At 42.5% G+C, this 1079231-nt stretch overlaps 24 protein-coding genes and 2 long non-coding RNA genes across 55 annotated transcripts in view; 13 read left to right on the top strand and 13 right to left on the bottom strand.

The window, feature by feature from the left end:
- Positions 1-71958: 71958 nt before the first annotated feature.
- On the bottom strand, positions 71959-79412 carry LOC117221974 (uncharacterized). 2 transcript variants are annotated; one of them, XR_004490599.2, is made up of 9 exons: positions 79117-79412; positions 78573-78658; positions 78004-78192; positions 77877-77934; positions 77629-77739; positions 77368-77536; positions 75094-77291; positions 73791-74088; positions 71959-73692 (listed from the first exon to the last, which is right to left on the bottom strand). It is a non-coding gene; the product is annotated as an uncharacterized LOC117221974 (long non-coding RNA). The 2 variants fall into 2 exon arrangements; XR_004490600.2 differs by lacking the exons at positions 75094-77291; positions 77368-77536.
- A 270-nt stretch (positions 79413-79682) lies between these two features.
- On the top strand, positions 79683-81565 carry Ssu72 (Ssu72 CTD phosphatase). The gene is made up of 4 exons (XM_033473369.2): positions 79683-79823; positions 79926-80069; positions 80278-80536; positions 80620-81565. The coding sequence occupies exons 1-4, from the start codon at positions 79741-79743 to the stop codon at positions 80719-80721; spliced, it is 588 nt and encodes a 195-aa protein (XP_033329260.1). The 5' UTR covers positions 79683-79740; the 3' UTR covers positions 80722-81565.
- Ns3 (nucleostemin 3) lies at positions 81064-83685 on the bottom strand. The gene is made up of 4 exons (XM_033473368.2): positions 83436-83685; positions 81993-83346; positions 81571-81892; positions 81064-81434 (listed from the first exon to the last, which is right to left on the bottom strand). Exons 1-4 carry the CDS (start codon positions 83535-83537, stop codon positions 81299-81301), a joined length of 1914 nt encoding a protein of 637 aa, XP_033329259.2. The 5' UTR covers positions 83538-83685; the 3' UTR covers positions 81064-81298.
- Positions 83686-83880: 195 nt separating this feature from the next.
- Wdr33 (WD repeat domain 33) lies at positions 83881-91580 on the bottom strand. Its single transcript, XM_033473367.2, has 9 exons — positions 91309-91580; positions 90198-90661; positions 89849-90118; positions 89471-89622; positions 87234-87331; positions 86749-87109; positions 86458-86669; positions 86061-86396; positions 83881-85988 (listed from the first exon to the last, which is right to left on the bottom strand). The coding sequence occupies exons 2-9, from the start codon at positions 90519-90521 to the stop codon at positions 84577-84579; spliced, it is 3165 nt and encodes a 1054-aa protein (XP_033329258.1). The 5' UTR covers positions 90522-90661; positions 91309-91580; the 3' UTR covers positions 83881-84576.
- A 626-nt stretch (positions 91581-92206) lies between these two features.
- On the top strand, positions 92207-94745 carry LOC117221978 (RNA-binding protein 48). Of its 3 annotated transcripts, none has more exons than XM_076520526.1 (6): positions 92207-92354; positions 92444-92586; positions 93371-93561; positions 93655-93843; positions 93920-94414; positions 94477-94745. In XM_076520526.1, exons 2-6 carry the CDS (start codon positions 92482-92484, stop codon positions 94589-94591), a joined length of 1095 nt encoding a protein of 364 aa, XP_076376641.1. In that variant the 5' UTR covers positions 92207-92354; positions 92444-92481; the 3' UTR covers positions 94592-94745. The 3 variants fall into 3 exon arrangements, with proteins under 3 accessions (XP_076376641.1, XP_076376642.1, XP_033329265.2); XM_076520527.1 differs by adding an exon at positions 92807-93219 and having other exon boundaries at positions 92208-92652; XM_033473374.2 differs by having other exon boundaries at positions 92208-92602.
- On the bottom strand, positions 94704-96824 carry LOC117222145 (uncharacterized). Of its 4 annotated transcripts, none has more exons than XM_033473672.2 (6): positions 96645-96824; positions 96337-96555; positions 96072-96254; positions 95594-96005; positions 95083-95504; positions 94704-95021 (listed from the first exon to the last, which is right to left on the bottom strand). In XM_033473672.2, the coding sequence occupies exons 2-6, from the start codon at positions 96520-96522 to the stop codon at positions 94857-94859; spliced, it is 1368 nt and encodes a 455-aa protein (XP_033329563.2). In that variant the 5' UTR covers positions 96523-96555; positions 96645-96824; the 3' UTR covers positions 94704-94856. The 4 variants fall into 4 exon arrangements, with proteins under 4 accessions (XP_033329563.2, XP_033329565.2, XP_033329564.2 ...); XM_033473674.2 differs by having other exon boundaries at positions 96650-96824; XM_033473673.2 differs by lacking the exon at positions 96645-96824 and having other exon boundaries at positions 96337-96638.
- A 348-nt stretch (positions 96825-97172) lies between these two features.
- Positions 97173-102359, top strand: LOC117222141 (uncharacterized). The gene is given in 8 exon segments (XM_033473663.2): positions 97173-97433; positions 97543-99717; positions 99790-99952; positions 100024-100184; positions 100253-100466; positions 100530-101381; positions 101444-102239; positions 102241-102359. Coding segments are annotated over 8 exon segments (4476 nt in total). The 5' UTR covers positions 97173-97349; the 3' UTR covers positions 102272-102359.
- A 211-nt stretch (positions 102360-102570) lies between these two features.
- LOC117222122 (uncharacterized) lies at positions 102571-106708 on the bottom strand. Its single transcript, XM_033473638.2, has 2 exons — positions 105713-106708; positions 102571-105146 (listed from the first exon to the last, which is right to left on the bottom strand). Exons 1-2 carry the CDS (start codon positions 106077-106079, stop codon positions 103702-103704), a joined length of 1812 nt encoding a protein of 603 aa, XP_033329529.2. The 5' UTR covers positions 106080-106708; the 3' UTR covers positions 102571-103701.
- Positions 106709-107341: 633 nt separating this feature from the next.
- On the top strand, positions 107342-111606 carry LOC117222146 (mitogen-activated protein kinase p38b). Of its 2 annotated transcripts, none has more exons than XM_033473677.2 (10): positions 107342-107670; positions 108174-108303; positions 108566-108624; positions 108738-108879; positions 108953-109115; positions 109177-109248; positions 110149-110228; positions 110491-110569; positions 110649-110822; positions 110889-111606. In XM_033473677.2, the coding sequence occupies exons 1-10, from the start codon at positions 107567-107569 to the stop codon at positions 110963-110965; spliced, it is 1080 nt and encodes a 359-aa protein (XP_033329568.1). In that variant the 5' UTR covers positions 107342-107566; the 3' UTR covers positions 110966-111606. The 2 variants fall into 2 exon arrangements, with proteins under 2 accessions (XP_033329568.1, XP_033329567.1); XM_033473676.2 differs by lacking the exon at positions 110149-110228 and adding an exon at positions 109698-109777 and having other exon boundaries at positions 107343-107670.
- A 156-nt stretch (positions 111607-111762) lies between these two features.
- On the top strand, positions 111763-113466 carry LOC117222147 (uncharacterized). The gene is made up of 5 exons (XM_033473679.2): positions 111763-112344; positions 112418-112590; positions 112658-112856; positions 112928-113024; positions 113106-113466. Exons 1-5 carry the CDS (start codon positions 112000-112002, stop codon positions 113312-113314), a joined length of 1023 nt encoding a protein of 340 aa, XP_033329570.2. The 5' UTR covers positions 111763-111999; the 3' UTR covers positions 113315-113466.
- LOC117222144 (uncharacterized) lies at positions 113335-116654 on the top strand. Of its 4 annotated transcripts, none has more exons than XM_033473669.2 (6): positions 113335-113836; positions 114000-114448; positions 114512-114733; positions 114798-115469; positions 115557-115685; positions 115746-116654. In XM_033473669.2, exons 1-6 carry the CDS (start codon positions 113637-113639, stop codon positions 116525-116527), a joined length of 2454 nt encoding a protein of 817 aa, XP_033329560.2. In that variant the 5' UTR covers positions 113335-113636; the 3' UTR covers positions 116528-116654. The 4 variants fall into 4 exon arrangements, with proteins under 4 accessions (XP_033329560.2, XP_033329558.2, XP_033329557.2 ...); XM_033473667.2 differs by having other exon boundaries at positions 115527-115685; XM_033473666.2 differs by having other exon boundaries at positions 114798-115685.
- Positions 116655-116812: 158 nt separating this feature from the next.
- On the bottom strand, positions 116813-120560 carry LOC117222148 (trimeric intracellular cation channel type 1B.1). Of its 2 annotated transcripts, none has more exons than XM_033473682.2 (8): positions 120270-120560; positions 118888-119044; positions 118684-118779; positions 118517-118605; positions 118348-118435; positions 118148-118268; positions 117926-118083; positions 116813-117803 (listed from the first exon to the last, which is right to left on the bottom strand). In XM_033473682.2, exons 1-7 carry the CDS (start codon positions 120388-120390, stop codon positions 117928-117930), a joined length of 828 nt encoding a protein of 275 aa, XP_033329573.1. In that variant the 5' UTR covers positions 120391-120560; the 3' UTR covers positions 116813-117803; positions 117926-117927. The 2 variants fall into 2 exon arrangements, with proteins under 2 accessions (XP_033329573.1, XP_033329572.1); XM_033473681.2 differs by having other exon boundaries at positions 117913-118083; positions 120270-120559.
- A 107-nt stretch (positions 120561-120667) lies between these two features.
- Positions 120668-127126, top strand: LOC117222143 (endoplasmic reticulum metallopeptidase 1). Of its 2 annotated transcripts, none has more exons than XM_076520524.1 (14): positions 120668-121641; positions 121721-122267; positions 122491-122618; positions 122690-122821; positions 122887-123007; positions 123086-123388; positions 123465-123698; positions 123759-123935; positions 124004-124188; positions 124269-124424; positions 124501-124706; positions 124769-124881; positions 124940-125115; positions 125187-127126. In XM_076520524.1, exons 1-14 carry the CDS (start codon positions 121639-121641, stop codon positions 125349-125351), a joined length of 2646 nt encoding a protein of 881 aa, XP_076376639.1. In that variant the 5' UTR covers positions 120668-121638; the 3' UTR covers positions 125352-127126. The 2 variants fall into 2 exon arrangements, with proteins under 2 accessions (XP_076376639.1, XP_033329555.1); XM_033473664.2 differs by having other exon boundaries at positions 120670-121641; positions 123465-123694; positions 123755-123935.
- A 10311-nt stretch (positions 127127-137437) lies between these two features.
- LOC117222181 (uncharacterized) lies at positions 137438-169008 on the top strand. 6 transcript variants are annotated; one of them, XM_033473744.2, is made up of 9 exons: positions 140689-141035; positions 157591-158147; positions 162654-162882; positions 165504-165640; positions 166277-166498; positions 166577-166759; positions 166900-167001; positions 167073-167274; positions 167588-169008. In XM_033473744.2, exons 2-9 carry the CDS (start codon positions 158019-158021, stop codon positions 167644-167646), a joined length of 1263 nt encoding a protein of 420 aa, XP_033329635.2. In that variant the 5' UTR covers positions 140689-141035; positions 157591-158018; the 3' UTR covers positions 167647-169008. The 6 variants fall into 6 exon arrangements, with proteins under 6 accessions (XP_033329637.2, XP_033329636.2, XP_033329635.2 ...); XM_076520522.1 differs by lacking the exon at positions 140689-141035 and adding an exon at positions 152123-152984 and having other exon boundaries at positions 157868-158147; XM_033473743.2 differs by lacking the exon at positions 140689-141035 and adding an exon at positions 152123-152984.
- A 548-nt stretch (positions 169009-169556) lies between these two features.
- LOC117222183 (zinc finger TRAF-type-containing protein 1 homolog) lies at positions 169557-175427 on the top strand. Its single transcript, XM_033473750.2, has 6 exons — positions 169557-170222; positions 173467-173705; positions 173773-173984; positions 174260-174420; positions 174493-174695; positions 174772-175427. The coding sequence occupies exons 1-6, from the start codon at positions 169989-169991 to the stop codon at positions 174797-174799; spliced, it is 1077 nt and encodes a 358-aa protein (XP_033329641.1). The 5' UTR covers positions 169557-169988; the 3' UTR covers positions 174800-175427.
- LOC117222186 (atrial natriuretic peptide receptor 1) lies at positions 174828-185704 on the bottom strand. The gene is made up of 19 exons (XM_033473752.2): positions 185672-185704; positions 184396-184640; positions 180870-181035; positions 180717-180791; positions 180128-180407; positions 179945-180054; positions 179695-179883; positions 179110-179330; positions 178711-178950; positions 178200-178320; positions 177911-178119; positions 177464-177614; positions 177238-177397; positions 176990-177150; positions 176762-176928; positions 176401-176547; positions 176136-176328; positions 175802-176075; positions 174828-175724 (listed from the first exon to the last, which is right to left on the bottom strand). The coding sequence occupies exons 1-19, from the start codon at positions 185702-185704 to the stop codon at positions 175438-175440; spliced, it is 3429 nt and encodes a 1142-aa protein (XP_033329643.2). The 3' UTR covers positions 174828-175437.
- A 249-nt stretch (positions 185705-185953) lies between these two features.
- Positions 185954-192896, bottom strand: TTLL1B (Tubulin tyrosine ligase-like 1B). Of its 3 annotated transcripts, none has more exons than XM_033473749.2 (10): positions 192757-192896; positions 192367-192656; positions 190822-190961; positions 190679-190744; positions 190417-190595; positions 190118-190304; positions 189853-190054; positions 189041-189271; positions 188357-188466; positions 185954-186187 (listed from the first exon to the last, which is right to left on the bottom strand). In XM_033473749.2, the coding sequence occupies exons 4-10, from the start codon at positions 190690-190692 to the stop codon at positions 186055-186057; spliced, it is 1056 nt and encodes a 351-aa protein (XP_033329640.1). In that variant the 5' UTR covers positions 190693-190744; positions 190822-190961; positions 192367-192656; positions 192757-192896; the 3' UTR covers positions 185954-186054. The 3 variants fall into 3 exon arrangements, with proteins under 3 accessions (XP_033329640.1, XP_033329639.1, XP_076376634.1); XM_033473748.2 differs by having other exon boundaries at positions 190822-190950; XM_076520519.1 differs by lacking the exons at positions 192367-192656; positions 192757-192896 and adding an exon at positions 191539-191779 and having other exon boundaries at positions 190822-190950.
- Positions 192145-192878, top strand: LOC143259196 (uncharacterized). The gene is made up of 3 exons (XR_013033038.1): positions 192145-192482; positions 192589-192680; positions 192778-192878. It is a non-coding gene; the product is annotated as an uncharacterized LOC143259196 (long non-coding RNA).
- A 1120-nt stretch (positions 192897-194016) lies between the features above and the next one.
- mRpL23 (mitochondrial ribosomal protein L23) lies at positions 194017-194865 on the bottom strand. The gene is made up of 3 exons (XM_033473751.2): positions 194697-194865; positions 194303-194579; positions 194017-194213 (listed from the first exon to the last, which is right to left on the bottom strand). The coding sequence occupies exons 1-3, from the start codon at positions 194708-194710 to the stop codon at positions 194064-194066; spliced, it is 441 nt and encodes a 146-aa protein (XP_033329642.2). The 5' UTR covers positions 194711-194865; the 3' UTR covers positions 194017-194063.
- A 2089-nt stretch (positions 194866-196954) lies between these two features.
- On the bottom strand, positions 196955-635057 carry LOC117222094 (disintegrin and metalloproteinase domain-containing protein 10). Its single transcript, XM_033473591.2, has 17 exons — positions 634739-635057; positions 594034-595601; positions 519237-519390; positions 474317-474438; positions 295521-295791; positions 288712-288870; positions 284664-284848; positions 268931-269071; positions 252896-253020; positions 252656-252784; positions 250681-250849; positions 242297-242466; positions 215340-215507; positions 207906-208033; positions 205419-205533; positions 201907-202041; positions 196955-198634 (listed from the first exon to the last, which is right to left on the bottom strand). The coding sequence occupies exons 2-17, from the start codon at positions 594122-594124 to the stop codon at positions 197963-197965; spliced, it is 2934 nt and encodes a 977-aa protein (XP_033329482.2). The 5' UTR covers positions 594125-595601; positions 634739-635057; the 3' UTR covers positions 196955-197962.
- A 198199-nt stretch (positions 635058-833256) lies between these two features.
- On the bottom strand, positions 833257-836822 carry Abi (tyrosine kinase Abl). Of its 2 annotated transcripts, none has more exons than XM_033473473.2 (5): positions 836497-836822; positions 835299-835964; positions 834889-835221; positions 834567-834824; positions 833257-834497 (listed from the first exon to the last, which is right to left on the bottom strand). In XM_033473473.2, the coding sequence occupies exons 1-5, from the start codon at positions 836507-836509 to the stop codon at positions 834334-834336; spliced, it is 1434 nt and encodes a 477-aa protein (XP_033329364.1). In that variant the 5' UTR covers positions 836510-836822; the 3' UTR covers positions 833257-834333. The 2 variants fall into 2 exon arrangements, with proteins under 2 accessions (XP_033329364.1, XP_033329365.1); XM_033473474.2 differs by having other exon boundaries at positions 836553-836819.
- A 450-nt stretch (positions 836823-837272) lies between these two features.
- Positions 837273-839661, top strand: LOC117222031 (TELO2-interacting protein 2). Its single transcript, XM_033473476.2, has 5 exons — positions 837273-838381; positions 838447-838575; positions 838651-838812; positions 838883-839089; positions 839172-839661. Exons 1-5 carry the CDS (start codon positions 837845-837847, stop codon positions 839436-839438), a joined length of 1302 nt encoding a protein of 433 aa, XP_033329367.2. The 5' UTR covers positions 837273-837844; the 3' UTR covers positions 839439-839661.
- A 181-nt stretch (positions 839662-839842) lies between these two features.
- On the top strand, positions 839843-842528 carry Cyp304a1 (Probable cytochrome P450 304a1). The gene is made up of 6 exons (XM_076520518.1): positions 839843-840019; positions 840247-840671; positions 840733-841002; positions 841184-841476; positions 841733-841989; positions 842051-842528. Exons 1-6 carry the CDS (start codon positions 839929-839931, stop codon positions 842230-842232), a joined length of 1518 nt encoding a protein of 505 aa, XP_076376633.1. The 5' UTR covers positions 839843-839928; the 3' UTR covers positions 842233-842528.
- A 142-nt stretch (positions 842529-842670) lies between these two features.
- Positions 842671-845415, bottom strand: twr (signal peptidase complex catalytic subunit SEC11 homolog C twr). Its single transcript, XM_033473522.2, has 4 exons — positions 845244-845415; positions 845010-845119; positions 844376-844525; positions 842671-844294 (listed from the first exon to the last, which is right to left on the bottom strand). The coding sequence occupies exons 1-4, from the start codon at positions 845301-845303 to the stop codon at positions 844060-844062; spliced, it is 555 nt and encodes a 184-aa protein (XP_033329413.1). The 5' UTR covers positions 845304-845415; the 3' UTR covers positions 842671-844059.
- A 2393-nt stretch (positions 845416-847808) lies between these two features.
- On the bottom strand, positions 847809-889714 carry LOC117221945 (Receptor expression enhancing protein A). Of its 7 annotated transcripts, none has more exons than XM_033473312.2 (9): positions 889559-889714; positions 863216-863288; positions 861292-861371; positions 858982-859216; positions 854783-854900; positions 852748-852907; positions 852494-852650; positions 851671-852298; positions 847809-850355 (listed from the first exon to the last, which is right to left on the bottom strand). In XM_033473312.2, the coding sequence occupies exons 1-9, from the start codon at positions 889588-889590 to the stop codon at positions 850312-850314; spliced, it is 1527 nt and encodes a 508-aa protein (XP_033329203.2). In that variant the 5' UTR covers positions 889591-889714; the 3' UTR covers positions 847809-850311. The 7 variants fall into 7 exon arrangements, with proteins under 7 accessions (XP_033329203.2, XP_033329202.2, XP_033329198.2 ...); XM_033473311.2 differs by lacking the exon at positions 889559-889714 and adding an exon at positions 889426-889539 and having other exon boundaries at positions 863216-863649; XM_033473307.2 differs by lacking the exon at positions 889559-889714 and adding an exon at positions 888854-889381 and having other exon boundaries at positions 863216-863649.
- A 2404-nt stretch (positions 889715-892118) lies between these two features.
- The window catches only part of Kdm3 (Lysine demethylase 3), a 577918-nt gene continuing 390805 nt past the window's right edge, over positions 892119-1079231 (top strand). For 3 of the 4 annotated variants that reach the window (XM_033473465.2, XM_033473466.2, XM_033473462.2), the window contains exons 1-7: positions 892119-893365; positions 997251-997505; positions 1000583-1000696; positions 1013524-1013718; positions 1015372-1015456; positions 1017601-1017689; positions 1070994-1071093. In XM_033473465.2, coding sequence (XP_033329356.2) covers positions 893210-893365; positions 997251-997505; positions 1000583-1000696; positions 1013524-1013718; positions 1015372-1015456; positions 1017601-1017689; positions 1070994-1071093 — 994 coding nt within the window. In that variant the 5' untranslated portion in view covers positions 892119-893209. The remainder of the gene's footprint in view (positions 893366-997250; positions 997506-1000582; positions 1000697-1013523; positions 1013719-1015371; positions 1015457-1017600; positions 1017690-1070993; positions 1071094-1079231) is intronic. The other variant, XM_033473464.2, reaches the window with a different exon arrangement.

The following is a 1079231-nucleotide window of genomic DNA, read 5'->3' as shown; positions in this document are numbered from 1 at the left end:
TCTACAACTATCACAGTTCAAGCCTTCGATTAATCTAGATCGATTTTGCAAAAGTCTGTTCTATGTTTAAGCTGATGTGTCTTGCGCTGTAAATTCAAACTTGATTTTGATTTGCAGTAAAATTATAAAATTTCGTTAAAATTAAATCGTACCGAGTTTGCTACAACCTTTGGTTCAACATAGTTCAAGCCTTCAATTAATCCAGTTCGAGTTTGAAGAAGTCTATTCTATGTTTATGCTAATGTGACATGCTTCGTGAGTCGAAAATAGATTTCGACTTGCAATAAAATTATAAAATTTCGTTGAAATTGAATCGAACTGTACCGAATCTACAACTATCACAGTTCAAGCCTTCGATTAATCTAGATCGATTTTGCAAAAGTCTGTTCTATGTTTAAGCTGATGTGTCTTGCGCTGTAAATTCAAACTTGATTTTGATTTGCAGTAAAATTATAAAATTTCGTTAAAATTAAATCGTACCGAGTTTGCTACAACCTTTGGTTCAACATAGTTCAAGCCTTCAATTAATCCAGTTCGAGTTTGAAGAAGTCTATTCTATGTTTATGCTAATGTGACATGCGTCGTGGGTCGAAAATAGATTTCGACTTGCAATAAAATTATAAAATTTCCTTGTGAAATTGAATCGAACTGTACCGAATCTACAACTATCACAGTTCAAGCCTTCGATTAATCTAGATCGATTTTGCAAAAGTCTGTTCTATGTTTGAGCTGATGTGTCTTGCGCTGTAAATTCAAACTTGATTTTGATTTGCAGTAAAATTATAAAATTTCGTTAAAATTAAATCGTACCGAGTTTGCTACAATCTTTGGTTCAACATAGTTCAAGCCTTCAATTAATCCAGTTCGAGTTTGAAGAAGTCTATACTATGTTTATGCTAATGTGACATGCGTCGTGAGTCGAAAATAGATTTCGACTTGCAATAAAATTATAAAATTTCCTTGTGAAATTGAATCGAACTGTACCGAATCTACAACTATCACAGTTCAAGCCATCGATTAATCTAGTTCGAGTTTGTACAAAATCCGATCTAAGTTCGAGCCGATATGACTTGCGTTTTGTATTCAGACTCGACTTCGATCGATAGCGAAATTATTGTCAGATCGCATAAAAATTGAAACAAGTTATCCGAAGCCTTCGCGGCAACATAGTTCGATCCTTCAATTAACGTAGTCGCAGAGACCGATATCCGATCCGTTGTCTCCGATCGGACTGGTTTCTTTTTCAAAATTCTATTAACCGGCTGCGTAATGACGGCGAGTGAACGACCGGCCGATAATAAAGTGCGGCCGACAAGGGAAAAAATGAAAGAAAAATAAGACTCGGCCGATTGGATGTATGCCGTTGGCCTCTGATTAATTATTCCCGATAACGCGATACCGTTCGTGGATGTGATAATTAAATGCGAATAATTAATAACGCGGATCGCACGGCCGCGAGCAGAAGGATGCACTTCGCGGCCACGGATGATGCAAAATGAAGACAGAGCGATGGGAACAGTTAGAAGGAAATATAGTAACGGGTATTTGGCAGGAGGAATCTGCAAAATCATTTTTATCCCTCGTTTTCGCGATGCATTATTTATAGCGTTCCGGGTATTGTCGATGGATGTAATAATCGGACGCGCAATGGCGTAACAGCGTCTTAACAAATTGTTGCTAATGGCGAACACAAAAACCTTGCAATTAACCATCATCGGTCTGGCCGTGCCTTTCCCCGGATTTCTTCTTTTTTAACGCGCAATCTGTGAACGATTCGCTTTTTATATCGTCCGGCAGCCGGGTATAAAATACTAATCTCCACATTACTGTTGGTTAAACAACTTGCTTTGTCATTAGCTTTTTCAAACCGATCGCGTCGCGGTATGTGTGTTTCTCATAGTTTTATCAACCGTTTATGATGCAAGCTGGGTTCCTTTGTCAATACTTTTTACAATGTGTTAGATGAATCATCTGAAAAAGCAGTGAAAGAATTCTGAAAGCAGAAATAGTTTAAATGGATTATGAAGACAAATTCCTGTTTTAAGACAATGTTAATATTCTTCTAATTAATACTTGTATATGCATTACTAAAAGTTTTATGTTTACTCGACGAAAGCGCAATAATCTTAAAATAACACAACCAGCTAATTTATAAATAATTAATTCTAAAGAATGATTTTTAAAAATGTGATAAAATATATTTATCATTTTTAATAAAAACCAAAATTATTGAACCAAAAACAAGAGCATCAACGCGAGCTTTTATTAATCAATTATCTAATATAGATACACAGAAATTTTAATTAAAAAAATAGAAATATTATAAATAAAAAATATCGTTTATTAAAATTTCAATAACAATTCTCTATTGGATCTATTAATATTGTTAGTAATATATTTTCTAATACGAAAATAAAAAGTAATGAAGGTAAACAACAATGACTTTCAATTACACCCCGTTTAATAATTAAAAAGAAAATGTAATTAATTTACTTTCAAATATTATATAAAGCACAAAAAAATAATTAATATAAATAATAATAATAATATAATGAATATGTACATTTTTTTACATTTTAAGAATAAGAAAATTAATTCCAAAAGTTCAACAAATCAATGAAACTAATATATAAGGATAAATTCTCGTTCTAAGATTTGTATTAATTGAATTAATAAAAAAGAGTAGACTAACGAATAAAATTTTATTCGACACTATCGAATAAATATGCAATCGAATAAAAACGTATTCTTATAAAATTATGGGAAAAAAATTAACAATTGACGACGAATAATAATGAACAATTTTTATTCGAATAAATAAATAGAATAATTAACGACGAATAATGAATAATTTTTATTCGAATAAAATGTTCGACTAAAAAGCATTCACTCAGATAATTATCTTATTTATTTTATTCGAAACAATTCCGAATAATGCCGAATATTGATTCAATGCGACAAATATTTTTAGCGATTATTATATTTATTATTATTGTATATATATATTATTTATATATAATATATATATATATATATATATATATATATATTATAAATAATAATTTTTATTATATTATATATTATAATAAAACGTAGAGGCAGTTATTTATTGTATAAACAAATATAATATATATACAATAAATATATATATAATAATATATAAATATATATATATAATAAAAAAATATATATATTATATTTGTTTATACAATAAATAACTGCCTCTACGTTTGTTATTGTATAAAAATATTCGAAGTGATGAATATTTTCAAACACAACTCCGTAAACTGTCGCCGTATTGGTCAGCTCGAAATATGTAATAATTTGCGCACACGTCACAGTTTTATCTGACGAAATGGCACAAGCCGGTACTTCGACCTTAATTATCTCTAAACGAATTCGTTCGAATTTGCAGATGATTCAACGAAGTTGTGGTTTTCGCAGAATTGTAGTTGTTACACGAATGAACAGATTGTTCGGAACAATGCATTCGCACTTCGATGGATGAGAACTTTTTGCTTAACGATCTCTGAGAACGAGGCGCATTACGAACGCTCGCTAATTAATTCTAATGGATGGTCCAGCGATCGGTTGCCACGTTTCACCTGTATCCGACGATTCGATAAATCGACGTTTTCAACGAGAATGTAATAAACCGCGCGTAATATTTACAGGCGAGTTTCGCGTAGAAACGTTCTGCGCGTTTCGCGACGAGTTCAACGTCTATTGTAGCGCGAGATGATTAAAGAACAATGGCCGTAACTAATTTAAATTTATACGTTCCCGTTTCGCGGAACATAAAAGTGAATTTATCTAGTGGAATTTTCGCGAAGGTCGGATTAGCAAGCGATCACGTTGGAACGTCCTGTACAAAGCGACGATGAATCGTGGCCGAAGCGAGGTCTCAGCCAGATGTTTCGCGTTCGCGTAGCGAAATTTAATTGAACATCCTGTTTCAAAGCAGATCGGCAGATTGCGAGCGGTGTGCGACTTATAATCCGTCGGAATAATGCCTATTCTTGATAGCGAGCGCGCTTATGTAAAATGTAACGTTCTCTGCACGTCGGCGGCGAGCCCATTCGGAAATATATCACGCTCGCGTGCACCACCGGCGAAAACGCGAGTTCTGATGTCTGCTTTTGGTATCGAGATCGCCCTGCATCGACGTTTCGCACGACAAATGTCCATCGACGCGCTGGCCGGAAGCATTAACCATACCGATCGATTCGAGAATTCATTGCGAGCCAAGAAATAATCCGCACAAAAATAGTTCACCATGCTTAAGAATAATAACCGTCGACATTTTGTCAATTAAAAATATTTTGCAGGTTCTATGATTCTTAAAAATGGCATCCCATATTGAAGAATAATCTGCTACGTCAATCATTTGAAAAATCCATTGCAATCCAAGAAATAATTTGTTGAGAAATTGTTCACAACGTTTAAGAATAATAATCGTTAATATTTTGTCAATTAAATATATTTTGCAAACCCTACACTTTTTAAAACTGGCGCCCTGTGTCGAAAAATAATCTGCCATGGCAATTATTTGAAAAATTCATTGCAACCAAGAATAATAATCGTTAATATTTTATCAATTAAAAATATTTTGCAGGTCCTACGCTTTTTAAAATTGGCGCCCCGTATCGCAAAATAATCTACCATGGCAGTCATTTGAAAAATTCATTGCGACGCAAGAAATAATACGTTGAAAAATAGTTCACAATGCTTAAGAATAATAATCGTCAATATTTCATTAATTAAAAAGATTCTGCAGGTCCTACGCTTTTTAAAAATGGCGCCCTGCATCAAAGGATAAAAATTCATTGCAACCCAAGGAAAAGTTCGTACACAAATAATTCCCAGAAATAATAATCCTCAATATCATATGAATTATAAATATTCTGCAGAATCTACACTATTTAATAATGATTATTTATCATATGTAGGTTGGAAACAGGTCTCGAATGAAGTTATTAAAATTTTCAATTGGTTCTGATGTAACAGTTGTTTTGTGACTATTAACTTTTCTGTCCTAAAAAAACAGTTCCACTAAAATTTTTATTCCATATATTTATGCAGAAACAGAAAATTGTTAATTTTTCGCAAATTGGGAAAAGTTCTGGTTGAACAGTAACAGTTATTCTGCTTTGAGAACGTTGAAGTACTTTCAAACGCTGTTTAGTATTACATAGATTCGAGGTTGAAACCTTGAATCATTGTATAACTAGAGAATAAATTAAATACGGAAAACACAGTATAAATTACAAACAGTTAAGTATATCCAAAAATAGTACACAATGTACACATGTGCGCCACGTACTTAGCCATCTATATTTATCTTAAATCTTTATAACACAATCAAAGTGAAAATGCAAAAATTAACTCAAAACAGAGAAAGGAATAATTCAGAAGTTAATAGTTTACTAAATAGCATAAACTTTAATATTTTACTTGGAAATATCTGTTAAATAAAGATTCCTTCAGAATTTTTATGAATCAAATACACAGCGATTGTTAAGATTGAATTTTTATAACACAATCAAAGTGAAAATGCAAAAATTAACTCAAAACAGAAAAAGAAATAATTAAAAGTAAAATATAATTATATATTTAATTATATTTATATATTATATATTAATTATATTTTAATTATATTTAATATATAATTAAAAGTAAAAGAAATAATTAAATAATAATTAAAAGTTTAATAAATAAATATTTATAAAAGTTTCCAGTTAAATTACAGTTAACTTCAAACCCTGATCAAAAAGTTGCCAAGTATCTCAGGGAAATGTTGTGCTAATTTATTTTTAGAGACTGATATTAAATTCTGCATTTAGTATAAAAAGTGGTAAGTCTGAACAGTCGTCTAACTTCTTTTGATCCGGGAAAAAGGTAATTTGTTGAAGAACGATGTTAAATATACATTGACACAGTTCATAAATAAATACTGAGTTCGTGAAACCAGTTTTCAGAATGAGAAACAGAAATGGCTGGAAAGAGATGGTGAAATAGATTGTTCTCCAAACTAAAAGCGATTCCAATCTCGAGATTCTGAAAAATGAGAAAATATTTCTCCGTATCGCGAAAGTTTCTTTGAACAAGAAACGCGAGCTGCGCACGCGACTCTACAATTATTTTGTTACCGTTCCCGTTTCGTAAGCGATCAGGGCGAAAAATAAATTTTTAATATTCCTGGCCTCGTGTGATGCTTCCTGCTTCGAAAGTTCCATAAAAACGTAGATAGGCGTGTTTTATAGCGCGACGCGTGATATGACATGGCTGTCGGGCGAACACATGGTTCCAAAGTGTTCCAGGAATGGTCTGTTCGCGCGAAAACTACCACATAATGACCCGATGCACTGCGAAGGGAATCTTTTCGAGTCTTTGAATAGGCTAATGATCGATTAATGTTGGCTTCCGCAACAAGTAGTGCAATTTTGTTAATTCTGCACGAACCTTTAATATTACACTAACTTAATATACTATAATATTATATTGACTTAATAATATAATTTTGTATTAACTTAATAATGTAATATAATATTGACTTAATAGTATAATTTTATATTAACTTAATAATATAATATTATATTGACTTAATAATATAATTTTGTATTAACTTAATAAGACAATATTATATGAACTTAATAATATAATTTTATATTAACTTAATAATATAATAATATATTGACTTAATAATACAATATTATATTAACTTAATATAATATGTATATCAAGTTTCAGAAATCGAAAATTTATTCATAAAATTTAACATTAATTCTCTATTAATTTTGTGGGATTCAGTAGCATTAAAATAATGGTACAAATTGTACTAGACAAATATTAGGTACCCTGAAAAGTTTTTGCCATTTTCAATATAGGAAATCAAGCAAATGTACAATCCTTGGTAAATAGTTTTTTAAACTGGACTAATCGACTTGAATTTCTGTTGTAGCCATATATCTTATATGTATATGTATATCCTTTACAATGTAGACATATATTTATAATCTACTTACTCGGATCATTCAAGACACTCGGCTCGACCATTACAAAATAGGTTTAGGTATATTCGGCCTATTCGATTTTTTTTGCGAGCCGTTCGGTTACTTTCGAGCCGTTCGATTCTTTTCGAATTCTCCGCGCAGGAATCCCGAGAAGGGACACCGCAGAGGGTCATGCGAGCTAAGGGCTGATAGCCCGAAGAGGGATTTAATGGGGAATACCTGATTTGCACCCTTTATCCAGGGAGTTCCCGTCGTCCCCTCCTCATGAAAAAAAGAGGGAAAAAAAGATTCCGAACTGTTCGGTGTCTTTCGAGCTGTAGAAGTACAATGTTGTACAAAGGTTTTCGCAATTTTAGATGCGAAATTGTTAATAATAATATATAATAATATATTATATATTATTATATTATATAGTATATATATTATTATTTATAGTATATATATTATTATTTATAATATATAATATTATTATATATTATATTTTATTACTATTTTGTATTATATTTATATATTTATATTATATCATATATATTATATTTATTATATTTATAATATTATATTATAATAATGATAAATGTTAAAGCGAAACAGTGTTATAATTTGCAATGCTATGCGAGGGTTCCCGCAATTTATTTATTAATATAGTGTTAGAGCGAAACCCTGTTACAGGATTTAATTATTTATTTTAATCATTTTTACGAAGACACTCTTTGCTTTCACTTTCGATATCAGTAAGTGAATACATTTAACACTGGACGCGTTGGTTACTGTGCTGCTTAGCACGGGACGGGCCTACATAACCTCAAATCTAAAATCGTCTCTGTTATATTTTTAAAAAGGAGAAATGTAAATGTGAAATTTTGTTAAAACTGACCTATGCGGCCCAACGCACAGTAATTTCTCCCTAATTCGCGCTCAGATTGCGCACAAAAATGGACAATTTGGGAAAATTGGGATTATTCGAGCCTCGCGTCTCGTTTTCACCGTAATTGTCAATCGGTGACTATAAAAACGAGCCGCAAGATTCGTATAATCGTATCTCTTCTTCCCAAAGTATCCATTTTCGTGCGCAATCTGAGCGCGAATTAGGGAGAAATTACTATACTCGAACATCCGAACTTTCCGACATCAGCGTACGCTTTTCAAAGAGATTGCAACAGCCTACTAGTTGAATCGTTCGACGCGTGTTTTGTTAAGTTGTAAAAGCGTGCCGATGGTAATGTTCTGGTCGATTGTTACGGCGGCCTAAAATGGAGCGGACTTTCGCACTCGCGTAACATTTTGTTTCGCCGAAGCCGGCGAACGGGCGCCGTAACAACCGAAGAATTCATTCTCGTAACCGCGCGAAGAATGATGGCAACGGCGAACGATGGCAGCGGAGATACTGTCTGTCCGCTTGGTAAAGGTGTCTCGACAAAATTTGGGTCGATGTCGATCGCGAGAGCAAAGAAAATTAAGGCCACCGGCGCCGGTCAACAGCTGTCGGTTAACACCGAATTGGATGAAACGTGAGTAATACTTTTCTACTTAATATTGCGGTCTCGGTGAGAAACATGTTACCAAACGGTACTGGCTAACATCCGACTTAACATCTGGCCTGGCTCCTGATTAAACGTCGCTGCCTAGGCCCAGCTTCGGAACAAGCTGTTTTACCAGTCGACTCGAGCGGATCTCGCTTGTTCACAATTGATTATAAAGCGGTGACGATCTTCAATATATGTACAAGTCATCCTAAAAGCACGGACAATCCATCTACTTAATCCATCAATTTAAGTTGCGAGTTAAGTCTTAATTAAGTCTTGCGAGTTCGAATTTTATCTTCGATTTTTAGACGTAATCTATAGAAAATTTATTATTTATAGTAAATCGTGTTAATAAGAAATTAATAATAATAATAATAATCGGTTAATTAATAGTATTAATATTATAATTTTCCCAATTAAATTTAATGAAATAGAAATTTTCGTTTGAAGTTCACTACGTTTTCGTTTGGGCTGATATAACTTGCGTTGTGATTCTTGATTTCGATTTACGGTTAAATTATAAAATTTCGTTAAATTTGAATTGTACCGAGTCTACAAGTATCTTTGGTTCAACATTGTTCAAGCCTTCAATAAATTTCGTCTGAAGGAAGTCGACGAAGATCGAACATTTTTTTAACTGATCCCAGCGACGCACAGTGGTCGGTTTCCACTCAAAAAGCGGAGAAAAACATATATTAAAATTATATATTTAAGCCTTACTTTTTCATTTTATATTACCAATACATATATTTGAATTTTTATTGGAACAGAATAACGAAAACAAAATGCAGTATTTTAATTGCTTATAAAAAGATCTTTCAAAAGTGCAATTTTTGTTTTCGATTCGATTAAATTAAACTGAACATCCTCTTCACTTTTATGAAAGTTTCGTGGTAATTCTGACGTTATTATTAAATGATTTCTGCAATAGCTGCTAATAGCAGCCAATTCTTATTTTGTTATCAATGTAAAGCATTGCTCTTCGAAATGCGATCAAAGCGAACACTGAACTCCGCAGGATTCATAATTAAAAAATGAAATGAAAATTCACCATATTCAATTGGAATATAACTCAAAAAATGTCAGAGATAAAAAAGAGTGTTCTGAGACATAATTTAAGTAGACGCCAAGTACATGAAATTCTGTAAAAATTATTTATTTTCGAAAAACAAAATAATTATAAACGAACGGAATTACTTTAAATCCACGTAGCCGTGTCCGAGGCGAACAAATGGTAAAAAAGATCGTAGTAAATAAAAAGCCGCATGTTTCATCGACTGCTAGCGAATAAATTGTGCTGGATATTTTTCTTTTAAACTGACATTTCTCCGCTTTCTGGATAAAGACCGGCCACCGTGCGGCGATAATCGATTCAGCAACAAGATAAAACCGATGAACACGTGGTCCGAATCCGCGGCTAACAAGGCCGCGCAGCAAAAGGTGCAGTCTAAAGCTGCAGATGTATCACCGGGATCTTGAACTCAATGAGACGAAATTACCATCGGAGCCACCTTAGACCGATTAGATTTAATTCGCCCGCATAGGACGCTTACCTCTCCGCCGCCGAGCCGCGTCAATTAAGCCTAGGCCAAATCAGTTAAGCTCAAGTTAAGTCTGGCAGCGCGCGATCCACATCGATGACTGCTACCGAAGAGCCTTGTCTAAATCACAATGCACGGTTCTAGATTCGTCCGGGCCGCGAGACCGCAATGAGTTCTCAATTAGGTTCACTTTAGTACTGCCAGTTATGCTGGATCTTTTTATCAGCGCGGCACCCGGTTCGCCGTCTGACGTGTAATCGCGCGAGCAAATCGTTCGACTTTTGCAACGGCGGATTCGAACGAAAGCGAGTATAATCTAGTAGATTTCATCATTTGTCTCACACTAGTTCATTTCGTTTTCGTTTCGTGCCGTTTCGTTCATTTGCTTGCGGGTTCTCGATTATCTTGTGCAATTATTATAAAATGTATATCTACGAACGAATGTAAAAAAGAATATACAAAATATATATCGATAAGAAAAATATAAAAATGACAGAAACTTATAAGCTAAATTGAAGTTTACTTAGCTTATAAGTTCTTGTAGTTATTGTATAAATATTATATTTTTATATGAACATAAATATAGATATAAAATATATATCTACAAATGAATGTAAAAAAGAATATACAAAATATATCAATAAGAATGATATAAAAACTACAGAAACTTATAAGCTAAATTGAAGTTTGCTTAGCTTATAAGTTCTTGTAGTTTTTGTATAAATATTATATTTTTATATGAATATAAACATAGATATGAAATATATATCTACAAACAGATGTAAAAAAGAATATACAAAGTATAAGGTTAAGAAAAATATTAAAACTTCAAAAACTTATAAGCTAAATTGAAGTTTATTTAGCTTATAAGTTCTTGTAGTTTCTATATTTTTTTATCGATATACTATGTATATTCTTTTTTACATTCGTTCGCAGATACATATTTTATAATAATTGTACGTACAAGATAATCAAACCCGTAAACAAATAAATGAAATGGCATGAAACGAAAATTAAAGTAAACTTCAGCTTAAAACAAAACGAATTCAAATTTAAAACATATAAGCTATGGATTTTAATAATTTAATAATAATATTATATAAGATATGAAAGATATAAAAAGGAATAAGTGTGGAGCTGAAAAAAGAGAAAAAGGAGAAAATAATATAATACATACGTATAATATGACATACGATATACGCTTAAAAAATGTTCGTACTGCAATAAGAGCGGGACGTTTAAATGAAGAGGAATTACTGGCAATTCTATTTGACAAAATTAGTGTCGCAAAAAAAAACGGTTCGACGCGAGAAAGAATCTGTGAAAACATATAGGCAATTAAATTAAAAAGAATTACTCAATTATTCTATGACTGCAATGACACATACGACGTTCTTTCGCAACGCCAATTTATTTGTGCATCTAATAGAAACCGCTAATGAATCCATTAAAGTTCCATCGAACAATTTTAAAAGATATTGGATATTTGCTCATCTTTCTTTCTTTCATTATTTGCTATACTGCTGCTGTAAATTATAGCCTATTTTCCCCCCTAAAATACCATAAGATTCTCTCGAACCATTCTCGATAACGTTACGAATATGAGAATAACTAAGGGTGACAGAGTCAGGTGGAACACCCTGTATAATATCGGCGCGAGTAGTAATATTGTTGACTATGAATTGAGCACACCGTTCTTCTGGCATAGTGCGCGAATGCGAAAGAAATATGTATGTAAATGTGCCAATCAAGGAATCGAGGCTCTTCTGTTTTGCTCACGATTTCATCAGATGCGCACGTAGCTAGTTATTCGTCATTCGTGAATAACGAATGAAAACTTTATACTTATTCGTTATTCGCCGATCGAATGGGGTTTTTTTTCACCGGCGCTGATCGTCAGAGTTGCGCAGACTTGCAATTGAATTACTCAAGGTATTATGATTATAAAGTGATGCAATTACATTGTAATTCAGAATTTTGATCATCGATCAATTAAATTACAATGTAATTCAATTACATTGCATTTCGTAATTCGGTTCATCATTCAATTAAATTACAGAAAAATTAATTTAATAAATCAATTAAATATAAAATTAATATAATAAATCAATTAAATATAAAATTAATATAATAAATCAATTAAATAAAAATTAATAAATAAATCAATTAAATTTACAAATCAAATAAATTATAGTGTAGTTAATAAACTAATTGAATTACGGTGCAATTAATAAATCGATTAAATTACAGTGTAATTAATAAATCAATTAAAATACTATTAAGAATTACAATGTAATTATTATTTATTCGGAAAATCGTACTTCAATTACACTGTACTTCAGTTACATTGTACTTCGGTTACATTATATTTCAATTACATTGTACTTCAGTTACATTTTATTTCAATTACATTGTACTTCAGTTACATTGTATTTCTATTAAATAATATCTCACAATTACATTCTATTTCTTTTACATTCCATGTCAATTACACTTGTGATTAAAATAATTAGTAACTGAATCAACTGAAAGGTTTTAATCATGCAATTAAATTACAGTGTAGTTGTATCACAATGTAATTCAATTACGTAACTGAATTACAATGTAATCGAATTAGCCCAACTCGGCGCAACAATTATCCCATCAAGTTTGTTTTCACGATGATTTTTCTAACAAACAGGTAAATCCTATGCGCCACAATTCAATCAATGCATTAGCTGAAGTTCTTTGAAATTCCGGCATGCGACGTTTTTCCTTACAGCGACAGAATTATTCGGCTACGGTGCGTGTGCAGGCAGTTGTCCGTGTCGCGGTTGCACCATGCGCTCGAGGGCTAGAAAAATTGCGATAATTCCGTGGTTGCACGGAACCGACAGCACCGGAAATTACAAAGTATTTCGTGCGGCGAGTTGGCTTTCGTTTCGAGGGTTATGTCACCGATAGGGATGCTCGAAGAATCGCAATCCTTGTACTTACGCTATCTACGACGATGAATTGTCCGCCGTAAAGGCCCACCTTCCGCTATGCACAAGCCACGGGGGAAGATGATAATGCATACTCCGACGAATATATTATTTTCGCAACGATTTCTCTTGCCGTACAGACTGATAAATGGTACTTCCTGGATGATCCGCGTAACGGGGAACCCGCCTAGAAGAAATAAAGTCTTTTCGCCTCCGTATCGCCTCCGCCATAAATCATTATGCTTCTCTTTTAACTTCGCGAAAATTTATTTATCTCGCAACGTTGCATCGCGGAATTTACAGCTGAACCGTTTAAGCGATCGAGTAACAGCGAGTTACTTTGGCTACAGACTGTTATGAACGCAGGGTAATTCAATTACTTCGCGTACCGTGTTAATCAGTGTTCCGCAGAATTACAACTGAATTGCTCAAGCAATTATAATTACGAAACGATTCAATTACATTATGATTCAATTACGTTGTCATTCGTAGTTCAGATCCTCGTTCGATTCAATTACATTGTAATTCGTAATTAAGATCTCCATTCAATTCAATTACATTGTAGTTCGTAGTTCAGATCCCCATTCGATTCAATTACATTATAATTCGCAATTCAGATCCATTGAATTCAAGTAAATTTTATTTCCTAATTCAGATCTCCACTTACTTCAATTACATTGTAATTTGTAAGTAAGACACCCATTCAATTCAATTACATTGTAATTGCTAGTTCAGATCCTCATTTAATTCAATTACATTCTAATTCGTAGTTCAGATCCATTGAATTCAAGTAAATTTTATTTCCTAATTCAGATCTCCACTTACTTCAATTACATTGTAATTTGTAAGTAAGATACCCATTCAATTCAATTACATTGTAATTGCTAGTTCAGATCCTCATTTAATTCAATTACATTCTAATTCGTAGTTCAGATCCATTGAATGCAATTACATTCGATTTCCTAATTCAGATTTTCATATACTTAAAATTATATTGTGCCATTCGTAAAGCAGATCCCCATTCAATTCAATTACATTATAGTTCGTAATTCAGATCCCCATTCAATTCTATTACATCGCAATTCATAGTTCAGCTCCCCATCCAATTGAATTACAAAAAATGTAACTCATAATTCAGATCTCCATTCAATTGAATTACAATGTAATTCGCCATTGCTCTTGGTGTACAATTACAAAATGCTAGGTAATTCATGTACATTAATTACGAATTACGATGTAATCGAACTGAAATTACGAATTAAAAAATAATAATAGGTAGCAAGAGGTTGAATGTATGTATGAATGTAATGTTGTATTATCTTTTAATCAATTTTTTAGGACTTACAGTAAACTAATGGAGTATTTAAATAATTTTATTCTATTAATATAACATCAAATGTTGTGCATTGGAACTGTGTCGTTTATAACTCTTTGTCATAAGATTGTGATTATCGTTAAAATAAATGAATGTGTCCGAACAACCTCGGTAATTGGAACCCTTGCCCTATTTGCGCTCGCGGTGTGGACTCTAAAATCGTTGCAGACTTGCTTTCCGATGCTGTCAGGCATTGAGTGTTTTTCGATGCACAAGAATTCTTGTACGGCGCGCTTCTCTATAAATAATGACTCGGAAAGGGGACGAGGGTGCACCGGTCGGCCTCAAGTGCTGTTATCTAACGCCTTCGTTCTGCCAATCGAGCTAACCAGTCATCTTTTCACGCTCGACCTCCATGTTGGTATCATTGGATTGATCGCGGAGGAATCCGCGAGGACCGTTTTGTCACGAACCAAGATGGCGGCGTATCGTATCTCCTCACGTTTCGACCTGCCCCTTCTAACAGGACGATTAAACATTCACTGCGGACTCGTCCCGTCGCGATTATGGTCATTTTCAAGGTATCATTCCGGTTGGAATTCGAACACGGTGTTATAATGGAGATCCCTGCATCCTGGAACACCTGGGCTGTCCTAGTTCCCAGACACGGGGTCCCTTGCAAATTGATTTGCAAACACTACGATAAAACTCTGCACGGCACAAATGCCGCAGCAAGGGTTGAGAAAATTAGATATAATTTGATATAAAATAATAAGCGTTGAAATAATTGCATAAGTAAATATGTACTATTTGGAATTATTGTTTTATTTAATGCTTAAGTGAGGTGCTGTTGGGAAATGTTATTCCGCTAAGTGATTAAATTATGTGAAAATATTATTTACTATTTATACTGAAATATAGAGGAATGTATTTGATTCGAACAATGATGCAGAAGATTATTGCAACGGTATGAATAGTTCAAAATTACGTTCTAAGAATATCTTTGTTTGTTTAGTATACGAATACAGTAATTTCTCCCGGAAATGTCAAATTTCGAGTTGCTGTGAATTTCCTTGTGCTAGTCCTACGCCTATGTAATTTATTGCTACGTCGATGCTAAGGGTGGAATGCTAAGTCGGCAGAAAATGGTTTGTTTGGATGTGAGTCAGGTAAGAAAAACCGTGAAGCTACAAGGGACGTGGTGTAAAATTAATCCCTATAATTATATTCCTTATATTTGTAAATATAAATCAATTTATTATTCTTATACGTCTCCTACACTATTAGCTTTCAATACCTTTTCCCATTGTTTGTTATTAAATTATTCTTCTACATATCATATTAGTTTGATTATTTTAATTTCTACTATAACTATAGTAGATATACAGGGTGTCCCAAAAATGTCTCGCAATCCGGAAATGGCGGGCTCCTAAGATCATTTGAAGCAACTTCTTCCTTTACCAAAATTTTCTCCGAGGCACCGTTAATGAGTTATTAACGAACAAACAGTGACCAATAAGAATTGAGTACGGCTGACGCGAGGCGGCCCAGCCAACCAGTTCCCGAAATCCAGTTCCGCTCATTGGCTCGGTCGCCTCGCGCAAGCTAAACTCGCCTCTCATTGGTCACTGTTTTTCGTTAATAACTCGTTAATGGTGCCTCGGAGAACATTTTTGTAAAGGAAAAAGTTGCTTCAAATGACCTGAGGAACCTGCCACTTTCAGATTGCGAGACATTTTTGGGACATATATATATTAATAGTAGAAATTAAAATAATCAAACTATTAATAGTATTAATAGTAGATATCTACTATATACAGGATATATTATATCTATATTATATATATTATAATATAATAAATAATAATATAATATATATATATCAATTTATTATTTAAGCAGACTGCGGATAACCATAAATGCATCAAATCCGCAGTTTACTTACAAACATTAAACAAGTCAGAATTGGCAAAAAATCTTGATCTCGGACGAATCGAAGATGAATCGTGTTTCTTCTCATGGATTGCGATACATGATATCTTTATTGGTCGTTTTATTGACGATTAGGAACCACAATGACAATCGACTCGATATTTTCTAGAACAAACGACTTACGTGCCCACGTGTCGGATGCACCAGTTTCAGGCGTAAGTAATCTCTATTCAGTCACAATTACGTAGGCCGGGCTGAATAAGAGCGGAAGTTCAATTAATTCAAATCACGCGATTCTGAAATTCTAGATAATGCGACATAAAAAGGAGAGCGGACAACGTAATAAGCGAAAGTCCTGCCTCGAGGTGAAAATCACGATCGAGAACTTCGAACGAGCAATTTCATGTTTTCGCACGCGTGAAAATCCACTAGGTTTATCCATATGTTTGATTTGTAGATAAGAAACCTGAACATTCAACAAAGTTGAAAGTAAATGTTTTTCTTGCCGTCTTTTTGTTTCGCCTGCTTGCAGGTTCAATGATTTCGTTCGAACGTCGATTCGAATCCGAAGTTTTCGAATCGGAACGGTCCATTTCAGATTCAAGATTTAATGGCCAAAGCTATAAATTCGAATTCAAATTTTAACGATCAAGATTAAATACAAATTCAAATATTAACGGTTTAATTTAAATTCGAATTTGAATGGTTAAATTTAAATTCAAATTTGAACGGTCACGTTTAAATTCGGTATTTTGAACGTCAAAGCTAAATTCAAATTCACATTTTTCACGGTGAAAATTAAATTCAAATTCAAATTTGAACGATCCATTAAAATGGATTGAAATTTAAAAATTAAAATTCGAACTGTCGATTCAAATACAAATTTTAAATGTCAAAATTATAATTTGGTCGATTTACTTGAAATTAAAATTTGAACAGTCAATTCAAATTCAAATTTTAACGATCCAAATTAAATACAAATTCAAATATTAAGGGTCTAATTTAAATTCAAATTTTAACAGTTAAAATTCAAATTTCAATTTTAACGTTCCAATTCGAATTTCAATTTGCACAGTGAAAAAACTAATTAAAATTTATAATATTCCCACGGTCAAACTTCGATCGCTGCACAGAAATGCAGCGTCGTGTTCGCAAAGCGTTGTAATAAAACGATTATTCTGATAATCCCTCGTCTCCTCAAAGCAACGGACAAATATTTTTTCCGACAATTCTTATCTTGAGGCACTTAGGCGCGTTGTTCAAACCTCAAGTTTATAGCTTAGAAGAACAACTCGGGGCGTGCCGCGGCTATCTCGAATCTTTTTTGCAGTTCGAAACGATTTGGAAATGCTGGCTGGTTGCGAAAACGACGAGGTAATTGTTATCCTCGGCTGTGATCGAGAGCCGAATGTGAAAACAAGATTTTTGCCTCGCGATAGAACGTCCTTTGAGCATTTTCTAAACGCGCGCATTGTTGGAACGATTCTTCACACCTAGCGCAATGGTCAGCAAATTATATTGATGTCTTGAGAATTAAATTGTATCGCAATTGACGTAATACAAACCGTTGGTATCAAAATAATTTTACATACAGGGTGCGTAAAAAATGCTGTCCCTATATCTGTATATTTATATTTGGATAATTACAATTATAAATAATTAAAACAAAATATAATTAATATAAAACAATATGCAATTAATAGCAATTACATTGACAACCCTTTGCAGTCGGAGACATTTTAACTCGAAATCCAAAATAGATTTTCTGAACTGCAGAATTTCCATTTTATACAATTTATTGTTGGTGCATTTTCTACTGTACGAAATTGAATTCTGTGACTCATGCTACAATTATATTTTTAACAGTTTCTTTTTTAATGTAAACAAATTTGATAATGTTACAATTATATTGAAACGTGATATAACAATTTTTTACGGCACCCTAGGCTCGCCACTCGAGTGCAAAGGGTTAAGTGTTCAAAATTTGCAATACATTTTCGAAGTCCGTTCCGAAAATGATTAATTATTATCGCACACACTCGATTATTGTAATTTTGTTCAACGAATTTTGTAAAACTAATTTCAACACATTGATCGACTTGAATGATCGATCCTTGAATAATAATGATTTCAATTCTCCTTTCCTTTACCGCGTTCTCGACTTTCTTTTTTTGTATTCGATAGTTGTTGCAATGTCGGCGTTCTTCATTCATCCATTTTGCAATTCAATAACTGTAGCCTGCTCGTAATCGCGTTTAATTTTTGCGCTGGATAGAGACAAAAAACGAACATAAACAGTACCGACAGCTTTTTTAAAAGCTTAAGGAATTCGAAAAACACAAAGTAGACTTGGACACTGAATATTTTAAGAGAAGAAGGAGCTTTTTCGCGAAAGGGCAGAATTTTCTCGACACCCTGTATTTCAGCAAAAAAAGATTACACTAGGGCCTCTCTTATCCGAAGGTTTATTTTTGTAATATCCTGATACTAAAACATTGTATTATCGAGAAATTTCATTCAAGTTTCATTCATTCAACAATTTTATTCTATTAGCTGACAATGCATCTAAATAAGATAAGATAATAAAATGGATACCAAAATATTGTAAAAATAAATATTCGGAGATACGAGGATTTCTACTGTATAATTAAAAGCAGAAGTCTAGTTTCGGGAAAAATTGATTCGACCAAGCTGCCATGGTAAACGTAGAGTTCGCTGCGCCATTTTGTTTGTTACGTTTGTTCGGCCACGTATAGGAACGGTTTAACAAAATATTGGGTTGGCAACTAAGTAATTGCCGATTTCAGTTATAGATGCCTCTCACTCCCATTTTTATGATATCCGTAAATGTTATATTATAAAATTATTATTATTATTATTATTATGTTATTTTTTATTATCCGTGAATGTTAGCAACTGGACAAATTGAATGCAGCGGTCAAGGAAAAGCGACCAGAATTGGTCAATCGTAAAGGTGTCATTTTCCAGCAGGACAATGCTAGGCCGCACACGTCTTTGTCCACTCGGCAAAAATTGATGGACATTGGTTGGGAATTGATGTTACACCCACCATATAGCCCTGATCTCGCGCCATCGGATTACCACTTATTTCGATCCCTGGACAACTCCCTTCGTGGTAAAACTTTTAACGACGATGACGCTGTAAAATCTCACTTAACTCAGTTTTCGGCCGAAAAGGATCAGACTTTCTACGAGCGTGGAATTTTCAAGTTGTCGGAGAGATGGCAAAAGGTCATCGAACAAAATGGAAAATGCATTACAGATTAAACTTCATTCCAAGTAAAAAGAAATTTTTTATTTCATTGAACAAATCGGCAATTACTTAGTTGCCAACCCAATAGAACAATACAGCCGATGTCGCATGCTAGTGCGCAAGGTAAAACGTTCGATCGAGGTCTACCGGATCGGTGCACTCGGATCTCAATTGAGGTCTGCCGGAATCAAGTAGGTTAATGAAAACCGTCTGCACAGTTTGCTTCCTGAACCGTAAATTTTTGCAAACTTTCCATCGATAACAGGCTTTCTTTGGGCGTTCCGCGACGATCGACGCAAAAATGATCGAAGCGGAATTTTTACAGGTCATGAACAAACGCAGAAAGCCGGCGAAGAAATCTAGTACAACTTTTGTCCGCGGCTTGTGTTTTAACGAATGATTCGCCACTTGGAAACCAGTCCTTGGCAGATCTACCGTGACCGACGCGAAAAATCGGCGACACGATCATTTAAAGTTTATGACGTAAAATGAAGTACAAGATGGATTAACGGTATTTTTACCGATATTTTTTATTGTACAGTTTACCGAACTAATTATGTCATATAGAAAAGGTAGAGAAAAGATTATGTATACAGAAAATATGGAACATGGGAAATAATTGTTATTAAAAATTATTATTATTTTTTTAGTAATTCTATACTGATCTAATCCTTTTAACATTAAAAACGAATCCAAGTTTCTCCAGCTAGTCCAGTTTGAAAAAAGTTGTTCCGTTTCAAAAGAGCGTTCGAATACTTCTTGCCAGAGTTAAGTACGCTCTTTACCGTAATTTCCAGCTTGGCGTACTGCGTCGATTCGCAACACACACACAACATCTCCGTTCTCAAATTCAATGGAACCTACTCTATTTCCAACTTCATACGTCGCGTTTAATCTAACGATAATACCGTACGGCCGACTTTGTCTCTCGATCACTGTATAATTAGACTAATCGCAGCACTTTGGATCTTTGTGCGGTTCTGCAAAGCATAAACGGACCCCTCAGTTCTTCCAAGAATAAATATTAACGACATCAAATAAATATTAACGGACACGCATATAAGTTCAGAGGCTGTTTTACTGTGCGCACGATTGTATTAGAAACGTAGAAACACTGTTCCAAGAACGTCCGCAGCGTCTGCCGGCCAGATGACACCATAGATGATGCATCATTGCAGATGTTCGAAGTCGTTCCCTCGGAGACGCGGCATATGGCGATGCTCCGCGCGGCCGCGAATTCATTATCGCGCAAATAGAAAACTGTTATCCTGTAGGCCATCGTGAGCGCCCGATATCATCTTAATTGCCTGCGTGTCTCGTATTTATTCGTTTTATGTAACTGACCTGACCCCGGTTTCGTACAGATTTGTAATTAAAATCGTCCCGCGCCGAACGGGGCCTACATTTCCAGCTGGTATACGTTCGAAGTCGCAGGAAAAACTGGGCCTCCGGCCCCACTCGACCATAACTATACAATTAATCCCATACACGAAACAATTTCTATATCAGTCAAAGTCAGCGATAATGACGGCTCATTCATCACGGAAACAATCATTTCGTAATCGTACGCTGGAGGATTAGGCTGTTCGAACGAGAGTTGGACATTATTCGACGTGAACGGTAATGAATTGTTTATATAAATTCATGGAATAATTCGTTATTATTATGATTCGAGTAAAGTATCCGATTAAAAAGTATTTATTCGAATAATTATTGGAATGCTGCCAACTGAATATTGATTCGAACGAAAATAAGAGAATAGAATCGTTCCAAAATAATTATTAGAACGAATTCTATTTAATTGGATGAACCTGAACGTGTTCTCTTTAATTGGAATGTATTAATTTTAATTCGAATGTATTCTTTTTAATCGGATATTTTCAAATAATTATTCGAATGTATTCTTTTTAATCGGATATTTTAAGATAATTATTCGAATGTATTCTTTTTAACAGGATATTTTCAAATAATTATTCGAATGTATTCTTTCTAATTGAGATATTTTTAAATAATTATTCTAATGAATTCTTCTTAATCGTATACTTTAGTCGAATAACGATAATTCATTATTCCTAAAAAATTATTCCATTTTTTTATTATCTTTTTATCTTTTTTTATTATATTTTTTAATTATCCGGATAGAGAAGTTGTAAAACTATTTGAATAATAATGCGGATAATTGTTAACTGTTATGAACATACATTCAGAATTGATTCAATTTTGCACGTTTATTTCTTGATAAATTTACGATGACGACACTTTCGGATGCAACATTCGAAACATAGTGAATTGTAAAAATGAACGGAGAAGAAATTAATCAATAAATTATAAAAAATCACTTTATATTCTATCATTTTTCTTCAAATCAATTAGTTTTTGAACGAATTCCTGTAAGAATAAATACTTATTCGAATAACAGTTCTTATTCGTGTGAATTCCTAATCGAATGAATCCTTAATCGAATGAATTCTTAATCGATTGAATTCCAAATCGAATGAATTCTTGGTCGAATGAATTCTTAATCGAATAAGTTCTTATTCCGATCACACAATAGTTACCTAGATAAATTTTTATTCGATTGAATTTTTATTCAATACTGTCAAATAAAATCTTATTCGTTAGTTTTTTTCTCTTCTCCGTCATCCGAATAAAATTTTGTCCAACTCTGGTTCGAACCGACCACGATGCGACGGGTTCTCGAAAAGTTCCTGGTCTCGCAACACATTCTTCATAACTATGGAGATTCGCGATGGTGCAATTAGACTCTGCGTGCAAAGATTCTTACGATATTAATGCTTCGATTCTTCGGGTTAACTTGGTCCGTTGCATTGCAGAAATGGTAAGAATCATCGTTCGGTTATGCATAAATAGCGTGGAAAACGAAAGTAAAAGGATGAACGTCTTATCAGTAGCGCATCGTAGTTTTCATAGGCCCCACGCACAATACTTTTGCCGACAGTTTCTACAAACCATTGACAAATTTCAGATTAGCCTGTCCCTTTTAGACTGCCTTGTTTCTTCACAAATAACAAATACAAAATATTTGTTCAAAAGCAAACAGAATAAAAGAATAACAAAATTTAATATTCGATAATAATATTATTCGATAAATATAAAGTTTGTTTTCGCGAGCACGATTGACTGATCGAACAAGACCTATCAAATTTTTTTTTATTTAGAAATAATCGAAATAAAGAATATAGAAATTGAATACGTCTAATTCGATAAATATAAAATTAATTATGACCGAAAACAAAATTTATATCGATCGAATAAGACATATCAAAATTGTTTATTCAGAAATAAAAACGAAATAAAAGAATACACACTTTAAAATTCGATAAATATGAAGTTTGTTTTCGAACACAATTAACTTTATATTGATCGAAAAGGACCTATTAAATTTTTTTATTCAGAAATAATCGGAATAAAAGAATACAAAATTTTAAATTAAATAAATACCAAGTTTATTTTTGGATACAGTTAACTTTATATTAATCGAACATTAAATTTAATTTAATTAAATTAATATTAAATTCTTTTATGCAGAAATCATCGAAATAAAATAAAACACAAATAGAATTATGTCCGTAAACAAAACAAAGCAACTGGTAATGCCACAGTAACCGGCTCCACTATCCTATAAGGCTGATTTACGAAGTCCCAAAGTGGGTGTACTTCTACTTCGTAGAAATTCGCATTAATTCGCGTTCGAAAACCGACGATCGCGGATCTATTTTTAAACTTCCCGATAATCCGGTGATCCTGCAGCCCGTTAAGGCTTCCTGGCGGCGGAAAAAAAAACTCGAACCGCGAGTATCGACGGCGAGGCAGCGACGACGGCCATCCCCAAAGAAACGTCCCCGGGTAACGACTCGGGTCGGCCTCGCGGATCCTGGCGTCCGTGCTTTGAAGTGACCGGCAAAAACTGGATCACTTCTTTCGTCGGTCGTCCGGCATCGATAAAACGCGGCTCGGTCGTCGAACAAGAATGGCAAGAGTCCCCCTCAAATCGGATCGGATGGCAACGCGTTCCCGGTTTACCGAAAACGGCGAACTTGTCGCCGCCGCACGCTGATCCACAATTTAATGTTATTCATTTCGTTCGCAAGCGAAAGACGTTTAAAAAGCAATTCTCAAATTGCTTACTATCTTAATAGTGGAGCCAGCTACTGTGAGCTAGCCAATTACTGTGTCTTTTGTTTATTTTCAAGCACAATTAACTTCGTATTTATCGAATGAAATATATCAATTTTTTAGATTTAAATTTCATTCACTATTTATTCGTTAGAATTACACGGGTGAAAGAGACGGAAGTTCTTAAAATAGCAGAAAAATTATTTCAATCTTTTTATACTGGATTCGCGAAATTTCCTGTAAAGCTTGTGGAAAAGCTTAAGAAAATATTGAACGAATAACGTCGATATTCGGTAAAATAAATTGTTCTAGGTAAGATATCACAATGTTAATCGTGTTGGTAAAATGTATTAAGATTATGGAAAAAGAGAACAGTGATTATTTATTTGAATTTTCGTTTTTAGTTTCAATTTCGGCAGTTTACTTACTGTGCGCAGTAACTGAACCTATTCTTCGCTCGATGCGTTAGTTACTGTGCTTTTTAGTACGGGATGAGCCTACATAACCTCAAATCTAAAATCATCTCTGTCGCATCTTTAAAGAGAAGAAATGTAAATACACAAAATTTTGTTAAAGCAGTCATCTTTAATGTGAACTTTTCAGTGACTTATTATTATATTAAATTCTCTTTTTATAAAATATAAAATTGGTAAAAGTATGTTAAGTACCAAATTTGTATTGTGCACAGTTATTGAGGCTCAGTAATCAGAGAGGGAGCACAGTAACTGATTTTTGTAGATCATAGGCACACAGTAACTGGCTTCAGAACTTTACTACTACTTGACTATTATTATATTAAAAATTCTTTTTGTAGAATATAAAATTTATAAAAGTATGTCTTTACATGTTAAATTTGTATGAGAAGAGATGCCTCACTTGGACGTCATTCGGAGAAGAGATGCCTCAATTCAACGACATTCGTAGAATAGATTGCCTCTATTCGATTAATGGGACAGCTGCAATCATGCCAGTTATAAGGACACTATTTTTTAACGGTACTTACTTCAACGTCCTATATCTTATACACACAAAAGCCCAATACAAAGCAGTCTACGCTTTGTTTAAAAAAAAAAATTCAGAAAGCATGCCTAAAAAACGTATGCCAAAACCGGAATACCTTATTAACCCTCTCAAAGCAGTGACTGTGTCAAATTTGACTCAGAATGTTGAAATCGTTCCTGATTTTTCGGCAATTAAATCAAATAAATTGCTGTTACATCAGGAAATTACAGTGGATCTCTATGCAAAATGAAAATTGTTTGCATTGAATGCAAAATGCAGAAGCTTGACAGACATTTATTTCCTTTTCCAATAAGTTTGATGAGTTGAACGTAGTACAATAGTAACCATAAATTGTTTAAATGTTTTCCCCGTCTTGAATTTCGTCTATTAATTGTTATCATAAATGCCTAAAAACCGCACAGTCTGCACGAGATACCTTCAAAAGTATCATTTCAAAAAATTGCTAAATTCTGCAAAAATATCAGAATTGTTACAAACATCGTCGACACAGAACGACGGTCCGTGAAAATGGTCCATCGTCCGAGTGAAAGGGTTAAAGTCACGAAAAACGACGCCGCCCAAAAGAGAAGCAGATCGCGGAGCAGCAAGTTCTTTCTTTCCTGGAGCCTCGAGGTCTGAATTTCGTGTGAGAAACAGAAAACAAAAGTTGCATCTCGACGGGACGTCCCCTAAGGCAGAACAGGGTCCACGAGGGCTAATTTCGCCAGAGCGCGAACGCTCCGCGTAGACTCGTTCGCAGGAAGATGTATGGCCGCTTAACGATCTCGAACAGCCTCTCCGTGGACTCGCGTATGTATACATTATATTCTTCGGGGTCGTTGCGCAAGCCTCCTCTCCTTGGTTCAGCTGGTCTTGTCGCCGGTTTCCTCCCCATTCGTCTTCCCGATCCGTGAACCGTGGATGCGGGATGCGGTTCGATTCGGCTCCGCTCAGCTCGGCTCGTTTCAGCTCGCACGATCTCCTATGCGCGTGTGCGCTGGATCGCGCGAGTCGATTAGAAATTGGTTCACTTTCGTTTCCGAGCCGAGCCTAGGCTCTCCTCCTCCTTCTTCTCCTCGCACACGATCCGAACCGATCCGATCCGATCCGATTCAGAGCGTGGAACGTCTCGAGACCGGACTTTCCCGGCGCACGGTGGACGGGATCCTGGAATCCGCTGTTCTTTAGCTGGCAAATCAATTTCCCCGTGACGATATTTATCGAACATGCAGAGCGACGGGCAAAAGCGAGAACACACGCCTTTCATAACGGTATAATTTTTCGAAAACCGATCCGATCGACTTCGATTGTTTTCTAAATGTTCGCGGGACTTATGTTTGCTGTTACTCGGAATGACAAAGAGAATAAAAAAAAGTCTCGGTTTATTAATTTTTCTATCAGAACTTGGAACGAAAATTTGTTTAATTCGTTTCGTAGATCTTTATAAGTTGTATACTGAAATTTTCATTGAAAAGACGTTGACGTATAATTAAATAGTAAAATTACCTATTTTTGCTTGAAATTCCTGTGAAACTGCTATTTTCACGAACTTGCAATTTTAGCTGCTCGTGACAACATCAACGAGTTTCGATGAAATTTTCAATATTTATACAGGAGGTTCCATTGTCTACTAAATTATAGTTCGTTTAAAAAATTGTGTCAAATGAAACTCGCCCTGTTTCGGGGGGAGCATCTTATAATGTTCGCAAATTTTTGCTAGGTGGGCGTGCTGTCGAGATTTCAAGGTGACCTTGGTTTTTTTAATGGAACTGTATACATTTTTTTATGTGAACAGACTGTCCATTTCAAGGTAATAAAGTTTATGGCAAAGGGATGGGGTATGTTTCTACATATCCGAATAAATATTCGAATAAAAGATGAAAAATTATTTGAATATTCGACAAAATGGAATCGATTCGAATAGATAAATATTTATTCGAATAGATTCGAATAACAACTTTAGATAAATATTTATTCTAAACAATTCGAATGATAACTTTAGATAAATATTTATCCTAAACAATTCGAGTGATAACTTTTTTTAAATATTTGTATATTTATCCTAAACAATTCGATAACTTGATAACTTTAATTAACTTAATAATATATAATAACTTAATAATAATATATAATAATAATATATAATAACTTAATAACTTAACAATTTGATAACTTTAGATAAATATTTATCCTAAACAATTCGAGTGATAACTTTAGATAAATATTTATTCGAAAAGATTCGAGTAATAACATTACATAAATATTTACTCGAAACGATTCAAGTATTAACTTTATATAAATATTTATTCGAAACAATTCGAATAATAAAGCCCAACTCTGCAATACATAATACACCGCGGTACTTTAGACTGAGATATTCCGGGTACTTTCACCCTTCCTTTAAATCTTAATGCTTGATCGTAATGCTCTGCTCTTGTTTGTACTTTCTCCCTTGTGATGCTGCTCTATAGATTTTGTCTCTATCTTGTTCTCAACCAGATGGCCAAATAAAAACACGTTTCTCTCAAAGTTATCTCTACACGAGTGATCTCTAAATTAGTCGACAAGTGACGTAAGATCAAAAATTATGAACAATGAGTTACTTGCATAAATAGTATAATTATGTATCCAGTGGTGCTATTTATCGATTAAAATATTTTCTTTTACGTTAACTTAAAATGAGGGTGACTTTTTCTTCATTGTTCCATGCGTTATACATTGTATAATGTATAGATTTACAACACTGCTATATTCGACTAAAGGAAAATAACCTTGTTCTATAAAATAAGTTTATTAATAGTGAAGGAATAAATTTGTTCATCATACATTTTTTTTCAAGTACTAAAAAGCACTGCAACCGTAGAAAGTAGTAAGGAATCCGGCAACGAATGAGTTTCCTTAACATTATTATAATGAATGAGATACTTAACGTGATAATATACTGTGCTTATCGGAAAGCGTTGAGTGAAATGTAGCCTTTCCTTGAAATTATGTCATCGTAATTACTATTCTCTCGCGTTATTTTCACACTATTATATGTTTCACTCTATTCGTTACGGTATCGTCGCGTCGACTATCGAAAGAAATGTAGTTTTCCCTCCAAATTATGTCATCGTAATTACTATACTTTCACTTCATTTTCTTACGATAATGTTACCATCTATTCTAAATTTATTCACGAGGCAATACACAAATGTCCAATTATCGCAATATGTACGAAGAAGCGTGACTTAAGCAACGCGTCAACTAAGAAACTCAAATAGGCTCTGTTCTCTAAATACACTATACTTGTCCCAGCACCAGATCTGCCACTTTTGCTCTTTCTCTCAGACGCCTCGTTATGTATCTTCCTTTGTCCCCTCCTCATTCCGTATTCAGTCTTTCTCTTCTTTCCCTTCTGCAGCAGCCTGACAATTCTCGCATTGATGAGCCACTTAACGCTGTTTCTGTCAAAGGTGTCAAGAGACTACGTTTGCATATTCAGTTGAAAATTATTTTCTGTGTTCAACCTCCTTTCCCCTTTTTCACATGTCAACTTTCCCTATAAGCATTATCAAATCGTTCTCGTATAGCTCGTGTTAAACCCTCACTACTACACGTATTAATAGTAATAGTTACGTAACCATTACGGTAAATTTTCCCCAATTGTTCGCCAGCTTGCAAACAAAAATGGACAATTTGGAAAGAGAAGATACGATTACAATAAACTACCGACCACTATAAAATTCCAACTCCCAAGTTGTCCCTTTTTGTGTACAATCTGAGCGTCAATTAGGGAGAATTTACTGTAATCGTATCTCCCCTTCCCTAGTTATCCATTTTTGTCTACAAGCTGAAGGACAATTGGGGAGAATTTACTGTATTCTGTAATGAACAAAAAATTTACTGGAATATTTATTTCGTTCAGTTAATTACGTTCATATATACACTCAGTCAGACGTACATTCAGATTGAAGAGCAATTAACATAATTGTTAAGTAAAGGAACCTTTGAGTAATGAATAATATTGGATCTCAACAAACGTACAAATCAAAATTCCTAATAACAAATAATTTGTCATCGAATAAAATTAGAGATTCGAATATATCCTTCTAATATTTCGAATAAAACTTTTTACGAATACTATATCGAATCAAATTTGATTTGAATAATATTTCGAATACATTCCACGAATAAAACATTGTTCGTTGTTCGAATAAAATATTAGGTTGGCAACTAAGTAATTGCCGATTTCCGTTATAGATGTCTCTCACTCCCAGTTTTATGATATCCGTAAATGTTATATTATAAAATTATTATTATTATTATTATTATGTTATTTTTTATTATCCGTGAATGTTAGCAACTGGACAAATTGAATGCAGCGGTCAAGGAAAAGCGACCAGAATTGGTCAATCGTAAAGGTGTCATTTTCTACCAGGACAATGCTAGGCCGCACACGTCTTTGTCCACTCGGCAAAAATTGATGGATATTGGTTGGGAATTGATGTTGCACCCACCATATAGCCCTGATCTCGCGCCATCGGATTACCGCTTATTTCGATCCCTGGACAACTCCCTTCGCGGTAAAACTTTTAACGATGATGACGCTGTAAAATCTCACTTAACTCAGTTTTTGGCCGAAAAGGATCAGACTTTCTACGAGCGTGGAATTTTCAAGTTGTCAGAGAGATGGCCAAAGGTCATCGAACAAAATGGAAAATACATTACAGATTAAACTTCGTTCCAAGTAAAAAAATTTTTTATTTCATTGAACAAATCGGCAATTACTTAGTTGCCAACCCAATAGTTCCGACTCTGGCCTCCGGTGAATAAAGTGTCGCCGAAGACAGAAAAATGAGTTTAAAAAAAAGAATATAAATTGTTGGAAGATTTGGCTGATTTTTCTGCCGAACAACATTGCTGAACACTCTCGATCTCCGTGGTAGATCGTAGAGGATCTCTACGGATCTCTCGGAATCGGTTGCAGCAGGAACAAAGGTTAACGCCGAATTTGCATATTATCTCGGGCACGCCGTCCGTATAAATAATAAGTAAGTCACGATCGAGTCACGAACCCACCACGAAACGGAATTACGAAGTTGCTGCGGCCGTAGTAGCCGGGAGCCGTGATTCACGGCGTTCGGTAGCGAACCGGCCGCGACCGGAGTTATTGCTATGGCGAATTGATGGCGTACAGAGGCCGTTTAAGACCGCCGATTATGCTGGCCTAGCCGGCAGGGACGAGATCTTAGATGGACGAGAGAAGCGAACGGGAAACCGTATCTCCCGCTAACCGCCAACAAAACTTTCGTGTTCGATCGGGAATTACGAGACGCAGTTACAAGGTGAGACCGCTTCGTTAACAATGTTCGGAATTTATGGAGTCGGCCGGTGTCTGCGATCGGAAGTTTAACTGCCCACGGTCCCGCTCGAATGATTCATTGTTATGATTATGCTCATCAATCGGCATCCAGCGGTGGTGATTAAGGGCGACCGGCGATCGAATTAATCGTTCGATTACGGAGGACCTGTTCGGATATACTCCGTTGCGTCGAAAATCCGCGGTTCAATTGGAATTTCGGAGCACGTTTATTATAAGAGACGCGATCGAAAGATTCGTGGATTTTTTTCCATTTCGTATAGAGAATCGCAATTGAATTACTCGAGGAATTGCAAAGTATATAATAATATTGAATTGCAAAGTAATTGAATTACATTGTAACTCACACACACACACACACACACACACACACACACACACACACACACACACACACATATCGCACTTTAATTACATTGCATTTCAATTACATTGTATTTCAATTACATAATATTTCAATTGCATTGTATTCCAATTACATTTCATTTCTATTACATAATATTTCAATTACATTATATTTGAGTTAAACTCGTGATTAGAATAATTATCAATTGAATCAACTAAAAGGTTTGAATCATATAATTGAATTAACATAGCTCTGATGTGTACTATATATGCCAATTATTAGCTATTTTCGCTTCATCACTTGTTTTTAACAAACAAATAACACTCAATTTGTTGCAATGCTGATTTATATTATCCGTTCAGACACGAAATTGCACCGAATTACGATGCAATTCGCCTCTTGCAAATGCACGAATTATCACAAAATAAAACTACAATATTTCTGTTTTTATTTACTACAAGATTTATATAAATGTAAACGTTTGCAAACGAACAGATTAAAATAAAGTAATGCTGATATTAAATATAAATTCACAAATATCCGTCTTAAGTAACAATGACGTTAAGAAAGATTTTCTTAACACAATTGAAATTATTGTGAACAAAATTTAAAATACTACAACTATTTAAATTCCTTTTTAATGTTGTTTATTTTCTAATGTCACATTATAATTATAATGACACAATGTTACATAGCAAAAAGTTAAGATAATGTCTACAATTATTTTGTCAATAGCTAGAAACAATTTATATGGTTTCTAAACATTTAACGTATGCATGCGAGTCTCGTAATTTCCATTTAAGCGATTAAAATGGCTAAAAAACGAAAGGTTGTTTTTAATTGCAAGAAATAGAAAACAAATTAGCAAGTTAATTCTTCCTTCGGTCATCTTAATAGATTGAAAATAATATACATCGACGTTTTAAACTGCTTTCGATATTTACACTACTTTAAATTATAATTACTCAATTTTCCCATATAAATGCGTAAAATCCACAGAGTCTACTAATTACTACAGTTGTTATTAGCGCAACTATTATAACGATTCTTTCCACGTTTTATATTCCTCGCCAAGTTCGTCGTTACATTTACACCGTCGATAGAACAATCCGCCCTGTTAGCCGGACTTTCGTGCAAATTGCGAGATTTTATTTTGCACAAGGATGCCCGGGCTTGTCGTTTATCTTGACCACGTCATATCTCGACTGTCAAGCTTCTTCCACACTCGTCGGGAACGGCCGCGATTTTTCAGCATGAAATCACGATGCATCTTGTTAGCTGGAAAAATGACCGAGGCGTATTTTTTCGGGAGATATCCGATTTGATTTATCGCCAGTGGGTCGAATAGAGACGAGGAGCCTCGAGCGTGCACGCTCGCGGGTGCAGTTTCAGGCGTACACGAGGCGCGAAACATTTCAAGGATCACTCCTCGCTCGGCCCAGCGACATGTTTACTCGCTTAACGATGTTAAACGGCTTGGTACCGGCTTTTATATGGGACGGGACAATTATCTTGTTAGGACCGTTGTTTCGAGAGACGCAAAGGTGTCGGGCAATCTGAACGAGCACGGTCGAGATAGAGAATTAACGATCGCGTACGGTCGAGATCGAAAATCAACGATCGAGCACTGTCGATCAGAACTGAGCATGATTTGAGATCATTTTATGCGCCTAAAATAGTAAACATTGAAACGTTCGCATAAGTATGTACTACAGTTAATTCTCCCTAATTAACGGCGAGATCGTTAACAAGTATAAAAACGAGCCGCAAGACTCGAATAATCGCCAAACTCGAATAAACCTCCTCTTCCCAAAATGTCCATTTCTGTGCACAAGCTGAGGGTCAATTAGAGAGAATTTACTGTATTTGGAAATGTTATTTCACTAAATGTTTAAATTATGAGAGAATACTGTTTACAATTTACACTCGGGTTCGAATATAGAGCGATATATTTGAGTACATTGTTGCGACGGTATATCATCCAAAATGGAGATTTTTTAATTTTACATTTTAAAATTTTATAAATTTAAATTTTATATAATAACAACTAATTAAGTAATAAATTAAATAATTTTCATTTTCATATTTTAAAATTATTTAATTTATTACTGAATTACTCAGTTATTTCAAAACCAAGAAGGCAATCAAATACCGTTGTTACTAATAATGAACGAGAATTTGTTAATTTTTTTAATGCTCCATCTACATATATTGTTCTACACTACTTCGGTGCCTCAATGATAATGACACATCGCTTGAAAGTTCTAAAAAACACCTTACGATTAAAAATCTATTTCTGAATTATGATATCGAAATGTCTAAAATATATCAACAAAATTCATTAAAAAAACAGTATGTTCGAAAAGTGTGTTTCGTTTAAAGCAAACAAAGTGAATCGATAAGTTATATAAATTGTTCATCTATGGTGTTTCCAGTTATCTAGCCAGAAATTAAACGTCTCATCTTATCGATACTATTTTCAGTCAATTACAAACAAAATTAATTATCTTACATTATCGATGAAAATAGGTACATGGTACAATAAAACGTCGAAGGCTAAAAACCTCTTATTTGCAACACTATTTCTCGTGAAAATTCCTACTTGATGAAATATTTCAATGAAATGTTATATTTCCTTGTATTTTAATATAAAATGCTTATTCGAGATTAACATTTCTACAAGCTACCGTTAAAATTAACAGCAAATATTTATAATTCCATTTGAAAATTCCATTCCTCCCGAATCCTCCTGTCGACCGATATGATATGTGTTCCGCTTTGAAAGGAGACCAAACGGTACGGCTGTTATTATGAAGCCGATTAAGCGAATGTATTTAATAACTTCCCACGGCAGCTTTATCGCCCGGATAATGGTAAGAATAAAAATTCTGGAATGGCTCGTATCCAGGTGCCCCGGCAGTTTTAGTGTTAATGCGTTAGCAATGGGCTTCGAAGTGCCTCCATATCGAGGCCCGGTTACGGCGGCCATATTGGATAAGGCCTATGAGAACGCCGAGATTTATGACGGTTTTTAAGTGTAGAAAGTAAATAATGATGCTAATAAACTGAAAAAATGCAAAGCAGCGGTTCTAAATACGTTAAAAATGTGGGCGCAGTGTAACGAGTGCATAAAACGCCGGCAATGAGGAAACTTAAGGACGACAAATATGCACATCGAGGGACGGCCTAATAAATTCCAGACGAACTTAACGTTCGCGTACGCGTGGATACTTGTCCGTCAACCGAGCATTTCGATCGTCGTCGGTAGCTTTAGAAACTATTCCGAGGTTTTCAGTTTAAGAACCTTGGAAGAGTGGATAATAAAACTCGTTAATATGCAAGCCATCTCTCGCGAGACTCAATGTATGGTGCCGTTCTTGAATCACGTCGTACGCTCTATGGTTACCGTAATTGTCTAAACCGTTCGCTAATCATCGCAAACCGTTACGGACGCTTTCCCGATTTTTTTCTAGAACTATTACGAATCCTGCCGTCATTCTGCCCTCATAGGCCGTTACAGCACACATCATTCTTTCTACCTAAGTAGTCCCAACATCCTCCCTTCCTCTATTTCTTCTATTTTTCATATTTCCTTCCATCTATCCTTGTTTCCGCCATTGCTCTCTGTTATTTTTCTTTTGTATCTTATTTTATACTGTTCATATTAACGGCTTTCTTACCTCTTACTCACTCATTATCATTATTTTCGTTTCTTCTATACTCTTCGAACCTTTTATAATTATACTCGTGTGATCGCTTTCGTGTCGTCTGTGTTGCGAAGGATGTTGTCCCGTATGTGTATAGCAATAAATTATTATTATTATTATTATTATTATTATTATTATTATTATTACCATTATTATTATTATTGTATTATTATTAGTTTGTTATTATTATTTTATTATAATTATTATTATTATTATCAATGAATAAATCGCATCACGGTAGTTATGCGACAATATCGATTCTTTTACCGATTTAAATATTTTTAAATATCATTTAAATATCATTTTATATCAATATTACTTTAGGTATCGTCTGGAAAGTATTATTACTATCATAATTATATAATGTGTACAATGTATTGCTCCTATGTTTAAACTATTATTTGTACAAAGGGCTTCCAGCCCATTTACCAATAAATAATAATAATAATATTAATAATAATGAAGCAGTCGAACATGTGTATCAATACAATTCTCAAATGTAGGGAAGAACTGCCATGAATGGGACATTAGCATTATCTAAAAAATTCTGAATCTTTCTATAACAAAATTATACTTGTTTTGTAACTATATTATGCATAGCTAATTACAACTAATTTAAAGCCACAAACAGTTGATACGTAACTACGTTAAAAGGCTGCTAACAGGGCACAGTAATGGCTCCTCATTCTATCGTACACGAATTTCTAGGTTATTGTATAGTATTTACAAATCACAGTCTGTTAGAAAAGTTTGTTCTGTCTACGTCGAAATCTCAAATTGTGTTTACCAGCGAAAACTCCCGAAGACTACTAACAGGGCACAGTAATTGGCTCCTCTATCCTATCATACACAAATTTCCAGGTTATTATATAGCATTTATAGATCACAGTCTGTTAAAAAAGTTTGTTCTATCTACGTCGAAATCTTAAATTGTGTTTACTAGCGAAAAACTCCTGAAGGCTACTAACAGGGCACAGTAATTGGCTCCTCTATCCTATCATACACAAATTTCCAGGTTATTATATAGCATTTATAGATCACAGTCTGTTAAAAAAGTTTGTTCTGTCTACGTCGAAATCTTAAATTGTGTTTACTAGCGAAAAACTACCGAAGGCTGCTAACAGGGCACAGTAATTGGCTCCTCACTCTATCGTACACAAATTTCCAGGTTATTATATAGCATTTATAGATCACAGTCTGTTAAAAAAGTTTGTTCTGTCTACGTCGAAATCTTAAATTGTGTTTACTAGCGAAAAACTCCTGAAGGCTACTAACAGGGCACAGTAATTGGCTCCTCTATCCTATCATACACAAATTTCCAGGTTATTATATAGCATTTATAGATCACAGTCTGTTAAAAAAGTTTGTTCTATCTACGTCGAAATCTTAAATTGTGTTTACTAGCGAAAAACTACCGAAGGCTGCTAACAGGGCACAGTAATTGGCTCCTCACTCTATCGTACACAAATTTCCAAGTTATTATATAGCATTTATAGATCACAGTCTGTTAAAAAAGTTTGTTCTGTTTACGTCGAAATTTCAGCGAAACGGAAGCGTGTTGCGCGGTCATTGCAAACGAAGTGTGAAACAATTACAAGCCTGAAAAGCGATGAAACTGTCACCGAAGTGTCCCATTTATGGCAGTTTTCTCCACAGTTTCCGACAGAGTTTCGAGATAACGGTACAGAGACATCTCGGTTCGTTCTCCGAATTCCTTTCTGATTCCGCCGATGATCCCCGGGAAAGTCTGATCCGCGTTTCTTTCTAAGACCGGTCACGCCTTCCGGTGCGCTCTAAACGCTTAATCTGCCAGTTAGCTCTCCTAACAACAATACCAACGATCGGGCTCGCGATCGCGAGGAGCAGAGAGCAGCCCGTAATGAACGTGCGTGACAAACGGCAACTTTTCTTTCCCCCGCCGACACGAGCCCCGTAAAACGAACGGCCGCCACGCGACAGCTGGCCACTTTCTCGCCGAAAGATTTCAAACATGTTCCGAGTCGACTGTCGTTTTCATTCGAAATATCTCGATCTCGCCGCCAACGCGCTGGAAAGCGAGAGATCCCGGGTGTCATTACACCAGAACATTTCGACATCGTTAGTCGTCGTAGTCGTGGCCACCGTCGCGTCGTGTCGCGAGTCGTCGACGTCGGCGTCGCCTCTATCACGATCCCAAGCATTACAGAATCCGAGTCCCTTGGTGGGGGATGCATTATTACCCGCAGATCTAACCGATTAATTCCATGAAATTATCCTGGGCGACGACCGACGCGGCTAGACAGTGTACCTTCTGCCATTCATCGGCTACGACGACTCCTTGGAATGCGGCGAGCGATAGGGAAATCGATGACAGAAAGCGTTTCGAGAGACTCTTTGCAGCGTATCCCTCGCTCGACCCATAAACGCTGCCCTCGATATTAAAGCCGAAGACTCCGTTTCTACCTTTCTGGCATGCTCCTGTCCTTAGTTCAAACGTCTGATAAGTAGACTGAGGATGTTCGTGCAAATGCGGATGTTCATAGGAACGAGACGGATTCGTGGGACTTGGGCAGAAAGTTTTATCATTAGAGGATTGCAAGACAAATAATTTTCTCTTCTACATGTTTTGCACACTGTGTATGTTTTGTATATTGCATACTTTTTGCATATATCTGTCTTATTTCTGCATATTTCGAGTATATTCGATTGAATAGATTAAGATAACACGTTGGGGAGCATGGTTAGAGGCGGCAATGTTTTGCTCAAGGCACGTGCTTGCTGTCGAAGAAGAATCTTTCGTATTGTTTTATTTAGAATTTAGATAATTTACATTTTATATTTCATATTTCATGTTTCATATTTTATATTTCATATTTCATATTTCGTATTTCATATTTCGTATTTCATATTTCGTATTTCATGTTTCATATTTCATATTTCATATTTCATATTTCATGTTTCATGTTTCATATTTTATATTTCATATTTCATATTTCATATTTCATATTTCATGTTTCATGTTTCATGTTTCATGTTTCATATTTTATATTTCATATTTCATATTTCATATTCCATATTTCATATTTCATATTCCATATTTCATATTTCATATTCCATATTTCATATTTCATATTTCATATTTCATATTTCATATTTCATATTTCATATTTCATATTTCATATTTTATATTATGTATTTTATATTTTAGATAATTAACACTATACCTACCAAAAATCAGTCAAAATGACTGATCTCTGATTTTTGCTTTTAAAGTTTCTGATATTATAAAATTGTGTTTGCTAGAAATTTTTATGTGGACATCTTCGTTCATTTATTAAAAGTATTAAGAAAATAGACTTTTCTCAAAGGAAGGCAGTCACGATCTACTGTTGTTCGATATTTAAAGGGTTGCAAATGATTTTTTATTCATTTAAAGCTTCATTTTTTAGATGAGCAAAAGTAAACAGCATAGTCCTTGCCATCTTCGAAACCCTACTTTCCTTATTCGTCGATACTTTTCAGTTTGATCGCGTTCCTCTATCTCTGTTCTCTTATTTTGTAATTCTGAACAATAAGTTTGTACGAAATTGTATTTATTAGTTAAATTTGTACGAAATTGTATTTATTAGTTAAATTTGTATGAGCTTGGATGAAGATTGTATTTATTAGTTACAACCATCTGGAACCATTCCTAGTCAAAATAAAAATTAATTAAATTATAAAATTGTATAAATTACATTAAGAAATATAATTAAATTATATAATAAATTTCACTCTCGTTCAATTTTGTATTAAAAATTCATAACAGAAATTGATTTCCTTCGTGAATAATTCAAATAAGTTAAAAGTATTGTATTGACTTTTTTACATTCTTTACGTCTTTTTCTGCTATTTGAAATATCATCTGTTCGTTTCTATCATAAACGCATCGTATCCAATACAGAAAACTTTCAGTTTGATCATTAGACAACGGATGTTTATGCAAATACATATTTTTATAGACAGTAGGTGAAATTATGGCACCTAGACGGAAATTTACGTTGTCCGTAGAGGATTTTAAAAATGTAATTTTTATTTTGTAGATATTGCATATTGCATAATTTTCGCATATACTAAATATTTTATATTTTATATTACATGCTTCTGACTTATTTCCAATTTAATTATGCATGTATGTGCGTATGTATATAATTAAGATGAGGAACGTGGCTAGGAGCGACAATATACATATTTTATATAAAGCATATGCACGGGGTATGAGGGAAATCGCTATTCTTTTGTAATATTATATTACTAATATATGTATTAGTGGAGAACTACCATGAATGGGACATTACCAGTATCTCAAAAATTATGAATAATTTTATAACAAAATTATACTTGTTTTATAACTATATTATGCATATGTATTCACATGTAATTTGAAGCTGTTACGAGTTAACACGCAATTATGGTAGACAGTTAACATTTTTTTATGCTTAAAGTAATATTTTTCCTTTTTTTTCGTGACGTTGTATGAAATACTGTTATTATAATTTTGGCTGAGTTTTTATTTATTGCATTCGATCAGATATTTCTTTAAGAATGTTGGCATATAGCATAGAACAGTCTTTTTTATCATAGTAATTAAACAAGCTAAAGTTTTAATGTTGTTATCAGATTTATGAATGGAACATACAATATATTTATGGATGGGACACGAATAAATCATCTACTGCAATAAAGAATAAAGACAATTTGAAACGTATCAGAAATGTTTTTGAAGATAATTTAGTTAAGAAACGGGATAATAAAAAACCAACTTTGTTGAAGAATCCACAAAAAGGAATAAAAACGCGAAGATCGCGAAGAAAGTATCACTCTCGAATAATGGGAAAACAGATTCGTTAAATATTGCAGAATCTGAATCAGATAGGAAAACTATTATCAAACGTAAATTTAGTGCAAGGAAAGGAGCAAAAGATGATGACGAATATCAAGTTTGTAAAAAAACATTTAGAAAGAAATAAAAACTGGTATGCGGCATAATAGGTGCCCTAAAGTTTTTTTGCTTATTATGTCATTAATTTTTAGTACATTTGTTAAGATAATTTTTAAGATATTTTTGTTAACTTTTTCCAATTCCTTTTTATTGAAAGGATTATTAAGATTTATATAATTTAAAATTATTATATAATATTGTACTTAGAATTACATACTTAGAATCAATAAAAAAACAACATCCATTTCGGATAGATCCTTCGAATAAACTTATATTCGAATAATATTTCGAATAGATTCTTCGAATCAAATTTTATCCGAATAACGTTTCGAATAAATGCCTTCAATTTAATTCTATTCGAATAATATTTCGAATATATCCTCCGAATAAAATTTTATCCGAATAACGTTTCGAATAAATACCTCCAATTAAATTCTATTCAAATAATATTTCGAATAAATCCTTCGAATAAACTTATACTCGAATAATATATATCGAATAAATTCTACGAATAAACTTCTATTCGTTATCCGAATAAAAAAATATGCCCAATTCTGTATACTCCCACCAATATCAGCTATCTCTCTAAATATTGTTAAAAATAGTAACAAATATATATGAAAAACGCCGGTACAAGAAGTTGCACATTTTCACTATAAAAAAGATACCAGAAAAACGCGTTTTACAGTAGAAAACCCCCTTAAGCGTTTCGGTTCCCGTGTGACCCTCGTAATCGAATTAGGATTCAGCGAGCGTCAGGGTAAAATCTGTTGAAGAAACAGAGTGTAATCGGTGTTCACAGGTGCATCGAGGTGGCAGACGGTCACGGAATGGTAGATCTCGTCGGACCTAGCCCACATTCCCGGCGCCCGCGCGGAAAATAGGCTTCGATATCCCGCGTCCCGCGTGCCGCGTAGCCGTTTTGTGCATCAGCTCGCGCAGAAAATTGCGGCGGCGACCGTGCGCCGCGTTTTCTGGCCCGACACAGGCCGGTGCACGTGCGTTGATTGTTTTCCATTAACATTCGGTCGCGGTTCACTAATGCGCCCGCCTTTTATACGTCCACGCACACGGGCACAATGGCTGCGGCGCGGCGTAACTTCACGCTCGACATATCTGCGATATTACTTATCCACACGTGCTGCCCTCCTTATATGTCCGGGGTTGTTAGCGGATCTGGCACAACGAGCCTCGCGCTTTATCACGGTCTTTGGAGCCGGCGCGTGAATCATGCTCGATTTGACGGCGCAGGAATGTTAATTCTAATCGGTGAAGGTCGACATTACAGCGGCTAGAGGATTTTTGCGGGCGAGTGTTCGGGGGATCTGTCCGGGAATTCCGGAGAAAATTAATGACCGCTGTATTTTCGATACAGAACTACTAATGCAACCTTTTTAAAGAGCATTCTAAGATGTGTGGATTGACGAAGGAGATACAATTTTATTTAGAAATGTCGAAGTTATCTTAATCTTCTTTATTAACCTATCGATTGGCAAAAAAAGGTACAATTTTATTAAATGAAGCTTAAATTATCTTGATCTTTTTGTTAACCTATCCATTAACGAAAAAAGACGCGATTTTATTTTTAAAAAAAGATTAAATTATCTTGATCCTTTTATTAATCTATCAATTAACGGAAAAAGGCATATTTTTTATTAAAAAAAGTTTAAATAATCTTAATCTTTTTATTAACCTATCAATTAACGAAAAGGAAATACGATTTTATTTTTAAAAAGTTTAAATTGTCTTAATCTTTCTATTAGCCTACCAACTAGCAGAAAAAAGGTACAGTTTTATTAAAAAGGTATAAATAATTAAATTAACGGAGAGAAGATACGATTTTATTTTTAAAAACAAAGTACCTTAATTCCTTTCATTAAATAAAATGTTTTTGATCAATGTTTTACTATAATTTATTGTCATACAATTACCCAGCAACTTCTATTTGATCAATTTCTTGAGTAAACATTTTTGACAAAAAATTGAGTTTAGGGTATATATAAGTGTATATATATGTACACTCCTTTCACATCATCCTGTAGAAAGAGTGTATATATATAAGAGAGTCATCAAAGAACTCAATTTCATATGCATAAAATGCACTTCGTCATATAAAATGGAGATACTATAAATCAGAAGAATTATTTTAGATTTACGATTAAAATGGCTTCGAGAGCGCAAAGGGTTAATGTCGGAGCCGACGCGGCGCCTTGCACTCGAGTGCAAAAGGGTTAATCTAGGAACGTTTACGTAAGGGACGCGCGATCATCAGGCTGTATGTATTTGGAATGAATTAGTCCTAACCCTGGCAGTGTTGATGGACGATCGCGTGGCATGCCTAACGACGGCATCGGTTATCGATCAGCGTTAGTCAGAGGGTATTGCGAAGGCGCGAGGCAAATAACCCGGCCATTATGAAAGACAGAGGGTACTTGAGGCGCGACCAGACAGGAAAACGTGCTCCGAGCCGAAGGTAACGCGAGCGCGAAGGCGAGCCAAGGTCGTTCTACGTCCGAGAACGAGAACCGCATTTCGGTGGTAGCCGCGGTAGTACGATCCCGTGGAAAGTGGACTGGTATCGCGTGAGCGGTTCGAGAACTGCTCATTGCCGAGCAATTTACAGTTTGATGACGCCATTTGCCGTCGGTTTCGTTCGCCCAGGCCTGGAAACGCGATCGCGTTTTCCTACCGAAATAACCGCGATCTCCAGGCCCGTCCGCCTCCTCCTAATCGAGAGTTGAGAAACAGCGGCCGGCAAACGTACTGCAAACAGCTCGCGCCCGGCTGCGTTCGGGGCGAATCGTTTGAAAAGGACATTAGAGGAAGCGCGTTCATAACGACCTTCGCGGGGAAATTGCTGGTCGGTCAAAGGCTTCGATGGCCGGCGGCGAGGCAGCCTAATGGCATTTAAATGATCGCGCGATAATAACGGTGCGTATATGCCGATTCAGAATCCGCGGCGACGACGGCTCGTACGCAGAAGACTGATTGGCGAAAGCCGCTGTAAATTGAAATTCTAGAACACGCTCTCCGTCTGCGCCGGCAATTTAGAGCCTGAGGTTTGCGGCCTGGGCTACCTTCGAGGGCAGAAAACTGTAGCTTGAACTTGCCGGCGCACGGTGGCCCGCGGGAACCGGTAATTTCTGGCCGAACGACGATTCTTCGACAGTTTCTGTCGAAAAACATTCGCGTCATGTCGGTATTTCTATTGGATGATGTGAAACGAGTGTAATGTATTTATAGCATAATACATATAGCATAATACAACGGTGTGAATAATTATAAACTCAAAGTAACTTTCGTACTTTTAGTGATATTTTATTTTAATATTTAATATTTTAGTGATATCTAATATTTGATATTTAATATTCTAATACACAATTCAAGTCATCTCGATTTCTTTGATGTTAATATATATTTTAAACTTCGTAACGTTATAGCCGGAGCCGAGACGAATTCGATGACCTGCTATACTATGACCTTGAACCTTGTGATAACGCTGGAACAATTTTGCTCGCAAATTAAAAATCGCCAGATTCGTGTCGCAATCGCAGAACTTTTAACAGAAATGAGATATAAACATGATCTAAAGTACGAACAAAATTATAAAGGATGTCGCATGAACAATGTTCGACATTGAAAATCTATGTTAAACTTCATACTTCTCGATAAAATGTTGCTTTATCCATTATTACGACACGTGATCGGATTTTTCTCATGATTTGCTATACACACCATTCCTCATAGATTCTATCAACCCGAATCGAAACCGAATACATGGTGGAATCGAATGTTCTGGATCGCAAACGTAAACCCGATCGGAAACAATGAACTGGATTAGCCGTGGCAAGATACTGGCCTCTGGATAGTCTAGCTCAGTTTCAATGCTCAGATCAAGGGAAATGGATTCTCGGCCGCCGTCGCTGTTACGCGGGAAACACCCATGAAATATAGTGTTCGAAACGGAAGCATTGAACCAAGATTAGCTGCTGTCCACGAGATTAAACGGCTCTATATATAGAGGCTTGCGAAATCGTTTGAATAGGCGCGATCGAGAGAGATTCGGCCCCCTTCGATATCGTAACAACCACGCGTCGCGGCCCAAGAAAGGATCTACGAAAAGAGAAACGATCTCTGACACCTTTAAATCTATACCAGTCATCTAATACAGCATGTAACTACTTCAGTGGCTACGCTGCACAATGGTCCGAGAATTCGCTTTTTATGCAAATGTTTTTTTATTTTCGCGTTGTCTCAAAGGTTTAACGTTATAGAATAGTAGGTCGTCGAATTTGTCCTCGATAACAGTTGGAATATTATCAAGTTAACATACACGTATGTATTAACATGTAAAACGTCGAGATGATCAGCATTCTTTTATGAAAAAAATTCTTTTTGCAAGTTTTTATATTTTAATTTGTACAACAGTGAATATTGGTCGAGTTTTGATGGGAAGATTTTGTTGCCGGACCATCGGAAATATCTGGAGAATCGTGATTTGTTTTGAAATTGGGCACGAGCGTTCGGAGACGAATGTTGACCGTTCATCAACAGTCGAAACAAATACAACTACTCCACGTTTGTTTCCGAGGATAAATAGTAGATAGTGTTTTCTCATAATTTAAACATTTAATGAAATAATATTTGCAAATAGTACTTCATTTAAGCGTTAATGCAATAAGATTTCCAATTAGTACTTCCTTTAAGCATTAAATGAAGTAATATTTTCAAATAGTACTTCCTTTCAGAATTAAATGAAATAATATCTCCAAAAAGTACTTCTTTTAAGGATTGAATGAAATAATGTTTGCAAATGGTACTTCTTTTAGAGATTGAATGAAATAATATTTGCAAATAGTACTTCATTTAAGCATTCATGCAATAACATTTCCAAATAGTACTTCCTTTAAGCATTAAATGAAGTAATATTTTCAAATAGTACTTCCTTTCAGCATTAAATGAAATAATATTTCCAAAAAGTACTTCTTTTAAGAATTGAATGAAATAATATTTCCAAATAGTACTTCTTTTAAGGATTGAATGAAATAATATTTGCAAACGGTACTTCTTTTAGAGATTGAATGAAATAATATTTGCAAATAGTACTTCATTTAAGCGTTAATGCAATAACATTTCCAAATAATACTTCCTTTAAGCATTAAATGAAGTAATATTTTCAAATAGTACTTCCTTTCAGCATTAAATGAAATAATATTTCCAAAAAGTACTTCTTTTAAGAATTGAATGAAATAATGTTTGCAAATAGTACTTCTTTTAAAGATTAAATGAAATAATATTTGCAAATAGTACTTTATTTAAGCATTCATGCAATAATATTTCCAAATAGTACTTCCTTTAGCATTAAATGAAATAATATTTCCAAAAAGTACTTCTTTTAAGGATTGAATGAAATAATATTTGCAAATAGTACTTCTTTTAGAGATGAAATGAAATAATATTTCCAAATAGTACTCCATATATGTATTAAATGAAATAATATTATATTTCCAAATACCTAGTATTTACTCATACAAATATTTCAGTGTTTACTATTTTCTATCAAATTATTTCAAATTTCCACCGGCCCTGTAAACATAAACTACACTTAAAACGTTCCTGGAACTTTTTCCCATTCCTGGAATTCGCCGGAGAAATATATCGATCGGTACGAACGATTCACGCGAAACGCAACTACAGAACGAGACGATCAATTATGTCCGAGTCTCGGGCAATAGCGATCGATAGAGCGATCTGACTGCGTTATCTTGTTGCTATCCGACTTTTTATGCTGTTCTCTTCACGCGATCGCGAGAAGCAACGCTGTCACGCGCCGCGACGGTGTCACGGCACGCTCTACTCTCCACGGTCCACGGAATTCGAAAACGTCCCCGAAAAAAAAAATGGCCACGACGGAAGGTTATCGTAACGCATGCAACCGCATTGTAAACGATACTTTTTCTACTTTCTAGCTCATGTAACCGAGACTTCTCGTGAGTTCTCGCGATACACGGAGCACACAAGCGTCCCGTCCTGTCTCCGCTTGCTAGATACTAGGGCCAATGCCCTATCAAGGTTGTCAGCGGCCGCGTCAATCGACAATAGCTTCCTTATAAACCGGCGATTATTTTTCTTCACCTGTTCCCGTTTTAATCTGAATCCGCTCTACTCGCGGTTCCGTGTACGCCGATCGGAGTTTCGCAATTTTTCGAATCACGAGCAACGCGCTGAGTTGTCGCCATGAAGAAGAGCATCATTCGAGCAGAGTACTGTTACGCGGAGTTCGACGTTATTCGAATAACTTTATATCCAGATAATTAATCGAATAAATTTTTATCTGTATAATTATTCGAATAAATTTTTATCTGCATAATTATTCGAATAAATTTTTGTCTGGATAATTATTCGAATAACATTTTGTCTGGATAATTATTCGAATAACATTTTGTCTGGATAATTATTCGAATAACTTTTTATCTGGATACTTAATCGAATAACTTGTTAGCTGGATAATTATTCTAATAACATTTTATCTGGATAATTATTCGAATAACTTTTTATCTGGATAATTATTCGAATAACTTTCTGTCTGGATAATTATTCGAATAAATTTTTATCTGGATAATTATTCGAATAACTTTTTATCTGGATAATTATTCGAATAACTTTCTGTCTGGATAATTATTCGAATAAATTTTTATCTGGATAATTATCCAAATAACTTTTTATCTGGATAATTATTCGAATAACTTTCTGTCTGGATAATTATTCGAATAAATTTTTATCTGGATAATTACTCGAATAACTTTTTATCTAGATAATTATTCGAATAACTTTTTATCTAAGTAATTACTCAAATAACTTTCTGTCTAGATAATTATTCGAATAATCTTTTAATTACATTATTGTTCAAATAATTTTACTATTATTCGAATATTTGGCTGTTACCTAATTCATGAATAAGCGAATATCTAATTCTAGTCTGAAACATTCGAAAGATCAATTCTTTTACTATAAGAATGCGCAGAGTCGATGAGTTTTCTCCTACGTTCACTTGCTTCATTTTTAATTTCTTTAACACAAGTGCATTTTGTTCCATTCATTAATCGAATGGGATAGTGTAATAAAAGTGAAATAAAATTATATTGATATTGATCTCATAGATACTGTTTCGTTACTCATTGTAAATACATATAATATTATATACTAATCTTAAATTACACAAATCTTTGCATTTTTGGATTAATATCACATTTTCGTATTTTACGACAAAAAATATAATCTTTCCAAGAAATAAAGAACTGAAAAGAAATAACAAAAATTGCTGGATAAAAATCTGATAAATTAATGACATAATAAGTAAACAAAGTTTAGGGTACCTTTCATACCGCATGTTGAAAATTCGGAGATGTGATTTTTACGTTTCTCGCGCTCCGATAGATTCGTTCGAAGGAAAAGATCGTAGGGATTCGTTTTCGACATGCGACTCGTTTCAATGTCGACTCGAGGCATCAGATCTTTGGCACTCGCATACCGATCGAGGACAAATCGTGACGAGAATCGAAGCCTAATGACATTTGCGGAGCTCGTACTCCGAGCTGGTCCCCAACTTTCGCGAGATACCGCACATCTTCGATCGTTTCCTCGGCCGAAAAGATCGTTATTAACCGGCTTCCGCACTTTCATCGCTTGTACCGGATGTGTACAGGCTTCTGGGACTTCCTGGAGTCGATATTACGTTGCTGGCGAATGGAAACAAGATGATCGAACGAAGCGAAGCCTGATGAACCTCGGTGCATCGAATGATCGCGGTCGATTTTCAAAATAATTGCAATGTTCCTGATTCGTTTCACAGAGTTCCTAATAATAATTATCAACATATTTACCAGGAAGACAAATCGAGTATAATTTTCTGTTACGTAGAAAGTCTTTGAATTAATTCTATTATTTCATTTATAATTATTTAATTATATTATTTAATACTACAATCGGCAGGTGCAAGACAGTAATGTTTTCCACTCATTTCTCATACATTTGCTCGACAAAATTGTAGCATAGAAAAATTTTTGATGAAAATTGGCCAACTTTGATCGACGATAACTCCGCGAAAAATAATTGTAGGATTATTATTTATATATATTTTATATATTATTATATATTATTTTATATATTTTTATTATTTATTAGAACTCATTTTCAAATTAAAGCTTGAGACTTCTACTTTAAGACACTGTACCTCTATTTTAAGTTTGACGCACCCTCGACAATGTAACTATTTAAATGTGAGGCTACGTTGGTCATATTGATCACTTAGTATTTTGTAATTATCGTCCTATTGAATTACAAATTACACCGTAATTTAATTGAATGAAAGTCTGAATTACGAATTATAATTTAATTCAATTACTTTGTAACTATAATTCCTTGAGTAATTCAACTGTAATTCTGCACACCTGTGGAATAAGATAGATGTCCCGATTTCTGTGTTCGTCCCAATTTCTGTGCCTCCAGATACAATTACGTTTACCTATCAACATATAAAATTTAGAAAGATACATACATATATTATATGCATATATTTGTGAAAATAAAATATTCTATTCGTGGTAACAAATTTTTAGGATAAATATTACATGCGAGTAGCTGTATTTAAAAAGATAATAAACATTTGTTTTTATATAAAAATAAAAACTATTTTATTTTATGTTTTATATTATTAAAATAAAATATTCATTTTCATGATTTAACTATATCTTTATTTCAACGTTTTACATTTTCAAAATAAGACAGGAAGTGTGTCTGTAAAATCGAAATATATTTTTCGTGCATTAAATGAAAATTCGAGTATTTAATGACAGCTTCGGCAAAGCAAAAACTGACCTAAAGACACAGAAATTGGGACATCTAATCCTTATGCATGCTGTGTACCGTACAGAGATGTCGATTAAAAGACCAGCGTGGAATCGACTCCGTAGCAAGCCACGCGTTACTACCGGTCTTCTGGTCCGCTTCCATCGAAGTGTTACCATCCTCGTCGTCGCTGAAGCATTTCCAGAATATTACTTATGCAAGAGTTATCGGATGTTTACACGGGGCGCTCGGCAAAAATCCTTCAACGGCCGCTGGGAACATGTTTGCTCCGGGAATGTCGGGGCGTCTCATCTTTCATGCAGAGTTTATCGAGGAGGAAGAGGGAAAAATAAAATGGTCCGTTGCCCCGGTTGTAAATCGGATCTTATCTGACGGTCCTGCTATCTCGTCAGGGGCGGCCGAAGCGTACGGTATAAATACTTCGACGAGCAAAAGTCGAAGCGGCAAGAAGAAAGTCTAAAAATATTGTAACGGCGATGGCCGCCGCGCGCGGAGATGGACAGTAAGGAAGCCGCAGATTCCCGCGCGCGAATGCCACCGTGTGCATTTGCTTTCTCTAAGAGACCTTTTCTCCACGCGTGAAAGCGCGGGCTGCCCTTAGAATTCCTCTTTTCCACTCTCGGTTTCGTCCCACCGATCGCATGGAATCCGAGCCTTTTTAACCCTTACGTTGGTAGCCATTTCCGATCATTGCCGCAACGCATTTTCATCCAAAAATCTCACGATTTGATCATTGCCGCACGCACACTGAACGTCTGTCTTTTTGGACACTGTGTAGTGCTTGCGTATCATGTAACATATCATGTTACTTCTTTCTACTCCCCCTTTCTCTCCCTTTCTCTCTTCTCTCTTTCTTTTATTATTTCTTCATTTCTTTATTTTTTATATGCTTTGTATATCTTGTTCGTTTACTGTACACTGTGTAACAGGGAGGTTTCTCGTTTACAATAATAAACCATTATTATTATTATTGTTGTTGTTATTGTTATCAATTTGTTGTTGTTATTATTATCATCAATTTGTTGTCTCGAGATAATAATTTATTTTGTACACTGTTGTAGCACGAAAACATTACTTGCGTATCATATAACATATCATGTTACTTCTTTCTACTCCCCCTTTCTCTCCCTTTCTCTCTTCTCTCTTTCTTTTATTATTTCTTCATTTCTTTATTTTTTATATGCTTTGTATATCTTGTTCGTTTACTGTACACTGTGTAACAGGGAGGGTTTCTCGTTGACAATAATAAACCATTATTATTATTATTATTGTTGTTGTTGTTGTTGTTATTATTATTATTATTATTATTATTATCAATTTGTTATCTCGAGATAATAATTTATTTTGTACACTGTTGTAGCACGAAAACAGTACTTGCGCATCATATAACACATCATGTTACTTCCTTCTTCTCCCCCTTTCTCCCCCTTTCTCTCTTCTCTCTTTCTTTTATTATTTCTTTATTTATTTATTCTTTATACATATATCTTTGTATATCTTGTTGTTTTACTGTACACTATGTAACAGAGAAGGAGGGGGGGGGGGTCTCTCGTTGACGATAATAAACTATTATTGCTGTTATTATTATTATCAATTCGTAGTCACGAGATGAAATTTTATGGAAAAACTCCTTAAATGGCATAGTCGTTGATCATGACATCAGGATCACAATGTTCAAAATTTCCATAAATCCATCTGATGTTTTGGTGAAATCTTGTAATTATTCAGTAACAGTGAGAAGATTGTGAATGAATAGCATTTTGGAGTTAATGATAGAAATTGTATACATTATTACATTCGTAGATATGTAAATATCAAGAAATGTAAATTTATGTATTTATTCAAAAAGTGAATGCGAAATTTTCATAAATGTTTTTTTTAAGTAAACAACAGTAAGAGTAACAAAAATTTCTCCTCTATTTCGTAATTAATAGTTAATCTAACTGCCATTTTTTCTTGCGACTTATTGCAACATTGGTTTATTTTCTTAGATCAGTATGTACTGGCACAATTTATATAAATAACGATTTATAAATAATAAATTATAAGTAACGATTTATATAATTTATATAAATTATACGTTTCTAACGTGCACCGATACGGAGAAATATAATTAAGAAAACTTTAAATTGCAATAAATTAAAACTAGTATAGCTTTAAGGATTATTAAGGATTGTTATTATTTAAGGATTATGCCTTAAAATCTCCGTAATACCTTCTCGTAGAGAAGAAAAGAATTCATCGATTGATGCATTTAAAAGTATGGGCTACGACATGAGAAATAGATGCAGTTGCATTTTTAAATGCACTAATGCATAAAAATGCATACGATCAATATGAAGACATGCTTCATTCTATGTATATTTAACTTTGCCTTATAACATTTTCTTCCACCTATAAGCATTCTAAGGATATAGCTTGTCTCCGTTGCGTGGGACACCCTGTATATTTTAGTCCAGAAGTTGTAGAACATGTTTACCATGTACATAATAAAAGATAAGGATATACTGTTAATTTGTCTCGTTATTTTCTGCGAGTGAGCATTTAGATTACTCTTGGCACGCAAGATTTATATGTTGATTTGTTGAATTTATGACAGAATCGTGTAGATGAAATATAAAATAGTGCTGAGATTAGGAAAACTACACACACACACACACAAAAGCACGTCAATAAGTATATTACTTTCAATCTATTAAAATTGTCCGAGAGAACGAACTTTCTATTTCGTTACTACTTATTATGATTGATGCATGCAATTTTCATTCTTCATGAACATTCGAAACTTAAAACATTCTCAAAGAGCAAATACAGATGCTGTACTTAGAGTCGGTGTAATAATTATTCGTACACTTTCTGAATTGCGAATTACAATATAATTGAATTGAATTGAATGGATCTGAATTGCGAATTATAATGTAATTAAATTGAATGAAGATCTCAATTACGAAATTAAATGTAATTGAATTGAATGGATATCTGAATTACGAAATAAAATGTAATTGAATTGAATGGATATCTGAATTACGAGATAAAATGTAATTGAATTGAATGGATATCTGAATTACGAGATAAAATGTAATTGAATTGAATGGCGATCCGAACTATGAATTGTAATGTAATTGAATTGAATGGATATCTGAATTACGAAATAAAATGTAATTGAATTGAACGGCGATCTGAGCTATGAATTGTAATGTAATTGAATTGGATGGCGATCTGAGCCATGAATTGTAATGTAATTGAATTGGATGGGGGTCAGAATTACGAATTACAATGTAATTGAATTGAATGGAGAACTGAATTATGAATTACAATGTAATTTAATTACTTTTTGTCAACCTCTCATTATCTATTACAATCTTTTAATTCGTAATTCTAATTCAATTACATCGTAATTTGTAATCAATGCATTTAAATTACTCAATATTTTGTAATTGTACTCCAATTGGATTACAGTTAATTTAATTGAATGGAGATCTGAATTACGAACGTAATTGAATTACTTTTGCAATTATAATTCCTTGAGTAAGTTAATTGTAGTCATGCAGTACTCATGCAGTTGCTCACAGTAACTCACCAGTACATGCTCACAGTAGCTCACCAAGAAGATCGAAAGAAGCTCGGCAATGCTCAGTTGCGCAAACATTCGTATGAATTTATGGGGTCCAATTTAGAGGTCCAATCAACGAGTCATCAGCTACTCAACGATCCCTCGGAGATTCTCAGAAAGTCGTAGAAAATTCTCCAAAGTCGCGACACAGTTTCATCATCGTCCCGCCAATTCGAGAATCGCGCTGGACAAATCGGGAGAATAATTGCAGGATGATTCTCCGTTGAAACTTCGTCCGATCTAATCGGCCAGGTGTGCTCCAAAAACACCATGGAAGTATGGCGCATCGCCATACGATCGCGCGACTTATTCGAGTTTCCGAAGAACTTTTCGCGGCGCGTTTCGTTTCGCAAATGGGTTAGGTAAATCGAGATACACGTCAAAGATTTTCTAGCAATGCCACGTGAAATCCGCGTGTGTTTAGCCGGCGTGGACGTGTCTGCACGTGACCAGCCTGTCGAAGACTGCATCGCGTCCTAGACATCGTTTGTACTCCGTTTCCGGTTGCGAGACGATCCGATCGCCTTCGGTCATCCGCACGCGGCGCGAACTCTAATCGTTTCATTTTGGATCATCGTCTGTGGGATCGGCGACGTGGGATGTTCGCGTGTAACCGCATTCTTATGACAGTCATTCACGACAGAGTATCATTCTTCACGTAGACTCTCTTCTAAGTGATTGAATGCGTAGATTATCGTTGGCAACAGTTTTATTTTCATTGTTATTTTCACTATTTGTTTTGTTTATATTCGTCGTCATTATCATTGTTATTTTCACTTTTGTTTTATTTATATTCGTCATCGTTATCATTATTACTTTTACTATTTGTTTTATTTATATTCATCATTATCATTGTTATTTTTACTATTTCTTTAATTTATATTCGTCATCATTATCATTGTTATTTTCACTATTTGTTTTATTTATATTCGCTATCATTATCATTGTTAGTTTTACTATTTGTTTTATTTATATTCGTCATCATTATCATTGTTATTTTCACTATTTGTTTAATTTATATTCGTCATCATCATCACTATTATTTTTACTTCTCCGTTTCTGTTATACTGTATTCCTTTTTTTCTTTCATTCTGTTGTTTCTTAATCTTTTTAAACATTTTATAACAAAGGTGTATTCTCCGTTTATATACATATCCAAGGTTTTTATTGCAAATAGTAAACGTTAGACAAAAAATATGGAAATAGATAAATATATATACTGTCTTTTACAAGCAGTATAATGCTATCTGTAATTTTGTTGTATCTGTATTATCTTTTTAGAAATAAAGGTAACCTTCAATTTTTTTCATGAAAGCTTGTGCTAAAACGAATGCATTCGTATACGATATATAATGACGTTCAAGGTCATATAAGATCAATTAGAGCGAACATGTGTGCTTCAATTTTCCAGTGTCCAAATTTATGGAACATAAATAGACCATAACCTAATATGGAACATAAATAGACCATAACCACATAGACCACCACCATGACCACATCATGCTCTGACTGTTAGTGGTCTCAGTATCGCATATACAATGTAAAACGCGATGAATGACCGTTTTTGATTGGAGAAGAAAACTACATCAAAAAGAGTGTATAAGTAGGCGATTTTCAGTCGCTGGTCCCTCAGTTGATTTTAGTCACTCAGTCATTTCGTACATATACTTTTTCTCAAATAAAAGTAAAATAAAGCTTTTTAAGAATAAGAATTAATATCATATTCATTTGAGAAATAATCCAAACCATAATCCCAATAATATTGTATATTATATTATATTATATTATATTATATTATATTATATTATATTATATTATGCTATATTATATTATATTATATTATGTTATATTATATTATATTATGTTATATTATATTATATTATGTTATATTATATTACATTATGTTATATTATATTACATTATGTTATATTATATTATATTATGTTATATTATATTATATTATGTTATATTATATTATATTGTGTTATATTATATTATATTATATTATATTATATTATATTATATTATATTATATTATATTATATTATATTATATTATATTATATTATATCATATTATATTATATTATATAATTATATTGTATTATATTATATTATATAATTATATTGTATTATTAACAAACTGTCATAGCAACTAACACTAACCCTAGTATAAGTATTCGATAATAATACTGTTCAGTTGTAATAGAATCGGTGATAATCGTTTACACCCACCCCTGAGAAGCGTTCCATAATAGGTACTTTCACCCTCACACCATTCGAGAAGGTGTCGAATGCTTGACTTATTTCTCATGCTCGTTCTACAAGTAGCTTTTGGCAGCGCCGTTTAGAGGTATCTCCGACGAAAATCCAGCCTTCTGCATCGCGGTAGCACGGCATACTTGAGAGAGCGTGTCGGTCGCCGTGGCCGCCAGTTCCGGCTGCATCGTGCATAATAAACGAACCCGAGGACTTAAAATTCATCCCCGGAGGGCTGGCAAAGGAGAATTTACGAAGTGGAGGGATGACTGTTGCCGACAGCGGCATCTACGTCGCCACTTTCTCCCCGTGTCTGGCGTTTACAACAGCACCGAACAGAAGCGTGGAAGTGATAAATAAGAAACAGGGAAATGCGCGAGCGGACGACCCGACGAAAACATGGCCCCTCGCAGTAGCAGCAACCAAACGACACTGGTCTAATGTCAGCAGTGCACACACGCATGCTGTATGTATGCAGAAGCCGTCATTAATCATCCTGTATTTATCTCGCGTTCCGTTTGCGCACGCTGTTCCGTGCCAGCGGGATTATCTCGGTTATATTATCGGTAGCGCGGCAAGGAATTGCGCTCCTGAATGTGTATAGTGCTCGACAGACCTGGCTAACAATATCTGAAAAATTATTCGAGACAGTTCATGAAATTACTCTTGGTCGGAGGATATAATATTTCAAGATTTATTTAGTGGTGTAATTTCGTAGTAGTTTTTAAGAAAATACTCTTGCAATACTAATGAAATGCTAATAAGATAATTAATGAAATACATACTCCCATTTCTATGAAATAATATTTCAAGATTTATGTAATGGCGTAATTTTATGATGGTTTTTAAGAATATACTCTTGCAATACTAATGAAATACTAATAAGATAATTAATGAAATACTCCTATTTCTATAAAATAATATTTCAAGATTTATTTAATGGTATAATTGCACAATATTTTTTAAGAAAATACTCTTGCAATACTAATGAAATGCTAATAAGATAATTAATGAAATACATACTCCCATTTCTATGAAATAATATATCAAGATTTATGTAATGGCGTAATTTTATGATGGTTTTTAAGAATATACTCTTGCAATACTAATGAAATACTAATAAGATAATTAATGAAATACTCCTATTTCTATAAAATAATATTTCAAGATTTATTTAATGGTATAATTGCACAATATTTTTTAAGAAAATACTCTTGCAATACTAATGAAATGCTAATAAGATAATTAATGAAATACATACTCCCATTTCTATGAAATAATATTTCAAGATTTATGTAATGGTGTAGTTTTATAATATTTTTTAAGAAAATACTCTTGCAATACTAATGAAATACTAACACGATAATTAATGAAATACTCCTATTTCTATAAAATAATATTTCAAGATTTATTTAATGGTATAATTGCACAATATTTTTTAAGAAAATACTCCTGCAATACTAATGAAATACTAATAAGATAATTGATGAAATACATACTCCCATTTCTATAAAATAATATTTCAAAATTTATTTAATTTCTCAACGTTTTTTGATTGGAATATCTATATTATTTGAATATTAGAATTCGATGCGGCAAACCATACGTCAACACAGGTTTTAATATACATTTGTACAACAGTAGTTTGTTGTCTAGAGTGAGTTCTCAATTTTTGTCCATGTGCCAATACATTGTCCTGGAGGTTTATAGTAAATTCTCCCCAATTGTCCCCTCAGCCTGGAAACAAAAATGGACACCTTGGGAAGAGGGGATACGATTATTCGAGCCTTGTGGCTCGTTTGTATATTGCAGTTGACGCTTATCCACAACTAATAATCGTAAGATCATTCTTCCCAAGATGTCCATTTTTGTCTCCAAGCTGAGGGACAATTGTGGAGAATTTACTGTACTTGTTTGCGTTGAATTGAGTTGTGCATTTTCCAGGTTGAACAACGCACAGTGGGGTGTCTCGTTGATCATTCTGGCTAAAGTACATTTTTCTAGAATTCATCGTAATAATCAATGACTTTTTACATGAGTAAAATAGATACCCGAGATACGATAAACTGCACTTAATTGCCTTTCGCGAGGCGTTTGACCATTTAAAACTCGATCGCAACGAGGAGCGGACCCGCATTCAAGTTAGTGTTTTGTGCGACTGCAAACGCTTGGAGCGATTACTTTTCTCTCAGAGAAAATTTTTACAAATCACAAATTATGAACTATTTTGCGAAGATGATAAATACAGGGTGTTTCACTGGACTTGCTCAGATTGACGCCACGATTTTTCGAGCACTTTCGACAGTCTGACAAAAAAATGTTCCGGACAAAAGTTAATCAATTTTTATTCAGCTACAGATTGTTATATAAAAGATTTCAGAAAAGATGTTTTATTTTTGAAAATACTATCACGTTCTTATTTTTCTTTTAAATTGCATAGTATATTTGATGGTATATTCCTTAATAACTCGTAAACAAAGCCGCGGATTGCATTTTCGCTAAGGAAAAACTTACTTCAAATAAATAATCTCAGGAATTCTCATTTCCGAATTGCGAGACATTTTTGGGACACCCTGTATATAGGTGTTCTGCGATATTCACTTTTATTTTTGCAGACCATCATTTTATCAAAAATGTTTAAACCGTTAAAGAAATGCATTAAAATATCCTTCGTCAATTGTATAAATTTTGCCGTAGATCCTTATAAAATTAATAATAAAATTATAATATAAATAATAATATAATTAATATAAAATTAATCGAACAAATAATAGAAATAATTTCGTCCATTTAAATCAACGAGATACCACAACTGCGCGACGACCTGCATAGATGCATATTTCACTTCGTTTCCTTGTGGTATATTTTTTTCCATTGAGAACGACAACAAGACATACATACATACATACATATATCGTAACATACATATGTTTCAGCAATAACCGCACGATTTCCCAAGACGCATTCACCTTGAGCGTATCAATGTATCAAAAGTGCCTAACGATCTTCGGTTTATTACTCTCCCACTATGTTAATTTTCGCCGTAAAACTTGATACGTTCGTTTATGTCCCGCCGTACTGGAATCGTCGTACCGATTCCAGTGCGAAGGAATAACGCTCGCCATAGGAACACTCACGCAATTACAAAGTATCAATTTGGCAATGCGATCAATATTCACGCCGCCTACCCTCGCGAACATTCGTTATTAACGAGCACACATTATTTCGATTTCCGTACGCCGATGTCAACCCAATGAAAACACATTAATACTTTATTGTTATTAATTATGTTCTCGGGGCATTACGACGCCGGGAATATTCATGGGGCGAATAACAGATGCGCGTGGCGCGCGTCGATGCATTATTTACATTTTAATTTGCCGGTGGCAAATTACGTGTCGTTCGTTACGGAGGCGGCAATATTAAACCGCGAACATTGCTTTCCGTTTGTTTTCTTTTTTCGGGCGAATCCGGCCGCCTACGTCGCCACCTAAATTGCGACGGAACCGACGGAACGAGCTTGACTCTACGTAATGCGATAATTGCAGCCAATAAAGCACACAATGGCACGCGGGTTCCGTTACATAATTCAGCATCCTTCGCGAGCCAGCGCCGCTGCGGCGGCACCCGATGACCCCGCGACTGATTTTGCAAAAATTGCCGGAAGCTGCGGATCGAATTGCGTTTCGGTTTCAACGAGGCTTGCGCAAACATCCGACCGACTTTGTCGCCGAGATAAAACTGAGAACTTCGTACGATCGCTGAATTTTTTTTACAAATTTTATGCATAATGATAATAATAATTTTTTTTACAATTTCTGTGCGTAGATAGATGTTCGTCTCATTCGTTACGCATTTATGAGAAAAATTTGAGATACGCGGATTTCAAATATATTTAATAAATTACTGTTTCACATGAAGCACGTGTAAGTTAGAGAAATAGTATTATATTAATAATACTGATAATTGGTAGTTATAGTTGAGAGAAATAGTATTTAGAAGTATTTGCTGACAAAAATTCATGGAATTAATATTCATTGGTGTTTCATTTCACGAACAATAATAGAAAATATTTATTTCAATTAAGTATTTCAGAGAAGCATTATATTTTGAATGCATACATATTATACATTTGTAAAATCAATGGAAGTATTTCAACTAGTATCTCATTTCATACATTAAATAAATTATTGCTATTAAATAAATTTCATTTAATTCGTACATTAAATAAATTACTATTTCGAATGAATGTAACACAGTTGAGAGAAAAATCGTATTTGTAGATATTGGTATTTCTTAGTTGATACATTTTTACTCGGGTACGATTGCAAAGTCTAATATAGAATCAACATTAACCTCATTTAGGATACATTCGTTAGCTGTACCTAATCTAATTGGGTGAAGCGGCGCAAGAATGATTATAAATAAATGTCCACATATCGGACCGTATAATTCAATTTCGAGTGAGCGTGAACGGTCCATATATTTCAGCGGTTACACACGAAGGCATGCGTGCAGCCAGAGGTATGAAAATGATGGCAAGTCCGATTTCTCGGTCATGAAATGGAAATTGAATATATGCTTAAGGTAAATATAAAATAAAAGTATTCCAACCCAGTGGTTATAAGAAATATACGTATTTATTGAGTAAAATGAATAAAATGAAAATAAACTGAATATATTGAATAAATTGAATAAATTGAATAAATTTAATAAATTTAATAATAATAAATTGTTTCTTTTAATAATTTTGATAAGTCGGAAACAGTGTAACAATGTTATTGAATTCTTTATGCATCTTCATAATTTTGCAATTAAGCTACACATTTTTGTCATAAATGTATGAAATCCGCAGTATAATTATGACAACTCTTTTTGTATCATGTGAGTCGGTTATTATGACAATGGCGCGATAACAAAAGATTGAGACTTTCATTTCAAGTTTTATCATTCATCAAAATGAAATATAATTTCATTTCAAGTATTATCAACAATATTTAATGATATTCAATTATTATATTAATTATCATTTATTAACCGTATATGTCATATTTAATCATATTTAATTACTATGTAAAATATTTTGTCACGTTACCGTGATGTAAGCCTTACTTATTCAACAATAAGATGAAATTCTCATTTTCATTATTATCTGCAACTATTTCATGTTCGTTTTGACAGTGGCATAAATCATTTCTTTTCTATGTATTGTGACAGAAAAGGTAAGATTATAATATTTTCAACACATTTTTCTATTATGTCATCAGACTGTGGCTCAAGGTAAGTTTAACAATACCAAAAAATTGCATATTTGCAAATACAGTGATGTAGTAATGTAAGTAGTGCGTAATGTAATTAAATTTCTCTGGTAAATTTTCGAAATATGTTAAAAAATATATATTAAAAAATATATGTTAAAAGGCAGCAAACCAACTATAGCATTGTGCTTATTTAACTAAGAATTACGTACGAAAATTCTTGGATGACATATCTTAATTTTAGGAATTTATATTACCGCCATCTTCGAAATCCTTTTTTAAATCTAAAATTTCCAAGCTGTTATGCCGGCGTCAAACAAAAGAATCGTATCTAAGATCTGCGGACGGCATAGTGTTAATTATAAAATTTAACGACGTTAGATCAATTTCACATTAGGCGAAGAAGTAATTTCACCATCGCGAAGAAGGAGTATTTTTCAATATGATGAAACGCAAAATTCTCCAAAATCTTGGAGAAGAAAAATATTGACTTAGGCCAGTTTCATAATAACCGGCACACACATATTCTACGTTTCAAAACACCGTTTATTTTCTTGCAATAAGAAAAGTTCGATCGATGATCCAGTCGCTAATACAAAGACACGTGTCAATAGAAATGTCAATTGCTGTCTAAAATCAGTGAGCACGTCCAATCGGCAGCCGCGTTTACCTCAGCACACGCGACCATAAATGACACGCGTACGCACTCGGACGCGGAGCATTCAACGCGGAGTATGCATCCTCCCTTGATTATTATCGATACTCTCTTCCGTTAGACGGTATCGCCGGTCGATCTATCTGCACGCGATTATACTGGTCCGCGGACATTTCTGCCGGAGCGTTTCCGGCTTTCTTTTCGTGCGTCGCGCCGCGCCGCGCCGCGGCGGCCGTACGGTATATTCCATTAAAATCAAAACATCATCGATTTAACGATCATCCCGACGGTTGCATAACGGAATTACGCCGGTCGGGATTATTACCAGAAACAAGTAGAACGTCCGGGGAGACGTTTTTGCATCGGGCCACCTCGCATCCGTCGGGGATTTTAACGTTTATTATTCCGTTATTATCGGTGACGTTAAATACCGTAATTCCCTTATCGAATATATTCGAGCCGACGCGGCAGCTCGGGACGATATTGCGTAGCCACGACGGTGGATACGCGGCGTTAACGAGAAAGGACACCGTTAGAAACGCCGACAGGAATTTTTCGATTCCTAACGCTTGCCGGTCGACCATGGAATCTACGCGATTGGGGGAACGAATCCTACGCGAGTAACTTAATCGCCGCGAAGCGAAACGTCTTTCGCAACTTCGGATACATTTTTAACCGTGCCGCACTTCGAGCGCGATGAACAGGATCTTCGTGTCAGCGTTTGATTCATGAAACTTACTTCGTAGGTACGAGTTCGCGTTGGAGCCACGACTCGCGGTTAAATGGAGAACATTCTGGAGGAAAATTGGCCAACTTCGACCGGCGATTACTTCGCGAGAAATCATCGTGGGATAATGATTTTCGTCTCGAATTAAAGCTTGTAAATTCTACTTTGAGATGCTGTTTCTCGATTTCATGTTTGACGCACACGAACCACTGTAACCATTTACATACGATGCCGTGTTTGTATTTGAATTACAGTGAAAATTGCCAAGTTTGACTAAATGCAGTAACTTTGTTAAATTTTTTTGTGAGACGACGTTTACAACAGAACGAAGTTTGATCTTCCCCCTTCGATTTGAAAAAAGAGAAACTCGGCTGCGATTTTTTTTCGCAAAGTTATAGCACCTTAAAGTAACCCTTGCATTTTCAACGTGTAGACCACGTGCATTGGCGTTATCGGTAACTTTGCGAAAAAAATTGCAGTCACGTTGATTTTTTGCTTAGTTTGTCAGTCAAAGTTGGCTAATTTTTATACAAGATTTTCCTGCGTAATAATTTTTAGAACAGTATATGTGAGTGGGTTAAGGTAGAAACATAATAATGCCACGTCACGTGAAATCACGTGAAATCGTGTGATACCACGTGACGTCACTAGAAAACAAAGAACATATTAGCATCACGTTATGTGAAATCACACGTTACCATGATGCTACGAAGTTGCAACAATTTAGCAATACAATCGTTTCCGATGGAGTGTGAAAGGTCGAACACCAGTTCTTTCAATTGAAAGGAAGATATAAAAAAAACATAAAACAGAACATTTCTCATTTGTCAGAATAAGAAATGTGGCTATCTTGGGTGCACAAAATAAATACAGAGAGGATACACGTAGCTGTTTAGTAAGAGAATTAGAAGAACATCCTAGTAGATGTCATATGTTTTCCAGGACCAAATGTCGGACCAAAGACGAATTTGAGTTTTCGCATGGCTTAATTGAAAACAGTGTAAAAGAGAATAATACGAAATTTCATACAATATGAAATTTTTCATTTGATTTTATGTCAAATAAAACTTGATGATTTCTCAGATGTTCAACATTTCTTCCATTTCGTGTTAGGTTTCCATAATTTATTTATGGGTTTATATTTATATAATTTTTTATGGGTTTATAGTTATTTATGGGTTGTTTATAGGTTTCCATTATTTATATTTCAAAGTGGTAAAAGTTCGAGAAATACTTTGAAAACACATTTTTACGCGGAATACAATTTCTGAAATAACGTGAAATCCATCCACGCTTGACGATATACAGGGTATCCCAAAATTATGGTACTTCCGGGAAATGATGGGTTCCTGAGGTCATTTGGAGTAACTTTTTCCTTAGCAAAAATGCAATCCGCGGCTTCGTTTACGAGTTATCAACGAAAAACAGTGACCAATGAGAGGCGAGCTCGCCTAGCGCTAGGCGACCGAGCCAATGAGCGGAACCGAGCTTCGTGCGCTCGTTGGCTCGGCCGCCGCGCGCCAGCTAATCTCGCCTCTCATTGGTCGCTGTTTTTCGTTAATAACTCGCAAACGAAGCGGCGGATTGCATTTTCGCTAAGGAAAAAGTTACTTCAAATGACCTCAGGAACCCCTCATTCCCCGGAAATACCATAATTTTGGAGTTGTATGTATCAAGAGCGTAACGTGACACTGACCTGTTCCTAACAGATTTGAAACCATGGAAATACACAAGCTCGCACTCTTCCAAAATCGCATGACTTCGCGTGATTAGAACATCACAATTATCGTATTTAATAACAGCTTCAGTAAATCAAAAATTGGCTTAAATACACCGAAATTGAGACATCTGCCTTGTATTTGCGTCAAAAAGCTCCGCAGTTCGAGTGCTAAAGGCTACGACGAAATGTACCTACGAAAACAAAGAAGGAAACGCGTCATCTTTCGAAAGAAGTTTCGAAGAAACGATAGAAGCGAATGAACCGACCGACGCGACACGTCGTTCAAGGTCACGGAAGTCCGACAAACCGAAAAAAGTGAAAGCGGTGTCGCGAATGCAGAAAAATCGAACAAGGTCGTAAAGTAGGTATCCGTAGCGTCTCCCTAATTGGGCATCGAACCCGCGTCTCCCTGACTTGGTCAATGGGGATCCGCATTTGCATAAGCACAAGCAATCATCGGATCGTGTCGGGGCAACGACAGCGACAATTCCCAGGTGACGGTCTGTCGACCGAATCTGTCGTGTCCGTCTCGAGTGGTCGGTTTTCGCAACGGCCGGTCAGTCATCGTCTCGATCGATCCGCGCCGATAAATCTCCGTTTGCCCGGTGAAACTCGAAAGTCAATGTCTTGTTCGGCCGCGTTCCCGGTTGGGCAAGGGTACATTTCCATTTCGATGGTCGAACAGAGCGCGGCGGCCACGCGTTCCAACATGGAGGGCACCGTTAGATCGTTACGTAAACTTTTGATCAACGCTCCTGTTTTCCGATTAAGATGTCGCGATTTTTTTAACATCGAGGAACACAGGACCATCTGCGACTGCCACGCAGGTGTTAACTGAACGATAATTAACGTAAACCTGCCGAGGTGTAAAAGCGACTAACAAGTATTGCCTTGGAAGAACTACGAGAAAGAATTTGTTTAAATCTTCTACAGTTTTTATAATAGTGTATGCCTGAATAAAGAAATATGTTCGATCATTTCTAATGGAGGCAGCTTTATTACTTCAATAATTATGAAATAAAATGTGTGAAACTGGTCTTCCGACCGGCGCACAGTGGCCGGATTCTCGAAAGTCAGCTTTAAAAAATATTCTCGTAATGCATAATTTATTCACTAATAGTCAATTAAACGTGTGCTTTATTATTTACTACGATCTTTTTTACCATTTGTTCGTTTTGGACGCGGCTACATAGCTTCAAAGTAGCTCATTCTTTTATATCATCGTTTATAATTATTTTGTTCTTTAAAAATAAATAATTTTTACAGAATTTGATGTATTTAGTATGTATATATTTAAATATATTTAAATTATGTCACAGGATCCTTTTTTATCTCTTACATTTTTTTTGAGTTATGTCCAATTGAACATGTTGAATATTCACTTTATTTTCACAGTTATGAAAACAATAAAGAAACGTTATCAAAAATGTTCACAATGTAATAGAGCAATTATATCTGAACAATATCTGAAATAATAATAATAATATCTGAAATAATATCTGAATAATATCTGAATAATGTCTGAAATAATATCTGAATAATATCTGAATAATATCTGAATAATATCTGAATAATATATCTGAAATAATATCTGAATATCTGAATTACTGAAATAATATCTGAATATCTGAATTACTGAAATAATATTTGAATTACTGAAATAATATCTGAATAATATTTGAATATCTGAATATCTGAAATAATATCTGAATAATATTTGAATATATTTGAATATCTGAAATAATATCTGAATAATATCTGAAATAATATCTGAATAATATTTGAATAATATCTGAAATAATAACTGAATAATATCTGAAATAATAACTGAATAATATCTGAATATTTGAAATAATATTTAACTAATCACTAAAATGGTATCTGAACAATATCCGAAATAATATCTGACTATCTGAAATAATATCTGAATAATATCTGAATAATATCTGAATAATATTTGAAATAGCATCGTATACATTATAAATATAAAATTACATATCATGGAAAACACGAGCATGGAGCGAAATATTGAAGTGTTCGATGATAAGAGGTGCAGAGTATGGAAGTTTCGAGTACGCGCTATACCTAACTCTATTAATTATCTATACTCTCCTCTCAAGCTAAAATGTTTGCATACCTCGACTCGATAAGATTTATACTCTATGTACATTCTGCTAATGGGTTTTATCTTCCCCGTAAAAAAGGAAATATATAAATAAATAAACGTCCGAGTACCGGATGGGATCTTCCTCGATTGTGCCTTTTCCTTCGAACAGATCGATGGGGGAGAGTCGAGACTCGATTTCACGGCTGCCGAGCGGGAAACTTTACGGTACCGTGGTCCCGTCGCGGTTAAAAACGCCGAGGAAAGTGAACGACATGCGGTTTTTCGCGGCTGAAAACCTGTGCATGATCGCGTTGCTTCTGACGGTCGATGACCCGTCATTTTACGTCGCGACCAGCCTGAAAATTGAGCTCCGGACTTTCCTCCGGGCAATTGTTTATGCCAATTGCGCTCAATCTTCGCGATCCTTCCGCGATTCGAAGTTCTCTTTCTGAAACCATGCGTTTCGAGGATCTACGATTCCGGATCGCGAAGCTTCGCGTCGCACAGTAGAATAGGGTAAGTGTCCCAATTACCGAGGTTGTCCGGAATACCGTCACCTTCATTTATTTTAAGGATAATCACAATAATATGATAATATTAATAATGTTAATAATAATAATAAATATTAATAATATTAATAAAAATTAATATCAATGATAATAAATATTAATAATATTAATAAAAATTAATATTAATATTAATATTTATTAATATCAATAAAAATTAATATTAATATCTATTAATATTAATAAAAGTAAATATTAATATCTATTAATATTAATAATATCAACCCTTCGCAATCGGAGCCATTTTAACTCGAAATCCAAAATAATTTTTCTGTCTTCTAGTATTTCCATTTTATATAACCTAGTGCATTTTATACATATGAAATTGAATTTTATGACTTGAAGTTTGAACAATATTTTAAATACATACACTGCTCCAAAAAGATTATAGCATAGAAAAATTTTGTACAAAAATTGGCCAAATTTGACTGGCAATAACTTCACGAAAAATCAGCGTAGGATAATGACTTTTATTTTAAATTAAAGCTTGAAACCTCTACTTTAAGAGATTAATTCTCGATTTCAACTTTGGTGCACCCTCGTCACTGTAACCCTTTAAATGTGAGGCCATGTTGTCACATTGAAAATTGTCAAGTGTGACCAAATGTGCGCGGACTTTGTTAAATTAGATTTTATGAAGGAAGTGTAAACATTAACGTTTCTTATACAGTTTTAAAGCAAATAGAGCAGCATGTAACTGGTACACGGTTTTGATTTTTTATCGCATTGCCGACGCTCTACATATAATTAATGTGCATAACCTACAAAGTATAAATTAATTTAGTATAATTATATATTATAAATAAAACAAATCGGAAATATTTGGGACTTATCGGTACATTTGGGTCACGATGACTGATACAGGTCACTGGTTATGTCAAGCATTGTTAATTGGGACATTTACATTACCTTTATCTTTCATTCATTTCATATCAAATTAAAATCTTCAACGTTCCAAAAATATTTAGTTACATGACTAAAGAACTAAACAATATGAAATGCAAGAAAAAGTGAATTTTTACGTAAAATTCAGCTGAAATATATAGTATATAATATATAATATCAGAAAATATACATATAGTGTCGGTAAATAAGACCTTTATCCTATTAATCCTAAAAAGCTGATCAAAACACGATTTTCCAAATGTTACGTAAAATGAAAAATTTTGATTGTCTCAGCTATTGAAACATACATATGAACAACCAGTATTACATTTTTGGACTTTTTCTATTAATTCTATTTAATACCACATTTATCTTAATACCCATTCCATATTTAAAAACGTAACCCAGACCCATTTCTGTAATTCTTGTTCCATGTCATGGTTGTCGATGCAGTACAGTGGAACCTCAATTATCCTGGCTAAACAGAGTGACATGAGTGTTCGCATAAAAAAGAAACAGTTACTTAATGACAGTGACAGATTTCGTTTTTATTGATTTTGTACTGTAGATCGTTTTGCATACGGGTTCTAATATTGGAGGAGTTTCTACTATCTTATCTTGTCAGCAACCTTTGGAGTTTGAAATTCACATTGGTGATGAAGCAACAAAATTGATTCGTGGATTAATAGCGAAGGTTCTTTTTTTTATTTACTTGAGTAGTCGGGTGTTCGTTTTGGCGACATTGGATACCATAAAGATTTTTGTTAACAATGTAAAAATAATTGACTGTCAATATGGCTTTTACATTATATTATTTATGTATAATTATTATAAACGAATATATATTATATATGAATATAAATTATATAGCCTTCATGCAATGCCATCAATAATAATATTTAAAAAATAATATTATATATAATATTTTATATTTAATATTATATATAATATTTTATATTTAATATTATATATAATATTTAAAAGAAAATATTTTAATATTTAAAATCACTCCCATTATGTCAAAGTGCCATAAATAAATATATAGGCACGTTTCGAATCCATTAAATGATAAAAATAATATTTTGAATGTTTTATCAATAATTTCTATTTCTCTAGAATTATTTTTACTTGTTGACAATCATTTTCCTAAGTTAAAATATAATAAATAAGTTAATACAATAAAATACAATAAATAGGTAGGTACATTTCAGTCCCGCTCAGTGAAAAGTATAATTTTGTAATCATTCATCTCTCTCGAAATCATTGATGACAAGTCCGAAAATTAGTCGGTACCAGATAATACCAGCTCGCGGAACTCGGTAATTCGACTTGCGACATTCGTCACAGTTTACAAAATAGCGAAGTTCGCGTTCGCGCGGCGGATGAATTACACGTCTTTGCGGTTGAATGACGTACGCGCGTGTCTCTTACATATGTATGTACATATGTACGGTCCAAATCAAGTGATTATACAGTTCGATAATTGTTTAAGAGAACGTTTAGCGTGCTCGTTTCTCGCCGCAACGAGCGAGACCAGCTGACGCAAGTGCGTTCACCTATCGGCAATTACTGGCCAACCGCGCGCTCTCAGGAACGAAAGATCGACAATCGAGGTCTTTTTGATCAACTTTTTCATCGGCGGCGGCCGCGTTTAGGGGCACGCGTTTCTTCGTTAAACGAAAGAGAATGCCTGTCATGCCCGGCGACGCGACGTCCGGGGACAACGTTGAGTCATCGTTAACGAGTATGATTAAAAGCCTAATTTCGTGGCACGATGTTCGCGCGCCAACCGAAGCGTTACACGCGGCGAGCATCGGGGTTTAAGTAATTATCGGAGGAATTGCCGGCTATAGAGGAGCCTCCATTTTGCAACCGTCGCCGACCGATATAGCGGAACAGTATCGATACTAGGACTAACCCCGAGAGCATTAAGCGTTTCGCAACGGCGAAAGGTCACTATGCTGATGCACCGTGAAGAGGCGACGGCCTGCCACTCGTTCTGCTATACATCCTTTCCCAGAGCCTTTCTCTTTCACCAGACAGCCCGCACTTTCCCGCAATCGCGTCTAAGGATCTCCTTAAAATACGCCGATGATCGTCCTTCCAAAGGACTTTGCTACTTCGACGCTTCGACAACCGTCCAGTTACAGTTATTTCGCCCTAATTCGCGCTCAGATCGCGCACAAAAATCGGTTTTTTATTTTATGTTTAGTTTACGTTTATTTGATGTTGCATTTTATTTTTATGTTTAGACGTAGAAGAGATGGCAGATTATCAATGAAATTTAACAGGAAGCTGGATTATTTCCGGGAATATTGTAGATTCTTTTATGAAGTGTGTAATACGGGATCAAAATGGCGCACGATGGTTCAGGTTACACGGAGACGCGGTCTTTATTGCTTTTTTTTCAAAATACCAGGTTTTCTTTGTTTTTCTATTCGCTCTTGTTTATTTGCTTTTTATTTGTGCCTATGTGCCCAATGCAATCATAATTAAACGTTACTTTAGCATATATTTCTATTTTTTTTTTATTTTTTATTATCTTTCCAACTATTATATGTTTAGTGTGGTCGTTAATTAACAAACAACCCTCATGCAAGCTCATTAAGTAAACAACTAGTTAACGATTGTGTTTGTAAGGTTAAATTAAAAGCCTTGAACATAATCTTCACATAACCTCACCTAATTCACTATTTTAAAAAATGTGACAATTTTGTTCAATTCTGTACATTTTCTTCATCTTCGTAAATATCTTGCAAATAAAATTGTACCATTTTGGTTCAAATTCAATATTTTTCGTTACCTTCAGCAAAATTTATAAAAATGTTACTTAGTAATGCTTCACGATAAATGCATTTTAATGCAGATATCGCGTTAAGTTCCAACACTAATCATTCCCAAGGTGTCTCATAACCGCCGGTGTATATTTGGTCTCCACTAGGAACCGTAGCCGATCTCACCTAAGAAAATACAAACAATAATACAGATGGCTGGAAACGGTGCATCGGCCGCAACCGGTGCATCCACCCTGCTTCCTAAATCTGTCCACCTCCTGGCAGAACTTCCGGAAGCCTGTGTCACCTTCTATTTTAACCCTAGCCCTGACTATCCATTCTTCGGTATCCAGTCGAAGACGAAGACCCATTGTAACGACCATCGACCCTGACCTTATCATCCTCCATCCTCGGCGATCTCTCCTCGCTATTAATTCCCGAAGGTCTCCCACACGATATGCATTTATTTATAGCGCGACGATCGTCTATGGGGCCCGCCCTGCAGACGAGCCGTCAATGAAATATCAACGGGTTACGGTAATTAATTATCGAGATCGCCGGTGACTTCTCCGGCGGCCGGACGCGGAGGCGAGATATGCGCTCCCGTAAAAATTCAAAGATGAATGGAGAAAGTAACACTTTCTCCGTTCTCCGTTCTCCTGCCGCTGAGCAATTGCGATGGCCACGGATTAATAATAGATCGAACGTGGAACATCCTGGCTAGTTCCGGATCTTAATGGCCCGAAATCCATGGTACGATATACCTGAAATTTCCTATTTAACGATTACGGCCGGTTGTACCTGGCTGGGAACGCTCGGAACAATCGAGAGGGATTTGTTATGGTCGACTTGTCGGAATATCGATTCCTCCGGCGCCTTCGAGCGCTGCTCGCCTTAAACCGTCGGACGAAACGGGCCCAATTGTCCGCGGCGATTGCTCACGATAATTAGATGCAGCCCGGCCTAAAATAGAATATTGCGCAACGAACCGGTCTCGAACCAATTACCAATTAGTTTTACGAGTATTTTCTGTGTTTTTGGAGCCTCCGGAGTGCTGGCTGTACAATTGACTAGGGTAGGTGTCCCAATTTCTGTGCCCGTCCCAATTTCTGTGCTTGTCCCAATTTCTGTGCCCGTCCCAATTTCTGTACCTCCGGATTAAAAACGTACATAAAAAGAATAGTTTTATATATAAATTGATGATTTGTATTTTTTTGTATCACGTTCGCCTATCGATATGTAAGATCTAAAGAGATATTTTTCAATTGATGGCATTGTTTATGCGTTAAAATGCATTAAATATTGTTCAATCGATACTATAGCAGTACTACGAATTTAAGTAGTATGTCTGGTCAGAAATCGAAACAAATGCTTACTGAAAATCTCCGTATAAATAAATTATTAATATGATTTACGTCGTACAAAACGTATATAATATGGTAAGAGAATTTCATTTAATAATAAGAACGATAAAAAGACACTGATCACGCATATTTTTGTATTTTTAAAAGATGAGGTAAAATTTTAAAACATATCCGTATGCATTACACCGCGTAATCAAACCTAACCTCACTTTGTGGGAACAATATCATGAGAAATGAAAAACAGATCAGAAACATTATTTAAAAAAGCATAGTAATTGCAAGAAATGCTTATAAGGTAGAAATAGGGGGCACAGAGGTATAGGCAGACACAAAAATAACAGGCACAGAGACATGGACAGGTACAAAATTTGGGACGCAATCCAATTTTAATATTTTTCTGATAACAAAATTGTACAGGGTGTCTTAAAATTGTTGTACAAACGGGAAATGAAGAGTTCCCGAGGTGATTTGAAGTAACTTTTTCCTTAGCGAAAATTCAATCCGCGACTTCGTTTACGAGTTATTAACGAAAAACAGTGACCAATGAGAGGTGAGCTCGCCTAGCCCTAGGCGGCCGAGCCAATCAGCGGAACTGGGCTCCGACTGCTCGTTGGCTCGGCCGCTTCGCGCCAGCTAATCTTGCCTCTCATTGGCCACTGTTTTTCGTCAATAACTCGTAAACGAAGCCGCGTATCGCATTTTCGCTAAGGAAAAAGTTACTCCAAATGACCTTAGGAACCCCTCATTTCTCACTTGTACAATAATTTTGAAACACTCTGTAGACTCAAAACAAATATCGTTAGAAAATGCGTCAAATAACGACGATCTGGTCGAATATCGAAATATTATACCAGAAAGAACAAATATTTTGAACAAAACGTGCAAAAGGGTACCCGAGTATCCACATAAGAGTTAACACTAGATTTACGGAATCCGTCAAAATGACAGGTAATTTACGATAATCAATTAATTTACGATTATTCACTATTATTCGTAAAGATACATTTATAAGTTATTTATTCAATTTACATGCTACCTACGGCAAGTGTTACAATAACACTTGTTAAAAATCAGAATAGATGTCTTACTGTTGCTTTTGTAAACTAATATAAAACGGCTGTTTTTTGTGGCCCGTAAATCTAGCGTTAACTGCAGCAACTCCGGCGAAGCCGAAGGCATTTTTAGACAGCGCATCAATTTCCCTAGGAAAACCGTAGAGGCTCGCTAAGCCATCGGCAGTCGTTCATCGGAACCCTCCATTATATCCGGATGCTCGTAGCTCCCCTGAAGCGTGCAGTCGGCGAGCCTAATCGCAGGCGGCCATTAATTCGAGTACCTGGAAATTGTGTGAAGGATTCTCTGAGCAGGCACGGGTGACAATCGTTTCGCAAAAGGTCCGCTTAGAAAACCGAGCGGAAAGGCCAGTCGACGGAGCCGATTGATATTCGGAGGACGAGCCGAGCCATAATTCAGGGTATAATTTAGCGGGTGCCGGTGCATCGAGCGGATCACACCGCGGGCCCCCGGTTTATGCAGAGGACATGCGTCAGACCTTGACAATGCCCGGTTCTTTCGACGGGCCTCATCAATATCCATAAGTTAAAGGACATCCGTCTTCGAGCGCACACGCGGAATAATTTACAGGGACCAGAGATAACCGGGACGGAAATCGCTGGCGACGCGCCACTTTGCGGACCACATCGGCAAAATTGAGGGTCTGCTTGTAGAAAATGATGCAAGCGAAAAAATTGAGGAATTTTGTTTTTTCTGCTTGAAATATTTTAGGGGAGAACTACCATGAATGGGACACATATTGAATGGGACACATATTGAATGGGACATTGCCATTATTTCGAAAATTAGCGATTTTTTTATAATAAAATTATACTTGTTTTGTGGTATGTATAATATAATATTTAATCACGCGTAATTTGAAGCCGCTACCAGTTAACACGTAATTATGGCAGATAATTAATGTTTTTTTCTATGTTTAAAAGTAATATTTTTCCTTTTTATCGAATATTGTTACCTTCGACTGATGTTTTGTTTATTGCATTCGGTCAGGTATTTTTTCAAAAATACAGAATCATACAGAATCGAATAGTCTTTTTTTCTATTATAGTAGTTAAACAAGTTAAGGTTTTAATGTTGTTACCAAATTTTGGATGGGGCACAGTGAATGTTTATAGATGGGACGCGAATAAATGATCTGGTGGAATAAATAATAAAGAAAATTTAAAACATATTAGAGATGTTTTTGAAGATAATTTAGTTAGGGAACAGGAAAATAAAAAACGAACTTCGTCGAAAAGTCTCACATACTGCAGAATTTAATTTTAGTATTGCAGGATTTGGATCAGATAGGAAAACTATGATCGAACGTAAGTGTAAAGCAAAAAAGGGAAGCAGTAGATGATGACGAATGTCAAATTTGTAAAAACACATATTCACAAAGCAATGAAGTCTGGTAAGATTATTTTTAAGAGATATTCTTATCCAGAAATTTTTTTGTTGATTTTGTCCAGTTTCTTTCTATATATATATTGAAAGGATTATTTCTTGTCATAAAATACTAAAATGTGATATTAATCAAACACAGCTTGGAGAAAAAAGAACATGAATCATGATGTTCTTAGCTTGAAACTGATCAAAATCCTCCTGACACATTTTTTTTATGCGAGCAAAAATACCGAAGACATTTCAATGTGCACAATTCAATAAACACCCTATATACATTAGTAACAAAATTTTGATTTTCGTTTACGAGTTTATGCGCTTTGTCCGCACCATGGCGACGCCGGATAGCTCAACCAGAAAATGATGTAATTTTCTCTTCAAATCAGAATTTAACTGTACAATAATATTATATTGCCGAGCATTCATCTTAACACTTCATCCACCGACAGTTACTTAACAGTCTCTCTCTCTCTCTCTCTCTCTCTCTCTCTCTCTATCGGCATAAGTTAATAGCCAATTTTGAATAGCAATCGCCTTAATCGATTCCCCGATAGTTTCGACCGTTAATCAGGAATCTGAATAGAACTTTCTTCTAGGGTTGTTATTGAAAATGGCAATGGCCTCTTCTAATGAGGCATAATCGTCAAAGCTTTAATGGATTATGGTTGCTCCTTTGATGCGTCGACGCCGAGGCTCTTAACGAAGCCAATATAACGCTGAACTTTGATAAAAGTCGTAAAGATCGATCGCTTTTTATGGCCCCATGGATTTCGATGAAATTGGAAGATGTCGCGGGCAAACGCCGCAGTAAAACCTTTACTGTGTGACGCGCCCGACCATCGCACCGTTTCTACCAACGGTCATACCTTCGGCCACACCATGGCGCATCTCACCAACTCATTTTTAAGGCCACTTGTCGCAATAGCAAACCATAGAACCTAGACCAGGGGTGTCAAACTCGCATACTTGATGTCAAGTATCAGGACGTAAACAATAATATAACTTTATATATGTTTATTACAATGTACTAATGAAAATAAAAATATTTGTTTCTATAAACATTGATTTTTTTTCGCGGCCCACCTAAAGTTAAGCATTGTTTATTTGGCTCAAGTTAGCTTTTGAGTTTGACACTCCTGACCTAGACTATGGCACATATTTTTCGACTAGATTGCAACAGGATTATCGCATATACATCCAGGATAACGCAAGGATTTCAGAAGAAACTAACGCCACGTTGTACCAAGGGTCATCCTTATTGGTCCTTAACTTCCTAGAAGAGCTGACCATGTCCCGTAGACTAGGTAACTTTATACAGGGTGTTCACCATAACGGAAGCCACGATTTTTGAGGCATTTAGGCCAATCTGACAAAAAAAATGTTTCGAATAAAAGTTGATGGGAATAAAGTGCATTAATAAAAATTGCAAAAAATTTTTGTATTCAATAAAAAATCTAAAATTACCTTGACTTTTTTAAATAGCATTATGAAAAAATGCTGATGAAAAAATGAATTCAGTGATCCACCATGCAATGACCTTCGGATGACCTCGAGCTCAGAAATTGGCAATAACTAGGAAACTAAGTTTCCTACGCGTTAATGAAACGTAAACGTAGTTCATGGTCAATGGTACTTTCGTTGTAGCCTCAAATAAAAAAGTTAAAAAACAAGAGTCCTTTTAATTTTTATTGTCACTCCAAGTAAAAGCAAAATTTGATAAAAGCATTTTGGTCATCGTCTAGTAGGCTAGTCCCGTTATCATCTGGAAAAAAAATTCAAGTCGCTTAGTTCAGTTTTAAAAAAGTTATTGCGTTTTAAAAGGTGTACGGACAATTATGTGAGTAACTGTACTGTCGAGGCATCGTATGTCTCGATCGGAAGAAGCTCGAAAAGAACAATGAATGAAACGGAATTTTCTCATGATAGAACAACGCGTCGTGAGGAACCAAATTCTGTTTTTAAAAAATGCAAGAAGAATGATTTTAACACAAAAAAAATTAAAGCGCCGGAATTCGTGAGGAGACGACACGCGATTTATTGTTTCGGACTCCACAGTCCTTTGGTTTACAAACTTTGGTGCACGGCTCCGTTTGACGTATGAAGTGTAGCACGGCTACGAAAGAAGTATAACAATTGAAGCACGGCTTCGTATAGGCGCAAGGGGCGCTAAATTAAACTTGTCTGTAAGCGATAACGATACTTGGAGAATCTCGCCGTTATCACATTTGCGGCAGTATATATAGACACCTGGCCGATGCTCAAGGTGACGCATCGTCAGGTGTCGAAGGCCGGTCATTTCCTCCTAAGGCAAAAACACTGCATGTATACATTAGGCCGAGGCGAGCGTTTGACGGTCGGGCCAACGCACGTCGATCGTGTTATTGTCTTGCCGCCTCGCCGTTTATTCGACAAAAACGGCGAGACGGCGTACATCGAAAGTCGAGCGTGCGTTGACCCGCGGTCCGCGATTCGGCCGGAACAGGTACAAAGTATAATTAAAATACAAATTTTACCCAAAAAATCGCTCGTTTGTTTTCAGAGCCGCGTATTGTCACTCTTTTTGCATTTTTTTAAAACAGCATTTAAGGCTCGTATGACGCGCGTGATTCTATCACGGAAAAGACTTTGTTTTATTTTTTGTTTTAGACTGGACTTTTGTTTTTTGCTAGACTGCAGAACGATCAACAGCGTCGACCAGTTCATGGAGGAGAAGATTCATGATTCCAGTAAAAGTCGATGAAATATAACGAAACGAAAACTGATGTACCTTGAAATGTCAAAAAGTTTTGGATGTTATTTTAGGACTTTACTTGAGGCTTCCTCCTTAATTTCCAACTGCACGATTCGAGTGTAACGGTGGCTTGTAACACGATGAGCGAAGACGCTTCGGGGCAGAGAACCGCGTTGGAACGCGTTTGCATACGCGACCGCCGCGGAAAATCTCGCGGACGTGCGAGTCACTGGTTTAAATTGAAGTAAACGCGCGATTAGTTCGGAACAAAGGAATCCCAAGCATTCGTCACCGCTATCTCCCGCAGCTATTGAGACCTCAGCGTGCCACTGACATGAAAGAATTCGCTGGCGCGGCTTCTCCTCGCATCGCTGCGGATGCAAATTCATACGGGAATGCGAGCCGTGATTTTTGCTTTTCTCGCGGAGGCCGCGAGTCAACGGAACCCGCATCCAAGTTCTGGTGAATCGCGGAGACTTCGATGCCCGGACGCCGCATTCCGCCATTGGCGCGCGCGGAAATTACGGATTCGCGAATTCCACGTTTTAGACGGCTTTTAGTTGGCCAATCGGAATTCCGATTTCTAGTTATTAGCTACGGCTACGGGCGATCTACCACATTCTTCGGATAGCTGGCATCGTGGCCTTAAATCGAAGCGCTTCTGATTCCAAGATGGCGGGGACTCGCGGTAAACCAAAGTCAACTTTTCGATTTTGCACAAGCTACGTATTCTATCTAAGAAAGTATAATTCTCGTAGATTTTCTTAGGTGGCAGGTGGACTCTGGTAGCGGTGACTAGACGGCGGATTTTTATGCAAAATGAAAATTGTCTGCATCAACTGCAAAATATATAAAACATTCAATTATTTTCTAAACAATTTTAATAGGTTGCGAATAATACAATAATGTTTTTAAATTCTCTAAATGTGTGCTTTTCCCATTTTAAGATTGATCTACTCATTTTTGTCATAAGTGCACACCATCCGCTGTCTAGTGATGACTTTGGTTTTTGGTTCTTCTTACACCACGGTTGAACTGAGACCAAGGTCAATGTTTTTCGATGTTTTACATGGCAAATATAGCATCTGACGAAATCCTCCCATGACTAAAATTAGTCTGACACAGATGGATTCAGATCATAGTAATTGACTAGCCTTTGTTTGAAACGTGATCTCATTTCTTTCTGATTTTAAGATTGCTTAGACTTTTTAGTATCGTGTAAGATGAACATTGCATCCGTTTAATTGGATATTTTTGTAGAACTTTCTCAGGATTTCGGGTGAATCGATGGTCCGCGTTTATACCGTTCGTGTTTGACCGGTTCAGAGTATCCCCTGCAAGGGGTATTGCACGTTGAACGAAGTCTATTATGGCAGTCACAAAGAGACGATTCCAAGCCTAAATTGGTTTCGTCAGTCGTCGATTTGTCCGCCGGTGCAAGCGACGAAAGGAGTTTCTCCAATCAACGAGGCGATCATCCAGTTAGAGAAAAAACGAAATGCAAATTGACGGCCATTCCGTGTCGTCGTAATTGATGCTTTGCACAATATAATTCCTCACGGTTTGCGACTTCTTCCAATTTATCGGCAATAACTTTGTAAGAAACACAATTTGTATTTTACCTGTTCGCGATTGACTAAACTGGGAGAATTTGAACGACCCAATTCAAATTGTAAACCGTTCGGTTATGCAGTGGAGATTATTCAATGTCACGAGGAGGAGCGAGTGAAGAACAAGACGAAGAAATGATGGTCGACGTTTCATCGAAACTGACGAAAGAGATTCGACTGAACAGCAGTGGAAAAGGGCCTAATTGTGAGCGAGAATTGGTCGACCCGGGAATTCAGGCTTCTCAAACTGCTCCGCCTTAATTTGGGAGCCGAAACCTACAATTTTCATTGTCGACGCTGCTCATTATTCCTCGATTTTGCAAGAGATCCGCGGCCGTACGACATTATGCAATTTAACGGCGAGGAGGCTGCTCGCTACTCTTTCTTTTATAAAAGCCAATCAACCAGCTCGTGTAATGGCAAACCCGGCAACGACCGTCCTCGAATCTTCCCATCGAAAAACAGTCTTAACCAAAACAATGTTTCGCTCCCTGTTTATCTCTCCTCTTAGAAAAAAATGTATGTGAGGAAAAAATGTTTTTTTCAGGTATTGGTCTTCATCTGGGAGTACACATTTTCATATTGTTATTTTATTTACTTGCTAAGTCCAGTTACATTATAATCCTTGATAAAAAAAAAAGAATGAATAGTTTGTTTTATGCTATTGCAAAATTGTTATATGGTTCTTATAATTACTTACTAGTTGAATTATAATGTGTAGTAAAAATGCTCGCATGATTTTACATGACGTCAGCACTCTATTATAGTTCAATAAAGCATATTAAATTTTTAACATGCATTTTTGTAAGAAACAGTACTTATTTTCTAATTTCAATAGCAAAGATCATTGTTCGTATGCTTATCAGTTACTAAATCCCGTAAACAATTAATGAAATAGTTATTAGTGGACAACAATCGAAGCTACAATTAATAATTATTTATAAACAAGGTTTGTACTTACCTCATTCCTCCTCCAAGTCATCCAATGTTCTTAGAGATTGAAGCACAAGTACAATGTCCTTGAAATTGATCCACGAAATTCTTTACAGTTTCAGCAACATAACACATTCATCTAAAATGAGAAACATATTGATAATAATCTTAGTAATATTTACGAGCATTCCTTTCATTCTATCAGTCTATCTAGTTGTTCTCAATAATTTATCAAATTTATTCAAGGTATCTCTCGAGCTCAAGGATTACAATAACCTCATCAATTATCCTGACTCCACTTTATTATTGAACACCAGACTGTTATAACTGCAACCTAGAATACAAGAACGGAGAAATAATTTTGATATATGAGAATACGTATTTCAACATCAATATTACTTACTTGATTCTGCTTTAACGTTGTGCAATTTTCAAATAAAGTCGTTCAAGCGCCGGTTTTCAAACTGGTTGACGATAGTCGATACAAATTAATTTTGTTCACTAACAGCAGCACCGTCGCGTCCCCTGTTCCGTTATTGGCTGTCGATTCCACGGACAAAAGTAACTTCCTGTCACATACAGATGTCACTGACTACACAGAGAATAAATACTATAAGATACATAGGTTTATGTTTATCTCCATTTGAGTCTCAGAGGTCATTGAAAAAAAAACACGGTCGAAAAATACCGAACAGCACGATAGCGCTTGCTTAGTATGCGTACTATTAGTTTATAAATATTTCAAATTTTGTTCGACAGAAATTATTGAGAAGATAACAATGAAATACAAAATGTGTTAAGTGTATTATTTATATTTAAAAAAGCAGCTGTACGATGTACGTGCGTCAGTAAAGTTGAACGCTCTACTTTAAGTGCACTGTCAGTTGTCCATAGCGTTTAAATGTTCTGGGACTTTTCGACATCAAATTTTACACAGCGCGATCACGCTGCTTGGGACTCAAACGGCTATACCTGTGAATTTTTCCAGAACCGATTTCCAACGCGCATGTCTATGAATGTCATTCCATACTGAATGCAGTCCCAAAACTCTGCAACTTCTATCACAAAATTTTATTTCATTAGTCACACAAACATATCACATATCATTCTCATTTTTATATCGAAATTACATGAATGCAAATTAGAAACATAAATAATAAAAGATTAATAGAAACTAAATAATAAATAATAAATAAATAAGAAACATAATTATATTATATATAATATAATAATATATAATATTATAATATAATAATATATAATTATATATAATAGAAACATAATTATATATATATAATAATATTAGAAACATAATACTCTCTTGTGCTATAAACCCTATTTACCCTTAAAACAACAGCTATTACAATTTATGACGCTGTTCTTACAAAATTCAGTTTTCATTCAAATATTATTAGTAAGTCATAAATAGTTATTGATAGAAAGAACGTTTGGAAGCCAAGCGTGTACGTTATAAGTTCGAATAATACATCACTAATGGTATAGGCTTTCTGCTTACATTTTCAACATAATTCCACTTCAATTTGAAATGTACAAGTAGCAGTACCAACGAAATGCTCCTGTTTGTTTAAATATAAAATCTATGGCGACACGAGTGCTCTCGTATGGTGAATTTTGGAAACTCGGTTACAGAACGCCATAGTGGCGTCCTCACCTAATTCGCGTTGCGTTCTGCGTCGGCGTTATCGCGTGAAGTTGTAACGTGATAATATAGTAGAGAAAGGACAGCTGTGTATGCTGTGCATGTAAATAATACGGACGCAATCAAATTTTCAACAATATTTATCACTATACGATGAATTTCCTATGACTTCTTTCTGCCAAACGCCTTACCCGACAGTTGAAAATATATTGTTAACATTGTTGTATTGTCCCGCGTTTTATTTAAATTTTATTCTCGGTTTTTCATTATCGATACTCTGTACTCTAAAGTTCAGAAACTACTTCACGTCAAAACTACTTGCACACGCACGCGCTTTGTTAATCGATTCTCGAAAAACGCCGGAGTTTCGCCTCTGTACAAGTCCTTTGTGGTTAAGTGACATTACGTTTATTATTTTCCTTTTTTCATAGCACCTGATAGCACCACTCCTCTTTTTAACCGGTAGACCATTTCGAAGAAATGTCTGCGCTAAATAATATCAGCGTAGCGGTAATATGTTCTAGCAATATGAACCGAAGCATGGAAGCCCATGCCTTCCTCAGGTAATTAGTCCCGATGACGATCATCAAATGAGCTAAAAAACTAAGTTATAAAAACTCAGGAACCTATTTGTCACACTGATCTTACTGTTCTTTTTTTTTCAGCAAAAAAGGATTCAACGTGAAGAGTTTCGGGACAGGGGACAAGGTCAAGCTTCCCGGGAACGCCCCGGATCGTCCAAATATTTATGATTTCGGAACGTCTTACGACGAAATCTACAATGACCTTTTAGCGAAAGACAAGCAATAGTATCCTATCTAATCAGATAATCATATTATTCTTCTCTTTCAGGCATGAAGCATGAGGCAGTAATAACTTCCAGGAAACACTCTTTCCAGTTCTCTTTCTTTTTTTACATTTATAGCATTTATAATAAATTGTCGAAAAGAAATATATACATTGTTATAGTATAAGTCTGTATAATAATTGAAACTAATTCCTTAACAATAATATTAGCTACACGCAAACTGGTCTGTTATACATGTTGGACAGAAATCGTAGAATTAAACCTAAGCCAGAACGATTTCAATTGTCCAAAGACAAATTTGATATCTTAATCACATGTGAGGAACGAGTATACGATCAAGTGATTGAATGTATGGAATCCAGACCTCAGGAGGATAGCCAACCTGCGCACCTAATTAATATCGATATCCAAGATAATCATGAGGAAGCTACAGTTGGATCATTTCTCATTTGCGAATTAGTCACTGGGGTATTTGAGAAATTTCTATTTTTTTAATGTCTGTAAGATTGAGCAACATCTCTTTGTATAATAATTGAATTTTAATGTTGCAGCTGGCCAATAGCAAAGACCTAGACAATGACATAGACGAAATGCTTCATGAATTTGAGTCGAAGTTTGCAAGAACGATTCTACACACGGTGCTTTTCTATTGAAAGCTCTGTAACATGCCTGAAACCTGATGTTCGCCAATGGACTTAATTTATAAAAAAAAACTAAATCATAGCTAACAAAGCATAATTACCACATATTCTGGCTCAGATTATGTGGAACGAATTTCACTGATGACAAGGAGAAATTCGATCCGTGCTTCCTATTTAATAAATCATTGCTTTCCATGGGATATGTTTCAGAAATCTGCTGTTTACATTATACCTCTGATCGTTAGCGAAGTGTAAAAGCAAGATTTGCGGTCGCGTTTGTTCGACGACATCGAACGTTAGTTATGTAAGAATGGGATAGGAAAACGAAATATAAAGGACATAAAATATGAAATATTTTAATTGTATAATATATACGCATATAAGCAAAGCAGCAAATTATTCTTATATGTGTATGTATTTTATTGTTAGAATGTACTTGTGATATTTAGAACCAATATGAATCTCTGAAAGATTCACATAACAACTCAGAGATTTGTATGTTACAAAATACGATCCGCTGTTATATAGCGAAAAGATCTTCAACTCGAACAGTTCAAAAAGCCGGTACAGTGTTAATAATATCCACCAATCAGTGTTGATCAAGATGAGCGTACAATCTTCTCGTTTTTTCACGTTTCTTTTTATTCGAATGTTTGTTAATCTTTTTCCACGGTTTTTCTTCAACTAACAAACTCTGCGTGGAACCAAGTACCGATCCTGTATCACTGGAAATTACAAATTGCCGAAATATAAAGGACATTCGTACGAACGCTCTATTACTTATTATATATGAATTATTATTGTCAATAATTATACATGGATGACTTTATTGAATAATAAATATACAATAATGTTACATACCTAGAACTACCACGGTACACACCATGCATCCTTCCTATCATCCCCTTAGTATGTACATTCGAAGGATTGTTTTGAAAGAATACTTTATCTACATCCTCGGAGCTAGTCTTACTCCCTTTATTAACACGTATTGTCCTAGCTGGTAAATGTTTATTTACAGGAGTATTTCTCCTTCTTGGAGGGAATGTGTGAAATTTTTCTTGCTCTAACGTCGACGGTGCAACGCAATACAACAGTTTACCATTTACAAAATCCTTTAAAACATAACGCGCTGATCGTGGATTGTCTGGTTGTCCGTTTTGGGTCATGAAACCTCTATTATCTAAAGTTAAAAGAATCATCTGATAAGATATTGTGATGCGTTACAAAGGATCTGTAATAAATGAGAATTGAACAACTCTACAATAAACTCAATCACGTACATCCATAGGCATTCAAAATTTCTTCCGCGGTTGGAGGGCGGTCAGGGTCTTCTCCTTCAATAGGTAAAGGTAGCATGATGCCATAAAGGTCTTCTATAACGTGCCTTGGTATTAAAGTTCCCAATAACGTGATTGGTGGAACATGGTCCCTCATCTGATCAATTGGCAAAATACCATTCAAAACCATTTCTGCTTTGGTGCAAAGGAAACTTGGCATTACTAAACCAGGACAATCGCAAAGAAGTAGATCCTTATCCAGGAAAAGTGTTTGAAAGTGTTTTGTCTTGCCTGGTGTCGCAGACACTGATACTTTTTTGTCCATTAATAGAGCATTAATTGTAGAACTTTTACCTACATTTGGATATCCTACTAGACCAATTGTTGTAACACCTTTAGTGTATGTCTCACCTTTGTAAATCGTTTTGAAAAATGATACCAACTGATCCCTGCTTAATAACTCTGAGGAATTTTCTACCTTTGTGCTTTCTGCACTATTAGTTTCTTCATTCACTTCTTCTATAGAAGAATTTAGTGGATCTAAATAATTTTCTTCAGGTTCTGAATTTTCTCCAGTTTCTGCTTCAGAAATTTCATTCGTGCAATCTGTATTGTCTAAACCATCATCTGCGCTTTCATATTCACTTTCATCATCTGTATCTTCCTCTTCTTCGTCCTCAAGATTTTCCTCTTCTATTGTCTCATCGACCTTCTGTCCTTCGGCTGCTAACGTAGCAGAAAAAAATGCAACTCTAACATTAATATCTGAAAAGTACTTTGCCCATTCTTTTCGCTGTTCCTCTGTTAAAAAATCTGCCTTATTAATTAATATTATGTTCATTTTCCTAGGATCTACTTCTTTGACATAGCTTTCCAGATCCTCGCACCTGAAAAGCAAAGGATTCCGTGCATCAACAATCTGAACAACAACATCACTACGTTCCACAACTCTCCATAGTTGCCTCCAAAACTCCAGGTTCTTTTCGTAAGGTGTTAATATTAGCCCCTCAGCTTCTTGGAGCAGAGACAGAGTGCGCCTCCATTCTAAGAAATGCTCCTTTTCTTTGGCTTGTAACTCCTGAGCCGTAGTGGTAGCATCCCACTTTGGTCTTCTTGGGATTTTGAGCAGACCTTCATTCTTCTTCTGTAAGTCCAAAACCTTTTCCTTTTCATCTTTTGAAAGCAATCCGATTCCGCTCTTCGGATTTACAAATTTAATGTTCAATTTTTCCGCTTGAAATTCTGTTCCAGCTAATTCTGCGGTTGAAAGGAATTCTTGGAAAGAACTTTCTTCCGTGACAGATTGGAGATTAAGTCGTCCCCAATCGTAGCCGTCATTCAATGAAACGCTGTGGATCTACTTCAAAATACGATTTATAAACAATGAAACATTTCAATCACATGTACCGAAATGCGAAAGGTTATAAGTTAAAGCCATTACCTTACCATAGTCATATCATCGCGCTTTTTATGTTTTACAGAACCAAAACGATCCCTAATTAATGCTTTTCCTAAATTTCCAGCTCCAAACTTTTCTTTTTTCCCCATTTTGTAGAAATTTCTGTCTTTTTTTAAGGGACCATAACACGAGGTTAGCTTCTATCACAACAACACCACCACCAAACGTCGGAAGTAACGGAATTGCGACGAACAAAATGTCAATAATTATAATCTACTTAATATAACAACAAATGCAGATAGTTCTAATATAATTGAAAACATATATATTCGAATTTAATTTGACATACTGGGTGGAATGTTCAGGATAGAATTAAAATATATATTTATGCATTATACATTTGAACTATATAGTATATATGTAGTCAATTAAACGTATATCTACGATATTTATACATAAATTAAATCTGGGACAGAGCTTCAATTCGAATGATTCTTGCGTCTTACTCAATTTTATTAATAACTGATAGGTAAACTGTTCTGGTTCACAGTTTTTCATTCTTTTTTTTCATATTTTCGACGACCAGCAACAATTATGAAACGTTCGACATGCTTCACATGCTTCCTTCCTTCGTTTTTTTCCTTTTCCGCGCGCCAAATCGATTCTCAAATCGAAACAAGAAAGTTCTTTCGCAAGGCAGCTTGTGAACAGATTTTTTCTTCGAGACAGCATGGTGTCATTGGTTATATATTATATTACAATTTTTGCGATCCCGTACGTCTCGTAGACAATTCGTATATTCTGCGCGACAGTTACAAGACGCGGAGAGGTCGCGCTTACATCAATGAGGTACCTCCCGTATTTAGAAATCTAGCCGTCTAATAATGAATAATCAGTCGCTTCTCTGGAAAAGGACAGCTGTCCCAAATAAAGTTCCTTGAAAAAAAATATATACTTTCATTCAAGCACATAACGTCCGGTTCTTTAACAGAGAGTACAAAATGGCTCGCAACGCGCGCGTCCAATTTGGGTCATTATTTTACACTGCGATGCTTTTACAAAGTACCACCGTCCGACAAATATGATGTCTTCGTCGGAAACTGTATAACCTGCATGAAGCACCGGTCCACATGCGGTGCGAACGGTAGTCTATCAACGTTTACACACCAAGACCTTTCCTCGTTCGTCTCAATAGTTATCTCTTCCTCGGATACCACGTGGTTGGTCGCCATCGCGTCCTCTACCGCGGTTGTTGTACCCACTTCTGCCCATATTATTGTCGTTAGGACCCCGATTCATGACACGATTTGGTCCAAGCTTATTCCCGAAGTTACCGAAATTCGAATTAAAATTATTTGGCGCATTCTGTCCAGGGTTCTGACCCCGGAAACCCGGGCCGAAGCCGGGTCTGTCGAAATTCGGGGGGCCGGCGTTGGGCCCCCTGAAATTTGGCAAACCTTGAAAGCTATTGCCAAACGGTCCCTGATTTGATCCGAACAGAGGTAACGGGCTTGGCCTGAAGTGCTGATTCGGACCGAAATTACCGTTTGGTGGCCGAAAGTTGGGACCAAAGTTTCCAGGCGGTGGCCCATTCGGACCGAAACCGGGATGCATGTTGGGATGATGCATCATGTGCATAGGACCGTCCATCCCTTGCATTCCAGGATGCAAGGGCTTATTCTGCATTGGATGTTGAGACATATTCGGGTGTGGCACTAAACTCGGAATCGGAGGGGGCATGTTGGGATTAATATTTTGCATATTATGGTGACTGGACATGTGGGATATACTGTTGCTTAAATGGGACATATTATTACTGATGCCGGGACCGATGCCCATCGGCATGTTATCACGTTTATCAAAGTTGTTAGAGAAACTACCATCCCCTTTTCGAGCGCCGTCGTTCATCGATTTTTCATCGTCCCACCGCGAGCTACCGTCGCGATCTCTGTCGTCGTAAATATCGTTGTCTAAGGGTTTTTTCAAGGGGAATCCGTGCGAACTCCTGAAATCTTTGTCGACGTAATTACTTCTTACATCGTAATCGGAACGAGAGCTAGGCCTGCCGGGTCCGCTGGATATGTTGAATCGCAAGTCTTCGTCGCCACGGTTCATGTTTCTAGCATTATCACCATGAGGCAGCTTCCTGAGATCCTCGTCTTGTCCGGCGTGGAAAGAGTTATTATCGTTCGAGTGCTGGTTCCCTTTGCTACAAGTGTACCTTAAATCGGTATCACTGGATTGCGAATCTTCAGTCATTACACCGCCGAAAACGGGCTGATGTATCTTGGACGTCCTGTCGCTGGCTCCACCGTCGCTCCAGCCGATCAGCTGATCGAATTTCCGTTTTCCACCACGATTTAAAGTCTTAAGTAGTTCAGGGTTTTGTGCGAACTTAGAACTAGGTAACGGTGGAGGAAGTTCGATGTCAGGAACCTTGGAATAATCTATGTCGCCGTCGTCCTGCAAAAATTCATCCGCCTCGTCCACGTTGTCCGGTGGACCAACGACGTCCCGTAGCTCTTCTACTTCGCCAGAGAATACTAATTTATTTATAGCATCGTTTCCTTTGCTAATTGCCTCCGCTAGCTTGGAACCAGCTACAATGTTTAATAACATTATGTAATTATAGTTATGTACCTATTTAGCGGTGAATGAAAAATGGTACTCACGTTCAACAGGAATCATTTTCCCGTACAATATAATACCATTAGGTGTGACTTCGTTCAGAGGCACTGCTCCTGGCGTAGTTTCGATCAACTGATTCACGAACGCGTTTAGTGCCTCGACTTGTTCCATATCTTCAGCTTCCATTTCATTCCACTGTGCTTGGAAGTTTCGTGGAATAGGTTTACTATACGGTACCTTCTTGTTCGCAAATTTCTTCCCTTCGTCAACAGCATGATCCAAATCCAAACCTGGAATTCCACCGCTTTTGTCTTCCGGTTCGCCGTCAGCGTTGATTCTGTCTTCTGGTCCCATACCAGGTATTACAGCCGCTTCGTCAGCTACAAGATACATGAAATAAATAGTGATAAAAATCCTTGTACCGCATAAATTGTAACGTACCTATTTCATGATCGTCAATACCAGCAGATCCCGCTGGTAACGTGTTGAGATTATACTTATCTCTCATCAAGTCACCAGGCCTGTTCCGTGTCCAGAACTTTGAAGTATGGTCATTGCTACCGGAGCAAAGTATATGTCCTAATGGGTGCCAAGCTAACGTCCAAACTATGCTGTCGTGAGCTTGTTCTATAGCACCCACTTCTTTGTCGGCTCTAAAAATTAATTACATTACATGTAGCTCGTAAAAGGTGAATAATGAATAATGAATTGTGGAAGTAATTAGAAGCATACCCAACATGCCAGAATAAAATAGCGCCATCACTACCGCCGCTACAGAACAGGCCTTCATGACTCGGATGCCACGCGACACTAGAAGCTTCTTTCTTATGACCACGAAACGTTTGAACTTCTTGGCTTAGGTTCCTGAGGTCGAATAACTTGAGCAAGTGGTCCCTTGACGCAGTTACCAACCAGTTTCCATTTTCATTCCATTTCACGTCCATGACTGTTGACTTATGAGCATGTAAAGTTGCGAGCGACTGACCAGTCTTTGGATCCCATAATTTAACCGGTTGCTGGTTGTCCTTGCTCCCAGAGATGACTAGACTTTTTTGAGGGTGCCAGTGCACACATTTTACATCGGCACCATGACCTAGGCAAAGGTTGAACGAATGAGTTCCTTTTCATGCTAATTGAATTACTATTCTAGAAATGCTTTATTTATATGTAGACGCAGAAAATATAATTACTCAATTAATATGTAATATGATACATACCCCTCAGGATGCGTTCTTCATGACACCGAAGAAAGTCCCATATTCTCACAGTTCCATCATCACTGCATGTTGCCAGCTTATGATCCGTTGGACTGAAACTACCCGCCCAACAAACAATAGTTATATTCAAACAATAGGCTGTTATATGTTTATAAAACATTTCTTTATTTGCAAAAGTTTATGACGAAAAGAAGACTTTGAATGAAACAATTATTATAATAATATGCATCTTATTCTCATTGTCTCATATTAGTAATAAATATTAAAGAATTACATAGTACAATGAAGAATTGACTGGGCTTTATTGAGTTTTATTGAAATTATCTTTTTACATGCGCATTAAATTCGAAATGATAGGAATTAGACCGTGAGAAGTATTTATTGAACTCAGTGGGTCATTTGGTACACCTTGCGGACATTATTATAACATGACTTCAGGAGATGATTACTGCAAATTTAATTGAAAGCTTACATTTATTACTGATTCGTCATTCTGTTCGTTAAATAAACACTATCGCATGCAATGTTTATGTATGTATGGAACAAGCAAAGAATATTATATTTTGCTTTTATCTTCGTGGTACCTGAGAAAGAAGTTATACATTTCCGTATCTACACATGCAATCTCAGTAAAACCTAAATGATGTTTTATTTATAAGTTAATTTCAATTAGTGTAACATAATGTAATTTTTTTTAACTAAATTGTTCGTAAAAAAATAAATGTATAAGAAGCTGTTATTATTGATGATTTTTATGTATCATTCCTCCTATTAGTGTAATCAATTTATGCACTGAAAACGCGTCTAACAATGTATTAAAATGTGCAAATGAAGTTTATTTTTCGATCAATTTCAAAAAGACATAATGTTTTGTGAGAATATGCATAGTGGATGCCGTAACAAGTGCACCTCGAGGAATCGACAGACATCAGTAATAAAAGGAAGATCTATGTGTAAATATTATAAATAAACAAAAAACCATCTTCGACAGTCATATCTGGCACTCAAGCAAAATTCATCGCTCATTAAGCAACAAATGATATCATTATATGGTAAGATTAGAATCTCTTTTTGTTGCCACATGACCACCGAGTGATACACCAAGAGTAATATTTTTTAAAAATTTAACATTTATTGCACAAAAAAAATGTCCGAAGTGTACATGAATTTCATTATATCTCTCTGCTAGTCTCTCTCTCTCTCTCATCTGCAAAAGGGCACAAGTGACACAAATCGAAGAAAAAATACTTTATTATCAGAACCATGTAATACTGAAATGTCTTTATTCAACTTTATTGAAACTTGGATGATGTAAGGACACAGGATATTTATCTTTATTAGAATTCAATAGGAGTCTCGACTAGGAATCACTGTATATATTTCTTTTCTGTTTATTGGTAACTATAGAATATACATCTTGACCCACAGCCTGACTATATAAACTCACACCAAGAGCCATAAGGACCTAATTTTACTTTCTTTTACTTCTCGTTTGGACTATTTTACATAGGACAGTGTGAAGTAATGATAGGTTTTTCATACTACAATATAAATGAACGTATAGATCGATTTAGGTCCCTAAGACTTTAGGAGCACAAATGAGATTTTTCATATTAACACACGTACAACATAGTTGACAGAAGAGTTTATTCCTTGCATATTAACTTCGAATATTATGATCCATAGAGATACAGAGAATTTGAAAAAAATTTGGCCTAGTACCGCATATTCAATTCAACCAAGAATGGCTAATACATTTATTGGGGCAGTAATTAGCAATTGGAGCAATAATTGGAGAACTACTTGCATATGTGTAACATCACATCCTGTTTATGTATATCAAATAGTATTTACTCACGTAGACTTCTCCAAAACTAAATTTGCTTATAAAATTTATCAAAAAATAAAATTTTTGTTTTTGTAATCGTCTCTACTCGCGCGAATAAAGATACTGCAAAATATAAAAATTGAATTTCCGTCATAAAACTCGTCATGGAGTTATTTATTCGCACATTTCCGATGCGCCTCATATAAGAGAACTTTTCAAAAACTACGAAATCTCTGGAAATCACCTGTGTACCCATACAAGAATTTCTATTGTCATAGCAGAAGAGTCATGAAACCAGAGAAGGAAGAGAATGAGAGTCATGTCCAGTATCTTAACTACAGCAAGGATGGACGGATCGTCTATAACAGTGGCGCAAGAGACGTAAGGACTAGTGTGGTGGATGGTATACCTGAGTCCTCTAATAGCTTCTTTGTGAGCTTGAAACATCTTGACGTTGTTCATGTTGCTCTGCCAATACTTCACGTAGCCTGCATGATCTCCTGTAACCATCCAGCTCTCGTTGTGTGACCATACCATTGTCCTCACTGGACTATCATGTGCCTGCACAGAAAAATAATAATTTTAGTCAAACATATCTGAATTTGGTATATACATTCAAATTTTAGAGTATTAATCCTGATGATCTTTACCCTAAGAAGTTTAGTGAATAAATATTCTAAGGAATACTGACAAATTTTAATGTATTGTGCAATATAAATTATATTGTATATAATATAAATCATAATTAGAATATTGTATATTAAGCACATATATATATATAGCATACCTGTAAAATAGTTTCAAAATTAAAAGTAAGGCCATTCCATAGAGTAAACTCTCCGCTGGATGCACCAGTGACCAGGCGTCTGCCCTCTGGTGTCCATGCCATACAAAAGATAGGGCAACGCATTTTATTTGTTGCAGTCTTCACAAATCTTGTCGTGACTGCATTTATTGGATTGTCAACATAACTGGGTGGTGGGAGTAAGTCAGGATAATACATTACATCTGGCTGAAGAGCACGTCTGTCCCGATAGTCCCTTTGCCATACTCGATTCTATGCACATAAGATCCATTTCATTAGACCTTTTTATCAATGACTCAATGGAATTTGTACATCAAATTAAGGATCCTACCTCTAAGCTTTTTATAATAGCAGAATTATAATCAACAGTTTTGCGCATAACAGATTTTCTAAGTCTTTTCCCATCAAATTCATCTTGCAAACTATCTTGACCAGCAGCAACAATTTTGGGAGCATGGTATGGTCTGAATGGTTTAAAGAAACCACGCGCTCCATCTCTGTGATTAGTGTATCGATGTTGATAGCTCCCAGATGTATTGATGGTAGTTAAATTGGGAGGTGGAGCTGATAAATTTGGAGTTGCAGGTGGTGGTACCGACATATTAGGTAAGCTTATAGCTGGCGGAGGATTTGCGAATTGAGTATTTGCAGACATAATGAAATAATTTATAGTATGCTACATTCAATTCAAATATATAAAAAAAAATATAATCTAAATGGGTAATACGGGACAAACATATTTGTTGCTTAATATTTCTTAACGTTGCTATGATGAGCCCATTGCAGTTAATAATTCTGTAAATAAAAATAAAATATAGCTTTAATTAGCATTTTATCAAGTAATTCTTTTTAAATTTTATTAAATTTATATAGGAACACGTTTCGTAAATTCTTTTTTATTACATTTATTTATATATATATAATATGTGTATGTGTGTGTGTCATGCAACACATTTCCAAATTAACAAATGAGGAAAAATAAAATAAAATTCTGATTTCAGTATTTTTAAAGCAATATTGATTAAAGAAAAGAAACACTGATAGTTTTAACCAATCGTTAATAGTACAATCATTATAATTTTTGAAAACCTTTAATTCAAACGTACATCTATACTCCAAACACAAGAAGAGACAAAATGTACTTTCACAATATGTGAAAGTAAAGTACCGAATTTTTATCAATAAAAAAGGTTCATACTTTATTTATCCATATTAAAGCAAGTTTAACTTGTTCCTGTCTGATTTATTATTGCGTAATTAAGTATTCAAAACTCAAAAATGATCGATTAAGCCTGCTTCCACTGAAATTGGAACGCTATCGAAGGTTAGACTATAATTTTCTAAAAAAGGGAAAGCAACTCAACGATCGAAAATGTTATAGAAATTAAAAATTTGTTGCAGCGATAAATAATGAAACATGTTTAGAGAAACTGATAAACAACCTGCTCATTAATTGTGAACAAATTTTCTTTGATGCTGTTCCACTGTAAAACCCTTGAAATGTACACAACCACTTTCTTGCACCGAATGTAAAAATATATTTTCGAACTGACTAATTGAACATACAGATTCAAGCAATTATTATTTAATGAGGGTACCGATCACTAGGGAGTATCTACTTCTAATACGGAAATTTAAACACAACAGGCAAACAGTAGGAAAATTGTGTCCGCTATGAACGCCATTACTCCTCTGGACGATGACATCCGTTTTATACGTCTCCACTTCCGTCGGTGGTTTTAGGGAATTAAATTATGGTATTTATTAAAAAATTAATATTATATGTTAAAAACAATCAGTACATGCCGGAAATGGTGAAAAATATACTGCTTGAACATTTTTTTCATTTTCAAGATAATATAGAAAGCATATTGAACGATGATAGGGACTTTTAAGTCTTTCTTCAGGTCTTTCTTCTTTTAGGGACTTTTAGGTCTTTCTTCAACTTACGATGTATTTTTAAATTTTATATTTTGAAAATTACAAGCGATTGGAATGGATTAATTATATACGTAAATAGAGTTTATACTGTATTTGCTGAATCATATAAAAAAAAACATTACATAGATTTTTTACAGGACGCAACACCTGTTAAGTTATTAAAATTAATGCAAACTTCACATCATTCCGAAAGCAAGCACTACTCTTGCATACCCCCAAGCCGCAGCTTGATCCATTAGCGAGGGATCGTATAGAAATTTTCTTTGCTTTAATTGCCTGACGATTCATTACTGAGACAGGATCCACTGCGGATTGGATGCGAAGTAAAATAATAGAGATGTATGAGCCAGCTTAGGGAGTAAGAAAAGCGTACAGGAGTAGGAGGAGGAATAGGAGTAGGAGTAGGAGTAGGTAGTAGGTAATAGGTAGGAGTAGGTCCTAAGAGTAGGTTACAGTCAGTGATAGCGTTATACGTGACTATGATCGTATGCGAGATACGATCGTCTATATAAATCAAACGATTTTAGATCTCCACTTCTAAAAATTAGTAAATTGTCTAACACATAACAGAAACAATAGATTTCGATTGTGTGGGGAAATACGATTACATATTAACCTATTGACATTATTTTTAAGAGACAGCGAGAGGAAATTATAAGAAAGAATTATAAGTAATGAGTGATGGATGCAAAATATCAAAACTTCCTCATCATATACAACAGAAGCTTTGTAATACAAGACCTCCTTATAGACAAGGGAAAAGGTTAACATCCGTGAAGGTAGCATTGTGGACTTGTATCCTATTCAATATAAAATAACAAAATACTTTTGTATTAGGTCTACCGGTAAGTTCTGTCCGTTTTTGAATTGAAATATAACACAATTTTCATACATTTAATAATATTTATTGTAGAATATACTTTCCATCGTTACTTATGTCTTCTTGCCAGCGTGATGGTAACTTGTAAATGCCATTTTTAAAAAATGATTTATTTTTAGAGGCGAAGAACTCAACTAGTGCTTGGTTGACGTCAGCTTCAGTTTTGATTTTTTTTTCCTGTAAAAAGTTTTGCAAAGAGAGAACCAAGTGATAATCGGAGGGTGCTAGGTCTGGGGGAGTCCCAGTCCAGCTCTGCGATTTTCTGACGTGTCGTCAAAGCAGCATGTGGTCTGGCATTATCATCGGTAGCCATGTTTTCATGATCGCGTCTCACTTAATAATGACATGAGACATCCTTGTTTTACTTTATTTAGGAGAGTACATGTGTGTAAATGCAATGATAAAGAGAGACAGTCATATATGTCTCAAATCAACATGTGCATATGGATTGAAACTTGAAGTGACACTATCGGACAGAACTTTCCGGTAGACCTAATATTATGCGTTCTTTCCAACCTCATGTTTTCAAGAGGCCAGTTTAAATCCATTGTTTTTATAAATATTGCGATTTGTAACATTGATTTAAATCGTTGCAGTTTGTTGTTAACGGACTTTTTAACATGTTCTAATTATATTTTGTTTCTATTGTAATATTTCCTTAACACACCAGTTCTGCGTAACAGGTTTATACAATAAATGATGAATCAAAACATATTATGATATGTGGAGTACCAAAGCTTCAATTAGGAGAAGAGGTAAAGAAGCTTTTTGAGCCATATGGAGATATAAAAAAGATTCATGTAGTAACCGACTATCCCACAGAAGAATTTACAGAAGCTTATTACATGCAATATGCACGTATACAGAGTGCAAGGTTTATATTTGTTTTATTTTGCTGTTACTGCTTAATTTAATGTTTATTACAAAACTTTTTTTCTTAACTATGTTTATAAACGGTATTATGCAGAATAGCAAAACGGTTTATTGATGGTAAAAATTTTTATGGAGGCTCGTTACACGTATTTTATGTACCTGAAGTGGAAACTGTAGCTGAAACTAAAGCTAAGCTTGCTCAACGTAGTAGAGAAGTAACTATACGCATAAAGAGAAATCAAAAAGATGCATTGAATCCCAACACAGATAAATTTGTTCCTGAGTATGTTATGAAACTGGTGCTCTATAGAAATTCATAGATTAATAGATAATTCATCAAGTATAAAATTGAATTTTAGGGAGCAATATCATAGAAAGAAGAGGACACCAGCATTACCATTAACGGAAGAACGTTTAATTAAACATTATCCTGGTGAAACATTAACTTCTATTTATAATGGTATTCCACAAAACATAGATCCAAGACCTGTATCTGAACCTAGTTTACCTTCAACATCAAGCAGTTATCAAGACAATCAATTTACATCTGACATACCACAAGCTCCGTATAATATAAATGAAGCTATCATTCAAGCAACAACAAGCAATGAAAAGTTGTCAAAGTTTGATAGTGAAAAAAATAAGAAGAGGAATTACAAAGGAAAGCCTATTGATTGTAATATAAAAAACAAAGTAGTAAGACCCTCAATTGTCAACACAAGCACTATAATAAATTGGGACTCCTCTGACAAAAAGGTTTTCAGTAATCCCAAAAAAGTCGACAGCAACATAACAATTAAATTGATTTCGAAAGATGATAATAATAAGAAGAGGATCGTAATAAAAGATCCTAAGTAAGTAACTGTTAATATTAAATTCGATATATGAATTCGCTAATCTTAAAATATTTTTTCAGTGTCTCCAAATTGGTACAACCAAGCAAAAAACTTCAACTTTCCATACAAGAAGCCAAATCCAGGATACGAGTGGCAATGCAAGCAAAAGAATCTGATATTTTGTTAGTAGCATAAGATAATAGTAATAATAATAAGTCAATTTGTTATAAAATTTATTATCTTTTGTTATAAAATTTATTATATTTTGTTAGTAGCATATAAGATAATAGTAATAATAATAAGCCAATTTGTTATAAAATTTATTATCATTATACAAATAGTAGCATTATTTCCGATTTTTATTACATTTCCGCTGCAAAACACAATTATTTTTTACAAAGATCCAAGGAATGTCTATATTTTAAAAAAATTATATCAACGATTCTAACAATAATAACTATCAAATAATAACTGTTGAGTCTGGATCCCATTCTATACCTCTTGATTTATACTTCGTTATATATTTGTGTGGCGATGAATTCTCCTGTGAAACTCTAGACTTCATAATTTTATTTCTAATTACCTGTTGCCCATTGTTTGAACGATTAGCAAGAGGGGTTCGAGTCTGAAAACAAAAATCATTAATATTCTTTTCAGTCCAATGCAATTGGTAATATATTAAATACCTTAGTATTTTCGCTTCCATTTTTATCATTATAATTGAAAATTTTCTTTTCATCTGTTGTAATTTTGGCTTCTGATTTTAAGGCCTTTTTTTTCATTCTAGTTACATCTATCCTTTTTTTATTTATTTCACATTTAGATAATTTTAGTGACAGTGCATCTTTTGCAATACTATCGTCGTCAAACGTTATGATGACTTCTTGTTTCGGCAATTGTGACATTTTCTCATCGACATGTACATCTTGTGTTTTAGTTGAATCAGATTCAGTGGGATTATCCAATACTAATGAATCTCTCCATATTTTGATTGTATCGCTACCAGTAATTTCCTTATGTTGCATGTTTTTTTTAACGTCTTCATCATTGCAACCATCTGAAGTTATTTTATTTTCATCTTCACGCCCACTGTCTGTTTGTGTTTCTCCTGTGATAAATATTTACATATCAATTCAAATCCTTTAAACTTCACTACTAGTTATGCTACAAATTAATCAATAAGAGTAATATCCTCACCATAATCTGTCTCAGTTTTAGGGGAATAATATGAACTTGAGTCAGTGTCATTTAATCTACTATCAACTTCATTAATGAACAAATTCGAAGTTATTATTTTACATGCAGCTAAATCAGGTAAAGCTTGTATTTCAGGTATGTTAAACTGTGAGGAAGTTTCACAGTATGAAAACTTTGGATAAAGGACATCTGCCTCATAACTTCCACGTCTTAACTTATCTTCTTTGTGTCTAGCTAGTAGAAGTTCCATAGATTTTGGTCTTAACATCGGTGTTCTATCAAAATCTGCAGCTGGTGATCTAGGGTCAATGCCTAAGACACTGTATCGTTCTTCCTCTATTGGCAGAAATATTGTTTTCTTCATTGAGCTATTTATTGTTGGTGTCAATTGCATTTCTGAAGTTTTGAAATCCTAAAAATAACTTAATTAATTTTGAAATCTTAATAAAATAATACAAGTCTTATAAGATTAATATACTTTGTACAATGTATAATTTACATCTAAATTTTGTAAGTTTGCATCATCCATTTTTGGAGCAGATTTTTTTGGTGATAACAATAGCAGTGTATCTATATCTGTTTCTAAGTATGGTTTGCATTGTAAGTGCTTTGGAATTGCGGAAAGTGTTCTTCTGTATAATCTCTCAGAAGTGGAATATACCTACGAATATTATTTTAACATTGTTTAATGTATTAAACAGTGCTGGGAGAATTTTATTTAAATGCTATAATCAAAGAATTACCTCTATTGGTGTTCGATCAATACCACTTGTCACTGATCTGGGATCTATAGACAATGTTTTTTGTGCTACTGGAGTACATACATTATCATCCACAGTTTCTTCATCTGTAGAAGTAGGCTGTGTTATTGTTTCTTCTTTCTCGGTCTCAGTATTATGGAAAAAATATTTGTTTATATAATTCCCCATTATTATTGCAACTTCTTGATATATTTTAGTGTCCTGTAATTTCCAGTACAAGAACAATGTAGAAGGTATTAAAATGTAAGACATATTTCTCAACAGTCGAAATTATTTATACTTAAATTTACCTCACTTAAAAAAGATTGTAAAAGTCTTCAGATGAAACCGTTGGCAGTGTTACATGCCGTATCTACTACATAAATACAAACCAAACGAGTTCAAGTAATGAGTGATCAACGAGGAATGAAATGACTGACCGACGACCTGTCCTGGTCGTTTAAAACTTAAAACGACTCAACTTTGAAAATTGAAAATTAAACTGAAGAACTGATGAAGCGCTACCAACATAGGTACATCACCCGTCTGAAGTGGCTCACGATAGTAACCAATATTGATAAAATATAGCTATAAAAATTGCTCTAACTCAATGTGTGATGACTTAAACAATTGCTGTTCAATTGCCCATTATTGATCTGTAATTGCTCCGTCGTAGTTTTATAAAAAGTTTTAAAAAATCTTCTTTGCGGCGACTAGGGACTTTCATGAAAAATTGGAGACTTTTAATAATACTAAATTTCTGAAATAATACACGAAACGGTCTGTACGAGTTATCATAGAATTGCTCTTTAATTGCCGATTGTGCTCCAAAAATGCTCTGGTTTTTGTCCCTGCACAGGAAAACCTGTTGGGATCTATCCTTCACCATCCGATATGCCATCTGTCTACTGTGTATACACGGACTGCACAATAGTGGGTTTATACGTTTATACTGGTTTATACAATTCAATTGTCCGTTAGAGCAACTAAAAGCAACTTAATATTTATTTCAAATAATGAATATTACGGAAGAGAGAATAAAAAAATGGATTTTGTTAATTCAGACAGAAGAATTGGACGAAGTAATAGAAGACATTCAGGTCGGTTATATTCAATGAAAGAAATTTGAAATACATGTTTAACATAGTCCGTTTTCTTATTAATGAAATTTTGTTAAACTTTCTTAATGATTGATTCAAATTTTTTCAGATAAGCATTTGTCCAGGCCTAATTAATAATGTAAGCAAATATGTTTTTAAACTGTTGTTACATTTATCACACACTGCGGACAAATGCTGCAAACAGAACTGTGCTATTGGCATGCAGATTTACAGATTGACTTGTTTGTTATGTCAAAATCTGATCAAAATACCTGACAACAATAAATTTGTTTGCAGCTTATATCATATAGTTCGTTGTTTATTAACTGTGCATATGTATAAGGAAGCATACAAGGTTTGTTGTTTTATAAACACAGAAACTCTATGCTCTTCTGATTCGAGTGTGAACAATATACTAGTAAAAATAGATAATTTATGGCATAATTCTGTGAATAATGCATGTAATCTATTAGAAAGAAATATTTTAAATATCAAGTATTATTATGAACTACAAAAGATTATAAAACTTGAATTGAAACTAATACAAACAATATATCAAAATTATACTAAACGTGTACTTTCGGAGATAAGTTCATATCTAGATAAAATAGCATTAATAAGTAAAAAGTCGAACATCTGTTTCATGGAATTCTGTGTGTTTGCGAGTGAATATCTGAGACAAACTAAACTGTTTCTAAAGGAAGATGACAAACATGTTATAACTCGTTACATGCTTCTCATAATGAGCAAAATAGTGTGTGAGAATGTTAATGAACAAAATCTGGATTTTGTGATAAACACTTTAGATAATTTAAGCAAACACTTCAAAATGGTTCTAAAAGAAGACAAGGAATGCTATGAATGCTACAAATTGCTTGAATCATTTTGTATGGCAGCTGTAAAACCAAACAACTGTTTAGTAAAAAATGATGCCAACAGTATTCATGATTGCTGCTACAGTTATGAAAGAATTGCAAAGAAATATGATTACTTAGGATCTATTAAATGGCTTACATTCGGTATTGTTCAGATTCTAGAGTCATTATTTCTATATTGGGAAGCATGTATAAAAACGGGAAACAAATCATTTTTAGAAAAAGGTATATTATTAGAGATCATGAACTTGGTTGTTTGTACAAGTAAATACTTTATGCAACAGACATGTAATAAGTGCAAGTCTTGCCAAAGTAAAGAGTGTATGATCAGAAATGACATATACAATGTGGTGGTAATAAAAGCCAGATGTGTCAATTTAATTAGCAAACTCTCTGCGGATGATTTATCCAAGGACATGTATAGTCTTGCGCAAAATTTCTTAGAGCAGAATGTAGCTCACATTTATGAAATGAAACAGTGTAACTGCATGACCTGGCCAATGCTGTGGTCCACGAATGGTGCTTTGATTTATAATTTAGGCATAATGGCAGGGAGTTTCTATGAAGAAAGCGTATCTCTGCTTTCTTTACTATGCACTTCCATCAAAGAGTTTGAAGGTATTCAACAGAAATCTAAATATATTAGTCTTCAAAATCCCATATGTACCACATTGCATAGACTATCTTCTCTTCACTTTAATCATGGTATGTACAGAGAAGCCATGACTGCGTCAGCATTAAATGCTCTATTAAGTTATAATGATCCTGAATCGAAAGCGTTTCGTATGTGGGCAAATATTAAACATAAATCCATAACTAATAAGAAAGTAATGGAAATGACCATAATATCTTGTTTGAAATCGGATGGGTCAATTATAGAACAATTAGGATTGTCTATTAAATTGTCGCAGTACGATCTCATTGAAATATGTTTAAGAGAAGCAAGAAGTTTACAAGAAGCAAAGGTTAATCTTTCCGGCGCCATTTGCAAAGTTTTGGACGAAATGTTAATGTTAAAAGCAACTCCAATATATTACGCTCGTGTCGTTCAAATGTTAGTATATCATTTGCTACATTTCGATTACAATGAGAACACTTTAGACTACCTAAAGCAAGCTATTTCCAATTTAAAACAGATAAAGTCGAGTAATTATGTTTTATGCTTACAAGCAAATTTGGAATTTTATATCTTTGTGGCACACTTGCATGTTGCCAATAAAAAGACTGAAATAGAAATGGAAAATACGACATTCGCGTTGTATGCTCCAAAGATATCGGAAATGGCAGAAAATGACACCCATGATGTTGTACCAGCTTATACTATGATAAATATTAAAGAAGATTCCAAAATGATGATGTATTTGGAGACGGCATTAAAGAAATGGAATAAATGTACCAAACAAAATTTTGTAAGTATAAAAAAATGACATTTATTTCATTTTTAAACATTATTTTATCAATTATTTATTTATAATTGATAGGAACAAATTATTGAAGATCATGAACGATTGATAACACTTCATACATTAATAATCGCCGGTGAATATGCTCGTTTATATCGTTATGAGAAATGTGAAATCAATATATGGAAACTTGCATATAAATTAGCTTCAGTATTACAAGACGATCGAGCAATCATTTATGGTACAACCATATTTTTAAGTTCCACGAATAAAAAAATATAAAATATTGATTAAACCTTCCTTCATTATTAGTTACTGGTAGAAGCATATCGTTAAGGTACATCAACCCAAAATGGATTACAACAGTCACGGATCTCGCCAACAAATATAAAGAAACCAAGGATGAAAACATGATCTATGCAATTGCTGTTTTTTGGATAAGTTTATCAGATTTCTACTTTGAACGTGATATGGTTAGTTAATTATTCATAAACCATTAAAAATTATATGTACAAATATTTTATACAACCTTTTTTATTAGTATGAAGAAGCTAGAAAATTACTAGACGAATCCAGGAAACTACCAGGAGTCTGTTTCTTATCTAACATAGCTTTAAGTTTATACAGCTTAGACAGGCTTTTGTACAATTGTTCATTGTATAAAGAAGATATCAAACATGAGGAATACACACGTTATGTCGTTGAAACTTTGTATAGTCTGGTTAATTTAAATGAAGAATTATCTAAAAGGAAATGTAAGTGTCAACATCTTATGATTACCTATAATTTTTCAATTCATAAAATTAGTTTTTTACTAGGGAAACCTCAAGATATGCATCTCTTTGATATCGACATATTTTTGTCTGCGACGATTAATTTGTCCCTACGATTAAACAGTTTACTATCATTTAGAGAAATTGGTTCTCATTTAGTACGACGGTTGAAGACAGCACAATCTTTGGGAGCCACTATGAGAGTCGCAGAAATATTGAAATCTCTCTGTTACATTGATTTGTCTCGTTCACAATTACATGATTGTGAAATAAAGCTACAGGGCCTGGAACACATCTTAAATATTGAAACGTTTGAAGCATCGATGAGTAGTAATCCGATAAAAGTGATCACAGAAAGTGCATTGACTCCGATTCGAGTCGTAGAGCCTATCAGAGATATTCCACGAAATGATACATCACCAGTTTTAAGAAACAAATGTTTCGATCTTCCTGTGTTCATGTGCCATCAGAATTGCAATTGTTATTTGTGTCAAAATTTATCATACAATTATTTAGTATTTGCGGGTACTCACATCAGAGCCCAGTTGTACGCACTGCAAAATAATTTCACAGCCGCATTAGAGCATTTTACAGGCGCGTTTAAGATAAAAGAGAGAATAATGAAAACAGAGAAATGTATGACTGAAAATGAAAGGGAACATTTCTCTTGGCAAGAACGTTTTTATAGTACAGATTATATTCTTCTATTAATCAACTTCTATTCCTATTTGAAAAATTATCTAAACATAGAGCAAGAAAGAAAAATGAATCTTCTCTCGTTGGCAATTGAGTTATGCGACAAGTACAAACTTAAAGGACATCCGGTTTATATGTCGGCAAAAGAATTAATTGCTGATTACAGTTTCCAAAACATAATTAATAGGCTGGACTATTCAAGTATGTATTTGCTGAATGTTGAAAACTACTGAATTCATGTGACTAACTATTATTTGTTACAGTGTTTACAGTCCCCGATGCTTCGGACATTGACACAACGAAGTACGAACTAAAAGTAAGAACTGAAGACGCCATTTGTGTTACTCCAATCATTAATAATTCTCAAATACAAAGACCTACTACTCTGAAACGAATTCGAAATCCTCCTTTTTTGAAACTTAGTAAAGTTAGTATGAACTTCAGTGATGATAGTGACGATGAAGACATTTCTTCACCGAAGTCTCAACATCAAGGAACAAGGTCTCGTAACAAATTAACGAAAAGAAAGATTTTTAATGAAGAAAATTCAGACAGTGTGAGTAAAACGAAAGAAGGAACAAATGAATCAAGATCTAGTTCGCAAAAGTTGAAGCAACAGAATGAAAATATTGACAACGTTTCTATGAAAGACGTTGTAAATAAAGCTACATCTTTGGTGCCCAACATTTCAGACTACTTGCATAATTTTGCGGACGAGTTAGAGGAGCCCGCGACTAATAGTAATATTCAAAAATTAATCAAGAAAATAGAAACACTTAAGATCAACGCAATGTCGCAAAAAGCAACTAGAAGTACGCGACGTTCGAAGCAGGTGATTTCAATCGACTCTACTAAGATCGATGAAATAATTGCATTATTTAAAGACTTGAAAACCGAGAAACGGAAGGATAACAATTGTTTAGTCAGTGAAATAATATCTGATCAAAGGAGAACAAGTGAGGGGGATAGCATAGAAATATTGGAGGAAATTAATACCGGCAAAAATACCAGAACAAGAATTACAAGAAAATCATCGAAACAAAATGTAATAACTAGGGAGGCACAATACAAAAGCTAGAAAATCTAAGTAGAAATGATTGTAATATTGCTAGTGCAATGTTATTGCCAAAACTGTATTTTTAATAAATAATTTAAAAGACTGTGTATAAAGAGAAAGAAGACTATGTATTTAGAGTAGTCTGTATAAATATGAATTTTATAAAGAATTTCAGGAAGACAAAAGATCTAAGAAGGTTTTATATGTCAGATTGCCATAATTATTTGTTTATGACTTTAAAAAATAGATCGTCAAAGACGCAAAAAATAAGTTTTCCACAATATATGCATTGCACATGATTAATTAATACTCGAAGTAGGAACCGTGAAAGCATAGAATATCAGAAAATATTTATTAAAATATTTCACATATATACATATTCAGTAAAAAATCGGAGTTAAAATTACATAATGATTACAAATTAAGGTCGCCACTTTATTCTACCTATTATTTTCTTTATACCTACAACTATATTTTATAAATAATAACCGTATCTGTTCCAATTAAATACTTTACAAACTTTTAATATTTTTTGAAAACAAATTTTACTTGTTCATTTCTTTTGTTACCATTCTAAATATCACACAAATTTTTTATTGTTATATAGTATGGCCGATACTAATAAATAAATTTTTGCATTATTACCTAGAAAGACAAATGATTTATATGTACAGTAAATTCTCCCTGATTGACTCTAAGCTTGTACACAAAAATGGACAATTTGGGAAGAGGAGATACGATTGTTTGAGCCTTACGGCTCGTTTTTATAGTTATTTACTGTTAACAGCTATAAAAACGAGACACACCCGAATAATTGTCCAATAAACAAATTGTCCATTTAAATTAATTAGGGAGGATTTACTGTATAATGAATTTTCCAACTGCATATAATGAAAGCTAATTCCTAGAAAATTGTGTCATGTTTCGTTCGAGATAGGTATCGATATCGTCATTTTCAATGTGTCATCATTATGAAAAATTAATGACAATTTAAATATTCAACAAAGTTCAATACATTTTTTTATAACGATTAGTACTGTTCATTACCAAAAAAAAATTACAAGCAATCATGAAATATTTTCGCATTACGAATCTTGGAAAATAGAATATTTGCGAAATATTAGGAAATAATGAGAATTTTCAAAGTTTTATACAATCGTTTTCAAAAGTGAACAATAATTAATAATGGAAATGATATTGATTATTAAAAAAAAAAATAATTCTCTGTATTTAACATATAGGTATAATAAATTGTAAAACGATAACGTAATTAGAAAGTGCTACAAAAAATGCTACATAATTGCTGTATAAAAAGAAAAGTACATGTAACTGTAATCAATGAATTTCCTTCCTTTGCTAATTAGATGACTAACTGCATTATGGCAATAAATGCATTTTATCTTTTTTTATCTCTGCCATACAAAAATAACACAAATGAGAATCATAATAGCCATTAATCACAGTCTATAAGTGGGTATAATTTAACTCTGAATGCTCAGTGCAATTGTCTTTATCCTGCTTTAGACTTATATCTCTTGTCTTTTCCTGATTTTTAGCTAATTCCATCAAAGCTAATGCACCCAACCATTTTTGACTGTCTTCAGGAATTGGTAACGTGGTAAGGTTCTTTTCATGTTTAACAACAGCTTTTGCTGTCTCAAACTCGACTGGAATTATTTTCGATGTATTATCTTTATTATTGTTGTTGTTATTGTTAGAACTACCAGCTAGCATTAAAACAGTTGGTCTCATTATATTCTCGCTAATGTGAGATTGCAAAAATGTATCTTGCTTAGTTACCTCCTTTTGTGCAAGACTTGTGGTTTTTATATGTGCTTGATTCGACAAGGATTTAGAGTTCTCCTTGATTACCTCGTTATCCCATTCATATTTAGAAAGAGGCTGGCTAATATTGCTTTTCATTTGGTGTGTATTGTTTAAAAAATCATTGTTGTTACTTTGAGAATTCCAAATAGATTGTGATAATGTAGACGGTGAATCAAATGCATAAATATGTTCTTCTTTTATAGATTTTTTCAGAGATTCATTATTACCGTTAATTATATCCCAAGATGATCCTACATGAGAATTTATATAGGTAGGATCCGATTCTGATTTTGTAAGTTCGATCTCCTTACATGCGTCTAAGCACGACGCGTCGGAAATGTTAGACAAGTTATCAGTTGGTGTGTTCCAATGTATCTGAGTATTGTTAACTTTGAATGAAGTAGTTACAGATACACTAACAGGTCTATTGTCCCAGTTTAAAGGTTTAGCTAACTGTTGTTCTAGACAAGCTTCGCGTAGCCACCTTTTCTTTGGTTGAAGTCTGTCTAGGGGTCTTCTTAATGGGGTAATTGGCAACTTAGTAGATATTTCCTCGTCTTCTGATGTTTGTAGTATATTACATGTTTCTGTTGGGTCTTCATCCTGGCTATCCTCCTGACTATCTTGACTTTCCCCACAATATAATCTTTGATTGGAGGCCTTACAATCTAAGTTTTCCTGTTCACCTGTCGCATCCATCATTAGGCCCTTTCTAGACTTCACCCTTTTATGATTTTCTGAACTACTTTTCCATGTTTTCTTTTTGCGGTCATTTTTACCCGTAGGTGTTCTATCCTCTCTCTCTCTAGACATCTTGTAACGTTCTAGCCACTTTGTAACATCATGGGGTAAGTCTGTGTTTTCGGATACTGGCTTTAAAACAAAATCATCTGAACGAGTCAAAGTAGCATAAGGATGATCTGGACAATGCCTATTCGCATGTGTAAATCTCATTTCACAGCCAGGTTCTGTACACAGAAATGGCTTTTCCCCTGTGTGTAATCTTTGATGAGTTTTTAATTGTCCAGATTGGGTGAAAGCTTTCGTGCATCCTGGATAATCACATGGATATGGTCGTTCACCTGAAGAAAAAAAAATAATTTTTGAAATGATATCACGTTTAAAAAAAATTAAAAATCGCCAGAAGCACTTCTTCAAAATTACACTTTCCAGACAATCGTAAAAATAAATTAAAAAGAATTATTTATAATTAATTTTATCTACGAAGCACTCGACAATTTGAAAAAACGCTTTGTGCATCGTATCATTCGATTCGGACAAAGACTGCGTCGAATCAATATTTAAACAAAGAAACAATACGCCGAACTTGAAGAAATAATCTTTCCATAACGACGTGCATTAACAAACAAAAACACGTAGCGCGGCTTCATTCAGGTTATTCGTAATTTTCGCAAGCAAGCCATTTAACTATTTAAAGCACGCATGATGGCGATTGGCGGGACGCGTGAGAGTGCATGAAGCTTGCCATTCTGCGCGAGTCTAGCTGCAATCGTACAGCTGTACACATTGTTGTACAGACGTTATATGGATTTTCCTCACAGAAAGTTTGAACGAAACAACGCGTGTAGTTCGGTGGGGCAGAGAGAAGTCGTGATAAGTCCGTAAATGCGGCAGAGCCGAAGCATACCTGTGTGAGTACGCAGGTGTGCTTGGAGGCTTTTCTCCCGTGGAAAGACTCGGTTGCAGTAGGTGCATTTTATACTGCTCGGCGACGTGCTCCCTTGCATCATCAGATTGGAGAGGGCATCTGCTCGAGGTCGGCCGCGACGATGGCTCTCTGAACCTCCGGAACGTGACCGTGGGTCAGTTCGCGCGGTTACCACGTTATGATCACGATATTCTGGCGAGGAGCATGAGCTGCCCGGACTCAGGTTCACATTCCTCGCCTCTTCGCCCCAATTCCATGGATAAAGCATGGTATCGCACATCGGCGGGCTGCACGGCAACGCTTCCGTCAAAGGGCGCGACTCACGCTTCGGCGTGTGCAATTCCATGTTAAGTTTCTCACTTCACCGCGCAGCTTGCCGGTCACCTTACAAAATCAACGTTACTACAACTGTACACCACCTAATCTCTGTCCTCTCTTTCTAGCGCGCGCGTCCTTTCTCTGTTCACTACCCTCCGTATGCCGCGTGCAACTGGTAAACCGCCAAAACGAATCTGTGCGGCGCGATATAAGATACGCGATACGCGTGCGTCACTATGGCGGTCGTGACCAATAACGCCTTAGGTTATCCGTTGATTTTCGGATAGTAAGAACAATCAAAATTCAATAATGAAGATTTCTTTTCGGCGCAGCTCTAACAACGTAATAACGTTTCGATACGCTTGTTGTATCGTTGGCATCGTCGTAACGACTGTTTCTACACGCGGCTTCTGATCGATGCGCGCGCACCCCTCCCTCGTGGCTACCCGACCAATCATGGGCCAGACCTATTGTACCGGTTAAAGAAACTTCTGCCGCGTGAAGTTGACTTTTATTGTTACATATGTACAGTTCCTACATTCATGAACGGTCGTAGGCCGTAGCTAAATGTAGGCAAGGTACAGACATTTCTTTGATCTGATTGGCTAATGATTCACTGTTGAACGGCGCTGCCGTCATACTTACACACATGCTTACACGTATCACTGAACGCACAGAACAAAAAAAAAACAAAAAAAACAACAAGCTCGACATGTGTGCCTCGTATTATCGAAGTTACACTATCGATATATTGAAATCGCTTGTGATTATCGTTGAAGTCATTCAAAATTCACCAAGGATTATTCTAGAATTTTATTCGAATTGAAATTATGCAAGTGTGAGAAATTACAGGTTTGGAGTAAGAACAAGTTCGAGGACAAATGTTGTTACTAGATTGCGGATTTTATACATTTATTGAAAGAACGAATGGATCGAATGTAAAACAGTAAAAAATTTTAAACAATTCGAAGCTACTATTATATGTGTATTCAACTTACTTACTACTCTTATTATATTTGTTCTAGTTGCAAATTGCCTATTATACATACTGGTTACTACGTTTAATGTGAATTGTAATTTTTTTATTTGACTATAAATCAAATCTGCCCAAAAGACTGACTAAAAATGTCGTCAAATACAGGTTTCATTCATCGCAAGTTGAGAATTGCTGAGCTCGATATGAATTAGACAAAAGTTATTGGTGGAACAAAGGTTTGTACATGTACAATAGAGTTCTATATGTATGTGTGTCTTGTGTATATGTATGCGATGGTTTAAATAAATCGACGAACAGAAGTCGATTAGTCGTTGATGAAAAAACAGTGCGATATCGATTGTCATAGTCGACTACACTGTTACACACGATGGACGTGTGGTTTTTAATAGTAGGCTAATTTGGAAATGTTCGAAGTGTCTGTAAATCGTGGTCCGAAACGTTAGTGCATAGTGGTTGTTGATTCAAACGTATTCGCGTGGATTCTTCTGTTGATCGAGTGAAAGAATTTCGTGTACAGCATGCCGCAGTTTCATAAAATTGAAATAAATAGGACGGAGTGGGAGGTTCCGGAACGATATCAAATGCTAACTCCAGTGGGATCGGGGGCTTACGGTCAAGTGTGGTAAGCTAGACAATAATTAAATACGTCACAATTGCGTTTCTGAAGAGTCACGCTTTCTACCCCACAAGTAACCCAGCATTTTATCCTGACCATGAACTGATCATAACCTTGACATTTCTGGCATTTCTATCGTTTACATTTTTAGAAATCCGTTCGATTTCTCATGATAGTTAGTTTTTACGTTTCCGTATTTTTAAATGTTCTTTCTAACGTTAAATTGTAAGGTATCGTCGTGGGAAGTCGTTCGAATGCATAAAACGGTCTAGCATTTTATATATACATGTATACACATCGCGAGAACTAAAATTAGAGTATTTGACAATGATATTTTGCTAATATAAATCTGTTAGAAACTATTTGTTTAATGACGATGTGTTTTCAGCGAGATAATGAAAGATTTAACAATGGATAGACAGACACACATACACACACACAGGATTGTTAAACTATTTTCTAACATATGACTAAGTAGTTAGTCATAAAATGTATATGTGTTGTTTCAGTTCAGCAGTTGATATAACAACTGGACACAAGGTAGCGATCAAAAAGTTAGCCAGACCATTCCAGTCAGCTGTACATGCTAAGCGAACATATAGAGAGCTTAGGATGTTGAAACACATGAATCATGAAAATGTGAGTAAAGAAGTCTGGTCTACATATATACAAATGCATCTATAATGCATTCTTGCAGTTGGCACTGTGGGAATTAGACATTTAGAAATTTTGTCTTGGCACCTAAAATTAAGAAGATTTATGCTGCTATTGCTTACTGAGCTTTATTTTTACTCACTGAATTACAGGACTATGAAAAATATTATTGAATATTAAAGTCAAATTGTATTACACTGTTAAATACATTTTGTTTCATAAATGATATGATTAATATTTGTTACAGGTAATTGGTCTATTAGATGTATTTCATCCATCTTCCTCTTTGGAAGACTTTCAGCAGGTGTATGTATTTCTGAAGTTTTATCAATGCAATCATTTCAATGAACAAGGAGGTTTAAAACTCTGTTCACACACACACACACCAAGTGTTAGTAATAATCATATATTTTTAATAGATATTTAGTTACGCATCTAATGGGTGCAGATCTCAATAACATTGTAAGGACCCAAAAGCTTTCTGATGACCATGTACAGTTTCTTGTATATCAAATCCTTCGAGGTCTTAAATACATACATTCTGCGGGTATAATACATAGGGTAAAGTATAATGGCTGTTAAAACTATTATAAACACTGAGGAGAATTTGAACTACAATATTTGTAATATACAGGATTTGAAGCCTTCCAACATAGCTGTAAATGAGGATTGTGAACTAAAGATTTTAGATTTTGGATTAGCCAGGCCCACTGAGAATGAAATGACTGGGTATGTTGCCACAAGATGGTACAGGGCTCCAGAAATCATGCTTAATTGGATGCATTACAATCAAACAGGTAATTACTATTTTCTGTTGCCTACAAATATTATTTAATTTCAATCTATTTTCTTTTTTAGTTGACATATGGTCAGTCGGATGTATAATGGCCGAATTATTAACAGGAAGAACATTATTTCCTGGTACAGATCGTATCCTTTTAAGCTCCATAAGTACTTGCTCCAAATAATCAGCCTCTATCTGTGCTTTCTATATAATCATGTTATACTAACACGTCCACTATCCAACTTCATCTTCTAACTGTGAAATAAGTGCTATAAATTTGTATCTATCATAGGATTAAAAAAAGAAAATGCTTATTGCTAAGGCTCTACATATGGCTTTTATTTTGCTTTAACATTTTTCGGTTCTAATACATTAATACTGTCTTTCTTATTTGCCTTCTGGCACTTTTTGCTTTTGTCTAGCTTCGAATTTTTCACTGGCAAAAGCAACCTATTTGTTAAAAACGAAGGAACATATATGTGTGTAACTTATTAATGTGCTTCAATGCGCACAGTCACATTATCTGTAATGTTATTTAATAACTAAAAATTTAGTGAAAGTAGAAAAAGGTGTGGTGGAACCTTAGCAAGAGCAGATATACATCAACTGAACTTAATAATGGAAATTTTGGGTACTCCACGAGACGAGTTCATGCAAAAAATTTCATCCGAGTCGGTGAGTAATACCTAAATTGTTGAATAGTAGTCCATATACTACTTCGATAGAGCATGTTATTAATTTATACTGTGTTACGGCTTAAATGCCTCGCATGCATTTCTTTACAATATCGAAATGGATAATATTTGAATGATTTCTCGATTATTGAGCTTGACAAAATGCAAATAAAACCAACATTGTCTTTAGAAAATGTATCCTGTGAGTATATATATATCACTTTCTCCATGTGTTCTATTCTTTCTTACAATCCCCGTTTGGAATGAAGACTACCGCTTTGAATACGCGCAATTCTAACACAGTCCACACTAATTCAAATCTTCCCCATTGTATAATGAATTATGCTTCAAGCATACCTTAACTTTAAGCAGCCATTGATCATCTAACACGAGTCTTAGTACTCTGTGGTACACCCACAGAAGAAACTTTAAGCAAAATTAGCAGCCAAGAGGTAATTTGTTTATAAGATAAACGTCTTTTTACACACTTATGACAATCGTTACTAATACAATCAGGAAAATAAAATCAATTGCATACAACAAAATGATTTTGCTTTGAGTTTATATTGTATGAAGAATAAGATTATTTAAAAATGTACGAAGAGTGTGATATAACAAATAATGTATAATATTCATAGCTTTAGAAAATGATTGTATTATTTGTATATGTTCGAAACAACGTAAGTTATGTAGAAATTGCATACATTGTTTTAGGCAAAGAATTATATACAGAGTTTACCACCTTTGAAGAAGAAAAACTTTAAAGAAGTTTTCAGAGGGGCTAATCCTTTAGGTAAGTATTCATTAAAGAAGTCTACAATTTTTATAAATTAGAACATATATTGATGATTACTACGAGCTCTAATTTACAGCCATAGATTTACTTGAGTTAATGCTGGAATTGGACGCAGAGAAACGAATCACAGCCGAACAAGCTTTAGCTCACCCATATCTTGCTCAGTACGCGGACCCATTGGATGAACCAGAGTCGCTTGCATATGATCAAAGTTTCGAGGACATGGACTTACCAGTTGAAAAATGGAAAGGTATAATTTTTACTTTACTTTGGGAACGCTATAAAAAACGCTATTAAAAAAATATTTTCATTTCAGACCTCGTTTATCACGAAGTTGTAACGTTTGAACCGCAGCAACTACCTACATGTTCAACCGTTGAACCTGTTTCATAAAGCCATGTCAGTAGCATAAATAATATAGACGTAAGCATAGTAAGATAAACTTAACAAGAAACAATTACAGAAGAAAAAAAAATATATATATATATTTGTTATATACAAAATCGTCATTGTATATAATGTTACATAAGTAATAGTATAGTTAATCATATGAGCCTGTACGTAATGAAGGCAGAATGTATATTTTTGTTAATGATGTACGATAGACGAAACATTAATATTTTTCACTCTACACACATAGATCGTTTTAAAATGTAAATCTATGGAACGTAGGTATTCATGGACATACATGAACATTTTATTATGTTTCCATGAACTTAGATGCTTTGAAGCTACAACAATGCCACTAGAATTAGTACATGAATATTTTTTAAATAAACAGAGTAATATTTTTCATTAAATGAGATACCTCGTAGTGCAAAAAATGTAACACTAGCTTCAAAGCATTACATTTTGTTTAAATATATTGCTGGTTCTAGTCGGTAACGGAAAACCTGTTAGATCAAATTTAATATTAAAATTCATTTTACTATATCATGCACAAATAATTTAAAATCATGTCGCGTATATGATAATATATAATTAGAATAATGCTTTTAACAACAAAAATGGCCGAATAAATTTTTTGATCTTTGCATATTGTTTATTTCTCGTAATATTGAACGGGTAGTTTTGGTGAAAACTATTTAATAAATACTGGATGCATAAATTACTTGGATTAAATTGAACACGTACTTATGGAAAGGAAGTCAATAGGTAAATGGACTTTTAGTTTACTTCATGTATCTTTTCACTTTTTTAATGTTTAATTTTTTTAAAATTTTAGTAATGTTTTAAACACATTTGTATGTATAATGAAGAATTCAACCGCAATTTATTCATCGCATTCTTTTAAAAAGAAAATTTTTGCGATAGAATTTAATGCAACTTCAAGACATGTAATTGTAAAACTGTAATGATGTGATAATTGGTAGTTGATTAAAGAGGGTTAAATAACCTGATCATGCAAAAATAATTGAAGAAATATCATGTCATTTACATGGACAGAATGTCATACTTTAAAATTAGTGATTCTTTATAGTCGACATGAATGCTTGTGGAATCCTTTTCATCCTGAGTTCAAAAGCAAACTCAACCGATATAAAGCTTACAAAGATATTGCAGAGTCCATGTTTAACAGGTATTTAACAGTTTGTGATTGTATAAAAAGGATTACACAGATAAAGGCGGAGTATTGTTATGAATTATACAAAATTAGTGCAGCGATATCTTGCGAGAAAACATATAAACCAAAAGTAACTTGGTTTCCAATAATACACGAAATACTCTTCCCATTTGTTAAAACTTACGGCTACAGAAATGACTCTTGGAAGGTAAATAAAATCAAATTTTATAATCACAATTTATAGACATTATTTATTTGTAGTAATTAATTTTTTCTGTCAGGCACACAGCGAGGAAACAAGTCCACTTACAGATTATCACAATAGCGAAGTAACTGGTCAACTAAAAAATTCGAATATGGTAGAATTAAAAAGAACACAAAGGCATTGCAATTGTCCTTATGCGAACTGTGGCTGCAATGAATTTCATAGAACACTACCTGGGACAAGTCTCAGGTACCTCCAATTATCTCAGATCAATCTCACCTAATTAATTATTTAATATATACTTATTTTCACACAGGAAAAATTGGACAGAAGTGGAAAGGGATAAACGGACAAATTACTTGCATTCACAAGTAACTAGGATTAGCACTGGATGTAATACAAGGAACTGTATTACTACAGACAATGAAATGCAAACAGATCTTTCTTCTTTTAAAACTACATGCCGATCATGTCAAACCTGTACGACTGATGATTTATTTGCTAAGAGTAATTCGGTAATACGCACGAAACTGTCACCATTAGTAAAATCGAATCACGGTAAATTAATAGACAAAAATATTTTCAGGAGGGCATTGATGAAGTATATAAAGGGAGAACATTCTGTGACGAATTTGACATGTTCGGGAAAAGTATCGCGTGTCAGTTGCGAAACATTAATTTCGGTAAATAAAATATTGAATTTTAATTTATTAATTTATATATTCATTTAATTTATTAAATTTGTACATTATTTCATTTTTTAGACGCTGCTATCAACCTGGAGAGACGTATACAGGACTTGATTGTGAAAGAGCGTCTAGGCACTATGAAATATATCTCTCACAGTTTTAATGCAGCTTGTTATAATTCTAGTTGTAGCGAATGCAATGTTATACGTAACGAAGCGGTTTGCACTTGCGGTTTACCCTTGATCAAAATTCAAGCTGACGCGTCTTGCGGATTTTGCGAATAGAATGTATAAAGTCGATTTTATCTAATTAGTAATACAATTGTTTACTGTTCAACGCTGGAAAGCATAAAATTTCATTATAAATATTTCCATAAACACATATAGCGTCGATAGAAAGGAAGATTCAATAAAATTATGTAGAGTGATATGACAAACATTCGCGTTCGATGCATTTTGCGATCAAGTTCACTCGTGTTTTTTTAACCGTTAAAAACTCCATCATGACAGTACATGAAAAATTCTAAACGAGCAAAATATCGAATTTGATGTTCTCGTAGGACCATCGGCTTAAAATAAGATCGATTAGAACTCTACGATCAACAAAATGTCCAAATGGAATGAGAAATTAATAATGAAATTCTTGAAAATATATAAGCAACATCCGTGCCTTTGGAATCCTTATGATAAACGCTATTACAACTGCAAGGAAAAAAATGAAGCGTTACAGAGGATTATCGACGACCTCTGTATTCCTGGCTTTACTATAACTGACTATTTGCAACAGATCAAGCTGATAAGAGAAAAGTAATGTACGACCGATGATCTTAGTTTGCAAATGTAAAAAACGAACACGATTGAACGTAGTCATTTCTTAACTAATTAATAATCACAAATTTCACTTTGCTGATAATCTACTGTTTGTATAATTATTTAATTTAATTAAAAGTAATTATTTGTATCAATGCAGATATAAGAAGGAACAGTTGCGAACGATTAAAGGACTGCAATTGCATAAGCAATATAAATCGCCAATCCCATGGTATAATATAGTGGCAAACATGTTAATGAAAGTGATTAGTGACGAGGAGAGAATGAACAGTGTGCCTGCGAAGACTGTGCCTCCAGACACATCGGTTTTGAAATCTTTAAGCAGCGATAACATACGTCATACTGACAGAAAAGAGGATAAAACGAGGATTCAACCATGTACGAACGTAACTTGCGATATAGTCGCAAGAAGAAGCAGATCAGCTCGATCGAGTATCAAGTACATACCTAGCAAAACCACTGCAGTCCGTTCAAGTACGCGGACAAAATATGTTCTTTGTCCTCAAGCAAGAATCGCTTCAAAGACTCGAAATGGAGACGGACTTTCTAATCGTAAACCTAAGAGAGCCTTTAATTGGAAAGTGCCAGGTAAAACATTTTCATAAAAAGCGGTAGTATTAGTAGAATAATACGGTATCCACTTTCTAACAGATTGCCCCAGGACTCCATCTAACTCGATAAATTCAACAGCCACTAATTCGACAAAAACAAGTATCAAACAGTATGAGCCACCGTTTCTGAAGTGTCCGCTGTGTGGCTGGGAAAACCTGCAGCAGGAACGAACGCAGGAGCAAAGAACTATTATTCCCTGTGCCAATTATAGCATTGAATCACCTGATTTGAAATATGCACCATGTAGTGGATGCATTAAAGGTACATGATGCTACGAACATGTAGGTGTGATGTGTGATCCTTAATGTTGACATTGTTTTGTTAGATGGATTTTATCCGGAAACGTACACAGATGATTCTGGAGATTTTATAAAGGATTTATCCAAATCAGCACCAGCTAAAGTCTCTACATTAGACACGGAAACGCAGACTACAGAGTCTCTTCAGACGCAAGTAATGCAACTTGATCCTACAGTGAAGACTACATTTGGAAGTGGTGCTATAGAAGCTTGTACTCGATTCAAAATCATTCTGCCAGACTCCAAGAAAAGTTTAGAAATGCACACAGTAGGAACGGAGAATGTTTGTCAATGTACTCAAGGGGTCCAGTGCTTGCAACCACAATTGTGTACAAAAGGCACGCAATTGTCCCTTGAATTAAAGAAAAATGCGCACACTAGCACAGTAACGTATAAGGAAAGGGGGACTCAGTGCACAGTGTGCATGCCAGAAGAAGGAAGATGCAGTGCATCCATCCAAACTATTAGGCAAAGTTCAGTTCAAACCATGACTCGCTCTTCTTCTTTGGAAAAAATGAAAGATGTTGGAACAACATCGTCTATTCATAGAATTCATAGCAGCGATTCTGTAACTCTTGTAAGTTACAAGAGCGTTGGTACTGGTGGAGAATATGCACTTCCATCGCGTGCTAAATCCCACGGATCGTTAAAACGTTGTATTCAACAAAAAGATTATAAAGAAGTTGCAGTGGGTGAAAGTAAGTTAATGATTCTACAATCTCAACAAATATTGAAATACCTTTCTTCACTAACAGCTGAATTATATATCAAACCGTGCAATGCAGACACATGTCCACGTAACATGTCCGAGTTGATGAAAGATCCTACAGTGACCACAGTACTGCATCAACTACTATGCAAGATATCTTCCAAGACAAATCGTGTGTCGCGTTGCATAAAGTCTCAAACCGACTGTAAGTTATTTAACCTTGTTTTTCTTGCATTTTTCTTTACCTGAAAAACATTGATTTCAGATGAACAGAGAAAATACAGCACTGGTTGTGCAACCGATGCAACTGAAATGGTGAAGAGAATCAAAGAATACGCAATCACAGCTTTAGGAGTGCATCTTTCCAAAGACGAGTGCATTCAGACCTCGACTGACACGGAAACAACACCTAGCGTCTGCGTAAATAAATTAACTATGACTAGAGAAGATCCTTATAAGCCGATTAATCGATCTACAGGTGTTCAGGTAGATGGAAACAATCGAACATCTGGATTCAAAGAAACAAAGAAACGGGTTGCTGACAAAGAAGTTTGCACCTGTTGCGAGTACAAAGATATTGGTACTAATGGATCATTGTTGCGAACTTGCGACATGGGTATTCAGAACGGTTTGGATAATTCTGTCTGTTCAAATAAAATAGAAACAGATAAACACCTAAGAAGTACCGTTGGTACACAGAAGCGAGATCCTATATTAGTTAGAGTGATAAAGTGTACTGATGCTCAAACAATAAAGAAGACCGATAAGGAGACACTAACTGATAAACGTATAGAAGCATGCGGTAGATCTACTTGTGCGCCATATACAGTTTGTGTACCTTCATACAAAGAAGAATCTAAACATCAAGTTAATCGTGATTATCATGAACGATCGTGTATGAGCCGTTGTGATGATACTTGTAAGGGCAATTCTAATAAGGATTGGACAGACGTAACAAATGTTGATGCATTTAACTGTATTCGCAACTCTAAAATTCCATTATGCACATACCCGGTACGCAAATGTACTTTCGCGAGAAGCAACTAGTTGATCGTCTTGATTTCAAGATGTGCTTTTGACAATGATTGACCTGAAGTTGCACTTCAATTGCTCAAAATTGCCCTTGTTACCCTTTGAACTTTATGGAGTTTAATAAACATATTGAAATACATTATTCTGGGAATTCTATTAGTTTAACTTCAATCCTGATTCTTACTATCTCTTTATCACTAATGCTATCAGATATTAATAAAAAGATTTTTCTTTTGTTTTAAAGAATGTTCTCGTTTATTGTGTAAATCGAAAAGGATGGTGCATCAGGCTACAAGCATGGAAGAGCAAACTTCATTTTATTACATGAAAATGTACAACATTCTAACAAATGGAACATCATATGAGAATTAAAGGATTTAATTTTCATAGTAAATTATGTTCACATCATTGAGTCGAAGGCAAACACTTTGATACCTGCACGTGTGGCAAGTACCCAACCTTTGATATTATAATAAAATAGTATAAAAGAGGTGTAAGTCCCCTCGAGTATTTTTTACATATTTTTAAATTTTCTGTCAAGTATTTTATAATCGAAATCTTATCACTGAAATATGCATCGAAACTATATAACTTCATTATCATCCTGAGTATGTTTACTCGTACCTTCGAAACAGTTACCGCACGATAGCACGACGATTCGGGGTTTCGTCGCTACAAGATGTATGGCAAAGTTAGGATACTTCAAATTTGCCTTAATAATTCCTAATATGCATTTAGATTGTAAGGAAAGTTGTGTATTGCACTACAAAATCGCCGTATCAATAACATTTTTAAATTCGATCGCTATAACTTTATACGAGGTATATGTAATATATATATTATCAAAAAATCAGTAACTAGGGACATATTTCTAATGCTCGCGCATCGGATTGCACGTATATCTTATTGTTTCTAAGAACAATCATTTTTCGACTAATCAATATAATTAATATTAAAATTACGTTTCGTTCTTTTTTTATAAAATCGTCGGATTCATTACAGCGTACGGTTAAATTGCAGTTATTTTAACGTCAAGTTGTTTGTTTAACAGACATAATACTGCTGATCTTCCCAGTAATCGAAGTCACACTCTCCGCTGTATGCATCGCTCGTCCTTAATAAAATATATATAATAATAAATTATTGTACTTCTGATATTTAATGATTTGTCGGTGGTCACGCTTCAACATGCGAGTGTCGTACTTTTAGGTTTTGAAATTGTTTCCATTCATTGATTCGTCAGCAAATTATTGCTAGTGTTAAAATGAATTTCTTTGGAGAGTTTATGCACCTATTGACAAAACAAAATCGAATTACAACGAGTACTACGAGTAATGCGCTTCGCTTCGACACGAAGTTACGTAATGTGCATCCATGGTATTATTTAAGGGTATACGCACAAAATGTACAAACGTTTAGTCCTTTTTCTTGGCATCTGCTTTCTCGTCTTTGGCTTGGCCTCGGCCCAGAAATTTGGCTAACGAATCCCAAATTCCTCCAAGGAACAGCGCGCAGAACAAATTTTCGAAAGGTACAAACGGATCGTGGATACCGAGTAAAATGGACGATAACTAAAATAACATTAATCCCATTAGAGACAATATTAAAGCTTCAAATGGTAAGATAAATGTCTACCTTGAAGTACACAAAGAAGATAACGATGCCAAAGTAAACCAATGCATGAGGTGCAGAAATGAGATCAGTCTTTTTATCTAGGACAAAGATGATCGATGCAACCATTGAAGCTTTCGTAGGGCTGAAACAAATTATTTCTTACTCAATTTTTTAACACTAATTTGCCGAATAATTTACAGAAAAAAGGAGGACGTGCATACAAGCTAGGTTGCATTAGTTCCATGGCAGTTGGAGTCCATACACCTCGTATGAGACGCTCAAATAATTTCGTAAATCCTGCAGCATTGCCTACACATAAACAAAGTGAGTAAATATTACTGTCTTTGTTATGTTTTTCTCGCATATAATTATTATAATATTAAAGCTTACCTTTAAGTGTTCCAATTATAATCATAATGAGATATGCATTTGGATAAAGTTTTCCTGCATGGGTTACTCCATCGTATACTTTCTTACACCTAAAATTGATGAAAAATATAAGAGGAATAAGTTACAGATAATGAAGTAATGAATAACAAATAGTATTTCATACTTACCTATATGTTTCTTTTAAAATTGCACATACAAGCTTTACTGGTAGAAATTTGGCTACTTTGTATCCAATATCAAATGGCGTATAAAATATCACATACCTAAATATGTTGATAAGTTCATTTGTAAATATATTTTGTACGCTTTAACTATAAATGAATGAAAAATCAATTGAACCAACATTCGTTCTGCAGTAATTAAATACTGACCAAACAATGGTTGCAACTAGAACTTGTGGTGTATTTTTCAAAGGTGCAAGAATCGGTTCCCCCAGGAGTCCATTGCATAGCATACCACTTGCGAATGTCACCAACATTGTTGAAAGCCAGCATGATAGGGGATGTTTTCTGGAGAATGCTTGGGCACCTATTTTTTCCAGAAATTAAACAAATGTTTTCATAAAGCAAAAATGATCTTTGTAAAAATTCAAGTGATTATAATTTATAAAAAAAAATACTATGACAAAAAGAACAAATATGTTTCCAAGTGATTTGTTGAACATTTGATACACCATGAAATATCAAGGGGTGTGCTAATTCAACTAGGTCACTCAGAATCCTTATAAGTATGCTATGATACACCCACACATGCATAGATACAAATGTGATCCAAGTTACCACAAACATAGAATTAATGTTCTCCTAGTATAGTACCTTTAAAACATTAGAAATGCAGTCACATTAGAAAATATTGACCAATTCATTTTTTCTATGTAACAAATTATTCACTTCCAGTTGAGCTAAGTAAAATCTTCATTCACACATAGTACAGTGTAGAACAAGGAAGGCATTGAAACAATTCTGGTTATTTACAGATTTATCCTTCACAGTTCATTGCATAAGGAAGTCATTGAGAGGAAACTTTCTTGGTACATTGTGCAGTCATTCTAATGCACTTTCACATTGCAAACCCTTTGTTTTTCAGTAGACTTGAAAACAAATTATTCATACATATATATCTAAGGTAACATGAGAAGCTCTTAGACCAAATTTTGAACAAAATCTGGCCTACACACAAAGGTGTATACTGAAATAGATTAGCTGGGTAGATTCAGTGAATGCTATAAAATAAGATTATTAAAATTGTGCCAAAGACCGTATGGTAGTAGATACTCGATCGGGGGTCGTGAATTTTTTAAAAATGTGCCACCAGAACATATATATATATATATACATATAATATACGGTGTTTAATTACCGCGATTAGAAAATGTGCATTTCACGGTGAAGATGCTAAAATTAAGACGAACCGTAGATTCCCAAAGAACAACTTAAAAATAGTAAACGGCTTGGCGCGTATAAAAATACATCGGATATTACCAATCATCAAATGGAATGAATTAATTCTACCGATAGTTCATAATCGCAGGGAGGCGCACGCCGAGTATTTTTATACCTCGAGCGATTCAAGAATATCAAATCGGGGATGGTCTTGATAGTAAAAAAAGATCGCGGACAGGCGGAATCGATGAATCAGGGTGGAAAAGAATGAAATGAACAATTTTAGGGGGCGAAACATAATCTTAGAAAAGGCATAAGCTAGCTCTGTGACCGGATTAAATTTAGAATTGGTCGGGTGGGCTTTCGCTTACCGGGTCCTAAATCCTCTCTGACGTGTAGCGCACAGAGTACGCTGTGTGCGATGTCGAAGTACGGGTACATTTTCAATTTAATGACCTGATTGGCCATGTCCAGGAATGCTTCGGGATCCATTTCGATTGATTTTCACAGTAATTAAGATACACTAGAGCTCTGTCGGCCTCCGGGAACCGTGCCTTTCAATGTCCGACAATGTTCGATTTTAAAACGCAATCTCGGCCGCCCGCGAACGACGCTAGCTACGCGCCGTCTGCTAGACTCAGTCGTCTGCTAGTTATGGAGCCCGGCCACCTACCATTAAAAAAAAAACCTTATCGTCGAACCAGCATATTTTGATGCCTCTTTAAAACGCTTACCTACAGATGGCAGTAAACGATTGTAATTGCGCGTTCGTGTTCGCTTTTTCGAAGTCGTTTGAAATTCAATTGTATCAATATCAAGTCCTGTACGCGTCTTCGTTGAGAATTCACTCATCTTGCATTTTAAATACCATACAGATTTTTATATCTTTATGATTTTGCATTTGTTCGACAATAATTTAATACTATTTAATGATCAATTTTGTATTCAATGCCATCGATTGATTTGACGTATCTATACCGATTATACAAATGGCTTTTATCTGCAATGGACGACGAACGGTAGATAATTCTTATCTTTTCTCATTATATTTCGGATACATGAAATTTCGATTAAATTCTTCTAATCATGTTAATCGCATAGTCCATTTCAACTAACTATCCATCGCAAGCTAATTCACGCGCGTCGCAAATTCGTGTTAGTGAGAATCTGGCAAACGAGTGGGACACAAATCATTGTTTAAAAAAATGTGATATACATTAGTACACCGTACACCACGCAACAAGATATCTAATCACGGTGCCACATGAATGTATGTAATGGTATCTAAATGTATTGTCCTAAAGATAAAGTCGATTGATAATAATGATTGGCGATAGCAACTGGGAATTATGTAAAGGAGCAGTCGAAACAGCGAACGTGTAGATGATATTTATTAATGAGAAATAGAAACAACCGAAAAAAGTGATTTTTCAAATACATTTTGGATATTTTATTTATCAAATAAATACCAGATAACTGCAGTGATTTATTATCGTACGAAATCTTCGCAATAACGATTATCGCTCTCGATCGAAAGCACGATTAATAGATAAAAAATAAAACAACGTTGTTGATTTGTTTGATTCGTAGCTGAGATTTCAAGTACGTCGTAAATTATATTTTTGCAAAACATTGGAGTACACATGCCGTTGCGGCGGTTGAAGCTGAATGACATCGTTTGTGCTATCGTTCATATTTGAGTATTATCTCAGTTTCTGAAGTGATTTTCATTGTTGAACAATGGTAAAGTAAATGATATTGTTGTGTGGTTATTGTGTCATGCCTTTTGTTCTTTTCATATACTAACAGTACTAATTTTCAGAGAGACGGAATAAGGTTTCGACAACATGCTTCAAAAAGAGCGTCTGGAGAAGCTCTATACGAGGACAGAGTTTCCTCGAAAAGAAAAGATGTACTGCCAAATGAAACTCAGCATTTGCTTTTCCTTTTCACATTTTTTCTTTTTGTATCCATTGTCATAATTGCATTTGAGAAGAAATTACCAGAACCGATAACTATAAGCAAGGAAGGATTATACCCTGAGAGGTTTATAGCAGAGAGAGCACATAATCATCTTGAACAGCTTACATCCATTGGCCCACGAATTGTTGGAAGCTACGAGAATGAAGTGTTGGCAATTAAATATTTAACAGACATTATTAATAATATAGTTAAAAATTCCAATGAAAATCATAAGGTTCTAGTTAATGTAACCAAACATAGCGGAGCTTTCCCTTTAAAGTTCCTCGATGGAATGACAAATGTTTATAAAAATGTTCAAAATATCATTGTTAAAATTGGTCCCCATAGGCCTACACATAGCAGTGTGCTAGTAAATTGTCATTTTGATACTTTCCCTGATAGTCCTGGTAAGAATTATTAGGTGAGTGCAACAGTTTTGATGGTCTTGATAAATACAACATAGAAAACAATTCTTCTTTTCTTTCTTATACATGAACAATAAATTTAAAAATGTTTTTCTGTTCAGATTATTTGGTACCAACAGAACTACTGCACTCACACAATAAAATAACGACTTATATTTTGAACACAATCAAGCAAACCGGTATATCATGTTATTTTCCATTACAGGAGGATCTGACGATGGAGCTGGTTGTGCTGTGATGTTAGAAATTTTACGAGTAATTGCTCATAGTTCAAAATTGTTAAAACATAATATTATATTTCTATTTAATGGCGCTGAAGAAAATTTAATGCAGGTATAATACTTTCCGATATTTTGATCTTTTATGTTCCAGCTAAAAAATAAATGTGTACTTGCATTTTCTAGGCTTCTCATGGTTTTATAACGCAACATGCCTGGGCCAAGGAAATACGTGCTTTCGTAAATTTAGAGGCCTGCGGAGCTGGTGGTCGTGAATTATTATTTCAGGCTGGACCTGACAGCTCCTGGTTGCTTCAAGTACTGTTCAATTATACAATTGTATTTGTCAAGCTATTTTCTCATCTGTCCCTTTCTTCTTGCAGGTGTATTCAAAATCAGTTCCCTACCCGTACGCTTCGTCCTTAGCTCAGGAAATTTTCGAAAGTGGTATTGTACCTGGTGACACCGATTTCCGAATATTCAGGGATTTTGGAAATGTTTCTGGTATACTCACTTGAATAATTCACTGTTACATTTTACGAAATAATTAAAAACTCGATTAACACAATTCTAAAATTGTAGGTCTGGATTTCGCTTGGTCGACCAATGGCTATGTGTACCATACGAAATTCGACAACATTGATCAGATACCGATGGGGTCCTTGCAAAGGACTGGGGATAATATTCTTGCTTTGTTACAAGGAATAGTAATGGATAATAATTTATCCGAAGCGATCCAGGATAATCCTGGGAATCTTGTGTTCTTTGATTTCTTAGGTGCATTTGTTATTAGATGGCCACAACACGTGTCTAGTACAATTAATGTTATTAGCATAATTGCTGGAGTATATTCTATATATCTAAATGCACAATGCGCGCGGAGAGGTACGCGTGAAATTTGCTTTTATGTGAAACTCATATTCAATTTTTCATGAATTAATTTTTATCTGTTTTTATTCAGATGTAAAGAAAACTATATATTTCAAACATATATTGCTTTGTATTGGAGCAATAGTTGTTTCGTGGCTGGTATCTATAATTTCATGCACAATGATTGCAACTGTTCTTACCAAGCTTGGTAAAGTAATGAGTTGGTATGTGAGACCAGCTTGGCTGTTCTTCTTGTATGTATGTCCAACCATCTTTGTATCAATGATGTTCTTCTTATATGTTGGACTGCGACAAAAGAAGGCAAGTAACACCATTATACATTGATTAACACTTACCTGATTATGTACTAATATATTATAGGAAGTCAAGACCGCATGGACATTATTCCAAATATACTGCGATGCATATTCTGTTATATGGATGCTAGTTCTGTTCTGCTGCGTTCTATTCGAGATACGATCGGGTTTCATACCCTTACATTGGGTTGTATTCTCGACAGTAGCAAATTTACTACGATATCATTTTTTTAATAAATGGAGAGGTATAATTATTATTCCTAACTACTTTGTCAGTTTGACCTGAGACTATTTCGCAATCCCTTTCTTCTAGGCTGGAAGTGGCTCTTCTATTACTTAACTACAATATTTGTACCTTATATGCAATCATTTTACTTACTGATTGGTGCTCTTTATCTATTTATTCCTATAATGGGACGGTCTGGTAGCAGCATAAATTCTGAAGTTGTCATGGCTAACACATTATCTATACTCTTTTGCCTGCAGCTTAGTTTCACGGTAGATTATGGATGCCTTAATGAAACTATAAACAATATTAATAAAGTGTAGATTATTAACATAAACTATTTTTCTTTCAGTTACCAATAGTACTTTTGATTAAAAATGCAGAGCGGATTCTAAGCGTATTGATTGGAATATTTTTTTTAACTATTGGAGTGTTAATTTTAACTCCACTTGGTTTTCCCTACAGTGGTGATCCATCGTCATTGGCACCAGAACGTTTTATGATTGCGGTAATGATTTCATATTCACAAGCTAACTCTTAAAAATGATCGGACACTGTGTCTCAAATGGGCATTATGTTTGTAGCATGCACAAAGACAATATTACGACGTCAACGGTAACTTGCGATATTCTGGAACCGGGTATTGGATAGCTGATTTAGACATGAACAGTCCACATAGCGTCGAAGCTATGGTGCCTGAGATTGGTGCAGCAACGCCAACAGTGAAAGATTGTGAACGCGAATTATACTGTGGTCTACCATACTTCATGCCTGTTACAACTTTCTTATGGTGAGAAAATCTATTGCAATAATTGAACTAAATCATATCTAACGCCGAAAATTTTTCCATAGGAAAACAAGTTGGATACCAGGGCCTGCACCACTCATCAATATTCCAACAAGGTTGGACCTTGTTTCAAAATCTATACGACAGAATATTGTCACTTTTACGTTCAACGTAACAGGTAATTTCTTAACAAACATAATAAATATTGAAAATTGCGTGAACATTTTATTTTGTAGGCCCTGATCACATAAGCATAATTTTATCGCCGTACAAAGGTGTTCGTTTGGAAAGGTGGTCTATTTTAGAAGGAAAACCGTTGCAAGGACCTAAATGGAACGACAGGGAAACGTATTTTGTTTATTATTCTTGTGCATCTGATTGTACTCCTTATACGTTTACCGTCGAGTTAAATGTACGTTTAAGGGACGATCTACTAGTTAAAATAGTTATAAGATTCTACATAATAACTTTTTACCTGTACAGGTTCCCCATACGCAAAAGGTACCATGTTTGACCGTGGCTTTGGGTGGCCATTTTCTGCACGGTGAGCATCAGAAGTCTTTGAGATTTAAACGATTCTTGGCTCAATTTCCACAATGGACCGTTGTCACACCATGGACAGCGACATACACTTCGTGGCAATTTTAACGAAACATCGAATGAATAATTCCATTTACTAAGAGCAGTTTACATAAAAAAATAGTCAGTGAAAGCCTAACGATGACGGCACTGTATACTAGCATAGTTCTCAATATGATTCAAAGACATATACCTAACAATGCAATTTATAAGCTTAAGATTTAGAGGAATACCACATTACATATCCATATGCTAACTTCGTATGTCCGCGTTTAGCAGGATACATCGATCAGCATTAAAGGAAACTATTTGATGAATGAAACGGTTGTCATTCTATTTATACAAAATTTTTTACTAGTAACATTATCGAGATGTAGTTTTTAAGACGCTGATTTCACTGAAAACAGTGCAAGAATAATATATATATATACCTTATCGAATTGATACTTCACTAATTACAATTACCTATTGTAGAAAATTACGACGAGCTAGCATATCAATTGTATGCCTTAGACTGATTACAGCTACATTTAATTTTAAAGCATTAGTAATTTAATATTATCGCGGATGACACGGTCCACGCGTATTAATTGATAGCAATTTTTAAACATTTTAATCGTCACCGCGGTATCGCCGCAAGTTCGTCTCCTTTATTTTGTATCTGTACATTGTAGAATTGTTTGTGAAACGTTGTTCTTTCTTTATTTACTAGATAAAACGTGATAAAGGATAGAAACTTCGAAAGCACAAATGTCTACTTGACTACGGGAAATTATTCTTAATTTAATTGTTCAGCAATATTTCGTTGTTACTCGTATTTGTTGTTGCACATCCGTGTTTTTTTTTCTTTTATATGTATAAATCTAATTCCTTCGACGGTTTTGTACAGTTTGAAGTGTATCGTTCGTTGACTTTTAGAATACGAAGACAGTTTCCTTTATCTTTCTCAATCCATCTTTTTTTCATGGCTGTTAAATGTCTAAAGAAACTGAATTTATTTTGAATGTTACCTTCGTCCACGGTTGTGCAAGTCACACTGCTTTGTTAAATAATTCTGTACGTCCTTAGTTCTCGTGTGATATCAACGAAGGCCATCGCGAAGTTTTAAACGAATATTTTAAATGATAGAGCGGCTGACGCATTTATTGAAATATACCACGTTTAAAGGTCTAACAGTAAGACATTTTTGCCAATATCGATAGCCAACTTTGTAGCTCTAAGTAAGTCCGAAGTAATCATAGAAATTAACACTTTTACACGCGTAAAAGGGAGATGTATTTAACGTAGTTATTACGCTGGCGAGAGAATTTAATTTTGTACACTAGAGTTTAACAAGTCTCATTTCCAAATTCGATCAGTCTCTATAATATGGAACATCTTCGTTTATATTTGTATTGCTGGTTTAGTTGTAACTATAGTCTAGTAATTTATTCCCTTTCGTGAAGTATCTTCGTTGCACAATTTAATATTGTTCTACTTAATAACGGCTCGCTATGTCAAGCGTTTAAACACAGATTAATTATGTATTAATTATACCGTCTTCTAGTTATTTGTATTATTTTGTTACTATGTTACCTACTGCTCTGAAACCACAAGATTTATTTAATCAACCTGATACAATTGTAAATTTGTGATCAATCGATCAAGATTGACTCTCCCCTCCCCCCCCACCCACCGTGTTGGTTGTTTTTATGAGTTTAACATATTATTTTAATGTCTACACGTTCCTAATTGCGTTTCAGGTTTCTCTATTATACACCATATACGTATGTTATTGTAATTTACAGATTGTTATCGAATATGCAACCACGGGTGAGAAATAAAAGAAAGAGTTGAAACAGTTAGATGCTCGTTTTCATCGGTTATATCCATTCTCGGATTCGAACGAGTGTACTACACACGGCTCACGAGGGATTCACTTTATCGGTTTTATCGATTGAAATTCGGCTCCAATGCCAGATAAGGATTACACCTTGATAACCAGCAATTTCTCGTAATTCCAGTTACACCACAATGCCTATAGCCGTTAGTGGTCGTTCAACGTCGTTCATTATGCGACCAAATCGATTTCCTGTTTCCGATGTTCGATTACGTGGAAAATGGGAGGGACCAGACACCAAATTGCCCTAAACTTTATACCAGGCATTGGAAAACTAGAAAAAACGAGATCGATAGAATATTATATAAATCTTCGAAGCGTAAGAAATTCGAGTTTTCTGAAACGAATACTTATCATTTTCCTTGTGTTTATCGTTCAGCCGTAACGCGACGGTTCATTAACATTTACGAACGAATGTTAACATTTCGGACTATCGAAGCCGACAAAATGGCGGGTTTCAGGCATATTATATCTTACAATCACGGCGATTCTAAAAATACTTTTGGCGGAGTCTCGGGCTTTTGGAGACGTTTCACACAGTCACAGCCTATGATCCAAGTTTTGCAAGATCGAATGTCCGATTGTTCTCTTCTCGTTCCTCGCCTCTCCTCGTTCTGTTTCGTAAGAATAGTGTCAATATTGACGCGCCGGCATCCTGTAAGACGAGAACGATTTCCTGGTTTAAAGCGAGCCGCGTGTTTCGTTTCGTTTCGTTTCGTTTCGTTCCGTGACAGAGGTTTGCAAACGGTTCGTGGTCTTCGACGATCGAGGACCGTCGTTCTCCGGCCGTCCATCCGCGAGACCGGAAGTGCCATTGACGTTCCGTGGCGTCGCGAGGCTTCTGATAAAACCGGCGATCGGCAGGTGTTATCAGTCACAGCCAGTCGACTGGCTGATATTGTCCGCCGATAAGAATTCTCGATCGGGAACGATTCGATTCCTCGTGCACCACCGCGAACGGTCTCATTAAAATCGACGGTCATTCGTGATTTTATCTTAATGGATATTGCCCGTTCGGCTCGCTTCGAACTTTCGAAAAATCGTGGGCAACGCGATAACGATCCTCGCGGCCGCTGATAACGCTTCATCCGAAAGTTTGTCCAGTGAATAGTTTCGGCCAGTCGGCGGAAATTGGTGATTAGTGATCGATCAGGATTACGTGAAAGAAGTAAGTAGCCGATCCGGAGGAACCGACAGGTGAAACGTTTCCTTCGATGGTACTAAATTAATTAAATAATCTTGACGATTAGGATATGTTTATTAACTGTTTATCGCATCGATTAGTTATTTATTGCTTTGGAGGTCGCCGGTACGCTTATTAATCGCTTATCGTACAATTTTCCTCGTAGTTGCAACGATTAGAAGTTTTGTCGATTGTAATCATTTTTAAGAAGTAAAGAAACAATTTATGTTTATTGTATGCCTGCGTTTACATGATTTCTTAAATATCAACGACAAGAGACAGAATTTTATTTTCACTTAAAAGAATGGAATAATATTCATATTTATTTATTTAATTATATATTATATATATTAATATATAATATAATATAATATATATATATATATATATATATATATATATATATATTAATTATATATTATATATATTCATATTTATTTTTTTAATATTCATATCACGTGCCAGGCTCGTCAAAGTATCGCATGGGGTTAATTTCGCGAAGGTGAAATAATATATATATATATAATATATTATATACTATATAATATTATTATAATTAATATATTATTATATATTACAATATATTAATATATTATATAATATATAATATATATATAATAATTACAAGGACCGTTGAATATAAATGAAGGAAGACGATACATCGAATATATCGAGTCCAGAAGCTCGCGCGGATAATTCTCTAATCGTCCCGAGTCATCCGCGTGTTGTAGCCCGCTCGAATTAGAGCGGCAGGCTTAACGAACACGATCGGCCAAGCGTTAATTGCACCGGGGGCTTGCAAATCGCGGTGTCGTGCAATTATGAATCGCCTGTAAAATGGCTGGTTGGCCAAGAATCCGGCATGCGAGGCTGATTATCGGTCGCCTCACAACTGAAGTTAATTGTCATTTTTAAATTATCAATGCGCCCGCGGCAAATGGCCGACGACGTTCGACTGGCCACGACGTGCGTCCTCGGGAAGACGGAATTCCGAACGATACGTTCGGCAACGCGGAAAAGCTCCTCCGGATCTATTCATCGGGCCATTCTTCTTCTTCGATCATTTGCTTTCGGACATTCGCGAATGTTTACCATTGTTGTCGCGCTCGAATTCTTTCGCACGAATCCCGACGCCGAACTGTACCCGTTTGTTCTTCAATTAGCAGCCGGCTGACTTTTTCTCCCGTTCGCACAGAGGCTACCTCATTTGCACGGCCTACTTCGCGGCGGGATTTCTGCTTCGTTATGTGCCCTCCGTTCATTTTTTTTTCTCGCTCGTTTAGGGGAGGCCGAGTTTCCGCCGCGACATATAGGCCGACACTTGACCAGCCTGTATTATTATTTCGCCCGCGGGGGTAGGACAGGGGGGAGGGGGCGAACAATGCTCTTGGTATTACAGGACAATTAGTCGGCGCGTTATTAGACAATCGGCCCGCGAGCGTTTCGCGGGCAATACCCGCGAACAGTACCGCGCTAAATATACGTATTTCCGTTGAAACAAGATCGGGCCGCGACAATTGCCCCAATTTTTCCGTCGCGCGCGCCGAACCCCCGCGGAACGCGAGGGTGGGCTTCGACGGGCCTGCTCGAAAAGCCGAGTGGCGTGACGATTTAATTAAAGAAGACCAGCGAATCGTATCCTCGAGTTTTCGATCGAACCGCCTGTATCGCGAGTAAATTAATTCGCGGCATCTCTCCGACGTCGAGGCCCCGCTCTGAGTCACCCACCGTCTGTGTGCCAGTTTGCTTCCGTCGACTGATTTTTCCGGCAGAACAAAATTAGGCATCCGAATATCCAGAACCGGATGGACGTTGCCGTGGACGTTGCCCGCGCGTACGTGCCTCCCTGGTTCCTTGTGTAAGTACGCGGTTCTACGGTCTTATATATGCAACCGTGGGGTATACGTGTCCCGCTTACCGATCAATTCGTCCACCATGGGCTTTTTTTTTCCTCTCTTTCCGTCTCTGTCGATGGATCGTCGGCGTGAATAACATGGCCGGCGCGAGGGGGGGGGGGGGGGGGGGAAGAAAACGTTGGCCCACGGCGAGCCACCGAACCCCGTGGACTTTCTCCGCGACCGGTTCACGTGCCGCTTACAAATCCACCATTTTCTTTTTATCTCCTCGCCATGCACCCTTGCTCATACTCATCCAGCTGAACTGACCGCATGTTCTTTAAATATCGAAATATAAGCCATGTTCGGTCTTTTTCGATGCAGTGATACTTTTGGGAACGATTTCGGTCGATGTCTCTTCGTCGAGGAAGTTTTGGTTAATTTATATCTATTGTGAAAGCAGGGGAATTTATTAATGCAATTTTGATGGGAAGGATCGAATAGGAAACGCAAGGGATAGCTATTTTTCCCTAATTTTGCGCTCAGATCGAGCACAAAAATGGACAATTTGGGAAGTGGAGTATTTGTAGTATTTATAGTATTTATAGTATTTGTAGTATTTATAGTATTTATAGTATTTATAGTATAAATATATAAATAGTACTATAATAATAATTTATAGTAATACTATAAATAGTATTTATAGTATTTATTGTATTTGTAGTACTTACAGTATTTACAATATTTCTAGTATTTACAGAATTTACAGTATTTACAGTATTTACAGAATTTACAGAATTTACAGTATTTACAGTATTTACAGTATTTACAGTATTTATAGTATTTATAGTATTTGTAGTATTTACAGTATTTACATTATTCATAGTACTCCTAGTATTTATAGTATTTATAGTATTTGTAGTATTTGTAGTATTTGTAGTATTTGTAGTATTTCTAGTATTTACAATATTTACAGTATTTACAGTATTTACAGAATTTACAGAATTTACAGTATTTACAGTATTTATAGTATATTATTATTATATTATTATATTATTATTATTATTATAGTAGAATAATCGTATCTCGTCCTCCCAAATTGTCCACTCCTGTGCGCAATCTGAGCGCGAATTAAGGAGAAATTATGCCCAGAGCGTAGCCGCGGATCGGCTGGAATTAATCGAAATAGATCGAGGAGACAGAAAACTAATGACGACATATCCCTGCCGAAGAGCGGCGCGGTTCGACAACAAGGTACAATAGCACGTCAGTAGCGGCAGGTACGAACGCGTGTCCGCGTTCGCCACGTACAGGTACAGGCGGTACGAGTGTACGATGAGTATGATGTCACCGGGACCGAGGTTGGTATTTGGTACAGGAGAACGCGTGATCGGCATGAGAAAAAGCTTCCAAGGGACACGGCGCGGCGCGGCTCTTCGAGGCACGATTTGGTCAGTCGGTTCTCCGCCATATCCGGTCAGCACGCGCAGACTACCCAGAACCGGAAGTCACGAAGACACGGGGGTTCCTTCACGGGAGGCACTCCCGCCGTCTCCCCAAGCTTTCTATTTTCGTGTCAGCAGATTTTTCGACCACCTTCGTGCACGAGCACACCCACTTCCGGTTTCCATCGGTCGAAATCGCTCGGCGTACCATTATTTCTTCGTTGTACACTGCGACGCGCAGCGAATTCTCCCTAATCGACGCTCAGATTGTACACAAAAATGGACAATTTTGGGGAGAGGAGACGCGATTGTTCGACTCACTTGCGACTCGTTTTCATTGTTGTTGACGATCGGTAACTATTGGATTGGCAGGAAAGTAATTTCGGTATTTCAATGTAAAATAAAATTCAATTTTTTCTACACACGAAATGAACTTCGATCGGACAAATATTCTTCATTTTGTTCGATCACCTTTTGCCATCCTTCTGGTAACTTCATGATTCCGAGCTCATAAAACTTCTGATACTTGTCAGTATTTTGTACGTGTTGCTAAAGATGTACGAGGTCTCGCATTGTCGTGGAGGAACACGGTTCCTTCGCGATTTGCCAATTCCGGCCTTTTCACTTTGATTGCTTCCTCCAATTTCATAAGTCGTTGGCAGTAAACATCTGAGTTGATCGTTTGGTTGCTTGGAAGCAGCTCAAAATATACAACACCTTTACACTCCCACCCAATTGACAGCATGATCTTTTTCTGATGCGATTCAGCTTTCGATATGGATTGTGCTGATTCATCAAGCTTGGACCATAACCTTTTTCGATTAATGTTATTGCAAACGATCCATTTTTCATCACCGGTGATAATTCGTTTCAAAAAAGGGTCGATTGCGTTACGTTTAAATTGCGTATCGCAAATACCGATTCGTTGTGTTAAGTGAATTTCTTTCGATTCACGCGGAATCCAAACATCGAGCTTCTTAACAAGTCCAAGACATCTTACGCGATATTCAATTGTTGCGTGCGATGCATTTAACCTTTTTGCAATCTCTCGTACAGTTATACGACGATTCGATTCAATTATGGCTTTGATTTTGTCATCGTCAACTTCGGAAGGTCAACCAGAACGTTGGTCATCTTTAAGAGAAAAATCTTCGGAACGAAATTTGTTGAACCAATTCTGACACGCGCGTTCGGTTAAGCAATTCACGCGCCATAAACTTCACACACAGTAATGTCTCTCTAATTGACGCTCGGTTTGTTCACAGAAATGGACAATTCGGGAAGAGGAGATACGATTATTCGAGCCTTGCGGTTCGTTTCCATAGTTATGAATTGTCGAGAACTATAAAAACGAGCTGCAAGGCTCGTGTAATCGTATCTCCTCTTCCCAAATTGGCCATTTTTGTGCACAATCTGAGCGTCAGTTAGGGAGACATTACTGTATGCCTCGGCCGCTTTCTTGCCTCTATGAAAATAAAAAGGTAAAATGTGTCTCGAAGACGTTCAATTTTGCACTCCATGTTAAAATCGACTGCAAACTATCAGTCGTAAACGAAACTACACGGAACTTGTTTCTATATTAATCTAAACGTGTCAACTACCAAAGCTGAAGATAAAAAAATAATTATAACTTTAAAAGAATGACAATGCGAATATAACGTTATCTATTGGTGCAAACCGAAATTGCTTTCTTGCCAACCCAATATAATAATCGTGTCACCTCGATTAGGGAGAATTTACCGTACAACTGCGTAGAATAAGTAGATTTGTAGAATCTTGTTACATCGTATTCTTCAATTCGTCGCAGTGATATAACTCATAGTACAGGTGACGGAATTATTTGTTTATAAATTAATTTTTACGCCGATCTATTGTTTCTAATTTCATTAGGATCGAAACGTTAAAACGATGAGAAATACGAGACCGTGAAATATGATAATAATTAATTCTTAATTATTTAATTAACTCTTAATTTTAAATTGGTTTCATAAGATACATTTATTTGACGACTGTTAATACGTTGAATGCCACGCCGGGTTTACAGAAATTGTCCGTGGCGCCATGATGAATTTTCTTTTATGTGATACATATAATGTTGAAATATTATCTGCAATAGATAAGTTACAGTGTATAACCATGTTTGACATGTTAATTGCGACAGGGGTCACTGTTTGAATTGACGATGGTAATAATACAAAATTTTAGATATTCACATTTGTTTTAAATTATATATATATATATATTCCTATCAATTTTGGGCGCGCCGGTCACCGGTGGCACCCATGGCGTCACCGCCAAGTTAAGTGCCGGTCACCGATGACCCCCGTGGCATTCAACGTGTTAAAACTGCTTCAGACGATTTCATTCTGTTTGCAGGTCAGTCATCGAACTTACTGTAGAAATAGGTACCAAAGGGTCCTCGCTCACTTATATCATTGCTCGAGGACAACTCGTAGGCTCACGAAGCAGTATGTACAAACGCTCGCTGTTAGCACATTAAAGGCGGGAGTCGTAGTACTACGATTTATCTCGACTTCTCATAAATATGTACTTTAAAACATTTTATGTAATTAGCCTTTAGTTCTTTTAGTTTTAAGAGTTTAAATAAACTTTTTTAAGTCTAAATTTTTTTACGATTACACAAAATATCGCCCGTTCTAGGACAAAAAACGATGCGGGGCGGTCGCCGCGTTACCTAGCATACTTTCGTCAAGATCCCCCGCCTTTGATGCGTTAACACGCGGGTTATTCGAACTTAAAAATAGGTAGCGAAGAATTCTTCGTACGGTCATTGGGTTGAGCGTCGAATGACTCCTGCCGTACATGGTGAAAATTAATAAGCTCGGCGCGGGCGTACGCTGAATAAAAATACTCGGAATACTATCCTAGGTGTCGACAACGATTGATTTAACGAAGTAGCAACGCGGTTGCAATGCAGATGTACGTCGGCAGGAAGTACAGAGCCTACACATTCGAGCCTACATTCGCTGTCGATCCACGGCTCTCCGATCGATCGGAGCAATTGAAAAAAAAAAAAAAAAAATAGCTCCTTTTACGGCGAACTTTCTCAAAAATTCTTGGAACGTGTTCGGGTACGCCGATGTTCCCGATGCTCTCCGGGATGTCAACGGGATGGCCGATCGTTAGCGCGGTTTCGCGAGTCGAAACAGGTGTTATGTGGCGCGATAGAAGGATCCTCATTAACGCCTCGCGCGACCGGAAGGTGGTAACCGGCGTTAAAACCGGCAATACGGAGATCGGTTAGAACAGAGAGTGATTCGAGGCGGCGAGAAGAAGAGGAACAGAGGATCGGGCTCGGGGGCCCCGACCAATGGAACAAGAAGCCGGGGGAGCCTACATCCCCTCTCGAGTGGCTAGACCGCTCTTCTCTCCACATCCGGCATCGTTCACCGATGTCTTTGCTGCCGCGACGCCCACGCTATCAGTTATTTGGCGAGCCTCCAACGGTTGGAGTCCAACCTCGTGCAGGTGTCTGGAATTACGCGGCGATCTACGACTTTCTATAGACGCCACGGATCCTCCGCCGGGTTCGCCAGTTTCGTTCGGTTCGAAAAACCGCTCGGGCTCGTCGCCTCTCCGCACACGAGCTGAGGAAAACGTTGGTTCGATGATACCGCGGCACAGCTCCGAGGAGATTAGCGAGGAATAAATTACGTTCTTCGAGGTATCGTCCAGAGTTTAGGTCGTTCCGTAAGCAAGTGCGTATTCTTACGATTCTCGCGATTTTTCGTTGCTGCTTCAGCGGCGATTTTATTCGTCGAATACCGGTTGTGGTCTTCTATTTCTTTGGAGGGGGTGTCGTCGCATGACAGGAATATCTATTCGGGTTCGATTTCGTGGCATCTGAAAATATTAATAATAATAATAATATTATATAATATTATATATATAATAATATTATATTATTATATATATATATAATTATATAATATTATTATTATTATCAATATTTTCAGGTGCCACGAAATCAAACCTGAATAGATATTTCTGTCATCTATTATATATATATAATTATATAATATTATTATATATATATAATATTATATAATATTATTATTATTATTAATATTTTCAGGTGCCACGAAATCAAACCTGAATAGATATTTCTGTCATGCGATGACATCCCCCCCAAAGAAATAGAAGACCACAACATAAAATATAATATTATATACATATAATATTATTATTATTATTTTATAATATTATATAATATTAATATATAATAATAATATTAATAATAATAAGCTAAAGATTACTTCAGTTGCTACGTTAACGACCTGCGATTACGTCCGCTTATGAGCACATATAATACTTCGTTCTTGGCGAGTTTCTGGCGGGAAGAGTTCACAGTGCATAGTTTGTACGGCGGACGATTTGAGTGAGTACTTGCAAAGGCTTTGCTTTGAATACCTCCGAAATTGTTTTGCAGCGAAATAGTATGGAAAGAGTCGATTAGACAGCGGAGATACGATTTAAACAGCTGTGCGGTCCAAGATCGAACGAGAGTACAGAATTAATTGTTTTTAGCAAAGGCGATGCTTTAAATCGACTGGACGCCTCGAAGGCAAGATGTCGGCATAGCTGATGTTTATGAAAATTCGGCTGTGTCACATCCAGCCAGCCGAACGTCCGGACAACAACTTATGCTTCGACGTCCTTTGTTACAATTGTTTTTGGTTCAGAAGAAGAGGATAAGAAACCGTAAGTAAGTGTATTTGAAAAAGTTTAATAAGCTTGATCGATCATAAAAGTGTGAACAGCAATTGTTGTATGCGATCGTTTATAAATCTTGAAATTATTTTCCAGTCGGTTGAAGTTACGTATTCTTTTTGTTAGATTCGACGAGTTCGATCGACGCATGCAAGGATTTTATTTATACGTCCAGCGAATCATATGCGACACACGTAAATCGTTTTTGACCGAACTTCAGCCGGATGCGATGCCGACTCCAATGGAAAGCGTCGTAACGTGATGAGCACGTTAATTAATACATTAGAAACACTGTTCCTTCGAACCGTCTTCGTGGCCGTCGCGAAACCTCCGATACAAAGGTCAAGGAAATTATTCGAAATCGTTCGGACGATTTCTGTTTGTTCCTTTCTATCTTCGAACGTGTTAGAACAATTTTAGATTTGTTTCTATCTTGGCGCCTGTTGCAGAGGGCCCCCTGAGACGCGCTTGCAAGGCGGGTTGCAGAGTCACGGGGGCGTGGTTAATGTTGAAGCCGGAGTGAAGTTTCAGTAACAGTCTTGCTGAATATAAAATGAAAATATTAAAAAACCGAGAATCACAAAAGATCGTGAAATTTGTTAAGTTATATGTTGAACTCTCTATACAATTCAATTATATAACATCTACGTAATACTACAAACATATTTATTGTTAACTGTAACCTATAAGTTTGTCGGTTTCATTGTCAGATAAAAATAATTAAAATACTATTCCGAATAAAATATATCTAGTTCAACAAAATTTATGATATTATAAATATTAATTACTGGTGTATTTTGTGGCTTGTTTTTTAACTTTTTTTAAACGAATACATGGATGAAGATATCTTTTTATAACATGGTGAGACTTATCGAACAATTAACGCGCTTTTAAGACGCGCTTTCAACGTTATTTTACATGAAAAATGAATAGATGGACAATTACAAGATCATTCAAATTTCATATGTTCAAATCGGTTCAAATTGATAAATAAATTGAACATTTGTGGCGCATTTTTTCGGTTTCGATAATCCCCGCCAGAGGTCAGAGCTGACGAAAAGAAAGCGCGTGAGTGGAAGTGGAAGTAAGAATGCCGTGTTGCAGGTTATTTTATAGAAGAGGTGAGAAGAAAGACTGTTCTATTATCGCCGTACCATAGCATTAATATGTGAGAGTTATACGAGATATAAGTAATCGGTTCGTGTGATACGTAGCCGATGCAATTAGCGCGGGCATTGGAATGTTACCGGAAAAGTAGTTACCTCGAAGACTGACAAGTCCACCGGGAAGGTTATGTTATTAAACTGGCCGTCAAAACGTTTTCCCGTCAGTCTGTCAGGTTCGTCGCTCATGCTCTGTTCTCAGTCAAGATGAACAATTCGAAAAGCAAAGAAACGATAAATCTTCTCGATCTCCTGTCGGACACGGACACAGAATTGTCGGACGGAGTGCTCATACCTAAGAAGAAAAAAGTTAAACGGTAATGCTTAATTCATTTTTATTCATCACAGTGTTCCCCAGATGTTAGTCAATTATTTAAATGAGAATAACAATTTGTCGTAGTGTAACGGATTTATTTCTTAGGTTAATTATGCGCGAGTGTTTTTGTTAAATTTTTTCAAACTTTTTAAGAACCTGAACTATTAAAAATACTTTTACTATATCAAGAGAAAATCTATAATGGGGAGCCGCTGTGTTGAAATTTGTTCATGTTTAGTCCTGTTGCTTGAATGAATGTTTTATGTCAAAGGAAACACAGAAGAGGGAACGCGGTTAAAATGAAGCAAAAATACGTTTGTGGGTGCGGAAGATCAGACGTGAAGATTATATCCCTGTGGTTGGCGGCAATATTATTTACAGTCTGGTTGATAGCTTTAACTTGGCTGACATTTGTTTTTTATAGCGAAATTAAAATGATGGACGTTTCCATAAAATCAGGTAAATACATTTTTACAATTATATCGTTAGCGTTAAGATAGTTTAGTGTTCGCTTGCATCTCTTCTTACTTTTTATTTTTCAAAATGCAAAACGTTTGAACTTTCTTTACGCCGTTTTTATTCTGGAACTAATAACGTGACGAATTTCAGCGGGATATTTAAAAAATGTTCGCAATATATATATATTTCAATATGTATGTTTATTTAGTATATTTACTTTCGCTCTTTTTTCTTTTATATTCCATGCTACGAAATAATTCTAATAATAAACAATATATCGCGTGATCGAACTAAAATAGATGCGCTATCCTTGAGCCTCCGACATACAAATATTTATTTCCGGTCTCACTAACGGCGATACAAATTTAGATCGTCGTTCATTATAAAGTAAATTGAATCTGTCGGTTGTATATATGGAAGCCGTTATAACAGCCTTAATCTATAAAACACGATCGTTTGGTACTCTGTATTAAACCACTTAATAACTGAAAACGATTATCGGTGCGATAATTATGAACACCGATAATTAAAATAACCCACCGATATCACAATAAATACATTTATCTTTCGTAATATAGTTTCGCAAATCTGTAATTTAAAATTTAAAATTCGGTCGGATAAATCGATATTAATAGCTGTCGAGAGCTGCCATTTTCATCACTTATCGATACATCTCGAATTCATGCGATATCACCTTCGAGTTACTATCGATAATTATCAATATCGCGATTCCGGGAAAATCAAACGACACATAAACGTATCTTTGTTTTTAATTATACTGGAGTGGATATTATTGATAAAAATAAATATTGGTATTGATATATTGATATTGATATTGATATTGAAATATTTATATTGATATTGATATTGATATTGATATTGATATTGAAATATTTATGTTGAAATTGAAATATTTATATTGATATTGATATTGATATTGATATATTCATATTAAAATATTTATACTGATATTGATATTGATATATTCATATTAAAATATTTTTACTGATATTGATATTGAACAAATATACTATTTCTTGATTGCATAGTATTAGAAAATATATTATTTTCCTTTACCAATTAATCAAAGAAATTAAATATTTTTGTACACATTCTTTCAATATCTTTCAATTAAGTGAAACATAATTTAATATATATTTTTTCGGAACGACGCCAATTCCAGACAACACGATTTTCATTCAGTGAACTATCTAACGCGAAAATAATTTGCAGAATGCAAAACGCATCGATTCCTTTTTCATTGGTTTGTCATTGATTGTATCAGCCAATTATATCACGCTAATTTATTTAAGCGTCATCTTCGACGAACCGATCTAAAATTATTTTAACAGATCGACGTGCCATTCCAAAATGATTACGTAGAACGCCAGTAATTTATTCACGTCAATAATCGTATTCATTTATTTATTCAAATAATTCATTCGGATAATCGTTCCAAAATTAAATCTCAAACCAATTTCAATATCGTCCTAATAATTTATTTATTCGCACAAACGGTTATTACGAAACAATTCCACCAGTCATTCGGAAATTATCGTCGGTGTTTGATCATGACTGCGATAAGATTACCCCTAATTATTAATTATTAAGGAGCGTACAGAACGTTTGCATAGAATCGTCAAAAGACATATACGATTATTTAATTCTCGTGCAGTATATATAATTTTTAAAACAAATTTGATGCTCTTTCATCACGAAACAACTTCAGAAAAAATGATTTTAAAGTCTTTTGAATAGAAATCACAGCCGTAACTGCATTCACGAAACAAACAGATCGAAGCCTTCGCAAAACGATTAAAAGTACTAACAAAGTATCGTCATCGACTTATTAAAATTATTAAAAATTTATACGTAATGAGTATGTTCCAATTAGCGCAGACAATTCCATTCCGCGCATAGATTTCACGGTCTAACAATAACCGCCAAATTATTTATTCACTTGGTCAACGCACAATGCAGCCTAATAATAGCTACAAAATTATTTATACATTTCTCAAACGATCATGCAACAAATTAATGCTGCCAGAAAATCAAGCAACCCGGAACACACTTTCTCTCACGCACCAAGAACCGCAGACTGTTACGTGTTCGCTGGATTAATCGTAGCCGGGACAATCAACGTTGTTCCGACGCTAAAAAAATTTGCAAATTTCCGCGAGCACGTTCTAGCACGTCCCAGACGCTCACCCAGGTCGGTTAAAAAAAAAAAAAGAAAAAAAGTGACCGAGAGCAGAGGCGAAACCGTGGAATCCGGCACTGGCATCAGGCCTGTGTCTGGTCCCATTTTCCCCTCCCCTTGAAAATTCCCTACATCCGGCGTTATCGGCACCCCTAGGCAGCAGGTAGCCCGTGTGTCGCGGCCGCGTACCAACCCTCGTTCAGTCGATATCTGGCGCACGCCGCGAGCGGTCGCAACGAAAGCTCGCCTAGACAGTGTTGGTTCGTGTGTCCCCTCGTATCGTCGCGAGCTTTTTCTCTTCGGCGATCAAGCACAGCACCGCATCAGGCCGCGCGTGAACCAGTGTCACAGATCGCGTCGCGATAATAATTCGGCCGGTCGCGTCCCCGTTTCGCGAGCCCTCGGGAAAACAGTGCACACGTCCTCGAGGAGGGTGTCCCACCGGGATCGATCGTCGTGCAATTTACCCTCCAGCTAGGTCAAGTTCCGCATGCACGGAGTGCTCGTCCTCGTCGCCGATACGTCCGTTCGGTGGCCGACAGGTGTGCACGGTTTTTTTAGACATCGATTCCCGATCGGACCAGCGCCGAGGAGCACATAGAAGTGTTCCTAATAGACTGACGTGCACGCTCGCCGCCACGCGAGTAGCTACCATGTCTTCTTGGAGCTGGCTCGAGTGGCCTCTCGAGCGGTATCCTTGTTAGCTGCCGGCCACCAATGGCTTTTCCGGAAGCTCTGTCTCCGGCCGAGGACACGATGCGGCTGGCTTTCCCTTCGAGGTCTCAAGAGTCTCCGAATCGGGGAATCGTGAATTGCTCTGATTCGCGGCTTGGCTTTCGGATATCCGCGACTATTTTTCCCGCTGATTGGATCGAGATTGCGGTTTCCAAAGGCTCTGTTTCACGAGGAATAATTCTGCTTCGTCGTTTTCTAGGAGAGAATCGGCGGGTCTCGAGTCGAAGCTTTAGGGGATGATTTGTCGCGAGATTTTTCCATTCAGATTGAAATGATGTTCTCGCGGTTGTGAGGGGATGAAGTGTCTCTGTGCGTGTCGAGGAATAATTTTGCAGTAAGGTATCGGTGCTCCGTGGGACTTTTTCTCGTGAGACTGTCCTCTAGGTTTTAAAGCAGAGTGCGATGATTTAGAGGAAATTATTTGCCGAATGCTGAAACGGAGCTTGAAAGGACGACCTGCGAAGGCTATCTTGAGGCTTTGTTGCTTCGTGGGAATTTTCTTGAAATATTTTTTCAAATTGTTATGTTAGATAACTGGATTATTGTAGCTGCTCATTCTCAGTCTCGGTGTAAAATCGTCGGCTTTTCGTAGACGTCGAACTGCAACTTTCCTTTTAACGAGGTTCAACGTTGTTTCAGATCCTACAAATATTTGTTGCAATATGTAAATAGTATATCTGCTTTGCCACCGCCCAAGCGAAACATCCTGGACAGCGATAAATATTCAGTGACCATGAGTTTAATACTGCGGACGGTGCTGTTCGCTCCGATCGACTGATTTTAATTCCGCGAATGATTTTAATTCTGCGAGGAAGGCTCGGTGAGCAGGTCCCCGGTGAATGATCGATATTGTAATCTCGGAGATCGAATGGTTACCCTTGTTTATTTCGCAAGGTCTCTCGCCGAGTGGCTACACTTGTTTCACAAAGTGTACGGAAAGTCTCGTTTCCCGTGGTCGGTGCGAAGGGGTGGAGATGCGGAAGGGTTGCTCGAGTAGGTAGCTCTTGATCCTTTTCCTGCAACATCTTCCGACGACGTGGAAGCTTTTTTTCCCTTCTTCTTTTTTCTTTCTTTGCTGCTCTTCTCCTGCTTAGCGATCCGACGTGTGGCGAACAATTTGCTGTGCGGGGAATCGCGGCTTCGCCCCTCCGCGGTGATTTTATTTTTCGAGGAGCGGGTTAATTCAGTGTGTCTCGTTAATTGCGACGCCTCCGGAGACGCGTTCAGCCACTTTGTCGGTGACTTTGTTGTAAAAGGAAAATTATATTCGTTTCAAAAGTCGTTTAATTAATCAAAATGAAACTAGGAATATTAGGGAATATTGGTTTAATTATTTTGTAGTTCTAAGAATTTCGGTAATGCCTAGTTTTGTTCAATACGTTACAATAGAAATGAATTTCATATTTAATAATTGAAACGCCTTGATCTTTCTTCTTTGCATTTGTTTGAAATATTAGGAAATATTATATAGGAAGTATTGGTTTAATTCGTTTATAGTTCTAAGAATTTTGGTAATGCCTAATTTGTTCAATACATTACAATAGAAATGAATTGCATATTTAATGTTTAAAACGTCTTAATCTTTCTTCTTTGCACTCATTTGAAATATTAGGAAATATTATATAGAAAATATTAGTTTAATTTTTTTATAGTTTTAAGAATTTTGGTAATGTATAATTTGTTCAATACATTAAAATAGAAATGAATTTCATATTTAATATTTGAGACGCCTTGATCTTTCTTCTTTGCACTCGTTTGAAGCGTTTAAAAAGCCCCGATTGCAACGAACAGAAACGAGACAAAAAGTTCTATTTGTGTTTGATAATTCTATTTGCCCCGAGGCCGCCTTATTCAAATTAATAATACGTTCTCCGTGACTGATCGAAGAATGACATCAAACCGGGCGTAAAAAAACTGTTACAGCAAGCCGCGGTCTTTGCGTGAAATATATCGAATCGAGCCTTTCACGTTTATTTTTTCTTAGACAAATATTGAACAGAGTTTTTTTCCTTGTCTTTCTAAATTCTTTGATCATTCGAACACACCTCGATATATGTATATAGTTTACGAATCGAATGAACGAATGAATGATTGAATGAATGAATAGAGTAAACGCGAAATTTTAATTACGATCACCGCGTAATTGACAAATTGACGAACAAAATCTGACGCAACTGTCGATCGAGCGATCGTAAATACAATGACCTTCGTATTGATAAAAAATAATTGTGCACAATTAGTAGCAGGAATCTATAATAGCCCGAACGAGCGAAAAAAAGGCCGTTATCGGCGTCACATGGTCGACCGCATATTTTTTCACCTCGTTCTTCGTCGTTAAAAGCTCGACGATTAACGAACTGCGTTCCATGCAAGACGATGTATTAAATATTTAACAGCCTGCGTGTTTCCGTATTTAGAGACCAGATACGAGCGCCGCGCAGAGCACCTCGAAAGCACGATTTATCTGCACGATGGCTCTTGGTTTAGCTGTCTTCTTCTTGTTCGAGCGGCGGACTAAACGCCACAAAAAAAAAAAGAAAAAAAAGATTAAAAATGAGAAGCTGTGCTGTATGACGTCAGTCATATTTTCCAACATTTTTACGTTTCGATCCTGATGAAATTGGAAACAATAGATCGGCGTAAAAATGAATTTCTAAATCGGAACAAACAATTCCGTCACCTGTGCTATAAGTTGAATCATTGCTATGAATTGAATACGATGTAACAAGATTTTACAAATCTGCTTATTCTACGCAGTTGTACAGTAAATTCTCCCTAATTGACGCTCAAGTTGTACATAAAAATCGACAATTTGGAAAGAGGAGACACGATTCTTATATTGGGTTGGCAAGAAAGTAATTTCGGTTTGCACCAATGGATAGCGTTATGTTTGCATTATCATTCTTTTGTCAAGGTTATCATTTTTTTGTCTTCAGCTTTGGTAGTTGACACGTTTAGGTTACTATAGAAACAAGTCCCGTGTAGTTTTGTTTTTACAACTGATAGTTTGCTGTCAATTTTAACACGAAGTGCAAACATGAACGTTTTCGACACATTTTACCTTTTTATTTTCATAGAGGCAAGAAAGCGGCCGAGGCATACAGTAATGTCTCCCTAACTGACGCTCAGATTGTGCACAAAAATGGCCAATTTGGGAAGAGGAGATACGATTACACGAGCCTTGCAGCTCGTTTTTATAGTTCTTGACAATTCATAACTATGGAAACGAACCGCAAGGCTCGAATAATCGTATCTCCTCTTCCCGAATTGTCCATTTCTGTGAACAAACCGAGCGTCAATTAGAGAGACATTACTGTGTGTGAAGTTTATGGCGCGTGAATTGCTTAACCGAACGCGCGTGTCAGAATTGCTTCAAAAAATTTCGTTCCGAAGATTTTTCACTTAAAGATGACCAACGTTCGGGTTGACCTTCTGAAGTGACGATGACAAAATCAAAGCCATAATCGAATCGAATCGTCGTATAACTGTACGAGAGATTGCAAAAAGGTTAATTGCATCGCACACAACAATTGAATATCGCGTAAGATGTTTTGGACTTGTTAAGAGGCTCGATATGTTTGGATTCCACGTGAATTGAAAGAAATTCATTTAAAACGCGATACGCGTTTTAAACGTAATGCAATCGACCTTTCTTCGAAATCAATTATCACTGGAGATGGAAAATGAATCGTTTACAATAACATGAATCGAAAAAGATCATGATCCAAGCGTGATGAATCGGCACAAACCATATCGAAATCTGAATCGCATCAGAAAAAGCGAAACTGTCCATTTTTGTACACTCTGAGCGTCAATTAGGGAGAATTTACCGTACACGAGATGTGTGTACAGTGCGAACGATCCGAGAGCTCGCGCCTGAATTCCGGAACAAAAGAAATGCGTGACGTCAGCGGCTTCGTTGGATAACCCAATTGGAATAATGATTTAATTAAGTTGTTACTTGTTAACCGAAGCATTCAAGCTGAAACGGGTTAAGATGTCTGGTCTAGAAATGCAGCCGTTTGACGCCGTAAACGCAAACAATAATTTGTGCATAATACATAATTGCGTCCACCTGGCATGTCGACGCGATGTTTTCATTTAATTATTCATAATTTACATCTCGTCTATCTGCGATGACTTTGCTGTATCCTCGAAGTCGACAAATTGGTGGTCAAGGGTCTCCTGATTGATTTGTGTTGTTCAACATTGCTTATTAATTACCTTTTTTTTTATTAAGCTTTCTGTCGGTATAGCGGATCAAATAATTCGAAGCGCACTCGTTGACAATTATACAGGCTGTCCCAAAAATGGTCTCTTTATCATCTAAAAAAGACTCAACTCGTTTAGTCCAGTTCTAAGAAAGTTATTGCGTTTTGAAAAGTGTTCAAATATTAACCGTAGTCAAAAACACGGTGTCCAAAAAATTATTAATATGGCCTAAAATTATTAGTATTTCCGGGAAATAAGGGGTTGTTGAGGTCATTTGAAATAACTTTTTCCTTAGCGAAAATGCAATCCGCGGCTTTGTTTACGAGTTATTAACGAAAAACAGTGACCAATGAGAAGCGAGATCAGCTAGCAAGAGGCGGGCCGAGCCAACGAGCGAAACTGGGCTTCGTGCGCTGGTCGGCTGGCCCGCCTAGCGCCAGCCGGGCTCGCCTCTCATTGGTCACTGTATTTTCGTTAATAACTCGTGAACGATGTCTCGGAGAAAATTTTTGTAAAGGAAAAAGTCGCTTCAAATGACCTCAGGAACCCCCCATTTCCGGATTACGAGACGTTTTCGGGACATCCTGTACCTATTAGACGAAGCTTGTTCAGTCAGCGTCTTCGTATCGAAAACGTTTGCGTGTCGCAGAGCATAAATTAATAAAGCGGACGCTATCTCGAGGTTCTAAATTGAAAAAATGATAATTATTTATCACGAGGCACCGGGTAGAATTAGCTTCTATTTTTAACTTGCCTCGATAACGTTCAATTACAATGGCAAAGAGCGGCGTTGTAATTCCTCGGGCCTTCGAGGCGCAGATAAAGTAAGTTTGACCAAGTATCGCGGCGACAAAGGTGCTGCAATCTCAAATGAGAGCTTAGAGTCATCCCGGCGGAAGTGTGGCCAAAGATAGAATCTGTTCGGATGAAAAATAGGATGTTCGACAATGGAGCCCTCCTCGATCAAAGAACGGAGTCTTCAACAATGGACCCTTCTTCCATAAATGCTCGGGAGACCTCGCTCGCCGTCTCGAAAACTAAGTTGAACGTGATATACGGTCTGCCGTGACGTTCGAACGCGACGGGAAAACACGTAAAATTGCGGCTTGAATTTCACGTAATACACGAGAAACAACTCTGTCATTACGGCGGCCGGAATTAATGACGATCAGCTCTGTAATCCGGTAATCATTTCCGTCACGGGTTACGTTACTGTAACAGAGTCGCGGCGCGACGTGGAAACGGCGAAACAACGGGAAACCGTCGCCCGGAATGCAGTAAATTCTCTCCAATTGTCACTCATAATGTAAACAGAAGTGGACAAATTGGGGAGAGACACGATTATTCGAGTCTCGCGGCTCGTTTTTGTAATCGCCGATTGTCAACAACTATTTGGTTGGTGGGTATGAAATGGCGGATTTTTAAGTGAATATATAAAACTGTATGTCTTTTTTTAAAAGCTGTTTATTTAATCAAGATATGCTTCGTTTGCTTCGATACACTTTTCTCAACGAGATTTTAACGCATAGGTGACTGTCTTAAAGAAATTCTGATTTTTAGAATCAGTAAATTCTGATACGGAATTTTTCAGACTGTCTTCATTTTCATATCGTTTAGCCCGTGGAAACTGTTCTAAATGTTTAAACAAGGTGAAAGTCGATCGGCGAAAGATCCGGCGAATAAGCTGGGCGCTGCAAAATTTCATATTTTAATTCATTTCATTTCGCAATTGTTTTGCACGACGTACGCGGCCGAGCGTTGTCGCGGAGAAGTATCGGGCCACGCCGATTAACAAGCGATGGGCGTATAATTTTCAATTTTTCATGCATCTCATCGATGTACTGGCAGCACTTTTCGGCTGTAATTGTCTCCCCAGTTCGATGGAACGAGTAGCGAATTACTCCGGCCACATTCGTTTCCACCGATGCTTTCGGAGCATCATTTTTCACAGATGTTTTGGGTCCACCACGCGGTTCATTTTCTAGGGAAAGATCAGCAGACCGAAAATTTTCAAAGCAACGCTGCACTTTTCGATCGTTAACAGTATTCTCCCCGAACGCCTGGTTTATATTGCCTGCAGCTTTTGTAGCATTATTACTAAGTTCATACTCGAATAAAAAAATTACACGAATATCGGTTGAATTCGTATCCTTACGAAATTCAAAAGAAATAACAAAATGGAACACTTTTGAGAAAATCTTCCTTGTTGAAATGCGACTCTGATAATGGACCGTACGACTATAAACGAGATTATGCCACAAACAAAACGAAAACAGAGAGAAAAACGTTCACATGTAAAGAAAATCGGATAAAGAAAGCCTAAATGTGAAGAAAACCTAATAATTCGCGAGCATGCCCCTTACGTACGAAAGTATCTTTAACATTTGCCTAAAATTTGATATTTTAACAAGTATATGTGTCTCATCAAATAAACAGTGTATATTATAGAGAAGCATCTGATACATCGTTTATGTTGCATTATTGTTTTATTCAGCGCATACGACAAGTAACAAGAAATACTAAGAACAATAGAAATAACCTTGACATAACGAAAACAGGGAAACAAAGGATCACGTGCAAAGAAAATCCGACAATATAAAAACGATCCGCGAGGCTCGAATAATCGGTGTCTCCTGTTCTCAAATTGTCCACTTCTATTTACAAGTTGAGTGACAATTTGAGAGAATCTACTGTATCTCTTTCGCCCTGCTCCAGAATTTCGCTGGATCGCGTCGCAAAAAAATAGAAAATCCGATCGATCCGGCACGCTCGTAATTAACAACGGCTCGTCGATGATAAATCGTTTCATCGCGGTCGGCGACGACGACGACAACTACACACGCCCGCGAGGTCCGATCTCTCTCGCTCTTTCCCGTTCGACGAGAACTCTTATCGAGCCGTTCTGCCGACAAGAGTCACGCGAATTTCGTATTATTTCCAATGCCGGTATATCTTATCAGAAACAAGCAGGCGCCATATTGGCTCTGACGCCGGTGTACGTATGTAATCCTTTTGGTGCGCGATGCGACGGAGTCGCGCTGAATCCTTTTTAAATTCGGCCGAATCAGGCGGCGAGCGTTATCTGCGCAACGTGTTTTCGTTAAACAACCGGTTGTGCGCGTAATCGGCTCTTTTCCCCGGCGAAAATAGCGGGGCGAACGCTGATAACTCATTCAAATTTGCTTTGCGGACGCGCGGCTTTATCGTTCGAACGGGAAACCGCTTCTGCTAAATAGTAAGTAAGGACGAAGTCGCTGTTCCCCACTGTGACAACGGACGTCTTCTTCGAGCGCGTCGATTTACGGTTTCAAAGTGGAAATTCATGCTGAGAATCTGAAACGCTTTTGGTCGCCCGCGAGAATAATAAATCGAGAGCACCTGTTGTGCTATTAGAAATGATTAGATAACAGATCTTGCCGCGCGCGAGATTCCGATTCCAGTAGTCGGATTCGAACAGAATAAAAAGGCTGTTTTATTTCAATATTTCTCTGTGCGATAGAATAGTCTTCTTTAACACGTTCGCTACCAGCGTCGCACGTGTACGACGACCACGATTTTGTATTTCACGTGATGAACGTGGAAGCAATTTTGTGAATATAATTATCGAGAATTGCAATACATAGCACACATGATATTTAGAGAATTTATAGCTTCTCTTTGACGACATTTCTATCATATTCTTTTTCATCAAAAATGACTTATTGATTGACGTCTATTGATTTTTTTTCACAGTTCAGCATATTCTTATAACCAAACTGCGGATTTTATGGATTTGTGAAAATAGTGTTATATAATATAATAATTTATATATTGTTATGTTATATAATATATTAATTTGATATAACATTGTGAATAGATAAGAAGAATTTAATAATACAGTTATACACTATTTTCAGTATATTATAACGATTAAAAGAAGCAATTTATTGTCATTCAATTTCGGTTTCTCACAATCGTCTTCGAAAATTTCTATTTTGCATAAATATGCGCAGTTTATCCGTATAACATTTAAACTTGTTTATCCAAGCATATATTATCGTAGAACTCGCGCGATCTTTAAATAAATCCGATCTTGCTGTTGTTATAAAATTTTATCGAAATTGGTTAACCCAGAGTCGAACCACAGGCGTTGAAAGATTGAAAAAACTGCAGATTTCTTTCCAATTTTCTTTGCATCAAAATCGTGATAAAACTACGATTTTTGCCATTTTCAATTTGTTGTAACTCATAATAACGTCAACTGATTTCGATAAAATTATTATTAATACGTTGAGCTTCACACGAATTGTTAAGGAAATCTCCGTCAGTCCACGCGCGTTTTTAGTTTTATCATATTTTACACTATCAGTTTCCTAAACGGAAAGTTCACTATCAGCCACCGATGGCTGTCGTGGCACTCAACGTGTTAACTAATTAACTGATTACCCTTATTGGCTCACATAAAAAAAAGTTTAAAAAACGAGAGTTTTTTTATTTTTGTTGTCTTTCCAATTAATAGCAAAATTTAACAATAGCATTTTGGTCATCGTCCAGCGGAATAGTTCCTCTGTAATCTAAAAAAAAAATCCAAGTCACTTAGTCCAGTCTTAAAAAAGTTATCGCGTTTGAAAGGTATGCGCTCAATTTTGTGAGTAACTGTACACCGGTCTCGTTAACGGTAGTTCTAGTGTTAATACGATAAATACGATAAATATGACTCTATGTATCGCTGATAGCGAACGCGTCAAACATAAATCTCTTGACACCCAACGCGAGCCACTCGAACAACAACACAGAAAATTTGTCCCACCAAGCGAAAGGCTACTTTACGGCGAACATACAGTGCTCCACAAAAGTATTTGTACACCTTTTAAAACGCAGCGACTATCTTAAAACTGAACTAAATGACTTGAATTTTTTTTTAGATGACAGAGGGTCTAGTCTACTAGACGATGACTGAAATGCTTCTTTTTTTTCATTTTGATATTACCTGGAATGACAAAATAATAAAAATCTCTCGTTTTTCAACCTTTTTATCTGAAAGTTAAAAAACGAGGGTTTTTAATTTGTTCTTCTCATTCCAAGTAATAGCAAAATTAAAAGAAAAAGCTTTTTCTTTTAATTTTGCTATTGACGCCCTCCGCGTTAAAAAACGAGGGTCACCTAAACAAAAATTCAAGTCATTTAGTTCAGTTTTCAAAAATTTACAGGTGTTTTAATGTGGTGTTTTTATTCCAAGTAATAGAAAAATTAAAAGAAAAAGCTTTTTAGCCATCGTCTAGTAGACTAATCCCTCCGACTAGTTGGACTTTTTATTATTTTGTCATTCCAGGTAATATCAAAATGAAAAAAAATTTATTGGAATATTACTTGGAAGAAAAACACCGCATTAAAACACCTGTAAATTTTTGAAAACTGAACTAAATGACTTGAATTTTTGTTTAGGCGACCCTCGTTTTTTAACGCGGAGGGCGTCACCTAAAAAAGAAATTCAAGTCATTTGGTTAAGTTTTCAAAAAATTTACAGCTATTTTAATAGGTGTACGCCACCATACGACAAAAGAAGGTGTGATTAAGGTTCTCCTTTGCTAAACTAGCATGTAATTTCCTCGCGTCGATCGATAATCCGTAAATAACGCTGGACTCAAAGGAATCTTCCCCGAATAAAACCGAAAGAAACGATATCCAGCCAGCAAACCCGAAACTCCCGAAACGAGAACTCTCGTCCGATCGCAAAAGTTCGGCTCTCTCGCCGAGCACCGGCCGTCTCTAAACGAATTTTCCGCGCCATCAGCAGAACGAATTCGGGCGACACGTTAGTCAAAGCCCCCGGAACCCGGACAACAGTTGTCACCGTGGGCCGAAATTCGGTCGAAAATCCGTGGGGGGAAAAACGGTTGCGACACGGCGCCGCGCCGCTCGCCGTTCCCGGTAACAATTGCACATTGTTTGCCGCAGTCGGTGCACCCGCGTAGTCACGCGCGTGCAATTTATATCCGCGAGTCGATCGCGTGCGCGCACACCGAGGAGAAAAATGCGGGCATCGACGGCGCAGCAAAAAAAAAAAGAAAAAAAAGCATACAAAAGGAGAAACGAGCGGTCGATTGTGTCCGATAAAAATTTCTGTTGATCGGCGATGCTCGGCCGGTTTTTCCTGCACCGTTCGTTACCGAATCGCCGCGGCTTCGGCTCGTTTTACAATTAATCTTTTAGGCACGACGCGCCGCTATAGTGGCTTCCGCGGATGTCATCTTTCAGAACGATGCGCCACTATAGAGGCTCACTCGCTCATCGTTTGGCTCGAATAATCGTCTTCATATGCATTGTTCCACACCTTTTTTTTGTCTTCGCATCGATTTACAACAGTCTACAGGCTGTCCCAAAAATGTCTCGCAATCCGGAAATGGCGGGTTCCTCGGATCATTCGAAGAAACTTCTTCCTTTACAAAAATGTTCTCCGAGGCACCGTTAACGAGTTATTATTAACCGTGACCAATAAGAATCGAGTACGGATGACGCGAGGCGGCCCAGCCGACCAGCGCGCGTAGCCCAGTTCCGCTCATCGGCTCTATCGCCTCGCGCCAGCCGAGCTCGCCTCTCATTGGTCACTGTTTTTCGTTAATAACTCGTTAACGGTGCCTCGGAGAAAATTCTTGTGAAGGAAAAATTTGCTTCGAATGGCCTGAGGAACCCGCCACTTTCGGATTGCGATATATTTTTGGGACACTCTGTATATACAGACAGAATATACAGTATCAGACTCTGCCGTCCAGAGAAATAGCCTCGCGCAGAATTCAGCCGTACCTAAAAGCTTAACTTCCACTTTATTGCTGAGCAACGATTAACCAGAATTTCTTTGAATAAACGAAACGGTCGCTTCACCGGTCGTTTCACGTTCTCTACGCGAACCACGAAATCGTCGCGCACGTGTGACGCCGACAGCGAGCGTGTCCTCGCTGTTCGTTCGCGCGTTTCTGAAACGTGTGTTCGCGCGCAGCATTCGGACCGAGAGCGTTGCCGATTTCCCGGCGGGGAACAGTTCGCTGCGGCGCCGATCGCGGCTCGCTCTTGGCCCTGACAGTGGATCCTCCTCTTGTTTCGCAATGGGACACGGCCGAAGACGCGTGCGCGCGCGCGCCCGGAGCCTCGGCTCGGTTTAGTGTCGCGCAAACGATCGGCGCGAGCAGCCGATCGCCGTCGAAATCCGCTCCGGACAGGTCGATTCGCACGGCAACTGGCTCGGGCTCTTCCGGCGACACCCACGCGCGCCGATAGTCCTCCGACGAAGCCGCCGGCGCGGCGGCATTGTTCCCCGCTCCCCCCCTCTTCTTCTCTTATCAGCCCGGAGTGCCTTCGACGGCACCGCTGATACACTTAAATCGACCGCGATCGCCGTCGACGCGTTATCGCCGTTCGCTCCCATTTTCACGGATATCGTTGCTCCCGCCGCCGCCGCCGCCGCTCGCGACGCCGCCTCGATTTATTGCTAATTGTTTCGGCTCCGCGGGACGATCCGGTCCGCCGACTCTTCATGGTGTAAGATGAGGAGTGGACGAACGTACGACGTGAGTTACGCTCGTGGAATCGTTCGACGAAGATCGGACCCCGAGATCGTCTGGCATTGTGATTTGTGAACCCGTGATTGTTGTCCGTTCCGCGCAGACTTCTGTGCTATTCTTTCGGTAGAACTTCGAAGTCTCTCGGTAGATCGAAGTGATTAGGATCGAGTTGTTAATTGTTAATCGTCGTCACTGTCCGAGTGTATATCTGTTTCGATCAGTGTAGATCTGTTTCGATCGGTAGAAATTACAGAGGGCTTCTCTTATAATCGTTCTGTCGATAGCGTGAGCGGTTGTACTCGTCGATTGAGACGTTATCTCGGCCAATATAGCCCAATGGAAAATGATGAAACTTGTTTTGATATACCGGATACTTACCGAACAACCTATTTCTCCTCTATTTACGTTTGCTTATCTCTGCGCGACAATTCCGACGAAAATAGCGCTAACGAAATACAACGGGTATTCGAAAGTGTTCGAACGCTTTTGTAACTTCGACTTGTGTGTTATATATGAGCCGTTTATTTTGAAAGTGGCATAAGTCACTGTTTTTTTTTCTTTTTTTTAAATGAAAAGATACCGTTCAATTGTAATTAGTGTTACCATTAACTCGATTTGCTTGAAAAAGTGACTTATGCCACTTTCAAAATAAACGGCTCATATTTAAGTAAATATGCATTGAAGGGAAAATATAGTATAGTAGTAATATAGTATTGTATAGAATAGTATAGTATGTAAGTGTGTCAAAATGTGCAAGAAACTTTCGATTTAGTGTAAAACGTTATTTATATAGATAATAACGTTTTATACTAAATCGAAAGTTTCTTGCATTTTGACACTTATCATATACTTTAATATACCGTAAAGTATTTTCTCCCTTCAATGTATATTTATTTAAATATGTCGCATCGAAGTCGAAGTTATGTTAGTGATCGAATATTTTCGTTACCCGCTGTATGTACAGTAATGTCTCTCTAACTGACACACGCTCAGATTCTATACAAAAATGGACAATTTAAGAAGAGGAGATACGATTATACGATATAGTCAACAACTATAAAAACGAGCTGCAAGGCTCGAATAATCGTATCTCCTCGTCCTAAATTGTCCATTTTTGCGGACAATCTGTGCGTCAATTAGAGAGACATTACCGTAGCTCGGTTTCCGCACGACCGAAATTATTAATACCCGCTGAACAATTTACTCGAAAAGCTTCTTCGTTGTGAATCGTGGACTCTCGAACGTTACGGAATCATGTAAATAATGTTGTAATTAATCATGCAAATGCTACCTTGCATTTTCATAACGATCGACAGTCTAATCGCTGTAGTTATTCCCGCAAAATGATTCGCGTCACGATATCGAGAGTTTCCTTTTCTGGTTCGGCGAATGATATCGCGATGATTGAACGTTGAAACATTTTTTTACGATTGTTGGCGAACGTGCTGAATCTCGCTATTAACGCCGCGTGTATAATATCGATCTCAGATAAATAGTCCGGTTCGGATAAGATCGTTGATTAATGAGAATTAGGTGTTTCGGACGTGTCAGAAGCGTGTCGATTAGCATGATTTAAAAATGGAAATGTGTTCGCTGTAGCGAGATGTGACGGTCCTGTTGACGGTCAAAATTGTTTGCCGAGTATTCTAGTTTCTCTCCTCGTCGAAAATTGCGTCCTCTTCATCTCGAAATTCATCTAATCGTTTGGGGATTGCGTACGCCGGGAGAAGAGATCCTTTGATCCACGCGATCCTCGAATAGCGTGCAGATCAGTCGATCCTCGGAATAATTCAGCTTTTACCTTAACCTAATTGCAATTCTCATCGTAGAAGCTAGTCCCCAGCGAACCGTTTCAACCATTTCATTCTGCTCTTAATCCGGCAGGTATCCTCACATAAAATTCAGCCGGATCCCGCAGCTGGCTTAAAGTAAACCCCCGCCTGTGCTGGTGTCGCAGAGAGATAGTTAACACTAGATTTACGGAGCACTAAGATCAGCTGTTTTATATTCATTTATAAAAATAACAGTAGGATATTTATTCTGATTTTGGAGGAACGTTATTATTGTTATTAATATTTGTCGAAAGCAATACGTACAGTTGTGTATATTTCATTTCATATATTGCATAGTTTCGAAGTAACTTTCACATTGTTACTGATAACTAAAGGAAAACTGAACGATTAACAGATAACTTAAATTTGTATATTTCTATCCCTTATTATTTCTAATATAGAAATTTTTAATATATATATTTCTAATGTATAATATAATATAATATAATACAAAAATATACAATTTTGTTAAGTTCTTTTTAAATATGTAGGGTGTAAAGGGGACCACCCACAGTGCTGTGAATAATTGTAAACTCAAATTAACTTCTACATTTTTACTGATATTCAAACAGTAACAAAAAGAAGCTATATTTGTATATTTCTACCCTTCATTATTTCTAATATAGAAATATACAAATATAGTGTATTGTTAAGTTCTTTTTAAATATATAGGGTGTTTCAGTTAAAGGAGACCACCCACAGTGCTGTGAATAATTGTAAACTCGAATTAACTTCTACATTTTTACTGATATTCAAACAAAAACCAAAAAAAAACATATTTGTATATTAATTAGCTATTAATTGTAATATAGAAATATTCAAATATGGTGTTCTGTTAAGCTTTTGTTTAAATATCACAAGCAATGTAAATGTTATTTTGAGTCTATAATTATTCACATCGCTCTATATCGAATAAATAACTCGTAAATGTATCTTTGCAATCTAAAAAATCGTAAATTAAAAGATTAGTGAATTAGTGATCCGTCATTTTGACGGATTTCGTAAATCGAGTGTTAACGAACTCAACAATCTCAGCTAATGTTTTGTCCAAACCTTGTCCTCTAACGGCATTTATTTTCTCAAACGTAGATCTCCTTATACACAATAAATTCTCTCCAATTGTCCCTCAGCTTCTGAACAAAAATGGACAATTTAGGGAGAGGGGATACGATTATTCGAGCCTCGCGACTCGTTTTTATAATCGGCGACTATCCTTTTTTTTCTGAAATTGTCCATTTTTACTTACAAGCTAATGGACAATTGGAGAGAATTTACTGTAATCGAGTTCAATTTCTAACGTTAGGTTCTCTCGTAAAATCCTAGAGCACTGAAAGGACGAAGTCAAATCTCGTTCACCTGACCATTTCTGCACGACGCTCGATTGCTTTAACCATTTCCACTCGGAGTTTAACGCCTTGCCTACCGGAAGTCTACCAATCTTGCTGCAAAACATCCTTTAACAAAGCAACCACTTAAACAGGGAAAAAATGTTACGCAATCTGAATGACGTTCGTGTGTTTTTCAGTGATTGTTCTGTATCAGAATCCTTTTCAACAATAATTCCATTGCGAATTGGATTGTTATGAGTTAGATCGTATCACTCAGAGTTATAGCTCGTGATTAAAATCACCGTTGTGAAGGAATTCGTTGAAATATCCTTACCGACTCCGGAAAGCATTGTTTAGACTGCGGATTTTATGCATTTACGTCGAAAATGAACATGTGGGGCGCAACAGAAGAATTCAAATTTATTATTCATTCAATTTATTATTTATTGTATGTAATATCACGATTAGAACTTCGTTCTCAATAGTTTTCTAATACGTCTACGTTGAATATTAACGTCAGATGAATCTAATGTTGTTATCACTGGACTGCGAATTTGATGCATTTACGACAAAATTTGGTGGTTGCAATTTAAAATAGCACGAAGATCAAAAGAATTAAAAAATGTCAAGGTTATATTTTTAACCCCTTGCCGTACCATTTTCTTCATAATTGCAATAATCAGTTGATTTTCGATTGTAATCATTTCTAAGAAGAAGGAAGACAATTTATATTCATTGTGCGTCTACATTTACTGAAATGTTTAAATACTGATGACGAGAAATCAGAATATTATTCAATCGAAAACGAACGGAATATCATTCATACCTGATAGGTTGTTACTAGAAATCTCCATCGCGTGTCAGACTCGTCGAAATATCGCAGCGGTTAATTTATTACAATGATTAATGAAAGAATGAACTTACGATTTAGTTTCGGTTTCTTGCAATTAACTTTTATTTTGCATAAAAACGATTAGATCAGAAACAAAGCTATAAAGACGTCAGCAGAGTTTGAGAATATTTTTATATAATATATTATTATATATTAATGTATATTATAATTATTATATAATATATTAATATAATATAATATATATTATATATGTATATTGTAATATAATATATTATATTATTATTATTATTGTTATCAAAATTATTAAAGTAGGAAAGACACTTTTGTCCGATTAACGTTCCCGACAATGGACTTGGACAATCGTTATTTCCCTTAAAAATCCGCAGCCAGCGATAACTTATCACACGCGGTTCGCTTCCTTCGCGAGTGACGAGTCGAACTCGTCACCCGATCAACGACGATCATCAGTCCAACGTGAGCCGGTAAAAAAAGACGCCCATTTCGCGCGAAGATCCGCAGTCTAACGGCGCGTTCAAGCACGGCACATCATCCCCTCGCGCGTGTCCCGACTTCTCTAAAGACTGCAACCATTTCCGCAGAAATTGGCGGAAGATTAGCTCGGTGTGCGAACGGTTGAAGAAGGGGAGTCACGTGGTTCGCTGCTGCTCGGCGTGTACAAACAAACAAGGGTGGTCCCCCGGTCGCTTAGTCCGCGGTGTCACGTGCAGCAGAACAACAATGTGAGGTCGACGCGAGCGTCGAAAGTGTTGGGGACCCCCACCCCCCCCCCTACCCTCGGGGTAAATCGTTTGACGATTCTCGAACCGATCCGACGGCGACGTAAATGAGAGGCGCTGGTCGTGTTTTCGACCGCAGGAATGAGCCTGCATGGTGCTCGAACAGTCGGCGACAGTGCGCGGTGCTAGGGTGGTGTTCTTAAGGAGGGAGCGAGACGGGCGAGGTGGTCGCCGCGACGAACGATCGGCCGTCAGTGTTCGCGAAGATAGGCGGCTCGGTGTTGCTTGAGATGGACTCGGTGGCGGTGACGGTGCCACTCCGTCATCCGACGAAAAGGATGAAGAAACGGAAGGAGCTCGACGCGCTCGCGCCCCCGCACACCGTCCCACGCCGCAGCTCCGGGAAACGGAGCTCGCAAGTACGTATAGTCTGCTTGGGGAGCCGATTGGCTCCGGGGTGGAGTCCCTGGAAGTCGACACCTTTCTTCCCCCGTTCCCGGTGTTTGACTTCTCCGTTCGCCGCACGGTGCACGGTTAAATTTACTTCGATCGAGCAGCCGCTGTGTAAACTGCTCCTCCGTCCCAAGTACCGATTCGAGCGACGCAAAGTGTGCGAATAAACGTAAGGAGCAGCGAAGAGATAGGACGCGGTTGAAACGTCTAACGCCGAGCCTTGACGAGCTCGAAAAATCGCTGACGCTTTAGCGGAATGACAAGACCGAATTCACCGCGACCTTTCGCCACGTTTTAATGAAACCGTGTGCCTCTTATTGTACGCGCTTGACTCGAGTAGCTTACTTAATCGTTTCCTATATAAGAGGATCTTCGGATTTCTAATTACTTTCAGATAAATTACGTGAAACCGGTCTGTCTAATCGGCACGGAAGGTTCGGTGTTTTAAAAAGCGACGCGACGTCAACGGATAGCTGGAATTCTTCCCATTAAAACAAGCCTAAACACGATGTAAATTCGATCAATTAACACTTTAATGGCCGCACGCACAACATGTTTGCGATGCTTTAATAATTATGTAGGTGATCGCTTTAATAATTGTCGCACAGAGGAGAAATATTAAATTTGTTGTATTAAATGTGTTGTTATTTTTCGTTTTTGCTTTATGTGTATGCTCGCACACGTTGAATTATTTCAGGAATTTACATAAATATGCGACGTTCGACTGCGTAGACGTGCGGCCATTAAAGTGTTAATAAGCAATCTGTAATAACTAGCACGTCGTTAAATGTAGTACGATTTGCACGATTTAAAATTACTGAAAATCAAATTTTCTTGCATTTGTACTTTTTCCGGACGCTACAGTCTATGTAGGTTTGTCTCCTTTTCAATCTCTAGTCTTATAAATCCGTGTAAATTTAACCGTGCACCATTGTACTTTTCCTCTTCATGTCCCCACTCCTCCACCAGTCCTAAGAAATCAATTCTTTTTTTGCGAATAATTACTAATCGTTCTCAGCCTTGTTTTTTTTACGTATGCGTCCATCTACTGTACACTCGCGCCTATTTTTACCACATTTAAACTTACCTACAGTGAAACAACTATAAAAACGAGACGCAAGGCCAGAGAGTTTACAAAAATATTTTCAAATAGTACTTCGTTTAGACAAACAAACAAAATATTTTCAAATAGTACTCAATTCAAGCATTAAATGCAAATATTCCAATGTTTACTATTTTATATCAATTTCAAAATTTCTCCAACTCTGGTCTTGGAATATTCGAACACGACGTTAATGAATTTTCAGAAATAAGCGAGTTAAAGACAGTCGACGATTTGGAAAGAGAAGATACGATTATTATCCTCTTCCGAAATTGTCGATTTCTGTGCGCAATCTGAGCGCGAATTAGGGAGAAATTGCTGTATTACGTCCGACTCCTCCCTAAAACCATTCAAACCTTATCGAAGCCGAGTCAATAGTTCGGGGAAATAGTCTACTGGACTTGAACGATATTTTGTCTCGCTGTCTAGACGAGCAACCTTACCCCCTCGTCCACGTCTTATCTTCACACTGACTCCACCCCGAGCTCATCTATAGTCTAACAAATTACACCCGATAGTTTCAGAGAGAAGTTCGTACGGCAGAACCGATGCATCCTTCTCCTCCTGCTTGTCCACTTGTCTACCCTACCGTCACCGCAGAAACAGCCTTTTGTTCACGCCTTTTTCCTGTCTCTTCTGCACCGACTCCGCCCCGAAGCTATAGTCCGATAATGCGGACGTTCAAGAAAAGCCTGCGAAAAGGGGATCCGCTATTTTCTCTCTCTCTCTCTCTCTCTCTCTCTCTCTCTCTCTCTCTCTCGCATCCAATGTCTCTTCGATCATAAACTTTCCTTCCTCCGCTCTCGGCGGATACCTTATTCTTTCTATTAACCGCCCACGCGTTTCCTCCGTCGTTCCGCTGACTTCTCCCCGAAGGCCGTGCTCTCCGCATTACCAGACAATGGCCATCGATGCGTCACGTGAAACGAGCACGGTTCGTCATTCCGTTCGTTGTCCGTCGCTCGATCTCCGCGGCGCGAGAGAACACGCGCTTTTGTTTCCCGTTTAACCCTCGGGTGGCCGACGCCGGTTCGTTTCTTCACGGCTGCTCCCCGGGATTTCCATAAACGGCCTGGAATGAATTTAGCCGCTCGAATCGCAGCCGATAAACAGGGGCGAATCTTTCCCGGCGATCACCGCGCGAAATAATACGTTCGTCGAGGGCGGAACCGAGGTGTGTTCCGTACGAAAAATGCTTCGCATCGTGCTCGTGCCGAGCTTGAACGAACGCAACGCTGCGATAGAAAATGCAGATCAGTGTTTAAATCGTGATCCGGCATCGGCTGTGCGAAGGTTGACACGCGCTGTTCACTGTGCAACCGCTTTTTCTCGATCTTTTTGTGGTTTTAACCGCGCGACAGCCTCTTCTGGTTGTAACGTACGAAGTGTGGAACGGAAGACAAGCACAAACTTCGACGACAAGGATCTCTGTGACTCGCCAAAGAAATTCGTGATCGTACGAGCCTCGTTTCGCCGTTCTTTAGCCGCGGTTTCATCATTTGTCGTCGTCCGCGCGAGACGCGCTCGGAGCCTGCGATTCGAACGGAAGCATGAAAAGTCCGCGGATCACGTGTACAATCGCGACGCCGACGACTGTCTCGCGAATCGCGGAGCAACAAACGCACCTAATCGGATTCGATGCTTTCTGAACGCGCGAGATCAGCGTTCGAAAGTTCTCTCTCGCTCCAGTTCCAAAGTCGCTCGACGTTTGTGAATCCGAGAATAAAACGTGCACGCTGCGATAACGTTGATCCAGGTTTATTGCTGCAACGGTAAACAGTTGCCTGATCGACGGGATCCGTTAATAGCCCGCGAATACCGCCGAATAAGCTTGCATAATCGCGGACCGCGAAACGCGGTCTTCGACGAAGAAGCCGTCGGCGATATGTTAACAGTATGCCGTCCGGTGGCACCACGCTGGTGCCATGCAAAAACTATCTGTTGTATGCCGGTGGTACCAATTTGGTGCCATTTTAAAAAACTGAGATAACATTTGAACTATATTTCTTGGGTGTTAAACGGCGGCAAACTAACTATAGCATTGTGCTTATTTAACCTTTTAGGCACGATGCGCCACTATAGTGGCTTCCGCGGAAGTCATCTTTCTGAACGACGCGCCATTATAGTGGCTTACTCTGGTAGCTCGCTCGGTCATCATTTGAGTCAAATAATCGTCTTCATATGCATTGTTTCACACTTCTTTTGTCTTCACATCGATTTACAATATACAGACTTATCTTAATAATATAACTGTTAACAATATACAGACTTATCTTAATAATATAACTGTTAACAATATACAGACTTATCTTAACAATATAACTGTTAACAATATACAGACTTATCTCAACAATATAACTGTTAACAATATACAGACTTATCTCAACAATGTAACTGTTAACAATATACAGACTTATCTTAACAATATAACTGTTAACAATATACAGACTTATCTCAACAATATAACTGTTAACAATATACAGACTTATCTCAACAATATAACTGTTAACAATATACAGATTTATCTCAACAATATAACTGTTAACAATACACAGACTTATCTCAACAATATAACTGTTAACAATATACAGACTTATCTTAACAATATAACTGTTAACAATATACAGACTTATCTTAACAATATAACTGTTAACAATATAACTGTATCTCAACAATATACAGGCAGAATATACAGATACTCTGTACAATACATATCAGACTCTGCCGTCCAGAGAAATAGCCTCGCGCAGAATTCAGCCGTACCTAAAAGGTTAACTAAGAATTAACACATTAAAGGCGGGGGATCTTGACGAAAGTATGCTAGGTAACGCGGCGACCGCCCCGCCTCGTTTTTCGTCCTAGAGCGGGCGATATTTTGTGTAATCATAAAAAAATTTAGACTTAAAAAAGTTTATTTAAACTCTTAAAACTAAAAGAAATATTAAAAAAGGAACTATAAACACTAATCACAAAAAATGTTTTAAAGTACATATTTATGAGAAGTCGAGATAAATCGTAGTACTACGACTCCCGCCTTTAATGTGTTAAGTACGAAAATACTTGGATGACATATCCTCATTTTAGGAATTCATATTACCGCCATCTTCGAAATTTTTTTCTAAATCTAAAATTTCCAAGCTACTATGCCGGCGTCAAACCAAAGAACCACATCCAAGATCTGCGGACGGCGTAGCGTTAATTAGAGCAAAGGGATCCTCGGCTGATCCTCGTTGATCCTTTGTCGCGTCGCGTCGGAATCATTTCTTACGTTGCAACCCACGGTCGTCGGGTCATCGAAGATCGACCGTGTAAACGGCTGGAGTTGGCGTTAACGAGAACGGCTGGTCACTGATTTTCCATGAATTTCTAGGAGTTACTATCAGATAGCAGCGATAACAGCGAACTATCGGGATTCTGGAAGGTATCGACTTTAAACGGCGGCAAAGGCAGGGACAGACGAATCCGAGCTTGTCCCGGATTTTTTAAAGCTTGTAGTGCCTTTCTGGCTTGCGCCTCCGTGTTAGCAACCGCTAGTTTAATTTGGCTGTTCATCGATGTCCGTCAGCAACTGACCGCACTTCGGACCGAGCTGGACCAAGGTACTTGACCACACGAATCTCCTGTCTTAGGCCCGGGAACACGAACGGCGAGATATCAGAGGCACACGCTAATCGTAGTTACGACGTTCTTTCTCCTTTGTTTGCGAAATTCGGGCGTTGCGAAAGCACCGGGTCTCGAGCCGGGACCCGGCACAGTTATGAGTTCCAGAATAGATAAACGAGCGAAATCGGTCGCGTACGTCGGTTTTATAGCGGGCCGGTTATGCCACGTTTTTTGCGGCTTGTAAATACTAAATAAGATCGGCCGGATAGCGCCGCGCCAGGTAAATCAGCTTAGAACGCGTCCGTCGCCCGCGTCTCTGACACGCTTGCCGGCGAGGATCGCGAGCAGCCCGCGTTCTATTGACAAACATTTCGTTATGTGCGCCGAACACGCCGGGATCTGAATCAATCCGCCGAGCCTCCGGGAACGAGGAGAAACACCGAGTTTGCTTTCGACGAAAGTCTTCGAGCGTATCGATGAGCCCGTCATTATAGTTCGGCGTGATCTTGAACCACGAGCGGGTCTTCGAAGTGGACGTTGAAAACCCGATGGGTCCGTTAATGTATTTAACATTCGTTCCTCGAGTCGTCGAGCACCAACACTGCCTCGAACGTATGAACTTTCTTAACCCCTTGACGCACAGTTTTTTTTTTAAAAAACCGGCAAAAAAGTCAATTTTTTTTTAAATGTAAAAAAGCACAATTTAGAACATTGTAAATTTGAAAAATGAACGAATCTGAATATGAATACGCTGTCGGAAAGCGGCTCAGAAGAAAGTGATAAGTATAGTTGTGATTCTGAGGATAGTTCAGAAGAAGATATAGCTTAATTAATTATATACAGGGTTCCCCGGAAAGAATCATCCGATTTCAAAAATTTATATTTTAAGAAATTATACACAGAAAATTATAATTCAAACACGAATATAACGGGAAAATGTGTGAGTTTTTGTTTACAAGTGTTCAATATGACTTCCTTTCGTTACACGTATGATATCATTGCGATATGAAAGTTCTTGCCAAACACGGTGTAATGTATCTCTGGTAATTGTTTGTACAGCATCACAAATGCGTTTTTTCAGTTCATTTACACTTGTAGGTAAAGATGGTACAAAGACAAGATCTTTCACAAATCCCCAAAGGAAGAAGTCGCATGATGTTAGGTCGGGGGTGATCTCGGAGGCCAACTGTGTAGAACCATATTATCGGATGAACTGCGACCAATCTAACGGTTTGATAGTTCCGTGTTAAGAAAATTCCGAACCTCCAAGTGCCAATGGGGTAAAAAGTAAAACTCGCACATTTTCCCGTTATATTCGTGTTTGAATCATAATTTTCTGTGTGTAATTTTTTAAAATATAAATTTTTGAAATCGGATGATTCTTTCCGGGGAACCCTGTATATTAATTGGAAGTAGATAGCAATATCCAACCAGATCCACATCCTCAAAGGTTTCCATTTGTTACCACCGCTGATTCAACTTTTCTTTCGGTGGAGAATTTTGATATACCGCGCTTTTGTTCCATGGAAAAAGGCTATATTTTATTCTTGAATAAATAAGTGTTATAGCTTACGATCCCATGTAAATGATAAATATCGATAAAAACGATTTTTTTTCGTTGCTTTCACATTGTTATTTTCAATTCTCGATTATATTCGAGTGTGAAAAATTATAATCAGCATAAAATACAACGCCGCTCGAATTATCTCGAGTGTGCACAAGTTTGGCCTGTTTAGCGCGCTCGAATTAACTCGAGCGTACAAGTTAAGGGGTTAATTGCGGTTGCTTAAAAATGCTTGCGAGGTAAAAATGATTACAGGAAAGGCAAATCTCCACGTGCGAAAGGCAAATCGAGAATATAAAATAGAATTTATGACTGTGAAGATTTGCTTCCGACGGTCTGTCCGACGCTGGTTGGATCATTCTACTTGCAACTTCGATTGTACTGAACATGTCACGGTTGTCCGTTCGTATTGATTTCTTCGGAGGTGATATCATCATTGTTTGCAAAGATTATTGGCAGCAGAAATAGTCGATAATGGACACACATGAAAGATTAGTGGTGTACCTAGCCTAGTTTTTCTTTTTCTCTTAACCCTTTGCGGTCGAAGCTATTTAAATTCGAAATCCAAAACATGATTTCTGATCTACAGTATTTCTATTTTATATAATTTATTGCAAATTTATGCGCATGAAATTGAGCCTACGCAATTTTAACAGTTTTTTAAAAATATAAACGAGTCTGATGCACTTACAATGATTTTGAAAAATGGTACGCCAATTTTTAGTGGCGCCTCAGAGTCGCCACTCGATTGCAAAGGGTTAATCTTCGCTACAAGTGGAACATAAACTTTCATTCGAACGCGGCCCGATGTTACGGAAATCGTTCTGACGTAGACAATCCAATTTCGAGTCAGCAGATTCGCGATCGTTAGAATTGCACCGCGATGGCTAAAAACGAGTTTCACTTGCGAAGATCGCACGACGAAACGTGGTCCACACATTCCCAGAGGCTCGGTCGCGGATCCGTAATTAACCGAAACGGGGAAATACATAATCTGTAATTACTGTATCGCATATTTAATTGTGTTCGCATAATTTTACGTTGGTTTTGCAGTAATAGACGGCAGCCAGAGTGTTCCCGACGCGCTACAAAAATGTCATTCTCTGTCGAGAGACCTCCAGAACAACCAAACCATTATGTTCAATCATTTGTCCGATCTCAAGCTCCAGATCAATAATTTCACTACACAGGTAAACAATTCAACAAGTTCGCGGAAAATTTGATTTCGCCGAATAACGAAACCTCTTCTTTGGAATCGCGCCGCGATTCGCAGAATGACGTTAATTATCGGCTAATGAACCGATGGGACGAAATTATGAACATCATTCTCTATTATACGGGTTATGAATTCAACGCGACGAAGCTATAGGCCCGGGGAATATCGCACGTGCACATAGATCGCGCGTATTCAATCGACTTTTGTATAAATTCGTAAAAATAGAAAGCTTCTCGTAGAACGTCGAGTCATTCAATATACGATAATGCCGTTTCTCCATCTGCCCGATATAATCGGTGAAGCAATTATTCGATGTACAAATAATCGACTGTCCCACCAATCGATTGACGGTATATTTCTAACGGAGTGTAGAAACGTTCTGACTTTGTTAAAAAGGAAATATTAATTTATCAGGAGACGGTGGATTGCTTATCGGAGTATTTAATCTCTCTTTGAAGATACGAATCAATAATAATCTGAAAGGAACTGCACTACAGTCGAAATATTTTATTTCAATTGATTTATAATTGATTTTATTCTAAATTGCAATGGCAGTAAGTTTTTAAAATATTTTAAGGACATCATTCTGAGAGAACGCTTTGATTTTTAGTTAACTGCTATCCAACGCGACCTACATCAGGTTGAAGAGTGGTTCAAAGCTGAACCCCAACTGGCCAACGTGCCCACAGAATTGAACTCGTTGTCAAACAGTGTAGCATCGTTCGGCAGCCAAATACGAGACTTGAGTGCCACTTTGGATACCCTGAAGGCATCCAACGCGAGGGTACAAGATGTCCAGGCCACCATGTTGCAGAATATTACTAATATCAAAGTCAATAAATGAATAACATTATAACTCTCATCGTGCACATCAACATAAAGTACTAACTTCTTCCATTTCCTGTTGCAGAATACGGTAACAGAACTGTCGAATGTTACCCAGAGACCACAAATGGTGACCACGAATGAAACAAAGATAAAGACTGATGAGTTGAACGCAGCGATTTTGCGGCTGTCCAACAATCTGACTCATGTCAACGAAACTTTGTCGGGAGTGGTGCAGTGGGTCACAGAGGATCAGAAGAAAGATCATGTAAGTATTAAACGATCTTACAGGATGAACCTGAACCATCAGCAATGTAGTACCAATTCCAAATCTAACACAGATTCTAAGAAACTTGATTGCTGTGCAACAATGAAAACTGGCAGACTATTAATCATCAAATTTTTCAGAAAACACTGGAGTTACTACAGGAGGCCTCGCAGGCCGTCAACATGACCGTAATATCTCTGCAGACATCAGTATCGGCGTCTATTAAGAAATTGAATGACCAAGTACGATCAAATTCAAGCACCGATTCCAGCTCTCATAAAAAATATTTTCTAACCATTGTTCAATTATTCAGGTGACCCTGATTCACACAGCGAATGCGGATCTGAGCGATAAGGTGAAACAGTTAGAACAATCGCATACTACCCCAAGAAATTCTAGGAGCCCCATGCTCGGTGCGCTAAGAGAGAGTCAAGCGCAGGGACCGAACAAAGCGAGAAGTTTGAAGGAGTCGATCGCTGGGTATGTGACGACCGAGCAGAATCGTAATGGTTTAGGTAAGTTGATTTTAAGGGTAAACGTCTGGTTGGTCAGACGAGTCCACAAATATTTAACTTCGCGGTTAAGAGGCAGACATCGACTGTGCGTAGGGGGACAGCTTTGAAATCGTTGTGTGCTGAAGTCGAGTATCCCACCGTACTGCTCTTGTTTGTCTTCGCTTTAGAAAGTGCCGAGCTAAATTTAATATGATCCTCGATGACTGGTATAATAACTTTCCTGGAGTAAAGCACAGTCTGATTATTTCTTGGGGAATTATTATTCTGAAGGAAATTATTAAGTCTTTTTGTTGAATGAAATTTCATTTTGCAGACTTGAACGAGACGTTGATGAGGAAACCATTGACAGAACGGTCAATAGAAACCCCATAATCTGTGATGACCATGCGTGAGCATAGACTCGCCTGTATGGTTGACATGGTTGCGTTTCCAGGTGCCCGAGGAAGTGTGTATTTGTAAATAGGAATAAATTAAGTATGTTGAAAAATCCATGTACATAGAAAGGTAAATATTTATAGCCTGGATCATGTTAAAATGAGTATTCGTGTCCGAGCATGAGCTAGGGAACGCTATTTATAACGAGCAATAACGTATACGTGCGCGCGCGCGCGCGTTGATCTAGCTGCGTGTCGAGATGTCAAATACTATGTATTTGAACCGTGTATCTCGAGGAAAACAACAGCAAAAGTAAAGAGACGAATACAAGTCGGAGGATGCAACTGCCCCGAGTGTTTCAGATATACCATCGAAAAGTACAAAGAGTGTTTACACTTGTCCCTTCGCGAAGTCGAAGATTCGCGTCGTTTCAGCGTGCGTTGTAATCGTGAGACATTTTTTCTACTCTTCTACCGTTTGTAGATCAGTCGTAGGCCATAAATTTGCCAAAACGTCCCGGCAATGTTAGCGGTGAATACCGGATTTTAGCAAACTCTGAATTGTTAGAACCTGTTGTTTCAATTCCGTTTATTCATAGAACGATGTGGGGAACCTCGAATGCCAAAGCGAAGTGTTCTGTAACCGTTTTGGTTTTGTTTTCACCGAACAAACAGTGGAAACAAATGTCTTGACCTTTTTGTCTCTTGTACAGGATGATCCATCTCAATGTACAAATTGATATACTTTGAAAAATACATGAAACTGGAAGAAAATGAATTCGAAAAGGTACCGGGAAAAGGAAGAAAATGCGAATGACTTTGTGACGGTCTTGGTCTTTATACATATTTAACCTTGGCGCTAGATACTTACAATTATAATACACAAAAAGTTTCATCCTTCAGTGTAATGTATTTTTCGAGGTACATCTTTTTATGAAACGTTAGTGGGAGCTGCATTATTGAATTCATATCTACTGTATTCCGTAACGGGCCGTTAATTAGCGCCATTATAATTTAGATGCACCCTAATATTGGTTGCATTATGTAAGTGAAAAATGCACGTTGATTTCTCTGTATTCTGCTTGAATATGTTATATAATGGTTACGCGTGTAATCGTCGAGTGAATTGTAGCTATTGCGGATATATTTAAACAAACGTACATACGTCCATTCTAGGGAGGAACGAAGGATTGTATTCGCATTGAAAGAGAAAAGGCGATTATGATTATTAAATGACGGACTACGAGGGAAATATCACGATGAAAATTATATGAATTTATAAAACGGGATCTGCGGAGTGCAAAATAAAAAAAAATGACACCGTCGATGTGTGAATAAAGATTTGATTGTTCAAATTTCATTATCCGGTTGTCTTTCCATCTCCTATTGCCGATTTCAGTCACAAGCGTTATTATAGCACGACACGCAGACGTTTGTTTACTCAGCTGTAATAACGACCGATGCCAAAACTCCCACAATTTTCTGCTACCATTATGAAACTAAACTACCGGTAGAGAATAATCTAACTTTTAAAATTTCATAGCAACTGGCCAATTTGTTGCAAACATTTCAAAACGCTCAACAATGTTTTATCATATTATGTTGTATCCCTCTTAATCTCACAGATTAGATTTTAAGAGAGTTGGTAACTGATCTACAGCATTTCGAAAAAGTAATCTATACTCTTCGTTGATCTCCGTCTGTTTACATTACTTCTCACTTATAAATCATTAATCAAACCAAGAGGATCGAGGAACTGAAAAATTCTGATTTTTTCTTTTATATATATATACATTATCGTAAATACTTCTTTCTTTTACCGTACGCGCAAATACTTCTTTGTTTCAATGATTTAAAAGTCCGTACAACCGGAAGTGTAGGTGACAGCGAGATCGCTGGACGTCCTTGCAGTCGCTTCAAACACTTTGATCGAACACTGTCTGTTCGAACAAGTTGTTAGCAGTGTTACAAAGCGAAGATAAAGTGCGGAACGAGTTCTGGATAGAGGATTGCTTGAATAAAAACGACGTTAAAGAATTCTTGACGTCTCGACGCGTCCCAAAGGATAACGGTGGCTTAACTATCACGGACGTTCGCTTTTATCGCGAGCCTTTGCTGTTTGCTGGTTTAGAGGAAATAATTAAAAGGGCATGGAAATCGATATGCATCCGGGCTGGTAAACCGGAACTAGGCATCGACCGGTTCGATAAAATTGCAAGGCAAGTGCATCGTGCTGTTGTTGGCCCCTGTCGTGGCCGCTATCACCGCTATTGCGTGGTCTGCGTTTGACATCTGCGCATTTCTCACGCTCGCCATCGAGGAAAAATCAAAACAATCAATATGGCGGACCCAAGCAACGAAGCTGCATCGTCGAGTAGCGTTACGGAGCAGGCTCCATCGGCCACTCCAATTCGCGACGACCTCGAGAAAATCGAGGATTTCCTCGAGCCCGACAAAAAGCGTCGAAAATCCTCGCGGAACGATGGGAAAACCGAGCAAAAGCTGGAACACCGCCTGGGCGGCATCCTCTGCTGCGCAGTTTGTCTCGATTTGCCCAAGGCAGCCGTCTACCAGGTAAGTCTTTTGACATATACATCCTTTTCTTTCCATCAGTTTTTCAAGCATTGTTTCACGAGTGATCGGTGCGATGATTGTTTACAAGTATGTACGTCTCGCCCATCGGGATTCTCCGTGTCACTGTCCATTGTTACGATTATGATTCCCTTTCCATCCGACATTTTCACCCGGGGTCGATCACTGCGTATTTCTCGTTGTTCCGTTGTGGACACGTATACAGAGCGTCCAGCGACGGACGAAAGTAAATTTCATGGTCGCTCGTTGATTCTTTGTGACAATGCGAGGCGAAAGTCAAGAGTAGAGAAGTTGCGATTTCGTTCTTGTTTTCGTGTTATTCGCGATTGAAAATCGTTCCGATCGACCAATAGTAGAACTCGTAAGTAAGATTAGAAAGAGCGCAGCCAGAGTGGTGTAGCATAGGAGAAACAGAAATGGTAAACTGGCTCGCACGCTCCTGATGCAGGACTTCAATTGTTAATAACTTGAAAACGAAAATGACGTTGCAATTTATTTGCCTTTAATTCCCGTCTCACATTGTAAAGCATCGTTTGTCGAATTTCTTCACACCTGTTGTCGACTACCCTTTATATAAACATAATACTCAATATAAAGAAATTATCGGATAAACATCAGTTTTACCTGTTTTGCAGTCGTATTTTCTTGTTTTCGGATGCTACCAGCCGTGACACAGCAAAGTTAGGCATTAATTGATTGAAAGTTTTAAAAAGAGTTAGTGATAATAAATATTATTTTAGTTGCATTAAACATTGCCCACCCCTGCGAGACAATGACCAATTTTGTCGTTGAAACGGTACTTAGAAAGACATTCCCGGTTATAGTCTGTTTTTCGAAAATAAATACTTGAAATAACATCAGCAATCATAATAGATGTCCATTCTATTCCTATAACACCCATGTTACATGCCATAGGTAGAGAGGACAGGTATTATGATTATCGACGCACCTCGAGTCTCTTCTTTCTAAAAACATACTATGGTTGATCTTATTAGAACCCCCTTAGCCCATTAATGCCCAAAATTTTTTCTTTTTATTTTTAAATGTTTTTATTTGTTGTAAAATTTATGAACGTAATTTAAAATAGTTTTACACTGTTGGGATATTTTTGAAAGTTGTTCGATTAAGTGTTAGGGTACTGGGTGTTAATGGGCTCCAATACACCCTACTATCACTTAATCTTTATACTGGCTAGTCTGTAAATATAAAAGAGTCTAATGGTATATGGGAAAAATTGAAAATATATACTGTGAACTTTTACCTTATACTATAGTCAAGTATAGTTTGTTTATTTGTGCTACACGATATCACTGGTTTGGACCCTATTACACTTAAGTTGGATTTTTGATTGATTAACAATGGTTGTTAAAACTATGTTTCTGTGTTGGATTCTTTCTCTCTCACTCTGCCCATTTTTCTTATCTTCCTTTTTCTCTTGACGATTACAACATGATTTTTAAATAGTTTGTCCTTTTGTTTTTCTAGTGTTACAAGGGGATAAGTTTTAGTTGTAATCGTATAAAATGTTAAAAAGAAGAGAAATATATATATGTACATATTTATTATCAATATATAATTTTCTTAAGATAATAAAGATGCAGGTAGGTACCTATATTTTTTTTTTAGTGGAACCATCTAAAACAAAAGGAAACTAATATTTAATTTTAATATGAATACTAACTTTAGTGAATACCTTGTGTTGTTAAATAAATATATTTAAGGGATTCAGAACTCTCCTAATTTATAGAAGGAAATATACATTATTATATAGTATGCTTTACAAAATAAATTTTTAACGTAGAATTTTTATATATTATAATCCTCAATTTCTGCATCAAGCTTGTATTGTAAAAATAAATGAATTTGATTTACAATACAAACAGTTTACGCATGCATGTAAAGTAATTCTCATTACAAATGTACATTTATGCGAATTTTGAGAACCCCTACATGAATTAAATAAACTAAAGAGAATTATTGTATGTATGCATGCCTAAGTAACAATCTCATTTTTTAGTAATATTTATTTACAGAACACTCCCTTGTCATTAAATTTGTAGCAATTCCAGTCTATCTATACTATTATATTTTGTTTTCTGTCGTTCTCTTTTTGAATTCTATTAACTGAAATATATATACATATATGTAATGCATTCTATATTCAGTGTCTGCATTAACTGTAAAACACTGGGAGGAATGTTGCGTTTGTCCTATCAGAATAGAGGCTCTTACATGTAAGTTATACAGTGCGCCGTCTGGTGCATACTGTACCATTTTTTATTTACCATGGTTCACAAGTTGTACTTACATATCTGTGGATTTGTAGACAGTACACACAGCATTTGATTTTTATAAGTGTGCACAAGTAATTCAAACTTCAACTTCATTCTTGTTGGTATTCCAATAGTCAGTTGTTAGGGAGGTAAAGGGACAATTAAGCCACCAGACCCATCATAGTTATTAGCACTTACTATGATAATGATATCTTCCCATTACAAAGTATTGTGTTTTATTGTAAGAATTTAATCTAAATGGAAAAAACATCCAAAAATCTAGTTACTAGGAAAAGTGATTGTAGACCCATGCGAAATTGATGTTCATTGCTTATAATAAACAGCGAGAGAGTGAGAGTGAGAGAGAGAAAGCGTATTTCTAGAAGATCTGTATAACATGTATAGTTGACGAGCAATTAAACAAAATAAATATTCTCAAAGGTTATTAGTTAGTTATTTCGCATACGAAACCCTTTTTCACTTATCCCATGCATCATTATCCTGTTCTATTCCTTTCTATTATTGATATATTGGCAGCATTAATGATGGCATTCACCATTGATTTAAACTTACCGGTTTTGTACCAATGATTACTTGACTTATTAATAGTACTACTACGATTTTGTGTTTCAGGTTTAAAAAACATCAAAATCATGGTAATATACATGGCATTAGTTTTGTTATTCTAGTTTTGTTAAATATCGTTGAGAGGGTTGTATGTATCTGTTGAGAAAGGAGCATAGTATGATATAACTTGTGCAAAATAAATAATTTCGCACCATTTATTGAGAGCATAAAGAATGAAATTCAATTTTGCATACAGTTGTGCATACTTTGTCACAAACTATATATACCTTGGATTTGTTAACATGTTTCAACAAAACTAGGCTTATCTTTTTTAAGAAGCTCCAAGACGAGAATGCTAGTAATACATGCTGCAACAATGTTCACAGTGTACAAATGGACACTTGATGTGTGCCGGTTGCTTCACTCATGTCCTCGCAGATGCCAGGCTGAGAGATGAAATGGCAACGTGTCCCAACTGCAGAATCGAGATCAGCAGAACATCTCCATCTCGAAATCTGGCAGTTGAGAAAGCTGTGTCTGAGTTACCAGCTGAATGTCAGTATTGCGCTAAGGAGTTTCCAAGAAACTCCTTGGAGCGTCATGAAGAGACAATGTGTGAAGAAAGGTAAGCATACCCAATGAGCTTTAAATGAGAAATATCTCTGATATCGACATTTGTGGTCTGTTTATAGAATATCCAGTTGCAAGTACAGTAGAATCGGCTGTCCATGGCGTGGACCCAACCACGAACGTCCAGAACATGAAGCGCAGTGCGTTCATCCTCATCGTACAGGGTTGGACGTTATGGAGGCTCTGCGTGACATCGACGCCCGTACTCTCGAGGAACGTAGGCTGTATGACAATGTCTTTGATCTTTTGTCCTACGAGAAAATCACATTTAACGGTCTGTATCTGTTTCTCATGTATTAAGGCCTTCAAATCTCTCATTTGACTAAATTGATCATCCATTTATCTTTAACCCAGACACAGAACATGTTTGTTACACCTGTTTCTTTTCTGCCTTGTCCAGCAGCAGCAGGAACAGTTGCTCCCTTTCATCAAGCGCGTTAGCTTTAACTACTTTAGAAGTTCAGATATTAATCCCCTATAAGCTTTCCATTCTCATCCCGCAACAGAGATCTAGGGTGTAATCTATTTGTAGAATTTCGTCGTTTATAGATTTACAAATGAAGCCGTATCGTACAGACGAGTTTGTCCACAAACTCTTTTACGAAACCTCTCGTTTCACGGCGTTTAACAACCAATGGGTTGTCAAAGCGAGGATCAATAATAGTCAACGTGATCCCACTCAGAGCTCTGAAAGGGACATGACTTATCAGGTACCTAAGAACTTAACGCCTAGTCCATATGAGAAGACATTGTGTAATGCGAATGATTATTACCTTTTTTAGCTGATCCTGAAGACAAAAACAACGTACCCATTGCCGCTTCACTATCTGATACTGAAGGGACCTTTCGGGGACATGAAAGTACAACCAAGAATCCACAGATTCGAGTTCACCGACCAGGAGAACGAAAGCCCTTACTTACCTCTACCTTTACCCGACACAGCAGAGTGCAATAGACTTCTTGCAGCTAGGGCAATTAGTTTCAGGTAAGACTCGATTGCATAGTTAATCCTATTATTTTATGAAACAAAGAACCGTTCAAGCAAACTTTCTTTTTTCCAGACTAATAATGTTCCTGGCGTCCAAGTAGTTTCACACCGTAATTATTGTTGTCAAGATTTGATGGCAAATGATTTATTGACATAACATTTTAGATTTAACAGCGATAAGAGCATAGATCACCGAGATTTATAATCAATTATTATAGTAGCGATAACCGTAACGATAATAAAACTAAAGATGCTAATTCTGCTGTAGTCTATACACGCATATACACTGACAATGTACACTGTGTTAATAAGAAAAAAAACATAGCGCGGCACAAAGTTGTAGCGAAACTAGTATGCAATTTACTTTTGGAAACGAAAAATAAAACGACGATTCGGTTTGGTTCAAAACTTCGTTCATACACTTTGCTGTTTCTTTGAGCCAAGACAGAGCAAGCTTTATTACGTAGATCGCCGTCGTCGGGCAGGTGGGATGAATGAACCGTCCCTCGACAGTAGTCTGCGCCGACAAAAATTAAAGATTACATTTTTCATGTAGCCGTGCAATCAAGTGTGGACCATCGTTCAGCCCGCGTGTCTGCCGGTCGATGTCTGTTACACATCCTTTTTGTTAATATTTAAAACTTACTATGTCATACACCTAATATCTTAATTTTCGACACATTGTAATAGATGAAAATTAAATAAATTTATTATAATTATGATTAACAATCGCGTCGACCTATTGTAGCTCGGACAAGTTAATGAATGTGTTGTTGTTCGTTTTCGGCCCGTTTGTGTTATTCGGCGGGAAGATCAGAGGGTTCAGATTGTTCTCCGGTGAACTAGCGCTGTGCCTTCTGTATTTCGGAGTTGGTGGCCTAGGATCCGATTCCGAGCATCCCTTCAGCCAATAGGAAGTGACCCTTCCCTTGCCCTTCAACTCCACCTCACCCCTCAGCTCTAGGTCGAAGGTACCAAACTTGTCTAGTATGCATTTCGTTGCCTCGGATACGTGTATACATAACGCTGCGTCAACAAATGTTTTTCTTTCTTTAATTTCTTTCATCTTTTGCAAATATTTTGTTTAACTTTTCATTACTTACGTAGCCCCGAGGACTCCATTCTCGATGCAGTGTTCACCGTATCCCCAAATAGACAATAATGGGGCATTTTTTGGCCCACCACGCCAGCGCAAACAGGTCCGCTATGTACACCAATCCTGACACTCAGCTGAGCATTTTGTTTATGCATTATAGTAAACGATTTCACGGAGTCTAGTATAGTCAACGCCATCAGGCCGATCTCTTTAGCGTGGCCGTCGCCGTTCCTTTCTGGTAGACCGGAAACCACCATGTACGCGTCTCCTATTGTCTCCACCTGCGATTGTCAGCTTCGATTAATTTCATACAAAATTCAGACGCGTGTCCGAGACTATACCTTATAGACGTCGTAGAATTCGATAATTCGGTCGAAAGTGCTGTAGAGATCATTCAGGAAGTCTACCACCTCCATCGGTGTACTTTGAGCACAAAGAGCAGTGAATCCGACTATGTCACTGAAGTAAATTGTCACGCATTCGAATTGCTCGGGCTGGACGAGTTCTCCTGCCATCAGCTGGCACGCGACTTGCCTAAAATTTAGTTTCAACGATTTATATTCATTAATTTTAAGTAACACGTTTCGCTGTAAAATGCAGAACCACCTAGGCAGGACTTGATAGAGGAGTTCCTCGCTTCGGCGCTTTTCTAAACTTAACTGCTCTGTCTTCTCCTCGACTAGAGCCTCTAAATTGTTCGCGTATTGCTCCATTCGCCTCAGCAAGTCGTCCATCAGGTTCTCGCAGTAGCCCCTGCGGAATCAAAATGCTAATTTGCTCGCAGAAACTTTCTCAATGACTTCTCTAGCATCGTGCATTTCAAATCTACAGAACTCGTTACTATATCTTCTACAGCATTTAACTTCGAATTATGGTGCTCTAATTATAAATTAGTTTCCTCTGCGCCTCGCTGATATTTGTAATTTTAATGTAATGCTAATTTTTCTTGGGAAACTATGACTTTTACTTCATAATGCCTCGTATGGTGCCACGAATAGCGTGGAAAGTGGGTCGTTCGTCTGCTATCTCGTTCCAACACTTCTCCATGAGAAATAGGATGTCCGGAGGACAGTCTTTTGGCGTCACTTCCGGTCGGAAAGGCGGTGTCTCGGATCCTGCGACGCGGCTGACAATCTTTAACGTAAATTATCAATATCATTGTTTAATTTAGGCGGATTTTCGTGATCGGTTGTACCTCTTGAGGAGTTATGAACCCTTTAACAGTCTCATAAGGTCCTCCGCGTACTACGATTTCCTCCAAAATGATCGCGAAGCTGTAAACATCTCCCTTCTGGGTCGCCGCACTTCCTGGAGTCACTGTCAATGGCAGGAGCTCCGGTGCGATCCATAATAATTCTACGAAACAATCATTATCTCCGGTATCAGTGATTTTTACCAGAACGTTCTCATTAAACGTAGATTGTCACGTTATCTTCAACATACTAGTATAATAAATATCGTCCATGATTAAGTCCGATGGCGTAGTTAAAGTCTTCAACCCGAAGTCTGAAATCTTCAAGACAAAGCGGCCGTCGATCAGACAGTTGCAGGACCTGAGCTTCCCGTGGGCTGAAACTTCGCTAGCGTGAAGGTAAGACATCCCCTGTAAATTGAAGAATTCCTTACACATGTGCTCCAATTAATTAATGTATTTTCACGACGGTTTCACCTTTACTATATCGTGAATCAAAGACATCCGGAAGTTCCAGTCGAGCTTGATAGCGTCGTTTTCCAACACGTCCTTCAAGGATCCACGGGGACAGTACTCGGTCAGGATCAGAACCGTCGGTGATGGAGAACAGAGGCAGGCGCCGATGAACCTACGTAAGTACGTGCAAGAATAATTTACTATTATTAGACTACAGATTTTGTGCATTTCTGATTGTGAAAAGATTAATCGGATTTAGGAATATTAACATGCGATTTTTTACTTGTTAAGATTATTAAAGAAGGAATTACGTTTCTCTTAAAATTGATACAGACAATTTTCTTTCTGCATAAAGATCCACAGACTAATTATTATTATAATTATTATTAGCAGACTGTGAATCTTCATGCAGAATAAAAATTCTTTGCATCAGTTTCAAGACACTGTCTACTTAAATTAGTATTGTACCTGACAGTATTTTCTGAAGTAACGTCCCTCACTTGCTTGATCTCCCACAGTAACTTCTTCGTGATGTCCACCACCTTCTTCTTGGTGATCTTCTTGATAGCTACCCTCTCACCTTTGTAAATCCCCACCGTAGTGAACACTGTGTTCAACGGCAGGGAGTCACAGCTTAGCTGCGATCCTCTTCGTATACGTTGCTCCAATCCAAAATTCTTTCATCACGAACAATATTTTTTAAACATCGATTCATCTCTTAAATTAAAGGTAGCAATAAGCAGCGTGGTGCACTCACCTCGGATATAGCTTGATGCAAATTGATCTTCGACGAGAACGGCTTTCCTATTTCCAGCAGCAGCTCTTCGGGTCTGATCCTCCAGGACATGTTGTTCAGATCCGCTGACAGTCTCAAGTGTCTGAGAAAAATCCGTTCTAGTTAGCACAACAATTTCAAACCTGAAGAGGCGCAGCATCTCGCAAGTAGCTAATTTCGAGCAGGGGTTGAAAGCAGTTATGATATCGGTTTCGGTTCTTTATCTCTCCCCGATCTGTAGTCATAAATTTTAGCGCGAAAATGAGCGAATCAATTTTTATTTTGCATAAACATTCTCGGTCTATTCGCAAATTGCTCCACGAGGTTTCTGCTATTTCTCATACAAATAACTTGTCATTAATCGATCGTTTAAAATGTACTAACACCAGAGAAAGCAGCACAAAATCCAACAGAATTGACGGAAGACAGTTTCTGCTTCTAGAATTTCTAACTTAAGAATGCTCTGTACGCTGAAAGAAAGAAATTTGCCTGCCTGTACAAAACGCACGTGGCAGCGATAGCAGCCAGCAAGAAGGCTGCAAGCGCTAGACTCGTATAAGCAACGAAGGTGTAAGCCTCGGTCCTCGACGTGCAAGCAGGATCGTTCCCCAGGAATCCACACTCGGGAACATCGGCCGGAGGCCCCTCCCGACCTCCTGGCCAATGAATCTTCTTCCCAGGGACTGGGCTGTACTCCCGGTTCAATCCAAGATAATGGGCGACCACCTCGAACCTGGCGAATTTTTGTCTTCACAATTAATATCGTGAAACATTATTCAGGGTATGTTAATGCAAACCCCAAACTAAATTCTCAACGGCTGGTCCGCCGGAGAATGGGGCTTGATTAGCATGGCAAACAGTCGAAGGAATTGCCGGCTTAATTGCCGCTGACCTTCCAGTGATAGGATCTAAATCCAGGATACTGTAGTCGGCGTCGCGGTCACCATTGTCGTCGATCCTCACGTGCCCCGTAATACCAATGAAGTCGCGGTCCCACATCCTCCTAGTTATTGAAATGCCGTCCCGTATGTCGCCACCCTCGGCTAAGGTCTCGTTCAGAGCAATGCCAAGCAGATAAACACCGTCGTAGAACGCTCCGATGAAGAAGTTCACCTGGAAAGTAGAGCATGATCTTTTTTCTTTTTAATTTTAGAGGCAGCTCGAGAGGAATTGTAGAACGATTAGAGCAATTGTAGATGGAAGTTCATCGTTGCTGGAGGTTCACTAGGATATTTATACACGGAGACGTACGCACAGTGTGCAAAAAAGCCCATAAGCTGGCGAAACGTAAATTTTTCGAAGCAAAGAATATTGTTGAAGTGTGTTAAAGCATGTAAGTTGATTAACTTTTGTCCAGAGGCGTAGATGCGTGTTCACTGTATCAAGCGAACCTTTCGACAAATTATTTTTCTGTATAAACATCTCAATTTTATTATTATTATCTATTAAACGAACGGTCAATTCGAACTGTGCGTACTTCCTCCCCTTCGGAGAAGGTATAGTTGTAGTCGGTTTGCGCCCTTTGTCGCACTGTCTCCGCAAAATCCTGGAACCTCGGGCTTGTTGGTTGCAGCAGGGACACCCTCAGCAGAGCTTCGTAAGCTTTCCTTGCCACTGCGTCGTCTTTATCGCCGACTTCCCAGTCGTGATCGCCCCAGTAGGAACCCTAATACAGATTAAAAGTGATCAAGCTCTCAGATCACTCGGTGTTTGGACTCTCCGTTTACCTGAAATATCTCGACATCGAGAAACGCCCAATCTCCTCTCGTCATCCCCAAATCGTGGGCAGCTATCATGAACTTCCGGACCAAGGTCCCTCGAACACTAAGGATCAACACTACGAGGAACAGGAGGCATCTTAGAATCCTTGTTTATTTACCTATAAACATCGTTGACTAGTCGTGGTCTACCTCTGGCGTACATGCTGGCATCTTCCAGATAAGACTGATAAGATTCGTGCGCTGAATTGCCATCGAGTTCTCTGATATACTTCAGCAGCTTTTCCTTCCTCAGGCCATACTCCAGATTCTTGCCCACGGTCCAGGAGAACAGATCCGATCTGTCCAGTATCAGGGCCACGTGGGACCAGCCGAACTCTTTAAAGATGCTGGAGAAGACCAGTCGCAGCCGGCACTGGCAGTAGGACATCCTGGTCAGGGTGGGATACTTGCTCTTGTCCTTGAAAATGCCCTTTAACGAGAAGCAGGAGGGGGAACGATGTAACAAGGAAACCGCGGGGCCACCTGGTAAACCGGATAAGCTGTCCTGGTTGTTCTAACAAGGCCACGGTTAATTAAGAATACTAATTGAGTCATAAATACGCGCAGGAAGCTGCAGAGATAGCTAGAACGAAGGAGCGAAGCGCATCGTGTTCTTCTTTCGCGGGAGTAAAGGGCGCGCACGCGATAATTACGGGAAGCTCCATCGATTAACGTTAACGAGCAAAAAGACATGCAAACACAGGAGAGACCTCCTAGAGTCCAGCGCCAGTTTCCTTACCGAGCTCTCGTTTTTCCATTTATTGATTCTGCCGAGGATGCCGGAGGTTACGGACAACTCGCCTTCCGACGGTGGCTTGTCCGTTGGAAAATATTACGATTATACAATCTGAGAGGATCTTTTATTCATCGCGTCGATCGTGCGAAAACATACTTGGTCGCCCATTCCTGTGATAATCGGCGTGTTCCAATAGGCCGCGAGCCTCGCGACCGGTTCCAGGGCGAACGCACACGCTGGACCTACGAACGCTATCACGTTGTCTCGGAAGTACATGTCGGCGGCCAGACCAGGTGCCATTGCTCCGCTGCATGATGGATAGCTAACGTTCCCCCGGAAAATCACAATCGTCCAATTAGTTCCACGAAAGCCTACTTTTCCGACCGATCTGATTTTAGGAGCCCGCTATATAAGCTCCGAAAGTTCATTTTTCATTGAATTTTCGTTTGTACGTATTTTCAATTTTCTATTAATAATCTATTATAATATAATCAATTGAACTATATTATTAAATAGTTTAATTATAATAGATTTTTAATATAAAATTGTGTACTGTAACAAAATACCGAGTGCACCAGCAAATAACTGTCTTTCCAGATGCTTTTATTGCTGTCGTTGTAACATTGAGGAAAATTCGCATTGTTATTTAACAAAATCGAGTACATTCCTCTATTGTCATTTCGAAAGTGTACCACGGTTGAAATTAAATTGTTCGATACCTCTTCTTCGAAGAAATTCGCAACGGTTGCCGTACGATTAGCGCGTCGAAGTTTGGAGACCGCACTTTGAACGATTTCACAGCAACGTGATCTAATCATTTCTTCTGCGATCAGCGTTTGGAAGAATATTTGTTCATACAACATTCCACTTTAGTTCCTCGCAGCTACAATGTGATTAGAGCCCCTCTGTCGTTCACAATTTCCCAGCGAGAACAGAAGATCTACACAAGCTTAGCCGTTCTAATAAAAATCGGATCAGCGAAGTAATCCCCGGCGATCGGGATTTCATCGAGGATTTTCTCTAAAGCGAAATGTTTAATTCCCCAGCGGGTGCCGGTCGCATTATAATTCGTTAGCGTAGGGGGTAACCGAAGACGGTAATTCCTCGTGTATCGGCCAGGGTGCAATCATTGCCCATTCACCGTTGCCACGATTGATCTATCATTATGTCAAATTGTTAGTTACAACCGGAGTGACACAGCATTCCGTGACCCCCAATTATCGATCACTGGTCGCACATCCGCGGATTCTCTCTCCAGGATTCTCTCCTTGTCTATACCAACGGTTCGATTGTCTGCCACCCTGCCCGGTGATTCGATCGTACGATGTTTGCGTTCCCGGAACGTGATCATCCATCAAGTCGTTCGCTCTTGTTCCTGCGCGGTATTCTTTGCTTTCGATAACCATCAAGCTGGACCACCGTTTTCTACACCAGCAGGTCGTCCCATCGCCGAAAATGGCCACGCGTAGAAGATTGCGACCGAGGATAAGGGAGCAAACGTTGTTCGCTGCTAATGTTGCTCCTATTATTCGTCCCTTAAGTGTCTCAGAGCCTATATTATACACATTATATACTGCTGACATTCCTATCTCGCAAGAAACCACGCTATACACCTTTGCTGATGATACGGCTATTTTAGCTAGTCATGAAAATCCTAAAACTGCACCTTTCATGTTACAACAGCAGCTACTTCAAATTGAAGTGTGGCTAAACAAATGGAAAATAAAAGTAAATGCTGACAAATGCAAACACATTACATTCACATTAATCTATTATCCGTCAGTGTCTCTTTCTTGGGACACTTTTTCACATATTTTTCTTTTAAAAACTGCAACCACTGAATAAAATACAAATACTTACTATTAAAAATAGTGAGAACATATCACGTGCTTTATGAAAGTATTAAGAATTCCCGCTGTTTTGTTTTAAATCATTGTAAATTTCAGGTTGAAACTAATAATCTTAATCTAATCTTTTTTTGTATTTTTGAATTTCGGCGAGTAATGGGTTAAACGAAAGCTTGTTTTGCCTGTTACTATAAACAATGTCATAATAATTCAGATCGAGATAGTAAAATACCTAGGTATGCACTTAGACTCACGACTTACGTGGAAACACCACATGAGAGCCAAAATAAATGCGAATAAATAATCTTCTAAAATAGAAGAAATATGTATTGGCTTACTAGCAGGCACTCTAAACTAAGTGCAGATAATCAATTGCTGATATATAAAACGATAATTTTGCCACATAATTAATTAACCCAATCGTACGGGATCAAGCTGTGGGACATGGTAGCTAAAATTCATATTAAAAAGCTGGAATCACTACAATCCATATTCTGAGAACTGTTGTAAATGCGCCATGGTACGCGCGCGATGATCAACTACACAAAGACTTCCAAATTAAACCAGTATCGGAAGAAATTGAACGACTAAGTGACAGATATAAACCAAGATTAGAAAATCATCTAAATGACCTAGTTAAGGAACTGTACACGGCAAATCTACCTAGAAGACTACGCAAGAAACATCTCAAGGAACTCCTTACTTGCCATTCATGACGAGTGATAATTGACGCTCAGATTGTCCACAAAAATAGACAATTTGGGAATTGTTAACCCCTATAAATGAATTGTCAACAACTATAAAAACGAACTGCAAGGCTCGAATAATCGTATCTCCTCTTCCTAAATTGTCCATTTTTATGCACAATTTGTATGTCAATTAGGGAGACATTACTGTATCTGCAACTGAAGAAGCATCTACGTGCTAGCTATACATAAAAACAATATAAAAATTTACCGAATGTCCTTACTGGACAAATTGTAAAGTACATCGGAGATATATAAAAAGAAAAAAAATTCATCCCTCAGGATTTCTCGGGTTCCACCCTGCTTTCTACTGTCATAATGATGAACACTTCGACTGTTTCGCCTCTTAGAAAATTATCGACGACAGGGACGTTCGAATCACTGAAGCTGCAGAACAAATTGCAATAAATTCTCCCTAATTCACGCTCAGATTGTGCACAAAAATAAATAATTTGGGAAGAGGAGACACGATTATTCGAGCTTCGCGGCTCGTTTTTGTAATCGTTGACAATCGATAACTAAAAAAACGAGCGGCAAGGCTCGAATAATCGTGTCTTCTCTACCCAAATTATTTATTTTTGTGCACAATCTCAGCGCGAATTAGGGAGAATTTACTGTACACAGCAGAGGGGTGGTCTAAGCCGTGTCTGAATTAAGATCAACCAGATCGCTGCGGAGAATCAAAAGCAAAACCAGCGCCAAACTTCGCTGAATTCTGGTAGAAAAACGCCGGTCGATTGTTCACGAGGAGAAAGAGCTTTTCCCGAGACAGCCTACGCAGAATTTGGACGATTTCACATAACCATATCGGAGCACGAGCTCCCGCGGCGGACCGGAGTCCCGGATTTTTTGTATGCAAACGTTTGTCCAATTGGATTAATGTAACGACGTGGAAGCGATGGTAGAACGCGTGGTCAGAACGCGGATCAACTTACAGGGTCGTCGGTATCTAGGACAAAACGCGGCCCTCTTTTGCCCCCCGTTTGATATTTTTTTCCGGTTCAAAGGAGCGAGGGAATCCTCCTGAAAAAAGGAAAACCGGGGGAACCGAATCCGAGGACGTTGACAAGTGAAGATTCTCCGGCTTACCTTCCTTGGACTTTGCGCAGTTGCACGTTGTGGACGTTCAGGAAGTCGTTCACTTCGGCCAAGGCCAAGTCGACAGCTGGTCCGCACCTTTCAAGATCGAACGGGCTGTTCAGGTGCGAGGCCATCAGTACTCCGACATTGTAGATTCTCGGGCTGTTCCCGTGATCCGCTGCGTGGATCCCAGAAACCGCCGAGATAAGAACGGGGTAGGTGCGAGATCGATCGGGAAAAGGGGTGTTCAACAGCTGCAGCGATCGAGACTCGAATGGACGATTTTCCCTGCTCTCGGTCGTCGAAACAAATCGCACAGAAACGATGTTTATTTCATTCGTACGCGCAATTGCCCGTGACACCGAAAGAAAGGGACGCGGGACGGCGTCGTGTCATCCTTGCTCGCTGATCAAATGGGTTTTCTTCATTTCATTTAATGCGTTTGTCGTGATCAGACCTTTACGCGCGTTATTCATTTAAATAGACTTTCAAGTTGTTTTAGAAAAATCGGGACAAGGATCCCTCGATCGTCTTCGAGCACTGCACGTGTTGCAGACGCGGACAAATTCGCATTTATTTTTCATTCGAAGAACCGCTTGTTTCTCTCTTATACATATAACGTTCTCATATTTTTCACAGGCAAGATTGATTTGTTAATAGTTCCCGAAGAAGCTGCTAATTAGCTAGATAGAAGCTACATAATTTTGTGAAAACGAAACTGGATGGTAGACCGCCGATTACAAAAAAACCCCTAATTTACGACTTCCAAAAATGTTGAAGGAAACACAGAGCCTTACCCATGGCGACGTTGACGTATCCAAGCGCCCGAGAAATCCCAACGAGAACCAGAAACTTCACAATCACTAGAAACGCGCGATACCGCGGAACATCCACCATGGTCACTGTAATTTCTTTCAGCATCGCGAAGCTATACGTTTGATCCACATGATCCGACGATTGAAATGCATGATTTAAAAGATCGCTGAAGAATTGATAGAAATGATGTTTTTCTGTAGTTCGATAAGGAATTTAGCGGATCATGTGACAGAGCGCCGCACCGGTTCGAACACATCTAAGCCACCCCCGCGAGACATTCACCCTTATATGCGGACGGACATAACGCATCCGCGAGGATTTAACGCAATTTATTAGCCCGGCCGATAGCTCGTGTTTGTCAACGTGACGGCTGCGACGCGTATTTTACGGGGAATCTCGGTTTATCAACAGATTTCATGCGGGTACAAGCAAAATACTCCAAGGGACACGCATTTGGAAGTTTTGGTACATGCGCGATGATCGCAGAACCTATTCCACGCATCTACGCATGCTTCGCAATTTGAACCCTCTCTCGGCACACGATCTAAAGAGTGTTTCGATATTTGACACGATTGTTCTAAACACTAGCAATTAATTTTTACAGATTCTATAAATTGTATCGATCGTCGAGTGCGCTCCTTCGAATAGTTTTGTAAAAGAAGTCGACAGAAAACAAAGGAACGATCTTTACAAGGTTTTCTTTCTGATCAGAGTTAAATTAAATCGTATCTTCAATTATTTACATTCGAAGTGTATCCTCACAGTTATAATTTTTATTCTCCTGTTTCTAAACAACAGAAATACTTGTTCAATGCTTCGGGAAATACACTTCAATTGCTTCTGATCAAACAGTTATTTCCATTTGCTCGAAGATGCTCGATTCTTATTAGAGTTCTCCTTTTCCTCCTGCGCGCAGATTTCTTCATCCAAAAGTAGTTCGAAATTGCCCAGGGCTTCCGGAAGCGGACACTTGTTCCACTTGACGCTGCAAATAAAACAATGTACTGAAAGACGGAAATTGAATCGGTGTTACATTTATCGATAAAATACCGGTATATTTTGTAGGTAGTTGTTCTACTAATTTTACAGGAACCGAATACTGCGAATACCGGTATGAAGTCGCCGCATTGACGTTATACCGATATAAATGTATGTATTTCGGTATAATACCAGTATGTTAGAATAGAAAAAAGAATCACAAGTTAGAAGGTACGAAAAACATGGTTTCAGGAATATAGAAATGAAATTATTAGTTTTTAAATGCACAAATAGTAAAAGGAAAATGCTCGACGAAAAATATTCATTTTATTCTGAATTCATTCCAATTACAAGTAACTGACTGATAAGTATAACGTTGTCATTATTTGTCATTATCCTGGCAACAGTACATAGAGATAGATAGGTAGATAGAGATAGAGATAGAGATAATAGAGGGAGAGGTAGAGATAGTAGAGATAGAGACAGTAGAGATAGAAACAGTAGAGATAGAGACAGTAGAGATAGAGGTAGTAGAGATAGATAGATAGATAGATAGATAGATAGATAGAGAGAGAGAGAGAGAGAGAGAGAGAGAGAGAGAGAGAGAGAGAGAGAGAGAGAGAGAGAGAGAGAGTAGAAATAAAGACAGTAGAGATAGAGACAATGGAGATAGAGACAGTAGAAATAGAAAAAAAACAGTAGAGATAGAGATAGTAGAAATAGAGGTAGTAGAGATAGAGAGAGAGAGAAAATAGAGAGAATAGAGAGAGAGAGAGAGAGAGTAGAGATAAAGACAGGAGAGAGAGAGAGAGAGAGAGAGAGAGAGAGAGAGAGAGAAAGAGAGAGAGAGAGAGAGAGAGAGAGAGAGAGAGAGAGTAGAGAGTAGAGATAAAGACAGTAGAGATAGAGACAATGGAGATAGAGACAGTAGAGATAGAGATATAGTAGAAATAAAGATAGAAATAAAGATACTAGAGATAAAGAGAGGGACCTTGTCCTCTAGGTAGATCGTCGTCTGTCATTCAATTCATTGTATGTATTTTAATTACATTCTGTTCAATATGGTTTCTATTATGTTTCATCCAATTATGTTTTAATTTTAGTTCTGATTCAATCTCTGAAGTTTATATTGTTCTCAGGAATACCGGCATTATACCGGTATATGCATACTTCAGTATTTTTACAAGTATGCAAGTCATTGCAAGGAACGTTTGCCTCGATGGTTCTGGAGTATATGCTAAGCGGTCAATCACAGTCCTCTTTTTTACCAAAAGACACCCCTGCCTTTCGCACTCCGTGGCCAGATACATAAAAAAAACTATCCTTGTTCTTTAAGGAAGCGGTACGACCTGAGGTCGCCTGTCGCACTTGAAGATTTCTAACTTTCTAAACACGTGTCAACGAATGCGTCCCATGAAGTATCCGCATAACTTCGAGATGCCGGACACTGGACACCATCTGGGGTTTGTCCGTCGAGAGGAACTCGACGCTACGCGAAACCGTGACCTTACCATAAATTGACCGAAAGCAAAATAGCATCAGGCTATCTGCCCTTGGTCCCTCTCAAAAATAAGCTGTCGTTAACAGTGGCCCATAAAAGTGTTCGTACACTTTCTAAGGTGTAATAAATTTTTTAAAACTCAACTAAACGACTTGAATTTTTTTTTTAGATGATAGAGGGACTAGTCTACTAGACAATGACTAAAATGCCTCTTTTAAATTTTGTTATTACCTGGGGTGACAACAAAAAATAAAAACCTCCTGATATCTATGAGAGGCATTTTTTAAATTTTCTTTATAGACTCAGATGTGAAAAAGTTAAAAAACGAGATTTTTATTTCTTTTTTTGTCATTCCAAGTGATGGCAAAATTTAAAAAAAGCATTTTGATTATCGTCTAGTAATCCCGCTATCATCTAAAAAAAAATTCAAGTTACTTAGTCCAACCTTAAACAAATTATTGCGTTTTAAACGATGTGCGAACACTTTTGTGGGCCACTGTATGTATGAAAATACCGGTATCGACCGTAAATACCGGCATTAAAACCGATTTACCTAATAACGGTTGCACCGCATAATATGGAAACAAATACCGGTATGATACCGATACCTCAAAATATTCCGGTATTCAATCCTTGCTGAAAGGTGTTAAACAAATAATTGATTGTAGAACTTACTCTGGAACGCCGTCCGGTGGCACAACGATCGATATTATATTGTCGATCAATTTGTACTTCAAGATCCTGTCGTTCACTGTCGTGGACGTCAGCGACGGGGAAGCGTTTACCTAGAATTTGCAATGAACAGTTGTTAAGAGTTTAAGAAACGATTCTTCTGGCGTAATTGTTTTACAAAATCTGTTCTCCCAGCGGAGTCAGATTTCACTATCTTTTCCTGTTTACACTTTCACGGCTGACACTTCATGACACCCTCCTTCCCACATGCACACGCACCCTCTGACGTAATTTGAAACTGACACGAATGGAGAGGTCCTTTACTAATGACACTCGGCGTTGGGGAAAATAGGGCCTCCCTTGTTGGGGAGCCAAGCCTGCCCCTAACGCTATATAGCCGTTCTTTATCACCCAAATATACATATGATAAATAATACCGCGCGTTTCTCGAGATTACGTACAGCCATTTGTTAGAGCAGCGGGAATGCAAAAGAGCTTGCTTCTTAGAAGTAGAAAAATAATTAAAGATAGGAATTATTCATAGAGGTTTTTTTAATCTTATATATTAATATATATATAATAATATTAATATATATAATAATATTAATATATATATATAATAATATTAATATATATATATATAATAATATATATAATATATATTAATATATATAAGATTAAAAAAACCTCTATGAGCCACGGTTTCAGCTCGTTGTCGATGATGATATCGTAACCATAGCACTCGAAACAGTGTCGATCATTCGCCATGACCGGGGCGACAGCTTTCAATGAGTGCACGATGCACCAGGTGATGTTGGCGAAGAGTTTTTCCGTGACTGCTTTTCCCCGAGTGCTTTCCAGGTACAATCTCAAATTGTGCACGCTCAGTTTGCCACCGTGCTTCGAGTTATACTCCTCCTAAAGGGCAAACAATTAAAGACTTCTATTACTTTACTATACGTAATCGTAAACCGTGTGGAAGCAGTAAAGCACTTTCCACGGGTCCTAGCCCGAAATAAATCGGTTTAGGCACACTTTGACGGTTTGTTTTAACACGTTGAATGCCACGAGGGTCACCGGTGACTGGCACTTAACTTGGCGGCGATGCCATGGGGGCCACCGGTGACCGGCGCGCCTATAAATTGTAATATATATATTATATATTATATTATTATAAATGTCAGTATCTAATATTTTGTATTATTACCATCGTCAATTCAAATTGTGATCCCCGTCGCAATTAACATGTTAAACATCGTTGTACACTGTAACTTATCTATTGCAGATAATATTTCAACATTATCTGTATTACATAAAAGAAAATTCATCGTGGCGGCACGGGCAATTTCTGTAAAACCGGCGTGGCATTCAACGTGTTAAAATCATTTGCTTTTCGCGACAGAAACCGTAGGACAAAGGGCTAGAGTGCAATGCGACGATAATATTCAGAGCCAATAGAAATCTTGAAAAATATGAAGCTCTATCGAAGCAGAACTCACGCCATGCTTTTGCACGGACACGTTCGTGAGGTGTATGTACATGTTGTCCAATTCTTGTATGCTAGTGTCATATTTGACAGTGCAAAATCGACAGAAGCCCAGCTTGAACAGATAGGCCTTCAGTGGACGAAAGGACGTGATGAGAACGTACAATCGTAGATCGAACTTCTTGCCACCGATTAAGAGGGGATTGTCGATGTATCTACAAATGTATGACAATAAATGTTCCATTTTAATTGTTCTTCAACAAGCAAACGATGCCCACCTAGATATAACATACGATTCCTTGGTCAAATTCGGATTGAACGGGTTCTTCGCTTCTCGGGACCACTTCTTCAGTTTGCTTAGCTTGTTGATCAGAAAGATCCCAGCTCCTTGAGACTTTCCACACGGTTTCATGATCCACGTGCTTTGGGGCGACTTCCGGTACTCTTCCACGAACATGTTGTAATCTGTGTAGATCAAGCTAATTTATTTAGATTCGAATATCGAGTAACCGCTGGTAAACGTAGCGCTTGCGTTTATAATAAATTATTCGGGCACAGTTAAAAGTTGATACTGTGCCTGCTGGTAGAACAAACGTGACAGGAATGAAGTCAAGGTAAAGATATTTGACTGGACCGTCTCCTCTTTCCGCCAGAGGGTTTCCCTCTCGTTCCAGCTCCTTTCGGTACCGTTTGATATTCTTCACGAGCAAGTCCTTCCGCGTGAGCTCGTAATGATTCGGGAAATGATTGATCATCCTAGGCCGGGGAATACAATACCGCGTAGTACTCGGTTAATGGCTATCAATATTTATTGCTATTTTCGACGGGAAATAACGCACTGTTTGTCGTCCATCCTGTATCCGATTTCTACGCTGAATATCGTCCTGCAAGACTGAGTGGCCGCCCTGTAGCAACAATAGCCAGTCAATATTTATTCGTCCGGTCCCATCGATCAAATTGACTCGTAATTTTTCTACTTTACCAATAAAAATTCCAGTCGTCCTCCGGCCCGACCTGCACCCATCCCCGTTTCTCGAAATTGTGCACGATTATCGACTTGTCGACGTCCGTGCAGAATGAGACCTTTCTGTCCGCTGCATTAGTTGATATCCTGCATTATTACTATTATTACTATTATTATTATTATTAGATTAGCGAGCTGAAGATTTTTATGCAAAATAAAAATGTTTCGCAAGAAATGTATGGAATAGAAAACGAATAGAAATTTCTTACCTTGACTAAGTCTTTAAATTATAAGACTTGATATACATTCGATTTTAACAAGTAGTACATAAAATATAAATATTCTTACTATACTGTTGATATTAATAATAATAATAAAGCTTAGATCTTTAATTAAAAGACGAAGGTAAAGGCCAATATTTATCTGCATAAACAAATAGTTAATTAAATTGTCAGTAATGAACAGCTATTTGCTATTTTAATCGTTCATAAACAATTGATCGGCGTTGAATGTTTAGAGAGTAAATATTCGTAAATTGTAGAATATTTAGAGAGAAAGAATATAAAATTATAGAATAAATAGTGATTGTAAATAATAGTAAATTGTAGAATATATAGAAAGAAAGATGATTGCTTATGATTCAATTTAGCAGTTTGTTGAAAGTTCGATTTAAATTAAAAATTTTTGTCGGAGCAAACTTTGGAATGAATTCTTTCAAGCTGTTTTCTATTTTACCTGCCGTAATTCGTGGATAAACTTAAATTCGCAGTACGTTTGCCTTCGGCGATAGTACCGGACGCCATGTGTTAGCACAAGTTGGATCGATTCGCCGTGGATACACGGATTTTTTGATATTTCGTACTTGGGAATGCGATTAGGATGAAAATGTGTGATCATTTTACGTTTAAGCGATAAATATTGGCCTTTACCTTCGTCTTTTATTTAGACATCTAAGCTATATTATTAATAATAATATTATAATATTAATATTATTTATAATATTAATATAATATTATATTATATATAATATTATATTAACAAGTAGTACATAAAATATAAATCTTCTTACTACTGTTGATATTAATTATTATTAATAATATTATTATTATTAATTATTATTAATAATATTATTATTATTAATTATTATTAATAATATTATTATTATTAATTATTATTATTAATTATTATTAATAATATTATTATTATTAATTATTATTAATAATATTATTATTATTAATTATTATTAATAATATTATTATTATTAATATTATAATATATAATATTATTAATAATAATTAATATCAACAGTAGTAAGAAGATTTATATTTTATGTACTACTTGTTAAAATCGAATGTATATCAAGTCTTATAATTTACAGACTTAGTCAAGGTAAGAAATTTCTATTCGTTTTCTATTCCCTACATTTCTTGCAAAACATTTTTATTTTGCATAAAAATCTTCAGCTCACTAATATACAGTCTAATAATAATAATAATAGTAATAATGTATATCGTATTCGAACGTTAAGAGTCTTAAAAACAATGAAAACAAATTTAATTTTACCTCCTTGCCATAACGATTACAGTGAAAACTTCTCGACGTAAACAAATTCTGCATGCTTTTCAAGAATTTCAAGAAAAAATTCATGTAAAATAGAACAGCGTTTGGTTGCACTGTAGGTTAGTTATCTTATTTATTTTTTGCTACTTTCCACTCGGTAACCGACAAATTTCAAGTGTGTTTACTTTGTCTTCGTTCTCTTTCTACGAATGTATTTCTTGGAAGCCGATATTCATTTGTCAGAAGCGCGCCAGCCTGTCGACCGGTAAGACCGCTCCGATCGTGCAGTGGTTCTACCAAAGAAAGAACGTATTTAGGTATTTTTTTTTTACGTGAAAACAATCCGTTTTCTATTATTATTTTATCTCTCACGCAGTCTCATTGTGTTGATACCTGACCGTAACGATGTTACAGTGACTGGTGTTCTCCAATAACGGCCGATGCTAACGTATATTTACACTTGAAGGAATTATGAAAGTTGACGTCTAATATTACGAGCACTTCTAATATTACAAGTAAGTAGTCAGCAGCTTTTACGCGCTGGTAAATTTTACCGCGAGTAATACTATGATTCGGATTAAAAAAGAGAGGGTTCCGTTTAATCTTCAATTCGAAGTTTGAACACACGTTTAAAAGTCATTTTATTCGAGTAGTCGTAGTAATTCGATTCAACGATAATTTGCGAACAACATTGTGGAGGTAGGACCGATGCACTGCGTCTTATCAAATCGTGTGCACAAACGAACAATCAGAGATCAGACAACGGGTACGCAAGTAGTGTTCCGGCCAGCCGGAAATTAACACGGCTCAAGAGTATCAAAGGCGTTACGAATAGAACAGAATGAATCACGATCGCACGTAGGAATTTGTGTCATGAATTTACAATTCGAAGTGCAGTCGTTCGTTAACGAACCGTTTATGAACAGACAGAATATATGGTATAGAAAGTGCCCGTTTAATTTTAACACCTTTCTGTCTGCTCTGTTTAGAAAGATGCTAAATACGTAGTTATTGCTTCCGTAGAGTTTCTTCTCTATTTTTGTATCACTTAATAATAATTATTTTTCGTGTTAATCGTTTCAAAAATTAATGAGACACGGTAGCTTGCAGAATGTATTCCAGTCCGATTTGTGGAAAAAGTGTCCCTCCGAGAGTAGCCAGAGGCAGAGGAATAGCTATCAGTTCTTTGTTACCTGACAAATGTCTCTGCCATAGGCCTCATTCCTCCGTGCTTTGCAACGTTTGCGGATATTTGACAACAGGCAGAGTACGCTACTTTTGTCCTGTTCATCCACAGGTTTGTTCCCTCCTTTCATAATCATCTTTTAACCGTGACATTGTTTTCTATATTTAATCTATTTATACTGATCGCTTTCTTTCCGTTTCCAGACAATTTTCTTGCTTGATATTGCGCAGTGTCCACAGTGCAGAACGTACGGATTTATGCTGACTGAATTTTAAAGCTATTCAAGAAACTAATGTATTCCAAATATTTAAGTATTAGATGCCTAGACTATGTATATTACTTTTTATTTGTGAATACTATATTTTATTTTTGTTATACACATATCCATTAATATGTATTTCTTTTTTCGTACATACATCAGTATTAAGCGAAGTTATCAAATGTAAGGATATTCAACGACTGATGCGCAAGATTAAATGATGTTTATTTTTTTTAAAATGTACAATTGAATTTATTATATTCTAAACCAAGTGGGTAAACCTGGCATTTGATTTGGTTCCACATATTTTTTGAATTCTTTCAGCAACTCTTCATGCTGCTCTTCATCGCTCTTTTCTTCTTGTGGCGGGAACAGATTTGGGAACGTGAATTTCTCACCCTGTTTCTGTGAGTATAAAGAATACATATGAATATATGCAATAACAGTCTGCTTAATTCTGATTAAACATGAACGGGATCAAATGTTCTGCCTACCAATGAAATATAAGCTACTTTATAGTCATCATCTTTAATTACACATCCATATTTTGGACATCTTTTTGTTTTTCCACTTGCAATTCTAGTTCTAACATCAGCTGGAAACACATTGTAGATCTTTTCTAAATAATTACGAACGTCGTACTTTGTCATCTCTATCGAACAGTGGAATGTGACAACAGATTCTGGTTGCTTTTTATAATCGATAAGTTTCATCCAAAAGTTTGGAAGGTAAATTCTAAGCTGTGGGTTACCAGCTTGGTACAAGGGGTACCTAAAAGACCAACACTATTTATAACAATGAATACGATACTAATATCTTACAGAATTCTTTTAATAACATTGTGAGAGAGAAAGTTACTTGTTTTCGTATTACAATAATCGTACGTACCACCGAGTGGACATTTTATAGTTTAATTAGAAAACTTTGATATTGTACAACACTCAATGATTCGTTTATTTTTAGTTTACGTATTTAGAATGTAATGAACAGCAGAACAAGGAGAGCTATAAATTTAAAAATACAGTGAACATAACCTCGCATACGACACAATTTAACGATGCCATCTGTGGCAGAAAGCTGAAACTGGTAGCCAATTTTGATTGTGGCGTCTCTTTTGGAGAAAAAATGAAGCTCCGTTCGATGTCGGTACAGCATCACTAGCGGTAAAACACTCGAATTGTTAGCCAAATTACCGATATTTGATTTTTACTAATAGTTTGAGCGTTCTGCGCTGCTAGTGTCAGGGTCGCTAAAAAACATTATATTAAAATCTAAATCAAGGGCATAGAACTGTTCAGGAGGAATGAACTGTTGTTCATTCACATCGACATTGTGTAAAAAAATCAAACGACAACGCTAAATGTATTTAATGAATGCAACTATGTGTATTTAGTGAAACAAAACTAAATGTATTTTAGTTTACGTTTTGCAATGTTGTTAATTGTTTCTGTATACCATATCGACACAGTAGGTTCTCCTGAACAATTCCGTACCCTTGGTTTAGTTATTTTTCCCTTAATTTTGTCATAATTCATGTTTTTTGATGATCTTGCATACTGCTTTAACTGTAAGCCAAATTACCGACATTCGAGTTTGGTTAACAGTTTGAAAGTTTTGTCGTTAGTGGCGCTGTACGAATATCGATCGTAGCTTCATGGAATTTCGGCTGAGATCTAAGTAATTAATAGAAAGTATAAAGTGTACAAATGAAAAAATCAAGACGAATACAATGACTTATAAATGAAGGTCGTTCAAGGTCACAACATATGAACTACATGACTGCAATAACCTTGACTGTTGAAATCTGTGATATACAATATTAAATATTGTAACGCCTATGTATGATTGCTATAGGCCAGATATGGTCTAAAGCTTATATAATTAAAAAAAAAAACATTTAACCCAGCTTTAAAGAACAATTGATTACGTTTTGCAATGTTAGCATTTGTTCTGTATACTATGCCACTATCTGTAGCCAAATTACCGACATTTGATTTTGGTTAACAGTTTGAGCGTTTCGCCGTTAGTGGCACTGTACGGATATATCGAGTGAAGCTTCATTTATTCTCCAACAGAGGCGCCACATATGCAAAATGCAGGGTCGCCGAAAAACATTAATTATGACAAAATTAGGGCACTCTGCCGATACGGGTAGAAAAAGAAGTGAAGAGGATCGTCTTAGGTGAAGGTGTTACGTCAAATTTTATTGTATTTTAACTCGTCTGGTTTCTGTTTCGTAATCCACAGGATTTGTACTATCGGCAGGGATGAAAAGGACTCGTTTCTCTCAAATCCAGTTCTTACTGATTTAATTGGTACTCATATACAATATTTTGATTTCTATTACTGGCCTTCGTCTTGCATATCAGACGACTTCGTGGAACCTACCTTATCGGACCTCAAATAAGGTGATTGATATTTAGACAGGAAGTTATATTTATTAATAATAAATATATTATTAATTAATTGATTAAATTTATTGATTAATAATAAATACTTATGTTCTTATGCATAAGAATTACACAGGCCACTCCTTCGAATCAGAAAATCAAAAAATTCAATACCTGTGTTTGCCAGACTATGATATAAGCATCAAGAAAGGAGATCAGGGAAGAAGATCAAGAGTGTATCAAGAGTCTATGACCCCAGGATATTACTTTAAGAGTACATAGTTGTTAAGCGTTTTGTAGATCGATGTAAAAAGGAACTCCGATGAAACTTCGTCTCCATCTACCTTACATCATGCTAAGGGAATGTTGGTTTTATCAATTTACCGTTGATTTCATCTGCTTTCCTTTGAGATCCCAGCAGCCAACCTACACGCAGTGCGACCCGAAATCGGTATTATCCTCGATCATTGAAATATTTTAAATCGAAGATCGTACCGAGCCAATGGTTGTGAAGTTAAAATTTGTTGAAGTTAAAAAATTTGTTTATCCTCGATCATTGAACTATTTTAAATCGAAGATCGTACCGAGCCAATGGTTGTGAAGTTAAAATTTGTCGAAGCGTGTCGATGAACTTCGCCTTATAAATTCGTTCACTCGGTCCTGCGTGCAACACAACGTCGTGTAAGAGGGACTCGTCGCTAGGGAGCTTGGGAGTGACTTCGGGAGGGGATGACGAATTAATCGTTCGCCTTCCAATAGTGAATGATGACATACGATTTATTGTACAGTAACAATCGTTCGTTTATATACACATCTACGAGTTCAGCGCCGGACTCTCCGCCTCCTATGTTTGGTCCGCTCCTACGCGAAGAGCTGTCTGACTACACGGAATCACAAGAATCCACACCGTTCCGCAAACTTCCGGCCCGCGCGCGAGCTTCCACGCGGCAACTCTCTTACTTCTAGAAACTAATCTATTGCGACAGCGGTACAAGAGTCTGTACAATATTTACACGCGGGGAACTCGGGCGCTCAATACGCTTGGTTCCCGCCGGAATCGATCCCTTTATTACACAAGTGGAGATAAAATATTGTCTCCTTAGACCTAAGTTCGGTACACAGTTCCGGGAACCGCTCCTCCGCCGACGAAAATTACAATCCAAGTTTCCCCGAAGCGGCGGCCGTTGGCCGCGTCGTTCCCGCGACCGTGCGCTAAATCATCGTCGCCGTTCGCTCCGAACCGTACAAATTTTTGTCGCGGCACGTTCGCGCGAATCGAATTCCGCCGAATAATAAGAGCGAGGGGAACGATCGCTGCGCTCGAATCGTGGTTGTCCATTACGAAACCTCGGGTTAGCGCGACCCTTTGTCCTCGGAAACATTCAGCAATCCGTTAAATACAGCGACGTTCGATCACAAAAATATGTAACATCCCGCGAAACAAAAGGAACCACAATCGGCTCTGCTCGTTTCTCCGCATTCAAGCGCGTTCCGCGACAAAAGACGGTCTTTTATTTCGCACACCCCGCGACACAAGAAACAATAGAAACACTCCGGCACCTCGTTTTCGCCGCGCGGGAACCCAAAGAGAAATCGAAGCGGATTCGCCGAGGCGTTCGCTCGCGCTGCCGTTCCCGAACGACTCCTCAATAATTTTACCTTTGCAGGTAACCCGACGGAATCCTCGACCCGGAAGCGTTCTAGAAAGGGAAAAGGTGCTTCGAAATGGTCGCAGAACGGTTCCTAGCTCGTCGGCCCAGGGGACTAACTGTCTGCCAGCAAGCCTGTCAGGTCGGAGGTCTGGATTCTGGTCTCGGAGGTTTCGTTCGGGGTGTCCGGGGAGTCTGGCGCGACTAGGGGTTCGGTCTGGTAGCTGTCGCCCCTGCGGCAGGGGTGCACGATCGTCTTGGAGCTGGTGCAGAGCTTCTCGACCTGCGTGCTCCTTCGCCAGGCCTTGCTCGACGTTCTCGGTGAGGAACTGCCGCCCGGACCGCGAAAGAGCAGCAGGTAGATCCGCCTCCATCCAGCAGTCGTCTTTCTCGGCTCATCCGATTTCTCTTTCCGCAGCTCGGCCCCGTCCTTCTTCTCTTCGTCGGCGGTTTTGTATAGTTGCTCGCTCGAGGACCGCTCCTCCGAGCCGGCGATGCCGCTCGAGTCCCTGTGCAGGAACCGGCAGATCCTCCCGAGGAACGTGCCCGACCCCGAGGAGGCCTCCTTCTTCCGGCCAGTCGACGCGATACTCTTCATCGTCTCGACGATCCGCTTCTTCAGCCGCGAGATGTCCATCGACTGGATCTTCCGCACGGACGAGCACTCCCTCGCCGTATCCTCCGTCGCGTTTGCAGCCTGGCTGACCGCCCTCGGCCGACTCGCCGGCGTGGACAGAATTTTGACGCGGTCGCCGCGCCGTTGCCTCAGAAAACGTATCACGAACACCTGCGAAATAACAGAGATCATGTAGCGATTGCTCGGCGATACGCTCGTAGAATCGTTGCAACGATCCCTTTCGAAGCTGTTGTCGTATTTTATTCTCTAATTTTTATTCATATTTTATTCTATTTTATTCCGAATCTTATTTATTTTTCTATTTATTCTTTTTTTATTCCTATTTTATTCCGAATGTACAGGGTGGCTGAAAAGTGTCTCGCATTCTGGAAATGGGAGGTTTCTGAGGTCGTTTGAAGTAACTTTTTTTCTGAGCGGATTGTTTTTTCGACAAGGAAACAGAGTTACTTCAGGCGATCCTAGGAATCTCCACTTTTCGGATTACGAGATATTTTTGGGACACCCTGTAGAGCTACAGTAAATTCTCCCTAATTGTCTCGCAGCTTGTAAACAAAAATGGACAACCAGGGAAGAGGAGGTACGATTCTACGAGCCTTGCGGCTCGTTTTTATATAAGGTGTCTCGAAATTATTGTTCAAGCGAGAATTCAGGGGTTCCTGAGGTCATTTGCAGCAACTTTTTCCTTTGCGAAAATGCAATCCGCGGGTTCGTTCACGAGTTATCAACGAAAAACACTGACCAATCGGAGCGCGAGTGCGGCCGGCGCTCTGCTCTTGCGGCCAATACCGCGTCGCGCTGGCCGTCCGACGCAGCGGCAGTGGCTGCGAGGGCGGGGCGTCAGCCGTACGCGATCTCTCTTTAGTTACCGTTTTTCTTTAATAACTCGTAAACGAAGCCGCGGATTGAATTTTCGCAAAGGAAAAAGTTGCTTCAAATGACCTCAGGAACCCCCCATTTTCCGCTTGTACAATAATCTTGGGACATCCTTTATAAAAAAAATCCTCTATAAATCTGAATAATTTTGGAACACCCGGAAATTGTTGATAATCGACAACTATAAAAACTATAGCTTCGAAAAATGATATCCACTGTTCCCTAGTTGTCCAGCTATTTACAGCATTGCTCTCGTAATTCATAAAATGAAAAATCGTTGTTCACTCGGTGAATTTGATCCTGAAACGCTACGGACATTAACAGATTGGCTCTGGATCGAATTTCACAAATGTTCGTCGATCTTTCGTCGAGGATTGAAGAAAGAAGCGGAACCTTTTCAGCCGTCGTTAAAACGAAAATGAATTCACTTTACTCGCCGAGTCGCGCGCTACTTCTCGCAACGTTCTCACGTTTTCCCGCGGGCCCGGCGCGGAAGAAAAGCCTTTATGGTTACGTTGTCGCAGTGGAAAGCTCTCACGGGATACGATTTATAATATAATTCGTCGCAGGCTCGTGTTACCGTCGCCGCCGCTCTAATCCTATCTCCGGATGAATTTCCTGCTGCTTTGGCGGCGTCGCAGATCGGAAGTTGGCCAAGTTGCGTGGAATCGAATGTACAATATATTTCCCGCGACACCTTCCTGCGTTTAATTGCCGTTCCGTAATGTTCCCGCGCTTCGCCGGACATATTTAAGCCCACCACGCTATCTCGCGTCTATAATCATTGAATTATGGACACCGGTGTCCATCCGCGACGTCCCGGCTTGGTTGAAAAATAGAAGAACTGGGCCGGTCTTCGTGTGGAACAATTGTTTGCACGGCGAACTATATATTCGTACAGGAAACCCTTTGTGATACCATTTTGTTCATCGTTACAATGATTAGAACTTTTTCGGTTCTATTGTTTATCACGCGATTATCCGAATGCTTAAATATTCAGGACAAGAGAACCGAATTTTATTCTGAGACGAAAACATAGAATAATATTTGTACTTAACATATTAGCTGCCAAATTTCTGTTTTTGAATTTTTGACGGGAAAAGTTATGTACATATTTGCACAGAAAGTTGTGTAACAATATTATATATAATAATAATATTATAACATTATATTATATTAATAATATTATGTAACAATATTATATATAATAATAATATTATAACATTATATTATATTAATAATATTATGTAATAATATTATATTGTATTAATAATATTATATATATTATATTCAAATTATGTTTCATTGCTAAAATATCTTATATTTCTTAAAAAGTCTCAAATAGGGATTGTGTGAAGAATAAATTAAAGCCAAATTAAAAATATCATGCTTTAAATATGATAATTTTGTTGCGTTCAACTTACAGATGATTTCAAAATTTGTTCACTACTTGATAAGAAATGAAACACAAAATACGCAAAGCCTGCTATAAACAATATTGACTGATATGTATAAAATGACATTAAACTGTCAAACGAATCTGATATATTTTTCGCGCCAAGTTAATGGTATTTATAACAGTTAATAGGTTACTGTCAGAATCTCCAACACGAGTCAGACTCCTCATAGTACGGCAAGGGTCTGACCATTTTTCAGGAAAACGGGCGCCGGGTCCATTTGGATCCAGAATTACAAAAATTCCACTTAAATTCTAATTTTATAGCAGTCTTACGTACATAATTGTTAACTATTAATATTGAAACTAATGAAAGGATTAACTTTTATCTCAACAAAGATAATAATAATAATAATAATATACACACAAATGAAAATTAATCGTAAAGATTCGAATGGATCTAGCCAAGGCTGCCATAAATGCTCAAAAATGTCCGCCGTCCAAAGGTTAACGAACCGAAACTAATGCGTCAACGTTCCGAAATTCTTTCGATCTATCCACCGTTTTACATTGCAGCTGTATTTTTTTAAATACTCGCATAAAATCTGCAGGTTCGATCGTCACCGAACTACGAATCTTCACGCACACTGCCATGTTTATATTTAATTCCTTGGAAACCAAAGCGACGAACTATGTAATTTCTTCCATTGGCTAAAAGTCGCAGGCTGATGGTTGTATATCGTGTCGCGCGCGTTTTTTTTTCCGGGCCCGCGGACAAAAATGTGCACGGGCGAAAATCGAATTGGCCGATCCGTCGAACGTTACGCGAGCGTTCCGAGGGACCCGCGCGGGAAACAGAAAGTCCGGTAATAAAATCGCGCTCGCGACAATTGCGTTCGCGGCGGAACCGTGGACGGCCCGGCGGCCCTTTGCGCGTTCGCGCAACTTTTTAATTGACAAGACACGTAATTGGTTTTACACGGATGTCCGACGCGTCCACGGCGCGTCCCCCGCGGCGGGAAGGTGCTTTTAACTTGTAACGCATGGATCACCGGCGAGAGCTATTCCCTGTTCGCGTGGAATCTCCGCTGTACCGAGGATTGTTCGAACGTTTTTCGAGTATCGGATAGAGAAACGCGTCGTTTTTACTTACTGAAATCAGCAGCAGAAGAAGGACGACCAACGCCGCGATGTACCAGTAATCGGTCAGCCATCTCTGGAAGTTCGCTAGACTGGCATCCGACAGCAGCAGCCGCCTCAGCGTTGCCAATGGTCCACTTGGGTCCACCTGCAAACAAAATTTCGTCTTGAACCCTTGCATCCGAGTGGCGACTTTGCGCTATTAAAGATTGCTATAAATATATATAAATAATATAATATATATATATAATATATATATAATAATATAATAATATAATTATATTATATATTATAATATTATATAATATATAATATATATAATTATATTATATATTATAATATTTATAATAATATAATAATGATAATATAATAAATATAAATAAATATCCAAATAATTTCGACAGTGCCGAATATGATTATTAGACTGCGGATATTTATGCAAATGCGTATGTTTATAGCAGAGAGATAAATTATGGGGGTTGGGCAGAAATTTGTTTATTATTTTTATTCCATAAATATCACTTCTTTTCTGCATGTTTTGCATATTGTATATGCTTTGCATATTGCATACTTTTTGCATTGATTTATTTGTACAGGGTATCCCAAAATTATGGCATTTCCGGGAAATGAGAAGTTCCTGACGTGATTTGAAGTAACTTTTTCCTTAGCGAAAATTCAATCCGCGGCTTCGTTTGCGAGTTATTAACGAAAAACACTGACCAATGAGAGACGAGCTCGCCTGGCGCTAGGCTAGGCGCTAGGCGGCCAAGCCAATGAGCGGAACTGGGCGGAACTGGTTCTCTCTGGGTCTCTCATTGGTCAGTGTTTTTCGTTAATAATTCGTAAACGACGCCTCGGAGAACATTTTCGTAAAGGAAAAAGTTGCTTCAAATGTCTTCAGGAATCGCCCTTTATAGATTGCGAGACATTTTTCAGTCACGAGTCTGCCAAAAATTGCTCCACTGAATTGCTCAACTAAGATTTTCACGCATCGCAGACGTCTAAGCGGCCGTTCATTTTTCTGCCTTTTTTACCGTTTTATAAAATAAATAAAAATATAGTTTTCGCCCGCTAGAAATCAAACGCAAATTAAACATCGCCGTCGCGCGCGTTAAATCGAATTGTGATACGAGAATCGCCACTCGAGTCGCCGCAACAAAACAAGTGGTGAGCGAGAGTCACCGTTCGAGCGAAAAGGGTTAACGCTTTGCGCTCGAAGCTATTTTCATTCGAAATGTAAAACTTGTTTCCAGACCCGTGGTATTTTCATTTCGCGTGATTTATTATCGGCGCGTACAATATTTGCAGTTCTTTTAAATGTTATCAGTGGACCGCGGATGTTTATGCAAAATTTATGTGCCGAAATATGCAAAATACATGTAAAATTAAAATGCAGAATATATTCAGGGATATGAAATATTTATGCAAAAAATATGAAACCAATATGCAAATTGTTTTATTATCTGCACTATTTACTACTGCATGCTACTACCACTACTGTTACTGCTGTACTTGCTGCTATTTACCGTTTAATATTTACGATTATTTTTACTAGATTCTGGTCTGTCAATTCGTTTCTCTTATCGTGTAAAATTAATTTTATTTTCTTTCAACGTCACAGGATGTGATGGAAGCATACTTATATTTTTATAATTATTTTTACTATATTCTGGTCTGTCAATTCATTTCTCTTATCGTGTAAAATTAATTTTCTTTTCTTTCAACGTCACAGGATGTGATAGAAGCATACTTATATTTTTACAATTATTTTTACTAGATTCTGGTCTATCAATTTGTTCCTTTTATCATATAAAATTAATTTAATATTAAGCTTACGGTCAGTATTTTTCGTTAATAACTCGTGAACGAAGCCGCGGATTCCATTTTCGCTAAGGAAAAAGTTGCTTCAAATCACTTCAGGAACCTCTCATTTCTCGCTCGTACAATAATTTCGGGACACCCCGTACAAAATATAACAGAGACTAAAATTTAAGAAATTGTTTTCCGCGAAATGTAGAGAAATATTAAATATTACAATGTATAAAAGTTTTATGCATGAATTTGTACGTGCAATCGTTAGAGCGCGGACCTTTATGCAAAATAGAAATTTTTAAAGCCGACTGTACGAGACAGAAATTGAATTAAGATAAATTGTTCCTTTTAATAATTTTGGCAAGTTGAAAGTAGCGTAATATAATGATTCAATTCTTCTTAGGTCTCTGAAATCTTCCATTTCAATCACCGATTTTCGCCACAAAAGCATAAAATCCGCAGTCTAATAATTATTCTAAGTTAGGTCTAAGCAATTCGACGAAACCTGTCGCGAAACTTCTCGCGTTGCTCTTCTTCTCGTAAAATTGTTCTTGCAAAAAAGGGATAGACATTTTGCAGAGTACAAGGAATGAATGGTTTGCGGATTGATCGCGTTCAAGTCGGCCAAATTTTCTCTTAGATCTCGGTAATTTATATGTATGTCGAAAATTTTATCGAAATCAGTTGAGTTCTGACAAATATATGAAATATATTTTATATGATATTATATATTAGAAATATATTTATATTATATATTAAGTATATATTTATATTATATACTAAGTATATATTTATATTACATATTAAATATATTTTTATGTTATATATTAAAAATATATTTATATTATATATTAAATATATATTTATATTATATATTAAGTACATATTTATATTACATATTAAATATATTTTTATATTATATATTAAAAATATATTTATATTATACATTAAATATATATTTATATTATATATAAAAATATATTTATATTATATATTAAGTATATATTTATATTACATATTAAATATATTTTTATATTATATATTAAAAATATATTTATATTATACATTAAATATATATTTATATTATATATAAAAATATATTTATATTATATATTAAGTATATATTTATATTACATATTAAATATATTTTTATATTATATATTAAAAATATATTTATATTATACATTAAATATATATTTATATTATATATAAAAATATATTTATATTATATATTAAGTATATATTTATATTACATATTAAATATATTTTTATATTATATATTAAAAATATATTTATATTATATATTAAATATGAGTTATAACAAATTAATAATGGCAAAACTCGCACTTTACCACGATCTTGACCAAAAACCGGAAGAAATCTGCAGTTTTTCAAATCTTTCACCGCCAGTAGCTCGACTCTGGATTAATCGATTTCGATCGAATTTTCAGCTCGCATATAAACTTACCAAGATCTTCGAGAGGCATTTTAAAAATTTGTGTTACAAGCACAGACGAGAAAGTTAAAAAAGCCTCAGTTCTTTTTATCTTATTCGCCATTCCAAGCAACGGCAAAACCTAAAAATAGCGAGAAAGGGTCAGACATTTTGCAGAATACAAAGAATGAATGGTTCGCGAATTGATCGCGTTCAAGTCGGCCGTGATTCGGTCTGTCAAGGACGCCGGGACCAGCGGGACGGATAGAATATCTTACCTCTCGACATCTTTGGAAGACGTCGCAATAGCCATTGTAGTCGTTGCACGGCGTGCCTGGCTTCGACAGCATGTCAGGAACATCGTAGGGCGCCGAGTTCCATGCGAACGACGACCTGCAAAGGGAACGGGTCTCCTGTGACGTCTGGCTTATCTGATCTGCGCCCCTATGTTTGACTGTTCCGCGGCAGCCGTCTGTCACACTCCCATCGTTCTACGAAATCTCGATCGATTTTTAACCGAGACACGAGACCTAGACGTTCAACCGTCGTCCGTACGTTGCCATTAATATTTGCGCCCAAGGAATTATCAACAACGTCCTTCGAGACCCCGCGAAGGATATCACGAAATTCGCGGCCTAGCTGTTGCGGAATAGAAATGCACAGCTCTCGCGAAGTGGCTTGACAATGTACAGAGTGTCCCAAAAATGTCTCGCAATCCGAAAGTGGCGGGTTCCTCAGGTCGTTTGAAGCAACTTTTTCCTTTACAAAAATTTTCTCCGAGGCACCGTTAACGAGTTATTAACGAAAAACAGTGACCAATGAGAGGCGAGCTCGGCTGGCGCGAGGCGACCGAGCCAATGAGCGGAGCTGGGCTTCGTGCGCTGGTTGGCTGGGCCGCCTCGGGTCAGCCGTACTCGATTCTTATTGGTCATTGTTTTTCGTTAATAACTCGTTAACGGTGTCTCGGAGAAAATTTTTGTAAAGGAAGAAGCTGCTTCGAATGATCCGAGGAACCCGCCATTTCCGGATTGCGAGACATTTTTGGGACACCCTGTATATCTCGCACAACGCGATTCCACTGTATTTGTTATTCTTTCATGTTTTTTTTGATATTATAAAAATGATCTTGGAACGTGGTGTAACAATTTTAATGGTGCCCCAGAGTCACCACTCGAATGCAAAGGGTTAACAATTCTTTATACCTAAGCTTTGATATTATAAAAATGATCTTGGAACGTGGTGTAACAATTTTAATGGTGCCCCAGAGTCACCACTCGAGTGCAAAGGGTTAACAATTCTTTATACCTAAGCTTTGATATTATAAAAATAATCTTGGAACGTGGTGTAACAATTTTAATGGTGCCCCAGAGTCACCACTCGAGTGCAAAGGGTTAACAATTCTTTATACCTAAGCTTTGATATTATAAAAATGATCTTGGAACGTGGTGTAACAATTTTAATGGTGCCCCAGAGTCACCACTCGAGTGCAAAGGGTTAACAATTCTTTATACCTAAGCTTTGATATTATAAAAATGATCTTGGAACGTGGTGTAACAATTTTAATGGTGCCCCAGAGTCACCACTCGAGTGCAAAGGGATAACAATTCTTTATACCTAAGCTTTGATACTATAAAAATGATCTTGGAACGTGGTGTAACAATTTTAATGGTGCCCCAGAGTCACCACTCGAGTGCAAAGGGTTAACAATTCTTTATACCTAAGCTTTGATATTATAAAAATGATCTTGGAACGTGGTGTAACAATTTTAATGGTGCCCCAGAGTCACCACTCGAGTGCAAAGGGATAACAATTCTTTATACCTAAGCTTTGATACTATAAAAATGATCTTGGAACGTGGTGTAACAATTTTAATGGTGCCCCAGAGTCACCACTCGAGTGCAAAGGGTTAACAATTCTTTATACCTAAGCTTTGATACTATAAAAATGATCTTGGAACGTGGTGTAACAATTTTAATGGTGCCCCAGAGTCACCACTCGAGTGCAAAGGGTTAACAATTCTTTATACCTAAGCTTTGATACTATAAAAATGATCTTGGAACGTGGTGTAACAATTTTAATGGTGCCCCAGAGTCACCACTCGACTGCAAAGGGTTAACAATTCTTTATACCTAAGCTTTGATATTATAAAAATGATCTTGGAACGTGGTGTAACAATTTTAATGGCGCCCCAGAGTCACCACTCGAGTGCAAAGGGTTAACAATTCTTTATACCTAAGCTCTGATATTATAAAAATAATCTTGGCACATGGTGTACCAATTTTAATGGTGCCCCAGAGTCACCACTCGAGTGCAAAGGGTTAACAATTCTTTATACCTAAGCTCTGATACTATAAAAATAATCTTGGCACATGGTGTAACAATTTTAGTGGTGCCTCAGAGTCGCCACTCGAGTGCAAAGGGTTAAAAACGAACGGTTTCCGGCTGGAAACGGAGTGAACGCGGAGCGTGCAAGGTCGAGGGTCTGCGGCTCGCCGTGGCGAAAGTCATGCCCGAGTAGTATAGCATAGTGACTCGGCAAAGTAGCCGGCGATGTAATCGATCAAACGTGTTCGCGCGGTTATCGCTTTGGGGTCTAATTTCTTCGTGCACCCGTGTTCCGGGAGACACGCCGCGCCGCGCCGCGCCGTGTCCCGCCATTCCGCAGGGTACGGCCGTAGAAACTATTCCCGGAGCGAAACGACTGACGCAGACACTCGCCCCGACGGAAACCGCGTGTATATACAAACGATCGTCGTCTCTCTCACAGGCACGGTTGATCCTCTCCCGGCAATTTACAGCAGAGTTCGCAGCTCTTGGTCGGAGGATCCTCAGGACCGGCGATGCACTGACAGGATTCCAAGCCATAAGCCAGGCAAATGCTGCCGGTGCATTCCTGGAAGCAATGCAAGAGCCCGATAAAGTGTCAGCCTACATGCATAAACCTCTAAATACGAGGTAATTTCCGGGAGGGGGGGGGGGGGAGGGCACCGCCGAAGATAGATAAACCCGAGGACTCCAGCGTTACGCTCGCGCGAGCCGCGTCTGAACGCAGCCTCCGCTCCGTTCGCGCGGCTGAAACACAGCGGCGGAGATCGGCCGCGACGCCTCGCGAAAGTATGGTAATGTTTCTGTAATTGACGCTAAGATTGTGAGCAGGAATGGAGAATTTTGGAAGAGGAGATATTAAGAGGAGATTATTCGAGCCTCGCGGTTAGCTTTTGTAGTTACGAATTGTCAAGAACTAGTGGTAAGAACCGGACATTTGATGAACGCGGAATTATGAAGTTGTCAAAAAGATGGTAAAAGGACGTCGAAAAGAATGGAAAATATTTGACAGACAAGTTAATTGACCGATTATAGTTTATTTCTTGTATAGAGAAAAATGAACGGAATGGAAAATATTTGACCCACTAAAGTTCATTTTTTGTATAGAGAAAAAAGAAACAGAATGGGAAATATTTGACCGATTAGAGTTCATTTCTTGTATAGAAAAGAATGAACAGAATGGGAAATATTTGACAGACTAAAGTTCATTTCTTGTATAGAGAAAAAAGAAACAGAATGGAAAATATTTGACCGATTAGAGTTCATTTCTTGTATAGAAAAGAATGAACAGAATGGAAAATATTTGACCGATTAGAGTTCATTTCTCGTGTAGAGAAAAATGAACAGAATGGAAAATATTTGTCCGATTAAAGTTCATTTCTTGTACAGAACAAAATGAACAAAATGGAAAATACTTGACCGATTAAAGTTCATTTCTTGTACAGAACAAAATGAACAAAATGGAAAATATTTGACCGATAAAAGTTCATTTCTTATACAGAAAAAATTGAACAGAATGGAAAATACTTGACCGATGAAAGTTCAATTCTTGTATAGAAAGAATTGAGTTCGATTTCACATCGAAATACCGAAATTACTTTCCTGCCAGCCGTATAATTTTCGAAATTATGCCGCCTGTTTGCCAGCACGCCGCTGCAACAAGGTACCCGCATATCGTCCAACGATGTGTACACATTCGCCTCGGCACCCCGCCCCCCCCCCTCCTACGCCGCTGACAGCGCGCGTCCCAATTCTCCCAGCGCCGTTTGCGCTCTTTATTGTCCCGGCGAACGGAAACGCGGCCCGGTGAAAAAAGGATCCCGGTCGCAGGATATGAACGCGTTCGCGTGCCGAGCCGCGCGGAACGCCGGCGGAACGGACTGCGCTTCTGCCGTTATCCGACACTTTGCTGGAATACGTTATGCAACTTTTACTGCCATTTGTCACCGGCAACTCCGCGACGCGCCGCTTTATCGGTTTTACGGTGTAACTAACAGAAAGGACTGTGCACGCGCCGGTCTATATATTTCTCGGAGATTTATTCGATCCCGCGGTGGCCGACGAAATGTCCTGCCAAATTCCAAGCACCAGCGTTTCGGACTTATTGGAATGTTTCTTTCGTATCTGCGAGCGATCTCGGGAGGAATCGGCGACTGTTCCAAGCGGGGACGTACCAAGGAAGGTACGGTTTTGATACTAGTATTATTGCAGCGAAGTATTATACAGATTGTCGCATAATTATGTTATCGCCCTGAAAGGGATGATTCCTGAGGTAATTTGGAGCAACTTTTTCCTTTAAAAAAATTCTCTCCGAGGCACCGTTAACGAGTTATTAATGAAAGAACAGCGACCAATGAGAGGCGAGCTCGGGTGGCGCTGAGCGACCGAGCCAATGGGCGGAACGGGGCTTCACGCGCCCGTTGACTGTAACGCCTCGCGCCAGCCGAGCGCGCCTCTCATTGGCGAGTGTTTTTCGTTAATAACTCGTAAACGAAGCCGCGGATTGCATTTTCGCAAAGGAAAAAGTTGCTTCAAATGACCTCAGGAATCATCCCTTTCCAGGTGTTAATATAATTATGGGGCACTCTGTATAATGCAGTTTCCATTTTAAATCTCTGGTTCCAACGAATCGTTCTAGAGTTACTTTTCTATGCTACGTCTTCATTCAACACCATTGTCGAAAAAATTCTCATGATTCGTCTCATTCCAAATCATCTCATCTTGCTTCAACAACCATCAAAAGCGTTTCCTAATGTTTAATTTTAATAAATTATAACCACATAATATATATGAATTCGTTAAATTACTTATTCCGTTGAATTTATACCGAACAAAATGTTTCGTCTGCACGTTCCGATCGCAATGCTGTCCCTATTACGAGAGGACAATTTTTTCGTCGTGACACGATTTTCCTGTAACACGGAGTTCGCGGAACGCGTAACCGGCAAGCAATCGGCGGCGGAAGCCCGAGCAGCAGCGATCGGGTCGAATAAAAATCTAATTATCTCGGCCAAGATTGTTTCCCGGATTTTATTGGCGCTGTTAATGGGTTCGGATGGCCCGGCTGGTTCCGCAACGGTCGGACAGCATTGTATCGCATCGATTCCGCGTCGTCCAATTATCGAAGAATTAGGCCCGTATCGCGGCCGGGGCGAGCCTCACATAATTACACGGTGGTATCTTCGGAAACAAAAAGCCCCGGCTGGTGCAGCCGCGACGGCGGTGCACCGCCGCACGGTCGGGCCGGGTCGGGCCGGAGTCATCTCTTCCGGTTGCAGCTGCGAGTAGAAACATTCGATTACGGTCGGCCAAGCGGAAAACGCGTTTCGGCCGCACACGTGCAACAGTTCGACGGTATGCACTGCTGGCCGGGAATCGATACCGCCGACATGCCCGCTTTCTAATATGCAAGTACAATACCTGCATGGTTGAGACGGGATAGTCAGCTGCCGGTCGCAATTTGCTTCCGCGTTTCCGCGCCGTCGGCGGACAATGAGCCCCGGGACGTAATGTTCTTAGTTCATGGAACGTTGCGTTTACCGACCGCGTCTATTTAATCATCCTCCGCTATCCGTGGACGATGTCAAATCGAACCGAATTCTTTTTCTTTCTATTTTCTGCCGCGAGAGAAACGTTTCCCGCGTGTCCCCCTTCGCTTATCATAGCTTGGTTGGAGTCAGTGAGATCTCCTTCGAGCGATTTTGGATTTCAGAATTGTTCATCTGGACACTTCGATGAGGCGGATATTTCCGTAGATTGTCTCAGGACTATCGTTAAACAAGGGGAGCGATGATTTCCGAGAGGTGATTCGAAGTATAGTGTATTCTCTCAAATACAGTAAATTCTCTCCAATTGTCGCTTAGGTTGTGTACGTAAATGGACAATTTGGGAAGAGGAGATACGATTATTCGAGCCTCGCGGCTGGTTTTTATCGTCGCTGATAATTATTGGCGATTATAAAAATGAGCTGAGAGGTTCGAATAATCGTATCTCCTCGTTCCAAATTGTCCATTTTTGTTTACAAGCTGAGGGACAATTGTGGAGAATTTACTGTGGTCTCTAAGCTTGGAATTGAAAATGGGAAAACTTGGGAAGACTAGACATGATTCTGGCGGATCACTTTTATAGTTGTCGAGATCTCGTGAGAGAGAGAGAGAGAGAGAGAGAGAGAGAGCGAGCTTGAGCGAGCGAGATCAAGAGAGCGAGAGAGAGGGCGAGAGAGTTTGAGAGAGCGAGATCAAGAGAGAGGGAGAGAGAGAGAGAGAGCTTGAGATTGCGAGATCAAGAGAGAGAAAAAGACAGAGAGCTTGAGAGAGCAAGATCGAGAGAGAGAGAGAGAGAGAGAGAGAGAGAGAGAGAGAGCTTGCGAGAGCAAGATCGAGAGAGCGAGAGAGTTTGAGAAAGCAAGATCGAGAGAGAGAGAGAGAGAGAGCTTAAGTGAACGAGATCAAGAGAGAGAGAGAGAGAGAGAGCGAGTGAGAGCGAGCGCGAGCGAGGGAAAGAGAGAGAAAGAGAGAGAGAGAGAGCACGAAAATCGTAGCAGTTGACAAACTTAAAAGTCAGCGAAGTGGTATATGTTAATACAAATGCACAATAATGCTAGAATAAAAATTAACTTTTCTTATCCCTTTGCATTCGAAGCCATTTTAATTCTAAATCCAAAATAACTTCCTCCGATCTATATAGTATTTCTATTTTATACGACTTATTGCATTTTATACACATGAAATTGATCCTTGTGAATAGTACAACAATTACGCTTTTAACACTTTGTTGAAAAAATGTAAACAAGTTATGCCAGTGTAAACATTATTGTGATACACGATGCAACAATTTTTAGTGCTGTCTCAGAGTCACATAGGCGTAGGTGTAACGCACATGGGCGTAGGAATGACGCACATGGGCGTAGAAATAACAAAGGGAAGACGCGAGCAGACCTCTGACAGGGGCTATATTTGGGAGAATTTATTGCAACATTTTCCTCGGCGAAAATTTTCGTTGACGCTAAGCCTACCCCGGTCAAAATGATCGGCGCGGCTAAGTAATACCACCCCCGGCAGAGTACTCGGAATTTGTCAGGAAACAATGACGTATCGCTCCTGTCTGCCAGCAATAGGAAAAACGAGCCGGAACCCTCGTCTGTATTCCCAGCGCGGTTTAGCCAGCGCGCCGACTCGATCGGGCGTCTCGAGGTTTCCTGACAGATGAATATGCTTCGAACGGCTGAAGGGTGTTTCATTCTGCCTACGCGTTTCCACGGAGACCCACGGAGTCTTGGATCTAACTGCCGAGGCTCGGCTCGAGGGATAGGCGAAAGGAGACGGAACGAGAGAGAGAGAGAGAGAGAGAGAGAGAGAGAGAGAGAGAGAGAGAAAGGCGAACGCGTAGGAAAACGCCACGCGTACCGTTCGAGATCGCTCCCCCGGGGATTCTTCTCTGAACCGATCCTAAAGCCCCGCTCGTTTCATTCGCGGAGCACCGCGGATCTTTTTGCGCGGCACAATCGAGGGACTAATGGATATTTGAACGCGTTGCTGATCGCGCTCGAGCTGATCCCTTGAACGGCTGCTTTTTTTCGGGGAAATTCGCTGGATGGAGGCGCGGCTCGTCGGGAATTCTGGGTCGGATCTTTGGCCAGTTCGATATCGCAAGAGGCCCGCGATAGCCTCGTAAATGATGCGCTGTGAATGATGGAAGAGCGAGAGGGAAGAAAGCGAAGAGCGCTTCGTCCTGGTCCCGCTGGAGGACTCATCGGTAGGGTTGTTATCCAATGGGGCCTACGGTAGACGAGGGAATATCGGAAGGACGGTTAAGGACGGTATACAGGGCGATTCACGAAACTGTGTAACGAGTTACAGTAATTTCTCCCGGAAATGCCAAATTTCGGGTTACTGTGAATTTCCCTGTGCTAGTGCTACGCCTATGTTATTTATTGCTACGTCGATGCTAAGGGTCAATGGTGTCGGTCAAGCGTGTGATGAGGCACGCGACGCGAATTTTCAAAGGACTACACAAAATGATCTGTTTTGGTGTGAGTCAAGTAAGAAAAATCGCAGAGCTTTGAATTGCCTTCGAAGAGAGAATTGCCTCCAGAGAGTGAAATCAAGAGAGAGGAAGAGAGAGAGAGAGCTTGAGAGAGCAAGATCAAGAGAGAAAGTGCGATAGAGAGCAAAATCAAGAGAACGAGAGAGAGAGAGAGAATTTGAGAGGCACAGTTATGCTAAAATATATATTCAATGCAGTCTTCAGACTAAACTACTGGTCTCAACCACTCAAAACCGCAGAAATTATTTTAATCTTAAAGCCTGGGAAAGATCTTGGTTACGTCTCCTCTCACGGAATTATAAGCCTACCGCCAGTTACAGTAATGTCTCCCTAACTGACGCCCAGATTGTGCACAAAAATCGACAATTTGGGAAGAGGAGATACGATTATTTAAGTATTGCGGCTCGTTTTTATAGTCACCGATTGTCAATGACTATAAAAACGAACCGCGAGGCTCGAACAATCGTGTCTCCTCACCCCAAATTGTCCATTTTTGTTTATGAGCTGAGGGACAATTGTAGAGAATTTACTGTGGCCTCTAAGCTTGGAATTGAAAATGGACAATTTGGGAAGACCAGACATGATTCTGCGAGCCTGGCGGATCACTTTTATAGTTGTCGAGATCTCGTGAGAGAGAAAGGGAGAGAGAGAGAAAGAAAGAGGGAGCGAGAGCTTGAGAGAGGAAAAGAGAGAGAGAGATTGAGAAAGCGAGATTAAGAGAGAGAGCTTGAGAGAGGAAAAGAGAGAGAGAGTTTGAGAAAGCGAGATTAAGAGAGAGAGCTTGAGAGAGGAAAAGAGAGAGAGAGATTGAGAAAGCGAGATTAAGAGAGAGAGCTTGAGAAAGTGAGAGAGCGAGCAAGAGAGAGCGAGAGAAAGAGCAAGAGAGATCGAGAGAGAGAGAGAGAGAGCTTGAGAGTGCTTTAGAGAGCAAGAAAGAGAGAGAGAGGGAGTGAGAGAGAGAGGGTGAGAGAGAGACCCTAACTGACGCTCAGATTGTGCACAAAAATAGACAATTTGGGAAGAGGAGATACGATTATTTAAGCGTTCTGGCTCGTTTTTATAGTTACCGGTTGTCAATGACTATAAAATCGAACAATCGTGTCTCCTCACCCCAAATTGTCCATTCTTGCGCACAATCTGAGCGTCAATTAGGGAGACATTACCGTATCCGCCGCGCTCGTTTCACCGAACGCTGTAACTTTGATCTCGCGCGTATATCGGCGCCACGGTTTCTGCTGGGATCGCGGAAACGACGGCCGGGAAGCGTCGGATCCAATGAATAAGAAACCAGGCAACCCTACCGGCGTTGCCGGCGGAAAATCGTAAATCGACGCGAGTAATTTCGCCGGGGTTGTCGCCGGCGCTACAACGATTTCATAAATTCGCTCGTAGAGCCTGATGAAACGGGACTTGGAACTGTTCGGGCGAACTCGTTGTTCCTCATTCGGCTCGCGGCTAAGTCTTTATCAGGGCGACGCCTCCGGCCCCCCTCCCCCCGATATTCTAAGCCGAAAGTTGCGCCCCGCGCGGCTGCGAAACGACGGACCGGGCCGATTCGATGTAATCTAGCCGGGTTTTGCGGAGCCGGGGTGCGCGCGGCTTCGCCGGTATTTCGGCGACAGGGACATCAGCGATCATAAAGATCCGCGCGCCGCAAGTTTGCCCGATGGCCGCGGAATCTGACAGGCAAATGGATTGACCACTTTCGTAAACTTCCGCTCGTACATCAACGGCTCGCGTGAAAAGGTGGTCCAAAGAGGCGCGACGGAACTTTGCCGCGGGTGGCCGCGGAAGAAGGGGGCGGGGACAGGGAAATGTCTACAACTCACCCCCATGTAGCAGACGAACTCGTCGTTGCATATGGTCTTGTTAGGTTTGCTGATGGATGGCGGACACTGGGGACCGCGGCCGTCGCAGAAGCTCGCGTCTCTGCACCCGTTGTCGTCCCGGCACTTATCGCCGTTGCGCAGAGTGCAGCCCGATGTACAGCAGGGACCCTGAAACAGGATGAGAACAACACAGTGTTTGGTAATAAATGTCGTCGATTCGCGTACGATAAGGCAGTGCGGGAATTTTTCCCTAATTCGCGCTCGGGTTGAGCACAAATGTGGACAGTTTGGGAAGAGGAGATAAGATTGCAATAATTTCTCCCTAATTTGTGCTTAGATTGCGCATAAAAATGGATAATTTGAGAAGAAGAGTTACGATTGCAGTAATTTTTCTCTAATTCGCGCTTAGATTGCGCATAAAAATGGACAATTTGGGAAAGGGAGATACGATTACAGTAATTTCTCCCGAATTCGCGCTTAGATTGCGCAAAGAAGTGGACAATTTCGGAAGAAGAGATACGATTACAGTAATTTCTCCCGAATTCGCGCTTAGATTGCGCACAAAAATGGACAATTTCGGAAGGAGAGACACGATTGCAGTAATTTCTCCCTAATTCGCTTTTAGACTGCGCACAAAAATAGACAATTTGGGAAGAGAAGATACGATTATTCAAATCTTGCGGCTCGTTTCTATAGTTACCGATTGTCAACAACAAAATTGTTCATTTCCTTGCGCAATCTGAGATTACTGAGATTACTCTATTTTGTGTTACGACGAGTATACTCGTCGCGCGTAAAAAGTAGCGTCCATTGGCTATTTAAATTATAATTTTAGTGAAAACAAAAACGTATTCTCAAATTCCAAGATGTTTAGAATATTTTGAGGCCGATCCTATACGCGAAGGTGTTTACATTGTTATAAAAATAAGATTAGGAAAGAATCACGATGTCGATGTTCAACGTTCAAAGTGCCATTACGTATCGTCCTTGCTTCGCCGAATACCACTCTACAGCAGCAATTTGAATGTTAAGTGAACAAGTGAATATTAGTAATAAAATTGACAATTTTATCAAATAAAACCGTCTTTTCGATTCAATATTTCAACAGCGACGCTTGCTCTGCGTTCGAGGAGTATACTCGTCGCTCGATTCTCGCGACACGTATAGGCGCGCGCTCTGAAAAGAAGGCGCCGCAGCTAACTGGTCAAAATGTTACCCGATAATTGAGTTCCGATGCCGGTGAATAAATCACCGGACCACCGAACGCGATATTAACGCGTACAGGCTGGTAACATTTAAAACGGGGAGCATTTCAATATCTTCGTGATCGTTGGTCGCGCGAAGAAATTCCAGAGGATAAAGGTCGCTCGCCGTCTCTCGAGGGGCTGTTAATTCATCGGCGAATGAAATTCATCGTTTTACATTATTATTCCGTTCGATTCATCACCGTTAGCCGAATAAACGGCGCGCGATAATTATGAATATTTTCCGATCGTTTGTACGCGATAGCTAATCGCAATTTTATAAACCGCAGATTCTCTCGTCGACACCGCGCCTTTGTCCGGCCGAAAATTCGTGATTTATGGATCCTTTGACGCCATATGTGCCGCCGCCGCAACGCCGTTGTTTTTCCAAACCGGCCCCGATTCAGCGACTTCGGTTATCGGCACCCCTTTGTCGCCCCGCTAATTTATTTCGCCACGTGTCGATGATAATGCTTTTTGCCGGAACGCGTCCCCGTTGTTCTCCGCGGTATTGTGCGGACGAGATGCGAGCAATATTCCCGATTTTTCAGATGATTTGGTGGACCAAACAATGGGCTACATTGTTGCCACGGATATTCGAGAAGCTAGGACCGAAAACACGCGTCTTCCATTCGTGGTTTTCGGACTTCGGCGTGTTTCCCTTGCTACATTTTTCTGTGTACAACGTGTCCCAAAAATGTCTCGCAATCCGGAAATGGCGGGTTCCTCGGATCATTTGAAGCAGCTTCTTCCTTTACAAAAATTTTCTGCGAGGCACCGTTAACGAGTTATTAACGAAAAACAGTGACCAATAAGAATCGAGTACGGCTGACGCGAGGCGGCCCAGCCAATCAGCGCACGAAGACCAGTTCCGCTCATTGGCTCGGTTGCCTCGCGCCAGCCGAGCTCGCCTCTCATTGGTCACTGTTTTTCGTTAATAACTCGTTAATGGTGCCTCGGAGAACATTTTTGTAAAGGAAGAAGTTGCTTCAAACGACCCGAGGAACCCGCCACTTTCGGATTGCGAGACATTTTTGGGACACCCTGTATATTTACTTCCGTTTTGTCGACTCCTGCTGTTCCGCACCGCTACGTTCCCGGTTACTTTTTATGTTTTCCAAACTATCAGTTTTTTCTAACAGCGTCGCTTCGTTCCCTCTTTAATAAATAGTTCGATTCGCGCCTCTTCCAGCTTGATTTTCAGCTCCTCACCATTTCCTTTTTACTTCCTCATTTAAACTTGGCTCCTCACTTTCCGATTTCGTACGGTTCTTTCCTTTTCTCAGTTTCCCAACCGTTTCTTCCGTCCATAAAATTTTCCTGTCTTTCGTTTACGTCGATTTTTTTCCCGTTTTTAATTACGGAGTTTCTCCACCGGTCTCTATTTTCGCGGTTTTTAATTGGTTTTCCCACTGTTATCGATCCTTCGCCGCCGACTCGCCAATTCTTCCAGTTATATAGCCTAAATTTAATTCTGTTTCGGAACACATTTTTTATACCCGCAAACACGCTCTTTTTATATCATATATTATTGGATTGGCAGGAAAGTAATTTCGGTATTTCAATGCGAAATGAAACTCAATTTTTTCTATACGAGAAATGAACAATAATCGGTTAAATATTTTCCATTGTGTGGAAAAAAATCTTCAGAACGAAATTAAGGAAAAGATTATCTAAATTAATTAAAAAACTATCATTTGTAAACGAAACTGCATGGAATTTGTTTCTATGGTAACCTAAATGTGTCAATTACCAAAGCTGACAAAATTACAACCTTAACAAAAGAATGACAACGCAAGCATAATGCTATCTATTAATGCAAACCGAAATTATTTTCTTGCCAACTCGATAATAAAATTATGATATTTTGTGTCTCAAGTATCCCCGCCATTTTCTTTCGCTCTTGCCATTCTTGAAAATTCCTTCTCTTTTGAGAATTTTCGTCGTGAATTATTCGATCGTTTAACGTTGTTAAAAAATTATAACCTTGACAAAAGAATTACAACGCAAGCATAATGCTATCTATTAGTGCAAACCGAAATTATTTCCTTGCCAACTCGATAATAAAATTATGATATTTTGTGTCTCAAGTATCCCCGCCATTTTCTTTCGCTCTTGCCATTCTTGAAAATTCCATCTCTTTTGAGAATTTTCGTCGTGAATTATTCGATCGTTTAACGTTGTTAAAAAATTATAACCTTGACAAAACAATGACAACGCAAGCATAATGCTATCTATTAGTGCAAAACAAAATTATTTTCTTGCCAACTCAATAATAAAATTATGATATTTTGTGTTTCAAATATCCCCACAATTTTCTTTCGCTCTCTCGCCGTTCTTGAAAATTCCTTCTCTTTTGAGAATTTTCGTCGTGAATTATTCGATCGTTTAACGTTGTTAAAAAATTATAACCTTGACAAAAGAATTACAACGCAAGCATAATGCTATCTATTAGTGCAAAACGAAATTATTTTCTTGCCAACTCGATAACAAAATTATGATATTTTGTGTTTCAAGTATGCCCGCCATTTTCTTTCGCTCGCTGTTCTTGAAAATTTTCATCGTGAATTATTCGACCGTTCAACGTTGTTACCATCTCGGCTATTTAATAATAATTTCCGAGCTAATATCTGCCAGTAATAGTTCAGTATACCTGCAAAATAAATCAGCAAACACTCCTGTTTCGTACGGTCCCGTGTTCGGCGAAGCTCGCAACTATTACCTTAACCAGCGATGCATGTTGTGCGGTAGTTTGAACAAATAAACTGATTGCAGTTGATCGGGGAACCGATATTAATTAATGCGTAAGCTGAGTACCTTCGAGCCAGGTAACTCGCTAGCATATTTGCATACGTCTCGAGGCAAAAACACCGGAAACACACGGTTCTGCTACATTTTAGCACTGTATGCTCGATCAATCGCCTCACTTTCCCACAATAAAATCCAATGAAATCGCAACACCGGCTAATATATCCGCTTATCAGTTCGATTCTTTATTTACCTTTAATTCCACAAATTACTTCGCTTCCTATTCAGCTTCCAAAACCCAACAAAAATGATCGAAGGCGATGTTTCACCGATTCGCTCGTCGGAAACGGAAAAAGCATTTAAGCTCTCGTTAAATACTCGAATTTTTATTCGATGCGCTCGAAATCATATTTTTCGATTTTTCAGACGTTAGCGTCGGCTTTTCTGTTTTGTTCCGATTATGTGAATTATTAGGGGTGCGCGGGAATTTCGGGCACTTGACCCGAGGCTCGGGCACCTGAAGAAAATAGCCTCATTTCTCGCTTGTGCAATAATTTTAGGACGCCCTGTAGAATGTACAATACATTTCTGGATTTATAAAATTATAATATTTTAATAATAATATAATATAATAATAAAATAATAATAATAAAATATAAATAATAATATAATTTAATAATTATAATATTTCTTGGTAAACACTTCCCAATCCGCTTTTAGGATTTCGGGCTCCGAAAAATTCTCGATTTCAAGAGCACCTCCCGAGCACCCACAAGTTTCGGGCCCAGGCCCGAACCCGAAGAAAACACCCGACTCGATTTGAACCCGAAATCTCGGCACCCGGTCCACGTCGATGAATTATATAAATTATGTTATTATATATAATTATATTATATTATTACATATTAAGTAAACCGAAAAGTAATCAAAATCTTCTCTGTTGTTGGCGAAAAACATTTATTTATTAAAGAAATCCTACATTTTAATCGACAAAATAATTTCCATCATTTTTTAATAACACCTTTTGCCAGCGTATGGGCAGTTGTTCGATTCCTTTTTTTAAAAAAGTCCTTCGATTCTACATTGAAAAACTTTTCCAAGCGCGTTTTCGCTTCTTCTAGTGAATAAGGTTATGTTCGCCAGATCTCGCGGCGTCGGATTACCACCTTTTTCAGATCGTTAGAGCATACATTAAGAGGTAAAAACTTCAACAACGTCGAAGAAGTGAAAACGCGCTTGGAAAAGTTTTTCAATGCAAAATCGAAGGGCTTTTTTAAAAAAAGGAATCGAACAACTGCCTATACGCTGGCAGAAAGGTGTTAAAAAATGATGGAAATTATTTTAAAGATTAAAATGTAGGATTTCTTTAATAAATAAATATTTTTCGCCAACAAAAAGAAATTTTGATCACGTTTCGGTTTACCTAATATTATATAATTATTATTATATTATGTATATTATATTATATTATATATTATTATATATTAATATTATATTATAATTACTATATAGCAATTATTATTATATTATATATATAATATAAATATATAATGATAATAAAAATAATAATAAATAATATTATTCTATTATATATATTATATATATAATAATATTATATAATATTATTATATTACATATAGTATAATATAAATGTATAATAATAATAATAATAATAATAATAATAATAATATAATATTATTATATTATATATATTATTATATATTATTATATATCAATATTATATTATAATTATTATACAGCAATGCTATCTATTATTATATTATATTATTAAATTATAACTGCTATCACGAAGACACGAAATGAAGCCACATTCTGGACAAAGGAGCCTTTGCGATGCAGACGACTCTGTAACCCTTTCAGAACGCAAGAATTCACGATCTCATCGAAGCGAATCAATTTTCCTTCGCGTTCGTAGATCGTTTCGGGTCCGGCTGCTAGGCCGCCGATCCCCCGTGAATATTTACCGTGTCGCGGTGGGTCGCTCGCACAAAAAGAAGCCCGGAAGTTCGCCGAAGTCATCCGTAGAGAACCGGTTCGTCGAAGGAAACACGGGGCGGCGGGGGCGCAGGTCACAAACAGACTGCGAAACCGCGATTTCACGCTCGAGTGGAAACGTGTCGGTGGATTTTTCTTTGGGTCGGGCGTCTCGCGTGGCCGACGAGGATCAGCCGGGACCGTTTCCCCGACGCGGCGAACGGTTCTCCGCGGACGATCAAAGGAAAATTAACGGATTCTAATGGAAATCGGAGCGGCGCGAGTTCGCCCGGCAACGATTCGCAAATCGCCGTTATAACATCCCGATGCCGATGCCGAATCTTTCCCTCGGGGCGACGCGACGCGGCCGCTGGGAATTTTCTCGGCTGACGAGTTCCGGTCTCCGCGGGGAGGAACGACTTATCAGCCGGACGGCATCTTGTCTCGAACAAGGCTCCACTTGCTCTTCCGCGAGGTCGATAATTTTCGATTTAATTAAATCGGCCGACGAGCGTCCCGCGGGAGAAACCGAGAGAAAGGAACACCTGGGGGACGGGGGGAGGGGCGAAAGTCGGGAGAAAGTGCGAGACGGAGGGAGGAGGGCGACGGACGTTTAAGCGAATCGAATGATTTTCGCTTAACGTGCAGATAAGGACGATCCACGGTTTGAATATCTGATCGAAGGATACCCGTGGGACCGACAGCCGATGCTCGGAAAATAAGGTTCCCCGGTCTGATGCGTTTTCCGGTTCAACGAATTGGCACGGAAAGCAGCGGAAGGAATTCGATGCTGATGCAAGTGGATGTATTCTCGGCCCGCGCATATATCAGAGAATAAATAACCCGATGGAAAAGTGCATTCGCTTCATGGGAATATTACTGGCCGGGAAATCCGGACCTTGGCTTTTCATCGGGGCCCCACTCTCTCTCTGACCTTTCGATTCGTTCTAGCGGGACGTTCTAGCGAGATTTTGTAGCGATCTTCTCCGGCTCTCTGTTACCTTCGTCACTTTCTTCGCCGATGCCAACGCGTAGGAATCTCTTTCGTCTCCGTTTCGTTTCCGTTGTACAGCGACGCCCGTTGACGCTATGCCGTCCGCAGATCTTAGATACGATTCTATTGTTTGACGCCGGCATAATAGCTTGGAAATTTCAGATTTAAAAAAGAATTTAGAAAATGATGGTAATATAAATTCCTAAAATTAAGATATGTCATCCAAGAATTTTCGTACTTAATTCTCAGTTAAATAAGCACAATGCTATAGTTAGTTTGCTGCCTTTTAACACCGAAGAAATATAGTTCAAATGTTATTTCAGTTTCTTTTAAATGGCACCAAAGTGCTACCACCGGCATACAACAGATAGTTTTTGCATGGCACCAGCGTGGTGCCACCGGACTACATAGTGTTAATATTCGGACGCTTTTCAAGACGTTTTTTAGGACTGGACGAAATGACCGGAATTTTTGTTAGATGATAGAGCGAGCTGTCTAGTAGACTTTAACTAGAATGCTTTTTGTTTTAAATTTTGCTACTGCTTAAAATGATGGGAGATAATAAAAGGCTCCCGTTTTTTAACTTTCTTGTCTGAGCTTACGACGGAAATTTAAACAATGTGTTTCGTAGATCTTGGTAAGTTACGTAAGTGTTAAAAATTTCAACGAAATCATATAAGTTACAAGTCATATATGCTACAAATTGATTTTTATCGTTTCAATATAAATCCTAAATTTTCGAATTTCAAAATCATACAAATTTAAAATTACTTCATCAACTTATAATAACAATTGCATTCAATCAACTTAATTCAATAGTATTTACCCCTAATCACCTTTTCAAATTTGTAGACTTTACCCTACTACACAAGTCACAAATTAATTTTTATCTTCTAAATTTAAACCCTAAAGTTTTAAATTTCAAGACCTAACAAATTTAAAATTACCTTATAAAATATGGTGTAAAAATAAAAAGAAATAAACATTTTATCCAATCATATATACGATAATTAACAATTACACACACTGTATCAAATTTTAGTCAAAATATCAAACGACCAAAGCGTCGAGTCGAGTAAAAAAGCTGCTCCGCACAGAACCCGTTAACGTCGACTGCGTTGCCCGACGCTAAAAAGAGAAGACGCGAGGCTATTTATTAGCGTGATACCTGCGAGGCAGCTTCGCGCACTGACCACGTCAAATATTAATACGGTACTTCCGTTCCAATCTCCTTTGCGATGCAAATGGTTTAACGCCGGGGTGCCCTTAGGCTTCCCAGCGATCGTGAAACAGTCTGGACCTAATCGCGCGCGGGAAATTTCAATGTAAATGCGGAAGTTCGGAAAATCGAGGCGTCGCGGACACGACGACGGTTCGACGATCCGGCCAGCGATCGATCCTCGGACAATGATTTTGCATAATGTCAGAGTTTCGGCGTGGTCGGGGCCGAATGGTCCGCCGATGATTATCGGTATCCGAGAGGGGGCATTCTTCATGGCGCGCTCAGTGCTTTTCAATCAATGGACGATAAGGCTTATCTCTCAGCCGGGGTCCAAGCCTGCAATTCCGGGAAGATTTAACGGCCGCCTTAATGCCCCGACCGTCGGGACAACCCCCTTTACCTTTATTTAGCTCGTGTCAGGCTCGCGTTATTCTTAATTGGAAACGATAAGACGTATCGCCGGGGTGCGCCGTGGCCAGCTTGCAATTTTGAGAAGATTGAAGCGTGCACCGGCGCGCGGTCGCAATTCGAACCGCTTCAGAAATCTCCTTCGAGGATCGCTTCATCGACCCGTTCGTTTAACCCGGCCGGTGTCTACCTAATCGTCCAGTCTGTTAATTTGCGGCGATAAAGCTTATCAAGGGCCCCATAACTCACGCGAAATTCCTCCGTGAGTCCGTGCCACGCTCTCTCTCCCTCTCCCTCTCTCTCTCTCTCTCTCTTTCTCTCTCGCAGTTAACGATCGTCGCCAAATTTCGGCGAGCCGAACCGTCAGACGCGGGTCCCGAAGCCGAAAATTGAAACGTCGTCGACGCCTTTGCCCTCGAAAAACGAACGTCGCCGGCAAATTACAGCGGCTGATTAAACCCGCTGCCAGCTACGTAGATCGAACGGCGCCACGGCTCCGGTAATTACCAACCTGTCGATGTCTATGCAATTTCCGCGTCTCAAAAGTGAATTTCCGCTGATCGACTAGAATCTGCTCGGAGCGTTGATTATCATCAGTCGTCGTGAACGACGATTGTCCACCGGTGCCAATACTTTATTCGAAGCGATTCTTTGGATGTTGATTTTGTGAAAAGGACCGACGCGCATCGATCGGAAACATTGAGAATAGGGCTGGAATTTCGTGCGTTGTTATTAGCGGACGCGGATCAGCTTCGGCCGGCTCGCGTGTAATATAATACGCTCAGATTGCGCATAGAACTGGACAATTTGGGAGGAGGTGATACGATTATTCGAGCCTTGCAGCTCGGTTTTATAGTTGTTGATAATTCGTGACTATAAAAACGAACCGCAAGGATTGAATAATCGTATCTCCTTTTCTCAAATTGTGTCATTTTTGTGGACAAACTGAGCGTCAATTAGAGAGACATTACTGTACAGTAAATTCTCCCTAATTGACGCTGGGATTGTGCACAAAAATGGATAATTAGGGAAGAGGAGATACGATTATTCGAGTCTTGCATAACTTTGATATAACCTTGACAATTCGTAACTATAAAAACGAACCGCGAGGCTCGAATAATCGTATCTCCTATTCCCAAATTGTGTCATTTTTGTGGACAATCCGAGCGTCAATTAGAGAGACATTACTCTATTGAGTTGGCAAGAAAGTAATTTCGGTTTGCATCAGTAGATAATGTTATGCTTGCATTGTCATTCTATTGTTAAGGTTGTAACTTTTCTTTGTCTTCAGCATTGGTAGTTGACACATTTAGGTTACTAGAGAAACAAATTCCGTCTAGTTTTGTTTGCAACTGATAGTTTGCTGTCAACTTTAACATGGAGTACAAAAATGAATGTTTTCGACACATTTTACGGTAATGTCTCCCTAATTGATGCTCAGAGATTGTGCACAAAAATAGATAATTTGGGGTGAGGAGATACGATTATTCGAGCCTCGCGGTTAGTTTTTATAATTATCGATTGTCAACAATTATAAAAACGAGCCACAAGGCTCGAATAATCGTATCTCCTCTTCCCAAATTGTCTATTTTCATGCACAATTTGGGCGACAATTACGGAGACATTACTGTACTTTTCTAGTTTCATAGAGGCAAGAAAGCGGCTGAGACTCGCAAAGAGATATGCGAAGTTCATCGCGTCGATTGTTTAACAAAACGCGCGTGTCAGAATTGCTTCAACAAATTTCGTTCCGAAGATTTTTCACTTGAAGATGACCGAACGTTCTGGTCGACCTTCTGAAGTTGACGATGACAAAATCAAAGCCATAATTGAATCGATTCGTCATAGAACTGTACGAGAGATTGCAAAAAGGTTAAATGCATCGCACACAACAATTGAATATCGCATAAGATGTCTTGGACTTGTTAAGAAGCTCGATGTTTGGATTCCGCGTGAATCGAAAGAAATTCGCTTAACACAAGGAATCGGTATTTGCGATACGCGATTTAAACGTAACGCAATCGACTCTTTTTTGAAACGAATTATCACCGGTGATGAAAAATGGATCGTTTACGATAACATTAAGCGAAAAAGGTCATGGTCCCAGCGCGATGAACCAGCATGAACCATATCGAAAGCTGAATTGCATCGGAAAAAGATCATGCTGTCAATTTGGTGGGACTATAAAGGTGTTGTATATTTTGAGCTGCTTCCAAGCAACCGAACGATCAACTCTGATGTTCACTGCCAACAACTTATGATATTGGAGGGAGCAATCTAAGTGAAAAGGCCAGAATTGGCAAATCGCGAGGGAATCGCGTTCCACCACGACAATGCGAGACCTTGCACATCTTCAGCAACACGTACAAAATTATTGAAACTTGATTTTGAAATGATGTCGCTCCTCCATATAGCCTCGACCTTGCACCATCGGATTATCATTCATTTCGAAGTTTACGAAACGTTTTAAATAGTAAAAATTTCACTAACGATGACCTCGAATCGCACTTGATCGAGTTTTTCACTGATAAGAACCAGAAGTTTGACGAGCGCGGAATCACGAAGTTACCAGGAAGATGGCGAAAGGTCATCGAACAGACTGGAAAATATTTGACTGATTAAAGTTAATTCCTTGTATAGAAAAAGAATTGAGTTTTATTCCGCATTGAAATATCGAAATTACTTTCCTGCCAACTCAATAAAAGAAACCGGTCGCAGAGCCTTACGGCAGCGAATCCCGGCCGGCTCGCGTCTTTCGGGCGTAATAACACGGCCTGAAACGAATCAATTTATCGAATTTCAATAGCTGCGAGGGGAGGGAATAAGTTGCTGCTCGCACAGGCGGAGAACGCCGAGCGACAATGCCCGTGGAATCGCGGAAGTCCGTCCTCCTCTGCCGAGTAATTGTCTGCTTGGATGTAGCGAAAGGACGCGCCGCGCCGCGGCTAACGAACCGAGGAATTATTCGAATCGCTCCGGATGGAATTAGACCGGAGACCGGCAGTCGAACGGGAATATTTCGGCCCTCGACAGCTTCCACGGGCCCTTTGATATTCCGTGGGGGGTTGGGGAGAGACGATCCGTCTCTCCCTCTGTCCCGCTCGGATCAGCCCCGCCGACTCCCCGGGACCTTTGCCCGGCGGATTCTTGGAGAACAGCCTTGCGCAATCGGCTAAAACAATTGATTCCCCGAGAGTTATTTAACTCGACGGTAAGTGCGTCCTTTGTGCCGCGTCGCCGGAAAATTTCGTTAGAAAATTCGCGTAATTAACGAAGTTACGTCGGCGGGCTCAAACGCGGAAGATTGTTGCTGAAACAGCGAAAACAACTCCGGCCCGGCTGGAAACCTCGCTCACGTTTGCAAACGCGAATTCTTCGTCTATCGGATCGTCGACAGGGACGCGTGGCATCGTTTCATCGAATTATTGTGATCTGACGAACGAGAAACGCTTCCGGACAAATCGCAGCCCGTTCCCGCGGGAGGGCGGCGAAACTGCCGCGACCCGGCGTTACTTTCGCGAATGTGGACCGAGCGATACAAAAACTCATGAAAAAACAACGCCGCTTTGAATTTTCAATTTCGGATGAATATAAATGACGACACGTTGCGCGCCGATGAGGCAGGCGTTTCACGCCCCGGCGGGGCGCGGTGCGACGCGGCGCGGCGCGGCGTATCGAGCAAATATTATTTTTACTTTCGGCCATGAATATCGTTCCCGGTCAAACAAAAATTCCCGTTTGTTACGTCGCCGCGGGCCGGCCTGAAACTTTCAGGGGAATCGATCGCGCGCGGTTTCCCGGCGAAGGAAAAAGATCGAAGGATCGCCTCGCGCGCGTTTCAGGACGCCGCGCGCGCGCTTTACCACCTAATCGCGCGAATATTCGAGAGAAAAGGAACGACGCGTCGACGATGGGGAACGCGATCCGACGGTCCAATCAAGTGTTATCGGGCCGCAGCCACGCCGAACGATACCGTCTCGATCATTTTAACGGCCACGGCGATGCGATCCGAGCCGTCTTCGAAGATCCGATCCCTCGGCTTCGAGCGGTAATGCGACTTCCACCGATAAAGCGAATCCCCCGCGTTCTATTTTCAAAGCACGGGGCCCGCGCAAACACGTACCCAGCGCCGCCTTATATCTGCGTTTCAATCGTGACACCTATAGGTGCTTCATTTCCCTCCAGAACACCCTTCGCCCGACCCGGCAATCCCTTATCCTTAATGCCGTCAGGGAAGAATGCGACACCCTGGGGGATATCGGCGAGCTGACGCCCACCCGTTCGCCACCCACACCTATTCCGCGTGTCTAGCGTTGCTCGACACACCTTTCTATTGTCCTGCAGGAAGAACGGCGACGAGAAAGCGACGCCAACCGTCTTGGAAAGTATTCTGGCTTCCCGGGCTGTCGATTAATTAATTAGTCCACGAGCGCCGCAACTTTCGTCTCGCGGCGCGCCGCGAGCCGCAGTCGAATGAGCTTGAACTTTTTCGTTTTTTAACCCTTTCGATACTACGGGCCACTATGGTGGCCTTCCATAAGTTGCAACCGAGGTACTTCGGGCCACTATAGTGGCCCTCCATAAGATGCCACTGAGGTACTACGGGTCACTATAGTGGCCCTCCATAAGATGCCACCGAGGTACCACGGGCCACTATAGTAGCCCTCCATAAGATGCCACCGAGGTACCACGGGCCACTATAGTGGCCCTCCATAAGATGCCACTGAGGTACCACGGGCCACTATAGTGGCCCTCCATAAGATGCCACTGAGGCACCACAGGCCATTATAGTGGCCCCCCATAAGATGCCACCGAGGTACCACGGGCCACTATAGTGGCCCTTCATAAGATGCCACCGAGGTACCACGGGCCACTACAGTGGCCCTCCATAAGATGCCACCGAGGTACCACGGGCCACTATAGTGGCCCTCCATAAGATGCCACCGAGGTACCACGGGCCACTATAGTGGCCCTCCATAAGATGCCACCGAGGTACCACGGGCCACTATAGTGGCCCTCCATAAGTTCGATCGTTTGTAGCGAATAAAGTCAGTGCTTATTGCAGAAAGATAGTTTTTACCTTATTTTTCTCTCAACAATGGATAAATAGATATGCCTTATTTTTTACAATTTTCTTTAACTTCATTTGGATTAACCCTTTTGCTACGGGCGGGTTTTCCGCTGCGGTACCTCCGCAACGATCGGCGTCTTGTAGCGTGCAGTGACGTCGCAGCGCGCCGTTCAGCAGAAGTACCGCGGCGGAAAATCCGCCCGTAGCGAAAGAGTTAAAGAGCTCGGACGTCCGATATCCGCTGCGGACTCATGCCGGTGCTTATTTTCCGCGGAGCGCGATGCATTCTTTGCACGGACGCGCCGGCCATTTTTTCACGCGTTTTACGAACCCGAGGCGGATGTCGCGCGGATGAAAATTCGAACGCGTCCTCCGATCTCGCGCGCGTCTCGTGGAAATTAAAGTAAAATACGCGTGCCGGTTCCATGCTTCCCCCCCCCCCCCCACGATTCCCGCGTCGCATAAAAACCGCGGACGAAGTATCGCGCGCTAAAATTTCTGCGAGCAGGGAAATAACCTTTTTCCGAATCTTCCGGCGAGATCAAATTAGTATCCGGCCGGGCGAGCAACGGCGGCACTTGAATAATAAACATAGTTCACGGGACTGGGGGAGGGGGGAGGTTTGCTTTCGGGGTTCAAGCCCTGGACGCGATTTTCGTTCTCAAGGGACGCGGTCGCGAAAGAAAGGGGATGGTAATTCCTTGCGTAACGTCCGGTCGCACGCGAAAGAGAAAGTTTTCTTTCGGGCAAATGGCCGACGTAATTTGCGAGTCTCTTGTTCGATGAAGATATTTTTAAGTTGGTATTGCGCAGAATAACTCGATAATGTAACATAAATAATGTGAATATAGTATAATATATAATCAATAATATAATATAAATAATATAAATGTAATATAATATAACTTAATAATCTAATATAAATAATGTAAATATATTACAATATAATTCAATAATATAATATAAATAATATAAATATAATACAATATAATTCAATAATATAACATAAATAATATAAATATAATACAATATAATCAATAATATAACATAAATAATATAAATATAATCCAATATAACTCAATAATATAATATAAATAATATAAATATAATATTGTATAATATAACTCAATAATATAATATAAATGATATAAATATAATACAATATAATTCAATAATATAATATAAATAATATAAATATAATACAATATAATCAATAATATAACATAAATAATATAAATATAATCCAATATAACTCAATAATATAATATAAATAATATAATACAATATAACTCAATAATATAATATAAATAATATAAATATAATATTGTATAATATAACTCAATAATATAATATAAATAATGTAAATATAATACAATATAATTCAATAACACAATATAAATAATATAAATGTAATATAGTGTAGTCAATAATATAACATAATAATATAATAGAAATTGAATGACAAGTCGGACTCGTGAAAGTACGACAAGTGGTTAAATCCAAACAGCAATACGTCAGTTTTATTTTGCGATTACTCAAACCGCCTGCACACTCACGTTTCTCTGAAAACAAATCCTAATCCTTCGGGTTAATGCGAAACGGTACGAAATTACCGCGAGGGTAATGTTTCCTCTCCTAGGAATCACAATCGTCGACGGCACGCGCCGAAATACGACGTCGCCGCGTTCTCCTCGCCTCGTCCCGAACGTTGTCGCCTCTAGCTCGTAACAGGCTGCGAAGACCGTTCGTAATCGCGCGAACGTTCCATAAGAAATTTGTCGCGTCTCCGGCCGAAGGTCTGGCGTCGAGTTATCGGCCAGCTGAATCGTTCTAATGGCGGTAACACCCGGAAACTTGGAGTTCACCGTCCTCGGCCGGTTCTCGAAATAATACACACCTATCCGTGCGCGGCGCGGCGCGGCGAGGAAAGGCGAGGCTGCAAGCTTCACGCCTGCGTCTCCCCGCGAGCGCCCTTCACATCCCAGGGACCCGTCGTTTCCTCTCGCGCCGACTATTTGTCTTTCTTCTTGTTCCATCCCCCGGTGTTTTCTTTCGCTCCTCGCAAGCTGCTCGCTTTTCCGTCCTTTTTCTCTCCGTCCCGCTCTTTCGCTCGTCAGACACAGAGCAGAACGAAGCGGAGCGGAGCGGAGCGCAACTCGCGTCTCCCCACAACGCTCCCTCTCCCCAATTTTTTCTCGCCGTGGATCCTCGTTTCGCTAAATGTCCACAGCTTCCTCTCGATCCTGCCTCTCACCCCCTTTCCTCGCCCTCGGCCACTTGTTTATTGCCCCACGCGTTTCTTTCGAGCGGGTTCCGAGGGGCGCGCGGCGACCAGACACGGCTCTCGAAAGCGGTCGCTCATTCGTCTACGTCGCGGCGTTCGTTTCACCGGGTCTACGTGTTTTGCATCCGGCGCTTTTCTTCCGCGATGCACACCTAATGCATCGACTCCCTCGGTTTCCGCGTTTTTTCCCCTCCCGCCGTTAACGCCGCCGCGTCTATCGGTCTTGCTCGCGATCGTTGCCCGCCGCCGCCGGTTTTCCGCCGTTTCTTCTCGGCCGCCGCGGCGGCTTTCTTTCGTCGTACGACCAACGACCATAACGCGACGGAAGAAGTAACCGAGCGGGGCTTCGAAAGCCGTCGGCCGGGTTTCCCTGCCGCGCGTCGGATTTTCGGGTAATCGGATCGGCGGCGGCCGCCGATTCGCGGCAAATTGCTCGGCCGATTGGCCGCGCGCGTCGCCGCGAAAACGCTCTCGTAATTGCAGCCTCCATTGAACGTCCGCGGCGCATAATTAGGGGAGCGCCGCGCGGAAAGGGGGACGGGATTGTGGCGATTGTAACCGCGGCGGGAACAATGCCGCTGTAATTCTTCCGCCGCGATGGAAAAACTCGTTTAACAAGCGTTCCCGGCCGGGAGCTCGCCAATTTCCCGCGGAAAAGGGCATCGCCGTCGTCAAACGGCTCGAAACGCTGACTGCGGAGCGAACCGGCGCGGCCGGCCGGCAAAAAATCGCCGGCGCCGAGGATGGATTTTCGAAAGGAACGAGCGAACAGTCGCCGTGCGGCTCCCGCTGCACGGCTACGATTTAACGAGATTAATTGTTTTTAGCCGGCCTCGGGAGAGTTTCCCCATTCGCGCCTCTGTCCGGGGCCATCGCCTCGATTCCGATTTGATTAATTAGTTCCCGTTTTACGGGCGGAACGGCTGCGAGAGGCTGGAACACGCGGCCCCGAGACTACTAACATTGGAAATTAAACTCGCCCCTGCCGCACCTCTCTCCTCCCTCGCGTCTCTCCGCGACCCTCGCCGCCAATTCTCTCGGCCCGTTTGTTCTGCCACGTCGTCGCTAACACCGATAACACCGCGTATCTGGAAACTAGCTTTCGCTCGCCGCGGCGTCGCCGCGAACACACCTGGAAACTAATTCGAGACTTCGAGCCATCTCCGCGGCCGTCCGTGACCAAGAAGTTCCCCCCCGACCGACAAGAATCGTACGTGTGCGAGATTGCTTACAGTCCATAATGCTGTCTCTCCCAGTGTTCCGTTCCTCCACGGAATTCTCGTTCCGCGTCCGTCCGACTTTCTTCGGGGCGAATTACTTTTCTGTTCAATTTTTAAAGTAGCTCGATTTACGGCCAGTTCCCTTCGGCTTAGCGAGACGATATTCATAGTACTTCAACGAACGGCATGTAATCGATAAAAAGTCACGTTCGTTGTGTTGTTTAATTTCGTAGAGCCGCAGCCTTCTTTCTCGCGGTCTTTTAGATTTGCGATCTCTCGGAGCCGTCTTCTTTCCGGCAATAAAGTAATTTCTGCACTTTCGAGTACTGCACGCCTCATCGGCGGCACGTTTTCGGTTTATAGCAGGCTCGCCAGCTCGCGCCGCTTCGGTCAACCGCTCGGGATTTCTCGCTGCCTGCGGCACTGCGCGCCACGTCACTTTTTTACTTCCTTTTCCATCGCGTTACTGGTCAATCGGTTTCTAGTTCTCCGTCTTCGAAAAGTTGAAAAACTCGAAACCAATTCAACTCCGCTCTGTCTCCTTCGGACACTCTAGTCTGCTTCGATCTCCTCTATTCTGCTTCGACAACCTCGCTGTCCCCTGCAAACGGTCGCGCTAATCTGCTTCGATGTCTCTAGTCGGCTTCGATCTCTCTAGTTTGCTTCAATCTCTTTGTTTCCTTCAAACACGCTAGTCTGCTTCAATTGTTATTTTGCTTCAACAATCCGCTAGTCTGCTTCAGTCGGTCCCACTGTCTCTTTCAAACAGTCGCGCTATCTGCTTCAATCTAGTTCCGAAACGCAGTTAGTCTGCTTCAGTCGACTCTAGTCGATTCCAGCTCACGCTAGACTTCTAGTCAAGTCTAGTCAAGTCTTTCGTAGTCTTTCAACCTTAGACCATCGAACTGAGCCTAGTTTAAAGTGCTCCAACTTCAGTCTTCAAGGTTAAGACTCGCCAAAGCTTCTCTCTATTTCTGCTTCAACCGGTCTCTAGTCTTCTCCGAGTTAGTCTCTATTCTGCTTCAACCGGTGGTTCTGTCTGCTCCAAACACTCTAGTCTGCGTTAACTTCTCTCTTCTGCTTCGACTCTGTCTCTTTCAAGCTATTCTCCTTCAAACAGTCGCGCTATCTGCTTCAATCTAGTTCCGAATCGCGGTCAGTCTGCTTCAGTCGACTCTAGTCGACTCCAGCTCACGCTAGTCTTCGAGTCAACTGTCTGTCGCAGTCTTTCAACCTTAGACCATCGAGTTGAGACTAGTTTATAATGCTCCAAATTTAGTCTTCAAGGTTAAGGCTCAGCAAAACTTCTCTCTATTTCTGCTTCAACCGGTCTCTAGTTTCCTCCGAGCTAGTCTCTATTTTGCTTCAACCGGTGGCTCTGTCTCCTCTAAACACTCTAGTCTGCGTCAACTTCTCTATTCTGCTTCGACTCTGTCTCCTTCAAACTACTCTTCTTCAAACGGTCGAGTTGTCTGCTTCAATCTAGTTCCGAATCGCAATGAGTCTGCTTCAGTCGACTCTAGTCGACTCCAGCTCACTCTAGTCTTTTAGTCAACCGTCTGTGGTAGTCTTTCAACCTTAGACCATCGAACCGAATCTAGTTTATAGTGCACCAAATTCAGTCTTCAAGGTTAAGACTCGCGAAAACAGCTGTTTCTCTTTAATTGAACGAACAGCGGTACCAATCAATTCCGTCGCTTAGCGTCATCGGTCTTACAACCCGTGAGATTTTTAGAATCGCGGAATATTGGTATCGGGTGCACACACGTGACACCCTACACCTAGGAAACCAAGGCTCGCTGCTTGCTTGTCGGCGAAAGTGCTCGTTCCGCATTTATGCTCGCGGCGAGCCCAGCGTCATTCATGCCCAGAAATTGAACCCGTTCCAGGTGTTTCACATAGTCTTGACCGTTCCGCTCGTGGCTTTCGCCCCCTTTTTTCTCCGCGGCCGTTTTCCAGGTCGTTACCCTGCGCCATTTCTCTCGCGCGCGCTCCGATTCTTCCAACCGTTTTCCTGCCCGGTGTTTAACTCTGTTTAGCGTCAACAATCCGGCCGGGTCCGTCCACACTGGCTTTTTCGTTGTTTATTCGGAATTTTGCTTAGAACATTTCTCAGGGGTTCGCAGCTTTCTTAACCCTTTCATAGGCACTGGGAATTAAGCTTTTTCCATACACTTTCAGTACGCATATTTGAGCACCAAGCTCAAATATTTCCATCGTTGAAATGTGCTGCTATCTTGAAAGTTCATATTGCGTCTATGACAGGGTTAACACTAGATTTTCGGAACCTGTAAAAATGACGGGTCACTAATTTTTTCATTTACAATTATTCGTGTCGTAAAGATACATTTATGAGTTATTTATTCAACGTATGCGTCAGTTGTGACAAATATTACAATAACGCTCGTTAAAAATCAGAACAAATGTCTTATTGTTACTTTTATAAATTAATATAAAACAGCTGTTTTTTGTGCTCCGTAAATCTAGTGTTAAGGGCATTCCAAAATTTCTCTTCTCAAATTTATCTCGAGAATTGTTTCTTTCTCGCAGGATTTTTCCCAAGGTTTCCTTCAAATATTGTCAAACTTTCTTGACGCTGAAGAGGTCGACTCTTTTTTCCGGAATTTTTCCAGAATTCCATTTTCTTAGGAAACTTTTCCCTTACTTGGTTCGAACTTCGCTAATTTTTCGACTGTGCAATTATTTTTGCATGTCCCCAGCACCGATCACAAGTGGGAACTCCTAAGAACAGTACCTCACCAAGGATTTTTCGGGTTCAAATCGGGCCGGGCATTTTCTTTGGGTTTGGACCAGACATGCTTTTTGGGTTCGGGTCGGACATTCCCTTCGGGTTCAAGCCGGGGCCCGAAACTTGTGGGTGCCCGGAAAGTTTAGATCCACGAATTTGAAATCGAGCCCCAACAGTTTTCTTTAGGAGAACCTTTAGGAGAACCTCACATTTTTTAGAAACATAAGTACAGTAATTTCTCCTTAAGGCGATGCGATTATTTGAGCCTTACAGCTCGTTTTTATAGTTTTTACAGTCAACAACTGTAAAAACGAGATGCAAGCCTCGAACAATATCTCTTCTTTCCATATCTCTTCTTTCCGAATTGTCCATTTTTGTGCGCAATCTTAGCGCGAATTAGGGAGAAATTACTGCATCATGCTTTTTCCTTCGTTTTTCAACAAGGTTTGGTTTTCAACCAAGCTAATAAAATGTCTAAATATCCCTTTCCAGTATCCGAACGTTTTCGGGACCCGATACGACTTCGAGTATCCGAAAGCTACGCGACCCGGACCGGCCCGACCCAACCCGAGCTGACCCGGTCCGATCCGATCTGACCCAACTTGACTTGACCCGTCCCGACCCGTTTCGACTCGTCCCGTCTCGATCGACAGCAAACCCGGGCTGACCCGAATCGACCCAACCCGATCGACGGCAAATCCGACCCGACCCGAACCGACCCAATCGATGGCAAATTCAACCCGACCCGACCCGAACCGACCCAATCGATGGCAAATTCAACCCGACCCGACCTGCCCGATCGAAGGCAAACCCGACCTGACCTGATCCGATCGATGGCAAACTCGACCCGACCCGACACGATCGAAGGCAAACACGACCCAACCCGAGCCAACCCGACCCAGCCCGACACGATCGAAGGCAAACACGACCCAACCCGAGCCAACCCGACCCGACGCGATCTGATGCTACCTGACGCGACCCGATCGACGGCATATTCGACCCGACCTGACCCGATCGACGGAAAATTTGACCCGACTGGCTCCGATCGACTGTAAACCCGGCCCGACCCGACCCGATCAACAACAAACCCGACCCGAGGCTCGGATGCCCGAACTTTCGAGTACCCACACACCGCTACTTCCGACTGCACGTCAAACGCAAGACGCCAGTGTCTCAGAAGTCGTTTCCACGATCAGTCTCTTCGGGTTTCCCATAGTTTCCGGCCGCTTTTATTACCATTAGCACGGCGCAGTTGGCATTGGCTTCACCCTGGTGAACGGCATCAGCCGAATTACAGTTTGGAGCGGGACTGTTCCCGACCGCAAGCTGCGTTGCGGGATCAATGGGCTCTCGAGCGGATCGATGGCCCACGGAAACGTGACGCTCCGCGGCGTTCGATGGTAAATCTATCTCGTGTACCGTGGCCTGGCTGCTGGAAGCGTTCGATTCCAAGTTCACGCCGGTTCAACCAGCCGGAGAAACGTCGAAGTTCGCTGCCGCATAAATTACCGGCTGGGGCGCGGGCGTGGGCGCGGGCGCGGGTGTCTCGATTTCGACCGCGGCAGAGGAGTTCGTCTACTCATTATCGGCGGGCCCCGTTTAATTATCGAACGCAGGGTCGGCGTCGTGCCGTCGAGCATCGAAGTTCCCCCCGTCGGTGGAACAAACGAGCGGCATCGGTCGGATTAACACGGGCTGACGCGGGCTGGCGGGCGGGCGCGCGCGCGGACGGGACGCGTGTAACTGCACGTTCCGCGTTTAATTACGGCTTTAGTGTATCATTAATAAACATCAATACCCGGCCGTCCCCGCGCCATCGCGCCGCGCAGTTGCGTTATTAATTAGCGAAGTTACAAGCTAAGTAAGAGGTTCGCAAACGGACGCAGACGCGCCGTGCCGGCTGGCTCGCTGTGGATTTCGTTCGGAGCGGAGGCCACGTGTCGAGGGCTTCGCTCGAGAACGCGAACGCGGACGATTATTGCCTTCGGCGATAATTGATCCGTTAACGCTCCAGTCGCTCCTGTTATCCTTTATCGCCGTTGCTCGCGTTTTAATACGGTTTCTCCGGTTCAACCGACTCCGTGGCCCGACTGGCACATTCAGATCGACTTCGAAGCAGCAGCACTGTTAGTGCACAGCACTAATGTTCTTTATGACACGGACGTGCCTAGCCGGCTGTTTGTGAGCTTAGGATTTTTAACCTTTTAGGTACGGCTGAATTCTGCGCGAGGCTATTTCTCTGGACGCCAGAGTCCGATGTGTACTGTACAGAGTCTGATACTGTATATGCAGGGTGTCCCAAAAATGTCTCGCAATCCAAAAGTGGCGGGTTCCTCAGGCCAATTGAAGCAACTTTTTCGTTTACAAAAATTTTCTCCGAGGCACCGTTAACGAGTTATTAACGAAAAACAGTGACCAATGAGAGGCGAGCTCAGCTGGCGCGAGGCGATCGAGCCAATAAGCGGAACTGGGTTTCGCGCGCTGGTTGGCTGGGCCGCCTCGCGTCAGCCGTACTCGATTCTTATTGGTCACTGTTTTTCGTTAATAACTCGTTAACGGTGCCTCGGAGAACATTTTTGTAAAGGAAGAAGTTGCTTCAAATGATCCGAGGAACCCGCCATTTCTGGATTGCGAGTCATTTTTAGGACACCCTGTAGAGACTGTTGTAAATCGATGTGAAGACAAAAAAGTGTGAAACAATGCATATGAAGACGATTATTTGGTTCAAACGATGAGCGAGTGAGCTACTAGAGCAAGCAACTATAGTGGCGCGTCGTCCAGAGAGATGACATCCGCGAAAGCCACTATAGCGGCGTGTCGTTCTGAAAGATGACATCCGCGAAAGCCACTATAGCGGCGTGTCGTTCTGAAAGATGACATCCGCGGAAGCCACTATAGTGGCGCGTCGTGCCTAAAAGGTTAATAACACCTGGTATGCATTTTGGACGTAAAGTGTTTGCCGGCCGAGAGTACGCATGCTCTATTGCTTGATTTTTGGGACTTCGCTTCTCTCGGCCTCGATGGCCAGGACGTGTCATAAAAAAGGAACAGCTCCGAAGGGTCAGCCTGACATTGTTTTATGACGGTGATGCCTGGAGGAATTCTCCTATCTTTGCCAAAGCCTTGCGGCCGCTCCCACCTCCCATACACCAGCACCCTCCCAGAAAGACGCGTTAAGGGCGCAAGGGAAGGGTGTCTGCTTTAAAACAGACTCACTGATTGACTATTGCCAAAAATCAAGGAAAACCAATCAGCGAGTATTAGAAATGCGTTGGAGGGGTGGCAGTCTACCACGAAGGAAAATATTCTCTAATAGAACAGAGTTGGAACAGAATTCGTAGAACTAAGACCTCCTGACCAAAGGGTGTAGTGTAGTCGCGGGTTGAATACAAAACTTCGAGGAAAATCCGGTTCTTTATTTTTATATACAGTCCACATATACAGGGTGTCCCACAATTATTTTAACAGCCGAAAATGAGGGGTAGCTGAGGTCATTTGAAGTAACTTTTACCTTTGCGAAAATGCAATCCGCGGCTTTGTTTACGAGTTATTAACGAAAAACACTGACCAATGAGAGGTGACGGTGCGAGAGAGAGAGTCCGCGAGAGAATACGCAGCACGAGGCTTTGACAGATGGTCGGGACGGACTCGAGCCACGTTCGAAGTATTGAACAAATCACGAAGCGAGAACTTTCCGGATTTTTTTTTTACTACGTGACAGTGATATTTTGAAGAAAAACGCTGTTCACCTTTACTTTAGAATGTCTGAAGAATATTTACTAATTTTTCGGACCCGAAATAATAAGTAATTTAACCGTGACGGCCGTTTTAATTTTCTAGTGTGCATGACACCTCGTGTGTAACATATGAAATTTTTAAGCAAGGTGTACAGTGAAGATTAACAAAGTACGTAAATGATATTTTACGTTAATGGTATTTTATTTAAATAATTCCGTGTCCGAACATATTTCAACGAATGATTCGCAAAGCTAATTTAATAAATAATAATCGTGTTAAAGGATGTAAGGGATATGTTTGTTGGAGAAATATGAAGAATATTATCAACAAGAAACTCACCCATTTAGTTGTAAAATCCACTTCATGCACGGAAATGTGTGCAGGAGGATAGTGCATTGACCTCGTACAATGTATGATGAACTGCACAGCTGATCTGTATCCGACGGCGACGAACAGAAGGATATCTCCAGGCAGGCAATTTCAACGTTTACTTTCACTGCATTATCACTAAACACTGATCACTTATCAATAATATTTATGGACCAACTTTCCTGAGTTAATATGTATAGCTCTGAAAAGAGCCGATTTTTTTATGCGACGCGTTCGAAGTTCTCACTGTTAACGACACGTATGTACCGCGTTGTCGAGATGAACTGCAGAAGACTGGCACGATGGCCGACTGTGTTTCGTTCTCCTACGAGCGAATTTCAACTGTTTTCCATCGAACGCGAACATTGTCAGCCATCGTGCTAGTCTTCCGCAGTTTATCCCGTCAACGCGGTATGTGTTCTTAACGATATGAACTTCGAACGCGTCGCATAAAACAATCGGCTCTTTTCAGGGCCATACATATTAACTCAGGAAAGTTGGTCCATAAATATTATTGATAAGTGATCAGTGTTTAGTGATAATGCAGTGAAAGTAAACGTTGAAATTGCCTGCCTGGAGATATCCTTCTGTTCGTCGCCGTCGGATACAGATCAGCTGTGCAGTTCATCATACATTGTACGAGGTCAATGCACTATCCTCCTGCACACATTTCCGTGCATGAAGTGGATTTTACAACTAAATGGGTGAGTTTCTTGTTGATAATATTCTTCATATTTCTCCAACAAACATATCCCTTACATCCTTTAACACGATTATTATTTATTAAATTAGCTTTGCGAATCATTCGTTGAAATATGTTCGGACACGGAATTATTTAAATAAAATACCATTAACGTAAAATATCATTTACGTACTTTGTTAATCTTCACTGTACACCTTGCTTAAAAATTTCATATGTTACACACGAGGTGTCATGCACACTAGAAAATTAAAACGGCCGTCACGGTTAAATTACTTATTATTTCGGGTCCGAAAAATTAGTAAATATTCTTCAGACATTCTAAAGTAAAGGTGAACAGCGTTTTTCTTCAAAATATCACTGTCACGTAGTAAAAAAAAAATCCGGAAAGTTCTCACTTCGTGATTTGTTCAATACTTCGAACGTGGCTCGAGTCCGTCCCGACCATCTGTCAAAGCCTCGTGCTGCGTACTCTCTCGCGGACTCTCTCTCTCGCACCGTCACCTCTCATTGGTCAGTGTTTTTCGTTAATAACTCGTAAACAAAGCCGCGGATTGCATTTTCGCAAAGGAAAAAGTTACTTCAAATGACCTCAGCTACCCCTCATTTTCGGCTGTTAAAATAATTGTGGGACACCCTGTATAGCGTCATAATTCATCGCTATTACTGACGACGCTGTGACGCCCCAACAAGCACCTAAAGTATCGTTTACGATTGTTCCGGCGAACGGAGGTGTCGCGCGGCCGACGGAACGGTTATTGTTTGTCGAGAGTATTACTGGGTTAGAGCACTTAATTGCCGCCGAAAGCGGACGCGAGGATTGCAGAGTTAAGGGGAGCTCGAGATTTTTTAGCAGACGCGCGCACGAAACTGACGCGCTCGAATATTCTCGGCCGCAAGGAACGCGGCGAAAGGATGGGTTCCCGCACGGTTCGTCACGACGCTATTTGGGACATCGCGTATCCCAGCTAATTCAATTTATAGCTTCTAGCGGGTATATTGCTCGCAGCTAGCCTTTATCGTTAGATTAACCGTGACGCGGCTGCCTCGGCGGGTTGACACCTCGTCGAGATATTGGTACGATCATCTGCATGTTAACCAGTTATCTGTGTTTGACGAGTACGTCGGGGAGAAGTGGCAGTGTTTTGTGTCACGACGAGTATACTCGTCGTCGCTTGATTCTCGTGATGCATATAGGTGCGCGCACTGAAAAGGAGGCGCCGCAGCTAACTGGTTTAAATTCGTGCAAATGACTTGAATTTTTTTTTAGGTGGCAGTGGAACTAGTTTCCTAGACAATGACTATTTGACCACGTCTCTCAGACGTGATAGTCATTACTGGCCCGGTTATCTGCCCGCGTCTCTCAGACGTCATATAATCATTTCTAGCCCGATTATCTGATCACGTCTGAGAGACGCAATCATCTCTGCACCGATTTTTTGACCACGTCTCTCAGATGCGATAATTATTTCTGCCCCGATTATCTGACCACGTCTCTCAGACGTGATAATCATTTCTGCCCCGATTATCTGATCACGTTTCTCAGATGTGATCATAATTTCTGCCCCGATTTTTTACCACGTCTCTCAGACGTGATAATCATTTCTAGCCCGATTATCTGATCACGTCTGAGAGACGTAATCATTTCTGCTCCAATTTTTTGACCACGTCTCTGAGATCTGCCCTGATTATCTAACCAAGTCTCTCAGACGTAATAATCATTCATGCCCCGCTCCTTTGACCACGTCTCTCACACGTAATAATCATTTCTGTCCCGACTTTTTAACCACGTCTCTCAGACGTAGTTCCAGGGCAAATGGTTAAAGAACGTCCTCGCAGCGCGTCGCCTCGCCGAACGAAGGAGCAGGCAATAACGATCCTCTTGTCCACGGACAATCGATATTCTGCATCCGCGGTTCCGTCACGCGGAACATTAATCTTTCCGAGATATTCAAAACGGTTCGGGGAACGCGTTCGGCTGCTCCTTCGCCGTGAAAATATGAATGTTTCAGGAATATGCTCGGCCCGCTCCTCGCTCGCGCTTTCGACGATCGTAATCGATTAATTTCGAGATTTTCCGGGGGAATCGCCTCGGGGCCGGAGCGGCGGGAACGATCGTCGTTCGAGTAATCGCACGGTTAATCGCGACTCGCCGAGGGAAGAGAGCGCCGAGGATTTCCGGGTAGTCAGCAAATGAACGAAAAGGGCCACTTACCTGGCTGGGACTGCACAGCGCGCCATCGGCAAGGCGGCAAGGTATCTCGTGAGGGGCATGATGGAGCCGTTGAGGGTGGCAACAAGGGTCGTTGCAGTCCTCCTCCCAGCCGCAATCACACTCTTCGCCGTCTTCCACCACACCGTTCCCGCAGATGGCGGTTTGGGGCTCTGAGGACACATCGATTCTCCATTTCACTGGCGTCGATCTACTTATTCTTTTTGCCGCGACGCTGCAGACCCATCAGCGATCGCTATTAAATCCCGCTCAACGCCGTAACGATCCCACGTTTTCTGCTCGACCCCCGCTCGTCGACAGTTTTTATTAACACATCACCCGCCACCGGTTGTCCCATATTCTTCCGAGTCTATACGGTCCACGGCCGAGGACCGGTCTCGGCGAATTTTGCGGTAACCATCACGATTCCCAGCGAATTTTCTTAAGGCGCCGCGCCTTTAATCGAGGCTGCAGGCACGCGAGCGTCGAATCGACGGATATTCGTTGCCTGTTCTTACTCTGCTGATGAAGTACGAGAAAGATTTGTCGTTTATTTGAACTGGATAAATTAGGAAAGATGAACAATGTTCGTTTTTTCGACGCTCGTGCGAATCTTGCCTAAGGAAACGTTTGTTACAAACGGGGAAACACTTTGCAATGCGGTGAATTCTGCCTAATTGACGCTCAGATTGTATTAGGTCTACCGGAAAGTTCTGTCCGATAGTGTCACTTCAAGTTTCAATCCATATGCACATGTTGATTTGAGACATATATGACTATCTTTCTTTATCATTGCATTTACACACATGTACTCTCCTAAATAAACTGAAACAAAGATGTCTTATGTCATTATTAAGCGAGACGCGATCGTGAAAACATGGCTGGGAAATTCTGTCGCATCCACCATACTCCCCAGACCTAGCACCCTCCGATTATCACTTGTTTCTCTCTTTGCAAAACTTTTTACAGGAAAAAAAATTCAAAACTGGAGCTGATGTCAATCAAGCACTAGTCGAGTTCTTCGCCTCTAAAAATAAATCATTTTTTAAAAATGGCATTTACAAGTTGCCATCACGCTGGCAAGAAGTCATAAGTAACGATGGAAAGTATATTCTACAATAAATATTATTAAATGTATGAAAATTTTGTTATATTTCAATTCAAAAACGGACAGAACTTTCCGGTAGACCTAATACATAAAAATGGACAATTCGAAGTGGAGATACGATTATTCGAGCCTTGCGGTTAGTTTTTATGGTTATCGATTGTCAACGACTATAAAAACGAGCAAGACTCGAATAATCGTGTGTCTTCAGACTAAACTACTGGTCTCAACCACTCAAAACCGCAGAAATTATTTTAATCTTGAAGCCTGGGAAAGGTCCTAGTTACGTCTCCTCTCACGGACTTATAAGTCTACCGCCAGTTATAGTAATGTCTCCCTAACTGATGCTCAGATTGTGCACAAAAGAGGACAATTTGGGGAGAGGAGATACGATTATTTAAGCGTTACGGCTCGTTTTTATAGTTACCGGTTGTCAACGACTATAAAAACGAGACGCAAGGCTCGATTAATTGTATCTCCTCTTAAAAAATTGTTTATTTTTTCGCGCAATCTGAGCGTTAATTAGGGAGAAATTACTGTACGTGGTAGGTATTAGGTACGTGACCGTCGAAATAGTTACATGTGAGCTCTGAATTGCCTTCGAATCGTGGCAAGTGGCCTTTGAATTGCCTCCGAATCATGTCACCTGGCTTCCGAATTGCCTTCGAATCGTATCAAGTACCCTCCGAATTGCCTTCGAATCGTGTCAAGTACCCTCTGAATTGTCTTTGAATCATGTCACGTGGTCTCTAAATTGCCTTCGAATCGTGTCAAGTATCCTCCGAATTGTCTTCGAATCGTGTCAAGTACCCTCCGAATTGCCTTCGAATCATGTCACGTGGTCTCTAAATTGCCTTCGAATCGTGTCAAGTATCCTCCGAATTGCCTTCGAATCATGTCACGTGGCTTCCGAATTGCCTTCGAATCGTATCAAATACCCTCCGAATTGCCTTCGAATCGTGTCAAGTACTCTCCGAATTGTCTTCGAATCGTGCCAAGCTTATTAGTTGAAAATTACTATATTAGTTACAAATTACTGTATCACTATACGAAACAATAATAATTCCGATTTGGAGCTACGGTTTAGAGCTGCGGGGCAGTGCTAGCGAATCTAGCATAGTCATTATCCAAAGAACACAATAAAAAATACTCAGTTCAATGGCGAATGCTACTTGATACGACTGCAACGCAACGTTACACAATGACTTGAACACCCTATTTGTATTTGACGTCACCTACGACAAGAGCAGGAAGCATTTCCGTGCATTTTTTGTGCACAATCTGAGTCTTATTTAGGAAGAATTCACTGTAACACCTAAACCTGAAAATATATCGGTTTTCAATCTCTGAATGAATTACGTATAGCGATTCGCTCACCGCAATCTCGCAGTCATTTTGACGCAATGCATTATCAGATTGTGTACTTTCTTTATACGATCTACGATAAATGGAATACGGTTTGAATTGAATTAAAATTGTACAAAATTTGATTGATGTCGAATTAAGGGCCGTAATTTAATCATCGACTCCAGCGGAATATAGTTAAGCGAATCGGGTAAATTGCAGATTGAACCAATTTCGACGAGCTTCCGTTCCTGTTAAAGAGGATCCTTGATGGAGCATGCAGGATTTATTCCACTTTGTACAAATTGGAGATCAGTGACTACGTTTACACAAAATCTGCTCGTCGAGCTTAATGGGAGATATCTTTTCAGGCAGATGCGGCCGATCGAATGCAGGACATCGAACAATTTGCTTCTCGCAAACGTGGTACAGGTAACCCTTTTATCACACGGTAAATAGGTTCCTCCGCAAGACGCGCCTCGTTCTGACCGTCCAGTTGAGTTCGATGAAGAGCGATTAGAGCAACTTTTGCACGAAAATTCGCGTCAGACGACAAGAGAACTGCCAGAGAAAATGGAATGCTTCCACACTGCTATAGAGAAGCATCTTCGCTTAACCCGTTTGCATCATATTGAAATATGAAAAAAAGGCCCATATCACCGAAAAATGTTTATTTTATATTTAGGTGTAAAATTGTATAAAAGTAAAAAAAAAGATCATTTTTCAGCATTATTTTTTAGAAATTTTGTTTCGAAAAAATGTCTCGCAATCTGAAAGTGGCGGGTTCCTCGGATCATTTGAAGCAACTTCTTCCTTTAGAAAAATTTTCTCCGAGGCACCGTTAACGAGTTATTAACGAAAAACAGTGACACCCTGGGACACCCTGTATATATAATAATGTAATAATAATATAATATAAATATAACATAATAATAATTATAAAAACAGCTTGGCACAGAACGCGTTAAAATCGGTTTTAACCCATTACCCGCGGCAATTCGAAAATACAAAAAATAATTAAATCGAGGTCATTAGGTTCAACCTGAAGTTTACAATGATTTAAAACAAAATTGCGGAAATTCTTAATACATTCATGGCGCACGCGATATGTCCTCACTATTTCAATGCCCGTATTTCAATTAGAAATAGCAATTTTTAAAAGAAAAGAATTTGAAAAACTGTCCCAAAAATGGGACATAACACCGAATAATGCGTTAATACCGGCATGCGACGTCAGTACCGCCAAAAATACCGAAGTATTTCACATCGTGAGATGTCTCAGTCTCCGTCTGCATCGTATTTCATTTAGAAATAACAGTTTTAAAAGAAAAAAAATTTGAAAAAGTGTCCCAAAAATGGGACATAACACCGAATAATGCGCTAATACCGGCATGCGACGTCAGTACCGCCAAAAATACCGAAGTATTTCACATCGTGAGATGTCTCAGTCTCCGTCTGCATCGTATAGAATCAAGGAAGCGTCGCGGCAGGCGGCGGCAGCGATTCGGAAAGTAGGGACGAGCCGCGTAACAGAGGCAAACTAGACGGAATAAATGTTAACCTGATTCGCCGCGAGCTTAATGAAATCCTGGATTTAATGAAGCTCAACAAGTCGGCCGCGGCTGCGTAATGGAATCAATTGCGGAGCCGCCGCGATAGCTGCTCGCGCTCGGCTCTGTTTTTACACGGCCGCGGCGCGGCGCGGAGCGGAGCGAGGCCGTCGGTTCTACGCCTCGAACTTCCGGTTCCTCGCGGATTTCAGCCCCTTTCGCGTCTTTGTATCCGGCGATCGTTTATCCGTATCCGATTTGTCGGCTCGAGTTGCTCGCGGTTCGATCAACAAGCCGATGTTCAGATTAAAAATCGGCTGGAAACGGCGCGGCGCGTTATAATCGCTCGCTAAGCGGCGCGACGAAGACGCCTCGCGCTCTCGGAATTTTAATTTCTCTCCTCTTTGCTTGTTAAGCCGCGTCCATCGACCGTCCGCGCGAGTCCCTCAACGGTTATTCCGAAGGAAATGTAAATCGCGATTGTAAACCGCAACCGCGCGCGATGCGGGGGTCACTTTTATTTTTATCCGGAACAACGGCTTCGGACGCGGCGGGAATACGCCTGCACGGAAGACTTATCGCTCCCTAAAGAATGTTTACGGAGCCCGTAATGAATTGATCGCGTTGTATTCCGGGACTTGTTGCGCGATTAACGCGCGATAAAACGTGCCGGCGGGCACTCGGACATGCGAGTGCCGGCACGAACGGATGGAAAAATGTAAAGCGTTGCGGAAATCCGGCGAAACAAGAGGGCCCGAGATGGAATTAGTCGGGGAAACATTCAAGGAACTCGTTAATGGACAGCCTGCGGATTTTCTGCATTAGCGTTCTCGTTCGCGCGAACAGCCCGCCGCGGTGAAGTGTTTAAAAAAGCGCCCGAGAGCTTTCTGTCCGCGCTTTCAGAACACGATGGAACTCGGACTTGAACTTTGCCCTTTTCGCGCATTTATGCGAACGCTATTTCTTTGATTTCGGCATCCGTAGATCGGTCGTCGCTATTCCTTGCTTCCTGTCTCTTATCTGTTTTTCGATGAAGTTCGCGCGCGATTTTTCGACTCGCGAACATTCCGCGGAGCTGTTCGTCCCGTCTGCCGCGACCAGGCCGCGTTATTAACCTTTTTTAGGTACGGCTGAATTCTGCGCGAGGCTATTTCTCTGGACGGCAGAGTCTGATGTGTACTGTACAGAGTCTGATACTGTATATTCTGTCTGTATATACAAGGTGTCCCAAAAATGTCTCGCAATCCGAAAGTGGCGGGTTCCTCGGGCTATTTGAAGCAACTTTTTCCTTTACAAAAATTTTCTCCGAGGCACCGTTAACGAGTTATTAACGAAAAACAGTGACCAATGAGAGGCGAGCTCGGCTGGCGCGAGGCGATCGAGCCAATGAGCGGAACTGGGCTTCGTGCGCTGGTTGGCTCGGCCGCCTCGCGTCAGCCGTACTCGATTCTTATTGATCACTGTTTTATAATATTTATAATGTTTATTAAATATTTATTATAATAAATATAATATTATTATATATTATATTATTTATTTATATATATATAAATATATAAAATATATATATAATAAATATAAAATAATATAAAAATATAAACATATATAAATAGATATATTATATTATAGTATTATATATATATATATATATTATAATAAATATAATATGTTTTCTTCTCAATAAGTATAAATTGTCTTCTTTCTTCTATGAAATTATCACAATCGAGAAACGTCTAATCATTTTAACTACGAAGAAAATAGTACGGCAAGGGGTTGAAGTTTCGCGCGGTCTGCGATGCCATAATTCCACGTAAGAATTCATACCTCATAACAATGTGAATTTCCGACCGTTTTATTTTCAACAAAATTAATTTTTAAAAAATGTTTTTAATATTTCTTAGAGCTTGCAATGATTTCCTTAAACAGGCAAGATGTGTAACTTTCCAAAAAAAAAAGAAAACGGAACGGTAAAATATTAAGCCAATGTGAAATACCAAGCTGTTAAAATTGGCAATATTAGTTAACTACAAATTTCATCGTTGCCAAACTAATAGAATCGCCATTGACTCGCAGGTAGAGACTCCGGTGCAATCGATATTCCGAGGCATCGATATCCCCTGTCCCTCCCCTCTGCTCGTCTCTTTTTTCCTCCCCCGTATGCGAAATTTATTAACGTTGTAAGGCTAGATTAGTATCTCCCCCCCTCTCCTCTCTCCTCCCGAGAGGAATAAAAATAAAGAACGCGCGCCGCGCAAGGGCGGAGAGGAGAGGGGAGGAGATGAAAGTCTGCGAGAGCGATACATCGAGGCTCGAATGGCCGCCGAGTGGCCCGACTTCGCGAGTTCCGGATCCTTAATTACCTTCGGATTCCTAATTTTCCAATTTGCGGACTCCGTGTTCCCGCAACTTCCGAATCTGCCGGTTCTCCCTGACTCCTTAATTCTCGGAACGCCTCGGTTTTCCAGGCTCTCCCGACCCCCCTGCCCCCCTCGCCGCTGCCCCGAAGTTTTCCGGTTTCTTGAGCTCGTTGCAGTGCCGGAATCAAGATCAACAGCGAAAGAAATTGACAAAGTGGGAACCGTGTCCGGGGTTCCGATCGAGTCGGCGCCGGTGAGCGATGATCAAGAGACCGGAAGCTGCGTGCGGAACGGACGTCGCGACGAATTTTTATTTTTCTCGTCGTCGAGGATGTGAAAATGAAGGAAGCGCCAGCTCGGGATTAGGGCGAGCGTGTCAATTACTGTGCCCATTGTCCATTACTGTGTCACCTTTGATGTCCGTGGTTTTCGACGAGCGAAACCATTTTTCTTATCTGCATCGCACTTGTTGAAACGTTTAAATTATACAGGATGTCCCAAAATTATGGTGTTTCTGGGAAATAAGAGATTCCTGAGACGACTTGAAGCAACTTTTTCCTTAGCGAAAATGCAATCTGCGGCTTCCTTTACGAGTTATTAAGGAAAAACCAATCAAAGTCTGAACGATGGCTGTGATCAGTGTCGTCCGAATCTGCTTGAATATTTCAAGTACATGAGATTGAATGTATTTGCTCGCACAATAATTACAGATTCAACAACTTTTCATGCACAAACCAACAGTATAACGTAAAAATTACTTTAGAAAATGATATACAGGGTATCCCAAAATTATGGTACTTCTGGGAAATTATAGATTCCTGAGGTCATTCGAAGAAACTTTTTCCTTTACAAAAATTTTCCCCGAGGCATCGTTAACGAATCGTTAACGAAAAACACTGACCAATGAGAGGCCCAGAGAGAGCCAGTTCCGCCCAGTTCCGCTCATTGGCTTGGCCGCCTAGCGCCTAGCCTAGCGCCAGGCGAGCTCGCCTCTCATTGGTCAGTGTTTTTCGTTAATAACTCGCAAACGAAGCAGCGGATTGCATTTTCGCCAAGGAAAAAGTTACTTCAAATGATCTCAGGAATCATCCTTTTCCGGATATTGACATACTTATGGGACACCCTGTATATTTATTCAACACACAACAATTGCTGTTTCACAGAGTCTGGGTTAGAGTAGGGGTAATAAGTCAATCGCAATGTTAGTCGCAATTAGATTTCACCGCATACGTGAGCATAAACATTGTATGGGTCAGCATTGACCCCGAGTCTGCCAGGCGAGGCTTAAAGTTCATTCTCGTATTAAACTATTCAGCACATGAATATGTAACTATGTAACTATGAATTACTACAATTTAACCATGAAAATTACAGATCAAAAATTGAAAAAATTCAATATCTTCAATTTAACGCTAGATTTACGGAGCACAAAGAACAGCTGTTTTATATCAGCCTATAAAAGTAACAATAAGACATTTATTCTGATTTTGAACAAGCGTTATTTTGTAACATTTGCCGTAAAAGTAACATAGAATTGAAATAAAATTGAATAAATAATTCATAATTGTATCTTTACGATACGAATAATAAATTAATATATAACAATAATAAATAAAAAAAATTAACGACTCGTCACTTTAACGGGTTCCGTAAATCTAGCGTTAACAGCATTTTTTAGAAAATAGAACTGATATTTATTGTAAGGACACAGTAATCGGGGAGTGGCACAGTAACTGGCACAGTTATACTAGGACGAAAATTGAAAGGTAAGATTCGAAAACGGTTTCGGCTCGGGGAGGGCGCGTTTAATTCGGTGACTCGGCTGGCGACGTGGATCAGTTTGCCGGCGTCGGTCGAGCACGTGTCGATCGCTGATTAGCGGCGTCGTTTAAGTATAAATAATTCAGCGAGTAATCTTGTTAACGGCCGATCGAAGTTCCACGGGTCAGAAGTGACGGCTCGCGCGCTAACGCAGAGACGTTGACCCCGTTCGAAACTAATTAAAATTCCGAAAGCTCTGGGAGTACTCACCGGCGAAGCAGCCTTTGGTCGAGCGGGCCTTGGCATTTAGAACGGGATTTATGGAGACCAGGCTGCATGGGCTGAAACGATTGTTGTTCCGCTTGTCCCCGCTGGTGGCCCTCGCGAACATTATGAAGTTTCCGTCCTCCCCGCCGGGCGAACACTCGTCCGGGTCGTGCTGTCGCGTTTACAGACAGAGAAAACGTTGCCGGCATTCACAAAAGGAAACTGAATTATTGCTTTACGCTCCGAAACATTCGGCTATTCTTCGGTCAATCACCCCGAGCCCCTCTGTCCAACCACCCACGCGCTATTTCAAATTTTTTCACGTTTCTGCAGCGGACACGTTTCCAAACACCGCGCCTCGCACCGCGCCGCTGAAAATATTTCGTACGGCTATTTTTATAAATTCCCGGCAATTTCGCCAACTCGGAAATCATTTTCTAATGCGTCGATTAATTTCTTGCAGTACCGTTTTCTTCATTGTCATTGGAAGACCTCTGACACCTAGTAAAAGGCATGGAAAATTACACGAATCCAAAGCGATAATTTGGTCGAATGTTTTTACACGTTCTCGCTGCACTATTTCTATGCAATTTAGCTTAAACGAAAGCTGGAAGCGTCTACTTCGAGATAGGATAGATTAGATCGAAGTAGGATGACGAGATCATTTTGAGGAATTAAAAGGAATCGATCTGTGACAAGCATGGAGTTTACAAGATTTAAAGGGAAAAGTTCAGATGGATTTAAAAATATGTTCTCGTAGAGTTATTTTTATGCAACTTAGCTCAGTTGAAAGCTGAAAGTGTCTACTTTAAGACAGGCTAAGATTAGATTGCAATAAAATGACGTGATTATTTCGAGGAATTAAAAGGAATCGACCACTGACAAATCACGGGGTTCAAAAGATTTAAAAGGCAAAGTTCAGATGGATTTAAAAATATGTTTCCGTAGAGTTATTTTTATGCAAATTAGCTCAATTGAAAGCTGAAAGTGTCTACTTTAAGACAGGCTAAGATTAGATTGCAATAGAATGATGTGATTATTTCGAGGAATTAAAAGGAATCGATCTGTGACAAGCATGGAGTTTACAAGATTTAAAAGGAAAGGTTCAGATGGATTGAAAAGTGTGTTTCCGTAGAGCTATTTCTATGAAATTCAGCTCAATTGAAAGCTGGAAATATCTACTTCATGGTCGGGTAGATTAGGTTGCAATAGAATGACAAGATCATTTTAAGGAGTTAAAAGGAATCGATCACTGACAAGCATGGAGTTTACAAGATTTAAAAGGCAAAGTTCAGATGCATTTAAAAATATGTTCCCATACAGCTATTTCTATGCAACTTAGCTTAATTAAAAGCTGAAAGTGTCTACTTCAAAACAGAGTAGAGTCAGATCATAGTTTTTATTCCAGCATTACTATGTATCGATATTAATGCACGCCGACCGCTGCATTTTTTCGCCGACTGCCTCGAGTTTCTATAGAAACGAGCCGCGAGGCTCGAAGAATCGCGACTGCCGATTTCAATTCCGACTTCCAAACATTTCCGAGAGAAATCACTATACAATGATTAAAAGCTTTCCGATCGTAATCGTCTCGTCGATGAAGAAAATACATATTTATTGCGTGCGCACGTTTACGCGTCTGCTTAAATATTAATGAGGAGAGAGCAGAATTGAATTTCGCGAGAACGTCGAAAGAAGCGACGTTGAAAATTTTCCATTCGATTGAAAAGTTTGATCGAGTTCGGATGCAGGAAGCTCGGCAATCAGAGCGGAGCTCCTCGAGATTACCGAGGCAGTCTGGCTGGAACAATTGGGATCGCGGGACGGCGGTAACGTTTGTGTGAAAAACTTCCGGGGAAACCGCCCCTAAAACGTTTCACGCGTATTCGGTAGCAGCGTTAGGGCTGTCAGTCGTGAAGAGGCGTGGAGCGGCGAGAAGAGGAGAGGAGAGGAGAGGAGAGGCTGCTCGTGAACTTACCGGGGATCCAAAGTTGTGACCGATCTCGTGCGCGAGGGTGACGTGAGAAACCGTCGGTGGTACGTGCTTCCCGTAGTTGAGTAGGGTGATTATACCAGTGTTCAGCGATTTCATGCTACCCCTGTAGTGCTGCAAGATGAAACTGCGTTAGTTCCCCCGCGTAGCAGCGCCGGGACCAGCGTCATTTATACAGAGCCCGCGTTAATTACGCTTTCGGGCTGGATTTTCGAAAATACTCACCCCGTTCTTCTCGCAGACACCGCCGGCGTTCTTCAGGTCCCCCGTCCAGGCCAGTCCCAAGGTGCCTTTCTCGAAGTCCCGGTAAGTGAACATGTAGGACAGGCAGAACGCGTCGTAGTCCTCCTCTGGAAACACGGCTCAGATTTGTCTACTTTTCGACATGACCTCGCATTTATTTTTCGCTCGCAATTACCCCATCGCAAAGTACGATGCTGCAGTTGTAATTTGAGGAAAAGATTAGACGGATTGAAAAATATGTTTCCGTAGAGATATTTCTATGCAACTTGGCTCAATTGAAAGCTGGAAGTATCTACTTTAAGACCGAGTAGATTAGATTGCAATAGAATGACATTATTTTGAGGAATTAAAAGGAATCGTCCTTTGACAAGCATGGGATTTTAAAGGAAAAGAAGATTTTAAAGGAAAAGTTCAGATGGATTTAAAAATATGTTTCCGTAGAGATACTTCTATGGAACTTGGCTTAATTGAAAGCAAAAAGTGTCTACTTCATGATCGGGTAGATTAGGTTATAGTAGAATGGCGGGATCATTTTGAGGAATTAAAAGGAATCGACCACTGACAAGCATGGGGTTTACAAGATTTTAAAGGAAAAGTTCAGATGGATTTAAAAATATGTTTCCGTAGAGATACTTCTATGAAACTTGGTTTAATTGGAAGCTGAAAGTGTCTACTTCATGATCGGGTATATTAGGTTACGATAGAATGGTGGGATCATTTTGAGGAATTAAAAGGAATCGACCACTGACACAAGCATGGGGTTTACAAGATTTTAAACGAAATGTTCAGATGGATTTAAAAACATGTTTCCGTAGAGATACTTCTAAGCAACTTAGGTTAATTGAAAGCTGAAAGTGTCTACTTTATGACCGGGTAGATTAGGTTGCAATAGAATGATGAGACCATTTTGAGGAATTAAAAGGAATCGGTCTCTGACAGACATAGGATTTACAAGATTTAAAAGGAAAAATTCAGGTGGATTTAAAAATATGTTTCTGTAGAGTTATTTCTGTAAAATTTAGCTCAATTGAAAGCTGGAAGTGTCTACTTCAAAACAGAGTAGAGTTAAGTCATAGTTTTTATTCTAGCATTACTATGTATTCATATTAATGCATGCTGGCCGCTGCCTTTTAAATGATTTAAAGTCGGTTGGATCTACAGTCTGCGACAAAAACGTAGGACATATTAAAATTAAGTGATCTTTATTTATTATTTTTACACAATATTGCAAAATACCATTATATAAATACATAAATGCAATAGAATTGTATTCCACTAGTCTGAATAATTTTATTTGAAATTTTATTTCAATTGTATCTCATTTGTGTATTTGAATTTTTGTAAGTTTGTATAAAAATAATTGATAAATTAATATAAATAATTGATTGTAACGTTAAATAAATAAAAATCTTGAAATATTAAATTATTAAATATTGGATTATTATATATTAAATTACTAAATATTGAATTAAATAAATACTAAGTTATTAAATATTAAATTAAATAAATATTGAATTATGAAAATATTAAATGATTGAATATTAATTTAAATAAATATTGAATTATTAAATATTAAATTAAATAAACATTAAATTATTAAATATTGCATTAATAAATATTAAATTATTAAATATTGAATTAAATAAATACTAAGTTATTAAATATTAAATTACATAAATATTGAATCAAATAAATACAAATCTTTTTACCGAGGAGTGTATTACACGCTGTTGATCACTCGTTAAGCGTCGCTGGAACAAAGCATTCGCCCATTTTCATGCTACGGATTAGCACCGCAGCGTCGATTGAAAATTGCCGGTTCGCCGGGAAATAACAAAACGTCTTTGGTAGCCGGCCGAAAGAAAGTAAAAACGACCGCAGCTTTGACCGCGCGGCCGCGAACGCGATTTCTATTTAATGCAGATTACACTCGACCACGTCGTCGAGTGTTATACGGGGGACGAGGTTCTTTTTACCGTTTTTGCCGAGGGGATGACAATTCTAAAAAGGCCGAAACACGGCTCCCGGCGACCTTGCCCGGAACACTCGATGAACACACCGTACGTCCGTAAACAATCGCTCTCATTGAAATTCATATGCGACGTTCATGGAATATTCATCGCTTCTTCTGCTTCTTCCTTTTTTACATTTTGCTTTTTGCGCCCGGCCACGGGCGCGGGAGCGGCCGGGACAAAAATGCCGCGAGAAACTTCTGAGAACAAAAAATGGCGAACAAAGGGGTGGAAATGGGGCCGGAACGAGCCGGAGACTTCATCCCTGTCCCTCAGCTCCGGGTTCACTTTTCCTCCTCCCTTTCCTTTTTTTCCACTCTCTCTCTCTCTTTATCTCTCTTTCGCTCTCTCTCCTCCCTCTTTGTCCCTTTCTCTCCCCTTCTCTCTCTCTCTCTCTCTCTCGCGGTTATCTCGTTTCATATACTCGAGCTATGCCGGACACCGCGATCCCCAGCGGAGGGAGCTCGCCACGGTTAGAGAAAAGTTCAACCGGAAATTAAATTACTGGACGTTTCGGGCCGGCTGATTTATTATTTTCGGCCAGGACAACATCCAGCAGGATGTTCGGCCGTGTCGCGGCGGCGGCCCGGGGAATTCAGGGGTGGCGCGGCCACCCCCGCGATCTCGCCCTCCCGTCAGGGGAGCTCCAGGTAAAATACTGGCCGCGACAATGGGGAAATTAAAAACGAAATTAATTAAAGACTTTGGAACGAGCGGCATTTGCCTGCCGTTCTCCCGCCGGGCACGGCGGGTAAAAAAAAGGAACGGCCGCGGGAGTCGCATCCTTTCTAATTGAATTCACTGAATCTTCCTCTCGATGACAAAGGAATTTATAGGGGATTACTGCATTTGAATAGTATTAATAAAGACTGCGCGCAGTTTGCTCGGACATTATCATTCCCGCGGCGGAACCGCCCCTGCGGACCGGGACGATTTTGACGATTCGATTACGGCCCCGATTTTAATTGGGAAGCACGGGAACGAGAAGATTTTTTGCTTTATCGTTCGGACATTTTCGCCGCGGCGAAGATGTAATCACATTTACAATACTTTTTACGATGTAAAATGTCACCGTTCAAATCGTATCCACGATGGAGAAAGCCCATTGGTACGGTGAAATATAGTAATTGTTTCCCGGAAATGCCAAATTTCGGGTTGCTGCGAATTTCCCTGTGCCAGTCCTACGCCTATGTAATTTATTGCTACGTTGATTTTAAGGGTCGAAGGGGGCGGCGAAGCGTGTGATGCGACACGTGACGCGAATTCCCGGAAGACGGTCATTTCTCAGTAATTCGCGCTTAGATTGCGCGCAAAAATGGACGATTTGGGAAGAGGAGGTACGATTAATAGACTCGTTTTTATAGTTGTTGGCAATCGGTGACTATAAAAACGAGACGCAAGGCTCGAATAATCGAACCACCTCTTCCGAAATTGTATATTTTTGTGCACAATCTGAGCGCGAATTAGGGAGAAATTACTGTACTAGGTACGTGACCGACGAATTGTGATATGTGGCCTTTGAATTGCCTTCGAATCGTGTCTGTGGCCTCCGAATTGCCTTCGATTTGCGTTCGAATTGCTTCCGAATTGCTTTTGAATTTCCTTCGAATTGCCTTCGAATCGTGGCATATGGCCTCCGAATTGCCTTCGAATAATGACGCGTGGCCTTCGAATTGCTTTCGAATTGCCTTCGAATTGCCTTCGAATTGCTTTTGAATTTCCACCAAATTGTCTCGGAATTGCTTTCGAATTGCTTTTGAATTTCCTTCGAATTGCCTTCGAATCGTGACATGTGGCCTTCGAATTGTCTCCGAATTGTTTTCGAATTGCCTTCGAATTGCTTTCGAATTGCCTTCGAATTGTTTTCGAATTACTTCCGAATTGCTTTCAAACCGTGTCATGTATCCCCCAAATTGCCTTCGAATCGTGGCAAAAAACTAGAAATAAAAAAGTTAAGTCATTGTCATTATTTTAGCATTACTATGTATTCATATTAATGTACATCGGCACGCTTGCCGCTGCCTTTTATTGCCGACTGCCGCGAGTTCCTATAAAAACAAGCCACGTAGCTCGAAGAATCGCGACCTAGGATTCTCAGATCTGCCGGTTTCAATTCCGACTTCCGAACATTTCTAGGAGAAACTACTGTATTTCGTCGTGGTCGGTTAACCGGTTAATAATCCTTGTTACGGCGTCAAAGAAACCTCGAGTGTTCGCAGGATCGATACCGGAAGCAGAAGACCACCGCGTCCTCTAGACAACGGCGGGATGGCCCACGGGGAATACGCTTAGCCTCTTTGCACGATGCTTACTGCGGTTTTTGCAGTTCCGATGCGTCGGCCCGGTCTTTTTGCAACGTTTGCGGGTGGAACAAGAGAAACTGAGGGAGACAGAGAGAGAGAGAGAGAGAGAGAGAGAGAGAGAGAGAGAGAGAGAAACAGAGCGAGGGAGAGAGAAACAGAGCGAGGGAGAGAGAAACAGTGCGAGGGAGAGAGAAACAGAGCGAGGGAGAGAGAAACAGAAAAGGATTGAGAGCGAGAGCGAGAGAGAGAAAGAGGAAGAGAGTGAGAGAGAGGAATAGAGCGAGAGTGAGAGAAATAGAGCGAGTGTGAGAGAGAGAAAGAGAGCGAGAGAGAGAGAGTAAGAAAGCGAGAGAGAAAAAGAGAGCGATATATATATTTAGAGAGAGAGAGAGAGAGAGAGAGAGAGAGAGAGAGGAAGAAAGAGAGAGAGAACCATAGAGAGAGAGAGAGAGCGATATATATATATAGACGAGAGAGAGAGAGAGAGAGAGAGAGAGAGCGATAAAGTGTGTATGAGAGAAAGAGAGGGAGAGAGGAAGAGCGCTGCGTGTTTGCCAGGAGCCGCGAGTCTCAGGAGGCATATTTGGTTACTGGACGCTCGCGGCAAATACACGTCACGGTCCGTGTATCCCGGCTCGCGGAATATGAAACGAGCCGGGTGCCTCGGCAACTCTGTTTCATGGTTCCTCAGCGGATGAGAACAGCTGCCTCGATTTCAATTCATTATAGACCCTAGCTATCCTCTGCCGCCCTACCGAAACAACGAGTGTCGCTTACACCTTGCTCGATTGTTTCCAGTCTCCTTCGTTCCATACACTTTTTCGACACTCGCATACAGTGGCTCCAGAAAGTACACTAAATTCTCGGTGTTCGACAAACTGTCATAGCGTCGTGAGAACGTGTCGTGCAACAGTAAATCTGGACTAATTTTAACGCTTTTACTGCCACATATATTACATATACAGGGTGTCCCGAAAATGTCTCGCAATGCGAAAGTATGGGATTCCTGAGGTGATTTGAAGTAAATTTTTCCTTAGCGAAAATGCAATCCGCGGTTTCGTTTACGAGTTATTAACGAAAAACACTGACCAATAAGAGGCGAGATCATTTGGCGCGAGACGGCCCAGCCAATGAACGGAACTGGGCTCCGCGCACTCGATGGCTGGGCCGCCGCGCGCCTGCCTAGCTTGCCTCTTATTGGTCAGTGTTTTTCGTTAATGACTCGTAAACGAAGCCTCGGAGAAAATTTTCGCGAAGGAAAAAGTTGCTTCAAATCACCTCAGGAATCCCCTACATTTGCATTGCGAGACATTTTCGGGACATCCTGTATGTATACCATACATACATATATACCATATTAAATATTTCACGAAATATTCACTAAATCAAATTAAAATTGATAAAATTAAAATTGGGCTGTACGACGTCGATCACTTCCTCCGCGTTCTTATGTTCGGCGAAACCTAACGAAATTAGGTAAGCGGAAATTAGTATTCGAATCTGAGAACGAATACGGAAAAATTCACCGACCGGAAACTGCCGAGTAAAATCACAGGAGGAGAACACCGTTATCGAAACAGCACCAAACTATGGACAGCGTCTCCGTTGAAAAATTAATTTCGTGAATGACGGTACAATCGCGGCACGCGCAAACATAATATCCATATCTCGCAAATATTGTTAAAGATAATATTGAATTAATACGGAGGGAAGAGCAGCGCGCGATTGAAATGTATGAGCTTTCAAAATTTTCAAACCGTCCGAATTTTCCTCCAGTTAACGCGGCATTTAGAATTTAATTTGCCATCGTTCCATTAACAAACCATGGAATTATTCCGCGGTAGTATTCGCGTGACTTTAAAGCACCGTTCCGCAGACGGATCTCCTCTTTGTACACAAGAATTCATTTAACAAATTACTCGCTGAAAAGCCAATTTTTCTCCGCGTATCTTCACACGATAACGTGCCGTACACAATATAATTAAAAAACTCACACACGCGGACAGAGAGAGAGAGAGAGAGAGAGAGAGAGAGAGAGAGAGAGAGAGATAGAATGAGAGAGAGAGAGAGAGAGAGAGAGAGAAAGAGGGACAGAGAGAGAAATAGATTGATAAAAAGAGATAGATAGATAGATAGAAAGATATATATATCTGTATATATCTATTTATCTATCTATCAATCTCTCTATCTATCTACCTATCTATTTCTCTATCTTTCTTTCTCTCTCTCTCTCTCTCTATATATATATATATATATATCTTTAGCACCCTCTCTGTCCCTCTCTGTATCTCTCTCTATCCATCTCTCTCTATCTATCTATCTCTCCCCCTCCCACTATCTGCATATCTCTCTCTATTTGAATCTCCCTCTCTATTTATCTCTCTATCTCTCTCTCATTATCTATCAATCCCTCCCTCCCTCTATATCTCTATCTTTTTCAATATATATATTGATAGAAAGAGATAGATAGATAGATATATTGATAGATAGTTATATTGATAGAAAGAGATACATAGATAGATACCTTGAAAAAGATAGAGATATGGAGGGAGGGAGGGATTGATAGATAATGAGAGAGAGATAGAGAGATAAATAGAGAGGGAGATTCAAATAAAGAGAGAGATGCAGATAGGGAGAGAAAGAAATGAAGAGAGAGAGATACAGATAGAGAGAGAGGAGGGGGGGAGAGAAATAGTCAGAGATACAGATAGGGAGACACAGAGGGAGAGAGAGAGAGAGAGAATGAGAGGGAGGGGAGTGCAGCGAAATTGCGTCATAGAAGGAAGAACGTTCACGTGTGTTCGTTCCGGGAAAGAATTTCCATCGCGTGACTCTGCCTACTATCCGCGAATTCGCAGGGAATAGGCAATTATGGATCAGTTAGGAAAACATAGCCGGATCACGGGGTAATCGAAGCCTCGATACGGTATCGCGGTTTCAATCGATACTTCCAGACAGTCTCTCCTTCCCGTCCGCAGTTTTATTATCTTTTTCATCGGCGGAAAGAGGCCAGGCCTCTCTCTCTCTCTCTCTCTCCTCTTTCGCTCAGTCCTTCCTCTCTCTCTCTCTCTCTCTCTCTCTTTGTCTCTCTGTCTCTCTTTCCCTCTCTGACTCCGTCGGCTATATTTTTTTTTTAATTTCGGCCCCGTATAAGGGGAAACGAGAAATTTCCGTGGCGGGGCTATGATATTGCTAGACCGGTGCCAATGAAATGGCCCCGGGGCTTTGCCGGGAATTATCGAGCTTCGTATTCCGATATTCGATATCTCTCGTAACGAGCTGTTGTACTTATCTCCGTGGATCCAGTTTCCCGGGCCGGTGAAGAGCCGCCCCGTGGAAAAGTAGATTATCAGACAAGCTTCGGGCTAGCAGCCGAGGCAAAAATTCGCAGTGATAGCGCCCGGCAGCTTTGTTCCGGCCAGCGCAAGTCGTCGTTACCCGTGATCCGCGATCAAACAATGGACGAGCGAACTTGCGAGCGCTGCGGATCGTTTGTGATCGCGCCTCGTCGAGAACGGTCCGCCGCGCGGTCAAACGGAGTAGAACAACAACGAGCTTGCCGTGCGTTCCGGCGGAGAAATTCCGCGGGAGAACGCGTGCATTAATACCCTAATCCGCGGCACACAATGAGAACAGACTCTCTTGCGCTCATGATCAAGAACGTAGAACAATCTCCTGACCAGATTCACTTTGGTAGAACGGCTCTGAGCCACTGCATACCTAATGGTTCATCGGCTCAGTAGAATAATGCAGTCGTCGATCGGATTGCCACGACACGTTACGATCCGATAAGAAGAGTAGATCCTGATAATAGTTAGATCTCTGCGAGCTGACGAAGCCCGGTTTAGATCATTGGCTCGCTCGTTTCGCGCCAGCTTATTTCGCCTCTCGTTGGTCACGGGTATTCGTTGATGCGGTAATTTCTCCTTAATTCGCGCTCCGATCGCGCGCAAAAATTGACAATTTGGGAAGAGGAGATGAGATTATTCTATTTATTCTGTTATTTTGTTCTTGTTTACAAGCTGTGGGACAATTGGAGAGAATTTACTGTGACTTTTTTCTTAGCGAAAATGGAATTCGTGGCTTTATTTACGAGTTACAAAAATTTCTCTCTAATTCGCGCTCAGATTCCGCGCAAAAATGGACAATTTGGGAAGAGGAGATGCGATTTTATTCTATTTATTCCATTATTTCGTTCTTGTTTACAAACCGAGGGACAGTTGGAGAGAATTTACGGTGACTTTTTTCTTAGCTGAAAATGGAATTGGCGGCTTTTTTTACGAGTTACAATAACTTCTCCCTAATTTGCGCTCAGATTTCGCGCAAAAATTGATAGTTTGGGAAGAGGAGAAGCGATTATTCTATTTATTCTGTTATTTCGTAATTATTTAAAAGCCGAGAGACAATTGGTGAGAATTTACGATGACTTTTTTCTTAGCTGAAATTGAAATTCGCGGCTTTGCTTATGAGTTACAATAATTTCTCCCTAATTCGCGCTCAGATTGTGCACATAAACGGACAATTTGGGAGGTAAAGATTATATATAATAATAGTTTTCGCAGTTGTTGACAATCGGTGACTATAAAAACGAGCCGCGAGGCGCGAATTATCGTGTCTCTTCTTCTCAAATTGTCCATTTTTGTTTAGAAGCTGAAGGACAATTGGGGAGAATTTACTGAACTTCAAATGATTCCCGATTTTGAGTAACTTTTGGGTCACTCTGTAGCGAGTCCTCGAGTTCATCTTGAAATCAGCTAAAGTACTGTCAAGTTATGAATATATTTTCGAATTACAGTGGCCCGCAAAAGTGTTGGCGTACCTTTCGAATCGCAGTAACTTTTTTCAATCTGGGCTAAGTGACTTGAATCTTTTTTTAAATGATTGAAATGATCGAGGGACTAGTATACTAAACAATGACTAAAATGATTTCTTTTTTAAATTTTTACTATTACTGGGAATGACAATAGAAAAATAAAAAGCTCCCGTTCTTTTAACTTTGTTATCCGAGCCTGTAACCAAAATATAAAAAATGTAGATATTACATATGTAAATATATTAAATATTATTCTATATATATGCAATAATTTTTAATATATATAATTAATATTAAAAATATTTAATATCAACATATTAATATTAAAAATTATTGTATATATATATATGATTTATGTAGATAGATTTAAAAAATTCTAGATCTCGGCAACTTGTATGCACGCTGAAAATTTGATCGAAATCGGTTGATATTGCAATGAGTTACAACAAATTCAAAATAACAAAAATCGCAGTATTGTCACGATTTTGACCAAAAACTAAATCTTTCATCGCCCGTATCACGACTCTAGTTTTTCAGCACACGTACAAATTACCGAGATCTACGAAAGACATTTCTTAAATCTTCGTTATAGGCTCGGATAAAAAAGTTAAAAAACGAGAGCTTTTAATTTTGTTTGTCACACCAAATAATAGCGAAATGAACAGAAAGTATTAGATCTACCGGAAAGTTCTGTCTGATAATGTCATTGCAAATTTCAATAGATACGCACATACTCATTTGAGACATATATTTTTGAAAAATGTTGCTCACAAATTGCCATCACGCTGGCAAGAGGTCATAAGTAACGACGGAAATTATATTGTACAATAAATATTACTAAATTTATGAAAAATCTATTATTTCCTTTCATTTCTTAAACGGACAGAACTTACCGGTAGACCTAATATTGAAGTCATCGTCTAGATTAATATATAAGTCATCTTAGTTACATATTCATCACTTATATATTTAAGTCATCGTAGAGAACCCCTCCCTCTATCACCCAAAAAAGAATTCAAGTCGTTCAGTTGACATTTAAAAAGGTTATCGCGTTTCAAAAGATCCACGAACTTTTTTATGGGCCACCGTATGCCTTCGGTGTGGTGTCATCGAGCGCGCAATTATTTAAAACGGTCGCCGTGACGCGCTTCGAAGCGTAATCAATTAATGCTTGAAAAAATGTCGTCAAAATGTGAAACTTCCAGACCGCGTTGCGCATTGTTGCGGCGGCCCGCTGTAAAAATCGGCCTGCCACGGGCTAATTACCGCGCGAGCGTGACCGCGTTATCATGTTTATTAATTATTCCGCTCGCCTGCAAACATTTCGACCAAAATTCGGGAATTATCGCGGACAGGGTAAACTCGAACACGCGCGGCCGATGTGCCGGGCGCGTAACTTGTTGTAACGTTTCGACACCGATCGATGATGCACTAAATTAATCTAACGTTAATATAATATTCATTAACCTGCCCGACAAAATCGGGGCTCCGCGTGTCTCCGGGGAGGAGGATCGCTTTGTCTTTGTTCGCGAACGGTCTTTCGAAGCGCAAACCTTGCGGCTACGTTTCGTCTGACTATCGCCGGCCGTTTCTACTCGAACTAAATAATTCGAGCCTCGTCGGCGATACAAATTTAATTGGCTCGGCATAAACAACGCTCTGCAACCCTGTCGCCGGAAAACCCTGTTTTTCCCCTTTAAGGGGAAACAGTGGGCGCCGGTCGGACGCGAGACATTTTATGTAGATCGAATGCAATTTGCAGTTGCCGAAAACATGGCGCGGCGCTGTCGACGTTCGATGCCATGATTGCGTTAATGATTTATCGAAATGATTGATTTATCGAAATTATATATACGTATAATAATCACTCTGTATACGCTTTGTGCCAATGTATACGCTTTTGGAACAATGACGAGTAATTATGGTATTCATCGATTTATTATTTATACAGCTAAATTGATTCGAACCGAATTGAAGATTACAAGTATACTTTCGGATGGTAATAGTGAAACGTCGACGCGCTGGTTACTAATTCAAATCGACCATTATAGATTTTCAAAACTGCAATGCCCAGTTTCATTATCCGCCATAGAATCTGTTGAAGGTTCGAATGAATAGCGAACCCTTTGATGTCGAATCACCATATCCGAAATAGAATTTTGTCGGTATATATATATAGGGTGTTCGGAAAATCGTGGTAAAACCGGCGAGGGAGTGATTCTACATGCAAAAATAAGTCGAGAAAGAGGACTAATATTTTTTTTGTTATTTAAGGCTTTGTTTTCGAGAAAAATTAGGTTAAAATAGTAATAATATTGAATAGGAATCACGTGGTGTGTCGTCTGGTCATGATATACCAATTTTACTTCTCGTCATATTGCAAGCCACGCGAATTTCTCGCATCTTTCAACTCAATTTTCTCGAAAATGGAGCTTTAAATTAAATAATGCTATTCCTCTTTCTCGACTTATTTTTGCATGTAGAATCACCCTATTGCCGGTTCTACCACGATTTTTCGAACACCCTGTATATACAGGGTGTCCCGAAAATGTCTCGCAATTCGGAAATGAGAGGTTCCTGAGGTCATTTGAAGCAACTTTTTCCTTTGCGAACATTTTCTCCGAGGCTTCGTTTACGAGTTATTAACGAAAAACGCTGACCAATAAGAGGCGAGCGCGGCTGGCGCGCGGCGGCCAAGCCAACGAGTGTGCGGAGCCCAGTTCCCGTCATTGGCTCGGCCGTCTCGCGCCAAACGATCTCGCCTCTGATTGGTCACTGTTTTTCGTTAATAACTCGTAAACGAAGCCGCGGATCGCATTTTCGCTAAGGAAAAAGTTGCTTCAAATGACCTCAGGAATCCCCTATTTTCGGATTGCGAGACATTTTTGGGACACCCTGTACAACGTTTTACAGCATTATTATTTATTAATTAAGGGGGTAATCTAATCTAAAGGTTTATTTAGTCTATATGGTCTATTTGAGATTTCTTTTTAAGAACCATATCGTGGCATGTGGCCCTCGAATTGCCTACGAATTATGGCAAAAAATATAAATAAAAAAATTAAGACATCGTTTTTATTCTAGCATTACTATGAATTTATATTATCGTACATCGGCATGTTGATCTCCGAACATTTCTGTGACTTCATTTTCTGTACTTTCAGAAAATGAAATAAAAAAAAAGATTGACTTTTTGAAGATCCTAGACTAGAAAACCCCCTCGAGGATGCTTAGTCTCTCCGATCTTAGATGAGTGAGGGGGAATATGTAGACCTAAATTTCACAATTTCTCGACACGATCGCGCATATATCTTTCAGCCTGAACGTTCAATAAACTCTCGAGCATTAAGTGATCAATAGACGAGGCCACGTCGCCGAGAGGAGAAAACGTTAAAAATCGCGATTACCGGCAGACAGAAGATACGTATTCGCTCGTCGAGTCAGGGCACAAGTGTCGCCGAGGATGTCTGCAGGCCCCGGAGCACGTGTTAATTGGCTATCGAGCGCAAGCTTAGCGCGTGGCTGGTGGAAAGTGGCAGAGAAATATTCATGGGTCGATGGAGGTTGCGGAAGTGCGGGGTCTATTGACGGACGGAGACAAAGTGCCGGCTTAAATCAGCCCGAAGGTAGCGTCGAAGGAAGCGGCACACATCGCGGCCCGAATAACCCTAACTCACGAAACTTGGACCACATTGATCTGCGACTCATTAGCGTTGGAGATGTGACTCGGTAATAATTAATCCGGTCTGGAAAGTTCGGCTACGTTTCGCGGGGATCTCGTCGGATCATTCGATCCCTTCCAAACGGCGCGTCTCGTTCGGAAGACTCGCAAAATGTTTGCCGCTTAAAAGAACGCTGTCTGTTTCGCAAGGAATTTCGCGGATAAACGGCGATTCGAATCCTCGTTTAAGGTTCACAGGGTGAATTCTTCAAAGGCGTGCTCGAAAGGTATAGCAGCAGGTAGGCGGCAAGGAGCATACAGTAATGTCTGTCTAATTGACGCTTAGATTGTCCACAAAAATGGACAATTTAGGAAGAGGAGATACGATTATTCGAGCCTTGCGGCACGTTTCTATAATTATTGACAATCGAGAACCATAAAAAACGAGCCTCAAGGCTCGAATAATCGTATCTCCTCTTCCCGAATTGTCCATTTCTGTGAACAAACTGAGCCTCAATTAGAGAGACATTACTGTATGTGACCGCGTGTCAGAATTGCTTCAAAAAATTTCGTTCCGAAGATTTTTCACTTAAAGATGACCAACGTTCTGATCGATCTTCTGAAGTTGACGATGACAAAATCAAAGCCATAATTGAATCGAATCGTCGTATAACTGTACGAGAGATTGCAAAAAGGTTAAATGCATCGCACACAACAATTGAATATCGCATAAGATGTCTTGGACTTGTTAAGAAGCTCGATGTTTGGATTCCGCGTGAATCGAAAGAAATTCGCTTAACGCAACGAATCGGTATTTGCGATACGCGTTTTAAACGTAACGCAATCGACCCTTTTTGAAACGGATTATCACTGGTGATGAAAAATGGATCATTTACGATAACATTAATCGGAAAAGGTCATGGTTCATGCGCGATGAACCAGCACAAACCATATCGAAAGCTGAATCGCATCAGAAAAAGATCATGTTGTCAATTCGGTGGGACTATAAAGGTGTTGTGTATTTTGAGCTGCTTCCAAGCAACCGAACGATCAACTCAGATATTCACTGCCAACAACTTATGAAATTGGAGGAAGCAATCAAAGTGAAAAGGCCAGAATTGGCAAATCGCGAAGAAATCGTGTTCCGCCACGACAATGCGAGGCCTCGCACATCTTTAGCAACGCGTACAAAATTATTGGAGCTTGGTTGGGAAGCGATGTCGCATCCTCCATATAGCCGCGACCTTGCACCATCGGATTATCATTCATTTCGAAGTTTACAAAACTTTTCAAACGGTAAAAATTTCAATAAGCAGCGAATCGCACTTAATTGAATTTTTTCCTGATAAGGACCAGAAGTTTTACGAGCGCGGAATCACGAAGTTACCAGAAAGTTGGCGAAAGGTCATCGAACAGAATGGAAAATATTTGACCGATTAAAGTTCATTTCTTGTATAGCAAAAATCGAGTTTTATTTCACATTGAAATACCGAAATTACTTTCCTGCCAACCGAATAAATCCTGGCTACAAATCAAAGGTGCGGAAGGGCCCTTGGTTCTTGTTCGACGTTTCGAGGGAGCGGCTCGGATCGAGTGGAATCGAAGGAAAGGAAGCTGAAGACGATTAACTGGGAGGTACCGACGCGTTCGGGCCCCAAAGGAAACCGGCGCGGCGGCTTTCGTGCAGCATCGCGTGTCCGTTTTCAGCCCTGTAATCTCGCTTCCTTGGCTGCTTATTAAGCGCGGTATTAGGTAACGAAAATGGCGTGTGAGATGCCCCGGAGTTAATGGAGAGCGTCGCAAACGTTCGTCGAACGATCTCCGACCGGCGGGCTGGGCTCTTGTAGAATTCCCGCCCGAGTCGAAGTGTCTGTCACTTGCCGGACGGGTTCTATAGAATCTGATTAGACCTGGCCGACAGCGATCGATTCGACGCTATCAAATTGCTAATAGCAGGAACAAACAGAGTGGGTTTATATACCAGACCGTGTTCAATCGCCGCCAGGGAAACAAATGAAATAGGCTGGCTTTCGTCAGATAGAACTGATGGTAATCGCGGTAGTAATTGGAGAGATAGAACCGAATGTTTGACGGTATCAACAAGTATTACAATAGATTTGCTCGGTCTCTGTCGGTATTTTACGTGCCTTTGGTTCGGTCAGGTGGAATAGCGAAGCTTCGATCATGCAATAACAACGCAAATTCGTTGTTATTCATACTGCATTTACGACAAGAATGAGTAGACGAAATTTGAAGAAATGAAAAGATTATAAGAGTTAAAGAGTATCAGTAATACAGTAAATTCTCCTTAGAATGTCAAATTTCGGGTTGCTGTGAATTTCCCTGTGCTACAGTAAATTCTCCTTAGAATGCCAAATTTCGGGTTGCTGTGAATTTCCCTGTGCTACAGTAAATTCTCCTTAGAATGCCAAATTTCGGGTTGCTGTGAATTTCCCTGTGCCATAGTAAATTCTCCTTAGAATGCCAAATTTCGGGTTGCTGTGAATTTCCCTGTCCTATAGTAAATTCTCCTTCGAATGCCAATTTTCGGGTTGCTGCGAATTTCCTTGTGCTACAGTAAATTCTCCTTAGAATGCCCAATTTCGGGTTGCTGTGAATTTCCCAGTGTTACAGTAAATTCTCCTTAGAATGCCAAATTTCGGGTTGCAGTGAATTTTCCTTTGCTATAGTAAATTCTCCCTAATTGCCACTCAGATTCTGTATAAAAACGGACAATTTGGGAAGAGGAAATACGATTATTCGTATCTTTATATTTGTCGACAATCGGTGACTATAAAAACGAGCCGCGGAGCTCGCAAATCAGACAGCGACTCGAACGATAGAATATTTTTATTTATATATAGAATATTTTATATTTTTCGCGATCTTCGAGGATCAAGTAGACTCAGCCAGCATCGATCAGACGAATTGAGTAAAATTGTTCCGAATCGGTCGAACGAATTGTCACCGTCGCGATGGACACGCTGTTTATGATCTGCTAATTCCGAGTAATTCGAGCTCGCTCGCGTCCGAGCGAACAAGGGGAATCGATCGGTGATTGGTCAGACAGGGAATACAGACGTTTCCATCGATCGCGTAGCGTACGCTTCGTTTAATGGCAGTTTCGCGGGTTAACGTCGAGATGGATGGCCACTGGCCGATCCACGTAATCAAAGGGAAATGGATAGAGCCAGCCAGGTGATAAGAAAAACATGAGAGTTCACTTACCGGAGAACAATTCCAGGAACTCCTCCACGCCGTACGAGCCGGTGAACCTGTACGACGAGTCGTTCACGGCTGCTTCGCTGTGCACTTTCACTCGTTTTATCATGAAGCTTATGTTGTCCGGCTGGCCGTCCTGATTGAAGTCTGCAAAATGCACGGGAGATCGTGTTATGCCACGTTTGCGTACGTTATTGCCGCGCTGTTGGCGGAGTTATTGGGCTGGCAAGAAAGTAATTTCGGTGTTTCAATGTGAAATAAATAATCAATTTTTTCCATAGAAGAAATGAGTTTTAGTCGGTCAAATATTTTCCATTCTTTTCGATGACCTTCTGCCATCTTTTTGGTAAGTTCATGATTCCGTGCTCAGAAAACTTCTGGTTCTAACTTAGTAAATAACTCAATCAAGTGCGATTCGTGGCTGTCGTTATTATTGAAATTTTTACCGTTTAAAAAGTTTTGTAAATCAATGATAATTCGCAAGGTTGGGGCTATACAGGGTGTCCCAAAAATGTCTCGCAATCCGAAAGTGGCGGGTTCTTCAGGTCATTTGGAGCAACTTTTTCCTTTACAAAAATTGTCTCCGCGGCACCATTAACGAGTTATTAACGAAAAACAGTGACCAATGAGAGGCGAGCTCGGCTGGCGCGAGGCGATCGAGCCAATGAGCGGAACTGGGCTTCGTGCGCTGGTTGGCTGGGCCGCCTCGCGTCAGCCGTACTCGATTCTTATTGGTCACTGTGTTTTCGTTAATAACTCGTTAACGGTGCCTTGGAGAAAATTTTTGTAAAGCAAGAAGCTGTTTCAAATGATCCGAGGAACCTGTCATTTCCGGATTGCGAGACATTTTTGGGACACCCTGTATAGTCAACTACCAAAGCTGAAGACAAAAAAATGATAACCTTAACAAAAGTATGACAATGCAAACGTAACGCCGTTTATCGATGCAAATAGAAATTACTTTCTCGCCAACCCCGATATAATTCTCGCGGAATCGGAAATCTGGAAATGCCGGTTGTTTCGCGAATTGCGATTCGGGGAGAGAGTGTTTTGGCGCAGGACGGTCGGCCGCATGCATCGATGCCGCGGAATTCCTGGGATTCGAGGGGAACTACTCGGCCGGGCAACCGATGGCTGATAACGAAAATCACTGGGCCTCCAGACGAGTAATTTTCGGGTTCCCTCAGTGATCAGCCCGTATCCCCGAACGGATCGGATCGGCCATCGCGTGGCGGAGGGCATTTAATCAAACACCTTCTCCGCGGGAATACCAATCGAAGCTGGAAAAACGGCGGCGTGACACGCGAACACGATTCCTTCCCATCGGCGAATTTATGCGGCTGCAACGTTGATCTCGTGACTTTTCGAAACGCAAAAACCACCTACCGTGCTCCCTATAAATACACCGGGCTCGATCCCGTTCGACGCTAACAGCCTGGATCAAAATATTAAGCCATAAACTGTTCTTGTTCACGATGCTTCTACCGGAACGAAAGCTCAATCATCTGGTACATTTTAGACGATCCCGCGAAATCCCTCGCAATGATATTCGGGAAACCTTTCAGGAGTTATAATTGTTGTTAAGAACATTTAGTACCACGAAACAGATATATTGGAACATATTCGTACACTCCCCAACAAAAGTATTGGAATACTTACAGAAAATGAAATAATGAAAATGAAATATCAAAATCCGATAGGAAATTGTAATAATTTTTAAACATTTATTTAGTTGATTTCGTTGATTATATTAAACTGTAACAAGTGCATGTATACAGGGTGAGTCACAAGTGTTCCCACGGCGACGTTGTTCTTTTCTTTTTTATCGAAAATCAATTTGTTCTCAAGTTTAAACAATTGCAATTTCTTGTCGGTTAAATATTAATTAACTTTGGATAGGAAACATCTTTTTGACTCATTTGTGATTCACCCTGTATATATTTTATGTTGTAGTAAAAATAACGTCAATTTTATAAAAAATAAATGAACTTTTCGTTTCGTTGATATATCCACCGAGTTTTCTTTAATTACTTTTTGAATTAATTTTGAGCATTCGTTTCGTCAGTTTTTCTATTATTTCTGATAGGTTTTGGTTCCATGCGTTTCGTCATATTTTCCACGTATTAAAAAGAGATATCGGGAATCGATGCGTGTCGTACCGAGCGAAGAGTAGGAAATGAACTCGAGATACTTTTTCAATGAACGAAGTGCACTAAATGGATAAACTAATTGCACAAGTGACAAACACTTATAACTTAATATGTAGAGGAGATCGATGACGGTTGTAAAACGATAACTACTTCAAAGTGTATGATAGATATTATTATTGTAATAATAATAAAATAATAATGTGTAATATATATATATTACACATTATTATTCACAAACTTTTATATATATATACATATACTATAAACAAACTTTCAGAAAGCCTCTTACAATAATTAGAAAAACTAATATAGGAACCATGGATATTTATTATACATATACATATATATATATATATATATACATATATATATATGCATAATAAATATCCATGGTTCCTATATTAGTTTTTCTAATTATTGTAAGAGGCTTTCTAAAAGTTTGATTACGATATTAAGTTATAGCAATTTTAAATTTATTAGTTCATCTAATAAATATAGGTATGTAATTATTTAAATTATAAGATGAAGAAAATTAGGAGTAGCAATCTCTTAACAATCGATTCATTGTCATTTATAACATGCTTAGTAATGTAAAGTGACTATCAGTATTTATTTGGGACATGCGAAATTAGAGATTTAAAACGAGAAGGAAGAATATATTTGCTAAAAAAGCACTTGTATCACAATTTTAAAACAGTAAGGAAAGTTAGCTTTTAGCTATCCAAAAGCTATTTTCTTCCTTATGCAGATATATATTTCGTATTTACCTAAGTATGATAGATAAGTATGTTCTAAATGTCAGCTTACATTATACAGGGTATTTCAAAAATGTCTCTCAATCCGAAAACCAGCGGTTCCTGGAGTCATTCGAAGTAACTTTTTCCTCAGAAAAAATGCAATCCGATGCTTCGTTCGCGAGTTATTAACGAAAAACAGTGACCAATGAGCGATCGCGTACGGCCGACGCGCCGCCCTCGCGGCCACTGCCGCTGCGTCATACTGCTAGCGCGACGCGGCATTGGCTGTAACGACAGAGCGCCGGCCGCCCTCGCTCTCCAATTGGTCACCGTTTTTCGTTAATAACTCGCGAACAAAGCCTCGGATTGCATTTTCGCAAAGGAAAAAGTTACTCCAAATGACCTCAGGAACCCCCTATTTCCGATACATTTTTGAAACACCCTGTACGATACCATATTGCACCCTTCCAGACTATAAATCTAAACCGAGCGAAATATTACAGTTTCTATCAAATAAGCAGGTGTCCTAATACTTTCGGAGGCGGGGGGCGGGTGTGTGCATACTAAGCCAGGAAGTCAGGTCAGGAAGGAATTAAGATCGCAGCTGATAAATTCATTCTCGAGGAGAGAACTGCACGGTCGCCGTGCTAGCCCGATGCTTTCAAGCGGCGAATAATAACTGGAGCACGATTACGGAGCAGGCTGGCAATTAAGAATTAAAGCCGCCGTGAACGTAGCCCGCGCTGGAGGTTTTAGCGAGGCCCGTTTCCATAAGTGACTGGAGCCTCGGCGGCTCAAGATTGTCGGGCGCGCAAACATCGGCGGGGGCCGTCGTTACATTCGTATCTCGCGTGTAATGTAGGTGCAACGCCGGTAATTAACACCGGGTCCATTGTATCCAAGTTTAATGCCGCATTAATCAGCTTTGGAACGGGCTGGCGTCGTCGTCGCGGCGAAAACATCGGTACCTTCCGCGGAGAACTTCGGGCTCCCTCTCTCTCTCTCCTTCTCCCTCTCTCTCCACTTGCACGCTAAATAATGCAAATAGAGCGGCCGGAAGTGGGCGAAGTACCGGAGGCAGGGGCTAAGGAAGTTCAAGGTACCGGTGCCCGGAACGTGTATTGACACGGCGAAGTACCCGTACATATGCTCGCGTGGATCCGCTACATGATTTAAGACTACCGCCCGCGCAAACAAATGGCTTTCTGTGCAAACTTTAATTAAAATCCATGCTTCTGCCGAATGGAACGTCCCCCGACAGGCTGCCGAGTGAATTCAGCGACGGTCCCTGCCAGCACAATCGGGATGCTAACTGGAATCTCGAGGAAACGAGCGAAACAGATTCGGTGTTTGCCGAGCAAGTGGAAAGGGTGATACGTGATCACAGACGAGGGAGGCACAGTAAATTCTCGCCCAATCGTCGCACAGCTTGTACATAAAAATGGATATCGTGGGAAGAGGAGATATAATTGTTCGAGCCTCGTGGCTCACTTTCGAACCAATGGTTCGAGCAGCTTGGGACTTGAATTTTTGGAGTTTTCTCAATAAAATCTACGGGAATATACATAAAAGGGCCAAAAATCTCTGGACCCCTACAGTAAAGTTTTACCCTAGAAAATAGTCCAACGCATTTCTGTGTTTGACACTCTGATAAGAAAATTATCATAAATTTTATTGTTTGTCTATTTTATTTTTGTGTTTCTCCGAACATGTTATGTTTTTTCGATCGCGATAATTCTTACACTTTGCTACAGCTGTGTCTGCCTATTTTCTTTCTTATTCCACTGGTCGGCTTGCATAGAACTTCATTTTTACTCGTTTGTTGTTGCAGTACTAGTATTTGTAGTTATCGAGGATTGAGGCAAACTTTACTTTAAGGGTTCAGAGATTTTTTACTCTTTTATGTATATTCCCGTAGATTTTGTCGGGGAGACGCAAAAAATTCAGGCCCCAAGGTGCGGAAATCGTTGGTTAAAAAGTTATACGCGTTCAAAGTTGGCGTATTTCAAACGTTTTTTTTGACATGTTAGCCGCTGGATGATAACAAAAATATCAAAGACATTCCTACCAAGAGCCGTTAAATGGCAGCACAAGCATAGGTAAGTTGCCATTTTGGTACCATAATTCGAATGCTCCTTATATTATTGGGCTAATGTATACTTTAAGAATTAGGGTTAGTTTGCGTCAAGTTTGAACGCGTATAACTTTTTATACCAACGATTTCCGCACCTTGGGACCTGAATTTTTGGAGTTTTCACGATGAAATCTACAGGAATATACATAAAAGAGTCAAAAATCTCTGGACCCCTAAAGTAAAGTTTAACCCTAGAAAATATTCTAACGCATCTCTGTTTGACACTCTGACAAGAAAATTATCATAAATTTTACTTACCCACTGAATCACACTTATTTTATATGCGCAGCTTTCTACTACCTGTTCTACCGCAAAGTAACCGTACGATCGCCTGCCTGACTGTGGCCTGACAGCGTCGTTCCCCTTTTAGCATTATTGTTTTATCTAAATCTACAGATCTGGTCATTATGGTTGCCGTTCAAATTTAGCTATCAAACCGTAGGCCTACTGCCCCGCTGATAAAGTTCCAACGTTTTACTGCTTATTTTACTGTGAAGCAACTACGTCTGACCCCAGATCGTTCCCTGCCATTTACCTGATAATAAACAACGTCGAACCACTTCTACGTTATATCGTTGAAACTATCGATCAAAAAATTGCGAGAACCGTTGAACACAATTGTCCGGTCACAGATCGTTCCGTTACAATTACGCAGAATCTTTTCGTCGACAAAATTATAGCAGTCGTTTAACCCTTTGCAGTGAAGGCTATTTTTGTTCGAAATCCGAACGATGTTTTCTGATCTACTGTATTTCCATTTTGTACGCAATTTAGGCAATTTTATATGCAATTTAGGCATACTTAATTGAGCATATCGGGGCAAGTACAGTACTTGCAGTTTTAACAGATTTTTTAATATAAGCGAATCTGGTACAATTATTTACAATTATTTACAACGAATTTGCTACAATTATTTTGGAAAATGGCGGAACAACTTTCAGCGGCGTCTCAGACTCGTCACTCGAGTGCAAAGGGTTGAAAACACCCGAAAACACGCACCACATTCTAAAACGAAACTAGCGTAGCGGGGCCGGTTACTGTGGGGTGATCAATCGCTGGGCGTAATTAACATTATATTTATCAAACAAGACGTACGACAGTTTTCTGAGCTTTATTTCGTTTATTTCTGAATAAAAAGAATTTGACGTGTCCCATTCGAACAGTTTAATTCTGTATAATAATGGTGTAATATTTGTATAATAATAAAATGGTCGGAATAAAACAAGATTAAAAGTATATTATGTTTTTAAAACAATATACGACGCTGAGACTATGACGAACATATAAACGATGCGTCTTATATATCTTGGCATATTGAATCAATCAATCCTCGATAATTAAAAGAACAAATACTGCAACAACAAATAAGTGAAAATGAAATTCTATGCAAGCCGACCAGTGGAATAAGAAAGAAAATAGCCAGACGCAGCTGTAGTAAATTGTAAGCATTATCGCGATCGAAAAAACCAAATGTTCGGAGAACGGAGCAACAAATAAAAGCAAGATAAAATTCTGCGCCAACAGCTCAGTGATACAAGTCGACAATGGTCGGACACACCGAATCAGTAAACTTCGAGTAATCGAGTAAACCTTTCTTTCCAAATGAAAACCGCATAAGTCGCGAAGAAGGTTGTTACTGCTCGTGGTGCTCCTTGTGAGCTTCGAGCTTTGTTGTAATTTGCACGCTTTGTGTGCCGACTAAGACTCTATTTTTCTAACCGGGTGCTCCAACAATTAACTTCCCGGGAGACCTCTGTATCCACTGACGACTCAAGATGTATCAGGGTGGATGGACAGATCAGGACTGTCGAATAATCGTGTGGCATCCACGAGGTCACCTCGGTTATCCCTACCTTTACTTCAGGGTGGGCGGCGAGGAAAAACTGCCCAATCACGGCAGGCTCAAAAAACGAACGCTAATTGGTTGGAATGAAGATGGTTGGGACCTTTGGAAAGGGTACCGCGAACGCCTCCAGATGAGCTTCCTCCTCAAGGGAAAATTTGGAAATTTACCACATCTGGAAGCAATCACGCCGAGTGGCCCAAGTCCCAACTCCGCTAACGGCCTGGTCGTAAATCAGGCATAAGTCCTTTACGGAGGACCACCATAAAACTGTCGACGGGGCCCATGAGTTTTACGAGGCTCGAAAACTAACGTTTCTGCCACGGGGTGACAGGCCCACCCCCCTAGCCATCAAGGACCTATGTGTCTGGCCCCCGCCGTGAAGCCCAGATGGGGAATCCCTAACACTCTTGTTAAGAAATCAGAACAAAGGTCTCATTGTGACTTTTATAAACCCTAACAAAGGTTACGAACGACCATCAAAGATTGCATTGTGCCTTTTCACCCTAATAAATAATTTCGAGTTTATCGTCGCGTGATAAATCGGGGCGGGCGGTTCACGTGCCGATGTCGTAAAAAATTACTCGGCAAACAAATAGAGGGGTAACGCGTCGCGTGACAGCTGTCGCGGATACGAGGGCTCGGAAATAAAGTCTCCTTTTCTCCCTCTCCTCGTTCTCCCCCCGGGTTTTTTCTTCACGCGAGTCGACAGCGGCAGGATAAGGATCGTAAACGCGGCGGTCAGCGTTCCACGTTGTAATGACTAACGTCGGTGCCCCGCGGCCGGCTCCGCCGATATCGTCGGCGAGATAGCATTATCGCGGCCGGTTTTTCCTTCTTTTTTTTTGCGCCGGCAATAAGAAGAACGCAATTTCGCGCACGAGACGGAACGCGGCGTATCAAAATGCATTACCGCCGTGATAGCGACGCCGCGTTCGCGACGCAATCGTTCGTCGCGGCGCTGTCTCGACGAGACGCCGAACGTCTCCCATAATTCGGGGTCGTATTTCTTCGTATTTTTCCGTCGAAACCGCCGAAACTTCCGCCGCTCGCGTTCGCGTCATTCGCGGACTGTGACGCGACTTTTATAGCGTTTACGAGCGTGGTCCCAGAAGTACGCGGCCTGAGATATAGATGGCGGTCATTGTTTAAAAAAAATGACTATGGTAGAAAGTACCGACCTTATGAAGCTTTAAGTTTCAAGTTTGAAGACGCTATATTGTTTAGTATTTGTTTGACATTGCTATTAACCTTTTAGGTACGGCTGAATTCTGCGCGAGGTTATTTCTCTGGACGGCAAAGTCTGATATGTACTGTACAGAGTGTCTGTATATTCTGTCTGTATATTGTTAAGATACAGTTACATTGTTAAGATAAGTCTGTATATTGTAAATCGATGTGAATGTTGCGTCCAGAGACAAGGGCCATAAAAAGGTCCCATCATTGGGGAAACCCTCTCAGGCCCCAACAAGGGTCAAGGCAGACACCACCCTCCAAGGGGTGATTCGTGCCTTGACCAATAATAAACAATCTACCTCCATCCACGGGTGCTCTTCCACGACTTTCCAGCGTTGGAAGAGCATTTTTAGCACTGAAGGGAAGGTAAGCGAATCGGAGAGCGTGTTTAAGGCTACTGTTAATACAGTTTATTGAATTGCTATCGATGAGCGCGGGCGCGACTAGCGTGGTGTCGTAGGACTAGCGACTTCGGACAGACTGAGCTTTTGGAGTTGCGCGTTTGTCTGTTTTATACTGGAAGGGAAGAAAGGAATAGATGGACTTTCGTAGGAAAAGAGAAAGTTGGGAAAGTCCCGTGCGGGTCGAGGTGTCCAGATGTGAGGAGAATTGTTTTATTAGGGGTGCGTGCTTTTTAGGGAATTTTGAGGATTAGGAACGGTACTTGTTTTATTGCTAGCGGCCGCGCTCAGGTAGAGGAATGCGACGCCACACATTCTTCCACCAGCGCTCGCAGAGAGTGCAACACAAAAAATAAAGTTCTCTAAGACTACTAGAGACCCTTCCACGTCATTAGTTTGCCGTAGGAAGCGCGAATCGAGCGTACAATAGTTCGGTCGCGCATGTACGTTAGGCGACTAACCGAACGTACGGACAAAACAGTGAAGACAAAAGAAGTGTGAAACAATGCATATGAAGACGATTATTTGATTCAAACGATGACCGAGTGAGCTACTAGAGTAAGCCACTATAGCGAACGCTCTCGGTGAATTTGTAAACATGGACAAAATTGTTCATCGTTATGCGATGCAATATTTTCATTTGAAAGCTCTCAGGCACAACCAATGTCAAAATTGAGATAGATTCTACTCTAGAGAAGTCTACTCGTTCGTTTGCAACAATAAAATGTTGGGTGGCAGAATTTAAACGAGGCCGTACGAGCTGCCAAAACGAACACCGCGATGGTCGACAAAACGAAGCGACCGCACCGGAAATGGTGAAGAAAATCCACGAAACGGTATTGGACGATCGTGGACTGAAAGTGCGCCAGCTTGCAGACACGGTAGGCATTTCAAAAAGTGCTGTACGTCGCGTATCGACTGAAAATTTGGATATGAGAAAGCTGTGCGCAAGATGGGTGCCACGCTTGCTCACAATGGAACGAAAACAGCGTCGCGAGGATGTTTCGATCGAGTGTTTCGATCGATGTTTCGCAGGAATAAAGCCGAGTTTTCGCGTCGATTCATAACCATGGATGAAACCTGAGTTCATCGCTTCGCACATGAGTCGAAGGAACGGTCGAAATAATGGACTGTAAGGGGAGAACCAGCTCTCCAAAGAAGGCGAAGACAGTTCGATCTGCTGGCAAGGCCATGGTGCCAGTTTTTTGGGATGCGCGTGGAATAATTTTCATTGATTATCTTGAAAAAGGAAAGACAATCAACGGCGAGTATTATGCGAATTTTCTGCAGCGTTTGAGCGACAAAATCACGGGAAAACAACCGCATTTGGCGAAAAAGAAAGCGTTGTTTCACCAAGACGATGCATCAGTTCACACATTTGTTATCGCGATGGTCAAAATCTAGGAGTTCAAGTTCGAATTGCTCCCTCGCGCACCCTATTCGCCAGATTTAGGCTCCTCGGATTATTTCCTCTTTTCAGACTTGAAAAAATGGCTCGGTGGTAAAAAATTTTCCAATAACGAAGAGGCGAAGTCTGCGGTTAATGTCTATTTTGAGGAGCTCGATGATTCTCACTACACAGTGCGACAAATAGTTTCGAGACTGGCCGAGGAAAACATCATTGAAACAAGATATATGAATATTTTTCGACTTTTTTATTCAAAATATTCTTCTCCAGTTTCGATACACTTGTTACGGCGATTCAACAGTGATTCAAATGCGTGTTCTAGCTAATTTTGTGGAATTGCCTCTAGCGCTCGTGTTGAAGCTGTTTCGATGGTCGAAATGTCATTAAAAAAACATCCTTTCAACTTCAATTTCAATTTTGGGAATAGGGAGAAGTCACACGGGGCCAAATCAGGCGAATACGGTGGATGATTCAACGCACAGACTCGATTTCGAGCCAGAAATTGACGAACAATGAGCGAGGTGTGACTCGGTGCGTTATCGTGCAACAGACACCAGGTCTCTGGATCGCGATATTCGCCTCGAATACGACGGATTCTGGCCATCAAACGTTTCAAAACTTCGAGATAATATGTTCCAGTAATTGTTCGGCCAGTTGGAACGAATTCCCTGTGAATAATTCCTTTGCCATCGAAGAATGTAACGAGCATTGTCTTGATTTTCGATGAAACTTCCGTGCTTTTTGGATTGTGGTGAATCTTTCGACTTCCATCACGCACTTTGACGCTTGGTTTCTGGGTCGTACCGAAAGCACCATGTTTCGTCACCCGTAACAATTGATTTCAGGAAGTTTGGAACATTTCTGGCGGCTGCAACGACTTCTTTGGAATGATCGACACGCAACGATTTTTGGTCATGTTTCAACATCGACGAGAAAGTTGTTTAGGGAGAACCGTTATAACGTTGCTATTTATCAACCGATCGAACCAATATTGATACCACCGGAAAGAGGAATGTCACAGCTTTCAAACGGCGGTCTAAAAACATAGATGGCGCTATTAGTTATTGAGATATGGTCTAAGTTTAATTAAAATGAAACTCATTTGTCGCGCTGTGTATAAACAAGTTATCGAAGCTATTGAACACCGCTGGGGAAAGTGTGCCCAGCTGAACGGAGATTCTGTTGAAAAATAAAGACATTTCTCCCCAAATTTCTCGCTTCTTCTTTGCTAGATCGTGCACCTCTGTGACCATCCTCGTAATTCGTCATTCAGCCGCCGGAATGAAATGCTTATGCCGCGGCGCACGCACGCTTAGACCGCACCGGGAAGGCAGTGAAATCGAGGCGAAGCAATCAGCAGACACAACTTTGCAATGCAGAGAGGCACGGGAAGCAAGAGACACCGAGAGAGAGAGAGAGAGAGAGAGAGAGACAGAGCAAGCAAGAACGAGAAAGCGAGAGAGAGAGAGAGAGAGAGAGAGAGAGTTAATCGCAGCAATTCCGGATCTCTCGTCAGACAAGAGCGTTTAGCTGGGAGCAGGGAGGGCGAGGGGGGACGGGAGCATGTACATATCGGTGCGGGAAGAGAGTTAATGCCGTTTAATCCGGGGACAAAGGCAGGCCAACATTTCCGTGGGGGTGGTCGATCGGTCATCCGAAATGCTCGCGTGTAGAGATGCCCCGATAATCGTACCGAAAGCTCGACGTGTCCCGGCTCCCGAGTATATTCGTCCGAGGAGAACGAGGCCCGGACGCCGGGAGAAATCCGGCGGGCGGTAGCGAGCGGAGGGGAAAGGGAGCGGAAACGTCGCCGGAAGACCGGGGCTTTATCCGCGAATCGCACGACGGAAGAGATAGGGAATTCTAAGTAATGTACTGGCCCGGGGTCCGGCGTGTACGCGCGGTCACGCTACGTTAAACACGGCTCAGTCACGAGACACAAATATTTGCTCGTTGTTACGGCAGGTGGTGCAGCGTTTAGAGCCCTCCGCCGCCCCCCTCGCCGCCCTCGGCAACGAGAAACACACGAGGCTCTCTCGTACGGCCGCTCTCTCTTACTTAATATTCGCGGCCCGCGCCCGCCCGGCCAAATCAGATTTTCGGCGGATGCTTTCCCTGCTTCGCTTCCCCTCTTCCACCGCGACACTCCTCTTCCGATTGATTCTGTTCTCTCTCTCTCTCTCTCTCTCGATCTCACTCGCTCTCTCGCTCTCCATCGCGCTATCTTTACGTGCCGTCGGACGATCGACGGCCCTGATTGTCCCCTGGTTAGCCGACCGAGCGATGAGGGACCGATACGAAACTGCGTATGTGTCGTACGAGGGCTCCCGTTGCGCAGCTACGAATTCAAGTGGAATATGCCGGCCTATGGCTAGACGGGACGCACGCGTCGTCAACCCTCGCCGGAATGGATTGCAGATTCCCCGATTAAACGATAAGAACGGAACGCTGCGGATTGCGCCGGGCCAGAGAGCGGTATTTCGGCGGCAAGTAGATTCGGATGGTCTTGGTCGGACACGCGAACGCTTTGATAGAGATTCGGTGAAACGATATCGTCCTTCCGGAGAATTTGAATTTTACTCTGTACGGTTGTTCGAACGTGGTTAGTTTGATTCTTGTTCCGGCAGGATAAGCGTTTTCTGGTGTATAAATAGATTGTTGCGGGCAGGTGTCACAGCGAATTTAGACATTTCGTATGTGTAGAGGTGTTTGTAGCATGGACGAATGGAATTTGATGTTTTTGAGGGAAGTGTATAGGGTGGTGATTATCGGAAGTTTTTAATTGGTATCGGAGTCAGGCTTAGGCTTTTTGTAGGGTGACTTAACGCTTTGTCCTACAATTACGTCTGAGAGACGTGGTCAGATAATTCGACTAGAAATGATAATCATGTTTGAGAGATGTGGTCAAAATATCGGGCCAGAAATGATTATCACGTTTGAGGGACGTGGTAGAGAATTGAGTAAGAAATAGTTATCACGTCTGAGAGACGTGGTAGAGAATTGAGCAAGAAATGGTTATCACGTCTGAGAGACGTGGTCAAGAAATCGGGCTAGAAATGATTATCACGTCTGAGAGACGTGGTCAAAAAATCGGGCCAGAAATGATTATCACGCCTGAAAAACATGATAAAAAATTGAGCCAGAAATGGTTATCACGTCACAGAGACGTTTTAAATAAATCGGGTCAGAAATGATTATCACGTCTAAGAAACGTGGCCAAAGTATCGTTCCAGAAATGATTATCACGTCTAAGAAACGTGGTAAAAAAATCGGAGTGGGAAATGAGAGTCGTGATGCGTCAGCCGGGCCAAATATAAACATGACTAATTAGGCTCGTGTTGGACTAGGTAATACGTGTTTTCTGGTCTTTTGTTTTTTCTTCATTTAATTGTTTTATTAATAGCTAAATGAGGTGGCGCAGGAACCAGTTTGACGCGTGTTAATCACCGCCGCGTAAGACGTGTGCGATTGGCATAAGTTCACACGTTTCACGCATGCGTAAAAAGATTCGCCATGTGACCGACCTTATTATTGTTTGCAGTACACGATAACGTGTATATAACGTGTTTCAATAATAAAACTTAAATCGTAGTATAAAGGGTTAAAATCAGCCAAGGAGTCACCATTTTCCGAGTGTAACTTGAGTTCTGGATAAAAGTCGAATTTTATGCACGTCTGACAAAAACTGAATAGATCGAATACAAAACAATGGAGCTATCTAAATAATTTAAAAATACTGTCCCATTATTTTCAACGTGACAAAGTAATTAATTAGAAAAAGAAATTATCCGCGTAGATTTTTTAATGTTGCAAGTAATGCGGGCAATTTTGATTTTGTACAAAAATCCGCGCCGTCTATAGTTCTCCGACGAATGATTAGGTCACGCGTTTCCCGAGTAGTATAGACCCAGGTTGGTCGGACCGTGCCGAGTTTAAATTACGTTCGGGACGCCCGCGGATCGTGCAAACATTCGTCCATGAAGTGTTCGAACGAGGTGGAGCATCGAGCGAAAGAACCGGAAGTACTCTGGTCGGATTCATTCGGGTACCCCTTGGTGATTACCATCGTTCAAAGTTAACGCGTTAGGCGCGTGTAGACCGGGACGGCGATGAAGTTCCGCGGAATCAATCGGTCAACGTCAGACACAGAAACTGACATTAATCGGTCGCGCGGCAGAAAGGAACCGCAGTAAGGCTAAGGAACATTCATTTCCCCCGATCGCTGCTGGCAGAAAGTTAGTTTAACTGGAAGGTCCGGGGAAAGTTTTAATTGGTTTGCGAAGTTATTACAGCGGAATGAGACAGAAGACGCGCACTTGTTAGCCGGCGGAGGGAACATTGCCGATTCTCTATATAAGCGTCGCGGCAAGAGACTTTTCCATTCGTATTCCGGCTGTCATCGCGTTCGCGAACGCTCGCCGTTCAACCGATTCATCGATTCCGAAAGACAATCAACGACCCCGCGAACGGGTAACTTCGATCCCGGTCGGCGAGCGATGATTAATGTCCTCGGACTATATACACACCGCTTAGACACGGCCTCCCGGATGAATTTTCCAAAATTATCCTCTGCAAAATATACGTTGCACCGAGTGCTGTTTAAAACTGCTAAAGCTTAATGACCAAAATATACGTATAATTGAACGGAATATATTTATTACCGCGGCAAGCTTGAAAATTAATACATAGGGCGATCCGTTTGAGTGGACTCGGTGGAATATTTCGCGAGGGATTAAAGTTATCAAAAATATGTTCCTACAAAAGTTGTTTGGTATAGAGGGGGACGTTAGATGATATAAACAATATTACTATAGGTGTAGTGGTGAGGGAGGTATTGAGGTCAAATTAATATTTTTAAATGGGACTCTGTATTTTTTTATGCATAATATAACAGCGTTTGTTGAGACGGATACAATGACCTACAACATGATATCATTTTTTTTAAAGGAAAAATGACATAAACGGAACGCATATGCGGCAGATGAACGCAAGTCCCTAGCTGAACTTTATGTAACTCTGTATACAGTTAGCCGCAAGTTAGGTAGAATTAAGCTAGCGACTTGCGTTTATCTGCCGCATATGCGTTTCATTTATGTCATTTTTACTACATCACATGATATTATGTTGCAGGTCATTGTATTTGTCTCAACGGACGTTGTTACATTATGGATAAAAAAATGTGAGGTCCTATTTAAAAATATTAATTTTACTTCAATATCTCCCCCACCACTAGACTTATAGGAATATTGTTTATACCATCTAACGGCCCCTTTTATACCAAATAACTTTTGTAGGAACATATTTTTCATAACTTTAATCCCTCGCGAAATACTGTGCATACCATGTAAACTATGTGTTACTTGCTCAGTCTTTCGTTTTTCATAGAATAACAAAAATTGTTCTCTTTTCTTTTATTCCTGCCACAATCGCCGTGCGGGGAATTTAAAAAAATATAAAATACTTCAACAACGAAATAGAATTATATATATAATTCTCTCTCTCTCTATATATATACGTATATACACAAAAATTTGTGTGACAATATATATATATATATATATATATATATAAATATATATATAATTGTATTGAAATTCTATTTCGTTGTTGAAGTATTTTATATTTTTTTAAATTTCCCGCACGGCGATTGTGGCAGGAATAAAAGAAAAGAGAACAATCATATATATAATATTTAAAAATTATTATATATATATATAAAGAATGTGAAAAATTCAAAAGAAAAATTTGGCAATTAATGCGTTAAAGAAGAGGAGTTATCCGAGGCCGTGCCTATATACAGAAGATGCAAATTAAGGTCCGTGGCACTTACCTGTGTACCTGTAGATGGAGTTGACGCGCTGCACGTGTCGCGTCATCACCTCGATGCACGCTTCCTCGGACTTGTAATGATCGAAGAACGTGTGATCGGCCTGCAGGTACAGCATGCACGTGGTCTTTTTCGGGTCGACGGAGGTCCGTTTCCGGAGCACCCTCGAATACCTCGCTCTGTACAACCTGGCGGGGCAGAAAAGAAAAAAAAGAAAAAGAAAACGGGCGGAAAAAAAGGAATTGTTATTCAACAATTCCGGGCCGGGGCTCGGACGCCGGTGTTTGATCAAGGGAACGGCGAAGCTTTCCACGGAGAACTGTTGACACGGTCAATTTAACGGGGCGTTTCACTTTATTCCGCTTCAACCGAATTTCCGCTGATACCGTGCGATTGCATATTTCAGTTTATTCCATTTCAGGAACACTCCGCGCGAAACCGTTCTGCTCTCTCGCCCCCTCCTCGCGGGTGGCGGCGCGCGCGCGGCCACCGGGCCGCGCGCGGTCCGCTCGAAATTAAATTTTTTTCGAATTAAACTCCGGACAACTTCGGGCGCGAAATAACAAAATTTTTGGGGCTTCAAAGGCGGCCGCGCCGCGCCCGCACATCCAATTTAGATTTTTCGAGGCTTCGCGGTGTCAAACGGAAAAATGGAGCGGCGGAGGGGGGGGGGGGCAGGCGAGCAGCAGAGAGAAAAAAGAGCGGAGTTTCCTCGCGGGGCGTCGACCTCGTCGATACAGGAACCGCGGCCGGACAACAAATCAAGGCACTTTGACAAGAGCCGACGGGAGAAACGGCTGATAAGGCCGGGCCGAGGCAACGTTCGATCGGACCGGCGATAACGGCGTTCGCGGTTGCTTTCGATTCTTGACGGATCCAACGGGACGCGCGCCGGTCAGATAACTCGATCGCTTCGCTCGTTCGTTCTCCGCTCGGAGAGAACGGGCGAGCGGCGCTCTTTAACCCTTTCGGTACGAGCGCCGGATATATCCGGCATCCATCTGGTCACCTGTGTGGCCGAGCGCCGGATATACAGGGCATTCCAAAATTATGGTATTTCCGGGAAGTGAGGGGTTCCCGAGATCATTTGAAGCAACTTTTTCCTTAGCGAAAATATTCTACGAGGCTTCGTGCACGAGTTATTGGCGAAAAACAGTGACCAATGAGAGGCGAGCTCGATTGGCGCGAGACGGCCGAGCCAACGAGCGCGCGACGCCCAGATCCGCTGATTGGCTCGGCCGCCTCGCGCCAATCGAGCTCGCCTCTCATTGGTCACTGTTTTTCGTTGATAACTCGTGAACGAAGCCTCGTAGAACATTTTCGCTAAGGAAAAAGTTGCTACAAATCACCCAAGGAATCCCACATTTCCCGGAAATACCATAATTTTAGGACACCCTGTATACCGGGATCCATCCGATGACCGGTATGGACAAGTGCCGAATACATCTGGCATTCATGTGAGCCATATTTCTGACCAATTAGAAATTATTCTAATAAAGTCTTTTCTTACAAGGATTCCGAAAAAACAGCTACAGGTATAATCGTCGTTTGATCTGAATTGATTTACAAAATTTGAGGTTACATTTTTGTTCGAAACTTGTTCATAGATTTTAACATATTGTAGGACCTTTACAGAATGTTTACAGGAAACAAAAGATTTAGAAACGAATTAAGTACTGTTATTACTTAAGAAAATCTTCGTACAAAAGTGGACCGACCCATTGTGCTATGCGCGCATTTTCGGCGCGGCACCCCGTACAGTGGGAGTGTCACGGCTGACAGCGCGCTCGTACCGAAAGGGTTAAAACGCGATAAGATCGCCGAGATTCGCACGGCAAACGCTCCGGCCGAATCGGCGGCTCCGATAAGTAGCCGTCGCAACTTTCTTCCGAAGAGCCCGCCTGCCGAGGGCCTCGGCTCGAATATTTCATCGACCTGTTCAGCCGGATAAGGCAAATGGAACTAGAGTGGAAGCGCCAAACTGGCCGAGGAAGACGAAAGGAACGAGCATGCCGCGCCGCGGCGCGACGCAGGCGGAAAATGTCTGATCGCGAACGAACGACCGTGTAAAGCTTTTAGAGGCTCTAGAACCTTTTCTTTTTGAGAGCCTCCGACCGTACCGGCTCCGGAGAAAAGTTCAATTAATCCAGCGATAACCGGGCCGACGAGGATACGACGCCCTCGCGGATGCGATGAGCGGAACGGGATCATTCTGCTCGGACAAATTTTCTGCGCGGTTTCTCGTTCGGAACGAACGCGCGCGCGGAAATGGGATGTGTGATTGAACGCGCTTTACTGCTCGGACAAGTGAATCGGGTCTGTGTTCGGTCTGGGAGGAGAAGCAGCTCGATCTTTAGTCGGGCAAGGAGAGCAACTTGACGATTAGTCAGGCACTAGAATCTGTTTAATATCAGATATTCGGACGAGAGGAACAACTAAACGTTTAGTTGGGCGATTAGGATAATACTGTGGGCGTTAAATTTTGCATTTTCTCGGTGTCGCGGACAAGCATTCGAATTTAGGATGCTACAGTCGCGAGAATGCATTGTATTCAAAATTCGAATGCGGTGTCATAAAGTAGAGATTCGAAGCTTAAGCGTTTCTGGAAATCGTGATTTCGCGATAGCTCTCGACAAAGTTGCAGCTGTTCCAATTTGGAATCTTTCCTTTTTTAAACAGTTTGCGGGTGTACTCGCTAATATACTCGTCATGGAGAAGTGGCAGTATTTTGTGTCACGACGAGTATACTCGTCGCGTGGAAAAAGTAGCGACCATTGGCTATTTGAATTGCAATTTTAGTGAAAACGAAAACGTATTCTCAAATTTCAAGATGTTTAGAATATTTTGAGGCGAATCCTACGCGAAGGTGTTTGCATTGTTATAAAAATAAGATTAGAAAAGAATCACGACGTTGGTGTTCGACGTGCAAAGTGCGATTATGTATCATTTCTTGCTTTGCCGAATGCCATTCTACAGCAGTAATTTGAATGTTTAACTTTTACAAGTATTTGATATTTCCTGTATTTTTCGTTTATTATGTATATAGTATATGTTATTGTTAAGTGAACAAGTTAATATAGTAATAAAATTGTCAATTTTATAAAATTAAACCGTCTTTTTGATTCAATATTTTAACGGCGACAAATGACTTGAATTGTTTCTAGATGACAATGGGACTAGTTTCCTAAACAATGATTATACTACTTTTTTAAAAATTTTTTTATTGCTTGAAATGACAAAAGAAATAAGAAACTCATAGTTTTTAACTTTCTTGTCTGAGCTTCTAACGAAAGTTTAAGCTGTAAACAATCGAAGACCGCGTGAATCGCAATTTTGTCCTAATTTTTAACACTTTCGACCAGTAACTCTGAATCTGCAGTTTCCACAATCTTTCAACACTTTCAGCTTGACTCTGCGCTACCCGAATTCGATGAAATTTCCAGTACACACATAAGTTACCAGGATCTACAAAACGCATTTTATTTAAATTTTTGTTATAGTCTAAGATGAAAAAGTTAAAAAAAAGCACAAGCTATTTCTTTTCTTTTGTCATTCCAAGTAAACGGCGAAATCGAAGAAAACGTATTACAATCGTCGTCTAATAAACCATCACTCTCTATCACCTAAAAACAAAATTCAAGTAATTTCAACAAATTTGGAAAAAGTCACTCCATTCGAAAATCTGTGAACATACTTCCCGCGGCGAGCGCGCCATTGTCGCGACAGTCAAAGCGACGAAGATGTACCGAGTCTCGTCTCTGTTATTAAGAAAAATTCTGCCGCAAGATGTACAGAGCAGTCTCTCCATCACAGATCCAAACAAACAAACGATGCAAAAGAAGTATCGTTTCTTGCGCGTGCAAGCGTGTTAGTACACAAACTCGAGCATAGAATCTGTATGGCGAAAGGTATTTCCTGCGGTATACGCGCGACAGAAGCCGGGGGGATTTCGTAAGTTTTTCCACGGCGCCGCGGTAGATTTTCCGGAGGGATTCAAATGTATCCGGACGACTGGGTTACGGCTCGGCCGGAGATCGATATACAATTTTACCTGTCGAGTAGCTCCAAATTGTGCGAGCTCGCCATGGGGTCTTTCTTCCTCGCGTCCTTCGGATAGAATCCCGGCTTCGGCCGGGACTTCCCCTCGTTCTGGTGTTGATAAAGCGGCCGCATTGTGTCCCCGAGATATCCACTCCACGTCCTGTTCGTCCTGCAAACGATTTTTCGCCGGTAAGCGTCCGGGAGACTACAGAGCCTCTCGGCCCAGTGAATCCTTCACGGTAGAGCTGATCAGCCTCGCAGGCCGCGCCTCGCCTCGCCTCGCCTCGCCTCGCGGATAAACGGAGAGAAATCGTTGCCGGTGCTGCGGCCGCAGATAAGGGCTGACATATGTCGAATAATACGTAACAGCCCGGCAACCAATTTACTTTCCTAATCTTTTTCAGCGCGAGCCCGGCCGCCTCTACGTCGCCTGTCCCTCTCGCCATCCGAGGCTTCTGAACTCGCGAGATCCGTTTAACCGGCATTTTATACCGTTTCTCTGCAGCTACGGTTTTACGAGACTTTTATACACAACCGCGCGCAGCTAGCCGGTTTTTATAGGCTCTTTTCCCGGTGTTCATTTAATCCTTCGCTGGGCGCGTCGCGATCTCCGACGTCTGCGAGACAAGCATTTACAGAGCGTTCCGCGAGACACGAGACACGAACGGCCGTAAATAATTATTGGTTCGGCAACGAAGTAATTTCGTTTTGCATCGATAGACAGCGTTGTGTTTGCATTGTCATTCTTACTTTTGTTCGGGTTATCGCGTTTCTTTTGTCTTCAGCTTTGATTCGTGACACGTTTAGGTTACTATAGAAACAAATTCCGTGTAGTTTTGTTTTTACAGCTGTGACAGTTTAGTTAGTATAATTGATAATATAATATAATAATATATAAGTAATAATATAATTTATGGTTTTTTTCGACAAACTATTTTTAACACTTTGACCGCCACGCTGGAGTCACATGTTTCGCTCAGGGCGCCACGATAGTATTTTTATTATTTAAAGGTTATAGTGGCGAAATAATAATAAATTGGTGATACAAGACAATATTTTTACCCAATCGAGCGTTTATCTTATTGGTGGTCACGGGTGACCATGGCCTTGGTCACCGTGGCCTTCAGGTGGCCACAACAAAATATTTGTGTTCAAAATGTTGTACAACAAAATAGTTTGTGTTCTTTTGTTTCAACCGTCTCTGAGATATAAACATTTTTATTTGCTGATATCATGATTGACCTATTTACGGGGAAGTAAATAGACTCAGGCCACTTTCAAAATAAACGGCTTATATATGTATTGTGTTGGCAGGAATGTAATTTCGGTGATTCAATGTGAAATAAAACTCAATTTTTTTCTATACAAGAATTATTTTCCATTCTGTAATGGATTAGCACATGATTCCAAATTCCGGATTCGCTGACAAACCCTGCTAAACAGTGTTACGCTATCCTCGATTTACACGCATTTGATCTTGGTGTAAATCGTGCTAATGTTGCAGCAAATGCGCGTAAATATAGCATAACACGAGTTGTATATGCATTCGATGCTTCATGTTGATCGTGAAACAACATCGTGAAAATTTAAATGTATGGTTCTTTGTTGAGTGCGAACGTACATAAAATCGGTCTCGATACTATTTCATCGATTTCTTTAAACTAAATGTCTATGCAATACACGGCTCATTTCTTGTACAGAAAAACTTGAGTTTTATGTCACATTGAAATACCGAAATTACTGTCTCCTGCCAACACCGATATTAGGTCGGTTCGCGAGCAGCTTCCGCCAGCGCAGCCGAGCGATCCTAGCTTCCCCGAATTCGTCAATTTCCTTTACTAGACGATTACCCGAGAATACTCGAGCGAATCCGCAAGTGGCCGGCAATGTTAGGGGCTGATTTTCGAAGGCGATGCGACGAGCCTGAACGAACGAATCGAATGTTCCCCGGGACGAGTCGCCAGCATTTGGAGCGGAATCGCCGAACGTCGCGCAGTGGTATAAAAGCTCGAAATCATGGTCAAAATAAGAAATAGTGACGGATTTATTTGAAAATTTGTATGCAAGGGTTTTCATGGTCGCCGATTACGAATCTGAATTTAAAAATTCCAGAAACGAAATGGCGGATCAAATATGGCGGAAGGGTTGTTGAAAAAATGATTTGATTTTAACAAAAATTGGTGAACATATATCTTCGGAAATCCTGATTACGAATCTGAATTTAAAAATTCCAGAAACGAAATGGCGGATCAAATATGGCGGAAGGGTTGTTGAAAAAATGATTTGATTTTAACAAAAATTGGTGAACATATATCTTCGGAAATCCTGATTACGAATCTGAATTTAAAAGTTCCAAAAACAAAACGGCGGATCAAATATGGCGGATGGGTTTTTGAAAAATTGGAAAATCAGGAAGGTTCCGTGTCTATGCGGAAAGGTCGATCGGCTACGAAGCCAAAGGTCCTGTATACAGTTCCCTTGTTTTTTCCCAAGATTCTACAGTAATATTTTTGACAATAAAATTTTCGGAACGACTTCAACGATTCAGATTGCTGACATCTCAAGGCAGAAAATAATTTTTTCATGGCTCGTGTCATATCATCGTTCATGTCGACCACAAATCCTCCTTGCTGCAATATTTTTTGCTTAAAATATTCTATTATCGAATTATTGTCACTATTTAAGTTTTCTTTAATAATAAGGAACACTTCTTTCCTAGTTAGACAGTATCGACTGTCGCGAGATCCTGAAAATAGAAAACCAAAAATTGAAACATTCTTTTCAATCTAACAAATTTCATTTTTTTTCAAAATAATTTTCGACATTGCCTGATAAAGTGTTTTTTCTAACATCTCAAAACAATGTAAGCAATTTGGCACGGTTTTTAGAAAGTTATTCCGTCTTAGATACTCTCGCGAGACAGTTTCCCGTACGTTGACTAGCAAAAATGGTTGTAACTGAAAAAAGTGCAACGCGATGGAGCCAATTTTTTAAGCGCAGCTAGATGAAACTATAAACTATGGCTCCGGTAAGTTTGAAAGCAGGCCCTCATAGGCCGCAAAAGTTTCGACTATAACTTTACGGTAAATGCATTCCATTTGCTTTTATAATTTGAATCAACAATTTATCGATTTACTAATGTAACGGTTAACAATTCGTGAGATGTTAGCGGTACAAAATGGTGTACTTACTACCAGGAACAATATCCATTTCATACAATTGAAAAAAGACACTTCCACAAAAACGTACACGCTTTAAACGATTCACTTCGTAATGTCGCTCACGCTCGCGAGTAATGACTGCCCGAAAAACTCGAAATTCGAAGTGTAATTGCCATTCAGGTACAAAAGTATGGGTCATTTCGTTTTTCCCACCGCACGGACGCTATCCAATAACTAAGCAATAATATATATATATATATATATATATATATATATATATATATAACTAACCAATCCGTAAGTCAAAAACTCCCCAACGACAACTTCGATTTTTTCGATTTTGGCCATGATTTCAGGCTTCTATATCACTGCGCGTCGGCGCAATTTGTTTCGGATAAGGTCAGCGGAGAGAGCACTCGGGGCGTCACGTGGCAGTTCGAAACAGTGTCATTAGTCATTCGATAAATGTTATTAGTTCCGACGATGGCGGTCGCGCCCGGGATTCGGAAATTTCAGTTTCGCAGTCTGCCGGGACGCGCTTACACGTTAATCCAATCAGAGGCGAGGGAACAAAGTGGAGAAATCTTCCGCAGCACGTGCGGCGCCCGAGGGCGAGAGGGTGGGGGCGAACACGGGAATGACGAGCGGAAGCAAATTCCGGTCACGTGACGGCCATTCGAATCGCTTCAGCGAAAGTTTACGCGAGCAATGTCCAACTCGAGCGCGACCGAACTGTTTATCTCGACCGGGAGTAATTGGAACAACTGCTGTCGCGTCCTCTCTCCCTCTCCCTCTCCCTTCACCCTCCGTCGACCTCTCTCTCTCTCTCCGGCTTCCCAGGAGATGGACACCCGAAAACTCCGGCCGGTTACGCGGCGGTGACCGTTATCATTAATCGATGCCAAGAACCGTTCGAAATCGGGCCGCCGCGGACCGTGTTCTCTAATTGCGGCGGCGTGACGTCGCGCATGTCCCACGCGACAATCATCGGTTTGCCCCCCTCCGGCGGTCCCTTTGAACCGCTGGCGCAGGTTGCCGTTGGCCGCTGCCACCGTTGCCTCGGTCCCCGCTAATTCTGTTAACTTCGAACGGCGACGTTACGCGATTAATAGACCGGAGTATCTGGTAAGCCGCTTTCCCTGAGCCCTCGGAACTATCGAGCCGGAAAGGGCGCCGCATAAAAATGGAAAGCGTGAACCCGACCCCGTCCCCGTCCCCTCCCCCGTTCTCCCCCTCCACTCGGTCACCATGGCCGCGCGGCCGGGTCTAGTGGCATTTGAAATTCTATTAAACCGGTCGATGCACGGCTACTGGTTCATATTAACTTCGGCTACCGGGGAATATTGAATGTATTACGGGGCAACAAGCTGATATTATACGGCCGACCCGACCGTCCTCGGTCGCCCGGCCCGTGGCCCGACCCCGCGATACAAGTATCAATTCGGCTCCCTTATGTATAATTTCGCTCGGGCGACCCGCGACGGTGTCGCCCGTGCACCGTTGACCCCGTTTCGGCGCGGTCGCGTCGACGGCGACACCGGCGACCCTGTGGCAGAGTCGAGTGGAGGGGAGGTTATCGCTTGTCGGTTGGATAGAACAAGAGCGGGCCCGAGTCGGGCCGCGGAACCGGTCTGCCGCGTATCGGACCGACGGAGACGTTCGCGGCGTACAGTGGGCCGGATCGAAGATTTTAGTGACTTTTTGACAAACATCTAATTTTCTCATATCGATGACCAGTCAGATTTTATTGCTTGTTAAATGTCCATTACCCCCGAAATTGGAAATATGAATAAAAATAATCGTAAATTGTAATATTGGGTTGGCAACTAAGTAATTGCCGATTTGTTCAATGAAATAAAAAATTTCTTTTTACTTGGAATGAAGTTTAATCTGTAATGTATTTTCCATTTTGTTCGATGACCTTTTGCCATCTCTCTGACAACTTGAAAATTCCACGCTCGTAAAAAGTCTGATCCTTTTCGGCCAAAAACTGAGTTAAGTGAGATTTTACAGCGTAAACTGCGTAAACTGCGATTTTCACGATCTTTAATTGCTTGTTGCTCATAACAACGTCAACCAATTTCGATGAAACTTTCAGAATGCATGTAATTTACCTTGTTTCAGGAAACGCATTTTTTAAATTTTCGTTCCAGGTTCAACTGAAGAAGTTAAGAAACAAGTGTTCCTTATCTTCTGTTGTCATTTTATGTAATAAGAACATTTAGGAAAGATATGCTAATAGTTGTACTGTAAATTAAACCCTTTAACACTTAAAAAAGAGATTCGAGTCAATTAGATCAGTTTGAGAAAAGATATTACATTTTGAAAGGCGGACGAATACTTTTTGCCAGGAGTTGTATATTCCTATGTATATATTCCTATAATTAATAGATAATAGAAATATACAAATATAGTTGTGTTTGTTGGTTTTCGTTTAAATATCATTAAAAGTGTAGAAGTTATTTTGAATTTATAAATATTCGCAGCACCGCGGATGATCTCCTTGAAATGAAACACCCTATATATTTAAAAAGCACTTAACGAAACATTATGTTTGTGTATTTATATATTAGAAATAATAGAAAATAGAAATATAGAAATACGATGTTTTGTTAAATTTTTGTTTAGATATCAATAATATTATATTTGTATATTTATATGTTAGAAATAATAGAAAATAGAAATATAGAAATACGATATTTCATTAAGTTTTCGTTTAGATATTAGTAACAATGTAAAAGTTACTTTAAGTCTACAGAGTGTCCCAAAATTATGGTATTACCGGCAAATAAAGGATTCCTGACGTCATTTCAAGTAACTTTTTCCTCAGCGAAAATGCAATCCGCGGCTTCGTTTGCGAGTTATTGACGAAAAACGGTGACCAATAAGAAATCACATACGGCTGACGCCCCGCCCTCGCAGCCACTGCCGCTGCGCCAGTCGTTCGGCGCGACGCGGCATTGGCTGCAAGTGCAGAGCGCCGGCCTCACTCGCGCTCCGATTGGTCACCGTTTTTCGTTAATAACTCGTAAACGAAGCCGCGGATCGCATTTTCGCTCAGGAGAAAGTCACTCGAAATGACCTCAGGAATCCCTCATTTCCCGCTTGTACAATAATTTCGCGACACCCTATAAAGCAATGGATACAAGACAATCGTGTTCAAAAAAAGTATCGCCGCGATGAATAACGTGGATCGTAGATTCTGCTTTTAAGACTGGAAGGGGAAGGTGTCTGTTCTCGATCAGGCAAGTAGAGCAAGGCGTTCTCAGCGCGTCCGAGTAAAATAAGAAGCACAGTGAATCGAACTGGGGAACAGCAGCGCGCGATCTTAAAATCGCGAGTTTATTGGTGCTACGATCAAATTGTATCATTTCTAATTCAGCGAGTGATAAGACCAAGGTTCCCGCAGACCGAAATGAAGCCTGCACTGGGACACGTGTGCAATCGAGTGGTATTGCACTGTATCCGATCAGACGGCGCCAAGAATACACGGAGAATTCCCGAAGAACCGCGTCTCGAGCTGCATAAACGAACGAAGGGGGAGGCTCCCCGCCTCCAGAAATCGACCGCTAATTTTCTCCGGATAATCCGAGCTCGCGAGAACGAAATCGAACGATTATAATACTTGAAAAGGTATGTTGTTTCAGTCGAAACTCACCTGAGTTCGTTGAGGGTGCTCTCGCGCAGCCGTTCGCTGGCGCAGGTGTAATCGTTCCGAAGGGGTTGGTCGACGTCCACGGCTCGGTAGGCGATCGAATGGTGTTGCATGGCGTCCGTGGTGTCCGGCTCGTCCTCGTCGAGCTTACGGCACACGAGCGGAGCGTATCTGCTGACCGGCTCGATGTAAATCTCGTCCGAGGCCGTAAAGATCGTGCCGTCGAACAGACCGTCCTCGGTCACGATACCGTGCACCGACGAGCTCTCGTCGTCTGGAAACCATAAATCGACCGTGTTACTTTCTAAACATCCGGCGACCAATCCCGAGGCTCGCGCGAACCCGTTGCGCGTCGCCGAGAACGCGATTTTTAATTGTTACGTTGAAATACGACGACGATGACGACTATTAACGCTTAGCCAACCGAATGAGGATATCTCTCTGTTTTAAATTCGGTCGATTTATGACTGTACGGGGAAATCTCCCGTTTCTAATTTCTATAAATGAAAAATGATTTCTTCATTTTATTAATCCTTTGCACTCGGATGTCGCTAAGCCCGTTGCGCGTCGCCGAGAATGCGATTTTTAATTTTTACGTTGAAAAAACGACGACGATGACGACTATTAACGCTTAGCCAACCGAATGAGGAGATCTCTCTGTTTTAAATTCGGTCGATTTATGACTGTACGCGGAAATCTCCCGTTTCTAATTTCTATAAATGAAAAATGATTTCTTCATTTTATTAACCCTTTGCACTCGGATGTCGCTAAGCCCGTTGCGCGTCGCCGAGAATGCGATTTTTAATTTTTACGTTGAAAAACGACGACGATGACGACTATTAACGCTTAGCCAACCGAATGAGGATATCTCTCTGTTTTAAATTCGGTCGATTTATGACTGTACGCGGAAATCTGCAGTTTCTAATTTCTATAAATGAAAAATGATTTCTTCATTTTATTAATCCTTTGCACTCGGATGTCGCTAAGCCCGTTGCGCGTCGCCGAGAATGCGATTTTTAATTTTTACGTTGAAAAAACGACGACGATGACGACTATTAACGCTTAGCCAACCGAATGAGGATATCTCTCTGTTTTAAATTCGGTCGATTTATGACTGTACGCGGAAATCTCTCGCTTCTACTTTCTATAAATGAAAAATGATTTCTTCATTTTATTAACCCTTTGTACTCGGATGTCGCGGATACAGCGACACAATGTATTTATGTCAAAGTGGCATCTCTTTTTAATTATTATTTTCCTCTATACTGTAATGTCATCGCGTAAAATGCATAACTAAGAATACTAATATAATAGTATTTATAGTAGTAGTAATGTAGTATAATAGTATTTATAGTAGTAGTAATGTAGTATAATAGTATTTATAGTAGTAGTAATGTAGTATAATAGTATTTATAGTAGTAGTAATCTAGTATAAGAGTATTTATAGTAGTAGTAATGTAGTATAATAGTATTTATAGTAGTAGTAATGTAGTATAATAGTATTTATAGTAGTAGTAATCTAGTATAAGAGTATTTATAGTAGTAGTAATGTAGTATAATAGTATTTATAGTAGTAGTAATGTAGTATAATAGTATTTATAGTAGTAGTAATAATTAAAAACTTTTATTTATCAGTTCCTTTAGAATTTTCGAACAGAGAGAGAGAGAGAGAGAGAGAGAGAGAGAGAGAGAGAGAGAGAGAGTATAATGATCTTTTTTTCTCAGTTCGACTCTGTACAATGAAATCTCAACGTTTGCAAGTTCCCAGTGCAAAGGGTTAAGATTTGCAAGAGAATTAGAATGTTGACGAAGTAGTTCATACCGTATGTGGCATGTGAGGTTTGTCTGGCAATTTTTATTTGATTGAATGAAATATTTTAATTTTATGAAATATTTCAGGTTTTTGCAGGTCGCCTGCAAGTAATCTTTAAGACCCTGGTAGAAAACGTGAATGATTTAAGGACAAGAATTACGATCGCATGAAGTTCAATAGCGAACGAAATGTTAAAAATTGTTGCGACACAATCGTTTTTAAAACGTGTATTTTCACATTTCATTTAATTACAAATGTGTGTTTTCACATTTCATTTATTTACAAATATGTATTTTCACACTTCATTTATTTACAAATACGTATTTTCACATTTCATTTATTTACAAATATGTATTTTCACATTTCATTTATTTACAAATGTGTATTTTCAATGATGGTGGACACGTGGAAGGATACAAAATTAATAGTAAATGTAAATAAACATTTACTAGCAAATGAAAGTAAAGTACAATTACTAGTAAATGAAAATTATGAATCGATAATTTGTGGCATTAGCAATAATCCTGAATCCCTATTTATAGTATCATAATTGCAGTAACATGATACAAACGCAACCGACGCGGCTCAGCAGCGGCTGCTGGATGTTGATTGTCGACAAATGCAGGGTGTAAACATAAACTAACGATTTACCATCATCGAATTCAGAGTAATATCATATAACACCTCTTTGGATTTCTCTCAGTGCCTGCTGTTAATTCGCGAAGAAAAAAATGTAGCCTTCCATTTCAGAAAATTAGGTTGACCTTCAGATCTCCTGCACTACTCTACTCACATGAAAACAATTAATACTACATAATGTAGTACGTTCTACCAAACAACTTTTGTAGCAACATTTTTTTAATAACTATAACTGCTTCCGAGATATCTTGCTGTACTCGCTTAAATAGGACACCTTGTAGAAGTTGTAAATTTGGAGTTCTAAATAGGATGCTTCATTGGCGTCCACGATTCTAATCGAATTCGCTAAACTTACATTTTTATTAATAAATATAAATTTGTTAATATAAATATAATATATTTATATTATAATGTAATTATAATAATAATATAATAATAATATAATAATAATATAATATTTATATTGTAATATAATTATAATAATAATATAATATTTATATTGTAATATAATTATAATAATAATATAATATATTTATTAATATTGCAATTATATATAATCGTAATATAATTACGATTAAACTTCTGCATCGTGCGAGATCTTCGATATTTTTTAATAACTCGGGTGTATTATTTAACTGCTCCCTTTGTATATTAATCCCTTGTGACTGTAATAACGGGTCAGACTCGTGCGCAAGATTTCATACGCAATGTACTAAATACGAACGTTATTCGTTTCTCCTGAATTGGAACAAAATTTGCTATTTCAATTGTCGAGGTCTTGGAATGAAAGTAAATGGAGAGATGCAAGAAATAGAAATTGTCTCGTCGGATCAGAGATATTATTAAGGACAAACAAAGTGCTAAAAGATGTAACTAGATTGCGGATTTTATGGAATTTAATAACATAATTTCCATTTATGGAAAACGAAATGAATAGATGAAATACGAAATAGCAGATACAATAGAATTTCAAGGTATTATAGTGTTACCGTCGACTCGTTAGAATGATTGAGAAAATAAATAAATGTCTATGTAATAAATAAATGTCTTGTAATATCAAGAGATATTCGAGATATTCTGTTGCACTCGCTTAAACAGGACACCCTGTAGACACACAGTGGTGTTCACAAAAATGTTGGTACACCTTTTAAAACGCAATCATTTTTTCAAAACTCAACTAAATGACTTGAATTATGTTTTAGATGATAGAGGGACTAGTTTAGTACACGATGAGTAAAAAGCTTTTCTTTCTTAAATTTTACTATTACTTGGAATGAAAAGAAAAAATTAAAAACCTTCATTTTTAACTTAAAAAAGCTGAGCTTATAATGAAAATTTAAAAAATGTTAAAAATGTTAAAAAATTTTATCGAAATAGGTTATCGTTGTTACGAGTTATAACATATTAACCCTTTGCACTCGATCCCATTTTAACTGTAAATCTAAAATAATTTTTCTGGCTTGTATTATTTTCATTTTACACGGCAAAGTATATTTTATGCGTACGGAATTGAGTCTTGCGATTCATGCAACAGCTACACTTTCAGTAATGTTTAAAATCTAAGTTTTGATAATATAAAAATAATCTTAGAACGTGATATAACAATTTTAGTGGTGCCTCAGAGTCAACACTCGAGTGCGAAGGATTTAAATATCACAAAATCGCAGTTTTGTCACGATTTCGACGAAAAACAGTAAGAAATCTGCAGTTTTTAAAATATTTCAACGCCTGCAGCTCGATTCAAAAAGGCATTTTTCAAATTTTCGCTATAGGCCTAGATTAAAAAGTTAAAAAACGAGGATTTTTAATTTTACTTTTTCGTTCCAAGTAATAGTAAAATTTAAAAATAAGCATTTTAGTCATCGCCTACTAAACCAGTTCCTCTATCATAAAAAAAAAAAAATCAAGTCATTCAATTGAGTTTTGAAAAAGTCATTGCATTATAAAAGGTGTACGAACACTTTTGCGGCCCACTGTATATCACGAAAACTCAGAGTGTCTAATCAATTATTCGCACGTGTTACCAAAGTCCAGAGTGTCCAATCAATTATTCACACGTATTACTAAAGTCCACAGTATCTGATCAATTATTGACTTGCACTGTTTAAGTACCAAGTGTATAACCAATTACCGACTTGTTCTACTTAAATCAGTATCCACCCAAATGCTCTGTAACAATCATATTAATTTATTTATTTACTAATAAACAGGCATAGTTGCCTGTAGTATAATTACTAATAGTAGTATAATTACATAGAATTCATAACAGAGAACTATAGTACAGACAGAAATGCATAATAGAGACAGAATAAAAGTATAAATTATGAGCTAGAATCATTATAATCATTTGTCGGATACTCGGAATAAATAAATAAATAAATAAATAAATTTAATTTAAAAAATATCGTTAATAATCGTTCTTTGCATATTAGATTAGAAAAGAGTGATTAAAAAATTTCGATTCTCATCAGTTATTCCCGGCGAATAAAACCTGTCGACTTTTCGGATGCTCGGAATAAATAAATAAATAAATAAATAAATTTAATTTAAAAATTAAGCTTCACTCGTTCTCTGCATATTAGATTAGAAAACAGTGATTAAAAAATTTCGATTCTCATCAGTTATTCCCGTCGAATAAAACCGTGAATTACACAAACTTAATTTTATTAAATAAAACCGCAGCCGTGATCTCGCTTCGAAGAGGAGATCATAGTACATAGAATTAATAACAAAGAACTGTAGTACAAACAGAAAGACAGAATAGAGACAGAATAAAAGTATAAATTATGAGTTAGAATCATTATAATCATTTGTCGGATGCTCGGAATAAATAAATAAATAAATAAATAAATAAATTTAATTAAAAAATTAAGCTTTACTCGTTCTCTGCATATTAGATTAGAAAACAGTAATTAAAAAATTTCGATTCTCATCAGCTATTCCCGTCGAATAAAACCGTGAATTACATAAACTTAATTTTATTAAATAAAACCGCAACAGTGATCTCGCTTCGAAGAGGAGATCACGCAGGAAGAAGACCCCGTACGCGACAAGACAACGACGAGACCGTCCTCGAGAGCCCGTGATTCTTGCCACGATCCCCGCGATCCTCGATATTCCTCCCCGAGTGTTCCCGTTGCTCCGGGATGACTCGAGAATCGCGGCGAGCGGACAACAACTACGTTGCCGATAGCTCGCGAAATGCACGCCGGGAATGCCCCTCAAGTCGGCCGAGCCATCTTTTTCCTGAACGCTGGTACCGCGCTCGTAAATCGCGAGATTTACGCGTGCAAGAACCGCGCACCCGGGGAATCAGCGTTTATATCACGTTTGCCCGGCCCTGGCCCCCCTTCCTATCCCCGCCGTAACTGTGAATTTATATTCGGTTGATTCGTTGCATCATCGTAACGTATCAGGTCGACGGTGCCGCGGGTCGGGACCGCGGCATGTATGATTCGCTCGTTCCGATTTTACGGGTTTTCCCGTTCCATGATCACGCTTTTCCTTCCAAATCCTCGCAGCCATCCTTCCGGCAGCTCTCAAAGCGAACCACACTTTTTTCATCCGGAGGTCTCGCGTTGTCTGCGCCGATACCTGATCGGAACGAGGACCGAGTTTAACAAGGAGTACCGGCGGCATTGGATATCGCTTTTCGAGAAAGAAACGTATTACGGGGCCGTTCTTGTGCCATGTTTTGAGAAAGTCTCAAGTTTCTTTTGCATATTCTTCAAGGATATACTGTAATTTCTCCCGGAAATGCCATATTTCGGATTGCTGTGAATTTCCCTGTGTTGGACCTACGCCTATGCGATTTATCGCTACGTCGACGAGTCAGGTAAGAAAGGTCGCGAAGCTACAAGATACGCGGACATTTAACCTTTTGCGCTCGAAGCTGTTTTAACTGTAAATATAAAATTATTTTTCTAACTTATTGTATATATATTATATTATATTAATATAATATATATTATTTATTTATTTATATTATATTATATTATATTATATATTATAATTATTATATATTATATTATATATTAAATTGATTATAAATTTATAAATTTAATTATATATATATATATATATATATATATATATATATATAATATAATATATATATTATAATATTATTTATAATAATTATTAATATTATAATAATTAATATAATATTATTTATTTTATATGGCAAAATGCATTTTATGCGTATGAAATTGACTCGTGGGAGTCAGACAACAATTACACTCTTAACAATCTTTTAAATCTAAACTTTGTTGATATAAAAATGATCTTAAAACGTAATGTAACAAATTTTAGTGGTACCTCAGAGTCGCCACTCGAGTGTAAAGGGTTAATATGTTCGAAATCATTCTAAAGAGGACGTTTTGTTCTACCGGAATCTATGTTTTGTCCTTTTTGTTCGAGTCGATTTCTGTTAATTTTCAGATCGTGAAATGGAACGTCAACTTAAGAAAAATGAGCATTTTCGAAAGTTCCTTCTTTTTGCATCGGCTTATCGATTAGGTCAAACTTCGTGTGTCATCGCGAACGATTCCGAATCGAGGCAAAAGTTCACATTAAAAGTAAATATTAGGTGTACGTTATGGCTGCGTCAGGTTCAAGTTGAGCTCGACTCAGGTATCGGCTCACAATAGGCTCTCGATTGGGGCATTAACGTATGCACGTTGAATCCAAATTACAGGCATGGGCGAGAGGTCATGTTGGGGTCAGTCAATGATCGTTTAAAATATTCCGCACTGCATAAATTACAGTGTGAACGAAAATGTGCGCGGATGTAACGCCCGGCTCCTCGGTAATTCGAGCACGTAAATGCGCATCGATGTTTAATTACATTTTAATATCGCGACTAAACGAGTGCACCACGGGCCCCCCCTCTCTCTCTACCCACGAACCCGGAGCCATGTATTATTCATTGTTCAATATTTACTTGGCGTTTAGCGTGGCTGCTAAATGAGTGCACGTGCACGTATTCGACGCGGTTCGTGCGCCTGTTTAATTAAAAGCGCCGTAAAGAACCGCGACGATTACGGATACAAAAAATCCACGGTTCCCATAATCGACGTGTTTCGCTCGTAATTCGCCGTGCTCTCGCCGGCGAATCGACCGCGTTCGCCCGATGCAACCCCGTCCCGATTTCTCTCGTTGCGAACACCGTGCTTGTTATGCGTGCATTCCGTTTGAAACTGAAACCGGACGGCTCTCTCCAACGATATCCGATCTGGCCGTTTAAAGCTGTCTACTTGTTACACTGTCCGAACGAAATCAAACTTTTTTCCTGATTTCATACAGTCGCTATGATGCTCTTGGAGCATGATGATCATCACTATGATGCTCTTGGAGCATGATGATCATCACTATGATGCTCTTGGAGCATGATGATCATCACTTTGATGCTTTTGGAGCATGATGATCATCACTATGATGCACTTGGGGCATGATGATCATCACTTTGATGCTTTTGGAGCACGATGATCACCACTATGATGCTCTTGGAGCATGATGATCACCACTATGAGGCTCTTGGAGCATGATGATCACCACTATGATGCTCTTGGAGCATGATGATCATCACTTTGATGCTTTTGGAGCATGATGATCATCACTATGATGCTCTTGGAGCATGATGATCATCATTTTGATGCTTTTGGAGCATGATGATCACCACTATGATGCTCTTGGAGCATGATGATCACCACTATGAGGCTCTTGGAGCATGATGATGACCACTATGATGCTCTTGGAGCATGATGATTATCACTATGATGCTCTTGGAGCATGATGATCACCACTATGAGGCTCTTGGAGCATGATGATCACCACTATGAGGCTCTTGGAGCATGATGATCACCACTATGATGCTCTTGGAGCATGATGATCACCACTATGATGCTCTTGGAGCATGATGATCACCACTATGAGGCTCTTGGAGCATGATGATGACCACTATGATGCTCTTGGAGCATGATGATTATCACTATGATGCTCTTGGAGCATGATGATGACCACTATGATGCTCTTGGAGCATGATGATTATCACTATGATGCTCTTGGAGCATGATGATTACCACTATGATGCTCTTGTAGGCTAGTTCTTGGAAAGCTTCGCTTTCTGAACATGAATCCGAAAACCGAATTGCTCCGTCAGCCTCAGTTTTCGAAAAAAACGAGCTTTTGTGAAAACTCGAAATTTTCGACGAAAATGAGGTATTGCATTGAAAGTAAAAACGTTAGAAAGTTCTAATTGATCTCAAAAGATAGAGGAGAGTTTTCCGAATATAGCGGCATACAATTTATTAATTGCTTTTGGTCCTAAATAACTATAAATTAACGTCAAAGTTCAAAAAAGTGTCGTCGCGCGTAGAGTCTCCGCAATATTTTTGTGTTTTTACGAAAGATTCTTTGTCCAGCATGAAAACTCTGCCCAGGATCGTATTCTGTGGACATTTCTGAAGAAGAAATTGCTTGATAGAAGTGTCGGAACGATTTACACTTCGAGCAGACCGAGAAAATATTCATCGGTAACGCGTGCACCACGTTTTGCCGCCATGTGTTCCGCTGCTCGCTTCTCTCGGTTCGGCAGGGCCGAAGCTACGCGTAATCAACACCGATCGAGGGTTCCAATGGGGCACTCACTTTGTGTAAATAATATTTGAATATTTTATTACTAGTTTCATACCACTGTTGTTTAACATGTTTCAAGAAGTTTAACATTTTAGAAATTATTATTTATTTATGATCGATGTCGTTTTATATCTTTATTTTACACGACTTTACGATTTGTTTATAGTATGTAGTTTTTCGTTGCAACTTGTATGACCGAATCCACTTTATGGGGATGGACAGTGTAAATGTAATTTGTATTAATTTGTTAATGCATCTGAAGAAATTTGTAAAATTAGAATGCACTGTTGGCCCCTTTCGTTATCCACTGTAAATACTCTGGTGTGACTTTTTGTCGCGAAATACATCAGAGTTTAGTTATTAGAATCTACAAAAACATATGAATATAGAATATATAAATAAATAATAATTTTTAAAATGTTAAACTTCTTGAAACATAAGTTTGAACAATAGAGGTACGAAACTGGTAATAAAATATACAAATATTATTTACACAAAGTGGGTGCCCCATTGGATCCCACGATCGATGTTGATTACGTATAACTACGGCCCTGCCGAGCCGAGCGAAGCGAGCAGCGGCACACATGGCGGCAAAACGTCGTGCACGCGTCGCCGATGAATATTTTCTCGGCCTGCTCGAAATGCAAATCGTTCCGACACTTCTATCAGGCCGTATCTTTTTCAGAAATTTCTGCAGAATCCGATTCTGGATAGAGTTTTCGTGCTGGACAAAGAACTTTTCGTAAAAGTACAAAAACATTGCGGAGAAACTACGTGCGTCGACACTTTTTTGAACTTTGACATTAATTTATAGTTATTTAGGACCAGAAACAATTAATAAATTGTATGCCACTATATTCGGAAAACTCTTCTCTATCTTTTAAGATCAATTAGAACTTCTTAACGTTTTCACTTTTCATGCAATACCTAATTTTTGTCGAAAATTTTGAATTTTCACAAATGCTCGTTTCTTCCGAAAACTGTGGCTGCTAGAGCAATTCGGTTTTCGTATCCTTGTTCGGTGAGCGAAGCTCTGCAACAATTTCACAGTGGCTGTACGAAATCAAAAATCGTATCGTACAGTGCTACTGGCAATCCGTCGGATCGGCCGGAAACGTTCGAAACAGACCGGCCGTGCACGGCCGATCGCGGCGCGCGTCGATCAAAATCAGCATGATCGGGACTCCGGTCAACTTCCCGTCGATTTTCCGCAGCCGCGCGTTTACTCGCGCGTGTGATTGAATTTTTAATACCCGAACGCCGAGTCGCTGTCAGATTACTAACAATTGATTAATTCGAGCGAGACCCGCCACCGCGCCTCCGCGCCTCTTCAGCCCCGCGGGCGGCAGCCATTCGTTTCCTTCCCCTGTCTACGAAAACGAGGGATCTCGGGAACAATAGCTGCTCTCGAATGGTTTGTTACGGATCAATTAATGAACTCGCGCGTTGCGGCGCGGCGCGGCGAGTCGAGGCGCGGAGAGGCGGGCCGGGGCCGCCGCGGGAGACTCTATGCACCGATCTGTGTTAATTACTAGAAGCGTTATTAACGCGGGCTTCGAATCGCGGTTCTACATATAAAGGTCCGCTAACGCGTCCGCTGTATTGTTTATTTGTCCTATTTCAGCGCGTTTGTAATTCTAACGGCGTTTCAATGTTATCCGAGCCGGGATTGAAATGAATATCATTCCCGTTGTAATAACAATATCGCCCCGCGTGCTGCATTGAACTTTAATTTCCGCGCGCGCGACCGCGACGGCGACGGTTTTCCACCGCGAGCGGTGACAACGCGCTTCGCGCCGGAGGACAGCGGAATAAATTGCATTTTTCGAGGCGGCGACGGGGCGCGCGTGTTCCGCGCCGCAAGCAACACCGTCCGATCCCGACGCGCGTGGCGCGCATCATATTCGCTAATGCGTCGGCGTTCCTCCGTGATTTGCAATTATCATGCGTTAATTGAACGCGTCGATATCTGAACTCCGCGGTCTCCCCGGCCGACTCGACTGCATCGCACGGCACGTCGCCGTGCTCGGCTCGCAAATGCAGTCGCCCCGGGCTCTCGACGCTGCCATTATTGTTTTTCCGATCAATTGGAAAAACGATAAATTTCGACGCGGCGTGCGGGCCGCCGGTTTGCTTTAAGGATTTCCATTTGGTGCTCGAATGTCCGCCGCCTGGCCTCCGTTATTCCACCGCTCTGCCACGAGTATGTGCGGCTCGAGATTGCTTCGCGTGTTGTTCGAGACGAGGCTCCTATTCTCTCTCTCTCTCTCTCTCGGACTCGTTCTATCTCTCTCGCTCTCCATCGTGCTTTCCTTCCGTTTCGCCGGAGCCGAGAGCTGTGTACAAATAGAAGGTAAAACAGAAAGTAAACCGAAGGAGGAGAGAGAGAGAGAGCAGAGTCTTGCTCGAGGAATAAGCTTTCGTTGCAATGTTTGCGGTCGCAAACAACAGACCCGGCCAGAATTTACCGGGGAATACACTTTTAATTGGCCGGCTGTCTAACTCTGTTAACAAGTTGCAAAATTGAACAGCAAGGTCAACCACGAAAAGAAATGAAAACTGTTTGCTCGTGATCTTGCTCGGCTTCAGCCGGCAACTTTCCCGGCTCCCCCCTCTCGCCCCTCGGCGGCCGCCCGTTCGCCGTCTTCGTTCCCTCTTACTTACGCTCGACAGTCACGTTTAAAGGATGACCAAAAAGTTTCTGTATTCTACCCTTACACCTCGCCGCCTCTCCTCGGTCTGGCGAAATTTAAGCACGGCCTTATTCTACCTAATTGAAAGAGCAAATTTTCACTCTGCTTCGCTGCTCCCCGGATCGCGCGGACTCTGCGGTGCAAGCCGTTCTTTTAATTCGCTGCTTGCCGACCCGGTCTGACCACACGCTGGTCTATTCTACTCGGCCGACGCGCCGCGATCGGCTACGCGCGAACTCGCTGTAATAACGATCTAGCCGGTGTTGGAACTATTTGTCGCAGTTCTGTTTTTGCTGTTGCGGTGATCAGAACTTTCGCTGTTTCGATAATGTTTGTTTGGTTTGCGGACGGTGGTCGGTTTTTATGCAAAAAGCGAGAGAAAATATGTGACGACTATAATTATAGATTTAACACTAAACCTACCGAGCACTACAAGCGACGAATTTCTGTTGCTCTGTAAGAGCGATAAAACCGAATCTATTTAGACTTCCCATAATTTTTATTGCAACGAATACTCGGACTGTGAAGTTCATTTAATAATTACCTATGAAAAAGTCTCTATAATTTCAGCAATTTTAAAATACAAAATGTAAAACCGGTCATTCTGACTGGCTTGGTGGGTTTAGTGTTAAGTTTTATTTTCTCGTTTTTTTTTGTTACTAGAGCGAACAGCAGCTCACGAAAAGTATTTGAACACCTATTAACTTTTTTCAACACTGTGCTAAATGACTTGATTTTTTTTTCTTTTAGGTGATAGAGAGACTAATCCACGAAAATATATGACGACTATAATTGTAGATTTAATTTTTATTTTCTCGTTCTTTTTGTTACTAGTGCGAACAGCAGCTCACGAAAAGTATTTGAACACCTATTAACTTTTTTCAACACTGTGCTAAATGACTTGATTTTTTTTTCTTTTAGGTGATAGAGAGACTAATCCACGAAAATATATGACGACTATAATTGTAGATTTAATTTTTATTTTCTCGTTCTTTTTGTTACTAGTGCGAACAGCAGCTCACGAAAAGTATTTGAACACCTATTAACTTTTTTCAACACTGTGCTAAATGACTTGATTTTTTTTTCTTTTAGGTGATAGAGAGACTAATCCACGAAAATATATGACGACTTTAATTATAGATTTAAGTTTTATTTTCTTGTTTTTTTTGTTACTAGTGCGAACAGCAGCTCACGAAAAGTATTTGAACACCTATTAACTTTTTTCGAACTGTGCTAAATGACTTGATTTTTTTTTCTTTTAGGTGATAGAGAGACTAATCCACGAAAATATATGACGACTATAATTGTAGATTTAAGTTTTATTTTCTTGTTTTTTATTACCAGTGCGAACAGCAGCTCACTTAAGTATTTGAACAGCTTTTAAAATGCGATAACTTTTTTCAAATTGTGCTAAATGACTTGAATTTTTTTTTTAGGTGATAAAGGGACCAATCCACGAGACAATAACTGAAATGCATTTTCTTAATTTGGCTGTTTGTCAGAAATGTAAATTTATAGTTACTCTGTGCCTAAGTTTACTTGAATGTTTAAATATCGATGCCAAGAGAACAGTATTTTAGTCTAATTTAAATGGACGGAATAACATTTATGCATTAACGGTATTATCAGAAAGCTGTTTTCAGACTTCCGTTTTCGACCGGAAGCGAACAGTCTGGCCATAGACTGTTCTATTCTCCTTATTCGGAATTCTAACTATAAATTGCTTCATTTTTAAAAGAGGGATTGCCTAGATATCTATAGTTTTATACTACTTCTTGTCTGTCTATAATTGACTGTGGAAACACTTCCCTTGTCAGGCAAAATAAAATAAAATAAAATAAAACGGAACAACTTTTCCAGAACTGGACTGAACGACCTGAATTTTTTCTAGATGATAGATATTACTGCCCGGAATCACCGAGAAGATAAAAAACTCGTGTTTTTAAATTCTTCATCTGAGCCTATAACGAGAATTTAAAAATTCATTTTGTAGATTTTTTGATAACTTGTACGCGTAAAAAACGTTTTATCCTTTTACCATTCCAAGGAATATCAAAATTTAATTAAAGCATTCCAGTTATGATCTAATACACTCCAGTTATGATCTAATACAATTCCAGTTATCATCTAAAAAATTTCAAATCGCCTAGTCCAATTCTAAAACAGTTATTCCTTTTTAAAAGGCGTCCGAATGCTTTCATTATACTATTTTCGAATACTATTGAATTAAAAGAAAAAAGGGGCACGTGACTCGCTCGATCATACACTGCGTTCAATTACCGTTTCCTGACGACTTTGCATCGCACAACCTCTACTTTTTCATCACTCCTTCCATAAAACACTTGTCCGTCCATACATACAGTGTCAAACTACTGTACTTTCTAGACCAATCCAACCATCTTGTCTTCATTCAAGGCCTGATGCCACTTCCTGGAGTAGATTAATCTACCCTACTCATCCGGCTGCGTCAGTACAAAGCGATCGCTTTGATCGGATTCTCCTTGCACAGTGGTCCGACCAACAACGAACCTATTCTACTGGCCAGTAGAATAGCTCCCTTTGACGATGAATGCAGCTGTTGAGCTTCTACCGTATGGAAGTTCTGGCGAATCTCAGAAATCATGGTCGCAGGCCGGCGATTCGTTTTCGGCAAAGAGGAACTTTTAGAGAGAGATGGAAGGGGAGGGGGAGGAGGAGGGAGGCTCGGCATCGAACGCCAAACCAATCTGCTGTGATGCGCCGTTAAATGACGCTGTCTTTCAGTAACGATGAAAGCAGCAAAATCGCCCAATCCAAAAGAGAAAGAGAGCGATAGAGAGAGAGAGAAAGAGAGAGAGAGAGAAAGGGAGAGAGTGCGATAAAGAGAATGAGAAAGAGAGGGAGAGAGAGCAAGAGAGAGAGAGAGAAAGGGAGTGAGAGCGATAAAGCGAATGAGAAAGAGAGAAAGGAAGAGAGAGAGGAATAGAGAGAGCGAGAAAGAGAGCGAGACAATAAAAGAGGGAGAGGGAGAGAGCAAGAGAGGGAGAAAGGGATAGAGAGCGATAAAGAGAATGAGAGAGAGAGGGTGAGAGCGCAAGAGAGGAAGAGGAAGGGAGAGAGCGTGATAAAGAGAATGAGGGAGAGTGAAAGAAAGAGAGAGAGGAACAGAGAGAGCGAGAAAGAGAGCGTGACAGAAAAAAGGAGAGCGAGAGCGAGAAAGTGGGGAAGAGATGGAGAAAGAGGAAGAAAGAGAGTGAGGAAGAGAGGTGGAAGGGAAAGAAAGAGAGAAAGGGAGAAGGTAGAGAGAGAAAGAGAGGGCGAGAGAGCGGGAGAGAGATCTCTCGAGAGAGAGGAGGCAACAAAGCGGCCTTACGTATTCGTTGAAGTGGAAACTATGTATTTCGGGTGCATCGGTGAATCAATAGGCTTTGGACGGCGCTGTTCCGATAATTGGTGGCAGCTTCTGACTGGCTTGCTCGTCCGAGACTGGTCACTAAGGCCGGCAACACATTACAGGGCTGGTCCTGTTCCGCTGTCGATCACGATGAATCAGATTCAGCGGAAGACGTACTATATTTACGCATTGCACATTACACACGGAATTGTCTGTACCCATTATGGATTCGCTATCGTAAAACGATACCGGACAGGCAGATACTCCTCCGCAGATTCTATTTACCACGCGGCACGGCCGATCGAAGCGGCTATCGAGCAGGAAACACGAGCTCGCCTATTCTCGCGCGTAGCGCAAAGTCGCTGATTTCCCGCATAACTCCCGGCGCGGATTTCGGCTGTTATTTTCGGTTTATGGGCCAGCACAAGAGGGGACGCGGCGCCATTGTCTATCTGGTCGGATTAAACCGTTCAGCGGGACGATCGCGTCGCGGGACGAATTGAACGCGGCCACGGTGAGTCGGGGACCGTTAAATACCTCGCGAAATGTTTAACGAATTCAATCCGTCACCGTGACCCGCTTCCAGATTTCAATCTCAATCGGAGAAAGCTCGCGCTCGCGCGCGCGCCCGCGCGGGAAGACAGTCCCGCGTCCTATTCAGGACGAATGTTCCCTTCACCATCTCTTCACTGGTTATGTTACATCGCGATGCACGCTTTTCACCAGTTTCCGCTCGGGGGCTTCCTACTACGCCGGCGTGTATCGTAAGTTTTCACCATTGTCCACCGTATTTCAATGCGCCCCGGCGGCCCAGCCGCGCGCCGCGACCTCGTCGCAGGCTCGCTCGAACCTGTCGCGAGTGCTCGTGTCCGCCTCGCTTTAACTACACAATCGAACCGAATCGGCGGATCGAGCCGGCCTTTTGTCGTCCGCGGAACCCGCGTCCCCGTCCGAGCGACTTATCCGATTATTTGCCAGCGAAATTTCATCGTTCGCGAGAAATATTGCCGGCGTTCAATCGTATCGATAATTTAGCGATCCCCCCGGGGACGCGTGGCTCGACTATGCTGAAAACAGCGCGCGGAACGCGGCAGACAACAATTCTCTCGAATTTTTACACGGCGAACCGGCGGCGAGCGAAACAGCGCCGGGAAGCCGTTCGAAACAAAAGAAAAATAACAAAAATATAACGCGGAAAGATTTTTTTGTTGGCGTATTTTTCCTTCGTGCGGCGTTCCTACGGAGATAAAACAACGAGTTTTCAAATGACCTGTTACACGGGTTGAAATTGGTACGCATCTGGCTTCGTTTACGGATGAAACGATGGCACTGGAAATGCACTGCATGCAAGTGGAAACGGCCGGACCCCCGTGTTCATTGATCCGGAAAAGTTTCATAATTAATATTCGATACGTTTGATCACGTGGAGCACGCCGCTTTTTGGTCTGTAACTACCCAGTTACACGATCGGACTGCAGATTCGCAGGCGCTGTTTGCGCCGAGTTTACACGCGAGTATGAAAATATTTCGAAAAATATTGATGATACGGAAAAATATTTCGGACGAAAGTTGCGTGGTACTGATAGGAACGTACGGTGTAAACGTTCGTTGGACCTTGCGATATCACCGAACGAGTCTACGAAGATCGAGGTCATATTTTTTTAACAGAAGTGCATATTTTTTTATCACTGTTACTATGTTACTGTGAATACCGTGCAACTTTTGTCTGAGATATTTTTCTGTATTATCAATACCTTTTTTTTATTATTATAATACTATTACAATATTATATAATATTATAATATATATTATAATATAATATATATGAATAATATTATAGTTATAATATAAGTCAATATTTTTTTAAAATATTTTCATATTCAGTTATAATATAAAATAAGTTATAATATAGTTATAATATTATTATAATATAGTTATAATATTATTATAATATTATATAATATTATAATATAATATATATATGAATAATATTATAGTTATAATATAAATCAATATTTTTTTAAATATTTTCATATTCAGTTATAATATAAAATAAGTTATAATATAGTTATAATATAAATAATATTATAATACAATATTATGTAATATTATAATATTATAGTTATAATATGAATCAATATTTTATTCAAAACATTCTCCTCCAGTTTCGATACACTTGTTATAGCGATTCAACAGTGATTCAAATGCGTGTTCTAGCTGATTTTGTGGAATTGCTTCTGGCGCTAGTGTTGAAGCTGTTTCGATGGTCGAAATGTCATTAAAAATACATCCTCTCAACTTCAATTTCAATTTTGAGAATAGGGAGAAGTCACACGGGGTCGAATCAGGCGAATACGGTGAATGATTCAACGCACAGTCTCGATTTCGTACCAGAAATTGACGAACAATGAGCGAGGTGTGACTCGTTGCGTTATCGTGCAACAGACACCAGGTCTCTGGATCACGATATTCGGCTCGAATACGACGGATTCTGGCCATCAAACGCTTCAAAACTTCGAGATAATATGTTCCAGTAATTGTTCGGCCAGTTGGAACGAATTCCCTGTGGATAATTCCTTTGCCATCGAAGAATGTAACGAGCATTGTCTTGATTTTCGATGGAACTTCCGTGCTTTTTGGATTGTGGTGAACCTTTCGACTTCCATTACGCACTTTGACGCTTGGTTTCTGGGTCGTACCGAAAGCACCATGTTTCGTCACCCGTAACAATTGATTTCAGGAAGTTTGGAACATTTCTGGCGGCTGCAACGACTTCTTTGGAATGATCGACACGCAATGATTTTTGGTCATGTTTCAACATCGACGAGAAAGTTGTTTAGGGAGAACTGTTATAACTTTGCTATTTATCAACCGATCGAACCAATATTGATACCACCGGAAAGAGGAATGTCACAGCTTTCAAACGGCGGTCTAAAAACATAGATGGCGCTATTAGTTACTGAGATACGGTCCGAGTCTCGAAACTTATTTGCCGCACTGTGTATCATTGACGAATGCGCGGAACGCGTAACGTCTCACGTTTCCGTAATTGTAGAAGCGTTTCGCAGGGCGGCCGGTCGGAATTCGGGGATTGTTGTGCGTCATTCGGTATCGTGCATCGTTATTCGGCGGCTGAAAAAGTATAGAGATCGGAGGTATTTTTCAGCGGCGCCGGAAGGCGGGCGGCCGGTGCGTGGAAATAGCGGTTCGGCTCGGGCGAGGAGTAAATTTTTCAGGCTTATCGGTCCGCGGAATTCCTGGCGAGTCGGTCGCGTTCGTTATCGAGCTGGAAAATAATATCATGAATAATGGAGGAACGAGGCAGCGTTATGTACTCGGCTGGCGAGGACGGCCGGAGACGCGTCGAGGAGCAACGAGCGTGCAAAACGCGGCGACCCCGCGAAAAAGGGAATGCCGAAGCAACTGTGCGCAAAGTGTCCGGAGGCCTGCCGGCTAATTCGCAGACGTGTTCGCCCGACCACCCTCGACGTAGCCCCGTTTTCTTTGACCCGGCGAAACAGAAAATTGCCGCGGTCATCGGCGAGCTGCCGGGTCCTTTAAAGCCCACGTCAGACATCGACCGTCGCCTTGTTCGATTAACAAACGAGTGGGCGGTCCCCCCACCACCCTTTCCTCTTCGTGGGAACTAGAGTAATCGCCTTTGCCCGAGAGGATCCCGTCTGCGAGGAGAAGATCAAAGAACAGGGGGAGGACGTTACTCGTGCGGTTGGTAGAGTCAGTCATAAATCGGGCGAAAGAGTCGATCATAAATTGGACATGTCGAACTGTTCGTCGAAGATCGGACAAGTGGGTGAGCTTGATCCTAAATCGGTCAAGTGGAGGAATCGATCGCAATTTGGCCAAGTGGAAGGGACAATCGTGAATCAAGCTAGTGGAAGAGTCAAGCATTGGTCAAACAAGGGAAAGAGTAAAGTATTGGTGGAATAAGAGGTTGGTTTTGATAATAGAGAGAAAAGAGTCAGACGAAAGTTGTTTGATTTCGAGGGTCACATTATATGATGCCAATCATTTTTTTATAGGTGAAGGCGTAGAGGACATATGCAGGTAAAACTTGTTTCTTTTAATGGGATGACCTAATTTTTTATTCGTATTCTGATAGAGCCTCTTAAGGCGCATATAATGGCCTATGAATGAAGGTCATTCAAGGTTATCAGTCGCAATATAGTCGATGGACAAACTACCAATAGGATCCGTAGTTGCATATACCAGTGCAATGTGATTCAATGTGTTTACGTTTATGTTCTATGAGTGACAACGAAAATGAAAATAGCGATAATAGTAATAGTAAAATAGTGATAATAATAACGAAAAGTGTCTTGGTGGAAGAGTGTCTGTTTTTCATTGTAGTTCATATATTGTGACCATGAATGACCTTTATTTATAGGCTATTGTATTCACCTTGAAAGGCTCTATCGGAATGTGAATAAAAAATTAGGTCATCCTATTTATAGAAACAAGTTTGACCTTCATATATCCTCTACGCATTCACCTATAAAAATATTGTTAACATCATATAATGTGCCTCTCGAAATCAAACAACTTTCGTTTGACGTTCTTTTTTCTATTGTTAAAAATAAGCGAGTTATTTTCAGGTGTCTTGTTTCAAATGTCCCACCCAGTATATAGGGTGTCCCAAAAATGTCTCGCAATTTATATATATATAATATAATTAATAAATAATAAATAATAATTTACATATATAAATTTGAAAAAAGACACGAATAAGACAAGAATAGCTTTTTTAAAATTGGTTCACAGGACTTGAATACTTTTGAGGTGTCAGACTGACCAGTTTTCCATGAAATGAGTATATAAAAAGCTTTTCAGATTGCGATACATTGGAATGACAACAAAATTAAAAAATTATGTTCCCCAACTTTTCTATGCGATCCCACAATGAAAATTTAAAAAATGCCTTTCCTAGATCTCCGTTTCTTGTACCTCTTACTGAAAATATATTCAGTGGAAAGAGTAGTCAATGAACCGTCGCGTGAGTGAAAAAGTCAGGCGCAGATCAGACCGGCGGAAGCATTATTTATTAATTGAAGGGTGCGCCGTATATCTGACAAGTAGAAGAAGCGATTATCGGGCCGGGCCGGTAAACGAGTGAACCATGAAGCCTGCAGCTGAATGGGTCAGCTATAAATCCAACAAGTGGAAGCATCAGTTATCGGGCATCGGAGCGAAAGAATCCGCTATATATTTACCAGGAGGAACAATGAATTATTGACCAGGCAAATGGAAAAGTCAGCCGTCGGCCGAATGAAAGCCGGTCGCGGATCGGACAAGTGGAAGGAGAGGGTTACAGATCGGACAACAGGATTGCCATCCAGCGTGTCTGCCGGTGGCTCCCGGCAGCACCGGCGTCAGCCTATCCCCGGCCGCTGATACATTGTCAATAGACCTGTCGATAAGTAATGAGTTGCCGCACGAGAATTTGACGGGATGTCGATGGGAACGCGTCGCAAGAAGTATCAACGTCTTGGCGGCTAAGCGAGAGCCGTCGCGGATCGTGCCATCCGATATTCAGTCGCCGTCGGGGCGAACGCTCCGCGTTTATTTGGCCGCGGTGCTACAGTTTGTTTCTGCTAATTGTTTCCGCGATCGGGAATCCTTCGGAGATCGTTGCCCGATCGGCGAAACGCGAACGCGGCCCGGCTTTCCGGTGTTTTAAATGCAAAATTCAGCCGGCGCCGTCCGCGCAGCCCTGCCGGAATTTAATTACAACGATCCGCCGTTGACGATGGGACGGCGAGGGGGCAGGGGGGGCAGCTCGAAAGGCCTCGTATTTCGACAGGCTCGAGTGACCAGCCGATGGAAAGTCGATAACGGCCGGCAGACGATTCTGACTGGCGTCGCGCGAACGATCGCGCCCTCCAATCATTTCTCGCCGCTTACAGAATCACCCTCTCTCCCGGCCCCCCCAGGCCACCCTCTCGCGCCTGCCCCCGCGTCTAACCCCGTCTGACCCCGCCGGCACAATTCCGCAAGTGCGGGACCCAGCGACAGATAAACTGTCCACGGTGAGCGATTTATGAGCCGGCTCGCGACTGCAAATTGCTTCAAATCGCGCGAATATTTGAGCCGGCCTGCCCTTATCAACGACGGCCCGAAAGACTGGACGTGGACGGTGTAAACAGTCCGGCAGAATGTCCGGAGGTGTTCCACCGAGATAAAATGCGGCGTTCCGCTGTCCGGCGGCAGCCTGTCTGACCAGGACACCCGCTGACCTGTACTACTTGATGGAGAGATTTCTGCGTGCCGCGCTTCCACGATCCATCAACGATCTTTCTACTCGGCTATTTGTCCGATCGAACCTGACACGCTTGTTGTCCGATCGGTGATCAGCTTGTGCTACTTGCAATGATTTCCTCTATTAGTGCGATCAGAGCACGAGTTTTTAGCACGAGTCGAAAGGCAGTTGTCTGAAAATGTCTAAGACGCAGATGGTATATTCGACGATTGAAAGTCGAAACAATTCGGGACTCGCGATCTCGTTAACCGTTCTTTTGTTTGTCCATTTATTTTGCAGCTTTTACCGGCGCGGTGTCTGTTCGCTACCGTCGACGACCAAGCCCGGTCCACTATCGGTTGGCTTTCAACGCCCGCGTCCTCTCGATTCGCTTCGGGTCGACGCTCGATTCGAATCCGATCTTCGAGACCCCTCCGCTCGATTATTGTCCTCCGGGCGATGGGAAACTGCCGGGAACTCGCGCGAAACTGTGTTTTGTTCCGGCGCCGCCGAAAGCTCGGCTTGACAAGGAAGAACTTCCGTTAAGTGGAATCGGTCGGCTGCGATCGGACATCGGTTAACGCCGAGCATGGCCGGCTTCGCATTTTCATTCTACGATTCGGCGGGTGTTCCGCATTGAACGCCGAAACAACTCGAGAAATTCGCAACTATTATTGTACATCCGTAAAAATGTAGAACAGTTGAATTACCTTACGACCTCGTCTGTTCTTCGGACAATACCAAACATCCGTGGCACGCAGTTTCTGCGAAAAGCCGGGGCTTTCTTTAGAATTTCATATTTTGTTTCATTATGATCCACAGCTGGTCACGAGAAGTCGAGCCATCGGCCAACCCTCGTGAATTCCTTTCTTCGCATGCTTCGTCAAGTCGAGGAGTTTTGCCGGGCTCGTTGCCTGCTGCGGTCAATCCTTGAGACAAGCGAATTCTTCGCGTGCGTCACCCGAGGGTGCGAGTCGTACCTGCGGGTGACCGTTAGTTTGGGCGGTCGTTTTCCCTTTCCATACAATTTTTAAACCGACCAATCGAGATCATCGCTTCCCTTGCTCCGATCAAAAAATGTATGATCCACGAATCCGCTTGTTTTATTTCCAATTCACGCCCACACCGAAGTCACCTCCGAGCAACGGCAGTACATTCGGGCAGTTGGAAAATACACAACTCGCCGTCTCCACCGCGCCTTTACACTCGGAACACTCAGTTACACGCAGTTTCGTTTATTTCTTTGTTTCGTTATGTTCAAGTTTTGAAATATATATATTAGGTATACGGAAAAGGGTTCTGTCATGAAAGAAAATAGTAAATTGTTCATACACTCAATAATATTGATTGTACAGTATAATTTCCATCGTTGCTTATGACCTCTTACCAGCGCGATGACAATTTCTAAATACCATTTTTGAGAAATATGTGTCTCAAATGAACACGTGCATACGTATTGCAACTTGAAATGACATTATCGGACAGAACTTTCCGATAGACCTAATATATATACAGGGTATTTCATAGTAATGTTAGCACCTGGAAAGGGTTGATTCCTGAGGTGATTTGAAGCAACATTTTCCTTAGCGAAAATGCAATCCGCGGCTATATTCACGAGTTATCAACGAAAAACACTGACCAATGAGAGGCGAGCTCGCCCAGCGCTAGACGGCCGAGCCAATCAGCGGAATTGGACTACGACCGCTTGATGGCTCGGCCGCCTTGCGCCAGCATATCTCGCCTCTCATTGGTCACAGTTATTCGTTAATAACTCGTAAACGAAGCCGCGGATTGCGTTTTCGCGAAGGAAAAAGTTACTTGGAATGACCACAAGATTCACCTCGTTCCGAGTGTTAACATAATTACGGAACTCTCTGTATAAATATAAACTGCAATATAAATAATATAAATATAAATAATACAATATAAAATTTTTGTTAGAATAATATAAAATAGAATAATATTTAGAATAACATAAATATTTATAATAGTACAGAAAATATAATACGAATATATATAATAGTATAAAAAATATAATATGAATATATATATAATAGTATGGAATATATAATATAAATATATATAATAGTATAAAAAATATCATATAAATAATATAAAGAGTGCAATCGTGTATCCCTCATTCCAATTGCTATCCCTATCACTCGAGAGAATCACAGGGAACCATGTGAACGTGTTCGCATGGTTAACATATATAAAAATTACGCGAAAAATCAATGAATATAAAAATCTCTCTTAGTCCATAACGTGACTGTCCGATTGTCAGAGCGTGCCCTCCATCCGAACAGGGCCGCGACTGGTACAACCCGACCCTTTCGAGGATAGAATTGGGTTTGGAAAAGTGGAAGCAACATTTGCACGAGAAGCTCCGGCGTCCCTAGGGTGGCAGCCTCCACATTATTCCAAGAGGAGCACGAGTCCCCGAGTTCCTATTCCGCCGGAGATATTGCTAGTTCGTAGGTCCGACTAAAAACGATCTAATTCGGTCCGATCGATTCTATCCTACTTATCTGATTACAGAGGATCCGGCGCCGTTCGGCTGCCGTGCCGAGCGTGGCGCGTTCCCATTCCATCGCGATCGAATTTTCATCCGGAGTCGCCTACTTTCGTAGGCCACAATGGCCGCTGAATCTTTTATTCCCCCCGCTCCCCCGCCCATACCTGGCTTTGCATCGTCAACTCCCGCGAGGGGGCACGATACTTTCCGCGGGTAAAGGATTATCCCTGTAGGAAAATAAAATTTTCCCCGGGCTTCTATTCCCGGGCACGTCGAATGTAAAGCGTCGGATACGCGAGGCCGGGAACGGTCGATGCAGTCGGGCGGCGATGCAGCGCGCGGAGAATCCGGCGACGACGACGTTGGTTTGCGAAAGGCGCCGACGGTCCCTGGGTCCTTCGCGGTAAATCACTCGGTCCTGATCGAACCCGTCGCTCCGGTTTATCTATTTTCGGTGCCGCAACGCGACAGGATTCGACGAGGAGCCGTGTGCGACGACCGGCAGACTCCGATACGTTCGCCCGCGCTGCATCTAAGGCGACGCCGATCCCTTCCGGATTTTATGCGCGGCCCGCAACCGGCGAAATTCGCAACCCGAAAAATTCGCCGGGCTATGCCCTTCCGTTCCACTGGGCCACGCGTTCACAGCGTGGCCCGTTTCCCCCCTTCACCGGAGGCGAACAGTTTGCATTTAATTCGACGACACCGGAGATACCTCCGTCAGCTTTTCCGCTCCCGTGGCAGTCTTGTTTAGTGTTTCGCTGCGCTGGATGGTTTCCTGGTCGACGTCGTTGTGCGAATATTCGGCGGGAAAGAATATTGGATTCTCTGGAGACGTTGCAGCGAATAATTAATCCAGTTTGAGATGTTTTTAGCTCGCGCCGGAAGTTCGCGTTTTAGGCTGCGGCATTGGCTGACAATTGGTTCGCTTCGTTTGATAACTTTAATGAACCTTTGATTGAATGATTTTGATAATTCGGCGGCTTCTTTTGATAATTTTAATAATTAGGATGCTAGTTTTATTGATTGCAATAATTAGGCTGCTTCTTTCAATAATCTTAATAATTGGGCTGCTTCTTTTAATAATCTTATATAATAATTAGGCTGCTACTCTCTTTCAATGATCTTAATAATTAGGCTGCTTCTTTTGATAATTTTAATAATTAGGATGCTAGTTTTATTGTTTGCAATAATTAGGCTGCTTCTTTCAATAATCTTAATAATTGGGCTGCTTCTTTTAATAATTTTAATAATTAGGCTGCTACTCTCTTTCAATGATCTTAATAATTAGGCTGCTTCTTTTGATAATTTTAATAATTAGGCTGCTCCTTTTAATGATTTTAATAATTAGCCTGCTTCTTTCAATAATTTTAATAATTAAACTGCTTCTTTTAATAATTTGAATAATTAGACTGCTACTCTTTGAATAATTTGAATAAACCTTCGATTTAATAATTTTAGTCAATCTTAGATTTCATAATTAAAATAATCTGACTGCTTCTTTTAATAATTTCAATAAATCTTAGATGTAATAATTTGAATAATTATGCAGCTCCTTTTAATAATTTTAATAAATCTTAGATTTTATCATTTTCATGATCGAACTGCTCCTGTTAATAATTCTGATAAACCTTGGATTTAATAGAGTTTAAACGAACCTTTCAATAACTTCAACAAACCTTAGAATATGTCCATTTGGTTCTTATTTTGATATTTCTCACAGCCACGTGCATCGTAAACGCATAAAATCCACGGTCTACCGACAACGCAGCCCAGCTTTTCCATTTTCATCGTCCGACCATACATCGCCTTGGAAAACCGATCGCCCCAGCATCGTTTGTTCGATCTTTTACAGAGTTCAAATAAATTCATTACAAAATGCCTGGCCGTGGGCAGTCGTCTAGCACCGATTTCCTATACGAACGTTGCTTCGTTCGTCTAACCTTCTACACCCACGACAGGACAAACTTCAAGCGGGCCGACCCCGTGCAGTCTTCTACCATCGATTTCACGAAACGGCACGGGCCATATATATTGCCTTGTACCGCACGAATGGGGACTGGCCAACTCGTTTGTCCATGTAGAACAGCATAATACCGTTCTAATTTGATATACTTCCTCATTTGTCCGACCAACAACGACCCTATTCTACTGTCCGGCGGAATAATCCCCCCCGGTCAAGACTGCTCCAATGAAATTCCCGCGGAACGTCGGAGATCGCGTCGCGCAAATTCTCGTCGGCCGTTCGAACGCTCTATAACGCACGATTCCGCGTCGCCCGAAACAAATGCGTCGACGAGCTTTTTTACTTCCGCGCGAAAGTTCGCGCCGTTCATCCGCCGAATTCCGGGGCCGTCGAGGGACGCCGCCGGCAAAGCGACGGATTGTTTGATATTCTAATCGAATCGAAACGAGCCGGGGATCCGGCGGGAGCGGTCCGGGGGGTCCGGGTCGAACGGGGACGAGCCGGGACCCGATTTCCCGCGTTACGGCTCGGCGGGGGCCGCTTCTTCCTGCAACACCGCTCGCGGAACGAGTGCTACCGCTCTCCGAATTTATAAAGCAATTAACGGAATTACCCCCGAGAAATATTAGGAGCCTCAAGTGGACCTCAAACAACGTACGGAACTTTAAATGCAATTTCGCCGGGCCGTCTGCGTATATAAGCTCAATTTCGTCGGGGGCCGCATTAGAGTCCTCGACCCGGCGCGGCGCCGCGCGGCGCGCACCAGCGTCTCCCAATTATTCAAACCTTAATGCAGACCGTATCCCATCCTCTCAAAGTCTATATATCCACCCTCCAAAAAGTGGATCTGGCTTGCAAAGTGACAGAGCGCCCGACACTGGATACGTTTCAGTCGGCTCGCTCTTTTCACGATTCCTTTTCAGCCCCTTTTTCCGGGGACCGTTCCGCTCCTATTTCTCTCGAGCATCGCGCGCCTCCTTTCCTTCTCTCCCCTCTCTCCTCCCCGCGCCCTCTCTGTCTTCTTCCATTCCCAGCCTCCGCGTCTTTATCAATCTTGCTCGCAGACGGAACCCGCGCCGACCCGAGTCGCCTTTCTTCCCGCACGCGAGCCGCGCTGTTTATCCGCGCGAAAGCTGCTCCGCTCCCGTGAATCCAGATTTTGGAATCCGTCGTACGGCTCAACCCACGCCGCCCTTCGTTCCGGTCCATTCGACGTTGTGCAAATCGCAGATAACCTGCGCCGGGGACCCGTCTTCCAGCCTCCCCCCGCCCCCTCCCTCCCTCCTCGCCAGACGCGACGGTGTCTTGTCGAGAATTAAATTCCTCGCCCGGTTCAATTTATCCCGGATACCTCCACGGAGTCACGCGTTCGCCCTTCCTCGTATACCGGGTGTGCCAGGTTGTTGTACATGTATCGGGCATAGTTCGAAGCAACAGGGGCAACATCAGCGTTTGCGATCGTGCCGCATGCGGAAGATAGCTGAACTCTGAAGGCACTTGCACGTGGCGCGCGGGTTAAGCTCTTTGTTGCGGAAAAGTGTCCGATCACTGGCCGGACGCTTCCACTTGCGATTCATAGTTCGTAGGAAGTTATGCGATCGCGGGAATAAAGGTCTGAGGGAGGGTTTGGAACGCTGTTTGTTGGAAGATATATTGTTTTATGGTGAAGCGTTGCGCGTGGCTGTCTGTTTTCGGTTGTCGCAGATAATGGAAGGAATTGTGAAAGCCAGTGGAAATTCGTGGGTTTTGTTTGAAGAGATTTTTGCGCGCAATCTGAGCGCGAATTGGGGAGGAATTAGTGTGTTACTGCGGTTTCTTAAGGAAGGAGAACTTTGACGGAGGAAATGAGACCTTCTTTACGGCAATATTATTCTTTAACTTGAATATTTACTTTTCTCAACAAATTTGGATTTATGAAGCCACCAATTTCATTAAAAAGCGTAATATAATAAAGGAGAACTTTGACGGAGGAAATAAGACTTTTTTTGCGGCAATTAATTGACAACTTGAGCTGTAGCTGTTATTCTTGAACTTGAATATTTACTTTTCTCAACAAATTTGGATCTATGAAGGCACCAATTTCATTAAAAAGCGTAATATAATGAAGGAGAATTTTAACGGAGGAAATAAGACTTTTTTTACGACAATAAATTGACAACTTGAGCTGTAGTTATTATTCTTTAACTTGAATATTTACTTTTCTAAAAAAATTGTGATCTATGAAGGCACCAATTTCATTAAAAAGCGTAATATAAAGAAACTATACGTATGTATAGTATGACCTTGAATGACCTTCATAATAGTTCATTGTATTCGCCTCGAAACACTCTATCAGAATGTAAGTAAAAGAAAACTTACTGTTCCATTTATATAAAAAAACAGAATTGACCTTCATATCTCCTTGACGCCTCCACCTACAGAAAAATTGGTAATACCAGATTATATGAGCCCCCCGATACCAAGTAAGTTTGGCCTAATGCATTTTCACCTATCTTCAAAAACAAGCGAGTTATTCAGGTAACTTATATAAAATGTATTAAAAACCCTGTATAAAAATATTCGCGACACGAACTTTCGAGACGGCAGAACAGTTACGAAACACCCCGCGCGCTCCGATATTTCGGTGTTATTTGCCGCCCACCTTGTTACCGTAACGATCATTAACGGCTGCGGAATAAAACTGGCACCGAATCGGACACACACACACACACACACACACACACACACACACACACACACACACACACACACACACACACACACACGCCGTCATTATCGCCGTTATTATTATTTCCATTGTTGCGCGCATTAGTCGATAGTCGTTAATATTATTTTTCATCGTTACCATCTTCGCGTTCAACGACGAACAACAGACTCGTCGAATCAGTCGGAATTATTATTATAATCGATATGTACTCCGGAGGCTCGCTAGCTCGATCGCTCTCGCGGCTGTTAATTGATTTCCTGTCGGGAATGCCCGGACAAGACGCCGCCCATTTCTCTAATTACTGGTGCTAAGGATTATCGGGGGAACGATAGGGGGTAGGGGGGCAAGGGGGTCGTTGGGCAAATAAAAGAGGGAACGGAATGAATCACGTTTACGCGTCACGTGGTCGGTTAGATAACGAAGTGCTTACTGGCCGGCCGAGCGTTCGATTTTCAAATCGACGTCATTAATTCCCAGCGCACGTCGCTATTTAACCCGATTCGATAAATCGCCGCAGAATGTTGCTAATTACCCGATAATAATACCGCGCCGATGGGGGGCTAATTTGTGTCGCTTCGAACTTTACTCTAAATGCTATCTCCCACTCTCCCGTTCTGCCGGCTCGGCGGGCGAGCCAACCCCTTCCCTTCGCTTCCCGCCCCGCCCCGCCCCCGTCGACCCCTTCACATTTTCTCGCTTCTCACATTTCCCTATCCGACGGAACGTGCGTCGAATATCTTCGACGATTCATTCGCTGGATACGGCGGTCGAAAATTTATCGTCATTCTCACCCTCTAGTCCTCATCGTTTTAATATTACACCCCGTCGTACCCGTCCACCAAATCATTCGTCGATTTCCGGAAATTTTCAACGAGCCCATATATATATATATATATATATATATATATATATATATATATATATATATATCAAAATTAACAATTAGATTCGTTATAAAATTTGAAGGAGCCCTTGTCCATTCGACATAATTTAAGATGCTTCAAATTGAAAAGAACAATGCTCAATTTATTTTATAATATTTGACCGATTAAAGTACATTTAGAAAGGATACTCATTAGTCATACTGCTTAAGTGTATCTAAAGGAGCTAAATTTATAGTTCCTTCTAAAATAATGGCAATTATTAAGTGAATAATATGCGTTTTCTTACCAAGAATGGAGTTAGGCCACTTTCAAAATTAACAACAAAATTCGTTATAAAATTTGAAGGAGCCCAAGTCCGTTCAACATAATTTAAGATGCTTCAGATTGAAAAGAACAATGCTCAATTTATTTTATAACATTTGACCGATTAAAGTTCATTTAGAGCCGTTTATTTTGAAAGTGGCCTAAGTCCATTTATACTTAAATTGAGATATTTAAGGGTTTGAGTTTCGATGCAATTAAAACCATACGTACAGGATACTAATGAGTCATACTGCTTAAGTGTATCTAAAGGAGCTAAATTTATAGTTCCTATTAAAATAATGGCAATTATTCAGTGAATAATATGTGTTTTCTTACCAAGAATGGAGTTAGGCCACTTTCAAAGTTAACAACCAGATTCGTTATAAAATTTGAAGGAGCCCAAGTCCATTCAACATAATTTAAGATGCTTCAAATTGAAAAGAACAATACTCAATTTATTTTGTATATCTTTACAACGCTTCGAAAACATAATTTATGCGATTCAAAACGTTTTTTAACTACATAAATTGCAAAACAATTTACTGTTCGTCTACATTTTGTTTTGGAAAACTTTTAAAGGTACAATATTTCCGGTTCGAGTACAATATCTTTTTCCTGAATTCCGTTTAATCTTTCGCACTTTGTGGATGTATGTTTCATCAATCTTTTCTCCATTGTTATCTGTATCTTCATCCCCCGACGATGAATATTGTTCTATAATTCTCTTTCTTTTTGATTTTCCTTGAAATCATTAATTACTAATTCTTCTTCGCTATCCGAAATGGATGAAATAATTTCTAAAATTTAATATTAAATTTTCAGTTTTTTACATTCAACTGTAAGTATGTATATCGCGTAAATTTGTTCTTAACTGCATTAATTACCGAGTAAAAAAGCTTTAGCAAACATAGATCGAAAAGTCAACGGTTTCTGAGATACAAACATTTTTGTTCGCTGGTATCATGATTGACTTACTACCGAATTCGTTTCTATAGTAACGCTCGAATAATCGTATCCCCTCTTCCCAAATTGTCCATTTTTGTGCACAATCTGAGCGTCACTTAGGAAGACATTACTGTATGCGAATTCGCAGAATTTGTTGGGAATTTGTTGACAGAATTGTAACCTTAACAAAAGAACGACAATGCAAACATAACGTCTATCTATCACCGAAATTACATTCTTGCCAAGCCAATACATTTACCTTTCGAAAACCGGCGACTAGCCGGCGCGAGAGACGGCCGCCGACACGAGAATCGCGTTCCCCGCGGGAGTCGCGCCAACGACGGGAAACGTAAAGAGCTTTTCGTCAAAGACGCTCTCGTCTGGACTGCGAAATCTCGAGATGCTGCGAGTGGACCGGCCAAGAGGGCTGGCCGAGTGGACCGGCCAACAAGAGCGGCAAAGAGCAAGGAAAATTTCAGCGAAGACGGACAACCGTCCCGCACAAAAGGGTAGCGCGACAGCGAGCCCTAATTACGTTATTAAAATACGCCGTTTAATACTTAATTTAATGGCCGCCGAGTGGTTGAACGTCCCGGCGACGTTAATGCTATCCGATGTTTCAAGGGGAGCGGAAGTAAGAGGTATTAGAATCGAGTAGCGGCGCTCGACGATGAGTCAGGCATCTCGTAAATGGCGTTTAATAATTGGTCGGGCTCGAGTGCGTTTCCTGGTTAATGTTATTAACTTCTAGTCCGATAATGGACGAACGGAAGAAACGGCGATCCATTGCGAAACGAACCTCTTGCCCGATAGAATCTGTTCGCTTACGACAGAAGGTATTGGATTGGACAACAAGTTAGTTCGTGCGGTTGTTTGACAATGTTTATCGCCTTGCGGTCTAGTTCGCTTTATCGAAGATTGTAAATCTTATAAAATAAATTTTAAATCTTATAAATCTTTGCTCTATCGAAGATTATAAATAAAATAATAAATAAATTGTTAGTCTTATAAAGCTTCGCTTTATCGAAGATTATAAATCTTATGAAACAAATTTTTAATCTTATAAATGTTCGCTTTATAAATTTTTAATGTGCAACATCAAGTAATAGTGAACAATTCAGCTCTGAATTGTTAACGACTAGTCGACTAGTTCGCAATTAACTTCGCTTTATCGAAGATTGTAAATCTTATAAAATAAAAATTTTTAATCTTATAAATCTTCGCTTTATCGAAGATTATAAATAAAATAATAAATAAATTTTTAATCTTATAAAGCTTCGCTTTATCGAATATTGTAAATCTTATAAAATAAATTTTAAATCTTATAAATCTTCGCTTTATCGAAGATAATAAATAAAATAATAAATAAATTTTTAATCTTATAAAGCTTCGCTTTATCGAAGATTATAAATCTCATGAAACAAATTTTTAATCTTATAAGTGTTCGCTTTATAAACTTTTAATGTGCAACGTCAAGTAATAGTGAACAATTCAGCTCTGAATTGTTAAGATTGATATTGATTTTTACAATTAAATATTGTATCGAAGATCGACGACTTCGAAGAGCATTTACGACATACGGAATTTTACAAATTTCTTCAGATTCGTTGACAAATTAAGATAACAAATTATATTTGCACGTGTCTCACATATGATTGCCCATTCCCATAAAGTGGTATCGCACGAAAAATAAAAACGTTAGAAAGTTCTAATCGGTCTTAAAAGATAGAGCAGAGTTTTCTGACTTTAGTGACCTACAAATTATTCATTGTTTTTGGTCCTGAATAGTACTAATTTTACAAATTTCTTCAGATCCATCGACGAATTAAGATAAATTATGCGTGTGTTTAACTTTGACATTAATTTATGGCTGTTTAGGACCAGAATCGATTAATGAATCGTACGCCGCTGTATTCGAAAAACTCTCCTCTATCTTTTAAGCCCGATTTGAACTTTCTAACGTGTTTACTTTCCGTACAATACCGCATTTTTGTCGAGAATTCTTTCATAGAATTTCTTCTACAAAAGCTCGTTTTTCTTTCGAAAACCGAGGCTGACGGAGCAATTCGGTTTCCAGATTCGGACAGCGAAGGGTCCACAAGAATTTCCCAGTGGCTGTAGGAAATCAAAAATCGTGTCGTACAGTGTTATCGAGGAATTACGAGGGGCGACTGTCGGCGCCGCGAAAACTGTTGTCGAAGAGTGACAGGCCGGCGGCGACGCGTCCGTGATACAGCAGAAGGGGATCTCGATGAAGGGGCCGCATCAATCACCGGCGTTGATTGTGAGGTTTTACCACTTAAACCGGCCGCCGGGTAACGGACGTTCACGGCATCAGCATTAATTTTCGTAACCACCGATCCTGCCGGAATACTGAGCGGACCGGAAACCAGACCGGAGGGCTGCGAGCGCGCCGCAAATCCCTGCACCCCGGCCCCGGCACCCGGCCCCCGAGTCCCCCGGCAGCGTCGCGCTGACAGAAAATAAATATCCCATCGATGGAAGAAGTCTCCGGGATAACGAGGAAAGGATGACGGTCGAGCGGCTCTTGTATAATTTTGCGCTCAGCGGCCGAGCCGCGCCGTTCTCGTTCAGATAACAGCTTCTCCTCCTTCTCCGCCGCCTCCCTGCGACGCGTTATTCGGGCGAAATTCGACGAAGTCGAAGCGGCCTTTTTCAACATTCGGAAATAATTGCGCAAAACATCCCGGGAAAAGAACGCTTTGAAACGGCGGAAAGTGGAATAAAAATGATACGGAAAACTGGTAACCGGTTTCAGTTTTACCGTCGCGGCGCCGTTCGCACGATGTTCCGCCGTGGAAATTACCGTTTAATTGTGAAAGGAAGTGCGAGGGATCCGTGCGCGACGTTCCGCTCGCACGGAACGACCCTATAAAATATTCAAGAAGAATACAGCGGGGGGAGAGAGGCTCGTAAATTAGCTGAATATTGCAGAGTGCGTTTAATTGCGCCGCGCATAAAATTAGTTTGACTTGGTTCGCGCGACGCGCGAGATCGCGATCGTCACGCGCAGTCGCGGCCTTTGTTAATTAAAGGAACGAGTCGATAGGATCTGTACAGGGTGACCCAGAATTATGGTATTTCCTGGAAATTAGAAGTTCCTGAGGTCATTTGAAGTAACTTTCTCCTTGGCGAAAATGCAATCGACGGCTTCGTTTATGAGTAATTAACGAAAAACAGTGACCAACGAGATGCGAGCACTTTTGTTTGCATTGTCGTTCTTTTGTTAAGGTTATAATTGTTTTGGTTTCAGCTTTGCTACAGCTTTTTGTCTCAAGGTGCCTTCGAATCTTATCGTGTGACCAAGTGACCACTGAATTGCCTTCGAATCGTGACATGTGGCCTCCGAATTGCCTTCGAATCGTGTCACGTGTCCTCCGAATTGTCTTCGAGTCGTGGCAAAGAATTAGAAATAAAATGGTTACGTCATCGTTTTTATTCTTGCATTATTATATAATACTTAATATTCTCAGATCTGCCGATTTCAATTTCGACCTCCGAATACTACTGCACTCGTTCAAGATACAGTAAAGTTTCCCTAATTGACGCTCAGATTGTGCATAAAAATGGATAATTTGGGAAGAGAAGATACGATTATTCGGGTCTTGCAGCTCGTTTTTATAGTTGTTCACAATTCGTGACTATAAAAATGAACCGCAAGAATTGAATAATCGTATCTCCCCTTCCTAAATTGTTTATTTTTTTGGACAATCCGAGCGTCAATTAGAGAGACATTAATGTACAGTAATGCCTCCCTAACTGACGCTCAGATCGTGCATATTTTTTATAATGGTTAACAATTCGTTATTAATTGTTGTTACAATTATTATCGTTACAATTCGTTATTAATTCGTTAAAATTATAAAAAAATATCGCAAGGCTCGAATAATCGTATCTCCGCTTCCCAAATTGTCCATTTTTCTGGACAATCTGAGCGTTAATTAGAGAGACATTACTGTAGTTGGCACGTTTAAGTTACTATAGACACAAATTCCGTGTAGTTTTGTTTACAACTGATAGTTTGCTGTCAATTTCAACACGGAGTGCAAAAATGAACATTTTCGACACATTTTACTTTTTTATTTTCATAGAGGCAAGAAAGCGGCCGAGGCTCGCAAGGAAATACGCGAAATTTATGGCGTCGATTGCTTAACAGAACGCGCGTGTCAGAATTGCTTCTAAAAATTTCGTTTCGAAGATTTTTCACTTAAAGATGACCGAACGTTCTGGTCGACCTTCTGAAGTTGACGATGACAAAATCAAAGCCATAATTGAATCGAATCCTCATAGAACTGTACGAGACATTGCAAAAAGATTAAATGCATCGCACACAACAATTGAATATCGCATAAGATGTCTTGGACTTGTTAAGAAGCTCGATGTTTGGATTCCACGTGAATCGAAAGAAATTCACTTAACACAACGAATCGGTATTTGCGATACGCGTTTTAAACGTAACGCAATCGACCCTTTTTTGAAACGAATTATCACCGGTGATGAAAAATGGATCGTTTATAATAACATTAATCGAAAAAGGTCATGGTCCAAGCGCGATGAACCAGCACAAACCATATCGAAAGCTGAGTCGCATCAGAAAAAGATCATGCTGTCAATTTGGCGGGACCATAAAGGTGTTGTGTATTTTGAGCTGCTTCCAAGCAACCGAACGATCAACTCAGATGTTCACTGCCAACAACTTATGAAATTGGAGGAAGCAATCAAAGTGAAAAGGCCAGAATCGGCAAATCGCGAAGGAATCGGGTTCCACCACGACAATGCGAGGCCTCGCACATCTTTAGCAACGCGTACAAAATTATTGGAGCTTGATTTTGAAATGATGTCGCATCCTCCATATAGCCTGGACGTTGCACCATCGGATTATCATTTATTTCAAAAGTTTACAAAACTCTTTAAATGGTAAAAATTTCAGTAACAACGATAGCCTCGAATCGCACTTGATCGTGTTTTTTACCGATTAGAACCAGAAGTTTTACGAGCGCGGAATCACGAAGTTACCAGAAAGATGTCAAAAGGTCATCGTACAGAATGGAGAATATTTGACCGATTAAAGTTCGTTTCTTGCATGGAAAAAATTGAGTTTTACCTCGCATTGAAATACCGGAATTACTTTCCCGACAACCCAATAAATACGCGCCTTTGATTGCGACCATCTGTATTCACGGCGGCGTTTAATTCGAGGGCGGATCACGGCCGGGGGTGCGCGGGTGTCCCGTTCCGCGGGACGCGAGCTTCGAGCGCGTTCAGGCAACCGGCTCGTTACAATTCCGACGCACGTGAGAGGGCGTATCGCGTGATAGAAAACCGGCTTCAACGCCCGACGCGGCCCCCGCTTTGGGGGTTGATTTAGCGGAGATATCAATTTCCTTCGAGGCCGTGGCTCCCGAACGAAATCGATTTAGGGATAAGGATACGAGCTGCGATGGGCCGGCGTAGGGCGGCGAAGGGCGGTCGAAGGGCGGCGGGGGTGCGGCGCGGGCTGGAGGCGGTGGTCGAATCATGAAATTCCGCAGACGGCTTAATTGCTTGAGTTTCGGATTCTATCAATCAGCCCCGCTAATTGGGCCAGTCACGACCTCGTTATGCAGCAAATTAGTGGTCACTATGCTGGCAAGATGGTGGATCGAAACGCGAAGATAGCTATTTCATTATCGCTCCCCCGACGCGTCCTGTCATTTGTCTGCTCGGGGCACACGCGACCCGGCTAACTCGAGTTTAATGGCCCGCGCCGAGAAAAATGCTCATCGGCACTTCGTCATGTCCCCGCGGAAGCCCGCAACGGCGAGCCGGTCTCCCGGAAACGGCGCGAATTCGCCGGCGACACGGTGAAATGAAACAGCCGCGACCCGAGCGAGAGGAAGATGCGGAAAGAAATTTCCCCGCGATCCTCGCTGGCTCTGACTAATCCTTGATCGATGCTACTTTCGCGGCCGTAAAATTCGGCGTCTCTCCTCGCGAGGATGATCCAACGGTGTCATCTGTTCGCGGAATAGGGGATCGGGGTCCTTCGAGCAGCTACTTCAGCGATTTTCGGCCGCGTTCTCAGAACGCGACAATAACAATAATAATAATAATATAATGGTAATGAATTTATTTACGGGATTTAACTCTTTGTTCCGAAGAAAACGAGCGCTCGGCGAACGTTGAAATTAAAATATGTCCTAGACTAATGATTTTTAAATAGAGATGGGTTCATACTTTTTCGTAAGGAATACTAAAATGCATCAACTGATTCAATAAAAAATATATAACTCTATTTATAAAAGCCTTAATAACAATAATCTGACGGCAACGAATTTATTTACGGGATTGAACTCTTTGTTGCGAAGAAAACGAGCGCTCGGCGAACGTTGAAAATAAAATATCTCCTAAACTAATGATTTTTTAATAGAGGTAGGTTCATAGTTTTTCGTAAAGAATATTAAAATGCATCAACTGATGCAATAAAAAATATATAACTCTATTTATAAAAGCCTTAATAACAATAATCTGACGGCAACGAATTTATTTACGGGATTGAACTCTTTGTTGCGAAGAAAACGAGCGCTCGGCGAACGTTGAAAATAAAATATCTCCTAAACTAATGATTTTTAAATAGAGATGGGTTCATACTTTTTCGTAAGGAATACTAAAATGCATCAACTGATTCAATAAAAAATGTATAGTTCCATTTAAAAAATCGTTAATGACTTTCATATGTCCTCTACACGTCCTCCGACCAGAAAACTAGTATCATAGAAATGCGCCCCTCTCGAAACCATTCAACTCCATATGAAACGTTTTTCGCCACGCGTGATAACAACGACGTAAATCTGGATGGCAATACAGTAATGTCTCTCTAATTGACGCCCAGATTGCGCACAAAAACGGACTATTTGGGAAGAGTAGATACGGCTATTCGAGCCTTGCGGTTTATTTTTATAGTTATAAATTGACCACAATTATAAAAACGAGCCGCGAGGCTCGAATAATCGTATCTCCTCTTCCCAAATTGTCCAATTTAGTGGACAATCTGAGCGTCAGTGAGGGAGACATTACTGTATGTGGTGACCCACCCGGTATAAAAGAGCGAAACTAATCGATTACTTTCTCCTTCACCACGCTTGTGAAACGTAGCTAAGCAAGCTCGCGAGGGATTCGCATGCTCGAGCAAGAAAATAGAAAGAACTTCTGCGGCTCGTAACCGCGCCAGACCAATGGCGGGCCCTAACTACTTGGGCAACTACCGAACAGAGACTTTAACGACGCGAAGGCCTCCGAAAACGTTCATTCACCGAGTCGGCCAGGAGTCCCAAAGCTTGCAAGCACTTAGTTTCGCGAATTTCGGACTTGGCTGACTAATCATCGATCCCCGCCAGCCGGCAAAAAGCTTGCCGAGTCGTTTCGACCGCAGCAGCGCCTAATGGCTGACTCCTACTACTAGCAGGAACGTTGAATGGAGACTTTAATGACGCGAGGACTCCCGGGAGCCTCGGTTCACCGGTCCAATTCGAACGGGACAGCCGCCTAAGCACTCGGTTTCGAGGATTTCGAGCCACGGCCGACCGATCATCGATCCGTGTCACTGGCAAAAAGCCGCCAAGTCCTCCGGAATCTCTCAAAAGACGAGCGGAGACGCGGGAATCGGATCCTAACGAGGTCCCCGAGGAAATCTCGACGCGGAGGAATAACGAGCTGCGGCCTGTTCCATCGTCGTCGGGGACATTGGCCTCGGCGAACCGGTGATTCCGAGCTCGCGAGATCGCTGATTCCGGCCGCGGCACGCGATCCCTCGTCGATCTCGAACGAAGTTTCGACAATCGGGACGCGGGCCCATCGAATTCGAACGCGCCGCCGAACTTCTGATCGAAGCCGGGTGCTCTTCGGCTTGGCGCAGCAGCGGGCGGCTCGCACAGTCACGCGACTGCTTGGCAAACGGATGGTTCAATAGCACCTCGCCGCGCTACCTTTGTCATGTTTCTGCCTTTCTTCCGGAACTTCGCCGTACGCTTTATGGTCGTCGTAATTGCTTCAACCGTTTACTGATTAACCGCTTGCCTTGCGATTTAATTTCGAATAGCGCGTGCCGTAAACAACGAGATCGGTCACACGTCGGGTCGTTCAAGGTTTGGCTGAGCGTTCGAAGTTGCGCGAATCGCAGGGGTCTCTTATGATTTGGGTGTACGGTGGGCCACAAAATTATTCGCTTGCCTTTTAAAACGCGTTAAATTGTTGAGAACTGAACTAAATGACTTGTATGTTTTTTTGATGACACAGAGGGACTAGCCTGTTAGACGATACTGAAATGCTTTTTCCTTTTAAATCTTGCTATTACTTGGATTCGTAAAAAAGTAAAAATCTTTTGTTTTTTTACTTTTTTATCCGAGACGATAACGAAAATTTAAATGACTTGCATGTTTTTTAGATGACAGAAGGACTAGCCTATTTGACGATGACTGAAATGATTTTTCCTTTTAAATCTTGTTATTATTTGGATTCGTAAAAAAGTAAAAATCTTTTGTTTTTTTACTTTTTTATCCGAGACGATAACGAAAATTTAAATGACTTGCATGTTTTTTAGATGACAGAAGGACTAGCCTATTTGACGATGACTGAAATGCTTTTTCCTTTTAAATCTTGTTATTACTTGGATTCGTAAAAGAGTAAAAATCTTTTGTTTTTTTACTTTTTTATCCGAGACGATAACGAAAATTTAAATGACTTGCATGTTTTGTAGATGACAGAGGGACTAGTCTGTTACAACAATTTAATAATCTTCAATTGTATGTATGATATTCTTCGTCTCTTATTTTCAGTGCTTATTACTCGTTCCACGTATCGATTTGTCGCCGTTAGAATATTTTCCTAAAATATACTATTAAATATTATATCGGAGACGAGCTCGGCTGGCGCGCGGCAGCCGAGCCAACGAACGCGCGAAGCCCAGTTTCGCTTATTGCCTCGGCCGCCTAGCGTCAAGCGAGCTCACCCCTCATTGGTCAGTGTTTTTCGTTAATAACTCGTAAACAAAGCCTCGTAGAACATTTTCGCTGAGGAAAAAGTTGCTGCAAATCATCCCAGGAACCCTTCATTTCCCGGAAACACCATAATTTTGGGACAACCTGTACATCTCGTAGCAAAAAGTTTTTCTAGTGAATATATACGAATACATAAATTATTATTATTATTATTATTATTATTATTATTATTATTATTATTATTATTATTATTATTATTATTATTATTATTATTATTATTATTATTATTATTATTATTATTATTATTATTATTATTATTATTATTATTATTATTATTATTATTATTATCAATAGCAGTCGCGAGACTTTTCGATGGCGCCAAGGCTTCGGTGTGCAGTCGCAAAAGCGGAGCCTTAAAAAACCGGCCCGTTCCGCCGGCCGATCGCGACTTAATTCGGTATCGGCGGAAGCACCGGCGTTCCCTCGCCATCGAGACCTGTTCCCGGTGTATCGGAACGACCACGGAACGGGTCAATCGATCCCGCGGAAAAGCCATAAACGGGGCGAAGCTTTTATTCTCTACACTTGGAATTTCATCTCGCCGATGCCGGCCGCGCGAGAATACCCGGAGAGCTGGCCGCGCTCGCAAGATGCATCCGATGGAAAATGTACTTTATGCGTGCCCCATACAGGCCAGGGGAATCCATTTGAAAAGCAAACTTCATTTGAATCCGTTCAGTAGATAGCACGTACGCGGAGCCAAGCCGAACGATCGGCCGGCATAAAACCATGTTCCTCGTCAATCGATACTTCTCGCTCACTCTCGACGGCGTGACTCCGCTCCGCTCTGCTCCGATCCGATCCGCTCTGCTCTGCTCGTTCAATCTGACTGATCCGGAGCATTGGCTGAATCGCTGCGAGGCTTCCGATCCGCGTTTTAAGACATCTTCTCGCGACGAGGCTACCGAGGAAAATTCTTGTTCTCGACGGTGAACTATCGTCTGGCGTTTTCAGAACGCAAAGACGCGAATTTGATCGGCTAAGTATTATCGATACATGCTGAGTATCGAAACAGAGTGTAAAAGAATCGCTCTCCGAACGAGAATCCGGAAACCGAATTGGTTCATCAGTCTCAGTTTTCGGAAAAAGCGAGCTTTTGTAAAAACCCAGAATTCTCGACAAAAATGAGGCATTGCTCGAGAAGTAAAAACGTTGGAAAGTTCTAGTCGGTCTTAAAAGATAGAGCAGAGTTCTCCGACTTTAGTGGCATACAATTTATTCATTGTTTTTGATCCTAAATAGTTCAAATTTTACAAATTTCTTCAGATCCATCGACGAATGAAGATAATAAATTATGCGTGTGTCTAACCTTGACATTAATTTATGGCTGTTTAGGACCAGAAACGATTAATAAATCGTATGCTGCTATATTCGGAAAACTCTGCTCTATTTTTTAAGACCGATTTGAACTTTCTAACGTGTTTACTTCTCGAGCAATATCGCATTTTTCTCGAGAATTCTTTCGTAGAATTTCTTCTACAAAAGCTCGTTTTTCTTTCGAAAACTGAAGCTGACGGAGCAATTCGGTTTCCAGATTCGTGGAAAGAATTTCACAGCGGCTGTGGGAAATCAAAAATCGTGTCGGATATTGGTCCGTTACCGTATTGCCTTCGTCGCAGATATAACAATTAGGACTTGCGCGCGACGGAACGGTGCGCCGCGACGCTCGTAACAGCGTCCCGTTAAACGGAACGAATGTTGCAGCCGAACGAGAACACGTCCGATCATTCCGCGCCGTTTCTACTTACGAACCGATCTCGATGAGTTTTTCACGGGAAATCGCGCCCCTCCCGACTGCGCCGGGAACTTCGGCTGCACGACGTCCCACGTGCATGTTCTAGTACAGTTTAATGCAATTTAGTTCTGCCGGAGCGTAGCGTTAGCTTCAGTTTCTGGGTCGAGTTTTAAACAGCCTCCCCCCATCCCCCCACCCAGACTGCACCACGCCGTTGCGCAAGATTGCTTACGCGCTGCTTTATAATGTTCCCGCTCCTAGCTCCTGGGCAATAAAGTCGCAATAATCATCGCTCCGCTCGAAAGTTGCCGCGCGGGAACCGCCGCGGAAAACCGAACGGAATGGACTGTAGGGACGAACGGGTGCGCGAATAATAAATAGCGTTTAACAGCGCGCGTGTAAGGGATAACAAATGATAGATGTAATTGTAAAACAACCGTGGCGGCTATTTCCAGGCTCGCTAGCAGATGGATGCTTTTTTCCAGCAAGCGCTGTGAATAATTATAGACTCGAAGTAACTTTTGCGTTTTTCTTTCGTTTTTTGCAATATTTAAACGACCATATTTTAATTTGAAACACGGCGTCTATATAGAGACACCGTATTTGAAAAGATAAACAGCCTGGCAAAAATTATTCGATCATCTTTCAAAGCAACATAGCTTTTTTCAAATTGGTCTAATTGACTTGATAAAAGTTACTTGTGTTTTAACTTTCTTTTATCTGAATTTAGAACGAAAAGTTTTGATAATGCGCTTGGTGCATGTCGATAATTCGTATGCAAATTGAACATTTCATTGAAATCGGTTGACGTATTGTCAAGCTACAGCCACTCAAAGATGGAGAAATTACTTGTTTTCGGTTGAAATTCGTGAAAAACTGCGATTTTCACGATCTTTAACCCTAGAAAGATAACCATATGACAACGTACGTAAAAGATAACCATACGCTTCAGAGGCGCATGCTTTTCTAAGGCGTCAATTTTATACTAACAATGGATATTTATTTAAGTTAATCTAGTCATTTTAAAGGTTTGGCATTATTGTAAAAATAAAATGCATTTATATTATATTTTTTTATATTTTAAGTAATTTTAAACTTAAATCACTAGACCTCTATGAAAACGGTGCAGTCAGTTGTTTATTTCGCAGGTGCCTCTGCGACGTAGGTTATCTTTCTCGGGTTAATTGCTTACAGTTCATGTCAAGGTCAACCGATTTCGATCAAATCTTCAGCATACAGTGTAACCGTAGTGTAAGTCGCAAGACTCAATTTCGCATGCATAAAATGCACTTTGTCATATAAAATGAAAATACTATTATATAAATCAGAAAAAAATTATTTTAGATTTACAGTTAAAATAGCTTCGAGTGCAAAGGGTTAATATTCATACAGTTGTTACGTAGCTCTAAAAAAACTGTACAAGACAATCCCGAACCGGCGTTGAAAGACGCAAGTCCGAGCATCGAAGACTACCGACGTGCAGAGCGCACCCTTCGCGGCGCGGCGCCCCGTTCAGTGGCGTCGCTCCACCGGAGCGGGCCGCCGTAAAGAAAGGGTTAACATCCGAAATTCGAGTCAGAATTCGCCAGCGGTATGCCCGCGATTCGACTTCGCTGCGAGCTGCGGCCTCCGGGGCGCGGCGGAAGGGACGCTTCCACCCTCGCAGAAAATCCCTGAAACATCCCCCCGCGGGACCCCGTCCGCCCCGGGGCTATAAATGTCTGTTGCGCGGGTGTCGAGCACCGTGTTTTGTCCAGCCACCGAGACCGTCGAAAGGGCAGCGATCCCCGGGACTCCGAGCGCGTCCTCGTCGTATTATCGCGGCGAGGGGTTGTTTTAACGCAATATCGGGACCCGAGCCCCACGGGACAGCGGTTTCCGCGGACAGGCGCGCGCGAGGTTTGGGGCGCGGAAAAATCCGGCGACCCGCCCACGGAAGCCGACCCCAGCCCTCGGCTCGGATTAAAGTAGTTTACATCGGGGGCGATGTAATACATACGAAAACCGAGTCGTCGAGGACCGAAAAGTTCCCGGAATCACGTAAAAGGGGTGGGCCGGTTTTTCCGCGGATCACGTTCGCGACTTACTGCCTCCCGCGGGGGTATTATGGGGAATGTAAGTCGGCCATAGATGTTGCGGAGCCACTTTCGCCACGGGTTACACGGCGATCTGCTTTTCAGCGTTTCGCTCCGCAGATCGAACGGATCACGGGCCCGTCGATCCACCTACGCTCGCCTCTTTGGGGCTCCTCCGAGCCTCGAGTCCTGAATTTTCCAGATTCCAGCCCCAGAAATTCTCCGCTTCGCCTTTCCTCCCTTCCCCCGCCTCCTCGTTGCATTTTAAATTGTCTTGCCGAATTTCTCGTCTTCGGCAGTCGCTGGTGGAGAATAATAATAATTTATTTGTTCATATATATGGGTAGAAAAAATCTTTGGTATAGAAGAAACAATAAAATAAATAGAGATTTTTATGTACCAGTCGCAAGAGCACTAACGAAGAGAAAAAGGAAAAAAAGTATAAATAAGTATAATAAATGTATATTATAAACATACGGGGTGGACCGTGGAACGGGATCAGCTTAATTTTTTCTGCTGTTATATATATATATATATAACGTCATGGTCCAATATAATATAATTAATATAATATATTATATACATATAATAATATTTTTATAATCTTTTCTAATATCCAAGTTATCTAAATTATTTGCAGAAGCAGTATATTTTTCCTTGATTTCCGTTTCTTGCAATCATCTCGACAACTTTTTATTTCGCATAAAGATCCGCAGTTTAGTTATTAAAGCAATTACAGTTTCGTTTTAGCCCTCCTATTGTGTTTGATATGCAGCTACGTTAATTGAGACACTGATCGTTGATGACTTGTTATAGGAAGGGTAAATATTGGACAGGAGAAGAAGAGAATTTCCGTATATTTGTATTTATTCGACGTGGACATGTTGGGAATCTGTTTGAAACTGTTACCGACACGATTTTACAAGGGGACACGTGCAAACAAGCTCATTTAATAAATTGATATCGGATGAGAACATCGGAAACCGGCGGGGCGGAAAACGCAAAAAAGTAAATGCATTAATGTAATCTACTGAAGCCATCGCGTTTATGTTCCACCGAGTGGATTGTTGTTCTTCGGGTAAATAATCCTCTGGGAGAAAGTCCGCAGAAAAATTAATCAAAACGGAAGAGTGAATCCAGGCTGCAGAGATAAGGATAAATTCGTTTGTGTCTCGCTGACCACCTGAAAAGGATGCTCGGTACTGACAATATCCCCTCTAATTAGATACAGTGGGTGTAGAAAGTATTCGTATACCTTTTAAAACAGAATAACTTTTTCATAATTAGGCCAAAAAATTATTTTCAAAAATCGACGGAAGAAATTTCTTCTGTAGAAGAAGACATCCTCTTTCGAGTAATTTAAAACATTATACCAAAAACATTTAGTGACATTCGGAATGTTAAAATTTAAAGAAACGACGGGAACTTAGTTGCCAACCCAATATACAAACTGTTGACCTTGACATGAACTATAAACAATTAGAGATAATTAGGTCAAGCGGTCTAAATTTTTTTGGGATGATAATGGGATTAGTTTAGTGGACAGTGACTAAAAAATTATTTTCGAAAATTGTAATTTGTTGAGAATTTCAAAAATGCATTTTGTATATCTCGGTAAAGGTATACAGGGTGTCCCGAAAATGTCTCGCAATCCGGAAACGGGAGGTTCCTGAGGTCATTTGAAGAAACTTTTTCCTTTGCGAAAATTTTCTCCGTGGCTTCGTTTACGAGTTATTGACGGAAAACACTGACCAATAAGAGGCGAGCTCGGCTGGCGCGCGGCGGCCCAGTCAACGAGTGCGCGGAGCCCAGTTTCACTCACTGGCTGGGCCGTCTCACGCCAAATGATCTCGCCTCTGATTGGTCACTGTTTTTCGTTAATAACTCGTAAACGAAGCCGCGGATTGCATTTTCGCTAAGGAAAAAGTTGCTTCAAATGACCCCAGGAATCCCCTACTTTCGGATTGCGAGACATTTTCGGGACACCCTGTATGTATGCTGAAAATGTCACCGAAATCGCTTGACTTTGACATGAACTGTAAGCAATTAAACATCGTGAAATTTCACAGTTTTTCACGAATTTCAACCAAAAACAGGTAATTTCTCCATCTTTGAGTGACTGTAGCTTGACAATGCGTCAACCAATTTCAACGAAACGTTCAGTTCGCATAAATTTTCGTTCTAGGATCAGATGAAAAAAGTTAAAACACAAGTGCCTTTTACCAAGTCAATTAGACCAGTTTGAAAAAAGCTATTTTGCTTCAAAAGATGATCGAATACTTTTTTCCAGGCTGTTTATCATTTCAAACATGATGTTTACACGGTGTCTTAAGCTTTCGTGTAAATATTATTATAATATTTTGTATTATAAATATTACAAAAAGAAAAGAAGAAAAGAAAAAACGCAAAATTTACTTCGAGTCTATAATTATTCCACAGCGCTGTACAAACAAATGTACGCCAGGGTGAATAATGCCGAAACCAATCCCGAGCTCGACAGTTGCCCAGTGAATTGCTGCAATCGCCCAGCCTCGATTGCACCGATCGACTCGGCCGCAGTTTCGAAAGTGCTCCGGCAATCAGGCGAAAGACTGGCGCAAACAAGATTGAGAAATGGACTCGGCGCGAGTGTCGTCGGCGTTCCGGTAATCAGAGTATCAGCCTGCCATTAGAAAGGTCTCCCCCGTGGATGCGGAGAGGAATGTGTCTCGATCGGGGTCGCCGTGGATTACGAGACGGAACGAGGCGTCGGAAGACGGAAGGTATGAGCGGTGGACTGGCAGACGAGCGACAGAAAGATCGAAGATAAGAAGGATCCTCCGGGATAATCCCCTCGGCACTTCTGGAAGATAATGCCTGGCCGGGAGACTGAGCTCTGTCTCAGCTACAACGCCGGGGAGGACGTCGACGACGAGGACGACGACGACGACGACGACGACGACGACTACGAGAACGACGACGAGGGAATTACGACGGTGGTAGAGGGGAAATAAATTGAAATACTCTAGCTGGGCACACGGCCGGGGATCAAGGATTCTTAATTTAGTGTTGCGGCGCCTCGACGCTTTCATCGGGCTCGATCGGAACGCGCCGTAAATTAGTATCGGGGCCGGGAAAGGGGGAGGCATCGTGCTCGACGGGTGGCAGAGTGGGTGTAATACTTTCCGCAGCCGATATCTTGGCGTGATCAAAGCCAACGGATCCCTTTACAGCTGTGAAGGACTTTGCCGCGTCGCTAAGTGAACTTTGATGACAATTTCTGCCGCGGCGCGGCCTCATCGAGGGATCCCGAGAAGAATCCCGCGGCTCCTTTCGCCGGAGACCCGAGGCTTCCGGAAAAAAATAGACGCCGCACGCTCCGGTTCGCCAGCGAATTAATGTGCCTACGCGGTTCACACGCTATCCTTCGCGGATACTCCATCAGCGTTGCTCCCCTCCCGGACAGCACGCTGGTCCGCTAGATAAGCGAGACTCTCCATCACTCGATCCCCTTTCCTCGTATGATCGGGATCCTTAATCAAACGGACCTCTTTCTTCGTCCTCGACCTGGCACGTCTCATCGTCGCCGATCCTGCACGGTCGTTTCGCGGCGGTCGCCGCACAGTGGATCGAAACGCTTATGTTCTTGGACGTCGTTTTTGGATAATTGACGAATTTTGTGCTACAGCTTCATTGTTTGTAATGGGTTGGCAAGGAAATAATTTCGGTTTGCACAAATTGTTAGCGTTATGTTTGCATTGTCGTTTTTTCGTTGAGGTTGCAATCTTTTTGTCTTCCGCTTTGGTGCAGTAATGCCTCCCTAACTGACGCTCAGATTGTGCATATTTTTTATAATGGTTAACAATTCGTTATTAGTTCGTTAAAATTATAAAAAAAATCGCAAGGCTCGAATAATCGTATCTCCTCTTCCCAAATTGTCCATTTTTGTGGACAATCTGAGCGTTAATTAGAGAGACATTACTCTAGTTGGAACGTTTAGGTTACTATAGACACAAATTCCGTGTAGTTTTGTTTACAACTGATAGTTTGCTGTCAATTTCAACACGGAGTGCAAAAATGAACATTTTCGACACATTTGACTTTTTTATTTTTATAAAGGCAAGAAAGCGGCCGAGGCTCACAAAGAGATATGCGAAGTTTATGGCGTCGATTGCTTAACAGAACGCGCATGTCAGAATTGCTTCAAAAAATTTCGTTTCGAAGATTTTTCACTTAAAGATGACCGAACGTTCTGGTCGACCTTCTGAAGTTGACGATGACAAAATCAAAGCCATAATTGAATCGAATCGTCATAGAACTGTACGAGAGATTGCGAAAAGGTTAAATGCATCGCACACAACAATTGAATATCGCATAAGATGTCTTGGACTTGTTAAGAAGCTCGATGTTTGGATTCCGTGTGAATCGAAAGAAATTCACTTAACATAACGAATCGGTATTTGCGATACGCGTTTTAAACGTAACGCGATCGACCCTTTTTTGAAACGAATTATCACCGGTGATGAAAAATGGATCGTTTACGATAACATTAATCGAAAAAGGTCATGGTCCAAGCGTGATGAACCAGCACAAACCATATCGAAAGCTGAATTGCATCAGAAAAAGATCATGCTGTCAATTTGGCAGGACTATGAAGGTGTTGTGTATTTTGAGCTGCTTCCAAGCAACCGAACGATCAACTTAGATGTTCACTGCCAACAACTTATGAAATTGGAGGAAGCAATCAAAGTGAAAAGGCCGGAATTGGCAAATCGCAAAGGAATCGTGTTCCACCGCGATAATGCGAGACCTTGCCCTCTAGCAACGCGTATAAAATTATTGGAGCTTAATTGGGAAGCGATGTCGCACACTCCATATAGCCTGGACCTTGCACCATCGGATTATCATTTACTTCGAAGTTTATAAAACTCTTAAAACGGTAAAAATTTCAATAATAACGATAGCCTCGAATCGCACTTGATCGAGTTTTTTACCGATAAGGACCAGAAGTTTTACGAGCGCGGAATCACGAAGTTACCAGAATGATGGCAAAAGGTCATCGAACAGAATGGAAAACATTTGACCGATTAAAGTTCATTTCTTATATAGAAAAATTTGAATTTAATTTCACAATTTATATTGTGAAATATTATATCCGAAATTACTTTCCTGCCAATAGTACAATAGTGTTCCTACAATAGTACGAAACTTCGTCGATCAATTCCGTCCGAGAATGTCCAATGATGTCCAAGAAATCTGACGTTTCGTTTCGCTGTGCGTCGCCTGCGCTCGCCGCCGGATGTCTAATTAATCAACACCTCTCCAGCAACTAGCTGATCCCAACGCCGTCCAGGGACCGCGCAGCCTCCATCCGTCGATCTTTTTCGGGCAACACCGGCACGAATTGCTGTCCAGGGAATTCGTTCTCCGCTGGACCAGCGATCCGCATGGAAAAACGACAGATCCGACCGGCCGGTCTATAATCAGCGCGTGCCGGCACGCGAAACGCTCGCCGGCAGTGCGATTTTATTCGGTACGATTCGTACCGCACCCTCCCCTGGGAAAGCAAACATTCGACGGCGATCCCCTAACGAGACCCGACAACCTCCGGACACACGAACGCCTTCGGAAAACGCGCCACGCGATCCTTCCTCGATCCTCGAGTCCCTCCCTGGATCCCTCGGGCCGTTTCCAGCCCTCGCCTCCGCACGTGTTCCCCGTTCTTGCCCGCTGATCTTCCCGTAATTGCCCGCCGATACTCCCTCGCCGGTGTTTGAACGAGGCTGCACCCGGCTTGCTGCGGTCCTTATTGTTTGAGCAGCTCGCTGCTCTTTGGGCCGATGCCGCTGCCGCCGCCGCCGCCGCCGTCGCGGCGGACGTTTCTTTGATCGAGCACCTCCAGCAATTATCCGGGCCTTGTTCCCCGGCCCGAACGAATTTCGTGAATATTTCACGCGACGGAATGAAGCGGCGCGCGCCGCTCATTGTTGCCCGGACGAGCCCGACCGTTCCGTTCGATCCAATTCGAGACCGTTAATAGCTTTTACGCGAGTTTTCCGACTCGAGGTTCTGTCGCTGCGGCCGTTTCGCTGCCGCGGATCTGTCGCGAAACCGGAGCCTACTTTGCTCTCGCAGGTTTCGTTGGATGCTCGCCGCGATTTTTGAGGCGGAGAACATCGTATTACTAGAGCGGAAGTGGTGTAATTTTGTCGTCGATCGGATACGTTTTCTCTTGTGGCGGCTGCCTTCAGGTTCGCCAGCAGATGGATATCTTTCTCTAAGGAAAAAGATACTTCAAATGATCTTAGGAACTTTTCATTTCTCGCTTGTATAATGAATTTGGGACACCCTGTATATACCGTCCTTAAGGGCCCGGGTTGCCGCACACTATGACGAGCCACACATACAAGAAAACCATATACGTATATTAGTTTTAGGGGTGTCTATCGACCAAAACTGACGCTTTAATATCGAAGTATGCAGTTCACAAGTGGAAAATTTAGATTCCGGAAAGACTAAACGACTGGGCTTCGGTTGTAGAAATATCCGTTTTGCAGTTATTGCTGAGATATTTGCAATATTCGGCCAGAGTGGTGTCAATCTCACGAGCATGACGTCACAAGATGGCCGCCGCTAACTGTTTTTCGTAAATATCGAGAGATATAGAGCTCGAATCGAAAATTCACAACCGAAGTCCAGTAGATAAGGCACGTACAAAGGCAATGGAGTGTATTTTCAGTTGATTTCTTAGTTAATTAAGACACAGGAGTAGTTGATAGACCGAAGCACCAACCTCGAGCTTCCGACATTTTTCACTACTAGCGTCACAGTTCTCTTCCAACCAACAAGCTGCACCATAGCGAGCTCAACCGTCAGGTATATAACATAACCTTGACATAATCTTGACATAACCGTCTTTGTACGTGTCTTATCTACTGGGCTTCGGTTGTGAATTTTCGATTCGAGCTCTATATCTCTCGATATTTACGAAAAACTGTTAGCGGCGGCCATCTTGTGACGTCATGCTCGTGAGATTGACACCACTCTGGCCGAATATTGCAAATATCTCAGCAATAACTGCAAAACGGATATTTCTACAACCGAAGCCCAGTCGTTTAGTCTTTCCGGAATCTAAATTTTCCACTTGTGAACTGCATACTTCCATATTAAAGCGTCAGTTTTAGTCGATAGACACCCCTAAAACTAATATACGTATATGGTTTTCTTGTATGTGTGGCTCGTCATAGTGTGCGGCGACCCGGGCCCTTAAGCGACCTTCCGATATCATAATGGGACTGGTCTAAGGCAGAGCCCGCTAGAGAAGCCTTAGTGATGAGTCCTCTAGCTGGACCAGGGCGAAACGCTCTCCCTTTCTTTTCCTTCACATCTTCGGCTTTCCAGTCCTCCATACTCTGTTTTAACAACTTGTTAACTAGCTGCGGTGCGTACTTTTTAGAGCGCGTCTTATATGTGTCGCGAGAATCAAGTGACGACGAGTATAATCGTCAAACACACAGTAAGTGTTCCGGCCGAATCGCGGACCGCGGGTCAACGCACGCTCGACTTTCGATGTACGCCGTCTCGCCGTTTTTGTCGAATAAACGGCGAGGCGGCAAGACAATAACACGATCGACGTGCGTTGGCCCGACCGTCAAACGCTCGCCTCGGCCTAATGTATACATGCAGTGTTTTTGCCTTAGGAGGCAATGACCGGCCTTCGACACCTGACGATGCGTCACCTTGAGCATCGGCCAGGTGTCTATATATACTGCCGCAAATGTGATAACGAAAATTCTCCAAGATATCGATATAGCGAACAGTCAAGTTTGATTTAGCGCCCCTTGCGCCGATACGAAGCCGTGCTTCAGTTTTTATACTTCTGTCGTAGCCGTGCTACACTGCATACGCCAAACGGAGCCGTGCTCCAAAAGCTTGTAAACCAAAGGACTGTGGAGTCCAAATCAAATAAATCGCGTGTCGTCTCCTCCCGAATTCCGGCGCTTTAATTTTGTGCCGTGCGCAACAGTAAGAGTTGCTGTTAAAATATTGCATCAAAAAAAGACAGTTTTATTTTATAAAATTAACAAATTTTATTACTAATATTTACTTGTTCACTTAATATTATCATATACTGCATACATAATAAACGAAAAATGCGGGAAAAATTAAACACTTGTAAAAGTTAAACATTCGAATTGCTGTTGTAGAGTGGTATTCGGCGAAGCAAGGAACGATACGTAATAGCACGTTGCACGTCGAACACCAACATCGTGATATTCTTTTCTAATCTTATTTTTATAACAATGTAAACACCTTCGCGTAGGATTAGCCTCAAATATTCTAAACATCTTGAAATTTCAGAATACGTTTTCGTTTTCACTAAGATTACAATTCAAATAGCCAATGGTCGCTATTTTTAAATTCAAAATATAAATATACTTGTTACATTAGAGCAACGATCGTTTTATTCAGCACAGTTATCATTTAAGACTTGGAACAACATATATACAGAAACCACGCGCACTGTGCATCATATTTCTGGAGCGAGTTTCCGTTCAGTGACGGTGCTTCGGCGGATGGAGCTGCCGTTGCGAAAGGGTTAACATCGAGAATACCGGCGACAACTGCTACAAAGAAAAAGAGAAAAAAAGAAGAAAAATAGACGAACACGAGCGAAAATATGCGAATCACAGGGCAGACGATTCGCTCGAGCAATTTCCACCGAATCAGAACTGAAAGCGTTCGCGAAAACTTTCCCGGGAACTTTGGAAATCCGCGAATTTCTGGACAATTCGACCGCTAAGCGTGCTGGGAGCGCCGGTTAAACGATCCCCGCAGTTTCTTTGGCCTCTCCGGCGTAGATCTTGCGGGCAACTGATTTCCATCAAAGTTTCCGGGGGCCGCAGAATTATATCGAGGATCGCCGGCGGTCATAATGGAGCTGCTTCTTCGCGACTCCCGGGCCGGGCCGGGTCGGGCCGGATTCAATTTCGCCGGGAACTCGGGCCACAAATTACGGTCGGCGGTATATCGGTTTTGAGGGACGCGGGACCGATCCGATCCGATTCGATTCGACTCGATCCGGACCGCTCGAAAAACGTCGGTCCGCCGCGAACGGGTCAGCGCGGAGGTTTTTGCCGGCCGCCCGAAATCGCGTCTCCCGTCGCCTCTTCTTTTTCCCGTCTCCGCCGCGTCTCTCGAGGAGAGAGCCCGACGCGCGCGTGGAAGTGTTCGGCAAAGTTCTCCGGCAAACTTCTGCGGATCGGATAAGTAGCCGAGGACTTTAAAACCGCGGGAAAAAGGAGAAAGAGCCGCGTCGTCGACGGCGGAATCTCGGCGGCCGCGGTGGAAAAAGGCCAGCCGTTTTGCCGTCGACGGGCACGCCGACGTCGCGCGCCTCCTCTTAATAACGCTCGGCCGTTCGAGCGTGTTCCGGTCGGCCCGCGGCGGAGACACCTCGGTCAACAGGATATTTAACGCGCGTCCGCGGCCGGCCTCGACGCTCTCACGCCGGAATCGGCCGTGCCGCGTTAACCGCGAAACACCTGGGACCATTATCGAAATCCGATCTTTATTTACTGTATGCATTGCAGCCAGTTCGCAGACTATTATTATAGCAGGGTAGTATCCGGTTGTTCGGAAGTTGGCGAAGCCGAACACCGGAGTGGATCTGAATTGGCTCGGCGAATTCGGAATTCTGAATGGCTGCCGCAGCCAACTTCGGAATACTTCAACATATCCGCTTACCGATTCTATGGAAATCCGTATTTATCCCCCCTGGTCCCTCGCCTCCCTCTCCCCTCGGATATTTTTGCAGGAATCGCGCGCTGGTATCGCCGCCATATTATTAATCGAAAGTATAATGTTACGCGTGAACACGATACGCCGCAATTAATTAGCTGATTCTCGGTGCGAGATGGGACGACCTTTTTCAAGAGCTTGCAGAATATTCCGTTCCGCGTCCGTTCGACGTTCTACGGGGCGAGTTACTTTTCTGTTCAATTTTTCAAATAGCGCGATTTACGGCGAGTTCCGTTCGGCTTAGCGAGACGATATTCATAGTACTTCAACGAACGGCGTGCAATCGATAAAAAGTCACGTTCGTTGTGTTGTTTAATTTCGTAGAGCCGCAGCCTTCTTTCTCGCGGTCTTTTAGATTTGCGATCTCTCGGAGCCGTCTTCTTTCCGGCAATAAAGTAATTTCTGCACTTTCGAGTACTGCACGCCTCATCGGCGGCACGTTTTCGGTTTATAGCAGGCTCGCCAGCTCGCGCCGCTTCGCTCACCCGCTCGGGATTTCTCGCTGCCTGCGGCACTGCGCGCCACGTCACTTTTTTACTTCCTTTTCCATCGCGTTACTGGTCAATCGGTTTCTAGTTCTCCGTCTTCGAAAAGTTGAAAAACTCGAAACCAATTCAACTCCGCTCTGTCTCCTTCGGACACTCTAGTCTGCTTCGATCTCCTCTATTCTGCTTCGACAACCTCGCTGTCCCCTTCAAACGGTCGCGCTAATCTGCTTCGTTCTCTCTAGTCGGCTTCGATCTCTCTAGTTTGCTTCAATCTCTTTGTTTCCTTCAAACACGCTAGTCTGCTTCAATTGTTATTTTGCTTCAACAATCCGCTAGTCTGCTTCAGTCGGTCCCACTGTCTCTTTCAAACAGTCGCGCTATCTGCTTCAATCTAGTTCCGAAACGCAGTTAGTCTGCTTCAGTCGACTCTAGTCGATTCCAGCTCACGCTAGACTTCTAGTCAAGTCTAGTCAAGTCTTTCGTAGTCTTTCAACCTTACACCATCGAACTGAGTCTAGTTTAAAGTGCTCCAAATTCAGTCTTCAAGGTTAAGACTCGCCAAAGCTCCTCCCTATTTCTGCTTCAATCGGTCTCTAGTTTCCTCCGAGCTAGTTTCTATTCTACCTCAACCGGTGGCTCTGTCTCCTTCAAACATTCTAGTCTGCTTCAACTTCTCTATTCTGCTTCGACTCTGTCTCCTTCAAACTACTCTCCTTCGAACGGTCGCGCTATCTGCTTCAATCTAGTTCCGAAACGCAGTCAGTCTGCTTCAGTCGACTCTAGTCGACTCCAGCTCACGCTAGTCTTCGAGTCAACTGTCTGTCGCAGTCTTTCAACCTTAGACCATCGAGTTGAGACTAGTTTATAATGCTCCAAATTTAGTCTTCAAGGTTAAGGCTCAGCAAAACTTCTCTCTATGTCTGCTTCAACCGGTCTCTAGTTTCCTCCGAGCTAGTCTCTATTTTGCTTCAACCGGAGGCTCTGTCTTCTCCAAACACTCTAGTCTGCTTCAACTTCTCTGTTCTGCTTCGACTCTGTCTCCTTCAAACTACTCTTCTTCAAACGGTCGAGTTGTCTGCTTCAATCTAGTTCCGAATCGCAATGAGTCTGCTTCAGTTAACTCTAGTCGACTCCAGCTCACGCTAGTCTTCTAGTCGACCGTCTGTCATAGTCTTTCAACCTTAGACCATCGAAATGTGTCTAGTTTATAATGCTCCAAATTCAGTCTTCAAGGTTAAGGCTTGCCAAAACAGCTGTTTCTCTTTAATCAAACGAACTGCGATACGAATCAATTCCGTCGCTTATCGGCTTTGCAACCCGACAGATTATTAGAATCGCGGAATTTTGGTATCAGGTGCACACGCGAAACACTCGACAGAGAATGAAGCTCGATGTCATGGGAATTTAGGTGGAATTTTCTTCGTGGTTGCGATGATCGAATATTCCTTGTCCGGAATAATGTCTTTCGATTAGTCGAGAAAAGAAGCTACATTTATTATAACGCTTGAATTTCGAATGTAGGAGAACAGAGTTTCATTTCGACTAAGCAGAAAGGTGTAATTTCTGAATGTAGAAATAGAAATAGAAATAAAAATAGAAAGTTCATATGGAAATAGCTATACAACTATTGAGAACACGTGGGCAGAACTTAAAAAGCTTATCAACGTGAAACAGCGAGAGGACGAAGAGAAACATCGACAGGCTGTTCAAATATCGTGCGAAGAAATTTGACGCATGGTCTGTAAAAAGCTTATTAAACCGATGCCGGGACGTGTAAAAGCTGTAACACGTACACGCGGGCAAGTAACAAAACATCACTAATTGATACTCAAATGTTTCACGCTTCGTACATTCGAAGAGCTATTTATCCGGGATCGGAAACTTTTTTGTAGTATTTCTTCCAGTATTTCTACTTGTTTCCAAGCAATATTTTGTTTTTTTTCACTCGTGCGTTGATAATAAATGGAAGTTCGCGTTTTATTGTTGTTATTTTCTTTATTACATAATACTAAGTTCTCTTTGGTTCTCCATTACTTTTAATTGCAAAAATTGTTATTTTGCACTTAAAAACGATCGATGTTTTCAGAGAAACGCTGTAAAATGAAATTCGCATGTTAGTACAAGGAAACTTGAACGCGACAGAAGAATTTGTTTTTCATTGTAGTTCATATGTCGTGACCTCGAATGATCTTTATTTATAGGTCATTGTATTCGCCTTGAAAGGCTCTATTAGAATATGTATAGAAAATTAGGTCATTCCACTTAAGAAAACAAGCTTGACCTTCAAATGTCCTCTACCCCTCCACTTATAAAAAATCTATTGACGTCATATTACGTGCCTCATGAAATCGAACAACTTTTGTCTGATACTTTCTTCTCTATTGTCAAAAACCATCGAGTTATTCAAGGTTGTGTCAAGGTTACAACATCATCTTATTCAGCTGTCTAGTTTCAAACGGCCCACCCTGTGTATAGGGCCACAAAAATAATATGCACAGCGGACATTTCTGCGTCCTTATACGAACTCTGCTAAATGATCTCTCCAACTATCTTCCGAGATGGGCGACGGACACGGAAGCGTCGCAGAGGTTCCGGAGACATTTAACGCAGTGATATTCCGAACAGTCGAGCTGCGTCAGGCGAGTGCTTAAATCGTGGAAAGCGCCGATCCACGAACCGACAGGGTCGCGACTCGAATCTGCCAGTCAAACTCGCCATTGTCTCCGTTCGGCCACTTTTCGGTCCCCCGCTCCTCGCGCCGGTCCCTGCTCGACCGACTTTCGGAAATGCTCCGTCCACGGAAACGAGCCACGGCGTCGGCCAGCGTTGGCGGATTTCGACCGATCGAAACGACGGCCTCGTTGAACCGAACGGCACACAATTGTTGTTTCGCTGCCCCTTTTTTTCCCTCCCCCGATCCGGCGACGAGAGGCCCGAGAGGCGCACGGTCGCGATTTACGCGCGCTTTCGCGCGTTTAACCGGCCCGGTCGAGTTTACGGTACACTCGAAAAATCGACGGGGAGAGCCCGGTGGTCAAACATTCCGCGATTGACGCTCCTTCGACCCGCTTTTCAAGCGGACACGCGCGCACCGCTCGGCCAATCAGACGAGATCCCCCTGCCTCCCTCCCGCGGCCCGCCGGAAAACACTCGGTCCTCGACAGAGGACCAAGCTTTTTATCCGTTGCGTTTATTTATCGGCCGCCCGCGACCCACCGAGGGAAATTAATTGCTCATAATAATTCTCCGGGCGGAAAGATTATATTTACAGCGGGGCCGGATAATTTAAATAATAGTTCATTCGGCGCCGGGGCGATTTGTCACGTCGATCCGCGATTTATTTGCCCCCCGGCTGATACATCGGTTCGATACGCGGCCGGTACCGAGTACCTAAGGAGACCAAGCCCGGAGAAATATTCCCGCGAAAAATAGCGTTAATTTGAATATTTCCATCGGCGCCGATAAATTCTGTCCGAGCGATCGGACAATTAATAGTCCGGCCGGCCACCGCGGGAATCCCGCAAAGTCCGCCATTCGTTTAATCAGATCGCGAGGAAAGTCGCGGAAACTTCGTCCGGCTAATTCGTATTTCGTCGGCTTGATTCGCATGCCGTCGTTGATATTAACTTTCAAATCTGGTTAGAACTTTCATGCCGGCGTCCGCAAACGTTCGGATGCGCGGTGAAATACAGCGGGACGTACCGACGGAGTGGACCGTTTCGATGCGGCGATGTTAAAATGGTGCTTCTACGAACGCTGGATACAACGGGAAGCACGAAATATGAAACGGTGCTCGGCGACGGTGTCACGGAACCCGGAATAATTTCGTCCGAAAGCGACTGGCACGCGCTTGCATTATGAAATTCGCCGGGTTGAATTTACGCGATTGAAATTTTTACAGCGACGCGTTCGAATGGACAAATTCGCCTTTATCATTTCAACAGTTGTGTCAGAATTGTTGCGGCAAGAGTCACGCTTTCCTCGTTGTTGATCTACATTTAAATTTGGAAGACGTAAAACATTTCCGGGAAATGTCGTTTGCGCCATTCTTCTTCTAATCCATTGCTTTTTCTCGTAATTATGTGTCGAACACGTTCACATGGTTCCCTATGATTGTTTCGAGTGATGGGTATAGCAATTGGAATGGCTGATATTATTGCACTTTATACTATTTATATTATTTATATTATTTATATTAATTACGTTATTTATATTATTCATATTATATTTTCTGTACTATTATATATATTTATATTATTCTAAATATTATTCTATTTTATATTATATTATTTATATTTATATCATCAATATTGCACTCTATATGTATATACGGAGTGTTCCGTAATTACGTTAACGCCCGAAACGAGGTGATTCCAGAGGTCATTCGAAGTAACTTTTTCCTCAGCGAAAATGCAATCCGCAGCTTTTCGTTTACGAGTTATTAACGAAAAACGCTGACGAATGAGAGGCGAGATGTGCTGGCGCAAGGCGGCCGAGCCAACGAGCAGTCGAAGTCCGCTAGCGTTGGGCGAGCTCGCCTCTCATTGGTAAGTTTATTATTTTCTTTCATAGCAGAACTTCCCGGTAAACCTGATATATATATTTCAAAACTTGAACTCAACGAAACAGAGAAATAAACGAAACTGCGTGTAACTGAGTGTTCCGAGTGTAAAGGCGCGGTGGAGACGGCGAGTTGTGTATTTTCCAACTGCCCGAATGTACTGCCGTTGCTCGGAGGTGACTTCGGTGTGGGCGTGAATTGGAAATAAAACAAGCGGATTCGTGGATCATACATTTTTTGATCGGAGCAAGGGAAGCGATGATCTCGATTGGTCGGTTTAAAAATTGTATGGAAAGGGAAAACGACCGCCCAAACTAACGGTCACCCGCAGGTACGACTCGCACCCTCGGGTGACGCACGCGAAGAATTCGCTTGTCTCAAGGATTGACCGCAGCAGGCAACGATCCCGGCAAAACGCCTCGACTTGACGAAGCATGCGAAGAAAGGAATTCGCGAGGGTTGGCCGATGGCTCGACTTCTCGTGACCAGCTGTGGATCATAATGAAACAGAATATGAAATTCTAAAGAAAGCTCCGGCTTTTCGCAGAAACTGCGTGCCACGGATGTTTGGTATTGTCCGAAGAACAGACGAGGTCGTAAGGTAATTCAACTGTTCTACATTTTTACGGATGTACAATCATAGTTGCGAATTTCTCGAGTTGTTTCGGCGTTCAATGCGGAACACCCGCCGAATCGTAGAACAAAAATGCGAAGCCGGCCATGCTCGGCGTTAACCGATGTCCGATCGCAGCCGACCGATTCCACTTAACGGAAGTTCTTCCTTGTCAAGCCGAGCTTTCGGCGGCGCCGGAACAAAACACAGTTTCGCGCGAGTTCCCGGCAGTTTCCCATCGCCCGGAGGACAATAATCGAGCGGAAGGGTCTCGAAGATCGGATTCGAATCGAGCGTCGACCCGAAGCGAATCGAGAGGACGCGGGCGTTGAAAGCCAACCGATAGTGGACCGGGCTGGGTCGTCGACGGTAGCGAACAGGCGCCGCGCCGGTAAAAGCTGCAAGATAAATGGACAAACAAAAGAACGGGTAACGGGGTCGCGGAGGAACGCTGAAGAAGCGGGGCGAACAATGGTGGCGACAGTTTCCAGCTGAGGGTCGGGCGAACGGCGGTGAAAAAGGACGGTGTACTCGCGGCGCAGCCCGCGAGCTTTATTAATTAAGCTAAGTACACGACTTTCGACCCCAATCCGTCCGCGTCTCGCTTCAGGCAGCGCCCTGGCACGTGATCCCAGCTACCTTTGGATGCGGCCGTTGTATAAATAGGATTCACACGTTCAAACACGCTCGTGGATGCAGTCCAGGCTCCCGTCGCCGGCTTCGCCACCGGCGGCCGGTGTCGTTTTTGCCTCTCGATCTTTCCCTTCGCGAAATATTTCGCGTCCCGGAACGTCCCGCAGCGCCGGCGCGATTATCTTACACGTTGTCTGAAACTGACTCGCGCGGACTTTTTTTCCCCTCTCGGTTTTTTAAAGGGCTTTCCACTCTGTCTTCGCGGCGAGCCGAGCTCTCTCGCTTTTGTTGCGACGCGTTAACAGCTCGCGCTTCTTTTACTTCTTCTTCTTCTTCTTGTGCTTCTTGTTCTTGTTGTTGGTGTTGTACTTCTTCTTCTTCTTCTTCTTGTTCTTCCGCGCCAAGCGGTCCGAGTTTATTCAGCCCCGATATCCTCGGACGATTCCTGCCACCGGAGCCGCATTGTATCCGCCCCGAGATAAAATGCAGAACGTTCGGGTTACCCCTCTCCTTCCCCCGATAACAGCTTCATCACCGTGCTCGCCTTTCTTCACGGACGGTTGAACGAGATTTTCAAAATTTCCGGCCGACGAGAATTTCGTCTCTGGATCGATGTTCACTCCGCGGAATCGGAGTCCAGAAATTGCTTTCGAAACGATCGCGTTAACCGATTGTCATTCTTTTGTTAACTTGTACGCTCGAGTTAATTCGAGCGCGCTAAACAGGCCAAACTGAGCAAACACTCGAAATAATTAGAGCGGCGTTGTGTTTTATGCTGCTATAATTTTTCACACTCGAATATAATCGAGAATTGAAACTAACAATGTGAAGGCAAAGAAAAGAAATCGTTTCATTGATATTTATCATTTACATGGGATTGTAAGCTATAACACTTATTTATTCAAGAATGAAATATAGCCTTTTTCCATGGAACAAAAGCGCAGTATATCTAAAAATTCTCCACCAAAAATTGATTTCTTTTGGCCGGGTTTTTAAAAAAAATACTGTGCGTTAAGGGGTTAAAGTTATAATTTTGTTGACTTCTCAGCTTTGGCAGTTGACACGTTTAGGTTACTATAAAATTAAATTCCGCGTAGTTTTGCTTTTATAACTGATAGTTCGCTGTCGATTTTAACAAGGAGTGCAAAAAGATGAACATTTTCGACTCATTTTACTTTTTTAACTTCACACAGACAAAAAAGTGGAAAGATGACAAAAGATCATCGAACAGAATGGAAAATAATTGTCCGATGAAACTCATTTCTTGTATAAAGAAAATTGAGTTTCATTTCACATTGTAATTATTAATTATTAGTATCTATTGGGTTGGCAACTAAGTAATTGCCGAGTTGTTCAATGAAATAAAAAATTTCTTTTTACTTGGAATGAAGTTTAATCTGTAATGTATTTTCCATTTTGTTCGATGACCTTTTGCCATCTCTCTGACAACTTGAAAATTCCACGCTCGTAGAAAATCTGATCCTTTTCGGCCAAAAACTGAGTTAAGTGAGATTTTATAGCGTCATCATCGTTAAAAGTTTTACCACGAAGGGAGTTGTCCAGGGATCGAAATAAGTGGTAATCCGATGGCGCGAGATCAGGACTATATGGTGGATGTAACATCAATTCCCAACCAATGTCCATCAATTTTTGCCGAGTGGACAAAGACGTGTGCGGCCTAGCATTGTCCTGATGGAAAATGACAGCTTTACGATTGACCAATTCTGGTCGCTTTTCCTTGACCGCTGCATTCAATTTGTGCAGTTGCTAACATTCACGGATAATAAAAAATAACATAATAATAATAATAATAATTTTAGAATATAACATTTACGGATATCATAAAAATGGGAGTGGGAGACATCTATAACTGAAATCGGCAATTACTTAGTTGCCAACCCAATAGATTGCCCAAGGAAGTCATTTTGACTGCTTTTTAATTTCAATTAGAAAAAAAATAATGTATACACTCGTACACGAAAGTATTCGAACGCTTGCGTTTCTAACACGTGTTACAAATGGCTCACAAAAGTACTCGAAATCTGACAATTAATCCCTTGCACTATGATTTCTTTTGCAGCTACCATGATCAGCCGTTCTTTGTCCTCAATCATTACCCTGATAGAACGAGACAATTTTTGTATTTTGTATGTCTTCGTTTACTTTTACGGATATCATAAAAATGGGAGTGAGTAACATCTATAACAGAAATCGGCAATTACTTAGTTGCCAACCCAATAGATGTACGTGAGACTTGACCTCGGATACAACGCAAATTAACGAAAAATAAACCAAGCTCCGAAGGATTAACAATCAAGCGGCCGTCGGATTGGCCATTTATTCAGCAGGTTCTCGGTTGTCTCCGTAGTTTCCTAAACGTACGAGCCGGATATCGGGTGGTGCTCCTTTGGCAACGCCCAAAGAAACGGCCCAACGGTTGTTCCTCGACGTCGGACATATTTTATTGCGGCCCGTTCCCCGACGATGAAAGACGTCTGCGCGGATAAAGGCCGGCTCGACGAGCGTCGCGAATTAATTCAGGTCACCGCCCTGCACACGTCCCACGGCCCCCCGCGGCCCTCTATTCAAGCCCGACGATCTCCTGTTGACGGCTCGCAGACGTATCAGAAAGATATTTCCCCGTGGCTCGCCGGTTCGCCGATAACGAGCCCGCCGACCAGTTTTTGTCTCTCGCGGCTCTGTGTATCGCGCGCTCGGCGCGGCGCGGAGCGGCGCGGAGCTGGCCCGGCTCCCTTATTTTAATTCCTCCGGCGTCCGGGCCGCCGTTCGAAAGGTTAATTACAGCTCAAAGCACGGGAATCCGTGGTTTCTAGACACTGCGCCGGGGCTTAATTTACTCGAGTTAAACGAAAAGTTCGTCATACACCGTGCCCGCCTCCGCCGACCCCGCTCGTTTACCCACCTTTTTTTCCCCCCCGGCTCGGATTTACTCGGCCGCGTTCCCGCGCGCCCCTCCGCGCGAGCCGTCTGCGTTCAACCTAATTGCAAATATTTCAACCGGGCCGCCGGACACTCGAGACGCGGCCCTCGCCTCTGTATCAAATATCGGATCGTCCGTTCGCTTTTCCGACGGAGCTTTAAGAGCTGTCTGCAAGCGGAAATGGAAATGGAAAAGGTGAACGTAGAGACGACGGGATGGACGGAGACGGAGAAACGGAGGAAAAGAGATACAGAGGGAGAGAGAGAGAGAGAAGAGAGAAAGCCGTGGATCCCAGTTAGAGCCCAAACAGATTAAAGCAAACAGTATCGGTAACGAGAGAATGAAAGGCAGCCAGATATGATTGACTCGTTCCACTGCGTCTGGGCGATACAGTCGGATATCGTCAGTCTGGACAGACAGAGATGATACTCGCTTCGTCGGCCTGCCTCTATTCTTCCTCGGACCGAAAAGAGCGCGGACGGGAAATCGACTGCGACGGAGAATCGCAACGGACGGCAGATACGATTCACTTGCGCCGTCGGTGTCCGACTTGCGTGGGCGAGCCACGGTCCATTTTGAGACGAGCAGAGCTTCTGCGGAGCAATGTGTTCTTTTATATTTGGTGGTGACAACGATCTATTAGACAGCGAGTCTGGGTCTATAGATAACGACGATGAGGATGAAAATGTTGTGAATAAACGTGGAGGACGAAGAAGAATCAGATTAAAAAATTTAATTACAATTTGATTAAAATTTGATTAAAATTTGATTGAAATTTGATTAAAATTTAATTAAAAATAATTAAAATTTAACTGAAAATAATTAGAAACATATTGTTACGGCTACTTGACCAAATCAAGTTGCTGCAATGTGAAATTGCCCTGTTGTGAACAGCTCCTTAGGAAATAATGGAAGATCATTAGAAATTCAAAGATCTGTAATATAATTGAATTGTGTTGTTTTGTATTCTGTATTGATTGCAAATAAAATGCCGCGTCGCGTGAAAAACAGAGAGGTTCGCAACAATATGAAAGAAATACAATTATTTCTACCATTATTCTTATAATAAATACAGCAACTTTCTTTCGAGATTTACGTGGTAAACCTGGATTATTTCGACAGCATACATTACTAAGTCCTAGACCGGGTATTCCATAATTATGTTAACATCCGGATGGAGGTGATTCCTGAGGTGATTTGAAGCAACTTTTTCCTTAGCGAAAACGCAATTCGCGGCTTCGTTTACGAGATATCAACGAAGAACACTGGCCAATGAGAAGGCGAGCTTGGCTGGCGCTCCGCCCTTGCGGTCAACGCCACGTCGCACTGGCTGTCTGACGCAGTGGCAGTGATCGTGAGGGTGGAGCGCCAGCCGAGCTCGCCTCTCATTGGTCACTGTTTTTCGTTAATAACTCGCAAACGAAGCCTCGGATTGCATTTTCGCTGAGGAAAAAGTTACTTCAAATGACCTCAGGAATCACCTCCGGACGTTAACATAATTATGGGACATGCTGTATAATAGTAAATATCTCTTGAAGAAAGCATTTACGGGCATACTTACACAGGAGAAATTTCTTTCTTTTATGATCCCAGATTCGTGTTTAGAGTCCAGGTATGTAACCTGGGAGCATCCTGTATAATCGCGTACTTTATTCCGTCCAGTCGATCATTCTCCGCGTGCCATATCTATCGTTCCACCATTTCGTCCACTCGGAATCTATTATTCCACCGTTCTACCGCGTTCTCCGTCTATTGTCGTCTCCGTCTATTGCAATTTCGCGCGTCTATGATCTACCGTTCCACCTATCTTATTATTTCCCGGACGCTTTTTCCAGCACTCCGCCGTTCCCAGCATCCATTAGCCCTCGTTCCGGTTCCAGTTTCGGTGTCCTTTATCCGGCGCCCTGCAAGCCACCCCCTCCGCCATCGCCCCGACGCCGCCGCCGCGTCGTTCTACCATTCTTAATCAACATATCATTTTCATTCCGGTCTCCGGCGGACCGTTTCCACGCAATTTCGTTCAAGACTCTCGTAGCACAGCCACTCTCGCAGCCGGCGGAATTCCTTTGTAACGAAGTTACCGGAACATCCAGTGCATAGAAACGCAATTTAAGACCACGCCGGCTTTCATTTTACGCGGCATGAAAATGTTTCTGGTTTCATGGGAGTTGTGCAGGTGTTTCGCGAATGGCGCGGGGGAGGGGGAGGAGAAGCGTGCCCGGCGCCGGGTCCCGCGCTTTGTTTCGCCGGGCCCCTCCCCCCACCCGCCGCCGCGGCGAACGACAGTAAAATTTCATTTTTGCGCTCACAGTTAAATTCCAGCGTTGCCCGCGACGCGGGGACACGGAAATACGGGGTATAGGCGACGGCAACGGTAACGGCGGACGCGTAATAGCGTTATTATCTGAGCGCGGAGATGCAACGTTCACCGGTAACCGTAAAGAAAAATAAAAGACTTTTATCGGCCCTTCCTGTGTGAAACTTCCCCTGCCCTTCCGGCCCCTCGCGATCCCCGCGCTCGAGGAGTTCTCGAGAGCTCTCGTCCCGGCGGAGGCCGCGACGCGAGATTCGCGGACGGTGAATCGCGAATTAACCGGCCGGAATGCTAAATCAAAACGGCGACGCCGCGGCGGCGAGCGGGAAGAAGCTCGCTCGCCCAGGGATGCGAGAATATTTTTTTAACTCGGCAACGTCCTCGCTGCGAACAGCGAGACGCTCGTTCACGCGTGTTGCCCGGCGAGCGTCATGAATATTTAGAAGGGTTGCGCGAGGGCCTCGGACACGGAAGAATCGGCCGGCGCCGACGAGCAGCCTCGGCGCTCCCTATTTTCGCATCCTCCGCTACTTAGAGCCCTTCCGTCATCCCGACCTTCATTTTTTCCAACGAGCCGTACCCCGCCGCCGCTGTCCGAGATACCCGAAGGACCTTTTCCAGTTCACGCAACGGCTCGCATTTTAACGACGGTGATTATTATCCCGCGCGGTACAGCGTCCCTTCTTGGAAACAAGAGCCTTCCACCCTCCGATTAATTTCTGTCGTTCGTACACCCCCTCGCAGTGTGTGTTGTATGTACATGTATATATGTATATATATACACTTTGTCCACCCCGGTGGCCATCAGTTTTTATTTTCCCGAGGATTTTTGCGCCCTTAAATCTGCCCGAACTTTCCACCCCTGCGATTAATTCCTGGCATTTCCAGCCCCTCGACACTCTCTCACACTTCGTCGTCCTTCGCCACTCCACACCGGCTTTATTTATCCCAAGATTTCCGGGTCCTTAAATCTGCCGGAACTTCCACCCTCTTGCGCCCCGATTAATCCTCGCCGACGAGGAAAATAAACGAAATTTCGCGCTTGCTTTTCGGTGATATACGTGTACGGTATATTCGGCTTAATTGACGGTTAGATTGTTAGCAAAAGTGGACAATTTGCGAAGGGGAGGTTCATGATTGTTTGAGCTTCGCGGCTGTTTTATGGTTGCCGATTGTCGAGAATTTGACCAACGAGGTGCAAGGCTCGGATAATCGTATCTCCTTTTTGCAAATTGTTCATTTTTTTTGTACATACCAAGCGTCAATTTTGGGAGAATTTATTGTATATACGTCATGGTCGAAGTCCATTCACAGCGGCATTGATGTACATAATATATACAAGTATATATATAGTTAATATACTGTTAATATGTATAGTTATATATATAGTTAATACACGGTTAATATATACAGTTATATACAAATTTTCCCTTTTCACAATTTGCACCTCGTTTTTATTATTGTTGGTAATTGGTAAATGTAAAGATGAGCGGCGAGGTTATAATTTAACCGTGTACAGTAAATTCTCTCTAATTGACACTGAGATTGTGCTAAAAAATAAGCAAGAGAGGCATCTAGGCTCCGCATTGGCTTGGAATCGTGGCATGTGGCCTCTGAATTACCTTCGAATTGTGTCATGTGGCCTCCGAATTGCATTTGAATCGCATCATGTGTCTTCCAAATTACCATCGAATCGTGTCATGTGTCCTCAGAATTGCCTTCGAATCTTGTCATGTGATCATGTCACTACCAAATTGCCTTCGAATAGTGCCACGTGGTCTCAGAATTGCATATGAATCTTGTCATGTTGCCTCAGAATTGCCTTCAAATCGTGTCATGTGGTCTCAGAATTGCCTTCGAATCTTGTCATGTGATCATGTGACCACCAAATTGTCTCCAAATCAAGCTATGTGGCCTCAGAATTGACTACGAATTTTGTCATGTGGCCTCAGAATTGCCTTCGGATCTTGTCATGTGGCCTCCGAATTGTCTTCGAATCTTGTCATGTGATTATGTGACCATCGAATTGCCTTCGAATCATGTCATGTGGCCACAGAATTGCCTTCGAATCTTGTCATGTGGCCTCCGAATTGCCTTCGAATCGTGACAAAATATTAGATATAAAAAAGTTAAATCATCGCTTTTATTCTAGTCGCTTATTAATGCCCGCTAAAGTAAAAAACGATCTATAAAAACGAGCCGCGAGGCTCGAACAATCGTGTCCGAGTATCCAGCAATTACCGTTCACAATTCCGAACTCCGTGCTTCTAGGCCAAAATTACTATAATCGTAAGATCCCACCGAAATATCTCTAGACTTTATGAAAATCACGACATCCCTATTTACGGTTTTCGCAGCACCCCGCAGCCTCGGTTTCATTTGCCCAAGATTTCACCGCGCCCTTAAATCCACGCCTCCGCAACCCTGAACCCTGTCGCCGACAAATAATCGCGAGGTCCCCGGACCCTTCATCCATCACTTCTTGACCTTATTAGATTTTTTTCTCAGCCCTCGTCGCACGCCCAAGTCCTTTGACCTCCCTACCATTCTCCGATGTTCGATCCTTTACCCCCGGGAATCTCTCTCGCAACCTTCGACACCCACTTCGCAGCCTCTTCCGTGTCGGCTACGTCTGCTGCGTCTGCTCCCCGACCCTTCCACTATCTTAAACCCCTTTCCCCGCCTCTGCTGTCTCGTTCTCGAGCCACCTCCGCACCCCGCCGGCCGCCCTCCGGTCCGTTTCACCACCTACTCACGCCTCCTTTTTGCCAGCACCTTGCCCCCCTCGCGCCACCTGTTCCCGCTCTTTCTCCGGCCACGCGATATCGGCCGTTCCCTGTTCAAGTACGGTCGGTGGGCTCTATGAAATCTATTCATAAGGTTACGAGGTGCTTCGCCGGCACAATTATCCGGGTCAATCGCGGCCAGCAAACGCAGTGTTCCGTTCTCTCGCCGTGGCCGAATGACGTCGTCGCCGCGGCGACGATCAGCCGCGGCGGCGAAACTTTTCCCGACTGCGGCGGCTCCGTCCGGGGGAAAACCGCGCCGCGAAGATCGAGTTCGGGATTCAATGAAGCTGCACACTCGGTCCCGACAGACTCCGGCTCCGAGCACTTGCCTCGGCTCCTGTATAATGTCCCGCCTCCGACCAGAATCCCCGGCGACGCGTCTCGTTCCACCGTGGACTCGCCGGCGACGTACAAATTTTTCACGACCAACTTCGCACCGACTCGATTTTTAAGGAACGACGTCGCGTTTATGGAAATGCCGGGCCGCCGCCGTCGCCGCGTTCGAGCTGTTCTTTTCGCGTTCGCCGGTCTCTTCCCTCGGGGCGCATGTAAATGAATGATTTAGAGCGGTTTGACGGAAACCGTGTTTCGCGCCGCGAGCAAATGAAACGTGCCCGGCTGAATCGTTTGAGATGTATAAAATTTGTAGGACTGTGAGGAACGCGGTTGGTCTATATACAGGGTGTTCCACAATTATTTTAACAGCCGCAAATGAGGGGTAGCTGAGGTCAATTGAAGTAACTTTTTCCTTTGCGAAAATGCAATCTGCGGCTTTGTTTACGAGTTATTAACGAAAAACAGTGGTCGATGAGAGGTGACGGCGCGCGAGAGAGAGAGTCCGCGAGAGAGGGTCCGTAAAATTAGTAAATATTCTTCAGACGTTCTAAAGTAAAGGTGAACAGCGTTTTGAATCGTGTCATATGGCCTCAGAATTGTCTTCGAATCGTATCACGTGGCCTTTGAATTGTCTTCGAATCTTGTCATGTGACCATGTGACCATCGAATTGCCTTCGAATCGTGCCATGTGGCCTCAGAATTGCCTCGAATCTTGTCATGTCACCTCAGAATTGCCTTCGAATCGTGTCATGTGGCCTCAGAATTGCCTTCGAATTTTGTCATGTGACCATGTGACCACCGAATTGTCTTCGAATCGTGTCATGTGGTCACATGGCCTCCGAATTGACTTCGAATCGTGGCAAAAAATTAGAAATAAATAAGTTAAGTCATTGCTTTTATTCTATCCGCTTATTAAAGGCCACTCCCTTTTTAGCCGACTGCCCCGATATAAAATAAAAACGATCCATAAAAACGAGCCGCGAGGCTCGAAGAATTGTGTCCGAGTATCCGGCAATTACCGTTTACAATTCCGAGCAAATTCTAGGCAAAATTTCTTACCGTTTACAATTTCTAGCCAAATTTACTATAATCATAAGGTCTCACCGAAATATCTGTAGACTTTATGAAAATCACGACAACCCTATTTACGGTTTTCGCAGCACCCCGCAGCCTCGGTTTCATTTGCCCAAGATTTCACCGCGCCCTTAAATCCTTCGCCTCCGCAACGAGAGAGGGTCCGAAAAATTAGTAAATATTCTTCAGACGTTCTAAAGTAAAGGTGAACAGTGTTTTTCTTAAAAATATCACTGTTACGTAGTAAAAAAAAATCCGAAAAGTTCACGCTTCGTGACTTGTTCAATACTTCGAACGCGGCTCGAGTCCGTCCAGACCTTCTGCCAAAGCCTCGTGCTGCGGACTCTCTCTCTCTCTCTCTCTCTCTCTCTCTCTCTCGCCGTCACCTCTTATTGGTCAGTGTTTTCCGTTAATAACTCGTAAACAAAGTCGCAGATTGCATTTTCGCAAAGGAAAAAGTTACTTCAAATGACCTCAGCTACCCCTCATTTTCGGCGGTGGAACACCCTGTATAATACATATACATGTATATGTATATGCGGGATAGATGATAGAGTCAACAAGTGCATAGCTGACTAGATGCATGATTTAGCGCACTTTGATGGAGACCGTGGTTCGCGCTGCTGGCCAATCAGATTAAACAGCCTGAAGCTGTTGAAGCGTATAAAATGTGTTGCACTATGAGGAGCGCAGTGGGAAGGGGGGGTGGTCTATATGCAGGGTAGACGGGTAGATCGCGAAACATGGAAATAGTGCACAGCCGACTGGATGAATGATTTACTGTGCATTGGTCGAAACTGTGTTTTCAAGTGCAAGCAAATTAAATCGGATCCGAGGTCGGTTATACAGGGTGGACCGCGGAACGTGATCAGCTTAATTTATGCTGCTGCTGTTGCTGTTGCTGCTTCGATTGGAAACTTGTTGAGTTGAAATAACGTGGTTTCAGGGGAGCCTTAAGACGATTGCATCACTTTTTCTGTCAACCTTTTCCCCCGGAGTTATGAAGGTTTTTTTTTTAAAAAGCACAGTCTGTAATTTTTGTTTTTAGATTCGGGAAAAACTATATGTTACGATGCTCGTCGAATTCGTATCAGCATTCCCTAAAAAATGGGTACAAAAATATTCTATTGGGTTGGCAACTAAGCTCCCGCTGTTTTTTTTTTAAATTTTAACATTCCGCATGTAATTACATGTTTTTGGGATTATGTTTGAAATCATTTCAAAGAGGATACTTTGTTCTACCGGAATCTGACTTAAATAAAAAAATCTCATTCTTCTTTCTCGACTTATTTTTGCATCTAAAATCACCTCCTTGCCAGTTGTATAACGATTTTCCGAACACCCGGTGTATTATACGATAATATATATTATACATTATATATTATATGTTATAGTATTATATAATACTATATATACATTATATATTATTATATATTATATATTATACTATATATTATATTTCTGTTAATTTTCAGATCATTAAAATGAAATGTCAAGTTGAGAAAAACAAGCATTTTCGACACCCCCTTCTTTTTGCTTTTGATCAATCATTTTGTTTTAAATCGAATCGATTTAACCGAATCGCCTTCGAATCGTGTCACGTGGCCTCAGAATTACCTTCGAATCGTATCACATGGTCTCCGAATTGCCTTCGAATCGTAGCAAAAAATTAGAAATAAGAAACTTAAGTCACCGTCATTATTCTAGCATTACTATGTATGAATTAATGTATACCGGCATGCTGGCCGCTGCCTTTTTTGCCGATTGCTCCGAGTTTCGATAAAAACGAGCCGCGAGGCCCGAAGAGTCGCGACTTAGTATTCTCGGATCTGCCGGTTTCAATTCCGACTTCCGAACATTTCCAGGAGAAATTTTCGTGCTATCAAGGACCGGTAGGGTTAGTGTTAAGATTATATCCCGGTAGAGGAGAGACTTGGTGCCGACGTCCACGTGATCGCAGAGAGAACCGAATGGAGCAAATGATGGAACCGTGTAGCGAAGCGAAACCGCTCTCTCGCGATCCTGACACTTGTCGCGCCCGTTGCATTTAAAGTCGCATTAACATTCAAGAATATAACTCGGCGACATGGGTTTGAAGAGCTCGCGAAAGAAATTGGGGAACCGCAACAAGTTGCACTCGAGAACGCAAACAGCCGACCAAAGACGGTCGTGTTTGCATGCCCGACGAGAGGATCCTGTTGCGAGGAACAGGGGCATCTCGCGTCGATTCCTGCTGCTTCCCGGAGGATTTTCCAGCTGTCTGCGCGTCAATCACGAGCCCATAACTTACCGGCTGCGAAGCCGGCAAAAAGCGAGTCCGTTAACCCCCGCCGCTTTCTCGCCGTGCAGCGATCATACTCGACAGCGAATCAAGCCGAACCGGGACGGCCAATGAAAAATGTATACGCGCGAATTAAATCGACCGCGAGGCGAGTGTCGAGCGAAAATAAATGCCGGCGGAAATTTAGCGCGGTTCGAAAGTGAACACGAGAAATAATTGAATCCGGTCGATCAATTAAATTCACTTACGAAACGGACCCAGCGGGAGAAATTATCCAGCAGATCGCGGGCGATAATAAATTCGCGAAGGGAGATTAAGGTAGACCGCGAGCGTTAAAGTCGCTGTAACTTAAAAGGGAAACAACCTCGGAAATAAGCTCGGTATCTGATTGAAAATTATCCGAGTAACTCGATGCCGTCCGACAATAAACTCGCTGGGATAATTACGCTTGTCCGAACGAGCGTTAACGTCACCGTAATTTAAGCGGGAACAAAAAGCTCGTTACACTGTTCGACGAAATTAAACTTTCTTTCTGATTTTCTATGGATTTTCTAGGAAATTCTTGTAAGAGCTTCGTTCACCGAACAAGAATTCGGTGACTGAATTGCACGATTGCTCTCAGTTCTCGAAAAAATGCATTGCAATTTTATAAATTTCTTCGGACGCATTGACAAATTCGGATAACAAATTATATTTGCACGTGTTTTATATATGACTGTCTATTTTTATAAAGAGGATTCGGACATGCATACTATCTCTCTCTCTATTTCTCTCTCTCTGTATTTCCCTCTATTTCTATTTCTCTGTGTATTTCTCTTTTTATTTCTCTCTCTATATTTCTTTTTATTTCTCTCTGTCACTATTTTTTTCTATTTTTTGTCTTTTTCTACTTCTCTCTATTTCTCTCTCTCTCTCTCTCTCTCTCTACTTCTCTCTATTTCATTCTATTTTTCTCTCTCCCTCTATTTTTCTCTCTCTCTCTCTCTCCCTCCCTCTTTCTCTCGGCTCGCCTCTCATTGGCCACTGCTTTTTGTTAATAACTCGAAAACAAAGCCACGAACTGCATTTTCGCTCAGGTAAAAGTTACTTCGAATGATCTGAGAAACCTCCCATTTCCGTATTACGAGACATTTTTAAAACATCCTGTAGATCGATGAGTCGGCCAGACTCGGCGATATTTCGCAGGATTCGCGACGGTTCGTTCGCCGCTCGATTAATAAACTGTGTTCCACTATATTCGGAAAACTCTCCTCTATCTTCTAAGACCGATTAGAGAGAGAGAGAGAGAGAGAGAGAGAGAGAGAGAGAGAGAACTTTCTAACGATATTACTTCTCGTGCAATACCTAATTATTCTCAAGAATTCTGGATTTCTACAAAAGCTCGTTTCTTTCGAAAACCGAGGCTGACGGAGCAATTCGGTTTCCGGATTCGGGAAGCGAAGCTCCGCAAGAATTTCACAACGGCTATAGCAGATACAAAAATCGTGTCGGACAGTGTTCTCAGCAGTTCGAACATCTCGGATCATCCTGCAGAATTCCGTGTCCTCGCGTAAACGTCTCGCACGAGTCCCACACACCGCGAAGAACTCGGCAGGAACGAATCCTGTAAAATTTGCCGCGATACATCGCCAACGATAAAGATCGAACGAACTCGAATTAGACCGGTCGACGATTGAAATGTCGCGTAACGAGCGTAATTTGATTTCCGGTTCCGCGGACACGCGAAAGGTTTCGGGGAAGTTCGCGTTCGACGTAAATGAAATAACGTGTCGCCGTTTCCCTTTGTTCGGAACCGGAAGGGGGAATTAATTTACAGTGATTACTCTTTAATATAAACGTTGTTGATTGTAAAAAGGATTCCGCCGGGACGAAGTGATTGGCAATTAATTGCACTTGAAATCGAAGAGGCGGGGGCCGGCGCGGCTCTGATTATCGATGTTTCTATCGCGGGGGCGAGGGAAGCGAGAAAGAGAGAAAGAGAGAAAGAGAGAAAAAGAGAAAGAGAGGAAGAGAGAAAGAGAAAAAGAGAGGAAGAGAGAAAGGGAGATAGGGAGAAAGGGAGAAAGGGAGATAGGGAGAAAGGGAGAAAGGGAGGAAGGGAGGAAGGGAGAAAGGGAGATGGGGAGGAAGGGGGAAAGGGAGAAAGGGAGAAAGAGAGAAAGAGAGAAAGAGAGAAAGGGTGAAAGGGAGAAAGGGAGAAAGGGAGAAAGGGAGAAGGAGAGAAAGGGAGAAAGAAAGAAGGAGAGAAAGAGAGAAAGAAAGAAGGAGAGAAAGAGAGAAAGAGAGAAAGAAAGGAAGAGAAAAATAGAGAAAGAGAGAGAGAGGGGGGAGAGGGAGACGACGGGGAAGGGCACAATGGACGGCAGAAGTAGACAGCGTTCAATCATCGACTTCGGGCCGCGATAATCGAGGGCGCGGATGGATGTAATCCGAATAATTCCGTCCGTCCGCGGAACAAAGGCCGCGGGAAAAAGCGTGCTCGCGGAGCAAGAGAAACGGTTCGGCGCTGGGGGAATTAATCAGCGCGGAACGATGAAGGAGGAACGAGGAGCGCGTAAGAAATAGAAACGGGGATATCGCATGGCGCCGGATATTCGAGATAAAGGAATCCGGCGGAACCGCGTTCCAAGGGCCCGCTTCGGAAAAACATCTCGGAGCGTTCTATAAATCGAGCGGAACGTGCCGCGGTACGGGAGGACGCGTAATCCGTCGGCGTAGTATCACGAACGTCTCATGATTTATATTTACGGCGGCCGGAACGCCTCGTAACAGTCCCGGGATACTTCAGAATATTTCAGTGACTAGCGTGAATTCAGTGTCTCGTAATTTCCATTCATGGCGCTTTAAATGCGTCGTAATTCTCCATGGGGGATTAAACCATCCGGCGATCCCCGCCCACGGTGTTCGGCGCATGCTGCGCACTCCGCTCGCGGTATAGAACGCCTTGAATCGTCAATTATTAACTTACGCGCGCCATCGAGACAGTTCAGAAATTTTCCAATCTTCCGACCGACTCCGCCTACCTCCGCTGCGCCAAATCTTTCAGGCTTTCGGCGCGGCGATGTGTTAAACCATCGCGCTCGAGGCGTGCCTCGCTCGGCTGCGTGTTCGGTGAATTTTTTATGGCTGGCTTGAAATGATTTCACACGGTAATTAACGGATGAAACTTTTGTATTTCAATGTTTCATGTGTCTTTGTGCATCGGGGAAGGAAATTTGTTAAACGTTGTGATGTATATCGTTTTTTTATTTCTTTTTATTATTTAGCTATGGAACACTCTACTGGGTTATTAGCAATATATTTTGTAATATGTTGTTATAAAATTCGTATTACATATACAATATATTGTACAGTATTATAATTATTATACATATTATATAATAATTATATTCATAATTATATATTACAAATATAATTAATATATATTAATATTGATATTAATAATTAATATATATTAATATTATATTAATTATATATATGACTTTGGATACATGAAACTTATCAAGTACTGTATCTAACGCTTAAGAATGTACAGTGGCCCACAAAAAGTGTTCGTACGCTTTCTAAAACGTATATATATATATAATAACTTTTTTCAGACTAAACTAAACGACTTTGATTTTTTTTAGATGACAGGAACTAGACTACTGGACGATGACTAGAATGCCTTTTTTAAATTTTGCTATTACTTAAGACGACAAAAAAATAAGAAACTTCCGTTTTTCTATATCAAACATTTAAAAAACGCCTTTCGTAGATCTTGGTAATTTATATGCGTGCTGAAAATTTGATCGAAATCGGTTAATCCAGAGTCAAGCTACAGACGTTGAAGGATTTAAAAAACTGCAGATTTCTTCCAGTTTTTGGTAAAAATCTAGAAGAGTAGACATTCAAATTGAAGAGAAGACACGATTGTGTTCTATTTATTCTATTATTCCATTTTTGTTTACAAGCTGAGGGACAATTGTAGAGAATTTGCTGGAACTTTCTTCTTAGTGCAAGTGGAATTCGCGGCTTTGTTTACGAGTTCCAGTAATTTCTCCCTAATTCGCGCTCAGACTGCGCACAAAAATGGATAATTTGGAAGGCGGAGATACGATTGTTTTATTTAATCTATTATTCCACCTTTGTTTACAAGCTGCGTGACAATTGTAGAGAAGTTACTGCAACCTTTTTCTTAGCGCAAATGCAATCCGCAACTTTGTTTATGAATTACACCAATTTCTCCCTAATTCGCGCTCAGATTGCGCAGAAAAATGGACAATTTGGGAAGAGAAGACACGATTATTCTATCCATTCCATTATTCCATCTTTGTTTACAAGCTGAGTGACAATTGAAGAGAATATACTGCAACCCTTTTCTCAGCGCAAATGCAATCCGCGACTTTGTGTACGCATCACACCAATTTCTCCCTGATTCGCGCTCAAATTCCGCGCAAAAATGTACAATTCGCGAAGAGCGAGATTCGCGAAGAGATATATACTCGCCAGCTCCGACGAAAATGCGATATTCCGCGCGGGCGTTATCCGATTATCAAGCCGATCGATCCTCGCCCGAGACCTTCGATAATTCCCGCGCGAAATTCTATTTGGCGTTCACGTGACGCGGCAGTTAATTTCGCGATTTTAAACAAACAAGCGGTGGCCTCAAAGGGGAGATAATTACCGGAGCCCAGGCCAAAGGAGGACGATAAGATGCGAGGCGCGCGGCGCGGCGGGACGAGGCCGGCACGAGGCGAGGCGAGGCGAGGCGAGGCGACGTTGGGTCAGAGGGGCGAATCAAAGCTTGGCTATCGAGCGGAAATTCCACGGCGCGGAAAGGTGAAGACAGGGGGTGCGACGCGAGTGGCGAGAGGTAAATCCCCCTCTTGGTTAAAATTCACGGTACGAACCGGCCAACCTTCCCTCCCCGTACGGGTCCCATCCCCGCAGCCCCGCAGCCCGACAACCGCTCGGCGTGCATGCTCGGCTGACCACACTGTCGCTGCTAGTAATCCGTAGGATCGGCTTGCTGTCCCGTGCCCGGAAATTATAATTCGTACACGCTCGCAGCCTGTAGAGCCCCGAGGATTCGACCGGGGATCACCGCCCGCACCCTCGCCTCTTAAGACCACCCCCATTCGCCGGACTTCCTGGCACCGTTCTCCTCTTTTTTTCTCTCCCTCTCTAGAGCGTGATTGCGAGCGCCATTAGCTGATTCAGGGAGTCCGTGCGACGGTGTTAGCGACACCGTTCCTCGAGAATTTCAACGTACAAAACCGCGGGGAAGGGTTGACAACGAGCGACCCGGCGTGGTTCTGCTCGACTCGGCGTCGATTTCGGGCACGTGGAACAGGTGGAGCATTTATTATTGACTCGGACTACTGAGAATCCGCTCGCGCTCGAGGCACTCGGACATTTTCTGCCGCTGATAGGGTTATGATTGGACGAAAGCGTCCTGTCGCAGCACGTGTAGACAGATCTGATAATGTTCCGGTGAATTATGTATCGGTTTAGGGGTGCTGGAACCCGAGCAGCATTTATTATTGACTTATAGTGCTGGGAGTCCCCGCCGCCTGGATACACCCACCTGCTTTGCCTCGTTGTAAATAAACGATTCGACCGTCGTCCGGAGAATCGAATAATTCGACGCGGGCTCTCGTTAAACGGCGGCGATCAAATCGCCAAACCGATTAACCCTTGTCACGCGACGGAAGGCTGTCGGTCGTGTTTTATTTCGAGCGTGTCGAGGCGGTTCAATTAGATTCGTCGAATGTTTCAGTGTGCGCGGTTGGAGCGACGAAATCTATATTGGTTTGGCAAGAAAGTATTGATAGAGTGGTTTATGCTTGCATTGTCGTTCTTGTGTTAACATCTTTGCCGTGCTTTCGCGAGACTGACTCGCGATGGAGATTTCTAGTCATAAGCTGGTTAGTAATTTCTCCCTAATTCGCGCTCAGATTGCGCGCAAAAATGGACAATTTGTGAAGAGAAGACACGATTATTCTATCCATTCCATTATTTCATCTTTGTTTACAAGCTGAGGGACAATTGCAGAGAATTTACTGCAACCTTTTTCTTAGCGCGAATGCAATCCGCGGCTTTGTTTACGAATTACGCAAGTTTCTCTCTAATTCGCGCTCAGATTCCGCGCAAAGCTGGACAATTTGGGAAGAGAAGACACGATTATTCTATCTATTCCATTATTTCATCTTTGTTTGCAAGCTGAGGGACAATTGAAGAGAATTTACTGTAACTTCTTTCTTAACACAAATGCAATTCGCGGCTTTGTTTACAAATTACACACTTTTCTCTCTAATTCGCGCTCAGATTGCGCGCAAAGCTGGACAATTTGGGAAGAGAAGGCACGATCATTCTATCCATTCCATTATTTCATTTTTGTTTACAAACTGAGGGACATCGCAGAGAATTTACTGCAACCTTTTTCTTAACGCGAATGCAATTCGCGGCTTTGTTTACGAATTACACAAATTTCTCTCTAATTCGCGCTCAGATTCCGCGCAAAGCTGGACAATTTGGGAAGAGAAGGCACGATTATTCTATCCATTCCATTATTTCATCTTTGTTTGCAAGCTGAGTGACAGTTGAAGAGAATATACTGCAACCCTTTTCTTAGTGCAAGTGCAATCCGCGAGTTTGTGTAAGAATTACACCAATTTCATTGTCAACTGCATTGTCATTCTTTTGTTAACCGCTTGCCGCGCTTTTACGAGACTGACTCGCGATGGAGATTTCTAGTCATAAGCTGTTTAGTAAGAATTTTATTCCATTCTTTTAACCCTTTGCACTCGAAGCTATTTTAACTGTAAATATAAAATCATTTTTCTAACTTATAGTATTTCTGTTTTATGTGACAAAATGCATTTTATGCATATGAAGTTGACTCTTGGGACTCGCGCAACAGTTACACTCTTAATAATTTGTTTAATCTAAATTTTGTTAATATCGAAATTATCTTAAAAGGTGATACATCAAATTTTAGCGGTGCCTCAGAGTCACCACTCGAGTGCAAAGGGTTAACCCTTGGAGCTCCGTTGGATCCGCTATAGAGATATCATTTTTACACTTAGCAACATAAAATGTGTAATATAAAAATCAAAAAGCTCAAAATATGAAATAAAAAAATGTGCCGGAGTTGCTGGTAGTGATATTTTTCAGAAGAACGCTGTTCAACTTTATTTTAGAACGTCTGAAGAATATTTACTAATTTTTAATTTAATTTAATTATTAATTTGTCCGATTTTAGTGAAGATATGAGCCGATATGAGCCGATCGAGTTGCTGGTAGGTAGTACTCGAGAAACGCGTGGAGCGCTAAGGATTAAATCGGAGTAGAATTCGATGCTATTGGCTTGAATATCTAACTATTCTAGTAAACGTAAGTGCACAATAAACAAACCTTTCTTGTTTTTCAAAGGAATGATTACAATCGAAAAAGTTCTAATCTTTGCAACTGTGAAGATAATGATACGGCAAGCGGTTAAGGTTGCAATTTTTTTGTCATCAGCTTTGGTGGTTGACACCGCTTAGATAGATTACTATAGAAACAAATTCCGCTTAGGTTTGTTAAAAACAGATAGTTTGCTGTCAATTTTAACACCGAATGGAAAATATTTGACTGATCGAAGTTCGTTTCTGGTGTAGAAAAAAATTGAGTTTTATTTCACATCGAAACACATCGAAGTTACTTTCCTGTCGACCGAATAGTTCGATGAAGCCGGCGAAGTAATATCAGTTTGCTGAATTTTCGACGAGACCACGGTACGAAGCAGAATTGTTTTGACTCGCAGAACTTTCGGATCGATTTCCAAAGATGAAGGAAACGGGCGACAAATGTGTCCTCCGTGGCGGCGCGACACGTCATAGACGGCAGTAATGCTTCAGAAACGAACGGTTCGAACAACGAATTGGCCCAGTCGTGTACAATGCTCCTGGCTCCGTGTAAGCCATCGATTGTGAGCGTCAGGGCCGGTTCTTAAGTGCTCCTTGACACGACACGGAAAGAGTGGAGTTCGCTGTTCCGTCTGGTCCACTGAATCCATTCATCGATCGCGACGGATTTATTCGCGCTAGCCGATTACTATCTAACGTGCTCGCATTTACTCTCCTACGACGCTCCGGCCCTCTCTGTTAAGCCAGACTTGCCCCAAAATATTTTTCACAGTACGTCCGTCTTGTCTGACTACGAACCAACCACTTCTACTTCTACTTTACAGTCGTTTTCTTGACTGCTCGTGAAATGACTGATGACTAAAAATAGTCATTTTCTTGACTGCTCGTGAAATAACTGATGTCTAAAAATAGTCATTTTCTTGACTGGTTGTGAGATGACCGATGACTCAAATTAGTCAATTTCTTGACTGCTAGTGAAATGATTGATGACTATAAATAGTCGTTTTCTTGACTGCTCGTGAAATAACTGATGACTGAAAATAGTCGTTTTCTTGACTGCTCGTGAAATAACCGATGTCTAAAAATAGTCATTTTCTTGACTACTTGTGAAATAACTGATGTCTAAAAATAGTAATTTTCTTGACTGGTTGTGAGATGACCGATGACTCAAATTAGTCAATTTCTTGAATGCTAGTGAAATGATTGATGACTAAAAATAGTCGTTTTCTTGACTGCTCGTGAAATGACCGATGACTAAAAATAATCATTTTCTTGACTGCTCGTGAAATAACCGATGTCTAAAAATAGTCATTTTCTTGACTGCTCGTGAAATAACGAAAATAGTAATTTTCTTGACTGGTTGTGAGATGACCGATGACTCAAATTAGTCAATTTCATGACTGCTAGTGAAATGATTGATGACTAAAAATAGTCGTTTTCTTGACTGCTCGTGAAATGACCGATGACTAAAAATAATCATTTTCTTGACTGCTCGTGAAATAACCGATGTCTAAAAATAGTCATTTCCTTGATTGGTTGTGAGATGAGACGGATGACTCAAATTAATCAATTTCTTGACTGCTAGTGAAATGATTGATGACTATAAATAGTCGTTTTCTTGATTGATTGTGAGATGAGACGGATGACTCAAATTAGTCAATTTCTTGACTGCTAGTGAAATGATTGATGACTATAAATAACTGATGACTGAAAATAGTCGTTTTCTTGATTTCTAGTGAAATAACCGATGACTGAAAATAGTAATTTTCTTGATTTCTAGTGAAATGGCCGGTATTTAAAAAATAGTCATTCTCTTGATTGCTCGCTACATTTCGGAGAAATAAAAATAGTCAAAACTTGATAAAAAAACTTAATAGTTAGAACTTCAATCTTTTGGTTTTTTGAAAACAAGAATTCTTTTGACACAAAATACTGTCACTATTCCATAACGAGTATACTCGTCAAACACAGATAATTGGTTAACTGCTTCGTCAACAAGTGTCATTCGGTATCACAATTTTTTTACAATCACTTGAGAATTGTCTGCGTTAATAGCAAAAGGCAGAAGCCAAATATCAATTTCAATGTATTAATAATGATAAAATATCAATTTATTAATGTCCATAGATTTCAACGTCTAAAAGATCTCCTCAGGGAATCAAAAGGCTACGAGCCCCAGTAAACAATAAAAAATCGTCCTATCAAACGAACTATCATTCGTAGAACTCTCTGATTCATTCAGAGTACAATAAACCCTCCCTAATTCTCCTTCAGCTTCTAAACAAAAAATCGTCAATTCGGAAAGAAGAGCTACAATTATTCGAGCCTCGCGCCTCGTTGTTATAATAGTCGACAATCGGTGACTATAAAAACGAATAATCGCATCTCCTCTCCCTAAATTGTCCAATTTGTTCGTCTTCCCAATTTGTGTACAAGCTGATGGAAAATTCGGCAGTATGTACTGTATTTAGCAGGATCAACTATGCAGCGTCCGAAGTTCCCAATTGATCGGGGATCGTGCAAATTTTTCGGCTTATCCATATTCATGCCGGCTTATGGAAGTTCGTGGCAGCCGCGCGACTCGCGTGACATCAAAGGCCGAACTTCGTCCGAGGTTGTACACACACGCTGGCGGGAGAGCCCCGAGCGATCCGGGTAATGCGACATCTCGGACAATCGAGAACCGGAGATATAAGACGCGGGCCGACGCGACACCCACGGACTCGTCGCGCCGATATTTTCCCGGGGACGACGTCCGGGAGGAATATGATCGTCCCGAAGACCGCGTCGGTCGCCCCGGCCTTCCATTTGCCCGTCTGTATCAGCAACCGATTTCTTTCATTCTGTTGTACCGGAGGTGGGCCGACGCAATTCCACGGAAATAGAAATTGGAAACAGAGACTCCGAGCGTAATGCGGGCCCGAACCGTTGACCTATACCCGCCGCGCGGGCGCAACGTTATCGGGACCAAGATGCTTCTTCAGATGATTGGAAATTATACTCCTGGGCTCGAGCCCCGACCGGCGAGAAAGGATCCCGCGACGAACATTGAGGAGAATATTGCCACTGGGGAATTGCTTGATCAATCTCGGCCGCGAATCTACACCTTGGATTTTTCCGAAGGTATACTTTAACCGCTTGCGGTACCATGACGAGTACAGTAATGTCTCTCTAATTGACGCTCAGATTGTCCACTAAAATTGACAATTTGGGAAGTGAGGCAAATAGGCTCCGAATTGCCTTCGAATCGTGGTATGTGGCTTCTGAATTAGCTTAGAATTGTGTCACGTGGCCTTTGAATTATCTTTGAATCGCATCGTGTGTCTTACAAATTGCCATCGAATCGTGTCATGTGTCCTCTGAATTGTCTTCGAATCTTGTCATGTGATCGTGTCACTACCAAATTAACGACATGCGGAATGTTAAAATAAAAAGAACATAATAATTGCATAATATAATATATAATATATTTAATATAATATATAATATAATAAATTTAATATAATATTATATAATATATTTAATATATATAATATAATATTATATAATATATTTAATATATTTAATATATATAATATAATATTATATAATATATTTAATATATTTAATATAATATTATATAATATATTTAATATATTTAATATAATGTAATATAATATAATAATAATAACAAATATATAATAATTGCAATGAATTTCATTGTCGTAGGACTAGCACAGAGAAATTCACAGCAACCCGAAATTTAGCATTTCCGAGAGAAATTACTGTACTCGGAATTCTGTGCGTTGTCCGACCATTCCCAAGCTATTCCCCTGCGGAAGTATTTTCATTTACTTCTCAGTTACAACGAGAGCACACCGTTGAATATTGATGAGAACGAAAACAGAAGTTTATCCCGACTGAAAGAACGGGATAAGATTATTGCTATACTCGACAGATTATTGCTAGTAATCTCCATAACGTGCCACAGTAGAATGATCTCTCCCTAATTGACGCTCAGATTGTGCACAAAAGTGGACAATTTGGGAAGAGGAGATACGATTATTCGAGACTTGTGGTTCGTTTTTATAGTTACGAATTGTCAAGGTTATGTGAAGGTTATGCATATAATACTATATGTTATATATTATTATATAATTATTATATATAATACATTATTTATTGTATTTATTGTAATTTATTTAGGTTGTAAGTCAGCTAAGAAAAACCGCGGAGCTACAAACTTCATTAAGGTACTAGGTACATACGTGAGCGTCGAATCGTGTCTTGTGTCCTCCGAATTGCCTTAGAATCGTGTCATGTGGCCTCAGAAATGCCTTCTAATCTTATCATGTGACCATGTGATCACCGAATTGCCTTCGAATCGTGTCACGTGGCCACAGAATTGCCTTCGAATCTTGTCATGTGACCATGTGACCACCGAATTGTTTTCAAATCGCGTCATGTGGCCTCCGAATTGCCTCCAAATCGTGTCACGTGTCCTCCGAATTGACTTCGAGTCGTGGCAAAGAATTAGAAATAAAAAAGTTAAATCATCGTTTTTATTCTTGCATCACAATATATTACTTAATATTCTCAGATCTGCCGGTTTCAATTTCTATCTCCGAACACTACTGTGCTCGTACAAGATATCTACATAGCATACTACTTCAGAGAGTAAGCACAGTTAAAAATCGGACAAGTTCGTAGCATCAACGGCGCGACGCCGAAAATGAAAATACCGTCGCAGCAGATTGGACAGTTAATGGTCAGACGACGCGGACAATTAAGAGATGTACGCGTTCGCGGCAGTGCGGAGGTGGTTTTGCGATCTTGGTCGGGGGAAATTACGAGCTGTAAGGGGTCGCCGACAAGGAGTGCGTTTTAATTTACTCGTTATCTGGCCGGCGAGGACGGATAGCAGTCATAAAGCCGGCCGGCGTTTTTCCTTCCCGGGGCTGCGACAAACCTCGGGGACAGGGTTTCCCGGCGTAGCCACCCCCGCAAAGGGATTTTCCTCTGCGGTGGAGCGTCGGAGGAAACGGCGAGGACAGTAAGAAGGTGAGGTCGAGGGGGCGCGGGGCGGTTGCCGCGGTAAAAACGGATGGGAAAAAGCGGAGCCGGACTCGGGTGGACGGCGTGCCCGAAGATTCTCTGTGTCCGTTACGAGTTCTTGCTATTGTCGTGCCGATGGTACGAGACCGCGTTCAGGGTTAGGGCAGAGCAGCCAATTACTGTGCCCTGTTAACAGTCCTCGGGAGTTTTCGCTACCGGACGCGACTTTGCCAGTTTATGACAGTTCTCAACCTCTCGCCCTGCAATATCGTGTCGGACACGTGATGGAGATTCTGAACAGAGTCTAATAAACGTGTAATATTGTATAATTTATAATTAATTTAATTTTAATTTCAATTTTTAATATTAATATATATATAATTAATATATATATAATATTATATATATTATAATATATATTATAATAATTATAATTAATAATAATAATATAATTATAAATATAATTATACTATATTATAATATTATATATAATATAATATTAATATAGTATTATATTATATTAATATAATAATAATTTTTAATTAATTTTAATTAATTATATTTATAATTAAAATAATCTGTCTACAGCAGTTAATCTATCAGTAGTTATCAATTTGTTTTCGTTCTTCTGGCAAATTATGAACTACAATGTGTAACTCTCGTCGCCATAAGCCATAAATGAAATCCTAGTGCAAGAGGTTAAGAACGTAAAGGCATACTTCAAAGTTTCTCTTCTTTTTCAATTTTTTTTAACTTAATTTTCTCGTGACACAAGTATCAAATCTTCTTTGTATATTAGGAAAAAGAAAAAGAAATGTTATGGAGCCAGTTATCGTGTGCCCATGATCTGAAAAAATTAGTTACCGTGCCCCAGTTACTGTGCCCCCTCCCTGGATACTGTGCCCCGGTTACAGTGCTGTCCATTCGAGTCCGGAACGATTCCTTGCGTTGTCCGAGGCACTCCGGAGGGGAGATCGAGCGAATCGTGAAGCTCCATGCTCGTTGTTCGGGCTAATCCGCGACTTAAACCCGTCGCTACAGGTGGCTAAAAAGGGACAGGATGTAGGAGACAGGAGGACGCTCGAAGCGAGGCAAAGGATTCACTTTTCTTCCCGGCGGATCTGAGATTAAGCGTGTCCCCGTGAAAAACGTCCGCGCGTCGCGTTTCGGGACGCGAGTTTTTATTCTCCGGGTTACTTGAACGAGAATGGAGCATTCGTGTCTCTCTCCTCTCTCTCTCTCTCTCTCTCTCTCTCTGTGTCTCTCTGTCTCTCTTTTTCGGGCTCGTTTTTCTCTCCGGGCGGCTGCGCGGCAATTTCGTTTCATTGAAATTTAAAGAGGCAACAGATAGGATTTTTAATCCTCTTTTTTTCGTTCGCGCGATGGTCCTTCCGTTGCATATTCAAAATGGCAGCGGGGCGTCGCGACGCGGCGGCGTTCATCGGTCAAAAATTGGGGAATAAATGGCATGCAAACGAGACAGCGTGCACGCCGATCGGTCAGCATTATTTTTCGCGTGCCGCGCCGGCTAGCAGCCGCCGCGCCGGATACACGCGCCGGGGGTCTGTTCGATCACGGAAATAGTATTCGCGTGATTGCCGGCGAAATGACGTGGCTGTAATTTATCTTCCGGCCGTCAGTGATATAGATACAAGCGAATACTGGATTAAAGCAATTAACACGTTCGTGACGGGCCGGCGCCTCTGCGCGTGTGCCCGCGACCCGCGTCCGTGTCCGCTTCCACGCGCCCGTGTCGTCGAATATGCGGCAACTATTCATCAACGTCCCGACCGCGTTTCGCCCGATAGATTAATTCGAAGACTACTTACGATATTTAATTGTTCATCGACGGCCGGCCGACCGCCGAACAGGGAGATAGTCGGAACGCGCTAATAGCACTGTCCGATAAAATCAAACTGTTTTTCTGATTATCTAGCCACCGATTTCATAGCCACTATGAAATTCTTGTAGAGCTTCGCTCCATGAACAAGAATGCGAAAACCGAATTGCTTCGTTACTCTCAGTTTTCGAAAAAAACGAGCTTTTGTGAAAGCTCAAAATTTTCGACAAAAATTAGGTATTGCATGAAAAGTAAGAACGTTGGAAAGGTCTAATCGGTCTCGAAAGGTAGAGAAGAGTTTTCTGAATATAATGGCATACAATTTATTAATTGTTTTTGGTTCTAAATAGCTATAAATTAACGTCAAAGTTCAAAAAAGTGTCGACGCGCGTAGTTTCTTCGCAATGTTTTTGTATTTTTACGGAAAGTTCTTTGTCCAGCACGAAAACTCTATCCAGAATCGGATTCTGTAGACATTTCTGAAGAAGATACGGCCTGATTGAAGTGTCGAAACGATTTACATTTCGAGCAGGTCGAGAAAATATTCATCGGCGACGCGTGCACGACGTTTTGCCGCCATGTGTTCCGCTGCTCGGTTCACTTGGTTCGGCAGGGCCGTAGTTATAGGTAATCAACATCGATCGTGGGATCCAATGGGGCACACACTTTGTGTAAATAATATTTGAATATTTTGTTACCAGTTTCGTACCTCTATTGTTTAAATATATGTTTCAAGAAGTTTAACATTTTTAAAATTATTATTTATTTATATATTCTATAGTCATATGTTTCTGTAGATTCTAATATCCAAACTCTGAAGTATTTCGCGACGACAAGTCGCACCAGAGTATTTACAGTGAGTAACGAAAAGGGGGCCAACAATGCATTATAATTTTACAAATTTCTTCAGATGCATTAACAAATTAATATAAATTATATTTACAATGTCCATCCCCATAAAGTGGATTCGGTCATACCAGTTGCAACGAAAAAATACGTACCATAAACAAATCGTAAAATCGTGTAAAATACAGATATAAAACGATATCGATCATAAATAAATAATAATTTTGAAAATGTTAAACTTCTTGAAACATGTTAAACAATAATGGTATGAAACTAGTAATAAAATATTCAAATATTATTTACACAAAGTTGGTGCCCCATTGGAACCCTCGATCGGTGTTGATTACGCGTAGCTACGGCCCTGCCGAACCGAGAGAAGCGAGCAGCGGAACACATGGCGGCAAAACGTCGTGCACGCGTTACCGATGAATATTTTCTCGGCGTGTTCGAAGTGTAAATCGTCCCGACACTTCTATCGAGCAGTTTCTTCTTCAGAAATGTCTACAGAATCCGATTCTGGGTAGAGTTTTCGTGCTGGACAAAGAATTTTTCGTAAAAATACAAAAATACTGCGGAGAAACCACGCGGGTCGACACTTTTTTGAACTTTGACGTTAATTTATAGTTATTTAGGACCGAAAGCAATTAATAAATTGTATGCCACTATATTCAGAAAACTCTCCTCTATCTTTTAAGACCAATTAGAACTTTCTAACGTTTTTACTTTACATGCAATACCTAATTTTTCTCGAAAATTTTGAGTTCTCACAAAAGCTCGTTTTTTTCGAAAACTGAGAGTATTGGAGCAATTCGGTTTTCGGATTCTTGTTCAGAGAGCGAAGCTCTACAACAATTCCATAGTGGCTGTAAAAAATCAAAAATCGTGTCGCCTAACAATCCCGTGTAATTGGAAGCGCCGAGTTGCCGCGCATTTCACCGGCAACAGCCGACGATTCTCCGTAACAAAATTACGAATTCCCCAGGCCGGAAATTGATACTCGAGTCGCGATTCATGTTCGGCATGATCCCGCTGATTATTAACGGCAACGAAGTTCTCCGAGCAGTATCGGTCGACGACTTCGGCAACTATTCCCGCCTCGAAGACCGGCGGCGGCGGCGGCGGCCGCGCGGAAGTTGAAGTGTTCGAATGTAAAATTGAATAACCGGAAGTTTTACAAACGAGTTATTCGCCGGTGCTCGCCGAGGCGCGATTAAGTTTCATCTTTATGTGGCAAAGGTCAATAAACGGGCCGACTGTTCTATAAACTGGTCGGCCGGATTCTTTGAGAAGTTAGCACGGTAGCTTTTACCGAGATTCATCCATCCGAGCATCCGGGGCCGGTATATTCCGTTTTCGAGTTGCCGGCTTTGTTTCAGCTTTCCGGAACGGAGAAGACGCGCTGGCATTCAATTTGAATCGGACGGACTATGTGGATCCAGAGAGTCTCCCGCTGTTTCTGCTCGATTTCGACGCGCCCGTTCGGTCTTGGAACGCTGCATCCTGGCTTCATCTCATCCTCGGAAGCGTACATTTTATCTAAGAGTCTTCGCAGGAATCCTGCATCGAAAGTCCTCCGAAAGAAAAGAGCGCTCTGTCATTCAATTTTAACACATTAACTGCCAGATTTTTTCTTTTCTGAATCTTTGGCGGGAAAAGTTATGTATAAGTGTAAAAAGTTGTGTGACAAATTAATCAATGTAATTAATGTTCAAATTATGTTTTGTTGTTAAAATATTTTATGTATTTTAGAAAGTTCTGAATTGCGATTGTGAAAGGTTGCATGAATAAGAAAAAAGGAAAAAATTTCTTTTGTTGTATGAAAAAGTAACACATAGTTACTATAACCACTGAATTATATATTTATGAATGGTATTTAATTGTAATATAAAAACCGAATCGAGAATATCATGCTTCAAATATGATAACGTTCTGTAACTATATAATTATGTTCAAATTACGTTTTGTTGTTGAAGCATTTTATATTTTTTAAAAAGTCTCAAATGAAGATTGTGACCTGTTGCATGAATAAAAACAAAGAAGAACAATTTTGTTTATTGTATGAAAAACAAAAGACTGAGCAAGTAACACGTAGTTACTATATAACCTCTAAATTACATATTTATATTTATTATATCAAAAATATCAGGCTTCAAATATAATTTTGTTGTGTTCAACTTACAATTGTCACAAAAAGTTGTGTAACAATATAATTATATTCAAATTAAGTTTGGTTCTTAAACTATTTTATATTTTTTAAGAAGTCCCGAATGGAGATTGTGTCAGGATGCATCAATAAAAGGAAAGAGAAAAATTTTGTTTATTGTACGCAAACCAAAAGACTGAGCAAGTAACACATGATTACTATAGCCTCTAAATTACATATTTATGTATGGTATTTAATTACAATATAAAAACCAAATATGATAATTGCTCAATCTTGTGCTTCCTATACAATAAAAAAATGTTGTCCCTTTTCTTTTATTCATGCAAATCTGCCACAATCCCTATTCGGAACCTTTTAAAAAATACACAAAATTTTAACAACGAAACAGAATTCGAATACAATTACATCGTTACGCAACTTTATGTGAATACTTTTGACACAGTTAAAAATTACTTAAAATAATAAAATTCAACATCTAATGAGTCCCGCCACCCCTATTTTTAAGTGATAAAAAATTAAAAACAACATTAAACCGAACAACAGTTATATTATCACATAATAAAGTAATGGTAAGCGAAAATCCATTCAGTTCCGAAAAATTCATATCCTGCCCATAAAAGGGTCAAGGAGTGTCTTTCACCCCGGAGTGCTCGTCAGAGCCATCCGCCCCGAAAAAGGCTAGAATCGCTGCTATTCAATTTTCGCATCGCGAGAGTCCGTTGCGTCCTGCGTTTTCCATTAAATTTTCGTTTCCGTCGGCGGGTTGGCCGATGTCGTTCGTAAAGCAATATTCTGCAGGCAGTAGGAGAGGGGTGGGGGGATGGCAGAGATAGAGAGAGAGAGAGAGAGAGAGAGCCTGGGGTTCCACAAAAGGCGGCAGTCGCAACTTTCGAGCGTCGCGTCGCCGGCTCGAGAGAACGGGGTCCCCGGAAACAAAGACGCGCCGCGCCGACTTCCTCCCCTCTGTTAATTCCGAGAAAATCGTCGCCCCTTAAGAGAGCCGCGCTATCAAACGGGCGAGAGGGAACCGAGCCGGCCGCGCTCCACGGCGCTCCACGGGTTTCAAAATTTATTTTCATCATTTCCTTGTTCATTTTGCTTGCTACTGGAGGCGACCGTCGCGTTTCCAGGATAGCATACTAATAAGTCACGGAACACGCGCGAGACTATTTCGCCGACGAAAATCAGAGAGTGCATCCACGAACCGGAATGTTCCGACGGCGACGACGACGACGACGACGACGACGACGACGACGACGACGAAGAACGGCGACGATCCCTGGCAGTCTTCAGCGAAACGAGGAATAAGGGTCTTCCTCCGCGCGGTCCACTGTCTTTGCAGCCGGATTAACACTTTCGGTACGATATATCCGGCATCCATCTGGCCACCTGTGTGGCCGAGCGCCGGATATACAGGGTGTTCCAAAATTATGGTATTTCCGGGAAACGAGGGGTTCCCGAGATCATTTGAAGCAACTTTTTCCTTAGCGAAAATATTCTACGAGGCTTCGTTCACGAGTTATTGACGAAAAACAGCGACCAATGAGAGGCGAGGTCGATTGGCACGAGGCGGCCGAGCCAACGAGCGCGCGACGCCCAGATCCGCTGATTGGCTCGGCTGCCTTGCGCCAACCGAGCTCGTCATTGATTGGTCAGAGTTTTTCGTTAATAACTCGTGAACGAAGCATCGTAGAACATTTTCGCTAAGGAAAAAGTTGCTTCAAATGATCCCAGGAACCCCTCATTTCCCGGAAATATTCATGTGAGCCATATTTCTGACATATTAGAAATTATTCTAATAAAGTCTTTTCTTACAAGGATTCCGAAAAAACAGCTACAGGTATTATATAATCGACGTTTGATCTGAATTGATTTATAAAATTTGAGGTTACATTTTTGTTCGAAACTTGTTCATAGATTTTAACGTATTGCAGGCCCTTTACAGAATGTTTACAGGAAACAAAAGATTTAGAAACGGATTAAGCACAGTTATTACTTAAGAAAATCTTCGTACAAAAGTGGACTGACCCACTTTGAACGCACTTTGGACCCACTTTGAACTGACCCACGCACATGCTATGTGCGCATTTTCGGCGCGGCACCCCGTACAATGGAAGTGTCACGGCGGACAACGCGCTCGTACCGAAAGGGTTAAACGTCGTCATCGAGCAAGCTACGGCTCGTTTCGCGGATTTCGAAAACCGGCGGCGGACGATAATGATATTCATAATGTCCCCGAGCGACGTCGGAACGCGGTTGGGAAAAACGGAGGGGAGGGGGGACCGCAGGGGAAGCAGATGCTTCGGAGTGGTAGCTCCTTTTTTGCGAGAAATAGGTAGTCACGCTAGCGGGCGCCGGGAATTTACTCTCCCCGCGGGAGCGCGGAGAAATAAATTGGTTTGTTAGATAAATAAACAGTCGGCGCTCCCTCTGGCATCGTTCTTCGTCCATCAGCCTTCGCAAAGACTCCAACGTAAAGTTATTAGCCCGCCGTTGCTTCTGGCTTATCGCCGTTCGGCCGCGGAGAACACACCGGAGCCGGCTCCATGAGAATTAGCAACCTGTACGATCGTTGCTTCGGCTATCAAAATTATTCCCTTCCCGATCGCTGAAGCAAGAAAAATAGACGAATAAAATCCTTGGAAAAAAGTTTACGATCGTACATACAGGGTGTCCCAGGTTTCAATGTTCAAACTTTGTCAGTATATTCTATGGCACAAAGTAAGAGAAAAATGTTATGTAAACATAGGTCATACAGAGCTTTATTAAGAAGTTATAACAAAAATTCAGAATAGGAATAGTAATCAACTTGCTGTTACTGCGAGCATCGGCTTGAATAGATCAGCACATGCCGTGTGTTTATGTAAGCTGTGTTTATTAATACATTTCGAAATGTATTAATAACCGTTGTTGACAATACATGATTGACATCGATCGAAGATTCCTTTTTATTTTTTATTTTTTTTTTAGTTGATTACTATTCCTATTCTGAATTTTTGTTATAACTTCTTAATAAAGCTCTGTATGACCTATGTTTACATAACATTTTTCTCTTACTTTGTGCCATAGAATATACTGACAAAGTTTGAACATTAAAACCTGGGACACTGTGTATATACGTTGATACGAAATTTGCAAATAGTGCTCGTATTTTGGAGTTGTGAAACGTTCTTGTATGCAGGAGAGACGAATGGGAAACGTTGGTGGGATCTACATAGAGAAAATAAATGTAATTTAACCAGTTAGCTGTGTTTGACGAGTATACTCGTCATGGAGAAATGGCAATATTTTGTGACATGACGAGTATACTCGTCATGGAGAAAATGGCAATATTTTGTGACATGACGAGTATACTCGTCATGGAGAAAATGGCAATATTTTGTAAGATGACGAGTATACTCGTCATGGAGAAATGGCAATATTTTGTGACATGACGAGTATACACGTCATGGAGAAATGGCAATATTTTGTGACATGACGAGTATACACGTCATGGAGAAAATGGCAATATTTTGTGAGATGACGAGTATACTCGTCATGGAGGAAAAAATGGGAAGATTTTGTGACACGACGAGTATACTCGTCGTGCGTAAGAAGTAGTGACCATTGGCTATTTGAATTGTAATTTTAAGGGAAACAAAAACATATTCTCAAATTTCAAGGTGTTCAGAATATTTTGAGGCCAATCCTGCACGAAGTTGTTTACATTGTTATAAAAATAAAATTAGAAAAGGATCACGGTATTGGTGTTCGATGTGCAGAGTGAAATTATATATTGTTCCTTGCTTTGCTAAATACCACTCTCTCTCTATAGCAGCAATTTGAATTTTTAACTTTCATAATTATTTGATTATCCCTGGGTTTTTCGTTTATTATGTATATGGTATGTGTTAACGTCAAGCGAATAAGTAAATATTAGTGATGAAATTGTTAATTTTATCAAATAAAACCGTCTTTTTGTCCCAATATTTTAACAGCGACGCTTACATTTACAATTTAACATTATCTAATTTTAATTTTTGTTAAAACATCAACGTATATAAAGCTTAGACGGCGCGGATCTCATTTTTCGGTTTTTTGGTACTGACACGAGAAATTTCGGGAAATGATAGTTCTATGAAAAATATTACACGCGTATATTTTTCAAACTTCATAATCAAAAAATAATTTCAACGCATATCTGGGGAACTTTTAAAGATAGAGAAATGGCGTGAATAGCATAATCGTGCGTCTTTTTATAAGAAATACACCAGCGAAGACCGATCTCGAGTATCATCCTGCGTTTCTAAAAAATACATTAAAAAATGATCGCTGCTGCGAGTCTTCGTTCGTCTTGCAAGTAGAACGGGCCATTCTGAAGTCAGCCAAGCGAAATAAGCTGTTCAGGGGATTCTGCACAAGTAGAACAAGCCTGTGGCAAGTCAGTCAAGTAGAATAAAATAATTCGCAATCGGAAGCAGAATATTTGGTGCCGCTGGGCTGTTACCAATTATCACTAGCCTCCGGATCTCGTGCATTTATGATAGAAATGAGTAGGCGAAACAGAAAACTGCGATGTCGTTAGACGAAATTGAGAACGCCGTTAATAATAATAATAATAATAATAATGCTAATAGTAATAATAATAATAATTTTAATAATGGTAATAATGTTAATAATAATAGTAATTTTAATAATAATAACAATTTTAATAGTAATAATAATTTTAATAATAATAATAATAATAATTTGATATATATATAAATAATAATTTATATACATTTTTATAAATATATATAAATATTCAAATTTCTAAAAAATAAAAAGCTAATATAATAATAGCAACAATATAATGATAATAATATAATAATAGTAATCATAATTTTAATAATAATAATTTTATATATATATAAATAGTAATTTGTATACATTTTTATAAATATATATAAATATCCAAATTTCTAAAAAATAAAATACTAATATAATAATAGTAATAATATAATAATAATAATGTAATAATAGTAATAATAATTTTATATATATATATATATATATATATATATATATATATATATAAATATCCAAATTTCTAAAAAACAAAATACGTGTATCGCACGAATGTTGGTTTCTCGCAAGCCCGCCAGAACAGTTTGAGCTCCGCGATAAAAAATTCTGCGTCAGTCTGTCTGCCGCGAACGATAAGAGCCGGAGGATCCGCCGGAGCGTTTTATCGGCCGCGATTTTGAAAGACTAACGAAACGTCGGCTCCTCAGATTTTCCCTCGGAGATGTTTCACGCGGATTTTCCGACGGAGGGGGAGGTGGAAAGGGGGAAACCGTCGACGGCGTCACCGGCTCCGAAATGTAATTTATTCGAAAACACTGGAGTCCCGGCGATCGGACGTTAGCATTGACAAAATCACCCTCCACGGACGGCGGCGTCGCGCCTGCACGAAAGGAAACAAATTGGCGGCGATAAATCCTCCGGGAAAATGGGGGAGGGAGAGAAAGCGTGCGAGGCGCACCCCGTGCGAGGAACGTCGGCGCGAGCAAGACGCGATAACGAGAACGGAGACGAAAAAATGTGGCCGCCGGAGGTCCGGCGGGTGTTGTAACTTCGAATCAATCTGAATCCTTGATATCGCACGAAAGCAATAACAGGATTCTACGGCCTCGTTTTTCGCTTAACGGAGAATCCAACCGTCTGCCGTTACTTTCCTCTCTTTCTCTCTTTCTTTCTATCTCTCTCTCTCTCTCTTTCTTTCTTTCTCTCACGAACTTCGCGACGTTAAGGTTCCTGTATCGACGTTTCCTTTTTGAAACCGGTCCAGCCTCGCGCACGGGATAAGATATGGGCTTGACCACGTCGTATAAAAATGTCGTAACGTTCCCCCCTTTTACGATACCGGGAAAGCTCCTCGCAGCGCGTGTAGAAGCCACGATATCCCGCCGGGACAAAATGTAATTCCGGGGGCCGGCACACGGAGGGTATCGGGACTTGATTTACGCAAAAACCCGGGTCAAAGGTGACGCTCGCAGACAAAAAGGAGGGACGGACGGTCCCGGGACTGCTGTCCCTGTAGCTTCTATTCACAGCAATTTCGATTGATACCGGGGCCACGGAAGGTCGGGGGAGCTTGCGGCGAGGCTCCGGCGAGACTCGAGTTTCCCCGAGGTTTCAGTAGTTCGGGTCAACAATATTCGCGACGTCGTCAGGCCACATTGAATTGACCCGGTTCCCGCACTCGGAACTGCGACAGACTATTCCCATAAGAACCTTCCAGTCGATTCAACGAATCAATAAGGCAATCAGGCCTTTTCAGACACGCCTCCTTCGCCGTGCCGTACCCTCGCGCGTCGCCTTCCTCCCGCCCCTCCTGCCGCCCCGCGGTTCGTTACACGCTGCGACAGACTTTCAATCACTATAAAAACGAACAACTTCGCTCCGACGGGCAATGAGAAAAATCTATCAGCCTTTCGCCGCTGTTAATCCAACGGCGGTGCGTTCTCTTTTCTTCCTTTTTTTTAACGCGAGCCACCCTCCGGCAATGGTTTTCACGATTACGGGCCTCCTCGCAGTTGTAAGGAACGAAGCCGGGGCTCGCTAAGATGAGTTGAAGGTATTACGACGGAAGTGTTACGGCGGAAGGTCGTAAGGCCGGAACGATGTCATAACCCGAGGACGTAGCTATTCGGCCGTCTCTCTCCACCCTTCCGCCGATCGACTCATCGATTATTCCACGGCGACGCGAAGGTGTTCCCCCGCGATGAAAATCCCGGTCCGGATCTCACTGTCTCTCTCTCTCTCTCTCTCTCTCTCTCTCCCTGTCTCTCACTCTCTTCGTTCGGTTAACAAAACGCAAACGAACGGCTCGCGCCTGATGAACAGCTCATAAATTTAAATCGGATTGTCGCCAGGGATTCTTTCATCTTCCAGCGTAAATCCACTGTTTTCACGGATGAAATGTTATTTAAAATGCGAAAGATTCATTGTCCGGCTACGTGCGATCACATGCCGAGATTACGTCGAGTCGTAGTTGATCGTTTTTAATCGGATCCGGTCGTCGGAAATCTGCGGTTTCTTTGCTTGCCGGGTGAGTGATCAGAGCATTCCGGCGACGAAGAGAGTTCTGTAATCGTCGCGCGAGTTGTTTGCGTGTTTTGTGTAGGACACGTTGAGATACCGATCGCAGTACGTCTATAGTAGTTAAGTGCTGTATTAGTATAGTAGCGTAATAGTATAAGTAGTATTGGTAGTATGGTAGTGTAAGTAGTATAAGTATAGTATAGATAGTATTAGTAGTAGTGTAGTAGTAAAAGTAGTATAAGTAGTATCAATGGAATAAGTAGTATAAGTATTATAGTTAGTACAGTAGTGTAAGTAGTATAGTAGTATAAGCAGTACAAGTACTATAAGTAGTATATTAATATAAGTAGTATAGCAGTACAACTAGTATAGTACTATAAGTAATATTGTAATACAAGTACTACAGTAATGAAAGTAGTATAGTAGGAGAAGTAGCATACTAATATAAGTAGTTTATTAATATGAGTACTATAATAGTAAAACTAGTATATTAATATAAGTAGTATAGTAATACGAATAGTATGATAATATAAGTAGTATAGTAATACAAATAGTATGGTAGTAGAAGTAGTATAGTAATATAATTAGTATAATAATATACGTAGCATAGTAGTAGAAGTAGTATAGTAGTAGGAGTAGAATATTAATATAAGTAGTATAGTAGTAGAAGTAGTATATTAATATAAACAGTATAGTAGTAGAAGTAGTATATTAATATAAGTACTATAGTAATACAAATAGTATGGTAATATAAGTAGTATAATAATATACGTAGTATAGTAGTAGAAGTAGTATATTAATATAAATAATATAGTAGTAGAAGTAGTATATTAATATAAGTAGTATAGTAGTAGAAGTAGTAGAGTAGTATAGTAATATAAGTAAGATAGTACTAGAAGTAGTATAGTAATATAAGTAATATAGTACTAGAAGTAGTATAAATAGTATAATAGTATCAGTAGTATAGTAATGTAAGTAGTATATTAATATAAATAGTATATAAATATAAATAGTAGAATAGTATAAGTATCATAGTATTATAAATACATATAATTACTATAGTAATATAAACAAATATAAACAGTATAGTAGTATAAGTGGTATAGTAGTATAAATGTACATAAATATATGTAAATAGTATATTAATCTAAGTATTATAGTATATAAGTAGTACGAGTCGACGAATCAATTAACGACGGTTCTCCGGAAAAATGCAGAAATATTGAATCGTTTTAAGCGATGCTAGTCTACGATACTGTTCACGACTGGTCAACGGAGGCGGGGGGGGGGGAGGTTTTGGTTGCTTCTGGTTGAAGCAGTAACGCGATTCCAGTGGTAGGAATAAATACCGTCGATCCATCATCAAGACAAATCGTTCTAAAGACAGTATCGCGTATTCGCCGGAAAGCGGGGATAATTAAAATGCATATAAATGAGCCGGTCCGCGCGGCGAACTTCTCGCAGCCGTGAAACGAAGCTTAATATTTTCTAATTTTCTCCTCATCCCTCTGTCGGCGGCCCGATAAAACTTTCACCCGCTCGTTGATGTTGTAAAGTTCAGCTCGCGAGCCGGTTACACTCGCGGAACGGGCACACGGCGCGGCTGAAATCCCGGCCGGGCCGCCGCATAGATTTTTCAAAGGTGTTGCGCCGGTATATGAAAAACATTAGCCGTTCGCTCGCGATGCCGCGCGAACACGTTGAACGAAAATTCGCGCGGTCGATAGATTCTTCGTTCTCTCTCTATTATTTTGCATTCTTTTTTTTGACAAATCGGGAACCGAGTTTTTCGATTCAGTTCGCGGCGAATAACAGGCCGGACGGCTGTAATAAAACCGCGCGAAATATCGGCGCGCCATAATGACAATAATAGCGCGAAGGAAATTCCTGTTGAGCATAAATCGGCGCGGCGCGAGTGGAAACGCTCGCGCCGAAACTGCGGAACACGGAACTCGCATCCACTCGTTACATGCGCCGCGTTTTTGTTCGCGCGGACGCGCCTGGCCGGGGCGCCTTTTCGTTATTTTTAATAATTCGCTGCGTCCGCCGGCGACCTCGATCATTCGGCAACGAAATTTAATTGGGTTCGCGGGGCTGCTGATCGCCGGGAACGCACGTCCCGTTTTTCCGCTAATTAATTCAAAGCAAGCGGCAACAACGACGCGGGCCACCGGTGCTCATTCGCGAACGGAATTTCGAACGGCGGGAATCTGCTCGGCGAGGCGGCCGCGATTGTTCAACGTCCGCCGCGAGCATTCCGCCCGCGGAATTATTTATCAGGGGGAGGGGATGTGGAGGGGGTCGGCCGTGATACTTTGAAAACAATTCAAAATTTATACCGGTAACTTATGGCGAGATTGCGCTCCTGAGGGGAAAACTTCCGGCTCGCGGAAGACGTATCCCCCAACTCGGACAATGTGTCTTCCGACTGCGAACAAATAGGTCTCAACTTCGGGAAGACGCATCGTCGTCAACGTAATGCGATGTAAATCTGATACTGATGTCCCCGTCGCGTTTAATATTTCTTCGGCCGCGGCGAACTTTCCGACGGAATCGCCGATAAGGCCCGCCCCGGCCCGCCCCGCCCCATCCAAGGGCTGCGCCACTGAAATATTACGGAAAATATCTCTCCGCGAAACATACCGCGTAAAACAAGTTCCGCGAACTCCTGCCGTAACCTTCTTCATTTTTAATCGAAACATCCGCCGGATACGCGGGAACTTCTTCTTCCCGGGGATTGTTCGAATTAAAATATTCGATTTAATCACCTGTTCGCTGCGGGCCGCGTCGTCGGCGCCACTGTTCAAATTTACATGTTTGTTCGCAACGTTCGTCCATCGTTGTCATTCGAAACTGGGAAAATCCAGGCCTCGGTAAATTCCATGAAAAACGCCGGCAATCTCGACTAATGCAATAAAGCCGGTGTTGTTTGTTTTTTTTAAACGTCAGCCCGGCAACGATGTTATTAAAATTTTCGACGAACATTCCCCGGCATCGAAACTATGCCATGGGAAAAATTAGCGCGCAAATATAACAATCGCGAGGGACGGTAACAGAATCGCGTTCGGACTAGCGTGCGGCGAACGAGACGGATCGCGGAGCCCCTGGCGGTAGAACGTTCGATCGAAATTGCGAACTCGATTGTTGAAAAAATAATCACTCGGTCGTGAATTCGAAACGAAAATTCGGCGCTGCACGCGTACCAGATAATTGCGATCGCATATCGGAAACATAGGAAAGTACTCGCGATTGTATCAACAAAATTGCCTCGTTCAATGTACAGTAAATTCTCCCTAATTGACGCTCAGATTGTGCACAAAAATGGACAATTTCGGAAGAGGAGACACGATTTTTCGAGTATTGAGGCACGTTTGTATAGTTGCCGGTTGTCAACAGTTATAAAAACGAGGCGCGAGGCTCAAATAATCGCATCAGCTGTTCTCAAATTGTCGTTTTCTGTGTGCAATCTGAGCGTCAATTAGGGAGACATTACTGTATCTTGAACGAGTACAGTAGTGTTTGGAGGTCGAAATTGAAACTGGCAGATCTGAGAATATTAAGTACTATATAATAATGCAAGAATGAAAACGATGACTTGACCATTTTATTTCTAATTTTTTGCCATAATTCGAAGGCTATTCGGAGGACACGTGACACGATTCGAAGGCAATTCGGAGGCCACATGACACGATTCGACGGTCACATATCTAGTTCAGTAATGTCTCTCTAATTGACGCTCAGATTGTCCACGAAAATGGACAATTTGGGAAGTGGAGATACGATTGTTCGAGCCTTGTAGCTCGCTTTTTATACTTATTGACAATTCGTAACTATAAAAACGAGCTGCAAAGCTCGAATAATCGTATCTCCTCTCCCAAATTGTCCATTTTTGGGTGCAATCTTAGCGTCAGTTAGGGAGACATTACTGTATATGAATATTTTTCAACTTTTTTATTCAAAATATTCTCCTGCAGTTTCGATACACTCGTTACAGCGATTCAACAGTGATTCAAATACGTGTTCTAGCTAATTTGTGGAATTGCCTCTGGCGCTCATGTTGAAGCTATTTCGATGGTCGAAATGTCATTAAAAATACATCCTTTCAACTTCAATTTCAATTTTGGGAATAGGGAGAAGTCAGGCGGGGTCAAATCAGGCGAATACGGTGGATGATTCAACGCATAGACTCGATTTCGAGCCAAAAATTGACGAACAACGAGCGAGTTGTGACTCGTTGCGTTATCATGCAACAGACACTAGGTCTCTGGATCACGATATTCGGCTCGAATACGACGGATTCTGGCCATCAAAAGCTTCAAAACTTCGAGATACTATGTTCCAGTAATTGTTCGGCCAGTTGGAACGAATTCCCTGTGGATAATTCCTTTGCCATCGAAGAATGTAACGAGCATTGTCTTGATTTTCGATGGAACTTCCGTGCTTTTTGGCTTGTGGTGAATCTTTCGACTTCCATTCCGCACTTCGACGCTTGGTTTATGGGTCGTACCGAAAGCACCATGTTTCGTCACCCGTATCAATTGATTTCAGGAAGTTTGGAACATTTCTGGCGGCTGCAACGACTTCTTTGGAATGATCGACACGCAACGATTTTTGGTCATGTTTCAACATCGACGAGAAAGTTGTTTAGGGAGAACTGTTATAACTTTGCTATTTATCAACCGATTGAACCAAAATTGATACCATCGGAAAGAGGAATGTCACAGCTTTCAAGCGACGATCTAAAAACATAGATGGCGCTATTAGTTACTGAGATACGGTCCGAGTCTCGAAATTTATTTGTCGCACCGTGCATCATTGACGAATGCGCGGAACGCGTAATGTCTCACATTTCCGTAATCGTAGAAACGTTTCGCAGGGAAGCCGGTCGGAATTCGGGGATTGTTGTGCGTTTAATTACTGAGATATGGTCTCGAAACTTATTTGTCGCACCGTGTACACGAACAATTATATTGGTTTGGCAAGAAAGTAATTTCGGTTTGCACCAATAGACAGCGTTATGTTTGCATTCTCCCTTCTTTTGTTAAGGTTATAATTTTTCTGTCTTCAGCTTTAGTACGTGACACGTTTCGGTTACAATAGAAACAAGCTCCGTGCAGTTTCGTTTACAACCGATATGTTTTTTTAACTCCATTTTAACATGCAGTGCAAAAATGAACATTTTCGACCCAATTTACTCTTTTATTTCCATTCACATTGAAATACCAAAATTACTTTCCCTACAACTCGATATAATAGCGAACGTTTCGCCCGATCGAAGGCTTCTCGTCGATGGCAACTCGAAGGAGTCGTCGAATTAAATTTCATCGAAATTTGATTGTCGGAGTGAATAAAGGACGTTTCTCCGTGAAAGAGATACCGACGACGATACGCGTGGTCTTCGCCGGCATGGAACGGACGAAGATTTTGATTAAGATAAACAGCAGGACACGTATTCGTCGTATCGGTGATAAACGTCACGGATGGACGTCTAATTCCCCGGCAAACAGTCTCTGATATCCTAGTAATGTTTGGATATTGTGCCGAGCAGCAATTGCACTAATGGACCGGCCGGGTAATTAGTTGGATCGGGATACCGGTATTACTTCGGCGGTCGATTGGTACGGTCGAGGCAACCAGCAATTAGTACATTGGCCGACCACCGGTCTTTTATGCGTCAATATTCCGTCGGGAAGATTCATTTACTCATTACTATAAAACGCGATCCGCCTTCCATCGGCGAACGGTGATCCGGTTACCTTCGCTCCAACGTTTCTCTTTACTCCTTTTCTCTATCTGCTCTTTTACTCTCTCTCTCTCTCTCTCTCTCTCTCTCTCTCTCTCTCTCTCTCTCTACCGGTTGGTCCGATCGATCTACGGCCACTTTTTATATTCGGCCCCCTCCACAACCTACCAGAAATATCGTCGTGATTTGACAGACGGTAATTCGGCTCTCGAATTGATATCCTTAATTCATAGCCGGTGGAGTAACCGGAGGGATTATTCCGTCCAATCACTGGCTAAATCTGTCGGCAGGACAGCTAACTAACAACTGCTTGACACGTTGATGGGTCAGTTGAAATTGCACCAACTGTTCACTTTAATTCCGCGTGTCAAGAGATCGGGAACCGCTTGATCACCGGTTCATCTTGGCCCCGTGCTGTCCAGACAGGAGCATTTGCGCTTTGTAAAAATGACGAGACTGAATTCCCGCTGACATTTCGTCGCAATTGCTATAAATAGACCGCAGGTTTCGTGCGTTTCCGAGGAGAATAAGTCGACAAAACGCGAGAAAGTAATTATAGTAGTCAAGGAAGAAATAAATGTCTATGGAATTCCCTAGCCGCTTGCCATCATATATTCTCGTGGGGCTATATCTGTGAAATTAAGGTTAAATGAAAGCTGGAAGCATCTATTTGAAGACGGGGTAGATTAGATTGCAGTGGCATGACGAGATCATTTTGAAAAATTAAAAGAAAGAGACGTCTCACACCATGGGATTTGCATGATTTAAAATGGAAAATTTAGATGAATTTTGAGATACGTTCTCGTGGAGCTATTTTTATGAAAATCTGCTTAAATGGAAGCTGGAAGTGTCTGTTTTATCGCAGGCTAGATTAGATTGCAGTAGAATGATGAGATCATTTTGAAAAATTAAAAAGAACAGACGTCTGACATTGCGGGATTTGCATGATTTAAAAGGAAACATTCCGATCAATTTTGAGATATGTTCTCGTGGAGCTATTTTTATGTAATTTTGCTTAAATGAAAGCTAGAAGTGTCTGTTTCAAGAGAGAATAGGTTAGATTGTAATAAAATGACGAGATCATTATAAAAAATTAAAAGGAATCGACGTCTGACATCATGGGGTTTACATGATTTAATAGGAAAAATTCGGATGGATTGTGAGATATGTTCTCATGGAGCTATTTCTATGAAACTTTACTTAAATGGAAGATGGAAGTGTCTATTTTAACACAGGGTAGATTAGATTGTAGTAGAATGATGAGATCATTTTGAAAAATTAAAAAGAACAGACGTCTGACATTGCGCGATTTGCATGATTTAAAAGGAAACATTCCGATCAATTTTGAGATATGTTCTCGTGGAGCTATTTTTATGTAATTTTGCTTAAATAAAAGCTAGAAGTGTCTGTTTCATGACAGAATGGATCAGATTGCAATAAAATGACGAGATCATTTAAAAAATTAAAAAGAATCGACGTCTCACATCATGAGGTTTACATGATTTAAAAGGAAAAATTCAGGTGAAGTTTGAAATATGTTCTCGTGAAGCTATTTCTATACAACTTTGCTTAAATAAAAGCTGAAAGTGTCTCTTTCAAGACAGGGTAGATTAGATTGCAATAAAATGACGATATCATTTCGAGAAATTAAAAAGAATCGACGTCTGACATCATGGGGTTTACACGACTTAAAATAAAAAGTTCAGATAAATTTCGAGATACGTTCCCGTAGAGTTATTGCTCTGAAACTGAGTTTAATTGAAAGCTGGAATTTTCTACTTGAAAACAAGGTAAATTAGGCTGTAATTGTGTAATAAGTTCGTTCGCACCAACGACGGCGCGCTACTATATTTTCTAGCAAGAAAGACGCGAACTGCAAACTTCCGAAACTGCTTGACGCGAAGCGCTTGAATAGATTGCATTATTGCCACGATTTTTACGTCAGTGTATTGCAAATACCATCTTGTTCCTTTGTCAACAGGATAAAATCGTCGGGAACGAGCGCGAATATCAGATGAAGGAGCCTATCGAAAATTCCACAGTCGACCGATTCTTAATTCGCTCTTGTCGGAGTCGCCTCAGCCTCGATTGCCAGCCAATGAGAATAAATCGCAGTAAACGAGAGAAATCCAAGTCCGAGCGAAAATAAAAAAAGAAAAAGATGGAAACTAAAAGAAGCGAAACAGTGGACGAACGTTTCCGTTTGGCGAAGTTGTTACCGGAGTGGCTCTATCGAGAAGCGCGACCTGATTCCCGAAGAGGAATCAAATTTCTGGAGAAGAAAAGCGTCGTTAGACGACCTCGAAGGGTCCCGTCCCAGCATCCATTTTCCCCGTGAATGCACTCGATCCCGGTTAGAACGCCAGTTCCTCGTCATCGGCCCCATTCTTTCCCGGGAATTTATAAGGTTCGCGACGCGCCCGACGCTCATCCTCGTTAAACCGCGCCTCCGCCCCCGCGATCCTCACGCGGGCCGCGTGAGGGGGAGGGGGACACCACCTGGAGAATTTCTCACAGATATAGGGAAATTTATCGCGAGCCGATATTGCCGGCAGTGAGCCGGCTCGATAAATGTCGGCCGCGACGCGACGCCAACCTTTCGCGGCTCGACTCCTCAGTGTTTTCAACGCGATTATTAACTCGTTCGTATCCTTCGCGCGTTGCGTTTTTCTTTCACGTTGTCTCGCCAACGATACAGGCTGTCCCGAAATTATTGCGCGAGCGAGAAATGAGGGATTCCCGAGGTCGTTTGGAGTAACTTTCAAAGATCTGTAATATAATTGAATCGTGTTGTATTGTATTCTATATTAATTGCAAATAAAATGCCGCGACGAGTGAAAAACAGAGAGGTTCGCAACAATATGAAAGAAATACAATTATTTCTACCATTATTCTTATAATAAATACAGCAATTTTCTTTTGAGACTTACGTGGTAAACCTGAATTATTTCGACAGCATACATTACTAAGTCCTAGACAGGGTGTCCCATAAATATGTTAACATCCGGATGGAGAGCTGATTCCTGAGGTGATTTGAAACAACTTTTTCCTTAGCGAAAATGCAATCCGCGGCTTCGTTTACGAGTTCTTAACGAAAAACAGTGACCAATGAGAGACCGCGTATGGCAGACGCCCCGCCCTCGCGACCACTGCTGCTGCGTCAGACGGCCGGCGCGACGCGGCATTGACCGCTAGGGCGGAGCACCGGACGCACTCGCGCTCGGATTGGTCAGTGTTTTTCGTTGATAACTCGTGAACGGAGCGGCGGATTGCATTTTCGCTAAGGAAAAAGTTATTTCAAATGATCTGAGGAATCTATATCCCGAAAGTAACATAATCTTGGGGTCCATAATCGGAAAGCTTGCAAGCCCTTCGTCCTATTTATCAACGTCTCCCGCATTTTTATTATATTCAATTATATGCTAGTTTTCTAATCCTTTTGTCGATACCATTTTTACCTTATTCTTATTTTTCTTACACCCATCGTCTCGTAATTTGAATGCCTCGTGCTCAGGCACACAAATAACACAGAAGACTGTTCATTGCGCGCAGATCAAAATTAGTCTGAGAGATAATGTTGCGAATAGCTCGAAAATAACGCGACGCTTGATACGGTGCGAAAGGGTTAACCGTGCTGCGCCGTCCCCTATATCACAGCTTACAGCACCCTATGGGCAACCATAAACTGCCACGGTCCCTCGTGAGCCGGCTGCGTCGCGTTGTCGTCGACGAACACCGGAATGCTTACGGCGGCCCTCGATTATTATTTCGACTCGGCGAAACGTGGCCCGGACAGCTTACGAATCGCTTGGCGGTGAAGTTGCAATTTATGCGAGCAATTTTTTGGCAGCCGAGACACCCACGCGAGGCCGCTATCGATTCGCCGGGAACCTCGAGAACGCCTCGCGAGACCACCCGGAGAATTATCTTCGAGAAAGTTCGCCGAGGGGGGAAAAATGCTACGTCGGTTGTATCGTGTGTGTACGTATTACATCGAGATCGATCGATCTCTGACGGGATGATCCTCGGAGATGGGAACTCGTGGATTGGCAGGCCGGATTTCGGAAATGCCGGCCTCAATCGGGCCGGTCGATATTATTGGTAATTGCGGCATTGCAACGAAATCGCTGGAGCAGGACGGTTCCAGTGGTGTGGGTCAATAATATCGGTGGAATGCTGTCCTGCGGGACTATCGCCTTTTATATCATTTCATAGAGATAGAATAGAAATTGGAGAAGGTGATAATGCGTGTTGCGATGCTGATTCGAAAAGTGTTTCACCGAGATTTCGACTGTTTATTTGTTACAAGTAACATCTGAATGCCAAGTTTCTGAATGTCGAGTTTCGGCTGGACCGATTTCCTGCGGCCCTTGTTGCTACGATACTGTAGTCAATAACGTTTAAACTGCGGACTCAGGGTCCGCTAGGACCAAGACTGGAAAAATTGATTTCTGAATGTCAAGTTTTTGACCGCTGATCTCAATTTTCACATGATCCGGCGAAGCCTATTGAAAAATTAACGTATCTAGGTGGAATACCATAAAAAATGTGTTGAAGAAAATTGATGAATGAAATGACAAATGATCGTGAATATACCTAGTTATATTTTGTAAGAAAGGCCCGCCGTTCGAGGGTTAATTAAAATGTCTTATCTACTAATTTGCTATTTGTAAGGATATTTGACGATATTTGCAAGAACATGTGCCTCTTACGTTTTAAGAAAAGCTAGAACATTCTATGTACTTTATAGAGTTCCAAAAGGTAACTTCATCGCATTGTTTTCACTCATTAAAAAATGATTTTATTCATTTCAAGCTTCACTTTTTGGATGATCATATGTTCGTTAGGACAATTTAACTAAGGAGGGCAGAATACTCTATAATTTGGTACGACGAAGTACACAGTGCGGCAATTAATTTTTAAGGCTAGATCAGTAAAACACGATCGAAACAAAATGCACAAAATCTCATGTTGTTCTATTCAAAATTGTCTCTTCTTGCTTCAATACACTTGTTACAGCGATTCGAAAGGGATAAAAATGCATGATTCATCTCATTTCGTGGTACAATAAATTCTCTCCAATTGTCCCTCAGAATGCAAACAGAAGTGGACAATTTGGGAAGAGGAGATACGATTATTCAGACCTCGCGGCTCGTTTCTTTAGATGCCGACTGTCAACAATTATAAAATCGAGGCGCAAGGCTCGAGTGATCGTATCTTCTCTTTCTAAATTGTCAATTTCTGTTTAAAAGCTTAGGAACAATTCGAGAGAATTTATTGTACAGTAATTTCTCCCTAATTCGCGTTCGGATTGCGCACAAAAATGGACAATTTTTGAAGAGGCGACACGATTATTCGAGCCTTGCGTCTCATTTTTATAGTTGTTGGCAATTGGTAACTATAAAAACGAGCCTCTAGGCTCGAATAATCGTATCTCCTCTTCCCAAATTGTCCATTTCTGTTTACAAGCTGAGGGACAATTGGAGAGAATTTACTGCATTGCCTCTAGTTCCCGTGTTGAAGCTGTTTGCATAGTTGAAATATCCTCGAAAAAGCACCCTATCAACTTCAAATTCAATTTTGTAAATAAAGAGAAGTCGCACGGGGCCAAATCAAGTGAATACGGCGGACGATCGAGCACATAGACTTAATCTCTGGCTCGAAATTGACGAACAATGAGCGACTTGCGAGACGGCGCGTTATCGTGCAACAGCGTCCAACTGTCTGGATCTTGATAATCGGAACGGATACGACGCGAAGAATGGTCCGAATCGTCTCTCGGTTGATGTTCATAGCCGCTTCCATCATTCTCGGTGAAGCATCGCGGTCATTTGCAATAAAATTACGTATTTGTTCGATCGTTTCAACTTTTCGAATTGAAACTGGCCTCCACGTATGTTGGTCTTCTTCTAGCGATTCTCAACCATGCAGAAATCGTTTATGCCACGCGAAAACATTTGATCGACTTAAACAAGCATCGCCGTACACTCGCTGCATCGATCGGAATGTTTCCGATGCACTTTTACCAAGTCTTGCGTTAAATTCAATAAGCGCTTTTTGTTCCACGATACAATTTCAACATCGATTGAAGACTGACTCAGAAAGAACTGTCATAACTTTGTCATTTATCATTCGATTGACATGAACTTAGGCGCGTTAGACAGACAAATGATCGATCTTTCTACAGATGCTGACGCTCAACAGATGTCGCCAATGTCTGCTGAGATCTAACGCCAACCTTAAACATTAATTGTGATACTGTGTGGATCGATAATATCTGTGGATCATTGCCCCGCAGAGCTATAATATCGTGTAGTATTTTCTGATCGTATAATGGCAATCAAGGAAGGTGGTAATGCTTGTTGCGAAGCTGATTCCAAGAGCGTTTTACCTCAGCTGCGGTTTTCCATCCGCTCGAGTAGTATAGGTCAATAATACCGGCGGAAGAGCCTCGGGAGAGCACTGAATTGTTTTCTTGTAGTTCGAATGCACGGATTTCACGGATAGAACCGTGCAATATGTGTCTGAAGGCTGCTCCCGAGAGTATTTTACTGAAATTATGTTGTTTGATCTATCTAAGTAGCATAGCTCCGCGATATTGGCTACAAGTTTGTTCCTGAGTACCGGGATTATTATTGGAAGGCCGGGAACGGTGCAATTAAGTAAGGGCGGAGCGAATTCTTGTCCGAAGACAACTGTATCGCATTCGGAGCTGTTTAATACACATTTTCAGCAGCCCGAGCCAATAATATTCGAACAGTTATCAAGAGCACCCGAAGCTCTGGTCTGTGAATCGACGATATCGAATTAAATTCGCGATCATCTTCGTAGTGTAAACCAATACGTACGTATCTCGAGAGCAAATTGATTAACCGTCCGAACATCGAACGTAATGGAAACAATAATACTAAATTGGTAATATCGTCATCTTCAGGATGCCACCGAACTGGACGTCTCCCCTGATATCTCAATTCCGTATTCCGATTTCTCGAAAAGTTTTCAAATACAAGCGAAGTATGATACTGAGAAGCAACTATTCGAAGATGCTAAATTCAACGGTGCTAAATTCTTCAACTTTTTTTTAAGAATCCAAATCAACAGATGTCGTGGAAATCATTAGAATCTGGCCTACTCATTACGCCGCATTAATATTATTGATTAATATTATTGTTAATATTAATATTATTATTAATAATATTATGATCCGAAGCGTGATCTAAATCACGTCATATGCCAGTACCCACTATACGGGGTGTCCAAAAATTATGGTATTTCCGGAAAATGAGGAGTTCCTGAGGTGATTTGAAGTAACTTTTTCCTTTACAACAATGTTTTCCGAGGCTTCGTTTACGAGTTATTGAGGAAAAACAATGACCAATGAGGGGCGAGCTCGCCTGGCGCTAGGCGGCCGAGCCAATGAGCGGAACTGGGCTGCGCGCGCTCGTTGGCTCGGCCGCCACGCGCCAGTTGATCTCGTCTCTCATTGGTCAGTGTTTTGCGTTAATAATTCGTTAACGATGCCTCGGAGAAAATTTTTGTAAAGGAAGAAGTTGCTTGGAATGACCTCAGGAATTTCTAATTTCCCGGAAGTACCATAATTTTAGTACCATAATGTATTATACTAATTTATTAATATAATATATTATATTATACTAACTTATATACTATTATATATATATATGTATGATAATTAGTATAATATATTATATAATATATTATACTATTAATTATTACTAGACCTGATATATATTGCTAATAAGCCCGTAGAGGGTTTCGCAGCTTAATAAACGAAAAGAAAAATCGTCCGGACCGAACGAGCGTTGCGACCGCTTCGAAATACACGAGGCCAACAACGGCTGACCCTCGCGCACGGTCGCGAATAGAAACCGTACCGTGTTTACTCAGCGGCTGCGCGCTATTCGCGCGGCTCGTTAATCATGCCGCATCGGAGTTTTCGCCCGCGTCACGCAAAATTGTCCCGTTTCAATGTGTCCATCATCAGCGCTCACTTTCCCAGCCCGTTCTTTATTCCATTAATACCAGAACACGCGATTATACTCCAATAGACGCGACATAGACACGCGCTGATGATGCGAACAAATAATAGTCGGGCTATCGTCGAAGCAGGAATAACGCGTTCGAGCGCAGCACGCCGGGCGAATCGCGACCAACGTAATCGTTTATTAGCCCGTCGTTTCACTTGCAAATGCGCGAACGGTTTCCCAAAAAATTCGACGACTCGAGTGGTCGCGACCCGATGCGAATTTCGCATTAACACTAGAAAGACTGAAACTTGGTATATACCAATATATTGCTCAAAAGCAGTGAACATGAGACTGCATTGTGAAAGAATAACTAATGTGTAAAGAAATTTGTTTAAAATTAATTTTTAATATTTTTTTATATTATTCACAGTTATATAACAGATTACTGCTCGGTTCACTAGCAGTTAGTCCAGGGGAATCGGTGATATATTATGACACATATTATGACACACATTTGTACCACTTCACTATTAATTCTCTTACCGATTCGCATGTTTCGGATTTCTTGCGATTCATTTTGTTATATTATTAATCATGAAAATTGTGACAGAAATGTTGAACACCGATTCCCCTGGACTAACTGCTAGCGAACCGAGCAATGTTTGTTTACATACTGCGATCTTCAGGAATTCTTAACCATTTGCACTATAACAACGAGTCAGACTCGTGATGAAGATTTTATACGCAATCTGTTAAATGCAAACATTCTTCGTCTCTTCTGAATGAAAATAAGATTTGATTGTTCTGTTATCAAAATCTAGGATCTAAAGCAAATGAAGACATACAAAATACAAAAATTGTCTCGTTCTATCAGGCTAATGATTGAGGACAAAGAACAGCTGATCAAGAAATGCAAAAGAAATCATACTGCAAGGGATTAATTGTCAGAGTTCGAATACTTTTGTGAGCCACTTCTAACACGTGTTAGAAACGCAAGCGTTCGTGTACGAGTGTATACATAATTTTGTTTCTAATTGAAATTAAAAAGCAGTCAAAAGAAATGACTTCCTTGGGCAATCTATTGGGTTGGCAACTAAGTAATTACCGATTTCAGTTATAGATGTCTCTCACTCCCATTTTTATGATATCCGTAAATGTTATATTATATTATTATTATTATTATTATTATTATTATTATGTTATTTTTTATTATCCGCGAATGTTAGCAACTGGACAAATTGAATGCAGCGGTCAAGGAAAAGCGACCAGAATTGGTCAATCGTAAAGGTGTCATTTTCCAGCAGGACAATGCTAGGCCGCACACGTCTTTGTCCACTCGGCAAAAATTGACGGACATTGGTTGGGAATTGATGTTACACCCATCATATAATCCTGATCTCGCGCCATCGGATTACCACTTATTTCGATCCCTGGACAACTCCCTTCATGGTAAAAATTTTAACGACGATGACGCTGTAAAATCTCACTTAACTCAGTTTTTGGCCGAAAAGCATCAGACTTTCTACGAGCGTGGAATTTTCAAGTTGTCAGAGAGATGGCAAAAGGTCATCGAACAAAATGGAAAATACATTACAGATTAAACTTTATTCCAAGTAAAAAAAATTTTTTATTTCATTGAACAAATCGGCAATTACTTAGTTGCCAACCCAATAGTGTTAAACGCGAGAGCTGTTCGAAGATGATCCACGACCCACGTTTATTTCACCGAACCGAGAATCGACCGTGTCCTTCCGCGGCGAGAGAGCTGCTCGAGGGAGCGCGCGACAATGGAAAAAGGTACCGCGCGACACTGACCTAGGTTTTTGTCAATGCTTTCAGGATGTCGAGTCGGAGGACCGGAATGGAAGGAGGAGAAGAACTTTGGAAACACTCACCGAGCTCCGCGGATTTTCTCAAAATTTCTTCTGGCCAGCGAAACTTCGGAAAACACACCGAAAACGCGAACGGCGGTCCAGCCGGCGAGATTTTTGCGCGGACTCGCGTCCCGGGGAGCTGAATTTTTGTTAGAGCTCGCAACTCCGCCGGTGTTTTCGTCGCGGCGAAGGATAACAGGGGCCGCGGGACACCTTGGCCCGGCCGCTGGTTAAAATACAGCAGAAACAATGGGGATTTTCGCTGGCCGGAGCGTCGCGAGCGCGAGCGCGGCCCGGCGCGGCGACCGCATAACTAACCGGCGCGCCCCTAATCCCGTCGATGTCTGAAGTTCCGAACGACTGGAAGCGATTAGCAGGGCCCGGCGTCCGATCGATTGGCGGCCGCGGCCGCGAACAACGAAATTTCCCTATGAAAAACAGGCTTTCGGAGCGTGTTGCGAATTTCCGGCCAGCCAAGCCCCATAAATCCTGTGCAGCCGCGGAAGCTAACGGTAGTTTCAGAAGCTTGTAGTTCGCCGGCGGGGAGAGGGAGAGAGCTTTTCGCAAATTCCCGCCGATAGAGAGCGAGCTCGGCCGACGTTGGTACCTCGTCGGCATAAAAACAGGGGTAAAAGGGAGGGGGAGAGAGCCCCGTAGGTCCCGCTCTCTTCTCTCCGCGCTTTTTTTTCTCCGCCTTCGAGCGCCGGCAACTAGCCATAACTCAATCGTGCTTGCTCGCCTCGAAACGTTTTCCCGGCGAGATTTCGCCCCCGGCTCGCCTACGGCCGGGTAGACTCGTCGAGCCGGTTACTGTGTGGTTGCCAATTACTGTGCCTTTTGTTTACTTTCGAGCAGAATTGAGCCGTTTATTTTGAAAGTGGTATAAGTCACTTTGTCCTTAAGTCGATATATTTAAGGGTTTGCGTTTTAACACGTTTAAAAATATGGATGCTAACTTTCGAGAAGGTTTACTTGTATTTGTTATTTCAGGATACTGATATTTTTCTCAGTATAAATAATTTCGTATAAACAGTAGAAAATCACCACTTTTCATTACGGTAAAGTGACTTATGCCACTATCAAAATAAACCGCTCAATTAACGATAGATTTACGGAGCACGGGAAACAGCTGTTTTATGATTAGTTTCTATAAAAGTAACAATAAGATATTTATTCTGATTTTGAAGAAGTGTTATTTTGTAATATTTGCCGTAAATAACGTATAAATTGAATGAATAACTCATAAATGTATAATATTTTTACGATATGAATAATTGAAAATTAGTTATTTATTAAATTAATTATTTTGACGAGTTCCGTAAATCTAGCGTTAACTTTATATTTGTCGTGCACGACGTATTGAAGTTTTTTATTTAAATATTCGATCGATTAGTTATTTTGTTAATATTAAGCATATGAAAAACGGGAGTTCATAAAGTAGCGCAGAAATTATTTGAATTTTATTCATACTGAATTTCGCGAGATTTTCTGTGAAGCTTCTGAAAAAGCTTGAGAAAATATGGAACGAAGGAGAATCAACATTTAGTGAAATAAATTGTTTTAGATAAGATATCACAATATTAATTGTATTGGTAAGTAATTGTATTAGAACGTATTAGAATTATGGCAAAACAAATCAGTAAGTATTTATATGAATTTTTGTTTTTACTTTCAATTTCTAGAGTTTATTTAACGTGCGCAGTAAGTGAATCCATTTTTTACTCGATGTGCCAGTTACTGTGCTGCTTATCACAAGATGAGCCTATAGAGAGTGTTCTACATGTGAAAATAAGTCGAGAAAAAGGAATAACATTTTTCCGTTCGAAGCTCCGTTTACGAGAAAATCGAGTTTAAAAATGTGTAGACAATATCTGTATTTTTATTATTATTTTTAATTTTATATACATATAATAATTCATTTAATTATAATAATTATTTATTTTTATTTCATTTTAATTATTATTGTTTCATTGGTATAATCTATACGTTTTCAAACTCGATTTTTTCGTAAACAAAGCTTCAAAAGGAAAAATGTTATTCCCATTTTCGACTTATTTTTGCACGTAGAATCATCCCCCTCCCGATGTCACCGCCCCTCTAGTAACACCCTGTATAACCTCGAACCTCAAATTATCTCTGTCACATTTTTAAAGAGGAAAAATGTAAATACGAAATTTTGTTAAAGTAGTCGCCTCTAATATGAATATGTAAATAATAGTATTCTACTATGTATTGATTGTAATTTACTTGTAAATTATTGTATCAAATTTTTTTATAGAATATAAAATTTACTAAAGTATATTTATTGTGCACAGTTATTGAGGATTGGTATTCGGGGAGTTACGGCAACAATTGAGGCACAGTAACTGGCCTTTTGTAGATTATAGTCACACAGTAACAGGCTCCGTAACTTTCCTTATCTTTCTCCTGATACTCAAAGGAGATTTGATATTTGTGTCATGGGAAAATTTCCATCGACAAATGAGACTTTGAAATTTGCCTTTAAGTTCTTAAGAAATGTTATTTAAATTGCTAAAGTTGTGCCCGGCAGCGAAAACTTCTGAAGGCTGCTAACAGGGCACTGTAATTGGCCCTTTTACTCTATCGTTGTAACGGCAGAATCAAAATGGACGCTTGTTCGATTCCTCTTTCTCTCTCCTTTTTTCTCTTTGTTCTCTCTCTCTCTCTCTCTCTCTCTCTCTCTCTCTTCAGTTGTTTGCGTATTTCGGAACCTACGTACCGACAATTTGACAGACGGTTATTTCGTTTTTTCGAAAGTCCGCAAGGATATTCCGACTTTTATCGGCGCGGAACAATGAAACCTGTTTTGTTTGCATACAGCGTTGTCGCGCGAACCGACTGCGATACTCTGCTTTTCCGAGCTTCTCCCACTTCCCCGGTTTTCGGGATCTCTGCGAAACTAGAGAGCTCAGATTTTTTGAACCGGGAAATCGCTGCACATCGATCTACGAACGAAGGACCGCGAGGAACGTGTGCACGAAGCAATAAAAAAATGAAGGACGTGTGTGTGTGTGAAATTATTCTTTGACAACGTTTTAACGGAGAGAAACGTGTGTTTATACTGGTGGACAAAGTTATAAGACACCTCTAGGCAATTATGAGTATAGGAAGTTCATTTTGTGTTACCTTCTGTAAAATTGGTGAAACTGTTGACTTGGTAATCAATTGTTTAGCTTTACGTGAAATGCACTTTAATGTACTCTAATTGAGTTATTTTAATTAAATTAATTAAGTTCCTGTTCTAATAATTTACAGGCCATTCGAAAAATAGAGAACTATCGAAATTGTATAAAGGGTGTCTCAAAAGTTACTCAAAATCGGGAAATGAGCGGTTCCTTTTAAAGCTTTTAACGATCGAAACTTGACTTTAGTAACTAGCTGAGATCTATGAAAAGCATTTTAAAAATTTTCGTTGCAGGCTGAGCTAAAATTAAAAAACGAGAGTTCCTTATTTCATCTTGTCATCCCAAAGAATAACAAAATAAGAGAAATGCTAAAAAATATTCGAATCGCTTAATCCAGTTTTAAAATAGATATTGAGTTTTAAAAGGTGTCCGAATATTCTGCTTCCTGAGATCATTTGACGTAACTTTTTCCTTAGCGAAAATGCAATCCGCAGCTTCGTTAACGAGTTATTAACGAAAAACAGTGACCAATGAGAGGCGAGCTCGTCTGACGCGAGGCGACAAATGGGCGGAGCTGGGCTTCGTCCGCTCGTTGGCTCGGCCGCCTAGCGCCAGCCGAGCTCGCTTCTCGTTGATCTGCGTTTTTCGTTAGTAACTCGAAAACAAAGCCGCGGATTGTACTTTCGCTAAGGAAAAAGTTGCTTCAAATGATCTCAGAAACCTCTCATTTCCAGATTTTGATTAGCTTTTAGAACACCTCGTATATTCCTGATGCAAATATCAGTCGTAGCGACAGTATTCGGTGCAATGCACTAACGTGTATTAACTCTGTCACCTGAATTGTTCTCGTAAACTGCACGTTGCTAAAAAAATTGTTCCGAACGAAAGTTGCTATGCATAAAGATGCACGCACGCGGCGACAATGAACTTTTTGCAATCTCCATTCTTCGTCATTGGATCGGTCTCTAGGGAACGTCGAGAGAAAACAGGAATCGCTGTCTCTCGCCGCGCCCGCAATTATTCCCGACGCGACAATTAAAAGCGCGGCTCGATCGACTCCGACAAAAATAGACGTAAGATTCGCACGGTATCGCGGGATGTTCCGCGTGATTAAGGAACGCGAAAGATTAACGGCCGGAGCACTCGTTTGCGGGCAACTCGGCGGAGTCGTATTGATTTTCCCCGGGCGCGTCAGTGAATTGAACGCGGGAGACATCGAGTTGTTTTTCTCTTTCTTTTTTTTTATCAACTTGTAAAGCAAGGCATATTACGTTCCGCCGCGTCGGGCCAGGCGGCAACGAGACACGCCCGGCAATAATAAATTAACGGGAAAAGATTCAATCCCGTTGTCGAATGTGTCGAACGTGGCTGGTGATGGCTTCCCTTTCCTCTTTCTCTCTCTCTCTCACTCTCTCTGCCTTCATTTCTCTCTCTTCCTCTCCTCTCTCTGTCACAATTTCTCTCTCTCTCTCTCTCTCCCTCATCCCCTCTATCTGTCTCTATTTCTTTCACTCCCCCCCCCCTCTCTCTCTCTCTGTCTGTCTCTATATTTCACTCTCCGTCTCTCTCGCTCTCTCTCTCCCTCCAACCCCTCTCTTTCTGTCTATATTTCTCGCTTAATCTCGCTCTGTTTCTATTTGTCTCTCCCCCTCTTTCTCTGTCTCTATTTCTCTCTCTCCCACCCTCGCACTCTCTCTCTCTGTCTTTATTTCTCTCTTTTTCACTCTCTTTCTGCTTCTATTTCTCTCGCCCCTTCTCCCCTCTCTCTATGTCGCTATTTCCCCTTCCTTTTCCCTTCCTCTCTCTCTCTTTCTGCCTCTATTTCTCACTCTCGCCCCCCTCTCCCTGTTGTGATTTCTCCCTCTCTCTGTCTCTATATCTCTCTTTCTCTCCCTCCCTCTCTCTCTCTCCACCCTCTATGTCTCCATTTCTCTCTCTCTCTCCCCTCTCTCCCTGTCTCTATTTCTCTCTCTCCTGCACTCTCTCTCACTATTTCTCTCTCTCTCATTATCTCTCTCTGCCTCTCTTTCTCTCTGTGTGTGTGTGTCTCTCTCTCTCTCTCTCTCTCTCTGTGTCTATCTTTCTCTCTCTCTATCTCTTTATCTCTCTCTGTCTCTCTCTCTGTGTCTATCTTTCTCTCTTTCTCTCTTTCTCTCTTTCTCTCTCTCTCTCTCTCTCTCTCTCTCTCTCTCTTTCTGGCGTTAATCGATAAAATCATTCTGATGAAAAAAAGGTAATCCCTGGTGGGCGAGGGGGGGATGTAATGGGAGCCGGAAAATAATTGATAACGTTGGTTTGAATAAGAGACGTCGACATTCAAACCGCAAAAATGATTAATAATCTGGTAACGCGGTAAATACCTTTTTTCCGTTTTTATTTCCAGCAATTTAAATCTCTCTTAAGATTATTCTGCATCGGATCGCACGTGGAAAATGTTGTCGCGAAGCTACACTATTTCAGGCAGACAGTGTAGTGATACTGGTTACCGTGTGGCGACCAATTGCTGTGCTTCTAATTTCATTTCACGGTTTATATTTATCAAATAAGACACACAATACGCGACAAAAAGGTAGCACACTTTAAAAATAAGTGATTTTCATTTATTTAACGTTACAATCAAAGTTTTGTTTTTATACAAACTTTGCAAAATATCACTAAGAAATAGAATTAAATTCCACCAAACCGAACAATATTATTTGAAAGAAAAGAATTTTTATGGAAACATGGTGCGATATAATTTCACTAAATAATAATAATATAATATATATATTAATAATAATATATAATAATAATATTATATTATATATATATATAAATATAATAATAAATAATAATAATATATTAATATATATAATAATATAATATATATTTATTATATTATTTTATTATATATATAATAAATATAATATATAATAATAATATAATAATTTCACTAAACATGATGTATAGCGATCAATCAACGATCGATATTTAATGCTCAATACTTTCGTTGATTGATTGCTATACATCATATTTAGTCGAATGTGCAATCATTTTGTCCCACTGTATTTCCATAAAAATTCTCGTTCTCTCCAACTGAAATTGTTTAGCCTGACGAAATTCAATTCTATTTCATGTCTGTATATCTACAGCGATATTTTGCAACTTTCTATAGAAACAAAGCCTCGGCTGTAATATAAAATGAATAAAAATTACATTAATTTCGAAGCGTGCGACCGTAAAAAGTCGAATGTTCCGCTAATGTTGTGTCCCCGGTTCGACGGGCGCGGAATAATTCGCGTCGCGGACCGCGGTCGACGACGTCGGCGTCGGCATCGGTACGTTTCAATTAGTCAAATTAGATGGATAATAAATCTAATTGGCAAAAAACTATAATCTCGTCCCGGCTTTAATCATGTCGAAGTGGGGCTGGCCGACTGGGGCCGGTCACGAAGACGCGCGGGTATCGGTGTTTTATTGCCGTCTCGCAATCACAGGAAGACTCCGAACGAAACGAACGGCGCGGCGGCGAGAGCCCCGGGGAAAATAATTTATTACTGGTCGCGCGACATATCACCGAGCCGCGATTACCCCGAGCAGATTTGTTTTAATCTGGTTATAAAACATGCGTAATAACCGGCCGCACGAACGCGCGATATTTCAATTTATAAAACGAATCTAACGCTCTCTTCACCGCGGTGCCACGCTCTCATTATCGATAAGCTATCTAGATAAACGTCACGGGTTTTAAATTAAACGGGACGCCGGTTTTAAACGACAGCGGGAACGCCTTTCTTTTCGAATTAAATCTTTACCGGCGAACGAATGAAAATCGACCGACAAAACGAAGCCCCGAAATGTCGGAAGCATTTCGAAACAATTATCTCGCGCCGCGCCCGCCGCGATTTTCTGTCATCGATCGAAACTCGCCGAAAACATGGCGATTGGAACGCGAACGTAATTCTTCCCCGAATTCAACTGTTTCCATCGCGCGCTCGTATAACACGTTTAAAGGTGTCATCGGAATTCTATTCTCGGAGGAACTCGAAGATTAAACGTCGTAAAGTGGGGCGTACCGATAATACGCGGGTCTCATCGCAGCATGAAAATCGTCGTCGGGATTAAAGGTTAAAGGCCGCGTTAAGAATGCATCGGAGCCGGGAGTCGTTTAAACGCAATTTGTCCGACATGTCTGCTAATATCGCCTGTTTTCGCCGGCTAAAATAATTCACGGTTGAAGCATTTATTTCGGGACGAAGACCGAACACCGTCCGACAAAGTCGAACTTTTCTTCCGACTTCCTAGAGTCCTTTCTCGGCCTGCTCAAGATGTAAATCGTTCCGACGCTTCTGTCAGGTCGTATCTTCTTCGGGAATGTCCGCAGAAGTGCCCAGAATCCGATCCTGAGTAGAGTTTTCGTGTTGGACAAAGAATTTTTCGTAAAAACACAAAAATATCGCGGAGAAACCACGCGCGTCGACACTTTTTCGAACTTTGACGTTAATTTATAGTTATTTAGAAAGCAAACAAAATGATAAATTGCATGCCAATATATTCGGAAAACTCTGCTCCATCTTTTAAGATCGATTTGAACTTTCTAACGCGTCTACTTTTCGTGCAATACCTTATTTTTGTCGAATACCGATGGCGACGGAACAATTCGATTTTCAGATTCCGGGTCGGGAAAGTGAAGCTCCACGAGAATTTCACAGTGGCCATAGGAAATGAAAAATCGTGTCGGACAATGCAACCGCTGTGCTTCAAACCAATTACCTTGAAACTGAATCCCCACGCCGTGTGCGGGCTACCTGTTCGCCGAACCTGTTCCTCTAAAAATCGATGATCGTGCTCGACGGAGACCGCGATCTCCAGGTCGACTTAGCAAGTAATTTGCAAGACGCGGGGGGCGGTGGTCGATCTCTCCGCCTTTTTCACCAGGCCCCGGGCGAAAATAAATTGCATTTGGCCCGGGGTGACCCGAGTAAATGTCAGGAGAGACGCGACGACGACCTGGCAAGTATTTGTCAAAGACGCCCGGGGCATCCCGGGACCCGATGCACACTTCGCTCCCTCCGCCGTTCCTTCGTCTTCGCCCTCTGCCCTCGCAGGCCCTTATATAGTTTATTTAAATTTCAAACAGCGGCGCCACGACGATCAGCCGTTGTTTCGCCAACCACGCTATCGAGGTGGCCGATAATTAACCACTCGCGCTGGAAAATCGATGGGCGATTGCGTCCAATCCTTCGGATACGATTATTTTGAAGGTTACAGGTGTGTTGAGGATCTTCGATGTTAACACTAAACCTATACCAAGTAGTAATACTAACTGGCATGTACTGCTTCACAAAAGTGAGAAGATCGAATTTCTTTAGAATTTGTAAAGTTTTTATTATAATATAATTTTATTATATATTTTATTATATTTATTTATTTATTATATATTTTATTATATTTATTTATTTATTATATATTTTATCATATTTATTTATTTATTATACATTTTATTATATTTTTTATATTTATTATTATCCAATAATATAACTTATTCAAGCGTTTTCCACGAAAGAGTCTCGGAAATTTGCAGAATTGCAAAATAAGAAAGCGGTTACATTGACCGCGGTAGGTTTAGTGTTGATCTTGTTCTGCGAGATGGACTTCGTCGCGATGCAATGTATAGTGGCTACTATTAATGTCAGGACATCTTTTAGAATGCGATAACTTTTTTCAAACTGGACTAAATTACTTCAATTTTTTTTTAGATGATAGAGGAACCGGTTTACTAGATCGTAAATGGAACGTTTTTTTCAAATTTTGCTGTTGCTTAGAATAACTAAAGAAAATTGTTTTAACTTTTTTATTTAACGTAAATTTAATAAATACCTTTCGTTGATTTTTATCGAAATCAGTTTGTCCTTGATATGAGCCATAAAGAATTAAAGATCGTAAAAATCGCAGTTTTGTCCCGATCTTTGACACTTTCGACCAATAAGTGTGAGCAACCTGCAGGTTTTTTTAATCTTTCAACGCTGGGAACTTGATTTTGCGTTAACCGATTTCGACGATACTTTCAGCATTTTTTAAATTTTCGTTGGAGGCTGAGCTAAAGAAGTTAAAACACGAACGTTCCTTATTTCGTTTTGTCATCCAAACAGTAACAAAATTTTAAAAATGCTTTTTAGTCATTCTCTAGTGGATCAGTCCCTTTGTCATCAAAAGATATTCAAATCTTTTAATCCAGTTTCAAAAAAGGTATTAAAATATTATAAAGGAATAAATGTTTTAATATGTGTCCGAATATTAGCAGGGTGTACACAGAGTGTACAGGGTGTCTCAAAGTTGTTATTTCCGGGAAACAAGAGGTTCCTGAGCTCATTTGAAGAAACTTTTTCCTTTGCGAAAATGCAATCCGCGGCTTCGTTTACGAGTTGTTAACGAAAAACTGTGACCAATGGAAGACTGCGTACGGCTGACGCCGCGCCCTCGCGACTACTGCCGCTGCGTCAGACGGCTGGCGCGACGCGGCATTGGCCACAAGGGCGGAGCTCGGGCCGCACTCGCGCTCCGATTGGTCACCGTTTTTCATTAATATCTCGTAAATAAAGCCGCGGATTGCATTTTCGCTAAGGACAAAGTTACTCCAAATGACCTCATGAATCCATTTCCCGCAAGTAACATAATTTCGGGACACCTTCTATACAATAAAACGAGACACATTATTCATAGCCAGTTTAATTATTTGTTCATTTTCGCTTCCCTGATTAAAATTGCTGTGTGCAGTACGTCCTTCCAGCGCAATAGGTCAAAGGCTGTTCCGGAGTTCCGCCGAATATAATCCTTTTGATTATATTTTCTTTGAGCACACATCCTGGGATATATGCCTGCAGAAGGATTTAATTATCCTCGGAAATGTAATCAGCCGATGCAAGTTTAAACCCGTTCAAATTCTTCTGCGTTTGGAATGGTATATCTTTATCAAAAGTGCAGCTCGTGCAGCTTTTAGTATTTCGGCCCGGGAAAAAATAGCTGCACAGAGTCCGAGTAATGGTAAATATTTGTGCAACAGTTCAGCTCGATATAGTGGCCCCGATTTCTTTGATAAAAATCGCGAACCGTCGAAATCGATTGATTAAACGGCGGAGATCTGAGCCGGCCGTGTCTCGGCCAACAAAAACGTACGAGCACCGGCAATTTCCAGTTATTTTGGATCGAAAATATAGCTGCGTGTAGTTCAAGTAATGGTAAATATTTGTGCAACAGTTCAGCTCGATATAGTGGCCCCGATTTCTTTGATAAAAATCGATTGATTAAACGGCGGAGATCTGAGCCGGCCGTGTCTCGGCCAACAAAAACGTACGAGCACCGGCAATTTCCAGTTATTTTGGATCGAAAATATAGCTGCGTGTAGTTCAAGTAATGGTAAATATTTGTGCAACAGTTCAGCTCGATATAGTGGCCCCGATTTCTTTGATAAAAATCGATTGATTAAACGGCGGAGATCTGAGCCGGCCGTGTCTCGGCCAACAAAAACGTACCAGCACCGGCAATTTCCAGTTATTTTGGATCGAAAATATAGCTGCGTGTAGTTCAAGTAATGGTAAATATTTGCGCAATAGTTCGGCTCGGTGTAGCGGTCCGCGGTTTCGAAAAATACAAAAATCCGAAACTGTTCGGTGTCGGTGACTTGACGTCGGAAATCTGTGCCGAACGTTCTTCGGCCAGCGAAAGAAAAAAAATGCAGCCTCGAAAAAATGCAGCTTCGACGATTTTCACTATTTCGGCTGGAAAATAGTCGAATTAATGGGATGATACACGCGCGCGCGGAGATTAAGCCGCCGGACAGCGGGAGCCGATTGCTTTGTGGAAAATCCGAAAGCGTTCGGAAGCGTTCGGCTGATTCGGGGTCAACGACTAGAGACGGTCGAGATCGGCGTCGAAGGCTCCTCGTCTGGCGTTTTTTTCATTACACGCTCGCCGACAATGAACGCGGGAACGATTCCGCTGAAACGATATTCCCTCGGCGACGTCGTCGTCAAAGAACGGGGCTCAGTCGGGCGGAACGGTTGTTTTGCCGGTATTTTTATTTAGTTTGCGTGCTGCAGTCTGAAAATGCATAAAACAGAAAATACCGCGTGATGGGATTCAAGATCAAAGCAAACGGAATTACGAGAGAATTTCTATCGTGGTTTTTCAGTCCCCTTTGAGCCGCGTCTCCGGCCTTCTGTCGTGCTCTCCTACGCCGCCCCTCTTTCTCTCTCTCTCTCTTTCTCTCTCTTTCTCTCTCTCCCTCTCTCCGTACCGCCACCTCCAGCTTCAACTCCAGAAAATAGTGATTCAAGAAACCGAGGTCTGGCTCTTTGTTTTGCTCGGCGCGGCTGCGTCGCGGAAAATGACGCCGGAAGAAATCGACGATATTTTCCGATCGGAATTGACGGTCGACGGCTCGCGAGTGGAATACGGATCCTGAACAACGAACAACTCGCGGCAGAACATTCGTCTAGGCTTACTTACTGCTTAGGGCTGCAGGGATAAAAGTCCTCGACACTCACCTGGAACAAAGAGATCGAAGGTGATTATCAGCAGGCTCGCTTTTCGTAATTCGAACGATAGTTTATTGGGGGAATCAGCTGGGAAACAGAAGAGAAATAGGATACGCGGAGTATGCGTGGTGAGAATAGAGGATTCGAAATGTACAGTGGCCCACAAAAGTGTTCGTACATCTTTCGAAACGCGATAACTATTTTAACACGTTGAATGCCACGCCGGTTTTATAGAAATTGCCGTGGCGCCACGATGAATTTTCTTTTATGTGATACATATAACGTTGAAATATTATCTGGAATATTATCTGTTAATTGCGGCAGGGGTCACTGTTTGAATTGACGATGATAATAATACAAAATTTTAGATATTGACATTTGTTTTAAATTATATATATTTCTATCAATTTGGGCGCGCCGGTCACCGGTGGCACCCATGGCGTCACCGCCAAATTAAGTGCCGGTCGCCGGTGACCCCTGTGGCATTCAACGTGTTAAAATTGAACTAAATGAGCTGAATTTTTTTTTAGATGATAGAGGGATTACTTTATTAGACGATGACTGGAATGCTTTTCTTTTTAATTTTGCGACCGGGCCAAACGTAAACAAGTCGTATCAGAGACGTGATACGCTGACCTCGACGAACATCGACAAGACGTTTCAAAGACGTTACATGTGGCCGTGCCAAATGTAAATAAAACGTCTCAGAGACGTTGCTGAGCTGATCAAACTGCACGCGCGACATTCGCTCAGTTTTCTTTATCGCATTCGGAACTGCAGACTTACTTTTTAAGAGAAATTATAAAAGTACCTTTTACAATGTATCCTGAAAGAAAAATGAGCGTCGACGAGAATAGTGAGACATGCGAGGACAGTGATAACATCGTCGACAATGATTTCACAGGTTTTTTAGATAGTAATAGCGACAGTGACAGCGACATTTTATCGATTTCACGAAAACGTTATAAGCAATCGGTGATCGAAGATGATACCGAGTGCAAGCAAAAAGGAAATAGACGTTTTGAGTATAATATTTAATAGTATATTTTAGGAAAATATCGTAACGGAGACAAATCGATACGCGGAACGAGTAATAAGCACTGAAAATAAAAGACGAAGAATATCATACATACAATTGAAGATTATCAAATCTTTGTAAATTTTATTAAGACGATGATATTCATAAATATCTGTTCATTTAGAAATTAAAATATAAATGTTATTAATAACGTTATCAATAACTTGAGACAATAAATCCTTCTCGTTCGTTAATCAATTGATCTCAATTATTTATCAGACATCTCGCAACGTAAAGTTAACTGTACCATACACATGTATATACAAATCATAAAATGTCTGCGATTCGCACAACTTCGAACGCTCGGCCAAACCGCGAATGACCCAACGTGTGATCAACCTTGTCGTTTATGGCACGCGCAACTGAGAATTAAACGATAAGGCAAGCGATTAAAGTCACCAGTACTCGAATAAACATTTTTTTTTCACATCTGACCGTCGCGCGACAGTATCCTTCCGATGGAATTTATAAGGAAGAATGCCCAAAGATATGGACAGAATTTTTGCATCCGTTTTCGAATGCTCCATCCATCTTTTACGGTATTGTTTGTGCCGCTGTTGTCGCAATTGAGCTGTGTTTCCTTACCGTTTTCTCCGGCCGAGGTAGCAGGGGAACGTTTCATGTTATATTCAAGTGCAGCGAGTCAATAATACCGGCGCGGAGATTCGTCGTCGAACTCCGATGAAATTTCAATCCTCCCGCGAGCTGGTATACAGGGTGTCCCAAAAATGTCTCGCAATCCGAAAGTTGCGGGTTCCTCGGGTCATTCGAAGCAACTTTTTCCTTTACAAAAATTTTCTCCGAGGCACCATTAACGAGTTATCAACGAAAAACAGTGACCAATGAGAGGCGAGCTCGGCTGGCGCGAGGCGACCGAGCCAATGAGCGGAACTGGGCTTCGTGCGCTGGTTGGCTGGGCCGCCTCGCGGCAGCCGTACTCGATTCTTATTGGTCACTGTTTTTCGTTAATAACTCGTTAACGGTGCCTCGGAGAAAATTTTTGTAAAGGAAGAAGTTGCTTCGAATGATCCGAGGAAGCCGCCATTTCCGGATTGCGAGACATTTTTGGGACTCCCTGTAGATCGGCGACAGTGCTCGGAGTCCGGTCTCGAATAACGGCACAGCGCGTCGCAACCCGTAACAATATGTAATTTAAGCGACGTGGGTCAACAAATGCCGCGCCCGAGTATACATCTTAAACAACGCGAGCCAATAACATCGATCAGAAGAGCTCCGCCGATGGCGTGCGTGGCGGGACCCCGAACGGCAGTGGTACAGGTCAGTGATATCGTCCGCAGTCAGCTAAAGACGCCGGGTAATATCCTTAGACACGGAAGCCGGCAGGCCGGGGGACAGTCGGAAAGTTGCGAAATCGACAATATGCACGCCGACATCCCCATTATTCTCCGCAGGCCTCCCCGGGGAGGCCGGCCGGGGTGGTGAAACTCCAAATTGCAGATTGGAAATTCTCCGGCAGCGGGATGATCGCGGCAGCTCCTCGTGAGAAAGACCCCCCATCCCCGCCCCCTCTGCCGCCGCTCCGCCGAGAGGATTCTCACCCTATGGTTCGGCTGATAACGCCAGCCGCCGAACGATCTTGGCGCCGCCGCTCCAACTGCTCCTCTCCTCCGCCTCCTCCACACACTCGCAACTTTCCCAATAAATCCCTGTCACTTCGAGTAACTTCCGCGATCCCTGTCGAACCCTTCAAGCCACCCCCTTTCGGTTATTTATCCGTGCCCGGAGGTGTCTGGGAACTTGCCGGGACGCTCTCTGACCTTGATATAACCGTCGGTGCCCTCGGACGAGCCTTTCGAGAGGATCGCCGCGGCCCACAGTGGTACAGAAGCCTGAAATCATGGCCGAAATCCAAAAAATCGAAGTTGTCGTTGGGGAGTTTTTCACTTACGGATTGGTTAGTTTAATAAACGAAAAAAACGAAATGACCCATACTTTTATACCTAAATGGCAATTACACTACGAATTTCGAGTTTTTTGGGCAGTCATTACTCGCGAGCGTGAGCGACAGTACGAAGTGAATAGTTTAGAGCGTGTATGTTTTTGTGGAAGTGTTCTTTTTCTATTGTGTAAAATGGGTATTGTTCCTGGTGCCAAGTACAACATTTTGTACCGCTAACATCTCACGAATTGTTAACTGTTACATTAGTAAATCGAGAAATTGTAGATTCAAATTATAAAAGCAAACGGAATGCATTTACTGTAAAGTTATAGTCGAAACTTTTGCGGCCTACGAGGGCCTGCTTTCAAACGTACTGGAGCCATAGTTTATAGTTTCATCCAGCTGCACTTGAAAAATTGGCTGCATCGCGTTGCACTTTTTTCAGTTACAAACATTTTTGTGTGTCAACGTACGGGAAACTGTCTCGCGAGAGTATCTAAGATAGAATAACTTTCCAAAAATCGTGCCAAATTACATTGTTTTGAGATGTTAGAAAAAACACTTTATTAGGCAATGTCGAAAATGATTTTTAAAAAAAATGAAATTTATTAGATTGAAAAAATGTTTCAATTTTTGGTTTTCTATTTTCAGGATCTCGTGACAGTCGATACTGACTAACTAGGAAAGAAGTGTTCCTTATTATTAAAGAAAACTTAAATAGTGACAATAATTCGATAATAGAATATTTTAAGCAACAAATATTGCAGCAAGAAGGATTTGTGGTCGACATGAACGATGATGTGACACAAGCCATGAAACAATTATTTTCTGCCTTGAGATGTCAGCAATCTGAATCGTTGAAGTCGTTCCGAAAATTTTATTGTCAAAAATATTACTGTAGAATCTTAGGAAAAAACAAGAGAACTGTATACAGGACCTTTGGCTTCGTAGCCGATCGACCTTCCCGCATAGCCCCGAAACCTTCCTGATTTCCCAACTTTTCAACAACCCATCCGCCATATTTGATCCGCCATTTTGTTTTTGGAACTTTTAAATTCAGATTCGTAATCAGGATTTCCGAAGATATATGTTCACCAATTTTTGTTAAAATCAAATCATTTTTTCAAGAACCCATCCACCATATTTGATCCGCCATTTCGTTTTTGGAATTTCTAAACTCAGATTCGTAATTAGGATTTCCGAAGATATATGTTCCCCAATTTCTGTTAAAATCAAATCATTTTTCAACAACCCATCCGCCACATTTGATCCGCCACTTTGTTTTCGAAATTTTTAAATCCAGATTCGTAATCAGCGGCCATGAAAACCCTCGCATACAAATTTTCAAATAAATACCGTCGCTATTTCTTATTTTGACCATGATTTCGAGCTTTTACACCACTGTGACGGCCGGATCGAGACGCTCGATCGACGCCGTAGATAAATTACCGCGACGTCTCACGAGATGTTCGAAGTTGTTTCAGCCGGTCCCGGGGATGATCGGCGGAAAGTTCGTCGACGTTTGACGGCCGACGAACGTTGCGCGCGCGCGGCGGGAACGATCACAAGCCCGTGAAAGCTCGAGGATGATTAGCAGGCGTTTGCGGCGGTTTAATTTCGTGCGAGGCGAACATTTGGCGGGCGGCGGGCATCGGCGCGACAATTTCCCGTTAACCCGACGAGAGAACGCGGATTCGGTGCGATGACATTGTCCGAGGATTAATGAATATTTAATTCGCGGGGCGCGCGTTATTTAAATGACAGATAAATTACGGCGGCGGCGTCGGCGGTGGCCGCCGAGTCACGAACGCCGGCGGACCCCTTTAATGGAACTTTTCGGCGGATTTATTCAACGGCAATTACGATATATTGGAAATCGTCGGAAAAACTGATGCTCCGTGTCATTACCAGTTGATGGATCGTTCGATATGCATTTCCGCGGCACCATAGGACGGACATTCATAGGACGCGGCGGCGCGGATGCTGAAAAAATGAAAAAAGGAAGATCGAAGCCGGGGCGGGCGAGGACGCGGGGAGAAAACAATTATTCGCGGCAGCGAGCCGCGGGCTTTGTTAAATTTTAATCAGTTCATCAAACCTCGCCGCCTTTTTCATGGTTGACGGCTCCCCCCGCTCCCGGCGGGGAGAGAAAAAGGCAGGCGAAACGAAGTCCGCGGCCGGATACGCCGCCGGACGCGCGATTCGTTGGGTCGGATTGGATTACAGAACATTAAAAAGTAATGTAATCCCGGCGGGGAATAAAACGAACAGGGTCGGCGAACTTTTCGACGAGCCAATCCGGCTCGTCTCCGCTCCGCGTTGCTCCGCGCAGCTCCGCTCGCGTACGCGAACGTGATTAGGTTCCCTAAACAGGCCGGGATCCGTTCGGCGAACCGTCTAATTTGCTTCGTGAATGATTTACCCGGCCGGGCAAATTGGTCCCCGGTTCCGAATGAACTCCCGGGCCGGGTCCTAATGAAAAACCCGATCCGGAGAGGTAACTAACGCGGCTCCGATTGCCGCTCGGTAAATTCGCGGCGAGCATTTTTCTCGCCGACGGAGAGGACGTCCCTCGGCGTCGCGGCGCGACGGGACGCGAGACGTCGCGATGCCGACCGAAACGGGCAACGATTCGTTCAAGAATTCATGTCCCCTTCCCCCCTCTCTCTCTCTCTCTCTCTCTCTCTCTCTCTCTCTCTCTCTCTCTAGCCGGTGGAAACACGAGTTACGCAAACGATTTCACGAATTTTAAACTCGCCAGCGAGCGTACCTGACCGCGGAAACGTCTCCGCCGTGGAAATTCGCCGCGGAATTTGTCAAATTACGGCATCTCCGAGTGTATCTTGTCGGAGAGCCGGCTACACCGGAGCCGGATGAATCCTGTGGAACGCGAAATTCCGAGTACCCGGTGTAATTCGTCGAACGGAACGGCCAACGAATTCGCTACATAATGTATCAGCCGCGGCAACAAGTGAGCGGGTTCCCTTGATGAAACGATAATTTCATATAAATTCTAAATCGCCCGTACTACCCGTGTTTTCCACATCCTCCGCCGATCTTCTTTCTCTGTCTCCGATGTGTCGAGGTTATTTATGAAAGACGATTTACTTGTCCAATTGCGTCGGCGATCTGGCCGCGCGAATATCGTGAATATTGGAGAAGAAGATGTTCTCGGATGGAGCGATTGCTTTCTAATTCGCGGCGAATTAGCCTCACGTCTCGTTTTTCTAGCTGTTGACAATCAGCAACTACAATAACGAGTCGCGAGGCTCGAATGGTCGTATCTCCTCTTCCCAAATCGTCCATTTTTGTTTACAAGCTGACCGACAATTGTGGAGAATTTACTGTATCTGGCCAGAAGCATTCATTTTTGTGCGCAACCTGAGCGCGAATTTGGGAGAAGTTACTGTTATTTGAGAAGCAGCTGCTTGAAATCACTGATCATTTTAACAAGTTGACGAGTTGATGTTCGAATTCGAAGATACATGAACTGAGGGACTAAATGAGTTTAATACGTCTTTTATTCGGTAAACAGTAATTGATCATAGGCACAGTAACCGGCTCTACTATCCTAGCATTGAGGTGACGGTGAATATAAAATGGTTAGTGAAACTGATTACTGTGGGGCGACCAATTTCTGTGCCTCTGGTTCCATTTCGGATTATTTATACTAAGGTATGTGAAGTTTTGTTATTCTTTTATTTTGTTTATTTCTGAATAAAAAGATGCAACGAGACTTACTCGATAAAGACATATTATATTATATTATATTATATTATATTATATTATATTATATTATATTATATTATATTATATTATATTATATTATATTATATTATATTATATTATATTATATTATATTATATTATATTATATTATATTATATTATATTATATTATATTATATTATATTATATTATATTATATTATATTATATTATATTATATTGTATTAGATTTGTATTATATTTGCATTATATTACATTATATTGTATTATATTTGTATTATTTTGTATTATATTACATTATATTCTATTATATTGTATTATTTTGTATTATATTTGTATTATCTTGTATTATCTTGTATTATCTTATATTACATTATATTGTATTATATTTTATTATCTTGTATTATCTTATATTACATTATATTGTATTATATTTTATTATATTGTATTATGTTGTATTATGTTCTATTATATTGTATTATGTTGTATTATATTCGATTATCTTGTATTATCTTGTATTACATCACAGCAATTGCTCACCTGGCAGATAACCGGCCGCACTATCCTAAATGACCAAATGAAAAGATTCGGTCGCGGTGAAGTCGAAACGACCCGGCAGCATTCGCCTCGCAAGTGTGAAACAGCGCGACAACAGGATTAAGTATTATCGAAACGGACAAAGGGTGAATAACTTGGAGCGAGCAGCAATTGCAGGATCGGATGAACCCGCCTCTGGTTGATTGAAAGCCGACTGGTAGCATCCAGTTATTTTCGCCGTCGGTGACAAAGCAACGCGGCAGTCCAGGGAACGGTTCGAGGCAACGAACAACCGGCGCGCCGGTTGTTATCGCGCGTGTGTATCTGGAAAAAGCGGGCCGTCCGACCACCCTTTCGATCAGATACGGTATTATTAATGCGAAAGAACATTTTAACGGGAACGGTTTATTTAAACGGGCGACCGGTACGCGGGACAATAAATTCCCTGTAAAAAAGAGGCGTTGGCAGCCACCGGCTATGGGGCGGCGGCGGCGGGCGCGGCGTGTTCGCGGGAACGGTCAATTAATCAACGCGTAATTACGGGCATCACGCGAGTTCGAGCCTACGATTCGCTACCGCCGAATCTGACGATAAACCTGTCGGCCCGATTTCGTCGCGGCAGGGGTCGCCCGGCAATTTTCTTCGAGACTCGTTGGTTTTATCTGCCCGAAAACGTGTGGCTGTTCAACGTGTCGTGCATTAATTAATGACTACATTATCGCGGGGAAAAAAAACGATCCCGCTAAAGGGAGCACAGGGAAATGAATTAATCCGAGGCATTCGCGGTGGAACGGCGCGGTCTGACGTCGAACATGCACAGCAGACGAATGTACAGTCAGATTGTGAATTTGTAAATGTGAACGTCAGATTGAAAGTAGACAGATTGGTTGACAGCGAGCTGTCTGTGACCGAATAAAGCCGATTACTCCTTATTTGCTTCCTTGATGTGTCGCGGGTCGATCGCGGATCAGACGGAACAGCGCGGATAACTAATATATCAGGCACGGTGTGATAAATCAACCATGCATTAGAGGCGGCAGCGTAAGTCGGTCACATATCAGCCAGACTGTCGTAGATCGCTCGTGGATCGGATTAAGTAGTACAGGCGATCCATTAATCAGTCAAAGACTCGCGTGTATAGAATTCTACCAATTGATTGACAAAACTTCGGTCGACATGGAAGCAGTTTTCCTATGTGAATAATAGCTCTTCGAGAGAATTTCGGATTCTTCGGCTTCATTAGAGCAGAAGGAGCATTGAAGAACATTAGCACCTACCGATGTATGGAGTGCGACAATTAATTTTTAAGACTAATGCCGTTAGAAAGATCGATCATTTGTCTGTCTAACACGTCTAAGTTCATGTCAATCGAATGATAAATGACAAAGTTATGACAGTTCTTTCTGAGTCAGTCTTCAATCGATGTTGAAATTGTATCGTGGAACAAAAAGCGCTTATTGAATTTAACGCAAGACTTGGTAAAAGTGCATCGGAAACATTCCGACCGATGCAGCGAGTGTACGGCGATGCTTGTTTAAGTCGATCAAATGTTTTCGTGTGGCATAGACGATTTCTGCATGGTTGAGAATCGCTAGAAGAAGACCAACATACGTGGAGGCCAGTTTCAATTCGAAAAGCTGAAGCGATAGAACAAATACGTAATTTTATTGCAAATGACCGCGATGCTTCAGCGAGAATGATGGAAGCGGCTATGAACATCAACCGAGAGGCGATTCGGACCATTCTTCGCGTTGTATCCGTTCCGATGATCAAGATCGTTCATTATTCGTCAATTTCTGGCCAGAGATTAAGTCTATGTGCTCGATCGTCCGTCGTATTCACCTGATTTGGCCCCGTGCGACTTCTCTTTATTTACAAAATTGAATTTGAAGTTGATAGGGTGCTTTTTCGAGGATATTTCAACTATGCGAACAGCTTCAACACGGGAACTAGAGGCAATACAGTAAATTCTCTCCAATTGTCCCTCAGCTTCTAAACAGAAATGGACAATTTGGGAAGAGTTGTAGTTACCGATTGCCAACAACTATAAAAATGAGACGCAATGCTCGAATAATCGTGTCTCCTCTTCAAAAATTGTCCATTTTTGCGCGCAACCGGAGCGCGAATTAGGGAGAAATTACTGTACAATAAATTCTCTCGAATTGTTCCTAAGCTTTTAAACAGAAATTGACAATTTAGAAAGAGAAGATACGATCACTCGAGCCTTGCGCCTCGATTTTATAATTGTTGACAGTCGGCATCTAAAGAAACGAGCCGCGAGGTCTGAATAATCGTATCTCCTCTTCCCAAATTGTCCACTTCTGTTTGCATTCTGAGGGACAATTGGAGAGAATTTATTGTACCACGAAATGAGATGAATCATGCATTTTTATCCCTTTCGAATCGCTGTAACAAGTGTATTGAAGCAAGAGAAGACAATTTTGAATAGAACAACATGAGATTTTGTGCATTTTGTTTCGATCGTGTTTTACTGATCTAGCCTTAAAAATTAATTGTCGCACTGTGTACGTCGTCGTACCAAATTATAGAGTATTCTGCCCTCCTTGGTTAAATTGTCCTAACGAACATATGATCATCCAAAAAGTGAAGCTTGGAATGAATAAAATCATTTTTAAATGAGTGAAAACAATGCGATGAAGTTACCTTTTGGAACTCTATAAAGTACATAGAATGTTTTAGCTTTTCTTAAAACGTAAGAGGCACATGTTCTTTTAAATATTGTCAAATATCCTTACAAATAGCAAATTAGTAGATGAGACATTTCAATTAACCCTCGAACGACGGACCTTTCTTACAAAATATAACTGGGTATATTTACGATCATTTGTCACTTCATTCATCAATTTTCTTCAACATATTTTTTATGGCATTCCACCTGGATACGTTAATTTTTCAATAGACTTCGCCGAAACATGTGAAAATTGGGATCAACGGTCAGAAACTTGACATTCGGATATCAATTTTTCCAGTCTGGGTCCAAACGGACGCTGAGTCCGCCGTTCGGACGTTAGGGACGGCAGTATCGCAGCAATAAGGGCTGCAGAAAATCGGTGCAGCCGGCGACAGGAGGCGATCCAGGCGGTGTTTACGATCGAATCGGCCGTTTCCGTTCGCTCTGGAAGAGAAATCGCGGCGGTTCCTGTTGGCGGCATTTATTATTCGTGGCCACGGTTCGATCGAATTCCAATCATCGGCATCGACCGGCGCGGAAGCAGACGGCGGCAGACGAGAAGAGGGACGACTGGCTGCGAGAGAGAGAGAAAGAGAGATGGAAGCCGCCTCGGAAGGCGGATAATGAAAAAGTGGTGCGCAGCTTACGAGTGCATCGTAAACCACGTCCCCCGCACGCCGGCCGTCGTGTCGGGGCCCTCGGATCTTTCTGCGCGAAAGAATTGCCGGTGTCGTTCGAACGGCGCCGAATGGAAATTCACTTATTTCGAGTTTTTTTTTTCCGAACGACCGGTTCGTCGCGTAAACCGTCTGGGAACAACCGAAATTTCGCAGCCCCGAGACCAGCTCGCCCGGTCTTTTAACTCGGATAAAGCTTTTTTTATGTGGATCGCTTGACGCTGTTCCCGGGAGCGTGATGCGCCCGGATGCTCCCTTGGAATTTCCTCTTCCCTAGTTTTCCCCGGGTTTTAAGAGTTTCCACCATCGTCCGAGAACTTTATTTTACGATCTTGTGAACGATCTCGAAGGATGACGGGATAATTTCTCCGGGCCTTTCTCTTCGGAGGGAAAAGAGAGAGAGAGAAAGATAGAGAGAGAGGAGAGAGCTGCTGCTGTTGCTGTTGCTGCTGCTGTTGGTGCTACGGATGTGAATTATTTATAATCCTCGCAATGACGTCTCGCTGTTCCAGCTGGTCCTGGCGCTCGAACAAACTCTTCGGAAATTTTACGGACGACCCGGAACAACAATGCCGGCGATTGAAGTGCCGCGTTAAACCGGCTTTACGCCAGCGATGCCTGTCATTTTCTGCAATTTTCCAGGTTACTGTTTCCGATAATTACATCGAGCCGAAGACGTTAGAACGTAATAAACGCTACAAAAGCATCGTTCCGTCTTTCGATCGGCAAACAGTAAAGAATTCGCGACTAATGAATTTGTTAATTGATTCTCTTTCGTTTCGGAAACGAAATGTTTCGTTCGTACACATTAGACATAAAGTATATTTTTCCTAATTGACGCTCGGATAGTACACGAAAATAACTTCGACGTTCACACGTCAATGACTTTTAATATTCAATATTATTCAACATTCGATGTTATTGAAGTTTTCTTGCTATTTCTGCGTTCGTTCTCGTTTGAGGACGCGCGCGATCGGGATTTTCTTCGCTGAATTCGATGGAAAAAGTTAAGCCGGTGATTTTGGCGTTCGAATCATCTGAAAAACGTGAGTTTTAAGTGTTTTATTGCTTGTCAAGCAGTAAAAAATCGTAAATCGTAAATACGATTTTTCCTGCGATCGAAGATGTTTGGCTTGGTCGCCTTCGTACATATCGCTGTGGTTTGATCCTTTTTATAAGATTGTGGAGATATCGCACGAAAAAGGTTTAGATTAAACGTTTTATTGCAACTTTTACCACAACCGTTCGCTGTTCCTACCTTTGTTTTCATTTGATTCTGATTTTTATCAATTCCATTCTCAATTTAAATGTTAAAGGAAAGTATATAAATGTCGAAATACAAAATAAAACATTCTATTTAGTATAAAACGTTGCCTGTATAATGAAAATATATATTAAAAAATCTCGATTTCTCACGCCACGTAAGTATAAAAATGCACACCTTAAACAAATCATAAGATCGTGTAAAATAGATTTACAATAGTCTACAGGATGTCCCAAAAATGTCTCGCAATCCGGAAATGGCGAGTTCCTCGGATCGTTTGAAGCAACTTCTTCCTTTACAAAAATTTTCTCCGAGGCACCGTTAACGAGTTATTAACGAAAAACAGTGACCAATAAGAATCGAGTACGGCCGACGCGAGACGGCCCAGCCAACCAGCGCACGAAGCCCAGTTCCGCTCATTGGTTCGATCGCCTCGCGGCAGCTGAGCTCGCCTCTCATTGGTCACTGTTTCTCGTTAATAACTCGTCAACGGTGCCTCGGAGAAAATTTTTGTAAAGGAAAAAGTTGCTTCAAATGGCCTGAGGAACCCGCCACTTTCGGATTGCGAGACATTTTTGCGACATCCTGTATATACAGTATCAGACTCTGTACAGTACACATCAGACTCTGCCGTCCAGAGAAATAGCCTCGCGCAGAATTCAGCCGTACCTAAAAGGTTAAATATACGGCGTGGAAGTCAAAGTTGCTCTAACGCGCGAGCGTATTCGCGTACGAGTGTATACTTCGTCAATAACTTCGTCGCGTCGAATTAGAGCGCAGATAATCCGCTCGCTGGCCAATAAGGCGTCGCGAAACGGACGCGGTTTCGTTCGCGCATCCATTTCCCGAGCGAAAATATTAGCGAAACGGCGAGAATCGCGGCGTTTTCTCGCGCGCGAGCGATGCTCCTGTTTTTCTCGCGGTAAAACATCAATTCAATTTGCTCGAGCTTTCAAATATTTTTTTTTCAGCCGCGCGTGCTCGCTGCCTGATTGCGTCGCGTCGGCCAACTGCGAGTTCGTTGCCGTTACGCCGAGATCGCGTAAATTGACGCCGGAATTCGCCAGACGAGAATGATCGGGCCACGAATTAACGGAAACTGACAATTTATGCAGCGAGGATGTGGCGGTTCACTTGGCTCCCCCCCTCTCTATCTCTTTTTAGCTCTCTCTCTCTCTCTTTCTCTCTCTCTCTCTCGCTCTCTTTCTCTCTCTTTCGGAGCACTCGAGTCTCTTCTTTTCTTTATTTCCGACGAGGCCGAAGCCAACGAACCGTTTTTTCTCCATTCGCCGCCCGGGGGAGCGATTCGTCGAGCGGCAAGAGGATTTACGATTATAATTGAGCCGTCGATAAATCAGACGCCTCCGCACGCACCGGAGAAGGCGGGCCACCGAGGAAACGTTTCACTTGCGCCACCGTTCGATACGGTTCCCCGCAACCGTTTCAAGAACCAACCATCTTTCCGCTGTTTTAATCAGAAATAAATACGGCGGCTGAATCTTTATCGATTTCCCCGATAAATAGGGTCGAACCATCATCCGCCAGGCTGCGGCTTTTATTCAGCGCTTTTGTTAAAAATTCAGCGGATCAGTCGCTAAACGGAAAGAACATTTCGAACATTTAACAATACCGTTTTTAACAATATCGGTTTTAAACCGATTATGTTATTAACATTCGTCCAGCGCCGACGATCGATCACTGAAATTTCCCCCATAAAGTCAACGCACGAAATTTCGTTATACCGAAATTTGGGAAGTTCAAATTTGTCGTAGCGGATGATTATCGTTGGAACTCTTTTGTATCCGAAGAGACATCCTAATAGAATTTAGTTCGTTCAGTTCGTTCGAATACGTTGCAATGAGAATGGATTTTCAAAATTTCACGGAAATTAGTAGCGTGGCCGATATGTGACCGACGCGATGCTCGACGTGTTAATAGCTCAATATACAATAACAAGTTCGTTGCAACGAACAAAATATTCTCTTTCGAATGATCTAAAACGTCAAAGTTTACAGTGGCACATGAAATGAATGACGTAACATAATAATAGCATAATAACATTCTGTTTCGAATGATCTAAAACATTGTTAAAGTGTTATAGTGTAACATTTTACAATTTGTTAACATAATAATAACATAATAACGAATGTTAAAGTGTGATATTTTACAATTTGTTATGTTATTATCTTATTATTGTGCTAGTTATTGGTTATAGTTAGGTATTAGTATTAAAGTGTAACATTGTTCAATTTGTTATGTTATCATGTTATTATTGTGTTAGTTATTAGTTATAGTTAGGTATTAGTATTAAAGTGTAACATTGTTCAATTTGTTATGTTATCATGTTATTATTGTGTTAGTTATTAGTTATAGTTAGGTATTAGTATTAAAGTTTAACATTGTACAATTTGTTATGTTATCATGTTATTATTGTGTTAGTTATTAGTTATAGTTAGGTATTAATATTAAAGTGTAACATTGTACAATTTGTTATGTTATCATGTTATTACTGTGTAAGTTATTAGTTATAGTTAGGTATTAGTGTTAAAGTGTAACATTTTACAATTTGTTAACATAATAATAACATAATAACAAATGTTGAAGTGTAACACTTTACAATTTGTTATGTTATTATGTTATTACTGTGTTAGTTATTAGTTATAGTTAGGTATTAGTGTTAAAGTGTAGCATTTTACAATTTGTTAACATAATAATAACATAATAACAAATGTTAAAGTGTAACACTTTACAATTTGTTATGTTATCATGTTATTACTGTGTTAGTTATTAGTTATAGTGAGGTATTAGTGTTAAAGTGTAACATTTTACAATTTGTTAACATAATAATAATATAATAACAAATGTTAAAGTATAACATTATACAATTTGTTACGTTATCATGTTATTATTGTGCTAGTTATTGGTTATAGTTAGGTATTAGTATTAAAGTGTAACATTGTACAATTTGTTACGTTATCATGTTATTACTGTGTTAGTTATTAGTTATAGTTATGTATTAGTGTTAAAGTGTAACATTTTACAATTTGTCATGTTATTACGTTATTATTACGTTACATTATGTTATTACTTGTCACGCATTGCTTTGTTAGAAACACATGTCAAAATTAAAAAAAAGAAAACATTGGCAACTTAGTTGCCAGCTTAATATAAAATCATACAACATTGGCAGCAATTCCACCGTATAAATAACGTTTTTTTTTTTGCAACAGACCGTTAATCTCGACAGAAGCTCGTAATCTCCCGAGTACTATAATTGCGAGCGATCCTCGCAACGTCCCTCGACGTCGGGGAAGGTGGTAAGGGCTTCATTTTTCCATGGTCTTTTTGAAAGGTCTGCGCGAGGGCTCCCGTGGAAAATAGTCGAGGGTAACGCGGGGAGGCGGAGGATCGCCGCTGTCAAAGATCCGGCAGGCACCGCCGAAAGGTTTCGAGGGCGCAGGGGTCCGGATTAAAAGTGAAGAGGGTTAATATTTGTGTAGACTATCATCAAATTACCGAGCTCGACCGCTGCCGCGGTTGCCGCGGGGCGGGAAGACGGCCGGGGATGGGTTTCCCCGGCGAACGCTGAAAAAGGAATATTAACCGCGCGGTGAAACCGGCCGCACGTATGTATGTGTATGCCGCTCACGTAAGTGGATTTTCATGTAAAATATTTCACAGGGGACGTCAGTCCGTCCGTATATCTGAATCAGACGAGACGCTTCCAGTCCAGGTCCCTTACACGTCCGCCATTTTAATTTGCTGCCGCGGTCGCTTCTCGTTCGAATCGCGTTTCCAGAACGAACCGAAGTCCGTCCGCGTTTCGATGACTTTCGAGAATTCGGGAAACCCGGTCGCCGTTTCAACGAGTCACTGCTAACGGGTTCGAGTGAAATTTATAGCGAATCTTGCAAAACGTTGCACAGCAGACTAATACCTAACTATAACTAATAACTAACACAATAATAACATGATAACATAACAAATTGTACAATGTTACACTTTAATACTAATACCTAACTATAACTAATAACTAACACAGTAATAACATGATAACATAACAAATTGTAAAGTGTTACACTTTAACATTTGTTATTATGTTATTATTATGTTAACAAATTGTAAAATGTTACACTTTAACACTAATACCTAACTATAACTAATAACTAACACAGTAATAACATGATAACATAACAAATTGTAAAGTGTTACACTTTAACATTTGTTATTATGTTATTATTATGTTAACAAATTGTAAAATGTTACACTTTAACACTAATACCTAACTATAACTAATAACTAACACAGTAATAACATGATAACATAACAAATTGTAAAGTGTTACACTTTAACATTTGTTATTATGTTGTTATTATGTTAACAAATTGTAAAATGTTACACTTTAACACTAATACCTAACTATAACTAATAACTAACACAATAATAACATGATAACGTAACAAATTGTACAATGTTACACTTTAACACTAATACCTAACTATAACTAATAACTAACACAATAATAACATGATAACATAACAAATTGTACAATGTTACACTTTAATACTAATACCTAACTATAACTAATAACTAACACAATAATAACATGATAACATAACAAATTGTACAATGTTACACTTAAATACTAATACCTAACTGTAACTTCATGCACCACGAATGATACAGTAAATTCTCCCTAATTGACGCTGAGATTGTGCACGAAAATGGGCAATTTGGGAAGAGGAGACGCGATTATTCGAGCCTCGTGGTTCGATTTTATCTCGCTTCGGCTTTTTAAGGGCGCAGTTATTCGCTGAAAAATCGTTTCGTGTATTTTGTATTCCTCGTGTATTTCAATTATGGAAAAAATCGTGCTCGTACAGGGTGATTCACTAAAACTGTTACAGAGCAATATCCTCGTTATCGTTGGCGATAATAAAAAAATGCTAGCGAATCACCGTGTATGCTTAAATTTAATTATATAAATGTAATTTGCAAATTTAAATTGCAAATATAATTTGCATGCGACATAGAGAAGCGATACACATAAAAAGAGCTACAGTAGTTTCTCCTTAATTTGCGCGGAGATTGCGCACAAAAATGGACAATTTGGGAAGAGGAGATACGATTATTCGAGCCTTGCGGCTTGTTTTTATAGTTATCGATTCTCAACAACTATAAAAACCATTTTTGTGCACAATCACAGCGCGAATTAGGGAGAAATTACTGTACAAGCAGAGGGCCAATTAGGAAGAATTTACTGTAGTTGCCAATTATCAACGATTACAGGGTGTCCCATAATAACGCTAACACCTGGAAAGGTGTGATTCCTCAGGTAATTTGAAGTAACTTTTTCCTTAGCGAAAATGCAATCCGCGGCTTCGTTTACGAGTTATTAACGAAAAACTGTGACCAATGAGAGATCGCGTACGGCTGACGCCCCACCCTCGCGACCACTGCCGCTGCGTCAGATGGCCGGCGCGACGCGGTATTGTCCTCAAGGGCGGAGCGCTGGCCGCACCGCTCTCCGATTGGTCACTGTTTTTCGTTAATAACTCGTAAACGAAGCCGCGGATTGCATTATCGCTAAGGAAAAAGTTTCTTAAAATTACCTCAGGAATCACCTTTTTCCATGTGTTAACATGATTACGAGACACGCTGCACAAAAACGAGGTACAAGACTCAAATAATCGTATCTCCTTTTCCGAAATTGTTCATTTTTGTTTATAAACGCAAGGACAATTGGGCAGAATTTACTGTATTTACGAAATACACGATCATCACTAATTTTTAACGCTAGATTTACGGAACTTGTCAAAATGACGGGTGACTAATTTCATAATTTACGATCATTCATATCGAAAAGATACATTTATGAGTTATTTTTTCAATTTATACGTTTCAATAAGACTTGTTGAATAACTTGTTGAATCAATAAACGTCTTCTTGTTACTTTTATAAACTAATATAAAACAGCTGATTTTCGTGCTCCGTAAATCTAGCGTTAACTAGGTTTTCGAAATTCATTTTTATCGTAATATATTGAATAAATTAAATGTTACTAAGATCTATAGAATACAAAACAGCTCAACCAACATTCCCCATGTTAAATTTTCACGTCCTAGTTTCGGTTCAATTAATAAAATAACTTTGATATTGAATACATTTTTCGAGTCGATATTCGATAACGTTAACTAACACGTTGAACGCCGCGTCGGTCACATACGAGTGACACTAATTTTTCACCAATGTTGAAAATTCATTTTCATCGCAATGCAATCGAACAAACTAAATTCGACTGGAACGTTTCGTAGTTCTAATGTCATCCATTACGATAAATTTCAACTTCCCAGTTACCGTTCAATTAATGAAATTGCTTCGACTTTGTCGGAATTCTGGTCGCCGATTGTCGGCGCACAACGCGTGTCGCGTGTTTATTTCAACAATCGCTGCAGTAATAGAAGCCGCGGCGCGTTCGTACAAACGCGATCGCGGCGTTATTATGCAGCAACCTGCATCAGTCGCGTTTAACGGCCGGCGGTTCTAGCGTAAACGCGAGCGCCACTCGCGAGCACTTGTTAATAAGCAACGTTTACCCGGTATAAAAGATTCGAACAAAAAGTCGGCGAGAGTACGGCTAACGCCGAAAGCAGCCGTAAATCAAACGTTCCGCCGAAGAGTAAAACCGCCCCGGGGTAAAATACGTCCGGCAACGTTGTCGAACAACAGGACAGTAAAACGCCGAGCGTAAAATTCTATTTCCGCTTGTTTTATTCGAGACACTCTCGCCTATGAGTTCGCGGTCATAACGTAACTCAAACACGGGGGTTTTAACGGGTGTTCCGACCACCATAAATCCATCGATCCCGCGGAATTATGACGAAGAGTCGGCTCCCGAATCCCCCAGCCATCCCCCCCCTTCCCCGGAACTTTTACGTTCAGAACTTTCCATGCGAATGTTTCATCGTTCGCCCTGCGGTCACGGCACATTTGTTTCGTTCCGGTTCGGGCCACGTTCCTCTGCCATAACGGACCGTGAAATTTGATTTCCGAGGAACCGTTCGGTCGGTTCCCGGCCGCCGAATCGCGCGTAATCGCGCTGGAAGAACGCCGGCGAAATTTCGGTCGCATAAAATCTCGCGATTCGAAGGACCGCGCGCGAAAGATCGAACCGTTTCCCATCGGATCCACGGCGACCGTACAGCGGAAGTTCAAAACACGCGCGTTAAAGGTTCAACTCGAAATCCGCGGAAGCTACGCCCAGCTGTCTAATGCAATTTAAAACGCTGTCCGCGGCACAAAGGTGCACAGCGAGCTGTACGAACCGCGCGCGGAATCGTCTTTGACGCGTGTCTTCGAACGTTTCCCCGGCGTTTCAAAAAACCGTGGATTATATAAAGCTTTTGTCTGTAGTTTTATATTTCGTTTTATTTTATATTATTTTCTTTCGTTTTTGTTAATAGTAAAAATCGAGACACGGTCGGTTTTATGCGTGCGCCGAATGGCCTGTCGCCGTTATTGTTTCGCTTCGAAATGTTCCTCCTGTCTGCCTTCAAAGGCAACCCGGGACATCGCGTTGCCGTTGAACGGATTGCAACGCGCGTCGCTTATTCAAACGGTTTTCATTCGATTCGCGAGCGTCTCTTTTATCCTGGCCGCGGCTGATTCCGGTCCCGCCTGAATATTTTACCCTTATCAGTGACAGTATCGCATGCCAACCGCCGAATTAAAACTCGCGGAAACGCGGATGAATTATTATCGCGCCGATACACGGCGCCCACACTCTCTCTCTCTCTCTCACTCTCTCTCTCATATTTCCTGCGCGAAGCATTTCCCGTGCCATCTACGCTGATTGATGTCTCTTATGTCGCATTCGCGAGCAACAATCGGGCAATAAGCGTGCCACGCAAACCGCCGTCAGTTGCCTCGAATTGAAGTCAATCGCGCTTTTGCCCGCGGTTCGCCTAAATTGGAAACGGAGCGTTATCTCGTACAGGTTTAACAAGAAAAGTTTAGTAGAATCGGCCGGTGTGTAGTCGGACGCAAGTTTCCGGCAAGTAGAACAGATAGATAATGGAGTTGGAGACACCGTTGTTCAATCATTGACGGATAAGGAATTATTTGAAGAGAGTTTATCTGTCGCGCGCGTTCATCGAAACGCGTAGAATAGACTGCATTTGGCTGGATACTGATTTAACTCTTTTGGGCGCAGGATTTAATGTAGACCCGTGTCGCACAGAAATTTTATTGTTCTTTAAATTGAACGAAATCGGCATATTTTTATTAACGAAGGAATCACAAAGTAAAGGAATCGCATAATATGGAAACATAGAAAAATAATAATTATTCAATTCTATTTGTTGTTATAGGGTGAGACTCGAATAGTCGCACTGTGCTACGAATTTTCGAATTCGCAGCTATTGCGATATTTCGATATGGTTCCAAAAATGACACTTTTTAGAACACTCTTCAATCCCAACGCGCTCCAAACAGTTAAGCGATACGGGTTTGCATTAGGTTGTCCCATATATTGGGTTGTCCCATATATTGGTTGTCCCATATATTAAGCAGTACGACTCATTAGTATCCTGTATGTATATTTTTAATTGCATCGAAACACAAACCCTTAAATATCTCAATTTAAGTATATATTGGGTTGACAACTAAGAGAGTAATTGTCGATCTCAGTTATAGATGTCTCTCACTCCCATTTTTATGATATCCGTAAATGTTATATTATAAAATTATTATTATTATTATTATTATTATTATTATTGTTATTTTTTATTATCCGTGAATGTTAGCAACTGGACAAATTGAATGCAGCGGTCAAGGAAAAGCGACCAGAATTGGTCAATCGTAAAGATGTCATTTTCTACCAGGACAGTGCTAGGCCGCACACGTCTTTGTCCACTCGGCAGAAATTGATGGATATTGGTTGGGAATTGATGTTACACCCACCATATAGTCCTGATCTCGCGCCATCGGATTACCACTTATTTCGATCCCTGGACAACTCCCTTCGTGGTAAAACTTTTAACGATGATGACGCTGTAAAATCTCACTTAACTCAGTTTTTGGCCGAAAAGGATCAGACTTTCTACGAGCGTGGAATTTTCAAGTTGTCAGAGAGATGGCAAAAGGTCATCGAACAAAATGGAAAATACATTACAGATTAAACTTCATTCCAAGTAAAAAGAAATTTTTTATTTCATTGAACAAATCGGCAATTACTTAGTTGCCAACCCAATATTTCTTTAGCAGGACGCTATGAATCAATTTAACTGGCTATATTTATAGAAACATGCAGGCTTATCTATTAGCGATCTATGGCACCGGTTTCAATCGTCCCAGAGCTCTTTTAAAGTACGCTCCGTTGGCGACACAGTCTCTTTTGAAACGTTTTTCTGCACCGTTCGATATGGATAGCCAAAGGAAGCATTCGCGGCATGTTATGCTTCATTGCTTTTGAAAAAAGGTAACAGTGCAAAGGATACCGCGGACGAGATTTGTACCGTTTACGGGAGCGATGCTACGACTATCGCGATCGTTCGCAATTGGTTTAGGTTGCAGTTTGATTGGGACGTTCTATCGCATCTTGTTTTTGTCGCTAAAAAATCCTCTTCGTGATAAAACGGGTTCCAATCCGTAAGCGAAATAAAAACAATTTTGGAAGAAGAATATAATGAGAGGCTCTTTCTGAGAGATGGAAGAAGGTGATAGAGCAGAACGATTCATATGTAACGCAATGTGGTACAATCGATTTTACATGGAAATTTTGATTTTAAAACAGAAACGGTAACAATTTTTCATTTAAGACTGTGATTTCAAGAAAAATATGTTTGAAGATCCGTCAGGTTCGTATGGTTCGTAGTATGACGGGAAGTAGAATTCATTTTCGAGGGTCAGACGGGTCACTTGATGGACCTAATTTTTCTCGAATACGGAGCCTTAAATTAAAAAATGTTTTTCATTTCGACTTATTTTTCCAGTAGAATCATCCCATGGCCGGTTGTACCACGATCTTCCATACGTATACGTAAATAGTGTCAAAGCACGTGTAAATATTATAAATAGCATAAATAGTATAAATAGTATAAATTGTATAAATAGTAAAAATAGTATAAATAGTATAAATAGTATAAATGTATAATAATAAATGGTATAAATATATAATATAAAATAATAAATATATAATAATAAGTATAATATTAATGGTATAAATAGAATAAATAGTATAAATAATATAAATAATATAAATGGTATAAATAGTATAAATAGTATAAGTAGTATAAATAGTATAAATAGTATAAATAGTATAAACAGTATAAATAGTATAAACGGTATAAACGGTATAAACAGTATAAACAGTATAAATCGTATAAATAGCATAAACAATAAAATAGTAAAATAATATAAATAATATAAATAGCATAAATATTATAAACAGTATAAACAATATAAACAATATAAACAATATAAACAATATAAACAGTGTAAATAGTAAAATAGTATAAATAGTATAAACAGTATAAACAGTATAAACAGTATAAATAGAACATGTCAATAACCTTGCTCGGAGACGATTTCACACGGCGCTTAGAAACTAATTGTGCTTTCCGGAGTACCCTCAAGACGCAGACAGATATTATTTACAGCCCGTTGTCTGGCCATCGGTCGTCCCATACCACTTAAAGCGAACACTATCGTAGACACAGCAACGAGAACGAGTTGTCGGGTGTTCGCGGGAGCGGGAAAAATTTGCGGTGGAAATGTTCACGCCGATTAACACGGACACGGCTCCGGTCTGACTGTATTACGGGCGACATATGGTGGGACAGGACGTGCAAGCGTCTCCGTCAAAGAGATAATTGCGAGTAAATAATGCTACACTGTGGCCGGGCTGTATGGTAGCCATTCACTGGTTGGCTGAAATTGCCGTAATAATAGTAACACACAGACGTAGACCGAGCGTGTGTACGTGTACATGAGAGACGGAAAGCGGTGGCGGGGAGGGGGGGGGGGGAGAAATGGAGGGACACAGAGGCGGATACAGAGTCATCAGCGGGCAGCGTGGGCCGAAAGACGGTGCTGCTGGCTGCTGCGAAGGGTAATAATAAAATTTGACCGTAGTTCTGGCATGCGGAATGGCCGTGGTCGCCCTGAAAACGCGGACGGATCCGTAATTTTGATAATGCCGATGCGCGGAACGGACGGAATCGCGGCGCGAGCGGAACGTTGACGAGATTACAAGTTCGAAACACGAGCGACGGAGCCGCACGGTAATTTCCCGGGGCGGAAATTCGCCGCCGATGAAAAACGCGACGGTGTAGTATTACTTCGTGGAAATATCGGTCGCATCAAAAATGCAGATGACGCCCGGAATTTCGGTGTAACTTAATTATCAGCCGCATCGGCCGGCTTCGCGGGACCGCCGCGCGACGCGACGCGACGAGCCGCAGGAGGGGGAGGTAAAAACAGAAAAAAAAAGGAACGATCCGACCCGGCCATTATTCGGCATTTCCGTAAAAATACAGGCCCCCGAAGGATTGTTTTACGCCCGCTCTAATCTCGTTGGGGGCGGGCCGCATGCAAAATTCACGGTGCGCTCGTGTGGCATGTGTTCACCGCACATGCACTGCCGCGGCCCTGGCGGTTAGATGTTACATGCTCGTATACAAGAGATGACTTTGATCGAACGACCGAGCCAATCAGGAACTCAATTTGTCGAAGCTAATCCAGTTATGCGAGATATGAGCCGGTCTTTTCGTGCGCCATTATTATTGCAAATAATAACGCGATCCCGGGCACGGTGTGCCGGCTTGGTTTAACATCAATCGAGCCGCAGAGAGAAAGAGAGAGAATGAGAGAGAGAGAGAGAGAGTAGCCCCGTTTTGTGTACGATGTTGACGTACACAGCCTCGCGAAATATCCTATTAAAAGTACATAATTATATTCACGGAGCCGGCAGGAAAAACTTGAATGGCCAGAAAATTGTGTTCCGCTGCACCGCGTTGTCGCGCGGCCTCGCGTTCTACGAATTCCAATGCGCAAATACGGCGTACAATATCCGGAAACGGCGCGTTTGAGCGTTGTCGCGCGGCCGTCGCTAATTTGCGGAGGGGCGAAGGGACGGCCGGCAGCAATTACCAGCTGGAAAATTGTAACGGTTCGCGAGAACGCGGCGATCTTCGGGGGATTTTCGAGCTCTGAAAAACTCAAATGAATGGCGAACGTTCGGCGGAACAACGGATCGGTCATAATTAAACCGGGGGGGTGGATAAGGGAGGGAAGGGGGTCGCCGTTCCCGTCGGCGCAATTAGCAACTTTTGAAAGGGAGAGGCCCGGCTTTGCGGCACGCGGCTCGGCCGCGCGTACGACGAGCGCGCGCCGCGGCAACACACAGCGCCGGTTGCTTTTCATTAGAATTTATTATTCTGCCGCTAACTAAGCAGCGTAAACGCGCGACGTTTAATTTATATTTCGCGTAAGTTACGAGCGCCGGGATCCGCGCGCCGTGCCGCCCCTATCTAGCCCCTAACAATCTTGCCGCGGGGCGATTGCGCGCGGTGCGCGAAAGTGAAAAATTAAGGGGAAGATATCGCCAACGCGCCCCGCGGCCGGGGCGATAACGGAACGATGGCGATAATTGCGGAAAGACCGCGATAAAAAATATAACAAACGATCCGATGCGCCGGATGAAGCCTGTCTCGGAATGACTGCCCCATAAATAACACTCCTGCCCCGGCTTTGTTTTTAGGTCGGCGGTAATGAAAATTAAAGATTATCGCCGGGCCGGACGGCTTCCAGGGTTGCGCGGGAACAATTATTCACCGGATAGCTTGTTTCGTGGAAAACTCGCGGTAAGTGGTAGCGGCGTGCCAGTGGCCAGACGCTGGATTTTTCTGGCCGAGATTGTGGAGAAGTTAACGGGAAAGTTCGCTGATAACAGCCGAGTCCCGAGTATCTGCAAGCCTTCCGATTTTTCCTTGTTCTTAACAATCTTTGCTGAACGATCGTTCGTCGCAATTGTTGCAACTGTGCAACTTTTTTATCCTACTTGAAAGTAGATGCCAAAATTCTGTACATATTTTTGGGCGTTCTTCTTTATAAATTCAATCGCGTGGATAGTGTCGAGCGACGGTCAGCTGTTAAAAAAATGTTTACTCGAGTACTGGTGGCTTTAATCAGTTGCCTTATCATTTAATTCTCAGTTGCGCGTGCCATAAACGACAAGGTTGATTACACGTTAGGCTAGTCGCGGTTCGGCCGAGCGTTCGAAGTTGTGCGAATCGCAGACTTTTTATGATTTGTATATACATGTGTATGGTACAGTTAACTTTACGTTGCGAGATGTCTGATAAATAATTAAAATCGATTGATTAATGAACGAGAAGGATTTATTGTCTCAAGTTATTGATAACGTTATTAATAACATTTATATTTTAATTTCTAAATGAACAGATATTTATGAATATCATCGTCTTAATAAAATTTACAAAAATTTGATAATCTTCAACTCTATGTATGATATTTTTCGTCTTTTATTTTCGGTGCTTGTTACATGTTCCGCGTATCGATTTGTCGACGTTACAATATTTTCCTAAAATATACTATTAGATATTACATCAAAAATGTCTATTTCCTTTTTGCTTGCACTCGAGTGATCTAAAGTTGCCTTTTTCATTCCCGGAATCTCCGTATACTTCCAGATTTATGGTTGATTATCTTTTTCTTTCCGAATCCACAACTCTGATTATTGATAATAATCTTCGTCGTCGGTATCATCTTCGATCACCGATTGCTTACAACGTTTTCGTGAAATCGATAAAATGTCGCTATCACTGTCGCTATTACTATCTAAAAAACCTGTGAAATCATTGTTGGCGATGTTATCACTGTCCTCGCATGTCTCACTGTCCTCGTCGACGCTCATTTTTCTTTCTGGATACATTGTGAAGGGTACTTCTATAATTTCTCTTAAAAAGTAAGTCTGCAGTTCCGAATGCGGTAAAGAAAACTGAGCGAATGTCGCGCGTGCAGTCCGATCAGCTCTGCAACGTCTCTGAGATGTTTTATTTACATTTGTCTGGCCAGGGGATGATTCAACATAGAGAAGTAAGTCGAACGAGAGAATAACATTTTTTTATTCAACATTTCATTCAACAACAGTTTCCGAGGAAAATAAGTTAAAAAATCCGTCAGTTTTGTATAGCTTGTAGTATGGCGAGAAGTAGAATTGGTATGCCATTGCATACCAATGGCCATTGTCAGACACGCCGTTTGATTCCTATTGAATAGTATTATTGTCGACCATTGTGCCAGTCCTCTGCAGTTCGTCCCGAGCAATAATACGGAAAGGACGTCGCAAGGGAATTTTCTTAATTATTCTTGTACGGCGCGAACAACGTGTTTACTCCAAGGATGCTGCAAAGGATTCAGGCGAACATTATGAAACGTATCAACACGGTACATGTTGTCAACGATGAGAACGCGCTGTATTAAAAAATCGGCTCTTTTCAGGAAAGTTCGTGAGTAGCGTTTTTCCTAAAATTATCACTGTTACGTTGTGAAAAAATTCAGAAGTTCATGCTCCGTGATTTGTTCATTGATTTAGCAGTTTTTCCCGGATTTAGCTGTTTTCCAGGATTTAGCTGTTTTTTTTACGGATTTAACTGTTTTCCAGGATTTAGTTGTTTTTACGGTTTTAGCTGTTTTCCCGGATTTTGCTGTTTTCTGGATTTTGCTATTAGAAATTTCTGTGTTATATATATATAACTTTCTATTTCTATATTAAAAAGAGCAGAAAATAGGACCTTTTATATTTAAAAAAAAAATCCTAACAAGATATCGTATTTGTATATTTCTATTTTATATAATTTCTAACACAGAAATACACAGATACGATATTATGTTAAATTTTCGTTTAGATATCATTAACAATGTAAAACCTTATCGAGTCTGTAATTATGCACACCACTTTACAATGATCAAATTAAATACTATACAGAAGAGCGATATAATTTAATAATAGAATTATAAATCGGTTGGAAGACGCGTCGTCGTCCCATTGAGAAAGTTATGGCACGGCCAGAAATTCGACGGTTGACAGAGTTTCGGAGTGCTTGACGGGCCGAATTTGCATGAATTAATATGGGTTCTCCCATGGGTGGGCCACGGCGTGCGTTATTCCGGCCTTCCCCTCGCCATTTGTTCGCCGGTGGAAATTTATCGGCGCAAACGCATCCACCACCACTTAACCGTCCAGCGAGGGAATCTCGGTCCTGAAAGCTTGTTCCGTCGAGCCAGCATTGTCGCCGGTATCGTCGCTACGTGTGTTTGCATTCCGCGCTGCAAACGAACCGTGAACAGTTGTTCTTTCTCCACTCTCATTCCCCAACCCTTGACGCGTCTCGCCGCCGACCCCGCCAGCCTTTTTCGTTCCTTGGTCCCTGGACTCGTGGCAGCGAGTTCTCGTCGCCGGGATTCCTATCGATTCCGGTTCCCTTCGAGAATTCGAGATTGAACGTCGGTCCCCGCGCGTCGCGATCCGGCAACGTTCGAGCTGCGAAAACGCGACATAATTTTCAATCCGGCGACTCGATTCCGGTCGGATTTCGGGGGAAATTAAACCTGTAATAGACGGTCTTTGGGACGGCTTTATTTCTTTCTTGTATTTTATTTGTTACGTTAATTATATTATAATGATTTTAATAAAAAGACATAAAGAATATACATAGATATTCGTGTATTATTGTTATATTGTGAATAAATGGATTTATGGATCTTATGGATTTATTACGAAATTTGATATTAATCGTTTCAATTAGTATAAAGATTTAAGGAATTTAAAGATGTCGATCTATCATTTTTAATCTGTTAACACAGTTGGGCGTGTCATTAGGTCACACTCATATAGGTGACACTAATTTTTGGCTAATTTTGGACAATCATTTTCATTGTAACACATTCGAACGAACTGAATTTGACTAGGATGATTCGGATGCGAAATGATTCTAGTGCACTGTCATCATTGCACTGTTATCATCTACTATGATAAAGTGTAACTTTCTGGTTTCGGTTCGATTAATCGAATTTATTTATTTATTTATTTACTAATAAACGGGCATAGGCCCATGTAGTACCTAGAATTTAGAACAAAGAACGGTAATCCATACAGAAAGACGTAATAGAGACAGGACAAAAGTATAAACTATGAGCTAGAAAATAGAACGAATAGCGAACGCTTAAAAACTTCTACATCGTTGGTAAAAAAAAAAGTCAACATCAGTGGAGTAACAATTCGCCAAGGAGAGAATTCTATGCATGAATTGCGTCGACTTTGTAGAAATTTTAGCCTAATTTGTTTAATCGTCGGCGCTGGACGTGTTAAAAGAATCAACGAAAGAAGAACGAAAGAACGAGAGCCTCCACTTCTCGCAATTCATACAGACAATAATTCTATTTCGCCTAAAAATCCGCAGTCTAATTATCCTCAACAAATGAGCCGTTTATTTCGAAAGTGGCATAAGTCACTTTACCGTTGTGGCGGCGACAAGCCGGCGCCACGTCCCCGCCATGTGTTTAGTTTTAAGGCGAAAGAATGTTTGGACGAATGGACCGGGCTGCATGCTGTGCGTTAGCGTCGAGCGAATGTCTAGACGATTGGTTTGAGTGTCGCGTAGAATGAATGCGTCTAGTCAGGATAGAGTGAAAGCGAACCGTGAGAATGAGAAAGAATGATCTGGATGGGATGCATCGGTGAGCGAATGACTAGTTCAGTAAGAACCCTCGTCGGGAACGGTACGCGAGCATCGCGAGTTTTGTTCCGGCGTCATTTGTAAATAAAAGTAGTCCGATTGTAACCGGGTTCGATTCTTTCTTCCCGTTGCCGATCCCACCTCCTCACCGTAATGAAAAGTGGTGATTTTTTAATATTTATACGAAATCATTTATACTGAGAAAAGTATCAGTATCCTGAGATAACAAATACAAGTAAATCTTCTCGAAAGTTAGCATCCATATTTTTAAACGTGTTAAAACGCAAACCCTTAAATATACCGACTTAAAAACAAAGTGACTTATGCCACTTTCAAAATAAACGGCTCAAATGTGACATCCAGGGCTCCATTGGGTGCTCCACGTGGGCGCCTTCGTATCCGAAGTTCACGCGTGCACAGCCGGGTTGAGCGTCCGTGGAAGAAACAGCACGGCGGCGTGCGTCGGATAAGGGGCCAGCAGGCGTTAAAAAATTCTTCCCCGAAACGCGATTAAGCTATCTGGCGGACGTTCCGTGCCGCGGGAAAATATCCCCGGTAACTAGGCGAGTTCCTTCACGCGAGCCTCGCGACCGCTCGCACACCCCTCAAGACAAACTGGTCGACGAGAGGTGACAACATCTGGCCATTAGTATGAAATACCGGCGTCGCTGACCGTATCTCACCTTTGCCCCGGGCCCGGCGCCGTTATTTTTATACCTTTATACCCCATTAAATCCGCCCAACATTTACGCCCCTTCTCTCTCTCTCTCTCTCTCTGCTTTCCTCTCTTTCGCTCTCGTCCGCTCGTACCTCACCACGCCCTATCGCGGAAACTGAAATCGTTTCCAGCCCTTCACGCTTCTCGCCTCGTCACCGGGTCACTTATTTTTTACGTCGATCCCGTGAAATACAGGAAGCTTTTAGAGGGAAGTGCGCCCTCTCGCGAGCGCTATACGTCGACGATAAGTCAGAGATCGAGGGGTCAACGGTCGAAAACGATCGGCGCGCGCGCGCGCGCCGCGTTTGCGAGCCGAGAAGCCGAAGTTGTTCCGCGTCGAGCGGGCCGCGCGCACCATCGTGCGGAAAGTAATCGGCCCGAAATCACGAGCGGAACGGTCTCGTTTGCCGATATATGCAGAAAGGACACGGTGTTTCGGCGGCGGCGACCGACAACCCGGCCGCGGCTCGTAACAAATTCTCGCCGGCGCCGTCACAACTCGACGGAACAACGAATCCATTGCCGGGAAACTCGGACCCTGTCCCGGTTTCACTGTCTCGACGAACGCCGCGCCGGTTCCCCGGTGTTTACGAGCGCCCGCGGCACGCTTTATAGACACCGGAAAGCTCGTTGCCCGGTTGTTTTCGCTTTTTTCTCTTCCCCCACGTTCGCCGTTCCGTTTCGTTTCGTTTCGTTTCGCTCGGCGCAGGACGAATTTATCCGACGGTGGACGTCGTCGGAACCGCGACGGACGAGGCCCAGGAAAGACGCGTCGCGACGAGTGGACGACGACGACGACGACGACGCGGGGAAGCGGAGGGCTGATACGCGCGCTTAAAGTTCATAGCCGCGAAAGTTACGGCCGACAGTTCCGCTATACGGCCGCGGTAATATATTCCCGGTGGCCGTAAATTTCCAATTAAGCGGCAAATGAATATGAACCGCTTCGTACGTTTTTATCGCGGCCGGCTTAACCGGCGCAGGCCGCTCCAGGGCCTTTGGCCCTGTTCCGCCGCATCTTGTTAATCCGTTCCGCACCGAGCCCTGCCTGGCCCTCGAACGCGTCAACCAGCTCCACCGAATTTAGTCGAGAATGGATCGGCCGTCGCGCGAAACTTTACTTTACCACGCGGACGGCTCGTTCCGTGTTTTAGGTGTTTTTAATGGCCCCGTTGCCGCAACCTCTGCGCTATACTTCGGAAAATTCCATGCAAAGTTCCTCGAACGGTCAGGCTTTTCTGCGGGGTCAAGATTCGGTTCCTTTGATGCGGGCGCGGCGGTCGAAGGTGAATAGAATCGCTCCAAGTTATTCAGAACGTTCGCGACTTTCTCGCCCGTGTGTCGGGTGTTTTTGATACGAGATTTATGGTAGCCGTCGAACTGACGGGTCATCGATTTTTTCGTTTACGATTAGTCAATTTTGTTGAATTCGTATTCAATTTCATTTCATATTCAATTTCATTGAATTTATATTCAATTTCATTTCATATTCAATTTCATCGAATTCGTATTGAATTTCATCGAATTCATATTGAATTTCATCGAATTTATATTGAATTTCATCGAATTCATATTCAATTTCATCGAATTCATATTGAATTTCATCGAATTCATATTGAATTTCATCGAATTCATATTCAATTTCATCGAATTTATATTGAATTTCATCGAATTCATATTCAATTTCATCGAATTCATATTCAATTTCATCGAATTCATATTCAATTTCATTGCATATTTAATTTCATCGGATTTATATTCAATTTCTTCGAATTTATATTCCATTTCATCGAATTCATATTCAATTTCATTTCAAATACTGCTGATCAGAAAACATATTTTCGATTTCGAATTAAAATAGCTTCGACTGCGAAGGGTTAATATCTTTTAGCACGTTAACACTGTGCTAATAAACGTGTTAATACCGTATTAAGCTCGTTTCGAAAATATTAGCTACACGTAAACTAAGCATAACAAACTAAACATAATAAACTAAGCATAACAAACTAAACATAATAAGCTAAACGTAACAAACTAAACATAACAAACTAGACATAATACATAAACTAAACATAATAAACTAAGCTATGCACAAATATTATACAGGTTGTTGCATAAACATTGTAGTACAGTAAATTCTCTCTAATCAACGCTCAGATTTTATTAAAAACTGAACAATTTGAGAAAATGAGGTATGATTAATTGAGCCTTGCGCCTCGATTTTATCATTATTAACAATTGACGACTACAAAAACGAGCGATAAAGTTTGAATAATACTATCGTCTCTTACCAAATTGTTCTTTTTTGTGCACAATCTGAGCGTCAACTAGGGAGAACTTACTGTAGACATAAATTATCTGTTTTGCGTAGTAATTGATTAGTGACAAACAAGCGTTAATCGACGTAGACATTTATTTTGACATGATAGACATTTATTTTGAAAGTGGCCTAAGTCCATTTATACTTAAATTGAGATATTTATTATTGATAATGTTCGAAAGCATTGATAAAGGTAACTTTAATTAATTAGTATTTAACAAGTTAACCTCAGTTTTTGGACAATCGCTTTAGTTGAATAATCGGTACGTTTAATTAATGCAGTTAAAAAAAATTTACGCAATATACATACTTACAGTGAAATATAAAACTGAAAATTTAATATTAAATTTTAGAAATTATTTCACTCATGGGGAAGAACAAAACGACAGGAGCTTCTAGTTCGGATAGTGAAGAAGATTTAGTAACAATGGAGAAAGGATTGGACTTGGGCCACTTTCAAAATAAACGGCTCATATATGTGAATATAGATAAATAGGTATATAGTAAATAATAATATAGATAGATATAGATAGATATATAGTAAATAATAATATAGATAGATATAGATAGATATATAGTAAATAATAATATAACCGATACTAAGCATACAAAAAAATGGACAAACAATAAGCAACTGAAGCTTTGCAACTATTCGAGCACGCGAGCTCCATCGATAGCCGACGATTTCGTGAACTCACGTATACGTGAGTCCAGCCGATAACCGCTAACTCAGCGAACTCACGTACACGCGAGTATCCGGCCGTCGAAGTGTTAATCAGAACGAACTCGTGTTTGCGCAGGTCAAGGTTTCCCCGAAGAGTGCGCGCGATCGTCCCTCGAAAGCCGTGTTTCAGGCAACGAGGCGAACCAGAGCGCGGCTCGAGGGCGGTTTTTCACGGGCGAAGAGTCACGGGTTCTTGAAGAGGGTCCGCGCGGCGTCTTCGAGCACGGGCGCAGAATGTGCCCGGGATTCGGCGAGCCGTGAAATGCTAAGAAGTAATTATCCTGTTACCAGCAGCTGTTACATCCAGCCCCGTTCGGCTCGAAGAAATTCGTTTCCTCCGTGACCGTGCCCTCCTTCTTTCGTTCCACGGCGAGCGTATATATCCCGGGGAAACAATGATCGCGCGGGGTTAAACGCCGCGCGAATTGCCCCGCCGAGCGGATTCGAATCGGTTAATTCGCCGGAACCGAATCCCCGGATCCCGGAATTAAGCGACTCCCGGCCGTTCCTAGATCCAGGGTTACGGCGAATCGAACGATGAAACGAAAGTTTTAATCCCCGGGGACGCCGTTGCGTCGACGTGCCCATCCGGCGGATAGCGCGCGGCAGACTTTATTAAACGTCATTCTCTACGGCGCGGCGTCGTCTCCCTTCGTTCCAAAGCCCCCGTTAAAATTGGTCCGCCGGCACCCGGCAATCGATACGCGCACCTTGACTACGCGCGGCCACGTAAATTCGCAGATAGGTGTTCCGTTCTGTAGGACCTCCCGTGGGCCGCTTTCGCGAAAGTTTATGGCGTGGACCAGCGAGGATCACAAAGAGACGGAAACCTTCTTTCCATCTGCAGAACATCGGTGCAGGGTCTTCCGTCTCTTTAATGACCGCGACGCGTCGTAGGCACGAAAGGTCCGAAAAAACAAACCCGTCGTAAATTTGAGAATTTAACGGGTCTTGAGAAAGTTTAGTCCCAACCGTCGCGGGGACGATATCTCAGGCCCCAGGGGACCTCCCGACCACGCAACTACGCAACACCCCCCTCTCCTAGACGAGGCTCGTGTAGGACGATACGAGAGGGTGGTGACGAAAAGCTTAGAGGACACTGATTGGAAAATCGCAATCTTCGAGAAAAACCAATCAGTGCGTCCCGGCGTGGAGGTGGAGGTTCCTTCAGGGATCTCAAACGGGGGTGACCGATATAAAACAACGCGACCAGTCGGGGCGCGGTCAGAAAAACGCAGAAAAACATAGTCATCAACAATCATTCGACACCACCAATTATTTCTGTTAAAAAGTGCAACATTCAATACCCTTCATTACCAGCTCTGTTACTTTAAGTGGGCACAGAGCATCGCGAACCACATTGTCAATTAGAATCGGGAATTTACAACCCCCGTAGACCGAAGAACGGTCGCAGTGTCGGTGCGCGAAAAACAGATAGGCGATAGCTAATTTGCAGCGCATTACCAGCTGGAGTGGTCGGCGTGCAACGCTGGGCCCGGCCCCGTTTCACGGGACGGGGAAGGTTAAACTGTTCCTCAGCCACGCGGAACTTTCGATTACCGCTCGGAACAATGGAGCTTTCGCGAAACTTCAACTATAATGCTCCATTATTCAACCGGCCTGTGAAGTACGCTCAAAATATACACTCGCGAACTATTGACTCTGACGCGGTTTCAAGGTCGAGAGTGAACTGCAACGTTAGCCGGTATAGGGTCGTCTATGACCCGGCCTGAAATCTATCCAGTGCGTTCATGATCGTTGAAATTTTGCCGACTTCGAGGTTGCGATTGTTTATACCTTTGCCTCGCAAGCACGTCTGAGGGACGTGGTTAGATAATCGGGACAGAAATGATTATTACGTCTGAGTGACGCCGTCAGGTAATTGGGCGAGAAGTGATTGTCACGTCTGAGAGACGTGGTCAGATAATTGGGCAAGAAGTGATTATCACATCTGAGAGACGTGGTCAGATAATTGGGCAAGAAATAATTATTACGTCTGAGAGACGTGGTCAGATAATTGGGCGAGAAGTAATTATTACGTCTGAGAGACGTGGTCAGATTATTGGGCAAGAAGTGATTATCACATCTGAGAGACGTGGTCAGATAATTGGGCAAGAAATAATTATTACGTCTGAGAGACGTGGTCAGATAATTGAGCAAGAAATAATTATTACGTCTGAGAGACGTGGTCAGATAATTGGGCAAGAAGTGATTATCACATCTGAGAGACGTGGTCAGATAATTGGGCAAGAAATAATTATTACGTCGGAGAGACGTGGTCAGATAATTGGGCAAGAAATGATTATCACGTCTGAAAGATGTGGTAAAACAATCTGGCCATAAATGGTTGTCACGTTTGAGAGACGTGGTCAAAAGATCGGGCCAGAAATGATTGTCGCGACTAAGAGACGTGCTAAAAAAAATCAGACCAGAAATGCTTATCACACGTTCGAGAGACGTGGCCAAAAATTGAGGCCAGAAATAATTATCACGTCCGAGAGACGTGGTCGGATATTCGGGCCAGAAATGATTATCACGTCCTATAGACGTAATAAAAAATCTAGCCAGAAATTAATATCACGTCTGAGAGACGTGATGAAAAGATCGGGACAAAAATAATTATCATGTTCGAAAGATATGGTAAAAAGATCGAGCCATAAATGACTTTCACGTCCGAAAGACGTGGTAAAAAAGTCAAGCCAGAAATGATTATCACGTCCGAGAGACGTGGTAAAAAAATCTTCAGTGCCGAACAGATTCACTCACTCCTGATTTCACGCGTATCTCAAAACCCCATCGTAAAACTGTCAAAGACCATCAGTCATTCTCTCCGAATTCTTCCAAAAAATGCGTTGCGACTAACAAGTCTTTAACACCGAAACGACTGATCTTTTACTCCACGATTATCGTAAAGATGAATTTCTGAGTATTTATCAGGAATGATCATCTAATCGAGCAATATCATTTGAAACCGTGCAATATCTCGATAAACGCAGGGTCGTTGTCGCAACGAGCAAAACAGAAACGACACGTGTTACATGCACAGACAATACAAATATCCAGGCCGCAGGGAATTTTTACAATTGGCCACTTTCGCTAAAGTCCCCTAATGTCCGCTCATTGACGGACGAATACCACTCTTAGAAAATCGTCCACGATTTAACGAATTATCTCCGTAGCAACTTCGCGAAATCCTAATAAATGAACGGCGACGCGCGTGGAATAAACGAATCGAGTAGAACAAGTCCTTATTTGATCGGACACACCGCTTCGCCCAGGACTCGACAGAACTCCTACGCTGGGAACTCGTAGAAACAACAGCAATCTTCTACCGAGGATTTCTCTTACTCTCGGGAAAGCGAGTGAAGGGAACGAGCGGACCACGCGATTAGACATTACAAGCCGTCGCGAGCCCCGCGGAGTCGCTTCGCCACCTCATCGGGCCGGCAGTCGTCCAATCAAAAGTTCGCCGTAACACGGGCGAGGACGCCGTCGAGGGAGCAAGAAGGGGACAAAAAAATGATCGCGAAAAGCACCGACCCGAATCCCCGAACACCTTCGCGCCATCAGGGCAAACTATTCCGAAGAGGCAGTGTCGCACCGCGTCGTCCGCATTCCAGGATCGATCCCGATTAAACTTTCATCCTTGGTCTTGGGGGTTGGGGCTGGCTAAAAGCGAGGCACAGAGAGCGAAAGAGAGAACTAGAAAGAGCGAGAGAGGAGAGAGTAATAGACAGAGAGGAAGATAGGGAGAGAGAGAGAGAGAAGGGGCTGGGCGGAACGGCTCACCCTTTCTTTCATCGTCCGATTAACAACCGGAAGACGAGTTTCCGGCGGGAAGAAGCGACTTGACCCATTCGCCGCGGCAGAAACCGTCGGGTTTGGGGCTGGAAAGAGGGTCGAGACCGTCGCTCGCGCGCGCGGCTGTCGGAGGAGGGAGGGGACGGGCGGATGGCGGATGGCGGTGCATTCGAGCAAACTCCGGCGAGCACGGCGAACAAGATGATGAGAGGCGGCGGTCGCCGGAGCGTAAAATATGAAGAAGTAATCACCCCGGTAGCAGCTGGCAGGACTTACTTCGAGACGAAGGTTAGGAACGACGGTTCCAGGAGGTCCCGTGTGGCTGCGCGGCCTAGAACACCGGATGGGAGGGGTTGTCGCGCGGCGGTTGCGGGCCACGGGGGCTCGAGATGGCGGGCTGGGTGCACGGGGGGCCGGCGAGGGGGGAGCGGGCTGGAAGTCGTCTACGGGTCATGGAAGCGGAGGACAGTAAATTCAGTGAAGCATAGATTGCAGCCGAGGGTTTCAGGCCGGGGTCGAGCTTAATTTCGCGGCCACCTGGAAATCCTTTGGTACCGTGCCAACTCATTGCCGGATTCATTCATAACGAAAGAGACGTACAGCCCTCAAAGGTATCGTGCGCTCTGCCTCGTCGCTCCGTCTGCCTCCCCCTCGCCTCGCCTCGTCCTAAACTGCCGCGTCTTTGTCTCCGCGGTAATTATATATGGACGATTTCGGCTCGACGAGAATCGAGAGAAATTGCGGGCGCGACCGGGTTCTCAGCCAACCGGGGCTTGATTAGCTCCCGAGGGTCCTCTTCCCCTCGATCATTTCCGAACGGTTTACAGTTCGACGGGGACTCCCGATTCTTCCGAGGGCCGAAAGTTCCGCGACCCTAACTTCCCGAATGCAAAACCGTCGCCGAATGCAACCGACGACGTCTTTTGCACGCGCGCTGCCCGCGCGGCCGAAAAGTCTTGGAACTTCTTGGCGAAGTTGTCGTCTCGACAAGCTGTCCGTTCCCGATTCGCAGCCGAGTTCGACCGGGCTGAACGCGTTGTCGCGAACGGGTTTCCTGCGGGACGATACGAATCGTTTTCTAATTCCAGCCCCGGCGGGATTAGTATTCGAACGGAAGTTCGCAATCGGCCGATTCATTCGGCTCTCTCTCTCGTTTTCCCCGCGCGCGCGCCGCGCTAGAAAACTATTGTCGTTTTCCGGGTAACTTTAACGTCTGGACACGAGCGTTCGGGAATACTTCGGCCGGGGGTCTCCGGAAACGCGAGCGAGCCCGTTAAGCGGCGACACGTGTCCGACGGGATACACCGAGCAGAATTACACGCGGCTTTCGATCTGGCGCGCTCACGCTAATTCCGCTGCTTGGTTCGGTAATGAGAGAGAGAGAGAAAGATGAGCTTGCCTAACTATGGACAGACACATTCTACTTGCACGGGGCGTAAGGAATTCATGCGGCGTGTGCGCGAAATCGATTAAACCCGCGTGCCTGACTAATGGCCGACGCTCGCTACTTAAACAGACTTTTGCGTGAAATATATTGACAGAGTAATCGCCGCGGGGCGGCGGCGGCGGGGTGTGACGAATGTTCTTAACCAATATTAACCTGGAATAAACCGAGCGGAATTGGTCAGAATTAATCAGACGAGCTTGAAACTTCGGCGGCGCGGGCAGACGATTCCTGACGCAGAATACAGTCGTTTCTCTCCAATTCGCGCTCAGATTGCGCGCAGAATTGCGCATATTTTGGGAACAGGGGACACGATTATGCGAGCGTCGCGTCTCGTTTTTGTAATTATTGACTGTCGGTGACTATAAAAATGAGTCGCGAGGCTCGAATAATCGTATCTTCTCTTCTCAAATTGTACATTTGCGTGCGCAATCTGAGTGCGAATTAGGGAGGAATTAGTGTAGTTCTTTTTTTTTTTTTAATTATTTATATTATATTTATTATTATTTATATTATATTTATTACACGTTGATGTCTTTTATATTATATTGCGTATTTTATCATAATTTAAGCATACAGGGTGATCCACTAGCACTTTTTAGTATCGTTAACGATAACGAGGATATTGCTCTGTAACAGTTTTAGTGAATCATCCAATATGGGGACGAATTTTTCCGTAATTTAAAAACAAGCGAGTTACTGATGCAACAATATTATATTGAATATAATATTATATATAATATAATATTATGTATAATATAATATAATATAGTATTATACAGGGTGTTCCACAATCATTTTAACAGCCGAAAATGAGGGGTAGCTGAGGTCATTTAAAGTAACTTTTTCCTCAGCGAAAATGCAATCCGCTGCTTCGTTTACGAGTCATTGACGAAAAACAGTGACCAATGAGAGGCGAGATTAGCTGGCGAGATTAGCCGGCCGAGCCAATGAGCGGAATTGGGCTTCGCGTGCCTGTTGACTGGACCGCCCCGCACCAGCCGAGCGCGCCTCTCATTGGTCACTGTTTTTCGTTAATAACTCGTTAACGATGCCTCGGAGAAAATTTTTGTAAAGACAAAAGTTACTTCAAATGAGCTCAGAAATCCCTCGTATATTTTAATAGTAATTTTATAATAATATATTACAAAATATAATATACTGCTAATAACCCCGTAGTGGATTTCATAGCTTACTAAGTAAACAAAAAAATATTGAATCGCAGGCACGCTCTCTCGAGAAATGTTTTCCCTCGGTAATAAATTTGGGGAGGGGTGAGGTCGATGTAAGTTGTTATCAGCAGCACAGCGCCGGCGTTAAAAGATTGGGAAACAATTGCTTAACCGGGTGCCTCGCGGAACAATGCGGCGCATAATTCGCAGCATCGATGGCGTGGGAAGCTGGTCGGGTTCCCGGCGAACGCGGCAACGTAATTAAGAGGCGCCGTCGCTAACGAGATGTCCAGGTAAAGCGATACCGAGGACAAGCCCCTGATCATCCCCCGCCGAGCGTTCCGGCTCGCCGGAAAGTTGTCTCCTCTCCGGTTACCGAGTCGTTCCCTATTTCTCGCTGCTTTCCTGGGAGCATCGGCGAAGGAGAAAAGAGAGAGAGAAAGAGTGACAGAGAGAGAGAGAGAGAGAGAGAGAGGGCGAAAAAAGAGAAAGCAGTCCTGTCAGCGGCCGCGACGACGACGGCAACGACGACAGCGGCGGCGACAACGACAGCCACTTCTCGATTTTCCCGGCGAGCGACGACGCGCCGCGCCGCGCCGATGAGAAAGAAAAGTTCTGGAAGCCAAGGGGTGTAGATTGTTCGCGGCTGCGGGATATGGCGTGGGTGGAGCCGATGAGAACCGTTCGCAGATGGAAATTGCTCTGGACAAATGGCTCGGCGGAGATGCGCGCAACGCCTTCGAATTCGGCCGGCCGCGCTTCGGGTGTGTGCGGGAGCTCTTGTCTCGCCCCCGGAGTCTTCCGAGAAAATTGCAATTCCTCGTAAGTGACGCGTCTGTTCCCCTCCCCCCGCCGCTCTGCTCCTCGAGACGCTTCTTTCTCTTTCGCGGCCGCTGCTCGCCGACTCTTAGATGATTAAAATTGGACTCGAAACGGGCGAAAGCTCTGCTGGAGATTGCAAAGTAGTTGTTTAGCGCTCCACGAGACCTTAACCAGGAGGGGGGGGGGCAGGCGCACTATTGTACCGCAGTATCCTGGCTCCACACAGTCCCGAACGTCCCTTCGGACGTCCCTCCTTTCGTCGTTCTCTTTCTCCGACGTTCCCGTTCGATGCTAATTTTCGGCAAGACGCGCGCCCGTTAAGTTACGCGCCGATTCGACGTCTTTTATTAGGGGCTCCCGAGCCCGGAATCGCTGACTGCGTCGTCGAGGGATTTGTCCCGGCGTGCTTCCCGTAAATTGAATCCTTGTTTCGTGCCTCCCGGGTTCGTTAGCAGCGAATTTTACGAGCTGACGGCTCTGCCCGCGACTTCTTCGCGATATCCTCCTGGCAGTTTCGACGATTCGGGGATTCGCGAGCACTTCCGGGGCTCGGCTCACGGAAGCCCGGAGGATTCTGGCCCGGGGGGAACGGGATGAAAATATCCGGCGATCATTGTTTCTGCCAGCAGATTTCGCGAGAATTTCGCAGTTCGTTAGACTGCACAGTGCGACAAGGAAGTTTCGAGACTGCCCGAGGATAACATCATTGAAACAAGATAGAGTAATGTCTCTCTAATTGACGCTCAGTTTGTCCAAGAAAATGGACAATTTTTGGAGATGGATACGATTATTCGAGCCTTGCGGTTTGTTTTTATAGTTATGAATTGTCATCAATTTTAAAAACGAGCTGCAAGGCTCGATTAATCGTATCTCCTCTTCCTAAGTTGTCCATTTTTGGGCACAACCTGAGCGTCAATTAGGGAGACACTACTGCATCTTGAACGAGTACAGTAGTGTTCGGAGGTCAAAATTGAAACTGGCAGATTTGAGAATATTAAGTACTATATAATAATGCAAGAATAAAAACGATGACTTAATCATTTTATTTCTAATTTTTTGCCACGATTCGAAGGCAATTCAGAGGACGCGTGACACGATTCGAAGGCAATTCGGAGGCCACGTGACATGATTCGACGGTCACATATCTAGTTCAGTAATGTCTCTCTAATTGACGCTCAGATTGTCCATGAAAATGGACAATTTGGGAAGTGGAGATACGATTATAAAAACGTATCATCAAATCAAATCATTATTATTATTACTGCTACTGTTATTTCTAATATCTTGCCATACTTTCTCTTTTAATCAAATGGCAGACGGCATCGAACGATCAAGTCGGACCTCGAGCTTCGAGTCCGAAAGAAACAATCCTGTGGGAAATGTAATAGAGAGGAAAGAAACATGTTTCCGTCGCAGATAATAGAACTGCAGGAAATTTTGGTCGAGCAGAATTGGCGAGCCTTTACTAAAGAACACCAATGTCTAACCACTAATAGGTGTATACTATTTATTGGAAATTATATCAAGCTAAATAGATTAATAGTACGGCTCGGTACACAAGTTTAGAGTGAACTGAATCAAGATGATGTAAATAAGGATTTAGAGTTCCTTAAATGTTAAAAAATCCTGTGAGAAATGTAAAGTGAAAATAAATATGTTTCCGACAGAGATAGTAGAGCCGCAGGAAATTTTTATCAAGTAAAATTGGCGAGCATTCACTAAGGAACGTCAATGTCCGACCATTGGGAGGCGTATACTACTCGTAATAAATTGAATCCAGCTAGATAGATCAATACATCGAATGGACAGATTCAAATCATCGCGTTCGATAAACAACCGTGTTTCCCTTGCGGCACTATGTTAATTCGAAAAGAATTACCGCATGAATCTAACCCCACCCGGCGCAGTCTATGATTAAACATATTCAAGGGGAAATGAATCGACTGGTGGTTTCTGCGCTGCATGATCGATCAACATGCGTGTACAAATAGTTTAATTATTGTCTGATTATCGGTAAACAGCAGCTCGCACGAACCAAACACGATCTATCTTCCGCGGCGTTCCATTTAACGCTCGAAATGATTAGGAACTTTGATTGTTTTTTTTTTAAAGCATTATACCCTTTACGTTTGGCAGCAATTATTTATCACAGAACAATTACGACAGCCGCGTATATTTTTAGAAAACAATGCTCGGTCACATCACTCACATCAAAATATATATTTTGGTATTCTTCAATAAATTATATTTGGAGGGTCATGGAACGATTCGAAGGCAATTCGGAGGGCACATGAAACGATTTCAAGATAATTCAGAGGACACATGAAACGATTCGAAGGCAATTCAGAGGCCACATGAAACGATTCGAAGGCAATTCAGTGGTCACATGAAACGATTCGAAGGCAATTCAGTGGTCACATGAAACGATTCGAAGGCAATTCAGTGGTCACATGAAACGATTCGAAGGCAATTCAGTGGTCACATGAAACGATTCGAAGGCAATTCAGAGGCCACATGAAACGATTCGAAGGCAATTCAGTGGTCACATGAAACGATTCGAAGGCAATTCAGTGGTCACATGAAACGATTCGAAGGCAATTCAGAGGCCACATGAAACGATTCGAAGGCAATTCAGAGGCCACATGAAACGATTCGAAGACAATTCAATGGTCACATGGTTACATGACAGATTCGAAGGCAATTCTGAAGCCACATGACACGATTCGAAGGCAATTCGGTGGCCACATGCCACGACTCGAAGGCAATTCGAAAGCCACATGAAACGATTTGGAGGTAATTGTAAGGCCACATGCCACGATTCGACGGTCATGTACCTAGTACAGTAATTCTTCCATAATTCGCGCTTAGATTGCGCACAACAATGGAAAATTTGGGAAGAGGAGATATGATTATTCGAGCCTTGCGGCTCGGTTTTATAGTTATCGATTGTCAACAATTGTTAAAACGAGGTGCAAGGCTCGAATAGAGTAAATTCTCCCTAATTCGCGCTCAGATTCTGCATAAAAATGGACAATTACGGAAGAGAAAATACGATTATTCGAGCCTTTCGGCACGTTTTTGTAGTTACCGATTACTATAATTACTGAATCGTATCTCCTCTTCCCGAACTGCCTATTTTTGTGCGCGATCTGAGCGCGAATTAGGGTTAAATTACTGTAATAATTGTTACAATTATAGTTCACGTCAATTCTGATCCATAAAATTACCGAATTCCCTCAAAATTATTTTAATCTTAATTAATTAAATTATTTCGACCGGCGCACGTGATATCTATTGAAAAATAACGACCTAGATCGTACGGCAAAACTAATTAGTCATAAATTAGCTATTACCCTTGTTTTTCACGTTTCCGTGAATTCTGGTTCACGAGACCGCAGAATTCTCTGCAAAATCGTACGAGAAAGATGACCCTGTTGCTCTCACTATTCGAATTATCCACGTATTTAAGCGCTCGCCACATTCCTTGAGCAGAATACATACATTGATATTCTTTATTGAATTATACGAGTCGTTTATTTTGAAAGTGGCCTAAGTCCATTTATACTTAAATTGAGATATTTAAGGTTTTGTGTTTCAATGCAATTAAAAATATACGTACTGGATACTAATGAGTCGTACTACTTAAGCGTATCTAAAGGAGTCAAATTTATAGTTCCTATTAAAATAATGGCAATTATTAAGTAAATAATATGCGTTTTCTTACGAAGAATGGAGTTAGGCCACTTTCAAAGTTAACAACCAGATTCGTTATAAAATTTGAAGGAGCCCAAGTCCATTCAACATAATTTAAGATGTTTCAAATTAAAAAGAACAATACTCAATTTATTTTGTATATCTTTACAACGCTTCGGAAACATAATTTATGCGATTCAAAACGTTTTTTAACTACATAAATTGCAAAACAATTTACTGTTCGTCTACATTTTGTTTTGGAAAACTTTTAAAGGTACAATATTTCCGGTTCGAGTAGAATATCTTTTTCCTGAATTCCGTTTAATCTTTCGCACTTTTTGGATGTATGTGTCATCAATCTTTTCTCCATTGTTATCTGTATCTTCATCCCCCAACGACGAATATTGTTCTATAATTCTCTTTCTTTTCGATTTTCCTTGAAATCATTAGTTACTAATTCTTCTTCACTATCCGAACTAAAAGGTCTTGTCGTTTTGATCTTCCCCGTGGGTGAAATAATTTCTAAGATTTAATATTAAATTTTCAGTTTTACATTCAACTGTAAATATGTATATCGCGTAAATTTTTCCTTAACTGTATTAATTAAACGTACCGATTATTCAACTAAAGCAACTGTCCAAAAACTGAGGTTAACTTGTTAAATACTCATTAATTAAAATTACCATCATCACTGCTTTCGGACATTATCAATAATAAATATCTCAATTTTAGTATTAATGGACTTAAGCCACTTTCGAAATAAACGGCTCAATTATTCAACTAACTCTGAAAACTCATGTGTACAATATTATCGTATTTACTCGGAATATAAGTAACCTCAAATGCTTTATTGAGAGATAACTTTAAGTTGTACATGTAACCACGGGCCACCGGAAATAATTGACATATGGATTTAGGCCACATTCAAAATAAACGGCTCACATATTTGATAAAAGCGTCGTACTTAAATAGAAAAAACGAAGAAAATCAAACACGTACGGAATAATCACAGTAGCGAGAATACTTTTCAATGAGATTGCAACTGCCAACTGATTAATTATCCCGATTCATCCCAGACGAATTGCGACGTGCAATACGTCGACATTTTACCCCTCGACATTTTATTTCGTAACAGCGGGCCCGTTTGAAAATTCAACCGATTGCGCCGCCTCGGCTCGCGTCACCGGGTACTCGTTAAAATATTCATTAATATTCTTAAACCCCCGATGGAGGACCCAGACAGCCATAATCTGTGCCGGCGGCCGCCGGGTCGCGACGCGTCACCAGCGATGAAACCGAACCTGTCGGCCGCTTTGAACTTTTAATTGCGAAAACGTATCGCTCGACCAATTCTCTCCCGGTCCCTTCCGGCGCTCTCCCCCTCTTTTTTCTCCGTCCTTCGCCTTTTGCTCGTCACAGCGATGTACTTTTAACAGGGCGGATCCGCGACGACGCAATTTATTTCGCCGAACCATGAATATTTATGCGATCGGCGGCGGCCGCGGACGAAGTTCGCCGCTGTCTTCCGTGAAATTTCCAAATAACACCGGCGTCGTTGTTTGCGACGGAACAGTTCGTGTCTCGCGCGAGCACCGGCGTCACGATCCACCGAATCCCCGTCAACGAATAGCTTTCGCGTGTTAACGGAATCGCGTGCAGCCGATTCCGCTGATTCGAGCCCTTGTTGCGTTGAGAAATGTCGTTATCGCCCCTTTTTTCACTCTCCTGCACCCTCTCCCCCTCCCCCCGACGTGCGTGCGCGCTTTCGACCGACGTTCCCGTAGCGGTTTAACCATCGCACTTCATTAACGGAAACGTTTGGCAGCGGGGATTTGAGAGATTTCGAGGGAATCGTTCGCGACGGTTTAATTAGCTGGCCGGGATCGATCGTAACTGCCGCGAGTTTTGTTGTTCTTGCGAATAATTTTTCCGCGCGGTCGCCTTCGCGACTAATAGGCCTGCGGACGCGACGATAATCGTGATAGAACGGTGCGCGGAAATTGTTAGAGGGCGGAAAAATTGTGGCGGAGCTTCTGTTGCCGGAATTGACAAATTCGCGATGGAATCGTGTTCCGTCGCGACAATGCGATGGAATCGCACATCTTTAGCAACGCGTACGAAATTATTCGAGCTTGGTTGGAAAGTGATGTCGCATTCTGCATACAGCCTTGACCTTTCACCATCGGATTATCATTTATTTTGGAGGTTAAAATACTTTTTAAATGGTAAAAATTTCTATAATAACGTTTCAATTTCGAATCGCACTTGATTGAGCTTTTTAACTCCGACCTTGCACCATTCGATTTTATTTATTTCGAAGTTTACAAAACTTTTTAAATTGTAAAAATTTCAATAATAACGATAACCTCGAATCGCACTTGATTGAGCTTTTTAGCCCCGACCTTGCACATCGGATTATCATTTATTTTGAAGATTAAAATACTTTTTAAATGGTGAAAATTTCAAGACCAACGATAGCCTCGAATCGCACTTGATTGAGCTTTTTTGAGCTTTTTAGCCTCGACCCTGCACTATCGGATTATCATTTATTTCAAAGTTTACAAAACTTTCTAAATGGCAAAAATTTCGATAATAACGATAGCCTCGAGTTGCACTTGATTGAGCTTTTTTGAGCTTTTTAGCCTCGACCCTGCACTATCGGGGATTATCATTTATTTCAAAGTTTACAAAACTTTCTAAATGGCAAAAATTTCGATAACAACGATAGTCTTGAATCGCACTTGATTGAGCTTTTTAGCCCCGAAATTGCACACTATCGGATTATCATTTATTTCAAAGTTTAGAAAACCTTCTAAATGGCAAAAATTTCAATAATAACGATAGCCTCGAATCGCACTTGATTGAGCTTTTTAGCCCCGAACTTGCACTATCGGATTATCATTTATTTCAAAGGTTACAAAACTTTCTAAATGGCAAAAATTTTCAATAACAACGATAGTCTTGAATCGCACTTGATTGAGCTTTTTAGCCCCAAATTTGCACTATCGGATTATCATTTATTTCGAAGATTAGAAAACTTTTTAAATGGTAAAAATTTCAATAACAACGATAGTCTTGAATCGCACTTGATTGAGCTTTCTAGCTCCGTTCTTGCACCATCGGATTATCATTTATTTCAAAGTTTACAAAACTTTCTAAATGGCAAAGATTTCAATAATAACGATAGCCTCGAATCGCACTTGATTTAGCTCTTTAGTCTCAACCTTTTTAGTCTCAACCATTTATTGTGAACATTAGAACACTTTTTCAATGACAACAATTTCAATAACAACGATAGCCTCGAATCGTACTTGTTTCAGCTTTTTAACCACGACCTTGCACCATCGGATCATCATTTATTTCGAAGATTACAAAACATTTTATATAGCAAAAATTTCAATAATAACGATAGCCTTAAATTGCACTTGATTGAGTTTTTAGCCCCGACTTTGCACCATCTCATTTATTACGGAGATTACAATACTTTTTAAATGGTAAAAATTTTAATAACAATAATCGATCGAGCTTTTCACTGACAAGAAGCACAACTTTTATTCCCCGCGGAATCATAAATTTACCAGAAAGATATAAAACCAGTACAGAATGAAAAACAGAATGGAACAGAATGGAAAATATTCGACCGGCTAAACTTCATTTCTCGTACAGAAAAACTTGCCTTTCGTTTCACATTTTCATCACCGAAATTACTTTCCTGCCAAGCCACTGCTCAAAGCATCGACCAGAAAACCGTCGATTTCAGTCGCGGTTCGAATCGCGCGCGCGCGCGTTATCCTCTCCTCGTCCCCTCGGAACAGTGCAGCAGTTCGCGTTCGCGAGTAATTAACCGGGCGCGATGAATTGGCCGGCGCCGAAAGGAAGCGCGATGATAATAATGATAAACACGATTAAAGGGACACGGGGAAACGAGCGCGGCGAGTGAAAAAGCCGGCATCCTGGAATCACCCTTTTCACCGTCGCCGTTCCAATCAAGGCAGCCGGCAAAAATTTGCCGGAAAATTATCCGAGCATCCCCCGGGGGGGAGGCGAGGGTCCGGGCTCCGACCGGGCGTCCCGGCCGCGTAAAAACCGTGGAAATGATATGAGGGCGCATAAAGTGCCGCAGTGGTCGAGCGAGCGGGCATATTGGAAACCATCCAATAACCCACTTGGCTTGCTGTATCGCCGGGGCGCCGGCGGGGCAACGAATACAAAAACCGTGCGGGGGGGATGCGAAACATGGGGGTGTGGGGCGAACGGGGCGCGGGGCGAGGCTCGGCGAGGCTTGGCGAGTACACGCGAAATAGGAGCAAAAAGGAGTAGAGTAAACAAAAGTACAGGCGAGAAAAAACGAGCCGGAGGAAACAAAACGAGAAAACGTCGGGGGTGGCGAACGATAGGCCGGCAGCGGGGGGGAGGGAGGGGCGGAGAGAAAAAAAAAGGAATCGAGGACAGCGGTGAATGGTCCCGCGGCGCGGAACGCCGGCGGAATTCATCGACCGCGCGAGCTTTCGCCGGGGTATTTATTAAAGAATTTATCGGCCGGCGACGTGCCGGCGAAAGGAGCCCGGAACCGTGAATTTATTCCGCGCGGACGTTCCGGAGCGGAAACGCGCACACGCACGGCCAATTATGCCACGCGTTATTGAAATTTCGTTACGCCGTCGGCCGCCGCGCCGCGCCGCGCCGCTCCCCTCCGCCCCTCGGGCGCGTTTTAAAATCGGTGTAATCGAATGAAACGCGCGGAACGCATCCGCGTGACGTGAATCTCGACGAATTGCCGCGAAAAACTGTTTCCTCTGGTCCAGAACGGCAGCTTTTTCCACGGTGACAATCCCGCGCGCCGATGCACCACCCCCCGGGCTCGCGTAATGATCGCACGATCAAAGGGCTCGCTTAATTACACGCGCGACGGTTAATTGTTGAATTCGCTTATTACCGTCGCGGACTCGAAACTATTCGAGTTTTACACGCGGATTACACTGTGTCTGGCAAAATCGAACCTTTTTTTTTTTATTTCCTATAGCTACTAGGAAATTCTTGTAGAGCTTCACTGAACCCCGAACAAGAATCCGAAAACCGAATTGCTCCATCACCTACAGTTTTCGAAGAAAACGAGCTTTTGAAGAAATTTAGAATTCTCGACAAAAATTGGGTATTGCTCGAAAAATAAGAACGTTAGAAAGTTCAAATCGGGCTTAAAGTATAGAGGAGAGTTTTCCGAATATAGCGACGTACGATTTATTAATCGCTTCTGGTCCTAAACAGCCGTAAATTAATGTCAAAGTTGAACACACGCATAATTTATCTTAATTCGTCGATGGATCTGAAGAAATTTGTAAAATTAGAACTATTTAGGACTAAAAACAATGAATAAATTGTATGCCATTACAATCGGAAAATTCTGCTCTATTTTCTAAGACCGATTAGAACTTTCTAACGTTTTTACTTTTCGTGCGATACCTCATTTTTTCGAAAATTTCAAGCTTTTATTCTCGTTCGGAGAGCGATTTTTGATTTCCTATAGCCACTGTGAAATTCTTGTAGAGCCTTCGCTTCCCGAATCTGGAAACCGAATTGCTCCGTCAGCCTCGGTTTTCATAAAAGAACGAGCTTTTGTGAAAACCCAAAATTTTCGACAAAAATGAGGTATTGCATGAAAAGTTCAAACGCTAGAAAGTTCTGATCGGTCTCGAAAGATAGAGGAAAGTTTTCCGAATGTAGTGGCATACAATTTATTTATTGTTTTTGGTCCTAAATAGTTCTAACTTTACAAATTTCTTCAGATCCATCGACGAATTAAGATAAATTATGCGTGTCTTTAACCTTGACATTAATTTATGGCTCTTTGGGACCAGAAGCGATTAATAAATCGTACGTCGCTATATTCGGAAAACTCTCCTCTATCTTTCAAGCCAAATTTGAACTTTCTAACGTTCTTACTTCTCGAGCAATACCTAATTTTTATCGAGAAATCTGAATTTCTACAAAAGCTCGTTTTTTTCGAAAACTGTGGGTGATGAAGCAATTCGGTTTTCGGATCCTTGATCGGGGAGTGAAGCTCTACCAGAATTTCATAGTGGCTATAGGAAATCAAAAATCGTGTCGGACAGTGTTATTCGGTGATCCGGCCCCCCGGATTCTCCGGGAAATTTCGTTCGAGAATATTTGTCAAAGGTTCGCCGAGGCTTCTTACGAATCAAAGTGGAACTCCGGCTCGCCGGGCTACTTCGTTTCCGTTCTTCCAGAGAATTTTTCTGTCAAACGTTGATATTCGTCCGCGACCGAATAATTTCAGCGGCCCCTTTTTCGCGGCGGATCCGTGTGATCCTTTCGGAATTTCTTGTTGCACTTTTATAGTTTGAGCGGAGCAAGTGTGCTTCATTAAGAGGAAAGTTAAGGATCCTACTTTTAATCCTTCGCGGTCCAGGATTATTCAGAGCGCTAAAAGGAACTGGATTAAGTATCAAAGACCCGGCGAAATGGAAGGAATGCGCGAAACCTCCTATCCTTTGGGGTGCTTCTGGAATAAGACGTCGACAATCGGCCTCGAACTCGCTGATAAAACTTCGGCGAGGGATCTCGTTGATTCTCGGCGATGCGTTCGAGTAGAATGGGACATGCGGATACTGATTTTGAAACGATGCTTGGTACAAGTTATAGTGCATACCTAGTATTAAAAAAACCCTAATACGTTTCTTGGTGATGGGATTTCGTTTTCGAGATATTGGGTTGACAACTAAGTAATTGCCGATTTGTTCGATGAAATAAAAAATTTTTTTACTTGGAACGGAGTTTAATCTGTAATGTATTTTCCATTTTGTTCGATGACCTTTTGCCATCTCTCCGACAACTTGAAAATTCCACGCTCGTAGAAAGTCTGATCCTTTTCGGCCAAAAACTGAGTTAAGTGAGATTTTACAGCGTCGTCATCGTTAAAAGTTTTACCACGAAGGGAGTTGTCCAGGGATCGAAATAAGTGGTGATCCGATGGTGCGAGATCAGGGCTATATGGTGGGTGTAACATCAATTCCCAAGCAATATCCATCAATTTTTGCCGAGTGGACAAAGACGTGTGCGGCCTAGCATTGTCCTGCTGGAAAATGACACCTTTACGATCGACCAATTCTGGTCGCTTTTCCTTGACTTCTGCATTCAATTTGTCTAGTTGCTAACATTCACGGATAATAAAAAATAACATAGTAATAATAATAATAATTTTATGATATAACATTTACGGATATCATAAACATGGGAGTGAGAGACATTTATAACTGAAATCGGCAATTATTCAGTTGCCAACCCAATAGTTTCTTTTTTTAAATATGAACGAGTCTGATGCTCTTAGAATGATTTTGAGAAATAGTATACCAATTTTTAGCGGCGCCTCAGAGTCGCCACGCGAGTGCAAAGGTTACTATAGAAACAAATTCTGTTTACAGTAGTGTCTCTCTAATTGACGCTCAGATTGCACACAAAAATGAACAATTTGGGAAGAGGAGATATGGCAATCGGCGACATTAACACTGGATTTACGAAACTCTTCAAAGTGGCTGGTCACTAATTTTTTAATTCTCGATTACTTATATCGTACCGATACATTTATGAGTTATTTATTCAATTTATATGCCACTTATGGCAAATATTACATTGTTATTTTTATATTGTTGCTATATTTTTATATGTTACGTATATTGTTACGTATATTGTTACTATATTGTTATATATTACGTACATTGTTATGTATATTGTTACTATATTGTTATATGTTACGTATATTGTTATGTATATTATTACTATATTGTTATATGTTATGTATATTGTTATTATATTGTTATCCGTCATGTATATTGTTATGTATATTGTTACTATATTGTTATATGTTATGTATATTGTTACTATATTGTTATATGTTACGTATATTGTTACTATATTGTTATAAATTACATATATTGTTAAGTATATCGTTACTATATTATTATATATTACGTTTATAGTTATGTATATTGATACTATATTGTTACACGTTACGTATATTGTTATCTACATTGTTACTACATTGTTCCATTGTTACTATATCATCGTTACTTTCATAAACAATCATAAAACACCTATCTTTGTACTCCGTAAATCTAGAATTAAAAAACAGTTCCAAGGCTCGAATAATCGCATCTCCTCTCCCCAAATTGTCCACATTTGTTTCCAAGCTGAGCGTCAATTAGGGAGAATTTATTGGGCGTACTACTAACTGGCAGCAATTACTTTAAAAAGCGATTTCCACTGCCATAAGGTCCGCTCGTTACTCGGCGCCACGTGCGAATGCGCTCAAAGTTCGACCGATCACCAGGAGTCCAAACAAGCCACCGAGATAAAAGGGAGAAAACTCGAGCAATTTCGAGGAGCCAGGCGTGTCGGAGGCGGTTTCCTATGGATTCCGGTCGAGCCGATTCCCGGGGCCACGGTATCTCCGTGCGGATATTAAACCGCATGTAATCGCGACCGTTCGGATGCAGTCGAACGGTTCGACGCGAAGCGCACGCGAACGCGTGTATACATTGAAGCCGCAGATCGAGCAAAGGCCGGCTCGAGCCAGGCCAGGCTCAAAGGAGAGACGCGTATAAGCACTCGACGATCCTTCCGCCGTTTGGCTTTCTTCCTTCTGCGGGCTCGGGCAACCATTCTTTGCCGTCGCCGGTTTATCATCGCGAGCAGTTCGGTCCTCGTCGACCGCCTCGCTGCACACCATCGCCGCGGATCGATTCTTCGAAGAACCGACTGTGTCTATCTATCGCGGCCCTCATTGTTCGCGAGAATCTGAAGGTGCATGTACCGCCCCGTGCCGGAGAGATCCGCCGCCTGCGGAAATCAGCCTGCATCGACGACACGGCCGCTCTTCGATCGGCAACGATGAAAACACGCGAGATGATAACAGATTCTTTGCCGCAACTACGGAACGAATCGATGATATTTTATTTGAATATTCGTCACGGCGATGCGTTAAACACTAAAAACCTACCGCGGTCGAAGCGATCGCTTTCTTATTTTGTAATTCTGCAAAGTTCCGAGGCTCTTTCGTGGAAAACGCTTGAATAATATTATTATTATGTATAATATATTAAATATTATTATATTATTATAATTATTATATATATAATATTATATTATATTATATTATATTATATTATGTATATAATAATTATAATAATATAATAATATTTTTTTTGTATATTATATTATTGGAGCAAGTTTTATAATAAAAACTTCACAAATTCCATATAAATTCGGTCTTATAATATTATAATATAATATAATATAATATTATGTATATAATAATTATAATAATATATTATATTATATATATAATATTATAATTGAATTATATTATTGGAGCAAGTTTTATAATAAAAACTTCAGAAATTCCATATAAATTCGGTCTTATAATATTATAATATGATATAATATAATATTATATTATATTATATATATAATAATTATAATAATATATTATATTGTATATAATAATAATAATATAATATATATTATATTATATATATAATATTATAATTGAATTATATTATTGGAGAAAATTTTATAATAAAAACTTCACAAATTCCAAATAAATTCGGTCTTCTCACTTTTGCGAAGCAGCACATGCCAGTTAGTGTCACTGCTTTGGTAGGTTTAGTGTTAATCGCTGCCTGCAAGGGTCCGGTTCGATAAGTAATCTTGCAAATCTACAAGATCTGCTGTTTGCAGGATGAAAGAATCATGAAATGCAGTTTTCGTAATTTTTTCTTTTTATATAAGGCTAAGACGTGCATGCATAAAATGCACGCGTAAAATGCATTTTGCAGAGCTCGGTGAATTCAGTGCAATTCGTCGAAAATTTTGTCGAAGTCAGTTGACCTTGACACGAGCTGCGAGCAATTCAGGATCGCGGAAATTGCAGTTTTTCCACGAATTTCAACCAAAAACAGGAGATTCTTACTTCTCGCAGTGACTATATTTTGATTATGCGGCGACCGAGAAAAAAAAGTTGGGAAACATCGTTTTTTAAATTCTTTCCTCGTGTCAACAAATTGCAATTTTTTAAAACATCTGGGCTTCTACCGCTCTTTGGCTCGGCCGCTTCGCGCAAGCCGATCTCGTATCTCTCATATCTCAGAGGAAAATGAATGCAGAATTTTTATTACTCATTTACTACTCAATTTATTTTGTTTATTACTCAATTTATCTCTCATTGGGCACTGTTTTTCGTTATTAACCCGTATATGAAAACCACAAGATCTCGTATGATGTACAGTAATCAACAATGGGAGTCGCTCAACGGAATGCAAACTCCCTCCACATCGCCAAACATGCATAAAAGAACTGCTGATTAACCTAAAAAGATTATATTGCAGTGTTTATTTGAGGAGAAAGGACAACTCGTAAACGAAGCCGCGGACTGCGTTTTCGCTAAGGAAAAAGTTGCTTCAAATGGCCTCAAAAGCATCTCATTTCTCATTTGTACGATAATTTTGGGTCTTGATTGTATATTTTAATATATATATAATTGTATATTTTAATATATTTAGTATATTTAGTAATAACTGTATATTTTATTGTATCAATCGATTCGATTAATATTGTTGCTATTATTTTAATTATTATTACTATTATTACTATTACTATTATTATTACTATTATTATTATTATTACTACTACTACTACTATTATTATTACTATTATTATTATTGCTATTATTATTATTGCTATTATTATTATTACTATTATTATTTTTGCTATTATTATTATTAATATTATTATTACTATTATTCCTATTACTATTATTATTATTGCTATTATTATTATTAATATTATTATTATTACTATTATTATTATTACTATTATTATTTTTGCTATTATTATTATTACTATTATTATTACTACTACTACTACCATTATTACTATTATTATTATTATTCTAGCAACTAAGCCAACTCCGGCCGCTTCTAATTTTCATTTTGTACTCCGTATTGCATCTCGATTGACACCGATGGAAAAACATCATTCCGGAAACCGCGCAAATTCCGCTCGCGGAAAAATTCTGCATTCATTTTCCTCTGAACGATCGCGCCGCTTGGTTGCGAAAAACCCGGCGGCGAACGTGCTCCGTTTCGCAGACATCAAGAGCGGCGGTCTGTTTGCGACGCCTCGCGATTCTCCATGACCTCGCGAGAAATTTCGAACGCGATTTTGATAATCGTCGAACGAGGACGGCCTCCTCGCGCAGAAAAATCGGCGAGTCGGCTCGCGTGCGCGCGCGCGCTCCGGAATTAGAGCAAGTGGCTTTCCTTGCCGTCGCGCACTGTGAAACATCATTAATGTAATTTCGCGCGAGAGCAGGCTGCCGTGCGCCTCGCAATTATTATTTTCTGCCGCTTTGACACGGAGCGGGGCCGCGTTTCTGGACATTCACGGATAACGAAGCGAACGTAACCGTGTTTATAAGGTGAAAAAGTCAAACGCGAGACACGGCTCGCGCCGCGGTGTTCGATCCGCGAGACAAAAGCGAGGAATTCAACGCGGCGGAGATCTAAAACGTTCTATGTCGCGAAATGTTATTAACCCTTTGCACTCGTTGGCATTTTAATTCTAAATCTAAAATAGTTCTTCCGACCTACCATATTTATTTTTTCTATAAAAAGCATATTGATATTAGGCATAGTTGAGTCTTGCGACTCGTACATTATTAATTACGCTTTCAACAGTCGTTTAAATTTAATTCGATGATGCAAAAATGAATTTTAAATGTAATTTAACTAGTTTTAGTGGCACTCGAGTGCAAAGGGTTAACTTTAAAGCATTGTCAATGAAACACTAATACAACGGATAAGATATTTTGTGTTCGAGCAATAATTTAAGATCATTTAATCTCTTTAACTTCAAAGTGTTGTCAATGAAATATTAATAAAACCGATAAGATATTTTGTGTTCGAACAATAATTTGAGATCGTTTAATCTCTTTAACTTTAAAGTATTATCAATGAAACACTAACAAAATTGATAAGATATTTTGTGTTCGAGCAATAATTTAAGATCATTTAATCTTTTTAACTTCAAAGTATTGTCAATGAAATATTAATAAAACCGATAAGATATTTTGTGTTCGAACAATAATTTGAGATCGTTTAATCTCTTTAACTTTAAAGTATTATCAATAAAACATCAATAAATTTGATAAGATATTTTGTGTTCGAACAATAAAATTTAAGATCATTTAATCTCTTTAACATGAAATTTTACTTGTATTTTCTCATCGATTGGTAGATCTTCGTGTGCTCATTAAGAAAGTCCCACGATAAATGGTTAAATAAATTAGTTTACGAGTGCGTCGCGTTCTATTCGAATTAATTGTCTTCTACGCTTAATTATCGCCGGGTGATAGATCACTAGAGATTCGATGAAATTGACCGAACACTCACCGTCCAACGTTCCTGTGTACGCATGCTGAGGATCGAACGTGATCTCGCGGCCATTTGATCCTTCGAACACCACATCCTCGCCGAACAAACTTGTGTCCCTCGTCAGCCGCATCTTGAACACCCTGAAACGCGAAACGTACAAGTTTAAGCACAGCTGAGACAATGAGATGTCAAGATTCATTTGAGCTGGTATTTTTACCCGAATCTTGTGCACTTAATGCTTAATTAATAATAACTAATTGAGTTATTATATTATATTATATTATTGATTGTATTATATTTATATTATGTTATTGAGTTATTATATTATATTATATTATATTTTATTTATATTATTTATATTATATTATTCAGTTATTATATTATATATTACTAATTATATTATATTCATATTATATCATTGAGTTATCATATTATATTATATTGATTATTTTATATTATATTTATACTATTTATATTATATCATTGAGTTATTATATTATATTTACATTATTTATATTAAACTATTGAGTTATCATATTATAATCATATTATTTATATTATATTACAGTTATTCTGTCCTTTAGAATTTTATTCGAATTTTAAAGGACAGAATAACTATAATATAATATAAATAATATAATACAATATAATAATTTCTTAGGAGCGGAAGAAAATTGATGCCTATTATGTGTCCAAATTTATTTGTACGCTTAAATGTGGATGACGAGAGATTAGAATTTTATTCCAATTTTAATCTCTCGTCATCCACATTTAAGCGTTCCAATAAATTTAGGCACACAATAGGCATCAATTTTCTTCCGCTCCTAAGAAATTATTGCAATCGAAAAGTTTCTAATCGCAGTAACTCCGAAGAAAGTGGTACGTCAAGGGGTTAAGCTTTCTTCTCAATGACCATCATATTTCATTACTTGTTAACTAACTAAATATCCTGATCGGTACTCATACACCAAGCGAACGACACTTGCATCTTCCCATTCGATGCATTTCAATAGCATTCTTAAACGTTCGTCCGAAGACCCGAACACCGAATATCCCGTGAGACACGTGGTTGTTAAGTCAGCTAATATTAGCGGCTCCTAATCCGCAAATATGTCGACGAGGAGAGAGACGACGGAGCACGCATCGGTCCATTGGATGCCGAAGCCAAGAATATCGCCGCGGAGCTATCCGGGATATCCAGGTGACGAGGATAACGTTCGTAATAAACGCTCCCGTGTATAAATGTTTGAAAAGCGACAGCTTTTAAACCGATAGATTTTTCCACTGGTTTTTCGCGGACTCTCGCAGATTGCGAGTGTAATTCTACCCGATTTATTACGCTCGGAACGATGAATTACAAAAGTTACACCTCCGGTCGCGGACATATCGATGCCGAAGAGCGAGCGGGAATAATGATTCGTGTATAAATAATACACACACAGACACATACATACATACACACATACATACATACATATATAGGTATATTATATATACATATATACACATATATATGTATATACATAGCATACAGTCACGTGTACATAGCGGTGCAACAATAAATTTAATAACAGCCTTTGTTCCGCGAGGTCGAATTGACTTTTGCGGACCGCGGGGCGCGGGTGGAGAGCGAGACGCGACACACACCCCCGCGACCACCGCCACTATTCCAGCCGGTAATCAATTTTCAATTTAATCGACTATACTTCACAATTTCAATATTGGAATTGTTTAAAATTCCGCCGTTGAATTCCGTTGGAGCCCGACCGACGTAAACGGCAATTTAACTCCCTTCGTTGGGACGACATAAGCGCTCCACCGATCGACGAGAGGTATTCCTGTGAAACGTGTGACAATTACGTTTTGCTTGTAATTACGTTCGAAAATTCATAAAATCCTGAACAGAGGGCAGGACGGCGGGGCGCGCGTCTTCAAAGGAATTTCTGTGGCACGATGCATGGCTGCGCGAAGCAACGGAGCAGCCGAAAAGGGACGGACTTTGATAACACAGTGGGGGTGTGCGGGTACCCGGGTTGCCATTGATCGGGTCGGGACCCGAAATTTTGGGATACTGGAAGTTATGTCGGGCCCCGAAAACCTTCGGACACTCGAAATTCTAAAATGGGATCGGCGAGGCATACTTAGACGATTTATTAACTTGGTTGAGAACTAAAGTTAGTTGAAAAGCAATGAATGAAAAAGCACGATGCTTACGTTTCTAAAAAATTTTGGTACCCGAAAATTCTCGCGGCTCGATTTCAAATTTTGATACCCGAACTTTCCGGGTACCAAAAAGTTTCGGGTCCTGACCCGGATACTTACGTTTCTAAAAAAATTTTCTGGTACCCGAAAATTCTCGGGACTCGATTTCAAATTCTGGTACCCGAACTTTCCGGATACCAAAAAGTTTTGGGTCCCGACCTGGATACTTATGTTTCTAAAAAATTTCTGGTATCCGAAAATTCTCGAGTTTTCAATTCCAAATTCGAGTACTCGGATTTTTCGGGTACCAAAAAGTTTCGACCTGGACCAGAACAAAATACCCGACCTGTACCCGAATAAAATACCCGACCCGTACCTGAATAAAATACCCAACCCGGATCCGAATAAAATACTCGACCCGGATTCGAGTAAAATACCTGACCCATACCCGAATAAAATACCCAACCAGTACCCGAGTAAAATACCCGACCCGTACCCGAATAAAATACCCGACCCGGACCCGAATAAATTACCCGACCCGATTTTAACCCGAAATCTCGGATACACGTTCACGTTTCTAACACAATAATCACCGTCGCGTTTCCAAATGAAATGAGTAAATTCTTCGAGAAATTAATCCTTTGTCATACTTTGACACGTTGTGTTACATCTGTGTTACATCTAAAGTCAAGTTTTACGTACATATAGGTGCTAATAACAATATTGATATTGTAGCGGCACACGGTCGGCGACCGTAATAACCATAAAACTGTAATAAACTGTAATAACCATAAAAATGTAAATAAACGGACTTAGGTCACTTTCAAAATAAACGGCTCATTTAAACGATCAAGTCTACGTAAACCTACAATAATTACAAAATTTCCTTTTCTTCCAACAAATCATCTCGACCGAAGAAAGCTTCAATCATAACAATTCCAAAGAAACTGTTACGACAATGAGATAATCTCCCGACCGTAGAACAGGTCTCGGAACACGTGAGAACCACTGGCGGAACAGAAATTGAGCCCGTAGTACACGATCCGGGTAAACAACTCGAATTAACACGGCGAGCAGTTCGAGCACCGAACTTTCCGGCAGCTAATAATAGAATGGAACGACGGCTGTGAACCGCTGCGACGACGAAAGACTGCTAACACCTAATAATCGGGCCCCGATAATGCCGGTTTACGATGCCATGAAACGCGGACGTCTGAAGCAGCGGAATTATCGAGTCGTGCCGAGGGGGGATTAATTCGTATGACCGATTCGCTAGACAAACCGGCGTGTGGGCTATCCAATATGAAATACGTGGCGGTACAATGGCCCTGATAGTAAACACAGTCGGAGTGCTAAGCCACCTATCCGTAGACTGGAGTAATGAGCTGGTGGTAGCAGCTATCGGCGGAGACACGCGAACGCGTCACCGTCGACTCGATAATTCGATGATGTTCGGTTTTCGGATTCTCGTTCGGAGAACGATTTTTGATTTCCTATAGCCACTGTGAAATTCTTGTAGAGCCTTCGCTGCCCGAATCTGGAAACCGAATTGCTCCGTCAGCCTCGGTTTTCGTAAAAAAACGAGCTTTAATGAAAACCCAAAATTTTCGACAAAAATGGAGGTATTGCATGAAAAGTACAAACGCTAGAAAGTTCTAATCGGTCTCGAAAGATAGAGGAAAGTTTTCCGGATATAGTGGCATACAATTTATTCATTGTTTTTGATCCTGAATAGTTCTAATTTTACAAATTTCTTCAGATCCATCGACGAATTAAGATAAATTGTACGTGTCTTTAACTTTGACATTAATTTATGGCTCTTTGGGACCAGAAACGATTAATAAATCGGGCGTCGCTATATTCGGAAAACTCTCCTCTATCTTTCGAGCCCAATTTGAACTTTCTAACGTTCTTACTTCTCGAGCAATACCTAATTTTTATCGAGAAATCTGAATTTCTACAAAAGCTCGTTTTTTTTCGAAAACTGTGGGTGATGGAGCAATTCGATTTTCGGATCCTTGATCGGGGAGTGAAGCTCTACCAGAATTTCATAGTGGCTACAGGAAATCAAAAATCGTGTCGGACAGTGTTATTCGGTGACCCGGCCCCCCGGATTCTCCGGGAAATTTCGTTCGAGCGATTTTTGATTTCCTATAGCCACTGTGAAATTCTTGTAGAGCCTTCGCTGCCCGTATCTGGAAACCGAATTGCTCCGTCAGCCTCGGTTTTCGTTAAAAAACGAGCTTTTGTGAAAACCCAAAATTTTCGACAAAAATGAGATATTGCATGAAAAGTAAAAACGTTAGAAAGTTCTAATCGGTCTCGAAAGATAGAGGAAAGTTTTCCGGATATAGTGGCATACAATTTATTCATTGTTTTTGGTCCTGAATAGTTCCAATTTTACAAATTTCTTCAGATCCATCGACGAATTAAGATAAATTGTGCGTGTCTTTAACTTTGACATTAATTTATGGCTCTTCGGGACCAGAAACGATTAATAAATCGGGCGTCGCTATATTCGGAAAACTCTCCTCTATCTTTCGAGCCCAATTTGAACTTTCTAACGTACTTACTTCTCGAGCAATACCTAATTTTTATCGAGAAATCTGAATTTCTACAAAAGCTCGTTTTTTTTCGAAAACTGTGGGTGATGGAGCAATTCGGTTTTCGGATCCTTGATCGGGGAGTGAGGCTCTATCAGAATTTCATAGTGGCTATAGGAAATCAAAAATCGTGTCGGACAGTGTTATTCGGTGACCCGGCCCCCCGGATTCTCCGGGAAATTTCGTTCGAGCGATTTTTGATTTCCTATAGCCACTGTGAAATTCTTGTAGAGCCTTCGCTGCCCGAATCTGGAAACCAAATTGCTCCGTCAGCCTCGGTTTTCGTAAAAAAACGAGCTTTCGTGAGAACCCACAATTTTCGACAAAAATGAGGTATTGCATGAAAAGTACAAACGCTAGAAAGTTCTAATCGGTGCTAAAAGATAGAGGAGAGTTTCCGAATATTATAGTACAATGGCCCTGATAGTAAACACAGTCGGAGTACTAAGCCACCTATCCGTAGACTGGAGTAATGTGCTGATGGTAGCCGCTATCGGCGGAGACACGAACGCGTCACCGTCGACTCGATAATTCGACGGTTTACGGCGCGGCTAACTGCGGCAGCGCGCGGAACACCCGGGTCTCCACGAGGCGGGATTAATTGTATCCTAATGAGAACCGCTGGCCGCGCGGCAGGCCGAACTTCGCGTGGCAGTGTGCCACATAATAATTGCACAATGTAACGTAACGAGGGCCGCATATTACGTTATAACCGGTCCCTTACGTGTCCCAGGGACCGCGCGCGGCGCGGCACGGTTTACGCGGAGCCGTGGCGCGTGCCCGTACAATCGATAATCCTATCGGAGAGGTGAGGCGATGTTTTCACCTAATTATTGGCGAAGCCTCTGCTCGATAGGCTATCGATCGGTCGCCGGGTCGCCTTTCACGCGCGGCGCGTGGCTGATTTCAATTATTCATCCCGGAGAAAAGCGGCCCGGCCCCGGGCTGGGACGGGCCGGGCCGGGCCGGGCCGAACGGAGCAGCCGAGGCAGAGAGGCGACGGGTCCGACGCCGGCCCGCGGATGTCACCGTGTTAATGTAACTAATGAGACACTGAAAGCAACGCGCACTGGATTAATCCGCCGCGCGCTCGCTGATGAAGTGGTTACCGTTTCCAGCGAACGTTTCCCGCCCTCCGGGCTTTCGCTTCCCGATCGAACGGAGATTGATGAGACGCGCTAATTTCGCGTACCTCGGCAGCTCTTTCGTGTCCCTCGGCCATTGTTGCAGGCCCGCCGTCGTTTTCGTTTTAATGGGACACGAAACGGCTCGCGCGGCACGCGCTCGAGATAGACGACGGTTTCGCGAGTCGCTTCGTGATCCGTGTAGACGACGCGCCGTCCGCCAACGAGGACCCCGCTTTTGCTCGTCGAGCACCCACCTCGTCATTGGCCAGCTATTTTTACTAACGGCCGCTCCGAGGCATCCGCGACGCACGGAAACAGCCGCACGAATATTTTTGCGGCACCGTTTAAACCTTTCGCGGTCGATGCCGTCGCAATGGCGGCGTTCGCTGGTCGTCGTAAAAGTCGGCGCCGTCAGGTTGGTGGCAAGATGTCATTTAGAGGATAAGAAGGATTTCCGGGATCAGTAGAGTTGAGATCAGTGGGATGATAGCCGGTCTGCATGTCGCACGTGTTATTTTTTAATTAAAGAGGACTCTGTATATTGTAAAATTTGTGTTCAGAATTTAAATTTAGTTTAAATTTGAACAGGGTAATTGAATGCACTTGATGCTTAAACCTTTGACCTATTCTGACGAGTTCGACTCGTGATGAAAATTTCTAATAATAGTTAATGAGTTATTATGTTAGTTAAGTAGTTAATGAGTTATTATATTATATTATATTGATTGTATTATGTTTATGTTATATTATTGAGTTATTATATTATATTATATTGATTATATTATGTTTATATTATATTATTGAGTTAATATATTATATTACATTGATTATATTATGTTTATATTATATTATTGAGTTAATATATTATATTACATTGATTATATTATATTTATATTATATTATATTGATTATATTATTTATATTATGTTATTCAGTTATTATATTATATATTACTGATTATATTATATTATATTTATATTATTCATTATTTTAAATTTAAACAGTGTAATTCCCAAAAATGGAGAAGTTTAGGTATGATTCTCAAGATAATGAGAATAGTGATTAAGATTAGAATTTGTAGTATAATATATAACGAAAATATGAACAGCGAAAGCGACAATAGTGACGATTACATAGTTCCTCCTAAGAGACGGAATGTACCAAGAATTGACAGTGACACGGAGAATAGTGAAGATGTTTCGAAGATATTCGACAGAATCGATTTAAGTGGGTCACCCTGCGTATACCTTGACATTCTTTATTAAATTATACAGTGTCCCAAAAATGTCTCGCAATCCAAGAACGGAAGGTTCCTGAGGTAATTTGAAGCAAGTTTGTCCTTGGCGAAAATGCAATCCACGGCTTTGTTTACGAGTTATTAACGAAAAACAGTGACCAATGAGAGGTGAGATATGCTGGAGCAAGGCGGCCGAACCAATGGAGCGGAACTGGACTTTGCGCGCTCATTGGCTCGGCCGCCAAGCGTTAGGCACTCGCTCTCCGATTGGCCAGTGTTTTTCGTTAATAATTCGTAAACGAAGCCACGGGTTGCATTTTCGCTAAGGAAAAAGTTACTTCAAATGATCCCAGGAACATCTCAATTCCGGTTTGCGAGACATTTTTCGGACGCCATGTATATTTCATAAAATCGTTCTATTTAAACGAAATACGAAGAAAATCGAACGTTCACAGTACAGTTACAGTCGCTCGCATATCTTTCGAAGTGATTGCGACAGCTAGCCGGACGATTGAATCGCGGATTGAAACGAATACATGGGAAAAGTCAATCGGAAAGATAGAAACGCGGAATCGTGACAAGTGCTTTCAACATGCTCGCCGCAGATCCAACGTGCTCCCCTCCCCTGACAGTGAACAGTTTCCCCGAACTTTCTTCGGAGAGGATGCGAAATTTTCCAGACAGTTTTAGCATGATTGCTTCATCCCGTAAGTCATGGCTCCCGAAGACGCGCGCGCGGCGCGTCTCATAATGGAGTAAGTTAAGAGACGAGGACGTATTTATTGAACCTTTCATCGTGCCAAGTCGTGGCTCGACTTCTGCGAACTAAGTTCCACAATAGATCGTGTACCGTAGACTTCTGAAATTCTAATGACAATATTGATCGGACCTGTTTGCTCTGGTTCTGACGGCGGGCCGGCGGGGGAGGAGGGGAGGGGGGGGGGGTCGGGCGAGGATCGAAGTCGTCGTCCGTTTAACTGATTCCAAGTAGGATGGAGCCGTTGTTACCAATCTTATCGGATTGGAATTTCCGTTCGGCGTGGCTCCGGGCAGCAGATCGAAATGCTTGTAGATTTCAGCGGCGAAAAAGTTCTACGCTGACCCGGATCACGTGTGAGACGTATCCGGCGAAGATGAACGTTCGATCGGAAAATCGAATCAACTCGGTCGGCGGGAAAGTAATTTCGGTATTTCAATGTGAGATAAAACTCAATTTTTTCTGTATACAAGAAATCAATTCTGTACAAATCAACTCTAGTCGGTCGAATATTTTCCATTCAGTTCGACGAACTTTTGCCATCTTTCTGGTATTCTTGCCTATTCTGGTTTTCTTGACTTTATGGAGATAAAAAAGACAAATGTGTTGAAAATGTTCACTTTTTGCACTTCGTGTTAAAATTGACAGCAAACTATCTTTAGTATCGTAAAACTATAGTATTGTAAAAAGGAAACTACAGTAATGTCTCCCTAACTGACGCTCAGATTGTGCAGAAAAATGAACAATTTGGGGAAAGGAGACACGATTATTCGAGCCTTGCAGCTCGTTTTTATAGTTGTTGCCAATCGATAACCATAACAACAGAGTCACAAGGCTCGAACAATCGTATCTCCTTTTCCAAAATTGTCCATTTTTGTGGACAATCTGAGCGTCAGTTAGAGAGACATTACTGTATTGGGTTGGCAGGAAAGTAATTTCGGTGTTTCAATGTTAAATAAAACTCAATTTTTTCTATAGAAAAAAGTGGCCTCAGCGATTTCTTGCCTTTATGGAAATAAAAAGTCAAATGTGTCGAAAATGTTCACTTTTTGCACGTCGTGTTAAAATTGACAGCAAACTATCAGTTGTAAAAAGAAAATTAGAGAAATGTCTCCATAACTGACGCTCAGATTGTGCAGAAAAATGAACAATTTGGGGAAAGGAGACACGATTATTCGAGCCTTGCGGCTCGTTTTTATAATTGTTAACATTTCGTAACTATATACACAAATCGTAACATATGACAATATAGTAACAATATACATAACAATATACGCAACATATAACAATATAGTAACAATATAGTAACAATATAAAAATAACAATGTAATATTTGTCGTAAGTAACATATAAATTGAATAAATAACTAATAAATGTATCTTTACGATATGAGTAATCGTAAATTAAAAAATTAGTGACCCGCCATTTGATTGTCATATCTTCTCTTCCCAATTTGTCCATTTCTGTGGACAATCTGAGCGTCAATTAGAGAGACATTACTGTAGACAGAATTTGTTTCTATAATAACCTAAACGTGTCAACTACCAAAACTAAGAAACAAAAACATTATAACCTTAACAAAAGAATGACAATGCAAACATAACGCTGTCTATATCTTATCGGTGCAAACCGAAATTACTTTCTTGCCAAACGAATAATTTCGCAGCCGTATAATTGTGCCGTATAATGTAACCTAAAGGTGTCAACTACCAAACCTGAAGACAAAAAATGATAACCTTAACAAAAGAATGACAATACAAACATAAAACTGTCTATATCTTCTCGATGCAATCCGAAATTAATTATTTTTGCCAAACCAATAATAACGTGTCTCTTTCCTCGTTCCCTTTCCACATTCCCTTCCCCCCTTTCTTCTTTCTCTTTCACTTTCTCGCAGGTTATCCGCATCGAATTCCGTTTCGATCGCAAAAAAAGAGTACGCGGAGAGGGCGATAAAAACGTTGGCGGATTATTTATAGACATCATATTCGTTTAATTACGGTGCCGCGAGCTGCGGTTACCGATCGCGCGACCCGGCTTGGCCCGGAATGGCCCGGCGCGGCCCGCGCGCCGTGTTTCCGGTGGTTTTAACGAACCCCCGAAATCCCCGTGCCGGCGTTGTCGGACTTTTACCAGCCAACAACGCGATGTCAGCCGGGCGTCGCAATGAAACTGCTAATGTCAGCCGGGCCGACCGGGAACATTAATTAAATTAGAGCATCACGTTAATTAGCCCATCGTTGCAGAATCATCATTTCGCGGCGCGCGGTATGACGGCGCCTGTACTGACACGCGACACCTTCTGCTCCGTCAGAAACTTTTCGTACGAACGCCCTCGTTTTTCCACTCGTTCGCAATTACTCCTCGGGCACAACATAAGCGACGAACGGTATCTACGCAAGCTTCGCCTCCTTGCATCATCGATTTTTCTCGTTCTTCGCGCTGTATTCTAAATTTTAGATCTTCACCGAACGGCATACAGTCATTTCTCCCGGAAATGTGAAATTTCGGGTTGCTGCGAATTTCCCGGTGCTAGTGCTACGCCTATGTGATTTAATGCTGCGTCGATGCTAAGGTTCGACAGAAGACAACAGAAAATAGTCTGTTTTAGGTGTGAGTCCGAATTGCCTTAGAATCGGGGCATGTAACCTCCGAATTGCCTTCGAATTGTCTCCGAATTACCTTCGAATTGCCTTCGAATTGTCTCCGAATTACCTTCGAATCGTGTCACGTAGCCTCCGAATTGCCTTCTAATCGTGTCACGCGGCCTTTGAATTACCTTCAAGTCGTGACATGTTGCCTTCGAATCCTGTCATGTGATCTCCGAATTGTCTTCGAACCGTGTCACGTGGCCTCCGAATTGCCTCCAAATTCCTTCGAATCGTGTCACATGGCCATCGAATTGCATCCCAATTGCCTTCGAATCGTGTAATGTGGCCTCCGAATTGCCTCCAAATTCCTTCGAATCGTGTCACATGGCCACCGAATTGCCTCCCAATTACCTTCGAATCGTGTCATGTGGCCTCCGAATTACCATCGAATCGTGTCACATGGCCATCGAATTGCCTCCGAATTGCCTTCGAATTGTGTCATGTGGTCATGTGACCTCCGAATTGCCTTCGAATAGTGTCATGACCCTCCGAATTGCCTTCGAATCATGTCATGTGGCCTCCGAAGTGCCTTCGAAACTTGTCATGTGACCATGTGACCTCTGAATTGCCTTCGAATCGTGTCATGTGGTCATGTGACCTCCGAATTGCCACCGGATTTTGTAATATAACCATATGACCTCTGAATTGCCTCCAAGTTCCTTCGAATCGTGTCACATGGCCATCGAATTGCCTCCGAATTGCCTTCGAATCGTGACATGTGGCCTCCGAATTACCATCGAGTCGTGGCAAAAAATTGGAAATAAAAACGTTAAGTCATCGCTTTTATTCTAGCATTGCTATGTATCCATATTAATATGCACTGGCATGCTGGACGTTGTGCTTTGTTGCCGATAGCCTCGAGTTTCCCTAAAAACGAGCCGCGAGGCTCGAAGAATCGCAACTTAGTATTCTCGAATCTGCCGGTTTCAATTTTAACCTCCGAACATTTCTATGAAAAATTACTGTAAATATCTCTTGAAGGAAGCATTATACCTCCGAGTATACTTCCGAAGGACAAATTTGTATGTTTTAGAGTCCTAAATTCTAAAATTTTCCGATTTATCCCGAAAACACCTTGTAGGATAATCAATCGTTGAGCAAAAGTTGTAAAGCAATAGATCCCGAGCATAAAAAATCGCGAAACGACGAAATGAAGAAAGCAAGGCGCGATGGATCAGCGAATAAAAGTCCGTGAAAACGGTACATAAAAAACACTTCGCTCCGCAGAAGCTCTGCGCGCCTCAAAATGGACCATGCAAATGGACATTCGAACATTTCTGGAAAAAATTGTTATTATTGTCGATCAAATTTCAGTGGTTTAGCTCGGCTTCCTGAGTACAAGCCGCTTCCTATCATCTCCCGTTGACGTTGATTGCACTTTTTTGGTACAACTCCGCGAATTTTGAAACACGTCGCGCGTCGGAAAATAATTAACGCGCGTTTCGAATTAGAGAGCGCCGGAACGGTTCGTCGAAATTGGTCGAGTCGCAACCCGGTTTTTGCACCGATGAATCTTTTAACGATATTAACATACTCGCGCCGACGAAATAAATAATGTATCAGGCGGAGTCGATCGCGCTCGTTAACTCGACCCGGTCCCGTTTAATTATTTTCGCACGCGCGGAGTCGTCCGCGGCCGGCTTTACACGCGACGACTCGCAGCGATATCGAACCGTTTATTTCTCTGTTTTGCTTCCGCTTGTTTTACTTTTTTTTGTCTCTGCGATCACATCGAGACGTTTCATGGCGCAGTTACGAGTCGCGTCGATTTTAATTCGCGTCAGCGATCCGGCGAATTCTTATTGGCCCGTCGACGGCCGGCGCAATGATTTATTAGCAGTAAACGCGAGCGCGTATTATGCGAAAGTGATTATGGAATTGGTACGCTCGGAATTTACGTTCCACGGAGGCGACGAATTCATACGGTCCGGATTTAATGAATTTCCATAATGGAGTGCCGAGGAAAAAATTACTTCGGCCCTTGTTCCCGGAGAAAACACTCGGCACTTTCAAAGGGCCACATTCGCCTTCGTCTCGGCGCCCCGTATTTTTTCACTGGGCGCCAATAATTGTTCCACGGACGATGAAAGCTGAAGCGCTACTTAGGTGATAAATTGTTGATATTCCCACTGCTGTAATGCAGTTAGAAAAAGATCGAAAAAATCGACCTTAGCTCGTCTCAAAAGTTTCTACTTCAACTTCCTTCTTTTTTGTTTCTCGAAAGACAAATTTTCTGGCTGAGAAATGTGCCGAAAAGTGAGGCCAATTCCCGAAAATTTTCATATTAAAAACTTTGATGCAAGAAGGGCTTGAGTAACAAACGTGAGTGTCGAAGAAAAAGTTTTTAAACAATAGGAAGACAAAAATTTCTTATACGTAGTGAAGTTGTTTCGAAACTCTATAGCTTCATTTTTTCTACTTTCCATATCATTAATATAACGTGAATTATTTAATAAATGTATTTTATACGACAATTATTGATGATAGTATACTCAGGCCCTCCTTGCATAAAATACAAAAGTGTGTCAAAAGATTGTATTTATTAACATTATTTTTTATTGTTTATGATTTTTATATAATATTTGGACATATGTACGTGTTTAATATTAGAAAAGTTATAATTTTGTAACATAAAAATGAAAAATTATCAGTTATCTGCTTCAATGCATTCCGTTTCATCTATAATATAATATTTTCAATGACACTTGGTTCATCCAAAACAGAATCAAAGTCCACAGACTGTGCATCTCCTGATAAATTGTTCTAAAAATTGCTCTTCAAACCAAATTACTTCTTCTTCATGCACAAAATCATACAAACTCATAACGTCTTGTAGCTCTCCTGATTTTATGATTTGTTTTGGTGCGATTGGAATCCGCATTGCGAAAACAGTTGGAAATGTGTTGCACCGTGAAAAAAAAATGAAAATTATACATAGCTTGCATTATAAGGTATACTAGGAAGAATACTACCGCAAGTTGAGTACTTAATACGGCAATATTTTTGTATCGTAAAGCGCTGCCTTTTGCTGTAGGCTTCTTCCGATAAAAAGGAGTTAACGATCTACCCCATGTTTTTATAGTGCCCTTTCCGTGAATAACTTTTGCATTTTTCATTACTATTTTATCATAGTCCAGTTCATTGGCAACACTGCACAATTTTTTCAGTTACATTGAATATAATCCAAAGTTGCGACCACACTGGCATATTAATTTTCACTTTTACGTGAATAATGCGAAGTCTTTTCACAGATACCTGAAAAAGATGGAGCACAGATTTTTGGCAAACATCGAATCTAGATCCATTACATGTAGCAAAATACTCCCACAGATTTTCATATGGCTTCATTTTTGGGCTAATATTCCTAGACTTGATCTTTTTTGACACCATGCTTCCTGATAAGTAAATGTCCCGAAAAGATTCACTTTGCTACTCATAAAAATTAACATACAATTCTTTCTGACACGCAGAATGGATATTAATGTAACACTTGTCGGATCAACATGTAAAGACTGGATTAAAAATCTTCTTATTTGCAATCTGTCCACTTGAATTTTCATATGACTTTCCTTGAGTTCAACGTCTTTTACTCTAATTACGTTTCCAAGTATCCTCTTAACGAAGTTTTCTTCGACCAGGGTTTCTCGATCTTCGTGGAGTTGGTTCACTGTCGTATTCTGAGCCGGAAGACTCCATTTCTCCGATTTTTAGCACAAATTCTCGTTCACGATACACAAGAAGATATCAGAAGATGTTTACTTGACCAAAGATACGTGTTTGTCAAACACAGCGATACGAAACATAACGATCAACCTTATTTGTGAACGTCGCAGGTCCATACAAAATTTGCCGTAGCTTCGCAAACTTTAGAGATTTCGCAATAAAATTTGCAGGATATATATCTTAGGCTGTTCTTGTGTGCATCCGAGAGTTGAATTCAAGAACCACCTCGGTGAAAAATTGAGGTGACATTCCAATGCTGGGGTAATTAGCATTCTTGCGATCTTTAAAAAAGGCTCAAAAGCACAAAATTTCGAAATTTTGACAATTGAAAATGACTCAAATTTACAAGAAAAATCAAAATGACGTACTTTTGAGCCATTTTCGTCAGCTGAAAAATCGAAGTGTATTTTTGAGTCATTTTCGTTAGCTGGAAAATCGATATGTCGTGCTTTTGAGCTATTTTCATTAGCTAAAAATTGAAATTTCGTCCTTTTGAGCCATTTTCGTTAGCTGAAAAATCGATATGTCGTACTTTTGAGCCATTTTCGTTAGCTCAAAATTGAAATGACGTACTTTTGAGCCATTGACGTTAGTTGAAAAATCGAAATGTACTTTTCAGTCATTTTTGTTAGCTGAAATATTGAAAACGACGTACTTTTGAGCTATTTTCATTATCTGAAAAATCGAAATGTCGTACTTTCGAGCCACTTTTATTAGCTAAAAAATCAGAATGACGTATTTTTGAACCATTTTCTTTACTGAAAGATCGAAGTGACGTACTTTTGAGCCGTTTTCTTAGCTGAAAGATCGATAATTCCCACTTTTGTGTAACATGTAGAGTAGAATAGAACAGAGTAGGGCGCGAGAAAATCTCTGTTTTTTAGCGACGTCGGTATTTCTAAACATGAAATACGAAACCGAATACGGTATTCGGTCTACCCAGTTACTTCGTCCGCGACATCATCCGGCGAACTCCTCCACGGAAGTTACAACAATTTTTCATCCCAGATTCGGCGAACCTTTAATGTTGACCGACAGCGTATCCGCGTGTTTGCCACTCGGCGGGAACTCATTAGCCAACAAATTCGGTTAAAATCAGTTAGCCAGTGCCGCGGATTTCCAGGAGTGTTTCGAGTCGCAAACAAACCTCATTAAAATAATTCGCGGTAGCCGTCCGACCGAGCGGCGACGCTTAAAAACGTCCGGTTCTCCATCGCGCAGGGCGTTCGAGGATCGATGGAAAAGCGGCGGCGGCGGCAGCGGCGGCGGCGCGTTCCTCGGATGAAAGCTGTCGCCGGCAGGCAAGTGGGAAAGCAATCTAAAAATATTCCATCGAGGGAACACGCTCGGAAGAAAGGGAAACAAAGAAAAAACAAAAGTTGCCGAGTACAATTTCGCGAAAGAGTAGTCAGGCTAATAATAAACCGTGTCCCGGCAAGCCGGCCGGTTGCGTGGGGCCGAGCAGGCGGATATTAATAACGTAGTTTTATAACGGTCATAAACGACCCACTCTGCTTTGCAATTATCACACTGCGCCGACGACGTTGAATCGCTGAAAAAATCGGGTTCTCAAATAACCCAATGGAGACGTCTCCAAAATACAGTAAATTCTTCCAGAAATGTTCGAAGGTCAAAATCGAATCGGCAGATCTATGAACACCGAGCAGAATAATCAGCACGTCGGTGTACATTAATATGAATACATAGCAATGCTAGAATAAAACCGATGACTTAAACTTTTTATTTCTAATTTTTTTTTAGGGCAATTCGGAGGCCACGTGACACGATTCGAAGGCAATTCCTTTGCATCGACTCTGAGCATCGACGTAACAATAACTTACATAGACGCAGGACCAGCGCAGCGAAATTTACAGCAACCCGAAATTTGGCATTTCCGGGAGTAATTACTGTAGTCTCGAAGAATCGTCGATATTCGAACCGTTGCCGATTCGTTCGAAGCAATCGTACAGCAATGAATCGTCTCCCATTTTAAAGCTTGAAGTATCTGCTTTCAGGATCCGTGATAATTCTTCTCTAACACGGTCTCCGATGACATAGTTGGAAAACTGAACACTGATGCACCTTGCTTTCGTTCATTTCGTAGCTACTCCACTGCATTAGCGTGCCCGCTATATTTATGCACTTTCGGGGCGCTGAGTTTGATCACACTTCTCTATTGATGATTTCTTAACATAGTTGCGCGTGTGAGTCCACTTAATTCGTACTCGGCTCTCCCGTCTTAGCTAGCTAAATGTCTCCACGGAGCTCGGTATCCCTAATTTGGAAATCGCTCTGCTAGTTCCGACCCCTTAATCTACTTAAGATCCTCAGCGCCCTCAATTTCGATTTTACTGTCCGATTTCGATCTGCTTACTCTACTCGAATGATTGCCCCATGGAAACCGAGCATCTGCCAATCTTTATCTTCGGCCACCACTTGAATGTCCAATCATTATCAACTATTCCAAATGTCACTGCTGCGTCCATCGATTATCGGAACGTAAACGAGCAGTTCCTTTGACATTTTAAGAATATTCAAGTTGTTTAGTTCGGTTCGAAGAAAGTTATTGCGTTTTAGAAGATGTTCGAATACTCTTTGTCAGGAGTTGTAGAATAGCTCCATTTCGCAACTTTCGGACTTTTCGGACATTTTCGGGTCCTCTCGGACCCAGAGATCGGAGCTTGTCTTCACCGTTTGACATTTGATGCCGTCTACCGTTCGTTTATGTTAGAGCAACGACGACAGATATAGAAACGAATGTAGCAAATGTAGCAAATGTACCAAATGTAATTGCTATGTATATAAAGAACATTCAATTTCGAGTCAACAAATTTTGTGCGCAAGTTGCAAAGAAAAATAATTACAGTTGTTGATGTTGTTGAGTATGTTATATAATTATAGTTGTCGATAATCGGTAACTATAAAATCGTGTCGAGCTCGAATAATCGTATCTCGTCTTCCCAAATTGTCCATTCATGTGCGCAATCCGATCGCGAATTAGGGTAAAATTACTAAACCTTGTAGCTGTACATTTTCTCTTATCTGTTTCACAGCCAAACAGACCATTCTGTGTTGTTTTCCGAAAATCCGTCGTCCCTTAGCATCGACGTAGCAATAAATTACATAAGCGTAGGATCAGCACAGGGAAATTCACAGCAACCCGAAATTTGGTCTTTTCGGGAGAAATAATTCTATACCTTTCACGTGAACTTAGTATATCGGCGATTTTCGCGTTGAAATTTTTTCCTGCTTTTTCCCCCTGATCGAGCTTCGCGGTGATATATTCAATTAGTCCGCCCTACAAAACTGTTCCCCTACGAAATTCAATGAGCATTGAAGTCCTTATTGATCAGTGTTTTCAATGAAATTTTCTGCGCCATATTTTTCCGAACGTTACCCACATTGAAATTCGTTTTAGTTAGAAAGCTCGATCGTTCGATGTTACTCTGCGTGTTCGTCATTATTTCATTCGAACAGTCGTATATAAAGAACATTCAGTTTCGAGTGAACAAATTTTGTGCTTAAATTCTAAAGAATAAATGAATTAATGCATCTGTCCTCAAAAATAAAAAAACAGTACTGCAAGATAATAGTAATAATTATAGTAATAATAATAATGAGATGATAATAACAACAAAATTTTGGTTCAAAATGTTTGTGTATATAGGGCCATACATGGGTCCTTCCGGACCCAACCGCCGGTACTACGAAGATTAAACTGTCCGCTGAAACTGAGCAGCTTTTCAAAAAAAAAAAAACGCATACCGCAATAAATAAATTACGTAAAATTATGTTCCACGAATTCAGATTTTGTCTTCGAATGTGGAAATTTCGCACGAAAAGCCAGGTCCCCGAAGTCCTGTACAATCGTAGGCTAGAAGACCCTCCGAAGAAAGACGATCGCCTCGCAACTCGATAGACGTTGCTCGGTCTGACGAGCAGTAGCTTACTACCAGCCAAGGCAACACTCCGATCCACTTCCGAGGAACGAAACACGGCAAACGATAAAACCGTCTCATCGCAGCTGAAGCAGCTCCCGGTAACGTGCCCGGGACGAGATACGAACCCGCGGTAGTTAGTAATGAGGCTAGTTCGCGGCGCGGCGTCTAAGGCCTTGCGAGCTTCGGAATGGAACAATCAACAGTTTCCGCGAACATCATCCGCGAGATTGTCAAGTTCGTGGCTGCATTATGTAAGTCGTGCCGCGAGATTGCCGGGTGAATCCTGAGGGAGCCGTGCCGCGGCAAGTACACATAAGTTTACCCCGCTGGGAGCCGAGGGACTCGGCCCCGGCTGGCGGCGAACTGCCAGGACGAGCGTCGAATCGGGAGTATAGTTCGCGACTCTTAACGTCGCTGTCCGCTGCGACCTCCGGGAGAAAACGCGCGGAAAACTGCGACGGAAAACTCGGAGACCTTCTCGAAATTGCCTCGGACGTCCTGCGCTGCCCGAAACGTGTTACAAGTTCAGCTATCTGCACGACGATCATCGTAATTACGATATTTTATAATTGGTTTTACGTCGAATCGGAGAAATATGTCTGCGGAAAGATAGATTTTTGAAATGGTAAATGGATTATAAATATTTAAATATTTGTGTCTCCTTATATAATACAAAGTAGCAAATAACTTTTTTCGAAATGGTAATTAAATATGATATAATTACATATAATACACAAAATTAATAAATTACATATAGTTAAGTAATTACATATAATACAAAGTAGCAAATAACTTTTTTCGAAATGGTAATTAAATATGATATAATTACATATAATACACAAAATTAATAAATTACATATAGTTAAGTAATTACATATAATACAAAGTAGCAAATAACTTTTTTCGAAATGGTAATTAAATATGATATAATTACACATAATACACAAAATTAATAAATTACATATAGTTAAGTAATTACATATAATACAAAGTAGCAAATAACTTTTTTCGAAATGGTAATTAAATATGACATAATTACATATAATACAAAATTAATAAATTACATATTATTAAGTAATTACATGTAATACAAAATAGCAAATAAACTTTTTTCGAAATGGTAATTAAATATGATATGATTACATATAATACAAAATTAACTAATTATATATAATTAAGTAATTACATATAATACAAAATAGCAAATAAACTTTTTTCGAAATGGTAATTAAATATGACATAATTACATATAATACAAAATTAATAAATTACATATAATACAAAGTAGCAAATAACTTTTTTCGAAATGGTAATTAAATATGACATAATTACATATAACACAAAATTAATTAATTACATATAATAAAAAATAGCAAATAAACTTTTTTCGAAATGGTAATTAAATATGACATAATTACATATAATACAAAATTAATAAATTACATGTAATACAAAATAACAAATAAACTTTTTTCGAAATGGTAATTACATATGATATCCTAGTTAAATATATTTGAGAATGTAAATTCCATATGTAAATACAATTGTATTTCGAGGAAAGTTTATTTTTTATCTGTATTACACGAGAAGATGCAAACAATTAGGTTGCCCAATAAGTTCGCGCGGGTTTCGACGCGTAAATAGGGAGAGATATTTTCTACACAAAGAAATATCTTTACTCAATAACATATTCTCTATTATTTTTTACAACAGTCTCCCATCTTTTGGGAAAATTCGTAATCCCCCTTTTATAAAATTCCCCACCTTTCCCCGCTAAAAATCGCTCCGAGTGCTCTTTAACAGCCTCTTCAGAATTGAGTCTCTTCCATTTAGCGAATTTTGTAAAGAACGAAACAAATGAAAATCTGTTCGGGCAACGTCTGGAGAATATGCTGGATGCGATAGGATATTCCAGTGTATTTTTTTATGCTGTGTATTTTGCTTTGTTCTAAGCGAAGTGTGCGATCTGGCGTTGTCGCGATGGAAGACGACTCCATTACGATTTCGCAGTTCTGAAATCGCAATTCCTCGATGGATCTCTGTAATCTTCCTAACTGCTCGCAGTATACATCCGAATTAACAGTTCTATTGCTTGGAAGCAATTCATAAAACACCTTTGTAATCCGACCAAATTGATAGCATAACATTTTTCGAGCGAAGGTCTGGTCTTGCTATCGTTTGTGCTGGTTTATCGCTGTGTTTCCACGATCGTTTACGCTTAGTGTTATAGTGGACGATCCACTTTTCATCTCCCGTAATCATTCGCTTGAGAAAAGGGGTCGCTTTTTCTCACGTTTCGCGAGCATATCACAGATTGAAATGCGGGTTACGCGATTCGCTTCAGTCAACGCCTCAGCCAGAAACCCAAACGTCGAGCCGGCTGATGAAGCCAAGTTGGTGGAAGCAATTTTCTACACTTCACTTTGATATTTTTAAGATCTTTTTGGGCAACGCGCGTTACACTCAATTAAATTCTTCAGTTGATCATTATCCATCTCCTGTGATCGGCCAGCGCGTGGAGCATCTTTAAGAGAAAAATCTCCAGCACGAAACTTTGCAAACCGTTTCTGCTTCTGCAAACCGTTTCACGTTCTTTAACCGTATCCGACTCGTATGCATCGCACAGTTTTTTGCACGTTTGGGTCGCGTTTTCCTCTTTTTTATAATCAAGAAGCATAATACGTCGTAAAAATGCTGTTTTTGAAGTCGTCCATCTTCGATACAATATTTAATTGTAAAAATGAAATTCAATCACGACAGTTTGGAGTCGAAAATACAGGTCAAGTGCTCGTTATTACTTGACAGTTAATTGCGAACTACACTGCAATAAGATAAACATTGTCAAAAATCGCACGAACTTATTAGCCAACTAACTATTTAAAAAAATCTATCTTTTCAGAGTCCTGCAAATCATCCACTATCATTTTACCGACAATGTGTTAATCGACACCATTTGACCGACAATATTAATTAACCGACTTGGGAAATCACCGACAATGTTTAACATCGACGCTGGATTCACCGTCATTGACTTTACATTCAGCTGTCAATGATAGCCATTAAGTGAGATTGACAAGTAAACATAACGTCAATCGCGGTGGAACGAGTGTCGATGAAAACATTGTCGGTTAATTAATATTATCGACGAAATCAATGTCGGTCAAATGGTGCAGGTTAAGGCATTGTCGGCGAAATGATTGTCGATGATTTGATACGACCTGACTACTACTACTTCGTACTACTTTCTAACTACTACTTCGTAATTAGATCGCGGATCTCTGGACGAAATAAAAATTTGCCGCAGCTGTTGCAAAAGACAAAGGTCGTTGACACATTCGGACACTTTTCCTCCGATTGGACATTCTAAGTAGTATATCATGCTGTTAGTGATTACGGAAAACGAACTTATTCCACCGCAACTTTTCGAGAAACGCATGTTTCCCTGAAGCTTTCTATCGAAATGACAAAAGAGAACAAATCAAAATATGGTACAATTACCGAGATGAAAAATATATCAGCCGGTTTTACGTCGGAAGAGAACGCGAGAAGTGCGTTCACGACGATCCAAGCGCTTCTCCAACCCACTTGAGAAGAGCGATAAGGATGATTTGTAGAAGAAAGGTTGGCAAGCGAGTACGCCTCGCACTGTACAGTGAGATTTCAGGATATAAATAAGCAAGCCTAAAACTGGAGGGAAAGATTTTCAAAGCTGTGCTGAGTTCGGATTGAAGCATCGAGCGTTGCAGATAGATCCCTGCACCGATAAGTCAAAAAATCGGAAGAGCGACATTCTTTTGGCAAATATCATTTTGTGATTTCGTAGTTTACAATCAGAAATTTCGAACCCATTTATTTATCCATTTGTTTTTATTAGAACAATGGCAACACGATCGAAAACGAGTGAGTCTCGTGATACAAGTAGCAGTGAAGATGAGTTTTAGATAGATGTTTACACAGACACGTTAGAAAAAATAAATACTTATCGAAGGAAACGATAAGGAAGGAAACGATAGTAGTGATAGCGATATCATGCAATCGACGAGACAAGAAAGAAATCGCATAGATAGCGATAGTGATGAAAATAGCGCAGAGATAACACACCGGTAAAAGACAACGTATCGTCGAGCGAAGAGTGGGATGACGTCATTGATCCTATCGCTTCAAAATTGATTGCACTGTAGAATTGTAACAAATAAAATTTCGATATTTTCGCGAATATATGTTGCTCGATGTCTGTAAATTTGTAAATTAAAAGTCATTGCAATACTTTAGTTAGTGTTCGAAGCTATGCTATATAACATGACGAATGCTACGTGTACATTGTCGCGATAAATTTTCGCCGAATTGCTGTTCGGCGATGTCCAGAACGGTAGCGAGTTCAAAGGTTTAATTAAGTGGTACATATATACAGGCTGTCTCAAAAATGTCTCGCAATCCGGAAATGGCGGGTTCCTTAGATCATTTGAAGCAGCTTCTTCCTTTACAAAAATTTTCTCCGAGGCACCGTTAACGAGTTATTAATGAAAAACAGTGACCAATAAGAATCGAGTACGGCTGACGCGAGGCGGCCCAGCCTATCAGCGCACGAAGCCCAGTTCCGCTCATTGGCTCGGTCGCCTCGCGCCAGCTGAGCTCGCCTCTCATTGGTCACTGTTTTTCGTTAATAACTCGTTAATGGTGCCTGGGAGAAAATTTTTGTAAAGGAAAAAGTTGCTTCAAATGACCCGAGGAACCCGTCACTTTCAGATTGCGAGACATTTTTGGGACATCCTGTATACAGTAATGTCTCTATAATTGACACTCAGATTGTCCATAATAGTGGATAATTTGGCAGGAGGAGATACGATTGTTCGAGTCTTGCGTTTCGTTTTTATAGTTACGAATTGTCAACAACTATAAAAACGAGCTCCAGGGCTCGGATAATCGTATCTCCTCTATCCAAATTGTCCATTTTTGTGCACAATTTGAGCGTCAGTTAGGGAGACATTACTGTGCTAAATATAAAGCCACACGAAACGACGGAACAAGTAAAAAGAAACTCAGGTTTTCTCAAGCCGTTTATCCGAGATGATAACGAAAATATAAAAAAAAAACGCGTCTCGCAGATCTCCGAGGCGTTTTGATTATTCCTCGCGAAATTGTTCGTGGCTGTATCGCGGCTTGATCTCTCTCTGGATTCGCTCGAAACATGAGAGAAATAGAATGGCCGCTCGCGATACAAGATTGTTAGGATATTTGGGGGATGGCGGGCGGCGTGCGCCGGCAACGCACTCGAGGCGGCGATAACTCGTGGCCAGCTAACAGTAAACCTTTTTAGAGAAAACCTGTTGCTCGATCTCCTCTAAAGTGTATCGCGAGAGGATTCCGGCCGCGCCGTTCGCACGGAACGCGGCGTCCATTTCGAAGACGAAAGCGGCAGGCCTCTATTATTTTCGGGGGAACTGTGTCGAGTGCGTCGGGGCCGGCTTTCAGCCTCCGGTAGCAACAAGTATTTCAATTAAAATCGTAAAGGCGGCTGGCTGTCGAGCGAGCCGCGACGTTTTCGAACGGCGGAGAGACGTCGATCGACTAACGATACCGCGAACAATGGCAAAGAAATTGCGGATCGAAAGCAACGCGGTGAAAGACCGAAAGCTATTATGCCGATACTTTCGTTAACTTTTCGAAGCGCGCGGAAAAAGTCCCTTTTGATTACGCGCGGACCGCGTTCCATTGATTATAGCGTTCCGGATGAAAATTCTTGACAATGGCTTACATTTGCATGGTAAATTGAAGGGCGCCGCCTCTATTGTTTACAACGGCCTGTTTGCCTTGACAAATTGCGATTCGTTGCAGCCCCCTCCGCTCGGCACGCTCGATTGCTACCGACGAAACGTTTTTTTCCCCTTTGCCGTGCAACTCGTGGCAATGATACAATGCGAAATATACAGGGTGTACAGAAATTATGTTATTTCTGGGAAGCGATGGGTTCCTGAGGTTATTTGGAGTAGCTTTTTCCTTTGCGAAAATGCAATCCGCGGCTTCGTTCGCGAGTTATTAACGAAAAACCAATGTGACCAATGAGAGATCGCGTACGGCTGACGCCCCGCCCTCGCGACTACTGTCGCTGCGTCAGACGGCCGGAGCGAGGCGGCATTGGCCGCATGGGCGGAGCGCCGATCGCACTCGCTCTCCGATTGGTCAGTGTTTTTCGTTGATAACTCGTGAACGAAGCCGCGGATTGCATTTTCGCTGAGGAAAAAGTTACTTCGAATGACCTCAGGAATCCGTCATTCCTCGTTTATATATTAATTGATGATTTAATAATAATTAATGAATAATTTTAGGACACTCTGTGTACAGAGAGACCCGTTTGAAGATTTGGACTTAATTGTCTCCTAAAAATTATAGGTTGCTTCTAAAAATGTTTTAAATGAATCCAACCTTGCTTATTTGGTAACGAAACGATCATTATTGCGACTTCGCGTGATGTATATGTACAAATCGAGGAAATATTCGGGCTAGATAAATTTTGGGGATGTTTACAGAACGGATGTTTCGAACAGGGATGGGCACTTTTTTATTTGAAATAAAGATAACGAATAAAAATGACAAGTAGTTACCTCAAATAAGTTCATAACAAACAAGTTTATTTGAAATATGCAGTCATAGAGATAAATTCTGAAATATTGTTTGAGAACTAATTGATTTGCAAATGATTTTGTTTTGTCGAATAGTAATGCAAAATAAGAAATAATATATAGGTTAGCATATACTTTTTTTACGTGATGAGCATATTCATTATAGATGATTATTGGCTATTAATACGACGCGATATATTCAAATATATCATCTGTTAATTGACTTGCAGTGTCATTAATAATTGTTGCGAACGAAAAGAGTCGTTCAACTGAACCTGATGATGGAAGATGGGCGTTATAACGCATAAATACTCTCTGCGCCGATTTATGATCTTTTAACGTATTTATATCTCTCCGTTTATCGCGTGAAAATACCGTAAAACAGCTAACTTCGCTTCAAAATTTATGAAATTTCTGTTGGATACATTATGTTCGTCTTTTTTTTGTCGGATTTAAAATTAAATTCATCATTATATTTAATCTCCGGGTTTTGTTTAGAAACGCATCGCGTGATTATTGTCATTTCGTTTCATTTATTACGTTCAGCCATTTTGCTTTGAAGCGTGGATGAGAAAATGTAGCAATGACGGCATTAAATGATTCACGTTCAAAAATAAATAAATATGCAAAGCGTCTGTCTAAATCTGATATTATAGATTCGCGAAACGATTCGCAAAATCTCCATTTACGTGACTGGAGTATTTCAGTTTTTCTTTTCCCTTCTAAACAACAAGATATATATTACAGAAACAAATTGTTATTCGTTGTTTCGCATTGCTACATCAAAAAACGAAATTACTTGGAAAAATAAATTACTCGAAAATAGTCGATTTGTTGAATATATTGATGAACAAATAACATTCCTTCAATAAATTCCTGATAAACTAAATAGCAAATAAAACAACAATTTTATTTCAATAATTATATGAATAATATTTTATTTCAATAGCGCCCATCCCTGCTTTCGAACGGCATTAAATGACCTCGACGACCTTGAAAGACCAAAGTGTTGCAGGTCAATGAATTCGTCTTGAAATGGACTACAAACTCATCTAGAACAAAATATACAGTTCTATTAAAAAAATCAAGGTCCCTTTCAAATCTCGGATACACATTCACCTAGACAGAATTTCTGACTACCCTAAGATGCCCCCCTCGAAATAGAGTAAGTTTCGTTTAAAACATTTTTAGAAGCAACCTACAGTTTATGAGATAATTAAGCCCAAATCTTCAGAAACCCCTCGTTTCCCGGTAGTAGCATAATCTTGGGACACCCTGTACATCGCGACGGATACGCCGACGCAACATAGAGATATGTCAACGCGATACCGGTTAAGAGGCCATAGTCGCGTCGCCGTGATTTTTGATAAATTAACCGAGGCGAAAAGTACGGGACGGCGGAGGAAATTCCGGCGGACGTCGCGCGATGCACGTCCGATGCAAATCTGTACACGATATTCCTATCTGGCCGGCAACGTCGTGCGGTTATGAGCGCGGTGGCCAAAGTTCGGAATAGTTGTTCCCTCGCCCCCCCCCCCTTCCGGCCCCGGGCCGCGCCACGCGAATGTCGTTTGCATACTCGACGAGTGTCCGCCGTTTCCTTCGCGACATGCAGGCGGTGACCGCATGCGCTCTCGTTGCATTCGGTGCACGCGAGCGGCGCGAGTTCGGCCGACAACTTGTCAATGAAAATTGGATAACGCTCCGGGTCCGCCGGGAGATCGATTAATCACGGGCCGGCACGGAGAAGGGTCCGAAACTCTTCCGAAGCCGGTGCGTGGCCTCGAAGACGTTTCAATTCTCTAGAAAATTAATAACAAGCTTTTTTAACGATTAACAGGTTCACTTGCTCAATTAGGAACGATCCCGAGGCATCGATTTTCAAGATACAATTAACCCTTTGCTGTCGAAGCTATTTGAATTCGAAATCCAAAACGTGATATTTGATCTACAGTATTTCTATTTTATATAATTTATTGCGATTTGTGCGTATGAAATTGGCAAGTACAATGCAATTTTAACACATTGAATGCCACGGAGGTCACCGGTGACCAGCGCGTCCAAATTGATAGAAATATACAGGGTATCCCAAAAATGTCTCGCAATCCGAAAGTGGCAGGTTCCTCGGATCATTTGAAGCAACTTCATTCTTTACAAAAATTTTCTCCGAGGCACCGTTAACGAGTTATCAACGAAAAGCAGTGACCAATGAGAGGCGAGCTCGGCTGGCGCGAGGCGACCGAGCCAATGAGCGGAACTGGGCTTCGTGCGCTGGTTGCTTGGGCCGCCTCGCGTCAGCCGTACTCGTTTCTTATTGGTCACTGTTTCTCGTTAATAACTCATTAACGGTGCCTCGGAGAAAATTTTCGTAAAGGAAGAAGTTGCTTCAAATGATCCGAGGAATCCGCCATTTCCGGATTGCAAGACATTTTTGAGACACCCTGTATATAATTTAAAAGAAATGTCAATATCTAAAATTTTGTATTATTACCATCGTCAATTCAAACAGTGACCCCTGTCGCAATTAACATGTCAAACATGGTTATACACTGTAACTTATCTATTGCAGATAATATTTCAATAATATTAATATTTCAATATCAATATTATTAATATTTCAATAATATATTGCAGATAATATTTTTTTTATATGTATCGCATAAAAGAAAATTCATCGCGGCGCCACGGACAATTTCTGTAAAACCGGCGTGGCATTCAACGTGTTAATATTGGGTTGGCAACTAAGTAATTGCCGATTTGTTCAATGAAATAAAAAATTTCTTTTTACTTGGAATGAAGTTTAATCGGTATTGTATTTTCCATTTTGTTCGATGACCTTTTGCCATCTCTCTGACAACTTGAAAATTCCACGCTCGTAGAAAGTCTGATCCTTTTCGGCCAAAAACTGAGTTAAGTGATATTTTACAGCGTCATCGTCATTAAAAGTTTTACCACGAAGGGAGTTGTCCAGGGATCAAAATAAGTGGTAATCCGATGGCGCGAGATCAGGGCTATATGGTGGGTGTAACATCAATTCCCAACCAATATCCATCAATTTTTGCCGAGTGGACAAAGACGCGTGCGGCCTAGCATTGTCCTGCTGGAAAATGACACCTTTACGATCGACCAATTCTGGTCGCTTTTCCTTGACCGCTGCATTCAATTTGACCAGTTGCTAACATTCACGGATAATAAAAAATAAAAAATTATAATAATCATAATAATTTTATAATATAACATTTACGGATATCATAAAAATGGGAGTGAGAGACATCTGTTCCAGCCGAATCGCGGACCGCGGGTCAACGCACGTTCGACTTTCGATGTACGCCGTCTCGCCGTTTTTGTCGAATAAACGGCGAGGCGGCAAGACAATAACACGATCGACGTGCGTTGGCCCGACCGTCAAACGCTCGCCTCGGCCTAAATGTATACGCGGTGTTTTTGCCTCAGGAGGCAATGACCGGCCTTCGACACCTGACGATGCTTCTCCTTGAACATCGGCCAGGTGTCTATATATACTGCCGCAAATTTGATAACGGCGGATTTTGGTAGCCAACGTCATTGCATACAGACTCGTATTATTCTGCGCCCTTGCGCCCATACGAAGCCGTGCTTCCATTTTTATAGTCTGTGCGAAGCCGTGCTTCACTTTGCAACCAATTCGTAGCCGTGCTACACTTGATACGTCGAACGGAGCCGTGCTCCAAGGATTGTAAACCGAGGACTGTGGAGTCCAAACCAATAAATCGTGTCGTCTCCTCACGACTTCCGGCGGTTAATTTTGTGCCGTGCGCAACAACATCTATAACTGAAATCGGCAATTACTTAGTTGCCAACCCAATAGTTCCTTTTTTTAACCCTAGAAAGATAACCATATGACAACGTACGTAAAAGATAACCATACGCTTCAGAGGCGCATGCTTTTCTAAGGCGTCAATTTTATACTAACAATGGATATTTATTTAAGTTAATCTAGTCATTTTAAAGGTTTGGCATTATTGTAAAAATAAAATGCATTTATATTATATTTTTTTTATATTTTAAGTAATTTTAAACTTAAATCACTAGACCTCTATGAAAAATTAACAAAAATCAACAGTCTTCGCAGTCGCCTCTGCGACGTAGGTTATCTTTCTCGGGTTAAATATGAACGAGTCTGATGCTCTTAGAATGATTTTGAGAAATAGTATACGAATTTTTAGCGGCGCCTCAGAGTCGCCACGCGAGTGCAAAGGGTTAAGAACGAATCATTTCGTTGAAATATCTCCGATCGAAGAAACATTGCGAGAAAGAAATATTGTTTTCGTTTCCGATCGTTTCTCCGCAAAATCGTCCACAAAACGTATAACGGAGCGGTGAAAATGGCGTGGCGGCGGTGCAGTTGCGGCGGGAAGACGAGGAAGGAAAAGAATTTTCATCGGCGCGGCCGGCCAGTAATGCGTTTTTAATGATAAAGGATGGCATTAGGTCCTATTCGCGGAAAATTACCGATCCCGGCGCAACGGCCGAATTAATTAGAGCATTCTGCATTTCGTTAGGCTTCCGATCCAAATTACCTAATAATTTCCGCCGACTATTGATTATCAATTAATTTAACTTTAAATGCTCGCCGGGGTAACTAATGCTACGTCATTCGACATTTATGCAAAATTGAATTAGAGCCCGGCGACTGTTATGGGATTATTAATCGATTTATTCGCCTGTTGGCTACGTAACGAAGTGCCGCCCTTTCCCAGCTTCTAATTACGAAGAATTTGTCGGCGGAACCACCCGAAAAGCGTTTCGACCACATCCCGTCGGATATTTGCTGATCGGCGGACACGGTAAACACGGCGCGAAACTTTCGGCAAGTTCTGTTGTTTCGCGTTTCTCTTCTCTCGCGTTTTTTTGCGCGTGTTTTATGCCGTCTCTGTTTTCATTTCCGCCGGCGAAACAGTGTTTCGAATTTCGAATGTTCGAATTTCCAAATGCACCGTGCGGGCGCGCGCGCGCGCCACCGTAAAATGATACACAGCGGAAACAAAGGGACCCGGCGCGTTCGCGAAAGAATTCAGAGTGACTCGCGCGCGGACTGTGTGTGCTGAAATTTTTTCCCCCCGGACAAAAAAATATGGTTTTTGTTTGAAGCGGCGAACGCGTTTCCGGCATTGTGATTCCGACATAACCTCTATGCGAACAAGATTGGGGAGCATAATGGCAGCTGACAAATGATGACTCGTCTCAAACCGAGCATCGGGGAAAAACCTGGGAAAAAATCGATAACGAAAATCCGCCAGCCAGTTTTAGGTCGCCCGTTGTGGCAAGTAGAGAATCGCGCGCCGGTCGAAAAAGCTGCGGAAATACGCGCGCGGCGGCCTTTTAACGTCACCGAATGACCGAAAATTCTGTCCCGTCGAACAAAAGGCTTCTTCTTCTTCTTATTCTTGTTCTCATCCGGCAAATATAATTATTCTCTCTCGTATGAAATGTATCTCTCTAAAGAGACCGGCCGGCCGCTTTTTCTTTCGCGAATGAAAGCAGTCGCTCGTTCAACCTCTGAATTAGAAATTAATTTGTCCCTGTTGCAATGTAATTGCAATTCTGCGTTTGTGTATGTGTGTATGTGTGTGGATGTTGCAATCTACGGTGTGTTAAAACGCTATCAAATATTATTACCAGCACCGTGGCAAGCAACAGAAAGTTGCTGGAAAATTAATTCGAACCATTTCCAATTAATCTGGTCCATTTATTTACAATTAATTCCCCTTACTCGCGCAATATAATTTCCATCAAATATTAAACAATCCTGGAAAAGTTATCGAGAGAGAACATGGAAGAGATCTTCGCGCACACGAGTGATTTAAGGGGCGATTCTCGGGTAGCGGGTTTGAAAAATCGATCTTTTTTTACGCATAAATCAAATAGTACGATGTGTCAAGAATATGTCGTGTAAATGTTTCAGTCGTAATATTTCACTCGATGGTTCTGGAATAGCGGACCAAATTTTGCTATCGAATTTGAAACTGTAAGCGTCTTGAAACCTTACTGAAAACTTTAAACGCGTTTATCTCGATACCGCGTTTCTTTCTTTTTTTTTTTAAATTGGCGGGCAGGATAACTGAAAAACTAATCGACTAATTGACTTGAAACGAAGCTCGCTTGTTCCGTTACGCCGATGTACAGGGATTGAAGCTGAAATTAGGTTTCATTTTTCATTTATGATACGTTTAAATTGCGCTTTCAAGCTGAAATTGTATACCGAAAGGACAACAAATTTGATTACAAACGCTAGAATTCGTTTGGTTCGTCAATGTTTTTGTTTCGAGTAGGTAGAATCGCGGTTTAACCCTTTCCACTCGAATGGCGACTCCAAGGCGTCATTAAAAATTGTTACGTTACGTTTCAAAATAATTTGATTAATCAAATTTGTTCGTATTTGAGGAACTGTTGACATATAATAATAACTATTGCATTATTAACTGTTGCATCAATCAGAAAATTTAATTTCATACGTATGAAATGCATTAGGTTACATAAAATGGAAATACAGTGGGCAATACAGTACAGGAAAGCTATGTTAAATTTTCCGTTAATTTGGCTTCGGGTGCAAAGGGTTAAATTATCTAAGTTTAAGAAAATTTTTGACTTGTTGCTTTCCGGTGCTTTTTTATAAATGAGACACTGCCCGCCAATCATGGCTATTAATTAATTTAATAGCATAGCAACATTAATTTTTTCATTTACGATTATTCATATCGTAAAGATAGATTTATGAATTATTTACTCAATTTATATGTTACTTACGGCAAATGTTACAATAACACTTGCTAAAAATCAGAATAACTGTCTTATTGTTACTTTTATAAACTAACATAAAACAGTTGTCTTTTGTACTCCGTAAATCTAGCGTTAATAAGTAATATAAGTTCTACGAAAAAATTGTACGGGCAGTTTAAAAGTTTCTCTTCACGCCCTCAAAATTCTGGAACGATATAACTTCTAGTTCTGTATAAAAAAAAATTGAAAGAGAAACATTTAATTTCCACTTTGATACACAAGAATCCCCCCTTGATCCCCCCCTCCTAGAACTTCTGTTAAAGCCACTTCGAACATCTCAATCGTTAACAATTCGCTACGGGAGAACGAAATTAATTTTCTTAACCCCTTCACATACCATTTTCATCGCGGTTACTGCGATTAGAAATTTCTCGATTGCAATAATTTCTTAGAAGGCAAAGAAAATTGATGCTTATCGTGTGCGTAAATTTACTCGAATGCTTGAATATCGATGACAAGAGATTATATATATATATATAGAATTTCCAATTTTAAAGGACAGAATCACACCTACACTCGATAAGTCATCAAAATTTAAATTTTGCTAACTTCAATAACAACTAAAATCATGATAAAATTAAATTTCCATGCCGACTCTGACTCGTCAAAATACGGCAAACAATTAAATGCCAAAGTTTACGATCCGAGCGATCAAATATCCGTAGAAACAGAGTGAAATTCGATCTCTCATTTCTGTCGCGTCGTTCGATCGTTCAATTACATACCATTTCGATCGAATGACTCCGCAAAATGTCCATCTAAAAAATACAGCTGCCTATAGAAAGAACGACCGAATTGATCCGATTCGGCGAGCCAGCGCCGAGAGAACGACGAGAACGAAAACCTTGACATCGGAAATTCCCGGAACGATCTCGGCGACTGGAAACTCTAGTTCGAAGGACCGGCGGGAATATTTACGGAAATTCGTAGTCGTACGGGGGTGGTTGTATCGCGCCGCGAAAATTATCGTCGGACCGTGCGTTACCGGCGTTATTGCTCAATTTACGTGGGCGCAGCACCCGGCTCCTCGGAAGGACGATTAGTCAGGAGCGGTGAGTGATGCGTGTACCATTGAGAAATGGGATTAGTTGCGAGGGTAATGCGCGTCCCGCCCCCGGGCCGCCCCGGGCCGCACCCTCGGCCCCCGCGGCGGCCTCGTTCCCCGCAGTGTACGCTCGCGAAAGGGACACTTTAACGTGGAACGCGGGGGCCGGCTGCGGGGCTGCCGGAGGGAAACACGCCGGGGCTGAAGGGTGCTTCTTACCCTCCTCTCTCGTCGCCGGTTTATCGTCCTGCGAGCGACGTTTCGTAGCTGATTAATGCTCTCGGACGTGTTCGTCCCTCCGCGGCGCGGTCTTTCGAGAGTGACGAGCATGTGGTAATTAAGATAAATTCGCTCTTGTTAATTACGTACCGCAGCCGCCCGTTCCCTCTTTCTCCCACTTCCCGCCGCGCCGCGCCGCTCGTCTCGAAAATGTCGGCGAGCCGCGATTTAACACTTTGACGGTGGCCTCGAGAACTTCGCGGGGAATCAAAGCAATTTGCTTAACCGTTCGTTTAATCGCAAAAAGAGAATTCGGACTCAATTAAATAGATATGAATGTTTGTATCGTAAATATTTATTTCCAAATAAATCTTATGGTTCGAAGGGAAGATCGCGATTTTCGGATAAATGAATTGCGAAGCTGTTGCTCTTTGGGTGAGTATAGTGATTTTTCTCTTGGAAATGCTATATTTCGGGTTGCTGTGAATTTTTCTGTGATAGTCCTACGCTTATGTAGTTTACTGCTACGTCAATGCTAAGGATAGACGGTCTGTTTTGGTGTGAGTCAGGTAAGAAGGACCGCGGAGCTACAAGATACGTGGTAGGTACAGTAAGAATGGATAATTTGGGAAGAGGAGATACGATTATTCGAGTCTCGCGACTCGTTTTCATAGTTATCGATTGTTAACAACTATAAAAACGAGATGCAAGGCTAGAATAATTGTATCTCCTCTTACCAAATTGTCCATTTGTGAGCGCAATCTGAGCGTGAATTAGGGAAGAATTACTGTACTAGGTACGTGACCGTCGAACCGGGTCGGGTGACCTCTGAATTGCCTTTGAATTGGATCATGTGACTTCTGAATTTCCTTCGAAGCGTGTCATGCGGTCTATGAATTGCCTCCGAATTGCCTTCGAAGCGTGTCATGCGGTCTATGAATTGCCTCCGAATTGCCTTCAAATCGTGTCATGTGGCCATGTGACCTCCGAATTGCCTTAGAATTGTGTCATGTGGTCATGTGACCTCCGAATTGCCTTTCAATCGTGTCATGTGACCTCCGAATTGCCTTCGAATCATGTAATGTGGCCTCCGAATTGCCTTCGAATCGTGTCATGTGGACATATGACCTCCGAATTGCCTTCAAATCTTGTCATATGGTCATGTGACCAACGAATTGCCTTCGAATCGTGTCATGACCCTCCGAATTGCCTTCGAATTCCTTCGAATCGTGTCACATGGCCACCGAATTGCCTCCCAATTGCCTTCAAATCGTGTCATGTGGTCATGTGGCCTACAAATTGCCTCCGAATCGTGGCATGTTGCCTACGAATTGCCTTCGAATTGTCTCCTAATTGCCTTCGAATCGTGTCATGTGGTCATCTAACCTCCGAATTGCCTTCGAATCGTGTCATGTGGACATATGATCTACGAATTGTCTTCAAATCTTGCCATGTGGTCATGTGACCAACGAATTGCCTTCGAATCGTGTCATGACCCTCCGAATTGCCTTCGAATTCCTTCGAATCGTGTCGTGTGGCCTCCGAATTGCCTTTGAATGGTGGCAAAAAATTAGGAATAAAAAAGCTAAGTCACCGTTTTCATTCTGACATCGCCATTTTCTATAAAAACGAGCTGGAGAACCGTTGAATCGCGACTTAGTATTCTCGAATCTGCCGGTTTCAATTCCGACCTCCGAACATTTCCGGGAGAAATTACTGCACACAGTTTATTCAGAGAAATTTCAAAGGTAACAACCTGATCGAGGAGTATAATACGAGTACAATTTTATTCGTCGAATTTATTCGAATAATGCTGCATTCTTGCAGAGCGATCGTATGCTGAGTGTTCCGTCGAGACGAGTACAGTGGAAACGGATACGCGATAAGAAGAGAGAACGGTGCTGCGAAAATGCGGTGGATGCAAAATTCAGTGTTGCTTTCGGCCATAATCCAGATTGTAAGGTGTATTTTCAACGTGGAACTCCAAAGAGCAAATAGCATGAACAATGGGAAGGCTCCGATTGAATCAGTGAATGCAGCGGATATCAAAATCAGTAGTGCAAGTCTGCCATTGGTCGGCCGGTACAGTGAATTCCCATATAAAAATAAATTCTTGATATCTCGGATTCGTGTGCGTGGCGATTTTTTCGTTAAAGTGAATACCCAGCGTGCCCCAAATAGACCGAACGTTCACGCGCACGTTAAAACCCATGAACGTTTTAAAAGCATCGACGGCAGCTATGCAATGTTAATCCCAGCGGTGCGCGTACAGACGAATCGACGGGATCGTTTCTTTTCTGTTGGAAAGATTCGGAAATAATTCCCGGAAGAAATCCGGAGAAATCGTGTCGTTTTCGGCGAGTCGGAATAGCCGCCGCCGTTAATTCCGTTAATAATGCCGGCGAGAAACAAAGAGCGATTCGGAAACAAGCCGGGGAAACCGATTTTAATAAACAACGGTTCCCAGTTACAGACACGGCTCGGCACGGCACGCACGTGCACCTTTTATCGGGGGTGGCTCGGCACCCCCACGGTCCGAATCGATTCGAAATTGATTCCTCCACCCCCGAAGGCCGCGTTCCGCCAATCGGCACGTCTGAATTTCTATAATTAGTCGATATAATTGGCTCGAGCGCGGTAAGTGCCGATATTAAGGTTAATTGGATGCGCGTTGCGGGTTTATTTGCAACAGCCTCGCCGATTATCGCTCAAGGAACTCATTAACGAACAATCCAATTAAATCACGACGACACCCGCTGCGAAAGAAACCGGGCGGGGCCGCGGCGGACGAGACGAGCCTCAACGAACGAGAACGTTACCGATTTTAATTGCATCCCCCGCTTTCGCGAGCGATCGGCGTGGTGCGAAGGAACTTAATTCGAAAATAAGGCGCGCCCTTGCTACCCCGGACGCGACTCCCATGGCGACATTATCGTCCTCCGACGCGAGTTAATTAACGAAAATTATCTCAATTTCGCGTGCTGTGTTCTGTACGTTTAATCCTGCGCGCCCCGATTTCTTTGAGCGAACTATCCTGTATGATCGAGTTTCGATAAAAGATATTGGGTTGGCAGGAAAGTAATTTCGCTATTTCAATGGTAAATAAAACTCAATCTTTTCTATAGAAGACATTATAACTTTAATCAGTCAAATATTTTACATTCTGTTCGATGACCTTTTGCCATCTTTCTGGCAACTTATAAGACTTCTGGTCCTTATTAGTAAAAAACTCGATCAAGTGCGATTCGAGGCTGTCGTTATTATTTAAATTTTTACCATTTCAAGAGTTCTGTAAACCTCGAAATAAATGATAATCCGATGGTACAAGGCCGAGGCTATATGGAGGATGCAACATCGCTTCGCAATCAAGCTCCAATAATTTTGTACGCGTTGCTAAAGATGTGCGAGGCCTCGCATTGTCGTGGTCGAACACGATTCCTTCTCGATTTGCCAATTCTGGCCCTTTCGCTTTGATTGCTTCCTCCAATTTCATAAGTTGTTGGCAGTGAACATCTGAGTTGATCGTTCGGTTGCTTGGAAGCAGCTCAAAATACACAACACCTTTATGGTCCCGCCAAATTGACAGCATGATCTTTTTCTGATGCGATTCAGCTTTCGATATGGTTCGTGCTGGTTCATCGCGCTTGGACCATGACCTTTTTCGATTAATGTTTTCGTAAACGATCCATTTTTCATCACCGATGATAATTCGATTCAAAAAAGGGTCGATTGCGCTACGTTTAAAACGCGTATCGCAAATACCGATTCGTTGCGTTAAGCGAATTTCTTTCAATTCACGCGGAATCCAAACATCGAGCTTCTTAACAAGTCCAAGACATCTTATGCGATATTCAATTGTTGTGTGCGATGCATTTAACCTTTTTGCAATTTCTCGTACAGTTATACGACGATTCATTCAATTATGGCTTTGATTTTGTCATCGTCAACTTCGGAAGGTCAGCCAGAACGTTGATCATCTTTAAGTGAAAGATCTTCGGAACGAAATTTGTTGAACCAATTCTGACACGCGCGTTCTGTCAAACAATTGATGCGCCATAATCTTCACATACAGTAATGCCTCTCTAATTGACGCTCAGTTTGTTCACAGAAATGGACAATTCGGGGAGAGGAGATACGATTATTCGAGCCTTGCGGTTCGTTTCCATAGTTACGAATTGTCAAGAACTATAAAAACGAGTTGCAAGGCTCGAGTAATCGTATCTCCTTTTTCCAAATTGGTCATTTTTGTGCACAATCTGAGCGCGAATTAGGGAGACATTACTGTATGCTTCGGCCGCTTTCTTGCTTTTATGAAAATAAAAAAGTAAAATGTGTCGAAAATGTTCATTTTTGCACTCGATATTAAAATTGACAGCAAACTGTCAGTTGTAAAAAGAAAATTACAGTAATGTCTCCCTAACTGACGCTCAAATTGTGCAGAAAAATGGACAATTTGGGAAGAAGAGATACGATTATTCGAGCCTTGCGGCTTGTTTTTATAATTCTTGACAATTCGTAACTATAGAAACAAATCGCAAGGCTCGAATAATCGTATCTCCTCTTCCCAAATTGTCCATTTCCGTGGACAATCTGAGCGTCAATTGGAAAGACATTACTGTACACGGAACTTATTTCTATAGTAACCTAAACGTGTCAGCTACCAAAACTGGGAAACAAAAACATCATAACTTTAACAAAAGTATGACAATACAAACATAACGCTATCTATTAGTTCAAACCGAAAGTACTTTCTTGTTAACCCAATAATTGCCAATGCGATATCCCGCATCGAGTTTACAATTCTGCAGGGCTCGATGTACACGATTACAACTTCGGTTACAGAATCTAGGCGAGCGGCGTCGAAGATCGCGCCACGGCTACAAGAAACCGGCCCGAATTTACCGATTGGATTTCTGGCTGAACTTTCCGTATGTTCAAACAATGATGTTTACACGAGAGACATTCCGGCAAAGAAAACTACCCCGAATTCACGGGACGGACTTTTTGACTTAACTTTCCACGTGTTCCGAGCGGCGCGCGTGCGTGCTCATATCAGACATTCTCGAAGGCCGCCCGTATCTCACGTGCAAAAAGAACGTTACAAACGAGCCGGCGAAGAATCTATTGGAACGAGAACAAGCCGCCGGCGCTCCTTCCTCGAGCGTTGCCGTAAGATTAACCTCGGTTTAAAAAATGTTAGGAACGTTCATGGAAAGTGTACAACGGCAGAAATTGCAGCCAGCAATTATGGAACGGGGCGAGCCCGCGTTTCCGCACGCTCGCGGAATGCCGGGTTCGGAGAAATGGCTTCGAATCTTTCTTAAGGGCGCGGAGGAAGCTCGCGAGGAATTGGGGCGGGAACGAGTGAACCATTTCAACCCTTCATGAACCGGCGTTCCCGTTGAAGCGCCCCGCGTTTTTCCGGGGCTGGCCATCGAGTGAAACGTCCCGAGAGCCGTCCCGGCACCCCGCGCCGCCCGGCCGAAGTGCATCGCATTCCGTCACATTATTTATATTTAGACGCGATACACGAGTTTTATCGTTCGCGGATACCGCCGCAGGGTTTAGCAACAGCACGGTACACACGGGATCCGTGTATCCCTGAATTTATATTCTACTTAGCTTTATCGGCGGAACCGAGGAATTTCACTTGTTTCCCCGGCGAGTTTGATACTCGGCCTCTCGTAAACTCGGACCCGCCCTCCCCGCGCCGCCTAGCCGCGGCCCAAGCCATAACCGAATCAGACAATAAAAACGAAGTTTTATCGGCTGTAGCCGGGGAGGTTTTGCGGGAACTTTCAGTTTTCCTTCTCCGAGAGGCCGGGTAAACATCCGCGGAAGTTTGATATCTCGGCTCGCGGCTGACCCGTATTCAAATAAAGCGGCCGCCTGGCACAGTGACCCACGGCGATCCGCTCTTGAACGCGCATAAAAACCGATCCCCCCCATCCACCTTCACCGGCAAGTCGCAAAGCGAACAAATTCGAATGACCACTCGACGAATACGTCGGTCCGAGCCGCGGGAAATAAAACTTCTGGTACGTCCTGAATCTCAGTCGATCATAAACCCGCGTCCACGGAGCCTGATACCACGACCTTAGCCACCGGTCCACGCCAATCGCGAGTACTATAGTAAAGCCTTGGTTCCACGTCAATTGTTTCCGACTGTTCGAATGAAATCATGACGAGCACGCAGGGTAACATCGAACGATCGAGCTTTCTAATTAAATCGAATTTCAATGTGGGTAACGTTCGGAAAAATATGGCGCAGAAAATTTCATTGAAAACACTGATCGATAAGGACTTCAATGCTCATTGAATTTCGTAGGGGAACAGTTTTGTGGGGCGGACTAATTGAATATATTTCCGCGAAGCTCGATCAGGGGGAAAAAGCAGGAAAAAATTTCAACGCGAAAATCGCCGATATACTAAGTTCGTGCGAAATGTATAGAGTCATTTCTCCCGAAAATGCTAAATTTCGGGTTGCTGTGAATTTCCCTGTGTTGATCCTACGCTTATGTAATTTATTGCTACGTCGATGCTAAGGGTCGACGGCGTTTTCGGAAAACAACACAGAATGGTCTGTTTGGCTGTGAAACAGATAAGAGAAAATGTACAGCTACAAGGTTTAGTAATTTTACCCTAATTCGCGATCGGATTGCGCACATGAATGGACAATTTGGGAAGACGAGATACGATTATTCGAGCTCGACACGATTTTATAGTTACCGATTATCAACAACTATAATTATATAACATACTCAACAACATCAACAACTGTAATTATTTTTCTTTACAATTTTTGCACAAAATTTGTTGACTCGAAATTGAATGTTCTTTATATACATAGCAATTACACTTGGTACATTTGCTACATTTGCTACATTCGTTTCTATATCTGTCGTCATTGCTCTAACATAAACGAACGGTAGACGGCATCAAATGTCAAACGGTGAAGACAAGCTCCGATCTCTGGGTCCGAGAGGACCCGAAAATGTCCGAAAAGTCCGAAAGTAGCGAAATGGAGCTATTCTACAACTCCTGACAAAGAGTATTCGAACATCTTCTAAAACGCAATAACTTTCTTCGAACCGAACTAAACAACTTGAATATTCTTAAAATGTCAAAGGAACTGCTCGTTTACGTTCCGATAATCGATGGACGCAGCAGCGACATTTGGAATAGTCGATAATGATTGGACATTCAAGTGGTGGCCGAAGATAAAGATTGGCAGATGCTCGGTTTCCATGGGGCAATCATTCGAGTAGAGTAAGCAGATCGAAATCGGACAGTAAAATCGAAATTGAGGGCGCTGAGGATCTTAAGTAGATTAAGGGGTCTGAACTAGCAGAGCGATTTCCAAATTAGGGATACCGAGCTCCGTGGTGACATTTAGCTAGCTAAAACGGGAGAGCCGAGTACGAATTAAGTGGAGTGACACGCGCAACTATGTTATGAAATCATTAATAGAGAAGTGTGACCAAACTCAGCGTCCCAAAAGTGCATAAATATAGCGGGCAATGCTAATGCAGTGGAGTAGCTCCGAAATGAACGAAAGCAAGGTGCATCAGTGTTCAGTTTTCCAACTATGTCATCGGAGACCGTGTTAGAGAAGAATTATCACGGATCCTGAAAGTAGACACTTCAAGCTTTAAAATGGGAGACGATTCATTGCTGTACAGTTGTTTCGAACGAATTCGCAACGGTTCGAATATCGACGATTCTTCGAGACTGCAGTAATTACTCCCGGAAGTGCCAAATTTCGGGTTGCTGTGAATTTCGCTGCGCTGGTCCTGCGTCTATGTAAGTTATTGCTACGTCGATGCTCAGAGTCGATGCAAAGGAATTGCCTTCGAATCGTGTCATGTGGTCTCCGATTTGCCTTCGAATCGTGTCATGTGGCCTCCGAATTGTCTTCGAAAAAAGAATTAGAAATAAAAAAGTTAAGTCTCCGGTTGCATTCTGACATTGCCACGTATTAGTATTAAAGTACACCGGCATGCTGGCAGCTGCCTTTTTTACCGACTGCCCCGAGTTTCTAAAAAAAACAACGAGCCGCGTGGCTCGAAGAATCGCGACTTATTCTCCGATCTGTCGGTCTCAATTCCGACCTCCGAACATCTCTTGCAGAAATTTCTGCATTTACCCGAAGGCAAAAAAATTAGTTCACGGACGAAATAGCCCCGACTACCTCTCCCAGACTCGGCATCCACGATTTTCGGGGGTCGAGCTCGCTGGCAGCGAGAGAATCGGCTCGCATCGAGGGATCCAATCGCGAGCGCGTTCGCACAAAAGCGCAACAGAGGCTGGCCACCCTCCGGCGACGCACTCGAGCCGGGTGTTCCCGCGGCTCGAATCGTGCACTGCCTCGTATCGACCAAATGCGCCCCTCGTTCGAGTCCCGTTCGAGTCTCGTTCGAGTTCGGGACCGAGGTAGATGCGGCGGCGGCGGCGACGTGGCGAACACCGGAAAACTGGAGCGAAGAGGGAAACTGTCAGCCCGAAAAAGCCCGGGTTGCCTGGCCGTGGCTGTTCGGGGGAACGGAGAAAAAGCTGGGCGAACTTTGATGGAGAACGGGAGCTGATGGGGAATCGAAGAAACTGCGAAGGGGCAGGAAAAGTCGGGCGTGTTGTCCGGAGAATAGAGTTTCTTAGTTCGGGGGCTTGATAAATTAAGCGGTTCGATCGCTATCGAGTGCGCGAAATCCCCTCTTTCCAGCATTTTTGCGCGCCTCGCGTCCGTGAGAATCTCGCGGAGGCTACTTTTTGGAGGACTACTTTTTAGGTCCGACTTCCGCGAGCGCTCGAGGACGCCGGATGTTTCAACGGCGGTTGAAAGGTCGCACAAGCGAAGTTGCGTCATTTGGTCTCGTAGAATACGGAAGGCTCGGTGAAACAGATGCGTCCGTGGTTTTGAGTGTAACGCGGAGATTTAGGAGGGCCGTGTCGATGGCACTGACAACACGCTGATGGCGTATCGCGCTGGCCAACGAGCCGTGCGGCCATCATGTCGAGGCCGCGTCGCGTAAGGCCGGCGATCGTTGCACATGTCGGTTCTGGAACGGAGGATCGAGCTAACATGCGTGCTGCCAGCCGGATTGTTCGGCAACAGTCACGCATAAGAACGCTCGCTGATCCGTCACCGATTCGTCGCCGAGCCAAGAACCGTCCTTCCGAGGCGATGTTTTAAATCAGTCGAATAAGAGGAACATAATGTGACACCGGAAATCTTTTAATGCGATCGTGTTGTTTCGTATCTACTAACTTCAGCGGTTTGAATTTATTCCTTGGTAGACGTACTGCCTTAACAATTAACAGATTGGCTGTTCTTTTTTTCTGTTTTCCTTGATTTACGAGCATTTTTTAACGGAATTAAATAAGCATGCATGTATGGTTTTAAAGCGTTGCAGTTTTTATTAAATCGACACTATTGTTGATAGAATTTTACAAAGTTATTTATTTACATGCCCTAGTGTTAATGAAATATTAATAAAATGTTAACAAAGTGTCAATAAAGTATTCATAAAATATTAATAAAAATTCAAGGGAAAACGTGAATTTACGAGGCCCGGCCTGAGAAGCCAGAATGGAAAAACGTAAATTTTCGTTTTTTTTATGTCGAGACGCTAATATTGTTCATATAAGGTCACAGGCGAGATATATCGCGACATAACGCCGCTTGTGCGGTGCGACAGACGAGACATATCGCGACATAACGCCGCTTGTGCGGTGCCACGGACGAGATATATCACGAAATAACGCCGCTTGTGCGGTGCGACAGACGAGACATATCGCGACATAACGCCGCTTGTGCGGTGCCACGGACGAGATATATCACGACATAACGCTGTTTGTGCGGTGCGACAGACGAGATATATCGCGACATAACGCCGCTTGTGCGGTGCCACAGACGAGATATATCACGAAATAACGCCACTTGTGCGGTGCCACGGACGCGTCGTCCCGCGGCGCAATACCGTTCATGCGGCGCCGCAGTAGACGATTAAACACGCGTTTCTGTTTTTTCACCGTCTGTGACCACTTAGCTTCTATGTTCTGTCAACGATACCAAATTTTTTCGAATTAAAGCTCCCGAATTAACGCGTGTTTACTCGACTGTGGCACCGCATAAACGGCGTTATGTCGCGATATATCTCGTCTGTCGCACCGCACAAGCGGCGTTACGTCACAAGATATCTTGTCTGTGACTTTATATATGTACAGTATCGGTGTCACGACATAACACGTCCATGGAAGCGAAGCGGTTAAGGGGGGAGATTCATGCGACGGGTGAAGAAAATCGATTTTTCTTTTTTTGCATAATTCAATGCTTTTGCATCTCAAGAATGTTGTGTAAAAATTTCAAAGGGAAATTCTTAGTCGTTCCTGAGGAAAAAGTGAAATTCGACGACGTTGCCTCGTTGAGGGTAATTTACGACGTCCTCAGGTATCCCTTTTCTCGCTGTCGCGTCGCTTCGTGTCGTCGGTGACAGAAACCGCGAAATTTTAAACCCATTTTTCTGAAAACTGCATCTCTCTCGAATTGGCGTGCAGGATGACTCGAAAAATAATTAACCGATTGAGTTGGGTCGATGCATGTGTATGCATAATTAAATGATTCATCGCATGAACTAGTGTCCTTCGTAATAATAATTATTTAAACTATGTTTATTGCATATTTAAATTAGAAACTTAAATTATTGTCATATTTATATTATTATTATTATCATCTTTTTGCGTTCAAAGCCGCGTATCTCCGACAATTTTGCATTTTTTAGGGAGGAGTATAATTCATACAACGCATAATACTATTGCGCAGAAAATGTCGTTCGATTCTCCGTTCTAAATCGAAGGAAAAAATTCCTAAACTGCTCGCCATCGACGGGGAGATCCACAAGAAAAAACACGCACCATTTCATTAAAAATCGACAGAATGTAACGAAAAAAAACATTTCGCATCCTAAAGCGTTAAAGAATATACATGCCAAATGGCGATTAATATAATCGAAGATTTATGTTGTAAAAAAATTGCCAAATATCACCTCTCGTTCAAACGTTTCACACGAGTCTCCCGCCTTAGCTATCGCGACGGATCTTAATAACGACTTGCAGGCTGCCTTGCTTGACGAATTTCGAAACGTTTGTGCAAAGCAAGTAGGTAGAAGAACAATCGACCAGCGAAGGATAAGTTTCGCTTCGCTTTGGTGTGAATTCTCGCACGGCGTAATCGGAAAAACAGCTTCGCTTTAGTGACAACTGTGTATCAGGACGCTGCTACCGAACCGTTTCCTCGTCTTGGTGCGGCGCTTACGGGGCCCGGTTCATTTCAGAAATTTCCACCGACACGTCAAATTGTCCTGAGACGCAGACGTCGCGCGACGGAGCCGGCTGGCAAGTTGATTCCGAGCGCAGCTTCGCCGGCAGTTCGGCCGAAAGTTGCGCTCACAAGAGAAAGCTCTTGCCGCGCGCATAAAATAATTAGCCGGCCGTACCCACGCGAGAGCGAGCACGAGAGAAAAGTTACCAGTTGTTTCCCGTTATATCTCTCGAGAACATCTAATATTATCTTGAGACGCGCGAGCAAGCTCCGGCGACGACGGGTCATCGCCCGGCGATCCTCGGAACGCTCAATTATACAGCTGCGAAAATTAGTTCGTTAAGTCGGAGCCGGAGAGAACGTTCGAAAAATGGTCCGCTGATCTCCGAGTTCGAATTCCACGCGGATCCGTTCGCCGTCGGGATGACGTACATGTCGTCATGCCTCGTCGAGGCATCGTCGACGTCGAGCTAGTATTCGCGGACCTTCTGTAACGTCGCGTCTCGAAAACGACCGTCCCGCGACAGATTATTCCGCCTTTGACTGCCGCGAGAAAGTAGAATTTCTCCTCGACAAAGCTCCCTCGTCCCTCCCGTCACTCCCCCCACGGCCGTTCGACCTTCTTTCCACCCTTCTGTTCCTTTCCATTTACACCGAGAATACGTGGTTTTACGAACCTGTCGAGAGCGTGAAGGCGTAGATTCAGCGTCGCGTCCCCCGGATGCCCGGAAGCCGAAGTGTCACGACGACTTCTGGCACGGTGTTCTCTCAGAGCCGCTGTGTCGTACCAGGCCGCTGTATAGTGTCTGACGTAGGAGCCATGCGTGATCGCTGGAAACAGAAAAAGAACCCTGAAAGTCGGTCGAATGGGCTCTGTACAGAGAATTCAGTGGTACGAGCCCGCCATCGGTCGGGCGAGATAAAGTATTTTCACTGCGACAACGACTACATTTCTCCCTAATTCGCGCTCAGATTGCGCACAAAAATGGACAATTTTTAAAGAGGAGACACGATTATTCGAGCCTCGCGTCTCATTTTTGTAGTTGTTGGCAATCGGTAACTGTAAAAACGAGCCTCTAGGCTCGAACAATCGTATCTCCTTTTCCCTAATTGTCCATTTCTGTTTACAAGCTGAGGGACAATTGGAGAGAATTTACCGCATTGCCTCTAGTTCCCGTGTTGAAGCTATTCGCATAGTTGGAATATCTTCGAAAAAGCATCCTTTCGACTTCAAATTCAATTTTGTAAATAAAGAGAAATCGCACGGGGCCAAATCAGGTGAATACGGCGGACGATCGAGCACATAGACTTAATCTCTGGCCAGAAATTGGCGAACAATGAGCGACTTGCGAGACGGCGCGTTATCGTGCAACGCGAAGAATGGTCCGAATCGTCTCTCGATTGATGTTCATAGCCGCTTGCATCATTCTCGGTGAAGCATTGCGGTCATTTGCAATAAAATTACGTATTTGTTCGATCGTTTCAGCTTTTCGAATCGAAACTGGCCTCCCCGTATGTTGTCCATCTTCCAGCGATTCTTAACCATCCAGAAATCGTATATGCCACACGAAAACATTTGATCGACTTAAGCAAGCATCGCCGTACACTCGCTGCATCGGTCGGAATGTTTCCGATGCACTTTTTACCATGTCTTGCGTTCAATTCAATCACCGCTTTCTGTTGCATGATACAATTTTAACATCGATCAAAGACTTGGTCAGGAAGAAGTGTCATAACTTTCTCATTTACCATTCGAGTAGCATGAACTTAGGCGCGTCAGATAGACAAATGATCGACCTTTCTAAGGATGCTAAGGCTCAACAGACATCGCTGCGTTGTTTGCTGAGATATAGCGCCAGTCTTAACAATTAATTGTCACACCGTGTAAACGGATGACAGATGAACAACCGCGGAAAGAATATGAAGTACGTTGACCGCGAATCCGTGTACGAATGAGAGTATGAGTAATTAGAATAAGTACATGCAAGATTAAAAAAGACTTGCTCAGGAAGAACTGTCAATTATGTTAATTGCACAGCCATGGAGTCCCCGTAGCCTTCGACAATGCTGCGCGAATTCCTCCAAGCCGACCCTCGGCAGCGTTTCGTTCTGGGATGACTCTTCGGAATTCCCGAACTTATGGCGCGTCATGGTTATTGAGGAAGATGTAAACGAAACTTGGACGCCAAATGATTGCAAAATGCAAGAAGAAGGTCTTTCTCTCAAAAATAACGCGTCCGTGCTGTAAACCTCATCGACGAAAAAAACCACATTTATTTATCAACAGATTTATAAATCAAGCCGTATTAATACTTTACACTCGACCAGCGACTCTGTGGTAACCGTTAAAAAAAACAGTTCTATCGCATTCCAAAACAATTTTTAGATCGTCCAATCTGTTATTCTCGAAAAACTGTTCAAATATTAACTGTTGTACGAATTACGAGACTGCATTCCATACGATTAAAATGCACCGAATCGTTTAAAATGGGAATAACACAGGTCAGAAGAACTATTTTTGATTCAGAGTTAAAATAGTTTCGAGTACAAACGGTTAAGAAGTTGACACACGCGTGCCCAATACACCTTCGAAACCGGAATAACTAATTTTAAACTACAATATCGACGAAATATATAGAAAGAATCCGGGAGCTGCATTTATGGAAACAGTAAATAATAAATCCAGTAGTATAGGTCAGCCGTTGAGCATATCCGCGGGTATTTTTCAATGTACAGGCAGTCCCAAAAATGTCTCGTAATCCGGAAATGGCGGGAGCCATTCATTTGAAGCAACTTCTTCCTTTAGAAAAGTTTTCTCCGCGGCACCGTTAACGAGTTATTAACGAAAAACAATGACCAATAAGAATCGAGTACGGCCGACGCGAGGCGGCCCAGCCAACCAGCGCACGAAGCCCAGTTCCGCTCATTGGCTCGGTCGCCTCGCGCCAGCCGAGCTCGCTTCTCATTGGTCACTGTTTTTCGTTAATAACTCGTTAACGGTGCCTCGGAGAAAATTTTTGTAAAGGAAAAAGTGGCTTCAAATGACCCGAGGAACCCGCCACTTTCGGAATGCGAGACATTTTTGGGATACCCTGTATATTGAAATGTATGATATTTCTAACCTCGATGCTAGCGGAAGTCACAAATAGGAGCGAAGCGTCGTAAAAATCCACGATATAAGCCAAGTATAATCGATAATATAAAATCAAATAAGTGGTACAAGTCAACGCTTGATCAGGCGAAATAGCGACAGCGTAGCTTCGGAACGTGTAAATCACTTTGCCAGGTCGAAAGGCAACAGCGCCGTGTACGTGGAAAGGTTCCGACCCGCCGGGAGCGTTCCGGACTCATAATCGGGGACGTTGTAAGTAGCGCGAGTCAACGATTCGACGGGCCGGCCGGCAGTTTTCGTGTTCCGAATGTGTATGCGCCGGGCTCGCCGTAATGAAACGACACTTTTCCGCGCGAACTGCGGCACAATGGACCTCTATGTATGCAAAGCTCGCTGGAAAACAAGTTAACAATAGAATGTTAAAAAGTACCGCGAGGCGTGCCGAGCCGTCCGCGCAGCCTGCGCTCGCGCGCGCGAGCGCTCCTCTGCCCTCTCGGCGACTATCGGGGGTGAGGATCTAAATGCAAATTATTTCCGAGGTAATACATTTTCACGATTCGGCGCGCCCTATCTTCCCTCGCCTGTGCCGTTTCATGCACTTCAAGTCGGCATTTATCTATTTACCGCACGCAACACCATAACGATCTCAGCCCGTCGAGCTTCCACCGCTCGAGATATCATCGTTCCCGGTTTTCAATGGCGCCAGCCGGTTCCAGAGGGAAGCCGCTGACTTATATTTCGTCGACGCACATTGACGTACCGCACGCGATTCCACCGCGCGAATTTCCAGCGAATCCTCCTCGAATCGCTCGAGAAGCTAACGAGACCGATTGTCAGACACGAACGATCCCCGGCGCGCTACCAATTTAACAGCCATTTATCGACATCGTCGACGGAGAACGATCGTCGACGGTCCGACTACTGTAATTATCTCGAGGTAGAAAATATTTTCGTAGAGCGCTACGATAAGAGCGTTTCGAAGTACCGTAAATTCTCCCTGATAGTCTCGCGGCTCGGAATCGAAAAATGGACAACTTAGGCAAAAAGGACACGATTTTTCGAGTTGTGTGGCTCGCTTTTGTAGTTTCGCCGACAACTCGTGGGAGAGACAGGGATAGAACGAAAAACGGGGCGGTCGGCGATAAATACATAATTACAATATATAGTATACATATATAGTATAGTTGTACAATATATATACATATAACTTATAATACATATACATTACAATACGTGTACGTTATATACATGTACATTATAATACATATATATTTATAATGTATAATAATACATATTCATTATAATAGATATATATTATAATACATATACATTATAATACATATTCATTATAATGCATATACATTATAATAGATATATATTATAATACATATCTATTATAATGCATATACATTATAATAGATATATATATATATTATAATAGATATACATTATAATACATACAGATTAATGTATTAAACTATCGCGCGTATTAAACTATCCGCTGCGTAAACATTTGACGCTGGTAATTGCGACAATAACGCTGGAATAGGAAAGATGCCTCAACCGTTCCGTTTTCAATTTTTCATACATGAAAATTTTGTTAACATATTGACCAGATTCTTCCAATTAAAACGACACCGAACACGTCGACACGTTTCATACAATATTCATTCAATTACATCGTGATTGATTTTATTTCATGTAATCAGAAATATCTATCCAAACTATATCATGTTTGGTCTCATATCAATCAGAAAACTGTCAGGAACTTGTTAAAAAAAATTCAATTATGAAATGTTAAAATTAAAAAAGTCACGTTACTCTATTACGCGTTGTCATTCCGGGCATTCTAGTCAAAGGAGCCGCGTCGCGTGCTGCATCATACGCTCGATCGACTCCGTCGAACCTTAGCATAGGCATACGAATAGCGCAAAGACAGCTTAAACAAACTTCTAATGCTGACTATAATAATGTCTCCCTCACTGACGCTCAGATTGTGCAGAAAAGTGGACAACTTAGGAAGAGGAGGTGCGATTATTCGAGCCTTGCAACTCGTTTTCATTTATTGTTGACAATTGGTAACTATAAAAACGAGCCACAAGGCTCGAATAATCGTATCTCCTCTTCCCAAATTGTCCATTTCCGTGGACAATTTAAACGTCAATTAGAGAGACATTCCTGTATTGGGTTGGCAGGAAAGTAATTTCGGTATTTCGATGTGAAATAAAACTCAATATTTCCTATAGAAAAAAGCGGTCTCGGCGCTTTGTTGTCTTTGTGAAAATAAAAAAGTAAAATGTGTCGAAAATGTTCATTTTTGCACTCGATATTAAAATTGACAGTAAACTATCAGTTGTAAAAAGAAAGCTACAGTAATGTCTCCCTAACTGACGCTCAGATTGTGCACAAAAATGGACAATTTCTAAAAAGGAGACACGATTATTCGAGCCTTGCGTTTCATTTTTATAGTTATTGACAATCGGCAAATATAAAAACGAGTCGCAAGGCTCGAATTCGCAAGGCTCCTCTTCCCAAATTGTCCATTTTCGTGGACAATCTGAGCGTCAATTAGAGAGACATTACTGTATCAAGAAGAATTTTCTCCGCATCTCGCACCGTTGCAACATTTTCTCACGCTCCGTAATCGCGATTTTGTTCACTGTGCTATCATTATAAGGCTCCTCTTCCCAAACTACCCATTTTAGTGGACAATCTGAGCGTCAATTAGAGAGACATTACTGTATCAAGAAGAATTTTCTCCGCATCTCGCACCGTTGCAACATTTTCTCACGCCGCGTAATCGCGATTTTGTTCACTGTGCTATCATTATAAGGCTCCTCTTCCCAAATTACCCATTTTAGTGGACAATCTGAGCGTCAATTAGAGAGACATTACTGTATCAAGAAGAATTTTCTCCGCATCTCGCACCGTTGCAACATTTTCTCACGCCGCGTAATCGCAATTTTCTTCACTGCGCTACATCATATGTATTATTTCACAGTAAGAGCAATTTTAACGACGGTCACGACGCTCGATCGAACGCATCTCGCACACGTTTCCACGGCGAATTACGAAGTCCTTCATTGTCTAGGCTGCGAAGGTTTCGAATTTTCTGGAGGAAGCCGGGTCGGTGTTAGTCGTCTGCGAGGAATTCAGATAATTCGCGGCGCCGTAGGCCGGAAGTTCGAGCTTGTTAACAAGTATAACGCGCAGCCTGTGGCGTGCGAAGCCGGCGATACGCGATAATCGGCGGCCATGGAACAAAAGGGCGCTTCTCTCTCCCTCGACCTCCGTCCCCTCCCGTCGCCCCCTTTCTCTGTGTGGCGCGTGAATAATTTTTCGCGCGCGCGGCTCTCCGATAGCGGAAAGTTCGTTTTAAAAAAAAATCGCCGGGCTGAAACGAGCGACGACGTTCGACCTATCCCAAGACACAGAGATCAACCGGCTCGAATTGTTTGCGCGACCGTGCTCGCTGGAATTAAGTTTGCACAAAGCCGCCGGCAGACAAAGGCGCGATGAGTGTTTCCATTAGCTGCATATTGCCGCGTCGCCTGCGCGTTATTAAACTATCCGCTGCGTAAACATTTGACGCTGGTAATTGCGACCTGTCAGTTGCACCGTGTCACTTTATCGGCCGACTCCGTAACCCCCCTCGGGAGGATTTTTCCCAGCGCCGGCCGATTTTTCTAGTACTCGCGCTTTAACCCCTTGGCCTGCACGATATCTGCCAATTGCGCGAGCTATAGTAAACAAGAAAATCGGTCGCGCGCCGTGCCATTCAACTGTTCAGCCGTGTACCTGAACTGGCGCAAAATGAGCCTTCGTTTTCACTAAATAAAATAGAAAAAGAACCAGAAAAATTCAGTAAAAAGCAAAACAAAATAAATGGCTGATAAAGAAACGAAAGTCACCCACGACCTCTGTATTTCCCTTTTATTATGTCATTTTACATCTAGTGGCTAACGTCCCGCGTATACATTCAATAAATAAACAAATAATCGTTAAAAAGCACGAAGAACACAGCGGGGGCAAGAATAGCGATAACAATCCGCGAATCTCGGATCGCGTCGCGAAAAATGGAGTCATCGACGGTTCGCCGGGCATCGTTGCGGCCCATTACCGTAACCATAACCGTTTACTGTTCTCGAATCACGCGCGCAGGCTCGACGGAATCCCATTAATGACGAGCGAGCGGCTCGAAAGCGTCGCGATACGAGCCCCGGCAGTTCGATTCGTGTCAATCGGCGAACGCAATTATGACAGCTTGCCCGATCGAAACGCCGCGCGCCGGCTGAAGAGAACGCGGGGGTGTGCGTGGGTGGGCGATGGTGCTGGTGGGCCACGGATAGCGAGAAAAAATTGCCTCGATAGGCACTTCGCGTTCGAGCGTGGAATAGATATGCCGAATTTCGGTGGCGCGTGCTAGCGCAGATATCGGCGCTAGGCGACGCCCACGATGACTCGCTCACCGACAGATTTATCCGGAATTTCCGGGGGATATCGCGCGCACCATTGACTGACGCGCTCATGGGTTATCTGGACCGGGTATGGTTACACTTTCCGTCGCGGATTTGCCGTCCGCAGGAGTTTAAACCGCCCGGCAAGTGTACCAGAAGAACTCGATTCGGTGATCGGCGAAGTTTCGGCCGGTTTCAACCGACTCGAGGACTGGAACCTTCCGTGCACCATCAGGGAACCTTCGAAATGTTCTATAGGTGGGGCGTTGGCATTTTCGAACGTGACAGTATTTTTTATCGAGAGAGATTGCGATCTGAATCGCAAATTTACAGTCGCGCGGTATGCAAAATGGTCGAATAATTAGATCCGTAGGTTCAACGAGAATTGAGTTGAACAAGAAAAAAGGATATTGTAAGGACAGTAAATTATCTCCAATTGTCTTTCAGTTTGGAATGAAAAATGGATAATTTGGAAAAAGTGATTATTCGAGCCTCGTGACTCGTTTTTATAGTTGTTAGGCGACTTTTTGTAAACGAGTCGCGAGGCTCGAATAATCGTAGTTACTTCTTCCCAGATTGTCCATTTTTGTTTAGAAGCTGATAGACAATTGGAGAGAATTTATTATACTTGCATCGTAGAGCAGGTCGTCTGCTGTTCGATGAAAGAGAGGACGCAGTCAGCGAAAAACTGTTCTCCTTGCACGAATATACACGGTGCGACGATTAATATTTCAGACTGGACCAATGAGACACGATAGAAACAATTGTTGCGTCCAGAGACAAGGGCCATAAAAAGGTCCCACCATTGGGGAAACCCTCTCAGGCCCCAACAAGGGTCAAGGCAGACACCCCCCTCCAAGGGGTGATTCGTGCCTCGACCAATAATAAACAATCTACCTCCATCCACGGGTGCTCTTCCACGACTTTCCAGCGTTGGAAGAGCATTTTTAGCACTGAAGGGAAGGTAAGCGAATCGGAGAGCGTGTTTAAGGCTACTGTTAATACAGTTTATTGAATTGCTATCGATGAGCGCGGGCGCGACTAGCGTGGTGTCGTAGGACTAGCGACTTCGGACAGACTGAGCTTTTGGAGTTGCGCGTTTGTCTGTTTTATACTGGAAGGGAAGAAAGGAATAGATGGACTTTCGTAGGAAAAGAGAAAGTTGGGAAAGTCCCGTGCGGGTCGAGGTGTCCAGATGTGAGGAGAATTGTTTTATTAGGGGTGCGTGCTTTTTAGGGAATTTTGAGGATTAGGAACGGTACTTGTTTTATTGCTAGCGGCCGCGCTCAGGTAGAGGAATGCGACGCCACACATTCTTCCACCAGCGCTCGCAGAGAGTGCAACACAAAAAATAAAGTTCTCTAAGACTACTAGAGACCCTTCCACGTCGTTAGTTTGCCGTAGGAAGCGCGAATCGAGCGTACAATAGTTCGGTCGCGCATGTACGTTAGGCGACTAACCGAACGTACGGACAAAACAACAATATACACAAAATCTCGCGTTGTTTTATTCAAAATTGTCTCCTCTTGCTTCAATACATTTGTTACAGCGATTCGAAAGGGATTCGAATGCATGATTCAGCTGATTTCGTGGTAAAATAAATTCTCTCCAATTGTCTCTCAGCATGCAAACAGAAATGGACAAATTTGGGAAGAGAAGATACGATTATTCAGACCTCGCGGCTCGTTTCTTTAGATGCCGACTGTCAACAATGATAAAATCGAGGCGCAAGGCTCGAATGATCGTATCTTCCCTGCCTAAATTGTCAATTTCTGTTTACAAGCTGAGGGACAATTGGAGAGAATTTATTGTACAGTAATTTCTCCCGAATTCGCTCTCGGACTGCGCACAAAAATGGACAATTTTTAAAGAGGAAACACGATTATTCGAGCCTCGCGTCTCATTTTTATAGTTGTTGGCAATCGGTAACTGTAAAAACGAGCCTCTAGGCTCGAATAATCGTATCTCCTTTCTCCAAATTGTCCATATCTCTTTACAAGCTGAGGGACAATTGGAGAGAATTTACCGTATTGCTTCTAATTCCCGTATTGAAGCTGTTCGCATAGTTGCAATATCTTCGAAAAAGCATCCTTTCGACTTCAAATTCAATTTTGTAAATAAAGAGAAATCGCGCGGGGCCAAATCAGGTGAATTCGGCGGACGATACAGAAATGGGCAAATTTGGGAAGAGGAGGCACGATTGATTATTCGAGCCTCTACCTTCTATACTTTATATTGCATCATAGAAAGCGAATTTTTCGCTACGATGCCGGGGACACTGTCAGCGTCGCGCGCGGCAACGAACTGGTAACAGTCGCGCCGGACCCGGGGTCGCTAACTTCGGCCGTGTAATTGGGTTTGAAGGGAAAGATGAAGCAAGTTCGCGCGGACGAGACAAAGCGGCAAGTTTAAAGCTTCTGCTGAAAGCAGTTTACACGCGGCGCTTGCTGTTAAACGGGCCGGGTCGCGGCAAGATTTCTGGCTGTCTCGCCACCTACAGCCCCGAGTTTACGCTGAGGCGACAAAAGAACCTCTTCCACCAAGTTCCCAGATAGAAGTCATCGCAATTAAAGCGATTAAACTTGCGCCGCTGCTCTGCGAGGCGGGACCGTCGCGCAGCCGAGACCTGCTGCACCGTCGAATCCTTTCAAACCTATTCAAACCGGGGACCGTGCACGGAAAAATCGTGCCTGCTCCGCTTCTGTCACACCGGGAACAGGACTCTGTTCGATATAATCCATTGTACCAGCTACGGGAACCAGGAATTTTAAGCTTTAAACCCGTCGGAAACTTTCGCAAACGATCCAATCTATTTTATTACCATAATCGACGCAGCTTGCAGGATCTCTTCGGCTTATTACGCGACAGATTTGTTCGGATTTGGTTAATTATCGGTTAGGATGAGATGCTCATTGTCAGTATATTCTATGGCACGAAGTAAGACAAAAATGTTATGTAAACATAGGTCGTATAGAGCTTTATTAAGAAGTTGTAACAAAAATTCAGAATAGGAATAACTACTACAACTAAAAAAAAAATATAAAAAAATCTTCGATCGATGTCAATCATGTATTGTCAACAACGGTTATTAATACATTTCGAAATGTATTAATAAACACAGCTTACATAAACACACGGCATGTGCTGATCTATTCAAGCCAATGCTCGCAGTAACAGTAAATTGATTACTATTCCTATTCTGAACTTTTGTCATAACTTCTTAATAAAGCTTTATATGACGTATGTTTACGTAACATTTTTGTCTTACTTTGTGCCATAGAATACACTAACAAAGTTTGAACATTAAAACCTGGGACACCGTGTACGATTGTAATTAATCTATAGATATTTCGTAACACTTATTTGCAGTATAATAATTTTGCATAGATTCTTCTTTGAAATAAGAAATAGAGGTGATAAGAATTTTTACGAGAATTTTTTGTACGAGGTCGTGTAATCTTTGTATGCAAATCGCTGCATCTTTTTATATTCCCTGACAAACTATTATAAGGCATTTTAGTCGAAAATTGAATAGCTTAAATGTTACGATTTTTGTTTCAAATGCTCGCACAAACGACGCACTGTGCGAGCGTATTGATCTAGCGTATTGAAACATGCGCCCATAGATTTCGAAGCGAAACAACGAAAAATAGATAACTGACTCAATTATTTCTGAGCGAATCACCCAACACGCGTCTCGCTGAATTCAAAATCCTTTTCCCACAGAAATGTACGACCGCTACCGCGAATAACGCTATCGCAGGATCCTCGAGCATCGACTCGAGCCCGAAAGAGTGCTGTGCAGCAAGACGGCAACGAAGTCGCGAAAACTCCGGAACGTCGAAACACGTCCGACGCTCTCGGCCTATTCTTATGCTTTGTCCGCGCTTTCATCTCGGTCGGTGGATCTGCCGATTCCAAGAAGGCCGACCAGATGAAATCCCGAACGGCGGCGTCGTAAATTACTTTTCCCGACGGAGTAATATCGAGCCTCGGGCGGCAGTCGATTCGAGAGGAGGCAGGAGACGTTTGGCAGCGTGCTGGCTCGCGCAACAAAGCAGTTTCAACATCCCCCGACATCGCGGCCAGGTGGTGGAACGGGCCCGTGGCGGGGGAAGGGGGGGACAAGGGGGAGCGGGTTTTCGGGAACGCAGGACTAATGTCTCGTCGCAGCAAGCTGACCCGCTCTGCGAATCGATCATTCCCAGACTGGTAAATTCGGAGCGCAGTTGCGTTCTATCGTCGCGGGATACGGGCACGCGACGTGTACAAATAAGTAGACCCCGCGAGCCAGGTGACAAATGGCCCCGGGAGCCCCCTGCTATGGAAACTAAGACGAATTCCGAACGCAATTTTCCGCGGCCGCGGCTGCGACTGCGGTCGCTGCTCCGCGCGGCGAGACACTGCGATCGAACCACGACGACGATCGACGGGGTCGTCGACCCCGAGGAGTCTTTTAAAATCGTGCTGCTTTCCTGGTGGCACGAATGTGCCAGCGGAAATCTGATGGCGAACGTGTGGAGGATGCGGTGAACTATTGGGTTCGCGGGAAAGTCATTTCGGTATTTCAATGTGAAATGAAATTTAATCTTTTTTTTTACACAGGAAATGAACTTTAAGCGGTCAAATATTTTCTGTTCTGTTTGACTAACTTTTGCTATCTTTCTAGAGACTTCGTGATTCCGTGCTTATAACACTTCTGGTCTTTATCAGTAAAAAGCCCAATTCGAGGATATTCAAGTGCGATTCGAGGCTATTGTTATTATTAAAATTTTTACCATTTAAAAAGTTTTGTAAACTTCGAAATAAAAGATAATCCGATGGTGCGAACTCGGGGCTATATGAAGGATGCCACATCATTTCGTAACCATATGAGATATCACTTCTCAATCATGACATTACTTTGACCTTTCGCCATCTTTCTGGCAACTACATGATTCCGCGCTCATAAAACTTTTGGTACTTATCAGTAAAAAAACTCGATCAAGGGCGATTCGAAGCTATCGTTGAAATTTTTACTATATAAAAAGTTTCGTGAACTTCGAAATAAATGATAATCCGATGGTGCAAGGTCGGGGCTATATGGGGCTATATGGGGCTATTTCTATAGAAGACATTAACTTTAATCAGTCAAATATTTTACATTCTGTTCGATGACCTTTTGCCATCTTTCTGACAACTTATAAGAATTCTGGTCCTTATCAGTAAAAAACTCGATCAAGTGCGATTCGAGGCTGTCGTTATTATTGAAATTTTTACCATTTCAAGAGTTCTGTAAACTTCGAAATAAATGATAATCCGATGGTGCAAGGTCAGAGCTATATGGAAGATGCGACATCACTTCAAAATCAAGCTCCAATAATTTTGTACGCGTTGCTAAAGATAGGCGAGGCCTCGCATTGTCGTGGTGGAACACGATTCCTTCTCGATTTGCCAATTCTGGCCTTTTCGCTTTGATTGCTTCCTCCAATTTCATAAGTTGTTGGCAGTGAACATCTGAGTTGTTCGTTCGGTTGCTTGGAAGCAGCTCAAAATACACAACACCTTTATGGTCCCGCCAAATTGACAGCATGATCTTTTTCTGATGCGATTCAGCTTTCGATATGGTTCGTGCTTGTTCATCGCGCTTGGACCATGACCTTTTTCGATTAATGTTATCGTAAACGATCCATTTTTCATCACCGGTGATAATTCGATTCAAAAAAGGGTCGATTGCGCTACGTTTAAAACGCGTATCGCAAATACCGATTCGTTGCGTTAAGCGAATTTCTTTCGATTCACACGGAATCCAAACATCGAGCTTCTTAACAAGTCCAAGACATCTTATGCGATATTCAATTGTTGTGTGCGATGCATTTAACCTTTTTGCAATCTCTCGTACAGTTATACGACGATTCATTCAATTATGGCTTTGATTTTGTCATCGTCAACTTCGGAAGGTCGACCAGAACGTTGATCACTTTTAAGTGAAAAATCTTCGGAACGAAATTTTTTGAACCAATTCAGTAATGTCTCTCTAATTGACGCTCAGTTTATTCACAGAAATGTACAATTCGGGAAGCGGAGTTACGATTATTCGAGCTTGTGGTTCGTTTCCATAGTTACGAATTGTCAAGAGCTATAAAAACGAGCTGCAAGGCTGGAGTAATCGTATCTCCTTTTCCCAAATTGGCCATTTTTGTGCACAATCTAGGCGCGAATTAGTGAGACATTACTGTGTGCCTCGGCTGCTTTCTTGCCTGTATGAAAATAAAAAAGTAAAATGTGTCGAAAATGTTCACTTTTTGCACTTCGTGTTAAAATCGACAGCGAACTATCAGTTGTAAAAACGAAACTACACGGAATTTGTTTCTATGGTAACCTAAACGCGTCAACTAGCACAAAGCTGAAGATAAAAAAATTATAATCTTAACAAAAGAATGACAATGCAAATATAACGCTGTCTATTGGTGCAAACCGAAATCGCTTTTTTGCCAACCTAATATTTATTTATACGCTAGCAGTTGTTTTTCGCAAGCGTATGCGAATGGCACAAAGTGAAACGGAATTTACTTTTCAGTATTGATGGACCCGATAGGTTGAAAACACTGCAAAAACGATGGAATACTGTCCGAATTTCTATTTCATTCTTTTTTCGATGGCCTTTACAGGTTATAAATGCAGGGGGAAAAAGCGCGGGATAGTGATAACACAGAGAGTTACTGCTCATGCGGGAGTTGTGCACGAAAATATTCATATTTTTAAAGGGGCGCTGTTTCGATGGATCCTACCGCGAAGAATTTATTTATCTGTTTGTACCCGCAGAATGCATAGCGGGGAACACAATATGCTCTTTGAAGCGGGCACTTTTAGTTTCTGCGTTTCTGCGAGACCGAAACACTTTGAAAGGCTTGCCAGTTGAAATAATAATTTTAATTTCAACGAATGTGCGCGGGTGGAACCCAATAACGGGTCAGCCGAGTGAAATCGTATATGATACAGGGTCGGACAAGTGGTACGAAACACGTACACCCGGTTTCTGCTACTAATTATCGCGGAGTGAAATATAGAGACGAACTCTCTTGTAACTAGAAAACCCGGTGTAGAAACGGGCAAGTAGAACGAGTCCGCGTTTGGTCAGAAAACTGCCACAAAATATGTACTCCTGGTTTGTGCTACTAATTATCGCGGAGTGAACGAAGCAGACACGAGCTCTGGGTTGTAAAATAGAAACCCAAGTGGTGTAATCCGTGCGCCATTGACCGAGTCGGGACGGGTCGGGACTCGAAACTTTTCGGGTGCTCGAAATCATATTGTGCACCCGAAATTCTAAAATATGATCAGGGAGGCATATCTGGGCATTTTATTCACTCTTCCTGATCATTGTATATCGTCTGTTTCGGATACACGACAGAAATACACGACCAACAATGTCTCGCTATCCAGAAACAGAAGATTCCTGAGGGCATTTGGAGTAACTTTTGCCTCAACGAAAATGCAATACGCGGCTTCGTTTACGAGTTATTGACGAAAAACGGTGACCAATCAGAGACGAGATCGTTTGACGTGAGACGGCCGAGCCAATGAGCGTAATCGAACTTCGCGCGCTCGTTGGCTCAGCGTTGGATTCATTTAAAACATTTTTAGAAGCAACCTATAATTTAGGAGACAATTAAGTCCAAATCTTTAAACGGGTCTCCCTGTATACAGGGTATCTCAAAATCATTAATTATTATTAAATTATCAGTTAATATATAAACGAGAAATGTGACGGATTCCTGACGTCATTTGAAGTAACTTTTTCCTCAGCGTAAATGCAATCCGTGGCTTCGTTTACGAGTTATTAACGAAAAAACACTGACCAATCGGAGAGCAGGTGCGACCGGCGCTCCGCCCACGCGGCCAATGCCGCGTCGCGCCGGCCGTCTGACGCAGCGGCAGTGGTCGCGAGGGCGGGGCGTCAGCCGTGCGCGATCTCTCATTGGCCACATTGGTTTTTCGTTAATAACTCGCAAACGAAGCCGCGGATTGCATTTTCGCTAAGGAAAAAGTTACTCGAAATGATCTCAGGAATCATCCCTTCGCAGGATGATTACGATAATTACGGTACACCCTGTATATTTCTGGCTTCATATGAACACTCCGCAATCCGCTTCTAGAATTTCGACAGTTCTCGGGGCTCGACTTTAAATTCGGGTACCGGCAAGTAGAACGAGCCGGCCTTCGATCGGAGGAGCGAGGGAGAACACGAGGCGATCAACGGGACGATATAAAATTTTTAATAAAACCGATACGAGACAAGTGTATCGTTGGAAGTAGTCGTGACCAGTGGCTGGTCGGGCAGCTCAGATTTAATTTCCGGGCGGAGCGAAAAAGCCTGGCGCTGTTCTCGGCGGCGTGGAACGCGCGCTGCGGGACCAGCCCGAGGAGCCGTTTTTTTCAATCGTTCCGCCGGAGATCCTCGTCTCTCATTTCGAGATAGGATCGACGACACGGGGAACGGCGGCGTGCGCGCGGCCACGGAAACACGACCGTCCTGACAGGTGGTGGATCAGAGGCGGGTGGAACGAAAGTGGCCAGACAGGGCGAAGAGATCGGCTAGAGCAGCAACGGACGGCTAAAAGGGGGAGCCGAAGGGAAATGGAATCCTGATCTCCCGTCACGTGTTTCATGAATTCTGAATTAACGCCGCGCTAAATGGATAGCGGCGCCCGGGCAAAAACTCGCTCCGACGGTCGGTTATGTTTCTTTTTGGTCGTGCGTCCCCGCTGATTCTATAGTCGGAGAGAGAAGGGGAGAAAGCGCGCGCGAAACAGAGAGGAAGAGAGCGCGGGAGAGCGAGAGGAAGAGCGAAAGAGCGAGCGAGCGAGAGCGTCGAGGCACTTCCGCGCGAACGATTGACCAGAACTCCGGGAACCGATCAAATATTTAACGGAGATCCGAGCGCGTGTGGAGGCGACCGACCCGGCTGGAACAGGCTGATCATTTATTTGTAAAGGGAATAGGCTGCGTTCCCTGCTCCAGCCCGAGCAAATCGCTCTCTCGCGCTCGCTTCCACCGTCGAATCCGACTCAACGAACGGTCCGCTAACTTCGCTTGTCATTTCGATCATTCCCGATCGATCCAAGGATAAAGAGCTGCACGAATTAACCAGGGTCCCTGGGGCGGGATTGGACAGGTGGAAAACACTCGGCAGGCAGCCGTCACTGGCCCATGTTGAATTATGACTAGAAATTTGCGTTAAATTTGTGATTTTTTTAAGTAGCTGCGTTCTTCTCAATTTCGTGGAAAGAATGATTTCTATTTTGACAAATTTTCTCGTGGATTCGTGGGTTCGAAAGGGTTCAAATTCTTCGATTTATTTAACAGTATACTTACCAAGTCGATCAAAATGGCCGACAGCATGTTTTGTATTTTAAAATTGATTATACAATTATAAAGACTCTTTCATAGCAAATGATTGAATAAATTTCTTGATCCGAGTATGCATTCTACTAGAAGCTGTAGAAAGTTTAAACAAATTTGGTCTTGTTTTTAACTTTTTGAGTCCCAAAGAAGCATGATCGCGCTGTTTATTTGCCTCGAAAAGTCTCAACACAGATTTACCGAACATCGCGTCGTTGCTTTTTTAAATGTAAATAATACAACCGACATGTTTTGTATTTCGTTGTTATCGTCTCAATAATTTTTATTGAACAAAACTTGAAATATTTATGAATCAATAGAACGCTTATTAATCCATTAACTGACGCAATCCTCAATTGAGGATTTTGGAATTTTACGTATATTATACGTTCGATGTCATTTTATACATATCAGTCAATATTTTTTATAACAGACGGTGTGAATTTTGTGTTTCGTTTCTCTTGAACGAGTGAACAAATTTGAACAATTCTGAACAATTTTGTGAAAAAAATTATAATATTTGAAGCATGATATTTTTGGCTTGGCTTTTATATTATGTATTTATATTATGTTTATACAAGGTGTCCCAAAAATGTCTCGCAATCCGGAAATGGCGGGTTCCTCAGATCATTTGAAGCAGCTTCTTCCTTTACAAAAATTTTCTCCGAGGCACCGTTAACGAGTTATTAACGAAAAACAGTGACCAATAAGAATCGAGCACGGTCGACGCGAGGCGGCCCAGCCAACCAGCGCACGAAGCTCAGTTCCGCTCATTGGCTCGGTCGCTTCGGTGCCAGCTGAGCTCGCCTCTCATTGGTCACCGTTTTTCGTTAATAACTCGTTAATAGTGCCTCGGAGAAAATTTTGGTAAAGGAAAAAGTTACTTCAAATCACCTGAGGAACCCGTCACTTTAGAATTGCGAGACATTTTTGGGACACCCTGTATTATATTTTATATTATGTGTATTTCGTCCAATCTTATTCACGCAACCTGTCATAATCCCCATTTGACACTTTTAAATAGTATAACAACATTAATTAACAGCAAAACGTAATTTGACTATAATTATACTGTTATACAACTTTCTATGCATATGCATAACTTCTCTCGTCAAAAATTCAAATTAAAACTTTGGCAGTCAACGGGTTAAGACAAGCGCAATCGCGTTGTTCGGCATTTTTCGACCGTGTTTTTCCAACAACCCAAAAACTCGAATGATTAATGCTCAGTAGGTTTAGCAATTAATGAAGAGTCGCGCAAAGGTTTCGTCAAAGTCAGCGTATATTGGCCACCTTAATCCCATTGCAGGTAAAACCAGCTGCAAGTTTAACAACGTCCATCCTTCGCAAGAATTTAATCAAGCTAAAAATTATGCAGCAGCACTCCGAATTTCTTCTGTCATTCTCCCAGTCTTGCCGTTTCCTTTGTTCGTATTTACCGCGGACGAAAAAAGCCCACACAGCCAATTAATCACTATTGCCAGTTACTCAACAGCGGAGTTTTCAGTGTATACTGTAATCTAGTTAATTGCAAAATGTCAGCCCCAGGCATCCGCCAGCGAACCCTTTGTGAGCTCGTGTAACTTCAGAGTCACGTATTCCATATTCATGATAATCTAATACAACATTTTCTAGTCTCGGTAGCTCTATATATATAGGCTACCGAAGGATTTATTTATTATGATTCCCGGGCTTTCCGTTAACTAAAATCACACGGCGCCCGTTCGCGTCGGTCGCTCTTCCCTCGAACCGGAGAACAAAAAAAAAGAAAAGAATTGAATCGCGGCAGGTCAAAAGCGCCCAAGAAACTTTTCGTTTCGAAATGAAACACTTCGGGCCGGGTTGCCTCGTCCCGGTTTCTCATTTCTGACTTACATCTGTTTGCCGGATGTAAACATATCGTAACACTGCCGCCACGGTTCGCAACGGGTTGTTCTCGCCGTCGTTCTTTCGTTGTGTTCCTCTTTCGCTTTTGTTCCCTTCTGCGCGCATCTTGCGCGGTTTAGCTCTGCTTTGGCGCGGCATTAACCACAGCTGGGTCAGACTATTTACCTTCCTGCACTTAATCCTCGTGCATTACCGTCCGTATGAGATTCTGGCTTCCAACTGTTAACACTTCCGAGTTTTTCGGGTTTCCCTCGGAAGAGAATCCGGGAATCGGAGATTCTCGTCGCAGACTCTTCGCTTAGTACAGCAATGTCTCCCTAACTGACGCTCAGATTGTGCACAAGAATGGATAATTTGGAAAGAGGAAATACAATTGCTCGAGCCTTGCATAACCTTGACATAATCTTGGCAATTCGTAACTGTAAAAGACGAGGTACAAGGCTCGAATAATCGTATCTCCACTTCCCAGATTGTCCACCTTTGTGGAAAATCGAAGCGTCAGTTAGAGAGACGTTACTGTAATCGGTGCGTGAAATGAATCGTTTGCACTCGATTGTCCCCTCCGATTGGACATTCTAAGTAGTATATCATGTGTTAGTGATTACGGAAAAAGAACGTATTCCACCGCAATTTTTAGAGAAATGCATGTTTCCCTGAAGCTTTCTATCTCAAAATGACAAGAGAGAGCAAATCAAAACATGGTGCAATTACCAAGATGAAAAATATATCAGCCGATTTTACCTCGGAAGAGAACGCGAGAAATGCGTTCACAAACATGTGTACAAACCCTTGATACGAACCCTTCATAATTAGATCGCGGATCTCTGTACAAAATAAAAATTTGCCGCAGCTGTTGCAAAAGACGAAGATCGTTTGTATATTCGGACACTTTTTGGAACGGTATGTTTTTCAAACTGGACCGAATCACTTGGATACTTTTTAAATGTTAGAGGGACTATATTACAGTAAGATGACTGAAATACTTTACTTTAACCCGTTGGATTCGGTTGTTTCCTCTGAGGGGACATCGTAAGTCCAACACATCACTAGGATGTCCCCTCTGAGGGAACATCAAAGCTTATCGGTGATTACGGAGAATGAACGTATTCCACCGCAACTTTTTGAGAAATGTATGCTTCTCCGAAGTCTTCTATCGAAATGACACAAGAAAGCAAATCAAAATATGGTACAATCACCGAGATGAAAAATATATCAGCCGGTTTTACGTCGGAAGAGAACGCGAGAAGTGCGTTCACGACGATCCAAGCGCTTCTCCAACCCACTCGAGAAGAGCGATAAGGATGATTTGTAGAAGAAAGGTTGGCAAGCGAGTACGCCTCGCACTGTACAGTGAGATTTCAGGATATAAATAAGCAAGCCTAAAACTGGAGGGAAAGATTTTCAAAGCTGTGCTGAGTTCGGATTGAAGCATCGAGCGTTGCAGATAGATCCCTGCACCGATAAGTCAAAAAATCGGAAGAGCGACATTCTTATGGCAAATATCATTTTGTGATTTCGTAGTTTACAATCAGAAATTTCGAACCCATTTATTTATCCATTTGTTTTTATTAGAACAATGGCAACACGATCGAAAACGAGTGAGTCTCGTGATACAAGTAGCAGTGAAGACGAGTTTCAGATAGACGTCTACACAGACACGTTAGAAAAAATAAATACTGATCCAGAAGGAAACGATAGTAGCGATAGCGATATCGTCCAATCGAGGAGACAAGAAAGGTATCGCAAAGATAGCGATAGTGATGAAAATAGCGCAGAGACAACACACCGGTAAATGACAACGTATCGTTGAGTGAAGAGTTGGAAGTTGTCATTGATTCTATCGCTTCAAAATTGATTGCACTGTAGAATTGTAACAAATAAAATATCGATATGTTCGCGAATATATGTTGCTCGATGTCTACAAATTCATAAATCAAATATCATTACAATACCTTACTTGGTTCCAAAGCTTTACCATACAGGGTGTTCCATAATTATTTTAACATCCGGAAAGGGGTGAATAAATAGATGGGTAAATAAATGAATGAATAAATACATAGATAGATAGATAATTAAAAGAATGAATAAATAAATAGATAGATAGATAGATAGATAGATAGATAGATAGATAGATAGATAGATAGATAGATAAATTAATGAATAAATAAATAGATAGATAGATAGATAAATTAATGAATAAATAAATAGATAGATAGATAGATAAATTAATGAATAAATAAATAGATAGATAGATAGATAAATTAATGAATAAATAAATAGATAGATAGATAGATAAATTAATGAATAAATAAATAGATAGAAAGATAGATAGATAAATAGATAGTTAAATAAATGAGGTCATTTGAAACAACTTTTTCCTTAGCGAAAATGCAATCCGCAGCTTCGTTGACAAGATATTAACGGAAAACAGTGACCAATGAGAAGCGAGAATAGCTGACGCAAGGCGATCTGCGCCAATGAGTAGAACTGGGCTTCGACCGCTCGTTGGCTCGCGCCAGATGATCTCGTCTCTCATTGGTCACTGTTTTTCATTAATAACTCTTGAACGAAGCCGCGGATTGCATTTTCGCAAAGGAAAAAATTGCTTCAAATAACCTCAGGAATCACCCCTTTCCACGTCTCAACATAATTACAGGACAACCTGTATAATATAACGATTCTTACGTGCAGTGTTTTCGCGACGAAGCGACAGCGAGTTGCTGGTAAATAACGTCCGGAATGATGCATAGTGCAAAGAGCGAACTACTCGCGAACGCAGATAATTATTAATGACAAAGAAGTGCTAATCAACGCAGCTGTGAGAGAAATCATAGTTCTAGCGTTCAAGTGAATGAGAAATTCGGACATCCACGAGAAATAAAACCTCGGGAAAGTGATTCAACAGGCAGCATGGCGGAAAGAGAAATCGAATCAGCGACTGAAATGGTGTCAGAAGCATCGAGTTATAAGTATCGAGTTGAAATCCGTCCGTTCAGCGGCCGGTAATCCGAGTCTAATGCGCAACGGAATCCCGTAAAAACCGAATTCCCGCGGTCGTATGCCGCTTGAGCCTGTCAAAGGTTACGCCAGCAGCCGTCGCAGTCGCCCGGAACGGTGTCCCGGCGGAACAATGCGCGAAACTCGAGCCGGTGCGAGCGTCTCGGCGCCGGCGTCTGCGTCAGCGGCGAATTAAATCTGGCGGAAAGGGATTGCCGGGAGCGGGACGGCGAGAAAACGAAGCGTTGGAAACGCGTAATGAACTTGCCGCGTGCTCTCGCGCGGCGAACTAGCAACGCCGCGGCAGAATTTCCAGCAATTAGTTTCCGTTTCTCCCGGGCGAAAGGCGCCTAACGTCTTCGTTGTTTCTTCCGGTGAAACCCGGTCCCGGGCGGCGGCCTCCCGAAACTCTAGAACCGCGCGCGGAGAGTTGCCCGTCGATCATGCACAGCCCCGCCGACTGACGTAACTGCGATATTCCATCGAGTTCCCGAAACCGACGGCGTTAACGCGTTCCGCCCGATCGAAGTTTCAACTACTGAGAGAAAGAGAGAGAGAGAGAGAGGGAGGACGAAAAGCCAATAACGTGACCGACCACTCGTATCGGATACGATCGGACATGCGGCGCCGCGCGCGCGCTCGCCGAAAGTGTAAGTTTGCGTCGGCGACGATGGAAATCTCTGGGATAAATCGGGCCGGCTGAAAGGGAAAGCGCGCGGCCGGACAGACGGACGGACGACCGGAAATATTTTTCTCGAAACGGGGTAACACGTGGAGCACTTTGTATTACTGGCACGCGTGGCAGGGAGTCGGACAAGTAGAACGGGCCGGTATGCGGTCGGACAAGTGAAGCGAAGCGCTCTTGACGTGACGTGCAGTTGTCAAGAGTGATGGCACGAGGCACGGTCCGCCACGGCGCAGCTTTAAATTTGTTCCAATGAAAGTGGCAAAGCCGGTGCGACGTCGGGCCAAGTAGAACCGGACTGCACAGGGTCGGACAAGCGAAACAGAATGCTCTTGATGTGACAAAGAATCGCGCAGCGCGACAGAAATTGCAGAAACACGAATGACACATACGCGCGAGTAAACAGAACGAGGATCACGTGGTCGGACGGACGAGCATAATTATTTCCTGCCAAGTGCTCGACCTGTAGAATGAACGAGTAGAACGAGACGGCGAGTGGTCGGACATAAGTCTCTAGTGATTTTACGTGCAGTTCCTGCCCAAAGGGGCGAGTGGTCGGACAATGGAAAAAACAGGTCTTGATGTGATGGCACGAGGAACGATTCGCCACGGTGCAGGTTTATTCAGGGTGTCCCAAAAATGTCTCGCAATCCGAAAGTAGAAGATTCCTGAGGTGATTTGAAGCAACTTTTTCCTTAGCGAAAATGCGATCCGCGGCTTCGTTTACGAGTTATTAACGAAAAACAGTGACCAATCAGAGGCGAGATCGTTTGGCGCGAGACGGCCGAGCCAATGAGGGGAACTGGGCTCCGTACACTCGTTGGCTGGGCGGCCGCGCGCCAGCCGAGCTCGCCTCTTATTGGTCAGTGTTTTTCGATAATAACTCGTAAACGAAGCCTCGGAGAAAATTTTTGCAAAGGAAAAAGTTGCTTCAAATGACCTCAGGAACCTCCCATTTCCGGATTGCGAGACATTTTCGAGACACCCTGTATTTGTTCCAGTGGAAGTGCCAAAGCCAGTGCGACGTCGGGCCAAGTAGAACCGGTCTGCGTACGGTCGGACAAGCGAAACAGAATGCTCTTGATGCGACAAAGAATCGTGCAGCGCGACAGGAATTGCAGAAACACGGATGACACATACGCGCGAGTAAACAGAACGAGGATCACTTGGTCGGACGGACGAGCATAATTATTTCCTGTCAAGTGCTCGACCTGTAGAATGAGCGAATAGAACGAGACAGTGAGTGGTCGGACAATGGAAGAAACAGGTCTTCCTCTCAAAAATAACGTTCGTCGCGCGCGCGACGTAAACCTCGATGTTCCTCCGCGACGGAACAATATCGTTGACACAATTTTGATAAAGCTCGGCGCACGAGACTCCGGTAACGTAAGTTCGCAGGAGTATTGGAAGTAGTATCGGTCACCGTTCGGTCAGACAAACCGCACCACTAAATTGCAGCTGGCGAACTGATTACAGCGAGCCTGCCGCCGCATAAAGTTTCCATTAGAGCACGTTAATCGGCGATCTTGCGACCGTTTCACAGGACTGACAATTGATTTAAATCGCGCATAAAACGAGAACGAGAGGCGCGTGTGCCTCCGAAACACAGAACAGAGACGCAATAGTTCGCTAATGTTCCGCGTGTTAATTGTCGCCCAATTGTGATCCGGCCAGCACCGTAAATCTCGTTGCGCGCAGAGTCTGGCAGCAGCCATCCGTTCTCCTTTACGGCTTCTTTATCGCCGAAGCAATTAAGACAACTTTAGTCCCGGCGGGGCCTTTATTGTTGCGTGCGTTTATATTTAATTTAAATAGCACCGTTCTTTACGTTCGAGTCGGTCCCCCCTCGCGCCACCCTCGAATTTACGGTGCACGCCCCCCCGCCGTGTATGCAACAAATCCAGCGGCGAGATACGGCATCGAATTCGCGTGACCATGCACGATCTAGTTGCATATCGTTATTCATTTATGTCGCATTCGCGGCTGGTAATTTGCCGGACGAGTTGATTAAGAATTCCGCGAGCTCTCGTACGCCACGAAATAAAACGGGCCGTTAGCTCGCGGAACGTTCCTCGGAACGACGATTCGTCCGTTTTCTATCTCTAGGAATCACAGTTCGCAAGTTTTCGCTTCATGCGTGAAATTGTTCCGTTCGTATTACTCCCGGCTCTGCCGCGGGAACAACGGAAAGACTCTTTCCTTAACGTTTAGAGTAAAGGAAGAACGCTTTTCGACGTTCTTCTGGTCTACCGATCTCAAAAAGTACAGTGGGCCCGCGACTTTCGCGCACAATTGGTTCCTTGATAGTGTGCGTGCGAATGGTGAATGTTCGAAAGTGGAGGGACGTAGAAAAATATGCACCGAAAACGGTGTTTTAATGTATTTATTTATTTATTTAGCTTTCGGGTGTTCTCTTTATAAACTTGTCAAGAGTTGGTTGAGTATTTCCTTTCTTTTTTTCTTTTCGTGATAAAGATTTCTATAATAGTAATTTCTACTATTATTTATTATTAAGTATTTATTTATTTATTTATTTATTTATTTAGCTTTCGGGTGTTCTCTTTATAAACTTGTCAAGAGTTAGTTGAGTACCTCCTTTCTCTTTCATTTCGTGATAAAGATTTTTATGATAGTATTTTCTATTATTATTTATTATTAAGTATTTATTTATTTATTTATTTAGCTTTCGGGTGTTCTCTTCATAAACTTGTCAAGAGCTAATTGAGTATCTCCTTTCTTTTTTTCTTTTCGTGATCAAGATTTCTATAATAGTAATTTCTACTATTATTTATTATTAAGTATTAAGTTAGTATTATTAAGTATTTATTTATTTATTTAGCATTCGGGTGTTCTCTTTATAAACTTGTCAAGAGTTAGTTGAGTATCTCCTTTTTTTTCTTTTCGTGATAAAGATTTCTATAATAGTATTTCTTATTACTATTTATTATTAAGTATTTATTTATTTATTTATTTATTTATTTATTTAGCTTTCGGGTGTTCTCTTTATAAACTAATCAAGAGTTAGTTGAGTACCTCCTTCCTCTTTCTTTTCGTGATAAAGATTTTTATGATAGTATTTTCTATTATTATTTATTATTAAGTATTTATTTATTTATTTATTTAGCTTTCGGGTGTTCTCTTTATAAACTCGTCAAGAGTTAGTTGAGTACCTCCTTTTTTTTTCTTTTCGTGTGATAAAGATTTCTATAATAGTATTTTCTATTATTATTTATTATTAATATTTCTCTATAATATTCTATAATATTAATAATAATATTTCTATAATAATTTATATTTTTGTATTGCCCTACACACTTGAGATATACGTTCTCCATTGGGATCACATTCTTCTATAATGGTTAAAAATTTGTCCAGACGCATAAAGGCTTTATTCATATTTTTAATTGTCAAAATCTTGACCTTTCGATCGGAATAATATTGTGAACTGACGGATAAGGTCCAATGTCCCCTGAGAGGGGTCATCCAATTACAATGTAGCCTGCTGGACTCGCGATATCCGCTCAGAGGGAACATTCGATCGCAAAGGGTTACAAAGTTGAACTTTTTTAAATGTGCGAAATAGCGAATTGTGCGAAAGTAGAATATTGGCAAGAAAGTAATTTCGGTTTGCACCAATAAATAGTGTTATGTTTGCATTTTCATTCTTTTGTTAAGGTTATAATCTTTTTGTTTTCTCTCTAATTGACACTCAGATTGTACACAAAAATGGACAATTTGGGAAGAGGAGATACGATTATTCGAGCCTTGCAGCTCGTTTTTGTAGTTGTTGCCAATCGATAACCATAACAAAAGAGCCACAACGCTCGAACAATCGTATCTCCCTTTCCAAAATTTTCCATTTTTGTGCACAATCTGAGCGTCAATTAGAGAGACATTGCTGTATTGGGTTGGCAGGAAAGTAATTTCGGTATTTCGATGTGAAATAAAACTCAATATTTCCTATAGAAAAAAGCGGTCTCGGTGCTTTATTGCCTTTGTGAAAATAAAAAAGTAAAATGTGTCGAAAATGTTCACTTTTTGCACTGCATGTTAAAATTGACAGCAAACTATCAGTTGTAAAAAGAAAATAACAGTAATGTCTCCCTAACTGACGCTCAGATTGTGCAGAAAAATGGACAATTTGCGAAGCGGAGACACGATTATTATAATTTCACGGTATCATTATAGTGACACGGTTTTTGTAATTGTTGATAAATCGTAACTATAGAAACAAATCGCAAGGTTCGAATAATCGTATCTCCGCTTCCCAAATTGTTCATTTCTGTGGACAATCTGAGCGTCAATTAGAGAGACATTCCTGTATTGGGTTGGCAGGAAAATAATTTCGGTATTTCGATGTGAAATAAAACTCAATATTTCCTATAGAAAAAAGCGGTCTCGGTGCTTTATTGCCTTTGTGAAAATAAAAAAGTAAAATGTGTCGAAAATGTTCACTTTTTGCACTGCATGTTAAAATTGACAGCAAACTATCAGTTGTAAAAAGAAAATAACAGTAATGTCTCCCTAACTGACGCTCAGATTGTGCAGAAAAATGGACAATTTGCGAAGAGGAGACACGATTATTATAATTTCACGGTATCATTATAGTGACACGGTTTTTGTAATTGTTGATAAATCGTAACTATAGAAACAAATCGCAAGGTTCGAATAATCGTATCTCCGCTTCCCAAATTGTCCATTTCTGTGGACAATCTGAGCGTCAATTAGAGAGACATTGCTGTATTGGGTTGGCAGGAAAGTAATTTCGGTATTTCGATGTGAAATAAAACTCAATATTTCCTATAGAAAAAAGCGGTCTCGGTGCTTTATTGCCTTTGTGAAAATGAAAAAGTAAAATGTGTCGAAAATGTTCACTTTTTGCACTGCATGTTAAAATTGACAGCAAACTATCAGTTGTAAAAAGAAAATAACAGTAATGTCTCCCTAACTGACGGTCAGATTGTGCAGAAAAATGGACAATTTGCGAAGAGGAGACACGATTATTATAATTTCACGGTATCATTATAGTGACACGGTTTTTGTAATTGTTGATAAATCGTAACTATAGAAACAAATCGCAAGGTTCGAATAATCGTATCTCCGCTTCCCAAATTGTTCATTTCTGTGGACAATCTTAGCGTCAATTAGAGAGACATTCCTGTACACGGAATTTGTTTTATAGTAACCTAAACGCGTCAACTATGAAACCTGAAAACAAAATAGTTACAACCTTAACAAAAGAATGACAATGCAAACTTAACACTGTCTATTGGTGCAAACCAACTATCAAACCTGATAACAAAATAGGTACAACCTTAACAAAAGAATGAGACAATGCAAACACAACATCGTCCATTGCTGCAAACCGAAATGACTTTCTTGCCCACCGAATACAAAGCGAACACGGCCGAGCCATTTGTTTGGAGATCATCCTTCCCGTTGAGTTTCCGAAAGATGATATTCGACGTTTCACGTTCGTTTAACGCGAGTCAAGAAACACGGATTTGCGTAGCCGCGGGGCGATTTGATTCTTCCGTATATCCTGATCCGGCTCGAATCGCGTTGCAAGCCGGACGATGTTGGCGGAACGAGACCGGAATTCCTTAGCAGTGGAATAACTCGTTACAGGTCAGCCACGGCGGAGTAAGCATTGTGTACACTGGGTAAGGTACGCCTTTAACAGGGGTGAACAAGCGCGCCCATATTGTTCGGGAAGTTCGCCGTGCATCCACGCGGCCCGCCCGCTCCCCGCCGCCCAATTATTCTCATTAATAGAACGCAAATAATTCGTCTTTATCTTGCGGCTATCGGCCGTGGATCGTTCACTTCGGAAAGCACTCGAGTCGGCCGGTTAACGAAGGAGCGTTCACGTGGCGGATGCACTCGAAAGTATGCCGCGAACAATTAAAACCGATTATAATTATCGGCAAGTCCGAGGATCGCGCGAGGCAGCCGCACACGCGCGAGACGCGGTCTAGGAAAAACCGGGGAGTTTTATGCGGCGCTAACTGAAACAGGTTTTGCGAACCGAGGGAGATCGTAAAGCCGCTATTTATCACCGGCGAATGAAAATGATCCGACGCGAAACACTCGCTTTAACCCGGAACGGGCTCGGGTCGCCGCAGCGCGCGGGTCAGCAGCTCGATCGTTGTTTTAAGAATCGTCGACGCATTCCGTCGAAATTTTATTCCTCGATCGTTCGAGGCGCGCGCGCGCCTCCATCGATCAAGCGCGAGGAATTTCCGAAGAAATTTCTATTAAAAGAGAAGCAGCCATCGGCGGCGGCCCCGCCGAAGAATTTCCTTCCCTTGATAGAACGGCGGCGAAATTTCCGTCAGCATTAGTGGCCGGTTAATTTCAATCCATTAACCGTGAAAGAAAGGAATTCTCAGTTCTACAAATTATACCGAGTACCTCCGGCATCATCTTGGCGGTAGAACCGAGTCGTCCGTTTTTTGTTCAACCGGGGCAGCCTGAATTATTGAACGCAATTTTTAAAAGTGTTCCCCGCCGAGGAACGCCGCGCCGGATCACCCGGAAAGATCTATTCCCTCGCAGCGGGAAATAATATAAAATGCAACGGGGTATTTACTAATGGAAAAGTTAGCGTCTTCGGCTCGTCGATAAAGCACGCGGCCTCGTCTCTCGCCTCGCCTCTCCTCTCCTCGTCGACGCTCGCCTCTCCGCGCCTCTCCGCGCCTCGCCTCGCTCAAACACCGAGCTAACTTTCCATAATCGTGCGCGAACCTGCCAATCGTGCACACGCGCGCGCGCCCCGCAATTATCCGAAGTTGCGTTTATGCGCGGGATAAACTGCTTCCTGACAAACGTCCATTCTCCGAACATTTTTCCTCCAGAGAACTCCGAATCCGGCAAATTAAAATTCTTGCGTCGCGAGACCGAGGATTTTATGAATTTATGAGAAACAGAAGGAGAGGATTGAGAACTGAAAAGAATATTTAATCAAGACGAATATAGAACGAGGAGGACGTTTTTACCGCGGAGAATGGTCTGTACTCGTTAAAAGACGCAGGAGGTACATGGTTGTTTACTGGCTTTTTAAATCATTTTAATAAGGTGAAACTAGAGTAATGTCTTCCTAATTGACGCTCAGGTTGTCCACAAAAATGGAGAATTTGAGAAGAGGAGATACGATTATTCGAGGCCTGCGGTTCGTTTTCATAGCTACGAATTGTCGACAACTGTAAAAACGAGCTACAAGGCTCGATTAATCGTATCTCCACTTCCCAAATTGTCAATTTTTGTGCGCAATCTGAGCGCGAATTAGGGAGGAATTACTGTACTACGTACGTGACCGTCGAATCATGGCATGTGGCGTCCAAATTGCCTTCGAATCGTGGCATTTGGTCTTCGAATTGTCTTCCAATCGTGAAATGGGTCCTCGGAATTGCCTTTGAATCGTGGCATTTGGCCTCCGAATTGCCTTCGAATCGTGTCATTTGGTCATGTGACCTCCGAATTGCCTTTGAATAGTGTCATGACCCTCCGAATTGCCTTCGAATCGTGTCATGTGGTCACGTGACCTCCGAAGTGCCTTCAAATCTTGTCATGTGGTCATGTTACCTCCGAATTGCCATCGAATAGTGCCATGACCCTCCGAATTGCCTTCGAATCGTGTCATGTGGCCTCTGAATTGCCTTCAAATCGTGTCATGTGACCACATGACCTCGGAATTGCCTTCAAATTTTGTTATGTGGTGATGTGACCTCCGAATTGCCTCCGAATAGTGCCATGACCTTCCAAATTGCCTTCGAATAATATCATGACTCTCCGAATTGCCTTCGAATCGTGTCAAGGGCCCATATGACCTCTGAATTGCCTTAAAATCTTGCCATGACCCTCCGAATTGCCTTTGAATCGTGCACAAAACATTTGACCGATTAAAGTTGATTTCTTGTGTAGCAAAAATTGATTTTCATTTCACATTGAAATGTCGAAATTCGACTTTCCTGCCAACCTAATGATTCAACTATATTTTTAAATTCTCCGAATATATTTACTGTTCCACATTGGACGAGCTCGTTTCTGTCGCGATCGCATTAATTACGCTGTCTATCGAGGACGGTTTCTGCTCTGCACGAAGATCCGGTAACCGCGTGTTCATCGATAAACGGAAACCGTGTCAGCCGGATAGATAGGAGCGCATCGTCATAAATTTCCCGGTTAATTAAATTCCGAATTTTTGTGTTTTTCCCGTTAGCCGGGGGAAACTCCAGCGAAGTATCGTTAACAGCATCGGACCCGGTTCGATGCGGACCCGAGCGAAGCCGTGGGAATTATCAATTTACCGGAGTGCACTTGCCCGTGACGCGATCTGTCACTCGTAGAATGTACGATCGGGGGTCGCAGATGCGACGCGAAATATTCCGAAAAATAATGCCGGCCGGCCGCGTCAGCAATGATATACATTAACAACAGCATTTTTCCCGGGCCGTTACAACGCAATCGGCGTGCCATTTCGTCGTTGCTCATCCCCCTCGGCCGCCGGACACGTACACATCGTTGCTAGCAATTTTATTCGGCCCGGCCCGGCCCGGCCCAACACCCTCAAACACCCCCCGACCCTCCCCGCCACGGTCGTTACCGCCAATTCGCATTATCCAATTTTTCGTGTGTCACGTACCGTGTCCCCGTTTCGGTAGGTCACTTTCTCGCTGCAATTACACAAGCGGCCCAGACCGCCGCGTCGTTTCTGCCATCCTCGTTGTCGATGTTTGCGGGACGTGTCGATTTTCCCTTCCTTCGTTCCCTCTCTTTTTAATCGACCTGCAACCTCGGTTGTCCAAACCAACCGATCGGCAAGACGCGCGCGCGTTCGGTTAATGGAAGAGTTGATTGGTTACGTTTCCAACAGCGCGTAACGAACGATATGGAGTACAGTAAATTCTCTAGAATTGTTCATAATCTTTTCTAGAGAAATAGACGATTTGGGAACAGGAGATAAGGGAGTAAGTTCTCCCTAATTGACGCTCGGATTGTACACAAAAATGGACAATTTGGAAAAAAAAGAGGAGGAAGAAGGAGATACGATTATTCAAGCCTCGCGGCTTGTTAACGACAAAAGTAAGGTATTGCGCGAAAAATGAAAACGTTAGAAGGTTCTAATCAGGCTTAAAGAATAGATGAGAGTTTTCCGAATATAGTGGCATACGATTCATTAACTGTATTTGATCCTAAATGACTATAAATAAATGCGACACAATTTGGCGTGTTGCCTCCGAATTTCCTTCTAATCGTGTCATGTATCTTCCAAATAGCCTTGGAATCGCGTCAGGAACCTTCGAATTGCCTTCGAATAGTGGCAAGTGGCCTCTGAATTGCCTTCGAATCTTGTCACGTATCTTCCTAATTGCCTTCGAATCGTAGCAAGTGGCCTTCGAATAGCCTTCGAATAATGTCGTGTGGCCTTCTAATTGCCTTCGAATCGTGTCATGTACACTTTAAATTGCCTTCGAATCGTGTCATGTACTCTTTAAATTGCCTTCGAATCGTATCATGTACCCTTCGAATTGCCTTCGAATCGTCTCATGTATCCTCCAAATTGCCTTGGAATCGCGTCAGTAACCTTCGAATTGCCTTCGAATAGTGGCATGTGATCTCTGAATTTCCGTTGAACGCAGGGCATGAATAGCGTAACTCCACTGATATTTTCTTTTGAATGACATACAACATACCTTCTTTGACGTTGCCTTTGATATTTTTCTAATATCTTCATCTTATTATAACTACAATCTGTGTAATGATTACAATTGTATAATGGATAAATATGGTCTAAAGCATGTCGTGTTTGGTCCTATTTAAAAAAAAAACATCACCCATAAAAAATTAGAAATAAAGCAGTTAAGTCGCCGTTATTATCCTAGCATTATCGTGAATTTATTGATTTAGTATTCTTCTTAGTATTATTCTTAGTATTCCCAGATCTGCCGGTTTCAATTCCGACCTGCGAACATTTCCGCAAGAAATTGCTGTATTTTGTTGAAAAACTATAGCACGCGTAAGTTCCATTAAAATCAGCCCGCGTAACCTCGACATGTTCCCTCGTTAGGTCTCTCCGTTCCCAATCACCCTAATTTTCCTAGCCCCGGCCCTTTCTCGCCGTCGGTTTTTCCACGCGCCAGCCCTCGAGAGACTCGAACCCTCGAAGCTTTTCTTGGGTAAACGCGCTCTTCTCTAATTTTCCCTCCTTATCTTGGCAACCCCTATCTCTCTTCCATTTAACTGCACCCACTCGCTTTCTTGCTTCCCTGCCAGCCTTTTCTCTCTTGGCCTCCTAATGCCCCGCCGCTTTTTCCTCGACACCTTTTTCACCGCGTTTCTTTTGCCCGCCGTTCTACATACATACATTCCGACGATCACAAACCCGCCGTTCGAAATCCCATAATCTCTGAGAGCTCCAGACACGAGTACGACGCGATGTTCCCTGCGCGATAGGTTAATGATCGCGCGCGATCTTCATCGGAGGACTTGGAAGAAAAGATGATCGATTTTTGGAAGTTGCTAAACGAGCTGTGCCCGCGCTCTTCCCCGCTTTTCAAACGGTTTCGCAGCTGCTCTCGCTCCGATCTTCCGGCCGTCTTTCTCGCCGAGGTTGCCGAGGGACGGAGAACAAGAGGGCGGGGCGGAGCGGAGCGGAGGGTGCGCGAGAGAGCTCTCGAGAGCGGAAAAAACGCGAGATAACGACGGCGTTGCGCCACAATCGCTCTGTCTATCGGGCTTCCGGTTTTTTCCGGCCGAGCCGCCGCCGCCGCCGCCGCTGTTCGCCGGTCACGTATTTACCCCGTGGAAAAGGGATGGAGTTTCTTTCTCCCCTTTTTACCCCGGTGTACAGCTCGGCACGGCGTCGGCACCCAGGGCCGCGCTGGCGGCGATTGTTTAATTAAAAGCGTAAGTACTGGAATATGTATTAATTACCGTCGACGCGGGCCGGGCAACTCGACACGCCGGCCCGACTTCACTTTCACCCTTTTCATTAATTCAAACGACCGACACCGTGAAGTTCGCGCAATTATCTCGAAAATTTCGCAGGTGTTAACCGCCGGCCCGATTATCAAAGTTCTTCGTGCTTTTTTTCCTTTCTTCTCGAAAGCGCCGAGCTCCGGCAGTGTTTACGGGTCGCGTGTAGTCGCTGTTTAATTCCTTGTGTTTAAACGCTCGCGCATGCTCGAGCATGATGCCACGAGCTCGTTCACGTTCCGCCGACGACGTGTGTATTGTTTGCGCCGCGTTCGTTGTTTGCGAAACGGCAAAGAGAGAGAGAGAGAGAGAGAGAGAGAGAGAGAGAGACAGATAGAGGGCGACAGAGAGAGATAGAGAGAGAGAGAGAGGGCGACACAGAGAGAGAGAGAGAGAGAGGCAGATAGAGGGCGACAAAGAGAGATAGAGAGAGAGAGAGAGAGAGGGCGACAGAGAGAGAGAGGCAGATAGAGGGCGACAGAGAGAGAGGAAGAGAGAAGAGGCGACGACGACGTTGCACACCTCGGCCACTAAATTAAATAAATCCTGCATAGCGCGCGCGCAACCGACTAACCGCGCGCTTTGTTACTACCTTCGAGTTTGCAGAAAAAGTTCCGACGCCGTGTCTGAGCATCAACGACGACGCTCACGACACGGCTGTGTATCTTGAGAGGTTTGCGCAAGTTGCCCGCTAACTGTTTGCGCGGATAAAACAGTCAGCGATGCGCTGGATGGCGTCAGGTGCGCGAGATCGTCCCGAAACTGCGGGATCCGACGTGGCACCGTGGAATTTTTAATCACGCCACGTCCACCGTGACGTCTCCGATTGTTCGAATAACTTCAATTGTTCGAATAGTTTCAATTGTTCGTACAATTTTGCGATCGCTGCTCGAACGACTTATTCGAACGAAGAGAATTCCGGGAATCATTTATATGACGAATAACGAGTAGAATGCGGATTTGATGCATTTGTGGCAAAAATATAATTGCATTTTATGACAAATATAAAATTGCAAGGTGATTAGAAGGGTTTTGGAGAGTATGCTTGCCGTATTATTGACAAGTTATCATAATTATTGAAAGAAGAAAGGCATTTTCGAGTAATTTATGTTTAGCTTGGTGCGTACGAAATGTCGGATTTTTGACGAATAACGAGTAGACAGCGGATTTGATGCATTTGTGGCAACTATAATTGCATTTTATGACAAATATGAAATTGTAAGGTGATTAGAAGGTTTCTGGAGAATATGCTTGTCGTATTATTGTCAAGTTATCATAATTATTGAAAGAAGAAAGGCATTTTCGAGTAATTTATGTTTAGGTAGGAGCGTACGAAATGTCGCATTTTTGAGTGAATATATAAATCTGCATATCTTTTTTCAAAAACTGTTTATTTCATCGAAATATGCTCCGTTTGATTCGATACACTTTTTCCAATAAGATTTTAACGCATAGATGCCTGTGTTAAAGAAATTCCGATCTTTAAAATCAATGAACTCTGACATAGAATTTTTCAGACCGTCTTCATTTTCACGCTGTTTAGCCCGCGAAAACTGTTCTAAGAGTTTAAAAAAATGAAAATGGACTGGCAATGGACAGTACGACCATAAACGAAGTTATGCCAGAAACAAAAGCATAACGAAAACAGGGCGACAAACGTTCGCATGTCAAGACAATCCGACATTTCATATACACCAATACAATGAACCGAAACGATTTTCATTTTGCATTCGATTAAAAAGGATTCATATACTTATTATATATTCATTATACAGGGTGTCCCGAAAATGTCTCGTAATCCGGAAATGGGGGGAGGTTTCTGAGGTCATTTGAAGCAACTTTTTCCTTTGCGAAAATTTTCTCCGAGGTTTCGTTTACGAGTTATTAACGAAAAACTCTGACCAATGAGAGGGGAGAGGAGCCCAGTTCCGCTCATTGGCTCGGCCGTCTCGCGCCAAATGATCTCGCCTCTGATTGGTCACTGTTTTTCGTCAATAACTCGTAACCGAATCCGCGGATTGCATTTTCGCTAAGGAAAAAGTTGCTTCGAATGACCTCAGGAATCCCCTACTTTCAAATTGCGAGACAATTTTTGGGACACCCTGTATATTCATTTATCATCTTAGATAAACACTCTCAACTCTGATTCTGACAGGATCACCATTGATCCGACAAGATCACCAACAAGAATACTGTTCCGCACAGCGGATTCTGATAAAAGCTCCGCCGCGCGATCAAAACTTTATGAATATGCGTTCTCATGTCATCGCTTCCCGCGATCCTGACAATGATACGAGCGAAGAACCAAGGAACACGAGGATAGCAGAGAGCTTAATTCCTCTGAGAGCTCGAAGCGCGATCGAAGAGCTCGAAGCGAGATCGAAGAGCGATTCCATCCAAAGAATCGCGACACAGGAGACTGCCGATAACCCCGCTGCCTCGCGTGCCGGTTGCTGACAAAGACTCGACGAGGTCGCACAGGGTGGTCCACTAGTTCCCCCGTGTGTATCGCATCCCTCCGTGAAAGTCAGCCGCGCCGTTGAAAATCCGCCGCAGTAGCGTATCGACTTTTTGCCGGTCCGCCGCTCCGGAGAGAAGCAAGAATAACCCCCACCGTTCTCCTGGCCGGTGTGCCACTGGCAGGGTGACGTCCACGGGGCTGTAGGGGATGGAGGGGCGGACCAGCGGAATCCTCCAAGACTTTTTCCATTTCCGTAAAGTTTTCTACTCTGACTACGACGTCTGAAAATCCGGACAGTCCACGCGGCGCGGCCGCTCGAGCGTAACAAAAAACGATCGTTCGTTCGGCCCGACGTAGAGGGCCGAGGGTGGAGATGCAGAGAGAGAGAGAGAGAAAGAGAGAGAGAGAGAACGAGGGTGGCGGCAGGTGGCCGAGGGGGTAGCTGCGAGATTAGATTCATTCCGAAGTGAAAGAGTATCCCGGTCCTCGGCTCGAATTAGCGGAGTTCGACTCCGAACGGAAAGTAAATACCGGGCCGAGTGGCTGCGAACGTGTTTCGAGATCGTTTCTCCTTCTGGACAATATTTTCTCTCTCTTTCTCTCTCTCTTTCTCTCTCTCTCTCTTTCTCTGTCGCTTCCTCCGCCTCCCCTTTCGTTCCCTTTTTTTAAGGGTGGATCAAGCGAAGCAATTGCTTTCAGCGGAGAGGCTACCTCGCGCAGTGTACGCCGGGACTCGTTTTTTTCTCGCATTGCTAAGGGGTATTAGCTGCAAAGCCGGATCTACGGCGAACGATCGCTGCGAAAAATGGGCAACTCCGTTGCCGGCATGAATGAACGCGAAAGAACCCAAAGGAGTGTAAACGGAATCGAGTGGCCGATTATCGTGCCGTTGTATTATTGCTCGCCGAGGCATCGACCGGCAACCGATCCGAAACAATGACACGCGAACTGCGACGGAATGTGAACGACTACGTTTTCGCTTGATGCGATTGCCGTTCGGGCACGCGTGCGCTCGATGGGTTTCTGCTTTGCGATCTTTATGGTTTTTTGTTCGGACTTTAGTGCGCCGCTTTGTTGCGTGCACATCGGTCAACAAAATTTTGGTATCGTTTGTTCCAGTGGAATAGAAGGAATTGACTTGCGTCTGACGCATTGTTCATTCGTATTATTATACAGAGTGGACCATCTAAATAAGGCTACCTAAATATCTGCTCTAATTGTGGGGGTACAAAAAATATTTTGTATGTTATTTGAACGATTTGAAAAAGCCATAGCATCGAAACAAAAATTTTTTTTTATGGTTATTTTTTACGAAGTTTTCAAGGCTATCGATGTTTTTTTGCGTATAATTGTATAATTTTTTTTATCGCATCGTGTAACTGATGTAAAAATATGTTTAATTATGTGCATTACATGGTCTTGAAATGACCTCCGAGATAAAAAATATAGTAGCAATGGAAATTATCCATGGAATTGCTTTGAATGACGGATACGGTATATTCTTTCTAATTGTTGCTCAGCTTGTGAACAAAAATGGACAATTTCTGAAGAGGAGATAAGACTATTCGAGCCTCGCGACTTGTTTTTGTGGCGACCGAACGTCAACGAGTATAGAAAAGAGTCGCGAGGCTCGAATAATCGCATCCCCGCTTCACAAAATGTCTATTTCTGTTTACAAGCTGAGGGACAATTGGAGAGAATTTACTGTACAGTAATTTCTCCCGGAAATGCCAAATTTAGTCCTACGCCCATGTGATTTATTGCTATGTCGATGCTAATCGTGTCATTTGGCTATGTGGCCTCCGAATTGCCTTCGAATTGGATCATGTGACCTCTGAATTTCCTTCAAAGTGTGTCGTGCGGTCTCTGAATTGCTTTCGAATCGTGTCATGTGACCTCCGAATTGTCTTCCAATTGTGTCATGTGGTCATGTGATGTATTATGTGGCCATATGACCTCCGAATTGCATTCATATCATGTCATGTGGTCATGTGACCTCCTATTTGCCTTTGAATCGTGTCATATGGCCTTCGAATTGCCTTTGAATCTTGTTATGTGACCATGTGACTTCCGAATTGTCTTCGAATCGTGACATGGGTCCTCCGAATTGCTTTTTAATCGTGGCATGATCCTCAGAATTGCCTTCGAATCGTGTCATGACCCTGCGAATTGCTTTCGAATCGTGTCATGACCCTCCGAATTGCCTTCGAATCGTAGCATGTGACCTCCGAGTTGCCTTCGAATCGTGGCAAAAAAATTAGAAAAAAAATGTTATCCCATCGTTTATATTCTAGTTTTACTATGTCGTCATACTAATGTACACCGGCATGCTGGCCGCTGCTTTTTTGTCGCCGACTGCCCCGAGTTTCTATAAAAACGAGCCGCGAGGCTCGAAGAATCGCTTCTTACTATCCTCAGATCTGCCGGTTTCAATTCCGATCTCCGAACACATCTAGAAGAAATTACCGTAATTAGAATACTTCCGTTGTCGCGAGTGTATCCAGATATCGAATAAAGACTCGAGAGTCTGAGAACATCGTTGTTCGATGGCGATCGTATCAGCTTTCCGAGAAAACGTTGTGCCAAGTGTGTTGCAAAGTTTTCTCACACCGAGATTACTTTATCAGATTTCCCGTGCCGCGGTGTTTTGAAGATGGATACAAGCTTCGGACACTGCCGGTGGGTTTTCTACATTGATCGAGCACGTAGAATGGGAGAAATTCCATTGCGGCTGATCCGTCATTGACCCATATCACTGGCAGCGAACCGGACAACCAGATCCCGAAGGTTTCCCTCGGCAAACTTGCGATACGAGATACGAATATCTGCTCGCGCGGACCCGGATCGCGAAAACGAATTACACACTTTCGATAAACGTCGCTTCCAGATGTGATATATACTTGAAGCTACTTCGACGCATCGATCTATATCAAAAGCTTTCACGCGCGATGCTCGACCGACGTGTACGCGTACATCGCCGGAACAAAGGTCAGGCTAATGCGTACGACGCGACGATCCAGCAACAATTCTACATTTGACAGGAACACAGAGGACGCGACCATCAATCCCCAGGTGATTTTCCCCGCATTAAGCCCACCGTAATAAAATGATTCACCAATGAATTCGGTGGCCGCGAGTCTCCCATTCCTGCGGCCCATCAAACGCGTGCTTACGCACGGTGCCATGGTTTAACGACCGACCACGCGACAAACCGATAACAATGTACAAATTTCAATTAGCATTCGATGCCGCGAATGCATTTAATTGTGCCCACGGACACCGCTGTTTGCGACTTCATGATTTCTCGCCCAGTGTCTGGTAAATTGAACCGTCCGACGCCCATCAAAAATTCATGTCTTTCGGTTCAATTCGATAGAAGCTGTCCGATTTTAAACGATGTACGCAGGCGTTTTCTGCCGTATTCTACTCCCAAATTGTCTCTCGGCTTGCGAACAAAAATGAACAATTTCGGAGGAGGAGATACGATTATTCGACATAATCTCGCGGCACGTTTTTATAGTTGTTGATAACGGTGACAAATAATAAAATAAATAATCGCATCTCCCTTTCTCAAATTGTAAATTTTTGTGTACAAGCTGAGCGTCAACTAGCAAGAATTTTTTGTAACAGGCAAATGCCTCAGGATACAAAGACAAGTAGATCGGGGTTCAATTTGTTCATATTCTTTTTTTAATTGTTTGCGTGTGAAAAAAGAATCGAACTTTTGATTTTGTTAAATTGCTCGCATCACTGTGCGCCGCGCCGTCAACGCTTTTAGTATCGTCCACGACAGCGAATTGTGTAATTTTAGACAAGATAGCTTCCATCAGAGAATGAAATATCTCATTAGTGAGTAACGTTTGTTTCTCAGTAACAACTTAGCCCAGAGCGTTAACAACTTGCCCCGAGACGGGGTAAGAAGTTCCGCTCGAGTTGACCACAAAGAAACGAGTTTCTATGAGAAACTTATTGCAACGTGTTAAATTTGAGCTGACAGTCTTCAAGTAGAATAAATTTAACAATGAATTAGTCAGACATGGAAAAAGTAACTGCATTATTTCTTAGTCAATTTTTATGTTTTTATTTAGTCTCATTCCAAGGCTGGACATCTGTTTCGACTTCTTCCCATATTCAGGAAGAAAGCTCGAAAGAACGAAACTGTTTTATTGCGAGAAGGTGAAATTTTTAGTATTCAAGTATCCTGTGACTGCGCGACGCGTTCCAATTGCCACCATAAAAAGGGGACTCGCTCGCGCGGTTGCTCGCCGCATCGTACCCTGGCCAGGGTGTTCCCATCGATGGAGAACTCCCTGACCACCCTCCATACCTACGAAAACCGTGACAGCAGCGCACCAATCACAGTCATCCTTGTATCCGATTGGTTGTTCCAAGGCGTCGGAAACTAGTATTTAAGACGACACATTTGTATTTTCGGAGGAATGAAATAAACATCAGTGAAGGCAACAACCTCTGTCTCAACTTTTCTCCACCGCACACCACGCGCATTTTGGCAGCACATTACGTGCAACGCACCCTTGGCAGCACATTACGTGCAACGCAACCTCGTTTTGGCAGCACACTACGTGCAACGCAACCTCGTCTTGACAGCACATTACGTGCGCGCTGGTCCTTCGGCAACTCGTCGGCACACTGCGTGCAAACTCAACAAAGCTCGAACGATCTTAACCCTTTTAGTGCCGAACGACGATATATCGTTGTTCGCAACACTTGCGAAAAGTGTCAACGACGATACATGGTTGCGTATGCGATGGCGCCCACCTATTCGGGACACATTAGCGTATGTATTAGTAAGCATCGACGCTAAGTAAATTATTTGCGCGAGTAATAATAAGTAAATATTACACATTTGCAGTAGCCAGATAACTAAATATAAATATGTATAATAATATTAAAATTTGTTTTCAGTAACGTTATACTAGCTACACCAATTCGCTTGTTTTTTAACAGATCCTTCTGACGCTTGCCGTGCATCATGGCACTGTCCTTTAGTTTCGCGATCCGATATTATCCAGTTATTTCTTTACAAACGATTGAAAGTACAATATCTATACTTCATACTAGGTGATCTACATAAAGCTACGATCAAACGATGATTTTTCTTCTGTTCAAATACTATCTCTATATCAAAGAGAATTGATTTTTCTCTTTTTCATATTGTTTTATATTTACGTTATTCGTATGATTTTCGACAAACATTCAAATACAATTGGCGTTATTTTATTCTCCCATTATATTGCAATATGCTTCTTCTTGAATTTTTCAAATATCATTCTTACTTTGGCTTTTTATGAGCTTTTCCCCCAGACCTCCCCGAAAGTACCAGCGGATACAAGGCTGGTAATACGAAGATCTGTTTGCAGCATCTCTAAAAACTACAAAGTACGTTCTCTACGATCTCGCCGGAGGGGGTTGGCAGAGACGGAGCGCCGTTTCCGGCTCGCCCTCATAACACCGAGAAAGGAAAGAAACCTCCCGGGAGACAGCGGCGAAGTAGTTCGCAGAACGTTGCCACGCAGTTGTCATTGAATTACAGGAAATCGTCGTGTACGGAGACAGAGGGGGCGCGACGAGGAAAGCCGGTCGGCCGGGGGGAGGGGTGAGTTGTTTCAGCTTCGACGCCGTTTCGAAACGGGCCGAGCACGGGGGCCGCGTCGTAAAAATTCATGGTCGAAATTTACGAGGACGGAGGCTCGAAATTTCCGCCTAACGATTCCCGCGGAGCGGAGCGAAGCGAGGCGAAACGAAGCGAGGCGAGGCTAGGCGAGGCGTGGCGAGGCGAAGGGTGCCGCGATGGAAAATAGGGACCGGCGAAGGGTCGGGGTCGGCGCGGGCCGGCGGAGCGGGGTGCGAAAGGGAGGCGAGAGCTCGCCAGTTTTATTGGAGGCTCGTTTATGAGCCGTTTGCCGGCCGCTCTTTTACGAGCTATCGATAAATAAGCGGGCCCGGTCGCGCGATAAAAGCGGAACGCCCGCGTCCGGCCTGTGTCGCCGCGTCGCACCGCGCCGCATCGCGTCGGGAGGAATTAGAGAAACGTAATTGCAAATCCTCGCCGGCCACCCCGGCCCGCGGGCCGGCCCCGGACGCGTCGCGGCGATTAAATCGGACCGGTCGGCCAAAAAAGTAACGAGCTTCTTTTCGATCGAGCCCCAATTCGCCGCGATCCGATTTTAATGGATTTCACGAGTGCCTTGCGCGCCGTCGAATCTGAGGAGATAGTTAGCGCATTGCGCGGACTCGTTACCGCGCGCCGAGTAAGAGATTGGCCCATTGGAAAAACGGAAATTGGACGCGAAAGGCTGATTTGCTGAAATTATCGCCGGACCGGCCATTGTTGCGGGGATTCTTTAGAGCGCCCATTGTGCGCGCCGCTGCCGAATTGAATTTTTGGCTGGCAAATGCGTTGACCGCAGCCGCGCTTAGTCCGCGGATCAGTCGATGCTCCGCGTTCGAGGCGTCGGTATTTATCGTGTTTAATCAAGCAGGAGTGCGATTGATTAAGGGACTGCATTTTTGCGATACGGCTCGATCGGGATTTATGGTGGCAGCCGGTCGAAGGATTAATTACTTCGGGAATAAAACGCGGAAAGGGAGCCGAGGCATTTTAAAGTAATGGGAAAGGTTCTACGCGTCTGACCATAGGCGGTCACGAACTACTTCGCCGTGTCTGGAGATAATTTCGACGACGTTAACCTCGCGCGACGTTTAAACTAAGAATCGATAACGCGCTTTCGCCGTACAGCAGAACCTCGATTATCCGGTCGTTCGATATCAGAATCATCTATTATGCGAATAAATAAATAATTGAGTAATTTTACCAGCGAATAATCTATTTTCCAACAATTTATTCACGAGTAACGTTTTCGCGAATAATTCATTCGCAAATAAAATGTTATTTATCTTCGCGAATAAAGATGATTGATTTCTAAGACGTTATTCGTTATTCGCAAATAAATATTTTTCTCGCGTAATCGGCTCGGTCGGAGGCAACTCGTACGTATAACGACGTACTGTATAATTTAATGAAGATGGAATCTGACGTTATAATTTAGTAGCTGTAATTTAGTGGCTGCAATTTAGCAATTTAGCAATTTAGTAACTGCAGTAAAACGATTTATTGCTTCTCAGCCTATCAGAGGGAGTGTACATTTTTCTTTTTATATACAAGCTGGGCTGCAATTCGTAGTATAAACGTAGAGAGCGTGATTCTACCTGAAAAAATAACTTGAAAAAATAAGAGAAAAGTTTCGTACGATATTTTCTTATCCGGAGCTTCGTTTTCGAGAAGATCGCCTTTAAGTTTGCTCATCTTTGCGAGGGATTTTAGTTGCCGTCCATTCTTCGGCCGCAGTTGCCGCCGTCCGAGATAGTGTTTACAATCATTAAGTGGCGCGAACTATACGGTAAACGGAATGTTTCCACCATTGTCAGTGTTTGTCAACACTATCTCGGACGGAGACAACTGCGGTAGAAGAATACACGACAAGTAAATCCTTTACGAAGAGATGAACGAACTTTAAAGTCGATTTGCTTGAAAACGATGCCCTGAAGAAGAGAAAGTTATACCAAAATTTTCTCTTATTTTTCACGTAGAATCACCTTCCCCCGCACCCTCCGACTCCCACCACTCAGTTGTATTACGAATTCCGGTTGATTCTGTATACAATTTACACAGTCAGTGATTCAATAATTCATTTGTCCTTCCTCCTCTTTTTCTCTTCATTTTATATTATTGTTATTATTATTATTATTATTATTAATATTATTATTTTATTCCTCGTTCAAGTTGCTCCCTCCGAAATTTTTCTGAGTAATTCGTATATATAGCAATTTCTCCCAGAAATGTTCGGAGGTCGGAATTGAAATCGGAAAATCTGAGAATGCGAAGACACGATTCGTCGAGCCTCGTGGCTCGTTTTCATAGAAACTCGGAGCAGTCGGCAAAAAAGGCAGCAGCCAGCATGCCGGTATATATTGAAATGTATACATAGTAATGCTAGAATAAAAACGATGACTCAATTTTTTTATTTACAATCTTTTGCTACGATTCGGAAGCAATTCGGAGTCCACATGACACGATTCGAAGACAATTCAGAGCGTCATGACACGATTCGAAGGCCACATGAAACGATTCGAAGGTAATTAGGAGGCCACATGCCACAATTCGACGGTCACGTACCTGGTACAGTAATTTGTCCCTAATTCGCGCTCAGATTGCGCACAAAAATTGACGATTTGAGAAGAGGAGACACGATTATTCGTGCCATGCAGCTCGTTTTTATAGTTATTGATAATCGGTAACTATAAAAATGAACCGCAAGACTCGACTAATCGTATCTGCTCTTTCGAAATTGTGCATTTTTGTACATATTGTGAACGTCAATTAATAAGAATTTACTATACACAGCCATTTTGTAATTTTCGCTTCTTAATAAAAGCTTGGAAGCTCTATCCAGAGAATCGACATTATTTCGGAATTGACATTGTTATCGTCCTTTCAACGTCTAAATCTTGAACCATAGAATAATAAAATGATACTAAATGATTTTTCGAGCCAGCTTGCATTCGCAAGTTGAGTGAAAGCTATACAGCAATTTTGTAATTTGCCTTTTCCGACAAAAAGTTGGGAGCTCTGATCAGAGTCAACGTAGCATTCCACGATGCAATAAATTGCATAAGCGTAGGAATAGCACAGGGAAATTCACGGCAATCTAAAATTTGGCATTTCGGGGAGAAATTACTCTATTGTTTTCCTCACCTCTTCCATTTCTCTAGATCCGTTAATTATATTATTATTATTATTGTCTTCCTTTCGGGTTTTTCATTACAGAATCTACACACGTTTTCTTCCTATTTCTTCTCACGTCTGTTCCCTCTTTCCTCGTTTTCACTAACAACCGTTCTATTATCCGAACGTTTACGTTACTCCATTTGACCCGAATTAATCAAGGTTCTACCGCATTTCTCTCGACGCAACAGTCGATCAACATTTTAATCGACGCAAAGAAAGTCGAACGAGAGAGCCGAATGTTTATCTCGCGTTCCCGGGCTGAAACGAATATTCGAACTTTTTGCCGGGTGAATTTTATATTCCATTCCCGGACGATTCGCGGTAATACGCGGTTGTTTATCGCGGTGTGTTTTTAGCAAAGTATATCGAAATATATTCATTGAATTAAACTCTTCCGGGTCGAAAGGTTCGAGCATATATATATATTCACGGGCGAAATTTTGCGAACGAAACCGACGCGCGCCGGCGACTCAATAATTAACGGACCGTTTCTGTTACACTAACGGGCCATTCCTACGATTCCGTATCGACGTTTTCGACAACACCCTCGTTAAAACCGTGAAAACCATGCAGTGTCCGGCTATCATCGTTCGCAAACCGTGTAACGTTCCCGACTTTCCCGGAGCTACTTTCGCCGGTCATTAAAACCGTAATAAACGCGTGAACGCCGCGTTTCCTGGGCTATCCTGTTGCTTTCGCCGCTCGTAGCTTGTCGTTACGCCGAAATTCCGCGTCAACATTCCCGCGAAATATGTAATAAATTCCCGAATCATAATTCAGCCGGAGAAAACCGGCGACGAGCGGGAGCTCGTCACCTCTGCCGGCTGAACTTCCTTAAATTAAAATGAACTTTCGTGTAATCACGCGGCGCGGGACCGACCGCGATGAGCACGGATTAAATCGAGCGCCGGGGCAACGTGGATTTTCGCGCGACAGCCATAACATAACCGTCCGCGCCGTCTCCTGATTCATTAAAAAATCACGGCGAGAGATTAAGCGTCTCGTCAAATGTTTCGCAAGACTTTGTCGACGTCGGTTGCCATGAAAACTTTCGCGGAGACCCGAAGTACAGTGGGTAACGAAAGTATTACATATATATAGGGTGTCAGAAAATTATGGTACTCGAGGGAAATGGGGGATTCCTCAGATCATTTGAAGCAACTTTTTCCTTAGCGAAATTGCAATCCGCGGCTTCGTTTACGAGTTATTAACCGAAAACAATGACCAATGAGAGGCGAGCTCGGCTGGCGCGCGGCGGCCGAGCCAACGAGCGCACGAAGCTCGGTCGCCCAGCGCCGAGCGAGCGAGCTCTTCATTGGTCGGTGTTTTTCATTAATAATTCGTTAACGATGCCTCGGGAAAAAATTTTGTAAAGGAAAAAGTTGCTGCGAATCATGTCAGGAATCTCTCATTTCTCGGAAATACCATAATTTGTATGTTTACGTACCCTATATATTTAAATAAATATTCATTGAAAACATGGGAAAGATCAACCAAAAATGCATTCTAATTTTACAAATTTCCTCGGATGCATTAACAAATTCAGATAACAATTTATATTTGTACGTGTCTCATACACGACTGTCTATCCCCATAAAGTGAATTCGGTGATTCGAGTTACAACAACAACAACAAAAATACATACTATAAACGAATCATAAAATCGTACAAAATAGAGATAAAAAAACGACATCGATCGTAAATAAATACTTATCTTTAAAATGTCAAACTTCTTGAAACATATCGTCAAACAATAGAGTAAATAAAATTAGTAATAAAAGTTAATACAAAAATTACAAAAATTTATTTTTATAACTTCCCGACTGAATTTTATAAGGCTTTCGTATATTTATGTCACACAAAAATTCGATGCTCCTTAATATTTTTTTTAATTGCGTAGATAACATTTTACACTAAATCGATAGTTTCTCGCATTTTGACATTTATATACTCTACTTTAATATATCGTATAAAGCATTTTCTGTCTTGAATGTATATATTTATTTAAATATATGGCGTAGAAAATCGAAGTTACACCAGCGTTCGAATACTTCCGTTATCCACTGTATATCCGCAAGTTTCGTTCCTCGCGCTACAACTTCTCGCAACGCAACGCGGCGCATGCATTTTGTAAGGGTAACGGGTTAAGCTGTTTTAATTGAACCACAGAGTGATGCACGAGCTTTTTCTTCGCAACGAGTCCCCGGCGAACAATACTTCGGTAATTCTTGGTCCACGGAGAGATTGATGTGTCCTCTATTTATTTAATAATTTTGATCGAGTACCTCATTATCCGTTCCCCACTTAACGAGCTTTGTACCGGCGCCGCAGCCGCCTCCGTATTCCCAGCAACTTCTCCCTCCGGCTTTATGCAAAACACTGGAATTGTCTGTAGGAACCTTAAGGAGTTTTACCAACCGCATCTTTGATCCCCGAGAGCATCAAGATCTGTCACGATAATCCGCAATCTCTCCTGCGCACGAGTTGGAACAGCTTCAATGGGCCTTCCTCTCTCTCTCTCCCTCTCCCCCTCATTCTATCCCTCTCCACGCCGTTCCATTTTAGCTAACAATAAGCTGCAGTCATTCTCACAAAAGATCCCGCCATTTTTCTCATCTCCCTCGAGTGCGTTGCTTTGGCAAATTACCTTGACAGAGCGCTCCTTGCGGCGCTGCCTGGGCGGCGAATAATTAAAACATTATTACTGCATTCCGTTTGATGCAACATTGATTGTCTTCGCGAGAGAGACTCCCGCCGATGTAATATTCTATTCATCTGAATTCTACGCTTAATTTTAGTTTGTTGCCGCAGTGTCGAGACTGCATTCTATTTGATTCGACATTCAGCCACCTCGTAAGGTATCCTCTCGAATCTGGTGTACTATTAATTTTCATTCGAATTATATCATGGTGTTACATTCGATACAAGACTGTATCAAACCGCGCGCGTTTCTCATTCCGACGTTACGTTTAACGAAGATATTTATTGTTCTGTCTCATTGCAAGGATGGACATCTGTTTACGTATGAATGAAGACTCTAGGTCGCGATTATGTTATAAGAAAAAGAATGGACTTTTTGATTTTGTTAAATTGCCGCGTCACTATGCGCCGCGCCGTCGACTATTTTAGTAGCGTCCGTGACAGCGAATTGTGTAGTTTTAGACAAGATAGCTTCCATCAGAGAATGAAATATCTCATTAGTGAGTAACGTTTGTTTCTTAGTAACAACTTAGCCCAGAGCGTTAACAACTTGCCCCGAGACGGGGTAAGAAGTTCCGCTCGAGTTGACCACAAAGAAACGAGTTTCAATGAGAAACTTATTGCAACGTGTTAAATTTGAGCTGACAGTCTTCAAGTAGATTAAATTTAACAATGAATTAGTCAGACATGGAAAAAGTAACTGCATTATTTCTTAGTCAATTTTTATGTTTTTGTTTAGTCTCATTACAAGGCTGGATATCAATTTCGACTTCTCTCTATATTCAAGAAGAAAGCTCGAAAGAACGAAACTATTTTATTACAGAAAGGTGATATTTTTAGTATTCACGTACACTGTGACTACGCGACGCGTTCCAATTGCCACCATAAAAAGGGAACTCGCTCGCGCGGTTGCTCGCCGCATCGTACCATAGCCAGGGTGTTCCCAGCGATCGCGAACTTCCTGACCACCCTCCATACCTGCGAAAACAGTGACAGCAGCGCACCAATCACAGTCATCCTCGCATCCGATTGGTTGTTCCAAGGCGTCGGAAACTAGTATTTAAGGCGACACATTTGTATTTTCGGAGGAATGAAATAAACATCAGTGAAGGCAACAACCTCTGCCTAAACTTTTCTCCACCGCACACCACGCGCATTTTGGCAGCACATTATGTGCAACGCAGCCTTGGCAGCACATTACGTGCAACGCAACCTCGTTTTGGCAGCACACTACGTGCAACGCAACCTCGTCTTGACAGCACATTACGTGCGCGCTGGCCCTTCGGCAACTCGTCGGCACACTGCGTGCAAACTCAACAAAGCTCGAACGATCTTAACCCTTTTAGTGCCGAACGACGATATATCGTTGTTCGCAACACTTGCGAAAAGTGCCAACGACGATACATGGTTGCGTATGCGATGGCGCCCACCTATTCGGGACGCATTAGCGTATGTATTAGTAAGCATCGACGCTAAGTAAATTATTTGCGCGAGTAATAATAAGTAAATATTATACATTTTCAGTGGCCAGATAACTAAATATAAATATGTATAATAATACTAAAATTTGCTTTCAGTAACGTGATACTAGCTACATCAATTCGCTTGTTTTTTAACAGATTCTTCTGACTCTTGCCGTGCATCATGGCACTGTCCTTTAGTTTCGCGATCCGATATTATCCAGTTATTTCTTTACAAACGTTTGAAAGTGCAATATCTATACTTCATACTAGGTGATCTACGTAAAGCTACGATCAAACGATGATTTTTCTTCTGTTCAAATACTATCTCTATAACAAAGAGAATTGATTTTTCTCTTTTTCATATTGTTTTATATTTACGTTACTCGTATGATTTTCGATAAACATTCAAATACAATTGGCGTTATTTTATTCTCCCATTATATTGCAATATGCTTCTTGAATTTTTCAAATATCATTCTTACTTTTGTTTTTATGAGCTTTTCCCCAAAACCTTAGCGAATTCGACGAATTGTTCCCGTATTTTTCGCATAAGCGCGATACTTTCGCTCGGCACTGAAAGGGTTAAGGATCACGACCACCAGCAGCAACATTTACAACGTCGAACCTAGTCGGCGCGTCTAAATTCCATTTAACACCGCGGAAGAATGCGAACGTCGTGCCCAGCTTCCCGGAAACATCAATTTTACAGAGCCTCGTTAATTCGAGCAGGCTGCAGCTGCCGGAAGATCCGCGGCCCAGGCAATGACGATTAAATTTGATTACACACATTTAATTCAGCCGACGGAAACACACACGGAATTCGAAGCAGATATTAGATATCATGGCAAATACGAATCTAATTCAATGCCGCTGTCCGCCAAAACCGGAATTACTGTTGCAGGAATAAAATCACGGACCGTAGCGGCGCCGCGCCGCGACGAATTAATTGCGTCCAATCTATATTAAAGCAGCCGAAAGTAATCTCTGGCTTGTATCGTCCATTTCCGAATATTTTAAACTCATTTACGCCGGATATCGCGGGCCCGGTGTCGCGAGCATTTACACCGGCAAGATTTATATTTCCTCGAAAATTATTCGGGCAGCTCTATCGACCCGTTTCCTTCAGGATGTTTTTTTCAGGATGACTCCGCGATAAAACGGGATGATGAATATATTAGAATAATCTGCGGCTGATAAATTATCCTCGTGCCGGGAGACGTCTCCATCGAGTTTCAACTTTATTAACCGTTACGGATATATGCACGCAGCGAGTCCCAGAATCATTGGCGAACCTTTCGAAACGCGATAACTTTTTTAAGCCTTTTTCACTCGTAACCGATTTAACGTAAAATTTAGGACAGTTCTGCTGATCTACGGTTTTTCCATTTTATACGAGCCGGCGCATTTTATGCATGTGAAATTGTATATCGTGACCGGTGCAACAGTTACGCTTTCAACGGCACTTTAAATATAAAGAAATTTGATCGAGATAAAATTATTTTCAGACGTGACATAATTTTTAATGGCGCCTCGAGTTCAAAGGGTTAAAACTAAACTAAATGACATGAATCTCTTTTTTAGATGATAGAGGGACTGGTCTACTAGGACTAGAATGTTTTCTTTTCAATTTTGCCATTACTTGGAACGACAGAAAAGAAATGAAGAGTCTCGTTTTTTGACGCTTTTATCTGAGCCTGTAACGATAATTTAAACATTGTTTCTCGTAGATCTCGGTTACTTATATGTATGTTGATAATTTTATCGAAATCGGTTGACGTTGTTACGAGTTACAGCAAATTAAAGATGGCAATAATCGCAGTGAAAAAAATTTGGCTACAATATTCCTTGGGGGTTTCTATTTTTTGATTTGCCAGTGTACGTTCCTATGGATTTTGTCGAGAAAAGTCGTAAAATCGAAGTCCTCAATCTAGGAATGTAATTAAAACAAGCCCTAAATTCATTTGTTAAAAAGTTATGACAAGATCACTTTGTCAAAAAACGCTGGAAATTCGTCAACTATGGACGCGTGTAACTTTTTAACAAATGAATTCAGCACTTGTTTTAATTACATTCCTAGATTCAGGATATCCATTTTTGGACTTTCCTCGACAAAATTCATTGGATTGTACACCGGCAAGCCAAGAAAATAATAACCTCCAAGAAAAAGTTTAATAAAAAATCTACACACTTGTTAAATCTATACACAACAGCCATTTTCGAATGGCATGTGGTTTCGTGGCATGTGGTCTCCGAATTGCCTTCCAACTCCGAATTGCCTTAGAATGGTGGCATGTGATTTCGGAAACGCCTTCGAATCGTGTCATGACCCTCCGAATTGTCTTCGAATAGTGACCTGACTCTCCGAATTGCCTTCGAATAGTGCCATGACCCTCCGAATTGCCTTCGAATCGTGGCATGTGGACTCCGAATTGCTTTCGAATCGTGTCATGGCCCTCTGAATTGCCTTCGAATCGTGGCATGTGGACTCCGAATTTCCTTCCAACCGTGTCACGTGGCCTCTGAATTGCTTTAAAATGGTGTCACGTGGCCTCCGAATTGCTTTTGAATTTCCTTCAAATTGCTTCCGAATTGCATCCGAATTGCCTTCGAATCGTGTCATATGTTCTCCGAATTGCCTCCGAATCTTCTCATGTGGTCATGTGACCTCGGAATTGCCTTCGAATCGTGGCATGTGGACTCCGAATTGCCTTCGATTCGTGGCAAAAAATTGAGAATAAAAAAGTTAAGTCATCGTTCTTATTCTAGCATTACTATGAATTCATATTAATACACACCGGCTGCCGCTGCATTTGTTCGCCGACTGTCCCGAATTTCTACAAAAATTGAATCGCGAGGTCCGAATAATCGTGACTTAGTATTCTCAGATCTGCCGGTTTCAATTCCGACCTCCGAACATTTCCGGCAGAAATTACTGTACTCCGTATCTGCTACGATGAGCTCATCTTTAAAGGTTTCGACCACAATTTTGCCGTTCCGCACCGCCGTGCGCCGAGCTATCGCGAAACTGCGTGCACACACGCCCCCGTGAAATTGCATATTTTTGTAGCGGCTAATGCACTCGGTAGCAGCGTGGCGGAGCCATTCGTCACGATCCCGAAGCTCGTTCGCCGCGATGCACATGTTTTACAAATTCGACTAATGACCGCCGTATGTTTGCCCCGAAAAGGGAGACCGCCGGCCGACATTAAGTTCCCTGCCATCTTTTCAGAGTGCGGGAACCCTCGTAATGGAACGAATATACTGTGGCAAAAATGGCTCGAAAACTCCCAACGGAGCCTCTCTGTTTATTAAACAGATTTTACGGCTGCTCGGAATCTGAATAGCGCGCAAGTAGTATAGACGTTCATTAGTCAGACACGGTGCGAAGTGCGCTGTGCCGAATGGGATTTGATTCTTCGTTAAAACGCGAGAGAGCCGGGAGAATTATTCTATAAATCACGTCGGTTTCACAAAGAAATGATGGTATATTTTCGTAAGTAGCGTAGCCGTTCGTTGAACGTACAGTCTGGGTTAGGTGTTCCATTACATTATTTCGTCACATGTGGTGTAACTTGTCGAGGAAAAAATACGTCAAAAATGCAGAATTAATACTCTGACTAAACCTTAACTATGTACACGGAGTCGAACAGACTCCTCTATAAGTATAATTACTTATCAATGCGTTTTCTTTTGTTTGTGGTAATCGTGAAATATTTTGCCATTAATCTCTTAGCTGCGGACGACGTATATATACGTCACAAGGAAATGGCAATATTACATCGTGCAACAAAAATATTTTTCCTACGATTTAGATAAAAAATAGATTAAATTACTTCTTAGCTATGGACGACGTATATATACGTCACAAGGAAATGGCAATATTACATCTTACAATAAAAATATTTTTCTTACGATCTAGATAAAAAATAGATTAAATAACTTCTTAGCTGTGGACGATGAGTATACAAGTCACAAGAAAATGACAATTTTACATGTTACAACAAAAATAGTTCTGCTTCGATTTCGATTAAATTGATTAAATAACCTCTTAGCTGTGGGCGACGAGTATACACGTCACAAGGGAATTACAATTTTTCATGTTACAACGGAAATACTTCTGCTACGATTTAGATTCAACAGATTAAATACTCTCTTAGCTGTGAACGACGTATATATACGTCACAAGGAAATGGCAATATTACATCGTGCAACAAAAATATTTTTCCTACGATTTAGATAAAAAATAGATTAAATTACTTCTTAGCTATGGACGACGTATATATACGTCACAAGGAAATGGCAATATTACATCTTACAATAAAAATATTTTTCTTACGATCTAGATAAAAAATAGATTAAATAACTTCTTAGCTGTGGACGATGAGTATACAAGTCACAAGAAAATGACAATTTTACATGTTACAACAAAAATAGTTCTGCTTCGATTTCGATTAAATTGATTAAATAACCTCTTAGCTGTGGGCGACGAGTATACACGTCACAAGGGAATTACAATTTTTCATGTTACAACGGAAATACTTCTGCTACGATTTAGATTCAACAGATTAAATACTCTCTTAGCTGTGAACGACGTATATATACGTCACAAGGAAATGGCAATTTCATCTTACAATAGAAATATTTTTCCTACGATTTACATAAAAAAAATAGATTAAATAACTTCTTAGCTGTGGACGACGTATATATACGTCACAAGAAAATGGCAATTTTTCATCCTACAACAAAAATACTTCTGCTACGATTTAGATTAAATACATTAAATAACCTCTTAGCTGTTAAGGACGAGTATACTCGCCACAATGAAATGGCAATTTTACATCTTGCAATAAAAACACTTCTACTATTTAGATTAAAATGCTTGAAAAACGTATCCATAAATTCCCCATATTTTACAATAATACTAGAACACCTTGCCGAAATGGTGTATGATCGATAAAACGCGCACAAAATTGATCTCAAAACTAGATCGTCGCCGCTAAGCGATTAAATCGTAAACCACCGTATCATTTCAATGTGAAAATTACTATCACATTCATTCTACGGAACAACTTATTTCCGCGCGGAGATCCGTATCGTCGTCGCGACCTCGAATGCCCGCAGTTAAGGATTAAAAAGAGAAACGTACTCGCGCGCAAGTGGTACGATCCTTGTTTAGCCGGCCGCTGTAAATCCGTCTGTAAAGATCCCGAGTAAAATAAGATTTGGTTCTCCACGGGCGACGATAACTTTAAAGCGGTGCAACCCGGTGTTTGGTCGAGTTCAACAGCCACCGTAAGTAGAACAACCCGGTGATTAGTCAGGCCGTGGGAAGGCAAAGGGAAACGAGATTTAAATGCATGAGCCCGAGGCTTGGCAAGGACAAGGCGAGCCCTTCCACTTTGAAACTCGACTCGCGGTGTAACCAGAGGGGAACCAGGGGGATATAGCTCGAGGGGCGAATATCGGGCATAATTCATGGGAAAAATCAAGGTGGCCCCGACGCTGCCGGCCGGGAAGATTATACGAGCCGAAGATAACGGTGTTGGTTAACAGCGCGGCGTCGCGGCGTCGATGGCTCCGTCGAGAGGAGAGCTCGAGCCTCGACAGGCCTTTGCGGGGGGCGACGACAAGGACGGGGCCGTGGAATATAAAATTGCATATTCATACGGCCGGGGCCGCGGTGTTCGTGCGAGCACTTATCCCGAGGCGAGAGCATGGATACGTACTCGCCGCCTTATCTGAACGAGCCGTCGGTGTGCGTTATCGAATCGTTCTCGCTCGAACGAGGAATCGAGCCGCGGATAGGCTGATAGAAACGCCGCGGGACCGAACGGGACTGTCGCTGACGCGTCGCCCCGTGTGTGGGTGCCGCTCGCGTTATCGCGCGTGACTCGATATTTACGAAACATCGCGGTGATGCGGCGCGGAAAAAATTAAAATTTCGCCGCGTCGCGCCGCGCCGTTCCGGGTCGAGGTTCCGACGAGCGAGCCGCGTGAAACACGTTTCGGGCCGTGAAACACGTTCGTTCTGCGCGCTCGCGCGGCACAATTTTCATCGCGTGATATTAGAGGGGCGCGGCGGAGAGTAATGTCGTTTCTCGTTACGTTTAAATTCGAGCGGATCAATTTTTAACTAGCTTTTATTTTCAATCGGTGATGCGATCAGCCTCGTTATCGAGAACCTTTTGCCGTCTAGTGAGCAAATTTTCCACGCGGAATCGATCGAAATCGCTTGATTTTTTTAGAAAAATATCGGCAGATTGCATTTTGGAGATTATTAAAATTCTTAAATTTTTTGCCAGTTAGAAAATGTTGCTGCGAGTGCACCCTTGTGAAACTCAAAAATCATGCAATGCCGGATATGTACCTCTTCTGGTATTCGGCTGGAAATTTCACCGTAAATAGCAAAACGAAAATTTAAGGTTTAATTATTTACGAGAAAACAAGTCACTCTAATCTTAATATGTCTTTGGCACGACTTCGAAGCACACGATGAGCTGATAAATGACAAACGAATATCAACGTGCACAGAAATGACATTATTTTTCGGTCCCCCTGATACGTTACGCGAAAAAGTATCCGGAATTCACGAATAAAACACAAACCACACATTTTCCTGTCTCTAAAGCATTTTCCAAACATCGATGAAGGAGGTAAAATCTTCCGTTTTGTTGCTACATTTGTTGCCGTCATTTTTCTACTGTCCGAAGTCACAGAAACGATTTAAGAAATTACGTCCTTTCAGCCTTGTTATGCGAGTCTTATAAATTTAAAAAAATGCTGACAATTTCACAGAAGGTTTCAATGTCCCTCTAGATGTCCCTCTTCGACGGAAAGTAGCGTTCATTTGTTTGCAACTCGCGACAAGGTCGACCGAATTCGATCAAATTACCACGAAAATGTAAATGAAATTTTTGCACGAGGTGAATAGAATGTTTTACGCGATGCAAATAATGGGAGACTGCGAGAGGAAATTGGGAAAGAAAATGCTCGGAACGCTGGCGTAAACTATACGGTGAAAATTTCCGGCAACGAATCGCTGGTTCAAGATAATTTTAATCGATTGCTGCGGACCAACGTCGACCGCGTTTGCAAGAAACAATGGCGGACGGTTGGTACAGTTAGTTAAATTGGTTTTTCCACTTGGTTTCTTAGAGAAATATCTGCAGATGGCATTTCGATTGCTTTCAGTCTTGTTATGCGAGTCTGTAACGAAAATTTAAAAAAATGCTGATAATCTCACAGAAGGTTTCAATGTCTCTCTAGATGTCTTTCTTCGACGGAAAGTAGCGTTCAATTGTTTGCAACTCGCGACAAGGTCGATCGAATTCGATCAAATTACCGCGTAAATGTAAATGAAATTTTTGCACGAGGTGAATAGAATGTTTTACGCGATGCAAATAATGGGAGACTGCGAGGGGAAATTGGGAAAGAAAATGCTCGGAACGCTGGCATAAACTATACGCTGAAAATTTCCGGCAACGAATCGCTGGTTCAAGATAATTTTAATCGATTGCTGCGGACCAACGTCGACCGCGTTTGCAAGAAACAATGGCGGACGGTTGGTACAGTTAGTTAAATTGGTTTTTCCACTTGGTTTCTTAGAAAAATATCTGCAGATGGCATTTCGATTCCTTTCAGTCTTGTTATGCGAGTCTGTAACGAAAATTTAAAAAAATGCTGATAATCTCACAGAAGGTTTCAATGTCTCTCTAGATGTCTTTCTTCGAAGGAAAGTAGCGTTCAATTGTTTGCAACTCGCGACAAGGTCGACCGAATTCGATCAAATTACCGCGTAAATGTAAATGAAATTTTTGCACGAGGTGAATAGAATGTTTTACGCGATGCAAATAATGGGAGACTGCGAGAGGAAATTGGGAAAGAAAATGCTCGGAACGCTGGCGTAAACTATACGCTGAAAATTTCCGGCAACGAATCGCTGGTTCAAGATAATTTTAATCGATTGCTGCGGACCAACGTCGACCGCGTTTGCAAGAAACAATGGCGGACGGTTGGTACAGTTAGTTAAATTGGTTTTTCCACTTGGTTTCTTAGAGAAATATCTGCAGATGGCATTTCGATTGCTTTCAGTCTTGTTATGCGAGTCTGTAACGAAAATTTAAAAAAATGCTGATAATCTCACAGAAGGTTTCAATGTCTCTCTAGATGTCTTTCTTCGACGGAAAGTAGCGTTCAATTGTTTGCAACTCGCGACAAGGTCGATCGAATTCGATCAAATTACCGCGTAAATGTAAATGAAATTTTTGCACGAGGTGAATAGAATGTTTTACGCGATGCAAATAATGGGAGACTGCGAGAGGAAATTGGGAAAGAAAATGCTCGGAACGCTGGCGTAAACTATACGGTGAAAATTTCCGGCAACGAATCGCTGGTTCAAGATAATTTTAATCGATTGCTGCGGACCAACGTCGACCGCGTTTGCAAGAAACAATGGCGGACGGTTGGTACAGTAGTTAAATCTGGCTGTACAGAGGCCAGGTAGTTAAAGGCCAGTCGCACAAATAAACGGTGAATTACTGTTCGCTATACTTCCTGCCTCGGTCGTTGAATAGGATTGTCGGCGTTACAAAGCGTCTCTAAACAGAACCGAGTTCTGCGCGTTCTTGGCAGTGGTATCAAAGGAAACAAGTTTTTTAACGCCGGTTACCGCACGAAAGGGAAATAATTACTCAACGGGAAGAACATTGAGAACGCGCGGAATCCCGGGAATTTCTTTCCGACGATACATTCTCTCTAATGAAATAGGGCTTCCCGGTCGATGCGCGCCTTTAATCATTGTTCTTGCGAACGTTACCCCGAAATATTTCGGTTTGCAACGCCACGCGAGTGCAGCACCGTACCCCCCGCACATCCGCACTGCAGTCGAGAGTGCATAACGACGCCGAGACACGGCGCACAAGTGGGCCCGTTTCTAGAATTCAGCGACATTTTATGAAAAGAAATTTTTCAAAATTTTCTCAATTCATAATTATTCAGTTTGTATCGATTTACGAAGATCTATGAGCTTTAGAAATGGAGAATTTAATGAAATTGGATAAATATTTAGTTATTGTGAACATTTAAAGTTGCGCGTTTTTAAAATAGAATGTTTCGCATGACGGAACTTCGCATCTTCTTCGCGATTTTCTGATCATTGTGTTCCATATTTTTTCTCAATCTTTTTATATTACGAAGAGAGATCGTTTCTTTGTAATAAGAAATCATATATTTTTTTAGTCACTACTAACAATGACATATTGACCCTATACTATTTTTTCGTAGTTACGGAGATTAGATAATTTTCGATTGCAATAATTTCTTAGAGGGGAAAGAAAATTGATGCTTATTATGTGTGCCTAAATTTACTTGAATACTTAAATATTGATTGCAAGGGATTAGAATTTTATTCGAATTTTAAAGGACAGAGTAACATCTATAATCAATAAGTAATTACTAGAAATTTTTGTGACGAGTCTGTCTCGTCAAAGTACGACAAGGATTTTAAAGAATGGACACTGATCGATACGTGACAAATTTAAAAAATTTCCTATATTTCAGAGAGGATAACTCTGAAATCTCCACGGATCCCGCGTTCTAGTAAAAAGAAATATTTTCGATGCAGCTTTCTCTGAATAACCGTGAAGAGATCATTTTCGGATAGGAGCATGTATGACAGTTATAATTGTTTCAAGACGACAGAATTTCGCCATCTATAACTGAAATCGGCAATTACTTAGTTGCCATCCCAATAACACGAATCGAAGTACACACGTTTCACGCACAGCTCAACAAAGTTGTTATTGCTCGCGGTCGATCTTGCGATCGTTCGAGCCTTGAGAAATTTGCACGTTAGTGTGCCGACTAAAAACTCTATTTTTGCTAACCGGGTGCTTCAACAATTAGCTTCCCGGGAGACCTCTGTATCCACTGACGGCTCAGGATGGATCAGGACTAAATACAAATCAGGTCTGAATACGAATCAGGTCTAATGGACAGATGAGGACTGTCGAATAACCATGTGACATCCACGAGGTCACCTCGGTTATCCCTACCTTTACTTAAGGGTGGGCGGCGAGGAAAAACTGCCCAATCACGGCAGGTTTAAAACCGAACGCTAATTGGTTACAATGAAGATGGTTGGGACCTTTGGAAAGGGTACTGCGAACGCCCCCAGATGAGATTCCTCCTCAAGGGAAAATTTGGAAATCTACCCCATCTGGAAGCAATTACGCCGAGTGGTCCAAGTCCCAACCCCGCTAACGGCCTGGTCGTAAATCAAGCATAAGTCCTTTACCGAGGACCACCAAAAAACGGTCGACGGGGCCCATGAGTTTTACCATGTCGAAAACTAACGTTTCCGCCACCGGGGTGACAGGCCCACACCCTAGCCATCAAGGACCCATGTGCCTGCCCCCCGCCGTGAAGCCCAGATGGGGAATCCCTAACAAAAGTAATATCAAAAGACATCGCGAATCGAGCGAACAACGAATCAAAAATAGATCCGAATTCCGCGGGTAAAACAGCGAAACCAAAGCGGCCAGCTTTAAAAAAAAGAAAAAAGAAATCATTCCACGTTTCGCGGTGCATCCGAACAAATTCTAACAGCTCCGTGGACGCTCGCGCGAGCTCTATAACAGTCGCGGCAACGAGGAAAGTTCGCGCGAATCGCGGGAACGTGACGCGGAGACGCGGCCGCTCTCCGCGAGCCTCCAATTTGTAAAAGAACGCAATATCCGCGGCACGTAATAAAGCGAGTACGGGTGCAAAAACCGGTGGAGTTGAAAAAATGTAGTAACGTAAAGAGCCGTCGGGCCGGGCCGGGCCGGGCCGTGTCGTGGGAAGAAGAAGCGGAGTCGGAAGAAAAAGAAGTCCGCGGATGGCTGAATAATTCAAAGAGAGCGGGCTCGTTGTGTTCGCGGGTGGCGTTGATAAATAATCGCGTCGAGAGAACAGTGTCGTCGGTGGTGCCCGGGCCGGTTCGCACGTCCCTGGAGCCGGGGATCGGTAGGAAACAAAACGGGCAGCGGTTATCGCGAGGCCGGGAAGGCTCGCGTCTGAAGAGGCGCACTCGGTTTTTCGGAGAACCGAATCGGAAGGAGGACGCTGATAGAAGAGGGTAAGAAGGTCTCGAAAGGTGGCTGCTCCTGGCAGTGCTCGTGCGGAATAAAGGGCCCTCGAAGGGCACTCGACCCCGATGTAACGACTTTGCACACGCTCGTAACTCGATATTGTGAAATCCCCTTATCGCGCGGTAGCAGCTGCGAGCACAGAAGAGCCATCGGGTACCGGGAAAAGGCCGATTACTGTTGCGCGCCGCTAGTCCTCTAATTTCCATGTTTACATCCCGCGGGAACACGGCCGGATATCGCTGGAAAAAGTGCAGCCAGCGTTCGACAATTTTCGAAAGCCACTCGGCTTTCCTAAGAACGCCGAGCTCTTCGATTTCGCGACGTTCTCGCATCAGAGGCGCTGTCCGCTCGGTTTCTCGCGGATTGCCGGGCTCCGCGAAGGCGACAATTCAGTCGCGTTTGTTAATTGCACGGTCGAGCCCCGCCGTTGGGGTCACTGAGGAATATTTAACCCTTTCGGTACGAGCACGCTGTCAGCCGTGACACTCCCACTGTACGGGGTGCTGCGCCGAAAATGCGCACACAGCACAGTTGGTCGGTCCACTTTCGTACGAAGATTTTCTTAATCCGTTTCTAAATCTTTTGTTTCCTGTAAACATTCTGTAAAGGGCCTGCAATATGTTAAAATTTATGAACAAGTTTCGAACAAAAGTGTAACCTCAAATTTTGTAAATCAATTCAGATCCAACGACGATTATACCTGTAGCTGTTTTTTCGGAATCCTTGTGAGAAAAGACTTTACTAGAATAATTTCTAATATGTCAGAAATGTAGCTCACATAAATGCCAGATGTATTCGGCACTCGTCCGTACCGGTCATCGGATGGATGCCGGTAAACAGGGTGTCCCAAAATTATTATATTTCCGGGTAATGAGAGGTTCCTGGGGTCATTTGTAGCAACTTTTTCCTTAGCGAAAGTGTTCTACGATGCTTCGTTCACGAGTTATTAACGAAAAACACTGACCAATCAAAGACGAGCTCGGTTGGCGCAAGGCAGCCGAGCCAATCAGCGGATCTGGGCGTCGCGCGCTCGTTGACTCGGCCGCCTCGCGCCAATCGAGCTCGCCTCTCATTGGTCACTGTTTTTCGTCAGTAACTCGTGAACGAAGCCTCGTAGAATATTTTCGCTAAGGAAAAAGTTGCTTCAAATGATCTCGGGAACCCCTCGTTTCCCGGAAATACCATAATTTTGGAACACTCTGGATATCCGGCGCTCGGCCACACAGGTGACCAGATGAATGCCGGATATATCCGGCGCTCGTACCGAAAGGGTTAAAGCTCGGATTCGCCAGGCCGGCGATCCCGAAGGAGTTTGGCGACACGAGCTTCGCATTAATTTGACGATTAAATTAAAAATTAACACGATTAAGTTTCGAGCCGCGCCGTTGCAACGAGCCTCTATTTTTAGCGCGTTTCCGAAACACGTTTCGGCGATTAATATTTGCAAGCAATAATTTAACCGGACGGCGAATAGAATCATCGACTCCGGGACAGAGTGGACGCGATTCTTTCGCGGCGGAATAATTCGCCGCAGGTCCCAGCTTCCGGCCGTTCCATTCTGCTCGGGCGGCGACACCGGTTTTTTAAAAAGCCGACGGTTCTTCGGATTGAATTTCTCGGCGTCGCGCTTTCGTCGGGAACGCGTCCGACCGGTCGAATAAATTATTTATCAGCGCGTCGGCCGGCATGCGAAACGAGCGCCCTGTGCATAACTCGTCGCCGGATGAAAATCGCTACACACGCCTGCCGACTGCGCGGACCGTGGAAAGCGAGGAAACGAGGAAAAAAGTTTAATAAAGCTTGTTTGTACGTACGTCGTATCATAAAAGATTCATTCCTGCATTCGTTGTCTGTTCCCCAAGAGATTATCAGCGAAAATTCCACGGCCGGCCGTGCATCATTCGCCGCAAGCGGAAAAGATCAACAATGCTCATTGTCGGACATGCATCCAGCATTTCAGTTGTTTCTGTTTTCTTCAAATTTTTTAAGAGAATTCACTTGCTGCTACGATCACGTTTTGTTCCGCAGTTTTCGGATGCTGGCAGGATGTTCTTTAATCGAATAGAAATTCGCTTTTCAAAGTGGATCGATATTCAGTGTTCCAGGATCGAGGTGATTAAATTTCATAGGGAATGTATTGCTAATCAAAATTGTCTGGCCGAGACTGGCCGCTTCTACATCAGTATATTATAGCAAAAATTGGAATAAAAGCGTATTTTTCACAGTGTTGCCACCTACAACGTTCTAAAATCGAAATAATCAAATTTTGGAGAAAATATATTGCTAATAAAATTTGTCTGATCAAGACTAGTTATTTCTACTTCACTACATTATATCAAGAATAGGAATAGAAACTTTTTTTTCAAAGTGTCGCCACATATAATGTTCTAAATACGAGATAATCGAATTTCAGAGGAAATATATTGCTAATAAAATTTGCCTGACCAAGACTAGACGTTTCTACTTCATCACATTAAATCAAGAAAAGGAATAGAAGCATATTTTTCAAAGTGTTGCCACCTACAACGTTCCAAAATCGAGATAATCAAATTTCAGAGGAGATATATTGTCAATAACAATTGTCTGACCAAGATTAGCAGTTTCTACTTCATTACATTACATCAATTAAAGGAATGAAGGCATATGTTTCAAAGTGTCGCCGCTTATAGTATTCTAAATTCGAAATAATCAAATTTCAGAGGAAATATATTACCAACAAAAATTGTCCGACCAAGACAAACCATTCCTACTTCGCCACACTGCGTCCAGGAAACAAGCAAAGGCACGTTTCATCAAATGTCTCGCGACGTACAACGTCTCACAAAGAAAATACTACAATTTCAGAACGTATCTGTCCTGTCTGATCCAGGTTGACCGTTTCTCCTGATCGAATCGCGACACACAAAAATGATGACAACTTCGTCGCGAACAAGAGAACTGAAAATAATAGAACGAGTTTCGCGGTCGATGCAGCCGGGGGTGGGTAGTCGCCGGTACTTCTCGGCCACCCTGTAGATATATTTCGGTGGCCGCGTTTCCGCGCTTTTTCCCCGGGCGAGGATCTATTCGTCACGTTCGAGAAAAACAAGCCCGCTCGTTCGGCGAGGGATCGAGGGGCCGGCTCGAAGAAGATTTCGAGAGGATCTTAACGAGCTTCGAATGGAAGTCTCCCGTCCTCGGGACTTCGAGTAGTTCCTCGAATATTCCACGGTGTGCCGGTTGATGGTAATGAGCAGTTGGAATTTCCGGGGGATCAACCGGGGACGCTTGTTCTTGATTTCAGGTACGGAAGCGTAAACTTTCTCGGAATAATGATGCCGACCCTCTCCCGCCCCCCTGCCGGCGACTTTACCTGCGGGCGAAGCTCTCGACAGGCCGCCCTCCCATCGGGCAAAATATTACTGAATAAATGTTTTTATCGCGCGCCAGCGAGACAGAGGGTTCAACGGCAACAGGAATGAAGTGCTCGCGAGATTTGAAAGCCACGGTGAGAACTCGTCAACGCCCTTTTCATCCCGTTCCGCGAGCAGGTATCACGTCTGCACCCAGGCTCCGGTCGTTTGATGACGCCGCATTTCACTTGAAATCCTCGGTTCCTCTTTCTCTCTGTACGTGCCGGCGTTTTTCCGCGTTTGTTGCACCCACGCCTCCTCTATTTTCCTCCTCCGGCTCCGAGGGACGCGCGGCCGAAGAAAACCCCGGAGCCCGGCGCATTCTCGCTCACCTGGCCAAGCCGGACTTTCTTTCGTGGGATCAAAAACCGGCTCTCGCGCCGTCTGATCATGAAATGGTACTTCCGCTTCTTACGAATTACTGTTTCACGCTCGGGTTCTTGCCAACGGACGCTTTCGTCGCTCCTCGATTACCTTAATGGATTTCTATCGTTGACTCCCGCGTCTCGGCTGCTTCTGAACTGTTGTCAATATTTTCGGCTTCTCCATTTAATCACTTAGCTGCGGCGCCTTATTGGGATTATGGCTTGGATTGTTTTTCAAATGAATATGATATTAATTGTTTTTCTTAAAAGTTTTATTTTTGTACTTTTATTTGCGAGAAGGTGTATGTGTACGAAATGACTGTGCGACCAAATTCAACTGAGAGACCGGCGACTGAAAATCGCCTGCTTATATACCCTTTTTGGTGTGGTCTTCTCCACCAATCAAAGACGGTCATTCATCGCGTTTTACATTGTATGCGCGATACTGAGATCACTGACAGTCAGAGCACGATGCGCTCTAACGACACCGGAGATGATATATCGCGGTATCTACAGGATGGAGCATTTTAAACAGGTCACCTGAGTAACTCGCTTGTTTTCGAAGATAGGAGAAAATGCATTAGACCAAACTTACTTGGTATCGGGGGGCTCATATATATATATATAATCTGGTATTACCAATTTTTCTGTAGGTGGAGGCGTCAAGGAGATATGAAGGTCTGTTTATCTTTTTTAAATGGAACAGTAAGTTTTACTTATATAAATACATACATATATACATATTCGAGATAATCGAATTTCAGACCAAATATATTGCTAAAGAAAATTGTGCAGTACATACTGGGACGCATGAGTTCATCACAAATTACTCATACTCTTTATTTGTTCGTTTCATTCTGGTCTGACCTCAAAATATTCTAAATATCTTGAAATTTCAGAATATATTCTTGTTTTCATTAAAATCGCGATTTAAATAGCCAACGATCATTCTGTTTACGACGAGTATGCTCGTCGTGACGCAAAATACTGCCGTTTCTCCACGACGAGTATACTCGTCAAGCGCACTGGTTAATTCCAAACAATTGGATTCCCGTTCCGAAAGAAAAACGAATTTTCCGTGGCGAATTTCATACGGAAAATTTTATAATTCCGAAGCTGCTTATCGAATTAAAAAATGCTCGATCAGGTGGAAAATATCGGATATTTTCAGAACCCGCTAATTGGAGATATCCCTGGAAAAAAATATGCTGCCGTTGCGCGCATACGAAGTCTTGAAAGCTCGTGCGGTCTCTATCGTATCCCGGCTGCGAGATTCAAAAGCATCGCTGATCGTCGAACGTACGCGAAGAATTGCCGCTGCTCGCTTCCCGCGAGAAATTCGTGCTGCGTGACCGTTGCTCGTTTAACCTTTTAGGCACGACGCGCCATTATAGTGGCTTTCGCGGATGTCATCTTTCAGAACGACGCGCCACTATAGTGGCTTTCGCGGATGTCATCTTTCAGAACGACGCGCCACTATAGTGGCTTTCGCGGATGTCATCTCTCTGGACGACGCGCCACTATAGTGGCTTGCTCTAGTAGCTCACTCGCTCATCGTTTGAATCAAATAATCGTCTTCGTATGCATTGTTTCACACACCTTTTGTCTTCACATCGGTTTACAACAGTCCACAGGGTGTCCCAAACATGTCTCGCAATCCGGAAACGGCGGGTTCCTCGGATCATTTGAAGCAACTTCTTCCTTTACAAAAATTTTCCCCGAGGCACCGTTAACTAGTTATTAACGAAAAACAATGACCAATAAGAATCGAGTAGGGCTGACGCGAGGCGGCCCAGCCTATCAGCGCACGAAGCCCAGTTCCGCTCATTGGTTCGATCGCCTCGCGCCAGCCGAGCTCGCCTCTCATTGGTCACAGTTTTTCATTAATAACTCGTTAACCGTGCCTCGGAGAAAATTATTGTAAAGGAAAAAGTTGCTTCAAATGGCCTGAGCAACCCGTCACTTTCGGATTGCGAGACATTTCTGGGACACCCCCTGTATATACAGTATCAGATTCTGTACAGTACACATCAGACTCTGCCGTCCAGAGAAATAGCCTCGCGCGCAGAATTCAGCCGTACCTAAAAGGTTAAATACATCTCTTCTCGAAACCGAGGCGCGCCTGTAACGTCGTTACAGAATTATTTAATACTTTTAGCATCGGTCCTCCAAGCTTCCGATGCGATCCCGAAAAAAGGTGGCCGGCAATTTCACGCTGGCCGAGCTTTCTAATTAAAGGGCCCTTCGAAAAATAGACCGACAAGAGAAAGGTCCGCACGCTGCAACGTTCCGCCGCGCGTTCCGCCGCGGCCGCAGATTCCCAATTAAAAATCCTTCGGGGGGAAAAAAACGCGGCGCGCCGGGCCAACAATCCCCTCGCGCCGTTCGATCAAACTTGGCCGTCGTGCGGCCGCGCCGCGCGGCACCGTACAAAGCGACGGTTCTCCCGCGTGCGACGACAGAGCGGGACCGCAGATAGCCGCGGCAAATAAATCGATACTAACTCGATCGGTCTCCATTACCGGTATCGAAGGATCCGCGGAGCCGTGGGTGGCGGAGCCCTCGGCGGACAGCCGCGAGTTCGGTCGCAGTTTCTTAATTCGTTAGGAAGTTTCGCCGGCGTATTAACGGCGCCGGATTCGATTAAAGGCCGCCGCTGGATGCCCCGTCCCGCTATGAGCGTGATTTAATTTAATCAGCCCGCGTAGACGCGCGGAGGGCGACGTCTAAGGGATGCTCCCACGAGTAGAGACGTCTGGAGAACCCTTGGGCCGCCGAGCCACCGCCTGCAACCGGGTTAATAATTGACGGGAGGCCACTTCCGATCTCATTATGCCTCCGTAATTGGCACCAGCAAACTCGTTATGATATCTCTCGTTAACCGGGCCATTCTCTCTCTCTCTCTCTCTCTCTCTCTCGGAGGAGGAGGATTTCTAGTGGATTCCTGGCTTTTTATTCGCGAAGGTGCAACGCACCGCGACAAAGAACGCCGGCGATCTCGGCGACGCGGAGTTATCGCAGAGCCGATTAACGGACGTTCTTTTCCCGAGGTCGCGTTTCACGGGATTTCAAGGTCGTAGGTGGTTTTCTCGAACACGTTCGATGCCGATTATCGTCGCCGAAGTATATGGAAGTCGTTCCAACTGCGCTCATTGAACATTTAGTTGCGACGATTTATTTTTCAGATCGTTTTTGCACGCGTTTTATCGATCATATTGGGTGCAGTTTCTTTCGACAAGTTGTTCTAGAACATGAAATTCTATAAAAATTATTTACTATCAACGAAAAAAATAATTATAAACGACGATATTTTAGGATGATTTGAAGATGGGCTATTTTGTGGAGCCATTTATCCGTGTCCCAATCGACATCATCTCCTCTTCCCAAACTGTCTATTTTTGTTTGCAAGCCGACGCTCGATTAATCGTACCTTCTCTTCTTAAATCGTCCATTTTTATTTATAAGTTGACACACAATTGGGGAGAATTTACTGTAAACAGCATTTAAAACGAAATTAGCGCAGTCTTTCTTATAGTTCGTAGCATTGTGAAATAAGCCATAAAAGAACATATCAATCAAATGTTTGCTTCTCTTCTGCTGTTGTTTTTAAATATAAATACAGTAAAGTCTCTCCAATTGTGCCTCAGCTTGCAAATAAAAATGGACAATTTGGGAAGAGGTGATACGATTATTCGAGCCTCGCGACTTATTTTGATAGTCGCCGAATCTCCATAACTATTAAAATCAGTTTCGAGGCTCGAATAATCGTATTTCCTCTTCCTAAATCGGCTATTATCGTTTAGAAGCCGCAGGAAAATTGGGAAGAATTTACTGTAATCGTAAATTAAAAAATCAATGACCGGTCATTTCGACGAGTTCCGTAAACCAAGCGTTAAAAGAACAAATGTCCAACCGGCCACACTGTCTCTTACAATCGAATAGATTCGAATCGTTACCGCACGCGTAATTATCCAGGCGAGAACTCCGAGCGATCTTGATCTCGGATTATTCTCGATGGCCCGGGATCGTTGCGCGTATTTTAATTAATGACCGCGCGCCTTTGCCGGGCTCCGTTGAACCAAAGGGAAAACGCCCTCCGTGCAAGGTATCGGGTTCTCTCGCGCAGGAAATCCCGCGTGCCCTCTTCTCCTCGTCTCCCACCGCGCGTTGTTTTCCTCCCGTCGCTTTAAAATGCGAACGCGAAGCCGCACGCGAGCATTCCCGGCCGCTTTGTACGACATTCGCGTACGCGAAGTCTCGCGCGCGCGGTTTTTTTTCGGCCGGAACGACCGGCTTTTCGCCAGTTTAATAAAAGCGTTTAAGGATTACGCCTCGCCGCGACTGTGCGCCGAACGGCGACAATATTTTCTTGCTATCCGTTTGTCGCGATCGCGTCGCGGATTTTCGGCTCTTAAATTCATTTAATTGCCTGGCTGCGTTAATTCCCGCATCCCAATTCCTCCGCCCCCCCCCTTTTCCGCAGCGGTTCTCGCTTTCGCGGTAGAACCGCGCGACACAATGGAATTTATGTTTTCGCTATTAAAAGATCGAGCGAGACGTCAAACGTCCGAGAGCGACGGGGTCGCCGGCATTACTTCGGAAAGCTTACGCACCGCGGGGACAACAATGGGAACCGTGCCGGGTCCGCGTCGTCGGCTTAAATATTTCGTGGCATAATGGAAGTTAATCTAGCAGAGTGCAGTGTGTAAATATGATGCATCGGATCCGCGAGCGTGTAAATAGAGCAGGCAGACAGAGAGAGACAGAGAGAGAGAGAGAGAGAGAGAAGGAGAGACGGACGCATAGAGAGAGAGAGAAAGACAGAGAGGGGAAAAGGGAGAGAAGGGGGCATAGAGCGAAATAGAGGGAAAAGGGAGAGAAGGAGGCATAGAGCGAAAGAGAGGGAGAAAGATAGAGGGAAAAGGGAGAGAGATAGGCACCGAGCAAGAGAGAGAGAGAGAGAGAGGGGGAAAGTGAAGAGAGGGAGTCATAGAGCAAAAAAGAGAGAGAGAGGAAAAACTGAGAGAGTTAAAGAGAGGCATAGAGCTCCCATAGAGAAAGGAAGAGATAGAGAGAGTGAAAGGGGAAAGAGGGAGGCATAGAGCGAGAAAGAGAGAGAGAGAGAGAGGTATAGAGCGAACGAAAGAGAGAGAGAGAGAGAGAGAGAGAGAAGGAAAAAAGGGGGCAGCGAGAAGCATGGAGCGAAAGAGAGAGAGAGAGAGAGAGAGGGAAAACTAAGAGAGTTAAAGAGAGGCATAGAGCGAAAGGGAGAGATAGAGAGAGTAAGAGAGAGAGAGAGAGTGAAAGGGGAGAGTGGAAGGCATAGAGCGAGAGAGAGAGAGAGAAACTGAGAGAGAGAAAGGGAGGCATAGAGTGAAAGGGATAGATAGGGAGAGTGAAAGGGTTGAGAGGGAGGCATAGAATGAAAAAGAGAGAGAAAGAAGGAAAAAGGGCGAAGAGAGAGGCATGGAGCGAAACAGAGAGAGAGGCATAGAGCGAAAAGGAGTGATAGAGAGAGATTTCAAGAGAGTGTGAAAGGGAAGAGTGGAAGGCATTGAGCGAGCGAGCGAGAGAGAGAGAGAAAGCTGGCAGAAGTAGCGAAGCTTAATTTCGTCCTTTGTCTTCGACTGCCGTATTGCCGCGTGAGTTGCTCTTTCGACGCAGCCGTGTCCGAAATAGCGACCGACATCGCCGCCGTTGGAACACATCGCTCTTTCAACCCCATACCCCTTCCCTACGCGTAATGAAATTGTTCCGTTTGCCGTCCTAATTGCGCCGGCATTTTTCGCGTAATGCGAACGCCCGTCGTCGCGCCAGACAGCGCCGATATTAAATTCTTCTTTTGCCGATGCAAAAGCCCCACCGACCGACCGTACCCCTTTCCCAGCAGCTTGGTTAAATATTCGCCGACAATTCGACGATCGCCTATCTCATGCTCGTACGATTCACTCGACGGCTAATTGAATATCGATCTCCATTCTTCTAACCGCTAATCACTGTTACAAAAGTACCGATTTCTTCTGCTCGCGATGAGTCGTCGAACATACGATCTTCTCCAACACGGTGTCTTTCGTACAGTACTTTCTTGTAGTAATCATTTTTATAGTTGTTGGCAATTGGTAAGTATAAAAACGAGACTCTGGGCTCGAATAATCGTATCTCCTCTTCCCAAATTGTCCATTTCTGTTTACAAGCTGAGAGACAATTGCAGAGAATTTACTGCATTGCCTCTAGTTTCCGTGTTGAAGCTGTTCGCATAGTTGCAATATCTTCGAAAAAGCATCTCCTTTCGACTTCAAATTCAATTTTGTAAATAAAAAGAAGTCGCACGAGGCCAAATCAGGTGAATTGACGAACAACGAGCGACTTGCGAGACGGCGCGTTATCGTGCAACAACGTCCAACTGTCTGGATCTTGATAATCGGGACGGATACGACGCGAAGAATGGTCCGAATCGTCTCTCGGTTGATGTTCATAGCCGCTTCCATCATTCTCGGTGAAGCATCGCGGTCATTAGCAATAAAATTACGTATTTGTTCGATCGTTCCAGCTGTTCGAATCGAATCTGGCCTCCCCGTATGTTGTCCATCTTCCAGCGATTCTCAACCACCCAGAAATCGTTTATGCCACGCGAAAACATTCGATCGACTTAAACAAGCATCGCCGTACACTCGCTGCATCGATCGGAATGTTTCCGATGCACTTTTGACCAAGTCTTGCGTTTAATTCAATCACCGCTTTCTGGTCCACGATACAATTTCAACATTGATTGAAGACTTGCTCAGAAAGAACTGTCATGACTTTGTTACTTATCATTCGATTAGCATGAACTTAGGCGCGTTAGACAGACAAAAGATTGACCTTTCTAGGGATGCTAAGGTTCAAGAGACATCGCGGAGCTGTTTGCTGAGATATCGCGTTAGTCTAAAAAATTAATTGTCGCACTTTGCATTCGTTAATCTACTTATGTAAACTAAAAATTCATATAAATGCATCGTACAATTAACATTGTTTCGGCCGAATCGCGGACCGCGGGTCAACGCACGCTCGACTTTCGATGTACGCCGTCTCGCCGTTTTTGTCGAATAAACGGCGAGGCGGCAAGACAATAACACGATCGACGTGCGTTGGCCCGACCGTCAAACGCTCGCCTCGGCCTAATGTATACATGCAGCGTTTTTGCCTTAGGAGGCAATGACCGGCCTTCGGCACCTGACGATGCGTCACCTTGAGCATCGGCCAGGTGTCTATATATACTGCCGCAAATGTGATAACGAAAATTCTCCAAGATATCGATATAGCGAACAGTCAAGTTTGATTTAGCGCCCCTTGCGCCGATACGAAGCCGTGCTTCAGTCTTTATACTTCTGTCGTAGCCGTGCTACACTGCATACGCCAAACGGAGCCGTGCTCCAAAAGCTTGTAAACCAAAGGACTGTGGAGTCCAAATCAAATAAATCGCGTGTCGTCTCCTCCCGAATTCCGGCGCTTTAATTTTGTGCCGTGCGCAACAAACATACAGGTGACAAACAGCTGTATCCAATGCATAGCAACGTCGCAATCTATCTATTATTATCATCGTAAAGATTATGGTAGAAGAAACGGTGACTGTTGCTCGCGCGTTTTGTCTAAAAGCAAATGATAAAACAATCTGTAAGCGTGCATCGAGAACATAGCACATAATAAAGAGAGTCTTTATCACTTAACATACCTTTTCTTCCATTGAATATTTAACAGTATTTCGTATTCTTCACGACTAATGGCAACAATGTGGTCTCGAGACGGTCGCGCCCTCAGCAATTTCATCGATCAGAGATTTCGCGACCACTGTCGAGAGACAGAAGGGACTGCGGAGAAAAGTTTCACGCTGAAAGCTGCGATAGTTTCACGGTCGAAAAAATCGCAAATCCGGAGAACGCAGACGATTCGGGCGTACAGCCGGAGCTCGGAAGATTGAAGCCCATCCAACAAGAACTGTATTTATCTGTCTAATCCTTTAGATGAACGCTCGAAGAGATCCACCGCGTGGCCAATTAATCCTCGAGGTATTACGGGCCGTGCTTTCTGACACGCGGATAGAGAGAGCGCGCGCGCGCAAGTGAGAGAGAGAGCGTGCGCGCGCGAGAGATAGAGAGAGAGCGCTGGAGCGAGCGAGAGAGAGAGAGAGAGAGAGAAAGCGCGTTTTTTCCCTGGTGGACACGGTCGAAACGGCAACAATGTCGACACGACTCGGTTGGTCTCGCGCGACGTTGAATCCTGATGGACTAATTCCCGAAATGGCGGCGCGATTACGCGAGCAAAGCCGCGTAATAGCGCGAGCGTCGCGTTTGCGAAATCGAGCGTGCATTTCCACTCGGTACCGCTCGATTTACCGTCGGTTCGTGTCTTCATTTTCATCTCTGGCCGCTCGAAGAAAGGGGGCACCGGCCAATGGGAGGGGCGAAAAAAAAAGGGGGACCCGGCATCGGCGCCGGAATGGCCTCGTTAAACCAACAGGATAGAAGCGAACGCCTTCGTCTGTTTCGCATTTACTTTGCGCACGCCGCCGTAGACGGAATCGTTTTATAGGGCAGACGTCTGGCCGTGCGTCGACCCGCGCTACTTACGGTGTAGATACTGCCGTTTAATCCGCGGTAGACTGCCGCGGATATTGTTAACGGTCGGAACTTACAGATAACAGAACTGTTCCTGAAACTACAACGTCTGACAGTGGACAGACTCGCGCTACTTAGAAATTGGTTCCTCGAGCACAATGTAGAAACCCGCAATATCTCGTATTTCCAGTGAAAATGCGGTCCGGATCGTCTGTCTGTGTATGCGACGCGTGTGTCTGGCGAACGGCAGGCTTATGCTACTTGTTGGAAATTCCTTAAGCAAAAATAAGGAGCGTACTCCTCGATGGCTCTGGGACAAGGGCTGAGCGGTCAATCACAATCCTCTTAGCAAAAGGCACCCGTACCCTTCCCCTCTCCGCGGCCAGATCCTTCAAGAAGACTGTAGAAGACTTCAAGATTCTTTAGCCGCTTCGGTACAGATTTATATGAAGAAATTCTTGCGTTTGGAACGGATTTAATTTGCCGATCAAGAGTATCTAAAGACAGCAGATTTTGTGTGAGAATTTTCAATTATTTCAGCGATATTATATGTGCATAGTAACACTTTTGTGGACAATCTGAGCGTCAATTAGAGAGACATTACTGTATTCTCAGATCTGCGTGTTCCGATTCCGATTCCGAACATTTAAAAATTACTGTAGATGTGAAAAATACAAAATATAGCAGCCTTTTTATAGTAAATCGATTCCGTATCACATCAGCAACGCGTACACTTTTCCAAGAGACTGCGACAGCTAACTGACTCCGAACATTTAAAAATTGCTGTAGATGTGAAGAATACAAAATATAGCAGCCTTTTTATAATAAATCGATTCCGTATCACATCAGCAACGCGTCCACTTTTCCAAGAGATTGCGACAGCGAACTGACTCCGAACATTTAAGAATTACTGTAGATGTGAAAAATACAAAATATAGCAGCCTTTTTATAGCAACTCGATTCGATATCACATCAGCAACGCGTACACTTTTCCAAGAGATTGCGACTGATTCAAAGAACGTAGTCGAAGACGTCTGGCATTCGGACCGTAGATACGGATACGGATTATGAATCTCAGCGTGGCCAACGACGACATCTGGCAATAAGTGGATCAACGCCAGTTGAAACATTCGACGTGGCCGCTGACAAGATTAAGGAAGGAGAAATGAAATTTCTCGGTGGATCTCTATATCCGAATAATTCGCGTGCGGGCCAGGACGCTGTGTGATGATTCCCAGGGAAAAAAGAGAGGAGCCGTCGGGCAAGTTTTCCGCATCGGATTACCGACGTCGTGAAATGGAATAACTTTCCTTCCCCCCCTCCTTCCTCTCGTTGTTAAGCAGTTATCGTTCGTCTCCTTTATCGCGGAGTATTTTAAATTACGGTCTTCGCATCGGCCGTAAAACTACAGTCTGCTGACTGTCGGCCGAGTAAAGAACCGTGGGAGGAGGGCGGGAGACACGAGGGGCGGCAGCCGCCCTTCCGTTGGGGCTCCTGTAATTTCGATGAAAAAAGGACCGCCCCGGGAAAAAGTTGCAACAAACTTCCGGGTTTCCATTAAACCGCATCACCGCGGCGAACGTACGATCAGGATATGGTTGGGACCGGAACGGTGCCGAGCGGACCTTCGTGGGACAGAAACGAGAGAGGTGAAAGCGAGCTAGAGAGAGAGAGAGAGAGAGAGAGAGAGAGAGAGAGAGAGAGACAGAGACAGAGACAGAGAGAGAGAGAGGGGGGAGGGGAGATGAAGAGGCGGAGAGAGAATCGTGGTCTCGTATCCGATTTCTGATCTTTAAAATACGGCGGAACGGGAGAAGTTTCATTCTATCTTCTCGAGTGTAGAAAATTTACCTGCAGCAGCAATTTTCAAGGAGCTTTTCAACCTCGAACTTCCTTAATTCATAATTTCCCCGGCTTTTAGTTGACGAGCAACTCGAAGGAAATTCCGCGGAGCTATTCTCCGGGGCCAAGCATGAATAATTTTAATGGACTCGGGGAGATTTTTACGTATCATCAAGAAATATCGGCTATTTAACACGATTTGTCCGGCTTATGGACAATCTCTGCTACTGGCAATTCCGGGGAATCGTTCGTTCTTTAGTTAATCTTTGGCAACAGATTCAGCTAGTTTCGAATTCTTCGATAATTCCAATGAGGAACAACGCGCCGGAGCTTAGACATTTCTAGGTTTGATTTATGAATAACCTGTGCTACTGAAAATCATGGGAAATGAATTATTTCGAATCGTATACCCGGTAGAACCGCTTCGCGAGAAACCGACGAGAAAAATTTCTATAATTTCCCGGGAAAAAAATCGTGTACGAACGCGCGTTACTGTGACGACGTGAGACTTGTGGTCGATTTGTGCTACTGAAAATCATAGGGAATGAATTGTTTCGAACCGTACACCCGGTAGAACAGTCTCGCGAGAAACCTACGAGGAAACTTTCTATAATTTCCCGGAAAAAAATCGTGTACGAACGCGCATTATCGTTTCGACGTCCGCCTTGTGGCCGACTTGTACTACTGAAAAGCATAGGAAATGAATTATTTCGAACCATACACCCGGTAGAACCATCTCGCAAGAAATTTACGAAGGAATTCTTCATAATTACCCGAGAAAAAATCGTATACAATCTCGCGTTACTGTGCCGACGTCCAACTTATAGCCGACTTGTGTCACTGAAAATCATAGCAAATGTATCATTTCGAACCGTACACCCGGTAGAACCGTTTCGCAAGAAACCAACGATGAAACTTCCTCTAATTTACCGGGAAAAATTCGTATACAAACTCGCGTTACCGTGCCGACGTCCGACATGTGCCCGATTTGCGCTACTGAAAAATCCTAGAAAAAACTTGCGCGGTTTATTCGCAACGATGTTATCGGACGTCGGAACAGACATCGAAGCTACTATTCGTCGATCGGGCATGGAAGAAACGAGGGTACGTCGTGAGCCAGGAAATCTGGCAGCCGACTGCAGGAAATCCAGCCGGAAAATAATCATCGGCGGCCTCGCTCGGGCTCGCAGTAAGAAGTTATAAGTAGATGGGCCACTTACCTTTGTGCGGTATTAGCGGCCACGGGTGTAACGGGGAGCCGGCAACCAGCCAGACACATGCCAGCAACACTCCGAACATTTTCACCCCCATCCACCTCGGACAGACAGAAACTTCCCTGGTGGTGCTCTCTCTCCGGCGCCCCCGCCTCTTCAACTTGCTCGTTCACGTAGCAGTCCGTTGTTCCCTCCCGGTCTTCCCCTCGCGGATCCCCGCTCTCCTCCACCGTGTCCGTGGCCCGGCCACTCCAGCCAGTATCCTCGCCGCCGCCTCCTCCTATTACACTGTCCCTTTAATCTCTCAATTTTCCTTTTTCTTCCGCACGACTCCGCCCGACTCCGCTCGCCGCCCGGGACGCCGATCGTCCGCTCTCGGCTTCGCCGCGAGGCCTCGCGAGACCGAGCTGCCGCGGGGACTAAACTCCGGGCAAGTTCTGGTGCCGGATCGCGCACCCTGTCTCCGAACCGAGTTATCAAACCGGCAGCGAGCCGCGGCGGCCCCGCCTCCGCGCCGTTTGGCCGCGGTTCCCCGCTGCGGATCGCATAGCACTCTCTTCCCGGCTTCTTCGAAATGAAACAGATTTCGGAAAGAGTCCCGCAGTGAACCCGTCGTGCCGACGAGCTCTGACTCAGCGATCGCAAGACACCGCGAGCCCGGCAAAGTCTGAAAGCACAAGCATCACTCACCACCGTACTACGAATTCCAAGTTGACCCGCCGAGCGGAACGCGGCCCACCGCTCTTCACGGACCGTGCGTTCTCGGAGACGCGTAGCCGGCCGCCAGGAAAGAAATTCCGCTCCGCGCACACCGGAAACAATGGCCTGCCAGAGCTCGACCCTCGGAGACGGTCCCCAGCGACGTTCGTCGATTCCCCAGGCGTCATAGCTCGCGTCCCGCGTCCCTCTCAACGATCGCCGATCAGCCGCGAGGTCGGCCCAGCCCCGTCGGCCGCCGGCCAAAAGCTCCCGGCATCCTCGGACCGAGAGGCCGGCGTCATTTGCGCGTCGACTCGGGATTTTTTACGACAGCCGACCAGCCATCCTCGGAGTCGAGATACTCCCGCGTTCGGTACCACCAGAGATTCCGGGCACCTTGGGATACACACCGGGCCAGGTGTTCAGCCCAGCGACACGGAAACGCGGCCGAGAACTTGTTGCTGCCGGTCCAGGACACTTATTAAAGTTTCCGCGGACTCGGCCGAGCATCTGCCTCGCGTTCCTCTCGCGCCAGGACCACCGAGATCCTATCTTGTCGGCGCGGGCAAGGGATCAGAGTCAAAGGGAACCCTCTGTCCCCGCAGACTCGCAGCATCGCGCGCGACCCTCGCAAACTCGGCCCACCTTCTCGTCACCCTCCGCTCGCTTCTCCCGTCGTCGGCTCTCTATCCTCTCCACGTCTCTCCGCGCTCCGATCCTCTTCTCTTGCTTCTCCTTCGGTCTAATGAAATACTTCGCGTGGTTGACTGGTTATTAAAGCGGCGTCCACCGCTCAAAGGAGCCGCCGATGATCAACGCCCGGCGTTGCCTCCGCCGTGCCGGAATCCTCGCAGACGGAACGACCGGCGGCGTGCCTGCAAAATTATGAGAAATCACGGTTCACTTGGGCGTCCGATCTCGTTCCGAGATTCTTCGGGAACTAGCTAGAGACACTGTTCTTAACTATTGGATTGGCAACTAAGTAATTACCGATTACTTAACAATTATTAACAAATCGGCAACTGTAAAAACGAGCCGCGAGGCTCGAATAATCGCATCTCTTCTTCCGAAATCGTCCAATTACCGTACATTCATAGCACAATTCGCACGTCTTCTCATTTTTCTCTGCTTGTTACGTGTTGCGTGCTGGAAAATTGCGTTTCGTACCAAAAATAACCGATAATTAACTACGACAATCACCAATTATAAAATAGAGAAAAATATTTCCCTTAGTCGCGAAGGGGTTAAAACCGATTCAAGTATTTTATATAAAATACGACAGAACTTTCTCGCTAACCTAACAATTATTAACAAATCGGTAACTGTAAAAACGAGCCGCGAGGCTCGAATAATCGCATCTCTTCTTCCGAAATCGTCCAATCACCGTACATTGATAGCACAATTCGCACGTCTTCTCATTTTTCTCCGCTTCTTACGTGTTGCGTGCTGGAAAATTGCGTTTCGTACCAAAAATAACCGATAATTAACTACGACAATCACCAATTATAAAATAGAGAAAAATATTTCCCTTAGTCGCGAAGGGGTTAAAACCGATTCAAGTATTTTATATAAAATACGACAGAACTTTCTCGCTAACCTAACAATTATTAACAAATCGGTAACTGTAAGAACGAGCCGCGAGGCTCGAATAATCGCATCTCCTCTTCCGAAATCGTCCAATTACCTTACATTGAAAGCACGGCCGGTTTTCGGATCGGCCGCGAGCGCGAAGAAAGCACAAAAGCGCATCGATGTTCGGGGACATCCGCCGGGCCCGTCGCGGCAATAACGATCTCCGTCGTATGCACCGGCTGCGGATCGATCATAAACGCGGCTCTATTCTCGCTGACAACAGGTAACACGGACGCCGAGGGTCCGGCGGAAACCGCAGAAACTTGCCGGTGATTTTCCCGGGTCGCAGTCTTCGCAGACTCTACGCGCGAGCTCGGTTTAATTGCATCCGCGCGGCTATTTGCAAGTTTATCGGACGACGCCGCGGTCCCCGGCCCAAGTATTGGAAGTATTTAGCGAAGTTGCGTTTTTAATTGCATGCAAATAAAATTCCCCTCTCCTAATGACCGAGCGACCGAGAGGAATAGAAAGAGAGAGCGAGAGAGACGGGGAGATCGTTTAAAAGCGTTTTCTCCCCTACGGTTGGCTTGCGACGAACTTCCTAACGAATGTCGGTGGATGGGGGGGGGGGCAACGAAGGGGGACGGGCACTTTACATCTGAACTGCATGGGAATTGCATCGATAAGAACAAAGGGAGAAAGAATAGAACGAATTTATTTGGTTCGGCTCGGTCCCGGGAACGACCGGTCCCCGTTCCCGAATGGAAATGCCTCCGGGGAATTAGATCGCGAACGAAGCTTATTGTTCCGTCGTGTTTATCACGCTCTAATCCCGTCTCATTAATTAGTACGCGCAGAGAAACGCTAAATATTTCATCGCTTACATTTCCTCGCGTTGTCGGCGTTAGCCGGCGGGGTCGGAGGGACCGTCCAATTAAGCCAACGATTCATCTTCGTCCGAGGTGACAACCGGCGTCCTTCTGTCCCCCCTCCGCCCCTCAATCCCGCGCCTTTATGTTTAATTTATGTCAGAAATATTACGACCGATATATCAGCCGGCCGGATAATTATTACATTTCGTCCTCGCGCCGCAACTCGGCAATCCGTCCGACGCAATTATTTAATTGGCAGCCTCCCGTCTCGAGCGGAAACCCGGAGAGCAGAGGACGTTCCGACGAATTTATCCGGCGGACGAGCAAATGTTTAAATAACGCAACGAAATATTTAGCTTTTGTAATGGAAATATGTACGAGCATCGTAGACGTCCGACCTCCGGCTGGAATTCGCGGGAACTTGCGGGTTTCAAACGGGTAATTTCGGTGTTCGTCGGATTAAGAGCGATTAAATTAATTAGGAACTAAGTAACAAATTTCACGATTTTTGCCCGCGAGGAATGGACGGTCTTGACATATTTCAGTCGCGGCTCTTTTCAGCGACCTCTCGCGAGGAAAATTCTCTGCCGCTCGTCGCTCGGTTAAATAATTATTATACTATGCGCTATTATTAGACGGCAGATCTTTGTGCAAAACTAGAAACTGTGTAAGTTACTTGGAAGGAATGTTAGTTAAGATAATATAATCAGAATAATTCAGGATATAATATAAATTTCAGTTTTCTTTTAATAATTACAATTATCGGAATATTGTTAATATTATAATTATCAGAGTATTATTAATATCGTAATTATCAGAATATTATTAATATTGTAATTACCAGAATATTATTGATGTTGTAATCCTCTGTTACTCGTCGTACGGTTAAATAATTATTACTATGCGTTATTATTAGACCACAGACCGTTATGCAAAACTAGAAACTGTATAAGTTACTTGGAAGGAATATAAGTTTCAGGAAAATACCTTCTTTGTTTTAATAATTATAATTATTAGACTATTATTAATATTATAATTATAATAATTGTAACTAGAATAAGTAATTATAATAACTATTTATAATCATTAATTGCCTTCAAATCGTGTCCTTTCTGTGTTCGTAGGATTAAGCGCAATTAAAGTAATTAAAAACCAAGCAACAATTTCACGATTTTTGACCACTGCAAATGGACCATCTTAACATATTTTAATCACGGACCTTTTGAGCTTTTTTTCGCGAGAAAAATTCTCTGCTGCTCGTCGTTCGGTGAAATAATTATTACTGTGCGTTATTACTAAACTGCAGACATTCGTGCAAAATTAGAAACTGTATAAGTTACTTGCCAGAAACATAATTCAGGATAATATAAGTTTCAATTTCTTTCTAATAATTATAGTTATCAAAACATTATTAATATTGTAATTATAATATTACAATTATTATAGTTATAATATTATCATTACAATTACAGTTATTATAATTATAACATTATAATTACAATTATTATAGTTATAACATTATAATTACAATTATTATAACTATATCATTACAATTACAGTTATTATAACTATAACATTATAATCACAATTATTATACTTATAACATTATAATTACAATTATTATAACTATAACATAACAATTACATTTATTACAATTATAGCATTATAATTATAATTATTATAGTTATTACATTATAATTACAATTATTATAATTATAACATTATAATTACAATTATTATAATTATAACATTATAATTATAATTATAATTACAATTATTATAGTTATAACATTATAATTATAACATTATAATTATAATTATAATTACAATTATTATAGTTATAACATTATAATTATAATTATAATTACAATTATTATAGTTATAACATTATAATTATAATTATAATTACAATTATTATAGTTATAACATTATAATTATAATTATAATTACAATTATTATAGTTATAACATTATAATTATAATAAGTAATTACAATAACCAATTTTTTACATAAATGCGTAAGTCCGCAGTCCAGGTATTATCATAATCTAGAAACATTTCCGTGCAATCTCGGCTGTAGAAATAACAGCACGATCCACGGAATATAATTATTTCCAGCTGTTATTAGACTGCGAATGCTTTATGCGAAAAATAATTCGCACCGCTCGCAAGCGACCGTGGCCGGCCAGATTACGTTCACCACCGAACTTCTTTTAATCTTCCCACCGATTTAAGTTCAACATAAATGTTTCAACCGGAGGATCTCTCGCGGTGGAAAGCAAAGCGTGTCCCACGAATTTTCAAATCCGTTTTGAAAGGACAGCACGAGCTCGCTCCGTCCAAGACTGGTATCGCGGGACAAGATTCCGTCGATTTCTTCGGGTGGATTAAACGCTTCTGAATTTCGAGCGTGGCACGATCGGGCCGGGATCCTTGAATTTCGGCGGCTGATTAGAAAGTAAGAAGTGGGTCGTCGTCGTCGCCGTCGTCGTCCGCGCGCGTTCCCGCGGATGTGTAAGCAATAAAATGAACGCTATTTGTTCGACCGGCGAGTTTTACGAGCGAACGGTCCGCATTCAGTGGCGGGCGACGTCGGCGAAGTGGCCCGTATAAAAGGAGGCAGGAAAGCCGTGAACCGCCAAGTGGCGTCCACTAAAGTGGACCGCGTGAAAAGCGCCTTATTGTCGGGCTCGGTCCTTTGCCAGACCTCCCCCCCCCCCTCCTTTCACTCTCTCTCTCTCTCTCTCTCTCACTCTCTTTCACTCTCTCTCACTCTCCCTCTCTCACTCTCTCTCTTTCACTCGCTATCGCTCTCTCTCTCTCTTTCACTCGCTATCGCTCTCTCTCTCTCTCTCTTTCACTCGCTATCGCTCTCTCTCTCTCTTTCACTCGCTATCGCTCTCTCTCTCTCTCTTTCACTCGCTATCGCTCTCTCTCTCACTCACTCACACACACACATATACACCGGTCTCTCTCTTCAGCCGAGGCACTTCCTATCGCGATCGACGCCGTCCGACAAAGTCGTGCTTTCAGCGAAGGAGATACCGTGGAGCGACACAGCGGGGAAGAAAGAAACAAGACCCGCCCCCGCAGCTTCCTGCGAAAATCGACGTCTATTTTTCGGCCGCGAGACTCGCAAACGGCGGCCTCAGACGTACGTACCTCGTGCTTTCCAGCCGCGGAGTTGTCGTCGAGGAACGCGAAACACAGATTCGCGAGTGAAGGAAATACAGTAATTTCTTCGAGAAATGTTTGGAGTCGGAATCGAAACACTCAGATCGGAGGATACTAAGTCGGGGTACGATGCGATTTTTCGAGACTCGCGGCTCGTTTTTGTAGGAACTATGGGTAGTCGGATAAAAAAGGCAGCGACCGGAATGTCGTTGTACATTAATATGAATACATAGTATTGTTGGAATAAAAACGGTGACTTAACTTTCTCATTTTTAATTTTTTGCCACGATTCGAAGACAGGCATTAGTTATTATAATTGCAATTATTATAATTAGTTATTATAATTGAAATTATTATAATTAGTTATATTATAATTGCAATTATTATAATTACTTATTATAATTACAATAATTGTAATTACATACTCTACAATTACAATAATTATAATTTCTTATTACAATTACAATAATCATAATTACTTATTATAATTAGAATAGTTATAATTATACTATTATAATCATAATATTAATAATAATGTAATCACTGTAATTATTAAAAGAAAAAAGACATTTTCCTACAACTTTTACTCCTTGCAAGCAACTTATGCAGTTTCCAGTTTTGCACAAAGATCTGCAGTTTAATAATAATGCATAGTAATAATTCTTTTACCGAACGACGAGCAGCAGAGAATATTTCTCGCGAAAAGGAGCTCAAGAAGGCCATGATTAAAATATGTTAAGATCGTCCATTTGCAGTGGTCAAAAATCGTGAAATTGTTGCTAGGTTTTTAATTACTTTAATTGCTGCTTTATCCTACGAACTTCGAAATGACGCGATTCGAAAGCAATTCGCAGAGCAGGTGACACGATTCGAAGGCAATTCGCAGAGCACGTGACACGATTCGAAGGCAATTCGGAGATCACATGACACGATTCGAAGATCACGTAGCTAATTGTAGCTCGGTAGTTCTCTATTATTATTTTTGTGTGCGTTCCAGGAACTTCGACGACCCCAAGCAATAAATTACACAGTCGTAGGACCAGCACAGATCACACGTAGGAAATTCACAGCAACCCGAAATTCGTCATTTCCAGGAGAAACAACTGTCCTTTCCGCTCTTGTTTGGTTTTAAACGCGAGCATCGATCCTCAAAGAATTCCATATCTTTCAGTGTCGCCGCGAGATCGCTGTACGCCGTTGCGGTTCGCCGAATGCGCCGGAACGTTGCGGACGCGAGAGAAATCTGTTTGGCGAAATTCGAAACCCCCGCGGCAGCCTAATTACACCGGTGGCGGCGAACGAGCGTGAAAAAAAACGGGGCGCGGCGGGTCCGCAAAGAACAAATCGCCGGGTTGCGCGGGCGTTAACGCGGAAGGAACACGGTGGATTAGCAGGTTCTTCTGTTTGCCGGCGGGCTCGGTGTGCGTTAATTACAAGAAAACGAGTCGTTACCGTTGCATCAGGGTGGCTCGACGCGAGGCCAGATATTTTTCCGGTTTCCCGGCTCGCCGATAAATTCAACGACGTGTCTGGTTGCCTTTTCGGTTCTCCTCTAACGGTAATTAAATGCAACGCTCGTGCGACACCGGCGTGTTCTTTCTCGACTGCGAGAGAGAGAGAGAGAGAGAAGGGTGCCTCCCTCACCCCTCCCTCTCTCGCTCTAAAAATAGAAAATAGTCGTCGACGTAGAAGGCGCGGCGCAGGGGACGCGACCGGCAAAAAATATCGGGAGCGGCTAATTAACTTGTTAATTGCGTCGACGGGAGGGTGGGGGGCGAGGGGTATGTAAATCGGTATGCAAACGCGGCGGAGCGCGCGTGACCGGGGAAGAAGACGCGGACGAAACTCGGCGCGACGGGACCCGCGCGGTCTCGCGGCGGGTGATAAATAGCGCGAACGCGATAAGGGAGCAACGAAAACAAGCGGGGAAGCTTCGCAATTAAAATTCAGTAACTCGCTCGGCGAAAGTAGAACCGGGCCGATTGCAGTGTCGGCCCGTTAAATGGAATCAAGCCGCGGCCGAGCGGCTACAAATCACTTCGCGATCGGCTTCGCGAACTAGAAATGGAAATACAAAGGCTCCGCTTCCCCCCTCCCCCCTCTCCGTCCACCGGCGCGTCGAGAAAAAACGTAAATTGAAATCTCGTATTTCCCGGCCGGCGTCGCGGCGCTCCTTTTATTTCGCGGCAACGTCCGTTTTCGAAGGCTTTCGTCGTCGCGACGACCGGCGACCGTCTGACGTGCGTTTCTATTATCGAGCGTTTCTCTAACGGGGCGCGTCCCGTGCCAGACAGTTTCAGAGATCCGTGTTCCGCCGCGTCGCGTGATGTTCTCGGTCCAGTGATCGCCAATGCGAGAGCCCGTTAATGGGGTATTTCGTTCCCATTCACGATCGCTGTTCAGCCGGTGTGCTCCCCTTTTGTTTGTTGTTCCGCGGCGAGCCGGCACTCCGCACCCTTATCGCCCGCCGCGACGTTCTTCTGTTTTCTTATCTTTAGGAGACAAACACGGCTCCGTGGCTGCGAAAACGCCGGCCTCTTATCGCCGCCACGCTTCCCGATCCGCAGATTCTTCCCTCTCGCGGGCTCCGCTTGATGATGAAACGGGCCGTAGGATTAGCAATTTCATCGAGATACTGGCTGGCTAATTGCGGAATGATTTAGCGATCCTTTGTCTTCTTGGTTCGTTGGAAGCATTTTTTTAGTCGCTTCGCGGTCGAAGCTACTTTAATTTGATCTCGAATCGAAAATGTTTATCGCTTAACCCTTTGCACTCGGAGCCGTTTTGGCTATAAATCTAAATTCATTCTTCCGATTTATGGTATTTCTATTTTACACGACACAAAGTGCATTTTATGCATACAAAATTTAGTCTTGTGACTCGTGCAACAATTAGACTTTTAATCATTTTTTATATCTGAGCTTTCATAATATAAAAATTATCTTGGAACGTGATGTAACAATTTTTTAGTGGTGCCTCGGGGTCGAATCGCCTCAGTAAGCTCTAATTTCCCGGAAGTACCATAATTTTGGGACAACCTGTATAGTGATACAAATATATATAATACCTCTTCGACATTCTTAGTTCTCTTGGAAATCTTAACGAAATCAAGAAATCATTTATAATTTTTAAAAATTAGAAATGAGAGATTTTCTCATTCGGTCGTCGATCGATTGAATTTAAAACGGGGAGATCTTTCGATTCTAAGCGTTAACCCTTTGCACTCGAGTGATGACTCTGAGGCACCATTAAAAAAAAATTGTTATATCACGTTCCAAGATAATTTTTATATTATAAAAGTCTGGACGTAAAGAAATTGTTAAAAGTCAAATTTTTGTACGAGTCGCAAGACTATAAATTTCACATGCATAAAATGCACTTTGCCATATAAAATGGAAATACCATAAGTCAGAAAAATTAATTTAAGCTTACAGTTAAAAAGGCTTCGAGTGCAGAGGGTTAATAAATAATAATGATAATAAAGCATCGACAAACATTATAATTCTCTAAGAACGCTGTTACATTACCATCAATTTATTGAACACATTGATGAAGAAGACAAATCATTGTTTGCCGATGTCATCGTTCGATAAATAAACCGTAGAAATGTAAAAATATTGCGGGGCAACCGTTCTTCCCTGTTCGAGCTTTCGTAACGAATGAAAACAAGCGCGTCCGAGTTATATATCGGGGTGAACGTTAGAAAGAGGGCGGCCGGTGCAGCGAGGTTTGTTTTCGAATGAAAATATAAATTTCCTGTCGTATAAATCGATTGCGTCCGAGACGGTGCCGATAAATGGCGGAGCAGAGCAGAGCGGTGCAGAGCAGAGCAGAGCGGAGCTGAGCCGCGCTCGGAAAAAGCACGGCACGGTTTTCGCTCGAAATAAAATTTAAGGATTTAAGCTTCCGCCGAGTGCGCCGTTGCTTTGAAAATATTATATCCTCGAAGGGATCGAATTGTTCCGACGAGGAGAGCCGGCCAGAACAGCCGGGGACGAAGAAGTTTGACGAAGAATCAAAGTCCCTCGGGTGTGTCACGTCGCCAGGCAGGATAGAAATTGCGAAGTTCCGAGCGCCTCGGGCTTTACCGGGGGCCCGCATTCCGCGAGCGTTCGCGGAAGTCAACCGATCGGCTAGATTCGCCGATTACCCGCGAACGGCTAGGCGCGGCTTCACTTCCGGCAAACTATCGTCTGAAAATCCGCCGCGTTTGTTTCCGCGCGGGCAAATTCTGTGCTGGACTTCCGCGCGACTGGAATCGCGATATCTCGAAACTCGCCGAAAGTCGCCGAAAGTCGCACACGGGTTCGGGGTTTGACGAGCGAGAATATTTCTTCGGGAATTAACCCTTTCGCTACGGGCGGATTTTCCGCCGCGGTACTTCTGCTGGACGGCGCGCTGCGACATCACTGCACGCTACAAGACGCCGTTCTATCGTTGCGGGGGTACCGCAGCGGAGAATCCGCTAGTAGCAAAAGGGTTAATCCAAATAAAGTTAAACGAAATTGAAAGAAATAAGGCATATCTATTTATCCGTTGTTGAGAGAAGAATAAGGTGAATTATCTTTCTGCAGTAAGCACTGACTTTATTCGCTACAAACGATCGAACTTACGGAGGGCCACTATAGTGGCCCGTTGTACTTTGGTGGCATCTTATGGAGGGCCACTATAATGGCCCGTAGTACCTCGGTGGCATCTTATGCAGGGCCACTATAGTGGCCCGTAGTACCTCGGTGACATTTTATGGAGGGCCACTATAGTGGCCCGTGGTACCTCTGTGGCATCTTATGGAGGGCCACTATAGTGACCCGTAGTACCTCGGTGGTATCTTATGGAGGGTCACTATAGTGGCCCGTAATACCTCAGTGGTATCTTATGGAGGGCCACTATAGTGGCCCGTGGTATCTCGGTGGCATCTTATGGAGGGCCACTATAGTGGCCCGTAATACCTCAGTGGCATCTTATGCAGGGCCACTATAGTGGCCCGTAGTACCTCGGTGACATTTTATGGAGGGCCACTATAGTGGCCCGTGGTACCTCTGTGGCATCTTATGGAGGGCCACTATAGTGGCCCGTAGTACCTCGGTGGCATCTTATGCAGGGCCACTATAGTGGCCCGTAGTACCTCGGTGACATTTTATGGAGGGCCACTATAGTGGCCCGTGGTACCTCTGTGGCATCTTATGGAGGGCCACTATAGTGACCCGTAGTACCTCGGTGGTATCTTATGGAGGGTCACTATAGTGGCCCGTAATACCTCAGTGGTATCTTATGGAGGGCCACTATAGTGGCCCGTGGTATCTCGGTGGCATCTTATGGAGGGCCACTATAGTGGCCCGTAATACCTCAGTGGCATCTTATGCAGGGCCACTATAGTGGCCCGTAGTACCTCGGTGACATTTTATGGAGGGCCACTATAGTGGCCCGTGGTACCTCTGTGGCATCTTATGGAGGGCCACTATAGTGGCCCGTAGTACCTCGGTGGCATCTTATGCAGGGCCACTATAGTGGCCCGTAGTACCTCGGTGACATTTTATGGAGGGCCACTATAGTGGCCCGTGGTACCTCTGTGGTATCTTATGGAGGGCCACTATAGTGGCCCGTAGTACCTCGGTGGCATCTTATGGAGGGCCACTATAGTGGCCCGTAGTATCGAAAGTGTTAAGCGAGCTGTAGTGGCTTGTATCGGTGACGTCGTCTTAGAGGGTAAGTGTAGGTATTACTGCGGTTTCGCAATTATTGTGGCTAGTAGGGAAGATATCTGAATGAGTGAGATTGCTGAGATTGCTGGTGAGAAGAGTGCAGGTCGATTTTTTGACGAAAGTAACAATTACTTTATCTAAAAATAACGCTAACAGGAACAGTTTATTATTAATTACCAAAATATAAATGCCTTACTCTCAACGTTTTCATAAGCTTCCGAATATCAAAATTCAATAAATGAATTACAACTGCGATTGCTGTTACTTGCACGTCATAAATTATCGATATTAAACACATAAAAAATATGGGTTTCATAAAATATTAGATAAATATTAGATTAATATAAGATAAATATTAGATTAGATTCATATTAGATAAATATTAGATTTTATAAGTATTATAAAATACCGCAGTATTTGGGGCGTAACGTAGACATCTCGTAAAGAGAGAACGTATTTCACACCTTCTTCAATTAACAAAAAGCTTCAATCGAAAGCTTCACCCTCGCACGCCTTCACGATTAAATCACACCAACTAGAAAATGAAAAGAAAAACAATTTGCCAGCTTAATTTTTTTATTTCTATTTATAATCTATTTCTTAAAATTCTTCAATGAAATCTTCGATCAGGATTCCCCGATGATACTTCGGTCATTTTTGAAGATGATCCGCCGAGTTCCAAGCAGACTTCGCCAGCGCACCACGCGCGCGCGCCGATTCATTAGATGCCCGACCGATCTTCGGATTCGCCGCGAGGAGCACGGAAACACGGGAACACTAATTGAATATCCCGGAACTATAATTGCAAAGATAACCGGCGCGCGTCGCGGCGCCGTTTTTGCGCGTCGTTTATCGCGTCATCGAGGGGTTTTTGCGCGAAAGCGTTCCGACAGGGAAGCCGACGGCGGTCCGCGCGGAGAAGGAATTAGCGCAACGCGCACCAATTTGCTTCGATGAGAACGGCGAGATAAGGCGAATAACTCATCCGGTGAATAACCAGCGGGCATTCTCAAGGATGCGATACCATGGGACACCGTGGCACGGGTAATTAGAGCGCGTTATCCCGAAGCGAAAACACGTCCTCTCATTACGGCCGACGGAGAATTTTATAAACTCCCCGCGTAACGAGACGACACCCGCCCGCCCCTCCCACTCCGGAAAATTAGGAAACAGTTGCGACTGATGTCGGGAAATAATAAATTTAATGAGGTCGAGCCGCGGGAGACGCGGCCAGGACGAATTGAAAGCGACGGGAGAAGATCTCCGGTTTTCAGGATTTTCTACGAAGCGGCTGTCGCGAGAGCTGCGCGATTCCTCTCCGAAACAGGGTCGTTAAGAATCCACTGGCAGCAGTTTCCTCGATTATCGCGATTATCCACGTATCGCATTAACGGATCAACGTCGACGGGATATTTTGGGGGAAATTATGCTGCTAAAAGGCAAGCGGACGGCGCACAGTGGGCCGGATCGAAGTTTTTAGTGACTTTTTGACAAAAACCTAATTTTCTAATATCGATGTCCAGTGAATTTGTATTGCTTGTTAACACTAGAAAGACTGAAACTTAGTATATACCTATATCGGCCAAAAGCAGTGAAAATGACAGCATTGTGAAAGAATAACTAATGTGTAAAGGAATTTGTTTAAAATTAATTTTTAATATTTTTTCATATTATTTACATTTATATAACAGGTTATTAGTAAAGATTAACAATAAAATACATTTAAGATTCGAATAACATAAAGATACGAAGAACATGTACTACTTTAGCTTATTGAGCAACTGCAACTTGTCTAGTATACGCCCAAATCGACAATTAATCATGTACTTGTATGATATCATGTAACGGAAATCGAAAAAAATGAAAAATGTTATTTAAATACAGAGCCGAACTGGTCATGTAAGAAATTTACTCAATTCAATAATAAGAGTCATTTGATTATTTTAAATTTCCCAAGCAGTCAAAACGACTGCTTTTGGGCAATATAGGTATAACACATATATATACCGGAAATGAAGGAGGGGGGGAAATTCTAAGAAATTGTATCATTATATACATAATTTTTTTTCTAATTGAAATTAAAAAGCAGTCGAAATGACTTCCTTGGGCAATCCAGTGTTAAATGTCCATTATCCTTGAAAGTGAGAATATTAATAAAAATGATCATAAATTGTAATAGATACGACAATTTAAAGTTGAACACTTCGAGCACTACATTTGACGTCAAAAAATATGCTTATTTTTCTCGCAATGTCCTGACGAACCTAATTAATTTTTTCCTTCGCTTTCTTTTTTAACATTAGGAGGCGATGTTTCTCGTTAGGAAACAGTAGCTTAAATTAAGATTATCGCATCCTATATATGAAAAATATAATGTTCAATAAAATACGAAAAGTGTAAAAATTCTTTACATTCGACAAGGAATATCTTTTGACACCCAAGGACTCACAGTTTCGGACAAACGGTATATTTTCAGGATACTTTCCTCTATGTAATTCTACAAAAGTTACATATACCAAGACGAACCGGATTGTAAATTATTACGTTTTAAAGATATCAACGTTACGTTACTTTGAGGTTAAGTACCTCACTGGTTACGAGGACCCGTTAGTAATTCCAGGTACGTTAGTATTGTAATGTTACAAATAGTTTGTAACGTTATGTTTGAACAATTTTTTTTTCACAAAAAATATCAATGAAAATTAATTAAAAATTATTGTTTAACAAGTGCAAACAAAATGTAATTATCTATAGTTGAAAATAACTATTTTTTAAATATTTTTCGTGAAAATTTCATTGCAATATCTTTGATGGTTCAAAAGTTATAACAGAATGTCACTGAATTTCTCAAAAAATGTAATTTTAATTAATAATTCTTTTCACAAAAAATGTCATTGAAAATCAATTAAGAATTATTGTTTAACAAGTGCAAACAAAATTTAATTATCTATAGTTGAAAATAACTATTTTTTAAATATTTTTCGTGAAAATTTCATTGCAATATCTTTGATGGTTCAAAAGTTATAACAGAATGTCACTGAATTTCTCAAAAAATGTAATTTTAATTAATAATTCTTTTCACAAAAAATGTCATTGAAAATCAATTAAAAATTATTGTTTAACAAGTGCGAACAAAATGTAATTATCTATAGTTGAAAATAACTATTTTTTAAATATTTTTCGTGAAAATTTCATTGCAATATCTTTGATGGTTCAAAAGCTGTAACAGAATGTCACTGAATTTCTCGATCCAGCCCACTGTGCGGCGTTGCGGGCTCGAGACGAGAAGCAAGCTTCGGCTCGAAGCTTGCGTCTTTTGACATCCGAATTCCCGACCGATGGAATTCGATTTCCCGAAACCGCGTTTCGTCGAGCACGTAACTCCTCGAATGCGTCAAACATAACGTTTTAGCATAAGCCAAAAACCGAAACCTGGCCCGCAGACAAAAAACGTCTGCGCGCGGCCGCCGCGGCTAAACAGAGCGGATCCTCTCGAAAATTGCAGCTCGTCGTGATCGCGTCTCGCGTCTCGCGCCCGACGAATTTTTCAATGACGACTGCAGCCTCCTGACACACATATTCCCGTCGCGTCGCGAGACGCGACGAGACGCGACGTCCCCGCCGTCGGTGAGCACGTGTGTCAGAGGCCGACATCAAAGCGGGTCAGAGCGAAATTATTACGTACGCATTACGAATCACGGGGCGTAAAAATGTAAAACAGTTCGCGTCGAAACGTCGCGTCGCCGCGAGCGTCGAGGATGCCGCCGCCTCCGTCGCAGGCCGCAGCCACCGTCGTCGTCGTCGTCGGAACGAGACGGGCGCACACGTCAGCCCTTAACCATACTTTCCTTTGGGAGCAACTTTGACGAGCGGCGAATTCGAAAACGGGAATAACAGAAAGAAGAGCGAACCTGACAGCCGGGAGAAACTGAAGAGGACACACCGCCGGGGAAATTTTCAAGAAGGAAACGGTCTATTATGCGCGCACGAGGACGACGAGGTCGCTATGCGACAGTCGTTGCATTATTCCTGTTGGATTCGCTGGACTTTTACGGTGCGATTAATCGAATCTATTCGATAGAGAACTTCGTTCGTACTCGATGCGGAGTAGAAACGGTTCGATGGAAACGTGTCTAAGAGGAGCTCGATAATTTTCTGTGAAACAGTAGTTCGAAAAGAACTGGTTGCATTGTGTGAATCTAAATAATTTGATGGATTATCGACGAGATTAATGAACTTTTGAATATTTTAAGAAATTCTCAACTGGTGATCTTCGATTTTGTAAAAAACATTCGCGGAAACTGCTGGTAGATGAAGTGTTGAGTTCGAAGTATAGTAAATTCTCCCTAATTGTCCCTCAGCTTGCAAACAAAAATGGACAATTTGGGGAGAAGAGGTACGATTATTCGAGCCTTGCGGCTCTTCCCAAATTGTTCATTTTTTCACTGTATTAGCAGCTGTATTGGCAACAACAAGTTTTTCACTGTATTTGCGGTGGAAATAATTTCTTTTTAAATCTGATGTTTACCGAGATTTCAAGGTCATCGATGTCTTCTTAAATGGGATTGCATATTCCCGTCATCACGTCGCGATAGCTAAGATCAAAACGAATCCAATGATCTGTTATAACATGACCTTAGCGTGGCCTTGATTACGAATCAAATAAACTTAAAACATTTAGAAATGAACGCAGGCGCTGAATTAACAACAGAAAAGTCAACAATGAAAAATTTATTCAGATAAATGTTCCAAATTATTTCCATCGAATTCTGCGCGTTTTTTAATGCAGTTTTGTGTTCAAGTCGCAGTCGATTTTGGCGAGACAATTCAAATCGCGACGAGCAATGCGATGCATGACCGGCTTAGGGTCACGAGAAGGTCATATTGCTATAGGTTGCTGCATTCGTTTTGATCTCAGCCATCGCGATATAATAATAGAAGTATATGGTCCCATTCGGAAAAACATCGATGACCTTGAAATCTCGAAAAGTATGACCTGCGAAAAGAAATTATTTCCACCGCAACACGCGTCCCTTCGAACCGTGCAATTTATTCCTTTAGCATTTTTCAGTATCGTCAACGACTACGGAGATACATCTTTTGTAACAGCTTTTTGTACGCACCGATCGTTCACGCGACTCTATTCTCAATCAGTCTCGATCGGACGAATCGATTAATTCGGCATTCGTCCGCGCCGTTGAGTATCGTCACCGATCACCGCGGAATCGGCAGCCGATTTTCCCCGCGGACTCGCGGACTCGCATTTCGCGTAATTATTCGGACGAGCCGGACAATATAAACATTTCCATCGAAACGAAATTATTTACCGTGCTCCGCCCGAAACAAACGGAAGGAACGTAGCCGACTTGCCCGAGCGAGCGCAGAGCGCGCGACACTCGGTTTCGTATTAATATTATACGAAACATTTAATTAAACCCATTAAAAGGTTGCCCTTAATTCAATTTATCGGGCGATCTCGCGGCGCGCGCTGTAAAGCAGCCGCGTAACAAGAAAACGCGATTAAACATTTATTTATGTCTGTATCAATTTCGATAAAATTACGACTGTCCACGGTCCAATTGCGGCCCGGTGTCCAACTATAATTCGCTGGAGATACGAGCCGGGAGGGAAATGATGTTGCGGGTTCGGAGCAACGGGCCGGGCCGAGCCGGGCCGGGCCGCGCCGGGCCGGCCGGGTTTGCGCGAACTTTTTCGTAACGAATAACGCGCGGCCGTGGTTCCATCAAAATTGAAGGCGGCGCGGACAGTGAAAACGGACACGGCCCGAATCGCCGTGTTCTCATAAATACTGGACCGCTGGGCGACGATATCCCCGCGTAGCCGTCGCGGCCGCGCGCAATTGATCGCGCGCGTTCGATCGGATTACTTTTTAATTAGAATATATCCGCGTGGACCGCGTTAGAAAAAGCGAGCGCGTCTGCTCGATGGAACGATCAGACCGATCCGGAAGCGATCGTCGCGTTTCGATCGTTTCCGGAGGTAAATCGACGGAAAAATGGACGAGAGGTTGTTTGTCCCGGTGTAAGGACGGTCGCCGTATCGCCGCGCAACGGCGCGGAATGAAACGAAATGAAGCGAAACGAAACGAAGCGAAACGAGCGAGGCGCGGAGTTATCGCGATTACGCCCGCGCGTTTTATTTATCGGCGGCGCGCGCGTACGCGGACTAATTAATACAACCGACATGCAGATTAGGGAGCTGCGCGCGGCCCGAACGCGGCCCGCTTGAACGAGATTTCCCGGTTGCCAGGCGGACAGCTGTCCTTTGCCGGTGTATTTTTTGGGCAGCGAAGGAACGGACGGCCGCACAGAATCCGCCGGCTGTTCCGTATCAGGAATGTTTATTATTGGGTTGACAAGGAAGTAACTTCGGTTTGCAGCAATAGATAGTTTTATGTTTGCATTGTCATTCTTTTGTTAAGGTTGTAATATTTTTGTTTTTAGTTTTGGTAGTCGACACGATTAGGTTACTACAAATTCCAAGTGTGCTTTTGTTTACAACTGACGGTTTGCTGTCAATTTTAACATCGAGTGCAATAATGTGAACATTTTCGATATATTTTCCTTTTTTTTATCACGAAGGCAAGAATTTATATTAGAGGCAGACATTTATGTTATAATTGGAACATTTATGTTTTGATTGGAACATTTGTGTTATACTAGAACATTTATGTTATACTTCGACATTTAGGCTGTATTCAGAAAATTTATGTTAAGCTTCAACATTTGTGTTAGACTTGAACATTTATGTTAAGCTTGGATATTTATGTTGTACTTGGAACATTTACGTTATACCAGGAACATTTATCTTATACTTGAATCATTTGTGTTAAACTTAACCAATTATGTCAAATCTGAACATTTATAATAAACTTGAACATTTATGTTACATTTGGAACATACATGTTAAGCTTGAACTGTTTAGCTTGAAATGTTATTAAGAACAATAGCCTCGAATCGCACTTGTGTGTGTGTGTGTGATTGAGCTTCTTACCGATAAGGACCATAAGTTTTACTGGAAAAGATTTTGAATGGAAAATATTTGACCGATTGAAGTTCATTTCTCGTATAGAAAACATTGAATTTTATTTCGCAATGAAACACCGAAATTACTTCCCAGCCACCCCAATAATTAGTTCGGTGGAGCGCCGCTTTGCGAAACGGGCCAGATCTCCATAAACACGTCCGACGAAGTCGTCCTCGTAAAGCCGGGAGGAGAAGCCGGTTCCCCGGCGCGGCGATCCTCGACGCGAGTTACACGAAAATTTCGTATGCGAGCAAACATCAATAAAACCGGCCGAGCTTTCAATGTCCGACCGCGTGTGTCGTTCACCGTGAAACGACATAAACTTCCGGCCGCGTATTGCACACCCCCATCCGGCCGGGACACGAAAAAAGGGACAGACGAACGCTGGCAGACAGAGCGTTCGAGAGAGAAGCGGGCGAGAACAAGCGGCTGGTGCTACTTCAAAACATAGTCCATCTCCGCAGCGTTTCCCGGTCGTTCTCGCCGCCCGTTTTCCACCCCGAAATGTAAACTGAAGCCGTAAACGGCAACGCGACGACGTTTACAGCGCAAAAACACGACGCGGAAAGAACACCGTTGCTTCCCGTTCGACTCTTCCATTAAACGAGCTTCCGTACAAATGCGCGCGTAATAAACCTCGATACCCGCCGACATCTGCTCCCCGTCGGCCGATTTGCACGAGCGTCCGCCACTTTTCGAGATGTTCGAACATGTTTGTTATTATGACCGACGTTAATCCGATCACTGGATCGCGCATTTTTATGGAAAATAAAAATTTTATACTTAGATTGCAACGAACAGGAGGCGGAACAATCTATTTTCATTATTAACATTTTCAATCGGTTGAAAATAATGGAACAGTATTGTTCGATTTGGGTGTGAACAGTATTGTTCGATTTGTATGTGATCAGTATTGTTCGATTTGTATGTGAACAGTATTGTTTTGCATGTGCATTTAGTATGTGAAATTAGTATTGTTCGATTTCTATGTGAATAGTATTGTTTTGTATGTGAATAGTATTGTTTTGTATGTGAATTTAGTATGTGAAATTAGTATTGTTCAATTTGTATGTGAACAGTATTGTTCGATTTCTATGTGAACAGTATTGTTCGATTTGTATGTGAACAGTATTGTTTTGTATGTGAATTTAGTATATGAAATTAGTATTGTTCAATTTGTTTGTGAACAGTATTGTTTTGTATATGAATTTAGTATGTGAAATTAGTATTGTTCGATTTGTATGTGATCAGTATTGTTCGATTTGTATGTGAACAGTATTGTTTTGTATGTGAAATTAGTATTGTTCAATTTCTATGTGAACAATATTGTTCATCTTGCATTCGATATGCTCTATTCAACCTACTCATTTTTGTCATAAATGCATTAAATCCTCAGCCTACCGCTTACACCAATCGTTGCTCGCAACTCTTTTCCTTGGATCTAACTGCTTCCGTTAGTCACGTTTGTCAAAACTATCCTCATAAGTCACAATTGAGTACGTTTCTGCAATTTTTGTTCTCGCACCAGCCGAGCTCGCCTCTCATTGGTCGGTATTTTTCTTTAATAACTCGTGAACAAAGCCGCGGTTTGCATCTGCGCTAAGATAAAAGTCTAATAGTCAAAGTGACGCGTCTAATAAACATAAAGAACACGGTCGAGCCCGAACAAATCCTACCTAGACTTCGGATCATCCTGCAAAATAATAAAATTCCAAGACGATCGTAAAAAGCAGAAATGACATAAAAATGAATTGTTTCATTCGATAGTTCCGACAGATTGAAAACAGTATACAAATAAATTCTCCGTAATTGGCGCTCAAATGGCGCACAATAATGGGCAATCTGGGAAGAGGAGGCACGATTATTCGAGGCTCGCGGCTGCTTTTTATAGTTACCATAATTTAGTTTTAATAGCTTTAATTTTAATAGCTTTTTAGTTTCAATAGTTTTAATTTAACCAATTATAAAATCGAGTTGCAAGGCTCAATCGCATCTCCTCTTCTCAAACTGTCCACTTTTGTGCACGATCCAAGCGTCGATTAGAGAGACTTCACTGTATTATTCGATTCTTATAATATCAGCCACTTATTTCTGCCATAAACGCCCAAAATCCGCGATCTAATCACGACGATAAGCAATTTTTCCGATTAGATTCCGGCTATGGGCCTGCTTCGCATGCTCCGGTCGGCCTCGAGTCTTATTTCTCCGGTAGGGAGTCGCGATTAAAATGTCCCTCGCATCCGCGAATTAAGGAACGGTTCCCGACGCGGCGCAGTCGGCGGGCTTAATCCGACGGATAGCCAGCGCGCGGCCGCCGCCTGCAATTCATTCCTATTGTTCCCCGGTATCCAATTAGACACATCGAAGACTGCTATCCCGCTCGGAAAGGGACGGAGCGTCTTCCCGTATAAACTACACCGCGCCGGCTCCTTCTCGTTGCTCTCGTCGTGGTATCTCTGATTCCCGAGGCAGTACACGAACCGCAGCTACGTGTAACGCGTGCACGACGAGAGGAATTTCGCGCGAGTTGCGGCGACCGCGAGAGGAAAGCCTGTGCGAGGCGGAGAAGGAGGCGGCGATGTGGGCGAACGGCAGCCGAGGAACACGAGTGGCCGTGAATGAGAGCTACGTATATTCAGCCACCTGTAGCAAGATATTGCTTCTGTCTTATCGTAAAGCAAGGCGGATGGAAAATAAACTGCGAAAGCGGCGCTCTGTGCGCCGCGTCTCTCGGTCCTCCGCTGAATGGGACACGCGAGAGTGGCCGGGCCGGCGCGGCGGGACGAGGCGGGGCGAGGCGGGCTGGCCGCGGGTGCCACCAGGATTCAATTACCCCGGAAGGAGACCAGAATTTTGTATCATCCCCGGCACAGCTACAGATTTTCAATGAATCTTGTCTGATCGTACGTGACCGGTAGGCCGAGTTAGTTACACGACCGAATCGACCAATTGCCTTCGTTTTCCATCCACCCCGTCCCACCGATCCCCGCCTCGACAGCCCCAGCCCACTGCTCTTCTTCACCTCCGCACCCCTATTTCATCGTTCCACCCCCGTGGCCGGCCCTCTTTCTCGTTCCGTGACTTCTAGTCGATCCTTGCCGACGCTCCTCTCGTCCCACTGGACTCCCTCCGCTCTCTCTCTCTCTCTCTCCCTCTCTCTCTTCCTCTCTTTCTCTCTGTCTGTCTTTCTCTCTCTCTTTCTCTCTTTCTCTTTTCCAACAGTAATTTGACAGGTATCGATATAAGGTCCCCGAGGACGCCTCGATCATTAATTCTTGGGGAACGGTAATGTGATTCCTCGCGGTGTGTCTGCGCGTCAAGCACCTCCCCCGGCATTGTTCTCGGCAAGTTTGTCGACTCGATGAATTCCGGGTATCGTGGGACACCAATTAAACTGCGCCAGATGCCTCGAACCAGGCCAAGATTGCTGCAGTTCCCCGATAATCGGACATTCCCCTGCCAGCGAAACAGATCTTCGTATATTTGTTTTCTCTATTCTGCCGTCTTCTCGCGCGAATTTCATCTCGAGCATCGGTCTTCCTCCATTTTATCTATTTTATCCAGTCAATTCTTTGTCCCCGTGTTTCTTCTCTTTTCATTCGACGTGATGCCAATTCTCTTTAGGATTTTCTTGGATTCTTCAAAGCTTCCGAACTTCCCCCCTCCACCCTGGCTACTTTCTCCATTCTCCTCGCGTTCCCGTCACTTTCTTTCCACCAACTTTCCCTACGGTTTCCTGCGACAGCAGCGTGTTCGAACCCTTTCTTTTCTCCTTTAGCTTTTCGCTAATTTTCTCTTGTCATCGATCCATTCGTCGATAGCTTTTCCCGAAGTTCTTTTTCCCGGGCGATTCTTTCCTTTCAGCTTTCTCCTGACTTTTTCGGTCGCGACGGATACGTTGTCCTCTGCATCGAATTAATTCTTTCGAATTTTCTTTATTATAGCGTGTTATTAACGCTATGCTATCCGCTGGTACTACGTTGGTGCCACGCGAAAACTGTCGGGCAAGCGCCGGTGGCACCACGTTGGTGCTATACAGGGTGTCCCAAAAATGTCTCGCAATCCGAAAGTAGGGGATTCCTGAAGTCATTCGAAGCAACTTTTTCCTTAGCGAAAATGCAATCCGCGGCTTCGTTTACGAGTTATTAACGAAAAACAGTGACCAATCAGAGGCGAGATCATCTGGCGCGAGACGGCCGAGCCAATGAGCGGAACTGGGCTCCGTGCACTCGTTGGCTGGGCCGTCGCGCGCCAGCCGAGCTCACCTCTTATTGGTCAGCGTTTTTCGTTAATAACTCGTAAACGAAGCCTCGGAAAACATTTTCGCAAAGGAAAAAGTTGCTTCAAATGACCTCAGGAACCTCCCATTTCCAGATTGCGAGACATTTTCGGGACACTCTGTATGTATAAATAAATACACAGTGGCTCAAAAAAGTGTTCGTACATCTTTTAAAACGCAATAACTTTTTTAAAACTGGTCTAAGTGACTTGAATTTTTTTTAGATGGTAGCGGGACTAGTCTAATTGATGACCAGAATGACCTTTTGAATTTTACTATTACTTGGAAAACAATTACTACCAAAGAAAAATAAAAGGTGATAACTGAAATGCTTTCTTTTTTAATTTTGCTTCATTACATTTGGAATTACGAAAAAGTAAAAATCTCTCGTTTTTTAACTCTTTTATCTGAGCCTATAACGGAAATTTTATCGAAATCAGTTGTCGTTGTTATGAGTTATAACAAATTAAAGATGATAAAAGTCGCAATTTTATCACGATTTTGACCAAAACTGGTGCCTATAGTGAAAATTTAAAAAGTGTTTCTCGTAGATCTCGGTAACTTATGTGCATGTTGAAAATTCTAAGAAATCTGCAGTTTTTATAATCTTTCAATGTCTGTAGATCGAAACTGGGTTAACCGATTTCGATGAAATTTTCAGCACACATATATGTCACCGAGATCGACGAAAGACATTTTAAAAATTTTTTTTACAGGCTCAGACAAAAAAGTTGAGAAACGAGAGTTTCTTATTTTTTTCTATCATCTCAAGTAATAGCAAAATTTAAAAAAAAAACATTTTATTCATGGTCTAGTAGACTAGTCCCTCTATCATCTAAAAAAAATTCAAGTGACTTAAATCGGTTTTAAAAAAGTTATTGCGTTTCAAAAGGTATATGAACACTTTTTTGGACCACTGTATATAGTAATGTCTCTCTAATCGACGCTCAGATTGTACACAGAAAAGGACAATTTGGGAACAGGAGATGCGATTATTTGAACCTTGCATCTCGTTTTTTATAATTGCTGACAATCGGCAACTATATAAATGTGCCCTAAGACTCGAAAAATCGTGTCTCCTCTTCCCAAATTGTCCATTTTTGTGCACGATCCGAGCGTCAGTTAGGGAGTCATTATCGTGTAGCGTTAATTTATTCCCTATGCATCAGCTCCTCCCACCTCGTCCCTCTCGAAACGTCTGAGAAAATTTCCGTCGGACGAACATTCGTGCAGCGGGCCGGAAGAAAGCATAATTTATGTACACGCCGGCGTAATGTTTCACGTCAGGAACAGGGCGAAACATTAAAACTGGATTAGGTTCCGGTGCCAGGCACGTCGAAAATTAAGAAGGTAGTTTAATTCTCGCGCGCTGATTATTTCTCAAACGGCGCGAACATAGAATTAGGTTAATTCGGTGGCGCGGCAATTTATGGAAACAGCAATGTTGAAATTAAGAAGCGCGTTCCGCCCGATTACCGAGAGCCGCGGTTTTTCATTCTTTATGAAATTAACATTTCCCGGACACGGCCCGGCCCGGCCCGGCCCGGGGATAGGCGCCCGCCAGCTTATTTTTATCGTTCGCGGTCCCAGGATAATCGTGTATTTTGCGAAGCTGCTTCAGACAAAATAAAGAAAACGACGGCCCGCCGGTCCCACGAATTATGCGTCCTTATTAAAGGGATTCCCGGGAGGCTTATTAAAGGTAAAAAATGAAAATAAAAAAGAAGGAACACCGGCCACGGAGTTTATTTTCCGGAGGATTCAATTCTCGGACTAATGAAAAATTATCGGACAAATTCCGGCCGGCTGTATGCACTCGGTAATGGAACGCATCGTCCTCCATTTTCTGCGTCGGCCAATTTACGAAAGGATTCCCGGGTAGCCGCCGATGATTAATGCTATCTCCGCGGCGGGTAATATCAAACGATCATGCCGGAACAAACATCTTCCAATTATAGGGCCCATGTATCTCGGGCGCCGAAGTTGCCCCGTCCCCGGCCAACTTTTTCCGTAACGCGCAAGAAAAGGACCGGAACGAATCGCCCGGAGAAAAAGAAACAGTCGCGCGGATCCGAGGATCCCGAGCGATGATCTTCGAGACCTAACGATCAGAGTTGCACAAAGTGCGATTAAACCGAACTTCAACCTCGCTGTGCTCCGCCCACGCCGGTGCACCACAGTTCACGCTCCCCGCGAAAGCATTCTCGAATTCCTTCGATCCTCTCGCCGGAAATTTCTCAAACATCCTGCGATCGTTCTATTGGGTTGGCAGGATAGTAATTTCGGTGTTTCAGCGTGGAATAAAACTCAATTTTTTTCTATACGGGAAATGAAATTTAATCAGTCAAATATTTTCCATTCTGTTCGATGAGCTTTTGCTATCTTTCTGGTAACTTTATGATTCCGCGCTCGTGAAACTTCTGGTCTACTAAAAAACTCAATCAAGTGCGAGTCGAGGTTGTTATTGAAATTTTTAGCATTTAAAAGGTTTTGTAAACTTCTAAATAAATGATAATCCGTTGGTGCAAAAAAGTAAAATGTGTCGAAAATGTTCATTTTTGCACTCCACGTTAAAATTGACAGAAAACTATCAGTCTCATTTCGAATTTCGAATTCGAATTTCGGGATTTCAATGTAAAAATATAGCTCTCAATTTTTTCCACACAAGAAATGAACTTCAACACGTTGAACCCCACGTCACCCATATCTGGGTGACGGCTATGTTTTCGCAGTTTTATACTAATAAATTGTACTTATATTTAAATTCATTTTTAGAATATTATAACATTTTATTAGTTACCATGGAATTCGTTGAAACATTGTGAACTTAATTGGGGCGACTCTAGACACTCAGGACAATACGTTATAGTCTTTTGTAATTTCTTTTTGCTTCGTGGCGCCAGGAGAAATTCTACCGATTCACGCTGAGCGTTAACGCGTTAATCAGTCAAATATTTTCCATTTTGCTCGACGACCTTTTGCCTTATTTTTGGCAACTTCGCGATTCCGCGCTCATAAAACTTCCGCTCCTTATCGGTAAAAAACTTAATCAAGCGCGATTCGAGGCTATCGTTTTTATTGAAATCGACGCCATAAACTTCACATATCTCTTTGCGATCCTCAACCGCTTTCTTGCCTTTGTGATTCTTGCGTTTATGAAAATAAAAAATCCAAATGTGTTGAAAATGTTGATTTTCGCACTCCATCTTAAAATCGACAGCAAACTATCAGTTGTAAAAACAAAACTACACGGAATTTGTTTCTATAGTAACCTAAACGTGTCGACTATCAAAGCTGAAGACAAAAAAATTATACCCTTAACAAAAGAATGACAATGCAAACACAATACTATCAATTGTTGCAAACTGAAATTACTTTCTTGCGAACACAATACAGTAATGTCTCTCCAATTGACGCTCAGATTATCCACAAAAATGACACAATTTAGGAAGAGGAGATACGATTATTCGATCCTCGCGGTTCATTTTTATAGTGACGAATTGTCGACAACTATAAAAAAAACTAGCTGCGAGGCTCGGATATTCGTATCTCCACTTCCCAAATTGTCCATGTCTCTGCGCAATCTGAGCATCGGTTAGGGAGACATTACTGCAGCCTCGACAAACGGTGACAGCTTCCAGAACACGCGTTCTTTCCCTTCCAAATTATTGTTACCAGTGAAACAAGCCTATGTAAAATGCCGCGAGACAGACAGCGAGGCCCGGCAAGTCTCACGATCGCCGGGAAAAACGTAGAGCCAGCAGATAAATTCGTCAACGGCTGTCAGAAGGATTTTGTCGAGCGTATTGTCCGGTTTGAAGCGGCGTGTGGCGAGTTCTGGGCCGTCGGCTATAAGGCGGAAGTATTATTTATCCGGCTGGATCGCCGATATCCGCTCGATGCCGTGGCACAATCGGCCCGGTATAATTCGAGCCCGGTCGAAATTTATTTGCAACGAAACGGGCGCGCGGGGGCGGTAGTCGGGCGCTGGCGCGGATTGGAGATTAATTTTGTCAACTGTGCAACAATTTGCTATCGCGATAACGAATTGATTTAGCGGAAGAACGGCAAGACAGTTCAATTCCGCGAACACCGCCGGCCCGCGCGTTTTCCCACGGAAATTGAGTAGCGGTGAAGGTGATTAATTTCGCCGCGCCGCGCCGCACCGCGCCGGATGATAGAACGAGGCCTCGGACCCACCCACGCTCCGCTCGATTCCGATTAAAATTGCTTTCTGTTATTACGATCGGGCCGCGGCAGATCTCGCGATGCGGAGAGCCGCGCGGGAATTGAATCCGCGAGCAGCGGCCAGACCTGACGATCGTCCGCGTCGATTAAGGATTGTTTCCACTGGCTTGGACTGGCAGCCTAAGCCGCGCGACTCTGCCAATCGAACGAGCCGAACAAATAATCTTATAAAATACGCGTTTCCACCGCGTCGACACGGCCAATTGGGCAGGAGAGTGGGCAACGATAAACAAGCTCGAAGCGTTTCGCATCTCTTCAGCGTCATTTCAGAAGATTAGAGTTCCTCTTGACAAGCCGAACGCTATGATTCGTTTTCTATCGAGCCAAATCGCGCCAAGCGAGGCTAAGTCATCGGCATGAGGAACAGTTTCGGTCCCAAAGTAGAATCCGGGGCAAGATTAATAAGTCCCAAAATTCTCTCCAAAAGTACTGCTAGCTGATGTGATGATGTGTCAATTGATGAAAAGAATGACGTAATTCGTAAAAAGAAAGTTTAGGAAAGTTACTTCTTACTGACGTTTACAAAAGTTACTTTTTATAAGTTACTCTCCTTGCTAACAATTTTACGATAATATTGGTTCATATTTTCATTTTGAACGAATTCGAGCAAACAGAGGGTCGCCTTTAAAGTATAGTTTAAAGTGTCCGGAAGTAGAACCGATGTACCATTCTTCCACGAGAAGAAGGCACAGCCTATTTCTGCTGCAGTCCCTCCAATAATCGCACATAGTGATCGATATTGGTCGAATACGGTGACAAAGGTCAACGACGGATAGTACCGAGACCGAGTGAGACGGTCATTTTTCCGTATACTGTCATTATTCCCTCTCACTCGGTCTCGCTGCAACCCGTCGTTCACCTTTGTCACCGTCTTCGACCGATATCGATCAATGCCTGCGATCATAGGAGAAACACCGGACAGCAGCGGAAGTTTGTTTGTTCGATAACGCGAGAGGAGGAGCGACGAAGCCGAACGCTCGATCGAAGAATAGCGACGTTCGGCCTTTCGAGCCTTTCGGAATAGAGCGAAGCCAGTGGAAACGAGGCTTTAGGGTCGAAGAATACTGGCGTTTGGCCTTTCGAGCCTTTCGGAATAGAGCGAAGCCAGTGGAAACGAGGCTTTAGGGTCGAAGAATACTGGCGTTTGGCCTTTCGAACCTTTCGGAATAGAGCGAAGCCAGTGGAAACGAGGCTTTAGGGTCGTAGAATACCGGCATTCGGCCTTTTGAGCCGTTCGGTATTGAGCAAAGCTAGTGGAAATGAGGCTTTAGGGTCGAAGAATACCGGCATTCGGCCTTTCGAGCCGTTTAGCATCGAGCGAAGCCAGTGGAAACGAGGCTTTAGGGTCAAAGAATACCGACATTCGGCCTTCCGAGCCGTTCGGTATCGAGCGAAGCCAGTGGAAACGAGGCTTTAGGGTCGAAGATGCAAACCGATGTGTGACAAACCGATTCGCATTGCGAGGGTAGCTGTCCCGAGTCTTTTCAGAATCGTCATTCGATGGAGAGCAACCCAGTCGTTCCGCTTCTATCGTTCCTCCGTGGCTGCATCGCGGAGGAAATAATAATAATTAGAAGCAAAATGACGGCGCCTCCAGGCTCCGTGGCGGAACCGGCAACAGAAAACGAGAAAAATAACGGGCGGAAGTGCGGCGGTGCTCGTCTCCGATCCCCCGCACTTGCCCGGGATTTCGCAACACGTTTTTTTGCCGTTCGAAGAAATTAGCTACTTCGCAACTCGGATCGCCCTTTAATACGAAATTAAATTTTAAAGACCGCCCGCGCTAATTTCCCACGGGGAAACTTTCGCCGCCGTAAGTATCTCCCGCATGCCCCGGACAAAGCATAATCTGTTATAAGCGCGATTATTTCCGCGTGTACGACGCGCGTGTTCGCGCCAGCGAAGCGAAGATTCGGAGCACCGATCGGAGAGGTTTGCGTTCCGTTTCGAGGTGAGCTAAATAAATGACGGAGTGCAGGAAAAGAAAGCGAGCGGTTCCGGCCTGGTCCCGCTTGGGGACTCATCGGCAAGGTTTCCTAGCGGGCCCTGCCTCGCGGGCCAGTGGTCCATTCGAGAGTAAAATTCTCGACAGTTGCTCTACAGGGCGTCCTATAATTATGTTAACAGCTCTGTGGCTTCTGTCGTGCAACTTGCACCGTAAATATTCCGCAGGGGCGGTTGTTATTACGTTAATCGCATCAAGTATCCTCGATGAACGGCAAAAGTTCCAAGAGCCTCATTCGGCAGCCAGAGATTTCACGTGCCGAGGCGCGAGCATAATTCGCTGAACTCTGTTTTTCACGGCCCTCCTAATTTCGGCGCCGATGTGTGCCGCACTTGAACGCGATGTTATCTCGTCGAATTTTGGGCAACGGCGCACAGCGATATTTTTTCCCAAACAGTTGGCTCCAATTCAATTTTTGAATTTTCACATTTTGTCTCAAAAGTCACTCAGAATCGGGAACTATGGGATTCCTGAGATCATTTGGAGAAACTTTTTCCTCAGCGAAAATGCAATCCGCGGCTTCGTTTACGAGTTATTGACGAAAAACGGTGACCAATGAGAGGCGAGCCCGACCGGCGCTCCGCTCTCGCGGCCAACATTGCGTCGCGCTGATGACCGTTTGATGCAGCGGCAGTAGTCGTGAGGGCGGGGCGTCAGCCGTGCGCGATCTCGCATTGGTCAGTGTTTTTCGTTAATAACTCGTAAACGAAGCCGCGGATTGCATTTTCGCTAAGGAAAAAGTTGCTTCAAATGTCCTCAGGAACGCCTCGTTTCCCGCAAGTACCATAATTTCGGGACACCCTGTATATTCCGAGACATTATAAAATGACGGTCGCTTATCGTTACCGAAGCGACGGCCAGACGTTCCATTATATCGCAAGTCGGTGTCCCGAGGGCGCGGCCTCGTTAATTCGGATAATCAAGAGACATGGCGACAATTTCAACGAAGGTATTCCGCCTTTTTAGCAGCCGGCCGGGTTCTCACGCGACGCGTCGTCCACAGCTAGAACGAAACAGTCCCGGTTCTGTCCGCGAATGATAACAAACTGCGGTGTGGCGTGTTATCGGCGGCCCGTTGGAACCGCGGCGAGGCGGGACGAAAGAACGCGGAGGAGGTTTACTCGGAGGCCTCCGAGGAACGTGTCGAGCGTTTAACGAGCTGTCGGTAAACAGCCGAGGAACGGTGACTAATAACGTGGAACATTAATATTTAGGTCGCAGTTCGAGTCGAGTCAAGCCGAGCCGTGCAAACAACGCCTGGAAAAATGTTTGCACGCAGCCGGCTAGAGCGGGGCCGACTGATTCGGTGCGGGAACCCGGCGAAAAGACGATCAAACGAGCCCCTATTTCTGGGTCAATGTGATCCCGAAAATTTCGCAGCTGCCGCGAAAGAAACAGTTTATCGACGCCTTTGACGGCCGCGCCCGGAATTCCCAGGTTAAATAAACGTTCCGCGGGAGTTCGCCGGCCAATTAAACGTTGCCGTGCTTCTTTCGGCATGTGCACGCGAATATATATAAATCTGCACGCGGCCGAGCTTGTTGGCTCTCCAGGGCCGAACTTGTTCGAGTACTTCTCTCGCTGTTTTTCGAGTCCGCGGCGGACTCGGATGTTTATTTTCCACGGACTTCCGTCGGACCTCTTTGATACGGGGACCGAATTTCATTGCAGCCGAAACTTTCCATATTAATCGGCGGGAAATTTTCCGCAACGGCGAACCGTCCCCGGTCAAGAGGAATTACCGTGCGTCAAGCGAATTATATGTACCTGATCCCGTTTCTTTTTCTTTTCTTTTTTCCCGTTTTGTCGCGTAACTTACGTTCGACTCCGAGCAGCTTGATCGAACGGGAAAGAAAAAGAAAGCAAGAAGAAGACGGAATGCATAATTTTAACGATCCACGGCGTTTTTCTTTCTTTTTTCTTTTTCTTTTTTTTTTTTGCACGCGCGCCAGCTCGGCTTCGATGCGTTATAATTAGACCGCGGGATTTTCTTGATTAATTTTCTGCAATCCGTAACGAGATGCACGGGTTGCGCAAGAGTCTGCGCTTTTTCTTTTAACCACTTGCCGTATTTCGGCGGGTCTAACTTGTTAATTACGACCGCTGTTCCATTCATTTAATCCCGAATTATATTCTGGGCTCGTTTCGGGTTCAACTCTTCCTGTAAACGTAAGCACGCTGCGGTATTGTGTTCTCCGTTGCCTGTGGCTCGAGGATATTTTGCAACAATATTATTATAATAAACATATATAATAATAATAAATATATATAATATTTTCAACAATGTTTTTTATTCAACAATGTTAATACGTTGTTGACCAATGACCAACATTGTTGATATATATTCTAAAATTGAAAATTGTAAAATTGCCGGTCAACAATGTATTAACATTGTTGTATAATAAGTATATATATTATATATTATTATTCATATTATTATATATATTATATATATTTATTATTGAACAATGTTAGTATATTGGTCGCCGGCAATTTTACAAGGTCTTGCCATAACAACATACATTAGAATTTCTGAACAATTTGTTTAAAATGAAATTGCGCTGCCAAGCAAATTCCGATGCTTGAGCCGGTGCCATTAAAATCAGTAGGAGATATGTATATCCAAACGTTGTTAACGTGTTGTTACGTTCAGCGCTGACAATGAATCACTAGAATTCGCAAACACAAAATCAAAGCAATTTAATTAATCGGACCGAAACTAGGAAGTTAAAATTTATGATACTGAGTGACGTTAGAATTCCTTTCAATCCGAAACATCAGTCGATTTCGATTAAAATTTTCAGCACGCATATAAGTTACCGAGATCAACGAAAGGCATTTTTAAAATTTTCGTTATAGTCACAGATAAAAAAATTAATGAACAAAGATTTCTAATCTTTTAGTTTCATTTCAAGTAATGGCAAAATTTAAAAAAAAGAAAGCTTTTCAGCTTCTTCGCAATCATCTAAAAGAAATTCAAGTCACTTACTTCAGTTTCGAAACAGTTTATTGCGTTTTAAAAGGTATACGAACACTTTTGTGGGCCACTGTACATATTACAACGAAAATGAATTTTCGAAATTGGTCAAAAAATTAGTGTCGCCCATATGCGACCAACGCTGCGCTCAATGTGTTAATCCTCCGCATTCGGGGACACTTTAACTCGAAATTCGAAATAATTTATTCGACCTACAGTATTTCCATTTTATATAATTTAATGCACTTTAGACATATGAAATTGCATTTAGCGACTCGTATTTTGCAACAGTTACAGATTTAGCAGATTTTATACGTAAATCGATTTAATAATGTCAAAATTATATTGAAACGCGATGCAGCAGTTTTTAACACCAGATTTACGGAACCCGTCAAAATGACGGATCATTAAGTTGTTAATTTACGTTTATTCATATCGTGAAGATACATTTATGAGTTATTTATTCAATTCACGTGTTGCTTACTACGGTAAATGTTACAATAACACTTGTCAAAAATCAGAATAAATCTCTTATTGTTACTTTTATAAACTTTTCAGAATAAATCTCTTATTGTTACTTTTATAAAGTAACAATAAGAGATTTATTCTGATTTTTACTACTATATTAAATAAATTAATATAATAAATTAATATAATAAATTAATATAATAATATAATAAATTACTACTATAAAACAGCTGTTTTTTGTGCACAGTAAATCTAGTGTCAATCATCATCATCATCATGTCGGAGTCACGTTTATTGACTTTGCTTGCTCTTGTTCAGATTCCGATATAGTATATCAGTTGCTTATACAGGGTGTCCCAAAAATGTCTCGCAATCCGGAAATGACGGGTTCCTAAGGTCATTTGAAGCAACTTTTTCCTTAGCGGAAATGCAATCCGTGGCTTTGTTTACGAGTTATTAACGAAAAACAGTGACCAATGAGAGACGAACTTGGCTGGCGCGAGGCGGTCCAGCCAACAAGCGCACGAAGCTCAGTTCCGCTCATTGATTCGGCCGCCTCGCACCAGCACCAGATCTCATTGGTCAATGTTTTTTTCTTAATAACTCGTGAACGATGTGTCGGAGTAAATTTTTGTAAAGGAAAAAGTTACTTCAAATGACCTCAGGAATCTCCCATTTCCGGATTATAAAACATTTTTGGGACACTCTGTAGAATTAATTGCATAAGTGTGAAATAGAAATTGTCGCATTTACAATGTTCAGATCACATTACGACGCTCGCTTCAGCTAACTAGTTACAAAAACATATGTACAAAACATGTGTAAAAAAGCATATATAACATATATAAACAGTGTGACCTAAATAACCCCTTGCACTACGATATGTTTCGCAGCTGCGTTGCCAAGCACTTCTTTGTCCCAAATAAATTCGTACGCGGTGAAAATAATTCATCGTTATTGCACGACAATGTTTACTTAATCGTTTAAATATCGATAACGAAACAGTAGAATTTCAGAGCTGTTCTTCCTGCTCCGTAAATCTAGTGTTAACGGCGCCGCGGAACTCGCCGCTCGAAGTGGCAAAGCGTTAATTCGTTGAAAATTTAAAGGAGTTCGTCGAAGAATGATACGAACTCGCGCGGGAAACGCGGCCGACTGCTTGCTGCAAAGTAATCCGCGTTAATTGGTCGATTGATCGGCGGGTCGCGGGTCGGCCATCAAGAAAACCAAACAACCCCCTCGCCACCCTCTCGATATTCCCGGGCATTCGGGTCGCACCTTTGCCGAAGCAGCCGACCCCGCGCCGCGTTCCGACGCGTTTAATTCGGCAATTTAGCAACGGCGGCGTCGATCGCCGCGCCGTTACAGCGTCGTTCCGTTTTAATGGCCCTCCACCTGTTGGCGGCCGACGCCGCCGCATCGAAAGTCACGTCATTCGCGATTCACCGGGCCGGTTTTTCACCTTTAAACACCGGCCGGGGACGCGCCCGGCGACACGTGCCCGACTCGGCCCGACTCGGCCCGGCGCGCGTTCATCTCGGCGACCGACGAAAATTCGCGGAAACTCGTCGGCCATCGAGAAGAGAGAGAGCATTAATCTTTCAAACTTTTCGAATATTCCAGCGCCCGCGGAGAAAAATGAGCCGACATGCGGATTCCTTTGTTCGCCGATCGCTGCTAGAAATTTTGATGGACGTCGAGCGCCGGCCAATTTGTCGACAGTTTGTCCATTAAGCTACGTTCCGGCCGAGCTGCCGTCTGAAATTGCGGAACGGGAGAAAGGAGAGAACCTGTTTGCGCCGTTGGTTTTTCACTCCGCGCAGAGACGAATTGTACGCGAAAATGTTTCGCGAAAATTCAATGATTAACGCTGCGAGGCGATCGCGCGGAACGCGCGAATGAGAACGGAGGAACGTTCGCTTGTCGATCCCAATAAAATCTCGCGGCTGTGCAACGACTTCCGTTACGGTTCGCGGCGAGTTGCTGCCGCGGTCGTTGTATCAGAATAATCCGGCGAGTGCCGGGGATTTAATCGAACGTGACGTGAGCGACCGGTCAGATTCGTTTCGCGCGGCTATTAAAAAACGCGGAACGCTAAATAATAGCGAAACGGTGTCAGAAGGTGACGGAGAAATGTTTCCAGGGAAACACGGAGGCCGTCGCGCGTCATTCGGCCGCGAAAAAATAACATAGTCGCGATCGAGGCACGGGAGAGATGCGGCGCGATAGGGCGGTAAGAGGAGAAAATAAAAAATAAAAAGAAGCGGTAATAAAGCGTTCGTGTCGGCCGGCCAGACGTAATGGTTTCGCTTTCGAGTTTCGCGGCTGCTTTTTTTGTCGGCCTCGCGATAAGATCCCCCCTCAACGTTCCGGGGCCTGTGCGCGGCCGTGTCACGGGTCTTTGAGGATGATCGACGAGAGGAGAACGGAAAATTAGCGACAACGCCTCGGTTTCTCGGAATGAGACGTTACGTACGTGCTGGATGGCGATCTCGCGTGCGAAACCGGCGCGCCGGTTTTAATCGTCCCCGCGGATCGATGATCGATGAAACGGGACGGGCTTCGGAAAAACTGCGGGTGATTGACGGGACACTAATGGGATTAATAATCACCTCTGTCCTCTGCCCGCCGATAATTACAGCTCGCTTATTGACGTTCCGAGAAAATAATTGTACAATTAACGCGGCCCCGAGCGCCGTCCAATTCGGCCGCGACCCTTGTCCGCCCGACAATTACAATTAAAATTAATAAATTAAGGTTTTTGACGGAGGACGCGTGCCCCGGAATTATGAAATGACGTTGGCAATGCATCGAGCGCGCCGCTCGCTCTCGCCGAGCTGTAATATCAGCTTGCAATTCAATTACCGGGTTTATCGTTGTCAGGAGAGAATTCGTTCTGCCGGTCGCATCGACCGGGTCACCGCGATTTTTTCACCGCTTAATCGTGCTTCGTCTTTATTTTATAGACGGTGCCTTCTTGTGGTGTAGAAAAGTCTCTTGCCGCCGGATATTATTAATTAGGAGCTGAGTAACGTCGATCTTACTCGACGACGGTGTCGAGCACTCGCGCGATCGTTTTAATAGTATTATAACATATTATATGCTGCGCGAACTATGACGGATGAGCGCGTGTCTCGTTCTCTGTCTCTTAATCTCCGCAAACGATGCAATCTTATTACCCCTTTGATCATTAACACGTTAACTGCCGCGATCCCCGTTTTGAGGGATTTTGGAATTTTACGTGCGCCGCTTGGCGCGAAGAATATGTCAGGCGCGTTTGACAGTTTAACGTCATTTTGTACACACGAGTAAATAGTTTTTTATAGCAGTCGGTGTGTATTTTGTGTTTCGTTTCTTTTCAACAAGTGAACAAATTCGGAAATCATCCGTAAGTTGAACGCAAGAAAATTGTCATATTTGAAGCGTGATATTTTTGGTTTGATTTTTATATTATAATTAAATACCGTAAATACATATTATATTTAATTATAATTAATATATACTATAGATATATAATATAATATATTATATATTTAATTATAATTAAATACACGTAAATATGTAATTTAGAGATTATAGTAACTATGTGTTCCTTGCTCAGTTTTTTTGTTTTTCATACAATAAGAAAGAACTTTTCTCTTTTTTCTTTTATTAGTGTAACCTGTCACAATCGCCAATTGGTACTTTTTAAAAAATATAAAATATTTTAAGAAACACAATTTGAATATAATTATATTGCTACACAACTTTTCGTACGTAACTATTATTGTCGAAAATTTAAGAAGACAAATTTGACAGGTAATGGGTGAATAATTACAGTCTTTTAAACCGAGCCACGTTACTCGTAAAATAAAGATAGATAAAGACGGATAAAGACGAATAAAGACGAATGAAACGAAAACGTATACGCGCGGCGTTACAGTTTTGTTGACAGCTACTTTCATCTATAAATATTTCTGCCTGTCTCCCAGCAAATGTTTCGGTAGCCCACTTCCTGAATATTTCTAGCCCTCTGCCATAAATTCTCCTGCAGTCCCATAAAATGTACTCAACGGAAGAAAATGCTTTCTAAAATTCTCCTTGGAATCCCAAGTGTTTCGTGGTCTACCTCGACTCCGAATGTGTACACACTTTCAGTTATCAATTTCTCGGAACGTTTCTTACCTTACTTTTCTGAATTATTACGAAATCTTCCACCAAACAGATAGAAACCGCTCGACAAAGGGAATTGATCTCTAAGAGATTCTTCGAGGTTGATCTTTCAGTTCTCTCTCTCTCTCTCTCTCTCTCTCTCTCTCTCAATGTCTCTCTTTCTCCATCTATCCCTTTCAAAATGTTTCTCTTGCAACTACTTCCACCAATTTCGCCCTAAACGTTTCGAAATCATTCTCCAAGCAAAGCAAAGCTACTCATCGCATCAAAAGCTTCCCGACCGTTTCCACAGACCTTTACACAGATATTTCCGAAACGCTCCCTCCAGCCGTACAAAATCGAAATCAGACATTCTGAGCATCCCTTAAACCTCTTACACCTCCGCAAAACCCACTCGACCCGCCAAACAACAATCCTACTAAATCAACCCAACACCATAATGATTCACCTACGACGGCCCTTCAGAAAATTCGGGAAAGCGGATCAACGATTGCTAGATTATTTTCATAACACCTTGAAATTCGATACCGTTCCGATGAAATTCAATGTCATCTTTAAGCGACAAACCCTTTCGATCAAAATCGTCCAAGAAGATTCGGAAATATTAATACACAATTACTGAACTATTTTCTAAACGCTTTAGAATTCGATACTGCCCCCTGACAAAGTTCACTGCAACATTTAAATAATAAACCTTTCAAAGATCAAAATCGTCCAAAAAAAGATTCGGAAGAATTAATCAATAATTACGAAACTATTTTCGAAACACCTTGGAATTCGATACCGTTCCGATGAAATTCAATGTCATCTTTAAGCGACAAACCCTTTCGATCAAAATCGACCAAGAAGATTCGGAAATATTAATACACAATTACTGAACTATTTTCTAAACGCCTTAGAATTCGATACTGCCCTCTGACAAAGTTCACTGCAACATTTAAATAATAAACCTTTCAAAGATCAAAATCGTCCAAAAAAAGATTCGGAAGAATTAATCAATAATTATGAAACTATTTTCGAAACACCGTGGAATTCGATACCACTCTGACAAAATTTATCCCAATATTTTAGCGACTACCCTTCCGATCCAAAGATCAAAATCGTCCAAAAAGATTTGGAAGAATTAATCAACATTACTATATTATTTTTTAAACAACTTGAAATTCGATACCACCCCGACAAAATTCACCCCAATACTTTTGCGACTACCCTTCCGATCCAAAGATCAAAATCGTCCAAAAAGATTTGGAAGAATTAATCAACATTACTATATTATTTTTTAAACAACTTGAAATTTACCCCAATACTTTTGCGACTACCCTTCCGATCCAAAGATCAAAATCGTCCAAAAAGATTCGGAAGAGTTAATCAACGATTACGAATCTATTTTCTAAATACCTTGGAATTCACCTGAATATTTATACGACAACCCTTTCAACCAAATGATCAAAATACACCAAAATAAATCGGAAGAATTAATCAACAATTACTATATTATCTTCTAAACAACTTCTAATGTAAAACCACCTTAACAAAATCCACTCCAATATTAAAACAACAACCCTTCTAAACTAAAAGTTAAAAATTTTCCAAACAATTCGGAAGAATTAATCAACAATTGCTACATTACTTTCTGAACACCGCGAAATTCGATACCACCCCGACAAAATGCACTCGAATATTTAAGCAACAACCCTTTCGACCCAAAGATTATAATCATCCAAACAAATTTGGCAGAATGAATCAACAATAATAATATTTAAACGACAACCCTTTCAACTCAAATATCAAAATCGTTCAAACAAATTCGGCAGAATGAATCAACAATTACTACACGATTTTCTAAATACTCTCAAATCAGATACTACCCCGACAAAATACACTCGAATATTTAAGCAACAACCCTTTCAACCCAAATATCAAAATCGTCCAAACAAATTCAGCAGAATGAATCAACAATTACTATACGATTTTCTAAATACCCTGAAATCCGATACCACCCCGATAATATATACTGTAATATTAAAACGTCAACCCTTTCAACCCAAATATCAAAATCGTCCAAACAAATTCAGCAGAATGAATCAACAATTACTATACGATTTTCTAAATACCCTGAAATCCGATACCACCCCGATAATATATACTGTAATATTAAAACGTCGACCCTTCCAACCTAAATATCAAAATCGTCCAAACATATTTGGCAGAATGAATCAACAATTAGTATACGATTTTCTAAATAGCTTCAAATCCGACTCTACCTCGACAAAATATACTGTAATACTAAAACGTTAACCGTTTTCCAATGTACATATCAAAATTGTCCAAACAAATTCGGCAGAATGAAACAACAATTACTACACAATTTCTAAATACTCTCAAATCAGATACCACTCCGACAAAATGCAGTCGAATATTTAAGCAACAACCCTTTCAACCCAAAGATCATAATCGTCCAAACATATTTGGCAGAATGAATCAACAATAACTGTACGATTTTCTAAATACCCTCAAATTCGACACAACCCTGACACCACCCCGACAAAATATACTGTAATATTTAAACGACAACCCCTTCAACCGAAATATTAAAATCGTCCAAACAAATTCGGCAGAATGACTCAACAATAACTACACGATTTCCTAAACACCCTGAAATCCGACACCACCTCGACAAAATGGACTCGAATATTTAAGCAACAACCCTTTCAACCCAAATTTGGCAGAATGAATCAACAATTACTATACGATATTCTAAATACCCTCAAATCCGAAACCACCCCGACAAAATATAAAATAACTATAATATTTAAACGTCAACCCTTCCAACTGAAATATCAAAATCGTCCAAACAAATTCGGCAGAATGACTCAACAATAACTACACGATTTCCTAAACACCCTGAAATCCGACACCACCCCGACAAAATGGACTCGAATATTTAAGCAACAACCCTTTCAACCCAAATTTGGCAGAATGAATCAACAATTACTATACGATATTCTAAATACCCTCAAATCCGAAACCACCCCGACAAAATATAAAATAACTATAATATTTAAACGTCAACCCTTCCAACTGAAATATCAAAATCGTCCAAACAAATTCGGCAGAATGACTCAACAATAACTACACGCTTTTCTAAACACCCAGAAATCCGATACCACCCCAGTAAAATACCCTCGATTATCAAAACGACAAGCCCGGTAACTCGAAACGAAACCAAAAACCACGAGGAAAATCCAGAAAACAAATCTACCTCGTCGAAATGCGAACTACAGCACAATTGCCTGTGCCACCCGAACAAAATCTTCCGAACAAGTATCCTGCCAGGCGAAGATAACACGAAAATTCCGAAGCCCTGACCACGCGATCGTTCGTAAAATCGCGAAACCGTGGCGACCAAGGAAAAACGCCCGGCCAATTACAGAGATCGAGGCTGGAGCACGCGCGGCGTCCGTCACGTGTCTCCACCCGTTCGGAAGCGCGACATCCAGGACGAAGGTCCACTCACCGTGAAAGCGGTCCTTTCTGCTCGCCCCAGGACTCTGTGGAACGTGGCTGCAGGCAGCCTCGGCTCGGCTCGGCTCGAGAGGTCGGCCGGTTCGCGCGACAACGGTTTTCTCTTCCCTTTCCTCGGTCGGAGTCACGTACACTGCGACGAACCGTGATTCCGCGGGGGTGTGCGGAATCGTTCCGAGAGGGGCGGCCCGATGTCTCTCGCGCGAGTGGAAAACGCGTCACGTGCGAGGAAACGAGGAAACGACGTCGAGACGTACGTGAGCACGCGCGTCCAACCTCGTGAAGCGCTCCCGGCGCACTGACGCGCCGAAACAGCCCCGAACAACTGCCGGGTGGCTGGTGCTGCTGGTGCTGCCGTGCTACCGAGCCCCGCAGCCCCCTCCGGCGTCCACAACCCCTCCGGCGGACCGGCGACCCCCACCAGCCCGGTCGACGGCCGCGGAAAAATGGGTGGAAAAGTTGTAAGGTGTATGATCGGCCGATTATTGGGCCGAGCCCCGACCAGGGGAGGGGGTGGACGCCGAAAGGGATGTTTCTGATTCTGTTTACACTTGTCGGCGCCCTCAGCCGGCAACCCCCGCTGGACCGTCGGAGCCTGTTTCCTCGGATCCGAGGGGCTTCCTGGGATTTAAATCGTGCGAGCTGCCGAATTTCTTCGGGTTTCGCGCGTCGAAGCATTTCCGCTTTTATGCATCGAGCATATTTTCGGAATTCCGAACTTCCTTTCTTAACCTGTTAGCTAAAAGTTTACTTATGCTTGCACAGAAATGCTGGGATTTTTAGTAGATTTCTTTTGTAATTCCTACGCTTTCTGCGAGCATTCTTCAAGCTTACTAATTTATTAGATATACAGTCATATTTATTAGGTACTTTTATTAGGTTTATAGTCATTGATAATTTACGCTTCTTTGTCAGACATTTATTTTGGTTTCTCTTTTACTTACTTTCTCGGCTTTATTTTACTTACTGCGAACCCGTATCTGTTTAGCGAAAGCAAATATTTGTTTGTCCCGGTGACCCGTAGTGGACAGATACGAACGATTGATTGTATCTAGCTGTATTGGAAATTATTTAGGATTTGACCTGATATTTGTTCAGTTTTATATTTAATTCTAGAAGGACCGTCGGAGTCACCAGCAACCTCGAAAAATTTTTAATTAGTCCGTAAACGTTGGAACATGTACCGAGACATTGAGGTTATGTATTATAACCAGCAACAATAATAATAACACATAATAATAACATATACCAATAACAAGTACTATATAACGATAATAATACATATAATATGTATTATATTACACAGGGTGTGTGTGTGTGTGTGCGTCTCACCTAACTCGAGCATTTATAATATCTCGCTTGTTATTTATAATAGAACAAAATGTGAGAGGAAAACATTGGTTGGTTCTGAGCAGCAAATATTATGATAGGCAAAACGATTTGTTCAAGGTCATATTTTGTGAGATTTCAAGGTCATGGATGATTTTTTAAATGGAACAATATGTTTCTATTATCGCTATATGATAGCCGAGGTCAAGACGAAACTAACGAACTGAAATATTATGACCTTCACGTGACCTTCAGCATGAAAAATTCACAAAAGTAAAATTCATAAAATTCATGTAACCATGACGTAACCTCGACATAATCTTGCCATAATCTTGACTAGTGACTGCAAACACAATAAATTCTAAACACGGATACAAGTTCAGTACGATTAAAAAATTCATCATTATTTGATTGTAAAAGATAATGTCACCTCTCTGAAAAGATGGTTATGTCAAGGTTTACAGTTTATCAGTGTTCACAATTTTTGTGATAACAAAATTATAGACAAGGTTGTGTCAAAGTTATACGAATTTTATGAATTTTACTCTTATGAATTTTTCGTCAAAGTCGAAATTTGTCATTAAGGTCACATGAAGGTCACAATATTACAGTTCGTTGGTTTCGTCTTGACCTCGGCTATCATATAGCTATAATAAAAATATATCGTGCGATTTTAAAAGATTTTGATGACCTTGAAATCTCAAGAAATATAACTTTGAACAAATTTTTTTGCCTATCATAATATTTGTCCCTCTGAACCAACTAATTGTTTTCCTTTGACTTTCTTTTCAACCATAAAAAAACAAGCGAAATATTTTCGATGCTGCCCTGTATATACAGGTTGTCCCAAAATTATCGTATTTCCGAGAAATAAGGGGTTCCTGAGTTCATTTGAAGCAACTTTTTCCTTAGCGAAAATGCGATCCTCAGCTTCGTTTATGAGTTATTAACGAAGAACAGTGACCAATGGGGAGCGATATCAGCTGACGCGTGGCGGGCGAGCCAATGCACAGCACTGGGCTTCGTGCGCTCGTTGGCTCAGCTGTCTCGCGCTAGCCGAGCTCGCTTTTCATTGGTCAGTGTTTTTCGTTAATAACTCGTTAACGATGCTTCGGAGAACGTTTTTGTAAAGGAAAAAGTTACTTCAAATGATCTCAGGAACCCCACATTTCCCGGAAATACCATAATTTTAGGACACCCCGTATATTACAATGCAACCTCACAAAGTTATCAATACCGAAAAATAAAAAGGAGTTGTTCAACGGTTATGTTTTCAGTATCAAGTTCTAGTATTTCATATCACATCCATCAATAAAGTAGTATTATTATTATTATAAAATTTGTGTTTAATTATGATAGTGTCAGAAAAGATTCGGAATAGCGGATCGTCGTGAAATTCATGCCGAATTACCGTTCGTCATTGTAGAACAACCCATGAAATATTGAATATTGTTTGCCAACGCAATTGAAATTTGATGCTTCGTGATATATTTCTGATACGACGGTAATTTTTGGACAGCGTGAAGCAGCGAAGATTGCAATTTCCGAAGATTGAAGAACGAACTGCGACGAAATTTAATTGGCTGAAAGTACATTTGCTGCGACCGCTTGCTACTTCGAAGAGGAATATAAGTGAAAGACTGAAGCGATTCGTAAACGATTCGAACGGACGGCCTTCCTCGTTTCTATTCATACGAATTTATTTCGAAACGGTCGCGAGGAAAGGAGAAAGCTCGTCGCGCTTTCCGCGGGTTTTCCCCGCGTAGATGGGAGCGCATCAAGTATTTAAAAGCGTCTTCCGATTAAACGGTACAAAGTTGGGAAATGAATTTCCGACTGATCTATGGCTCCGGCTCTCCAATCTTCCGCGATGAAAATTCCAGCGGCGCGACTGAAGAAATAATTAAAAAACCGCGGAGGCTCGTTATAAATGCATAATATCGTCGGGACGCGATTCGACCCGGGCTCTGGAATTATATCGATTCGCGGGGGACAGAGGGGGGACGGCGGGGAGACGAGGGACGGGGAGGGTCGCGGAAAAAGGGAGAGATTCCGCGAACGAATGGGTTCTTTAGCGGTCGATCTCGTTTACCGGAAACGGCGTTATTTGCACGCCGGCTATGTACCCGACGAGCAAAAGTGTTTGCGAAAGAAGTAAAATAGAAAGAAAGAGTTCGAATAAATCGTGCCGCGTTTGTTTCGTTTGCGTTTGCGTGTATCGGCGCTCTCATAAAGGAAACTATCCGGCCGCGCTTGTCAATCGGAACGCCGAAAAACTTCGCAGCCCGCGGGGCCTCAGGCCGCGGCGACATTGAAAAGCCGCGACGATAAACAGTCCGTGTTTGTCGAGCATTATTTTCTCGTAAACAAAGACCGCGGATCGTGTTGATTTTTACGTGATCCCGTCGACCCGCTCTCTCATGCGCGAACCACAATATCATCGTCTATCTAACAGTCGGTTAATTTCAATTTTTGTAGAATGCTGATGGGTATTCATAAAATCGCTCTGGGATACGCTGTCACTTCGGGTTTATTTGTTTATGTACAGCGGCTCCCATTAATATTCTCGTGCTTTTCGAAACGCGACAACTTTTACAAAAGCGGGACTAAACGAATCGAATTTTTTTTTGGATATGATAGAGTGGATAATATACTAGACAATGACTAAACTACTTTATTGCAATTTTGCTTTTGCTTGGAGTGACAAAACGAAATAAGAAAGTCTTGTTTTTTAAGTTTTTTATGTGGGCCTGTAACGAAGATTTAAGGAATGTGTTTTGCAGATCTCGGTAAATTATTATATATACGCATGCTGAAAATTTTATCGAAATCGATTAACGTAAAGTCAAGTCACAAGCGTCAAAAGATTGTACAAAATTCAGATTTCTCGCACTTATTGCTCGAAAGTATCCAAAATCGGAACAAAACCGTTCCCTTCGCGATTTTTAATTGTTTACAGCTCGTACCAAGATTAATCAATTTCGATGAAATTTTCAACATGCATCGAGATTAAATTCTCGTTATAGACTCAGATAGGAAACTTAACAAATATGAGTTTTTCATTTTCATTTGTCATCATAAGCAATAGCAAAATTTAAAAAAAAGATAACTTCTACCATCTGAAAACAATCCAAGTCGTTCAGTCCAGTTCTAGAAAAGTTATTGCGTTTTAAATGATGTTCGAATATTAACGGGAACGACTGAGCGACAATTAGGGAAAATTTACTGTAACCGTTAGTTAAGCTACAATTACTATTAAAAATCAATTACGATTTGAATTCCTACAAAAATCTATTATAATTTAAATTTCTATTAACAAACCGGTGCTTCGTTCATCAAAAATTTACCCCAGTTTCCTTTTCGATTCATAACTTTAGCAAGGCAGATTAATTATAACAATCTTCTTTCTATTCCGGCTAAGATTTATTTCTGGATAACAGACGGTTGGGATGAAATTTCAAGATTGTATTAATTCAGTACATTAATATTCCAAAGTTTCTTATAGCGAAGTGATAAAATTGAAACAGACGTTCCCGATAACCAAAAGTTGCGAAAATAAAGCTTCCCATAAATATGTAAGTCTAGTCATGGCGGAACACCACAACGCGAAGCATCAGTACCGAAGAAACGCTCAACGAATAAAATCTATTACGTTAGCGCACATAAAATGTTAGATTTTCATTACATGAGAACGTTTGTCTCTCTGTTTTCGCTATGCTTTTGTTTCTGGCATAACCTCGTTTATAATAGTACTGTCCATTGCCAGAGTCGCATTTCAACAAAGAAGATTTTCTCAAAAGTGTTCCATTTGGTTATTTGTTTCGAATTTCGTAAGGATACGAATACAGAGCGTCCCAAAATTATGGTATTTCCGCGAAATGGTAGGTTCTTGAGATCATTTGAAGTAACTTTTTCCTTTACAAAAATGTCCTCCGAGCCATCGTTAACGAGCTATTAACGAAAAACACTGACCAATGAGGGACGAACTCGCGTGGCGCTAGACGGCCGAGCCAATAAAGCGGAACTGGGCTTCGCGCGCTCGTTGGCTTGGCCGCCGCGCGCCAGCCGAGCTCGCCTCTCATTGGTCAGTGTTTTTCGTTAATAACTCGTAAACCATACCTCGGAGGAAATTTTTGTAAAGGAAAAAGTTGCTTCGAATGACTTCAGGAATCTCCAGTTTCCCAGAAATACCATAATTTTGGGGCACCCTGTATAATACGAAAGCCAGCGAGGAACGAGAAAGAAAACACGTGTTCGAGACACAAGATGCGCGATGTTCTCGAGCGCAGCGAACGCATAAAATAGCAGCGCACTCGCAGCATCCGGCCACCGATTCCCGTCGCTATTATTTCAAATCGAAGTTGAGTCACGTGAAAATCGCCTTACCTTCCTGCGCGGGGGTGTGGAAGGTCTGTTGTCGCGAGACGAGGCGCCCGCGGATGCATCGGGAGATGTTCAGCGAGCGTTTCTCGGGTCGTCGCGACGCGTCCCGACGCGTCGCGTCGACGCGCAGGCAACGCGGAACGAAAAGGAGACGTACTTGGATTTTCTCGCGGCCGGTTCTGCGCTATTGTTACACGGGGAGAGATTGCGGCAAACAACGGCCGACCGCGTGTAAATTATTGAAGAGAACCGCTTACCGGGGAAGTTGCTCGGAAAAAGAAAGAAGACGAGGGCGCCGCGGAAGGGTAGGAGGGGGAAGAGAAAGTGCGGGAGCGCGGAAAATGGCGAACGGCCCTTTCATTTCTCGTCCAGCGCTTTCCCACGGCCGGGCCGCGTTTGTTTTCTGACGAATTGTCGTCGCTCCGGTGAGTGCGTTTGCACGGCAGACTCGTCGGCCAGGCTTGTTTCGCTGATTGCGGTACGAGTCTCGTCTTTTGCCGGCGTCGCTGCCAGCTTCAAGGGACGCCGGGGGGGGGGGGGGGGACCTCGGGCCGCATTCTGCTTCGTTGCAGTTTAATCGACGAGACTTTTTTTAAGCGGCTTCGGGAATCGTAAATTCGCCGAACGTTTCGGCGGCTGTGTCCATGCTCTAACAACGGAGCACCGAAGAGAGCTAAGCGGTAGAGATAATCTGGCGATAACGGGAGCCCGCGTTTATTATACAGAACGTCGCGCGAGCACGCTGCTCGCCGTTTTAACCCTTTCGCTACGGAGCGCTTGCGTCAAAATGTGATCGCTGCGAACGGAGCGTATTATCGAGTAGTTGGCACTGAAGTACGGAATGTATTTCCGGTTCCAAGTTTTCCGTAGTCCAAATATATTCAGATTTTTGTGATCTTGAGCACGTTACCGTTTGTCTTGCATGGCAAACGATTTCAGTATCGGTATTTTCACTTTCAGTATTTTCACTATCGCTCGTGACAAATATTCTCCTAAATTTTCTTTTCCCCATGATTTGATAATGGGTCTAAAACAATTAAATACTTCAAAACTCAACGTATTATCGCAATGGCAGAAATTGAGTATTTACCCGTGAATTAGTACAATTAAGCCAACAAAATTATTTTAGAATTATAAATTCGTGTAAACCTTTTAATCGCTACTATTATAAATTGCTGGTATATATCCGTCGCTGGCAATGTTCTAAAGAAGACTGAAACTGTGTGTATTGTTAGAATAAAACACAATATCGTCTTGTCAATAGTGTTATATTTCATGACAGTCAATTGTTTAAGGCATATAGCAAGATAATAATAATAATAATACAGATATAATAGCAATAATGATAATAATAGCAATAATAATAATAGTACTAATAGCAATAATAATGGTAATACTAAAATCATTTACATACTTTGTTAATCTTCACTGTGCACCTTGCTTAAAAATTTCATATGTTACACACGAGATGTCATGCACACTAGAATATTAAAACGGCCGTCACGGTTAAATTACTTATTATTTCGGGTCCGAAAAATTAGTAAATATTCTTCGGACGTTCTAAAGCAAAGGTGAACAGCGTTTTTCATAAAAATATCACTGTTACGTGGTAAAAAAAAATCCGGAAAATTCTCGCTTCGTGATTTGTTCGATACTTCGAATGCGGCTCGAGTCCGTCCCGACCATCTGTCAAAGCCTCGTGCTGCGGGCTCATTGGTCAGTGTTTTTCGTTAATAACTCGTAAACAAAGCCGCAGATTGCATTTTCGCAAAGGAAAAAGTTACTTCAAATGACCTCAGCTACCCCTCATTTTCGGCTGTTGAAGTAATTGTGGAACACCCTGTATACACTCTTCGTGACCGCGCACCCACTTTTCCAGAACGTATATACACGCTCTTCGTATATGAATGGTCATTCTTCGAGGGCGTACATATACGGCCATCGGAGCAAAAGGGTTAATATACAGAATATACGGAATGTTTTCGTTTCATTCGCCGGAGCATACGTCTGCGAACGCGCGCGTAACCCCGGACACTTTGGAATCGCGGCGTGCAGGACGGCGCGCGGCCGCGAAACGAATTTGCACAGACCCCTAAAACCAATGATCCTTTTTTTTTAGTTTTTCATACGGGCGCTAAACGAAGTTTTACGAATCAACCGGGGACAATAAAACACCGGGGCCGGTGCAATTTATCGAGGCCGGCGCGTATCGAACGTGTCGGAATATTCGCGGAATTAAATTTTTAAGTAACAGATAGTTTCATTGTTTCCGCGGGAAAATTTATCTTTTTGCACGGATGAAAACGAGAACGGCGGTATGTAATTAATTGAATAACACCGTGACAGAGGGGGAAAAAAAAGCATAAAACTGTGCTAGCGACGCGATAGAACGAGCCGGTTCAATTCCAGCAAATTAAGTTTTACCCCCGCCCGAAACTAAAATAAAATAAACTTGAATTTCGAAATTCGTATAAAACTTGTCAAATAAATCGGCGGCGCCGCGTTTTCCGGCTGAAAAAAAGAATCGGAAAACCGGCGGGATTTATTCGACTAAATGCTGGAGCGGATGATCCGTAGATCGGCGATCGCGTTTCGGCGAAACGCTTGTCTTGTTTTTTGGACGGAACTCCGCTTGTGGCCCGCGAAATTCCGCGTGCGGAAACCGCGTCGCGTGTCACATCGCTTCGGCCGCGTTGACGGCATGCACAGGGTGTCCCAAAAATGTCTCGCAATCCAGAAATGGTTTTCCAGATTCCTGATTGCGCTTTTTTTGTAAATTGGTCCGTACAGTACAGTACGTGTGTAAATATTGAATTTTTAAAATACGACGCAACGGGATCGATTACAAAGAATTACATATAACCTTAAAATACCTGAAAAATATTATATATAATATATATCATATCATATAACCTAAAAAAAAATTCAGAATCAATCATTCTAGTGTCTGCCTAAGAGATAATATCAATCAGCACAATCTTGCATCTGTCGTAAAATGCACAATCGTTAGCTCGACTTCTCAAAATGAATCTCCTATTTTTTAATATGTTTAATATTGATAATTTATGACATGCAAGTAACAGCAATCGCAATTGTAATTCATTTATTGACTTTTGATATTCGGACGCTTATGAAAATGTTGTGAACGCTGATTTGAACGGCGTTTATATTTTGGTAATTAATCATAAACTATTCATTTTAGCCTTATTTTAAGATAAAGTAATAGACGTACCATCCAACTGCCATGAATCCTGAATATCAATCCTACTAGTCACAATAATTGGTGCAAAAATTCTTTCATGTGTTTCAATTACTGCGGCACGTGGTGGCTGAAATCCAATATTCAGCACCCATACAGCGCAGTAGGATTGATTTTTAGGCCAATTGCTGGTTAGTCTGCGCGTCGATTTTTTGATGAACATAATAATTACTTTGGTTAAAAATCTCGCTACACTTCCACGACCATCACTCCTGAAAATCAATCCTACTAGCCACAGTAATTTGTGCAAATTTTTTCAATCTTCCATATCTGTGTCAATTACTGCGGTGTGTGGCGGCTGAAATCAAATTTGGCCGCAGTAATTGACGCACGTAGAAAAGCTATGCGCATCAATTACTGTGACTAGTAGGATTGATTTTCAGACGAATTGCTGGTTACATATGATTACTTAAAATATCGCTTAAATAAAGAATTCATTATTAATTACCAAATCGTCAGTCTATCTCGTATGCATCTATTATGCGACTTTTGAAGCTTCTAGTTTCTGTGTGAAAATTTTAATGGTCGATTGTCGTCGTTGAACATGTGTTAACTATTATTACGCTGCTGCTTAATGAAAACGTTAATATTTCAACCATTCGCGGGGAGTTCACGCTAATTCTAGCCAGCGTTTCTCCCGAAAATATTGCAAACGAATGAAAAGAGGAGATGTTGTACGCCTTTGATATTATCCGTGCGTGTTCGTATATTTATAAACTGATAAACAAACTGATAAAGCGTTTTAACTGTGTTGTTATTTAGTAATATATTTAAGCGTCTGGATAGTACATCGGATTTTATCGACGTTTACTGTGCGTGTTTATCGCATGTTAGTACAACCGAATGCAACTTCTTTTCGTTTAAATTCTGATTGCAGTATACAGGGTGTTCGCAATAAATCCAGTTAGCGTTTCTCTTGCAAATATTAGGAACTAAAATGATACTGTTCTTAGCAAGCATTATTGTTTTAGAAACGAATGCGACTATACATTTTTCCTATAAAATTGATACGAATATTTTTGGAATGTATGAAAGCAAGTGACGAAATAAACTCATTCGTGGACCACCCTATATATTATATAGAAAGAGATTCGCAGATTCGAAAGGCATTAATTAATTATTGCTAGTAGGAAAGATTTCGAGCAACATGATGGTGAGAATGCACGTCGATTTTTCATGAACGTAATGATTACTTTATCTAAAAAAATAACGCTACAATGAACAGTTTACTATTAATTATATTAATTATATTATATATCATAGAGTTCCTACACGATGGCCCAAAATTATGGTAGAAGAGTTCCTGCGGTAATTCCAAGCAACTTTCTCCTTTACAAAAATTTCCTCCGAAGCATCGTCCACGAGTTATTAACAAAAAGACACTGACTAATGAGAATCGAGCTCGGCCGGCGCAAGGCGGCCCAGCCAGCGAGCGCGTGAAGCCCGGCTCCGCTGATTGGCTCGGCCGTCTCGCGCCGACTGATCTCACGCCTCATTGGTCACTGTTTTTCGTTAATAACTCGTAAACGAAGCCGCGTACTACATTTCTGCAAAGGAAAAAGTTACTTCAAATGACGCGAGGAACCCCCCATTTCCGGATCGCGAGACATTTCCGGGGCGCCCTGTACACGTGTATATCTTATGAATCAGCACGGTCCAGGAATTATATCCGGATTTACATAGAGATGGTTATTCTCGATTCGCGGGCCGCCCCTCCCCGGCACGCTCGATTTCCCGAGCCAATAATTCACTGACGCGCTTAAGGCTCTAAGCCTCCGTAAACGTATTTTCCCCGGCCGATGTGTCGCCGAATAATTTTCTTGTCGCCCCGTCGCGCCCCGTCGCGCCGCGCCCCGCCGCACCCCGGCGCACCGGAGACGTTGAATATTCCTGTCCGCCTTATCGCCAGGTAACCAAGGGGAAGAGAGCTCACGGCTGTCACGCGGCCCGGCCTCGCCGCGCCGCGCGGAAGGAAAAATAACGAAGCAGCTTATCGGCGCGCGTTCGCGCGATCGCGCGGAAAATTACACGTTCGGGCGCGAGCGCGTTATTGTGCCGCGGGATTTAACGCCCCCGTCGTTCGGGCGGAGGCGCGCGGAAGCGATCCAAGCGATTAGAAAAAGATCCCAACCACCGGCCGAATAATCATTTCTCCTTTGTCGCGGTGATCCTTCATCGCCCGGCCCCTAATTGCACGCTGCCATTCGGCGCGTACGTTTCCCGCGATAAAGAGCATTTCAGCCGGGCGGTGTAGCGTCGTCGCGCAGTCGATCAAACGTGGCAACCAGTAATTATCTCGCTGCCTCCGTGATTCAGTTAATTCGAAAGATTCGAGGCGCGATTAAACGGCTCCCGGAATTTCTTCATGTTTCGAGATATATTTATTCGTTTCGCGATATCGATCCGATCGTTTATCTGGGTTCAATTCTAGAGACAGGCGCAGCCTTCGCGATGCGAATGAGGCAACTCTCTAGTGTATCTTTTTAATAGTACATCGGGAGCAGACGGATTCTTTGTGGACCTTAGACGGCATTTCTTACACAGTAAATTCTCTCTAATTGTTCTTCAGCTTGCGAACAAAAATGTCCACACTTTATTTTATCGATTTTATCGAGACTCGAATAATCGTAACTCCTTTTCTTGAATTGTCCATTTTTGTTTAGAAGCTCTGGGACAATTATAGAGAATTTGCTGTATCTTCTTTCTTTTCTTCGAATCTATTCTCTTATGCTTGCGTAGATTAGCACGTTGTGCTAATGTTCGGACATCTTGTAAAACGCAATAACATTTTTAGAATTGGATTAAACAACTTGGATTTTTTTCAGATGGTAGAGGTTTTTTTTAAAAAAAAAAATCGTGGTTTACGAATCGTGTCATGGGCCTCCGAATTGCCTTCGATTCGAGTCACGTGGTCTCTGAATTGTCTTCGATTCGAGTCACGTGGCCTCCGAAATGCCTTTAAATCGTATCACGTGGCCTCCGAATTGCCTTCGATTCGAGTCACGTGGACTCTGAATTGCCTTCGAATCGTGTCACGTGGTCTTCGAATTGCCTTCGAATCGAGTCACGTGGCCTCCGAATTGCCTTCGATTCGAGTCACGTGGCCTCCAAATTGTCTTTGAATCGTGTCACGTGGTCTCCAAATTGTCTTCGAATCGTGTCATGGGCCTCCGAATTGCCTTCGATTCGAGTCACGTGGTCTTCGATTGCCTTCGAATCGTGTCACGTAGCCTCCGAATTGCCTTCGAATCGTGGCAAAAAATTAGAAATAAAACAGTTAAGTCATCGATTTGATTCTAGTTTTGCTGCTGTATCGCTGCCTTTTTCGCCGACTTCCCGAGTTTCTATAAAAACGAGTCGCAATGCTCGAAAAATCGCATCTTAGTATTCTCAGATCTACCAGTTTCAATTCTGACCTCCGAACATTTCTGGGAGAAATTACTGTATTCGCATACATTTGAAACGCGAAAACTTTTTTTAGACAGAAGAACTAGTTTACTAGACGATGACCATAATCCTTCTTGCAATTTTGCTATTCCTTCGAATGCAAGCAAATTTAAAATCTGAGTCTATAACGAAAATGAAAAAAAATTCATTTTGTAGATCTCGGGTACGTAAGTGCACGCTGAAATTTGTCTCGTTGTCGGTGTGAACGCGGAGCTAACGAGAAATTGATAAATCCCGGGGGCTTCTTGATCGCGCCTCGTATATCGCTTTCTTGTTCCACGATTTCGAGAAATTCGAGGGCGAATTTCTCCCTTTATTCAAAAACGTTTCTGACCGGGAGCGCGGATACTTTTGCACCGTCTGCTGCACTCTTCCAAAGAGTCGAAAGTCTTACGAAAGACTTATAACGCTGTTCGGGAAGTTCCTAGGTCACCGTGCACTTCCGCAGAGACTATGCATCGCCATACTGAAATTTCATTCGTCGATGAATTTCGAAGGGTTTCACACTACTCGCTGTCCGAAAAATGAATAGGGGAATCTCCTTTCTCTTTGGTGCTTATTGCGATGCAGATCGTTTTGCAGTGGGTTTGCACCCAGAATTGGGCATTATGATTATTATTATTATGATTATTATTATTATTATTATTCTAGCGAGTAGTTATAGAATTTCTTCTGTGGTTTGTGTTTATCATGAACGGGCTATGCCAAGTTCATGTAGGTGTCTTTATTATAGAGGTTTCCCCACTATTATCGTTGTGTTTGGAATATGAAATATGGAATGTATGCTTTTTGTATATGTGAATATGTGAATGTATTGTATATGCATTCGTAAGTGTAATTGGTGTGATGCCTGTTGCCGATATATGAATAGTACTATTGTCACTACCTCTTATTTTTATATTCTTTTTATTTCTTGAGCTCTAGTGATGTGTATTTTTCTGTTTTTTTTTCTATATATTTTATTTTTATATTGTGGTCGCTGGGTGCTGCCATGTCAATGACATATGCGTATATATAATGTGTATACGATCGATGTATGATTTGTTTATTCTGTCTATAAGTGTGATATCTGGTCTATTCACTGCTATTGTTTTGGCAGTGAGGATAAAATTGTCCTAACATATTTTATGTTTGTTATTTTCTATTATCTTAGGGAGTGTATATTTATAGTATGATTGTGTGATGTTTGAAAGTTCGAATTTATTTATTAGCATTGTGTATAGGATTTTGAAGGCATTGTTTTATCTGCCTGTGCAATCGGTTGTAACTAGTAATTTACAGCCAGCTATGGTATGCTCTATTGTTTTCGTCTGTATGTTGCATTTTCTGTATTTGTCAGTTATTATATTTCTTTTTCTTTGTTAAATTTGCTTTTATTATGTATTGTGTATTTCCTGTAGTTTTATTGTTATTATTATTGTAATTCTTATTCTTATTCTTATTATTGTTATTGTTATAATTCTTATTCTTATTATTCTTATTGTTATCATTGTTATTGTTATTATTGTTATAGTCATTATTGTTATTATTGTTATAGTCATTATTGTTATTATCGTTATTATTGTTATTATCGTTATTATTGTTATTATCGTTATTATTGTTATTATTGTTATTATTGTTATTATTGTTATTATTATTATTGTTGTTGTTGTTATTATTGTCAAGGTTATTATTGTTATTCTCATTGTTAATAACATTACTGTTATTGTTGTTGTTAATGTTCTTGTTATTATTACTGTTATACATAATCAAACCATTTGTAACAACAACGTCAACTTGAAAGACTTCAGTTTTACATAATTCTTCCAGATACTTTCGGCGTCTTTGATTCGGTGCTCCAAAGGATTACCGAGATACACGGCACGGTTTTCGAAGAAGAACATCCTTCGAACGGTTCAAAGATGTCCGCAGAATTCTTTCGAGTCCGACTAAAGCAAACGTTCCCATCATTTACTCTTCAAATCCTGCTAATGGCTAAAACGACCCAGTTTCTTCGGGTAGCTCCGTAGAAAAAAGGATTCCACCTTTGATGGATAAACGTAGATCACGGGCACAGGACCGACTACCCTTAATGACTTTACATATTTGACTATGGCGTGCCCTTTGATCTCCCCGCGTTCAACATTTAAATTCCAAATGCTGGGGAAACTTAAAACACACGCGGGCTAACCAACCGTCGAGGAAACAAACCGGCTCGACCTGGAAACGACGAATCCTATTCGAGATATCGTGAGATCCATGGTAGCTCAAAGAAAAGTTGTAACGCGTTTCGAGCGACAATTTCGGATCGATCTGAAAACGCATTCCCGTGGAAATTTTCAAACGTTTGAGGGCTTCAATTCAAGCTGAAAGAGTACAAAATAAAGTACATATGGGTGTTACTTTCGTTAAAAAGGGAATTAATAAATCGTTCTGAAACTTCGAATGATCCCAATCAGTACTTTCGAGATAGATAACTCCGTTTCGAAGAGAAATTTCGAATCGAATGAAAAGTGTATTTCGTCGCTATTTTTTCCTAATTTACTAGTCGCAAATTGAAGCTCGAAGAGTCGACTTTGAAACGGAGCAACTTCGTCCCAAAAGAAATTACGAAATCGTATCGAAAGATTGCGAAGGCTCGACCGATGCAAATACAGTAATTTCTCTCGGAAATGCCAAATTTCGGGTTGCTGTGAATTTCCCCGCGCTAGTCCTGCGCCTGTGCGATTTATTGCTACGTCGATGCTATGGTTGGACAGAAGACAATACAAAATGGTCTGTTTGAGTGTGAGTCAGATAAAGAAACCGCGCAGCTAGAAGCTACGTGACCAATCTTCGTCGAATCGTGGCACGTGGCCTCCAAATTGCCTTCGAACAGTGCCGTGTGATCTTCGAATTTCCTTCGAATAGTGTCATGTGCTCATGTGGCCTCCAAATTGCTTTCGAATCGTGGCATGTGGCCTCCGAATTGCCTTCGAATCGTGTCATGACCCTTCGAATTGCCTTCTAATCGTGTCATGTGACCTCCGAATTGCCTTAGAATCGTGTCATGGCCCTCCGAATTGCCTTCGAATAGTGTCATCTGATTTTCGAACTGCTTTCGAATCGTATCATGTGGTCACGTGACCTTCGAATTGCCTTCGAATCGTGTCATTTGGTCATGTGACCTTCGACTTGCCTTCGAATCGTGTCACGTGGCCTCCGAATTTCCTTCGAATCGTAGAGAAAAATTAGGAATAAAAAGGTTACGTTACCATTTTTTTTTATTTTTAACATTACTATATACAGTAATTTCCCTCTAATTCGCGCTCAGATACAGTACAGTAAATTCTCTCCAATTGTCCCTCGATTTGCAAACAAAACTGGACAATTTGGGAAGAGGAGATACGATTATTCGAGCCTCGCGTCTCGTTTTTATACTTGTCGACAATCGGTAACTATAAAAACAAGCAGCAAGGCGCGAATAATCGCATCTCCACTTCCCAAATTGTCCATTTTCGTGCGCAATCTTAGCGCGAATTAGGGAGAAATTACTGTACTCCTATTAATGTACTAACTGCTCGGAATTTCTATAAAAACGTGCCGCGATGCTCGAAGAATCATGTCTTAGATGACTTAGTATTCTCAGATCTGCCGGTTTCAATTCCGATCTCCGAACAATTCTAAAAAAAAGTTACCGTATCTGTAAAAATTATTCGATTATCCAAATGACATCGGATGAATCGAAAGTTCTTTTTCCATGGGAATTTTCAAGCTTTCGTCGGCTCAAATTCAAGCTGGAGGAGCGCGCTTTCTACTAAACACGACACCTGCTGAATTCCTTCGCTCGTAGACCTGACAGAATCTCCCAATAGAGAAATTCGAAACTCTCCCTACCCCTTCGTTCCGAATCCAAAACATTTATTAAATCGCGACATCCACGGCCGGAAACCATCCGAAAAGAACAATCATACGAGACGAACAGCGCAATTAGCTAACGAGCTTCTAAGAAAATCCAGGGGCGGGGTAAAAATGAGCTGGCCGTTCGTCCAGGCCGAGTCGAGCGTCGTCGTCCAAGGGTTAAAATCCGTGACCTCCACCAGAGAATGGGGTTCGAGGGTGAGTTGGGAGAATATTCCGTGACCCTCGAACAGCCGGGTCTAGGTTGAATAATTCAAGCGGAGCCGGAGGTCCGGCATTGATTAAAAGGCAGCCAGTGACGTGCCATGCCGTGCCGTGCCGTGCCGTGCCGTGCCCTGCCGTGTCGTGTCGGCGCGGGGGTGGTCGACGCGATCTTGTAAAGAGCGCGGAAAACGCTGCCAGGACGAGCTCTCTCCGGACTCCTCCTTGATTAAGGAGCACGCCGGGGCTGCCGGTTCGAACGGAAGGACTCTCGCCAAGGGGTTGCATCTGCCAGGAGCCGCCGATTACCGGGCCACGATAAGATGACAATTCCCGGATCGCGCCCGCCCGCATCCCCCGGCGTTTCGCCGCGAGATAACGCCGCCCACGCGAAAACTACGATATCCGACGGTCCCGCTCTCCGAGAATTAATTGAGGGGATTCCGGGTGTATAAAGCCCGCGGAAAATAAAGGGCGCCGGCAAAGGAAAGGAATTTCGTGTTTCGAAAAATTCTGCCCCTCGAAAATTCGCTAATTTAAAGAAACCATCCGACGGAACCGCGCGCGGAATTAACCTCGCGGACGCTATTCTGGTCGAGGACCATTTTCGCGAGTTCGGTCGAGGTTTATACACCAGATCCGTGGACTTTGTACTTCGCGGATACGTTCTGATTGTTTTTAGAGAGTACTCGGAAGTTTTGTAATTAGTCCGACCGAAAGTTGAAGGCGTTATAGTTGATTATTAACTCGCGATCGGTAACCCGATTTATACAGGTTTGTTCCGACACGTTTTAAACAGTACAGTAATTTCTCCCGGAAATGCCAAATTTCGGGTTGCTGCGAATTTCCCCGCGCTAGTACTACGCCAATGTAATTTATTGCTACGTTGATGCTAAGGATCGACGGAGTCGGTCAAGCATATGATGGTTTTTTATAAAATGGTTTCTTTATTTATAAAAACGAGCCGCGAGACGCGAAAAATCGCGGCTTAGTATTCTCAGATCTGCCGGCCTCCGAACATTTCTGCAAGACATTACTGTACAGTAATTTCTCCCTAATTCGCGCTCAGATTCTGCACAGAAATGGACAATTTGGGAAGAGCAGATACGATTATTCGAGTCTTGTTTTTATAGTCTTGTTTTATTGTCATCGATTGTCAACGATTCGAATAAACAGTAAATTCTCTCAATTTGTCCACCAGCTTGTAAACAAAAATTGACAGTTTGGAAAGTGGAGATACGGTCATATACGATATAATATATAATATATAATAGTTATAATAGTGTATAATAGTATATATAATAATATTATAGTATATAATAGTATATATAATAATATAATAGTATATAATAGTATATATAATAATATAATAGTATATAATAACATATATATAAATTATGGTATTTCCGGGAAATGAGGGGTTCCTGAGGTCATTTGTAGCAACTTTTTCCTTAGCGAAAATGTTCTACGAGGTCTCCTTTACGAGTTATTAACGAAAAACACTGACCAATCAAAGACGAGCTCGATTGGTGCAAGGTAGCCGAGCCAATCAGAGATAACTCGTGAACGAAGTCTCGTAGAATATTTTCGCTAAGGAAAAAGTTGCTTCAAATGATCTCAGGAACCCCTCGTTTCCTGGAAATACTATAATTTTGGGACACGCTGTACAATGGTAGACAATCGTATATAATAGTATATAATAGTATATAACAGTATATAAGAGTATATAACAGTATATAACAGTATATAATAGTATATAATAATATATAATATTATATAATAGTACACAATATTATAATAATAGAACTCGGAGAAATCATTGAACTTAGAATTTTGGTAAGCATCCTGATCGAAGATTCGTTGACTTACAGATGTGACGCGACACCCTAAAAATAACCCTCAAAAAAGGGATAATATTTCTAACTGTGAAACGTTTCGGGAACTCTGTTTGGAACAAATGACTCAACGACGATACATTTAATTTTCGTCTCCGATGGACGAGCGAACGGTAACTCGATAACGTCCGGCCAAACAAGCCTCAATTCCGTTTTAAAGGCACCGGAACACCGCCGGACGAAATGAAGAGATCGCGATCTAGCCTTTTAATTTTATCTCGCCCGGAACACGCCGGAAGTCGCGTGGAGCCCCGGAGATAATCGAGACAAGAGGACGCCCTTCGGAGAGATTTATCTGGGGACCGCGTAAACCTCGATCCCTGGTTCGCGTTACGAAGCAATTGCTGCGAACGCTGGCGAGGAAAAGGAGACACTCGAAGCGAGCCCCGATTGGTCCTCGAGATCCCCCCAATCGTACAGCGTACAAATATGTCTTGTCGTATTAATTTTTAATGTCGCATCAACCCGAGAGTCATCGACCATTTGCACTCGAGCGGCGACTCTGAGGCGCCACTGAAAAAGATTGTTACATCACGTTCTAAAATAATTTTTATATTATCAAGGTTTAGGCTTGCTCTGTACAATGGTATACAATCGTATATAATAGTATATAATAGTATATAACAGTATATAAGAGTATATAACAGTATTTATTAGGCAAGCTCTAAATTAAAACTGTAACTGTCACATGAGTGAAAAAAAGACTCAATTTCATACGCATAGAGTGCACTTTGCCATATAAAAAGAAAACACTGTAAGTGAGAACAATTATTTCTAATGCAATTTCTGGCAAAATTTGGGTAAATGCGCTTTTAAATCTTTCCACTAAGATTACGTAAATTCAATATGTCCATCTATCTATGTAATCAAACCTTCTCTAAAGTAGATTTGATTAAGTCCTCGAATGAATATTCCATTTGGCTCGCAAGAATAACATTCACGGTTCCGTAGATCGCGAAAATTTTTCAGAACGGATGTTGATCACCGTGTCACTCATGTATGAATAACATTTGTCGGTTCCGCTTCGAAATTAAATATTTCAGGCGATCAAAGTGGGAACAGCTATGACGAATCTCTGTTTCGCTGTTTCCGGTCCATTAAGCAAATCAATTTATTTTGCTACGGTATTCTTCGGATTGTCATTTTAATCCGTCGACTACTGTTGCATACTGTTCGACCTACTCTGGATCTACTTTGGTACGTACGCTGAGAATTCGATGCGGAATACAAATAAATAAATAAACATGCGATTCCCTGTCGTGAGTCTTCCGAACGGATATCTCGATTAAAGAATCAGTTAATTTAATATATTAAAGAAAGAAATATATTCTAGCGCAAAGTACGAGGTACAATGAATGCTTCGATGCTGGTCGCTGACTACTTTCGTCCTTTTTCTTCCTTTATTCTCTTTTTTCTCTTTTTTTCTCTTTTTTTCTCTTTTTTCTCTTTTTTTCTCTTTTTTCTCTTTTTTCTCTTTTTTCTCTTTTTTCTCGCGCTCGAGTCGCTGCACTCATTTGCTTCTTCTTAATCGATATCTATGTACGTATTATCGGACCGCTGCCCGAAAATAATAACGATATTGCAATCATAACGATAGCCTCAAATAGCACTTTATTGAGCTTTTTTTTACTGATAAGGAACAGAAGATTTATGAGCGCGGAATCATAAAGTTACCAGAAAAAGGCAAAAGGTCGTCGAACAGAATGGAAGATATTTGACCGATTAAAGTTGTAAACTGTAATTTGAGTAAATTAACTTGATTGATTAACTTGATAAATTAATTGATATGTTTTTAAATTATTTAAATATATATAAGTATTTAACCAATAAATATTTAATGAAAATCCCCCCAAAAAAATCGGAAACTTCATAAAATCGACGAAAAATGGCCAAAAATGGCCAAAAACCGCCAAAAATAATCAAGAATAACCAAAAAATAACCAAAATTTAATTTCCATTATTATCTATTTACTCTTTACAAATATTATACTACCAAAACAAATTTATCCCAACAAAGATTTAATACAAAATAATTTCTTGGTATTTTATTTTCATATAAAATTTTAAGAATAAATACATAATAAAATTATATTCTATATTATAATTTAAACCCCTTGTCTGTTTCGTAATCGTAATTAATAGTAAATAATAGTAAATATTTAATTATTACTATTTATTATTATTATTATTATTATTATTATTATTACTATTATTACTATTATTACTATTATTATTACTATTACTATTTATTACTATATATTTATTTACTATTAATTACTATTTACGATTAACCCTAACTAAAGGGGGTAATAAGACTAAAGTCATCTGACCAAAGCTATCCTTGACCAAAGTCATTTCTTATATAGAAAAAATTTAGTTTTAAATCACACCGAACCACCGAAATTACTTTCCTGCCAACCGAACACATTCCCAGAAATGGACGCCTAAACGAATGGTTTCACCGTTCTCGGGTGCACGTCGCGAATGAATTCCCACGGTACGGTACTGTTGACGCTACAATACAAGCACTTAATTGTCCTGGCGACGAGTCCTGGCTTCGCGAAACGGAGGCGCTTCGATCGGACGCGGGCGGCCAATTAATCGTCGCGGAATTTAATATAAGAGGATGGCCGGAATTTCACGATGGGCCCCGTTAAGTCCGACAGTTTTAACAACCGTGCATAAACATTCGCCGCGTACAGGCAGAGAGAGAGAGAGAGAGATAGATAGAGGAAGGAAGAGAGAGAGAGAGAGAGCCGGATGGCACGCCATTAATGACCACGAAGGCGGCGCGTTTATGGTGATCTTGAATTACACTCGGCGTCTTAATTGAACCCAACTTTAATTACGATTTACGTGCGCGCGAAGTTCCGGCCCGGCGGAGGTAGTTTCTCTTGTCGAATAAAGTCGTAAGCAAATTATGCCGCGATTTACAGCCGAACTTTTCGACGTCGGCTGCCGCGGAATCGTTTTCTCGAGTCGTCAAACACGATGCGGGGCGCGCCGGCGAGCATCTTATGGGGTAGTCGCGTCCTTCGCGCGTTTCCCCACGAGAATCGACGGGACGCGACGACGCCGACGGCCGGGATCGAACCCGTTTTCGTCCCCCGAATCTTCCACGGTTAAGAGCGGGTTAAGTGGAGTCGGTCGGTTTACGGTCAGACAAATCGAGAAATACCGCCGGCCACGGGAATATGCCGCGTTAACGGCCGTTCCCCGTCCCCCCGTTCCTCCCCGGCACAACGGGCTCTCTCGCAACAAGTCAGCCGGCCGAGTATTGTCCCCATTAATCCAATCAGCAGCAGTATCAGACGGTCATGAAATGGACAAGCGTAATCGTATGATCCTTCAACCGGCAAGTTGAATTAGTCCGTTTGTGACTTGATAAACGGCGGCCTGTCGCTAATATGTACAAACCGGCATTAATAAACAAGTGGGCTCGCGACCGCCGTAGATCAGACATTCTGCGACCCGGAGTATCAAACGCGAACGAAATTGAATTATGCCGACAGCGGCCGGCGCTCGGTCGTTACCGCCTATCGATCGAAAAACGTCTCCGTCGCGTTGCGAACACGCGACCGAAGCTTAACCGTGCAAAACCTGTAAACAAAGCGGACCGGAAAGAACGTCGATTAGACAGACAGACGTTCCATTGTGCGACGATCTCGCGTTGGAAATCGCGTTTACGGCGAACGGGGATTAGAGTAACGTCTCCCTAACTGACGCTCGGATTGTGCAGAAAAATGAACAATTTGGGAGGAGAATATATAATATTAAATGAGCCGTTTATGTTGAAGGTGGCATGAGTCAAAATATGGATGCTAACTTTCGAGAAGATTTACTTGTATTTGTTATCTCAGGATACTGACGTTTCGTATAAATAATTTATTATAATTTATAATAATTTATTAAATAATTTCGTATTAACATTAAACAATCACCACTTTTCATTACGGTAAAGTGACTTATGCCACTTTCAAAATTAACGGCTCAAATATTATTATATTTATTATTATATAAATATTATTTGTACAAATAATATAATATAGTAATATATAATATAAAAAATGAAATGAATGTTCAAGATATTTAATATACGTATACACCCTGTATAATATATACACAGTAATATGTATTATATATATACACAGTAATGTCTCCCTAATTGACGCTCAGATGATGCACAAAACAGGACACTTTGGGAAGAGGAGATACGATTATTCGAGCCTCGTTTTTATAGTTGTTGACAATTCGTGACTATAAAAACGAACCGCAAGAATAATATTCAATAACTAATAATTCATAAAAAATATTTCATCAATCGAGAATCAAGATCGGACGGATATGATAGTGAATTCGGTCGAGAAAAAATCACGATCATAGTCGCGAACGAAGTTGGGTCACAGTGATAAAAAACTAATAAATATTAACTAATTAACTAATAAATATAATAATAAATATTGAAAAATATCGAAGCACAATACAAACAAATATTTAATCATGTCATTAAAAATATTTCATCAATCGAGATTCAAGATCAGACGAAGCATATGATATAATCACAAAAATATAATCGTATCTAGTGAATTCGGTCGAAGAAAAAATATTACGGTCACGGTCGCGAACAAAGTTAAATGACAACCATAATCGCGATTCTGTGATCACAGTGATAAATCACACACAACGCTGCTGAAAAGATGCGAGCGAGTGGATCCAGACAGCCGCTGGTCGGACGTCCGCCGGAACTCGAAATTACAAGAGAAAACAATTCCGCGCGTAAAGAACAAGGGCTGATTAAACGAGAACGCTTGCAGTGCCAAAGTTCCGAGTAGAATAGGTCCGACTACGGCGAGACAATAAGCCCGCGAGCTAGAGAGCGCGGATCGGGAAGGGAAGGCCAGCCGGATCACGCGACGACTCGTCGGCTGTATCGTTAGAAAGAATCGTGTCCCGCGATTTCCCGAGGAAAACGAAGCGCGAACGGAAAACCGTGTCTCGGACCCGGCTGGATTCTCGCAGTCGAAACGCTCGCGAATATTCGAATACGCGTTGCCGCGCGAACGCCGATTAAATTTAATCCCAGCCGAGAAGTAAGAGAGGCGGCCTGCGCGGTTCTTGCAGGAATTAACCCTTTCGGTACGAGCGCCGGCATCCATCTGGTCACCTGTGTGGCCGAGCGCTGGATATACAGGGTGCTCCAAAATTATGGTATTTCCGGGAAATGAGGGGTTCCCGAGATCGTTTGAAGCAACTTCTTCCTTAACGAAAATATTCTACGAGGCTTCGTTCACGAGTTACTGACGAAAAACAGTGACCAATGAGAGGCGAGCTCGATTGGCGCGAGGCGGCCGAGCCAACGAGCGCGCGACGCCCAGATCCGCTCGTTATAAAATGTTATAATATTCTAAAAACGAATTGAAATATAAGTATAATTTATGAGCACAAGACTGCGAAAACATAGCCGTCACCCAGACATGGGTGACGTGGCGTTCAACGTGTTGAAGTTCGTTTCTTGTATAGAAAAAAATTGAGAGTTATATTTTTACATTGAAGTACCGAAATTACTTTCCTGCCAACCCAATACTTCGACGGCGAGGAGTAGCGCGGTGACAGAAAAGCCTCAAATCGCTGGAAAATCAACGCTGCATTCTGTGCGGAAAAAATATCAATGAAAGATTTATCGGCTTCCGAGCGCGCCGGGAAATGTAAACAGGAGGTACATAGAATTCCCGCGAAGGTGAATAAAATATTCCCGGCTGTATCGAATTGAAGATTCGAGGGATCCTCGATGTACCACCGGCGCGAAAGATCACGGGCCATTGTTCCCGGTGAAATACGTAAAGCCGCTTTGATACGTTTCATTGAGAACGTGCTTCATCGCGGCGCCGCGCCGGCGGTTCGCGGCATGTAAGGAGCTCGGGTAAGAGGAGCCGAGAGAGACAGAGAGAGAGGGAGAGAGAGAGAAAGAGTGTACAGCGAGTGAAGCGGAAAGAGTGCAAAGCGAGAAAAAGAGCAAGAGAGAGAGAGAGAGAGAGTGAGAGGGAGAGAAATAGAGACAAAGAGAGAAAGAGTGTACAGCGAGTGAAGCAGAAGGAGAGAGAGAGAGAGTATAAACCGAGTGAAGCGAAAAGAGTGCAAAGCGAGAGGGAGAGAGAGAGAGAGAGTGTACAGGGAGTGAAGCAGAAAGAGTGCAAAGCGAGAGAGAGAGAGAGTGAGAGAGAGTCAGACAGAGAGAGGGAGAGGGAGAGAGAGGAGAGAAAGAGTGCACAACGAGAGAATCAGAAAGAGAATGAGAGAGAGATAAAGAGTGCACAACGAGAGAATCAGAGAGAGAATGAGAGAGATAAAGAGTGCACAACGAGAGAGTCAGAGAGAGAGAGAGAGAGAGAGAGAGAGAGAGATAAAGAGTGCACAACGAGAGAGTCAGAGAGAGAGAGAGAGAGAGAGAGAAAGAGTGCACAACGAGAGAGTCAGACAGAGAGAGAGAGGGAGAGAGAGAGAGAGAGAGAGTGAGGTAGAAAGAAAGAATGTACAGCGAGAGAGACAGAGAGAGAGAGAGAGAGAGGGGCGGCTCGAGGACGCCGGGGAGCCCTCAATCGCGAGAATGCTTGAAAATACAAAGAGTCTCTTTGACGAAGTGGACAACGACCGAAATTAGAACTCGGTGAACGACACTGCTCGTTCCACTTCGCGGAAATAGGCGTCGCCTCTGCCGTCTGGTCCGGCTGTCGATCGAAACGGTGACGAATTCCGTGTCTCTGGCCGCGGAGGCGTATCTCGCGGTGCCGAACTTTTAATCCGGACAAATAAAGCCGCTTCGCGGCCGCGGTCTCGGCTCCCGGCTACGCTTTATTTCCAATTCAGAGAATTTCTGGTCCCGCGAATCGCGGCGAGGACCGCGGGACATGCATTTATGAATAAATCGATATCTAAACGGCACGTCGACGACGGCCGGCCCCGTATTTTGTGTACTTCTAACCGTAAAATTTTCTTCGATTCGCCGCATTGTCGCGCGCTCCCCGGGCAGAACCGGGCCGAGCACCGTGAACGTTGTACGTGCCAGATCGGCGAGCGCCGCGCTCGCTAAACCATTTCCGGCGTATGAAAGGACAGTAAGATCAAAAAGCACGCCCGAGAGCACAAAGAGGTGCTTCGACGTCCCGTCCCGTCCCGCCGCGCCGCACCGCGCCGCACCGAAAACGGAGGAGGATTTCGAATAGAAATTTCGCTCCCGCCTGGAAACCTTGAAACGTTTGATTGTCTCCCACGGCGCGAGTTGCCGCGAGTGCCGAACTTATTTCGCTCGGTTTACGTCGAGAGCCCCGGCCTTTCATTGTTCAAACAGTTCCCCTTGGCCGAAAACTTTCGCCTTCCGGCAAATGATTTATGCGACGGTTAAACGCGACGAGCCTTTCCATTCGCAGCGGAACGAGCCGCTCGCTGATCGCGCCGACGAAATTATTTCTGTCGCGGGAAATCCTTGGACCGGGAAACCCGTGCTATCGGTAGCTACATAGAAATATTAGTGTTTTGAAGTGGACACTTTCAGCTTTCATTTAAGCCAAGTTCTATAGAAATAGCTCTAGGGGAACGTATTTTTAAATCCATCTGAATTTTGCCTTTTAAATATTGCAAACACCATTGTGTCAGAGGTCGATTCCTTCTAATTTTCCAAAATGATCTCGTTATTGTATTGCAATTTAGTCAAACCTATCTTAAAGTAGACACTTTCAGCTTTCAATTGAGCCAAGTAGCATAAAAATATCTCTATGGAAACGTATTTTTCAATCCATCTGAATTTGCCTTTTAAATATTACAAACACTATTATGTCAGAAGTCGATTCCTTCTAATTTCCCAAAATGATCTCGTTATTGTATTGCAATTTAATTAAACCTATCTTAAAGTAGACACTTTCAGCTTTCAATTGAGCCAAGTTGCATAGAAATATCTCTATGGAAACGTATCTTTAAACTCATCTGAATTTTGCCTTTTGAATCTTGTAAACTCTATGATGTCAGAGGTTGATTCCTTCTAATTTCCCAAAATGATCTCGTTATTGTATTGCAATTTAATCAAACCTATCTTAAAGTAGACACTTTCAGCTTTCAGTTGAGCCAAGTTGCATACAAATATCTCTATGGAAACGTATCTTTAAATCCATCTAAATTTTACCTTTTAAATCTTGTAAACTCCATAATGTCAGAGGTCGCTTCCTTTTGATTTCTCAGAATGATTTCGTCATTGTATTGCAATCTAACCCATCCTGTCTTAAAGAAAACACTTCCAGCTTTCAACTAAGCCCAGCTGCATAGAAATAGTTCTACGGAAACGTATTCTTAAATACATCTGAACTTTGTCTTTCAAATATTGTAAATCCCATAATGTCATAGGTCGATTTCTTTTAATTTATTAAACTAATCTCATTATTGTATTGTAATCTAATCCACTCTGGCTTGAAGTAGACACATCCAGCTTTCAACTAAGCCGAGCTGCATAGAAATAGCTCTACGAAAACGTATCCTTAAATACATCTGAACTTTGCCTTTCAAATATTGTAAACCCCATAATGTCATAGGTCGATTTCTTTTAATTTATTAAACTAATCTCATTATTGTATTGTAATCTAATCCACTCTGTCTTGAAGTAGACACCTCCAGCTTTCAACTAAGCCGAGCTGCATAGAAATAGCTCTACGAAAACGTATTCTTAAATACATCTGAACTTTGCCTTTCAAATATTGTAAACCCCATAATGTCATAGGACGATTCTTTTTAATTTCTCAAACTCATCTCGTCATTGTATTGTAATCTAATCCACCCTATCGTGAAGTAGACACTTCCAGCTTTCATTTAACTGAAATTGGATAGAAATAGACCCACGAGAACATATCTAAAAATTCATCTGAACTAGTGCTTTGAATTCGTGTAATCGTTCGAATAAAAATTTGTCAAGCGAATTGTAATCGATAGAAATGAAATAAACTTAATCTTTCCTTTTAATAATTTCAGTAAGTTCACGAACACAGTGCGACAGAGTGCTTAAATTCTTCCAATACCTGCACAGTTTTTCATCGTCCCTATTCGCTTTCGTCATTAATACATAAAATCCCCACTCTACATATTACACAATCTAATAGATTACATTCTAATTTCTTTACTCAAGAAATTTGCAAATTGAAACAACGGTGTTCAGTAAATATTGTACTGGCAATGATGAATGTACGTAACAAGTGGAAGCAGCCAGCACCGATCGGACAAAGTCCGTTCAATTTCTCCAGTAGAATGGGTCGGTGAATGAAACGGTTCGTTGATCGGACAGGAAATTATTTATGGCGCGAGGAAATTAAAATGTCGCCAATAAGGCGCAGCAGGAATATATTCCTCCGATTGCTCGTCGAAAGGCATTCACAGTGAGAACAATGGGGGCAAGTAGAATGAGTCGACCGCGGGTTAGGCCGCGGGTTAGAACGCGTTGAATTTTGGGCCCGGGTCAAATAAACTGGCTACAGAAACGTGTGAAGAACGTTATCGAACGCATGCGACAAGTAGAACAAGCTAGCCAGGCACAGACACTAAACCTACCACGGTCAAAATGACCGATTTTTTATTTTACGATACTACAAACTTTGGAAACTTCTTCGTGGAAAATGATCGAATAAATTATATTATTGGAGCAAGTCTCATAATGAAAACTTTACAAAATCCAAGTGAATTCTATCTTTCCACTCTTATCCTTTTAGGCCCGACGCGCCACTATAGTGGCTTTCGCGGATGTCATCTTTCAGAACGACGCGCCACTATAGTGGCTTGCTCTAGTAGCTAACTCACTCATCGTTTGAACCAAATAATCATCTTCATACGCATTGTTTCACACTTCTTTTGTCTTCACATCGATTTACAACAGTCTACAGGGTATCCCAAAAATGTCTCGCAATCCGGAAATGGCGGGTTCCTCGGATCATTTGAAGCAACTTCTTCCTTTACAAAAATTTTCCCCGAGGCACCGTTGACGAGTTATTAACGAAAAACAGTGACCAATGAGAGGCGAGCTCGGCTGGCGCGAGGCGATCGAGCCAATGAGCGGAACTGGGCTTCGCGCGCTGGTTGGCTGGGCCGCCTCGCGTCAGCCGTACTCGATTCTTATTGGTCACTGTTTTTCGTTAATAACTCGTTAACGGTGCCTCGGGGAAAATTTTTGTAAAGAAAAAAGTTGCTTCAAATGGCCCGAGGAACCCGCCACTTTCGGATTGCGAGACATTTTTGGGACAGCCTGTATATACAGACAGAATATACAGTATCAGACTCTGCCGCGTCCAGAGAAATAGCCTCGCGCAGAATTCAGCCGTACCTAAAAGGTTAAGAGTCAATGCACGCTAATCATCATTACAGGTCGGTCGGTTTAGTGTTAATTCGATCTCCGGAGTAGAACGAGTCGGCGGCAGGTCAGACCCGCTGAAATTTTCCTCTAAAAGTTAAATTTTCCTCGGGATAACGGCGGCTAAAATTTCTGGAAGTGTTCGTAGAAGCCCATAGAATCCATGATTATCGGAATAACATAAAGTTTCAGCTCCTTACTTTTCTATCTTCCGCAGAACACGAAGTACAAGGAAACTTCGCGTCGGCGATGGTGTGCTGCTGGCTGCGTCTGGCGGAAACATGTCCAAGAAGAGAGCGAGAACGAGGGAGAAAGCGAGAGAGAAAGCGAGAGAGAGAGCGAAAAAGAAAGCGAGAGAGAGCGAGAGAGAGAGAGATAAGAGGAGCGTCGAATGGAACAGAAAAATAAGAAACCCGCTGAAATGATCCGGACGGTAGATTGTATTATCCTGCGAAATTTCATCGTCTCCCTTTCTCGCCGTCTAATTTATCGGTTCGCGATACCCAGCGACCAGGAAATGGACAACGAACGGTTTTTCCGGTGCAGGCATCCGCTGGAAAAGAGTTTTCGTGGAAACGGCGCGCGGTGCGCCCCGGTATCGAACCGAATCCCGGCGATAACCCCGGATCATTTCGCCTCCGGGGATCTCCGAGGTGAGCGTTTCCGCCGACGACATAAACATCGACAAACTCCGTGCCGTTAATAATAAACGTTCCCGCGTAAACCTATAAAACGAAAAAGTCTCGGAAAAGTCGTCCGGCGGGCTATCAAGATGCATAAGAGATAAAGGGAAGCGCGGGGACTTCGGGAGGACGCTGCACTCTCTCTCTCTCTCTCTCTCTCTCTCTCTCTCTCTCTATCTCCCTCTCGGCACACTCTCCGAGACCGTGGCGAGCAAACAAAAAAGTGTCGCGGAACATAATCCGCAAACTTGCTGTCCCCTGGATGCAACGGCATCCACTTCCTGCATTAACATTAACGTGTATCGAGTTACCGGGCACGGTGTGCTAAGTCGGAAGCATTAAGGAACTCTTGTAGAGCGCCGTTCAACCGATAGCATCCGCTGTCAACGTTTAGCCCGACGTCGCTCCGCTAATTAAGGTCAGCTTCGTGCAACATGACGCTTAAGCGACCAGCGTCGAACACGGAAGAATGCAACGGACACGATTCCGCGTTTATTCGGAAACGCGAGCAGTTGTCTTCTTGTTTCGTTTTCGGATGACTCTTCAGAATCGCCGAATTCGTGGCGCGTCGTGGTTATTGAGGAAGATGGAAACTTGGACGCCAAATTTGGGCGCCAAATTTGGTCGCCACATGTATAAAAAGAAAGGTCTCACTCTCGAAAATAACCTTCGTCGCATCGTGCCCGAGAACCTCGTCGACGAGAACCCCACGCGTTTGTTCCTTCCTTTGTTTTGTTCCTTCGAACAGCGTCGAAGAATGGGCCAAAAATCATCGCGACTCGAAGACTTGCTTATTGTTCGCCGACGAAACGAATCGTCTGCATGGACACACGTGTCATTTCCGTCGAGCAGGACGTAATTTTTTTATTTCCACGGATCCGCCGGTGCGAAGCACAGTGGTATAAAAGCTCGAAATCATGGTCAAAACAAGAAATAGTGACAGATTTATTTGAAAATTTGTATGTAAGGGTTTTCATGGTCGCTGATTACGAATGGGTTGTTGAAAAATTGGGAAATCAAGAAGGTTCCGTGTCTATGGTAAGGTTCCCTTGTTTTTTCCCCAAGATTCTACAGTAATATTTTTGACAATAAAATTTTCGGAACGACTTCAACGATTCAGATTGCTGATATCTCAAGGCAGAAAATAATTTTTTCATGGCTTGTGTCACATCATCGTTCATGTCAACCACAAATCCTACTTGTTGCAATATTTTTTGCTTAAAATATTCTATTATCGAATTATTGTCACTATTTCAGTTTTCTTTAATAATAAGGAACACTTCTTTCCTAGTTAGACAGTATCGACTGTCACGAGACCCTGAAAATAGAAAACCAAAAACTGAAACATTTTTTTCAATCTAACAAATTTCATTTTTTCAAAATAATTTTCGACATTGCCTGATAAAGTGCTTTTTCTAACATCTCAAAACAATGTAAGCAATTTGGCACGGTTTTTATAAAGTTATTCCGTCTTAGATACTCTCGCGAGACAGTTTCCCGTACGTTGACTCGCAAAAACGGTTGTAACCGAAAAAAGTGCAACGCGATGCAGCCAATTTTTTAAGCGCAGCTAGATGAAACTATAAACTATGGCTCCGGTAAGTTTGAAAGCAGGCCCTCATAGGCCGCAAAAGTTTCGACTATAACTTTACGGTAAACGCATTCCATTTGCTCTTATAATTTGAATCTACAATTTATCGATTTACCAATGTAACAGTTAACAATTCGTGAGATGTTAGCGGTACAAAATGTTGTACTCAGCACCAGGAACAATATCCATTTTACACAATTGAAAAAAAAACACTTCCACAAAAACGTACACGCTTTAAACTATTCACTTCGTACTGTCGCTCACGCTCGCGAGTAATGACTGCCCAAAAAACTCGAAATTCGAAGTGTAATTGCCATTCAGCTATAAAAGTATGGGTCATTTCGTTTCTCCCACCGCACGGACGCATCATTAAACTAACCAATCCGTAAGTCAAAGACACCCCAACGACAGCTTCGATCTTTTGGATTTTGGCCATGATTTCAGGCTTCTGTACCACTGTGCGACGGGCCTTGTCTCCCAAGGAACAACCTCGCGGAGCAAAGAAGTCGACGCGGATTAGCGTCCCCGGGATGATGCTCGGATAACAGCCGCGCCTCTGAAGCGTCTCATCTACATTCCGCGCGGATCGTGTTACATAGTAAACGCCGGTTGACAGTTCCGCGAATTAGTCTGCGGCGGGAACGTGACTGGAGGCCCCCGCCTGTCTGGCTTTCTATGGTCTTTGATTGGCGCCAGACGAAACTCGGGACGAGATTAACAGAACTCTGGAACTTCATCCCGGGCAACTTTCCTCGCGTCTGCTTCATCGGCGGATCGGCGAGCACGGCATTTACGTTAGACACTCTTTCGAACGGAGGGAGCCCAATTTGCCAGGAGATTGGGTCTAATTTAGATATGGGACAGAGCTAATTTGCCCTCCGGGTGAGGCTCCCGACGCGGTCCTATGTCAGCCCCTAATTTCTGACACTCTTCCCGGGGAAAGTAACCTCCAAGTTCGCAAGCGATTTTCTACGAACGACCGGCGAGGGAACGTATCGAGATTACATGGGCCGATTTCGAGCGGACACTCGCGCGAGCCATGATTCTTCGGGAAATACTCGATACGCGTTCTTTTTATCGGCCGGCGTCGACGCGACGGGACGTTCGCGAAATATTTGAACGGGACCGAGGAGTATAAATGCGATCGGTTAATATGCGTTTAGGTCGCCGAATGTGGGTGGGAAAATAGTATTTTTCGATGACGTTTAGACACGCCATTTATCGGACGATACTGAAAGAAAAAGCAAGGTTTAATTATAAATGACATTATATATATAATGTTCTATCGCAATACAATCGTCAATATGATTCTTGTTCTTTATATATATATATATAATAATATTTATATAATAATAAATAATCTTTCTTTCTTTTTTTCTATATATAATATTATAATATAGTATATATATATATACTTATTATATTATTTATTATTATATTTATTATTATAATATATATTATTATATATTATTATTATATAAATATAATATAATAATATATAATATAAAAAGTGAAATGAAAGTTGAAGGTATGTATATTTATATATATTGAATATCTTGAACATTCATTTCATTTTTTAATTACGAGTTCGGCGAAGTTCAGAGTTCGCTTTGATCGCATCTCGAAGAGCGATGCCTTACATTAATAACTAAATAAAAATTGGCTGCTATAAACTGCCATTGGAGAAATCATGTAATAATGATGCGAAAATGGCACGTGCTACGAAGCATACTGTGATATCTATGGGCTACCCAATTACGCGAGATGTTTTGAATATATTGAATAAAATATCAATAGTTCAACTGCTCCCACTGCATTGAAACTAATGAGTATAATTTTAAATTATTGTTTCTGAATTATATGCAGACTTTTGCTCGCATTCAGCCCGTTCATGTCGAATACGAGGAAAAGAACGATCAAGAAATCGAAACGATTTCTCGAAGAAACAATCGAACTACTGCTTTCGGAACAATGTTCGCAACATGAAAATGCAGAGGATGTTCAATTGGATTGAAATGAATTTAATTGAAAGTAAAAATTGCATTTTTAAAGAGAAATTTATTTCTAAACAATTAAAACAATGCATTTTGTTTTCATTATTCTATCCCAACGAAAACCCAAATACAGTAAATTTTTTCATAGTTGTCGTTTAGCTTGAAGATGAGAATGGATAATTTGGGAAGAGTGGACACGATTTTTCGCATCTCGCGGCTCGTTTTTATAATTACCGATCATCAACAACTGTAAAAAAACGCGAGCCGCAAGGCTTGAATAATCGTATCACTTCTTCCCAAATTGTCCATTTTTGCAGACAATCTGAGCGTCAATTACAGAGAATTTACTGATAATATTAAATAAAAAAGTAACGCTTAAATATACAGTAAACTCTTTCTAATTGACGCAGAACTTTGAAACAAAAGTGAGCAATTTAAAAAGAGAAGGTGCGATTATTCGAGCTTTGCGGTCCATTTTTTATAGTCACCGATTGTCAACAACTATAAAAGCGAGCCTTCTAGACTCGAATAATCGTATCACCTCTTCCCAAATTGTCCATTTTCGCCGACAATCTGAGCATCAATTAAAGAGAATTTACTGATAATATTAAATAAAAAAGTAACGCTTAAATACACAGTAATTGATGCTGAACTCCCTAATTGACGCAGAACTCGGAAGCAAAAATGAGCAATTTAAAAAGAAGAGATGCGATTATTCGAGCATTTCTGCCCGCTTTTTATAGTCACCGACCGTCAACAACTATAAAAACGAGCCTTCTAGACCCGAATAATCGTACCTCCTCTTTCCAAATCGTCCATTTTTCTGTACAATCCAATCGTCAATTAGAGAAAATTTACTCTAATTTTCATTGTAACATGTTCTCTTTCGCCTTTTTTTTGTATGAAAATCGACCGCTGTGCGCGGCGTCGCCCGGACACGCTCGCGAAATCGGCAAGTGTGTTCAGCAGGGCGCGCAGCTTCTCTAGGCGAAAACAAGCACCGAGAAAAATGTATCGAGGCTGAGCAGCGGCGCAGGGAGAGCGGGGAAAAACGAGATGGCGGTCGTTCCGGCGCGATAAAGCTCGTGCAGCCGCCGGTTTCACTCGGCCGCTGCCGAGTTGTGCGAGCTCGTTGGCGGCTTGAAAAGAGTCGCCCCGAACGGAATATGTATGCATGAACCGGAGTTCGTCGGCCGGGAAAGTAAGAATACCAATTAGGCGTGCAAACACCGTCTCCTAATCCCTCGAGAGGGGCGGGGGGAGGGGCGGGCTCCGGGAACGTTGCCGGTCGGTTAGGGCTGGCTTGGAAGTCACCGTTTAAGTATTTCCCGGCTGGCGGGCTCGCAGATTGGGCCCCGGATACGATAAACAAGCCGGAATTGAATCGATGACGCTCCCCTTCGCCGTCGAGTGTTCACGAAAATTCAATCTCCGCGGGAGCGAGATTCGATTAGCAAGCTTTTTGAGAGCGCCGCTTCCTCCGCTCCCGGCGTGCACCGCCTCCGCGGGCTACCTTGACAAGGGAGAGCACGGCTCGTTCGGCGAACAGAGGCCGGAATTGAAATACAGTCGGGGGTTGATCTTGGGGTCGGAATTAATTGGACGCGCTGTTTGGGTAATCGATGGTACAGGTTTGATCGAGCCGCAGCGCCGAGCCGCGCCGAGCCGAGCCGCGCCGCGTCGAGTCGAGTCGGGCCGAGCCGAGCCGGCTCTTTCAACCGAGAATATTAATTGTCAATCGAGCAGGTGATTCCAGACGTAGGCGGCCGTGACTGTTTGCTGTCCCGTAAATTGGAAAAACGAGCTCGGCGCCAGTCACCGGGAACCAGTAATTACGTTCCACCCTCCTCCTCCTCCTCCTCCCTGTCCCCCCGCACGGAGACACACGCGCGCCGGACTCCCTTTTTCTGGCCGGTTCGCCCTCCCGGCCGAAACACGGAATGTTATTAATTAAACGTAAACGTGGAAAGAGCGACTGGTTCGCCGTCGACGTGTGTTTAATAAGTGAACGCGGCCCGGTCGTTGAACCTGCACGGGCGAAAGGGAACGTTATTGTGATAGCGGAAAGAGGCCGTTCGCTGTGCAGACATCCGGGAAACGATGTTTTCCTTCGGCGAGTGAAATTGTCGGGCGATTCGATCGATGCATTTAAATGAGCGGCATGGACGGCGCCGGCGTTGGACGGTTTTCCAACGGTTTGACCGCCGCGCCGACAATCGCAAAAAATTTCGAAAATATTCTGCTTCATTTCGGCGAATTTGTATTTGGATAATTCGGTTGCGCGACGTCAACGATTTCTATAACGTTTTGACATTTTCGGGTCCGAGTGGAATTAGGATGATGTTATAATAAAATAAATAAAATAAACATAATAAATAAAGTACTTAAATAAATAAATGGAATAAATTGGATAACTTGAATAAATAGAATAAATTGGACAACTTGAATAAATGGAATAAATTGGATAACTTGAATAACATGAATAGATTGAATAACATGAACAGATTGAATAGATTGAATAGATTGAATAGATTGAATAGATTGAGTAGATTGAGAATAGATTGAATAGCTTTAATAGCTTTAATAGCTTGAATAGCTTGAATAGAGTGAATAGATTGAACAGATTGAATAGAGTGAATAGATTGAATAGATTAAATTGAATAGATTGAATAGATTGAATAGATTGAATAGCTTTAATAGCTTGAGTAACTAGAATAACTTGAATAGCTTGAATAGATTGAATAGATTGAATAGCATGAATAGCTTGAATAGCTTGAATAGATTCAATTGATTGAATAGATTGAATAGATTGAATAGTTTGAATAGATTGAATAGACTGAATAGATCGAATAGATCGAATAAATAGAATAAGTAGAATAAGTAGGATAAGTAGAATAAGAAGGACAAATGTGGAACAAGTGGAACAAGTGGATCAAGTGGAACAAGTAGAACGAATAGAATAAATAAAATAACTAGAATAAATAGAATAACTAGTATAAATGGAATAAATAGAATAAATAAAATAAATAAAGTGTTCTTTCACCCACCCTATCTATCAGCGTAACAATTAATCCTGAAATCTGATCACATAATTCCGTCACCGACATATGGACCACGTGACAGCCAAAGCGTTAAAAGAGATGAGTAGAAAGAGCCGACCACTGATCAGACGAGAATCCCAATCGGTTCAATCGCGAACATTCTCCTTAAACAAAATTAAGAAAAAAAAATCCAGTCGAGGGATAGCGAAGCAGCGAGGAGAATAAGTCGACCACTAATCGGACAAGCGAAAACGCTGAAAACCGCGCTCGGAAAAACCGTGTTTTCCGAAAGGAAAAACGTCAAGGCGATACCAACGCGAAGTACTCGGATAGGGAAAGCGTTATTCGGTGATCGCGAGGAGATTGTCATTAAGGGTATATCGATGCGGCAACCACCCTTCTGCTCGAAATCTTTCCGGTTGAATCTCGGCGGGAGGGGTGCCGCGATATCGGCGCGCGCGTAGGCCGGCTCGCGTAAACATTATCTAAACGAGGGGTTGCGAGGCCTCGCGACGATTTTCATTTAACCGTAATCTCGGCGATATCGCGGCGGGGGCTGGGGGGCTGTTTGCACGCGAGCAAACGAGATCGCGCGCCGACACGCGGATACTTTCGAGGTCCGTCCGGCCCGGATTAATATACCCGCGGACCGCCTTCGCTGTGAACCAGCGCGATTGTTGGGTAAATGAATGCAAAGTGCGGGGGCGGATAACACGCGTGTACGTTGAAACAGCGAGCAGTCCTGTCTCGCAATGTATGCACCAGCGTCGGAGAACGAGCGCACGAATTCCGTCGCCGGCAAAATGGACGACGCGCCGCGGGTTCCGCTACAAGCGAGGCGATCGCGATAAGCCTTGATTTGACGAGATCTGCGGCCTAATTGCCGGCTCGACGCGTCCAGATTCGCCGGGCGCCCGAAGATTTTCTTGAGACTTTACCTTGGAACGCAGGACCTACGCGATCGCGTCAATTATATTACTGAATTTTTGGTACAATATGTATTCAAACTTACGAAGGAAGATAAAGATATTGAACAGCATATATGTAGGATCATAGCTTATGGAAATATTAATACAATGTTTAATTAAAAGGGAACAACAACAACAACGCGATAATTAAAGCCTTTAACACTCGATCCGTTAATTAAAATATTGGGTTGGCCATTGAGTTTGTGGCAGTTTTGATGCGTATTGTTTATTCGATTACATATACTCCATTGTTTCTTATAACAGTCTCCCATATTATGGGCAAATTCGTAACCCCTCTTTCATAAAATTTCTCACCTTTCCCCGTAAGATATATTATATATAGCAATTATATTGCAATTAAATATAACAATCATCTAGCAATTATGTAGCAATTATATATAACAATTATATATAGCAATTGTATATAGCAATTATATAGCAATTACATTTAGCAATTATGTAGCAATTATATAGCAATTATATATAGCAATTATATAGCAATTATATAGCAATTATATAGCAATTATATATAGCAATTATATAACTATTATATAGAAATTATATATCAATTATATATAGCAGTTATATAGCAACTATATAGCAATTATATAGCAAATATATAGAAATTATATAGCAATTATATAGCAATTATATAGCAATTATATATGGCAATTACATAGCAATTATATTGCAATTATGTAGCAATTATATATAGCAATTATATATAGCAATGTTGCACAATTTAAGTACATGTCTAGTACTATTACTATTTATTACTATTACTATATATCAGCAATTAGTCAAATGAGAAAAATCGTGACGGGCTTCTTCGAAACCGCGCAGCTGCGTCAACAACAAATAAGAATGAAAAATGGTCGCACCATATTACAACTCGAAACTTCAAGTAATTATCTCTACAATGTGTCTTTCTAATTTTGAAGGCACTTGCGACTCGGCACTTCTCATTAATTTTTTGGTTTCTCTTTACGGTAACTATTTCTCCGTTTCGCGACACAGGAACAAACGAACCCCGATCATCATCGCGAACGCGAAATTAAAACCGCGAGATGACCCATCGGCTCCTTTCGGACTGGGAGGGGGGGGGGCGTTTAGAAGTTAATAAAAAAGTGACAAAACGATTCACCGTTACGATAGACGCCGGCGAAGTCGGCGGCCGGCCACCATCGATCTTAGTTACGTGTCAGAATAATATATAATGGCCAATAATGTCCGGGCGATGAATCAAACTATTGGGGATATTCTATCGACAAGCTGTCACCGCTATTATACATTGCGTCGAACATAAATATATTATGACAGACACCGCGTACACAGGGGCGGAAGAAAAGAAAGGGGGAGGCGCCGCGGCTAGATGAATCCATCATACATCGTATTTACCCGCGGCTCATCTTTCTTTATGGCCGGTCAATGGCTGGCTGCTGGCCGGCGGGCCGGGCCGGGCCGGGCCGGGCTGGCTGGCCCCGCGCGACAAAACTGCGGAATTTATACGGCCGGCTGGCTCGCCGTAAAGCCCGGACCGTTTACCGTTCAACAAATCACGATCCGTTACGCAAGAATGTCTTCGCGGGAACCCATTGGGTCACGCGAGCCGACCCGGCCGATCGATCGATCGATCGTAAAATCTTTTTATACGTGCGTGAGCGGCGTGCTGCGTTACCATAGAGGAAAAACTTCCGCGAAGTCGTTCCACGGGAAAGGGGGATCGATTCGAGTCGTCGTTCGGTCGCGATAAACGATATCCTGCGAGAAAAGTCGAGCGAACATGATCGCGTATCGGCTAAGTAGCCTCGAATATGCGCTTCGTCGGTAACGACCGGATCGTGGCTATCGATTAGCTCGCATTAACGCCGATACAGCGGTCTCCGGCGGCGGGTCGGCCATTTCTTCGGCTATTTTTCCGGACGTTCCCGTGATCCCCCGGGGCCCGGCCGAACGATCCTCTAAATTTCGTTATATCCTCGTAACCAGGTGCGGCTCGGCCGCCGGGGAGCGATAATTTTCCCGTGGCTCGAACATTTTTCCCGTGGATTCCTCAAAAATCCGCGCGCCGCCAAGTCGGCCGTATAAATGATGGGTGACAATGGGGTACGGGCCCGCGTGGCCGGGCGCCGAAGCCGGCCGGAACTGTCGCTATAATTCCACATTCGCTGTTAACGGACGACTTCGAGGGCCCGGACTCGTTCGCCTCGCGGGCTCGCCTTAACCTTTTAGGTACGGCTGAATTCTGCGCGAGGCTATTTCTCTGGACGGCAGAGTCTGATATATATACTGTACAGAGTGTCTGTATATTGTTAAGATACAGTTATATTGTTAAGATAAGTCTGTATATTTTAAATCGATGTGAAGACAAAAGAAGTGTGAAACAATGCATATGAAGACGATTATTTGATTCAAACGATGACCGAGTGAGCTACTAGAGCAAGCCACTATAGTGGCGCGTCGTTCAGAGAGATGACATCCGCGAAAGCCGCTATAGTGGCGCGTCGTCCAGAGAGATGACATCCGCGAAAGCCGCTATAGTGGCGCGTCGTCCAGAGAGATGACATCCGCGAAAGCCGCTATAGTGGCGCGTCGTCCAGAGAGATGACATCTGCGAAAGCCGCTATAGTGGCGCGTCGTCCAGAGAGATGACATCCGCGATAGCCGCTATAGTGGCGCGTCGTTCAGAGAGATGACATCTGCGAAAGCCACTATAGTGGCGCGTCGTTCAGAGAGATGACATCCACGATAGCCACTATAGTGGCGCGTCGTTCAGAGAGATGACATCCACGATAGCCACTATAGTGGCGCGTCGTTCAGAGAGATGACATCCGCGAAAGCCGCTATAGTGGCGCGTCGTCCAGAGAGATGACATCCACGATAGCCACTATAGTGGCGCGTCGTTCAGAGAGATGACATCCGCGGAAGCCACTATAGTGCCTAAAAGGTTAATCGCAGCTGCAGACGGCGGCGTTCGAATGCTTCGAAACCCCCTTCAGGTTTTCTCTCTCTCTCTCTGTTGCTCTTCGGAGGGGGCCAGCCATCGTCTGGCTCTCGAGCGTTAGTCGGCGCGTTTTGCCTTTTGCCCGGCTGCGAAATAATACATTGCAGTCACACCTCGGCGCCGTTAATGCAACATCTGGCAAAGTTTGCGGAGACAGACATTCACGGCGCCCGGCCCGGTGAACGGATAAGTATTGATTCTCTCCCCGGGCCAAACGCGCGTCTAACTCCGCCCGTCTCTGTGTGCACCTACGTGTGCGTGTGTATGTATCTGTCTTTACCTGCGTGTGTTTGTGTGCGCGCGCGAGAGAGAGAGAGAGAGAGCGGCCGCGTGTTCTCTGGTCTCGTGGTCGCTTGAATATTCCTTGATCCCATCACGGTATTCCCTTTCACCCGTTCGAGACGCTCGCGGTACCGTTAAAACGGTAACCAGCCTGTCTGATCACGAACAGACCCGATCCGCTGCTCCGTCTGACAGCCAACGGATCTATTCTACTTGTCTCGCCGTTGATTGCCCCCTATTTCCTCGCGGCGGGCTCTCGTCAAGCCGCTGTTCCACCGTTGACGATTCCCCGCGATTTACTCTGCCGCACGCAACGACGGTATACAATTTAGGGGATGCTGGAGAGACTCGCGAAATTGTTGCGGTGCTAAAAATACGGAGGAATATCGTTTCGGTTCTGGTCAACCTCCAGGTGGGTACGTTCACTCGGAACCCATCATTTTTACGTTATCGCGACCGCGAACGCTGGACGATTTTACGGGAATTGTATACGCTCATCCTGAAATGCGATTGGTTTCGCTGGAAAATCCGTTTTATCCGCTTCTTAAGCAGCGTGTGGAGAACGTTTACATACGCGGTGTATTTATCGTACGTTATCGTACGTTATCGTACGCGGCGCGCACGGTGTGACAATTAACACGTTGGACGCCTGGCATAAATCGGTAGAGTTTCTCCCGGCGCCACGAAGCAAACAAAAATTTACAAAACACTGTGGCGGCTACCACCAGACCCGCCAGCAGATGGCTCCTCTTCCCGCAAATAACCGATCCGCCCCAATTCGTATATATACAGACTTCGTCCTTCCTACCCGCTAGGATAGGGCCCGCTAGGATAGCCTTGCTGATGAGTCCTCTAGCGGGCCCCGGACGAAACGTCATCCCCTCTCCTTTTCTCTCTCTAACAACAGTCAGAGCACAACCGGCAAAGCACTATAACGTATTGTCCTTGACTGTCAAGAGTTACTCCAGTTATGTTTACAATGTTTTAACGAATTCCATCGTAACTAATAAAATATTATTTAATTATATGTTATAATTATATATATATTATAATTATTAATATTATATTATAATTATTATAATATATTATATATTATAATTATAAGTATATTATATATTGTAATTATATTGAAATATTATAGAAACAAATTTAAACATAAGTATAATTTGTTAGTATAAAACTGCGAAAACACAGCCGTCACCCAGATATAGGTGACGTAGCGTTCAACGTGTTAATTTGTAACCCTTTGCGGTCGGATGTCGCGGATACGGCGACAAAGTACATTCGTGTCAAAGTGACGTCGCTTTTTAATTATTATTTTCCTTCGTACTGTAAAAACGCAAGATCTTTTATTTATCAGTAGCTATAAAATTTGACGATTTTTCTTTCGACTCGACTCTGTGTAACGAAATCTTAATCTTTGCAAAATCTGTTCCGAGTGCGAAGGGTTAATACTGGCGTCATGTCAAGCTCGTGTCGTAAACATAGGCGACGTCTATTTAGCGTTAGCATTCTTAGAAAGGTCGATCATTTGTCTCTCTAACGCGCCTAAGTTCATGCCAATCGAATGATAAATGACGAAGTTATGACAGTTCTTTCTGACCAAGTCTTTGATCGACGTTGAAATTGTATCGTGAAACAGATATATAATATAATCCATTCTTCCTATTTTATTACCATAATCGACGTAGCTTGCAGAATCTCTTCGGCTTATTACGCGACAGATTTGTTCGGGATTGGTTAATTATCGGTTGGGATGAGATGCTCCGTGTGTCGGTGAAATAATGATATATTTATTCCACGCTCTTCGTTACAGAGATCTCTCTGTCTCTCGATTTTTTACTATAACGAGAGTTACTCTCGCACTGTATGGCGAATCGACTGCGGGCTTTGCGACCAACCTTGCATATATTTATTCTAATTACTCAGACTCTCATTTGTACACAGATTCGTAGTCAATGTACTTCACATTCTTTCCGCGGTTGTTCATCTGTCACCTGTTTACACGGTGTGACAATTAATTCTTAAAACTGGCGCCATATCTCAGCAAGCAGCGCAGCGATGTCTGTTGAGCCTTAGCATCTTTAGAAAGGTCGATCATTTGTCTGTCTAACGCGCCTAAGTTCATGCCAATCGAATGATAAATGACGAAGTTATGACAGTTCTTTCTGACCAAGTCTTTGATCGACGTTGAAATTGTATCACGGAACAGAAAGCGGCGATTGAATTGAACGCAAGACTTGGTAAAAAGTGCATCGGAAACATTCCGGTCGATGCAGCGAGTGTACGGCGATGCTTGTTTAAGTCGATCGAATGTTTTCGCGTGGCATAAACGATTTCTGGATGGTTGAGAATCGCTGGAAGATGGACAACATACGGGGAGGCCAGATTCGATTCGAACAGCTGGAACGATCGAACAAATACGTAATTTTATTGCTAATGACCGCGATGCTTCACCGAGAATGATGGAAGCGGCTATGAACATCAACCGAGAGACGATTCGGACCATTCTTCGCGTCGTATCCGTTCCGATTATCAAGATCCAGACAGTTGTGGACGCTGTTGCACGATAACGCGCCGTCTCGCTAGTCGCTCATTTTTCGGCAATTTCTGGCCAGAGATTAAGTCTATGTGCTCGATCGTCCGCCGTATTCACCTGATTTGTCCCCGTGCGACTTCTCTTTATTTACAAAATTGAATTTGAAGTCGAAAGGATGCTTTTTCGAAGATGTTGCAACTATGCGAACAGCTTCAGCACGGGAACTAGAGGCAATACAGTAAGTTCTCTGCAATTGTCCCTCAGTTTGTAAACATAAATGGACAGTTTGGGAAGAGGAGATACGATTATTCGAGCCCAGAGGCTCGTTTTTACAGTTAACAATTGTCAACAATTATAAAAATGAGACGCAAGGCTCGAATAATCGTGTCTCCTCTTCCAAAATTGTCCGTTTCTGTGCACAATCCGAGCAAGAATTAGGAAGGAATTACTGTACAATAAATTCTCTCCAATTGTCCCTCAGCTTGTAAACAGAAATTGACAATTTAGGAAGAGAAGATACGATCATTCGAGTCTTGCGCCTGGATTTTATAATTGCTGAGAATCGGCATCTGAAGAAACGAGACCAATTTCTGGCCAGAAATCAAGTCCGTGTGCTCGATCGTTCGCCGTATTCGCCTGATTTGGCTCCATTCGACTTCTCTTCATTTCCAAAATTGAAATTGAAGTCACAAGCACGCCTTTTCGACGACATTCCGACCATCCAAACAGCTTCAACTCTGAAACTAGAGCGAATGCCACAAAATAATCTCGATTTTGCGTTCGAATCCCTTTCGAGTCGCTGCAACAATCGTACCGAAGCAACAGGAGATTATTTTGGATAAAACAACACGAAATTTCGCGCGTTTCGCTTGCATCGTGTTTTGTTTGCCCGGTCTTGAAAAATTAATTGTCACACTGTGTATTATCGGTCGACAGTTAAAACGTCGGGGGCGTTATACAATTTGCCGAGTGCAAAAAAAAAACGATGGCGCACGAGCGCGATATTTATGAGAAACGTTATGTCAATCGTTGATGAAACTTCCCATCGCGTCCAAATATTGATATATCGGGCCGGGGAATTAATTTCGCAGCGTGTTCGAGGCTCTCTGTTTTTCCTGCGACCCTGTACCGGCGCCGATAGAGATTTCCGGCGTTTAATCGCGCCAATTAATTTAGCCCCCAATCGGGGAGCAGGAGATGCTAATTGACCATTTGGCACAACTAAATTACCCTTCGCCAGAGTCAACAGAATTCCACGTATTTCCGCGCGGAATACCTTCACTTATCCGTATCGCGGGCGCGCGCGCGCGCGCGCTCGTTCGCTTTCGAATCTTTGATCCCCAATCAACGATTGACCGATCCCGCCGTCGGCAAACGTAAGTAATAACTCGGCTGTTCCCCGTAATTCCCGTCTGTTTGCTCTGCGCGAGCAGCTCGCGGAATGCGGAGGAGAAATATTCATACTCGTGAAACCGTCTGATTTTTCCGGCTGAACGGTTTCATCGATGCCGAAGCACCGTCGAATAAAAATTGGATTAATTTCGTTGAACGAGGAGGATCACGCGGGACGACAGTAGTTTTTGGAGACGCGAGACTGCCGTTGCCGGCTGGTACAGACACTGGATTACTCGTAGAACAGCACGGCATTATATTCCGGAGCACCCACGCCGTGCCATCTGGCCCTTCGATCTAGCTTTCGCCTCGCTGCACAGTTCTCCGAGCACTGTTATTCGGTCCGGCCTCGCAGCGCATCTCCTGGGATCCTCTGACAGAGCCGCTAGAATTGATCGCGGACCTATACGCCAGCCTCGAGCATCCGTAAGTAAATGTCCGGTCCCACGAAACTCTTCCGGAATTCCAACAATTCATTTTAGCAGAATTTTTAAAGCCGCGCGTTCGACGAAACGTATCCGCGATCGGAGTGACAACGATAGACATATCGTAAAAAAAGTAATCTCGTCGACGGCGAACGATTATAACCCGTTTGCTGCACTTGTTTCACGGTATTTTTATTATACAGGATGTCCCAAAATTATGGTATTTCCGAGAAACGAGGGGTTCCTGAGATCATTCGAAGCAACTTTTTCCTTAGCGAAAATATTCTACGAGGCTTCGTTAACGAGTTATTAACGAAAAACAGTGACCAATAAGAATCGAGTACGGCTGACGCGAGGCGGCCCAGCCAACCAGCGCGCGAAGCCCAGTTCCGCTCATTGGCTCGGTCGTCTCGCGCCAACCGAGCTCGCCTCTCATTGGTCAGTGTTTTTTTCTGAATAATTCGTTAACGATGCCTCGGAGAAAATTATTGTAAAGGAAAAAGTTGCTTCAAATCACCTCGGGAATCTCTCATTTCCCGGAGATACCATAATTTTGGGACATCCTGTACAACGGTTGCTATCGGAAATCTATGGAAAGAGACTTCATAATTCCGGGAACTATGAAACAACAAAACCGAACGGAACACTTACAGAGAACGAGAGTTCGTTTCAAATGTTATCGGGGATATAATGGTTGCCGTTGCTGGGAGCGTCGTTAGTGGATCGACCGAGCGGCTTTAACGAACGATTCTGATCCGCTGAACTCGCGCGGCAGGCTCCGATTAATCCCGCGAAATGTCATCGCTAATGCGCTACTCGCATTCATGGGAGCCGCGCGGCCGCGAGCAGCCGATAAATGCCAGCGTCTCCGAAAGCAGTTAACAACGAGTCAGAGGAAATGCATAATTCACTGGGCTTTTCCATTCGAGCAAGCCCGGCTCGGTGTGAGAGCGGGAGCATCGCCGCGGCCGTGTGTGTGTTCGCGCGTGTATGTGTGTCTGTGTGTGTGTGCAAGCGCCCATGAAGTGTCAGCCAACCGGTCAGCCGTGACTGATCCCTGAACCAATAAGGGTGGTCATTCGAGTGTCACCGCACCGTCGGTTAACCGATGGTCCTTCGGTTTAGGGGCGATCCATCGGGCCGCGATCGGGATCGTTGAACCCCCGGGCGCCTTATGCCCGCGGCACAAGGAGAGCAAATCAGGCCTAATTAATCACGTCGATTTCGACACCTGTCCGTGAAGATATTTCTTCGACGTACCGATAATTCATCGACCTGTTCCGCTGGCCGCTACTAAATCGACCGAGGGCACGCTCGCCAATCTGTTTTGTCCATTCGACCGATAATCGACTTTTTAATCGACGCCGATCCGTCCGCCGCTATTCCCGACACGTCTGACCATGTGCAGACCAATTTCACTCGAGATCAAATTCACTCGGATCTACCTCGTCGGACGCGTTTCATACGCGCGGCTGCATCTCCGATTGTTCGATGTTCTGACGCTGCCACTGTTCCATTGGCTTGGCGGCAAACTATGTTCTCGCCGGTTTTTTGAATCTTTGACAAGTTTATTCTTCGATCAAAGTTAACGACTTTGATGATGATGATTTTAATCCTCTTCTTAAACTGTCCATTTTTGTACACAATCTAACCGTCAATTAGGGCGACTTTACTGTAGTTATTTCATTATTTCTTATTTTGCAGAATACAGTAAATTTTCCCTAATTGACGCTCAGATTCTGCGGAAGAATGGCTCGCTTTTATAGTTGTTGACAATCACTAACTGTAAAAACAAGTAATAATCGTATTCGAATAATCGTGTCTCCTCTTCCCAAATTGTCCATTTTTCTGTACAATCCGAGTATCAATTAGGGAGAATTTACTATGCATCTCAGAGTTGCTCGCTCTGATTTATCAATATTTGAAGCGTACACGTATATCTGTGTCTCTTTAATTATTTTCACATTTATATATGGATTGCCTTATATAAAGCATCGAGCTATTCTGATGATTTGATTATTTTATACGCGAATAAGTTATATTTAATAAAATTACTTATTCCGACTCGTAAATATCTAAAATTGTACAGATATTTCTGCAGTTTCTTTAACAATTCCGACGTCTGCGGATAACCCGATAAAGCGACGACCTATACTGCTTATTTAATTATCTCTCACGTCGACGCATTTCAACGTTTTATAAAAGCTCCTGGTTCTGATTGGTCAATATTTAAAGCACAGACGTGTCTATATATTCTCTTCAATTGTTCCACTATTTATGGATCGTCCAAAACAGATTGGTCAATACCATTTATGCAAGTACGCCGATGCATTCGCACGCCTACACTGGATTTCCATTAATATTCATATCTCTTTTAAAACTGGACTAAGTGACTTCAATTTTTTTTCTAATGATGGGGGAACCCGGTCTACTTGTCCATAACTAGAATGCTTTTTTCAAATTTTGCTATTGCTTAAAATGGCAAAAGGAAGAAAGAAAAGACTCTCATTTTTTAAATTTTTATCGTTTGCCTATAACGAAAATTTAAAAAATGCGTTTCGCAGATTTCGGTAACTGACATATATGCTTGTTGAAAATTACGAGCTGTAAACAATTAAAGATCGCAGTTTTTTGTCCCGATCATTGACACTTTCGACCAACAAGTGTGAGAAATTTGCAGTTTCTATAATCGAATAATCGAAATCGAAATAACTGATTCCGATAAAATTTTCAGCAAGCGTATAACTAATCGAGCTCTACGAAAGGCTTTTTTTAAAACTTCGTTTTAAGCACAGATAAGAAAATTAATAAACGAGAGTTTATATTTTGTTTTGTCACTCGAAGTAGTTGGCAAAACTGTAACAAAATAGTTTAGTCATTGTCTAGTATACTAATATCTGTCTAGTAATTTCTCTATAATTGTCCCTCAGCTTGTAAACAAAAATGGACAATTTCGGAAGAGGAGATACGATTATTTGAGTCACGATGGTCGTTTTTATTGACAATCGGCGACTATAAAAACGAGCCGAGAGGCTCGAATGTCCATTTTCGTGCGCAATCTGAGCGCGAATTAGGGAAAAATTACTGTAACTTTATCATCCAGAAATATTCTAATCGTTTAATGCCGTTTTGAAAAAGTTATTGCCTTCTAAAAGAAATACGAATATTAACACTTAGCCAACCTAATGGGGAGATCTCCCCGTTTTAAATTCAATCGATTGATGACCGAATGGATGATTACTGAAAAATTAAAAATGATTGCTTAATTTTGTTAAAATTTGCAAAAGGTACGAATGCTGATGAAGTAATTAATGCCATATAAGTTTGTTTCGTAATTTTTGTTTAATTGAATGAAATATTTTAAGTCTATGAAAATTTTTGAGGTTTCTAGCGCGGTCGCAGAAGTAATAGGAGTCGCTGTATATTCCACAGATGACTATACTTGCCCAATTTCTACAGTCATGTCTAACCGGCGACCGTCCGACAATGCGCCGACTCGTTCCACTGATTGAGTTATCTCCGAAGAGGGAATCCGCGTCCGGTAACGTTCTTATTTACCGGCGTAGCGGCGAGTGCAGTGTCGCTTAATCAATTGCGGCGATTATTCTCGATCAGCGGAGGAAACATCGACCGGTTCGATTATTTATACAGGAGATTTGCGTTCGACGGCCGGGAGGCATCGAATAATCCGAAACGGGGCCGGTCTCGATAAAAACTTGATAACTTCCCCGATAAGATAATGGAGCTGTGACTTAATAAAAGTGGAGAGAAACCGAGAGAGCGAAAGAGATAGAGAGAGAGCGAGAGGAGACGAGGGTGAGAGAGCAAGTTTCCGCGAAGCAATTTGCTTGCTGAAAAAGAAGATTCCCGGGGAAACATTTAGCGGAACGAACCCCCGAAGCTTCGCCGAGGAGAAAATTTCAGAATCACCGTCCTAGGAGATTTGTAGCGGCGAATCCGGGCGCATCGGGTGCAACGGCGTGCAACAAAGTGCTCGTCCACGCTCGCAGCGCCGCCGAGAAGAGCCGGAATTCGCGGCTGCATAATGCACGAGCTTATCGTCGCCGCGGGAACAAAAATTTCCGGCGTATTTTTGCCCGGGCGAACCGGGACGAATCGTTCGCGTTCGATGGAACGTCGTCGAGCAACGCGAAACAAACAGCTCGCACCGATTCGTTCGAAGAAACGTCGCGCCCTTCGACTCGGATTTCCAGATCACGGGCTGGTAACGTCGGCTGCAATCCGACTGCACAATTCTTACCGTCGAAGTGCGACGACGAATTTCAAACTGGCCCGCCGTAGATCGATTACAACCTGTAATAACACAGGTTGTGTATCATTTTCTTCGAAGCTGCGTATCGTGTCTGTTTTTTCTTGAAATCTTTATCACACTATACAGGGCGTCCCAAAATTGTGGTAATTAACCCTTTTGCTGCGGCAGCTCTATCCGCCGAATTACCGTCACTAAACGGAAACTCGCTCCAGAAATATGCACGGTGCGCGTGGTTTCTGTATATATGTTGTTCGAAGTCTTAAATAATAACTGTGCCGAATAAAACAATCGTTGCTCTAATGTAACAAGTATATTTACGTTTTCAATTTAAAAAGACTTACAAAATTATAGGTAACATAGGTATTTATATCATTATAAAGCCTGACGATTAAATGTTTAATATAATTAATAACGAGACGAAAATGATTGAAATATAATAATATGTAAAAACTAATAATATAATTCTGTGTGATATATTTGAAAGCAAGGATCTATACAAAGGCCAACATCGCAATCTTTGCACTCGTACCGCGAATCCTTTCTTTTATCATTTTTGCTACAAATAACACATCTGCGTCTTCTGTATACACTTCATTTCGATGCTGCATATATGCGGCGCCCGTACCCACAGGTCGTCGAGTGGATGCCGCATATATGCGGAGCTCGACGCGAAAGGGTTAAGGGAAACGACGCCTTTCTGAGGTCGTTCGAAGTAACTTTTTCCTCGGCGAAATTGCAATCCGCGGCTTCGTTTGCGAGTTATTAACGAAAATAGTTAAATAATAATAATAAATAGTATAGTATAGTATAATAGTATAATAAATAAATAATAATAAATAGTGAATAACTCGTTAACAGTGCCTCAGAGGAAATGTTTGCGAAGGAAAAAGTTACTTCGAATGATCTCGGGAACCCGTTATTTCCCAAAAATACTATAATTTTAGGATATGCTTCATTATTGATTTCATAACATTTGTTTCATAACTATTGTTTCATAACAATAATAATCATTTACCAGATCCATAGAATAAATGTATACCCAAATAGAAATAAGCTTCGCTTGTTCTCTACGTTTACTTTGCTCCGATTTAAATGGAAACATATATCGTATAATCAGTTTTATTTATCCCGTTTTATTTTCATCAATAAGTATTTAATCTTGTTTTTTTTTTATAAAACGTACATTATTCATCGTTCTCGAGAGCTCAACTATCGGGCGTCGCGCGAATGTTTCGACACACTGATCCTCTCCGTCCATGCACTAACAGATTCTGTAAACTCGCGCGCATAGAGTAATAATAATAAACAATTAATAATTTATTATTAACTTGAATAATTCGCAAAAATTATCCTGGGTGCTTCGCGGACGATTTTCGAGGATGTTCCCTGTGATCAAGGATAAATTGAGAATGTTTCGACACACTGATCCTCTCCGTCCATGCACTTACAGATTCTGTAAATTCACGCGCATAGAGTAATAATAATAGACAATTAATAATTTATTATTAACTTGAATAATTCGCAAAAATTTTCCCGGGCATTTCGCGGACGATTTCAGAGGATGTTCCCTGTGATCAAGGATAAATTGAGAAGGGACGTCTCTGTAAACGCGCGAAGACGAAGTAGTAATTCAATGTTAAATTTCGATGGTTCCCGGGAACAGCCGGAACCGTTACAAACTATCGCGGACCTGCCCACCTGTTAAGAAGCCATCAAAAGTTTCGCGCTCAGCCAATAGTTCACTCGACGAGGGGGGAGATCGGGGAGGATTTTCCATCGGGCTTGCCCGGATCCGTTCGAACCGTGCGACGAAGTTCCAATTCACGATACACACTTCGAAATATTTCGCTCCCTTAGAAAACTGGTACAGTAATGTCTCCCTAACTGGCGCTTGGATTGTGCAGAAAAATGGACAATTTGGGAACAGGAGACACGATTATTTCGGTTTTGCACTGTAACGCGTTGTTCGGGGTTACAACGGAAGGACACAGGGTGAAACTCCACTGGACTTTATTCAGAGATACTACTGTGATCAAAAAGTAAGGTGAAATTGTCATTTAAAACTCCCGGACATTAGGAAGGCAGGCAATTGTTTTTTTCCTAGGTTGGTTGGACTGTCTATAACAATTGCCAAGCGTCTGTTTGTTAAAAGGTTTAATTATCTCCGAGTTACACGTGTTTTAGTAAACGACCAAAAGTGAATTTTTCGATTTTTACAATGGGTGATTTTGTTGAGCAAAGAACTTGCATCAAATTTTGTTTGCGGAACGAATATTCTTGTGCGGACACGTTGAAAATGTTGCGGAAGGCCTTTGGTGATCAAACTATGGCACAAAAAAACGTTTATAAGTGGTACAACGAGTTCAAAGCGGGCCGAGAACGCGTTGAAGACGAACCGCGCTCTGGACGACCATCAACGTCTACCGACGAGGGCCACGTCCAAAAAAATCGAAGATTTGGTGCTTGAAAATCGTCGACTGACAATGAGAGACCTCGCTGATAGTGTTGGAATATCATTTGGCTCAGTCCAAACCATTTTGAAGGATGTTTTGTGTCTCAAACGCGTCAAGTCTCGATTGGTGCCATGTCATACTGCATTGGTTCTTCGCGACTTTTTTGCCAAAAACTCGACTCATATCGTTCCGCAACCACCGTATTCGCCTGATTTGGCTCCGTGCGACTTCTGGTTATTCAGCAAACTCAAAAAGCCAATGCGGGGACGCCGTTTTGACACGATTGAGGAGATAAAAACCGAATCGAAGAAGGTCTTGAAGGCTATACCGGAAAAAGACTATTCCGACTGTTTCGAGGACTGGAAAAAGCGTCGGAAACAGTGCGTTTTATCGGACGGGGATTACTTTGAAGGGGATGAAATTGATTTCGAAGAATAAATAAAGAATTTACATTTTATAAACAAATTCACCTTACTTTTTGATCACAGTAGTATATATGAATGACGCGCGGTGCGGATAGTTACAAGAAGAAGCTCGGCGGAATAGTTAAACGCGAAGAAGCTCGCGCAGTTTCTTGCCTCTGTTATTTATATTACGTCCCCCAAAATCGTCCAACACTCGCTGTAGGGGCGCGCTGGCCGTTCGGCCGGGTAGCGGTACGCGGCCGGCGACTTTCTCCGCGGCTAGGCCTGCAGTACATGTGGCAGTGATAAAAAATAAAGAAACAAAGGAATTTCCGGTTCTTGCAAACGTCAAGGACGTTTTCTCTCTGCCGAACCCTTGACATCTGCAAGCGGACAGTTTTATGGTTATTACGGTCGCCGACCGTGTGCCGCTACAGCACCATGTTCTTATAATCGTTGACAATCGTTAACTGCAAGAACGAGTGGCAAGGCTCGAATTCGCAAGGCTCCTCTTCCCAAATTGTCCATTTTTCTGGACAATCCGAACGTTAATTAACCCTTTCGCTACGGCGGTTCAGTCCGCCGTAGCGCCCCTCCTGAACGGAACCACCCGCCGAAATTGTGCACATTGCGCGTGGATAGTGTATTTGGGAAGAAAAGGGATTTTTCTTTAAAACAATATAGTTATAATTTCTGCATAAGATATAAAGTTATTTAATAGGTAAAAAAAGTTTCATTAACAATGGAAAAAGTGAAGAAATAGTATATAATATACAGTAATAAAATAAAACATAATATTCATAATACAAAACATAATACATAATAATTAGTCCTAAAGTTAGTACTTTCGATTTTCTATCCCTTTATGACATGTAACACAATAATAATGGGAAATGCGGGTAGAACAAATATAACTTGAATGGTGTGTCGTTTATTTCGGACTGTCGTTTGTTTGTTTCGTCAAAAGATTCACGCAATAGTAACAAGAGGCGGTGCAGTCCAAAAATTAGGTCGCGATTTTACCAGCATGTCGGATATATCCGGCGTTCGTCCCCAGAGGGCGATCATATGGATGTCGGATATATCCGGCGTTCGGCTCCGCGAGTGTTCATATGGATGACGGATATATCCGTCGTTCGGGGCGAAAGGGTTAAGGAGACATTACCGTAATTCCTCGGCCTTGAGACAGTTCGTTCCGCGAGTCGCAGACAGCGCCGAAAACCATCGTGCCGCGGTGTGTATTTAATTAAAAGCGTGATGAACTTGATATAAAGCTTCTACGGAGAGAGCTTGGAACGGCAGCGCGTGCTATGGTAATCCGGGATCTAGAATCCCCTCCTCTCTCTCTCTCTCTCTCTCTCTCTCTCTCTCTCGGCTTCTCTCCGACGGCCAACAAAAGGCGCATCCGACTTTCCGCGTTCCTGTTGCAACAACTATTCAACTCGCGCAGAGAATTCCGACGTCCTTTGAAATCCTCGACCGACCAGAGAAGCCTGTATTGGTCTGCGGTCGAGAACCGCTCCGACCATGCACGTCCGGATGACACAATGCATTCAAGCATCGACACGCCGCAGTCTTTTATCCGCGGAAATCTGCCCGATAGAAACGTTGACCCGCAAAGTCGCCGATAAGATACTGCCGGCCGCGGCTGCGGCCGCTCAACGAAATATGAATTATCGAGATTACCGTTGTCGCGCGGTCGTCTACCGTTCTTTCGAAATAGAGGGACTGTTCCCCCGAAACAGCCGTCGGTATGTGGCACCCTGGGCGATCGCCGCGCAGATGTTCGCTGCGTACAGTTTATGATGCGAGCAACGACGGAGCTGATTTTCAGGGAAAATTTTGTACAATGCGTGACTTTAGAATTGTAGACGAAGCATGCTTTTCCTTGATACCGAACTATAGTAATGTCTCTCTAATTGACGCTTAGATTGTACACGAAAATGGACAATTTTACTAAATTGTTACACGATTTACTTTACACTACGAATTTTTGTTTTTAGTTTCAATTTCAGTAGTTTATTTGACGCTAGATTTACGGAGCACAAACAACATCTGTTTTATATTAGCTCATAAAAGTAATTATTAAACGTAATTAAAAGTAATTATTCTGATTTTGAATATCCGTTATTGTAACATTTGCTCTAGTAAATAACACGTAAATTGAATAAATAACTCATAAATATATCTTCACGATACGAATAATCGTGAATCAAAAAATTAGTGACCCGTCATTTTGACGGGTTCTGTAAATCTACTGTTAAATAAGAATGCACGAAGCCCAGTTCTACTCATTGGCTCGATGACATAACCTCGCGTCAGCTGATCTCGCCTTTAATTGGTCGCTGTTTTCCGTCAATAACTCGTAAACAAAGCCGCGGATCGCATTCGCGCCAAGGAAGAACCTACTTCAAAAGACTTTGGAAGCCCATCAGTCCTCAAACTGAGTAACATTTGCGACACCATGTAGAATAAAATCAACGCAAACACGCGAACGCTTCGAAAGGATCGGCGATTGTGCTGCGCGAAGGAAGATCGTTCGGAGTGACCATAAGACGTTCGACATCCGAGTGACGCGATAACGTGTCCAGCAACTCGAGGCGATAACGCTGCAATATAAATATACAGGGTATCCCAAAAATGTCTCGCAATCTGGAAATAGCGGGTTCCTCGGATCATTTGAAGCAGCTTCTTCCTTTACAAAAATTTTCTCCGAGGCACCGTTAACGAGTTATTAACCCTTTCGCTACGGGCGGGTTCTCCACCGCGGTACTTCCGCTGAACGGAGCGCCGCGACATCACTGCACGCTACGCGACGCCGATCGTCAGCGGGAGTACCGCGGCGGAGAACCCAAGCTGCTTGAATATTTTCGTACGAAAAAATTTCTCTCCAAAGGGTATTTATAAATAAAGGGTATTCCAGGGTATTTATAACGTCTTAGCATGCGCTCTTTAATTTACAGTATGAGAGGAAATAACATTATGCAATATAATGCATCTTATGGAAGGCCACTATAGTGGCCCATAGTACCTCAGTGGCATCTTATGAAAGGCCACTATAGTGGCCCGTAGTACCTCAGTGGCATCATACGAAAGGCCACTATAGTGGCCCGTAGTACCTCAGTGACATCTTATGGAGGGCCACTATAGTGGCCCGTAGTAGCGAAAGGGTTAAAGAAAAACAGTGACCAATAAGAATCGAGTACGGCTGACGCGAGGCGGGCCAGCCAACCAGCGCACGAAGCCCAGTTCCGCTCATTGGGTCGGTCGCCTCACGCCAGCCGAGCTCGCCTCTCATTGGTCACTGTTTTTCGTTAATAACTCGTTAACGGTGGCTCGGAGAAAATTTTTGTAACGGAAAAAGTTGCTTCAAATGACCCGAGGAACCTGCCACTTTCGGATTGCGAGACATATTTGGGACACCCTGTAGTTATACCGATCTATCGTAAAATCGTAACCGGCTCGCAGGATCGATGGGGAGCGTTCGAATAGTAAATGATCGAGTAAGTATCCGGCGGTCGTCAGTGACGGAATTTACGAGGGCTGGCCGGTCGATTTCGTGTTCTCCGCGAATATTCGTAAAATTATCGAACGTTTTACGGGACGTGGATAGAAGAACGGTGGACGTTAATCGGCCGGCAAAACGGTCGGGGCGAGCGCGGCGGATTTTTACGGGGCGGTCGTCAGAACCGCGGCCAGTTTAATGGACAATCGAACGACAGGTGAGTAATTCACGCGACAATGAGCCCGCGGCCGCGGACGATTTACAAAAATAGAAAATAAATCGTCCGGGATTTACATAGCCGGATGCGTCGGTCGGCCGGACGCAATAACGACGGGATGCGCGGGGGAGGCGTCGATGCCGGCCTCCATACGGCCGCTTGTAAATTTTTGGTCGAACGATCATCGGCCCGCGAACGATATTTAATCGGACAGATCGGCATATTTCCGCGTTTGCGCAAGCGTTCGGCTGTACGGTGCTCGCCGCGGCCGGGGTCTCCTCCCTCTAATAATCCTGTTTTTCTGCATCGGCTGGCCCGTAAAACGGCCGTCCCGGAATCGTATTCGGCGCGCAACTAATTGACAGAGAATTTCAATAAACAGGGATTACGTTGAATCGTCGGGAACAACGCCGGACAATGCGCCGTTGCTGTAAAATCTGATTGTACGCTCCGCGTCGATGTCCCGCCGCGCAAGGCCGGTCTCTCGCTCCTTTATAGTTTCAACCTCTCCCCCTCGACCCCCCCGAACGAACACCGTGCCACTAGTAGCCGTTTCCATGGCGATACCCATCGGATCGTGTAACATGTTGCTCGCGACTCGGCTGCGGAACTTTATGCAAATTCCGTCGAACTTCGACGGCGGCGAAATTAAAAGAAATTTCGAACTTTCGCGTCCGTCGGAATAAACGCGCATGTTCCGGCTCCGGTAATTTTATGGGGAAAATTGGAGCGCGCGCGTGTCCGCACGCCGGCGAGAATGAATGTCGGCCGCTCGAGGAAACGGCAAGTTTATATTCCCGCGCGAAGAGCGGCGCGCGCGGTGATAAAAATGTTTGCGACCGCCGCGAAAGGGTTTCGAATGGAGTTTTGATGGATCGAGATTGAACTGTCCGACCTAACACCGTGTCGTTCCGTTCCGGTAACAGATAGAGCATCGATACTTCACACGTTCAATCGAATACCATTCCACGCTTTGTCTACATCAAGACTATTGACTTCGTTATATACTACACGAAGTTCCGCCTCTGCTTGCCTGATCGATGTTACTGCAGTTCTACTTACATAATTACGTAACTTCGACTGAGCACTATCTCCTGCTGGTCCGCACACCCACAACCAGCACCCACGATGCACCCTGTGTACCGCCGCGATGCATTGTTTCCTGTCTGACCAGCGACTCGGTTGATCTACCGACACGGGTAATTTTAGCTGTAATTGTCTGATTATACGGACCCGGCTCTGTCTGACCAGGGGCGATGCTAATCTACTGATTTACTAGATAATCATTGCTGCGGTTGTCCGATCATGGCCGCGAAATTTTGGCTGGCCGGTGGCTGATCGAATCTACTGATTTTCTGGATAATTTTTTTCTATAGTTGCAACATTATGTAGGTGAATTTTTGTCCGACTGGTCGTCGATATAATCTACTGATTTCGTGGATTTCCTGTCGCATTATGTGGATGGATTTTTGTCTGACCGATGCCCGATATAATCTACTGATTTTCTGAATAATTTTTTTTCTATAGTTGCAATATTATGTAGGTGAATATTTGTCCGACTGATGGTCAACCTAATCTACTAATCCCTGAATAATTTTTTGCTATAGTTGTCACATTATGTAGATGAAATTTTGTTCGATCAGTGGCCGATCTAATCTACTAATTTGCTAGATAATCTTTTCTGTAGTTGCCATATTATGTAAGTGAATTGTTGTCCGACTCGTGTCCGATCCAATCTACTAATTTTCTGAATAAACTTTTCTATTGTTGCCACATTATGTAGATGAATATTTGTCCGACCGATGGCTGATCTAATCTACTGATTTTCTGGATAATTTTGTTCTATAGTTATCACATTATGTAGGTGAATTTTTGTCCGACTGCTGGCTGATCTAATCTACTGATTCTCTGGATAATTTTGTTCTATAGTTATCACATTATGTAGATGAATTTTTGTCCGACCGGTGGTCGACCTAATCTACTGATTCTCTGGATAATCTTTTTTATAGTTGCAACATTATGTACGTGAATTTTTGTCCGATTGGTGGCCAATCTAATCTACTAATTTTCTGGATAATCCAAAGAGCTCGATTCCACTGCGTTGACTTTTGCTGATTGAGCATGCCACGTAGCCTTAACGACATAGTGATGGGTTGCGTTTCAGTTTGACTCGATACTGAAAAGCACGAAATGCCAAACGTCGATATTTTTCAATCGAACTTCGTCGCTTTACCTCTCGCGTTAACAGAGTTCCCGTACAAACAAATCAGAGTTCTCTTACAAAAAATCAGTTCTCACAAGACGGTTCAACATCGTCTATGTAGAGCGTAGACCTGGGAAAATTTTATTTTGAAATAAAATTAAAAAGTAACTATTTGAAATCATTTACATGTCACATACATATTTTCGGAACCGTTAGTTAATAATAATAATAAAAATAATAGCTGTGAAAGAATGGTGCTTCATCTCTACTTCTGTTAAAGCTTCGTTTTAAAAGCGGCTTTGTTTGCCTGAATTTGTTGAAAATGAAAATATTAACCAATACTGTTATGAAGGAGCACAGTGTTCGGTCCTAAAGGGAAATTTGTAACAAAATTAATGACTCCTAATATTCTTTTCTAAAAAATTCCTAACTCTTTCCTGCAATTTTTTGGAAAAAAAGAGAGGTTCAAATAATGCCACCTTTTTACATTATATTAAAAAGTTCTTTATCAATCATTCTACTGAAATTTGTTGACATGTAATTAACGAGAAATTTTTGAAATAAACAAGCAATTAATTCTTCCAATTTCCTATATAATTTTTTCGTTTTTCCAAGCGTAAACACCAAAGCGACAAAAATATCGTTTAAATAAAGGTTATTCTTTCTTTATATGACAACATATTGCAACAAACACTTCACGAGGATATTTTTATTTCGTACAAAAATGAAAAATTATCTGAACTTTTTTTCACGAAACTATTTTTTTCATCAATTGATACATCGTCGTACGATCTAGCAGTAATTTCAAAGAAAATTTTAGGACTTAATTTTATTCCAAATTCTACTGGAGAACCAAAATTGTTCGTCGCGCGGTGGACTTGACTGTAGTTTCCTCTCCGCTTAGCACGATTTCCTTTGATATTTCACCGACACCGTATAGAAAACGAATCGACACAGTCGATCGACAAAGCAACGCGTCGAGACCACGCTACAAAAACCAACGCAATGGAAATGAGCTTTAAGATTCAGGGTGAGTCCCGAAAATGTCTCGCAATCCGCAAATGGGAGGTTCCTGAGGTCATTCTAAGCAACTTTTTCCTTTGCGAAAATTTTCTCCGAGACTTCGTTTACGAGTTATTAACGAAAAACACTGATCAATAAGAGGCGAGCTCGGCTGGCGCACGGCGGCCCAGCCAACGAGTGCACGGAGCCCGGCTCCTCTCATTGGCTCGGCCGTCTCGCGCCAAATGATCTCGCCTCTGATTGGTCACTGTTTTTCGTTAATAACTCGTAAACGAAGCCGCGGATTGCATTTTCGCTAAGGAAAAAGTTGCTTCAAACGACCTCAGGAATCCTCTACTTTCGGATTGCGAGACATTTTTGGGACACCCTGTATAATCACTAACTGTATACATGCACGTATTCGTGTCCGACGATGACAAGCTTAATCTACTTCGTTCGAGTAATTTTAACTGTCTATTCGCGAACCTATCGAAATCTGACTTGCTGCCCGGCGCTTCACAAATTGAGGCATGCTCGATTATACGTGTCCGACTAATGACAGCGTCGATCCACCGATCCGTGAAATCTCGATCTGTAATCGTGGTATTGTCGTCGTTCCGAGTAATTCGATCTGTAATCGTCCGATCGCCGACATCTACATTCTATTTCGAACACCGATATGTACTCGTTCGGGTCTTCGGGGACCATTTTAGTCCGTGGTTGTAACCAGAAATCGGTGTACTTTATTGCACGGCCATGCGCTGGTCCGTTCTACTTGCCTCGCACGTACTGCACTGTTCTGCATGTCTGATCGGATACTATTCCCTCTTAATTGTCTACCCAAGAACCGCGCTGTGTTTCACCTTCGTTATCAGATCCCGTCGCGCTTTACCAGTCCGACCGAAATCATTCCGCGCCAGTTAAACACCTAGGAACACACCTTCGCTCCATCGAAACAATGAAACCTGCCGGCCTCTCGTGAACCGCTACGGAAAATGCAATAAAAATGTCTCCCTAATTGACGCTCGGATTGTACGCAGAAATGGACAATTTCGGGAGGGGGGGTACGATTAGTCGACTATGATCTGAGCGCGAATTAGGGGGAATTTACTGTATTCGGCACGGTTATTATAGAATGCGGTAATTTCTCCCTAATTCGCGCTCAATTGTGCACAATAATAGACAATTTCGGGAGAGGCGATACGATTATTCGAGTTTTTAGGTTCGTTTTTATATAGGTTTGGCAAGAAGGTAATTGCGGTTCGCATCAATAGATAACGTTATATTTGCATTGTCATTCTTTTGTTAAGGTTGCAATTCTTTTGTCTTCAGTTTTAGTAGTTGACATGTTTAGGTTACTATAGAAACAAATTCCGCGTAGTTTTGTTTATAACTAATAGTTTGCTGTCAATTTGAATGTGGACTGCAATAATGAACATTTCCGACACATTTTACTTTTTTATTATCACAAAGGCAAGAATTTAAATTAGAGGCAAGTATTTATATTATACTTGAAACATTTATGTTAAGCTTGAACGTTTATGTTATAATTGGAACATTTATGTTATACTTGAACATTTATGTCAAATTTGAACAATTATGTCAAGCCTCAGCATTTATAGTGAACCTGAACATATATGTTATACTTGGACATTTATGCTGTACTTGAAACATTAATGTTAAGCTTCAACATTTATGTTAAACTTGAACAATTATTTCAAACCTGAACATTTGTAATAACCTTGAACATTTATAATAAACTTGAACATTTATGTTAAGCTTGAAAATTTATGTTATATTTGGAACATTTATGTTAAGCTTGAACATTTATGTTTACTTGGAACATTTATGTTAAGCTTCAATATTTATGTTATACTTGAAACATTTATGTTAAGCTTGAACGTTTATGTTATAATTGGAACATTTATGTTATACTTGAACATTTATGACAAAAACGTACAATTATGTCAAATTTGAACAATTATGTCAAGCCTCAGCATTTATAGTGAACCTGAACATTTATGTTGTACTTGTACATTTATGCTATACTTGAAACATTTATGTTAAGCTGCAACATTTATGTTAAGCTTCAACATTTATGTTAGACTTGAACATTTATGTTACACTTGAACAATTATTTCAAACCTGAACATTTATAATAAACTTGAACATTTATGTTAAGCTTCAACATTTATGTTAAGCTTGAACATTTATGTTAAAAAATTGAGTTTTATTTCACATTGAATTACCGAAATTACTTTCCCGCCACCTCAATAATTACCGATTGCATACTACTATAAAAATCGTACCTTCTCATTCCAAATTGTCGATTTTCGTACAGAATCCGAGCTTCAATTACGGAAACTTTTCTGTGCACCGCGTTCTGAAATCACGGGATGGCAAAAGCACGCCGAATCGCCGCATGCAAATGAAATCGCGGGACTAATTCTTCGGACGTCGGAAGAACGGGTCGTCGGTGTCGCGCGCGTATCGTCGCGAACGTAAAGCGTTCCGGTTTTTCGTTGACGTTCCCAGGGAGAAACGTACTCGCCGCCGATGCCGCTGGGAACAGCAAACACCGCGCGGCAACGTTCCGCGCATCGATCAGCGCGCGAGAGCGCCCGGTGCTGGAATTCGATGGAACGTATTACTGCCTAATATTCGTCCGGCCGCGGCCCGTGAAACTTTCAGACATTTCGGATGTAACGTTTGATTGCGTTTTCATTCAGCGCCCGGGGCCCGTCAAACCCGTAGACATTAATTACAACGCGTACGCTTACTCTTGACATTACGCGCTCGCCGCCGCGCCGGTCGCCGGGTTACACGGCGGCGCTTTTAATCACGTTTCATTAATTCGGAATACACAATAAAATAATATCGGGGGCCGCGTTCCGAACGGCGTATCGCGCCCGCTCGAAATTTCAATATTGGTTTAACAAAATGTTCCCGAAACGGCGGAATTGCGGCGCGTGTAGGAAACGGACGTTTAATTAAAACGCGGACGGCTATTCGGCCGAAAGAACCGGCCGGGCTTTCAGGTGCAAACACCGTAAGGCCGGAACGACGGTATGCAAAACGCCGGCCCATTGTAGTAAACAAATTTTTAAGGGGGTGCGATAAGCAGATTAAACCAAAATGCAGTTTGCATGGAAATAGGAATCCGCGAAAATTCCTACCCGAAACCGTGGGGCTCCGTGTCCGGGTAAACCCGGTCGGAAAATCTTCCTATCAGCCTGAACGATTTTTTCAAACGTACCCGCGGACCCTGCTGTGCAACCTCGCAAACAATCGCGTCGTGCGCAAATCGCGAGAACGGTGTCGCCTGTTTATTGTAATCGTGACGAATAAAGAAAGCTCGTCGAACTTCCGATACAATCAAATTGCATTGACCTTAGCGTCAAGGTTAGTTTATAAGATAATTTATGAGACGGCATTGTTTCGTGTATGTAAAATAAGATTTTTTTATAATACAGAATCTAGGTGCACAGGTCGAGCTTTACTCGATCCGCTCTTGAAAGAACATTTAATATTTGCAAAACTCTCAATAAGATTTTGGCAACAACTATACAAGGTGTTCAGGATTTTTCATATATATATAAAATATTTATATATTTTTATATATCATATATTATTTATATATTTTCATATATATATATTATTACATAGTTCAGGAATGTGCTCTGCAAATAAAAATAATTCTCTCGCGTCGCGGCATTTTATTCACAATAAAGAATATAAACTATAATACAACTCAAATTGTATTGAGTTGTATTATAGTTTATATTCTTTATTGTGAATAAAATGCCGCGACGCGAGAGAAACGGAGTGATTCGCAACGATAATAATATAATAATAAATGTAATATAATAAAAAGTCTATAAATGCTGTGTTGAGAATTTATGGCGAATATTCGAAATATGATTGAAACGCTGTTAAATATACCTATAGTTCTCGCGCGACAAGAAGGCGCATCTGTGCCTTCACAATTTCCCCCTCTTACTAGCTGCCCCACTGCCTCCATTTCAAAGTGACGCTCGATTTTATTGACAGAAATTTGGCATCGACGAGTTATTGAATTTATCGTTGATTTCACTTGCTTATGATTTTGTCTAATCTATTCGTAAGCGACGTTTTATTAATTTTATCATACCTTTCACGCTTCTTATTTTTGACACAACTTCTCCACAAAAAATTTATGTATTTTCTGTTACATTTTTAGTCTTATTTTGACTTGTTGAACACAGTCCCGAAGTGTAAATGAAAAAATGCTGGACACCCTGTTTAACGAGTATTTTTAGGACTTCACAAAAAAAGGGATTCTTTCAAATAAGTAATGAAATGAAAGAAATTAATCTTTTTTTAAAAAGGTATGAATTCCTCTCTCGTGTGTTAACTCCTATAGCATTTGTATTTAACTCCTATAATATTGCATTTAACATATAACAATTATTGTATCTGACATATAGTTTTTTCCATACTTATTATGTAGTATGGTAAGAGCATTTAGGTAGTCTGTTTCATTCAGTCTTACGAGAAAGAGAATATTTTTCATCTTTTTTACAACTAAAAAAACTGACTTATTACTAGAAATCACTTTTTCAAAAGCAGAATAATAATAACAAACCAACCGATGTATGAAAAAACAAACAGTTAGCCATTTTGTGAAGCAATTTCATCAAATTTGCGCGTCTGGCAAAATTTTTCCCAACATTTCTACCGATTGGAAACATTTTTCCACATAACATTTTCTTTTCACCGTGGTTTCTTTTCGATAACAAATAAAAAATAGCATTATTTTGTACTCATTTACTTGATTTAGATCCCACCTACGTTCTCCGTTCGCGCGCGCGCGTCTTACCTGCCTAAAAGAACATTATTTTATAACTCTAAAACGCGAATATTCTTCGTAAATTCTCTTTATACAAAATTACATTTTTCTTTATAGAAAAGAACTGATGATCGGAAACTTTTCGCCGGGAGTGTAGTATTATGAAACGAGCCAGCCACGTTGTTATAATGCAACGGGTTAACGGTTAAGGCTGCAACGGTGTCGCGAGTGCAGTTTCGATGGCTCAGGAAACGGCGAGTTGTCGGAGGAAATGAGCGATATGACGGTCCAGTGGAATAACCGCAGGATAAATGCGACCGGCAATAAAAGCGATCGGAAATCGGGCAAGAATTGTACGGAACATTGTCGCGGCAATAATCGTAGCTAGTATCGCGGCAATAAAGGTAACTGTTCGTGCCTATTATCGAAACGCGATCATAGAAATGTGCGCACTCGTTATCGCGCGCGCGATCGTTCGGCGTTTAAGCAATTATCTTTAATCCTATCGGAACCGGGATAAATCTTCGGGATCGTTTAAAGCCGGGGGAGAGGGGGGGACTGGCATACGGACGGAATCCGGCCGATATTATTACACCGAGATAGCCGGAAGTTTCCGGTTTCAATTCCCGTCGATAACTAACTTTTTCGGCTTTTAATCGGCCCGGCGCAATGATTTCGATGTGGCACGCTCGCGTAGTTAATTGCACGGCGAATCTTATCCGAGCGCAATAAAATCGTGGCTCGTCCAGCGTTCTGTTGAAATTATCAAAAAAATTTCGGTGGCTCGGTAAATCATTAGAGCGACGCTAAAAATTGCCGGAACAATGTTCATAATGTTCGCTGATGATTTAATCTTTCCACAATTGCGTCCAAAATCTTCTCCGGGCAACATAAATTAAAAAGAAAAATTATAAATAAAATTACAGTAGCTTGGTGAAGCGTTGGATCGACGATAAGAATTGATGGAATAATTTTCTTAATATTTGCCGATGATTTAATCCTTCCACAATCCTTGCTTTTATAATTGCCAATTGTGTCTAAAATCTTCTCATAAATTTATGCTCCGTTCAGCGCTATGGAAAATTATAAATAAAATTACAGTAGCTTGGTGAAGCGTTGAATCGACGATAAGAATTGATGGAATAATTTTCTTAATATTTGCCGATGATTTAATCCTTCCACAATCCTTGCTTTTATAATTGCCAATTGTGTCTAAAATCTTCTCATAAATTTATGCTCCGTTCAGCGCTATGAAAAATTATAAATAAAATTACAGTAGCTTGGTGAAGCGTTGGATCGACGATAAGAATTGATGGAATAATTTTCTTAATATTTGCCGATGATTTAATCCTTCCACAATCCTTGCTTTTATAAGCTCCAATTGTGTCTAAAATCTTCTCCGAGAAATATAAATTTATGCTCCGTTCAGCGCTGTGAAAAATTATAAATAAAATTACGGTAGCTTGTTGAAGCATTGGATCGACGATAAAAATTGACGGAACATTTTTCTTAATATTTGCCGATGATTTAATCCTTCCACAGTCCATGCTTTTATAACCGCTAATTGTGTCTTCTTCGTGCAATATAAATTTATGCTCCATTCAGCGCTATAAAAAATTATAAATAAAATTACAGTAGCTTGGTGAAGCAATGAATCGACAGTAAAAATTGCTGGAATAATTTCCTTGACATTTGTCGATTTAATCCTTCCACAATCCTTACTTTTATAACCGCCAATTGTATCTTAAATCTTCTCCAGGCAACATAAATTTATGCTCCGTTCAGCGCTGTAAAAAATTATAAATAAAACTCCAGCAACTATGTGAAGCAATGGACCGACAATAAAAATTTCCAGAATAATTTTCTTAATATTTGTCGACGATTTAATCCTTCCACAATCCTTACATTTCTAACCGCCAATTGTGTCTCCTCCGAGCAATATAAATTTATGCTCCGTTCAGCGCTGTGAAAAATTATAAATAAAACAACAGTAGTTTTGTGAAACAATGGACCGACAATAAAAATTTCTAGAATAATTTTCTCCACGTTTGAAAATGATTCAGATCTGCTTGAAGGGTAATTATAAAACCAGAGAAAGAGAGAAAGAGAGAAAAAGAGGGAGGGGGAGAGAGAGAGAGAGATTCAATTACGCAACCAGATAATTTCCATTGCGCTTCCGTTGCATAAAATCGACCCGGATAATCCTCCGTCAAAAGTTTCGGTAATAAGACAATAAACAGATCGGCTGGCGGCGAGTCGAGTGAGCCGCAGATTATTGTCTCGAAGATTTCCCGAAGCCGGATGAATCGATCCGGGCCGTCGGCAATTGTTGATCTTAAATCTTATCGAGCGATCGCGGCGAAACTAGTCACGCTGTGCACACAGCCGTTGATTGCGGGCTGCTATGTTAATTGATCGCCGTGGCCGAAGTTCCGAAGTTCGGTTCTATTGATCGAAGAAATTGATACGTGGCCACCGGTGAGAGCTCACAGTGATCCGGCGCGCAAGCACACGGCGAGGCTTGTCAGCCCACTCGGTGTAATTGAGGAGCCTCGAAAACGAAGACGTTGACGGCGCGGCGCGGCGCCGTCGGCTCGACGCCGGGCGTCGAACACTGTTTAAAGTTTTCCGCGGCCGCGGCCTGCGAGCGGCGACGCTTCTCAACTTCGCCGGAGAAGTTCATTAAACATGAACTGATAAAAATGCCCGCGGAAGCTCGCTACCGACCCTCGGAATACCCGACGACCCGCGACGGAACCCTCTCCGACTAGCGGCTTTAAAAAATGCACGCCTACGGGAACTTCGGCGAAGTAGTTACGACAAGCTGTAACATAAATAAAATCTACATTGTCCCGTTCTACGAACAACCGGCCAACTACCAGACTCTATTATGCCTGATAAATGACGATGCGATACCACTTGCCGTCCTGTTCTTTGCCCCTTTTCGGCTACGTCTGACTCGCGGGCTAAAGCGATCCAGCGATCGCAAACGAGGCGTAGCACTTTGTTCACGTTGTACAGGGTGGAGGATTTGAAACAGGACACCTGAATAACTCGCTTATTTTTCACAGTAGAGAAAAAAGGGTCGGACAAAAGTTGTTTGATTTTAAGAGGCACGTTATATGATGTGAATAATTTTTTTACATGTGGAATCGTGAAGGATATATAGAGGTCAAACATGTTTTTTTAAATGGGATCACCTAATTTTTTATCCACATTCTGATAGAGCTTTTCAGGGTGAATACAATGGCGTATAAATGGAGGTTATTCAAGGGCACAATATATCAACTACAATTAAAAAGAAATTCTTATTTTAATTAAATCGTATTTCTAAAAAAGAAACAAGTTTTATCTTCATATGTTTTCTACGCCTGCATCTATGACAAAATTTTTGACATGATATAATGAGTCCCTCGAAATCAAACAACTTTTGTCTGACGCCTTTTTTTTCCATTGTCAAGAACAAGCGAGTTATTCAGGTGTCTTGTTTCAAACGCCCCACCCTATATACAGTTTTTGCAGAATAATTATTTACATTTTCCTGTTCTATTTATAATAATAATATAATAAATTCATAATAATAATATATATAAATTTACTATTAACGATATTCCTCACAATTCTTAAATAAATATATCCCTCGCGTTCTTTAACGCGATTTATTATAAAATTAGCATTGCGAATCGTCCGTTGAATTCTGTTTGGATACGGAATTATCGAAACAAAAATATCTTTCGCGCGAGTTTGCCGGAATTTTTGTATTGTTAATCTTCGCTGGAATCGGCTCGATTGACAATTAAATTAAACACAAAATTAGTAAATATTCTTCGGACGTTCTAAAATAAAGTTGAACAGCGTTCTTCCGAAAAATATCACTACCAGCAACTCCGGCACATCTTTACGGAGCAAAGCGCCTGAGATAAAGAAAGTCTTATTTCGAGCGGTAAAAAATTACGCGTCCTTACGAAAGCGTTCGATTTTATTCATTTTATGTTGCCAAGCATCAAAATAGGCGAAAAATATTTTAATCGTAACGGTACGCACGCTAAGCACATGTTCACTACAAATAACAATTGCCAACGTCGACAGAGCCTTCGGATTTACGGATCAAATGACGGATGTCTCCATAGCGGAGCCAACGGAGCGCAAAGGGTTAAGATCTCGCTGGTGCACCCATCGTTTCCGCGGCGCAAGGTCGGAGCGCGCCGACGGTAGCAGCTCCGACGAAGCTCCGACGAAGCTCCGACGAAGCTCCGTCGGGCCTCGGCATCGAATCGAATTTGCAGTAGCCGTCAGCACCGGTGAAAAAGAAAGCGCACCCATGGGAGGCCATAACGATCATTCACCGGCGGTCGTTAGGGAACAAAGAATCCCTCGTACCTCCCGAAATATGGAGAAAGGAGCGGAGGACATTAGCGGCGGTTATCGACGTCGCGCGAGCCGAGAACCGAGAAGGGTGAGACGCTGCCGAAGACCATTGAGCCGCGCTGGATCGCAGAGATAGGTCCTCTATACTTTTTGCAGATGCTCGCGTCTTCGGTTCTCGCGAACTCTCGAGGTCGGCCGACCGGCCCCGGCCCTAATTAAACGCGCGAAACGACAGTGAGCCGTGGCCGGATTTTCACGGGTAATTAATCGAGCATAATATCAGCGCGTCGCTCGCTGTCGGCGTTCCGCTGACGCGTCAGAATGAAGGAAGCAGCCTGCTAAACCGCGCCAGATTATCCTCGCGCGTCGCTCCTTGAAACTCGCATATTTCGTGGTCGAGTGTCGAGCTACGCCGCCGCCAAGCCGGATGCGGCTCCGCCTCGAAATCGCTGGCTTAATTGGCGGCCACTCGAATCCGAAAGTTCCGAGTGCCGCTGCCGCCGCCGCCACGGATAAATCAGACGTCGGCGCGGTTCCCGTTTCGAAACAACCGCGATTCTTCAAACTAGACTAATATTCGCCGGAGAAAATCTGGAATTGAACACTTTGTCCGACGTATCGCGATGAAACAAGTGTCGACGTTTCGTTAAAAGATAGCATCGGACGCGTGCGACCGACGCGGCGCTCTGAACGCGTTAATCGAAGTACTATCGTAAAGGATTATGTGGAAAGAAAGTCGGACGTGTTTTCTATCGTGTCGAATTTGATGTTCGTTGAACAGCAAGAAATAATATTGATGATGATGATAATAATAATGGTATTAGGTTGGCGGGTAGGAAATGTCGGATTTTTAAGTACGCATATAAAACTGCATATCTTCTTTCAAGAGCTGTTTATTTAATCAAAATATGCTCCATTTGCTTCGACACGCTTTTTCCAACGAGATTTTAGTGATAGATGGATGTTTTTACGAAATTCTCTGATCTTCAGAATTAATAAACTCTGATACGGAATTTTTCGGGCTGCCTTCATTTTTAGACTGTTCAGGCCGTAAAAGTTTTATACAAAACAAATAACAAAATGGAACACTTTCGAGAAAATCTTATTCGCTGAAATGTCACTCTGGCAATGGATAGTACGACTATAAGCGAGATTATGCAAATAACGAGAATTAATATAAATTGAGATAATTTGGATTAGTACAATGTAAATATTAGATTGATATATTTTCTAATATTTCCAATGTATAAAGAATTAATAAAAATTGAGATCATCTGAATTGATACACTGGAAATATATTACTGATATATTTTCTAATATTTCCAATGTACAAAAAATTAATATAAATTGAGATAATTTGGATTAGTACAGTGTAAATGTTTGATTGATATATTTTCTAATATTTCCAATGTACAAAGAATTAATATAAATTGAGATAATTTGAATTAGTACATTGAGAATATTTGACCGATATATTTTCTAATATTTCCAATGAACAAAGAATTAATATAAATTGAGATCATCTGAATTAGTACATTGAGAATATTTGACCGATATATTTTCTAATATTTCCAATGTACAAAAAATTAATATAAATTGAAATAATTGGTATTAGTACATTGAGAATATTTGACAGATATATTTTCTAATATTTCCAATGTATTGTACAAAGAATTAATATAAATTGAGATAATTTGGATTAGTACATTGAGAATATTTGACCGATACATTTTCTAACATTTCCATTGTACAAAGAATTAATATAAATTGAGATAATTTGGATTAGTACAGTGTAAATGTTTGATTGATATATTTTCTAATATTTCCAATGTACAAAGAATTAATAAAAATTGAGATCATTTGAATTGATACACTGGAAATATATTACTGATATATTTCCTAATATTTCCAATGTGCAAAGAAGTAATATAAATTTAGATAATTTGGATTAGTACATTGAGAATATTTGATTGATATATATTTTTATATTTCCATTTTACTAAGTATTAATTTAAATTTAGGTAATTTGAATTAGTACATTGAGAATATTTGTCTGATATATTTTCCAACATTTCCAACGAACATAATTTGCATTGGTACATCGAAAATATTTCATTCACCTATTTTCTAACATTTTCAACGAACAAAGTACACAAGTATTCAAGTTTTCATGTGCACCAAGCTAATAAAACAGCGAAACAAAGTTCCCTTTTTGGAATAATAAAATTTGAAATGAAGCGAATATCTTCGATTGCACCGCACAGTCTTTCTTATCCGATCTCTCTCTCTCTCTCTCTCTCTCTCTCTCTCTCTCTCTCTCTCTCTCTCTCTCTCTCCACGACATCCATAAGACGTGCAAATTCGCGCACGTCGCAGCCGAAAACGCGAAACTGTCCCGAGTTCGTCCGTTTCGTTTTCCTTTTTCTCGGGCACGCCGGTGGGTTAAAGAACTGCGGAAAATTCTGCGGATGGTCAAGCTGCGGAGGAGTTTTCAGGCGGGTTCGATGTGACCCGAGATCCGCAAGGGCGACGGCGGAACAGTGACATAATGGTCGCGCAGCTGTGTAACGCGGGCCGCAAAGCCGCAACGCGAAAGGAGAAGCCTCCTTTTCAAGGCTGCCCATGCAAATGAGATTGAATTGCACCCGCGCCGCGGAAGAGAACCGGTATACGTTCCCGCAGAGTCGGGCTCCCAGGCGCCGCATTCCGTTCACCGGTTTCTAACTGGATTTACCGGGAAAATGGAATTAAAGTTTACGAGCGACGCCGTGCGCAGCCGATACCGAACGTTTACCGTTACAGATGTCCCCGTTTATTCGACCGTTCCGTCGTTTCCGCTCTCTTTCGGCTCGCAATGTCGTTTGCATGCGTGATCAAAAGACAATTAGAGCCGCGAACGCGAGACGAGCCCGACCGACCGACTGCCCACCCTCCGGAAAACCCTCCCTTTGTTTGTTATAACATCGATGACAACCGGACGAACGAAAATTCATGCGAGCGCGACGCGCTTGCATTGCTTGCGCGGTCGAGCCTGCGAAGATTTCCTTGCGGAAAAATACAGCGAGACCGGGGAAACACGGCGGTGCAAACGGAGCTGAAACTGTTAACCGCACACGACGAAATATTTCGTTGTACGGTGACGTTTTGAAGTTCCGCTGTTTAGTTTCGATAATGTTTTTGGTACGGTGTTCTCTATAAAACTTGGATACTTGTGTACTTTGTACGTTGGAAATATTGGAAAATATGTCAGTCAATTATATAATCAATGTACTAATTCAAATAATCTAAATTTGAATTAATACTTAGTAGAATATGGAAATATTAAAATATATATCAGTCAAATATTCTCAGTGTACTAATCCAAATTATCTTAATTTATATTACTTCTTTGCACATCGGAAATATTAGAAAATATATCAGTAATATATTTCCAGTGTATCAATTCAAATGATCTCAATTTTTATTAATTCTTTGTACATTGGAAATATTATGAAATATATCAATCAAACATTTACACTGTACTAATCCAAATTATCTCAATTTCTATTAATTCTTTGTACAATGGAAATATTAGAAAATGTATCGGACAAATATTCTCAATATACTAATCCAAATTATCTCAATTTATATTAATTCTTTGTATATTGGAAATATTAGAAAATATATGAGTCAAATATTCGCAATGTACTAATTCAAATTATCTCAATTGATATTAATTCTTTGTACAATGGAAATATTTGTTAATATATCAGTCAAACATTTGCACTATACTAATCAAAATGACCCTAATTTGTATTAATACTTTGTGTATTGGAAATATTAGAAAATGTAACGCTCAAATATTCTCAATATACTAATCCAAATTATCTCAATTTATATTACTTCTTTGCACATTGGAAATTTTTAGAAAATATATCAGTCAAATATTTCCAGTGTATCAATCCACATTATTTCGATTTATATTAATTTTTTGTTAATTGGAAGTCAAATGAATTGGAGTCAAATATTTATACTGTTCTAATCCAAATGATCTCAATTTGTATTGTTTCTTTGTTCATTGGTAATATTAGGAAATATATCAATCTCATATTCTCAATGTATTAATCCAAATTGTCTCAATTTGTATTAATTCTTTATACGTTGAAAATATTAAAAAAATATATTAATAAAATATTTACAATATACGAATCTAAATGATCTCAATTTTTATTACTTCTCTGTGCATTGGAAATATTAGAAAATATATCAGTCGAATATTCTCCATGTACTAGTCGAAATTATTTCGATTCGTATTAATCCTTCGTAGATCAACATATTATCCAAATATATCAACAAGTACTTTATCGATGACCAATCAGCAAGCGGAGAGCGACTTGCGATTTGCATTGCTTGGGACAATAAAAGATACAAAAGATGGCATTAAACACGAAAGATGAATATACGACCGCAATTCAATTTCTGGATGAAAAGGGACGCGGCTGTCGAACGTTCCGCGAAAGTTTAAAAGAAATCAACTATGTAATTTCCAGCGAGAGAAAATTTACAAACGAAACAGAGAATATCCGCGGAGTTTGAAAATTCTTGGCCGATCTGTTCGCGTCCGACTACGATATCCCCTCGGGTTGGGAAAACTTCGAAAATGGTGCGGGGAAACGGCAGGTAGCGGGCGAGTGAAGAAGAAGAAGAAGAAGAAGAAGAAGAAGGAGGAGGAAGAGGTTCGAATGAAAAATGGAATTGCAAACGAAGGAACAGGCTTCGAGATCGTTTCGTCCTTCCGGTGGCAGGCGCGCTTGTATCGCCGGTCCTGTACTTTTGTTCCCGCGGCTCTCGCCCATTCTCTCCGGTCGCTATGCTAAAATCTCCGCCATAATTGTTATGCAAACTGCCCGTTGAATAATGCAGCGCGCGAAATTCATACGTGCCGCGCTCGCGCACTTCTGGCCCGCTCCGGTCGTATCAAATAATTTTATAGCCTGTTTTAATAATTAATAAAGCCGACCCGAAAGTCTGCTGCCACCGACTGTCTTTCCATCCTGTTCTCCTCGCTCCCCCACCTCCCTCTCTCTCTCTATCTATCTTTCCGAGTGTCTCTCCGGTTCTTCGTTGCTCTCGCTGGAAGATCGCGCGACTGTAAGCTGAGTCCGCGGAGACGACGCGCAAACCGGAAATCTACGATCCAGCGAGTGCAATTTTTTCATCCGGCGCAGTAAAACGGTGGATGAGACAGAAGGATGAGACGGGGAGGAAGAGGAGGAGGAGGAGGATGAGACGAGACCGGTTTCCTGGCGACGCCGCGTGCTGCACCGGCGTCCCGACGCGCTGTGTTGCGGCGAGATAATGCAACAGGAGGACTTTTACTGCGACCAAGTTTATTTCATCAGCAGCTGCCGGCTAAATTGTCATTTGCCGCGGTTTATTTAAACGTGTGACATTTAACCGCCTTCCCTTCCTCTGGCCGGCGTCCAAAAAGGCGAGAACCTTTTTCAATCCGATTTAACGCTTTTAGTGCCGAACGACGATGCATCGTCGTTCGCAACACTTGCGAAAAGGGCCAACGACGATGTGTACTTAGAAAATTCAAGAAGAAGCATATTACGAGATATAGTAATGTCTCCATAACTGACGCTCGGATTGTGCACAAAAATGGACAATTTGGGAAGAGGAGATACGATTATTCGAGCCTTGCAGCTCGTTTTTATCGTTACGAATTGTCGGCAACTATAAAAACGAGCTGCAAGGCTCGAATAATCGTATCTCCTCTTCCTAAATTGTCCATTTTTGTGCGCAATCTGAGCGTCAATTAGAGAGACATTACTAATATATTTCGTAATATGCTTCTCCTTGAATTTTCTAAATATCATTCTTACTTTGGTTTTTACAAACTTTTTCGCCAAACCTTAGCAAATTCGACAAATTGGTCCGGTATTTTTCGCGTAGGCGCGATACTTTCGCTCGGCACTGAAAGGGTTAAACGTCACCTACCTCCGTTTCTCCCATCCCAGCGACCCTGTTTGATTTTCCGGTTAAATTCCATCCAGCCGGATGACGCGCACCGAACGTTTCCCAGGCGACACGGTTATAATTTTAGTAAGAAATCCGATGCGTTATTTCTGGGTGGTGTACAGTTTTTTGGGATCCGCGCGTCGTCGCTCTCAGAGTTGCTGAAAAAGCAACCGCATCCATAATTTACGATTACGACTAGACTGCAGATCTTTAAGCAGGATGAAAATGACACATAACGCGGTTTTAAGAATTATAAATTGAACGGAATTAAATTTTTCCTTTTAATAATTTGAACGAGTCGAATTCGGAGCAGTGATATCGTGAAATTCTTCGTATTGCTTCACGATTTTATGTTTCTGCTGCACATTTCTGACATAAATGCATAAAATGCAAGGTTTAATTATGACTTGCGTGAAATGTAATATTCGTGGTTCAGCGTCACGATTACTGAGCGATCACACACAAGTATAGTCAAGATTAATCGTCACAAATATTAAGCAATCAAGTATATAGTCATCGTCATAGCATCGTCATAGCAATCGTCGCAATTACTAAGTACAGGTAGCCCTCCTGCAACAAAAAGTAAAATTGCAGGAACCCTCGTATAGCACGTTCCTTGTAACTGACACGAAGATTCAGGTTTCACATTCGATGTAAAAATGTCTCATTTCGACTAAATAGTAGGCCGAGACATTTCTGTGACGTTTGCAACAGCAGCTGATTTTGAATTCCTTCGAGAGCGATGCTGCCCAATAATTTCAGCTTTTTCAAAGCTCCACGAAATTCAAACATGACTCGTATATCACTGCGATCTACGGGGTATCTCAAAATATTATATATACGTATATATTATATATACTAATATATATATATATATATATATAAATATAATTCTCGCAATCCGGAAATGGCGGGTTCCTCGGATCATTTGAAGCAACTTCTTTCTTTAGAAAAATTTTCTCCGAGGCACCGTTAACGAGTTATCAACGAAAAACAGTGACCAATAAGAATCGAGTACGGCTGGCACGAGACGGCCCAGCCAACCAGCGCACGAAGCCCAGTTCCGCTCATTGGCTCGGTCGCCTCGCGCCAGCCAAGCTCGCCTCTCATTGGTCACCGTTTTTCGTTGATAACTCGTTAACAGTGCCTCGGAGAAAATTTTTGTAAAGGAAGAAGTTGCTTTAAATGTCCCGAGGAACCCGCCACTTTCGGATTGCGAGACATTTTTGGGACACCCTGTATAAGACTGTTTCGCTGTAACACAATAAGAAAATTACGAAAGAGAACTTCTGTACGACACTGTACTTCTACAGCACTGGATAGCACGATTTTTGTTTAACGTATTTCAAAACTAGATTACTTTAAAATAACGATGGGAAGGAATAATGAATTATAGTGCCTTCACATCATAATTATAGGTATAGCACTGCAATCTATAAGACTGTTTCGCTCTAACACGATAAGAAAATTGCGAAAGAAGACTTTTGTACGACACTGTACTTTTGCAGCACTGGATAGCACGATTTTTGTTTAACGTATTTAAAAACTAGATTACTTTAAAATAACGACTGGAAGGAATAATGAATTATACTGCCTTCACATGAAAATATAATTATTATAATTAAGGGTGTGTAAATGTATATCCTTCAACTGAAAAAAGCCGAAAATTCAAATGGAGCTGCAAAATTGTCTATCTTCGTACCACGAAATCTACCAATGACCATATAAGAACCAGCAAACAAACCAAAATTACAGATTTTTTAAAGAGGATATAAAGTGCAAGAAATCTGAATAAAGAAGAAGGTTCAGAAAGCGAAAATATTAATCATAATATCATTCAACCGAAAAAACATTCTCCTTTGATTCTACTGAGTACAGAAATGTCTCCCTAATTGACGCTGAGATTGTGCAGAAAAATGGACAATTTGGGAAAAGGAGATACGATTACTCGAGCCTTGCAGCTCGTTTTTATAACTGTTGAAAATCGGTAACTATAAAAACGAGTCGCGAGGCTCGAATTCGCAAGGCTCCCCTTCCCAAATTGTCCATTTTTGTGGACAATCCGAGCGTCAATTAGGGAGACATTACTGCAGTGACGAGGAAGAAATTTATTAAATTAAGGTTACATTAAATGGAAACAATATTTTCTGCTTTTCTTTCGTTTTGCGCTATACATACATTTATATATAATTTTAATGAAAGTTAAGTTATTTACATGGAATTAAAAGAAAATGTTTATTTTTAAGAAGTTTTTACCTGTAATCGAGCAGTTACGATTAGTGGATAATTTAAGTAATCGCAGGGAATGCAATCGTTGGCCACGATTAACACGGTAATCATCGTGTCGATGATCATTTTCTTGTAGCGTTCCGATATCTGGTGATCATAGTTTGCGGTAGCTCGACAACATTCGAACTGCGCAAAGCACCGATAGTCATTGGATTTTGCATTTACCCGCGTTCGGACGTGATTCCTTGAATATTTCAGAGCACCGCTCTCTGTTCGTTTGCAAACGTTCGAAATTATTTCCACAACAGAACGAAAGTTCAGAATAACGTTCGGTGTCCCCACGCATTTTATAAATAATGGATTCGTCCCTTGCAATCTATAGCAGTGCATTTTACGTTCTCGCAGCGAAACGAGCAAATAAATCACGCGGCGCTTCACCCACGCATCGCCCCTTTCTCTCTCTCTCTCTCTCTCTCTCTCTCTCTCTCTCTCTCTCGCATACACACTTTTTCTCTGCCTCTGTCGCCTGCGCCTGTTTACGTCACTGGAATTGATTTTGGGACGAGATTCGCGGGATTCGTTAATGGACTACTTTCGTCGTATTCGAAACACCGATTCGCGTGTACCATCGAGGCGCGGAAAAAATTGCACCGGCCGTAATTAGCGTGCCGCGAACGTTTATGCATTCATCGTGGCCCGAGCCTATGCAAATTCCGATGGAAACGGTGGGCTCTGCTTAAATCTCTTACAATTTTTACATTAGTATTTATTGAAATTCTGAACCGAATCATCTCATTTTCCGCATCTCGCCGATTTGTTTTTGCGTTCCGTTAATTGAAATGTTTCATTTATTCAGTTCCGACATTGCACACGCGAACGCGAACGCGAGCGAGCGCGCGCGCGTGCGCGCCCCAGCCGGGTATATTGACAGATAATTAACAAGTTCGCTGCCGGCGTCATGCATCTCTAACGACCTCGCATTTTGTTCGCGAAAAATAAAAGTAATTTTATGTACACTGTTATCCGCGGGTGTAACGTTATACGCAGACAGTATGCTTTGGTGAAAATACGTTGCCAAATATTTGATTTCCTCGATTAATACGTTTTAAAGTCTATATAAAGGTTGGCCTCTTTCTATTGTGTTTTGGGTGCGACAATATTACATTATTATACTATTATATCATTATGTCATTATATTACTGTATTATTATATTATTATATTCTTATACTATTATATCATTATATTATTATATTACTGTATTATTATATTAGTATATTATTATACTATTATATCATTATAATATTATATTACCATATTATTATATCATTATATCATTATATTACTATATTGCTATATTATTATATTATTATATATTACTATATTACTATATTATTATATTATTATACTATTATATCATTATATCATTATATTACTGTATTATTATATTATTATATTATTATATTATTATATTATTCGTTGATACCACCAGTAGTGAGTAAATGTCAAATAGTGAAGTGCATATCTTTATTTTTATTAAAAGTTGAATAAAATAATTTTTCTCTTACAACCTTATGTAATAGGTCATTGAACTCGTTTTAATATCCTCTATCACGATGCCGAAGCAAAAACAGACTGATGCACTTAAAAAAATGGTGGCGACCTTAAAATGTCCGAAGTAGCCCCACCTGCAAAAAAACAATTATCGCCACCGGATGGGGCCCCCTTCGTACAGTGCAATTTTCTTTCAGCAAATATATCCGTGAAACTAATAGTTTCGAAGATATCTCTGATATGTTAATTATATAATATTACTGTACCACTTGCATTCATTAAGATTTCTACGCCTTGCATTGAATCCCCAAAGATCAAATTAACACTAAACCTACCAAGCAGTAAAATACTAACTGGCGTGTACTGTTTCACAAAAGTGAGAAGACCGAATTTATTTAGAATTTCTAAAGAATTTTTACTATAAAATTTGCTCCAATAACATAACTTATTCAAGCGTTTTCCACGAAAGAGTCTCGGAACTTTTCAGAATTGTAAAATAAGAAAGCGGTCACTTCGAGCGCGGTAGGTTCAGCGTTGAAATAAAATTATAAAATAAAATTGCTTGCCGAAGAGCCGTTCCCATCGTCTGGCCAATGACCGACCGAATCCACTAGTCCCACCGCGGTCCAGTCTCCGTCGACCGTCGAGCTAAATCCGAGCCGGCTCCACCGTTCCTAATATTCAGGAATCAGAGGACTGCTTGCACAGTGGAGCCGGTTTGTCCGACAATTAACGTACCCATTCTACTTCTTTGCCGTCCGACAAGGGGCGAACCTGTTCCCCTGGAACTTCTGTCTAGTCAGTGAAACAGCGTTGTCCGATAAGACGGGCCGAGCCGGGCCGGGCCGGGCCGGGTTTCTGGGTGGTCAGTGGCGCGGAAGTTATCCCCGCTCATGCAAATCGAAGAATAAATCTCTGGCCAGGTTCGTCGGAGGGTACACCGGGCTGTCTGTGTGTCTGTGTATGCGTTTATATGTATGTGCGTCTCCCAAGAACCCGGCGGGCTTCGGGTCGCGGCAGATAAGCCGCATTACACCGGGCACTCGATGCCAATAACTCTCGGGTTCTGGCGGACGCGTTGATCCCCGGAACGTCTTGTCGTCGTTGTAACAGGCCGCGGGGGCGTGCGCTCGATCGCGGGTGTCACGGCCACGGCATCGCCAAGAAAACACCAGCGGGAAGCTATTACCGGTATCTGCGGTCGGGCCGGGCCGAGTCGGGCCGGGCCGCCACGGTGGAACCAATTAATTTCCCTGGTGGCTGGCGAGCAAGGGGATCATCCGGGGCGCGGCCGCCCGTTCGGAAACTTTCGACCGAGCTATAAGTTTTAATTGCGACCGGTCAAAGGTGCGCGGACGTGTCAGAAAATTTAATTAACTGCCGGCGAACGTGTCGCCGCGGTCCCGTCTTTATTCGCCGTCCCGTTGACAAGGCGCGCGGTCCGAGAGGCCTCGGTCTCTGCGTTTCACCGCAATACACAACCCTGTAACGTGGCAGCCCAGTGTCCCCCCTCTATCTCCCTCTCTCCCTCTCTCTCTCTCTCTCTCTCTCTCTATCTATCTATCTTTCTCTGTATGTGCGGCTGGCCGCATGTATCAGATCCAGCCGGTTTTATGGAAACAATCGCCGCGGCGCGGCTTTGTTCCTCGCGAATTCCGCTCGAGAGATTCGTTAGGATTTTAATGGCCGGCCCAGATCCGGCGCGGAGCCGCGAAATTAACGAGCTCATTAACCCTAGCGCGATTGTATCGCGGCCGCTGGACGCGGAAATTGCCGCTCTTTGGAAAATATCCGCGGCTTTCGTGCGGCCGCCTCGGCAACCGCCGCCGTCGTGCAACCGTTCCCCGAAATCGGTGCAGCAGAGAAATACTTTTGTTCGGCGTGCGTACGCGCGGCGGTTGCGCAGGGAGGGGACGCGATTCCGCGGCGGGAAACGAGCCTGGAAATCCGCGAACTCCAACTTCGAAGATTCGTATGGAGATCCAGCGGATCCCCGGGCGAAAGTTCAATTCAAAAATTGCGGCCGGCTTCCGGCGGAGAAAAGGGAAGGAAAGGGCCGCAACGAAATCCCGTTTAAACGGCTACGCGGCCGGAGGGCGGAGGGACGGGGGGGAAACAACGGTGCTCGTCAGGTTTATTGCTTAGAAAGTGGCCGGCGTATATGAAAGTTGCCGCGGAAGAGGCGGTCCCCCGCGGCGAATTTCCATTGGCCGCGTGCCGGATATACAGGGTGGGGCAACAGATATTAACACCTCAGAGATATCTTCGAAACTATTAGTTTCACGGAAATATTTGCTGAAAGAAAATTGCACTGTACGAAGGGGACCATCCGGTGGCGATAATTGTTCTTTTGCAGATGGGGCTACTTCGAACATTTGAAGGTCACCTCCATTTTTTTAAATGGATCGGTCTGTTTTTGCTTCGGCATCATGATAGAGGATATTAAGACGAGTTCAATGACCTATTACATAAGGTTACTCAAGGTCATAGAGAGTAGAGAAAGGCGATACATTAATGTCTCCCTAATTGACGCTAAGATTGTGCACCAAAATGGACAATTTAGGGAGAGGAGATACGATTATTCGAGCCTTGTGGTTCATTTTCATAGTTACGAATTGTCAAGAACTATGAAAATTGAGCTACGAGGCTCAAATTGTCCATTTTTGTGGACAATCTGAGCGTCAATTAAAGAGACACATTACTGTATTGCAGTAGTACAATTAGGGAGACATTACTATATTACAGTAATACCTCTCTCATTGTACTACTGTAATACAGTAATGTGTCTCTTTAATTGTACTACTGTAATACAGTAATGTCTCTCTAATTGTTCTACTGTAATACAGTAATGTCTCTCTAATTGTCAATTAGGGAGACATTAATGTATCGTCTTTCTCTACTCTCTATGACATTCAGTAACCTTATGTAACAGGTCATTGAACTCGTTTTAATATCCTCTATCATAATACCGAAGCGAAAACAGACCGATCCGTTTAAAAAAATAAAGGTAACCTTCAAATGTCCTAAGTACCTCCACCTGCAAAAAAACTATCATCGCCACCGAATAGCCCCTTTCGTACAGTGCAATTTCATTTCAACAAATATTCCTGTGAAACTTATAGTTTCGAAGATATCTCTGAGGCGCTGATAATTATCGCCCCACCCTGTATTACGGGCGCCGCGCAGGCCACCAACACCACCGGAATCCGGCGATACGGCGGGTCCCGAGGCTTGCCCGGATTGTTTGAAAAGGGATCCGGCGCGCGGGCTTTCAGCGGGATCATATCCGAAGTGGTCTCGCCGAGGTAACGAAAAATATTTGCAAGGTCCGGGGCCGGCGATGGATGTTCTCGATCCACTTGCTCGTCGCCGGATCGGACGCGATACCTGGGACGAAGTGGCTCTTCTGTTTTCAATATACTCGGGGAAAACAAACGGGCCGCGCGCGCGCGCGACCAGGGACACGTTTCGTGCCAGGAACCGCCGCTGCTCGTTACGCGACATGCCATCCGATTCCTGCTGCCTGAATAAGTCACGTACAACGTGTCCCGGTTTTTATCGGCGGGCATCGCGGCGGAATGTCGCGACAGCCGCGGCAGCCGATCGAAAACAACGGAGAACGCTTCGCGATCCTCGTCTGCCGCTCGGCCGTCTGACCGGTGGCCGACCTGTTTCACTTATTCGGTTATTCGGTCTTCGATGATGCTGCATGCCTTGCCTCGATATGATGCCGTTGCTCCACTTGTGAAATCAATATCGTGTTGTAATCTGGTTGCCTGGACAAGGGACTCGCGTTCTACTTGTTCCGCTCATCTGCACCGCGTTCGCGTTTCTTTTTTCTCTTTTTTTTTTAGTGGATTTGTGGCCGTTGATTGCTTGCACCGCGGAATTTCGAGGAACGATCGACTCGGTTCCCTTGGCTTATGTTCCTTAGTTTATGGTGGATAGTGTGCTGGAAACCGCGGTTGATCGTGTCGAAAATTCGATTTCTGAAGTTTCATATTTTGGGAAATTGTTTGCGATAGACTGCGGACTCTTTGTGCGAAATAAAACTTGTTTCTTTCAATGACTCGAATAAAGTAAAAGTATATATGTTACTAAATAGTACTATATTATATATAAATAGTATAGTACTATAATAATATAATAGTATATAGTACTATATATATTATATAGTACTATAGTAATATAATAGTACAGTACTATATATATATATAGTATTATATAAATAGTACTATATTACTAAATTCTTTTTGTCTTTATAATTTTATATTTCAGCCATACATTTTTTAAGACGGTCAAAATTATCTATAGAGGTTTTTCGATGAACCGAAGATATTGAAACACGTATGAATATTTTGGTATATATCGTAATATGCAATATCACAATTTTTTCTTCCTCTTAAATTGCATTTTCTAGGTTTGTATATGTTCAATATTGATTAATTTATGAGACGTAAGTAACAGCAATCGCAATTTTAATTCATTTATTGACTTTTGATATTCCGAAGCATTTATATTTTGGTAATAAATAACAAATTGTTTATTTCAGCAATGCTTTTAGATGCAATAATTTTTTCTTTTATTGTACCATCTCATCTGACGAAATAAATTCATTCATGGACCACCTTATACATTATATATATATATAGAGAGAGAGAGAGAGAGAGAGAGAGATTCGCAGATTCGAAAGGCAAAAGGCATTTATATTTTGCTAATTAACAAGAAACTACCCATTTCAGTGTTATTTTTAGAATTAAGTAATCGTTACTTTCACAGAAAATCGACCTAGATTTGCATCATCATTCCATCCTACTAGTCACCCGCAGTATTTGGCGCACAGTTTTCTCTATATTTTGTACTCTGCACCCATTACTGCGATGTCTGTCCTTCTGCCATCCCAGGCCCAAGAATAATCTTACCGATGAATCCTCTAACCGGTCCCGGACGAAACGCTCTCCTCTCCTCTCCCTCGAAGAACGCCGCATATTCATCCACCGCCAAAGAACGAATCCTTGCCGTCGCCGTAAACCAGGACCGCGGCTGTTGACACGTTTCCGCGGGATCGGTTGTGTGCACAGCGAAGCCTGCTATATGCCAGGATCGTTCCGGCGAAGCCGAACACGGACCGGCTCTCGAGGCGGTCCAGTGAATAATCTAACGTGCCGCCTCGGTCAGGTGCACTTTTACGATATTAGCGCGCGAGGAAGAGGGCGGCCTGTACGACACGTGTACCGTCCCCGTTTATCATCGGAACGGCGACGATCGACTCGCTTGTTTTCCCGGCAGTCTCCGGCCAGCGTATCCGACGTGCGCTCATATCCCGCGCCGAAGTTGCCCCCCTCCCCGCTTATCCGTCGCCGTCAGCCTTGTCTCCGTTTTTCCATTTCTCCCGTTGTCCTCCTCGTCCGCCCGCTCCTTCGGCTTGTAATACACCTCGGGAGTCGCTCGTCGGACGGAAAATAAAACGGAACGAGGTCCGCGAGGGAGCCGAGGAGTGAGCGGAGCCGAGCGAGACCGAGGGAAGCCGAGCGAGAAGGCGGCGACGGCGGAGAGAGAGAAAGAGAGAGCCGAGTCCGCTCGTCCGTATGTAATTCAGAAAGCACCCTTCAAGTCCGGTTCTTCTCGATCCAGTAACCCTGGCTGCTCCATTTCGTCGCCCTCCGAGCGCCCGGCGAGCCCGAGCCCGGGCTTCATATCGCCGGCGTGGAAGTTATGAGTTGTCCGCGCCGAATAACTCGTGTCCCGCGCGCGCTCCTTGCGTCTGACTATAACTGGCTGTATCTACTGGCGGAACCCTCCGACGACGCCGTGTCACGCCCCTTTCCCGGACACGCCGGATACGTATCCGGTTGATTTGCCGGCGTCGACGTCAACAGACACGCTTCGAAGTTTCGAATCGAGGGCCCCGGCTCTCGTCGGAGACCGAGCCGTGTGTTGTGCCACGGATCAACAAATTCCAACGATATTACTCACCAAACTACGGCGAATCGATCTCTGTTTCCAAACATTTCACTGCCGATGTGTACCGCGGTTACCGCGCGACTCTTCTTTCGTTATCCTCCGATTACCGAAACTAGTTACCGAGTGGTTCCATGGGCCCATGGTATCGCGATGACGCGACTCATTTTCCTCTCCGATGGCGCAACGGATTTCTCTTTCTCTGTTTCTCTGTCTGTCTGTCTCTCTCGCTCTCTCTCTCTGTCTCTCTCTGTCTGTCTCTCTCGCTCTCTCTCTGTCTCTCTCGCTCTCTCTCTCTCTGTCTGTTTGTCTCTCTCGCCTCTCTCTGTCTCTCTCGCTCTCTCTCTGTCTGTCTGACTCGCTCGCTCTCTCTCTCTCTCTGTCTCTCTCGCTCTCTCTGTCTCTCTCACTCTCTCTGTCTGTCTGTCTCTCTCGCTCTCTCTCTCTGTCTCTCTCATACTCTCTCTGTCTCTGTCTCTCTCTCGCTCTCTCTCTCTCTCTCTCTCTCTCTCTCTCTCTCTCTCTCTCCATGTATTTATTCGTTTTTGCTGACTTTTCCCTGCTATGGGATATGCATGGCTATGCTCGATACAGTAATTTTTTGACTAATTTGCGATGATATTGTGCGCAGAAGTGGACAATTTGGGAAGAGGATGTACGTTCTTATAGTTACCGATTGGCAACAACTATTTTTGTGCGGGATCTGGGTGCGAATTAGGGAGAAATTACTGTGCATCGAAAGTTGACTTAATGTTTCCAGTGTACGAAGCGACGGATGTGAAAAGGTTCGCTTTCTCGATTGATCCGTCATTAATCGAATGCGAATTTTTAGCACCCGAAGCAATGAAATGGGTAGAGCGGGAAAGAGAAAGAAGGAAAAAGAAGGATGATGAAGATGAACTTGAAACAAACAGGTTGCGGGAGGAAGGGAAGGAAAAGGAGAAAGAGACATGTTCCCATTTAGAATAGAATAATAGAATACTGGAATATTGCGATATACATGTACAAGATATTCCATTATTGTGTCAAAGTTATTTTACAATAATAGGGTTTATTTATTATTAATAACTATATATATATATATATATATCCTGGAAAGGGGCGATTCTTGAGGTAATTTGAAATAACTTTTTCCTCAACGAAAATGCAATCCGCGGCTTTGTTTAGGAGTTATTAACGAAAAACACTGACCAATGAGAGATCGCTTACGGCTGACGTCCCGCCCTCGTGACCACTCCCACAGCATCAGACGTGCAGCGCGACGCGACGTTGGTCGCAAGCGCGGAGCGACGGCCGTGCTCGCCTCTCATTGGTCACTGTTTTTCGTTAATAACTCGTAAACGAAGCCGCGGATTGCATTCTCGCTGAGGAAAAAGTTTCTCCAAATGACCTAAGGAATCACCCTTTTCCGAGTGTTAACATAATTATAGATAACCTGTATATGCACTTAATTTAACCTCTTAGCTGTGAACGACGTGTATACACGTCATAAGGAAATGACAATTTTACATTTAACAACAAAAAGCACTTCTACGATTTATGTCATTTTACAACAAACATACTTCTCCTTCGATTTAGGTTAAAATGCTTGCGAAACGTCATCATAAATTTCCCACATTTTAGAACAATTCTAGAACAACCTACCAGAAGAAACTGCACCCAGTGTGATCGATCAAACGCATACAAGATTGATCTGAAAAATAGACCGACGCAGCTAAGTGATTAAGAATGTCAGGCCAAAGAGTATGTTTAAGTATAGTTAGACCTTGATAATTTCCATCGAAAATTGCATTTCACTACTATTGTTATTTAAAGAGTATAAACAATTTAGCATAGACTGTAATTATATAACGAAATTGTACAAGTCGGACCTCATCCAATGCCGAAAGCCGAGGATTAAATAAATAAATAAATAAATAAATAAATAAATACTGTAACAATAAGACATTTACTCTGATCTTCAACCAGCATTAATATAATATTTACCGCAAATAACGCACGTACGAAATAAATACAGATGTATCTTTACAATCTTTATAATCTAAATAATCGTAAATTAAAAAATCACAGCGACCCGTCATTTCGACGGATTGATGGCGTCATACGCGCGCGATAAATTCGGCCATAGTTTCGGCAGTCGGTGTACAAGTTCGAGCATCGTCCGCAGGTAACAATGAAGCAGCTCGCCGGAGAAAATTCCCGTGTAAACTGAATTCCGTCCACTCCCCTTGCATCCGCGTTTAGATCCCTGATCCTCCCTCTATCGGATCGGCCCTTGGCCCGGCCGAGGGACCAGAGTAGACCGGACGAGAGCTGGCAGCGGCGAGGCGTGACGAGGCGAGGAGAGACGCGGAGAGGCGAGGTGGAAAGTCGGCGAACCGAGAGAAAGTTTCGCAGATAGCCATGGCCGCGGGGCATCGGCGATACGGCGCCGGCGAACGACTCCCCGAAGACGCGGAGAGCCCGGACGTTTGGAAATTCGAATACGCCGCAGGACAACGCCCGAGGCGGCTTGTGTTCGAGCCGAGAGGCCGGGTTAAGAAAACGCGTCGCCGTGACTGTAAAACCGCCGTTCCGGGACGACGCGGGACGAGACGTGGCGTCGTCGTGCAGAGAGTCGCGCGGCGTCGTTCGCGAGAGCATCGGCGTTCGCAGATGTCTGTCGACGGACGGCTTTTCTACGTGCCGGGACTCGGTCGTCGAATGGCTCGAGCGAGCGGAGACGAGCCGAGCGTAGAACGTGGGCGGGTAGTGGGATAAAAGGAACGAGATAAAAATGCGGGTCCCGCCGGCAACCCGCGCCGCGTTTGCCGCATGCGACCGAGGCGGGGGCAACGGAGCGACGACGGAGCCGACGATGGAGCGACCGAGCGACCGAGCGACAGAACGACGACGGAATGGAATTCGTCGGTGCTTTTCATATTTTTCGCGAGTAAAAATGGAATTTCGCGATGGAAAATGTGTGTAATGTTGCTGTAATGGCCGGGGCTGCCGACGGCTCCCGGAGACAACGCGGTGTCCTCCGGATTCCACGGTGCTTCCGCTTCTCTCGGTCCACGGACGAATTTTTGGGGACGCGATTTCAACCCGTGAAACGTCTTAGGCTACTAGAGTAGATGGCCCAGTTACTGTGCTCGTCAGCCAATTTCTGCTCTGCTGGAACTGTCATCGAATGTAATTTATATAGAATGATATAATATATATTATATTGTATTATATCGTATTACATTGTATCACATTGTGTTACATTGCATTACATTGCATTACATTGCATTACATTGTATTACATTGCATTACATTATATTACATTGCATTACATTGTATTACATTGTATTACATTGTATTGCATTGTATTACATTGTATTACATTGCATTACATTGTCTTACATTGCATTACATTGCATTACATTGCATTACATTGCATTACATTGTATTTCCTTGCATTACATTGCATTACATTGTATTACATTGTCTTACATTATCTTACATTGCATTACATTGCATTGCATTGCATTACATTGTATTACATTGTACTACATTGTATTACACTGTATTACATTGCATTACATTGCATTTCCTTGCATTACACTGCATTACGTTGCATTACGTTGCATTACATTGCATTACATTGTACTACATTGCATTACATTGCGTTACATTGCATTGCATTGTACTTCATTGTACTTTATTGTACTACATTGTATTATATTGTATTACATTGTATTACATTGTATTACATTATATTACATTGTATTACATTGTATTACATTATATTACATTGTATTACATTACATTATATTATATTATATTATATTATATTATATTATATTATATTATATTATATTATATTATATTATATTATATTATATTATATTATATTATATTATATTATATTATATTATATTATATTATATTATATTATATTATATTATATTATATTATATTATATTATATTATATTATATTATATTATATTATATTATATTATATTATATTATACATATATACAATAATATAATATAATATAATTTTCATACAATTCACTAAAAATATATTTCGATTTTCCAGGAATTTTTGTTTACGAACATATCTTTCTACGTGATAAAAATTAGTAATTTAATAACATTTTTAATTAAATAAAAAGAGATGTTTCCGTCCTGAATTCTGTGCCGTTCCAAGAGCTCCGCGTATAATTCCGCGCCTCGTATTTTCTTTCCATGTTTCCGTGTGCATATTTTATGGACGTTTTTTCGATTGTTTCGAAAGAGAATATGGTTAGATTCGATTGCGCGGTGTAATAAAAGAGAGCACGAAAATACGGACATGCTCTAAAATCTCATATATTATGCGATTTGTGCGACGTGAATCACGTTAATAGTTAATTTATAAGAAAAATCTTCAGCAAGCGTTCCTTACAATTTTTGACAAAACGTTCTACTTAAATTCCTGGAAACTGCTGTAGCATCACTTAAAAAATGTTTCCTGCATTTTAACACGTGAAAAATGTAATGCCTCTCCCCGAAACTTGCGTGTTGATAGGCGAACATAGTAGAGAAATATAGATCATCGATTTGTACATAAAACTTTTCTTTTTCTGTGCGACGTTAAATCCTTTGCGAATTTTCTGTGCACTGAAATTGGGACAGGCACGGTAACTGGGGCAACCACCCTACTTCATTCGGACAGCGATTGCGTAAAGGCTTGTAACATTTTATCACTTAACAGACGGGTTGTTTTTTCACTGTCTTTCTCGGTTCCCGGGCACCGGTTTTAAAGCGCTGCCACTGGTTTTAAAGCGTTGCAGTTTCATTAAAGCAAACAGTATTTTTGATAAAAATTTCACAATGTTATTCATTTACGTGTGTAGCATTTCTTACGCGTGAGAATGAAAAACTAACGCAGCGCAGTAAAAATTCAAGCGAAAACGTAAATCTACGTGGCCCCCGTCCTAGGAAGACACAATGGAAAAACGTCAAGTTACGTGACCCGTTCGTTAAAAGTGTTAAGGTAGAGCCGCGCGCTTTGGATTCGGCTCGTTGGATTTTGAACAAAATAAATCGATTTAGGCGAAAAGAACCAACACCGGTAGGAATATCGGAAAAATCTTCCCAGTGTTTTCGTTGAGTAAATATATATTTTTCGAGTTCTATCGATTTCTCGTTTCCTCTATAAAACTGCATATCTTTTTTCAAGAGCTGTTTATTTCATCGAAATACGCTCCATTTGCTTCGATACAAACGATTCTCGATTCCCAAAGAGACTTTTAGTGCTTAGGTGCCTGTTTTAACACGTTGAATGCCACGCCGGTTTGACAGAAATTGTCCGTGGCGCCACGATGAATTTTCTTTTACGTGATACATATAATGTTGAAATATTATCTGCAATAGATAAGTTACAGTGTATAACCATGTTTGACATGTTAATTGCGACAGGGGTCACTGTTTGAATGGACGATGGTAATAATAGAAAATTTTAGATATTGACATTTCTTTTAAATTATATATATTTCTATCAATTTGGGCACGCCGGTGGCACCCATGGCGTCACCGCCAAGTTAAGTGCCGGTCACCGGTGACCCCCGTGGCATTCAACGTATTAAAGAAATTCCGATCTTTAGAATCAATAAACTCTGATGTGGAATTTTTCAGGCTGTCTTCATTTTCACGCTGTTTAGCCCGTAAAAACTGTTCTAAATGCTTAAAACAATGAAAGTCGGTTGGCGAAAGATCCGGCGAATAAGCTGGGCGCTGCAAAATTTCATATTTTAATTCATTTCATTTCGCAATTGTTTTGCACGACGTACGCGGCCGAGCGTTGTCGCGGAGAAGTATCGGGCCACGCCGATTAACAAGCGATGGGCGTATAATTTTCAATTTTTCATGCATCTCGTCGATGTACTGACAGCACTTTTCGGCTGTAATTGTCTCGCCAGTTCGAAGGAACGAGTAGCGAATTACTCCGGTCACATTCGTTTCCACCGATGCTTTCGGAGCATCATTTTTCACAGATGTTTTGGGTCCTCCGCGCGGTTCATTTTCTAGGGAAAAATCAGCAGACCGAAAATTTTCAAAGCAACGCTGCACTTTTCGATCGTTGACAGTATTCTCCCCGAACGCCTGGTTTATATTACGTGCAGCTTTTGCAGCATTATTACCAAGTTTATATTCGTATGAAAAAATTACACGAATATCGGTTGAATTCGTATCCTTGCGAAATTCGAAACAAATAACAAAATGGAACACTTTTGAGAAAATCTTCTTTGTTGAAACGCGACTCTGGCAGTGGACGGTACGACTGTAAACGAGGTTATGCCAGAAACAAAAGCATAACGAAAACAGCGTGACAAACGTTCGCATGCAAAGAAAATCCGACATTTCCAATCTAATATTGGGTTGGCAACTAAGTAATTGCCGATTTCAGTTATAGATGTCTCTCACTCCCATTTTCATGATATCCGTAAATGTTATATTATAAAATTATTATTATTATTATTATGTTATTTTTTATTATCCGCGAATGTTAGCAGCTGGACAAATTGAATGCAGCGGTCAAGGAAAAGCGACCAGAATTGGTCGATCGTAAAGGTGTCATTTTCCAGCAGGACAATGCTAGGCCGCACACGTCTTTGTCCACTCGGCAAAAATTGATGGATATTGCTTGGGAATTGATGTTACACCCACCATACAGCCCTGATCTCGCGCCATCGGATTACCACTTATTTCGATCCCTGGACAACTCCCTTCGTGGTAAAACTTTTAACGATAATGACGCTGTAAAATCTCACTTAACTCAGTTTTTGGCCGAAAAGGATCAGACTTTCTACGAGCGTGGAATTTTCAAGTTGTCAGAGAGATGGCAAAAGGTCATCGAACAAATTGGAAAATACATTACAGACTAAACTTCATTCCAAGTAAAAAAAATTTTTATTTCATTGAACAAATCGGCAATTGCTTAGTTGCCAACCCAATAGAATCGCAGTTCCAGCGCTATTGTTCCCGAGATTTTTGGGGCGCGTAGGAGAGAGCGCGGTCCGATCGAATCTATTATTGTATTCGATTAACCGGTAAACCGGCAACAAGCTGCGACCGCAATTCCCTGTTAGCAGGAGCCCGCTGCGAGGAGAAATGTCCCGCTCCGAAATAGTTGAGCGCCGTCTGATTAGTTTCGAACTGCGGTTTAAATGTTTGTCCGGCCACGCTCGTCCGTTGCTGGCCAATTCGCAGGTGAACGAATTATTCCGCTCGGACCCGTCCCTCGGATGGAAGAATTCTTCCGGTGAAATGCCAACACGAACTTTCGCGGATGAAACTACCGGGACACACGATGGCACTCCTGCTGCCCTGTTTCCGGGGTGGCGACTTTCCATCCCCCGAAAGTCCTGGCGTTCACGCGATAAGCAAATCACCGACTGCTGGTCTCGCGTGGCCCACTCCCTCTTCTTACCCTTCTACGACGGTGATCCATGAGCTGAGGTCACGTCGCTTGTCTCACCATTTTTATTGCCACCGTTCGTAGTGCCGGGTTTCGGTGACACGTGTTGCAGAAAGTAGCTCCGATATTTATCACCTTCGATTGCAGACATAGCCGATTCATCTGGAACGAGTGGAGCCGTTCATCGAGTGTTCTATGTACAGCAATTTCTCCGAGAAATGGTCGAAGGTCGGAATTGAAACCGGCAAATCTGAGAATACTAAGTCGCGATTCTTCGGGCCACGCGGCTCGTTTTTAGAGAAACTCGGGGCAGTTGGTAAAAAATGGCAGCTTTTATTTCTAATCTTTTGCCACGATTCGGAGGCAATTCGCAGGCCACCTGACACGATTCGGAGGCAATTCGCAGGCCACCTGACACGATTCGAAGACAATTTGGAGGGTCATAATACGAATCGAAGGCAATTCGGAGGATCATGACAAGATTCGAAGGCAATTCGGAGGGTCATGACAAGACTTTCGTTTTGAAACATTTATTTCTAATATGATGTTCTTAAATGAAATAGCTTGCAGAAGAAAGTAACGTTGTCGTTTTCTGCATAGTCTCTTTCCAAATTTGATGATGACTTTTCACCGCTTCCCGGCGGGCCGTGTCTTATAGTGCGCCAGCGAATGATGAGTATAGCTATTTTTTTGAACTCTCGCTCAAGGCTCTTGCCGGCCACTGTTGACGGCCACTTTTCAAGCATCTTACCGGCCATTGTTTACAGCCACTTTCCAAAACTCTTGCCGGCGACTGTCGACGACCATCTTTCAAGGTTCTTGCCGGCCATTGTTTACAGCCACTTTCCAAAACTCTTGCCGGCGACTCCCAAAACTCTCTCGACGGCCATCTTTCAAGGCTCTTAGTGGCCACTGTTGACGGCCATCTCTCAAGGCTCTTACCGATCTCTGTTGACGACCACTTTTCGAAACTATTGCCGGCGACTGTCGACGGCCATCTTTCAAGGCTCTCGCCGACCACTGTTGATGGCCATCTTTCAAGCCTCTTACCGGCCACTGTTCACAGCCACTTTTCAAAACTCTTGTCGGCGACTGTCGACGGCCATCTTTCGAGGCTCTCGCCGGCCACTGTCGACGGCCATCTTTCGAGGCTCTTACCAGCCCCCGTCGACGGCCACTTTTCGATACAGGAGCGTGTTTTCGAACCAGCAAAATACCGCCATGCTCGAAACAGACAGAGCGCCCCGGGATTCGATCGGAATGCGAAGCTGTTCGACGAGAATGAGCGCGAAACGTAGCGAGAAATCGGCGGCGCCGCGGGAGAAGGCCCCGCTCGTGTTTTGTTTCCGTTCTTCCGCGGCGACGCGACGGTCGACGCGCTTCGCCGAGCAGAAAATAATTGAACTCGCGCTGCCGCTCCGTCGTAAACGCGGCCACTCGCCGTTGTTGCCTTCCCGTCGCATGATGTCTTTCCGTGGAAGCCGACAAGAACCGATCGGCGAGAGTTGCGCGGAACCGAACACCGGCGATGATTTCGCGGACAAAACGTCAGCGGACGTACGAATACTTTTATGGGCCACTGTATATCTCAACGTATAAGCCAGGACCGTTTATTCGCGAAAGTCTATTGTCTTTTCGTGCCCATAAAATGCAAGAATTCGTTTCCTTTGTTGCTACGACGTTCGGGCCACTTTCGTACAGTAGTTATGAATGAAAAGTTATAAAAATTGCCGTCACCCAGGTGACATGAGACTGATACTAGTGAATCGTGCTATTCAAAGAGTTAATCCATTGCACTCGAAGCTATTTTACTTATATTTTAAACATATTCTCTGATCTACAGTGTTTCTATTTTATACGATTCATAGCGATTCATGCGTATGAAAGCCTATTGGCAAGTACAAAACTTGCAATTTTAAGAGTCTTTTAGATATAAACGACTGTTATACTGTTACAATTGTTTCGAAAAATAGTGTAGCAATTTTTAGTGGCGCCTCAGAGTCGCCACTCGATTGCAAAGCGTTAATAATGCAGAATAATCCATAGCCTCAACATTCTCTCACTTTGCGCATCCTGATAAAATTAAGAAGGTATAATCAGTGCAAAAATGCACTTCCAAATCTCTGAGCAAACAATTCCGGCCACACACACACACACCTGCGACATGCCGGTCAAAGCGTTGAACAACGTCGGCACTCTCAACGTCGCAATTGCCAACCCGATCGTTCGCCGAGTTCGCCCTCGCGTAACTAACGCAGCGCCGCGCGATTCTTCTTGCAGCCGAACGATCCGGAATTCCGTCGATTTAGCTTTTCTCGCGATCGAACGGGGGAAATAATACGCGCAACGGGAACCGTTCCTCGCGGGGACCACCACCGGCGACGGAGGTCATATTTACCGGGCCAACTTCTCCCTAACCGGCGGCGGAGCCCCGCAAAAAGAATCCTCGGCGGTAATCTTTCGGATTAACGCGCGAATCCACGAAAGTTCAAACGACCGTTTAATTTGTACCAACATTTAACCGGCGCTGAACGACTTGAAACGTATCGGGGTTCGTGTCGCCGCGATAAGTGGAATTAAACGACGGCCGGGCACAAAGAGTCACGGGGCGCGGGACGTTGGCGAGGGTCAGGAAGAACGAAAAGAGAGAAAGAGAGAAAGAGAGAGAGAGAGAGGAGAGGAAGAGAGCCGAGGCTTTTCTCCCCGATGCGGCGCGGCGCGGCGCGGCGGTCGGATAGGAAAACGTTTCGTGAACGAAGAAAGTTAAGCCCCGGCCTCTCTGCCGGCTCTCTGCCTCCTCTCTCCATCTCGCTTATAAACCGTAATTTCCAGGGATCAACGTACAAGCAAATCTTTGATCACCGCGGCAGATTAGCATGGCCGGGGAGAGGGGCCTATTATGTCTTCTACTTCCTTTGCCTCGGTCGTGCAAGCGTATTTCGAAGGGTGGTTTAATCTACCGATCAGCCGTAGCGGCTCCGGGAAGCCCGCGTTTAAACTTTAAGCAAACTCAGGCCGGGGCTGCGCGACTGCCTCTTAATAGAGCCTTTTCGAGTTGACTGCCTTTGCAATTCCCCGCATCCTTCTTTGCCCGCGCCCTGCGCTCGTTGCCTGCGCCGCCCCTCGTTTCTCTTCGTCTGCGAACCGGCAGATTTCTCATTTCTGCCTCGCAGAATTTATCTTCAGGATTTCGGAAAACGTTGGTTCGAGCGAGAGCCGATCGCAACGAGGTCGCGACGTTGTTGCCGTCGGAACGATGCTACCGCCGAGGATTCTTTTTGCGGGGCTCCGCCGCCGGTTAGGGAGAAGTTGGTCCGGTAAATATGACCTCCGTCGCCGGTGGTGGTCCCCGCGAGAAACGGTTCCCGTCGCGCGTATTATTTCCCCCGTTCGATCGCAAGAAAAGCTAAATCGACGAAATTCCGGATCGTTCGGCTGCAAGAAGAATCGCGCGGCGCTGCGTTAGTTACGCGAGGGCGAACTCGGCGAACGATCGGGTTGGCAATTGCGACGTTGAGAGTGCCGACGTTGTTCAACGCTTTGACCGGCATGTCGCGGGTGTGTGTGTGTGGCCGGAATTGTTTGCTCAGAGATTTGGAAGTTCATTTTTGCACTGATTATATCTTCTTAATTTTATTAGGATGCGTAAAGTGAGAGAATGTTGAGGCTATGGATTATTCTGCATTATTAACGCTTTGCAATTGGGTGGCGACTCTGAGGCGCCACTAAAAATTGCTATACTATTTTTCAAAATAATTGTAACAGTATAAGAGTTGTTTATATCTAAAAGACTCTTAAAATATAAGTAAAATAGCTTCGAGTGCAAAGGATATAGTTGAAAAAACAACAGATTTCTTATAGTTTTTTTTTTATTAAAATCGTGATAAAACTGCGATTTTCGCAATCTTTAATTAGTTGTAACTCGTAACAACGTGGACCGATTTCGATCAAATTTTCATGATGCATAGAAGTTACCGAGATCTACGAAAGACATTTTGTAAATTTTCGTTGTAGAGTCAGATAAAAAAGTTAAAAAACGAAAAATTTTTATATTTTTTGTCGTTGCAAGTAATAGCAAAATTAAAAAAGGAAACATTTCAATTATCGGCTAGTAGACGGGACTCTATCATCTAAAAAAAGAAAAGTAAAATAGTTATTTATAAAATATAGTAGTTATATAGTTATTATATGAAATATAGTATTATTTTACGTATAGTTATTATATAAAATATAATATTATTACATATAGTTATTATATATAATATAATACTATATTACATACAGTTATTATATAAAATATAATACTATATTACATACAGTTATTATATAAAATATAATATTATTACGTACAGTTATTATATTTTATATAATACTATTACATATAGTTATTATATAAAATATAATATTATTACATAAAGTTATTATATAAAATATAATATTATTACATGCAGTTATTACATAAAATATAATATTATTACATACAGTTATTATACAAAATATAATATTTAAAATCTTGGTGATCTTATCGCGTTTTAAAAGGCGTACCGAGCACTTTTGTGGGCCGCTGTACATACACAACGCAAACACGACGCTCAAGAGAGGCTGAACTTCTCAATTTAAACTTGATTAAATAAAATCCCGCAATTCTATGAGAAGTTTTCGAGGTTGTTGTGGCGGCGGCGGCGGCGGCGAAACTGTTAACGAAGGGAATGCTACCCTCCACAGATCATCCAATTACAGGGATCCCATTGTTCCGGTTGATATCAACCAGCCGCGAACACGGCGGGTCGTTACATTGTTATCTTTCTAAATTCGGACGAGGCGAGACATTGTTCCGCGGGAATTTTAATTTCGTATTTTTTCAGGAAGTCGCGCGCGCGCGCGCGGGCAACGTTCTCCCTCTCGTTATCCAACGGAATTCCGGAGAGCAGCCGTAAATTAAAATCTATGAAAAACGGATTACCCCGCCCGCCGCCTGGGGACTCGAACCGGGGTCATTTTAGCGGCGACTAAGCGTCTTATCCAGCACTCCGGCGTCCGCTTACCATGAGTCCTTCGCATTACTTTATATTAATCGCCGCGTTCCAACCCGCCCTGATGAAATCCCACCCGTCGTTGTATTATTCTTTTCTTCCTCCCTTTTCTTTTTTTTTTTGCTTTGTCTCGAGCGTCGAACGACGCGGAACTTTTAACCTCTTGACCGCGAACGACGAGCGTACACGTCGCTGCGAACTCCGCGGAATGTTCCGCGAAACGCGTCCGCGAGTTTCGCACGCGTTTTCATAGAATCGTAAGCCAGTCGGCGGGTTCTTACGCGAGATAAAAATTGCCAATGTCGATTGCAAGATGCGGGAATTGTCGCGGACGCGCGTTTCATTGCTTAACGATTTTAAATCATATTTAATTAAACATTATATTTTTCATATATAGAAAACAATAATCTTGATTTAAAGCACTGCATCTTAACGAGAAATATTTCCTCTTAATATTGAAAGAAAAAGCACAGGAAAAGATTAATTAGGTTCGTGAGGACATTACGAGAAAGAGAAGCATAATTTTTTGCATCGAATGTAACATTCAAACTCTATTCAACATTAAATTGTCGTATCTACAACAATTTATGATCGCTCTTACATGTATTTTCATTTTCGAGAGTTTTCATTTAATAATCAATAAAAATTGTCTAGGCATCGATACGAGAGAATCAGGTTTTCGTCAAAAAAAGTTCGATCCGGCCCACAGTGCGTCGATCGACCGCGTACGAAATCGGCGTTAAAAAGAGGAGGATCGGGTCAGCTAAGAGGTTATGAAATCTCTACAGCTCGGCAGTATCTTTTAATGACGCCCTAGTGTACGTGGTAAAGCGGGGATCCAATTCGGGCTCGCGATTGGACGATTCCCGGGAAATATTAGGCTCGCCGAGCGAATTTATGAGGACCGTCTCGGACCGTGGCCGGCCGCTGGAAATGTAATTCCGCGGGGGATAAAAAGAAATTATGCCATCATACGTGTTCCTATTTCTCGATAGGGCAATACACGATCGGCGGAGCCGGGAGAAATCGCCGCGGCACGTTATCTGCCGCGGCCCGGCATCGGCATCGTATTAATTTTTACTCACGTATCGCATTTTTCAGGCCCGCGGGAAGATAATAGCCGGCCCGGCGGACCGTTTCGCCGCGGAATTTATGGGCATCGACGAGATTATTGCGGCAGAGCGGCGCACAGTGGGCCGAATCGAAGATTTTAGTGACCTTTTGACAAAAACCTAATTTCCTCATATCGATGTGCAGTGAATTATTATTGCTTGTTAACACTAGAAAGACTGAAACTTGGTATATACCTATATTGCCCAAAAGCAGTGAAAATGACTGCATTATAAAAGAATAACTAATGTGTAAAGAAATCTGATTGAAATTAATTTTTAATATCTTTTTATATTATTTACATTTATATAACAGGTTATTAGTAAATATTAACAATAAAAAACATTTAAGATACGAATAACATAAAGATACGAAGAACAAGTACTACTTTAGCTTATTGGGCAACTGCAACTTATCTAGTATACGCCCAAATCGACAATTAATCATGTACTTGTATGATATCATGTAATGGTAATCGAAAGAAATGAAAAATGTTATTTCAATACAGAGCCGAACTGGTCATGTAAGAAATTTACTCGATTCAATAATAAGAGTCATTTGATTATTTTAAATTTCCCAAGCAGTCAAAACGACTGCTTTTGGGCAATATGAAGGAGGGGAGGAGGTAACTACAATTATTAATAAACGCATTTATATGTTGCACAAAAAATCACAAAATTCTAAGAAATTGTATCATTATATACATAATTTTTTTTCTAATTGAAATTAAAAAGCAGTCAAAAAATGACTTCCTTGGGCAATCTAGTGTTAAATGTCCATTACCCTCGAAAGTGGGAATATTAATAAAAATGATCATATATTGTAATAGATACGACAATTTAAAGTTGAACATTTCGAGCACTACATTTGACGCCAAAAAATATGCTTCTTTTCCCCGCAATGTCCTGACGAACCTAATTAATTTTTTCCTTCGCTTTCTCTCTCTCTCTCTCTCTCTCTCTCTTTTTTTTTAACATTAAGAGATAATATTTCTCGTTAGGAAGCAGTAGCTTAAATTCTTTACATTTGACAAGGAATACCTTTTGACACCCAAGGACAGGATTCCTTCCTTCAGGATTCCTTCCTCTACATAATTCTGTAAAAGTTACAAACCAGAACGAACCAGATTGCAAATTATTACGTTTTAAAGATATCAACGTTAAGTTACTTCGAGGTTAAAGATATCGAAGATAATCTCTCTGTGTTCCAGTCGGTATTACAAAACGCTTCTTCGTCTGTAAATCGACAGATACTTAAAATTTTTACTTATTCCGTATAACATGAAAAATATAAGTAAACGAAACAAACTTTGTAACATTACAATACTAACGTACCTGGAATTACTAGTGGGTCCTCGTAACCAGTGTGGGTGCAATAAAGTACGCGTCCCAGAAAAAGTTCTCTGTATGCATTGCATGTAGTTGGTAAATTTCAACAGTTCGAACTTCTGATAAAATGTAGAGTACGTTAATTAATCTTATCATTTTGTTATTGTTTCAATAAATCCGCAGTGTCAGGATTTAATGCATATAGAGACCTTTTTCTGGAACGCGTACTTTATTGCACCCACACTGGTTACGAGGACCCACTAGTAATTCCAGGTACGTTACTATTGTAATGTTACAAATAGCTTGTAACATTATATTTAAACAATTCTTTTTTCACAAAAAATGTCAATGAAAATAAATTAAAAATTATTGTTCAACAAATGCAACAAAAATTTAATTATCTATAGTTGAAAGTAACTATCTTTTAAATATTTTTCGTGAAAATTTCATTGCAATCTCTTCGATGGTTCAAAAGTTATAACAGAATGTCGCTGAATTTCTCGATCCAGCTCACCGTGCGGCGCCGCGAGCGAGCGCCTTTGCAATCGCGGAACGGAACAATTCCGATCGAGCGAATTCGATGCCGGAGAAACAATGCGAAAAATTTGTATAATTGCGGCGACTGGTCGGGCCGCGACTGTTTCCCATTCGCGCTTGCTAATTAAGCGGCGCGGCGCGACGCGGCGTTTGGAACGGCTCGCCGCGGCAAGACCGGTTTAACAGAAAACGCGGCGGTCACGCGCGCATTGTCCCGATGAATGCTTATTGTGACCAAAAAGTCCGCGCGGGACTTCGCGTATAATTTCTCGGGCACAAAGGCGGCCCGCGCGCTCCCTGTAACAATGACTGCCGGAACACGTTGACAAAGCGGCCGGAAAATGACGTTTTCGGCATGTCGGAAAAAGCGGTGCACGCCGCTAAGCGTGTTTTAAACGTTCGAATAAATTCGCGAGGGGGAAACCGCGGCGTTATGGAACGGCAATCGGCGGCCCGCCGGGATCTCGGGATCGCCGGAGATGTTTCCACGCGGAGCAAGAAAATCGACGGTAACGTCTGAAAGCGGTTCGGGGCCGCGCTCTTTTAGATGTGTACTTTGATTCGAAGCCGTAGTAAAATTTTATGGGCGCCATGTACAAACCGCGGCGCAAGCCCGCCCCGCTCCGCCCCGCGTCTTGCTTCCCTTTTTCCGTCCGCCATTAAAGGGATTTCATTGCGGCGGATACGATCCTCCAAGGCCGCGCAAATATTTGATAGCGACACTTCGCCCCCGAATCCCGCGGAAATGGATTATTTTAATCCGCGTTCCCCCCCGCGTTCCCCGGCGGAAGGATCGCGCGCGGCAATTCCATCGAACTCCCCGGACAAGTGGCGTCGACGAAAGTGTTTGCGGATTATTTAACGGAGTTTGCCCAGCGCGGAACATTTTTCCGCTGCGAGGCAACACACGCCGGCAGAGTTCAGCTTTCATCCCGACAATTCCGTGTCGACGCCGCTTCCGCGATACACGACCGCTCGCGCGCCTCCGATCCTCGCGCCGCAGAAACGACGTTCTACCGTTAGTTTTTTTCCTTTTTTTTCTATTTTTTTTTTTTTTTTGGTCAACGAATTCCGCGCGCCCGCTCCGGCGCGGCCGGACAAAAACGCGTTGCCCGGTGTCCGTGATTCCGCGCCTCGGTAATGCGATCCGAAACGGCCGCTTCCGGCTCCGGGAAGTTTGTCTTGCAACGTGCGCGCGAAGGAGAAATTTTGTTGAATCGTTTGCTGCGAAAGTGTTCGTGCGATTTCGACGATTTTCAAATGGAAAACTCGATGCCGGTTGTTTTAAATGGCGCGGTAGGTTTGGCGTTTTTAATCTTCGCTGTTATTGCAGGTTTGTGAGACTGCTTTTCAAGGTGGCTATGTAAGTTTTAATAGCTCTAGTAATGGAGGGTTATATTCGGCTAATTAAATGTGGCACGAACAGTTATTTCTCTTGGAAATGCTAAATTTTGGGTTGCTGTGAATTTCCGCGTGCTAGTGCTACGCCTGTGTGATTTATTGCTATGTCGATGCAAAAGATCGACGCACTTTCCGGAAAACTTCCGGAAACTTTCCGCACTTCCGCGAATTTCCGGAAAACAATGCAAAATCGATCGTTCGAGTATGAGTCAGGTAAGAAAAATCGCAGAACTACAAGTTACGTGGTAGGTACTCCAAATTTTCTCTAAGTTTCCTGCAGCTTGTAAACAAAAATGGACAACTTGGGAAGAGTTGATACGATTATTCGAGGCTTGCACCTCGTTTTTATAACTGTTGATGATCGGCAACTATAAAAATGAGTCGCTCGAATAACCGTATCTCTTCTTCCCAAATTGTCCATTTTTGTTTACAAGCTGAAGGAAAATTGGAGATAATTTGCTATATTGGTACGTGACCGTCGAATCGTGGCATGTAGCCTCCGAATTGCCTTTGAATCATGTCTTGCGGTCTCCGAATTGTCTTTGAATCGTGTCATGTAGTCCTCGAATTGCCTACGAATCGTGTCATGTAGCCTCCGAATTGTCTTCAAATCATAGCATGTGATCTCTGAATTGCCTACGAATCGTGGCATATGGTCTGCGAATTGCCTTCGAATCGTGGCATGTTGCCTCCGAATTGCCTTCGAATCGTGGCAGGTGGTTTGCAAATTGTCTTCGAATCGTGTTCATGCGTTCTGCGAATTGCCTTCGAATCGTGGCATGTGGTCTGCGTATTGCCTTCGGATCGTGTCACGTAGCCTCAGAATTGCCTTCAAATCGTAGCATGTGACCTCTGAATTGCTTTCGAATCGTGGCATGTGGTCTGGGAATTGTCTTCGAATCGTGGCATGTTGTCTCTGAATTGCCTTCGAATCATGGCATATGGTCTGTGAATTGCCTACGAATCGTGGCATATGGTCTGCGAATTGCCTTCGAATCGTGGCATGTTGCCTCCGAATTGCCTTCGAATCGTGGCAGGTGGTTTGCAAATTGTCTTCGAATCGTGTTCATGCGTTCTGCGAATTACCTTCGAATCGTGGCATGTGGTCTGCGTATTGCCTTCGGATCGTGTCACGTAGCCTCAGAATTGCCTTCAAATCGTAGCATGTGACCTCTGAATTGCTTTCGAATCGTGGCATGTGGTCTGGGAATTGTCTTCGAATCGTGGCATGTTGTCTCTGAATTGCCTTCGAATCATGGCATATGGTCTGTGAATTGTCTTCGAATCGCAGCAAGTGGCCTTCGAATTGCCTTCGAATCGTGGCAAAAAATAAAAAGAGAAAACTTAAATCATCGTTTTTATTTTAGCATTACTATGTACAGTAAAGTCTCCCCAATTCGCACTCAGATGGCGCACAAAAATGGACAATTTAGAAAGAGGAGATACGATTATTCGTGTCCTTGCGCCTCGTTTTTACAATCACCGATTGTCAACAAGTATAAAAACGAGCTTCAAGGCTCGAACAATCGTATCGCCTCTTCCCAAATTGTCCATTTTTGTGCCCAATCCGAGCGTCAATTAGCGAGACACCTCTGGCCGCTGCCTTTCTTTGCCGTCGCCTTCTATAAAAAAAAGAGCAGCGATGCCCGAAGAATCCAGTCTTAGCGCGACTTAGTATTCTCAGATCTGCCAGTCTCCAATTCCGAGCTCCGAACATTTCCCGAAGAAATTACTATATTTGGATAATACGGAGTTCAGACGTTTGAGAACCGAATAATCGTGGTTCCACCGTGCTCCCGGCTGGCGAAGGTTTTATCGAGTACTCGAAAACCGAGGCGCGTTCCACTTGCGAAAGCTTGGGTGTTCGGGGTTGTTTGCGCCCGGGAGGGGAGAGGTGGCAGTCGGGCAATCTGAGAACCGTAAAAACAGAGGCGCGGGAATCCGCGTGCGCGCGGCTTAAGCCGACAGACGAGAGCGGGGGGAGAGAGAGACAGTTGTTTGCTGAAACGATGCCGAAATAATGACGCGGCTCCGGAGCAAATAGAGGCGATGTACCTAACGGGCAATAAGAACGCCGTCGGGGACCGAAATGAAGCGGTCCCTGCGCCACCCTCGGCGTGTTCCCTACCCCCGCGCGGCAGCCACGGGTTCACCTGGCTCCGCTCCTCTGCCGCCTTTACGCGAGTATGAATAAGAAACGAGGCGGCACACGCTATTCTCATTTTCATCCTGCGGAACTTGCCGCGCGCGCAGCGAACTCGAGCCTGTTATACGAAGTTTATACGCAGCCGGTAACCATCTCTGTAGAAGCTCCGGTTACAAGCAGACCCTTAACTATCTGCCATACCCCCGGCGCCGGAGCCGGAGCCATCCTATACTCGACAACCCCTCTGTACTGCGTTATTGACTCCCCTGTTTATGTATTCTCGCAGCGGTTTTCTGCCCTGTGTCTCTCACTCTATCTTCCCCTCACTCTCTCTCTCTTACTCTCTCTCTCTCTCTCTCTCTCTCTCTCTCTTAGTCTCTCTGACAGAGCTACGCAGCAGACTTTGCGACCGGTCTGCTTCTTGCTCGATAAGGCGGCCTGCATCGTTCTCCCCGCCGGATTATACTGGCAGAACGTTCTTCGGCACTCTTCCCCTGCACCCGAGTTCACATATGCCTCCCCCTCGGCTAAATTAACGCCAAATTTAACCCTCCCACGGTGTTCATGAAAATGTACACTAATTTACGCAGATCAAGACTCGAGCCTCGAAGCACCAACGCGAGTATCTCGTTTCAGGAAATTGCGAATTTGCCGTTTATTATGCCGATCGTTGTATGCATTAGGTTGACAAGGAAGTAATTTCGGTCGTTCTTTTGTTAAGCTTGTAATTTTTTTGTTTTCCGATTTGGTATCAGAATTGGTCAATCGTAAAGGTGTCATTTTCCAGCAGGACAATGCTAGGCCATACACGTCTTTGTCTACTCGGTAAAAATTGATGGATATTGCTTGGGAATTGATGTTACACCCACCATATAGCCCTGATCTCGCGCCATCGGATTACCACTTATTTCGATCCCTGGACAACTCCCTTCGTGGTAAAACTTTTAATCATGATGACGCTGTAAAATCTCACTTAACTCAGTTTTTGGCCGAAAAGGATCAGACTTTCTACGAGCGTGGAATTTTCAAGTTGTCGAACAAAATGGAAAATACATTACAGATTAAACTTCATTCTAAGTAAAAAAAAATTTTTTATTTCATTGAACAAATCGGCAATTACTTAGTTGCCAACGCAATATATATCTGTTTAAAGTCTATTTCTTGTATAAAAAATATTGAGTCTTATTTCTCATTGAAACACCGAAATTACTTTCTCGCCAACCCAATTTGCGACTATAAAATCATCGGAGTGTCGACTGTCCCGCGACTATAGCTCGCGAGAACCGGAGTTCACTGTAATTCCAAGAGTGTTCGGGAATTATGTTCGCGCGTTCGCGCTCTAATTCGCGAAACGGCGAGGCGAAGGTGTTCGACCGATGTTTAAACCGGCATGTAAACGCGCTCTCGTGGCTCTCGGCCCGGCGTCGGTGGTCACAGAAGATCAAACTGGGCAGCAACAATGACCGCGGCCGGAGCGAGATTGCGCTTCGCACGAATCAAAGCGTGGCTCGCGATAGCGCGCGCGGGCCGTCGCGGGCTGGAGCGGGCTGGTGCCGCGACACAATAAGCGTCCATAAATTTCCGCGACATGTAGTTGCGAAACAGGCGTCGTAATCGCAGATATAACGAGCCGATAACGCCGGGAGAGGACGGCGTTGGTAACCCCGGGACACGCGGGGAGGAGGAAAGTTCCGCGAGCGAACAGGCTGGGAAAGAATAGGAAAGAAACTCGCGCGAGAGAGCGGTGTCGCGTGAGCGATCGAAAATCCGCTCGCTCTCGGAACAGATTTCCGTGGATTACTTCCGTTTTGTTTCGTTTCGTTTCGTTTCCCGTCCCTTCGTTTTGTATCGTTTCGCGTGTTGGAGCCGCCCGTCGCGTTAATCACGGTCAGCACACGCCTCTGCCTTCGCCCGTGCCACTTGCACCGTAAATATTCCGCGGGGCCGGTTGTTATTACGTTCATCGCATCAAGTGTCCTCGATGAATGGCAGAAGTTCCAAGAGCCTCGTTCGGCAGCCGGAGATTTCACGTGCCGAGGCGCGAGCATAATGCCGCGGAACCCTGTTTTTCACGGCCCTCCTAAATCCGGCGCCGATGTGCGCCGCACTTGAACGCGATGTTATCTCGTCGAATTTTGTGCAACGGCGCACAGCGATGCCCTTTCTCAAACAGTTGACCCCAATTTAATTTTCGAATCTACAGTGCGTCGCGAAAGTTACTCAGAATCGGGGATTAAGGGATTCCTGAGGTCATTTGGAGAAACTTTTTCCTCAACGAAAATGCAATCCGCGGCCTCGTTTACGAGTTATTAACGAAAAACGGTGACCAATGAGAGGCGAGCACGACCGGCGTTCCGCCCTCGCAGCCAACGCCGCGTCGCGCTGACTGGATAGCGCAGTGACAGTGATCGCGAGGGCGGGGCGTCAGCCATGCGCGATATCTCATTGGTCACTGTTTTTCGTTGATAACTCGTAAACGAAGCCGCGGATTCCATTTACGCTAAGGAGAAAGTTTCTTTAAATTACCTCAGGAATCTCTCATTTCCCGATTCTAAGCAACTTTTGGGACATTTTGTATGCTCCTGCTTTCGTCTGTAAATATTGCACAAGCCTTTTCTGTTTCAAGGAGGTAACTAATACATTTGTTAGGATCACTCTTGTGAAATAAACGATAATATCTTGAGAATCGAACGTGGATTTTTTTAAATAGCCGCAGCTTGTTCCAAGAAGACGTGGTTTGCCCAAAGAAAGCATATTTTGTTCCACGTAGGCGTGACTTCTGCTTGACACTAGTTTTACGGAGCACAAAAAACAGCTGTTTTATATTAATTAAAGTAACATTAAAGTAACATTAACTATATTAGTTAAAGTATATTTATTAAAGTAACAATAAGACATTTATTCTGATTTTTAACAAGTGTTATTGTAACATTTGCCGTAAATATTTGCCGTAAATTGAATAAATAACTCATAAATGTATCTTCACGATATGAATAATAGTAAATTAAAAAAATTGAAATAAATTAAAGTAAATCTAGCGATAAAAGTGCCATCGATCCAAATGACTTCAGGAACCCCTCGTTTACCGATTTCGGCTAACTTTGGGACACCCTGTAGAGCAGCAGAAAGCAAGCAAAAATTCCGTTTGTAATTTTATTAAGATATCGTGTCTTTTTATTGATACAGACAGCCAACGTCGCCGAATTCTCGCGCTTTATAATATCTCAAAGATCGCAATATCTTTAATGCGTCCAGCTACAGTTTATCCGCGACCTTTAGTCGAGAGAATGAAGCAGCAACGGGAACGGTGCATTTGAAAAATTAGCTTACAAGTACCGAGTCGTTGTAACCGGCGCGCAAACAGTTAAGATATTAATTAAAATATTGGACCGGCCGAAAAGCTTGCCGCGCGCCGGAGCAACCGTTCCAGCGCGGCGGCGGCGGCGGGTATTATTTTTCGCGAGCAAACGTTAAAAATAAATATCGGGCCCGGAGGAGGGCCACGGTTTTAATGAATAAAATAAACAGTAGATAGTTTAATAAAAAAAAAAGTTAAATTTAATAAACCGCCGGTACATCGAATTTCCCCGAAAAATTACGCGAAATACTTTCCGACCGACTCGATAGTTCTACCTCCTCGCGCTGCGATGTTTAATCAATTTCATACCGTTTTTCATCCCGATAGCAAACACGGGCAATTCGATAATTTCACTGTAAAAACTTCTCGCGATCGCGGCGTCGAATTTAAATTCGTACGGCAACCACGGACCCGTTAATCTCGGCCAGACCGAGCAAATTCCTCGGCAAATTTCGGCTCGCATAGGCGGCGGCACCAAGAGGACGCCGATCGCCGGGCTCTCTCGACGAGAGAACAGGAGGACGTCGCGACGCGACGCGCCGCGCCGCGCGGAGCCGCGTCGGGATGCAAAGTGGCGTCGTTTAAACCGTAAAAGGGGCGTCCGTTCGGGCAAAAAAAGGAAAGCAGACGGCGGCTATGGTAATCGGCGCGATAAAGTGATTCCCGCGACAACACGGGGGTGGCAGTTAGCGGGTCATTGTTCGGGCTGAAGACTTTTTCTCCTCCGGGGGGTAGGAGGGGGGGAGGATTCTGCGGGCCGTTTAGCGGCCCCGGCTGATTAACATCGCGACATTAAGCGGGCCGCGCGGCCCGGAAATAAAACGGGAGAGATTAAACGGACGAGAAGGGAACCGGCCGGCTGGCCCGCAAGAAGACGGCCGACAAGCCTTGAAAAAATAGTTTGATATTCGACGCGATGGCATTCGTCGCCGGAAGGCAAGCTTCCGGCGGATTCCATCGCGGCCGCATTTACGCGGGCGAGATTTTCCCCTCGCTCCTTCCACGGGATCCGATTTGACGGCATAGATCCGCGGTTGTAAGGCGAGACCCCTTAAGTCGTGTGTTTTCCGTGCGAGGTTACGCCGTTTTAAAGTTCTACCCGCGCGGATTTCGATATTCCCTTTCGTAAATCTGTTTCGGAAAGGCAACATACACCCGCGATGTATCATTTTGCTCTTTGAAAACGCGGATTCTATCCTGGCCGATCTCCGGCCCGGTGTAAATTCAAAGTTGAAAGCCCCACTCGTGCTTGCTGCTGCTGCTGCTGCTGCTCTACCAGCGAAATTCCCGTAATTTCAACAGTTAAAATGCTCGCCGGTTATTGCACGTTGCGGAATATCATTGTTATTCATTCGTTTCGTGGCTCTGTTTGAAATACGAACAACTAACCGGAAATAATTAAATTCGTTTGGTATTTATCTTCGGCCGAGCTTATTATGGTGTACTCCCATACTCTGACAATAGCATCTTGTACATTTAAACGTTCATAAACGCGAGCATGTCATGCATGATCCGGTAAATACGTAACGTAATTAATTACTTCCGAATTGGAACAGAATTGGAGGATACGAGAACCGAATTGTCTCGCTCGTAGCGTACTGAAGGCGATATTAACAATTTTAGGAAGTATAGTCATTTCTATTAGAAATGTTCGGAGATCGGAATTGAAACCGGCAGATCTGAGAGCACTAAGCCGCGATTCCTCGGGCCTCGCGGCACGTTTTTAGAGAAACTCGGACCAGTCGGCAAAATAAGGGCAGTTTTTATTTCTAATTTTTTGCCACGATTCGGAGGCAATTCGCAGACCACCTGACAGGATTCGAAGGCAATTCGCGGAGGCTACGTGCCACGATTCAAAGACAATTCGGAGGGTCATAATACGATTCAAAAGCAATTCGGAGGGTCATGACAAGATTCGAAGACAATTTGGAGAGTCATGAAACGATTCGCAGGCAATTTGGAGAGTCATGACACGATTCGCAGGCAATTCGGAGGGCCAATACATGATTCCTAGGCAATTCAGAGGATCATGACATGATTGGAAGGTGATTTGAAGGCCAGATTACACGTTTCGAGGACAATTCGGGGGGTCATGACACGATTCGAAGGCAATTTGGAGGCCACATGCCACGATTCGAAGGCAATTCGGAGGCCATCTGACACGATCCGAAAGCAATTCGCAGGCCTCATCGACGTAACAATAAATTACACAGGTGTAGAACCAGCACAAGGAAATTCACAGCAGCCCAAAATTCGGCATTTCCGGGAGAAATTACTGTACGCGTATCCTCGTGTTCCGAACGATTTAAAGTCATATCCAGCAGCAGGAAATCCAATTTTCCAGCGCGTTCTTTCAATATCTTCGCAGCGAGCTTCGGCGAAAGACCGTGAATGCGTTTCAGCGAGAGCATAAGCACATAAATTTTCATTGCAACAAACTCGCGCGCAGAATGAAGATGAAGGTAAGGAGACGGTCGGGCGGGCTCCGAACAAGATGGACAACGGGGCGGAGGGCTGGTGCTGCCGCGCAATTTTCCGAAGCGGCCCTAACTTTTCCAAATTGAATCGCTGGCTGGGTGGAAAGTTGGTCTCCCCTGGGCGGCGGCGACGACTCCCTGTCAAATCATTACAGGCTCGCGCCGCGCAAACTTCATGTAACACATCTGTTGCCGTTCCCGTAAATCGAGTTCCGCTGTCATCTTGAAATATCTTGTTTCCACGAGGAGGAAGAGGAAGAGCCGGGAGTGCGGGAGGACTCGTAAACGACAGCTTAGGGCCCCGCGGTGGCAATTTTTCGCGGCGTAAAAACCTGTCGCGACTTTCCGCGCTTATCAAGCCTGACCGCGTTCCGTTCCGAGGCTCGATGAAAAATGCCGGCGCGCCGGTAATCTGCAAACATTTCATCCTGTCCTCCGTTTCCTTCTATTCCCGTACGATTCTCCGGTTTTATGGAGATCGTTTCCATGGCGCCCCGCGTAACGACGGATCCGCGATCCGATGCGAAGCGGATCCGAAGCGCCGCGAAACATCGGAACAGACGTCCAATTAACCGTTCCGCTGTCCCGGCGACGATAACGAAAACGTCCAAGGCAAATAACGGATCGATCGGGCGAAACAACAGAATATTTTCCCTTCTTGGTCCACGCCGGCAGCAATTAATTTTTGCTCCGCGGACAGCTCGACCGTTCTTAATTTATCAGCGTTCGCTCATCGGCGAGCTGACTCGCTCGCCGAAACGATCCGACGGGGGTTCATTTAACGCCGAGGACTTTGATGTCCGGTCAATTTACTGGCGCCGATCTCGGGAATCTACCGATGCTAGTTAACGTTCTCGAGTGTATCTTTCGACCTGCAAAATCTGCGAATCCGTAGAACCCAAAACGGCGATTGCGTCATTTCGGACCCTTTGCGCTGGAAGTCTGCTACTCTCGATCGGACTGGCAACACGAAACTACAGTAAATTCTCTCTGATTGACGCTTAGATTGTACAGAAAAATGGACACTGTGGGAACAGGAGATACGATTATTCCGGCTTTGCGCCATGTTTTTATAATCGTTGACAATCGGTGACTATATTCGCAAGCCTCCTCTTCCCAAATTGTCCATTTTTGTGGACGATCCGAGCGTCAGTTCGAGGAGACATCACTGTACTTGGTAAGAGGATGCACGTCGCCAATCGACGGATAAGGAACCGGTGCATTAGAGACAATGGGCGAGGCGTTAACAAAAGAACGATGGACAGTCGGACTGGCAGAAATTCGGGGAAGGTCACGCGGTAGTTTACCGGAAATTCGGTGTTCGATGACATATTGTTAGTACGCGTTCTTGGCAGCTCATACCGAGATTGTTAATTACCCTATTAGCATTCGGAACGGGGTGGCCGGAGTTCCGGTTGCGCCGACATGTATACCACGCTGGCCCGTCGATAAGAGAGGCTATCTAGTTACCCATCTACCCTCTAACCGCTGTGTCCTCTCTCTCTCTCTCTCGCTCTCCTCCTCCTCCCTTCCACCCTCCCTCTGTCTCCCTTGGTGACTGTCGCGGTCGAAATGGCGTCCTTCTCCCAGCACGCCCTAATGCACTCGCAGCCACGGGCCGGCGCTCCTGTTGACGGTACGAGTGGCGTCCTTAATTGAACCCGGGGATTCGTGGCGATTCAATAAGCCAATTCTTGCCGAAACCCGTGCTTCCGGGGATTTCTTCGGGGTCCGATATACGTGTACGCCGGACGCGAGACGATCGTTCCGACGGACACGCTCCATTTCTCGATTCCTTCGACGGGCAAATGAGTCGGGAGACCGGCTGCGCCTGCTTTCGAGTCGCTTTGTCTCGGCTGCAGCCTCGCGCAACCGCTGCACCGTCGATTCTCTGCAATGCGAGCGCGACACGATCCTCCGGGATATCGTCAAAGCGCTACTACGCGGCCGGCCGCTCGATGAATTCTGTCTCGGTGCTCGTTTAAAAGTAATAGCTAGGAGGGGGAACCCGTTCAGATCATAGAAAATTGAACGTGTTCCGATCTGGACCGCGTTTCGCACGCTCCTGTTTAATACCGAGCGTACCATCGCCGGTCGAATGGCTGGTGGTTCGACAATTCTTGTTCGACGATTGAACCGATGCAAGAACGACACGGCGATTTTGCGGCTAACGAAAATGGCTCTAAAGTACGACGTTTCGATTCTTAGTTAACAAGGATGGCCGAGAAGTACGACATTTCGAGATTGCGGCTAACGAAAATGGCTCAGAAGTACGACACGTCGATCTTTCAGTTAAGAAAATAGCGCAAAATTACGTCATTTCTACTTTTCTACTGATAAAAATGGCTCTAAAGTAGGACATTTCTATTCTTAGTTAACCAGAATGGCTCAAAAGTACGATATTTCGATACTTAGTTAACAAGAATGGCTCAAAAGTACGAAATTTCGATACTTAGTTAATGGCTCAAAAGTACGACATTTCGATTTACAGCTAACGAAAATGGCTCAAAAGATCGACATTTCGATTTTTCAGCTGACGAAAATGGCTCAGAAGTATTACATTCGATTCTTAGCTAACGAAAATAGCTCAAAAGTATGTCATTTCGATCTTTTAGCTAAGAAAATGGCTCAAAAGTACATTTCGATTCTTCTTGTAAATTTGAGTCATTTCCAATCATCAAAAATTCGAAATTTTGTACTTTTAAGTCATTTTTAAAGGTCGCAAGAATGCTAATTATCCCAGCATTGGAATGTCACCTCAATTTTTCACCTAAGTGGTTCTTGAATTGAACTCTCGAATGCACACACACAAGAACGGCCTGAGATATATATCCCGCAAATTTTATTGCGATATCTCTAAAGTTTGCGAAGCTACGGCAAATTTTGTATGGACCTGCGACGTTCACAAATAAGGTTGATCGTTATGTTTCGTATCGCTGCGTCAGACAAACACGTGTCTTTGGCCAAGTAAATATCTTCTGATATCTTCTTGTGTATCGTGAACGAAAATTTGTGCTAAAAATCGGAGAAATGGAGTCTTATGGCTCAGAACTGCGTCAGTGAACCAACTCCACAAAGATCTAGAAACTCTGGTCGAAGAAAACTTCGTCAAGAGGATACTTGGAAACGTAATTAGAGTAAAAGACGGAGAACTCAAGCAAAGTGATATGAAAATTTAAATGGACAGATTGCAAATAAGAAGATTTTTAATCCAGTCTTTACATGTTGACCCGACAAGTGTTACATTAATATCCATTCTGCGTGTCAGAAAGAATTGTATGTTAATTTTTATGAGCAGCAAAGTGAATCTCTTCGGGACATTTATTTATCAAGATGCATGGTGTCAAAAGAGATCAAGTCTAGGAATATTAGCCCAAAAATGAAGCCGTATGAAAATCTGTGGGAGTATTTTGCTACATGTAATGGATCTAGATTCGATGTTTGCCAAAAATTTGTGCTCCATCTTTTTCAGGTATCTGTGAAAAGACTTCGCATTATTCACGTAAAAGTGAAAATTAATATGCCAGTGTGGTCGCAACTTTGGATTATATTCAATGAAACTGAAAAAATTGTGCAGTGTTGCCACTGAACTGGACTATGATAAAATAGTAATGAAAAATGCAAAAGTTATTCACGGAAAGGGCACTATAAAAACATGGGGTAGATCGTTAACTCCTTTTTATCGGAAGAAGCCTACAGCAAAGGGCACGCGCTTTACGACACAGAAATATTGCCGTATTAAATACTCAAGTTGCGGTAGTATTCTTCCTAGTGTACCTTATAATGCAAGCTATGAATAACTTTCATTTTTTTTCACGACATCTCGTTTTAAAAAGAAATCGACTTAGACCGCTTTCAAAATAAACGGTTCATATATTAACCCTTTGCACTCAAGCGGCGACTCCGAGGCGTCACTAAAAATTGCTATACATATATTATAATATAATAAATAAATAAATAAATAAATAAACATAATATAATATATATATAAATGATCAAAATTGCACTGTACTTGCTAGTAGGCTCAATTTCATACGAATAAATCGTACTAAATCATATAAAATGGAAAATATCGTGGATCAGAAAATATGCTTTGAACTTCGAGTTAAAATAGCTTCGACTGCAAAGGGATAATATATAAATGCGTAAAAATCTAAACAAACACAATACTATAACTTGTACAAGGCAACGCGGACGAGTCAAATTCAACACCCGATACGATTAGTGCCAAACCGGACCCTGCCGAAAGCTCTACAATCTGTTAATGACGATCTAATGATCGGAAAGTGACGCGCCCACGGAGCCGTCCAACTTCTCATCTTCTGCCGGCTAACTAAAGTTGTTAGTTAGCTGCGCTAGGTCTAATGGGAACATCGATTGTGGTTTAGGATAGTAACCCAAGGATGTAACCGAGCTTTCTCACGGCGCCGCGCGGAGTAGATTACTCGAACGGCGGACGAACGAGATCGCGATTATTAGCTTTTCATTTTAAAGTTGAAAATATCCCGAGGACACGGACGGTATCTTCGGCTGCGAAGCATCCGCGAGATCCAGAAATAATTCCTTGCCCGTAAAGTTTTCAGCCGGGAACGATAAGGGGCGCGCAAACAAAATATTTTTTTCCGCGAACTTCGAAATTGCAGCGGCGCTCGAGGAAAAAGGAACGCGCGTGGCCGGACGTTTGATTAATTCCCGGGAGCCGTTCTCCGCGTTGAACAGAAACACGCTGGATCGGATTTCTCCGCGGGGAATGCCGGCGTTTCTTTTTTTGCCGATCTAAAACGGGACAGATCGTTCCCGAAACACGCGCCAATTACGGCGCGGCCGTAGTCGCGGAAGTCGCTCGCCGGAAGATTACGTAAAAATCAATGGTCCGTCGATCAAACTTGCCGAAGATTGTTACGAAAGAAGATTGGACGATGTTACAACGATCGTCGAACTCGAACGAACGTCCACCGGGGCGGGAAATTTACGCTGTTTTTCATTCGGGCTCGGGAAGTTATCGACGTCGAGCTATTACCAACTTGCACGAAGTTTCGGACGGTTATTGGGACGTCGAACGGTAATTACGCTGCGAAACAATTTCCGGGAGAGGAAATATTATATCGAGCCGCGATTCGGAAGAATTCTGACCCGGCCAACCGCTCGTCGTGCGGCAATCGGCGTCGCGCAGTGGGCGAAACGGACGATTTAGGCGGACAAAAATATGTTACTATCCGAGAAGCTCATAAAATCGAAGAGACCTTTTCACGTGGTAAACATTTATTTTGTATATATCATTGTTTTTATTAATTTATTTATTTACTTATTTAGTTTTTATTCAGAGCAAATAATATATCCGGAAATTCGAGCACTCAAATTTTGAGTAATATAATCGGTTAAAGCTGATATCTTATTTTCTTTTCTGTTTTGTTGACGCCAGATGTTAAATAGAGTAGGTTCTCTCTAATTGGCGCTTAGCTTTTATACAAAAATGGACAATTTGGGAAGAGGGGGTACGATTATTCGAGCCTCGTGGCCCATTTTTATAGTTTGCTTGCCAATAATTAGGGAGATTGCATCAATTAGAGATATAATATATTATAATATATTATAACATATTATAATATAATATACTATAATATATTATAACATATTATAACATATTATAATATAATATACTATAATATATTATAATGTAATATACTATAACATATTATAATATAATATACTATAATATATTATAATGTAATATACTATAATATATTATAATATAATATACTATAATATATTATAACATATCATAATATAATATACTATAATATATTATAATGTATTATAACATATTATAACATATTATAATATAATATACTATAGTATATTATAACATATTATAACATATTATAATATAATATACTATAATGTATTATAACATATTATAATATAATATACTATAATGTATTATAACATATTATAACATATTATAATATAATATACTATAATATATTATAGCATATTATAACATATTATAATATAATATACTATAATATATTATAGCATATTATAATGTACAACACCGGCTGGTATTATAAAGTCTCGCAGAAAATTAAATTACAAAGTTCTATGGAATGTGGCGGATATAACTATTGGATTTCGAAGTAGATAATAGATGTATCTAACTATTTTCATAAGGCACATGGTGGGCAAAGGTGGAGGAAGGTGGGGAAAGTAAGCAAAAGTTAGAGAATATCGAGTGAAAGAATTGTAACAGACGAACAGCTGTTGTTGCCTCTATTAGATATGTATTTCCATTTTGACAAACTTAAGTGAAAAATAGTAAATATATCTTGCGCAAATGACTGTCCATGGCCGGATTAAGTAAAATTTGTAAGGTTCGAGTACGATGGACTGTGTTCACTGGTTTATGAAAAGCCACCAAGCAAGAACAGAGGAGCGCTTGGACTTACTCATATGCATATTACCAGCAGGGATACTACCCTAATATGGAAATTTTAGTGCTTCTGAGTCATATAGTACCCCTAGAAACGATTAACAACCATTTTATGACAGTTTGAGATAGTCGGTTATTTCATTTTTGTCTAAATCAGCCATTGTGAAATCACCGACAATGTTTACATCCATCAATGGTGTTCAATATATACGTTATTGTGATTAGTTATTATGCTTATAAATGAAATTCAATGTGTAGTTGTGACCAATATAGATTTACAGTTATTTCAGTCTATAATTACACCTTCGTTATTACTTTATAATTCTTCGTTCTTTTGGATGAACAGTGATTTCGTAATAATTATCCCTTTGCACTCGAAGCTATTTTAACTGTAAATATAAAATCATTGTTCTAACTTATAGTATTTCTATTTTATACGACAAAATACATTTTACGCACATGAATTTAACTCTTGGGACTCGCGAAACAGTTACACTCTTGACAATTTTTTAAATCTAAACTTTCTTAATATCAAAATTATCTTAGAACGTGATCCAACGAATTTTAACGAGTCAGAGTCACCACTCGACTGCAAAGGGTTGATATGTTTAACCCTTTTTCAACTTCAAAATCAAGAGATTTATTTCAATCTACAGTATTTCCATATGGTATGATCATTTATATCGGATACATAGGAAATTGAACTTGTTGGCTTCTTATAGAAGACTTCCAATTTCTTTAAATTTATCGAATACATATTTGAATAACGTGAACGTTCTCTTAAAAAATAGTACAGCAGTTTGTAGTGCCGTCACAGAATCGCCAATCGAGTGCAAAGGGTTACGTCAAAGTTATATCAATGTCGATGCCGGTGAAATGAGTGTCGATGATTTCACCGTGTCGGTTAATTATTGGATTGCCAACTAAGTTCCCGCCGCGAGCAGCTTTTACAGTCTTAGATCCCTGATTCAAAGCAAAAAGAAGGAAATGTCGAAAATTCTCGGTTTTCTCAACTCGACGTTCCATTTTAATGATCTGAAAATGAACAGAAATTAACTCGAACAAAAAAACAAAACATAGATTCCGGTAGAACAAAACATCCTCTTTCGAATGATTTAAAACATTACGCCAAAAACATTTAATGACGTGCGGAATGTTAAAATTTAAAAACATGGCGGAAACTTAGTTGTCAATTCGATACAACAAATTCTCCGTAATTTATTATCGTGCGCTCGAATTGCGCACAATAGTGGACAATGTGGGAAGAGGAGACACGATTATTCGAGGCTCGCGGCTCCTTTTTATAGTTACCGCAATTTAGTTTCAATAATTTTAATCTTAATAGTTTGTTAGTTTCAATAATTTTAATCTTAATAGTTTGTTAGCTTCAATAGTTTTAATTTTACCAATTATAAAAACGAAATGCATGGCTCCAACAATCGCATCTCCTCTTCTTAAACTGTCCATTTTTGTGCGCAATCTAAGCGTCAATTAGGGAAACTTTAGTGTAGAACTTAGTTGCTAACCCAATAATATTGTCGGCGAAATCAACGTCGGTTGAACGGTGCTGGTTAAGACAATGTCGTTGAAATGACTGTCGGTGACTCCATGGAAACCCGAATAAACTCGCAGTTCGACCTCATCGTCTATAAGCGAAAAAAGACACGCACAGGGCCAAAGAACGCCAACTTTGCGGCCGACTTGGGAGCAAGGTCCTCGAATTCATTCTATAGCACCGCGAGCAAGGCTTTGTTGCGTGGGCGTCTACAGAAGAGAGAGAGAGAGAGAGAGAGCCGAGAGAGAGAGAGTGAGTGAGAGAGAGAGAGAGAGAGCCGAGAGAATCGCGCGGAAGGCGGAGTGGCCGGATAAGTGGAAGTAGCTGGCAGAACGAGGACGGGCAGGGCCAGGAGAATAGGAAGATACGTCATATTCCTTAAACGAGGGCGGAACGTCACGACAAGCTGGCGCCACTCATACCTACCATCCAGAGAATAACAATATCCGCGTCTCTATCTATATGTCGTTTCTCCAGACACGCCGGAACGACGCGACGCGACGCGACGCCTCGCCTCGTCTTAGGACCGCGTTCTGCAGCCGGCAAAATTCTGGACCGATGACACGGTGGATATTGTTTCGAGTGCGCCGAGACAACTACTGTACACGTGTGCGACGCCTACAATTGGAATACTTGGCCCGTAGAAAACAGGGCCGGGGGCGGTGGGTAGCTTGCGCACGGTTGGTCACCGCGGTCTTGTACCGTAGATCACTCTATTCGGCGTAGAACGGTCCTCGGGGTCAGATTCTACAAATGCGGATCCGAGGATTTTAGGAGAATCGTGGCGAGCTTGCTGCTACACGGGCTATCGAGATCCGAATAGTCACTTGGAGAGCGTTCTGAATGTACGGGATTTTTGTTGCACGGACGATTTATGGCAACAAGGCATGCTCTGCACATCATTTTTATAGCGTCGCTGTATTTGTCTGTGGCAATTGAACGCGGACGCGATTATAGTTACCGATTGTTGTTACCAATTGTCAACAATTATATAAACGAGCCGTAAGGCTCGAATAATCGTGTCCCTTCTTCCCAAATTGTCCATTTCTGTGTACAAGCAGAGCGTCAATTAGGGAGAATTTATATACCTTCTGGAACCGGGGCACATGTGGACATCTCCACTATCGTTTCTCAAGGAAATTTTGAGTATATAAAGGGCCTAAACGCGATTGGAAAGCGGGCTTAGTTTCGAGTCAGTTACTGAAGAAGCAACGCTAGCGATTATAGTCATCGGTTGTTAACAAGTATAAAAAACGAGACGCAAGGGTCGAGTAATCGTATCCCTCTTCCCAAATTGTCCATTTTTGTGCACAGCGTCAACTGAGCGTCGATTAAAGACAATTTACTGTATTTGCACTTTGGCCACGCAAAGCTGTCTGACCCTCGACTCAAACAACGTAACAAGTAATAATAATAGTAACAATAATAATCATGATGATAACAACAAAATTGTAGTTCAAAATGTCTGTAATACAAGGCCATTGGTCCATTTGGGTCCAAACATGGAGCTACGCGTAAACGCCCAACCGCCGCGATAATACCCCAATGATCAATTCCCTATGTCTTCGTTTTTAAAATGTTTCACCAAGCCTGTACCGTTCCAAACAGACTGAAGATAAGATTTTGTCTCCGTTTAGGTCCGTCGCGCACGATGTCCGTACATTTGGGCCGCGATTCCAGTGGTGGTGAACGTTTTAACCGAAGAAACCACAGAGATCCAGCCGAGGCTCGGCAAATAAAATGAAAATACTAAACCGTGGGTTGTGTCTGCGTCCGAGAGGAGGAACCGTTCCGTCCATTAAAAAGGTGACCGGGGTTCGGCTCGTATTCACATCGGCTAGAAAATACAGCCCTCTGGCGCGAGGAACGATCGCTGGGAAAGGAGAAACCACTCGAGTAGGTGGAGACCGACGAACGCGCTCGAACGGCTCCCCGTAAAATGGCCACTTTACCTCTGTTCTCAGCTCGGCGGCCGCGCGGGTGCCCGTGAGGGGCGCAAAATTATGCCGGGCCGATCTTCGTCTTTATTCGGCCCTCGTGGAACGTTGATCCCGCCGGGACGCGGAGAGGAATCCGCGAGCGGCGCGGCGCGACGCGGCGATGCGACCCGGTCGCTGTATCAATATTGAACCGGGTGCGGAACGATGCGGCGAACTTTCGAGTGAATCGGCCACCGAAACTTCGACGCGAATAATTTCGCCTCGGAATACAAGTTTAACGTTAATGGAGCGTGAACGAAGATTGATTCGATTGGGTAACCGTGCCGCTGCTCGCGCCTGCACAGATCCCGCGACGATCTCTTATTTATGCAAAAATGCCGCGGCGCGATTCCGCGACGTCTTCGGATTAATCGTAATTTCTCCCTAATTCGCGCTCAGATTGCGCACAAAGAGGGACAATTTGGGAAGAGGAGGTACGATTGTTCGAGCCTTGTGGTTTATTTTTGTAGTCACGAATTGTCAACAACTGTGAAAAGGAATCGCGAGACTCGAATAATCGTATCTCCTCTTCCCAAATTGTCCTTTTTTTATGCGCAATCTGAGCGCGAATTAAAGAGACATTACTGTATTGGGTTGGCAAGAAAGTAATTTCGGTATTTCAATGTTGAATAATACTCAATTTTTTCTACAGAAAAAAGCGGCCACAGCGCTTTTTCTTGCCTTCATGAAAATAAAAAAGTCAAATGTGTCGAAAATGTTCACTTTTTACACTCCGTATTAAAATTGACAGCAAACTATCAGAGGATTTACTCTGGTTACATGAATTTTACAGTTCTAGCTCTATTTTTCCTATCCCATTCAACAGAAAATTATCAAAAAAATCACGAGGTTTCTGTGCCTTTAGATAGGCATTTCAGAATTTTTTCAGAATTTTCGATCGCAAAAACGATTATTAAAAAATTGAAATAAATTGCCGATTTTATGTTGAAATAGAAAAATCACCACTTTTATATTTTCACAGTTTACCTCTTTTGAATGTCCTCTTCCCAAATTGTCCTCTTTTATGCGCAATCTGAGCGCGAATTAGAGAGCAAAATTATTTCTCTTTAGAAGGATCCCAGAGCTGTTCGATCAAGCAAGAATCGTCCACCGCGATCTAGCAGAAACAATGAAACAGCCGCAACATTAGTGCATCCGCTCTAAACAGTTTCGCGATCGCGCACCGATTTCGCAAAACGGCTTGTCGCGGTATTTTAACACGGTTTCAACAGTCGGTTTCGGCAGTCGTTCCCATTTCGTTGTTTTTCTTTTCATCAAAAGAACGGTGCCGCGCGGGTCTTTGAACTTTCAACATCCCGGCGGACGGTTTTTAAAGAGCCCCGTGCGCCCCGGTAATGCGGCCTCGAAATCTCTGGTCTTCTCTGGCGCGCGGTTTTTTGCACGTATGTAACATTTTAATTCGCGGCAGTGGATAATTTAAAATTTTCTAGGAGTTGCGCGCATGAAACCGGCCGCCGCCGCCGCCGCCGACATGTTACGACCGCCCACGGAACTGCGAAACTTTGGCAAATAAAGTTTGTCCGTATCTCTGAAAATGGCGGAGGTATTATTATTACATTGTCTTTAGAATGCTGCACAGAAGCATTACAAACACAATGTATAATACATACGGCCTTGCGGATGGGCGGGGCGGAGCCGGGGGCTGTTTAAAAACCTGACCCGGAAACTAACGGAACGACGGCGAACCGTGGCGCAACTAAAACACGGTAAACTGGACATTTTAAATCGTAACATGCGAGCATGCGAGAAACGACGAGATCGAAAACAAACTGAGAGGTTCGTCGAGGTATCAAATTTGTTTGTATTTAAAAAAAAAAGGAAAAAAACTGTTGAAAGCGCAAGTAGGTCGGAGAACATGCTTCGGGTATCGAATTGAAACAGCTTCGAGCGCGAAGGGGTTAACCTACTGAAAACGTGGAGGGCTCTGAAATGACTCTTGTACACTTGCCCTACAACGTCGCCTCGGACTCGCGATGCAGATTCTTGAACAGGGTCTAGTATATACGTATGTACGTCATTGATTTCTCTAAAGGGGGGAGGGGGGCATTCGGCTGAAAATGAGAGACTAGTAATTTTCCAAATAAAATGAAAATTGGAAAATTAATTTGTGCATAATTCGATTCTGTGTAAGAAAATACTATAGAAATATTGAAAATATATATTTTAGATTAAAAGAAATTTCTTCTGTTATTCAAAAATGAAAATTGGAAATTTAAATTGTACATAATTCGATTCTATGTACAAAAATACTATAGAAATATATCTTTTCAATATTTCTACAATATTTCTACATTTTCTACATAGAATCGAATTATATACAAATTATTTTTCCAATTTTCATTTTTGAGTAATAAAAGAAATTTCTTTCGTGAAAAAATTATCGGATCGCAAAATCGGTACACAATTTTTTAAAATATCATAGTAAAGAAATTGCCCAAATCATAGTAAAAATTTCAGCTCGAAAACTTCATTTTTGTTCGAGTTATTTTGATTTTAGCAGTAATTAAAAACTGGAGATCAGATTGCAGTATATATTACTAAATATCTATAAATCAGTGATACTACCTAAAATGAACTATGCCTCAATAATCTATGGAACAAATCTATGTGAACAGGCAGTTCACAAGCAGAAGGAAATTCACTACCCTTAGAACACCGAAGGAAAAAGCTAATATGTAACTATATACGTATATTGGCAAATAACCCCGATAATCCAACACACAAAATTATTTTCAATAAATAAACTAAAAGATTCGGCTACAAGAAAGTGCCAGTAAAGAATAAAAAAAAACTGCTCTATAGCTGTGTATAAGGTGTTTCTTTTATTCTGTACGTTTAAATATCTTTATTGATTTTGTTCACATGATAAAATGTGTCGTAACAAATTTGTTTGGTTCAAAGTTAGGAACATTATGATTGATGCGTTTTTTCTTCCAAGGTCATTTTTTCCCAGTTTTGAAGGTCATTGTCATTTCTTCTTTATTAACAGATATTGTTTATGACGCAGCATTGTAGTGCACATCAAGACGAATTTAATGACCTACGATACTATGACCTTGACTTTCAGTTTTAATTTTCAGCCGAATATCCCCACACCCTTAAACCAAAGCAATATTCTATTATATTCTATATTATGAATCTTCTTCTTTCTTTCAGCAAAGTATGAACTACGAAGAAATTCTGATCACTGCAAAAATAAATCGTAGCGCAAAGGGGTTAACAAAGGGATTCAAAATTTTCTTATTACGAATGTACAGTCATTGGACGACGTAAAGGCATACAATAATTATGAATCTTCTTCTTTCTTTCAGCAAAGTATGAACTACGAAGAAATCTTGATCACTGCAAAAATAAATCGAAGCGCAAAGATGTCAAAAAAAGGATTAAAAATGTCCCATCTTTTTGATGCACGCTAATGCACTGTGGAACATTTTTAGACCCACCTCGAAATATTGCAACAGTTGCATGCGCAATCATGAACCCATGGCACCCATGGCACGGTGGAACTATTTCAGTCCCACCCTGTAACAACAAATTGAATTGAATTATTATTACTTTTCTATATTTTCGTATCACGTGATTCCTCTGACAACAAAAACACACGAATTTCGTTTAATTAAAATTTTCCGTGCAACGCGGAGTTCTATTTTATTTCTCCGAAATCCTGCGCCCCCCAAAGAGAGTTAATCGTGATAATGGACGGCGATCGCGTCAGATGGCTCGCCAAATATACATTCGCCGGAATGCTCTTGTCGGACTATCACCAACCGGTGCGCCCCTTAGAAAATATTGATTAATATCAGGAACTTAGGTCGGGTACAGGCTGCGCGGCGTTCCGAGCCGTCAGGTCCCTCGCAGACTTCCCCGGGAAAGAGTTTCCAAACAATTTATGGAGCAACGACGAAAGTGTCGAGAGAACAAACTTCCCGTCGTATTTGAATTGCACGGGAAACGAGCGTGAAGAATGAACGTTGCCCGGCCGACGGACGTCCCGCGGAAGAGCCGCGAAGAGCCGCGAGGAATAATGCCCCGCGCGGCGCCCACGCATCAAACTTCCGGTTGACGAGGCACGCTGAACCGTGACCCCGAATCGTCGGCCTGTAAAATAAGATAAATAGCTTTCCGTCAGACGGCGGGGCCGTTAACTAGGAAAATTCGAGACTAATTTCGGCGTCGGTCGACCGCGGCCGACGATCGAGGCCGATCCCCGGGCTCGGTCGGGGCGAGTCGCACGCTCGGATGGCCCCGTGTTTCCGGTCACGAGCAAATTTCCTGGCGCGGGCCACGGTGAACACGCGCGTGAACCACTCGAATATGGATTCCGCCGGATTACCAGGAAGCCTGTCCATGGTTTTAAGCGGGCGATATGCGGCGCGGCCGCAAGCACCAGCTCGCGCACCGGAACCGTGGGCCGCGCCGACCGGAAACCGACGGCTGCCGAGCTAACTGCTTTATGAAATACCGATGGCCGGGCCGGAAGCCGGCCGTTTCCGCGGCGAGATCGCAAAACCCCGATAAGGCCCGAGATTTACGCGACGAAAAGTTCCGCGACGATTCCCGGCCCGCCAAGTTCCGACCAAGTTCGGCCGAAAGGTTCGAAACGCCGAGAGAGTAACGCGTCCGAGAGAATCGCTCTGGCGGGTTCTGGAACGCGTTGCGTTCGTTGTTTAGACTCTAAGGAAATTTTAGTTTTCGTTGCTAGCTTCCAAATTTCTGGTGTACGGTGAAACGTACTTTATAAGTGTATTTTATGATGAATTTTTATGTTAGGTTGGAAAGTATGAAATGGGCGTTGAATGATGTAAATCGCGTTTCGTTTCCATCTGGTTTCGGAGAAAAATAAAATAAAGATGGGATACAAAGACGAACAAAATTTTACGAAATGAGTAAGGAGAACACCTTTAACATTTATAAATAAAAATATCGAGCGCACGTTACAATGAACACAGACGCAACTGAACACAGGCTAAACAAAAACGTCCGTTTCATAGTTTCCAACCTAATATTTTATATTTTATATTTATATTTCATATTTCATATTTTATATTTTATACCTTTTATATTTTTATAATATTATAATCTTTTACAAAAAATAAGCCTGCCCTCGCGGCCAACGCCGCGTCGCACTGGTCGTCTGACGCAGAGTCAGTGGTCGCGAGGGCGGGGCGTCAGTCGTGCGCGATCTCTCATTGGTCACTGTTTTTCATTAATAACTCGTAAACGAAGCCGCGGATTAAATTTTCGCTGAGGAGAAAATTTCTTCAAATGACGCAAGGAACCCTTCATTTCCCTATTTTAAGTAACTTTTAGAACATCCTGTACACTCTTCCTTTCATCTGTAAACATTGCGCAGACCTATCCTATTTCAATGAGCTTACTAATACATTTGTTACGATCATTCCAGTGAAATAAACGATAACATCTCGCGAATCGAACTTCGTGGCTGCTTCGAACTAGGCGTGGCTTGTTCCAGAAATACGCGGCTTGCCCAAAGAAAGCGTATTTTGTTCCCGGTAGACGTGACTTCTGTTAAAAAGTCGTGGCATCGGTTCTAAAGAAACTTCGCAACAGCGCCGCCAGTAAAATTGCGCAGCCCGCCGCGTACGGAACTGTGCAACACGCGTCTAGCAGTATCGAGCATCGCCAGCATCCGTGTTCTTATTTCGTAAAAAGATCTCTGCTAGCCCGATTAGATCTGCCGGGGCGGGAGCATTGATAAGAAAGTCCGGCGAACTGGCTGCGATAGGAGGAAGGAGAATCCTGGAGCGACAGCGTGAAATTCAACGGGCGAAGTTACAAACAATTTAATCTTGTTTGCTCGTCCCGGTGTCTCCACAGGTGAAAGGAAAAACACTGCGTTCGATTTCCGGGCTCGGCGGGGGTGCGCACCCCCACCGCAATTCCTCGCGATCCTCCCGCCGGCAATTCGGCCGCGGAATCGAGTCACGTTTTAATCGCGTTTATTTCAATTTGAGAAACGGCGGAACGCCGCCGTCGAAGGGGAACGTCGCGTCGACTCTCCGACGGCGGGGAGGGCGCAGCCAACCCTCTCTCTCTCTCTCTCTCCTTTTTTTTCGCCGGTTTTTGAGTAATGAAGTCGCGGTAATCAAGACGCGAGAGCCTCGACTCCGGGAGGGGGGGGCTGAAAAGAACCGAGAAGGTGTCATTAAGCGGCGCGACCCTCGGCCGCTAGTCGGCCGACACGTTCAAGCGTAATTGGACCGAGGGGGCGCCCCGCAAAAAAATAATTGATGATGGCCCGCCGGACCGAAATCCCGCGCGATTAATCTTATAATTTGTCAAACGCTTCCGCGGACCGGTGTCGGCCCGATCTGGCCCGCGTGTCGACTAATCGATCGGCAAATGGATCGCGCCCTGCGCTTTTCAGATGCCTCACGGACCGCTGTGACTCGACTCGACTCGGCCCGACTCGGCCCGACCCCGAGGAACCGAGCCGAGAGTGACAACTCCGCGCTGAATCTCATCAGCTGATCCCCAGGCGATCGAGAGTGGATCCTGACACCGAAACAACGCTCCGGAGGATGCTCGTTAGGGGATCAGATTGCCGTAATGCGCTGCTCTACGATGTTCCTGCAAATTAAAGTTCTCGTAGGCAGCTTCCGGAAGCTGGCAGCCGCGCAATGCGTCGTTCTCTTCGTTTCTGATTTCCGGGGAATTTCGAATCCTTGGCGTTTGCAAAACAAACGGAATTTCGTGCGTCCGAAAAATACTGTTCAACCCTTTGCCCTGCGATTTTTAAGTTTGAAGAACGTGTCCCATCGAATAACAACGAGTCCAATTTCAGTTGAGGCCATAATGTTGCAGAATATCTTGTTGTGCTGTTTCTCGTTCATAATGGAAGTGCTTCGCGATTTTCATCCTTTTAACTTTTCGACATACGAGAAAATTCGTTCTCTTTAGATTTGGTAATTTGTCGCTAATTTGTGCGCAAGGTACATGAACGTTTTTTTTTTTGACTAAGGAGGATTAAACTCTTGCTGTATTTTGATGAGTGATGAGGATTTCCATAAATAACCTCAATTAACATAGATCAATTAATATAACCTCAATCAAATAATTCAATTCGGAAAAAAATTCTGTTTTTTTTTACATCAATATTTGAGTGTTCCAGTAAGAGACAGATGGTAAATGCAAATTTTCTTTCTCTTGCAAGGAATTATTCGAATCGAAGAAGTTGGAATCATTCTATCTGCGATGGAAATGGTACGGCAAAGGGTTTAAGCAGCCTGAAAACGGTGAACAAAAGTAGATTCTAGCAACGTCCGTTCTTCTCAATTTTTCTTCAGCTTGTAAACAAAAACGTGTAATTTGAGAAGAGGAGATGATACGATTATTCGAGCCTCACGGCTCATTTTTACAGTTTGCTTGCCAACAATTATAGAAACGAGATGCGATGCTCGAATATAGCAAATTCTCCCTAATTCGCGCTCAAATTGAGGACAAAAATGGACGATTTTGGAAGAGGATAGTATAGTATAGTTAGTATAGCTATAATAGTATAGTTAGCATAGTTATAATAATCTAGATAGCATAGTTGTAATAGTATAGTTAGTTTATTAGTATAGTTATAATAGCATAGTTAGCATAGTTATAATAGTATAGTTAGCATAATTATAATAATATAGTTAGCATAGTTATAATAGTATAGTTAGTTTAGTAGTATACTTACAATAGCATAGTTAGCATAGTTATAATAATATAGTTAGCATAGTTATAATACTATAGTTAGTTTAGTAGTATAGTTACAATAGTATAGTTAGCATAGTCATAATAGTATAGTTAGTTTAGTAGTATAGTTAGTTCATTACAGTTATTATAGTTAGTTTAGTATAATTAGCATAGCTAGTATAGTACAGTTATATAGTTATATTAATTTATTATTATTTACCACTTTCAGTTAGTATAGTTTCATAGTCACCGATAGTCAACAACTATAAAAACGATCCGCGAGGCTCAAACAATTATGCCTCCTCTTCCCGAATCGTCCATTTTCGTGCGCAATCCGAGCACAAATTACAAAGAAATTACTATAATCGTACCTCCTCCTCCTCCCAAATTGTCCATTTTTGTGCGCAATCCGAGCGCGAATTGGGGAGAAATTACCGTAATCGTATCTCCTCTTTCCCCGAAATCGTCGATTTCTGTTTACAAGCCGAAGGAAAATTGCGGAGAAAAATTCGCTATATCCCCCGCGATCGAACAACAATGAAAAGCATCGCGGAATATTCCATTTTCCCGGGGGAATCGTCCGCGGACGTTGATGCGGCGCGACAATTTGCAATAACTGTCCCGCGAACGTCTCTGCTAACCGGTCGGCGATTTGTCGGCAAGTTTCGCGCGGGCCAAAATGTGTCGTCGTAAGATTTCCACCGGAAGAGGACATTGAAAGAGAGCGGCGGAGGCGAGCGAGGGGGAGGAGGGATCGTGAGTAGGGGCTGGAAGTACTTTCTGGAAAGTATTTCACGCGCGAGTATTCATCCTGGAAGGTACAGCCGTGCGATCCATTCGGAACGAGGAAACTTCGACGACGACGACGACGAGGTAGCGGGCCGTGCGGCGGCCCCGTCCTCGAGATTTACGGAGGCATTATGCCGCCGGGAACATGTGTCCGCGCGAATTCGATCGTTTCTTTCTGGTCCGGCCGCCGCCGCCGCTGCGGCCACGCCGACGATAACATTATCTACGGTTTTGACGCTCGAGCGGGAATCGCGCGGTTCGCACTTCACTGGCGCGTGAAGTCCGCGATTGCCGGCCATTTCTGCCGCCCACACTCTTCCGCGCTCCTCCGGCTTCGTAGCATTCGAATCGGCTGCCTGGATAGGCCGTTCGGTCACTTTTTCTTCGTCGGTGCTCCGCTCCTCCGTCTTCACGCTCGGCAAGGTGATTTTACAAATTATACCGATGCCTGCGATCTGGAATTTCTGCAACGGTCTCGGCGCAACGTGTCGAACGCACTTCGCCGCGGAAGGACCTTCTGGGTGCAGAGGATTAAACCGTAACTATCGGATAACGTTTCAACTCTTTGCGGACGAGGACCTTTTGAAGTATCAAAAATATTTTCCTTGGAGAATTAGGTTATGGATTGCAGACTTAAATAATAGAAATATATATACATGGATACATATATTATACATTACTTATATATACATTATTTGTTAGAACCTAAAATATATTAATTATTATATATATTATTAACTTTGTTAAGGAGCTTTTACTGAGCGGTTCCTGAGATCATATGGAGTAACTTTTTCCTTAACGAAATTGCAATGCGCGGCTTCGTTTACGAGTTATTAACGAAAAACACTGACCAATACGAGGCGGCTAGCGCGACGCGACATTGGCCCCAAAAGCGAAGCGCCAGCCGAGCCTAACTCTCATTGGTCACCGTTTTTCTTTAATAATTCGTAAACGAAAGCGCGGATTAAATTTTCGCTAAGGAAAAAGTTGCTTCAAATGATCTCAGGAATCTCCCATTCCTGATTGCGAGAAATTTTATCCTTTCCTCTCATTTTCTTTTCCTCCACACCTCCATCTTTTCAGCCGCCCAAAGTTAAAATTCCTGCGTCCTAAAATTCTTTCCCACCCACGTTGCGGGTCCGCTAAAATATCTCGATCCACTGTCGTGTACATCAGTCGTGTACATGTCAAACTCGCGGCCCGAGATGAACATTTTTGATGTCAAGTATCAGAGGACGTAAACAATAATTTAACTTTATATATTTTATTACAATGTACTAGTCAAAATGAAAATATTTGTTTCTATGAACATTGATTTTTATGCGGCCCACCTAAAGTTAAGCATTGTTTATTTATTATTACGGCCCAAGTTAGCTTTTGAGTTTGACACCACTGGTGTACATCATCGAATCACGCACTTGCGACTTCTGGAACGAGATGCGCAGTCCTGATGCCATCAGTACATCGGCATTCGTCCTCAAAGGGTTAATTAACCGCGTCCGAGGTGACGAATGTGCCAAAGACTCGACGTACAGATCCTTTTCGTCCACCTCTCGTGGGGACTTTCGAGCCTCGTTTGTCGCAACACGCGTTCGATGTAACCGGCAACGAACCGAAATCGCTTTCAATCGGAGGCTCGGCGAAGGTTAATTAGCGGAGCAGGTGCGATCGTTTCCCAGGTCGCGAGCACGACGGACAGCAGCGAGGTAACGATCGACGGCGGGGAATAAAATGCATCGTAACCGGCGGAGGCAGGTCGTCATAAAAGCGGAGATACCGCGGTCGGCGGAATTTTAGGCCATTCTGCTTACAGCCCCGATAAAAAAAAAAGGAAAAAAAAGAAAGAATCGTCTGCCGTCGATTCAGCGGCATCAATTTATTTCCCTGGCATGGATTACGGACCGACGGGGAGAGAGAACGATCTCCCCGGGAACCCACTGGCTCGCGAGTCGAACCGAAGGGCTCCCTTATGAAACATTAATACCGGTAAGCGACGTAATCGCAAATACGATACGGCCGCAAGAACGGAGAGCCGCGCGGAGAGGGAAAAATGAGAAAGAAGGATGGACGTCCGAGGTTTCCCTTCGCCGTTGAAAGTTATAGGACGGACGGTGAAGCACGGTCTGGAAAGTTTCCGAATATCTCGTGCACGGCCCCTTTAAGGAGATTCGCCCGGCGAAACGCTCGCCGCTGCCCCTCGCTCGCCGATACAATCCGCCCGGCCTCTATGTATAAGAAATATTTACGACTGGAGCACGCGCGCGGCCCCGTTATTACTCGGCCTATACCGAAACCCTTCGTACCGCTGCGTCCGACGTTTTACTTTTATTTCCGGTCGGCCTACGGGCCTACTACCGGCCTCGGCCCATACCTCTCCGCCAGAAAATCCCGAGATTTCGTTGCCGTTCGCTGAATTTTTCAGGCCGCCGACCACTACCGGCTCCCTATTCATGCTCCGGCTAATGCTCGAATTTTTTGCCGCAGCTCGCCGACCGCCGTTTGCATGTCTATGCCTTGGCACGAGTCGCCAGATAACGCTGTAACTCGCGTATTAATTTATGATCATTGCTTACAGCACCGTTAACGGGGGTGTATTATAGTGCAAAGCGCGATTTTCTTCAACCTTCTTGCGGATCTTTCGCGAAGAAACTGTGACACGTTGATAGCACTTTACTCGTAGATGGTCGACGGATTTTATGCGTTTGATAAAATGGATAACTGAGAAACGCGACTGAAAGCGTTAGTCAGTTACTAAAGAAGCAACGCTAGCGATTATAGTTACCGATTGTTGTTATAATTGTCAATAATTATATAAAAAAGCCGCAAGGCTAGAATAATCGTATCCCTTCTTCCCAAATTGTCCATTTCTGTGTACAAGCAGAGCGTCAATTAGGGAGAATTTATATATCTTCTGGAACCGGGGCACGTATGGACACCTCCACTATCGTTTCTCAAGGAAATTTTGGGTATATAAAGGGCCTAAACGCGATTGGAAAGCGGGCTTAGTTTCGAGTCAGTTACTGAAGAAGCAACGCTAGCGATTATAGTCATCGGTTGTTAACAAGTATAAAGAACGAGACGCAAGGCACGAATAATCGTATCTCCTCTTCCCAAATTGTCGATTTTTGTGCACAATCTGAGCATCGATTAGGGAGAATTTACTGTACTAGGTTGTCACATAAGATTCTTCGCGCCACGTTAAGAGTGACTTTAATTGGCTATGTTTATATAAACATGCAGGCTCATCTATTAGCCGTCTGTGGTATCGGATTCAGTCGTCTCAGAGCTTTTTTAACACGTTCCGTGCCACGTGTACCATCGATGGTACACGCTTGCATGTTTACTTAGTGAACTGAACAAATTGTTTACAAGAAATTTAGAACCGAAGAATCAATTTCCACCGCAAGAATAGGCGTTGATAAGTTTTTGTTACGTTGTTATGTGTACGAGAATTAATAATTGCACGTAATACATCAAGTTTTAGTAAAATATCAAAGTGTGAAGATTCGAGTAAAAAAAGCTCGGCACGGAACGTGTTAAAGTACGTTCCGTTGGTCGCACTGTCTCTTTTAAAACTGTTTTCTACACCGTTCAATATGGATAGCCAAAAGAAGCATTTGCGGCATGTTATGCTTCATCGCTTTAAAAATGGTAACAGTGCAAAGGATACCGCAGGCGAGATTTGTTCCGTTTACGGGAGTGGTGATACAACTATCGCGATCCTCCGCAATTGGTTTAAGAGATTTAGAGCTGGCAATTTTGACTTGAAAGATGACGACCGCAGCGGCCGCCCAGCAACGACAAATATGGACCTTGCCTAGGCCCGAAGCTTCTGGAACCGGGACACATATGAACATCCCCACTACCGTTCCTCGAGGACATTTTGGGTATATAAAGGGCCCAAACGCGGCCGAAAAGCGGGCTTAGTTTCAAGTCAGCCTCCGACGAAGGAACGCTAGCGAGATTGAGTCTGATTCTCTTTCGAGCATTGCAAGGTTATAAGCCCGCGCCTATATCCAGTGCGACAAACTGGGACCGCGATCTAGAATCCGCGATACACTCGCACACACAATTGTATTAGACTGAAAGCTTGTAACATGCTATCTTTTACCAGCCTATCAAGTTGTCAAATTCAATTATCCCATTTCCTGATTCGAAGCAGTAGTTGGTACAAACCCACGGAGATATACCTTTGCCGCTCGAGGTGCATCTTCATTTCTTCTTTGCAAAAGTTACGAGGCAACCAAACTCTAAATCTCTACCCTACCCTTATAGTGGCGCCTCGGTGATGAAACAGACATCGACTAGTCCACGATTAATCCTCCTAGTGACGCCCGATGATGAAACAGACATCGGCCGGTTCACGAAATCTCCAATCCTTATAGTGGCACCCCGATGATGAAACGGGCATCGGCTGGTCCACGCTATCTTCCTAGTGTCGCCCGGTGATGAAATAGACATCGGCTAGTTCGCGAAGCATTTATCCCTATAGTGGCGCCCCGGTGACGAGATAGACATCGGCTAGTCCACGCAATTCCCTTACCAAAACTCCAGAATCGCGTCCAACCTCTGGCCACACAAAGCTGTCTGGCGCTCAGCTCGCAACATCTGAAACATAAATCAGTGAATTAGATGCGCGATCAAAAGAAACTAAAAATATTCGTGCATTAATTTCAACTTATTGAAATGATTTAAAGGAGAAAATGCAGTAATTTCTCCCTAATTCGCGCTTAGATCACGCACAAAATTGAACAATTTGGAAAGCGGATTAATATAGCGGTTTTTATATAGCGGATTAGATAGCGGTTTTTATAGTTGTTGACGGTAACTGTAAAGCTATTAAACTATAAAATCGAGCCGCGAGGCTCAAGTAATCGTATCCCCGCTTCCCAAATTGTCCATTTTTGTGCACAGCTGTGCTCAATTGTGCACAAACCGAGCGCCGATTAAGGACAATTTACTGTATTCGCACTTTGCCTGTTACGTTCTGGAATCGATGCAGACAATTCTGATTTCGCACAAGGATCCGCAGTCTACCCGTGGAGCCGTCAAACGGCCAGATTGCACAGTTTATTAGTGCAAGGTAAAGAGCTGCAAGTGGACAGTAAACGCGCGGGTATCAACTTAACGCGCGTCGAGCGTGGCCGGTTGCGGGCTCGCACTATGTTTCAATTATGAGATTTTGCACTATCTTCATCACCGAATTCATCACGGAAACGGTGACTGGCCGTTTGTGATCGATGGCTAATCCGGGCGGGGGCGTCGTTCATCGAATGGACGATCGGAGCGTCGCAATTGATGCCGCTCCGGCCGATATTCCCGTTCGACGATAGGATCGTAAACGTTTGCGGCTTACACCCGGCCGCTTCCGATTGCTCGCGTCCACGTGTACCGTTAATTACCTGACTGGGGATCGATAGCTCGAATACCTTGAGAAAACGAGCTTACGGTCGCGCCGTGCGAACGGATCGAAAAATCGTTTGATCGAAGCCGTCTCGGTGCTTCGCGGATTTTCGGAGCATTTCGTCGCGCTTAACGCGCTGTTCGTTAACCATTTGTATTGGATTGACGGCTCTGTAGACGCCATTAACCCTTAGAGCTCTATGGATGCATATATGCGTTTGGCGAAAGTCATCCGTGTAGCCTAAGGCCGCATTTATGTGTTTTCTCTAAGTCATCGGCCTGGACTAAGGGCGCATATATGCGTTCGTCGATTTTTTCAATCAATATATAGTTATTTTCGTGTAAAATTAATACAGGGGCACTCGTATCGGTCTATGTATTGATAATTGTTTTGAAATTTTTCACACACAATTAAATTATTAATTCCTGTGTGTGTTGTAAAGATCAAATTAAGTTTTTTAGTTGATTGTAAAATTTAATGTTTTAAATTGTTAATGTATATAATACTTAATTTTAATGCTCGAAAATAACAGTCTTTAATTATTTAACCTTCTGCAAAAGAATCACTATAATTTATTATTGTTTGCGCCTTGAATAGTCACTTCAGTGTGGCAAAAAAGTATTCCGCCCCCAGCGATGGTCAGCGATAGCCGCGCTCCGTCCCTACGAACCGTTTCGACCAGGAGTATTCAGAGCTCAAAAGGTTAAAAATAGTTACATCTCGTTTCAAAGTAATGTCGACATTATCAAATTTGTTTATATTTAAAAATATAAACTGTGCAAAGTGTGTGTTAATATAATATATAACTGTGCGAAGTGTAATCGCCAAATTCAATTTCAAATGTATAAAATACACTAGGTTATATAAAATTGAGATATAGGTCAGAAAAACTATTTTGGATTTCGAGTTAAAATGGTGTCGAGTGCAAAGGTTAGGAATTCCAATTGGAACAGGTAAAAGCAGCGGATGGATTATCCTACGCCATACCTTGGCAACGCAACTCGCTGCGATTTATTTCGAACCAAATTGTACGGGCTGTTCCAAAATTATATTACGTAATTATGCAACGTGATTTTGTACCATTTGGAAGCTCTATACCATTGGGAATATAGAAAATGAAACACTACCCACGGGCTAGCTTAATTATTAATATTTACTTATTCACTTAACGTTAACGTATACTGCATATGTAATATACAAAGAACGCAGGAAAATCAAATTAAATTAATTAAATTGATTGAAGTCAACTAGAATTAATTAAACATTCAAATTGCTGCTGCAGAGTGCTATTCGGCAAAGGAAGGAACGATGCGCAATGGCACTTTGCACGTCGAACGCCAATATCGTGAATTGTTTATATAATTATTCATACTTTTCATTTATTCGTTTCATTCTGGTCTGACCTCAAAATATCCTAACATCCTGAAATTTGAGAATATATTTTTGTTTTCATTAAAATTACATTTTCAATTTAAATAGCCTGTTTTTTTTACGCACGGCGAGTACACTCGTCGTAACACCAGTAATGTCTCTCTAATTGACGCTCAGATTGTCCACAAAAATGGATAATTTTGGAAGAGGAGACACGATTGTTCGAGCCTTGTGGCTCTTTTGTTATGGTTATCGATTGTGAATAACTATAAAAACGTGCTGCAAGACACGAACAATCGTGTATGCTCTTCCGAAATTGTCCATTTTTGTGCACAATCTGAGCGTCAGTTAGGGAGACATTACTGTATTGCCACTTCTCCATGACGAGTATACTCGTCGAACACAGCTATGTCAATTATTCCGAATTAATTGGAATTAATTCGAATTACAGTAATGTCTCTCTAATTGACGCACAGATTGTCCACAAAAATGGACGATTTGAGAAGAAAAGATACGATTATTCGAGCCTTGTGGCTCTTTTGTTATGGTTATCGATTGTGAACAACTATAAAAACGTGCTGCAAGGCTCAAATAATCGTATCTCCTCTTCCCAAATCGTCCATTTTTGTGTGCAATCTGAGCGTCAATTAGAGAGACATTACTGATGTCACGACGAGTGTACTCGCTGTGCGTAAAAAGTAGACTATTTAGGGAGACATTACTGTAATTCGAAATCCGAGTCATATTTTCCGACCTACGGTATCTCCACGTTGGACACGCAAGGCATTTAATCCAGACAGCACAAGTCAGGTGTCATTTAACGTTCGCGGAAGTCGCAAAAATGTCGCCGGGCCGTTTGCTGCAAACGGAGCGTCTCGGCGCGGCGCGGCGCGGCGCCGCGCGGCTCTCCGTGTTTATCAATCGTATCAAAGACACGATCCTGAATGGTCACGGTCCCCGGTATCCCCAGACGGATATCAAATGGACGCGAATCGATCTCTCTAACGTCACCCGACGCCGCGGCGCGCTTTGAGGTTGAAATTACCCGAGGTTTCGAGCACCGAAGTGCCAGCGTTTGCTCCGACGCGACGTTCGTTCCGACGGCAAACGACGAGCATCCTTTTGACGTGCAACCGGCGTGGAACCGTCGGTTTACGGCGAATGCCTCTCAGAATCCCAGAGCCCGCGGAGTCAGGTCAATATCATTTTCGGAATGACTCGTGATTCGTTTAGGCGAAGTACCGAAGGTCTCAAACGTATCCGTCACGCTTTGATCCCTTCGGATCGATGCTCTCTGAATCCCGAGCCGTCTTCGATTGCGAAACAGAAGCTGGTGCAACGAGTAGCCTTGTTCATTGTCATCGGATACCGATTTTCAACGCGGCGGCGGCGGCTTGTTTGCTGTTCGGGAAACCGAGCTCCTCCGGGACCGCGTTTAAATTCGATATTCCCGAAGCTCGTCTTAACTCGTCGGTTGATTTTGCCCGATGAAAGCGTTCAGCATTTATGTAAACAAATTCTGAGGGGATCCGGGGGGGAGATGGGGAGGCAGAGTGTCCGACTTGGCTCAGTTGCGAGACAAGTAATTTTAATCAGCGTCAACCAGATTGTGCCTTCGGTAAACACAAGAAGTCGGATGCACGGGCTTTGTAAATTGACATCTGCTCGAGAAGCTACGCTTGTGGCTTGTTCGCTCGAGTGTGGCGGTGTTTCGACGAAGCAATGTTTGTATTTCAACTATGGAAAGCTCATCCGTGTTGTCCTGACATCGGCTGCTCTGCGAACGCTGTTATTCGCGAACGTTTTGGTTATCGTTCGGAGTACGGAACTACAGCAATTTCGCCCGGTAATGCCAAATTTCGGGATGCTGTGAATTTCTCTGTGCTAGTCCTACGCCTATGTAATTTATTGCTACGTCGGTCGAGCGTGTGATGCGGTACGCGACGCGATTCCCGGAAGACAATACAAAATGGTCTGTTCGGGAGTGAGTCAGGTAAAGAAAACCGCGGAGCTACCACGTGACAGTCGAATCGTGTCACGTGCCCTCTAAATTGCCTTCGAATCGTGGCACGTGGCCTCCGAAATATTTTTCAATCGTGGCAAAAAATTAGAAATAAAGAAGTTAAGTCATTGTTTTTATTCTAGCATTACTATGCAGGGTGTCCCACAATTATGGTACTTCCGGGAAATGAAGGATTCCTGAGGTCATTCGAAGCAACTTTCTCCTTTACAAAAATTTTCTCCGAGGTATCGTTCACGAGTTATTGACGAAAAACACTGACCAATGAGGAGCGAGCTCGGCTGGCGCAAAGCGGCCGAGCCAACGAGCGGTCGAAGCCCAGTTCCGCTCATTGGTTCGACCGTCTAGCGCCACCTGATTTCGCCTCCCATTGGCCACTGTTTTTCGTTAATAACTCGTAAACAAAGCCGCAGATTGCATTTTCGGAAAGGAAAAAGTTACTTCAAATGACCTCAGCTACCCCTTATTTTCGGCTGTTAAAATAATTGTGGAACACCCTGTATAATAGTATTTAATAGTTACAATAGTATATAACAGTATACTAATAGTATATAATAGTACATAATAATATAATAATAGTACACAATAGTATGTAATAGTATATAATAGTATATAATAGTATAATAATAGTATACAATAGTATATAATAGTACATAATAGTATACAATAGTATATAGTAGTATATAATATTATAGTCATATGGTATATAATATCATTATTGTAGTCGTAGAAAACAGACGACTATAAAACGACTATAAAAGCGAGCCGCTCTTCTCAAATTATCCATTTTTGTGCGTAATCTGAGCGCGAATTACTATAAATCGCGTGACACTGCGCCTCCTCGATGCGCTACGTTCTTCGCTGTACAGCAATGTCTCTCTAATTGACGCTCAGATTGTCCACAAAAATTGACAATTTAGGAATAGGAGACACGATTATTTCAGCCTTGCAGGCACATTTTTATAGTCACGAATTGTCAACAACTATAAAAGAAACAAGCTACGAAGCTCGAATAATCTTCTCTTCCCAAATTGTCCATTTTTGTGCGCAATCAGAACATCAATTAGGAAGACATTTCTACGCTTGCAACTTGTCCTGGTCTCCGAAGCTGCTCGAAACAGCGAATTCGGTGCCGTATATTTATTTATCTTCCCAGAACCTCTTGAATCCTTGCACCTAGACAATGCTCGCGTCGAACCCGACACCGCATATCCCGGAAACCGTCGTGGCATCGGGCCGCGTCGTCGAAACGGTGGAACGCAAACGCGGCGGCGGCGGCAGTCGGGACCGCCTAATTAAACGAACACTAGACGCGAGAATCCGTTCGAGCAGACGCGCGGCGGCGGCGGCGGCGTTTCCCGCGAAACCCGACGCCCGGGCCGCGGCGGCGTCGCGACGTCAGGTGCAAGAACGCGGCCCGTAACGAATAGAAGAGGAATAGGCGCCGCGGCAAGACGCGTTCCACCAGCGATTTCCCTCGGATACTAATGTTCCTCGAGTTTGTTAAACGCGACGACGCCTCGCCGCGCCCGCCAGAATTGCGTTGCACGCCTCGTTATGCATCGTAAGCGCATAAATCAACATTATAATGCACCGTTACCTTCGGTCTCGCCTCCGCGAACTTCTGTTCGCGCCCCGTGCCCGCGTCCGCGCGCCTCGCGCATGTACGGCCGCATGTAAATCAGGCCGCGCAGCGTGTTGCTTCGGGTCCCCGGTGTCGGGAACATGTTCCCGGCCGAAAGACACCGAACACGTTGCGCGATGTTTCGCCGGAAACCTGTCTTCGGCGTGGACACCGTTCCGAGACAGTTCGCCGCGGCTGCTGCGGGACTGCGATTCCTTCGAATATTCCGCGGCTACTCCGCAGCTGCTTCGGACTCGAGCTGTCTTCGAATTCAGCCTCGTGCAGCGGCCTGATCGAGCGGCGCGCCTCCAAGTTCATGGCAAGCAGGAATCTTCGTTGCCCCGAACTGCATCGAACGTGTTTATCGCCTGCATCGTTTTCGTCGGATCTTCGCCACGAGCCTTTCGCCAAAATCGTAGAGAGGAAGACTCTCTTCGAAGGTTCTTCGAGACAGCTGGCAAATTAAATTCAGCTATTTCCTGGAGAAATTACCCTTCGTTCTGCCGTCGTGAAAGATTGTTCCTCGTTGTCGGACTGCTTAAATTGTTTCATCAACTGCACCGTCGTTCTTCGCGGGCGTTCTACGTTGCAGCCATAATGAACTATGAACTGAAATTAAGTTCTATATTTTTGCTAATATTTAAACGGAATAGGCTATATTTGTATAGCTCTACTTTCTGTTATTTTTAAGATAGAAATATGCAGATATGGTGTTTCGTTAAGGTTTGTTTAAATATCGCTAATAATGTAAAAATTTCTTATATTATTATTATTACTTATATAATAATATGTAAAAGTTTCTAGGTTAAAGTTTATATTTATGCACAACACTTCTTCAACAAGATCTGATAAAAATATCAAGACGTCCCATACGATTACCATCCCCGCGCCGATCTAAATATCCAGTTTCAAAGTTTGTGTTTAACACTAAACCTACCAAGCAGTAATACTAACCGACATGTACTGCTTCACAAAAGTGAGAAGACCGAATTTATTTAGAATTTGTACAGTTTTTATTATACAACTTGCTCCAATAATTCCCTATAAATAATATAAATTTATATTAATTAAATTTCCCTATAAACTTGCTCAATAATTCAAGCGTTTTCCACGAAAGAGTCTCGGAACTTTGCAGAATTGCAAAATAAGAAAGCGATCACCTTGACCGCGGTAGGTTTAGTGTTAAAGACGCCAAAATTACGAAGACACAATGCGAGCATATATTATGATAAAAGTGACGGAAGATCCTAATAAATACGGTTCTTTTTTCATCGTTACGAAGCAGCGCGCGTTTGCTACTTCTAAAGCTCGCATTACAGCATAGTCTAAAATAATTTATAAGTAACAGTATGAACTGATTAGAGGAACGTCCTCCGTGAACATGACGAATGCGAGGAAAGCTGTCCTCTCCCACGGTCGAGAGTATCTCATCGTTCGCCGGAAGAATGAGTCGGGGGACGACAGATAATTTCATGGTTGTAGGAGATTGTTTATAACGGAGGATCACAGTGTCTCGCACGGTGCAATTGGTTCACGTCATCGAAACAAGCGACGTAACGCAATGGTCGCCGTCTGGGGGATGCAGCTAATGGTTGTCTGCGCGAGGGGCATCTTTAATCTGTTCGCGTAACGATCCTCCACTTCCGGGTGGATGCTGGCATGTGAGGAATATGTTGGGTTGGCAGGAAAGTAATTTCGGTATTTCAATTATGTTAAATAAAATTCAATTTTTTTGTACAAGAAATGATCTTTAATCGATCAAATATTTTTCATTCTGTTCGATGACCTTTTGCCAACTTTAGGGTGACTTCATGATACCGGGATCGTAAAACATTTGGTCCTTATTGGTAAAAAAAACTCCATCAAGTGCGATTCGAGGCCATCGTTGTTAATGAAATTTTAAAAAGTTATAAATGTTGAAACTTAACGTAAATGTTCCAAGTATAACATAAATGTTCAGGCTTGACATAACTGTTCAGGTTTGACATAAATGTTCGAGCTTAACATAAATGTCCCAAGTATAACATAAATGTTCGAAGTATAATATAAATATTGAAGCTTAAAATAAATGTTCCAAGTATAACATAAATATTCAAGGCTAATATAAATGTTGAAGCTTAAAATAAATGTTCCAAGTATAACATAAATGTTTAGGTTCATTATAAATGTTAATAACTATAATATAATATAAAATAATTAATAACTATAATATATAATATAAAATAAACGTTAATAACTATAATATAAATTCTTTCCTTTGTGATAATAAAAAAGCAAAATGTGTCGAAAATGTTCATTACTGCACTCCATACTAAAATTGACAGCAAACTATCAGTTACAAACAAAACTACTCGGAACTTGTTTCTATAGTAACCTAAACGTGTCAACTACCAAATCGGAAAACAAAAAAATTACAACCTCAACAAAAGAATGACAATGCAAGCATAACGCTACCTATTCGCGCGAACCGAAACGACTTTCTTGCCAACCGAATAAAATACCGTATCCCGGTGGATTCGTTCGGCTTTCATCAAGACAAACACCCGTCTCCGCCGCGCGCAACGCTCTCTTTCTGTTTATTTAACTTTCTCCTATCTCCTAAGTCACATTTTATCCACCTTTTTGCCCGTGACGGGTCTGCAGCGGGGCTTATCCGTGATCATCCATCCCGTTCCCCGTTCCGGCCGGGAGCTTCTTAGACAGTCAAGAAATTCGTAATACTTCTGTACATATTTCGTTTCCCCGGGAAACAGAGAAACGCGTTCAACGGGCGAGCTCGCCATTTTTCACGAGCCACTCCACCCTCTACCCCGCCCTGCCGGCGGCCCCGCGTCCGCCGGCTCCCTCCGGCTATTTTTCCGACCGAAGATACCGCAAACAAACTGTTATGGAACACCGCGATCAGATCGCTCCGGCTCCCGGAATCATCGGACGCGGACTAATCATGTTTTGCCAACTCGTTGTTTTATCGAGTCGGTTGATCTCGCGGAATCGCAGCCGGTCGGTCCGTCCTCGAACGGTGTGGTCCGCGCTCTTCTCGTTCTTTTTTTTTCTGTTTTTGTTTTTTTTTCAATCGCAAACGATCCGGCAATCGCGAAATCCAGCGCGATTCGTCGAAGATACTATTGGATTTGCTGGAACGAAAGGGTGCGTTGTGCGTGCACTGCGACCTTTTTGTTTACCTTTTTGTTTCCGTTAAACGGCCCGGCCAACTGAAAATCCTCTCGCTATCGCGCCCGGCGAACTAATGCCGAAGCTTCTACTTCGGCGGCCGAACTATTCGCTTTCATTTCGACGCGGAATGATGTTACAGTTCCTGTTCGAGCGCCGCCGCGGGGGCGGGACGGGCACGGCGCGGATTTATCGTTTCAATTTATTCCGCGGGAGAATATTAGATGAAATTTTTGCCGGCCTTTCGAAGCCGGTTAATTATTAGGCAGGCACGGTTTAATTAAAATTTTTTTATTGTGCAAAAGGTCGAAAGTGTTTGGAAGATTCCTCGGCCGGGTGTGAGTTACTGCGACAAGTAATATACCTGGAAAGTTCAGATATATTAAAGCGCGCCGTGCGGTGACGTGGGGTAGAGCGCCGCGACTACCCTCGGATGGGACCCGGCTGTTCGATTACGCAGCGTGCGTATAGCAAATTCCATTTTCCGCGAAAATAATTCACGTCGCGCCGACGCGTCCGGTAAGTTCGGCTGCAACATCGTTAATAATTTAAAATGTAACGCCCGCGATAGGATATGCGAAGAATTCAAAAATATCGCGCAGGGAAAAATTGCGATTCCCGGCCGCCCCATTGGCCCAACAAAAATGGCGAGCATTTTCATGTACAGCAAATTCTCTCAAATTGTGCGTCGGCTTGTCGAAAGGAAAACAAATGGACAATTTTGAAAGAGAGGAGATGCGATTATTCCGAAATTCTTGCGGCTTGTTTTTATAGCTGTTGGCAATCTTCAAGAGATATTTATTACTATGCCGGAGGAAAGGGGGGCATCACAAAATGCCATCTAGATTTATTTATTGCCTTCATTATTATTACGCGTGACGAAAAATGTTTCAGACAAAGTTGAATTGTTTCGAGAGGGGCACATTCTGATGATACTAGTTTTCTGATTGGTGGACCTGTAGAGGGCATATGGAGGTCGTTTACGATTTTTTAAATGGAATCATATATTTTTTGTTACATCATTTGATGCGTCTTAATATTCTTTATAAAAGAGTATATTAACCTATTTATGTTAAAGAATTATTAGTTTGGGAGATATTTTAATTTTAATGTTGTTAGGAAATCGTGACTCTTTCGACGATATCATGAATTCCCAACTTTTCTTTAGCTTGAAAACAAAAATGGACAATTTGGGAAGAAGAGATGCGATTTTTATGGTCGTCTATTGTCAATAACTATAATGATATTGTATACTGTATGACCATGCTATTACATATTATTGTATACTGTTTTATACTATTATATATTATTATGTACTATTATGTGCTATTATATACTATTGTATACTGTTATATACTATTACATGCTATTGTACACTATTATATATTATTATATACTATTTTATACTATTATATAGTATTATGTACTATTGTATACTGTTATATACTATTAAATGCTATTGTACACTGTTATATATTATTATATACTATTTTATACTATTATATAGTATTATGTACTATTTTATACTATTATACTTTATACTGTTTACTATATACTATTTACTATTATTATTATTTATTATACTATTATACTTTATACTATTTATTATTTACTATTTACCATTTACTATTTACTATTTATTATTACTTTATACTATTATAGTATTATACTTTTATACTAGTACGCTATTATACTATTATATACTATTACATTATTACTATTATACATCCTATTATATTTTATACTACATGATCGCATCTCCCCTTCCCAAACCGTCAATTTTCGGCCACAAGCTATCGGACAATTGGGGAGAATTGTGAAATTATCGGAATAATCGTCGCACGATTTCCATTCCGCGTAATTCGACAAGACTGCGAGGGTCTGCGCGCTATCCAACGAAAGAATCTAAAAAGATATAAAAATGAAAAATACCACGGAGAGAGAACGGATGTAATTCAAGACGTGGAAGAAACACGAATTTATCCAAGAAAAGTGCGGTTCAGGAATGGCGCGAGAGCCAATAAAACCGGATAGTTCCCCGTAAGGAAAAACTGCGGAGCATTCTGTGCAAGTATTCGCCGCAATACCGAAGTAGAGAGAGAGAAAGAGAGAGCGAGAGAGAGAGAGAGAGAGAGAGAGAGAGGGAGAGAGAGCAGTAATATAATCGTCGGGACGCGTACCACAGAGCTGGCTTTCTCTGATCAGCTAGTATCTAAACAGGAGAATCGAACCTAAACGTGACAGAAACACACGTCCACCGGCAAATAGAGGAGACAGGTAACACCGAGAGCAAAGTTGGCCCACAGTGGTCGGCTGCGTTTGAGGTTATCAGCCGGCATTATGCTTGTGGCTGGAAGTGCACGCCACTTTCACAGTGGCCGGCGTTGTAGTATCAGCGTAAACCGGTGGACGGCCGCTGTATCAACACAAACGTGTGTCCGTGCGTCCGTGTGGCCCGCGCGCCGCCGTTGTAACTGCAAGCGTCGGAGGCTTGTGCCGCGCGCAATTTACTGGCGACATAATTATCTCTCGTGGGCTCGTGCTTTTAATTATTCCCCACGGCCGGGGAATTACAAGAGCGCCGCTAATGCGCAATCAGGGACGAATGGGCTACTTCCGCCGGACTCTCTCTCTCTCTCTCTCTCTCCCTCTCGCTCTCTCTTGTTCTCTCTCTTCGACTTCTGTTTCGTTCATTTGCCGCGCCTCGATAGCCCTCGAACGCCCGAACGGCTGCGGAAAAATAAGCGAGCCGTCCCGAGCGCCCGACGCGGATTTCTCTCCCGCGGCAGTTCCGCGCGAGGCGGTTCACGCGCCGAAGGACCTCCGCAGGAACACGGCGGACCGTGCAGAGGGGATTTACGCTTCGGAATTAACCGAAAATCGTGTTTAAGGGGCAGGCGTAAGCTCGCCTCCGGCAAACGGCTCCGTAAATGTTCTATATGCCCGTTCCGGCCACGTTGCGGGCCTAATACAGCTAATAGGATTATACGCAATAATTCGAGGAACTTCAATTTCAGACTGAGTTATCCGCGGATCCTTGGCCGGACGGATTCGGTCGGCTTAATTCCTGGTTCCGGTTATGGCACCGACGCGTTCACACGCGACCTGCCCGCTCGCGCGCGCGCGCCACGACTCCATCGACGGGTATTACACCTACGGAATCCGGGATGCACCGATAATAAAGTGAAACGGGACACCCGGATAGGCAACCGATCGCCCGGCGAAATCTTCCGGAACGTGTGTCGCTTCCGGGAAAACGGTTAACAAGCCGAGCAACGCTTTCGATCCCCATAAAAGTTAGCTACGGCCGTTTAAACGCCTACGCGCGTCGACGGGCAGCGTCTGCGATACTCGGCGATTTATACCGGGCCGGTTCGTCTTAAAGAAACGCCGTAAATATATTGGGTTGGCAATTAACACGTTCCGCGCCGAGCTTTTTTTACTCGAATCTTCACACTTTGATATTTTACTAAAACTTGATGTATTACGTGCAATTATTAATTCTCGTACACATAACAACGTAACAAAAACTTATCAACGCCCATTCTTGCGGTGGAAATTGATTCTTCGGTTCGAAATTTCTTGTAAACAATTTGTTCAGTTCACTAAGTAAACATGCAAGCGTGTACCATCGATGGTACACGTGGCACGGAACGTGTTAAGTGTCCGTCGTTTTTTGAAATTTTAACATTCCGCATGTCGTTAAATGTTTTCGGTATAACGTTTCAAATCATTCAAAGGAAGATGTTTTCGGTATAATGTTTCAAACCATTCGAAAGAGGATGCTTTGTTCCACCGGAACCTATGTTTTGTTTTCTTGTTCGAGTTAATTTCTGTTAATTTTCAGATCATTAAAATGGAACATCGAGTTGAGAAAAACGAGCATTTTCGACACCTCCTTCTTCTTGCTTTTAATCGAGGACCTAAGACCGTAAGAGCTGCTCGCGGCGGGAGCTTAGTTGGCAATCCAATAATTAACCGACACGGTGAAATCATCGACACTCATTTCACCGGCATCGACATTGATATAACGTTGACGTTACCCTTTGCACTCGATTGGCGATTCTGTGACGGCATTACAAACTGCTGTATTATTTTTTATGAGGACGTTCACGTTATTCAAATTTGTATTCGATGAATTTAAAGAAATTAGAAGTCTTCTATAATAAGCCAACACGTTCAATTTCCTATGCATCCGATATAAATGATCATACCATATGGAAATACTGTAGATTGAAATAAATCTCTTGATTTTGAAGTTGAAAAAGGGTTAAACATATCAACCCTTTGCAGTCGAGTGGTGACTCTGAGTCGTTAAAATTCGTTGGATCACGTTCTAAGATAATTTTGATATTAAGAAAGTTTAGATTTAAAAAATTGTTAAGAGTGTGACTGTTTTGCGAGTCCCAAGAGTTAAATTCATGTGCATAAAATGTATTTTGTCGTATAAAATAGAAATACTATAAGTTAGGACAATGATTTTATATTTACAGTTCAAATAGCTTCGAGTGCAAAGGATTAATTATTACGAAATCACTGTTCATCCAAAAGAACGAAGAATTATAAAGTAATAACTAAGGTGTAATTATAGACTGAAATAACTGTAAATTTATATTGATAACAACTACATATTGAATTACATTTATAAGCATAGTAACTAATCATTATAACGTATATATTGAACACCTCCTTCTTTTTGCTTTCAATCAAGGTTCCAAGGCCGCGAAAGTTGCTCGCAACATTTGTGCCGTGTACGGAGAGGGTGCCATAGCTGAAAGAACCGCTCGCGATTGGTATGCCAAGTTCAAAAATGGAAATTTCGACCTCAAAGACGCGCCTCGTTCTGGCCGTCAAATTGGGTTCAACGAAGAACGATTAAAGCGACTTTTGCATGAAAATTTGCGCCGAATGACAAGGGAACTTTCAGAGAAAATGGAATACTCCCGCGCTACTATAGAGAAGCATATTCACACAATAGAAAAGGTTCGGAAGCGTGGAGCATGAGATCCGCGTGCTTTAAGTGTCAACAACAACAATTAGCGAGCTTGATTGGACGAATGTTTCGAGTCGAAGCCGGCTGATTTCTACCAACGAGGTACTGAAAATCTTGTCGAACGTTGGCAAGAAGTTGTAAACAACAAGAGAGAATGCATTATTGATGAATGAGATGTTAATTTTTATCGAAGAATAAACTTTCGAAAAATTTAAAAAAGCGTCTCCTCGTCAAAAGCGATCGACAGGAGGCGGGGCGGGCGGGCGCCTCGGCCGCGACGCCCGGAAAGCGAAGGTGGACTCCCCGAAGAGATATAAGATGACGATTTATGTTCGCAGTTCACGGACTGAGAACATTATTTACCGGCGAGGGCGCGCGGTCGCGACAGCCAGTCAGAAATTCTCAGCTTCGGGAACAAATAAAAACTCTATCTCATCCCAGAGCGGCGGAGCATCCACCTGCGACCTGGTCTCTCTCTCTCTCTCTCTCTCTCTCTCTCTCTCTCTCTCTCTCTTTCCTCTCTGTCTTTCTCGGGCTCTCTCGCTCTCTCGTGAAATTGAACCGGAACAGGATCCGCGAGGGAATCCTCCCCAGAGTCATCGGGATCTCCTGTCGGGTTTTCACCGATGAAAAAGTGCGTGGAGAATTGGAGGAATCTATCGACGGCCGAGGACGCCGCGGCTTTTAACCAGCCATTTGTCAGCCGTATAACGAATAGTTATCCCCGATAAACCTGTAACTGGATCCGGCTGATCCTTCCACGGAAATCCCAGGCCGATCTAATATTCCTGTTTCCTAATTTCGGACTCGACGTATCTTGGGAACCATCTGCTAAATGGCCTCATCAGCGAACGGACCGTTCGTCAGAATTGATCGATGCAAACGTCCGGGCTGCGTACACGGAGCAGCTAAATCTTTGCTCGGCTAATTCGAGGAGGAGGCGGTTTCCGGAGACTACAGTAATGTCTCTCTAATTGACGTTCAGATTGGCCGGAAAAATGAACAACTTTGGAAGAGGAGATACGATTGTTCGAGCCTTGTGACCCGTTTTTTATGGTTATCGATTGTCAACAATTATAAAAACGAACTGCAAGGCTCGAATAATCGTATCTCCTCTTCCCAAATTGTCCATTTTTCTAGACAACCTGAGCGTCAATTAGAAAGACATTACTGTAATTATAAAAACGAGCCGCGAGCCTCGAATAATTGTATAGTAATAATAATTGTAATTATAATAATTGTAATTGTAATTATAATAATTGTAATTGTAATTATAATAACTGTAATTGTAATAATTGTATAGTAACTGACGCTCAGATTGTGCACAAAAATACAGTACGCGACCGTATCGAGCGAATTATATGTAGAAATTGATCGGTGGATCCTAGAGCATCAGAAGTAGTCATAGAACATCAATTTTCTGTGGTAATCGCGACGTCTGTTCGTTTATTAGCTTGTTGCTTATGAAATGTCGGATTTTCTTTATATGTCGTTTTTTTACATTAAATTCAAGCAGATCAATTTTTAACTAGCTTTTATTTTGGATCAATGATGCAATCAGTCTCGATATCAACAACCTTTTGCCGTCTAGTGAGCAAATTTTCAACGCGGAATCGATCAAAATCACTTGGTTGTTGAGGAAAATATCTGGAGATGGCATTTTTTATCATTTTTGAAAATCGGTAATTATGAAAGCGAGCCGTGAGCCTCGAATAATTGTACAGTAATGTCTCCCTAACTGACGCTCAGATTGTGCAGAAAAATGGACAATTTGGGAAGAGAAGATACGATTATTGGAGCTTCGCAGCTCATTTTTATAGTTGTTGACAGTTCGTAATTATAAAAATCAACCGCAAAGATCGAATATATTCCCAAATTGTCCATCTTTATTCACAATCTAAGCGTCAGTAAGGGAGACATTACTGTACTTCGCTTCTGTACAGTAATGTCTCCCTAACTGACGCTCAAATCGTGCACAGAAATGGACAATTTGGGAAGAGCAGATACGATTATTGAAGCCTTAAAAGCTCATTTTTATAGTTATTAACAATTCGTAACTACAAAAACGAACCGCACTTCTCGAATAATCGTATCTCCTCTTCCCAAATTAACCATTTTTGTGCACAATCTGAGCGTCAATTGAGGAGACATTACTGTAGACGGTGCCGTGGTAAGACGGTAAAGTGGCGTGGATCGACTTTGAGGGAAACAGATGAGAACGGACTACGGATTTTAGTTTATTCATTATTTTATTCGATGTCTTATTTATTCGTTTATAGGAAAAATAGTACGTCGAGTCGTGAATAATTGACGTTTCTTTGTTAGTTGGCAGACGGTGCCACTTGTAGCTGCGATATCGCATGCCGGAAAGAAAAGTCGATCGGAAAATAATCGTTGGCATAAGGGCGAGCACAGGGCGTCGGTGCGCGGGGAGGGTGCGGCGTCCGTTGTCGGGCAGGTAAAAGGCCCGGGCCCGGGCAGACACCGGCGTAGTAAGAGGCGCACGGTGGTCAGACGGCGGCACGTAACGTTTAGACGTACACGGCGGCCTTAATTAATTGGCGAGCACGGCAAACACCGGTCGCGTGTCATCCCTTGTATAAGCCGTGGTGCACGTAAGTGCAAATGCGTCTACGATTGCAATCTAGCCGGGCCAGGTGGCTGGCGTCCCCGTTCCCTGGACGTAACTTCTGCCGGCAGCCGCGACCGCATGCATAAATTCACACATGCCCGGAAACACGCGCATTTGCATAGGCAAACGCACGCGTTCGCGGGGCTGCGCCGCGTAATCGTATACGTGACGCAGTGCAGACATCTAGAAGCGAGGATGATACGGTCGCAGGCAGCCCGTGTGGCCGCTGATCAATCGGTTAGCCGGAATAGACACCTACGGGTACCGGGCGGGGTGGGGGGGAGTCCCCGTTCGATTTACGGCCTGAATACTGGCCGGCCTACGATCCACGATTCTTCCCCCCCTCGCCCCCCCCCCCCACCAAATTCAATGACAAATTGTCCGCGTTCCGGCTCGATCGAGCCCCTAAAACCGATCGACAGATTCTCTCTCCGACCTCGCGAATCGTTTGCTGCCCTGCTGCTTACAAATTCAACGACACCGAACTCCAGTCGAAATTTCACCCTTCGCGGCGATCCCATGTACGGACTGGGCTCGACGTTCGTTTCTGTGTTTATGGCGGGTATCGAAAGGGTTAAGATAATGACGTTTTTAAAGTGGCGGGTATCGGCTTTGAGGGAAACAGATGAGAACGGACTACGGATTTTAGTTTATTCATTATTTTATTCGATGTTTTATTTATTCGTTTATAGGAAAAATAGTACGTCGAGTTGTGAATAATTTACGTTTCTTTGTTAGACGTTTATTTTGTTTTTTTCTTTTTGGTATTTATCTTTTTTTGTTTTATTTATTTTACGAATAAGTTTATTTTTAATTTATATTTTATTTATGATTATAAAGATGAAATAAATATTATTATTTATTATTTATTATTATAAATATGTGATAAATCTTATTATTTATTTATTAGTTATTATTTATAATTATGAATATGTGATAAATATTATTTATTTATTATTTATTATTTATAATTATAAATATATAATAAATATTATGCTTTATTTGTTATTTATTATTTATAGTTATAGATATATGATAAATGGATAATATTATAATATTAATTATAATTTAATTAATTTTACAATTATAATTATATTTTACTCATTAATTTTATAATATTGTAAATTTATTTTGTATGCATCTATTCAGTGAAAGCAGAAACTCGTTTGTCCCGGTGACTCATAGTGGTTATTTACGAACAATAGATTCTATCTAGCTGCATCAAAAGTTATTTTTTAACATAACCTGATATATTCGTGGAATAGAAAATCTTGGAGACGCTAGACAAATTTTGAAACATTGCTACATCATTCTTGACTTATTTAACCTATTAAAACAGAAAATATATATCATCGTTTCCTTTCTATTGATTGATCAGATTGTAATTCAATTTCAATCCCTACGTTTTAACCTGTTTTAACCTCTGTTACTGTGCACATAACCAAGAAATAGCGATTTTACATTTTACAACAAAAACACTTCTCCTACGATTTACGTTAAAACGCTTGCAAAACACCTTCATAAATTTCGCACATTTTATTTAGAATAATTCTAAAACGAGTTCATTTCCGCAAGAAAATGCACCCAGTACGATCAATCGAACGCGTAGAAAATTGACCTTAAAAATAGATCCTCGCGGTCAAGTGATTAACGCTAGATTTCCGGAGCACAAAAAAACAACCGCTTTATATTAATTTACAAAAGTAACGATAAATCATTTATCTTGATTTTTAACAAGTGTCATCGGTACCATTTGCCGTAAGCAACATATAAATCGATTCTTTAAAATACGAATAAAAAACTAAAATGAAAAAAATTACTGAGACCCGTCATTTCGACGGCTTCCGTAAATCGATTGCCAAATCGCGCCTTAAACTCGAGCACTGGCTCCCAGCCCGGACAGTGCTCTCCGCACAAACCGACCAAAAAATTGGCCTCTCGCGTCCCAAAACTACACGGTGCGACGAATATTCGCCGAAAAGTCTGTTCACCTCGCCGCGCAGACCCCATAAAAATACCTTGTCGCGGCGGCAACGGTGGCCAAGATAATCGGCTGTGTAGTCGCGGGGAACACCATGTAAGCTCTCTGCCGTCGTGAAAGAACGTCGCCGTTGAATGAGAAGGAAAAGAAGGTAGCAAACAAGGTAGCCCAGGTTGCCGAGTGGAAGATCGCGGGGCGCGCGGCGGCACGGTCGGAGGAGCGGCGACGGTGTTCCCGCTCGTAAACCGTGAAGTCGCTGGTTGGAAACAGCCCGAAGCGGCTTATCGCAAGTACTTGCCGCGCAACTGGGAACGCTGGTTGAAAACGGACTAACGAGGACCGCCGACGTCGAGCTGGTTACCGCCGAAACTTCGTTCGTTACCGATTGCCTAGCGAAGTTACGAAAACGGAAGACAAGACAGAGAAAGATGGAGGAACGAAGGGATAGAGAGAGAGAGAGAGAGAGAGAGAGGAGGAGGAGCCGTTGGAAACGCGAAAAAGAATTGCTCGGTTGTAGGGAAGATACTGAACTATGAGGGGTCTAAACTATGAAGTCGTGTAAGCTTGCTGCGCTCCGGAGATATTGGAAAAGTCATTAGGACACGGCGCTTTATTGGGCCGGGGTGCTTTAGGGTGCTGTGACGCCGCCAGTATTTTCTCTCGTCCGCCTAACGATATTAACGACGCGTGGGAGTGCCGGGATTATTAGTGACGTATTAGACACCTGGCCTAGCGGGAACGAAGCCCCGAGGACTCACCTGGAACACGGGGATTCCGAGAACGCCGGGGAACGAGGGGGGAAGCGGAGGGGCGAGAGCGGTCCAGGACAAAAATACGTTTTCGGCGCGCGGAATATTTACCAATAAAATATTGACGTCCCGTAAACAGTGTAATACCGCCGGCACGTATGCCGCGGCGGCGAGCTTTTATCAGAAATAAAAAGTAGAACATTTCCAGACGGGAGAGGGTGGCTCGAATTCGCGGGGGAGAAAAAAATAATAAAAAAAAAGATAAACAACACCCGCACACGTGTGTATGTGTGCGCGCCCGATCGAACACGTATCCCTTCTTTTTCCGGCGTTCCCCTTCGATCCCCGGATTTTCGCAACGCCGTCGCGCCCGGACACGCCCCGAAATTACCAACGCAAACCACCGACGTTACGTCCGCGGTAATCACCGGCCTTTTTCGTTGCCGGTCGCTCGACATTAACCCGTAAAAATTCACTCGCGACCCCCCGGCACCACTTAACTTAATCACGGGTATCCGTGGACGCCCTCATATTTATTCATGGGGGTTCCGGACTGAAAAATGCTCGTCCCGGACACCCCCTTATCGGCTCGCGCCGCGACCCCGTCGCAACAACGCCGTCCGAAACACGATCTCCCCCCCCCCTCCCCTCTCTCTCTCTCTCTCTCTCTCTGTTCTTGTTATTGGGTTGGCAACTAAGTAATCGCCGATTTGTTCAATGAAATACAAATTTTTTTTTTACTTGAAATGAAGTTTAATCTGTAATGTATTTTCCATTTTGTTCGATGACCTTTTGCCATCTGTCTGACAAGTTGAAAATTTCACGCTCGCAGAAAGTCTGATCCTTTTCGGCCAAAAACTGAGTTAAGTGAAGAAACTTTTATTCGAAGAAACTTTCTCCTTAGCACAAATGCAATCCGCGGCTTCGTTTACGAGTTATTAACGAAAAACAGTGACCAATGAGAGATCGCGCACGGCTGACGCTCCGCCCTCACGACCACTGCCGCTGCGTCAGGCGACCAGTGCGACGCGGCGTTGGCCGTGAGGGCGGAGCGCCGGTTGCGCTCGCCTGTCATTGGTCACTGTTTTTCGTTAATAACTCGTAAACGAAACCGCGGATTAAATTTTCACTGCGGTAAAAGTTGCTTCAAATCACCCTCATTCCCAGTTTTCAGTGACTTTTGGGACACACTGTATGTCACTAACTAGATATGGTTAATAATTCATCTTTAATTCGAGACTCATCCGTCTTTACTGCTGAATGCGTCGCGATCAACGACACGCTAGAAATTGCTTTTAGTAACGCCAACCTAATTAATTTTATATTTTCCGATTCACTTAGTGCTCTAGAACAAATTGTTAATTCAGTTATAGAGATCGCAACTAATCCGTTTATTTTCTAAATAAAGAAAAGCAAGCAGGGTCACATTAAATTTTACTGGATTCCTTCTAGTATTCACATTTTTGGAAACGAGCTAGCTGATTATCTTGTTAATCCTCGATCGACCAAGTCGGGGTCACGCTTAATTTGGAAAGTATATAAACAATTTTAGGCTCACGAAGCCGCGGATTAAATTTTCACCGAGGTAAAAGTTGCTTCAAATAACCTCAGGTATCCTTCATTCCCGGTTTTACGTGCTTTTGGGACACATTGTATGTCACTAACTATTGGGTTGGCAACTAAGTAATTGCCGATTTTTGTTCAATGAAAGAAAATATTCTTTTTTACTTGGAGTGAAGTTTAATCTGTAATGTATTTTCCATTTTGTTCGATGACCTTTTGCCATCTCTCTGACAACTTGAAAATTCCACGCTCGTAGAAAGTCTGATCCTTTTCGGCCGAAAACTGAGTTAAGTGAGATTTCACAGCGTCGTCATCATTAAAAGTTTTACCACGAAGGGAGTTGTCCAGGGATCGAAATAAGTGGTAATCCGATGGCGCGAGATCAGGGCTATATGGTGGGTGTAACATCAATTCCCAACCAATATCCATCAATTTTTGCCGAGTGGACAAAGACGTGTGCGGCCTAGCATTGTCCTGCTGGAAAATGACACCTTTACGATTGACCAATTCTGGTCGCTTTTCCTTGACCGCTGCATTCAATTTGTCCAGTTGCTAACATTCGCGGATAATAAAAAATAACATAATAATAATAATAATAATAATTTTATAATATAACATTTACGGATATCATAAAAATGGGAGTGAGAGACATCTATAATTGAAATCGGCAATTACTTAGTTGCCAACCCAATATTAGATTGGAAATGTCGGATTTTCGCGGATAATAAAAAATAACATAATAATAATAATAATAATAATAATTTTATAATATAACATTTACGGATATCATAAAAATGGGAGTGAGAGACATCTATAACTGAAATCGGCAATTACTTAGTTGCCAACCCAATAGTATGCACGGAATCAGATCCGCCGCAGCGGGAGAAGACGGAGCGGAATCATGCGGCGAGGCAGACCGCGGCGTCCCGAGGCTCGCTGAAGAGTTCCGGAGGGTTGCATCGCCGCTGAAAAAACGGACGCGAAGGCGCGGGTTGTGTGCGGGGGGCTGCGGCCTCCTGCAAGATCGCCGCGTCTTCCAGCGCCGCGGGCTCTCCGAGGGAAAACAACGGAGAGTGGTTGGAGTGGTTCCGAGCGGAACGGAGACGCATTAAGCCACCGGTGCTTGCCGAGGAACAACAACGCGGACGTGGGGGATTAAAAACGAAACCGTTCGCGCCCCCTCGGGGACCTCGGCCGGGTTTGTCAGAAATATTTGAACGGGACGGGAGAATAGTTTTTTGGAAGCGTCGAGACGGGTCTCGGTCGCGGCGGAAACGTCCTTGCGTGCGGCGGTCTCGGCTAGACCGAATCGGAATAGGGAATGGAAAAACGGAACGCGGGAACCGGGTTGTTTCGAACGGCGCCGTTAAATAAGAAAAAGCTACCGCAATTATGGCGCGAGGCGAGACAATGCGGAGCAGATGAATTCTAAAACAATAGAAATTCCGTGGAAGGCTCGCTTCGGTGAGCTCGAGGAGAACGGAGTAAAGCGCGTGTAATAATTTCGTTCGCTAGCCTAAACTGGGATAGAACGGCTTGACTTCGCGGGAAATGTGTCGCGCGTGGCATATTGACGCGTTCGATGCTGAAAACCCACCCCTAAAATTCCCAGATACATAGTCACTGTACTCTCGTTAATGAAACGGAAACTAGAAAATTAAAGTTCGTCATAGTGGATCGTATTTGAATTCTTTTACGTTCGAAACGTCCTAGTGCAATTCTGTTTGTTCGAATGTGTTAGGGTGAAAATTAGCTTCGAATGCCAGTCGATAATTATGGAAATTTTGCACAATTTTCAGAGAGGTTGCAACAGCTAATCGGTTAACTCTTTGGGGCACGGTATTTCAGGAAATGAAATATAATAGAACCATGTTGCACAGAAAATTGCGTTTTAAATAAAAGAAAATTGGTGTATTTTTATTAATAAAGGAATCACATAATATACAAACATAAAAGATAATAATAATTCAATTCGAATTGTTGTTATAGGGTGGAACTCAAATATTATATCCCACCCTGCAACAACAATTCGAATTGAATTATTATTATCCTTTATGTTTTCGTATTATGTGATTCCTTTGTTAATAAAAATGAACCAATTTTGTTTAATTTAAAATGTACAAATGTCTGTGCAACATGGGTCTATCTATAATATTGTATATATATATAATAATATTTAAGTCCCACCCTATAACAACAATTTGAATTGAATTATTATTATTTTTTATATATATTATCATATAAATATTATTATTTTATATATATAAATAATAATAATAATATATATATATATATGTGTATATATAATATATTTTTATTATTATTATTATTTATATATATAATCTTATATATAAAATAATAATATTTATATATATAAAATGTCCCACCATACATTAGCATCCACAAAAAATATGGGCCTTTTTTAATCCTACCGTGCCCCAAAGAGTTAACCAGTTAGCTGTGACGCCTCTTTTCCAGAGCGCGCAACTATGTGCGTCGCTGTTAAAATATTACATCCAGAAATTTCGATTTCATTTTATAAAATTAACAAATTCATTACTAATATTTACTTATTCACGCACACTTAATAATTAACATGTACTACATACATAATAAACGAAAAACGCAGGAAAAGTCAAATTAAATTAATTAAATTACCCGAAATAGATTAAACATTAAAATTCATTAAAAATTAAAATTGCTGCTATAAAGTGGTATTCAACGAAGCAACGAACGGTACATAATGGCACTTTGCACGTCGTTATTCGAACTAATTATCTGTTTCAGCCAGTGCATAAGAAGATCCACGAGTTCATCACAAATTATTCACACTTTTTATTAGTTTGTTTTATCCTGGCCTGGCCTAAAAATATCCAAAACATCTTGAAATTAGAGAATACGTTATCGTTTCCACTAAACTTACGAAATTAAATTTAGTCGATCACAAAGTTACAACGACGAGTATACTCGTCGTGGCACAGAATACTGTCGCTTCTCCGCGACGAGTATACTCGTCGAACCCAGCTGACCGGTTAAATACGAGAACTCCGTCGTCGCAGATTGTTTTTGTTTGCGACGGAATGGAATTGCGCGCATCCCTCGGTGCATCGGACGGTCGCGGTCGGCTGACGTAGCCGCGGAGCACGTTGAACGGAATTATAGACAATAATGAAGTAAGTTCCCGGTTCCCTTTGTTCCCGGGGGTCAGACGAATGGGTCACGGACGTGTAACGAATGCGAGAGCGTGGCCAACTACAAAGGGCTAAGCCCCTGACGTTAAGCCTCGACGCTTAAACCACACGTCAGCCGGCTCCCCTTTTTCTTTCCCCGCTTTATAAATTCCGGCCCATTATTGCTCACGGAGTATCACGCTTAAGAAAAATTTCCGTCCTTTTTCTTCGGGGACGGGCACAAAGCCCGGCCGCCGCCGGGCACAAAGGGTTGGAAACGCGAAATTAAAGCTTGACGATTTAACCATGCGTTTATCCGAGAAGCGGAGTCTCTGAAATATCGCGGTCAAGGGAATTTCAGGCGGGCCCATTCAGCCATAATCGCGTCTCCGAGAGGGTGGACCGGGCCAAGGTAGGGACGTAGGTTCGCAGCAAGGAGATCGGCGAACTTGAGAAAATCGTGGGATCCCCGGGAATCCGATTTTCCCGATGGATTCTCGCCACCTGTTTGTCGAGCCCTTCGAGGGATTCTATTTTCCTGCCGGGCTTCCCCTAATGGCGGCGCTTTGTTAATGCGTTTAGCGCAAGCTGCGCGTAATCGCCGTTTCGATTAAGCTCGACGACGACCAGCAGCGCGCGCGAGCTGAGCAATCGCCGCGGCCCCGCCCGAAAAGATTATGCTTATTTCCAGCGAACTCTCCGGCGAATTTCCCGACCGATTAATCGCTGCTTTTATTACGCGAACGAATCCCGACGTTAATTAATTACATCCCTGCCGTTAGATTTCCCATTCTCAAAGGACCGTGTGTACGATATGCTTTACCATCCCTTCAACTGTACGTCAAAGGACAGATCGCGTTGCATAGGGGTGGATGAGGGCTAAAGGACGACGCGCGAGAACGATGGTGGTCGCGTGGAAAATTGGATCGTCGCGGGCGCGCGCGGTCGAAAAATGAAATTCGCCGTACAATTTTAAAGCAAGGAGCCATGCCCGGCGAATTTAATAAGGGAACGAGCCGAGTCCGCACACATTCTCTTTACGGATTTCATCCCGGGGCCGGGACCTTTGATGCTCGAGAGGCGCCTTTAATCTTTGAACTTACCGAATAGGACTCCGAATGGAGTCTTTCCACTTAAACGCGGCGCGGCGGTCGCGCGCCCGCGTCTCCGGGAAAAAATTGCGCGAACCCCATTTAGCTAAGTTAACGCTTTCGCGTCGGCCAGACCTGACCCAGAGTCCGAGCACCATCCCGCGATGAAACCGCTATGTTCTTCTGTATGCGCGGACCGCCGCCGGGGTAAATAGGATCTTCGAGACGCACAGATTTCCTCACGATATTAGCCTGTCGCGAGCGGAACGCGGGAATACTTCCCGCGCGGAAATCCGTGGAATCGTTTTTATCCTCTCTAGCTCTCACTCTCTCACTCTCTCTCTATATTTCTCTATCCCTCACTCTCTCTCTCTCTCACTCTCACTCTCTCTCTCTCTCTCACTCTCACTCTCTCTCTCTCTCTATTTCTCTCACTCTCACACTCTCTCTCTCTCTCTCTCTCTCTCTCTCTCACTCCCTCTCTATTTCTCTCTCTCTCACTATCTCACTCTCTCTTTATATGAGCCGTTTATTTTGAAAGTGGCATAAGTCACTTTTTCAAAAAAATCGAGTTAATGGTAACACTAATTACAATTGAATGGTATCTTTTCATTTAAAGAAAAAAAAAAAGAAGTGAATTTCAAAATAAACGGCTCATTTCTCTCCCACTCTATCTCTCTATTTTTCTCTCTCACTCTCTCTCTCTTTCTATATTTCTCTCTCTCTCTCCCTCTCTCTATTTCTCTTTCTATTTCTGTCTCTATATTTCTCTCTATTTCTCTTTTACTCTCTCTCTCTCTCTCTCTCTCTCATTCTCTCTCTCCCGAGTAAACTTAGCAAATTAATTGGAAACGTGGAAAGATATTCGCGTGGAAAGCGAGTCCGTTTTAAGCCAATTTGTTTCGGGGCAAATGAAAAAGTAGGAGCGCTTCTACTCCGTTCAAACGTTCAATGCACGAGTCGATGTGTCCGCGAAATGCTATTTAACTTTAGATATCGTTCGATGAGCTCGCTATTAAATATTGCGGGAAAGAGGAGATCCACTGGCCAACAAAAGTGTTCGTGCACCTTATAAAACGCAATAACTTCTTTAAAACCGGACTAAGTGACTTGAATTCTTTTTTAGACAAGTCTACTAGACGATAATTAAAATGTTTTTTTTGCAAATTTTGCTATTACTTGGAATGACAAAAAAAAATAAAGAACTCTCGTTTTTTTAATTTTTTTTATCTGGGCCTATAACGTGGCTGCTATGACGTACGGGCCACTTCGGTATAGTGGTGATGACGTATTATATACGTCAAAGGCGGAAAATTGTTGCCACCCAGATTATACCGCTCGAGGGGTTAATTAATATCGTCGGTCAAATGATGTCGATTAAGGCATTTTGTCGGTGAAATGATTGTGGCTGATTTGATATGTAAATCGAGAATTATTATTTACAGTGCTGTTTTCGTTTTAATTGAACTAATTGCCGACGGGAGCAAGTGTGTTAGGCATGTATTTGAATCCTGCAAAATTTCATTCGGCATGGAATTAGACATCTGTTAGAGATCGCTTGTTTCGTGCAGTGTCCCACAAAAGTGTTCGTACACCTTCTAAAACGTAATAACACTTTTTTAAAACGAAGTGTTTTTTAGATGATTGATCTAAATCTCTGATCTTTTAAATGCCTTTTTCTAATTTTGCTATTACTTGGGATGACAAAAAAAATAATAGGCTCTCGTTTTTCAATCTGACTTTTTTTTATCTGAGCCTATAACGAAAATTTAAAAAATGCCGGAGATATTGCTTTCATGTAAAGACTAAGTAAAAAATAAAATACAATAGGCTTGGTGTAATTGTTTAGCTTCTGTAATAAATTATTCATTGTTCGGCGAGCAAAAGAATTTTGTTGTTTAACGGTGTCAATCTGTATTACTTGAGAAATTTGTTATAAATAAAAAAAGTTGTAACTAGAACCAAGTGCTTTGGCACATAAATTTAAACTTGTTATTTTAAATTTAAAATATTTCAAAAAGAGGAGTTAATCGATATAGTCTGTGAACGGCTCGTACACGACATAAACGCTCAAGGGGTTAACCAACATGGGAAATCATCGGCAATGTTTACATCGGCACCCGTTTTACCGACATTGACTTTATGTTTACCTGTCAATGATAGTCGTTCAGTAAGATTGGCAGATAAACATACAGTCAATGGTTATTATACGAGCGTCGATTAATTAATTAATCGCCCGTTAATTAACACGTTAAGCGCGGCGTAAGCTGCCTGGGGCTGAACTTTCCGTTTGGGCGGTTACAGTTCGGCAATTTCGGAAGGGAAGGTACGATTATTCGGGTCTAGAGGCTCTCGTATTTATAGTTATCGACAATCGGCGACTAAAAAATGGGCCACAAAGCTCGAATAATCGCACCTCCTCTTTTCAAATTGCTCATTTTTGTTTCTAAACTTAGCGTTAATTAGGGAGAATTTACTGTATATTTAAGCCTTATTTTATTTATTATTTATTTACTACTAGTAAATTCTCTCTAATTGACGCACGGATTGCGCACAAAAATGCGCCTCATTTTTGTAGTTGCTGACAATCGACGACCATAAGAACGAGCCGCGAAGCTCAAATAATCGCACCTCCTCTTTTCAAATTGCTCATTTTTGTTTCTAAATTTAGCGTTAATTAGGGAGAATTTACTGTATATTTAAGCCTTATTTTATTTATTATTTATTTACTGCTAGTAAATTCTCTCTAATTGACGCACGGATTGCGCACAAAAATGCGCCTCATTTTTATAGTTGCTGGCAATCGTCGACCATAAGAACGAGCCGCGAAGCTCAAATAATCGCACCTCCTCTTTTCAAATTGCTCATTTTTGTTTCCAAATTCAGCGTCAATTAGGGAGAATTTACTGTATATTTAAGCCTTATTTTATTTATTATTTATTCACTACTAGTAAATTCTCTTCAATTGACGCACGGATTGCGCACAAAAATGGACAATTTGGGAAGAAGAGATACGATTATTCGGGCCTTGCGCCTCATTTTCATAGTTGCTGGCAATCGGCGACCATAAAAACGAGCCGCAAAGCGCAAATAATTAATATCACCTCTTCCCAAATTGTCCATTTTTGTATACACTCTAACCAACAATTACAGAGTATTTTTTACTGTATTCATATCAATGCTGCTGCGAGGCTCGAAGAATCGCGTCTTAGTATTCGCAGATCTGCCGGTTTCAAGTTCGACTCCCGAACATTTCTGGGAGATTTCTGGAACATTGCTGCATCTCGAATACAGCCGCAGCGTTTCTTAGACGTTCTTAGAAACCGATTGTTTGTCGTTAGGAACCGACACAGCTTCGTGAAGGGATATCGACGTGTTTCGGACCGCGAACTGCACACGCTCATGGAGAAAGATCGCGGCGCCGCGTATGCTCGCCTCGAGCTTCACCTTGCCGCGATTCTAATCGCCATTGGATCGGGTTTATCGCGGAACGATAACACTCGTCGTACCTTTGGAAGACGATTGAAGCCGGTCTACGCGTTCTGGAGCCGCTGCAGGCGTCGCGGCCGCGAGCCCCTGTCGTTCGAAGATCCATGCTCTCGGACCGAATTGTCTTTGGCTCGCAAAGTTTCGGGGCGAGCTAGGTGTTATCAAGGCTCGGGCCGTATCTCGAGCAGCTTAAACTTTAATTTCCATTTGCCATACTCGTTCCCCCGCGGATACGCGGCGCGCCGGCCCCGCGATACGATCTCGCCGGCATCGGGACGAGCGGGAACAGGAACCATTCGATTTTATAACTCGCCCGGAGGGCTCGCCGCTGTCTGCCTCCTGGAGAAACGATAAGCACGGGGTCAATGGTTCTTCGAGGGCCACGGGAACTTTACGATTCCGCTACCGGCCCGTTTGAATCATTCCGTAAACTTCCGCCAGCCAGCGAGCCAGCCAGCCAGCCAGCCGATCCTTTGACGGCCGTTCCGATAGGGGATTAACTTTTCACCCCGTACCAACCCCCGTCCTCGCCACGGCCGACGTTCTTCTCTCTTGCACCCGTCACGCTCGCCCGCTGCGCGCCACCCTCTTCGGAAACTTTCCGGCCGACGGCTCTTTTTCTTCGGGATGGCCACTCGTGTTCTTGCCAACTGGCCGAACACCTCGGTTATAGACGTTCGCGGTGAAGGATCGCGAGGCTACGGACTGTTTGCATTCGAGTCGACCCGGTTTACCGATCGGACGTTTCCGTCACACCCAAGGCTTCGATCGGGCTCAATAATCGCCGACGGAGTCGAGCTGGACTCGCTCAACGCCGGAATGCGATCCAGGAAACACCGAGGCAACGATTGCGAAATGAAATGAATTGAAGTATGAAATCTTGCAGCGCCCAGCTTATTCGCCGGATCTTTCGGCGAACTGACTTTCATTTCTTTTTGTAGACATTTAGAACAGTTTTTACGAGCTGAACGGTATGAAAATGAAGACAGTCCGAAAAATTCCATGATTCGAAAGATCAGAATTTCTTCAAGACAGGAATTAACTATGCATTGAAATCTGGGGAAAGTGTATTTGTAGCGAATAGAGCATATTTTGATTAAATAAACAAGTTTTTGAAAAAAGATACGCAGTTTTTACTTGAAAATTGTACTTAAAAATCCGACATTTCATACGCACCAACCTAATACAGTAATGTCTCCCTTACTGACGCTCAGATTGTCCACTAAAATGGATAATTTGGGAAGTGGAGATACGATTATTCGAGGCTTGTGGTTCATTTTTATAATTGTGGACTATAAAAATAAACCACAAGGCTCGAATAATCGTATCTCCTCGTCCCAAATTGTCCATTTTTGTGGTCAATCTGGGCGTCAATTAGAGATACATTACTGTAAATAGCGTTGAAATATTGAATTATAGGTTTGTATCGAATCGCCGACAGTCATTTCACCGGCAATGCCTTAAAATGCGCCATTTGACGTTGATTTCGCGGTCGGCAAATTTCTCTGATGGAAGTATCAGCTAGTCGGAGCAAAATTTAGCTTTTCGGCGTTATTTCTCCCTTAATGATTTCAAGCAAATCTATGGATATTAAAAAACACAGAATTCGTTGAAACCGATTTGTTGTCTTTGATAGTACTTATAATACATAAAAACGTAAATGTTTAATTTCTGTAATTTTCCAAAGTATGGTATTTTGCAAAACAATCGCCGATACGAAGTCCTGGCTTCCGAGTACAGGTATCACAGTACGTACGTGTTTCTCGTGTTTTCCCTGGAGTTTTCCTGTCGGAACATACTGCACAGTCTTTTTTGGTTCCTGAACGAATTACACGAAGCTGATTATTTAATCTAATGTCTACGAACGATGTTGGAGGTTGCGCTGTAGACGATGTTTGGTGCCGGAAATTTCCTACTAACTCATCGACTAAACATTTCACAAAATTTAAGCGTGTCAGTGGCCTTTCGTTCTTCCGTTGGCTTGTTATTTTATGCATTATGTATGCATTGATGAAAATCAATTTAAATTTTGAACACAAATTTCATGATATAAGGAGTCCTTTTTAATCGCATACATCTTGCCGCCAGACTGGCGGCACCGACTTTTACGACGACTTCCGAATGCCGTCACTGTGGCGGCATCGACCGCAAAGGGTTAACACGTTAAGCGCGGATCCGATTTCGCTGGGTTTTCCGTGGTGGCGACAGGGCGGCATTATTTTTTAACCATGATACTGCCGGTCCCATGCGCCTGTGCTGTCCAAACGACATGGGTTTGCCAGGAACTAACACCGCCCAAAAAGAAGTGCAGTAATTTCTCCCTAATTCGCGCTCTGATTGCGCACAAAAATGGAGAATTTTGGAACAAATGGACAATCAACGATTGTCAACAATAATAAAAACGAGGCGCAAGGCTCGAATAATCGTGTCTCCTCTTCTCAAATTGTCGCATTTATGTTCATAAGGTGCCAGAAAATTAGGGTAAATTTACTGTACCTACCACGTACAGTAAGTTCTCTCTAATTGACGTTTAAATTGTGCACAAAAATATACAATTTGGGAAGAGGAGATACGATTATTCGAGGCTTGCGGCTCGTTTTTACAGTCGTCGATTGTCAGCAACTATAAAAACGGATCGCAAGGGTCGTATAATCGTATCTCCTTTCCTTAAATTGTGCATTCTTGTGCACAATCTGAGCGTCAATTAGGGAGAATTTACTATACTTCATAGCTCCGCGGTCTTTTAATCTATCTTGCACCCAAACAGATCACTTTGTCTTTCGAGAATTCGCGTCGCGAGCGTAGCAACAAATTACATAAACACCGAACCAGCACAGGAAAATTCCCAGCAACCCGAAATTCGGCAATTCCGGGAGAAACGACTGCAATTGGTTCGTTCCCAAGACATCCTCGTCGACGTGTTTCGCCGCGGCTAGATACACCAAGATTGTTTCCGAGGCAGCGCGGAGAAACCGGCTCGCAATTCCAGCCTCTTGTCGGGGATTAAAAAAAAGAAAATCCGAAGTTAATAACAACGCGGACCGGTCATTCTTCTCCTTCGCCGGCGCTGTCTGGCTGTCAGCTCGTCCGCCAAGGAGCTTCCGCTACGACCGGGATCGTCCGTGACTTTGATTTATTACAAAAATGACCCGGCTCATCGACGAGCGTGCTCTCTTAGACTTACATGAAGACGTTCTAAAGGGGAGAATGGATGGAACTTGTACCATCGTGACAATCAATCTTGGAGGATCCTATATACGGGTCCGGCAAACACCGTGAAGAATTTCCAGGGTTTTTGGAGCGTCGGGGCGCGCCCGGCGTCGATTCCGCGGCAATTCCGCGCGGGAAACGCGGCGCGGGCTGCGCTGATCCCGGTCGGGATTCATGGAAAAACGGTAGCCATATTCATAAATCGCGATCCATGCTAATCGCGGCTCTGGGCGGGTCGCGTGGCCAGCAATAAAAGGCTAATACACCATGAATCAGGTTTAATGCCGGCGTAAAACCGTTGCGTTCGTGCGTTTCGCGCGCGGACGCGTGCGCGTGAAATTTTTAAGTCCGATCGCGTGACCCGCGCGGAAAACCGTTCGAACCGGAAGGCGCGCACTCGCGCTCGAGCCAGCACGTTATAAACCATCGTGCTCGGCCGAACAATAAAAACTTGGCGAACGAGTGGCCGTTGTTAAAAAGATACGGGTCCTCCGTTCGACGCTTTATCTTTTTTACGGCTGTAGTTTTCGACATGATCGCTCCGGCGGAACGGAACCCGAGCGAAATAAGGGGCGCGTATAATAATAATAATGTAGATCAACGCCGGTTTTGTGAAGCTCGCGCGCGCGCGCGGTGCAACGGCAACGCGTTCTGCAACGGCTGCACGCGAGCCTGGAATCTTTAATTGCTGCGTGACGATCAGCCGCGAAGCAATCCTCGACAATTCTCCCGGTCTGTACTTTTCGTTCGCCTATGTGCATCTGTGTATATCTTTGTGTGTGTGTGTGTATGTCTTTCATGCTCGACGCTCGTGCACGTTTACCTACGTCAGTCGACGGTAACCGTCTCGATTGTGTAGCCCGGGTAACATTTCTTTCTGGTTTTATCCTCCCAGCACTTTTCTTTGTGATCGCCGTCTATTCTCCAATCCCCGTCTCTGTCTTCCATTCTTCTCGTGCCTTCGCACGGTCGATCATCTCCTAACGGAGAGAACACCTGTCTTGTCGTTCGCTCGCTTTTACACTTCGCAACGTCCATCGCTCGACAAGTGTTCCGACCTTTTAATCGCGCCAGCACTATTTGCCGCGCACCGCGATCAACCGTGGTACCAATCCGGAGCGATCCCAATCCGCGTGTCGCACGGCTTAACCCTTTTCACGCGAAACCATTTTAAACATATCGGGTCGGCAAGAAAGTAATTGCAGTTTGCTGCAGTAGATAGTGTTATGTTTGTATTGTCGTTCTTTTGGTATGGTTATCATTTTTTCGTTTCCCGATTTGGTAGTTGACAGTTTTAGGAACAAATTAAAAACACTATAGATACAAGTTCCGGGCAGTTTTGTTTATAACTGATAGTTTGCTGTCAATTTTAATATATGGAACTCGATAATGAACATTTTTAATATATTTTACTTTTTTATTGTCACAAAGGCAAGGATTTGTATTAGGGGCAAACATTTGTGTTGTACTTGGAACATTTATGTTATACTTGAACATTTATGTAAATCCTTAACAATTATGTCAAATCTGAACAATTATGTCAAGCTTAAACATTTATAATGAACCTGAACATTTATGTTATACTTGGAACTTTTATTTTAAGCTCCAACATTTATGTTAAGCTTTAACATTTATGTTAGACTTGAACATTAATGTTAAGCTTGAACATTTACGTTATAATTGAACATTTATGTTAAATCTGAACAATTATGTCAAGTCTGAACATTTATAATGAACCTGAACATTCATGTTATATTTGAAACATTTATATTAAGCTTGAACATTTATGTTATATTTGGAACATGTATGTTAAGCTTGAACATTTATGTTATACTTGGAACATTTATATTAAACTTCAACATTTATATTAGACTTGAACATTTGTGTTATACTTGGAACATTTATGTTAAACTTGAATAATTATGTCAAACCTGAACATATATAATAAACTTGATCAATTATGTCAAACCTGAAGATTTATAGTAAACTTGAACATTTATCTTAAGCTTCGACATTTATATTAAGCTTGAACATTTATGTTATACTTGGAACATTTATGTTAAGCTTAACATTTAAAACTTCCAAAAATGTCATTAATAACTATGGCCTCGAATCGCACTTGGTTTAAATTTTTACTGATAAGAATCAGAGGATCTATGATCGCGAAATCATAAAGTTACCAGAAAGATGGCAAATGGTCATCGATCAGAATAGAAGATATTTGAAAAGTTCATTTTTCCATAGAAAAAATTGAGTACTATTTTTCATTGAAACACCGAAACTACTTTCTTACCAACTCATTAAATCCGAGATAGCTTACAATATATTCATTTTATACGACTTATAGTGCATTCCACGGATATCAAATTGAGTCTTGCGACTCGCGTGAATTTATTTGCTGTGAACTCACTGTTCGTGTTAGATGGCCGCGACTTAATAAGGACACAATAATTGACGTCGACGTGTACAGTGACGCTAGAACGGTGGAATGCAAGGGTCAGTCGACGCTGCAGAATTCCGTCCTCTCAAAAGGATCTTGCATAAAAGCATATCGTTGTCTAATTATCGGGCCCGTCGCGTCGTTGTCGGCGGCGAATGGCCGGCGCGGCGCGGCGTGGGATCGAAAACAGCGAGCCTAGAGCGTCGAACGAGGCTGTAAAAGCCGTCGAACGATGGAACAAAAATGCGAGGCCGACGATCTATTCGAAGGACAAAGCTATTCGGAGCATCGACGGATGTTTCGTCGGGCGCGGTATAACGAGAACCGCGTGGATCGCGGCGACGCGAAGCGACGGTCAGCCAACGAAACACGGCGAGAAAAATCGAGGGATGGAGGGGGGGAGAAAAGGACAAACAAACAAAACAAAGCAAAACAAAGAGTTTTCTCATAAATCCCAATTTGGTTGTCGACGGCAGGGATGGATGTTCTACGTCAGCGATGGAGAGAAGGGGTATTTCGACAGGGCTGCGGGGGGAGGGGGGTTTGAATCGGGGCCGGGGGGGATGGACGGTCGGCTTCGTAATACCTCGGGGGTGTCGGCTGCGTTCGATCGTAACGGGGATGGCGCGCGCAAAAAAAAAAATATATCCCGACAAAAGAATCACTGGCCGGCCGAATACGGGCCCGTTTGTTGATAAACAATGGACTGATGATTTATCGTCGGTTTATCAGCAAATCGAATCCATTTGTCATTTATCGGAGGTTGACGGGCTCGCGTCTCCCTGCGCCAGTCTGGCAACGGGGGAAACACCGAAATACTGCGGAGGATCGAGGATGCACTCCTCTGACGTCACTCGGCACCGTTGGCCACGAACCAGGGAATCCCCTGGAAGACAATCGCTAATCGACCCCCAAAACACATCCAATTCTCTTTTAACGCGGTAAATACGTTCCAGAAAAAGTTGTAGGAAAAAAGAGTACACGGTGTGCCTTGAATTCTGGTTGGACGACTCGAGGCAGGGAGTAATTTTGGAGACTTTTAGGGAACGCGGAGGACAAAGGCAATCTAGGGACAGGGTAGCTATTGCGAGCATGAGAAAAATATATGCAAGGAAGAATATATGACGAGGAAGAGGATATAAAGCAGCACAGTAGCGAGAATAGAAAACTAACAAAAGAGGAAGGCCCCAAAAACTTAGTTCTAAGAGCTCTCTATGCCTCAGGCCCTTTCGTCTCGTGGTATTATTTCGAGAGAAAATAAGAGGGCAAAAAGAAGAAAAGCTTCAGAGGCTTCAATTATAGGAAGAGTGCAAAACCTAAGATTTTTTATTTGGTAAATTATGAGTAGACACGTTACAGAAAATCTCTCCCGGAAATGTCAAATTTCGGGTTGCTCTGAATTTCCCCGTGCTAGTTCTACGCCTATGTAATTTATTGCGCGTAATGCGGCATGCTTCGCGAATCCTCGGAAGACAACACAAATCATCAAACCGATTGTCAATAACTATAAAAACGAGAAGCGAATTATCCACTTGCAAATTGACCCCCTTCCCAAATTGTCCATTTTTCTGCACAATCTGAGCGTCAGTTAGGGAGACATTACTGTAGTTTTCTTTTTACAACTGATAGTTTGCTGTCAATTTTAACATGGAGTGCAAAAAGTGAACATTTCCGACACATTTGACTTTTTTATTTTCATAAAGCCAAGAAAGCGCCGAGACCGCTTTTTTCTATAGAAAAAATTGAGTTTTACTTAACATTGAAATACCGAAATTACTTTCCTGTCAATCCAATGCAGTAATGTCTCTCTAATTGACACTCGGATTGTCCACAAAAATGGACAATTTTGGAAAAGGGGTTACGATTGTTCGAGCCTTGTGGCTCTTTTATTATGGCTATCGATTGTCAACAACTATAAAAACGAGCTGTAATAATCGTATAATCGTATCTCCTCTTCCCAAAATTCTTCTCCTCTTCCCATTTTTATGCGCAATTTGAGCTCAAATTAGGGTAAAATTACTGTATTTGGAAGACAAGGAACCTCTCTCGCCAGAAAATTGCATCGAATGGACTGCTCTCGTCTAAAACATCCTAACTTCTCGACAACTTTTTGCACATACGATGCGCTGCAAAATAATCTCAAGACAAATTAAAATTGCTTGGAATAAAAAGAAGAAGAAAGAAGCACACCCCTGGCGACCCAAAATTAAAGCGTTGATGCTATTAGAGCAGGAAGAAGAAAAGCTGCCCGGACAGGGAACGGATGGTACGTTTTAAGAAAACAACCCCCATCGATGTCACACCGAAGCTATCTCGATGCTGCAGGACAAAGTAGCTCGCTGTCGAGGGTCGGTTAATTCGACTTAACCGGCCGGACGTTTAGTTAGCTGGATGTTCGGCAGGCGAATTTGAATTTAAGGATCCGGGGGAACAATGGCGGTCGCGCAGGACGCAGCGAATATCCTCGTCACGGACGTCCGCAGTGTCCAGACGGTAACGCGGCGGGTTTCCCGAACGCGTTTGATAAGTTTATATTAAGTTGTGGCTGTTTGCGTTCCGGCGACGTTTACTCAGGAAACATATACTCCGGCGCGCGTTCAATAAACGTCGACAAATATTTCCTCGAATTCCTCCAGGTAATTTCGGATCCATTTTACAAGCCATAGAATGGGACAATCTTCCGCGCGTGCTTGATGCTCGAGTCCGTTGCGCAAATAATGCACCCGGCATGCGCCGAGGAACCGTCCACGATTTAGTTGCGAGAAAAACTAACTCGTTTCTGTTAACATTAGATCCGAATGATTTTTATTGTACACCTGTTGCGTAGGGTTTTTCTGGTTTTGGGTATTGATTAAGACAAAACGTTCTGAATTCGCTGTTTAAGCTATGAATCTCGACACTTTGTTTCGCTTATGCGAAATATCCCAAAATTATGGTACTTCTGGGAAATTAGAGATTACTGAGGTCATTCGAAACAACTTTTTCCTTTACAAAAATTTTCTCCGAGGCATCGTTAACGAGTTATTAACGAAAAACATTGACCAATGAGAGGCGATCTCGGCTGACGCTCCGCCCTCGCGGCCAACGCCGCGTCACGCTAGCCACCTAGCGCAACGGCAGTGGTCGCGTGGGCGGGGCGTCAGTCGTACGCGATCTCTCATAGGCCAGCGTTTTTCGTTAATAACTCGTAAACAAAGCCGCGGATCGCATTTTCGCTAAGGAAAAAGTTACTTCAAATAACCTGAGGAATCGCCCCTTTGCCAAATATTAACATAATTATGGAGTACCCTGTACAACGATGCGGCAAATTCCGGAACAATTTCGACGGCAACGGGTTAAATCAATCTCGAAATAGCGAAAACGCGAAGCGACCTCGCAATATTTATAAAATCCGTTTAGTCGTGCTTGCCGCCGACAACGAAAGCGCGCAGCCGAGCAAAATAGACGCGACGTCATCCGATAATGAAAACGAATAAACTGCAAGAAATAAATAGAAGAGACAATCGGGTTTATGTCCCCGTTGAAATAATCATAACAATAATGTAGACCCGCGTAGCGCGGCCGATCGAGCGCGGCCGGGTATCGGTCGAACGACGGGGAATAAAACCGGCCGTAATTCCGCGGGGAAACGCGTGCGTGGCAGCGTGCACGGAAAGACAAGAGAGGAGGTGGCCGAAGGTGGCGACGATCCGGCTGGGGGAGCAGGAGGCGGGCGGAAAAATGGAGTGAGCAGCGGTAAATCTGGGACGGTCGGCCGTTAATCCGGCCGGTATTTCTATATCCGAGCGATACCCCGCGGACGAATAAGAAACGGTGGCCGTTCCATGGGTTTACGAGGCCGCCGCTGCAACTTGAGCCGCGTTTCGCGGCGGAAAATTCCCGCGCTCGCGCGCATCCATCGGCGCGGTGCGGCGCGGCTCGCCGCGGAGCCTTTCGCGTTTCATCTGCGGCGTCGTTATTTTTTTCATCGCCCCCGGTTTTCCCGGGACCGTAAAAACCGACGGCGACGACGCGTTTTCCAGCGACACCCAGCTCGTAATTTCCCGGGTAATATTTCCCCGCGATGGAGTCACGCCGGAACGGAAAAAAAGTTCGTTTTATTCCGACCGCTTCGCGGATACATCGGGCCGCGATTCTCCCGTTTCGCGGTGTCGGTGTCTATTGTCGCGAGGCAACATTGTCTCGAATGTCAATTTCGGCACAGATCGCAGTCGCGCCGATAATCCGATAAAATTCTGCGGGCTACTTGAAACAACGGTTGCACGATAAAAAAGAAAAAAAAACGCGACCCGTCGGCTCGTCGAGAACCGCGCCTAGGCGGTCCGCCGCCGAGGAGAATCGACGGACGAAAAGCTCCGGAACATTTCTATTAATCAAACGTCGACGGAACATCTCGGCGGAGTTTCCACGCGGAACGGTTCCCGGCCCGACGATCCCGAAAAACAGTGATTCAGCGTGAACAAGCAGAAACGATTTCACAATCGCGCGGTGATTAACGTTCCTGGCGGCTCATTAGAGAGCGGCCCGTGCGGCCGGTCCGTTCGCGGCCGGGAAACGCCCGCTGCCGGCTGCGGAAAATATTAGATTCGAGCATACGAGATGTCGGAATTTCTTTCTGTTCTCGTTATGCTTTTGTTTTCGGCGTAACCTTATTTTTATAGTCGTATCGTTCATTGCCGGAGTTGCATTTCAACAGAGACGATTTTCTTGAAAGTGTTCCATTTTGTAATTTTGCTTTGAATTTCGCGAGGATACGAATTCAACCGGTATTTGTTTAATTTTTTTATACTTCCCCGCGACAATGCTCGATCGTGTACGTCGGTACAAAGTAATTGTGAAATTAAATGAATTGGAATATGAAATTTCGCAGCGTCCAGCTTATTCGCCGGATCTTTCGCCAGCCGACTTTCGTTTTCTTAACACGTTCCGTGCCAAGCCGTTTTTGCTCGATTTGTCGTTCAGGCCTATTGCCAAGTACAATAATTGCAATTTTAACAGTTTTTTTAAATACAACAAATCTGATACTATTACAATTATTCCATTGCAAAATGGTATAACAATTTTTAGTGGCGTCTCAGACTCGCCGCTCGAGTGCAAAGGGTTAAACATTTAGAACGATTTTTACGTGCTAAACAGTATGAAAATGAAGGCAGTCTGAAAAATTCAAAGTTTATTGATTCTAAACATCAGAATTTCTTTAAGACAGACAATCTAAGCATAACAAATCTCGTTGTCAAAAATGTATCTGAAGCAAACGAAGCATATTTTGACGAAATAAACAGCTTTTGAAAGAAGATACGCAGCTTTATTCACTTAAAAATCCGACATTTCACACGCACAAGCCTAATAGTATTTCGTAGCCTCTCGAGTGGATTTTGTTTCGCCGCGAGAAGCAATCGCCGGAGATTTCGGAACGTGATGCTCATGGGAACGGACGAGCCACCGGCCGGCGTGCCAGCATCGCAAACATCAAACTAATAAAATGTGTTGGCACGGATCCGCTCTCGGAACGCGCGCGTGTAACTGCAGCAGCAACGCGCGCCCCGCGGTCTCGCGCGTCTGCTTTTTTCCGCGATAGTCGCGCGCGGAATTAGCAGCCGCCGCCGCCGCGAGAGGAGGAAAAGCCCGCGATGGGACCAGGGGGGCGCGCGGAGCATTTCGGGAGAAGCGAAAAAGTGCGGCGCGTCTGATGACGGGTTTTAATTAATCGGGACACGGCCGCGCTCGTCGATCGGGCCGAGATTAAACGAGCACGATGCTGATTGCGGCGAACAGGCAACGGGCCCGGCGATCGTTCCAGAAGCGTGATTAGCAAAATGCGAAATGAGCGAGTGCTTTTCAGGAGGTTCAGCCTCCGGCGATTCTGAATATTTTGCGTGTAAAATAATCGAGGGATTCGGCAGACGTATTTAACGAGAACAAACCGCTAATTGTAAGGCGGAGCATACCGCGCTGTGGGATCCGTTTCGCTGCTACGGTAATTATTAGTGGACTCTGGATCTTTATTCCAAATGGAAATTGTCTGCGTCGATTGCGACCTACAGGGTGTCCCAAAAATGACTCGCAATCCGAAAGTAGGGGATTCCTGAGGTCATTTGAAGCAACTTCTTCCTTAGCGAAAATGCAATCCGCGGCTTCGTTTACGAGTTATTAACGAAAAACAGTGACCAATCAGAGACGAGATCATTTGGCGCGAGACGGCCGAGCCAGTGAGCGGAACTGGGCTTTGTGCGCTCGTTGGCTGGGCCGCCGCGCGTCAGCCGAGCTCGCCTCTTATTGGTCAGTGTTTTTCGTTAATAACTCGTAAACAAAGCCTCGGAGAAAATTGTCGCAAAGGAAAAAGTTGCTTCAAATGACCTGGGGAACCTCCCATTTCAGGATTGCGAGACAATTTCGGGACACCCTGTGTAGTGCTCCTTTTACGCGGTATAGTGATCACAATTGCTTCTTCTTTCCATCGCTTCCTGGAATGAAGAGAAAACTTGTATATTGATTGTCTATGTCTACATATTCTTAATAATGATAATAATTCTTTTTTTGGTTTTTATAGCAGCGGAAAATCTTAAACAAGATTCCTGAAAGCGACCAGATTAATAATAATGATAATAATAGTAATAATAATAATAACAATAACAATAATAATAACCCTTTGCACTCGAATGACGATCCTGAGGCGTCAAAAATTGTTATATCACGTTCCAAAATAATTTTAACATTATCGAAGTTGTTTATGTTTTAAAAAAAACATTACGAAGTGTAATTGTTGCTTGAGTCTAATAACAATAATAATAACCCTTTGCACTCGAGTGGCGACCCTGAGGCGCCATCAAAAATTGTTATATCACGTTCCAAAATAATTTTAACATCATGGAAGTTGTTTATATTTTTTAAAAAAACAATACAAAATGTAATTGTTGCTTGAGTCGTATGCATAAAATGCAGTAAGTTGTATGAAATGAAAATACTATAGGACAAAGGAACTATTTTTGATTTCGAGTTAAAGTTGCTTTCGAGAGCGAAGGAATAATGATAATAACAATAATAATAGTAATAATTATTATTATTACTGTATAATACAATTACTATTATTATATCGAGGTTCGAAGCCTTGGACTCGGGGAGTTCCCCACCCCGTGTTAAGAGCATTTCCCCTCCTCCACCAAAAAAGAAAAAATAATAACAATAATAGTAGTAATAATTATTACTATTACTACATAAGCCTTGGACTCAGGCTAGGACTCGTTCCTCGCAAATCGAAAGAATGTCGAAACCGTTGCCACGACGTTCGAGAAACGAGCCGCGATATTTTCGGTGACTTTTCCGATTTCGCGGTGCAACTTGCTGAACGAGCAAAGAGCTACACGTTTCCCTAAATCGCGATGCCGTTCCGTACCCCTTTTAACGATAGATTAAAACACGACAGTCCGGCCGCTGATTCCATATTTCAAAGTGGCGATCACGACCATGACTGGCAGCGTTTCCCGATATTTCGAATTGGATCCCGCTCGAACTCCAGTAAATCAAAAACCATGTCACGGTTCTCGCGTCCGCCATTACAGCGCCCGGACTCTATCCCGGGTCGCTCCAGCAAGTTTTCATTTGTCAGCCGAATTTTCGGGACCCCTGGCGCATTATCGTTTAACAGGGAAATGCAACGATACCCGGTGTACCCTGAAAAATTGCATTCCCGCCGTTACACGCGACTGGTACATTGTTATTACTTTCTACCTTGCTGTAATAAAGACTTTATCCCGTCGACGAATAAAATTATTGCTATTATTATTATTACTATTACTATTTTTTTTTTTATTTTTTGGTGGAGAAGGGAAAATGCTCTTACGCAAGGGGTGGGGGACTCCCCGAGTCCAAGGCTACAATCTTCGATATAATAATAATAATAATTGTATATTGTATAGTAATAATAATAATTATTATTACTATTATTATAACTACTACTATTTTTTTCTTTCATGGTGGAGGAGGGGAAGTGCTCTTACGCAAGGGGTGGGGGACTCCCCGAGTCCAAGGCTTCGATCCTCAATATAATAATAATAATAATTGTATTATATAGTAATAATAATTATTATTACTATTATTACTATTATTATTGTTATTATTTTTTCTTTTTTGGTGGAGGAGGGGAAATGCTCTTAACACGAGGAGAGGGACTCCCCGAGTCCAAGGCTTCTATCCTGGATATAATAATAATAATTGTATTATATAGTAATAATAATAATTATTGTTATTATTACTATTATTATTATTTCTTTTTTTTGGTGGAGGAGGGGAAGTGCTCTTAACACGATGTGAGGGACACCCCGAATCAAAAGCTTCGATCCTCGATATAATAATAATAATTGAATTACATACTAATAATAATTATTACTACTATTATTATTATTTCTCCTCTTTTGGTGGAGGAGGGGAAGTGCTCTTACGCAAGGGGAGGGGGACTCCCCGAGTCCAAGGTTTCGATCCTGGATATAATAATAATAATTGTATTATATAGTAAAATAATAACAATTATTACTATTATTATTATTTTTTCTTTTTTGGTGGTGGAGGGGAAATGCTCTTACGCAAGGGGTGGGAGGCTCCCGAAGTCCAAGGCTTCGATCCTCTATAAGATAATAATATTTACATACAATATAATATTACATTTACCTCTACAATAATCACTATTTTTATTATTATTCCAATTCGAAAGTAAAACTTCATTCCCGGCCCCGAGCAAAAATAATCCCGTCGGCCGTATTTCCGCGATTTCGTCGGCTTATCGGGCCGTGAAAGAATCCCTAAACATTCGACACGCCGGTCGGAGCTGGGATCGCGTAATTTCCGCGGCGCGGATCGTTCCCGCCGTAAGAGGGTGGGAGGCTCGCGAAGATCGAGAGGAATCGAGTATCGGCCGGGTGTCGCTCTGCAACTGCCGCCAATAAAGGGAAAGTATCGTAAACGTGGAAACGTAACGGGCGTGGTTAAGCGCAAATTGCCGTCGTAAAACCGGGAATCCATGGACGGGCAGTAATAACAGAAAGAAATGGAATCTTTATCGTTGTCGTCGGGTTAACGCTTCAATTACAAAAGTTTATCGCGACGATCCCCGGACGTACGAAGTCGGCCGGCCGGAAAGCGGGGGGGTAGGGGAGGGGGGGCCAGTGCCCGGGCCCCGGCGTGTGATATATTTTTTAATCATAATAACTCGCACGCAGGAACAACCGAGCGGAAAAGGGAGGGCGCGTAGTTTATGTACCGGCACGGTTCTTCTCTCTCTCTTGGCCGCGAAAGAAAGCCACTTTCTGACCTCCGCTATAACTCCGGCCGTCCTTCATAAATCTTTGACGGTGGATCGTATCTTTCAAAGGCTGACTACCGCTATTCCGGACCTTTGGAAAATACTGGCCGCCCTGATACAAAATTTACGGCGGCGACCGGCCCGCCCTCGCAAAAAGGGCAACTCGATCGGACGCCGGAGCCTCTTCGAGCTTCTCGGTCCTTATCAAAAAAAAAAAAAGAAAAAAAATAGGAAAGAAAAAAGAAATAACCCGAGAACACCATCGAGCGCTGCCTTGCCAGAGAACCGTATTAATTATACCCCCGCGAATTCCCCGCACTCGCCGTGAGCAGAAGCATCAAACTTTCCGAAACCGTAAACAAAATCTTGATCCTTTTTCGCAGGCGAAACCGAGCCGCAGCCTCGGCGGATCCCAAGGCGTCCACCACGGCATATTAAATATTTTTAGAAGCAAGTACGAAAGGGAAGTTCATTTAAGGAAGCCTGGCAAGCCGAACGTTCTACGCCGAACGAAGTCTCTCCCTCGCTCTACCGTGCCGCCGTAATATCTTTTGTTGACTTCCCTTTATGCTCCCGCTGGGTTTACTACCTAGCCGCGTCGTTACTCCCCAGCATACGTTATACAGTACGCGACCGTATCGAGCGAAGTGTGTGTAGAAATTGATCGACGGATCCTAGAGTATCAGAAGTAGTCGTAGAACATCAATTTTCTTTGGTAATCGCGACATCTCTTTATTTATTAGGTTGGTGCATATTAAATGTCGGGTTTTCTTTACATGTGTCGCTTCTTTTACATTAAATTCAAGCAGATCAATTTTTAACTAGCTTTTATTTTCGATCAATGATGCAATCAGTCTCGTTATCGACAACCTTTTTCCATTTAGTGAGCAAATTTTCAACGCGGAATCGATCAAAATCACTTGGTTATTGAGGAAAATATCTGGAGATGGCACTTTTTATCATTTTTGAAAATCGGTAATTATAAAAACGAGCCGCGAGCCTCGAATAATTATATAGTAATGTCTCCTTAACTGACGCTCAGATTGTGCACAAAAATACACTACGCGACCATATCGAGCGAAGTGTGTGTAGAAATTGATCGGCGGATCCTAGAGCATCAGAAGTAGTCGTGGAACATCAATTTTTTTTGGTAATCGCGACGTCTGTTCGTTTATTAGCTTGTTGCTTATGAAATGTCGGATTTTCTTTATATGTCGTTTTTTTACATTAAATTCAAGCAGATCAATTTTTAACTAGCTTTTATTTTGGATCAATGATGCAATCAGTCTCGCTATCGACAATCTTTTGCCATTTAGTGAGCAAATTTTCAACGCGGAATCGATCAAAATCACTTGGTTTTTGAGACAAATATTTGGAGTTGGCATTTTTCATCATTTTTGAAAATCGGTAATTATAAAAACGAGCTGCGAGCCGCGGATCACAGAGCATCGGAAGTAGTCATGGAACATCAATATTCTTTGCTAATCGCGACATATGTTCATTTATTAGGTTGGTGCTTATGAAACGTCGGATTTTCTTTACATGTGTCGTTTTTTTAGATTAAATTCAAGCAGATCAATTATTAACTAGCTTTTATTTTCGATCAATGATGCAATCAGCCTCGTTATCAACAACCTTTTGCCATCTAGCGAGCAAATTTTTAACGCGGGCTCGATCAATCGATCACTTGGATTTTGAGAAAAACTGGACAATTTGGGAAGAAGAGCCACATACGATTATTCGAGTCTTGCGATTCATTTTTATAGTTACGAAGTGTCAACAACTATAAAAAAACGAGCTAGAAGGCTCTAACAATCGTATTTTCTTTGCCCAAATTCTCCATTTTTGTGGACAATCCAAGCGTCAGTTAGGGAGACATTGCTGTATACTTTCAGAGTTGAAATTCGTTCGTTTTCGTGTCCTAAATTTACGTCCAAAGTTTGGCGATTTAACCCGGAAACACCCTGTATAATCAAGGTTATGTCAAGTTAATCGATCAAAGCGTATTTTTCATATCGCGGATACATCGTACGACCAACCCTGCAACATGCCCTGACTGCTCCTCGACGATCCGAAGATGTCCCACATGTTCGAACAACTCCCCGAACAAATCCTCGGCAAGAATTAGAGTAGCTGTTCAAAAACTCGACGTCCTGGAACAGACGGCGAGATACGTGAACGGAATAGTCGGACGAACAGAATGATTCTCCTTTGAAGGGTCGCTCGCGTTCCATCGAACAGAAGCGTTCGCGGCTCGCCGCGTCCTCGACGCAGCGACCTCGCGCGGAATAAAGACGCACTCGGGCCTCCATTTTCATCCTTTCTGGATGCCACTTCGGCGATCCGGGGCGAGTTACCCGCGAACGTGCGCCCGCACGAAATTCCCGCTCCGTCTCGCGGCTCGAGAAATTTCCGGCCCCGTTAAAATAAGAGTTGCCGATGCGAAAGTTCCTCGCCGAGGGAAAAGTTCCTCTCCTCCGGAGCGGATGCCGCCTCTTTCCCTGGCGGCCGAAAGGCCCTCCTCCTCCTCCTCCCTCGGTATTCCGCATAATCGAGACACCGGTTACCAGCGAAGATACGAGCCTGTCCCGCTTCGAACCCTGATAACTGCCGCGTGCTACCCGATACACTCTGTTTTTCTATGGAAATTTTACGGGCCGCTCTGCTACACGGTGACACTGATTGGTACAGCGGTTAACATCCCCTAAGTGCGGGAATTGCGTTCCAATGGAAAGCGCTTTCTGGGCTCGCGACGAGAAATTAATCTTGAATGAATACTATAATTGAATCGGTCCAGTTGACACTGTTCAAGATAAATAATAGTAAAGAACTATTAACCCTTAGCACTCCGAAACGGGCATTTACAGACCCTCGTATTATTTAGTATGGTTTTGGAACTAACTAACATATTATAATGATATTGGACTTATATGAATTTGGCTGAAATCGAGAAATTTACAAAAAGATCAATATTTTATTTTTTATAATTTTGTTATTGTTTGTTTTATAATTTTATTTTGTTGTTGTAATCGCTATCTATGCGAACTCTTTCTCTCGTCGCCTTGTTGCTTGGACGATATCACTATCGCTGCTATCAAAACGATAGACTAACTGTAGAAGAAAACCTTCTACAGTTAGTCTTTCTAACATATCTGTATAAACGTCTATCTGGAGCTCATCTTCGCTACTACTTGTGTCGTGAGACTCATTCGTGTTTGAACGTTTTGCCATTGTTCTAATAAAAAATATGAATAAATACATAGGTTGAAAATTTCTAATTGTTATTACTAACTCACAAGATGATATTTACCAAAAAAACTTTTACCAAACAATTTATTTACCAAGAGAAGAATCACTTTTCCGATTTTCTCACTCGTTAGATCTATCTATACCGCCCGACGCTTCAAACCAGACTGAGTTCAGCTTTGAAAATCTTTTCCTCCAGATTTTATGATTATAAATCTCACTATACAGTGCGTGCTACGTTCGCATACCGATCTTTCTTCTACAAACTTGCCTTATTGCTCGTTTCAAGTGGCGCCTTTGAAGTGCTCGGACCATCGTGAGCACGCCTCTCACGTTCTCGTCAAAACTCACTGACATTTCTCGTATATACCTTAGTAATTTTACTATATTTTGATATGATTTCTTGTGCCATTTCAAGAGAAAACTTCAGGGAAACATGCATATCTCAAAAAGTTACGCTGAAATAACTCAATTCCCCGTAATCGCTAATAAACTTTAATGTCTCACGAGAGGGGACATCCGAGTGATATGCTAGAATTACGATGTCCCACGAGAGGGGACAGCGGAGTGCAAAGGGTTAACTTGACATAACCTTGATTATACAGGGTGTTTCCGGGTTAAATCGACAAACTTTGGACGTAAATTTAGGACACGAAAACGAACAAATTTCTACTCTGAAAGTATACCAGTAATGTCTCCCTAACTGACGCTTGGATTGTCCAGAAAAATTGAGAATTTGGGCAAAGAAAATACGATTGTTAGAACCTTCTAGCTCGTTTTTTATAGTTGTTGACACTTCGTAACTATAAAAATGAATCGCAAGACTCGAATAATCGTATCTCCTCTTCCCAAATTGTCCAGTTTTGTGGACAACCTGAGCTTCAGTTAGGGAGACATTAATGTACTCGCAAATGCTTCCTTAAAGAGATACGGTAAATTCTCCCTAATCTATGTTCAGATTCTACACAAAAATAGACAATTAGGGAAGAGGAAATACGGTAATGTCTCTCTAATTGACGCTCAGATTGTCCACAAAAATGGACAATTTGGGAAAAGGAGATACGATTATTCGATCCTTGCGGTTCATTTTTACAGTTACAAATTGTCAATGACTATAAAAATGAGTTATAAGGCTCGAATAATCGTATCTCCTCTTCCAAAATTACCCATTTTTTGTGCACAATCTGAGCGTCAATTAGGGAGAATTTACTCTGGTTACAGGAATTTTACAGAGTTCTAGCTCTATTTGTCCTATTCCATTCAACAGAAAATTATCAAAATTGTCCAGTTTTACAATCACGAACCGAATCGACGTTGTCCAAAAAATTGACACGCCAAAACAGCGCCAAGAATTTGCGTTTCTAAAGCAACGCTAACAACTGCCGCTGATCGAACGCATGGAACGAGTGGATGGAAGGCTGAACGATGAACTTCCGAAGTTTCGAGTGATGAGGAGCAGCGAGCGGCACGCGTCGCTCTCGCGGCGTAGAATAATGCAGTCTTTCGCAATGGGACTCTCCGAAGTCCGGCCGACAGGAGACTTCTACTTCGAAAAGAAGATGCTCGCGCGGACTGCCAAGTAGGAGCCTGATGAACATGATTGCAGCCGAAGGTCGCCGAGGGTACGCCGCGGGCGCGTTTAAAAGTAATTTTCGCGTTATTAAACGGCCATCAGCTTGGCTCTGCCGTGTAATTAGTGGAACGCGGGGATCCGGGAATCAGAGCGACGCGGATCTTGACCGACAAGCAGCAAATCGGATCTGGCTGTCGCTGGGAGCGTGTAACGCGATACACGGCTCCGGTATCACCGACAGGATGCACTGTATCGATTGCGTGACGGTACCGTAAACGGGTCAGGGATACTCGTGATCCACGACAAGGATCTCGTGGATGTATTTCAATAGCTGGCAAGAGAGGATATCGAGAGCCCCGCGGAATAATAGCGACGATTCAATAACCGCCGCATCGTGAACACCGGCGAGAAACCGGCCCGCGATTTTCCACTCGCGCCGCTCTCTCGTCTCTTATTTCGAGCGGCGCGGCGCCAGCGAGCCAGAGCTCGTTGTCGCCTCGCGGCGCTCGTTAACTTTAATTAAATTGTTTATTTAACAGCCCGGGAATTTCGACGAACGAATGCAAACGGGCCGCGATAATGAAAGAATCCGGGTGGAGCCGAGAAAAGGCTCCTGAAAGGGCGAACCGTTCTTCGAGTCGAAGAAAGCTCGCGCGGAGGGCGCGGACTCCTGCGAGCTTCGATCTGATTTACGCTCCGATCGGCAGGATCCGGTAGCAGCGAAGGGCTGGTCGAAGCTTTTGCGCCGGGATTGGCGCAATTTCGGTATTTCAATGTGAAATAAAACTCAATTCTTTCTGTAGAAGAAATGGACTTTAATCGGTCAAATATTTCTCCATTCTGTTCGATGACCTTTTGCCATCTTTCTGGTGACTTCATGACTCCGAGATCGTAAAACTTCTGGTCCTTATCGGTAAGAAGCTCGATCAAGTGCGATTCGCGCGAGGCTATCGTTGTTAATGAAATTTTTAAAAGTTTTAAATGTTGAAGCTTCACGTGAATGTTCCAATTATAACGTAAGTGTTGAAGCTTAACATAAATGTTCCAGGTATAACATAAATGTTTAAGGTCAACATATATGTTTCAAATATAACATAAATGTTCTAGTTTATTATAAATGTTCAGATTTGACATAATTGTTTAATTTTAACACAAATGATCCAAGTATAACATAAATGTTCCTAGTATAACATAAATGTTCAAGCTTAACATAAATGTTCCAAGTATAACACAAATGTTCCAAGTAAAACATAAATGTTCAGGCTTTAACACGTTCCGTGCCGAGCTTTTTTTACTCGAATCTTCACACTTTGATATTTTACTAAAACTTGATGTATTACGTGCAATTATTAATTCTCGTACACATAACAACGTAACAAAAACTTATCAACGCCCATTCTTGCGGTGGAAATTGATTCTTCGGTTCTAAATTTCTTGTAAACAATTTGTTCAGTTCACTAAGTAAACATGCAAGCGTGTACCATCGATGGTACACGTGGCACGAAACGTGTTAAATAATTGTTCAGATTTGACATAAATGTTCAAGTATAACATAAATGTTCAAGCTTAACATAAATGTTCAAGTCTAACATAAATGTTGAAGCTTAAAATAAATGTTCCAAGTATAACATAAATATTTAGATTCATTATAAACATTCAGGCTTGACATAATTATTCAGATTTGACATAAATGTTCCAAGTATAATATAAATGTTTGCCCCTAATATAAATTCTTGCCTTTGTGATAATAAAAAAGTAAAATGTGTCAAAAATATTAATTTTTGCATTCCATATTAAAATTGACAGCAAACTACCAGTTGCAAAAACAAAACTATAGCAATGTCTCCCTAACTGACGTTCAGTTTGTGCAGAAAAATGGACAATTTGGGAAGAGGGTCAATTTTCAAATGTACAATTCGCGTCTCGTTTTTACAGTTATTGACAATCGGTTTGATGATTTGTGTTGTCTTGTTTGTGTTGTCTACGCGCAATAAATCGCATAGGCGTAGAACTAGCACGGGGAAATTCACAGCAACCCGAAATTTGGCATTTCCGGGAGAAATTTTCTGTAACCCAAAAACGCGTCAACTACCAAAACCGAAGACAAAACAATTACAACCTTAACGAAAGAACGACAATGCGAGCATAACGCAATCTATTACTGCAAACCGAAATAACTTCTTTGCCAACCCAACATTTTTACAGACGACGAAACGCGTCGGTCCGGTTTGCGCTGCGACAAATCCTCGGTGTCCGTCGACACGGAAATAAAACCTGATCGGACCGCAGCCACGTCGCATAGGAAATGCGGTGAAATTATCGAGCCTCCGCGAAGGGAAATATGGTGGCTGTCGACGATAAACCTATGCAAATGCACGGCCCCGTTAAATTTATTTGTCAATCCGGCGGCTCTAGTGGTCTGATTTATTTGTGTAATCCGCTGGGAAAATAACACTAACAGCTACGAAAAAATGGAAGCCGCGCGGGAGTCGGCGGGGAGAGACGGGGGAAACGGCACGAGAGAAAGAAAGAGAGCCAGAGAGAGAGAGAGAGAGAGAGAGAGAGAGAGAGAAAGAGGGAAAGAGAGAGGGAGAGAAAGAGAAAGAGAGAGAGAGAGAGAAATAAAGAAAAAGAGAAAGAGAGAGAGAGAGAGAGAGAAATAAAGAAAGAGAGAAAGAGAGAGAGGGGGGGATAAACGCGACGCACGGGCTCGCATGAAACATTTTATTTGCGACTCGCGTCCACCAATTCGAACGTTTTGTTTGCAAACACCTCGGCCGCCGCGGGAAACGCCGGCCGGAGAGAATAACGTCAAAATATTATTACACGCCGGGAATATTGCGCGCGAAATGTTCCGTATTTTTTTGCTCTTATCTCTATCACGGCGAGCCGCGTAGCAAATAAGTTTTCCGGCGCGGCGGTGGACGCGCGGAATTACCGGCGCGCGGCGAGAATCGCTCCTAACGTTTGTCGGAATGCTCGCGGATAATTGATCCCGGCTGTTTAATTATTTCCTCGGTCGGTCCCCATTATGCAAAACGCGGGTAGAACTCTAGCGCACCGGCTATTCGATTTCCCTCTTTCAATTTCTTTAATTCGCTCGTAGAGCGCCCGGGGCTCCGTTAATTAAACTTCTCGAACATAGTTTCCACCTCGGTTTTATGAATTCCAGCGCGCGCGCGAGAGAGCACCATAAACGCGCACCATCGACGGCGAAGCTACAGTCTTAAACAAGAATTAACCTCCACCGCCGCTTTACAATCCGCGACACGCTTGCACAGCCTAAATCCGCTCCTCGGAAGTTTTTGAGGATCGCCGACAAGACGGTCGCCCGTGGGAAACTAAGTTAACGGAGCCATGACCGCGATAATAATCGCGAATCCTTTTGTCGGAGCGGCGCGCTGCGATCTCGTTTGCAGAGCGACTCGACGGAAAATAATATCGTCCGGTCCCCGCGGGGGTGAAAGAGGGAGGATGGGGTGGTTGGAAACGACTGAGATACGAGGCTCGTGAAGACGGCGGTGATAGTAAACGATCAACCAGACCGCCCCCGTGGGTGGTGTAACACGGCGAACGAGCCGGCGAGTATGGTTCTCGAATGTATTTCACGGTGCTCGCGATTCCGCTCGAAATTCTCGGATCATTATCGCACATCCGATTGCGGCGATTAAACGATAAAGCGGCCCGTCCGGGCCGTCTCGCTGCGCGCAGAGCGCCGCCGGAATTTCCGCTTCGCGCTCGGGGCCGCCCCGCTGTCGAATCGTCTCGTCGATCATCCGCGGAGTTAACGAAGCCGTTCGCGAAGCCGGGCGCGAACGGTTTAATTAAAATAACCGGCGGATGAGGGACGAGGCGGCACACGGCGAAAAATCGAAATAAACTCCGCCGCGGCAGGAGAGAATTGAAATTCGAGGCGGATAAGATCTGGCCGCGGGATTCCGTCGCCCGGGATTTTTGGCAGCGCCCGGCTATCTGCGGAATTGAAAAAGTTCCGGGCGACGCGGCGTCCCGCGGGACCTCTAAGAGACGCCCGTATCAACTTCTTATCGCGGCCGATTAATCTCGGCGAACGCCCACCGTTGCCGGAATCCTGGCCGAGCGTGCCGTACGTTCGATCGTAACGCGTTATCACTTAGTCCTGGACGACGGTGTACAACGGCGGCAGGCGGCTCGGCTTTCCTTCCCGCACGATCGTCGGGACGATCCACTTAACGAGCCCCGGAACGTCGAGGAACATACATTACAACCACCGAAACGACCGCCGCAACCTGCACTCCACGGGATTTTTACTCCGAGAGCCGCGAGTTGCGGTCGCGACGATTCCTCCGCTCGGCTTTCGCCAAGGGTTCCGCGATTTTTCTTTCGCGAAGCGGGATTAACCCCTTCGCCTGCACGCTATCTGCCGATCGCGCGAGTCATAGTAAACAAGAAGGTCGGTCGCTGTGTTATTTAGCTGTTCAGTTGTGTGCGAGAAATGGCCCTCGTCGCGAGTCAGACTCGTGGACTTCGCTTATGGCACACATTCTTTACCACGATTCAGACTCGTGGTTTTCGCTTATGGCATAAGTTCCTTGCCACGAGTCTCACTCGTGGTTATAGGCCAAAGGATTAATAAAGCTTCTTACGAAGCTATCTGAAACCATTTAGCTTTTATTTTAAACATTTTTTAATATTATCAACGGTTTGTGAGAAGTTTCACTGGATCAATTTAAATGGGTCAACCCGTTAAAATAGTATTATACATACATTATACAAGGTGTCCCAAAATTATTGTACAAGCGCGGGGTGAAGGGTTTTTGATGTCATTTGAAGTAACTTTTTCCTTGGCAAAAATGCAATCCGCAGCTCCGTTTACGAGTTATTAACGAAAAACGGTACAGAGACAATGATTAGTCTACGCCCAGTTCCGCTCATTGGCTCGGCCGCCTCGCGCTAGCTGATCTCGGCCTCTCATTGGTCACTGTTTTTCTTTAATAACTCGCAAACGAAGCCGCGGATTACATTTTCGCTAAGGAAAAAGTTACTTCAAATGACCTTAGTAACCTCTCATTTCCTGCTTATACAATAATTTTGGAACAATTATTGGTACAATAATTTTGGAACAATTATTGGTACAATAATTTTAGGACAATTATTGCTACAATAATTTTGGGACAATTATTGCTACAATATAATTTTGGGACAATTATTGCTACAATAATTTTGGGACAATTATTGGTACAACAATTTTAGGAGAATAATTGGTACAATAATTTTAGGAGAATAATTGGTACAATAACTTTGGAACAATTATTGATACAATAATTTTGTGTATTACAAGTGCTATAATATATAACTTCAATTTTTTAGTATTGGGTTGGCAACTAAGTAATTGGCGATTTCAGTTATAGATGTATCTCACTCCCATTTTTATGATATCCGCAAATGTTATATTATAAAATTATTAGTATTATTATTATTATTATGATATTTTTTATTATCCGCGAATGTTAGCAACTGGACAAATTGAATGCAGCGGTCAAGGAAAAGCGACCAGAATTGGTCAATCGTAAAGGTGTCATTTTCCAGCAGGACAATGCTAGGCCGCACACGTCTTTGTCCACTCGGCAAAAATTGATGGACATTGGTTGGGAATTGATGTTACACCCACCATATAGCCCTGATCTCGCGCCATCGGATTACCACTTATTTCGATCCCTGGACAACTCCCTTCGTGGTAAAACTTTTAATGATGACGACGCTGTGAAATCTCACTTAACTCAGTTTTCGGCCGAAAAGGATCAGACTTTCTACGAGCGTGGAATTTTCAAGTTGTCAGAGAGATGGCAAAAGGTCATCGAACAAAATGTAAAATACATTACAGATTAAACTTCGTTCCAAATAAAAAAGAATTTTTTATTTCATTGAACAAATCGGCAATTATTTAGTTCCCAACCCAATATAAATTCACTCGTTTGCAGACAAACGAAAAATTTCGTCTGCAAGCCCCGGCGTTTCGTTCGATTCCCACCAAAACTGCCGAACCCGGGACGACACGGATCCCTTACTTCTTCATTTCATGGAAATGAAACAGCTCGAAACAATCGAATTTCAACTACCCAGCCACGAAAGAAACGTACGTCTTCGCGGTCCACGGAGTCAGAAAACGAACGGAGAAACGGCGAGCGCGGCGCCGGTTAATTCCGAGTTACACGCGGCGGAAAGATCCGTCAAAGAGATACCCGGTTGGTCCCCGGATCCGGCGAGCGGCAGCCTCTGTTCGTGAAGTAGTCGGAAACAGCGGGAAGAAAGTCGGACGGGACGGTTTTAATCGAAGAAGAGGGCGGAAATTCAAGATCTCGCGGATAATCCCGGAGCCGGTTTTCGGAAGGTGCAGCAGGTTTTCCCCCGTGTAACCGCGCGCCAACAAGATCGAAATAGAGGTCGGGGCGGGTGGGCGAGGCCGAAGAAAACGCGGCGGCAAAAGGAAATGAAAAAGAAGAGCGCGGGGGTGAGGGCGAGATGCAGCGAGCCGTGGTAATTGGCCGAACAGTCGGTAAGTAATTTCGGGTACGTGACCGGACGATGGAAAGGCGGTCGCCAGAATGGAAATTGATGCCGGAGAGAATACCAGGTAGTTTACCATGGAGCCTAATTTCCTGGAGACGATCCACAATCGCCCCTTTCCACCGGCCCTGGCTGCAGTCGCTCGCCCCTCCGACGGGGCGCGACGGGACGCGACGTTTTCTCGGTCGGTACACCGGCCGAATTCGCGATAAATTCCGTCGACGAGGACCACGTGATCCGTCAACGTCCCGGCCCAATTCGCGGACGAATGTCGCATGAATTTTTACGGAATTAGAGCGGCGAGCGCCGCGCCGGTCGCGGAGAACCCGCGTGCGGCCCGGTCTGCGCCAGCTGGAAAATCGATGCGAAATTCGAGTTCAATTTTCGCGTGCATTCGAGCACGCTAAGGGAGGAATTCTGGGGATCCCCGGCCGCGCTCGAGGACACGTCTACGTGTGCATTCCTTCCGGTTCTGCTTCTTTTTCCTCTGTTCCTCGCCACCGCGCCCCTCGCCGCGCCGGCACTCTCTATCGCCCGGCCACGATAAGAGCGAATCTTCGGGAGATTTTTACGCTCGAACTTTTCGAAAGCTTCGTTCCTGCTTTAATTATCCGGCGTTGCCGCGATGCCGCAGCCCGATGGCCGGTTTGTAATATTTCTCCGGCTTTGTGAATAAACTTTCGGACGCCGAAACGTCTTATAAAACTCGTAAACTCGGAGATCAACCGCGTAAACAATTCGGCCGCGGAAACTCTGCCGCCGTCTACTACAAGCTCTAATCAAATTTGATGCTCCATCAGATGGGGCCGGGTTGCAGTGACCCGTCGCAAGCCGATCGGCCGGTCCACTCGGGACTGGGACGTGAGACGGGTCCGCAATCGGACGCTTTGCCCGGCCGCAGAGCAAACTCCGCCGATTAAAAGTGTCTACCATCTGCGGAGCCGGGAACTGGAATTGGAATAAAGAGAGGAATCGAACGATCGCGACCCGGACAGTGTCCTTGATGATCCGAGATGAACGTCTAATCTTCGCCGGCGAGTTGTCTACGAAATTCTCTTACTGTTACGCTCACCGAATGACGCTAAATATGCCGACGAGTGCAGGCTGTTAACCTTTTAGGTACGGCTGAATTCTGCGCGAGGCTATTTCTCTGGTCGGCAGAGTCTGATGTGTACTGTACAGAGTCTGATTCTGTATATACAGGGTGTCCAAAAAATGTTTCGCAATCCGAAAGTGGTGGGTTCCTCGGGCCATTTGAAGCAACTTTTTCCTTTACAAAAATTTTCTTCGAGGCACCGTTAACGAGTTATTAACGAAAAACAGTGACCAATGAGAGGCGAGCTCGGCTGGCGCGAGGCGATCGAGCCAATGAGCGGAACTGGGCTTCGTGCGCTGGTTGGCTGGGCCGCCTCACGTCAGCCGTGCTCGATTCTTATTGGTCACTGTGTTTTCGTTAATAACTCGTTAACGGTGCCTCGGAGAACATTTTTGTAAAGGAAGAAGTTGCTTCAAATGATCCGAGAACCCGCCATTTCCGGATTGCGAGACATTTTTGGGACACCCTGTAGACTGTTGTAAATCGATGTGAAGACAAAAGAAGTGTGAAACAATGCCTATGAAGACGATTATTTGACTCAAACGATGAGCGAGTGAGCTACTAGAGCAAACCACTATAGTGGCGCGTCGTCCAGAGAGATGAGATCCGCGAAAGCCACTATAGTGGCGTGTCGTTCTAAAAGATGATATCCGCGGAAGCCACTATAGTGGCGCGTCGTGCCTAAAAGGTTAACGCTGAACATACTTTAGAGATTGTTTCACGAGGAACGAGATGAGAAACGACGATATTTTGGAAGTGGGAATGAAAATGTCTGGTGGGACATGTGTACACTCATCTCTGAAAGTATTAGGACACTCGTAGATAATTAAATGTAGTTGAGACACCGATGGGACATTGTTATAATTCCTTCATTTTATTTCAGAGTTGATTGTACGAGACTGTGATTTTATGTTATAATAAAGGTAATGTTGATTTTGTGAAAGTAAATTTAATTTTCTTTTCGTCGATGTGTCGTCCGCGTTTTTTAATTAATTGTTGGATTCGTTTCGGCATCGGTTTTATTAGTCTGTCTATTATTTCCGATTCTAATTAATTCTGATTCTAAGTAATTTCTGTCTAACTCGCGCTCAGATTGCGCACAGAAATGATTCTTCACTTGTCATTACGTATTCGTCCTAGAAAAAAAATATTGGTATTTAAAACAGATATCTTCGAAATAATCTTGGCAGTGAGAGAATCAGTTAAATTGCAAACTCGATGGATTTTCTTAAAAAAAACGCATAAATTATGTTTTCGAAGTGTTGTAAAAATATACAAAATAAATTGAGTATTGTTTTGTTCAATTTGAAGCATCTTAAATTATGTTGAATGGACTTGGGCTCCTTCAAATTTTGTAACGAATCTGGTCGTTAATTTTGAAAGTGGCCTAACTCCATTCTTGGTAAGAAAACGCATATTATTCACTTAACAATTGCCATTATTTTCATAGGAACTATAAATTTAACTCCTTTAGATACACTTAAGCACTATGACTCATTAGTATCCTGTACGTATATTTTTAATTGCATTGAAACACAAACCCTTAAATATCTCAATTTAAGTATAAATAGACTTAGGCCACTTTCGAAATAAACGACTCATATATCAATTGATGCCACCCCTTGAATCTTACATGTTGACAGATGGTATAACCCCTTGCAGGTTATACCACGATTTTCCAAACACCCTGTATAACAGATACAGTAATGTCTCTCTAATCGTATTTCTTCTTCCCAAATTGTCCATTTCGTGAACAATTTGAGCGTCGGTTAGAGAGACATTATTTATTTGAAATTTGAACGTGCAGTAATGATTCTCTAATTGACGCTCAGATCGTCCACGAAAATGAACAATTTGGGAAGAGGAGATACGATTATTCGACCCTTGCGGTTCATTTTTATAATTATACGAATTGTCAACAACTATAAAAATCGTATCTCCTCTTCCCAAATTGTCAGTGTTTGTGCACAATCTGAGCGTCAATTAGGGAATCATTACTGTATAACGCAGATACACCGCGAATTAACGAAGAATAAATCACACTCCAAAGGGTTAAAATGCACTGTTGACAATACGATGCCACGGAACATAGTACTGAACGTAAAACATTACCTAAACCGACTGACAAATTACAATTTATACTAGATCAGCGACTACATGTCATAATACCTTTCGTGAGAAGGGGGGAGGAGGGAGGCATGCTCGAAAGAAGGCACCTCGGCGCTCTCAACGGATCGACTAAGAACAGAATAACTAGGCATTTGGACGAGCAGCCATAGAGCAGAGTCTGTCAGCCAGAAAATTAAAAAGATCTAGATCAGTCGGGCCCGCCGTCGGCCTCCGTTCCAGAAGAATTAAGCTCCATTGGCTGAGGGATTGCCGCAATTAATTCTAATACCGGAGACACCGTAGTACCATCTGCGGAAATGTTCGCCCTCGGATCTCGGCTCCTTTGAAAGCCAATCTGTATCAATTCTGGAGACGTCTTCATGCGCCGGAGCAATCCCAGGTCCCCGTGTAGCTCGCGAGCCCGGCGCGGCGCGACGCGACGCGGCGTAAGATCGCGGAACGCGAGCGTCACGTGGAATCCGAGGGAGAGGAACGTTCTTTTCGCGGGAGCGAGCTGCAGGATTCCTGCAGGCCTGATCGATTCCCCGCGGAAAATGCGTCTTCAATTTCCGGGAGCGTTTGAGCGTGGCGGACCTCGAATTCCGCGTCTTCCCCCGTCGCTCCCCGTTCCGCCGTCAACTACGTCGACGACGACGGCGACGAGGGCGAGGACCCGGCGAGAGCACAGAGGGACAGGAAACACGGCACTTTGAGGTCAAAGGGAATCCCGTGAACGGGGACGCTCTGCGGCCGGGTCGATGATCGCGATCACGATCGCGACACGATGTAGTTATTTCGAGAATTTCGATTTCGACGAGATCCTGCGGATGCCGCGGCTGTGTTTCGCCGGGCAGCTTTTGGACAGCGTGTTTTTTAACGCGGGCGCGTCTGCTCGGGACACGATCGACGATAAACTCGCACCTTCGAGCGCGCCGGGCGCCGCGTTTTTTTGGGAGGGGGATTGAACGCAGTCGTCCGGGCCGGGCTTTAATTAAAATGAGTAAGTACAGCTGCAGACTGTACCGGAGATATTAGAAAGACGCCGAGGATTCTTTAGCGGCACCTGTCGCCGCCGAGGCGCCGCCGGAATTCTTACGGAACTCCCTCGGTTCTTTCTGAAGCAGCCTATAAACCCGTGGACCCGGGCCTCTTAGTTTCCAAACGGGATTCTGTAATTTTCCGCGGGGTAAATTGCGAGGCCCAGGCCGGACCCGGCTGCTGAACGACGCCGTTCGAGATAATGCGATAGAACGCCGCCTAGGAACGCCGGGAACTCGCTGTTTTTGTTTCTCAAAACCGACACAACGAACCAAGGGCCACGGCAGCTGAGAACCTTTGATCGTGGTTTCTGTATTTTTTGGCACTTCTGGGTGTCGTTGACACACTGTCGATGTCTCTTTCGCCGCTGATTCGCCGCTGATTTGCCACTCGATACGTACAATGGCTCGCGAAAGTGTTCGTGCACCTTTTAATATGCAATAATTAATTTTAAGACTGAACTAAATCAGTTGGACTTTTTTTTAGATGATAGAGAGAGACTAATCTGTTAGACAATGACTGAAATGCTTTTTCTTGATTTTGCTCTTGCTTGAAATGAGAAAAGTAAAGTAAAGAAGACACGTTTTTTTAACATCTTCTAAAACGTAATAACACTTTTTTAAAAATCAACTGAATTACTTGAATGTTCTTCTTATGATGGATCTAAATTCTAAATCATTTGGATGATAGATCTAAATCTGTTTTTTTTAAATGCCTTTGGTCCAATTTTGCTATTACTCGGAATGATAAACAGATAAAAGTGTCCCATTTTTTAACGTTTTTATCTGAGTAGTAGACACGCAATGAATATAAATTTTCTTTTCCTTCGAAGAAATTGTCAAAATCGCAAATCTTCTAATTATTATGACTATGACATTTACAAAGGCTCGAATAATCGTATCTCCTCTTCCATAATTGTCCATTTTTGTGGACAATCCGAGCGACATTACTGTACACGTTACTACTTACATTAATGTCTCCCTAACTGACGCTCAGATTGTGCACAAAAATGGACAATTTGGGAAGAGGAGACACGATTTTTCGAGTCTTGAGGCACATTTATATAGTTGCCGATTGTCGACAATTATAAAAACGAGGTGCAAGGCTGAAATAATCGCATCTCCTGTTCCCAAATTGTCCTTTTCTGTGCACAATCTTAGCGTCAATTAGAGAGACATTACTGTATTTTGTACGAACGGATTCTCCCGGCCAAATGAGACGAATAAATGAATCTAGCCAAAACGGAAGACGGCGAAAGAGAGAAAGAGAGACAGATAGACAGACAGAGACAGAGACAGAGAGAGAGAGAGAGAGAGAGAGAGAGAGAGAGAGGGAAGAGAACATCGATAACGACAAAGTAGGAATAAAACGCACGGGTTGTCAACGTCGCGACCCGTCGGCCGGTTATGATATAACATAGATTATGACATAACCTTGGCATAACCTTGACAATTCGTAACTATAAAAGCCACCCGCAAAGTCTTGAATAATCGTATCTCCTCTTCCCAAATTGGCCATTTTTGTGTACAATCTGAGCGACAATTAGAGAGACATTACTGTATTTTGTACGAACGAATTCTCCCGGCCAAATGAGACGAATAAATGAATCTAGCCAAAACGGAAGACGGCGGCAGAGGGAGAGAGAGCAAGAGAGAGAGAGAGAGAGAGAGAGAGAGACAGAGGCAGAGACAGAGGGAGGGAAGAGAACATCGATAACGACAAAGTGGGAATAAAACGCGCGGGTTGTCAACGTCGCGGCCCGTCGGCCGTTGGTGCTGTCAGGGCACGATTAACCGCGAGAAAGGGCCGACAGCGCAGAAGCTTGGCTCGCCTGCGGTCTCCCGATTGTCTGATCAGCATTCAGCCAGAAGGCAGGGAAGAGCGGATAGAAATCCGGTCCATTCGGCTCTGTCTTTGGGCTCCCGGAGACTTATAGTCCTTTCAATCAATCTGCTCGAAGACATCCCCTTTATGCGGATTCCGGATGGTCGGCGGATCCTAGATTAATGTCGCCGGGGCTGTGCCGGACATACTACCGGAGGCAGTCGGATAGCGGCCGATAGTGGTTTAGAGATCGAAGGGCCAACAGATGGGGTTGTGTTTGCGATGGAGCAAGAGGGACCTCGGACGGGCTCGGTAGAGCAAAACGAGGGGCAGAGAGATAGATAGACAGATAGATAGAGATAAAGAGAAAGAGAAAGAGAGAGAGAGAGAGAGAGAGAGAGCACGCGCGCGCGCGCGCCAGCGACAGAGGGGCGAATCACTGGCCTTTGTGTTCCGATCGGCCGAAGGATTACGAAGAAACGGAGCCGGCTCAAGTGTCCGGGACAGCTTAACGCCGCTACAAACGATACGGTTTACTTATTTGTACCTGAGGATCGATCAACGCCCGTTCGCTTTTTACAAGCAGCCTCGCGGAAAACCGGGCTTTTTGCGGGCAAGCTGCCGCGGCGAGCGTCGCGGCCGCTCAATGGGTCGTGCAGCCCGGGGCACGTGTGTCGAATCGATTTCCCATTAAGAGAAAAAGGGCTCGAGCGTCGCGGCGACACAAGGAAAGACGCCTCTTCTAATTGTACCGCCCCCCGTGTACTGGGCCGCGTCCCCGTTCTCGATGCGATGCGATTCGATTCGATCCGATCCGGCAGGTGTCAACCGGAAAGGTCAGACCCGGCAAGCCAACGGGAATCGACCCGGTCGCTCGGTCACCTACGAACACGCCTCTCCCCGAGGTAATATCGCAATGAAATCTGGTTTAGTCCCCTTAGCCCGGCCAAGGGGTCGCGATACCCGATGGTTTATCCCTGGACCGTCGTAATTTCTCTACCCTCGACGACACCGTGGCGCCGGCCCACGGTGTGCGTAATACAAATTCATGTCGGCCGGAGTGTTCGCCGTCAAATTAGGACGGAACCATAACGCATATATTATAGAAAGCAGCGACGGCTCCCGCTCGGGCCATCTTGCCCTTTCACGATGCCCGAACGCAGTTCCGCGGCGAATTCGGAGTCGGTTAACTGTCCCCGAATTTAGCCTCGACTTCGAAGCCGTGTTCGAGGGCATGTCGGGGCGATTCGTTCGAACGCAAGAAGGAAAGAAATTCTTTGATTCCGTTACTTCGGCGAGCCTTTTTTGTTCGAAGTTGATGCCGCGTCGCTGGACCGTTCCGCCGACTTTCCCGCGACAAAAGACTCGCGGAGAAGCCGAGGCGAAGATGGATGCCGGCGCGCGGCCGCGAATAAAAGCAGCGGCGAAAAGATTGTTTAAAATACATGAATATTAATGGCTCGTGAACACCTCGGGCTGTTTACGAGTCCGCCGGAACGGAGTCCGCCGCGGCGAGACGCGGCGCGGCGGAACGCATTGTGTTACAAATAAATTCGCCGAACAAAAAGGGAGCCCCCGGTTAATGGGCAGGAATGTTTACGAGGCTTGACTGTATTAATTAATCGCGGTCGCGGACCGTCCCGGCGCTGGATGCATCTGCTAAATGGTAGGAACGCGACGCGACGCGACGCGGTACGGCGCGGCGAGTTTATGAAAGCCGAACCGAAGGGTCTTTATCGCGCAATTAGCATACTAGATTCACGATGGAATTACGATGCGCACAAAGGGCCGAGGCACCGAAAGACAAGGCTCCATAATCCGGCGAAAGCATGGCTCGTTAACCGCGTTAGCGAACTAGTTACGCCGCGAAGAACCTGATATAAAAGCAATACGATTACCCGAAACCGAAGGGGGCGGGGGTAGGGGCCAGCTAAGCAGATTGAATAACGCGGTTACGATAACAATTCGCCGCAGAAACGGGAGCATCGATTCGCCGTCGATTATCAGCCTTAAAGGGATTAGCTCGTCGCGCGGTGTATGCGCGCCCACGCGCGCGCGCTAATTCCGGGCCGTCTTCTCCGCGGGCGCCGTAAATCTCGTTAGTCTTCAATTATGGTCAAAGTTTCGAGATATGAAAGCGGAATTAGGAGCCGGCTGAGCCCGGCCGCGGAGAGATGCCGCATGATAAATACCCCTCGGATCGTAAACAAACTAATTACGAGAGATTGACGGACGGAGAACCAGGAATATGATCGAACTTCCGTGGGTCCGGGATCGGCCCCGGGAGAGACCCACCCGAATAACTGCGCTATTCGAAATACGGGAGACTGTTCGTGGTAGCACGTTCGACCGAGTCAGCCATTCGGAACTCCGGGAAACGCGACGACAACCGGCCCCCGCGTCTCTCGTTCGGACCTGCGTCGCTTTCGTTCCCGCAGGAACGGCGCAGCAACATCTGGGCTCGGTAAGTTGAACCAAGACTGATGACAGCGCGAGACAGAAAGTTCCCCGGCCTCGCCTAGCCGGCGAACTATGCGAATACTGTTCAGCCTTTCGGCGGAGCTATCCTCCGGAGACGGCGCGCCGGCTGCGCGGCCGCCTCTCCTTCCTCTTCCGAAACGGATCGACAAGTTAGAAGCGGAGGCAGGCCAGAAGCCACGACGAATATTAATCCCGTTCCCATCGACGACACCGGGAGAAGCTCGCCGCGCCGATCCCGCCCCGTATAAATCCCCGGCCCCCGCGACAGCCCAGTATTATTGCAGTCACGTTACGACACCAGCCTGCCAATAAAAAAGAGCGACGCTCCCAGCGACGGCCATAAAATCCGTAGCTCGCCGCGCGGATAAAGCCGACGCGAATTTGACGACCCACCTTTTGAACTGTCTCTCACGTGTTGCAGGGTCAATACCGAAGTCTCCGGGCCACGGATCTGCCAGACATCTGCACCGGGATCAAGGAGATCCGCGCGTTTCGCCGACACAATCGTACGGCGCGATAGAGATTCTCGATATTGCGATCCGCTAGCCGGCGGACGATCGTTCTGCTTTGACGATTAAAAGGCTCGGCAACGTGGTCGGTTCACCAGCGCGGCGATTTTGAGAATTTTATGGCGGCAATTTTATGAACACGTATTTATGAGCACGCTTCTCGAAGATCGGGTTTAATGATACAGAGTGCCCGACATTATTTGGGATTTATTTTTATAATCATTTGAATAATTAAATTCCTGAGGCGATTCGAAGCAACTTTTTCCTTTACGAAAATTTTCTCCGAGGCGTCGTTCACGAATTATTAACGAAAAACACTGACCAATGAGAGGCGAGCTCGGCCGGCGCGAGGCGGTGCAGTCAACGAGCGCGCGACGCCCACTTCCGCTCACTGGCTCGGCCGTTTGGCGCCAGGCGAGCTCGCCGCTCATTGGTCATTGTTTTTCGTTAATAACTCGTAAACGGTGCCTCGGGGGGAAAATTTTGTAAAGGAAAAAGTTACTTCAAATCACCCCAGGAACTCCTCATTTTCCGGAAATACCAAAATTTTGGAACACCCTGTAGAACTGCCAAACCAATCAAAATGACTGGTCTCTCACTTTTTCATTTACAATTCCTGATACTATAAAAATGTTTTTGTCAGACGTTTTTATACGAAAACCTCTTCACTCAGGCATTATAATAAATAATATTTTTAGGTCATTCGGAAAGTTGTTTCGTTCTTTCCCGAGAAAATGAAAGACGATATTTTTAATGTTACGAGTAAAAGCAAGCCTCTCGACATTTTCCTGGCAGCTTTGAAATCTTATCGTTTTACATTTGGAAAAATACTGAATCAAGTGTTTTTTTAACACCCTTACAAAATGAAATTTGTATGAGAAACGAAACAACTTTCCGAACGACCCAGTATAATAAAAATCGAAGAAAGTTGAAATAAATCCAACCCCGTCAAGCGTCGATCGTCCCATCGAACTTAGCCCTTTGCACTCGAAAGCCCTTTCAACTCTAAATTCGAGATAGTTCTTCCGACCTGGCGTTCGAAAAAACATTGGCGTCGAACGGAACCTATTTCGATGAATAAATACGTCGTTTCTGTTTGATTTCGAAATTCCGAGTACTTTTCTGCCGCGCTGTGTACCCTTGCAGGAACAAGTTACCGGCGTTACTTCGAGATCGTATCGGACCACGATTTCCTCTCGAACATCGAACTTCCCCGAAATCGGCCGTTGCCATCGCTCTCTCTCTCTCTCTCTCTCTCTCTCTCTCTCTCTCTCTCTCTCTCTCTCTCTCTCTCTCCGAGCAGCTTTCCGCGAGGCGAATTAACAAGCGCCTATCGATTAGATCGGCGCCTATCGCAGCCGGGACGCAGAGGCAGCGAAGGAAGAATAGAGGGATACTATTATTCGCTGGTACAAAGGACGTCGAAAGGGCGGTGAATTCGAGCGTCGCCGAGCCGGTTAAAGACACGGCTTGGCTGGAAGGAATATTTCATGATTCGATGGCGGGACGAGCGAGATGACAGACCGGGCGAGGATCGAAAGGGATACCGAGGCCGAGAAGTTGGTCGCGGCTACACCCGGAAAGACGGTATTAATCAAATGAAGCGGTTTCTGTTACAAGCCGGGGCGAGGACGGCTCCGGGAGCCGGCTGCCTGTACCCCGGGGATAATCAATCTGGAGAATTAGATCAGATAGCCGGGGCTGTACGTGCGCCGGCTCCGTCTCCTTAGATTTATCCAGTCGGCGAGGAAGCCTGATAAAGCGTCGCGCGCTTCCTCGATATCGAATAAATTCTACGCTTTTCGCTTATCAGACAGGCACAATCGTCCGCGGTTTTCCTCGGAATTTATTAAGGTAAATTCTCGCCGGTCGGCCGCGCCGCGCCGCGCCGCACCGCGCGAAATGCTCGCGTCATCAGGGTTCTCGGGCGATTTACATCCGGGCTCCCATGAATATTACACCGGAGCCGATATTATAGCCGTCTGTGTGTTCGATATCGCCGCGGAAATTTACGGGCGAACCTCGGGCACCGGGAAAAAACACCGAACGAATCCGCGTTCGCCGAAATAGAATGCCGAATGTAATCGCGATCTCGCTGGTTAACGCGTCGCAGTTCCCCGAATGGAATCCGGGGGGGGGGTGGAGGAATAGATGTATCTCACGGGAATGAACGATAATAAAAAATAACGTTCCTTCGGTGCTTTTAGAGCTGTCTTATTTTCGCACGTGATAAACGAGGCAACGCTCTGAAAACGGTGCCCCGTTTTCATCTCTTCCTCCGTTTCTACGTTCGGAAATGAGAAAATTTGCGAGGATCCCAGACACGCTGGGCTTTCGCGTAGCAGTCTCTCTCTCTCTCTCTCTCTCTCTCTCTCTATTTTTCTCTCCGGACGAATCTTTCGCGACCGAGAAAATCTGCGTACGCGGTAACTGTACAAAACTGGATCCCCGAGGGTGTCATTACCGCCTTAAAAGGGAGAACGACGTTCGCCGAGCGAGAAAACCGGTCCCCGCGCTGCGCTTCTTATATTCGTTTACGAGCGGAAAAATTCGCCGCGGTCTCTACGTCTGGGATATAATTTCAAGCCGACCGAGCGGAACGGTGAACGCAAAAAGAATTCCGTGCCGTCATTAAACCGTGCGCGAGCCCATTCAGACGACAGACGGGGGACACACCGAAGACGCGTACTTCCCCGTGAATAGGCAAATCGGTGCACGGAACGCGAATGTCTTCGGAAACGCTTCGCACGCGAGCACGTTCCGTGACTGTGGTCGTTGAAACTTCGTTTCGTCCCGATCCCGGTTTCAATTCCGAAGGGAATCGCGAGCACTTCGCGTGATTCGGTTATTTTCGGGACGGGCACGCGGCCTGCACAGGTCACGCGCGCGCGCTGGTCGCAGGAAAATAATTCCGGTGTGTATTACAAGTGTCTTTTTATTTGATTATAAATACAATGGTACACCAGTTCGCCCAGTTGCCACTGAATGGCAGCCATGAATGAAGGGCAAAACTCTGCCGTCGACCTGAAAGAAATATTCGTTCGCCTGCCTGGCTGCCCCGCGAAGTCCGCGGTCTTTTATCCGCGGTAAATCCTGCTGCGGCAGTAATTGCGAGATGCATAATCCTCGTGGAAAACGAGCCCCCTTATTGTCTATGCAAGCATCTCGAAGCGTATGAAGGGAAATTTAAAGTACATCAACGAGGAAAACGAGGGAGGCCGCGACCGGCTCGTTACCTTGCCAATTACACGACACTCGGAACTGTTTCAACAGCGCGCTAATGACTTAATTAGCACCGCACAATGTGCGATTATTATGCGAGAGCTCGCTCGCGCACGCTGATTAAACGAAATCGTTGCGCCATAAACGGTACATGTTACGGCGGCACGGGCGCGACTTAACGGGACTGGAGAAGTTTCGCCACGGCAAGGATTACTTTCGCACCTTTATTCACGAGGAAACGAAATACTGAAGTGGATAACAGAGCTAACGCTGTGCTGTCGAAAGGCGCCAAGTGATTCTCCGCCGGCAGGACGTTTGGTATGTTTTGATTACGCGACAGCCTCCTAACACGCTGCCGCCGCCTCGATTACGCTAGTACGTATATAAATACAGCTAAGTGCTGGTGTATCGTATGATGCGCGGAGCGACAATTACATATCGTTGTCGTCCGTAGGTATATAAATACGATCCTCGCCGGGACCAAGATAAAATAATGTTCACCAAGGGGAATACTATTTACCGAAAAATACACTTTCTCCTATACGATACAGAGGTTAGTTTGATTTTTCCCCGTTTTAGAAAACTCGCGTGCTAGCCGAGACCCTTAGGAATAACGATATCGTCGTGTCGGTTACCATGCTAAAAGTCGATCTTAAATGCTACACCTGTTTTACAGCGCTGAATCGCGACGTCGAGACCAGAGGACGCACCAAGAACCGTTCAGATTCCAGTCTTTCATCGTAATCTACCGTTTTTTGATATGCTCGAACGCTTAGACGCAGGGTTCTACGTAATTGCCGGGGAACAGGCCGGTTATGCCGTCCATCACACCCTCCCACCAACCGTCGTCGTTCTTCTTCAATACATAAATTACAGAGCTCTCCTGGAAGCTCAACTCGTCTTCCTTGTCGGCATAATAATCGTAAATTGCGACCACTAAAAGCACAATTTTTCATTCCTGGAACCATGAACCATCAACAATGAGCCGCGAAGCGTCTCACATACCTTTCTCGATGTAGTTCTTGGGCACCCATCCCGGTAGGTCCTCCTCGTCGGGCACGATGGGCATGATGGCGCCGCTGGACTGCATGGGTCTGCCAAATTGCGGGTGTTCTTCCTGTTCAGGCGGCGGCGGAGGCGGCAACGGCGGGCTGCTCGCACCGCTGCCCCGACTGATTTGATGGGACAGTCTGTGCGGCAGAGTATGGTGACCGCTGTAATCCGCCATGTCGCCGGTGATGCCGACCAGGGGTGATGGCGGTGCTGGAAACGCATGCGAACATTTAGCAACATGTTCTCGGTCTTGCTGTTTCACCTGGCTACTTACGAGGCATGCTGTTATGCGCTTCTTGTACGTATCCTGCAGTTACGCTGGATGGCGCGGGCGGTGGAGTCTGAGGGTGACTCTGCAGGGGATGAACTGTGCCCACCTGGGGTGGAGAGGTGTGCTGGGTTATGGTGTTAGTGTTTATGGTATTGTGATTAGCATTGTGAGCAGCGTGTGAGGTGGTGTGGGCGTGCAAAGGTAGGGTACTATAACCGGGACCACGCTCCCGTCGGGGGTGGCCCAGGGGGTAATTGGGAGCATAGTGACTAGGAACTTGAGGTGGAGCCACCGCAGGTGGTGTCCTGTACTCTCGCGATCCTTTGCTCAAGGTTCCTGCGCAAATGAAATAAGCTCTGTTAATATCTGATAGCATTCGAACAATACACGCGCATTTGCCATTTCATACCCACCGGTTCTTACTGTCTGAGGGGGAGTAGGGGGCTTCGTGGTAGGTGCTGGACCCACCATGGCAGCGCCTAGCCCAGAACCAGTAGACGCGGCACCCAGGCTCTGAACGCTCCCCTGACTTCCACCTCTTTGCTTGCTCCTTGGGGTACCACTGCTACGTACCCCGTGCCCGATGTCATCCAAGATATTGTAGTCGATACTTTTCCTTACATATTTAATCGGTTTCTCGGGAATCACCGGTGCAATAATTTTATACTGACGTACTGTAATTTTGTTCGCAGTGAGCACACCTATCTCCCTTCTGGCCACCTTCTCTTTGTGTATCATCACTGTTTGAGCAATGTGGTTCATCTGGCTCTCCATCTCGTCCAATTGTGACGATTGCAGGTCCAACAGTTGCAAGAAATTATAAGCAAGAGTGTTTATTTGGTACGCAACGCTGGCCAGTGACTGTGTCGTGAAATTTTTCGTTTCTTCCAACGCTTTCCTTTTATTCTCCGCTTGGAAATAGTTCGCCTCGCAGTAATCCGCCACCCTCTCCAAATTAATGTGATTGTCGGCCAGATTACTTCTCCCCTCGGGGATCTCCTGGCCCAGGAAGGCTGCTAATTCAGCCATGACTTCCGAATCACTGCCTACGCCGGACGACACACCCGATGAACCGGCTCCTTTCAACAGGAGAAAAATATTTTCTCAGAATCCTAGAACAACAGTCCCCTTCATCGTGATCTGTCAACGGTGCTCATCGCAGTCGTCCGCCATAATGCGCCATCCTACTCCAAAATCAAGCCTCCGATACAGGTCGCGTTTGAGAACCCCTGCCCCTCCCCCCAAAACTAGATCATTGCCCTTTCTAGATCATATGTCATCGCGAACACTTGACACACCAAACAAAACAATGCCAACAAAAATATTCCAGAGATATCACGAGCTATGGTTATGACGGTATGAAACTCGACAAATTTATAGAAAGTAGAGAAAACGAGCAACCAAAACTTTCAATGAGATCTCGAAACACTGAACGATCAAAATAGACAGATTTAGGACACTGTCGATTACAATAATTGCGAAAAGGGCGGTGTCGTAGCTACACAGTGAGCAAAATGGTGGCGCAACTCTCGCGGCGATTCTCTTGTCCAAAATATGACGAATGACAGTCGTAAGTCGTAAATGATATGAAAAAATAGAAAATGAACTAACTGTACTCAGCCATATCGTAACTACCAGGTACTACACGTTCATTAATTCATAATTACCAGGCCTCTGGGATTTAGACGGAACACAACGAACGTTTATGTGAACGCGACACAACGCTGCGCGGAAAGCGAACGACGCCCATATGGCTACGTTTCTGGACGACTTTTATGCGAATTTTACACTGGTATCGTGCCAGTGACGGATAAATTCGACAATTTTGAAACACGGGAATGAAAACAGAGCCGATGAAGACAGGCGCATTAACCAGCGTCACACAACACACAAGAAAGGAAACTCTAGGAGCGCTGGAAATCGAGATTTCCAGTCCGCATGCGTTTACAAGTAATACTATAACCTCACAATTTCGTCTCCTTCCAATCCACATGTATGCACAAGTTCGAACCTGAATTTCTCGACGAAATATATTTCCTACTTCTTTGAGTAAATAATAGGATATTAGTTCTTAAAAAAAACCAATCCGCATTTGCTCAGAAAAAGTTCCGCTACGAATACGCCTCAGAACCTTACATGTCCAGTGCACATCCGTGCAACAGATTAGACTGCTTTCGTGACTTGGAAATCACGTTCCGCTGATTAAACTGCATATAATCCATGAAAAACTCATAAAACTCGTCCCAAACTCATATAACCACTCTTTTACGTAGTCTATAAAGTCGCATCGTTTCCTACGATATTCCGCCGCAAATATCGCTTCCCTACAGAATATTTCAAAACTTTAGCAGTCCCAACGTTCCATAGAAGGGATGAAGAATCGCAGACGGGCATAAAATTCGTCGGCCAATAGAAATGAAAAACAGCATATCAAAGACTCGAAACCATACTCGGTTAAATGCAGCGCGTTCCCAATAGAGAATGATGACAGACGCTCGGGAACCTCCACCTCGTACGGTTTGTATCGATTCGAATCCCGAGGCTTTTCCAAGATCGTCCGAAAATCGGATTCATGTGAATTTGCACGACTATCGGAGGGTGGAGGAGCATTCCGGCACCGTAGTGGTGGCTGCAAAATAATCGATACACTTCCATAATCAGAGTTTTGCGTCGAATCGTCGCATGATCGAGCCTCCTCCAACAGTCGGTATATTCGGCCGTTGTTGAGTGGTAACGTAACGTTCCTACGACAGCGTTCCGCACAAAAAGGATCGGTCGTCGGCCGTCGGATTTCCATCGTCGCAGCTCGTTCTCGTTTCGATCAAGGTTTCGCTTTTCGATCCGGAGAATGACAGTTTCGACGTGCACGCCCGATTCGAGCAGATCGTCGCAGGAAATTTGATTCGCAAGGCGGCGATCGTTATCTCCAGCTGGGATTCACTCGCGAACCGTTCGCAAGATGAATGATCTTTTGAAGGAGCTCGAGGCCATGCGAATGACGGGTGCGCCGTTCGAGGAGGGCTTCTGGTCGGCCTGCCTGAATCTTGTCCAGAAAACTTATGTTCCCGAGAAAACGGTCGGTGCGAGTCGCCCTTGCGAGGAGAAAGACTACAGGGAATACAGGCAGATCGTGGACAGGAATTTGCGGAACATTAGGTCCATGCTCTGTCATGTCATTCAGAATTGTAGTCACAGAAACGTGCAAATAGACTTAAACGCATCTACTACTAGAACTTTTACTACTAACTTGTTATTGCTCATCGGCGAACACCATGAGAAAAATATTTGGAATACCGCCGAGTCTGTATCCATCTCGGAGGACTTGTTACACAATCTCCTAGAGCTGTACAGATTTCAGAGTTTGACTCAGTTTGTGATAGAGCAGGATAATTTTGTCACGATACTGTTAGCCTTAAGACCTAAACTGATGAAAGACACTTGGAAAGCTTATCCCGCTGCCGTGGCTTGCTACAAGTGGATTTTGCACCAAACGGAGGTTTGTAGGAACATTTGATACGTACTGGCTCGGTTGCACACTGATACCAAAGTTTTTTTCCCCAGAAACCTGCTTTGTACACTCACATAGGCGATGTTCTTCCAACAGCTTTAATACTTGTCGATGACTATATTCCCGACAATGTGGTAATAGGTCTTGAATGTTTAGCCCAGATTATTCAGCACTCACATTTAGTAAGAATTCATTTCTTTGAAGATTGTATCTTTCACCTGTTCCATTATTAATTACTTGAATTTTTGTGCGACTAGAAAAGGGGACTAATCGATACTGGATATGCAAAAGTGATGTTCTATTCTTTGGAGCGCTTGACCCATAAGAGCGAGGCCAAATATGTGATATTGGTATACTCCTGTATAACTAGTTTGCTAGCCACCATGGAGTATTGGGACGATACGTTCAATAGCTTCGATGTAAGCTCAATTGTAGCCAACGATTGTATCGACTTAAATGTACATATTACAATACTATGTATTATTGCAGTGGTCGCAGAGGGATGACATTCTGGTTGTTCTATTGGGCAACTTGGAGAGGGAACAAAACGTGGAGCTCAGACACGTTTATATGCAGAGCTTACCTCAACTTTTGACCGGCGTTGGCTGCGCGAAATGGTGTGAAAGTCTAACCAGAATACTGACCGATTATTGCAGAAATTATAGGACCCTTCAAACATTGAAAGCGACCCTGGAGGTAAATACCTGTCACACACGCAACAGCAATGATTACGTTCGCCCACGGTGGTACAAAAATATATTCAATTATTTGATTTCAGACCGCCAAAACGTTTCTAATGACGTTCCATTTTCGAGTCGCAGCCCACTGTGTACCTCTGTACAGTGCATTCTTAAGATTGCACCACGATTTAACAGAGACCCCGGTATTCGACAAAGAGATCATGCAAAACTTGGAGGACTGCATTTGCTTGATATACAAGCAGTCCCCGAACGTAGGCTCCGAAGTAATTAAGAACGATCGTATACGTTCGATGATAAACAATAATCTACTAATACGTCTCGGCGATACCAGATATTTCGAATGAAACGAACCAATCTGGCCGGTAGAATGAGATGCGACGAACTGACACATTATTTAAAATCGGAAAGAAAACATTATTTTTTGTAGTTTCTTCGGGTACGATACAATAAACCATAACGAATAGTACTTAGATATCTTATTTGTGATTTAATAAATAAATGTATAGCATTGTGTAGTATAAAATATTATGTATATAAAATAAAATAAATACCCACGTCTCGTATGAACCGCCGATTACTTTTATCGCGCAATGATGTAACATTAATACTATGCCTTGTTACTGGCCGACCCACTACTTAGGGCTATTTAATCGTAAATGGCACAACATTCGACTTTGTACGGGGAGATACGGAAAGGGAAAGTGGGACCTTATCTACGTACACAACTGAATATAATAATCGCAATCATAAATATTCACGCGATACCCTCTTTGGCGAAGTTGCGAGAAACATAGTGGTGATGGGAATCATTGTCGACCCAGCACTGGCCTTATAATGTCGCCTATATTAATTGTCATAATACTGCTAATTATTGGCTACAAGTTCTACGAATTTGTTACCTGCGTGCCGCCGAATTTCCCGCCATGTAAGTACAGTTAAAAATCGCGAAACTATTCGAATTAATTCGCACAGTGTTTTGAATCAACCAGCTTTCAGTGCTTTCTCAGCACTAGCATTTTTACCAGTTCAACAACAAAGGCGCAACATAGTTTAACAATTTACCTCGTGACCGTTCCACGGAAGGAAACGATTTAAGCTTCGCAATGAGTCTGTAAAAAGGGTTGAAATTCTACCGGAATCGTTTACCAACAGGTCTGCCGCGAGTGCCGTTCTTCGGCTCCTACTGCTTCCTGCTTCTGGGCGACTACAAGTACCCTTTTAACGCGCTGCGATATTACGTGAAGAAATTGAAATCGAAAGTCGTGACATGCTACATGGGCCCGTACTGTACCATCGTGGCGAACGACTACGACAGCATCAAAGAAGTATACACGAACGACGCCTTCGACGGCAGACCGACCGAGATCGACATCCTGAAGGTCAGAGCCTTCGGCGGGACCTTCGGCATCTTCTTCACCGAGGGCCTGTTCTGGCAATATCAAAGACGATTCGCCCTTAGGAACATGAGGGACTTCGGATTCGGCAGACGGCAGGACAAGTACGAGGCAGACATGCTGGACGAGGTCATTCAGCTGATCGACATGCTGAGGAACGGACCCATCAACGACCAGGAAAAGGTGCGACGAGCTAGGAAACAGCCGTTACTTATCAGAGAAGGATTAACGAAATGTCTTTTAGACGTTCCTGAAGAATGGTGCCGCTTGTTTTAACGACGTCCTGTACCCGTACTCCGCGAACAGCATTTGGAACATCATGTTCGGCGAGAGGTTCGATCGTTCGGAACATCATCAAACGATACGCCTCTGCAAGAGCGCCATGATGTTCCAAAGAGCGGCGGACACCACCGGCGGGGCAATTTTCCAGAGGAAATTCTTGAAGCACTTTGGAAACATGTTCGGGTTCGCCGAGGCCATAAAGGGCCATTACGGCATGGTGGATTTCGTGAAGGTACGTCTACTATTGTGCTCGGTGTACGAAAGGGAACTCTGCTCTAAGGTCTCTCTCTCTCTCTCTCTCTCTCTCTCTCTCTCTCTCTCTCTCTCTCTCTCTCTCTCAACGCCAGGGTACTGTCCCGACTTTCTTACACCCAATAGCTAACGCAGTTCTAATAACGCTGCGATTGCCGCAGGAATACTTGGACAAGCAGAAGGTACTGCACTCGAATGGCAGCGACATGGGGATGGTAGACAGATATCTAACAGAGATGCAAGAGCAGCAGACTGGTCTGTCCAGCTTTTCGGAGAAACAATTGCTCATGACCCTGGTGGACTTCATGTTCCCGGCGTTGTCAGCGATGCCCAGCACTATAACGCAACTCATAAAGAACATGATGCACCATCCGGAAGCTGCGAGGAAGGTGCAGGAGGAGATAGACAGCGTGGTTGGGACCGGCAGGATCGTCACTTGGGAGGACAGGAAGAGGTAACGTCCTCGACATCAAGAAATATTTTTGTATATTTTATATATTATTTATTATATAAATAATATTTAATATATAAAAAAAATATTATATAGATAATTATAATAATAATATAATTATATAATAATTTATTATATATAAAAAAATATAAAATATAATATATATATATTTTTATATATAATATAAATAATATAAAAAAATATTGCCATAATATTATTATTATTATTATTTTATATTTTACGATTCTCTTTGCTACAGCCTGCCGTACACCGAAGCGACCATAAGAGAAAGCATGAGGTTCGAGACGCTGACGCCTTTCGGCGTGTTCCACAAGACCCTGAGGAACACCACCCTCTGCGGCTACAAGGTCCCGATGAACACCTTGGTGATCACAAACTTGTCAGGCATGAACAAGGATCCTGACATGTGGGGCGATCCGGAGAATTTCCGGCCGGAACGATTTCTCAAGGAAGATGGCGAACTGACCAAGGACTTGTCTTTCCCCTTCGGCTTCGGTACGTATACAAAATTAGGCGATTGTCAGCGGTATCGGTTCACAAACGATTTTGGTTCTAGGGCATCGCGTGTGCGCCGGGGAGACTTTCGCGAGGTACAATATATTCGCGGTGTTCGCTGCGCTGATGCAGAACTTCAATTTTGGATTCATCGAGGGCGAACCTACGGGATTGGACGATAAACTGCCCGGATTGATAATCACTCCCAAGGAAACGTGGATTAGTGTGGAGCCACGATGTTAAAGATATCGACCGCTGGAACTTTGGGACAGGGTTAATTATTAGTAGATAATATCGTGCAGATGTTAATCTCAGCTGAATGGTGGTGGTTCGTGTTGGACGTGGAAAGTAACATTTCACGTAACCATGAACGCAATGTCAAACGATCGCTAATCGCGGTCGAACGATAGCTAAATCTGCAATTACAAAATGACTTACTATAATTGGGCATGTAAGCGATAGACTTGAGCTGTATCTTGCTTTTTTGGAGGTATCGTGAGGATAGTTCTCATAAATAAACAAGTATACGTTTAACATTACGCTGCTAATGAAGATAGTCTATCTTCAAAGAGCTAAATTATGTATATATATGTGTAACATGTACCATCATCGAGTAACCGATTGGGTTTATCTGCTTGTCGATTCTATGTTACGTCAGGATGAAATGAAAGCGACACGCGCTGGTATGCTATAGATTTATTTGTATAATTCGAGACAGTCAGAGACAGAAAATACATCGCATCGGACTAAACGTACTTAACATAGGTTTCTCTACGTGCCAGCATTCATTGTTAAATGCACACTTGCGCTCTAAGAAAGGTTACTCTTATTAAAATATTCAGTGACTGTGAAATAAAAAATATTATGTACAGATATTACTATGACGGAGAAGAGAGGGAAGATGCCTCTTACTCTTATGTGCAGTAAAAAGTAAAAACTGGCGTGCAACCGCGACGGTATTCCTGTTAAATGCGGTCCTGTTCGAGAGAAGTATGTAATTTCTTATCCCTAAAGTTAAACATTCGTACTCGATATTTAACGATATATTACTTCATCGAATCAAGATTGTTCTACGTCAACTTACTTTCCTGCTAAAATATCGAGTACAATCTTCAGGACGATAATATAAGATCGCGAGTTCTCGGGATATGGGTCGTATCGACGTAAGTGCCGACGCAGTTGCATATACATTTTATTTCTGATCTTCCCAAATTTCCCGTGTCTTTTATTTCTCACGTTAAATACAGAGCGTAGATCTTTTGTCAAATATTCAGTGCCCTTCGGAGTAACCGAACTACGACCACTATTACAGCGAGTGTTTTTAAATTAAGTGAACGATGCCAATCGAGAGATGTTTCATCATTATTGCGCCCGACAGAAATCATTAACCAGCGATCGCGACAGAAATCAATCTGATACGTGCGATAACGGATGAAAGATTTCATCGTTCTTTAACATGATTTGTTAGAAAATTTATTTAGAAGTCACTTGCGATAATTTCATATCGTTTTAGGAATAAAACTCGAATATTAGAATTTGTTCATTAACAAAACCGTGTGACCATGACGATTCGCTGGAAAGAATGCATTGTAGTAAGTGTAACAAGGAATTGGCTCTGTAAGCATCGCTGTCGGATCTGACAAAAGTATCCGCAAATCTAAAATATCTCCGCATTGTACTATTAAACGTGTTAATGAAGTTTGGCAAAACAACAATAGTTATTATCTATAAATAAAGTGTTTTGTACATTGAACGTTTGCCAACGGCGGCGCGGGACTTTCACTCAACGCAATATAAAAGTACTGGAGCTTTACGGGCACACATTATTTCTCGGTATCGTGGTTACGTAGACACTTGTGCAGAACTGCTTTAAAATACTAACTTTGTCGCGCACAGAAGGTTCCTTGAATGGTATGAAATCAACAAGACATAACAGCACATTGTACATAGCTCCGCATATGTGTGTGTATTTGAATAACCAATTAATTAGCATTTTATTTTACAATGCACTTCTCTTCGATAGATGTTCAACGGCAGTCTATTTCACAAAATTTTCTAACAGACGCGTGCTTACTCCCTGTGTGCCAAAATATAGATCCCTAAGAATGCTAACACTGCACACTTAAACTTGGGATACTCATTCATGTATATAGTAACCATCCCTACGTACGGCAAAAAACCTTTTGCTTTACCAACAACATCTTTGTTGGTCAGCCACAGCTGACCAGCCGCGTACAAACCTCTGTCGTCGACAGAGTTATTATCACCTTTTGTCAGAAATTTAATAGTATTGTTTTGGTCACCCCTAAAATTCATGAATTCTCGATCAATGATTATTTGGCTTACATCTAGCCTTACCCATCCTTAGCGACTAGGCGATACTTACTTTTCGTGTAGTTTAAGTATTCTGTGTACAATTGGAATATCCCTACCCTCAACTTTAAAGACAACGATTTCTCCTACTCTGACTGGTTCGTCATTGTAATTGGTTAAAAATAATAAATCCCCCCTGTGAAATGCTGGCTCCATGCTACCGCTATAACATATTTAGGTACAAAATGCGTGAGGGTAATGCATCGGTGTTGTTAATTTATATATTGAATATCGAGGAGAATTTGGATAGATATAAGAACTTAAGCAGATAGAAGAACTTAGGTGGATAGAAGCCTTTCCCAAAGACCAAACTCCGCGAGACAACTTAATTGTAATAGATGAAAAGTCACAAATTGTAAAATCGAAATCAATGCAGTAGCATTTGAACACGTAGCAACAATTATATTCAAAACATACAGAAATAAGAGCATAAAATTCACAGAGTAATTGTAATGAAAGTAGAAACAATTGTACCAAGGACATACAAAAATAAGTGCATAATACCCGCAGACCAATAGCGATAAAACAAACACAGTAAATAGGCCCATTCAAATTCGACGAAATGAAAAGTGAAAACGTTCGTTTTTGTTACTTAAAATTATTCGCGCGTAAGATGTGTTTATGAAATAGGTTATACATTGAAATACCTGAGAACGACCACGATCGGGCTTTCGGTTCCTGTAACGACCATCAATCCTTTCCACATCATCAATGCAGAGGAAACGATCATGGCGAAACTCAGCACTTGATACAGAAACTATAAATAAAAATACGAAAATCGTGGTCATACTCCATTCTAACGAAACGACCATATGTGCCTGCTCACCGAAGACTTACAATGCTTGGAAATTACTTGAAAGTTACTTGAAAAATTACTTTACCTGGCGCTTATTCATCCTTCTAACATCTTCGAACAAAGACTGCCACGAGGCCATTACCATATTCTCCTAGAGATTACGAGACCAACTAAAGAAAAGGGCTTCGGACTACGTTTACGTTTTCCCTTGAACGAAACCGGCACCAACCAGTCGTATACCACGTCACGTAAACAACGAACAAGGAACGTTTGGAACAGAAGGAACTATCGGAACGGTCCGAGTTTCTAGTGATCTGAGTGGCGGGACAAGTTCAAAAGTACCTAATTAATGAACACCTTAAATCAATAATACGGTAACAAATAATTATCGTTAACGATCGATCGACGATTCTAGTTACTTTAATTTATATTTTCTGCAACCTATCCGTAACTTTTAACAAGATTACAAACTTTACCGCGTAGGAAAGTCGACGGTGGCGCTGCCAAGATGTTCACAGCTAAACGCAAAACTACCGGTGTCGCATTTTGAATGCTGCGATACGTTGAGCTGGTTGTTGCATAGTGTTCGAGTTCTGTGAAACTTTATTGTATTTATCGGGCTCAATTGTTCCAGATAAGTGTTAACATGCAGCTCGTTAGCTTTGACCGATCAAAAAGTACCTGCAGCAATGAAGGCATGATGAATGAATTCAATGAACAGCAGTTTTTTCGCAAAACAAGAAACCGGAAATCCTCTAACCCTCTAGTTGCCGAGCGGTAAGATTTCCACCATTCCTTTTCCACTTTATAATCCTGAAACTCTTTTCTTCGTGTACATCACTTTTATTAAACTAATACCTAGGTAAGTTGTCCGGAGATATGCACGTTAGGTAAAATTAGACTGCAATGCCCTGTTAGTGGTAATGCGTTTTTAGGAAGAGAGAGTTCGGAAAGGATGACCGAGATGTAGGGTCTTTGATACATAGTGTTGGGTCTTCCGGTTATCGGGGGTCTCAGGTTGTTTATTGTGATAATGCGTATCTGAGGAAGGCAAGCGACACAACGCGGCACAGTGGTCTGAGATAAAAATTTAATTATAGTTTTTAGTAGGAGAGTCGATGAAAACATTTCAAGGGCGAAAAAGTTCGGAAACCAAATTCCCTTTGGTCATAGAATATTTTAAATTCAATCATGCTAAGCATACCGAGTTTTCAGAATGAATTCAAGCACATGCTTGAAGAAACCGTATGCGCCTACAATGGTGCAAAGAACAATTTTTTTCTGGTTTAGTTCGAGCCCGAAGACTCGGAAAAAACGCGAAAAATAAATATTCTTCATTTTCTCGTTTCAAGAGCAACGTCAATTAAGTTTGAAAGGCAATATCTTTCTTGCGCCAATGTGCGTCAACGTGCGAGTGGAAAAAACATGTTTGTGTGTATCTAAGTTAACAATAAGTGCAAGGTCCAACTGCGTCGTAAGGCTATCGCGTTCCCCGCAATTTAGTAGAACAAAGGAAGAATGCTATAGCGCTCCTCAGCAATCAAATGGTTAATTTATTATAGGTTATATTAATTTATATAAGTATATACTGTGTTCCTGTAAACAATAAACTCTTAACTAAACTGTAAATAAACGTAACCTGTAAATAAGAAACTTTCATTAATTCTTTTACATAAGCGTATACATTTTATTCCATTTAATTTTAAGTTACATGAAATTACTATTTTTTAAAATAAAATAGTTATTTTTTATTGAAAGAAATGATTATATTTTATATTAATTTTAATCTCAATTTAATTATATTTTATTTTCAATTTGTTTTATATTCAATTTATATGTGTAATATTTATTATTTATTTTTTACTTATTTAATTTAGTTATTATTCTTCGTGACCAAAAATGTTACGAACACTTTCTGTCGAGATTTTCTCCAAAATAAAGCTTTCCTAGGATTTTAGTCATTTTTGGCCTTCTCAGACCATTATTGTGCGCCGCCTTGCCATAGAATTGGGATTTTATTCTTGAAAAATCTGGCCACTGAGTAGAGAAGGCGAAGCCTTCTGCTGAGGACCATGATTTGCCTCTCAGCTCTTACCCTAGAATCCTTATACAGGGAGTCCCAAAAATGTCTCTCAATCCGGAAATGGTGGGTTCCTCGGATCATTTGAAGCAACTTCTTCCTTTACAAAAACTTTCTCCGAGGCACCGTTAACTTGTTATTAACAAAGAACAGTAACCAATAAGAATCGAGTACGGCTGACGCGAGGTGGCCCAACCAACCAGCGCACGAAGCCCAGTTCCGCTCACTGGTTCGGTCGCCTCGCGCCAGCTGAGCTCGCCTCTCATTGGTCACTGTTTTTCGTTAATAACTCGTTAATGGTGCTTCGGAGAAAATTTTCGCAAAGGAAAAAGTTGCTTCAAATGACCTCATGAACCTCCCATTTCCGGATTGCGACACATTTTTTCGGGACACCCTGTAGATATCTAAGAAGCACGGGCGCGTTATCTCGCGTTTCGAAATGCATCGAATCTCACGACAGAGATATACGTACGACAATGTATGAAACAGATTTACAGAACAATGTTCAGATATTTGTTGCATCGCGTCACGCACGATTTGGAGAGTTTCTGGTAAAGAGAATCCGTGGGGGCCACTTTAATGTCACTTTATTGACTACAGACATACTTAAACCGAAATACTGTGATCCAACCTATCCGCATCCTCCGTAAAAGTTTTCCTAATATTCATCACACTCAGAACACGTTTTCTCCGAAATGCTGCCGGGGTTCGTAACTATAAAACAAATTAGAAAGTTCGCAGCACCATATAATTCGCGACGCACAGTCGTCGCGCCGGAAACGCTTAATAATTACAAAGAACAAAGCTCGAGTAATGTCGAGGTACCGCGATGAGTCTAGGAGCTTTCTTTCTTTTATCTCTCACATTCGAGTATAGGCAAAGAGATACTTGAGCATTTTCTCTCTCTCTCTCTCTCTCTCTCATACAAACTCACTCTATCTCTCTTTCTCTCTGGTAGACACGCGCGCGCGCGCAAACGCATACAACTCTCATTCACACAGAAATATCGAGGTGGCTACGGATTAACGATACATATATATATATATTTATATATTTATATAAATTGCAATTGTTTAGCTTTCTCCGACGAGCTTCAATTATCCATCAAATGCAGCGAGTACCGTGACCAATGAACCAAACGGTCAGTTCGTTTTATTTTATTTTTGTTTTTTTTTTCAATTAACAATCACGTAAATTAGCGTCGCCTTCGCTGCATCTTCGTTCAGTGATTTAGCCGTGACACGTGCATGGTAAACTCAACAATTATACGATATAACAAATCCCTAACTTAACGGTGCGTTCGAAAGTTGCTCGACGCGGCGATTTGTTCGGCCGAGAGGCCGGTTTCGGTATGCACACCAGGTGGCAGCACCTGGTTGTTAACCTATCGTTAAGTACAGGTTGTTCCACAAAGAAAGACCGACATCGAATCACAAACAGGTTCAAGTACAAAGTTGATTGGAACAGCCGTATATGGCAACATCGGCTACATCCAGCTGGATGTAATACAATTATCCCCCTCTAGGACACGCCCCTTCGCAGCGGTCTCAACACTTTGAATTGGCGAAGCTTGCGCAAACGAACGCTCGTTGCTCTGCTAATCGCTTTAATCTTCTCACAATCGCTGGGACCTCGACGGGCCACGATTCGCCTAAACATCCTGATCGCTCGCCGTTGATCCGACTTCAAAAGGTTCTCGGTCTCAAAGTTGTTAGGACCCTGTCCAATGGTATCGAACAAGACCGGCTCCCGACCACAATTAGAGTACAGCACGATAAACTATATATATATATGCACGAACTGGTTAACATCTGTGATTTAAAACACCTCTTCCTCACCGACGTAATTGCCGCACTTGTGCGTGAATCACCGGCACGGCGGACCGTGCGCGATGCGGAACGGAAACATAACCGAGACGCAATTTTTCCTCGGAAACAAAACACGAACGCTGAAGAGGAACGGCTGAAAAAACTCGCGGGCAAGAAAAAACGATCCACGGGTCCGGAGGCGACGCTGTCCCCTATCGAAACGAGGTCTAGTCTCGAGCTCTCGTCTACCTCGGCGCGGAAATCGGTGCGGATCTCCTTCGTATCAAAATTCAGACTCTCGAATGAAAGCGCACAGAAGCGAACAGTCGCTACGCGATTATTGAAGCCGCGCTGTTAAATCACGGGCTGCTAGGACGATCTACGTTTTCGACGAACACACGCATCGGCGCTAATCTCCATGAGAGAAAGTAACAGGGATGTCTCGATATCGTACAATCGATTGCGGCAGGCACGGGCGCGACGCGGTCTCAAGCATCATCGATCCACCTTGAAACACTCGTCGTCGTTCCCGGCTGATCACGGATTCGTCGCCGAGCGAGAATGGCCTATTTCAGCTACGGTCGCGTACAGAAATTCTAGAAAGTCGAGTGGCACTGGTTCACGAGGGGTTGGTCCGAGTCGCGTTTAGGCTGACTAGAATTCGTTTTTGCCTCCCGTCGTTCGATCTCGGCTCCTCTTACAAAGTACCAGAGAGCTACGGGCTTAGATAAAAAGCTTAGGAAATGGAGGTCCGCGCGATCCATGGATGGACAACTGCATGATCGTAAAAGCGACACTGATCTAGGGCGCGGCAAGCACAGCTGGTGTCATCAGTCACGTGTAAAAAACTGTCCCCGGGCCCTCGGGGACCGCGCGATCGCGGGCGTCCGACGAATCTAACATTCGCTTTGTAATTTCTGGATGACCGTGAGCAACGGTGTTCCCCACCGATCGGGGATCGATCGGCGTGTCCCCCTTTTGCGACTAGCCTAGCCGGATGCTTGGAACAACAGAACCGATGAGCGTTTTTCTTTTTCTTTCGTTTGTCCCCGCCCGGGGCCATAGAACTATGTACAAACGAACCGAGGTGGCGCCTAGTGCTAATCGTAAGACACAATGTTATCATGCGTGTGACGCGTCCCGTGTGGCCCAACGACGCCCGCTGCTGATGCCTTCAATCAGGTTGTTGGTCGACAGAAGCGTGGGTTGGTCTTTATTCCTTGATGCGATCAGCAGCCGTCCCCAAGTTTCATGCAACCTTCTTCTTACTTGTCTTCTTGCTGCGGGGTAGGGTAGCGAAGCTGGTTATCTGCAAGCAAACGGCGCGTCTCAAACGATACACCCTCGTACCGGGCAACGATCGCTCCGGGCAACAATCCTTCAAATAAAACCTGGTCCCGCGGACTCTTTAACGTCTCCGGCTCACGTCTCCGCGAAGCAAAGAAAAGAAACTATACCGTTACTCGTCACGTTCAACGTCATTAATCCTCTCGGAAGCAACGGTTAATCGTTATCTTAATGATTACCATCTCTCGATTAGTCGACCAAACTAACATGCACAATCCCGGGCCACTCGCTAGATAATTAGTGACTAAGAAAAGTTAAGAAAACCACTCTAGAAACCATTTTCATACGATCTGAACGTGTTAATCCGTTTCTTCTGCCAGACTTGCCAGTGTTTTAAACAATGAGGGGGGTGATTGGGGGCGGGGGGTGTAGGCTACAGGGGCTTCGGTTTAGTATGCCGTCAACAAAAAAACCAGTCAACGAGACCCGTGTCTAATTCTGATGATCATTTACATTTCACCACGTATGGTATCAATCGGGCCAGACGATGTCTCAGAAGATGTCTGACTCGAGTTTCTTGCCGGCCCGCGGCGACTGGGACATCTCTCTGATGCCCTGAGCCGTCGCCTCTGGCCTCTCTTTCGCCTCGGCCGCGGCCGCGTCCGCTAGGACGTAAGCGTCCGAGCTGTTCGAGGTGTCGTTCTCGCTCTTGTCGTCGGTGTTAGTGTCCTGACTAGAGATCGACATCTTCGGCGAGAGTTCTATGATCGTTTCCTGCGGCTCGATGCTCAGCGACCGCGACTCTGTCGCGCTGACGTCCGAGCCGGAGTCCTCGGACCTCAACGAGCCTCTGTGCTCCCTGTGAAAGGCGCTGTGGAAGATGTTCTTCGGGATCGTCAGCAGCTTCGAGAAGCCTTCTTTGGTCCTCTGTCTCTTCGACTTCTTCCCCTTCGATTTCTCGGCGGCGCGAGCGACGAAGACGTCCTTCGTCCGATCGGTCGTCGAGAACGTCTTCACGGTGCCGGTCTTGATCACCAGCGTGGCCTTCAACGCGTTCTGAGAGTCGGCCTCGTCCAGATCCTCCTCGCTCTGGGTCAGAGGAGCCCTGGGCGCCGGCTTCTTCCGGTACTTGCCGGCTCGGCTCAGGTTCTCCGAGCTGCCCCGCTGCGCCGCGTTCTCGTTCCCCTCCGTCCTCGCGTCGGCGACTTCGTCCGGCTCCTCGGTCTCTTTTGTCTCAGTGTCTTTCGCGTCCCCGGGATCATTCCTCTCCGAGCTTTCGTTAGTATCTACGTTCTCCACCGGTTGGGGCAACGAATCAGCGATGCTAGCGTTACTACCTTTCCGTTTCTCCTGCGTGCAAACAATGTTGTTGACAGCCTTGTGAGCCTCGCTCAACAGCTGCTTCAGCTCGTCGAACTTCGTCTGGCAGAGCTCGTCGGCTGCCGTGCGGTCCGTTGCTTCTCCGGCCTCTTCGGGAACGCCAGATCGCGTCGGATCGTTCGCAGGGGCTTCCGGGACTGTCTCAGGCGTCGTCTCTTCCAGTTTGACTGGCTGGTCGTGCGGGGATGCTTCAACTTTGACCGCTTGGTCACGCGGCGGCGTCTTCTCGTCTTTCGTTGCCTCCGTCGCCGCTGCGACTTCTGGGACGATCTCCGTCTCTATACTATGAATGACCTGAACCTCGGCGGTCGAAACAGAGCTCGAGGATTCCGGGCGAGGCTCCGTCGACTCTGTATCGATCGCCGTCGGTTCCGAGCCTAATTGACTGGTGTTTTCGATCGGGCCGTCGTTACCTGCGACAGAGGATCCAGGATCGAGCCTGACATAGTCGGCGACATTACTGTTTTGCGACAGCATGAGCAAGATCTCGAGAGCTTGCTCGGGGGTCACGTGACTCAAAGGTGTCGGAAGTGAGATGTTTATGGAGGGAGGGAGATCGTTGCTGTCGGAATCCTCGCCGGCCTCCTTCAAATACCAAAAATTATCTGATTACGACGGAACGGAACTCGTGGAAGGACCGCGAAGTCTCGATGTTGACGACCGAAAGACGATCGACCAAGGCTGAGCCGGTTCACACGACGCTTTCCAACGAACTTCAACGCGATCGTTCTTCTCGATTCAGCCTTGGTCCGCGTCGACGGTCTCGCCGCGATCGAATACCTCTTGCGCCTTCTTCGTGGTCGAGCGAGGTTTTGCGCGTGTCCTTGCTCCGACGCTCGATGTTCGCACCAACGAGTCGCCCTGGGACGAACGGGTCGACTGCAGGGCTTCTCCGCTGCTGTATCCGCTGGATATATCGTCCGAGGATCTTATGTTGCTGAAGCACAGAAGGCAAGGTTAAGATTTCGCGGTGCTCGATATCCGTCGACCGGCTCGCGAAGCGAAAGTCGCGACGGATTCAGCGGGATACCCACGTTAAGCTGGTTGTCGGCTCCCTGGCCGTCGGTTCTTTGACGTTTATGCACTTGTACAGGTCCACTTCAGAGAAGTACATCTCTACGCGGTTGCTACTCGACTGTGTCCGGCGAGGACTGTAACCTCTTCTCCCGACGTGCTCTCTTCGACGAGGTTCCACTGTAATTAATAGCAGATTGTCAATGCGAACACTGGTTTCGCCGTCGGTTCGACTGCCGAACTTATGGCACCAGTTCTTCCATGGCGCCGGCCAGAGAGTCTCCTCAGAGTTCTCGCGAAAGTTGCGGGACAGGCTGAAGAAGCAATGTCTCCCCAATTGACGCTCGGATTGCGCACGAAAATGGATAGTTTGGGGAGAGGAGGCACGATTATTCGAGGCTTGCAGTTAGTTTTTATAGCTGCCGATCGTCGACAATTATAAAAATGAATCGCGAGGCTGGAATAATCGTATCTCCTCCTCCGAAATTGTCTATTTTTCTGTATAATTTGCGTGACAATTAGGGAGACATTACTCTACAGAAGCGAAGTACAGTAATGTCTCCCTAATTGACCCTCAGCATGGAAACGAAAATGGACGATTTGGGAAGAGGAGATGCGATTATTCGAGCCTTGCACCTCGTTTTTATAGTTGTTGACAATCGGCAACTATAGAAACGAGCCACAAGGCTCGATTAATAGTGTCTTCTCTTTCCAAATTGTCAATTTTTGTTTCCAAGCTGAGGGTTAATCAGTTCTGATTTATACCGGTTTCAGCTTCAGTTTCGATTCTTGAGAACCAATATTATATCGGTTCTATAACTGTTATTTTTCAATTCTGGATTTTGATTCTGGATTTCAATTCTGGATTTAGACAAACAGAAAATAGAGAACTAAATAGACAATAAAATAGACAATTTGGGAAGAGGAGATACGATTATTTGAGTCTTGCAGCCCGTTTTTATAATTGCCCATTTTGTCAACAACTAGAAAAACGAGCCGCAACGCTCGAATATATTCTCAAATTGTCTATTTTTTATGCACAATCTGAGCGTCAGTAAGGGAGACATTACTGTGCAAAAGCGAAGTACAGTAATGTCTCCCTAATTGTCGCCGATATTGTGCAGAAAAATAGACGATTTGGGAAGAGAAGATACGATTATTCGAGTCTTGCAGACCGTTTTTATAATTGCCGATTTTGTCAACAACTAGAAAAACGAGCCGCAACGCTCGAATATATTTCCAAATTGTCCAATTTTTATGCACGATCTGAGCGTCAGTAAGGGAGACATTACTGTACTTCGCTTCTGTGCAATAATGTCTCCCTAATAGTCGCCGAAATTGTGCAGAAAAATAAACAATTTGGGAAGAGAATATACCATTATTCGAGACTTGCGACTCGTTTTTATAGTCGTTGACAATCTATAACCATAAAAAACGAGCTACAAGGCTCGAGCAATCGTATCTCCTCTTCCAAAATTATCCATTTTTTTGCACAATCTGTGCGTCAATTAGAGAGACATTACCTCGCTTCTTAGCGAATAAAGAAGTCGACTAACGCCGCACGGCATCGTCACGTAATCGTTTTCGTAGTCTCACGAGATCACAAGATCCACAATCCGTGACGCAACGTCCACTTCGCAATCGTACAGAGACTTTCTGGCGAACGCAACAAGGTATCGACAAAGCGGTCCACGTTGGATCCATCGAACGCAGCTACTCAGGGCGACAGAGTAATCGACTCGAGTGTTCGATCGAGACTAAACGAGTACGGGAAAGTCGTCGATCATGAATGGACCTAAACATCGTCGCCCGAGCAGTCCCAAGAGTCCCCGGTCTTCCGAGGCTCAACGACGAATCGATCTAAACGAACTTAACCAGGGACCGAGGACTACGTCCGACCGAAAGGTTGCTCCTTCTTCCTGGTTTCGCGGCCCTACGAAGGGCTTATCGCAGCCCCGTACTGGCTTATCGGTATCGTTTCCGGCAGTGTAGGTATCGCTAAAAATAGCGCGAGAAATTCGCGAGAACAGAAGCGGTCTAGAATCGGCGGGCAACCTGCAATGTCCGTCTCGTCGTGCAAGTGCGACGTGTTTCTATTCTCGTCCTCCTTCTCGCCGGTCAGGTCGCTCAGGCTGTAGCTCTTCTTTAAATGCTGCACCAGTCCGCCGCCGCCCTGAAAGACCAATTTTCGGTTGTTTCAGCGAGGCCGGCAGAATGTCCGCGCGCTCTTTAAGTATTGTTAAAGCGTCAGTGCAAAGAACGAAAGAAAGAAGGAAAGAAAGAGAGAGCGAAAGAAAGAAAGAAAGAAAGAGAGAAAGAAAGAAAGAAAGAAAGTAATCTAGAGATCGTGACTAAAAGAAATCAATCGGCCGATTGAGAGCGAAACGTGAAGGGTGTAAGAAAAGGTAGAGCAAAGTCGATAGTAAAAAGTAAAAGAAAAAAACGGTATCGGTCTTACCAAAATACACCCGGAAAAATAGTGAAGTGTTAATATGTGTTATCTCGCCGTGACCAGATCTACGGGACACCGTCTAGCGTCTCAAGCGATCGATCTAGGCCGTGTTTTCAGTCCGTCGCCTATCCGGATGCGTTTCTTTTCTGGCTTGCATTCCGGCACGGGTTAACGGCAAGCGTGCTCGCGTGATCCAGGCGACAGAAGAAGCGGGTTCTCTCGTTGATCGACTGGCCCGACTCGTTCGACGGGTATATAGATTCGACCGGCCGCGAGAGCGAGAGGAAATAGATCGATCGATCGCGAGCAAGCGAGCGAGCGAATGATCGAGGGTCGCGCGCGACTCTTTCCCAGCCGGGGGTAGAGGGTGTAGCACACGTCGCGTCCGTGTAGAGTAGTCTTTTGGTTTGTTTGTATTTTGTTTTCTCTTGTCAATCAAGTAGAATGCGTTTATTCGTGAAAAAAAAGAAACGATCAAACATACTAGATATATATATATATATACATATACATATATCGTTGCGTAAAATCTTTGGGATCGGGTATAAAAAGTCTTACTCTCTAATGTGCGCACCGATATTCGATCGCCCTGGGGTCGCAGGGGGGATTTCGCGAGAACCGTCGTTGACGTACCAGTAACGAGAAGTAATAATCGCCGGCACAGAAGCTCGAAGAGGAAGCGAAAGGAAACGTCGAACGTATACGAACATGGAGAGAGAGAGAGAGAGAGAGAAAAAATAATAAACGAATACCAGGCTTTCGTTTGCGTTCTGCATTACTTTTACATCAACAGACGATTGTTTCCACATCAGTCTTGCACACTGTCGCACGGCTCTGTCACCCATAAAACGCTCTCGGTCACGCTTCCGCAACGAATTTGCTCCCACGAACACCACCCCGGCTAACATGGTTAAAGATTTATTATGTAAACATTGGTCTCTTATATCCTAATCGTCAGCTCGACGGAGTGACCGAAGAGTATAGTCGCGCGCAGAATCGGGGCGCGCTAAAACGCGTTACAAAATTCTCGCGGATCCGTATAGAAATCAGCTTCAACGCGCGTGTCATATACTCTCGGCGATTATTCTATCACGTGGCGAGACGCGCTCGCGAGTGCGTCGCTCTGAAGAGAGAAAAGAAAAAAGAAAAGAAAAAACAAAACGCGCGAGCCAAACAACCGTTCCAAGAGATTCAACCTCCGGATTCAATCACGCGGCGACCCTTGGGTCGCCCAAGGCACCGAGTCACCCGAATCACCGAGCCCGTATCACGACTCGCGCGGCGAGTCACGCGCGAGAAGACCTTAACAACCGAGTGAAAAAACCTACATGGTACAGCAAGGCATAACAATCGCAGACGGACAAACACACAGCTCGAAAACGTTCGCCTAAGGCCGACCCAGCTCGCCGGCCGAGACTATCACTGTCTCGGGACTCGCTGCTGAAACTGACTCCCTGCACTCGCAGCCGCAGGATCCTTTGGAAAGAGGGCCCGGCGGCGAGCTGGGTCGGATCAAGATCCTATGTAAACGGCGTCGATAAAATGGTAACACGTAAAAATCGATCGTTGACAAGAAATTTCGAAGGAGACGCGAGTCCTCGTTCGAGCTTGAAACATCCACTCGAGAATTCAAGCGCCGAGAGAGCTTGAAACGAGGATCGGCAAGCTGGCGACTCAAAGGTCAGAGACGATCGACGATCCCCAAGGACGCGCGCACACCCTGCTCCTCGAAACCTGCCGCTGCGAACTTCAATCGCTGTGCTGGTCCACGAAGATAGCGTCCTTGGTAGCGTCGGGCTCGTCGTCGCTGTACATCGCGTACTCGACGGTGGCCCTGCGACCTTTGGACCTCAGCCTCCTGGCAGATCTTCCGACGTTCTTCTTGGCGGCGCGACCCCGCCGCCTCGTCGCCGGCACCTTGAAGTACTCCTCGTCGCTGACGGACCTCTCCTGCGACTTCTCGACGAGAACGGTCGCCTCCTTCGCGGGATCGAAGTCCTCGTAGTTAGCGCTCAGGCGACGCTGATCCGGGAACGGTGTCGTCCCGTCCGTTTCCGTCCCGGGCTCCGTCTTGGGAGTCGTCGTTGACGGATACTTGGCTAAGCTAGAAATCGCCGAGTCTGATTGGCTGCCGGGGAGTACACAGTGCACGCTCGGGTCTGCCTTTGCGATCAGCTGACCCCGCGTCGAGTCACGATTAGATTATTTATCGGTCGTTGTTGTTGGTGGCGGTGGTTGGTGGTTGGTGGTTGGTTGACATAAAGATTCGTACAATTTTGTCGTCGATCGTAGATGGCAGATCGGTCGGGCACCGCGGCAAACATAGACACAAAAACGTATACCACGCACAGAGAGAGAGAAAGAGAGAGAGAGAAGAGAGACAACGGAACACGGTTTGTTTGAAAGCGTCGACGGTGTTACAACGATGTTCGTTTTTTAATTTTTTTTTTTTTTGTTAAAATGGGTGGAGGGGTTCGGTTGATGGTTTGTCAGTTTGTTGGACGATGTTGTGTCATGATGAGACGGTGATCGGCGTTGATGGTGATTTGTTTGATTAGAGGTGGTGCGGCGTGCAGGATAGGCGTGCGGGACAACGAAAACATAAAACCGAGAAAAAACGTCGAAGATTAGCCGCAGGCTCTCCGAAGCGTGGCTGCTGAAGCGGGTTAAGGGTGCCGAGCGGTGGACGCCGGTCGTCTCCGGCCGAAATACTCGCGCGAGAAATCCGCGACGGGAATTTGTTCTTCCGTCGAATGCCGTTTATAGAGCAGGGGTGTCAAACTCGCGGCCCGAGATGAACATTTTTGTGGCCCAGTCGATATATCCGACGCAAAGTTAGAATAAAATAGAAACAGTCGCGGCCAATAAAATTTCTCCCGAAATAGGAAAGATAGCATTGAAGAAGAGATGTCAACTATCAGGACGTAAACAATAATTTAACTCTATATATGTTTATTACAATGTACTAGTCAAAATAAAAATATTTGTTTCTATGAACATTGATTTTTTTTGCGGCCTAGTCAATATATCCGACGCAAAGTAAAAATAAAATAGAAATAGTCTCAGCCAATAAAATTTCTTCCGAAATAGGAAAGATAGTATCGGAGAAGAAATGTCAAGTATCAGGACGTAAACAATAATTTAACTTTATATATGTTTATAACAATGTACTAGTCAAAATAAAAATATTTGTTTCTATGAATATTGATTTTTTTTGCGGCCTAGTCAATATATCCGACGCAAAGTTAGAATAAAATAGAAACAGTCTCGGCCAATAAAATTTCTCCCGAAATAGGAAAGATAGCATTGAAGAAGAGATGTCAACTATCAGGACGTAAACAATAATTTAACTTTATATATGTTTATTACAATGTACTAGTCAAAATAAAAATATTTGTTTCTATGAATATTGATTTTTTTTGCGGCCCAGTCGATATATCCGACACAAAGTAAAAATAAAATAGAAACAGTCTCGGCGAATAAAATTTCTCCCGAAATAGGAAAGATAGTATCGGAGAAGAGATGTCAACTATCAGGACGTAAACAATAATTTAACTTTATATATGTTTATTACAATTAACTAGTCAAAATAAAAATATTTGTTTCTATGAACATTGATTTTTCTTTTGCGGCCCACCTAAAGTCAAGCATTGTTTATTTGGCCCAAGTTAGCTTTCGAGTTCGACACCCCTGGTTTAGAGGATCGTTCGGGACGTTCCGTTTCATTTTAGCCGCGAACACGACCGTCGTCCATCGTTGCTGGCGTCGATCGAATCGATCTGGGCCCAGCTGGCCGACTTACCTTGATAGCGGTCTGCATGAGCACCGTGGTGGCATAGTTGACACCCTTCGAGCCCAGGTTCAGGACGGCGCTGTAACCCTGCTCCGTAACGCGCTGCAGGGTCTCGTCGATCTCAGCTTCGCGGCGGATCAAAGCCGGGTGAACGAAGCGGCGATAGAGGATGCTGGAGCCCTTCGTGGCCGGGCTCAGCAGCCAGATCACCAGGATAGTCTTAATTTCATAGTAAAAGGGGAACCTAGATCGGACACAGCGAAAATGCAATCTCTGTATTGGCACTCCTCTGGGAGGCTCTATTGCTAAGTCGAGCTACGGACGACAGCGTGTCCCAACGGTCGCGATCGCTTTCGCGGGATGCTTCGTTGGAACAGGCTCGAGAGCAGGGATTCTTTTTTTTATCGAAATCTATGACACGTGGATTCTTCGTTTATACCTTCGGAACAGGAACCGGAAACCGAAACACGAAAATACTGGTTGGTTGTCGGAACGTTTTATAAAAATGTCAGGAAATGTAGCGGTATTTTCATCGGCAATTTCTTCGGTTTTCTCCACTACGTTATAATTTTCGAGGTGTTTCCGAGTAGAGATTTAGTGCCAGTATTTATCCTATTACCGGTATTACGTTAGAACGCAGTTGCTATCGTGCCGAAGTCGGAGTAATTACTAGGTTAACGCTAGATTGCCGGAGCGAGTCAATTTTACTCAATTACGATTTTATTGCTATATGTAAGTAGTGGTAATACTAAATATATAAAAATAAATAATAATAAAACTTACTATAATATTGCTATTATATATATACATTAATATATATTAATAAATAATATATTTCTAAAAATTGTTTCGAATAAAGTTCCCTTAAAATAAAATTTTATCTTTTTTTGAAAAACCTTCAATTTTGACGTTTGAGTCAAATTGACTCATTTATATAATAAAAAATATGTATATACCCAATTTAGTGTTAGACAATTTAGTGTTAGGTGACATATAGACCGTGGATTTTACACATTTATAACAAAAATCGGCAGTAAAAATTTAAAACAATGAAATATATTAAACGAAAGAAAGAAAGAAATTTCTAACTAACTCCTTCTGACTGCAATTGTCTAAGATAATTTCTATCTTGTACAAAAATCCGTCATCTTAATAGATGATGATGAAATGATTAATATACACGTCTGTACTATATTTTCGAATCGAAAACAATACGATACACATTTTTCCTTCGGTTTCGTTATTCATCCATCTCGGTATTACGATGATTTCGGTATTACGTCGATTTCGAAGCAGCCTCGTTAACGCGATACCGATATCGAGATCGCACCGATCTCAAGTGTCCCCGTCGCAGTGCAAAGTTCCGCGAGTACCTGTGCACCGAACCACAGAGAGAGAGAGAGAGAGAGAGAGAGAGAGAGAGAGAGAGAGAGAGAGAGAGAGAGAGAGAGAGAATCGTCGATGAGATCGCCGGTCAGGCGTGACGCATCCGCGAGTCATCGAGCAATGAAAAAAAAAAGAAAAGAAGGACGGGCAAAGGGAAAAATCGCGGGGTGGACGAGGAGGAGCGGGAAGATGGGGGCTCGGAAAACGAGAGGGTATATGGGCGACCAGAAATACACGGGGCCTCTCCTTTTCGGCTGTAATCCGAGTATGAAGGGAGAGATCTGGCACGGCGGGGAGGCAAACACTAGAAACAGAGACGGAAGGCAAGCAAGAACGGGCTCGGTGGAGCCCTCAGAAGTGCATGTAAGCCAATATCCATCTCGGCCGAAATTAGACTTTCGGAATTCCCGGTGGCGGGCCGCGTGCTCTCGCGGCGCGTACTCGCCGCGTGATCCCGAAGCGCCGGTTCACGTCGGTTTATTGGCCCCGGAGGAGGAGAGCTCGCCCGAAATTTTCCCCGCATCCGGCGAAAAACGGGGCCGTGACCGAGCCGGCGCGCGCGTGCTCACCGCGACTCCTCTTTGTTCCGTCTCGCGTGTTCGCGGCTCCTTCGTCGGCGGTTTCAGCCGCCGGCCGAAAACGACGCCTTTATTCGAGAAACAGCCGAGCCGAGTCGACGCGGATCACGAAGAGCTTTCGAAATTAGCCGAGGCACCGCCGCCATGTTCCGCTCGGCTCTACGATGACGTGCGACGCTTAATTCGCGTCCGACTGTGAAATCGCCGATGGTAATTCCTTTCTCAATCGAATATCGCTCGGCTCCGTTCTCAGCGACGACGATGCGACGCGAAAGGACGCGCGGACGCGGTTTCCCCGGCGGAATCCGCTCGATCGGACGCGAGCAATAAAGCGTGCGGACTATAAATGTCTCACCAGAAGCTAAAGAAGACGTCGGTGAAGGTTTCCGCGCACGTGAACAGCGCGAACACGATCCAGTACATCATCCATTTGACCTGGAAACGAAAGAACGTGCCGCTTAAACACAGCTAATGCACCGGCTGAGCGAGCGCGACCAATAAGGACGCATTCATGGTCGAAAAGGAGACCGGGACGGGCTCGGATACAGGCGAATAGACCTCTCGGCGCCGCGATTACGCCATCGCGCGCCGTCCTGCGCGCGGAGAACGCGAATTAATCCACGGTTTCGCGCGTGCACGCGAAATATTGCCGAGAGACGGGAACGGATAAACATCGGATGTGGAAACGAATCGCACGGCGCACCGAGCTGCAGCCGATATTCTGCTCGCCGGTTCAACGAGCCCGCGAGAATTTTTAAGTCGCGCTCGAGACGGCAGAATTCGCCTGACCCGCTTTTTTTTTTTTACCGCGCCGCCCCGTTATCACCGGGCATCGATCCTCGGAGACAATTTCGCTCGCGGTTGCTTAATATTGGATAGACCCCGAGAACAACGGAGTTCGCAACGAGGAATCGCCGCGACCGAGATGCTATCGAAAGGCTGGCTCGAGCTCTCGCTCATTCTCGGAACGTGCTGGAGCTGTCGATTATGATCGAGGCCTTCTTAAGCTCGCGGTAGCTGTTATCACGCCGGTCCGCGGCCGCGCCCGAAGCACTTGGAACCGTTTAATCGTCTTCGACGCGTTGATACGGCGATTTTTCTCGGATTCGCGCGCCGAGATTGCGCACAGAAATGGACAATTTTCCGAGGAGCAGATACGATTAGCCTTGCGTCTAGATTTTATAATTGAGCCGTTTATTTTGAAAGTGGCATAAGTCACTTTTTTTTTTTAATGAAAAGATACCGTTCAATTGTAATTAGTGTTACCATTAACTCGATTTTTTTGAAAAAGTGACTTATGACACTTTCAAAATAAACGGCTCAATTGTTGTGGAAACAGTAAAAACGAGCCGCAAGGTTCGTCTCCGCTTCCGAAATCGTCCATTTTCGTGCGCAATCCGAGCGCGAATTAGGAAGAAATCGCTGTACAGTAATGTCTCCCTAACTGACGCTCAGATTGTGCAGACAATGGAAAATTTGGGAAGAGGAGATACAATTGATTGAGCTTTGTAGCTTCGTTTTTTATAGTTGTCGACAATTCGTAACTATGAAAACGAATCGCAAGGATCGAACAATCGTGTCTCCTCTTCCTAAATTGTTCGTTTTTGTGGACAATCTGAGCGTCAATTAGAGAGACATTACCGTACCTCGAATTCCGAGTCGAATATCCGCGGTCCGGCGAAAGAATTCGCGATTCTCCGATGCTTCCGATACCGAAAACCGATGCAGCTTGTAACAGTTACGTTACGCAACCTCTGCAAACGATTCTTCCGAAAGCGGACGGCGGACAGAAACGCGCGCGAGACGTAATCGCAACGAAATGGAAACAGCTGGGAGACCGACGTTCGCTGCTGGTTATAATATACAGGATGTCCCAAAAATGTCTCGCAATCCGAAAGTGGCGGGTTCCTCGGGTCATTTGAAGCAACTTCTTCCTTTACAAAAATTTTCTCCGAGGCACCGTTATCCAGTTATCAACGAAAAACAGTGACCAATGAGAGACGAGCTCGGCTGGCGCGTGGCGACCGAGCCAATGAGCGGAACTGGGCTTCGTGCGCTAGTTGGCTGGGCCGCCTCGCGTCAGCCGTGCTCGATTCTTATTGGTCACTGTGTTTTCGTTAATAACTCGTTAACGGTGCCTCGGAGAAAATTTTTGCAAAGGAAGAAGTTGCTTCGAATGATCCGAGGAACCCGTCATTTCCGAATTGCGAGACATTTTCGGGACATCCTGTACAATGACGATAATATCCGGAATGTCGGCGCAGGCGTCGCATACTCACGTATTCCTTGACATTCTTCGTTCGGACCGCCTTGTAGGACGCATAGGCCGGGTACAGATTGCCCAAAACTAATCTGAAAATCGGATAGAGTAGAATGTAAGTGATCGTTCGCGGCAGAACGAAGACCATCAGCGCGGCCAGGACTCCCAGGCCGCCGAGGGACACTCTCTTCGGCATTTTGTCCGCGCAGAATCGAACGCAAACGAAAAAACATTGGCCGAACAATCGGGGGACCGTTCTACCGAACATCCGGACGATCGGGTCTTCCACGTGACTACTCAGCCGATGTTCGAGCTTTTCGGCTTCCATTCCTTCGCGGTCCCGGGGGGAAAAACCTTCTCTCTCCCTTATTAATCCGCTGGCCAGGTCGCGAAACGCTCTACCACCACCGTTGCTCTTTCTGGCGCGCGTCGGTTCGTTCCCGACGCATCCAACTGTAACATCGAAGCGCAAGACAATGCTTGAGACAAGAAACAAACAGCGACGGAAAAATGATTCGACGAACAGGGGAGAAGGAGAGACACGGAGAGAGAAAGATAGAGAGAGAAAGAACGAACGAGCTGTTCGAGCGAGCGCGAGAAGAACGCTTACAGAGCCAGAGGGTGGATCCTCGATCGGCGGACGATAAAACGGAATCGGATCGGATCGGATCGAATCGTCACGGGGAATCGCAGTCGTGGCGGCTCGTCGTCGGGGACCGCATCGGCCGATCTTTAATCAACTGGCGGAGGACTCCGGGCCCGGGAACGCTTTCATCGTCGGGCCCGCCGCCCCTTTCTTCCGTCCTCTGTCCTCCTCGCGACGAATCGTCCCGTGGGCGTGGAACCCGAGACAATTACGCCGCGAGCCGTCAATTTATCGCGCCGATCGGCACCGTCAAACGGATCGACTCGACCGCGGCCGCCGCTCTTCGTCTGCGGCGTCTGCGTCACGGGCAGGCCTGCGGAACGTCGCGACGCACTTGTTGCATCCTCCAACGTTTCACATCCTCGGCCAAACGAGAGACGACCCGGCCGGATCTCTAAGCTGGCACTGGCGACCGCCCGACGCGACGACCAACTCTATCTCGACGCGGATTCGCCCGACCGTGCTCCGCTCGCGGATCCCTCCAGTTAAAGACTAAATGCGCAGCGTTTCTGCCGGCACGGTCTACGCTGCACCGACGGTCCACGGTCTCTATTTTAGCGCCTTAAGCCGCCACCGTGCCGCCTGACACGAGGATACACGCACTGGAAACGTCGTTCGCGCTGGTCGATGAACCAGACGAGAGACTGGGCTTGGTCGTCGGCTAAAGCCGCGTGCACACTTTCGACCTAGCGGTTTCGATGGGATCGAACGTGATCGGGAGCTTTCTGGAGCTTCGTGCAATTTACCTTGCGACGATGGACGGTCCGCTTCGGTCCGTCTCGCTGCGAAATGCTCGCAAATGCGCAGATCCAAAGATTAGAGTCAGCGATTCCGAAGTATCTCGAGCAGCCCTGATTCGCACGCTTTTTTCTCGATCGTTTATCGCGCGATACGTGGCGCGATCTTATCATCTTTCGATACACCGGTTCCGGGAGTCAGCTGTTCGGAGAACTCCGGGCAATCGACGATCCGAACGTTGATATCATTGATCGGAACATCGATCAAGAGGATCCGATACGACCGCTTGCGTCGCGATCGACGCGTCGACGTCGGGGCGAGCTAGCTTGACGCACCGCCGTCTGGTAGAATTAGCCTATGTCTCCGATGCGCGCAGACGGATTTAAAAGGCCAGGCTTGGCTACGTGAGAACCACTCACGAGAATACGAGAACTCCTTACGCCGCGATTAAGACGTCGACGCGACGGCGAGCTAGCTCGGAACGCCGTCGAATGGGATCAGTTTTGACCACGATGCGCTCGGACCGATTTAAATCGTCAGCCTCCCGTCGCCGATTCGAGACGAGGCAACGTTTTCGAATTTAAACGTTTCAGTCTTTGTTTGAGTTCGCACCGAAGTTGTTCAGAGCGACGTTCTCCCCGATCCGGTCGCGGAAAACGACTAATCAACGGGGAAGCTCGGAACAGCGTACTCGGATCTCGCGGCGGGAATCACGCGAAACTATAGTCGATTGCGCTTCGCAGGTAATTCGATGATTATCACCAATGTCGGTGACGGATTGCGTAACAGGGCGTCCTTTGTTCGTCGAACGTTGATGTTATTCGCGCGCTAACGAGCATCGCGGTCACGACTTTTTACGCTTCCCGAGGAATCCTATTTCGTCTGGCGCCGTAAAGTGACTCGATTCGCGATTACCATCGTCTGTTTTATTGATAATTCATGGTAGGGAAATTATCAGATAGATCGATTCGAGTGGAAAATTGCTTGCCGAACATCGGGTCACTAATGGAAAAAAAGAAAAAAAATGGAACGGTTGTTTCCAACGTTTGTTCTATCGTTCCAGAATTTAATGATAATTTATATAGATAGTTAATGATTAGTCCCGTGAAGAATAAAGGTGTAACTGCAGTTTCTCAAGACAATTGCAACAGAGCGGAATTAAATAAATTTGGACGTTTTCGTAGACTGCTGGGCAAAATCATAAGGCACCTCGAGATTTTTTTAGTATGGACATCTATTTGTACATATGTAAACGTGGAAAATACATACATACACAATAAAATAACATAGTAGTTTTGACGTAATATATGAAAATATTAAGTGATTCGTTCGATCCATTTGTTATTTATACAACACAAATATGAAATTTTGTGTGGACAAAATGATAAGGCACTTTGAATGCTTTAAGTTTAAGTTTTAGTAATTTGTGGACGGTCCTTTTTATTGTACCATTTCAATCACTTTTTTTGGTTAACTTCTATACAAATCCTTTATATTTCTGATCCTAGCTTTTCCAAGCTTTTAAAATTGCAGATTTTAATTATATTACTTTATATATTATTATTATATATTACTATATACATATTATTATATATTATTATATTATTACTATATATTATTATTATTATATATATACAAGCTTTATACCTTCATATAATGTTCGGCTGAGATTTCCTAAAACGTTCTCGATAATGCTCAGATCAGGAAATCTTGCTGACCAGTTTAAAACCTTTATATTTTCCGCTTCAAAATAATTTTTTACTTATTACATGCATTATCGAGAATGTTTGGGTAAGTCTCAGCCGAACGTTATATGAAGGTGGAAAGCGATATATACAATAATATATAATACATATAGTATAATATATAATAATATATATAGTATAATATGTAATAATATATATAGTATAATATGCAGGGTGTTCCGCAATTATTTTAACAGCCGAAAATGAGGGGTAGCTGAGGTCATTTGAAGTAACTTTTGTATAATAATCATATATAGTATAATACATAATAATGATATATAAAGTAATATAATTAAAATCTGCAATTTTAGAAGCTCGGGAAAGCTTGGATGAAAAATATAAAGAATCTGTACAGAATATAACCAAACAGAATGATCGAAGAGGTACAACGTAAAGGACCGTCCACACATTATTAAAACTTGAACAAGCTATGTAATTTTATTTAATTTCAATACTTTTGTTATTTCATATTCAAAGCGCCTTATCATTTCGACCACAGAAAATTGCATCTCTTCTTCGTATAAATAACAAATGAATCGAACGCTTTATTTAATTTCTCCATACATTACGTCAAGGACTACTACCTTATTTCGCTGTGTATTCATTTTCCAAATGTACGAAGAAATGTACAAATTTTTCAAATGTACAAACAGATGTTCATACCCAAAAATCTCGAGATTCCTCATCATTTTCTCCACCAGCGTACGTAGTCATTTCACCATCCAAATACACGTAAAAGAAGAAGCAATAAGTGTTCATTCCTCCGAACTCGACGCTCCACAAGTTACCAAAAAATCGTCGAAAAATTCGTTTCGTAGTTACCACTGATCGGCCGATGAACTTTTTGCGGATATACCGCGGTGGGACTGCCGTCCCCCTTCCTCCTTCCGAAAAACTTCGCGGCGTCTATTCTTCGCGGCGAAAAGACTCCGCTCGGCGTCACAATCGAATACACACTGACAGCGAGTCGACACACACTGTTCGCGGTCGACCTACGACCGCGTTTGTAAATATTGGCACTTCGACGACACACGATCGTTCGTTGAAGCGATCGTCATGAACCGTTCAGACGATACAGCGAATCAGGAGAAACTGATAATTACGCTTAATTAACACGTTGAATGCCACGCCGATTTTACAGAAATTGCCCGTGGCGCCTCGATGAATTTTCTTTTATTTGATATATATAACGTTGAAATATTATCTGCAATAGACAAGTTACAGTGTATAACCATGTTTGACATGTTAACTGCGACGGGGATCACAGTTTGAATTGGCGATGGTAATAATACCAAATTTTAGATATTCACATTTGTTTTGAATTATATATATATATATATATATATATATATATATATATATATATATATATAATACCAAATTTTAGATATTCACATTTGTTTTGAATTATATATATATATATATATAATACCAAATTTTAGATATTCACATTTGTTTTGAATTATATATATATATAATACCAAATTTTAGATATTCACATTTGTTTTGAATTATATATATAATTCAAAACAAATGTGAATATCTAAAATTTGGTATTATTACCATCGCCAATTCAAACTGTGATCCCCGTCGCAGTTAACATGTCAAACATGGTTATACACTGTAACTTATCTATTGCAGATAATATTTCAACGTTATATATATCAAATAAAAGAAAATTCATCGTGGCGCCACGGGCAATTTCTATATATATATATATTTCTATCAATTTGGGCGCGCCGGTCACCGGTGACTCCCATGGCGTTACCGCCAAGTTAAGCGCCGGTCACCGGTGACTCCCATGGCATTCAACGTGTTAAATTCACGCGATCATCGCGCAAACGAGTGGAAACGTTTATTTTGAAAAATTTCGCGGAATTTCGGGGAAACTTCGGAAACCCCCCTCGGAGATTTTGGAAAAGGCTCGATAAGGGCTTGTCGTGTCAACGTCACGTTGACGGCGACAAAAGCCACGAGCGATTGTTCGCCGGGCCTGCGGCTTTCATGTTTATTAATGCAGCCGCGTAACCGAACGCGCTCATGCGGTCGCGCGCTTACACGGAAACGCGCGGAGAGGCGGCCTCGGTCTCTACGACGACGCGTTTATTCGTACGAGGTCAAGATCATTGTCGTTCATTCGTTCGTTCGTTCGTTCGTTCGCGCGGACTGGATTCTGTCACGTTCCACGGCGAATCCTCCTTGAGGCGACGTATACGTTAGGCGCATTTATGCCGAGCTAACGGAAGACAATGCTTTTGTTTTCCTATAAGCGACTTCCTGATATTGCGTCCACGTCCGACGCACGCGCCCGACGAGATCGTCTGCTCCGAAAACTGTCTGCACGCGAATGCATTGTTATAATAATAAAATTAAGAAAAAATGCTAATAAAAATAATAAATAATAATAATAAATAATAAAAAATAATAATAAAAGTAATAAATAATAATAATAATAATAATAATAAATAAGAAGAAGAAGAAGAAATAATAAAAGTAATATATAATAATAATAATAAAAATAATAATTAAGAAGAAGAAGAAGAAGAAATAATAATAAAAGTAATATATAATAATAATAATAAAAATAATAATTAAGAAGAAGAAGAAGAAGAAGAAGAAATAATAATAAAAGTAATATATAATAATAATAATAAAAATAATAAGAAGAAGAAGAAGAATAAAAAATAATAATAATAACTTTATTTATCAGGACGGGATAAACACTTCTGCTTAATTTCAATGTATAAAAATTATAAAGAATTGTTGCTAGCAAGAGTTACGATAAAATCAACTTGATCTTTCCACAATCTAAAAAAGTGCCTACATGTTTCCGCATCAATCAGTACATGTTTTCTTATTATTAGGTCGAATGATAAATAACTTTCGTTTTCTCATCGCACATTTATTTTGGCTTTTTTAATTTATATTTCTTTCGTTTCTTTTTTTCATTTTATTTATTTTGAACCCATAGCTATTTAGTGAAAGCAAAAACTCGTTCGTCCCGGTGACTCATACCGGGTAGACGCGAACAATAGATTCTACCTAGCTGCATCGGAAGTTCTTTATGACACGACCTAATAAAATGCTACGATAACCAACTTCATCGTCCTCGTACCTTCTTTTTTATCAAAAAATTCTCGACACAATGCCTCCCGCGTCTTCTTCTTTCAAAAAGAAATTCCACCTTCTCTAAACACGCTGTTCTATCCTACAGACTGCGCGAATATGTTATTTATTCGGAGTTATTATATATTATATTAAGAGTTATTATATTGGGTTGGCAACTAAGTAATTGCCGATTTCAGTTATAGATGTCTCTCACTCCCATTTTTAAGATATCCGTAAATGTTATATTATAAAATTATTATTATTATTATTATGTTAATTTTTATTATCCGTGAATATTAGCAACTGGACAAATTGAATGCAGCGGCCAAGGAAAAACGACCAGAATTGGTCAATCGTAAAGGTGTCATTTTCCAGCAGGACAATGCTAGGCCGCACACGTCTTCGTCCACTCGGCAAAAATTGATGGATATTGGTTGGGAATTGATGTTACACCCACCATATAGCCCTGATCTCGCGCCATCGGATCACCACTTATTTCGATCCCTGGACAACTCCCTTCGTGGTAAAACTTTTAATGACGATGACGCTGTAAAATCTCACTTAACTCAGTTTTTGGCAGAAAAGGATCAGACTTTCTACGAGCGTGGAATTTTCAAGTTGCCAGAGAGATGGCAAAAGGTCATCGAACAAAATGGAAAATACATTACAGATTAAACTTCGTTCCAAGTAAAAAAAAATTTTTTATTTCATTGAACAAATCGGCAATTACGTAGTTGCCAACCCAATATATTATATGAGGAGTTATTATATATAATATTAGGAGTTATTATATACTCCTAAAGAACTGCGAATATGTTATTTGTAAAAAGTTTATAATTAATAGATAACTTCCCGTATATATTCCATAAAGAAGTAAATCAATACACCGAACAATAAATGCATAGTACGCAAATCGAACGCGAAGCATGCGTATAGAAGCATTATAAAAAAAACGTCATCTGCATGCAGACATTCCATCTAATCGAAAATTCTGCCTTCGGCAGTCAGCGCTTTGGCAGAGCCAAGACGCTTTCGTTCCCGCGAACAGGAAATCTTTGATCGAAAATACGCCGCCGGATTCTCGGGACGACAGAAAAGCGCGCTCGATTAAGAAGGAACATCGAAAAATCGAATCGGCCAGTCGCCGACGAGCCCCGGCAGAGGCTCGGCCCGGCAAGCTCCGAGGAGAATAGTTATTGTTTTACATTGTCGCGGGAAAATTTACTTCGCCATTGTATTCGGGTAACAGGTTTCGACGGCGGACATCGCGGCGCATTGTGCGACCCGCGAATCCAAAAAGGAGCGAACGCCTTTTCGCGCGGAACGCTCGCGAATTTCCTGAACGGCTCTCGATTTTCCTGCTGGAAACACTCGTCTTTAGACCCGGAACCGCTTCGCCGCCCTTTTCAAACGTCGCCGCGGACCTTCGATTAAATGCGAAGAAAAAGTTTCCTCCTTTCGGACGGGTTTTAGATTCTTTTCAGACGGCGGCGCGTTGCGGAAAGTTGTATTCCGAGCGGAGAACGCGACGACGCTCGAGTTACAGGAAACAAACGGAACGAAACTGGACCGCTTTGGACGACTAGAAAACGATGGATAATTTGATAACGGTGGCGCAACGGGGACACCCAACGTTGCGTAGAAACGAGCGAGTTCGATCGATCGATCGATCGCAATCCGATGGAATAATTGGACGCCGAGCAGCTTCGGGATCGCGGCAAGTTAACACTAGATTGCCCAAGGAAGTCATTTTGAGAGATTTTGCTTTTTAATTTCAAGTAGAAAAAAAATTATGTATATAATGATACAATTTCTTAGAATTTTGTGATTTTTTGTACAACATATAAATGTGTTTATTAATAATTGTAGTTACCTCCTTCCCTCCTTCATTTCCGGTATATGCAGGGTGTCCCGAAAATGTCTCGCAATCAGGAAAATGGGAGGTTCCTACTTTCGGATTGCGAGACATTTTTGGGACACCCTGTATATGTGCTATACCTATATTGCCCAAAAGCAGTCGTTTTGACTGCTTGGGAAATTTAAAATAATTAAATGACTCTTATTATTGAATCGAGTAAATTTCTTATATGACCAGTTCGGTTCTGTATTAAAATAATATTTTTCATTTTTTCTCGATTACCGTTACATGATAACATACAAGTACATGATAAATTGTCGATTTGGGCATATACTAGATAAGTTGCAGTTGCTCAATAAGCTAAAGTAGTACTTGTTATTCGTATCTTAAATTTTTTTTATTGTTATATATTATATATAATATATTATATTACATATAATATTGATATATATATTACAATATTATAATTATATATTATATTTTTTATTGTTATATACATATATATATATATATATATATATATATATATATTAATATTTACTAATAACCTGTTACATAACTGTAAATAATATAAAAAAATATTAAAAATTAATTTTAAACAAATTTCTTTACACATTAGTTATTCTTTCACAATGCAGACATTTTGACTGCTTTTGGGCAATATACATATACTAAGTTCCAGTCTTTCTAGTGTTAAATGAAAAATCGCGGCCGCCCCGTCGGGAATAAGTTTCGGTGACGGACAATAGGCATACATACGTGCTCGATACTCGGCCGCGAGGTGACTCCTGCTCGGGCTTCAGGGTCGACCCAGTTTTCTATTTTAATCGCGGCCCTTCTCGAGCCACAGTTTCCCTCGAGCCCCTCCTTATTATCTCTCTTCGCCATTAATTAAAAGTCCGACGGATACGAAAAATCCCGCGATCGCCGGGCACCGCGCGATCCGCGCGAACCGGCGAGTGCTGTCGTTATTAAGCGGACTGCTATTAACTTTCCTCGAACGGAAAGCCGCGGCGATTCATTTCGAGCGCTAATGAGCGGGGGACCGACGAAATCGTAACGAGGGCGTGTCCGGTTATTTCGAGACGGGGACAAGGAGCATCAACCTGATCCATCTCGCAACTATGATGCATGCGAATCGCTGACACGCAGCGTCTTCGACTGTCCTCTGGGCTTTTCTTTTCGTTCACGGATCGGATGCCAATCGGTTTAAGTCCGTCGAGATTTGGATATACAGTAATGTCTCCCTAATTGACGCTCGGATTGTCCACAAAAGTGGACAATTTTGGAAGAGGAGATACGATTGTTGTGACTCGTCTTTTATGGTTACCGCTTATCAACAATTATTAAAACGAGCTGCAAGGCTCGAATAATCGTATCTCCTCTTCCAAAATTGTCCATTTTTGTGCAGAATTTCGGCGTCAATTAGGGAGACATTACTGTACAAGCATTTTGCAAATCAGCTGTGAATAGACAATAATGCCGCTAATAATGAGAGACAGAATTTTTATTATAATTGAACGAAGAGAAATAATTACAATCGATATTTAATTATCTCATGCAATTCTTTTCATTTTTCTGCTTTTTCGATTTATTTATTTAGGTATAGGGTAAAAATCCATTTTTACAATAAAGAACAAAAAGTTTGTACAAACTATATAACTTTTTTGATTTTGTTTAGTCGTTCTGTGGTCGATACACGGTGTCCCATAAAACTTTTCGTACACCTGTTAAAACGCAATAACTTTTTAAAATAATTTTTTAAATAATAAACTGAACTAAGTAACTTGAATTTTTTTTAATGATAGCATTGTCTATCAGACGATGATCAAAATGCTTTTTTAAAATTTTCTTATTACTTGGAATAACAAAGAAAAGAATAGAAAGCTCTCGTTTTTTAACTTTTTTGTCTGAGTTGACACTGATATGAGTTGTAACAAATTAAAGATAGCAAAAATCGCACTTTTATCACGGTTTTGACCAAAAAACTGCAAGAAATCTGCAGTTTTTTCGATCTTTCAACGTTTGTAGCTCGACTCCGGGTTAATCGATTTCGATAAAATTTTCTCTCTCTCTCTCTCTCTCTCTCAATTATATAATTCAATTATATAAATTACCAAGATCTACAAGAGGCGTGTCTTAAATTTTTGTTATAAGCTCAGATAAAAGTTTCTTATCTTTCTTTGTCATCCCAAGTAAGAGCAAAATTTAAAAAAGCCATTTCAGTCATCGTCTAGTAGACCAATCCCTCTATCACCTAAAAACAATTCAAGTCACTTAGACCAGTTTGAAAAAAGTTATTGCGTTTTAGAAGGCGCACGAACACTATAGTGACCCAGCGTACGTGCCGCTACCGACTGTTTATTTCTGAAGAAATCGACTGCATTGATTTATCGACCGAAAGTCCCCGCGATAAAGTGTTTGCACCGCGTAACTTATTTTCAAAGAAAAGCGGACTTGCACCGGTTGCCCTCTGAACCGTCCGAGGTATAATTACGGCAGTGATTTAAATTGCGTCCGTAAGGGGCTCCGCGTCGTTTCCGCGAGAAACAAAGAATCGAAGCCGCGCGCGGGCTTCCTCTCCTCGCTTTTCCACCGGGCTTTGTCATCGGTTTCAAGGACGATGAGCTGGCCGGGCCCTGGTGCAACGTCTCGGCGCTCCGTTCCGATGCAGTCGCGATGTTGCACGCGGTGGGACGGCACCTGGCGAATTTTGGGAATGTTCCAGGTTCGACGAAGAGGTCGCGGGCGCATCGATTTCGATCGTCTTTCGGTCGAAGGTCGTTCATCGTGTAGAACGAATGTTCGCCGAATTAGAGCGATCGGTGCAGTACTCGCGTTCCTGTCAGGAGCTACACTCGATACCCTAGTTATTCCGTTTATTTCCGTTTGGCATTCGACTTTACGAGAGCGACTATAGTCATTCAATTGCACACGCGTTGTTGATAAGCACAGATACGACAGAGGCATATCGATCTCTCCGGTGATGTGCGATAAGGAGACTGCGGGCTTTATGCATTTTCATAATAAAAATGATTGGGTGAAATATCAAACAATGAAAATGTTGGAAGAATTTGAGGAGATCTGTGTATAATTTTCGGGTCAGAAATTATTAACACTAGATTTACGGAGCACAAAAAACAGCTGTTTTATACTAGTTTATAAAAGTAACAATAAGACATTTTATTCTGATTTTGAACAAGGGTTATCGTAACATTTGCTATAAGTGAAACATATAAATTGAGTAAATAACTCATAAATGTATCTTTACGATATGAATAATGATAAATGAAAAAATTAGTGACCTGACATTTTCACGGGTTCTGTGAATCTAGTGTTAAATAAAGAAAGAAATTTTGATGGAGACAATCGACGAAGACAGATTTTATTTTGCACAAAGCATCCGCGGTCTAATGATAATTGACGGAGCTATACAGGATATCTCACAATTATGGTACTTCCGGGAAACGAGGGATTCCTGAGGTCATTCGAAGCAACTTTCTCCTTTACAAAAATTTAATCCGAGGCATCGTTCACGAGTTATTGACGAAAAACAGTGACCAATAAGAGGCGAGCACGACCGGCGCTCCGCCCTCGCGGCCAACGCCACGTCGCGCTGGCCGTCTGACGCAGCGGTAGTGGTCGCGAGGGCGGGGCGTCACCGTACGTGATCTCTCATTGGTCACTGTTTTTCGTTAATAACTCGTAAACGAAGTCGCGGATTGCAATTTCGCTGAGGAAAAAGTTTCTTCAAATGACCTCAGGAACCTCTCATTTCCCGCACGTACCATAATTTTGGGACGCCCTGTATGAACGTGTTACACGCATCAGGAATGTGTTTTCTCTGTGTGAAGCCGACCAGGGAGCAACAGGATTAGGGAAAAAATTAAGTAAATCGTACATGAATCATCGGAGAGCGAAACAGAGGTTGAGATTCGACGCAAAAAATTGATACAGGAAAGCCAGCAGATGAACCAATTAAGAAAGAGGCGTACATATCACGATCCATACTAATTGCGTACAACATTAGCACTCGACAAACATTTTATTAAAGTTCACTTATGCCTTCGATATCGAAAACGTCGAAGATTTTAGTTTGCCCCGATTCGACGGGACCGTAGAATGGGAACTTTTTGGGGTCGCAACGCGTAGAAGCCGATGCCGACGAGTGCCGCGCGGGCAGAATCAGACGGATTATGGGAACCGACAAGGCTTCCTGACAATGCTCGATCGTGTCCCGAGATTAGATTCTGCGCGTGTACCGCGAGATAAGAATCGACGACGCGGGGCATCTCGCAGCGACGGACGTTCGGGAAAAAGGCACGGACGGGATCGCGGGTTCCCGGCGTTTCATTAATGTCGTGGCCCCGCGATCCTCTATCCGAAACATTTAATAACTTTCACCTTCGGGATGACGATTCACGCGTAAGATATTGCCACGTCGCGTGTAAGCAGTCGCTTAATTACGAAGATTAATGGGTGCGACGGGGAGACATGCGGGTAATCCATAATGACGACGCGATGGGATCGACGTCGATGGAACGGGCTCACGAGCCGCGACGAGCCGAGCGGCATCGAGGGGGTGAAGGGGGGGTGGTATCTACGGGAGAAAGGGGAGTCCAAGAATGGAAGTTGATATTTCATTTATCCTTTCGATCGATTTATTGCCGCCGCGGATACTTCCAAGCGCGTCGCTCGCCGATCTTCGTGATCGCGGGATCCGCGGCGCTGTGTGGAAAAATAGCGTGAAACATTAATTCCGCGCGGAACGGAGCCGCTCGTTAATAGTACGTTTCGCAATTTCATGCCGAGAGAGACATCCGACGAGTATCTCGGCGTATCATAGGCCCGGTCTGGCAGTGAGAACAATGTTATACAATGCTGTTCACCGATTTTAGATCAATGCCACGAGCATTCGGTGCACTTTGCGCTCGTTGCACAATCAGACGCGTTCTTTACGGCCGGCGCGAATGCACGGAGCCGAGGAGGCTCGCGTGAAATCGCGACAGCTTCTCCGGGTAAACGGATCGCCGACAACGCGACCGACAACGACAGAATTTAAGTTCGCCGGTCGGCCGAGAGATGTTCGCTCGGATCCGCGATTCACCTGTCACGTTGACACATTGACCCAGCGGCGGTTGCGCAACGTGATTTTCTAAAATTACGAGCGCCGCGAATGCTCGCCGCGAATACTCTGCGCTTCGTCGGCGCGAACGCACGCGCGAACAATAACGTCTGGGAGCCGCGGGCCGGAAACGGCGCTCGTTAACACTGTTCGACGACACGTATACGGCCGCATCGTCGACCGGCGACGCTATTTTCGCTCGGCGGCCGGTCCGCGAAAGTTAATTGGCCGGCGACGGTCTCTGCGATATCTTCAACGGGGCCGGCAGTGTCACTACCGAGACGGTGTTCACGATCGTCACACGCTTGAAGATCGGCAAATGGAAGTTCCGCGAGTAGTAGCTGGCCATCGCGGGCACGAGGGCCGGCGCGGCGGCCTTCGGGGCCAGGGGGCAGGTCATGCTTGACTCCGGCAGGACTCCGAAACTATGCGGAATCCGATTAGCCGGCGGACGAACTAGTTCTCCCGAGTCCAACTTGGTCCGGGAGCCGAACACGATCGGACCCGAAGCAACCGGGCGAAACAGCAACTCTTCGAGTCGCAGCTTCGGCGGACGGAACCTACGAAGCAGGATCCTCGAGACGAAGCTGGAAGTTGCGAAGCTGCTCGCTGAAGATGCTAGACTCCGAGAAGACGCAGCGTCGTCCGTGAAGCCAGGATCCTCGGTAGGGGCACTCTAACGAGTCCAACATTGGCCTGAATCGCTCGGACCGTTCACCAGCTGATCGGTAATCACCGCGGCCGATTAGAAAGTGCGCGGCACCGTGTTCCCGCGTCCCTGTAAATGGTCTCGCGAAGGATCTCGCGAAGGATGTCGGGGGATCCTTCGAGAGAATCGTCGGAGCCTGGCCGAGCAGCTGCGTTTCCGCGCGGGTTGCGCAACGATCCAGCGGGACGGAGGTCCTTGCGGCGCTCGAGATCGGTTGGAGTCCTCTTCTTTTTTTTTTAGGGTACGCCGAGCCTTCGTCGGGTCGAAATCCTTAGACCCCCTCGATTCTGGTACTTGAACAAGGCGGAGCCGAAGCTTTCGCGGCCCCGAATTCCCTCGAGCCAGCGGCAAGACCGCTTAAGGACAGGTTCTCGCTTTCTCTCGGCCGGGTCGCGGGCTTTTTTTCACTCTAGGCCCGCGTTGTTCCGTCGATTGCGCACGTTCGACCGGCCTGGCCTCTCTTTATTGTCACGCCGACCGACGTCGTTCCGGTGCAACGACCGGCTAAGTGATTCAACTAACGTTTTCTAAGTGGCGAGTCGAAGGAGCGGTTCCTTTCTTGCAGCGCGGCGCGCCCCTTCGCCCCCCGCTCTCTTTTCCCTTCCGCCGGCTATTTTTCTCCGGGCCGCCGATCCTTCGGGGACCTTGTCCCTGACAAAGACAAATGGCAGCCGGGGGGATTTGGCCCGCGAACGAATTAATCAGCCGGCCCGACGAATTTCGGGAATTTCGCGGCCGAGACTGCTGCCTCTCGCCTCGCCGCGCCTCGCCTCGTCTCGCCGATCTGATCCGAGCGGGGATAATACTCCTTTGACTCCGGCCGGAATAAAGACTCGACTCTCCTGGCCTGTCGAGGGACTCTCCGCGCCCTTCAGATGTAGATCACCACGACCCCGTCGTGAAAGAAGATCGTTATGCGATACCGTTGCTCCACGTTCGAAGACATTCTTCGAGCTCCTCGACCGGCTCCCGAAACATTAGCGAAGGAATCGACGCCGTTGAATGCAGCCCTTTCAACGGGGCCTCCCGATTGTCTCGCAACTCGTCCCTTTTAGACGCGGCACTTAGGCCACCCGGCGACAATCGGTCCCTCCCTTTTCCCGAGCGCGGAGACGCGCCGGCAAATCGCGAGAATCCGCCGTGCGATTTCAACCGGAGTTTCCTGCCGTCTGGCTCTCCCTTCGGTGAAGGTGCGCGCGCGCGAGTTCGTTCGTTCCGCTGGAACTTGGAAAACTTTTCAAAAAGTTCGGCTCGCTCGGTGAAAGCCGATTGAAAATTTCGTTGAACGGCTCCGTGCTCCCTTGATAGACGCCCTCCCTCGTCCGTTTCCGAACGCTCGGAACTCCGCGTTGCCAATTAAACTCTCTCCATTCGGAGATCTCGCGTCGATTGTTTCACCCCGGGCTGCCTGCGCTGTGCCATCCTTCGAGAGTCCGCAGAATTCGCCCCGCGGGATGCGGGATGCTCCCTTCGACGATGCTGTCCGACAGCCGAGCGAGCCGCGCCGAAGACGGCAACTATCGCGCTCCGACCGGCACTCCTCACCCGTCGCGGATTTTTATTAATAAATCCGATTCACCGCCTTCGGCGGCTGGTCGTCGAACTTCTTGGCGAGCGTTTAGACGCCCGTTGACCCACGATCCCGATCGATCCGCTCTGTTGTCTTGTCGATGCTAGTCCACGTGGCCGAGAATGCAGAATTTTGGACGATCGACGAGCGTCGATTCGACGACGGAACACGCCGATAGATCCGGTGCAGATCCTTCGGGATCACAATGATCGGAACACAATGATCGCGGAGGCGGCTCGTGACGGCGAGCTCTCGGCCGACTGTATGTTCCACGAGCGTCGCGACGCCCGAACTGGAAGCTGGCCACTTCTGCGCCTTGGTTTATATTTAAACAGCGGAGAGTGCCCGACGACTACGACCGCTACGTCGACGCGTCTTTCTTCGGGGTGTCGGGGAGGGGCCGGGGCACGGCGGGAAGAAGAGGCGGCCGCGAAAAATACCGGCGAAAAAGAAAGATTCCGAGGCGCACGCGGCGAAAACACCCGCGGTGTTATACGCGGCCGCGCGACTGATTTATTTTCGTCGTTCGCCGGAGAATAAATACGCGTGCCCGAGCCTTGTGCCCGTTCCAGAGTCGCGCAGAAACGACTCTGACGAACGGTCTCGCGCGAAACTGGACCACGAGGACAATGAGCGTCGGACCGGCCTTCGAAAGTCAGCCCTAGGATCTTCGAAGTCGAAGGAGTTCTCGGAGATGATCAAGAATCTCGGACAATCGCGAGCGTCGGCGCTAGCAAGACGAGTCAACGATCCTTTCGAAAGCTCGCGCGAACGAGAGGAGCGTGACGTGTCCGAGGAACACGCCGGGAAATCCGCGCTATAAAAGAACAGCAGGCCGAGTCACGGACCTCCCACGTAGACGTCCGCGTCTGAACTTTCTCAAGCTCGAGCCAAGCTGGCTCGTTTCACGAATGTGCATCGCGCGGAGAGATTTAAGAACGGGCTGAAATTAATGCGGCCTCGCGTCCCGAGATTTATTCGGAACGCGAGACGCGGCCTGGGCCCCGGCATCGAACACGCGACCCGCGTTTTCTGCGGGATCGAGATAGAACGCGGCGCACGAGCCCATTGGTCACGACACGTGTTCCAAATTAATTGCGCTGGCCCCGCTGAAAAGTGAAGATAATCGGTAAGCTGCTGGAAAAGTCGCGCCGCGACAGCGCCGAGAGCGAAAGTGCTCGTAAACCACGCTGTGTGTGTGTGTGTGTGTGTGTGTGTGTGTGTGTGTGTGTGTGTGTGTGTGTGTGTGTGTGTGTGTGTGCCCACGGTGTTCCAAGTTCCCCCCCTCCGGGGAATTTCTGCATTGTGATTGAACTGGTTCGGTATTTTTAATACAAAATCATCGTCGATCGATTAACCCTTTGCAGTCGGATGTCGCCCATACGACGGCACAATACATATATGGCATCCCCTATTAATAATTATTTTTCTTCATAACCTAATGATATTAAAAATGCATAATAACGAATATTTAACGAATCAACGAATATTATAAAATGCATAAAAACGAGCACAAAATCTTTTATTTATCGCTACCCAAGAAATTTCCCAGCAGCGTAATCATTTTTCTCTCAATTCGACTCTGCACAACGAAATCACAATTTGTTCAAAATCTATTCCGAGCGCAAAGGGTTAAATAAACAGCTTTTGAAAAAAGATATGCGGTTTTATATGTTCACTTAAAAATCCGACATTTCGCATGCACCAACATAATAGTAGCGACTCGTTTCCTGTGAAAGAATCTGCATAATCTGAGTAACTTATGATTATAAAATCGCTTATTTCGATCCTAAGTTTCACAGTGGTGCATCAAAATAGCGCTGTGAGTTCTTTATAGTGGATATAATTGATTGGGAAAATGTTTCCTTCGAGCGCACTCCAAAAATATAGAAAACCTCGGTGTTGAACGCAACAACGCTCGAATGCAATCAGTGCGCGAGTGCAGCGAAGAAAAAACCAGTGTTGCGTGTTGGATCAAGTTTAACCCTTCACAGTCGAAGTCATTTTAACTCGAAATCCAAAACAATTCTTCCGACCTATAGTATTTCCATGTTATGCAATCCGGTGCATTCTATACCAATGAAATATGAATTATGTGACTCGTGCAATAATCACGCTTCTAACAGTTTCTCAAACATAAACAAATATAGATAATGTTAAAATTATGTCGAAGCATGCTATCGAAATTTTTAATGCCGCCTTAGAGTCGCCGCTCGACGGCAAAGGGTTAAATCGTTCTCCCAAGTTCTCAGCACCCAAAGAATCTCGCTAACTGTCTCAGCCGTATCAATGGAGATCGCCTGCATCAAGAAGAAAAGCAAAGTGTTCGAACAACAAAGCGCGAGTATCATCGACTGACGACACGAACAAATTCTGCATCTTTCGCAGCGATGCACCGCGGATCGAGGATCTCACGGCGCCGCGCGCGAGTTGCATCGACGGGAGCGCCGGACCGCTGTATAAAAAGGATCGATTGGAAAAGTAGCGAGACGAGTGGAGGTCGCTAATTCTCTCTCGCGTGCCCGTGGACCGTCGGCGAGGAAAACAGAGCAACGAGAAAAAAGCGTTCCGGAGTTCGGCGCCGCATTCCGACGCGCCGTTCGAATCCTCTTTCCGTCGGTGAATCTAGCCGCGTCGATTCTCGGCCACCACCCACCCGCAAAACAGCGAAAAAAAGCTTGCCGGAGGAGTGTCAGCCGAAAAAGGAGGAACACAATGATCGGAGAGTGAAAAAGAGAGAGAGAGAGAGAGAGAGAGAGAGAGAGAAAGAAAGAAAGAGAGAGAAGGAGCGAGGAAGAGAAAGGGAGAGACCGAGCGAAGGCGCGGTGGTAAGAATAAAGGGGAAGGGAGAAAGAGGTATACATCGCAGAGCGATACCAGGAGCGTAAGGTCTCAGGGTACTCCCAAAGGGTCATCACCCTGGCGAACCCCACGATGCTCTTGGGCTCTCGCCGCGCCACCCTCCTCGGTCTACGAGCGAGGTGCTCTTTACCACACCCTCGTGACGTGCACTTTTGCTCCCTGGCGCGTCTCCAGGGACGAAGAAATATGGGCTGGCCTGCGAGAAAATGGCGTAATTATATACGAGGGCGGGAAAAAGGAGGGTGTAAATCAAAACGGCGGGCTGGCTGCACGGCTCGCTCGGAGACCGAGACCGAGAGGAACGCGAACTTGTTATCTACGGAGCCTAGGCCCCCGACGATACCAGTCCCCGTCGATTCCTCGAGGGAACCGAGCGGCGGTGCTCGGCTCTCCGCGATATCGCGTTCCTCCGGCCAATCGGGCCGGCGCGCCACGAAAATCGCCGCGGCGATCATTATCGACGAGATCTCCCGCGGCTCGGTTTTAGATCCTCTATTTCAAGTCGCCGCCCGCGCGCCCGGAAGATGGAACGAAGTCTCCGGTGACCCGATTTCGCGACGGTTCCACGGAAGAACAAAAGACGGCCCTATTATACGAGTAATACCTTGACAATTGGTCGCGGCATCTTCCTTTCATTCGGTAATTATTTTACTGGGAACAATTCTTTCGGCCGGGAATAATGGCCGGCCGCCTAAGGAACACCGCTGGGAACAAATCCCGGCGACTAACAAGCCTGTCCCCCGGACCCGGTGAAAACAAGACCAATGCCTGGGAGAGCTTACGCGAGTTCTGTCCCGGCCACGGTTATAGTTCGGAGCAGACGAATTCATTCTGGTCACTTCGAAACGCGCGAACCGCGCCGCGCCGCGTCGGATGAAAAAGTACCGCGAGCCAACCGCATCGTAATTAGCGAGCGGCATTCTTAATTATTCTAATGAGGGCAATGACGTCACGAGGTCGAGGATCTTAAGTACTCAGGCATATTACCGTAACACAGACGCGAGACTGCCCTCGCTCTCTCTCTCTCTCTCTGTTCCTCGCGCGCCGACTTTCCTCTCTTTTTCCCCCGCAGCCGCCGCTGGCAGCCTTTTGAAATCCTCGAGGCCTCTTTGCCGCGGATTTCTCCGCGACGAGAGGCCCGCGCGAGCGTCGTACGCTCGGTCGAACGCGACGTAATAACGCGTCACCGCGGTGCTGACGGAACGATCGCGTCGGACCACGAACGATCATGGTATATCGTTGCATTGATTGTCGCAGGATAGCTGAAAATTTCGCGCGTCGGCGAGCGTCGCTCGAACACGCCGCACAGTGGTATAGAAGAAGCCTGAAATCATGGCCAAAATCCAAAAGATCGAAGTTGTCGTTGGGGAGTTTTTAACTTACGGATTGGTTAGTTTAATGAAGCGTCTCCGTGTGGTGGGAGAAACGAAATGGCCCATACTTTTATACCTGAATGGCAATTACACTTCGAATTTCGAGTTTCTTGGGCAGTCATTACTCGCGAGCGTGTGCGACAGTACGAAGTGAATAGTTTAAAGCGTGTACGTTTTTGTGGAAGTGTTTTCTTTCAATTGTGTAAAATGGATATTGTTTCTGGTGCTAAGTACAACATTTTGTACCGCTAACATCTCACGAATTGTTAACTGTTACATTAGTAAATCGATAAATTGTAGATTCAAGTTATAAGAGCGAATGGAATGCATTTACCGTAAAGTTATAGTCGAAACTTTTGCGGCCTATGAGGGCCAGCTTTCAAACTTACCGGAGCCATAGTTTATAGTTTCATCTAGCTGCGCTTAAAAAATTGGCTGCATCGCGTTGCACTTTTTTCAGTTACAACCGTTTTTGCGAGTCAACGTACGGGAAACTGTCTCGCGAGAGTATCTAAGACGGAATAACTTTCTAAAAATCGTGCCAAATTGCTTACATTGTTTTGAGATGTTAGAAAAAGCACTTTATTAGGCAATGTCGAAAAATATTTTGAAAAAAATGAAATTTGTTAGATTGAAAAAAATGTTTCAATTTTTGGTTTTCTATTTTCAGGGTCTCGCGACAGTCGATACTGTCTAACTAGGAAAGAAGTGTTCCTTATTATTAAGGAAAACTTAAATAGTGACAATAATTCGATAACAGAATATTTTAAGCAAAAAATATTGCAGCAAGAAGGATTTGTGGTCGACATGAACGATGATGTGACACAAGCCATGAAAAAATTATTTTCTGCCTTGAGATGTCTGCAATCTGAATCGTTGAAGTCGTTCCGAAAATTTTATTGTCAAAAATATTACTGTAGAATCTCGGGAAAAAACAAGGGAACTGTATACAGGACCTTTGGCTTCGTAGCCTATCGCCTATTCCTGATTTCCCAATTTTTCAACAACTTATCCGCCATATTTGATCCGCCCTTTTGTTTTTGGAATTTTTTAATTCAGATTCGTAATCAGCGACCATGAATAATTCTCAAATAAATCCGTTATTATTTCTTATTTTGACCATGATTTCGAGCTTTTATACCACTGTGCGCCGTCGGGAAAGTTGTGACTTTAGATGCTCGCACCGATCGCCGGGACTGAAACTGAAAATTTACCCGCTTACGATCTCAGCGAGACGGTCTGCTTATGGTCGGAAGAAACTATTCGCGCACGGCTTTCCGCGAGAGCGGAGATTGTTCGAAGTTACGGGATCGTCGTATACGTGTACGTCGATTGTCGTAGCGTAGGACAGCCGACGGTGATAAACGTGCGAACAGAGGGCCGGGCGTCGGGCGACGCGTTGTGTAAAAATAAATTGTTGCACATGAACGAAGGATTGTATTCCGATGGGCTTGTAACCGCGGCGCGATCGCTGAACGAAACTGACGCAAGTTACAATTGAAAATCCGGTTCGCAACGGCGGCCGCAACACGGAAAGAAACCGCCGCATCCATAGAAAATGAGATACCTTTCAGCAGCGTCGGGAATATGGGTCACCGAATGAAACACAGTGGCTAGGTAAATAGATTGAGGGTGTGCGCGCGGATTGAGGCGCGGGAGACAGTGGGAACGGAGTCGATAGGTTTTATCTCGACCCGGTTGGCATGGCATTTGCAAAATTAATCATCGACGGCGTACGACGTTCTATAAGGCTCGCTGGGGCGAGCACCTCGTGTTTTCAAAAAACCGAGAGAGCCGACACCGAAACTTCGAACGGATGTGGAATTCAGTAATTAAAAGTTCGATCGGGTTGGAATACTAGGGCTTTTTTCCTCTAGCGTTGACCGTGCGATAGCGTGTCTTGGTTGTTTTTAGTGTCGACGGGGAAATAAAGAAGCAGCGAGCATTGTACTGAAGGGAGGGGCAGTCGGGTGATCAGGGAGATTTTTAACCCTTTGCAGTCGAATTGCGAGCCTGAGGCGCCGCTGAAAATTGCTATATAATATATATATATATATAATAATATTGTGTGCAACTGAATATTATATATTATTTATTATATATATTATTATATATTATATATAAACATAATAAATAAATAAAATAATTAATTAATAAATTAAAATAAATAATAAATTTATTAAATATATAATTAGCTATATATATATATTTAATAAATTTGTTTATATTGAAAGAATTGTTAAAGGTATAGTTATTGTACGAGCGAGTAAACTGGCTTTCATATGCAAACAATACAAAAATAATAGTTAACAGAATATACAGGGTGTCGTGGAACTGATGGTACAACCGGATAAGGGCTGATTCTATGTTAAAAAATAGGTCGACGGAAAAGAATAGCATTTTTCCATTTAAAGCTCCGTTTTGGAGGAAACTGAAGCTTATAGTATGACGAGAAGTAGAATTTTGATATGTATAACAAATTTTTTATAATTATCCCATAGTTTGTAAAGAAAAATAGACAATTTTGGAAGAGGGGTTACGATTATTTATATATAAATAACCTTGACATAACCTTGACCAAACTCGATCCCTATTCAACGGTATTATTTTTTCAACTTATTTCTTCTCAAAAACGGAGCCTTAAATGAAACGATATTATTCTTTCTTTTCGACTTATTTTTTTTACGTAGAATCAGCCCCAATTAAGTTGCACCACCAATAACACAACACCCTGTATTTTCTGAGCCTTCTTAACTCTTTGGGGCACACGATTTCAGAAAATAAAATAGATCGCTTGATCTTCGACCGCATCATCCACAGTTTCGTCGAACACGGAACCCATGGAGAGTTGTCTCATATCTTATCGCGCGTCGCCGGTGTCCCCAGCGTAAAACTGAAGCGCGCAGCAACCATCGTTCACGGTTGATCGATCTGCGGCTGGTTCGTCCACAGTTTCAACGATTGCATGACTTAGCGTCTGTTTTCATTCCGAGCGAGACAATCTGTCAGAGTTCCACGGTGCCGGAGCATCGCGGTGCGTAATGCGAAAGGGGAAACAAGCAAGCAACAGCCAACGATGGCTGACTAGACGCCTAGAAGAGCGCCGGATGCCTGTGGCGTGCACACGCGAGAGGTTAACGCGGGATCTCTTCTGAAACGAAATATCGATTCCCGGCAGGCGGCCGGAGAATCGTGCCACCCTTACAGCTGTAACGGGAATATCAGAAGAGAAGAGGACCTCGGGGGAGAGGGAAGGGGGAGGGAGACAGATATGTATAGAGCGAAAGAGAGAGAGAGAGAGAGAGAGAGAGTGCGCGAGCGAGAGAGAGTGCGAGAGAGGGATGAGCGAAAGAAAGAGGGAAAGAGCGAGCGAAAGGGAGGCAGAGAAAGAGAGCGCGAGGGGTGCCGCACGGCCATCCTGCCTCGTGTACACCACCGGCAGAACCACCCTCCTGTTGCCAACCGGGCATCGATCCAACGGCCAACCGCCACGTTCTCCTCTGGTCTACCAAGAAAGCATCCCTGCCTGTTTCCTTCCGCCGGCAGATTCTCGGGAGAATCTGTCGCGATTCCGTCGCCGCCGGACAGGTCGGCGACCGGCGAAAGGAAATTAATCGAACGGGAGTTCGATTGGGACCGAGAGATCGGCCCGCGCTCGTCCAAGCAGGGTGGAAGGGGGGAGGCGTCCCCCGAGATTTTTAAACGGTCGCACGTGCACAGGACACACGGCCGGCCGAGCGAGTGAAAGGAAAACGGACTCGCGCGTATCTTGAGGCGCGCTCGCCGAGACAATGTCCCCGGCATACAAAGGCGGCCGAGCAAACGTGAATCACACGGCTTCTCGTCGGTACAATCGTGTCGGAGAGAGATAACAGTCCCGTGACATTATTGAAAGGCGAAACACCCGTCGAAGAACGACGCCGTGACGCGCTAATGAATCAACGCGCGCGCGCGCGCAAGACGCAGAAGCGTTCCCTTCCGCCTCGCCGCGAAAGAATCGCTGGGGCACCGGGCCCGGACGTGGTCCGGGGCCGTGTACCGCGGCCAGAAAAATTCCGCGGAGCCTCCCGGTTCCTTGTACCGCGGGGTTTATCGCGGCCCCCGTGCGAGTGTACAGGAAACGAAAGGAAGCGTGTCCGAGAGCGAGAACAAGGTCGTATTTCGCAATCACTCGGTGTCAGCGGACGCTTTTTACCGGGCCTGTCGCGCGGTTTAGCCCGGCCAGCCTTTCTATTCGGAGGGAAACGCGGCTGCCGGGCCCGTGTAATTACGGCGCGGGATCGACGACGGTTCGTTCCGCTGAAAAAACCGTGGCTTGTAAGCAAATTGTGCATGTCCCGTGCACCGGGACTGAAAAAGGCCGGGTACAGGCGCATTGTATACGGTGTCGCAAACGCTCGCGTTCGACGTGTAACGTCGACAAGAGTCCCACCGCTTCGGGCCCACAGGATTTCCCACGCGTCGCGGCTTCTGCGACCGATCCGTTCCGAGGAACATCCGAGTTTTCGGAGACGCGCCCCCCCCCCCCCGATTGCCGCGCGACCAGTCCCGCGCCGCCGGGTCCAAGATCAACGGCGTCATCGCCTTGTTCCAGTTTATTGTCAAGTGCAGCGGACGTGAGTCACGGCTCTCCGCGAGATCGCTAATATGCACACGTGCACGGGCCGGCGGCACGAGGTTGCCAGGCGTCGAGAGGAACGCCGTCGACGGAACGCGCTCTCTCCCTCGACGGGAGTCCGCGCGACGCCAGGGAGAAACGCCGCGTCCCCGTCGCCGTGACGTCGGCCGAATCAGCTGACGTCCGAGACGACGTTTGTCCCTAGCCGAGAGTGTCGTCTGTTACGACGACGACGACGACGACGACAACGACGACGCCTCGTTTCCATACGCGCGCACACGCCAGCCGGGGCCCGATAAAAATCGCCGACGCGGGAGACCGGCACCTAACTGCGCCGCGCGCACTGTTCTCGTCCGGCGAGCGCACGGATCGCAACCACGCCCCCGCGCGCTCCAGAGAGAGGAAGCGATTAGCTCTGTTCGTAAATTCCTTCGGTTGATAAGATAAGAGCTTGAAGCGCGTCGATAGCCGTATCCGCGGCTGAAACGGGGACGCGTTCGATCAGCTGACGCCGAGGCCACGGTACCAAGACGACGTTAGAGAGAGGACCGCGAACGAGTCCCGCGCGCCCGTCCCTCCGTAAGGGAGCGCGCGTTCGGTGGCCTCCTTCCGTTGCGTCCGGCTATTTTTAAACCCGGCTCGACGCGCGCCGTGGAAAACGGGTACGAGGAATAAAGAGCGAGAGCACACATACCTATATCAATCCAGAGCATGGAACATGTCCAAATGCGCCCGAACTAGTTCTATTATGGTATCGACTAGCGAGCGCACGACACCGCGAGCCTGCTACGAGAGGAATATCGAAGCGAGTCGTCGCCGGAGAGAGTAATCCCCAAGAAGAAATGCAAGGAAGATATGCCGCCTCGGCTCGCGCCGAGAGGATTCTCTTGGAATTGCCTAGCGCAGTAGACACCCAACGGATTATGCGCAAGGTGTCGCAACCTAAGGGTACGTCCGCAATGGTGGAAGGGGTAGGGCGCCTGGCGTTGGTTACCGAAGGCTCGACTGGTCGGTTAGGTTAGGTTCGCGCGGTGTACGAGCTTCGAACTAGGAACGATGCAGATGTCGGGGCCGATGATCGTGCACTTTCACCGTCAAGGAACATGTCGTTGTTACACCGGCCGACCCCGAGGGCTGTTCCGTTAAATAGGTTATGCCGATCCGCGCGTGTGCTCGGCGTCGAAAAATCTCTGATTCACCGATCACGGCCGAGCGCGGCCTCGTTACGGGATCGGACGGGGACCCACCTTGTTCACCGGCGGCCGTTCGCCTAATATGGATATGTACGAAAGATGTTCCTCTTACCTTTGCTCTCCCGAGGCCACGATTATGCGAACACGGCCCCCGTGACAGGACTGCGAACGTAAAACCCGAACTCCCCGCGAATCGATACCACGTTCGACCGTTACTATTTTCAAATGTGACCGCAGTGCAACAACGACGGCTTAGAGCTCGCCGTGAAGCTTGTAACCAAACATGGAAATCTTTCCAGCGGGATTGAACGCGGTGCGGCGACGCGGTGACATAATTCCGTCGACACAGGAGAAGAGCATCGGCCCCCCGATGGGGACGTCGATTATCTCTCTTTCTTTTTTTCTTTTGGTTTTTCTTTTTTAACAGATCACTCAGAAAAATACACTGCACCACCGAACGCGATATTCGCGTGTGTCGCGCGCGCGACAGCGTCGGTCCTCGCTCTCACCCCCTTTGCGCCCCGTGCGCTCCGACACACACGGAGGGCTGATGCGAAAATGGACAACGGCCGTTTTGCGAATACGGTGGCGCACAGGAACGATCCCTCGCGAGAAAGCCGTGGCGGAAATATCTGCGAGAGATTTCGCCGCGGGAGAGAGAAGCTTTTTTCTGGAAAAACTGACCGTAAGAACCGAGAAACGGACCCCGCGAGCAACCCCTCGGTCAACGATGGCGAGAATCCAGGCGCAGCTGACTGGTAATTCTGGCCGCACTCGTATCCCAGGCCTAGCGGACGGACTCCGCTCGAATACTCACATGACGACGCGCGAGACGATCGAGGATATCATATTAACGGTTTACGACGGTTAACGGGGCGCGCGCGTTCGGAAGAAACTAGCGATTAATGCGGACAGCCGTTCGTAGCACCGCTGCTCACAGGTCAACCATGTTGGACTGGCAGCTGGCTGCTGCTGCGCGTGTGACGTCATGTCGTGTTTTCGTCACGTGACGGCAGGCCCGTACGAGGTACGGGCGCCGAGGAGCGGGGCACCCAGTGCCTGCACAACGAAAACTGCGCAACGGAGAAATAGTAAATTGTAAGAGGTTTCAGTGCAATCGTTGCGAACTGAAGGATGCAACGGCAATTGAGAATAAGGTGAGAGAAGCCTCGCGACATTGGAGGATCGTTCGAATATAGTTCGATGCCTTGGAACAAAGCAACGAGTCAACGAACAACATCGCGGTATCTTACACGTAACTCGTGACTGACAAAGGAACGGATAAAGAACGTTGGTGCACATAACGCGAAGACGCATCGGGGGGCGGGTGGGTCCAATGAATCCTCTTCCAGGCCACTAACCCCGCGCAAACAAATAAATCGACGGACCAAAGCTCGGGAAAAAAGAAATTTCATCGTCCACCAGATATTTTCCCGGCAATGGCTACAATCCCTTCGCAGGACCAACGTCGACCAATCCAACTGGAACGGCGCGTTGCTAAAATTGATTTTTCACGGGGTAGTTAAACTCCGGCAACCTAAATAAAATAAATTACTTTGACTCCTTGGTTGGCAGGGAATTACAATATATTAGAATGTACAATATATTAGAATTATTGTCGTTAGAATGTACAATATATTAGAATTATTGTCGTTAGAATGTACAATATATTAGAATTATTGTCGTTAGAATGTACAATATATTAGAATTATTGTCGTTAGAATTTAGAAATTGGAATTATTGTCGTTTGAATCTATAAATTAGAATTATTTTCATTAGAATTTAGAAATTAGAATTATTATCGTTAGAATTTAGAAATTGGAATTATTATCATTAGAATTTAAAAATTAGAGTTATTATCGTTAGAATTACAAAGGAATTCATGCGGCGATTGTTACAGTATATTAGAGTTACAATATATTAGAATGTACAATATATTAGAATTATTATCTTTAGAATTTAGAAATTAGAATTATTATCATTAGAATTAAAAAATTAGAATTATAATCATTAGAATTAAAAAATTAGAATTATTATCATTAGAATTTAGAAATTAGAATTATTATCATTAGAATTAAAAAATTACAATTATTATCATTAGAATTTAGAAATTAGAATTATTATCATTAGAATTAAAAAATTAGAATTATTATCATCAGAATTACAAAGGAATTCATGCGGCGGACTGATTAGCTCCCTAAATCTAGGATAATTTAGTAACATAATTATAGTAATTAATTCGACGGGACCACCCTCCAGTTTCCTGGAATCAGCGCAAATTTCAGGTCACCTGACTCGCGAGCGAAGCTATTCAGGACCGAAGCGTTCGAAATGTTCAAATCACAACACTAATACCCTACCCACCCCCTCGGCTCCTTGTCCGTAGACCAGACGTAAGGTCGGTAGACCGACTAGCAAAGTGCCACCATTTCGTTCGCAGAATGCAGGCTAGGTTTAAGGTCACTGGACTCGCAAACAAAATGCATCGCGCGGATAGTACCGTAGCTGATAAGGGTGCACCGCGTCTGTTCACCCTACAGGCGCGACTGGTGCGGGGCCCTGCGGTGCATGGAGGCCGAGTAGTAGCCATCGCTAGCGGCGACAGCGTTGGCGCCTGAGCCCCCTCCCCCCTCCACCTGAGCCCGCCCTCGTAATGCGACCCTAGAGTCGACACTTCAACCCCTCTGGGTCTCGCGAAATTGCGGCCCTGTGCACCTTGTTCCGTGGTCGGTCGGTGCTACGGCCCTAGACTTTCTCACCCCACACGGTCGGCGTGTGGCGATGGGTGGCAGGCAACGCGAGAGAGAGAGAGAGAGAGAGCACGTCGCCTCCGCTGAAGAACGGAGAGGCGAGAGAGAAGACGACGAATGATGGGGAAGAGAGAAGAGAAGAAGAAGAAACGGGGTAGAGGGAACACGCGAGGGCAGAGAGACGAGAAGAGAAGAGAAGAAAAGAGGAGCGGAGAGGAGAGGAGAGGAGAGGAGAGAAGAAAAGAGAAGAGATGAGAGAGGAAAGATGCAGAGAGTGAGGTGGCTGCAGGGGTGCGGAGGGCGGGCTGTTGGGTGCTCGAGGGCGGAGGAGGGCGGGAGAGGGAGAGTGTCGGTGGTGAGATGTGCGGCTAGAAGGGAGAGGAGTAGAGAGTGGGTGGGGGGGAGTATCGGTGGCGGCGCGGTGCGGCGCGGTTCGGCGTCGGCAGTCGGCACGGCACGGCTTGCCTCGACGGCGCGGCGAGGGGTGAGGGGTCGCGGGGTCGCGGGGCGCCGAGGGGCGGCGGAGAAGGCGGCGAGGCGTCGGAGGAGGAGTGGGGTGGGAGGACAGCGGGACTGGAAGGCGGGGGAGGGGGCACGATCCGCGGGAAGGAGCCGTGCCTCCCTGCCGTCCGCCCGCAGTGCGCGCTACGCGATATCACTGGCCGGTCATGTGTGCGTCACTCTCACGTTCACACTGGTACCGTTCGGAGTGCTTGGTTGTTACCGCGCTGCCGCCGTCACCGTCAACCGAAAAGTGTGCGGCCAAGTTGTGCCACGGTGTGCGGCCGGAAGTTTGAAAAGTGTCCCCCCGGCGTTCGGTTCGGTCCTGGACGTGGCGAGGGACCGGGGAGAATTCTGTGTCGGTGCGGGGATCATCGTCATCGTCGTCATCGGCACCACCGTTGCGGACGTCGTCACCCTCGTCTTCGTCGTCGTCGTCGTCGTCGTTGCCGTCGTCGCCGACAACGGGGAAACGGGGGGCGCGCAGGTGGAACGGACTGTAAAAGGAGCGCGGCCGAGGAAACGGAAGAAAAAAGAAAGAAAACGGCGGATCGCCGGACCGTCGTGGAACAGCGGAGCGGATCGTACGAATTGCCCGTCTGCGAAGAGTTTTCGGCCGTCTTGTCCAGGCGTGCATGTAGCGGCAAGGAGTGGCTGTGCCCCGCTGCTGTGTTGGTGCTTGGCCGACTGTCGAAAGAAGAAAGGAGTGAGAGCGAGAGAGACGGAGACGTAGAGCGAGAGAAAGAGAGCGAAAGAGAGAGAGAGAGAGAGGGAGAGAGAGAGAGAGAAAGAGAGAGAGAGAGCGAGAGAGATAGATAGAAAGGGGATCGTGCGCGCCTCATGGCCCTGTTGTTTGTTGGCCCGTCGTGATCACGAGGAGAAGAGAGTTCTCCGGGTGCGATCGTGTTGTTTCTGGTGTTCTTGGTGGAAAAATAACGAAGTGGTGATCGGTGCTCACGGTTGGTTGTTCTTCACCGCGGTTCTTGTGTGCTACGTGGGGTTTTCTTTTTTGGGGGAGAGGCACGCTCGCCGGAGGATCGGAATAGAGGAAAAGAGAACGACAGAGATAGAAGGGTGGAGAGAAGGAGAGAGAACCGGCGGAGTGGGAACGAGACAAGCCAGATAGATAGATAGAGGCGGAGAAAGGGTGATTGGAAGACCCCGGCCTGGCGATCCGAATTCGCGGATCCGACACGCCGCGGTTGCCGATCCATAATATGGCGTACAAGTTTCGCGAAGAGATCGTGGGAAAGAGGTTTCTCTCGGTGAGTGGTTTCACCAAGCTAAAGGTGAATAAGATCAGTGAGTGGGGGTGGCGTGCAGGGGTGATTCGTGCTGCCAGTCACAGGGATAACGGCTGTCATGATCTCCAGGTAGGTGTTGCCTATTTCATTATTAATAACGCATACCACCCGTTTCTCCGTAACGGACGATGCACGTCTTAACGCGCGCGCTTACACGACGTTTCGATGCCGCCGTGCTCTTCTATACCGCCTAGAAAACAGAGAGACCCCGTTTCGATGCATGCTGCCTATCTGGCATCGCGCGCGACACACGCCGCGCGTTTCTGTTTACATTACCGACCCGACCTTTCGAATATTCGAACCTTGCGTTTCTAGCGCCTATCAGCTCGATCCACGAGCAATCGTTCGTTACTCTTTTCTATGGAACTCTGGTACCCCCCGGGCTACGTTGGTCCAGGTCCGGGGTCAGCTAGTCTACGACTTCTCTCCGGCCTACCCCAATAACAATCCAGCGTAGCCTTGTATTTGAATCGTAATTTCACGCTCCGAATCAACGGATCGAATTACATCCGCGAGCGACCGGTCAATTTCTTATCCGAGATATTCTCGAATAACGTTTTTCTTCTTTTTCTTTTTTGCTACTCGTAGTTTTGCTCGGCGAAGGTTGTTTCTCCTCGACACCTTGCTCCACTCCGATGGGGCTTGTTCTCGCACGCGCCGAGGCTCCGAAACCAGAAACACGGTTACATAAACAACCGCGTATTTTAGCGATGTTCCCGTTCGCTCCAAATGTATGTTTACCTTCGACGCGCAAAAAGGACCCCGTCTCCGCCGATATTAAGATTAATACTCGCACACGCAGCGACGCGCTATATATATTTGTTATTCAAATCCCCGGAGAAATTTCACGGCTAATCGTCTCCACGTTTCGCCTCTCGATCGTGAATAACATCGGCGGAGGTCCGTGCGACGTTCCTTTCCTTCTGCTCCATACAGCCGAGGAGATTAATTGGCAAATTCGATTCGTCGTCGGTCGAGAAGCGTTTTCGCCGCGCACCATGCGCCGAGACGTGCACGTCGTTGCTGCCGTTTTTATCCGGCGAACGAGTGCTCGAGAACGCGGCTCCTCCGCGGCCGATCGAACGGAATCGTTCCTCGCCGAATTATTATGTTCGGTCGGCCGATCCGGAACAGATTTTGCGCGGGAAACGTTCGGCGTGTCCTGGAACGTTTCCCCGTGACCGTCGACGAACCGCGTTGCGAAACCGCTCCGTTTTCATTGGATCAAGGATTTAAAGCGAGCGAGAGAGAACCGGGGATGCAAAAGACACCGGCACGCCGTCGATTGCCTTCGACGGAACCTGATCGAAATAGACATCTATGGCAGCAAAGTCGCGGAGACCTAGCCCAGATAGACTCAGCTATTCAGGGAACCTAAATTCTTTAAGAGCTAGTCGATCGTAGGTTCTATAGTCCCTTCGGAACAGTCTCGGAGACGCGGCCAGCCTCGAGACCGCCTATCTATTGGGTTGGTAACTAAGTATAATTGCCGATTTGTTCAATGAAATACAAAATTTCTTTTTACTTGGAATGAAGTTTAATCTGTACTGTATTTTACCATGATAATATAAGAGAACTAATGTAAGTTAGAAAGAAGAAAAATACATTTAAAAGAACAGAATTACAATCACAGAACTAATTTACTCAATCATTTACTCAGTGCTTAACGAGCATAGAACTTTTTATATTAGATAAACACGCGGAAGTGCGCACAAGAAACGAACGAGAACGTTATTAACCAAGATGACAAGAGAACTAATATAAGTTAGAAAGAAGAAAAATACGTATAAAAGAACAGAATTACAATCACAGAACTAATTTACTCAATTATTTACTCAGTACCTAACGAGCATACGGCTTTTAATATGAGATAAACATGCAAAAGTACATACACAAGTACACACAGGAAACGAACGAGAACATAATTCACCAAGAGATGACAAAAGAACTATTGGGTTGGAAACTAAGTAATTGCCGATTTGTTCAATGAAATAAAAAATTTCTTTTTACTTGGAACGAAGCTTAATCTGTAATGTATTTTCCATTTTGTTCGATGACCTTTTGCCATCTCTCTGACAACTTGAAAATTCCACGCTCGTAGGAAGTCTGATCCTTTTCGGCCAAAAACTGAGTTAAGTGAGATTTTACAGCGTCATCATCGTTAAAAGTTTTACCACGAAGGGAGTTGTCCAGGGATCGAAATAAGTGGTAATCCGATGGCGCGAGATCAGGGCTATATGGTGGGTGTAACATCAATTCCCAACCAATATCCATCAATTTTTGCCGAGTGGACAAAGACGTGTGCGGTCTAGCATTGTCCTGCTGGAAAATGACACCTTTACGATTGACCAATTCTGGTCGCTTTTCCTTGACCGCTGCATTCAATTTGTCCAGCTGCTAACATTCACGGATAATAAAAAATGACATAATAATAATAATAATAATAATAATAATAATAATAATAATAATAATAATAATAATAATAATAATAATAATATTATAATATAACATTTACGGATATCATAAAAATGGGAGTGAGAGACATCTATAACTGAAATCGGCAATTACTTAGTTGCCAACCCAATAGTTCATTTCGAGATTATATTTCGATTTAAATTAAATATAGCGAATTCTCCTTAATTGACTCTCAGCTTGGAAAGAAAAATGGACGATTTGGGAAGAGTTAGGTGCGATTATTTCAGTCTTGCACCTCGTTTTTATAGTTGTTGACAATCGGCAATTATAAAAACGAACCGCGAGGCTCGATTAATGGTATCTACAGTAATGTCGCCCTGATTGTCGCCCAAATAGTGCACCAAAATAGACAATTTGGAAAGGGAAGACGCGATTATTCGAGCCTTGCAGCTCGTTTTTCTATAATTACCGATTCTCAATAATTGTAAAAACAAGCTGCAAGGCTGGAATAATCGTGTCTCCTCTTTCCAAATTGTCCATTCTTGTTTCCAAGCTGAGGGTTAATTAGTTCTGACTTATATCGGTTTCAGTTTCAGTTTCGATTCTTGAGAGCCAATATTATATCGGTTCTATAACTGTTATTTCTCAGTTCTGGATTTTGATTCTGGATTTCAATTCTGAATTTCGGTTATGCATTTCGATTGGCAACTTAGTTGCCAACCCAATATAAGATGATGCCCCCCCTCCCCGCGCCGCAAGGCCCCTTTACGTCCCCCCTAAGCATCAGTCAACGAGGAATCACGAGCTTTCGTGCGTCGTCTGTTTACCACGGACACGGAGTTGTTGCATCATGCGCGTGTCCCCGAAGGTGGACAGATATTATCGCGGGTCCATCGAGTAGGTGGAGGCGGCCGGGGTCGAACTTGATCGCCGATAAGCAAGGTTAAACGGCCGCGGACCCGCTGCCAAAACGCGAAGCGGGGCAATTGGTGGCAGCTATTAGATACGCTCGCCGCCAAAGAGGTTAGACGTAGGCCGCCTGGCCGCGGCCGCTTCTCTGTCGGAATTACATAACCGATCGAACGACTTACCTGGGAGCTTCGTTTTTTTCCTTTTTCTTCTTTTTTTTTCCTTTATCGCGACGCCAGGTCATAACTATTTCAGTTTTCGAGGACGCGAGGCTCTAGCCAGTTACGCCACTGGTATTTGTCAGCGGAGCGCGGGGCGTACGGCGCCGTGATTGTGCCAGTCCAGATGCGGCTGCTGGATAATTAGCATATCATTCATTTTCCTACTCGTTTCGGTTGCCAACAAGTCGCGCGCGAGTGTCTCCGCTTCTGCGTCTCAGATGCCGCGCGTCCTCCTTACGCCAACGCGACAGACATCGAAACCTTCGGGGAACGGCTTTTTCGATCCACACCCTCGGAAAACTCGTGGAAATTCGTTTCGTCCGCCGTGTATGCGCATACATGGCTCGCCGCTTTCTCGACGAGTCGCGCTGTGCGTATTTCAAGCCGAGCACGGTCACGGATATCATTTATTGACACACGTCTATTCATGATTCATACGCGTTGATAGATCTTAGGGGTGGTCTTTACGTCTCTTCCTCGTCAGGAAGCTAGTAAAAATTAATTTCCATTGTATTTAGAGACGCTGGCGAAGGTAACTTATTCATCGGAAGTATTTCTAGAAGACTGTTTATTGACGCTCGCGTATTCTCAAGATTCGTGGGGGTTGAAAGTGCTCGGGATGCTCTCGTAATCTCTTTCGTCAGAAATCTGGTAAAAAATTAAATTCTACTGCTGTAGAACCATTCTTAAATTCCTCCGTAAGTCGCTGGTATAGTTATCACGAGCGTGATATTAGGTTGGTGGGTATGGGATGTCGGATTTTTAAGTGAATGGACATAAAAATGCATGTCTGTTTATTTAATTTTAAGCTGTTTATTATAGTTTATATATTTTAGTATATTTTGAAGCTGTTTATTTCATCAAAATATGCTCCATTTGCTTCGATACACTTTTTCCAATGAGATTTTAACGCTTAGATGCCTGTCTTAAAGAAATTCTGATTTTTCGAATCAATAAACTCTAATTTTAAGCTGTTTACTATATTTTATACATTTTAGTATACTTTAAAGCTGTTTATTTAATCAACATATGCTCCATTTGCTTCAATACACTTTTCCCAACGAGATTTTAACGCATAGATGACTGTCTTAAAGAAATTCTGATCTTCCGAATAAATAAACTCTGATACGGAATTTTCTAGTCCGTCTTCATTTTCGTACTGTTTAGCCCGTAAAAGCTGTTCTAAATGTTTCAAAAAATGAAAGTCGGTTGGCAAAAGATCCGGCGAATAAGCTGGGCGCTGCAAAATTTCATATTTCAATTCATTTCATTTCGCAATTGTTTTGCACGACGTATGCGGCCGAGCGTTGTCGCGGAGAAGTATCGGGCCACGCCGATTAACAAGCGATGGGCGCATAATTTTCAATTTTTCATGCATCTCATCGATGTACTGACAACACTTTTCGGCTGTAATTGTCTCTCCAGTTCGAAGGAACGAGTAGCGAATTACTCCGGTCACATTCGTTTCCACCGATGCTTTCGGAGCATCATTTTTCACAGACGTTTTGGGTCCAACACGCGGTTCATTTTCTAGGGAAAAATCAGCAGACCGAAAATTTTTAAAGCAACGCTGCACTTTTCGATCGTTAACAGTGTTCTCCCCGAACGCCTGGTTTATATTGCGTGCAGCTTTTGCAGCATTATTACCAAGTTTATACTCGTATAAAAAAATTACACGAAAATCGATCGAATTCGTATCCTTACGAAATTCGAAACAAGTAACAAAATGGAACACTTTTGAGAAAATCTTCTTTGTCGAAATGCGACTCTGGCAATGAACGGTACGACTATAAACGGGGTTATACCGAAAACAAAAGCATAACGAGAACAGGAAAACAAACGTTCATATGTAAAGAAAATCCGACATTTCACACCCACTAACCTAATATTTTCGGGAAACAATTTACTGTTACTCGTATCTTCAACGTTGATGTAAAAGAAGCTCCCCTTGTTCCGGAGATCCGATTGTTCTTGAAACACAGCGTCCTAGAAACCTCAACTATAGCAAACCCGTTCGCATTTTCGTCGGCGACTACCGATACGTTACATAAAATCTTCGAAAGCAGCTAGATTTTTGTAGAGATCGAAGGGGAAGTCTCGAGCGTTTAATCGTGACCGCTCGCGGTTCCGGCGTTTCGGTCGCAAGAACTGGTCCCCGGACACGGTCGAAGGAGATCGCGTTCTCCGGGGGAATATTAATTTTTCCGTTATGCAACCACGCCGGCCGAGCTTTTGCAATCGCGTGTGTCCGATCCTCGAACACCGTCCAATTGTTCTCGTCGACGAACACGATAACGGCGCGGCGCGGCCGCGGTGACGGTCCTCCACGCGATGCTAATTACAGTTGAAATTTTACCACGATTATCTGCGATACGTGTCACCGGCGTTCCTTGTCCTTTTTCTCCCCCCTCCTCCACCCCCCACCTGGTTCTTGTCTTCATCGCGGAATTTAGTATTCGCCGATGAATTATTCATCCCGATGCTATCTGCGCGCGGTTAAAAGTACAAAGTTCTTCGTTCGAGTAGTAGCCTCCTTGTTTTCGAAAGGACGCCTACGCGCGACGTTCGAATCTGTTCGTCGACGCGATCGCGACGATCATCGTCTACACCAGGGTGTCAAACAAAGATGGACAATTTGGGGAAAGCAGATACGATTATTTCAGCCTTGTATCTCGTTTCTATACTTATCGACAATAGGCAGCTATAATAACGTAGCAGCTATAATATGTCTCGTCTTCCCAAATCCATTTTTCGTCCATTTTTGTGCACAATCTGAGCGCGAATCAGGGCGAATCTACTGTATTCGTTAGTCTTCCGATTAGACGACTGTACCGGGTCACGATAGGCATCTATCCTGTGATAGGCACCTGTCCTAGATCATCCCTGTGATCTCTCGCGGACGCGAAAGAAAGCGAAAGATCGCGCAGATCGCGCGGATCGTTCGACGTACAGCACGGGTGTCAAACTCGCGGGCCGAGATGAACATTATTGATGTCAAGTATCAGGACGTAAACGATAATTTAACTTTATATATGTTCGTTACAATGTACCAGTCAAAATAAAAATATTTGTTTCTATGAACATTGATTTTGTCTTGCGGCCCACCTGAAGTTAAGCATTGTTTAATTGGCCCAAGTTAGCTTTTAAGTTCGACACCCCTGGTCTACACCCTCCCGATTTCGTTGGTCCCGCGTGATTCGCCGGCGGTACGACGAGAGGGCGAAATTTTAATATTAATGCCTATATTTACGATATTATAACGGGAACATTAATATTCCGCCGCGAACCGGGAAACTAGCCGCGCACGTAACACTGGGAATTATACGGCCGATAAAATTGTTTTGTTCGCGGCGTGGGACATTAATTTCGGGCGGCCGCGGCGTTCGAATCATTTAAATGTAATTCAACGGTCAAGTATAATTCCCCTCCCCCCTCTTTCCCCCCGATCGCCGGAGTTTTCTATACGTACGCGAAATTTATGCTGAGATGCTTCGCACGCGGTTAAATGCCCACCATTAACATACAGACTGGCTTCGTTACGAATTTTATAGACACTACGGCGATTTCCATGCGATAGCACCGACGCCGGATTTATAGTTCCCGTTCGACGATGTTTTATTTATTTGATCGGCGGCGGGCAGCGGTGTTCGTTTAATATTTTTATACGAGTCAGCGTCGAAAGGATTTCGCGGATAATCGTTTTTCTGGGCGCGCTCCTCGCGCGAGCAGCGCGCGTTCAAATGCATCGGTATTACCCGCGTCGCTAACTTTTTAAGCACTCGAACGGTGTGTGCACAGTAATTTTGCGAATTCTCGTGCACCGTGGACACCCGTGTGATCTTTGATCTCTGGTTGAACGATGCGCGAGCGGCAGGAAACGGCTCGGAATCCAGCGAGCCCGCTGGAAAACTTCGAAACGAAACGGCGAAGCTTCGAGTTTCTCAAGCGGATATATATTTTCCGTAGACGTTTTCTTCATCCTCCGGTGTTTTTTAACACGCGTTTAAACATTCTTCTGTTCCACGCGCTGTCGCGATGCTCGTATTAGCATAAACTGCCTTCGTGTTTTTTCTTTTTTACTCGGCAAAAAGTCTTTCTGCATTTTTGCAGCCTGGTTTTCCCGCTCGCCGGTCCGGCCGACTAAACTCGAGGTGCGAGGAGAAGAAAATGGCTTTCTTGGGAACGATAATAAGAAGTATCCTTTCGAGACAGACCGCGTCGGATTATTCGTCGGATAGGCAACTCCGTCTTGCTACACACTTGACCTTTAACACTGGACCAACCGAGCACTAAAACTGACTGACGCGTATTCTACCGTAAGAATGACGCGACTGAATTTGTTTAGGCATCTCGGCATTTTTATAATAATGGATGCTTGAATTCAAAAAATCGATTCAATCGATTGATCGAACGTGACTAATTTGTATTGTTTTAGGATAATTACAAGATTGGATTTACTTACACCGCGTATAATTTTCATTATAATACGTTCTTGAACGAAGAAAGATCGTGTCATAATTTCTGACAGAAACGTTTTTAACTCATTATCTGCCAATGTCCCATTTTTTGGATACTTTTTCAAATTTTGTTCTTTTAAGAACTGCAATTTCTAAATAAAATACTGGCATTAGAATACGATAATGTCTCTCTAACTGACGCTCAGATTGTGCAGAAAAATGGACAATTTGGGAAGAGGAGATACGATTATTCGAGCCTTGTAGCTCGTTTTTTTTACAGTCGTTGACAATTCGTAACCATAAAAGACGAACCGCGAGGCTCGAACAATCGTGTCTACTCTTCCCAAATCGTCCATTTTTGTGCACAATCTCAGCGTCAATTAGAGAGACATTACTGTAGTGAGAACATATCACGTGCTCCATGAAAGTATTTAGAATTCCCGTTATTCTGTTTTAAATCATTGTCAGCTTCAGGTTGAAACTAACGACCTCAATTTAATTCTTTTTTGTATTTTTGAATTGCGGCTGGTAATGGGTTAAATAAAAACCGGGAACTGTAGAACAAAGAGATCGGAAACCAATCGTTTCGATTGGGATTCGTCGGTTCTGGTGTTAAGCGAACAAATTGTCCGCATCGATTGTAGGAAACGGAGGTCGAATTTGAAATCTATAATCGAGGAAGATTGATGGACAGACAGAAAGTCGTTGAAAACGATCATCGCACCGATTTGTTAGAATTTTACACCGAAGATTGACTTTAGAAATCGACATGTCTTACGCGGTAACCTAATCGCGTCAAATCGATCGCGCTAAAAACCTCAAAAATTTCATGAAATTAAGGTATTTCATTCAGTTAAATAAAAATGACAAAGCTAACTTATATGACGTCGATTACTTCTTCAACATTCGTACCTCATGCAAATCTTAATAAAATTAAGCAATCATTTTCAATTTTTAGAAATTAGATCTGGACGATTTTCCCGTTCGATAATCAGTCGACTGAATTTAAAACGGGAAGATTTTCACATTTGGATGGCTAAGTGCTAGTAATCAGATCGTTATATGGTGTCTTATAACGAACTAATTCATTCTAGAATGCTATTGATGTACAATATTATTGAATATTATTGCCGAATACAGCTCTATTAGGTCTACCGGAAAGTTCTGTCTGATAATGTCATTGCAAATTTCAATAGATATGCACATATTCGTTTGAGACATATATTTTTGAAAAATGTTGCTCACAAATTGTCATCACGCTGGCAAGAGGTCATAAGTAACGACGGAAATTACATTGTACAATAAATATTACTAAATTTATGAAAAATCTATTATTCCCTTTCATTTCTCAAACGGACAGAACTTTCCGGTAGACCTAATATTTCTCCCTAATTCGCGCTCAGATTGCGCACAAAAATGGACATTATCGGAAGCCGAGATACGATCATTCGAGCCTCGCGTCTCCTTTTCATAGTTACCGATTGTCAGCAACTATAAAAACGAGACGCAAGGTTATTCGTTCTAACTTATAGTTAAAGGTTATTATATAATTTGTTATTTGCAATAATCGTATCTCCTCCCAAATTGTCCATTTTGGTGCGCAATCCGAGTGCGAATTAGGGAGAAATGTGCATTGATTCCACACAAAATCGGCTAAATTAAAAAAGAATTTAAGGAACATGCAAACGTACTGTACAGATCCCTTCCGGACGTGATTTTCGAGGTGGAAGAATCTACTATCCGCGCGCCGGTATAGAGGTAGTTTTAAATGATCTAGTGGCGCTTAGAGCTTCCTCTTTCTGAGCGCTCGACGCAACGACGGCGACGCGACGCGCGGTTCGTGTGAGCCCGTTGAACGGGTTCACGGTGGCGCCAACGTATCGCAAAGTCTCCGGAATGAATTCAGTTGACATCTGCTTACTATTTACCACAGGGAGGTCATTCGCAGCGCGGCCATTGAGCCACTGTTCCGAGGTCATTGAATCGAACTCGCGGCGCGGCGCAGCGCGGCGCAGCGCGGCGGTGTTCGCGTTTTCGCTTTCTCCTTCCACGAAAATTCTACGACTCCCCGCTGACGCTCGAAGAAAGAATGCACGTAGTTGGTCAATTTCGGGAGCATCGCTGCAGAAACGCGCGATCCGCTTCGCATTAAGTTTCGATACTGTTCTCGCATGAATGTCGTTCCTCGCGTGCTTACCGTATCCAGCCGCGGCATCCTATCGATCCGTGTCCGTCCGTTTCTTTTTAACTTCCGTTTCCTCCTGTCTCCACGTCCGCCGAGATTAGAACGGATAAGCGTCCGGATTTTCTGTAAATTTAACTCGGTGCACCACGGTGCACGCCGGTTCTCCAAGACCGTCCGGAGGATCCGCGACCCAGATTATCGAGAAAGACACTCCTGCGACCGTTTCCAGCCGTGAAATGCGAGTTGAATTTAATTAGACTGCGAATCTTAATTGTTCTTTCCCATCGGGGAAAGGTGTGTCGGAGATTGAACTCCTCCGGATCGATAGTTTTTCCATTTATAGTCTGACTGTAACTACGCGCGAGCGAAACGAACGAATCGGGAGGAGAATCTCCGATTTTTGTTCGCGCGGCGGAGTCTGTGTGTAGATTTATTGGGTTCATTTAATAGTCCATCGTATTGTGTCGTCCGGGGGTTAAATATTATAAGCCATGGATAAGTGAAAAATTCGCGTTATTTTCGACTATGAGTTCCGTCGTGGAACTAATGCAGCGCATTAACACTAAACTTACCGCGGTCAAAGCGACCGCTTTCTTATTTTGCAATTCTGCAAAGCTCCGAGACTCTTTTGTGGAAAACGCTCGAATAAGTTATATTATTGGAGCAAATTTTATAATAGAAACTGTACAAATTTTAAATAAATTCGGTCTTCTCACTTTTCTGAAGCAGTATGTGCCAGTTAGTATTACTGCTTGGTAGGCTTAGTGTTAATGAACGTACTAATGAAGTTAGATCGTTTGAAACGACGTACGTCGATGCTTTGAAAAATTCCGATCTGGAGATATTGATATCCAAAATGAAGCACGCGGGCGATCTGAGAGAAAGACCCGAGATATAATAAACCATACTTTCGATCTTGTCGTACCACGCTGGTGCCGTGCAAAAACTATCTGTTGTATGCCGGTGGTACCAATTTGGTGCCATTTTAAAAAACTGAGATAACATTTGAACTATATTTCTTGGGTGTTAAAAGGCGGCAAACTAACTATAACATTCTGCTTATTTAACTAAGAATTAAGTACGAAAATTCTTTGATGACTTATCTTAATTTTAGGAACTTACATTACCGCCATCTTCGAAATCTTTTTTAAAAATCTAAAATTTCCAAGCTATTATGCCGGCGTCAAACAAACGAATCGTATCTAAGATCTGCGGACGGCATAGTGTTAAAATCAGACATTTCATACTTAATGACCTAACAGTAGTCTCGTTTTAGAGAAACTCATCGTGAGTACCTCATGCAAATCTTAATGAAATTAAGCAATCATTTTTAATTTTTCAGTAATCATCCATTCGGTCGTCAATCGACTGAATTTAAAACGGGGAGATCTCCCCATTCGGTTGGCTAAGTGTTAAGTTTTACGTAGCAACGTTTAACGAATCGCTTCGTTCTCGATCCGTGAACCCAGTTTCGCGTGGTCCTGTCGCATTCGAGATAAAGAGAGAGAGAGAGAGAGAGAGAGAGAGAGAGAGAGAGAGAGAGAGAGAGAGAGAGAGAGGGAGAGAGAGGATGAGCTCTTCGACACGGTTCTAAAAGCATTCGACGCGCTTCCGGAGTACGGAACGACGTCAGAAATGTTTTATTCGCGTCGACCTTTTGCCGCGAGTGCACATTAGCCGGCGGGATCATAAAATAATATTCGACGTCGGAGTACACTCGTGATTAATATTCATTCGATTCGTGAAATATGCGTATCTCGCGATTGGCATTCTGCATATAAAATTTCGCGTGCCGCAGATAAGAACGCTAACAAGAAAATTCTTAATCTCATGTCGTTACTTTTAACCCATCAAGGACACGATGCTTGTGCAGCTATTCGTCGTGTCGTTCCCGTATGTATGGGTAATTTTTATAATCCTCCATAAAATATTCGAAACAAATGGCATAGTTTGCGCGGAGACTCTCCGGATACGTCGCGGTCAATAAAAAACGGAGGAAAGGAGAAATATTGGGTTGGCAAGAAAGTAATTTCGGTTTTCACCAATGGACAGCGTTATGTTTGCATTGACATTCTTTTGCTAAGGTTATCATTTTTTTGTCTTCAGCTTTGGTAGTTGGCACGTTTAGGTTACTATAGAAACAAGTTTCGTGTAGTTTTGATTTTACAACTGATAGTTTGCTGTCAATTTTAACACGGAGTGCAAAAGTGAACATTTTCGACACATTTTACTTTTTTATTTTTATAGAGACAAGAAAGCGGCCGAGGCAAACTTCACATAGAGTAATGTCTCCCTAATTGACGCTCAGACTGTGCACAAAAATGGCCAATTTGGGAAAAGGAGATACAATTACTCGAGCCTTGCAGCTCGTTTTTATAGTTCTTGACAATTCGTAACTATGGAAACGAACCGCAAGGCTCGAATAATCGTATCTCCTCTTTCCGAATTGTCCATTTCTGTGGACAAACTAAGCGTCAATTAGAGAGACATTACTGTATATGAAGTTTATGGCGCGTCAATTGCTTAACAGAACGCGCGTGTCAGAATTGCTTCAAAAAATTTCGTTCCGAAGATTTTTCACTTGAAGATGACCAACGTTCTGGTCGACCTTCCGAAGTCGACGATGACAAAATCAAAGCCATAATTGAATCGAATCGTCGTATAACTGTACGAGAGATTGCAAAAAGATTAAACGCATCGCACACAACAATTGAATATCGCATAAGATGTCTTGGACTTGTTAAGAAGCTCGATGTTTGGATTCCGCGTGAATCGAAAGAAATTCGCTTAACGCAACGAATCGGTGTTTGCGATACGCGTTTTAAACGTAACGCGATCGACCCTTTTTTGAAACGAATTATCACCGGTGATGAAAAATGGATCGTTTACGATAACATTAATCGAAAAAGGCCATGGTCCAAGCGCGATGAACCAGCACAAACCGTATCGAAAGCTGAATCGCATTGGAAAAAGATCATGCTGCCAATTTGGTGGGACTATAAAGGTGTTGTGTATTCTGAGCTGCTTCCGAGCAACCGAACGATCAACTCAGATGTTTTCTGCCAACAACTAATGAAACTGGAGGAAGCAATAAAAGCGAAAAGGCCAGAATTAGCAAATCGCGAAGGAATCGTGTTCCATCACGACGATGCGAGGCCTCGCACATCTTTAGCAACGCGTACAAAATTATTGTAGCTTGATTTCGAAGTGATGTCGCATCCTCCATATAGCCCCGACCTCGCACCATCGGATTATCATTCATTTCGAAGTTTCCAAAACTTTTTATACGGTAAAAATTTCAATAACAACGATAGCGTCGAATCGCGCTTGATTGAGTTTTTTACTGATAAGGAGCAGAACTTTTACGATCCCGGAATCACGAAGTCACCAGATAGATGTCAAAAGGTCATCGAACGGAACGGTAAATATTTGACCGATTAAAGTTCGTTTCTTGTATAGAAAAAATTGAGTCCCAATAATTTCACAGCAAGATGTGCCGATCGTTGCTGTCGTTGGTCGCACGATAAGCAGTCGCGACTTTCGCGTCGTCCTTGACGGCTTAAAATTCGACACGCGCACCTTCTCGATCATTTTCGAGCGCAAAATCGCTTCGACCTGTTAGCCGCCGTTTTCGCGCACTCTTGGTTGCGTCACAGGTTCGCTTCCCACGCGTCTCCGGGAATCCGTTCGCGTCGTGCCGAGCCCGGAGGACACTCGCCGGCGGTTCCAGCCCGGTCAAAGCACCGAATCGGTCCGGGAATTACGCGGAAGCGTTTGGGTTCGGGGGCCTGGTTGGGCTGCGAACCGCAAATTTCGAGCCCGCGGTTGCCAATCATTTCGGGGGTGCTTCGTTCGGCGTGGCGCGCGCGGACGCGGGCCCTCTCCGTTTTCGGTGCGCGTTTCCTCGGCACGGCGACGGTTTGGTGCGCGCCGATGCACTCGATGCAGCTCCCTGGCTAACGGTGCTTCCACGCGGGCATGGCAGGTGCACGAAAAAGGCGGCTCGCCATGCCGGTGCTGCTTGTTCGCCGGTGGGGAGAGAAGTCGTTGCCGACCCATTTACGATTGACGGAACGTTGACACTCGCCGACCGGCGAACGGTCCCCGATGCCGAGCGAGCCTCTACGGAGGTCCTTGAAATTCTCCGCGCGTCCCGCGAGCCGGAATATTCGTCCCTGATCGACGATGATCTTGACAATGACACCGGCGCGGCTCGTTGCAGCGGCGCGCTCGGGCTTTCGGCCCTGCTACCCGGCTCCGCTAACTTCGTCGCGCCTCTGTCAATGGAATTCCCGGCGTACACCCGACGCTCGGGTCTTTGGCCGACCAGCTGAGTCGGTATAGTCTCGGAAAAACGGCCTGCGAGCACTATCGGCGACGTAGTTCGGTCGTCCGATGTTTCGTCCGCGTGTTCGATGCGCGTTGTGCAAAAAAGAGTGCCCGGGATTTCTCGTTACAATGAAGCGTCGATTTTCACCGTCCTTCGTAAATGTTAGGACACCTGTCGATTTAGCATAAATTTTAATCTTTCATTTTCAGGTTTGGTGATTTTTTATGTTTAGTATTAAATTCTGTGGCACCGCGTTGTCGACAGTTGGCGAGACCGATGACGGTTGTAACACGTTAAATATATCAAAATATGTGATAGATATTATTACGTGGTCTATATAGAGAGTGTCCCAGGTTTTTTCGGCCAAACAATATCAGAATACTCTACGAAGAGTAAAGTATGAAGAAAATGTTATGACATTTCTTTAAAGATTATAAGAGAACTACGGAACAACAATGGACTAATCAGGAATATTTGAGCCGTTTATTTTGAAAGTGGCATAAGTCACTTTGTTTTTAAGTCGATATATTTAAGGGTTTGCGTTTTAACACGTTTAAAAATATGGATGTTAACTTTCGAGAAGATTTACTTGTATTTGTTATCTCAGGATACTGATATTTTTCTCAGTATAAATAATTTCGTATGAACATTAAAAAATCACCACTTTTCATTACGGTAAAGTGACTTATGCCACTTTCAAAATAAACGGCTCATTTATCTACATACGTTAAAACTCCATTTCGAAGTGTCATCTGCTTTTGAAAATATAGCATTGATATCTGTGAAAAATTAGACGGCTTAGTAAACACAGCTTAGATAAGTATATGAAGATAAGAGAAATGTCACTAACATATTTTTACATCGAACGAAAATCAGTTCGCTGTTATTTCGTATTTTTCGTATAATTTTTTAATAAAGCATTTTCGAGCCTGTGTTTATGTGACATTTATTTCTTATTCTTACCGATAGAATACGCTGATACCGTTCGGTCGAAAAAATCTGGGTCACCTTGTATAGAATGTAAAATGATATGTGGAACACACTTAGGTAAATACGAAATATATATCTGCACGAGGAAGAAAATAAAACTTTTTGGTATCTAAAATTTAACTTTACTCTTATTACATTAAAATTGTGATATAAGTGATTTTTTTAGCAAATATATTCTTCCTTCTCGCTTTTAAATCTCTAATTTCCTATGTCCTAAAGAAATACCGATAGTTACTTTGCATTAGTGAACATGTTATAAATAACAATCTATAATTAAAGTTTGAAAGTGCAGTCGGAGACGATTGCAAGAGATTTCTACGTCTAATTTTCTTCATTTTATTATTTAGATAAGTACCTATATTTACTAGGTTAACTAATCAATTTAAAACTGCTACAATTAAATATCACAATTAAACTTTTAGAATGCCTCGTACAAAATTAGAAAAGCTAATAAAAGAACCATAAATATAAAAACATACGAAGATGGCTGGAAACGTTATAGCACAAACAAATTTAATGAAAAAATGAGTCGAATGTTGTAACTGTAATAACTGGGCACGTAAAGAACGCCATGCTGTGTTACAATCGACCCGGGGTCGGGATCTGTTGTAACATTTTACCCGCTTTCTATATTTGATTAATAAACTTGGATATTCTCCTTAATGCACAACGCGAGACCACTGTAACCGAATAATCTCAGATAAACGCAGGTTAGAGGTTCGTACAATAATTGTCGTTGTAAATACAATATAGTTGATGTGTAATCGTGTTCTAAAATCGAAGTGTTACAACCGTTATCGGTTTCCCCTACATATTAAGTTATAAGTGTTTGTCACTTATGCAATTAGTTCACCCATTTATATTGCATTCTGTTCAGTGAAAACGTCTGCTGTGTTCGTTTCGTTAACGATACGTTATCGATATACATATGTGGAACATACTACGGCACGCATGCAACCAAACGGGATCAGAAATATTAATATTAATATTAAACTAGTTAAACGGATGCCGAAGTTAGTCCAAGAAGTAATTAAAAACGCGATGGATACATCGACGGAGAGAAAATTAAATTGTCCATCCATCGCGTTTACATATATATATATATAAATATAAATTATATTATTATATTATTATTATTATATTATTATTATTATTATTATTATTATTATTATTATTATTATCATATTATTATATTATATATTATATATATATATATATATATATATATATATAGAGAGAGAGAGAGAGAGAGAGAGAGAGAGTTACTTCGAAATCAATTCAAGGAATTATAACAATTTCGTATCGGTTTCTCAAATTTATTTAATTTCCTGCGAGCGTCCTAATACTTTTGGAGGGGAATGTATGCGTACGTCGTGCAAACGAGTCGACAATCTTCGGAATATCGGCTGAAAAGCGAAGCAAAAATTGCGCGAAACGCGCTAAAAAATTAAGGTCCTGCTCACCGCTCTCTTCGAATTCGGAATTCCTCTCGAATAATAAAGAATATTATTCGATATTATTACCAGATATTTGTGTGAAAATATTCGTCGAAGACAGTTAGATCTGCGCAAAGTCGATCTTGCTGCGCGAAATTTTGCTCAAAAACTCAACAAATACACCGTAAACATTACACATGGCCCCGTGTGATTTTGTGGGGAGGCAGATGAACTCATGAATCGAGTGCGAATTAGGGGGTTGTTTTAGGTCGTTTAGGTTATTTAGCTTCTTCGATCTGTCAAAAATATCATACAGGCTCGATGTACGAGCTGAAATTGTATTCTCTGTTCCTATAAATGTCTACTGCGACTTTCCTAACCTTCGTACGTTAATTTCTCCCACATTGTCCCTCAGTTTGGAAACGAAAATGATCACCTTAGGACGAGGAAATACGATTCTTCGAGCCTCGCGGATCGTTTTCATAGTTGCCGATTCTCAACGATCGTATCTCCTCTTCCCAAATCGTCCAATTTTGCGTCCAAGCCGAGGGACAACGTGAGAGAAATCACTGCATCGCCTTTTACACAGACAACAGTTCGATCTCCTGTATGAAAAATGAACCCTTGCAAAATGCGAGCTTCCCACGAAAAGTAAATTCGTTCTCCGTTTCCGACTTTTCCGAGACTGGCATCGGTTCGCCGCGACATTCGATTTCTCGCGACTCGCCGAGACATCGCGCGTTCTGCTGCCCGTTTTATTGCACATTAAGGTGAATGGAATCCTGAAGCGGGTGGGGGCGGTCGCGAGCGGAGGGGAGCGTGGTCGAAGGAGGACGAAGGAAATCTCGGCCTCTCCGCGAGCCAGGATTCCCCAGGCTTTCCTTCGGATTCCTCTCGGCAAATGGAGCATAAATTACGAAAGACCTCGGCCTCCTGGCTCCTTCGTTTTTCCGAGGAGGACGTAATCGCGCGGCCGCGGCTCCTGTCGCGCGCGCGCTGCCCGCTCCAAGCCCGCGCCAAGCCCGCTCCGTCGCAATCATCACCTGGCGAACTTTGCTCGCGGTAATAACGATGATCCCTTGTTTGATCGTGCGGCCACGCTGCCTTAGAAACCCGCTACCACTTTCTATAGCGGGTCTCTAAAGTTACCGCGCTGCTTAATAAGGTCTCCGAGCAGCGGCGTGGAAAGTTATGTTCGCGACTGATGGGCGTTAGTCGAAGAATGCGCTGCGAAAGAAAACTCGGGTCTGTCCAGCGACAAGTCTCTGACGGCTTGAAATTTAATCAGTAGGCTGTTTGCCGGCCACCGAAGTCGTCCACGCTGTTGTCCTCGACCCGGCGAAACACGAATTTCTGTACGCGCGCGCTCGAAAGATCCGCCGCGTTTCACGGAGACAGTCGTTTCAACTCTTAACCCTTTTGCTCCGATGGGCGTATGTATACGCCCTCGAAGAATGACCATTCATATACGAAGAGCGTATGTATACGCTCTGGAAAAGTGGGCGCGCGGTTACGAAGAGCGTATATATACGTTCATACCATATATATATATACTTTTATTTCATACTTTACATGAGATACTTTTGTTAATCGAGTATCTGGCAACGCTGCATGCCTTAAACAATTGACTATCATGAAATATAACGCTATTGACAAGACGATATTGTGTTTTATTCTAACGATACACAGTTTCAGTCTTCTTTAGAACATTGCCAGCGACGGATATATACCAGCAATTTATATAATAGTAGCGATTAAAAGGTTTACACGAATTTATAATTCTAAAATAATTTTGTTGGCTTAATTTTGATAATTCACGGGTAAATGCTCAATTTCTGCCTTTGTGATAATACGTTGAGTTTTAAAGTATTTAATTTCTTTAGATCCATTATCAAATCATGGGGAAAAGAAAATTTAGGAGAATATTTGTCACGAGTGATAGTGAAAATACTGAAAGTGAAAATACCGATACTGAAAGCGTTTGCCGTGCAAGACAAACAGTAACGTGCTCAAGATCACAAAAATCTGAATATATTTGGACTACGGAAAACTTGGAACCGGAAATACATTCCGTACTTCAGTGCCAACTACTCGATAATACGCTCCGTTCGCAGCTATCACATTTTGACGCAAGCGCTCCGTAGCGAAAGGGTTAACGGATCGCGCAACCGCGGCGAATCCGCGCGACTTTAACCCTTTCGATACTATAGTGGCCTTCCATAAGATACCACCGAGGTGCTACGGGCCACTATAGTCACACTTCTTTTGTCTTCACATCGATTTACAACTGTCTACGGGGTGTCCCAAAAATGTTTCGCAATCCGGAAATGGCGGGTTCTTCGGATCATTTGAAGCAACTTCTTCCTTTACAAAAATTTTCTCCGAGGCACCGTTAACGAGTTATTAACGAAAACACAGTGACCAATAAGAATTAAGTACGGCTGACGCGAGGCGGTCCAGCCAACAAGCGCGCGAAGCCCAGTTCTGCTCATTGGCTCGATCGCCTCGCGCCAGCCGAGCTCGCCTCTCATTGGTCTTTGTTTTTCGTCAATAACTCGTTAACGGTGCCTGGGAGAAAATTTTTGTAAAGGAAAAAGTTGCTTCAAATGGCCTGAGGAACCCGCCACTTTCGGATTGCGAGACATTTTTGGGACATCCTGTATATACAGAGAGAATATACAGTATCAAACTCTGTACAGTACATATCAGACTTTGCCGTCCAGAGAAATAGCCTCGCGCAGAATTCAGCCGTACCTAAAAGGTGAAGAATCGCGCGAGCGATCGAGCATTTTCTGCCAGAGGTGGTGTCTCGTTCGAGGCTTGCGATTAAAGAAGAAAAAGTTCAAGAGATCCCCGAAGCATCGGGACGACGTTTCAGCCGGCAGACAGAACTCGGTCTCTCATCTTCGCTCTCCCCCCTCCTCCGACCAGGAAGCGCATTCTGGCTTCTTCCCCTGTCGTTTGCGGACCGAGGAAAAAAATGTCTGTCATTAGGTCCGAGCCACGAACGCGGTGGTTCGGGGCTTTAAACGGACCCAGCCTCTTTGCGTCACGAGTCTCTTTCCCCCTCCACGGCGCTCTGCTGCCCGGAGGACCGACTCGGCCGAACGATTCCGAAATTCTGGCCGAGTCCCTTTATAAGAAAGGGACTCTGGTGGAGGACGAGCACGCGGTTAGCTCCCTAGGCTCGTTAACATGATCGTTTCTCCGTTCGACTGTGAGCCTGGTGAACGAGCTTTATTTGGAAAAGTAGAAAGGAACGGCGCTCTTCCGCGCGCTTTTCTCTCGACGCGCTCCTCGATCATTCGTCTCCGGCCTCTCGTCATTGCCAAACAGCCTCGTCATTGGTGCCCTTAATTGTCCTTTATCTCTACGATGAAGATCGCCGAGCCGAATGGTTATTCGGCGGTTGGCGCACGATGACAACTTTCGATCCACGTTTGCGATACTCGTCGTTGCTTCTTCCTTTACGATCGCGGTAAAATTTCTCTCGCATTGTCTCTCGGCCTGGGAACGAAAGTGGACAACTTGGGAAGAGACGATACGATTGTTCGAGCCTCGCGGCTCGTTTTTTACAGTTGCCGATCCGAAACGAGCCGCAGGGCTCGAGTAATCGTATCTCCTTTTCCCAGGTTGTCCGTCTTCGTTTCCAAGCCGAGGATAATTTAAGAGAAATTACTGTTTTTAGACAAGTTGATGATCTTCGAATGGTACAAATCATCGTCGGTTCCTTCAGTTTTCGATACCGAGACGCGTTCTGTTCGATCGCAGACTGCTTGCTGTTTCAAGGTAGACGATGTTAACCCTTTGCACTCGAAGCCACTTCAACTGTGAATCTAAAACCATTTTTCTGCCTTACGGTATTTCCATTTTATATAGCAAAGTGCATTTTATGTATATGAAACTGAGTCTCACGATATTCGTACAACAGTTACGCTTTTAATGATTTTCAAAAAGTCTAAGCTTTGATAATATAAAAATGATCTTGGAACGTGATACAACAATCTCGGTGGTGCCTCAGAGTCGCTATTCGAGTGCAAAGGGTTAATCTTCGATCTATGTTCGTTTGCAATATTATACGTTGCTCCTCTTTAACCCTTAGCGCTCCGAAGGCTCCGCTACGGAGACATTTGTCATTTGTTCCGTAACTCCGAAGGCTCCGCCGCGGAGCCAAATGTTTTTAGCGTACGTTATCGTCGGCGTTAGCAATTGTTATCTGTAGTTAAAACGTGCTAAGTCTGTACCATTACGATTAAACCATTTCTTCACCCTTTCTATGGTTAGCAACATGGAGAAAAATAAATATTACGATGAGAATTTAGAGCCGAGTGATACCGAAGACGTATTTGATTTCGAAGAGTTAAAAGACATTGTGGAAGACAATGTTGCTTATGATTCCGACACTTCGAGTAGTAGTAGCGAAATTATACTACCAAAGAGACGAAGAATGAGAATTATTGAAAGTGAAAGCGAAGATTCGTTACAAGACTTTGGACGAATGGCGTGATGTTACGGAAGAATTACATATTCCAGATAGAATACCTGTTAGTGTATTGCCACAGGTCATTGGACCACAAGTTCCTACAAACATTGAATAGTCGATGCAATATTTTAAATTATTTTTCACGGACGAATTGGTAAATGAAATTATAAAGGGAACCAACGATTACGCAGAAAATGTTCTAAACTTGAAAGAAATATCTAGTAACTCTATTTGGCAAAGTGAATACTGTGACACTTGTCCAAGTAGACCCAGAATGCACATGTGAGATTGTTACCAAAGATATCACACCACGGTGAATTACAAAATTTAAAATTTATCTTTTACTTACAATAGGAAAATGTATATCTATAAAATAAATAAAATCAAATGCATTCGCAAGCACGTGTAATCTTTTCCGCTCAAAATAAGACTTCCTTTATCTCGGGCGCTCCGCTCCAAAAATGTGCCGGAGTTGCTGGTAGGTAGTACTCGAGAAACGCGTGGAGCGCTAAGGGTTAATTGTTTGAAAAATGTTATCGAGCTTTGGCGGACGCCAATCTCTCTCTCTCTGTCTCCGAGACGTTCGATTTGATCGCAGACTCCTTTTTAACACTAAACCTACCGCGGTCAAAGTGACAAAGTTTCTTATTTTGCAATTCTGCAAAGTTCCGAGACTCTTTCGTGGAAAATGCTCGAATAAGTTACATTATTGTAGCAAGTTTTATAATAAAAGCTTTACAAATTCTAAATAAATTCGGTCTTCTCACTTTTGTGAAGCAGTACGTGCCAGTTAGTATTACTCTGCTTGATAGGTTTAGTGTTAAAATTTCAGCGCGAGTCTCGTTCGCGTTTCCCCAAATATCGACCGTGGCCGGTCGTCGTCGGGCCTGAATACTACGACAGTGAAACGAGCTGTCGTTAAACGGTGTCGAACGCGGATCAGCATAGTTCGCGGCGAGCTTCTGGCATCGCGAGGCCACCGGCCAATTCCTTACAGTCACCGTCCAAAGGCCGTTCCGAATCGATCGACTGCAATTCCGCGGAGCGGACGGCAGCGTTCGAGATTCCAGAGTGCGAGCGGATTATTATTCCGTCGACCGGCTGACTGGCTGATTGAATGACTGAATGACTTGGCCGAACCGGCCGACCGAGACGACCGAATCTCTGGCTGACGGGCCGACGGCGGTCGGTACCGAAATTACTACTAGATTCGACTCGGCAAGGAGGGTAACGGATTTCGCCACTTAACCGAATGAAGCGGTTAACCGACTAAAACGGCTTCCTGCCTAAAACGGTTAATTGGCCAAAATAGTTAAGCAACGCAGCTATAATGCCCGGTTAAACAGCGATTGCTATTGGTTCCACCGGAGAGGTATTCCTGCGGCCATTACGCGCCCCGGAGAGTGAAACCCGCGACGCTATCTTTCCGATGACGCACGTCGTTGTTAATTGATCGTCGACATCTTATTATCCACTCGTTCGTCGTCGGTGGCCGGGATTACGGGCCTCCTGTGCGAGATGAGATTCCACGTTCGCGAGAGACCAGGAGAGAGAGAGAGAGAGAGAGAGAGAGAGAGAGAGAGAGAGAGGGAGAGAAATCACGGTGCACGTTACGATGCATCTCATCGAGGATTTTTTCACACTGTAAACCGTTCGTTCGGTCGCCTCGCGCCTGGGAATCTTTCGTATTCATTCCCCGAGGCTACTCTACCGTCGGAATCACTGGGTCAGATGATTGAATGCCTTCGCGCTGTGTCCTATATTTCTGTATTTCCCAGAAAAAACGAAGCACGCTCACCGCGCCGCGCCGTTTCAATCTTACTCTCCTCGCTGCGGCTCGGGAAAGTGGAATTTTCGTTCTCAGGTGAAAACACCCGTGCCTCCCGCCCGTGTTTTCGTTCTACTGTCTGCCATGTGCGGCTGACACAATTCCTTCGTCCGGCTTTAACCCCTTGCCGCATAATATCCAGCCGGACTTGTACTTCTGCGGCGCGGATTTTCAACAGAATCCGCCGGACTTTTCCCAGAATTTCTGTTCGATGACTACGCGGCTACGTTTAAAGCGAATCGTAATGTTGTTAATGTCTACGCAGAACAGGTTCCGTTTTTCTGTGTTTCTTTCTTCGTCCTAATTTATAATATTGGGTTGGCAATCAATAACATTCTCATTAGTTTCCTGTATATACTTCTTTATATACTTCTCTCTGTTCATCTAAGATAAAAAGACCTATGCCCGTTAAGTTCTAAATAAATAAATAAATAAATTCCGCGATTGTTCCAGTACCGTAGGTCGTTCCACAACAATTCTCCAAACAGCCAAACCTTCCGACGACGACCGAATTCTGTACAACTCGTTTCGCAGAGAGACAAGACGTCGAATTAACGCGCGCCACACCACTCGAAGGTTAATTCCAGTTTCTCACGTCGGCTCGGAAAGAATCGCACGCGGAAATCGCATAAATTGCCGGCAAACCGTGAACCGGCAACGAGCCGAGCGCAGAATTTGTCGCGTTCTGCCTCGCGTGCTCAGACGGGTCTGGGAAATATTCATGAGAGCGGGAAGAAAGGGAAAGATTGTATAAATTATCGAATGCCGGTGAACCCTAGACGCTGTCCACGTTTTATCTAACGTGCACGGGCGTGTCCGAGGGACCGAGATATAAAGCGTGAAAACGTTCCGAATCGAAAGTTGAAAAAAGCTCGCGAGGGGAAGGAGGGATACAGAAGACAAGACACACGCGGCTCCGAGATCCGGCTCGGGCGTAAGACGCGCGCGTGTTTTTCCGGAGTCGTGGATACGCGGACGATGCAACGAACGGGCGGGAATTGATACTTGAAACTTTAATCTGCGCTGGCTCGAAAGTGAAAATGTGCGAGCGGTGCGGAGCGGCGGCGCGGCGTCGTGTTGCCTTACGACCGCAGATATAGCGCTCTCGGAACTTTCTCCCTCGTTTCATTATCAGCGATCTCCGTGCCGGGGATATCCGGACAGATTAAGCATCCTCGGCGCGTCGGGCCACAATCCGTCTCGTCGCCGGATTCCTGGTGGCCCTGGCGAACGAACGTCGACCGAAAAGCGTCCGGTCGAAAAGCGCCGGCGAAAATTCCGGGCCGGCGACGCGCGAAACAAAAGCACCGGCTCACAGTGGTATAGAAGCCTGAAATCATGGCCAAAATCCAAAAAATCGAAGTTGTCGTTGCGGAGATTTTGACTTACGGATTGATTAGTTTAATGATGCGTTCGTGCGGTGGGAGAAACGAAATGACCCATACTTTTATACCTGAATGGCAATTACACTTCGAATTTCGAGTTTTTTGGGCAGTCATTACTCGCGAGCGTGAGCGACAGTACGAAGTGAATAGTTTAAAGCGTGTACGTTTTTGTGGAAGTGTTTTCTTTCAATTGTGTAAAATGGATATTGTTTCTGGTGCTAAGTACAACATTTTGTACCGCTAACATCTCACGAATTGTTAACTGTTACATTGGTAAATCGATAAATTGTAGATTCAAGTTATAAGAGCGAATGGAATGCATTTACCGTAAAGTTATAGTCGAAACTTTTGCGGCCTATGAGTGCCTGCTTTCAAACTTACCGGTGCCATAGTTTATAGTTTCATCTAGCTGCGCTTACAAAATTGGCTGCATCGCGTTGCACTTATTTCAGTTACAACCATTTTTGCGAGTCAACGTACGGGGAACTGTCTCGCGAGAGAATCTAAGACAGAATAACTTTCTAAAAATCGTGCCAAATTGCTTACATTGTTTTGAGATGTTAGAAAAAGCACTTTATCAGGCAATGTCGAAAAATATTTTGAAAAAAATGAAATTTGTTAGATTGAAAAAAATGTTTCAATTTTTGGTTTTCTATTTTCAGGGTCTCGTGACAGTCGATACTGTCTAACTAGGAAAGAAGTGTTCCTTATTATTAAGGAAAACTTAAATAGTGACAATAATTCGATAACAGAATATTTTAAGCAAAAAATATTGCAGCAAGGAGGATTTGTGGTCGACATGAACGATGATGTGACACAAGCCATGAAAAAATTATTTTCTGCCTTGGGATGTCAGCAATCTGAATCGTTGAAGTCGTTCCGAAAATTTTATTGTCAAAAATATTACTGTAGAATCTTGGGAAAAAACAAGGGAACTGTATACAGGACCTTTGGCTTCGTAGCCGATCGACCTTCCCGCATAGACACAGAACCTTCCTGATTTCCCAATTTTTCCACCATTTTGTTCTCGGAATTTTTAAATTCAGATTGGTAATCAGGATTTCCGAAGATATATGTTCACCAATTTTTGTTAAAATCAAATCATTTTTTCAACAACCCATCCGCCATATTTGATTCGCCATTTTGTTTTTGGAATTTTTTAATTCAGATTCGCAATCAACGACCATGAAAACCCTTTCATACAAATTTTCAAATAAATCCCGTCACTATTTCTTATTTTGACCATGATTTCGAGCTTTTATACCACGGTGCGACTGCAGCGTTTTCGGCACGCGTCTCGCGGAGAACTCGTGCCGGGCCGACGCCTAACGGAAGATAAGTGAAAGCTGTTGCCGGTGGCAAATTTTAGATGCACGCGTTCTCCGACACCTCCTTCCGTCTTCGGTGCAGGAAGTGTCGCGCCGCGCCGGGAACACGCTCGAGCGAGATCCCGATGCATTCGAAAGCGCAGCATTCTCCCGAGGACAGATTTCGCCGCTGATCCAAATTCCTACGTTCCGTCTTGACGCGGCCAGCCTGCTCTGTATATACGTATATACGTATATACGTTGCAAAAGTGGGGTCAATTAAGTAGGTTGAAAGATTCTTCACGAGTTAATTGGGTTAAGAGCTGCATTAGCGGGGGCCTCGATTTTCAAATGGAAGTTTGTGTTTCGCAGCTGAATTCTGTGCTAGCCGGCCTTCTTGCCGCAGCAATCGCTGCTTCCGCGTTTGCTCCGGCACATTGCATTTAAGCACTTCTTCGAGCACGGACCGAAGATTCGTGATTCGGCCGGTCTCGTTTCGAAGAAATTACCCGGCTTCGAGTGGTCGAGAAATCCTCGGTGTTTCCGGTCGTGCGTGTAAATGGCGAAGATGAAAACTTTGCTGGATTAGGAGCGTTGTACGAATCCTGGAGATCATCTTGCAGTTCGGGAGCTATTAGGTCGTTAAGTTCGTTTAGGCGATTAGGTCATTAGTGTCCGATTACCTGAAGCGTGAAGTTTGATACACGATGTTTCCGATATTTCACTTCGATCGTCCTTCGTTTTTTCTTCTTTTTTGCAGTGAGAAGGGATACGTCATTTGGCTTTCAGACGCACCCTTTTGTTTTTAATAATCCGTTTAATAGTCCATTGTGTTAATCGTCCGAGGGTTAAATATTGTAAGCCATGGATAAGTGAAAAATTCGCGTTATTTTCGAATATGAGTTCCGTCGTGGAACTAATGCAGCGCATTAACACTGAACCTACCGCGGTCCAAGTGACCGCTTTCTCATTTTGCAATTCTGAAAAGTTCCGAGACTCTTTCGTGGAAAACGCTTGAATAAGTTATATTATTGGAGCAAGTTTTATAATAAAAACTGTACAAATTCTAAATAAATTCGGTCTTCTCACTTTTGTGAAGCAGCACATGCCAGATGATACAATTAATCAACCTGCGCGACTAGTTTTTATAGTTGTCATTGTTACAGCCTCTTCCCAAATTGTCCATTTTCGTTTACAAGCTGAGAGACAATTGGAGAGAATTTCCTATGTACTTCGTTCACAGCTTGTTGTAATAAACGACATCGAGTCGCGAGATATCTCGGCCGCAGTTCCGAAGTTGTTAAACGTGAAACTTATCATAAAAAAGCATGAAAATCCTGCGATAATCCTCCGAAGTTTCCAGCGTCGTTGGCAAGAAGCTCTGTTGCTAAAAATCATCGCGATTGCTGGATATGAAGAAAGCGAGCCGAAGAAATCCGACGCGACGATGCAACGACGAGACCGCGACAGATTCCGGGCCGAGTGGAAAACCCGAAACGCATGGACGGGTCGGGCCGGGCCGAGCCGGGCCAGGTCGGGCCGGCCGCCTCGTGGTGTGGGTTCAATGACCTCGATCGAATGTCGGAACCGCGCGAAATCCCGCGTCACGTTTCGCGCGAAAGAGAGAGAGAGAGAGCGAGAGAGAGAGAGAGAGAGAGGCAGAGTATCAATTTCGTTGTGCAAATATCGAGCCGGTAATAATCGACGTCGAAGCCGATGGCAGCCGTTATTTCGACGGGGTCCCTATCATTATCGGGAGCATTCTAATATTAAAATCCCGGGTGCAACGTCCGTGAGTCTCGGCGTAGAAGATGACGCGGTTCGATGCACGCCGAACGCCGCCGCACGCCCTACGGGATCGCCGTAGTTGCCGGGGACTGGGACCATAAGCTCTCCGCCGGCGTCTAGAGAGGCTCGGCGCGAACGCTCCGCTCGCCTAGCAAGCCGATAGAAACATTTCGGTCCGCTCGCTGCTTCGTATTGTGTTATGCAAGCGTGGGCACCCACGCGGCTACGCGAACACGTTCAAGCGCGACTTTCTACCGCGCGAAAACCGCAGACTCGCGCCGTACCGCGTTCCGGAAAACTTCTGTTCCGCCCTGAAACTGCGGAACCGTGCCACTCGGCACTCGAGACTCTCTTTTTACGTCTTGCTGGAATTACTACGAATTAATTCGACTGCGGATCCTCGTGCGAAAATAGACATTTTTTCGTAGACGATTTCAAGGAATTCCAAGAAATTCGATGGAGATATCGATCGATTCCTCGAATGATTTTGACGAGTTGAAAACGACGTTATAAAATGATTACAATAATGTCTCCCTTACTGACGCTCAGATTGTCCAGTAAAATGGATAATTTGGGAAGAGGAGATACGATTATTCGAGCCTAGTGACTCGTTTTTATAATTGTGGACAATTTATAACTGTAAAAATAAACAGCAAGGCTCGAATAATCGTATGTTCTCTTTTCAAATTGTCCATTTTTGTGCGCAATCTGGGCGTCAATTAGGGAGACATTACCGTGTACAGGATGTCCCAAAATTATTGTATTTCCGAGAACTGAGAGGTTCCTGAGGTGATTTGAAGCATCTTTTTCCTCAGCGAAAATGCAATCCGCGGCTTCGTTTGCGAGTTATTAACGAAAAACAGTGACCAATGAGAGGCGAGGTCAGCTGGCGCGTGGCGGCCGAGCCAATGAACGGAACTGGGCTTCGTTGGCTGCGCCGCCTCGCGCTAGCCGAGCTCGCTTCTCATTGGTCAGCGTTTTTCGTTAATAACTCGTTAACGATGCCTCGGAGAACATTTTTGTAAAGGCAAAAGTTACTTCAAATTGTCTCAGGAACCCAACATCTTCTGGAAATACCATAATTGTGGGACATCCTGTATATTCTTTTTGTATCTTCGCTATTTGATAGTTCAGCGACTCGTTTCTGCCTAATACAGTAAATTCTCTCTAATCGACGCTCAAATTGTGCACAAAAATGGAGAATTTGGGGAGAGGAGATACGATTTTTTATATTTACCGATACGATTTTTATAGTTACCGATTGTCAACGACTATAAAAACGGGCCGCAAGGCTCGAATAATTCAACAATTGTCCACTTTTGTGTACAATCCAAGCGTCAATTAGGGAGAATTTACTATATTGCGTTGACAACAGAGTAATTTCGGTTTTCATCAATAGATAGCATTATTTTATTTTATTGAGGTTATGTTATATTTACGATCGCGGAATCATGAAGTTACCAAAAAGATGGCAAAAGATGGAAACAAAATGGAAAATATTTGACCGATTAAAGCTCATTTCTTGTACAGAAAAAATTGCGTTTTATTCCTCATTGAAATACCGAAATTACTTTCCCCCCAATAATTAACATCGACCAGCTCTGAAAACTGTGAACGAAGTTTCCTCGCCCTTCTGCTCTCCGTGCATTTTTCCCAAGGCTACTTTCGACGATATCGGCACGAATTCTTTCGCCATGGAATAGAGCACTCCTCGCCAACACCGAAATATTTCTGCGAAGTTCATTCTCCTCGTCATTAGAGGAACCGCGGGTGTCCGACCACGGTCCGCTCATACTACTTGAAAGAGAGATCTTGAAATTCGAAGAGCGGCCATGCTGTCGGCAGCCCTCTTGCCGGAGCACAGTGGCCTGGAAACCCGCTTTTTTTCGCTAAAAAGTCCGCCCCTCAAGTTCAATATATTCAGAAAAGCCTGAGATATTAAAGGGAAATAAAGCCGGCGTTAAAAGGACCGGCAGCCGCCGGCCTTTCGGAACGTTGTGCGCGAGAGCCGAGTCGACCGTTCGCGCGCGAAAACTCTTTTCGGCCGCGTGCGGATGGGCTCGGGCCGGGCCTCTGTTTCGGCGAAAATGTGAACGGAGTAGAGAAAAAGCCGAGCCGCCGCGCGGCTCCGAAGTCCGTGGAAAAACGTCGAAGTTGAATTTCGACCGCAGACACGGTCCCGCCGGATTTCCTGTTCGCGAGGCGCGGCCGAAATTCCGCGATGAAAAATAGCGGGGCTCTTTCACTCGGGTGAACTGTAACGCGCGCGGACAATGGCGACTGCGGTCGCGTTTTGCTCGTTTTCGTCCGCGAAACAATCCTGTTCGGCGCGCATAGTTTTCGAGGGCCACTCGGTCCCTTCGGGGACAAAGCTACGGCCGGACAGTTCCGCGCGATCCGTCACGCCGCGAGATCCGACACGCGTTTTAATCAACTTTTTCGAGAATCTCGGCGCCGCGGGATATTATCGGGGCGAGCCTGTCTTCCGCGAGCCTGTCGATTCGAACGCGGGACACGGCTCGCGCATCCTGACGGCAATTCGGGTCAAAGTGCCTATCACGAGACACCGTGTCGCAATCGCGACACCTTCTTGAAATATAGGTATCACGGAGAATACGATGAAACACAGATCGAGCATGCGAAAGTGGATGTAAAAATTCTGTCCGTATTTCTCGACGTTCTTCTTTATAAGTTCGCTCACGCAATCACCGTTGCGTGACTATCAGACGCATAAACAGATGTCAATTCGAATGCATGCTCGTATTTCGCTCGGATTATTTTTGATTTGTATTTAACACGTACAGTGTCTACAATCGATCATTAAAATTCCCACAAAGTCAGAGCAATTTAATTAATTAGACCAGATTAATTAAACTAGAAAGTTAGGATTTATCATGGTGGATGACAGAAGAACTTTTTCGCATCCGGAATGGTCTAGTAAAATTCAGTTTGTTCGAATTATTATCCATGATAGTCTATAGGAAGTTTTCTTGAATAAAAAATAAATTATCTTGAATTTTATTGTTTTTTTTTTATTTAATCATCGAGTATCATTCTATGACAATTATGTGTGAAAAATGACATCTATCAAATGACAGCCACGACCACATTTACAGACACATTTTTATCAATTCGAATATCAAAATTTTCGATGACGTTTTGGTACATTCGCTTGTTTAATTTACCAATTTTATTTCTAACGTTTTTCTTTTAGATCATGAATTGTCGTCGCTTTGTTGGCATAAACTTCGCTTTTCGAATTGAAAGTGCGCAATGGAAACAAATATTCCATAAAAATATATACGTTGATAACATATAAACTACGTAAAATATAAAACAAACATGTTAAATAAATATTTCAAAGCCGAACTGCGGATCTTCATTGCAAAAAAGGAACATTTTTCAAGACCGTTGTAAGAGACAGAAATTACATAAAAATTTGTAATAACTTTGGAAAGTAGAAAATGGTGAACCAGAGTTATTCAATTCTTCTTATGCCTCTAAAATCTTAAATTTCGACTGCTCAATGTTCTCATAAATGTATCAAATTCGCAGACCACCCGTTACGTTGTCTGGAAACACCGATCCATCGAACAGTAGTACAGTAAATTCTCCCTAATTGACGCTCAGATTGCGCACAAAAATGGACAATTTGGGCAAAACGAGCTACAAGGCTCGAACAATTGTACCTCCTCTTCCCAAATTGTCCACTTTTGTGCACAATCTGAGCGTCAGTTAGGGAGACATTACTGTAGAGCTTATACAGATTATTTAAGCCTTGCGTCTCATTTTCATAGTCACCGATTCTCAGCAACTATAAAAAACGAGCTACAAGGCTCGAACAATTGTACCTCTTCTTCCCAAATTGTCCACTTTTGTGCACAATCTGAGTGTCAGTTAGGGAGACATTACTGTAAAGCTTATACAGATTATTTAAGCCTTGCGTCTCATTTTCGTAGTCACCGATTCTCAGCAACTATAAAAATGAGGCGCAGAAGGGTTGAATAATCGCATCCTCTCTTCCCAAATTGTCCATTTTTGTTTACAAGCTCAGTGACAATTACGGAGAATTTACTGTACAAACATTCAACAATAACACTTTTCGGTCGCGATTAAGTCGACGATAATCTTGCGTCGCCTGGTAAGCGCACCGTAATTGGTGCTTTTACCTTGCCGGGTCGGCGGCGATCGTCCTCGCAGCTTCCCGAGTTCCCGAAATTCGTGCTCCGCTCGAAAGGGTCGCCGCTTGATACCGTGTTTCTGTGTTTCTGTGTTTCTGGTACACGTGTTGCCCGTTATCGCGGCCTGATAGCGCTGTGAAAATAGCACGATAAGAATAGATACTCGTAGACGTGTGGAACTTTAATCCGTTCACGGCTTCGATCGTACAGTCCCGACGGAAAGTCTCGTTGACAGGCCCGCCGAATACGACAAATCTTTCTGTCGCGGACATTGAAAATCGGGGAGCGATTTTTCGCCACGTTCCGCCGCGTTCTAAAGTTAGCCAACCGGTGTAACAAAGCACTCGTTAAGCTGTCGATTAAACGGCCGTCCGATCGTAAACACCTACGACCGAAGGAAACGGTATTTGCCGCGTGGACTTTTGCTCTCGACTGGCGCGCAGGACTCTGGATCGGCTATTGTTCGTCAGATTTGGTCTCGTGCAGCTTCTTCGGCAGTTGTACGAGCTGCTAATAGAATCTCGTGAATACGAAGCGGTGTGTTCGGTGGTACTTTGTTCGATTGCATGCCGATTCTTCCCGTACCCGGAAAGAAAACCATGACTTTAGATCGACTTATTGGGTTGTGCAGTGAGTCAGTTTTCTTGTAAGAAAATATGGTACCGTGCAGTATGTCGACGCGAACGGAGTTGTTATACAAATTCAGTCTAATCTATTCTGCCTTGAAGTAGACACTTCCAGCTTTCATTTAAACTAAGTTGCATAGGATTAGCTTCATGGAAACGTGTCTTAAAATCCATCTGAACTTTTCGTTTTAAATCTTGTAAATTCACAATGTCAGAGGTCGGTTTCTTTTAATTTTTTAAAATGATCTTGCTATTTTATTGCAATCTGATCTACACTGTCTTGAAGTAGACACTTGCAGCTTTCATTTAAGCTAGATTGCATAGAATTAGCTATCCGGAAACATATTTTAAATTCCACCTGAACTTTTCCTTTTAAATCTTGTAAATCCCAAAATGTCACAGGTTCATTCCTTTTAATTTCTCAAAATGATCTCATCATTTTATTGCAACCTACTCCAACTTATCTTGAAGTAGACACTTGCAGCTTTCATTTGAGCTAAGTTGCATAGAATTAGCTTCATGGAAACGTGTCTTAAATTCCACCTGAACTTTTCCTTCTAAATCTTGTAAATTCCACAATGCCAGAGGTCGATTCCTTTTAATTTTTCAAAATGATCTCGCTATTCTATTGCAATCTAATCTACCCTGTCTTGATGTAGACACTTGCAGCTTTCATTTAAGCCGAGTTGCATAGAATTAGCTATCCGGAAACGTATCTCAAATTCCACCTGAACTTTTCCTTCTAAATCTTATAAATCCCACAATATCAGAGGTCGATTCCTTTCAATTTTTCAAAACGATCTCGCCAGTCTATTGCAATCTAATCTACCCTGTCTTAAAGTAAACACTTCCAGCTTTCATTTAAGCTAGATTGCATGGAAATAGCCACACGCGAGAGCATTTCTTAAAATACCCAAACTATCGCTTTGAGTTCGTGTAATTTATCCTTGTCTTTTCCTAGGTGTCAGAGATCTCATTACACAACCTAATAATAAATTTTCTTTACAACGCGTTTAGACAGAGTAAGTAACTCGGATACCGAACATTCGTACAATCGAGATCCCGCTATACGATCGCCGATACGAACGGCGACGCATAAACGTTTCATTCTCGAGCCATGTGCGCAGAGAATCGCGGAGGAATGAAACCTCGCGCGGCGCGCCGCTAATAAATGCGAATATTATGCGGCTTGATGAGAGAACGGTTCGAAAAAAGGCATCGGCAGATGCGAATGACGTATCAGCGCGTTCGACGGACCAGCGGCTGCGGTGTCGTCCCATTGTCCCTATTAATTGACGTGACAAAGGGAAAGGGCACGAAGGGACTCGGTCGAAACCGACGCGAGGCTACGCGACGCGAAGCGACGCGGCGATCTCTGTTCCGAGGTAGACTCGTTGCTCCGTCACATAGCATCAGCCCACCTATTCAACGCCGACTCGTTGTAAACAATGACTTCGTGTCCGACCCAGATTCTAAGCCCACGTAGAAAGCGGACTTGCTTGCATAATCCGAACGCGCGGCGTGTACACATGCACACGCAGGATGCAGGCTGCGTTCGTTGCTCGTGTGTCGACCTCACGACTACCCGACGAGCCTTACACCTGTGCAGGACACCCACATCGCGACGAGACTCCAAACTTTGTCCATCGACCAACAATACGGCAGTCTCTTTCTCTCTCTCTCTCTCTTCGTCGTGGTTCTCCTCTCCGGCTTTTTCCTTCGGCTCGAAAGGCGACCGCGATGAAAAACGAATTACGATCTGTCGAAAGTTCTGGCGATGATTTTCAGAAACTCCGTAGGCGTTTATATTGTTCGGCCGGCGCTAGACTCTGGTCGATGCTTTATTTAGGATTCGAGATTTTCTACTTTCACTGGTATTTGCTCGCACGTTTCATCGCGATCTAGGGCGTACGTGTTCGCAGTTCAACCAATTGCCCTGCGACATCGTCTCGGACTCGGATTCTGAACAGAGGGTTTAGTGATTCTGTATGCTATTAATTTCCTTTGAGTGTTGGGGGGAATAAAATTCTATTTTTTTTTTTTTGGTATGAATGTATGGTCATTGGAGAAGCTTTGGTTCTCTAAGAGATGGAAGATGTTTACTTCAAGAAAGGGTGGTTTTCGTAGAGCTGATTCTGTGCAACTCGGCTTAAATGAAAGCTGCAAGTGTCTACTTCAAGATAGGTTGGAGTAGATTGCAATAAAATGATGAGATTATTTTGAGAAACTAAAGGGAATCGACCTCTGACATTTTGGGATTTACAAGATTTAAAAGGAAAAGTTCAGTTGGATTTTAAGATACGTTCATACGTTTCTGTAGAGCTAATTCTATGCAACTTAGCTTAAATGAAAGCTGCAAGTGTCTACTTCAAGATAGGTTGGAGTAGATTGCAATAAAATGATGAGATTATTTTGAGAAACTAAAGGGAATCGACCTCTGACATTTTGGGATTTACAAGATTTAAAAGGAAAAGTTCAGGTGGAATTTAAGATACGTTTCCGGACAGCTAATTCTATGCAACTCGGCTTAAATGAAAGCTGCAAGTGTCTAATTCAAGACAGGACAGATTAGATTGCAATAGAATAGCGAGATCATTTTGAAAAATTATAAGTAATCGACCTCTAACATTGTGCAATTTATAAGATTGAGAAGGAAAAGTTCAGATGGATTTTAAGATACGTTTCCATAGAGCTAATTCTATGCAACTCAGCTCAATTGAAAGCTGCAAGTGTCTACTTTAAGATAGGTTGGAGTAGATTGCAATAAAATGATGAGATCATTTTGAGAAATTAAAAGGTATTGACCTGTGACATTTTTGGATTTACAAGATTTAAAAGGAAAAGTTCAGATGGTATTTAATATACGTTTCCGAATAGCTAATTCTATGCAACTCGGCTTCAATGAAAGCTGCAAGTGTCTACTTCAAGACAGGGTAGATCAGCTTGCAATAAAATAGCAAGATCATTTTGAAAAATTAAAAGAAATCGCCCTCTGACATTGTGAGATTTATAAGCGATCAGGGATCTTCGAAAGGAAGCATTCCTCGGTTCACAGTTCGCATTCCTCCAAAGAACGTTCAATTGTTACACTTTCTCCGAAACTCCCTGCATATTTCATTCACGAAGTAAATCGATCAGTTAAAAACCCAGTTTCGTAGGCTCGCGTCGAAAGAATTCTCGAGGCTTCCAAAGGACATCCGAGCTCGAATAAGGATCGAAACACAGCCGCAGCTGGACCAGCCTGGCCGGCCAAAAATAGCTCGAACCTCAAAACTCAGGCTGACCCAAAGTCCCAAGATACCTTGCGGTTCTCCCGCAGCAACCGAAATCCGTTTAAACCGGCGATCCTCACGCGGCGTATCCTCGCGTCCGCGTGGAAACTGCAGCTGGACGCGGCGAATGTGGAGCGCGGAGGAATCTTCTCGTGAAAGAAGCGTTGCAGTTTCGCGGCTCCTCGCATTCATTCTATCGGCATCTAGCAGGGTAAGAGAGGCCGTTCCCGTTAGCTCAGCACTTTCACCCGGATCATCACGACCCAGATGATCGTGTCCCTCTAACGGGCCACCTTTTCTCCTCTGGCTCGGTGCACGAATCCCGTGCTTGTCGGCCGACGGGGCCCCATCGCTCCAGACCTCTATTTCATCGGCCGCGAAAAGCTCGCCGGGGTTCTGGCCGGGCAGGGTTTCCAGCCGCGAGAGAGATGGCCTGGTGAGAGATCTCCTGAGAGAGAAGGAGAGAGAGAGAGAGAGAGAGAGAGAGAGAGAGAAGGACAGAGAGAGAGAAGGACAGAGGGAGAGAGAAGGAGAGAGAGAGAGAGAGAGAGAGAAGGACAGAGAGAGAGAAGGAGAGAGAGAGAGAGAGAGAGAGAGAGAGAGAGAGAAGAAACGGTCGGGAGAACAGGTTCTCCGGCCGGCAGACCAGGCGACTAACCGCCGCGGCGCGGCGCGGCGCACCGGGGACCCAGGTCACTCACCCAGATTCAACAAACAGCCAAACACTGTCGGACCTCTTCCCCGGCTCGTACCCGGCCACGGTTTCGTTGTCTGCCGGTTTCCACACCCAGCGGCCCCCTCCCCGCGAGCATTCTGACGTACGAGATCAGGCTCGCCTTTGGGGTCTACGCTTTGACCCTGGCGACCAGACGATCCCGCCGCGCCGGAGAAACCCGGGGAATTTCGGCGGAGGCCAGATTCGACGGGCATACCTGGCCTCGAGACCCGAACGACCTCGGCGAACTCGGTCGAGACCGAGAGGAATCTCTCCGCTGCGAGCGCGAGAGACCACCGAATATGAATTTTGCCCACGAAGACGCGAAACTTCTCTCCGCGGCAGCTCTCTTGCACTCCGACCCCGCCGGCTCGAGGCGGTTCTACCTTTCGCGATCTGCGCGAGCGAACGCATCGACGGAGTGCTTTTAACCTTTTAGGTACGGCTGAATTCTGCGCGAGGCTATTTCTCTGGACGGCAGAGTCTGATACGTACTGTACAGAGTCTGATACTGTATATTCTGTTTGTATATACAGGATGTCCCAAAAATGTCTTCGCAATCCGAAAGTGGCGGGTTCCTCAGGCCATTTGAAGCAACTTTTTCCTTTACAAAAATGTTCTCCGAGGCACCGTTAACGAGTTATTAACGAAAAACGGTGACCAATGAGAGGCGAGCTCGGCTGGCGCGAGGCGATCGAGCCAATGAGCGGAACTGGGCTTCGCGCGCTGGTCGGCTGGGCCGCCTCGCGTCAGCCGTACTCGATTCTTATTGGTCACTGTGTTTTCGTTAATAACTCGTTAACGGTGTCTCGGAGAGCATTTTTGTAAAGGAAGAAGTTGCTTCGAATGATCCGAGGGACCCGCCATTTCCGGATTGCGAGACATTTTTCGGACACCCTGTAGACTGTTGTAAATCGATGTGAAGACAAAAGAAGTGTGAAACAATGCGTATGAAGACGATTATTTGGTTCAAACGATGAGCGAGTGAGCTACTAGAGCAAGCCACTATAGCGGCGCGTCGTCCATCCGCGAAAGCCACTATAGTGGCGTGTCGTTCTGAAAGATGACATCCGCGAAAGCCACTATAGTGGCGCGTCGTGCCTAAAAGGTTGAAGATTCGGGTTTAATAGACGTTTCCGCGGAGGCGGTTTCGCTCTGCTCGGTTTCGGGCGGTTTTTACGCGCGGCTAAAAAGCAATTAGATCGCGCGAGTTCCTGCGCTAGCGATCGCTAAGTTTAACCCTTGTGTCAGGCGCGCGATCGCTTCTCTCTCTCTCTCTCTCTCTCTCTTTCTCTCTCTCTTTCTCTTTAGCGAGGATAGTTCGTTTCTTTCTTGCGGCGCACGTAGCGCTTGGCAATTCCTTCTGTTGCGACAGTGACGTTTACTCGACGCTGTCGTGACATTTGGCCGCGGCTCGGGACCTTTACTATCGTTCACGACCCAGCCTGCACGTCGACTGCACGCGGAGGGTAACACGCGCTCGCTGAGCCAGCCAGCAAGCCTGCTATAGAGGACGGCGAATTTGTTTTTCGTGCGGTCGCCGCGTGCGAAATTTATTTGCGCTCGTTGACGGTATGATGATCCGGTATCTTCGCCGCGTGTCGGAACGAGCAGGTCGACGGAACGAATCTCTTTCGGGTGTCGGTTATGTTTTTCACTCTTGCGGTATAGGCGGCTGGGTGTTCGCGTGGAGCACCATGATTGGGTCTAAACGGACCCACGATCTTATGTGTACCAACGTTTTGAACTAAAATTTCGTGTTGTTATTTCGTTGCTATTATTTATTTATTGTTATTTCGTTGCTACTATTTATTTGTTATTATTTCGTTGTTCTTATTTATTTATTGTTATTTCGTTGCTATTATTTATTCAGTATTATTTCGTTGCTATTATTTATTTGTTATTATTTCGTTGTTCTTATTTATTTATTATTATTTCGTTGTTATTGCTTATTTATTATTATTTAGTTGCTATTATTTTTCGTTATTATTATTAGTATTATTACCAGTATTATTATTACTATTACAGTGTCGGGTGAAAAGATGGCACACTTTAAAATTAGCGTAATTTTTAATTACTTAACATTACAACCGATATTTTGTTTGCAAAATGCCACTTACAAATTTGCCAAATGCCGTTATAAACATACACAAATGAAATGGAATTCATTTTTCATTCGATAGAATTTCTGTACATCATTTTTTTAGGTGAATGTGCTATCATTTTGTTCCACTGTTTATTTCCATAAAAATTCTATCTTTTGAAATAAAATTGTTCAAACTGTCGAAATTCAATTCCATTTCATTTCCACATATTTATAATGGTATTTTGCAAATTTCTACAGAAACAAAACCTTCGTTGTAATGTTAAACAAATAAACTTTACGTTGACTTTAAATTATGCTACTTTTTTGTCCGACACGGCATCTTACCGTGCGTTTTCTTTTTAAGGAAATTTTTATCAATACTTTCTTAATACTTCATTAATACTTCATTAATGCTACGTCTTCGCTTAAATTTTTATCAATACTTTATTAATACTTGATCAATACTTTATTAATGCTACGTCTTCGCTTAAATTTTTATCAATACTTTATTAATACTTGATCAATACTTTATTAATGCTACGTCTTCGCTTAAATTTTTATCAATACTTTATTAATACTTGATCAATACTTTAATAAAACTAAAACTTACTCTAAAACCGTGCGATACACGTTTATTCAATTCTCTTAAAAAATGCCCCGGAAACCGCGAAATACCGAGAAGAAACGCTCTATCCGTTAATAAAAATGAAAAAACCGAAATCCATCATTTTAACAGGTAGTTCCACCTTGAAGAACGATCCCGAAAAACTGGTGCAATTCGCGACGGTCGTCGCGTATTTCGCGTGCTCCGATTTTCAGCGTCGCGATAATGGAAGAAGTCGTGTGTTCCCGCGGATAATCGAAGACGCCGTAGAACGCCGAGGCGTGTACGTATCGATTTAAAGGAGAGTCGGTGTATTTTTGGAGGAGATCGAGACCTCGTTAGCGACACACATTCTTTTATCTGCCGGCTTATTGGTTCTAGGCTGGCCGAGGCTCGTTATCGGTCAACCGTTCAGGGATCGCTCGCCGCTCCGGATTAGCGACAGCGGCAGCAGCAGCAGCAGCACGCGCGTGTCTCCTCCCGGCTCTTGGGATCCGTCGTGCCCGCACCCCGGCAAGGGTTTCTCTCGATTTCATTTGTCTCTTTATCTGAACGCGTGCCAAATACCGCGCCGACCTGCCAGCGATAACGATAGCTTATCGTCAATTGCTTAACTTATCTCGACGACCTCTTTGCCCTTGCGTCTCGGCCGACTTCTGTTGGTCTCGCCTCTCCACGCCCCCTCGCCCTTGTCCCCGCCGCGTTGATCGCGTCGGCCGGGGAGATCTCCGGCCCGACGGATCCCGAAATCGCGGACGGATCGGCCGGCTTAGACTCTGGACGGCTCGTTCTCGTTTCAGGGTCCATCCTCGGGGCCGCTTATCGCGCTCCTCTCCTCGCCGGCACCAGAAAAGCCGCGAATCTGCCTCTAATCTGCGCGGCTGGCGCCACGGTGACTCTCGTTTTCAACGACTCCAGAAACCGTACAAATTGCCCGTCTCGTCGCGTCACGTCGCGTCGGTTCTCCGAAAACGGCGATCCGTCTCCCGCGGCAGTGTCACGACCTCTCCCGCGATAACCGCGAATAAACGAGATCGTCGCGGTAATTAGCGAGCGGTTCGTTTGGAAGCGAAAGATGAAGCTTGCGGCGGACTCGGATTCGCGAGCATTTCGCGAGCTCTCTCTCGTCGCAAGTTCGTCGGTTCGGATTTCTCGTCGGGAGAGACGACGACGAGAGACTTCGTCGAGCGACGTAATTTCCAGGACCGGATCCAGAAGGATCCCTCGATCAGGCTCGTTCGGACAGCGGCCGTTCGAGCGGCCGGCGATATATATTCGCCGCGACAATAAAATTACAGGCCGCGGCGGAGGCACGTGACTTGGAATGCACCGAGAACTGCATTCTTTCGCCGTATATACCTCTCTTCTGGCTTCTTTCTTCTCCTCCTCCTCCTCCTTCTCCTCCTGCCGAGCCGCGTTCTCCTGTACCCCGTTTCTTCCGCTTCGACGGTGGTCACCGAGCACACGCTCGCTCGCTCGCTCGCTCGCTCTGCCCAGCCGCCTGCTTCGCTCAGCTTCGCTTACGATCCGCTCGCGATCCGCTCAGCGCCGCGCCACGCCGCGCCGGCCCCGTGCCGCAAGCCAATAAATACCGCGCGTCGGCGTGACGTTTTTATTTTTTAACGTTATCCAGACAAGGTCGAGTAACTGTACATCCTGGATATCTCTCCAGGTGTTTCTCTCCGAGCGCTAGGTGCCGCGCGCACCTTCGCCGGATAGAGCGCGCTTGATTCTTGGATGGCGGCGATGCAGCTCGCGTCATTCACGAGGATTCGACGATTTTCTGGTTTGATCGATGTCGCTTCAGACACGCCCTCGCGATATATCTTCTTCGGTTATTCGTTCTGCTCTGCTTTCTTCGCTCGACAAAACGGTGATGGTGACTCGATTATTTATTATTCGACGGCGATTATTAAGCGAGCATTTTCTAACGGCGTGTTTCTGTGCAATTAATATGATACAGTAAATTCTTACGAATTGTCCCACAGCTTGGATATAAAAATGGACAATTTGGGAAGAAGAGATACGATTATTAGAGCCTGGAGGTTTGCTTTTATAGTCGCCGATTGTCGATAACCATGAAAACGAGCTTGACGATTGGAAAGAATTGACTGTATTGAGAATAATTTATCTGATCTCATATCTGATCACCGATTAGAGATCGTTTCGAGACCGTTGCATCGAGCTGTGTTCAGACCTGGCTAAAAATATTCGGATTGGAAATAGTTAATGAAGTACTCTTGGTTAAGTGAAATAATATTTCAAGATTCATCCGTCATGGTCAGACCGTTGCATCGATTCAGTGGCTTAGAATCGTAGCGGTGTAACATGTATTGCGTTGTTTACCGACCATATTTACCGTTAAGATAATTTAGAGTTAAGTGAATTCGTTGTAGTTTCATAGTTTTATTGCCGTACAACTCGGAAGGGAACTGCGAGCGATTATTGTCGAGGGCTGACCGTGAAAGGACGATCTACTTTCTACTTGTATGCGAGGATAAATTGTTTCCCTCGACGTGCATCATTTCTAGGCAGTCGAATCGACGAACATGATTTTCCTGATCGAATCTCTGAGATAATAGATCCTAGACAGATACGGTAAATTCTCTACAATTGTCTCCCAGCTAGTAAGCAAAAATGGACAATTTGGGAAGAGGAAGGCACGATTATTCGAGGCTCGCGACGATTGTCGATAACTATGAAAACGAGCTCGACGATTGGAAAGAATTTACTGTACTGCGAATGATTTATCTGATTTGAGATCCGATCAGAGATCGTTTCGAGACCGTTGCATCGATCTGTGTTCAGACCTGGCTAAAAAAGTTCGAAAAGGTGTTCGAAATAGATAACGAAGTACTCTTGGTTAGGCGAAATGATATTTGAAGATTTATTTGACGTCACTGAGATAAGTAAAGTAAATTCTCTACAATTGTCCCTCGGTTTGTATACAGAAATGGACAATTTTGGAAGAGGAGGAACGATTATTCAAGCCTTGAGACTAGTTTTTATAGTTGTTGACAATTGGTAACTATGAAAATTGTATCTCCTTTTTCCAAATTGCCCATTTTTGTGTACAAGCTAAGAGTCAATTAAGGAGAATTTACTGTATTTTAATTCTGATCTACGATACTTTCATTTTATATGATTCGATGCAATTTATGCATATGAAATTGAGTCTATTGGCAAGCACAATACCTGCAGTTTTAACAGTTTTAAAAAATATAAACAAATGTTTCATCATTCAACCGATTTCGATGAAACTTTCAGCACGCGCATAAGTTACCGAGATCTAGGAAAGGCATTTCTTAAATGTTTGCTATAGACTCAGATAGAAAAGTTAAAAAATGTGATGTTTTTACATCTTTTCTCATTTCTAGTAGAAGCAAAACTAAGAAAAAGCATTTCACTCATTGTTCAGTGGACTAAAATCTCTCTCAAAAATTTATCGCATTTCAAAAGCTGTTCGAAACACATTCGCGAGTCTTTGTAGAAAGCCATTGCGGTTTCATCTCCGAAATTGGGAAATAATAGAAATGTCGACAGTTCGAGTTGAACCGTCTGACGAGTTGACAAGTTAAAGCAAAGTTTCCGGAATGACATGGTTGCTAACTATTTTCGACTGCGATTCCAGTTCATCCCATTTATTTTGATTTGTTCCGAAACCCGCCCGAGCCTCCATAATAAAAGAACGTTGCAGTTTCCTGCGGTCCGGATATTTCGAGATACCTTCGGCGCACAGAGAGATCCGCAGTCCATTAACATAACTCCAAGAAACGGTCCAGCTAGCGAGCGAATCGTCTATCGAAACTCGACGCCGGTCGAAATTTCGAAAGCAGTGCGGTTTCGAGGAGACCCGAAGCAATGTTTCGGCCGCTGAATGGGCCGCGTCGAGCCGACGTATTATTTCGGCGTTGGGCCGGCGAATTATTTCGGCATCGGGCCGCGTTGGGCCGGCGTATTATTTGGGCATCGGGCCGCGTCGGGCCGCGTCGGTCCGGCGTATTATTTTGGTATCGGGCCGCGTCAGGACGCGCCAGGCCGGCGAATTGTTTCGGCGTCGGGACGCTTCGGGCCGGCGAATTATTTCGGCATTGGGCCGCGTCGGGCCGGCGTATTATTTGGGTATCGGGCCGCGTCAGGCCGCGTCCGACCGGCGAATTATTTCAGCGTCGGGTCGCATCGGGCCGGCGTATTATTTGGGTATCGGGCCGCGTCGGGCCAGCGAAATATTTCGGTATCGGGCCGCGTCGGGCCGGCGAATTATTTCGGCGTCGTCGCCTCGGAAAACGCAGCGGAACCGGCGGGGCGGTTCGCGCGAGCGGATTTCGAGGGAGGTCGCGCTCTGCGTTTCGGCGGTTGGTTCAAGGCGTGCAGGCGTGCAGTGGCGCAGCGGTGCAGTTGTGCAGGCGTGCACACGTGTCGCGCGTGTACGTGACGTACGAGCGAGCACGCAGCTCGCCGCGGCGCGTCGCGTCGCGTCGCCTGTGTTGGTCCGTTGCACGGTGCACGGCTGCACGTGTGCAACGCCGCTTCGTATTATGTCACGGCGTGACCGTGTTGTTCGCGTGCGCGTGCGCGCGCGCGCTTGTGCACGCGGGTCTCTGTGTGCCGGGATCGAGGTCAATGACCCTGACGTGTGCACGGAGCGTGCCGACGACCCTCGAATTTCCATACGCGGCGCCGTTCGCTCGTTGCGGCACCGACAAAAATTCGAACGTGTCGTAGGCGTGCTGCCGTGTTCCGGTTTACGGACGAGTTTTGATGGTCCGGTTGATAGCGGGCCACTATATTCCGCTGGAACCGCGGGCTCCGGTTAATTAACCCCCGTGCACCGAGCGCCCGCCGTTCCGAGCCAGCTGTACCCCCGTTGCATTTATTTATTTATGTATCTGGGTGAATATACGCGGCCCGAAGCGCGCCGAAATATTTTTCCGCTGCTCCCCCCCTCCCGCCGGCTACCAGGTGACGCGAAACGCCATTGCAGTTGCATGCAGGTCGACGCGAGCCTGCATCCGTCTTTTCAGAGTCCGATGACATTGCCCTGAGAACTCGTTGGTCGGCCTTTTCCAGTTGCTCTTTGACGATCATTTCCTTCGTCGAGAATAGGACTATGTTTGTGATTAGGAATGCGTTTCGTTCGCACGATGGATTTGATTAGGTTCTTGCGTACGAAATGTTGGATTTTTAAGCGAATTCATAAAACAATATCTTTTTTTAAAAGCGGTTTATTTAATCGAGATATGATCGATTTGCTTCGATACACTTTTTCCAACGAGATTTTAAGGAACTCTGATCTTTCGAATCAATAAACTTTAATTTTAAGCTGTTTATTATATTTTATATATTTTAGTATATTTTGAAGCTGTTTATTTAGTCAAAATATGCTCCATTTGCTCCAATATACTTTTTCAAACGAGATTTTAACGCATAGATGACTGTCTTAAACAAATTCCGATCTTTCGAATCAATAAACTCTGATACGGAATTTTCTAGTCCGTCTTCATTTTCGTACTGTTTAGCCCGTAAAAACCGTTCTAAATGGTTCAATTCGGCGAATAAGCTGGGTGCTGCAAAATTTCATATTTCAATTCATTTAATTTCGCAATTGTTTTGCACGACGTACGCGGCCGAGCGTTGTCGCGGAGAAGTATCGGGCCACGCCGATTAACAAGCGATGGGCGCATAATTTTCAATTTTTCATGCATCTCATCGATGTACTGGCAGCACTTTTCGGCTGTAATTGTCTCCCCAGTTCGAAGGAACGAGTAGCGAATTATTCCGGTCACATTCGTTTCCACCGATGCTTTCGGAGCATCATTTTTCACAGACGTTTTGGGTCTTCCACGCGGTTCATTTTCTAGGGAAAAATCAGCAGACCGAAAATTTTCAAAGCAACGCTGCACTTTTCGATCGTTGACAGTATTCTCCCCGAACGCCTGGTATATTTTGCGTGCAGCTTTTGCAGCATTATTACCAAGTTTATACTCGTATAAAAAAATTACACGAATATCGGTCGAATTCGTATCCTTGCGAAATTCAAAACAAATAACAAAATGGAACACTTTTGAGAAAATCTTCTCTGTTGAATTGCGACTCTGGCAATGGACGGTACGACTATAAACGAAGTTATGCCGAAAACAAAAGCACAACGAAAACAGGGAGACAAACGTTCGCATGTAAAGAAAATCCGACATTTCATATGCACGCTGCTCCAATTCTTTAATTAACAATTTAATAAGATCGCCAAATGGTTCGAAAATACCACTTTATGATTTTGAACATAACTTAACATTTTACTCAATTTTTCGAAGTTCTAATCTGTGATTTGAAGAATTATGTTTCAATTACACTGTATTTCAATTACATTGTACTTCAATAACATTGTATTTCAACTACATTGCGCACTTCGTCCGAACTGTACTTCAACTGCATTGCACCTGAATTACAATTGCGCCGTGTCTCAGTTACACTCGCGAATAAAATAATGAACAATTAATTTCACCGAAATGTTTGAATTACGTGGCCGAATTACAACGTAGTCGAATCGCCGTGTAATTAAAGCGCATTGTAATTAAATCACGTAATTGAATCATAATGTAATTGAACTGGCACACAACCGCGACCGCAAGTGCGCTCGAAGATCTGCACAATTCGGTTGCACACAATTTCTCGATCCAGCCGTTCTCTTCGGCGAAGCCGTTCCAATCGAGACGAACGAAATGAATAGGAATTTCAGCGCTTCCTAGGGAAGGACTCGAGTCGTTCGGAATACCGATGAGGGAACACGCTGCGCGGAGGAGGAACGAGCTGAAAGGAGTCGCGCGCGCGCGAGCGCGCGTGTGCTCGCGACCGGGCACGCTTCCTCGCGAGCAAGAAACGGGAATGCCTGCAGCGGCCGCGCGTTAAAAGTGCACGCTCCAGTTTCTTCCGGCGCGTTTTCTGCGGCTTCTTCGCGAGCAGGCCGCCTCGGCTGGTCGCAGAATGGGGCCTCGCGTACGCGCGAGGAATGCGGCTCGTCCGACGCGCCGGTGTGTCCGGCCGCCGCGCGATTTTCGACTTCGAGGCCCCGAGTCGGAGAGTCTGGGTCTCGCAGTCGGAGAGTCTGGGCCTCGGAATCGGAATCAGAATCAGAGTCGGAGTCGGAGTCTGGGCCTCGGACGTCTTGTTTAGTTTGCGGTGCTCGCGAGATCAGAGCGATCGGAAGCAGGCGGCCAGCTGGAGGACGCGCGACGGACCGCCTTCTCTCTCTTTTTCTCTCTCTTTCTCTCTCTTTTTTTCTCTCTTTTTTTCTCTCTCTCTCTCTTTCTCTCTTTCCCTTCTCTGCCTCGCCTTCTTCCTCCCGTCCCTCTTCTGCCTCTTGTTCCCGGTGCTCATTAGTCGGCCGGGCTTTCGCGGGCATTTGCAATTCAGAAGCGGAGCTGCACGCTCCGATCGTCCCTCTTCCGATGCATGTTTCGCGGAATCCTGCAGCTCTTTGCCAGCCTGCTCTTCTAGGCTACTGTTAACCGGCTAAGACCGGCCAACTCATCATTCCCATTCGATCGCGTCTCCTCGCCCCGCTCGCCTGTTACCCGCGTCCAGGATTCCTTCGGTTTCGGTGCAGTCGAGAGAGGACTCGAGAGAGAGAGAGAGAGAGAGAGAGAGAGAGAGAGAGAGGAGTAAAAGTACCTATTGTGGAACACTTCTCAGATGCGACTTTTTGTTGAATATTTATACCACCGTTCGATGGATCGACGTTTCTGGATAACGCAGTAATGAACTCGCGATGTATTTGTTTAACCCTCGCCCACGCCCGGGTTTTTTCGGACCCGGAGATAGAGGAAGCCTTGATCGTTTGACACTTGATGCCGTTTGTTTATGCTAGAGCTAGAGCTATCTAGAGATGCTAGAGCGACACAAATGCGGAAACAAGTGTACAGTGGTCTACAAAAGTGTTCGTACAATTTATAAAATATAATAACTTTTTTAAATAATCACTTTTTAGTAATAACTTTTTTAATAACTAATTTTAGTAACTTTTTAAAACTCAGGTAAATGCTAAAACTAAAATGCTTTTTTCTAATTCTGCTATTATTTGAAATGAGAAAAGAATGTAAAAAATCACATTTTCAATCAATTTAATAATAACATTTTAATAAATAATTTTAATAACTTTTTTAAATTCGGGTAAATTATTTGAATTTTTGTGAGATGAGAGAGATCGATGACTATATTTAGTCGATGACTAAAACGCCTTTTTCTACTTTTGCTATTACTTGAAATGGGAAAAGAATGTAAAAAATCACGTTTTTTTAACTTCTTTATCCGAGTCTACAAGAAACATTTAAAAATGCTTTTCCTGACCAATAAGAGGCGAGCTCGGCTGGCGCGCGGCGGCCCAGCCAACGAGTGCGCGGAGCCCAGTTCCGCTCATTGCCTCGGCCGTCTCGCGCCAAATGATCTCGCCTCCGATTGGTCACTGTTTTTCGTTAATAACTCGTACACGAAGCCGCGGATCGCATTTTCGCTAAGGAAAAAGTTGCTTCAAATGACCTCAGGAATCCCCTACTTTCGGATTTCGAGACATTTTTGGGACATCCTGTAAAGACGAGTCGCAAGGCTCGAATAATCGTGCAAGGCTCGCAAGGCTCGAATAAGACATCACTGCGTCTACTTTTTAGTGTACCATTCGCGCGACTATTCCACGAAGAGCTCGCGATCGAGCGTCGTTTCGCGGTAGGTAATTTAAGCCGAAGGAAGAAGACCGGGTTCCTGGTATATTAGGATTCGGATGCGCGGTGTCCACGGATGATAACCGGATAATGCAGTTTGCGTCAGGAAGATCGAGTCAGCCCGGACACGCGGTTCAATTACGTCGCCGTTGGAGAAGGACGACGTCTCCGTTCAGTTTCGGAAAATCTTGTTTTGCCGATTCCGTCCTCGCGTCTAGAGAGGCTATTTGCGGCGTTCGCGGCGCGAGGCGGGATCACTCCGCTGTCAGATTAAAAAGTCTAATCGACCTGGAAAACCGCGTCGCGCGTTTTTCCCCCGATACCGTCCGCGGAACGGGCGACGTTCGGATACAAGCCGCCCTAAAGTTAGCGGTGTCGGTGTTGCTCGGCCCGCGCGGCGCCGCTAAATTTACCGGATCCACTGTCACCCCTTTCCGATCTCGCCGTTCTATTATTAATCAACATCTGCGCCTCCTGCTATTATTACGACGATATCGTTTCGCTGTCATTCATCGCTGGCACTAGGCCTTCATTACGCAACGCCGGCTTAATATTAAGCCAGCGTAGAAACCCGCGGCGTGCTAGTCACTTTCGCTTATTCGAGCGGTCGAAGGTGTTGATCAAAGTGTCAGGGTGAGTGAGTCACGTTCCGTGTGTGACAGGTGGTTCTCGTTCGTACGACTCCGGGGAGCACCGTGTTTCCATTGTTTTTCCGTGTCCGACCGCCGCGAATCGATCCCGAGCATGATCGAAATCGCGATCCCCCCCTCCTTTAATACCCGCGATCAACTATTCAAAAGCGGAACAATTATTCGCCGAGCGGCGCGGCGCGGCACGCGACCGTATCGCGCATTCTTTTCGCCGAGGCTGATTCTTCGTTCGTTTAGCAGTCGCGGTCTCTGTAACGTTACACGGCGGAATAAACCGGACGACGTGGAATAGCACTCGAGTCATCAGTCATTCTACCTTTGCCGGGAGACTGCGAAATGTAGACGGGAATGATGATACCAGTCCGGGAGACAGCGGAGAACTGTAATTTGTACCTATCGTTCTCGCGATTCTTAGTTACGCGAGTACGCGTCGCGCGCGTAGAGGGTTGCCTTTAGGGTCAGCCTATCCGGAGATTGATCTATGGTTATGCAATTATATTCGAGAAAGAACGGAGAGAGTTTACGGGTCCGTTTCATTCATTGCGGATGATTGATTTTGTATAGATGATATTCCTTCCCGTGCAGAAGCAGAAAGTAGATTCTTCCGTCATGGTCAGACCGTTACATCGATTCAGTGGGATAGGAATCGTAGCGGCGTAACATGTGTTGCGTTGTTTACCGACCATATTTACCGTTAAGATAATTTAGAGTTAAGTGAATTCGTTGTAGTTTCATAGTTTTATTGCCGTACAACTCGGAAGGGAACTGCGAGCGATTATTGTCGAGGGCTGACCGTGAAAGGACGATCTACTTTCTACTTGTATGCGAGGATAAATTGTTTCCCTCGACGTGCGTCGTTTCTAGGCAGTCGAATCGACGAACATGATTTTCCTGATCGAATCTCTGAGATAATAGATCCTAGACAGATACGGTAAATTCTCTACAATTGTCTCCCAGCTAGTAAGCAAAGATGGACAATTTGGGAAGAGGAGACACGATTATTCGAGGCTCGCAACGATTGTCGATAACTATGAAAACGAGCTCGACGATTGGAAAGAATTTACTGTACTGAGAATAATTTATCTGATTTGAGATCCGAGCAGAGATTACCAATTAGAAATCGTTTCGAGACCGTTGCATCGATCTGTGTTCAGACCTGGCTAAAAACGTTCGGAAAGGTATTGGAAATAGTTAACGAAGTACTCTTGGTTGGTCGAAATAATATTTCAAGATTTATTTGACGCCGCTGAGATAAGTACAGTAAATTCTCTACAATTGTCCCTCGGTTTGTATACAGTAATGGACAATTTAGGAAGAGCAGGAACGATTATTCGAGCCTTGAGACTAGTTCTTATAGTTGTTGACAATTGGTAACTATGAAAATTGTATCTCCTTTTTCCAAATTGCCCATTTTTGTGTAGCAGCTGAGAGTCGATTAGGGAGAATTTACTGTATTTTAATTCGAAGCCCAAAAGATGTTTTCTGATCTACGTTACTTTCATTTTATATGATTCGATGCAATTTATGCATATAAAATTGAGTCTATTGGCAAGCACAATATTTGCAGTTTTAACACTAAATTCTCTCCAATTGTCCCTCGGTTTGTAAACAGAACTGGACAATTTGGGAAGTAGAGATACGATTATTCGAGCCTCGCGGCTCGTTTTTATAATTACCGATTATCAACAACTATGAAAACAAGCTTGACAGTTGGAGACAATTTACTGCACTGCGAATAATTTATTTCGAGGTCTGATTAAGGCTCAATCAATCGAGCCGGTCGAAATGATCGATTTTAGACTTTTTGTTTTAAAGTTACTGAAATAATAAAGACTCTTAAATGGAAAATGATTAAATAAATTCCACAATCCAAGTCTATATTGTTACAAAGAATAGGAAAAAGTTTAAATAAGTACAGTCTTTTCGTCGTTATAAAACGACTCACGTTAGATACAGTCAGGGGCAAATATATGTGTAAACCTTTTAAAACAATTTAACTGTTTTAAAATTGATGTAAATGACTTGATTATTCTTTAGGTGATAGAGGGACTAATCTACTAGTTAATGACTAAAACGCTTTTTTTTTAAATTTTACTATTACTTGAAATGACAAAGAAAAAAATAGAGAACTTTTTTATCTTTTAATCGGTTAACGCAGTGACAAGCTGCAAGTGTTGATAGATTTAAAAAAAACTGCATATTTCTGACAGGTATTGGTCGAAAGTGTAAGAACTGTAAAAAGTATAAAAAGTGTAAAAAATGTAAAAAGGGACAGAACTGCGATTCTCGCGATCTTTAATTGTTTGTAACTTTTAACAACGTCAACGTCAATCTACAAGACGGATTTTTGAAATTATCGTTATAGATTTAAACAAAAAAGTTAAAAAAATCGTACGTTTGTAAAGAAAAGCATTTTTGTCATTGTCTTTATTATCTAAAAAAAAATTCAAGTGACTTGGTCCAGTTCTAAAAAAGTTATACCGTCTTAATGAGTGTCCACATATATTTCTCCCTGACTGCACTTTCAGGTCTCGCTAGGTCAAGTGTTAAAATAGACCATTCTCCTTTTAAACCATGTTCAAAAAAGAACCTTTCCCCACAGCAAAAATCATTCCCCAGAATTACCATTCTATCTCCTCGACTGTAACATGAAAACAAACGTAACCCTGAAAGAAGCATGAAAATAATCGATGCCACGGTCTGACCATGACGGAAGAATCTACTTCCCGACATCAATGCGCGAAAAAAAAACATTATCATCCGGATGAATCGCTTTCAACGACCAAAACAAATGCCCAAACTCTGCGCATTCAGACTCGAATACACGACGAAATGTTCGTCGCATAGTCGGGCGAAGCGCATCAGCTGGAAAATAAGCGCAGGTCGCATCAAGAGCCGCAAAAACGTCTGTCGTCCGTTCTTCTTTTCACCGGCAGTGCTGCATTGTCGCATATTTTCCGAAAGTTTCCCGATCTCTCCCCATCGCCGTTTCTGTTGCACGATCGTCGTCCCGCTTCCGTTCGCCGGTCGGACAATGGCCCGCGAACGGAGGAGCGCCCGCAATTTAGACAGCTCGAAGCCCGCGCGGAGAAGTTCGCGGGGAGGACTCGAAACACACACCTGCCGTAAATATTTGACGAAATTACGAAGTGTTTCACGGAAAGGTGGATAGTCGGTGGCTCGTCTCTTTCTCCAGGTGAATAGGACTCTCGGACAAAAAAGGTGGTCGTTGGGCCGCGGGAGGGGGGTTCGGGGTTCGACGGGCGCGAGCGGAAAACGGGCCGGGAAAGAAAGCTCGGAAGAAGGAGGGGGCGCGGAGGAGATCGTTATGGAAGGTATAAAAAGCTTCGCGACGAGATAATAGCTCGCGAGAGCGACGGGCCACGGGGGCTCGCGATGCATGCAAGAACGGCGACAGAGAAAGGGGGCCGGGCCGTGTCGGGCCGGGCCGAGCCGGGACGGGCCGGGAGAAGATGTGTGCACGGACAAAACGTCCGGGAGAAGGAGAATAAAGAGCGAAACGAGGGATACGGTTTCGTATGTAGGCCAAAGGGCTGCGCCGAGATCAATAAATTCCTCCCCGGCCTCCGCTCGCCCGGCCGCCCCCACGAGTTAGGCCTACTGGCTGCCTCCCGAAACGCTCGATACACCGCGATATATCGGCCTCGTTTAATTCGTTTCTGGCCGCGGGAAAAAATATTGCCGCTTCGAGAATCGATCGTCGGCTAGAGACGATCTCGCTCGTCGCGATTTACTCGTTTGCCGGCGAAACAACGCTTTTGTATAGGATGCAAAATAATAATAATAATAATACGATACATACAGAGAGATTATTCCAAGTCGTTGTTTGAAGCAGAGCGAAATTTTAATCGGATGAAAAATATTTGAAGTAATTTTTTATCTGGTGACAGATGAAAAGACTGACGAATCAAATTTGTGATTCGATATTATGGAATAAATATTCAGTCGAATAGAACTGCGATAAAACTGCGATTTTTGCCGTCTTCAATTTGTTATAACTCATAACAACGTCAACTGATATCGATACAATTTTCACTGTGCATATAAATTACCGAGGGGCCTAAATTACCTGCAAGGGGCATTTTTAAAATTTTTGTATTATTATTACTGTACTACTTCAGCATTCGTACCTCTTGCAGATCTTAATATAATGAAGCAATCATTTTTAACTTTTCATTAATCATCCATTCGGTCGCCAATCGACTGAATTTAAAACGGGGAAATCTCCCCATTCGGTTGGCCAAGTGTTAAAATTGCATTGTACTCGTCAATAAGTTCAATATCATACGCATAAATCGCACAAATCAAATAAAAATCATATAAAATAGAAATACCGTAGATAACTCCATTCGACTAAAGATTCATTCCAACAAAATGTCACTCGTCCAAGAGTTAACCCTTTTACTCTCGAGTAGCGACTCTGAGACGCCACTAGAAATTGTTATGCTATTTTTCCGCCGTCATTGTAACAGCATCAGATTCGTCAACAAAACTGTTAAAATAACATTGTACTCGCCAATAAGTTCAATATCATACGCATAAATCGCATAAATCGCATAAATCGCAATAAAAATCATATAAAATACAAATACCATAAATCGAAAAACACGTTTTTGAATTTCAAGTTCAAACAGAGCTTCGACTGCAAGATACTCAAGACTTGTACTCGCGAGTTCGCTAATCGCTCCGGCAGTATTTCCGGCGCATTTTCTCTTACCGCGAAGAGAGCGCGGTAGTGGCCGATCATCGAGGAAATTAGGGAGGCTGTTAGGGCGTCAAGTTCCAGCTCGCTCGCGGTTAATATTCACGAAAGCGACTGCTCGTACCTCGGCAGTCTGCATTGGAAAAGTTTGCCGAACTACGCCGCGGAGGTCTGAAGCTCGCGTTCGGGCTGTAAGAGAGCGGATAAAAAATGGCCGGAGTTAAGAGGATGTAATATGGAATTCGAGCGTGTGGTGTAGAGATAGCGAGCACGCGATCCGCGGCTCTGCGGCTCCGCGAGAGAGCCGTAGAACGACGGCGCGGTGCGGCGCGGTGCGGAGCGGTTCACAGGAACTCTTCGATCAATTATTCAAGCTGCGGAGAAAAAGATCTCTCCCGTCTTTGCAGCTCTCTCGCGTTCGATCCGGCGACCGCCGGCACCGCTGGCAACGCCATCGCCGTCGCTGCCTGCCTGCCTACCGCCCCGCGTTTCCCTTTCTTCGTCCCGTCTTTGTGTCGCGCTGCCTCTTTGTCTGGCTTCACTTTCTTCCGCGGGCAACTAGGCTAGCCGTAACACACAGCAGAAAAGTTTCTGCCCGAGCCAGAGCCGCGAGACCGGCCGAAGTTCTTTCGTTTAATTCTCGCTCAGCTGACTCGGCGGACTCGCTTTCACCGGCTCGGCCACGCACGTGCTTTCCCCCCTCGATCCGTAGGAACGCCATGCTTTTTCGACTCAGCCCCCCGTGCAGGCACCCGGCCGCGTACTTCGGCCTCCCTCGATTCGTTCGCCGGGAAATCACGCGCGATTTTACGAACGCGGATTTCGCCGCGACGCGACGCGACAGAGTCCGACGAGCGAGGCTTTCCGAATGTTCAATCGGTTTTGAGGAGTGACGATGAGAAGTTTTAGTGTCACATGTTTTATTCAGTTAGGCATTCATTATATAGATATGCTGATTATGTGCGTTCGTGCACTTCGAACTTTTTTATTCGATGGAGGAAACAGATCGAAGAGCTGCGTCATGAATTCAAATTTCTCACTCTCTGATCTTATTATTCTTTGATTTTGTAATTTTTAATTTGATGATTGTATAACTCTTGTATTGATTGTATACTCTACATTCTTTTACCGTGTGAGTAGTGCAATTTGAAGAAATGGTAGCCGCTATTTTAGCCTATTTCATTTTATTTTATTTTATTCTGTTACACTATTGTGTTATCCTATTTTATTTTATTTTATTTTGTTACATTATTATGTTATTCTATTTTGTTTTATTTTATTTTGTTACACTCTTATGTTATTCTATTTCATTTTATTTTATTTTGTTACATTATTATGTTATTCTATTTTATTTTATTTCATTTTGTTACGCTATTACGTTGTTCTATTTTGTTTTGTTTTATTTTGTTACACTATTATATTATTCTATTTTGTTTTATTTTGTTTTGTTAGACTATTATGTTATTCTATTTTATTTTATTTCATTTTGTTACACTATTATGTTATTCTATTTTATTTTATTTCAGTTCGTTACACTATTATGTTATTCTATTTTATTTTATTTCATTTTGTTACATTATTATGTTATTCTATTTTATTTTATTTCAGTTCGTTACACTATTATGTTATTCTATTTTATTTTATTTCATTTTGTTACATTATTATGTTATTCTATTTTATTTTATTTCATTTTGTTACACTATTATGTTATTCCATTTTACTTTATTTTAGTATCACAGCTACATACAACTTGATCACAAATTTAAGAAATGAAAAATATGCTATTAATTCGGTTCTCCTCGTGCCAGTTAACTCACGTCAATTAATATTAGGTACCGCAGCTTCCAATCGTCAGCTTTTCCAACCTAATTTCACACCCGAGAAACACCCTCATGTAAGATACAGTGACTCGTCTCGTCTCTGCTGAATTTTGACGAACAGATCCTCTCCGATCCCGTGTTCATTAGCACAATTACAACCTTGACAGCGTCCAGGATCATCGACGAAGCTTCCCTGGCAATCCGAAGAGTTTCGTGAACGCGGCCGTTGCACGTCGAGTTGCTGAAATGTGGCAAAGCCTGCGGGCAGCTTGCACGGTCCAGTATCTCGGCTCATCTTGAGTTTTTACCAATAGTCGACGCTTCCCTTTGATCCCGCGTCCGCTCGCCATTTCCTCCATTAAAATTAACGACGTCGCCTGTAAAAAAAGATCGATGCAGCTTAATTAGCAGGTGGACGACGAAGATTCTCTCCGCTTTCCTTTTCGCCGGCGAATTTTGATTGGGCCGCGGGAGGCCCGTGGGAGATTTCGGCGGGCTTATCCGAGTCGGTAACAGTGAAAGGCTTGAGTAGAGCGAGCGAGGCCGTGGCTCGCCAGACTAGGGAGACCTAGGTCAATTCCAAAGAATCCTGGTGCGTCGCGAGTGCTCGTAAAAATTTACGAGCGCTCGAACATTTGACTGGGCTCGCGCGATGCAGAGCTAGACAAGGGTTTATTGGGTTGGCAAGAAAAAGTAATTTCGGTTTGCATTATTTGCACTTTCGGATTATTGCACTATGTTTGCATTGTCATTCTTCTCTTTTGTTAACGTTATAATTTTTTTGTCTTCAGCTTTGGTAGTTGGCACGTTTAGGTTACAAACAAACTCCGTGCAGTTTTGTTTACAAATGATTGTTTGCTGTCGATTTTAACACGGAGTGAAAAAATGAACGTTTCCGACATATTTTACTTTTTTATTTTCATAGAGGCAAGAAAGCGGCCGAAGCATACAGTAATGTCTCCCTAATTCGCGCTCAGATCGTGCACAAAAATGGCCAATTTGGGAAAAGGAGATACGATTACTCAAGCCTTGCAGCTCGTTTTTATAGTTCTTGTCAATTCGTAACTATGGAAACGAACCGCGAGGCTCGAATAATCGTATCTCCTCTTCCCGAATTGTCCATTTCTGTGAACAAACTGAGCGTCAATTAGAGAGACATTACTGTATATGAAGTTTGTGGCGCGTCAATTGTTTAACAAAACGCGCGTGTCAGAATTGGTTCAAAAAATTTCGTTCCGAAGATTTTTCACTTGAAGATGACCAACGTTCTGGTCGACCTTCCGAAGTCGACGATGACAAAATCAAAGCCATAATTGAATCGAATCGTCGTATAACTGTACGAGAGATTGCAAAAAGGTTAAACGCATCGCGCACAACAATCGAATATCGCATAAGATGTCTTGGACTTGTTAAGAAGCTCGATGTTTGGATTCCGCGTGTATCGAAAGAAATTCGCTTAACGCAACGAATCGGTATTTGCGATACGCGTTTTAAACGTAACGCGATCGACCCTTTTTCGAAACGAATTATCACCGGTGATGAAAAATGGATCGTTTACGATAACATTAATCGAAGAAGGTCATGGTCCAAGCGTAATGAACCAGCACGAACCGTATCGAAAGCTGAATCGCATCAGAAAAAGATCATGTTGTCAATTTGGTGGGACTATAAAGTTGTTGCGTATTTTGAACTGCTTCCAAGCCACCGAACGATCAACTCAGATGTTTTCTACCAACAACTAATGAAATTGGAGGAAGCAATCAAAGCGAAAAGGCCAGAATTGGCAAATCGCGAAGGAATCGTGTTCCGTCACGACAATGCGAGGCCTCGCACATCTTGAGCAACGTGTACAAAATTATTGGAGCTTGATTTTGAAGTGATGTCGCATCCTCCATATAGTCTGGACCTTGCACCATCGGATTATCATTTGTTTCGAAGTTTACAAAACTTGTTAACCCCTTGCCATACTTCGACGAGTCCTGCTCGTCATGAAGATTTCTAGTAATAGCTTATTCAATATAAATGTTATTCTGCTCTTTAAAATTGGAATAACATTCTAATCTCTTGTACACAATAAGCATCAATTTCTTTTCCCTTCCAAGAAATTATTGCAATCGAAAAGTTTCTAGTCGCAGTAACTGCGAAGAAAATGGTATGACAAGTGGTTAAATGTGTAAAAATTTCAACGATAGCCTCGAATCGCACTTGACTGAGTTTTTTACCGATAAGGACCAGAAGTTTTACGATCACGGAATCACGAAGTTACCAGAAAGATGGCAAAAGGTCATCGAACAGAATGGAAAATATTTGACCAATTGAAGTTCGTTTCTTGTATACAAAAAATTGAGCTTTATTTCACATTGAGAAATACCGAAATTACTTTCCTTTCCTGCCATCCCAGTAGAAGCTGCGACACCGGCAGAAGCAGCCGCGTGCACATCCACGTCCACGTTCAGACGAGATTGGACTTGGTCGCGGGGCGTAGAGGGCGACAAAGGGGCCAGGATGGGAAGGAAGCGAGGGACTGCGAAGAAGACGCGAACGAAGGGACAGGAGAAGACGGGAGAGACACGGAGGAACGGCGACAGAGAGAGAGAGAGAGAGAGAGAGAGAGAGAGAGAGAAGCAAAGTTGCCATGGTGACCATCAAAGGCGCCGATCAGACACGAAGGGATGAAGTCCCCTTTTACCGTCGACTTTGTTACACAGAAGCCACCGCGAACCGGAAAATAGGTTCTTCCCTGTGCCCCGCGCGGCCTCGAGGTCCGTCGCAGCCCCGACCGACGTCGGGACGGAAACTATTTTTGAAATTGAAAGGACTCCGGGAGGATCATCCGCGCAGGAAGTCCCGGCAAGATGGAATTGTGTCAGGCTCTCCCGAGTCCGGTCATTTTCTCCCAGTTCTCACTGCTGGCCCACTGCGACCCTAGCATCAATTTTTCGAGCGAACGAAAACCGATAATAAGGGAGACGACGGCAAAAGTTCGATAACCGGGAGCCCTTTAACCGACCGCTCTTGTGCCCGAATCGCGGGCATCGCATTCGCAATGCGATCCCTCGCATTGCGCCGAATACTCGAATCTCGGGGGCCCCAGAATTGCCGCCGAATACTCGAATCTCGGAGACTCTCGAATTGCCGTCGAATACTCGAATCTCGGGGACCCCCGAATTGCCGCCGAATACTCGAATCTCGGCGGGCCCCCGAATTGCCGCCGAATACTCGAATCTCGGGGACTCTCGAATTGCCGCCGAATACTCGAATCTCGGCGGGCCCCCGAATTGCCGCCGAATACTCGAATCTCGGGGGCCCCCGAATTGCCGCCGAATACTCGAATCTCGGAGGCCCCCCCATTGCCGCCGAATACTCGAATCTCGGCGGGCCCCCGAATTGCCACCGAATACTCGAATCTCGGAGGCCCCCCCATTGCCGCCGAATACTCGAATCTCGGGAGCCCCCGAATTGCCGCCGAATACTCGAATCTCGGGGACTCTCGAATTGCCGTCGAATACTCGAATCTCGGGGACCCCCGAATTGCCGCCGAATACTCGAATCTCGGCGGGCCCCCGAATTGCCGCCGAATACTCGAATCTCGGGGACTCTCGAATTGCCGCCGAATACTCGAATCTCGGCGGGCCCCCGAATTGCCGCCGAATACTCGAATCTCGGGGGCCCCCGAATTGCCGCCGAATACTCGAATCTCGGAGGCCCCCCCATTGCCGCCGAATACTCGAATCTCGGCGGGCCCCCGAATTGCCACCGAATACTCGAATCTCGGAGGCCCCCCCATTGCCGCCGAATACTCGAATCTCGGGAGCCCCCGAATTGCCGCCGAATACTCGAATCTCGCCCCTTCCCCCCGAATTCGCGGAGCTGTCGAACAGCTGACGATCTGCCGCGGCTTCGAAATCTCGCGTCCGGGCGACAGGCTTCGCCCGTGGATCTGGAAATTGCGGAACGATTCGACTAGCTGGTTTATTCAGACACTTTCCGGCGCGTTTCCCGGGAAGATGCTAATACGGGCTTGCGAGAACCGGCAGCCTCTGAACGACCCGGAAACTCGATTACCAGACGCCCGTTGATTGAATTCGATCGCGAGCGCGAGTTCCGCGAAGCGGCGCTAAGGAAATTGTCCTCATATTCGCGGAAACAATGCGCCGGAATACACGTTTCTGCCGCGCGAAAACGGCAGAACGTTTCTGGGCCGGATCAGACGAAAGTCTTTCCTGCTAGGTGGATCACTTTTTATTTATTCTTTGACGCACTATCCGCGGGTTAAATTCGTTAGTTCGTGGTTTGTTCGCGGCTAACGGGGGAAAGTCGGCGAATTTTGAAGAAATCCGCTTTTTTGAAAACATTTAATATTCGCAGGACTGACGATAAGATTTTATGCAATAAAATATAAATATAATGTAATATATTATATTATATAAATGTGCAATGAAATTGAAAGGAATTAAATTTTTTAGAAAGGTACGCAGGGTGAGCATATAAATTAATACCTCCCCTGGATCTTATATGCTGATAGGTAAATATAATGTAAACATATAGATCATTAATTTATATATATACGCAGAGTGCCCCAAAATTATGGTACTTCCGGGAAATGAGAGGTTCCTCAGATCATTTGAAACAACTTTTTCCTTAGCAAAAATATTCTACGAAGCTTCGTTCACGAGTTATTAACGAAAAACAGTGACCAATGAGAGGCGAGCTTGGCTGGCGCGCGGCGGCCGATCCAGCGAGTTCGGTTCCGTCCATTAGCCCGGTCGCCTAGCGCCGAGCGAACTTGCCCCTCATTGATCAGTGTTTTTTCGTTAATAACTCGTTAACGGTGCCTCGGAGAAAATTTTTGTAAAGGAAAAAGTTGCTTCAAATCACCCCAGGAATCCCTCATTTTGCGAAAATACCATAATTTTGGGACACCTTATTTCTGTATATATATAAAAAGAAATGTTCTACATGTCTACTGAATAAAAATTGATCCAGATAGGAATTCGTCCGAATAATTCGAACAAGAATTCATTCGAATAAGAGTTCTTCCGAGCAAGAATTCATTTGTACAGGTATTCGTACGGAAAATGATCGACTTGAATAAAAATGATAGGATACGAGTAGGTTTTATCGCGCGGGACGGCGACGGGGAATAGCCGAGAAAGAAAAAGCTGGCCTCTCGCGGGCTCTCGCCCCGATATTTTTCCGAGGAACCGGAGACGAGGACCGGTGGAAAAAGTGCAGGGACTCCCACGTAGCTCGCGGAGGGCCATCTGAAAAGAGTCGCACATAAAAATAGAGCCGGACGATGCACGTGCGGCCGGCCCGCAGCCCCGCAGCACCCCGCTGTCCCGCTGTCCTCTTCCCACGAGCACTTTCACGACTATTCTGGTCCCGCCCGCGGACATCCTTGCACCGAGTTTTTCTTCGACTAGCTCGCAGAAATATTTTGCGCTTTTTTCCTTTCTCAAAACTACCCTGTCCACTCCTCTCTCTCGCTCTCTCTCACTCTCTCTCTCTCTCTCCCTCTAGCGCTCTCTCCCGCTCTCTCTCTCTCTCTCTCTCTTCCTCTAGCCCTCACTCCCGCTCTCTCTATAGCGCTCTCTCCCGCTCTCTCTCTCTCTTTCTCTCTTCCTCTAGCCTTCTCTCCCGCTCTCTCTCTCTTCCTCTAGCCCTCACTCCCGCTCTCTCTATAGCGCTCTCTCCCGCTCTCTCTCTCTCTCTCTTTCTCTCTTCCTCTAGCCTTCTCTCCCGCTCTCTCTCTCTCTCTCTATAGCGCTCTCTTTCTCTCTCTATAGCGCTCTCTTTCTCTCTCTATAGCGCTCTCTCTCCCTCTAGCGCTCTCTCCTGCTCTCTCTCTCTATATATATAGCGCTCTCTCTCCCTCTCTCTCTCCTTCTAGCGCTCTATCCCGCTCTCTCTCTATAGCGCGCTCTCTCTCTCTCTCTCTCCCTCTCTAGCGCTCCCTCCCGCTCTCTCTCTCTCTCTCTCTCTCTCTCTCCTTTTAGTGCTCTCTCCCGCTCTCTCTCTCTCTATAGCGCGCTCTCTCTCTCTCTCTCCCTCTAGCGCTCTCTCCCGCTTTCTCTCTCTCCCTATCTCGATGTATTTGGCGGAAATATCGCCTCCGCGGTTCCTCGATTCCTCGAAGAATTTTTTAAGAATCACTTCCCTTCTGTTTGATCGGGGATTCGCGGATTTATGCGGCGACTTGCTGTTAGCCGTCTCGAGAACAATGTCAATACCCAACGGATTCAATGGTTATTCGGTCTTGAGATGATTTGCGTTGTCGGAGGTTGCCGAGTCTTTGCCAGCGACGGGTCTCAGATGTACCGATTGCTTTTCTAGGAAGTCTCTGACAAGATTAATTCATGAAAATTGAAGTACAGTAAATTCTTCCTAATTTTCCTTCGGCATGCGAACAAAAATGGACAATTCGGGAAGCGGAGATACGATTATTTTTGACGCCAGGAACCTCGTTTCTATAATTGTTGACAATTGACGACTGTAAAAATGAACCATCTTTTCCTAGATTGTCTATTTTTGTTTAGAAGCTGAAGCAAAATTGAGGAGAATTTAGTGAAACTCCCAAAACATAGACGATGAAACTTACGTTCGTCGAAATTAACGCTTGTTTTACGGAGCAGAAAAAACAGCTGTTTTATATTAGTTTATAAAAGTAACAATAACACGTTTGTTTAACTATAATATGAATAAATAAAATATTATAAAATGTATTATGAATATATTGAATAATAACTCGTAACGTATAAATTGAATAAATAACTCATAAAGGTATCTCTTAACGATATGAAATGCCAATTAAAAAAGACGCGTCACTTTGACGGGTTCCGTAAATCTAGCGTTAAGAATGTGCAAGAAAGAAGTGATTTTTCAAAAGTTCGTTAACGTCATTTCGACGGGTTCCGTAGATCTAGTGTTAACCCTTTGCACTCGAAGCGATTTTAACTATAAATCTGAAATAATTTTTCTGACTTATATAGTATTTCCATTTTATATGACAAAGTGCATTTCATGCGTATGAAATTGAGTCTTGTGACTCGTACAACAGATTAAGCTTTGTATAATAATATATAATAATATTAATATATATAAATTAATAATATAATAATATATATATAAATTAATATATATAATAATATATAATAATATTAATATATATAAATTAATAATATAATAATATATATAAATTAATATATATAATAATATAAAAATTGATTTTGGAACCGTGATACAACAATTTCAGTGGTGCCTCGAAGTTGCCACTCGAGTGCAAAGGGTTAACAGTCGGAAAACGGGCTATCAAACAGTGATTCGGAAGACGGTGCCGAGTCACATTTGACTCAAACTAGCGTACCTCGGACAGCACGAAAAATACATTGTAAAACGTTTTGTTGTCAGAAATGTCCCGACGCCGCTGGCAAACCGTCGATCCAATCAACTCGAAAAACCGCAATTTCATGCGCGACAGCCTAAGAACCCGCGATTTCGAAGTCTGAATAAGCAAGTCCCGTCTCCCATTTTTAGACGTTCGTGCGTCGATCGAAGTTTCTTGCACTCTGTCCAGCGACTTTATGCCCGCGGACCGAATGTTCCGTTGTCAAAGGGTCCGGTTTTTCGGATTCTCGAGACGCGACGTCGAAAAACCGCGAGCTCTCGGAACGAAGACCGTTTTTTCGCCGGTTCTTCGCGACGTTCGAAACTCGTTTCATCGCGGTGCAGTTGCAACGAACACCTGGCCTGTCCCGTTCGTCGGCCGCTCTTTCCCCGAACCGTTCTTTCGCAAACGCCAGCCTTGACTTTTCGTCCGCGACCGAAAAAAACGTCGGTCGCACGCCGACTGAATAGCAAATTTCCAAATGAGTCATTCCGCGGGCCGAGACGTCGTCGTCGTCGGCGACGACGACGATGCGCTTACGCCTTAATGGCGCGTCCACGATGACCCTGTCCCTTTTTTTCCTCCGTAATGCGACGCAATCGCGAGAACACTCTTATCACCAGCCCCGACCTGTCCTGTCCCGCTTCAATAAAATCGCGAAACCCGGCTCTCGAGTCGATGATGTCGACCGCGTCTTTTAATGATCCTTGTACCGGCGAGTCGGTGATTCATCGCGCGATGACGTTCGCGCGCGCACAGACAGGATGCATCGAGGAATGCTGCGTGTCTTGACACACGCACGATTCTTGGAAAATCTTGGATAAATCGTACAATTCGATCCATCGGCTGTTCTTACGGCCGATTCAGAAGATGTATTGGGTTGGGGAATAAGTTCGTAGCGTTTTTTATTTGAAGGCGATTTTCTTTGTTGTTTTCGTTGAGCTCGTGAGGCACCCAGGCTCCCAATTTTTCGGCAAATAAAATTGAACGAAGATGATCGAGAATCGTTTCATGATCGCAGTTCATTTTTTCGGCCAATTCACGACTTGTTTGGCGACCGTCCTCCTTCGAAAGTGCTTCGAGACGCTCTTCGTCGAATTCGGAAGGGCTTCCGCTGCGGGGCGTGTCGTCGACGTCAAAATCGCCATTTTTGAACTTCGCAAACCATTTCCGTGCTGTAGACTCACCTGTGACACCTTCTCCGTATACGTTGCAAATGTCCCGGGCTGCTTCAGCAGCCTTTTGGCCTCGATGAAAAGCGAAGAAGAGAAGGTGTCGAAAGTGTTGCTTTTTATCTCCTGGATATTCCATTTGTAAGCCTCGAAAGCAATAACAAATTAAATTACTCGAAAAGACGATTAGCACAGTTTTGTAGAGCAGAAAGAGCTCTATCGAATGAATATTATACACTTTGTCGAACAGCAAAAAGTCGTTGTAAAATAAAAGAAAATATAAGAACGCTGCGAACTTATTCCCCAACCTAATACATTCTCTCGCCTATATGAATTAGCAGTTTTAATGAGCAACTGATATAAAATACGAATTAACGCTATGCCATCCGGTGGCACAGCGTCGGTGCCATATAAATAAGTAAATATACAGGGTGTCCCAAAATTATGATTCTTCTGGGAATTGAGGGGTTCCTGAGACTATTTGAAGCAACTTTTTCCTTAGCGGAAATGCGATCCGCGGCTTTGTTTACGAGTTATTAACGAAAAACAGTGACCAATGAGAGGTGAGATCTACTGGCGCGAGGCGGCCGAGCCAATGAGCGGAACTGGACTTCGTGCGCTCGTTGGCTCGGCCACCTCGCGCTAGCCGAGTTCGCTTCTCATTGGTCAACGTTTTTCGCTGATAACTCGTAAACGGTGCATCGGAGAAAATTTTTGTAAAGGAAAAAGTTGCTTCAAATGGCCTCAAGAATCCCTCATTTCCAGGAAGAACCTTAACTTTGAGACACCCTGAGACACCTGCCGATCTGATCGCAAGGATGAAACAGGTGAAATTCCGCATAAAAATTGTTCGTCGAGTCATTTTTTGCGGAGGTGGAGACTATTTGAAGTTTTCTGCGAAGCTTGAGAGATCGCCTCGGAAAAAAATATCAGCGGTGCGAGTGTGGGAGCGAGAGAGAGTGCGAGAGGGAAAGAGAGCGCGAAGGAGAGCGTTTTAGGGAGAGAGAGAGCGCGAGAGAGAGTGCGAGAGGAAAAGAGAGGGCGAAAGAGAGCGCTATAGGGAGGGAGAGAGTGAGAGGGACAGCACGAGAGGGAGAGAGGGCGTAAGGAAGAGCGCTAGTAGGAGAGAGAGAGAGCGCGGAAGAGAGCGCTAGAGGGAGAGAGAGAGAGTGAGAGAAAGCGCGAGAGGGAGAGAGAACGCAAGAAAGAGCGCTATAGAGAGAGTGAGAGTGCTGGAGAGAGCGCTAGAGAGATAGAGAGAGAGCGCAAGAAAGAGTGCTAGAGGGAGAGAGAAAGCGCGAGAGAGAGCGCTATAGAGAGAGAGAGAGAGAGAGAGCGCGCTATAGAGAGAGAGAGCGTGGGAAAGAGCGCTATATGGAGAGAGAGAGAGAGAGAGAGCGACAGAAAGCCCGGGAGAAGGCGCTAGAGGAAGAGAGGGCGAGAGAGAGAGAGAGAGAGAGAGCGCAAGAGGGAGAAAAAGAGAGAGAAAGAATGACAGAGAGAGAAAAAGAGAGAGAGAAAGGCAGATTCGCGGTAATCCGAGAGCCGGCGAAAGAACAATCGCGGGGTTGCATTTCATCCCCCGTATTAATCATCGAAGTCACCTCGGGATCCTCGGGAGGGAGGGTTGCCGGCCAGAAGATGGAAGTATGGAAATGTAAAAATAGCCGGCCGGTCGTGTCGTAGCTCCTTCGTGGGGTGGACGACATCGCGGGGGTGGAGATTCGATATTCCGAGTCCTATCTGGGCGTTGCCCGACAAAGCTTGTCGCGTAGCCGGACTCTGCCAGGGGTAGGGGCTGGGCGGCGGGGTGTCAAGGGTGCTGGATAACCGCGCTCGTGTAGGAAAGGGGATGTGCTCCGGCTAAAGGCGACTGGATTCGTTTTAATCAAACTCGAGCCACCGAACCACCCCGTCTGTTGCGGGGTGCGAGCGGTCAATGCCACGATGTCGGGGGGTGGGCGCACGGTGCGTCCGTCAATGGACAAAATTAAAAAAGTCATCGATTCGTATTTATTCGAAGGTGTGTGCGGGATGTTAAAATTAAAATAAATAATAGTTAATCGTATTTGGCAACGGAATGTTCGAGGAATTGAGCAGGGGGTTAATTTCAAGCGAGTTCTTTAGGAAGATCGAATAGTACTTTAGTTGGCAACGCAGCTTGTTTACATTGTCTTAGGAACAAAAGGCAACTTTACGAAGTAATATTTATAGAAAATGATCGTCAGGTGTTGTACGATTTTAATTAATGTATAGAAATTTTATGAAACTTCTATGCAATATAATAATATTCGTCAGATAGTATATTTTGATATTATGAAAACCTCTTTTTGCGAAAAGTTGCAATCTTCCGAGTTATTTAAAAAAATATGTAGCCATGATTGGCTCAGACTCGTACATGGGAAACGATCGAATTTTCAGGGACTAACGCGAAATTAATGAAAAAACTATAGTAACTATAAAATAAAAAGGTTATATTAACTATAAGTTACTCGGTATTAGGTTAATAATAAATTGTGCTAATGGAAATCTGCATAAAAGATTTTATTCGATGCAAAAATTAAGGTGACAAGAATTTTATCATGAAATCGTATATGTAATCCTTTTATGCAAATCGATGCATCTTTGCATTTTCTTTAACAAATTATTGAGGCATTTTAGTCGAAAATTGATTAGCACGGAAGTTATGATTTTTGTGCCGGACGCACTCTACGACAGCGGCGAGAAATTGTGTATCGTTCTTGCGCAACAACTTCTTGGAGCTTCGTGTAAAAACTTGAACCACCAGGCACTCCTGACATCGATAGAAATATTCTTCCGATCGATGCAATTGATGCCACCCTCCTGCGGAGGGGTGTGTCTGCGAAACACGTGTACGCGCGCAACACAGGCAGGCCTGGCTAAAAATATTTCAACTAAGAAATACATACGTACATGCATATGTATTTGCGAATGCTATTTCTCCTCAACTGTGTTACATATATGACTCCGTTGAAATAGTAACCTATTTCTGTACTCGATGAAATAGCACTTCAAAGAATTATTTCCAGTGCATCTCAAGAAGATACTAATCCAATTAATAATTTTCTTCACCGTAACACGAATAACTATTTTCAAACACACAGTAATTTAGTCCAGTTTTAAAAAAGTTATACGTTAACCGATTAAAAGTTAAAAAATATGAGCCTTTTAGTTTTTCTTGCCATTCCAAGTAATAGCAGAATTTAAAAAAAGAAGCATTTTAGTCATTGTCTGGTAGATTAGTCCCTTTATCAATAGACTCAATTTTATATGCATAAATTGCATCGAATCATATAAAATGAAAGTAACGTAGATCAGAAAATATCTTTTGGGCTCCGAATTAAAATACAGTAAATTCTCCTTAATTGACTCTCAGCTTCTACACAAAAATGGGCAATTTGGAAAAAGGAGATACAATTTTCATAGTTACCAATTGTCAACAACTATAAAAACTAGTCTCAAGGCTCGAATAATCGTTCCTCCTCTTCCAAAATTGTCCATTTCTGTATACAAACCGAGGGACAGTTGTAGAGAATTTACTGTACTTATCTCAACGGCGTCAAATAAATCTTGAAATATTATTTCATCCAACCAAGAGAACTTCGTTAACTATTTCCAATACCTTTTCGAACGTTTTTAGCCAGATCTGAACACAGATCGACGCAACGGTCTCGAAACGATCTCTAATCGGTAATCTCTGCTCGGATCTCAAAACAGATAAATCATTCGCAGTACAGTAAATTCTTTCCAATCGTCGAGCTCGTTTTCATAGTTATCGACAATCGTCGCGAGGCTCGAATAATCGTGTCTCCTCTTCCCAAATTGTCCATTTTTGCTTACTAGCTGGGAGACAATTGTAGAGAATTTACCGTATCTGTCTAGGATCTATTATTTCAGAGATTCGATCAGGAAAATCATGTTCGTCGATTCGACTGCCTAGAAATGATGCACGTCGAGGGAAACAATTTATCCTCGCATACAAGTAGAAAGTAGATCGTCCTTTCACGGTCAGCCCTCGACAATAATCGTTCGCAGTTCCCTTCCGAGTTGTACGGCAATAAAGCTATGAAACTACTACGAATTCACTTAACTCTATATTATCTTAACGGTAAATATGGTCTGTAAACAACGCAATACATGTTACACCGCTACGATTCTAAGCCACTGAATCGATGCAACGGTCTGACCATAACGGATGAATCTTGAAATATTATTTCATCCGACCGAGACTACTTCGTTAACTATTTCCAATACTTTCTCGAATATTTTTAGCCAGGTCTGAACGCAGATCGATGCAACGGTCTCGAAACGATCTCTAATCGGTCCCGAGCCGGTCCGAAACCGTTGCTCGACGATTCATGAGTAACCAGTGTTTTCGATAGCCTGGGGAATACCGTTACATCCCCTTTAAGGCCGGCTCCTCCATCCCCCGCAAACACCAGATCGCCCATTCACCCGCGCCGCGCCACCGTGACGGCCTCCGTCATAGGGAACACCATACAGGGGTAATTTATTAAAGGTACGTCATTGGAAAACTCATTAGGCATATCAACCCTTTGTCCAGGCCATCGCGCGACACGCGGGAAAAAAATCGACGGTGTCGGGGGTGAACGAACGACGTTTCTGGACCCCGGAGATGGGAACTACTCTGCTCCGCGACCGACACATTTTTTTCTAAATAAATAAGTAAATAAATAAATAGGTAAATGATACCAATCATTAGATATTACTGGTATCTGGATAGTGTTATAATTAATATATTAATAATAATAATAATAAAATTGTGTTACTTTTTTAGAGTTAATATCGAGTTACTTTTTTATCGAGGAACTCGATTGTCTAAATCGGTTCGAAAGCGTCATAGGAATTAAAGCATTGCGATAGTGCTATAATTAATATGTTAATAATAATAATAATATATCGAATTATTTTATTAGAGTTAATATCGAGTTACTTTTCTATCAAAGTATTTGATTGTTTAAATCGATTCGAAAGCGCCATAGGAATTAAGACATTCTGATAGTGTTATAATTAATATATTAATAATAATAATATCGAGTTACTTTTTTAGAGTTAATGTCGAGTTACTTTTTTACCGAAGAATTTGATCGTCTAAATAGGTTCGAACGTGTCATAGGCATTAAAGCATTGCGATAGTGTTATAATTAATATATTAATAACAATACTATCGAGTTACTTTTTTATCGAGAAACTTGATTGTCTAAATCGATTCGAAAGCGCCATAGGAATTAAAGCATTGCATTTCAAGCTCGACTTTCAAAATGGCCGTAAATTGCCGCGAATGGACGTAAACAAACGTAAACAATATTTCGATGGATTTTGATTAAATCAATTTCTCACGGCTCGATTTTCCACCGACTCGATCTTCGTCGCTGCGTTTCGAAATCGACTCTGGAATCGACTCTTCTTTTTTTGCAAGAATCGCCGTTCCTACTTCGAAGTTGTTAAAATTTGGCTCTGCCACGATCTGATAACAGCTGGCAGGAACATCGAGCAGAAAAAGTCGAATCCGCCGGTGATTAGCAAAGAGCATTTTTCCAAGCGGAATCGGCTTAATGTTCGGCTCGCGAGCTCTCCGAAATCCCGGGGCAATTAAACGCGAAACTGGCACGTGAGCCAGCGAGACCGACCGGCGATCGCCGGCGCGTAATAGAAATCGCGATAAGATAAAGTCGAAGGCGTAACTGGGAGACAGTAATTAAATTCCATCGTGGATGACTTATTCGACATCGGCCTCTATTCCCGAGCGCGCGTTGCGCGCGTTCTCCCGCGGTTCTCGGAACGATCGGAAACGGTTTTTGCCGGGCTTTTCGTTGCTCGTGTTCCCGTCCGGTCGGCTTTTTCGCGGGCTCTAATTATTGAACGCGCTGCCGTGACTCGGACAATTTCTCCGCGGTGCTGCGCCTTAATCGAACGATTTCTTTTGTCGTGATATTCTTTTGACCGATCGGAACAGCCGCGGGAACGTCGTTAATATTGAAAAGTAAGTCCTGGAAGCAGGTTCGCGCGCGTACAATTCCACGGAAATAAAACCTGCTCGGTGTAGAGAAACGACGGGAGAGTCCGCGGCGAAATTAATCCGCGTCGATTATAAGGTACGCGGAAGGAATTTAGGTTACTGGAATTCGTAACGCTATTAGCTCCAGCGGCGGGTATTCAATTGATTTTAATGAACCACGTCGCGTAGCCGAGCATTTCTTAATACACTCCGCGCCGCGGAAAGATGGCACACATTCGGATTCGCATAATTTTTGGCTGTTTTTACGCTGCAACTGAAATTTGTCCTCACGAGTTATTTGAAAAAGAAACGTTCTGACCATATAGAAGCAAAATCGACAGGGCGTCCCAAAATTATTGTACGAGCGAGAAATGGAGGGTTCCTGAGGTCATTCGAAGCAACTTTTTCCTTTGCAAAAATTTTCTCCGAGGCACCGTTTACGAGTTATTGACGATAAAACAGTGACCAATGAGCGGCGAGATCAGCCGGCGCGAGGCGGCCCAGCCAACGTGCGCACTAAAGCCCAGTTCCGCCTACTGGCTCTGTCGCCTCGCGTCAGCCGAGCTCGCCTCTCATTGGTCACTGTTTTATCGTTAATAACTCGCGAACGATGCCTCGGAGAAAAATTTTGCAAAGGAAAAAGTTGCTTCGAATGACCTCAGGAATCCTTCGTTTCTCGGAAGTACCATAATTTTGCGATACCTGGTATATTTGACTCGTTGAATCAGAGGGGATAAGTGATATTTTTGTCGAAATCTGGTGGAACGACATAATAGCACATGTGCGTAAACAATTATAATATTAACATATTTACGAATGATATTGTCTATTTAATTGCTTCGCTGTGCCCTTATTTTTTCCCAGAATTCAGAAACAGGTATTTAAATTCCGAAATTGAGTTTCTAAATGGAAAATGACGATTCGCCTAAATCTGAACGGCTCGCAGCCTGTAAGCTGTCAACGGTTCCGCGAAGCGTCGGGGAAAAAGGGGACGTCTCCGTGTCAAGTTTGTTTTCTCGTTCGGCAGCGACGCTTTTCGACTCGACACCTTTCAACCCTCCTTACGTAACGAGACCGCCCCGTCAACGTCACCGTTTTCGACCCCTTTCCTCTGCGAACAGCTGTCTCTACGGGCGCGCGGTTTAACCACGAACGTTATAGCCTCGATCTTTAAAGCACCGTTTACGTGCCAGCGGTTATCGATTGCCCGTCGAAACACACTTTCTCGCGGATTTTTATTTATTCACCGATCGCCCGCCGCGCCGCGCCGCGCCGCACCGCGCCGTCGCGTTCCAGCGTTTTCGCCGCGCGAATTCACCGTGATCCGCCGGTGACTGACCGGAGATCTGATGTTCCAAGGGACGGGCTAATTATAATTTGTGTGGAAACCTGTACAGCTTGCTTTCTTGCTCGCGGACTCCGCTCCGGCGTCTACGGGGTGTCGCGAAACTCTCGCCACGAATTTTACAGTAAAATATAGAATTTTTTTTTCAGCAAGTTTCGTTTGCAGTTTATTATTTGCACGCGGACGATTTAGCTGAAGATAAAGAAAGATAGCAATCTTTCTTTATAGTCGAGCTAGTTGTAGTGTGGGGAGGCCTATAGTCAATCAAAAAAGTTTCTGCACATATTTTGAAATGCAATAACTTTTTTCAAACTGCACTGAATGATTTGAATTTTTCTTTTTTTTTTAGATGATAGAGGGACTAGTATACTAGTCAATGATTGAAATGATGTTTTTTTTTTTTTAAATTTTGCTATTCCTCGGAATAAGATGAAATAAGAAACTCTCGTTTTCAACTTTTTTGTCCGAGCCTGTAACGAAAATTTAAAAAATGCGTTCTGTAGAACTCATTGTCGGTAATTTATATAATGTGATCATGTTATTTATATTTTATTGAAATCGGTTGATCCAGAGTCGAGCTACACGCCTTGAAAGATTGCAAAAACTGCAGGTTTTTTTTACCGTTTTTGGTCAAAATCGCGACAAAACTGCAATTCTTGCCATCTTTAATTTTCTTGTTACTCGTAACGTCAACCAATTTCGATTCAATTTTTAGCTTATCGAGATCTACGAAACAGATTTTTTAAAATTTTCGTTACAAGCTCAAATAAAAAAGTTAAAAACCGAAAGTTTTTATTTTTTTTTATCTTTCCAAGTAATAGCAAAATTTAAAAAGAAACAAGCATTTTCGTCATTATCTAGGTCATTGTCTAGTCATATTAGTCCCTGTATCATCTAAAAAAAATCAGAGTCATTTGAGTTCAGCGTTAAAAAAAGTTATTACGTTTCAAAAGGAAGACATTTTTGTGGAGACATTTTTGACTGTCTGTGTATATCGTTGTGCCTTCGATTTGTTATGCACTTTCTACGTATTGCACACATAATGCACTTTGTATTCGTTGACTAAGACATATCGCACCTTTCCATTCTTCGATATCGTTCACTTTTCAATCGAAAAATCGAATATGATCGACAAACGTAACATCAACAATGCCCGAAAACGTGCCAAAAAGCAATTCGTCTGCCCACAGTAACCGGTTCCACTACCCTGCCATTAAATTGAATCGCGGCTAAATATAAAATCTGCATACATAGCTGCAGAATTTTCTCGGCACCTGTATTCGCCACGGAAAAGGAAACTAGCCGGCCGAAAGCCTCTCCGGGACACGCGAGCCGAGCGATTTTCCTTCGGACCGAGCCTCTCGGCCGCGATATTTCTCCCGATAATTAATGGCACCCCGTGTTCGAAACCCGGCAATTTCCCCGGCGCGTTTTCCTTTTCCGTTTCGCCGCGGTTTCTTTCTTTTTTTCCACCGAGACATCGGAGCTACGGGCGCGTGCACTCGCACGCTCGCTCGCTCGCTAGGAAAATGGCAATTGAAGTGTCCTCAAGCGTCCGTCAATTTGCCGGCCGACAGACACACGCGACGCGTTGACGATCGCCCGCGGTTTCGAGATTGCGAAATTCCGCGCCGCGGCGATCCGATCCCGCGGCCCGGCCAAGAAATATTGTGCTATCGGCTTGAATGGCCCATATTACAGTTTCAATCTGTTAAAGGGGTCCATATCGGATCTTTCCCCGGCGGCCGATGTTTTGTCCCCGTCTCTCGCTGCCGCACGGCCGCGATACTATTGGTCCGCCGAGCGTTTCCCTTCGATCGTACACCGCCAACCCCCTCGGCGCCGAAACGGAACGCCTTCTAGCCCTTCACCGAACTGGCTCTGCGGCCGATCCGATTTTTCATTTCGAATATCGCTCCGTAATATCCGACGCTATTCTCGCTATACTGGCACGGTTCGAGTCCCATCGAGATCAACTCGACATTTCGAACGGCAGAGCATTGTTTCTTGACACATCGGCCGATGGCGATGATTTTATAATTTTCGACGGTCGACGATTTACGTTCGGACGCCTTTTAATCCTTTCCCGTACCGTTGTTTTTCGATTCGAAGAAACAGGAATATTTATGATCATATTTATCGTCATAAATAATCCTCTTTCTTTTAAGAGATTTATATATTATATATTATATTATATATTTTATAATAGTAATATAATAGTAATATAATATTTTATATATATATATATATATATATATATATATATATTATAATATTATAATATGTATAATAATATTACAATATATATAATATAATATAATTATTTTATATTATATTACTATTATATATATTACTCTATTATTATATATTGCATATTATATATATAATATATATTATTTGTAATATATTGTAATAATTATATTGTATATATATATATCTATATATATATATCAATATATAATCAATTATATATATAATAATATATAATAATAATACTGCAATATATAATTAATCATATATAATAATATACAATACTAATATATGTTTATTTATTTATTTGTTTATCGTGTGCCTACATTTACTGGAATGATTAAATATTGGTGACGAGAGAAAAGAATTTTACTTCGAATTTTACTAGAAATGTAATCAAAGTATGACAAGAGGTTAACATTCGAACCACGGACTCAAGGTCCATCCTGACCCGGAATGGAAAAATTGATATCTGGATGTCAAGTTTCTGACAACTAATTTCTCATTTCTCACATGTTTCGACAAATCTTATTGAAAAATTAACGTATCTAGAAGGACTATCATAGAAAATACGTCGGAAAATATTGATAAATAGAAAGATAAATGTACGTAGGTAGACCTAGTTACATTTTATCAGAACGCTCAGTCGTTCGAGGCTCAACGAATCGTGGGATGACAATAGCGATTTCTATATCGTGTACCAACAATTAAAAAATGAAACGAAATTAAAGGATAAAAAGATGCAATTCATCTTAGTCGACGAATACAAAGTACATTATACCCGAAAACAAGACAAAGGCACAGCGATACACAGTCAAACAAAATATTCTCTACGTACCTTGTAAAATGCAATTACTTTTATAAAGCTGCACTAAGTGACTTGAATATTTTTTAAATGATACAAGGACTCGGAAATGACTGAAATACTTTCCTTTTTTAAATCTTGCTATTACTTGGAACGATAAAAAAAGATAGTAATTGTGAACAGCTACGAAAACGAGCCGCGAAGCTCGAATAATCGTATCTCCACTTCCCAAATTGTCCATTTTTGTGTACAAGCCGAGCGTCAATTAGGCAGAATTTACTGCAATTTGATAATTTCAATAATTGCAACTCATATTGACACTTTGACCTGCAATGTCAAGCGTAGGCGGGTGACGAAATGATTTGCTCATGTTTGAAAATTAATTTGCACGTTAATATATTTATTTATTTATTTATTCACTTAGACCTTGCCTCCCGGCCTTGGATGACTTCCGACTCGTACAACTTCGTTACGTAACTAAAATCTATACTAAATTACCTGAACTCTAAAAATAACGATAAACACGAAATATAATTATCAATAGAAATTATGAAGGTCTGATTTAACCTTAAACTTACTATTTGGTCTAGGATTCTTAAATCAATGTAAATCAGTAATATAAATATTAAATTAATGTGCCATTAATATAAATATTAAATTAATGTGTCGTTAATATAAATATTAAATATAAATATATAAATAAAATATATAAATAAAATATATCAATATTGAATAATATAAATATTAAATTAATATGACATCAATATTAATATTAAATTAATATGACATCGATATTAATATTAAATTAATATGACATCAATATTAATATTAAATTAATATGACATCAATATTAATGTTAAATTAATATGACATCAATATTAATATTAAATTAATATGACATGAATATTAATATTAAATCAATATATCACACCTTCTTAATTTTATTAGATCCACAAATTTTGAAAATGTAATACGACCGAACTTTTCAATGTCAATGTAATTCAACATAACGCTTCAATTTTCCGCGTTTTCTGAGATGCCAGCACGCTAGTCAAAGTGTTAACAGGTTTCCGGTACACAAAGTCTCGACGCACGTATAATTTATTCAAAGTAATTCTATGCAGACTTTCTTAACTTTGCCGTAGTTCCACGTGTCTGACCGGCGACGTCCGCATCTACTAAATAACCTGTCAAGTACGAAACTAATTCCATCCTTTCAAGAGTTCTGTATAAAATGCTGTTCCCATGTCATCGACATTTGAATACAAATATCCTTCTCCCTCGAAGAAAATGAAATTTGTCAATCTCAAAACTTCTAATCACTCTAACAGCTCAATCTAATGATCCAACGGCAAGGGACCGAGCAGCCGCTTTCGACACCGTCTCCGGCCCGCGAAAATGACTGGAACCACGGGCCACCCGTTAACCCTTTCGCTCCGATGGGCGTATATATACGCCCTCGAAGAATGACCATTCATATACGAAGAGCGCGTATATACGCTCTGGAAAAGTGGGCGCGCGGTTACGAAGAGCGTACATATACGTTCATACCATATATATATATATACTTTTATTTCATACTTTACATGAGATACTTTTGTTAATCGAGTATCTGGCAACGCTGCATGCCTTAAACAATTGACTATCATGAAATATAACGCTATTGACAAGACGATATTGTGTTTTATTCGAACGATACACAGTTTCAGTCTTCTTTTGAACATTGCCAGCGACGGATATATACCAGTAATTTATAATAGTAGTGATAAAAATGTTTACACGAATTTATAATTCTAAAATAATTTTGTTGGCTTAATTTTAATAATTCACGGGTAAATACTCAATTTATGCCTTTGCGATAATACGTTGAGTTTTAAAGTATTTAATTGTTTTAGACCCATTATCAAATCATGGGGAAAAGAAAATTTAGGAGAATATTTGTCACGAGTGATAGTGTAAATACTGAAAGTGAAAATACCGATACTGAAATCGTTTGCCATGCAAGACAAACGGTAACGTGCTCAAGATCACAAAAATCTGAATATATTTGGACTACGGAAAACTTGGAACCAGAAATACATTCCGTATTTCAGTGCCAACTACTCGATAATACGCTCCGTTCACAGCTATCACATTTTGACGCAAGCGCTCCGTAGCGAAAGGGTTAACGGATCACGCGGCCGCGGCGAATCCGCTCGACTTTAACCCTTTCGATACTACGGGCCACTATAGTGGCCTTCCATAAGATGTCACCGAGGTACTACGGGCCTCTGTAGTGGCCCTCCATAAGTTCGATCGTTTGTAGCGAATAAAGTCAGTGCTTACTGCAGAAAGATGATTCACCTTATTTTTCTCTCAACAACGGATAAATAGATATGCCTTATTTTTTCACTGAAATCGTTTGCCATGCAAGACAAACAGTAACGTGCTCAAGATCACAAAAATCTGAATATATTTGGGCTACCGGAAAGCTTGGAGTCGGAAATATTGGGTTGGCAACTAAGTAATTGCCGATTTCAGTTATAGATGTCTCCCACTCCCATTTTTATGATATCCGTAAATGTTATATTATAAAATTATTATTATTAATATTATTATTATTATTATTATTATGTCATTTTTTATTATCCGTGAATGTTAGCAACTGGCCAAATTGAATGCAGCAGTCAAGGAAAAAGGGACCAGAATTGGTCAATCGTAAAGGTGTCATTTTCCAGCAGGACAATGCTAGGCCGCACACGTCTTTGTCCACTCGGCAAAAATTGATGGATATTGGTTGGGAATTGATGTTACACCCACCATATAGCCCTGATCTCGCGCCATCGATTACCACTTATTTCGATCCCTGGGCAACTCCCTTCGTGGTAAAACTTTTAACGATGACGACGCTGTAAAATCTCACTTAACTCAGTTTTCGGCCGAAAAGGATCAGACTTTGTACGAGCGTGGAATTTTCAAGTTGTCAGAGAGATGGCGAGAGGTCATCGAACAAAATGGAAAATACATTACAGATTAAACTTCGTTCCAAGTAAAAAAAAATTTTGTTATTTCATCGAACAAATCGGCGATTACTTAGTTGCCAACCCAATACATTCCGTACTTCAGTGCCAACTGCTCGATAACACGCTCCGTTCGCAGCGATCACATTTTGACGCAAGCGCTCCGTAGCGAAAGGGTTAACTCGGTGAATCCAGAAAATTCAGCATACCTCGGGTGTCAACGAACGGCGGTCAACCCGGTTCCCATCGCGCATCTGAATAATTCACCGGCCGAACGAACGGCGAGCGATTCGCTTCTCGTTCGGGGTGTGCTTATAGTTACCCCGTTCGGCGAAGTTTATAAACAGCCTTGACGTTTTATATACACCGAGCCGCGGCTGGCATGATCGATACTCGGCCCGGTGCGCTCGTACAGGATGCGACGACGAGCTCCGCGCGCGACCGTTGCCGCTGCTGCAGCCGTTTCGGCTGGCCTGGCTGCAGGAATAAAAAAAAAGGAGAGAAGGGCGCAGAGGGCGGAGCGGAAAGGGCTGCTGTCGTTCGCGGACCTCGCGGAGAGCTAATCTCGAGGAGCCATCCGAGAGGAAGGAAAAACCTGTTCAATGTTTGCTCCGGTGTCTGGTGGCTCGCCGCGCCGGACACCTGAACACACACCTAGAATCCGCATCTCTGCTTTTCCCAGCATGCCTTTTCCCTCCCCGCGCCCACCCCGACGGCGATAATAGCCTCGCAATTTAACGATCCTTAGGATCGTCGGGATCGAGCGTGAAATGCGCGCTTCGCCTCATAATTCGAGTATAAAATTTGTGCGCGCAGTGCTCGAGCCGGTGTCTCAGCGAGAGGCAAACTCCCCGGACACCCGGTAGATAATCGAGTGTTGAACGGGGCTGCTAGCCGGAGTTGAAACCGACCGACCGCTGCAAGGTCAGGCGGTGGCCTCCAACTTCCGGTGGTGGTATTCACACACATGGACGCATCATACGTACGCAGACATAAAAGGGGCCGTGTTCCCCTTCCCCTCCGCTCCCTCCTCCCTCGACGGCGAACCCTCCTCCTCCGACTCCTCCGCCGCGAACACCCACACTCCCCACTTCTTCGTCTTCTTCTTCTTCTTCTTCTTCGTCTCGTCCTCCTATACCGCGGCTCCTTCTCCTTTCGCGCTCCGTGTCCTTCTCTTCAGGCCCGGCTCCGGGGATCCTCGCGCTCGCTCGACGACTTCCTAGAGATCTCTAGCCGTCTTTGTTCGACCGCTCACTTTCTCCCTCGATCGAGCCGCGCGTCCTTTTCCCCGGTTTTCCCGATCGCGACGGCTTGCTACCGTATACTCGAGCAGCTCCGAGAAATTCGCGGCGCGCGATGCGACGATCGCCGACTCGGTGAAACGCTCGCGGACTCGGTGTCTTGGATTCTGAGATTGATTAGGGATGAAGGGAGGTAAGAGATGGATCGACGTTTCGAGGAAACTGTGATTTTGTTGGGGTCGATCGAACGCGGGGGGGGGGGGGGACGAAAATGTTGGGGAACTTTTTGGGAGAAGATCTTGTTGTGGTTCGGCGAGAACAGATGATATCTTTTCGTTCGAATGGGATCGATGGGTCTTGGAAGTGAAAGTTCTCCTGTAACGGGAACAGATATTTGAGCCGTTTATTTTGAAAGTGGCATAAGTCACTTTGTTTTTAAGTCGATATATTTAAGGGTTTGCGTTTGAACACGTTTGAAAATATGGAAGCTAACTTTCGAGAAGATTTACTTGTATTTGTTGTCTCAGGATACTGATATTTTTCTCAGTATAAATAATTTCGTATGAACATTAAGAAATCACCACTTTTCATTACGGTAAAGTGACTTATGCCACTTTCGAAATAAACGGCTCATTTCGTTGATTAATCGTTTGTACTAACTGTAAATCTAAAATAATTCTTTGGACTTAGAGTACATTCGATTTTATGTGACAAATGTGCATTTTATGCGTGTGAAATTGAGTCCTGTGACTCGTGCAACAGTTACGATTTTAACAATTTTGTAAATTTATACTTTGATAATGGAAGAATTATCTTCGAACAGAGTCGCCACTCGAGTGCAAAGAGTTAATAATTTATTATTAAATTCATTTAATCTATTACTCTATTATTTAATAATTATTATTTAATTTATTACTCTATTATATAATAATAATTATTTAATTTATTATTCTATTATTTAATAATTATTATTTAATTTATTACTCTATTATATAATAATTACTATTTAATTTACTATTATATTATTTAATTATATATTATATAATATAATATTATATTAATATATATTAATATATTATTTCATTTATTATCATAGATAATGCATCGACATTACTGAATTCTTTTAATCATGTTATCACTTTGAATCGCACCTACTCAACTTAAGCATAAATGCATAAAATCCACGGGGTCCAACAATAAATCATTACTTTATTCAATTTTAATAAGCACCTTCGGAATAAACGTTCCAAGCCGACGGAGGCTCGAAATGGCGACAGGCCCGAATAAATTGCACGTTGCGAAGCAACACGACGCCGATTTCAGAACCCGGTAAGTTTCAGCGTTGGACAACGTCGTCCCGATAAGTCACGTTTGGGAAAACACCGAGCAGAGGTTGCCCGGGCCAGGGATTTCCATCGGCATAGATCACGGATCGGTATTGAGGTATCTCGCAACAGAGGAGATCCCCCGCGCGGATCCTCTTTCTTTCGAAACGTTCCCTCGCTGCAGCGGGGGTCGTCGCGCAGTTGTTCCTTTCTCCTTGCGTCAGCGGGCCCGGCCGATCACGCGAAAAACTGCCGGGGCCCGTTGCATGCCGATGCACCCGGAGAGGTTCACCGGCGCACCGTTCGCGGTGGGGTCACGCCGCCTGGCCGCGAACGTCGCGGACATCGCCGGGAGATGCACAATGCGCGCGGGGCTGTTTCGGTCGATTTTCGAGCGAGCCGGTAACAGGGCCGCGTGGCTCGCTGCGCTACGGGCAATTTGTTTCGCGGTCGCTTTTCGAACAGGCCGCGGAAAATCGAGCGGTGTATCCGATTAATTGGAAACGATTCGCCGAAATTGGAGGGCTGATTGAATTTTAGCCGCGGTTGATTTTCCGTTCCCCCGGATTACCGAAGTGCGAACCCTGTCGCGAGTTAATTGGATGCTCGCCTCGGCGGGGACCTCGGCGCGGGCTCGGTCGGGCATTTCTATGGCCGGAAACGGAAGCTGGCCCGGCCGCGACTCTCCTCCCGCTGAAACGCGCCCGGAGGAGAGGCGACGCTGATTCGGCCCGAATCGCGGCAAAATCGCGAATAACGCGGTCACTTGTTCTCCATTAACCCTTTGAACTCCGCTGTCCCCTCTCGTGGGACATCGTAATTCTAGCATATCACTCGGATGTCCCCTCTCGCGGGACATTCAAGTTTATTAGCGATTACGGGGAATTGAGTTATTTCAGCGCAACTTTTTGAGACATGCATGTTTCCCTGAAGTTTTCTCTTGAAATGGCACAAGAAATCAAATCAAAATATAGTAAAATTACTAAGATATATACGAGAAATGTCAGCGGGTTTTGACGAGAACGTGAGAGGCGTGCTCAGGACGGTCCGAGCACTTCAAAGGCGCCACTTGAAAAAAGCGATAAGGCAAGTTTGTAGAAGAAAGATCGGTATGCGAACATAGCACGCACTGTATAGTGAGATTTATAATCATAAAATCTGGAGGAAAAGATTTTCAAAGCTGAACTCGGTCTGGTTCGAAGCGTCGAGCGGTATAGATAGATCTAACGAGTGAGAAAATCGGAAAAGTGATTCTTCTCTTGGTAAATAAATTGTTTGGTAAAAGTTATTTTGGTAAATATCATCTTGTGAGTTAGTAATAACAATTAGAAATTTTCAACCTATGTATTTATTCATATTTTTTATTAGAACAATGGCAAAACGTTCAAACGCGAATGAGTCTCATGACACAAGTAGTGGCGAAGATGAGCTCCAGATAGACGTTTATACAGATATGTTAGAAAGACTAACTGTAGAAGGTTTTCTTCTACAGTTAGTCTATCGTTTTGATAGCAGTGATAGTGATATCGTCCAAGCAACAAGGCGACGAGAGAAAGAGTTCGCATAGATAGCGATTACAACAACAAAACAAAATTATAGAACAAACAATAACAAAATTATAAAAAATAAAATATTGATCTTTTTGTAAATTTCTCGATTTCAGCCAAATTCATATAAGTCCAATATCATTATAATATGTTAGTTAGTTCCAAAACCATACTAAATAATACGAGGGTCTGTAAATGCCCGTTTCGGAGTGCTAAGGGTTAATAGTTCTTTACTATTATTTATCTTGAACAGCGTCAACTGGACCGATTCAATTATAGTATTCATTCAAGATTAATTTCTCGTCGCGAGCCCAGAAAGCGCTTTCCAGGCAAATTTTCGTGCCCTGACAGGCGACGCGCGGCGTCGGAAAAGCGTTTCCGGGCACCGGCCGATCGCTTATTCTTTCTCCCGGAGCTCGCGACGCGATTCTGGCCGGCGTAGTTTTCGCGGGTCGCAACCGGGTCGCGGAATATCGAGATGCAAAGCAGAGCTGGTTCTCTCCGGCCGTGCATAGAGCACGCCAACATTGTGTGCTACCTGTTCTCGGGGGCGAGAACGCGCATTGTGCGCCGGCAGGGAACGCAGCCGCGAGCACGTGCGCCGAATAAAGGCGAAACTAATGACACACTGAGGGATTCGGGCCAGCGAGGACGCGAAATAAACCCCGGCACCGGGGGAGCCTCGAAGAATGGTGCCGCAACGAATCTCCGACCCCCTGCTACTCGCGGGGGACGTTGTTAACGCGACGTGACGCGACGCGGCGCGGCGCGACGAAACAATGGGAAGGGAACCCTCCCCGCTCCGTTCTCTCGGAGTCCAAGTCGCGGCCGGATGTCACCGGATCGCTCAAATTTCTTTCAGCCGCGGCCTCGCAACGACGGAGAGGGATTTCGATGCCAGGACTCGTGCCGCTGTCGCTTCCGGTTCCCCGATGAACACGACGAACGCTACTTCCGATCGCGGAGGACCTCCTCGGGGGCATCGGAAAGGGTTATTTGAGCCGTTTATTTTGAAAGTGGCCTAAGTCCATTTGTGTCGATTATTCCCGGTTGCCTCCGTGGTTACATGTACAACTTAACCCTTTGCGCTCGAAACTATTTTAACTGAAAATATAAAATCATTTTTCTAATAATGTATTTTCTAATAAATTTAATAAATAATATATTTCTGATAAATCATTTTTCTAATAATATATTTTACGAGGTTGCTTATATTCCGAGTAAATACGATAATATTGGACACATGAGTTTTTAGAGTTAGTTCAATAATTGAGCCGTTTATTTTGAAAGTGGCCTAAGTCCATTTGTGTCGATTATTCCCGGTTGCCTCCGTGGTTACATGTACAACTTAACCCTTTGCGCTCGAAACTATTTTAACTGAAAATATAAAATCATTTTTCTAATAATGTATTTTCTAATAAATTTAATAAATAATATATTTCTGATAAATCATTTTTTTAATAATATACTTTACGAGGTTGCTTATATTCCGAGTAAATACGATAATATTGGACACATGAGTTTTCAGAGTTAGTTCAATAATTGAGCCGTTTATTTTGAAAGTGGCCTAAGTCCATTTGTGTCGATTATTCCCGGTTGCCTCCGTGGTTACATGTACAACTTAACCCTTTGCGCTCGAAACTATTTTAACTGAAAATATACAATCATTTTTCTAATAATATATTTTCTAATAAATTTAATAAATAATATATTTCTGATAAATCATTTTTTTAATAATATACTTTACGAGGTTGCTTATATTCCGAGTAAATACGATAATATTGGACACATGAGTTTTTAGAGTTGGTTCAATAATTGAGCCGTTTATTTTGAAAGTGGCCTAAGTCCATTTGTGTCGATTATTCCCGGTTGCCCCCGTGGTTACATATACAACTTAACCCTTTGCACCCGAAACTATTTTAACTGAAAATATAAAATCATTTTTCTAACTTATAATATTTCTACTTTATATGAGAAAATGCATTTTATGCGTATGAAATTGACTCTTTGGGCTCGCACAACAGTTACACTTTTAACAATGTTTGAAATCTAAACTTTGTTAATATCAAAATTATCTTAAAAGGTGATATAACAAATTTTAGTGGTGCCTCAGAGTCACCACTCGAGTGCAAAGGGTTAAAATTATCTATCAATGAAGCATTTGAAGTTATTTATATTCCGAGTAAATACGATAATATTGGACACATGAGTTTTCAGAGTTGGTTCAATAATTGAGCCGTTTATTTTGAAAGCGGCCTGAGTCTATTTACTTCCCCGTAAATAAGTCAATCGTGATATCAGCAAATAAAAATGTTTATATTTCAGAAACGGTTGACCTTTCGATCTATGTTTACCAAAGCTATTTTACTCGGTACAATGTATCCTATATATCATATAAATATTGGAAATATGGAAAATATAATAATGGAAAATATTTGACCGATTAGAGTTCATTTCTTGCATAGAAAATATTGAGTTTTATTTCACATTGAATTACCGAAATTACTTTCCTGCCAACACGATACATGTATGAGCCGTTTATTTTAAAAGTGGCCTGAGTCTATTTGTCAATTATGTCCGGTTGCCCGAGATTACATGTACAACTTAAAGTTATCTATCGATAAAGCATTTGAGGTTACTTATATTCCGTGTAAATACGAAGAGCATTATTTCAGGATTCTTCGAACGCTGCACGTTCCTTGATAAACGCAGGCAGCGTGCATTTAACACTAGATTTAACCCTAGAAAGATAACCATATGACAACGTACGTAAAAGATAACCATACGCTTCAGAGGCGCATGCTTTTCTAAGGCGTCAATTTTATACTAACAATGGATATTTATTTAAGTTAATCTAGCCATTTTAAAGGTTTGGCATTATCGTAAAAATAAAATGCATTTATATTATATTTTTGTATATTTTAAGTAATTTTAAACTTAAATCACTAGACCTCTATGAAAAATTAACAAAAATCAACAGTCTTCGCAGGCGCCTCTGCGACGTAGGTTATCTTTCTCGGGTTAAGGAAGCCGTCAAAATGGCGGGTCACTGATTTTTTAATTTACGATTATTCACATCGCAAAGACACATTTACGAGTTATTTATTCTTCAATTTACGTGTTACTCGCGGCAAATGTTACAATAACACTGAAAAATCAGAATAAGTGTCTCATTGTTACTTTCATAAACTAACATAAAAAACAGCTGTTTTTTGTGCACAGTGAATCTAGCGTTAATATAATTCATACAGTTAATATTTTATCATTCAGTTTAGTCAGCAACGTCTGCGAATTTTATGACATCGTGTCGTCGAAAGTACATATCAAGTTACAAATGTTCGTCACTTGTGCAATTAATATTCACGTTTATTGCATTCTGTTGCCGAATTCATTTCGTGCCCCTCATAGTACAAAATTGTACGTCGAACCAAATAGGAACTGAAATAACGAACGTAGTAATAAAACGTATGCCGAAATTAGTCCAAGAAATAATGAAAAACACGATGGATATATTGCCTCAAAAAGAAACTATAATTTTCTTTTACAAAACTAACGTTTTCATTATCTTTATAAAATATGTATACAACCTGCTTGTCACAGTTTCATCAAACTAAGTTTTCGAACTTCAAATAGAAGAGATTCCAAAAACTTCCTATCGGTTTCTCAAATCTATTTCTAATTTATCCTAACAATCTCAATATACTTTCCGAAGAAGGGGAAAGAGGGGAGTATACAGGGTGTCCCAAAAATGTCTCGCAATCCGAAAGTAGGGGATTCCTCAGGTCACTCGAAGCAACTTTTCCCTTTACAAAAATGTTCTCCGAGGCACCGTTAACGAGTTATCAACGAAAAACCGTGACCAATGAGAGGCGAGCTCTGCTGGCGCGAGGCGAGCGAGCCAATGAGCGGAACTGGGCTTCGTGCGCTGGTTGGCCGGGCCGCCTCGCGTCAGCCGAACTCGATTCTTATTGGTCACTGTTTTTCGTTAATAACTCGTTAACGGTGCCTCGGAGAACATTTTCGTAAAGGAAGAAGCTGCTTCGAATGATCCGAGGAACCCGCCATTTCCGGATTGCGAGACATTTTTGGGACACCCTGTACACATGGTGTGCGAGGTCACGCGGGGAAGCCGCTGAAACCGAGTCGACAACCCGGGAAATTGGGTTAATCAAGGAGCGGGTATCCGGACGCGAGGAGGCTGCATATTTTAGAAACACTTTTACGAACCCGTTCGCCGGGCCCGCTCGCCGGTAAATTCTCAAGTCGTCTGACGAAAAATCGGCCAGCTGACTCGTTAGAGCGGCGCCGCGCACCGCCGGGGAGACTCGCGAGAACGGAAAAACGCGCAGTGCGAGAAGAAACAAAAAATAAAAGGGAAGGGAAGGGTCGAGAGAAAGAGAGAAAAAAAGAAACAGAGAGAGAAAGAGAGAGAAATAGAGAGAGAGAAAGGTAGCACAGGGGGTATGAGAGCGCAGTGATACGCACGGTAGAAACTAGATATATGAACGCGGACGAGCTCTCGTCGAAACGTGAACCCTATTTCCCCGGGAATTACGAGTGGCCGGGGGTTGGGGGTGGGCTGGTTACACGAGGGAGGCGCGCACTTCTCGACAAAAGATCTTTTTTCCATTCCTCGTGGCGTCGTTAGCTCTCTCTCTCTCTCTTTCTCTTTCTCTCTCGTTTCGTCCCTCTGCAGCCCAATCCTTCCATTCCGCTCGTCTAGCCTCCTTCCACCCCGCAGTTTCTCTCGTTCCTCTTTGTCCCTGTTTCGCTGCAGCGCGCGCTTTTCATACACCGGGGAAGCCGTGTATTTTCCGTGGAAATAGGCCGCGTGGAGAGGAGAGCGGTGAACGAGGACCGCGAACCAGAAGGAGGATGGGAAAAGAGAGCGCGCGCGGTGACTCTGGCTGCGGTGACCTCTTTCTGGCCGGGCACGGAACGCTCCGGCTCCGGCTCCGGCTCCGACGCCGGCTCCACCACCGATCGAACTCTCGCGGAGAGAGCGAGAGAGGCTGATGCAGACTCAGAGAGATATATATAGAGAGAAAGATAGCAAGAGAGAAAGAGAGAGAGAGAGAGAGAGAGAGAGAGAGCTGGCCGACCGGCAGGTGTTGCGAAGGGCTATTTCTTTCGCCACCCTCTCGCACTCTCGCTTCTTCCACGCAGCCGACTCGCCCTCGGAATTGGCCGAGCCTACGGACACCCTGACCAAATCGCTATCGACCCCCGACTCGAAACACTGATGGGATCACCCGCCGCCCCGGAACGGGTTTTATCGATCACCAGCGCGATAATCAAGTGTCTTGCGTTCGGGGCGTGTTTCGAGCACGCTTCGATAATTTGCTCTCAGCCGCCGCCGCCGCCGCCACCCCCGAGCTAGCTGCCGGCTATCTCTATCGAACACCGGCGCCAACGAATTCCCCGAAATCGATCGGTTTTTAAATCGGCCACGAGATTCGACCTCCTCCACCGCCGTCCTACCACCCACCCCCGGCCGACCGACCGGCCGGCCGGCGCATAAATAGTCCGCGTATATTTCAGGAATTATACCGGACGCGGAGCGGCGTGTTTAATTTCGCCTCGAGAATATTTGCCGTACGTTTTTAACTTATTGACCGTCCCGGCTTGAGTCGTGCGTGAATCATTTTCCCAGCCGGTTTATTTTCGATGCGGTTCGCGTTATTTGAACGAAACAGAGGCGAAACGGAACGAACGCGACGTAACACAACGGATACGCGGTTAAGAAAATATATATTAGGTCGATCGTGTAAATAACGTAGCTTCGATGCGCGCGGTGGAATCTATTATTCGCGTCTACTCGCGCTACGAGTCGCCGAGAGGAACGAGCTTTTGATTTCGTTGAATCGATGAGGGCTCGATATGAATGAGATAAGACAAATCAAAAAAGAAGAATAGATGTGAAAAGAAAATAGAATAGACGTCTAATAAGAGAACGGAAGTTGTTTATGGCCGCTTTTTTTTAAGTTTTGACAGTTTCGATTCGGTAGAATCTACTATTCGCATCTACTCGCGCTATGAGTCGCCGAGTTTTTGATTTCGTTGAATCGATGAGGGCTCGAAATGAATGAGATAAGAAAAATCAAAGAAAAATAAATATTAGAAGAAAATAAAATAGACGTCTAATTAGAGAATGAAAGTTGTTTATGGCTCGACTTAATAATGAAAGTGCGAAAGAATAGTTTGCATAAATATAAAGTATTGAGTTAGCAACTGAGTTCCCGCCGCTTTTTTTTAGATTTTAACAGTTTCGATGCGGTAGAATCTATTATTCGCGTCTACTCGCGCTACGAGTCGCTGAGAGTCGCAAAAACGAGTTTTTGATTTCGTTGAGTTGATAAGGGTTCGAAATGAATGAGATAAGAAAAATCAAAGAAAAATAAATATTAGAAGAAAATAGAATAGACGTCTAATTAGAGAACGGAAGTTGTTTATGGCTCGACTTAGTAACGAAAGTGCGAAAGAATAGTTTGCATAGATATAAAGTATTGAGTTAGCAACTAAGTTTCCGCCGCTCTTTTTTTAAATTTTAACATTCCGCGTGTCATTAAATGTTCTTGACATAATGATTTAGATTGTTCGAAAGAGCATGTTTCCGGAATCTACGTTTTGTTTTTTTGTACGAGTCAATTTTAATTGTAAAGTTCTAAAGGGAGACTACGTTATTGAATAATTAGTTGTTAATTTTTACTGGAATATAAACTTTTAAAAAATTGGTTAGAGCAAAATGATTGATTAAAAGCAAGAAGAAGGAGGTGTCGGAAATGCTCATTTTTCGAACGATTTCAAACATTATGACGAAAACATTTAACACGTTGAGCGCCGCGTCGGTCACATATGGGTGACACTAATTTTTCAGCAATTTTGAAAATTCATTTTCATTGTGATCTATTTGAACAAACTGAATTTGACTAGGATGTTTCGGATGCGAAATAATTCTAATGTCATCCACTATGATAAACATTAATTAAAACTAGAAAGTTTCGGTGTAGTTAATTAAATTGTTTCGATTTTGTGAGAATTTCAGTGGCCAATTGTCCGCGCTGAACGTGTTAATGAGATGTGGAATGTTAAAATTTAAAAAGAAAGAGGCGGGAACTTAGTTGCCAACCCAATAAATAGCAGAAATAGTTTAGAGTATAGTTTAGATATACGCTTGTGATCTGAATACAGTGATTTCTCCCTAATTCGCGCTCTGTCTAATCCCTTTATCACCTAAAACAAAAATTCAAGTCATTTGGTCCAATTTTAAAAAAGTTATACCATTTTATATCGTTTTATACCGTTTATTTAGTTAGGGAGACATTACTGTAGAGTAAATTCTCCGTAATTGACGCCTCAGATTGTACACAATAATTGACAATTTGGGAAGAGAAGAAACGATTATTCGATTCTCGAGGTTCATTTTTATAGTTACGCATTGTCAACAACTATAAAAACCACCCGCAAAGGCTCGAATTCGTTTTCCCAAATTGTGTCCATTTTTGTGGACAAAAGCGTCAGTTAGGGAGACATTATTGTACAGTAAAATTCTCCGTAATTAACGCTCAGATCGTGCTAAAAAAATGGACAATTTGGGAAGAAGAAATACGATTATTCGCACCTACCAGCTTATTTTTACAGTCGTCGATTGTCAACGAGAATAAAAAACGAGGCATAAGGCTCGAATAATCGTACCTCCTCTTCCCAAATTGTCCAGTTTTGGTTACAAGATAAAGGACAATTGAGGAGAATTTAGTACACTGATATCACGTCGCGTGAAATCACGCGACATTCGAAGCGAGCGCGAGCCTGCGTATTTCTGGCGTGTCGAATCCGCTAGAAACAAATCAGGTTCCAGGTCATTATTTTTCCTGCGATTTCACGCGATTTCACGCGACGCGGTGTCGGACAGCGGATTAAGCAACTCCAGACTTGTACGCAATCAGTTTTATTATTTCTGATACGCGGGGGATTGCGGGGGCCGACCTAGCTGTTCCAAGAAACCCATAAACTTGACTTTCTGTGTTCAACTAAACGCTTCCAGTTTTTCAGTATTCATAGTTCGATCGATAATTAGTTCACTTCGAGATTAATAATAATAATAATAATAATAATAATAATAATAATAATAATAATTTTATAATATAACATTTACGGATATCATAAAAATGGGAGTGAGAGACATCTATAACTGAAATCGGCAATTACTTAGTTGCCAACCCAATAGTTCATTTCGAGATTATATTTCGATTTAAATTAAATATAGCGAGTTCTCCTTAATAATTGACTCTCAGCTTGGAAACAAAAATGGACGATTTGGGAAGAGTTAGATGCGATTATTTCAGCCTTGCACCTCGTTTTTATAGTTGTTGACAATCGACAACTATAAAAACGAGTCGCAAGGCTCGATTAATGGTATCTACAGTAATGTCTCCCTAATTGTCACCCAAATTGTGCACTAAAATAGACAATTTGGGAAGGGGAGACGCGATTATTCGAGCCTTGCAGCTCGTTTTTTTATAATTACCGATTCTCAATAACTATAAAAGCAAGCTGCAAGGCTGGAATAATCGTATTTCCTATTCCCAAATTGTCAATTTTTGTTTCCAAGCTGATGGATAATTAGTTCTGACTTACATCGGTTTTAGTTTGAGTTTCGATTCTTGAGAGCTAATATTATATCTGTTCTATAATTGTTATTTTTCAGTTCTGATTTTGATTCTGTATTTCAATTCTGAATTTTGGTTATGCATTTCGATTATAAAATAGAGAGAAATCGGGGTAATATAGTGAAGTTTTTCTAATTGACGCTTAGCTTGTACAATAATGTCTCTCTAATTGACGCTTAGCTTGTACAATAATGCCTCTCCAATTGACGCAAAAGTAGACAATTTGGGAAGAGGAGATACGATTATTCGAGCCTTGCAGTCCGTTTTTATAATTGCCGATTGCCAACAACTATAAAAACAAGCCGCGAGACTTCGAATATATTCTCAAATTGTTCATTTTTGTGTACAATTTGAGCGTCAATTAAAGAGAATTTACTGTACAAGCTGAGGGACAATTGGAGAGAAGTTACTTTATTGCTCATATTAATCAACTCGATATTTTTCGAACATTATTGATATTTTAGCACATTATCTGCTAACGACGAATTATCTCATGGTAGACGCCCCCACGATGCGTCTGCTAATGATTCATTACTAATAAAAAGGAAGAACATATTCATTATTCTTCACTTATTATTACCTATTCGTCCTACAAAAGAAATATTAGTGTTTAAAACAGATATCTTCGAAATAATCTTGGCAGTGAATGCGTCAAATTGCAAACTCGATGGATTTTCTTAAAAGAACGCATAAATTATGTTTTCGAAGTGTTGTAAAAATATATAAAATAAATTGAGTATTGTCTTTTTCAATTTGAAGCATCTTAAATTATGTTGAACGAACTTGGGCTCCTTCAAATTTTATAACGAATCTGCTCGTTAATTTCGAAGGTGACCTAACTCCATTCTTGATAAGAAAATGCATATTATTCACTTAATAATTGCCATTATTTTAGTAGGAACTATAAATTTCACTCCTTTAGATACACTTAAGCAGTACGATCCATTAGTATCCTGTACTTATATTTTTCATTGCATCGAAACACAAACCCTTAAATATCTCAATTTAAGTATATATTGGGTTGGCAACTAAGAGTAATTGCCGATTTCAGTTATAGATGTCTCTCACTCTCATTTTTATGATATCCGCAAATGTTATATTATAAAATTATTATTATTATTATTATGTTATTTTTTATTATCCGTGAATGTTAGCAAATGGACAAATTGAATGCAGCGGTCAAGGAAAAGCGACCAGAATTGGTCAATCGTAAAGGTGTCATTTTCCAGCAGGACAATGCTAGGCCGCACACGTCTTTGTCCACTCGGCAAAAATTGATGGATATTGCTTGGGAATTGATGTTACACCCACCATATAGCCCTGATCTCGCGCCATCGGATCACCACTTATTTCGATCCCTGGACAACTCCCTTCGTGGTAAAACTTTTAACGATGACGACGCTGTAAAATCTCACTTAACTCAGTTTTTGGCCGAAAAGGATCAGACTTTCTACGAGCGTGGAATTTTCAAGTTGTCAGAGAGATGGCAGAAGGTCATCGAACAAAATGGAAAATGCATTACAGATTAAACTTCATTCCAAGTAAAAAAAATTTTTTATTTCACTGAACAAATCGGCAATTACTTAGTTGCCAACCCAATATTTCCATTTCATGTAATAAAGTTCATTTCATGCATGTGAGATTGAGTTTTGTGGCTCGTACAACGGTTAGACTTTTTAACAATCTTTCATATCTAAGCTTTGATAATATAAAAATTATTTTGGCACGTGGTGTGACACTACTCGAGTACAAAGGGTTAATCGAGAATAGCGGGATCTCGATCTGGGATACGCGGGTTCTCGAAAACACGAAGAATTCGAACGAATGATATCCGGAATGAAAATAGTCTGCTATGCGGCTGTATAAAAGGATCAGACTTTCTACGAGCGTGGAATTTTCAAGTTGTCAGAGAGATGGCAGAAGGTCATCGAACAAAATGGAAAATACATTGCAGATTAAACTTCGTTCCAAGTAAAAAAAATTTTTTATTTCATTGAACAAATCGGCAATTACTTAGTTGCCAGCCTAATAAATGTACTTAGGCCACTTTCAAAATAAACGGCTCAGTTAATCAATCTAGCAACACTAGGCTCAACAATGATTACTGTTTAGCATAATTAATCGCGCGGGCGAGATCACAGCCATCCGTCCGCAGAGTGTTAAAACAGAATCCGTGTACCGCGGAGCGCCGTTCGAAAGGTGCTTTTTCCGTTCGAATCTCCGCGGCGCATTATGGGTCCGGGTCTGAAAGCCCACGCGAGAGGGTTCCGCGTGTTCCGGCTAGCGGAATTACTCGGTTTCTTCGCGACGCGTCGTTACCGTTATTTAACCATAATGGCGATCCGTGACGGACGCGTTCCCGCGCGAATATCACGGCGTTGAATTTCTTTTCCGACCGACGACGCGGTAATTATCGAGCGCCGGGAATTACCGGCGCCATCTTGCTTCTCGGGCGACGATTCTAAAGCGGCGGGATAAGTCGAAAAAATGAGGAGAGATAGCCGTTTTCGATCGGCCTATTATTAGAGACCGGAGCATTATGGCGTAAAACGCGGCGGACTCGCCGATCCCGACGGAAAAGGGGGGCGCGGACGAGAGGCGGCGTGAGGCGCCCATTGTGGTTCCGTGCTCCCGTTTCCACTATTCGACAGAGAACTCGATCCAATATTCGATCGACAGACGTCGGGATGACGCAAGCCACCCTTTGATGCTGCTTTCCGTGCGAGCGGAATGCAGGCTTGTTTGCCGCAGGAAGCCAACTTTCCCTGTGTCCCTGTATTCCGGTGAACGACGAGCACACCCTCGCCCTCGCCCTCTCTGCCCCGGGCCCGCCATTCTTCCCCTCGCTCGCCCCATTTTCTTCGTTCGAAAAGTTCCGACCGCCACGGACAAGTTTGTCCCGCGATAGGATCGAAAGATGCCGGCGCGACTCTCTTTCCTCGATCAACTACTTCGGCGCGGGTTAACGTTCAAGGTTACCGGCCAAGGAATTCGGCTACACCCCGTCGAACGTCTTCGCAAGGTTTTAGGACAGAGGGAAAGTCGCAGTTGCGTTCGAACTTGGCTTCTTCGTTGCGCGCCTTTTTTACTCGTTAAAAGGACGCGTGTTTGTAATCGCAGTTGCCGAGGTTCAGCTTGTCTGTGCATCGATTACTGATTCTACTTCATCCAAGAAGGATTCGTTGTTGTATCTTTCGTGGTTTCGGTCGATTTTGTCTGTTCGTTTTTTGTCACTTCTACTCTTTGACCAAGTTTTAATTATTAGTTTTAATTATTTCAATAAATTCATCCGATCATTGTCTGCTTGATTCAAGAACGAATCTTTATTGTACTTTCAATAGTTCCTATTGATTTTGTCTGCTCGTTGTTTGCCACTTCTACTCTTAGTTCAAATTTCAATTATTAGTTTTAATTATCTCAATAACTTTGTGCGATCATTGTCTGCTTGATTCAAGAACGAATCTTTATTGTACTTTCAATAGTTCCTATTGATTTTGTCTGCTCGTTGTTTGCCACTTCTACTCTTAGTTCAAATTTCAATTATTGGTTTTAATTATCTCAATAACTTTGTGCGATCATTGTTTGCTTGATTCAAGAACGAATCTTTAATGTACTTTCAATGGTTCCTATTGATTTTGTCTGCTCGTTGTTTGCCACTTCTACTCTTTGTTCAAATTTCAATTATTAGTTTTAATTATCTCAATAACTTTGTGCGATCATTGTTTGCTTGATTCAAGAACGAATCTTTAATGTACTTTCAATGGTTCCCATCGATTTTGTCTGTTCGTTATTTGCCACTTCTACTTACTCCAAGAATCTGTCTTAGTTTTAATTATTTCACTTCAATTTATCCGATCATTATATGCTTGATTGAAGAACAAATCTTTATTGTACTTTCAATGGTATCCATCGATTTTGTCTGTTCGTTATTTGCCACTTCTACTTACTCCAAGAATCTGTCTTAGTTTTAATTATTTCTCTTCAATTTATCTGATCATTATATGCTTGATTGAAGAACAAATCTTTATTGTACTTTCAATGGTATCCATCGATTTTGTCTGTTCGTTGTTTGCCACTTCTACTTACTCCAAGAATCTGTCTTAGTTTTAATTATTTCACTTCAATTTATCCGATCATTATATGCTTGATTGAAGAACAAATCTTTATTGTACTTTCAATGGTATCCATCGATTTTGTCTGTTCGTTATTTGCCACTTCTACTTACTCCAAGAATCTGTCTTAGTTTTAATTATTTCACTTCAGTTTATCCGATCATTGTCTGCTTGATCGAAGAACGAATCTTTATTGTACTTTTAACGGTTTCCATCGATTTTGTCTGTTCGTTGTTTGCTGCTTCTACTTAATCTAGGAATCTGTTGTAGTTTTAATTGTTTCACTTGGACTTGTTCGATCATTGTTTGCTCGATTCAAGAACGAATCTTTATTGTACTTTGAATGGTACCTATTAATTTTGTCTGCTTGATCCAAGAACGTATCTCTATTGTACTTTTCGCGATACCCATCGATCTTGCCTGTTCGTTGATTGCCACTTCTACTTACTCCAAGAATCTGTCGTAGTTTTAATTACTTCAGTTCAATTTATCCGATCATTGTCTGCTTGATCGAAGAACGAATCTTTATTGTACTTTCAACGGTTCTCATCAATTTTGTCTGTTCGTTATTTACCACTTCTACTCGGTCCAAGAATCTGTTGCAGTTTTAATTATCTCAGTTAAACTTGTCCGATCATTTTCTGTCTGCTTGATCGAAGAACGAATCCTTATTATATTTTCAAGGCTTTCCATCGACTTCGTCTGCTCGTTGTTCGCCACTTCTACTTACCCCAAGAATCCATCGCAATTTCACTTATTTCGGATGAATTTGTTCGATCATTGTTTACCTTACCTACTTCCAAGGACAAATTCACCGGAAACTCATCAGGAGACAACTTTCCTGATCACGAACGATGCCACAGGCTTTTAACCCGAGAAAGATAACCTACGTCGCAGAGGCGCCTGCGAAGACTGTTGATTTTTGTTAATTTTTCATAGAGGTCTAGTGATTTAAGTTTAAAATTACTTAAAATATAAAAAAATATAATATAAATGCATTTTATTTTTACAATAATGCCAAACCTTAAAAATGACTAGATTAACTTAAATAAATATCCATTGTTAGTATAAAATTGACGCCTTAGAAAAGCATGCGCCTCTGAAGCGTATGGTTATCTTTTACGTACGTTGTCATATGGTTATCTTTCTAGGGTTAACCACTTGCGCCGGAAAGACGTGCCACGCACGTCGTAATGCTTTTGTCACAGAATCGCCAACGACGTGGTATGCACGTCGTCATTTGATTATCACAGAAACAAACGTCGTGCACGTCACGTCGAGTGGGATTGTTTGCCAGAGCACAGATCACCATTGCACTGCATAGCAACTACAATTATCAATATTTAACTCATATTCTAAAATGGAAAATAAATTAGTTTAGAAAATATAAATCTTTTTCCGATTTCTGTGACGCGATTTCGAGAGGGATTGTTTGCTAGAGCACAGATCAGCATTGCAACGCATAGCGTACAATCGCCACTATTTAACCCATATTCTAAAATGGAAAATAAATTAGTTTAGAAAATATAAATCTTCCTCCGATTTCTGTGACGTGATTTCGAGTGGGATTGTTTGCCAGAGCACAGATCACCCTTGCACTGCATATCAACTACAATTATCAATATTTAACCCATATTCTAAAATGGAAAATAAATTAGTTTAGAAAATATAAATCTTCCTCCGATTTCTGTGACGCGATTTCGAGTGGGATTGTTTGCCAGAGCACAGATTACCATTGCACCGCATAGCAACTACAATTATCAATATTTAACCCATATTCTAAAATGGAAAATAAATTGGCTTAGAAAATATAAATCTTCCTCCGATTTCTGTGACGCGATTTCGAATGGGATTGTTTGCTAGAGCACAGATCACCCTTGCACCGCATAGCGTACAATCGCCACTTTTTAACCCATATTCTAAAACGGAAAATAAATTAGTTTAGAAAATATAAATCTTCCTCCGATTTCTGTGACGCGATTTCGAGTGGGATTGTTTGCCAGAGCACAGATCACCCTAGCACCGCATAGCGTACAATCGCCACTATTTAACCCATATTCTAAAATGGAAAATAAATTAGTTTAGAAAATATAAATCTTCCTCCGATTTCTGTGACCGTTCTGGTACACGCGTCGGTGAATTCTTTGCCAGCGCGAGTGGTTAAAATCAATCTATTCCTATACTTTCGTCCAGGACGGACCAGTAACAGTAAAACGGCGTCTAAACCAGCCTTAGGACTCGTCTAGTTCTCGGAACGTTTCCCCGCAATTATCGTGCATGACTCGCGAAATCCGGAGGAACTGCGATGCTCGCGAAAGGGCAGCGCGCAAAAGTGAACGTGAGCACGCAAGAGGAGAGCATCGAGAGCAGAGGCCATCAGAGCCGGCTCTCTAACGTAACTCTTAATGAGACCTTACGCAACGCGACGCGTCGTCTAACCGTTGATCCGCTCCGACTCGAGTCCAATTCCGTCCAGAACGTCTTCTCTCGCCGGAATCGGCTCGGCGATTCCAGTTCGGTCCCGAGCAGACCGAAACCTGCCGCGACGTTCGCGAAACGTTTGTTGCGTCCAGAGACAAGGGCCATAAAAAGGTCCCACCATTGGGGAAACCCTCTCAGGCCCCAACAAGGGTCAAGGCAGACACCCCCCTCCAAGGGGTGATTCGTGCCTTGACCAATAATAAACAATCTACCCCCATCCACGGGTGCTCTTCCACGACTTTCCAGCGTTGGAAGAGCATTCTTCCACCAGCGCTCGCAGAGAGTGCAACACAAAAAATAAAGTTCTCTAAGACTACTAGAGACCCTTCCACGTCATTAGTTTGCCGTAGGAAGCGCGAATCGAGCGTACAATAGTTCGGTCGCGCATGTACGTTAGGCGACCAACCGAACGTACGGACAAAACAACGTTCTCTCCGATATCCGAAGACGCAACGAATCTCCCAGGAGCCGAATCGTCGTCCTAGACAAAGTCGGCTGCAATCTGGCGGTGGGCGCGCAGTCGCTGACCTAGGATTCCCGTTTCGCGTTTAGGAAGGCGAGGAAACGGCGCGGCTAGATCTGCATGCCAAGATCTAAGGGGGACAACGAGGCCTTTTTTCCACGCCTCCGGGGTGGTCGTTACGCCGTTGGAAAGTGGAAATGACAGTGATTAGAGTCACGGAAGGCACGAACGGGGGTTGCCGAGCGGTCGCCGCGCGAGCTTCCGGCGAAACGTCGAACCCTGTCTGCCGCAGCTTTCCGTGCCGGAGGAGCTCGATTCGGATCCGCGGCTTTAACGGCTGCCTAATTTCTGTGCCGCCGGTGTGGCGCAGCCGCCTTCTCGATCGAAAAATCAATTCCGGCGGCCGGGTTTCGTGCCGGCGAACGATCATCGAGCGCCTTCGGCGAAAGCTCTGTTGTTCGCCGTGGCGGTGGATTAAAGATCCCGAAGCCCGACGCTCGAAGATGGTCGATAGCGAAACGGCCGCTGGCTGGAGGGAAACAATAACACGCGTGCACCGTTCCGGTCCGCGGCCGGGACAAGAGGAACGCGAAACGAACCGCGACGGCGCGCGTCGCCACGAGGTCGAGGGGAAAGGAGGTGAACCGCGGGTTGAGCGCCGACCGACGCGGTGGGGGCAGCCTCGAGGGGCTGGTAGGGGAAGGTTGTGGTAGGTCGCGAGGCCAAAATGGCCGACGGACGGTCGCCATAGCAACCGGCGGGCGGGGTCTACCAGTTCCCGGGGGCGGAGCTTCGCGCTCGCGGCAGCCATTGCGAATCCCCACTCCGACAGCTATCGCCGTCTGTCGGCCGAGTCCGCAACTGTCGCGTTTTATTTTCCCCGCGCTTTTAACGCACTCGCTGCTCCACTTTCATCCGAGATCCGTCCCGAACAGCCCGGCTGCGTCGGGATCAATTTCTGCGGCGCGACGAATTAATCGATCTCTTATTTGCGATTGAAGTTATAGATTGGTCGATCTACTGACCGTTTTCACTTCGTCACGAACATGCATCGGACATCGTAATGTTACTTTCGAACGAGAGAATTGTGATGTATTATGCGATGATAATAATGGTAGCGAGATACAGTAAATTTTTCTCAATTGTCGTTCAGCTTATGAACAAAAATGGACATAATCAAATCAGTAATAGATTAATAGAATCAATAATATATATTAACAATAGATTAATAGAATCAATAATAAATATTAATAATAGATTACCAGAATCAATAATAAATATTAATAATAGATTAATAGAATCAATAATAGATATTAATAATAGATTAATAGAATCAATAATAGATATTAATAATAGATTAACATCTAACAATTACACCTATCGTTAATAACAAAAATATTAATATAGAATAATTTCGATTTGAGCAAACTAAATAGCATGCATATCTATAAAACTCCTGCCCGTTTTCACTTCGTCACGAACATGCATCGGACATCGTGTTATTACTTTCGAACGAGAGAATTATTAAGTATTATACGAGGATAATAATGGTAGCAAGATATAGTAAATTTTTCTCAATTGCCCTTCAGCTTGCAAACAAAAATGGACAATTTGGGAGCAGCTTTATAGTTGCCGATTGTCAACGAATATAAAAACGAGGTGCGAAGCTCGAATAAATCGCAACTACTCTTCCCAAATCGTCAATTTTCATATAGAATCTGAAGGGAGAAAATTGGGGAGAACTGGGAAGAATTTACTGTACTCGGTCGGAACGTAATGAGGAAGATGTCGCCATTGGTCCAATTGTCTAATACGGGGTGTTAATATGTTTCCACCATCAAACAGAATTTTTTTAAAATGTCGACGTCCAAAGAGATTCCTTTCCGCAAATAAAATGAGCGAATTTAAAATCCTTCTCGAAGACGACGTTCATATTTTCAGGGCCATTCTTATTCTACTGTAACTTATCCCCTTGCCGTATCATTTTCTTCATAGTTACAATGATTAAAAGTTCTTCGATCGTAAAGTTCTTCGCTAATTTATATTTATCGTGCGTTTACATTCACTTAAACGTTTAAAAACCGAGATGACAAGAAATCAGAATTTTGTTCAGACTAAAGCGAACGGAATGGCATTCATATTATTTAACAGGTTATTACCAGAAATCTCGGTCACGTGTTCTGACACGTCAAAGCATGACAAGGGGTTAAATTTGGGAATGATTGCTGTTCGTTCTGACCATCGTCACGCGATTCTCGACAGCTGGAAATGAGCCGTTTATTTTGAAAGTGGCATAAGTCACTTTGTTTTTAAGTCGATATATTTAAGGGTTTGCGTTTGAACACGTTTAAAAATATGGATGCCAACTTTCGAGAAGATTTACTTGTATTTGTTGTCTCAGGATACTGATATTTTTCTCGGTATAAATAATTTCGTATAAACGTTAAAAAGATCACCACTTTTCATTACGGTAAAGTGACTTATGCCACTTTCGAAATAAACGGCACAAATATCGAAGTAGACCTGCGAAGTCGCAGATTGCATTTTCGCCAAGGAAAAAAGTTACTTCAAATGACCACAGCTACCCCGAATTTCCGTACTGCGAAACATTTTCGGGACACCCTGTACAGAGCCTAGCGCAGACATACTCGACCACCTGTGTCTCATTCCTAATCTCCTCGTTTCAACCAAGATATTAACCCTTAGCACTCCGAACCATTCTGGACGTTGGCTACCAGCTACTCAGCGCCATTTTTCGGCAGAAACGGGCATTTACAGACCCTCGTATTATTTAGTATGGTTTTGGAACTAACTAACATATTATAATGATATTGGACTTATATGAATTTGGCTGAAATCGAGAAATTTACAAAAAAATCAATATTTTATTTTTTATAATTTTGTTATTGTTTGTTTTATAATTTTATTTTGTTGTTGTAATCGCTATCTATGCGAACTCTTTCTCTCGTCGCCTTGTTGCTTGGACGATATCACTATCACTGCTATCAAAACGATAGACTAACTGTAGAAGAAAACCTTCTACAGTTAGTCTTTCTAACATATCTGTATAAACGTCTATCTGGAGCTCATCTTCGCTACTACTTGTGTCATGAGACTCATTCGCGTTTGAACGTTTTGCCATTGTTCTAATAAAAAATATGAATAAATGCATAGATTGAAAATTTCTAATTGTTATTACTAACTCACAAGATGATATTTACCAAAAAAACTTTTACCAAACAATTTATTTACCAAGAGAAGAATCACTTTTCCGATTTTCTCACTCGTTAGATCTATCTATACAGCTCGACGCTTTAAACCAGACTGAGTTCAGCTTTGAAAATCTTTTCCTCCAGATTTTATGATTATAAATCTCACTATACAGTGCGTGCTATGATCGCATACCGATCTTTCTTCTACAAACTTGCCTTATCGCTTTTTTCAAGTGGCGCCTTTGAAGTGCTCGGACCGTCCTGAGCACGCCTCTCACGTTCTCGTCAAAACCCGCTGACATTTCTCGTATATATCTTAGTAATTTTACTATATTTTGATTTGATTTCTTGTGCCATTTCAAGAGAAAACTTCAGGGAAACATGCATGTCTCAAAAAGTTGCGCTGAAATAACTGAATTCCCCGTAATCGCTAATAAACTTTAATGTCCCGCGAGAGGGGACATCCGAGTGATATGCTAGAATTACGATGTCCCACGAGAGGGGACAGCGGAGTGCAAAGGGTTAAATCTGGCAATCTGCTAAAAAAAGAACTGATCGCAGAGAGAACGCGATGCGCAAGGACCGAGAATCAAAGCCGCGCATTGTCGCCGGCGCAGCATTTCAGGCACGTAAAATGATTTCGAACGTGTAGCTCGCAGCAGGGATCGGTCGCGGGAAAAATTTCGTCGACGTTATCGGGACATAATTATCAGTGATTCGCATACCAATTAGCCGGCGTGTTTGTACGTTAATTATCCGCGTGATCGTTGGACGTCGACGTCGACGTCGCAATTATTCGGCCGGCCGGGCTCGAATTTTCGAGCGCGGAAAAAAGCGGGGGTCGGACGATGGGGATTGGGGACGGTAGGAAGAGGGGGGAGGGGGATAAAAACGCGAGCAAATAATAACCGGTTGCGTATCCGCGGGCACCAGTTCCAGTCCGGTCCCGGGAACGAGGAAATTCAATCATCGGACGTCGCATAAATAAAAAATGGAGGCTGCCTCCACGCCCCGTTATTAACATTTATGTTATTTGCGCCGTGCTCGCTCCGATCTCGATCGCGCATTAATATTTATCCGGCAATTAACTCGCCGGACGTCTTGCGGTCCCGCATAAAACGCCGCGGAACTTTTGCTGCATCGATCGCCGGAGACGAACGGAGGACAGGAGATACACCGGGACCGATCGGTTTATTTCCTCGAGAACGATCCGAGAGGCGCGATGGATTTCGATGCTCCGTCGATGTTCCTCGTTCGAATTAGATGGAATCGTTGGACCGGCGTGATGCGCCGGGACCGTGGATAGGCTCGGTCAATTTTATCAGGACAGTCGGACACGGTGATCGCATTTATTAGGCGACGCGCGGCCAGGCTAGGTCAGGCCGACCTTCAATTAATGACCGTTCGGCGACGCCGCAATATTCTGCTTTGTTCTGCTCTGCTCTGCTTTGTTCTGCTTTGTTCTGCTCTGCTTTGTTCTGCTCTGCTTTGCTCTGTTTTGTTTTGCTCTGTTTTGTTTTGCTCTGCTTTGTTCTGCTCTGCTCTGCTCTGCTCAGCTTTGTTCTGCTTTGCTCTACTTTTCTCTACTTTGACCTGCTTTGTTCTGCTTTGCTCTGCTCTATTTTTCTCTGTTTTGTTCTGCTTTACTTTTCTCTGTTTTGCTCTGCTTTGCTCAGCTCAGCTTTGTTCTGCCCTGCTTTGTTCTGCTCTGTTTTGTTCTGCTTTGCTCTGCTCTATTTTTCTCCGTTTTGCTCTGCTTTACTTTGCTTTGTTTTGCTCTGCTTGCTTTGCTTTGCTCTGCTTTGTTCTGCTCTACTTTGTTCAGCTCTGCTCTGCTCTGCTTTGCTCTACTTTGTTCTGCTCTGCTCTGCTCTGCTTTGCTCTGCTTTGTTCTGCTCTGATTTGTTCTGCTCTATTTTGCTCTGTTTTGCTCTGCTCTATTTTGCTCTGTTTTGCTCTGCTCTATTTTGCTCTGTTTTGCTCTGCTCTAGTTTGCTCTGTTTTGCTCTGCTTTACTTTGCTCTATTATGCTCTGCTCTGCTCTATTTTCTCTGCTTTGCTCTGCTCTGCTTTGTTCAGCTTTACTCTACTTTGCTCTACTTTGTTCTGCTTTGCTCTACTTTGCTCGGCTTTTCTCTGCTCTGTTCTGCTCTGTTCCGCTCTGTTCTGCTCTGCTCCGCTCTGATCAGCGTCGCGTCGCATCGCGTCGAATTCATCGTGTTAACGAAGCCCCGCAGTAAACCGACCGTGAGAATCCACCCGTGACCCCCTCCAGCATCGCCCCGATAACGTCGATCCAGCTCTCGCGGTTTATGAATAATGGATAACATTAATCGGACACAACATCAACTCGCCTGCACCCGGACCCGTGTTCTCTGTCCCGCTCCCGATTTAAGGGTCGCGACCGTCGATTACTGTTACCACATCCTCCCAGCGTGCATTGAATGCGGGATAGAGATCTCATTCAGTTTCGAAGTATGTAATTGTATCGTATCTGGGAAACGCATCGCGTTAGATGGTCTCTTTGTCTGAAGCTTGGTTCGCTCGCACTTAACCCTTGGATGACGGACCTTGTGGAGGTCGAAGCTGGGTCATTTTGGGGCCCATGCTAAAATCAAGTATAAACAGATTCCAAAGTATAATTTTTTTCTTGAGTGATAGACCTTCGTCTTGCGAGAGTTAATTTGTTTACAGTGGAGAATAGGAGGATCGTTGCAGATGTACTTTTTTCGTTTAATAAAAAATAGCAAAATAAGAAATATATATAAAATAGTATATATATAAAAAAAAAATATATATATATATATAAATATATATAATAGTATATATATAAAAAATATATATATATATAAATATATATATATATATATATTTTTTTTATATATATACTATTTTATATATATTTCTTATTTTGCTATTTTTTATTAAACGAAAAAAGTACATCTGCAACGATCCTCCTATTATTTTATATTATATATATATATATATATATATATATATATATATATATATATATATATATACTATATAATAGTATACTAGTATATATTAGTATATGTTATAATATATACTAATACTGTATATATTATATTAGTATATATTATATATTCTATATAATAGTATACATAATAGTATATAATATATATTATATATTATATATATTACTATTATTATACTATATACTTATTGGGTTCAGACGGGCCCATTACCCTATGTATACAAACATTTTTCAAACAAAAATTTTGTTGTCATCTCGCCTCTCATTGGACAGTATTTTTCGTTAATAATTTAAACAACGCCGTGGATTGCATTTTTGCTCAGATGGACACTCACCTTTACTTCGATAAATAAATAAATAAATAAACAAATAAATATTTTAAGACGCAATAACTATTTCAAGACTGGAAAAAATGACTTAAATTTTCCACAGATGATAAGGCATTTTTTAAATTTTCGTTATAGGCTCCGATAAAAAAGTTAAAAATCGCGGGTTCTTAATTTTCTCTTTTCATTCCAAGTAACAGTAAAATTAAAAAAAAAAGCATTTCAGTCATCGTCTAGTAGACCAATCCCCCTATTATCTAAAAAGAAAAAATCCAAGTCATTCAGTTGATGAAAAAGTTATTGCGTTTTAGAAGGCGTACGAACACTTTTGTGACCTATTTTATATTTCTGCACAAATTGTTACGGATTGGTCGGTCGTTACGGAGACCCTAATCGACACGTTTCGCGCTAAGTCGCGATGGGTCCGCACTGCTAACGAAGTTCAACGGATTTGTTTCAGATCCTAGTAGAGTACGACGACGTAGAGTGGCAAAGAAGAGAATGGCTATCGCCGCACAGGGACGCGGTGTTCTCGTTCTTCCTGGTGGAAAAGGGTCTGAACTGGGCCGAGCGGCCTGACCCCAGGCATGCCAGCCTCATCGCCATCGATCATCACAACCACGCGAATAATAACCACCACCACCATCACCGCATCAACGGGAAGCCCTTGAGGGGCGCCACCGCTGTCGCGAACACGGTCGCCTGGCCGGCCCTTGTAAGCACGCCCTTTCCTTTTCTCTCTTTATCGCGCTCCACGTCAAAAACCTTCTGGGCTCATAAAAATTCCATGGACTAGCTGCCGCGGCTAAATATAGCCCGGTCTTTCTTTAAAGAAAGATCCATTAGACAACTTTACCGACGCAGCTTTTCGGGTTTTAAAGATTCAAGCCGAAGGGACGGTTTTGGATTGGAAATCGATGATCCGATTCGGTTGATTCTGCCGCGAGCCGTGAATGCTGGGCTATTAATTCGCGGCTAGGATGGTGGAGCCCCGGTTACCGTGTTCTTTATTCGGTTTGGTTTTCGAAACTCTTGTTACAGGATTTTTATTACGGTTTTCAGCGGTTAGAATTTCTTTGTAGTTTATAATTGGCTGGAAGAATAAAAAGAGTGATAACTATGCATTTGTTTACACTATAATGGCTGTACATTAACAATTATGACAAAATGGAATATTAGATGTAATCGATAATAGATGATGATAGAATTAATAACAGATATTAATAATATTAATAATAGAATCAATAATACGTGTTAATAATATTAATAATAGAATCAATAATAGATATTAATAATATTAATAATAGAATCAACAGTAGATATTAATAATATTAATAATAGAATCAATAATAGATATTAATAATATTAATAATAGAATCAATAATAGGTATTAATAATATTAATAATAGAATCAATAATAGATATTAATATTAATAATAGAATCAATAATAGATATTAATAATATTAATAATAGAATCAATAATAGATATTAATATTAATAATAGAATCAATAATAGATATTAATAATATTAATAATAGAGTCAACAATAGAATTAATAATAGACTCAATACTAGAATTAATAATAGAGTCAATATTAGAATTAATAATATTAATAATAAAATCAATAATAGATATTAACAATATAATGAATAATAGATATTACTAATAGACTCAATAATAGACATTAATAACAGAATTAATAATAGATATTAACAATAGATTAATGTCTAACAAATACACCTATCATTAATAACAAAAACATCAAAATAGAATAACTTCGATGTGATCAAACTAAATAGCATGCATATTTATCAGACTCTGCACAGAATCTCCGTCACGTGACGGACACGTCATCGTAGAGCAAAAGGTTAACAAACCAATTTAACGTCTTATCGGTGAAATATAAAGAGCTCAATTACGCCTGAAAATAAAGCAAAATGCACGGCAATCGGTCGATCGAAAGTAACCGGGCTCCACCACCCTATCGCCTGCGAGATTGAACGAACTCCTCTTTCGCAGCTTGCTCGGTCATTGTCCGTTTAACATACCCGTTCTTCCTTTCGTTTCACGTTTCTTGACCGTTTCCATTATTCTTTACCGTCTCGCGTTTCTCCGTTCGACCCCATAGAAGTCTGGCGAACGGCCGCGCAAGCTCCGCGCCGCCGAGATCTCCTCTTATTCCCCGGCGCGATTCCGATTTTTTAATAAAACAGAGCACGGCAACCGCGGGGCCGCGGAGCGGATAAGAAATACAAAGTGTGCGGGTCCCCGCTTCGCCGAGCACGGTCGTCGACAGCGATTTCAGTCGATAGGTCGCGCCCAAAGGTGTCCGTTCTCGCGAGAACGCGCCCGGGAAGATTGCAGTTTCGAATTTTCCAGCGGAGCGAACGCGAATGGTTCGCAGTTTGCATAGAAAGTGGCCCGCGATCCCGTTGTCGTCTGAAGAATCGCTCGTATTCCCCGGCAGCCGCCATGCTGCAGCTGTGCTCCTCCCTCCTCCCTGCCGTCGTCCGCGCCATCGGGCGACGCGAGCTTTAATCGTAATTAGCTGGAACTTTTAATTATCTGTCAGGCCGACACTCGAGCCCCGACGGTTATTTCCTCGGTGTCTGAGACGCGGTTCTGATTAAACGGCCCGGACGACGGGAACGCGGCTTAATAAGCGAAACACCGGCGAGCCCGGCGAATTAGATTCGTTAAAAAATTACGCGTCGCCACGTGACCGGACGCGCGGATTCTGCGACTGTCACGTCGGATCACCGGCGATCGTAATTTCGCAACGACCACGCGACGAGGACTGTAATTTCTTTTAGATATGTTCGGAGGTTCGAATTGAAACCGGCAGATTTTTGAGAATTCTGAGAGTTGCGATTTTTTGGGGTCTCGCGGCTCGTTTTTAGAGGAGCTCGAAGCAGTTGGCTAAAAATGTAGCGGTCAGCGTGTCGGTATATTTTATTATTTAACTTTTTTATTTTCATTTTTTTTGATGCTATTCGAAGGCAATTCGGAGGCCATTTGACACGATTCGAAGCAATTCGGAAGACATTTGACACGATTCGAAGCAATTCGGAGGCCATTTGACAAGATTCGAAGCAATTCGGAGGGTACATGACATGATTCAAAAGTAATTGGCCACATGACACGATTCGATGGCAATTTGAAGGCCACGTGACACGATTCAAAGACAATTCAGAGGCCACATAATATGATTCGAAGGCAATTCGGAGGCCACATAAAATTCGAAGGCAATTCGGAGGCCATTTGATACGATTCGAAGCAATTCGGAGGGTACATGACACGATTTGAAAGCAATTCGAAGTTCATTTGACACGATTCGAAGACAATCTGAAGGTCACATGATACATGAGCAAAATATACAGTTTGGGAACAGGAGATACGATTATTCGAGGCTCGCGGCTCCTTTTTACAGTTACCGATTATCAACAATCACAAAAGCGAGTCGCAAGGCTCGAACAATCGCATCTCTTCTTCTTAAACTGTCCATATTTCTGCACAATCTAAAGTCAATTAGGGAGACTTTACTGTAATCTGACACCCAAACAGACCATTTTATATCGTCTTCCAGAAATTCGCGTCGCGTGCCGCATCACGCTTGACCGACTCCGTCGACCCTTTTCATCGACGCAGCGATAAATCGCATAGGCGTAGCACTAGCGCCTGGAAATTCGCGGCAACCCGAAATTTGGCATTTCCGGGAGAAATTACCGTATCTCGCGCGGTTCCGTCGAGAAGATGGACGCCGAATTTATTCGCGTTTGATTCTGTTGCAGACGTTCTACCCCCTGGTGGCGCGTGCCGAGCTCCCCGAGGACGCCATGCCGCTCGAGTTCATGCAGGATCGGCGACTCGACTTCGTCGACTACTCGAAACTCAAACCGTTCACCGTGAGTATCTCGATCTTTTCATCGACCTATCCCAACCGTTCCTCGACCTATCCAAACGTTCGTCGATCTGCGAGGAACGACGATTCGCCCGAAAATCTGTGCGCGAGAGAAACACTCGAAGAAAACCCTCTCGCGTTCGTCGGTGTCTCGTTGAGGCAACCCCGAGGCTTTCTCTTCTCCGCAAATGTCGTTCTTCGATGAGGTAACGGCGACGCGTCGAACGTCCGCGCGAGCCACGGCGAGCCGAAGTTTAGTTTCAGTTGTACAGCGGCGAGTTGTATAACCGTTCCCTTCGGTTACGTAGTTTGTTTCGCTTGGAAATTTGCAGATGCATCTTTCACTCACCGATTCTCAAACATTCGGGCTGCGAAGTTTAAGCAAGACGCGTTATGCGGACATTTGTTCACGACACGACGCGTCTGGCGAGGAGAACTTCGCGAATTCGTTTGTCGCTTTAGTGTACAAACATGAAAATTCGCTTGTTGCGATACGAACGCGCGTTTCTTCCAGTGGTTTGCGATACGTGTTATGTTGTTCCGTGAGAGATTCCCGAGCACAGTGCATTTTACTAATTTCTTTTGTTCTCTGTTTACGCCTTAAGGTTTATTTAATGTTCGTTTAACCCGTTTAGCACCGAACGACGATATATCGTTGCGTCTCCGATGGCGCCTAACTATTTGGGATTCATTAGTGTGTGCATTAGTAAGCATCGATGCTAAATAAATTATTTGCGCGAGGAGTAATTAGTAAATATTACACATTTTCACTAGCTAGACAACTTATGTTTAGTTATATAGTAATAATAAGTAAATATAACACATTTTCAATACCAAGGTAATTAAATACAAGTTATCTGAGTATTGAGAACAAATGATTTGTGTGAGTAATAATAAGTAAATATTACACATTTTCGCTAGCTAGATAACTTATGTTTAGTTATATAGTAATAATAAGTAAATATAACATATTTTCAATACCAAGGTAACTAAATACAAGTTATCTGAGTATTGAGAATAAATAGAAAGTGGCGGGTTCCTCAGGCCATTTGAAGCAACTTTTTCCTTTAAAAAAATGTTCTCCGAGGCACCGTTAACGAGTTATCAACGAAAAACAGTGACCAATGAGAGGCGAGCTCGGCTGGCGCGAGGCGATCGAGCCAATGAGCGGAACTGGGCTTCGCGCGCTGCTTGGCTGGGCCGCCTCGCGTCAGCCGTACTCGATTCTTATTGGCCACTGCTTTTTCGTTAATAACTCGTTAACGGTGCCTCGGAGAACATTTTTGTAAAGGAAGAAGCTGCTTCGAATGATCCGCGGAACCCGCTATTTCCGGATTGCGAGACATTTTTGGGACATCCTGTAGGCTGTTGTAAATCGATGTGAAGACAAAAGAAGTGTGAAACGATGCATATGAAGACGATTATTTGGTTAAAACGATGAGCGAGTGAGCTACTAGAGCAAGCCACTATAGTGGCGCGTCGTGCTTAAAAGGTTAATCTCTCGTCCGCTGCGCATCCCGCGCTATTTAGCGCATTCCTCGAATGTCGGGGAACCTCGCAGAACCTCGCGCATCTTCGTGGAGCCATAACAACGGTATTAGCCATGCCCAGGTTTTTTCATAGGGCCGAAGTTTCCCGGCGGCGAAGAACCATCCAGTTCGGCGATGCTCGCTCGCGCGCTCGCTCGCTCGCTCGTCGTTCTCGATGGCCGCGTTAATCAACGTCGAAGTCAGGGTCCGAAGTTGCCGCGAACGAGCCAGTTACGTGGCCCGTGTCATTTTCCCGACTGCTCGCGATAGAATTCCCGGCCGATTAAGAGCCGCGCGAGTTTCGGGGGGGCCGGTTGCCGCTCGCCCCTCGAAACTTAGTTCGTTAGAGAGCGGCGGGGAAACTTGCCCGAGGAAGTTTCCGGGGCTGTTGACCTCCCCTCAGCCCTCCGGGAGCCGTTCCCCCGGCGTTCGTCTGCGAGAAATCTTTCCAGGGACGACGATCCCTCGTTGCCAGGCCGAACCACGCCAATAGGTCAGACCCGAAGTTGCCGACAGTTCGCGAGTGTGTCACCGTTTCTCTCGCTTCGGGCTTCCTGGTTGTCGGCCCGAGCGTCGACGCGTTGCTCTGTTTTCGACCGAGATCCCTCGCTCTCGGATATATCGGCAATTTCGTTTGCTTAGCCGTGGGACCGCGAGCTGTGTCGCCGCGCGATAAATCTCTCGGCGAGCGACGCCGCGCGGCAGCTCCTAAATTAAACGGCTGATTGACAGCCGGAATGTCTCGCGTTTATGCATGAGCGACGGATTGCTTCCAGATTCAGACGGGAAACGATGGCGCGGGATATTCGCCGCTGAACCGCGAAAGAATTCAGTTTTTTGCTCGATGCGCCGGTTTCAAGAATCGCGGGACCGGCGATCTGGCGCGCGGACCCACGATCGGGTCCGGAGGGACCCACGATTCTTATGCTCGCAAATATTTCGAAGTGAAATTTTGCTGTTGTTATCATCGTTGTTATTATTATTATTATTATTATTATTATTATTATTATTACTATTATCTTGCAGTATCTATTTTTAAAACTTTTGAGGACTGTCGTATGACCAATCGTGTGCTCGAACAGTATAAGAGTGCAAAAGATAACATTTATTCTTTACAATTTATGCACGAAATTTGTTGACTCGAAACTGATACTTCCTAACTGGTACTTCCGGGAAATGAGAGGTTCCTGAGATCATTTGAAGCAACTTTTTCCTTAACGAAAATGTTCTACGAGGCTTCGTTCACGAGTTATTAACGAAAAATAGTGACCAATGAGAGGCGAGCTTGGCTGGCGCTAGGCGGCCGAGCCAACGAGCGCACGGAGCTCTGTCCCGCTCATTGGCTCGGTCGCCTAGCGCCGTGCGAACTCGCCCCTCATTGGTCAGTGTTTTTCATGAATAATTCGTAAACGAAGCCTCGTAGAACATTTTCGCTAAGGAAAAAGTTGCTTCAAATCACCTCAGGAGTTCCTCATTTCCCGAAGATACCATAATTTTCGGACAACCTGTATATACTCGTTAATATAACCCTATAGTATATTACTCTATAGAATGGGTCCCTGCCGATCAGACTACTAATCTTATTCGCATACGATTAGTTCGATTATCTCGAATGGAATTCGCGGGCGAGTTTGTTCGAGTTCGGTGAGATTCGCCTCCGGATGGAATCCAGACTCTACAGCAATGTCTCTCTAATTGACGCTGAGGTTGTCCACAAAAATGGACAATTTGGGAAGAGGAGATACGATTATTCGATCGTTGCGGTTCATTTTTATAGTACACTAATTGTCAAGAACTATAAAAACGAGACGCAACGCTCGATTAATCCAAAATTGTCTATTTTTGTGCGCAATCTGAACGCAAATTAGGGAGAAATTACTGCAATTGTATCTTCTCTTCACAAATTGCGCGTAGAAATGGACAATTTGGGAAGAGACAATACAATTATTCGAGCCCTGCAGCTCGCTTTTATAGTTATCGATTGTCAACAACTATAAAATATAATAACTATAATACTATATATACTATATAGTATAATACTGTATACTACAATATACTATGATAACTATTATTGTAGTTATCATTTGTATGTTAGTATATATATTAGTATATTAGTATATTAGTTAATATATTAGTATATTTGTATATTTGTACATTAGTACATTAGTATATTAGTATATTAGTATATTAGTATATTAGTATATTAGTATATTAGTATATTAGTATATTGGTATATTGGTATATTGGTATATTGGTATATTGGTATATTGGTATATTGGTATATTAGTATATTGGTATATTGGTATATTGGTATATTGGTATATTGGTATATTGGTATATTGGTATATTGGTATATTGGTATATTGGTATATTGGTATATTGGTATATTGGTATATTGGTATATTGGTATATTGGTATATTGGTATATTGGTATATTAGTATATTAGTATATTAGTATATTAGTATATTAGTATATTAGTATATTACTTATCATTAGTATATTACTAATATAATAACTATAATATAACAACTATATAATAATCGTATCTTCTCTTCCCAAATTATCCATTTTTCTGCACAATCTGAGCGCCAGTTAGGGAGACATTACTGTAATCACTGGACACAGAAAACAGTGTTGCTATTCAAGTAGAAACGGACGTCATCGATCGGACGCGATGATAATCGAGGCTGTTGCAATTGGTCGGAACGGATATCGCGGCTCGATTCAGCGATCGCAAAGATGTCTTCGCGATCCGGGCCGGGCCGGGCCGGGCCAGGCCACGAAACTCCAACATGCTCTCGTTTCCAGCAATTTACATTGGCACAGGCAAGGAGGTGGGGATCGGTCCGAGACACGCGGTTCGCGGCATCGAGTGGAACTAATTCCCGGGTAATCGCCTTTGCTACGTAACCCGGCGAAGATCGGCGAACTGCTGCACGAACCGTTCGGCGTGCAGCTGATCCTAACCATGGCGGTGCGATGAAGTGCGCGGTGGCGCGGTCCTCCGTGGAAGTTCCTCGCCGCACGTGAACCACTTACCGGCCGGCGTCCGCGAACACCCGGCAAACTTTTAACGGTAAAAGTTCCGTTAGTTTAATTACTTGGAAACAATTCCCCGCATCCGCGACCACCCACCCGCCGACGTAAAAACTTCTCGAAGCACGCCTCCGCTCCGCCGCCGACGCTTCCGTTCGCCGATCGATCCGAACGCTCCCGCGACTTCTGCCCTTCGTGATCGACCATAATAATTCGCTGTTTCGGATCGACTGCTTCTCCGTCGCATCTTCTCTCCACAGTGTCGTCCCGCTTTTTATTCTTCTGCTCCGCGCGCGCGCAGATTGTGCAGAAAAATGGACAATTTGGGAATATATTCGAGAGTTGCGGCTTGTTTCTAGTTGTTCACAATCGGCAATTCTAAAAACGGGCTGCAAGGCTCGAATAATCGTATCTCCTCTTCCCAAATTGTCTATTTTATTGTCTATTTAGTTCTCTATTTTCTGTTCGTCTAAATTCAGAATTGAAATCCAGAATCAAAATCCAGAACTGAAAAATAACAGTTATATAACCGATATAACATTGGTTCTCAAGAATTGAAACTGAAACTGAAACCGGTATAAATCAGAACTAATTAACCCTCAGCTTGGAAACAAAAATTGACAATTTGGGAAGAGTAGACACTATTAATTCAGCCTTGCGGCTGAAATAATCGCATCTAACTCTTCCCAAATCGTCCATTTTCGTTTCCATGCTGAGGGTCAATTAGGGAGACATTACTATACTTCGCTTCTGTACAATGTCTCTCTCTGTAATGTCTCTCTCTTCTGTAATGTCTCTCTAATTGTCACCCAAGTTATGCAGAAAAATAGACAATTTCGGAAGAGTATATTATTATATTATATATTATTATATTATAATTGTCGACGATCGGCAACTATAAAAACTAACTGCAAGGCTCGAATAATCGTGCCTCCTTTCCCCAAATAGTCCATTTTCGTGCGCAATCCGAGCGTCAATTAGGGAAACTTTGCTTCTTCAGACTGTCCCACAGCTTTCGCGAGAACTCTGAGAAGACTCTCTGGTCGGCGCCGTGGAAGAGCGGGTGCCATAAGTTCGGCAATCGAACCGACGCTGAAATCGGTGGCGAAATTACTGCAATTGTATCGTCTCTTCCAAAATCCTGTAAATTCCGCTTAATCGACGCCGCGATTGCGCATAAAAATGGGCAATTTCGGAAGAGGAGATACGATTATTCGAGACTCGCGATTCATTTTTATAATTGTCGACGATCGGCAACTATAAAAACTAACTGCAAGGCTCGAATAATCGTGCCTCCTCTCCCCAAATAATCCATTTTCGTGCGCAATCCGAGCGTTGGATCCTCAATTAGGGAGACTTTGATTCTTCAGACTGTCCCGCAACTTTCGGAAGAGATTCGGACAATTTGGGAAGAGGCGATACGATTATTCGAGCCTTGCGGCTCGTAGAAAGAAGTAAATCGCAGCAATAATCTTGGGACAGTAGAAGCAGTGGACCACGATCAGACATGTTTCTTCCACGCGCACCGCTCAAGCTCGACGCTCTTAACGAACGCTGGTAAATATTTTCGCGCGCTCGCTGCTCGTCGGTAATTTATGGGCATGATTTAGTGATAACATTTCTGCAAAGTGCGCTGGATGGTGCGCTCCGCGCGGAAATCTAACGTGATTCCCGTTCCATTTTTAACTCGGCTCTCAGCAGAGGGAACAATTTTCCGATCGGATGAATCTCGTTTCATCGGATTATGCAACCGCGCGCGAGCAGCAGCAGCATTTTCGAAAACGCTGGAAGCATCAATGAAACATCGCGTAGCATCGTTCGCGAATCTGCTCGGCGAACAATCGGCTTCGAGCGCGTGTAGAAACGTAACATCCGCGAGCGGATATCCGGCGTCGAATTAACGCCGGCGAGCGATTTACTTTGAGACGAGCCGCTCGAAGATTCGAGCCGGAGCGTCCTGTATATTTTAAGCGAGCCTGCGACGAAAGGGGAAGCAAGAGTCTCTCTCCCTGATGCGGCGGGAATAATTTTACCGGTGACATCGGGGTCACTGGAAATTGCTCGTGCGTGGGCACGGCTCTGCCGCTCGCACACGTTCGGCTATCGATTTCTGATAGTTGTCGCCACACTTTCCCTCCGCCGAGCTGGAAAAAAGCAAGGCAAGAGAGAGCGAGAGAGAGAGAGAGGGAGGAAAAAGAGAACAAGAGTGACCGCCGCACAGCAGTCGCGAGAGATTTGCAACGCGAGAAACAAGTTTTCATTGGCAATTAACGGCACTCGAAGGATGTTCCGAGCCTTTCGCGAGCCGCGAAACTTTTCAGCGTCGTTTTGGAAGTCTCTTCGATGTGTGCCGTGAATATTTAAGCGAGTAAAGATCTTACTCTTCGCTGAAATCGGCGAAGACCGAACGACCGGGCCGAAGTGTCGCCGAAAAGAAACGAACTGGAAGCTTCTGGGAACGCTATGATCGCAATGTCACGGTCATTCGCGTGTTTCTTGGCGCAGGAATCGTTGAAAGAGGCTTTCGAAAAGCTCCGAACAGCCGACTGTTGAACGGATACGGTGGAAAAATGCATCAGTTTTTGACCGAAAATCGAGGACCACCGAAATAATGACCACTGACAAACGATATCTGTCGCGCATGGACTGTCTAATTGCCGACAGCAGGCCTCGTTGCAGCGAAATGGCATCAGAAAGGGCCCGGTGCACGGTCGAACTCGTTGAACCAGGCGGAAACAGGCCTCGGATCGGTGAATAAGAGGGCACATCAAAGGGGAGAAGCAAAGGAGCGTCTCGAGGAACGAGAAGGCGGAAAAAGACGGGCGCGGGGCGGGGATAGGTCGAGGCAGAATGTCAAGCGGAAAAAGGAAGACGGCGGAGGGAGATAGTAGGAGGTGGAAGAACCACGTCGGCAGCCAGAGGGATCGGTAGACCGCGGCGCAGAACAGTCAGCAATGAGTCTGCTGACCCTGAACTATAAATGCAACGGGTTCTTTTTGCGGGCTGTTTCGAGGCGCATACCGCGGGATGTACTTGCGGACGGCGCGTAGATTAACGTCCGCAAGTGTTCCGACAGCTATCTTTTCTCCAAAAAATATCGGATCTTACGGTGTTGCAGTTCCGCTGAAACTCTGGTCGATTCTTCGAGAGGGCATCTTAAACTTCTTTTCATGCAAGAGTGTTTAGCAGGTCAGAAGATCTCGTTGGAAAGCCACAATGTTTACTTTCGTAGTTGGAAATGCTGCTACAATGTTGCGTATGCTTCGAAAAGAGTTGTTAAAAATGTTTGTCGATCCTAGAATGGTCAACAGTTGAGAAGATTTCGTTGAAAAGACACAGAGTTTACTTCCGCAGTTGGTAATGTTGTTACAATGTTGCAATACACCGAAGTGTATCGAGAAAAGAATTCTTAAAAATTCTTATCGATTCTAGAGAGTTCAAAAGTTGATAATATCTTGTTGAAAAACAGAGAGTTTACTTCCACAATCTGTAACACTGTCACAATGTTGCATAGTCTTCGAAAAGAATTGTTGAAAATTTCTGTCGATCTTAAAATGTACAACAGTTGAGAAGATCTTGTTGAAAATCTACAGAGATTTCTTCCATAATCCGTAATTTTTCCACAATGTTTCCACAATGTTGCAAACCTTTCGAAAAGAATTCTTCAAAGTTCCTATACATCTTATACTGTTCAAAAGTTGAGAAGTTCTCTTCGAGAAACCTCAAGCTTATTCCCACAATTTGCAATGTTGCCACAATGCTGCCACAATGTTGCACACCCTTCGAAAAGAATTCTTCAAAATTCGTAATGATCCTAAAATGTACAATATCACAGAAGTTTCTTGTTGAAAGTCCACAGAGCTTACTTCCGCGATCCCCAATCTTGCCACAATGCTGTCATAATGTTGCATACCCTTCGAAAAGTATTCTTCAAAATTCCTATCTATTCTAGAATGTTCAAGAGCTGAGAAGTCCTCTTCCAGAAACCTCAGAATGTACTTCCACAATCCTTAATATTGCCACAATGTTGCATACCCTTCGAAAAGAATTCTTCAAAATTCCTAATGATCCTAAAATGTACAATATAAGAGAAGTTTCCTGTTGAAAGCCCACAGAGCTTACTTCCGCGACCCCCAATCTTGCCACAATGCTGTCATAATGTTGCATACCCTTCGAAAAGTATTCTTCAAAATTCCTATCTATTCTAGAATGTTCAAGAGCTGAGAAGTTCTCTTCCAGAAACCTCAGAATGTACTTCCACAATCCTTAATGTTGCCACAATGTTGCATACCCTTCGAAAAGAATTCTTCAAAATTCCTAATGATCCTACAATGTACAATATCAGAGAAGTTTCCTGTTGAAAGTCCACAGAGCTTTCTTCCACAATCCTCAATCTTGCCACAATACTGCCACAATGTTGTTTACCCATCGAAAAGAATTCTTGAAAATTCCTATCGATCCCAAAATATTCAACAAGTTACAAGTCCTCGTCGCGAAACCTCAGAGCTCACTTCCAAAGTCGCCAATGCTGCCACAACGTTGCACTGCCCCAAAAGCTGCGCGAATCGTTAGAAAAGCATTGTTAAAACTTTCCATCGATCCTAGAACCCTCGACAGTTGCAAAGCACTTGGTGAAGTGGCATGCAGCAGTTCCTCCTGAAGTCGGTAACAAGAAATGCCGTGATTAAACGTCAAAGTGCATACTTGCAGCGCATAGTGCGCACTCCGGAAAGAGGCGGACAAGCAATCGGTTGACGTCCGCGTCGCCCTCGAAGAGGCGGCCGGGTCGGGTCGGGCCCGTTTTTGCTCCTGTTCTCCGTTGGCAGCGGCGTTTGGTGACTCGTGTCGGAACCGCGTGCAGCAACATCGGCGAGCGTTGGACGGCAGCCAACACGAGGCGCCAACATATTCCCGTTCCGTCTAACGGTCCTTGGCAAACCACGCGAAACACACGGCCTTTATACCTTTCGTCGCGTTCCGTTTCTCCGCGCTCGCTTTTCAGCTCGCGGCCCATCCGCGGCGGGAACAGCGCCGCTTTCAGCGTTGTTTTCGGCCGAGTGTCGCCGCCGATCGGCGACCCGCTCCGCAACCTGAACAAGAACCTCGCTGTAATCTGGTAAATTTAGGTTGTTTAATCGCCGCTCGTCCTCCATCTCCGGCGTCTATTTCGACCCCGCCGCGAGATAGGATTCCGCGGAAAGATCCGCGAGCCTAATCGCGGGTATAATTAAACCGGAGCGGGAGCTCGCGGGATTCCCCGCGGCAGCGCGGCCTCGTGAAATTCGCATGGAACGAGCGCGGCCGCAATTTAGACGCGCTCCCTCTTTCTCTCTATCGGCACCGGCATCGATCATAGTCATCCGGTTTCCTCCCCCTTAAGCTCGCACGCGTACGTGCGATCGTTGCGTCACGATCCCACGGTTACGTCACCGACGTCGGCCCGTTACATCAGACGCGTTGCGCAATCACGGCTGCGAGCCGCGACGGTGATGCACGATAATGACAGTAATATAACGGCAATTAGAACGCTATTACCGAAGCGTCGGGAGCACTTAACGGATGCCCGACGATTTGCCCGGCGTTCCGCGTAATGCCGCGCCGCGGCGGCGTCGCCGGGAACGACGGAATCCGGCCGCGCGGTTTTCTTCGAACGTCGTTTTCGGGCGTCGCGACGCCGACGCGACGATCGCGTCTCGAGCATTTCAATCTCGGCCCTGGCTGCCGATTAAAAGCGAGGAGGGAGCGGCCCGTCGTGATTTCGGCGATTAAGCTGCGTGCGGCAATGACGGCTCGGGGCTGTTCCGCAGTTCTCGCTGTTCCGGCTCGCACTTTCCCGATTAAATCGCATCGGAACCGACAGACACGCTGCGGTTGTTTATGCAAATCCCCAGTGCGCAAGCGGCGAATTGAAAAAACGGTCATCGAGTTCGAACAACGCTGATGTTGTCGATGTGAAAATATATAGTTATTCGATAGAATCAAACTCTGAACGATGGCTGACCAGTGTTGTCCGAATCTACTTGAATATTGCCAATACATGAGATTGAGCGTACTTGCTCGTACAATACTTATAGATTCAATAGATTTTTTAATGTAAAAAGCAATATTATAACGTAAAAATTACTTTAGAAAATGGTACAATCGAAATTATGGTATTTTCGGGCAATTAGAGATTCCTGAGATCATTCGAAGCAACTTTTTCCTTTGCGGAAATTTTCTCCGAGGCACCGTTAACGAATTATCAACGAAAAACACTGGCCAATGATTGGCGAGCTCGGCTGACGCGAGGCTGCAGAGCCAACGAGCGCGCGGAGCCCAGTCCCGCCCATTGACTCGGGCCGCCTAGCGCAGGCGAGCCCGTTCCACATTGGTCATTGTTTTTCGTCAATAACTCGTAAACTAAGCCACGGAGAAAATTTTTGTAAAGGAAAAAGTTGCTTCAAATCACCTCAGAAACCTCTCATTTCCCGGGAATACCATAATTTTACCCTGTAGAAATTTTCTGTGGTGCCCTACAGTCGTCTTTCGAGAGCAATGGGGTTAATATCACGACTACGGTCCTTTAAGGTCCTTGCTTTTAATATGAGATCCCTGGAGTCCAGACGATTCATTGCTATTGTTGTTGCAAAGTTGTTAAAGGCTTGATCAATAATCCAAGCGTCACGTTGCTTGTCAACTTCAATGCTTCTTCTCGATTTTTTAGCTCAACACTGTCCTTTAGGAACTCATTCTAATCATTAAGGTCTAGTGCGACTATTTCATATTCACAAGACTCTTCAAATTGTTAACAACAATAACGACAAGTTAGCGACATATTTGCAGTCAAAATATCACAAAATTTAAAACGAGTTTATATAAACTGTTCATGCAAATCGCTGATTCGCAGATTCTGTATCATATTAATATGATACGCTCTGCGTTGTAAAAAATGGGGGTTTACCCGTATATATAAACAAATTAAATTAAATTAAATTAAATTAAATTAAATTAAATTGAATCGAATTAAATATCCAACAAGATTAAATTTGCTGGCGCGTCGAATGCATTTTCCTTCGAAAATGCATCCCGATATCGTTCGCGGACGTTTTTAAATAGAGAAACCGGTTCCCGAGCTTTTAATAATAAACACATAGACAATTCCGCCTTTCAATTACCCGGTGACCCAACGACCCGACTCGTTTATCGACCTTAATGAATCGCCGAAGGCCAAAGAATCGGATTCCCGCGGCCGCTGATAAGATTCATTTCGCCGGGGCCAGGCGCGGACACGTAACGAACCGCCGCCAGAGTATAATTAATCGCGGCAATTACGACGCCAGGTATCAGACGATGCCTCGAGGAAGCCCGATTCGCCGGTGGAAAACGATCCGAGACACCGAGGCTACTTCGCCGCGTTCCCTCGTCGTTCCTCTTTCCTCGGCGAGCGCGTTTCTTACGCGGAACTCGACGGCAGGACAGCACTAAGTGCGCATACTCGGCAAAATGAAAATATTATTCTCATTCCACGACGATTCCCGTGCCGGCAATTCCGATAGACATAGAACTGTGTTCGCTTCACCGAGGACTCCTCGCGTTCATAAAAGTTGCACGTATTTTCGCCGATCGAGTTTCGCCGCGTTTTAATGAGACGTGCCGCGAACGCGCAAATATTTGCCGGGAAACCATCAAAAATTCCGGATCGAGAGCCAACGCAACGAGATTACGAAATTTCGGTTTTAATAACGACCGCCACAAATCCGCAAATATTCGCCCGGGAAACTATCCGAACGTTATATCTCGCCTCCGTCGAATCGAGCGCGCGATAAGCTCGCAAACGAATTGCCGCAGCCGCGGACTTCGCGACGTTCTCGCGAACTTTCGCAGTCTAACGATGACCGTGCACAGGCGGCTAACGATGTTTGTCTTTGCATCGCGCGACGTGAAACGCGCGGGGACAGCTGGGACGCCTGGGCGCGAGCGCGCGCGAGTTATCGCGTCGAAAGTGGCCGGCGTGACCTTAGACGATGACTGGCCGTCGGCGGCGTGTACGTCACCGGCAGGTGAAAAGAGAGAAAGCCCAGCGATTTTTAACGAAAATATCAATCGGTGTTTTTCTCGCGTTTCGAAACCTCGATTGGCCGAATCCAGTCGCCGCCGGCGTTTGCCTAGAATTTTCTCGCCGCGCGGATCACGCGCGTCCGCGCGTAAAACCTGGACTCGGCGATCCCCGGATTCCCCGAACGACCGGTCACCGAACGACCGTTGACCCTGCGATGGTGTTTGCAGCAGGACTGGGAGCTGATGAAGGGCTCGGTGGCCTGGGCGAGCGCGGTCCGACGCTGGGCGGAGATGCAGGACGGCCAGAGGATCCTGCTGACGACGCCGAGCGTGCTGGTCGGCTTCAGGGTCGAGGTTTATCGGGCCGAGGGCACGACACAATGGTACACTGCCGTCATTGTTGGTTACAACGAGTCCACCAAGGTGAGACTTACTCTGTGAATGTCCTTTTTCGTCGGATCCTCGCCAGAATGATAGCGGCGTCGCCAATGGCGCGAGCCAAAGAGGTTTTGCCTTTCGAAAAAAAGAAACAAGAAAAGAAAAAAACGAAGAGAGATCGAAGCAGTCGCTGCGACTACTTCGGATAAACGTAGCTGACTCTGTTGCATCCATATGTATATAGAGGGTGTCCCAAAAATGTCTCGCAATCCGAAAGTGGCGGGTTCCCCGGGTCATTTGTCGCAACTCTTTCCTTTGCGAAAATTTTCTCCGAGGCACCGTTAACGAGTTATCAACGAAAAACAGTGACCAATGAGAGGCGAGCTCGGCCGGCGCGAGGCGACCGAGCCAATGAGCGAAACTGGCCTTCGTGCGCTGGTTGGCCGGGCCGCCTCGCGTCAGCCGTACTCGATTCTTATTGGTCACTGCTTTTTCGTTAATAACTCGTTAACGGTGCCTCGGAGAAAATTGTTGTAAAGGAAGAAGTTGCTTCAAATGATCCGAGGAACCCGCCATTTCCGGATTGCGAGACATTTTTGGGACGCTCCGTATATATACATATATGTGTACATATTTTTGTATCGATTACTATGAACGACAAAAAGGACTCGATCAGACGCTATCGGGAGAGACGACGGTGCCGCTCTCGAGGCAAAGGCGGCCGATCGCCGATCGGTCAGGCACGTTGACAGAGAAGGCGGCTCGTGGATTCTCCTTAACGAGGCGGACACGTCGGCCCCGCTGACAGAGATTGGCCCTCCACCACCCGCCGCGAGCCGTCCTCGCGCGCGAGTCCCGGCCACGTCGGCCATAAATTCCGCGGTTCCAAAAGATTTATCGGTGCTCGGTAGCCGCCTTGATGTTTCAATCGTCTGCGACCGACGTCTGACGCGACGGGCCCAGCCGAGCCGAGCCGAGCCGAGGCGAGGCAAGGCGAAACGCGTCACGCCGCCGAAATGAAAGATGCCTTTTCTCTGTCGACGATTGCCTGTCGGCGCCTCGCACCGGAAGAGAGACACGTCGAAGGCTCGCGGTAACATCGGTTCACAATTTATGAGGAGCCCGGTTGCTCCGTCGATCGAAATATATATATACAGATATATAGATATACAGGGTGTCCCAGGGTTTAATGTTCAAACTTTGTCAGTGTATTCTATGGCACGAAGTAAGAAAAAAATGTCACGTAAACATAGGTCATACAGAGCTTTATTAAGAAGTTATAACAAAAATTCAGAATAGGAATAGTAATCAACTTGCTGTTACTGCGAGCATTGGCTTGAATAAATCAGCACATGTCGTGTGTTTATGCAAGCTGCGTTTATTAATACATTTCGAAATGTCTACCGTTGTTGACAATACATGAGTGACATCGATCGAAGATCGAATTTATGACCGTGCGAATTTCGTTTCCATTCTCTTTCATTTCATTGAACGAATTTTTGTTATAACTTCTTAATAAAGCTCTATATGACCTATGTTTACGTAACATTTTTTTCTTACTTTGTGCCATACAATATACTTAAGACAAAGTTTGAACATTAAAACCTGGGACACCCTGTATATCGTTTCGGTGCTCGCACGATCCTGCCGACATGCCGGTTCTCGCTTGCTCACGACCTCTTCGCGACGCTGTTTCAGGACTTGACCGTCACCGACGACACCGTCCTCGAGGATCACAACGAGGACCCCAGTTTAGTACAAATGCGGCTGATCGGCGACGGAGGTAAGTCCTCGGGAATCGCCGGCGAAATCTCAGACGGATCGGAGATTAAATTTAAAAAATCGGAGGAATTATTTTGAATAGATTGTGGCGATCGTGTTGTAGGGGGTCGCGAAATTATGGTATCTCCGGGGAATGAGGGGTTCCTCGGGTGATTTCGAATAACTTTTTCCTCTGCGAAAATGCGATCCGCGACTTCGTTTAGGAGTTATCGACGAAAAACGCTGACCAATGAGAGACCGGCTCGGCTGGCGCGAGGCTGGAGCGCGCGAAGCCCTGCGCCGCTCATTGGCTCGGCCGCCTCACGCCAGGCGAGCTCGCCTCTCATTGGTCACTGTTTTTCGTTGATAACTCGTAAACGAAGCCGCGGATCGCATTTTCGCTAAGGAAAAAGTTGCTTCAAATTATCTCAGGAATCCCTTGCTTCCCGAAAGTACCATGATTCTGGGACACCCTGTACGTCGACGTATTTTTCGGTGATTGCTTCGTTTGCGAACAGACCAGAGCACATTTGCAATGATATTATTCGAAATATTTTAAATGATATGTTACTTTATTTCGATGTCTGTGATCTCTGATTTGTGGATTTTAATGTTAAATAAACAACTTCTGCTGCAATTGCAAGGCAGATGAGACGAGCACAATTTTCTTCCTTTCTTTAACACTAGATTTACGGAACCCGTCAAAACGACGGGCCACTAATTTTTTAATTTACGATTGTTCATATCGAACAGATACATTTATAAGTTTTATTTATTCAATTTATATGTTACTTACTTGTTAAAAATCGGAATAAATGTCTTAATGTTATTTTAACTGATATAAAACAGCTGCTTTTTTGTGCTTCGTAAATCTAGTATTAATAATGTTGTTAAGTTGAAATCGGTGCACCAACATTCTTAGCTTCTTTCAGTCTCTTCACTGTTTTCAGTTTCACCCATCCATTTTTTCCCATAAATGCATAAAATCCACAGTCTAGCGATCGCTTTTCAAGTAACATTCTTTGTAATATTATATTAAAGAACACACACGCGATACTTTATTTTACAATGCTTCGAACCAATTAATTGAGATAATTGCGAGATGCTTGTTGAGAATTATACGTTACTATCATCCTGACATGTAATTATAATGAATCTTTATTACGAATTTGCAGAATTTTAAAGAATTGTATCTTTCTGATAGAAAATTTAGCTCGAAGCAAATTCACGTGATAATTTCTTACAAAAACATTTCCTCGTTGTATATTATTTTACGTATTATTTCTTTCGTCATATTCTCTAAATATTTCAAATACTTATTCCTTGCTTTCATTTCAAGCAAAATACGCTCAGGTCTGTTTACGAAAAGATCGCATTTAACCCTTTGCACTCAAGTGGTGCCTCAGAGTCACCACTGAAATTTGTTATATCACGTTCCAAGATAATTTTTACATTAACAAAGTTTAGATTTGAAAAAATTGTCAAAAGTGTAACCGTTGTGTAAGTCGCAAGACTCAATTTCGCGTGCACAAAATGCACTTTGTCATATAAAACGAAAATATAATACTATAGATCAGAAAAATTATTTTAGATTTACAGTTGAAATAGTTTCGAGTGCAAAGGGTTAAGTCTATCGCAGCCCGGCAATACTAGATTAGCATGTCCGACCATTGCCAGCCGTTTCTACTGCGCCTAGCTTGAAAAATCCGGCCTAAAAGCGTGCCTAAACTCTCGCGCGTCTCGCATAGTTTCAGTAAAACGTTGATTCTTCCTGGCAGCGAGACGCGATCGCGTTCAAATTGAACACGCGTTTCGATAGGTTAATTCGCAAGCTGTTCGATCGAACGTCAAAAAGCGAGACTTTCGCGCACCGACGCGTAAAATTCGTTGCACCGTTCGCGGCTGATGAAACGCTGTCCGCGGCGCGTTTTACGTCCGCTTCGCGCAGAAACGCATCAGACTGGCGCAACATAGAGATCAGAATCCACAATCTACGCGAAAGATAGCATTAACACCGATAAATAAATACCTAACAATTCAGATTCAGGGCTGTTCGAAAAATATTATCATCGACGAATTTCGCAGAGATCGATCGGCATAATTGAAATAATTCTGACGCAGCAAATCGTTTCCCCGTTTTAATGCGAAGGAAACTCTTTTCCGCAGTGGTCGAGAGCATCATGAGAGGCGAGGTCGTCGGCATGACACCGAGGAGGTCGAGGTCATCGACTGCTCTGACGCACGCGCTCGTCGTGGTGAGTGAAATTCAATTCCGTTCTATTATTAAATCGCCATGTAGTTTACGATAATAAACGAGCAGCGTGTCAGACATTTTTGCGCGTGCGCTCGAGCGCTCTCTCTCCCTCTCCCTCTCCCTCTCTCTCTCTCTCTCTCTCTCTTTCTCTCTCTTTTCCCCGCCGTCTCTCGGCTGTTCGCCCGAGGAATCATGGAAAGCGATGTGTTCGCGCGAACGGCAGACCGGCGAGAAACTCCGCGAAAACGACGCGACGGGAACGAGAGCCGACGAGGAGCGAGCGAGCGAGCGAGCGAGATGATCCCGGACCGGCACCGTTAGCTTGATTAATGCCTGCCGGGGATCGTGACGTCGCGTTTCGCAACTTCCATCGACGATCGGACCGGACCGGGTTTCCAGTCACGAATCCAGCCGCGGCGATAACCTCGTCGGAGCAAACATGTAACCCGAGCGGAGATTGCTTTAAATACGCTTCGGTCAGCCCGGCGATACGCGCGAGCCCGTATCTTCGCCAGCGACGGAGGAAATTCGATTGTTCTGTCGCTCCGAAACCGATTCCGCTCGGTGATCGCGATCCTTCCGCGATCCCTTCGCGATCACTTCGCGATCCTTCTGCGATCCCTTCGTTCCGCGTGTTCTTCTCTGTATAAACTTATTTCCTTCTAGAAACTTGTCTTCTTCCGTAAACTTATTCTCTTCTATAAACTGCGACAACAGTAATTTCTCCTTAATTCGCGCTCAAATGGCGCACGAAAATGGACAATCTGGGAAGATGAGACACGATTATTCGAGACTCGCGGTTCATTTTTGTAGTTGCCGATTGTTAACAATTATGTAGTAAATTCTTTCCTAATTGACGCTTAGATTGTGCACAAAAATGGACAATTTGGGAAGAGGAGACACGATTATTCGAGCCTTGTGGCTCGTTTTTATAGGTACCGATTGTCAATAATTGTAAAAAAGAGACGCAAGATTCTGATAATCGCATCTCCGCTTCCCAAATTGTCCGTTTTTGTGCACAATATGGGCGGCAGTAAGGAAGAGATTACTGTACAGTATATTCTCTCTAATTGACGCCTCGGATTGTGCACAAAAATGGACAATTTGAGAAGGTGAGACACGATTATTCGAGCCTCGCGGTTCATTTTTGTAGTTGCCGATTGTTAACAATTATGTAGTAAATTCTTTCCTAATTGACGCTTAGATTGTGCACAAAAATGGACAATTTGGGAAGAGGAGACACGATTATTCGAGCCTTGTGGCTCGTTCTTATAGTTACTGATTGTCAATAATTGTAAAATAGAGGCGCAAGATTCTGATAATCGCATCTCCGCTTCCCAAATTGTCCGTTTTTGTGCACAATCTGGGCGTCAGTAAGGGAGACATTACTGTACAGTAAATTCTCTCTAATTGACGCCTCGGATTGTGCACGAAAATGGACAATTTAAGAAGATGAGACACGATTATTCGAGACTCGCGATTCATTTTTGTAGTTGCCGATTGTACAGTAAATTCTTTCCTAATTGACGCTTAGATTGTGCACAAAAGTGGATAATTTGGGAAGAGGAGAAATTCGATCCTTGAGGTTCATTTTTATAGTTACGAATTGTCAACAATTGTAAACAATTGTGGACAATTTATAACTATAAAAATAAATTGCAAGGCTTGAATAATCGTACCTGCTCTTCCCAAATTGTCCATTTTTGTGGTCAATCTGGGCGTCAATTAGAGAGACATTACTGTAGCGCTGCAAAATCTGGCGCGAGTGCTTATCGATAACCAAGCTAATACTATAAATTAGTTGCGACGAGTTACAACAGTGGATCATTGATCGTCGAATTGTTCGACCGGCGGAATCGTCGCGACGAGCGATTCGCCGCGAAGGCGACGGATAACCGATCGCGGCGGACTAAATAGTTAATTGATCGCCGTGACCGATTGGCATAACGAATTCCAAAGAAAGCGAGGAGGGATCAGCGCCTCGGCCGCCAGCCACCGTCGAACTATTTCCGAAGCAATTTGTCTTGAAAGTTGCCGACTTTTTCGTGACTTTGCGAACAAAGTCGGCAGCTGTCCGACCGCGCGCCGTCTATATCCGTGGCAAAGTTATACGCGACCGGTGTCCCGCGTGGCAGTTCGAATTCAGCGCGGTGTCCTCGGCTGGAAAGAATTGGCGCGTCCTTGGCGAGTCCGCGTTCACATCCGTAAGATAACGAGCGAGGCAACTTTCGGCGCATCGAGCCGCTCGTTATCACCTTATCGTCGGTCGCCGCGAGCCGAGGCCGGCTCGCCTTTGCATTCCCGGCAGATAACGGTTATCTGTCCGGCGAGATAAGCAAACGCGAGCCGCGGGGAATCTCGAGTGGCCCGGGAAAAGGTGCGACGGAGACGCTCCGCGCGTAACCCTTTCGCTACGGGCGGTTTCTCCGCCGCGGTACTTCCGCTGAACGGAGCGCCGCGACATCATTGCGCGCTACGCGACGCAGACCGTCAGTACCGCAGCGGAGAAACTAAGCTGATTGAATGTTTTCGAACGAAAAAATTTTTCTCCAAAGGGTATTTATAAATAAAGGGTATTCCAGGGTATTTATAACGTCTTAGCATGCGCTCTTTAATTTACAGTATGAGAGGAAATAAAACATTGTACAATATAATGCGTCTTATGGAGGGCCACTATAGTGGCCCGTGGTACTTCAGTGCAATCTTATGAGGGCCACTATAGTGGCCCGTAGTACCTCAGTGGCATCTTATAGAGGGCCACTATAGTGGCCCGTAGTACCTCAGTGGAATCTTATGGAGGGCCACTATAGTGGACCGTAGTACCTCGGTGGCATCTTATCGTGGGCCACTATAGTGGCCCTTAGTACCTCAGTGGCATCATATAGAGGGCCATTATATTGGCCCTTAGTACCTCAGTGGCATCTTACGGAGGGCCACTATAGTGGCCCGTAGTACCTCAGTGGCATTTTATGGAAGGCCACTATAGTGGTCCGTAGTACCTCAGTGGCATCTTACGGAGGGCCACTATAGTGGCCCGTGGTACTTCAGTGCAATCTTATGGAGGGCCACTATAGTGGCCCTTAGTACCTCAGTGGCATCTTATGGTGGGCCACTATAGTGGCCCGTAATACCTCAGAGGCATCTTACGGAGGGCCACTATAGTGGCCCGTGGTACCTCAGTGGCATCTTATAGAGGGCCACTATAGTGGCCCATAGTACCTCAGTGGCATCTTATAGAGGGCCACTATAGTGGCCCGTAGTACCTCAGTGACATCTTATGGAGGGCCACTATAGTGGCCCGTAGTACCTCAGTGGCATCTTACGGAGGGCCACTATAGTGGCCCGTAGCAGCGAAAGGGGTAAATCGAAGCGCCGCGACGCGGCCCGATCGGACCAGAAGCTTCCCTTTAAACCGGGGAATCAATAAAGTCGTGTTTGCGGCACCCTCGAGCTTTACAGGAATCGGGAGCGGAGTCCGTTGCTACCTTGGCGGCCGACTTCCGTTCCTCGTGAACACGATTGCCCCACCTTCTTCGTGTCCTCCTCGCTCGATTTCCTGGCGAGACGGTAATCGAACGCACCAGACAAGCCCCGGCATGCTCGCGGAGCTCTTTAACGAGCTAGCCGAACGGGCTCCGCCGAGAGCGCTTCCTTATTTATTTATTTAGAGATTCCTCGCGATAAGCGGGGCTCCGCCTCCCGCCAGATGGGCGATCTTTGACTCCTCATTTTCTGCTGGAAAGCTCGAACACGCTATCCGCCGCGCGCTCGTAGGCCGGGCAGAGCCGGTCTTGCGGAACCCGCGGAAAAATGTTAAATCGACCGCGGCTCTTCATGCAAATTCCTCGGGAATTTTTCCGCCTTGCAAATTGCTCGCTGCCAACTTTTACACGCGCGAAAATCCGCGGTGTAACCGAGTATCGCCGCGATTTAAAAAAAGAGATCTAAAAAGACAAGCGCGCCGAGGTTCCCGTTTAAGTGGATTATCCCTGCCGCCGGCCGGACATGGAATATTTATCAAAAATAAAAGTGTCCCGCTGAAAGCGCTGTAAAGCCTATTTCGTTCGTTTCGACGTCGAAAATGCCCGGGTCGGAGGTCCGGGAAAATTATTCCTCGCCGACGCGGAGCTGTCGCTTAGAGACGGTCGCGTCCGAGCGAGCTCTAATCGCGAGGCCACTCGCGTTCACGGTCCAGCCGGCGGCCGAGGGCTGGTCGGATGGGCGAAACAGTTCGATCCGGCTCCCGGAAATGGTAATCAGAAGTCACTTTTCGAAGTTGCCGCGTCTCGGCCGGGACAAGACTGAAGCGTTAACCCCGGTTGGCCCGAGGCCCGCCGCTTCGACGACTCGAAACTTTCTATCGTTAGCGAGTAATTCCGGGAAAGTTTGGAATCCGACGTGGCCGGGGTTACCCGGCGTCTGCAGGAAGAGTTATTCCTTCTTCGAAATTTCTTCGTGCCCGGAGAGGAAAGTTCCGCGAACAACTCCGGGCTCCATCCGTCGACCTTACAATCTCGTTAATGCGAGAGAAGCCGTCCGCTTCCTCCCTCCGCCCCCTCCCTCCACTGTCCCGAAAACCGGTTCTGGTTCTTCATAAATCATTTTCCGCGCGGTATTCCTACGCCGGGGGTCGCCATTAGACCGACCGGTAGTCGCCGGACCAGCCCTTAAAATTACTTTCTTCCGCGACCTTCGCCGGACGGAATCCAGCTAGTTCGAGTCCTCGCTGAGTTCCAGGATTTTCACGCCGGGTTTCCGGTTTCCGATGGAATCGACGATCTAGGCCAATGTTCCAGGCGCGGTGGCGCAATGTTTGAATGTCTGTCGAGCTACATTCGAGTCGATATTATCGAATCAATAGCCAACCGAATCGATCGCTGGATATCTGAATAGAAATTCGTTTTAATGAAAAGTTATTCGTTGTTCGATTAAGAATTTGGTTGTACTAGAAATTGAGTTGAATACAACTCAACAGATGATTTGAGTTGAATACAACTCGACAATTCATTTGATTTGAATACAACTCAATAATTCATTTGATTTCAATACAATCCAATAATTGATTTGATTTGAACACAATTCAACAATTGATTTGATTTGAATACAACTCAGCAATTGATTTGATTTGAATACAACTCGACAACTGATTTGATTTGAACATGATTCAACAATTGGTTTGATTTGAATACAATTCTACAATTCATTTGATTTGAATACAATTCAACAATTGAATTGATTTGAATACAAATCAAATGAAATTGAATACAATTGAATACACATTATAAACTATAGCGTTTTTCCATAGATCATCGACTAATTTCTTTCGCGTTAATTTTTACAATTATCTTCTATGCATAACTAAATAATCTTCCTCCGGATACAAAGCCAGTCACCGCACATCCCAGGATTCACATTTGAAACGCACACATGTGTGCACAAAAAATTACGTAAAACAGGCGATCAATAATCATTGGCATTGTTATTCTTGTATAAAGAAGAATAGAAAATTTCTAAAGAGGAGATACGATTATCAGAGCCTCGCAGTTCATTTTTATAGTCGTCAACTATAGTCGCGTCTCCTGTTCCCAAATTGTTCATATTTGTTTGCATGTTCAATCGGAATAAATTTACCGCACATCTATTCGAAAGAATTCGAGTAACAGTCAACTATAACTCCGATCCCAGTCTCCCGTTCGATCATCCTGCATCCAAGATTGTTGTTGCGAAGCCCTGCAGTTTTCGCGCGAGCCCTCAAAATTGCCTCGTTTCTTTATCGCCGCCGTAGTTGGAAAACGTCGGCGCTACGATCCTCGGTCCTGTCGACGAAATGATCGATCTACGCCGGAGGATCCAGAGCGCCGCGGGATCGTCTGGCGTTCCAGACTGTTGCGAAGTCTGCAGCGAGCCCGTTCCGGAAGCCTCGGCCCGGAAAGTTCGCGGAATTCGTGACTCGCGGATACTTGGCTCCGACGAGCTCTAAGTCGGCAAGTTTCCGGAGCCGGCTTAGACGAGTTCGAAAACTCGCCGAAAGGGATTAAGCCAACGAGTACACGCCCGTAATGGAACTCGCTGCTCCCCCGATCATCAGCCTCGTTCCAGGCCCCGAGACGATCCCTCGAAACGACCATTAGAATCGCTTTAAACCGTCGCACGGAATCCGCGCGCCGTCCCCGTTGCACGGAATGCGCGTCGTCGACACGCTTCTCTCGACGGCGAATCCGCGCGAAATCACGCGCACGCCTCCGCGGGATCGGGGACCGATAACCGGCAGCTTCTTCCCCCGGTGATCCACGTGACCGAGATCCGAGATAACGCGGAGCCTCGCGATAAGGATTTCCTCGCGCGGATAATCGGTTCGCCTTCTTTTGTCCCGCGGACGCGAAGCTGACGACCGTGCCAATTTCGATCCTCCTCCGGGGAAACTATTCGTTACGTTTTCTAGCGTGGTTGTTTTTTCGTTTATTTATTCACATGAATCGTTCGTTTTGAACGTTGCCCGAGTCCATTTTCCGAAAACGTCGAGCCAGCTATTTTTAATTCTTTGCACTCGAGTGGAGACTCTGAGGCGTCGCTCAAGATTTTTATACGACGTTCTGAAATAATGATTACGTTATCAAGTTTGCTTGTTTTTAAACAAATTGTTATATAGATATAATTGTTATATAGACTCAGTTTGCACCGATAAATCACATAAATAATTATAATAATATAATATAATATAATAATAATATAATAATATTATTATTATTATTAGATAATATAATATAACGATAATTATAAGTCGTCCGAAACTATTTTGGATTTAGAGCTAAAATGGCATCGAATGCGAAGGGTTAACCCTTTGCACTCGAGTGATGACTTCAAGGTGCTATTAAAAATTGTTGTGTCACGTCTGAAAATAATTTTGTTAATTAAATTTATTTATATTTAAAAAGCTGTTGAAAGCGTAACTTGGTCACAATATTCAATTTCATGTGCATAAAATGCACTAGGTCATATAAAATGGAAAAACCGTGAGTCGGAAAAGCTATATTAAATTTTGCGTTAATTCGGCCTCGAGTGCAAAGGGTTAATATTTACATTTCTACGTTATATATAATTTAGTTTCAGCGAAATTATATATAATTTCGTTTACATAAACTTAGAAATGCGAAGACATTATACTACGATGTTATCAGTTAACAATACTTTTTAATTGATTATAACGTAAAATTCTTAAAAAAATCTCTGGATTTTAGAATAAATAAACTTAGACCACTTTCAAGACGAACGGCGCATTTATTTATTTAACTCATCGTTCAAGTTTTCACGCGTTTGTTATCGTTCCCATTCGTCCAAAATTCTTCCGAAATACGCGATTCGAGCTCCCTGCATCTTTCAGGTATTTTTCCGACAATAAGAGAGGTGACATGTCATCTTCTGCTCGTGAATTGACACAGGATGCCCTTTTCGTAACAATTATTCTCACATCTTTATATGTATACAGGGTTCACATTATACAAGGTGTCCCAAAACTGGATGTCCCAATCTGGAAATAGGAGGTCCCCGAGGCCATTTGAAGTAACTTTTTCCTTAGCGAAAATGCAATCCGCGGCTTCGTTTACGAGTTATTAACGAAAAACAGTGACCAATGAGAGATCGCGTACGGCTGACGCCACGCCCTCGCGACCACTGCCACTGCGTCAAACGACCAACGCGACGCGGCGTTAGCCGAAAGGGCGGAGCGTCAGCCGAGCTCGCCTCTCATTGGTCGCCGTTTTTCGTTGATAACTCGTAAACGAAGCCGCGGATTGCATTTTCGCTAAGGAAAAAGTTGCTTCGAATGACCCCAGGAATCTGCCATTTCCGTATTGCGAGACATTTTCGGGACACCCTGTACCGTCTTTTCTCACTAATAATATTATACGATAATATTATATATCGTGTTAAAAAATGTAAAAGTCAATGAAGTCTCAGATGAAGTTTCCTAAAAATTTCCGGAATAACGCGGAACTTGAAAATAGCATGAGATTGACGCCGGGGACGGAACAGGGTTAAGTTTGAGACGCGGATAGCCGAGAAGCGGTCGGCGATTAAACCGAGTTAAATTGGTTCGGTGCTCTCGAAAGCAGATATAACGGGTTACAGAAATAGCCAAATAAACGAGTGGCGGAATTGACGTTAATTCCTATCAAGAATTAATCGTGATATCCCGCGGGCGAAACTTTTACAGACGTTTATTGAAGTATAATTGAACAGAATTGTTTTAATATGTAGAGAGAGAGAGAGAGAGAGAGAGAGAGAGAGAAAGAGAAAGAGATAGAAGGAGAGAGAGAGAGAGAAGGAGAGAGAGAGAGAGAGAGAGAGAGAGAGAGAATGAAAACGTCGCTGGCAGATCGGGCGTTTTATCCGCGACAATTTCGGGAAGTGACAGTCATTTAATTCGAACGGTTCCATTTCGATCGACGACGGAATTAGAAACTTCCAGCAGAAACGTCGGAGTCGACGTCGACGTTCGGTCTCGCGAGGGGCGAGGGGCAAAAATTCGCGCTACGCTCTGCTCCGCTTCGCTCCGCGACGCGCCGCGCCGTCTCATTTTTCTTCAATTACGCGGGCTCTCTTCGCGCTTCCGTGTTCCACGCCATGGGATCCCCTAACGATATCGAGGCCCGCGAAGGAGCTCGCTCCACGGGAGCGCCAGGCATTCCAGCGACGAGAGAAGCCGAGGGAGATTGGTAGTTCCCCCATGACGTCGCGTCGCCTCGCGTCGCCGCGCTCTCCTCGTGTTTCTCATTAAATTCACGAACAGCTTCTTTAAAAAGGAGCCTCGCGGGTCGAGCCGTCAATTAAACGCGTTCCCCGCCACGAGCGGCGAGGCGAGCCCCTGCCGCCTCGGAACCGGTCCCACCTGTTCTCCTAATCGGGAGACGATGACAAAAGAGTCTCGGGTTAGAATAGACCCGGCAGGCTCGGGTAACGAGGAACATCCGCGACACTTCGGGGTTTCTGGAACAGCCGCCGCCGCTCCCACAACAATTCTAACACACCTGGATTTGTATTACGTCCCTGCGGATGCTGATTTCTGCTCCGCGGGAGATTGCCGACTTTGTCCAGCTTGGATTAAAGCTTGAATCTGTGTGAAAGCTCGGGTCCTGAAGACTTTATCCCTTTGTGTTTCGCCTATGTGTTTTGTATGTCTGTTGGGAGAAACGAATCTCGTTCTTCCATGACTCACGAATATTACCAGTCTTGGTTAAATTGCGTATCGCGCGCATATTTGTTTACATGTGACCGATGGGACACGTACAGTTGTCTGCAAAAGTGTTCGTGCACCGATTAAAACGCGATAACTTTTTTGAAACTGGACAGAGTGAGTTGAACTTTTTTGTAGATGGTAGTTGGACTAATCTAAGCTAGGAAATGATTGAAATGTTGGCTTTTAATTTTGCTGTTATTTGGAATGATAAAAAGAAGAAAAGAAAAAATACCCTCGTTTTTTAACTTTTTTGCACGAGCCTATAACGAAACTTTAAGAAATGCATTTTGTAGATCTCGGTAGCTTGTATGTGTGCTGAAAGTTTGATCAAAATCGGTTAACCCAGAGTTACAGGCGTTGAAAGATTCAAAAAACTGCAGACTTCTTACAGTTTTTTATGAAAATCGTGACAAAACTGCGATTTTCGCTATCTTTAATTTGTTGTAACTCGTGACAACGTGAACCGATTTCGATAAAATTTTCAGTTTCCATATAAATTACACCGAGATCTACGAAAGACATATTTCAAATTTTCGTTATAGGCTCAGATAGAAAAAAGTTAAAGAATGAGAGTTTTCTATTTCTTTTTACTGTTACTCCAAATAATAGCAAAATCTAAAAGAAAAGACATTTTAGTCACTGTCTAGTATACTAGTCCCTCTATCATCAAAACAAAAATTCAAGTCACTTAGTCCAGCCTTAAAAAAGTTATTATGTTTTAAAAGGTCTACGAACACTTTTGTGGGCCACTGTATATTTCAGCCCTTAGCGTCCAAAAGGGATACACTAATAAAATCAACATTTCTCGACTTACGACACAACACAAATTAACGAAAAATAAATCAGACTCCAAAGGATTAAGGGAGGTCAACATTCAACGAAAAAGCAACCTCAAAATCGGCTCGAAAAATCGAGCAATCCTAATGACTTGTTTACTAAAAGATAACTCTGCTGTAAGAAGAAAATTCGAATTAAATTCAGATCTCGTTCCCGCGGGATCTTTCGAACGCTCGAGGGCTTCGATCGAAGCTGGAAATACGCACTTTAAAATAGACATCCTCCGCCCGAAGAGAGCTCCGCCATGGTTTCGTAAAATCGCAAAATCCGGGCCGCTTGTTCCGCGAAAAATGCTCCGACTTTAAAGGAAAGCACCCGCGCCACGATTTAACGTTCTAATCCAGTTTGTCGCGTCGACTCGGCTCCGAATAACTCCGAAAACACGGCGCTTTAAGACACAGCAATAATAAATAACTTGCCGCCGCGCTGCGTCGGGGGGTAGAAACACCCCCGTCTCCGCGTGCTCGCGCTTCCGGTAGGCGTGTCGCGAGCGCGTTCCCGTAGCTCGCCGCGTTGCCCCGCGTCCGAGCGGCTGGCAGTTTCGAGTAGAAACAACGATCGCAGTATCGTCGGAACAATGTTTTCCGGCGGCAGCGGGGTGGCGTGGGTGGCGGGTTCGATTAACGCTCGCTCTCGCGAATGCCTGCGCGACGCGGCGCGGCTCGGCTCGGCTCGGCTCGGCGTCGAAGCGCGCCGAAAGCCAGACGTCGCAACAGCCGAGCCCCGAAATACCGTCCGCGGACAGGTCGATCCATTCGAATGTAAATATCGGGCAAACACCCCGGCGTGGTGGCGGTGGCGGTGGCGGTGACGACGGCGAGGGGGTTGGCCGTCCGCCAATCTCGCCGGGACTCGCTCAAGTTCACCGGGAATGTTGGACTCGTAAACTTCCTCTTGTTTCTGCCGGTGTTCCTCCTCCCCCCTCCCTCCCTCCCCCGTCCTCGACGGGGATCTATCGAACCATCCAGGCGGCGGTAGCGGCGGCGTCCAACCCCTCGGCCGGGCGGGTTAAGTCCGGAGAGGCTGCCGGCTCCGGTCCCCACCCCCCTCCCGGCATTTTCATCGGCCTGGTCTCATCTTTATACTTGCCTGGATATCTAGCCGCTTTAGAGGGTCGTTCAGCCAATAGGGGTGGTTGGCCGAGTCTGCACCGGCGGCAGCCAGCCCGAAGAAAACGAGCGAGAGCCTCGTGGCACGTGGGAGGACCAGAAGGGGTTGCTCGGTGGCCGGAGGAGAGACTGGCTGCGAACAGACGCAGAGAGAGAGAACAAGACAGAGAGAGGGGATAGAGAGAGACCGGAACGGAACAAAACGGAACGAGAAGGACGCGGCCGGCCTCGGGAGGGGAGAATGCAGGCCTGGGGGTTAGAGTGGCAGAAAGAGAAACGGGCAGGGAACGGGATGGGTAGGTGGGCGGAGGGGGGACGTAGCTGCGAACCCAGAATGGGAATCGGCACTCGAGAATGGCGAAAGGGCGAAAGGGGGTGCGTAGCGTGGAAAGTAGGTGGGGCAGGAGAGGAGAGTGGTTTGGGCTGCGGATGGGGGTTGGGGCGGCGGTCGGTAGCTGTATTGATTCTCGGGCAGGTCAGGCTGGTGGGGCGCGGGCCGATAGTGGGGGCCGCGGCTGGTGGTTGGCGCGAAACACATCCCTGCCCGGCCGGAGCTAACGCAAAACATCGGCCTGCAAATTGGTTAATTTCGTTTGCCGAACTATCCGGAATTCCGGCGGGTTTCGCGACCGGTGCTGGCCCCGCGGCTCGCGCGCGGGGGTAAGGGGGGATCCTCGAGACCTTGCTGCGTGCCGGCGGCCTGCCGGCGCCGCTCCGTTCCGCTCTCGTTCCGTTCCATTTCGTTGTCCAGGCGAGCTCGGGGACACTGGAGCACACGCAACCCTTTCTCTCTGTCTCCCGCCCGCGCTCTTCGCGATGCCTCACAGACCCCTGTTCTCCCCTCCCCATCCCGGAACCGTCTCGCGTTTCCGACTGTTTACGTTAGGGCGCGACCGGACCGCGATCCGCTGCGGGACGGACGTCTGGTCAGACGTCCGGAGAGCGGTGCACGCGAGGGATCGCGCGGACCGGGCTCGTCGGCCGGCCCAGGGATCGTTAACGAGCCCGTCCAGGAGCCGCCGGCCGGAGCTGTCCATTTATTCCGTATCGACGGAAATACTTCCGCTTATTAATAGCTCGTTCTACGGTCCGGCGAGTGTAGTGGATCGTATCGATTCGTCTGCGAGCTCCATGGACAGCGCTTTCCCTCCTCCCTCTCTCTCTCTCTTTCTCTCTCGATCTCTCTCTCTTTCTCTCTCTTGGTTTCTCTCCTCTCGCCACTTTCAGACGGTAATTACCGGTTACCGAGCGAAGTCGCGGCCGGCGCGGCGCGATGCGTCGTCGGTCGCGCGCCACTCGTGCTCCGGAATTCCTCAGGAATCGATCAAACGGGGGCAGGTACGGATGCGCCGCTCCTTTGTGCGCGACTCAATTTCGCGGTAATTAAATTTGCATCAGAAGTTTCATGAAAGTTTAATCGGACGACGGATCCGGAAGAACTAACTCACCCCCTCCGCGCGCTTTTCGCCATTAAGATCGAAGATATTACGGTAAAGGCCGGTCGTCGCGGGGAAGGGGATGGTGATTCATTAAATTCCTCGATACAAGAGGGCGAGAGATAAAAAAAAGTAAAAAGAGGAGAAAGAGAAGAAGAGCGGGGGGGGCGTCCGATGGAAATGGCCGGGTAGAAAATGGCATGTAAATTAATTGCGCGATACCGTTTGGACGCGCCGCGCGACCCCTCCGCCCGCCGCGCGCCCTCGCGCCGCTCCACGGCCGACCACGTTCGCGAATAAATTATCCCCGAGGCTCGAGCAGCCTGGAAATATTTGTTTCCGCGCTGCTGGAATTCGCTGACGATCGACGCCGGCGAGCCGTCCGATCGATCGGACACCTTCGAATACGCGGAAGTTGCGATTTTCTTGCGACGATCGTTGGCTCTGTCGTATTAATTGATGCGGGGATCGGGACCTCCCACCCCTCCCTTCGAGAACAACGTGTATTACGGAGGATTGGGGAGTCGGCAGGGTTCCTTCCGTGGAGGTGCGAGGAGGTCGATCGACTGTGAGGCGAGGGCTCGTCCCGGGGTCGATTCCCGCGTTCAGTTCCCTCGCTTTTTCCCAAGATCGTACGTTAACGCGACCGACTCCTCGTTTCCTGAGCAACACAGTTGCTTCCTGCGGGAAGTTTCCTGCGATACCCGGCCGTCTGCGAACCCGTTTATCGTTGTTCAACATGAGAGTCTTGAACGATTCGAAAAGATCACCGAACGATCCCTCAGAGATTCAGAATTTCAAAATGTCGGAAGCAGAAGTCGGAAATTCAGATGGAATCGTTCGTTCTAATAACTCGGAAAGGCGCATGTACCAATAGGTATTAATTAATAATATATATTATATTATTATTTATTGTTATTATTAAATATTATAATATTATTATGACAATGACATTATAAAATATTAAATACTGTAATATTAAATAATGAAAATACGTTTATTGAGCTTTCAAGTAATGTTTATATATTGTAATAATAATCATAATAATAAAAAATAATTAATAATACAATACAAATTATACAAACATTAATTAAAACCTTAGTAAGCGTGTTTTCATTATTTAATTAGGTGCTAATGGTTCCATAATCCTTGCACGAATACCGTAATATTTATAAAGAAATTTAAACGTTAAGCGTTAGACATGGGACTTGTTTTATGCAAAAGCTTAAACGATGTTCCAAACACATATTTGACAATCTGATAACAAAATGTTTCCAACAAACGTTCATCAATAATTCATATTCCTACGAATCTTAACATATTAAATTTCGGAAACAACATTATTGTTACAAATAATTAAAGTCATTTCAATTTTTTTCTTAAAATTGATATATATATATAATATTTATTATTATTATATATATAATAATAAATATAATAATAATAATATAATATAATAAATATTATATAATATAATAAATATTATATTATATATAAATATTATATTATATTTATTATATTATATTATATTATATTATATTATATTATATTATATATTAATATTGTTAAATTATTTATCAATTAATATAAATCAATATATACACTTCATAACATTATTAGCTCGTGCCGAGCCGAATTCACTGACCCATTATGCAACCTCGTAATAACGCTGAAATAATTCTGGACACGATAAACGTTTCCGCGGCCCACCGTGCGATTGCAAAACCAATCCGCGTGACGTGTGTACACGGTTCCGCCCGGAGTGGTTAATCTTTCTAACGAACCGGCGGCTCGAAGTCGCACGTTAAAATTCCATCGGACGAGTCGTTAACCCTTGCTGCGAAGCGGAAAAACCCGGGGAGGATTTTTCACGGCGAAACCGGCGCGGAAGGATCCGGGCGAAATCGAAGCGCTCCGGGGCGCTTGGAAATCATTGGCGAGGCAAGAGGTTAACAAGGATATCGCTCAACAGGCCACTCGAACGCGTCTCAAGAGAGGGAGAGCCTCGGTATCAGCTGCATCGATTGAAACCCGAAGCGGCGTGTATCACTTTTCTCGGGGAAACCAATTAACAGTTCGCTGTTAAAGCCTCTCCGGAACACGCAGCCGCTTCGAGCGGCCATGTATCGACGGGCTTCACGTCCAAATTAATGTATCTACGGACAAAGGAGATCGGGCGTTATCCCGGCGTTATCGCGAGCCCCGGATAAATCAGAGCCGAGATTAACCCTGGATCCTCGCGCGATCGAATCGCGATCGCCAGAATCGTCCTTGCGTTTCCATCAAATTTTGGCTGCGTGGCGAACGATGCTGGAAGGCTTCCGATAAGCTCCGATCTATTCGGTTGGTAATTTCGGCATTTCAATCTGAAATAGAGCTCGATTTTTTCTACACAAGAAATGAACTTCAATGAGACAAATATATTTTCCATTCTGTTCGATGAACTTTTGCCATCTTTCTGGTAACTTCGTGACTCCGCGATCGTAAAACTTCTGGTCCTCATCGGTAAAAAAAGCTAAGTCGAGTGCGATTCGAGGCTATCGTTGAAATTTTTACCATTTCACCCCTTGACATACCATCTTCTTCGCAGTTACTACGACTAGAAATGTTTCGATTGCAATAATTTCTTGGAAGGGAAAAGAAATTGATGCTTACTGTGTGCCTAAATTTACTCGAACGCTTAGATATTGATGACAAGAGGTTAGAATGTTATTCCAATTTTAAAGAACAGAATAACATCTATATTCAATAAGCTATTACTAGAAATTTTTATGACGAGTCGGACTCGTCGAAGTATGGCAAGGGGTTAAAAAGTTTTGTAAACTTCGAAACGAATGATAATCCGATGGTGCAAGGTCCAGACTATATGGAGGATGCGACATCACTTCAAAATCAAACTCCAATAATTTTGTACACGTTGCTCAAGATGTGCGAGGCCTCGCATTGTCGTGACGGAACACGATTCCTTCGCGATTTGCCAATTCTGGCCTTTTCGCTTTGATTGCTTCCTCCAATTTCATTAGTTGTTGGCAGTGAACATCTGAGTTGATCGTTCGGTTGCTTGGAAGCAGCTCAAAATGCACAACACCTTTACAGTCCCGCCAAATTGACAGCATGATCTTTTTCTGATGCGATTCAGCTTTCGATATAGTTCGTGCTGGTTCATCGCGCTTGGACCATGACCTTTTTCGATTAATGTTATCGTAAACGATCCATTTTTCATCACCGGCGATAATTCGTTTCAAAAAAGGGTCGATCGCGTTACGTTTAAAACGCGTATCGCAAATACCGATTCGTTGCGTTAAGCGAATTTCTTTCGATTCACGCGGAATCCAAACATCGAGCTTCTTAACAAGTCCAAGACATCTTATGCGATATTCAATTGTTGTGCGCGATGCATTCAACCTTTTTGCAATCTCTCGTACAGTTATACGACGATTCGATTCAATTATGGCTTTGGTTTTGTCATCGTCGACTTCGGAAGGTCGACAAGAACGTTGGTCATCTTCAAGTGAAAAATCTTCCGAACGAAATTTTTTGAACCAATTCTGACACGCACGTTCTGTTAAGCAATTGACGAGCCACAAACTTCACATACAGTATTGTCTCTCTAATTGACGCTCAGTTTGTTCACAGAAATGGACAATTCGGGAAGAGGAGATACGATTATTCGAGCCTTGCGGTTCGTTTCCATAGTTACGAATTGTCGAGAACTATAAAAACGAGCTGCAAGGCTCGAGTAATCGTATCTCCTTTTCCCAAATTGGCCATTTTTGTGCACGATCTGAGCGCGAATTAGGGAGACATTACTGTATGCTTCGGCCGCTTTCTTGCCATTATGAAAATAAAAAAGTAAAATGTGTCGAAAATGTTCATTGTTGCACTCCGTGTTAAAATCGACAGCAAACTATCAACTGTAAACAAAACTATACGGAATTTGTTCCTATAGTAACCTAAACATGTCGAGTGCCAAAGTTGTGTGACAACAAAATGATAACCTTAACAAAAGAATGACAATGCAAACATAACGCTGTCTACTGCTGCAAACCGAAATTACTTTCTTGTCAACCCAATATTTTCGCGACATTGCTCCTCCCGGGAGATAATCCGGAGCGTTGTCAGATGAAAGACAACGACGTTGCTCGCGCGTGGCCCGAGAGACGCCGATCGCAGTCGTTCGCGTCCTTCCGGTGTTCTCGCGTTATCCTCGCGCAACGAAGGTCGATCTCTCGCAGGATCATTTATTCCCCCGCGGGATTCAGCGGTGGAAGGGGGTTGACCCTGGCAATTCCTCCTTGAATTTTTCGCCGTCTCTCTCCCCCGTCCTCGACGTTTTCTCTCGCTCTCTCTTGCTCTCTCTCTCTCTTTCTCTCGCTCTCGCTCTCACTCTCGCTCTCTCTCGAACCCTCTCGGTATCGCAGGGTGGAGGGTTGTTTGCGGTGCCTCCCTCGCGTCGACTCTCTCAATATTGTTGACGCGCGCGGAGGGTTGCGCCGCACGTGTACGTTCCTCGTCCGTGTGTCTCTCTGTTGTGCAGCGAACGAGGACTCATTGTACTCCCCGAGTGTGCCGCCGTCTCTCTGTGTATGTATGTGTATGTGTATGTGTGTGTGAGTGTGCAGCCGAGCAACGTGCACGCGCGCCCCACAGACGCGCCGGCACACCGACACGCTGGTCGCACAGACGCGCGTGCACAGACACGAACGTAAGGGGAACACGTAGTAGCATTGGCTGGCGCCAGAAGGCCTTCGTCGCCCGTTCCACCTGTTTGTGCTGGAGTTTCCCCGCTCGGAAACTTTCAGTTCCCAACAACAAAGTTTCCCGGCTGGCCGAACTACTCCCGAATGACGTGCCGGATCGATAGTTTGTAAGCCGCATAAATAAAGCCGCTCCCGCTCCCGCTCCCGCACCCGCGGCAGCTCCCGGCCGGCTATCCGCGTTTCATCGCCTATGCATACCAGCCTGCACGCCACCCCTTCTCACCCTCGCCTGTCACTCGGGACAATTCAACGCTTTACGCGGGGACGGTGAAAAAAACCTGTGGCCCGATACGGCTTAATAATCGCGCCCCCGAAGATCGTTGTTGTCGCGATATTTTCCACGGTGCGACAGGATGACAGGGTTGAAACTCCGATCGCCATACTCTCTCCGAATTCCGAACACGGTCTCGTGACGTGGAAGGGACGATCGAAAGAAGAGAGAAGAAATGGGACTGTTTTATTGTTTTATTGATTAGAAATATTAACACTTCGACTGCAGCAGTCGCGTGCACGTGACTTCGGGCAAGTTTGAATTATAAACATCGATTTTTCGGCGAAATTTTTTGGAGAATGTATCATAATTAAGAGATTGTTAAATGTGTAATTGTTGCACGAGTCGCTGGAATCAATTTTACACGCATAAAATGCACTTTGTAGCGTGAAATGGAAACACTATGAGTCAGAGGAATTGTTTCGGATTTATAGGTAAAGTGGCTTCGAAGGAGAAGGGTTAACCCTTTCAGTACGAATATCGATATACCAACGACGTCAGTACTATGCATTTTATTCCAGAAGTTGCAAGCACGTTATTCGACAATGTAACAATGTACGCGATGTCCACAACAGTAGATGAGTTGTGTCTTATGAAATGCCCATAACTGCAGCTGTGAACGCTGATTCTAAAGGCATTTCTATTTTGATAATTAATAATAAACTGTTCATTCCAGCATCATTTTCAGATAAAGTAATGACGTACTAGCCACAGTAACTGGCGCACGTAGGAAAACGGGGGGAAAGGGCGCCAATTACTGTGGCTAGTGGGATTGATTTCCAGGATGAACGCTAGTTTATGAAAGAAATGATTACTTTCACTAAAAATATCGCTAAAATCAACAGTTTACTATTAATGATCAAAATGCGAACGAATAAGACTCCGCGTTTTCTCCCCACAGGCGATAAATGAAATACTTATTAAATATCAAAATCTTCGAACAACTCGCAAAATCTCCCACAGGATCTGAAAAATTGCAGGATCTCGAAAGGGTTGCAAGAAAAAGCCCGCGAGAACAGTTCGCGAGTCCACTTAACACTATGCCGTCCGGTGGCACCACGCTGTGGTGCCATGCAAAAACTATCTGTTGTATGATACCACTTTGGGGCCATTTTAAAAAAACTGAAATAACATTTGAACTATATTTCTTGGGTGTTAAAAGGCAGCAAACTAACTATAGCATTGTGCTTATTCAACTAAGAATTAAGTACGAAAATTCTTGGATGACATATCTTAATTTTTGGAATTTATATTACCGCCATCTTCGAAGTTTTTTTAAATCTAAAATTTCCAAGCTATTATGCCGGCGTCAAACAAAAGAACTATATCTAAGATCTGCGGACGGCATAGTGTTAAGAGAGAGGCACCAAAGGCAGCAAAGAAGGAGCAGAAAGGGAGCAGTTCTCGCTCGCGGGATCCAAAAAGCTAATCTTGTCGCCAATGTTTCGGTCGAATGTTTTCAATGGTATTTAAAAGGTTTCGCGACTATCCGGAACAGGATCTCTGTGTGTGTTCTCTAACTGTTCATTGTAGCGTTGTTTTGAAAATGAATTCTACTGGTCACAGTAACTGGCGCACGTAGGGAAAGGGGCGGGGGAAAGGCGCCACTTACTGTGGCTAGTAGGATTCATTTTCAGAATTGCTGGTGACGGGAAGGTACACTATCGCTTTATGTAAACATGACGTTAAAATGAATAGTTCATTACTAATTATCAAAATATAAATGCCTTTAGAATGAGCGCACACACAGTTTTGCAGCAATTACGAGCATTTGATAAGACTCAACTCATTACTTTACCTCAACTATTACGTTATCCGAAAATAACGCTGAAAGAAATATAAATAGCTCGCGAGACGGCCCAGCCAATGAGTGGGCCAGCCGAGCTCGCCTCTCATTGGTCAACATTTTTCGTTAATAACTCGTAAACGATGCCTCGTAGACAATTTTTCTAAAGAAAAAAATTGCTTCGAATAACCTCAGGAACCTCCCATTTCCATACTGCGAGACATTTTTAGGACAGCCTATGTAATCTAACAAAGTAACGTATCGTTGATAACTGACGGATTCGTTAAAGTATCGCTGACGAAGCATCCAGAAATTTTGCGGTGAAGCGACCGCATTCAATCGGGCCCTCCTCCTCCATACACCACAGCCGAAACACTTTATCAGGAGGACACCGGGTATATTCGGCCGAGTACATCGGTTGTGTCCAGGCCGCGGGTGGAACAATTAAGGCGTCGCAGCAGGGCGATTCGGTATCGAGTGAGAGATTTTCCACGGATCGATCAGGATTGGCTGGACACGGTCCAGGAGAGGCCAGGCGTGCTGGCCGGCTAAAAAGCAACCGGGCCACACGAGCCGACGGTCCCGATGTTGGCTATCGATTGCCAATAAATTCCGCGCAGCCCGTGGCCGGCAAAGCGTGAAGGTAGCCATTTCGTTCACGGTTCGTCGACTCGCAACGAGTTTCCGCGTACAATGCCGGCTCCTGTTCGCGTACACGGTGAAATTAGCGATTCCCCCCTAGCCCCACCGTCCCGCGGCCGCCCTCCACGGTTTCGTTCGCGAGCTCCGGGAGAAGACGCCGCGAACTTGATCCAGATAGCATCGATCCGCGCGATCTCCCGCGTAGCCCCGCAACAAAAGATCCTCCCCCTTTTTTTTCTCCCCGCTTCTCCCACGCGCGCGAAGAGCGCCCCGCTCCGCCGCCCCCGCGTCATTGTCTCCGCCGGTCTGGCCACCCCGCGCGGCCCCCTCGTCGACGGAAGAAAGGGAGCTTGATAAATCTTCTGGTCGATCCGAGCGTGGGCGCAGTGTTATGCAAACTAGCGCGACGCTTCCGCGACGCGGGGAATTATACTGTCAAATGCCGGCCCGTCGGATTCGACGTCTGATCGGCCAGCGCCGCCGGAAATTCCGCGAGGGATCCTCTCTCTCTCTCTCTCTCTCTCTCTCTCTCTCTCTCTCTCTCTCTCTCTCTCTCTCTCGATGGGATCGACAATTTCCGAGCGCGATTCGAATCGCGCGGAACCTCGGCAAACGCGGATTATTCCGGCAGGAGCTGCGGCGCGGCCTCGGCCGGCGAACGCGGCTGTAATCGGACTCGGCGGCCGCTTCGATCCGGGGCGGATTTTCGTTGAATTTTCATGAACGGTAGAACGCCGGACGAAAGTGTCGCCGTTCGAAAGTTTTACAGTCCGTTTTCCAGCCGTTTACTGCTAATGAAATCCATCGGGGACAACAACGAGCCGCCGCCGATGCTCCTTAGCGCGGAAATAGAATTCCGTCGTCGGAACACACCGGCGATCTATAAAAGAGCGGCCGTAACTGGAATAAACTACGCGGGCAAGTAGAATGCCTACGTAGAAGTCTATAAAAAGTGAATTTAAGTTCGTTCGTAATGTACGCGCGACCTAGTTGAAGGAGAAACAGAACGCGCGTTCCGTCGTCTTTGGTAGAACGACGCCAAAGGACACGCCGCGGCGACATCATTCTTTTAGGTGCTCCGATGTATATTTAGCCGGGCATCGATCATCTCAACGTAGAACCACTCTTCGGTGATAGATCGTGCCCCGCGGAACACGATTTGCCCGCGGAACTTTCGCAAGAGTCCACCGGTGGGACGTTGCTTCTCTGCGAGACAGCCGAAAACGAAGTCGCAGCATCTCGAGCCTTGGATGGCGGAACATTTTCGCAACTGTACCATCGGCGATGTTTGTAACAATTGCAAGGTTTATTCGGCAATTTTTCGAAACATATTTTTGAACGTGTTTCTTGCGATCTGATTAGCCTCTCTGTTGAACCTAATGTAACAACGATGTATTTGATTGAATTGCTGGAAATTCGGTGGTTAAGTGAACGGTTTGAGTACTGTGGATCAAAAATAACCGAGGGATCGACCTACGAGGGTTAATATTCTTAAAGCTTCTCAGGTTGTACGCAAAAATGGACGATTTGGGAAGAGGAGATATGATTATTCGAGCTTTGCGACTCTTTTTTGTAGCGATCTATTGTCAACAATTTTAGTGGAGTTTTAGAAAAGTTATACGTTAATCGATTGAAAGTTAAAAAACGTAAGCTTTTTATTTGTTTCGTTACTCCAAGTAATCAATCGAATTTTCAGCGTACCACAGGGGTGTCAAACTCAAAAGCTATAACTTGGGCCAAATAAACAATGCTTAACTTTAGGTGGGCCGCAAAAAAAAATCAATGTTCATAGAAACAAATATTTTTATTTTGACTAGTACATTGTAATAAACATATATAAAGTTAAATTATTGTTTACGTCCTGATACTTGACATCTCTCTCTCTTCTCTGATACTATCTTTCCTATTTCGGGAGAAATTTTATTGGCCGAGACTGTTCTATTTTATTTTTACTTTGCGTCGGATATGTTGACTGGGCCGCAAAAATGTTCATCTCGGGCCGCGAGTTTGACACCCCTGTCGTGCAAATTGCAGAGTTCTACGAAAGGCATTTTTGAAAGTTTCGTTGCACGCTCAGATAAGAAAGTTAAAAAACGAGGCGCCCTGATTTTTATTATTTCATTCCAAGTATTAGCAAAATTAATATAAAAAAAAGAAAGCTTTTTAGCTATTGTCTAGTAAACTAGTCCCTCTGTCATCTAAAAAAGAATTCAAATCGTTTAGTTCAGTTTTCAAAAAATTATTGCGCACGAATTAATACTCATTATTGCACGAACCCTTTCGTGGGCCACTGTTTATTTCACTCGCACAATTGAAAAGACCCCGGTAGCCCTTAAAAATAAATAATAACAACAATCAGTAAGCCCAGTACCAGAACTAATAAAACACACACACACACGAACAAAAAGAAAGAGAGAGAGAGAGAGATCATCCCCCGCGCTCCGAAAAAGAGCTCGCAACAACCCCGTCCTCGGAGCTCAATCAAGCTCCCGAAGAACCCGGCGGCAATCAAAACAAAAATTCTCCGCGCCGCCCCTGTAGGGGGTTGATGGAAGCGGCGTAGAGCGATCGCCAGGAATCCTGGAACAGTTTCGGAAGGAGGCTCGCGGAAAGAGAAACCGGGAGTTGCTGTTGGTTGGGCGACAAGGGGGGCCGCGGGGTCGAGAGGTCGGCCGGCGAACGAGCGGCGAAAGAGAAAGACCGAGAGAGAAAGCTCGACAGTTTATCGGGTATGCATCAACGAGAGCCACGTTTGCAATATTATCGTCGGTCGCGTGACGCTCCCGGTTTTCGAAGGCGGCTGCTCGTTGCCTAGGGTCTCGAGATGTGGGGGTCGCTGGCAGCGCGCGGAGAGGGTTGAACGGGGACGAGTGAAAGGGAGAGAACGCGGGAAGAGGCGAGGAGAGGAGAGGAGAGCGGATGGCGAAGGACCACGAGCCAGGGAGAGCAAAAGCGACGGAGGAAGACGGATCCGGGTTAGGATCGGCGAGGGTGGACGGGACGGAAGGGCGGCGCGAGCGTGCGGGGGTTGGCGGTGTCCTGAGGGGCGCGCGGGGGCCGAACGATCTCGGTCGTGTCGTCGAAACAGGGGAACCGGGAAAAGACAGAGACACAGAGGGGCAGGGAAGAGGGAGAGAGGGATGGTTTGGATGAGGACCAGTGTTGCCACCTCCGCGCACTTTCCCGAGGATCTACGAACTTTGAACCTTGCCTATGGGCCTCGAACCGAAATCCCACGGGTCTTCCAACGGATCCTTGTTTTTTAGTTCTCGGCACAAAACGCTTCTCTTTCGCTTCGACGTCGCGCAGCGCGCGCGATCCCGCGGTTTCCGTCCGCAATTTCTATCCGCGTCCGCGGAACATTCGCGGATTCCCTCGAAACGGATCCACACGGAATTCTACGGGCCCGAGTTTGCCCGAGTTTGTCCCAACGGATTCGTAAAAATCGAAGGTGGCAACACTGTAGAGGACTGCTCGGCGGCGGCGGCGGCGGCGGCGGTGGTGGCGGCGGTGGCGGCGGCATCGGTGGGGCGGGAGGAGGCGGAGAGGGCAGCGGCTGGTGGGGGATCCGATTCCACGAAGCTCTCGGAGCACCAGTAGACGGCAGCACTGCGGGCCGCGCGTGTCGCAGTTCGTGTCTGATCGTCTGCGCGCTTTCGTCTCTACAACTTGTCCCCCGACCCAACGTCGTCGTCGTCGCCGCCGCCGCCGCCGTCGTCGTCGTCGTCTCGAGGGTGAAGGTGCGCCCCCCACCACCCTCGCGGCTCACCCCACCCGGACGGGCTCCTCTCTATTGTTGCCGCGGCCGTCGTATCACGGGCGCGTACGAGCAGTGACGCTTCGCGGCCGGCGTTTATCTGTTTGGTTCGCGGTGCGAGTTTCTTGCGCGGAGCCGCCTGCTAACCCAGTGATAGTTGTTTGTTGGTTCTGGAACACACGTTGGGTGCCGACGGGTGTGGAACGGAGGGAGATATTACGGAGCGGACGCGGCGGGAGCCGAGGAAAGAAAGAAGGTGATACCTGTGGGAAGCCGCGTCCTTGGAGCTGGCTGTCGAAGAGAACGATTCTCGCGGGACCCGACCCGGCCCGGCCCGACCCGGCTCGGGATTCCGGCTCCAGATTCGTGATCGGCACGTGAAGCTCGCGAGCGGCTCGAGCCGGCACTCATGGGCGGGGGCTGCTGATCCGCGGCCTGATCCGGAGTACGATCCGTCCAGGTTCGACCCTGCCCCCCTCTCCGCGGCGTGTTCGACGCGGATCGGGGTCGTCCGATCGGCCTGGTCGGCCCTACGCTGTGCTCTTCGCCGTCCTCGCGATGTTCGCGGTCCTGATCTACTCTCTCTCTGGCCATATTCGTCGCGGGTACGTTCGCGTGGCCCGGCCGGCCAAGGGAGGGGGCAATCGATGGTTACTTGACCCGTGACGGATTCTCGGGATACACGCGCCACACCGGATACCTTGTGCTTCACGGGATAGATCGCGTCGCGACCGAGACACGCTCCGAATTGGCAGCGTTCCCAGACGCAGCGGTCTTTCTCTCTCTCCCTCCATCTCTCCCTCTCTCTCTCTCTTCTTCTCTCTCTCCCTCTCCTTGTCCCCAGGGACAGCCACCGCCGCCGCCGCCGCCGCTCTCCTAAATCACCGGCGTACACAATCGCCGGGGTCCCGGGGGTCTGTCGAGCTTGCACCGGCGAAACTGACGAAATTTAATATCCGAAATTGCCGGCGCGCTGAGTCCGGCCGGGCCGCCTCGGGGATCGAGATTTCCGTGATCGTCGTTGCCCGCGAGAATCGTTTGGCCGCGGTGTCGTGGCCAGCTTCGAGCTCGATTGCCGGTGGCAATCCAGTGTGGACATCGGGAATGATTGTTGCAGCGGAGGATCACGCCGGCCGGAGGATCGTGTGAAGGAATACATATACGTACACGCATACGTAGCCGGCGACGAACGGGCAAATCCGTTGTATCGATCTAGATCTGCGTGCACGGAGAAAGGAGCACGTAGATCGTTGCATATCGGTTTCGTTGGCGCGCGTCTCGTCGCGTCGCGCCCGCGATTCGAGTTTCAGCCGGGGCTGAATATCGACGAATGGTTGGTTGTGTGCTGTGTCCCGAGTAAGTGAAAGTCGAGCGCGACGGACGCGCGAGCGCGCGCGCGCGCTCTCACGCACGGCCATTTTTCATGGATAAACCTGCGCCAGGCTGGTGACCGGCCCGAACTGCTTTCAATTCCGCAGCTCCAGCGCCGCGAGACGTAAGTGTTTACCGCCAGAGATTCGCTCTTCTCCGATTACCGCCCACGCCTACCAGCGCGCACGGTTTCACGCGATTTCCCTGCCGGCCGCTCCGCGGAAAGGGGACGCGACGCGGGACGCTTTCAATCGATTCGCGCCGTGCCACGGACCTGGCAGCTGTCTGTCGCTCGCTGCAACGAACGCATCCATTCGGGGTCCTCGCCGTTCCTTCCGCCGGGCTCCTTTTCGGTTTTATTTTAATTAAAAAGTCTAGACGCGAGTCTGTCTCGGCGCGAATCTCGAGATCTTGCGGTCGCTTGATCGCGATCGTCGCGTGTATGCCAACAGGACCGACATCGATCATGAAATTATGCATTCCTCGGACGTGGTGCGTTCCCCACGCCGAGTCTCGCCGGCTCTGGCGCGAATTGCCCAATAGGGAAACCTCTGGTAAACGTCCAACGCTGAAATTGCCGCTGCCTCTCTACAAGACCGCCGGTGGGACCCGGTGCGCGTCTACAGGGTGTCCCGAAAATGTCTCGCAATCCGGAAACGGGAGGTTTCTGAGGTCGTTTGAAGCAACTTTTTCCTTCGCGAAAATTTTCTCCGAGGCTTCGTTTACGTGTTATTAACGAAAAACGCTGACCAATAAGAGGCGAGCTCGGCTGGCGCGCGGCGGCCCAGCCAACGAGTGCGCGGAGCCCAGTTCCGCCCATTGGCTCGGCCGTCTCGCGCCAAATGATCTCGCCTCTGATTGGTCACTGTTTTTCGTTAATAACTCGTAAACGAAGCCGCGGATCGCATTTTCGCTAAGGAAAAAGTTGCTCCGAATGACCTCAGGAATCCCCTACTTTCGGATTGCGATACATTTTTCGAACACCCTTGCACTTGAACGGAGGCAGATATAATTCTTCCCAGCGACGTTCTCCTCGCGTGGACGTGATACATCGTTCCCGGCGGCGACACCGGACCATAAAAACGCTCGTCCTTCGGCCGCGTTCCGCGGCGGATAGATCGCGGGGCCAAGTTCACGGGAGAGGCCTTCGGTGCCGATCGGATGACCCAGTAAACCGGGGGACTCGCGTGCAAACGGTCGTCGCCGTTGTCGAGATAGCCGGTGTTCCGGCCGCGCTGCTAATTACACCGGGAATATTAAAACACGGCTCCCGGTGCGATTGTTAAAGCAACGAGCAGCCGTGATTAGCGCGCGTTACATCCCGTCGAGAATATTGCCGGATCGGTGTCGCGATTACAACGGTCGAACGAAGTGTGGAACGCGTTGTAGGATTTCTCGTGAAAAAAAAATCTAGACGAGAGAGAGAGAGAGGGTCTCGAGGATCGATTCTCGACGGGATTATCGCTGCCTACGGCTCCTCCCGCGAGTCTGTTTCCGGTTGGCTCGAAAGTACACGTGTAACGTGATTAACCGGCGCGAGGATCGCCCATTGCGGATTCGCGTGTGAACGGCCACATTGTGCTTGGAAAGCACCGCTAAAATCCAGGCGCGGAGATTTCGACGAGCTTCGATTGTTTTAGAAATAGATTAAAATTTTCAGATGATGATGGATTATATATTAGAAGCTCTTGTTGGGGTTTTGATGTTGTAGAACAAAAAATGGTTGGAAATGCGAGCGAATTAATTGCAAAAGCGATGTTTATATCTTCGATGTTTCTCTGCCCGTTTCTCGGGGCTTTATGTTTCTGTGTTTAAACTGTGCTATGAATGGTCTTACGAAGCTCGTGGGAAAATGATAATAATTGGACCGCGGGTCTTTTTGAAAAATAAAAATGTTCCTCTTCGACCGCGAGATATTAAACAGTAGTTAAGGGGAGAGACTCGTGTGGAGCGTTCAAACGAGAGGTGATACTTGGCAATTTTTTTATAGCATAAGACGCGTAATACTATTTAACGTAATACTTATTTTACGTAATACTAATTTTTATGATTTTTTATTTTATACCAAAGAAGAAAGAATGCTAGACTGCGCGTCATCGACGGGGAGGTCCGTAAGAAATAACACGTGCCGTTTCGTTAAAAGTAGATAAAATGTAAAGGGAAAAAACATTTTGTATCTTGAAATGTTAAAGAATGTATGTGCCAAGTGGCGATAAATTTTGCGAAGGTCTTATGTTATAAAAAAATTGACAAAGATCATCTCTCGTTCGAACGCTTCGCACGAGTCTTTTCCCTTGAGTGAAAATGTGGTTCCATCTTTTAACACTAGAAAAATGATGGTAAAAAAACACTAACTTTTTAATTTACGATTATTCTTATCGCGAAGATACATTTAGGAGTTATTTATTCAATTTATATGTTACAATAACACTTGTGCAAAATCAGAATAAATGTCTAGATATAAGCTATTAGGTTGGAAAGAGAAAAAACAGCTGTTTTTATGCTCTGTGAATCTACAGTGTTAACAATGTTAAAACATTATAATTGACGCGACAGTGTTTCCAAATTCTTCTCGCGTCCCCATCGTTCTGCGTTTCGAGTTTCGTTTTTTTACAAGTGCACGAAAACCGCGAACTAATAGCGCAGTAATGTCTCTCTAATTGTCGCTTGATGTCTCTCTAACGTCTCCCTAACTGACGCTCAGATTGTCCGCAAAAATGGACAATTTGGGAAGAGGAAATACGATTATTCGAGCCTAACTATAAAAATGAACCGCGAGGATCGAATAATCGTATCTCCCCTTCCCAAATTGTCCATTTTTGTGGTCGATCTGAGCGTCAGTTAGGGAGACATTACTGTAATCAGAATTTCGACGGAGGTGTCCAATAATAATGTCTGCAAGTTGTTCGCGGACGGAATTGGACGCGGCGAATTTCGGGTAGGCCCGCGGAAATTAGCAGAAAAGTGGACTCCGGTGTATTTCCAGCGGGAGGGCCGGCTCCATCGCTTTAAAATAATGTTGAACCGCGGGGTCTCGAGTGGCAGCCACTCGAGGGCCGAGTATCCGCGATAAATCCGTGCCGCGCCGTGCCGGTGCAATTTCCACTCTGCAGTCTGAAGCGATTCCGTGTCGCGGAAATGTTCGGATTCCGTCGAAACGGGTTAATAAAACAATTCCCCGCGGCGGCGGACGTTCCGCGGCGGCTTCAGTTTCCTGCGAGACTGCCAGCCGACCGAGAGAAAAAAAGAAGCCGCGGCAAAAGGAAAAAGCCGAAAATTCAAGCAGCCCTTTCGCTCATCGACATGCGTGAGGGAACTTTCGAGCGGAGTGGCGCGGCGTGTACGTGCGCGGAGGTCCATTATACGCGCGCGTGTGGGAAGCAGAGTGAAGCAGAGTGAAACAGCGTGTCTGGGAGCGAGGAACGAGGAGGGAAACGGGAGAAGAGAGGAAGAGAGAGAGAGAGAGAGTGGGAGCTGGGTGTATGGGTGCGCGGGGAGCGAAGTGGGAGAGCGCGGAGGGCGGGTGATAAGAGCGAGAGGGGCGGGAAGAGGGACGAATTGGAAGGGAAAATGAATTCTCGTCGGCAGTCAGATAACCCGGTACGATCGATCGGAATATCTGCCGGTCCGTTGGCGTTACATACACGCGCCGCTTACATAGAAACCCGCTTTATATATAGAACGCATCGGCCATGTGCCGGCGCGGCGTGGCGCGGCGTGGAACGGAGCGGAGCGGAACCGAGTGCGGCCAGGAGCGTGTACGCGTCTCTACATATGTATGGGACGTCTACATAAACGCGTCTGCGACTCTTTGCGAACGACGGGAACGCATGTACTATGCATGAATGCGTATACGGGGTGGCTCGATTTAGCCGCGCCGGCACTTTTCAAAGAACCACGGAAACGAGACTCGCGAATGTCTTCCCCTCACCGCCCTCGCCGCGGTCTCCTCTCGCGTTTTCTCCGTTCCTTCGTTCCGCTCCTTCCTACCCCTTTTTCCTACTTTCTCCGGTTGTTCGCCGAGTAATTACTCCGACCGAGGCCCGCGATGCTTGATACCGCGGACCACGCGGATCACGAGCCCCGTTTCAACGCTTTCAGCGGGCTTCGACAATGGGATTTTCGTTTTTCTCGCTCGAGCCAGAAGTAGCTTCTCGGGGGGATTCACTTTCGCCGCAGAAAACCGGGCTCGGTATCGGTGAAACCGACCGCGGGAACCGTTCGACCATCTCTTCGAATAATATTCTCGACGGGGTGGAGAGGGGGGCAGAGCTGCCTTTTAACCGAGGCCGATTATTTCGTCCGGCGAAACATTCTGTAATTATTCGGTGCGGTGGCGTGCTCTCTGTTGGATAACAATAAGCGTGTCATTTGATTTGATTTATTTATTTATTTATGGCTGGAAAAACCCTTTACCGTATAGAGAGATAGGGGTTGTTGGAAAGTACATACATTTTGGACTGGCGAGCCTAAACCCAAGTTTTACGTTCTAGTAAGAATGATCTGTGAGGAGGGAGGGAGGGCTTCGAGAGTGATTTCCGGTATAATAAAGTTGCAATGACAAAGTGTATTCGAAGATTATGTTTGAGAGAAATTATCGTGCGTTAGTAATTAAGATAAATTTATGCAGGTTCCAAAATCATGGTATTTCTGGGAAATGGCGAATACCTGAGGTCATTTGAAGCAACTTTTTCCTTTACAAAAATTTTCTCCAAGGCATCGTTTACGAGTTATTAACGAAAAACAGTGACCAATTAGAAGCGAGCTCCGCGCAAGGCGCCAGCCAACGAGCGCGCGAAGCCCAGTTCCGCCCACTGGCGCGGCCACCTCGCGGCAACTGGATCTCGTCTCTCATTGGTCACCGTTTTTCGTTAATAACTCGCAAACGAAGCCGCGGATTGCATTTTCGCTAAGGAAAAAGTTTCTTCAAATCACCTCAGGAATCTCTCAATTCCCAGAAGTACCATAATTTGGGACACCCTGTTCAATTGTAATAAACTACATCATAGTTACTCTAGCAGTAGTCGTTATTTCTACAGGCGTGTTGAATTTCATATAAACAGTGTTCTGAAGAACGAAGAGATAAGAGAGAAACCAGGGCGTCGCGACTTCACGTTGAAACGAAGAACATTGTGGATTGTGATAAAACGATGTTCAACTTAAAGTTGTCTCCATCCGTCGTGATAACTAGGAACAGCTTAAGGATCTCCACTTTTCTTTAATAACTTTAACGAGTTGAGCCTGATATATGGATAATCTTCTATTCCTTAACTTTTGCACCTGCTTTGAATAGCTCGTACACGTTTTCGCCGGAAGCGCATAAAATCCGTGGTCTAGTGATGGTCGAGGGTCTTTAGGGATTTAGAAGGATTTAATGCAACGACGATGGAGTACAATTTTACATTCTCTCCAAGCGGTTTCAATGAATTGAATTGTCTGCGATGGTGTAGATTTTTCGACGAACGTTCCACGACGTTCTGAAGCTGCGAGGTCGCGCTAATAATTGCTCAATTCCTAAAAACAATTGCCTAAAATTTCTTAGTTGATCTACAAAATGATTAAACTGCTGGAGTGACAAGTGCTACAGTAAATTCTGCCTAATTTTCCTTCAGGTTATAAACAAGAATGGACAATTTGGAAAGAGGAGATACGATTAATCGTGCTATGAGCCTTGTTTTTATAATTGTTAACAATCGGCAACTAGAAAAACGAGTCGCGAGGCTCGAATCATCGTGTCTACTCTTCTCAAATTTCCCATTTTTGTGTAGAATTAGAGCGTCAATTAGCGAACATACTAGTGGCCTCGTAGCTTAGGAACATCGAGGAACGTCCGTTGAAAAATCTACACCGTCGCAGACGATTCCATTCATTAAAACCAGTTCCAAAGAATCTAAGATTCTAACTGCTTTGAATTCGTCCATAAGTGGCTCCAGAAAACTTTAGAAAAAACCTCGATCATGGCTAGACTGCGGATTTTATGCACTTCTGACAAAAACATGTAGAGTGGTGCGAATAATTATAGACCCAAAGTAACTTTTAGACTGTTAGTGATATTTAAAAAATAGCTTAACGATATATCATGCTTGTATATTTTTATTTTCTATTATTTCTAATATAGAAATATACAAATTTAATTTTTATTCTTGGTTCCTGCTAGAATATCTGTAAAAATATAAACTATAATTATACTTTTATAATTATTCACAGTACTGTAGATGGTCTCATTTAGCTCAGTCACCCTGTATATTTACAAAAAAGACTTAATAGAATATCATATTTGCATATTTCCATATTAGAAACAATAGAAAATAGAAATATACAAATATAATATATTGTTAAGTCTTTTTTATAAATATACAGGGTAACTGAGCTAAGTGACACCATCTACAGTGCTGTGAATAATTATAAAAGCAAAGTAACTTTTATATTTTTGCAGATATTCTAATAAGGACCAAAAATAAAAATTAAATTTGTATATTTTCATAATAATAGAAAATAGAAATATACATATTTTTAGCCAAAGTAATCATTGCCTCCATAAACTAGAATTTATCCTGGAAATCAATTCTACTAGCCACAGTAATTGGCCCCATATTTTTCCCCATTTTCCTATGTGCGCCAGTTACTGTGGCTAGCAGGATTGATGTTCAGGATTGCTGGTAATCGGATGATATGTTACTACTTTATAATGTTTTCGCAACGAAAACCAGGAACAACAAAATTAAGGCAACCTTTATTTCGCATAAAGATCCGCAGTCCGATCACAACAGAAAGCACGAGACGACAAAGACACCAAATAATTGTTCTCCTACAACATAGTAACCGAGTATAAATAGCGTTAGCAGCGACTGATAAAACATTTGAAACACCGGCAGCATTCCGGGCCGCGAAACAGCGACACGTAGTCGTCGGGCCGGCGAAACAATGACCCGCATTGATCATCCCAACAATCACGCAACTCTAGGGTCCTCCCTACGACAATAGCAACAATCTCCATTCACCGGTCGCGGGCCCGCTAAATAATAAATCCGCGAGGGGCGAGCATGACTGACCTTTGCGACTAGATCGGCGCGAGCGTAGCGCGACGAAATAATTCATAGAGTAGGGTGAGGCCGGAAAGGGGAATGGGGTCGCGGTGGTCAGACGAGCTCTTGGTTTTTAGCCGACCACGCCACGCCCTTGGAAATCAATCTTTCAATCCGGGATTTCAGTTGATATACAGGGTGTCCCGAAAATGTCTCGGAATCCGGAAATGGTAGGTTCCTGAGGTCATTTGAAGCAACTTTTTCCTTTACGAAAATGTTCTCCGAGGCTTCGTTCACGAGTTATTAACGAAAAACACTGACCAATAAGAGGCGAGCTCGGCTGGCGCGCGGCGGCCCAGCCAACGAGTGCGCGGAGCCCAGTTCCGCCCATTGGCTCGGCCGCCTCGCGCCAAATAATCTCGCCTCTGATTGGTCACTGTTTTTCGTTAATAACTCGCAAACGAAGCCGCGGATCTCATTTTCGCTAAGGAAAAAGTTGCTCCGAATGACCTCAGGAATCTCCTACTTTCGGATTGCGAGACATTTTTGGGACAACCTGTAGATCCCGTCGAACGCGAACACACACACAGCTCGTTCTCGTTCAATCGACCGCTTTAGACCTTCCGTCGGTCGTGTATTCCCGAAGCCCTCCTCTAGACGGTCCCCGGACGGTCGGCAATTATTCAGAAGCGGAAAATTCGCCTCGGGAGCCGGATGAAAAGCTCGGCTCCGCGACTTTGCTGCAAGACGCGTAATCCAATTACATCCGGCGCGGCGCGGCGCGGCGAGCCAGCCGAAGCGGAAGCCGGGGACCCGTTAATTGCGAGACGAACGGGTTCCGAAAGAATCGCCGCGAATCAACGTCTTGGAAACCGTGAGCCGGCGATCGTTTCACCATGTTTTATCCCTTCTTCGTCGTCCCTCTTTTTCTTTTTCTTTTCTTTTCTTCTTTTTGCTTCCACGTTCAATTTATTCCGGCCGATCGAGTCCCGAAGATCTCGGTGTTACTCGTTTCATTTATTTCTCTCATCAGCTGCTGGTCAAAGCGGGACCAGATAATACAGCGCGAGTCGTCCGATGTGCTATCCCTCTTATCGCACATCAGCTTTACCATCTTCGGAACATCTGCTCGTTAATCTGTTCGCCGGGGAATTAACTTTCGTTCAACGCGTTCCACGACGGGGATTTCTTTCCGTCGCGGCAGAAGGTTCTATTATCGCGCTCGGAGTGTTGTCATATGGCGGCGCTGGATATTTAACCGTTCGCGGACTTTTTGAAGTATCGAAAATATTTTTCTCGGTGAACTAGATCACGTATTGAAGACATAAATAATGGGGAAAATTGATAATACCGGGTTAAACCGGGGTTAGATTATGGTTAAATTATGGTACTTCTGGGAAATTAGAGATACTGAGGTTATTTGAAGTAACTTTTTCCTTTGCAAAAATATTCTACGAGGCATCGTTTACGAGTTATTAATGGAAAACAGTGACCAATGAGAGACGAGCTCGGCTGGCGTGCGAGGTGGCCCAGCCCGCTCATTGCCTGGGCCGTCTCGCGAGCTATATATATTTCTTTCACTGATCTAAACTGTTCATTTCAGCGTTATTTTCGGATAAAGTAATAGTTGAGGTAAAGTAATGAGATGAGTCTTATCCAATGCCTGTAATTACTGCAGCCGTGAACGCTCATTCTAAAGGCATTTATATATTTTGATAATTAGTAATAAACTATTCATTTTAATATCATGTTTACATAAAGCAATGGCGTACCTTCCCATTACCAGCAATCCTGAAAATGAATCCTACTGGCCACAGTAATTGGCGCCTTTTTCCCCCGTTTTCCTACGTGCGCCAGTTACTGTGGCTAGTAGAATTCATTTTCAGGATTTCTTGTCCTAGGGGGTACGTCATTACTTTATCTGGAAATGATGCTGAAATGAACAGTTTATTATTAATTATCAAAATAGAAGTGCCTTTAGAATCAGCGTTCACAGCTGCAGTTATGTTAAGGTTATGTCAAGGCATTTCATAAGACTGAACTCATGTACATGGTCGAATGACGTACTTGCAACTTCTGAAATAAAATGCACAGTGCTGACGTCGTTATTATGTCGATGTTCGTACCGAAAGGGTTAATCCTTCGCACTCGCAGCCATTTTAACTATAAATCTGAAACAATTTTTCTGGCTTACAGTATCTCCATTTTACGTGACAAAGTGCATTTTAAGCATATAAAATTGATTCCTGCGACTCGTACAACAGTTTCACTTTCAACAATTTTTTTAAATCTAAACCCTGTTAGTATAAAAATCACTCTGGAACGTGATAGTGCAATTTTAGTGGTGCCTCAGAGTCACCACTCGAATGCGAAGGGTGAATGGGTGTTAACGACGAAAAGTGTAACGCGCTCGGAGTACTACTTTTTTAAATTTAAATTCGATTTATTTATACGGTGATAAATGCGCATAATCATACACTCAAGGTAACTTTTACATTGTTACCGATATCTAAACGATGACTTAACGAAACAACATATTTGCATATTTCTATTTTCGATCATTTTTAATATACAAATATACAAATATAATGCGCGCTTTTTATTTAAATATACACGGTGACTCAGCTAAAAAGGAGGCCACCGACGGTGCTGTAAATAATTATAAGTTCAAAGTAACTTTTACATTTCTAGTGATGCTTTAAACAAAACATAGAAGAGACCCCCGAAAAGTTTATATTTGTATATTTTTATATTCTACTATATCTACCATATAAATGTAAAAACATGATATTTCGTTTCAAGTTTTCGTTTCAATATCGCCAAACGTGTAAAACTTAATACCGGCGAACACCTATTTTCACAACAACGAAGTCTTCTGAAAACGCGCACGACGAAATAAGCACCGTCACGCCGGTCGGAGTTGTTTCTCCCGATACGACGAAATATTTCGCAGGTGAACGGGTTAATTTGAAAGTTAATCGACCGATATCCCGCGTCGAGACCAAGATGTGATACGACAGCTTGAATAACGATGATTGCTCGTTGGATTGCTAATGGCGAGGGAAGAGGTTCGGCAATTAAGGGTCGACGAACGGGATTAGACGAATCGGGAAGAATGGCGGATCGCATCGATGATCCGTCAATTAATCTCGGCCGGCCGGGAACGATTCCGCCTGGTAATCTATTCCGGCTATTTTCGGCGGTTTCTCGATCGAATTCGCGGCGAGTCGAACGAGAGGCTCGGACAACGGCGTCCGCCGCCGCCGCCGCGGCCGGTGTGCTAATGAGCGCGAATAAACGAGCGTTATCAGCAGCCACCGCTTATCGCTCGTCAAGGTACACGAACCGAGTCAGACGGATTCCTCCTGACTGTCAATATCTCCCGCCGCGAGATACTCGACTTGTATGGCGAGTCAAGTATGCGCATAGATAAAACGCGTCACGGCGACCGTATCTCTTCGGCCGGCGCTGTCGTCGCATGTCGCCGTCGCCGTCGCCGACGAACAAACGGCACGCCGGTTACGCGGGCCCGCGAATAATGGCCCGTCCGTCGAACCGCGTCCAGCTTTCACGTTTTCGTCGCGTTTCGCCGCCGCGAAGGAATTCGACGGACACTCGCGCGAGACCTGCCGATGCTCGACCGACGAGCACGCTCGAACGCATTTCGGAGAAGCGAACTCGCGTGTAAACAGATGCGCGGATGCGTGCACGGTGCGCAAACACGGCGCAGCAATACGTACGAAGCGTGCAAATATTTTGACGTCCGATCGACGAGAGGTCGACGCGGAAAATATTGCTGCCGTCCGCGGCGGCGCACGGCGAGCCGAAGCGACGAAGTTTTTATAGAAAATCGGGGCAAACGGCACAGAATGGCAGCGATCGGTATGCCCCGGTGTACATTAATACGAGTACGTAGCAATGATGGGATAGAAACGGTGACTTACATTTTCTGTTTCTAATTTTTGGTCATGATTCGAAGGCAATTCGGAGAATACCTGACACGATTCGGAGACAAATGGGAGACCGCGTGACACGATTCGATGGCAATTCAGAGGCCACATGACACGATTCGAAGGCAATTCGAAAGCAATTCGAACACAATTCGAACACAATTCGAAGGAAATTCGAAGACAATTCGCAGGCCACGTGACACGATTCGGAGGCAATTCGGAGGAAAGTCAAAAGCAATTCGAAGACAATTCGAAGGCCATATGCCACGATTCGAAGGCAATTCGAAGGAAATTCAAAAGCAATTCGAAGGCAATGCGGAAGCCATCTGACACGATGCAAAGGCAAATCGGAGGCCACGTGACACGATTCGAAGGTAATTCGAAGGGCACATGACACGATTCGAAGGCAATTCGAAGGAAATTCAAAAGCAATTCGAAGGCAATTCGATGGCCACATGCCACGATACAAAGGCAAATCGGAGGCCACGTGACACGATTCGAAGGCAATTCGGAGGCCCATGCCACGATTCAACAGTCACATACCTAACACAGTAATGTCTCTCGTCCTGGCGTAACTTCGGTACACCATCACTGACTGACACTGATATTGTTTTATACATCTGCGAGGAAATTAACAGCAACCCGAAATTCGGCATTTCCGGGAGAAATTACTGTAACGTTAAGATAAAGGAACCTTGCTTAAGAAAGAAATTACACACATTACTCACATTAAATCCGAAATGTTGCGCAGTAAGGGAAAAGCAGGAGTACGTGGTACGAACATTTTTTCACCTGGAAAATTAGACGGTAACAAAGGGTAGAAGGGAAGCGAGAGGAAGTTCGTGGACGTTCCTAGGCAGACGGCGAAATCCAGGGGGGCAGGGAGGGCGACCGGTGCATGGGTGGACCAGTTTACGGGCAGGAAAGAGCAACCGGTACCCGGAGAACCGGTTCGACGCGATGGTAGGCGGCAAAAATCGGTAAACAAGTGAGCTGGCCGGCTTTATCGCGACAACCCTCGCCTCCGCGCGCGCGCGCTATCGATCAGAAGAAGTTTGGCCGGGCTGGCGAGAGCCTCGAGCGGCCACCGAGCACGAACAAAACCAATAGAAGTTTTATTTCGATACCGTCGGACATTTTACGGACGCTTCGATACTTGAGAAGTACTCGAAGCACTCGAAGCACTCGAAGTACGGTAGAACCGAAAGCAAACACAAACAATCAATGCGATAGTTCGTGATTTAGTTCGTCCGTCCCATTTTACAAGACGTATAAAGTGCAATAACTTTTTCGAAACTCGACTAAATCACTTGAATTTTTCTTTTTTAGATAATATAGAGAGATTCATAAATAATAATAGTGATCAAATCGAGAGAAGGAGAGAGAGAGAGAGAGAGAGAAAGAGAGAGAGAGAGAGAGAAATCAGCAGCCAATGTTTTTGGATTTAAAAGAAGCCTCTATAAACTGTTTACCTGATTCAATATCCCTTCGCTATTTAACACAACTTATACTTTTCTCTTTTGTTATTGTAAAAATGGTTTTGCACACACGTGTATGCAGGGTGACTCATTTGAATCGATCCACTCGAATATTTTCGAAACCGTCGATGATACTAGAAAGTGCTTCGAACGAAATTTGAATGGTTTTAAGGGACACGTAATCTGATATCGATAAGATTTTTCTAGGTGAACGCGTCGAGGTCGTGTGAAGGTCAACTTAATTTTTTTAAATGGAATCGTATACTTTTTATTATACCAGTCGATTCAGCTCTTCATTCTCTTCATAAAACTACTAAAGCATCTGTTGCGAAAAATCATTGGTTTAGAAGATATTTTAATTTTAAAGGTCGTATTACTGAACAGCAACTTTACATAGGCGAGTGCTAACACAGTGCATTACTAAAGTTCAAATATCTTCTAAACCAATGATTTTACGCAGTGAATCTCTCAGTACTTTTACGAAGAGAATGAAAAGCTGAATCGACTCATATAATAAAAAATATATGTTCCCATCAAAAAAAGTAAAGTTGTCCTTCGTACGTCCTCGACGCGTTCGCCTAGAAAAATCTCATTAACACCAGATTACGTGCCCCCTAAAACCGTTCAATTTTCGTTCGAATCATTTTTCAGTACCATCGACGGTTTCGAAGATATTCAATTAGTTCGATTTTGACTCATTTTTGGGCCACCCCGTATAAGCTCAATGAAATGAAGTAATAAATCTGCTGTTCCCAAAATCGCCAGATTTGTCCTAAAAGAAAATATACATAAGAGCGAGCGGCGGCCAGCCGAGCGGAAAGAGTCGGAAATAAAAATCCCGGCTCGTTTCGTATTCGCCGATACGCGAAGAAAGACAATCGCACGCGCCACGTAATACCCGCAGTATGCGTGCAGCCGCCATGATTGCGTGCCGGAACGTGGCCGGCATTGGCGTAGGCATTTTCGCGCGCGTATTTAGGCCACGGGTCTTCGTTTCGCGGAGCGTTTTCTTGCGGCGACAGGTGCATCAATCTGCGACATCGCCGCGTCATCGTCGGTGCAATCCTGACAAACGCGCACAGAAGACAGAAAAATTGCATCGGCGTCGCCCTCGGATTCCCGCTCGATCGGTCCTCTCGATCGGGCGCCGATATTTCTCTCGCGATCCGCAAAAACCGAGAAACACGCGCCGCGAGGCAGACGCGATGCCGCCGCGTCGTTGCGTTTTTCGTCGCGCGATCCATTACCGGGCCGCGGCGCGGGCGCATTTATGGCTCGTAAAGATCCTGCGGAAACGGTAAAACCGAAGGTCCGATAGAATTCGGTAGAATTCCCCGCGGTTTTTCGGCAACTTTTTCTCCCGGACCGATCATTACCGTTTCGGATGAAATTCTGCTTAACTTGGACTCCCTGGAAAATTGGAAATCTGCATCACGGGTTTCGCCGAATTTTACGAGTCCGCGTCAGCTATGGTGCTCTCTCTTTCTCTCTCTTTCTCTCTCTCGCTCGCTCGCTCGCTTTTTCTTTCGTCGCTGCTCCGACCGAATTTTCGGTAACCGGTCGCTATCGTCGAGTCGTGAAGTCGACCGCGTCTTCCGCATCGCCTGCAGTAAATCGCGACGTTATCAAGGTCCAAATTCGCGGATCGATAATTCTGAGGTTGCAGGGAGGGATGCTCCCCGTATTGGCAGTGTTTCAAGCTGCCGATTTCTTCAAATCTCGTCGAGCCTATATCGAGCTTGTTTCCGCGATTTTCTCTCTGACAATTACGTAAATGTTGCGGTTCAATTAACCCGTTAACTGCTAAATTATTCTCTTGAATTTTTGACGGGAAAAGTTATGTATATGCGCAGGAGGTTGTGTAAGAATATAATTGTATTCAGATTATATTTTGTTGTTGAAATATTTTATATTTTCTAAAAAGTCTCTAATGGGGTCTTTTTGTGGCAGGTTGCATGAGTGAAAAGAGAGAACAAGTTTTTTTATTGTATGAAAAACAAAAGACTGAGGAAGTGACACGTAGTTATTATAATTATATATTTATGTATGGCATTTAATTATAATATAAAAACCGAACTAAAAATATCATGCCTTAAATATGATAATTTTGTTGCATTCAACTTATGAAGATGATTTCCAAATGATGGGAAAAGTTATGTATAGGTACACAAAATTGTGTAACAATTTATAATTATATTCAAATTATGTTTTGTTATTAAAATATTTTATATTCTCTAAAAAGTCCCAATTGGGGTTGTGGCAGGTTGCATGAATAAAAGAAAGAAGAAAACATTTGTTTTATTGCACGAAAAACAAAAAACTGAGTAAATAACACATAGTTACTATAACCTCTAAATTACATATTTATGCATTTAATTATATTGCATAGTATATTATATAGTATAATATTACATAGAATTTAATTATAATATAAAAACCAAACCAAAAATATCATGCCCCAAGTATGATAATTTTGTTGCGTTCAACTTTTATAGATGATTTTCAAATTTATTCAATTTGTTGAAAAGAAACGAAGCACAAAATACACACCGTCTACAATAAAGTATATTGACTGTAAACAATATTGATCGTATAAAGTGCAATTAAAGTACCTAATACAGCAGTGACCAATGAGAGGCGAGCTCAGCCGGCGCGAGGCGACCGAGCCAATGAGCGGAACTGGGCTTCGTGCGCTGGTCGGCTGGGCCGCCTCGCGTCAGCCGTACTCGATTCTTATTGGTCACTGTCCTTTCGTTAATAACTCGTTAACGGTGCCTCGGAGAACATTTTTGTAAAGGAAGAAGTTGCTTCAAATGATCCGAGGAACCCGCCATTTCCGGATTGCGAGACATTTTTGGGAAACCCTGCAGAAAATGATTACGCGCGGGTAGCTCGTTATCGAGACGGTCGCTCGTTAACGCGACACCCAAGCGTGCTTCCTCTCTCTCTCCGGCGTGTCTACGCCGGTGCACATCTGCGCGCTGATCTTTTCCAGTTACACAGGTAACCACTTAACCGAGAGCCGGCCTGCCCCTGTGCACGCACACGCGAGTCGAGTCGAGCCGAGTCGAGCGAACCGGCGAACGAGCGAGCGAGGGAGCGAGCGAGCGTTCCGCGCGACGGCCGCCGCGACCGCATCGGCCGTACGTGTAGCCATTAATTAGATTAGCATATGCCGGAAAAAGGAGCTATCCGCTTATATCCGCCCGCGGCGACGATACACTGTCGCGGAACGGAGGATACTGTGCGTTAATGGCATTATAGGATCACCGGTGAGCCACTACAGCCTCTGGAGCATCCTTCGAGCATGGCGACCGACTGGCAACCGGGCTCACACTGCGATTACCGCCGACAGACACCGCTAACGACCCTGTCGGACTAATTTTAAATCGCCGATAACTTCCAGCGCTTTCTGCGCTCGCGAGACCTGCCACTCCGCTCTTTTTATTTCGACGCGACCCGATAGGCTGCAATTTTCCCTTCGATCGAGTTCTTCGCGGGAACCGTTCTTTCTACCTTCGCGATTCTGGCACGCGAATTTCAAGCGTTCACGGAATATCGACGGAAACGCGAATCATTCCGATGGAATTGGGACGATTCGCGTGGGAAAATTAAACGTTTCCTTTACCGCTGTTTCTCGGGCGATTTGCTGTTGTGAGAATATGAGCTGTTTTTAACGCATTGTCGACTGGCAATTTTACAACGTGAGAACGTCACAGGTCGTCGATGTTGTGACCCTTTGCACTCGAGTGGCGACTCCGTGGCACCGCTAAGATTGTTATAACGCGTTCCAAGATGATTTTTATATTGTCAATTTAAATTTATATTGTGAAATTTAAAAGATTGTTAAAAGTGAAACTGTTGGTACGAGTCGCAAGAATCAATTTCATATGCATAAAATGCACTTTGTCATATGAAATGGAGATACTGTAAGCCAAAAAAATTATTTTCATTCGCATCGATTGCGAACGGTTAACCCTTCTAATAAGTTATATCGCGTTCCAAGATGATTTTTGTATTATCAAAGTTTAGATTTAAGAGATTGTTAAAAGTGTAACTATTTTACGAGTTGCAACACTCAATTTCGTATGGATAAAATGCACTTTGTTACATAAAATGGAATTACTATAAACCAGAAAAATTATTTTGGATTATTATTATTATCATTATTATTATTACTTTACAGTTAAAATGACATTGAGTGCGAAGTGTAAACGTATCAACACTTGTTTGAAACACTGACGTTTCAATTAGATGTTCAAACGAACGTTCGCGGATAGAGAAACTAATTAAAATGTTACTCCAACATTAAATTTGCGATCGGCAACCTTGAAAGTTGGACGGTCTCTTAGGAGACGGTACGTTTTAATGTTCTTGTTGGGACTTTAACTTTCATCTGGGGATTTCAACGCGTGGCCAGCGTTTGGACATTTTCGCACACTGTGCGCCATTGGCGAGAGCAACAAGAGTGACACAAAGTCGGGAGCGACGGCGCAAACTATTTATTTCATGGGCTTCTCCCTTGTAGACGTCCTCTCCCGGTTTCTCCTGCTCTCTCGCGCTCTCTCTCCCAGTCTCTCCCGCTCTCTCGTTCTCTTCCGTTCTCTCAGTCTCTTCTGCTTTCTCGGTCTCTCCCGCTCTTCCGCGCTCTCTCGCGCTCTCTCTCTCCCAGTCTCTCCCGCTCTCTCGCTCTCTCGGTCTCTTCTGCTCTCTCCTGCTCTCTCGCTCTCTCGGTCTCTACCGCTCTTTCCGTCTCTCCCGCTCTCTCACTCTCTCTCTCTTTCTCTTGGATCACTCTATCCCTACTGCTTGCTCTCTCTCTCTCTCTCGCTTTCTCCCGCACTCTCGCTCTCTTCTACTCTCTCGCTCTCTCCCGCTCTCTCGCTCTCTCCCGTTCTCTCGGTCTCTTCTGCTCTCTCGCGCTTTCTCTCCCAGCCTCTCCCGCTCTCTCGCTCTTTCTCGCTCGCTCTCTCTCTCTCTCTCTCTCTCTCTTGGATCTCTCTATCTCTCTTGGATCTCTCTATCTCTACTGCTTGCTCTTTCTCGTTCTCTCTTGCACTTTCGGTCTCTCTTACTCTCTTGCTCTCTCGCACTTTCCCGTTCTCTGTCTCTCTTTCACTCTCTCTCTCTCTCTCTCTCTCTCTCTCTCTCTCTCGGTTCTCTCTATCTCCCGGCTCAGCTCCCTCGCCGAGCCTCGCCGAGCTTTTAATGGCCGTCGCGCCGGCCGGATCCGTGTGCGTGGACGTGTGTACACGCGAGCCGTATATCAACGGGAGCTCTCGGGCCGCGTAAGGGGAGAAGAGACGGCGCAGTGGGCCCGGTATGCGAGGAAGGCGCACCGAGCACCGGGCTACATAAGGGCCACATAATGTGCGTGGCCATGTGCATCCGCCGGAATGCGACGGCCTAGGTGAAATGGCTGGTCCCGTGCCAGATACTTTAACCTCGATTCACAATAAAACGGGCTGGAATCTTCTTTTCTGGCACCAACGGTCGAGGAGGTCGTGACCTGGACCGGGGAATCCGCGCTAATGCCGTCGAGAAACGATCGCCGACTTGCGCACTGACACGCCGCGCCGACCCTCGGCAGGTTCTTTACTGTCGTCGATCATCGGGATTTTACCGATCTAGGAACGCCTGTGAAATTTGTTTATTTATTTATGTATTCGTTGTACGAGCAGATGGTCATTAGTAGACTGCTGGTTTTTATGTGGTTATGACAGAAATGAGGAGATCAAATGCAAAATTGCGAAATCATTTAGACAATTTGGAAATGTTATCGCATTGCCGTCGACTCGCGAAAATTATTAAGAAAAGGAACGATCGTCTAGGTATAGTAATTTAATTAAATCACATTGTCTCTCAGCTTGGAAACGAAAATGGACAACGTGGGAAGGGGAGACACGATTATAGTAAATTCTCGCTAATTGATCCACAGCTTGGAAACAAAAGTGGACAATTTGGGAAGAGCCTTGTGGCTAGTTTTTATACAGGATATCCTATAATTATGTAATATGATTCCTGAGGTCATTTCGAGTAACTTTTTCCTTAGCGAAAATACAATCCGAGGCTTCGTTTACGAGTTATCAACGAAAAACGCTGACCAATAAGAAAGAAGCACGGCTGGCGCTCCGCCGTTGCGGCCAACGCCGCGCCGCGTTGGCCGTCTAACGCAGTGGCAGTGGTCGCGAGGGCGGGGCGTCAGCCGTACGCGATCTCTCATTGGTCACTGTATTTCGTTAATAACTCCTAAACGAAGCCGCGGATCGCATTTTCGCTAAGGAAAAAGTTACTCGAAATGATCTCAGGAATCACCTCTTTCCGGGTGTTAAAATAATTATGGCACAGCCTGTATAGTTGTCGATCATTAATAATTATAAAAACGGGGCGCAAGGCTCGAGTAATCTCCCTTCTTCACAAATTGTCCATTTCTGTGTACAAATTGATGATCAATTAAGCTTTGCTATAGAATTTGCTATTTGAGCCTCGCAGCTCATTTTTATAGTTGTTCACAATCGTATATTTTCTTTCCGAGTTATCCATTTCCGTTCCCAAGTTGACAGACAACGTGAGAGAAATTACCGTAGTTCCTATATCTTGCAATTAATAAAGTCAATTTTATGCAATTATCTTATGCATTAGCATACAATATAGAAAGTTTTCGGGAAAAGTAAAGCAATTTAATTCGACTACGAAATTGCATATAATTGCATAAAATATCTTGTTTGCAAATGATATTGCAAACATTTTTAAAGGAAGAGATTTCGGAGCCCAGAATTTCCAGTTTCGTCGAACAGTCGGTCGCAGAACCGCGAACTCAATTTTTGATACCAATTTCGCAAGCATTTTATCGATCACGCTGTGGCGCAGCTCCACCCGGCAAGTTTCTCGATAATTATTCGAAAATGTGCGAAATTTACGAATACATTCCGCAAAAAGTTTTAATTAAAACCATAGCGCCGGTGTACGTTCGTCGCGACGCGTAAAATTGGAATTTTCCGGGTCGAGTATACTCGTCGCTCTTAGCTAACAGGTCAAAGAATTGACGAACGAGTGCGGAGGGTCATCTTTCGCTGTCGCGAAAACACCACGGAAACGGAAATGCTGAAAGGCGAGAGGAGACATCGAAATGCGAGTTCGGACGGATTTCGGAGCGAACTTTTCTCTTGTTTCCGAACTTGCTGACTGCAACTCTTCGGGCGGCGACTGAGGCTCTATTTAATTTTGGTCCTATTGAACCCGCGTACAAAGCTGTGAATTTATAGAAACAACCTCCTTGTCGCCCCGCGCCGGCTGGAATATTTCGATGAGCCGCTGCACGATGAAGTTTCAAACTGTAATTATGTCCTACTTTGCGAGCCCAGTGGAGCTTTAAGCTGTCGTTTAAATACACGAACCGATAGACAGAAAATTGCTGGTCAACGCGTTCGACGCGCCAGTGTACATAATATCGCGAGTAGTATAGTAGTCAGCCGATTTTTAGTTATTATTATTACTTCTACGTTTTCTCGCGTATAAAAATCACGTTCAGGTTGACGTACTTGCTGGAGAGAGACGTCGTTCACAGTCGATTTTTATCATGGTTGGGCAAAAAGTAATCCGATTTACGATTAACGATTGTAACTAATTTATAATAAGTGCTATTAACTAACGATTTGTAATCGTTAATCGTCGATTATTATAAATCAATCAGATTACTTTTGGCTCAACTCTGATTGACTACTCATAAATCTTTTTTGTACGTGGCATTAAACGATCTTAAAAAATAATTCCTCATAAAATCGGCTTAAATTCAAAACCGCATTACAGATTGTCCGAAATCTGCAGAAAAATCTAAGAAATAAAAATTGTGAACGGTTGAAATTGGTTAAAATTGTCTCTAAAATGGATATACTGTAAATTCTCCCAAATTGTCTCTTAGTTTGTCAACAAAAATGGACACTTTGGGAAGAGGAGATACGATTACAGTAAATTCTCCCTAGTCGACGTTTTACTTTACGCAAGAAAAGGATTTAACAAATAACATTTATCAAAATATTTATAGAAAATTTTATAATTGACAGCGAAGTAATGGGAGAACTAACAGCCAGAATGCCACGAATAGTAAATGTTATTATACAGGATGTCCCAAAAATGTCTCGTAATCCGGAAATGGCGGGTTCATCGGATCATTTGAAGCAGCTTCTTCCTTTACAAAAATTTTCTCCGAGGCACCGTTAACGAGTTATTAACGAAAAACAGTGACCAATAAGAATCGCGTACGGCTGACGCGAGGCGGCCCGACCAACCAGCGCACGAAGCCTAGTTCCGCTCATTGGCTCGGTCGCCTCGCGCCAACTGAGCTCGCCTCTCATTGGTCTCTGTTTCTCGTTAATAACTCGTTAACGGTGCCTCGGAGAAAATTTTTGCAAAGGAAAAAGTTGCTTCGAATTACCCGAGGAACCCGCCACTTTCAGATTATGAGACATTTTTGGAAGCACGCGGCGGATATATGAGAAGAAGATACAATTGTTTTTATTTTTTTTGTTATTATCGGCGAGTTATTCCATTAATTACCAGTCGAATACGATCTCTAATAACATACAAACTAACTAACACGAAATTTAATCAAATTTATTAAAGTTTCCATGATTTTCTTTCTAGACGATAGTAAGTGATGTCAACGTGCAATAATTTCTCCCTAATTTCGCACAAAAATTCGAGCCTTGCGTCTCGTTTTTATAATTGTTGACAATCGGTAACTACAAAAATGATCATTTTTACGCATAATTTGAGCGAATTAGGGAGAAATTACTGTACTTTTAAGCGACAGTGTACACAGGGTCTCATAGTTAATGCGATGTTTTTATCGCTGAACGAAGTTTGACCCGATTTCCGGTTGCGCCGCGATTACAGGGACGGCCAGGATAAATGATTAACTTCTCTGCTGCGAAAGCAAGGTTTCCAGTTAATCAGATAGGCGAGCGAGAGAGCCGCATCAGCTCTGAAACCCGAGTTCGTCCTCGGAGCGATCCCGCTTATCACCGCGGAATCTCCTCGGAGGCGATTCCCGATCCTCTTTTTCGAATATTCACGAGCGATACCGGCTTTTAATTTCTCCCAAGGCGGTCGCCGGGGCTCTCTCGCCTACCCTCGGACTCCCCTTGTTCCACGAGAGAATATTCGCCGACCGATAATCCAGCCGCGTATCCTTTGCACGCTCGTAAATTCGCCTACGTCCCGCCTCCTCTCGGTTTCTTCGTCGCGTACCCGGTGGCCCGTTTCTGCACGCCGCACAATGCGCTCCAGGAACCGTGGCACAGACGGTGGTGCAACATTCGCTTGATTTCTCTCGGATGCATCTTGTAATTAACGCTCGCGTGCTCGAGGAACGGTCAACAAATCTTCGACGAATTTAAACGACGTTCTAACAATTCTAGAAATTCTAAAAATTCTTACAATTCTAAAAATTCCAAAAATTCTACCAATTCTAGAAATTCTAAAAATTCTAAAAATTTTAAAAATTCTAACAATTCTAACAATTCTAAAAATTCTAACAATTCTAAAAATTCTAACAATTCTAAAAATTCTCACAATTCTAACAATCCTACCAATGTTCTTTTATAAATTCGTTATATTTTATTTTTGTTAGTGTCTAAATTTATCGTTTAACAGAATCGTTTAAATAAATACACCTAGAACGGAAATAATAATATTTATAGCACTGTTTTTTTACATGGATAGAAAACGATCCTCCCTTAACACTAAATTTACGGAACCCGTCAAAATGACGGGTCACTAATTGTTTAATTTACAATTATTCATATCGTAAAGATACATTTATGAATTATTTATTCTTCAATTTATATGTTACTTACGACAAATGTTACAATAACGCTTGTTGAAAATCAGAATAAGTGCCCTATTGTTACTTTTATAAACTAATCTAGTTAATACTAGATTTGCGCGGAGCATAAAAAACAACTGTTTCATATTAGTTTATAAAAGTAACAATAAGACATTTATTCTGATTTTTAACAAGCGTTATTTTATTAAGCTGCCTTAATGGCGGACCTTAAAGTTTCAAATACATTAAGCGTTTTAGGGTGAAACAAAAGTTAAAAATTACGACACATTCGTGTCAAAACGAGTTGGCAGAAATTGCTGGAATATGAATCGACGATCGATGAATCTTTTGGCTGGAAACCCGAGTCATAGACGATTCAAGTGTCCACTCGTTTCGACACAAAATGTATTAGGTCGAAGCGTACGAAATGTCAGATTTTTAAGTGAATATATAAAACTGCATATCTTTTTTCAAAAGCTGTTTATTTAAAATAAAATTAATATGCTCCATTTGCTTAATTTGTCAGTAAATTCTCGCCAATTGATCCATAGCTTGGAAACAAAAATGAACAATTTGGGAGGAGGAGCCTTACACAGTTCGTTTTTATACAGAATATCCTATAATTATGTAATATGATTCTTGAGGTCATTTCGAGTAACTTTTTCCTTAGCGAAAATGCAATCCGAGACTTCGTTTACGAGTTATCAACGAAAAACACTGACCAATAAGAGAGAGGTTCGGTTGGCGCTCCGCCCTTGCGGCCAACGCCGCACCGCGCTGGCCGTCTAACGCAGTGGCAGTGGTCGCGAGGGCGGGACGTCAGCCGTACGCGATCTCTCATTGGTCACTGTTTTTCGTTAATAACTCCTAAACGAAGCTGCGGATCGCATTTTCGCTAAGGAAAAAGTTACTCGAAATGACCTCAGGAATCACTTCTTTCCGTGTGTTAAAATAATTACGGCACAGCCTGTATAGTTGCCGATTACAAGGCGCAAGCCTCGAATAATCTCCCCTCTTCACAAACTGTCCATTTCTCTGCACAAACTGAAGATCAATCGGAAAGAATTTACTATATTTGAGCCAGGCGGCTCATTTTCATAGTTGTTGACCAATCGTATTTTTTCTTCCCGAGTTGTCCATCATCGTTCCCAAGCCGCGAGACGACGTGAGAGAAATGCAAAATCCGTCATTTCGTATGCACCAACCTAGATCAACGGCTCGTTGAAGCCGTCGTTGACGCGAAACCAATAAAATATGGACCTCGTCCGAAGCGGCTAAAAATGTCGAAGTAATTCCCTGACTGGTGCAGACGTTGTTCCGCGCGATCTGCAAGGGGCGCATAGCTACTGCAGTTCCCGCTGGATCACCCAGTACGCCGGACGATGCGCCGGGTTTATCTGTAGCCGCGTCAGCGCTGTCGCGTTTATCTACGGTAATAAATGCGCCGGTCGAACAAAGACGCGGGCCACCGCTGCCACCCCGTATCGTCCTCGCAACCCTGTCCGGGTTCGCCACCGGTGTCCCACGGCGTGACTTTACGAGCGACAACAAAGCCGGCGCGGACTGACGTTACGATCGTCCCCACTGCGGGGCCAACGTGACAAAGCGGTCTCTAGTTGAATCGGTCAAAGATTCAAATGTATCCCGAGCGCTCCGATGCAGTTCCTGCTGCGGTCCAATCGCGGGGCCGGGGCTCGCGAAGACCGTCATTGCCTTTGGAAACACACACCGTGCCAGCCTGATCTCGACCGACTATTGTGATACTGACGGGATCGATTAGGGCACTGCGGACCTTTATGCGGACACGGATTTCCACGGGCGCAGGTTGACGATCCTTAGTTGACGAGCGAATCGAGTCCCTTCTCTCTTTACCGTTGCATTGATTGCGCTTCCGTGGAACGTCAAATGAACTCGAAAAATTCAGTATTATTGTAACAAGATAGAGCGAGGGAATAGTAATTATTACCGCTCAATTCTATTGCGAATGCGTGTATACGTAATGCACCTTGATGAAATCGAATCGAACAATTTGAAGAATTTATATCCTTTGAATACGATTAAACTTTACGCGAGAAAAGGATTAAACTGATAACTATGAATATATAGTAATTTATTTATTTACTAATAAACGGGCATAGGTTTACGTAGTACATAGAATTTATAACAAAGAACTATAGTACAGACAGAAAGACATAATAGAGACGGAATGAAAGTATGAATTATCAATTAGAAAATTCGAATAGAAAAGCGAACAGTGAACGCTTGAAAACTTCTACATCGTTGGTTAAAAAAGAAGTCAATATCAGTGGAGTAACAGTTCGCTAAAATGAACCCTTAGCGCTCCGAAGGCTCCGCTACGGAGACATTTGTCATTCATTCCGTAACTCCGAAGGCTCCGCCGCGGAGCCAAATGTTTTTAGCGTACGTTATCGTCGGCGTTAGAAATCGTTATCTGTAGTTAAAACGTGCTAAGTCTGTACCATTACGATTAAACCACTTTTTCACCTTTTCTACGGTTAGCAACATGGAGAAAAATAAATATTACGATGAGAATTTAGAGCCGAGTGATACCGAAGACGTATTTGATTTTGAAAAGTTAAAAGACATTGTGGAAGACAATGTTGCTTATGATTCCGACACTTCGAGTAGTAGTAGCGAAATTATACTACTAAAGAGACGAAAAATGAGAATTATTGAAAGTGAAAGCGGAAGATTCGTTACAAGACTTAGACGAATGGCGTGATGTTACGGAAGAATTACATATTACAGATAGAATACCTTTTAGCGTATTGCCACAGGTCATTGGACCACAAGTTCCTACAAACATTGAACAGCCGATACAATATTTTAAATTATTTTTCACGGACGAATTGGTGAATGAAATTATAAAGGGAACCAACGATTGCGCAGAAAATGTTCTAAACTTGAAAGAAATATCTAGTAACTCTGTTCGGCAAAGTGAATACTGTGACACTTGTCCAAGTGTAATCTTTTCCGCTCAAAATAAAGCTTCTTTTATCTCAGGCGCTCCGCTCCAAAAATGTGCCGGAGTTGCTGGTAGGCAGTACTCGAGAAAATAATAATAAATTCATCAATAAATAATATTGACTAATATTATAATGAAAAGGATGACTTAACACTTTATCGACCGCTAGCCTATTTATCGGCTTTTCGATTGCCAATGCTTATCGACCGATAGCCTATTAATCGACTTTTAGCTATCGACGGTTTTCGCTTCTTTACTGTTTTGTTAGTAGCTGACCTCCTGTATGCTGACCTCCCCATATCCTTATGAATTATAATTATAATAATTATATTATTATTTATTATTATTTTTAAAGGAATAAGCACAACACAATGAATAGCGAAAATTTAGCCGGTACTGGGAGCAAATGCGCGCGCGACTAAGCCAGTCCTTACTGAGTGGCAGCCTCAACCACGACCGGACGATAAAGTGTTAACTTTCTTATTTCTAAGTTCTTCGCGTCGCGTGCCGCATCGCGCTCTTGACCGACTCCGTCGACCCTTAGCATCGACGTAGCGATGAATCACATAGGCGCAGGACTAGCACAGAGAAATTTACGGGAACTCCAAACATGTCATTTCCAGGAGAAATTATTGCATTCGTGAAAATGTATCCGCTCGATTTCCACGTCGAAAGTTCGTCCGGAGAGCTTCTGGATGGCAGTGCAGCGATCGGAGTTGCATCGACTCCGCGGGCTCGTTTGCCACTGGCTGTTCCGGAACACCGAAAAGTTTCATAATCGGGAGAAAATCGTGGAGAGTATCGGTTGGCCGCGCATACCCGTCACGATCCAGCCTCCAAAGTGGCAAAAGATGTAGCTACACGGCCGAGAGATTATGCCCGCCGGCGCGGCGCGGCAACACTTTGCCCCGATTCGTGAGCGGACTCTCGATTCGCTTCGACCGGGACTCGGTCAGGAAGATAACGAGCTCGCTTACACGAGATCCACGGGTTCGATTTTTCCCGCGGCGATCGTCCGCTGTTTACCGGACCGCTCTCTGCTCCATCGAATAGAAAACCGACGAGCGAGCGTCGTCGACGCGTTTCAAACTCCAAACTCCTCTAAACTGTCGCCAGAAATAATGCAATCGTTTAGCCGGTCGGAGACGAAACTGTCTCGGAATTTGTTACACGAAGTGTACTTTTGTTTCTGTTGCGAAATGAAAATTGTCCGCATCGATTGCAAGATTAAATTAAATCGTAATTAAATAGCGATTGTTAACTCGTTCGGCGTCGCGTCGGTCGAATATGGGAGACACTAATTGCGATAAATTCTCGTTAATTGGCGTACAGATTGTACACGAAAATGGACTATTTGGAAAGGGCAGATACTGTTGTTCAAATTTCGTGGCTCGTTTTTATAGCCGCCAATTGTTAACAATTGTGAAATCGGGGCGCGAGGCTCGATTAATTGTACCTCCTCTTCGAAAAATTGTTCATTTTTGTGTACAATCTGAGCGTCGATTAGAGAGAATTTACTGGATGGACCAATTTTGAAAATTTATTTTCATTGTAATATAATTTATTATTATAAATAAAACTGTATTTGTCCAGGATGCTTCAGATGCGAAAGAGTTCTAATTTGAACGTTTCAGTTTCGGTATAATTGATTAACGATGCATTTAAGGATTAATCGATTATACCGAAACTATAGAAAGTTAAAATTAGAACTCTTTTGCACTCGAAGCATCCTAGTTAAATTCAGTTTCTTCGAATATATTACAATGAAAATGAATTTTATATTTACAGCATGTCCCAAAAATGTCTCGCAATCCGAAAGTGGCGGTCATTTGAAGCAACTTCTGTCTTAGCGAAAATTTTCTCCGAGGCACCGTTAATGAGTTATTAACGAAAAACAGTGACCAATGAGAGGCGAGCTCAGCCGGCGCGAGGCGACCGAGCCATTGAGCGGAACTGGGCTTCGTGCACTGCTTGGCCGGGCCGCTTCGCGTCAGCCGTGCTCGATTCTTATTGGTCATTGTTTTTCGTTAATAACTCGTTAACGGTGCTTCGGAGAAAATTTTTGTAAAGGAAAAGGTTGCTCCAAATGACTTGAGGAACCCGCCACTTTCGGATTGCGAGACATTTTTGGGATACCCTATATATAATATATATTATTGTTATACTATAATAATTTATAATAATAATAATAATATATATTATTATTATATTATAATAATTTATAATAATAATAATAATAATATATATTATTATATATATTGTAATAAAATACTATTTTCCTAAAGACATAATTTTTCTCTTTATTTTATCTTTAATACACCCTCATTTTTAAAGTAAAGTTTGGTAAATAGAAATTGAAAGCGAAAAAGTCGCCTCGACTTCGCGTGAATTTCAATGGTTGATCGTCGACGCTGAACGCGTTAATTTGTGACAATATAAAATGAAATTGTCCAGCAGAGAGAGAGAGAGAGGCGCCAGGATCTCAGGAATTCTGTAACAATAAAGACAAGCGGTGTAACCGGTGTTAGCCGGCCACTCTAACGGCCTAATCTCTTACGTGCTCCGTGTTGTGAACGACGATAGAACACTTTCGAGCGGCAACGTGCACAAAAGAAATGAATAGAGGGGGGAGGGTGGAGGGGAGGGGACAAATTAAGATGATGTAACTTGGAACGCGCGTCTCTTGAATAATTTCCAACAATTGTCCACGTCTGCCGCCGGCAATTCCGCGCTTGTAAAGCGTTTGCCCGCGTTTGACACAGTTTCTCGAGACGCGCGCTTCCCAGCCACGTTATTCCGCCGTCTGACAGATGACTGTATTCCATTTATATTTCAGCCGCGACCCGGAAGGAGGCCCCGAGGACGTCCTGGAAACACCGCACAGTTGCAGACTACGCCCAGGATACAGAGTCCCATCTCTCAGCATCTTGAAAAAGGTGAGCGAGATCCATCCCTCTCCGTACCGTCTCACTTTCGACGCCGTTCCGGCATGTGTCCGCGCGTTCAAAATTTCAGACGCGTCGCGTCCACCGCACCGCCGCACAGTGGGCTGGATCGAGAAATCCAGTGGCATTCTGTCATAACTTTTGAACCATCGAAGATATTGCAACGAAACGTTCACCAAGAATATTTAGAAAATAGTTATTTTCAACTATAGATAATTAAATTTTTCTGCATTTGTTAACCCCTTGCCGTACTTTGACGAATCCGACTCGTCATGAAAATTTCTAGTAATAACTTATTGAGTATATATGTTATTCTGTCCATTAAAATTTGAATAAAATTCTAATCTCTTGTCATCAATATTTAAGCATTCAAGTAAATGTAGGCACACACACACACACACACACACACACACACACACACACAATAAGCATCAATTTTCTTTCCCTTTTAAGAAATTATGGTAATCGAAAAATTTCTAATCGCAGTAACTGCGAAGAGAATAGTATGTCAAGGGGTTAAACAATAATTTTTTATTAATTTTCATTGACATTTTTTGTGAAGGAAAATTGTTCAAATATAATGTTACAAACTATTTGTAACATTACAATAGTAACGTACCTGGAATTACTAGTGGGTCCTCGTAACCAGTGTGGGTGCAATAAGGTACGCGTCCAAGAAAAACGTCTCTGTATGCATTAAATCCTGAAGCTGCAGGTTTATTGAAACAATAACAAAATGGTAAGATTAATTAACGTACTCTACATTTTATCAGAAGTTCGAACTTTTGAAATTTACCAACTACATACAATGCAAACAGAGAACTTTTTCTGGGACGCGTACTTTACTGCACCCACACAGGTTACGAGGCACCCACTAGTAATTCCAGGTACGTTAGTATTGTAATGTTACAAAGCTTGTTTCGTTTACTTATATTTTTCATGTTATACGGAATAATTTAAAATTTTAAATATCTGTCGATTTACAGACGAAGAAGCGTTTTGTAATACCGACTAGAACACAGAGAGATTATCTTCGATATCTTTAACCTCGATGTAACGTAACGTTGATATTTTTAAAACGTAATAATTTACAATCTGGTTCGTCTTGGTATGTAACTTTTACAGAATTATGTAGAAGAAGGTATCCTGAAAATATACCGTTTGTCCGAAACTGTGAGTCCTTGGGTGTCAAAAGATATCCCTTGTCAAATGTAAAGAATTTTTACACTTTTTATATTTTATTAAACATTATATTTTTCATATAGAAGATACAATAATCGTAATTTAAGCTACTGCTTCCTAACGAGAAATATTGCCTCCTAATGTCAAAAAAGAGAAAGCGGAGGAAAAAATTAATTAGGTTCGTCGGGATATTGCGAGGAAAAGAAGCATCTTTTTTGGCGTCAAATAATAATAAAATAATAAATAAATAAGTAAATAAAAAAATATATATATATAAATATAACATAAAATAAGTAAATAATAATCAAGTAATGTTCAAAATGTTCAACTTTAAATTGTCGTATCTATTGCAATTTACGATCGTTTTTATTAATATTTCCACTTTCGAGGGTAATGGACATTTAACAAGCAATAAAAACTAACTGGACATCGATTCTAGAAAATTAGGTTTTTGTCGAAAAGTCGGTAAAATCTTCGATCCGACCCACTGTGCGCCGTCGACGTCTAGCTCCGACGTTCGCGCGAATATCATGCGAACTTCATGAAGCATTTCCGCGAGAATTTCGTCGTGTTCGCCGCTACCGCGCGATCCCGAAGACATCGGGAGAGCTCCGTGTCGGGAATAGAGCAAGTTCGTAACGGAATTATCGATGCCGATCGTCGTATTCGCCTCGGAGTCTTCGAGGCTGCTCCGCTTGGCACTATTAATTCTCGACTAATTGCAACGAATCCGATCGATCCCAGGCCATTTTCGACTTCGAGCCGCTGCTGCTGTTGCAGGATTCCGAACTGTTCCCAAGGAAATCTCGTTTATCCTAGATTCGATCGGTCGGACGTCAGCCGGGGGTTATTTAGATGCTTGACCCGGATCCGATGCGGAAGTTTTCAGCGCGCGTGCTACAAGTTACCCGGGTCTAAATTGAAACGTGTTTTTTCAATTTTCGGTACAGGTTCGGAGAACGAAGTTAGAAATGGGAGGTTCTTATCTTGTTGTCATTCCAAGTATCGTAGGTAAATTAAAAAGAAATATTTTCGTGTACAGTGAATCAGTCCATTCAACGTTCTGCCCTTTGCTCTACAACAACGTCTGAGAGACGTGGTCAGATTAAACGTAGTCATGGCCAAATATGATTATCACGTTTGTGAGACGTGGTCAGATAATCGGGTCAGAATTTATTACCACGTCTGAGAGTCGTGGTCAAGAAATCGGGTCAGAATTGATTATCACGTCTGAGAGTCGTGGTTCGATAATCGGGTCAGAATTGATTACCACGTCTGAGAGTCGTGGTCCGATAATCGGACCAGAAGTGATTATCACGTGTGAGAGTCGTGGTCAGATAATCGGGCCAGAATTGATCATCACGTCTGAGAGTCGTGGTCAAGAAATCGGGTCAGAATTGATTATCACGTCTGAGAGTCGTGGTCAGATAATCGGGCCAGGGTTGATTATCACGTCTGAGGGACATGGTCAAGAAATCGGGACAGAAATGAGAGCAGTGAGAGCCAGATATAAACATAACTAGTTAGACTCGTGTTATATTAGGGGATACATGTTTTATGATTTTTTGTTTTCTTGTTATTTAATTATTTTATTAGTAGTTAAAGGAGCTGCGATTTTTGCGATCGTTAATTGTTTACAGCTCATACGAACGTCAATAGATTTCGATGATATTTTTGACATGCAAATAACTTATCAAGATCTATAATACAAATTTTTTAAATTTTCGTTGCAGGCTCAGATAAAGAAATTAAAAAACAAGAGTTTCTTATTTTCTTTTATCATTCTAAGCAATAGCAACCTTTCAAAAAAGCATTCTAGTTACGGTCTAGTATACTGATCGCTCTATCATCTTTAAAAAATGGCACAAAATGGCACGAAATGACAAAATGGCAAAAAATTGTGGCACATGTTCTTGAAATTTAAATCGTAGGGCAAAGGTTAAACATATTTCGTGCGATCGAGTCCGGTTTCAAAAAAGTCATCGCAATAAATGGCAAGGAATACAATGGCAAGGAATGATGAAATCTAGGACAAAAAATATTGCAAAAAATATTGAATGGACCAAGGACGGCAAAAATGAAGGAGTAGGATTAACGCTCGATTTACGGAGCACAAAAAACAGCTGTTTCATATTAGCTTATAAAACCAACAAAAAAAAGGCACTCATCCCGATTTTGAACAAGTGTCATTCAAACATATAATTGTAACATATAAATTGAATAAACAACTCACAAATGTATCTTTACGATACGAATAATCCTAAATGAAAAAATTAGTGTCCCGTCGTTTTGACGAGTTCCGTAAATCTATTATTAAATCTCGCTCGAGCGTGACATCCCCCGAACGGCATACCAATTTACCAGCGCGGGTCCCAAAAGATCATTGATTTCCCAAAACACAAAACCGTCGAACTTGTGGCACGAAACTCGAAGTGGACGTCGAACTTGCAAATCATATCCGCGGCCGCAAGACGCGACCAGAATCATAGCTCGCCGCATTAAACAGCCAGGCGAGCAGGCAGGCAGAAGTCGGTAGCTCTCTCTCTGGAAAGGTCATCGAAGGGAAAGCTAGACCCGTCTGCCGAATGCAGGCCCGGATCGAGCGCCTAGGTGGTACGTCTTCCGCATGGTCGATGAAGCGAGGTCAAGTAGGGTCGTCGTCGTCGTCGACGTCGACGTCGTCGTCGCAGCGATGCCACGATCGACCGGCTCGAAGGTCGAGGAAGGAGCTTTCGGTCGTCGAGGGAGAAAGAGGAGCGGCGCGGCGGCGAGTTGGAAGGTTCATTGACGAGGAGACGCGAGACGCGCGCGTCGCGAGCTGGCAGGCTCTGCGCGCGCTGGCTGCGAGAATTTTCCTACAAATATGAAAGTCGAAAAATTGAGTCCGGGCCATAAATTACCGGTTCCCGGAGCGCCGCGCGCCGCAGCGCCGAGGGGAATAAATGATTCGAGGAACGGGGAGGAACCGGTCCACAAACAAAAGCCTCGGATCCGGCTCCATCGGCGCGCAGGCTACAACGAGAGGCGGTGGATGAGGGGGACGGGGAGGAGGCGGGGACAACGGCTGGAAGGGATTCAGCTCAGGAAGTGCTGACTCCGATGGGGAGGGTGGTGCTGATGTTGATGAAACGGGGAGCAGGGGATTCCGAAGTCTTTGTTCCGGGACGAGCGCTTCTTAATCTCGCGAAACCGGTGTTCCTGCACGATGTTTTTCTGCTTCCTCCGTTTATCGCGATCCTTCTTCGTCCCTCCGTTCTTCCCGAGCACGATCCTCTTCGTCCTCACTGGGTTAGTCGAGCTTTTAGGGTCGCCGGGATCGCCGGGATCGCGACGGTCGAGAGAGGCCCCTTCGATTCTCGACGTCCTCTGTTCAACCGACCGGGAAATTAGAACTTGTATCCCGCGGTGTCTCGCTCGGCTCCGCCGCGAACGAGATGTCTGTTTTATTCCGGAAATAAAGTTTTCAGCAGTTGCCCGGGATCCGGGAAGGTATCCGACAGTCCGCGATTTTACATTCGATTAGGTAAAGTACTCTCGGTTTATGAGAGATTCGGCTATCAGTCGGAGCTTGCTGGCGTTGAACCAGAATCAACAGGAAGCTATATGTTTGTGTATTCCCATTTTTTATTGTTTGTAATTTGCATATTTTTATCTAGAAATATTTTTAATATGGAAATATGCGAGTACGGTGTTTCGATATGTTTTTGTTTAACGCAAAACTTGGCGAGATCCGAACGTGATTAATGTATATACAGTAAATTCTCCCTAATTGACGCTTAGCTTGTACACAAAAATGGATAATTTGGGAAGGGGAGATGCGATTGTTAGAATCTTGCGCCTCCTTTTCACCATTATTGACAATCGGTAACTATAAAAACAAGTCACGAGGCTCCCCTCTTCCCAAATTGTCCACTTTTGTGCACAATCTTCGCGTCAATTACGCAAAATTTACTAAATTCGGGAAGAGAAAAAATAGAATTGCAATAATTTCTCCCTAATTCGCGCTCAGATTGCGCACAAAAATAGGCAATTCGGGGGAAGCAGATACGATTATTCGAACCTTGCGTCTCGTTTTTATAGTTACCGTTTGTCAACAACTATAAAAACGAGACGCAAGGCTCGACTAATCTAAAACTGTCCATTTCTGTGCGCAATCTGAGCGCGAATTAGGGAGAAATTACTGCAATTGCATCTTCTCTTCCCAAATCCTGTAAATTCTTCCTAATTGACGCTTAACTTTGTACACAAAAACGGACAATCTGGGAAGCGGAGATGCGATTATCAGAATCTTGCGCCTCCTTTTTGCAATTATTGACAACGAAAGAACGAAAAATAGTGACCAATAAGAATCGAGTACGGCTGACGCGAGGCAGCCCAGTCAACCAGCGCACGAAGCGCAGTTCCGCTCATTGGCTCGGTCGTCTCGCGCCAGCTGAACTCGCCTCTCATTGGTCACCGTTTTTCGTTAATAACTCGTAAACGGTGCCTCGGAGAAAATTTTTGTAAAGGAAAAAGTTGCTTCAAATGACCTGAGGAACCCGCCACTTTCGGATTGTGAGACATTTTTGGGACACCCTGTATATAATTAGCTATTAAATATATAATTAGCTATATATTTAATAAATTTGTTCATATTCAAAGAATTGTTAAATGTGTAGTTATTGTACGAGCGAGTAAACTGACCTTCATATGTACACAAGTAATTTAAAGCTAATACAACCTTGGAAGAAAAATATCTTAGATTATATATTATATATTATATTATTATTATTATTATATTATTATTATATTATTATTATATTATTATTATTATATATTATATATTATTATTATTATTATATATTATATCTTGAAGTAAAAACAGCTTCGAGTGCAAAGGGTTAACACCCTGTACAATTATTCGCGCCACTGTATTCTAAAGTCTCCGTTGCATTCGAAATTCCAAGGAGCCGAGTTCGCGTGGTCGACAAGCAATTCCTAACCCCGCAGACTCGCCGCAAAAAGCGAGAAAACATTCCGGCGATTTAATCGATGATAAAACGGCGTCGACCGTGTCGCGGCGCAAGCCATCGATCCCGTGCAAAATCGGCGTGCATCGACGCGGAATCCGAATCTCGGGTTTCACCGTCGCCGAGTCGCCAGCGACACGCTCGGCGGTCCGTGTCGCGTGGGGCGCGCGGCGCGGTGCGGCGCGGCAAACGATGATTTCCGGTGGCCCAGGGAACCGGGAAATCCCTGAGGGAAGGGAGACCGGTCCGCGTTTCCCGTGGAAGCCAAAGAAACGGTCGCCGCGCGAGTTCCCGGCGGCTCGTCGACGGGCGACGATTCAAAGCCGCGCGCGCGATCTTTCTTTCGGCGCGGGCAAAGTCGGAGCGGGGCCGGAGCGGAGGCGGCCACGCGCTAATAAAGTAACGAGGGCCTCCTTTGAAGTGGGTCTCCTGCGTCGCTGTAATTCCTCGGCTCGTCGTGGTCGTCGGCCCCGCCGTCCCGCAGCCCCCCGGCTTTCTCCCCTTTTTCTCCGGTTTTTCTCTTTCTCTCCCTCCGAAAATAAACGCGCCGCGTAAAACGCGAACCGGATGACACGTCGCTGAAAATACAACCCGCGCCGCGCCGCGATATTTCGTATAGTAATTACGAGGGCGGGGTGCGGCCGGTGCGACGGTGAGGAATTCTTTTCTATCTGGCCCTCGCCGAGCGAGCATTCGAGAGGGAACGTTACGCGTTAATTAGGGAAATGCGTGTCCGCGGCCAGCCCGGGGGCCGCTTGATAATAATCAGAGCTCGACGAAATTCACTCGATTGACGAATAATACTGCATTTAGTAGAAAAGAGTTCGTTCGAGTGTGATTTTTATTCGTAATTCGCGAGTAACGGTTAACTATAGTAGTCGACGAAAGTATTCGAACGCTTTTTTAAAACGCAATTTCTTTTTTTCAAACTGGTCTAAGGGACTTGGATCTTTTCCAGATGATAGCGGGACTAGTTTAACAGACGATGACCTGAATAGTTTTTTTAAATTTTCTTGTTAGTTGGAATGACAAAAAAAAAGAAATAGAAAACTCTCGTTTTTTAACTTTTTTATCTGAGCCTGTAACGAATATTTAAAAAATGCCTCTCGCAGATTACAATAACTTATATGCGTGTTGAATATTTTATCGAGATCGGTTGACGTTGTTATGAGTTACAAGAAATTCAAGATGGCAAGAATCGCAGTTTTATCGCGATTTTGACCAAAAACTGAAAAAAATCTGCGGTTTCTTGCATCTTTCAACGCTTGTAGCTCGACTCTGGGTTAGCCGATTTCGATAAAATTTTATATCATATATGCACATTAATTACCGAGATCTTGGAAAACCAGTTTCTAAATGTTTGTTATATGCTCAGATAAAAAAGTTGAAGAACGAGATTTGTTGACCTTTTTTTGTCATTCCAAGTAAGAGCAAAATTAAGAAAATGCAATTCAGTTATTGTCTCGTGGATTAATTTCTCTATCATCTAAAAAGACATTCAAGCCATTTAGTTCAGTTTTAAAAAAATATTACTTTAACGAAAAGAACAGTTTAGCGAGCTATGTATGCAGGGAAGAATTGCAGTAAATTCTCCTGAATTGTTACTCTGTTTATCAATAAAAATGGACAATGTGGGAAGAGATGGTGCGATTATTCGAGCCTCGCGGCTCGTTTTTATAGTTGTTGACAATTAGTAACTATAAAAACAAGTCACGAGGCTCCCCTTTTCCCAAATTGTCCACTTTTGTGCATAATCTGAGCGTCAATTAGACAGAATTTATTAAATTTGGGAAGAGAAAAAATAGAATTGCAATAACTTCTCCCCAATTCGCGCTCAGATTGCGCACAAAAATAGACAATTTTGAATTATTCGAGCCTTGCGTCTCGTTTTTATAGTTGTTAACAATCGCTAACTATAAAAACAATCCACAATGCTCG

This window comes from Megalopta genalis, chromosome 3, assembly GCF_051020955.1.
Source record: "Megalopta genalis isolate 19385.01 chromosome 3, iyMegGena1_principal, whole genome shotgun sequence".
NCBI lineage: Eukaryota > Metazoa > Arthropoda > Insecta > Hymenoptera > Halictidae > Megalopta > Megalopta genalis.
Note: the sequence above shows the minus strand (reverse complement) of the source record. Positions and strands in the feature narration are given on the sequence as shown.

What these genes read in the sequence shown, in the direction of transcription:
- Ssu72 (XM_033473369.2), top strand. Translation starts at nt 79,741, where the DNA reads ATGTCTGCGCTAAATAATATCAGCGTAGCGGTAATATGTTCTAGCAAT. An exon ending in GAAGCCCATGCCTTCCTCAG is followed by an intron (nt 79,824 to 79,925) that starts GTAATTAGTCCC and finishes TTTTTTTTTCAG; the next exon opens with CAAAAAAGGATTCAACGTGA. An exon ending in TTAGCGAAAGACAAGCAATA is followed by an intron (nt 80,070 to 80,277) that starts GTATCCTATCTA and finishes CAATAATATTAG; the next exon opens with CTACACGCAAACTGGTCTGT.
- Ns3 (XM_033473368.2), bottom strand. Translation starts at nt 83,537, where the DNA reads ATGGGGAAAAAAGAAAAGTTTGGAGCTGGAAATTTAGGAAAAGCATTA. An exon ending in AATTTTGAATGCCTATGGAT is followed by an intron (nt 81,893 to 81,992) that starts GTACGTGATTGA and finishes TTTTAACTTTAG; the next exon opens with ATAATAGAGGTTTCATGACC. An exon ending in GTGTACCGTGGTAGTTCTAG is followed by an intron (nt 81,435 to 81,570) that starts GTATGTAACATT and finishes TGTAATTTCCAG; the next exon opens with TGATACAGGATCGGTACTTG.
- Wdr33 (XM_033473367.2), bottom strand. Translation starts at nt 90,521, where the DNA reads ATGTCTGCAAATACTCAATTCGCAAATCCTCCGCCAGCTATAAGCTTA. An exon ending in CTATTATAAAAAGCTTAGAG is followed by an intron (nt 90,119 to 90,197) that starts GTAGGATCCTTA and finishes TTATGTGCATAG; the next exon opens with AATCGAGTATGGCAAAGGGA. An exon ending in ATTTTGAAACTATTTTACAG is followed by an intron (nt 89,623 to 89,848) that starts GTATGCTATATA and finishes TTTTCTGTGCAG; the next exon opens with GCACATGATAGTCCAGTGAG.
- LOC117221978 (XM_076520526.1), top strand. Translation starts at nt 92,482, where the DNA reads ATGAGTGATGGATGCAAAATATCAAAACTTCCTCATCATATACAACAG. An exon ending in ACAGATAAATTTGTTCCTGA is followed by an intron (nt 93,844 to 93,919) that starts GTATGTTATGAA and finishes ATTGAATTTTAG; the next exon opens with GGAGCAATATCATAGAAAGA. An exon ending in ATCGTAATAAAAGATCCTAA is followed by an intron (nt 94,415 to 94,476) that starts GTAAGTAACTGT and finishes ATATTTTTTCAG; the next exon opens with TGTCTCCAAATTGGTACAAC.
- LOC117222145 (XM_033473673.2), bottom strand. Translation starts at nt 96,606, where the DNA reads ATGTCTTACATTTTAATACCTTCTACATTGTTCTTGTACTGGAAATTA. An exon ending in TAAATTATACATTGTACAAA is followed by an intron (nt 96,006 to 96,071) that starts GTATATTAATCT and finishes AGTTATTTTTAG; the next exon opens with GATTTCAAAACTTCAGAAAT. An exon ending in ATGGAAGCGAAAATACTAAG is followed by an intron (nt 95,022 to 95,082) that starts GTATTTAATATA and finishes TTTTGTTTTCAG; the next exon opens with ACTCGAACCCCTCTTGCTAA.
- LOC117222122 (XM_033473638.2), bottom strand. Translation starts at nt 106,079, where the DNA reads ATGGAATTGCACACGCCGAAGCGTGAGTCGCGCCCTTTGACGGAAGCG. An exon ending in ACACCTGCGTACTCACACAG is followed by an intron (nt 105,147 to 105,712) that starts GTATGCTTCGGC and finishes TTTTTTCTTCAG; the next exon opens with GTGAACGACCATATCCATGT.
- LOC117222146 (XM_033473677.2), top strand. Translation starts at nt 107,567, where the DNA reads ATGCCGCAGTTTCATAAAATTGAAATAAATAGGACGGAGTGGGAGGTT. An exon ending in AACACATGAATCATGAAAAT is followed by an intron (nt 108,304 to 108,565) that starts GTGAGTAAAGAA and finishes TATTTGTTACAG; the next exon opens with GTAATTGGTCTATTAGATGT. An exon ending in TTGGAAGACTTTCAGCAGGT is followed by an intron (nt 108,625 to 108,737) that starts GTATGTATTTCT and finishes TATTTTTAATAG; the next exon opens with ATATTTAGTTACGCATCTAA.
- LOC117222147 (XM_033473679.2), top strand. Translation starts at nt 112,000, where the DNA reads ATGTCATTTACATGGACAGAATGTCATACTTTAAAATTAGTGATTCTT. An exon ending in ACAGAAATGACTCTTGGAAG is followed by an intron (nt 112,345 to 112,417) that starts GTAAATAAAATC and finishes TTTTTCTGTCAG; the next exon opens with GCACACAGCGAGGAAACAAG. An exon ending in CTACCTGGGACAAGTCTCAG is followed by an intron (nt 112,591 to 112,657) that starts GTACCTCCAATT and finishes ATTTTCACACAG; the next exon opens with GAAAAATTGGACAGAAGTGG.
- LOC117222144 (XM_033473666.2), top strand. Translation starts at nt 113,637, where the DNA reads ATGTCCAAATGGAATGAGAAATTAATAATGAAATTCTTGAAAATATAT. An exon ending in ATGTAGTGGATGCATTAAAG is followed by an intron (nt 114,734 to 114,797) that starts GTACATGATGCT and finishes TTGTTTTGTTAG; the next exon opens with ATGGATTTTATCCGGAAACG. An exon ending in CATAAAGTCTCAAACCGACT is followed by an intron (nt 115,686 to 115,745) that starts GTAAGTTATTTA and finishes CATTGATTTCAG; the next exon opens with ATGAACAGAGAAAATACAGC.
- LOC117222148 (XM_033473682.2), bottom strand. Translation starts at nt 120,390, where the DNA reads ATGGATCCCGAAGCATTCCTGGACATGGCCAATCAGGTCATTAAATTG. An exon ending in CTAGTTGCAACCATTGTTTG is followed by an intron (nt 118,780 to 118,887) that starts GTCAGTATTTAA and finishes CAACATATTTAG; the next exon opens with GTATGTGATATTTTATACGC. An exon ending in TATAATTGGAACACTTAAAG is followed by an intron (nt 118,436 to 118,516) that starts GTAAGCTTTAAT and finishes GTTTATGTGTAG; the next exon opens with GCAATGCTGCAGGATTTACG.
- LOC117222143 (XM_076520524.1), top strand. An exon ending in CTGAAGAAAATTTAATGCAG is followed by an intron (nt 122,619 to 122,689) that starts GTATAATACTTT and finishes TGCATTTTCTAG; the next exon opens with GCTTCTCATGGTTTTATAAC. An exon ending in TTTTACGTTCAACGTAACAG is followed by an intron (nt 124,882 to 124,939) that starts GTAATTTCTTAA and finishes TTTATTTTGTAG; the next exon opens with GCCCTGATCACATAAGCATA.
- LOC117222181 (XM_033473744.2), top strand. Translation starts at nt 158,019, where the DNA reads ATGGACTCGGTGGCGGTGACGGTGCCACTCCGTCATCCGACGAAAAGG. An exon ending in TCAATAATTTCACTACACAG is followed by an intron (nt 165,641 to 166,276) that starts GTAAACAATTCA and finishes TTTGATTTTTAG; the next exon opens with TTAACTGCTATCCAACGCGA. An exon ending in TTAAGAAATTGAATGACCAA is followed by an intron (nt 167,002 to 167,072) that starts GTACGATCAAAT and finishes TCAATTATTCAG; the next exon opens with GTGACCCTGATTCACACAGC.
- LOC117222183 (XM_033473750.2), top strand. Translation starts at nt 169,989, where the DNA reads ATGGCGGACCCAAGCAACGAAGCTGCATCGTCGAGTAGCGTTACGGAG. An exon ending in CCAAGGCAGCCGTCTACCAG is followed by an intron (nt 170,223 to 173,466) that starts GTAAGTCTTTTG and finishes CAATGTTCACAG; the next exon opens with TGTACAAATGGACACTTGAT. An exon ending in CGAGAAAATCACATTTAACG is followed by an intron (nt 173,985 to 174,259) that starts GTCTGTATCTGT and finishes CGTCGTTTATAG; the next exon opens with ATTTACAAATGAAGCCGTAT.
- LOC117222186 (XM_033473752.2), bottom strand. Translation starts at nt 185,704, where the DNA reads ATGCGTGGAATAGGTTCTGCGATCATCGCGCAT. An exon ending in CCTTCTCCGAAGGGGAGGAA is followed by an intron (nt 179,331 to 179,694) that starts GTACGCACAGTT and finishes TCTACTTTCCAG; the next exon opens with GTGAACTTCTTCATCGGAGC. An exon ending in TTAGATCCTATCACTGGAAG is followed by an intron (nt 178,951 to 179,109) that starts GTCAGCGGCAAT and finishes AAAATTCGCCAG; the next exon opens with GTTCGAGGTGGTCGCCCATT.
- TTLL1B (XM_076520519.1), bottom strand. Translation starts at nt 191,606, where the DNA reads ATGGCGTCCGGTACTATCGCCGAAGGCAAACGTACTGCGAATTTAAGT. An exon ending in GACGACTGGAATTTTTATTG is followed by an intron (nt 190,745 to 190,821) that starts GTAAAGTAGAAA and finishes TTGTTGCTACAG; the next exon opens with GGCGGCCACTCAGTCTTGCA. An exon ending in CACGTTTGTTCTACCAGCAG is followed by an intron (nt 190,305 to 190,416) that starts GCACAGTATCAA and finishes TGATCTACACAG; the next exon opens with ATTACAACATGTTCGTGGAA.
- mRpL23 (XM_033473751.2), bottom strand. An exon ending in AAGTAGCTTATATTTCATTG is followed by an intron (nt 194,214 to 194,302) that starts GTAGGCAGAACA and finishes TTATACTCACAG; the next exon opens with AAACAGGGTGAGAAATTCAC.
- LOC117222094 (XM_033473591.2), bottom strand. Translation starts at nt 594,124, where the DNA reads ATGGGGGTGAAAATGTTCGGAGTGTTGCTGGCATGTGTCTGGCTGGTT. An exon ending in GTACACAGGAACGTTGGACG is followed by an intron (nt 295,792 to 474,316) that starts GTGAGTGTTCGG and finishes TATGGTTTCCAG; the next exon opens with ACGACGAGAGCTCGTCGGTG. An exon ending in GACCAAAGGCTGCTTCGCCG is followed by an intron (nt 242,467 to 250,680) that starts GTGAGTACTCCC and finishes ATGTGTCCTCAG; the next exon opens with AGCCCCAAACCGCCATCTGC.
- Abi (XM_033473473.2), bottom strand. An exon ending in CCCTCAGACAGTAAGAACCG is followed by an intron (nt 835,222 to 835,298) that starts GTGGGTATGAAA and finishes TCATTTGCGCAG; the next exon opens with GAACCTTGAGCAAAGGATCG. An exon ending in AGCGCATAACAGCATGCCTC is followed by an intron (nt 834,825 to 834,888) that starts GTAAGTAGCCAG and finishes ATGCGTTTCCAG; the next exon opens with CACCGCCATCACCCCTGGTC.
- LOC117222031 (XM_033473476.2), top strand. Translation starts at nt 837,845, where the DNA reads ATGAATGATCTTTTGAAGGAGCTCGAGGCCATGCGAATGACGGGTGCG. An exon ending in TTATTCAGCACTCACATTTA is followed by an intron (nt 838,576 to 838,650) that starts GTAAGAATTCAT and finishes TTGTGCGACTAG; the next exon opens with AAAAGGGGACTAATCGATAC. An exon ending in CATTGAAAGCGACCCTGGAG is followed by an intron (nt 839,090 to 839,171) that starts GTAAATACCTGT and finishes ATTTGATTTCAG; the next exon opens with ACCGCCAAAACGTTTCTAAT.
- Cyp304a1 (XM_076520518.1), top strand. Translation starts at nt 839,929, where the DNA reads ATGTCGCCTATATTAATTGTCATAATACTGCTAATTATTGGCTACAAG. An exon ending in GCCGCCGAATTTCCCGCCAT is followed by an intron (nt 840,020 to 840,246) that starts GTAAGTACAGTT and finishes GTTTACCAACAG; the next exon opens with GTCTGCCGCGAGTGCCGTTC. An exon ending in CCATCAACGACCAGGAAAAG is followed by an intron (nt 840,672 to 840,732) that starts GTGCGACGAGCT and finishes AATGTCTTTTAG; the next exon opens with ACGTTCCTGAAGAATGGTGC.
- twr (XM_033473522.2), bottom strand. Translation starts at nt 845,303, where the DNA reads ATGGTAATGGCCTCGTGGCAGTCTTTGTTCGAAGATGTTAGAAGGATG. An exon ending in GAAGGATGAATAAGCGCCAG is followed by an intron (nt 845,120 to 845,243) that starts GTAAAGTAATTT and finishes TTTTATTTATAG; the next exon opens with TTTCTGTATCAAGTGCTGAG. An exon ending in ATACTTAAACTACACGAAAA is followed by an intron (nt 844,295 to 844,375) that starts GTAAGTATCGCC and finishes CATGAATTTTAG; the next exon opens with GGGTGACCAAAACAATACTA.
- LOC117221945 (XM_033473306.2), bottom strand. An exon ending in CCACGAAGAAGGCGCAAGAG is followed by an intron (nt 852,299 to 852,493) that starts GTATTCGATCGC and finishes TGGTATTTGAAG; the next exon opens with GAGGCCGGCGAGGATTCCGA. An exon ending in CACGCAGGAGAAACGGAAAG is followed by an intron (nt 850,356 to 851,670) that starts GTAGTAACGCTA and finishes GTTTGCTTGCAG; the next exon opens with ATAACCAGCTTCGCTACCCT.